The 1144961-nt window shown below is 39.9% G+C and overlaps 2 protein-coding genes, 3 long non-coding RNA genes, 1 other non-coding gene and 2 pseudogenes across 14 annotated transcripts in view; 5 read left to right on the top strand and 3 right to left on the bottom strand.

Moving 5' to 3' along the window:
- Positions 1 to 183518, bottom strand: part of LOC146403863 (uncharacterized) — a 411127-nt pseudogene extending 227609 nt beyond the window's left edge. The window contains exons 1-2 of the transcript XR_014843729.1: positions 182656 to 183518; positions 145468 to 145588 (exon numbers count right to left, since the gene is read on the bottom strand). The product of XR_014843729.1 is annotated as an uncharacterized LOC146403863 (transcript). The remainder of the gene's footprint in view (positions 1 to 145467; positions 145589 to 182655) is intronic.
- On the top strand, positions 150011 to 150112 carry LOC146403864 (small nucleolar RNA U3; annotated as a pseudogene).
- Positions 183519 to 186301: 2783 nt separating the features above from the next.
- LOC102162467 (uncharacterized) lies at positions 186302 to 220760 on the top strand. 3 transcript variants are annotated; one of them, NR_201384.1, is given in 4 exon segments: positions 186302 to 186701; positions 191181 to 191664; positions 218361 to 218430; positions 219003 to 220760. It is a non-coding gene; the product is annotated as an uncharacterized LOC102162467 (long non-coding RNA).
- MIR124A-1 (microRNA mir-124a-1) lies at positions 192345 to 192449 on the top strand. Its single transcript, NR_035373.1, has one exon. It is a non-coding gene; the product is annotated as a microRNA mir-124a-1 (primary transcript).
- Positions 220761 to 357740: 136980 nt separating the features above from the next.
- On the top strand, positions 357741 to 359611 carry BHLHE22 (basic helix-loop-helix family member e22). The gene has a single exon (XM_003481394.5). The coding sequence runs from the start codon at positions 357954 to 357956 to the stop codon at positions 359052 to 359054; it is 1101 nt and encodes a 366-aa protein (XP_003481442.2). The 5' UTR covers positions 357741 to 357953; the 3' UTR covers positions 359055 to 359611.
- Positions 359612 to 368120: 8509 nt separating this feature from the next.
- Positions 368121 to 545117, bottom strand: CYP7B1 (cytochrome P450 family 7 subfamily B member 1). 2 transcript variants are annotated; one of them, XM_085022289.1, is made up of 7 exons: positions 544835 to 545117; positions 446172 to 446246; positions 402974 to 403110; positions 391671 to 392258; positions 391002 to 391208; positions 379767 to 379942; positions 368121 to 373702 (listed from the first exon to the last, which is right to left on the bottom strand). In XM_085022289.1, the coding sequence occupies exons 3-7, from the start codon at positions 403023 to 403025 to the stop codon at positions 373415 to 373417; spliced, it is 1311 nt and encodes a 436-aa protein (XP_084878415.1). In that variant the 5' UTR covers positions 403026 to 403110; positions 446172 to 446246; positions 544835 to 545117; the 3' UTR covers positions 368121 to 373414. The 2 variants fall into 2 exon arrangements, with proteins under 2 accessions (XP_084878415.1, XP_020944955.1); XM_021089296.2 differs by lacking the exon at positions 446172 to 446246.
- A 90-nt stretch (positions 545118 to 545207) lies between these two features.
- LOC102167557 (uncharacterized) lies at positions 545208 to 834221 on the top strand. Its single transcript, XR_014843731.1, has 11 exons — positions 545208 to 545355; positions 549001 to 549096; positions 554923 to 556428; positions 561544 to 561649; positions 600573 to 600639; positions 605128 to 605160; positions 678289 to 678342; positions 778424 to 778531; positions 807242 to 807300; positions 812838 to 812896; positions 832326 to 834221. It is a non-coding gene; the product is annotated as an uncharacterized LOC102167557 (long non-coding RNA).
- Positions 604989 to 1098295, bottom strand: LOC110260285 (uncharacterized). Of its 5 annotated transcripts, XR_014843743.1 has the most exons (6): positions 1098209 to 1098295; positions 1097961 to 1097995; positions 977604 to 977873; positions 860723 to 860775; positions 846470 to 846579; positions 843187 to 844406 (listed from the first exon to the last, which is right to left on the bottom strand). It is a non-coding gene; the product is annotated as an uncharacterized LOC110260285 (long non-coding RNA). The 5 variants fall into 5 exon arrangements; XR_014843742.1 differs by lacking the exons at positions 843187 to 844406; positions 846470 to 846579; positions 860723 to 860775; positions 1097961 to 1097995; positions 1098209 to 1098295 and adding exons at positions 604989 to 607017; positions 760745 to 760824; positions 1035262 to 1035378; XR_002343281.2 differs by lacking the exons at positions 843187 to 844406; positions 846470 to 846579; positions 1097961 to 1097995; positions 1098209 to 1098295 and adding exons at positions 604989 to 607017; positions 760745 to 760824 and having other exon boundaries at positions 977604 to 977704.
- Positions 1098296 to 1144961: the final 46666 nt, after the last annotated feature.

Here is a 1144961-nt window from a genome sequence, read left to right as displayed (position 1 = left end):
TTAACAGAGCGTCTAACTAATAACAAATATTTACAGTTACTATTGATGGAATTACCCTCGGGTGAAAGAATTTTCTAGAAGAGATCATTGAAATAGATCTTTCTTTGAAAGATTTTTATGTGTAAGTCATCATCAATTGCTCTCTTTTCGTGCCTTCTTGAACCCCCTCCAAAAATGCTTATCTCTCCAATCCTCTTCTGAAAGTTGATATTATACATCAGGCCTCATAATATCTGATCTCTCCTCCTTGAAATACTTTCTTACTTGGCTTCCTAATTCCCTCTTCACTTCCTAATTTATTGTCACTTCTTTTCCACTTCCTTCTCTAATTCATCATCTCCCAACCTCTGAACATTGGAGTAGATCAAAGTTCAGTTCAGAGTTGTTTTTTCTTCTTCATCTGGACTTACACAATAGTCAATCCTATCCAGTGTCAAAGCTTTATGTTTATTTTATGTTTATGTATTTATATACCTTGATAACAGCCAAATTTATGTATCCAGTCCAGACTCCCCAGAATTCTGGACTCCTATAGCCAACCTGCCCACATATTTCCTCTTGATGGCTAAATGACATCTCAAACTGAACATGGTCAAAACAAGCTTCCTCCACTCCTAAACCTGCCTTTCCCAGCCTTTTCTATACATGCTGATGGCACTCAAATATTAATAGTTGCTAAGTTCAAACATCTTGGTGTTATCTTTGATTTGTTGTTTTTTCCTATACCCTACATCCCATTCATTAGAAAATCTTATTGACACATTCAAAATATATCAACCTCCTACTATCTACATTGCTATTGCTCTTATTTCTTTGCTCCCCATCATGTCTTACTTGGATTAGTCCAATAGCTTTTGAATAGGTCTTTTTGTTTTAATCATTCCCTTAACATCTACTCTCAACTCAGCAGCAGACCAATCCTATAAGAATATAAGGTAAAGGGTGTCCCTCCACTGCTCAAAATCTTCCAGTGACATCTATCTCAATGAAAGTAAAAGCCACCGACTTTTTGCAATAGCCTCTAGGGTCTTCAAGATCTCTGCCACCCTCTCACAGCCCTGTCCTCTGATCGGACCGTTTACTATCCCCCATCAGCTTCAACTATCCTGACCTTTTATAATTCTACACTACAGACGGCCCCTACCCCAGAGCCTCACATCTTTTCTGCCTGGAACACCTGTTACCCACACACCAGTTTGATCCACTCCCTCACATTTTAAAACTTTACTCAAACATCATATTATAAGTGAGGACTTCTTTGGCCCCAAGGCACCCTTCCAACAGCCATGCTACTTATTTCTTTGCAGCATCTAACACCTGCTAACACACTGTGCCATTGGTTTACTTAGTGTGTGAATTGGTTCTCTCCCTCTTTATGATGTAAGCTTCGTGAGGGCAGAATTTGTGCTGGTTTTGTTCTGTGTCTTGCCATTGAGTGCATACTCGATCCATGTTTGCTGAAAGTTTGACAGTGAGATTCATGTTGTAATTTTGTCTAAAATAGACATTAGCAGGTAAGACAACACTATAATTTATTTTATTAATTAACAATAGATAGAAAATAGGACCTGACTGGAATAAATTGATTCTGGTTGGGGGGCTGAGTCTTGCCAGTAAAATCTTTGTGGATTCTGAACTTCAGTTTCCTCTTTTGAAAGGTAGGAGTAATAAAACTGAGCTTCTCAAGGTAGATGTGGGAATAAAATAAGACAATGCATTCATATTCATTCACGTGTAACAGGCATCCTTCGAGGCACTGATGTGACAGCATTTTGTAAATGTGGAAAGCCCAGGGTAAATGTAAGGACATGTTCTATTTAATTTAAAAAAAAAATGGGGGAGTTCCCATTGTGGCTCAGGGGTAACAAACCTGACTAGTATCCATGCGGACCAGGGTTCAATCCCTGGCCTCACTCAGTAGATTAGGGATCTGGCATTGTTGTGTGCTGTGGTGCAGGTTGCAGACTCGGCTCGGATCTGATGGTGCTCTGGCTGTGGTGTAGACCAGCAGCCGCAGCTCCAATTTGACCCCTAGTCTGGGAACTTCCATATGCCACAGGTACAGTCATAAAAGGAAAGAAAAAAATTTGTTGAGTGATTTTGAACAGCCATGCATATTAAAATACGATAAAAATTATATACCCATTGCCATTCCAAACTATAAAACTCTAAATCATTTATTAATAGAATCATTTATTTTATAAGAATATTCTGGAAACCTCAAAACCAAAAGCTACAAAAACAAGTGATTTGGAGATTTTTTGTACTCACTAAAATAAAGTTTTAATGAAATGACAACTTTTCAAAAATTAAATAAACCTCAAACTAAATCAACATGCATTACTACTGCACAACACCATAACAAAATAAGCTCATGGAGTTCTTAACTGAAAAAGTCTATATTTCTATAGATTTGTATTATTAAAACACCACATGCAAGCCCTAAATCACATAACTATGGGAAGGTTCTCATAGGATGTGCATCTGGTCCATTATTTTCAGACCACATACTGAATCAGAAGGACTTCTGATTGTGACAAAATGATACCATCCTGAGCTCCTTCCCCCACTTTTGTTTTATTTGGGTCAAATAAGATGGATATTAGAGGTACACGATCCTCAGTTTTGTCTAGAAATCAATTCAAGCGAATGCAATTTGCTTCCATTATTGTTATAACAAGAAATAACTTTTGAAGAGATTTGAAAAGCCACTTTAAATGATATATTAAAATTGCTGATTCTTTTCAATTTACAATTGCATTTTATACACTAGTGATATTTTTGTCTTTAACACTTTTTAATTTATTATTTACTTGGAAAAATGGAAAATGTTAAGGTCTTTAACCAAAATATTAAGGTCCAGAATATTCAATTTGCCAAAAATGGAGAGGAAAAAAACCCAGTCTGATAGCCACACTTGAATTCAAATAAAAATTTTCAACAATTTTTAAATTTATACAGTATGCAGACATTGGATCCACTTTTTAACATATCATGTTACATGAGGTCATTAATGAAATCTTTTTTAAAAATCACTTTCCACTCAATTCATTAAAGTGAAAAAATACAGGAAAAATTAATATCTTTAAAAAGGCAGATTAACAGCTAACAAAATATTCACAAAGGAGCTACCCAAAACTTAGATGAAGAGGGGTTTTTAGTGCTTCATCATGTAACCGAAGAAATGACACCATTTTGTAAAGATGGGATTCATTTTTTTAAGTCCCCATTTATACTTTAAATACTAAGAAGGGTTTAAATAGGGCAATGATCATTTATCACATTCCTCAGACTTGGAGTATTTGTTAGTATCTAGTGTGTTGCCACATTCCGCTGTAGGTGCTCAATAAAAAGTAATGGAACTGAGCTGAATTTTACAGCTTCTTCGAAAATAGCCATTTGATTGCAGACCATGAAAAGGACAGATTTTCTGTGCCTACATTTGGGGGACTGTGTTGAGAATGCATATATTTAGACACCAAACAGTAGCTTGACCAATACAGGCATTCTTTTAACTGCCCAGCAGGAATGACAAGTGCCTTCGCTTATGTGATAAAGTAAATGGAATAAATTCAGGGGCCTCTTTGCTGACACTCTTGAAAAGATGATAAAATTAGCCACTGATTTTTTTCTGAAAGTTCATTAACTCTAATGACTAAACCAAAAGCAGAATTCACCTATCAACTGACTGGACAATAAATACGCTTGTGTATGTGTCTGTTGGTCTGTCTGTCTGAATAAATAAAGCAATGCAAAGACATCAGACCCATGGAAACCATGGGATATCATTCTTTTAGACCTTCTGGTATGTGGGGCCTCTGCTTTTCAGATGCACATGGGTGAGGTGTGGAAGCAGAGACACAGCCACTGCAAAAGAGTGAGAAGTCAACCCTCACATAAAATGACCCCATCTTTGAAAGTCTTTCATGTCCCACAAAGAAACAATTTTTTTCATGTCTCTCTTTTGAGAAGAATAGGAGTGTGAAGGGCTTCAAATCAATTCTCCTTGTTGAGCAACAGAATGTCATAGCTTGAACCTTGAGAGATCCTAAGGAATGGAAACAATAGAGCCTTCCCTTGAACTTTCACTTTTTTTTCACCATCCCCTGGAGTCTGATAGCATTCCTGGGTACCCAGAAGGAAAATGCTAATTCCTCTAGCATAGGCTGATATTTTTTTCCTGAATACCAAGGGTGTAGTTCAGGTGAAACAGAGGACTATGGGACAACAATGAATTCCACCCATCCCACCATCCTTATGTAGAAACAGTGTCTCCCCAGACACTGGAGGAATAATACAGGCAGTCTATTCATAGGTGTTTCTTGTTGTTAGTGAGAAAAGTACACATTGCTGAGTAAGAAAAATGAATGAATTCCTAACGTAGCAGATGAAAGCGGATGTAAAGAGGCCTCTACTCCCCAGTGCTGAGTGCCACCAGTGACAGGAAGCATCTCATTCTACAGCATTCCAAACGATTTGGTCTCCGCCAGAAAATAACAGCTGCAACAACCCAACTGCATCCTCAGTGTCTGATGAACACCTACATACAACTAATTTCCTTTCACTTTACAACCTGCTTGTTTCCAGAAGGTAAATATTGGAAAGAGTGGACTAGCAGGCATTTGGTTAATGGAAAGTTAGATGCTTCAATATATTAAATGGTATTTTGTCAGAGATCCAAATATTAATGAGCTATATATGTATATGCATACATACACATGTACATATATCAGAGTTTATTCTAGAAATGGTTTAAGGCAGCTAAGGGAGAAGTGTTTTTCTCTTTTTACCTTGATAGTCTAATTCACCTTTAGACATATTTCTGTGGGAGAATGCCTACAAATTCATGGAAATAGAAAAGACGACTGTTCTCTTATCTATTTTTTCTCTCAGCTAAGGAAAATCATAAGTGTTTTCTGCCATCAAAACTCTATCTTGGAGTTCCCATTGTGGCGCAGCAGAAACGCATCTGGACTAGGAACCATGAGGTTGTGGGTTCATTCCCTGGCCTTGCTCAGTGGGTTAAGGATCCGCCGTTGCCATGAGCTGTGGTGTGGGTCATAGACGCAGCTCAGATCTGGCATTGCTGTGGCTGTGGTGTAGGCCGGCGGCTACAGCTCTGATTAGACCCCTGGCCTGGGAACCTCCATATGCCACGAGTGAAGCCCTAAAAATACAAAAAAACAAAAAACAAAAAACTCTATCTTGGAGTTCCTGTTGTGGTTCAGTGGTTAACAAATTTGACTAGGAACCATGAGGTTGCAGTTCGATCCCTGGCCTCGCTCAGTGGGTTAAGGATCCAGCATTACCATGAGCTGTGGTGTAGGTCAAAGACACAGCTTGGATCCCACATTGCTATGGCTGTGGTGTAGGCCAGCAGCTACAGCTCCAATTAGACCCCTAGCTTGGGAACCTCCATATGCCTCGGGTAAGGTCCTAGAAAAGGCAAAAAGACAAACAAACAAACAAACAAAACCCCACAACTCTATCTTAATTAATAAGGAAGGTTTTCTGCTGTTTTCAACATCAGAAGTCCCTGGACCAAGTTCACATCCTTTCCAGTAACTGGCTCCTTGTTTTCTTTTTTTTTCTCTTTTTCTTTTTTTCTTTTTCTTTTTCTTTCTTTTTTTATGGCTGCACCTGCAGCATACGGAAGTTCCAGGCTAGGAGTCGAATCAGAGCCATAGCCGCCAGCCTCCACCCTAGGCAAGGCGACACCAGATCCTAGCCACATCTGCGACCTATGCCGCAGCTTGCAACAACACCAGATTCTTAACTTCCTAAGCTAGGCCAGGGATCAAACCTGCATTCTCAAGGACACTATGTTAGGTTCTTAACCTGCTGAGCCACAACGGGAACTCTAGGCTCCTTGTTTTTTCCATCAAACAATCCTAAATTCAAATTCTTTCTTCTTATGACCATAAATATTCTTAGCTTCACCCAGATTCATTCTCTTTACTTACAGGTGCTCTGCAGTGACATGTTATCTGGGCTGTGCCTTCTGCAAACCTACTGACTGTATCCCTGCCACTGCCAAATATCTTGTGTCAGACCTCAGCCACCCTGAGGGGTTGGCCATCTCCACCAAAGCTGTGCTGGAGACGGCTCAAGCTGCTTGCTGAAATTCGAAATCCTAGGAGTGCAGAGTTCCCATCGTGGCTCAGTGGTTGATGAACCCGACTAGTGTCCATTAAGATGCAGGTCCGATCCCTAGCTTTGCTCAGTGGATTAAGGATTCGCTGTTGCTGTGAGCTGTGGTGTGGTTGCAGATGCAGCTCAGATCCAGCATTGCTGTGGCTGTGGTGTAGGCCGACAGCTGCATCTCTGACTTGACCCCTAGCCTGGGAACCTCCATGTGCCGGGGGTATGGCCCCGGGGGTATGGCCCTAAAAAGACAAAAGAAAAAAAAAATTTTAGGAGTGAGATGGTGTCACCCCAGCTCCTTGAAGTTGACCATGTGGAGAGCATTTCCATCATGGAACTCAGCAAATTCTATAAATCAGAACTTTTATTTTTCTTTTCAGACAACAGCTGTACCAGAACACTGCTGAAAAAATCCTTCTTCTAAACTGTGACCACATCATGTTAAACTGCTGTGTTCTTAATCAATTACCAAGACCCATTTAACCATGGGACCTTGACAAAGTTACTTCACTTTCTCAAACATGAGTTTCATCTCAACGGAGTAATACCGGTTCCTATCTCATAGGAGCCTTGTGAAGATTAATTGAGATGATTTATATAAATATACAAATGTACAAAGTACTCAATAAATCCTAATTGTCATTATTATTGATATTTAGCATTATTATTTTAATTTTTAATAGAATAAACTCTTGCGTCCACTCCCATCTACTCCTTGCAGGGACATTCCAACTACTGTCTTTCAACAAATATAAAAATAATACCTTTTGGAGCACCTACGGTGCAGCAGTTTAAGGATCTGGCATATCACTGCAGTGGCTCCTGTCACTGCTGTGGCATGGATTTGATCCCTGGCCACTTCTATATGCCGTGGGTGTGGGGGAAAAAAAGAACAATGATACCTTTTATGTAATCTACTGATTCAAAAATCTGGCAGCACAAAATCAATTAGTGAACGGTTGTAAAATAATCCATTTTCGGAAGTAAAAGCCTACTTAGGTGGAGTTATCTCTCTTCCGTAGCAGTAAAGGATCTCCAGCGCTCAATGGATGGATACCATTTCTCCAGATACTTCTATTCTAGCAGCAGGAGAAAAAATTCTCACAGAAATCTCTTCTACACAGAAGAAAGGGTTCACCATGCACTTGTTCATTTGTTCATTTAAATGTTAAGCATCGGTTGTGTTTGGCAACAGCCTCGCAATTTCGAGGAAGTTTAAAAATAACAACTAAAGCGAATAGAGCATTCACAGGTTTGATTGAAGTATTTTACAATGTATGTTAGGTAAGAAGACTTATCATTCTCATATTGCAAAGAAGAAAACTGAGGTACAGAGAAGTTAAGAACTTGCCAAAGTCCATCAAATGAGTAAGTAGCGGAGCCAGGATTCAAGGCCAGAAAGTCTGTTTTTCCAGCAAGAATCATAGTACCAGTTGTATACCCACCTAAAAGAATGCCACGCCACTAGACAAACCATTAGCCCATCTCAGTATCCATAATCAGGCATCAACCCTTCAAGACAGCCATGGGGATTCTATGTACTATCCTGGAACCCTGTTGTGTGGGACTAAGAATAGAAGTCTCTAGAAAAGTGCTAACCATAAAACTTACTGCAATGACGGAAAAATTCTAACTGTATCGGCCAAGAGAGTGGAGACTAAAGACATGCAGATATTGATCACTTGATATTCAATTAAGGCATATATTTTACTTCCATTCATTTAAATTAGGATTAAAATGGTCACATATGACTAGTGGCTACCACAGTGAACAGCACAGCTCTCGGTTCGAAATCGGCTCTGTGCTGCAAGCAGAAATTTGATGCCAAAGAACCCCCTACAGTCATCCCAACCAAATACTTCGGAGCAGGATTAAGGGACAATCATGCTAACATTTTAACAAAATTAACTTTACTCTCTTGTATCTAGAGGACAGAATATTATTTTCTGAACAATAATTCTTATTGTTTTCAAGCGTCTGATTAATATAAACAATAACCTTCAAACCGCATAATTTAAACCTCTTCAACATTTCTTGGAGTTCCTGTCATGGCTCAGTGGAAACAAACATGACTGGCATCCAAGAGGACACGGGTTCAATCCCTGGCCCCGCTCAGTGGGTTAAGGGTCCAGCATTGCCATGAGCTATGGTGTAGGTTGCAGATGCGGCTCAGATAAGGCGTTGTCGCGGCTGTGGTATAGGCCAGCAGCTACAGCTCTGATTGGACCCCTAGCCTGGGAACCTCCATATGCCGCGGGCCCTAAAAGAGACAAAAAGAATGCTTAAAGGTCAAGCATAGTCTTATCTGGTTGGCATGTCAGTAATGGGGTTCAGAACATGCTTCCCTAAAATATGGCACCCTTGCATATGGATTATTTTAAGTTGAAGGAATTTGAGGAATGGCAGGTGCAAGAAGCACTCTGACTTTCCCCTTCTCTCTTGAAGCAAATGTTAAGAATCTCGTGTGAAAATACTTCCTTGTACATGATGGAAAGGAGCATCCTTATTTCCAAGGACAGAGAGATGCAAAGAGGAATCAGAATGGACCGACTTTGCTCATTTCCCCCAGTTTACCACCCATAGCTTGTACCCTTTTGTCCAATCATGTTTTCACATGTTGTTTTACTCTTTATCAAACCTACTACAAAAACACTCAGCTTAACTGTATCTTTGAATCTTCACTTTCTGATGAAGGCTCTCATGCCATGTAAAACTTATATTAAATACATGTGTATGGTGTTAGGGAGTGTTCTAATTTCATTCTTTTCCAAGTGGCTGTCCAGTTTTCCCAGCACCATTTATTGAACAGGCTGTCTTTTCTCCATTGTATATTCTTGCCTTCTTTATCATAGATTAGTTGGCTGTAGGTGTGTGGGTTAAATTCTGGGCTTTCTATCCTGGTCCACTGATCTATATTTCTATCTTTGTGCCAGTACCATATGGTCTTATAAACTCAAAATGGATTAAAATCCTAGATATAAGACCAGATAGTATAAAACTCTTAGAGGAAAGCATAGGCCAAACACTCTCCGACATAGACGACAGCAACATCTTCTCAGATCCACCTCTTAGATTGATGTCAGTAAAAACAAAAATAAACAAATGGAACTTAGTCAAACTTAAAAGTTTCTGCACAGCAAAGGAAACCCTAAACAAAATGAAAAGACAACCTGCAGAATGGGAGAAAATCTTTGCAAATGAATCGACTGACAAGGGATTAATCTCCAAAATTTATAAACACCTCTTACCACTCAATACCATAAAACAAACAAGCCCATCAAAAAATGGGCAGAAGATCTAAACAGACAATTCTCCAAAGAAGACATACATATGGCCAAAAAACACATGAAAAGATGTTCAACATCACTCAGTATTAGAGAAATGCAAATCAAAACCACTCTGAGGTACCACCTTACACCAGCCAGAATGGCCATCATCCAAAAGTCTACAAACAATAAATGCTGGAGAGGGTATGGAGAAAAAGGAACCCTAGTACACTGTTGGTGGGATTGTAAATTGGTGCAACGACTGTAGAAAACTGTATGGAGATTCCTCAGAAAACTAAACATAGAACTACCATTTGATCCAGCAATCCCACTCCTGGGCATTTATCCAGAGAAAACCATGACTCGAAAAGACACATGTACTCCAATGTTCATTGCAGCATTATTTACAATAGCCAAGACATGGAAACAACCTAAATGCCCATTGACAGAGGAGTGGATCAAGAAGATGTGGTACATATACACAATCAGCCATTAAAAAGAACAAAATAACATGGATGCTAAAATTGTCATGCTAAGTGAAGTCAGTCATACAATGAGACACCAACATCAAATGCTTTCACTGACATGTAGAGTCTGAAAAAAGGACACAATGAACTTCTTTGCAGGACAGATACTGACTCACAGACTTTGAAAAACTTATCATTTCCAAAGGAGACAGTTCAGGGGGTAGGGGGATGCACTGGGGTTGTGGGATGGAAATCCTATAAAATTGGATTGTGATGATCATTGTACAACTACAAATGTAGTAAATTCATTGAGTAATAAAAAAAAGGAAAAAAAATACATATGTATGCTTTTCTCTTATAAATCATCTTCGTTAGTTTAATTTTCAGACCCATCGAGGGACTCTAAGAGTCAGGGAAAACTTTTTCCTTTCTACACCAGCCTTCCAGGAAGCGTGGGAGAGAGGGTGGATGTGTGTGAAGTCATCACTTGAATTTCAAACTGCGTTGCTCCCTCACTATTTCCTGCTCCTTAACAGGAGGTCTCTAACCTGTTCAGAGGTAACAGTACCCTGAACGCAGAGGTATTTCTGAGGTTCTCCTAAAAGTGGCAGAGCCCAGAGCCCTCCCACAGGGCTGGGTGCCCCTTGCTGACCATTATTCATGGATGGGCTGCTCCAACTATTCCACCATCTGCCTCCAGCTGTGTTGGCATCGCAGAAAGTCAAACTTGCTCCAAGCTGCAACCCTGAATTTATCGTAAAAGCCACCATTTCCATTTCATTTGGCTAGTAAACAATCTCACACTATTAGGATGGTTAATTATAAATAACAGTCTAGACTCTTTTAGTTGAAATCTACATTTATTTGGAGCCTTTTCATGAGACTAGAATTAAGAAACGAAAAGCATTAGCAATGAATACAAATGGACCGCACTATTCAAGCAGGGAAACCTCAAAATCTAAGCACTAAAGTGCCTCTAACAAGTAACAATGCTTTCCCTTTCAGCAGAAATTGTCCTCTCCTGTTCTGCCTCAATGTCAAGTCTTCCTTCATTCCTGAACTGAAGCAGAGGTTGTCAGTATTATTTTGACACTACAGTCCACCTGCAGAAATACTTTTAACTGATGGTGCATACAGGTGTTTTAAAGCAAAAGAGGAAATTCATGAAAATCCACTCTTTCATTTAAAAAAAAAAATTCATGAGTGCCTATGTATAAAACGCACAGAGCTAAAGGCTATATAGCAGTGATTTTAGAAATTCTGGCTGCAAGAAACATATTTTATATAACACACAGTACACTTGCAAGTGTGTTTATATGACTTAAAATTTTATGAACAATATTTAACCTTAATATGTGTGATACATCCTGATATATTCCATCTTTATCTAATCACTAATTTATTATTATAATCTATTTAATTAAAATGATGGTACACCCACTAAATTAATTTCAAAACCCACTAATGGGTTGAAATCTGCAGCTTGAAAGTCATATTAAAAAGAGAGAAAGACAAATAAAACTCTCATTTCTTCCCTCAAGATGCATATGGTCAAATAGCAAAAGTAAAACAAACAAAAAGTTTTTAAAGAGAGACAATGACAATAATAAGGAGACAAAAGGAAACAGCCTGAGAGTTTAATTAAAGGAGGAATTATATTAAAAGAAGGCATCGTGAAATTTGGAAAAAGAGATCACACTCAATCAAGAGGAACGCTTAATGGAGAAGCTGATGTTTATGATGGACCCTGAAAGCAAGTAGGGTTCTGAGAGGCAGATATACAGAAGAGGAGAAATGATATTCCAGATGGAGTTCCAGCATGGGGCAAGGCACAGAGATGAATGGGTAAAGGAGAAATGGATTCAGAAACGGTGAGTCATCCATTTGGCTGGAGAATAACGTTTACTCTGAAGTAATAGAAAAGAATGTCGGAAAGATAAAAGGGACCTTAGAGTAAGTATTATTTTAAAATTATGGGAGTACCCATTGTGGCTCAGTGGTAACAAACCCAACTAGTATCCATGACGACGTGGGTTCTATTCCTGACCTCATTCGTTGCCGTGAAGTGCAGTGTAGGCTGCAGATGTGGCTCAGATCTGGCATTGCTGTGGCTGTGGTATAGGCCAGCGGTGGCAGTTCCGATTCCACCCCTAGCCCAGGAATTTCCATTTGTTGTGGGTGAGGCCCTAAAAAACAAACAAACAAACAAAAGACAAAAATAAAATAAAGTAAAATTTATAGATGAGGAGGAGGAATTTAAAACTGTCTGCTCATCCAACCATCCATCCATCCATCCATCCAACAAGAATGTATTAAACTGTAACAGGCATGATCTCCTACTGGGTACAGGAGAAAATGAGTAAGAAACAACTCCTGTCCCTTTACTATTTATATTCTTGCAAAGGTATAAAGCTATTAAGTAATTAGCAATAACACAAGAAGAAGCCATTTAAAAAATTAATCCAGCAGCCCTTTGGACAAGAACTTTGATCTGTAAGAGAATGAAAGCAGGAAAGTCAATTATGAAATGAGAACGACTAATTGTCTAATAAGTTCAAAGGTGAACTATAACGGTTTCTGTCGGTTTGCATGTTTTAGCTCTGCCCGTCAAACTCCCTTTGTCCTCCTCTTACCGAGGAATCTGTCTGAGTTTGGCAGTGAACCATCTTCAAGGCCAGTTCAGCTTTCCCGGGCAGCAATGTCCTCACAGAACCATCCCCCATCCTCCATCACTCATTCACTTAAGCAGTAGGATACATTTACGTTATCTCTTTGGTCAGGCAGGTTTCATTTTACTATCATTATAGCATCATTTTTGCCAGTTAGAAAGTCAATCTAGGCTGGAGGTAACATACTCTCCCACCTATCTGTTGCCTCGTTTCACATTTTCTGTAACGATATATTTTATTAACACCACAATAGGGTATTAAATTGTTATTAAACAGATTTTTTTTTTTAGTTCATTTCACCATTCCACCCAGCTAACGTACCTGGTATTTCTAAATGATGTTACAGTAACTCATGTTCCTCTGGCACTAGGGAAAAGATAAACTTATATTTTAGCTGCATGATTTATGTTTGGATGATTATTATCTACTTTTCTCTTTTTTTTTTCAAACCTATTGTACAATTTTTCTCTTCTATTTTAAAACACATATTTTTATCCTGTGTTACTTAAGGTAGTTGGATTCGGTCATAAAAGAGGCCACTTCGTATCAGAACACCCTCACATATTTGCCTAATAATCCCTTTTAAGTAATCTGGCCCGTTGTTAATGGCTTTTTTTTTAAGCCAGTCATACACTTAGAATCAAAATTAGCATCTAAATGAGGATGTTTTAAAAACACATGCCTAGGGGTTGCTGGTTTCACCTTTTTTATAGTTTGCCATGTTAAATTATGTAAAAGAGAAATGGTATTTTAGTATTTAATGAGCTAATGCAGAACCTATTGAAACTGCACCCATCCCCCCCCTTTTCCCTTATACAGCCTACCTAATGCTTTTTAAGGTATGAGAAATGGCCACGAATTTCAAAGCATGTGTCAGAATGCAGAGAACCCTTTCCTTCTCAGCATCTACCTCATATCAAAAGCAAGATATTATGAGTAAAAAACGCTAAGTGTTGCAAATCTGGCTTTATGATCAAACATTGTTATCTGATATTGTGCACAGTAAAATTAATTAACTTAGCATTTAATTTTTCTAGGAAAATTTATTACGGTTGACATAATGTTACAGTTACAATTCAATTAACCAAAAAAAATTCATTAGATAAATCAAGAAATGATGACACAAGAAGAAGAAAAATGATACATCCGTTCAAAAATGTCCCAAGAACATTTTTAAAATTATGGTCAGAGAAGTTACAAAATAGTATGAAGAAAAATATCAAGTCAGGGGTTATACTAGAGACCAGTGTATTTTAGCTGGATGTCATGAACTTTTCCAGAAAATTAGATTGATTCTCTGGTAGTTTGGTTCTACAGGAGAAATAAGTGCTCCATTGTTTAAGTCATTTAGAAATAGATGACACCTAATGGTTAAGGACTATGGTATAGAAGAGGGAAGAAGGGAATGATTAGATGAATGGATTGCTTCTTTCCGTAATTCCAAAGATTTTATTTTGTAGTGCACAAAATTAAGGTAGAAGAGGTTCTATGTGAGATTTGATAAGGATGACAATGATAATGATGATTTCTGCTTAAATAAAAAAGCGATCTTTAGTGGAAAGATCCTAGAGGAAAAAAAAAATGTATCAAAACCACAGGAGATTTGCAAGTGATGAACTTAAACTCTGGAATTTCAAAGCACTGGGATCTAAGGTGATTATTATTATCATTATCATTATTATTATTCTCCACTTGTAGCATATGGAAGTTCCCAGGGTAGGGATCAAATCTGAGCCACAGCTGTGACCTATGCCACAGCTGTGGGAACACCAGCTCCTTAACCCACTCCAGGCTGGGGATTGAACCTATGCCTCTGAAGTGACTGGAGCTGCTGCAAAGACAACACCGACCTTCAGTCCACTTTACCACAGTGGGTACTCCCCATGGAGATTCTTTTATTCTATTTCTCCAGTTTCTCTTCTGTTTCCTGGGCTGTTTCTCTCCCCTCTCATCCATTCCCTTACTCCCTACACAATCGCTCCATTCATATCTTTAAACCAACTTCTTTCTCCCTTTAGGAGATCAACTACACTTTTCATTCAATTGTTTTTTGCTAGATAGAAGCTAACATAACACCATCTTCATAGAAAATCACATTTCGCCTCCTCTTTTGAATATTTCTTATTTAAAATATTTTTCTTATTATGGTATTTTCAGTACATGATTAAATCAGACTCATTTTTTAATGGTCAAAATTTGCATTTGTGTCTAAGTAGAAATTAAGAGTTGCCATTCTCCCTATATTGCTAATCACTTCTTAGAAATGACCACTAACAATATTTTGATACATATTTGATGTTCATGCAAACATCCTTATATATATATGAGTGTGTTTATACTATTTTTTACACAGTATCAGTTAGTTCTCTGCTAATAGATATTTTCGTTGGTTCCAGTATCATACTATTACATGTGGTGCTGGGATTATCATCTTTGAATTTAAGTACATGCTGGGCCAAATATAAAATATTTACTGGGTTATATCTCTAAGTTTGATTTTTTCCCAAAAAGCTTGAAATTACGGCCCAAGTGTATATGAAACTTGCTGTTTCATATTCATATTTCACCAGGAGAGAATCAGTATTATCAATCTTTTAATCTGTGCCAATCTACTAAGTGAAAATTATTTATCGTTGTTTTAATTCATGTTTTCCCCTTTTGTATAGCATTATGCTTTTTTTGTGTGTTTACTGGCACTTATACTTTTTTCTTTGGACAGCTTTTTGGCCACTTTATTGTTAACTCCTTATCAGTGAGTGAGAGTTCCTTGTATAATATATGCACTATTATACACATTTTCATGGGGGAAATATTTTTAGAATGTTTCTTGCTTTTGAAGTTTGTATTATTTTAATAGAGTCAAATTCATTAACCTTCTTTGCACTATTTTTTTCATGCCATAAACACAAAAGTTTTTCTTGACATAGTGTTTTAATTTTCAACAGAATCAATGAATCCTTGTTGTTACCAGAACACTGCCTCTTCCACAGGACTAGCAGGTAACACTATAATTACCTGCTTCCATCCTTAGATTGTGCATTCTAATAAGGCAGGGGTTGTGTCATATTTGTTTTTATTTTCTAGTCAACAGACAAGATAAAATAACATGACACCTAACAGGAGCTGGTAAATAAACAAGGAAATGAACATTAGTAAAAGTAAGTAAATGAATTAGTGAATGAATGAATAAGTAATATTTAAAGTTTAGCATCAGTATGATCACCATGAAATAAACACATAACCTTGATATGGAATTAATCATATTCATTTACAAAATCATAAAGTTTTAATTCTGAAAAGTAACTGTTAATTAATAATCATTTTCTACTGAGCAGTTTTTTAAATTCTCCATTAAATCTTTTCTTTATGTCTAATTTTAATGTCTTTTGGCCTGTTTCTTTTCTATTGTAATTATTTTTCTCATCTTATAAGTCAAATAGTTTTATACTCTGCTTCTTTTTATTTTAGCAGCCTTAGTATTTTATGAGGCAAACTGCCTTGTTAACAAGCTGAACCAGATTTTTTAAAAAGTGCTGAATGCCATGTCTAACTAAATTGAATCCTACCCAAAGTAATTAAAGGTGGGGACATAGTCACTTAAGAACAAAAGAAGCCAAGTATGTGAGACCATTAGGACTCTTTCCTCCCTCTCCTCTACTTCTTCTGCTGTCAGTTCATTCTCATGCTGGATTATGCTCATTACCAGAAACATACCCATTTATATCTTTGGGATTCAATACCTTTAAAGCTTAGCATCCAGAGAAATAGAGTTTTGCCTTCTAGGTCTGCATTAAAACAAACAAAATCAAATAAGAGAATGATCAATTGGCCAGACACAGGTCAGAGAGATACCCCTTGGAATAATCACGGTAGCTGCGGTGACAAATACACACTGATTGGGTGATGATGGCCCTGTGACAACTGAGGAATAAATTCTGTTATCAAAAAGCACAAAAGAAAGTTATAAATATCTCAGCAAGTGTCCTGGTTAAAACCTATGGATCTGAAGTCAGACAGACCTATGTCTTGCAATGCTTTGTGACTTCAATTTCCTGGACCTCAGTTTCCTCATCTGTAAATTAGGGTAGTCAAAGTAAACATAAAGGGATGTTGTAAAAATTCAGTGACATAATATAAGGAAAGTGCTTAGCAGATGACCATTCAATAAATCCTAGCTATCATCCTCCTCCTCAATGTCATCCTCATTTTCATCACTACTAAATAATCTGAAAGTTTTGTAAATGGGATAACATTTTCACAAAGAAAAATAATTTTTAAAATAAAGAGAGCAGTGGACAATTTTGGCAAAAAAAAAAATTGGAAAGTAAATTGTAAGATGCAAGTGCTCAAATACTTCAGATAATATAGAGACTAATAATAATAGCTATAAATTGTTAGCCCCTTAGCCCTGTGTTAACAGCTTTATATTACATATCATCTCATTTAATCTCACAAAAACTCTAGGAAGCTCCTATTCTATAAATAAAGAAATGGCAGCCTGTAAAGATTAATAACTTATTAAAGTCACTAATGATATTAAGTTAAACCAAGCCAAATTTGTATAAGATAGCTTTGCTCAGTGATTTAGTCATAGGGCCGCTGGATATGATTCAGGAAAACTGCTCTGTTTCTAACTATGTGGATAAAAAGCACATTTTCTGAGATTTCATTTCCATGTTTGTCACATAGAGATAGTACCAAACTCTGCTGGGAAGGAGAGTGCAACACTCTGGGTGTCTGACACACCCACAGCCCTATCCTCCACAAAGAACAGGAAATAACTGATCAACTCTTGGGTGTCTGTGTTAGAGATTCACACCTCTAACACAAATAGATGGTTGACACGAAATCACCACGAATAGGCTGGCTCAACATTCATGGATACAGAGAAACAGTGGGTATCTGGACCCACTGAAGGCAAAAGAAACACAGAGAGAAGCCAGTAAACAAAAACCCATGAATGAGTGGAAATCAAGGTTCAGTGGGAATCCCGAAGTTCAAAGTAGAGAACAGAGTAAATCCAGAGGCAGAGAGACACTGAGACAAACATAAATAGATGTCTAAACCCCATCACAACTACCAAGGGGAAAAAACACGTTTTAAATGTGCTGTCAGAAGTGCTCTAAATCAATGATGTAAATTTTGAAGTCTAAGCACCCTGACTTCCTCTTACAAGATCATTAAGATGGGTTCCTTATTCACTTCCCTATCCACCCCCAAAACCACCGTTATCTCAAGTAACCTGATCACATTTCTGTGACTTGAAACCAGAAATCTGACAAGCAGCCTTATGAACTTCAAATGAAGATTAAAATTAAATATGAAAATGCCTTAAAATACCACACAAAGGGCCTATTTTTATAGCAAAGGGATATAACAACTGTATGTGTCCAAAAAGACCAAACTTCAAGAAAGATAATTACTTAGAATGAATAGGAAAAAATAAACAAATTAAACTATTTATATACACCAAAAAGGCAAATATGAAATATATTAGAAAGGCATTTTTTAAGTCTCTGATTTCTTTGAGAGTTCCAATGAGGATAATTGTCACACTATGTTCTCCATCTTCAAAAAAAAAAAAAAATTAGCCAGAACAGTTAGTTTTCCATTCAAATATCTCAATTTCTCTATAGCATTCCTTGAGAAATGATTGAAGTTCTTTCCCTTGGAATATGGCCCTGGGAAAAAAAATCATTAAAAAATGCCAGAGGGGACTAGCCTGTTCTATCCTGGGAATGGAAAGAGTTGAATGTAAGTTCTTTCATCTTTATTTAGACTCTTCTGTAAAATACTTTCTTTCTGAGAAAGAATTTATCTCCGTCCAACAACATGCTGGGGAAAATGGCAATACCAAACTATATCATAATGCAATAATCTATGTAATTAAATTATTTCATGGATCAGTAGGAATGTGCATATTGTGAAAAACTGTGAAATGTAATAATGTGTCTGACATTATAATTTCCAATGGCTTATTTATTCTTCAAGGGCTTTATACATTGATGCTCATTTGATTTCCCTGAACAAAGAAATGTTTCCTGGTCTGCTTTGGTTCTTCGTTTCTTAGACAAATATATGTGGAGAGCACATTCCGTGTAAGACATTGTGCTGAGTGCTGTCGGGGATAAGAGGGAAAACAGGGCCTCTTTAAGGAATCTATGTTCTAATACAGACACAGAGGCTGCGTGGTATCCTGGAGCGAGAAGGAGAGGAACACACAGATTGGGTTCAGATTCCACCTCTGGCCCTTGCCAGCTGGGTCTCTGGCTCTTTATGTGTCAAATCAGGATGAAACGCCTTCGCAGTGACTGTTATGAGCATGGGGAGAGAACATACATAAAATATCTAGCAAAATATTGGTATTTAGTCAACCCATGTGACTTTCCTGACTCCTTAAAGAAGCAAAAAACCCACAATCAGGGCATTATGTGCTGACTATATAAGCCAATTATGTACAGAGTAAGATGGGAGCTTTGCTACATAGAGTTTAATATAACTAGGATGTCACCTAGAAGTTTGAGCTGTCAGAACATCTAGGAAACGTTTTCACTTCTTATTCTTTTTTTTTTCTTTCTTTTTTTTTTGGCCTCAATGCAGCCTATGGAGTTCCCAGGCCAGGGATCAGGTCCAAGCCACAGTTGTGACCTAGGTTGCAGCTGCAGCAATGCTGGATCCTTAACTCACTGTGCCTGGCCGGGGAATCGAACCTGTGTCCCAGCCCAAGACACTGCTGATCCTGCTGCACCACAAGGGGAACTCCTGGGAAGCTTTTTAAAATCCTCCTAACTCTCCCAACTACCCTTCAACTCCACCCCGCTCCCTACCACACACATATATTAAAATACATCAGAATTAAGTGGAGAATAGGTCAAACAAACAGGAAAATGTCAAGTTCCGCCGCTTACTGCTTTCGGCCAGGTCATTCAATTTCTCCAAGTCTTAATTCATGGCAAATATCATGATTGCCAGGGTTTTCCATTCCCAAAAACTAACAGTATGAATACCCTATACCAGGTACCCAGCAAAGATTTCTCAATTGACTAAATAAACTGTGAAATTGGCAAAGTCGTAACTATATGACAGTATTATTGTGAGAATTAGAATGATTTCTGTAAAACACCTTCTCCATGTTGCAGGCATTTGATATTTAATAGCAATTATCATGGTGTGGGGAGGGGGAGCCAAGAAAAACATCTTAGAGGAAACAATTTTGAGCAGAGTAGGATTTTGACACGCCAGAGAGTAGAGGGGGCTAACTCAGCCAGCGCTGGGAAGCAGGGCCATGGTGTGTTTGAAAACAAGGGGTAAGCTAGACTGGCTGGTGTTTAAGCCCCACATGAGCAGACGAGTGACAGATGATGCCGTAGACTGTGGTCAGTTTGGGAAAAGTCCCCAAAGATACTATGAAGATTGTATTCTGTCCACCATGTGAGAAGAAGCAAATGGCAGTTGCCCCACAAATGAAAGTGACAGGATTAGAACTTCATTTTCAGAGGATTAATTTGGCACTTCTGTTCAGGATGGAAAGGAAACTGGTGAGAGGTTTGAACAACAGCCCAGGATGCTGGAAGCAAGAGTCATTACATAATGGCAGAGGCATTCATGGAAGGGACAGGTCAAGAGACATTTCACCAGAAGAATCAAGAAAGCGTGATAATACTGTGAGGTAAGAGAAGAAGAAGAGAACGTTCTAGAATTAATTCAAAGTTTGGTAATTATGAGAATGATTATTCCATTTATAAAAGCAAAGATGTCAACAAGAGAAACTCTTTTGGAAAGGGAGAATTTTTATTTGGTTTTGAACTTGCTACATTTGAGGTATCAGGGAGGCATCCAGGGAAAATAAAAATAAAAATATTTGATGATCATTACAACAGAAATAAAGAAAAGCTTCATCAAGAAAGGTTAAGGATTGGAGTTCCTGTCGTGGCTCAGTGGAAATGAATCTGACTAGTAAGCATGAGGATGCAAGTTTAATCCCTGGCCCCGCTCAGTGGGTTAAGGATCCAGCATTGCCATGAGCTATGGTGTAGGTTGCAGATGCGGCTCGGATCCCGAGTTGCTGTGGCTGTGGTGTAGGCCGGCAGCTACAGCTCCAATTTGACCCCTAGCCTGGGAACCTCCATGTGACACAGGTATGGTCCTAAAAAGACAAAAAAAAAAAAAGTTAAGAATAGAGCATCATAAATAGTCATCTTTCAGGGCAAGCAGAGACAATAAGGTAGTCTATTTTACCTAAATAAAATTATTGTAGTACCATAGTCAGTTAAGACTATGGCTTGGATTTTGTTTATTTGTCTATTAATGACCTTACATTTATAAGACAGGAAATTTTTTAAAAAATACTGGTTGCTTTGATTTTCAATACAACTTTTAATATATTATCTAAAATTTATCTTTCAAAAATCTTATTTAACTCATATAAAAATGAGTCCCCAAGTGGTCCTAGACAAGTTTTCCAGTTTATATAACTCCAGGAATCCTGCATTTATTTTCTTAAAGCTCTTGATTCTTTTTGCCACCCACATGGATTATGGTAAGAGGAATGATTCATAGCAAATAAAACTCAGTTTGCAATAGAATTGTAGACAGTGGAAACAGAAAAAGGGATCTGCATCATCTGTCATAAAACGGGTCTCCTTTTCCCCATTAAATTTGGACTTCATTATGAAACTGAACATTCAGTTAATGAAAATTGCCTTATACAGAACCACATGTAAATGACACATGTTATTTCCACCCAGTTATGAGACTAGATAACTTCATGGTATATTTAAAAGCATAGCCATGCCCGATGGTGACTAAATTCCACTTTCCCAGATATTTTCTTTCAGTCCATAAACTGAAAAAGAATGTTCTAGGAATTTTCAGGATGGTTAAAATAAACGAGGCTGGTATGTAATGTTAATGAATTAATTGAGCAAATATCTGTTCAGCCCTGCAGGGACACCGGTGAGCAATGTGTCTGTCCTCACAGAACCTATCGAGTAGCAGAAAGACTGACATACTGAAAACCAATTACAGTGAAGGAAACATGTGCTTACGTTGGGGAAGGACAAAGGGCTGCAGGGTCCTAGCAGGGGCAGCTACTTAGCTTGAAGGTATTCTAGAAGGGTTCCAGTAACAAAGTGAGATTTAAACTGAGGTCAAAAGAAGGACTAGGAGTTGTCCAGGGAGGAGGAAGGAAGCATAGTGAAGCACTTGGCCTCTCTCTGACCCTCAATTTCACCACCTATAAACATAGACCTGACGGTCTGGAAAGGCTTTTCCAGGTTAAAAAAAAAAAAAAAAAAGAAAGAAAGAAAACAATGCCCTGTTCTTCTCGGGACCCCAAATGCCTTTCCCTCCTGACCTTTCTTCACCTGGACCGCCTGGTTTATTCCACTATGTCCTTGAAGACTCGACCCAAGGCATCTTTAAGCTCCTTCCTAAAGCTCCTTTTGAACTTTTTCATTACTCCAGAGAGAGCTGTTCTTGCCTCCCTTGGTTGTCACCTCTGTCACTTTTCAGGGGTGTTTGTTTTGTTTTGTTTTGTTTTGTTTGTCTGTCTCCCCCATTAATCAGTGAGCTTACTGGGGGCAAGCTTATACATACCTTGATGCCCCTGGCATCTGTCAACCTCTAGATTTAGTAGGGATCTGGCATATCTTGAATGAATAAATGCATGCTTTTAAGAACTCTCAAAAAAGCTTTTCCATAAAAATGTGTACTTCTAAGATCTTTTCTACACTCTTATACACAAAGGAATTCAGTGGAAGGCAATAAAATGCTATTCTTTTGACAACTGAGAAATCCGTCAAGAGAGTTTTTCCATATTATGGAAAAATTGAGGGTTGGATAAGAATCCATTGGAACTTTGGTGATTCAATCTTTATCCGACCCCACAGTAGTCATCTTTGAGGATTACTGTGCTTAAAAATATAATTATCTGTTTGGATTAAATTGCTTTTTCTTATCTTCATACTTCACCTTCATTTTTATCATGAAACTGCTTTATTATTCACAATGGTTTTGAAATCAATCATGTTGATATAAGAACAATCAATCATTAATTAAAAGGGCAAACACAACTGATTTATAAACCATATAACTAAAAACAAACATTTAATTGTGATGTTGAATCATACATTTTGATGGTAAAATGAATATGCCAATGTTTTATGTGAGTGATGAAGGATTAAAACTTTGCTTATCTAATTCACTTTTTGATGATTAAAAATGTTATCTCAGAATATGAAGGTTGAGAGTTGTATGAACTAAATTAGCAGGTAATTTTTATTAAGCATTGATTTAATACCCTGGTTTTCCTTTTTTCAGCCCCATGATATGCCTCGTATGACTTCTGAAATTCCTTTATCAACAATAGGCAGGTTTTAACATTTGCAGGAGTCCTTTAAATACCTTGTCAGACTAGTTTTCCCATAAAGGCCAAGGAAAAATACAGTTGTAAAGAAAATCGCAGCCTTCGAATTTTAGTTCATTTAGAGGCCCTTGAGTGTTCAATGATGTGAAAAGTGACATATATCTGTGAATTAAGGAACTTTAATTACACCAAGAGTGTACTTCATTATATAATTCATAATTCAGGAGACAGTTCCCTTGTATTGAAAATCCAATCCAACCTCAGGGTTTCAATGTATCCCCTGCTTTCAGGCACATCCAAAATATTGTAAAACAAGAGCAAAAATGTTGAGGCCCAGTGCTAGACAGAGTCAGAGCACAAGAGGGAGGTCCCCATGCCTTAATTTCTGAGCCGGATCATTCCCAATAAACTACCTCTGCCATTTCCCATCATGATAATACCCCCATCAGGGTGTCTTTCTCTTTTCACCATCTTAGAAGCAAAGAAAGGATTGCTTTAAGTTACACCGGTGGCTAAGTAGGGATTTATCAATGGTAATGATTTCTAGGATTAGTGTTTAGGATTCACTGCTCAGGCCCAATGACAAAACAACCATGGAAATATTCCCAGACTGAGAGGCTCCCAGACCTAAAAAGCAAAGATATGAACTGACTAGTAATGGAGAAAGAAATGGGAACTCAGTTTCTATTAGTTCAACTCCTTTCCTGCAGTTTGGGCAAATCACTGAACTTGGTGCAAACCTGCTCAGTCCACATGCTTCACCTTCCCCTGTTCTTTTACTTCTTCATTTCTCCATTCACTGTTTCTATGTCAGTGAAATCAATCCTCGAGAGAGCCACTCCTGTATTCCGCCCTTCCGGCCCCAAGAGGTTCTCCTAGGCCATCTGATTCCTGCCATGTTTATGAGGCAACCAGGTGCCCACCAGAGATCATTTTCTTCTTATTTAGTAAAAGGGTAGCCAATACTCTCAGTTTGGATGGAGACAGAAAGTCCCACTGGAGTATATTTTAAGAGTCCCCTCTTAGTTACACACTGTGTTGTTGTGACCCTGGAGAAGGAGATGGCAAAAGAAATCCTCTTGCTCTGTAGCTGGGATCAGACCCTTCCATGAGCTCCCCATCATTCTCAGAGGAGAGCCACAAACCAGCACCTCTCTCATGTGCCTCCCTAATACCTCCCAGTTCCCTGGGCTCCTTTCTCTTCCACCAATACTCAGGTACCCTCTTGCCTCCAGGTCTGCACACCCACTCTCTCTCCTCTCTGGCTAAAATGCTTTATCCTCAGATGACCACGTGGCTAGCTAGCTCCAACACTTCTTTCACGTCTTTAGTCAAAAGTTACCTTTGTAGAGAGTCCTCTTCTGGCTACCCTTTGTAAAACTAAACCCCTTACTTTGAAATTTCACATAATTTCCCCTTGCATTTTTTTTTTCCTTCTTAGCTCTTACTACTATAGCAAACCACATTTTATGTATCTTCTCTACTTTCTTTCTTTCCTAGGAGAGCATAAAGGTCCATGAAGGCAGGGTTTTTGGCTGTTGTTGTTTGTGTGTGTGTGTGTGTGTGTGTGTGTCTTTTTAGGGCTGCACCCACGGCATATGGAAGTTCCCAGGCTAGGGGTTGAATCTGAGCCACAGTTGCTGGCCTAAGCCACAGCCACAGCAACGCAGGATCTGAGTCATGTCTGCAACCTACACCACAGCTCACAGCAACGCCAGATCCTTAACCCACTGAGCAAGGCCAGGGATGGAACCCACGTCCCTACGGATACTAGTTGAGTTCGTTAATCAATGAGCCATGATGGGAACTCCAAGGCAGGGATTTTTATCTGTTATGTTCACACCTACGCCCCAGCACCTAGAATGGTAGGCTCAGCACATAATGGGTACATAGCAAATATTTGTGGGAAAATGTTTCTGAGTTTGGTATATCTTATCCAGGTAAGAAATTCCTAAGAAAAAGAATGAGCCATTTCTTCTAAGAAATCTAGGAAATCTTTTTGAGAAAACATTGATGCCAACCCTTTTAATAAGAGATGCAGAGCTGGGCACATCAACCCTTGTTTGCTGAGCAGCTTGGTTTGGGGTTTTACAATCTGCCTCCAGCTCTTCAATGTCAGCCAGGAGTCCCCAGTACAGGGCTCGTGTGTGGCTTCCTGCCCTACAAACCCTTTATCTAGCTCCCTGCTACCCCTTCAGATTTCAGCTCATATATCCCAAGGGAACTTTCTCTGATCCTTTGCAAAGCACAGCGCCTCTTTCCCTAGCAGTGCTGAGCAATGCAACAATTATTATGGAAGGATTTTGTATAAGTTGAGGAAGTGCATTTGCTCTGATGGGAGAGTGAGAAGCCTCTGCATCATCTATTGAGCAATCAGAAGGTGGGGAAGGAGAGGCAGTGATGGGAAGGAGAGGAAAGAGTGAGTAAAGGGGTTAAGATCTGGGTACTAAGTGCTGGTGCCCTTGAAACAAATTAAAACTGGAACTAAGCTTGTGAAACTTGTGAACACCTGGTCTGAGGAAGTTTGGTCCTAGAACCTAAATAAGTAAGAGAATCCAGGAGAATATACTACTCCTCTCCATCTCACCTCCAAAGTCTCAGGGCAGGATTCAAATTTCCTACCAGTGGCAAAAAAAGGAAGGGTAGGTTGTGGAACAAGGTAATTTCAATTAAACTCTAAGGCAAAAAGGCCTCCAGGTTATAGAATCTCTCAAGCCCTCCCTCCTTATTCTTCTAGTTCAGACTCTACCGTATGTAGGTCAAGGAGATCATGACCATAGGTCCCTCAAACACCTGTGCCTGCCCTGTCTAGTCTCGCCTTCCTACCCCAAAGAGAATGAATACAGTCCACACCCCAAAGGGTATTCGGACCTCTCCGTAATCTAGCCCCACCTGACTCTCTAGACTCAGTGTTTAACTATCCCCCTGAGAACAGCCTATTCGCCAGCCCAATTAAACTCTCCAAACATAGCAGGCTAACCTTGGCATATCTTATTTCCAATGCTTGGACTGGCCTTTCACACATATTTTTGTGACATATTTCTAGTAATCGTTCACATCAACTCAAAGATATGGGAAGGCATCTTAAATTTTTCCCTAAGCAAAATTAGTGGCTTCAATCTTTGGTGCTCCTTAGTACTTGTTAATCTTTTATACTGGGATCCCTATGTAAGTTTGTAATATTTTAATTAATGTGACCGTTTCACTAGGCTATGAGCTACTTGAGGACATAAATGGGAGAGTATTCATAGCAATATATTCCTAAGATTTAACATAGACCATGACATATAATGGTTATTTCATAAGTTAATAAATTAATGCAAGCTTACATTTAAATCATGTGCAGCAAAAGTTGTCGTTTTAAAGAGGTCATATCTAAAATAGAGAAAGTCTCAGGAGTTCCCATTGTGGCTTAGCAGTAATGAACCCCACTAGTATCCATGAGAATTCGGGTTTGATCCCTTACCTCACTCAGTGGGTTAAGGAACTGGTGTTGACATGAGCTGTGGTGTAGGTCATAGTCACAGCTCAGACCCGGTGTTGCTGTAACTGTGGTGTAGGCTGGCAGCTGCAGCTCCGATTCAACCTCTAGCCCAGGAATTTCCATATGCAGCAGGTGCAGTCCTGAAAAGGAAAAAATAATTTTAATCAATAAATAAATAAAATAGAGGAAAGCTCATGCCCAAGTTGTGATCCAGAGCTACACAACATTTCAAGAACGTTAATAATATTGTTAAAGCTGTAAGAAAGGTGAGAGGAGTGATCAGATGACTGCCCTCAATAGCACCGGTTCTCTTTCCTAAGTCAAGGTTTATGTCCTGAATTCCTCTACTGTATAGGGATGTAAGACTTCAGCCCCAGCCCTTCCTTTTGCAATGGGTGCAATTTTCCATCCATGATGCTACACAGGACTTCCCAGGATCTCTGGAGTAATGTTATTATCTGTGCATAGATAATCATACTTCATCACTGTAAGAATACTTGGATCTTCTCTCAATGTTTGTATGAAGACCTTTCTTAGGGTTCCTTTCAGTGACAGATCAAAGTGGGTGTGTTGTTCATTCAGATCTCTGCAGACATCCTTCTCTATGATGACAACCCATCATCAGACAAATATCCAGCCTCGTGCTGGGCATTCTGTCTCTCAGTAGGTGTTGGTTGCATGAAAGAACTCTCAGGTTTGGGCAAAACACATACATACTGAATTATTGTGAGTGTAGAAAAATTTTGATTTCATATCAGTCAAGGATTTCTGGATCCTGACTAAATCTATATGATAATACTCCATAGATGACCTTGACGGCACAGTTGGACTATCATTAGGAAACCTATCAAGTCATCTAACATAATAACATGGAGAGAGGAACAATCTGATGCATTAACCCCAAAGTTAACTGATATTCATGAAGGCTACAAAACGCACCAAGTTCTTTGAAGGTGCTTTCACATACATTGTTTCACTTAATCCTCACAATTCTACTAGTTTGCATTATTCCCATTTTTATGGAGAGACTTAAGGTAAATAAAAGCTTTCCTTTGCCCTTAGAAGTGGGGTGCATGGTATGTGCCCTTTCATTAGCACCTCCAGCATATTGGGTAGGAACTTTTATCCCAGGCACTGCAGTTGTTATGTCATCATCAAACCCTCCTTCTGACCAACACGAGGTGAGCCCTTGCTAGAGTCAGTTATGGACTCTCATTTAATTTAATCTTTGTAATAGCCTTTTCAGGTAGATATTTTTATTCTGATACAAACAGATAAGAAAACATACCCAAGAGTTGCAGTTCAAACAGCCAGGAGAGTGACGGGTGGTTTTGACATTAAGACCTCTGCCTCCAAAGAGGGCGCTCTCAACCACTGGGCTGCCGTGCCTCTTGCTGATTTCCTGCTTCACTGCACTGTCAGTTGACTGAAGGCATGAGGCACATATCATTTAATTTTAAAACTTCATGCCAGGTGCTCAGTGTGTGTTCGTCAAATTATCAGAAAACCACTTCCAAGCTTACCCTCTTTGCTAGATTTACTACCCCATCTCGAGCAATTCTCTTAATCATTATGGGCTTTCGAGAGAAGAAACACAAGCTGAAATGTTAAATATGACCTGGAGTGAAGTAGAGAAGGAAGATGATGGGCATTTCTAGAAGAGAATGTGGCCTGGTACATTCAGGGAACAGCCTGTAAATAGGTATGGCTGGAGTAAACAGGGTCTTGGTGGGTGGAGGGAAAAGAGATCAGAGCTGTGGACAGAAGACAGGTCATTCATCTACTGGTGTGCTAAGCCAAAGGTCTTAATTTTTTTTTCCCCTGAACGGTCTAGGAAACAAATGAGGGATCTAAGCAGAGCGTAACATGACCCGGTTTTGCATGTTAGAAAGATTACTCCTGTGATAATAGAAAAGATGGATCAGAGGACACTACTGGAATGATGTTGGCAAGAAATTAGTGATGAGAGTCAGAACGAGGCAGGAGAAGTGGGTGTGGAAAAAGGAGGGATGGGGTGGAAACAGATATCGAGAAGATGGAATCCAAAGAACGCCAGGGTAGATTAGGTATAGAGGGGAGAGAAGAGTCCAAGTTGCCTCCTGGATTTCTGGCTTGGGTGACAATGTGGTTGTTGGGAAATATTCACCAAAAGAAGGCTTCTGGGAAAAGCATGATTCTGGAGCAAAACAAAAGCAAAACAATGCATGGATCCAGTGTTCTGGATACTGATAGGGTAGATAGATAAAGAAAGTTTAGCTGCACAGAGAGAGTTCGGCAGGATACATAGCCCATCTTAGTGGAGGCTTGAAAAGGTTATCAGAGGGACTAAAAAGAATAAAAAGGGTGTTCCCCTCGTGGATCAGTGTAAATGAATCTGACTAGCATCCATGAGGACACAGGTTCGATCCCTAGCCTTGCTTAGTGGGTTAAGGATATGGCATTGCTGTGGTGTACATCACAGACATGGCTTGGATCCTCTGTTGCTGTGGCTGTGGCGTAGGTTGGTGGCTACCTCTGTTGCTGTGGCTGTGGCGCAGGTTGGTAGGTAGCTCCAATTCAACCCCTAGCCTGGAAACCTCCATATGCTCTGGGTACAGCCGTAAAAAAACAAACAAAGAATAAAAAGGCAGGGAGCCAGGGCACATAGCCCTGTGAGGGAAATTGAACTTCACAGGTAAGTAAAAGAAGAGGAACGAGTGGCCTGGAAACACCTGAGGAGGAGAAACTTTCAAAAGGAGGCATGATAAAAGGTGTTAGATGCTGCAAATGGGTTAAAGTTGAAACCAAGAGGAGTCCATGACCCTTGTTCTATGTTCTGGCCTTTAAGAAGCTCTGACATCACTTTAGCATGTGGCTTCCTTTGTACTGAATTGGACAAGGAGGAGATAATTCTTTCCTGTGGACCAAGACATTCTTCACGGTAGTAGCACATTATCATACTCTGTGCTTCTCTCCTTACCTCCTTCCCCCAAGGGCTAACCTTTTTTACACAAATGGAATCTTGTCAAAATGAACAGCAAGAGGATCTTGATGGGAACAGAGTCCAAAAAAGAAAGTGTATCTTAGAGGTTGATGAGGCTGTAGGAGCTGGGCTTTTCTTTCATATACACTAGATGACTACAAACAAGCATGAATATCCATACACATGAAAGTCAATGTCTTTCAGCATTTCCTGACACCTTTTCTGTTATTTGCTTTCCCTATAACTGCATCCTCCCAAAAGGAAATGATGGCCCTGATGTATCAAACATGACGGTCTGTTGGGCTTTCTTTTCTAAAATTCTTCTTTTCCCTTTTCCAATATTTATATGGAGTTGAAAGTCTGAATGTCCAGTAAGATCATAATTTGTCTCAAGAGAGAGCTTTAACAAAACACAAAATACATGTAGGAGAAAATACTAATTCTACTAGATTTGCATTGAGATTTGTTTGTTATTCTCCTTCAACAATCTTGACAGTACAGATGTCAGCCTAGCTGACTTATCACTTAAAAATGACAGCTGGACAGGAATAGAATATTGCACATCTGCTTACAATGTATTTATATATTATGAACACATTAAAAATAATTGGAGAAAATAATAAATTGGCAAAATACACTTAAACTTTAATTCAAAAGATTTCACAGATCCAGGAAAATAGTATAATTACATGCCTCTGCTCAGGAAACATTGAGTAACTTGACCAAGGTCACACAGACAATAAGTGGTGGAGTTAACATTAAAACCAACAGCCATGCCCTCAGCCACTACTGTTGGTTCTTGCACAAATGCTCTGTGCTCACATCCCTAAGGCAAAAAGATCCAGGTCAAGAAGGAATCACACATAAAACATGCTTGAAAAGTATAATTCTCCAACAGACATATGTGTGAAATACTTGAAAACAGCAAAACAGCAAAAGAACTGAGGGATACAGGCAGGGGTGGAAAAGGTGTATTAAAAATATCCACAAAGATTCTGCGTTCACTTCTTTCCTGGAAGGAGATTAGATGAGAGAATTGGGAGCACATTAGGAGTGGGAAGCTGGAAAATCAAAACACCTAGGGAACTTGGAAAGAACTAGATGTCTAATATTTTCTATAGAGGTTCATAATGGGTGCCAGTGGTGTGCAGCGTGTGTGTGTGTGTGTGTGTGTGTGTGTGTGTGTCTGTGGGCATGCGTATATGCATTCAAGAATACTTTGAAATGCAGGCTTAAATTAATGCTTTAGCTTTCTATTCTAGTTAGAAGCACAGATACCTCTCAGTGGCAGAATGGAGGGAAATATCAGTAAGACCCTCCAGCCCTGAAGTCATCCTGTGAATCTCAAGTTAAGCACCAAGAAGAGCTGGACTAAAATAAGGAAACTAGAACCAGAAATAGAATGAACTCGGATGACACCAGTTCCAGTTGACTAGGCACTACCATTTGTCTGATAAAGATGTAAAAGTGATGGAAGAAAATTTGACTGACTGTTCAGACCCAAGTTCCAGGTTTGGTTCTATGGCCAGTAAAAATCTATCTACTGACAAATCAATCAATCAATCAATCAATAAAAAGGAGTTCCCGTCGTGGCTCAGTGGTTGACGAATCCGACTAGGAACCATGAGGTTGCAGGTTCGATTCCTGGCCTTGCTCAGTGGGTTGAGGATCCAGCATTGCCGTGAGCTGTGGTGTAGACTGCAGACCCGGCGCGGATCCCACGTTTCTGAGGCTGTGGTGTAGGCCGGCGGTAACAGGTCCGATTCGACCCCCAGCCTGGGAACCTCCATATGCCGAGGGAGTGACCCAAGAAATAGCAAAAAGACAAAAAAAATAAAAATACTATATAAAAAAATCTGTCTACCTTAAACTTTTACCTGGGTTAATAGAAGTTCTTGTATAAACTGTACTTTCTTATCAGTACACCTGGATTTGACATTAATAAGTTCTGACACCTTTGGCAAGTTGCTTCGCCTTCCTGATTTCAGTCTCCTCATCTCTAAAATAAAGTTAATAATAGTATATAATATATTGTTGGATAGTGGACCTAAGCTACACTGATATTACTCAATAAATGTTACATCACTGTCACTATTATGCCTGTTGTTATTACCATATTTAACTTCCGTTACATCTTGTCATTAGAAATTTCTGTCAAATAGTGAAAGTTCAGGACAAATCAGAAAAATTCATCTCTCAAACTATTAAATTTAAGTTGGTACTATTCACATGTTTCTCAAACTAGAAATACTGGCAAAGACTTCAATTATTTTTCATCCAGAGAGGTCGCCAAATCTTTTTGGAGCCATCTCCAAATGACTTTTGAATCTTACTACACTATTGTATCTCTACCCCGGATATCACCAATGAATATTCCCAGTCCTTTAAAAAAACAAGTAACAAGAAACCTCACTGTTGACTTTCCAGCTGTCAAACCATGTCTCTGTTCCTCTTCACAATAAATGCCCTCAAAATGTCATTCATCATCAGCGACTCTACTATCAACCTTCAAATTTCTCTTGGAAAATGACTCTCATGCTCTCGTCTACCTTCCCACCAAAATAGTTCTTATTGAGGTCATCTCTCTGATGCTGAATCTAAGGGCCAATTTTCAGTCCTAATCTTGTTCAACCCATCTGCAGCTTTGTCACAGAAACTCCCTGTTTCTCCAAACACTGTCTGCACTTGGCTTCTGAAACACAGTACTTTCAGACCAGCCACTCATCTCAATCTTTTGTACTCACTGCTATCAGTTTCTCCAACTTCCAAAGGTTCGATTACTCAAATCTGCCCTTGGATCTTTTGGCTTCCCTACTTATACCACTACCTAGGTGACACTATTTAGTCGATGTTTTAAAATACTATCTCTAGGCTAATGACTTCTAAATTTTCATTTCCAGCCCAGATCTCACCTCTCCCTCACCTCCAGACTTCTGTATCCAACTGCTTATTTAACATCTCCATTCAGGAATCAAATAGGCATCTCAATCTTAACATGTCTACAGCAGAATTCCTGCTTTTGCTGTGTAACTGCTCTGCCTCCAGTCTCCATCAAGTAAATTCAATGGGTATTCTAATTTCTTAAGATGGGTATTCTAATTTTTCAGGCTGAAAACCTTGGAGCTACCCTTAATTCCTTTTGTTCCTCCACATTAAATCAAACCCACCAGTATGGTATGTTTGCTTTATACCACGTCATATCAGACTACATCCAGCTCTGACTTTCTGGTCTAAGCCATCATCATCTTTCACTGGGATTGTGCTACCCTCCTAATTGTTCTACAACCACAATCTACTGCTTCAACAATATAGTCTCTGTTGCTTCTCCTCTCTTTCCAAGTCTCCCTATTAAGATTCTTGAAAACAAGTCGTAGATCCTCAGGGACCATCAGGATTCTTTCCAATGAAGCCTCAAATAGTTCAGGTTCCCCTGGCACTTAGGGGAATATCAAAGGTGCCACAGGCATGAGCTGTACCTCTTATTAGATCCCAAAACTAACCTGATCATCCTCAAAGCGCACTTAAACTGATCTCCTTGCTATGCTGCATTTTCTACTCTGGCTTCACTGAGAAAAGGTATGAGATAAAGTATATGAGGTTGAGAATGGGGAAGACCAAGGAGCTGGTTTCTATCCTACAATACCCACATTTTACATCTATAAATTCCAAGCTGGGGAGTTCCCATGGTGGCTCAGTGGATTAAGAATTCTACTGCAGTGGCTCGGTCACTGTGGAGGTGAGGGCTTAATTCCTGGCCCAACGCATTAAGATTAAAGGATCCAGTGCTGGCCACAGCTGCAGTGTAAGTTGCAGGTGCAGCTAAGATTCAATCCCTGTCCCAGGAACTTCCATATGCTGCAAGTGCAGCAATTAAATACAAACATACATACATACATACATACATACATACATACATACATACATACATACATCCCAAGTTGGCCTAGAGAGAAGCACACAAACAATAATAACAAAACTAGCTGCACCTTTTCTGGAATCTATGATCCATGGGAAGAAAGTAAGAAGGTAGCAAGCAGCCTTCTGAACTGTCATGAATAAAATAGAGTCCAGGAGCCTAGTTAGGAATATAAAATGTAAGAGAGACGAGGAAGATAAACTAGAACAAGACAAGGGAAGAAGGAGCAGTTTAAAAGCCAGCACTTGATGGATCTTCATGTTTTTCCTATAAACAATAGCGTTCTTTGAAATTAAGGTCTATAATCCTTCTGGAAAGCCTTTAATTTAAAACAAACTAGTGAAGAAGAAGGAAAAAAAAAACTTCCAGATAATTAAAGGATTCAAGCATATCAAGAGAATCTTTCCTTCTATAATACTTGCATTTTCTGCAATAAATCTGTATTCATGGAGTTGCTCTAAGTATTTCAGGATTTAATTTCATTTTAAATTACTGAACAAAGGCGTCTTTGGCAATGGAAAATCACCACATAGTCACAGCAAAATAATAGTTAAATATAAATACTAAAAGCACAAGCAAGGCACAACTGTCCTCCCCCACCTTTTTTTTTTTTTTTTCCTGGTGCTAGGAGACAGCACCTAGGAAAAAGACAGGCCAGGTACTCATTTCCTGAGTCTCTCTGGCTGTTAGAGCCAGGGTGTGTGGTCCATTCTGGTTCAAAGCATCTGTAGGGGAAATCTGCAGGGTGTGGGGGGATGAAGGATAGAGTGCTGAGCAGAGAGATGCTTAACTCCATATTGCACGTGGCTGGGAGGACGTGATGCTTGGGATGGCTGCAGCCACTTTGACTACCATGAGTCGTCATATCACTGGCACACTGACAATGGACTTGAAGGATGGCAAGAGCCTGAGTCCTTACTGATTTCAATGATCCACCAAACTACTCCATTGCCCACTCCTTATTATGTAAACAGTAATACATTCCTACTGCTTAAGGCCCTCTAAGTTGGGATATTTTGTTACATCAAGCAGCCAAAAGCAGTCTACCTACTAATGAATCAAATTATGCATTTAGACCAGACTTTCAATCTGTCAAATTCTAATAAGCAAGGACATTTCATTTGCTGTTGATACATTTATTTTGTCTCACGAAAAACAATGGTTCTTACTTATTTTAGATTAAACCTCCTGTGTTTAAGGTGTTATAGGGAGTTCCTATTGTGGCTTAGCAGATTATGAACCCAACTAGTACCCATGAGGATAAAGATTCAATGCTGTGCCTGCTCAGTACGTTAAAGATCTGGCATTGCCAGTGAGCTGTGGTGTAGGTTGTAGATATGTCTTGGATCTGGCTTTGCTGTAGCTATGGCGTGGGCCCCAATATGATCCCTAGCCTGAGAACTTCCATATGTCACAGGTGTGACCCTAAAAAGCAGGAGAAAAAAAAAGTGATTATATACCTAAAACTAAGTGGTAATGTGATGAATGAATAAGTTTATCATGGCTCCAGGTAGGACATAGCTATTGCAATAAATTAGGGTTTCCAAAAATGTTTCTTGGACCATTAGTTCCTAAAGACACTCTCAAAGAAAGTTGGCTTCAAGGCCATGGAAGTTTAGGAAATGTTTCTTATCATAACCTGCTGAAAAGGCTCAAGTGCATACTGGCAATCAATATATTGAGACAACTAGCAGTTTTTTTTGAAAAAAAAACATATTGTAGTTCCCTTCATGGCTCAGCAGAAACAAATCTGACTAGCATCCATGAGGTTGCCAGTTCGATCCCTGGCCGTGCTCAGTGGGTTAAGGATCCCGTGTTGCCGTAAGCTGTGGTGTAGGTCGAAGACCAGGCTCATATCTGGTGTTGCTGCAGCTGCGGCATAGGCCAGTGGCTACAGATCCGACTTAACCCCTAGCCTGTAAACCTCCATCTGCTGCAGGTGCAGCCCTAAAAAAAAAAAAACTAATTCTATAATTTCCTCAAACTTTTTCAAAGAAAGTTTATTAGCAACCCCAAACCCGGCTGATTGAAGTCCTTCCCAGCTCCAAAGTTCTACAGTTAAGATACTTGTTAGTTGGGTCAGCTCATTGTGATGTTACTAGGACATAATGCCCATGCATATACCTCTGGTCAACTAGAAGGTTTAGGAGAGCAGATTTTGGATAAGCAGATGTTCCACCAAGGTTTCCTCCCAACACACAAGCACACTTAACACACACACATTTCACCCAGGACAATGGCTTCCCAAATCTCTCACTATATCTGCATACAAGGATATAGGAAATCAGAGATGTATCAAGCTTCACTGACAAGCAGGCTGCTTTGTAAAGGCTCTTCTAACACAATCATCTCAGTTCTGTCCCCAGCACAGTAATTTGTAATTTGTACCCATCTATTTTTGAATCTCTACTTTCTAGTTCGTGATATGAGACTTAGTCATACTGCTCAATTAACTATCAAGTCTTGGGCAGTCATTCCAGCTCCCTGGGCCTCAGTTTCTCAGTCTCTTGAGCCTTGCGAAAACAAACTCTCATGTTCAACATTCATTATGTGGCATAGGCAAATTTTTCAGTTTGTAGCTAGTTAGTTCAACTGATTAGTTTGTGCTTCCAATGATGCCATGGTTGAGAATCAAGTCTGATTTATCAGATGACCCAAAAGTTAATAACATGTCAAGAATAAACTTCTCTGCTTTATTAGAAAACTAATTCTATCATGTTTGCTTAGAAAATACTGAAACAGAATGTAAAATTTCAAACATGTTTTTCTTTAAAAGTGAATGGGTTAATGGATACAGAGTTTTAGTTCGGGAAGATGATTAGGTTCTGAAGATAGACGGTGGTGATGGTTGCAAAGAATGCGAACATAATTATATATGTCACTAAACCATGCATTTAAAAATGATAGAATTGGAATTTTATGTTAAGTGTATTTTATCAAAATTTAATAAAGTAAGGATAACAGTATTGTGAAATTGTGTTTTATTTCCCTCTGTCTCTCGACATATGAGAAAATGACATAAAACAAATTTGTTACACCTGACTATCTACATGCAAAAGAATAAAATTGGAACCTTATCTTTCACCATACTAAAAAATAAACTCAAAATGGATTAAAGACATATGAAAGAACTGAAACTGTAACACTTCTGAAAGAATTCACTGCTTTACAAAAAAAAAGTCTGTAGAGATCGCTGAATATGTCAGTTCCTTATGGATAGGGACCATGTTTATTATTCCTGTATTTCACAAAACTTAGAAGAGTGCCAACACCATCATAGATATTCACAGAGAATTGATTAATAAAGAATTCATAAGAAATTGATCCACATTTAAACTGAACCAACAGACTTCAATGAAGTAACATCCAGTTAAACTCCTAATCCTTCACCTTGTGGCAGGAAAATTGTGGTGATGGTCGTGGTTCTTTCTTTTCATGTTTAATATACTGTCTCACTCACCCCTACAAATACTGGAGAAGCCTAGTATTTGTACTTCATGGTAATTTTCAAAAGAAAATCCTTCAAAAACTCCAGGTCCAGAGGTTTAAATAATGATAGCATCAGCTCATCACTTTTGCATGTGAATGTAATTTTTTTTTTTTTTTTTTTTTTTTTTTTTTTTTTTTTTTCCCTGTATGGCCTCTTTGCAGCATATGGAGTTCCCAGACCAGGGATCAGATTCAAGCTGCAGGTGAGAAGGTGAGACCTATGTGGCAGTGGTGGCAGTGCTGGATCCTGTAACACGCTGTACCCAGCCAGAGACTGAATCTGCGTCTTCATGCTGCTGAGATGCTGCTGATCCCACTGGCCACAGAGGAACTCCTTTTTTAAATGCCTACGAACAATTTTATGTTGGCTCCATGAAAAGAATGGTTGTTGGTCAAGCCATCCAGTTAAAAGTCATCAGCTATTCTTCAGAGTATCTAGGAGATCTTTAATTAATGTGTTATTCTACCTAACAACAAATCAGTATATACCAATTAAGAAATATCAGGTATGGCTCCAAAGTTTTTTACTTGTCTTTAAGAATATTTGGGATTCCTACAAGACAGTATGGTTCTAACATTCATGTCATCATGCTTCCCCCATGGCTTATACTTTGAGCAGCAAAGTTTATAAAAATATCCTGGCTTCATGGACAAATATGTAAAACAACAAGAGAACCAAGGCAAATTTAGGAGAATAAAAATTGTTCACAAGACTGAACTCTTTGGTGACAGGTAGTAGCTAGGGCCCTCTCCTGAACTTCTGTCCCCACCCACCACTGGAAATGTTTGCTGGTTAATTTGTCAGCATTGTCCTCAAACAAAGAGGCCCTTTTTATTGGCAGGTACAGACAAAGCTTGGAAAAGCTACACAAAAAGGACTCAATAAAAAAAGAGAGATGGCCTTGCTGAGAAGGTAGTTCTTTCTGATTTTCTGTAATAGACTTCACTTTGCCATGAAATTAAATTTATAGTATATCTGCTAGACACTGGGACTCCAGCAAAGCTACGCTATTCCCTGACTTGACATTAAAGCAGGCATTTTCATGGGGAGGCCATTTCAAACCAAATAACTGGTTATGTGAACCGTTTACAGAAAGCCTTTATTTAAAAAGAGAATGGATAGGGGCTGCCACTTCCAGAAACTGTTAGGATATAGGCACACATTCAAATTGTGTTTTCCCTTGAGAATACTCCTAAAAAGACAGATGCGACATGAGACAATGGGGAGCTTGGGGGCCTATGACAACACCTCGGTGTTTATTATCCTGACTTATAATCTAGCATTTATCAGGGAGCAGGTTACACGTGGAACCACAAAATCTTATTTTAATAGCAGGAGATCCCATGGTAACAAAAATCTAGCTATGATTTCAGCTCTGGCGTGGCCAGTGCACCAGATGGAGTGGAGGGCTGACCACAATCTATGAAGGGGTCTCCCATTGAGAACGTACTTACTCCTGAGCCGGGGAAGCCACCAGCCTACACATACAGTCCTGTGCAAAACGAGCAGGCAGTGACCTACTGGGTTTGGGGCTTGTACTGTGGCTTCCAATTTCCATTTATGCAACCAATTTTCAAGTTAAAAGAAACAGAAGAATTAATAAGGCATACAAATTGAAGGAGAAGCTATGGCGGGGGGTCAGGTTGGGGAAAGGTGGGGAATAATTCATTGCCTGCTTGATATCATAAAATCACAGAAAAAATTCTGGGTCTTAGTGAAGGTTCTCGAGTGACAACATCAGAAGGTTCAATCCTGCTACAAAATATAAGAAGAAGAGGAAGAAATAGCTTATTAATGAAACTGTTCAAAAAGCAGACAATTTCCTACTGGCATGGCCCTTTGAGATCATCTGGTCCAATGCACTGATAAATGAAGAGGCTAAGGCCCAATTGAGTAACTTGTCCAAAGACAATCCTATACCATGGATCCCCAATTCAATCATTCCATCATGATATGCAGCTTGTAAGATAAATCTGGCAATATAATGCTCGGACTCAAGCCTCCTGAGGGTATGGAAATTTAATCAAGTTAATTCTTGAGCTTTTAAACAGGATTTCTTTTGTTCCAGAGCTTAATGTTGCCCAAGCACCACACTCTAAACAATGATTTACCTAGTATACCTTACGTGGTGATACAAGAAAACAGAAACATCTTAGAACAGAGCCCATTTAATAGCACTAAAGCAATGATTAACATAATTCCTCTAGCCAAGAATTGGGTAAAGAGACAATGAATGAAAGCCAGGCGTGGCAAACTGTTCTTGTAAGATTAACTAAGCTGGAGTCCTTTAAGGACCACCAATCCACAGCCTGGATCCTGGGACTGGGGGCATCACTGGGGTTGGCGGGAAACAGGCCAACTCACCTGGCATGCAGGTATAATAAATGAACCTGCTCACCTGAGAAGAAGCTTTGGACCCAACTTTGACAAAGATGCATGAAATGTAGGAGCTGGAAGGTATCTCACTGTGGCTTTGGTTTATTATCTCGTTTTGCATGTGAGAAAACCAAGGCCCCCAGAGGTGGCGTGGTTTCCTTAAGTTCTTAGTTTATTGTGCAGCTCATTCTCCCTTTACAGAGCAAGTCTAAAGCTGAGGCACTTTCTATTTAAATAAAGGACACAGAAAAAAATTGAAAGGAAAATTTTGATAAATATTTGATGTACACAAGAGTATTTAGCTCTGAATAGCTGATTGGAGTCCACGTGAGTTCTGAGCTCTGTGTATTTGAATCTCCATTCTTTCTTCTGTAAAATGAGGATAATATTATTTCATAAATTTTAAGGATTAAATGACGCACCACACTTGAAAGTATTTTGAAACCATAAAGCGATGCACAAGCACGACCTTTATTACTTAGTCCCTCCTGGGAGAATCCGTCTTTGAAGTCATATATAATGCTATCTATGGCAAGGATGATAGGGCAAAATGAAGGACATAAAGCATGAAGCCTGCTCATGGCTTTGGGAACATTACCATTTGGAATGGTTGCATGAATTTCTAGCAAGGAGAATCTACTGCTGGGACTTGCAAATGTTTACAGGTACACATTCCTCAATGGAGGGTTTGATAAATCCTCTGGATGACATTCCCAGGAAAATGCAAAGGCCTTACATAAAATTCCAAGTGTTTCCAAAAAAGCCCAAGTGAAGAACGTTGTACAAAGCAAAACTCTCCATGAAAAGAGAATCATTTGCACAATTTGGAAGCCTTTTCTTTTTCTCTTTTGTTTATAAGATAAGGCACTCCAAACCATAAATCAAGTAACAATCTAAAAGTCACATTGAATTCAGGTCCCAAACACCAAGTCACCTCCACCCACTTGAACTGAAAGTAATAATGTAATGTACATGATTATACCAGATTGATTTACTAAAACAGACAATATAGATCCCTGTAAACTTCTGAACTAGAAATCACAGGTCAAAGCAGAAGGAGAAGTAACTATAATTACAAGGAATTAATGTAACCGGAAGCATTTTGTAAATTCTAGAACACTGAGTGTGGATGATGCATTGATTAATGTTAATAAAAGTTAAAATTTGGAAATTTCTTCAGTTGAATAGACAAATGCCACTATTATTTCTGAGAGCCAATGAATTCTATTACCATTTACAAATTATGTTCATGCATTCAAATACATATTCTGATCTGTGCATGGATGTTCCAGGATTGACTGAACCTTTACTACTTATTTCTATCTAAAATCACCTTGTAGCTGAGTCCTAATTATTGCCATACTTACTATAACTGAATGCCTCAGAATAGTCGCCTCACATAAGAAGGCAATTTGTAAGATCTCTTCAACCTTTACTTGAAGAGTCTTTTATTATGATGATAAAGGGCCTGGAAACCACATCATATGATGAACAGCTCAAAGAACACCATTCACATAATACCATTGTGAGTACTGCTATCAGCACGTCTTCCTCTCCTCTAATTATTTGTTTATATATCTGTCTCCCCAGGCAGACTGTGAGATTTTTTTCCAGGAAAGGGGCTGTGTTGTATTCATTTTTGTATCCATCCATCCTAACATACAACCTGACATATGGTTGATGCTCAAGACATTTTATAACAGAAGGAAGAAAGTCGATTAGTATGTTAGTTACAGGCAGGTAGATTTTGACTCAACATAAGGGAGATCACTGAACACTTGCTGTATCATAAGCATAAGAGGTCCAGCCAATCCTATATTTGGTCAGGAGCTACATAACGATAATGGTGCAGAAAGAAAGTCTGGGTTTAGGTTTAGGGTTTTGTGAGAAGCCTGTATTGGAATTAAAAGTCTGAAGTTCTATCATTTTCGCAGACACTGTGTGTTGCCAATGTCTTACATTTCTCTCCCAGGACACACACTGAGGTATTCTAAATTATTCTTCACATCTTTCCAAGCTGCTTATTCTTCCACAAATTAGTTTTTAATACCTCAAAAGAAAAAAAAAAGTAGAGCATTCCTAAACTACTGTAGGATAAAAAAAAAAAATCATAGCAATGCAGGTATATGTCCAACTACAAGAAATGAACACCTGTTATACATACAAATTTGAAAAAAATTGCTGCTTTCAATCCCTGAATTTGATTTCTTGATCATACAAGCAACTTAAATGTGCCTCATAAACAACTTTAAAACCTCAATGACCGTAAATCAACAGACAGCAAACTTGACTTTTCAAGACACTGCCGTCGAGAGAGGATTTTTTTTTAACCATGCCCTTTGTCCTTCATACTCTTCAAAGAACTAGAAGCTTTGAGAAGTTTAGGTAAATAAAGCATTACCCCACTGATACAGTGCACAGGATACTGGACTAGAAGCTACAAGATCAACTGTCCCATAAAAAATATCCTGTCTACTTGAATTCCAAACTGGACAGACTCTTAATGCAGACTTTTTCACCTCAATCCTTGGTATACGAACAAACAGAAATAAATACAGCAGTTAGATCTGGAGCAGAGTGGGGGAAAAAAGGTGGCCTGGATAAAAGCATAGAAACTAAAACAAAGTAGGGAAGTAAGGCAAACATCTTGTCTCAAAAAACAAAGGCTAGAAACTCAGAGCAGGATGTGCATAGCATTCTCTTCGGCTCCCTGAGATGAGGAGAGCAATAGCAAAGGAGTGGTCAGAGAGGAAAACCAGAAAAGGAAAGCAGAGGAGTCCTGCATGTGTGGCCCAGGAAAACAGAGGTCAGTCCCAAGAGGAGAATTAAAGCAGAGGGCCAGACTGACACGAAGTCTAGGTCAGAGCTGGAGGCCCAGAGGTAATCTGGCTTTACAGAGTGGCTCCCCCATCAATAATGCTCTCTGCCTTGCTCCTTGTCGTGAGTTAGAGAGACGTCGAGCCCTGTAGATGGATCCTGTTCTTTACTATGCTATGGTCAACTCAAATATTGACACATGCTGCAGGCTTTATAGTGTGTCCTCTCCTGCTGATTTGGGGTTTGAGGATAGACGGTGGGGTGAAAGGTGGAACTAAAAAGGATCTAAGATTCACACAATCAGTCATGGATGATATTCAAAATACCTAATAGCTAGAACAGCAGGAGCATATTCCCAGCAGGCCGGACACTCTAAAATTAGGTTACCAGGGAGTTCCTATTGTGGTTCTGTGGGTTCAGGATCCCACATAGTGTCTATGAGGGTGCAGGCTTGATCTCTGGCCTCACTGAGTGGGTTAAGGATCCAGCGTTGCTTCAAGCTGCAGCTTAGGTTGTAGATGTGGTTTGGATCTGGTGTTGCCATGGCTGTGGTATAGACCACAGCTGCAGCTCCCATCCAACCCCTAACCCAGGAATTTCTATGTGCCAAGAGTACGGCTTTAAGAAGGAAAATATAATAAATAAAATAAAATTAGGATGCCAGCTATGAAAGATAGTACAAGTGTACAGTCACACCTCTGGAATATCAGCCCTACCGAGTTGGCTCGAACATAGCTCTTAGGATGAAGAGGCATCCCCTACTTTGACTCAATCTCCTGCTGCCAAAAGGTCTACCATGTCCTGGACAAATTTTTTTTTTTCCTACTTTTTAGGGCCGCACCTATGGCATACGGAGGTTCCCAGGCTAGGAGTCTAATCAGAGCCATAACTGCCAGCCAAAGCCACAGCCACGGTAATGCTAGATCCGAGCCGTATCTGTGACATACACCACAGCTCACAGCAACACTGGATCCTTAACCCACTGAGCAAGGCCAGGGATCGAACCCGCAACCTCATGGTTCTTAGATTCGTTTCTGCTGCGCCATGACAGGAACTCCTGGACATTTTTTACATTCTAGGGTCCCCTTGAAGTTCATTGCATCTTGTTTCAGAGAAGAGGCCAAAGCAGACCATACATGGTAGATGGAAAATAGAATATTATTTGCCCCGAGTTTTGAAAATGTATAGGTCTATACACATGGTAGAAGAATAAATAGGAAAAGGGGTAATTGTAACAGAAAGAGGACTATAGAAGCGTTCTCAGAATAACCAGGTGGAAGTGGGGGAACGAAATTAACAGTTATTCATTAGGCCATTTGGTATGTTTTTCTTACTGGCTAAGTTACTGAATCTATAAGGACAAGAATGTTTTCATCCCTAATGCATGGAACATAAAAAAAATAATAAAATTTTTATTCTTTCAATCTTTAACCAGTAAACACACACACACTCATTAAACATTTTGAAGAATTTCTATTTCTGGCAGTATGACAGATTACATACTTTGAGAGAACATGGTCAAGATGACAGAGAAAGACTTCCTCCTATGGGCACCACGATCACAGCTATTTACAGAACAACTATCCATGAGAGTGACCTAAAAACCAGCAGAAAAGATTTTCCCACAAATAAAGATGTAAAGGGAGTTCCTATTGTGGCTCAGTGGGTTAAGGACCCAATGTTGTCTCTGTGAGGATGAGGTTTTGATCCCTGGCCTTGCTCAGTGGGTTAAAGATCTGATGCTGCCACAAGTTACAGTGTAGGTGGCAGATGCAGCTTGGATCTGGTGTTGACCTGGCTGTGGCATTGGCCTCAGCCGCAGCTCCAATTCAATCCTTAGTCTGGAAACTTCCTTATGCCACAGGTGCAGCCATAAAAAGAAGAGAATAAAAAGGTATAAAGAAGGAACCACAACAAGACAGATAGGAGGGGCAGAGAGAACAGAAAGTCAAGACCTACACCCCAGGGTAGGCAAACCACAAATGCAAGGATAATCACAATTGCAGAAATTCTCCCCAAGGAGTGAGGGGCCCATGTTAGGCTCTCAGCCCTGGGAACTTTCAATGATAAGATGAGCCCCCAGAATATCTTGCTTTGATGGCCAGTGGGGCTGGCTTATAGGAGAACTAGGGGGCTGTAGGAGACCAAGACTCCACTCTTAAAGGACTCATGCAAAATCTTCCACACTCTGATTCCTAGTTCAGAGGGAGTCATGTGAAAGGAGGCTGAGGCACACCCACTTTCTAATCTGTCAAAATCATATAAACCTCTAAGAGGGAATTTTACAGTGATACAAGCTTAATTCAGGGAACAAAAATCTCAAATAAACAATCTAAACTTACACCTAATAGAACTAGAAAAAGAAAAATAAACAAAGCCCAAAGTTAGACAAAAAGAAGGAAATAATAAAGATCAGAGCAGACATAAATGAAATAAATACTAAAAAAAAAAGAGTAGAAAAGATCAATGAGGAAGTTCTTATTGTGGCTCAGTGATAATGAGCCCAACTAGTATCCATGAGGATGTGGGTTCAATCTCTGCCCTTGCTCAGTGGGTTAAGGATCCAGTGTTGCCATGAGCTGTGATGCAGGTCACAGACACGGTTTGGATCCCACATTGCTATGGCTATGCCATATTCTGGCAGCTGCAGTTCTGATTCTACCCCTAGCCAAGCAACTTCCATATGCCGCACCTACAGCCCTAAAAAACAAACAAACAAAAATCAGTGAAATCAAGAGCTAATTCTTTGAAAACATAAACAAACTTGATAAGCTTTAAGCTTGACTCATCAAGAAAAAGAGGACCCAAATCAATAAAATTAGAAATTAAAGAGGAGTTAACAGCCAACATGACAGAAATACAAAAGATTATAAGGGATTAGTAAAGACAATATACAGCAATAAATGGACAACCTAAAAGAAATGCATACATTTCTAGAAACATATAATCTTCCAATATCGAATCAGGAAGAAACAGATGACATGAACAAACAGATGGCTAGTAACGAAACTGAATCATTAATTTAAAAAAACTTCCAACAAACAAGTTCAAGGCCAGACATCTTCACAGGTGAATTCTACAAAACATTTAAAGAAGAATCATAAACCCATCCTTCTGAAACTATTCCAAAAAACTGAAGGGGAAGGAATGCTTCCGAACTCATTCTAGGAGACCAGCATTACTCTGACACCAAAATGTGACAAAGATACCACAAAAAAATAAATAAATAAAATTACAGGACAATCACTAATGAACACAAATGTAAAAATCCTCAAGAAAATATTAACAAACCCAATTCAATAATACATTACAAAGATCATACACCATGACAAACTAGGATTTATCCCAGGAAGAAAAATGCTTCTATTCTGCAAATCTATCAATGTGATAAACCACATTAACAAATACAGGAATAAAAATCATATGATTGACTCCTCAGATGCTAAAAAAGTTTTGACAAAATCCAACATCTGACATATTTGCAAAAAAGTGGGTACAGAGGGAACACATCTTAACATAAGAAAGGCCATTTGTGACAAAACTACAACTAATGTCATACTAAATTGTGAGAAGCTAAAAAGCATTTCTTCTAAGATCAGGAACAAGACAAATGCCCATTCTTGCCACTTTTACTCAACACGGTATTGGGAGTCCTAGCCATAACTATCAAAGAAAAAAAAAAAAAAAAGAAGAAGAGAGAAATAAAAGGCATCCAAATGAGAAAGGAAGAAGTAAAAGTGTCACTGTTTGCAGATGACATGATACTATATATAGAAAATTCTAAACATGACACCAAATAAAAATTGGAACTAATGAATTCGGGAAAGTTGGAGGATACAAAATTAATATATAGAAATCTGTTGCATTTGTATACATTAAGAGTGAACAATCAGAAAAATCAATTAAGAAAACAACCCCATTTACAATTGCTACAAAAGAATCAAATAACTAGGAAAAAATCTAATCAAGAAGATAAAAAACCAATACTTGGAAAACTATGACATGAATGAAGGAAATTGAAGACAACACAAATGGAAAGATATACAGTGCTCGTGGACTAGAAGAATTAATATTTTTAAATGACCATGCTCCCTAAGGCAATCTGCAGATTCAATGTGATTCCTTTCAAAATATTAATGGTGATTTCACAGAACTCAAACGAACAACCCTAAAATTTGTTTGGAAACACAAAAGACCCTGAATAGTTAAAACTATCTGGAGAAAGAAAAACAAAGTTGGAAAGCTCTGATTTCAAACTATAATACAAAGTTACAGTAACCAAAACACTATGATACAGGCACAAAAGCAGACACATAGATCATTGGAACAGAATAGAAAGCCCAGAAATATACTCTCTTTTATATGATCAATTAATCTAAGACAAATGAGGCAGGAATATAGACTGGGGAAGAGGAAGTCTCGTCAATAAATGGTATTGGGAAAATTAGAGAGCAATATGCAAAAGAATCAAACAGGACTTCTTTCTCACACCATATACAAAAATAAACTCAAAATGGATTAAAGATTTAAATGTAAGACTTGAAACCATTAAACTCCTAGAAGAAAACATAGGAAGAACACTCCTTGACTTTAGTCTTAGTAATATTTTTTGAACATGTCTCTTTAGTCAAGGGAAATAAAAACAAAAATTTTTTAAAATGAACTACATCAAACTAAAAAGCTTTTAAACAGAGGAGGGAACTGTCAACACACCAAAAGGCTGCCTACTGAATGAGAGAAGATACTTGCAAATAATATATCAGATAAGGGGTTAATATTCAAAATATCCAAAGAACATACATCTCAATATCAAGACACTTAAGAAATTTAAAAATGAAAAACAGGTAGAGGATCTGAACAGACATTTTTCCCAAAGAAGGCATACAGATGGCCAACAGGCTTATAAAAAGATTCTCAACATCACTAATCATCAGGGAAATGCAAATCAAAACAATGAGAATGACACATCGCACCTGTCAGAATGGCTATCATCAAAAAGACAACAAATAGCAAGTGTTAAGGATGTGGAGAAAAGGGAACCCTTATGCACTGTTGTGACTGCAAATTGGTAAAGCCACTATAGAAAACAGTATTGAATTTCCTCAAGATATTAAAAACTAAACTGCCATATGACCCATCAATTTCATTTCTGGGTGTTTATCTGAAGAAAACAAAAAACACTATTTCAGAAACACACATACACCCCTATGCTCATGGCAGTATTATACACCCCTATGCTCATGGCAGTATTATTATACACCCCTATGCTCATGGCAGGATATGGAAGCAACCTAAGTGTCCACAGATAGAAAAAACAAACAAAAAAGATGCAACACACACACACATACACACATAAATATTACTCAGCCATAAAAAAAGAAATCTTATAATTTGTGGATAGATCTAGATGGTATTAGGTTAGTGGAATAAATCAGACAAAGAAGGACAAATACCACATGATCTCACTTAAATGTGGAATCTAAAAAAAAAAAACAAAAACAAAACAAAACAAAACAAAAAAACCAAAAAAAAAAAAAAAAAAAAACAGACCTTAAGAGCTTGTTTGGAGGTTCTAACTAGGGGAGCACAGCAACTTGTATACCCTTGACCAAAGAATGGTCCTCCTCTATCAGGTATGGTCGTTCTCTTCAACTGAGTGCACAGCTTCGGGACGGATGCACATGGAGCAATGAGGGAGGAAGGGGACACCTGCCAAGCCAGCCAGATATCTGAGTCAACCCTAGTGATCAATGGGGTGACAGATGTCACAGCCAGATCGCCCTCACATCCAATGCCACAGTCATCAAGACAGTGTGGTACTGGTACCAAAACAGACATACAGACCAATGGAATGGAATAGAGAACACAGAAATAAACCCAGACACCTATGGCCAATTAATCTTTGACAAAGGTGGCAAGGACATAAAATGGAGAAAAGGCAATCTTTTCAGCAAGAATTGCTGGGAAAATTGAGCAGCTGCTTGCAAATAAATGAAACTAGAACATACCCTCACACCATGCACAAAAATAAACTGAAAATGGCTGAAAGACTTAAATATAAGACAAGACACCATCAAACTCCTGGAAGAGAATATAAGCAAAACATTCTCTGACATAAACCTTACCAATGTTTTCACAGGTCAGTCTCCCAAAGCAACAGAAATTAGAGCAAAAATAAACCAATGGGACCTAATCAGACTGACAAGCTTTTACACAGCAAAGGAAACCAAAAAGAAAACAAAAAGACAACTTACAGAATGGGAGAAAATAGTTTCAAATGATGCAACCGACAAGGGCTTAATCTCTAAAATATACCAGCAACTTACACAACTCAACAGCAAAAAAGCCAACAACACAATGAAAAAAATGGGCAAAAGACCTGAATAGACAATTCTCCAAGGAATCTGTACAGATGGCCAACAAGCACATGAAAAAATGCTCAACATCCCTGATTATTAGAGAAATGCAAATCAAAACTACCATGAGATACCACCTCACACCAATCAGATTGGCCATCATTAATAAGTCCACAAATGACAATTGCTGGAGGGGCTGTGGAGAAAAGAGTACTCTCTTGTGCTGTTGGTGTGAATGTAAGCTGGTACAGCCACTATTGAAAACAGTATGGAGTTATCTTAGGAAACTATACATAGAACTACCATATGACCCAGCAGTCCCTCTTGGGCAAATATCGGGACAAAAGTTTCCTTAAAAAAGACACATGCGCCCGCATGTTCATTGCAGTATTATTCGCAATAGCCAAGACGTGGAAACAACCCAAATGTCCATCAACAGATGAGTGGATTAGGAAGATGTGGTATATATACACAATGGAATACTGCTTAGCTATAAAAAAAGAACAAAATAATGCCATTTGCAGCAACATGGACGGAACTAGAGACTCTCGTACTGAGTGAAATGTCAGAAAGAGAAAGACAAATACCATATTATATCACTGATAACTGGAATCTAATATACAGCACAAATGAACCTTTCCACAGAAAATAAAATCATGGATTTGGAGAAAAGACTCCTGGTTGCCGAGGGTAGGGGAGGGAGTGGGATGGATTGGGAGCTTGGGGTTAATGGATGCAAACTATTGCTTTTGGAGTGGATTAGCAATGAGATCCTGCTGTCAAGCATTGAGAACTATGTCTAGTCACTTGTGATGGAGCATAATATGAGAGAAAAAAGAATGTAAGTTGGAGTTCCCGTCGTGGCACAGTGGTTAATGAATCTGACTAGGAACCATAAGATTGCAGGTTCAATCCCTGGCCTTGCTCAGTTGGTTAAGGATCCGGCATTTCCAACAGCTGTGATGTAGGTTGCAGACACAGCTCGGATCCCGCATTGCTGTGGCTCTGGTGTAGGCTGGCGGCTACCGCTCCGATTCGACCCCTAGCCTGGGAACCTCCATATGCCCCGGGAGCGGCCCTAGAAAAGGCAAAAAGACAAAAAAAAAAAAAAAAGAATGTAAGCATATATGTGTAAGTGGGTCACTATGCTGTACAGTAGGAAAAAAAAATTGTACTGGGGAAATACAATAATAAAAAATAATGTGATAAAAAATAAATAAATAAAAATAAAATCTATAAATAAATAAATAAAAATTTTAAAAAATGAATTGAAATCAGATTCGTAGATAGAGATCAAATGGGTAGCTGCCTAAAGAGAGGGGTTCTGAGGGTAGTTAATAGGCGAAGGGGATTAAGAGTTACAAAATCTCCAGTTATATAACAAATAAGTCACAATAATGTAATATAAAGCATAAGAAATGTGTTCAATAGTATTGTAATAACTTTGTCTGGGGACAGATGCTTGCTAGACTAACCATGGTGATCATTTCATAATGCATGCAAATGTCAAATCATTATGTAGTACACCTGAGACTAACATAATATTGTATGTCAACTACATTTCAATAAACAAATGGACAAATAAATGTTTTGTTTAACCCTTCCACTGGAAACAACAACAAAAGAGACACATTTTAAAATCTTGTTAAATGTATTGGTCAGCTAGCAGGAAAATAAAGCATTATCAGAAGTGAAAGGTTAAGTGAAAGCAGGAGCCCAGAGAATAAAGACAGTTATACAAAATGTAGTGTGTTTGAACTTTGGTTTTGTATTTCTCAGGGCATACGAAACAAGGACCAAAGCACAGGATCTACTCAAGCACTGGAATCTAATATATAGAAGTCAATTGTACTTCCATATGTCAAAATCATATAGTTAGAAACTGTAATTTTAAAAATGCATTGATAGTATAAAAACAATACAATATCAAGAAATAAATTTAACAAAATTTCTACAACGTATCCCTGGAAAATTTTAAAAAACAGCTTGATAAGCATTAAAAATACTTACATAATTAGAGAGAGATACTTCATGTTCATTTATTAGAAGACTATATAATTTAAGAATTCTCTCTAAAGTGGTTTATAAATTCAATATTATTTCCAATAGTTTTATTGGTATTTTTATTTAAGTAGACCTTTAACTCATATCTCACAAAAAAATCAATTCTAGGCACATTAAAGATTTAAATGTAATAAATAAGGTAATAAAACTAGTAGAAGACCATATGGGAAAACTTTATGACCTCACAGTAAAGAAGACTTTCTTCAAAAAGAGCAAACATATCCAAGTCATAAATGCAATGCATGATCAATTTGGCTACGTTAAAATTGAGAAATTCTATCTTTAAGACAACATAAAAAAGTCAACCTCTAAGCCACAATGTGAAATAAGAATACATAAGCAATCTTGGTCAGCCACAAGCACCTTTGGACAAACTCGTAAAGACATCATTACTCAAAATTTTTGTGTGCATAGTTTTGTACAACTTAAACCACCTCAGTAAGCACCATCCCTGGTCTCATATCCCCACATCCCCACATTCTCACCTAATTATGTGCACACACATACCCTCCAGATTCCGGCATAGATACCAGCAATTTAACCACTTCATACCTACTTTTGACCTTTAAGATGAGGCCACCATTTTAAGCGAAGTGGGAATTGGTCCTCCAAGACTAGAGGCAGGAGAGAGAAGTGATTTTAAGGGAATTCCAGAGCTCAGGAGCTGGCTCAGGGTTTGCTTTTCTGAGTGCACACATGGTGATTTGTGGTTTTGTGTACCTATGTGGGATTTGGAGAAATGGACTCTCCCCCACTGCTCTAGGACTAGCCCTAACTGCACACTAGCATATAAGTTAATACGATGGAATAAATATGAATAGTGCATCTTTAGATGTGCTGTCTTGTTCAATACACAACCAGTCGTGTATGTATACAACATGTATATGATGACCTTGAAAAATGTCTTATGAGTCAACAAGAATATTCTGTACAATACTAATTACACAGTGACCACATTAATGAAATGAATAGAATATGGAAATAACAGGAAATAAGAAGAGGAATAAATCACAATGCTACTCCAAAAAATCTAAATATTTTCATCTGGGGAGTTCCCACTGTGGCTCAGTGGTAATGAGCCTGACAAGTTCCAACACTGTGGCTCAGTGGGTTAAGAACCCAACTAGTATCCATGAGGATGCTGGTTTGATCCCTGGCTCTGCTCAATGAGTTAAGGATCCTGTGTTGCTGTGAGCTGTGGTGTAGGTCGAAGACACAACTCAGATCTGGCATTGCTATGGCTACGGTGGAAGCCAGCAGCTATAGCTCCAATTCAACTGCTAGCCTGGGAACTTCCATATACCACAGGTGCGGCCCTAAAAAGCAATAAATAAATAAATAAATACTTTCATCTCTGTCAGTAGCTCTCCAAACATTTTTATCAAAAAATGGTGTGACTTAGACCTAAGTAATTATACATAAAAATAAGTATTTTACATTGTCTGTGGAGCTTTTATTGTGTATTATACATTGTGTTGAAATCTCCTTATATTCAATTTTAAAGGATAAAAATATGAGCCGTTAACTTAAATTCAGGAATATGGAATAGAGTTAAGAGAGAAACCCATGTTCCATTTCACCATTTTTTTAATTTTCAAAATCATATGGCCTCTAAATATTCTATTTAGTGAAGAGGATGCTCAATATTACTAATTATTAGAGAAATGCAAATAAAAACTACAGTGAAGTAAACCCAAGGCCAATATAATATTCAATGGAGAAAAGTGAAAGCATTCACATTAAAATTTGGAACAACACAAGGATGCTCACTTTCACCACTTTAATTCAACATGGTCTTGGAAGTCCTGACCACAGCAATCAGACAAGAAGAAGAAATAGAAGTTATCCAAATTGGAAGGGAAGAGGTAAAATTGTCACTATACGCAGACAACACGATACTATATATAGAAAACCCTAAGAACTCCACATAAAAACCACTCAATTTGATAGGTAGATTGAGCAAAGTAGAGGGATACAGGATTAAGATTCAGAAATTGGTTACATTTAGTATACTAACAATGAAATATCACAAAAGGAATGTTAAAAAAACTTTTTTAAATGCACCAAAAATAATAACATACCTGGGAATAAACGACCAAGGAGGTAAAAGATTTATATGCTGATAACTACAAAACATTAATAAAGGAAATTAAAAAGGATTCAAAGAAATGGAAAGATATCCCATGATCTTGGATTGGAAGAATTAATATTGTTTAAATGACCATACTACCTGAAGCAATCTACAGATTTGATGTAATCCCTATAAAATTACCCATGACATTTTCCACAAAACTAAAACAAATAATCCAAAAATTTACATGGAACCATAAAAGACTCAGAATTACCAAGGAAACTCTGAGAGGAGGGGAAAAAAAGTAGGAAGCATAACTCTCCCAGACTTCAGACAATACTACAAAGCTACAGTAATCAAAACAGTGTGGTATTGGTACAAAAACAGACGTGGATCAATGCATTCTACTCAATGGACCTGAACAGAGATCCCAGAAATAAATCCATACACCTATGATCAATTAATTTTTGACAAAGGAGACAAGAATATAAAATGGGAAAAGTCTCTTCAGCAAGTGGTGCTGGGAAAATTGGACAGCTGCATATAAATCAATAAAATTAGAACACACCTTCATACCTTCACTCCATGTGCAAAAATAAATTCAAAACAGCTTAAAAAGACTTAAACATTAGACAAGACACCATAAAATTCCTAGAAGAGAACATAGGCAAAACATTCTCTGACATAAATCACAGAAATGTTTTATTAGGTCAGTCTTCCAAGGCACTAGAAATAAAAACAAAAAAAAAAAAAAAATAGGACCTAGTCAAACTTACAAGCTTTTGCACAGCAAAGGGAACCATAAACAAAATTAACAGACAACATGGGAGAAAATATTTGCAAATGATGAAACTTACAAGGGCTTAATTTCAAATGTGTACAAACATACAATTCAACAACAAAAACAAACAAACAAGCCAACTGAAAAATGGGAAGAACGCCTATATAGACATTTCTCCAAAGAAGACATACAGATGGACAGTAGGCACATAAAAAGATGCTCAACATCACTGATTATTAGAGAAATGCAAATCAAAACTACAGTGAGGTACCTCCTCATACTGGTCAGAATGGCCATCATTAATAAGTCTACAAATAACAAATGCTAGAAAGGTTATGGAGAAAAGGGAACCCTCCTCACTGTCAGTGGGAATATAAATTGGTACAAGCACTATGGAAAACAGTATGGAAGTTCCTCAGAAAACTAAAAATAGAATTACCATATGATCCAGCAATCCCACTCCAGGGCATATATCTGGACAAAACTATAATTCAAAAAGATATGTGCTCCCCTAGGTTCATAGCAGCACTTATTCACAATAGCCAAGACATGGAAACAATCTAAATGTCCATCAACAGATGAATGGGTTAAGAAGATTTGGTACATATATGCAATGGAATACTATTCAGCCACAAAAAGAATGAAATAATGCCATTTGCAGCAACAATGCAACTAGAGATTACCATACTAAGCAATGTAAGTCAGAAAGAGAAAGACAAACGCCATACATCACTTATATGTGTGGAATCTAAAATATGACACAACTGAATCTATTTATGAAACAGAAATATATTCACAGACATAGAGAACAGAATTGTGGTTGCCAAGGCAGAGGAGTTGGCGGAGGGGTGTAGTGGGAGGTTGGAGTTAGCAGATATAAGCTATTATATATCCAAGAGAGAAACAACAAGGTTCTACCATATAGCACAGGGAAATAAAGATTAACTTATTGTAAACCATAATGGAAAAGACTATTTAAAAAGAATGTATGTATACATATAACATATAACTTTGCTATATAGCAGAAATTAATACAGCATTGTATATCAACAATACTTCAGTTTAAAAAATTCTATTTGGCTTAGAAATGTCACTCTTTATACTCATCATCCCCATTAATTTTGTGGAAAAAGTAACTTTTACACTACAGAATTTGGATTCCGGAGCCTATTTTTAAACGGGGTACAAGACAACTATATTTAATGGGAATTTGTTTAATCATACCTATTGGCTTGTGTGACAGAAAAAAAAAAAAATCCTGCAGAATGGTACTCCAAATTGTAAGACTATGAAAATCCTCAATCAATCTAAGCAATATGAGATCCAAGTACAAATGGATGGGAAAATATAGCAAATACAGTTCAGCTTTTGCCAAAATAAACCCAAAGAGAAAACAAGGGAGAAATAATTAGCATTGGAAGGGATTTAAAAAATCATCTATTCACAGCCCAGAACCTGACAGCCACTCATCATCTATCTACCTACCCAAAATAGAAGCTTTATTATTGTGGAGACCTACATGAACAGTAGTCCTGACTCAGTAGGTAAATATATGTTGAATAAATGAATGAGCAAATATACTTTTTCTATAGTAGGTTCACTTGGTAGTCTTCATTTTTCATCCTTTTATTTATTTTAGGCTATGTGCACATTAACTAATACTTCTTACAGCTGCCAAATTTTCTCCCTAATTCTTGACTTGGAACATCTTTTCTTTTTTTTTTTTTTTTTTCTTTTCCCTTGGAGCACATTGTTATAAAAAATTTCAGATAGCTTAACATGGTTAAATATAAGTCCAGACAGCATTAGCATGGCCACCACCACATTTCACCTTTCAAAATAAGACTGTATAATTCAACAAATCATGTTTTGCTAGTAGCATTTTAAAAGAGTCTCTCCTTTAGGATTATCTTCTTAATTTCTTATTCCCAGTGATTTTGCTTGGCGAGTCAAATCTGTACCAAGCTTCAACTTAGAATAACAAATTACAATTTTTTAATACTTTTAATGGAGCAACATACTAGTATCTGGAAGTGTACTACATAAAAATCTAGCTTGCATTCTTTTTTAACTCCTCTTACTCTGAGCGTTCTTCTGAAGTGTTCTGTTGTTTTCCAAGAGCTGAAAGTGAAGAGGAAAAATAGCAAGAAGCTCCTTGAGAAAGAACAGAGGGGAAAACTAACTAAAAAGGAAATCAAAACTAAGAATTACATAGGAAAAAAAAACAATTATAACATCATTAGTGTTACTACAAGTTTAAGTCAAAGTTTAAAAAATAGCGAGTACCGACTTCTGTAAATAAATGCATAGCCGTATCCTATTCTGGCAGAACCGAAATATGGGGTAAGTAATTAACCTTCAGGTTGTCAGAATTGATACACAGTCATCATTGTTGTATCTCCAGTGGTATAAACCCCAAAGGGAAACATAATTCTTGTTGCTGTCACTCTCATTTGTGGCCCCAAATCACACAGAGAAAGTTTTTTCTGCTTCTTTGTCAATGCAGAATGCTGCCTATGAAATTGATTTTTGTAAAATAATAAGCCAGCTGAAATGTCTTCGGAATGATAACATTTCAGAGTCCAGATTTAGGTATCACATCATTGCATACTGAAATTCAATTCCTATGTTCTACTGATCAGTTGAGACATTTTCTAAATTCTTGTGGTTGGTTGACATACATTCAAAATAATTACCACAGGATTCTTAGGAATACCAAACTGAAAAGTGACCTCCAGCATGTAAGAGCTACGAGTTTTAAGCATCAATTCTCACCATATGTATTTCTCATCTTTAGATGAGAAAGAAATTATAAATTTCCAAATTATCTTGCTCTCCATGCTGAGTATAGAGAGAGTTGAATAAATGAAATCTCAGTATTTACTGGGAATAAATCAGCAATGTCTGGGCCAGAAATTGAGACATTTATGTCATTTGCTTAATACATACAATCCAACTATGAGATGGACATTTTCCTCTGTAAACTTCATGAATTTTCTTAGTATTTACTTTCTTCATTTAAACCAACTTTTCAATCCAGTTGTGATCCTTCATATACATACACAGAAAGGTGCTATTATTAGGTACATTAACATCACTAGTACAATCTTTATGGCTTTGTCTTATTAAATATATTCATAGTGGTTAGGATAATATAAATCACCACAAAAAAAGCTTTACTTCTTAGGACAAATGTGTTCACCTTGCAGAGTCAATAATGTAATATTAGTATATTTAAAAGGCTTTCTGCCTAAATACCGGTTCTACTACCTCTTTTCAAAATAACACATGGAATGTTATTTGTTCATTTTTCCTTAAAACATTTAAGCTTAGCATTGCTTCTTCTATTAAGTCACATTCCATTTTAAGATACTTCAGTCACAACGACCCCACCAAAGTATATAGAACCATAATAGAAAGTGAAGGCTTAGTAATAAATGCAATATAGAAAATTATTTTAAGATTTTAGATAACAGTCAACATTTTAAAAATTTTATTTCTTCTTTGGAAGATAACAAGAGCCACATATTTGATTTGAAAAATGATTTGAGGATAAGAAAAGGCTTGTTTTATCTTGCCTAGTAATAGATTTTTTTTCTTTTGCTGAATTCTCTGCGTGAATAACAAGAGTGGCAGCCATTTTCTCCCAGCTCAACATCAAAACCCCTTTCATCTGCTGTCTAAATGCAAACAAAGCAAACCTTCCACCAGGCCTTTCTTTCCAGATAAATTAAAACTCTCATGTCCTGGGGCCTAAATCAAGCCTACAGGCCTTCCCTAGATAAATCCGCTCTCAACCTGAAATCTTCTTGCCACACGTGCTCCTTGTAAGATAATTTTGCAGTAGCTAATCAATAATGCAACAGTAAATTGCATTTAAATAAACATTAGCACCCCCTCTTAATGAATAAAACCTCATCTGCAATTTGTCAAAGTCAGAAATACTGGACTCTTTTGATATTCATTGGAATATTGGAAATTGGAGCTTTGACAGGTTTTATATACATTGCAATTACCATTGTGTGTGTGTGTGTGTATGTGTGTGTGTGTGTATGCACTTAAAAAAAGCCTTATTTTTATATATTCTTGACTGAATATAGTGGAATGTACAGCAGGTTTCTAGACTGAAATTCGTATGTCTGCTACCACCCTGGTTAAAAATATATTGAGATAATCCTGCTTTCCATTGCAAATTATGAGGCAACCAAGTTGTATGTACCTCATTTGAATTTTCTGACTTAGATTAAAAAAAGTAGAAATCTTTACTCTGAAATGATAATGAGAAGGAAAACTACTTGATTTGATATTAGGTATGTCATTATTTTTGTGTGTCACTGAAGGAAGTCATGGTTATTAAGGAATTCTGAAATAATTATAGAAATTAAGAAGAATCATTGAATTTCAGACCTAGTATTTTTAATTTATAAAAATCCTTTTCTAAAAACATATATTTTTATGGAGATTATGAACATTATAATAGGCTTAATAAGTACAACTCCTTGACATTCACTATTATGCTACAGAATGCCTACTTTAGAAAAGTAAAGGCTATTATTTTTTAAATACTTTAAAAGGACTAAAAACATTAAGACATATCTTTGGCTATAATCTGTGAGAAAGAATGTAAGACTACATCTGTGTAGTGTCATATTTTGAGGTTTTCTGTGATTTTTTTTTAAATTCAAATTTAATATCATTTTCTGGATCCTAAATGTATTATATTTTAGAGGTCCAAATAGAACACTCACTTCTAGTCAAAATTCATGCCATTTTCAAACTATGAAAATAAATAACGCTTTCTATTTTTTTCAAAGCATTTAGTGTGGGAACAGAGTAGAATAATATTATGATACAAAGATTTATTTGAAGAAGGAAGCTATTCTATAGGAATATCATTAGAATTAAAGCCACTTTCAATCTGTAAATTCTCTACACTATGTCCCTGGAGCAGAAAAAGGAATTATCATATTTTACAAATGGAAAATTTGGTTGTCAAAGGACTACCTGTCAATTAGTCAGAGCTACACCCAAGAACCAACGTTCAAAGTACCCACTCAGTTTCTATGCCATTTTTCCCCAGTTCACATACCAAATGGATATTCAAGGATGTCACTGAAATGGGCTGACAAAGAAAAATTAAGGCTGAGAATGCATAGCTAAATCAATAGGGTCGTTTTTGACCCCTTAAAAACACCCTTTGAAATATTCACACTTTCATACATCATGGGTAAGGACATCTCTAAATGACATGTTCAAAACGATTTAATTTAAACATGAGAAAATGATTAGTGTTCTAATTTGTTAACCTTTCTCTCTGCCTCAACTCCTAGTGACAGGTATTCTAATGTACACCACAGAGACCCCAGTGGCATTCGATATGCCAGGCATCAGGAGGCATGCCTACTGCAAGCATCAGGCATCAGGGGAACATCTGCTAATGTTTATCTCACTCAAAGTTAAGAGTAAATGGAGATGCAAAAACAAGAAGACCTTACGCTGGGAAAAGATTATAAGCTAATCAAAAGTTTAGGTCTTGCTCCAGTTAGTTGTGTCTTTCTCACTATTTAGAGAAAGAAAATGGATGGCATGATAAAACAAAACCCCAAACTTGGAAGCTCCATTCAAAACTACATTAAAATAACTTGGAAAATTCCTATAAAGTTAATAAGGGACAAAATAGTGTTAGGAATATTCTGACCTCTGATTATTGAAATGACCTAAAAATTATACTTTAGTCAAAAAATGTTTAACTTAATATTGTTTAAAATAAAAGCACAGATTTAAACTATAAGAGCTAAAACAATAAGCTTTTTGACACAGAAGTAAATTGTTGTCACCTTGAATTAGGTAATGTTTACTTAGACATAACAAAAACAAAAACAAAAAAGCAAGAAAAATAAATCAATTTGATTCATTAAACTAAAAACCTCTGAGCATCAAAGACACCATTAAGAAAATTAAAGGAACTGAGAGAATGAAAGAAAATATTTGAAAATTTGTATAAGGGCCTTGTAACCAGAATATGTAAAGAACTCTTACAACTCAATAAAGACACAAATAACCTAAATAAATATAGGTAAAAGATTTAAGTAGACATTTCTTCGAAGAAGAAATACAAATGGCCAATAAGCACATGAAAATATCCTCAACATCAGTAGTCATCAGGGAAATGCACAACAAAACCCAGTGCAATATTCCTTCACACTCAGTAGTCTGGCTATAATCAAAAAGACAAATAATAAGTGTTGGCAAGGAGGGATGTAGAGGTAAACTGGAATCCTCAAGCTCTTCCGTGGATTTTTTGAAAAATTCCTCAAAAATTAAACCTAGAGTTACCATATGACCCAGAAATTTCATTCCTAAACATATGCCTAAAAAAAATGAAAATATGTGTCCACATTAAAAACTTGTTCACAGATGCTCATAGCATCATTATTCAAGATAGCCAAAAAGTGGACCAAATGTCCATCAACTGATGAATGGTTAAACAAAATGTCTTATATTCATCTTATAGGGTACTATTCAACAATAAAAAGAAAGGAAGTACTGGTGCATTCTACAAGGATGAGTCTTCAATATGTTACACTAAAGTGGGTACAGGCAATCTCTCTCTCCCTTTCTCTCTCTCTCTCTCTCTCACACACACACACACACATAACCATATATTATATGATTCCATTTATATGAAACTTCCCAAATAGGCAAACCCAAATAGGCAGAAAGTAGATTACTGGTTTCCAGGGAGGAACTAATGTCAATAGGTTTTCTTTGGAGGATGATGAAAATATTCTAAAATTAGATGGTTGGGATGGTTGAACAACTGTGAATATCCTAAAAACCACTGACCTGGAGATTTATGAAAGAGTATATTTTATGGTATATTAAAGATATCTCGAGAAAGCTGCTATGAGGTGCACACACACAGGTTTAATCAAGGTTAGACAGAAATAAATTTGACTTTCAGCACTTCCATTCAACAGCTGGGTTATTTTGTAGATGGGTGGCTTTTTATCAATCTAGTAATCTAGAACCCCCAGGGCCTAGCCAATAATAAGGACTCAAAAAGTAAGAACATATATAAATGAAAAAAAAAAAAAAAAAAAAAAGACCAAGAAAAAAAAAAAAGTAAGACCATTGCAGCTAAGAGGATGGACTTGCAACAACAAACAGAGGGAAACCCTGACTCTATCATTTAGAAGCTGTCTTCCCTTGGCCACATTATCAGTATTTCTCTACTAAAGTTTTTTTCAACTGTAAGATAGGGGATAATAATAATACCTACCTCATGAGGGTTGTCATGAGTTTTAACTGAATTAATTAATACCTAAGTAAAGTGCTGGGAGCATCTGAGATATTTACGACATCAGTATCTGAATGCCAAAAAAGTAATACTTTTGCAAATTTCTGTATCAATTGCCCTAGCACTGTCAATTCCAAACAAAGCTATTAATTATGTTTATACCTAGCCTTGAAAATGTTTAAATAAAGACATTAGAAAGTCATATTTATTACACATAACACATATGTAAACAGTGATATTTATGTTAAGATGTGAGCCACTAACAGTCTGGCCCATCTAAGGATGACATGTTTATATGGAAACTAGCAAGAAGCCCCTGTGTATGGCAAGGAAGAAGTTTGATTGAAGTATTAAAAATCAATTTGAATTGAAAATATTATTTTGTAATCATGTTTAAAATACTAGAATTGCCTTAAAGTAACAAGTTAGCCTTCAAAGCTTATAGTGAGTTCTCAATAAAAATGTCCTTAAGGAGTTCCCTTCATGGCTCAGTAGTAACAAACCCGACTAGTATACATGAGGATGCAGGTTTGATCTCTGACCTCGCTCAGCGGGTTAAGGATACGGTGTTGCTGTGAGCTGTGGCATAGGTCATAGTCACGGCTTGGATCTGGCGTTGCTGTGGCTGTGGCATAGGCCAACAGCTGCAGCTCCAATTGGACCCCAGCCTGGGAACTTCATATGCTGCAAGTGTGGCCCTAAAAAGGAAAAAAAAAAAAAGGACAAAAAAAAATGTCCTTGAAATGTTAAAGAGCAACGCACAAATAATCTGTCAAAACCATTTAACTTGTTGGATTTTTTAGTCCCAAATAAAGCCTGTCACTCTATTTCGGAAAGACCATTTTGATAATTAACTTTTATACTACAAAATATTCTCACATAGTATAAATATTAATGATATGAATAAAAAGCTTTTATTAAGTTATTCCCCCTAGTGAGGAAAAAAAAGTACAGGACAGAAAAGAAGCCAATAAAATCATATGGCATGTAAGTGGCAGGGTCAGGAATCACACCAGCAACTCTTAAACCCTAGGCCCAAACTTCTCTCTGTGGTTTGAGTGCACCCCCAAAACAAGACCATAATAGTTTTATGGTCTACCCACCACATGATGATAATCATCTTCCTAGTATCTGTTGTGACAAAGCAAAGACAAAATGCTATAAAAATTTAGTAGCACTCAATTACATTTTATTAAGCACATCAGTATCTACATACATTTGAAAAACAATAATTCAGCAGAGTAGGTTAGCATGGCTACTGCCCATTCAAAACTGTCTTCAGAATTCTCTTATCATTTTCACCATCCATTCTTCATGTCACAGAACTGATAATTCATTTGCTGTTTGGGGTCTGGTCTGCTTCATCTGAGGCACAAGCAGCAGGTACCTTTGAAATAGTCCCAGCACAAAGGCAGATTGGGTTACTGGTTTTAACCACCATTATCAATTCTTAATGCACTGGGAGAGGATTTAAGAGTTCATAAGACCAGCCAGACTAGTTGTGTGAAGCTCAAAATGAGGCCAGCGTATGGCATTTGCCCTGGGACTTGGGTTAAACATATTCACTCGTGGCCCAAATGACTCCCAGCCTAGAGGATACCTAAGGATTAATCAAGCAGTAGAGAAGGAAAGAAACATTTCAGTTAAACCTTTACCATAGCCAGTGGGTCACAGGCCTTTCATGATATGAATTAGACGTGACTATGGGAAACAGATCTTAGAGGATTTCAGTAGTTTTTCCTTGATGATACAGTCATTAAAAACAGAATAGATAGAAATATATCAGCAGAATATATAAATATATATATATTTAAATATATATATATTTATATAGCAGAAATTGATAGAACACTGCAAATCAACTATAACAAAAAATTTAAAAAAAAACAAAAAACTCAGAACCAGGATTCTAACCAACCCAGCTTTGCCTGATTCTAAATCCTGTGGTCTTTCTGCTATAGCACGCTGCCCTGCCACAAATCCATCCATAAGGCTCTTTAGGGAACTAATGGGTAACTTTCTCCACCTACCCTCAGTCCTCCCAAATCGAAGCCCACCTGAAGTCACAGTTGGGTGACTTCAGTAAAGGTACTTAACTAACCCTTCCTGGAGCAAGGGAAAGAATCCCCCGAGGATTGTCAAGGATAGATTACGGAATTCTGCGAGAGTTCAAGACCTAGCCTCCTGGACCAAGTTCAGTAACTGAATGACTTGGATGAACTTACTTAACTTTTTTTTTTTTCCTCTGTTTTTGCCATTTCTTGTGCCGCTCCTGCGGCATATGGAGGTTCCCAGGATAGGGGTCTCATCGGAGCTGTAGCCACCGGCCTAGGCCAGAGCCACAGCAACGCGAGATCCAAGCCACGTCTGCAACCTACACCACAGCTCACGGCAACGCCAGATCCTTAACCCACTGAGCAAGGCCAGGGATCGAACCCGCAACCTCATGGTTCCTAGTGGAATTCGCTAACCACTGAGCCACGACAGGAACTCCCTTATGTAACTTTTGGGTACAGCAGTTCCCCCAACTATGAAATGAGAATTACCAAATGACAAACTTGGGCCTTCAAACCTTCACCAGGTAATATAGAGAAGCTTCTTTGCATGAAATTTCATAAATATCCGGAAGAACTTTAAAACAGGAGGCACCAAAAAGAGATTAAGATGGCCTAAATTTTGGAGAGGAGCAGCATTTTAAATTTTGGCTTAAAAGTAAAGACTTTGTGTTCTGAGGTGTTGTAATTAATTTCTCATTTGGACTAAGCTGCTTTGTTCCTCCAACTGAAATGAAATCAATGGCATATTTAATACAGTTAAGTGACCAAGACAAAAATGAAAATTACAACCAAAAATGGTATGCATTTATCACTCTTTGATAAAAGTTATTTTTGGAACTGTTATATCACACCCCTAGATACACATTTTGAAGTTTAAATTCTGCAACAGAAGCAACTTCAAACATACAGCATAAAAAATAATAGCAAATACTATTCCATTCCTGATGAACTCAGCACTTTATAATATTGGTTTCTGTAGAAATGGAATCAATAATAAATAATCTCAGAATGGAGAAAAGGACCGCTGATGTGTAGGTGGTCCCAGGAGAGCAGTCCATTTATATCTACCTTTAGTAAATTAACTTTAGCATCCTTCCAAGTCCTTTTAGGGGGAGAAGGGAGCTTTTCTCCTATCTGGTTTGATTTTCTTTCATGAGGATATTTACCATTTCTTTTGTGTAGAAATTACTACATATAGTAATTTTAGTTGTACAAAGGGCTAGCTATTCACACATCAATCTTGCTACCGAGTGACAAGACAAAAGGATTATCAATGGAAATGTCACATTCTAAAACAGAATATTTTTTAATGTAATGCCTGCTTCTTGTAAAACATTGCTATTCATGGTAATGAGAAATTATTGAGATCCAGGTAATTTTTCAAGTGTACAGAGTTTCTGGGGACACTGCAAATGTCTTGTAGCCCTCAGTTCATTTTAGGCTCCCAGACATCTTGATGAATCTACTTAAATTCCATCTAAAGTCTGTCTTCCGGCTCAAGTTTTCTGATTCCAAATATCATCCCTTTGGGGTGGGGGGGTACAGGTGCTTGGTGACCAGAGTCCTTGGCAAAGGGCAAAGCAGTGTTGGGATTCTCAATGGAGCCTTCAGGGCACAGCTGGGGAGGTTCTTGCCATGAGATGGAATGGGGCAGCTGGCAGGCTTTCTCTTCCCCTTTGTTGATTTTTTTTCTGTGTAGGGTGATGTATTCCCCTCCCTCACATCACCCCTTTCTCAAAATCCTTTCTAATCCTCTCATAAAACCCACTCTTTGGTGGGACAGAACTTCTCTGCCCCACCTGAGCACCAGAAGGAGCCAGGAACTCTGCTTCTACCCTGTTGAAAAAAATGTAAACACCCTGAAGTTCATGTACCCACACTGCCGTGGACTATCCTGATGATTCTGACAGCCTTCCTAGAGGGTCCACATACTGTTTCTAAGCTGCCTCTTCCTCCATTTCACCCACCCTTAAAATTTCCAGATAAACATGGAATTTAGAATGTAAAAACAACGAACGAACATATTTTTATAAGACGTCGAATACTTTTCTTCTTGGGAAACATTCTAAATTAATTCAATAATGAGTGAAAAAAGAAAAGGAAGCCACTTCTGGAGATTCGTCTTGAAAATAATTGCTTTTTCGTACTTTCCAATACAAAGCACTCTGAAAACTTTCGAATTCAGAGTGTTGTGAATCATTCTTATTTTACATGAGGCAGGGTCCTACTTCATCACTGGTTTCCCTAGTGAATCACTCACTAGCCGAATGTTTTTGTTAAATACATCTTTGTGATGGAACACATTCTCCTTTAGGGTTAGGGCTGTTTATGACTTATGCTGGGCTTCTTACAGATGGGACAACCATTTTTCAAGAGTCCTCTTGCATAGTAATGATGAGAAAACAAAACTAAAAAAACCAGCACACAGAATGATGGTCTTTTTTTAAACAGCACTAGGTACAGCTTATCGTACCTTTTTTTCCCTCGATTTTCTAAAAAAATATTGGAATTATAATGAAAACCACAACTAAAGAGAATATTTAATAAGAAAAGCCTTGACCTTTGATGAAATTATTTCACCTTGCTGGACCTCACTTTTCCTCAAACGAGAAATAAGGAAGTTGGATGAAATGATTTCTAATGTCCGTCGCTGATTAGAAGACGGGACTCATCCAAGCCTTAGAAATGATGCCTTTTGTTATTTGGCCTTGACTCGTATGAGTAAGGAAGTGTGTCTCTATAGGTAATTAATATAGCATTTGGAATGGTCTTTCACAACACTTGAATGATAATATACTAAAATCCTAGAGACATTTGTAATTTAGGAGAGTTCAAATAAGTTTGTGGCTTCAAGGCAGCCTCTGCATATTTCCAAGAGGAAATTAGGGTGGGGGATTCATTGCTTTCCCTGGCTATTAAAGGGCTGGGCCTGCTCTCATCTGTAGCAGTGGAGTCTCACGCCTACGTGAGATATAGATTTGCAGATCTGCATTACAATGCCTTACACATGACCTTTGACAGTCTATTAGGACGTCTTTGGAATTAGGCTCATAGAACAAAGATATGGTTCCTAATTTATTCATTGCTTTAAAAAAATGAAAGAAAGAAAAGAAAAACCTTTGGATGGTAGAGAGGTCTAGGAATTACCTCAAATCAGATACTCTGTTTTATCTTTAATAATGGTTTCTCCTTGAACCATAAGCTCTAGTGTATCTAGGATGTCCTGAGGTTACCAGGATACAAAATTTCCTCTAAGCCAATTAGAACCCCCAATCCTGATTAACAGAAAGAGGTCAGATACTAACAGCCTGCTTATCTAGTTCTACAAACACCCTAGGATTAATAAGTATACATGTTTACTTTCACAGAATCATGAATTTGCTTATTTTATTAAGCAAATTTATTACAATTCCAATAGGGAAAGAACTACAAAAAGAGGTTTTCCTTTATCAAAACATAGAGTGAAAATGCAAAACGTCCGAGAAATGTTTCCTTGTTTTTCTAAGATTTCACATGTTTGTTCGGAACATAAAGGTATAAATGGGCAGTTTTCTTTGACAAGGTTTAAATAAGGTTTTAAAATTATCTGTGAATGTAAATGTTATGATGTTCTTGTATAGTTCTGTATAGTTGTCAAAATAGGATACTTCATAAGGCAACAATGTAAATGTAAATTATTAGGATAGTTAAAAATCCACTACACTTTCAAATATATTTTCACAAACATACAAGCAAGAGGATGAAATCTTAATGACAAGGCATGTTTGCCTGCATCGACTAGCCTGAGTTCTTGAGTCTTCCAAAGAAGGGTTTTCTAAATTAACGTAAAGGCTTCTCAGGGCAATTTAGTTAACTTCACCAATTGCTTCTTCTTATTTATTTATTTTTTTTCCTGTCTTTCTCTCTTTAGCATCACGCAGTTTCTGAAAGGATAAGCCAGCTCGATTTGGGCACTGGAAATTCTGTTGGTACCAGCACCAAATGAGGATTAGGGAATGTGTCATTCAAGGAGAAAAAAAAAAAAAGACTAAAATATAGAAACTGAAGTTCTTCAAACAAGGCAGCTCTCCGTCCTCCATGAATCAATAAGGTGAATAGTATTGCAGCTGACCTGTTTAGGCCAATAAACAAAAACAAGGAAGTGAAATCATTCACCACCACCTCTCTTATGGCCATGACGCCACAGCAAAGAAAAAGAACCTCATCAGCTCTCTGGCAGACTCAGGCTGCTTCATGACGTCAGCAGAAGGCGTCAAGTAATTTATAGCATTTTGTTTACTCTGGAGCCATTTGATATGTATTAATACATGCAGCAGCAGCTGCCTCTTTTACAAGACAAGTGTGGTCACATGAGCTCTCTCACCCAAACTGAGAACATAAGCACACACTCTAATAGCAAAAGAGGCAGCTGCTGCTGCATGAATTAATATATTATAAGTTACTCTCTCATTTGTTATTCTTTTTTAAATCCCACTCTATTTTAAAAATAAAAATGCTCAAGGTTTTAAAGGAAATGAATATTCTACAGAGAACTCATATGTTGGTAGAGACCATGAAGAAATTATGTCAGTTTTATTATGTATTTAGGGATCAATTCATGTGTATACCAAAATAAAAAAAATTGAAGTATTTATTATTTTCAGAATTGAGGCATCTGGTGTCTTTGAAATGCGCAAAGCAGGAAAAGAAAAGAAAAGGGGTTTCCTAATTCTAGTTCTGATGCAAGACTGAGAGCAGATTTGTTCAAGAGGCTGTCACAAGACCAGAAATAGAAATTAGCATTAGAATTTTATTTTCTCCAATCACCTTCTCAACATAAAAATACTATTTATAAATACTTAGATAAATATTAAAATTGATTTTTAATCTACCTACAAGTTGGAAATAGTTAAATTTAATATCCATTCTTAGAAATATTCCAGGAACTTAAGTAACTTAGAGAGTCCTGATTCAAGCACAACACTTACCAGTACTGCAGCCAAAAGGGTTGAAGAGTTGTTTTTTAAGTTGTCTGTCTATAGGTCAATATATAGCTGAGCTCTATCTATATGTATATATTCTGCTTTATGGCATTCAAAATTACTAATAGCAAAAGCCACTCATGCAATGAAACTCTAGCACTTCTAAATAATCGAGATGTTTATAATGATAGAAATTTTTATTTGGGTTGGTTTAATTTAATTTATTGTCTGTTCCTTGGTTGTTTTAATAACTGGTTTTTAGAAGGCTGAGAGAGAAATTCTTTTGAGACAAATGAAGAGTTGGTTCCATTTCCTTGATTCCTTTCAATTTCATTTTATAATTTCCTGTTCTTCTCAGCACTAAGGCTACATTTCCATTTTGTAAACATTGTACTGTGTAAACCTTAGACTTCTAATTTTATGCATTATTTTATCATTGTAAAATATCCGCAAATGAGTTTTCTGTTTATCTAGGAATCTTAAGTATTTAATATCTTTTTTATGTTATGCTAGCTCTGTTAACAATATGGCTCATTATTTAATTCAGAAAGAATTTAAAAGGTGTGAGGTTTGTAACAGAAAGTGCTATAGTGATTTGCATTGACCTAATTAGTTCATTTACATGCTGACCTTTAAAACCAGTGAAGTTTTGTAAACCCAACTTGTGGTTATAACTACTGCACAAAAGAGATCTGGGAGATGGGATAAAAAACAGAGTAAGGCTGATAAAGAAATACTGATAATAAACTAAGGGGAAACAAAATTAAAGCCATGTCTCAATGAATTATATAAAATCACCTTAGAAGGTGATGTATTTTTATCTGGATTTTTCACAGGAGCCAATCAACCAACTGAATCTTTCTAATGACTATTTTTTATTAATAGTGGAAAAATAAGTATTTAGCATTCAAGTTATAGTAGAATTTCTTGTTGCTAAAAACCACATCTAAATTTGTTGAATTATAAATAAGCATTCTGAGTTCACTATATTCTTATAGACTTTACAAGAGCATTACTCAGAATTCTAAATCTTAAAAGAAAACTTAAACATGCACTTTTAAAAAAATGGTACAAACCCTTAACATAATTTGGAAAAACAAAATAAATTTTGCAATGGATCTAGTGGGAAAATCAAATGGACAGATGAGTTTCAATGAGTTCCCATGTCTGAATTACCAGGAAAGGTTATATTAGGTCACCCCTCAAACACATGCTACTCCACTCCCCTCTTCCCTCCAATCAGCCTCCCTCATCCATCCGCTTGCTCCTCCCCGTCTGCTCACTGTTTCATGGCCACTCCTGTCCCAGTGAATCTCCCCTACACTCCAACCAGGGACGTTCCCCCAAACACCCTCATCTAGCATTTCTAGGTTGTTGGGTCATCTCAACCTTGCTCCCCATGTGAACCTCTCAACTAAGGGCTGCTTTTTCTCCTGTTCCTCATGATCCACAGCATTTGAAGACTGAGGGCTAGCCCAGGGAAAGAATAGTCAGAATTGTTCTTGTTGCACCAACCCTGCCTCCTTCATAATAAAATATCCCTTTTGATGTTCACACTTCTATGACTGTATAACACTATTTTTCCAAGTCACTAACACACAGTGTTTCCCCAGTCACTTTCCAGAATTCATTGCCAAGTTGAACAACTCAGTCTTTCTCTTCAGCTTTCTTCTTGGGCAAGTTTAGAGTCTATGTGGGTTACCCAAAAGCAGATTGAATTTCTTGACCTCCTCAGTGTAAATGCCTTTTTGTCTTACTCCCTTTCAACCACATCTTCCCAAGGCTTTATTCTGGAACTTATCAACAACTGAAACTGCTTTATGCCTGAAATCTTAAGCTCTGGTGTACAACTCCACATACTGCAAGCTTTTCAAACTCTTGGTGAGCCTCTTCATTCTTAGAGCTTCAACTACGACCCTGGCTTCCTTTATCCCCTCAGTTCTACTACCATGGGGACATGTTAACTTGGATGCTCTAGGAGCACTTAAAATTTATCAGGGCCCCAGTGAAATTCTATGTGATATAATAGTTCAAAACATGAGTTGTCTCCAGAAGTCAGTTCCTTCTTTTGATACTTTTGATGTTCATGTTCTCTGAATACCATAGCCATTCTCTCCAGTTACAATATATATACTCTTGTATTTCAAAGCTCAAATCAAATGTTATCTTTTCTCTGAAAGCTTCCTCACTCTTCCCATAGCATCTAGTTGCTAATTCTGCTTACCAGTTCCTCCTCTGAACTCCCACTGAAGGTGAATTTAGCCATAAAAGTATTAAAGGCACCCACAGCATACTATTAGTAAGCCATATTAACTCTGCTCCCCTCTTATTCAGCCCACACCTCATTATGATCTTGATTCATTAGCTATTACCTCCCTGAACAGTTGCTCTAAGGTCACCAATGATTACCCACTTTACCAAATCCCATGGACATCTTTTTTTTTTTTTTTTAAACCCCTGACTTCCCTGGAGCCATTGTGCATAGTGGACCACACCCACCCACCTTCATGAAAGTTTTGCCTCTTTGACTTCTGTGATGACTTCCTCTCCTGACTTTCCTCTTGATTTTATAGCCACTCCTTCCTGATCTAACTATTCATTCTCCTCTGAAATATGGCTGCTCCCAATAAATTAATTCCTAGCCCTTTCTTGTTAATCCTCAGTATACTGCCTCACTTACATACACTTAGTGTAAGACTCATCCAGACTTCTAAATATGTATTCCAACTCAGCACTCTTAGATGCCTGATAGGAACGTCTAACCATCTAATGCATCCCTCCATCTTGATAACCCCACCAGCAACTCAAACTTAATGCATCAAATTCATAATTTTCATCTCCCCTCTTGTATTCTGGAAACCCTGGCTTTATCCTAAGCTCCTCCCCCTTTAACTCATCACATTTCCAATTTGAAACATCTTTTATTTTATTTTGTCTTTTTGTCTTTTTAGGGCCGCACCTGTGGCATATGGAGGTTCCCAGGCTAGGGGTCGAACCAGAGCTGTTGCGGCCAGCCTACACCAGAGCCACAGCAATGCCAGATCCGAGCCACATCTGCGACCTATACTACAGTTTACAGTAATGCCGGATCCTTAACCCACTGAGTGAGGCCAGGGATCAAACCTGCAACCTCATGGTTCCTAGTCAGATTCGTTTCCATTGAGCCACAATGAGAACTCCTGAAACATCTTTTAAGTCCAAGAAACGAAAAGTCTATATCTCTACATGCACTCTTCCAATAACTCAATTTCTGTTGTCTCTTTCAGGCTTTAACACTGTTAGTCTCCTAGAGAGCCTTCTCTTCTTTAGCATGGCTGCCATCTTCAATCCCCTCCTCAGTCTTTTTTTTACAGCAGTGTTTCAAAGTGATTTTTCAAAACTGCAAATCTGATCATGATATACTCCCTTTCTTAAAACCTATTAGGAGCTTCTCATATCCTTCAGAATATAATGCCTTAGCTTATCACTTAGATCCAAAATGGACTATCTCCCACCGATATGTCTAAGCTTATCACCTGCAAACCTTTGCTCAAATATGGCACTCTCTTTCAAATATCCATGTGTCCTTTTTCCCTGTTCTTTATCTAATACATATTCACTCACTTGAGAAATCTCCTGGACACCCCCCCCAATGTTTTATTTTATTGCCCTTCTTCTATGCTTCTATAGCACTTCAGGTTATAATTTTGTCATTGTTTTCCCTGTACTCAACCTTCCTTCCACCACTTCTAGATTGAAATCTTTTTAGGGCATGGAATGTGTTTCATTAGACAGTGTAGCCCCAGCTCCTAGCAAGTACCAGCTTCTTAGAAAACCCTCATCAGATATTTACTGAATGCAGGAAGACATGAATGCAACAATGCTATCTTAAGATAAAGATACAGACTTTCTAAAAGGCAAGTAACTCTGAGTACATTATACTCACTAAGGTAATTAATTGGCTGCCATATCAATGACCTCTGTTCAATTTATTCAACAAATTTTGGATCCCAAATATTTCAATATTAAAATGTGCTGATTATCTGCATTTTGAGATTTGGGTTAGAATAAGGATACTGTAAGACTTGTTTAAGAGGCTTAAATTTCATATTTCACCATATTCTTTCAACAAAAGTGTACTGCAGGCTTTGGAAATAGGTTCCTTTCTATAAATAAGCAATCAACACTGAGGCCAAAGCATTAATGTAACAAGGTAAAAAAAAAAAAGCTTAATCCAGAAGAAACCATGATTATATATATATATTTCTATTTTCACTAAAGCTGAAACCTAACAAGTATACTAAGAAAACCCATCTAAATGAAAATAGAGGTGGCACTTCCATGAAACACTGGTGATGGCCATGCAGTGATGCAGTTTGTGAAAGCCTAACAGGGCCCTACCTCCCTTACTCTGCTGCCTAGAAAAGAAGTTATAGGAAGAGTCTCATGATTAAAGTCTGTCCCCCATCCAACTGCCAGCAATAAGTACATTTAAATTTCTCACTTGTACTTGGAACAGGGCTACAGATTAAATAGATACAATTCAGCCAATATTTACAAAGCACATACTATGTGCCAGGCACTTTTTGGCTACTGAGAATTCAGCAGTGGAAAAATTTAAGAACACAATCCTCATTGTAACATGGAAACCAGGACTTAATCAAATAACTAAGGTTAACATCATATATGCGATCATTTCCTAGAGTTAGTGTACTTCTAAGACCACTCTTCCATTATCTCCCTAGATGGTCATTTCAGTCATGTCAACCTAATCGGTGTCAAATATATGAATCCTTATCACTTAAATTATAACCAAATCTTGCTATAGTTCATGTTGTATATTTACCCACAAATTCTGCAATTTTAGCAAGACCTAAACTTGCGCTTTCTTATTTTATGAGCAAAAGGATAAATTATTAGATATTTTCATACCATTCGGTGTTAGCGCTTTAATGGATTCAGAGGTAAGTAGCAAAGAGCAGTGATTTTAGCATTGGAAACCAGGAAATGTAGAAAGAAGAAGAGATGCAGTAAAGCTAATGCACATCCAAACTATAGAAATGATCCCTGAAAGCATAGGCTTTAATGTGTATCCACATTAACCTCCTCTTACTTTGCAAAATTGGTAACTCATTCCCTGATTTAGGATTGATTTTTTTTTTTTTCTGAGTTCATGGGTCCCAGAGTGCCCCTGAGTTCAGAGGAACATCTGAAATACACGTCCCAGAGGTCTCCAAAAGGTAGAGGTCTCTGTAAGAGTGATTGCAAAAGTTCAAATAGAATTTTTTAAAAGTCAGCCCCTCTCTGGGCAGGAGGAAGGCTCTCTCAAAGGTCAATTAATATTTCCTCATATTCACGTCTGTAAAGACCTTCTCATTACAGTTTCTGGTTATATTTAGCACTTCTGTGCACTAGAATTAAACCAAAACAGAATAAAAACAAATTTCAAATGTAAGAACTTGAGAGTCAGGATCATCAGCTAAACAAACTCAGCTATCATTTTGTCTCTCATATTCTTAGACCGTGAAGACTAAATAAAAGCAATAAACAAGTAGATGTGGTATACTATGACACTGGTTCAAATATATTCTTTCATTAAAATTAAATAGTTGCATATTAACAATGTACAACACTGGAACACTTTCTAGTGGGAATTAGAAAGATTGTCAATTTCAAACACTGTAGAAAGGACATCATTCCAATAGTTACGGTGACTGCTGGATTCCTACACAACACACACCATAACAACCTATCCCCAAGGAAAACAAATGTTTGGAAATAGATTCCACAATTGGAAGGGTCCAGAGTTCTCAGAGTTTTAACTCTGGAATTAATACATGGCATTTTCTTCTGAGAGACGAGGCCTGGAGATGATTATAACCATTGGATGTATCATAGGGAATAAATCAACAAGTCTTCAGTTAGGGACAATCCAGTCAAATTAATCATAGGAGAAGATTAATTCAATCTCAGCCCACAGAGTCATTTCTTCATTAGTCACACTTCCACTTGTCCATTTCTTTTTCACAGACCTTTTTTTTATAACTATGCTCTTTTTATGTGGATACTACTTCAGAGGACATGTGAGAAAAATAATGGAAATGAAGTTAAACCAGTCAAATTTGCAATTGGTTAGTAGTTCTAGATTTCAACGGGAATGAGGTTAAAATTACTTGCCTTTAAAATGTCTTGGTAATTAGTTGTAAAATTTAATTGCCCATGCTTTTCCTACTCCTAGTTACCAAGGCTAAAGGAAAGTTTGTTGTATTTGATTATCCATTTCTCCCTATTGGGGGAGGAGAAGAAAAAGGCACTTGGCATTCAAACTTTGAAAAAAAACTGCAATAACCCTCTTAAACCTTGATAAGTATCTTTCTAAATATAGTATTCCAGCAGCTATAAACTCCAAATGAAAAAAAAAAAAAAACTCCCTTTTCCTCCCAAAGAAATGCTTTTCTCCTGATAACCAGTGTTCCTATTTATAATTTTTATTCATATAGCACATATATGGGCATCAGTTATTTTAAATTCCTAAAATTTTAACCTATGGAGGTTTTATTTGGCACAGAAAAAAAAAATCAAGGCATCAACTTTATTTCTGGCAATCTTTTGTAATTCTTAAAATATCACAATAAATTTAATTTTTGAGGAGCCATTATTAAATATATAAAATGAATTTGAAATACTCATTCAATGATCCATTGTCTAAGTTCAGCTATTGACTACGCTATTATCATCTAGGTATCAAATAAGTACTTCTCTAACATCTTGCAAATGAGATCAAACAAGCAATTGAGTTTTTAGTCAGTCATACAAACTGCTGGAAACCAAGTGAATATACAAAGTAAAGACTGCCTTGGGTAGTATAGTCATTTTGACAATATTGATTCTTCCAGTCCAGGAACATGGTATGTCTTTCCATCTGTTTGTGTCATCTTCAGTTTTTTTCATCAGCATTTTATAGTTTTCAGGATACAGATCTTTTGCCTCATTAGGTAGGTTTATTCCTAGGTATTTTATTTTTTGATACTATGATAAGTGGGATTGATATATAATATCCAAGAGATCCTTTGTTTTTACAGTGCATTACAAGAGTCTCATTTACAGAAAACACATGATGGAAACATTACATCATTTGCATATATTAGGCTCACTCTAAGACTTAGGGTAGGTAAACTGAAGGGAACAAAACAGTAAGTATAGAATATAGGTCCAAAGTTTGAATTTAATGGAAATGCAAAGATAAAGCCTCCAAAAGAAATTAGGAAACAGTGTGTGTATTGGTTGTATTGTAAATGGGGTGGAGAATAATGAAATGAGGGCTGAAAGACAAACTGAGGGTGGAGATGGGGACCAGAATGAGAAAAATAATTTGTTTTAGGAGGAAAATAATATCTATGGCCATAATAATAATAATAACCAAAATATACATGAATATTAAATGTGCATATATCAGCACATTACCAAAAAATTTCTTACTAATTCAGCCACTTTTAGAGGTATGATTTAATTCAAGAACTATTTAGCATCCACTTTTTTTTGTTACCCTGTTAAGACAATGAATAAAATGAATAGAAAACTCACTTCCCAGAGTATTTGTCTTTATATATATTTTTTCTTTTTCTTTTTCACCTGCCCCTGCAGCACATAGAGTTCCCAGGTCAGGGATCAAATTGGAGCCAGAGTTGTGACCTGCACCACAGGTATGGTAACACCGGATCCTTAACCCACTGCACCTGGCTGGGAATGGAACCAGCATCCCTGCCCCTGCAGAGATATTGTTGATTCTGATGTACCACAGCAGGAACTCCTCTTTATAGAATTACATGTTTCAGATATTTTGTATACCATACATTTTAATGACCTACTATCTTAAAAAATGCACATTCTGCAGTTTTTCCAGTTGAAATGGGCATTCACAGCACCTAATTCTACTAGTGATGGACCTTTATGATATATTTGGCTGGATGACAGATGCACTTGGTATCTCCAGAACCAAAGAAAGCTATATAACTCATGCTGAGATACTGAACCTTGGACTTTAATCTCATTAGCGTGAGCTAAGTAGCTTCATTTCCCCAAGCAAATAAGACCTATGGAGAAACTAAAAATTCACCCTAAATTTTTTTTTTTGCATGCTTCAAAGAACAAGAACACCATCATAAATATGCATAATTCAAATCAACTTAAGGTAAATTCGACATGCTATTCACAGTTAGCAAACTTTAGTTTTCAAAATATCATGAAGTAGCAAAATATGAAGATAAGCAAATGTGATTTATTATCAGTCCCTACCTGTTTTCTCACACTGGCATCAGCCATAACTTCCTTCTGCCTGACCTGTATCATTTAGGCAGATGTTTCTATGATTGCTAATAAAAATAATTATTTTCAGTTCCCCTAGCTACCCACCTTTCACCTTGACATGGTCTTGTTCTGAAATATACAGAAGAGGTAAATAAGATGGTAACATAACATTAAGAATACTAGAGGTGGTACCACAACAAGGATGTGAAATATAAGAAAAAGGGGGATTTTTAAAATAAAAAATAAATGATAGCTTTAATTCTAGATTTATATAATCTGAAATTGTAGAGGAACATTAAAATGAAATGTTACACCTGATGAACATTAGGCAGCAAAGGGAATTCAAATACACATTGCAATATATTAGTTTACACTATAGGGGGAAAAAGCAAAAGAAAAATTATGAGCATCACAAAGGCACAAAGCGCACTTTAAGTAACTGAGAACAATTGGCAAAAGTTATTCATAATTATTGTAACTCTATTTCTCAGTTGGTGAGCATGCCTTGGTGGCCTATTTCATTTAATGCCAGATTGATATTTAATACCACTGTAGTGACATATCTTGTTAAGACAGAGTATAATGGGATTGTCCAAAAAGTGTCTTTAAATTACAAACCTTTGTTTTTATATGAGGCATTCCATTGAGCTACAAATTCCCCAGAGGATACCAACATTTAAATATGTGATGTGGAGTTCCCATCATAGCTCAGAGGTTAACAAACCTGACTAGGATCCACGAGGTTGAGGGTTCAATCTCTGACCTTCCTCAGCAGGTTAAGGATCCAGGTGTTACCGTGACCTATGGTATAGACCGCAGACGCATTTCAGATCCTGTGTTGCTGTTGCTGCGGCTGCTGCGTAGACTGGCAGCTGCAGCTCCAATTCAACCCCTAGCCTGGGAAGTTCATATGCCATGGGTGTGGCCCTAAAAAGCAAAAAAAAAAAAAAAAATTTAAATAAAAAAATACGTGACATTGTGTCACATCAAAACCATCCTTTGTCATGTAGAAACATGCATGAGGTCTATCGGAGAGGAATTCTTTATGAAACTATTTGGAATGTCCCCTCCTATCTCTAGCTCAAACTTTTAAATAAGAGTTTGATAAACCCACATTTGAATCAAGAAACATTTTTCTAATATCTTTTGGGAAACTTTTAATTTCCTCTATTTCCACAGTTCTCTAGCCGACAGCTCAGATAATAAAATGCATGTTCATTAAATTCAGGGCACCAAGTTGGGCAACCTGTCTAATACTTTGAGAGACAATATTATCATTTCAAAAGATCTCAACATCCTGAGGTCAGAAACAAAAGGTAAAAAGAGAAATTCAAATTCCAAAGGCAAACCCAGTCTCATAGAACTAGATGTGGGCTGCAGAGTAAGTAAACAGGTAATGATTCTAGAACTTTATCCATGGTATTTGAGAACTAGAAATTGAAGTAGATGATGAGGCAGGAATCCTTGAGTATTCTCTTATTGCCCTTGGTCAGGGTTGGGGCTCTCCAAAACAAGATGATATTGAAGAATTCAACCAGTTAGAAGGAGAAATATCTAGACCAGTTCTGGCAAAATGCAGCCTGTATGCCAAATCCAGTTATTGCGTTGGAAATAAATAAAGTTTTATTGGAACACAGTCATGTGTATTCATCTCTGTATTATTTGTGACTACTTTCACATCAAAATAGCCGAACTGAAAAACTGCTACCTCACAAGATACTTATTTACAATCTGGCCCTTTACAGAAAAAGTTTGCCAATCCCTGATCTAGACATTGCATATACACACGATCTTTAGTAATGAAATTGGTAAATCTTCCAAATTATTCCAAGGACAAGATTCCATCTATAGACACACTTCATTATTCATTTTGATACCACATCCTATATTCATAAGTTTCAGATGTTCTCTTCCTTCATTGAACACAAAAGTGGTATGTCTTACTGAGCCAAGAGCATTAACTTTGTGCTAAGTTCTGAATGCTTTTTGGTTGGATTTGCTCTTTTCTAATCTTTCTCATTATCTTGGTCAATACTAGCATTTATGTAAATGACATATTCAACATTATAGCTTCAAATTCCTTGACCTACTTATCTCCAAACTCTTATTTACCATTTTTACACATTTTCTGAATAGATACAGAAATAATAGTGTCTATCACTACTATCTATCTAATAATAGAAATAATAGTGTCTATCACCTAACATTACTGTGAAAATCAACAAAATAAAGTACAGTAATAGTGTTTGTCACATGGTGATTTTAAAACTTTAAAATTAGGGAGTTCCTTCACAGCTTAATGGGTCAAGGATCCAGCACTGTCACTTCTGTGGCTCTGGTTACAGCTATTGTGCGGGTTCAATATCTGTCCCAGAAATATCCACATACCCCAGGTGCAGCCAAAGTAAATAAATAAATAATTAAAATATAAAGCTTTAAAACTGGAGAAGGCCCAAGGTGAGGGTACAAGGATTTCTCTGGCTCCTCCCACCACTATTCCACCTTGTCTTGGTACCCCACCTTGTTCTGGTGCTCAGGTATGCTTCCATACATCTGTTATGTGTTTGCAACACTTTTTTTTTTTTTTTTTTTTTTGCTTTTTAGGACCGCATCTGTGGCATATGAACGTTCCCAGGCTAGGGGTCGAATTGGAGCTATAGCTGCCAGCCTACACCACAGCCACAGCAATGCTAGATCCAAGCTGCATCTGTGACCTATACCACAGCTCACGGCAACATCAGATCCTGACCCACTGAGTGAGGCCAGGGATCGAACCCACATCCTTATGGATACTAGTTGGATTTGTTTCCACTGAGCCACAATAGGAACTTCCTAGAACACATATTTGTGACCTTCCTGCTTCAATGAGATCTAACTTCCAGTTACACCCCAGTCCCTACTTGGTTCTCAAACTTCTTGCTAACACAGGACCATCATTCAATGCCCCCTCCCCCTGGGCCATTTCTCCATTCCTAACATCCCCCAAATAAAGTAAATAAATCAAAGTATGAAACAGGAAGTTGTACTAAAAGTCTCCAAATCCCAGTGCCATTTTCATATTTCTACTCTGCCCAAATGTTTTCTTCCTTTAAGTCCAATAACATCCTGCTATAGTATTTTCTATATTTCTTTCTCATTATAATCTACCAACTACAAAACTATACCCTCAAATTTGGCACTGGCTCACATTTCCTGTCTTCCACCATTAATCTAGTAAATTTCACCCCCCATGCAAATAATACATTCAATAATCAGTATCAAAATTTCTGAAGCTTCTTAACTCCAGTGGCCTTCTTCCATCATCCCAGTTCAGTCAGACACTTTTGTGGTAACTCTGAATTTTGTTATCACTTGTGTCTGTCCCGCCTCTGAAATATTTTACTCCAGTATTTTACACTCAGCTCACAACTTATATCATCCCATCTTCTCAATCCCTCACTTTCATGTCATCTGCTCACAACTCACTAAGATGTAAAATAAATTGAGATCCTCTATTCTTTCCCAGTCTCTCATCCTTCACAGCCTCTGGTTTCATGTCTTCTCCCATCTACACAGACATCACACCCCATCATAAAAATCTTTATCACCAAGTGTCATTTTGCCATATTCACCACAAACCCTTTCTCTGGAATCAATCCAAACAACGACTGGGGGAGGGCACCAAAGACAGTCTCTGTACGAACAGACCCGGTAGAGAGAGGCAACAGATTTGGCAAAGAAATGATACTGTAGGTATATTGCATTTTTCTCCAACTAACTAATCCTCTGTGTCCTACGTTTTGTCATTGTTATTATGCTAATAACATGGATGGTAAGCTCAGATTCACTAATGACTCTATCCTCTCTCCTATTAAATTAATTACTATCGATATTTACATTGGTTGATTTCTTTGTGTTTTTCCTGTTATCAATAAAATTGAAGTTCTTATCATTTAATATTTAAATCATTGCAAAATATTGATTTTATTTATTTCTCCTTGCCTCCTACCCAACATGGTCAGATTAAATTTCTGAAATTAATACCTTGTTCATATCTCTAAAACTCTCAAATGGATTCCTTTTGCTTTTAGAATTAATTTCTTTTCTTTCTTTCTTTTTTTTTGGTTTTTTTTTTTTTTTTTTTTTTTTTTTTGCTTTTTAGGGCCACACCCATGGCACATGGAGGTTCCCAGGCTAGCGGTCAAATCAGAGCTATAGCCACTGGCCTGCACCACAGCTTATGGCAATGCCAGATCCTTAACCCACTGAGCGAGGCCAGGGATTGAACCCGAAACTTCATGGTTCCTAGTCAGATTCGTTTCTGCTGTGCCATGATGGGAATTCCTAGAATTAATTTCATAACTTTTGGCCTCATATCAAGGAGTCTCACAATCTACTTAACTCCTGTCTTCCAATTGGTAATTACTCACCATGCTCCTATGTATTACCTATACTGTTTAACCATTCCACCACATATTTTGCACTTATTTTTCTGACCTTCATGCTTTTACTCAAGCTTTTCTGCTACATGAAGTGTTCCACCTTTTCCTCATCATCTCTGCCTTGAGAAATTCTTCCCATCATTCAAAGACCCTTCCAAGTGTCACCTCTTTCAGAAGGCACTTCCCTCACCTGAATGTTCCTCTACTTCTGTGTTCCAATAGCTCCTTGCTACCCAACGTGTGGTTCTTAAGCCAATAGTATCAGCATCACCCTGGAGCTTGTTAAATTGCAATACCTCTGGCCCCCTCCCAGACCTACTGAATCAAATTCTGAATTTAAACAAAGAATCCTAAGTTATTCACATGCACACTAAAGTCTATACAACACTGCAACAGTACGACTGCCCTTGTGGCAGCTATTACAATGGTGCTCGCACTACTTGGCATAGTAATTTTTAATCTAAAAAAATGTTAGGGTTTTGGGATTAAAAAAGAAAAAACCCTAGTTCCAGTCCTGACTCCATCGGCCTACTTATATTTGGGCAGTCACTTAATTGCCCTGAAACTCAGCTTCCTCTACAAAAATGGAGAAAATAATACATAACCTGAAGGAAGATTTGGAGATTAAGTACCATTCCCCTTGTGAAAGCACACTGCACAGGATCTGGTATACAAGTTTGATAAACACTGATTTTATGTTATCCTTCCCTTTCTGCTAAAGTGGACTTTCTTAGAAGGGAGGAACAGTGTTATACATTTTTTAGGTCCCCAAAGACTCAGAGCAGCATAAGGAGGATCCCCTTGGAAAGCAAGTCCCAGGAAGACAGAAGCTCAACCACTTGCTTCCAACTCTACTCCTGCATAGAAGGTGCTCAATAAGGAGTTCCCATTGTGGCTCAGTGGAAATGAATCTGACTGGCATCCACGGGGGCACAGGTTTGATCCCTGGCCTTGCTCAGTGGGTTAAGGCTTTTCCATGAGCTGTGGTGTAGGTCACAGATGCAGCTTGGATCTGGCATCACTGTGGCTGTGGTGTGGGCCGGCAGCTACAGCTCCAATTCGACACCTAGCCTGGAAACTGCCATATGCCGCAGGTGTAGCCCTAAAAAGACAAAAAAGAAAGAAAAAAAAAAAAGGTGCTTAATAAGTGTGTACAGTGAAGGGGAAAGGGCTTTATAGTAAATTCTTATCTGATTATTGCGGGAGGAACACACTGCAATATAGGACCTATAAAACAGGTGTTGAAACCATAGATTTCTCAGCCTGGAAAAGAAAAGCCTGGGATGTCCTGAATAACTGAATTCTGACTTAAAGAAGAAATGACTATTTCTCAAGATGCTTTTGGGAGAACCTGATGAATCAGGGGACAACTGTGTCCACAATATCACCATTTATTTTAGAGAAAAGAAGATACTGACTCACATTCCCTGTATCCTATTTTCCAACATCAATCTAGTAGATTTTATCAACCTATAAAAATATATTCACAACAGGCTAGGTTATCTATGAGGTTGAGAGGAGGTAGGAGAGGTTTCTCTTCAATAGGAAGTTCCTTAGAAGAAAAAGAAGTTATTTCCTATGAGATTGCCAGGCCTAACTCAATGGAAGAAAGAATCTTGAAATGTCTCCTACCTTTTGCCAAGTAATTCTTCAGATTAAAGTCAAAATAGCTGAACAACGATAAACCTATATGCTATGTAAAAAATGATTCTTTTCTAATAAGCATTCTTTAAAGAAAAGAGGTCACTGTCAGACACTGCAATATTTTCTTTCCTCAGGATCTTTGTTAATCAGGCTGACTTAGCTGTTAAATGTTAAATTACTCCTTCTGGCCTTTCAACCCAAGAATCCTGTATTCTAGAAGGCCTGAGCTGCAGACATGCTCGGACATACAAACAAATAAGCTGGTTCCCTTTGTTTCCACATCCATATGCAACTGACATCAGCAATGAACTTCATTTTTATTCTTTAAGAGTTTGCTACATTCCATGAATTGTGAGAGTTCACATCCATTGTCCCAAATACATTCTTCACCCCAAATCAGTAAATTTTCTCTTTAGCTCATCAGGCTTGATAAGTCATTTCACACAATGTAATTTCACATTAACCATAAATGACCTTTAACGCACCGGTGCCTGCATCACATGTTATGGTAAATTTTTTAATGACTGAATAGTTTGGGGACCACTGTAAAAATGTAAAATAACAAAAGGATATGATGGGGGAAAAATGAACTCCTTAACAAAAAGGGTTAAAGGAGTTTTCCTCCTTGTCCTCAGGAAGCCTCTCTGCATCGTCCTAACCTCTGTTTACCTCTTCTTCTCGGCATTGAACATTACGTAATCCACACAAAGACAACTGTCTTGAGACCTATATCTTTACAACATCAACCGTTCCCCAGATCCCACCAATTCAATTCTAGAAACTTGAATAATGTAGACTTTCACCGTAGCTTTTCCTGACAAGGAAAGCATTTCCATCAGGCATGGATCTGTGCCAGGTTACACAGGTTGAGTGCTTCACCAGCCCAACCTCCAAAGGCCTTGCCAAGGCTGCTCAGGAGCTGCTGCCCCACCAAGCACACCATCCCCAGGCTGCCTCCCATGGCCTTGTCTCTCTTCTGCCACCAGGGACCTTTCCCTGGTCCTCTTTGTCAACACCACCCTCTGCAAAGTGATGCCATGCCTTATACTATAACTCTTCCCCACCAAGGACCAGCCTCCTAAAGAGCTGGATAATACACTTTGGGGTACATTGTAATTTAATTCAAAAACCAATACACATTTATAAAATACATATAATCTGTGCACAAGGTCAATGGCTAAGTGCTAGGAAAAGCCAGTGGAGGAACAAAGAACATGGGCATAACTTTGGCCCTCTGAGAGGGCTATGGAGCACATGTCTACATTCCCCCACCCCGCCCCCAGTATAGATGCTGAAACCCTAACCCTCAGTTAGATGGTTTTAGGAGGTAGAACCTTTGAGGTAAGGAGATTATACAAGGTCATGAATCCTCATAGGAACTGTGTCTTCATGCACCCGCATGTTCATTGTAGCTCTATTCACGATAGCCAAGACATGGAAGCAGCCCAAATGTCTATCTACAGACGATTAGATTAGGAAGATGTGGTATATATGCACAGTGGAATACTACTCAGCCATAAAAAAGAATGAAATAATGCCATTTGCAGCAACATGGATGGAACTAGAGACTCTCACACTGAGTGAAGTAAGTCAGAAAGAGAAAGACAAATACTATATGATATCACTTATATCTGGTATCTAATATACAGCACAAATGACCCTTTCCACAGAAAAGAAAATCATGGACTTGGAGAACAGACTTGTGGTTGCCTGGGGGGAGGGAGAGGGAGTGGAATAGATTGGGATAGCTTGGGATTAACGGATGCAAACTATTGCTTTTGGAATGGATTAACAATGAGATCCTGCTATGCAGCACTGAGAACTATGCCTAGTTACTTATAACGGGGCATGATAATGGGAGAAAAAATATGTACACATGTATGTGTAAATGGGTCCCCATGCTGTACAATGGAAAAAAAAAATTGTGTTGGGGAAATAACAATAAAAAAAAATTTTTTTTAAATGTGTCTTTATGAGAAGAAAAAGAGGCCAGAGCCCTCTGTCTCAGTCAAGGAAAGATAGAGGGGAAAGGGAGCCATCTGTAAACCTGGATGAGGGAGCTTCCCAGGAGCCCGCCCGTGCTGCCACCCCAATCTCAGACATTCCACTGCACAAATGTGAGAAGTAAATATGTGTTGCTCAAGCCCCCCAGGCTAGGTTTCTTTGTTATAGAGGCCCAAATTGACTAAGACAAAGAACATGCAATATAGTTAAAGTAAAAAAGGGTGGGATGCCAAAGATATAATTAAATGCTGTAGATGTAATTAAATGCTCAGAAAGAAATAACAAATTTTTAGTGGGGGGGGGGGGACTAGGAAATGAATAGCTGAGAACAAAGCATTTAAGATATGAGCACAATTTCTTCTTCTTCTTCTTTTTTTTTTTTTTCCTTTTTGTCTTTTTAGGGCCAAGCCTGTGGTATATGGGAGTTAACAGGCAAGGAGTCTAATTCGAGCTGCAGCTGCCAGCCTACGCCACAGCCAAAGTAATGTGGGATCCTTAACCCACTGAGCAAGGCCAGGGATCAAACCTGTGTCCTCATGTATACTAGTCAGGTTCTTTACCACTGAGTCACAACAGGAACTCCTATGAGCACATTTTCAATGAGCATAAAATGCACTTCAGACAAAAGAAAGATGATCAACATAGGCAGATGTGAAAGGTCATTATGTGTTCGGGGAATATCATATCGACGTTAAGATAACTGGAAAATAAAGAGCACAGGGAAATGGGAGGATGGTGGGACTTGAAACTGGAAAGTGACTTCAAGTCCATTCAGTCAATAAACAAAGAATGACTGGGTGTGTCAGTGCATCGAGTACACTATGTTAGGTCCTGGGGTATATGGTGAGTCAAGGGATTCCTGCCCTCATGTGATAACATCATAACATAATGCCATAAACAAATAACAGCTGTGACATGAAGGAGAGGGTAACAGTGTGGAGCAATATTGCAGGGGAACATGGCCTGACTGAAGTTTGGTAAAAGCTTCCTTGAAGAAGGATATTAGAGTAAGATCCAGAGAGCTCTATTTCATCACAAAAAGAGAGGACAAGAACATTCTAGATAGAAGGAATGGCACATTCAAAGGGCACCATGTGAGGATGAAAACAGGTAAACAGGATGCAAACAATGCATGACCCCAAGTCTATCGTCAGAGGACTGGGGAACCACTGGAGGCAATAGGTAGTACTAATCTGAACAAGAAACTTCTTTCTGGACCAGAGAGCTCTGGTAGGCTAAGCACTTGGCACATAAAAGGTATCCCCTTTAGCATAGTAGAGGCATTTCTAGGAATGGAAGGACTGAATCAGCAATAACTGAATCCCCCTGTCAGAACTGGAAGCTCTCAAATCATCTAGACAGAGGGATAAGTCACTCTTCCATCCTCTTCAAATCTCCTGAAATAAGGCACATCGCCAACAACGTGTGCTTGAAACTAGGTTTATGTAATGGTTGGCCAGGACGTCCATACTAGGCTGATGTTTCTGATACCCTATATAAAGCCAGAGTACCAGTCCCTAATTGCCTGTGATCTTTATCTGGCTCTCCCTACCATTTCATTAAGCCCCTTCAGCCATTTGCAAAAATTAATCTTTATGTTTGGTAATATACCCTTTGCTTGATTTGTTGGGGGGGAAGAAGGTCCATTACATTTTCTGGCAGCCATCCTGAGTCGAAATTATTTACAGGAATATATAGTAATGGCAAAAAGAGAGGCTGAAATTGAGAGCATTTGCAGTTTGGTACACTGACACTCATTGGCTGAGAGAGCAAGTCTAGCTGAGATTGCCACACTAGCTCTTATTGGCTGAGACTCTGCTGGCACACAAAGCATGGAGAGCTACCTCCAGACAGTTCATGGTTATATTATACATGAATGAGTATACATATAGGTTACTTTTAGAAAAAAAAATAGAGACAAATAGCCCTAAAATATGTCAGGTCCTTGTAACAAATCAGTACACTATACTGAACTTATATTTTGTGGATAGCATGTAATGATATAGTCACATGGTTTTTTAATGATTGGCAATATTTTTGCATCATGTTAGTAGAACTATAATAACTAACTTAGTGCACTTAGGAGAATGGGGCTTGGTACTTAAAATACATGAAGGCATTGGCAAGGTAAGCTAGAAAAGGAAGACACTGTGCTCCTGCAATCATAAAAATGACAGCCCCAAGCTGAGAAAAGATCCTCATGAAAAAGAACGGTGCAGCATCACCCCTGGTAACTTCTGTTACAAGATCTGCTCCCCCAGCTAATAACATTATAATGAGCAAACACATATGCAAATGTGGTAACTAATAATCAGAGGCAGAGTAACATGTGATCATGTGAGATTCACATTCAGGGGAGGGAGGTGGAGATAGAAGGGGTTCGAATAAAGACAGAACAAAAAGTGAGATTACAAAACACAGAACAACTTGAGTGATCAATATAGATGAATCCACGGGGCCTGGGATCTTGGGAACTTCAGGGTTTTTTGGTGCAGAACACCAGCGTATTCCTTTTTCGCTAAATGAACAAACTCTAGACAGAAAGACAATGGAATTCATTCACTTGGTGGCTTTTGTTAACTGCCTTAGACTATAGCAACTGCGGCATTTTCTGCTTTGACTGTTTCCTCGACCATTGCCATTGCCAAAGAAGTCTGAGCCAGGCCAAGGGACTCAGGGTAAGAAAGTCAAGGGAAGAAGATTAAAGCAGTATATATGTTCTGGAAAATAATCCAGCTTCAGCATGGCAAGGGGATTTAAGAGAGGGCAAGACTGGCTTAAAGGAGGCCAGCAAAGAGATCAAGGCAGCTGCCTAACCACCAGAAGATGGTTTCTTAGAAGGGATCATTTCATGTCCTAATAAACAGTTCTCAGCTTATTCAGTCATTCTGAAGTTCCACGGCACAACAAAACTGGGACGATTTCTTCTTGACTCAGGTGAAAGTCAAGACGAAGCATCTGCTTCTTTGCCCCACTCCTCCCTCCTCTAATCCTCGCCCTTGGACAATCCTAGCCATACGCAGAATCACATCCTCTGTTGCCATTTCATTACTGCTTTCCGAGCCACCTGGCCACTCTCGAGGCCTCTGCTGGTGCTCCTGCTGCCAGCATGATGGGCAGCTTGGCATTCAGCTCTCAGGTAAGCAGCAAACATTGATCAAATGCCTCGTGTGCACCTTGCATTGATATTTCCACATCCTCATAGTAACTCTGCAAAGAAAGCCTTATGCTCGCTCCCCGGATGAAAAAAGGGAGCCTTCAGAGAGTAAAACGACTTGGTTCAAGTCACACAGAGCTGATCAATGATGGGGCTGATTTGAACCCAGGCCTTCTCTGACCTCCAAGTCTTGGAAAGTCTCACGACACTGTGCTGCCTCCTGGTGGGGCATCTGCCTTTGGCCCACTTTTGTCTTCACAGTACCAAATGAGGCAATATTAATATTTTTTAACTGCTTTAAAAATAAAAAGAATATTGAAGAGTTCCCTGGTGGCCTAGCAGGTTAAGGACCCAGCATTGTCACTGCTATGGCATGGATCAATCCCTGGCCTGGGAACTCCCAAATGCCACAGGTGCAGCCCCCTTCTCCCACAAAAAAAATAGCATGTTGATAGACAGGTCCTTGTATAAGGACTACTATGCAGCTTAAAAGAGGATATACCTTTTCTCAGATTCTCAGTAATTTACCATTGCCAAGGCAGGGTTGATCAATAAGCTGTTGGCATCAAGTCTTACAATTCCTTTTTGTGGGAAATAGGGCATAATTTTTTACAATTCTAAATGACTATATTACCACTAGAGATAGGAGCAAGCAATATATTATATCAAATGGAGATCACTGGGCAGGGCTTAATAAAATGAGCATAGGATGTTAGATAATAAATATATGATGGAGAATAAAAACTCAAAATAGCAGTATTACTTAAATAACCATAAGAATACTACCTACTATCTGCCAGCAGTGTTCAAGTTACTTTTCAGATGTTGAGTCCTTTAATCTCTTAGAGGCAAGTTTTCCTATCTATTTTAAATGTGAGAAACCCTAGGCCTAGAAAAGTTAAGTAAACACACAGGACACACAGCTCAGGAATGCAGAAGCTGGAATTATAACCCAAGGTTACGTTACTTCAAAACTCTTGCTTTTTCTACTGTGTAATTCTAGCTCCTTACTTAGAAATCTCTCTGCAGTAAATTAAAGAAAATTTACAATTATTTATGTAAAAGCACTATGAAAAATATAGCAAGTAAAACAAAGATGAACAAGAAAAAATAAATGCGGGTGTGCTCCCTCCTAAAACTCACCAGGTAGGAAAAGCCCTCTAAGATATGCATTAAGTCTTTCTTATTTTAATGGTCTAACCGTTCTTTTAAAATATATTTCCCATATGCCAAAAGAGTACTTTTCTCACTACATGCTTCCCATTTCAGGTTGAAAAAGCCACTAATTCAAAGTAAGGTTATCAATGTTTTTAACTTGACCTTTATATACATATGTATACATATGTGTGTGTGTGTGTATATATATACACAACATATGTATACATCATAAATATATGTACAGATACAGTTGTATGCATATATAATAGATGCCTATATATGTATCTAGGTATCTTACATATAGATACAGATGTATATAGATCATACACAAACTAATTAATTTTTAGGTGTTTCATAAATGAATAGATATTATATTGATAATAAACTTCTTTTTAAATGTATATTTTATGTAAATTGGGAAACAGGTACACAGCTGCTATTGTTTTATATGGTCAGATGAATGGATTCAGTGCTAATAACAGGTAAGGCATTTTCAATATTTCTCTACTTTTCATTCAGTTCCCTACTTGTGGCATCATGTTTCACTCAGAAATATGCATGAGTTGATATATTCTTTTTATTTTATTTTTTATATATTCTATTTTTTTAATTAACAAAGTGCCAAGAGTCTCACACATGATTCTGTCACAGTTAGACTTGATCCTTTTTCCGAAATGATTATGGAAACAAAGATAACAATTTCTATATCCAGATTATGTTGCAAATATAGGTAGTAATTTTGATCACTGAAGACATATGCCAAGTTAACATAAGACCAAGACGATTAACTCATTTTATCTTCACCATCACGTATCAACCAAAAAACAATGACCAGCACTCATGAGTGACTAGCTCTGGATTTGAACTGGTGACCTGAAAGTAACAGGCTTTTTACTTCCCACTCCTGAAGCCAGTCCCTAAAGGCACACAGTCCCCCTAGGCTGACATGGCCAGATCGGTAATTGGACGCATAACAAAGCAACAGATGGCCTTTGGATTTCTAAAGACGTAATGTTGAAATGTTTAGCGTTCTCTTTTTGGTCCCCCTTTCCCTTCTAGTTTGACAGTTAAAATATATATATATATTCTATAGCATTCTGTTTAGATGCTCTCCATTGAATTTTTGCACAGTCAACCAAATATGATTCAAATGGAGGAGAAACTCGTCCTTGCTGGAGAGCCTTTGCAGAGTAATGCAGTCCCCAGAGAGCCAGAGCCGCACTCAGAGACAGATGCTCAGTGAACTAACTGTCTCCTAACTGCAGGGGTGGCCTACCTCCTGTATAAACGTAAAACCCCATGAAAGCTAAAAATAAAGGGAACATAGAAAAGAAACGTAATGTGTTCACCATTTTGGGTTTCAGAAGTGCACGGCAAGATTTCCCCTTGGGATCGCTCCACTTTGTAGTTTGTTTCTCTGTATGTCCTACATCATTACCTTCTTTCAGACACCTGAACTATTCATGTTTCCTTAACTGGAGCTACGCTCTTAAGAGCAACCCCCAAAATCCTTCATTGCAAAGAAGGTCATTATGTAGTAGATAGAAACCTTAAGAGGAAAAATCCTATATCAACTGGTGGTATAATCCCCAAGGGGAAACAGACTTTAGTTGAACAATCAGAAACCTGGCTTGCTTTATGGTGTTTACACTGCTGCTTGCTAATGGATCACCATAAAGGAAGCAAAAGGGCTCTTACACCATTGAGTAGGCTATCATGGGAGTCTTCTGAGTGTGCCTTTTTTATTTGCTGCAGTCAGGTTAATGAGCTCACCAGCCCACTTGATGTTGAGGACTTTGTAACAAAGCAATCTCTCATTAAATGCTGCCTGGCACCACTCTCTTGAAGCAAAGGGACATTCAGATTATTGAATGCCTTTGTACTCCTCATTCCTACCAGGCTATGGAGTCCAGCAGTGGCATCAGTCCCACACACTTCCTGGCAGGCATCCAGTCATCAGCCTGCCCTCTTCAAACTGCATGGGCATTTGCCAATCTAAGCAGCACTGGTAGGCAAACAAGCATGGCACACGACTCTGTTGGCTGGGAGCCAAATGTGCAGCTGAACAATCTAATTTGTTTCTACTGTAGAGAGAAACATTCTTCCCCATTCTTTCCTATTCAGTTGAATTTACATGTAAAAGTTTTGTTATGGTACAAAGGAATGTGCATTTATCTACAGTTCCTTTCTGCTTTTACACCTTTTTAGACTCAACAGTGCAGGTCATGATTTTGTCTGTGGCTTTATTTTAAGTACCTCCTGGCTGACAGTTTCTTCAATGAAATGACCCCAGAGTGTTATCAGCTAGCTAGCAGGTGTGTCTCTATTCAGAATCTTGCAGGCAGAAGTGCATCCTGGGTAAAGAGCAATCTATGCAGAATCCAGCTTTTTTCAACATTACTCATGAGATTTAATGGTTCACTGTCATTAAAAAAAAAAGCTAAAATGACTTTTTTTCAATTTTGATTTTTTTTTTTTGTAGAGGGTTGATAATGCCCTAAGACATACTAACCTCAAAGAGAATCACATAATTATTTTTAAAATGCATTTTATTATATTTTAATAAACATCCTCTTGCTATTAATAATTTCTCTTTCCAAGCTATTAAATGCTTACCTTAAAAAAATATGAGAACAGATGCTCAAAAATTAAGTGTGATTTTGGCTCTAGTGATACATTTAAACATAGAAAAACACAGAGGGGTATTTTGAGATAAATTAAATAAAATTACAACCGTAATTATACATTCTTATTCTACTCAACTTTCAGATAAAAATTAAACTGATTTCACTATTTTAGGATGGCTCTTTGAAAAAAATAATTATAATAACCTTAAAAAGCCAGAACATTTTGGGAATTTGCACATATTCTAAAAGAGGCTTGCCTATCATATCAAGTGAAAACAGTCCACCTATATTCTTAAATTTGTTTGAGAACATAAACAAAGCTACAGAATGTAAATTCAAAACTGCTCCCTGAAAAAGATTCACAATTTAAAACCAAGTGAGAGTCAACCGAAATAGAAACGGATAGTTTGAAAAGCCCAGCAAATAGCTGTCAGAAAAAAATTAGTTTTAAAACTAACACATTCTTCTCTCATGTTTTTAAATACTAGAATGGGGGAGATAGTGATATAATGAGACTAATTTAATTTTTTTCAAGCTTGCATGCTATATCACATTTCCCCATATCATTCAGTGTAAGAAATAGCAGTGCTGTGGAATATAAAACCAAAACCCTGCTCTATAGATCGTTTATACTGCTTACTGCACAGTTTTCATATACATGTTTGCAGTTTGCTCAAATAATGTCAATGCAAACACTTCTACCTTTTTAAAGTATTAGCTGTGTTCAGATAGCTTGATATCAAACCTAATATTTATTCCTTTTTTCTATATTTAAATTTATAATGATTTTGCCAAAAACCATTTTCATTTCAAATCACTGTATTATAGATTAATTTTATGTCTGGTTCTAGGTATTATCTACAAAATGAAGTAAATCTGCATGAAAAAAACAAATTTAGCTCTCAGCTCAGTCATTGATTTAATTTAACATCATTTGCTATATAGCCTCTATGAATTGTCAATTAAAGAGCAATACAGAAGAGAAAAAAGGACATTAATATTCTAGGATATCTGTGATCATTATTTTAAGAAAAGAGCAGATCTGGGAAAAATTTATGCTGCCCGCCATAATTTTTCCTAAAGAAGGGGATGGAGCTATTTTAAAAAACACAAACTCCTGGTAGCAAGGTAAAACCAAAAAAACCTAAGAACAGTAAGAAATGGGCTGGTATACAGAGGAGCTTTGCTTACTAAATAAGTGTTCTGTCTTGTTCTTAAGGATGTTTCAAACTCATAGAAGTTTATTCTATCTTCGAGGTATATATACATTTTTTTTTTTTCACATCTTAGTCTGAATTAGTCTGACTTGGAAACAAAGCATTCATTTGATTGTCTGACTAAATTCAGTGAACTAACCACATTTTGCTAAACTGTAGACTGGCTATCTACAAGGTTTTAAGGAAGCCTGTCTTGCTGATTTTTGAGGTAGTGAAATTCTCTATTACTCTGACCCAGGCATCCTGCTATCATCTTTACTGGTAGAAAATTGAGAAATGCCTCAATCACAAAACACTGCAGTGTCAGTCTAATATAAATAGTTTGCAATTTGGAAGTATTTGTTGAGAAACTGATTCCTTTGGAAATATAACCATGTAACCGTCTTTGAGAAAATGGCACAGAAAAATGTTAGAATATGACTGAAAAATGTGAAACTGTGATTAAAGAAAATGCATATAAGTCCTTTACCCTTTTCAAATGTTCATCTCTTTGTTATTACCTCGGCTAATTTTTTAAAACCTTACAGTATTATAACTTGAAGATAGTAATCATGTCTAATGTATTATTTATCACTAAATTTTTGTTTCTAAAATAATAAATAAATAAGAAATTTATATGTTTGTGAACATGTGTGATCAGATATTAGGACATAACCAACCCCATTAGATCCCTATTTAATTTTTAAAAGGGCCGCCTTTTAGAAGAATCAAGTTACAACAAAGGTACAGATACATAAGCATATTTTATATGTACACCGAAAGATTCTCTATTAAAATAACAATTTACAATGAAAAACATGGAAAATAACGAGATTTTAAAAACCAGAATCGTAACCTATCTTAAAAGGTTCGGATAAGCAGATTGGTTGGCTAAATGCTCTGCAAGTAGTCTTCAATTTTTTATCTAGCTATTTATAGAAAGCTGCAGAAACAGCTGAGCTGACTGAAGTGATGTCACATTTGCTGATGGAATGGTTTGTTCCAGAGCACGCTCAGAGGCTGCATGAGTCTACTTAAGGTTTGGTACGCAACCCTAAGCAGCGAGAAGGTGTAAACATGGGCATTTTTCAGCCCCACCAATCAATATTGCATTGATGACTTTCCACTGACCTTTAACCCCATGAGGAATACCAATAGCACCGTACTGAATCTTCCCGTCTTCGAGGGCTGCCTAGCAAAAGCTACCAATTTTACAATCGATCAAAAGTCATCTCTGTGAATAAAGCTTGAGATTTCAGGCAACAGCAAGCAATTTTTGAAAGGTCAGGGCTGAGTTTTTATTTCCTTGACCTGTGCTTTCAACTTATATCATAGTTCTTTATAACCACTAAAAGTAGTACGAAAATTTCAGATTTTTCCCCATGTATTTTTAGTAAGCCTTTGGGCATTTTCACTGTCCCTAAAAGAATATGGTTGCATGGCAACCTTCACAGTTGCTATGGAGACTCCATGTGTAAGCAGCTGCTGCAATCAGCATTAACTCCAGGCTTGCAGGTTTGTCATTCCAATACATAGGGAGGGGGAAACAAATAGGACAGCACATTGCCGTAAAGGGGAAGTCACCTAGATAATGTCACTCACAAACATATGTTCCACAATTATTCTTTCCACTGTTTTATTGCTGCAATTATAGCTAAACTAAGATTACAAAATTATATGGTTTTAATTTGCCTCTATTGACTATGTTTCACTTCCATTAAAATTAAGTCTGAACCCATTTACGTAGAAAACCGTTGGCTTTCCGGAAAAAAAATTTTTCTTGCTTTCTCACTTAATGTCAACAGGAAAAAAAAATTAATGCCCATAGAAATCTTTGTATGAAGCAAGCAACTTAGCCAAAATATAAACTAACCTAACAGGTAAAGCACAACCCCCATCCCAAAATTCCATCTGTATTTCTAATATTTTCAATTGTGTCAGAATACACCACAAAGATGCCTCAGATGACACTGATCTGAGTCTTTAAAATGTAAGCAGAAATGCCAGTTAAGCCATCTTAAGCCTCTATCCTCAACCCATCCCATCAAGCTTAAATATTGCAGCATGTGATCCCCAAATCAAAGTCCTTAAAAAGGAAACTCAAGAACAGAGATGGTACGAAAATTGTCGTTGATATTTCTTTCAAACTAACGGTTAATCTAACCCTCATGAGCCTGGATATTGCAACAATCTTGGATACCACAATGACTGATAAATTTATTCTGTAAAAGACAGGCACAGGCATAACATTATTAACTTAGAAATCATTTACAATATAACATTAGTCAGCCAGATTTTTGCAAATATAGGTTAAACCTCACCCAAATAATAATCCTTTACTACTCTTATTCTAATATTTCAGTGTCTTATTTGGAGATATAATACTTCATAGAAAGCTAACAATCATCACTAAAAATCAGTATTTTACTTAAGGGCAATGTAACCATTTGCTTTCTAATTTATAGGACATAATACTCACTAGCAGACAAGCAAATAAGTAGTTTTCATTGTATTTAATTAGATTCAAGTGGCAGCACAGTGATTTTGCTCTACAATATAGAATGGTCACCTTTTGTATTTTCAACTTTTAGATTTTTTTTAAGAATCATGAATCCACAAAATAAAAGATTTATCAAATATACTTCTGCTCTTATATATAAATTGCTGACATGGAGCTGTGTTAAAATGAAGCCCTTTGTAAAACTTTTAAGATAAATATAAGTGGTATTAACTTTTAATAATCATATCTAAAACAATCATCACTTTTTTATTATATATCACTTAGAAGCTTATATTCGGACATGTCAGAAAAGATATTTCTTGAGTGAAATGACAATATACAAAATCTCTCAGTGTGTATGTACGCATATATATATATGTGTGTACATATTAACTATTAGTGGCATTATCTCTATATTAGAAAAAAGTATGTGATAATAAAGCATAATTGCCCATTCTAAAAAGCTTTACTTAGACACTTTTAAAAGGTGAAATTTAACAATAGCTAAAAGGTGGTACATTAATATGTTCATGATTAAAATATAACACACACGAAAATTTCAGAAACTTATAATTATCATTTTAATGGATCCTCAAGTAGATATCTAATTGCACAATTCATAAACCTTTTTAGAATGAACCAAATGTTGAGTTATCCAATGTTAGGATAATTTTGTTAATCTAATGTTTTCATTTTTCACCTCTTAGCATATATTAAAGAAAACACTCCTTTTACAATTGCAGTACACTGCAAAAATAGGCGTCCTCCTGCAGATCTCCTTCACTACCATGTGGATGGAAGTTTATTTAGGTTTAGAAAAGCAAGATACCATCTACAAACTCTGCAAATGAAAACACTGATAGACCCTTAAGCATAGCAGCGTTAGCAGGTACTGCTGTAATACACAAAACCAGATAACATTAACTGACCTATTTTTAAAGCCTGTCCAAGAAAAAGCGACATCAAGAAATTGAATTCTTTGCCCTTTACTTTAATAGTTCCTTGTCATGCAATCTTCAAATCAGAAAGGGTGATCACCACAAAACAAATCCCCAACCTGCTACAGACAACAAGGGTATCTTATGCCGTCCTGAAGACTGGTCCTTAGGGCCTCTTCATTACAGTCTGCGTTACACTGGACCACAGGGCAGAGAATTCACACTCGAGTAAATGCAAACTTACCAACCAGAATTTAAAACCGGGTTTTTCTGGAGCATAAGAAATGTAAAATCACATTGGATTGCTTTAAATATTGATCCCTTCTCAATATACTTCGTATTAACCCGGGATATATTACACTTCAATTTGTATAATAAAGGCATCTGAACAACCACATTTTCAGTCTGCCCAATTTTAAAGCAGGATTAGGATTTAAACTTGCCATTGCTAAACTCATCAAAGCATGCAGTCTTTGGGCTCTGCCATAATAGAATACATCCTAATTAATGTAGTAAATAATATACCTATAGTTGGAGAAACAAAATGCACTTCGGAATGGTTTTCTGATGAACGAGTCTTAAGTGCCACTTTCTGAAAAAGTGACATGAATCCATAAAACAATTATTTGGATAATTTGAGTAGTAGTCCCTGGGACTGAGAAGGAGAAGTTTTTATTTGGGTTGAATAATAGGAGTTAGCAGTGTACATGGAATATAGTGTGCTAGTTTCAACTAAGTTATTTTTCTGACTCACTAAAATAAGACAAGACCATAATCTTTTCTCTAATTTGAAATTTTTCATACTTATAAAAATTAGAAATAGTATAAGTACCCATATATCCCTCACTTAATTCAACAGCTGTCAACAATTTTTGCCATATTTGCTTTCTCTTGGTCAAAAACTATCAAATATTGACAATGTTATGTTTCATCCTAAAACACATTTTCTTAAGCTGAGCCACTTGAACTTAAGCTACAAACATCATGACATTTCTCCCCTGAATACCTCAGCGTGTGCCTCCAAAGAGCAAGGCAAGGCACTTCATAAACCACAATGCTATCCATACCCAATCAGTTCAACATTGGTACGACAGTATTATCTGTTATAGAATCCACATGTAATGTTTCTCTAGTGCTCTTAATAACATTATACCTCCTTTATACCTTATTTGGTTGATGGGGAGGATATCTGGAATCCGAACAGGAATTACAGACTATATACTGCATATACGTGTCCCTTTAGTCGCCTTTAATTGAGAACACCTCCTCAGCACTTGTCTTAAATGTGTTGAAATTTTTGAAGAAATTTGTCAGTCATTTAAATGTCCCACAGTTGGAATTTCTTCTAGTTGTTCCTTTAACCATTAGATTTAGGTTAAATGTTTTTGGCAAGAGCACTACAAAGGTGACTTTATATCTGGCCGTAAAAGATTTCCTTCTGATAAAGGACTGTACCCAGCCTCGGTCTTGGGTGTGTTCATTTTTCTAGTACTAATTTGAATGAATTGCTAGGAAAGCATAGTCATTTGCTATTGTCACTGAAAGTATGAAATCCTACAACTCATTTAAAATAATTTGCTTTATTATACTTTAGACCTAGATCCCTCAGCCATTTCACTCGTGTGGCTCATACTGAAAATTTGGGGTGCCTGAACACTGTGTGATTAAATTCCCTTCCCCCAACCACCCCATTCCCTGAGAACTGACAGAATGGCCAGATTGAAAATAAAGGAGTTTCATAGCACGTTTATGTTCTAAGGGCTAGCACAATGAATTTTTCTCCTAGCATTGTTAAATGTATATTATACTTATTACATCAGTAGTGCATCTTTGGAATATTTACCAAAAAGCAAAAAATGAAGATTATTTGCACAAAAAAACCTTCTCCTCTCTATTTCAAAGAGCATACTGAAAGACAAAACATAATTGTCCACATTTAAAATCTGTTAATAATTATATGGATTAAAAATAGTACTAAGTAAACCAATATAAAGATATTTCATTGATTGGAAAAATTAGGAGGGAAAAGTATTTGATAGAAAATAAATTTTTGACCTCCCAAAACCATCAACATCCAGCATCTACCTGCTTTCAATCCACCTGACAATTTACATGTACAAATGAAGTTTTTTAATTTTTTTAGGAGCTGGAAATCAAGAAGAGATCCCTAATATCTCTTTATTAATCCCATTCAGTCATACTTTGTCTAGTCCTTGGTTCTGATTTGCAAATAGGAAACTACATTTGAAACACATGTCCCAAGGCCACTCATATTGAATAAAGAAATAGGTCTTGGAGCCTTTTAAAAGCCTTTCTATAAAATGTAAAATAATATGAATTTATCTTAGTCAACCTATCAAGTATGGAACTACCCCCAAATGCCAACAAATTAATTTACCTTTTAAGCATTTTAGAATTTTTGTTTTATTAGTCCTCATGAGCTTGGAATCCTTTATGTCAGGATGCTTTGTGAACTTTAAATCTTTATACCAACATTGGGATAAAGAGGCCAAGTGGATTCAAATGGACAGGGATAAAATCTCACATTTACTGGTGGCATTATATTTGGCAAGTCACTTAACCTTTCTGACTCTTAATTTCTCTTGTAAAATTAGGATGATAATAGCTACCATTTAGGAGTAAAAACTATGAAAATTACATGACATAGAGTAGGTGCTCAGTAAGTTGTAACTATTTGTAATCTTTTTAAAATCATCACCATAGCCCTAATTTCATATACTATGCTGTTATACTAATAATCATTAGACTTTTTAAAATAGATAGGTGAAATACATCTTCTGTAAGCTTTCTTAGGCAACGGTACTCCTTCTTGGAAATTTATGGCTAATTTAGACACATATAGGCACATGCATTTATATATCCACAAAGTACATGCATATCAATGGAAAATTTTGGTGTAAATAAAATTCTGAAATGATGTAAGAAATGTAATTGACTTCAGGGGAAAAAAACAGCCATATACTTTGTTTTCCATAATCTTGGCATACCTGTTTGATGTCCCATAAAAGAAATACATAATGGAAATCTGGAAAATGGAAGCTCTGCTTGCATACAACAGCCAAGAATTTTATCTCAAAAACACAACTATTTTTCATGCTCTCAACATACTTATCAAACCAAAAGAGGGGAATTATCTAGAACATGGCAAAGCCCAACTTTAATTCGGCATAAGTAATGCAAAGCAGCAATCAATACTAATGTTTAAAAAGGGCTTTCTTGAATTCAATTAATTTTTTAAATTGTTTTTGCTGTGTATTCTTATTTTCATTTCAATTTTTAGTTTTACTTCCATTCAAAATAGTCAGGCAGTATTATGTTTTCCCTATTAATCTGGTTCAATATCTTCCTTTTAAAAAGAAGCCATAAGCTTTTCTACTCATGAGGAAACAGTGTTTTTAAATGCTTACCTTTCCCAACCAGCCTATGTTTTAATTTTTAAAAATACTGGAACTAAATATATAAACCTTACCCAGAACAGCCTATGTAATATATATGTGTTGCCAAAGAAAAAAAAAGAAAGAAAGAAAGAAAGAAAAATCATAGCAATTACAAAGAAAAAGAAACCAAAATTCGTAGGCATTTAATTGCATTCTCTATAACTCTGGTAGTCAAACTCTGAAATACTAATGTACAATGAAACAAAAATGTACAGTTTTCTTATGTAGGAAAAAATTCATCATTCAATAATTTTTAATAAAAAGCTGAATCATTTATAAGAAAGCTCTCTGAACACAAACTTATGAATCTCACTGCTTTAGTTTATATTTGAAAAGAAAATTGCTGATCTAATAGCCCACTTTTACAATCTCTAATGTCAGATCTGCTAAAGGTACTGCCAAGAGGCAATGTTATAATTTAAAATAGTATTTAGTATGATTCTTATCAGTAGGAGAATACAAACTAATTTACAGTAGAACAAAGTTATAATAGCACAAAGTTTCTACATGATAAGGCAAAAATACAGAGGTTATATATTAGATTACTAACTCAAAATATATATTTATTTATAGCTGTAAAGAAGCAAGCTTTTAAAAGCTGTTCTTTTAAAAAAAAAAAAATTGTAAAATCTCCGCCTACTGTCAGTACCTCCTCTAAAGTCTAAGTTAAGCTTATTAGAAATCACAGTCTTGATCCCAACAAAACATTATTATAATTGACTCTGGGAGTGATTATACAAAATATGATTTATTATTTACAGACCTAAATTTATGGCAATAAGACACAATAGTAAATGCATTTAAAAATACATATCCTGTTTATTCTGATGTTCAGCTTAAAGGCCCTAATCACATTCTAAATTCTTTCTTAATAAGACTAATTGGTTTGGACCAGAGATAATTCAAATGATTTAACAAATTTTAAAAATCAAACAGCCTAACATAAATACCTTGGGAAGGTTTACAAAGAAAAAAAAAAAAAGAAAAGAAAAAGAAACAACCGCTTTTTCTCCTCTCCCCTATCAACTAAATGTTTCCAAGATGGAGCGGGAATATGTTTATCTTACTATCTACTGTAACCATACAAATTCACCAAAATCTTGTAGCCTTTTCTAATTGCATGGTTTCTTATTCTTGTCATTTTGGTCTTTTTGTGTTTTACAGAGGAAATCCTCTCTGGTCCTAAAGACTATAATGCCCACTCTCATTCATGAACAATGCCTTTATTATAGAGACTGGTGCAAATTAAATCAGTGACAGAGGTGTAATACTGACCCAAACCCATCAGAATTTTCATGGAAAGAGGATAATCACATTCCAGGCTACTTTTGTGGCCTTTCATGGGAAATTCCTTTTCACAAAAAGTGATATAAAAATGATATTCACACAGCAAGGATAAGAACAGCAACTAAAGGTTTGAAAAGCCCACCAGGAGAGAAAATTCAACCCACTTATAATAAATCAACTGCTATATACTTCTCTAGGTTTAGTACCCCAAAAAGAAGATGATATGAATCCATTTTTCTGTTCAGTTCTTTTTAATCCTACAGATGAAAACTACCCTACTGTTTCCAAATGCTTTTTCATTCTAATGGTAAAAATAGCAACCAAAAAGATGGGATTTCACTGTGCCTCTCTTACCAAGGACACACTATCACAAAGCAAAAATATATACACATCCTTTTTAAAGTCACTAATTGCCTGACTTGTGTTTTTTAAACCCGAACTATTTTCATAATGTCATTAGTTAGATGTTCAATACTCCCTCAATGGTAAAACCTCAAATACCAAAATATCATCAAAGAATCCCACTGTTAAATAGATTTTATGCACATGACACTTTTAAAGCAATATAATCCTCAAAACGAATACCAGCAGACTGAGTTTGTTTGGCAAACTATTAACCTGCCTAATTTCAAATTCTTACTTCTTAAAAGCATGATATAGATTATTCAGTCTCTCAGTAAAATGCAACAAAGAGGCTTTTGACAGACTAATCAACTTGACTTCTAATAATCCCTCTATTGGGGAGGATGAGAAAATTATGATAAAAGATTTAAAACAAAGTTCTGATATTAAATGCTATATTCTACTTATATTAATTGCTCTAAACAGAAACTCTAAAAAGAAATGAATTTATATCATCCTATAATATCCCATAACTGTCAAAGTATTATTCTATTTTGTAGCTCACATTTTAAACATACCTGATCTTTAAATATTTGCTCATAAAGTTTAACTAAAATGTATTCTCTTAATGGGCTTATTTTATTTATTCTTGTAGAAAAGAATGGCTCGTGCTGACACTTCAGAAAGATAATTATTTTGACAAATATAACATTCACAGAAATCTTATGAAGTAAATTTTTACTTGGGGTGGAGGTACTACTTGTAACACTAGTTCTCTAACATGTAAATTTCTTTTCTTACCTGGACTCACAGAGCCATTGTTTTCTGCTCTTTCACCTTCTCTCACTGACTCACCCCCTTATTCACAAGCACATCATCATTCCTGGATGTTGAAGATGTGCTTTTGAAATTCTGCACAATCCGAATGAAAATTAAAACCAGTAAATGCAAAAGGAGAATTCTTTTTAATATTTTAAAAGACTTCATGGTAACCTAATTTGCAAACTCCAAACGTTGACTCCTATTTACTTTTACCCCTTAACTCAGTCAACTACTGATAGACTTCAATCTATTTTTTGGAGAGTAAAATGATTACATCACTATTTGTGATTACCCTAAATCATAATTATTAATAGTCAGGTATCATTTTATTCTCATAATATACCTTATCAGCTGGCTGCAGCTGTTTTTCTAAATTGAAAGAAAATCCTGATTATTAATTATAGCTTTATGTATCACTCATATACATGATCTTTCTGACCATATATCATTCTGAATAGGCTAAAGTAGGTAATGGTTTTCAATATAATTTCAAAAGTAGGCACTCTACAAGTTAAAATCAGAAGAATACTATGAAACGATGATATTTTAATCATTCTTTAAGTTTAGAGCAAATCTTCCTTCATAATTAACAATTGTAACAATTTTTATGACTCAAGAGCAGGAGGAAATTCAGATAATTGGAAATTTGAGACAAACCTTTCAAGTAACTTATGTCTTTTTTTTTTTTTTTTAAGGGGATGTGTTGAACTATGTCACTTACTGCCCATGAACATTAGATATCTTTCTCTCCTGGTGTGTCAGCAAAGCCACACACATTCTTTCTCGCTACAAATCTATAAATCTGAAAAGGAGTAAAGAACCTGAATAGAAAATCTCTTTATAGAATAAAAAAGCATAGCGTGTTATTAAGGAGAACTGTAAGCCCTATTCTATTCATAGTAATTACAGGATCAGATCAGGTTAATGTGGGGACCTAGGTCAATGAAAGTACTGTAGGTTCACTGCTTTAATCTCCTTCAATCCTATAGTCTGCAGTGCGGGCTGCTCTGCTTGAGTCACCAAATCACTATAGGTAACGTGGACGTCATGGGAATTGGGGGCAGAGTGGAAATTTATATATTCACTCTCAAGTTTTAGAAGGTGAAAAAAAAAAAACAACCTAATTTCTCAGGATAATTTGACAAGTTTTTCCTCTCTCAACTCAAATAATAAAGGCCAAATTTCATTTCTAGGTAATGCCATTTTTAGTCCCCTTTTCACAATAAAAATCTGTTTCCTTATTAAATTTTTCACCCACTCATCATTCACAGAAGATATTACACTACCTTGATAAACATATAAATGAGAACTAAAATAGATTAGAATTTGGCCTTATGCACCTTGAGATAATCCCTTTCGTTTTCCTAAGATTTTCTCTAAAATTTCCATGGAGGATGGATAACTAAAATTTTAAAACTCAATACTTCATGCCTAGAGATAATTTGGGTTTTTTTCTCCGAAAAAAAAAAATGTTTCCTAGATTATATTTCTCCCCTAATATTTTGAAATTTTCTGCCCCTAAAAGATTCAAAGCTCTTGGTTGTAATTAGAGTATTTCAAATTGTGATGTGTGAGGGTTGTAAATTATGATCATTCTTTTGGTTTTTATTTATTTATTTTTCCACAAAGGTTTGTTTGGGGTTAGCACCAAGAACATCTTACTCTTGGAAAAATTAAAAGACTGTGCTAAAGGAGCAGTTCTTGAAATGTTTGTGTCATTGCATGGTGATCCATGTGATGTATATTAAAAATAGGAGACATTAAAGTTTTGAAAATGCAATTAATCCTTTCAGTTTAATACCTATGAGTGAAATATACAGGTCATCACTTACTCATCCTAGGCCAATGGTCCTTTAGGGATTTTTTTTTCTTCTTCTTCAGCATTTTGGTAACTGCTTTTGCCATTGTTTGCTTCCTAAATTACCAATTACTACAAAATAGCTCATATTCAAAGCCTACACACTAGACTCTGGAAGTAGCCTATGACGAGACCTCGAAAAGTAAAGCAAAGAGAATGTTGCATATGTGGTTGTATCAAGCAGAACCTTAGTTTTGGGGTATTTTTATACTTCTTTCTTTCCTTTCAAATAAGTAGGATACTGATGAACAAAAGAGAGAAGCATCACAATCAATAAGGAATTGCCAAAATACCCCCAAGAGGCTAATAAGGTGTTCTTATAATGGAATAGCTCATTCTGGTCCCTGATCATTTACAGTTTCACTTTTTAATCACGTCGTCTTTCTATAGATTGCTAAGTAATTATGTCTAATGTGTGTATCTAAGTACTTATAACATCTACATCAAAATCTATTTGGCACTTTTCTTCTTCTCTCTGCTAGTATGCAAGCACCCTGAAGGTAGGAACTGTGTCTTCTACTTTCCTTTAAAGTTATTATGGACTTATTCACTTGAATTATAATTATTAGTCACTATAGATTTCCCCCAAAATTTAAATGTAAGGTGATTATTCTCATTTACTTGAAATACTTATCACTGAAAATGAATAATTTATCTTAGCACAACATAGTAAATTTAAAGCATAAATTTTTTTTCTATGAAAGTTAAATTTAAGAAGCTATTAAGCAGAGTCGACCATCTGATAGAACAAAGAAAAAGATATATTTTAAGGCAGAGGTCATCCCCCCAAAGTTTTTTTTAATGGTTAGAAAAAAACCAAACCTACCAAATATGTTACGATTTGAATGATGTGAACTGTGGTAAACGCCAGCATGCAATATGGCAAAAACGAATCAATCAGTTCAGCTTAGTTCAGCCTCTGCAACTGGCCATCTGGCACAAAATCAACCGAATGTATCCTTGCATATTCATCTTCATTTTCACAAATACTCAAGAGAATGTCATTCTAGGGCAAAATAAAATTAAATCACCATAATTTTTAAGACATCTTTCCTTTCATACCCTCTTGAGAATACTGTGTTTATATGAGAATACTTATTGCTATAGGGTTGTATAATTCTTATTTGATTGAATGTATTCTCTCTTTTCCAAAGGTTGAAAATAAAACATTTAATTATAAAACTTTTCATTCTCAAAAGAATATTCCTTTGGGAGAAAGAAACTTCTATAAATAGGTCACTTTACTTTTAGTCAACAGGAGATCAAATGACCAAAGCCAGTTGCACAAATTTAATAATTTCATAATTGCGCTAATCTTGAATGAAGTTGGCCTAACACTTGATTCGTTATTGTTCAACGTGATCCAGACAATACAACATTAATTCACAATTCAATCGCTATATACAGGAAATCAGAAACTAAAATTTAATTTGGTCAAACAAAAGTATTACATAATATTTATATTATTATATAAAATTAGTCAGCCTAACACTTTATATCAAATCCTGAAGGCATAAGGCTAGATGTTATTGCTTTATTTTGTAATAGTTTTGAAATTCTATTAAAAATTTTTTTTCAGGTGGAAGTACAAGTGTAGCTTATTATTAGACTTCTTGGCTCATTTGGAATTAAAACAGAAGAGTATTCCCATAGCTTATTTTTAAGATTAATACCAATAAAGGACTGAATCAAGTTTATTGTTGGTTTTATCCTTTATTTTTCTCCTAAATTTGAACGACTACAGTTTAAGTTTTGACTCTTTAAATAAAGTAAATGAATTTTAATTAAGACACATGGAAAAACACTAAATAAATCACAGTGTTTCCCAAATTAAGTTTAACAAGACATAAGATATTTAAATAAAGACATAGTAACATTTAAATTCCACTCACTATGATTTTGCTCACTAAAAAATACTTTATTAGAAGTTTTTAATTTTAAAAGGATGGGAGATGACTTAGATTTCTTCTTCATACATTGCTCTTCTTATTGCACAGAAGGTTAAATTGCAAATAGTGGTTCGTTCTGTATTTGAGAAAAAAAGCTTATCACCAAATAATTTCTAAGCCCAATGTCCTGTTTTAAAATGTTTCTTTTGAGATTTATATGTGATCTACATCAATCAAAATACTTTGTTTTTCTTTTTATTTTTTTTTTATCCTGCAATCTTCTCTGTTTTAAAGTTACATTGTACCTCTGGCAACCTTTCCTGAAACAACTTCAGCCCAGAGCCAGCTAATGGCTTAGGATCATTTCTATAGATGTTGGTTTGCCTTTTTGTGAGTGCTGTAGCCTTCAGAGATGTTACTACAATTTGTTGCTTTGTAAATTGACTCACAGCTTGAAAGTATTCCTTTGTTATTAAACACACAGGAAAAGAGGGACTCTCTCCAGGCAGAATGCACCATCAAACTAAATGGACAAAAATTTGGAACAATCATCAATATTAAGAACCCAGACTCATCATCTTCAGTCTGCTCAAGTTGGAAAATATCAGAGTCAGGTTTCCTGTGGCTCGTCTTTCTGTTGAATCATCGATTTAGAAATGTTGCCATGTCCATGCACATATAAGATAAAAGGAATTAGGCTATAAAAGATTTTGTATTTATTTGCTTTGTGAATCACTGTACTCACATGTATGGAGTCTTTTTAAGGCTTGGAACTTTTTGTCCATAAATCCTATAGCTTCTAACTTCTGAACATTAAGTTTTTATCCTAGCAAGATCAGTAGCTATTGATGAACAGCTTACATTCATGTATATTTATGTTTCTTTTAAATAACATACACATACATTATCGCTCTGGATCCCTGCAATGACTTGCAAAAGAGTCTCAGCACTTTCCTTCTCATTTAAAAAGCAAAGAAATAAAATCATAGAAGTTATACAGCTTGCTCAAGATTCCCTTCTGGTTAAGTGAGGGAGGCAGATTTACAACTAACATATCTGGAAAGCTGGAATTTCAGTTGTACCACAACCTTTACCGCTTGTAATAGGCCAAGGCCAGAAAAGAGTTGATCAAACACCAGTATTCTCAATTATCCATCCACCTGCTTCTTCCAAAAATCTCTGAGCTGGCTACAAAGAGAATGAGCTAATGTCACCCAGAGTCCTCTTCCCATTCCACCACAACCACTACCTGCCTTTCATAACCACAATTTTGAAAAAGACGCTTAAACATCCAACCTCCTTTCTCTAGTCCCATCACTCCTCAAGAGTTCTCAATCTGACATCATTCTTCAGCCCTGGTATAGCCATCCCTCTCTGTGCCCTCTGAGCTACATAAACATACCTTTTCTTTGCACATTTATTCCCCCACCAGACTGCATCCTTCAAGATAAAGGACCCCATCCTATTAACTTTTGGTTCAGCACACTTAGAATAGTGCCTTGCACATCACATACCTCAAAAAATGTTCTGAATGAAGGAATGAATAAGAGAATTATAGTGAGTGTTAAAAAGCATTGTTTTAAGAAAGGAACAGCCTTTGATGGGTAAGCTCTCTCAAACAGCAATTTGAGGTAAAAAAGTGAGAGCTGAGGAATGGATTAGAAGGCAAGAGCTAAGCCAGCTTCAGAAAATAGCTACATTGTTCTGTACAAGATGAAGAGGAATTTGGCTTTTGTAAGAGTTAAGAAAGAACATATAGAGAAAAGGAGCACCCAAAGATGGTTAAAAGATTCACCAAAATGGACGAGTTAGAGACCCCTGGTGGCAGGTGGTAGGTTCCATTTGAAGTTATCCACACTGCTGGAATATAAAACCTTCCATATCTCCCATCCACAACCCCCCAGCCTTTGTTTCAGTAAAAATGCCCACACTCACAGTTATATGTAAGCTCTTGGAAAATTGTGAGAGGATCTGAGTTTCATATATGGGCTGACTTGATGCAGAAAAGGAATAATGGTCAAAAGAGCTAAGGAGGCAGTATTCATGAGAGTAAAATCCTACCAGAAATGTGACAAAATTCTGAGGTGAGCTTTGAATTTCTAGGAAAAAAACAATGATGTGGGTTCAAGCCAATCTTACATAGATTTTAAAGATATAAGATACCCAAATTTCATAATAAAGGAATGAATAAAATATAAATGGAAAAATTGAAATGTAATTCATTTACTCATACAAACATTCATTCATTCATTCCATCAAGCCATCATTAAGCACCAGTATATCTCAGTTACTAGTAATATAGCTACAAAACAGACCTGGTTCAGCCCTTATAAAGCTTACAGTGTAGGGGAAATACAGACAAGCCCAACAGAGGCTATAATAGATGCAGGTATAGAATATTATGGAAGCATGTAGGAGTAGCACCTAAACCTGACTTATTAGGAAAAATTTTTAGTGAATAATGTCTAAGCTAAAAACTAAGAGCTCAACCTGAGAGACTGGTAAGAATATTCTAGGCATAAGAAACAACACATGTGAAGTCCCAGGGAGCAGAGGGAGCCTGGCACCTTGAGTATTTGGAAATAGTCTGGAAAGCTGAAATCTAGAGTGAAAGCTCAAAGTGGTGAGAGATGAGATGGGGTGATAAGTAGGGACGGATCATGAAGCATGTGTAAGCCATGTTAAGAGGCTTGTGCTTTATTCTGAAGGTAATGTGCAGGCACTAAAGAGTTTGAAGGGCCAATGTGACATGGTTAGGTCTTTGGAAAGATCACTTTGGCTGCACTGCAGAGATGGGATTCGAGCAAGGAAGCCTCGGGGTGGAGAAAACAGTTGAATTAATTAGCATTCCCAGTGAGAGAACAGATGACTCCAGTAGGGAAGGGATTGTGTGCACAGAGAGAATTTGAATGACTTTGAGAGATATTGAGAGACAATCTTCTCAGCACTGAGTGACTAATTGAATGTGTACGTGGGCATGGAGATGGATATCTAGGAAGACACACAGGGATGGACAACTGGGTGCTGCCACTCACTGCTGTAAACCACAGGAATAGAGGCAAATTGGGAGGGAAAAACGAATAGCTATTTTGGAGATGTGGAGAGTTTGATATTTAGATGAGAAACAAAGTGGAGGGCTCCAGAAGAGACATGGGCACCTCGGGAAGCTCAAAAGAGAGAACTAGGTATAGACTTGAGAGTTGTAATCGAATAGGTTGGTACTTCAAGACCAAAGCATGAATGAGATCATCCTGGGGACATGTAATAGTGAGAAGGAGACAAGACCTTGAACTGACCTTTGAGGAAAAACAACTCTTGAGGGACAGGCAAAGAAAGATGAGGCTGCAAACCAATCTGAGAGAATCCAAAGGGCTCAGGGGAACAAAGAAAGATAATTGTCCAAAGATCCAAGGGAAAAGCTTTTAGAAGAATAAAGAAGTGGGGGTTCCCATCATGGCTCAGGGGAAATGAATCTGACAAGCATCCATGAGGACGCAGATTCGATCCTTGATCTCACTCAGTGGGTCAAGGATCTGGCATTTCTATGAGCTGTGGTATAGGTCACAGACGCGGCTCAGATATCATGTTGCTGTGGCTGTGGTGTAGGCCGGTGGCTACAGCTCCGACTCAACCCCTAGCCTGGGAATCTCCATAAGCCATGGGTGTGGCCCTAATAAGACCAAAAAAAAAAAAAAAAAAAAAAAGAAAGAAAAGAAAAAAGAATACAGAAGTGACCCACAATAGCAAATGTAACCAGGAGATGGATAAGATAAATCTTGAAAGGTATCCACAGAATTTTTCTATGAAGAAGGCATTTCTGATTTTTCTTCAGGAGTTTCAGAGGCAGGGTTAGTTAAGCCAGAAGCCAATGTATCACGTTAAGGACTAAAATGAAGATGCTGAAAAATAGCAGGAGTATATCAAACACAAAATGTGTTTTACTATGATGACGATGGCATAAACCGGAGGAATGTGAGGATTTGTATAGACGAGGTTTAAGGTTGTTTAAATGCTGACAGGAAGGAGCTGGTAGAAAAGGAAGATGGAAGAGAGAGAAGAGATGGTCTCTAATACAGATAGCATCTATTCAGGCAGGAAAGGGCACAAGGGCTGGTCTAGGAAAAGAGGAAGGACCTAAAAGAGCAACAGGAAAACAGCAGGGGAGGGATGAGAATATTCCTGTCCAATAACTTGCAATCTTGCTGTGGAATATTAACCAGGGATAGCAAAAGAGAGAGAAAGTGGAGTTTCCTAGGGTCAAAATTTTAAGTCAGTGCTAAAGACTGAAGTAACATTTGCAGAGAATGAGTGGGAACTGGCTGGAGACTGGATATAGTTCCCTGTGCTATATGAGAAAAAGAATGTGTGTGTGTGTGTGTGTGTATATATACACACACACACACACACATATATATATGACTGAGTCACTATGCTGTACAGCAGAAATTGGCACAACACTCTAAAGCAACTATACTCTAATTTTAAAAAAATAAAATTAAAAAAAAGAACTGGCTGGAGAAAGACAGGCACACTAGAGAGTAGTGTTGAACGCACAGGTAAAGTAGAGACCATGCATGTGTGTTACTCTAATTCATTTTCTCCAGTGGCTGTAAATACCTTAGGATCAGGTATCAAAAAGGCAGATATCTAAATTAATTCAGAGCTGTTATTGCCACGTGAATGCAATGGAAGAAAAATGGAACAAACACTTCCAGGATTTTGGCAAGAAGATAAGGTGATGAGCAGTAGTCTCAGTGGAACCAGACACACAAGCACCTGGCCTTCAAGAGGCTTCAAGGAGAGCAGGGGAGACAGATGCCAAGACATCCCTGATGCCACACACTCTGCTCATTTGGTAACAACTTTAAAATTGCAAGGGAATGCATATATTTTTGAACAACGACAGAAACAACAACAACAAAAGCAGTTACCTTCTGGGATACATGACCTAAATAAACAGCTTCTCTATGACTGTGTAAAATTTAGCTATGTTTAGAAAGTAAACAGTAAAGAAAAGCTAGGTATCAATTGTCTTTTAGTCCATGGAACCAGTTGATCAAAGTACTTCCTCAAGCCTTTAACGGTGCCACCTGCTTAGGACCCTTCAACATGAAATAAACGAAAAAGTGGGCTCTGTTATGCAAATAAAATTGCATTTTAAAAACATTTGTTAGACCTATTACTAATGATGCCAACTAACAGTGAGGACGTTGAAGATAATTATAATTGCTGCATTACATAATTCTAATTTTATTTATTCATTGTGCCTTGTTTCTGGGGACTCAAAGATGAAAAACCCAGTTTCTGTTCTCAAAGTGCTCACAGAAGAGACAAAAAGCAGACAGCCTAATATTTCGAATAAGTGCACTAATGCTATGAATGAGATATGAAGGGGACAAAGGAGGAGAGCCTCATTCATAGAATCAAGGAATGTTTTCACTATGGCTCTAAATGCACAGTACAGTTATTTAATCTCACCTATTTTCAGGTATGTGCATATAGATATGGGCACATTACAAAGGCGAGTACTGACATATCTAGACCCACAGTTTCAGTGTCACAATTTTCTGTTTTTATATATCCATGAATCCATAAGTCAGTCACCTGAGCTTAACTTGAAACAGGTTTGTAAAAGCTTAACGTTATATTCAAAAATCAAAATTAATCTTTCTGGGAGTTCCCGTCGTGCCTCGGCAGTTAATAAACCCAACTAGCATCCATGAAGATTGGGTTCAATCCCTGGCCTCACTCAGTGGGTTAAAGATCCCGCGTTTCTGTGAGCTGTGGTGTAGGCCGGCGGCTACAGCTCCGATTTGACCCCTAGCCTGGGAACCTCCATATGCTGCAGGCACAGCCCTAAAAATACAAAATACAAAAAGAAATTAATCTTTCTCTGTTATGTGATTGTTTGATTATAGTCAGCCATCTGGTATTTTTGAGTTATAGATGATTGTAGCATTGCCGAAAGCGGCAGAACCACCGTAAGTCCACCCTTGCAGAGCACTCTCTACTAGAATTGGAAGGTGCTGTACCCATGAACAACGCAAACAGTAGAACAAAGAACAATTAAATATGATTTTTTTTTGCAATCTTTATTTGAAAGCCTATGTTCTAATGCTGTAGGTCAAGGAAGGTACTAAATATATAATTCTCTGTCCATTGCTATTCAGTGCTTTTAAGCTCATCTATAACCAGTTTATTAAAAAGTACAAGGGAGATACGAAATGAGCTGGTAGAGCAAATATTATATTGGAAAACATTTATTAAATACAGCATGTTATCAAGATAGTTGAAAATACATTAAGTCAGATTCTCTACTAAGCACTAGTAGAAAATGCGACACTGGATGTAGAACATTAACTCTTTCATGGTAACATATAGCAAGTTATTTCTTCAGTCCTTATGCATTAGTGAGTACACCTCATAAAACTGGCTTATTCTGAGACGTAAATCCTCTCACCCATCAGTAGATGCTACTGTTTTGACAGTGAGTTGTGATTCCTAGAAAATAACTGATCTGGTCCCTTGAAGATTACATATTCTCTGTTCTTGTAACTCAACTTCTAACATTGATGAAGAAAAGCATGCAGTTGTATGAATTTGTACACAGATACACTCATAGTTTTCAACCTCAACTGAGCTCTCAACTCTTCTTGGTAATAGTTCCATCTGCTTCATCAACCTTCTGACCAGTTGTTGCATTAACTATTTTTTATTAGGCATAATTGATATAAAATATATCATGCATGTGTAAAGTGTACAGTTTCAGGAGTTCCCATCCTGGCTCTGCAATAATGAACTCGACTAGTGTCCATGAAGATGCGGGTTAGATCCCTGGCCTTGCTCAGTGGGATGGGAATCCCGCGTTGCTGTGAGCTGTGGTGTAGGTCACAGAGGCGGCTTAGATCCTGCGTTGCTGTGGCTGTGGTGTAGGCCGGCAGCTATAGCTCCAGCTGGACCCCTAGCCTGGGAGCTTCCATATGCCACAAGTGTAATCCTAAAGATACCCTCCACCAAAAAAAGTATACAATGTCAAAACTTTTGGCAGATTTAAACATATGTGCAACCATGAACACAATTGAGATACTGGACAGATCCAGCACCAACAAAGGTGTCCTTGCGCCTCTTGATAATCCCTCTTTCCTAGCCCCTTCATTCCCAGGCAACCACTGACCTGCTTTACTTCATTACAGATTACTTTACATTTTCAAATTCCATAAAAAGAGACTCATACAATATGTATATTCTATGTCTGGCTTCTTTCACTCAGTATAACTATTATGAAATCCAATTTTGCTGTTCTGTGTATCAATGACTCATTTCTTTTTATTGCCGAGGAGTATTTCATTTGTGAATAAACCACAATTTATTTATCTCTTAACCTACTGATGGACATCTGACTTTTTTCAAGTTTTCAGCAATTGCAAATATAGCTTCCATGAATATTCATGTACAAGTCTTTGTATAGACATATGCTTTCATTCTCTTGCATAAATACCTAGGAGTGGAATGTCTGGATCATATGGTAAGTGTATATTTAGCTTTTTAAGAAACTGTCAAACTGTTTTCCAAAGTAGTTGTATCATTTTAAATTCCCACCAGCTTTCTTTTGATTAGTGTTAGCATAGTATATCTTTTTCCATCTTTTCTTAACCTATTTGTGTCTATATACTTTAAGTGGGTTTCTTGTAAACAACATATAGTTGGGTCTTCCTTTTTTATCCATTCTGAGAATCTCTGCCTTTTAGTTAAGGATGCTTAAACAATTTACATCTATTGTTTATGATTATTGATATGAGTCTGTTAAAATCTACCATCTTGTTATAGGTTTTACATTTGTCTCAACTATTCTTTGTTCATTTTTTGCTCTTTTGCTGCATTATTTTGGATTAATCCAGTATTTTTTCTGTTTACACTTTATTTCCTTTGTTGGCTTATTAGCTTGTTAGCCATACTCATTGTCTGTGTGTGTGCATATGTGTATGAAGTAATTGCTTTTGTTTTATATAGTATTACATTTAACTAATCACAGACTACCTCCAATTAATATTATAAAACTTTACGTATAGTATAAGAAATTCACAATAATATAATACTTTCATTTCTACCTTCATAACCACTGTACTATTACTTCAAACATTATATTCCTGTTATAAACCTGGCACTACTGTCATTACTTTTACTGTCAATAGTCAATTATCTTTAAGAAATTTTAAAAATAAACTTATATTAACACACAGTTTCCATTTGGTGCTCTTCATTCCTCTGTGTAAATTCAGATTTACATTTATGATCTGCCTTCAAACTGAAGGACTTTTGGCATTTCTTATCAACGAGGGTCTGCTGGTTATTAATTCTTTTAGCTTCTGTCTGCCTGAAAACGTTTTTATCTCATCTTAATTCTGAAAGATATTTTCGGTGACAGTTTTTCTTTCAATACTTTAAATATTCTACTCTATTGATTTGCAATGGAATGCTCCACTGAATTTTTTTTCCAGTGAGAAGTCTGTTGCCATTCTTACTTTTGTTATTCTGTACCTAATATGTCCTTTTTCTCTGAGTCTTTAAGAATTTTACTATAACACTAGTTTTAAGGAATTTTATTATGACATGCTTTGATGAAGTTTTCTCCAAGTGTTTTGCCCTTGGGTTTATATTTTTCCTCAAATTTTGAAAAAATTTCAGCCATTATGTCTTAAAATATTTTTCTGACTCTCCCTTCAGGAACTCCAATTTCATGTACACTAGGCATCTTTACATTATTCTACTGCTCATTAACAATTTATTTTTCAGTCTTTTTCTTTCTGTGTATTGTCTTGTATAGGTTATTTTGCTCTGTCCTAAAGTTCATTACTCTTTTCTTCTGCAGTTTCTAACCTGTTCCTAATACCATCCAATATGTTTTTCAACTCAGTAATTTTTTTATCTCTAGAAGTCTGATTTGAGTCTTTTAAAAATCTTTTGTGTCTCTACTGAACATATTCAATCCTTCCCTATCTTCTTGAACATATGAAATATAGCTGTAATAACTTTTAATGTCTTGGTCTAGTAAATCTATCATCTTTATCATTTCTGGGTCTGTTTCTGTTAACTGATTTGTCCCTTCATTATGCATCATATGTTCCTGCCCCCTTTGCATGCCTGTCAATTTTTATTGGATGCCAGACATTGTAAATTTTACCTTGTTGAGTACTAGGTATTTTGTATCCCAATAAATATTCCTTGATGCTGGATATTTTTGCATATCACTAAATAGTCTTGAACTTTTTTCCTGGGCCATAGTCAAGTTAGTTGGAAATAATCTGATCCTTTTGAAGCTTGATTTTGTAGACTGGACCAGAGCAATATTATTCTAGGACAAATATTTCCTCACTACTATATCAGTACCCTTTTGAGTACTCTACCTGGTGCTCTATCGATTACAAGTTTTTCCACTAAGGCTATCAGGAGAGATAATTTTCCAGATTTTGAGTGAATTCCAGTTATTGTTTTCCCCATTACTTTTAAGCAGTTATTTCCTCAGCCTTGGATTTTTCCCTCAATGCATATGATGATCAGGACTAAAATGAAGAACTGAAGGGACTCTGAAGATCTCCAGAGCTGCTGATCTCCTTTCCCTTCCTCTTTATTTCTCCCTCCCTCTTTTCCTCCCTCTCTCTTCCTCCCCCTTTCTCCCTCTTTCTCTCTCTCTCTCATCTTCCTCCTCTAGTACTCCATTCTGCAAATTCTAGTTACTTTAGCCTTGATGAAATCTCAGTTTTGTTTCCCCAACTCAAAGACTTTGTTAAGCTCCATATAGGTTCCTCTTTGCTGTATATAGCTGGAAACTCTCCAGACAGTCAGCTGGGATAATCATAGGCTCACCTAATTTTTCCCCCTCTCATGAGGAAGGAAATGCTGTCCTTTCTTTCCTTGTGTCCCTAGTGTCTGAAAACTATGTATCTTATATTTTGTCCAAGATTTTAACTTTTTAAATCAGGAGGTTATATCCAGTGCCTATTACCTCATCTTAACCAGAATCAAAAGTCTACAATAAACATATTAAGTCTTTAGCATTTTTTTCCACTTTCCTACCCCACCTTCTTCCTCCCAATGCCTCTTTCAGAAAAAAATCCTACTCAAAGTCTTGTGCATAATTTCTGAACTTTCTATCTCTTCATTCTATAAATTATCTAAATCTATAACCACTTCTTAATTCCTTTCCTCCTTCCCCTTAAGCCAAACTTCTCAGCTCCATCAGGGTTATCAATTTACAGTTATCATCTTTTCACTTTGTATCTTCAGTATCTTTCTACATCCTAACTCTTTAGCTTCACTACTCTTTCTCAAATCTATCTCCTCTTCTTTAAATAATGTTAGTTTTCCCAGAGTTCTGGCTTTAGTTGATTTTTGATGAGGTGTTGTTTCATGGCTTGTAGATAGCTACCTTCTCACTGTGTCCTCACATGACTTTCCCTCTGTTCATGTGTTCCTGGTATCTCTTCTTCTTATAAGGACACCAGTCCTATGGGATTTATGGCTCCAACTTTATGACATCATTTAACATAATTACTCCTCTTAAAGTCCTATCTCCAAATACAATCACATTAGATAACAGAGCTTCAATGCGTGACTTTTGCAGGGACACATTTCATTCCATGACACTGATTTCCTTTCCCATAACTTCAACTTCTCACTGCTACTAAATTCACGTCTCTAACTCAAGCTCTCTCCTGAGCATCAACCCACCTACCTAAACCCCTTTTTAAACTTTGCTATTTGGATATTATACCCGCATTCTACCGAATGTGTTCAAAATTCAACCTCATTATCTATCCCCTCCATATTAGGTCTCTTGAGTTCACTCTCAAAATAAATAAAATCACCTTTCATCCAATCTATCTACCAAAAAATGTGGGAGTCATTCTTTACCTTTCTGCCTCTCATTTACCCACTTAAACCAATTGTCTGCCAAGTTTTTTGAAGTTTGTTCCCTTAATATCCTTGAAATGTACTTCTTTCTCTTTATTTCCACTGACATTACCTTAGTTCAAAAACTTATACAATCTGGTTAGGTTGTAATATATCTAGCCCCAGGCTCATATCTTTCTAGCCAAGTTCCACTCTACTGTCATAATAACACCTTTAAAAGACACACCTGAAAATATTACCTGCATGTTACTATTCTTCAAAGATTTCAGCCTATCACTGATGTCAGGATGACCTATAAGGCTCTTTCATAACCTAGTTACCAGATGTCTGTCTATATTTTCTCTTCACTGCCTCTCTTTCTGAACTCTAACACTTCTACCCTACGTTCTGTAACAAATTATTTGTAATTCATCATATGCAGCTTGTTATATTAAGTCTTCATGACACATCTGTGTTACTCTCTCCAGAGTGTTCTTCTCTTGGCTAATTGTTTTATTCCTCAAATATCAATACAGAGGTGATTATTGCCTCCCAATAAATAGCTACTGAAAATTGGACTTCTTCATCCTTCTTAGTCTGGATTAGGTAAGTGTCCCCTTCCAAGTTCCCTCTATCGTATCTCTAATGATACTTCTAATGATAATTAATTCATTTGCCTGGTCCTCTATTAGATGTAGTCTTCTAGAGGACTTATATTCTATCCTTTATTTCCATAACCAGTACCTAGTACAGTAGCACTTACAAAACAAAGTTTGATGAAGGAATGCCTTAATAAGTAAAAGGATGTAAGTTATTCCACTGGGCCATAAACTCATTCTATATACCTAAAAGAGGTCTAGAACACATCTTATGTATTGTAAATAAGTATGTATTTTATATTTCTATATTAGAAAATAGCTGCATTGAAAATGCATTGCTGGAGTTCCCATCATGGCTCAGCAGAAACAAATCTGACTAGCATCCATGAAGACACAGGTTCAATCCCTGACTTCACTCAGTGGGTTAAGGATCCGGCGTTGCTATGAGCTATGGTGTTGGTCGCAGACACCCCTTGGATCTGGCATTGTTGTGGCTGTGGTGTAGGCTGGCAGCTACAGCTCTGATTCAAACCCTAGCTTGGGAACCTCCATATGCCACGGGTGCAGCCCTAAAAAGACAAAAAAAAAAAAAAAAAACACAGAAAATGAATTGCTGAAAAATTATCACTCAATTTTCTTTAGTCAGCCAGAGATAATACACAACAACTTTACTCTCATGCAGGAAATGTCTTTATTTTGTTTATGTTAAACTATAGGTTAGAGAGCTATTTATAAGAGTAGATAGTTATAAAAACATTCATGTTGATTCAGTGCAGTACAACATAATAGTCAAGCATTTAAAAGGCTAGTCATCCAGGTTTCACTTCCAAGTCAGCTGGCTCATTACTTGATCCCTACTCTTCAACTAATACTGTTCTTTCTAAGACCTCAAGCTCCCTTAGAATCTTAACTCCAGATTTAGGTTTCACTGTCTTTCAGGATTCCCTTGTGGCATAGCGGGTTAAGGATCTGGCATTGTCACTGCAGCAGCTTGGGTCACCGCTGTGGTGTGGGTTCAGTCCCTGGCCCAGGAACTTCCTCCTGCTGCAGATATAGCCAAAAAGAAAAAAAATTTTTTTTCACGGTCTCTCAATCCTAATTCAGTGATATTTTCCCACCACTTTTCCTTTAATCAAGTAACTTTTCTTCCTAAAATGCTGCCCAGATCCTTTCCAGACTCAACAGCTTCTTCTCTTCTTTTCCACAGCTTTCCAGATATTCACAGCCAACATGGGTATTTCTCTACCCATCTGTGCTGTCCTTGTCTTCGGTCTCTTCACTCATTTTGAATTCCTTCCTCAAGATATTCCAGTTCTTCACATTACCTGCCAACTCCAAGTGTAAAGTTGCTCCACTCCAGGTAAAAACATCACTATCACATAGGCTGCCTGGCACAGGAGTCCTGAATGGAACAGAACACTGACATTCTGAAACCTAAATAATACCCTGAGTAATCTTGCCCAGGGAAACTCTCAACTTCTATTCAAATTTTTCAAAAGGACATTTTCAATAAACATTTCAAGGTGAATGTGTGAGTCATAGTGAGGTCACCTAGAGTCTTATGTTACCTGTGGCATATCTGGCCTTGCAGCCCTTCTCTTACCCCCACAGCTAGCATAAATTACACTGTTCAGTCTGCTCCTAGTCTGAGTCCAAACCAAACTTTCAGCTTCAAAATGAAGTTAGTTTTATTACTTCTCTGACCTGGACTCTGGGCCCCAGTTTCTGAAGTTTGCGTTTGTGGCTTGATACTAGAACTCTGTCTGACTTAAAACTGGGCTGTGGTAGTTAACTTTATGAATTAGCTTGCAGGCCATGAGGTGCCCAGATAGTGGGTTAAACATTATTTCCAGGTGTGTCTGTTTCTAGTTAGTGTTTCTTTCCATCAAAATGGATACTCTCCAAGCCATTCAACTTGGCCAAGATCTAGCTCTTTGTTTGCTCTTTCTGTTCTATAATAAATGTAAAATGTAATTTGGGAGCCAATAACCATTCAATCCTGAAGAATTAGATTAACCTACTTTAACCCAAAACACAAGCCCAAACTTTTTAAATACACTTATCTTCACGAAACCTATGAGATGTCAGTGTAATTTAGTTCTTGAGAATAAAGTACAAGGTTTGATAGTCTGCTGAGTGTAGTTCACAGATCAAAAACTAATCAAAAATTGACTTTTCACATTTATAAACTTACTTATTCCTAATTATTCCTCCGTGCTTTACTTCTTGTACTTTTAAGCAATATAAAAATAAAGAATAGGCCTGAATAAAGGAAATGGTTATTCATCAGTGGTAGAGAATGCTATTTAAAACAACTTCATTTCAGTATATGAACACATGTTTAACAAGTGGCTCTATGTATACACAAACATTTAACACTTTTGGCATGTTATTTTCTCTATCAGTAACATGGTACATATCACTTAGTTAACAATGAATTTTGCATTAAATGATACATTGGACTTTAGTAAACACAAACATTCTGACCTAATTTAAAAATATATATAACATAAATAATAGGACAAAATAAACTGCATTACATATTTTAGTGTAAATGATTTTCTATTATATATATATATGTATATATATATATAAAGTAGATTATGATATGCAAAGATAGTGACTAAATACCAATCTCTCTGACTACACTTTCTGCCCTCAAAGATTTGGGGCCCTTTCCTAAATTTTAGTAACAGAGATATATAGTTCTCTATCTCTTTGTACAATCTTTCTGAAGACAACTCATAATTTGCCATAAATCTTGAGGCCCAGTTTTCTTGAGTGCTCAGATGTAGGGATAAGTCAAAATAGGCAGTGAGAGAATGTGGCCGAAAGGAAAGAAAGGGAAGGGAAAGAATTACCATTTATCGAAAGCCTGCCATAAGTCAGGCACTATATTGATTCAGTTATTTTATCTAATCCACAGAAGTATCTTAGCACTTATTATATTCATTTTGTATATGAGAAAACTAGTGCCTAGAGAAATACACTCACTTCCCACAAATGACCCAGTTAGAGAGCAACAGAAGTCAGAGCATAAACCCAGCTCTCTCTGATTCTAAAGCCCACACTCCTTCCATAAAACTGGTATGTATATCTATATATAACTCCGATGCATATTCAGTATACTTATGTATACTCATATGAGCATCCAATAGACATAGATAAATAATCTGCAGTAGGAAATAGATGCCCAACACTACCGAAATAATGGATGAGACTGAGTATGGACACACACCTGTATGTTATGCCTACTTATTGGCTGTTACCATTATGCTGTGCTAGTCTTTGGAAACACAGAAGTGAAAGAGGCCATTAACCTCAAAAGCCTATAGTCTAGAAGGGTAGAGGCAAGCAAACACATATTTCAATACCAAATGATAAGTGCTAAGGTGGTGGTGCACACAGACCACCATGAGAATGCCCACCAGATGACTTGGAGATGAGGATCGGGACAAGGAGTGACAGAAAGTATTAGAAGACCTCCTGGAGATGATGCTCCAACTCACACAAGACAGGTAGAAATTACCCAAGTGAAAAAAAAGAATGGGAGGGCATTCAGGCTGCCGGCAAGACATGTGCAAAGACGGAGGAGAGAAGGAGCCTGACCACCTGGACAAATGCAGGTGGGTTGGTATGGCAGATGTGAGAGCTCAAAAAAGGGAGGGGTAGGAAGATTCCCACTTTGTTGGTTTGGGTGACTGGGTAGATTACTGTGCCATCTTTTTGGACATAAAATTGATTATGTCCCTCCTCCACTGAAAACTCATTAATGACTACTGTTGCTATTAGAATAAAGGCTAAATTGCTGAGCATGACTTATAAACATCTGCCTCCCACTCTGTGATGTTCCTGTCCTTACAGTGCGCCCTCTTTCTGCCCAGCCCAGGGTCTTACACCTCCTAATCCTTCTACCATCTCACCCTGCCCCTTCATATCTACCACCTCAGCCTAAGTGTTACTTACTTAGAAAGGCTTTCTCTGGCCTTCTGATCAAGGTAGATGACTACAATACATCTTATGATGTCAACTTCAGCCTCACAGTTCTTACCACAACTAAAATTATAGTCTCTTTGTTTACTGTAGTGTTCAATACCTGCCTCTGTCAAAAGATACTCTTGATCCTTAGTGATTAACCTAATGGCAACTATTTATAAAGACCCTGTAAATACATGGAATGGTGGATTCTGAAAAGAGTACAGGAGTTTCATGGTAGGAAGAGAGTTTAAGTGTGCACCAGTATATCTGTGGAACATCCACATGGAAATGTTCATATTTTTTCTCTTTAGAATTTTTGTTTTAGTATGCAGGTGGGAGTTCTGAGCAGAGCACACATCTAAGAGTAAATAGTAAATAGAGAGCATTAAAGCAATGGGAATTGATTAAGTAAACAGAGAAATAAATGGGAAAGAGGAAGACATCATTACTGAGTACAAGGCATTTAAAAAGCAGATAAATATGTAAAACCTAATTGGAGTAGCCAGAGAGATAGAAAGAAAACTGCAAAAAAAAAAAAAAATTGGCATCAGATAGTCAAGGTAAGAAAACTATCTAATAAGAAAATATAGCCATGAAAAATATCTATATCTTTTTTTTTCTTGGAAAGAAGTCAGGTAATAAGGTCTGAATACATAGTGTTGGATTTTTCGGTTATTTTTTGCTTAATTTTTTCCAGCTTTATTGAGATATAATTGTCATACTCTTGTACAACATGTACAATGTAATGATTTGACATTATAGATTGGATTTTTCATTTCTAAGGGTCACTAACCACCTAAAAAGAAGACACTTTCTTTTGTGGAGCAACAGGAGGAACACCCAGCTTGCATTAACTGGTGTATTTTTCAATCATTTAACTATTCTCAATGAATGGCAACTAAGCACCAGACCCTGTACTTGTTGGTGGAGACCAACGACAAACAAAAGAATGTTTCCTATCTTCATGGAGCTTAATGCAGTAAGACCAAGGCATAAATACAGATTTGTCACAATACAAGTGACTTAATTCTTACTTTCTTATACCCAGAAGCTTCAGAAATTCATGTTATCTGCCTGGCCCTATAGGCATGGGTTATTGACTCCAGAGAAGAGTGTAAAAAGTATTATAATTGACTATAATCAAACCTGTGCTCTCACAGTACATACAAGAACTATTCCAGCCATGAAGTCAAGGAAGGCTTCCCCCAAAACATAGTGAGTCAGGAAAATTAGAGATGACAGTGCTAAAGAGAGGGAAACATTTGCCATTGTTAAAAAACAAAATTCTCAGAATTGGGTGGGTTTAAACAGAAATATGAACAAGTGAAACAGCAAAAGGAAAAATGAGTGAATATTAATACCTACTTCCATCTCTGTGAATATTAATACCTACTTCCATTTCTGTGGTTTGTGGGTAAAAGAATGAGCAACTTCCACTTAATATTATAGTATTTTGCTTTTTACAACCACACCTATGGCATATGGAAGTTCCCAGACTAGGGGTTGAATCAGAGCCAGAGCTGCTGGCCTACGCCACAGCCACAGCAACACAGGATCCAAGCTGAGTCTGGGACCTATACCACAGCTCACAGCCACGCCAGATCCTTAACCCACTGAGCGAGGCCAGGGATTGAACCTGCATCCTCATGGATACTAGTCAGATTTGTTTCCACTGAGCCACGACAGGAAAGCAAAACTTAATCTAACACTTAATCTAATCCAAAATCTAACACTTGGTACTATATCATATTATTTTTTTACTTCGTCTTTATGAAAGAAGGCATTCTTTCTGCCTATCTTTTTGCTTTACTTCCACAAATGTTATTGATTATTTGAAGTAGCAAAACTTTTCTCTTGAGGTGGTAAAACAGAATATTTATTCAGGGAATTCCATCTGGTGCCAAGTTACTTGCCAATGGAAAGGTGACAAAATAGTTATTTGTGAGTTTTAATTCCATATCCTTTTTAAAAATTTTATTGGTGTATAGTTGACTTACAACGTGTTCATTTCAGGTGTACAGCAAAGTGAATCAGTTATACACACACATATATCCACTTTCCCAGACTCTTTTCCCATAATGGTTATTAGAGAATATTGACTAGATTTCCCTGTATGCAGTAGGTCCTTGTTAGTTCTCTTTAATTTAATATCTTATTTAGAATGTTTTAGTAGCCATTAGAATATATATATATATATATATATGTACATATATAACTTTTATCATGAAGTTCTCTTTTAACTTTAAAAATGGGATTGTCAAACTTTAGATTCTGTAACTGTTTGGACTTTGATATGAAAGATGATAATACTTAAATTAAGAGTAAGAACTAGTAGCTAAAATAATATAAAATAAATTAAATAAAACATTAAATTAAAGCAGAAGAGAAATCAGAGGGCATGATTTCTTTTTATCAGGTGCAAGGTATTCAAAAAGAAAAAGTAGGAGTTCCCATCGTGGCGCAGTGGTTAATGAAACCAACTAGGAACCATGAGGTTGTGGGTTCAATCCCTGGCCTTGCTCAGTGGGTTAAAGATCCAGCGTTTCCGTGAGCTGTGGTGTAGGTCGCAGACAAGGCTTGGATCCCGTGTTGCTGTGGCTCTGGGGTAGGCCGGCGGCTACAGCTCCGATTCGACCCCTAGCCTGGGAACCTCCATATGCCGCAGGTGTGGTACTAGAAAAGACAAAAAGACAGGAAAAAAAAAAAAAAAAGGAAAGAAAAAAAAGTATCATTGCTTTTTCTTTCAATGTGTTTGCTTTTTTGTCATATTTTTCCTTTATTATTGCTCTCTATTCCTCTGAGTGGCTTGCTCTAATCATTCTTAAAATCCTGCTTTTGTTTCTATTTCCCCCAATCTTCAAATTAACATTAACTGAAACTGCAAGAAAATTAAAATTTGGGGATATCTACAAAACATGTTGTTTTTACTTAACATATATCTATAATTATAGGGTTTTCTTATACTTTTTTTTCTCCCTGCTTTTGTTGTTGGAGATGAGAAAGGAATCCTTTTTTCTCTTAGTGTTATTATCTGGCAAGCCAATTCTAAGCCAGATCTCCACAGATATTTAAAAGGACATTGTCAGGGAGACAGAGTCAGCATATGTTTTCCTAAGGAAAGTTGGAAGGCCATAGCAGATTCTTTTTTTTTAGAGTAAAAGTAAGAAATAAAAATCTAGAGTAGCTTCCAATAAGTAGCTCAGCAACAGAGTCAAGACCAGCGAGCCTGCTTTATGAGACCATCATGATATCCTCCTCACTCAACGTTATCTAAAATAATTCCTAAGGAATCATATCTTAATTTTAGGAAGAATCAGATGCAGAAAAGTAGCTAATAAAAGTTGAAAAAGCTGCTTCATGAGCTCTCAGTTACACACTAAGAGCATAAGGCAGCTCTATAGAGTAGCCTATGTCTCAGAGGGTCCCACCAATAGGGAAAGGGCTGGTTTCTCCATCTGAATCCAAAGCAGAGCCCATAATGGAATATGGAGCCAAACTCTCCCAGATCTACCTGTACTGGGGAGGGCAGAAGGCTTCAGCAAGGTCTATCCATCAGGCGCAATGATGACAGCAGCCACAGAGAAAGCAACAAGAGGAGCTATGACCACAGTGAGCCAGAGGAGATAAAAGACCTAAGCAGTGACCGAAAAAGCCAGTTCAAGAGCTACTTCTGGATGCTCTCAAGCCAAGTGGGAAGAATGGGTGAAATGTGCTGTTTTCACAGCGTAAAAGGAAGTAGGTCCAGAGAAACTAATTTGTTTGAGCATGACTCTGACTTTGCTTATATGGTGGGGTAGAGTCTTAGTGACATAGGTTACCTGATTTACTCAGGGACTGTCACTGTTGTTTTATTATTCTTGGCAATGATTAATGATTATAGCAGCCAACATTTGTAGATTACCTACAGAACTAATTTGCTGAGGCAGGCCACTCATTTTACTTGTATTTCAGGCACTAAACTAAGTTCATGTGCATGATTTCATTTGTCCTTTACGACCCCATGAGGTAGGCATTAGTACTGTCTTAAGTTTATAAGTTATAAAGGAAAAAACAAGGTTTAGAGAGTTGAAGAAACTTGTCCAAGTTTACAGTTAATACATGACAAAGACAAAATTCAAACCTGATCCTTCTGGCCAAACTTGCAACTGTTTTATTGCCCAGATGGGTTCCAGAAGCTTGGAGCTGGTAGAACTGCCAGGTACTTGGAAGCCATTTTCATAGTAGAAAAAAGCCAAGACATAAAGTGGAAGACAGTAGCTCTAGAGAGAAAAAGAAGGTGGATTCATTCCTTAAAGTCCAAAAGCAGAAAAGGAAAATAGAACTTGAGATAGGGAGCTAGTCCTAAAAATTAACTAGAAGTTTCTTCCCAGACTCCATACTGTTCCCTCCTGGCGCCTACCTGGCTCCTGCCTGAATGATGTGAAACACAAATCCCAATATTCTCTTTTTCTTTTTTTTTTTCATGATTTTTATTTTTTTCCATTATAGTTGGTTTATAGTGTTCTGTCAATTTCTACTGTACAGCAAAGTGACCCAGTCACACATATGCATACATTCTTTTTCTCACATTACCCTCCATCTTATTCCATCAAAAGTGACTAGATATCAGCAAAAGGACAAACATGAAGATGTTTTAAAAAAGGACTCCAACACGCTTGATATGAAACTCAGCAAAGACATCAGTCTCTTAATGATCAGGTCTTCACTGAGAATTTAATATGCTATCCATCTGTCATGTCAAAGGCAAGGCTGATGTGTCGATCAGTGTGCTATGAGAACTTGAGCTTCCTACAATCATCACAGTCTCCCTCTAGAATTCAGTATCAGGATAATCTCACTAGGCCTCCTGCCCTAACTTCAGGCATCCTACAAACCTCAGCCCCTCACATTCAGGAATGCCAAGACAATTACTGTTTCCAGGTGTCCTTGGTCTCCCACTCTCTGTTCCTATAGTCCTTTATAAAGACCTCCATTACAGCCTCATCACGTCATGTTTTAATGGCTTTTAGCATGTCAATTTTTCTGCCTGGAAAGCAAGAATTAATACTATGGTGGATTTAGCAGAGTGGACATAATAGACCCTCAATAAAATGCGATTGACAGATTTAAAAAGTCTGTATGTTCTATTCTTACATACAGCACTCAAAACAGAATTTGCCCATAATTATATGTTTTCAATAGGACCTACACAAAACACATAAAGAAAAAACATTCGCCATGAAAACATAACTTGTTCCGTACTTGGTCATACTTGTTTACAATCCTTCGGTTTATTTATTTCCACTATTCCCTATTTTTTCAGCAAACGAGACTCAGTTTTTCAAGCCAAAAAAATCAATAAATCATCCTCTGCTTCTCTATTTCCCTTATTCCCTACACCCAATCCATCATCAAAACACACCACATATACCCAAAGCTCTCCATCCCTACTGACCCCATTCGAGTCCTATCCACCACCATCTCTGAGGTGGAGAACAAGACACAAGGAGGCTGAAACGAGGATCCTCGTGTGTTTCCCTGTCTCCACTCTAGTCTTTATAATCTAGTCTCCCTACAGCAGCTGGGGACATCCTTTTTTAAAGACTACTAAGATACTAACCTTCTTAAAGTGTTTCAGTGACTTTCCACCACCTTCAAAATAAAATCCAACCTGGCTTCCATGATCTTACTCTTGCTTCCCAAACCAACCTTATCCCCTACATTTTCCTCATCCCTTCACTATGCTCCAGGCACACTGACCTTTCTTCTCCTCAAAAGGTCAAGCTCGTTCCAGCCCTGGGCTTTGTTCTTGCTCTTCTCTCTGCCTAGGCAGCTCTTCCATTTCTAGCTCCTCTCTATCCTTCAGATTTCAGATGAAACGTCACCTCTACTGAGAGTTTTTCTTTGTCAAGTCTTTAGGTATTCTTTTCCTAGTTACCAGGTCACCTTGTTTATTTTTTCCACAGTACTTATTATAACCTGTAATTATCTTGTTTATTGGTTTTCTTATTACTATTTGTCTTTTCCCATCCCAATCTTCCACATACAGTGAAATGAAAGGAGTATGAGGGCAGGACTTTGTTTCTTTTTACATACTCACTGTCTCTCCAGAGAGAGTCTAGAAAATATTAGGTACCTAATATGGATTTCTTGAAAGAACGGATGAATATATATTTAATGTGTATTGTATGTCTTTACATTTATAGTACACTCTTTGCAGGCAAAGACCATGTCTTATTTGGATAGAATCTGAGATGACATTCTAGAAATTACCACATGACTATGGATGCAATAAATGTGACTATAGATTTTGAAAACTCTATCAGGACCATCATTTAAAGTGAATACATGATCTCAGTTTTCATGGAAGAAAATCAAATAAAAATAAGCAACAATGGAAACTTCTGATATACCTCCCCATAAGAATAGGAACCTATGAATAGACAGCTTTAAATAATATTAATAAGATTTGAGGATTTTTTTCCTGAGAATGCTTTGAAAACCTGAAAACTTTTAATGCTATTTGCAAAGAACAGGTCTCTGCTGCATTTATCTCCATGTGTCCTTTGAGTACCCATGGATTTTAGGTTCTCTTCTTAAGCAGCTCATGGTGCCTAGAGAATCACTGAGCTTAGTAATGCCATGAGAAGAAAGTCCAATGGAGGTAATGTATCTGAATTTAGTACCTAAATTAAAAGTTCGAGACTCAGCTTCCCCAGAAGTAATTTCTTCTCTCACTGAGGAATGCATATGCTATAAATAACATTATGTAGCTCAAAAGCTAATTGAGAATACCTCATTGGAAGTAATAGCTAATGAGAGGGTCACATTAGCGACTTAATGTTAGTGACCACATTAGAATATCACATTTATACAAACTGGTTTATTTCCTCTTATTTATACAAACTGGTTTATTTCCTTATAGGTGGCATTAGTGCATAAGTAAATTATTCTGGGATAGCTGCAATGGCTGATGTATGCTGCCCCTGGATCAAAGGACATCAACGAACATAACAAGGAAAGATCCACTCCTAACTCACAAAGCCTTAGAACTAGGGTGTAATTCCACCTGAACCAAAACAAATAAAGGAGCTATGAGTGCACTCAACAACGATTAAGAGCAAAGAGTAGAGCCCATGGTTTAAAATCTAATGTTTAGGGACACGTGGACAAATAAAAAAGTAAAAAAAAAAAAACAAATTCAAATGTGGTCTTCCCTCACAGTCTCTTCATTCTACTAATGTGTACCACACACGGTGGGGTTCGGGTTTAAAAATGAGAAAGTTTCCCTCCATCAACAAACCTAGCCTTGGATAGAGGCATACAAAACAGATTCACACATCACTGTCTGACAAGATGTTCACCGATAATTTTAGCAGTGCTGAAGAACTTATCGATACACTTTTCCTCTTAGAAAAGCATCTTAAACTCATGGGGGAAAAAAATCAAGTACAAAAAGCAAGTGGAGAATCTGAAACTTTGCAAGAAAGTGGGTGTCTGAAGTAGAACCTCTTATAAAAAGGTCAGACTGCATAGTGATGCTTATGAACAACTGCCTTATTATCAGCAAATTTCCCTCCAGACTTCTAAACATAACAACTGTTAAATAAAAATAAACTATTTGCAGTATGTTAGCAACAGACTGACCTTCTGAAGTTTACAAATTTCAGAATAGAAGGACAAATGTTACAGTTGTAGGCATATAGATACACTTAGCTCTCTCACCATAGACATGCCTTCTCCCTGATGACTATTGAACAGAAAGTGGAGCCATCAGAGATTGGTTTGGGAAAACTAGTCACAAAAGCAAGTTTTCATTATTTATTAAATGTTTACTACTATACGTACTAACAAAGGAACAGATTTCAGCATCCAGCTCTTCTGCATTTGGGGGGTTTTGACTCTCTGAAAAAAAAAAAAACATCCTTTTTCTATAAGAATTTAAGTATATCTTGACATGGCTGACTTATTCACTAATCCACTCATTTATTCAACAAATAATTATGAATGGTAGCTATGCAGAAGGGCAGAAACATCTACAAAGAATGATCTGGTATTTTACTCCTATGGTATTAATCCTTTCTGTTCAATCTTATGAATCTCCCCCAAAAGTAGGGTATCACTTCTTGCAATTTTTTTTTTTTTTTTGGCAAGGAAAAATGAGCTAGTCCAAACAATCTAGAAGGAAAGACCAATCACAACAAGATGAGATCTGAACACATTAGGAAAGTCAGGATGGACTGACAGGGGACCCCGGTGCATTTAATAAGCAAAAAGGTTGAAACACTAGACACCATACCTAAGGAAAAAAATTATTTACAGATCTCACTTCCTTGTGGGAATGGGACTTCTAAGTTATCATCAGAGATCTTTAGGACTCTGGAGAAAGCATTCTCAATAATGATGACAGCTAAGTGAGGACAAGTAAATTGGAGACTTAGACATATGTTTCTCTTGGACCACTGCTACATGCAAGAGACTTTGAAAGCCACTCCCACTTCCACATAAAAGCTACTATTGGCATCGATTACTACCTTGGCAGTATTTATATGAGCCCAAAAGTCATAATGTTCAGAAAATTATGAGAAACTAAAATGGATCGATCCCTCCCTCTCACATCTGAAAAATTACAAGTATACTGAATAAATAAAAACCAGCCTCTTAACCATATCACAAGGACATTTTTTTTTTGACCTTTATATGTTCATGCTTGGCTGTTATTGTCTAGGCAGGAAAGTCATGCTTCCTGGATATTTTGCAAAATCTATAAAAAACTGTATATATCACAAATATTCCATTTATTTACATGGCAGTGTAAATTAAAGCAGTGTTTAAGTTTGTAGTTGTATACTGACTTATGATGATATAACACAGATGAATTTAAGAGTGTTTATTATTAAAGTGATATTACCATGAGATACAGCTTTTAAAAATTAAATAAACATCTTAGTTTGTATCAAAATGCGCTTATGACTCTAAATAAAATATTAAAATTAAACCAATACCTGATGAAGAAGAAGAGTCCATAAATGTAACACCTGTAACAAAGTTCTGGGGACAGTTTTTTTAAAACAAACAAAAAAATTATCTTACAGATTCCAAGGGGGTTCCTATCACTTAAGCATGGGCTCAGAAACGGTCACAAAATACTCTATGCTCTGAAACATCAATTACCAACTAGGGAAAGAATTAGACCTCGATCATGAAGGCCATAATACTAACAGGATAGCAAATCCCATGATGTTGGACAGGGATATTCGGGGGTTTTTTTAACACAGGAAAATCCAGACTTACATGAGGTGGATGATTAATAAAAATCATGTACCTAAGAGAGTATAAAACTAATAGCATGACTATTTAGGTCAACTTTTTTTTTTTTTGTCTTTTTGTCTATTTAGGGCCGAGCCCATGGCATATGGAGGTTCCCAGGCTAGGGGTCTGATTGAAGCTACAGCTGCCAGCCTACACCAGAGCCACAGCAATGCTATATCTGAGCCGAGTCTGTTACCTACACCACAGCTCACAGCAACGCCAGATCCTTAACCCACTGAGCAAGGCCAGGGATCAAACCTGCAACTTCATGGGTCCTAGTCAGATTTGTTTCCGCTGTGCCACGATGGGAACTCCAGGTCAACTATTTTTTTATCTACTTATGAATTAGGGAGATACAGCTCAGTGGTAGATCATTTGACTGCAGAAATAAAATCAGTAACATGAACACAATTATTTCATGTTGACACAGTCCAGTCCCTTTATTGTCAACCAAATTTAAAACTGGCGCATGGTATTTATATTACTATACAAAATATTATTTTCTCCACCAGCCATGGGCTAAATGTTTGTTTCCCCCACCCCGAAACTCATATGTAGGAGACTAATCACTAAAGTAACAGTATTTGAGGTGGGCCTTTGGAAGGTAATTAGGTCTTGAGAATGAAGCCCTCATGAATGGGATTAACATTCTTATAAGAAGAGATATAAGAGAGAGATTTTATCCCTCCACCTGAGGATACTTCAAGATGAGAAAATGGCCATCTGAAAAGCAGGGAGAGTGTCCTCACCAGACACCAGATCCAGCATCCCAATCTTGGACTTCCCAACCTCCAGAACTGCTTGAGATAATGTTTGTTATTGAAGCCTCCCAGTCCTCCATGTTTTTGTTATAGCAGCCCAAGCTAAGACCCTGACATATTAATATATTTTATTAAAATGAGCTAATGTTGAGAAAATAATTAAGCATCTTTTTCAATGAGTTGCCATAGACTATACATAGAATGCAACCAATAGGAGTATGGTATAATTAGATTACTTATGGAGAGATAGAGATCAATAGCAAACATGGCTAAATATCTAGAATTGAAAGTCACATTTTTTCCTTGTGAACATTGTGGGTTCAATTTCTCATTACTATGCATGAAAAAGAAGATGCTACAGGAACACATAAACATAACCTACTTTAATGTGTAGACTTTTGGCACTATGTGGCTTAGCACCCATCTACCTTCCAATTTCAGAAAATATGACTAGATACTACCGTTATTCATACTTGATTTCAGGAAATGTTTGCTAGCTCCCTTCCACTGGTCAGGTACCAAATCATTCAAGAGACTAAGGAACATAGCACCATAATAAACAAGTTTCTCTCTTTATAAAGCTTACATAGAAAGGGGAGAAGAGACATTATGCACATAAAGGTTTTTAAAAAGATAATTACAGACTGGGATAAACTCCATGAAAGAGAAAGGAAGAAAGAATATCATAAATAAATGACTTTAAAGAGTATGGTCAAGGAAGGTTTCTTTCAGAAAATAAAAAATGAGAAGGATAGGAGTTCCCTGGTAGCCTGGCAGTTAAGGATTTAGCATTGTCACTGCTGTGCCTCGGGCTCAATCCCATGCCTAGGAACTTTTTTTTTTTGTCTTTTTTTGTTGCTATTTCTTTGGGCCGCTCCCATGGCATATGGAGGTTCCCAGGCTAGGGGTCGAATTGGAGCTGTAGTCCCTGGCCTACTCCAGAGCCACAGCAACGCAGGATCCAAGCCATGTCTGCAACCTACACCACAGCTCATAGCAACGCCGGATTGTTAACCCACTGAGCAAGGGCAGGGACCGAACCCACAACCTCATGGTTCCTAGTCGGATTTGTTAACCACTGCGCCATGACGGGAACTCCTGCCTAGGAACTTCTGCATGCTGCAGAAGCTAAAAAAAAAGAAAAAAAAAAAAAAGAATGAGGAGGATGCTGCTAGAGATTTATCAGAAGACTCTTCCAAGTAGGAAAAAAAGTGCAAAGGCCTTAAGACAAATAATAACTGGATTTTGAGTGGGAAGAAGGAATTGAAAAAAGGTCAGAATGGCTGAAGAAAAACTCTGCTCCTGATTTGCACTTTCAACAAAGCTACTTGCCCTCCCCATGATAAACAACTAAAAACTTGGACAAAATATATGAAAATAACTGCTTTCAGGCTTTGAAAAACAGGCAATGCTAGATTATGACCCCTAAAGGAAAGGAAGCAAATTATCTTTGCTTCAGCTTTCTGCTTGAAATTGACAGAATATTTCTGGAGGAAGGAAGATCAAAAGTAAGCATAGGGAGAAGGAAGTAACTGGGCTTGGCATGAAACTTTACCAGAGAAGAGGAAGCTATATGTTAAAATAAGTAAAAAAAAAAAAACTCCAAAAATATGAATAGGAGTTTTCTTGTGTCCTTGTTTGAATATAAAAGTGCATTATGTGCAGTATAAAACCCCATAATGCCAAAGAATAACATTCGAGTTTGCTAAACAATTTTCAGAGCTCATACAGAGCACAGAGATTTCTGAATTACCACAAACCAGAGGGAAGAGCTTGTTGAAGACCTGAGGCATTCGGTATAACTGTTCAGTAAAAAGAATTATACATTTGAAATAGGACTAATAAAGAGTCATGCCTTAAAATAGTCCTAAAATAAAGACCTCTCTAGATCCATATATGAATTAAGTGGCACTGTAAGTAAATTATTTACCTGCCAAAACAATTGCTAAAGAAAAATAACAAAATCCAGACACTCAAGACATATGAAGAAGCTGCAAATTTTAACCCATAGCTAAAAGTAAAATCAGTCAACAGAAGCAGGCTCATAAATGACAGAGATGATGGACTTAGTAGTCAAGAACTTTAAAATAGCTATTTTAAATATGTTTAAGATTTTAGAGAAATATATAATGAGGAAAGGAAAGGGATAAAAACTATTTTTGAACTTTAAGACCAGAAATATATAATATTTGAAATAAAAATTTAGTAGATGGGTTGATTAGACACTGAAGAAAAAGAGATCAGTTAATTGGAAAACATAACATTAGAAGTTATCAAATCTGAGGTACAGAGCAATAAAATGCTAAGAATGATTCTGAGAAAAAAAAAATTATGGTCTTAATGATCTATGATAATATCAAATGGCCTAAAATACATGTAACTGAAGACACATAAAAAGAGCATCAGAAAAATATCTCAAGAAATTTGCTAAAATTTTTCCAAATCTGATGAAAATTAAAAACACAGATACACCAAGCTTATCAAACACCAATAAGAATAGCCCAAAGAAATTCACAAGAAGCATAATAATTAAATGATTGAAATTCAGTATAAAAGATAAAATTTTAAAAGCAGACAAAGAGTAGAACAAAGATTGGAGTAGTTGCCAATATTTAATAAGAAACACTGCAAGCAAGAAGACTATGGAATGAAAACTTTAATGTGCTGAAAGAAATATATAAAGCTAGAATTCTATATCCAGCCAAAATATCTTGCAAAAGTGATAATAAAATAAAGACATCTTCAGACAAACAAAGCTGAGAGAATTTGAAACTAACAGCCCTGCACAACAATAAATGATTAAAATTACATTTATGTTGAAGAAAAATATTACCAGTAGAAATTAGGATCTACATGAATGAATAGAGAATGAAAGAAAGGGATGAATAGAGTGCAAGAAAGGGTATAATATGTCAGTATATGTCAGTATATACAATGTCAATTTTTTTCATTTTTAAAATTTCTTTAAAAGACGGCTGACTATTTAAAACAACAATGTGTTCTCAGGTATATTATATGTGTAGAAGTAAATTACATGTACAAAAAAAAACATAAAGTTAATAGGGGGAAAATGAAAGTATACCATTATAAGATTCCTATATTATACATGAAGGAGTATGAGATTAAATGAATGCAGACCATAATAAGTTAGACACATATTATATACTGTAGAAAACTAAAAGAATAAAGGATATTGCTAATAAACCAATGCTAGAGATAAAATGAAAATTAAAAATTACTTAATTGAAAAAATATAAAAAAGAAGAAATAACGAACAGAGGAAATAAATACAAAATAAATGTAAAATAGCACACTTAAACCTAATCATGCTAATAATTATATTATTAAATAGTCTAAATACACAATTAAAAGTTAAATTGACAAAATCTGTATTAAAAAGCAAGACTCAACTACATGAGATTGCAAGAAGGGAATACTACTCAGCCATAAAAAAGAATGACATAATGCCATTTGCAGCAACATGGATGGAACTAGAGAATCTCATCCTGAGTGAAATGAGCCAGAAAGACAAAGACAAATACCATATGATGTCACTTATAACTGGAATCTAATATCCAGCACAAATGAACATCTCCTCAGAAAAGAAAATCATGGACTTGAAAAATAGACTTGTGGCTGCCTGATGGGAGGGGGAGGGAGTGGGAGGGATCCGGAGCTTGGGCTTATCAGACACAATTTAGAATAGATTTACAAGTAGATCCTACTGAGTAGCATTGAGAACTATGTCTATATACTCATATTGCAACAGAACAAAGGGTGGGGGAAAAATGTATACATGTAAGGATAACTTGATCCCCTTGCTGTATAGTGGGAAAAAAAATAAATTAAAAATAAATAAATAAATAAATTCTGAAAAAAAAAATAAATATAGGAGAGAGATATGCTAAAAGTAAAAGGTTGATAAAATTACGCTGTGCATAAGAAACATAAGAAACCTGGATTAGTTATACTGATATAAAGCAGACAATCAGCCTTCAAAACAAGTGATATTACTACAGATAAAAGACATTTCATATAGTGATAAAAGGATAAATTCATCAAGAACATATAACAGGAGTTCCCGTCGTGGCGCAGTGGTTAACGAATCTGACTAGGAACCATGAGGTTGCGGGTTCGGTCCCTGCCCTTGCTCAGTGGGTTAACAATCCGGCGTTGCCGTGAGCTGTGGTGTAGGTTGCAGACGCGGCTCGGATCCCGCGTTGCTGTGGCTCTGGCTAGGCTGGTGGCTACAGCTCCGATTTGACCCCTAGCCTGGGAACCTCCATATGCTGCGGGAGCGGCCCAAGAAATAGCAAAAAGACAAAAAAAAAAAAAAAAGAACATATAACAATTCTATATGAGTAAGTGGCTAAGACCAAAGCTTCAAATACATGAAGCTATAATTGACAGAAATATATTAAGCTAAACACATGAAACTAAAATTACAGAATTGAAAGGAGAAAGACATATCCATAGTTACAGATAAAGATTTAGAATTTCCTCTCAATTATTACTAGAACAAACATAAATTCAGTAAGTATAAAAAAACAACATGAATAACCAAATTTCCCTAGTTGGTATTTATAGCACAACATAATTATGAAAGCAAAATATGGCAATATTTGTGAGTGGAGTTAAAGGAGTGCTTAGAGGGAAATTTATAGGTTTAAATGTTTATATTTTTTAAAAAGAAATATTTAAAGTTCCACCTAAGACAATTAGAAAGCAAGAGTAAATTAAACATAAAAAAATAAAAATAGAATTACCATTTGATCCAGCAATCCCACTCCTGGGCATCTATCCAGAGAAAACCATTACTTGAAAAGATACATATACTCCAATGTTCATTGCAGCACTATATACAATAGAGAAAAAATAGAAGCAACCTAAATGTCCACTGACAGAGGAGTGGATAAGAAGATGTGGTACATATACACAATGGAATATTACTCGGCCATAAAAATGAATGAAATAATGGCATCTGCAGCAACATGGATGAACTTAGAAATTATCAAGCTAAGGGAAGTTAGTCAGACAGTGAGACACTAACATCATATGCTATACTTGTAAGTGGAATCTAAAAAAAGGATACAATGAACTTCTTAGTAGAACAGATACTGACTCACAGACTTTGAAAAACTTATGGTTTCCAAAGGAGACAGGTTGAGGGGGAGGGGGAATGGGCTTGGGGTTTGGGATGGAGATGCTATAAAACTGGGTTGTGATGATCTGGTACAACTATAAATGTAATAAAATTCATTTAAAAAAAGAGTAAATTAAACCTGATATAGGAAGAAGAAAGAAGACAATATAAAAAAGGAGTTGGAATCTATGAAGTAGAAAACATAAATATAATAGAATCTATAAAACTGGTTCTTCGAGGAAAAATAAAAAAATAAAATGTATAAGCCTCTAAATAAACTGATTTTTTAAAAAAATAGAGATAAAAAAACAACAAGTTACCAAAATCAGTAGTGAAAATGGAGACATTGCTACAGAGCCTACAAACATTAGGAGAAGAGTAAGGGAACATTATAAGTAATTTCATGCTAATAAATCAAAAGTTTAGATAAAACAGTGAAGTTCCTAGAAAGGTACTAATTACAAAAAATGGACAATGAAAAAAGAAATTTGCGTAAGTGGAAGGTAGTGAATAAAGGAAAGAATAGTACAAGATATAGTCAGAGGAGAGGATAAGGATGAGATTACGTAGACTTCTGAAGACAAGGTCAGGAGTTTAGATTTAATACTCAGTGTAAAAATCCATTGAGAGATTTTAAAGAGCAGTGGTATGATCTCATTTCAGTTATTAAATAATACCTGCTGCTGCTGCTGTGAGAAGAATGAATTCTAACAATATAAGACTGAGAAAGATGACTGAAGAAGAAGGAAGTTAGGAAATGATTTCAGTATTACTTTCCCATTGATTTCTAGAGACTTTCGTTCTCTAGGAAGTATTTTTCCCATATATGTAATAAAATTGCAATCAAGAGTAAAGCAATTAAAATGCACATTTCTCTATTAGGAAAAAAGGAAATACAACAAAATATTATTGGTGACTATCTCTAGATTACAGTTTTCATGCTGATTTTGCTCCCTCTCACATTATCTTAAGACTTTTGAAATAGCAGAGTTATTTTAAAAGACTGGAACATCATTTGGGTTTTAAATCTTAAAATACTGGAGTTAACAATTTCTAAAATACATAGTAAACTACTAAAATATTAACAACAGTGCTTTGTTGCATTTAAAGTGAGTTGCAAAATCATACTATGATAGTCCTAGGAGAATCATCACTTGATTTGCTCTGCCTACAATATGGTTCCCACTGAAGATGTGATTAACCTTAATGCTTTAATGTTTGGCTTTTTAATCAGCATTAAGCCATCACAAATTGTGTACATTTTTATAATTTTACCCTTCCTTGAACTTCTTGGCCTCTGTCCATTAAGTCAGTTTACCAAAGAAATATCTGTTATTTATTTTAGAATTTTGCAGTGAGTTAAGAGGTATCTAGGAGTAAAGACTAAAATAGCCAACCTTCCCAATTTTGTAGCCCTAAATAACCAAGCAATGTCTGCCCCTCTCCTGACACAAATGTGAAACTCACTTTAAAAGTCTATCTGAAGTCAGGCTAATAGCCATGAATCTAACTTCCATACCAGTCCCAGGAGCAAAAAGGGCCTTCTAGAAAATCTTGACAACCTGGGGATTAAATAAGAGCTGGCATTTGAGTTCATTTTAATCTAATGTTCTTTCTCCTTTTCCTTCAGCTCAAAAGGGCCTAAAACCAACAATTGAACTGGCCATTAGGAATAAGTTCCATTTCAACTTAAATCCTTGCAAATATACACAAAATGGAGCTGATATAAAAACCTTTACCTTTATTTTATGCATGGTAAATATATATATATAAATTTAAAAAAAATCTACAGTTAAAAATGAATTTTAGAATAAGGGAGACCAAGTTTTCAATTTTGGACCTACCACTTACCTACATGTAACTTCAACCAAGTTGTAATAGCCCTTAGATACACATGGGTGTCAGAATCAGCACCAAACATGACACACAATTCATTTAACAACTTTTATTATTCAGAACCATCCTAAGAGATATAGATGCTTACATGTTTGTTTAGCCAAAAATAAAAAACACATAATGCTTTGAAAATAAAAATGCATACACTTTAGATTGATACAGATGTATACCAGAGTTTTTAAATGTAATCAGCATACATTGATTTTTGGATTGATTCTTCCTACCATTAACCATCATGCTTTCCCCCTTGACATCTTGTAAGATACTGTGACTGAGTGATTGCATTGTAAAGCTATTCTGTAATTAATATTAACTAAATTGTAGTATGATGTTACACATTGGATTACACACTCTGGAAGGCAGGCAGACCTGGACTCATTCTGGTTAGCTTCTTATTGCCTGCGCAATTTGGGGAAAGTTTTAAATTTCTAATTTTTTTCACTATCCGAAGTGTTTTTAATGTAGGAAAACAACTGTATAGTATATTTAGAGTTTCTAAAGCAAAGAATGCAGTTAACAGGTAGTAGATACCTTTCCCCTATTACTGTCTCCCCTTCCTCCAGTATAATGGAATAATCATGATACAGATCCATAAAAAGATTTTTTTCTCTAAGTTCAAACTCAATAAATCCAATCAGGCACAAAGATGCCTGAGAAACCATATAAGTGTTAGTTGAAAGGCTGAAAGTAACCATGAGAATGGGAAGAGAAGAAGTCCTGAGGAAATACATAGAAAATATTCTCAGAAACCAAAACATTTCTTTCTGCACTAGAAGGCCTGAGCTTGCATCAACCTAAATCATGTTTAAAAGATAACCTGTTTGTAGGGCAGAGTTATCAATCCAAGCAAACGAGGATGTTCAAGATGCAATAAAAACTAGGGAAACAATAGAGTAGAACAGAGCAGCAAAATCTGGAGGTGGGGGTGGGAATGCTAGAGTGGCTATTGGAAAGAACTCTGCAAGAGAGAATTTTAAAACTTTACATTAAAATGAGGCCATACACTCGCCATGTTTCTTTAGATTATATCAGCCTTGGAAGACTAACTATCCCATGTTCTTTTCATCTAGGAAAACTCTAAGAAGTTGCTGTGAGATCTCAGAATGATTGAGTTGAAGTACATATGTGTTTAGAGTTTTAGTGTGTTATGTCTAAATAAATATACTTCATCCATGAATGTTTGTCCTAAACACTCTCCCCAGTGTTTGCAAAAGAGCTTATTTGTGCATATCCTTTTGATTTTGACATCGTCCACATCTCTTTCTGTGCTGACTACATAAATACTTATCTCATTCATTGCTCTCCATTCCTGATCCCAGCAGGTGTTCTCTGCTTCAGTAACATTTTCTGCCTTCTTGCTCCAATCACCAAAGTCTTGTAGCACAATACGTATTTCATCAGTCCAAAATCAATCCCAAAAGAAGATAAAAGTTATATAGACTTGATAAATCTGTAGCTCTAGAGTGCTTTTTTGTATCTCCATGTGATATGCCCTTCAATAAAATAAGCCCAAAATTTCCGTTCTCATAACAAGCATTTATAGCATCAGGCTTTTCTTCAAGTCAACCTGTATCACTGGTTTGCCATTTACTATGGATGAGTAAATCCCTTAAGAAATCTCTAATCTGGATCTTTAGTGCATTATGGATAGGAAAACAAAATGTAATAAGAATGCCACAAAGATGAGACACTACTCTTAAACAAAATACAAACAATACTGTGACATTTTCCCAACTAAAAATAGTCTTTAAGGTTTTCATTTTCGGACAAATAAACTTAAGAGGTGATATTTCCACTCAATTGCAGCACTTCCAAATACAACTCTGCATATCTTTATCTTCAATTTTGATTCCTTTTAATTGTTCCTTAATTAATCATTTCCCACTGATAGCCCATCAAAGAGACTGAACATGAGAAAACTTAATAGATCTACCCACTCAAGTGTTATAGCAGCTTTTGACAGTCTCAACCGGAATAACAATGCCAATTTTGTTTCTCACAGAAGAAATTAAACTTGTTTTTCTCTGAAACATTGATGAAAGTAAGTCATAAAGATGACAATCTTACTTTAGATTACTTACTACCATGTGTTATAACTCATGTAAAAACGATGAAGCAAGTTATATAACTGAAAAATTATACTTAATAACAAGGCATTGTAGATGACAATAAATTAGTTGCAACAATTTAAATGCTTTTAACAAAGAAATATAGCATTAGCTGTTAAATAATGAAACAACTTAATTTAATAATATGATAGTAAAAATGAATGACCTAAATAATATTACCCTAATTGTCCCCTAAATCCTTACTACTCAAAGTATGATCCATGCATCTCTCTCACCAGGGAGTTTATTAGACTCTCAGGCCCCATTATAGATCTACAGAATCAGAATCTTCAATTTAACAAGATTCCCAAGGTATGTATATCAAAATTTGAAAATTCATCTAACTTAGTGAATTTGGGGTACCAACACTAAATATCAGAATACAAATACCACCAGGTTTCAGAAAGTATTCAGATACATAAGCTGGCTGGTGTTTTTAACTTCCCAACATCAAAAAGCAAACACGTTTTGATTAATGCTGAATAAAGTTCTGTTTATTTATTTAAGTCACTAAGCATCTGTGGATTCTACAGGTTGTAAAACTTTTCACCTATTCAGATTCCTGTTTTACATTGTGAATTTCTTCTGTTTTGTTAAGAAAATAATAATAGTAATAAACTGTATTAGAAAGAGTTTATCATTTATCACATATATTATTAATAATTCTTCCACTTAAAAATCTAAAACTGATATGTATCTTCATAATACAAGGAAATATTTATATTGGATTTTAGAAAATCAAAACCTTGTTAAGCTTTATTGCTTATAACATGAGATATACATGTTTAAAACCATAAAATATGATTGTGTCCTGGAATGTTAATGGGAGCCAGCATAGTAATTTAAGAACCCTAAGGATTTTCTCCTTTATCCTAAAATGAGCTGATGGCTTAAATCAAATCAAGACACTGAAAGAGGGCAAGAGCAGCGAGCCAGACCTTGCTCTGTCATGGAGTTTCCCCAAACAAGTTCTTTTGAGGAGGAATAAAACCAAGAAACTGGAAACATGTTTCTCACCCAAAAATCTTTGCCTCTCTTGAGACTATGGAGGTAGACAAGCAAAGACTGGCTCACTTAGGGCCAATCATGGCAGGTTCACTGGAGATTGTCACTTGGCTACTTATTATGGAATCTCTTATGTTGATATATGATGTTACCATTCCTACACAAATCTCTAGACAATATGCAAGGGCGTCAAGTTAGAATCATGCTAGCTGTAAAACATTTTAAATGTTTTTTTGTTTTGTTTGTTTGTTTATTTTGTCTTTTTAGGGCCACACCCATGGCATATGGAGGTTCTCAGGCTAGGGGTTGAATTAGAGTTGTGGCCGCTGGCTGTAGCCACTGGCCTATGCCACAGCCAAAGAAACATGGGATCTGAGCCACATCTGAGACCTACACCATAGCTCACGGCAATGTCAGATCCCTAAACCACTGAGCGAGGCCAGGGATCGAATTTGTGTCCTCATGGATACTAGTTAGGTTTGTAGCTGAACTCCAATAACATGGGATTTAAAGCAGTGGAAATGTAAGAAGAAGGGAGAGAATGGGCATTGGAGAACATGAAGGCTCCCTACCTTCACACCTAGTGGTAAAAGGTGATGCAAGAAAAATAACCAAAACTTAAGACAGCTTATAAAGAAGCAATGTCCTCGGGAAAAACCAGGTTCAATCAAAGCAGAAGGTAAAGGGAAGAGTTTACTCAAAAACTGACTGTGCATTTCAGTGGAAGACTTTCAAGAATTGGGGTTGAATGCTAGGCGTAGTCAGAAAAAAGAATCCACAGAAATATAGGGAAATTTGTGGGACCAGAGATGACCTCAAAGTCTGGATTTTCCTCAAGTGATCTACTTAAATAGAACTGAAGTCCATAAGGTGACTAGTTCTGATCCTCTCAAGGTGGTGGGCGGTGGTGAGACAGCACAGGGGAATGGGGAGGTGACCAAACATATATCCAACCCCCTCTTCCCTCCAGAGTAGTGTCATCTTACACAATGAAGCCAAGATCCAGCTTCTTCTTGCTTTCAGAGCACAAAGAGCCAGGAGTGCCCTGGGAAATGCCAGTCTTCCAAACCCACATCTCAAAGAATCTGCACTTACAGATCAAAGGGATTCCAGAGATCACAAAGCCCTACAATGTCCATAGAAAGATGACGATGCCAAGAGGGGATAAGGAAATTTAGTAGGGTCACAAAGCTGGTTACAGGCAGCTGACACTGGGACTCAGACGGCTCTATCCCCAGTCAAAGGGTCTGTCTTACACAAATCTATCAATTGGGGAAGATTGTAATTTTAACAACGCAAGTGAAGAGATATTTTGAATAATAATTTTAAATGTTCATGTGGTGTAAAGAATTAGGAGTTTATCTCTCAACTGGTGGTATCATAGAATGTTAATAAGCATTTATGAAATGCTGAATAATTATTTATTATGTATAAATATATTAATATCAATGTGATGATTGTCGTACAACCGTAAATGTAATAAAATTCGAGTAATTAAATAAATAAATTAAAAAGTTAGATGACATCTGTGTTAGAAAACTTGAGGTGCTCATCAAATCTAATACATTTTTAAATAGAATATGCAAAATAAAAATAGGAATACAAAAAATAAGTATTTATGATATGCTTGTCTCTTCCAGGTACTGTGATAAATTTCTAGACACATTTTTTCTTATTATCACAACAACGCATTAAGACAGGCACATTTTTAGCTAATTTTCTCTCACAGATAAGGAAACTGAATCACGACCCAGACTCCATCCTTTCCTACCTAAACCTGATCAGTTCTCCCTGGCTTTGTAGAAGTCTTGGATTTAAACCTCACCAACATGGATTTTTTGTTCAATCATTAGTTTATGTGTTTGTTTTTCACCTCTCAGCCCTTTGCTGCGCTAGCTGACTCAGTACAACTTATGGTACCTTTTCCCAAGTTTCATCTCACTTGGTATTTTCTTTACTCCCACTCTGCCTGCTTGACTGGGGATGTCTGCTGGACTCCTGAATAGCCAGAGATATGATTCAGGCCTTTTTTGAGAGCTAAATACAGGTCCACAGTCCCATTTTCACTTTTTTTTTTTTTTTTTTTTTTGGTCTTTTTTTTTTAGGGCTGCACCAGTGGCATATGGAAGTTCCCAGGCTAAGGGTCAAATTGGAGCTACAGCTGCCAGCCTACACCACAGCCACAGCAACGCTAGATCTGAGCTGTGTCTACAACCTACACCACAGCTCATGGCAACAATCCTTAATCCACTGAGTGAGGCCAGGGATCAACCACATCCTCATGGATATTAGTCAGGTTTGTTACCGCTGAGCCACAGTGGGAGCTCCCCATAGTCGAATTTTCAAATTCAACTGTTCACAGCCCATACAAACCTGCTACTCGTTCAAAAGCAGCTCATTTTCTTTTTCCTATAATGAATTACACATTTTGTTCCTTTTAACTCTGGCACCACCGCTCTCCCAAAGCTATGAAGTGAAATCTTGGAATTACCTGTTGTTCCTTCCTTTCCATTGTTTTCTTTCCTCTTCCCCCACCCCTTTAAAGTGGTTTCAAAGGTTTTGTTGTTATTTGCTTTTGAAGGCCGTACCTGTGGCATATGGAGGTTCTCAAGCTAGGGGTAGAATGGGAGCTGCAGCTGCTGGCCTACACCACAGCCACAGCCACACAGGATCCGAGCTGCATCTGTGACCCACACCATAGCTCATGGCAACACCGGATCCTTAACCCATTGAGCCAGGCCAGGGATCAAACCCACAACCTCATGGTTCCTAGTCGGATTCGTTTCCACTGCACCATGACGGGAACTCCTTAATTGTCACATACTCTTGATTCCCTAAACTGATTTGATCTTTATCCACTTTGAAGCCCCTCAAGAAGCACAATCTCTGTACCATAGTTATGGTGTTTCTTTTGTGCTTTGCATTATAGTTTTTGTTCACGAGCTGGCTTCAAATATTTGAAAGCCTGTCATGGGGAAGAAAGATTAAACTTGTTCCACAAATGTCTAGAATAAAACCAAGGCTAATGACTAAAAGATACAAAAGACAGCTTTTAGCTCTATATGGAAAGGAATTTTCTGACATTCAGAGTTGTCCTAATATTGGGCTGCCTCTGAAGGTAGTACATTCCCTGACATTGCAAAATGTTCAAGCATGGATTTTAAAACAACTTTTAGGAACTGTGATAGAATGTATAGATGAATTGGGCCAGATGGTCAATAATAGTACCTTACAAGGCAGTGATTTCTTTTTTAATTTTAATTTTATGTTTCCAAAGTTACTTTAGAAACCCAACTTAAATATAATCTTGTCATATACTGGTATGTTGAAGCTGCCAAGAAAATCAAGCCTGATTTTTCTAAAATCCACTACTTCTCAACTCCCCAGCTTCAGAATAAAAAGAATTCATCCGGAATACAAAGTTATAAAGTTGGGAGTGAACCAGGAGGGGAGAGATAGGTCTTAACTTTTTGAATAGAAGTACTCTGTTATATAAATTAACCAATCCCTTGAAGATAAATTATATAAATATATAAATAGCACCATAGTTCTTCAATATCCATTTCAAAAATCACGTACTAAATGCTTTATAAAATCTTTGAAAGTTTCTTCTACTATATCATGGCTTTTCATAACATGAAAACAGAGTGCTTAGGGCTGCAATTCAAAATAGTTTTACCTCACTTTTTCTTTATACATCGCATACTTAGGACCTGAGGTAAATAGAGTGCATATGCATATTTACACAGAAAGGGGTTTTCTAGTATCTTTTTTCCCTTAGAATATCTTTTTAATATAAGTTGATCTGGCAATACTGACAGATGATCATGATAGTCTTAGAACTTAGTGAATGACTCATCAGAAATGTGAATTTCCTTTTAAGATAGAAATTTAAAAATCATTTAAACCATTGCAGGAAATTTTTTAGAAAGTAACTGTTTTAAGATCTTAACATATAAACAGGCAAAGGCTAGGAGCATCAACTGATAAGAAAAAAAAATCTGACTTAGAAGTAAACACATAGAGAACTATTCGACCACACTAATTATCAATTAAATTTATGTTAAAACAATGAAGCAATATTTCATACCTATAAAGTCAGCCAATAAAATTCCAAAAACAATGTTCAGTGCTGGCATAATCCAGTGAAGCTAATGCACATTGTTGCTGATATTGCAAATCAGCACAATATTTTGGGAAGTTATTTAGCAATTCATATTATGATCCTTTAAATTTCCTTATTCTTTGACCTAGGAATCCCAAACATCAGAATGCATCATCATGGAATAATAAAGGAAAGGCTATTTGCATTGACATTCATTGCTGTATAAGTAACAACTAAAATTTCCAATGATAGCCAAATGCTTTCGTATAATATACCCATTAAATTATTATACAGCCATTAAAAAGTAAAATTTTAAAAATTATGTGGCAATATGGGAAAAAAATGATAGGCCTGTGATTAAAAGTAAAAAGCAAGATTCAGAACAGTATCTATACCATCATGACATTTCTGTGCAATTTATGCTGTATGTATAAGAACTAGGAAAAAAATTGATTTTTGCAAGGGTGATACTGAAAAACACTATGTGCTTTTTGTGTTTGCTGCATTATCATGCTATTTCTTCATTAAAGCAAGAACAAGATCACACTTAGTCTTACTATGTGGAAGGGAGCCGTTCCAAGCAGGTTCTTCAGCTAATCATATCAAACCCTTTAGTGTCAGATTTTTTTTGGTGTGCATTATAAAGCTTTGGAAATAGGTTCCAAGATTCCAAAGGATCTGAAAAAAAGAGTACATAGGGAAGTCGCTGTTAGTTGAAGAAACTGTTTTTTCCTAACAGTGAATTAGCCTCTGAAGGTACATTATAAGAAGATCCTAAAAGCATAGGAAAGTGGCAGATAAACTTCATTTGAGGCCATGATAATAGGTATCATGCATTAGGTGCTGACAGTGCAACAGGCATTGAACTTGTACTTTACTTTTATTGCCTCCTTACTCAAAACAATCCTATGAGCGTATTTCTCCCTGTTTTCCAGAAGAGTAGTTTGAAGGGGAAAAAGGAAATAAGAAATTTTCTTGAAGTCACACACAGATCTTACTGGCAGGAGCAGAATTTGAATGAGAAATTCAAATCAGGGAGTTCCTGTCCTGGCTCAGTGGATATAAATCTGACCAGTATCCATGAGGATTCGGGTTCCATCCCTGGCTTTGCTCAGTGGGTAAAGGATCCAGTGTTGCTGTGAGCTGTGGTGTAGATCACAGATGCGGCTCGGATCTGGTGTTGCTGTGGCTGTGGTGTAGGCCGGCAGTTGCAGCTCTGATTCAATCCCTAGCCTGGGAACCTCCACATGCAGCGGGTGCAGCCCTCAAAAGACAGAAAAAAAAAAAAAAGGAAGGAAGGAAGGAAAGAAGAAAGAAAGAGAAAGAAAGAAAGAAAGAGAGAAAGAAAGAAAGAGAGGAAGAGAGAGAGAAAGAAAGAAAGAAATTCAAAATCAGATCAGAATCTACCTCCCTCTCCTGTTCTGGTTATTTGGATAATAATAGGCTGCCTCCCAGAATAGTTTCATTTGCAGAACATTTTACCAATTTCAAGAGAAACACTTCAAAGCCGATTACAGCCCAACCAGGGTAACCAGAGTCAGTGCAGCCTGACTGCTGAGCACTGGACATTAATGCCAACATTTTTGGGATCTGGATCTAATAGACCACCATCTCATGCCCTTGGGCATTCACTGACGGAAACCACTCACAAATTTCTAGCTCTTCTAGGCACAGATGCAAAGTTTGAAGAAGTTTATTTTCTCAACTCCCAACCTCTTCATTCTATATTTCCCTCCGTGAGTAGGCAAGTTTTAACACTGGATGAACAGGTATGCTAAAGGAATAGCTATTTAACATTGAAATCTCAGGCAGCAGCCAGTTGACAAAGTACTAGAGGAAAGCAAACTATTGCAATTCCTGAACTCACATAATTGAGGTAGCCTCATACTCCTCCTTAGAATAACATGGGTTTTCTTTTCAAGAGATAAGAAAATAACGTACAGTGCAGTGATGAGGGGGAAAGCATGAAATGAGGTATGCCTTTTTAATTTTTAAAATTAGGGAGGATTCAAGCAAAGTGAGAACAAGCTCATTTGCCAGACACTAGAACAATGGATTACCCCTGGGAACATTTTAAAGAAATAGTTTTTAAGTCATAAAACTATTACTGCTAAGTGTAAGTATTTGGAACTGTTTGGAGAATTATCAAATATAAATAGGCTTAAGAAGAATTAACGATGAGATAGCACAAAATTACGTATCAGGTAAGGGTAAATAAGAAAACTCTGGAGGAATTTTGAATCTCAGAAGTTGAGGATAGCCATATCTTCCCTCAAAACGGAATTTTTAATGCTATTGCCAGAAATATAACTGATGAGCATGGCTTGAGTCCAGTGTAGCAGTTCTCATGCTATTTTATGTCTATGTGTATACAAATAATAGTACTTCATGCATATAGGAATTTACTTTTCTATGCACAATTAGGTCAGCAAGGATATGTTACTTGATATGTGTGTACAGCCAAGTAACTAGAAGCTTTAATTGCAACCTATAAACTTTAACACATATTCTATTCCTTTCCGTATTGCTTGATGTAGCATTCTTTATAATTTATATTGTTTCTTCCAGCTATGATTCTTCATCTCCTCTTTGAAAGCCTACATAATTTTTAATTAATGAATATTATTTTTAAAGCAGTTCTAATTTACAGAAAACCTGAGCGGAAAGTACAGAGTTTCCTGGAATACCCACTGTGGCTCAGCAGTTAACGAATCTGACTAGCATCCATGAGGACGCAGGTTCAATCCCTGACCTTGCTCAGTGTGTTAAGGATTCAGCACTGCCATGAGCTGTGGTGTACGCTGCAGACACGGCTCAGATCCTGAGTTGCTGTGGCAGTGGTGTAGACCAGCAGCTACAGCTCAGATTTGACCCCTAGCCTCAGAACTCCATATGCCACAGGTGCAGCCCTAAAAAAAAAGGCAAAAAAAAAAAAGAAAGAAAGTACAGAGTTTCCATATAAGCCTCACCCATCCCCCCCCAACACACACACATTTCCCCTATTATAACTCCTTGCATTAGTGTGGTACATTTGTCACAGTGAATAAGCCAATGTTGTCATATTATCATTAACTAAAGTTCTGAGTTTGCATTAGAGTTTACTCTTTGTATTGTACATTCCATGAGTTTTGATGAATATATAATAATATGTATCCAACATTATAGTGTAATGCAAAAGAGTTTCACTGCTCTAAATATTCTTAAGCCTACATATTTTAATGAAGCAATTTGCCTCTCTAATGAATGTTGCCTTACTAATGAATGATGACACTGCAGCCAAGCAAGTAACATGTTTACAAAGTGATGAAGACAAGGCAATGGAACTCCAAATATTGGAAAGATCAATATCTACTCCAGCACTTGATGGGGAAATTGTCATCTTTGGCTCCTCAAGAAGGAAAAGATGATGCATGAACCTAAGATCTTTGAATATATCGCTGTTTGAAATAAGCAAGAAACATTGTCTACTATAGCTAAGCATGATACCAGGAAACCGAACATATTATTTGGTAGCGGTCAAAGTTTTAAAACTTGGTTTAGCAGCACTCAGTGAATAATAGAATGTTGTCCAAGGGATTGATATTGTTCAATATCAGTCTCCTGAAAGATTAAAAAAGTTTTTAATGACATATTGCAATATTATGGCAGCATAGATGGAAAAGGCTATCCAAGAAGGCAATAATGATCTAAAAAGTGAATAGGCATGTTCTACGTACTATGAAACCATGAATACTTCAAGTATTATTAGTAAATTTATTTTTCTGAATTTATATTATGATGAGTTTCTTGCAAAAAGAAAAAGAAATATATGATCAATTGTTGCACTTAAGGTTTGCACCTACCCCCAAAAATGCTAAGGAGTGGGTAGGTGACAACACTATATCAGATGAAGCAAAAGAAGGAAAACTTCTTTCCTTGGGGAAAAATAATCCTGCCTTGAGAGATTGATACTGTGGTGGATAGGTGTTCAAGTCTATCATTTTCTGTTTATTCCTCCAGGCTCTTAACATTGCCACGGAAAGCCTCAGAATCATGACAGTTGGACCCACCACAAATTATGATATCTAACATCAACCACACCTTCCACACTGTTCAGAAATCATTATAATTTTTGTCTCCCTATTATATGAAATATTACACTGCAACTGTATTAAACCCTTTTCAGTCATCTTAAGACTACATATCCAAAGACACTGCGCTGGTGACACAGTCACTTTACTGAAAAGGTAGAGACTATCCAATTAAAAGCTATTCACAACCTCATCATCCACTCTACCTAACCCTCAGCCCAGAAAAACATGTTAACTCTTTCACCTCAGTGCCCTCTATGCTTGCATATCAATCCTCCTTTGAGATTTGTTCCATCTGCCATCTCCCCTTTATTGTATTTTCATTCTCTCCATCCTCGTGTACTTTTTATCCTATGCCTAGACATCTAATCAAGTCTCTTTTAATCTCTCAAAAAACTTTTTTTCATCTTTCGAGCTTTCATTCTACATTGCATACACTGAATCTTTTAAAAAGTCCATAAGTACTTGATCAGGTAATAATATAAAACATATTGTAAATGATATAGTATTACATATGAATTTTTTTTGAAGTCACCAGAAAATAGGCTGGAAATCCCCTTGCCAAACAGAAGAGAAGATGAAGATAGAGAACATCAGGATGCTCACTGAAATGGAAATTTCAGTGATTTCTTAAGATATACTAGAGAATATGGCTTTTCTAATAATTCCCCCAGGCTTTCTCCAATACCTTAGAAATAGAAATCTCAGGTCCAGTTCTGATCTCACACCTTATGGTGACAGTTTTTTCAAAGACTATTTAGGGGTTTCTAGAACTGGTGGTTGAGACTCATCAGGGTAATACCTCATTCTATCCACCAGTATAATCAATATAGAGATAAACTAGTCTTAGTAGAAGGAAGTTCTTCATTCCAGGTCTACTTAAGCATCTTTCAGAGGCAAATAAATTAACCTACCAGATTCTAGATTAGAGACTCAGAGCTGATATTACTGCTCAGAGATTAATACAAGAGGTAATAAATCATATAGATGCTCACCTTCCTTCAATCCCACTTTGAATTCCTCTACTACTAAGACTATACTTTCAGGGATCATTTCTATAGTTTCTGAATTCCTCTACTACTTTTATTACCCAGACAGAGTAATCCATTGTCTGTAAAGTACACAATGCAGAAAGCCATAAATCAGAGTTATTCTCATCAGCACCACACAGTAAGGTCTCATCTCTGAGAGGAGGAAAGCCATAGATACAATTAGTCTCTGGTGTTTAAGCTGGATGCTCACAGCTGGTTTCATTGTCTTTGGAAAATTGAAACAAAGGCAACAATAATAGTTTGGTATATGCCAAGTGCTTGACATGCATTATCTCATGCAATTCTTCTAACAATCCTACAGCATAATGTTTTATCCCTATTTTATAGAAGAGAAAGGGAATTTCAGTAGGTAGTTTTACTTGCCTAAGTGGGTAAGTGTTATAACAAGGGTTCAAATGCATCCACCTTATATTTGGGTATGCCAAAGCCAAAACATTTCCAGCAACACTGTTCCCATGTTACATAAAAATGATAAGTATTAACAGTTGTTGATTATACATCTCAAGCCAGACACTGCTAAATTTCATTTAATCCTCACAAAAACCTAATGGGCAGGTGCTGTTTTTATTTCTATTTATAGTTGAGTAACATGCTCAAACTGTATAAGAAGCAAAGCTGTCTGATTCCACACCCCTCATATATAATCACTGTTAAATATTTTGAAGATTTACAGAATATATGTCTTGGGAACATCTTGAGACAGGTCATCTGTCTGGCGTGGCATTCTGCATCGAGCACTGAAAAACATGAAACCCACCATGAAAAGTACCCACCCCACCCCACCCTACCGCCGCCCAAATCTAAGTATTTCTGGAGTCGACAAGGATAGACTAGAACAGTTCTCATACTATGGACATCTGCCCTGTCTTTCCCCTGAATGGGCTCCATCTCAGCTACTATTACCTGCTTTATGAAGAAGCTAATTTGGTAGAGAGCTGCTAATCACACCTGAACCTACTAGCCTGTTTGTTCCCCATGCCTTGGACTTCCTGTTTCCTGTCACTAGACTAAATTCTGCACTTGAACTGATGTCTTCAAAACCCCACTGAACTACACCTACATGAGTGGGTCAGCCCAAATCCTAGGACATTCCTCCATGCTACTAACACTTTCTTGTGAAGTCCTAGAACGCTTCACAACTAAACCTGGTAGTAACTGTTCAATACATATGGATGAGGGAATTTAATGAGTTTTTAAAGTGCATTTACAAGGCTGTTTACATCCTTTCCCAGCGTTTCAAATCAATTGAAGTAAGATTTATTGAGACACTCCCAATCACCATTGGACATAATTCTAAACACTACCTGCTCTTCGTTTGTTATCCCAAACTTACAGATTCCTATAGACTATTTTCTCTGTTCTTTCTGGGTCTCCTAACATAGCCTAATTTAAACATATGGTTCCAGATTAGTTCTAGAGCTTCATATATTCTAGAGAAGTTTCAAGTTTAGGAATATAGGTAATATAAGGGATGCCTGTACCACTGATGGCACCAATAGTACTTCATCTCTGCTTTGGCCCATGCTGCAGTGAAACCCAGTGGGAGTCACCTTGGCAGTTCATGTTGCAGGCAAAGTTGCCAAAGTCCTCTACAAGTAACATTCTGCAGTGTCATCCCCAAGTACACTGACTAGGTTACTACTGAGAATCATCCAAAACCATGATACTAGTATGTAATCTAAGGCGATAGCCATAATTTTGCAGCAAAGGAAGTACCGGGAAATTAGAAGGACCACAACCACTCTCTTAACAGTATGGTGGTTGGTAGATATCAAAGAGGCTTAGTTCATGAAGTAATTTTTGAAGAACATAAGGATGTTCCATAAATAATACAGTTGATTATGGTGAATAAAAATAGTGCTATGAGCTACTTGTTCCCTATTGCCAATGGAATAAAACACCACAATATAAAAAAAAAAAAGTTCAAGTTAGTTCAAGCAACCACATTTTTAGGTATGTTAATAGACCTGAAAGTCAGTTAAAAATATGCTTTAAGTATGTTATAATTCTTAATTCAAAAGGCTATTAGAAAGACTGTTTATTTATTTAAATACTCAAAATATATGTTTACCACAGGCATGTAAATTCTAAATGCTTTATGAAGGTAACATTTAATCCTCACAACCAGCCTGAAAGGTATGTACTATTATTACCTCCATTTAATAGATGTGGAAACTGAAGCACAGAGAAGTTAAATAACTTGCTCAGAGTCATACAGCTGGTAAGTGTTGGAGCAAGCTTTCAAACATTGGCTCATAAGGCTCAGATTATGGGCTCTTTAATCCTGAACTATGCTCCCCTCCTTCATGAATGCTTCTTATGGTTTAAAATGATGACTGCTTGAAGTCTTTAAGGACACAGGAAAAAATACATCATTTTGTCAGTCATCAAGAGCTTATCCCACAGCTACAACACAGCAAGCACCGTAACAGACATTGGGAGTATCATGGAAAGGAAAGAGACAAAGTCTTTGCTTTGAGTATCTTCTGGTGGGAAATAAAAGCTACTTGAAACAAATACAGAGAAGTTTTATGACAGGGGTAGAAGAGGATGCCAGAGGGGTGTATCACCCAGACTAACGCTAGTATGGGAGGCTTCCTGGGGGAATTCTGAGAGAAAAATCCAAAAATTGAGTGAGAATTATTTGGGAAAAAAAGTGCAAGAAATAGCAAAGACGGTAAGGAAAGTGGAAGGCCAGTCTGAGCATGTCCCAAAAGATGGAGGAGACTTTCCTTTAAACAAATGAATTCAGTCTAGCTGGATTGTAAAATGTGTGGTCAGGCATGGAGGGAAACAAGGCTGGCTAGGGATGAAGAAGCCAAATAATGCCGTGCATTTTAGGTCTTGTGAAGAAATACCGCTTTTTCTTTCTTTTTTTTTTTTTTTAATCCTTAGAGCAATGGGGGTATCCTTAAATTTTTAAAGCAAGAGAGTAATATAATTAGATCTGCATTTTAGGAAGACTCTTTGGACAGTGAACAGATAAAAAATTATAGCAACTCTGAAAACCGGGACCAATGGCCTGACAATTAACAAAAAGTTGAATGGAAATGAACTGAAAAGCACAGGCACTGGCCAAACCATGCTGTGCCACTTTGATAGAGCTTAGGAACGTGTCCTCCCCACATCCCCTGGTTACACAGCTGGATAATGGTACAGGTGGACCTCTATCATATGGCCTCTATCGTATGGCTCTATCATATGCCCCGTTCCCTGACCATCATCAGCACCTCGCTTTTTATACCCATGAGGAAAATATGTCTCTCAGGAAGCAAACGGCAAATAAAGAGGGGGCTAAGGAGGTGCCACATTGTACTTGGGGAGGTGAAACCTCTAGTAGTACAGGACTGAAGTTGCCAAGACAAGGGAATCACTAAAAGCAGGTTTTTTTAGGCTCTTTATCTGTTCAGCAAGTCAAAAAATTTAGATAGTGGGAATAAGATACAAATATCTCTTGGTTCAGCCAGTAAGCAGTGCAACCAAAATCAGAAAGCAGGTTACCTAACTCCAGATCACAAATTCATAACTGAATCACTAAATGGGAGACTTAGCCCCAAGAAACAGCTTCTATATGATCCAAGGAGAGTTCCAGAATGTCCTGCATTATACCCCTACACCCAACATTTCCTGGGATTTTGGAGTCCAGGGAGACAAAGTAGACACTGGCTGATGCTGGAGACTGCCTGGGTCTTATTTTTTGCTAACTCAGAAAATAAGGCCACTTGTGGAGTTCCCGTCGTGGCACAGTGGTTAATGAATCCAACTAGGAACCATGAGGTTGCAGGTTCGATCCCTGGCCTTGCTCAGTGGGTTAAGGATCTGGCATTGCCATGAGCTGTGGTGTAGGTTGCAGACGCGACTCGGATCCTGTGTTGCTGTGGCTCTGGCAAAGGCCGGTGGCTACAGCTCCGATTAGACCCCTAGCCTGGGAACCTCCATATGCCGTGGGAGCAGCCCTAGAAAAGGCAAAAAGACAAAAAAAAGAAAAAGAAAAAGAAAAGAAAGAAAAAGAATACACAAAGAAATTTTGCACATTAATAAGATAAGAACACCTTATAGAAAACAGGCATAAGAAAGGGGCAGACATTTACCAAAAGGAGAAAACACATATATCTAATCAAGAAATGTTCAATCTCATTTGGTATAAGGAACCTCAAACTAAGACCATAATGACGTATCATATCACTTTCAAGCAACTGGCAAAAACTAAAAAATCTTACAATGCCAGGTGTTGACAGGATATATAACTCACGATCTCTTTGACTTTGCTTGTGGGAGTATAAATCACTTTGGAAAACAGTTTTTAAATGTTTACCATTTTATTATAATATTAAACAAAGATATACCCCAAACCTAGCAATTCTGCTTTGCTAGAATTACATGCACATGAAGAGACCTCTATAAGAATGTTCACCATAAGAGCGAAAGTTAGAAACAACACAAATGTCTATCAACAGGAAAACTGATGAACAAAAAACCTGCAGCAGATTCACACAATGGAATTCATACAGGAGTCAGAAGAAATAAACTATAGTTACAACAGAAATGAATTGTAGCAAATATATGATTAAATGAAAAATGAAAGTACAAGGTTACATGCAGCATGACAAGCTTAATACTTTGTTATAATGTTAAAAAACAGCTAAAATCATATGTTTTTAGGGATACATATGTAAGATAAAATTAAATTTTTTTAAAGGCAAGAGCATAAATGTTAAATGCAAGGTTTGAGATAGTAATTACCTCTAAGAGGAGAGGCACAGTTATTGAATGGGGGAGATCAACACATGTAAATCATGTCAGTAGGCTGTATGAGGGTTTGCTGTGTTTATTGTACTACTTTAAAATTTTGAAAATAAAGTAGTCAGCCAAAAATAAAAGACCATAGGAGCAATAATTAGAACCAAGGTAATGATTAATCCAACTTGTTCCCACGTTTGTTTACTTGTTTGTTTGTTTAAATCAAACTCTACCCAGGAGTTCCCATCTGGCTCAGTGGTGAACGAATCTGACTAGCATCCATGAGGATGCAGGTTCAATCCCTGGCCTTGCTCGGTGGATTAAGGATGCAGGATTGCCATGAGCTGTGGTGTAGGTTGCTGACTCGCTCGGATCCTGTGTTGCTATAGCTGTGGTATAGGCCAGCAGCTACAGCTCCGATTCAACCCCCTAGCCTGGGAACCTCCATATGCCGTGGGTGTGGCCCTAAAAGAATAAAACAAACAAGCAAAAAAACTCTATCCAATATTCTGTGATAATTTGTATGGGAAAAGAATCTGAAAAAGAATGGACTGTGTATATGTATAACTAATCACTTTCTTGTCCAGGAGAAATTATCACAACATTGTAAATCAACAATACTGCAATAAAACTTTTAAAAATAATAATAATAACTCAGAGCCCTATAGAATTACATAGGAGAGCATATCTCACCATGAGTTTGAGGATAAGGTGGTGGGGGACAGAGCAGGGGAACAGTTATGAGGTTAACTGTATATCAAACGGATATTATACCCAAAAATAATTACATTTGTCAGTTCATTGGAGTACACAAAAATATCTGACCAATGATTAATCCACTGACCTACAAATGTACTCTGCTACAAATGTACCATGCACAACCTTTCTAACACCTGACCCTTAACCTCTTGAAACTTATACATGAAAAAATACATTCTGCATAGCCTAAATTGCCAATCTGTTTTGCTTTTGGGAGACAAAGTATTAGAAAGTGAAAGGTAGTAGGAAAAATAAGCTAAGAAATATCACTCCTTTTGGGGGGACTGGGTTAGGGCAGGGGGAAGTGAAGCATATGATGCCTGAAAGGAAAGGGGAGCAGGGTGGGGCTGGTCTGGCTTCCCAGGGCATGAGCAAGAGGAGACTCCTCGGCAGATCACACCTCTCCCTCAGCCCTCCTTTCAGCTATACGCTCTAGTCCAGTGGGAATCAGCTACCTATTAAAAACAAAAAGGAAAGCAATGTACTTAAAGACATAAGTCTATACTAATTCTACCTTTTTAAATCTAGCACTTAACACTTCTCAGTTTTAACACTCTAAACTATGTCTGCTCCAATGGAAATATTGTACTGTATACGCTAAGATGCAGTCTTTTTGCTGTTTTATGTTTCTTCAACTAATAAATTAGTCAGATACATTGATAATTCATAAATGTACTAATGTAATATAAATGTTGTTTGGAGCATTGATATCATACATTACTGATTCAACAATGTGTTTTATTTATAAACTATGTGCTAGTTTATTCCTTCCCCAAAGTCAAGTAAACACAGAAATAAAAATAAACTCCAGATACCGACTCTTAAATTACAAGTCTGGCATGCTTAAAACTCTTTCCTTGGAAAAAAAGGAATGATATAGAGGTGCAGAAAAAAAAAATAAAGTTTGGCTAATGAAACCAGAAATAAATTATTGTAAGCAGAAGTTTCTTAAACTGTCCTTACAAATGAGTGGATGGGACACATTCATTTAAGGGGAAAAATTTTATCTGAGGGAAAATTGGGAGAAAGGAAAAAGAAAATTTTCCTTTCAGTACGAAATTTTGTAAAGAGCATAACTCTTGGGAAAGTTGATCAAATATTTTAAACTTATATCTCAATAGGATGAATGGTAATAGCAATAAGTATTAATCTATCATCAAAATGTGGTGGTGAGCAGGTTAAGGATCTGGCATCATCTCTGTGGTGGCGTGGGTTCGTTCCCAACTGGGTGCAGTGGATTAAGGATCTAGCATTGGAGTTTCCCTTGCTGTGCAGCAGAAGTGAATCCAACTAGAATCCATGAGGACCCCCTTGCTCATTGGGTCATGAATCCAGCATTGCCATGAGCTACGGTGTAGGTCACAGACACTGCTCACATCCCGAGTTGCCGTGGCTGTGGCTTCAGCCGGCTGCTGTATATCTGATTCGACCCCTAGCCTGGGAACTTGCATATACCAGAGTGCAGCCCTAAAAAGCAGGGAGGCGGGGGGGACATAAAAAGGATCTAGCATTGCTGCAGCTGTGGTGTGTAGATCACAGCTGAGGCTCTTATTTGATCCCTGGCCCTGGAACTTCCCTACCATGCAGGTGCTGCAGGGAGAAAAAATAAGGTGGTGGTGAAAAGAAAAAAACCAACCGACTACTTAAACTGACTTCCCTAGGAACTGGCAGCACCGCGTAGTGTGACTGGCCTCCAAGTGGATGCCTCCTTGGGAAGAAGTGGAGAAGACACTGGGAATGCAGATTGGGGCCCTGGAGGTTTCCCACACCAAAGAGATTTTATTTTAGCCTATCTTGAACCTATGTCAGTTTGCAAGAAAGTAAGCAAACCCTTGCTGCTGTTTTTTTTTAAACAACCAGTATCCTGGCAAAAGATGCTTTTACCTGTGTGTAGTCCCTTCTGTCCAGACACAGACACTGAAAGTCAAGGTCTCCCACAGTACATGAGGACAAAACTTCAAGGACAACACACCAATTTCGTTCAAGAGGTTGTGCACAAACTTAGGTACTTCTTTACATTTCCATATTCACAACGTCTGTTACCAGCACTTCATTGGGTTTTTTATAACTTCCTCATGTTTTCGTCTTAACATTTAGCATTCTCTTTTCCCTAATCATCCAAAAATCAAAAAAAGAACATCTAAAAAAGAAAGAGATCCTGCTGCTCCTCTGGATAGAAAACTGCCAGATTATCACAGGCCACTGGCTGCTTATCTGCGTGCAGAGTAAAACAGAAATGGTCTCATGAGGACTTTCAAAGTCTTTGAACACAATGCAGCTTTATTTTCCCGATGCTTGGGTTCATTATTTATCATACTTTAAGGTGTTGAGAGTGGGAGGAAAAAAATGTATCAGGAGTCCAATTGAATTCGAATACCTCAATTTATGTCCCACCTCAATCACTCTCAAGATGATACTGGGAAACCTCCTTGACCAATTTGAAGCAAATCTGTAAAATGGGAATCACGATGATACTTGATTTATGGACTTCATGGGGTTCTACATGAGACTCAGAGCAAACGAGGTCTAAATAGGAGCACTCTGTAACACGCATGGTGATACAACTATCAGGTAATATTTTAAGTGAATAACCTTTCATCTACGATGGTATTCTTTAAGAAAGACGTGCACTTTGAGCTGTTTATCAGGTGGCAGAACTGTTTCAACCAGAATGACCCACATTGTCTAGTCTCCGTGTGACAGGCCAGAGTTAGAGGTATAGTCTGTATCGTGGACCAGTCTCTTTGTGAAGCCGGTCTAGCCTAGAATTCTACTGCAATTATGGTCTTAGCTTTGACACCTAGAGGAGAGTCTTGTGCTGAGACATGCAAAGAGCTTAAGCTGTCTCAGGCTTATAGGAGATTCCCAAGGCAGTGTTATCTTTGGCTTGGTCAGGTCTGGTAAGACAGTAAGCTTCACATTTATGTAACATATATCAGCCTCCAGCAACGTTATCATTTCTTTTGATTCTCAAAACAATTCTGTGAAGAAATCGACCTATCAGTACTCGTCTCATGTTATATATAAGGAAATTGAGGCTAAAATTAGTGTGTGTTTGCCCAAAGTCACACAGCTTCTGAGTAGCAGAGCTAAGAACCAGACCAAATATTTGGATCCCAGGTCTCTATTTTTACTGTAATGCCCAAGTTTCAGAAATTTCCATGACCCTCTCTTCTGAGAAAAAGAAAAGATGGGGGCAGGGAGGAAGCCATATGAGTTTTGGATAAATGTCATGTGTTAGAACCATAGGTTGGAGTGAAGACACTGAGTTTATGACAACAGCCTTGTCTCAGATGTGCCATGGGGCTCTGTATCTCAGGATTTCAGGGACTCAGCGAAGACTGGGAGGAAATGCCTCACTCCTACACAGAACAATAATCAATATGCATTCAAGGTGCAATAGGGACCCTGCTAGCATGTTACAACATCAAAACTTCAAAACTCACCTGGCAATCTGAATCCTCAGACTCTATGAAAATAACTGGATAGTGCTCATCTGATGATAGTCACTTTCAGCTCTCCAGGAGTATCTTCAATAGATCAGCCACATCAGGGTGTGGGGTGGGGCGTGGGGAGCATCAGCCCTTGCTAAACACCAGCCATGGCTATGTGCTTTATTCATGTGATACTTATAATAAGGAACTGTAGGTTCAGAGAGATGAATAACTTGAAACTTGCCTAAAATCTGACAAGTGGCATACCCAGCATTCAAAGCCAAACCTTTCAGACTCCAAAGTTCATTATCTTCAATGAGAGCTACTTTCCAAACTCATGAAACAACAATTTAGTCAATAACTATGGGAACTCTCCTGAGATCCTCTCAATGTACAGATTCATTATAAATATGGATATATACATGTATGTGTAACTGGGTCACCTTGCTGTACAGTAGAAAATTGACAGAACACTGTAAACCAGCTATAATGGAGAAACATAAAAATTATTATAAAATAAAAATAAATAAATAAATATGGGAGTTTCCGTCGTGGCGCAGTGGTTAACGAATCCGACTAGGAACCATGAGGTTGCGGGTTTGGTCCCTGCCCTTGCTCAGTGGGTTAACGATCCGGCGTTGCCATGAGCTGTGGTGTAGGTTGCAGACGTGGCTCGGATCCCGCGTTGCTATGGCTCTGGTGTAGGCCGGTGGCTACAGCTCCAATTCAACCCCTGGCCTGGGAACCTCCATATGCCGCGGGAGCGGCCCAAGAAATAGCAACAACAACAACAAAAAAAAAAGACAAAAGACAAAAAATAAATAAATAAATAAATAAATAAATAAATATGGATAGGCATCGATGAGCCATAAAGATGGCTTTTTTTTTTTTTTTTTTTTTTCGGTCTTTTGTCTTTTTAGGGCCGCACCCACAGCATATGGAGGTTCCCAGGCTAGGGGTCAAATCAGAGCTGTTGCTGCCGGCCTACACCACAGCACAGCAACACAGGATCTGAGCTGCATCTGTGACCTACACCACAGCTCATGGCAACACTGGATCCTTAACCCACTGAGTGAGGCCAGAGATTGAACCCATGTCCTCATGGACATTAGTCGGGTTCGGTAACCACTGAGCCACCACGGGAACTTCTTAAAGATGCTATTCTTTATTGATTATCAGACACTTTATGTATTTTATTTCTAATCTCTTCAACCACCCTCTATATCAGGTATTATAACCGACCCCTTTTTGTGTGTCAAGAACCCAAGGATCAGAGGCAGTGTGGTATGCTTTGCCACAGCACACCTCTGAATGCCCTAATCCCCCACAATTTATTCAAATGGCTTTTCTTCCCCTGTACTTGCCTGTTTTTCATGTCAACAGCAAACTAAAATGAATTATTTTGTAGTGTTAAAATTCTTAATAGGTTCCATTTTTAGTTCAGCTAACTCTCTTGTTTTAGCTAGTGGAATGTTTTACTTCTGCACTGTGCACTGAGGCAATTTTATAGCCAAGAGTTTCTCTTTACAAAAAGAAAATAAGTTAATATGTATTTAAGATCATGTTTTTGACAAATACAAAAGGCAGATCCTAAGTCTGATGAGAAAAAAATGTAACAGCTGAATTCATCAACAGCTGAGCCAATAAAGGGTTTGATTCCCGAAGGGAAAATATATATAGTGAATTGTTTAAAAAAAAAAAAAAAAAACTTGCATGTGCATCTGCTTTAACAAAGCACCCCTCTGCATTACTACCAAAATCCTAAATGTTAAATAAATTTAGCCATTTCTCACTAATCTATTTAGCTTTATAAAGTACATTCAAGTTGATTTTGCTTTGCTTCATTTTATTGGGATAAGAGGAAGTCATTTGTTTTTTGTTTCTTTGTATTTCTTTTTTTCCACAAGCAAGCAAGCTACAAATCCTAAATGAAAAAGGATTGTTAGATACTTAGACTATGCCTAAATCTTCTCATATAAGGCAGAACTCTTTAATAATCTGAGTGCTTTAAAATGGAAGAGCCTTCGTTAAGTACACTGTATCCCCAAGACATATTCGGATAAAGGACAGATGATCATGTGGATGGGATTTAAGCATCTGATAGAGAACTAAGGTCCCTTCCAATCCAAAAATCCATGAAATTCTGTGAAATAAGTAAAATTTCAATTTATAAATATATGCATCCCACAATTTTACTGATATTATTAATTGTCTACCTTCAGAAACACAGTTTGATTTAAAATAACCATATTGAGGACCTCAGAGCTGTGGCTGTGTATGGGTTCAAGACAGGATTTAAAGTAGCCAAGTTCATGGATGAAAAATAAGGTCCTACTGGATAGCACAGGGAACTATATTCAATATCCTGAGATAAACCATAATGCAAAAGAATATAAAAAGAATGTGTAGATATAGATATAGCTATAGATATATATAACTGAATCACTTTGCAGTATAGCAGAAATTAACACAATATTGTAAATCAACTACAGTTCCACTAAAAAGAGAAAAAAATAGAGTAGCTGAGTTTTATAGTCTGATTATATTTCAAGAGGATCAATTCGATCCTAGGCTGCATATACCTGCAGCTATCCTATAAAACATCATGTTTAGGAACATTGGACTTTCCTGGGATCATGCCTCAAAAGCCCCTATTTCTTTCTTTCTTTCTTTTTCTAACTTGTCAACACATTTACCATCGTCAGCATTAAAGACAATTTAGCAGCAGTTTTCATATTGCAGCATTTCTGAAAGTTGGTCAATATTGGAAGAAAGACCAAAAAAGGTGACGGAATTTTCTCATCTAGAAAGGTCATCTCTGTATAGCGTGTTGTGGCCTAAGGTGAGAGATATGGCCTGAACAACTCCCCAAGAGCCCCTCCAGTCCTAGGTCTCTGTGATAATCTCCCTGCTTTTAATGAGCAAGAGCAGCTTAGAGAAGAGAGACCTGCATTCATGCATCTGCTCATTCTTTTTTAAAAAGCAATGGATTTTATCAGAGAGGAATGACAGACAAAAAGAAAAGAGAAAGATAGGAAGAAAGAAAGAAGGAAATGAGAAGCAAAATAAGAAAGAAAAGAGAAATAGGTACATCATCTAACGGCCAAAAATTCTTGGTTCCTGACCACCAGGGCAGCCCCAGAAATCTGCATTTCCTGATTCCATTTAATTTTTGCCTGAGTGTACTTAGGTGAGCCCTGTTGAGATGTCAAGGTCTGCTTGCAGCATACGTGGCACACCAAAAGATATTTGGCGTGAAGACGATGAATTTTCAAACTAGTTCAAGAGTAATTGAAAATGGAATTCTGAGAAAAGCTAACGTGTATCCTTATCTCCACATAAACACATCAATACTCATTTTAAGCCTGCCAGCTATCTATCTGCTAGGAAACACTCAATACTGCTCCTTGTACGCTGAGCAGATCATTGAGTTTTCTCTCAAAAACTAATAGTACAATCATTTGCAACAAGAAATTCTTCTTTGTCTCATGAAATAGTACCATCCCTGAGCTGCTGCCTTATATTTCGGGAGACACAGGAGTTCAGTCTATGAATTTCATACCCTAAGAGGAGCTCAGACTCAGGCCATAATATCACAGACTCCTGAAGCTGCAAGGGACCTTACAAATCATCCAGTCAAATCCCATTATTTTGTAGGTAAAATAGTGAGCTCTTAAAAGCTGTATTAATACCCAAAGTGCCTCTTACTTTTATTTTCAAAATTGACTAGTATCATTTTTCTTAATAAGCAAAGCTCCAAATTTCTAGAAAAAGTCCCCTTAGGGTAGCAGTATATCTCTAGTTCTAGCTTGATTTTTTTTTTTTTTAATCACAAAGATGTTTATATTTTCTGCAGTTGGAGTTTGCTGCTTACTGTGATTCTGGTCCTTGTTAGAGCAAAGGTTCACGACTTAGGAAGAAAAAATATTACAACTCTGCTCCAAGTAGCTAAGACTATATTACCACAAAGAAGCGGCTGGAAAGATACATAACAATCCACTATCTCATTTGAGTATAATTTGTCTGTTTTACAGATGAGAAAACTAAGCCTCAAAGTCAATGACCTGCCCAAAAAAACATACAAGTGAGTGGGAAAACTGGAAACGTAAATTTACAAGAAATAAACAAATTCCTAGAGGACTCAGATAGTGATACGATCAAGTTGCTGGAATTAACCACGGAAAACAGGGGCAGCAGTAAGGAGAATAAGCGGAGGTACAAGGGATTTTCCAAATTGAAGGGAAAGAAGTTGACATTATTATTGCCATAGGTGTCCTCAAGGTTCTAAATAAATCAGGAAAGCTTATCTCTTAAGTGTAAAAGACTAAGAACAAGACTGCGGACATCAAGAGTAGAGCAATTGGAGAAGAGACTTGTGGTTGCCTGATGGGAGGGGGAGGGAGTGGGAGGGATCGGGAGCTTGGAACACAACTTAGAATAGATTTACAAGGAGATCCTGCTGAATAGCATTGAGAACTATGTCTAGATACTCATGTTGCAACAGAAGAAAGGGTGGGGGAAAAACTGTAATTGTAATGTATACATGTAAGGATAACCTGACCCCCTTGCTGTACAGTGGGAAAATAAAAAAAAAAAAAAAAAGAGTAGAGCAATGGATCGGAACCACCACTTCCAAATGCAATATCGCAAAGAACAAAGAAGGTCTGGCAGAGGACAGATTGCATCAGTTTCCATAGGGTCCAATTAGTATGCTTCTCTCCAACTAGTAGGACAAGAGCTAGGAATGCGTAGTCTGGCTGCATTAGATCCCAGAACTGGCACACTAGATTCACTGCAAGACAGAGAGCATGCAGACTTACTGGAAGTTCAGGGTTTCATCACTGATCGTGAGACCCAGAGTAGGCAGGCATTCAAAAGAGTCGGAAAGGAAAGCATTAGCCAGGGGGAAAGGAGTTTTAAACATTAAAATTAAACATTAGATAATTCAGTGTAAGGGAATGTTCAGGGGACAATTTAGAAGGATTGATGATCATTATATATTTTTTAAAAATCATTATATATAAAAAAAGAAAGATTGATGAGAAAAGGAAACACTGAAAATATTACTACTGATATAATAATAATGATGATGATGACTATCACTGATCTTAAGATACTGGAGATAAACCATTCTAGGTGGGGTAAGCTTTCCTGGAAATAATCACACTGATAAAGTGAAGGTGAAGGCACGTGGGAAGTTAAGAATAAAAATCAAGTATCCAATCATTAAGTTAAAAATGGTAGGAGTTCCCGTAGTGGCGCAGTGGTTAACGAATCCGACTAGGAACCATGAGGTTGTGGGTTCGATCCCTGGCCTCAGTCAGTGGGATAAGGATCTGGAGTTGCCGTGGGCTGTGGTGTAGGTCGCAGACTTGGCTTGGGTCGGCAGATCAGGCATCGCTGTGGGTCAGGCGTAGGCCTGCAGCTACAGCTCCGATTCGACCCCTAGCCTGGGAACCTCCATGTGCTGCTGGTGCGGCCCTAAAAGGACAAAAAAAAAAAAAAAAAAAAGCTAAGATGTTCACAGGAGCTGAGGTAGAAAGGCAAGCTGCAAGCTGAAATTATCGAGATGGATGAGCATGACAGAAATTAGCGAGCAAATAACAATGGGGATCTAAAGAAGAGAGGAAAATGGATAAAAGTACTGTTCAAAATACAGTAAATTAAAATTCTGTGACAAAGCAAGTGTCAACACAACTTCTCTTCCAAATGCGTTAGTAAGCAATAACTATAGAAGCCACATTGCCTAAAAAGGGGACATGATGGTGTCAGGAAATGTTTAAATACCATTAGATTTTAACCATCCTTCCTTCATTCTAAATATACCTTGAAAACACATGCCAAGAACTGTATTAGGTACATGGCATACAATAGCGACCACAAGAGAGATGATTCTCCTTCCCAGTAGCCTGAAGTCTTCATTGCAAACATATTAAAAGCTAGACGGACAATCTTTCTAACATCGAATTTAAGGATAAACTAATAGGTCTCTCATTCATAAATTAGTAAACTAACATATAGCTAATTAGTGTCAGGGCCACAGCTAGAAGCCAGGTTTCTGTGCTACTAGCCCAGAGCTGTTAGACTAAATTATGCAGCATCACTCTAGCAGCATACCAAGCTTGGAAGACATGCTAAAAAAAAAAATTTTTAAGTGCTGTTTTCATAATTCTAAGACCTCTTCTGTACAATCACTGCTTTACAGCCTCCTCCCAACCTCTGCTTTTCCCTAGATGCTGCGTCACTTGGAAAAGACAGAGAGTGGACTGATTTGAAACTTCTCTATTCTCCTTTTCAATTCTTACCCTACAGTGAGAAATTACCACTCAATGGGTGGTAAAAATAGAGAGTAGGAAGAACAAGATGAGAATCTGACAAATTCTGGGCATTCTTTTTATTCCTCCATAGTGCCTAATATAGTGTCTTTTGCAAAGTCGTTAATCAATAAGACTTAATTTTGGGGTTTGGGGGGATTGGGGGATTGTTTTTTTGGTTTGTTTTTGGCTTTTTAGGACCGCACCTGCAGCATATGGAAGTTCCCAGGTTAGGGGTCAAATCGGAGCTCCAGCTGTGGCTGTGGCCAGATCCAGGCTGCGTCTGTGACCTACACCACAGTTCATGGCAGCACTAGATCCTTAACCAACTGAGCAAGGCCAGGGATCAAACCCACGTCCTCAAGGATACTAGGTGGGCTCGTTACTGCTGAGCCACAATGGGAACTTCCTAATTTTGTTTTAATGATGTGTCCTTTCAGTAAGAATATGTAAATTCAAAAATTAAATGCTTAAAACGTAGCTCATGAAAAATCATAGTAATAGATTTTTATCTTTTACATTTAAAGAATTGCTTTTCTGACTTTTAGGTTTCATAAATATTTAAGGCCCATATGGTGTATATGCAATGTGTTTCTGAATCACCACTGTTGGAATTAATATATCAGCATAGCACATGCTGACATTTCTACAGTTTCGGGTACATACTGTGCCTGACTTTTCCCACCATAGGGCAGCTGTTGAGAAGCCATGGTAAACCCCTAGATATGTTCTATACCTTGTCCTAGACCAGAGGAAATAATGTGAAGACTAAAAGTATCTCTGAAAGAAGAGACTGTCTCCTTTAACCCTTTCAATGGAAGCCAGAACATCGTCACATGCAGAACGAGGTCTTTTATTGACAAGAGATGGACCTGGCTGAAGCCAGATCTCTGCAAAGGCCACTAGCCAGATGTCAGGACGGTACGGTCTTCTGTACCCAAACGGGGAGGCAGCTAAAAAAGCCCAAGGGCAGATAGAAGGAGTCATGGCCTCTTCCCGGAACCTTGGCATTGCCACCGCTCTGCCTCCAGGTCTTATAAAGATACACATTCTCTCTCTCTCCCTCTCTCTCTCTCTCACACACACATACACACACACACACACACACACACACACACACACACACACTGTCTTTGATGCTCTCATCTACCAGAGGCACACAGAATGCTCTCCAACAATCACTGCAGAAGTTAGAGCTCTAAGAGTTTTCCTCTATGCTTTACCTGTAAACCTAGATTCCCACAGCAAAATACACTCCCACAATAAAGAAGCCCATTATAACAGGCTTAACTCTCACAGGAGCTGGGGAGCCACTTCCATTGGATCGTTTCAGTGATAATTGAAAGAGAAGAATATGGGTGAGTGTAGAGTTTGAGTGCCTCTTCTTAGTTGATTGAATAGATTATAGCTCTATCCCTAGAATCTTTCTGTGAAAGAGCAAGGGGACAGAATCCTCCTTCTTGTTCTTGGTAGTTAATTTCATTCTCTTCCTGGAGAAAATCTCACCCTTCAAGATCTCTCAACTATGCCCAGTTCAATGACATTTTCCTTAAAACTTCTGGAAGAATTAATTCCTCTGTAGCTGTGCCGGTATATAGCACTTTGCTCATGGTATTAAAACGCTTCTGGCTTTATATAATAGTTTGTGTGTGTTTCTATTCTAATAGTCATCACTGTTACTATACCTCCAAAGTGCCTTCTATGTATTCATCAGTTGTATAACTCACTGTACTGTCTGTGACTTATCTGCCTATACATCTGCCTCTTTCCCTCCCTCCTCCATCTTTCCTCACAGGGTGATCTTATTGAGCCCAGGACAGAGATGGCAGCTAATTTATCTTGGAGTCTGCTGTTCAGTTAGCAAGCAAAGACTTCCAGATACTAAATGTTGTCACTTCCCTAGGGGTTGCTATAAGGCTAATCAGTGGAGTCCCAGCCCTTGTCTAGGCTACCTGACCTCTGCTAACCAGTTCTAGATCCAACTTCAGTACTCGTTGCCTTTGTTCTTCACACTTAGGATCTTTGGAGGAAAATGCCTTCTTGCTTCTGGTTACAGAGTAAAATCTGTAACCACCCTGTGTCCCCCTTGATAGCTCCTTCTTAAGAACCGAGATTGGCATGCGTCTTCTGATTTGGGCCATGCTATTCTGATGGAAAGACTCTGTGTTCTCTGTTGCTTTTCTGTCTTGTTTCCTTTGACTGCTCCACCAGGGTCTGTTTCCAAGTCTGCTTTTTGGATCTGCCCTCTAGAATAGCCAACTTTTTTCTGTCTTTTCACATCTCCTAAATCAACCACTCAAGGGATCTATTGTCTGTTCTCACTTCATTTTTATTATTCTTATAAAGTTCTTCAACTCTAAGAGTCAATGAGACTCTCACAGCTTTATCCACCTTATTCTCTCTCCAGAGCACCTGCCCTCACCTCCAACAGAACTTCTCTCCTTTCCTCACAATAGTTTCATTCATAAATTTATGATGTACATTTGCATGTTAGAGAGAAAACCCCTTAACTGTTTCCTTTAAGCATTTTTAAATACATTAGATTCTACATTGACTGTTCCACCATTCTGTCTAGATCCTTGTCATAGTAGGAGCAGAGACTTTGGAATCAAAGAAACACAAGTGAAACCCCAGCTTTGCGATCTTGGTTTTAAGTTATTTTCCACTGAGGCACCTTCTTTTCCTCTGTAAACCTGGAGTAAAAATACCCAACCATGTTATTTTGAAGACTCACAAATACTATATGACACATGGTAGGCACTCAATAAATGATAGCTATTTTTAGAAAAGAAAAAGCAAATCTGGAGTTCCCGCTATGGTGCAGCAGCTCAGGTCGCTATGGAGGCATGGGTTTGATTCCCCACTCAGCATAGTGGGTTAAGGATCCTGCATTACCACAGTTTTAGTGTAGTTCCCAGGCCCTGGGAACTTCCGTATGCAGCAGGTGTAGCCAAAAAAAGAAAAAGAAAGTTTCTATTCATTGAGTAGGGAGACTCAATTTGTGTTCGTAGTAAGTCCAATGGGGGAAAAAATGATACTTAAAATTAGTTTCATAATAGTGGCCTCCAAATCTAACACTTTGAATAATATTTTTCTAAATTTGAGATGCTTTGTTTCTCACTTTTATAAAACCATGTGCATATTAAGAGAATATTTTGAACATTTTATGAAAGACAAGGGGGTCTAGAATGAACTATTTACTGGAACTATCTGCATTTCTGATCCTTGCCTATTGCTGTGTCTCTGCAAATAGTGGTGTTGCATCACTTCTGCCTAGAGCAAAGATTTAACTATGCCATAAAGATGGCAGAGCCAAATAAAAGCTTTTTCATTAATTCAGAAAATAGATGACTTTTGAGCCAAATCTCTGCCATCCTGATGGAGACTGAGCTTGAAAATATAGCCACAGATCTGCTGCAAGCTTACAGAGCTTGCTACCCAGCTACGGACACAAAGAAAACACCATTGATTTTACAAATCAATAAAATGAATACTGAGGGTCAATAAAATTAGAATGATGACAAAGGTCACATTCTAGTTCTCCAACTTTTCGTTTGATTCTACCACGTTCAAGCACTCCAAGTCAATAGTTCCCTGGAACAGCACTAAGGTGAAGATGAAGAGACCTCCTACTGAGGCAGGGCTTTTGCAATCTCAAATCTTATGGGGTGTCCTCCAAGAGAAAAGATTCTGACAATACTATCCCCTAAAGCATACTTGTTCAAAGTGTTTTATAACTCACAGCAACTCCCTGCCCATCCCTCCTACTGTATCTGGTGTACAGAGTAAACCTTGGATAGACACTTTCAAACCCCCTCCTCCTAGGGAGAGCTTCTCATCCATTCATTTATTCACTCACTCGCCGATACTTAAGAGTTTTCTATGATCAAGATGCTAAGCTAAAGTTGTGGATACAATGAAGAATAAGAAAAACACTGTCCCTGTCCTCCAATAGGGGCAACGGCATCACCTTACAATAAAATGCTAGGATTCAGTGAGGGCAGAGGGCTTACCAACGAGATACTGAGAAAACCTAACATCTCCACTGAAACCTGAACAGAAAGAAGCCAAGTGAAAAGGGGAGCAAGAGGAGAAGCTGGAGGTAAGAAGAAACCAGGATTTTTTAACTCGTGCTAAGGTGTTTAAACTTTACAATAGAAATATTGTGGGGTGTCACTGGAGGATTGGGGTGGGGGCCATGTGATAAGAATATTGTTCTTTTTTTATTTTCCGATTTTCTCATCATAAACATGTGCATTGATTTTCAATAAGACAGTCAGTAAGGAGTAAATTTAAGTTTGCATTACTAAAAAGAAAGAGAAAATAATAGCAAGAACATTAGGTTAAGCCAGAGATTTCTTGGTACTTTTTTAAATGTGTATTATTACAGTCTTACTGGAGATAGACCATAAATTTAGCTCTACACTTTAAAAAAATGTGTATTTTTTTTTTTTTTTTTTTTTTTTGGCTGCACCCCTGGCATGTGGAAGTTCCTGGGCTGGGGATCGAATTTGCGCCACAGCTGAGACCCAAGCCACTGCAGTGACTACTTAACCCTCTGCACCACAGGAGAACTCCTAGCTCTAAACTTACTAGAAATCAATTAAAAGAGGGAAAATGCAGAAGTTTCATAAGGCACATGAACAAGAAGGCCAGAAGGGATAGGAAGGAGAAAAAAGAAGGAAAGTAACTAGAAAATTCGGGAGTAGGTGGTAGGTAGGGTGGTATCGGGTCTGGTGGGTCACTGCAGGGACTCTGGGGTTTAATCTAAGGATGACAGAAAGCTTTGTGTGGCTTTGAGATGTGGAGTGATTTGATTTACATGTGAACAGTTCACTTTGGCAGCTCTGTGGAGGATGAGCTAAGCTTGGGGAGTAGGAGAGTCAAGAGTAGAAATGCAGGGACCAGTTTGAAAACTACTGCAGCAGATCACGAGAGAAATGATGGTGCCTCGGTCTATGGCAAAGTTAGAAAAGTGTGATCAGACTTAGGAAATATGGAGCTGACAGGGTTTGCTGATGGATGGATGGGGGTGAGAATGACAGAGGAATCCAGGATGGCTTCTAGGTTTGTTTTTTTGTTGTTGTTTTTTTCCTAGTGAATGGGTATATCATTTACTGAAACAGGGAAAACGGGGAGCTTTTGGCAGGGCATAGGTCTGGGGAAGGGTAAAAAATCAAAAGCTCTGTTTGGGGTATGTTAAATTTGAGGTGCCTTTTGCATACCGGTCTACTAAAAGAGGCTTATTAACAATGGCAAGTCCCTATTTCATGGCATGTTGGGGAAGTATAGCAAGGAGAAGGAATTTGGTAGGAAAGTTAGAGAAATACCTTGATACTAAACAGCCCTCTTCTTCTAAGTGTAAAAGGATCTGCATACCACAGCCAATAGCCTCATTTGTCACAGCAATCCTAAATTTCAGAACTCTGGGTTTTAAAGATCTGAGAAGCTTCTGCAGGGCCCCAATAGGATTCCTTCTCCCCCCCTTCTCTGCCCATGTTCATTCAGTTCATCCTAAAAAAAAATGTTTTCTCTACCTCATTTCCTGCAGCCCTCCCAGTCCATTCTACACACTGCCCTGGAAAAGAGTTCCTTTGAGGATTAGGGATTTAGCTTTGACTCTCAGGGGAACCTTGGTGCTAAGGCTTTACCTCTCCTATTAGGAAGAAGGATCAGACCTTTGGGAGGCAGCCCTGACACAGTTATCTCTGAACCCTGCCCTACCTGGCCAAATAGGTTGCCCATCAGAAATACTAAGGCACTACATCAAGCCCTTTTCATGGATCAAAATTATAGGGTTGGGTTTTTTGTGAGACACAGGATAAGAAATTAGAAAAGCAAATTTAATGAACTGTGATGTCTCCTCTATTGAACCCAGAATAGCTCAAACTCCCCAAACTCTTTATTCCTTCAAGAATTAATAACAATGTGCCAATCACTGATCTGCTTCAAAGATGTTTTATTACAGAAAACTCACAAGCCAATAGGAGAGATAGTCATAGGTATACCTGCAAAAATAAGTGCATATCACAGAAACCCAAAGGGTGGGGCAGCTCTCTCCTCCTGGTGAGAAGTGAGAAAGAGGCAACGCCCCACCCCGCCCCGCATAGGATGTCAAGAACTGCCATTGAAAAATTTTAAATATGAACAATTTGAGTGTTAGGGAATACTGCGGCAGCAAGAAAAAAGAACAGATTAGAAAGGGGTGAGAGGGGAGACCACGGAGAGAGATGGGAGAGATGATGATGATGTCTGAACTAAAACAATTATCCCAGGGATGGACAGAAGAAGACGGATTCTTGAGATATTTACATGGTAATAAAAAAAAGCACTTCCTGCCTATTTAAATATTCAGAAAAGGGAGGAAGCATGGATGATGAGGAAGATCCTGGCTTGAACATGATCTTGGCTATAGCTTTCAAGATGCAATTTATACAGTCAAATGCTTTAGTTTGAGTTTTCCGTGTATATTCAGCCCTGCTTTCTTCCAATGCAAATCTTTTTTTCTTTATTGAATTTCTTCAAATGACATCATGAGGGGAGCTCCAAACAGGTCCAGTAGAAAAGACTTTTCCTGAGAAGAATGGCCAATAATACCATAATGTCACAACACTGCAGGAAGATTTAGCTGTGTTTCCTGGATGATTGCTTAAATGAGATATCACATGCAAACTGCAAATAGAGTGCCTGGCACATTAGAAGTACTCAATACATTTTAACTATTTTGCCATTAAGGCTTAGTCATCAGCATTGATCACTGGCGTTTTCTACATGGTTAATTAATCATCAAGTATTTCAAGCAATATGTATTTATTGAATTTGTGCACAGCTCTCTGTAGGCAATACTTCCTGCCACGTACCTTTCCTGCTGTTCATTCCTGGCCCACAGAAACACTCTTTAGAAAGAGAGTGTAAAATAATAGAGAGGGTGTCATCCTAGGAATCACGAGAATTGGTTTGCAGCACAAGCGAGGCAGGATGTTAACCCACTACACTCACAGTGGCAGAAAGCGGCACTGCTCCTAGCCTCCTTCGGTTGGTCAGAGGTGGAGCCAGCCCTAGAAGTGGGGGCTCCTGGCTCTTTGTCTGGTAGCTTTTCCGAGACACCCTGTACATGTGAGACCCAATCACCCTGGAAGGCTACCTACCATCTGGTCGAAATTACTTCCCTGTACAGATGATACTACTGTGATAAGTTAATTCCAGAAAAACTCAAACAGTTCCTTAAAATTAGGTTAAGCAGGTCACATAAACCACCTCAATTTTAACTCATGCTTGCTGGAGTTCCCTGGTGGCCTCGCAGTTAAGGATCCGGAATTGTCAATGCAGTGGTTTGGGTCACTGTTCTGCTTCAGGTTCAGTCCCTGGCCTGAGAACTTCCACATGCCATGGGTCTGGCCAAAAAATAAAAAATAGACTCATGCCTACTAACTCCCAGGCAGACACTGTCGTGCTGTCAGACACTGCATATATATCAGAAACTGGAGATAAGCAATAGTTTGGGGTCCATTGCGATGCGGTGATTTATTTCCCCAAATATATTTTTCTAGATTTATACATAAAAGACAAAATTAACTGAGTAGATAAGTATACACACACACACCTCTTAAACTTAATAGGTAAAACCAGTAGAATTCGGTGTTTTCCACCAAGAGTTCTATAGTTATTCCCTTACTTAACGTCAGCTTTAAGCTCTCCAAGAAAGTCATCTGTGCTTTGAGTTTGCTAAGTGCATATGTGAACAATCCAAATACTGAGATATATATGAATCCAGCACTTCTGCATCTTTAGCATTTATGAGTTTGTAGCTTTGAAAACTAAATGAAGAAGAGGGAATTTATTGGCAATGTTCGAACCCATCAATTAATTAGTGTTCACTATCTCTTTTGCAAGTAAGCAATTTCATTTCCACTTTAGGGATGAAGAAATCAAATCAAAGAGCTATACTGGCTCGCCTGAGATTTAGCTCCAAATAAAACTCAAGATTTAATGATTATTCAGCTAATATTTTGGTCACTGACATTACAGTACTATTTTGAATGAATTCAAATGAATAAGTGCCCTTAATGTTTCTTTCCCTTTGTTCCTCACAGTAACCCTCAGTCCTTGACTTTGAGCAGTAACTTATACACGAAAGCGTAATTGCCAAGGTTATCTGAATCTCTGAAGCAAATACCTGGTGTGACCTCCAGTGTTTAATTCCAATCCAAAAACCAATATAGTGATTTTAATAGTCTATCTTCCCATATTTCAATCATCATTTATCAAGTCATTTTAATCACCAAAATATTGTAATTTTAAAAGTATAACTCTATCTTTTTTAACCTAATTTCCTCAATGAAAAGAATTCTTAGATTACTTACTTTAAGGTCTTTACTTTTCCAGAAATAATCTTTTAGATGAGCAACAGTCATCTAAAGATTTTAACATAAGCATCTCGAAAGAAAATTAATGTTTCAACAAGAAACTATAAGGAAATAGAAACATTAATTTAATGTTTCTATTAAATGATGGGAAATAATAAACTTTTACAGTTCCCATTAAAATAAGGATTACTACCGGAGTTCCCGTTGTGACTCAGTGGTGACGAACCCAACTAGTATCCATGAGGACATGGGTTCCATCCCTGGCCCAGCTCAGTGGGTTAACGATCCAGCATTGCTGTGGCTGTGGCATAGGCCGGCAGCTGTAGCTCCAATTAGACTCCTAGCCTGGGAACTTCCATATGCAGGTGCGGCTCTAAAAAGACAAATAAAATAAAATAAAATAAGAATTACTTCTCTCATGACAAGAAAAATGAAGCAGAAAATTATGTTCAATATACAAAAAGTATACTCATATCTAGAAAACTCCATGCAAAACAGGTATATTGCTAATATACTCTTATTTCCCCTTTCTTTGAGAATTAATCACTAAACAGCTAATGTTTAATAAATGTAACTTAGTGAACCAAGGTCTTGAAAGAGTTAATTCTGCCACAAAATGATGCCTAACCTCAATAAAGAACTAGCCCAAGCCCTGGAAGTTTCAGATTCATGATTAATTGGCTAGATTGTACATTAGGATGTGATATAAGATAGCAAAAAACCCCACAAAACAAAAACAAAACAACAAACCAAGAAATCTTTCTTACAGTATAATGCAACATAAATGCTGTTTCATATATATAGATTGCTATATAAATAGGTCTGACCACAAACCCATCAGTTCACACACCTATGGGAATAGAGTCAACGTCCTGCTGAAGGCATGTGGGGGCAAACTCAGTCTGAGCCTAAAACAGAGCCTTCAGAGCGGAGTGGCTGGAAAGGCAGGGGGGTCCTGCCCCTACTACAGAAAGGAAGCAACCACAGGGAGGAAAGCACAGAGAGAGAGGAGAGTCTGGACAGACCCGTGGTGATTGAACACTTACTCCTGCCGTGAATAATTATGACGAAAATAAATCAGGGGAGATACTTCTGGTTTAAGAAAAAGAATATAGTTTCCTGAGACAAGCTTCTCTTGAGTTCTTTTCTTTTTAATTTTTAAAATTGAATTATGGTTAATTTACAATGTTGTGTTAGTTTCAAGTGCATAGCACAGTGATTCAGTTATATATATTCTTTTCTAGATTCTTTTTCTTTATTGGTTATTACAAAATATCGAGTATAATGTCCTGTGCTATACAGGAGGTCCTTCTTGGTTATCTGTTTTATATATAATAGTGTGTATATGTTAATCCCAACCTCCTAATTTAGCCTTCCCTCCCCCCTCCCCCCTCCCCCTTCCCCCCACTCCCTTCCCTCCTCCCCCCTCTCCCCTTTGGTAACCATAACTTTGTTTTCTATGTCTGTGGGCCTATTTCTGTTTTGAAAATCAGTTCATTTCTTTCAATTTTTTTTTTGATTTCACATTTAAGCAATATCATATGATATTTGTCTTTATCTGGCTTATTTCACTTAGTATGAACATCTCTAGGTCCATCCATGTTGCCACAAATGGCATTATTTCATTCTTTGTTATGGCTGAATAATATTTGTGTGTGTGTGTGTGTGTGTGTGTGTGTGTGACATCTTCTTTACCCATTCATTTGTGGATGGATGTTTAGGTTGTTTCCATGTCTTGGCTATTGTAAATAGTGCTGCAATGAACACTGGGGTGCCTATATCTTTTTGAATTATAGTTTTCTCTGGATATATACCCAAGAGTGGGATTCCAAGATCACATGGTGGTTCTGTTTTTAGTTTTTTAAGGAACCTCCATACTGTTTTCCATAGTGGCTGCACCAATTTGCCTTCCCACCAACAGTGTAGGAGGGTTCCTTTTTCTCCATACCTCCTCCAGCATTTATTATTTGTAGATTTTTTTGATGATGGCCATTCTAACAGCTGTGAGGCAACACCTCACTGCAGCTTTTTTTTAATTTCCCCAATACATTATGTTTTTTCTACTGTACAGCAGTTTTAATTTTGAATTCTAATCTGGATTCCAAAATGTGAACCAGTCCAGGTTATATAACTCTCCAGAGTTTTCTCACCTCTAAAATGAAGAAAAAATTAATACCTTGATAGGTTCTGATGAAAATATATAAAATAATGTTCTGTGAAAGAGCCTGATGGAATATTTGAGATACAGTAAACCCGACCACATGTCAGTTCACTTTCCTTCCCACTTCCCCTCAGTCTTAAAGATCAAGGGACACAACAACCTCTCTTACAATCCAACAATTCTATTGCCTCCCAGGCAATTCAGATTTTTGGGTTCCTTTAATCTCTTTATCCATCTATAGAAGTTTATTTTCAAACTAGAGACATTGTAAAACTGCACAATTATTTGTCCTACTTTTTTTTTTTTTTTTTACTTCTTCTGATGTTCTAAAAAGTCCTTGACAACCATGTTTTTATAGGTCTGCATTCCAACTTTAAACTAAGGCTATTTCCATATCTCAGCAACTATGTCTCCATCATTTGTCCTCCCTCTCTTTCTCTCTCTGCGCACACACGAACGCGCGCGCGCGCGCACACACACACACACACACACACACACACACACACTTTAGAAGGGGAAGTGAACATGATCAAAACAGAATTATCTAGGAAGGGCAACTCATTCCCTTTCTTTTCAGATCCAGAAAACTTCAAAAATCTGGAGAGTCCCTAAAGGTTGGAGACTGTGCTTAGTCAGTGTCGGAGGTATGGCTCAGATCAGTAACCTCAGGCCACCGTAAGCCCACTCTGGATGAAAACCACACCTGCAATTTGGTCTTCTTTCCCTGCCTGCGGCCTGACCTCCAGACACCAGAGGGAGGCTTGTCTAAGACATTTAGCTTCTTTGAAAAGTGGAACATTCAGAAAAAGGAAATAGACAACAATTAAAGTGTAATTAACAAAGCAACCACACCTATAGCACAGTATAAGCTGTCCACAGGGTTGATTCGGTGCCCCTAAAGTCTGAGAACACAGGGAGGAAAGAGAAGGGAAAGGAGTGATGAAGAGGGAACAGAAGAGAGAGAAGATGCAGTAAAAGAAGAGAGCATGAAATCTTAATCCCAAAGCTCATTTTCTTTAACGCTGTAGGAATCACTGGGATTGATGCCAACAAACCCAGGTCCTCACCAACGCATGAAATTGGTATTACCCTACCATGTTGGGAAAATGGCGGCTCTGCTCCTGAGGTCAAGGGCCTTCACAAAAACCCAAGGAACCTGTCATGTCAAGCCTAGCAGCCTTTCTGATCTGGGCCCACAGCTCCAATCTCAGTTCCTCCCAGGTGACCCCAGAATGACTTGTCCCAGCTCGACTGCAGTGATGTACATGCCCAAACAAACCTGTTCATCTCTAGGTCTTAGGGTATAATTGACACCACCTTGGGATTAAAAAAAAACAAAACAAAAAAACCTTGAGATATTTGAAGAGTCTCACCTGGCTAGTTTTATCAAAGCTGCCTTTTAGAAGAAGCTGGAGTATCTAGAAAAAAGTTTGAGATGTTCATTAACATCAGTTAACTGTGGTCTTCAGAAAACTGGAGTTTGATTAAAGCTCCAGTGGTAATGCAGAGCAGTTACCTATTTTCATGGCCATGTATTTTTTCTGTCCCCATTGCTAAGATCTTTTCCCTTCTAAGGCTTTTATCTTACACAATATGTTCAAGTAAGTGTTCTCGTTTTTAGGGTTTTAATTTTAAATATGGAATCCATGCATCTGCAATGTTCATGTAAACTACTGGGAAATAAAACATCGTGCACATACATAAAACATAACTTTATATTGCTGCAGATTAGCACGAACTCCAAAGGGCCAATCCTGACGTGAGACCTGAGTCACTCTCCTGCCTCTCAATACTATTGTCGTCAGGTACAGGACAAATGATTTTTACGAGAGCTCGGTTTTCCTGGGATCTCTTAGGCACTTTGAGTGCAGAGGCAGGAGAATGACAGAGAAAGAAAAGCTTGAAAAATGGATCCTTTCCTGGTACACGAGACTGGTTCACTGCCATGAGCATCACGGTACCAACTCTACCTGATCCATGGACTCTATTGCCCACACCCTCTCTTCTCTCACACCCCAACTCCGTGAGCTTTTCCACAAAAAATAACAAAACATATAAGAGGCATAGGAGGAGTTCATGGACAGGGAGCTACATTCTGATCCATAAAAACATGAAAATAAAACACAACAAACAAAAACACCTTAGTTCTTTGTCATAACCTCAACATAGCTAGTTTCCTAGAGTATCTCCACATAGCCTCCTTAATTGAAAGAAAAACTTGTGTCAACCTTATAGACTCAGTCTCTGACTACCAAGGCAAAATTTCGAAATACAGAAGTGTTCCATTTTATGTTTTTTCTTTTGTAAGTATTTCTAAAATTTGGCTTTCATTAAAAAAAAAAACTATCATAAGGGAAGGGAGTGCTAAATGATTCCTTTTAAATGTATAATAAACATCCATAAGCCACTGAAATTAAAATAGTTAGAACACACACACATCTTAAGAGCCTTTTGTGACATTCTCTAGACTGCTCTGCTTTGTCACAAGTGGTTATATAAGCAGATAGGTTTCCGGGTGAAAAAATTGTTACATAAGTCAAAATAGAGTTTATAGCATATGTATCAAAATGAAATTAGTTGAAGGAAATATTAAAATAAGAAGAACTATAGGAGTAATCTGGGGAGGGGGGAGGTTTTTTTCATTCAAAAGCTTGGTTTTTCCTTGTTTCCAAAAAGTGAGATGTTATTGTATATACAGAAATACATCAGGGATGTGTAGATGTAGCACATATAAACCTAATGAAAATCTTCCATTAAAAATTACTCTTGGTGTACTCATAAAGTATTTAAATCGAAGAATCAAATAAACACATATAATCATGTGAGGTCCTAGTTTCCTAATATAACTTTGAATCTCTAGTGAGGTAGAAGTTTATAAATAAATAAGTACCAGGTTGAGTCTCTCCACAGAAGTCTTAGATCTATACAACTAACCAGAATTCTCTGGCAATGGGGCAAATCATAGGGGGCAAGTCAAATTTCTATCAGTTCCTTTTTACCTTTTCTCTATCATGAAAAACTGCATTGATTGATTTTTAGATAAAAGAAAAAGCAGCATGTATTAAAGCAACATTTGGTAGAGTGTACTTTTATACTTCGTGATAACCTATTGATGCTATACTTTGTCAGATCATGTTGATATAAATTTGAACTGAACTGACAAATTCTGTCAAGATGGAAAAGTGTCTGAATTACATGCATCTGCCAGGAAGAAAAAAGTGCAAAAATTGAGATATGTTTCAAAATAAACATACCAGTTTGCATATACTTTTCATTTTATAGCCATAGGCTTTGTCATCTAACCTTCATTTGGAGAAAGATACACAAGATATTTCTATCAAGAAATATCTTTTTCTATCAAGATTATTTGTTTCCTTTTGCAGCTGAGATTTATTTAAATGTGTCATTTTTTTTTTCATGTCCAGATGGATTTTTTAAGGCAAAAAAAATTTTCCCGGATGTAGATGACTTAGCTACCTACAAAGTAGTTTTTATGATGTGTTAAGTCTATGATGAAATCTTCAGGTTTTTTGCTACAGATGTATTTTCTTTTTTAAAAAAAGCAACAATATATATGCACTATTAAATAAATGTACTTTGAAATAACAATGATTTCATAAATATATACTAAATTTAATAAACATTGCTTCCATGGTAAATAATAGCAACAAATATTTCTCTATTTAAACGTTTGCTGAATATAATGCTTATGTATTATTCTTTTCTCCTGTGACAAATGTGGAAGCCATTCCAATTTCCATACAAATTCACTAGTATGTTTAAGGGAATGTCATTACAAAGCTATTTACTTAATTTCTTAGCCCCCCCAAAAAATGAAAGAAAGAAAAGTGTTAGGAGTCTATAAATATGTGTTAAAATGATGTGTGATGATACATATACACATTCGATGCATTATATTTTAAGTTTAAAGCTTTTCTCGACTATTTGCTTATTCAATAGGACTCAGTCAGAAGATAATCTGTGAGTGATCAGTCCCATTTAGTATATACCTTCAGTTTACAAATAAAGATACACATACCCACACATAATATTGCTTCCTTTAAGCAAATTAGGAAGTCAACCAAAATACTAGAAGGAAAAATATGACATAAAATTGTCATGTTCCCCAAATGGATTTGTGGAATGAATATATATTCTCTGTATCCACAGCCTCTAAACACTTTTCTGAAAAAGTGGCGCTTTCTTTAGCAAATATGTTTTTTAAAGAATGGTCTTTTCTTAAAGAAAAATTGCATTTTAGGTGACATATTGTTATGTATTAAACAGATTCCTACTCTTTTTCTGAATAATCTTAGTTGCTCATTTGGAAAACAATTTGTAAAAGAATTATTCATTGTTCCTAGGCATAAATTTTAAAAATAATTCAACACACATGACCAAATTATTTTCAAAGTATATACAGAAAGAAAAGAGGGCTAAACTTTTCCCTGCCTACATGTGAGAGCTTGTCAGCATTCAAGTCCAAGGCCTTTAATCCCAGGCTTTAAATAATTCAGATAACAGTTGATTACTCCACTGCAAGAAGCGTTGAGCTCTGCAAAATCTAAGTAACATAATATTTTCTATATAAAAAAAGTCAATCTGGAATAGTAGGCATCTAAGTAAAACACTTCCTGGGACCAAACCATGCAACCCTTTTTTGCATTTACTACATAAACTCTGGTAAATACCACTGCAGTTTACTACCAAGTCATTCTGCCTTCTTGCTTTCATTACCAAGCCATCTAGTTCTACAGCTTAATTTGCTCAAGTCACAAGCCCCCATCCATGCATTTTCTGGGTTTAAAGCCTTCTTTGAATCCTAGCAAGTGAAATGGTTAGTTATGTTACACAGGAGTCCCAAAGTGCATGCAAACGAAATTTTAAACTTAAAAAGAATACTGCTTTGACATTCACTTCTATTTCTTTAGGAAAATAATTGTTTTATGCCTTTTGACAACCAAGATTCAATATCTGCTGCCTCCGTTCACTTGTACACATCAGCCATTACAAAAGAGCTTGCTCACTTGGCTAAATTACAACCCGAGTAATGTAAAACAGACAGAAACACCAAGAAATATTGGCTTCCAACCTCAAATCAAAAGGCGACAAAATTTTGCCATCAAAAATGTCTAGCTGAGTTCTAACTGGATTAAATCCATCCATAAAGCTGATGTATGTAGCACTTCACTTTGATGTATATGAGTGTCCATATAAGTCTGAGCATGTGTTCATAATTATCATGGAACCAGATAAATGAAAGAAATACAATTAGGTCACGAACATCAAATAAGCTCTGTAAAAATTACCAAAGTTGAGCAAAGAACCCACTGATTTTAGTGGGATGGCACACTGTGAACCATTTTCTTCTCTCAAACTACTCATCACACTCTTCCCCTTAAATCCCTGTCTAAGCACAGGACGAATCAGCTCCTCTTCATTCTAGCAAGCAAGTTTAGTCTTTTAAGACATCCGGACTGAAACAGCATGAAGCAGAAAATCTACAGATTGCATTCAGTATCACCAATAAGTACCACATTCGACTACTGCTCCTACCATTTGGAAACCAGTCCTCACATGACTACTGCCTGACACCTCATCCATCAGCAGGGTGCCCAGGGCAGAGCTGGACAGTCTTCCTTGCGCCATCTCCAGAGTGGAGGCCCAGCTGGGAAACAGGCTTCTCTTCCAATAGCAATTAGATCTTTAAGATCAGGCCTTAGCAATTTGACCTAAAGCCATCCTTCCTCGCAACAAAGTCTCCAACATCTTCAGAGGAAGAGACCGGGAGTGAGGCAAATGAGAAATCCAGGTCTCCGTGGCCTGATTAGAAACTTTGTTGTGTCAAATAAACTTTGGCCACTGGAGGAAAGTACCCTGTGGTTGCTCTGGCTTTAGAAAGATCTGTCCAGGGCTTCTCAATCTTCTTTTCACCTCTCTCTCCTCTCTCTCTCTCTCTCCCCTCTTCTCTTGTTTCAAAAGGGGCCTCTGGTCAGCGCTGATTAATAAGTGTTTTTTGTTGTGAAGTGTTGAATAATAGAGGATGGCCGGTGACCCAGTAAAGACTAAACCTTGCTCTGGTTTATTGTGGCAAGCTGAGAAAGGGGCTTTAGGCCCGGGACCCCAAGCACTGACCCGCACACATCCCGCGGATCGCCTATTCATTCTCACAGCCCTACAGTCGCCCAGGCTCCCATTGTTTGCCAAGCAACAATGGAGATTTCGCAGGGAAAGTAAAGCTCTTTTCAGATCCCTCTCTGATGTTTTGCATTTAGGGAAACACCGACCTCCACTTTTTTTCCCCAATATTTTTCCCCACGGCAGTTAATGCGGTTGGTTTTTCGGGGAAACTTGTGTGAGTTTGGCGCTTGTTCGCCAAACACTAGTGTCAGGGGAGGCGAGACGGGTGGAAAGAGGAGAGCCCCGCAGATTTCCTTTTTTTGAAACGCATTTGGAGGACGGAAGCAGCCTCTAGGGAGACTGGCGAAAGGGGGGAGGGGAGAAGGAAAAGAAAAGAAAACCTTTCCTCGCCGGGCTAGGCCGGGCGGCGGGGCTTCGGGGCGGGGAGGCGGGCGGCCCGGCCCGCGGCTCCTCCGGGGCGGCCAGGGAGTGGCGGGTCTGGCTCGGCGCCGGTTAGCAAAGCGCGCCGTCGCTGCGCCTCTCCCCTCGTCGCCTTCCTGCCCCGCGCCACGCTCCGCGCCTCGGCTCCCGAGCCCCAGGCGGCCCCGCAGGCCCCGGCGACCCTGCCCGGGGGCCCTCCGGGGCCAACGAAGCCGGGCGGGGGCGCGGCGGGAGGGGGGGCCGGGGCCCCGCAATCCTGGGCCGCGTCTCCGTCTCCGAGAGACTTACTTCTGCTCTGCTCTCCTGCACCCGGCCCGGGGCTGCCTTCCTAAGTTTTCCGTCGGCCCAGGGAGCCAATCCCTCGGGGCCTGCCTGGGGCGTGGGGGGCGGGGGGGCCGGGGCGCGCGGAGATTCGCGGGGCCTGCGCGGGCCTGGGCTGCCCTCGCCGCCTCGCCCGGGCGGCCCCCTGTCCCCGGACCGCTCGAGCGAACCCGCCGCCCCCGAAGACACGGCTGCCTCGAGGCCGAAGAGCTGGCTCGCCCCAATCGCTGGCGAGCCGCCCGACGCGTGCAAGAGAGGGTCGGGAGGTCAGCGGGTCGGCCGAGAAAGGCCGGAGGAGGTGGGGAGCTGGCGGCTCCCCGTTGCCCCTGGAGTAGAAAGTCCGCGGGGCTTCGCGCGGTCCCGGGGAGGCGAAGGGCGCAGACTCGCGGGGCCCGAGCCGCGGGCTGGGAGGGGGCGCCGCGTCGGGCCGCGGGAGGCCGGACACGCCGGGTCCAGGCCCTCGCGGCCGCCGGGACCTGCCGCACTCCGGCTCCGCGTTCCCGCACGCCCCGCCGCGCGCCTCCACCTTCCCCCCCGCGCGCTCCTGGGCGAGGGGCGAGGGCAAGGGGCCGCGCAGGCCGCGCGGCCGGGTGGGCAGCGGGAAGCTCGCACTGGGCCTGCCTGTTCGGCCCCGGCCTGGCGCCCTGCGCTCCCCAACTGCTCCTTGACAGCTCTCGGACCCGGAGAGGAAGAAGAGGAGGAGGAAGGGCAGAAAGAGGAGGAGGTGGTGGCAGCGGCGGGCGGCAAACTAAGGGCAGCGAAGGGGGAGGAGGGTTCATTGTCCGGTCCCCCCAGTCCAATTGATATGCTAATCCCTTTTCTGATGCCATAACAAAGAACACCTTTGCACTTTTAAAAGACTTTTGTGCCCTGGCTACAGAAGTTTATTATCCACTAATTAGCAACAACTTCTGGCAATGAGTTGGGTTACATTTTCATAAGCTCCAAGCTCCGGCGACGAGATGCGCGGGGCAGGAGGAGATTTGCGCGCCTGGCAAATCCGAAAAAACCCGGGGCTGGAAAGGAGTCGCCCGCTCAGATTCCTGGGCCAAGGGCGGGAGGCGGGGATCGGAAGCTCTGTTCTCCGAATGGACCAAAAGGTGCCCAGAGAAACATTCTTGGGCGAGGGACTGAGCGCCCCCGGGCCCAGGTTGTTAGATGACCTCATTTGATCCGACAGTGTGGCCTGCGGCCGGAGAGCTGCGCGGAGGCGGCGATTGCGGGCCGCTTTGCAGGTGCCCTGGCCCAGCAATCCGCTTGGGGTGGGGGGCGGGGTAGAGGGCCCGGGCGAATGTTCCAGCATTCGCCTCTGATCTCTAGCTTTTTTCTTTGCAGCCTTTTAGAATAAACCTTAGGAGAAGGAACGCCCGATAAGTAGGAAACACACCCGCAGCCTGAGTTTCCTTTTAAGGCCTCCCCACCGAGAAGGCTGAAATTCCAGGACCCTGGCTGATGAGGCAAAGTTGGCCTTGCTAGAGCCGGGGTGGAGGTGGGTAGATTAAGGACCCACCGCGGTTGTCTGAATGGTCACCCGCACAGAGCAAACCCTTCTGGCTAACCAGAGCACAGAGCCGCACCTTCCCGGCGGCCGGATGCGGTGCGCACCGCGTGACCCTGCCTCTATCAGGCTTTGGCAAGACTTCGCCGATCTTTAGCAGTCCTACATCCCAGGTCAATAAACTGGAAACAGATAGAATGAGCATCATCCGGTGAAAGATAAAGGGCAGGGGGGCGAAGTGCATTCCTTCTAGTGCCTCCGAAAAGAACGTAGTCTCTTGCCACTAGTAAAATACCCTTACAGTGAGGCCTTGGGTGTTCGGGCTCAAGGCAGAGTTGTCTTATCTTTGATTATTCGAGCCCCCAAACCCAGCATATATATATAATGTGTGTGTATATATATATATATATATATACACACACACACATATACATACATACATACATACACACACACACACATATATATAAAATCCTCTTTCATATTTGGTTTTTACATATTTTAAAAGACCACGTTGGAGGTACTGTCGAATTTTTCAAGCAGATTCTGCTGGGTGCTGGAGGCCTATGCGTCCTCCTGCAGCAGCAGAGGTGGCAGAGTCTGGTTTGATAAATGTTCAAGGTAAAACCTGGCCTTCCTCAAAAACCCCACGGTAGTTTAGGGTGTAAGGACAAATATTCAGAGGCTGGAGGTGGCAAGCTATGTTTCATTCCCTTTCAATGGAACTGCATGAGGTTATCTGAAGCCTTAACCGCTCTGGTATCCCAGTGCAATGTTGCTTATAACAGCAAGCACAGTTACAACCAGAAAATGGGGACCGGGCAGACAGGGGCTGACTACTTAAGGGAATATTGCTGAAGAAAATACAGAGATGATAACCAAGATATTAATGATAGTGGATTTCATGATCTCCCAGACAGGAATCTCAGGAGCAAGAAAATATTCCCAGTGTCTCCCTAGCACTGGCCCTGGGTGGGGTGAGGGAGGAGGTGGGTGGTGAGTGTGGGGGAAGAGGAGGTCTCTCTGTTGTCACCCTCAGCCTCCTTCATTGAGGAAGAACAATAGCAAGGCCTGGGGTTTTTTCTGAAAGAGAAACTGCGGGAAGGCAGAGTTGCTCTTTGTGCCCAAGCCCTTTAAAGAAGGGGGAACCATACACATGCCCTCCAACCACTACTGGGTGGTGTCCTCGAGGAGATCTGGACCCTTCAGAGAGCTCCCTCTGAGAGCTAGGAAGGAAGGAAGGGAAGTTAGGAAAGAGAAAGAGAGAGAGAGAAAGAAAGGAAGGAAGGAAGGAAAGAAGGAAAGAAAGAGAAAAGGAAGAGAAAGAAAGAAGGAAAGGGGAGAGGAAGGAAGAAGGAAAGGGGAGAGGAAGGAAGGAAGAGAAAGGAAAAAGGTGCTGGCCCTGTCCCCTGGTAAGGCCCACCCAGCCTCTGCAAGAAACCGGAGCAAAACTGAGAGACCCTCAGAATTAGCCAGGAGCAAGGGGAGGGTGAACAACCATACACTCTCACATGGTGTGTCAGCCTCCCTCCCCATTCCAGCATCTGATCATGGTTGATTCTGCTTACGTGTGTATTTCAGATTAAGGAGGCATTTATTTATTTATTTAATCTGTCAGATCTTCCAACTCAAAAAAAAAAAAAAAGACTTAATTCTTTTCCAAGGCAAAGGGTTGATAAAAAGGCTCCATTTTAAATCAATGGGGGAAATCAGATGACTGTGACCTTGACGTGTGAAATGGGGGAGGGGCGCGTAGATTTGGGCCCAAACCCTTGGCCTCTCCATTCCTGGGGCGTCCTAGGCCCTTTCTAAGCACACCAACAAGAAGGGGGTTACATTTTCAAAGGTTACCATTAACAGTTCATATGCTAAAGTTGGGAACTTGGTATTTTCATATTACGTGAAATACATGATTTAATTATACTTCAAAAACAAATTAAGGACAGGCCTTCTACACAAATTGGAGGCAGCTAAATGCTCTTTTGTGCCTGCAGCCCTCGGGTTGTTAAAGAGGCTGCTGATGCATGAGAAGTAAGTGAGTGATTTAACTCATTGGGATGCAGGAAGCGACCTGCCCTCTTTTGAAAAAAAAGAGAGAGAGGGAGAGAGAGAGACAGAGACTGAGACTTTGAGCTGGGGAAGAGAGAGGGAGGGGAGAGGAGGCAAAAGAAGGAGAGAGAGAGAGAGAGAGAGAGAGAGAGAGAGAAACGCAGAGGGAGGGAGGCAGGGAGACCAAACCCCCGCTTTACTGCGTTGAAAGCTCCTGAATTTCAAGCAGAAAGTAGAAGGAGCATCACACGGCAATGGGCGTCTTTCCTTGGGCTGCGTGTGCAGAGCGTAGACAATGAAAATCTCCATCCCCCTCCCCCATCCCCGCTAGACTACAAGATTTTTCTTTTCGTTCCTTATCAACGGTGGAAGATGTGCAAAATCAAATACACAGAGCTGTGCATTTATTTTTAAAATAAATAAAGCAAACGGGCTGAGACGCGGATTACCCAAACGCGCACCGGCTGTAAGTACGATCTTTTCCTGCGTTGGCCCGGCTCCGCGCCGCTGGCTGGGTTGGGAGTGTTCGCTTTGTGAGTCGGGGGCGCGGGTTGTGCTTGGGTGTTTCTTTTCACGGGGGTTTCCTCGAAGCTTGCACTTCCGCACGTGAGCGGGAAAAGCGTTTCGCCCGCTGTGGGCGTGCAGAGCAGGGCGCTGGCTGTCTTGGATGCAGCGACTTGGAGCGGCGGGCGGGAGGCGGCGGGAGGCGCCGAGTCGAGGGGTTCCCGCGTCGCGAGCATCCCTGAGAGCCTCGCGCCCGGCTCCGGGCTGCAAGGTTGGTTCCTGGTAGTGGATGGAAATCAGGTCACAGAGATCCCTAAGCTCCCGGACTACCAGACGTGCCAGGGGGTGGGGGGGGGGTGGGGGAGACAGGATGGAACTGGAAGGAGAGGTCTAAGGAGGAGGGAGGGGATGCGAGCACCCCCGGCCTAGGATGGAGTGTGGGGCCGTGGCTGGCCGCAGCCCCTCTGTTTGCGGGACTTAATCTCGCCGGGTTTAGCTCGCTGGCTGGCATCGCTCTGTCTACACCTCAAATAAAGGATCTTTTGGTGACAGGGGCTGGGTGAGGGTGGGAGAGTGTGTCTCAGAGCGCCCTGGCGGGAGAAATTTTGGTTCCAGGGGAGGTTCTTTTTTTTTTTTTTTTTTTTTTTTCCTTTGGCCTCTTGGAAATGTGCAAGAATTCCGCGGGCTCACGCTTTCTTTGTGTGCCGGGCAGCGCCAAGCGCTTTGTGCTTCACAAGGAGAAAATGGCGAGTCCTATTGTGTTTAGGCCATTTTCTTCCGGTACGTACAAGGATTTTCCCAAGTTCTAAATACTTCTTTGGAAAGTAGCCTTCTCTTGCCCAGAAGAGTGTGAATCGCTGTGGTTCGGCCTCTGTGGCCTGGGGTGGGTACCCACCTCAGATTAGGCAAGAGCCGGTTTTCTTACTGTTGGGATACCGGTATCAAAACAAAAACTATGACCAGTTTGTGCAGGGGGTGCCCCTCAAAGATGTGCAGCGGTTCTCAGGGATTTGGAAAATAAGTGTCTGTTTCTATGCGTTTACATACACACACATATATGACATAGTTTTCCTGAGAATCTCAAGGAGAAAATAAAGGACAAAAAACAAATGTTTAGAGAGAGGAGGGAAGTTTTTTCATTATTCTTTCACCCCCTCAAGGAAACCCCAGGAGAGGCTAAATGTTACTCCGCCAGGTCAGTCTTTTAAACTGGAAGGTGAAATGTTATTTTGGACAGAAGGATTATTAAACAACCTTAACTACTAGATCACATGCCTTCTTTACTTCCCAAGAAAAAAAAATTATAGGGTGTTAAAGAAGGGTTTAATACTCTTAGTGCTTAAGAATCTGTGTATGTGTGTGGTATGTCTATATCTAGCTATATAAAGAGAATTGAGAAGGTTGTTGTTTTCCTTTTTTTCTTAATTTGTCATTTTTGTAAAAATGTCTGTGCTTGTTAAACCATATATAAAAGTGGACACGGATGCCTAATTAAAGATGCCTGATGTTTTTGAAAGCAAAAACCAAAAAAAAAAATGCAGATTGAAAAATACTTTTTCTTATTTACTACAATTCCTTGGACCCCTAAATGTGGAGGTGATTTTATCATCTCAAAAATGATGAAATGCAAACTTTCCCCATCTGCTTCCTGTACTCTAAATGTGGTGGCAAATATAGAATGATGAAAACAACTGGAATGGAAGAGCGAATTTAAAGCTTATAGATGCTTCCCCCATTGACATTATCTTAAAATGTTACAGCATCAAATTGGTGCAGAAGCATTGTGATTCACATTTTTCAAAATGCACCACTAGCACATCCCTTCATGGGAATCAAGACCATGGACAGCGAACTAATATTAAATCACTGAGCAAAAAGGAACTCTTGTAAAATTTTGTGGGAGCAGAATGGAAGTTTACATTCAAAGCATGTTGGGCGGCAAAAACAATCTTTGTGATTTTTAGAAAGAGTTAGACTCCTTTAAATTGTGGCATTTCAATCAAGTTTCAAAGAAACAATGACTTATACACCCTGCTCAAATAGTATATGTTCTTCATCCAATTAAGAAAAGATGAGGTCTATCTTTTGTAGCTGGTAAATAACAAGTTTAAAGCCATCCATTTAAGATGGGGGCTATTTCTTATAAGGCCTTGAAGAGAATGAGGTTAGAGAAATTTTGCTATTTTAAGCTGGCATTAGCTGAATGACACTGGAGCAAATTAAATTGATTTTTATCAGTCACTGAATTTCTAAATGCATAGAATTGGAAAAATTAAATGCCACTTTGATAGACAGGAATAATATGAATGGAGATATAATCCAGAGACTCCTTCTGCTCCTGTTTAGGCGTTATGGTCTATAATCAACAATGCAATGTTGGAGGCAAACATTTTTTGTAAGAAAGTGACAATTTTTTTTCATGTATACTCATTTGATTTGGGGCACAGGGTTGGTACAGTGGCTCTGTGTCAGAGAGCAATTTATTTTATTACATATATTGTTTGAATTGCTCTTACTCCTTTACAGAACTGAACTTCATTTAAAATCATTTTGTTTGTGGATTACATAACACATTCAAAATTGCTCATTTAAATTTCCAATTCCATGTATCTTTTGGCTTATATCATAACTCGACTTCTGGGTGACTTGTAGAGGCCTGGGAAATCTTATAAAGCAAAAATAATACACAGGTGTGAAAAATTAAAATAGCTTATATTTAAATTTAAGTTTTAAAATGACATCAAATTAAAGGGAATTTAGGGTTTATAGATTAATTTTTTTTCATCTATAGATGAAACTGCAGTCACCTGAATGTAAAGATTCTTAAGACTGGGTGCTAGATATGTTTTGGACACACATACATACATACAAGCACATCTCTCTCTCTCCCCTTTTTTTTTTTTTCATCTTCAAAGTAATTGCAAAGAACATGCAATGCAATGATCAGGACCATGGTGAGGTCCCCTTGGCTCACCATGTGGTGGCCCAGGGCTCTGCTTGAGACAGGACACAGAGTTAAGTTGGGAGACGGTCATTGTTTAGAAAGGCATATTCATCCGGAATGGTATTCGCGATAAGATTACGCACAAACCTAAACCTTGGCCTGGGAAAAGGATGGCGGCGAGGCGGGAAGAGGAGATGCAGATAAGCCCTGCTTTTGCTGCTTGCGCACATAATTAAGAAGCCGCCCGTCATCTGGAGCTTGGGCTCTGTCCGGCCTAAGGTGCTTATTTTGTTGTTCCCTGGCCCTCTATGTGTGAAGGAACAAGAGCCCAAGAGCTTAGAATTACGGATCTAGATGAGGTGTCCAGGAGGTGTCGGCTCTTGTCTCCATTTTAGGGAGAGAATGGTGACTTTGACTTGCCTTGAGCGAGCCTGAGCATGGACGGTAGGGCTGTGAGAAAAGGGCTGGAGAGACTGGGGGCGCGACGTTTTAGGGGGCCGTCTTTGGACCACTGAGTTAGCGCCACTGGGGTGTATAGGCAAGAGTAGGGTACTCGCCCTTTGCTGTACCCAGGAGCAGCTCTTGGGGGCTGAGCGCCTTCTGCGGCTCTTTGGTTTCAAGGACACAGCGAGCTGCTCAGGACTTTGGGAGCCAACATCTGTCTGACTGGTGACGTCAGCAGCCCGTGTAATCCTCTTGTGCTGAAGGCAGATGCCTTATTTGTTTGGCTGGAGCGAGCCATTAATCCCTAATTCTGGATCAGCAAGCGAGGGGGAAAGACCGGACCGCTCCGATCCACCCCCTCCCCACCCCCACCTCCCACCCTAAAGCACCTTATACCACGGAAGCCTCTCAGCCTCCTCTTTCCTCCGCGAACGCGCTGAGCAGCGATTGAAAACGCTTTGGTCCTCTGCAGGTTTGAGCAGGGCTAGTAGGTCTTTCTCCTTCGGATTTCTGGGGCTATGTGTATCTGTGATTCTTTCTCTCATCGATCGTTTCGATTTTCTTGCTGGGACTCTCCGGTCTTGCAGTTTGCAGGGTACTAAGCCAAGAAGGGGTGGGGATTGGAGAGTGCGGATCCGGAGCGTGGTCTGAGGGATGGGGAGAGGCTGGGGAAAGGGGGTACAGGTTGCGGGAACGGCTGGACTGCACCGGAGGACCATCTGCGGACGCTTTTTGATGGTTCCAGCTCCCGAAATCCCTTCTCCGGCCGCGGCGGTGCCGCAGCGTCTGGCCCCCACCTCGCGGCTTCCGCAGCCGGGACCTGGGCACACCGCCACCGCGCCGCCCCCCAGGATGTGCGCCCTGGGCTCGGAGCGCCGAGGTCGCCTCGGTGCGGGGCTGAAGCCCCGGACAGAGGTCGCGGCCCGCCGGCTGGGGTCTCGTCCTCTCGTCACCTTATCTCCCTCGCCTGCTCCCTCCCACCTCCAGCCCCTTCTCCCCAGCCTCCCCCTCCTTCCTCCCTCTCTAATTCTGCGCTGTGATTCTGTCTTTCAGGGGCGCGTTGCGGGGTCTCTGCGTTAGACCGGTTCTCAGCGGTTTCTGCAGCCACAGCCTGGCTCTACGCCTCCCCCCGGGCCGCGGGGGCGGAGAATCCTCCCTTCCTCGGACACTGGAGCCGGAGCGGACCTTGCCCTCCCGCGGACCGCGCGGTAGGGGACGCCGAGAAAAGAGCCCCTGCGCCCGCCGCCTCCGGCCCGCCGCGCAGAGGGCTCCGCCCGTAGAGGTCAACTCCCCTCACCCTTTCGGCTCTCCTGATCGCCCTCCCTCCGCCCGGCCCAGGCTCCGCCAGCCTCCCGACTCGGGCCGCAGTCTGAGGAGTGCGCCTCCGCTGCGCTGCTCTGAACCTTAACCCCGAGCCGGGCCCAGACCCGAGGTCCGCGCACCCCGGCGGTGGGGAAGCCTTAGCGAGCAGCCTTTTCTCTGCAGCAAAGCTGTAGGAAGACCAGATGGGCCGCGCAGCTCTCTCGGGACTAGGCAGGTGCGGTTGAGTTAATTTTTCCGCATTACAAAGAAAGATGACCCAGTCCGCCCTTGGACCCTCATCTCTTCCCCAAATCTCCCAACCAGAACCGCGGTAACGTTATCAGAGGACACAGAGACTAGGCATATCTGCGTGATTATCTTACACACACACACACACACACACACACACACACGTATGAGTATTTTCTTTTTTATGTGCCAGATCTCATCCTCGACAGCTGGAAATGACTGGCAAAGCTTTCTGCAGAACAGAAAGTCCTTAAAACCTGCCATTCCTTACAAGTGACTTAGAAGAGATGCAAGGCTAACCAACTCAGTTCATTGCCTTGAGTAAAACAACACGTTTACGAACTTAGTTCTGCACCAGAAGGGTGATTAACTTCGATACACGCCATCATTTGAAACTAGATTTGTAGGCGTATGTATGTTCTTAGGTGTGCTATAAATGGCATGCAGATATATGCATATGTATATGCAGACACTTACATCGTCTACACTTCCACCGAACAGACTAATTAGCAGTGGCTCTGGCAGCCGTGGCAGGAGGCTAGCTGAAACAGAAGCCTGAGCTTATGAGTTAGGACTCTGGAGGAGTCATAGGGACTCAAGCTCAGGGCAGGGGAAAAGGGCAGAAGGAGAAGTGTGGCATTCGCAATGGGTCAGTTACTTTCCGGATCAAGACCAGACTCTGCCCTCCGTGTTCACAGCGGACCTTGATTTAATGTCATACAATTAAGGCACGCGGTGAATGCCAAGAGCGGAGCCTACGGCTGCACTTGAAGGACACTAGAGCGTCTTAGAATAAGAAAGTGCAAAAGGCACTTGCAAGGGTGGGCTGAGGGGTGGTAGAATGGAACCCATCCTTTAACACATAAAGACCCTCAAACTGATTTCAGAACCAGCCTAGTGTTCCAAAAGCAGAAGGGTCATAGTTTTCACTAAGAGCCTCGGAAATCCGCAAGCAAATCCCCCAGGGGGATTTTAGCGGAGCCTCAGTGACAGCTGTCAGGAGAGCAGTAGTTCCCGTCTGTGCAAATATTCCAGAGAGTTGAGGCGTTTAGAAAGCACTGGTTCTTTCAAGAGCAGGTAGTGTGATTGTTTGCAATCCTGGGCCAAGATGCGGAAACAAATCAGAAGGGAGAGGATAATAACATTAAATGGCGCCCTCAACACACTGCGCAAGAAACCTCAAATAGTTCAGCTACTTCAGGAAGCTCTGAACACAGCCCCCCCTCCCCCTTCTCTTCCCAGTCTAGAGCTGGCCTCGCCTACTTAAAAAAAAAAAAAAAAAAAAGAAGATAATTTCCTGGTTTCGATGTGGTCGCAATGATCACATCAGTCAAAGGAGTAAGACGGGGAAAAAAACCAGGACAGAAACTTTAGAAGGACTGGGTAAATTAATTTATTTGGCAGCCAATGTGCTGCACTTTGTTAAGGTAATAGTTTCGCACCAAGGCCTTGGAGCCAAAGACAAACTCAGGCTGAGAAAGCGGGCCTTGATAGATGTCTTTGTTCTGCCTTTGGCGAGCCGGGGCTGGGAACAAAGGAGGGGAGCTAAGACGGGATTCAGTAAAGTGGCCGCGCCCTCGGCTCCTGGTGCTGTCCGCGGTGCTGACCACGGCCCTCCTCTCTTTATGTAATTTAACCAAAAAGCAATGGGACCGTCCTACCCGCATTCAAAAGAATAAGAAGATATTTGGTAGTTTGCGAAGGAAAAAATTAAAACAGAGAAATGTCTTATAAAGCGAAACCTAATACTTTATGGAAAGAGAACACTCTAGCTGTTGCCACACTTGGCTCGTATGTCTCGCAAACACGTAGCGTTCATCTATGTATTTTTGGGAAAACATTTAAGTTTATTTAGGCTAAAACCAGAATCTAGGACCTGCGAGGAAGATGAAGGCTGGTTTTTTTTCTTAAGTCATCTTCCTTAAAACATACAAAACCTATGGTCCTCAGATATGCACCTTAACAGTGCTGGTGTGGGCCCCAAAGGGACTCGCAACGGACTAGTGATGGGGACTGATTAGGTAAAACCAAGCAGGAACCCACCCAACTTGCCGCCGCAGGCCAGGCTCGAGGCAGGACAGCCTTCTTAGGCAGGTCTAGAGTGCCTAGCCCTGCAGACCACTTTGGTGCGCCTGGCTTGCTCTGTGCTTTCCAGCCTGCGGGAGGCACTGCAGGGCTAGGAGGCCTGAAATCCGCACTGCGGAAAGAAACCAACCACAGCAGCATCCTCCTAGTAGATCCCGCAGATGAAAAAAGGCAGGATGTTTTACTGAGTCCCAGGCAAAGAAGATTCACTTTGGAGTGGAGGGTTGTGTGGGTCGGTATCATTATATTCAATAAGTCTTTTAATATCTCAGCCTATTTCATCATCCTAACCTACATATTGACAGCATTAACTATAAGTGATAAAAATTTAAATGCTCTATATAATGAATCAAAAAGGCAAGGGAAAGAAAAAGAAACGGAAACCCAACCAATCTGTAGCCAGCCTGGGCTCTCAAAAAAAAAAAAAAAGTGCGTTTCCCTGCGTTTACTTATAAATTCACAACCATAAATGATGTTAAAATTAGAAATAGATAAAACAATCCAGAGCAGGCAATGGTGAGGCAGCAACACCAGTTTCAATCCAGATATAGAAATGGGCAATAAATGGGTCACGATTTCTTCAGATTGGTTATTTTACACCTAAATGATTCAGAAAACAAAGCACTGGAGTACAATACCCTCAGCAGGAGATATTCTCACCCCCTCCCTCAGATTTTATTTGTTCTCTGATTTTAGAATTCTAAGAATTTGGTCTGTCATATTACTGATGACTTAGGTTTATATTTTATTTTATACAGTTTGGGAGGGAGTAGGTAAAACACACTAGATTAAAAAATAGCTACTTGAATGATGAAAGGAAGAGTTGGGAAATACTCCTTTTGTGTCAGTTAAGATCAACCAACACTGAAGTGGGTTTAAAGCATCACACACTGTCGTGGAAGCTTTGATTTCCTTTGGATAGTCATGCAGACGAGCTGATCTCCTGGGTCCACATTCCCTTGGATATTTCACGAAGCAACAAGGGTCCAAGGCCGCATAATATTCTTGCCTGGGTTGTGTTATAATTCATATTACATAACATATTAGGGACACACCTAATCTCACTCATCCTAATCCTACCTTTTAAGGACAGTCTAAACTCATCTCACAGAAAGCTTAATCAATTTAAAAATTACTTTCTAAATAGAAATGAAGTACATGACATGAGAGAAGGTAAAATATCACTTAGATAAGCGGACACACGATTTAGTAATCTGGTTGCTGTGATTAAATCTAGAGTGGTTATTGATCCGTAATATTTCTAGATTTTTAAAGACTTTATTTTCTATTTCTCTTAAAAATAATCATCCTTTTTAATGTCCTGTGCCAATTTCCCTGCTATGAAATTCTACACTCAGTATTTTTGCAATAAAACAATTTCGGCTTTGCAATTGGAGAATTTCGGCGGGTCCTTTGACAATCACAGTTTTCATTCGGTGGTCTCAAATTAAAGCTTCTCGGAATAATTTAAGAACAGCTTGACCCTTTGAGATACTCAACCACGACCCTCCAGGGAAATAGTGTGTTTCCTTCCTGGGAACAGGATGCTAGGGCAGCGCACCAGAAGGTATCCGCTGTCAACAGTGCCAGAGCGCCCTCTGCTGCCGGAAAGAGGCAGGACCTCTGTTACAAAAACCAGATGGCACTGAGACGCAATAAGCGGTGAAAATATTAAACTCTCAGAAACATTTAATCTGTGAAATTTAAAAGCTCTCATCATATTGTAATTTTGGAAAGGCCACATGATTTTGATTTTGAGAACTCCTTGGACAATTTCCTTCATTCTGGATGGTAGTGCAAAGTCAATGTTTTGAAGTTTTCAGTCTGTCAAATTATTTCTGTAGTTACATTTCTGCAACCGTTCTCAAATTTTATATGGAAATATAAAATTGACAATCCAACTTAAAATCTTCGTGATGAAGATATAATTAAAGAAAACTTTCCTAGTTTCTCCAATAATTAAGATCTAATAAAGGAAGAAATAATTAAAGATATCAAGGACAGATTAATTTCTTTAAAATGATAGACTTTTAAAAATTAAAGAGTGAAGTAAATAAGTGTTTTCTTGTTTTGACAATTAACCCAGATATTTCTCAGGCTTTTACTTTAAGAAGAAGTGAGTTATGGTTGAGGAAGAAGTTGAAACTTTTGCTTCACACTAATGTGTACACTTTTTCTACCTCTGAAATCTTTATAATCAACTTATTTGCATACTTAACTTGTAAAGATTTATTCAGAAAAGTATCCACTCTGAGCAGAAGTAATCAGATATGGTCCCAGCATAGGCAATTCATTAGCATTGCCTGAATTATAAACAAGTTTTTCAGGATGGAAAAAATCTCTTCTCAAATTAAATGGAGGAAATTTTTTTAATGTTAAAAATTCTTTAAAATTTCTATGTAATATAGGGTATATATTGACTAAAATAAATGTACAGCTGTATTAATTCAATGTTGTGGATTTCAAAATTACAGCCTATTTCTAAACACACATGCATTTTTGCCATGAAGACTATTGTTAAATATACCAGTGCTAATGTAATAAAATGCTTCTATTAATTATGTGATTATTAAATAAATATTGTAAAAAATTCTGTTTATTTTATGGCGTCAGAATGAAATAGCTACTAATATCACTTACTTAATTCTAATTTTTAAATGAAAATTCTTACAATATTAAACTATAAGGTTGCTGAGACTATTAAGCTAAAATTTAAAAATTATATGATTACATAATTTACTATAATAGAAAAAATTCTTGATTAAATATTAAACTAAGTTAAATATTTGGCCAAATATGTAAAATTCCACATAACTCTAGATCCATTTGTCTTCCAAAAGCTACTTTTGCAATGAATGCACTTATAACTGAAGTATAAAAATTGTTAGAATTTTTATATTTTCTTTAAAAATTAAAATATTAATTTTCCTTTTGCCTGATTTACATTTCTTTTAAAATAAATCCATACTTTACCCTGGAGAAGATAAACATAGTGACATAATTTTGCTCTATTCCTAATAGTTTTTATAATAAGTTTAAAACCAACTTCTAGAAGTAAATCAAATGCATAATAATCAAAACCTTTTTTTCTCTTTTAAAAATAATTTGCTTTATTCTTTAAAGGAAAAATGGAAGAGAACTAACTAAAAGAGCTTCTCCATTGTCCAAGAGATGCTGCCCAGCATGAAGAGCATGAACCAATATTTACCATTCAAATCTGTATGTCATTTGGATCTTAAACTCTCTTTATTGTATGTTTGTACAAGGGTAACATATGATAACTGAAACACTCCTCCTAACTTTCTCTGGCTATTTAGAATTCATGGAAACATTCACTTCTACAGGAGTAAAGTAAACATCTAAACAATACATTTATAAGATGCACTAATACAATAAAAGCAACTAATTACTGCTGTTTTTAGGAGTTCAACACAACAATTACTGTACCTTCCTTTATGCCCACTCTTAGTGAAATTAATATAGAATTCAATTGACCACAAAAAGAAAAGCCCTAATCGTAGACTTCAGAGTAGAAAGAATAGGCTTTAACATACCCAGTATTTTTTTAATCCAGTTTCAGACTCAGCTGTCACTGCAGTTTCCATCAGCCACTATTAAATAACTGGTACAATCTAATAGAAATATGGCTGAATGGGAGTTGAAAACATAATGCTTTAAGATGAAATAAAATCGGAATGTCAAGAAATTGGAATTGATTATCCTTTAGAAGATCGAGTTACAAACTGCAGGGAAAATATTTACATTGAAGAACAGATACCCAGGAAAGTTAAAAAAAAAAAAAATCCCATTATTGGAAGCAGAAGATACTACCAAGGCAAAATGGGGTGAAATGGAAAGAAATTAAGCCTTTGAGATACATGAAGCAACAACTAAGGAAAGATTCGACTTCAATTCAGTTTTTAATATTTCAATAGAAGATACTTACGTAGAAAGCTTGTAAGGAATTACTAGATGTTATCTCAAAGAGTGTTATTCACTGGAATATATTGCAATTTTGATCTTGTTGTGTTAAAGAAGGACAGAAGAAAAAATTGGAAATAAAATTAACAAAATATTACTTTATTATTCAACTCTTATCCCATGAATTGAAAGGCAGAATTATGTGTTTCCTTTCCTAGTTGCAGGTCAAACTTTTAAAATAACAGAATTGCTATTGTGTAACATATGTTGGGCAGACTATCCTCCTTTTATCAATTTCTATAAATACAAAACAGCAATATGCAAAAAAGAAACTTGGTTTAGCAAATTGTTCCTTACTGACTTCAGTGTTAGAAGCCATAGTTTGGATATATTTAGACAGACAGGATACTTAATTGGGGCCTTATCAGGAGTTCCCAATAGGTGGTGTTAGTGTGAGAAGTGAGTCCCAAGCTGATGTGCTAAACACTAAGAACCTTGGCCAAGGTCAATTGGAAAGCCATGAAGTTTGGGCTGCTATGAAAACGTCAAGTGGAAAAAGACGTTCTTTTGCCCAGAGCTGTGTAGCATCAATTTTCCAGATCAGAGGAACTTATCCCTTCTCTGGATGTCTTGGCCTGACTTGACTCTCAATTCCCAGAACTAGGTTCCAGTGGTTGTTCATTTTAATTGTTCTGACAAGATCAGATAATCAAATAGAGATTGACAACAAGCCCTTCATGAATACAGTCTTCAATAAATGAGTTTTACAACCTGGGAATACTTAAAGGGATTCTGATTCTGTGAAGGATTATTTTTAATTATTTATAATTATTATTATTATTATTATTATTGCTTTTTAGGGCCGCATGTGTGGCATATGGAAGTTCCCAGGCTAGGGGTTGAATTGGAGCTTCAGCTGCCGGCCTACACCACAGCCATAGCAACACAGGATCGGAGCCTCATCTGTGACCTACACCACAGCTCACGGCAAAGCCAGATCCTTAACCCACTGAGCGAAGCCAGGGATCAAACTGTCATCCTCAGGGATACTAGTCAGGTTCATTACTGCTGAGCCACAATGGGAACGTCCTATTTTTACTTAATTTTTCAGAAAGCACAAATATCTATAAATGCCCAGTAAGCAACAGGAATTTGTGTTAACTGGAGAAGAAGGGTCTTTGGTGAGTGTACAGATACTCATGTGTACAGAGAGAAAAGCTAGTAATGATGAATATTTACATTGGAGAATATGGTTATACTGAAAACATGCGTGTGGAAAAAAAGAAGGTCAACTTGAGCCATGACGTGGACCCATCTTTTTACTATCAGCTAACTGACATGGTAAAACCCCATACTCCTGCTGTGGTTACCACCATAACTTTCTGTAGTAATTAACATTTTCTAAACCCATGAATGTCCTTTCAATATATTTTTTTCTACATTATCTTTCCACTTCTCCCTCCCTGCTTCCTCTCACCTGAAATGAATAGCGGGACCCAGCAAAGTTTTTAGACCCATAACCTTGAACCCATCCTTCAGTCAGGGATGTTGAAGCCAGGCTTAGACCACAGACTTGGATCTATAAAAGGACTTGAATTAATTTTCACTTTAACTTCTCCTTTTTGTCATGGAAAACACCCGAACTCTCAGATTTCCAATGATCAAAACATATGCGTCCGTTCTTTTCATCACTGTTCAAATGCTGACTAGGTACCAGGCCTTGTTCTACGTGTTGAGTATTCAATGGTGAATGAAACAAATGTGATCTCTCATGATGGAATCTATCTTCTTAACCAGAAGCTTTTCCCAGCATTAAGTTTTCTACTCCCATAAACAAGCTACTACTTTCTATAATTGAAGTCCTTTTAAGTCTTTCTATTCCAATAATTAGCATGTTCTTCCTGACAAAAGCAGATGTGTACTTGACTTTTCTAGGATAAATAAGCCCAATACATTTACATTTTTGTTGCCACTGGCAACAACAAATGCCTTCACTCTCCAGTGGTTTCCAACTTGGAAATCAACTGAGCAAAATATTAGTGGTATAAGCTCACCTAATGTTGATGGTAAACTACTAACTTCCATCTCACTTAGGGGTTACTACTCATGCATGACCTTTGTGCTTACTGATTATATTTATTTTCAGTTTGTCACAGATTGTGACTCTCCATGTGATTTTTGCCACATATGTGTGTGTCCAAACTCTGTAATTTCATCCATATCCCTCACTTACACATATTTCTGATAAGCTGTAGCTTTGTTGCTATTCATTTTTTCCTTTTTCTGTTCATTTGCTTGTTTTCTTTCTTTTATTTTAGTGAGCTATCTCTTCAATTATCAAGATTCTTTTCAATGCATATGCTGTGTTCCTGTAGGGAGTATAAATGTAGCTAACCAAATCTAATTTAGTTATTAAACTGGTCATCTTAATTAGGCCAACTTCTGCATGACCTCATTATTTCACATGTTTAAAATAAACATCAGATCATTAAAAAGTCTATTCCAAAAATATCCCATAGATATAATTTTGAAACTCTTCTTTAATCCATATCATCAGCTGTGATGTTTTTAGATTTATGGCTCCAGGAAAAATAGTCATAATTCTCTCTCCAGTTTATTGCTCATGACTGTTGGCTATCACCTTGAGTTAAAAGTCTTTAAAAATGGACAGGTATTTGTTAGATTTTTGGAAACAGTAATAAATTTTATGTGTACCAAAAGGTCAAAGATCTTTTCCTATAAGTTCTGATTACTCAACTCATCAAAGAGTCTGAGGGTAGGAATTTCCGAGATTTGGGATATAAGTGGCATAATATGGTACACAATGTAAATAATAATTTGCTGACGTTGGAATTTGGAGAACAAGGTTTTAGGCTGAACTGTGACTTTAATCAGGTAAGTAATTGGAATTTCTTTCTTTCTCTAGGTTTCCAATTTATAGACGTGAACAGTGACTCTCCATAATACGAAGGAGAAAATATCCTGGGAGCTAGTTTAAAAATTTAGGTTTTTAGGTCCCATCCTCGGAGATTCAGTTTCAGTAGGCAGGTCTGAGACGCATTTAAAGAAGCAGCACAACTGGTTCTGATGTGATTGATCTACATTCTGAGGAATTCTGGATCAGCTCTCCAAGCATCTCTGTAGCTCTACACTTTATGGTTATGAATGAAAATAAATTAATAATTTTAAGATAATGAATCTGATCACTAGGAAAGCAGAGCCAGAAAGAATTGAAATTTGCGGCAAATCTTAGTTATGACAAGGGGAGGAAGTCTGGATTCTACAAGAAGCAACGCCAAGTAGTTATGTTGCGAGCCACACGGGAAGTCCATGGATTCTTCAAGAAGTAAATGCCAAGATGGAATTAAATGTACAATGTCTTTATTAGGGAAAATGCCTGTGTGAGAGAAAACAGTGGGCAGCAGGTTTTACAGCTTGGCAAACTGTCAGACAGCAGGGCTGGTCCAACCTCCAATAAAAAGAGAAGGGAAGGTGGGCTGCGGTGTCCTAGAATAAAATTCCATCTAAGGAAGGTTTGTCAAGGTCACCTGGAAGTCGTTGAACCAGCTGGCCATCAGAAGAGTCTAGGTCTTCCAAAAAGATGCCTGCTCTGGGATCCTTCCTACAGCTAGTCAGAGGCTAGGAGCCTCTGGACACAATGATGGATTTTAGAGCATAGGTGCTGGGTCCCTTGGTTAATCACTGTAGTTGGAGGTGCTGGGTCCCTCCCTCCCTGTAGTTGTAGGACTCTGAGGTGTATTCTCATAACTGCCACAGAGGTGAATCATCATTAATAAAAATGATTGTTAATCAAAAGTCATTTTTAATAAAAGTGAGTCAGTTGCTAGGAAATGTAACCAAATTTATCATCACATTAAAGAAAACCCATAATTGATATGAACAGGATCAGCAATCAAAGATGAGGGTGATTCAAGAGGTATAAAAATAACTACCTTGCTCCCAAAATATACGAGTTAGAAAAGGCTAGGTTACACTGTGATGATGAACCACCCCCAAACCTCATTGGTTTAAAACAACAAAGGTTGGTATCTTACTCCAACTACAAGCCTGGTATAGGTTAGAAGAAGGACTCTGTTCATATTTTTGTCCCAGGAAGTCCAACAATGGAAGCTTTGCTATCTAAAGATGGCAACCTTTCAAACATGTGAACTTCTGCAACAGTATTTCAGGGAAAGAGGTGGCTGGAGATTCAAGTACAGGCAGGTGTTTTGACCCAAAAGTTATAAACATCACTTCCATTCAATTTTATTGGCTAGAACTTGTCACGTGGCCATTCAAAGAATTGGAATTTTCCTTGTATCTGGAAATGGAAGATAGGAGATACTGGCAAATAATGGTGCTTACCAAAATAAGACTTCTTGCAATCCTATCACTTGTACATCGTGGCTGATTACCCCATCTCTAAGAGTCCTTGAATTCAGGAATTTAGTGTGACTGAATCTCAAGCTGTGTTCAGATTTTTTGCATTTTTGCATTTTTGAAGGCAGTTAGGTATGGTGGATAGGGCATACCCACAGAGTCAAGGACCCTCAGTATAAAAAATAGTCTCTTTCTCTGAACTACTGTATGATTTTGGACATTCATCTTACCTTTCTGGGCTCTTATTTTCTCACTTAAAAAATAAAAGGACGGAATTAGGTAACTAAGATAGAATCCAGAATTCAATTCATTCATTGTGATAATAAAAGTAACCTCTTTCTTTCTTTCTTTCTTTTTCTTTTTTCTTTCTCTCTTTTTACAGCCACACCTGAGGCATAGGGAGGTTTCCCATGCCAGGGTTGTTGAATCAGAGCTCCAGCCACAGGAATCCAAGCTGCATCTGCAATCTACACAGCAATGCTGAATCCTTTAACCCATTGAGCGAGGCCAGGGCTTGGACCCACATTCTCATGGACTCTATATCGGGTTCTTAACTCACTAAGCCACAATGGGAACTCCACAGCAACCTTAATAGCAATAGGGATGTGATATAATCTAATCCATGTGCAAAAAACTACCCAAGCAGACTCTTCCTTTTTACTTGACAAGCAGGAAATCAGGAATGCTGCTGACTGGACATTGAAGGTCATCAGTTTCTCTCAAGGTATTCATGGGCCTTTTGTGAACAAAGGGCTTCATGGGGTGCCTTGGGTAATGTGACAAGCACTCGCGCCTTGCAGCCTCCCCTCTAGATGGATAATACGGAGACACATTCTGTACAGCGCCTCACACAGTTCTAGCAGGATCAAGCCCACAACATAACCAACTCACAAGTGCACTCTCAGATGGACTTTTTTTTCCTTCCTGGTTTCAGTCTCCTTATCTGTACCCATCCCTCCCCATTCCCCAGCTTTACTCTCAAAATAAATGACCTTCCTATGAAAGCCCTTGCTTTAGTCAGTGCTCCCTGTCTAATACCATAGCCTATATTAGTACAGGGAGCACTGAGATGACTCTGCCAGATAAAAGCATAGAGAATCAAAGATGGCAGGGACCTAAATGCTTTATGAGCCAGCTCTGATCCAGGGCATGATGACTCCTCTGTCGAATCGTTTCTACTTTTAGAAAGGACTTTTCATAGGAATATCTGGAACTTCTCCAGCTACAGCAAAGCAAGAAGCTAGTTTCATGAGAATGTGGAGATTCAAGTACAGTTAGGAAGCCTCCAGTGAAGGACTCTCAAAAACTCTGAAACACTGGTTACAGTGGAGGAGAATTAAGGAGGTGGGGGGAAGCACTGAAAGGCATCCAAGTTTCTGCAGTTATGTAATGCAATGCCACACTTTTCATGTGTTAATTTGATAGCAAATAATGTGTATCACTGAGAAGAAGAAGAAAACACTTACAAAAATACAGACACCTCTAAACTTCAATGTTAGCAGATAGAGAAATAAGAAATAGCCCGAAAGAACAGCATATACGGACTTCATGGTGCTTCCTGAGCAAGGGGGACACTGTTGAACATGAACCTTATGGCCTTCTCCATCCCCATTCTATCTGACCTATCACCCTGAGACAGACACTAGCTATAGGCTGCCACTGTGCCAATACTTCAGGAGAGAGTATTTGGGCGACATTGACCATACCCAGGTTACACTGAGGAGTAAGAAAAACTAAAGCACATTCAGATGGCACACGAAGGGACATATCACCCACAAAAGGGCTGAGAAAGAGTAGGAAACCCGACACTGACTCCAAGTGCATTAGCCTCCATTTAGATAGATGTGCATGAAACATAATAAATGATTTTTTATCTATCTTGGGAGACAGTCTTTAACAATGCATTTCTTTAAAGCAGTGGGCATATGTCCTTAATAAATGAGACTATAATCAGCAGATTTAGGATTAATTGGATCTTGTTGGAATGGTATGTATCCCTCTTTAGCATTTGACTTACACCTCATTATAAAGCATAGTGTCAATGCTATATAATTTAATGCATAATAAAATATCTAAATAGAGCAAACTTTTACAATTTGCTTCTAGCTTCAGCAGAAGGTTCTATTAGCCTTTGTTACAGAGGACTGGTACATAATAATTTCTTATGGAAATAGCTGTATTTTATTTCAAATTTTCACCAATCACTCAGAGTTCATCAACACAATATGCAGTATCTGAACCCAAAAGAAGCTATGGATTCTTCAGAAGCTTAAGGTGTATTGCTTGTGAGTTGGTCATCCTACTCTAATGTACAACAATGGCAAAAAAGAACCAACAGCCAAATATTATTTTGTTGTTTTTTTTTTTTTCTGAGAGTGGTACTTGCCAGTCTAGAAATAAAGTAGTTAATTCTCTTTTTCTTTCTCCTCGATTATTTTTTATTTAAAAGTATAGTTGATGTCCAATATTATATATATTACAGATATATAATATTGTGATTCACATTGTTTAAAGGTTTATACTCCACTCATGATTATTATAAAATATTGGCCATATTCCCTGTATTGTGCAATACATCCATGTAGCTTATTTTATATATGATAATCTGTGCCTCTTAATCCCCTCCCTCTTTATTATCCTCACCCCCACTGGTAATCAAGAGTTGGTTTTCTGTGTCTGTGAGTCTGCTTTGTTTTTGTTATAGTCACCATTTTGTTGTATTTTTTTAGGTTCCACACACGTGATATCATACAGTATTTGTCTTCCTCTGTCTGACTTATTTCACTTAGCACAATACCTTCTAGTCCATCCATGTTGCTGCAAGTGGCAAAATTTCATTCTTTTTTATCGCTGGGTAGTATTCCATTGAATATATATACCACATCTTTGCTATCCATTCAAATGTTGATGGACATTTAGGTTGTTTCCTTATCTTGGTCATTGAAATAACGCTGCCACAAACATCAGGGTGCATGTATTTTTGGAATTAGTGTTTTTGGTTTTTTTTCAGATATATGCCCAGGAGTGGGATTGCTAGATCAGGTGGTAGTTCTATTTTTACTTGTTGAGAAACCTGTTTTCTACAGGGGATGCATGACTTTACATTTTCACCAGCTGTATAGGAAGGTGCCATTTTCTCCATATCCTCTCCAGCATTTATTATCTGTAGATTTTTGATGATTGCCATTCCAACTGGAGTGAGGTAACATCTCACTGTGTTTCTTATTTGAATTTCCCTAATAATTAGCAATTTTGAACACCTTTTCATGTACCTGTTGGCCATCTGCATTTCCTTTGTGGAAAAATGTCTATGCAGATCTCCTGCCCATCTTTTAATCAGGTGGTGTTTTTTTTTTATGTTGAGTTGTATGAGCTGTTTGTATATGTTAAATATTAACCCCTTATGAGTCATATCATTTGCAAATATTTTCTCCCATTCAGTAGGTCATCTTTTCATTTTGTCAGTGGTTTCCTCTGCTGTGTAAATGCTTTTAATTTGGTCCCATTTATTTATTTTTGCTTTTATTTCTTTTGCTTTAAGAGACTGATCCAAAATATATTGCTGTTATTTATGTCAAGAGTGTTCTGTCTGTTTTCATCTAGCAGTTTTACAGTTTCTGGTCCTACATTTAGGTCCTTAATCCATTTTTAGTTTATTTCTGAATACAGTGTTAGGGAATGTTCTAATTTCAAACTTTCATATAGAGTTGTCTAGTTTTCCTAGCACTTCTTATTAAAGATACTGTCTTTTCTGCTGTATACTCTTGCCTCTTTTGTAGTGGATTAATTGACCATAAGTGTGTGGGTTTATTTCTGGGCTCTTTATTCAGTTCCAGAGATCTATGTGTCTGTTTTTGTGCCAGTACCATACTCTTTTGATTACTGTAGCTTCATAGTATAGTCTGAAGTCAGGAAACATGATTCTTCCAGGTCTGTTTTTCTTTCACAAGATTGTTTTGGCTGTTTTGGGTCTTTTGTGTTTTCCATACAAATTTTAAAATTATTCATTCTAGTTGGGTTAAAAATGCCATAGGTATTTTGATAGGGATTGAATTAAATCTGTAGATTTCCTTGGGTAGCATGCTTAGTTTAACAATATTAATTCTTCCTTTCCAAGAACTTGGTATCTTTTTCCATCCATTTGTGTTGTCTTCAATTTATTTCATCAGTATCTTAATGTTTTCCAAGTACAGGACGTTTACCTCCTTAGGTAGGTTTATTCCTAGGCCTTTTATTCTTTTTGATGTGATGATAAATGGGATTGTTTCCTTAATTTCTCTTTCTGAACGTTTGCTGTTAGTGTACAGAAATGCAACATATTTCTGTATATTAATTTTATATCTTACAACTTTAATGAATTCATTGATGAGCACTCGTAGTTTTCTGGTAGCATCTTTAGGATTTTCTATGTATAGTATCATGTCATCTGCAAACAGTGACAGTTTTAAGTCTTCATTTCCAGTTTGGATTCCTTTTATTCATTTTCTTGTCTGATCATTGTGGCTAGGACATCTAATACCAGGCTGAATAAAAAAGGTGAGAATAGACATCCTTGCCTTTTTCCTGATCTTAGAGGAAATGCTTTCAGCCTTTCATCACTGACTATGATGTTAGCTGTGGGTCTGTCATATATGGCCCTTATTATGTTGAGGTATGTTTCCTTTATGCATTAGAAATGCACACTCTCCCAAGATCGAACCAGAAAGAAATAGAAAATATGAGCAAATTACCAATAATGAAATTGAATCAGTAATTTTAAAACTCTTGGCAAAAAAAAAAAAGTCCAGGAACAGGTGAAGTCTATCAAACATTTAGAGAAGAGTTAACATCTATCCTTCTCAAACTATTCCCCAAAAAACTGCAGAGGAAGGAACACTTCTGAACTCATTCTATGAGGCCAGCATTTCCCTGATATCAAAACCAGACAAAGATATCACACACAAAAAAGAAAAGTTCAAATCAATGTCACTGATGAAAACAGATAGCCAATCCAACAATACAGTAAAAGGATCATACACCATAATCAAGTGGGATTTATCCAAGGGGTACAAGGATTTTTCAATATCTTTCAAAATCAATGTGATACAGCACACTGACAAATAAAATTAGTGTGATATACATTAACAAATTGACAAATAAAAAACACATGATCATCTCAATAGATGCAGGAAAAGTTTTTGATAAAATTCAACTGTCACTTACGGTTTTAAAAAACTCTCCAGAAGGTGGGCATAGAAGGAATAAACTTATTTTATTGGTCCTTAAAATAATCTTTCTTACTATTCATTCTCCTAAATCCATGAAGTTAGACGAATACTGAAGGAGAATGTAATCCCAACCAATAACGTATTTAACTCAATGACACATGGTAATTAATTCAATAGGAAGGAAACTAGCCTCTACATGTCCAGTGAATGTATATTCTTACATGTTCTCCCTTTTTGGTATCATCACTTTTTCATGATGCTAAAAAGCACTAAGGACTGGTGACAACTCACATATGCTTGTAGGACAATTTCTCTTTGAGTTGTCCCAGGGTCTAAACCATGTGGGTATGAGCATATTAACTCTCAGACTCAAAATAATTCATACTAATTATTGCTATATGTTTCAAAGATCAATTAATAATGGCATAATGTAGTTATCAATAAACGATGTCCTCTAACAAGCATAGTTTTAAGCTCTACCAAATAGCAAAATCCATTAACAGTTTTCAACCCTGCTGTTTCGAATACTCAGCCCTCAGCAGTGTATCCATCAGACAGAAGCTAAAGATGCTAGAAATTCTATAGCTGCCAGGGTTGCCTTACATGCTAATTTGAGTACTGTTCACATGAGTCCCTTTTAATCACAATTACATTCAACTCTAATTGTCTAGCACTTAAGAGTTTCCACAGCATTTTCACACTTACGACTTGCCCCACAACTCTGCTGTGAGCAAAGTGTCATTCTCTTGTTGTACAAAGTAGGAAGTAAACATGGTAAGAAGCCTAAGGACAGGGCAGTGGCAGAGTTGGAGATGGAGCTTGTTGTTTTCTGATGCAAAATCCACTACTCTTTTGTCTCCCTGTACAAGCCCAACCTGGAGTTTCTCACTGGCTTGCATTCAGACTGCACCCAAACCTCTACCCTCCAAGGAACACCAAGTGGTATATTCATAACTGTCCCTGTACCTTGGCTTTTGTACTTGTGAGGCAAGATATCAACCTTAGTTTTGATCAAGTGCTGGATGCTATATTTGATATGGAAAGTAATCTCCATAAAAACTTCTCAAAAATATAATTGAGTTCCCTTGGAGAACAATTATACTTTAGAAACTTCTCTGAATATTTCTCCCAAAGGAATATTAATGAGTAGCATAAGAATTCCTTTCACCCATAGACAAAGATTTTCTTTGCTCTTTTAAGGGTCACTGTTAGGTTATAGGAAATTGAGATGGAGTAAAAGAGAGACTCAGAAACATTCAAGGAGTAAGTACATACACTCTCCATCCTAAATCCATCAGACAGTAGCAAAAATAAACATCCCAAGCACTGTCTTTCAACAGTCATATTCTTTTTTTTTTTTTTTAATTTTGTTGTTGTTGTCTTTTTTTTTGCTATTTCTTGGGCCGCTCCCGCGGCATATGGAGGTTCCCAGGCTAGGGGTCTAATCGGAGCTGTAGTCTCCAGCCTACGCCAGAGCCACAGCAACGCAGGATCCGAGCCGCGTCTGCAACCTACACCACAGCTCACGGCAACGCCGGATCGTCAACCCACTGAGCAAGCGCAGGGACCGAACCCGCAACCTCATGGTTCCTAGTCGGATTCGTTAACCACTGCGCCACGACGGGAACTCCCTCAACAGTCATATTCTTTAGTTAACACTGATAATACAGCACTCAGTCTTAGAGGAAGCTGTGAGCTTAACTTACGACTCGCAACTTGTAAGCCTTTGCTTCAGTGCCACTTCTTCTGTAAAGAGCAAATAAGAAATTACCCTTACTGGGTTCTGTATTATAAAGTCACATTTAGAAAATAATAATGAGCTTGCTACATTGACTTGGTACATTTTTAAATGCAGACTATAGCACAGACCCATCCTTCCCAAGTGATTCCAAACTAGCCTTGCCAAAGCATCTCCACCGACTTTGGAATTGGGTTTTCCTCTGTCTGACTGGAGTGCTTTCCTTCTCTCTGCTCTGTCCATCTATATGCCATCATCAATACCCTGATCAAATTTCATTTCCTCAGTGCTGCACTTCCCAGACTACGTAGTTAACTTTATTTTCAGAAATACAGATTTTAGATCTAGTAAAATGGATTCTGGCACTCATGCATATGGTAACTATGTGTACCTACAGCAGTACCAAGTACACTTCTTTACACATTGTGGGCTTTAGCTGAATTCTTTCCAAGACTGACAATGAATTGATGGGTACAATTAATTCTCAGTCTCTCTTCAACTTGCAGTTAAATCTGAAGTGAGAATAAATATGTTACTACTACCACTATTATTTTAAAACCGATACTTGAGATCCAAGAGTATCATTAAATGTTCCTGCCAACAACTGGGAAGCAACAGTACAAAACACCTGAGAATGAGTATATCTTCTCCCATCTCCAAAATATCCATTTACTCTCCAAAGAGAGCTCACGAAGTACTTGCTAAGGAGGTTCTCACATTACACGCGCGCGCGCGCGCACACACACAGAATGAAAGGAGATCACATGTCTAAAGCATCTAGCACAGCCCTCGGGGTATGACAAACCTTAAACAAACACTGACTTCTTGCTCCACTCTCCCTCCTTCCTCTTTTTCCCTCCTATTCCTTCCTTTCATATTCCACAGCTTAGATTATTCTTCTGCTCTTTTCCCTTACCTCATATCCTGCTCCAGTAGGGTAACGGTGTGCCCAAGAAGGAGACAGCACAGGGAGGATTATGTAAAGGTTGCCTAGGAGCTCTGCCACTGTCTGTTTCATTCACATGCTGGCGTGGCCTGGGTTTGATAAAAGCACAGAGAATGTTTTACAAAAAGCCCACTGCTGGCAACTGCCACAAGGTGGAGGCGCTCAAGACTTCCACATGAAAAGGGAATAGAGGCTCTATATTTATCTCCTTCATCCCCCCAATAATGGCATTCAAAACCAAAGAAGCCAGTGTGAAGATATTAAGTTTTGAGTACAGGTAGACACAAAGCTTCAACAATGATATTGAAGTGGAAAGAGAGAAAATGTCATTCCCAGAGGCAGAATGAGATTTAAAAAAAAAAAAAAAAAAAAAAAAGGCTCAAAAAGTGGAGCAGAGATTAAGCACCTGTGATGAACAGTAGACAAATGTTCTGACATCCTACAAAAGGAACAAAATTAGAAGTTTAATGTGGTTAGAGATCTGATTCAAATATGCAGCTGAAGTCAAAATCTTTAATAGCAACAGAAAACCATAGAGTCCCAAAGTGACTGAATCCATCATTTTGTAGGAGATATTTGTTTCCAGACCTATTCAGATGAAATTACAAAATACAGAGTTAAGTCCTTACATTGGACATTTACTCCATGCACTATTACTGAGTGACCCTAGAGTAGCAAATATTTATTAAGTAGTAACTGAGTGACAGTATATTCTTTTAGTGCTTTACATATATTCATTTCTTTATTCATAGCAGTAACTCTAGAAGGTATATACCATTTTTTCCTCTATTTTATTAATTAGGAAACTGAGGCTTGGAGAGTTTCCTTTACTTGTCTAAGGTCATGTATCTAGGAAACGGTGAAGCTGGGATTTAAACTCAGTCATCTAGTAAGTCATAAAATATTAGACTTGAAGGACAAACTTGGTTTTTATTTTTTTCTTGACTTTTGCTTCATCACTGATTTAAGCATGGGCTAAAATCATTTTATGAATAAATCAGCGGGTTTTTTTTTTCTTTGTTTTTTGGGGGTTTTTTTGGCCTTTACTTTTACGGCTGCATATGTGGCGTATGGAAGCATGTGGAAGTTCCCAAGCTAGGGGTCAAATTGGAGCTATAACTGCCAGCCTGCACCATAGCCACAGCAATGGTGGGATCTGAACCACATCTGTGACCTACACCTCAGCTCAAGGCAACTCCAGAGCCTTAACCCACTGAGTGAGACCAAGGATTGAACCCGCATCCTCATGAATACCAGTCAAGTTCATTACCACTGAGCCACTGATGGGAGCTCATAAGTCAGTGTTTTGATTATCCATGTCCTTCTCTATCTGGAATTTTTAGAAAAAGGTGGAGGGGGGGAGTTCCCATTGTGGCTCAGTGATAACAATCCTGACTAGTATCCATGTGGACGTAGACTGGATTTCTGGCCTCGCTCAGTGGGTTAAAGGATCTGGCATTGCTTTGAGGTATGGTGTAGGTTGAAGACACATCTTGAATCTGGCATTGCTGTAGCTGGGGTGTAGGTTGGCGGCTACATTTCTGATTCAGTCTCTAGCCTAGGAACTTCCATATGCCGTGGGTGCAGACCAAAAAAAAAAAAAAAAAAAGCAAAACAAAACACCATCTCCTTTGTAAAGATTTGTGATCATAATTATTTGTATCTCTCTCTCCCCTATGTTGGGAATACCACCCGTAGCTTATACAGATCTGATTCCAAAATACTTGTTGAATAAGTTTATGATCAGAATGACTAGGTGATATTTTCGTACCCCGTTTAAAATAAAAACTGTAGGAGTTCTTGCTCTGGTGCAGTGGGTTAGTGATCCGGCTTGTCTCTGTGCATTCTTGATTTCTGGTTCAATTCCTGGCCTGGAGCTGTGGGTTAAGGATCCAGCATTGCAGCAGCTGTGGCTCAGATTGCAGCTGTGGCTCAGATTTGATCCCTGGCCCAGGAACTTCCATATGCCACATGTGTGGCTGAAAAGGGAAATAATTAATTAATTAATTAATTAAACTACTCATATTTGAAGTTGTCAAAGTTGCGACAATTCTCAAAAACCTTATTTCTATGTAGTCTCTCGGTCTCTCAAACTCAAGATTTGATTTACTGTGCTAATCTATGTCTACATCCTTCTACCTCTCACTGGGAATGGGCTGATGATGTGTCCAGTGTAGGTAGAGCAGAAGCAAGGACAGCAAACGAACTATCCCTGATACACGCTGCCTGTGATCAGACATTGTTTAAAGTGCTCTAAAGTGACCTCAAGACCCTCCTTCCATGCCTCCCAAGGCTTGAGGACCAGGGATTATGGATGGAGAGAACATTTTAAAGATGATAGAAATGCTATCTTATACTTTTTTGGTTCCTCTGGGATCAATCTTCAGCTGTGTCAAAGAAATATTGATAACCCACGGTTAGAGAAGTGTGTGGTGAGTTACAAATGTGCCAGAATTATTACTTGAAGACCCTCACATGATGCAGACGGCATTTTTGAGAATCTTATGTGCCCAATGAGTTACCACTGCTAAGGCACTGAGTTGATGAAATTTACAGTCTTACAGCAAAAACGTTGCCAAGGATGTTGAGAAAAGAGAACTTTTAATTCACAATCTAGGGAATATAAATTGCTACAACCACCGAAAAGAACTCTGTCAGTTTCTAATAATAGTGAGGTGCAAACACCTGTGCCCAGTTTTAGACATATACCCTATTCTCTTCCATGTGCACAAAGAAACATGTACAAGAATTTCCATTTGGCATTGTTTGTGCTAGAAAAAAAGTTGGAAATTATCTGAAGCAGAAGCATGGATAAGCAAATTGTGGAATATTCATAATACTGAAAATAAACTATAACTGCAATATTAACACTCACGAATCTCAAAAACATAATATTGTGTGAAAAGCAAGTTACAGAAGAGTGCATACAGTATTTATACGAATGTGAACCTTGTGAAACCTTATTATATTATTTATGAACCCATCTATATGTGGTAAAGTATAAATAAATCCATGGGAATGACAGGAAGCAATCCTGGAGTGTGATCATCTTTCGCAAGTAAAGAGAAGGAGGTGTAATCCAGAAAAGGCACAAACACATTTTACTGATGAGGTTTTTTATTTAAGCCAGGTGGCATTGGTGCATTGGTGCATTGGTGTTTATTGTATTAACTCTTTGTTATCTTTTTGGATACCCTAAATAAACATTCCTAAGGGTCATTACTAATAGAGTCCTAAAAATACTAACCAAAGATGCTAAGGTTTTTAAATGAACACAAAGAACATAGCTTCTTATAGAGGGGAAAATCTCAATAAAGGACTATGGGATGAATACTACAACAAGCAATATATTCAAGCAGAAGTTGAACTTGATATTTGGGTCCAGAAAATGCCCTTGATGATACTCTGAGAAAATTGTTGAGACAGCTGCTTTTTGACTCTAGAGGTGCTGATAAAATGGCAACTTAAAATCTGAGAGGAAGTCACAAAAAGAAGCATGAAACCAAATTGTCTAGAGACGCATAAAAGCACTCCTCCCTCACTTGAAAATTAACTGTAGTTAATTTTAGTCTGCTCAATGTCAGTATGTATCCTGGCAAGGAAATTAGCTCATGGTTTTCTTTTGCTCTTTTGTTTTTATTCTCTTTTCAAAATAACATTTTCGGTCCCAGTCTAACTGGAGAAGTATTTTTCTAATACGGGTGTAAAGAGAATGCCTAGGCTCTTAGTGCTTCTAAATGCATGTGGGTCTAAGAGCCCACACTCCTCTAGAAATCTAGGAAGTATATTAGATTTTTAAGCATTCATTTAAACACTTGTCATCTTCCTGATGAGTAGCAATTATAGAAATTCTATGAACGACTTGAAATGAGCTTTCAACTAACTGTATTGTTTAATATATTCTTAACAATGTCTTTTTAGTCAAGGAGTCCACAATGAACACCTACATTAGAGAAGATTAATCCCATGTTACACTGTCCTTGGCTCTCCTTCGCCCAGATTAGGAAATACAGAGAGCATACTATTGCATACTTTCTCTCAGGAAGGCCTTCTTTTGGTAGTGCGGTAAAGAATTTTAATCAAAATAGAAATTTGTGAAATATTTATAGCCCTTTAGCATTGGAATAGTCTTGAAATTCTCTGAGGAATATTTGCTAAATTTAACAAGGATGGGACTTGAATGAGTCCAACCACCAGACCAATAAATCCTGATTTTTTTTTTTTCAACAGAGATGTGGAACTCCATTTTCTCACAATTCTCCAGGCTACCTTAGCCCTTCAATATTCAACCTAATCATTTAATAATGTCTCCTGTGTCACTCCTATTTCACATGTCATCGGTTTAATCAAGGTTCTCCCACAGCCTCTGCAGTGTCTTTTCTCTCAGTTGCCTCTGCCTAGGGGAGAATGCTTAAAACAGTTCTAGGTCTTACCAGTCAATAAAGACTTTCTGGGGAAAAAAAAAATGTCACTGGAAATTACAGAGGTTTCATCTTCTGAAACAAAGGGCATTGATCAATTAAAATGAAATTACTATGTTGTTCGTTTACACCTGAAAGTAGGAAAGGCACTCTTGAATATTTATCATTTGAAATCAAGTTTTACGTCCTTAGCAACTTTGAAATGTTGCACATCAATGTATTTGGGGATAAAATGTCTAAAACTGGATTTGTAGACATAGTGTTCGTCAAGGCTTTAACATCTGTGGAAGCCCACCGGGTATTTGGAAAGATGAGAGCCAGAGTTGAACATTTTAATCTCTGCAAAAGCACGATTCATTTGCTATGGAATGTTGTTAATTGTGAAATGTATTTGTACACATGTAAAAGTATATATGTAACAAATAATATAAAAATAGGCCACAATGTATCCACTATCTAGGTTAAGTCCTAGAACACCACCCTGACCTAGAAGTTTCCACATGTTCCTCCTTGATACCACTCTCCTCTCTCCTCATCCTTTGATACAGCCACTGTCCTGATTTTTGTGTTACTCAGTCCTCTGCTTTTCTTTAAACATCTACCACTTACACACATACCCTGAAGTGGTAACTGTTTATTTGTGAAAAGAGAGTAGCAAGCTCAAATCTAGCTGTGTAAAGAAAAGGCAAAATTGCCACCATCAGGAAGAAGCTTCTAGAAACAGATAAACTGTCCTGAGTCTGTGAATCAGGTTTCAATTTTTGACAACTTACAAGAACACTTTCTGAGGAAGTCAGTGGGCAAAGTCACAAGTGTCTGGGAAACATGGGGTTTGTCATCGTGGGGACAACTGGCAGCCAAAGAAAACAAGCTGCTCTGTATTTTATGTTTCTAAGCTCATCAGAACCCATTTCTTAGGAGACGTTCAAAGCACTTTGGGGAAAGGGGGGACAGTGATGTGAACATCCACAAGTAGGGCAGTAAGGCAAGCAGGGAAGGGCAGAGACTTCATCAGCACGTGGTCAGAGGAGGCCCAGTATAAGCAAGCGTCTTGGCCAGGCTCCTGGACATCCTGTCCCCAGGTTAGAAGTGTGTACCTTGTGATGGTGCTGGCTTACACTGCTCTCATATGTACCCTGTCTGACCCTCCATATCTGGCACACACCTGGAATCCTGGAATAGCTCTTCTCCATGCTCCTGGTGATAATTTTTCCAGTATTCCTATGCTAATATCCTTTTTTCCCCACACCCCTTGTATTCTTTTCTCTTGGTTTCTCTCTTACTTAGTGGGGCACATCCTGTCTTTCTTGGGAGAGAATTGATGGGCATTTTTAATCAGATCTTGATTCTTTGAAAATTCATATAGTTTAAGCTCATACTGATTGATTGTTGTGCTTGGTATAGACTCTAGATTAAAACTAAGGTTCCCAAACAGTTCCGTAGGTGTTGCTCGGTGTTGACCTTGCTTCTGATATGGTTGAGGAATTCAAAGTCATTTTTATGCCAGACTCTTTGTTTTTGATGAGGTTTCTTTTTTCTCTAAAAACTCATGGAAGCTTCTCTCTTTCCTCTAGCATTCTCAAATTTCACAATGATTTCAGTCGTTGGTGTGAGTCAATTTTTATTCAAACTTATCCAAATTTTAACATTTGGGAACTTGGGAGACTTTTCCAAACTTATCTTTCAGGCCTAGGATGACCTCATGAATTACTGCTTATTTTCTCCTCACTATTTTCTATATGTTCCTTTTCTGAGATTCCTAGTATTTGCGTTTTGGAATTCCTGGAAGGTCCTTTAATCGTCTTACTTTTTCCTCTCCTATTTTCTATTTCATCATTTCTTGCTCTATTTTCTGGTCAATTTCAACTTTCTTTTTCATTTTGACATTTTAATTTCAGAGAGCTTATTCCTGCCCCCCGAATGCCCCTCCTCCACCTTCACACAGAATTTTGTTCTTGTTTCATGGATGCAATAACCCTTTCTTATTTTTTTTAGGATATCAGTTATTACTAACAGAGATTTTTAAATATCAACTTGACTAAAGTATCATTTACATACAATAAATACATCCACTTTAAGTGTACTCTCTATGTACACACCACCATAATCATAATATAGAATATTTCCATCAATCCTCCAAATGCTCCCTTGTGCTTTATTCCAGGAAGTTTCTGCCCCTAGCCCTGGTCTTTGGCATCCACTGATCTGCTTTCTGATAATATAGATTCAGTTTATATTTCTATAGTTAAAAACAGAGTTTTACTTTTTGCCTGAAAATAATTGGTTTCTTCCAAATTGCTCTTATTTTGTTTTTCTTCAGGGGGGTATATTTTGTTCATTGCCTTTCAGGGAGAAGCTTTTCAGAAATGTCTGGTGGTGGTCTGCTCTATATCACAAGTGGGGGTTAGAAAGATAACTGGAATGTCTGAGCACACAGGGCTTGTTGACTTGGAGGTTAAGTACAATGCAATCAGTGTGGGATGCTTTGAGGAAATCTCCTGATTTTAGAACTTTAGGTCTTTTTCTTGGGCTGGTAGCCAGAGAAGAGTTTTTCAATCTCCCACAAGATAAAAGGCTGCTGGTGTCCTGGAAACTGAGTGGAGCAAAAGGATTGGGTCTGGGGGTCCTTGGCATTTGTATTCAATACACAGAGTCAGTTTCTTTCCTGTGGGTGAGACATGCAGCCCTAACGTCTCAAGTACAGAGCCCTCCCCAACTCCTCCTGTGCTGTCTCCATAGAATCAACTTGCAAACATGCTGAGACAGGACAAGCATTGAGGGGGTATGGGATTCTAGGAATCTACTGCTCTTTCATATTTAAGCCTCTCCTTTCGTCATATCTAGATACCTGGAACCAACTAGGTTCAGAGGCTTTTGAGAATTTTAACTTGAGTACAAATTAGGCTGGTCCTCAGTTTTCTGTACTGTTAGCTTAAGATTCAGCTTTCTGGGCTCTGCTGAGTCAGTCACCATCTGTCTTCCTATTTTCTAGCTCCCATTAGTTTGCTATTATTGCTCTCTCTCCTCTTTTTCTCATTCTTGTGGGTTTACGTCATTTAAGAAAATCCCTTAACTTTATTACTAAAGATGTCTAGAGAGGGTAAAATTAGGGGTATGTGTTAAATCTATTATCTTAATCCAAAAACTTCCCACTCTAAGATGCGTCATACTCTATTACATACACAAAAAGAACCGGTGTACAGATTAATCAAATATAAAACCTCTTACAGAATAAAGGATTTGCCTTCTTTCAATTGTTAAAGTAATTTAGCCAGTAGAAAATGTTCATGCAATTGTACATTACCCCATGTTCCTTTCCTAATATAGAGTCATGCATTTGTTCAATGAATTTCCTGTTCAATTTCAATGTCAGAGAAACAATGAATAATGTTTCCAGTTTATACCTCAAAGTATTGCATGGGACACTAAAAAAAAATTAGAGCTTGTTTATCTGAAATTGAACTGGGCATCCTGTATTTTTATTTGTTAAATCTGGTAACGGAGATCATAGCCTCTATCTAGAATCAGAATCTCTAATAAAGTTGAGCTCAAAGAAATAAACATTTTAAAAGGACTTGGGCCTTCAGGCAGCCAACACAGCGATCATGGAGCACCAGGTCAGGAGAAAAAGAGATAACAGTACATTCCATAGGGCACATGGGGAGAGCTTTATGCTGTTCATGGGGGGCAGAGAAGACCCCCTCAGGTCACTTTAACCAGATGGAAGGGATTTAAAGGAATGGAAGTTTTGGGAAGGGCAGAAGGTGACTGTGTCCTCCATTAACAATAGCTTCATTGTCCTCCTGGGCCAGTGAGATCTGGAGATCTGAGGTTAAATTTTAGTGTAACAAGCTCAGAAACATGTTTCTATCAGTGCATCCTACATTTAGATAAGGCAGCAGAAGAGAAGTCAAAAGGGCATTAGATTAGAGTTAAATTATCATATTTTAAACAATACCTTTTTTTTTTTTTTTTTTTTGGCAGGACTGGACTGTTTCTAAGCATCTTTATTGTTTCCCTAGCTTCATACCCTAACATCTGTCAGTATCTATAGGTAAGAATTTCACATGGATTTTTCAGAACAGCCTTTTTATGTGTTTATTAAATTTCTTTATTGTTTCTCTTTAGGCGCATGTATGATCAGAGCTTACTGCCTCTTGAGTACTTCTCATGCCCTTCATTCCATTCCATTCAATAACACACACCTTTGGGAAGAGAGAGAGTTCCCTAAAATCAGAGAGCTACAGGAATCCCCGAATTGCCTGACCATTTCCTTCCACCAGGCAGGCTCCCGGTCCCATCATCCTAGAGAGCAGGTTGTCTGCCTTGCATTTAAAGCCTTCCAGCGAAGGAAATCCTAGAACATCCCTCTGTGGGAATCAGAAAGACGTTCCTTTTCATTTCCTTCTTTCTGTTATTTTCAGGCTCTTGTTGACCTAGGATTGAAACTCTGATTTCAGTTTATTTAAAAACAATGATTCTTTTCAAAGGGAAGCAATTACTGAGCTAAAACATGGCTTCTTCTTCCATGCTCGAGTGGCCTAGGTACCCAGCTTTCCAAGCTCTGATTTGCAGTCCTTGCCTGGCAGGCAGAGATGTCTAATGGCTTGTTTCCTTCCTCCCCAGGTTCTGTATAACTGCCTCTTCTTGGACATCTTAGGAGGAGGACTGTCTGGATCAGTGATGAAGATAGGAAAATACATGTATAATAATTCTATATTGCCTAAATATTTTCACTAGTCATTTCTAAGTTAAAATTTTCTGTATACAAAATTAAATATATATAGATGTATGCATTCAAAAAATACATATTTATAATGTCTCAGTAAACTTTTAGTCCCCTTCCTGAAGCTGTAAGTTAGAGGCATCTTTTACAAAGAAGAATGTGACTGGCTGGACCTCAACAACCTCTGTGTTGCAGACTCTACTTCCTTTTCCTTGAAAAGCTCCAGAAAAACCCTCTGTCCTGGAGAGACCAGTCCTGATTCTCCCTTAACTGAGAACAGCTTTACTGGCAGAGGTGTCTCATCACATGGTCTCTCTCTGTATTCCCTAATTTGAGTGGAATGTTGAGTGCATGAACAGTACCCCTGTACTTATAGGAACCAGAGGAAAATAAGAATGATAGTAAGATGAAATTAACCACCATCCACTTTATTCAATCCATTCAGCAGCACATAAGCACCAGGATTATAGCAATTGGCATATTAGAGAGTATTCTGAAAAGTTGTCAGGAGGTACTGTGTAACAGAGCTTTCTTTTCTGCTCTTCTCATCATATTGATTATGTTTCACGTCATAAAACAAATCCCCAAACTCTGCCCAGAGGCTGCCTGCTATGCTAATGGAGAGGATGCCAGGCAAAGATGCTGAGGGTGCAGATGTCTCTCTGCTGGGCTTTGCACATGACACTGGATGGCCCTTAAATGAGGTTAGTTAATTGGCAAAGGGCAGAGAAGAGGCCATCATTTCTTGAGTACTTGCCTCTATGCTGGGAGCTGTACCAGGGGCTAAAAGTTTGCTGTGGCTGGAGAGACTGAGGACTTGGCATTCTGCATTGGAGGAAGAAACACAGAAATAGAAAAAAGAGAGCTCACCTGAGAAAGACGAGGAAGAGAAGCTACCAACAACACTACCAACAACAATCTAACAAAGTTCAAAAATGGCATTCCTTCTGCCAAGTCTCGTTCTTCCTGGAGCTTAACCAACCCTTGCCTGCTTGGCTTGCCTTGGATTCCATACTTCCAAAACCCCTCGGTAAAGCCACCCCATCAGTCACTTCTACTTAAAATGCCTCATCCTTGTGGTTCATAAGAGTGCCCCCATGGCTATGTTCTAGATTATTCTATAGCAATCTTGATAACTCTATTGTGATAGCAATCAAATTTAATTTTAAATCCTGTCATCCTAGATTTTGGAAATTTTTGGTGCCACCTTCTGAGAGGCCATCTAGAAGTTAGGGTTCAGATAAGTGCTTAATGCCTTGGTTTTTTTTAATGTGTTCCTTTTATTTTTTTATTTTTAAAACGTGTTCCTTTTAAACAAGTGGCAAAATAGCTTTTGCATATTCTCTTAAGATAAGAAAGATGTCTTAGTTTCCTAGTTTTTATGGGGAGGTGATTTTACAAATAAAACATGCTATGTCTTTGTATCTATTAAGAAAAAAAAAGTTTCCCCTTTCCTTGACTTAATCTTGGCTTCTCAAGAGTGACTCTACTGACCCTTGGACTGGATATTGCTTCGTTGCCATTGGGAAGAGAGGCTCCATCCGATGCCTTGTAGGACACTCAGCAGAATCCCATACCTCGTATATTGTAGTTGTTTGATAAATGTTAAATTGAGTGAATTCTAATAAATGAAATAATGCTATGAAGCATTTGTCACATACTAAGTGTATAATAAATATTAGGTATGGTGATGGGTACCTGAAGTTCGCAGGCATGCAAAATTATCAACTGTCAACTTATGCACACTTATATGCGTCAAATAAAAGCAATGTAGAGTGCAGTTCTGGTATTAACCAGATTACTGGTGGCACTTTTAGCTAAGAGAGCCTTGCCTAGTTTTCCTGTTTTGGTATCTGTTAAGATGTATGTTCTCCAATACACTACTACTGGCCATATCAAATAACACATATTTAAATTTAAATCAATTCAAACAGAAATTCGAAGTTTCAATTCCTTTTTTTTTTTTTTTTTTTTGGTCTTTTGTCTTTTTAGGGCCACACCCATGGCACATGGAGGTCCCCAGGCTGGGGTCTAATCGGAACTGTTGCTGCCAGCCTACATCAGAGCCATAGCAATGCCAGATCTGAGCCACGTCTTCGATCTACACCACAGCTCACAGCAATGCTGAATCCTTAACCCATTGAGTGAGGCCAGAGATGGAACCTGCAACCTCATGGTTCCTAGTCGGATTCGTTTCCACTGCGCCACGATGGGAATTCCTAAATTTCATTTCTCAGTCACACCAGCCACTTTAAAATGATTCCACAGCCACATGTGGCCAGTGACAATTGTGTCGGACAGTGCAAAGAGAAAATATTTCCAACTTCCCAGAAAGTTCTACTGGATGATGCGTAGTCTAAGATCCTTATATTCAAGCTTCCTTAGTTCTGAATCAATCACTTTTACACAACATCTTGATCATTTTCTCACTCTAGTTCACAATAGACTGATCAATTCCTGGTAGCCAATAGATAACACATTGCATAGAGTTCTGAGCTGATCAACAATATTCTCAAAACCTAATCTTTACTGAAGGTTCCTCCTTAACTGTAAAGAACCTCTCAAATGGAAATTTATTGCTGTGGTCATTTCTGTTCTGTTTAATATCAGGCACACCTACACCACATAGGAAATGCTGCAGTGCTGCTATAGCAATGGAAGAGCCTTATAATGCATTTGTGAACTTTTAGACAAAACACATGTATGAATGTCTGTCACCAGAGTGGCAAGGTTTATATAAATCTCTCAGGTTTTGGATGGGAAATTCAGACGTTCTGAGCTGAACATCACCTCAAAACTCTCTACACTGTTCAAAATTCCTTTCCCTTGCATGATTTCCTGTCTCCTACTATCTCCAAGACATCTCCCAAGTCTGTTCTCTTCTCTTCATCGCTAGTTCCCCATCTCACATTAGCATCCTCCGTCCTGATCTGTTACTGGAGCGCCCCCCTGAGCTGGTCTCTGCCCATCCCATCCCCTTGTAATCCACTCTTCAGACAGAGGGAACTTTTAAAATACATATATATCTGATCATGGACCTCCAGATCTTTCCTTCTCGTGCTTATCACTCTTCAGCCCTTTAACCCAGCTCTGAACCTGCCAGCTGCCTCCTCGCCCGTCAGCCTCATCTGGGACCATCTCCCTCCCTCACGTGTCACGGCCGCCTTTTCCTTCACTCCTGCCATGGCCTCTTTGCAGCCCCATTCTCTCTGCCGATGATGGTCTCTCCCCTTCTCCTTTGTGCCAGTTAATACCAGTTCACTTGTCAGTGACTAGTGAATTCAAAAGTCACTTTCTGGAGTTCCCATTGTGGCTCAGCAGTAATGAATTTAACTAGTGTCCATGAGGATGCAAGTTTGGTCCCTGACCTCACTCAGTGGGTTAAGGATCCAGCGTTGCCATGAGCTGTGGTGTAGGTCACAGGCATGGCTCTCCTGCATTGCTCTGGCTGTGGTGTAGGCCAGGAGCTGCAGCTCCAATTCAACCCCTAACCTGGGAACTTCTATATGCCACAGGTGCAGCCCTAAAAAGAAAAAAAAATCACTTTCTCAAGGAAGCCTTTCCTCATTCGCAGCCTGAATCCAATCCTCCTCTTAGAGGCTTTCAGAGGCAACATGCCTTTCTTTCATAGCCGTGACCACATTGTGGCTTTGTATTTATTTGGGAGGTTACTGATGGATGCCTACCTCTCTCACTACATCATAAAATGATAGGGAAATGCTTCACCTGTTTGGGATGACCACCTGATCCCTAGTGGTGGGAAGAGAGCAGGATCTCAAATATTTGCTGAATGTGTGAGTGAGTGAGTGAATGAATGAATGAATGAACAAATTCCAAGTCAGTTGCCCTCAGTGAACTGGAGCAAAAAGCTCATGTGAGAATTGGGATAAAACTTCAACACACAACTCAGGAGATGTCAAGGAGAGGAATCATGTACTCTACAGAAACAAAGGTGGTTTTCCTGCCAGGCCTGGGTAACAATCATTGCTGAGTTGACAGGCAGCACTCTGAACAAATGGTGCATAGTGTGGTGGTAGCTAGTACAGAACCTGGAGACTGGGTTCAAACCCTGGCTCCCTAGTTAAAACTTGTGCTTCCAAAGCATATATGACACTCCTCTATTCCCATCCTTTCGTCCCTCCTTCTCTTCTAGTAGAGTTCTCCCTCTTCGTTATAAATAATCTTCCTCCTGTGATCTGAATGCGTTTTTAAGAGCCCTCCTTGACCAACGACCCCTTCCCTCTCCTCCGTCTTCAGTCCTCCTTTCTCTTCTGGCTTATTCTCAGCAGTGTTTATACTTGCTTAAGTATATCTCACCCTACTAGCCCCCTTCTTGATCCACCTCTCCCTGCATCTCCTGCCCTCTTTCTCCCCCACATCTAGAATTCTTGAGTTGTTTGTGCTCTTTTTATTACTCTCATCACTTGCCATAACTGCTCCACGAAAATATCTTTGACCAAAGCATAAAGAGACCTTCAGTTTGCAAAACTCTGTGGAGAGCTTTTGATGCTTATCTTGGTTTTAACCTCCCTACACTACCTGTCACCTCTGACACGCTTTTCTTTTTTAAAACCTTTGCCTTTGCTCTCTTGGGGTTTCCGTCCCCTCCCCTCAGTCTGCTGTACTGGTGGAATCTCTCTTACTTATCTTTTAATGCCTCTGTTCCTCAAAGCTCTGTCTTTTCAGACTTTCTCTCTTCATTTGTGTCCTTCTCGTGAAAATGAACCATTTTTCCAAGAGTAAAAATTCACAAGTGTGTGCACTGGCACACAATCTGCATGCAATTTCAGGGGGGTTTATAGACTTTCTGAAATCCCCAGTGTTCATACTTCACATGCGAATTATTCCCAAATATGTACCTTCATCCCAGATTTCTCTGAGATTCACCCCAGTAGATCCAACTGGCTCCTAGGTTATCACCACGTGGGTTTCCCAGGCACTTCTAAGTGAGCAAGAGCAAAACTGAACTCATCATTTTCACTCTCAAATCTGCTGCTCTAACCATGTCCCTATTGAAGTAAATATAAGCACAATTCACCCAGTCCTAGCCTAGCGAGAATTTGAATGCTACCTGGAGTCCTTCCTTCCCTTACCATCACATTCAAACAGTGGTCATGTCTGTTCACTTTTTATCTTCAGTGATATGATCCCTGCAAGCCTCGGTACCTCCATTGCCCAAATCTGAGCACAGGACACTGTAAGCCTCTGCATGGACCACAGCAACATCCACCCCCTGCCACCCTACTGGTCTTATTAATGCTTATTTGCTTGCCATCTATTTTTCATACTTTAGAATAAAGGTTTCCTTCCAAAAGCAACCATGTCACTCCCAAGGCATCCTACTGTCCCTGGGATAAATTCAAATTTCATTAATTCTCTCTACTCCCTTCCACCTCCCTAAGAAACTCCCTCTGCCATACCCTTTCTTACTGATTTTCCTTTTTAAAATTTTTATTTATTTATCTGTATTTTGGCCACATGCATGGCATGTGAAAGTTCCCAGGCCAAGGACTAAACCCATACCACAGCAGTGACCAGAGCCACAGCAATGACCAAATGCCAGATCCTTAACCCACTGTGCCATTAGGGAACTCCTGGAGTATTTATTTTATTTTATTTTATTTATTTTTATTTTATTTATTTATTTATTTATTTATTTGTCTTTTTGCTATTTCTTTGGGCCGCTCCCGCGGCATATGGAGGTTCCCAGGCTAGGGGTCAAATCGGAGCTGTAGCCACCGGCCTACACCACAGCCACAGCAACGCGGGATCCGAGCCGCGTCTGCAACCTACACCACAGCTCACGGCAATGCCGGATCGTTAACCCACTGAGCAAGGGCAAGGACCGAACCCGCAACCTCATGGTTCCTAGTCGGATTCGTTAACCACTGTGCCACGATGGGAACTCCCTATTTTATTTTTTAAATTTTATTAGAGTATGGTTGACTTACAGTGTCATATTAATTCGTAACTGACTCACTTTGCTGTACACCTGACGGCTTTTCAGTTACTTGAGATGCCCTCATCTGTCCTCCCCTAGACCCATGCTATGTGTTATTTCCTCTCTCTTGAATTCCCTTTTTTTTTGCTTTTTAGGGCCGCACCCACAGCATATGGAGGTTCCCCAGGGTGAGGGGTCAAATCAGAGCTGCAGCTGCCGGCTTACACCACAGCCACAGCAACACCAGACCTGAGTAGTATCTGCAACCTGTACCACAGCTCACAGCAACAGCACAGCTTGCAGCAGAGCCAGATCTTTAACCCATTGAATAAGGCCAGGGATGGAAGCTGCATCCTCACAGACATATGTTGGGTTCTTAACCTGCTGAGACATAACAAGAACTCCCCTTTTTTTTCTATTCCAGATAGCCACTGCATCCTTGACTTCCCCTAATACACACTTTGTATAAATTACTTTAAAGATTTTATTTTTTTAGAGTAGTTTTAGGTTTACAATAAAACTGAGAGGAAGGAACAGAGATTTCCCATATAGTTCTTGTTCCTACACATGCAAGCCTCCCCCATTATCACTATCATTCACCAAAGCGCTACTTTTTTTTAACCAAGAGTAATCCTACATTGGCACATCATAATCATCCATATGGATTATAAAGTATATAATTTACCTTAGGGTTCACTCTTAGGGTTGCGTATTCTATGGGTTTGGACAAAAGTATAGCGACAGATATCCATTATTATATTATATAGAACATTTTTACTGTCCTAAAAATCCTCTGTGCTCTGCCTGCTTATCTCCTCACCCCAACAACCACTGATCTTTTTATCATCTCCGTATTTTTGCCTTCTCCAGAATGTCATGAGTCATATAGAAGGTAGTATTTTCAGATTGACTTTTTTACCTAGTGATTTGCACATAAGTTTCCTCTGTTTTTGTCTTTTTTTAATGGCTTGATAGCTCATTTCTTTTCAATGCTAAATAATATTCCATTGTCTGGAGGTACCATAGTTTATTTATTCATTTATTTACCAAAGAAAATCTTGGGTGATTCCACATTTTTGCACTTATGGATAAAGCTCCTAAAAACATGTATGGGCAGATTTTTGTGTAAACATAAGTTTTCAACTCCTTCGGGCCAATACAAAGAAGTGTGACTGTTGAATCATATGGTAAGTGTCAGTTTAGTTTTGTAAGAAACCATCAAACTGTTCCAAGGTGGCTGTACCATTCTGTATTTCTACTATGGCAGCGTATGAGAGTTCCTGTTGCTCCATATCCAAACCAGCACTTGGTGTTACCAGTCTTCCAGATTTTGGCCAGTTTATTAGGTGTGTACTAGTGTCTCACTGGTGTTCTAATTGGTATTTCCATGATATGGAGCATTTTTTCATATATTTATTTGCCAGCTGTATGTCTTCTTTAGTGAGGTGTCTGTTCAAGTGTTTTGACCATTTTTTAAATTGTGTTATTCATTTTCTTATTTTAGAATTGTATGAGTTCTTGGTGTATTTGGATACCACCCTTTTATCAGATGCATCTTTTGCAAATATATTCTCCCAGCCTGTGGTAGATCTTCTCATTCTCTGATATTGTCTTTTGCAAGGCAGACATTTTTAATTTTAATGAAGTCTGGATTGTCGATTACTTCTTTCATGAAGTTGTTTCCAAAAGCTATCAGCATATCTCAAACCACGAAGTTTTCTCTTATGTTATCATATAAGAGTTTCATAGTTTTGTGTTTTACATTTAGGTCTATGATCCATCTTGTGTTGATTTTTGTTAAGGATGTATGGCCTGTGCCTATTTTTTCCAAGTGTAAGTCCAGTTCCAGCACCATTCATTGAAGACATTATCTTTGCTCCACTGTATTGCCTATTCCTGTCAAAGATCAATTGACTATAATTAAGGGTATATTTCTGGGATCTCTATTCTGTGCATGTAAATTGTATTTTTATGGTCTATTTTCAACTAGCTCCTCAGCCCTGTGAGGAGAGAGCTATGTCCCTCTTACTCACCTTCTCTTCTCAAACTCATTATGGTACCTGGAGAATAGTAGGTACTTTTACAATATGTGTAGCATGTTGACCATTGTGGTAGATTGTGTATTCTAACAGCATCTAAGTTCTATGAGAATCAAGACAAAGAAAAGTGACAGATTGAGGCAGACAGAGGAGGTGAATCTTTAAGAAAGAGCTGGTTTTGCGCTGGTAGAGGGAAGAAATGAGGTATCCGGCAGAGAGAAGAGTGCAAGCAAAGACAAAAGGCAAAGAGGATACTGTGTATGGGGTTATGAGGATCCAGACTGGCTGAAATAAATCCCCCAGGAAGGAGACTGGCAGGAGACAGTGCTGAAGTTTATTCTCTGGATATGAATGGTGTGTGTCTGATTAACCTCACTTGGGGACACGGTTCCCTAAGAGAGAAATCTAAGGTGACAATTACAGGAACTCTTGGGGAAAGTGGAAGGCATTCATGAATATGGAAAGGTTTGGCCATATATAGATTTCTAGAGATGATTAATTCCAGCCCAGGGCTCTGAGATGAAGCAGCTCCCTTTTGTAGGAAAGTCTGAATGGAAACTGAAGGGCCATACACACCCTGTGCTACCATCTGAAAGCACATGTCAACACACCTGCCCTTTTCAGTTTCTCGGCATAATCAGGCAGAGGACTGGGGAGCAGGCAAAATTCAAGGAATCTCTAGGACTGAGGAACCAATTTAGGAAGAAGAGGAAGACTGAGTTACTTGACAAATTCAATACATGACAACACTTTGCGGCTTAAATTATTTTGGCAACTTGTATCGACTTTTTCAGTGATTATAGAGTCTGGATAGCTGGAGATTCAGTTAATCATTAATAAATTGCCCTGAGGCAATAAAAAGTGCCTACCTATAAATACTAAAACTGGGCAATATTTTTCTTTAAAATATATGCCTATAATTGCAACACAATTCAGCTAGCAATATTCTCTTTTTAACTCTTGGCTTTTCTTAAAACTAAAACCATCAAGGTGATAATGATAACTCTTGCCAGGGGTTGGCAGTGCAGATTTTAACAAAAAGGAGATTTTTCTCTCACCAGCTTAGCTACTGGTGCCATCTAGTGACCAATTCAATTGACAAAGACCAGTTGAGAAAATGTACAAGAGTATGACACAATTTTTTCTTTAATATCTCTAATTAATAACATCACATAGAAGGAAACTATATATGCATAATATTCATGCTATAATATTAAAGTTATTAAAGGGAAGAAATGGGAAAAAGAAAAAAGCTAACCTATTTCACAGGAAATACACTTAAAAGGAAAAATGCTAACATTGAGATTAAATGGCGATTTTTTTTTTTCTTTTTTTCTATGTGGCCATACCTGTGGCATATGGAAGTTCGTGGACTGGGGGTCGAATCAAAGCTTCAGCTGTAGGCCTACACCACAGCCACAGCAACACCCTCCCTGAGCCTCATGTGTGACCTATGCCGTAGCTTTCGGCAATGCTGGATCCTTAACCCACTGAACAAGGCCAGGTATCAAACCTGCATCCTCACCAAGACTCTGTCAAGTTTTCACCCACTGAGCCACAAGGATAACTCCTGAATAGTGATTTACAAAGCAAATGGGTAAAGATTTAAGAACCATCCTTCTACCAAATATTAAATGTAGAAATAATGACAAGTTCTTAAAATTTCTTGCTTCTATGAGAATATTATATAAAATAAAGTTCTAGTATATTTTTTAATTGAGGGGTGGGGTGGAATGGAAACCCATGCTTTATCTGGAACACATAATATTTCATAGTCATCATCAGGAGCCAGAATAGTTAAAATTCCAAATTTGAAGCCCCAACTTTCTTCTTTAAAAACATGGACCAGAGTTCCTGTCATGGCTCAGTGGTAAACAAATTAGACTAGGAACCATGAGGTTGCAGGTTCGATCCCTGGCCTCGCTCAATGGGTTAAGGATCCGGCGTTGCCGTGAGCTGTGGTGTAGGTCGCAGATGCGGCTTGGATATGGCTTTGCTGTGGCTGTGGCATAGGCTGGCAGCTGCAGCTCCAATTAGACCCCTTGCCTGGGAACCTCCATATGCCACGGGTGCAGCCTTAGAAAGGACAAAAAGGCAAAATAAATAAATTAAATTAAATTAAAAAATAAAATAAAAGCATGCACCCGCTTGGCCTCAGGGTGAAAAACATAAAGATTTGTCTGAAGGAGTTTCTTTCTCCGTATTCTGCTACATTGTATTAGTTTGAATTCCAAATCGCACAGGCTATCTGGATAGTACCAAGTGCCACCAAGAAGGCTGCTATTTAATACAAAAAGGTTGCTATTTAAGCACGTGTTAGAGAGAGATGCAATAATCTGAAATGGTCCTGAGAGACACCGAGGAGGCTTCGATAATAGGACCACCTCCCACAAAGGGCCCACGGCTTAAGATGCTGTCTAACCCGTAGCCTATTATAAGGGAACACAAGGTTATTACCATCCTTGGTTTTAAGTCATTAAATTGCTTTTGTTGTTGCCGTTGTTCTTGTTAAGAAGGGTGCTTTGGACATAGTCCAACAAAGAATGCTGTGAGGTTATGATGAGCTTCCTCTAGTATGAGAGGATTATGCTCCCGACAAGTTTTCAGTAGAAGAAATGCTTGGAACTGTTTTCCTGGATGAGCTTGTCCTGAGTCATTGCCACTTTCCCATCCCGTTCATCTTATGAGCCATGACTTTCCCATGTAGACAACTGAGTAATGTCTGGGACCATCCACAGAAAGTGAGGCGCCCCTTGCACATTGTTTTATAAAAGTGATTCATGGTTATGATCACTTGCATACATATTTGTTCACCTATTTAATCAGTGATTATGTCCTTAATATGTATTTTTTTCATCTTTTTTGTCTTTTAAGGGCTGCAGCACAGCATATGGAGGTTCCCAGGCTAGGGGTCTAATTGGAGCTGTAGCCTCCAGCCTACACCACAGCTCACAGCAATGCCGGATCCTTAACCCACTAAGAGAGGCCAGGGATCAAACCCACAACCTAATGGTTCTTAGTCGCATTCATTTCCACTGTGCCATGACAGGAACTCCATGTCCTTAATTTTTATCAAACAAGCCTACGGTACATAATCTCTTACACCTAGGAGGAAGAAATCACAGTCTCAAGGTTACCAATGGAAGAAAGCAAGAATAGCATTTACCAATAGAAGGCTAAGTAGTAGAAAGATAAGGATTCTAGAATTTCAGGGGCTAAAGGAGTCCCAGCATGTTCAAATGTCAGGAAAGGAATAAGGGCACTATACTGCCATGCCATTTAATGCCAAAGAAGAGATAAGGTTTCAGTGGGAGGAAAGGAGAGGTAGGGACATTCCATCACGGAGCTGCAAACATGGGGGAAGAGTAACCAGTTGACCTGAAACATGAATAAGTATCGAGCACTAATGAGACACCGGGCTCTAAAAAAGGGCTTTCTGACAAATACCATACGAGGTCACTTATACGTGGAATTTAAAATATGGCACAGATGAGCTTATCTACAGAACAGAAACAGACTCATAGACCTGGAGACAGACTTGTGGCTGCCAAGGGGGAGGGATTGGCATGGTCTGGGAGTTTGGGGTTAGTAGATGCAGATTATTACATTTAGAATGGATAAGCAATGAGGTCCTATCATATAGCACAGGGACCTATATCCAGTCTCTTGGGATAGACCATAATGGAAGACGATGTAATAAAGAGAATATATATATATATATGTTTTCATTGTATATTTCATATTTTATATATACATATATATATGACGGTGTCACTTTGCTGTACAGCAGAAATTGGCACATTATCAATCAACTATACTTTAATCAGCAAAATAAAAAAATAAATAAAAAAGGGCTTTCTTTGGTAGTCAATAGGGCCAATGAAAACTGTGGATATGAAAGTTCCCCTTGTGGTTCAGCATTAAGAAACCCAACTAGCATCCATGAGGATGCAGGTTCAATCTCTGGCCTCGCTCAGTGGGTTAAGGATCCGACATTGCCATGAGCTATGGTGTAGGTTGCAGACAGAGCTTGGATTCCACACTGCTGCGGCTGTGGCATAGGCTGGCAGCTAGAGCTCTGATTAGACCCTTAGCCTGGGAACTTCCATATGCCGAGGGTGTGCCCCTAGAAAAGACAAAAAGAAAAAGAAAAAAGAAAGGAAAGAAAAGAAAAGAAACTTGTGACTAGGAAAGTGAAAGTGGGTTTGCTAGAGCAGTGTTTAGGAAAGTTAACAGAGCCACCACCTATATCCATCTGGCACATGGACAGGACGAACAATAAAGGAGAAAGCCTCGAAGTGGCAGAACCAGTAGAGATGGCGTCTTATAGCCCTGAATTGGGAATGGAAAAAGGTAACAAGCTAGATATTGCAGAGGTTGACCTAGTAGAATTTAGTGACCATTTGAACTCATGGAAAGGAAAAAAAGAGAAGATGGGAAAAGCATTAAAGTCCATTCACGTTTTAAGCCTGGGTGGCTAGAATTATGTAAAATAGGCAGATAAAAGACAGGTAATGGAGAGAACTAGCTTGTGGGACAAATGCTGTTCTGAAAAACATAGACTATAAACCCAGTTCACATTATCAAAAGTACACGTTGCACTCAAAGTTGGATCGGAAAGAAATCTCTGAATAATGAAGCCCATTCCCACAAGGGCAGAACCCATGACATAACATCCCTGGCAGGAGCAGGGAGGCACTGATTATGTAAGTATGTCCCTGGAGGAGGAGCTCAGGACATGGTCAGCCAACCCTCTATTCTGAGATATTCTATTTATTTTTAAATGTTTTCTTCTAGTCAACAAAATCCCGCCTTTCTGTGATTTCCTGTTTGTTCACCCGAGTCATGGTTACAACAGAACACTGTCCTTTACAAGATATGTTTTCTATCATTTCACAACAGTTATGTCTCTCTTTTTTTCCCCAAAGTGACCATTATCAGGTGCTTCATCTATTTCTCATGCAAAAATGTTTACACACCCCTTGCTGTCTTGATGATCCCTTTCTGGAAATTCTTCGAAATGTGACTTTCCCTTAGAAATCAACAGTTGAGAAAATCCTCAAGGTACAGCTTATGTCTGTCTGACTGCCGAGCCCACATGCTTAAGCAACACACAGACTTCCTCTTTGAATGGATGTTTACAGACTGAAACCTTCCCCTTAGAAAAGGTCAGAATTATGGCTATGAAAAGATACTACTTAATTTAAACGCAGCACTTGATATAAAAGCATTCCTTCACTTTGAAGCAATCCATTATAGTCAATTCTGATTTGAGTTCACAGAGCTTTAAAAAGCCATCTTGAGAGGTCATTCACAGGCAACTTCATGTTGGAAAAAGAACATCTATTACTCAGGGTCAAGAAACTTTAGGTAGAGCCCTAGCTTTATCACCAGTTAGGAGTGAGGCCTTTGGGTTTCAGTTTCTCATTTTCCAAAGTGAGGATAAATAAACCCATGTCTCTCATGACCACTTAAGTATCAAAATCAAAACAGGAGTTCCCTTGTGGTGCAGCGGGTTAAGGATCCAGCACTGTCGCTGTGGTGCCCTGGGCCCCTGTTGCGGCACAGGTTTGATTCCTGGCCCAGGACCTTCTACATGTCACAGGCGTAGCCAAATTGATGATGATATTAATAAAGCTAACTTAAAAATCCAAATAGAACAATGTCCACAGAGTTAGAAGCGTTCCACAGTTTTAAGAAGGTAATGGTGCAGATGAGGAAGACGAGGCAGAATCAAGCGTCTCAGACTAGGTTCCCCAGATGAGATGGGTCTCTGGACACTGTAAGTACCCTGGGGTCTGTGCTGGATCCAGCAGGGGGCATCTTTGCCAGTCACACCACTGAAGAGTGAGAATGAAATTAATCCATTCACCCCATCCTCCCACAGCCAGTCACTAAGGCCAATTGCTTCCACCCCCACCCCCACCCAATGTCCTTCTCTGATTGTCCATTATAATTGCCCTCATTCACTTCTTCAACTTATCTCTGCTAGTTCACTCGACCACTAACCAAATGTGGTGCCTACCAGGTCCTGGCAGTGCTAGCCATTGAAAAGGTAAAGATGAGGAATTCCTGTCCTGACACAGGGGAAATGAATCCGACTAGGAACCATAAGGTTGCGGGTTCAATCCCTGGCCTTTCTCATTGGGTTGGGAATCTGGCGTTGCCGTGGGCAGTGGTGTAGTTTGAAGATGCGGTTCGGATCTGGCGTTGCTGTGGCTCTGGCGTAGGCCTGGGAACCTCCATATGCCACAGGTGTGGCCCTAAAAGGACAAAAGACAAAAAAGGAAAAGGTAAAGATGAATAAAACTTGATTCCAGTTTTCCAGGAGTTCACAGTCTTCTTAAAAAGGCAACTGTACCTCCACTGGGGTAACTCTTTTCAAAAAGCCAGACAGTTCAAAAGTTGGTGAAGATGTGGAGAAATTGGGACACTTATACACCACTGGTGGGGATTAGTGTAATGCAGACTGGAGTTTCAGTCATGGCTCAGCAGGTTAAGAACCCAACTAGTATCCATGAGGATACGGGTTTAATCCCTGGCCTCGTTCAGTGGGTTAAGGATCCGGGCTTGCCGTGAGCTGTGGTGTAGGTGTAGGATGAGGCTCAGATCTGGTGTTGCCATGGTTGTGGTATAGACCAGCAGCTGTAGCTCCAATTCGACCCCTGGCCTAGGAACTTCCATAAGCCACAGGTGTGGCCCTAAAAAGATAAATAAATAAATAAAATGGTACAGATATTTTGGAAAATGATTAAACATAGAGTTACCGTGTGACCCAATAATTCCACTACTCTGATGTGTATACTGAAGAGAATTAAAAACATATGTCTACATAAAAACTTGTACGTGAAGGTTTATGGCAGAAGTATTTATAACAGCCAAAAGGTGGAAACAATGCCAACGTCCATCAATAGATAAATGGATGAACAAAATATGCTATATCCATATGTTGAATAGAATTCCACCAATAAAAGAAAGGAGTCCTGATACAGGCTACTATTTCGAAGAACTTTGAAAACATTACACTAAGTGGAAGAAGCCAGTCATAAAAGTCCATATGGTATAATATCCCATTCATAGGCAAGTCTAGAACAAGAAATCAATAGAGACACAAAGTAGGTTAGTGGTTGCTTGGGGCTGAGAGTGGGGACAGGGATTGAAGAAACTGGAGGATTGGATAGCTAAGGAATACAAGCATCTTTTGAAGGTGATGGAAATGTCCTAAAATTGATTGTGGTGATGGCTGCACATTATCTGGGAACATAGTAAAAACCGGTGAAACTGTACACTTTAAATGGGTGAATCATATGGTATAGGAATCATATCTCAATATAACTGGGGTTTTGGAGGGTTTATTTTGGTTTTTTTCTTTTTTTTTTTTTTTGGCCACACCCCACATCACATGGATGCTCTCAGGCCAGGGAGTAAATCCACGCCGCAATTGAGACCTACACCGCAGCTGCAGCAACACTGGATCCTTAATCCAGTGTGCCACAGTGGGAACTCCTCAGTACAACTGTTTTTTGGAAAAGCAGAGTCAAGTACGTGCTGTAAGGATTTCTTTTTTTTTTTAAGATTTTTATTTTTTCCATTATAATTAATTTAGTGTTCTGTCAATTTCTACCATACAGCAAAGTGACCCAGTCATATTATATATATATTCTTTTTCTTACATTATCCTCCATCATGTTCCATCACAAGTGACTAGATATAGTTCTCTGTGCTATAAACCAGGAACTCATCGCTTATCCACTCCAAATGCAACAGTTTGCATCTATTAACCCTGAACTCCCAGTCCATCCCACTCCTTTCCCTTCCCCCTTGGCAACCACAAGTCTGTTCTCCAAGTCCATGAGTTTCTTTCTGTGGAAAGGTTCATTTGTGCTGTATATTAGATTCCAGATATAAGTGAATCATATGGTATTTACCTTTTTCTTTCTGACTTATTTCACTTAGTAGGAGAGTCTCTAGTTCCATCCATGTTGCTGCAATTGGAATTATTTTGTTCTTTTTTATGGCTGAGTAGTATTCCATTGTGTATATATACCACATTATCTTAATCCATTCATCTATTGATGGACAATTAGGTTGTTTCCATGTCTTGGCTATTGTGAATAGTGCTGCAATGAACATATGGGTGCATGTAGCTTTTTCTACAAAAGTTTTGTCCAGGTATGTGCTCAAGAGCGGGATCCTGAGGTCAAATGGTAGTTCTATATTTAGTTTTCTGAGGTACCTCCACACTGTTTTCCACAGTGGTTGTACCAAGTTACATTCCCACCAACAGTGTGGGAGGATTCCCTTTTCTCCACACCCTCTCCAGCATTTGTTATGTGTAAAGGACTTCAGTTGCCATGATAAAACCTAGAGCTCATCAAGAATAGTAGGTAAGGGAGTTCCCGTCGTGGCACAGTGGTTAACGAATCTGACTAGGAACCATGAGGTTGCGGGTTCGGTCCCTGCCCTTGCTCAGTGGGTTAACGATCCCGCATTGCCGTGAGCTGTGGTGCAGGTTGCAGACGTGGCTCGGATCCCGCGTTGCTGTGGCTCTGGCATAGGCCGGTGGCTACAGCTCCAATTGGACCCCTAGCCTGGGAACCTCCATATGCCATGGGAGCGGCCCAAGAAATAGCAAAAAAAAAAAAAAAAAAAAAAAGACTATTAGGTAAGGAATTCAACCTGGGGAACATGAAAACTTTCCAGGAAATTGATAATGTGTCCAAGATTTGAAATATGAGTGGGTGTTTATTCCAAAATAGCCTAAGACTCCTCTTCCAATACATTAATTATGCTGCTGCCATAATCACCTATTCAAAAGTAAAATCTGGGAGTTCCTGGTGGCCTAGCAGTTAAGGATCTGGCATTGTCACTGCTGTGGCTCGAGTTTGATCCCTGGCCTGGGAACACATGCCACGGGCACGGCCAAAAAAAAGTAAAATCTGATCATGCTAGAGATGGGTACACAGGGGTTATCTAAGGCACAGCTAACGTTCTCTTTCTTTCTGTGGATAGAGGGGACATGAGTGCTATGTTTCTGTATATATAATTCATTGGAATAGATGATACACTGCAAAATGAAAAAACCTCATTATATTACTCTCTGCCTAAACACTCAATAGCTCCACATCAATATAGTAGAGATTAACTGGTGGGTACAACTTGGCTTTGTTCAGCATTACATTCTCAGCTACAGGCATAGCGGCTGCACTAGGAAGTCTAGAATTTTAGGTGGTCTTTAGAAACTGGGACTCTGACTTGGGTGCTGGCAGTTTATTTGGGAGGTGGTCCCAGGAAGCAAGAGTGGTGGTGGGGGGGCAGCAGGAAGGGAGGCCAAGAGAAGGACAGAGGCATACGGTTGTCACTGTAGGCAACGGGGCTTTAGTTCAAATCCCACATTTGAAAGCCTCTCAGAGCTGTCCACCTGAAGGACAGGAGGCTGAGCAAGCCTGCTCCTATACCCTGTGGCCAGTAGCTCAAGGACAGGCCAAACAGACCCCCCTGAGGACTGGGGAGGCCTTGAGTCAGGAAACAGAGTAGGAAGATGTGGGGCACTTGTAAGGTGAGGGCCACCAGCTGTTCATGAGTCTGAGCCTTCACAGTTTCCCACCATGACTACAGTGGTGTGGGTGAATTCAAGTTTCAAAAATTCTAATTTTCAGAGTTCCCATCATGGCGCAGTGGAAACGAATCTGACTAGGAACCATGAGGTTTTGGGTTTGATCCCTGGGCTCTCTCAGTGGGTTAAGGATCCGGCATTGCTGTGAGCTGTGATGTAGGTCACAGACGCAGCTTGGATCCCATGTGGCTGTGGCTGTGGTATAGGCCGGCAGCAACAGCTCCGATTCGGCCCCTCACCTGGGACGCTCCATATGCTGTGGGTGCGGCCCTAAAAAAATAAGACAGAAGACCAAAAAAAAAAAATTGTAATTTTCATTTGAAAGTTCAAATTTTACCACTGGCAACAAATCCTGTGGGTTGTTTTCCTTCAAGACATAGGTTTTATTTTGTTCAGTTTTTCAAGAAGATGTCTGCCAAATGTCCAAGCCTGTCTGACCATCATTTGTCAGTTATTCTTTTAGGTAAAAATGGTGTTCCCTATGCTCAAAAGTCTAGATTTAATAAAATGTTTGTTTTTTTTTTTTACTGCTTCCTCAAGGGCGTTTTTATGTGAAACTAATATTTTCTTTTTTTCTTCTCAGAGTATGGTGTTGAAGAAAACAATGGCAAATAAAAAGTACAATTAGATACCGTTCTCTTGAGTCACACAGTTCTGCCTACTATTGTTTTTGCACCATTAGTGCAAATGTCAACTCAGTAAAAAAGGCCCCATAAGGTCTTGGCATTATTGTGACAGTTGTTTTGGCCTCGGGAAACCCCAGAGTCTCAGGCACCTCCAGAGATGCACAAATCATGTTTTGGGAACTGCTGGAGTAGGGTTCTAGTGTGCCATAAATCATCTGCATCCTTAAGAAGAATTTTTAGAGTTGATTAAATTAGACACATTCAAATGGGATCAAAAGCATGATCTAACACCACATAATTACTTGGCTCATCCTATCAGTGCCTCTTCATCAGTTCTGGCCATTTTGCTGCATCCCAGACATGTCAGATAGGACTCAGCTTATCTGATGTCTACAGTGTCCAATTGGAGGGACTAAAAACAACAAATGAAAACAACCAGGAAAGAGAAGCAGAAGGTCTTCCGTCATATGAAACACAAAGCTTCAGGGTCAATGGGTTCAGGAACCACCAGCTGGCAGTCAATTCTTCCATTTTTAGACGTCCTCAGAGAAACTAAAAGAAAGGGGACCTCAGCCACACCCAGATGTAAGCTCTAACCCACCCCCATGGACCAGACTGAAGAGAAGACAGCAAGGACAAGAATGGCTCCAGGGGAGGATCAGGTCAAAGCCCAGATTTGAACTTTCTCCTTCTAAAGCTTTCCTTGGTGTGTTCTGTGTTTTAAGGAAGAAGGTCATTCCTTTCATCAAGAATGGAAAGGCAGGAAAATATCTGATAGCGATTCAAATGAAAAATACCCAAGGATTGGAGTTGACTGGTGCCTGGGCTGATTTTCAAGACTGAATAGGTCATATGCTTGGGGAAGCCATCTGCTCTGTGCCCTAATTTTCCTTCTGACTCATCTCTTACTGGACCATGACTGAACCGAAAGCTTCATCACTCAGGCAAGTGCTAATAATATTCAGATCTGACATTTGAATAGTGCTTCATAGTTTACAAATATTACTTTAACATTTGTTAATCACCTAAGCTGCACTCGGCATGTGTATATTTATTGGTTCATTTTGTCATAGTAATATTTAAATGTACCAAGCATTTACTAGGTGTTTCGTGCTGAGTACTGTACATACCTCTATAATCTTGCTTAAATACTCTCAATAACCTCACAGGTAGAGCTATTAGTATTTCCAATTAATGAGGAGAAATCTGGCCTCAGGGAATTTAAGTGACTTACTCAACATGATGCAATTAGAAAAAGGTCCTTCTGATGGAAGCTAAGGCTCATCACCACTAGACTTTCCCAGGTGGAACATGCCCCCTGAGATAAGATTATGTTTGAAGTGGGCAAGCCTTTGGGAGAAAAGGAAATATTTATTAAGTCACAAGGAAAGGCATTTTTTTCTTCATTAGCAATTTTTTTTTGGTGGTTATTATCCTGAAAACTAGAACGAAAGCATGATTCCTTTTTTTTTTTTTTTTTTTTTTTTTTTTTGTCTTTTTAGGGCTGCACCCATGGCATATGGAGGTTTGCAGGGTAGGGGTCGAATTAGAACTGTAACCACAGGATCCTTAAGCTTGGGACCCTTAACCCACTGAAGGAGGCCAGGAACCGAACCTTCGGCCTCACGGAGGCTAGTCAGATTCCTTTCTGCTGAACCACAACGGAAACTCCAGGCACACTTCCTCTTATCAGGCTTGGTGATAAGCTAGGTACCTGGCAGGAGCCCCGGCCCCAGATCCTATCACTAACATGCAAATGCTGCCTCTGAGAACTAAGTGGTGTTGCAACACTGGATTTTCGGGCCCAGAGACTTTGACAATGGAAAGCCAGGCCTCTAAGTCCTCTAGGTTTGTCATCCACCCCTTGCTAGCTCCAAATGAATGGTGACAGTTGAACTTGCTGTTCGTGTGACGGCTATGGATCTTGCAGTCCCTCATGGATCTGCCCTTGCAGGTTATCAAGGCCCTTGAGGAGGCCATGGTCAGGTTTTTCAGACCCCAGAGGATCACTTCACTCCAGGAGCATGAGTGCTGGAACGTCCAGTTGTCTCAGTGACTCACAGGGCTCAGGAGCCTGGGGGCAGTTTCTTTTTCCATAGGAGCCAACTGGCTTTACAGTGAGAAAAGTCCATGCCACTGACTTTATGCTCCTGTTCTCAGAGCCTCTCCTGCAGAACAGCATAGCACACAGGCTGTCTTTCCTGGACACTGGGTACTATTCAGGGAGAACTAAAGGCAAAGGGATGGCTGTGGAGGGGAAGGAGCTATCCAGAGTGGCTGCTACTAAAAATGGGTTGAGGTTTTCATTGACTTATTCAGATCTTTATTATAGCTGAATTAATATTTGTTCAATAAATGAATAAATTTACTCTGTTTTCTCCTAAGGGTCTTCTTGGCCATGATCTCTGTTCCTGATGAGAAGAAAAGAGGGAATAACCTCAGACTGACAAAGTGTCATTTTCTTCTTAGACCCTCAGAGAGAATGGAAAGTAGAGGAGGATCCATTTTAATGGAATCAGCAATCAAAAAGGGTCAAAAAACTCTATGATTTCTGACTCAGACTTCATCTATTTTCCCTCAGTGATTTCTTATCTTTGTTTTGATGTGCCATCAGTATACACAACTTCTTGTTAATGACAGGTACTTGCTTGATGGCAATTCAAATGAAAGATAATGTAGAGTTTGGGCTACCAAATTCAATTAAGCTCACAATGTGATGTAGCTGCTAACATTCCCAGGCTGCATCCAAAGCGATGTAATATCCAAATTACAGATTACAGGGGAAAAAATGCAGCCTCCCTGTTCTTTCTGCTGGTCACCACAATGGCTCTGACTTTCATTTAGTGCATGTGCTTACCTTAGACAAATGACCTTTCAACTTTACTTTTCATATCTTGTCTTTTCTTTCTTTCTTTATTTGCTTTTTAGGGCTGCATCTGCAGCATATGGAGGTTCCCAGGCGAGGGGTCGAATTAGAGCTGCAGCTGCCAGCCTACACCACAGCAGAGCAACACCAGATCTGAGCCATGTCTGTGACCTACACAGATCATTGCAATGCCAGATCCCTGAACCACTGAGCAAGGCCAGGGATTGAACCTGCATCCTCATGAATACTAGTTGGATTCATTTCCACAGCCCCACCACGGGAACTCCTATTTTTGATATCTTTAAAATGGGGATTCATGAAAATAGCTCAAAGGATGGTTGTAAAAATTAAATCAATAGTACAAGGTGAAAATATCACCTGGTATATAGTCCATGCTAAGAATAATAAATAGCAGCTCTTATGGCCACCGTTTTGCAGCAGATATTACCCTGACTGCCTTACACGCTCTGGTTCTTAATATACAAGTTAATGCCCTTTGGTTGTAAAGAACCAAATAAAATCTTCCTCACATACATTAGGTGGAGAGTTTATTCAAATTGTATACAGCCCTTAAAAACCTGCAGGGAAAACCAGGGAATCAGGCAAAACAAATGAGAAATAAAAAGCAGCCTTATGGCTATATCCGTCATAGTCTATCTCTTGGGATAGACTATGATGGAAGATAAGAAAGGGAATGTATATATGTATGACTGGATCACTTGGCTGTATAGCAGAAATTGGCACGACATTGCAAATGAACTATAATTTTTTTTAATAAAAGTAGCCTCGTGGGTCAAAGTGGCATGAACGATTTTGGCTGGCATGTCCAGACACTTTCACCACTTTTAGTCTTATGGTCACCTGATCAAGTTCTCCAAATTCCAGCCTGGATCACATTCCCAGAGCAGATGCCAGGAGGGGAGGGGGAAGACATTACTTACAGAAAGTTTACTAGTTAAAAAGTCAACAAATGCTTAATATTTCTAATAAGATACTTCTCTTTGAACATTTAAATAAAATCATTTATGTTATTGGCATTTCCCAGTGTGGGGAATTGATCGAAACTGCACTCTCAAATCCCATTTGCAATACATATTTGCTGTGGATTTGAGGAGGCCAAGGAAGGTGAGGCATGTAGTTATTATTAAGTGGCCACTAGATGGCAGTCATAAGGGTTAGGCATCATTTAAAAAGTCACAGCAAAATCTCTCAAATTTTCAGCACTTTAACATGTTATCTAATTAGCTTCACACACTAGTTTTGTGATCCATAAAACTGATCTTCAGAAATTCACTTAATTGACCTATGCCCTGCTTAAAAATGAATTTAGTCTATGTCCTGTGCCTTTTCTACTGAACTTAATTCTTTACACCTAAAGGGTTTTGAGGACTAAAATTTCCAAGCTTAGAAATTTGGAGAGATCTTTAAAAATCATCTGCCTAATGACTGACTCAAAGGAGCTGATTTAGTAAGAGCTAATGCTGTACATAAGAATTCTGCAAAGCTCTACAGAATGGACTTTCTTAGTCCCTTCCCAATACCCTTCATCTCTGCTCTTCTCAGTAAAGGTGACCTTCTATGTTGTATTTTTTCACTAGGGACAAAAAAAGAGAAAACTTCAACTTGATTTTTTTGTTTGTTTGTTTTTTGGTTTTTTCCTTTTTACAGCTACACCTGTGGCATATGGAATTTCCCAGGCTAGGGGTGGAATTGGAGCTGCAGCTGGAGCCTACGCCACAGGCACAGCTACACCGGATCTGAGCTCCAGCAGCGACCTATGAGCAGCCTGCAGCAACGCTGGATCCTTAACCCACTAACCAAGGCCAGGGATAGAATCCATGTCCTCACATAGACATCAGGTCCTTAACCTACTGAGCCACAGTGGATGCTCCCCAGCTGGATTCTTTAAGTGTTGGTAGATATTGTGCATTAGGTTTTTCTTTTTTTCCCTCTAAGAAATGTGTCCTTTCCTTCTATATATTATTAGTTACGTGGCCTAAATCTTTTGCTTGTCAGTATTAGGATTTTACATTAACCTTTAAGAGATTTTTTTTTTTCCCTCTAAAGGGGATTTAAAAGTCTTTTTTGAAATTCTCATAGAAGGTCAAGAATCTATCAAGAAAAAGTCCTCATTTTAGAATGAGGAAACAGCATCCAAGGGGATGTAAGTAACTTATTTAAGGTCACACAGTTTATTTGTAGCCAAGGCTGGGCTGAATCCCAGGTCCTGGCCAGACGGAGATCCTTTTTAATAAAACCCACTTCCTTCTCGCAATCTCCCTTAAGAAACTTCACTAGTCAGATAATACTGTCAAACTGAACCACAAAGTCTTTGAAAAGCTTTGTCTGTTGAACGCATGTGTACAATTTGGCTGAAAGAGTCCCATCCTGAGGATGACAATGACAAACAAAACCAGAACCTCCCTATGACCAAGTATCACCTTTGGCTTTGCCGTTCATCTCTTCTGGCTGTAAGGCAGCTGCTATAATGAAGGGTATGTTTTGTGGCTCCCAAGTGGTGAATTAGGTAGTATATTGTGTAAGATAGCCCAGATAATTTTTTTTAAAAATCTATACTGCCAAAGAGGAGCTAAAACCTACAGCCTCCACAGAAGATCTATGGTCACCCCAGGAGCAATCGGCAATATTGTCACCATTCATTATGGAAATAGCCTTGAGCTAATGGCCAACTCAGAGGATATTGTTCACACTGACAAAGAGCCCCACTCCTGCTGTTCTCTTTATTCCTCCACCCCTGTCCAACACACACAAACCTGGAGATTGCAACCCATTCACCTTGGGTGGTTTTTTCCTGTTCCATAGTATAATAAAACTTTTCAACATTCCTGAGTGTCATTCTCCCATAGGTACAAGTTCCCCATTGAAAGCATTGTTTCTAAGCTAATAACACTGTACCTTCAACCTTTAACCAAATATACAATTCAGCTAATCATCTAGGAAATTTTGGTTTTTATGTAGTAAAAAGGCAAGTCGATGTAGCAGAAGGAGCTCATCAGGTAGATGACACTGGTATGAGAACAACCTTGACTACTGATCAGCAGAAAGCTTTTTGTTTGATTTGGCTGTTTTCGTGTGTGTGTGTTCGGTCTCCTGATTTTTCTGAGGTTCAATGTGCTTACTTATAAAAATTGGGTAAATGATATCTGCCCAACCTGCCATTGGTTGGGATTGTTTGCAAGTCATAGAAAACATCTTAAGTTATAATACCCCAAATCTGAATGTTTATTAAGGAAACGGGGATGCATTTCGACCCAGGAAATAAGCAAGACTTTAGGCAGGGCTAAAACCGGAAATTGGAATTAAAAAGAGTTTCCTCATTCTCCACCTCCTGTCTCTGCATCTTCTTCAATCTTCTTTACCTCCTGACAGACCAAACTTCTCTGCCTCTCTGTCCATATGGCAGAAGGCAATGAAGAAGAACAGCTAAAAGGTGACCAGTTATGTGGCCAGAGGCATGTTACAAAGCTCCCAGAGTTGTTTTCAACATGGGAGAATGGGCCTATTAATAGTTGTCTCTCTCCTTTAAAGATTAAATGAATGATTATATAAAGTACTTAGCAGAGACCTAATACACAGCAAGCATTGAGTAAATATAGCTATGATTACTACAGGTCCACAAGCTCTTATCTTCAATTTTCAATCCAGAAAGCTCTGAAAGTCAAGAGATTTGTAAGTTTTCAGCAAAATTATTTGATGTCAAAATTTAACCTGAATGGAGTTGATGCAATCAAAGTCTTTATTCCAATTAGTGGGAGTATGTATAGGCTTCACTATAGACATAGTGCTATGTTTGGTTAACGGGGTGTTACTCAGAACCCATCAAGGATACTAGGAGTTAGATGGTACGTGCATCTAATCTTTCTAAAATTAAAAAATCCTGAAACAGATCTGGTCCCATGGGTTTTGGATAAGAGACTGGGGACTTGTTTTTACTACTACTAAAATTTTTAAATTATAGCCTGAGCCTTGGGATGGTAATGCTTATGGGATGTTAGAGTTAATATCTGAACCTCATTAGAATAGCAAATTTTCTCACTGAACGCAGTCTTCAATGATTCTAAGTGCTTCTTCTTGGCAACTGAAAGTCATTTGATTTCTTTACCAATAGTAACAAAAACAACTATATATAGCCAGGTATTCATTTACATGGGTCAATATAATAAAATACCATAGACTGAGTGACTTCACCAACAGAAATGTGTTTAGAACTCTGAGATCAGGGTACCAGTGCAGTGGGGTTATGAAAGGACTCTTCCTGGATTTCAGAGAGGCCACTGTGTGCTCAGATGACCTCCTTGTGTGTGTGTGGTAAGAAAGAGAGAGAGGAGTTCCTGTCGTGGTGCAGTGGTTAACGAATCCTGACTAGGAACCATGAGGTTGCAGGTTCCATCCCTGGCCTTGCTCAGTGGGTTAAGGATCTGGCATTGCCGTGAGCTGTGGTGTAGGTCTCAGATTCGGCTGGGATCCCGAGTTGCTCTGGCTCTGGGGTAGGCCAGAGGCTACAGCTCCGATTAGACCTCTAGCCTGGGAACCTCCATATGCCACGGGAGCGGCCCCAGAAAAGGCAAAAAGACTAAAAAAAGAGAGAGAGAGAGAAAGCTCTCTGGTATCTCTTCTGATAAGGACACTAATCCATCAAGGGGGGCCCACCCTCGTGACTTCATCTAACCCTAATTATCTCCCAAAGACCCCATCCCCAAATACTATCACATTGCGGGTTAGGGCTCCAACATGTGAATTTAGAGGGGACACAAATATTCAGTCCATAACAGCCAGTTATCCAAACAGCTCAAAAAGAAGGGACACGATATTTCTTCATCCACTGAGTCATTCATTCGTTCAGTCACTAAACTTTTCATTTAAGCACTTCCTATGCCCACACATTTGTACTTATACAAAGCCGAGGGAGGCAGAGAAGGTCACCACCACATTCTAGTGACCTCCAGTCTGCCTCTTTTTCCTCCAAGTCACTAGCAAGCACACAGAAGAAAGGAGCTGCAAATAATAAGTGTGGGCATGTGGTTTCCTACAGGGACCTCTCTCCTGACATTCGGACAGTGGACACTCAAGGTTTTTGTGGCTCTACTTTAGTAATGACGTGTGGACCTGGGAACCACATCTTATATGCCTGACGTCTGACTTAGCCCTGGAAATCTGGTCTCCAAGCCTAGCTCTCTGGGGAAGGGAAACATGCAGGATGCATCGTGGCCTCATTGTGTCTCTTTGCTGCAACGCAATGTCCTTAGTCTCCCAAGGGCTCTGCCCCAGAGCCATCCCTACACAGCCAACTCCATTTGGCAAGCGGTGCCTCTAACAAAGCAATGAACTTGGCCCCATTAATGTGCTCACCTCGAGGTCTATAGTGTCCCTGCCTGCACACTGTGATCTGCCAGGGCTTAGTGTACTCAAGGTAGCAGATGCAGTGGAGACCTGAACCTCCCTGTCATTAATGAACACTGCTCCAAAGGGCTTGAGGTGAACTTGGACAATCCTTTTTATTCACTAGGTGTTATTTTCTCTAGCTAGAAAGTGAGAAGCTTGGCTACCAAGACACTGATTTCAAACTTTGCAATAGCAGCAGAGTCATTTGTACCAAAGGAGTCCAATAGACTTTGTGCTCCAATAATAATTATCATTTGCAGTTCCCTGAATAGTGTCACGCCTTGTACTTTTGCACATGCTATTTTTTCTTCGCAAGGATCGTCCCTGCATAACATCCTTCAAACCTAAGTCAACAATCATCTGCTCTTTGAAGCCTTTCCTGATTCCTGCACCTCCTCCTCCAAAGTGTTGATCACTCATTTGCTCATTAATTCACTCAGAGATTTAAATTGAACTTCTACCATGTTGCATCAGGTACAGTGCTAGAATACACAGCTGAATGGTAGCCTAGCCTTAAAATCTTTAAAGCCGAGCATTTAAAGATTCACAGTCCACCAGGGGGAACGTGACAGTCAGGGTCCTGGGAAGAGACAGGTGGTCCACTCAAATGCAAAACTCGAGAACAGTCTAAGGAAGGGTCTACTCATAAAAGCCTGGGAGGTGGGAGGATGAAGCCCAAGAGGGGAGCCTGAGAAAGCAGAGGAAGGGAATGGAACCCATTAGGAGCAACGGCACCTGGAGGAGGAGGTCTTCCTACAGGAACCATGACCTTGGGGTAAGGGGCCTGCCAGGGAGAGAAGCAAGGAAATGAATACCTAGCCTGCTGGGATAGTGTGATTTATAATAAGACATAACTATTTGTTCTCTGTCCCCATTTCTGTCATGGAACTCCTAAAACCCTTGCAATTTCCTAAGTAATGAGAGTATAAAGGTGACCACTTTTGTATGTCAATGAGTGGATCTGGGCATTGCCTAAGAATGAGGCTGGTTGCCTGTGGAGCCAACCCTATGATTAGAGGGTAGGAACTTTCATCCCCCCACCCCCACCCCCGCACCTGCCTGGGAGGGGAGAGGGGGTGGAGATTGAGTTCAATCGCCAGTGGCCAATGATTTAATCACTTGTGCTTATGTAATGAAGCCTCCTTAAAAAACCCAAAAAGACAAAGTTCATAGTTCAGGGAGCTTCCAGTTGATGAATGCGTAGAGACTCGGGGAGAGGGGTGCCCTATGAGAGGGCACAGGTGGGTGTCACTCTTCCCCCACACCTGGCCCGGTACGTGCCTTCCATCTGGATGTTTCTGAGTTATATCCTTTTAGAACAAACTAGTAACCTTGTAAGTGAAATGTTTCCCTGAGTTCTGTGAGGGATGTCATTGAAACTCCCCAGTCTACGGCTGGTGTGTCAGGAACGCAGATGACAACCTCGGTTTGTGATTAGCATCTGAAGTGCGTGTGTGTTGGGGGAGGGGCAGTTTTGTGGGACTGAGCCCTTAACCTGTGGGATCTGATGCTTTCACCAGGTAGATGGTGTCAGAATTGAGTTGAACGGAGGACACCCCACTGGGGTTGGCAAACTGCATGTCAGTGTGGGGAAATCAGCACGTCCAACACGTGTTGGAATTGTGGGTCCAGAACCCATTTTACCCTCACTTTCCCCAAACCTCCAAAAATCCAACAGAGCCTCCTATCGGCCAAACACTAGCAGAACACAAGATAGGCGTGGGGACTGCCAGAAAATTCAGCTCCCAGAGGCCCAGAAAATATGTTCTACAGATGAAGAAACTGAGACACCCAGATGTTAAGCACTCGGCCAAGATCACCCTGCTGGTAAGTCTTAGAGGTAGAACATGAACCCACACAGCCTCAGGCCAGAGGCCACTATCTAGACCTGAAGCTATGCTCTCGCTAGACTAGAGCAAACGTGCAATGACTGTACAAAGAAGCTGACCAGCTCTGCCGGTGTGAGCCCTCGAGGATGTGCAGAACCTTGCCAGACACACCAAAGAGGGTTTGAGGAGGAAGAAGGAAATGGAATCACAGCCAGGAGAACAGGACATGCAAAGATGTGAACTGACAACCACATTGGTGGAGCTAAAAGAGGATCATTTGGGCCAAGGGTAAGGAGGCATTTGGATGTGTGTAGGGAAGGAACCTGAGAAGGGGGCAGTAGGTTGGACCACAGGGGATCTTAGAGGACAATCAAGGTGGTTTGGACTTGATCCTGTAAACAAAGGGAAGCTCTTGAAGACTTTTAAGCAGTGAAATGGCACAGCAATCTGCCTTTTAGAAACATGGTGGCAGTGTGGTGAATGAATTGGAGGCCGGCGAAGGTACAGGGCAGGGGTCATGAGGAGACTATTACAGCAGCCCAGAAAGAAAAAAAAAAAAAAAAAAGACGATGAGGATGCTACTCATGGCAGCAGCACTGGGGAAGGACAGGAAGGCACAGGGAATTAGGAGGAAGAAACAGCAGGGCTTGGTAGTTCAGATGGATGTGGGTGTTGAGAGGAAGGGGGAGGAGCCCGGGACAATGCCCAGGTTTCTGACTTGCAGAATCTCTGTGCCACAGAGATGCCTCTATTTCTATCATTTTACTTTAGGTTCAATAATTTTTATAGGGCATTTATTGAGTGCCTTTCTCAGAGCCAAAATCTATGTTGACGCTGTGGATAGAAAGATGAGTTAGACAGAATGTTTTCCCTAGTTAAGGAGACAGACACATATGCAGACAATTTCAACACAATGTAATAAATGTTATCATAAAGATATGCACATGAATCACTTTCTAGTGTAATTATTCCTCTATACTCTCTGCCGCATTTCCTCCTCATCTTTAGGTCCTCAGGGTCGTGGCCATGGCCTCTTACATCTCAGAGATTAATTAAGCATTGAATAAGGTTCGATGCTTTGACCAGTCCTGTTACGATCAGAATCAATTCCCCAGGAGTCTTGGAGGACTCATACCTACTAGAGAAGGAACAGTATATTCTAACCCCAAGGCTATATTCTCGGCTGTCACAGTTCATTAGCTCGTGTCTATAAAAATGCCCAATGAAACACAGCAGAGAGGGGAAGTCCTCCTTGCTTTTATGATTTTTTTTCTTTTATGGCTACACCCATGGTATATGGAAGTTCCCAGGCTAGGGGTCATATCAGCGCTGCAGCTGCCAGCCTATGCCACAGCCACAGCCACACCAGATCTGAGCCGCGTCTGCGACCTACACCACAGCTCATGGAAACGCTGGGTCCTTAACCCACTGAGTGAAGTCAGGGATCAAACCCACATCTTCACAGAGACTAAGTCAGGTTCTTAACCCACTGAGCCACAATGGGAGCTCCTAGAATATGGATTTCAGAATACTCTTGGTCCTCCATACCTGAGGATGCAGAACTTACTGATATGGATGTTGAACCTACTGATATGGATGTCAACATCCCATTTTATATAAGGGACTTGAGCATCTGTGAAGTTTTGAATCCACTATGATCCAATCCCCAGTGGATATGGAATAAGTTTACAGACTTGCAAGTTCCACCCAAGCGGAAGCAGAGCCTTCATTTCATCCTCACCTCCCCCTCTAGTACATGGTAATTCAATTTAATGGAAACTTTGATCAAATCTTCATGCAGTTTCTCCTCCTTCTCTAGCACAAATGTAATGAAGTCAGATTTTGCCCTATACATGGCATGTTCCTCATTATTAGCTTCATAATATGTATTTAGTCCTAGTAATTTCTGCAGAGCTTTATTTGAAATGAAAATAATTCATGTTATTTATAGACTCCCCTCCTCTAGAAAGGATCATCTAGGTGTAGTTATTGTAGAAAATTTTACTTGGGTTATTCCCAAACCAATTTGTCCAAACTTTAACATAGCAATCATGCATCGAACTCTGGTTTATGCAACTCACAGAAACACAAAATGTTTCCTGTCTTCCTCAAGAGATGAAACAGAATTCAGTGGTTCATCCTCACTTTTGACTATTAGATTCAATAACTAGAGTCTGGTTCCTAATTCCTCAACTGAGACAGCTTTGGAAATAAGCAAATATGCGAACATACGAGTTGTCATTGTTCCAGTTACTAAAGCTACATAACTCATTGTTGAAATTTTGGTTGTTTAAAATAACCAATGTTTTTTTATGCTCACAAAATCTGTGGATCAGCAATGAGGATAGGAAACAGTGGTGATAATTTGGGGAGCAGCAGGGAACACTCAAAGGCTGGGGTGACCTGATATTTGAGGGCTGAGTTCATCTGAAGGCGAGTTCACTCACGCATCTGGTGCCGAGCTGGGATGACTCTGAAACTGGGACTGCTGACCAGCGTGCCTCCCTGGACAGTGGCTGGACCTCCTACATGGATGTGATCCAACAGACAAGGTACAAGAGGCATGGCATCTTAAGACCTTGTGTGGGAACTCACACACTGTCTCTTCCATGTACTCTGTTGGTTGAAGCAACCAAAACTCTGCCCAGATTCAAAAGCAGGAGAGTAAGACTTCACATCTTGATGGAAAGAGGCAAGACCATATTGAAGAAGAGCACGTATGATGGGAGAAAACTTTGGAAACTGCAATTTGACAGGGTCATTATCATTTAATGTAACAGAAATAAACTTACCTTTCTCAAACACTGCAACTGGTCAACACTAAATGTTATGATGTCCAAATTTTCAGGATCCTTAGGCAGCCAAAGGCAGTGAGCATCTAGAGAAGACACTGTGCTTTCTAATGATCTTGGGGAAAACTGGTATACTGAGAGTAAATAGTTCCACTTATATTCAAATGACACTTTGGGGCCTTGATTTTCCAGGATGGAAAATGTATACTTTCAGAATTGGTAGAGCACCTGCCTCAAGAAATCCTATCTATCACAGCACTATTAAAAAGACTTTTGAACAAAAAAAAAATCCTAAATTGACAGAACATTGTAATTCAACCATAATAAAAACAATTTTTTTTTAAATCCTGATGCATTTTACTGCTTTGGTAATTTGGTATTTTTGGTTGTTTGTTTGGTAACCATTCCAACAAGTTGCCTCAAGGAAATAGAGTGAAAATGCCACCTAAGTAAGGATGCAACAGAGGAGCAGTTCCTGTCCTCCAGGAAGATGGAGACCCTTCCAGAGAGAGGGAGGGGTAAAAGGAAGGCAATGATTGGTCGGTTCTGGGCCTTCCCTAGCCTTGGTGCTGAATCTGAGGGCATGTGCTGTCAGAAGCAACCAGAGAGTTGGGGGGACGTTCAGAGAAGCAAGAGGCTCTTCCTCACACTGCCCAAGCCCCGGGAAAAGTTCGAGCCACCTGGGGGCGTCCTAGGTTCAGAGAAAGACAGTGCCACATGGGAGGTGTACACCAGCCCAGGGAGCCTGCGAGGATACTCCTAGCCTCATCACACCCTCGGTTCACAGATGCAGTGTTTCCAGGACTGAGATGGGAAATGCTAAAATGCCAAGACCTGAGGAACTGGGAAAGACCCTGGATGGAACTTGGACTCCACAGATATCAAGACCTCCACGTTTAACCATAGCCAGGGCCATCCAGAGGGGTGACCCCTCAGGAATCCACCAGGGGATCCATCAGGGGATCATGGGCAGGGGCATCACAAGTAGGCATCAGACAGAACACAGCGATCTTGATGACTACCTTTCAGGACCATTTCAAAACCATCAGTCTCCTGGAGAGAAAGACAGGAGAGAGGCTGGGAGTGGGGGGCGGGGAATTTAGAACTGACTCGAACTCCACTTTGGCCTGAAGGTTGGTGTCCCCCTAAAATTCACACGTCAAAACCTAACACCAAAGGCAATGGGTTAGGAGGTGGGGCCTTTGGGAGGTGGTTAGGGCGCCAGGGCAGAGCCCTCAGGAATGGAATCAATGCCCGAATAAAAGTAGCCTGAGAAAAAGCTCCCTACCTCTTCCGAGCAGTGAGAGCACAGTGAGCCTGGAAGAGGGCTCTCACCAGAAGCCAGCCTCACTGCTGCCTCGATCCTGGACTTTCCAGAGTCGAGAGCTGTGAGCAATAAATCTTTGCTGTTTATAAAGTGCCCAGTCTGCAGCATTTTGTTACAGCAGACCAAATAGAGTAGGCAACTTCCCTGAATAAATATTAATCCAGAACAGACTGAGTTTGTCTTAAATACATTGTTTATGCCAAAAGGTAATGAAATTGCTTGAAAGGACAAATGTAATTTCTTTATTCCCCTACCAAGCAGGAGCTGGGGTGGAACAGGAGAGGGGAGGCAAGAACCGAATGAGATCAGTTTTTAAAAAGCGAGCAGTCCTTGTTTTGCATGTTGGATTCGTAGTGGATACTTGTGACCCTGCTACAAGTAGTACTCTTTTTTTCTTTTCTTTTCTTTTTAAGGCTGCACCTATGGCATATGGAAGTTCCTAGGCTAAGGGTTCAGTCACAGCCTGCACCACAGCCACAGCAACACTATATCTGAGCTCCCTCTGTGACTTACTCTACAGCTTGGGTCAATGCTGGATCCTTAATCCACTGAGTGAGACCAGGGATTGAACCCACATCCTCATGGCCACTTAGGTTCTTAACCCACTGAGCTACAATAGGAATTCCATAAGCAGTACACTTTAATGATCCGTTCATAGAGCCCTTTCCCTCCTAGACGCTTGTGCATCTTTCTACCTCCAGTCTCTCAGCACAGAGGAGATGCTCTATCATTTCCTGCTGAAAGAATAAATGGCCTATGGAGATACCCATCCACAGAGCTTGGCCTATAGAGATACCCATCCACAGAGCTCTAAGTTTACTCAGGGTCTGTGTGACTAGTGGGTAAATAGGCCAGGTTTACATAAAAAGCCAAAGTCCCAAAGTTTGAAAACTCATTTCCCAGTCCCCTTCCAGCCTTGCCCTGTGACTTCACCTTGAGTTATGCAACAGTTATATAATGGAGATCCCCGGCAGAGCCCTGCACTTGAAGCGGATTCTGTTTTGTTCAAATGAAACCCGGATTCCAGGGACATAATGATGGCACCCCAGAGCTATTATCAGTGTATATTGTAGCTTTGGTGTTGATAATGAGCATGTTCAAGCACATTCCATTCCTCTCTCTGTTTTAATCTCCACACTGCTCTGGTTACAAAGCAGTGAGCCTGGCCTCATCTCTTCCTCTTCTGTCTGCTTTGGTTCTTTTCAGCAGACGCTTGGGTCAAGGGTGAGCTTCCATTCCTGGCTCTCAGCTGTAAGTCACCTGGAACAAATCCTTCTTTGCTTTTCCTGTCCCCAATTGTGCTTTCAAAAAAGACAGGCTTTGGGACTACTCCATGTTCTGTCCTAGAAAATTTCTTTTCACTCAAGTCTGTAAAAGGAATGTTCAAAACGTGATAACTATATTCCTTTTGGTCACACCCCACCCAGCCATATGTTGTTGTTTTTTCAGCACACTTCGATTTTTTTGCAGGATGGCAATATGTTGTTTTTTTGGGTTGCCGCTTGTTTTGGAGTACTTTTTTTTAGTCCTGTGGTCGTGAGAAACATGCCACATTTCTGCGATCGGCCCCCTTGACCAGACCCCACATTTCTTCGGAGTTGGCTAGTGTCTGACTAAGGAATGTGCAGGGACAGACCTTCTTTTGCCTGTTCTGGTAGGTCTCCAGATATGGAAAAAAGAGGCCGTTAGGAAAGCAACCATCATTTTTATTCCTAAAAGTAAAAATGGTCTCCAGCCCCGCCTACTCCCAAGGCACCCATGAAGTATTTCTGTGTTTTTGTTATGTGTCTGAGTTCGTGTTCCTGCACTCACATGTGTGTATTTGGAGAGACAAGCTGGCTTTTGTGTTTCACTCTTTCAATTTTTTTTTCAGTGTTATTTCTATTCTTAAGTACGCCCTTAAGTAGGGCATGTACTTTTCTCCTCTGTGCCTCTTATCTCTCACTACCTGGAGAAATCATAATAGTAGCACCATTTATTGAAACATCAGCTATGCATGAGCTCCAAATTTCACAACCTCTAGACAGAGGGCTGAGAACATGCCCAGCCACAGCGCCCCCAAGTGGCAGAGCAGGGGAAACACAGGTCTCTCTGACTGGGTGTGGTGTTCTGTTTACCTCCCAGACTGACTCTCTCCACCCTGTCCTCAGCTCTGCCCAGCAAAACTAAACATCTTGTCCAGCAGCAGCTCACAATAAAGCCTATCCTGATCCCCATCCACAGATGACCTCTCGCCTTTGAACCACAGTACAAGAACACCCTCCATTTATAATCAGACCCCACTTGGGACATTTATATTTTTGACTTGCAGATGAGACATGCCACCTGTTTTAACCGTAAACAAAGGATGTTAAGAACACCCAGCCTTGAGCCACCCAGCTGCCCTGACTATCCCTCCTGAGGGGACTCTGGTAGATAAAAGCAGGATCTGACCCTAGATAGTCAAGGTGCACATCAAAGAAATGCTTTCAGTGTGCCCAGACTCCTGCAACTTCCCATATACAGAAAAGTTCAATGCCTCAACTTGAGATGTCTGGGTTTTTTAAAATCAACGGTAATCTTTTTTTTTTCTTTTTTGCCTTTTCTAGGGCTGCTTCTGGCGACATATGGAGGTTGCCAGACTAGGGCTTTAATCAGACCTGTAGCCATTGACCTATGCCAGAGCCACAGCAATGTGGGATCTGAGCCACGTCTGCAACCTACACCACAGCTCACGGCAACGCGGATCCTTAAACCACTGAGCAAGGCCAGGGATCAAACCCACAACCACATGGTTCCTAGTTGGATTCGTTAACCACTGTGCCAAGACAGGAACTCCAACAGTAATCTTTTGATATTCCAACTACCTGGGTTTCTTCAGGGGTTTTTTGTTTGTTTCTTTTTCCAAAAACTCCAATATATTCTGGCTCCCTCCTTACCTAATCAGAGCAGCCCCTCAGAGCTGTCTAAGAGCCTGTCTCCCGGGCTTAAGTCCTCAGCAAGTCTTCAGAATAAAACATGATTCTCAACTTTGGGTTGTGAATTTTTTTCAGTTGAAGGTCTTAACTTCCATCATGTATGGAGCTGTCTTAATTTGCACAGTTACACAAGGGCTTTGATCTTGCTCATGGCTTTATCCTGCAAAGAGAGCAGTTTTGTGGCTTTGGGAGTCAGATCACCCGAATGTGAATCCAGTACAATTTGTTTTTACATTCTCCTCATGTGTAGATATGTAACAAGGCTAATCTATAGAGTTGTAAAAGAAAATGTCCTGATGAAAATGTAGAAAGGAGAGACCCCGGCCATGATGACTAAGCAAAGTCCAGCCAACTGCCCCTAACCAGCCCTTCCCCACACATCTGCTTCTATAAACTTGTTCCGCATCTACTACCTTGCCTGACCTCACTCCCGTCCCCCAAGCACGGACCCAGAAGAGCTAGCCCATAAAAGCCTTGTGAAACCCTTCTTTCGGGCTCAGACTCCAGAGAGCAATCTCCTCCGAGCCTGCGGGCGTAATAAAACTGAGTTCTCCAACTCTCGCTTGCTTTCTTCCTGGGTAAAAGAGCTGATACACTGCAGCCACAGAGCTGCTGGAGCGGGTACACTATAGCCACAGGGCTGTCACTAGAGCTGGCACACTACAGCCACAGGGCTGTGCTAGAGCTGATATACTGCAGCACAGGGCTGCTGGGCAGCTGCTGTAACAGTGTATAGGGAGAATCAAGCAAAATAACTCCTGTAGATTGGGAGTTATGCATTAGTCCCTTCAAAGCCTCCGTTTTTTAGGAGATTCAAGTGGTTCTCCATGACTTTCATTTCTAGAACTGTGGCTCTTTATCAATGCTCGGCCTCTCTAACCTATTTATTCCCTAACATGAATCCTGGAGCAGCACAGCCACCTGGCTGTCCTGGCATCTGCCTGTTACTGTCTAGATTGAAACTCATTGTGGATAGATTTATTCTGGCTGGAATACCCCAGAAAGGAAAAACTTTTTGCTCAAAGTGGCTAGTTGCAAAATTTAGCTTATCCATTATTTCCTAAGCGTCTTTTGCATGTCAAGACCTTGTCTAAATAATTATCACAATTATTTTTTTGCCCATGCCCATGGGCACACGGCAGTTCCCAGGCCAGGGACTGAAGCCTGCACCACAGCAGGGACAATGCCAGATTCTCAACCCGCTGAGCCACCAGGGAGCTCCAACCATTCAATTAACCATTACCCAAAAATTAAAACAATTGTTACAGTAATTATAATGTTTTGAGCTTTATCTGCATGTTCTAAGAAGCTTTTTGTGAATTGTTTTAATCCTTACAACAACTCTGTGAAGAAGGCACTATTAGTGGCCCCATTTTGCCAGTGAGAAAACCGAGTCTTAGGGACTTTAAACAATTTGCAGAAGTTCGAACACTCATCTTGGGGTAGAGCCAGAATTTGAACACAGGAGGCCTGAAATGTCTGTCATGTAATACTGATCCTTTTTAATACTTATGGTCAAGTTAGATTCTTACTATGAGTCTTGGAGGCAGGTGAGATAGTGGTATTTTGAGATGAAGAGACAAGCAGAGGGGAAGGGCTTATCCGAACTCAGTTGCCTTCAAGGTAAAAATGCTGGGCTTTGAGCCAGGCCCATGGGAATGACGGCCTCCAGTCTGGTGCCCTTTTCTCTCTACCATGGCTAGGATTCTCCTTTCAGGGTAAAACGGAGGGATGACGGCAGCAAGAAGGACTTGTTTCATTATTCGCCAATGATGTGGTCAAGGACTTACTGTCTCCTTGCAGGCCCTGAGTAGAAATGGCAGAAATTCATTTATTTTCACTTCAGTTTAACTAGCAGCCTTAAACTTCTGGATCAAAGTCCTGCCAATAAGATTTGCAACTTCACAGACATACTGATACACACACACACACACACACACACACACACACACACACCCCTCTTTGACTAAGACTTAATTCAGGTTTACAATATCCATCCATTCTCCATGCGTTAAAGTATGTTCCATCTTCCTCTCCTTGAGGAAGCTGTGAGTCCTGGGTTGTGGATGTGGTACAGTACCAGCCCCGAGCTGCACTAACTGTCTCAAATGGATGTGACAGTGGTTCCAGGGACCAACTTTCCTAATTATACCAGAAGATCTCAGGCAGTTAATCCGTGATTGTCTATCCTCCTGATATATTTAGTTTTTCCTTATAAATAAAAAGAGAGAGAGAAATCTCAAATCATTATTTACTTTGCATTCAGAGATGCTATTTTGATACTTTCAGGCTGTCACTGATGTTTGGTGTGGAGGCAGCCAGAGCAGGGCCTGGGGGCTCCGCTTGCCTGGTCATCTCATGCACAGGATACAAAGGTCTGGCCATGAACAGCACATGTCTTGTGACATAGAAACTTTTTTTTTTTTTTAACTTTTCAGGGCCACACTCATGGCATATGGAAGTTCCTAGGCCTAGGCGAGGGGTCGAATCGGAGCTGCAGCTGTTGGCCTACACCACAGCCGTAGCAATTCAGGATCCTTAACCCACTGAGCGAGGTCAGGGATCGAACCCACATCCTCATGGACACTAGCTGGGTTTGTTAGTGGAGTGCAGGAATTGAGAGGAGGAAGAAGAGGCCATGGTAAGAGGTGGGGCCAGATCCAGCAGACCAGTGTTAAGAAAGTGACTTTCCCTCTAAGGGACATGAGAGTTACTTTCATAGTATTGGTAGAGGGTTAGTGACTCATTAGTTAACAGCTTTGCCAGTAACCAGCATCAACAGTCCCCCATCGCTATGATTTGAGAAGTTTTCCCTTGCTATTGTGTTCAAGATATCTCTCTAATGGTCCTTTGACAATAGTATCCTTTGATCCAGAAACTTGGGTACCAGTCTGATCCATACCACTATGGCTTGGGTGTCCTGAGGAAAATCATTTTTCTTTGGTTGCTCAGTTTCTTCCTCTACGAGATGAGCACGATAATACCTCCAGTGTATCTAATGGGGCATGCTGGAAGAATGACCTCCTGTTCCTGAAAGCTCTTTGAAAGACAAACAATTATAAAAATATCATATTACTCTTGTATAGGGGCAGAAGAGTCTCTGGAGAAATGAAAATGTATCCACCGTTGTCAAGACATGCAGATAGACCTTGGCTTACCAGATGGCTTCGGTATGCACCTAGCCACTTCCGTCAGGAATATCACCCCAAGAGCTGACAAGCTTTGGTGAGGCACAGGGAGTAATGATTCTAGAACACAAGTTCTGTTCAAAAGAACATCACAGGAGGTAGGTCAGTTCCTGGGGCTGCAGTACCAAATTTGCACAAACTGGGGGGCTTCGAATAGCTGCATTGTGTACTCTCACAGTTCCAAAGGCCAGAAGTCCCAAGTCAAGAGGTCAGCAGAGCCAGGCTCCCTCCACGGCTCTAGGGGAGCCTCCCTTGCCTCCTCCATCTCCTGGTGACTGTGAGCATTCCTCGGTCCATGGTACATAAAGATTCTCTGCCTATCTTCTCATGACCTTCTCTTTTCCTTGCATGTCTTTTATAAGGACACTTGTCAATGGATTTAGGGCCTCCCCTGATAATCTATGGTGATCTTATCTTGAATTTCTTAACATAATTACATCAGCAAAGACCCTTGTTCTAGATAAGGTCATATGCACATGTTCTGGGGATTAGAGTGTGAACGTATTGTTTTGGGGGCCACCATGTGACCCAACCCCACCCCAGGGGTGGGTGGTTCCTAGAAGTAAAGGACAGCTTTGAGACAAGAGCCACTCATGATAGAAAAGCTATGCAAAATAACTGGGCTCGAAGTGGTATTTGGCTATAACATTCTCAGAATTAAAGAGTCTGTTCTAAAAGGTTCTGGGAAACTCAAGCTCCCTCTCTCTTTCTCTCTCTCTCTTCCTGTCTCTCCCTCTCAATAAAAAAAAATATATATATATAATAAGTTACTCCATCTCATCTAATCCTCTGGTTTAGAGGGGACGTTGACATGGATTTCTCCTTACCAAAACCATAGAATTGTGAATGTTAAGGCTTGAAAGGACCATCGAAGTGATCGAAGTCATCTTTGTCCTTTTAAATTCTAGTGATTCTTTTTTTCAAAGTCACACAGCAAATAATGAGGTAGACCTTGGAATCTAGATTCTAGAACTTGCGCTCATGCTTTCTTCATGCCATGCTTTACAGCTGGCAATTCTTCCTTCCATCCTCTCTCTTTCCTCTTTAGGTAAAGTAGGTTGGATTTATAGCCATAACCCTCGACAGGGGCATGTTCCCCTCAATTCTTCTCTCATTTATAATGCTTAACTCTTTTTTATCTTGATATAGGTCAGGAGTTTGAGAAGTCAAATAAGCCTTTTTCTCTACCTCTTTGTAAATTTTATTTATGTCCTACATCTCCTAATGGGATAACGTTTCTGTTTCCTTCGGCCTCAGCTAAGATTTCCATTCTCACATCCTGTTATATACATTCTACCACAGATGCATATGAAGGATGTTATGGGAACACAACAAAGGCAAACCTAACGCATCCTTATTAGGCTCAGGCAAAGCTGAAGGTGACCAGGCATTTACTCTAAGTGAAGCCCAAATGCTGAGTAGGAGTTAGCCATGGGCATGGGGTCATTGTTGGATGTTGCAGGGAAGGAGAGGAGAGAAAGGAGAGGAAGACATTTCAGACAGACAAAAAACTTACAAAGACCCAGACTGAGAGGGTATACCATGCTTTTTGGAACTGGCATTGAAGTTTGGTATGGTCAAAGCGTGGAGAGGGGCAGGTATATGTGTGCTTAGAATGGGGACAGGAAGAAGGAAGTGTGGTCAAAGGTGAGGTAAGAGAGGTGGGCAGGGACCACGCATGTCAAAGACCATAAGGGACCATGAGTGTTATGCCAAGAAATTTGAGTTTATCCTGCAGGCAGTGGGAAGCTTTTGGACAGGATCAGATTTGCATTCCAGTAAAAATGTCTCTGGCCTGTGTAATAAGAGGATTAGAAATGAAAAGCATGATGAAAAGAGAAAGGGTGTTTAACGGTTTAATTATGGAAACAGCAACAACAACTTGATTGTCAGACACTGTGCTAAGGACTTTACTTTGACGATCTTGTATAATCCTCATAAGAGGCCAATACGATAAGTGCTAACACTACTCCCATTTTACACATGTGAAAGCTGAGGCACCAATGATTATGATCCTGTGACTGCTATGTAGAAAATGGGTTGGGGGTTGGCAAAGTGGATGCAAGCAGATCAGTTAGGAGGATTGTTCCAAAGTCCAGGCAAGAGATGATGGTCTCCTGGACCTGGGAAACAAGAACCAAGATGAAGAACAGTGAACACAACTGAGCAGTTTTAGAAGTGAATCCAGGAAGACTTGCTGATAGACTGCATTTTGGGAAAATGAAAGAATCAAGGGTTATTCCTATGGCATTGGTTTAAGCAGATGGAATGTGATGTCATTCTGAGGTCATTAATAGTTGTGTAAAAGAAAATGAGAGCTTGGCTTTAGAAAGTGTATTCTGTGAAGACTCTAAACCTGTTTTTACCAACATAGGCTATTTAGTCTGTGAGCCAAAAAAGTACCATTCTTCTCCATCCATTTTCCACCTTGCATTTAATAGAGGTGCACAGAACTAGCCCCTTGGTGGGGGAGAGTTGAGGGAGGATCATACAGAATTTACTAGAGATGCATGTTTCAGTGCTAAGCCTTACTGAGAAGCACAAAAAAATGAAAAAAGTGTTGCTTCCTCTTAACCTTTGTTCTTTCGTTCTATTTCTATCTCTGTCTCTGTCTCTTTCTCTCTTTGGAAGTGTCTCTCTGGCCTTGACTTCAGCCTACGACACACACGAGATAAACCCATAATGAGAGATATGAACAGTAGTAGTGATAGACTTCCATTTATGGGGACAGAGGATCTGAATATAACTAGGGCTCCCTAGGGCTGCGTGACCCCCGGGGAATGAACCCTATATTGAGTCAGAAGAAAGGGGTTTTCAAGGACATGCCTTTGACTTAACAGATGTTGGCTGGGCTCCTGGTCTGTGCCAGGTGCTGAGCTGGCCGACCTACTCTCAGGCAGCAAGACCACTGCAAGCCAAACTCAGCAGGGCTGGTAAAAGAGGCAGGCATGGCAACTAAAAGCACTCAGCCAAATCTGGCTCTCTCCAAATCTGGCTCTCTCCAGCTGCTCCTTTGCGTCCCAATATTCACTTCCATCTCAAGCCAGCCCTTAGTTCACTGCTGTCATCTAGTGACCTATTTATTATTTTATAAAAGTGAAATAAGTATAAGCAAAAGAAGAAAGCCACCCTTTTGCTTCTCCCTCCCTAGACAGATCAAAAAGGACCTTGGCTACGAATTCACTTAAGTCCTAAGAGGGATAATCTTTCAGCTGGATTTGGGTTATTCCACAGCAAAAGAAGTGTAGCAAAAGAGCTTTTCTGCGATCTGGATATTTTGCTACTTTATAAGCAGCAAGGCAGGTATATCTTACACCTCCACTAGCTTATAAACAGGCATCTCAAACTTCACAAGCGAAACAGAACTCTTGAATTCCCCCCAAGCCCACCACCATGTCAGTGGACAACAGTTACTAAGAGGACTATGCTGAGGGATTCCAAAGGATGACCAGCAGCAAAACAGAGGGTGATTCAAGGCCAAGCTGGGAGTGATGAAGAGGAGTCCATGCTCGGGAGGATGGGGACCAAGAAGCCCACGAAGGAGGTTCAGGGTTGTATGCACCAGCATCCCACTGCATGTTGGAGGATGGAGAACACTGATGATGGAGTGAGGGGGGAGCAGACCCCTGGCTACACTTGGCCCTCCTGTTCAGATTTAACCTTTCAACCTCAACTTTCCTTCTCCTGCTTGGCTTGGGCTTGACATATTAATTTGCTTAAATGTGTCTTCAGCAGGACCAGCTACCTCTTTGTGGTGCCCAGTATAAAATGAACATGGGGAGCACCCCGTTTCAAAATCAAGAACTTCCAGCTGGTGACAGTGAATATTAAACCAAGGTCAGGCTCCTGCTAAGCAGGGGGCCTGTGTGACTGCACAGGTCACACCCATGCGGCCCACCCTTCTCTGGGCTTTGAGAACCAGCTCTGTGCAGCTGGAATGCCACTCGCCAGCCCTCTGCATCTCAGCTGCTTTTCTGAGACCCCTGCACCATCTGTTTCTTGAAGTTTGGACTGTCTTAGTGATATAAACATTTCATTTATATTCAGCTCTTTATTGTTATTGTCTTAGAGACTGAGAGTGGATTTGGATACATTTTAAGTAGTTATAGTCAGGCTGACATGAAACAGGAAGAATGGTTTCCAGCCATACCCAGGGTGCGGGGATATTAATGAGGCAAGTCCTCTTAACACCGGGGACCTTTCCACCAACCTAGCCTCAGGATAACCCACAGCAGTCTGAGTTCAGGACCTGTCTCTAGTCCACATTAAGGCCCCTGGGCTTATTCCAAGAGCCCTTTCTTTCCTCATTCATTTATGGTCACCTCAACATCACTAGGCTTGTTGACTAAGTCACTGCATGGACATAAATGAAACCCCCATCAGATTCTTCAATGTCCAGAGAGAACAATTCTTCAGAAAGATTCACACACTGATGCCCTCCTTTAAAATGCTCTGCTTTAGAACTCAGAGAATAGCTGAAGCTTTCATCACAGAATGTTCTAGAACATGGGAAAGACACACAGATAAGTATGTTCTCCCCTACCCCATTCAACGCTTCTTGAGATAGGGGCTCTTACAATCTCATTCACAGATTACAAAAATCCATCTTAAAGATATACTCTTCTACCGTGTACAACATTCAGAAAGATTTCCCTTCCGCCTTGCACTTTTTGACAAGCAACATGAATCCTAGACTTTCCTTTAGTCATAGCAAGGCCACTCTGTCACTGGACATGAGGTCATTTCCCCCCTCCCTCCCCACCACAGTCTCTCATCTCTCTCGTCCTTATGCAGGTTCTAATCTACCCCTGGGCATTAAGGCAACATGACATAAGAATATATTTTCTAAATTTGCATAAAATGAGAACTTCACAGATGGGTAGCACATGCTCCCCATAAGTCCAGTGTGAAAATGGCTCGATAGCACTTGTCGCTACACACATTCTTTCCACATTTCTGGCACACGTACATCTTAAACAAACAGGAATTGCGACAAGCAAAACAGATGGGCAACAAAAAAAAAGTTTCCAAGGCACGCATCCCAAAATTCTTCCTTGAACATGGTACTGTATCACTTGTCACAATAAATCTGAAAGTAGTTTGGGTATTAACAGACAGTCTTTGCTGGAGGGGAAAGCTCAAGATATGCTTTTCCATAACTCAGGAAGAAACGCTGGGAACACCTTTGCCTCTCCTAATTATGAGAACACAGGCTCCAAACCACCCTTCCCTATGTCGGTGGCTCGTTAAGTATGTAGAAAGTTTCCTTTGGTGTCCTCAGCTTTTGTCACTACATAGAAATGGAGGTGGTATAATGGGAGGGCAGGAGTGGACCAAAGATTATCTCATATCCCACACAATGCCAAGTGTATCTCTGATGTATCTGCAGCCCCACTCTACTGGGTAACTTCTACCCAGACGCATGCACCTCCCTGTAGAAGGATGAACTATAAAAACCCTGACAAGGTCTGCAACACATGCCTTTAACTCAATTTTTCTCAAGAGCCATGATAGCACTAACCAAACTCCTAAATTTCTGACAGTACTTGGAAGGGCACTGAAAGAACATTTGATGAGAAGTGATGAAGTCAGGTCTTTGGTTCTACCTTTATCACAGGTTACCTGAGTGGGCTTGGCCAAACACTTACTCTCCTTGGAATTCCACTGTCACCTGTCTAGTTGGTCCATCACATGGTTCCATTCCCCACTGCTATGCCTGTGCAGTGTTACCTTATACCCTGAGATCTGGGGAGCTTGGGGGACAACGTCTATTCAAAGTCACTACTGCTACTCCAGGCACTGATTGCTCTGGGTGCCAGGTCAACAGAGACGTTAGCATCTGTGTTGGGACCAGAGTCCCCACCTGTTTGTTCCAGGTTTGACAGGTCTTTTCCCCAGAATCACTCCTCCCTCCTCCCCCAATACCACAGCTGAAGGCAGCCTGCAGAGCCCAGAGATGGCAACAGTCATAGTTTCCTGCCCATTTTCCAGATCTAGGTCTTTTAGCTGACATGGGGCACCAGAATTTCAATCTAAGTCTTTCATTTTTCAAGATACTCATTTTACCTCCACCCTGAAAGCTGCAGGCAAAGATGCTCACTGTTTACCTCTCTATGCAGAATATGTGCTAACCCAGCACGGTGTCTCCAGGAAGCCTTATTTGTTTGACGTGGAGGCACATCACGGAGAGGTTATCAAAATGAAGTCATAATATTTTCACCTCTAGAAACCAAAATTTCTAACAACTGTCTAAAATGCAGATTTTCTAAAAGTTTTTTTTTTAATTTGCTTTATATACTGTGTTCAAAACTTAAATAAGAAAATGACTAAAAATTTCCCCAATTAAACATAGCTAACACTTACTGATGTTAGCATGCATGATGTATCAGGCATGGCACCAAGTCCTTAACATTAACTGGCTCAGTCAATCCTCTAACCCTGTGAGATAGGTCCATACAATTACCATCACCCCCATTTTATAGATGAGTATATTGAGGCACAGAAAGTTTAAGTAGTTGCCATTGATCACACAGCTAGGAAGCATGAGATCTATTTTCTTTTTCTTTCTTTTTTTTTTTTTTGTGGGGGTGGGCACACCTGCAACATATGGAAGTTCCCAGACTAGGGGCTGAATCAGAGCTACAGCTGCCACAGCCATAGCAATGTGGGATCCGAGCTACACCTGCAACCTACAGCTCACAGCATTGCCAGATCCCCAACCCACTGAGCAAGGTGAGGGACTGAACCCACATCCTCATGGATACTAGTCGGATTTGTTTCCATTGCACCACAGTGGGAACTCCCAGGAGATCTATTTTCAATCCTGGGATAGTCTGGTTTATGAATTATTATTCTAGCTAGGTGTGTTGTCATTGTTGTTTTGTTTTATTTTGTTTTGTTCTGGCTGTGTCCTCGACATGCAGAAGCTCCCAGGTCAGGGACAGAACCAATGCCACAGCAGTAACAACACTAAATCCTTAACCCACTGAGCCGCCAGGGAACTCATGCTGTTTTGCTTTTGTTATTAGTCGTATTTTCCTTTTACATGCTTTATTATGGGAAAAAACTTTCCAAGATCGAAATTGGTATATATTTGATCCAATCTTTTCTCTTCCAATATAATCATGGTTTTTTTCTATGATGAAAACTGATGTTCAAGTTGAAGTCTCTGGAATTCAACAAGATTCTTGCTCATAAAAATAAGACATTCTGGAGGATAATGTGAGAAAAAGAATATACATGTATATGCATGACTGGGTCACTTTGCTCTACAGTAGAAATTGATAGAACACTGTAAATCAACTATAATGGAAAAAATAAAAATCATGAAATAAAATAATAAAATAAAATAAAGGAAGACATTCACTGTATTCTACTTACTAATGAAATGAATAATGTTTTAAAAAATAATCTATAATAAGAATTGAAAGTAAATGGAATTTCCAACTAACTTTTGTATAATGTTTACACATGTGCAACATGTCCTATATGTTGACTAAAAATGTTCCCTTTGTGGTGCAATTTTGTTGTGTTACTATCAAGTGGGTTTGCACTTGCTGGTGAGGGTGGGCAGTGACATAGGAAGGCATCAGCCACATTTGGTGGCAAAGGAGACAAACAACTTGCCATGTGGTGAGCAGCATACCAATGGATTGTCAGTCCTGAACCATGGCAATAGCTAAATATCCCCAAAACACTTCCCCCATATCTGCATTTCTGAAGTCTTCACCACAATTAGAGCGTTCAGATGTATGGTATTTTCAATACAAAGCCTTTTATTTAATCCATGCGATTAATTTTCTAAACTCCAAATTCACCTTAAAAACTACTTGTGAGAAAAATGTCAGTGTGACATCATGGTAAGCCACGGGGGACAAATTCCAATAATGTAGAACACTCTGGTGGAATCTTTCCTTCCTGTTTGCAGGAAAAGGCAAGCTCAGGGAGCCAAATCCCTCATCCAGATAATTAGCAACTATCCAATCTGTTAATTGAGGACGTGTGTGCCAAACCTTCTTGGCAACCTCCATCAAACAGTTGTAGGTGGTCATTCAGTCAGGGAATGCTGGGGAGGGCTCAGCCCCACGTTAAGAACTTTGCATTAAAGACAGGTCAGATGTGCTCTTTGACTTGGAAGAATAAATGTGCTAAATTGTGAGGAAGTTGGCTCTTCTGAGTCCTAAATTTGGTAACGCTGAGAACAAAATGATTTCATTAACCTTAGCTCTTTTAACGCTCATCAATGAAAAAAATGACTACCTGCTCTATTTTCGCCATAATTTGGGGGAACATTCTCAAGAATCAGGGGCTGCTATGCCTAAACGCAGATAAATAAGTACAGGTGGAATGCTAATAGGAACAGGAGGGATTCAGGGACGATGGTACCATTCAGAGTGGAGATTTTTCAGAAGAGATTTTTCAGAAGACTCAGCTAGGTCTCTGGAACATTTCTACAAATTTAGATCTATGCACCTGATCTCTTCCCACACCAGGCAGGATCATTACATGACTAGTGCAGACATCTCCAATTAGAAAAGTCCCTTAGAGCAGAAAGACGGTGACCCAGGAAAAGAAGTGAACCTGGGTGAGGAATATTAAATGCCACCAGAGGATCTGGCAGACAGATTATGAACCCACCTCAGTTTAGAGAACAGTGAGTATCACATTTTTGGTACTCCAATAAAAACATAGATATGTCTTAGGCAAAACCAAAACTTTTAGCATTTAGAGAGGGATGTTGCTTCCAGGAACAAAATGGGCATTGTTGGGGTTGAAATGCTATTTCTCAGAATTGGAGATGGACTTGGATTTGAACTCATAATGGAAAAGAGAACACAGGAATGGGAAGTGTGAAGGCAAGTTCAAGGTTAAAAGTGACCTAAATGAGAAGAGAAGTCCTACCTGCCAATGGTACAAAAAAAGCAATTTTATAACTGTGTACATTGTACATAGGACAAAGACCCACCATGAAGACATACAAGAGAGCCTTTCAAAATCAAGGTCAACTTTAGTGAGTTCGAACTTGGAAGTAAAACCTTGTTTGTCACACATGTGAAAAGTGAGTAAGATGCAGCCACAACTTATATGCATGTGAATACCTCAACTGTAACACATTTGAAGGGGTTTTAGTGTGTTGTTAACTGCTTTACAGTTTTAAAAAAAATAGTACTTGACATTTGGAAGTGAAATGATATGTGCAAAACATTAGTCAGATGGTGCTTCTTGGTTTGTGAATGAACTGTACGTAATCTGAGCAAATCCGATTCAAAGTGTAGTGCTGTCAACTTTCTCATCAGGAGCCCCCAAACAATGCATTCCCAAAGCATCTGCTATTTTAACTGTATAAACCACCCCAAATCAGTAAAATTGCTCTTGACACACTGGGAATGGAAGACAGCTTACTAAATGAGAGGAGAAAAAGAAAAAAAAAAAAAAAACTCTTGAGAAGGAAATGACCATCTATATGGTAAAAGTTAGACTTGCTAGAATACCAGTCCCAGGTCCCCAGAGAGCCTCTGCCTTGTTCACCGTGGTGCTTCCAGCACACAGCTGGGGCACCATATATGCTCACAGGCTCTGGAGGCAGATGCCTGCTCCAAACCCTGACATTTACAAGCTGTCAGACCTGGTGCTGGAGTCACTGACCTCTTAGATGTTTTTTTTTTTTTTTTTTTTTGAGCTTAGAATTGTGTATTTTATTTTATTTTTTTCCATTTTTTTTATTACTGAAATGAATTTATCACATCTGTAGTTGTATAATGATCATAACAATCTGATTTCACAGGATTTCCATCCCACAGCCCAGGTACATCCCCCCACCCCCCAAACTGTCTCTTCCAGAGACCCTAAGTTTTTCAATGTCTGTGAGTCAGCATCTGTTCTGCAAAGAAGTTCAGTCTGTCCTTTTTTCAGATTCCACATGTCAGTGAAAGCATTTGATGTTGGTGTCTCATTGTATGGCTGACTTCACTTAGCATGATAGTTTCTAGGTCCATCCATGTTGCAGAAAATGCTGGTATTTCGTTCTTTTTAATGGCTAAGTAATATTCCATTATGTATATGTACCACATCTTCTGGATCCACTCCTCTGTCGATGGACATTTAGAAATGGATTAAAGACCTAGATATAAGACCAGACACTATCAAACTCCTAGAGGAAAACATAGGCCAAACACTCTCTGACATAAATGACAGCAACATCTTCTCAGATCCACCTCTCAGAGTATTGACAATAAAAAGAAAAATAAACAAATGGGACTTAATCAAACTTCAAAGTTTCTGAACAGCAAAGGAAACCCTAAACAACACAAAAAGACAACCCACAGAATTAGAGAAAATCTTTGCAAGTGAATCGACTGACAAGGGATTAATCTCCAAAATTTATAAACAACTTCTGCAGCTCCATACCAAAAAAACAAACAAGCCTATCAAAAAATGGGCAGAGGGAGTTCCCGTCGTGGCGCAGTGGTTAACGAATCCGACTAGGAACCATGAGGTTGCGGGTTCGGTCCCTGCCCTTGCTCAGTGGGTTAACGATCCGGCGTTGCCGTGAGCTGTGGTGTAGGTTGCAGACGCGGCTCGGATCCCGCGTTGCTGTGGCTCTGGCGTGGGCTGGTGGCTACAGCTCCGATTCAGCCCCTAGCCTGGGAACCTCCATATGCCGCGGGAGCGGCCCAAGAAATAGCAACAACAACAACAACAAAAAGACAAAAAGACAAAAAGACAAAAAAAAAAAAATGGGCAGAAGATCTAAACAGACAATTCTCCAAAAAAGACATACAGATGGCCAAGAAACACATGAAAAGATGTTCAACGTCACTCATTATTAGAGAAATGCAAATCAAAACCACTCTGAGGTACCACCTTACACCAGCCAGAATGGCCATCATCAAAAAGTCTACAAACAATAAGTGCTGGAGAGGGTGTGGAGAAAAAGGAACCCTAGTACACTGTTGGTGGGATTGTAAATTGGTGCAACCACTGTGGAAAGCAGTACGGAGATTCCTCAGAAAACTAAACATAGAACTACCATATGATCCAGCAATCCCACTCCTGGGCATCTATCCAGAGAAAACCATGACTCGCAAAGGCACATGTACTCCAATGTTCATTGCAGCACTATTTACAATAGCCAAGACATGGAAACAACCTAGATGTTTCTTTTCACATCAGCTCCTCCCTCATAGGGCAGGGGTGAGGAAGGAAAATCACTCTTCTTGGTACTTAAGTGCGTGGTGAGCCCAGGAAATGCCTGCTTTTGTGACTGGGAGAATCATTTGGATTTGTGTGGGTCCTTGGGTCCTTCCTTTGGAAGAATCCCAGATCTTTCACATGTACGATCTTCTTACTAGGGAAAAAACTGGGAGTTTTATTTCATCTTCACAGCACAGAGTTAAGGATGCGCTCATTTTTATCGGGTAAAGTAATAGCCAATTTGGCATTCAGGAAATAGAGTCTGATTGCAATTCTTTTTGAATATCGACATTTAGAAAACCCAAAGACTACAATAAAACCATGAAATGATGCAATCGTATCAATAATTTCCATTCTTCTAAGATAATAATGGTGCAGGGAGTTCCCACTGTGGTTCAACGGGATCGGTGGCCTCTCTGGAGCACTGGGATGAAGGTTCAATCCCCGGCCCCGCACAGTGGGTTAAGGATCTGGTATTTGCTGCAGCTGTGGTGTAGGTAACAACTGCAACTCAGATATGATCCCTGACCTGGGACCTCTATATGCCCTGATGGCCAAAATAAATAATAAAATAAAATAAAAGTGCATAATGCTGCTATCCTCAACTCTTAGGCTATATCTCACAACTAGTTTTAAGCAGCAAATCATCAACTATTCATTGAATCACTGTGGCTTTTACTGGTGAAACGGTGAGTTAAAAGTACGGCTCCTTCAGGCCATTCCTTCCTGCTCTATTTTTATTTTGTTCTGAATAGTACTGTGTGCTCTTTTTTGCCAAAAACATCATCCTAGTGCTCAATAGATATATAGTGAACATATTAATAAATACAGACGTTTTATCTCAGCAATCTGTTTCCCTAGCTTCTTTTCAAATTGCATTCAAGATAATGGCGGGGCATCTTCTGAACCTCAATCCCTACTCCAGATGTTGCGTGTGGTACAACAAGGTTCCAGCACTGCCCTTGGTCTGGCTCTTCTCACACCTGTCTTCAGATGGGCCCAACCTTTGAAGAGCCCTGTCATCTTCTGAGATAGGTTGGCATGAGGACAAGCACATCTCAAGAGTCACCAAATAGCCGTCCCCCATTTGTGGTATGCTAGGGGGCTAATGATTTCCACTGCCATCTGATGGCAATCCATGAGGGCACAAAGTGATGTCAGCACCAAACAGCCTCATTCACAAATTGGGAAGCATGTCCTTTAGGGCTGTGTGTGAAATGCCGAATATATGTTTATTTGCATATTATACATGGTGAATCATAAATGCTAACAAACTCTTGGACTGGTTCCCCAACTCATAAATGGCTATATTTTTAAACAGTTTTAATGTATTTCTATACTTTTTTTTTTTTTTTGTCTTTTTTTCTTATAGAGCCGCATCCATGGCATATGGAAGTTTCCAGGCTGGGGCTGAATCGAAGCAATGCAATTCAACCCATAACAAAAGTAAACTTGAAATAGAGCTACCTGTGTGGCCAAATATAACAGAAATAACACAATACTTTTAGCTCTACAGGCTGTTTGGCTATTTGGTCAAAGGGTTTTAATGTGTCTGGATGATTCTTAAAGTATGAATTTTCCACAGTCATTGTCAATGTCTCGAGTCTGGAATTAGGAGTTGATCTGGGTAGAAAATATTTCTATGCAGCAGGAAATAACTTTGGGGTTCTCACATCTCCCAGAAAAAGTTATTTATGAAATTGTTGACTATAATGCTATGCTGAGCCATATGTTTTTTTCATTTTTTTAGGGGTGGGGCATGCCTGTAGCATGCAGAAGTTTCCAGGCCAGGGAACAAACCCGCACCATAGCTGTAACCGAGCCACAGCAGTAATAATGCCAGTCCTTAACCCGAGACACGAGGGAACTCCCTGGTTTTTTTTTTTTTTTTTTTTTTTTCATTTGAATCATGGTTTTTTTATGGCCTACCTGACAGGGCTGTCTTTTTAACATGATCTAGAAGGAAAACACTGGGTAATGATGAAGGGGAACTTTTTAGTTTCATCCTTTCAAATCTATAGTTAGAACTGAATCAGTATTTTATTTTAGACAATTTATTAATTAAGGTTTTTTACTTTTATTTTTTTACTTTAATTTTTAATTAATTTTTTAATTTTGCATGGCCACACCCACAGCACATGGAATCTGAATCTGAGTGGCAGCTGCAACCAGATCCTTTAACCCACTGGACTGGGTCAGGGATCAAACCTGCACCTGAGCCACTGCAGTCAATTCTTAACCCTGAGCCACAGCAGGAACCCCTAGTTGTTGGGGGTTTGACTTGCATTCAGCCAGGGATATTTTGTGGGGTATTTCTTGTACATATAAATACTGCCAAGATTTATCACTGAGAAGTAGTTGAAACACTAAGCAACTGCACAAGGGGAAAAGAAGCTGGAGACAGACATTTTTGTGCATCAAAAGGTTATTTTTTTTTTATCTTTGAGGGAAAGCACCTGATAATTGTTTTCTTTACAGCTTGGAAAGAAGAGTGGATCAGAAATTCATTGTGTGCTTATTTGCTGTGTTTTCCTGTTGAACCTTGCCATGTAAAGGAGGCTGCAAGTCTGAAAAAAAAAATCATCAAAACGTGTGCGATTGACTATTCCCTGCCTGACACTTAGTGGCCACTTGGAAGAACTGCAGCTTTTGACCTATGGGAGGGAACTCTGTGGGAAACCACAGGAGGAAAAACAGGTCTTTGCGGTGGATTGTTCTCTGCACTCACGCAAGCCCTTGGATTCTTTAGGAACATGAATGGGTCGCCAAGAACTGGCCCTAGAAAGTTAAAGGCTGTGGTAATAGAGCCTAGAAAATATCTGATTCCCTGTAATGCTTCACAGAGACATTCAAAAGCAGGAGGCAGAAAAATGTGCTTTCCTATTTGCTCTTTTACTATCCCTTTGCTTTTCTCATCTGATCATTTTCTGAAGAAAACAATGAAAATCAATGCAGAGTTTTATAACAAGAAAAAAAAATCAGGGCAAGAACTTAACAAAACTAGATAGGACTGTGCATGGGTATTGCCCTTCCAGAGGCCTACAGACACCAGAACCTCTCTAAACGTCATTACTAGCACATCTACTGCAATCTCACAGGATTGTCTGGAGGATTCCTGCTAAATCTTAGCAGTTAAAAAGTCTATGAGCCCATGGTGCTGGGAACACCGGGACCCAAAGGAAGGCAGCTCCCAGAGACAAAGGGTGATGGCAAGGTGCTGCCGGGGAGACCAGACCAGAGTCTCTGAGAATATTCTTCCAGGGACCGGAAGCTGCAAAGCTTTCAGCTGAAGGCCCACTGCCTGCGCCAGGGGCGGGGCTGGCTTCCCTTCTCTCGGTTCACTGAGAAGTTCAGCTCATCCACAGCCAGGGTCTTACCAGGGACGTGGTGTAACTCATTGTAGAAAATGTGACTCACTGGGGCCCAAGAAGAGGGGGGCGGCCCCTGGACTGCTACTGGAGTCAGGGCAGGATCTGGAAAGAGCCTTTTCCTTTGGATTTGGAGAGGCTGAGCTGAATGAGCTTAGACCCCCTCCTAAGCTGGAAGAGTGGCAAGGGACAGCCTGCCAAAGATAGAGGAACCCAAACTCTGGGACTGTTTCAAAAAGCCTGAGAAAGGTATCAGCTGCTTCTTTTTTTGTTGTTGCTTTTTTTGTTTTCTTTTGTGTTGTTTTTTTGCTTTGTTTTGTTTTTGTTTTTTTGCTTTTTAAGGCCACACCCATGGTATATGGAAGTTCCCAGGTGAGGGTCGAATCGTAGCTAGAGCTGCCAGCCTACACCACAGCCACAGCAACACAAGATCCCAAGCCACATCTGCAACCTATACCACAGGGCAAGGCAACACTAGATCCTTAACCCACTGAGAAAGGCCAGGGATCGAACTTACGTCCTCATGGATACCAGTTGGATTCATTTCTCCTGAGCCACAGCGGGAACTCCCATCAATTGCTTCTTGATGTCACTTTGATACTTAAGTTCACTGACTCTCAAGACTGAAAAAGTGGCATTTCTCAAAACTATGAGTAGGATGAAAATCTTGCCATTGCATTGAAGTGAGCCAGGCTTTCTCCCCAAGCTCCTGCTGTGGCTCTGTCCTTACGTAAGTAAGCCTCTTTTTCAGCATCTACACTAAAAAGATAGAACTAGGGAGTGGAGACACACTGTCTGACTTGTGGCTCCATCTACTCTAGGTCGTGACCTTCCTTCCACCATCTGTCAATGTGTGACTTGCCTAAGGCTCACATCAGCACCACTGACAGCTCCTAACCTGTGGCCTTCCATCATCGCTGCATTTTGGTGAGATTGTTTATAAGCTTTCTAGACATGATGTTTCTTTCACCTGCAGCAGAAACAGGGTGGGCAAGGTTACAAAGAACTACTTGACTGGACTTCTTGGGCTATAATAAGTAATCAAGTGATGAGCACAGGTTAGCTGATGTTTCTGTGGGTAATACATGGTAAAACAAACAAACACTGATACTACATGTGTAGAATTTAGGATCTTCTACATATTCTTGAGGGCAGCTGATCCGACTTCCTGAATAAGGCCATGGCATGAGAAGGGCAGCAGGGTAGTTATAAACTTAAAATGACCTTAAAAACATTAAAAAAAAAACTTTGCCATATGCAAACCTGTTTCTGTTATGGATTCAAATAAATGAGCTGGAATGAGAGAGTTGTAGGAAAATTAGAGGAATTTGAATATGGTTTAGTATTAGGTGGCATGAAGGGATTATTCATTTTATTAGTTATAGTAAGGATACTGTGTTTATATAAGAACACCTTTTCTTCAGAGATGTTTATAGAACTTCCGGGTCACGTTTGAGATTTGCATTCAACTACTTCACCAGATGCAATAATGCAAATATGGAAACATGTCCATCATTCTCCAGTGGAGATGATGGCTTTGTGGAGATTAATTCTATCATTCTATTTTTACTTCTATTTTTAAAATTTTAAGTTAAAAGTTTTCTAAAAATGTGCAGATCCTGATTCTCGGTACCTACTTGTTCATGTGAAGACCCAGTGATGCATTTGATTTCAATTGTTCCTGCCTAATGAATTAATTGATAAAGAAATGTTATATCATCTGATGCACTTTAGTGTTATTTAAATTAAATTATTATTTATTTATCCAACCATCTAGTAACCATTACTCATTTGTTCATTTACTCGACCAACCTGCAGGATTTTGGTGCCAGCTATGCTCGTGAGCAGAATGTGCTTTCTTCTCCTTCCTGATCTGGAGCTCAGACAGTGATATTCTTCCCTCTCTGCTCCCTTCCACCACCTCCTCTCCTAGGTTTCCTTCTGTTCAAATCAGCCACAACAGGGAATTTATTCTCTCTGCATATTCCTTTTGAGTGGGGGAAGGAGGCATGGCATCAACTTTAGAGGCAGATCTGAATTCAACTTCTGGCTCTGCCGGTTACCTGCTATGTGACCCTGGGTTCATGTAACAACCTCTGAGACCCTCATCTGCAAAATCAAGGCAAAGCAATGTTCTATAAACATCTCTGAAAAAAGTGTTCTTATATAAACACAGTATCCTTACTATAACTAATAAAATGAATAATCCCTTCATACCACCTAATACTAAACCATATTCAAATTCCTCTAATTTTCCTACAACTGTCTCATTCCAGCTCATTTATTTGAATCCATAACAGAAACAGGTTCACACACTGCAAAATTTTTTTATGTTTTTAAGGTCATTTTAAGTTTATAACTGCCCTGCCGCCCTTCTCATGCTATGGCCTTATTCAGGAAGTCAGATCAGTTGCCCTCGAGAATATGTAGAAGATCCTAAATTCTACACACGTGGTATCAGTGTTTGTTTGTTTGTTTGCTTGCTTTTGACATGTACCCAGGGTCATGTCCGGCATACCAGATGCCGCAGGGACCACATCCGTAACCCACCTGTACCCATGTTTTTAGCCATGCCCGCAGCTTCCCACTGCAAATACCTGTGACTCCACCTGAAGGTTCTCTCTGGACACAAAGAATTTACTTTCTTGTGCTTCAATCTCCCTTGTGTTGTCTTAAAATACTGAGCAAAGTTTTACTAAATATTTGAGATCTAAATGTATGATTAAGGGAGAAATTTGCAAGAAGAGATTGGGAAAGAGACTATAACAGCAGTTCAGAGCACGTAGGATGGGGGTTACCCATCCCTGAGAATTCTTAGAAGCATTTGGGGAAGGATTCTAAACTTCAGCAGTTAGATAAGACGGGAGTAGGGCGCTCTTGCTTTGGGATAGGTGGCTCTGTATTCCCGCAAAACTTGGAGACATAAATCACACAAATTTTCCAAAATTAACACATTTCCCATAACTCAGACAATCTAGCTGTAGAAATTCTAGAACTTTCCCAATGGATCACTGCGCCACCTGCATGTTTAGAGACAATGACTGAACTGTAGTAGGCGGCCAGTGAGCCATATTAGGGTGTTGAAGGGAGAATGATGTCATGGGCAGAGTGGAGTAATCAGAATTGCTGGAAAGTAGGAACATTTCTAAGAAGAATGTCCATGTGGCTCCAGGCAGCACATGCAATTTGAAACAGAACTCCAGTAAGCAACAATGTTCTTCCTTTGCAAACTGGAGGTGATAATATCACTACCTCACAAGACTGTAGTGACAATTTGATGCGTTTATATAAGTGAAACACTTGTAACAATGCTTGGCACTTGGCATGCAATATAAGCTTTGGGAAGATGTTGCTATTATCATCGGCTGGCTAGGAGAGGGATGGGGACAGAAAGGACAGTCTCTCAAGGTCAGACTCTGGTCCCTATGAGGGAACTGATACATTTATCAAGAACAGAGACAAAATTCCAGGAACACAGATGAAACATAGTTTACCAGCAAACTAGGTACCAAATGGCCAGGATTGGGATAAAATCTGCAACACAGGGACTCTGATTCTCAACCAGATGGCAAGTTTTGTAAGGACAGGCACTTTGTCTGTATAACTTTATGCATAGTACCTATTATTGACACATGGTGGGTTCTCAGAAAATGTTTGTTGAATGAATTAATGAATGAAATGAAACAAAAGTGTAGATACAATGGATCCTATACTGATACAAGCTTCTCTCCAACATCCCCTTCTCCCAAGTCCAGGAGCGCTCTTTAGTCTGGGAAGGGAGGTGAAAACCAAGGTCTCTCCTCACTGCTTCCCTCAGATATTGTGTCTCAGCCACCCAATTTCCCCTTTCTCTCAGGCATCTAACTCCTAGCATGCCTCACTCCTTTATTTTTGCCCTATTGGGTTTTTTTTCTTTCTTTTTTTCTTCACCTGCAGCATATGGAAATTCCCAGGTTAGGGGACCAAACGGAAGTGCAGCTGCCAGCCGTTGTCAACCACAGCAACATGAGATCTGAGCCACATCTTCAACCTACACCACAGCTCACGGTAACGCTGAATCCTTAACCCACTGAGAGAGGCCTGGGATCAAACCTACATCCTCACAGAGACTATGTTGGGTTCTTAATTTGCTGAGCCACAATAGGAACTCCTCCAATAGGCTTTGATGGCCCTTTAATCTAAAGCTCACAAAACATCCTAAAACTAGTCTCTTTCCCTTAGCAGGGTAGAGGGGATTTAGACTTCAATTCCCTTTAAGGTACCAACAAAGGGAAGAAATAATTTTTCATATAAAAATAAGTCTGAGTTCTTAAATGATTCAAACTCCCGCTTCACTCACATCTGCAATAATTATCACCACCAAAGAGAACATATTTTAGAGAACAAGATGTTAAATTATGTTCTGAAGAACTCATGAAATAAAATCTGGGCTTCTCTCGCCCACGAAGTTCTCAATGAATCACTACAGACTAGTAAGGACCTCATCAGGAAACTCCCGTTTGAGGTAGGGATGAACGGCGGCGGGACAAATTACAGTGATGTGTGGCATAATATTGGGAAAATGTAGATTATGCAACTCTGCTACTTCATTGTAGAGGCTTAATGAACATCAGGAAAGTGCTTCAAATCATAATAGATGTTTTTTTCTGAAAGCAAAGGGAGATGAATAACCCGCTTCTTAATAATATGTGTACCCGGTCCCCCCTTTTAGAGCTAGGATGGAGGCTATACTGCATAGATTCAATATACAGGCACACATTTATAAACTTTGGTTGGAAAAATGCATTGGTGAAGGGTCGGCTACCACATGGAAAATGGATCCCATTTGGGCAAGAGTGGATGTGGGTGATGAGTGAGATGTTGAGAAAGTAGCATTTACTGAGATTGTGTTACATGCTTGCCAATATTCCAAGTGCCTTCTAAACAGTACTTTATCATTTCTCTTAATACCTCTGTAAATAGATACTGTTACCAGTGACACCTCCATATCACAGATGATGACACTGAGGCAAAGGGAGACCAAATAACTTCCCCAAGGCCACAGCTCTGAGATGCAGACCCAGGACCAGAACTTCTGCATTCTGACGCCAGCCTATGTGGACCACTGTGCTGTACCGCAGTTTTACATGAGAGAGGCAGGGGCCCTTGGGACTATGGTGACAAAAGAGATGGAGAGGAGCTGACAAACTGGAGGTAACATTTATGTTTATCCATCCACCAGAGTGGAAAATGGGAAACAGCACTAATGTCCAACATTAGGAGGCTGACAATAAATGGTAGCATATTTATATAAGGGAACACCCTGTAACTGTTCAAAATCACTTTTTCTGATTATGTTTAATAATAACAAGCATGCAGGGCACTGTTTATTCTTGATTGAGAATATCACACTAAATGAAAAACAGAAGCATATAAAATACATATTTTGGATGATTCCATTTTTGGTAAACGTGTGTGAGTGTGTGCATGTGTGTACAAACACTAAAAAATCTTGAAAATTACACAAAATGGGCTGGGAGTTAGGACAATACATAATTTATATTTTCTGTTTTGCACCGTTTTCCCCAATTATTTCTGCAAGAGTATGCATTGTTTCTATAATGAAAGCAAAACTGTTTGGTGGGAAATAAGGATAACCAAGCCACAGTTCAATTCTGCAGACCAGAAAGACCAGTGGAGATTCAAGATATGGGTAGACAGGGATGATGGCAAGAAAGTGGAATTTGTGGCAGGTCAGCCCCACAGCCACAAGCTCCTAAGCAAGTCCACCAGGCTTGGTCAGCACTGGGCCAGCACCTTGAGAGGCTGGGCTTGCAGAGAGCTGATCTTCAGCATGAACAACGGAAACCCATACACCCACCGACAGGACCAGAGAAGATAGGAATAACTCATCCAGAGCCCCACCTAGAACCTAGCAGTTTGTGTACTGAAAATGGGCACTGGATAAACAAAGAGAGGAAGTGGGGAGGGCAGGATAGAAAGGGGACTCAAGTGAGGCAAGTGGAGTCTGGGGTAATTTATCCATCCCTTGGGTAGGGAGTACTAATGATGCAATTTGCACAAAGGTGCACTCTGTGCTAGCTGCAATCAAGATTAGCAAGAGGAGCTAAGCCCAAACATGGAGGTGCTTTGGAGTCCAAAGTCATCAAAGGTGAAACTCATAGTTGAGAGAAACTACTAGAGGAGGATGTCTTGACGGATGGATGGGATTTGTATTGGAGAAGTGGACAGACAGGAAACAGTCTTGTACAAGGGTAGAGAGAATTTTAAACACTGAAATTCAAGGTGGGGTCATTAACTGGATTTTAAAAACCTATCAAAGTATCAGTCTTTTCAGTTTGAGAAGCCCTAGGCTTTTGGTGCAACTCATATGGAGGACAGAATGGAGGTTCCTTAAAAAACTAAGTATCGAACTACCATATGATCCAGCAATTCCACTCCTGGGCATCTAGCTGGAGAAAACCATAATTGAAAAAATACATGCACCCCAATGTTCATCACAGCACTATTTAGAATAGCCAAGATGTGGAAGCAAACTAAATATCCATCAACAGAGGAATGGATAAAGATGTGGTACATATAGACCATAGCCTACTGTTCAATCATAAAAAGAATGAAATAGTGCCATTTGCAACAACATGGATGGACATAGATATTACCATACTGAGAGAAGTAAGTCAGACAAAGACAAACACCATATGATATCACTTATATGTTAAATCTAATAAAATTACACAAAACAAATTATTTAAAAAACAGAAATGAACTCGCAGGTTTCAAAATCAATCTTAGGGCACCACAGATGAAACCGTTGGGGGAAGGGAAGAATTGGGAGGATGGGAATAACACATACACTCACTACTGTATGAAACAGAGGATGAATGAGAACCTGCTCTACAGCACAGGAAAATCTACTCAATAGTTTGTAATAACCTACATGGGAAAAAAGAATGGATGTATTTATGATACCCACGGATTCACTCTGCTGTACACCTGAAACTAACGCAACATTGTAAGCCAACTATACTACAGTAAAATTAAATTAATTAATTAATTAATTAAAATGGGGGGGGCATCCACACACCCACGCAGGGATGATCATATTAAAAAGATCACCATAATAGAATGCTCTGTCCTTCAAAGCTTCATTTCTCCTGCTTCCTCCCAAACTAGCTGCCCCTGGCTCTACACTGACTTTTTGGACCTGGCATCCCCGTTCAGAATCTCTTCTTTGGGGGCAGAATTAGAACTCCAGTAAGACCCATATGCTACATAAGGGTAGCATTCCTCAACTGAAGCTACGCCGAGACCCATTACCATCCAGCCCATTCTGTCCAGAGAGCCGGACAAGTCAAGCAAAATATTTGTTCATTATTTCAAAGGTATTCTGCTGCATATATGTTCATTTTCCCTCACTCAGCCTTGAGCAAAGTTTACCTTTCCCAGACTATTACAATTTCTAGTCCATTTGCATGCTGTTGGTCTCCCATTTTTCTACAGAGGATGTTACTGCCAAGCACGTTTCAATGATTTATTGGCTAGTCCTTCACTAAAGGCTGAAAAGTTGTTATTTCCTCCATGTTTACGGATGATGAAAAACAGCGCTACAGATTAGTGACGTGTCCTCTCTAAGGTCATCCCCCAAGTTTGAAGGACAGAGCTGTGGTTGGGACTCGCCCTCTCTGACTGGCCCCGCCCCGAGAGGTCCAGCAGGCCCCACGGCCTCTCTGCAGGACAACATAACATGCCGTCAGGGGCAGATGCTGCCTGTCACCCTGACCATCCATCATGCCCTTAAGAAGGTGCAATTACAATGAGAGATGTTAAAAAAGTGCTCTTATCCAGGTGGCTAAAATCACTTTCCTGAAACAAAGGCTTCGAAATCAATGTCTGAACAGTGGTCAAGTCTTAATTCTCACCTAGCTTCCCTCTGCTGGCCACCTGGCACAACTCTGAGTCACCTTCCTCTGCCATTGGTGACAGGTCCTCAGAAAATGAAAAATAACATCTTTTGAGTATTTGTCGAAGCAATTAGGGAAGGCAAACTTTGGAAAGGAGGCAAAGTCACCTGCTGAATGATAAGAGCAAGGACTAGGATTCGGGGATTGTCCACTGCCCCACATTTGTCGGAACTGCTTCTCAGCCCTGCTGTCCTCCCCCACCGTCCTTTTCTTTGTGAAGGAGCCATTTATCATAGGTGATTGGGGAATGACTTCAAATGTCGCCAAGAAAAATAGGCCATGGAATTGGTCTAGAAAAGAACAACAACTCTAACCCCTTTATTAGAAATGTACAGAAAAGTTATGGAAATTCCTACAATTATATGGCTAGTTACTGGCAGCATAACACCTATAGATCTCTTGTGTGGATCTACAGATTCAGTGCCTTGCTGATGAGCATCTATTCTGCCACATACCCTGGACACCATTACATTAACAATATTCAATCGTCTGTTCAATGAATTCTCAGTAACGGCCTACCATGTGTCAGGAGTTCGGCAAAATAGAACCCTTGCCTTCAAAATACCCATCATATAAAGTAACAACAGCAATATATCATCTGATTAATAACCAGAATAAAGTTTAAAATGCTTCCCTAGAGAATAAGTTCAGGGGATAAAAGCAGCTTTGACTGACTTTATTTTTTTGATTAAAAAAAATCTATTGAAGTAGAATTAACTTACAATATTACATGAGTTACAATATTATATTAGTGAGATATCTTCTTTTGCTAATTATTTAAAAATTAAGGGGAACTTAAACATAACACTGGATACTATAAAACTCTTAGAGGAAAATATAAGCAGGACACTCTTTGACATAAATCTTAGCAATATCTTTTTTGACCCCCTCCTAGAGTAACGAAAATAAAAACAAAAATTAAAAAATGGGATATAATTAAGCTTAAAAGCTTTTACACAGCAAAGGAAACCATAAACAAAGCCAAAAGACAACCCACAGAACGGCTCAGCACCTAGATGCTAAGGCACCTTCAATTCTGAGACTAGTTGTGAACAGAGCAAGGAGTAAAATTTAGACACACTGTAGGGCTGTTGCGTGGAAGTGTGTTGTTGCCAAATGATGTCATTCATGATGGAAAGAACTGATTATTTGCAAATGCAAATGTGTTCTTGAATAGTTGAAGCAAGAAGCATATTTAGCTCTTCCCTCCCTACGTTCTGACGTGAGAATTGCTGCGTCTGGAGGGAAGTGGTGGGGGAGGGGACACAGACTGTAAGGGTCACACAGTTAGATGGTGCACACGTGTGTGTGATTCATGCATAGAAAGAAGAGTCTACCTGTTGGCTCTCTTTCCTGGGGCGTTCCTGGAAAGAACGCTTCCTGTTTCCTGGGAGCTTGGCTCCCTTTGGACTTCACCATGTCTGAACTTCAACAGAGTCCTAGGAGATAAACATTCTGAGAGGCTTTTTCTTATCTGACCACCTAGGGTAAATAAGGATAGACACCAAGATCAGCCATCCCTTTATTGCATCCTTTTAAGAGGATATCATCCTTTCCAGGTAGAGAAGGGCAGAGAAAAGACTGTAAGTGCACAGATGGGGAGAAGACCAACAGAGTAATTTATAAAAAGCCATTAGAAATGTATTGACAAAGAATCACATCAAAAATTATTACAAAAATCAAATTATCATGGTGCTAGACAGAATGCTGTGGTAGGACAGTCACGTTAAGCCATTAGTTTCCCAGAAATAACACTCAACAATCTGGAAGAAGTGAGTTTCATTACAATTGTGAAAATGTCTGAGTTTCTTTCAACCAAACAATGGAAGGACTTACACAGCTAAATAAGTGGCTATACAAGAAGCAGTGATGTTGGAGCCATTCCCGTCATGGCTCAGGGGTTAACGAATCTAACTAGCATCCATGAGGACGCAGGTTCGATCCATGGCCTTGTCCAGTGGATTAAGGATCTGGCTTGCCATGAGCTGTGGTGTAGGTCACAGACGAGGCTCAGATCCTGCATTGCAGTGGCTCCTACAGCTCCGATTCGACCCCTAGCCTGGGAATCTCCATATGCCGCAGGTACAGCTCTAAAAAAAAAAAAAAAAAAAAAAAAAAAGTGATGTTTTAAGGTAGGTAAACAAAATAAAATGTTTAGAAGACAATAATAGAAATATGAAATCTTTGCAGACTGAGTGAAGCAATCCAGCTGTCGCAAGGGCAAGACCCACTACACTTTCCAGTATCATGATATGATATAATATAATATAAATACAAATCAACATCCTAAGGGCACTAGGAAGACATACAGCAGATTCAACTCCTCTGAATTCAACTTTTGCTCAGTTCATCTGGCGTTGCTGTGGCTCTGGTGTAGGCCAGCAGCTACAGCTCTGATTAGACCCCTAGCCTGGGAAGCTCCATATGCCGCAGGTGCAGCCCTAAAAAGGACAAAAAAGACCAAAAATAAATAAATAAATAAATGTAGAAATTGCTTTCTAAGTGCATAGACTTTGACCCAGAAATTCCATCTAAGGATATTTATACTAAAGAATTAATTGTACAAGTATTAAAAGATAGCTGTACAAAAACATAAACTCTAGCTTACTGAAAAATATCAAAAGTTTGCAAATAGCCTAAAAATTTCTAGACGATTAAATAAAGTATGATATGATCATAGTATGGAATGCTATGTAAAATGTTTAAATGCTAATGAGGAAATATATTTATTGATATGGAAGATGTTAATTAATACAGTTAAGTGGCAAAAAAACAGTTTATCAAAAAAACTTTGCATTATTGTTTCATTCTGTTTATATGTCTGTCAGCAAAGTATATATATATATATATATATATGAATAGAAATAAAAGTGGAGAAGAGAACAACAAACTTTAACAATGATTATCATTAAAAGCATAATTATGGTTAGTTTTCTTTTTTCTTTTTTTTTATATTGTTCCACAATATATATACATATATATACATATATACTTTTTTTTTTTCGTTTTTAAGGGCCGCACCCGCAGCATATGGAGGTTCCCAGGCTAGGGGTCTAATTGGAGCTACAGCTGCCGGCCTACGCCACAGCCACAGCAATGTAGGATCTGAGCCGCGTCTGCGACCTACACCACAGCTCATGGCAATGCCAGATCCTTAACTCACTGAGCGAGGCCAGGGATTGAACCCGAAATCTCATGCTTCCTAATCAGATTCATTTCTGCTGCCCCACGATGGTAACTCCCACAATGAATATATTTTAATGAAAGGAGATACAGATGAAAATCCTAACATGTCAGAATCAGTAATTTAATGTAGAATTTAAAAGGCTGGTTATTGTCATAAAGGCTTATGGATATGTACCATGCACCTACAGAAAGAGGAATAATTTTTTCACTTAAGGTACCAAATAAACCAGTAAAAGCCTCATTCTCCTTTCTGGCCCTTTCCTTCCTCTGACCCCGCCCCTCCCCCATCCATGCAGGGGTTGCTTGGGCAGGTTCTATAAGCAAATGAGGAAAATAAATGGTGGTTCCAACACAGTCCCCAGTGCTGTGTCATTTGACTACGAAAGCTGACCCTGCCAGACCCTGGAGCAGAGTCCCCAGGAGCCACACTGAGAAAGGGTCCAGTTTCCCATCACTAGAAGCATTTCCTCAGGTCACATATTTCACTAATGATACAGAAACCACTGGCTGCTTGCAGTGGCCAAGCTTTCTGAGACTGGTGGAGGTGAGACTCAGCTCATATCTTGGAGGAAAACCCACGCAAGTACCCATGGCAGCCCTTCTTTCCTTCCTCTCTCACTCCCGAGAGCAGCCTTCAGCTGCCTGTGATTTCACAGGGGCGTGTGTGTGTGTGTGTGTGTGTGTGTGTGTGTGTGTGTGTGTTGGGGGAGGATGGATAGAGGTAGAGAGAATAAAGACTGGGATATAGACTTTGCCCTCTTCAGAGGCAAGAAAACTCTTGTGCAGACGCCAGTGACATCAGATAAGAAATTGTCTTCAGCAGCTTAAGAACCCACAAAACTGTGTCTGGCCCAGACAAGGCACCAAGGATTAGGCTGATGACAATACATTAATCTCTCATGGCACTGCTTCAAAAACACTATCTATTTCTCCAACAAGTTAATTCATAAACAGCTTTTCCACGTCTTAAACAGCTGGATTTTGTTTTTCTGGATTATACTTTTCACCCCTTCCCATGGATCTATCTTGAAAAATCATCTATTAGCATCAGGATGCAGTGAAAAGGACAGAAACCTTGGCGATAAAAAGATGAATGATGACATATTCGCCATTGAATTCTGGAGAACTTTCATAACATCCGCATGCCCTCAGTTTTCTCACCAACAAAGAAAACTGCATAAGAACCTCCCCCAGGGTTGGAGGGAAGACAAAAGAACACTATGTGCACAGCACCTTGCGCCACGTCAAGGGCATGAAAGTTACCCGGCCAGCGGTCCTGTGCCCTATGACCTAGACCCCATTTCTGCAACTTCGAAGAAAGTAGGAGGTATCCAAAAACTCCCCTGCTGACGGATATTCAAATCTTTATAGAAATTGCCATGTCATCTCCAGAAGGCATATAATAACTTGCAACCCAGAAGAGAGAGACTAAACCTCTGATTAATTAAAAGCGTCAGGTGCATGTGAAAATTCCTGTTGGACGTTAAAGCAGCTAGTGACAGGGTTTGTAAAGGAAACGATTAAGGGAATTCACCGGCCAGGGCACAACCGTATTAAATGCTATTCTTCTGGTCGAGTCCATCAGGAAATGGTATGGTCTTCATCGTTTCCTCCAACTGCATCACTCCCTTCACAAAGCAAACACAACCAAAAGGATTCAGGTGTTGCTTCTGTATTTTTTACGCTCAGACTTATGTTGCTGCCTGACCTAAAAGACAATTTTATCTAACTAAGTTATAGATCATTAAGCTGAAAAAAAAAAAGTTTGCTTGTTACTGCTGTTTTACCATCTTGCCCCATCTTGTCTCATTAGCAGGAACTGATTGAGCATGAAGGTGTTCTCTGGCTGTCAGTAGATAAAGTAGGTGCTCTTGGCTTTCATCTGTTCTGAATTCTCCTTGTCTCATTATCTTCCCAAGGTCAGATTCTCTGACACGGCGGCTGCTTGCTTAGCACTTCATTCTGGCAATTACTCGCCAGGCAGCCTTAGCCAGGATAAGATTTCTGGTCTGTGGCATCAAGGCAGACATGGGTACCAGAATCCCTGTGCTTGACCCCCAGCCCACCTCTCCCCCACCCACCCATCTCCAGCACCATGGTCTCAAAGATTGGTGTGGCTCATTCAAGGTGACACCCTTGAATCTCCAAGGTGCCATTCCAGGTGATATTCTAATAAAGTGGCAGTCCCATACAGGTCACAGAGTGATGCCCAGTCTTATTCTATACTGGGACAAGTGGTCATATCGCAGACCTCACACTTTGGGCCCCATCCTGAATCCTCCTTTCTCTGCTTCAGTGAAAGGCATAGAACTATGAAGCTAAACCATCTTGGTGCTGGGTTTTTGTTTGTTTGTTTGTTTGTTTGTTTGTTTGTTTGTTTGTTTGTTTTTGCTTTTTAGAAAGTTCCCAGGCTAGGGGTCAAATTGGAGCTGTAGCTGCTGGCCTATGCCACAGCCACAGCAACACCAGATCCAAGCTGAGTCTCGACCTACACCACAGCTCATGGCAACACTGGATCCTTAACCCAATGAGCAAGGCCAGGGATGGAACTCAAAACCTCATGGTTACTCGTTGGATTCATTTCCACTGAGCCACGACAGGAACTCCTCCATCTTGGTTCTTAAATCCATCATCCTTACCCCATTAATAATCCCTGCTGGACTCTCAGCTCCTCTGAGAGACAGTCATGAGCAGATGAGCAAGGAGAGAATGGTCCAGGCTCAAGCCCCAGGAGCGCAGTTCCAATGGGAGCTGTGAAGATGAATTTGGTCACAGTGGCATGGCCTGAATTGAGTTCCTTCTTGCCTAGGGCAGGAAAAGTCCTTCCAGACATCATTTCCCTTTGAAAAGGCACTGTGCAGGGAAAAGAAGGAAACAGATCTCTGCTCCAAATCATGTCAAGGTGGGTCTGCTTAGCGGTCACGTTTTCTTCTGAAAATCTGGAAGAGAATCTTGGCCGTTGGGATTGCATAAAGAGATACCCACACCTGCTAGGCAGCATTTTGTTAAAAGAACTAGGTTTCTCTTCAGCTGGGATGCAAATGCACTGGAAGTATCCCCATTTTTTCCAGATTGAAAAGACAGTGCACAAATGCACGCCCATCTTTGTGAGGCTGGAGTGACCAAGTCATCCAAGAGGCGTCCAGAGAGCCAGGCAGCAGGACCACCAGGTGGGAGCCTTCGCGGGTCAAGCAATCTGCTCACTGGGAAAAATCCAGCCATCTGCCCGCTTTCTAACACCATCCACTGACCCTTATTTCCCAGACTTAACACATGCAAGCGGAATGGTCCTTGGCCCAGGAAAGGATCTATAACCATTATACTTACTGCACTCTCCAACCTTGCAAATTTCAGACTACTCTGCTCACAGTGTAGCTGTTTCCTACAGTGGCATGTATTCTGTGTTCAGAGCCAAACCACCGGACTAAGGGAATTTGAAATATTTTTCTGCTTCTTGCTGAGAAATGATATATGTCCAAAAACTTTGTCAGAAAAATAATTCTCAAGAACTCTCACGCAGTAAGTACACGTGATAAGCCTGTCAGTGACCCAGTATCTGGGCTGTCTATCTATATAGTGGCGGGGGGGCGGTGCTAGTCTTGTGGGTTTTCTCAAATCTGCAAGGTTGCAAACACTCAGCTTTATTTTCTGACCAGTGTCTTTTGGGTCTTCAGTATTTGGGTCTGTAAAAATGTGCAAGCCACTATTTGAACCATAATTGGACAAACCCAGAAATATAACTTTAGGACTGGACTCTTTCATAGTTACTCTCTTCCTCCAGATCAGAACCTCATTTGTTCAGTTTGTGCATTCTTCATTTTTTTTTTCCTTTTGGGGCCTCACCCACTGCATATGGGAGTTCCCAGGCTAGAGATCAAATTGGAGCTGCAGCTGCCAGCCTTACAGCACAGACACAGCAACTCAGGATCCAAACTGCGTCTGTGACCTACACCACAGCTCATGGCAATGCCAGATCCTTAACCCACTGAGCAAGGCCAGGGATTGAACCTGCATCCTCGTGGATATTAGTCGGGTTCTTAACTCACTAAGCCACAATGGGAATTCCCAATTTGTGCATTCTTTCCTGCCTGGCTCCTATGGCTTGTGGCTTCTTAAGGAGTCATTTAGGAAGATACATAAAGTGTAAGACAAGCTCCTGTGTTCTGTTCCTAGAATGGAGAGGCTTTGGCTGATGGGGAAAACCATTCATTGCATTATCAGGGTACAAAGAAAGGAATATGTCCCTCTGAGCCAAAGCAAAAGCTAAATGGGTTGGTCCTAGAAGGGTGGAGAATCTGGAGTCCTCTCTTTTCTGGTATTATCTCAGGAGACAACTAGATTCTCATGAGCCTGGTTTTGCCCAACAAGATAGATGATAACAGTTATAACTAACATTGAATGAGTATTAATTCTACGCCAGGCACTATGCAAAGTACTTAAAAACATTTAATCCTCCCAACAAGCCAATGGAGTAGGTATTCTTATTATTTCCATTTTTCAGATGAAATAACTGAGGTTTTGTCACTTATAATCCATCATGCAGATTATAGGTGCTAAAGCCAAGTTTTAAGATGGTGCCCAGCAGAGGAACAGATTTAGAAGGACCACAGCCTGGCAAGGCACCTACAGACTTCCATCAGTCCCCTGGCCCTAGAAATTACTAAGATGGGAGCAGAAACCTTTTCAAACATCACTATTCTAATGCCCCTTAGCGCATTCTTCACATTCTTTGTGCATTGATTTCTTATTTTCTCCCTTGACGATTTTATCTGTCTTAAATCAGGTAAAAGAACCCAAAGAGGGGATTTATAACACTTTAGAGCTAAGGGATTTAAATAAGGAGTTTCGTATAAATGTGGCCATACTAATTCTGCTAACCTCCCCATGGGAGGGTAACACCGGGTAGGCTGGACAACATTATGTTTTTGTTTGTTTGTTTGTTTGCTGTGCTGGTGGCATGTGAAAGTTCCCAGGCCAGGGATCAAACCTACGTCACGGCAGTGACCACTCCAGATTCCCAACCCACTAGGTCACCAGGGAACTCCCTCATCTCCTTTCAAAGAGACTCTTCTCCAAAAACTCTTGTCTGTGTTTAGTTTTAACAAAAGATGGGTTTTGTTTCTTGTTTGTTTGCATAACCAAACTGGGAATGGACATAAGGGAGACCTACTGCCATAGATTTCCTTCTGCTATGGCTTCCACACTTTCTGTCTGCCCTTTAAGGTACCCTCTCATGACCTTGGAAATGAAGCCCAAAGAGAATCTATTACCGTAAAACATCACCCAGCAGTCTTATCATATCACTTGACAGTATCACTTTAGTTAACGTTGAGTTAGTGTTTCTATTACAAACCCAATTTACTGAAGGGGGCGGGGGAGAGGGCAGGAAGCAGAGGTGGGCTCATCTGTTAACCACATAAAATGACACGAGGCTGAAAGCAGGTTGCTAACCAGCGTAGGACTTTTAAACCACGACACTAAAGGGAGAAAAGAATTCATTTACATTCCATACTTAAACTACTCAAATTAGGGTAGCCCAAACATCATCTCAACAATTAGTGCAGTACCAGCACACTGGCCTATCCTGCTGGTGGGAGGTGGGAGGTGCCTTGAGCCACTGGAAAGAAAACAAGGTCGAGAGGATGTGATCAGAAAAGATTTCAAAAGGATTGTGTGAAGTGAGAGAAGCTAGACAAAATAAGTGCACAAAGTGTATTGTTCCATTTATACAAACTCTAGAAAATGCAAACTAATCTCAAGTGACAGAAAATAGATCAGTGGTTATTTTGCAGAGGGTGAATTACAGAAAGGTGGGAGGGAGGACAACCAAGGACCATGAGAAACCTTTGAAGGTGATGGATATATTCACTATCTCGATGCTGGTGAAAATTTCTGGAAGATACACCTACATCGAAACTTCCCAAAATGTACCATTTAAAGATATATAGTTTGTTATGGCAAGTGTATGTCAATAAACCTGTTATAAAAGAAAAGCTGTCAAGTAGGAAACAGAACTCAGCACTAACCCCATGGCTGCCGTTTCTTAGCCACATCATGACAAGTCACTTTACAGTTTGCCCAAGGAGACATTCTTTTCTCTATCTTTAAACAAAGCCAACAGTGCCTCTGATGATGTCTGAGCAGGTTCCTGTCAGAAACAGACAAGGTCTGTCTGAAAGTTCATATTGAAGCTCGGGAACCACTAGACAAAAGAACTACGGCCTCACCCGCAAACAGGGTCCCAGATCATGTGGACATGGCCTGGCCTGTGGACAGGAAGACGGTGGGGCTGTGCTCAGACCTCACACCCTGAGCCCATGCCGAACCCCTCCAGCACCACCCAGGCAGTATCAGGAGAGGAGACCCCAGGACACTCAGACCACCCCTCAGAAAGGAGACGTCCAGACTGCAGGGGGCCCCAGGCTTTGCTTAAAATGTTACAGTCATATATGTGCATATATATGATTATACGTATACACACATGTATTTACATATATATGTAAAGTCCTATATATGAAATAAATATATATATCTCAGATAATACTATATTTATAAAATCATGTCATATTTATTCTTTTACACACATAGTATTTTATATTTGATACATTTACCTCATATGATTTTTATATGTATATTCTTTTTTTTAATTTTTTTATTTTTTTATTTTCCCACTGTACAGCAAGGGGATCAAGTTATCCTTACATGTATACATTACAATTATATTTTTTTTCCCCACCCTTTGTACTGTTGCAACATGAGTGTCTAGACATAGTTCTCAATGCTACTCAGCAGGATCTCCTTGTAAATCCATTCTAAGATGTGTCTGATAACCACAAGCTCCTGATCCCTCCCACTCCCTCCCTCTCCCCCTGGGCATCCACAAGTCTCTTCTCCAAGTCTGTGATTTTCTTTTCTGAGGAGATGTTCATTTGTGCTGGATATTAGATTCCAGTTATAAGTGATATCATATGGTATTTGTCTTTGTCTTTCTGACTCATTTCACTCAGTATGAGAGTCTCTAGTTCCATCCACGTTGCTGCAAATGGCATTATGTCATCCTTTTTTATGGCTGAGTAGTATTCCATTGTGTATATATACACCACATCTTCCGAATCCAGTCATCTGTCGATGGATATTTGGGTTGTTTCCATGCCCTGGCTATTGTGAATAGTGCTGCAATGAACATGCGGGTGCATGTGTCTCTTTTAAAGGAGAGTTTTGTCCAGATAGATGCCCAAGAGTGGGATTGCGGGGTCATATGGAAGTTCTATGTATAGATTTCTAAGCTATCTCCAAACTGTTCTCCACAGTGGCTGTACCAGTTTACATTCCCACCAGCAGTGCAGGAGGGTTCCCTTTTCTCCACAACTCCTCCAGCACTTGTTATTTGTGGATTTATTAATGATGGCCATTCTGACTGGTGTGAGGTGGTATCTCATGGTAGTTTTGATTTGCATTTATCTTACAATCAACAATGTTGAGCATTTTTTCATGTGTTTGTTGGCCATCTGTTTACCTTCCTTAGAGAAATGTCTATTCAGGTCTTTTGCCCATTTTTCCATTGATTGATTGGCTTTTTTGCTGTTGGGTTGTATAAGTTGTTTATATATTCTAGAGATTAAGCCCTTGTTGGTTGCATCATTTGAAACTATTTTCTCCCATTCTGAAAGTTGTCTTTTTGTTTTCTTTTTGGTTTCCTTTGCTGTGCAAAAGCTTGTCAGTTTGATGAGGTCCCATGGGTTTATTTTTGCTCTAATTTCTATTGCTTTGGGAGATTTTTATATGTATATTCTTTAGGTTTTGTTTTTTTGAGGGGTTTTTGGCCACACGAGGCCACCAGGGAACTCCTCCATATACATGTGGTATATTAACGGTGAGATGTGATTTCATACACTTTACATAATTTTACATAATATACAAGTAAAATCACATATAAACATCTTGCCATATATCGCTACACAAATACACATACACTGGTCCTCCCAGTTAATCAAGTTTAGGTTTTGAGAAGAAAATGTTTTCATAAAATGTTTCTAGCTACCCCTGCATGACTCCATCATTTAGTACTTTGAACACCTAAAGTGTGACAGGTGGCAGACAAGGAGAAGCGTAAATAAGCCCGAATAGAGAATGAAAGTCAAGAAAATTAAAGTACTGTGTCACTGGGATCAGGAATTTTGGTTAGTGACTAACATGAAATTCAGTATCCATCATTTAATTGGCTGAGGAATCATTCTGCCTTCAATTGCATTTCCTGTGCAACTATTGGGACTATTAGCTCCACACGATCCTGTATTCACTGATGGACATTATAAAGATTGGTTCATGAACCAGACAATAGGTTAGGATCAGCCTGGAATTCCACTCTGAGAAAGGTGATATATGTGATTTTCAGAGAAAAAGTAAGGATGTGGCACAGAGTAAGGCAAAAATGTAAAGACAGAACAAATCATGACGAAGGACATGAGTCAGGACGTGGAGTCAGGATGAAGTTGGGGCCAGGGCTACAGGGGAGGATTACATGCACATTTTCTGAGCTGTGCCCTCCTCTTCCCTTTCTCACTTCCTGATGGCCCGAGGGCAGACAAGGAGGTGTAGGTCATCTTACCCTGGGTGACAAGAACAATCCCCTAGGGACAGTGGAACAAGATGGAAGCACCTAGACCTCTGGTCGTTCAGCCTGTGAGCTTGAAAATTGGTGTAAAATTTTCTGTTGTAGGAGATACACACCTCTAACCCATCCTAACATACTGATCTACTTGATGAACATATTTGGGGACCAAATAAAAGTTTGCTCAGCCAACAAACTAAGTGAACACACAATGCCCCTTCATCTCCCACAAAATTGTAAATCAATACATGAGGTCACTTTCTTTTCGCCTCCCCTCTCAAATACATCAAACCAGGAACGAACGAAGAGACTCCTTTCCCTGCTCGCCTAAACTTGCTATTAAAATACCTTTAACAAAAATCCAATTCCTGGAGTTCCCGTCGTGGCGCAGAGGTTGACGGATCCAACTAGGAACCATGAGGTTGCAGGTTCAATCCCTGGCCTTGCTCAGTGGGTTGACGGTCCGGTGTTGCCTTGAGCTGTGGTGTGGGTCGCAGATGCAGCTCGGATCTCTTCTTGCTGTGGCTCTGGTGTAGGCCGGTGGCTACAGCTCTGACTGGACCCCTAGCCTGGGAACTCTATGTGCCGCGGGAGCGGCCCTAGAAAAAGCAAAAAGACAAAAAAAAAAAAAAACAATTCCTGGCTTTGCTTTTCTTGTGTTCAGAGGAACTTCTTGTATATACCCTTGAAAGTTTATGCATTGCTGTAATAACAGAGTTTACTGGTGGATAATAGCATTTTGTTCCTTTGTTAGTAAAAACATAATTCTTATTAATAAGGGAATTCAGTGAGTACAAAAATGAGGGAGGAATGGTTTAAAAGCTTTTCATTTCTAAAATGTTTTATTCATATTGCTTTGTATTTTTACACACTATTTACTGATCTGATTCACCCCTGATTTTAAGAACTATAAACTATTGAAAGCATAAACGTCATCATAACAGAGGCACCATTATTTTTCACTTGTCATCTTTCCAATTAGATAATAGATGTACAGAAACTCATCTTATTGTAACACTGCTCTGTGTACAGTAAACTTCATGACAACAAATCTTTTTATTTTAAAATAGAGGCCTTAAAAATGTAGATGCAGAAAATTCAATCCAGCTGACTCCAGGAGGTCGTGCTGCTTCAAAATGCAGAGCTCTTGTGGTGAGGAAATGGACTGCTAACTAGTGCATCAAATACTCTCCTTTTAAGGAGAAGCAGTCCAAGAACTAGGACAGAGAATCTGTGGTAGAGTGACCCCCTTAAAATAGAGATGAATTTGGGAGTTTCTGCTGTGGCACAATAAGATCAGCAGTGTCTCTGGAGTCCTGGGATACAAGTTCAATCCCTGGCCCAGCACAGTGGGTTAAGCACCTGATGTAGCATCATAGGTCACAGCTGTGGCTTGGATCTGATCCCTGGCCTAGCAACTCCATATGCTGTGGGGGTGGGAAGGAAAGAAAGAGAAGGAGGGAAAGAGGGAAGGAGGGAAGGAGGGAGGGAGGGAGGAAGGGAGAGAAGGAAGGAAGGAAGGAAGGAAGGAAGGAAAGAAAGAGAGAAAGAAAATTATGACCAACAAACACATGAAAAAATGCTCAACATTGTTGATTGTAAGATAAATGCAAATCAAAACTACCATGAGATACCACCTCACACCAGTCAGAATGGCCATCATTAATAAATCCACAAATAACAAGTGCTGGAGGAGTTGTGGAGAAAAGGGAACCCTCCTGCACTGCTGGTGGGAATGTAAACTGGTACAGCCACTGTGGAGAACAGTTTGGAGATAGCTTAGAAATCTATACATAGAACTTCCATATGACCCCGCAATCCCACTCTTGGGCATCTATCTGGACAAAACTCTCCTTAAAAGAGACACATGCACCCGCATGTTCATTGCAGCACTATTCACAATAGCCAGGGCATGGAAACAACCCAAATATCCATCGACAGATGACTGGATTTGGAAGATGTGGTATATATACACAATGGAATACTACTCAGCCATAAAAAAGGATGACATAATGCCATTTGCAGCAACATGGATGGAACTAGAGACTCTCATACTGAGTGAAATGAGTCAGAAAGACAAAGACAAATACCATATGATATCACTTATAACTGGAATCTAATATCCAGCACAAATGAACATCTCCTCAGAAAAGAAAATCACAGACTTGGAGAAGAGACTTGTGGCTGCCCGATGGGAGAGGGAGGGAGTGGGAGGGATCAGGAGCTTGGGCTTATCAGACACATCTTAGAATGGATTTACAAGGAAATCCTGCTGAGCAGCATTGAGAACTATGTCTAGATACTTATATGGCAACAGTACAAAGGGTGGGGAAAAAAATGAATACATGTAAGAGTAACTTGGTCCCCACGCTGTATGGGGGAAAAAATAAAATAATAAAACAAGAAAAAAATAATAATAAAATAAAAAATAAAAAGAGAAAGATGCCTTTGATCATAGCACTGCACTCAGGGATACCAAAGGGTCAATCCCAAGATGCCTTTACTGCTTTGCTTATTAAGCCATTTGACTGTCTCTGGCCTCACATTGTTTCCTGTTTCTAGAACGTAAGGTTAGATCGGCATTTCCCTTGCTAACCTCACACAGTGGCATCTAGAAGAAACAAATGGGTGCGTTTCACCAGCTGTGGATCCCACTGAGGTCACATTTCTGCTAGTGCTGAACTGATCAACACCTGGAGCTCTACCTTCCGAGGCAGGAGCTTAGCCAAATACGAGGGGTCCTCAGGGGCTTTGGGGACCCCCAGTGTATTGTCTCAAGTTTATCTGTGGTCCCCTCCTGCCACCAGCACATTTTGTAGGCCACAGCTCATCCCCTCCATCCTGACTAGGGCTCTCCCCATCGCTACCTCTGCTCTCACTCCCAGCTGTGCCAGACTCTCCCAGGGCCCCACGCCTCGGTCTGACAGAATGCCCCTTCAAAGCATCACCCGAGAGTCCTGGTGTCTTACAAAGTCACTCAGCAAGTCTGTTCCTTCAGCTCCCAATATCTCACCTGGGGGAAATCTTCAGATTCCCTAAATCTTCAGAGAAGAAACAAAACAACCTCAGGAGACTCAAACACAGAAGAAATACAATTCTGCTTACCACTCAGAAAAATTACTGACTACCTTGAGTATCAGTTTAGTCGCTTAGAGTGACATCAACTCAAGTAGTTTTCTCAGGCCTGAGTCTGCTTCGCAACTTAAGGGTTAAATAAATCCCTAGGCACTCCTATGTTCAATATCCAAGACATGGAAACAACCTAAATGTCCACTGACAGATGAATGGATTAAGAAGATGTAGTACATATATACAATGGAATATTACTCAGCCATAAAAAAGAAAAAAATAATGCCATTTGCAGCAACATGGATGGAGCTAGAGACTCTCATACTAAGTGAAGTAAATCAGAAAGAAAAAGACAAATACCATATAATATCACTTATTTGTGGAATCTAAAATATGTAACAGAGGATCCTATCTAAAAATAACAAACAAACAAATAAACAAACAAAAAGCAGAAACAGAGAATGGCCAAGAAGAACAGACTTGGGGCTCCGGGTGGGGGAAAGGGGAGGGAGTGGGAGGGATGGGCATTTTGGGGTTTTCTGGGGATAGAAACTGTTATATCTGGAGTGGATGGGCAATGGGATCCTACCGTACAGCATAGGGGAATGTGCGTGATTGGGTCACTTTGTTGTACAACAGAACTTGATGAAACATTGTAAATCAACTATACAATAATAATAATAATAATGATAATAATAATGAAAAAAAAACAGGCTCTCTCAGATCAAAGGAACAGACATCCCCAATTGCACATCTTGCAAGACAGAAGAAAAAATTCTTGCAGTTGGAAACTACTGACTTTGTTCTTAAATCTTCTACCATCCTTCTTAACACATTAAAATATTAGGGACATTTCACAGCACTCAAGTAAGTCGCCAGCACTTATATGCCCCCCACCAACTCCTTGCTCATCAGCCTACAAATAAAGTCCGCCTCTGAGCTACATGCTGCATGACCCACCACATCCTGCTGCCAGCATGCTGCTTGCCTTTAACGTGGGCATTTGTTCAGAGAATCTTTAATTAAGATTATTGCCAAAATAATGCTTATCTGAAAGAAAATGTTAAATAAAATGAGCAACACTGTGGAGTTCCTGTCATGGCTCATTGGTAGTGAACATGACTAGGATCATGAGGATGCAAGTTCGATCCCTGGCCTCGCTGAGTGGGTTAAGGATTTGGTGTTGCCACAGGCTGTGGTGTAGGTCGCAGACATGGCTCAGATCTGGCGTTGCTGTGGCTATGGCGTAGGCAGGCAGCAACAGCTACAATTTGACCCCTAGCCTGGGAACTTCCATATGCTGCAAGTACAGCCCTTAAAAAAAAAAAAAAAAAAAAGCAACATTGTGACTATATATATGACCTCTAGAGCAATTTCTCTATTGCACCCCTAGCAGTTTAGAATTTCAACTTCTGATCCTTCCACAATTAAAATTAAATGATGAAGACCCTCATCAATTATGAAAAAGAATTTATCTCAATAATGTGATCTTGATATGAACATATGAGCATAAAAATTATCTATGTTCATGATCAAAAATTTGGATGTTTAAGAAAATTGGAGAGAATACAATACCAGGCTACAGTTATCCATTATTCACATTTGGGACATTTCAATGCTTTTCAACAAATTCTTTGTATAGGCGAGATTTTTAAAATATTTTTCTCATTTGTTTAATTTAGATCAAAAGTAGTTTGTAAAGATTACTTAGTGGTGGTAAGTTTCTTCCTTTCTTCCTTTCTTCCTTTCTTCCTTTCTTCCTTTCTTCCTTCCTTTCTTTCTTTTTCATTCATTCTTTTTAGGGCCACACTTGTGGCATATGGAAGTTTCTGGGCTAGGGTTGAATCCTACCACACAGCAACACCAGATCTGAGCTGCATCTGCAACCTACACTGCAGCTTCCAGCAATGCTGGATCCCTTAACTGACTGAGCCAGGCCAGGGAACCCACATCCTTACAGATACTAGTTGGGTTCTCAACCCTCTGAGCCACAGTGGGAACTCCTAGGTGAGATTTTATACAGTTTTATGATTTCACAATTTGCTTTTTTTACCTCAAGTGTATGAAAGAATCTAACTATGATCCAAATGTTTCCCCAATGTTCCTTTTGAATGCCTCCATAATATTCCATCCATGAATAAACCATAGTTTACTTAAGTATTACCCTACTGTTAAACACTTAGATTGACTTGGTTTTACCTATTATAGAAAAGGATAGGAGTTCCCGTCGTGGCGCAGTGGTTGATGAATCCGACTGGGAACCATGAGGTTGCGGGTTTGATCCCTGCCCTTGCTCAGTGGGTTGGGGATTCAGCGTTGCCATGAGCTGTGGTGTGGGTTGCAGATGCGGCTCGGATCCTGCGTTGCTGTGGCTCTGGCGTAGGCTGGCAGCTGTGGCTCCAATTCGACCCCTAGCCTGGGAACCTCCATGTGCCGCGGGAGCGGCCCAAAGAGATAGCAAAGGGACAAAAAAAAAAAAAAGAAAGGGATGTAATGCATAGCTTTGTACACAAATATTTACCACCATTTCAAATTATTTCCTTAGAATATGTTTTGTGTTTTGAGGACATAGACTACCTGGTTACAGATAAATTGCCAAACTGCTTTCAATAAAATGTGACAACGTACAACACCACAAATACATGAGTGCTTATTTTACTACATTTTTCTCAACTTTGAATACTATCGGTAAGAAGTCTCCCGCTTCCAGTCAAGATAGAGTAACAGAGTGCCGGGTTTACTTTCCCACCAAAAATAACTAAAGCACCAAAGTAGATGAAATAGGGACACTCAGGACATTGACATCAGGCAGCAAAAAACAGTGCCTTTCGAGAGATGGGAAAATGCAACAAGGACCAGGACTGCCCAGCTACCCATCTGGAGGTCATGTCTGGGGGGCAGCACAGAGGAGCCTGGGCGGAACTCAGAGGTTTTCCTGAGTCAAGGAGAAGGACCTGGGTGTCTGCGGAGGCCAGGATGCAAAGTATAGGAGAGAGAGCTCCAGAGACCACATGTGGCCCCCTCCAGTGTGAGGAAAGGTCAGGGAGAGAACCCAAGGGAACAGACAGAACAGTGTTCAGGCCAAACAGGTCTGAGTACAGGACCTATTTCCAGCAACCAAAATAGAATAACATACTTGTGGAGTTTTCTGTTTGAGTGCCAAGGAGAGGCCTGGACCAGTGACGGGTAAAATTAGCCCTAGACTAAATACAGTTCTGGTCCTACCCAACAAATCTTACGAGCAAGACCTGAAACTCTCAAACTGTTTCCAGGAAATCTAATCAAATCCTAGTATGGAGTTCAACAATAATTACAGAAATACTAAGATATCTAATACCTAAAAAGGTAAAAATCACAAAGTTAGTCTCCCAACCAAAACTTTCTGACTATGCAAAAAAACAAAAACAAAATCAAAAATACAACCTATAATGCAAAAAAAAATCGATTAATTAAAACTGACTCAGAAATGACACCCATGGAAGAAATAGTAAACAAAGACAATAGACGTTATCATAGCTACAGTCCGTGTGTTCAAGAAATTAGAGAAATGTTGATGAAAACTAATTTCACAGATCCAAGCAATTTACAAACCACAAGCACAAAAGACACTAAAAACTGGAAGAAAAAGTATGCCAAGGCATATAATAACCCAATCGATTCACAGATTTATGAAAATGTTCACAGTGGCACACTTTTAATTTCTAGCACTTGAAGTCTAGCACACCAGTCCAGAGTAAGTTTTGACATTCCATGTTTGGTTGCTTCCATGGTTTCCTACTGGTAAAGTTATAGACACGAACTTTATTCTTGTTCAGTGGATCACACTCCTGTACTCGATGTTCTAGCTAGGGCAATTAGGCGAGAAAGTGAAATAAGAGGCATCACCCAAATTGGAGGGTAAGAAGTAAAACTATTTTTATTTGCGGGTGACAAGATCTTATATAAAGAAAATCCTAAAAGAATCCATAAAACACACTCAGAGTGAATAAACCAGTTCAAAACTGGTAGATACATCATCTATGTATAAATTTAGTCTGATATTACATAGCCACTCCAACTTTCTTTTGGTTATTATTTGCATGGTGCATCTTTTGCCTTGACTTTGTTTTTTGTTTCTAATAGTTTGAGTATAATGTGTCTAGAGGTAAATCTCTTTGAATTTATCTACATGAAAAAAAATAAAAATAAATAAATTAATTAATTTAAAAAAATAAAAATAAAAAATAATTGTAATGTGTACATGTAAGGATAACCTGACCCACTTGCTGTACAGTGGGAAAATAAAAAAAATAAATAAAAATAAAAATAAAAACAAAACTCCAAAAAAAAAAAAAAGAATTTATCTACATGAGGTTTGCTGATCTCCGATGTCACAAAGTAAGAAATATAGATTAACACAGACTAATATTTCTATGAAATTTGTGAGTTTTCAACCATCATGTCTCCAAATACTCTTTCTACCTCTCTTTAATCTCTCCTCCCCTTCTGGCCCTTCAGTGGTGATTAAGTCACAAGGGTGGAGCCCGCATGAATGATATTTGTGCCAGAGAAATCCCTTGCCCCTTCCATTATGAGGACACGAGGGGAAAAAATGGCCATCAATGAGCAAGGAAGCCCTCATCAAACACCGAATCAGCTGACACCATGATTCTGGATTTCCCAGCCTCCAGAACTATGAGAAATAAATGTTTGTTGTTTATAAGCCACCCAGTCTATAATATTTTGTTACAGCAGCCTGAACATGTCATGGTCCATGCACGCAAATCGGAAAAAGAATCTTCCAGACTTAGCAGGGTGAAGAGAAAGAAGAGTTTATTGAGATAAGAGACACTGCTGACCTGCTGATTAGCTGGGCAAAGAGGGATCTTAGGATGCACTTGCTGATTTGTTGGGAGTGTGTAAGGGCCCTATAGGGGTGGGGTGAGGAGTGAGTCATATACCTTTCCTGGTAGGAGGTAGGAAGGAGTAGAACAGTTTGCTTAAGGTGGGGTAGGGGGCATTAAAATGAGACAAGTAGAGCAATGATTAAGGGTCTGGCAATTCTTGTTTTGGCCAGAAGCTTTGTGTTCTATGTCCTTGAAGAAAGAGGCCTTGAAGTCCCACAGAACAGACTAAGACAATGGTGTTTCATAGGCGTCTGAAACGTGTTCATTGTTCTTTAGCTGTTTTTCTTTCTGTTCATTAGATGAGATAACCTCAACTGACCTATCTTCAAGTTCTCTAATGCTATTTTCCGCTTGCTCAGATCTCCTGCTGAGTAACTCCAGTGATTTTTTTTTTAATTCCAGTTATGTTTTTTATGGAGTTTTAAATTTTCTATTGTTTTAAAAATATTCTCTATATGTTGAGGCATCATTCTCACATATGGCTTCCTCTACTCCTTTGACAATATAAAAAATAACTGAATTAAAGTCTTCAAAGCCCAATACCTGGACTTCCTCAGAAACAGTTTCTATTAATTGTTTTGTGGGCCAAACTTTTCTTTCTTTGCATATCTTACATTATCTCTCAAAAACTGGGCATTTTTTAAAAAAAAAAAAAAAGACACCCCTGCAAATTAGATTCTACCCCCTTCCCAAGGTTTACTTTTGTTACTATTTGTGGTCATTTGTTGCGATATTGACTTTTCTGAACTGATTCTATAAAATCCATTTTCCTCGTTGTTTGGGGCCACTGAAGTCTCTCCTCGTTTAATTTTGGACAGAGATTTCCTCAAGCATCTGGAGCCAACACGTTTCTCAGTTTTTACTGAGGTACTCAGTGTACATGGGGCATGCCTTCAACACTGAGCCAAGTAATTTCTAATTCTGCCTTAGGCTTCACTTTCTGCTGGTACAGAGCCCAGAGGTGAGAACTTGGGGCTTTGGCTGATCTTTGCTGAGTATGCTCCCAGCTCTGGACATGTGCACAGCCCTACACAAACAGAGTAATTTCTAGATTTCCAGAAATACCTTGCATCTTTTCCAAGCCCCTAATGGATATTGCCATCCCCAGTTTCCCCTTTACAGCTTCTGGGTGAGCCCATTTGCCCCAACTGTTATTTTCCACCTCAGGCAGGCACAATGTTAACAACTGCCTCTGATTATTTTGACAAATACCCCCCAGGGAAAAGGTTCTCTGACAGAGTGAGCTGTGATTACAAACTATTCTTTTTCAAGGCTACCACAGAACTGGGGAGGGGGTATGGACAGGTTAAAATATCACTGTTCTTACTGAAATGTGGTCATTTTTCTTGAATAAACTTCTCCAGATTGCTCCGAGCTCTACTAATTTCCAGATTTCTGAAAATGTTGACTTTGACTATTTTTGTCAGGGTTTTTGTTAGATTAATGGAGGAAAGAACTTCTGAAGGTCCAAGCTCCATCCCCTAATGCAATGCATATTCTTTTCATTCATCTGTTTAAGCAAATTGTTCAATTTGAGAATCTTAGTTTTGGGGGGATCTCATTTTAGATATATTTCTGTCGATTTAAAAAAATGCACACTGTGAGAGTTGTGGGTTAAATTTTACTTGGGGAAAAATGAGGACTCTAGCCCGGGAGGCAGCATTTCAGTTAGCTCTGAGAAACCACTCTGAGAAGGCAAGGTGGGGTAGCCAGGATATGCAGGAGTTTTGCAACAAAGGGCAGGTAGTAAGAACCAAAGATTACTGTTAAGAAGAGAAAGCTAGTCACCTCAAGTTAAGGAATCTTTTCTAGGTATGGGAAGTAAAAGGATCTGAGCTCACTGAGATTGTTCCTTTGATATGCACCTCAGCCATCCGATGCCAGTATCCTGTGCTTTCACATCATGAGCGCTTGCAGTGGTTGCAGTCTGACGGCTGCTAGATGGCAGGTATTCTTTGTCTTCTTCCTGAGTTCCCTCAGGGCTCACCAGCTCAGCCTACAAGGTGGCTACAGTCCTTGCTGACTATAATATCCTTTGTTTCCTAATATGGCAGGCCATATTTTATTTCTCATTTCCAAAAAAAAAAAAATATTTATACCTATGCATACATGTAGTTTTATACAAGTAGCATTTTATAAAAGGAGGCATTTTACTCACAAAATCTCCTGAGAGTAACGTATGCACACATAAATGAACACATCCCTCATATAATTCCTATGGTGCCCTCAGGGTTCACTAATTTCTCTTCCTACATGTTTACCAACCAATTTCTATTCCTACATGTTTACCAATTTCTATTCCTACATGTTTACTGCCTCTAATAATGCAAGAGAAACAAGTAGAAGCTAAAATGTGGTAGAAGCAGCAATTTCTGCAAAGATAATAACCCTACCACCTCATGCCACCACCCTTCAACTTCATCAGAAACTGGACTTCAGTAGAAGAGAAAAGAAACTTGAAATGCATAAGGCTCTCTACACATCTCCCCTGGATGAGAAATAGAAGACAAAGATCTAAGACTTTAAGATAACCAGAGCAGCTTCTGCTCCGGTCTGTGCTGCTTGGTGGCATATTCAGATCTTCCAATTCTTTTTCTTTTTCAGCCTGAATGTACTTTTTTGGTTTTGTTTTTATGGCCACACCCATGGCATAAGGAAGTTCCCAGGCTAAGGGTTGAATCGGAGCTGCAGGTGCAAGCCTACACCACAGCCACAGCAAAGCGGGATCCAAGCTGCATCTGTGACCCACACCACAGTGTGCATCAACACTGGATCCTTAACCCACTGAGCAAGGCCAGGGATCGAACCTGAATCCTCCCGGATACTAGTCGCTGAGCCACAACAGGAACTCCAGGTCATCCAATTCTTAATCTGCCCAGTGTGGATTCTTCAACTTATTTAGACTTTGCTGCAAACTTGGGAAAACTTCCATGGTACAAAGTGGAGACTGCGTTGCTAATGTTGGGCCAATTTCAGGTATGCTAATTACTAACAAGAAAAAGGTGTTAAGCCTTGAAATAAGCAAATGAAAAAAAAAGTAGTCTATTTGCATCAAGATTACCTTTCAAGTGTTATTCCTCTTGCAGCAGCAGGATGTTATTCTACAGCAAGGAGTGGGAGCATTGAAGCAGTGTTGTCTGTTTGTAAGATATGGCACATTTAGAGTTTCTTTTTTGAGTAACAACTCTAGAAGGCCCTTGTACCAGCACTTATAAAACATACCAATGAAGACTCTGGCTCTGGACACAGCCTTCCAGCAGCTGAGTAGTGTTCATGTTACACACAATAATAACTCTGTGGACTAGACAGCATTCATGCAACTGAAAACAACATATGGTCTTTGATAATATGAAAGGTACAATAGGAAAGGGCAGCTGTGAAGAAAATTTTTAAGAAGGAATGGAATTAAATTTAACATTCTTTTCCTAATACAAAAAAAAAAAACCCACCAGAAATGTCTATTTGTCTTTGTTATTCTAAGAAATTCATGAAGGGAAAATTCAGGTGACTGTACCTTCTCCTAACCCAAAAATATGCTCAGAGCACACCTTAAACCACAAAGATAAAAGAGAAGTAGAGCATTTAAAAACTGTTAGGCGGTATAAGAATCCAACTCACTATACACAAGTGAACTCCCACCAACTCTCTTCTGCCAGCTGAAATTTTGTATCCCCAGTATCTCTAGTTTGTCACAGGATCCATTTTAAAATTTTGAGAAATCATGGTTTTAACATTTACTTCTCATTGGTGTTGTACCCAGTCCCAGACAGAGTTGTGGAAATCAACACATACCATTTGCCTGGAAGAGTAAATATCTCTCTCACTTTCTTCCTTCTGAAAATTCTCCACAGTGTTTTTCCAGAGAAATCATTTACATTGAAGATGTAATATGGAGCTGTGAAATGTAGTCATGGAAACCATGAAGATAGAGGGGGAAAAAAAGAGAGATTTGGGGATTTAGTGAGTGCTTTTGATTTTTCAAATACAATAGTCCCCTTAGCAAAATAAGTTGTGCCATATGGTGAACTGTGTGTGGTAATTTTCTAAGCTTGCAAATAGAATTCTGCAAAATGTGATCAACTGCTAAGTCACTGCACTTCAAGTAAGCCCAAATCCCACTCCTGCTCACTATTCCCAGGGGTACTCAATGCCAACACTATACGTATGTACTGCAAACAAACAAGCAACACTTAGGATTTCATTTCAAGACCCCTCCAATAAAGATGCACGGGATAGCACAGATGTTCACTAAAGTCATTTAACTTGAAAAAATAGAGAAATCATCGGTTTCAGAAGGCCATAGACTTTTTTTAAAAACTCACTACTGACCTCTCTGAAACTCAAAATTGCCCTGAGATTCAGTTCTTGCTTTCTCCACCAGCCACAGTCCATAATATTGCCATCATTCCCTTCTAAAAGTGAGCATTTTCTACGTCTTCGAAACATAAGACAGCTTTTTCTACAAAGAAAACAAAATCTCAGTGAAAACAAAGAGCATTTATCACTTTCTCATGCATCTGCAGGCTGGCTAAGGCAGTTCTGCTTGGAACCACAGGTTGGTGTGTTGAGGACAGCTCTGCTCCATGCATCTAACACTGCACACCAGGCTGAAGCAGGTCTTTTCCATGGCAACAGCCAAAGTGCAGGAGAGTGAGCCCAGCCTTGTGAACACATTTTAAGTCTCTTCCTGCATCACATCTGCTGATGTCTCATTGGTCAAGTCAATTACAGAGTGGAGCCCAATGTCAAGGAGACAGGCCATATGGTATCCCACTGAGGCAGGGTGAGGGAGTAAATCTTTATTGAGCAGTAAACCAATTGACTTTACCCCACCCTTTTGTTCTTATTTCTTCTCTATCTTCCCACATGTAAAATATACTCATCCCCTTTAAACTCCTAAAGTCACAGCATCCAACTCAAAATCTAAGATCTCATGATCAACATGTGGTATGACTGCAGTTCCTTATGATTCCACTGGTGCATGAAATGAAAACACAAGTTACCTGTCCCCACACATCCAATGCACAATGATGATACTTGGATAGAATATCCTCAGCAAATAGAATATATAATTTTGGCCCAAAAATGGGTGAAAATAAACTATATGTAATGATATAATGTAACTAGTAGGAATCAGAGCAGCAGTGAATTGATACCCGTGCATGCCTGTAGGAAGAAGGTGAGCCTTCCTGCACAAGAATACTCCGTGGAAACCTGTATCTATATAAGCACGTGAGTTGAGAAAAGGAGATTTGCTTTGTTCTCAGGGAATATGGAACTCATAAACAACACAATCGTGGTCATGGTTCTTGATAGGACCTTGATTCTGCTTTGTGGGAGTGCTTCTCAATCCACTGTTCTCCACAGACTTTGAGTTGGCCTTCTTGGAGTTTCTTCCATCGTCATCCTTCTGCTTGACTGATTTTGAAGTGGGCATTTGAAAATAAATCTTTCTTGGTGGCTGAGCAGGGATTTTTTTTTTTTTTTTTTGCGGGGGGGGGGGTTGTTTTGCTTTTTGTTTTTAAAGCTCAAATCCTCAGTGTATAAAGTTGAGAAGCAGGAGGTCTTTTTCATCTCTAACAGTCTCAGTCTCTTTTAGTCTGGGCTGATGGCACTTCTGCCAATACAGATCTCTCAGAAGCTTGGTTTGTTTTCTATATACTTAATTCTAGTTAAATTCAAGTGCCAAAACTCTCGCCCATAATTCTTTCCAAGGCATGTCTCTTTCTAGAATTAAGTACAGGTACTTTGGGAGCATAAGTCTTCTGAGAGACTCTGCCCTCAATTTTTCTAGAAGCACTTTAGTTCCACTGAGAAGATCTACTAAGCCACTCTTTAATCTGTTCATATGCCTTAACGAAGGCATATGATCCACTGTTAATTTGGTCTTTATAAATATCACAAATCTTTGTTTTAATTCTTAAAAAGACACAAAAAAATTCCTAAAACTGTGGCATAGCAAGTTAAGAATCTGACTGTAGGGGCTAGTGTTGCTGCAAAGGTACAGGTTTAATCCCTGGTCCGGCACAATGGGTTAAAGGATCCTGTGTTGCCACAGCTGAGACAAAGATTGCAGCTGCAGCTCAGATTCAATCCCTGGCCCAGGAACTTCCATATGTTGTGGGTGCAGCCATTAAACAAACAAACAAACAATTTTATTTTCCAAACCTGAGGTTTCCGGGATCTCAATAGTCCCTCTAAATCCTCCTTGCTAATCAATCAGTTTTTCTGGGGTTTATATTTTTCCTGTAGCACTTTATTAAAAAAAAAATGCTCATGCTCTTGACATCTTCTAACCAAATGCTGCAAGTATCTTAGGTACATTTTCTGAGTTCTCAGTTACTGAAAGCAACAGCTTTATCAAATATTTTGCCATTTTAGAACACAGGTGACCATTTTTCAGCCTCTGATAATAGTTACCTCATTATCCCTTGTGTGGTCCCAGAGCCAGATCCAAGCCAAATATTTGAGCTTGTGATACGGCAGCACCTCATTTTCCTTACCAACTCATATACCAGTCAGTTATTGCTCTAACAATGCTACCTAACAAACCATCCCACGTCATAAACATTTATTCCCATATTTATGTGTTTTCATGCTGACTGCTATTTAGCTGACACAGGATGAGTTTAGCTGTGGTAGCTTTATATCAGGCTGCAGCTTGACTGAGCTTGGCTATATAAGGCAACAGAGATCTTAGAAAATGTTCTCCTGGCAGAGGCTAGTCTTGAGAGACAATGCTCCATGCATCACTCACATTTCTGCATATTTTGTAAGCAGAGGCACTAACTGCCTTCACTGTGCTCTATTTTTTTTTCAAGTATCTATAGCAAATATCTTTGTAAGATGGAAACAGGGTCTTCTACAGAATAAAAGGCCAAGGTGCTGACCGCCCGTTATAAAAGATTTGGGTTCCCTAAGCTCAGGGTTTCTCTTTTGTAATGCAACTCATTGTGAGTGCAGCTGTCAGCTGTTCCTTTCCATATCATCCTGTGGAAACTGGGGCTTAGGGAAGCAATACAAGAAAATGCTGATACTCTAGCTACTATTATTGCTGTAATAAAGTCTTTGTCTCTGATGTAGGAGTCTTATGTCTTCTGCCAGCATCCATGAAACAGTGGCAAAATAATTTTTAGCTGGAAAATAGGGTAAAATATCAGATCTCTTATAGTTCCTGACAATCAGAAGCAAAGCAAGTCACATGCCCAAGCCCAACATCAACAGGCAGATAAAGTACAATTCTCCCACAGAGGTGGGGCAGAAGGAAAGGGAGGCAGTGAATATTTTCTGAATAACAACCTAATGTACCCATTTGTCATTTTTTCTCATTTAGAATACTACATGAATTTTATTGGGAAAACAATAATATATAAATGCTGAGTCTTGGTGGAACTGAGAAACAAGTAAAAATTTCAATGGCTTCAACCTCCAATGTGTATTTTCTTCTCTATCTCTTACGGACACATAACTTCTTCCCCTATTCTGCAGATTCTCTTATTCCTTTCTTCTCCTCCTATTAAAGTTTTTTCTCAGATCTCCCTTGCCACCTGAAGTTTTTAATATAGGCCGTATTTATGAGAGGATTAAAAATAAAAATAAAATCCTGAAATGGCACTTTGGGGTTAAAGGTGAATGAAAAGAGCCAATAGGACCTCCAAGGGTTCTGTAAAACCTAACCAGAGAAGCAGTAAACGTCATTTCCCTTACACATCCACCACCATTTGGACTCTGCTAGAGCAGGAGGTATTACTGAAGTCAGTCTGGTGAAGGATGAGTTTAATTTAGCTGGTAGAGTATGCCATGATCTCACTTGCTTAAACCATGATTGTAAAGTCAACAGCTTTTGTAACAAATTAACCTATTTCCTCAAACTCATATAACTACAACGGATTCACAGAACACCAGGAACAAACTCACCCCTCATGGACCAGCTCTTCTGCAGTAGGAACTGGTTAGGCACTTCTTACTCAGTTGTAGTAACATTGAACAAAAGGCATGCAAACACATGACCCATTAGATTCTGGAGTTACAGTTAAGTAACTCTTTCTCAGCAACAACTGAAACTCCAAGGATTTAAGCCATTAATAAAAAATATAGTCTTGCTAAATTAGAATTAAAATCAAAATTTGCAGACCAGGGTTTTATTTACTATATTTCTAGTCTACCTACTGATCACACACATCTATATGCAAGTAATGTTGAAAAAAGGTGCTCCCATTATGGCTCAGTGGATTAAGAACCCAACATAGCATCTGTGAGGATGCAGGTTCAATCCTTAACCTTGCTCAGCAGGTTAAGGATCCGGCACTGCTGCAAGCTGTGGCATAGGTTGAAGATGCAGTGTTGCTATGGCTGTGGCATAGGCCTGCAGCTGCAGCTCCAATTTGACCCCTAGCCTGGGAACTTCCATATGCCACAAGTGTGGCCTTAAAAAAAATGCTGAATTAAAATAAACCACACCAATCAAATCCTCAGCTCTTGTATAATGTTTGACTTTTTTCATTGCCTGCAGTTGCCATCACAATTTCACTACTGTAGGAAGGAAAGGACTATTCTAGGCACCGTAGATACCATATAGCTCCAACACCTGCTTACAGATACATTTGATGTTCGTCTCATTTGAGGCTCTTAGATACCAAGAGCTTCAGTTTATTTGAAGGCATCTTCCCAAACTGAACAAGAAAAGTAAAGTCATCTGGTTTTGCACTCATCTTTCAAGTGTCATGGACAGAATTAAAAATTGATGAAAGCATGCAAGGTGGACTTGGGTCAAGTGAGCTATGGTGACTGGAACTCAATGTCCTACAGTGGGGAAAAGATCAGAGAGGTCAATCAGAGCTAATCTGGAGGGTTCTTAGAATGCTAGGTTGGCAAGTTTACCTCACTAACTGCTTTAAAGCAGAAAAATGACATGATCTACATTTTAGGAAGAAGTTCCTGGAGAGATCCAAACCTGGCGGCCAGGACAGTAAATAATCACTGAGCCTTGGAAAGAGGTCACCGAGGCCCTGAAAAGAGGTCAATGAGGCCCCCATCCTAAGTGGATGGGGCATTACTGAAGTTGACTTGACTAAACTTTGTGACTAATTTTATAAACTTCTAATGAAATTATAAAAATGCTTAGAGACAAGCATCATAGTGACCCTTTATTTTTTAATGAAATATGAAAAATATAGAGAAAAACATGAGCATCCATTCACCTATCACCCAGCTTCAGATATAAAATATTATAAACATATAACATTATATGCTCTTCCGCAAGCCCAATTCCTCCCTCTTGCCCACAGGTTACCTCTATCCTAAGTTTAGTGTTTATCCACATTCTCTTTTTTATCTTCCCCTTATCCCTTTCTTTATCTGCTGTCACTACAATGTTTGTTCACTAAAGGAATCTTCTCTCTTGCTAAATCACAACTTTAAATATTTGCTTCAAGTGTGTCTGCCTTCTAGATGAATTTTCTAACTGGATTCTTGCTTCTCTACTCATTGGGTCGATCCCAGCAAACCCCTTCTTCACATGTCATAAAACCACACGCTCCCCTCATTTACTCCTTGGACTTTTTTCAGATACCAATTATTTGCCAACTACTCCGCTAGGGACTGGAATACAAGAATAGACCTGGGAGGCCCACTATAAACACTTGGTAGGTATTTGTTGAATGAATGAATAGTAGAGTATTCTTGCCCTTGAAAGCACACAGAATAATGGTGATAGACACAGTCACCATTCAATAAATGATATTGGACAGAGGAATAAAGGACTATGGGAAAACTAGCACAGATATCCTATAGAGGTAGTTCCCTGGTTTGTTCCATGGTATATCAGAATGTTGTCTCTTAATCTGATGACTTGCCACTTACACGTTTCCAGACTACCATGTCCGCACCTTTAAAAGATAAAGACATAAAGAAAATATGCTTGGAGTTCCCACTGTGGCTCAGTGGTTAACAAGCCTGACTAGTATCCATGAGGATGTGGGTTTGATCTTTGGCCTTGCTTAGTGGGTTAAGGATCCAGCATTGCCTTGCTCAGCAGGTTAAGGATCCAGCATTGCTGTGAGATGTAGTGTAGGTCACAGATGCAGCTTTGATCCCACATTGCTGTGACTGTGATGTAGGCCGGCAGCTGCAGCTCTGACTGGACCCCTAGCCTGGGAACCTCTATATGCCACAGGTGCGGCCATAAAAAGAAAAAGAGAAGGAAGGAAGGAAGGAAGGAAGGAAGGAAGGAAGGAAGGAAAGAAAGAAAGAAAGAAAGAAAGAAAGAAAGAAAGAAAGAAAGAAAGAGAGAGAGAAAAAGAAAGAAGGAAGGAAGGAAAGAAAAGAAAGAAAGAAAAAGAAAATATGCTCACTAGCCAAGAGGAGACCTCCTCAGAAGATATTCCAGTACTAGCCAGACAATGTCCACTTCCCCCAGAGTAGCAGAGGAGAGGCATCTCCAGCTCATTGCCAGACTTCAACTTGGGCCCCACCTTAACCAATCCCTGGAAGCTCTGTCTGTGCAAGAGCCACTCCAGAGAAATTTCCCTGCCTTCCCACTTCCAATAATGGGGACCTACCCTGACTATGAGGTGGAGGACGATTACTTACTTATAGTTCCCCAACAATAACAATGACCACAGTAAAACTAATGATAATGACTAGCATCTATTGAGCACTTAGTATATAAATGATATGTATATAAGAATTCACAGGGGGTATCGCATGTGATCCTTATAGACTCTCTATTAAATATCAGGTCTAATTACTGCCTGCAATATTTCCTGGAGAGTGTCACAAGTCCCCTTTAAGATGGTTAAGTAATCTGTCTAAGGAGACGGAGCCAGAAAAGGCAGAGGTACACCTATCTGAAATCTACCAATCCTTTAGGAAAATGTTGTGATAATAAAAGTGAGTTTGGGGAGTCTCCTGGTCATCTAACAGTTAGGACTTGGCACTTTGACTGCTGCAGGCAGGGTCAAGCTGCTCTAAGCCGTGACCCAAAAAAAAAAGTAAGTTTTGGTGCCATGAATGACTAATTATTGGCAAAATCATAGTTATAATAACAACAATAGCATAGAAGTGATCGTTGGTGGAGGAGACAACTATTAAAGGCAAGCTCAACGACTGCACTGACAGCACTGCTCATTTGTTCAGCAGACAACCAAGGTAAGGTCTACCTCTCTTCACTAATCACACTAGGCAGGAGTTTCATACCGTCTGAGGCAGCAGGTCCTCGGCTGCGATTTGTGTTAGTAACAGAAGATTCATTTCCATGGTTCCCTTATGGTTTCTAGAGACAATTATATATATTTTTAAAGCCTGGCTGATTTTATTCATGGATTCCACCCAATAGTTGACACATTACAAGTGGCAGAAGTCCATATTGTGTAATGTGTATCAACATCTCCCAGTTAGGAAAAATTGCATTCTAGAGTAGAAAGGTCTTTTTTTTTTTTTTTTTTTTTTTTTTTTTTTAATGATACGCATCTGTGACAATCTGACACAGAGCATCCAACTTAGGCTACTGCTGCTGATAAAACCCAGGGTATCCCCAGTAGTCCTTGCTGGCCGAGGCATCACAGAGGTCCCCCGGGACAGCACAGATGCAGAACAGCCATCTGTCTCACCCCAGCTGTCAACGCCAATGGGCCGTAGAGGCTGGAGACCAGTGCACTTGTGGAGGAGAAGGACTTACAAATAAATTCTCAGGAAATGTGGTCTATTCTTTAGTATGCTTTCCAGAACAGAATAACTCCCTTTAAGTACCACCTTCTCAAGAAAAGTTTCCACATAAGGTATGATATGTTAGCTGGATTTTTAAAGAAAAATAAGAATTCACCAGGTGGCAAAGTGGGTGAAAGCCCAGCAAATGCAAAAAGATAAAGGCATTGGAATGTTCTCAACCTTTGTGAAGACAAGTTGTGAGGTTTACATGCATTTTTATGTGAAATCATACTATTTATCAGTTTGTGTAGGGCTTTTTCTTAAATGTCATATCAGGATTCTATCTAGAATTCTTTTTTTTATGGCCGCCCCACAGCATATGGAAGTTCTTGGGCCGGGGACTGAATCTGGGCCACAGCTGAGACCTAGACTGAAGCTATAGCAAAACCAGATCCTTAACCCACTGTGCTGGGCCAGGGATCGAACCCATGCCTCAGCAGCGACCCAAGCCACTGCAATCGGATTCTTAAACCACTAGGCCATGGCAGGAACTCTTCTATTTAGAATTCTTAAAATACCATTTTAAAAAGGGTATTCTCTGACATAGATGGGCCCCAATTTATTTAATTATTCATTTATTGTGGGCAGTTATATTTTTTCCAGATTTTCTGTATTATAAACAGGCGCCAAAGACTACCACTGTGTATAAATTTCCATCTGATTTTCTTATAACTTATTTAGAGCATATTCCCAGAAGTGGAAATACTCAGCAAAGGGGAATGGAAATATATGAGCTTCCGGATGTCCACCAGCAAACTGCTTTCCAGAAGAGCTTGCATCATCTATCTGACTTTCCATCCACCCTGTAAACAAGTTTACACTAAACCACCTCCACTTTGGGACATTCATTTTATCCAAACTTTCCATTGTAATTGAGGTAAAACAGCATCCTGTTTGAATTTTTTTCTTTGAACATTTTCTCCCTAATGTAAAATAGTCTTTTGTTCAATATGTGTGATAATACCCCTCTTCTTTTAGAATAATTGCTCAGACAGGGAGAATAGCAATCTCTATATTGCTTCTACCTACAGTCTAAAGAGCAGAAAGGAGTACAGCCTAACATTTTGACCTGGTCTGAAGGGATGAGGAGGGGGAGTGGGCCTTTAATTCCCAAACCTCTGCCTGGTGTTGGAATAACAAAGATTGCCATATCTGTTGTTTGGTAAATCCCTGGGCATAATCTGGAAGTAGAAGCTTGAGAAAAGAAGCTTCTGCGTAATAATATAATGCTCTGAGTAATAATATAATGCTCTGCCTTGTCTGTAAGAAAAGTTTCCTCTTCCTTATTATCTAAAAAGTACTGTCTGCCTTTGGGTGACATGTGTGTGTGTGTGTGTGTGTGTGTGTGTGTGTGTGTAGGCACACGTGCACACATGTGCACATACACACTTGTGTGTTCTCTTCACAATTATATAAGTCAAATTTTACATGGTCACATGTGACAGAAACTGAACTCAAAATAGCTGAAGCAACAATAAGCATTTGTTGGCATCCGTAAGTGAAATTTAAAGGCTCTATCTGAGAATTAAAACAAGGAGCACAAGCCCTATCATTTTCTCACTCTTTGTTTAGACTTTATTTTCTTTTACGCTGGCTTCATTCTCAAGCAGGCTTTTTCCACGTACCTGCCCACGTGGTCCTTACTTTGGGGGACCTTAGTGTCCAAGATCTCAAAAGGAGAGGCTGCCCTCTTTTCCAATCATTTCAAGAAATGTTCTAAAGAGGGCTTTGATTGGTCCCCCACAAAAATTTCACCCATTTTTATACCATTCACCAAAGCCAGGAAGGATGTGGTACTCTACCTATACTTGGAGCCAAAGAATAAGATCAGCTCCATCTGGATCACCTGGGCTAAAAATGGCAGACCTGAGGGCCCCAAAAGGATCCTGGGCAGCAGCATGTTAGTAGATGTTTGGCTCAAACTGGCTCTCTGGAGTAGGGAAAAAGCCCTGATTTATTGCAACGGCTGATCTCCATGGTGTATTATGTAGTGTATTGCATATCAGAGTGTATTATGCATCTTAGGGGCACAGTCACTCCCACTATGACTGACTGCAAGCTCCCAAAAAGACATGTCTGAAGGAAGAGTTGGGAAGAGATGCCAGCATTGGCTCCCTTACACATCTGCAGCTGGACCAAAAAAGACTCAAGCACAAAGCACCAGATCCCATCCAAAGTGTCCTACAGAATCTCCCAACCCCACTCTATACAAACGTCATACATTTCATACACGACCAAACATCATACATTTCATATAGTCAGTTAGACTGATAAATTAGACTTCGGGAAATTTCATCTTGGGAGATACCCTGATATGGAGAAGAAGATGGAACCAGGAGATAATGACAGAGAATAGAGTTTTCCTAAGGTAGGGTGAAGATTTCATAGATAATTTACAAAGCCATTAATTTTCTTTAAGCTCCTCAGGAGGCTGAGATCACAAGGTAAACTGATGCTGAGACTGGAGTAAAAGCAAAAACCATCTGAAGGGAGGAAAAACACTTGAGCACAGGCTCTTGCTCTGATATAAAGCAAAACTCTGAGTTCCCATTGTGGCTCAGCAGGTTAAGAATCCAACTAAGACCCATGAGGATGCGGGTTTGATTTTTGACCTCGCTTGGTGGGTTAAGGATCCTGCATTGCCACAAGCTGTGATGCAGGTCACACATGTGGCTCAGATCCATTGTGGCTGTGATGCACGTCTACAGCTGCAGCCCCCCTAGCCTGGGAACTTTCATAGGCAGCAGGTGTGGCCCTAAAAATAAACAAATAAATAAATAAAGCAAAATTCTGCTACAACTGTTTAAGACTGACCAGGAGGCCCATCGCCTCACCCTGAGTTATAAGTCAAGTCAATTTCCCACTGAAGGAAGAGCAAGCATGAAAAGAGACCCTCCCCCCTTTTGCCTCAGACACACACTATCAGTTGAAAATTAAAAGTAGAGTGGGAATATGGAGAAAACCAGAGTACCACACTAAACACAAGCCTAAGGCAGCAGCAACTAACTGAGGAAAGACACTGAAGACCATACCACACTGAAGGTAATGATAGCAACAGCACACTTTACACCAAACTCAAGGACCACCTAGGCTGACTCAACCACCCACACTAACAATGTGAGAGAAGAGCCCACTTCCAGGTAAGAACAGTATCTATCTTCCTCTTTATTGTTCTTCTACATGCCATGTTCAGCATTGCATTAAAAATTATGAGATTCACATATTAAGTAAGGTAAGTGAGAAAGAGAAAGACAAATATCATATGATACCACTTATATGTGGAATCTAAAATATGGTACAGATGAACCGATCTACAAAACAGAAACAGACTCACAGACACGGAGAACAGACTTGTGGTTGCCAAGTGGGAGTGGGAGGGAGTGGGATGAACTGGGAGTTTGGGATAAAGAGATGCAAACTATTACACTAGAATGGATAAGCAGTGAGATCCTGCTGTACAGCACAGGGAACTATATCCAATCACTTGTGATAGAATATGGTGGAAGATAATGAGAAAAAGAATGTGTGTATATATATACACTGAATCACTTTGCTATGCAGCAGAAATTAACAGAACATTGTAAATCAACAATAATGAAAACAATTTTTAAATCATGAGATACATATAAAATCACAGGAAAAAAAAACCAATGCATTGTTAGAAGAGAAAGCAAATAGCAGAACCAAAAAAAAAGAGATCCCCCCAGACACTGGAACTATCGTTTGGGAACTTTTATATAACTATGATTAATGTGTTCAAGAATTAAGTTAAAAATATGGGCAACATGCATGAACACATGGGGAATTCAGCAGGAAGATGGAAATGATAATTAAAAGTCAAAAAGAAATGCTAGAAATAAAAATCATCCCACAGCAGAACTTTGGCATATGTAAAGCAAAACCTGATAGTACTGAAAAGAAAAATATACAAATCTATAATTAAAATTAGAGATGTCAACACTTCCCTCCCAGTAACCAATAAATAAAACAAGTAGGCAGAAAATCAGTAAAGATATTGGAGACCAGAACATTACCAAACATGTTGATATAACTGACATTTATAGAAAATTCTATTCACCCCAAAACAAAAGATACACATTCTTTTTAAGGGCACATGGAACAGTTATTTAGGTAGACCAATTTCTCAGGTTAAAAACAAATCTCAATGACATAAAAAGAATGAAATCATAAAAGATGTGTTCTCTGCCCACAGTGGAATTCACTAGAAATCTGTAACTGAGAGCTATCTGAGAAACCTCTCCATATGTTTAAAAAAATAAATGACAAATCAGCTATGATGGAAAAAATAAAAATCATTTTAAAAAATAAAATAAATGACACACTTCTAAATAACCCACAACGAAGAAAACAAAAGGAACCTATAAAATATTTTGTCTTGAATGTTAGGAAATCAAAACATTAATATTTATTGAATATAGCTAAAATGGTGCTAGGAGGGAAATTTTTCTCATTAAAACACTTGCTATCATTAAATGTTAAAAGGAAGAAAGAAGTCAGTGATCTCGTCTACCTTAAGAAATTAGAGGAGTTCTTTTGTGGCACATTAGGTTAAGGATCCAGCATTGTCACTGCAGTGGCTCAGATCGCTGCTATGGTGCAGGTTCAATCCCCAGCCTGGGAACTTTCTGTGGGCACAGCCATAGAAAGAAAGAAAGAAAGAAATTAGAAAAAGAAGAAAAAGTTAAAAATTATACCTACAACAAGCAGATAGAAGGAAATGGTTATGGTAAGTTCCAATGAAATGAAACACTGAAAAAAACAATAAAAATCAATGCACCCCAAAACTAGCTCCTTAAAAAGATCAATAAAATTGATAAATTGCCAACCAAACTGATCAGAAGGAAAAAATGGAAATGGGGGAGGTTGTGGGGGTGGGGTGGGAAGAAGACTTGAATTACCAATATCAGAAATAAAAAAAGGACAACACTCTACCAGCTACATTTAAAGGATAAGGAATATCACAAATAATGCAATGCCAGTAAGTTTCATCATTTAAATGAAGTGACAAGTTCCTAAAAAAAACACAAATTAGTAAAACTTATTCAGTAAGAAATGAATAAGCTGAATAGCTTTATATCTATTAAAGAAATTGGAGTAGCAGTTCAAAACTTTCCCACAAAGAAAATCACAGAATAGTTGACTTCACTGTTAAATGGTACCAAACACTTAATGAAGAAATGACACCAATTACACTAAACCTTTACACAAACTAGGTAAAGAGAAAAATGCTTCTCAACTCCATTTCTGAAGCCTTTATCACTTGGATTTCAAAACCAAATAAATACATTAAAAGAAACAAGACTCAGATGCAAAGCTCCTTCATGAATATAAACACAAAAGTCACTAAGGTCAGTCATCCAGGTGTGACTTGCCTGTGTTAATGACCCCCAACAAAACTCTGGACATCAAGGTTCAAGTAAGCTTCTCCAGTTGGCAATATTTTGCACATTATCACACATTTCTGGGAGAATTAAGCATATTTCCATGTGACCCCACTGGGAGGGGAGACCTGAAAATTCACACATAGTTTCTCCTGGATGGATCTTTACCCTTTGTTGATTTAGTATTTATTCTTTCATGTAATAAATTGTAACAATGAGCAAAAGAACTTTTTCAACTCCTGACTCCTTCTTGCAAAACAATGAGCCTAAGGTGGTATTGGGTACACCTGATGCAATGAGATAATACTACACACCAACCTGAATGGTTAAAATTAAAAAGAACAATGTGCCAATTGACAACTGCCAATTTGGCAAGGATTGAAAGCACCTGGATTGTTCATAGATTGTTGGTGAGAAAGCAAAATGGACCAAAGAGCTTTCTGGACAGTTTGGTAGTTTCTTATAAAGTCAAATACATTTATCACATGACCTAACAATCCAACTCTCAGACATTTAACAGAGAAGTTAAAATACATATCCACACAATCATGTTTTATCAATAATTGCCAAAAACTTCAAATGTTCCACATCTGGTCAATGAATTAAAAAAAAACTGTAGAATATCCATTGAACACAATAGAATATAGCAATAAAAAGGAACAGTTTATTAATACAAGCAATATCATGGATGAATCTCAAACACATCATATTATGAAAGGAAAAATTATCAAAAAACTATGAAATCATACTATAGGACTGATTTCATTTATATGACATTTGGTAAAAAGCAAAACCATAGAGACAGAAATCAGCAGTTGCAAAGGGCTAGGATTGGGAGAGGGAATATTACAAAGAGGCATGAAAAAATTGGGGTAAGTATCACAGTTCCCCTTGTGACTCGACGGGTTAAGGACATTACGTTGTCTCCATGAGGATACAGGTCCCATCCCTGGCCTCCCTCTGTGGGTTAAGGATCTGGCATTGCCGCAAGCTGGGGTGTAGTCAAAGATGTGGCTTTGATCTGATATTGCAGTGGTCATAGCATAGTCCTCAGATTCAGCTCCAATTTGACCCCTAGCCTGGGAACTTCCATACTGCCAAGGGTGCAGCCCTAAAAAGAAAAAAACTGAGGAAATTATTACACGACTGTATACTTTCGCCAAAAACAAAAGCAACGTGTGAGTCTAAAAATATTCCATAGAAAATGTCTGATAAAATACATTTTTATGATTAAAAAAATGATTGTACATGAAGAGTTGGTACATATTCAAGTAAGATGTGCAAGAATTGAAACTTGCCTAAATTCTGTGTGTCTAACAGTCTACTTAGTAAATGCCTAATAATTTTTGAAGGAAAGTCTTTCCAAAAGTGTGCATAACATCCCACCATAAAAATACATCTTAATTAATTCAACCAGTTCTCTATTTTAGGAAATGTCAGTATTTTCTAATGTTTTAAAATATAAGAACATACTTATACAAGTCTTTTTCCTGTCTTTTCATACATTATTTTTTACATAGCTTTTATTTTTAAGTGTTTCTTCTTAGAAAGATTAGAGAATCTCTTATTTTTTTAATTTTATAATGTTTTTTTTTTCCATTATAGCTGGTATACAGTGTTCTGTCAATTTTCTACTGCACAGCATGGTGACCCAGCTACACATACATGTATACATTCTTTTTTCTCACATTATCATGCTTCGTCATAAGTGATAGATATAGTTCCCAGTGCTATACAGCAGGATCTCGTTGCTTATCCATTCCAAAGGCAATAGTTTGCATCTATTAACTCCAGACTCCCAGTCCATCCACTCCCTCCACCTCCCCCTTGGTAACTACAAGTCTGTTCTCCAAGTCCATGAGTTTCTTTTCTGTGGAAAGGTTCATTTGTGCCATATATTAGATCCCAGATATAAGTGATATCATATGGTATTTGTCTTTCACGAATCTCTTAAAGTTCTATGTTTTTATTTGTTTTCTAGTTTCCTTGGGGGGGAAATGTGAGTTTTTAAATTTCTCTGGAATTTAAGATCTAATTTTTGTTTCAGTCACTGCTTGTCATCCAGAAAGCCAACTTCATCCAGATATTTGAGGTAAATATTTTGAGTTAAAAAAGGCACGGTCAAGGTGAGATCTCTTTTTAGTGCCTTTGTTGTCTCTTTAACCCATCTTTCTTAAGTGCTTATGTTTCACTGAAAGTTTTCAGTGGGTTTTTTGATGCAGGCCGGCACACTGGGAAGAGGCCAGGCACAACGTGGATATGTGTGTTCCGGTGGTCACTGGCCTTGCTGGTTGATGGAAAGCAACACCCTCAGCATCTCTGGCCACACGCTTAATCTTCCCTAGCCTTGCAGTTCTGGATTTAATCCTATCATCGGGCATTTGTGCTTGAGCGAAGATTGAGCAAAGAGCCTTCCCTGCAAGCTTTGCTCTTGTGCTCTGTCTCTGCAAAGATGGACCATTATCTTCCATCACACCTTGTTGTCAATGTCCCTCAGTCATCTCCTGACACTTTCTTCCACTTACATATGGAGCAGGAAAGCCTGGGAGCCTGGTCATGGCCCTTATTCGGGCTTCATTCATGCTGTGATGTCTCATCAGTGGAGAATTGTTCTATTTGGGTAACATTCCAGCAGCTGGCTTCCTCCTGCTCTTTTTATTTCTCTTGTTGGCTTTACAAATTAGAGAGGAAAATTCTTTCCTCATTTTTTATTTCTGTCGTGGGGCTGGGGCTGGGAGAAAGCTGGTCTTCCAACGTCTCTTTCTAGATGCCCAGGAAACAGGAAATCTAAGGGCCCTGTAGAAGGTGCTTTTAAGCTAAAATACATCTGGGATTGTACCTTCTGGGTTTCTGGGCTGTAAATAAATACCAAACAAGTGATTATTTCATCAGGATTTTAACTAAAGGCTCATTTGCTTCTGTGAAATTCTGAGTGAGTACTCATTTTTGAAATGACTGGTGAAGAGAGACAACAAACCCTGTTTGGAAGCAAATGGTATAGCCTCCCAAGGCCGTCCACCATCTGGCAGCCAAGTGTCGAAATGGCTACAGCTCAAATCCCACTCCAGTAAACAACATTAACCAAAAGGTTCACTTTGCTGAATCATTTTCAAGTCCTGAAAAGTGGTCCACACTGACATGCCATGTGGCCTGGGGGGTGGGGAGAACCATCATTTTGGAGAAAGGGTGATCTGAGTCTGAGTGATTTGCAGGAAAGGATGAGGATTAAAAATAATAAAAATCATAGTAGATCCTGCTTACTGGAAACTTCCTCTTCCTGGCCCTGAGTTGAGCACTGTCCCAATATCATCTCGTTGACGTCTCAACACAACCTTTGCAGGTAAACACTCACAACACCTAGTTTTGCAGTTGACAAAAGTCAACTTAACCTGAACACATACAGATGGAAAATGGCAGCACCAGAATTCAAACACTGTCCTGCTTAGAATCCAGGGTCTCTGGAATCAGAACTGGACAACCTCATTCCTCACCTGCACAGGTGTCCCCTGAGGAGCCTGGAAAGAATCAGAAAGGGTTGGCTTTGCCCTGGGAGATGCTGATTCAGAGGCTCTCAGATATGAGCCAAGGGACCCTGACAGGAACTGCAGTCGAGCATCTTCTCTCTAACCCCTGGATTCTGGATTTGCAGAAGATCACAGAACCAGGCTTAGATTTTGTGGCTGCAGAAGAGAGACAGGATGCCGGGTTTGGAGCTGAAGACATAGGCTTCCATCTTTTCAGCAATTTTCTTGGTGCATGGTACCTCACCTTCTTACATCTGAGACAGGTATCGTAGCATGCACCCCCTGTCTCTTCTAGAATCTTCTAAGGTTGTAATGAAAATGATAATGGCAGAGTACTATACACACACATATCATACACATATTTCTATAGTATTCTATTGCTTATTTCCTGGGTAGAGAAGATGTCAGTGCTCCTGTTTTTACCATTTAAAAAAAAAAAGAGGAATAGTGGGTTTATAATATTATATTGCAAACTTCACTCCCCACACCTTAGTGCCTTTGTTCCCAACAACCAGCACGCCTGGTTCTTCTGAGGCCTCTTCGTCCTCAGAGGCAGAGGGTGGCCCTGCCCTGCTTAGGTTGGGACAATTCTGAGGCACAACCTACTCTGCAAAGCTCCCCTGCAGGATCAGGACCCTAGGATTCAGTCTGAGATCCCACCCTAGTGTGGCTTTCCCCACTGGCCTGTCCCACTGCGCTCACTTCCCCACTGGTCCCTCCTGGGAGCCCTTCCACAGGAGAGAGTAAATTGCACAGCAATCGTCCACTTAAGACCTGCTCTAATCTAACTCTAAGTTTCCCCCCAAAGCCTGAGACCAGCACACTCCTACCCAGGACCCACCATCACAGACATTCCCATCACCTCCATTTGTCTTTCCTGCTCCCTGAACCCAGAGCCATTTTCTTTCTTTCTTTCTTTCTTTTTTTTTTTAAGGCCACACTCGCAGCATATGGAGGTTATTGGCTAGCGGTCGAATCGGAGCTACAGCTGCTGGTCTACACCACAGCCACAGCGACGCAGGATCCGAGCCACCTCTGTGACATACACTACAGTTCACAGCAATGCCAGATCCTTCACCCACTGAGCAAGGCCAGGGATTGAAGCTGCATCCTCATGGATACTAGTCTGAGTCGTTTCCACTGAGCCGTGACGGGAGCTCCACAGAGCCATTTTCTAGTTTGAGGCCGTGATGGCATCTAGACTCTCATCTTGACCCTCTGCCCTTTTTCCTCCTTGCCTTTCAGTTGAAGAAAAGGCCCGAGACACTGGAGAAGATGGGAGGGTTGGCCAGGAGGAGCCTTTGGACCATTTATTTGGTAACTGTCACATCTCTTCCCAGAAGCAGTCAATGAAATAGTCACTGAAATGGGAGGAAGGGGAAAAGAGGGGAAACTGATGGAGTGACAGGAATTAATATTTCTAAAATATTAATGTACTACATGACTCAGTACCACAATTGCTTTTTTAGTTTTTGATTATTGTTAGTTTGCTTTTTACTCATTGGTTCTCACTTGTCAATACTTTGGGAAGGAAGTTTCCCAAAAGCAACTTCTACCACCACCATTCTCTCTCTCTCTCTCTCTTCTTTTTATCTCCTTTTCAGGCTGCACCTGCACATACGGAAGTTCTCAGGCTCAGGGTTGACTTGGAAGTGCAGCAGCAGGCCTGTGCCACAGCCACAGCAATGCCAGATCCGAGCCACATCTGCGACCTGTACCACAGCTTGCAGCAATGCTGGATTCTTAACCCACTGAGTGGGGCCAGGATGTAATCTTTATCCTCATGGATACTAGTCGGCTTCTTAATCCACTGGGCCAACATGGAAATTCCCACCACCATTCTCTTTCGAGTGGCAAATAAAGGCCCCTCTTAAAAGGACTCCACGACATCTGATTCCTCTCTTGGACTCTTATCCTGGGTTGAACAGGATCATTGGGCCTGAGGCAAGTCAAACTCCTGAAATTTCTAGATGAAAAGTAAAATCTCTGACCACCAGGATAATTCGTCTTTTGAGCAACCAACTATATTTCACAACATGGTTATTTCAGTTCAGCTTATTTATTCAAGCTACCATAGGAAATTCTTGTTAGGAAAAATAAAAGTCTGAACTCTTAGAGTTAGTGCATCCTTCTGCCTGAATATTGAGCATCTATAGATCCAAAATAGCCATAAGAAACTATTTTAGGGAAAGGATTGACACAGTGATCCTAAAATGAATGTTACCAACTGCTTCGTATCACATATTTAGAAGGCATCTGTTTATGTTTTTTGCTGTTCTAATGAATAAAATCTGAATGGTTTCATCATCTTTCAAATATAAAATAATCTTTATTTTGACAAATGTCCTTATTGGCCCAAGATTTCAAACCCAAGTACCTACGGATGAGACAACATGGGCATTTTCATGCCAGCAAGAGAAGCAACTCTGGGTCCTCAGGGATAACAGAGGAGCCTTACACCCCAACTTTTTGCCTGGTGCAGCTCAGGTGATGCTGAAACAGCCAGGTGAGAATCAGAATGTCCAGCCCCTTCAACAACTGCTGCAGCTGCACAATGACAAATAGATGGAATGGCTATATTTCACTCCTGGCTAATAGGTTTAGGGTTTTCCTTGTTTGTTTATTGGCCATGCCCACAGCATGCAGAAGTTCCCAGGCCAGAGATATAACTGATATCATAACAGTGACAGCTTGGGATCCTCAAACTGCTGCGCCACAGCGGAACTCCAAATTTAGGTTTTTAATTAATGACTGGGACAACTGGATTTTTTGGAAAATAAATTTATGACTGAGACGACTTAGAAGGAAGACTGGTATAGGAAAAGAAGATCAATTTCCGACCAATTGGAGGACAAAGTGATAATTAAAAACTCTATAATAATCTTAACCCAAGGCCTATGATAATAAGCTACTTAGAGCTTGTGGGAAGGAAGGAACACAGCCCACAAATGAAGAAAAAGGCATAATAGTTTTAAATACTGAAGGAAAAAGACAATTCCATTTAGAATCTCTTTGGTAATTATTTTAAATGATGGTTCTAAACATATTGAAGTATCCTGAAAATAATGACACCATTATTATATAATTTTGCAGATATAAGAACATGCAAGGATGAATGTACATAATCTCATGCCATTGAAGATTACATCACCTGTACTTTAAGCTATACACAAAACTGCTAACAGTTGAGTTAAATTGGGAGTACAGTTTTCCTTTTCTATGTGTTCAAAACTTCCTGTGATATGGTTAAATTACTTATAAAGATATGAAAATATAAACCCATTAAAGTGACATCAATTTATAGGAACCATGAGGTTGTGGGTTCAATCCCTGGCCTCGCTCAGTGGGTTAAGGATCCGGCGTTGCCGTGAGCTGTGGTGTAGGTCACAGATGCGGCTCGGATCCTGCGTTGCTGTAGCTCTGGCATAGGCCAGCGGCTACAGCTCTGATTGGACCCCTAGCCTGGGAATCTCTATATGCCACAGAAGCAGCCCTAGAAAATGCAAAAAGACACACACAAAAAAAAAAGTGACATCAATTTAGGATGGGCCCTTGGGCACACTTCATGGAGCTCGGAAATGGAGCTGCAACTTGCAATCACTGCCCGCCCTTCAGTAGTCACGCTGTGGGAGCCTCTGAAACTTGGAGAACAGGTGTCAGTGGCTTGAAGAAAATCCCAAAAATAACGGCCCCCATCTCTGCCAGTAGCCTGGAGGCCAAATCAAGCACATGAGTCTCTACAAGGATCTCTGCCCCACCTCTCTGCAGTCAAGTGCCCTCGCCCAGTACTGGTAACAAAACTGGCAAGGTTTTCTTTCTAGATAAATGTAGTTTACACAGAAAAGAGTCCTAGAAAGACAAGGTACATATTCCTACAAACACAAAGCAACTCTACCACAACCCTTGACTGAAAATAATGTAGAAAACTTTGTTTCCAGGACAGCAAAACAACAAATAAAACCACAACTGTCAGCAAAAGAAGGGTTGTTGCTAAATCAAGGACCACAGCAGAATCTCCTTTTTATCAATTAAATGGTTGAGAACAATACTTTCTGAAAAAGTTGCACAAGTTTCCCTTAAATCTAGTCTCCTTAAATGTTCACTTCAATTGAACACAAGCTGGAACATAAAATGCTGTTGGAGATCCTTGCAGAAAACGTGAGAAACTAATGCTGGATTCAGATTACACATGATGAAAAGAAAAATAAACCAGACAAAAAGAGCACACGTGCACACACACAGAACTATGCACAAAGCACTGCATCATTAACAACCATGGATGACTTTGAATGAATTAGTGATACAGAAAAGTTGGACTCATAGACAGACAGAGTTTTAATGATACCTTAGTCAATTTATTCTGCTTACAATTTCTTCTTATGTATGCATGTAGAGTGGTACACGATAAAAATTACCTGGGTCTAATCAAGGCTAATACTCTTTTCAGCAAGTATAAAATGAATATTCTAAGTGATAAGGAATCATTATGCCTTAGTTTAATTGGCAGCAATTTTTCTTCCTTAGTGGAATATAAAATAATTGTAAATTCTTGCACTCTAAGCACTGTCTTAAATTGAATGACATCAGCACTACTAGTGGTGATCAACCCCAGGCATGTTCAGCTGGATTTGCAGCTACTTTTGGCTGTTATTTGTTGTTTTCTGTTTTGCTTAACACCACACCCATTATTTAAGGGAAAGACATTAACCAGGTTACTGGTAGTTGTAAATGACAGAGATCTTGAAGACAGCAAAGCCAAGGATATAATGCCGAAACTGAAGATGATTAAACACAATATCAGGAAAAACAGCTATCAATAATTTTTTAATTTTCTTATTACAGTATAATTGATTTATGATGTGTCAATTTCTGCTATATAGCAAAATGACACAGTATACATACATATATATATATATATATCTCCTTTTTCTCACATTATCTTCTATCATAAGTGATTATAGTTCCCTGTGCTATACAGCAGGACTTCATTGCTTAGCTAGTCTAAATGTAACAGTTTTTATCTACTAACCCCAAATTCCCAGTCCATCCCACTCCCTCCCCCTTCCCCTTGGCAACCACAAGTCTGTTCTCCATGTCTATAAGTCTGTTTCTGTCCTATAGATGGGTTCATCTGTGCCATATTTTAGATCCCACATATAAGTGATATCATATGGTATTTTGTCTTTCTCTTTCTGACTTACCTCACTTAGTACGAGAACCTCTAGTTGCACCCATGTTGCTACAAATGGCACTATTTTGTTCTTTTTTATGGCTGAGTAGTATTCCATTGTGTATATGTACCACATCTTCTTAACTGATTCATCTGTCAGTGGGCATTTAGGATGTTTCCATGTCTTGACTATTGTGAATAGTGCTGCTATGAACATAGGGGTGCATATACCTTTTGAATGAAAGTTTTGTCCAGATGAACATCCAGGGTGGAATTGCTGGATCATATGGTAGTTCTATATTTAGTTTTCTGAGGAACCTCCATAATTTTTTTCATTGTGGCTGTACCAATTTACATCTCCACCAGCAGTGTAGGAGGGTTCCTATAAGGGACTTTTTAATGTCTTCTAATCATCTAGGAGAAATAATCAATCTTTACAGATAGGAAGAATTTCAACCAGCAGAGAAATCTAACTCCAGGGAACAAATCAGATAAAAACCTTATCCTGACTCAATGGAGTTCTTTCTCCAGGGAGACGATCATGCCTGGGAGAAAGCTTATGCTGAAAGGGAGAGAGAAGATGTTAGAAACAAATAGAGAACAGGGAGAAAGAGAAAAGCAGAGGATCAGAGAGCCCACTTCATGGAGGAATATGAAATCACTGCAGTTGTGACAGTGATTCATTTAGCGAATGTTTGTCAGGCATGTGCTATGATGAGGAGATTTAAAAATGAAGACTAGGAAGCCCCACCCACCTAGTCTTGTGGAGAAGAAAGGTTCTCAAGGACCATCCCACCTTGTGTTGAGAAAAGGACATGTACAGAGAGCTGCTGGAGCACAGGGAAATAAAGGGCCATTTGCAGACAATGCCCCCAACTTCCTATTCCTGGTAATGTGCCACAGCTGTGTGCAGAATTTGTCCTTCAAAGTAGGGGGTGGCAGGGGACGCAGAGGGCAAGCATACATGGGCAGGCAGCCACAGGGGTGAGAGTTCTGGGTTTCATTATCCTCACAAACAAAACCAGGGAAACTCGCCACTCTTCACCTTCAGCTAACAGGTGGGTTAATAAACTCACTTTGACCAGGAGCTACCATTTACTAGACCATGACAGAATTAACATATTTGTACTATGGCAAGATATTGATTAGCCCATTAACCTCCTTGTTCGAAAAGAAAAGAAAAGAAAAAAGAAAAGAAAAGAAAGAGAAAGAAAATATTTGATGGCAGTTTTTCCTCTTGTATGAAGATTTCAAAATCCAAATTTTAGAGTAAGAGTAATCACGGAAATCTCTTTTTTAAGTGTTTATTAAAAATAACCACCTAATATAACGGAATATCCTAAGGTGAATTTGGGCCTCCAGATGTTTTTTACCCTCCATAAGGAGACATTTAAGAGAAAAAAAATGGGGAATTCACTTGTGGCAAAGTGGGTTAGGATCTGGCATTGTCACTACAGTGGCTCCAGTCACTGCCATGGCACAGCTTCAATCCTTGGTCCCAGAACTTCCATGTTCCCTGGATGCAGCCAAAAAAAAAAAAAAAGAAGAAGAAGAAGAAGAAGAAGAAGAAGAAGAAGAAGGAGAAGAAGGAAGAAGGAAGAGGAAGAAGAAGAGGAAGAATTTTTAAAAATTAAGAAAAAAACAAAACAAAACTGGTGAGTTCCCACTATGCTGCAATGGAATCAGTGGTGTCTCTGCAGCGCCAGGATGCAGGTTCGAGCCACAGCGCAGCACAGTAGGTTAAAGAATCTGGCGTTGCTAAAGCTGTGGGATAAGTCACAGCTGTGGCTCATGTCTGACCCGTGGCCTAGGAACTCCACATGCTGCAGGGCAGCCCAAAAAGAAGACAAAACAAAACTAGACCAAGACTGACCTTCTACACATTCTCTTTTTTTTTTTTTTTTTTTTTTTTGGTCTTTTTGCTATTTCTTGGGCCGCTCCCGTGGCATATGGAGGTTCCCAGGCTAGGGGTCGAATTAGAGCTGTAGCCACCTGCCTACGCCAGAGCCACAGCAACGCGGGATCCGAGCCGCGTCTGCAACCTACACCACAGCTCACGGCAACGCTAGATCGTTAACCCACGGAGCAAGGGCAGGGACCGAACCCACAACCTCATGGTTCCTAGTCAGATTCGTTAACCATTGCACCACGACGGGAACTCCTACACATTCTCTTTAAGACCCATCTTCAGCTCTCAGAAGGTGTTGCTGTCAGATGATCATACGATAATCCCCTTGGCTTTAAGGCCAGTCTGTCCCTGGAATAGAGAAGAGATTTCCCTCAAGAGGATGGATATTTCCAGTGTCAGTGATTCTTGGAAATGATCAATGCTAGGGCAGGAAATGAAGACTCTGGGGAGACGTATTAACTTGGACATTGCTAACTGCTAGCTGGGTCCAAACTGTGTGGTCTGGAGATACCCGGATCATCTGGATGAGGGGGTCCAGGCAAGGGACTGCTGCTGCTCACATGAAGGCAAGCTGCGACAAGGCAGAGATAACTCAACCCTCTCTCCAGGAGCGAGCTCCACCTGGGTGGTCTTGGCTGCGCTGTATTTCCTTACATAATGAGCATTAGCGTAAGTTTTCATTTTTCGTTCCTGCTTCCTTCTGTGCTGACATTCATCACTGCAGAGAAGTGGGGGGCAGCATCCCACACCCTGGCTTTGCCTACTGGCTTGTGATGCCCTTGATGGGACTCATCCTCTTCCATGGGTCACACAACCAGGTGTACAGTCAGTGGTCCCCTCTTCTCTCCTGTTGCACTGAGTCAGTGCTCACTTGGCATTCATGTCACCATTAAAGCTCCACAGGGCTAACTGTCACCCACTGGACATGGGAGGCAATGGGCAAAGGTTTCTCCCCTCCTTTCCATGAGAGCGACTGTTGGATACAAAGACCCTTCCATTATCCTCTCTTTAAGACATCCCAGGAGACCAAGAAGCAGTCTCACCATTAAACTCAACAACATGTTCCCCTTACTTTTTCTCTCCCTCCTTCTGTGTGTCACTTGTCCTCCCCTTCCTCCTGCTTCTTTGGGACTGCATTTCCCAAATCAAACATCAGTTTGGTCTCAAGCTCTGCTTTCTGGGGACAACTAAGCTGACAGAGTTATCCCCAAAGTCCATCCCAGGAAGAGGAAGGGGATGAAATAAGAGACCTGGCCTGATGGGAAAAAAAGTGAAAGACAAAATCTATGGGTGAAAACCTAGACTCAGAAGTCAGACTGCCTGGATTCAAATTCTGGCTCCACCCTTTACTAGCTGGGTGACCTTGGATAAGTTACCCAGTTCAGAATGCATACTTTTTTAATAAGTGAAAATAGAGTCATAATAGAACCTGCTTCACAGCGCTGTTGTGGGGACTGAAGGGGTGGAAGAGTCCCTGATGAATGGTAAGAGTGTAAGCAGCTATTCATCACCATCATCACCACCATCATCATCATCACCCCCATCATCATCACCATCATCATCACCACCACCACCATTATCACCACCATCATCATCATCACCACCATCATCATCACCATCATCTTCACCATGCTCATCACCACCATCATCTTCACCATCATCATCACCATCATCATAACCACCACCATCATCACCACCATCATCATCATCACCACCATCCTCATCACTATCATCATCACCACCATCATCATCACCACCATCATCACCACATCATCACCACCATCCTCATCACCATCATCACCATCCTCACCATCCTCATCATCACCATCCTCAACATTATCACCACCATCATCACCACCATCCTCACCATCATCATCACCACTATCATCACCATCATCATCATCACCATCATATTACCATCATCATCCTAAAGCCACAAGGTGCTGGGAGGATGAGGGAGAAGAGAAAAAAAGAAAAGCAAGAGATTAGCTGCCAGTATCCTTAATTTTGACTCCCACCCAACAAGGGAATGGGAGACTGCAGTTGGAGAGGTGGTATAACTCCAGGATGGGTGGGCCACATAGGTTTGAGAGCATCTAAGAACATGGCAGCCAGAGCCCCAGTTCCCTTGGGCACAGCATAGGTGAGTTGAAAGCCTCTCCAAAAAGCATTCTGTTCAGTCTCAGTTTGGCTCCAGTGGGGAGCATAAGATTCATGAACAGAGAAGTGAGATGGAGCGCCCAGCAAGGGCAAAACACCTGTGCCTGGCAGGGAATCCAGAAACGCCAGCTTTGGCAGGGGTAGAAGGCAGAGTCCAGGTGCAGGACGAGTGGTGTGAAGAATTCTGAGAGAGTGAGGGGAACCAGAAGATTCCTGGAGACAAGAATGACCACTGGGGAGTTCCTACTTTGGCACTATGCAATTGGCAGCATCTCTGGAGCCCAGGGACATAAGTTCCATACCCAGCCCAGCACAGTGGGTTAAGGATTCAGCCTTGCCATAGCTGTGGTGTAGGTTGCAACTAAGGCTTGGATCTGATCCTTGGTTCAGGAACTCCATATGCCTTGTGGTGGCCAAAAAAGGGGGGAAAAAAGAATGCCCAATGGCATAGCACATTGTGATCTGAGCTTTGCAGATACACAGCCTACATCTGGGATTGTCAGCAGAAACCAAGGAGAAGGACAGACTTAGCACACACCAGCAGCAAACACCCACTGGATCTGCAGAATAAGGTGATTTCAGGGGAAGTCAGCCATTGTCTGGAAAATAGCCCACAGACCACCGGCCCTCATCTCCACAATGAATTTCTCTATGCTTTTTCCCTGCACACAGATAGCAACCTGGGAATGCAAAGAGATGAGGGGAATCTTTAAGAAAAAAGAATCATTCCTGAAAGAGAGTGGATCTTAGAATGGGTTAAAGATTTACCAAAAGGTGCACTATAAACTGGAGGAGCCTGATTCATTATTTCATAGAAAAATCTAAGCTTCCCCCACCCCACCTCCGTTTCATCAGAGGGAAGGAGAATTTTGGTGCCAGATGATATCAGTTATAAACCACAAAGGTACTTATATCATCTGTGCACTTCAGAAGAACTCTCAGAAATAAGCGGGCATTCAAAAGGCATCACTGCAAAGCTCAGGTGTGTGGAGTGATTATTTCTGACAGTAAAACTCTTTGGGGCTTGTAACATGGAATTGTAAGATCTTTATAACCTTTAAAAATTCCCTGGACATTAACATTGTCCCTTTAAAGCCACTTCCACTTATTATTATCATTTTTTTCCTCCAAAGGAGGGATTAGGGGTGAGGGAGGTGGGCACCAGACATTTAATGTGTTTGAAACCAAAAAAGGAGGCAGGGGGTCAGCTGTGTTCATTCAAAATGGGCAGAATATTCTGCTCCATTCTCCCTGGGGGTAAACAGCACATCTTCCTTAAGGTCAAGCAAGTATAGACTCTCAAGCATGAATAATTAATAAGGATGTACAAGATGTCAGAACTCACATTCCCTGGATTTGCCAAGATACAGATAAATTGGAATCTGACAAAAACAAATTGTGTTTAATAACCCTTAAAGACGTGATCTCTGAAGCATTCTGCACTGCTCTGGTTACCCCTTGTCCAACTTCTTCTATCTTAATTTATAGTTGACAAAGACTAGCAAGAAAAAAAATGTTTGAACTTAAGTAATAAAATCAGTTACAAAACCACTTACTTTATCAGATATTTAATGTGCTTCCCTACCACTTTTTTAAAATGTAACTTTCTAATCGTTCTATTTAGGGAAGGCACATAAAGCATCATTTAGTTTCAGCTGAAAAAGCATCTTCCAGAGCCAGCTCTGAGATCAGAGTCATGGAATGAATCATCTTTGCGAACTTTCCTGATTACGTGAAAGAGACAGGTGATAGAAAGTAGCCCCACTCACAGAAGGAAAATAAAAAGCCTTCTGGGTCCTCCAAAGCGAAACTTCCCGAGACTTTTGTTCTACCCTAGGCAAAATCATGAAGCCATGGAGAAATTGTATTGCTACAAGATTCTGTGTTCCTCCAAATTTTTGTCTATCCTTTCTCCTCAAGCTTGACCAAGTATTTTCTTCTTTCCAGAATAGATGGGCCCAGTTAGGGATCAACTGTACATGTCTCACAACTAAAGGAGAGAAAACATGAGTACCTTAAGCTAGTCAAAAAGGAATTCTGATACAAATAACACCTTCCCCACAAAAAGAGAAAGCCTTACCAAAACTCGAGGCAGCATTCAAGGTTAAGTGGATCCGTATATTTTCAGCAACGCTATAAATATACCCAGAGTTAAATTATGTCTTCAGTGTGTGTCTTTCATGGTAGGATGTGCATATATGTGTGGCAAAATAATACCAATTACACAACTTTTCTTCAGAATCTTGACAATCCAAAAAATAAATATTCCTTTTCTCTATCTCAAATAATTAATATAGGTTGAGATTAAGAAAAATTATGGGATTAAAAGTAGGGATGGGGGGTGTTCCCATTGTGGCTCAGTGGTAATGAACTCAACTAGTATCCATGAGGACACGGGTCCCATTCTTGGCCTTGCTCTGTGGGTTAAGGATCCAGCATTGCCGTGAGCTGTGGTGTAGGTGGCAGATGAGGCTTGGATCCCGAGTTGCTGTGGCTGTGGTGTAGGCCAGCAGCTGCAGCTCCGATTGGATGCCTAGCCTGGGAACCTCCATATGCTGCAGGTGTGGTCCTAAAAAGCAAAACAAGAGCAACAACAAAAAGGTAGGAATAGGAATAGGCCACATCATTAAGGGAAAAGGGAAAATCTCACAAGTTATCAATCATAGAGTATAAAGACTACATTAAAAAATAATATTTTCTGATAAAGCTGGAACTTCCAGTTACTGAGGAAACAATGTATTATTCACTAAATGGTGTTAGAACACATTACCAATCATTTGTACAATAAATTTCAGTAGTTCATATATTATACAGCACCAGAGTGAATTCTGTATGGATTACAGATTTAGATATAAAACTAAAAGCATAAAATATTAACAGAAAATAGGAGTGATGATTTATGTAATCATGGTATAAAGACAGTCTTTGTAAGAATTGGGACAAAACCAAAAACTGTTTTAAAAAGAGATGTTAAATTTAATTAACTAAAATTAGAACTTATGTATATCAAAGATCCATTGTGAAAAAAAAGCAAAGCAAAGCAACAAAAATCCAGAAAAAAAAAAATACTTGCAATATATGATGAGAAAAGAATTAAAATACTGAAAATCTGTCACAAATGAATTAGAAAAATGAAAACATCAGGAGAAAAGATTACAAAATAAGATGAAAAAGCACTTTACAAAGATAAAATCAACCAGTCCATAAGCATAGGAAAAAATGTACAAAGCTCTAGTCATCAAGGAAATGCACATTAAAACAATAATGAGATGCTATTTTCCATCCATCAATTGCTAAAGATTTTTTAAAGCTAAAATTCTAGGGATTGGCAAGTGTTCAGAAAAATAGTCCCTCAGAGAAGCATAAATTAATTTGTCTCTTTCGGAAGTCAGTTGGATGATATGTATGAAAAGACCCAGAATTGTTCTTTCCCCTTTCCCAAGGCTCCCACTTCTGGAAATATTCCTTACCTAGTAAGCATAAATGGCAATATATTAATGTGTATCTGAGAATCACAGAGCAGACTGGCTCGTTCACATCCATTCCAATTCCCTTGTAGAATATTTCTGTCAGTAAATACAGATCTAGAGAATCAGTTTTAATGACTTCATAATTTTGCATCGTGTGGATATGTGATAACTTATGAATCCATGCTGACAGACACTGAGGCCATTTCAAGATTTTCTTTTGTTAAAAATGCTTCAGAAAATAGACTACTAAGTATATCTTTGACCATGTCTCCAATGATTTCCTTAAGATGCAGTCCTCAGATGTAGAATTACAGAGGCAAAGTGGACCCACCTAATATACAAATAAACAGCTGTAAAAACTTGTAGTAATTTATTCCCACCAGTCAGGCAGGTATCATTTTCCCCTCCCCTTGCCTCAGAGAATGTTAATAATCTTTCTAAATATTATCTTTCTTAGTGGTAAAATATCTCATTGCTCTATTTGCTAATTCTATTTTTGTATAGAGAACATGAATTTACCTATTTTTCTATTTTCATTTTTCCCGTTTTTTTTTTTCCTGTTTTAAAAAAAGTCTGGTTATGTTAGAAATATGAACTTTGCTTACATATGCACTACAAATAGTTTCCTCAGATACAGTTGTTTTTGACCTTTTTGGTCATCATTTCAGAACAAAGTTTTTAAATTTCTACATGGTTATGACAGCAAACTTTCCCTTTAGTGTTTCTATACTTCGTGTCATTTTCAGAAGGTCCTTCCCACCCAGCATAAGTGAAAAAATGGTCGGTGCATTTACTTTTTAAAAAGTTTTCTATTATGAAAAATTTTAGGCATACATAAAAATGGACAGAATAACACACAGACCCAAGTCAACAATTACCAAGCATCTGCAACTCTTGCTGTATTTATCCTCATTTCTGTTTCACCAGGTTTTGTTGTTTGTTTTTTGCTTGTTTTTTTTTTTTTACCAAAGTATTCTAAATTCTTGGCATCATATCACTCCTGTATCATTCATTATGAATCTCTAAAAACAATTTTGTTACAAATCCACACCACAATTTTATATCCAAGAAAATTAACAATTCCTTGGGATTACATATTTCAATCATTACCCAATTCCCCCAGTTGACTAAAAAGTATCTTTTTATTGCTGGTTGGTTGGAATCACTTCTAAACCAGGTCCACATACTGCTGTGGATTTCATGTCTTTTAGATCTCTTTTAACCTAAGAATTTCTGCTGCTTTTTCTTTCTTTCTTTCTTTTTTCTTATTACTTAAATGTGACAGAAGGCAGATCCATTAGCCTAAAGAATGTCCCTATAATTCTTGTAAAAAGATGTTAACTCTAGGATTTGATTAGACTCAGGTTTAGCTGTTTTTTAATTTTTGGTTTTTCTTTACAAGATAAGAATCCTTCATCGGTGTTACTATGAACTTCATATAACATCCTGTCATAAGCCAAATATCTGATTGTCTCATCTTATCAATTCTAAGTTTGATCAATGAATTGATTTAGTTTTCTCATCACCTAGAGCTTTGCAGCTACCCTGAATTGTGTTCTTTTAACTTCAAATTTTCAGAATAAGAATTTGGCTCCAAATGACTTCAAACAGTGTCCAATGATTTAATTTTTAATTTTTAATTTGACCTAGGGTTTCTTGTAGAGTCAATGTGTACCAGTCATTTGCACTTACAAATTGTCCCATTTTCGGTCAATGGGAGCCCTCCCATGTTGGCTCCTGTGTCCTTTGACATAAAATTAAGAGGTCTTTAAAAAAAGCTTTTAATTTCAGAATTGTTTTACATTTATAGAAAAATGGCAAAGACAGTACAAGTTCTCATATGCCCCACACCCATTTTCCCTATTATCCTATATTAGTGTGGTACGTTTGTCACAATGAATGACTCAATATTGATACTTTTTCCAAACTAATTAAAGTGCATACTCTGTTCAGTTTTCTTTAGTTTTTACTTAATGTCCTATTTCTTTATAGGATCCCATCCAGGATAACATATTACATTTAGTTACCATCTCTCCTAAGGCTCCTCTTGGCTGTGGTAGTTTCTCAGACTTCCCTTGATGACTAATAGTTTTTAATATCTGAAGTTCATCTTGTATATTTACTACCCCAGACATGTTATCAGTTCTGCCTCAAGGTACTCTACTTTGCTTAGTGGGAAATCATACATAAAGACCACAAACTGAAGGGTAGCTGTGCTCACTACTGCTGGGTTGTCACTGCCTTTAAGTTTTGTTCAGTAAACACATCTAGTAAATAGATATTTTAATATAAACATGAACTCATACGGATACATTTCCAAAGCAAAGTTCATGTTCTAGGATTTTTACTTATTATTTTACTTATTTCACTTGTCTCCACACTGAAAATCTTGGTTCCTAACAATATAGCCATAGTTACTTATTAGTATTATTTTATAGTATATAAAAACAATTTCTAAATAATAATACCAATATCGTGACTGATTATTGGAATGTTAAATGCAGTTTAAGATTTCTTGGCAGATTTCTTCCTTTGGAATGCTAAGGATGTCTAATCAAAAAGCCTTATTACATACTCACTCAAAATAATGGTTCTCTCTACACAAACTGATAAGAGTTAGTTACAATTATTTCCATTTGCTTTCTAGTTTCATGGATTGTGTGTTTTTAAACTAAGCTTTTTTTTTTACTAAAGTATAACTGACATATAACATTCTATTTGTTTCAGGTGTACAACGTGAGTGGACACTTACATGTTTCACAAAATGATCACCACAGCAAGCCTAGTTAACATCCAGCATCATGCATAACTCGTTTTTTCTTGTGATGAGGACTTTTAAGATCTACTCCCTTAGCAACTTTCAAATACACAATGAAGTATTATAAACTGTGGGCCACCATGCTGTAATGACTGAACTGGTTTTATAGCTGGAAGCATATACATTGTGATCCCACTCACCCATTTCTCCTGTCCTTCGCCACCCACCTCTAGCAACCACCAGTCTCCTCTCTGCGTCCACGAGCTTGGTTTGGTTTGGTTTTTTGAGACTTCACGTATAAGTGAGACCATATGATACTTGTCTTTCTCTGCTTGACTTATTTCACTTACAATAATGCTCTCAAGGTCCATTCATACTGTCACAAATGCCAAGATTTCATTCTTTTTTTTATGGCTGAACATATATACATACACCACCTTTTCTTTCCTTTTTTTAATGGCCATGCCTGCAGCATATGGAAGTTCCTGGGGCCAGGGATTGAATCTGAGACACAGCTGGGACCTATGCCATAGGTGTGGCAACACAGGTCCTTTAACCCACTGCACAGGGTCAGGGAACTCCACATACCACATTTTCTTTATCCATCATCCATCAATGCACACAGTTTATTCCCATATCGTAGCCATTGTAAATAATACTAAAATGAATACGTAGGTGCAGATATCTTTTTGAGTTAGTGTTTTTGTTTCTTCAGATAAATACCCCAAAATGAAATTGCTAGATCATATGGTAATTCTAGTTTTAATTTTTTGAGGAACCTCCATACTGTTTTCCATAGTACCTACACCAATTTACAGCCCATCAACAGTACACAAGGGTTCCCTTTTCTCCACAGTCTCTCCAACAATTTTTTTTTGTCTTTTTGATAAGAGTTATTCTAACAGGTGTGAGGTGGTATCTCATTATACATTTGAAAGATTTTTTTTTCTTTTTACAGCCAAACCTGCAGCATATAGAAGTTCCTGGGCTAGAGGTTGAATCGGAGCTACAACCGGGACCTATGCCAAAGTCACAGCAATGCAGATCTGAGTTGTATCTGTGTCCTGCACTGCAGCCTGCAGCAACGCCAGATCCTTAATCCACTGAGTGAAGCCAAGGACTGAACCCACATCCTCACAGACACCATGTCCAGTTCTTGACCCACTAAGCCACAATGAGAACTCCTGAAAGATTTTTTTTGATTATAAAAAATATATGTTTCTAAAGCTACTTATAAAACATTTAAAATGTATACATATATTTAAAATATATTTAAATATATATAATACAGGGTTCTTTGTAGATTTATTTATTTATAGATATAATAAAGGATGTTATATAAACAGTAAGGACATTCAGAATAGTCTCATTTCCTTTCCTGTTCCCCCCACTCTATTCCTTCCCTCTCCCCTTTAGAAACTATTTTAATTAAATTTCACTTGCCAATGCTCTCTAATGTTTCTTTTGGCCACTATAAATAATGTGTGTGTGTGCGTGTGTGTGTGTGTGTGTGTGTACACAGACAGAAAGAGAGAGACAGAGAGCGCGTGTCCCTTTCTAATTGTCAACAATAATATTGATGCTGTTACTTTACAAGCCGCTGAGCCATCAGGGAACTCCCACAACTTTTATATTTTGCAGGATAATATAAATAAGTCATTACGATAATGATAAAAATGAAGAACCTCAGGGCAAATTAAAAGAGACAAAAGGATAAGAGTAAAATAAAATAAGTACTAATTCCTCAATGTAAATTTGCACTGAAAATAGTACAAATTCTTGATTGTTTCTCTTTCTCAAAAATATCCATTTCCTTTGTTCACTAAAAATGTCTGAAAGCAGTGGAAATCAATGTACTCTATACACTGCTCTGTTATTTTGCTTTTTTTCATGTAAGAGTATATGGAAAAAGTCACTCCATTTTAGCCTACAGATATTCTATTAAAATATAATTTACATGTTATAAATTTTATCTACTTTTTGGTGTACAATGTAATGATTTTTAGTAAAGTCACTGAGTTATGCAACCATTGTCATAATCCATTTTTTGGACATTTTCATCAGCCTGATAAGATCTTTCATGCCTTTTTATAGTTAACCCATGTTGCTATCCCCAACCCCAGGTAACCACTAATCCACTTTATGTCTCTGTAGATTTGCCTTTCAACTAGTCCCCTCTTGATAGACATTAGGATTGTTTCTCGCATTTTTCTCTTACAAATAATGTCATACTTATGCACAAATCATTTCATATTTTTACCTATGTATATTGGGATAGATTTCTCGACACAGAATTGCAAGGATAAATTTATATGTAATAATGCCAAATTCCTCTCCATAGAGTTTCATTTCGCATTCCCACCAGCAGTCTGGAAGAGTGTCTGTTTCCTCACAATCTTATCAATAGAGAATGATCTAAATTTGGGATTTTGTCCATCTGCAATCTAAGAAGTATATCTTGGATAATTTTAACTTGCATTGCTCTTATATTGAGTAATTATATTTGAGCAATTTTTTGTGTGTGTTTTCAAATGACTTTCACGACATATCTGAAATATTTGTTCATATTTTTTGCTCATTTTTTTCTGCTTTCAGAAAGTTTTACATTTAGATTTCTTGATATAAACTGCAATCATATATTTGTTTTTTTGTTGTCTTTGATCTTTCTCACCATATAAAAGATTTTTAGCATATCATAAAATATTTTAATCTTTTCTTATCTTGTGAATTTTGAATCATAGGGGTTTTTTTTCCCATTTCTAGATTATAAAATGACTCATCCGTATTTTTCTTCTTATACCATGACAGTACCTGACTTTAGTGGAACTTAATCTTCATTTGGTAAGAAGTTGTATCTTCTGAGAATATATATTTCATATTAAGAAAAGATCTATCCAGTCCTATATTCTTGAATCTATAAAAATAGAGAAGGTTCAATTTTGTTTGTCTATTCTTTATTGGTGGAGATAAACATCCATCCATTTAATTTTAAACTTCTGAATTAGTTTATTTTAATGTGTATCATAGGTAGAGCACAGAGTTTGGATTAGCTTGGCTCATCCATATGAACATTTCTTTTTTCCAGTAATTGAGATAAGCCATTATTCTGATTGATATCTTTCTTTTTTTTATTTTCCCACTGTACAGCAAGGGGGTCAGGTTATCCTTAGATGTATACATTACAATTACATTTTTCCCCCAGCCTTTCTTCTGTTGCAGCATGAGTATCTAGACAAAGTTCTCAATGCTATTCAGCAGGATCTCCTTGTAAATCTATTCTAAGTTGTGTCTGATAAGCCCAAGCTCCTGATCCCTCCCACTCCCTTCCCCTCCCATCAGGCAGCCACAAGTCTCTTCTCCAAGTCCATGATTTTCTTTTCTGAGGAGATGTTCATTTGTGCTGGATATTAGATTCCAGTTATAAGTGATATCATATGGTATTTGTCTTTGTCTTTCTGGCTCATTTCACTCAGGATGAGATTCTCTAGTTTCATCCATGTTGCTGCAAATGGCATTATGTCATTCTTTTTTATGGCTGAGTAGTATTCCATTGTGTATATATACCACATCTTCCGAATCCTGATTGATATCATTGATACGTTTGTCCTCAGTACAGTCATATTGTTCAATGTAACATTTATTATATACTATGTGGTCTCTTTTCCTTGTTATTTATTTTCTTTTAGTTTTAGGAAAGCATGTGTATTTGTTCCAGCCCTTAACAGTTATACAAAGTACCGCCTTTGTATAATCCTTTAGTGACTTCCATACTAAGACATCATCTGTTGGTTCTCTACTACATAAAGTATTCAAGTGAGCTTAAAAAAAATCATAGGGTCACGTGGGACAGAGCCAAGCAAGATTTAAGGGAGGCACCTCTCAGAATGGCTCAGTGAACATGGCCAATCCCCTGAAGAATCTCTGAGGGGGTTGCTATAATTGGAAGCTTTCTCACCTAACCTAAGGCTGTTTAATCCCATAACTACCTACTCTAAACAAGACAAGAGCAGTAAGCACCTTCGGGAAGAAAGCTCTCTCAACAGGACCAATTCTTCATCGGGGAAAAGAGCACAAAGACAAGCAGAGAGGTGGCATCAAAATGACACTTGAAAACTGGGCATGACTTTGGCCTCAACAGTTAGGGATTTCTACCAAAATTCCCTTAAGTGACCCAAGGCAAATATCCTATGATCCAATTTGAGGCTGCCTGGGTTCCTTAACCAATAGCCTGTCAAGTTTAACACCTAATTACACTCAAGGACAGAAAACGCAGTTTGGATGAACTTCTATTGAAGTTGTCTTTATGAGCTAAAGTTGTCCTTATGATGCAGAGAAACTCCTCGACAAAGAGGTCTTTTCCACAGAAGATCCTGGTGAGAAAGTTTTAGGTAACTAAGGAAGAGTTATCCCAAGTGTTCACGGCACAGGCCCAGAATTACCGCACATCACTGGCCTAGTGCTCCTAGTAGACCTCCTCCTCTGAACAATGTTAGTGAGGCAACTCAGGACATGAGGTGGCTGAGCTCAGGTATAATAAGTCAAAGTACCTAAAGGGATATTGGAAAAATTAAAGATTCACCTGAGTAGGTGTTTAACATGGTTTCTGAGACATTGCAGGATCTCAAGAAATCATGCTAATACCTCTACCATCATAAACTTGCAGTGCTATTAGGTCAAGGGGAAGATCTTTAGCACAGGTGTATATGTGAAGTGAAGTATATCCTTTTGTCCTTCACTGAGATAGGCTATTTCTCAAAAGAAAAAAAGGCGGGGGGATGTAATTAATATACCTCCCTGGAATGTTGTGACCGTTTACTCATTAACACCATGAAGTGCTTTGGAAACATCAAGTGAAATAAAAATGCTAACTATTGTGCATTCAGCTTCCTTTGAATAGCACCTTTAATACATGATAATGTAACCTAATTTAATTAAACAATACAAAGTTAAATAATAAAGGGCAAATGAAGAAATACATTAAGAAGCATAGTCCAGGGAGAAAGGCATGTTTTCAGATGAGGTTTGAAAGAAGGTGAATCAATGAAGCAGAGAGACACTAGAAAGCGGTTTTACTTGAGAGATGACATAGACAAGGTCTCCCCTTAGACTATCTGCTACTTTCCCCGGGCCCTCATTATAACATTAAATGCATCAGCATCTCAAATAACAGTGAATGTTAATGGCTATCATTGGTGAGACACGAAAGAGCACTTAATTATCCTCTAGAAGAATAAATGCAATCATTACTGAAAATTGTTGAAGTCACATAAAAGTTAAAAGATGTGGAGTTCCCCGGTAGCTCAGTGGGTTAAGGAACTGGCGTTGTCATGGCTCAGTTCACTGCTGTAGTCCCATCTCTGGCCCGAGAACTTCTGCAGGCAAAACCAAAAAATGAAGTTGAAAAAGGTAATACATTGTGGCTGGCTAACACTTTCTGTACTTTAGAGTCAGTCCTGGAAAGCACCAGCCCAACCAGGAACTCTGTTTTCCCTACTCTGGCTGATGGAATGTGAAAAGAAGTGATGTGGGTCATTTCCAGACCGAAGTGGATAATTGGTGGTTGTGCTCTTGCCATAATGGCTTTCCTTCCCACAGTGCCTTGAATGATGAAGAGAATGGCATCAAAAAACAGAAGGACCCTGAATCCCAGAGTCCCCACTTGAAGGACACCAACCCAGGAGAGCTGCCCAAGTAGGAACATCCACCGTGACTGAGCCTGAGTGAGAAATACAGTTGTATCTGCTAAACCACTGATACCTTAGAGCTGTTTGTTAGCACGCCTAATAATATCGCCATCACTAGGAATTCCTTTTTCTTTTCTGAAGGTTGATTTTTTACCTAAACACCTGTTTATGAGAATAAACGTGTATCACAGACCATACAAAAAACGGAGTGAGGAGATAGAGCAAGAACACGGTCTGTGTTTCATTCACTTAATGCACAGCAAAGTGCTTAAGTATACGGAAGGGGTCTACTAAGTGAGTGCGGTATTAAGCGTAATTTCCTCATGTCTACTTCAATATTCAACGGAGATAAAACTATTACAAAAAGGACAAATGAAAGGGAGAAAACAACGTGAAAGAAAAACTTATGATGAGATAATCAAGAAAGAAGATGAAAAAGTATTAGGCAGCTTAGATTGCACAGAACTGTAGATGTAATTTAAAGTGCTATTAGTGATCCGCATCTCTGTTTTCTGACCCCATCCACAGCATGTAGAAGGTCCCTAGGCCAGAGATAGAACTCACGCCCCAGTCACAGGTGTGACAACGCCGGACCCTTAACCCGCTGAGCCACCATATCTTGACAACAGTGGAAGTTATATCACTGTCAGTGGATAAGGACAGAACATTCCTGCTCAGTGGCAGATCCTAGTGTTTTTAAGTGGGTGCACCCAGAAAGTCTAAACAGCATATTGTTGTCAAGTAATCACTATCAAACATTCCAAAAAATGCTTTGTTTTTCCCAAAACTTAGACTGAATTTTAAAATTATATTTCCATGTTCACAACGCAATTAATGATTTCTGTCTAAGTTGATTTTAACCCGTTTTTAGACTCCACTTGAGAAACCCAATGAGCCCTCCTTTTAAGGACCAGACTTTCGTATATACAATTTTAACAACATGGAGTTAAGAGTTTGGAAGCAAAATAATGCATATTCTAACAAAAGTTCACAGTTTTAGGTATCAAAGGAAATCATAATATGCATAATGCACAATAAGCAACATTTGCAAACTACACGTATGGAGCGTGGGTACATCTGGTATAATATTTAATTTGAATACTATCTTTGTTATGCATGCCACATGTCAAGTAGCACCAGTTATTTCAGCCACCCAAATTAACAAAATATTTAAAAGCTTCACTACAAGTCTGTAACACACAAATCCCAAACTCAAAGTCACAGGAAAAGGGAATGGAATGAGCTAAAGTTGAAACACCAGACTTCATTCTTTTACTTAAAAATTATTTTCACTTATGATACATGCTTCTCTTAAGACATTCACACCAAAAACTAAAGAAAAGATTATTTCAAATCCAATTAGCTAGAAGTTATTCTTATGATCCTGCAGGGCTTCCCACCAAGTACAAAACCAGGCAGCTAATGATTAGGAAATCAGGGATTCAATGTCTGATACACATTCCTGATTTTGCAGATACTATAACTGCCACCAGAGGGAAAAATCTAACTGCATGGTGCTCAGATTATAGCCATGACCTAAGATGCTCCATCTTGAGCAGAACTGGCTCTATCGTTAGCACAACTTCAAGAACTGGCCTCAAGAGAATAAGAGGAACACAATTGCTCATGATAATCTGTATCTTTGCAGGCATCAAAATAATTCTAGCTTGCTCTACCATGTACCTAAGCAAGCAACTTATTACTGTCAGCAGAGAGATGTTACAGACCCACGTTGACACCTTCCACTTTGCGAATACGGCGCCTTATGTCAGCATGAAAAAGTTCCATAAGATGGACCTTCGCCCCTAATCCCATGAAAATGGAATGATGTTTGACAGTGGGGGACTGAAAGCAGATCTTCTGCCCACTTCTGTTCCCCTCTCACCTTAAAAAGAAACCTAATTAATAAGAATGGGATCGATCACTGAATAATTGAAATTAACTCCTGACTTATGCTCTCCTGAATGCACACCATGCCTTGTCTAACCTGTTGCCTCTTTTCCGAGATAAAAGGAAGTAAGCCTAGCTCTGTGCCCCCCAGTAGACTCCTTAGCAATCCTGAGGGCAGATCACTCAGCCAGGTAACATCTGGGAGAGGCAGCCAGTCTGCAGGCAGGGGAGAAGGATGCAGAACCCAACCTCCTGCCTCCATGAGTCACTGCGATTCTTCCCCCCTCCAATTTTTCCTTTAAAACTGTCACGGCTGAGCAGGTTCTGTGGAGTTGGTCTCTGGACACGAATCTACCATTTCCCCAAATAGCCAGCTTTTCTGATTAAAGCACCTTTCCTTTCTCCTGACACTTGCCTCTCGAGTTACTGGTTATGTGCAGCAAGTAGCTGAATCTAGGTTCATAGAATAATGCTGCAAGTATTTTTTGTCTCTTTAAGGCATTAGATAAAGTATGTAATCATTCACAGTCACCAATTAAAGTCGCAATGAAAAGAAGATGAAACCTGAATATGATGAATAATATCAAATATGTGTTTACAGACGTGTTAAAAACAAATAAAGATGAGAATCAGTGAAAGAGAGAAAGCTAAGATATATGAAGGCATTCCCCAGCTAGCCTTTAAAACCTTAAGTAATTACAGGCATGTGAAGGACTGAAATTATGTTCTGCGTTTGAGCAAATGGAAAATCCATAAAATCTATTTTTATTTTATAAAATGAGATTTTAAGAAGTATCTGTTTGCCTAGCTAATGGCCCATTTTGCAATAAGTGCCTTTGTAACCTACAAATAAATTTACAAGTCTCGCGTGCTATGATTATTTTCTATCCCTTTTCTAAAGTAAATGATGTATATGCGATTATAAGGGCAATGGAGTGTATACAGAGTTAAGAAGGAGAGATCGTGATAAAGAGGGTTTCTTTGCTTGAGGTAAAGAAAAAAGTAAATTTTGATATTTTCAATCACAAGTAGAAAATTTATTTGTATGATACCTAGGATAACAGTGGCTGCTACTGAAATTACACTGAATTAACTAGACCCTCCAGGTACATGGCCACAAATTCATGCCACTAGGTGGCAGCAGCACCATCGAGGGTAGCATTGACCTCCCAATCGTTTCATCCTGATTAATGCACCACTTTCCTCTATAGCATCTGGAGCTTGCCAACAATTAACACATGTCTCTTTCAGAGTTTTTCTGTTGTTATTAAAATAGAACTGGATTAACAAAAAATAATTAGATATCTATTTCCAAAAGCAATCGCCTTAAAAACAAGATTTAAAGAAAACCCTGTACATGATCACAGAATATTTTCTGTGTTGCTCTGTGTCCAATTGAGCTGAATTGCATGGCAAGAACTGAATCCAGTTTGTACAGATAGATGCACTGCTGGAATGTGTAAATAGGTTTTGTCACCACTTACCTTAATTTAGGTTACAAAATTACTCTGACATGCTTCATAGAGGCAGGAGCTTTCCTGATTCTGCACCTTCAGGTGAGTTGTAAACTCACTGCTTACTCTTATCAAGATGAAGATCACATTTTATCCTCCTAATGAGCTTTGAAGCATAGTTTCTCCTTGCAGGACCGTGACTCTTCAAAAATAGGCTGAAGAAATTCTTGCTGGAGCCCCCTGCTTTTTCTTTTACCTCTCAAGCCTACCCACGGTTCAAAACTGTCACCTCCGTTATAAGTCACACTCACTAAGAATCAGTGCTTCTTAGAAACATTGTCATCTGTCGGCCTCTCTAATACATTTCCTGACACTTCTTTTAATGGAGGGGGGGTTCTTTTTTTGCCCCATGCTTTCATTTAAGATATCCTATCAATTAAGTTAGCTCTTTTCAGATCTCTTTAAGTCTCTCCTTAAAGAAGTTGTGCTCTCTTGCCTTTCACTATCCATAAATACACTGATGTAGACAGAAGAGAGTGATTTTAAAGTTTCTATAGGTGACTATCATGTCTTCATACCTTAACAGTAAGTTCTACAAGTGCTGTATTCATTAAAAAAAACTCTCCTCCTAACTGTATGTAAGATTGTTTTCAACATGTCTGTTTCTGTATCAGAATCTATTTTAAATTTAAAAAAAAATCCCATGCATTTAAAGGAAGAAATAAAAGCTCTAACAGCCTCAGTAACTAGAAAACATAGGGAGTTTGACAGTAACAACAACAACAACAAAAACAGTGAAGACCTGCCCTGACCTTAACTCATATGCAAACCGCTTTCTTTTAAATGATAGCGTGATCAACACTCTGAATGATATTTCTGGGTCTTGGCACATCAAACTACCCACAGATGAAAGATGACTTAATTGCTTTGACCACAGTCCGAGTCAGAAGAGCTCAGTTGGCAAATATAAAAATAGCTTGGTGCTATTTGCATTTGCATTCAAGTAAGGAGGGATTTCACTGTAATGCCCAATGTCTAGGTAACAAAGCAACCCACAGGTAGTGAAACACACCTTGCAAGTAACAGATACGATCCCTGACCAGAGTGTCTAAGGCTGCAGAGGACACCTTGATCTTGTCAGCTCCTCCGTGTGCATAGGAAATACTGCTGTCAGTGCACTGCCTCCAAATTCAGATCACAATATATTGAGAGTTTATGTCTTTAGAGGTTAAGCACTTAAGCATTCACAGAGATTTGCTGCCTGTACCATCACCTTTAAATAACCTCCTAAAACCCTTTTAATAATTAATTATTATTCTAAATATCTACTTTTGCTGTTAATAGCTTAAGCTGCTTCTCATAATTTCATTTAACAAAGTATTACCAATCAATAGTCACAGCAGAGGGAGGCTTGCTATATTTCTGACTTTACTATGTAGCAACCCAAATAAAGTAAAAATATATAGAAGAGGAGAAAATATGACACAAAGAATGGGAAATTTCTCTAGGCCTTGTATTAAATGTGATTCCAAAGCGCACAATAGACTCTGCATTTCATCTAACCAGTTACCTTTTGAGATGATGTTACTTTCATATTTTCTAAACTTTGTAATATAAACAGCAAACTTAATTCAGAAAGAAAAAAAAAAAAAAGCTGCCATCACTGATTACCATAGCCAGGATCACAGACTTTTAAATCAAAAGTCACCTGAGTTGGAAAAGGTTTAAGTTTTTTTCAATAAATTATGTTTTATAATGACTATAAAAGTTATATAGTACACAGAGGCTAGCTCGAGCTAGATACTTTACTGTACCTGAATTGCGAGGAATACTTTCTGAGACATAAAGCTGACAATCAGACCTCAGAGTGTGACTGGAAAATAGCAGACCCTGAAAGATTAAAATGTGAATTTTAGTAACCTCGAAGGCAAAAACCATTGTTCTTTCACTTTTGAACCGGGAACCAGAATGGGCAAATGTTAACACAAACACATGTAAGGAGACCAAAGGGTCAAGTCGTACCCCAAAATCATGCTTTTAAAGCTGAAAGTGAGAATTCTTGCTCCACGAAAATCCATGTTTCTTCTGCTCTTTAAAAACCACTGCTATGATCATGCTAAAATGTAAGTATAAAATGGCTCAACTTACAAAGTAAAACTGAATTATTCCTTATTGAAATTCAGTAAAGCCACTAACATTGCAATAATTATATATAATACATAATAATACATATTATATTATATATGCAATAATAATGTATCTTTTTAATATCATAAATTTTCTTTTAAAATGCAATTACCAGAAATAAAGGGCAGATATCTGTGGTTAAGCAATACATACATATATTATTCATAAACATTATTATTATTTCTAAATGTATTCTTGATACAAACAACATGAAACAAAATGGTTTAAGGTAATAAAATGTGAGAAGCAAAACTGTGGAAAGCAAATCTTTAAAATTAGGAAAATTGCTGTTAATATTTTTCTTTTTTTCTTTTTTTCTTTTTTTTTTTTTTTTCTCTTTAGGGCTGCACCTGAGGTACATGGAGGTTCCCAGGCAAGGGCCCAACCAGAGCTGCAGCTGCCAGCCACAGCCCCAGCCACAGCCCCAGCCATAGCCCCAGCAATGAGGGATCCAAGCCGTATCTGCCACCTACACCACAGTTCAATGCAACGCTGGATCCTTAACCCACCGAGGGAAGCCAGGGACTGAACCTGAATCTTCCTGGACACTAGTCAGATTCGTTTCCATTGTGCCACAACGGGAACTCCACTGTCGATATTTTTAAAAGGAGAAATGACTGAATAATGATGCAAAGAACTTACAGTAAATATTAACACTTACAGTAAATATTAATGTATTTAATCATTAATTTTTACCATTTTTAAACTGTTTTTAAAAAATACCCATAACAGTAAATATGTCTGTCACCCATAATCTTTATCAAACTATTGAAAATAACTTATGAAAAACACTACCCTTGACCCTTAAATTTCAGTTCCCAGAGAGAACCAGGGTTAACTGTTCAGTATACTTCCTTCAGATTTTTTCCTGCAGGGGAAGTTCCCCTTGTGGCTCAGGGGGTTATGAACCCAACTAGTATCGGGTTCGACCCCTGGCCTCGCTCAGTGGGTCAAGGATTCAGCATTGCTGCAAGCTGTGGCCTAGGTCTCAGATGCAGCTCTGATTTGACCCCTAATCTAGGAACTTCCATATGCCACAGGTGCGGCCCTAAAAAGCAAAAAATGAAAATAAAAAGTTTTTTTTCCTGCATGTATCCACCCACATGCCTTTTCTAAATACCAAAAATGACCCTGTCAGATTCAACAAACTATTTTATAGAATGGAGACACCATCATTTATTTAATCATTTGCTTACTAAAGAACATTGTTTCTTACTTTTTGCCTTTTCAGAAAACCCTTATACCTCCATTGATAGTACTCACGCCATTTTTTCTGTAGTATAGATTCTTAGGTGTCAGATTCCAACTCACTTTCTCAAAAAGACTGTATTGATTTTCATGACAACCATTTTCCTCCCAACTCTACATATCATTACTATTTTTTAATTAGACTAATTATAAATTTTTTAAATTTATATGTTATTTTTATTAAAGATTCTGAACATCTTTTCATATCACTTTTGGACATGAGATTTTTCTACTAATTGCCAGACTAAATTATGGTCCTATTTTTTTTAGATAGCTGCTTCTTGTTGTGAAGAAATTCTTTGCATATTTTATGTCTTTATTTTCTCCTCTTAGTCTGCTGTTTGTCTTTTAACTTTGTTTATGGTGTCTTTCTTTGTAGAACAGAAATCTTAATTTTTAAATGTATAGTTAAATGTATCAACATTAAATGTGAATCTCTGGATTTTTGCCTTGCTTAGGAGAGCCTTTCCACACCATGTCTATTAAAAAAACCATTGCTCTATGCATTTCTCAGTCCACACAGAATCAATGTAACTCTGATTCTAGTAAAATAATAATACAAAATTTAATTAGAAATTATCTTCAAATACCTAACAAAAAAATGAAAATGGGGGTAATGAACAGCTGAGGCTTAAAAACAAAAAAATTCAGACAAAACCTGATTTCCTTTCCTGATAAAAAGAACCAAATTAGTGCACAAGGGAAGGCAAGGTATGTAATAAATTTAGTCCTTTGACAAACATTGTCTCCATAAATCTCTCATTAAAAAAAATTCAAACTGGCTTCGAGGTGAGCACAGTCAACTGAATTGAAAACTGTCTGATGAGGGGGTTCCCTGGTGACTCAGCAGATTAAGGATCCAGCATTGTCACTGCTGTGGCTCTGGGTGCTGCTGTGGTGCAGATTCTATCCCTGGCTGGGGAACTTCCATGTGCCTTGGGTGCAGGCAAAAAACAAAAACAATAAACTGTCTGATGGACTATAAAAAATAATAATAGCATTGGAGTTCCTGCTGTGGTTCAGCAGGTAACGAACCTGGCTAGTATCCATGAGGACGAGGGTTCGATCCCTGGCCTCACTCAGTGGGTTAAGGATCCGGTATTGACGTGAGCTGCGGTGTAGGTCTCAGGTGAGGCTTGGATCTGGCGTTGCTGTGGCTGTGGTGTAGGCTGGCAGCTGCAGCTCCGATTGGACCCCTAGCCTGGGAACTTCCATTTACTGCAAGTACAGACCTAAAAAAAAAAAAAAAAAAAAAAAGACTAATAATAATAATAGCATTGATGTATGAAAATAAAATGTTTCCATACAAACATTTTTTTTAACTTAAAAAATGTTTCCACAGAGTCTCCTCTGATAAAGACACTGAGGCAGTCGGGAAAGGCATGATGAATAGATCCATTTTCCTCCCGAAGCTAAGTAGGATCCAGAAAATTGCCACCAATTACATAGTTCTTCTGCCAAGAGCCTGCTTTTTCTACCACACCTACTCATACCTTTTAAAGTGATTCACAGAGAAGTGCAACCAGGTTTGGACACATGTAAAAATCATCATTCCAAAACCTCTTTTTAAAGGGAAAGCAGACTGTATTTTCATGGGACAAGCACTTTCCACATACACTGAATACACTAACTGCATCCTTTGGCCTCAAATCTGCCTACCCACTTTTCCTCAGCTTTCTTTCTTTCTTTCTTTTTTTTGTCTTGTTTTAGGGCCGCACCTGTGGCACATGGAGGTTTCCAGGCTGGGGGTCGAATCGGACCTATAGCCGCTGGCCTACACCACAGCCACAGCAAGGCAAGATCCAAGCCGCATCTGCCACCTACACCACAGCTCAGGGCAGCACCCGTTCCTTAACCCGCTGAGCGAGGCCAGGGATCGAACCTGGGTCTTCGTGGATCCTAGTCAGATTCAGTTCTGCTGTGCCATAACGGAAACGCCCAGCCTTCTTTCTTTCTACCCTTCCTTCTTTTTTTTCTCCCTTTTTATCCCCTTGACCCCTTGTTCTCAAAAACAATGACATCATGGGAGGTGATTCAAGGGATTCAGGATATTTAAGTACACGGATCACAAAACCACCTTCCTGGGAAAACCTCAACTTCCTAATCTGTGAAGGCAATGAGAGGGTTGATATGTATATACCTAAGGCCAAGGAGGCTCTTAAGTCACTTTGGGGATTAACTTTCATGTCACTCTGCCACATGATAATATCCATTCTCCAGGTGGGCATTGTGTTACAACAGACAGGCGTAAGCAAACGATGCACCCCCTTCAGGTAGTCTGAACGAACTATTTCATCAGAGGAATATTATTTTGATGATAAGACACTCTTGTCATGATGCTTTATCACTGTTGATTTCCTTTTTAAATACTTGCTTACCACTGTGTAAACAGAGCACAAGTTTGAGTGTGTGTGTGTGTGTGTGTGTTTCCAAGCGGACAGCCCAATCAGCGCCGTTTCTGGCCAAACACATTAATAGATAAACTGAGTGAAATGTTCCTGAAATACAAGTTAAAATGATTATGTGCAGCAATCCTGCATTGCTGGAACAGATCAAATGACCTCATCGAAAATGTTTGCGAAGGTGTCAAACTTATCCATGTTAAGTTTAAAAATTTCAACTGTGAAAAAGCTCTCTAGCTAACCATCTGTTTATCTAGTTCCTCCCATATATATAATCAAATTTCTTTCAAACAGGAAGGCTTGCATTGACAGAGTAAATGAGTCCAAATATTTGGCTTAATAGATCTTCACTTTAATTAATCAAATGAAACTAATCTTTCAACTGAAGTGAAGTTTACATTTGTCTGTTTGATCTACAATATTTTTGAAGGATATTCATAATATTTTGTACACTACAAAAAGCATATCTACTTTTATTTGTATTTCAAGCAGCTGGCCTGGGCATATAGTCATAGATGAGAAATGTTCTTAATTGGGGTTTCATCTCTAAGTTTGACTGGATTTTGATCTTATTTACAAAAGGGAGCAAAGCTTGCAAAAATACTCACACTTTAGAAACATTGTAATTCACAAGAGTGTTAGGTATGCATGATTCTAATACATACATTCAATTTTTGGAAAACAATTTAGCTTTGGGTAATATTTAAGGCTCAGAAAGCCTAAATAAGCCATTATGAAAGCTTATGAGATGATAAGACTGTTAAAGAAAGCAAAGGGCTATTGAGAAAAATAAGGAAGACTTTTAACTAACATTGACTAGTAAAAGTCAATGAGGAACTAGGTGAAACACCACCATTTCACAATAATCTCCTTTGTATCATCTATGGTAAGCATCATCCACAGAAAGTAAACCAAGAGAACTGCTTTTACTAAATAAGTCATACTTGAAGGAAAAATGTTTTGATCATGAAAATATCCAAATAGTAATTAAGCAATTGGTTTTCACTAATCAATGAATGCCTGAGAGCACTGAGATATTTATAAAGTTACAGTATCTTTTGCACAAAATAACTAGTTCAAATCCTGATTTAGAAATTAATCTATGATTTAATTTCTTCCATAAAATTATTTATTAAAAATTAAAGTCATATTTTAATCACAAGTTCCTAGGATAATAACTACATCCACATCTATAAAAAATGCTATGTGTGTAAATGTAACATACAAACTTCTATTCACAAATAATTAGCTTCCAAGATTGTGTCTGACAACCTTTAATGATCACAAACTTTCAGCTCGTCTTGTATCACAGTAATCAATTTATCACTGAAATACTTCCTGAGGCGTAAAGTCAAGTCTCTCATATTTAAATATTTCATATTCAGTATTTAAGTATGTTGTCATCCACCGCTACATTCTCCTTACTGCCAGGAGATGGCGCTGTGGGTTTTAAATCTCAGAGCTAAAATCCCAAAGCAGAATTTAAGCCTTTTCCAGTTTGTGTCTTCCTTAATTTGGGGGCACCAAACAAACCCTAAAAGTGTCCTTTTTAACCCCCCAAATTTTTATTTTTCTAAAAAATTTTCCATGTTTTCCAAGATTCGATAAAAATTCGAAAGGGAAAACACGTATAATACCAATAAGAGTTAACAGTCCTTAGGGAGAGCGACTGAATCCAGGATTACGTCCCAGGTAACCAAGGAGGGAGTGAATTCCTCAGAAAATCTTTTCATTAGTTTGCCTTGATCCCTTTTCTAAACTGCTCTCTTGGGGTCCCAGCGTGCTGGGCGGGCTCCAAGTTTTTCTCTCGCTCTACCGCGCCCCTCGCCTTAAAAGTCGCCGCAATAGAACAGACCCCTGGGGAGCCCTTCCCCGCCGGCCAGGGGACCGCTCCTCTCGCCCGCGTGGGGCGCACGGTCGCGCTGAAAAAGCTGCTTGTTGCGGGAGCTGAGCGTTTCCCTTCAGCGTTTGTTCAAACTTAAACCAATTTGTCGCCAAATAGTCGTGAGGATCAGCCTCTTTTCTTTAAAAGAGATAAAGAAAAGGAAAATCTTTCCGAAAGAACTTTCTATCAACAGGTTTCTGCTTTTCCAAGGTCGAAGTCCCTGGAATTGCCAACACCTCAAAGCCATGGTAAGGCTGGGACGCTGTGCGCACTGCCAGCAAGGTTCCAGCTCCCACGGCCCGGCGCCCTCGCTGCCCTCCCCCTCATTAGCCTCCCCAATCTCCAGCACGCACAGGGACCCATGGCCTGTCTCCGCACTGAGCTTGGTGGAACCTGGTCGGGAGGGGAAGAAAATTCTGATGACAAAACGAGGCCCAAAGGCTTGACTTGGGGAGCTTGATGGGCTTGAATCCCTCCGCCACCAAGTAGATCCTGCCTTCCCAAACCCGGCGGGGGAGCAGGATGGTAGACCTCAGCGGTGAGGGTTTCAAGCTAACGCTAAGGCCGCGGGACGGCGTGGGGCGGGGCGGACAAAGGGCGGGGGTAGGCAAGTGCAACTTCAAGGTCAGCAAGCCTCTCCGACTGGAGCTCGGTCTAAGACGCACGGGCCTGGAGTGCTGGGGGCGCGCCCAGCTTGCGCGCGCCTTAGCTGCCGCGGAGGAGGGCTCGCAGCCCGCACATCCCGGCGGTTTCCAGGGAAGAAGGCCGGGTGGGGCCTCCGCGGCCCCGGCATGCTGGGACCGCCCAGATTGGACACCTCCGCTGCGGAGGAAGCGCAGCCCTGAGGGGGTTTCCAGCTCTCTCAGGAAATCTGCTTTTCCAGAGCAGCTCCCAAGCGAAAGTTGATGTCATTTTTGCCAAACTTTGCCTTTACTTTTTATAATATTCTCAAATGTATAAATTGAAACATACACATATCAAGGCTAATTCTGTCTTTCAGAAAACGCACGCAGATACTCAAATCCCAGTATTCTGGGGTTCTCCTAACCTTTTAATCTAGATAAGTAATTAGCTGTTTATCAGGGCTATAGAAATAGCAAAGAGGAACACCTGGCTTTGCTCTTTCATGATGGATTAGATTGTGTCCCGTTCTGATCTTATTTAGGTTGCTATTTCAAATTTCAAGAAAATAGTACTGAAGATGATCGCTAAAGGATTTAAGTATGACCTCAAAAATTAGTTTGGTCTGAAACTCAATAGCCCTACACTTGCAATGCGGTTCGGCTGCTGAACATTTAAGAACCCTTTCAAAGCCGTGGGTGTGTTCCTTCCTGCTGTAACAAAACTGCAGTCATCTTTGCACAACACGCACTGGCTCGTGTAAATCTGGTATCCAACACTCGGCCAAGAAGGCTCCCAGTCCTGATGTGTGTCTACCAACCAGCCTCGCTGAGCCAACCAGTCCAATACCAAGGGCGTCCAGTTGGTCGCTCCTGGACCGCGCACACCCCACCGTCTGGACCACGGAGTGGCCTGAGCTGCCCCCACAATGACTGGGCAGAGGAAACTGTCCCCAGTGTTTCCCGTCCCCCATTTGCTTCGGTAACTCACACTGACCTTCTCTGAAACTGCACAGAGTCAGAGGATTTTGCTTCCAGTGTTTCAGTCCAAGGGTCATCTGTGGGTCAGGAGCTTTTCGCCGCGGGCTACTTTCCCACCCTTTCTTCCAGGGCAACCAGAACGTGTTTATTTTAGCCTTTCCTCTGCTATTTTTCCAACTTGCTAGTGGGATTAGGACCCGGGGACCCTTTCCTCTCTTCTTGGCAGAACAAAGTTGAAGCACAGAAACTTTGCGAGCTCCTGCGGCCCGAGGGCACTAGGTGAGCTGCTGACGTCAGCCCTTCGCTGGCCCGAAACCAGGCGGTGGGATCCCACTTGAGTGAAGAGACAGATCCTAGGCCGTGACTTAGGGTTGGTGATGATTAAACCAGGTAACGAGACACCGGGCAGATGTGTTTTCATTGCCTGTAAGATAAATGCAGCGTTAAGTGCCTGACAACTTCCCAGAAGCAATCAGCAAAAGTTTACGAGTGCATAAACCTCAAAGACCATTCCCCGACGGTTGTTATAAGGACCACATTTAGAGCATCTATAAATTCTTCCACAGTTTCCCAAAGCTAAGTTTCCAGGGACTATTAAGCAGCCACCTCCTCCGGGGAGACCAAGGGGATTTTCTCGAACCGGCAAAGAAAGAGATTTGGAGCTCCTACAGAGTAATACAAAGTTGAGCGAAAGTTTGTTTTAGAAGGTTGGATGGCCGGGGAGGGGGAGAAAGGAGGGCGTGGAAGTGGGGTCGGGGTGGGGTGTCACTGGGTGCTCTCTCTGTGAGTTATCCTGGGAGGGTCGGAATCTAGCCAGAGTAAGCCTCCCCCTTGCGGCTTTTGGTGGTGGCCCCCTGCTCGGCCATTCCTGTCCAGCTGGGCACAGCCCTTTGTGGCGCTCGTAGCTAAGACCGAGTTGCCACCCGGCCCGGACGTGGGAGCTCCTGAGCCTTTCTAGTGCCCACTTAGTGGCCGGCAGGGATCCAGGCGTCCTGAGGGAAGTGGCTGAGCACCAGAAAGACAGGCTGGGCGGAGAATCGAGTCAGACACCCCCGGAAACATGTCTCCACTCCTCCCACAGCCACGACGGTGCCAGCCTTGGACCTCCCGCAAGTGGCCAGAGTTCTTTGGTCAGTTAGTATCAGGCACACACGACTCACCTCTGTTTACAGAGAAGCTTTGTTTATGAAGCCGGTGAAAAACAAAGCTGCTAATTGGAAAACAGTAACAAGAGCGTGTCTTTAGCTTCCTAAAGCGGGAGGTTAACAGCTGCGCGCGCCAGGGGGAGGGGGGGTGGGGAAGCGGCGAGCGAGGGGCCGCCCCGCACGTCGACGTGCTTTGGGGTCCCCAGCGAGACACGTGAGCCGGCTGGAGCCTTCCAGAGCCGCCCGCCCGGGTCCCAAGCTCGAAAGCCTCCCGCAGCCCGCTTAATCTTTGGGTTCTAGTCAATAGGACGGCGCGAAAGTAACCTACGACGGCGTAGCATGTCCATGCCCAAGAGACTGAATCTCTGGCAATTATTTTGGAAAGATACCTCTGGGCCCCTTTGCCTCCTTTCCAGGTGAAAATGCAGACGTTTCTGTGTCGTCCTCGCCCCTCCTTTATGAAATAAGGCGCCCAACTGTTCTGATATTACCATTCAAAAACAGGTTCTGTGGCGAACCTCATTTGTGAATCTATTACAGAGATTAATAGATTATTTCTCCTTTTTCAACTAATTCTCAGTGGGGAAATTTAACCATATGGTAAGGAGAGAATTAGAATTTCATCACATTAGAGCAAAATGTAATGAAAAGAGTCCAACACCTGGGGCCAACTCTGAAAGCCACAATTAAAAGGTTTTTAATGAGACCAGAGAAACCCAAAATTTCATAGGCTTCAGTAATTCTGCCACATAAGAAAGATTTATTGGCGGTGTTGGGAAATATTGTTTTTACTTATGTCATAAGGATGAAAACCAGCCGCTAAATACCATGTACTCCCAGACATGGGACGCAGGAGCTGGAGGACCGCGTGTACTGTTTCCCATCCTGAGAGGAGCACTTGTTTTCACACTTCTCCCTTTGCTCTTCCTCCAAAAACAACCGCAGCAGACTCAGACGTCCCTGAATGGCTTCCTTGCTGCGGCGGCGACATTTCCAGCTAAATAAATATGCACAAATGCCCCACTTGGTTCGTGAGAGGATTTGACTCCTGGTGAAGTTGACTATTCTAAAACAACTGGATTTTAATCTTGAAGAAAGTTTCAGCAAACAGTTCTTTCCTGTTTAGGAAATCCCTGTGCTTCATAACCACCATCACTGGAACAGCTATTTGGAGATCGCGGCAAAAGCGCACCCCCCCCTTAAAAAAATCTAATGGGCTGCATAATCACCTTGCTCTTTATTTTGTTTTGTTTTCCCAATCTGGGACGGGAATGGGCAAGGGGGAGGGGGACTAGGGCGGAATAAAGCAGTGTGTTCAAGTTGGGTGGGGGGGGGCGATTGCTTTGGTCCCTTACTAGCTAAAAATCTTGGGGGCAAGCCAGCGGGGACACCACAGGGACACCACCTGCCCCCCCCCCCCGAAAGTCCCATCTCCAATCTAGACCAGAGTCATCCTATGAACAGGGGTGGAGTAGCGTCTCGCCTGGAAGGGCCATGTGGCACAAGATGAGACCGCAGTGGCGAGGGAAGGGCAGTGGGGGGTGGGGTACGGGGGGGACGTCTGCTTTCCATGGGACTCCCGGGCTTCGCCGCAGATCCACAATTTGCTGAAGGAGCAAAGAACATCCTCGGCTCTAAGTAGGGCTTTTAGTGTGCTCATTGATGAGTGAAAGTCGCCACACATGTCAAGCTAAAGGCAGTTGTTGGGTTACTAACAGGACCCAGCGCCTTGCAAACATATGCGCTAAGCTGTGTATACAGATGGCAGGCAGAATAATGGAGCAGGCGCCTTTTATAAAGCGCTAGCTGCTGCCTGTCTTCAGACCTGGGAAATGAAACTATTCAGACTCGCGGCCAGATAGCGCCTGCGATTGTTTGTTACCGTTTTAATCCTATTAATTAAAACGTTAACCTGATTGGGTAGAAAGCGCTGTCCCAACAGGCGACTCTTCTTCATAATAACCTACTCAGAGATAATGATGTAAAAGACTCCCCCGTCTGTGGCAGCGGCTGGTTGATGGGTCCGGAAATCTCTTGAAGGTGAATCCAAGCAAGATAAACGGTGCGGAGAGGAGGCGCGGGGCTGGGCTCAGAGCGGCGGCGGCGGCGGCTCCACTCCCTCCGCGCCCACCCTCCCACCATGCGGGGCCGCGGCCCATGGTGAGCCCCAGCAGCCAGCACCACCGGCTGGAGACGAAGAGGAAGAAGAAGAGGAGGCGGCGAGCGCGGGGGAAGGCGAAAAAGAAAAAGAAGGGGAGAGGGCTGCACTCAGCACCGGGACCGACGCACGCACCAGCCCCGGAGCCCGGCTCGGGTGCGTCTTCGGCGCCGCCTGCCTCCCGAGCCGAGGCGGCGGCGGCCGGCGCGGCGGGCCCGGGCTGCGCGCCGGCGCCGGACCATGGAGCGCGGGCTGCACCTCGGCGCGGCCGCCGCGGGCGAAGACGACCTCTTCCTGCACAAGAGCCTGAGCGCCTCCGCCGCCAAGCGCTTAGAGGCGGCTTTCCGCTCCACGCCCCCGGGCATGGACCTGTCCCTGGCGCCGCCGCCTCGGGAGCGCCCGGCGTCCTCCTCCTCGTCGCCCCTGGGCTGCTTCGAGCCGGCTGACCCCGAGGGGGCAGGGCTGCTGCTGCCGCCGCCCGGGGGAGGCGGCGGTGGCGGCGCGGGAGGAGGCGGCGGCGGCGGCGGGGTGGGCGTCCCGGGGCTGCTGGCGGGCTCTGCCGGCGTTGGGGGCGACCCTAGCCTGAGCAGTCTGCCGGCCGGGGCCGCCCTATGCCTCAAATACGGCGAGAGCGCCAGCCGGGGCTCGGTGGTCGAGAGCAGCGGCGGCGAGCAGAGCCCCGACGACGACAGCGACGGCCGCTGCGAGCTGGTGCTGCGGGCCGGGGGCGCCGACCCGCGGGCCTCCCCGGGCGCGGGAGGCGGCAGCGCCAAGGCGGCCGAGGGCTGCTCCAACGCCCACCTCCACGGCGGCGCCAACGCCCCCCCGGGGGGCCCGGGCGGCGGCGGAGCAGGCGGCGGGGGTGGTGGCGGCAGCGGCGGCAGCGGCGGCAGCAGCAAGAAATCCAAAGAGCAAAAGGCGCTGCGGCTCAACATCAACGCCCGGGAGCGCCGGCGGATGCACGACCTGAACGACGCGCTGGACGAGCTGCGCGCGGTGATCCCCTACGCGCACAGCCCCTCGGTGCGGAAGCTCTCCAAGATCGCCACGCTGCTGCTCGCCAAGAACTACATCCTCATGCAGGCGCAGGCCCTGGAGGAGATGCGGCGCCTCGTCGCCTACCTCAATCAGGGCCAGGCCATCTCGGCCGCCTCGCTGCCCAGCTCCGCGGCGGCGGCGGCGGCGGCCGCTGCCCTGCACCCGGCTCTCGGCGCCTACGAGCAGGCTGCCGGCTACCCTTTCAGTGCCGGGCTGCCCCCGGCCGCCTCCTGCCCGGAGAAGTGCGCCCTGTTCAATAGCGTCTCCTCCAGCCTCTGCAAACAGTGCACGGAGAAGCCTTAAACGCCCCCCTCCCCGGAAAAAAAAAAAAAAAACAGCAAAACACAAGACCGACCCCCAAGCTAGAGGAAAGTGAAAAGCTGCCCCCACCCCCCTTATTTGGTCCTCTCGTAGTTGTGAAACACTTGCAGAGCAAACAAAGCAGAGGCGAGAACTGAGAAGTATCAGAGACAAACGGGACTTCCAGCCCAGACATCCCCAGAATCTCGGTCTTTAGGGTGGGCAGGGCGGGAGGAGGGAGGTGGAGTTGGGGTGGAGGACGGATGTCTTTTTTCACGGAAAAGTGGCAACTTTGGTGGCAGCTTAGATCGCGAGGAAGCAGAGTTTCCCTTTAAGGTTAAATATAAGTTGGGATGTAGTCGTTATTAAGCGTGGAGAGTTACATGGCAAAATAGTAATCCTACTACTAATTGTGAAATTGGCTAGAGGGAGAGAGGAAGAGTTCGGGTTTGGGTGGGTTGTGGGACGGAGTATTCATTCAGACAAATCAGAAAGGGCACTTGAAAATAAATTTTGATTCTGAGCCAGGAGAAAAACTTGAAATGTAGATTTATTTAAGTGAAAAAAAAAAAAAGAAAAAACCAGAAAGAGACACGTTGCTATGAAAGACTTGTATTTTTTATTGTCTCTGAACTTTAATTCTGTGAAAATGCTCAAAAGTTTTGGCAAGAGTGATATAAAAAACTGACTGTGGCTGAAAGAATTGCATTTAAAAATATTTATGTGCACCTTGTTACTTTCCACTCTGCAATGATGTATTAACAATACATGGTATTTATTTGTTATTCTTCAATGACCCTTCCACATCAACAGTATTTATCATGTGTTAAGGTCATAGGTCTTATGTGCAGACTTCTTTTTTTAATGCCTCTAAAATTCTGTTTTATAGATTAACTTATATTGTGTGCCAAGTGTTTAAGAGGGTTTATTTGCCAACAAGTATGAAGAAACATATTGATATATCTGAGCTGCTTAGGTTTATCAAAGGTCACCTGGATCTCTTCAGTTGCGTCATCCCTGTATTTAAATTGAGCTTTAATAAATTGCTTCAGTCCAAAAATTACAGGAAAGGTGTATTCTTAATTGATGAGTGAATTGATCTCTTTTTGAAAGGGGACTCCTTTGCATTCTAAAAAGGAAAGACATCACAGCAATAGATCCTATAAGAACATGCTAAGCAAATATTTTTCCAGGCTGTGCTGTGCATTTTTAAAAGTTCTAATTTAATTGCTTTTAATATATATGTACATGTATAAGTTATTTTAACTGTGGAGAATTATTTAAGTTGAAAGACTGGTTTGATTTGCCTATGGTGTGAAATCCTTTGTTATTTTTCTAAAAAAAAAAAAACTTAAAAAGAAATAAAACTAAGAGCAAGAAGCTATTTACCCAAAGTGAGCTTTCAGTTTTAGTTTGCATGGCTGTTTGCCTGCCTTTCTATCCTATGAAAATCAAGAAAACCTTTTTGGAAAATGGAGTCTGCTATTTTCCACTCCTTGCAGATAATACAAATTCAGTTTGTCAGGTTGGATGGTGAGTGGGGAGCGGTGATGGATCTATTGGCGGGTTTTGGATGTGTAAAGAATGATATATATATTAAATAGGTCAATCAGACTATGACAGCTATGTATGACCATTTGTATGTGTATCTATGTCAGAAAGAATCTTTATTAAAATATTTTGATCAAACATTTTATTATGCTGTGCTTTGTGGAAGGAGCAATTTACCTCTCTTCTGTGTTACTCTTTGCTTGAAAGGTAACAAAAAAGAAAGGAGTTTCAGAGAAGGTAGAACTACCATTCTGTCAGGGATGTGCCATTAGGAGCAGCCCTAGTTTGTATGTTTACTTGTTAAAGGATGATGGCTGGGCCTGGTCATTGGAGAAGAGAGAAATGGTGTCACTGGTGAGACCCGGAGGAGGTCCAGACCTCCTGTCTGTTGGCATGAATTTTGAAGGGCCTGCTCTCCCTGGAATTCTTTTCCCACTTTGTATGGCATTCTTAACTAACCTTGCCAGGGCCCATCAAAGACAGTGAAGTTTCTTAAAAAGTTTTTCAAAATGTCTATATCCAACTTCCTAAATGCCAAGGAGAAGAGATGGATTTGGATTCTCTGAGGACGGATGGTACTGTAGCCCCCCCCCCCCCGCTTTTATTTGGTGACAGAAGATTCAACCAGGTTGAATTATATGTGTAAACAATGCCCATAGAGATTTTAGAACTGTACCAATGTTGCTTGTTAATGAGATTTCTAGGGACTATGTTTGGATTGGGTTGGGCTGCGAGGTTTACTGCTTAAAGACTGTCTGTATAAGGCTTGTATCTGGGCTTTAATAATGCCCTCCAATTTAGAAGGTTTGATTTTTATTGTAGAGGAGGTTATAGAGATGGTGGTTGTGAAGTTACAGTGTTTCCTCCGTAGGCAGTTTGCTAAATGCATTTTGGTCTGTGTAGCCTCAGCTCATAATGATAGCCTTAAATGCCATCAAACTTAGTGGGGGGTGAGGGAGGATATTTTCTGCTCCACTTGCCATCAAAAAAGATTAATCAGAACCTGTAACTTTTCAGAAAACATAACAGCAAAGGGCCTTGAAGCTGGAGCCCTCCCAGTCTGGGAGTGGGGGTAGAGGGAGGGGAGAGACCCGGGCAGCCCCCAGGCAGGAGGAGACCCGTCTCTCAGCATTTACCAGACAAAGCCTGGGTGCGTCTAATTATGATTATTAAAACAATTTCCATGACGATGTCTAATATTATGTTAATTTGAAAACAACTGTGTATGAAAACTGTCGACTATAATACCTAAATTCATTTAATGAAACACATCGTTAAGGCAATTAAACCTCCTGGATGTGATTAAGAAACATAATTACGACACTGTTCTGCGCCATAATTGGGTGTCTTTAATCAAGGGGTAAAGTGATCAGCAACACAGCCATTAGTTTGTATTGTTCTGGCCTTGCTGTCCATCATTCTGATTAGGAATTAACCACAGCCACCATCAGCCGATTTTTTTTTTTTTTTGCATATTAACATTGTGGGGACACATTTGCTGCAAGCTTTACTGCTTAATATTTCTCATTATTAAGAAGGCCTCCCAGATATACTTCCTCTGGGACCTCTGCACTGTTCAACTATTATTAGAAATTGTACCAATAACAAATCTTGAACTTCAGGAGAGAAAGAAATGCTCATTTCCCCTTTCACCCTTTAATAACTCAATCTCCAGTCTTAGTCCTGAAAGAGACCGGAAATGGAAGGGGGTGGGGCAAAGAGTGGATGTTGGGAATAAGTGGGATAGTCAGACCAATATGTACAATTATTCAAAGTAGCAGGGTTAATAATACTTATTTTCATTTTGATAATTTCAGACAAATTAATTTTCTTTCCAAACCCAGGAGTTGACCAGCATTTGGTTCTAGGAATAAATCTGGGACATCTGAAAAGAACAGGAGAGGATTTGTGTGTGTGTGTGTGTGTGTGTGTGTGTGTGTGTGTGTGTGTGTGATTTTCTTATGTGGCCCTCCCTGCCCTAATCCCAATCCTTCCAAAGTTTCTTCAGCAGCATTTTTAGGGAAGGAAACCAATGATTCAAAAGGCAATTCTTCCTCCTCCTGGCAAAACCCGGGGGGGGGGGGGCCTTTTTCTGAGGCCCACTAGACTCCTGAATTTCAGCCCAGAATGGAAAGTTGGCCCACACACTGTGAGCCCCAGATGTCCTTCCAGTGTGGAAGCTTCAGGACTGGATGAACACCAGGGGATCAGGGTGACCCTTGTGGCCAGTGACCCTTGGGCCAGAACAGAAATCCGTGCTTCTAAAGCTGCGGTCCGCCAGCATACCTTGGACTCCCCAGAGCCTGCTCCCACCTCGCCTTGGGGCCATGCTTCTTCCAGGAGCACTCCGACAGGAGGGCCCCCGCTGCTCAAGTTTCTTAGGGAAGTGACAGTGGGCACAGGCGGCTGAGCTAGGGACCCAGAGTCCCACTTGGCCTTTTATTCTATCGGTTTGCATCACTAATTTCACTTTCCTTCTCTAATTCCCAATTCCCACTTAGGTCCCACCTCCAACTTGACATTGGGCACCTACAGGAGTGAAGCATTGGGGCTTTTCGTGGATTCCTACAGGACCAGCAAATGATCATCTTTGAAGAGCTCGCTAGTTACCCCTCCTTCCTCCCTGTGGTGCCTGTAAGTGTGTGTGTGTGTGCGCGCGCGCGCGTGCATGCCTGTGTGTGTGTGAGCGAGCGCGCGCGCTCTCCTCAGCTGGGCATCCCCCCAAGACCCAGTGTAGATCTTAAATTCTCCTCCCTCCTATACCACCTGCCCCGCATTCCTTACTGCCCACAGCTCGGTAGGGAGGGCCAAGGCTCACAGGGGTTCCTGTATCCAAGCGCTCTCGGTCTCGGACGCCGAAACCGAACCTTTCTACGCGCCCGGAACCCTGAGATTGTTCCAGCATGAGTGGCATTGACTTTTCCAATGTAATGACTTATGAAAGATATAATCATGTGTTAAATTGAATCCTCCGTTTAACTGTTAATGGTGTGCTCTGGGCACATTTACGTATTAGATGCTATGGTAACTAATTACCACTAGGAAAAAGGATAATACACTTCCCAGACTTTGAAAAATAATGATGAGAGTTCACTTCCCGGCTCGCAGCACACAGTGGCGGCTCTGCCGCGCGGAGTGACAGAGCGAGTGGAGACCCGAACGTGTGCTCGTGGAAGGCGGGAGGTAATGAATCCTGCTTAGGAAAACCTTTAATGAAAATGTGATTCGGTGGGGAGGTAGGGATGGCAAGGGTCAACTCTACACGTTATTTCTAAACAAAATTAAATTACAAAACTCGTCAGAAACCGGAGTCTTCGCTTAATTAAAATGCAAGTCATACTAAATTAATCACGTGCCAAGCAACTTTACATCAATTAACATTTTTGTTGTTGTTGTGTGGGCAAAATAAATGAGCCGGTCTCTTTCGAGCTCTGCGTTTGTGCTAGAACTTGGATGCATTTGGATTTGCCAAGCCAACGAGGGGCAGGTTGATTTAAATTTGGCCTTTGAAATCAGACGTTAGGCACCCTAGTAGGAAACTGGAGGGAGGAGACGGTGGCTTAAGTTGAAGAGTAAAAGCAGTTCTTAGGATAAGAGTCTTTATCTGCTCCCTGGCTCTTCCGATCCTTTGACTTGTGTTTATTATTTCTCCCCGTTCAAAATAGTCAGGTGTCTGTTTTGCCCCAAGGCCATGGCTAGTGCTGGTGCTGGGAACCTGGCAGAGCAGGAGGAAGGAGGGGGAGGCTTTCCCGCAGCCAGCCTGCCAGCCCAGGGTTGGGCACGGAACGACATCCACAACCCTTGTGCCCACCATGCTGCTCCGCTCAGGCTGCGCCCCAGGAGGGACTCGGGATCCGCAGCCTCAGAGCACCCCTTCTTCTGGAGCTGTCCCTGGACTGGCGTTCTGGGTGCCTCCTTCGAGGAGCAAGGCCATTCAACCTCCAAGTTTCTAGGGAAAGAAAGCGAACTTCAGGGGCTCTGCCTCAAATTCTCTTTCCAGGGGAAGCACTAGCATGGGGTTGTCCCCTGGCCCTTCGTGGCCTGAATTCAAGCGCAGGGGCCAGACTTGTAAGAAGCATACTGCAGCCTAGCCAAACCCGGGAATTCAGTGAAAGCGCCCCCAATTTTAAGTCCAAAGAGCTCATCGCTTCCTAGCAAGGCAGAGAAACTTAGCTCGCTTTCCCTGAGGCTTGATTTTGGTTGAACCCTATCATTTTTTCTAAGTGACTCATTCGTCTTAACACGCTCCAGGAGACTTCTGGACTATTGCAAAATTATCAGGTACCCCTGAGTGTGTGTGTGCATGTGCCTGTGTGACTTTGCTTTCCCCTGTGTTCGCTAATTCCGACAATACAGAAATACAGATTAGAGAGCTCTGGAAGAGAACTTTCTGGGCTGGGAAGGTTAGACTGCAAAGGGAAAGAGGATTTGCAGTTACCCTCCTGCCCCCCAGCCCCCAGTGTATGATGGACAACCCTCTCTTACAAGTCATCAGGATGCTTTGATGGGGAGTTGGCTTTAATTATGCACAATATGATATCATTTTCCTTCCCAGCTTGGGAAAGAGTTAATTCTTTCCCAAAGACCATAGTTGCCCTTGTCTTCTCAACCTGATTCAGAGATGCAATAAAATATGAAGCAAATTTATGATCTGTTTCAAGCATTTTATTGCTGTATTTTTAAATTCATATATGCACATATAAGAACTATGATCTGTGAATAATTTGAAATGCTATACTAGAATGATACATTTTAGATAAAACATAACCATATCTTTATATAATTGTCTCAGATTAAAATAAAAAAGAAAAATAGATTTCTAATGTGGACCAAACTGAAAAACTAATGACAGCCATAAACTGCTAACCAACCATAAATTAACATCTTCATCAAATGCTAAAATGGTATCAGTGGTTATATAAAGCAATTATTATTTCTCTTTATAAGTTTTAGAATAAAGTTCAGGGATATTTAAAGGGCCCATTATTTACAAATGCTTCTCCATCTTAAAGATTTCATATTTTATTAGGAGGATAGTTGCAACTCAAACCTGCTATGTTAATAGGGATGTTTAGAGATGAAAATTTAGTTTTAAACATAAAAATGCTTCATGGCCTAACCTCATTTTATGCATTAACTCTGCTCTGGCAATTACTGAAGAACTTGGTGTAAGGATTTCTTTGTTAAATAGCCTTATCTCTTCTTTGACAATGGAAGACAAATAATTTCTTATTATGGAAGAGACTCAGATTATGTACCTAACTGGTTAAAACATTAAATCAGGCACTGTCTGTTCAAGTGCGTGCAGCTCCATTTGCCATGTACAGTCTCTTTCTGCAGAGCTATGGTCAAAATTCAGGTGCTATGCTGAGCTTGTCCCCTCCATGTGAGACTTCTAAGAAAAAAAAAAATCTTTCTAACCAGGCCAGGCCTCCACAGAAACATGAAAAGCCATGAAGGAAGGAAGGAAATAAACCTATTAAATACCCCTGGATAAATCAGCAGGGGCAGGGATTAATTTAATTTTCTTTTGGAGAAGCATCAGGTTTAATAGAGAGACAGATAGAGAGAGAGAGATACAGATATCTATAGATCTATCTACCTGTCTACCTATCAAGTATAGATTCCTCAGGAGTGAAATTGGGTAAAACCTGGAATAAGTAAAATTTAGAAAAAAATTTTAAAAAATGAAAACAGAACAGGATCTGGATGACACACATACTGAAATTATCTCAGTCACGCAGATGTTACTTCCTGTTTGTTGCCCTATCCCGTAGTTATTGTGGATGAGCATCTCCAGAGGTCAAAGATAAACTAAGATTTTCAACTGGCTAAGTCCTATGACCACTCTTCAGTTTAACTTTTGGCAAGAACTGTTTGGTCTGAAGACGTTCTTCTTTAAAAATGAATACTATTTTTACTGCTTTTCTGTAAATCTAAAATTAGTTAAAAATAAAGTTTAAAAAAATACTGAATTTTAAAACATGCAGAAAAGTACCACTTCCTGTATGCTTTCAGGTCTATTAAAAAATCCAGAAGTGAGCACAAATACTTTAAAATATATTCCATTTAATGTATAAAACAAAGGCATGTATAAAACTTGAAACATATCAGCCAGTTCTTAGCAGTTATGGAATGAAAGTATATTTCATTTAAATCATAATGTAAACAAAGAGATACAATCATTTACTTAAAAATGGGGGTTGTCAGATGATAATGGCATACATTTTATGTTAAGTATAATGGTTAGTTCTTCTACATAAAAGTTATATGGAATAAATGTTCTCTTGCAAATAAGTAAGACTCTCCAGCTGACTTGTCCTTTATAAGGGTTTAAATTTGACTCAATGACAAACCATTGGTATTAGTACCTTTACCTGTTATTTATATTGCCCTAGTTTCTCCTATAAGCACAAAACTTATGTCATCAAATATACTTCAATTAAAAAAATCCAAAAACTTATATGTTGTTAAGGGAAATAAAATGCCTTATGAGTATCTCTAAATATTTACTGTCTAGGTGGTCTGACATATATCCTGTCTCTCCTTATAAAAATGAGTACCTTTAGGAATTAACATAATTTTGATATCTCAAACAATTAGCAAAAAACTATATCAAATACACTTAAAATTATCCAGCATATCCACTGAGTATTTTTTTCCATTCCACTATATCCTGAATAGAGAATGCACATTAGTACTCACATAACCATGGGTAATGCCAGACAGTTCTGCAAATTATTATTTACTCAGTAAGTGTGAGAGTAAAACTAAAAGCCAAGATAATTATTTCATAGATTGTCTATTTAACGACGTGAATTAACTTACGTGGTAAGCCATACTGAACAGACTAGTTCAGATGAACAAGAACACCTTCAGAGTCTAAGGCAATCCTGTGAAATAATAATGGCTCATGGGAGGGTCTCTTAGACAGGCCAAGTGTCCTAGTGAAATGCTGTATGCAGTTACTGAAGGAGACACACTTCATCGACAGCATTTTGTGCTATGTGCTTTGCTTACAGCTGGCATTCCAGCTCTATGAATACACAGACTACTGTCCAAATGTTACTCAGCTTCATTCACTATCTATGCTAAAGTGACCCACAGAAGACAAAGACCACGTCTCTTTGGAAATGGAATCTCTCTCCCATTCTTGTTTTCTGATACGTCCCTCCAAAGAATAATAGCCATTATTAAGAACTGTAGCCCAGCAAGGTTGACCTGGTTAAAATAAACTTGTTAAAAAACTTTTAAGTCACTGGTATTTCTTGGATATGTTTTTATTTCCCACATAAATAAGTGAAAATATAGGGGAAAATATTCTGAATATAACAACGAATGTATTTTTATCAAAAGTATGGGAAAATTAGAATATATGTATATGTGTGGGGGAGGGAAATGGGGATGTGGGGATATTCAGACAGCAAAATTATTTTCCAAATAATTTACTATTTGTAATCAAATTCTGTCACCCAACATGCTCCTAGTAGGGAAAAAAAGGGGACACAGTCATTCACCTGTGCTTTAAAAGCTGATTTATTGGCTTGCTGTAAATTAAAAAAAAAAACAAAAAAAAAAACAACCACATGAAATTGACTTACAAAGCACTTGCATTTTTTGCATAAGATTTTTTTCAAGATATTTTAGTTTCTCATAAATCTGCATACATACCATTTTAAAATCAAAAGATAGTGTTAAAAAAATTCAGGACAATAGTTTTTTTAATTAACAGCACTCCTCTGCTTAAAAAATATTTTAAAACATAAGTATTGCCAAATTACCTCCTTTTAAAAATTGTGCAGTAGAGTTTTCCACAAGTTAAATTTATCTTATTCAAGAAAATATTACAAACAAAGTAAACATTTAAACAAAATAGTTCAAACATCAATGATCAGTGATTTAGATTAACACTATGAAGTAGAGTAAGTAATAATTGCTTCAGATAAATACTAGAGAGTTTTATGGGATCACCCATCGTAATTTAAAATAATGCTACAGGGAATGTAATCTTGACTTGCTAACTTTTTCCTAATTGAGTTTGTGAATATGAATATCTAATAAAGCAGTTCCAGTAAATAATGGTTTGCAATACTGGCAAATTTAATAGGGTAAAACACTACATTCTAAGGGCATATAATTCTTGTTTTATAATTACTGACTTTATTTTATATTAAGATCAAAACCTAGATAATTTTTGTGCTTTCATTTTTGAAATTGGTTTTAATATTTCATGGTTAAATTAGAAGAACTAGCTTATAGAAACTGCTACCCAAATTATATGTCACGAGGAAAAAAACAGACGTAATCATGCAAATTTTAACTACAGAAGCCCCTCTGCCTTATACTTCTGACCTAAAACTTAATGATAAAATGGAGAAAACACAATGAGGTGTGCCAGGAAAACCAAACAAGGCAGATAAAAGTTCCCAAAGAGTTTGCTTATCCGCACGCCTTATTTAGTGATAAACAGCTTTTTTCCTAGTACCTTTAGAGCATTTAGTTTTTGCTAACTGAATGACTCATCACTGTTGGTCATCGATATAAAATAATCTTTTTCAGTTATTTTCTTTAATTTGAAATTTAGAGAGGGCTGTAAAACTAAAACGATGGGTTTTTACTATAGGTAAAATGCAGTTTTAAAAAAATTCTGAAGCCTCAGTGACTGTATTTGGTTTTAGTTATTTTCCTCATGTAATCACAATACTTGATGTATATGTTCTATTGTATGTAATTATGCAGAAAGTAATTTCTCATAATTGAAGACTGACTTGGGAGGTTAGAACTAGTGATGAATCAGAATTACAGAAGAGTGTTAAGGAGATGAATTTATTACAGCTATATTTATTATAAATGTATTGAGTATGCATTGTTTTCTCTAATAAACTGTGTCCTTGAAGAAGTGCATAGTTACCAAATCTAGGATAGAGGGAATGCTCAATAAGTGTTTGATTGAATAAATGAACAGTGAATTCACTAATGACAAAAAAATCATTCCCTTTAACAAATACATAAGAACAGTTTTTAAAAGGCACAACGTATCTCCTTTACAACTTTATGTTGTGTGTTGCATTATACTTTTCAAAATAAGTTCACACATCTTCCTGTATTCAATCCTCACAATGAACCCTGGTGTCAAAAGGCCTTATTATTTTTATTTTGCAAATATGGAAATTGAAGCACTGAGAGGCAAAATGATTTGATAACAAACCAGTTATGTCATAGTTAGAATCCCTGTCTTTGAACTTATTTCTCCATGACATTTATTCTATGCACAAAAACTCATGAATTACCAGGTTTAATTCTGTCACAAGACTCTCTGCCATCCATTGTTTTTATAGAATATTATATTTTCTATACTATTTCTATTCTAAATTTCTTCCACTTCTAATTATAAATTAAGCAGGACTTAGAATGGAATAATTTTCTGTTCTCTCTGCTTGGCATCACAAAAGTATCCACCTGAGGCAATATGGTGGATAGACGGGCTATACTTTGTGGGAGGCAAGAGAGATAGTACTGGGCCCAAGCCGGGAATGTGTGTATGTAATCCAAGACCTCTGCACAAAGTCAGGAACTTGCACAGGCAATACTGTCAGTAGGTGACCCAGCAAGAACCCTTGCTTCATGGACAAGGGCTGTTTACTTGCCTGTCTCAGCCTTGGCTTTGGATAAAAGGGGGAAAAAAAAATCCAGAAAACCTCTCCTGTCTATCCTTTTTTTTTTTTTTTGTCTTTGTCTTTTGTCTTTTTAGGCCCGCACCCACGGCATATGGAGGGTCCCAGGCTAGGGGTCCAATCCAAGCTGCAGCTGCCGGCCTGCACCACAACCACAGCAATGCAAGATCCAAGGCACATCTGTTATCCACACCACAGCTCACAGCAACACCACTGAGCGAGGCTAGCGATGGAACCCACAACCTCATGGTTCCTACTCGGGTTCATTAACCACTGACCCACTACAGGAACTCCTCCTGTCTATTCTTAATCATACAGTGGCATGCTGGCTGATTTAGGGCTAGAACCCATACTATCTACGTAGTTCCCAATACCTTCTCAAGATGCTCAAGTTGAAAATCTAAAGAAAAACAAACTATAGAGTCACACCCACAAAATAGTGATGATTTGGAAATACCAAATACAGAATAGAAAACAGGTTTCTTACTATACTTAAAGAAATGAAAGAAGATATCAAAAATGATGGGGAGATAGGAAGAACAAAAGAGAATTCTCAAACTGAAAATGTAAGTACTAAATTTAGTAAACCTAGTGGAACTGACATCCTGAAAGCTGATAAATTAATGGCCGGCACCCAGAGGCAGATCAACCCTGGAGACCCCATAGGAAGGGAGGGTGGCAAGAATCTGAGGATGGACCAAATCTAGAACATCTCAGAAAATGAAGGCTGTCATGGACTCTGTGTGTGTGTGTGTGTGTTTGTGTGAGTGAGTGGTGGCGATTTGAGGACAGGATTTGCAGCAGGCTGCACACAGCAATGGGAGGACAGATGAGGGTAGAGTTTTTAGGTCCTGCTTTGGCCTCTCTCCTAAATTAACTACCCCACCAACATAGTTTTCATCACTAGGTGAACAGAGCATTCAAGCATAGTGGGTGCATACTATGGAATACTACACAACAGTTAGAAGCAATAGAATAAATACATATAAAGCAATATGGACATATCTTTAAAAACATAGAGCTTAGCAAAAATTAAGAAGAATATAACATAGAAAATATATTTATGAAATTAAAAGCACATGCACCTAAGATAACACCTGTTTTATAAAAGCACATAGAAATAAAGAGATACACGTCAAACATATCCAAATATTTGCCTGTGATGAGGACAGGTATAATGTTGGGATTTAGCAATAAAATAGAATGAGTGAAGAAAGCCAGAGAGCTTTGTTTGGACCAATTACAACTGTGTACCATGAGCTAAGGGGTATAAGGAATGTGATCACTCAGTCCAATGGACCTGAGGTTAAATAAAAAGAAGGAAAAACAAACTCAATGGATGAGTTAAAGAGCAGAATAAACTGGAAGAAAGATCTAAAGAAATTACCTAGCCTAGAGACAGAAAATATGAGGAGAAAAGGTCAAACAAGATGGAGCAGAGAGCAAGGGGATCTAATTCAGAGCCTGAGAGAGGAAAGAGTCAAAGAGATAATCACTGCGAATATTCCACACTTGATGAAAGACGCATGTTCTCAGACTTAAGAAGCACCCTGCCATGCAAACATGAGCAACAGAAACTAAGAACATCAAAGACAAAGAGAGCATGTTAAAGCCGTCAGAGAAAAGAGGCAGACTGCCTACTGAATAACTAGGGTGTAATATTCAAGGCCAACCTTTTGATAAAGAACAACGCAGACTTTAGAACAGGAGCTATCTTCAAAGTGCTGCGAGGAAGTAACTTCAGTCTAGACTTGGGCACCTAGAGTAACCACCTTTCAGGAATGAGGGCAAAGATGAAAACATCTTCATTCCAGCAAAAAACAGAGTTTAGACCAGCAGACCTTTACCAAGGTGCGCTTAGAGCATGTACTTCAGGAAGTAGAAGATAAATGCCAGAAAAATCTATTTAGTTATTAAGTATGGTTAAGTATTTGATAAAGTTATTTTAAAAATCAATTTCCTTTTTAAAACTGAGAGCACATTTCTGAAATACTAAAAGTGCCAGGGAATGCGGCATGAATTAACTGGGTTTAATTACCTGCTTTGCCTGTTTATATGGCATTTAGGTTGGATGCCAGACAACCATTTGGCAATCTGATATCAGAAATCTTTGAATCATCTACACAATGCTGCATTGTGGCATATGGAATTACACTGTATTACATAATGTTGCAATTCAAATAATACGAATAAACATCAAGTCCAAGAGGTGAGGTGTCGAGAACAAAGACTGCCACTGAGTTTCTCTGTTGATATAAATGGGAGCATTTAGGAATGTTAATTGCAATACTGGCGTAACCCTTATAGTTTACACTAGAGTTAAATGCTACAATCAATCCTGTAATGATTTCAACATTTACTCCTACAATAAACCTAATACTAATGTCTAGGGCAATCGCTGAATATATAATAGGTTTTGGTGTGTCCTCACACTGATAAATCTTATCAGCATCTAACTTGAACATGAGTGGCCTTATATAACAAGAAATTTCGATCTATTGAGCCATAGTATACAAAGTAATAAAGAACATTTGTGGATGATTAAATAGTGAAGTGAAGTTGAAGCATTTAATCTACTGCAAAACTCATTTAATGCAAACGTACTCCGGCAATATAGATATTATTGATATTATACTTGAAGGGAACGTTTTCATCCAGTGTATCTCATGGAAATTTAATTTCCTTTTCTGAGAACTTGGATTTGTTAAAGTGTGTCCATTTCCAGCACAAACTTCCATGAGTACATCAAGTGTATTTTTACATATTAGAGAAGAATTTGTGACTTCAAAAAAAATCCCACAGTATTAAATCTTATTGCTGTGAAGACACACTTACTATGACAGCTGAAAATCATAGTATGTAGAATTTTAAAAAGCTAGTTTAGGTTTATCATTATGTTGATTTTTGATGTCCATTTTCATGCCACCATCCTGTTTTTCTTTTTTCTTTTCTTTTTTTTTTTAATGATGGGTTTTGCGACCAGATACAAACTGGAATGATCTCCATTCAAACAGAAACTGGCACTTTAAAAACAAACAAACAAAGCAATTACATCTGAAGAAATTAAAAACAAATAGGTGAGCTGAGGACCTATTTGGGTTAGTTTTGATAGATTTCTTTTCTTTCCTTTTAGCTTCTTTAAGATTTTACTTTGTATCGAAATGAAACATCTGAGTCTGGATGCTGAATGCCAAACAAAGAGCGACTGAAGTTTAGTTTTACAGGTTTATCATCAATTATTTCTAAATCAAAATAAGTTAAAAGTATAACCAACAATTGCTTTATTTCAACAACTGCCAAAAATCGGCCCGGACATTTGCTGATTCCAAATCCAAAAGGCATTAGGTAATACTTCAGCTTTTTCCCTCTTTTAAAAAAGGTGGTTTTCTTCTTACCATTTTCTACAAAACGATCAAATCTAAACTCCTGTAAAGAAGAAAAGAGAATGTTAAAGTCAAATATTTACATGTAATAGTGTAAGTTCAGGTTCACAAAGCTACCAGCACTCCCTGCCCATCTTAAAAGGTTTCTTTGAATCCGGCAAAAGCCAGGAAGGGAAACTTGGCTAAGAGCAAATCATGTATGAGCTTTCAGAAAAAGTCCAATGTTACTAGAAAATTACTTCTCCCCTATCAAGCTGAAATCCAAAATGTTCTGTATGACTTTTCTTCGCATTTCTCTCCTATGCTGAGTTTCCCAGGTATAGAAGCAGTATATCTGTTTTTGTTCTCCAAGATGGGTGTTGGCTTATGGGTACTTGAAAAACTTATGTGTCAGGTAGAGAGAAGGGCTCCTGCAGAGCCCTTTGTTACTAGGAAACAGTACCACCTACTGGCCACAGAAGTTGCCTGAGGACCCCTAGTGTGTCCTTCTCTGTCCCTGCCCAATCAGCTACTGACAGATGAGAAGGATGTGTTTAGGATGCAGTGCTTATGTTTGGATCAAATAGGTATAAAATAATAAGATTCCCATTGAGCACTAGAGAGGACCTAAGCCACAGAATCAGTCTGGCATGGTTTCTGATGCTGTGCAGACTTTCCCCAATAGCAGTTCTATGAGAAACTCACTAGGTTTCTGATATGTTTTCATAAACAAGTTATACATAAATTATGGGGCTGTTTGGTCCGCCATCTTAATTTACTCTCACTTGTCTCTGAGAGGAGGCTGAGTGACCTTATTTCAGCCCATGGTGAATTAAACCATTGATTAGATTAATGCACGTGGCTTGCATGACAAGGACTGAGTCTTTCCTGTACATGGTGCTCATTAACATTAGACCTGCTCAGCATAACTTTGCTATGAACTATGTGGGCAAAGGCAAAGAAGCGGGTCAGCCAGAAAGGACTCAGGTTATAGTGAAAACCCTGCGATACATGGATTGATTCTGCATCCATCACAAATGATCTAATTTTCTCACTCAATGCCAGGATTCATGTCAGCAGCATCTTTTCCTTTTAAAGTATGGGACTCATACTCATTTACCAAGGGTACTAATTTTGATGAACAGTCAAGCTTAGGAAACACATCTTGGTTAGTTTCTATTCAACCCCTGCCTCCTGACTTGCAAGCTGATGAGATCATAAGGGCAAAATTAATCTGCAACAGCATACCAGTATATTTTCCCAGAGACAGTTCTGGGATGCATCCGAATAGGATCTAACCAGTGCTAACCTCAAATTATCTGTCCATCCTTGTACAGAGCTTGTCTATCCTTGTAAAAGCACCTTGCCTAAGCCAAACCAGTTGATGTCCATTATGCCATGCAAAGATTTTATTCTGAAAAGCTCTCACTCCAGTCAGTCCCATGGTTCAAGGCAGAACATGCAAAAGGTAAACTTAGCTTGGGTGATGACTTCACGGTGTGCTGATATTATAAACTGTCCTGGCTTTTCTATTCTTCTTCGTGAATACGAAAGCCCCATTGATCACCAAACAATGTCCTTGTCCTCCCCCTTCCCTATCCCTGCCACCTTCAGTTAGGGTACATGCAATTTCCTCCAACTTCCAACCAACCAGTAATGTCACTCCTTTAGTTTTCCAACACCTCTATTCAGTTTGCTCATAATAAGCATCATAGAAATTCCTATCCAGTTGTTTATATTATGAAACAAGAAGGGAAAAGGCCAACTTCTTAAGCTCTGTGACTACCACCCAGCTCAAACAGACTGTGAGCACAAATGTCCTTTTGAGTTAAAATTTCTTTTCAGTTTGTTTTCCATTACTGCGACCAGGTAATCCCGAGCAGGACCAGTATTATGAAGGGCTTGCGGCTGCTGCTAGGAATAGAGTCTGGTTTTAGCCAAAAAGAGAAGGGGTGGAAGAATCTCACCTCTGAGATTTTGGGGTCACAGTGACATAGAATAAAGATAGGAAGCTCAAGATCACATTGATTTGGAACCCCTTAAATACATGGCGGCCTAAACTCTTTGCAGTAACAACAGCTCGGTGCTTCCCTTCGTGGCTCAGCAGAAACAAAGCTGAGCTGTGGTGTAGGTCTTGGATGCAGCTCAGTTCCCATGTTGCTGTGGTGTGGGCCAGCAGCTACAGCTGTGGTTCGACCCCTACTCTGGGAACTTCCATATGCCCTCAAAAGACAAAAAAAGGGGGGGGGGCAATTAAATGTAACATTATTAAATGGATGAGAATAGAGACATCATCAGAGACATGTGAAGACACTGAAATTTCCTACTGTTCCTCTTCTGATTGTTGTGGTTGCCTCCATGCCTTTTTTTCACGAGCTTTGTGGAGGCACCAGTCATGGTAGTTACATTGATCTGGCCTCTGACTGAGTTAGTCTAGGGTGTGTGACCTTGTCTCATCAGTGCCACAGGGGAAGAGTCTCTTTGGCCACCTGGGAGAAGTTCCTTTCTTGGGAAGAAAGAAAAAAACTATGCAATGGTTTACCACTCTTCCTCATCTAGAAGTGGTTATATGTGAATATGACACCTGCAAGGCTGCAGCTATCTTGTCACCAGGCTGAAGACAGAGCTAACCCATCTGCAGGAAATGGCAGAGCTAAGAAATCCCAGGAGATGGGAGTTGTCACGCTGTCTTATTTGTCTCTGTATTTTCAAAGCCCCTACCGCGTGCTATGCACATAGTAGAGGTTCCATATATGTTTGTTGAATTAATGAATAAATACATGACAATAAAGTGTATTTTAAAAGCAATCTTCAAGCTTTTGAAGAAAACAGAGATATCCAATGAGTAAATAAAGATGTAGAGAAGGAAGAGTAGATGAATATTCAAATAGAAAATGTTTACAAATAGAAAATGGTATAATATTTAGCACTAGAAATAAAGATTGGATAGACGATACAATTTCCTGGATAGAGAAGAATTTTGGGTATGAGTGACTGAGGAACATTGCATAACACCCTAATCTGTGTTTTCTAAATTTTATGTTTAGTTCAGTTCAACAGATTTTTTAGCACTTCCTGTGTATGAAGCATTGAAGATAAAAAAGCATAAAACGTGGTCTTGCTGGGGTTGGTAACAGAATATGAAGATATATTGTATTCACTCAATTCATCTTTTTGGGTATAAAAATCTAGGTTAGACAAAAGATACGACTTCCTAGAAATAACAAATGTCACTGTCTTGAATAGAGGACTACAGAGCTGCACTGTTGCCCCTGATTTATAGCTGGTCCTCCTGGGAGCAAGATGATTAAATACATAAGTTCCTTTTTTATCTCCATGACTTGGGTTCCAATCAGCGGTGTGCTGTAGCCTGAGGGTACACATCTCTTCCCAACATGATTCAGGATCTTCACATTGGTAACGTGAAATAAGCCAAAATGAAAGAATTTACACCACGGCAATTTACAAAATCAGGGCTTTCAGCATGCTGGTTTACCAACGTGGTAGGTATGGATGTACCAATTTACTGGTGTGGCATGATTTACCAGTATGGCACAAACTCATGCAACATGGAGCATGTGGCTATGAGAACATAGCCATATGATAAGGACAAGCCTCATAAGCACTTAATGACAAGGGCTTTTTGCATATTTGTGTCACCCATTATGCATCAAAGTGCTTTCTGGATAGTAGATACTCAGCATATGGTTGTTTTCTTGAAGCCTATTAATGGCACAGTCTCTATTCCAGTTGGAGAAACAGATAAAAAATTATTGAGAGTATTTCCACATTTGTCATGACAAGTATATTCTAATAGCAGTGACAATAATCAAAAGAGTACTGATACAATTTTTATAGTGATTTGGAGTTTTTTCAAGGGCTTTCAAATTCATTTATAATCCCTACACCTCTGAGAAGTAGATTGGGCAGACTTGCATGAGGTCAAATAAGGCTTTTCAATTTCAGAGCTTTTGAGAGGGATATACTAATAGCTTTGTAGTTACTTTGTTGTTTCACTGGGTCCTTACTTTAGGAGGATACATGATTATGGTAATGTGTTACCATCTTAAATGTCCGCTGTTTCTCCCCTATGGCCCAGCCTCTTTTTACCCCTTAGTACCTCCATAGAAAAACCAACCAACAGATCTGATCTTCTCCATAACTCTAGTTTTGAATATGACATTTTCACAGAAAAGTAATCATCACCGTTTACTGATTTCTTGAGAGCCAGCGGCAAGAATTCTGGCTGCCAATTGACATACATTTGAGGAAGCTTTCAGAAAAATTTAAAAAGCCATCCATTTCTAGTTAATTAAGAGATTATCTACACTTCTTTGGGTAGCATTTAGACGGATAAAGAGAGAACGCCCATCAACTCAAGTTAGAGCTACCCTAATGATGCTAAATCAGTATTTATGGTATTGCAATTTTGTTCTTCCCACAGATTTAGTATGAGCCAACCTTTCTGATTACTATTTTTAAAATTTTTTTTAACTTTTGGCTGCACCTGCAGCAGGCAGAATTTCCAGGGCTAGGGGTCAGACTCTTGCCACAACAGTGATCCAAGGCACTGCAGTGACAGCACTGGATCCTGAACCTGCTGAGCCACCAGGGAACTCCACGGCTTCTATTTATTATGTAAAGTTTGGACATTGCTCTTTAGGATCCCACAGAAAAATACAAATCAGCACACTTTCAATGTTTACCTTTGATATTTAAATGCCTAAAAGTCTAATTTCTGGTCTTTTCCATCATGAGGGCAGGGTCAGGGGTGGAGAATAGGAGGAGCCCAAAGACCTTAACAACAGTGGTGATTCAGTAAGCACTTATTTGTTGATTTTACTCTTGCGACCTGAATAGTAAACTTAATGACTAGCAGAATAATCACTTCGTATAAAAACTAAGCAGAAATTAAATACATTAAAAATTGGAGAAAGAAACTATTTTTAAATTTGAAATATTTTGCAAATATTAGCTATTTATTTGCTTTACTAATTGAACACCTATTTACATGTGGAACTTTTTGATATTTACAAACATGGAGATAAAGCCTATTATTTGCAAAATGTTCACTCCTTCACTGATATCCTACTTCTGATTTGCTGACATTATTCACACCTCTTCTGAAACACACAGAAACCACATGCACATCCTCCCCTCACTTAAAAAATTTTGCCTTTGCTAATGACATAAATGCAAATATCTCATTGTATTTGAAATCTGTCCTTTTCTCAATAATTTCCAAAATTCAACAATATCTGAATCCAGCCTGGCCGCCAAACATCTTAATAACTGGGTTTAAAAGCAGTTGAGCTATAAACTGCTCAAAAGGAGGATAGAGGTCTCCCTTTGAAAAATGACATTTTATATACAAAACCCACTGCAGTAACAACATGACTCGGTGAGAAGCATAGGCAGAAAACGACAGTGTGCAATTTGCATGCAGGTGGTGAACCTCTGAAGTGGTATTAAGGGATGAGCCAGGGTGGATTAATTTCCAGTCTTTGATATTCATTAACTCCAGCTTCAGAAAAAAAAATACAAGGAGATGACACAATTACCCTCAGAGCTTCACCCATGAGCAGCAGCTTTACAATCTCAAGTTCATAATACCATCCTAATTGATCAAGAAGGGGCACATACCTTTATTAAGAGGTGAAAAAGTAGATGGGCTTAACTATGGCCATGACAGTACCTGACTCTGGGATAGTCAACCCTGCCTCTGGAAACACGTAGGAGAATAGTCATCATTATTTATTCTCTAAGCCACCCGTCAATAGCTTAGCCCTCTATAGTTTTTGATAATTCTCTGCCAAGCAAAACCTAACGGTGGCCTAAATAGCATCCATAATGGTATCAATATTTATTTCATTTGAAGAAACTAACTACCCTTTAATTTTATCCCTGTATTTCTATTTATAGATGACGAAACCTTTGAAAGAGAGACCCTGAAGGAAACCTTTCAGGAAATAGGAAATCTTTCCCATTAGAAGGAAAATCAGGAGTCATCAAGCTCCCAAATCCTTCTGGAACGAAGTGGCAGAAGAAGGAGAGATGGAGAGATCAGGAGGGAAGGACTGGGCTTGCTGCATCTAAGAGGGAACAATGCCGGCTTGATGTTTATTTACCTCTGGAGCTTCAAAGATTTCAGGGTCGTAGTGTAAGATGGGAGGAAAGACGCCTACAAAGTCTCCCTTCCGCAGACAGCAGTCCTGGGCCTCTAAATGTAGTGTCAGGTCCTCTTGAACAAAACGAAAGGTGCTTGAAAACGAGGATAGTCGTAAGCTCTCAAGAATGGTGCTTTCTGAAGGAAACAAGCAAGCAACAATTGCATTGAAACATGACTGCTCCAGAAAAGTGTTCTCAATTTATGGGGCACCCAGGGGGAGCCTGTGGGAGTTCTGGGTGGGAGAGGGAGGGGTGGGTGATGAGACAGCTATGGCCTGACCCCCAAAGCTTGGGGCATCGCCCAGGTAGGAGGCAACAGCACTGTACTGGGGCAGAAAGTCATTAATTTGGAATTTTGTAGGAAAGAATGATCTGCAAGATAGGAAGGCTGTATTGGGATATATGCACTGGAAATGAAAACCATATCCCAGTTAAAGTACACCACTGGTGGGTTATTTCACCAACCTTTGGAACTGCAATGCCTTCCAAGCCAGGCTTAGGCATTTAATAACCACTTAGGCAGCAAATAGTCAAGTAATTGTGGTGTGCTTTCTGAGACAGCGTAACACTTAATTTCTTTTATGCTAGCTGTAAATAAAATGTGAGTCAGCATTTGCTGGAAGAATTTCAAAAGAAAAATACTTTTATAGGATTCAGAAGAAAAACCACATTTCCCCCAGCATCCAGGGAAAATAACAGCCACCATCATAACCTGGAAGGTTCCAGAAGCAGAATGTCCTTGCTTTCCCAGTGGCCTTCACCTTTTGCTCCTAGCACGACAGATTTTATGGCTAATTTCCGGCAATTTATCCTGGCAGTTTGAGGAGGAATTCCTTTGGGAATAATATGCATAATTTGCATAAATCATTCTGATAGCATGCATATCAGCATGTAGCCCCTGTCTAGGTCTGCATCTCTGCCTTCATAATCAAAACTGACTATGTTTTCACCAGCGTGAATGGGTCCTAGAATAAAAAGCTTGATTCTTTCTAATCAGCAATGTGAAAAAGAGCTCCAAATTGAGTGTTTTCTCCCCCTTCACATGGTAACAAATGGTTGTGTTGATGGCTTGCAGTTTAGAATCACATACACACACAGCCCTGTTTCTTCAGTGCACAGTAAAGCTCTGAAATGTAGAATACCCAATTATTAGATTACAGAGGGGAGCTGGTCAGTGAGGGCTTGCATCAGCCAAAAAAGAAAAATAAATGCGATTTCTCGAAAATTGAAATCCACGCACAGCTTGCAGAGAGATATCAAGTAGCTTTGGGGACCCTCTCCCGGTAGGTTTTTCCCTAAGCATGCATTTGTCTAAAGAAATGAGGCTGCGGTCAGCTCTGTGTGGCCAGTGTGGTGATTCAATGTGACGTACAGTGAGGCTGTGCATATTCTTTTGGACTGCCTTCGTTATTATAATCAGGCAGAGTCAAATCGGTTTGTTGGTGACGAGGCCAGAAAAGAACTTTGGTTTTGGAACAGGGACTCTACTGCAGATAGCCACAAGGCACCTGACACGACGGATTTCAGCTGGCAGGACACCAGCAACCAACATTTCTATGGTGAAAAGCAAGGGTCAGCTTCCCACGCACTGCTGCTGGCTCTGTTGGCTCAACAACAGCACAGCATCATTTTAGCTTGTGGTGTGAAATGGTAGCTGACATATGCAGCAGTGCCGTTCACCCACCGGGTCCAGGAGGGGTGTAGGAAGAAGACCCCCAAAAGCAAAATCGGTGTGGGGTGGCCGCTGTGACAGGGCCGGCGTCGAACAGTCCGAATAACACGGTCACCTCCCATTGGCCGACGTGCTCTCGGGCATCATGGCAGCTTGCGCCCGCCGCAGTATCACAAATGACAATTGGGCAAGCATATCTTATGCAGAAGTTAATCACAATAATGGAGCACCAAGTGTGGCTTAGCGGTCAGATCGTAAATGACAAATCTGTTTTACCTTCCAGTACCAGTTATGTGCGCACGACGAGGTTGGCTCTCGCTCTGAGCGATCATGCTGATAATCATCAGAGGACAAAAGTAATGAGTGGCATTATTACCTACAATGGAGATGGGAGCTTCCGTGGCTCTGCGTTGCAACGGACAGACACAAAAGCCACAGCCTCTCCACCGGCCCCAGGAAGAATGCAGTCAGGGCTATACGTTGAGAAAATGACAACTGCACAATAAAAAAAAAAAAAAATTGCAGCCTCTACTTGTAGTTGTCATAGTTGAGCAGACACCAGCCAGTGCCACTGACAGACCAGCTGGGCCCTGGGAGGACGTCCACGCTGCACCAGGAGGTACAGTAAATTATCCTGCACGGTAGAACAACATCTGTTTCTGCGCTAGTGCCGAACAAACAAGGCAATTTAAAGCATACCAAGGGATAACCAAGCAACAGATGAACATGACCCTCATTTCCCCCCCTTCTCACACTTGAGGTGCTAAACTTCATTGTGCAAGCACTCCACGAAAGAGGGGCCAGGTTGGTTTGATAAGGTGTTGTCAGAGAGATTTTGCATATTTCCAAAATGGAAAGAAAAACCTTATAGTATTGTTATTCTTAGTATCTTCCTTCCCCCTTCTATCCTCGTTTCTTTTATACCAAAGCTAGCACTCAGTTCTCAATTCGCTCTAGAATTTAAAAAAAAAAAAAAAACCCACAAACTTTCCATATACTTATAAATATTCAGTCTTTAAACCTAATTTGCTATACTTAGTTCACATGCCTTCAAGCATTTGTCTTCCAATTTCCACTGAATAAATGCGTACTAATGAGAACTAGAGCAAGCTGCTGAGGCAGAGCTGGGTGACTTGGGTCTGGCCTGCCACCAGCTTGTGATAGGCGGGCAAATTGAGTTAAAATGAAAAGTCTTGTCAGCTGAAATTCAACATGGTAGCCAAACAGCAAGCTGTCAATCATTCCAGCCAAAACAAGAGACCGCAGGTAATAAAAGGTCACTGTGATCATTAGAGCACTTGGCTTTCATCTGCAAGTTAATTTTAATTAAACATGATCTCGATCTGTAAATGTTTTATAAAACTTATTGTGCATAATGGATTGTTAATTTATACTAACATTTAGCAGGTAATAAGACCCTCTACTTACTAAATGTACTGTAGAAAAATGGCTATCAGGAATGCAAATATTTGGGGGATAACTTACAGCAGGCCCTGCAAGGTGCCAGCGATTGCCCCTGTGATTAAGAGAGGGCTGCCTGTCTTCTAAGAACTGAACTTTACTGACCAGTACACACCAGGAAATCGGATTACAGAATTCCCACAAGGAATTCACAATTCAGAGCCTGCACTGTCCTCTTCACCTGGCTAGGAAAGATTTGTTTCTCTTTGCAGAATATAAAAATATTCTGATTAAGGATCCCTTCTAAGAAAACGCTAAAGAGTACAGAGCTCAGATGCTTTACTTGGCGGCTGTGAAGAAAAACGGCAAAGGGAGTGAAATGCTGCTAGAAAAAAGGAATAATACACTCTCTCTTCTGCCCTCAGATCTCAATTCTGGCTGTAATAATTGACAGATGATTCTCATTTGCAAATTTAAAGCACTGAAGCTGCTTATGACAATCAATAATGCATGTTACAATGCAAACACAAATAAGCACATCCAAGTTTCTGCCTCACACTTAGGCCACGTCTGGATATGTGGAATGAATGTACTGTGACATGGCCAGGCTGTTAATTTGGGTCATCTTAATGATTGGTGCAGACTGTCACACCATCTGATTAGCCATGGTGATCGGTGGATAGCGGCGATGGCCGGAGTGAAATGAACACCCAGGCCCGGCCGCAGTCAGCTGGGGCTGAACACTTGGGGCGGTCTTTAAAAAGGGGGTGGACAGGAAGGGGGAGCTCTAGAAGGTATGAGGAAATGGGGTGACCCGCCAGATGTGCACATGAGCCTTTATATAACCGCCTTGAGGACAGGTGCGAAGGTAAATAAGAAATTGTCATCATCAGATCACTTGAAGCTAAATGACTACTTTTTGGCTCAACAACTGTATATTTTAAGTAAAGTTAAAAATAAATCTGTATCGGTCTGAATGCTTACTTTCACTCTGCATTGCAGACTTGGCTTTTGGTTTACGGCAAAAATAGAGAACGGTAAATTCAATGTTCGCGTAGTCAATCCATGTACGATTAAGGGCCTTCTCTGCTCAGGGCACTGGGCCACTCTTGTTGTGGGAAAAGAGAACACAGCATATGGATTTGGCTTTCACAACCTAGGTGGTTTAAAGTTAGAAGGTACAGGTGCACAACAGGAATGTTTGCCAGAGTTCTGGTGAAGATGCTGCTCAATTTCTGACTGGATAGCTTCAATGATGTCCATTTTAGACATAAGCTTTTTTTTTTTCTGAGCTGAAATTCTCCTTCCTTTTGTGAAAACACAAAGGCAACAAAAAAAATTTTGTTTTAAATCTCTCTTCCACCTAACAGCCCCTTAAAAATATGTAAAGACAACTATCATTCTATTTTTTAATTGTATGTCAGAGATGACATGGCCTGTAGTCTTGAATTCAATTAATCAATGTGACTCTTATAATGTGGTAGAGCTTGGGTGTGCTCTTTCAGTTGGATAAGGAGAGAGGAGCTACTTTCTCTGCCCTAGATACCATGCTTCTATTAATATTTTGTTGGAAGCAGATGAGCAGATTTTTGAGGTAATATCACCACAGACCTGTTTTAAGCTTTCTGATATCTCAGGGGCTATCAGCTCCGATTGTTCATTACAATTACCTGAGGTGGTTCAAAAAGATATGGCTTCATCTCAGGCCAATGGCATCAGAACCACTGCATTAACTAAACCTCTTAAATGAGTGGCTTGGCAGTGAGAGAAATACGTGAGCTCACCAAACAAGGATTTCTGTATAGATTTTGTCTTTATCAATGAACTTAAAAAAACAGGTTAAAGTTCGAACGGAAGACCATCTCATTGTTGCTCCAACATCTGGTAGATGCTGTTTACATTATTTCTTTGTTGAATCTGTTGTTTTATTTTTTTTTTGCTTTTTAGGGCCACAGCAACTTGGGATTCGAGCCATGTCTGCAATCTACGCCACAGCTCATGGCAATGCCAGATCCTTAACCCACTGAGCGAGGCCAGGGATCAAACCTGCATCCTCATGGATACTAGTTGGATTAGTTACTGCTGAGCCGAAATGGGAACTCCCAAGCCTACATCTTTATAAGCTTTTTGGCAGATACATGTTGAACACTTCTGTTTCATGGTCAAGGCAGGATCAGAGACCATGGATACTAATCACTGATTTGTCTGTTTTCTTCTGTCTTTCCCCATGACTGTATCTACTGTTTTCTTTTGATTTACAGGCAAAACCTAGAAAACCTACAAAAATAAGTGTTTTGTGGCTTATCTAGGAATAATACAGAAAATACTGCTGTTATTTTTGGTGAAGAAAATCTATTTTTTTTCTTTTTTTTTTTTTTAGGGCCACACCCTTGACATATGGATATTCCCGGGGTAGGGTCGAATCAGAGCTACAGCTGCCGGCCTATACCACAGCCACAGCAATGCGGGATCCAAGCCGAATCTTTGATCTACACCACAGCTCATGGCAATGCTGGATCTCTGACTCACTGAGCAAGGCCAGGGATCGAACCTGCATCCTCGTGGATACTAGTTGGATTGGTTTCTGCTGTGCCACAATGGGGAACTCCAAGAAAATCAATTTGGTAGAGTTTATTTCAACCTAAATAAAATGTCAATTTTGTTTTAAAAAATAAACCAGTGGTTTGGAACCTTGGTTGCACCTTTGAATCATCTGCAGAATTGTCTGCAGAGCTTGTAAAGCCATCAGCCTGTCCTCCAGGCCAATGGAATCAGAACCTCTGGGGGTGGGACCAGGTTTGCCTACTTTTTAAAGCTCCCCAGAAGATTCCAAAGAGCAAGGAAGGTTGAGAACCGCAGATCTAAGCTCTCTGCTGCTAGACCACACATTTCCTCATCCTGTTCTCACACAGGTGACTTTTAGACGGAGGTACAGTAATCTGCCTTCCCATTACATCCCCCATTTAGTCCTTTCAACTTCTGTTCCCTGCATTCATTAGATTATCGAGCCCACTTTGCTTTGAAAATATGATAAACATCCAAATCAGTATTTTTCACTTTTTAACCCATGCTTCCCTCTGTTACCTATAAAAATCTCACTCTCAGATTCCTCGTGGACCCTTTAAGGGACATGCCTCTCTCTCCTTCTCCAGTTAGAAATTTCTAACATGAAGTGGAACTTCTACCTCTTGCATATCCCCACTGGAAGAGAGAATGTTGTTAAACTTGACTACTGCTTGTCTCAATTATGTACACTCTTCATTTTTCTAATATGTAATTATTTTATAATATTGAATGAGCTTTTCCAAAATAACACCCACAGTTATGACAAATACACCACACTAAGATGTTAATAGTCAGGAAACTGTGTGTGTGTGTGTGCGTGTGTGTGTATGTGGTGCGGGCGGTATATGGGAACTGTCTTTGTAACTTTTCTGTAAATCTAAAACTATTCTAAAATGGAAAGTTTTTTTTCGCCAAAAAAAAAAAAAAAAAAAACCCACAAAATTCTGATGTGAAATTCTAACCTCGACCTCACCCTCAAATCCTACTGCATTGGAGAATTCATGATACGTATCCTTATAAAAATTAGTGGTCAAGGTCTGTAGTACATTTCTGGAGTTTTTTTCCCTGAGGTGACAGTGTTTAATGGCTAACATTGAAGTGACATAGACCCAGCATCAATTTCTGGCTCTGCCACTATCTAGTTCTAGGATTTGGGTTGGTTAACTAATCTTTCTGCATCTGATACCTAAGAATTAAATGAAAAGAAAAATACTTGAGGATTAGATAATCTCTTTTTCTCTATAAATAAGCTAATACTTGACGCTGGTTAAATAAGCTAATAACCCTACCACACAGTAAAATAATAATTATTACTATTGTCATTCCTAATGTCTCACCCTGAAATTAAGCATAGTGTTAACTCTATGACCATCTAGCCAACATCTTCTGATCTTGATCACGCACACATAACAGCTGGCTTTAATGAATTCAGATACAAAGAAAAAGGACTTCAAAGATTCTGGAACTAGACAAGTATGAGGAGGAAAGCGTGGCCAGAAAACCCAAGTTCAAATCTTGCTTCTTTCCTTTACCTCCATGACTTTATTAGGCAAGTTATTTAGCACCCTGAGAATTTTCTCCTCTGTAAAAATAATGACAAAATAAGAGGTGCTCCAGTCTCCCAGTATCTTGGTGAAGTTCATATGAAACAATAGAAGTCCATAAAATTGCTTTAAAATACTGAAGTCACCAATATATTTAACATGAACTATGTCTAATAATCATTATTTATTACTAAATAATCTTTACTTTTTCCAGTGATCACTCCTTTGTCTCTTTTCCCCCTTAATTACTCACAAACAATGAGCTTGGAGATCTTCTATGGGATTCCACTGGAAAACCATGGCAAGTTCCCAGTTCTAGAGCTATTACATTATACCATCTCCTCCTTTATAAAAAATAACAAGTTTTACTGAGCTCTCATTTTACAGCACCTCCTTTTAATTCAGTATCTCTCACTGGGACCATATCTGCAGCTTTTCATTTTTCGGGATATATATATATATATATATATATATATATATATATTTGTCCAAATATATATATATAAATATATATATATTTGGACAAAACTAAGTGCCACCAATTCACCAGAGCAGTTCAGAAGTTATAAACCACTTTGCCCTGTGTTATTTGGAGCACGTCTGCGCTTTTCATGTGATACACAGAAAGAGTGCTCATGTGGGGTAAGGTGGACTCGAATTCGATACCAGCATGTTTCACAGATAACTGAAAATGAAGAAAATAATAGAAACATCATAGGGATGGCACTGAGGGATCATTTTGGTGGTAACAGTAAATAACATTTCCTGAACCCATTCTTTTTAACTTATTCCTACCCAGTATTCAGGTAAATCTTGAAGGAGGAAGTAGCACTCAATGAGATTTTTTGCTATCCATTTAACAAAACTTCAATTTGGAGAATGTCTTCCATTTGCAATATCATCTTTTTCTTATCTTCTCTCTGACTCATCTTTTCTCTTGTTCTTTTTCCTGTATTGGAAACCTGTAGTTCTAAATCCTACCTCCACTCCAGGTTCTTCTTTCTGGGAAAACTGATACATTCTTAGTATTCTTTCAGAGTTTCTCAAACTTCCGTTCTATCAGCAACTCACTCTGTGGAGCTGTAGGCCTCAAGTAACAGTCATTTGAACCTTACTCTACATACCAACTTTTTCTAAATTTATTTAAATGTATCTATCTATCTATCTATCTATCTATCTATCTATCTATCTATCATCATCTACTATCTATCTATCTATCTTTTTCAGGCATATGGAAGCTCCCAGGCTTGGGGTCATATTGGAGCTGCAGCTCTGGCCCACACCACTGCCTGGCAATGGCAGATCTGAGCTGCATCTGTGACCTACACCACAGCTTGCAGCAACACTGGATCCTTAACCCAATGAATGAGGCCAAGGATCAAACTTGCATTCTCAGAGACACTATGTTGGGTTCTTAACCTGCTGAGCCACAATAGGAACTCCTTAAATTTAATTTAATTGTAGAGACCATTACTAAACACTGATATAAAGTTTTAGTGAGGACCTGATAAGCAGAATCATTATTAATAAGTTACATAAGTTAAGCCTGTGCCCCATCTGGCTCTGTCTTCTAGGATCACTCTAAACAGGAGAAATCATTTCTGTTCAGAAATAAGATACCCATTTCCACAGAGTTCTAACTTTCCTTTCCAATCTTGTTTTATAAGCAATGTGTGCTGACACGCAAGAATCTCTGTAAAAAAATCCTTTCCTGTGCTCTACTAGTATCGGAATTCTTCTTCCTGTGTTTTAAAAAAATGCAGCATTCCTTTCATCCTGGTGGTCTTTTTTCTTATAATAACAAAAATTCAAGATATCTTTCTTTAAAGAAATTTCACTTGGAATACATAGAACTCTTTCCTCAAGGAGATGGGATGCATGTACACTTATGACATTGGGGCACTGTAAGTATTTAATTCTGTAAATCCTGCCTTTCCGCAGATAGTTCATACCCTTTTGATAGAAATATTTATGATAGAGCTATAATTAGATGCAGAGGTTTCTGTGGTGGGACTGATTCATTTAAAAATGTGCTTCCATCTGTATCAAATGTCTGTTTGAAGGAAGAAGAAAACGGACCTTATTTTCTAGAAGATTCAATTTTCCTAACAAACAACACTGGCTCTGCTGGTACCCAAGGTCCTGATGAACGGGATCCACCTTCTAGATTCCTGAAGGCACCGTCTTTATTCAGATGGATCTCCATGCACTTCAGGTTGGTGGTGGAGTTTATTTGCTGATGATAAGTGAGCTGTAAATTCATGAGGGCCTCTGGATGAAAACCTCTAGCTCTAGCTATGGACTTAAACAGACCAAAATTATGGCTCTGGAACTTGTCAGTTTTTCTGTTTGAATACATTAAAACTTGTCTGCTTTAACACTATGACTGTGAAATGAACTTTTCTTTCAATAGTGAGAAGTTGAGAGTAAAAAGATAATTGATGACTTTCAACTAAATTTTTAAGAGCAATAATTGAGTACTGAATATAAACACATATTCCTTAAAGTTTATTTGCTTTACCTCCCAGTATACACCATCTGACTCATCAAACACAACTGAAATTACTTCAATATATGGGAAATGCAACCTTCGTCTTCATAGGAACTATAATCTTCTCCCTAGAAAATACTATGTATCCACGTGAAAGCAACTACCCAGAACATTATGCAAATTCTGTGCATTTGTTCCCCAGTAATTTTGACAAGAAAAATAAAATCATATTTGTATTTTAATAATGCTGGGATTATTTTCTTTCTCCAAGCAAATACAAAAGTACTTTGATAATGTGTGCTAAAAACAGCACAACCAAACAAGCTAGCCACCTGTCACTACAAGGCAAGCTTCTTGCTGTTGCCTCCGAAGGGTTTTATCTTAACCAGTGGGAACAATCTCTAGAACACTCAGGCCATTCTTACTGTCAACTTGGTCAATGCTGATCAAGACCTGCAGGACCTTTGTTCTTAGAAGTTTCCATCAAAGAACTGGAACATATTGAAAAGGGAAAATACTGAGGCCGACGTGCGCTAAAATACTCGCCTACATTGTCAAAGGGGGGGAAGGAAGCAACAGAGACATATAAAGACTCACTCCTACATTTGTCCAAAGGGACTTGGAATAACATATAGTAAAGGAAACCACAGGGTGAAATGTCAACAGTGAAAAAACCAGACTAACTCGTTGATGTGGAATTTAATTTTGAGAATTAAAATTCATTCATACAATGATAGCGGTCTTATCAAAACTGGAAAAGGAGAATCCGTAGTCATCAAAAGCGCAGGGTTACTGGCCCGCAGGCCCACAAAGACATAGAAAAGTAACTTAATTACTTCTGACGTCAAATGTATTTGAAACTGTGACCGTGCGTATCTCATGAGTCAATGACTATTTCTAAAATATTGATATTTCACATGGTGGAATTTGTGGTTGTGCCTTTTCCTTTTCCCTCCCTCCCCTTCTTTCTTCCTTTTCTCTTTCCTTCCCCTCATCTGTTTAAATTATGAACTTCCGATGGACATCACTCTTACTTCATTTTTGAGAATCATATACTTCAAGCTGTATAAAACATCCCAACCTCTGTCTGAAAATACAGACGCCATTTTAGGGAAGAGTAAATATATTTTGTACGCAAGTTACCAGACTGAAATACTTTCTTTTAAATCCCAAATACTTTTCTGGTTAAGAGAGTACAGCAGTGTTTGGAAAGCATTAGCAACCCAACAGATGCTCAGAATCAAATGACTTAATAGGCATAAACTTTTTTTTTTCAAATTAACTGCAAAGCTTTGGTTTAGCCTTTTGCATACCTTACATAGTTAATTACCTAGGCCTTAATGTTTACATGCAATGAGAGTATCTACAGCTATAAACTAGATAATTTATAATTGATGTAAATGGATGTTATTATGTCAATTAGGCAGCTGTGTCCTCCACCTCTTGGTAAACAGCTTTGAGTGATAAACTGAGTTTGCAGAGAGGTACCTTCTTTTCTTCATAACAGATAAAAATAAATTACCTAGGTAGACCAGGCTGTCCAATTGTTCTCTGGTGAGGTGGATGGAAAATCCAGGCCCTTTCTTTTGACCTGTTGACTGTAGCAAATGGTCAATTTCGTCACGCAGCACTGCCATAGCTTCTGGGTTCCGGAGAAGGTAATACATAGTCCAGGACATAGTTGGAGCAGTGTTTGCCACAGAGGCCCAGAGCAAGCCTAAATGATGTGCTGGGAGAAAATAAGTGAAAAGGAAGATTAATAGCATTTATTACACTGATTAGATTTGCAGTGTGCTAATTAAAAGATGTTAGGACACAGACCCAGCCAAGGATCAGTGCATGCTAATGAGGACCAATAGGCTTCTGAAGTCTAATTTTCTGCTTAATGAGAATAGTTTAAAATGTAATGTGTGTATGGTGGGGTGGGGAGGAGGGGGATGAGATAAGAGGAGTAAATGCCGCTTAGTTATACTCTTTCTCATTATCACCGTTAAGTATCCCGCATTACCACCTCAGCAAGAAAAAAAAAAAAATCAATTATCACAAAGGGTTGTTTCAGAGTAAAACATTTTATCATTAGCCAATTAGAAAGAGCATAAAAATTTTCAAGGTCACCACTTTGTCTTTTTATTTCAAAGGTCTATTGTAAATTATTTTATTTTAGACAAGTCATCATTCAGAAGTTTCTTACCTCCTATTTCAATATCCTGGGGCAGATAGTATTTCTCCAGGATATCTTGCCTCCTTTGAACAACTTCTGACCAGCCTTGGAACTTAGCTAAGTTTTCTGTTGTCAACAGTTTTATCAGTTTCAATCGAATAGACTTGATATTTCCTAAAAGCTCAATGGGCATGCCCGATGCTAATTGTGTGAATTTGCCATCAAATTTGAAAAAGTCATCTTTTAACTCAGTAATAAATGTTTTCCTGTGGCCAAGGAGAATACTTCCATATACAGTTGTCAATGTCATCTCAAATATTACTGAGTTGCAGAATGTGAACAAGGATTCTGTGTGCCAACTTGTGGTTTTTAAGAGCTGGGGTTCAAAAACCTGCTTTAGACTCTGCATTGTGTTTTCCATCAGCATGTCCAGATGCCTCCCTTGTAAAAGCTGATAGCAGGTATGAAGCTCATCGTTCATGGCGTCATCCTCCACCAACTTTTTGATAGAAAATACTCTCAGTAATACTTTATTACTAAATCCTCGAAAGCTTAATTTTTGATTTTTGATCACTGACTGGTACTGGAAAGGATCCAGGATAAATGTGATGTACTTTCCTAAAAGAAACAAATGAGAACATGAGTTTTTGCAGTAGCAAGACCAAACAAAACAAGAAATCTGAAATTTGAAAGATACCTTAGTCAAAATTAAAAAGATCCTAATAACTAACATCTAGAAGGGTACAAAGTTTAATAAAAGTGTATTCGAGTCAAAATGCCACCACATGTTTTCTTTTCAAATGAAAGATGACGGGAAAACTCTAGAAGCTTACAGTGAAACATTCTGGAGTTCCCGTCATGACACAGTGGAAACGAATCCGACTAGGAACTATGAGGTTGCGGGTTCGATCCTTGGCCTTGCTCAGTGGGTTAAGGATCCAGCATTGCTGTGAGCTGTGGTGTAGGTCGTATCTGGCGTTGCTGTGACTGTGGTGTAGGCCAGCAGCTGTGGTTCTGATTCGACCCCTAGCCTGGGAACCTCCATGTGCCATGGGTATAGCCCTAGAAAAAGCAAAATAAATAAATAAATAAATAAATAAATAAATAAATAAATAAAGGAAATATTCTGAAATTCTTTATGACTTTCAAAAAGACAGTTGATTCTTCAAATTTTTATTTTAACAAAGTACCAAGATATTTCAATTCTCTCTCTCTTTTTTTTTCTTTGTCTTTTTAGGGCTACACCCACTGCATACGGAGGTTCCCAGGCTAGGGGTTGAATAGAAGCTGCAGCCACCAGCCTACACCAGAGCAATATCAACAAAAAATCTGAGCCGCACCTGCGGTTCATGGCAACGCTGGATCCTTAAACCACTTAACCCACTGAGAGAGGCCAGGGATTGAACCTGTGTCCTCACAGATATTAGCTGGATTCTTTACCTCTGAGCCATGGCGGGAACTCCCAATTCTCTTTTCAATAGTCTCAAAATTCCTTACTTAAACACTTCTCATATCTTTCCCCAATAAGACAAACAGAAAACAGACAAACAGGTTTATTGATTGTTTATACTTCATATAGAGCTTTTTCATACTTGGTATTATCTTAGTTTTGGTTGGAGACAATAATTTTAACTCAAATAAATGAACATGTGGTACAAATCAGGTACTCACAAATGAATGTCTAATTCAACACTAACAATGAATAACAAATACCAACATTTTCATTTTATAGATGAGAAAATAGTAGCTCAGGGAGATTTAGTGACACGTCCAAAGTCTCAAACTGATTTGTGACTGAAAGAGGATTCCGAACTAGAATTCATTCGTGCTTTCATCTGTTCATTCATGCATTCATTCAACATTTATTGACACCCAGATACTTGGTTGTATTTCTTTCCTCTGAAGCTAAAGCGATAAAGGTATCATCATATCATTACAGACACTCAGAAAGCAGAATGTGAAACAAAGTAAAGGAAGCAGGAAGTGGGATCTGTTTCTGTTGTCCTGGAGATATCAACAAGGGTTCTCTGAGATGGTGATATCTGCTCTATTCATATACCAGTGCAGACTGAGGGTGCTGGGGACAAACACAGATTCCTCACTGAAGTCTCTAAAATTTTTTTTTTTTTTTTTGGTCTTTTGTCTTTTCAGGGCTGCACTAGTAGCACATGGATGTTCCCAGGCTAGAGGCTGAATCGGAGCTGTAGCCGCCTGCCTACACCACAGCCACTGCAACGTGGGATCTGAGCCGCATCTGCGACCTACACCCCAGCTCCTGGCAACGCGGGATCCTGAACCCACTGAGCAAGGCCAGGGATCGAACCTGCATCCTCGGGGATCCTAGTCGGGTTCATTAACCACTAAGCCACAATGGGAACTCCTGCAAGTCTCTGTTTTGACAAGGGCCTCAAGTGATTCTTATAAGGAGACCTACTGAGAAACAAAATCATACTATGGTCTGTCTCTCAAAACTGACAAAGATCTTGGAGATTTCTAGTTTCACCCTTCCCTTCCCACCCTCCTCCACCCCACCCCACCACGGAATCTATCAGCTAAAGAAAGTCAGGAGAAGTTAAGGGCCAAGATCATGCTGTCATCTTTAGTAGCAGAGCCCGACAAGAAGACAGTCTCCATTCACCCTCCCTCTCCTTCCACAGTACCAATTTCTTGTCACTCCAGTGCTATTTTAAGATTCCCGCCAACTGGAGTTCCTGTTGTGGCTCAGCAGAAATGAATCTATCATCCATGAGGACACAGGTTTGATCCCTGGCCTCGCTCAGTGGGTTAAGGATCTGGCATTGCCGTGAGCTGTGGTATAGGTCGAAGATGCATCTTGGATCCTGCATTGCTGTGGCTGTGGTGTAGGCCGGCAGCTACAGCTCAGATTTGACCCCTAGCCTGGGAACCTCCATATGTCATGGGTGGGGCCCTAAAAAAACCAAAAAAAAAAAAAAAAAAAAAAGATTCCTGCTAATTAGAAGTCATATGCAGACAGCACTCAATAATAGCACAAGTAAGTCTTTTCTTTCCAAGGACATACATGAAATTTAGATCCCACAAACTTTAATTCTTATTTATTGTCTTCTAGAAAACAGTAAATAATTAGACACAAAAGTCTGTCTAATCATTTGCACTTGGCTTTTCAACGCATTATTCCTGTGTGTGTGTGTGTGTGTGTGTGTGTGAAGCTTCCTTAGATGAACGACTTCTTGTTTGTTATTTACCTAACTCAAACAGCATCACAGAAATTAAATTCAACTTGATGCAAGATTTAGGATAAAGTTTTAAACAATTTTCAACCTCATCCTAGAAACAGGATAAATGTTTTTCTGTTTTGCAACTTTAAAACATAATTTAAGTTTTTAGTGTACATGCATATACATGTGCTATAATTTTTTTCTAAGAGTAAGTCATATGACTTTAACTCCAGTCACTCTATTTCCCCTTAATTTACTTCAAGAGGTGGGCCAATCTAGGAACAAGGGCTAGAAGTGACAACTCTTTCTGGCCAGATCCCAAAGCTGTATCTATAAAGTAAACTGGATTCTGTTTTTCCCTGGGGAGAGCAAAATGGTCTCAACTGGATTTGGCATATTTTATGACACCTGCTTTACCATAGCAGCTTAATTAAATAAAATTAAGCATCTGCCTGACAAATAATTGAAAAAAGAGTCAACTCTCTTATTTTGCAAAAGATATAATTTTAGGCAAGGCTGTGTATTTTCACAGGTGGTGATTCATACATTCCTTCTTTCACTAAATGAAAGGATTTTATCTAAATATCTACATGGAGTTATTTCAGATTAGTCACTAAAATTAAGAGAATGTGTAAAAGGCTCAGTTTGTAAAACACAATTTTTAGAGAATACTTTGAATTTTTTTCTTACCAATTTTCTATATTCATCAAAATCTAAGTGGAAAGACAAAACTATATTCAACCATGGTCATTGGCCTCCTTAAATAGAGACTTCATACACTTTGGAGTTTTCAATCTAGAATTCATCACAAATATGCATATATTCCCCCTCTCTCTCCCTTTCTCTCCTCTGCTTAGGGGTGAGGATATGGGAGGAAACCACAAGATTAATTTCAAATAAAAGGAATAAAAGCTAAATATGGAAAGCTATTTCTGGTTTGCAACCAACTATTAATATTTTTTCAGATAAGCAGTTGTTGTAGATAGGCTCTTTTAAAAAAATCATTACTGGTTAGTTTAAAGCAATTTGTTTGCAGATAAAAATTCTCACTCTTTTCAAAGCTCTTGACCTTCTAGGACCTATAGTTTCTTTGTCTCATTCTTTTTAAATTTTCTTCAACATCTAGGCATTATGCTTCACTTACTATCTTTCTAAATAAGATGTGGATTGCTGAGTAAGTCGTTTTGATATTCTGGATTTTACTTTTCAAGTGGGTTTGGAAGCACTTATAACACTGAAGATGCTAGCTGGCTTTCCAACTTTTAATCTTCAGTATAAACAATTTAAGCTAAGTTTTCCAAAATTAATATTAATTTAAACCATCTGTCCACCATCTGCTAATGTGAAATGCAAAACCAGAGTTTCTTTGTAATCTTTAATCAGACAGTTAGGAAAACACATATACATTCATAAAATGAATTTAAATTTCTTAACAAAGGAAATCTGAAAAGTTATTCTAAAGGCCATGTATTCTTGGAGCAGAATTAACTTTTGTTCCAGTGTGGTTTCATATAAGTGAATGCCAAGTGCCAACAGGCAACTTGCCTAGTTCACAAAGATCACAAGATAGAAACAATATCCTTTGCTGTGTTTTCAAAAAAGGAAAAGAATGTTATCAGCAGTTGATAAGAAATATTGATTTAAAGAATTTCAGAGTTTGCATTCATATAAAATATAAATGTCAAAATGAGGCCCACTTATGCAAAAAAACATATATATATATATATGCATATATAAAATCTTCTTTTTGGATAGTAAATTTGAAATGAGGTCAAAATTTTTAAAGTATTCTTTGCTAATAATTTCATTCTCATCCTTTTGAGGAGCTGGCTGGGCCTTAAGATATTAACTCCAGCATTTCTGAATAACCTGTGCGTGATTCCTTACTAACTCAACAGCCTTTTCACTTCCTTCAAAATTACTTCTTTTAGGAAGATGAAGCCACATGATGCCAAGTATGCCACTAAATGTTAAAAAAAATAGGTCATTCACCCTGATGTCTTATATACAAGTAGTCTGACAGCTCAATCATTATAACCTGAATGTTGACATTTTCATTTCATATAATTGGTGCCATACAGAAACACATCCAAGGGAATTCAGAACAACTATCTGACAGTTTGGAAGAAAAAGGCCCAATCAACAAATAGGAGATAAAGGTGAATTTTTAAGAAATTTTCCGTAACTCTAAACTTTTGATCTCTGTTTGGCTGGTTGGTTCTTCAACAGACATTCTATAAATCTCAAGCTGAAAACATTGGTGGGAAGAGAGGAATGTGAACCAACTTTTTGTTTTATGAGGATGACCACATTACCTAGTCCCCCTCTTATTAGGAAGATTTCACTGGCTGGTGACAATGATGTACAGTGGTGCTTCGCTGGGGTGACATCTAGGGAAAACGATTCCGCTGCACCACCACACCAAACCAATTAGAGAACTATTTTCTGCGACAGGTCACGAATTTACATGGTTTCTCATGAAAAGATGTACCTTTTAATTTCTTTATTAAGATGACATCCGCGTCCCCTAAGACTTTGGGTGATGACAATCATTTGCCCATCATGCACGAACATACACTCACTGAAATCCCATTATGGGACAAGGGTGGGGGATTCTGTCCCTCATTTCACGTTTTCCAAATGAGCTGTTTTGCAAACTGATCATTTGAACCACACACATGAAAAGGATTTCCTGACAGGAATGTATTCAAACTCTAGTAAGGAAGCCAAAAGGAAGGAGCAGGACGTATTTAACTCTGGTTGTCTCCTGCTGAATTTGAAAACATAACCGTGGTCAAATTATTTAGACATTAGAAATTCAGCAAGCTCCTTGGAATCTACGATTAAGATATTAAGTGTCAGCAGATATTGGCTGTTTTTTGAAAAGTGAATGAAATTATTCAAATCTGCCATAAGTTTCTGCTTTATCATTTTAGATTATTTTCGTGGAATGTATTAAAGAGGAAAACTGAAAATATCAATCATTTGTTGTATCTCCTCATTAGAACCTAAGGTTTAATGTTTTTTAAGGCAAGAGATTATTTTTGTTTAAGTGAAGAATTTAGTTTTGTATTATGAAGCCAAAAGCTCCCTTAGAATGGAAGCCACAGCTATGTCCTTTATTTGGATTACAGTAAGAATTTCATCAGCTTTAAGGTATTGGGGATTCCTCATCAAATACTTACTGTGAATCAATCAGTGCTGAGCTCTGAACTAAATGTTGGCAATGGAGGAGTTAGAAAATAATGAAGGAAAATAGACAAGTGAATTGGCAATAAATACAAAATTGATTAAATGCTATGACAGAAGTGAGCCTGGGAGTGATCGAAGCCTGGAGAAGAGGCATCAAACCTAATATAGGGAAGAATATATTAGGTGTCTTTGTGGCAATGGCCTCCAAAGATAAATCCATGTGGGTCATCTTTCAAAGATGACTTAAAAAGAGAAGACCAGGAGTTCCCGTTGTGGCATAGTGGAAACGAATCTGACTAGGAACTATGAGGTTGAGGGTTCAATCCCTGGCCTTGCTCAGTGGGTTGGGGATCCGGCATTGCGGCTCGGATCCCGCGTTGCTGTGGCTCTGGCGTAAGCTGGTGGCTACAGCTCTGATGGAACCCCTAGCCTGGGACCTCCATATGCCACGGGTGTGGCCCTAAAAGAGACCAAAAAGAAAAAGAAAAAAAAAAAGAGAGAGAAGACCAGCATTCTGGCTGAAAGCACCACAAAACAAACAAACACCAGAGGCACAGAAGGGCGTGGTGTGTGAGGAGGAAATGTCAAACAACTTGGTGCATTCATGATGTATTTAGCACCCGGCCAGGAGTAGCCAGAGACAGGGCTGGGGCGGTGGATGGAGCCTAGACCTCCAGCAGTCTTAAGAAGATTGCGTTACAGGCTGTGATTTCTCTGTTTCTAAGATACAAGATTTTTTTCCCATGTCAATTTTTCTTAAGTTGGAGTGCTTACAATCACTGTTGGAAGAGACTTGCCAGGGGAAGGAGTAAGTTGTGATGAAACAAATACTGCCTCTGGTTCATGTGAGAGCTCAGGACCATTTCATCCATTTGGATCGTTTTTTTCTCCCAATGACACAGAAATGACACTTTAAATGAAGTCATTCTGTGTACAAAAGCTTGCTTCAGATACTCGGCAAAGTGATTATAGTAGGAAGACATTACCTAACTTCTTTAGGAATAGAACATGAACTTCCAAGGCTGGTTAGGGAAAGATAAAGGGGGTGGAGCCAAGAAAGAGGCAGGTGTCATATGACCCAGATAAGGAATACTCAGCCTCAGTGGGGGACTCAGAAAGTACAGTGTCCAGAGAGTGAAGGAAGGATGTTTCAAGAAGGAATGGGGGATCAGCATCGTCAGGCCAAGAGGTCCAGTCAGGTGACAGCCCATTAGTGACCTCAATAAGGCAGAGGGCTGGTTAGAGCCAGGAGGTCTCTGGGAGCTAAGCAACCAGAAACAGCAAATGTAGGTAACCCTCTTGAAAAATCCAGATGCAAAGCAGAAAAAAAATAAATAAATAAAAGAAGTGAAACATAACTAGAAGGAGAATATAGGAAAGTTTAAGCGTGGTTATAAGCTAAGGGTAAGGACCCGAGAAAGAAAATAATGAAGTATATATGTGAGAGGAAGGAATAACGAAACGCCAGCCCAGAGGAGGCAGGAAGGCGAGGAGTAAGCATCCTGGGGAAGATAAATGGAGAGTCTTAACGTTCTTTGAAACTGGAGCAAAGGTGGTAAGGATGACTGTGAACCACAAGCACATTTGGTGGGAACCTGAGTGGGATCGTACCTAACGCCTCAGTTCTCTTGGGAAAGAAAGCAAACTTTTGCCAGAGCCCAGGGAGAGATCGGGAGCAGGTACCCAGCCTTCCTGCCCTCCCAGCAGCACACCCAACCAGAAGGTTGAGGGCAGAGGAGTGTGGGTGATCTTGTTCACAGAGATCAGCCTTCTGGGACACTGGCTGGACAGACAAAAGTGCAGAAAAAGAATGGCCAGCCCAGGTGACAAGCTGATGTGGCTATAATTAAATGTCTTCTCTTTCTACATGTGCTCCTTGGCAAAGTGACTCTGCCACTCGGCCCTGGCTCCATAGCCATGAGTCTGGGTTGGCCTGTGACTCGCTGGGACTAACAGAATGTGGCGGTTGTGAGGTTCTGTGACAGCTGAGCCTAAGCCTCAAGAGGCCTAGGACTAGAGATTATTACTGAGGAAGTCAGAGAAAGACAAGGATCATAGGATATCACTTATATGTGGAAACTAATAAAAAATGACACAAAAGAACTTAGCTATAAAAAGGAAACAAACTCACAGACAGTGCATTCAAACTTATGGTTATTGCAGGGGAGACTGCAGGGTGGGGATAGATTAGGAGGATAGGAATAACTTATACACAGTATAGCACAAAAAAGAGATAACTAGCAAGGACCTACTGTATAGCCCAGGGAAATACATATATTCAATATTCTGTAATAACCTATATGGGAAAAAAGAAGGGATCTGTGTCTATGTATAACTGACTCGCTTTGCTGTACATCTGAACCTAATACAACATTGTAAGTCAACTAGACTCCAACAAAATTTTTGAAAAGAAGAGAGGCCTTGCAGCCTTTCTTCTCACCCTCTTAAATACATGTAAGGACATCTTCTTGAGGATGAAGCACCAGGTGGACAGGAAGACCTGGCCAGGCACGAGATGAGGTCATCTTGGGCCATCTAGCCCGAATCAAGCAACCAGATGATTCAAGCCACACAAGCAACCCAGGAAAGACCAGTTGTCATTTTAAGGCATGACATTTGAGGGACATTTGTTATGCAGCCACAGATAGCTGATACAGTGGGAGGGTGTGTGCCTTCAAGAAGGATGAGCTGAGGAGTTCCCGTCGTGGCACAGTGGTTAACGAATCCGACTAGGAACCATGAGGTTGAGGGTTCGGTCCCTGCCCTTGCTCAGTGGGTTAACGATCTGGCGTTGCCGTGAGCTGTGGTGTAGGTCGCAGATGCGGCTCGGATCCCGCGTTGCTGTGGCTCTGGCGTAGGCCGGTGGCTACAGCTCCGATTAGACCCCTAGCCTGGGAACCTCCATATGCCGCGGGAGTGGCCCAAGAAATAGCAACAACAACAACAGCAGCAAAACACAAAAGGCAAAAAAAAAAAAAAAAAAAAAAAGAAGGATGAGCTGAGAACCTTCCAGGTCCTCCTCTCAGCCCAATGATCCTGGGATACGTAGTGATTCTGCTGTTTTTTGGGTTTTGGTTTTTGCGTTTTGTAAACATTTTATTGAAATTAGAGCCACCACAAAAATATTTTTAAATTGGAGTTCCCTACTGGCCTAGCAGTTAAGGACCTGGTGTTGTCAACACTCTGTCTCAGGTTTGATCCCTGGCCCAGGAACCTCCTCATATCTTGGTCATTCTAAGGGATCAAGGAGGGGAGGAGGAATGAATATGTGGAACGTGGGATTTTTCAGGAAGTGAAACTATTCCGTGTGACACTGTAATGGTGGGTACATACCATGATGCATTTGTCAAAACCCAAGGAACTGGACAACACAAGACTGGATTCTAACATAAACTGCAGATTTTTTTTTTTTTTCTTTTTAGGGCCGCACCCGTGGCATACGGAGGTTCCCAAGCTAGGGGTCTGATCGGAGCTACAGCTGCCGGCCTGCACTGAAGCCACAGCAACGCAGGATCCAAGCTGCGTCTGTGATCTACACCACAGCTCACGGCAAGGCTGGATCCTTAACCCACTGAGCAGAGCCAGGGGTCAAATCTGCATCCTCATGGATAGTAGTCAGATTCACGTCTGCTGTGCCACAAAGGGAACTCCCACAGACTTTTAGTAACTCCCTGGCTCACCAGCTGCAGCAAATGTACCACATTTGTTTGTTTATTCATAATTTTTTCACTTTTAAAAGTTTTATCAAAGTATAGTTGATTTACAATGTTATGATCATTTCTGTTGTACAACAAGAGTGATTCCGGAAGTTCCTGTTGTGGCTCAGTGGGTTACAAACCTGACTAGTATCTGTGAGGACTCGGGTTCGATCCCTGGCCTCGCTCAGTGGGTTAAGGATACGCTGTTGCCATGAGCTGTGTGTAGTGTACGTTGAAGATGTGGCTTGGATTCCGAGTTGCTGTGGCTGTGGTGTAGGCCAGCAGTTGTAGCTCTGATTTGAACCTAGCCTGGGAACTTCCATGTGCCATGGGTGTGGCCCTTAAAAAGAAAAAAAAAAATCAAAGTGATTCAGTTTTACATATACACAATCCATTCTCCTTCAGAGTCTTTTCCCATGTGGACCATCACAGAATACTGGGTAGAGTTCCCTGTGCTCTCCAGCAGTGCCCTGTGGCCAGTCAGCCCATACCGCACAGTGTGTCACACTGGTGTAAGATGTTAGTGACAGGGAATGCTCTGACTGGGGAAGGAGGAGATATATGGGGACTGTCTGCACCATCTGATCAATTTTCTGTAAACCTGAAACTGCTCTATAAAATCAAGTCCATTAATATGATTTTTTAGAACAATTCTGAAAGGCAAACTAAACCAAACCAAATGACAGGTAACAGTAGGAAAGTGGGGTTCCTTAGGTAGCCTCAAAAGAATTCTATTACTTGTTTTTTAATGTGAGAATTACACTATTCAAAAACATATACGCCGTGGTTGCGGCCCTAAAAAGCAAAAATTAAAAAAAAAAAAAAAAAAGGAGTTCCTGTCATTGTGCAGCGGAAATGAATCTGACTAGGAACCATGAGGTTTTGGGTTCAATCCCTGGCCTCACTCAGTGGATTGAGGATCCGGCATGGCTGTGAGTTGTGATGTAGGTGGCAGACACGGCTTGGATCCTGTGTTGCTGTGGTTGTGGCGTAGGCCAGCAGCTGTAGCTCTGATTCGATCCCTAGCATGGGAACCTCCAAATGCCACAGGTGCAGCCCTAAAAAGTAAAAAACATAAAATAAAATTTAAAAATTAAAAAAATCATAAAAAAGTTTTTTTCTGTTTTAGTTAACAAAACAATAATGTACAGATATTCCAAATTTTGCCTAAAGAAAAATGTGACAACATTAAAGAATGAGTGAGAAAGTCTGATATATGTGAGGAAGTTATAGAAGAACCACTTACCTCCAAGGAGAACAGTGAAAATGTCACCATACTGCTTCTGAAGAGTAGTCATGAAACCTATGGGATCTCTTTGTAATTTCAGGGCTTCTCCAATGAAAGGAAGCCAGCTTTTTACTAAAGGAGGCTCACCAGGTCTCCTATAAGAAATAAAAAGAGAAGGGAAAATAAAAGAAAAAAATTAAATCATTCTTATTTTAATACTTGTGTGTCATTAATCCAGTCGAGAAGTGGACTGGATGAATTACACAGCTTTTTTTTTCGATTCTTTTATTCAGCAGTTATATTGAGGGAGTCCCCACTGTGGCTCAGCATATTAAGAACCCAACTAGTATCCATGCACACGTGGGTTCAATCCCTGGCTCAGTGGGTTAAGGATCTGGTATTGCTGAAAGCGGTAGTGTAGGTCGAAGATGCAACTCAGATCTGGTGTTGCTGTGGCTGTGGTGTAGGCCAGCAGCTGCAACTCCAATTGGATCCCTGGCCTGGGAACTTCCATATGCCATGGGAGCTGGCCTAAAAAGAAAAAGTGAGAGAGGGAGAGGGAGAGGGAGGGAGGGAGACAAGCTTTAATACAAATGGCTCTATTGAATGTCTGTTAATCATAGACATATGTTTATTGAGCCTGTCTAGTGTGTGAGGTTCTGGGGTAGACAGTTCAATTCACAGCTTTTGGTGAGCAACTTTTCTGAGAACTTGTGTCTCATGAGGCCCAAAATGTGGGCAGAAACGATAGACATATTCAGTAAACATTTTGTATTTGAGAGCTCTTGTGCACTCTGGGGGTTAGAGGTCAGGTACTTCAGTTGCCAAAGTAAAGCTCTTTGTTATCTCATGTCAATTAGACTAGAATTACATAATTAGAAGTGGGGCAATTACTAATTTTTTTTTTTTTTTTTAGGGCTGGCCTATGGAGGTTCCCAAGCTAGGGGTTGAATCAGAGCTACAGCTGCTGGCCAACTCCAGAGCCACAGCAACACCAGATCCGAGCTGCATCTGCGACCTACACCACAGCTCATGGCAACACCGGATCCCCAACCCACTGAGCAAGGGCAGGGATCGAACCCGCAACCTCATGATTCCTAGTTGGATGTTTCTGCCGTCCACAATGGGAACTCCCGCAATTACTAATCTTGAAAAATCTTTTATGCTGTTGAGAACAATAAAAACCTCAGCATTATTTCCATGGAGGTGTTTTTTTAATGAAGATTTTTACTTGTTATACAAATAAATAGAGTATTTGCTAAATTTTACAACTTTTTAAAAACATATGAAGTGGGTTCAATGAAACACTGAAATGCTGTAAATTAAAAACCAAGTTTCTTCTGTTTTGACCTATAATCCTAGCAAAACTGGACTTCAAAATTTCTTCCTAGTCATTTATTTGGTGAACTCAATCTGATTTTAAGTTAAAAAAAAATCCAAAGCCATTTTATCCTAGAAGGGATTAAAACAAATATTCAAGAGAACTCTGATGATTTTCTATCCCATCTGTGAAGATGACTTATACCACATGCAGAACAACCCATTTTGATTAATCACAAGATATTACTAGCTGAGACCTAATCAAAGATCAAGATTATGATCATACTCAGCATGGAATTTTATGTGGCTAGATTAACCCTATCAGAAGCTTTCATTCTCCCACAACCCCACATGGGAGAATTAAACTTTAAAAAGAAAAAAAAAAGAAAGGAAATATCAGACCTCTCAGGGGAAAAATAAACCGAAACAAAATAAACCCAAGAGAGAAATAAAGGAATTCGGTATCAAAACTTTGCATTCTGTTTTCAGAGGATTATTTATCTTTATACTAATTACAAAATATATGCTGTTGTTTAAATGCATATACTTAGATAAGAAGCACTGCCTAGAAATGTGTATCTTAATCACCACCCCATACCCCATGATTTCCTTTTTTTTTTTTTTTTTTGGTTTTTTGGGGCCACACTTGTGGTCTATGGCCATAGCAACCCCAGACCCAAGCCATGTCTGGGACCTATGCTGCAGCTCATGGCAACACTGGATCCTTTTTTCTTTTTTTTTGCTTTTTAGGGCGGTACCCGCGACATATGGAGGTTCCCAGGCTAGGGGTCAAATTGGAGCTACAGCTGCCGGCCTACACCACAGCCACAGCAATGCAGGATCTGAGCTGCATCTGCGACCTACACCACAGCTCTCAGCAACGCCAGATCCTTAACCCACTGAACAAGGCCAGATATCAAACCCACAACATCATGGTTCCTAGTTAGATTTGTTTCTGCTGTGTCATGACGGGAACTCCAATGCTGGATCCTTTGGCCCACTGAATGAGGCCAGGGATCAAACCCACATCCTCATGGTTACTAGTCGGATTTGTTACCCACTGAGCCACAGCGGGAGCTCCCCCTGTTATTTTTCTTGAATGAAACCTTAGCAATGGAGACTTGCTCTTTTGAGAAACATAAAAGTGTACCAAGAAAACAGAGTAACAGTTAATTTTACATCCAAAGATTAATAAACAAGAAGAGGCTACACATATGACTAGAGAGTCGGTCTCCAAGTCAGAAACTGCCACAGCATGCAGGCTTTTTATCAATGACTTCCAAAATTTGCAAGTGACCAACTTCCCAAAATTTCCTCTCACATTGACTCTCTACCTCAGTCTTTTGACTCTGTTGTGTTGAATACTGCCTGAAAGTTGCATCATGACAAAGATTTCAAAAGGCTTTTTGTTACATCATAATTTAAAGCAACTAAATTTATCTTCTATGCTCTGTCATTTGGTCAAAGACTGTATTCGTCATAGTGTTTTCACGGGGCAAAAGGATAGAGCTCAGAAATCCAGGGGAACATGAACTTAATGTTTAAAGTTAGGGAAACACATTAGGAAGCCGTTTTACTCTCTCAAAGATGAGAGGGTCATCATTTCTTGCAGCTGTGCTCACTTTGGCAGAAATAAGCTTCAAACTGTTAAACACTATGTCACAACTATGCATATTTTCAGGAAAAGATACAGTGCTAGTTCAACTCATGACCCATCAAAGACAGATAACAGAAATCTGTCTTCATCAGTACATTTGTAAAAATTATTTAGGGAGGAAAGACACTTCCATAATGATCCAGAAGGGCCTGCTGACACCTGGCACAGCACAAATACTGCTATTTGTGTCTCTCATGTTCTGTGACTTTGACAATGAAATGCCGACTGCTCACTGCTGAGTGAGGGCAGCGGATGCTTAGTGCTTGCTGGGGCTGCTCAAGTTCCAAAGCTTAAGAGGAAGGGCTCATGGAGTAATAGTGGGTAACTAAAAAAAAAAACAAAACCCAAATCAATGGTCCCTAACCCCTCTTTTGCCCACTCGAACAATACACATTTCCTCAAAGATTGCTATTTAAGAGGACGTATCTTGTAAATTATACAAACTAAAGCTTACAAAGGCTCTCAATGACTAAACACAAGTTCTTTTCATAGACTCCTGCCTCACATGTTCTTTCATACAAGTTGCAGGACACATCAATAGTTCAAATCTATTTGGAAACAAATAGTGGGGAAGAATCTAATTACATACCATAGCCAGAAAATATGAAAGACATTTAAGACTGTTTCCTTTGGTGAAAAAGAAGCATATAAAATGGAAAAGAGTAGACCACCATAGAATACCTGGTTCTTAAGTATATGATGTTCAACTTTGTGTTACACCTTTAGATAAATAAACAGGTACAAGATTTGACCCATCACACACTGTTCCTTAGACCTCTAAAGCCCAGTGCTTTTCAAAGCAAGCTATACTTGTCAAAGTCATTTCTTCTTTTCCTTTTTTCCCCTGTGATCATTCTAGACTAGGAGTCTTGGTTATTGAAACAACCTCCCAAGCAAGTGAGGAGCAACCCTGCTTGCAGAGCAGCTCAGGAAGAACACAATTATGTGTTGTTGACAAGTTTTTAAAGACACTATATTTGTATCAGGTCACCTAATATCTATAACAGTACCCTAGTAATTGCTTAATTTTTCCCAGTTAATAAAGATTGTCTTTGTGTGTGTGGTTAAGATTTCACAAACCACATAACTGAAGTGCATTGCAGTATCTGATGATAAAACCAACCTTTCAAACAAATTTTGCTGCTGACCAAGGCACTTTTGAAGCTGTTCTGTCTTGGGTGTCTTTGACTTACTTTGAAAGCTACTTAATTAGAAAATGTAATGTGCCTCATGGGGTCACTTAGAACTGTGTTCTTTTTCTTTATTTTATTTTTGGCCACACCTGCAGCATGTGGAAGTTCCTGGGCCAGGAATCCACCCAAGCCGCTGCAGTGACAATGCAGGATCCTTAACCTAGCTGTGGCACCACGAGAGAACTTCAGAAATTTATTCCTCCACTCTTTTTTTGGCTCCAACATGGGTACCAGGATCCCTAAAAATGTTCCCACAACTCTAAAGAATTGCGAATCAACATGTTCTTCAGGATAATGGGGAGAGGGAGCCTCCGTTCAGGGCTGTGGATGAAAGGTCCCAAAAGAGGACTATGTGGACGTGTCTGAGTGGGGCATCTCTGTGTGGAGTGACTGAGCTTTGGCAACCTAGCAGTCTCAACGAGCACCCATGTGGGGCCAAGGAAACACAGAACTACATGCCTTGCTTTCCCTGGAACCTAGGTGAATTACAACCAGCTGGGGTGCTTCAGGAAGGGATGCAAAGGTGGAGGACCACTCCCCAAACCCTTGCCAGGAGGCACCCCCGGGAAGCCAAAGACGACCAGCATGAACACCTGTGCAACAGGCATCACCAGATCAACAGAAAGGAAGGGGAAGGAAGACCTCCAAATCTCATTTAATCTTTCTACAAAAGAGACCAAGCTTTAAACTAGAGTGACAAAACCATTTTCACTGGAAATAGTGTTTTCTACCATTGGCAGAAACAGGGGCTTAGAAATTGGAGTTCAGTTATAAACAACTGAAGTTAGGTTTCTGCATATCTGACGCATCCTAGGAAATGTTAAATCCAGTACTCTGGCTATGGAGATGCTCAGTTTTTCCACCTAAAAATGAGAATAATAACATTAAATTTAGAGATTTACCAATTGGGCTGAGACAGAGTATTTGCAAGCAGCTGGCACATAGAGCAGGGTTAGTTTTCCTGCTATTCACATACTGCAAGCAGTGCACCAGAGTGGCTTTGCTCAGCCTGAACACTTTCATTCGTCAAACTTCCCTGCTTATCTACACCTTTCATGGAATTGCTCAGGACTGAAGCAAGGAATTCTCCAACCTCCAGATCACTGGCTGAATGAAGATCTTAAGTGGGCAGATATACATGGATGCGATAACTTCAGGTGAACTGGCACAAAGTCTCTATGCAAAGAGCTGACCTTCTCAAGGAAAGAAGGATCTTTACTCAAGACAACGTCACCTGGTATATTTGTTTAGGATGAGGTTCTCTGGGCATGACCTGATCTAAGAGTTAATAACATTTCTCTGTATAAAATGCAAATAGGAAGGGGGGGCAGCATTAAGGAGCAAGAGAAATAAAAGAAGTGGAAGAAGAGGGGACAATACAACGGTGCCATATCACGGTAAAGTGGGACTCTGTGAAAAGGACCATGACAGTGTAGGCTGGGGCTGGTTGTTCATAGACACCAACATGACCAGTCTTCAACTCTAAGAAGTTGTTTGCTGGCCTGGGAGCCGCACGGCCCTTTTCACGTCAAAACATTCAGTGTGAATCTATTATCACATCACATAAAGGCATGGCCATGGCAATGGAAAAACTGGAGGACTTAGGGCAGCATCCAGCTGAGGGACTCCATGGGGTGGAGGAGAGGGTGGAGGACAGCCAGTGCAGGAGGCAAAGCACAGCAGGGAGGATGAGAGCCAGGGACCACCCCCCCCATCTCGCTATGTAACCAGTCCCATAGGAGCTAAAAGGGGAGCTTGCACGTCCCAGGCATGTCAGAGCATTTAGAGCATTTGTATAAATAAAAGTACTTGGACGTCAAACGATAGAATGATCTCAGCACCTGGAGAACCTGGGTCAACTGAAAACAAACCTGAGAAAATCTGGGTCTATCTGAGAAAGATAAGAGACAAAGAGGAATTCCAGTCAAAGTCTGTTTCTTTATAACTCTCTGAATTCACAAGCCCGACTTGGCACCTTACAAATCACAGGTTTTCAATAATTGTTTAATGTTTGAGAAAGAATACAAATAGAGTGAACTTACAGAGTCTGAGCTTACCATTCTTACCATTTAACTGGTCATTAATTACTAACCAGTTATTAATTAATTAAACCCATTAATTATTATTTTGTTCTGCCAAATACACTGTTGAGAGAATGAAAACCCAAGCTACAGGCTGGAAGAAAAATCTTTGCAAAACTCGTTACTAGACAAAAGACTAGTATCCAATCTGTACAAAGGACTCTTAAAACTCAACAGTAAGAAAAACATTGAAAATGGGCAAAATATTTGAACAAATCTCTTATCCAGGAAGACATGTGGATGGCAAAAAAGCATATAAAATGCTCCACATCCTACGTATGAGGGAATTGCAAATTAAATGTCTCTACACGTATATTAGCGTGACTAAAATTAAAACACTGATAGCCCCAAATCCTGACAAAGTTGTGGGACAACAGGAACTTTCACTAGTGTTGAGAATGAAAGATGGTACGGCCACTCTGGAAGATGGCTGGCTCCTTCTTGTAGAACTAAACATACCCTTACCACACAACCCAGCAATCACGATCCTTAGTATTTACCCAAATGAGGTAAAATTTGTGCCGATACAAAATCTTGCACACAAATCTTTACAACAGCTTTACAACAACTTCATAATTGCCCAAACTGGGGAGCAATACAGATGTCCTTAAACTGGTGAATGGGTAAACAAACTGGTAGGTTCCCAGGAGAACGGAAGAAGCCCCTCCTTTGGAACGCAGATGTTAGAGTTGGACAGCAAGAGACAATGGTCTACGGAAACAATGGCCTGCAAAGATTAACCACCTACAAAGATGAACTGTCCCCTGTACATCAACTCCTGCTGCTGCACGTACCTGGTCGTGAGACTCCAACCCCAACCATCTTCTCACATCGTGTAATTTTTCCCGTCCCCTATAATTATCCCTGCCACAATCACTTGGTCATGGGACTCGACCCCCGCCCCCCTCCAGTTCCTCAAACTGTGTAACCTTCCTCTCATTGTCCTTGCCACAAGTTCCCACCATAGACCCTCGTCGCAGTTTCCCACGACAACCCTTTATAAGAATAACTTCTCAGAGTGGGGGTTGGCGCCATCTTGAGCTCAGCCCACCCGTTTCGGATGCCTTAAAAAATCTCCCTTGCTTTACTGACTTGGCCTGGTGTGTTCCTCCTTCAGCGAACCTAATACAAACACATGTAAGTCCACACAGTGCAGAATTATTAACTATAAAGTGAAAGAGCTATCATGTCATAGTAAGACTTAGAGGGAACTTGACTACATATTGCTAAGTGAACACTCTACATATTGTATGATTACAACTGTAAGGCCTGGAAAAGGCAAGACCACAGAGATGGTTAAAAGAGCAGTAGTTGCTACTGGTTAGGGGGGAAGGAGAGCAGAGTGAGCAGGTGGAGCACAGGATTTTTAGGGCAGTGAAACTCTTCTGTATGTCTCTGTAACGGCAGAAACATGTCATTATACATTTGTCAAAACCCACATATTGTACAACACAATGCAAACTTTAGACTTGAGTTAACAGTAATGAATCAATGTTGGTTCAATTGTAACAAATGCACCATAATGATGCAAGATGTTAATAAGAGAGAAAACCGAGGGGGTGGGAGGTCAGGAGTGGGTTTTGGGAACTCTCTGAAATTTCCTCTTTTTTTTTTTTTTTTTTTTTGGTAAACCTCAAACTGCCCCATAAAATAAAGCATATATATAATGCATTTTAAGCAAGAAGCGTATCAGTTTCCATTTTTAAGGGCTTTTGTTTTTTGTTTTGATTTGTTTTGTTTTTTAAAGACAGGTGATTCTAAGTATTAGGATTGGTCAGTGTGTAAACTGGTACAATCTATGATATTTTTTTTTTTTTTAAGAATAAAAAGTTCTAGAAACCAAAAAGTGAGAATATCCGCTGTGGGTTATCCTCAGTCCTGCTAGACCATTTCTCGCTCTGACCTCATAAGGAGCCACTGGTTCGGAATTCCAGGCACCTTTTTAAGACCCTGCCTGGACTAAGTTATTCTGTATCTTTTAGCACAGAAAGCTGGTTTTCAGTGACCTGAGGAACTTTGACCAAACTTAGTTTCTTCCTTGGCATTGCAGGCTTTTTCTTTCTTTTTCTTTTCCTTCCTTCCTTCCTTCCTTCCTTCCTTCCTTCCTTCCTTCCTTCCTTTCTTTCTTTCTTTTTCTTTCTTCCTTCCTTCCTTCCCTCCTTCCTTCCTTTTCTTTCTTTTTGTGGAGTTTTTGACTGTTTTTTTTTTCACCTTTTCTTTACTTTTTGATTCTTCTCCTTTTTTTCTTTATTTTTTCCTCATTTTTCTTTTTTTATTTACTCTTTGTTGTTTTCTCATTTTTCTTTATTCCTTTTCCTCATTTTAAAAATAAATGTGTTAATACTTGTTGTTTATTCGTCTTCATTTATATCTGGCCCTGTGCATTGATTTCCATTATAAAGATCAGTCTTCTGGGTGGGCTTTGGCAGTGATTTTCTTTTGAGGCGATTTGGATCAAGTGTTTCAGCAGCTTTTCTCAGTTTTAAGCTGACCTTAGGGACACCTTGTCTCCGCAGTAAGGGCAAATCTGCTGTGAGGCCCTTTGGCCATCTCTGCCAAGGAGGAGGAGACCTAAGTGGATAATGACTGGACAAGGGTACCTGCTCCCAGGTGAGGCTGCTCCTTACCGGGAAAGGTGTCTGTGAAGATCACTAACACGAGCCAGCAGAGCTTCTGGGGCTCAAGAGGCTACCCCACAAAGTCAAGATAATGAAGGCCTTGGATCACCCAACATCATCAAATTATTTGGCATAATGGAGAGAACACAATCCCCTTACCTAGTGAATCATGGTGGCATGAAAGAGAAAGAGGCCTCAGGCAAATTCTGCTAGAGAATGTCCACTGTGGTACTGCAGACAGAAAACCTGCTCCTGGACACTGACCTGAACATCAAGGTTGCAGACTCTGGCTATAGCCATGAATCACCTTTGGCAGTAAGTGGGTGCCTCATGTGACAGCCCCTTTGTGCTGTTGGGGACAAAGCAAGATGGCTGTGCAGTGGCTGGGCGGAGCTGAGAGTCATTCTAGAAATACACTGGTCCTGGAGTCCTTTAGATGGACAGAACTTAAAGGAGCTGGGGGGACGGGTACTGAGTGGTGCACAACAGAGTTCCTTCTACTTGTCCACTGAGTGTGAAAACCTGCTCAAGAAATCTCCCATCCTTAATTCCAGCATGGGAGGTCCTTTGGGGCTCAGCAGGCAAGTTTCCTGTATGCCTGCAGCTCAAGAGGATGAGGAAGCGAGCTGCACAGAGCAACACCCTGACTACAAAGACTGGGTAGACTGAGTTGGTAGTGCTCAGGGCTCCAGAGTGTGAAGAAGGGGGAGCAGCAATGACACCGTGAGAGTCCTTATCCCCTGATACAGACACTGTGGCTGCTGTCTGACACAGCCCTTGGAGCCAGCCCATCAATAATTACTTTCTAGAGAAATTTAATCACAGTTTACCCTGAAGTCAATAAAGCAGTTTCATAACCACAGGCATAGCAGAATAATATTGTTTTCGCTAAAAAAAAAAAAAAGGACTATAAATGCAAAGAGAAAGGTCTGGTATACTTAGGATGTTAAGGGTTGTTATTTTGAGATAGTAAAATGACAGGGGCTTGGCTCTTTGGCCTTCTGATTTGCATGACAAAAACATGCTGAAGAGTTTTGAAGAGTATCTGTCTTTGATTTTGTAGACTGTCTCTCGATTTGGGTTGCCTGATGTTTTCTCATGATTAGACAGAGGCTGTAACATTTTTGGAAAGAATGTGTGTGCCCTTCTCTGTGTATGGTTTTGGAAATTTAAAGAAAATGCAATTTTAGTGTGAAAACAAAAGCCATGTACAGACGGCACTGTCTTTGAAAAAGTAGTTGATGGCAAAAACTACACTCTACAAATGAATCAGAGGCTGATTCTAAAAATGAGCACAACATTCCCAAGGCAAGCAAGTGGAACCCCAGAGGTTCACCCTGAGGACGAGCAGAACCCAGCCCAGCCACACCTGAAAAGAGAAGAGGAGACCCTGGGGTCTGACTCTGTAATTCACAAAGTATGGACATAGGCACCGCCTGGATCCCCCATCACTTCCTCCAGGGTCCAGACAACATGCACAGGAGGCAGGCAGAGTTGGTTACCATGACAGCCACGGGAGGGTGGGGTGCTCTTCACAACTGAGGGTGTGGCTACTGGGTGATGACAACCTGATAGTCTTTGAGGCTCCACTCAGAGGAAGAAGCCTAGTAGAGGTCACCACCTCCACCCCTTCACAAAACGCCAGTGCATCCATGTGCACAGTTAGGGAACGGGTTAATTATTTCTCCTTGTAAATGACAAATCATATAAGCTTTAGGACTCTCCACTCATATGTTGTACATGTATGATCTGCTTAATATTTGTTTACTGCAAGAATCAGACCAACTGTAATCTCTTTTCAGGATGACATTAATCCAACGCTGTCTAGAAAAATTATACAATTCATTACCATAAGTAATCTCTATTGTACCCTGTGCTTAACCTTCATCTTTTCCCCAGTCCTCTAATCTTGCAAATCCACTGGTGCTCTGTGATTGGCATCTGGTGTTCACACAACCCCCGCCTGACAAAAATCATTGAAAAATCCCTGGCTAAATATGCCACTTTTCGGTCTATCAATGATTCTATTCTTTGCTCTTTGGTAACTTTTGTACCACACTAGGAAGGTCTGTTAAACTTGGGGGTCAAAAACAAGGCCTTTGCTCTTGAGACGTTTTTTCTCTGTCAGGATGGCACCTGACTGAAAACTTGACTTAATTTCCCAGTAGCAAAGATATTCACCATTCAAGCACTTTTGATCAAAAGAGGAAATGGAGAGTTCCCACTGTGGCTCGGCAGGTTATGAACTTGACTAGTATCCATGAGGATGCAAATTTGATCCCTGGCTTCGCTATGTGGGTTAAGGATCTGGCATGGCTGTGGCTGTGGTACAAGCCAGCAGCTAAAGCTCTGATTAGACCCCTAGCCTGGGAACTTTTATATGTCTCAGGTGCTGCCCTAAAAAGCCAAAAAAAAAAAAAAAAAAAAGGAATGACAATGTGAAAGCAAGCCCTGCTTAATGGTCACAAATTTCCCCATTACTGGCATGGAATCAGAGCAAAAGTAACATGAATATGACTAAAGGTATTTTCACACCCTAGAGAATAACTCTTCAAGCCATATTCCAGTTGAATCTATCACTGTCAGGTCACCTCTGCAATTGTGTGATCTGAACAAAGCTTGTCTGTACAATGTGCTTTCTAAACTCGATTCCATTAGAAGATTTATACTAATGCCTTGATCAAGTGAGTGATTTGTAAATGCCTCTTTGGCTAAGAAGTCAAACCACATCCATGTAGGATTTTACTCTGAGAAGTCTATGATTGAATTCTTTTTTTTTTTTTTTTTAAAAAGGTGGGAGGAATGCCCAGGTCAGGCTGGCACCACAGAAACAACGTCAAGGCTTATTTTATAAAACTATCATTGAAAAGTTAACTGAGTCTCAAGCAGGCTTTGCAAACAATGACCACAATACTGATATACTTTATGAACTTGACCCTGGGCTAATTAGGGCATAGGTCAAGGCCTCATCCATTCTTGTGTTCACTGCTGCAACAGCCTCCTGATTAATCTTGGTACACCGTGTGGCTCAGATTCGGGTCTCTGCAAACAGCCACCCGTTTGGTGACTTTGGCCAATTTATCTGTGCCTCAGGCTCCTTGTCTGTAAAATGGACATACTACTGTACTTTCCTCATGTGAGAATTAAGTAAGTTGGTGCAGGTAAAGAACTGAGGACAACAACTTCACATAGTAAACACTAAGTGCTGGCTGCTATCATCATCATATCATCATCATCATATCATCATCATCATCATCTTCACGTTACTGCCAGGGCTCTTTTAAAATACAAATACAGCCATGGCTTTCTCCTGATTCCCCTTTCCTGAAAGTCTTCAAGAGAGTACCAGTTTTTAATTTTTTTTCCCATTTGCTGGCATACTTCCTTTATGTGCCTAATTTAGCTTTTGGTTTAGGGCTGCTGTATATGATTTGCTGATAAGGAACTGGGCACCAGAATCACCTTCTTACATTTCTCAGACTTTATATTCTCTGAGTAAACACATTTAAAAGAACAAAAGTGGCTAAGAAGAGCCCTGGATTTTAGGAGGAAGCCAGTCAAACGTGTTTAGACAGCCTAGACAATTCTAAAAGAGGGAAATCGATTCATAATGGAAAGTTATTTCACTTCCTTAATTAAAATAGAAAACCATGCAACTGAATTTGTAATTTCTGAGATGCTCAGTTGCTAATTTATTTTACAGACAGGATTTGATTGGACTCCATGGAAGAGATATCAATTCCATTAACTCATCATTTCTTACATTTGATTAAATCATTTGATTTTGAAACATTTAATAAAAAATCAGAATCCAGTTTTGTGGAAACTAAATTATAACAGAGGACTAGCCCAGAAAACCTTGGTAGTGACAATACTGAGATCAATGCCAACAATATATAAATGCTTAGACAAGTTATCAAATAACATGTCATCAATCTAAGCCAACGAAGAAACCAAGTTCCAAATTCTCAAGGCCAACATTAAAATGATCAAGCCCAGCTTATCAGAACCATAGGAAAGATAATTCATGGGTACTCTAGTCTGCTGAGGTGGGAAGCTAATGAAAAGCCCAAGGACCATATGCTACATCTGCTTCATAATGCAGAACCATATTTTAACATTGGGTAAAATATTAACATAGCAAAAGATAACAGTATCTCTACATTTGTAATACAGCACAGAGCACTGAGAAAGGCAATGTTTTGATATTGTCATGGATTGGAGAACTTTTAGAAACGGCAAGTACCATTCTTTCCCAAATACCGGTTCCTAACTTTGGCTGGTGATTTTAAGTCACTGCATAAAAGGAATGTACCACTATTTCAGGAACTCCATCATCACTAATATAACAATATCGGACACAGAAGATATACACAGACAATTCTAATATCGTCTTGCAAATTCTAAAGTTTTAGTAAAGAAAAACTTCTACATATTTTAAACATAATTCCTGCAGTGTCCTTTGCTAACTGTTCCCTTTTATGTGCACCCTTCCACTTGTTTTGCAAAATCAATTTTCACTGTTTTTACTATGATCATCACTTAGGTAGTGTTCCAATTGCTTTGTTTCTGTGGTTGCCTTGTTTTCTATGTCCCCATCACTAACTCTTATCAATCTTTTTCAGCACTCTCGAAAATCGCTTTCAGGAGCTCCCGTCATGGCTCAGCAGTAACAAACCCAACTAGTATCCGTGAGGATGTCGGTTTGATCCCTGGCCTCACTCAGTGGGTTAAGGATGCAGCATTGCCATGAGCTGTAGTGTAGACTGCAGATGCAGCTCAGATCTGACGTTGCTGAGGTTGTGGCATAGGCTGGCAGCTGCAGCCTGGGAACGTCCATATGCCACAGGTGTGGCCCTAATTAAAAAAAAAAAAAAAAAAAGAAAGAAAATAGATCTCAATATGGTCCTGGAATTTTCATATAGCTCCTCTCTTATTTTCCATCAATTTTTATTTTAATCCAGGCAACAAGAGAATTTCTTGAATTTATCCCTTTCAGGTATTATTTTATTTCTTCTCCTCTTAGATTTCTAATTTCTAAGTGATCTTTTATACTCTCTGCTTATACCTTATACAAATTAATTCCATTCCTGTTTTATAAATGTAATTCCTTCTCCTATCTTTCTAAGTCTATTAAACATAGTTTGGTGGGGGATATTTTTCTGTTTCCTCTAAGTTTCCTTTTTTTTTTCTCCTGTTTCACTGTCATAGTTTCTCTCTTTCATGGTGGAAGCTTTCCTCAACGTTTCACATTTGAACACAAGGCTGTGCATGTGCTGGTGAGGCTGGTGGACTTCACCAAACTGTGATTAGAAGGGGGCCTCATCCTTTTAATGAGCTACCTATCTTTGCTAGTCAAATGGATGAGGCTGTATCTTTTATGAAACCTAATTTTGCTTGAGGGGCTTTGGGAATAGAACATAGTACATAGATACATGTAAATACATTTCCTATAAATAGTTAACTGATTTTGTCTTAATTATGATTTTTTAGAGATTATATTGCCAAAGTCATTTGGAGCAATGTGTGCAGATAAAAAAACATTGAGTTCATTACTATTTATGGAGGTGAGAACAGATAGAGGATATGATCACAAAATGGAATGGTGACATTAGTAGTCAGACAGGAGGAAAAAAATGAGGGGTTCTATAGGTGTGCAAGTTTTCAGGTAAAATTTCAGGGTGGAGTAAGGGATTTCATTATTTCACTGTGCTGTTCCCCAAATTACTCCAATATTCCTCTAAGTGATAGTATCTTGTTTCTAGGGCTGATAAGATTTGGGAGAATTGGCAGAGAGAAGTGAGGTATAGATAGATTCTTGTTTTTCATTTGGGGAACTGTGTGTGTGTGTGTGTGTGTGTGTGTGTGTGTGTGTGTGTGTGTGTGTGTGTATTTTGAACTAGGACTTGAACAAAGTGATGCCAGTGTCAGTAATACATTAATTCTTTCCAGAGACCACCCTTCAGAAAGCAAATGTGTTAACTCTCAATGGAATAAAAGGCATTAAAAAAGCAAGGACTCTAGAGGGTAGAGCTCAGGGGTAGAGCATCTGACTGCAAAAAGCAAGGACTCTGATCTCTCTTTTAGTTTCTCAGATACCTCCCTAACCTTCCTCAGAAAGACCTGGATTTTGGATTTTAACAGAACTCAGATACATCTATAAAAGGTGTTTTTTTTTTCCTTTACAAATAGGGCACAAAACAAAAACAAAAACAAAAAAGGAGAAGAAGAAGAAGAAGCCACTATTAGGTTTGTAAATGACCATTCTACCTCTTTGAAAGCTTACAGATAACTCCTCAAAATACTAATGTAATATGTAATGATTGTTAATGACCATTTAAAATTCATTTTTATTCTTTCCTAGAATTCAAAATTCCATCCTGTTACTTTCAAAGGATTTTATTTCAAAGCATGAATATGAAAGAAAAAGCAGTGTGTGTGTGTGTGTGTGTGTGTGTGTGTGCACGTGCGTATGCTTATGGCATGAAAAGTCCCTTGAAAATCAGGGATAAATATATTAAGAAATCTTCTAAATCTAAATAATAAGACAATCCAATAAAAATGAGCAAAATACTTGAATAGACATTTAACCAAGAAAAGATATACAAATGTCCAACAAACACATGACAAGATGCTCAACATGACTAAACTTTAGGGAATTACAAATTAAAAGGTAAAGTGGCATACTACTACTCAGTCATTAGAATGGCAAAAATCAAGAGGAATGGCTGTATCAAGTGTTGGCAAAAATAAGGAAGAGGAGCTCCCATTGTGGCCTCGGAGTTCCTGTGTGGCTCATCAGTAAGGAATCTGACTAGTATCCATGAGGATGCAGGTTCGATTCCTGGCCTCACTCAGTGGGTTAAGTAACTGGCATTCCTATGAGTTGTGGTGTAGGTGGCAGATACTGCTCAGACCCTGCGTTGCTGTGGCTGTGGTGTAGGCCAGCAGCTGCAGCTCTGATTCAACCCGTAGCCTGGGAACTTCCATATGCCGAGGGTGCAGCCATAAAAGATGAAATGATGAAATAAATAAATAAATAAATAAATAAGGAGGAACTGGAACTCTTTATACACTGCTGGTGGGAATACAAAATAGTATGGTCACTTTGGAAAAGGGTTGGGCAGTTTCTTATAATGTTAAACACATATTAACAATACAAACAGCAATTCCACCCCCAGGTATCTCTGCCTTAAAGAAATGAAAGTATTACGTCCACACAAACATCACAATTGCCCCAAATTATGAACAATTTACATGTCGATCAGCTAGTGAGTAGATAAACAAAAGGCAGTATATCTACATGATGGAATATTATTCAGCAATGTAAGAGGACTAAACCACAGATGTATGCAACAACATTGATAAACCTCAAAAGTATTATGCTAGAAGAAAGAAGTCAGACACATGATTTGATTTATAAGAAATTTCTAGAAAAGTTAAAAATAGAGGTAGAAGGCAGATCAGTTCTCCCTTGGGGTTGACAGTAGGAACAGGGATTAAATGAAAACAGGCATAAGGAAACCTTTTGGTTGATGGACGTGCTCTAAACAGGATTGTGGTGAAGGCTGCACAACTGCACCAGTTTACTGAAACTCATCAAATTGAACATTTGAAATGGATGAGTTTCATGATATGTAAATCATCTCTCAAATGAATGTGCTGAAAAAAGAAGGCATCTTGTATGATTAATTTAATATTTCAATTATCAGAAGAGTCTTTAAATGAAATATACCAAAAATTATATTTAAATTTCTGTTATCAGGTAAAGAAAAAGCAAGGATTACTTAATAGGACCTAAGCATTACATTCAAATCTCAAGATGTTGTGGGCAATTTTTGTACCATTTCTACATATGAAGGTATAGATTTTTTTTATTTTCATATTTTCTAAATAAAAATCTCTTCTTTCAGGATTTTGCTGAACACTCTGTATGCTTTCTGCAAAATAAAGTAAAACAGGGCCCTGAAACTGGGAGAGTCTGAGAAGGCTCATGGAATTTTACACATAAAGAAACAGAATCAGAGAAGTAAAATAATTTGTTCAAGGTCAAATAGTCACAAAGTTGCAAAAAAGATCAGGGACTAGATCCCTTGACTTCCAATACAATATTTTGTTTTTTCTGCCTACACTATCTAAGAGAAGACAGGCACCTGCCAGGGTTAAAGGAATCCTGACTTTCTGAAATCACATTTTTCTCTTTTCTGATGTTTTTTCACTTGCAGTGAGCCCAGAGGTGATAATGCTATAAAGTAAATAAACATAAGATGTTATCTCCCATAGGGCAACTTCTGTTTGTGACTAAATGAGCCAAGATGAAGAAACACTTCAAATAACAGACTCAGCTGGAGCAGCATAGCAAAGAGGCTGCTTAGCTTGAAAGGAAGTCTGGCACATAGCCACTGTGATTCATAAACTATAATGTAATAAACTTGTATGAACAAAAATCTAATTTCCATATTCAACACTGGTTACCTGAATGAGCCATAGGAGAGCTAATTTTTGGAAACAGCATTAATTCTCTAGAAACAAAATGAGCCACTTGATACCAGCCAGAGTGTGGTAGCTAAAGGGTTGCAAATGCTACCCATACATTTCTTCCATTTCTAGATTTCAAGACGTAGCTCTAGAAACTTATCAAATTGAATCTTAGTTTAGTTTAATGTCTCTTTTTTAAAAATCACCTCTGGTTGATGGAAGTTAATACAGGGCCAAAACAAACAAACAAACAAACAAAAACAAAAAAGCATCTGAAGCAAAAGAAAAGATGAGGATATCCGAGTCCCAGAAAGTTTAGCCTATAGTCCCACCAACTCAGAGAGCTGCATTATTTGTAACAAAATGACAGAGACTAAAGGGTTTGGGGCACTTAAATTATCACAGACTATAACCAGTGGTATTTACCCCAAAGGCTCTAGGCCAACTAATTCTTGACAATATCTCAGTAAAATCCAGAGAAAAAAGAGGAGTTCCCATCGTGGCTCGGTGGAAATGAATCCAACCAGGAACCATGAGGTTTCAGGTTCCATCCCTGGCCTCGCTCATTGGGTTGGGGGTCCGGCGTTGCCATGAGCTGTGGTGTAGTTCACAGACACAGCTCGGATCTGTCATTGCCGTGGCTCTGATGTAGACTGCGATTAGACCCCTAGCTTGGGAAACTCCATATGCCGCTGGTGTGGCCCTCAAAAGACAAAAGACAAAAGACAAAAAAAAAAAAAAAAAAAAAAAAAAGAACATGAGGATTTGATATTCCTTAAACACATTTTTTTTGGGCCATGTCCATGGCATGTGGAAGTTCCCAGGCAGGGAGTCCTTAACCCACTGAGCCACATGGGAACTCTCTCCTTAAACATAAATTCTAAGGAAATCGCTTAAGATCTGTGATAAATTGCAGTAGTGTTCAAAATATCCACTGTTCTTTCCTCTAAGAGCATTATTCATTGATGCCCCATTGATGCCAGGCTTAACCATGTGACTCTCTTTGGCCAATGATCTGTGAGCAGTGACACACGTCACTTCCCAGCAGAAGCTTTCTGAGCTATCACATTCTCTTCCTACTGACATAAGTAAAAAATGCCCTCTATTGAACACACTCCTTAAATCTGGAAACTTGAATGAAGACAATGACTCATAGTGAATATATAGAGTGAATAGAAAGAAATCTTTCAACTGTAAACCACTGGGTTATTTGTTACCGTAACATAACCTGACCAAAGATGTCTGAAATGAGAGTTAAACAAAAGAGACTTTTTTTTTTTTTTGGTCTTTTCTAGGGCCACTACTGCTGCTTATGGAAGTTCCCAGACTAGGGGTCTAGTCTAGGGGTCTGATCGGAGCTGTAGCCGCCAGCCTACACCACAGCCACAGCAATGTGGGATGCAAGCCACATCTGCAACCTATACCACAGCTCACGGCAACACCAGATCCTTAACCCGCTGAGCAAGGCCAGGGATTGAACCCGCAACCTCATGGTTCCTAGTCAGATTTGTTAACCACCGAGCCACGACGGGAACTCCCGAGATTTGTTTTGATTAATAAACCAAGCTGTACTTTGGAGACCTCATACCGATTGCAAAATAACAATCTTGCTATATGTTACCACCATCCTAGACCAACATTTTGTACTTTTGATCCAATGCATATATTATGATACATAATATACATGCACATTACAAATATATGAATATGTAGATGTAACTAAAAGTCATGAAACAATACTTATTTTACTATGTGTGATGTACTTTGATATCTTCTCTTTTATTTTATTTCTTTTTTTACTGTTTGGCGTAACCCACTAAATCCACTTTAAGCCCTATTAATGGGTCACAACCCATTATCCTAATTTCTATCCAGGGTTTAACTTCTTGGATTATTCCTAAATGTGTCTTCATATTACTTTTTTTTCTCCCAAATTTTAATCCATTAGTACTTGACTCTGGAGATTTTTTTAAAATATACTGCTTCCCAGCCTCAGAGATGGTGATTCATTTGGTATGGACTGGAAATCATTATTTTAACATTTGAGAATCCCTCAGTTCCTTTCTCAGAAGAACCAAGAGAAAAAGCCAGTGTTGCAAAGTGTGACTAAAGGGTTTGTCCCTGGGATAATCAGCAAGATTTCAGCCTTTTGTTTTATATCCAAATTATAGTGAGCTATAGACCAATTTAAGGTGAATTACTATAACATACACTTAATTATCAACTTTCACATATAACTCATTAGGACATATATTTGTTTCAGACTAATATGCATGCTTTCGTTCCTGTAAATCTGTCTCCTTAACTTGGCCTCTGAGCCACAGAAGATCTTGAAATCACCTCTTATCTGGCCATACAGTTCTTTTTATTTTTTGTCGTTTTAGATCCACACCATGGTATATGGAGGTTCCCAAGCTAGGGGTCAACTCAGAGCTGCAGCTGCCAGCCTACACCACATGCAAGCAATGCCAGATCTGAGCCGCATCTGCCACCTACATCACAGCTCTCGGCAACACCAGATCCTTAACCAGCTGAGCAAGGCTAGGGATGGAACCCGAGTCCTCATGGATACTAGTCAGATTTGTTTCCACTGAGCCAGGATGGGAACTCCCACAGAGTTCCTTTTAGATGCCAATGATGCCAAATGAATTTTGGCTACTTATAGCCATCTCAATGACCTGGGTCACCCATTAATCAATAGATGAAAGGATTCATTCATTCAAACAATTACTTTGTACTCAATTTGTGTCAGACACTATTTGAGGTGACAAGGACGCAAGGAAGAATCAGAGACCAAGACCTTTCCAGTGAGAGCTCAATGTTGACGGAGGTGGGTGGTAGATATGCACACAGATAACGAAGACACACTGCCAGGACTGTCATGATGGGGTAACCATGGACTATGTGCTCCACTTGTAACGCACCTCTTAGTTTGATTTAGTTTTTCTAAAGCAAGTCTGGAAATCATTTTCCTCGTCATCATTCTGTTGAAGGTAACCCCCGAGTCCATGCATCTGCTCCTCTTCCCTGTGTATCTGGTCTGCATACACCCTTACTGAAGGAATACTGTTGCTCAACAGAAAGACAGTGATATTGAATGACTGTATCCACCTTGGCAAACTATGCCCAAATCCCCACATCAACATACAACGCCCAGAGTGGTTTACTTCACAATCCTGCGGGATGTACTCACATCCTTTTTCAACACATGTCACTGACACATTATTTAATGTCTGTGCTTGGTAAGTGGTGCTTCCGTGGCTCCTCTCTCATTGCTATCTATGTATCTCTGTGATGTAGGAACTTAGAATGTTTGGTTTATCCTGGTTTGTTCTAGCTCCTGCTGGTCACTGGCAACTTTGTAATAATTATTTTTCTTGTGATATAATAATATTCACAGCACAAGAAAGTTATGCCGAAGGTAAGTTTAAAGAGACGTATCAGAATGCATTTCCTGCATTTGATCTAGAAGATACACTATATGTTTCTCAAAGTTTAATTCTCCAACATGCATATTGTAATTTGTGCTGAATGAGATATGGGAAAGGCAAGGAATCAGTACATTCCACATTCTAAAACCATCAACAGTCAGCCTTCCAAAGTGATCTGAGGATTAAAAATGTAGTATGAATGGTACCTTAATGCCAGTAAGCATTAACATCAGCCTTCCATGCCCACATGCTCTAGAATCTGTGCATATGTTTAAAATAAAATTACTTTACACTTTGTTTAATTTCAAAATAAATAAGGACATAAGTCAACAGAGGCATATCTCTAATAATATTACTCCCAGAAAAAAGATATATTTTGGATGCTCAATACAGGTCAAGTTTATTCAAGCCATGTATCCGTCCCTAATAATAAAATAAAGCAAATAGGTAAAACGATTTATTATTATAAACCACCTTACTATCCTAAAAATAATTAGAAACAAAGTCATAGATCATTTCTATACAGAAATATTTAATTCTTTATGCCACAGGCAGCATCATTTTCTAACATGGCCCAGCAAAGATTTTTTTTAAGTTTAAATTTTAATAGCTTTGAGACTTTGAAAAACTTATGGTTTCCAAATGAGACAGGCTGGGGGGTGGGGAGATGCACTGGGGGTGTGGGATGGAAATCTACAAAACTGGGATGTGATGATCGTTGTACAACCATAAATGTAACAAAATTCATTTAAAAATGAAAAAAAATGTTAATAGCTTTGAAATTTATTTTTGAATTTGGACCTTCTGAAAAATTTCTCATTCAAAATGCAAACTAAGAGCAGAAGCAAAGTTTCCATGTTTGGCCTTCCTGAGGCCTTTCATTCAAGTAAACATGCCTTATTTCAGAGTGTGCCTGGGAATTTCCGCGATGGAGCACCCTGGGGTTAGGCCCAGAAAAGGCCAATGACCTTGAGGACCTTTTTCAGTTTTCACCAGGTGTATAAAACATAACTACACATGCTGACTTCTTAGATTATAAAAATGTACAAAGGTGTATTTGAGGTGAGGGAAGATGGGGGGATGAGGCGAGGACCACCCACGGTGAACTCTGATCATCTCGGCTTTGGGGACATAGTACTTGGAGAGTGTCTTCCGTGGTGCCTCCATGCTCCGAAGCTCCCTGGTTCTTCTGAAATGATTTCTCTGTCCCCTGACAGCCCTGGAAGATGTGGCTCATGCTCCCATCCTGCAGCCAGCAGGGCAGCCAACAGATGGTGAGATCTTCCCCCCAGGCTACTCGGCTGCACTGCTTGACCCCCAAGGTCCAGATTAAGGCTGAAGCTATTTCCACAAAATAAAATGTATGCTTGGAAGATAATCTGGGGGAAGTAGATGAACATATTGAGACTCTGGAATTTAAAACAAACATTGCAGAACTTCCCGAGATCCTAGGTTGTTGATCTTGGTGGTGAAGCTCGCAGGGTCTGGGGTTTGACTCCTGGTTGCTATCTACTCAACATATTAGGGTTGGGGTTAGGGCAAAACCTTTTGGGGCAAAACCTCTCTGTATTTTGGCTCCATTTTTTTCTTTTTTTTGTCCTTTTGCCATTTCTTGGGCCTCTCCCTGCAGCATATGGAGGTTCCCAGGCTAGGGGTCGAATTGGAGCTGTAGCCGCCAGCCTACGCCAGAGCCACAGCAACACGGGATCTGAGCTGCGTCTGCAAACTACACCACAGTTCACGGCAACGCCGGATCCTTAACCCGCTGAGCAAGGCCAGGGATCGAACCCACAACCTCATGGTTCCTAGTCGGATTCGTTAACCACTGAGCCACAACGGGAACTCCCTCCATTTTCTGCAAAGTAGGACTAATAATACCTCCTCCCTTACTGGGTGGTTGTGAAGGTTCGGTGGTATATAGAAATTATTTAGGAACATTCAAGTTCAAAAGAAAGGCCCTGTCAATGATGGCTATTACTGCAAATCACATACAACCTAACCTGAAATTTAACTGATGAGGATACTGAGACATAGCTAGGCTGATGGACTGCAACCATCCTAAACTCAGTTATATTTGGGAGTCAGTTACAAAGACGCCCAAATATAAATCTAGGCCTCTTGAATCCTAGCCTATGATTTTTCCCAGTTATAGATTTTCCAAATTTTAGTTCTTCAAAGACCACTGGCAACATTTCTAGCCATATTCATGAAACACCCACTCTTACTGTTTTCTTTCTTTCCTTTTCTCTTTCTCTTTTTCCTTTCTTTTCTTTTTTTTTTTTTCACAGCCACACATGTGGCATATGTAAGTTCCCAGGCTTGGGGTCGAATCAGAGCTGCGGCTGTAGGCCTACACTGCAGCCACAGCCACACCAGATCCTTAACCCACTAAGCGAGGCCAGGGATCAAAACCTCATCCCCACAGACACTATGTTGGGTTCTTAACCTGCCGAGCCACAATGGGACCTCCACATACAATCTTCTTAACAAAGTCCTTAATGGGACTTACTTCTTTTAAATAAGTAAATCACCACTATACAGAAAAACATAAAATAGTGATATAAAATTCTAGTTGGATATTCTAGTCTGTGGAAAGCTCAACAGCCTGTTCTTGATTAAAAAAGGAAGATAAATGAGTGTTTGGGCAAGTGGGGGCTTGGTCTTTGACTGAATAAAGTTGAAAGCAAACAGCAATGGGGATAACTTTTCACCAGATGATTCAACGTGGACACTCCACCCACAATCGCCACCTGATCATGGTAGGCTCAGCGCATTTTGGGAAATGCTGTCTACACTGCCTCCTGGAGAAGGGTCTTGGGGAGCAAGCACCAGAGAGGCAAAGAGACTTCCCCTGCCAAGACACCAGTGACATTTCTCATTTGTTACCATCTCATTATATGTTCGGTAAGAAAAGTGCTCTACACGAGGTCCCAAATCAAAGATAAAACCATTTTAACAAATCAGAATTCACTGAAGATCAGAGAAAGAAAGAAAAAAAGCCCAATCATACAAGCCTTTCATACCGTATTCAGATTTTCTGCTTCCAAAATTCCACTTATTGATGTTGGGAAGTGTCCCTACGTGGGGCTGTCAGCTTCAGTGTGACGGGGGACATCATCACTGAATTTAAAGCACCATAGAGACATAAAACTTGAATTTTAAAACTCTCAAAACTGAAGGCAAAACATAAACAATGCTAAGGAGCTGCCTGTGTCAGTCACACCCCTGGACCCAGGGCAGAGCAGCCTGCCTCAGTGCTCCTCGCTCTTGAAAATTCTCACTACAGGAGTTTGGCTTTTGTAAAAAGCAGTGTGGAAAACAAAAACAAAGACAAATCAATGCTAGATCCCTCTGGTCAAGCTTCACTGTCACAAGGAAACAGATAAAGCAAATATCTGAATAATTTTTGGCAAAAGATTTAGTGTATTTCCCTCTTATTTTGTTAGCTTTGCCTTTTATTTTTTCCCCTGTTTGTGAGGCCTAGAACTAAAATAGGTTCTCTAGAAAAAGGGCTCTAGGTTTTAGTGGTTTCCAGGATGAAATGTTGTGGCCAACTGGGACCTATTTTTCCGTAGGGTAAAAAACTTGGATGCTGGAGTATAAGAAGCCTGAAGCTCTCTCCAACTTTCGCAGGAGTTTTCAGTTTTCTCTCCAGTGTTCTCCTGAGCTTTTTTTTCCATATCTTTATTATACTTGACATACAGTGTAAAAATTGTGTGTAAAGTAGTAGATATTTACACAGCACCATGACCTTTTTGTTGGAAAGGGTCACATCTTTTTCTTCCTTCACTATCCGGCAATCACCAAATTCCTTGCAATTGTAGGGGCTCAAAAATATACATTTATGGAGTTCCCATCGTGGCTCAGCAGAAACGAATCTTACTAACATCCATGAGGATGCAGGTTCGATCCCTGGCCTCCACTCAGTGGTTTGAGGATCTGGCGCTGCTGTGAACTATGGTGTAGGTCGAAGACGGGACTTGGATCTGGCGTGGCTTCAATTGGACCTCTAGCCTGGGAACCTCCATATGCCGAGGCTGTGGCCCTAAAATAAAAGATAAAATATATACACACAGACACATACATGTTTAAAGGAAAAGATGCCTAACTAACTAGGTTAGGTATTAAAAATCTATAGTCATTGTAGAGACATTATAAAAAGGAAATAATTAAAAAGTCACCAGTAATCCAACCACCCTAAAATAATATTATTAGCATGTTAATGTACATCCTAAGGACTTCTTTTTTTTTTTTACTAATATATACAAGAAATTTCTGATTTTTACAGGAGTGAAAGAGGAGTGCAAGATGAAACTGTGCAGAGTGATCTGAATAATCAATGGGGAAAATTGTGATTATCCTGTGATCTTTCAAAGTTTTTGTCAGAGCATTAAAATCTCTCTTACCATTGGCTGTACATGTATAGCGAAGTGAAAAAAAAATAGTAAAGTTAATGTTTATTTCATCACTTTAATTTAAAACATTAGAAAGACTGAGAAGTCACTTTTTTTTTTTTTTTTTTTTTTTTTTTTTTAGCAGAAAAACTTGAGTGGTTTGAACGGGGACTGCCTGCTTCTTCTCGCCCTGTGACTCAAGATAGGGGGGAGCATCTTTTCTAGGCCTTGGCCAACTGTCACATTCCTTTCTAAGTTTGGATCAGCTTCCAACATTTTACCCTTTGTGCTTTCTCTGTTGAGAAATACCTCCAAGAGTTCCTTTAATGAGCAGTAAGTTAGTTGTTGTGGTCCCTGGGAAATCACCTTTTCATCATGACCACTTCCTTCATTTCTGTTGCTAAGTTCCCCTCACTGACATCCGGCTGCAGCACAGCTAGAATCTCCGGAATGGCCACACCCGTCGTCGGGCTTCGCAGGGTCAGCTTCTTCTTCTACAACTCCATTCCCTTACATTCCAACCACACTTTCAGCATTATCCCCTTCTGTTTCTCTGTTGCTCTTTCCCCTTTCTTGATCAACTCCCTCTTCAAGTGTCCAATTGTTGATAGAGGTTCCTCATGGGGAGGCAAGCGAGCAAGACAACTACACACTGGTGTGAACTGAGTAAGAAATATGCAGTGAGAATCACCAACTGATATTGAAAGCACGGATGTGACTGGCCACTGATCATGATGTGAATCTGTTATCTACATGGTGATTTGTGGAGTGAAGAGTGAGCATCAGAGTTTGTGCTTTGCACAGTAATATACTGTAGCAACTGACATTGGAACAGTGGCATTGGGGAACTGGTGTTACTTAACTAAGTTATAATAATTAAAAATTTGTGCACATTGAAACTGGGCAAAAGTGCCTGGAATGAAAAACTGTTGATTGTATATATTCACATCTATGCTTAGTTCCTATTCTGCTATTACATATGCCGTTTGTAATTTTCTTTTCTCATTTTATAAAATTTCATGAGTATCTTCTATACCAATAAATCTATGCCTATAGCATCCTTTAAAACAGGCTATGTGAATTCCACTGAAGGAGTATAAACAGGGTTGCTGTAATGATTTAAGAGGCACAACATATATAATGCCCTTAGAATTAGGCCTGCCACAGAGCAAGGACCAAATAAATGCTAATGATTATTATTTATGAGCACAATTTAGTTGATCTCCTATTGATGGATGCCTAGACAGTTCCCAATTTTAACACAATATTATGATGAATATCCTTGAACATATATCATTGTACACGTGCAGTGATTGTTTTTAAAGATTAGCACAATCTTGGCTATTCATACTCAGATCAAGGTTCTTAGATCATGACTCCTCTTAGGAAGGAGAATATAGGAGCAATAGCCACTGGGGGGTTGGGAGATCAAGCTGCATTTCTGAGCTGAGATACCTCTGGGTGTGACTGCTTGGCAGAGTTATTTGATAGGCAATAATAAACATACGTTTTGAGTTTGTAAGAAAGAGAGAGGCCTAGTTATCAGTACACAGAGGAGAAGGAAATTTCTAGGGTATATGAGATCCACCAAAGAAAAACCATTGGGAACAGACTGAAGGACAGAATCTAGCCAAAAATCAATGTTTAAAAGTTATAAGCCTTAAAGATAATAATTACAACAAAACAACATTCATTGAGTTCTTACTATAAGTCAAGAGATGCACCAAGCACTTTATATACATTATCTCAATTAGTGCCCAAATAACCATCTTTATGAGTAAGGAACTATGACTATTAAGCCTCTTTATAGATTAGAAAATTTAGGCCCCTCTAAAGTTAAATAACTAGCTCATGGCCACTTACTTTTACTCAGTGCAGGAGGACTTTCACACATATATCACATTTCCAGAATCTATAGTCTTAGCCTTTTTTACTCATTACCATTGTTGTATAACAGTTTACTCCCAAGCTGAGAGGCTTAAACATTGATTATTTCACCATTCCTGTGGGTCCAGAATCTAGGCAAGGTTGAGGGTGTCTCTGACTCAAAGTCTCTGTCGAGGTTGTGCTCAAGTGTTGGCTGTGGGGTCTCATCTGAAGGCTCTGTGGGGCAGGGCTATGGAAGCCTCTTCGTTCCCTGCCCAGAGGGGCCTCCCCACAGGGCTGCCTCATGACAGAGGAGCTGACTTGCCCCGAGTAATGATCCAAGGGAGGGGCAGGTGAGTGTCTAAGGTGGAAGCCAGCCTTTTGTAACCTAATTTCAGAGGTAGCATCCCACTGTATGTGCTGTACTCTACTTGTTAGAAGCAAGCCAGAAAGCACAGCCACACTCCAGGGGAGGGGAACATACAAGGGCATAACTACAGGAGTCAAGGATTCTGGCAGTCCTGTTAGAGGCTATGAGTACCCCAATCTGTGAGTATAATATTCAGCTAACCAGAAGGACCCAGGGATCCAAGGAGAGGTACTCACCCTTTCCTGGGAAATACTGACATCTAGCCTATTATTCTGCTTCTTTGTGCTGCCATGAGGAGAGAGTTGAACCTGGAAAATGTGATGAGAAACTCACACAAGCTAAAAATTGAGAAGTTGGGAAAACACTGTGAAATTTTCAGAAAATTGGAGAGAAACTTAACAGAGGCCTGCAGATATGAAAGAGGATGTACGATGACCCGCAGCTCTTAACTTATGAAATGAGGGTGAAACACGTGGCCTTCTACTGCAATAGGCAGGGCTCCATCTAAGCCTAAAGGATAAAGCTTTAATAGGCATTGCTACTAAGTACAAGAGATCCTGGAATTCACACACATTTCCATGGGTCGGAGTGGTGTGAGGGTGACCCTTCCTGAGCCTGAGGGGTTACATTAAATAAATGCTGTAGATTTCTTCAGATTAAAGTTCTGAGAAGAATTAAATCAGGACTTTGTCAAGGTTTGGGTGAAGGCAGCCAAATCTTCCATGAAAGGCCGCTTCAGTGTTCTTAAAAGTTAGTTCCTGCCAGTTCAACAACTCTGACTTATTGCCATTTGTTTGCAAGGAAGCCAGTTTTTATTTTGAGTCCAGAGATGATTTAAACTATTTTTTGATTCTTGTGGAGCCAGAGCAGTTGATTCTAGTTACATCCAGATGGTTTGCATTGCTTAGGCTGATTTCTGTTACACTGTTTAATGTTGTTAATAATCCTTTTAATATATTTAGATTTGTATGCAGGGTAAAAGGGGGCAGATCTGGTACAGATTGGAAGTCAGAGCTCCCGCTGGACTTCTGTTGATTTGTTAAAGCCAACTGTGGTCTCTACTACTTGTTCCAATTTTGTTGAACTCAAAGCAACCCCTTCCTTTAAGCTGTGACACTCAAAAAAAAAAAAAAAAAAAAAAAACCAAAAAACAAAAAACGCTTCATTAATAGGGACTTTCAGGAAATGTGGACCTGACTGTTTGGGGACAGGGCTGCCTTTCATACAAAATACACACTGTAGAAAAATAAACTTAACTATGGTTTTTATTCCGTAGAGGAAAAAGCATGTTGTAAAGCAAGATAATCTTCCACAGTCAGTGAATCCTAGGCCTGTTGATTTTAACTTTAAATAAATCTGCCCCCCAGCTCTCCAGCCCGTCTCACAAGGTGAGGCCCTACCTTGCTTCCTAACTGGACCCTCACAAAGACCTCCTGGCTGGCTGATGTCCTTGCTTTCAACCTCACCCCTGTAAAGAGGATCAAAAATATAACCAGCACATATGGAGAGATTCCTACAGGGAGAGGCACAGTCTAAATGCTGCTCGTGGTCTCCTTTAATCTACATAATAAGATGAGAAGGTTAAGTTCTCTTGTTCGCTCCATTTTCTGGATGAGCAAATGAAGACTGAGAGGTCAAGCAACTTGCCCAAATCACAAGTCAATTCTACTCTTCCCAATAAACCAGGATGTGAATGCATACCACACCACTGTGCAGATCCTTGAGGATCCTTAAGATCCTTACAGGTTCCTTGGAACCAACAAAATGAAGCACAAATTCCTTAGTGTGGTGTTTAAATAGCTATGACCACAGTCACTACTGAGCGCCTTCAAGGTGTTCAATCCCATGTCTACAAATCGTTCCACAACCATCCAGGATACGTGTGCTCTTCCTTGTGGTGGATGAAGACATGGAATCATGGGCGTGATTTCCAAGGTCACAGAGCTATCATTCATGGGCAGAGATGGGATTCAAACCCAGTCTGTTAGACCCCAATCCTGCACTCCGCACTCTGCCTGTCTCCTCCAATCTACATGCCTTCATCTGCCCCCTCTTCCCTTCCTCCTTTTCATTCTACTTCTCTACTCTCGTGATCAAGAGTGCAGACAACTTCTGAAACACGCTCTTCCCACTTTCCAGAATTTATCTGTTTTTCTTGCTCACATGGTAAGCATCTAGATGTCACTTAATGCTTCAACAAACTGCTTCTTATTAACCATTTTTTCATCTTCCTCCCTCCGACCTCTCCTGGCTGGGAGATGATAATTCTTTTATTTGCAATGATACTTTGTGAAGAGTTATGAGGAGGCTACTACCTTATTTTGTTACAAAATAAACAGCAATGGAGAATCATAGACGGATTCATTTTGCACAACTAATTATTCCTGAATGCCTACTCGTGTGTCTTATATTTATCTCTATTTCCCCAGCCCTTAGCACAGTGCCCGACACTTAAATAGTCCCAAACAATGACTGCAGGAATGAATAAGTCAATGGCGATTTCAGTCAGGAACGTGAAGTGGCTGAATCAACAGCAGGTATTTCTGGATCAGACTATAAAACTCCTGAAATATGGCTTACCTTCTCCTTTCATGGACACAGCCTCTTTGATCTAAACACCATGTTTTAAAAGATGCATTAAATAGCCAAGGGACCTTCTACCTCCTGAAAATCAAAAATGCAAAGGAAATGTTTTCTAGGTAATTCCAACCGGGTGACCAGGGTGATGCTTCACACCTTGGGTTCTTTAGCTCTCTCACCTCAACCAGCAACCCAACTACAAACAGGTAGGCACATGTGGATGACTGCATTACAAACCAAGCAGGGCCTGTAGGCTCCTGGGCGCACAAGCCTTTCTGTGTCCCCCATTTCTTGTTTTTAGGGAATGAACTTCAGCTTCCAAGACCTTCCCTGAGTTCTAAAGGGCAGGTTCAAACACTTGCTACTCAGGGAAGGGAGGGGATACAGAGGCCAGGGAGGAGCAGTCAAAAGACAACAGTGCAGCCTTGGGGGTTCCCATCATGGCTCAACGGTAATAAACCTGACTGGTATGCATGAGGACGCGGGTTGGATCCCTGGCCTCGCTCAGTAGGCTAAGGATCCAGAGTTGCCATGAACTGTGGTGTAGGTCGCAGATGCAGCTTGGATCCTGCGTTGCTATGGCTATGGTGTAGGCCAGCAGCTGCAGCTCCAATTTGACCCCTAGCCTGGGAACTTCCACATGCCAAGGGTGCAGCCCTAAGAAAAAAAAAATGCAGCTTTGGTCCCTCAAGGCATACAGATAACAATATCTGTGAGTTCTTCTGCAGAACAGCCAACTAGTGGAAGATGTTAATGAAGCATTCTTCATTCCTGAAAGAAGACCACCAGACCACTGAACACCTGCTTTGAAAACAATGAAAGCTCGCCTCTACGCTGATCTTACCTGCAGCCCTATTCTCTACTCCCAAAACTGTAAAACCACTTCCCAATCTCTCCCAAGGCGGGGGGGGGGGGGGGGGGGGGCACAGTCTTTAAGGCATTAGCCTGCTGTGACCCACCTTTGCCTAAAAAGTGATAAAGCTGCTTTTTCTTTTTCGCCCAAAACTCTGTCTCCATATTTCTAATCAGCACCAGTGAGCAGAAGCCGAGTCCTGGCAACACCCTCTTCATCTTCTCTCTGTTAAGTTCCAAGTGACTTCTTTTCAGCAGCTGTTTCACCCCAAAGAGACCAGGCTGTGCTCAGCTTCATCCCTAACTCCTAAGGACCAAGATCGCCTTTCTGTCCACTAAGTTGCAGCACCATGAGTACCTCCTGCCTGCCTTCCACCCAGCCTTGGCCCCCAAGCTGCCCAGTACTCCCTGGCTCTCAGCAGCACCATCCCTGCCACTGATCTCCCCAGTCAACCCCACTTCAGCCCTTCAAGGCTGGAAATACAGACCACAGCTGGGCAGTTTCAGGATCCACCTGGGCCAGGGAAGGGAAAGGGATGCTTGTATCATTTCTCATTGCTGAGTCTCAGATCATGCACACTGTCCATGCCTAAGGTCGGTTGTGGGGTGTGAGTGTGAGTGTGTGTGTGTGTGTGTGTGTGTGTGTGTGTTGGGAGGTTGGTAATTTGAGATCTGACCTATTGCAATTTTCAATCATCTAGCTAACAGGAATTCACTATTCTTCAGGCCACTTCGTATATATTTACACACACACACACAGAGAACTACTGGTTCCAGCTCAATTTTATTAATAACAGAACACATTTATGTCAGAGCCTGTGCTAAGTGCTTTAAATGCATTACCTCATTTAATCTTTACAATCACCCTCTGAAGCAGATTTTACCTTTATTCTTCTTTCCAGAGAAAGAAACTAAGACTTGGAGTGGTAAGAAACTTGTCTTACATTGACAGCAAAGAAGCACAAGATCTGATGCCTCACCTCTGAGTTGGAAGCTGGGCTTCGGCTCCCAGCCGGAGCTCCTCTCCCCAAAGCTACAGGAAAGCCACGCCTCAGAACTGTGATTCGAGATTAAGCTGACGCCCTCTCACCCAATTTCACTGACTTTGGCTCATGAGTGCAGACTTAAAGGGCACGAAGTCAAAAGATGGAAAGACCCTAGGAGGAGGAGGAGGCTTCGATATAAGTCTTTGTCTCCACAGGGAGTTACCCTGGTTGCAACTGTCCTTCACCTATAAATTCTTGTCTGTCCTACAGGCACTGAAGCATGCGGAACACTGAGACAGAATATAGAGTTGAAATACCAACAGAACAATGGCATAATTAGTTTGTCCAAAGGAACCCAAGCCAACTGCAATTTGGCTTGATTACACATGGAATTAAAATTTGTCTCTGCCAATCACACTGGCATCACCATGAAAAAGAAGCCCAGACCATGGCTGGCCAGTGAATTGGATGCTGGCAAGTTAGACAATTATTTTTTATGTTTTATATAGGAAATGACACTAGCCCATTACCACCAGTGGGGCACACATTAATACTCATTAATTCAGCAGACAATACCTACTGTGTTAGGGGCACTGGGTCAGGCTCTGTGTTTGTTATTACCTGGATGAAAAGCTATGGGTTTTGCCCTCCCCTAATAGGTCATTATAAGAAGGATAAAATCAGATTGTTACCTGAAAACTGACTTTGACTGTTGGGGTTATCAAGCCAAGCCAAAGATCTGGAGAAGGAAGGATTTATTACTTGCAACAAGTATGGAAAACATCAGGACATTCTCCAAAGCAGTGTCTCCTTGAACAACAAAACTGAAAAAACTTATATTTAAAAAAAAAAAAGTTTTAAGTTAAGGGTACATACATGTTCATGAAGGGGTTTGAGTGGTGATGAATATTCATGAAGGGGCTTAAGCAGAGGAGAATTCAGCCAAAAGGGTCAGAAAAGATCATCCTTCTTTAGGTTCCAGTTAACCTGGTGGTTGATGGGTTAAGGTGGGGGGTAGGGGAGAGGGTTGAATTCTGCAAAACAGCTCAAGAACAGGCTTTAGGCTAATCTTTGCCTTTGAAACAAAACTGAGAGTCTTTACAACTAACTGACATACTGTCTCAGCATACTCTGAAATGGTTATTCAGTCATTAATAACCTTGGCCAGGTAATAAAGATGTTGGTTTTACCTCCTCTTGTTCCCTTAAAATCATTAGCTACTGAGAAGTATTCTTCTGCAATGCATTGTGGCCAGGCTTAGGGCACAGAGTGGCTTAGGTCTCAACTGGGTTCTAAAATGGAGAAAGTTTAGGTCTGGTTCTCTTCCTCTGGGGACCTCCTAACCCATCTGCTTACAAGATGATGAAGGTGGGGTGATTAAGGTGACATGGAGTATCAAGGACCCCTGAGGTGTGGAGATCAAGGTCATGTTCTTATGAGGTGACCTGGAAAGGCTTCAAGGAGGAGGGGGCATTTTACATCAAAAGGCAGAAATACTGGAGGAAAGCATTCTAAGAAAAGAGAAGTCGGTATTTAACAAGCTATATAAACTAGACTAGGCAAACTGAGTTTGGGCAGCTTGCTTTAAGGGAGACAAACTGCTTCACTTTTAGAGCAACTTTAAAAATACATATGGATATGTTTATAACTGATTCACTTTGCTGTATACCTGAAACAAATACAATGCTAAAAGTCAACTATACTCCAATAATTTTTTTAAAGAAATTAACAAACAAAAATAAATACAATTTCTTCTATTTTTAAAAAATGACTGCCCAGTCCTAAAATGTTTGCTGTTAACACATAGACGTGAGACCTCAAGCATTTGAAAAGTTAATGCACTCTTTCTGCAAATAAATGTTAATGCTCTTTTAAAACGATTTCCTTTATAAATGCATGGGCTGACAGAGAAAAGATTTCAGGGATATGCACATGCCGCAATGTTAAATAACTGCGATTGCTTCTGCGTATTGAGATTACGGTTAATTTTCTACTTGTGCTTTTCTCAGTTTTTCAGATTTCCAATAATAAAGATGTATTTCTTGGGTAAACAGTTAAAAGCAAAAGTTACTTTAAATAGACCTTTGAATGTGTTTTTTAAGAGAAAGTGTCAGAGCTAGTAACTCAGTAATTTACACATTTAACAGCAACAAAAAACACAACAAATAAAAACCCAGGAGTTCCCATCGTGGCTCGGTGGGTTAAGAACCTGATATAGTCTTGGTGAGGAGGTGGGTTTGACCTCTGGCCTCCCGCAGTGAGTTAAGGATCCGGCGTGGCTGTGAGCTGTGGTGCAGGTTGCAGATAAAGCTGGGATCTGATATTGCTGTGGCTGTGGTGTAGGCCGGCAGCTGTAGCTCTGATTTGACTCCTAGCCTGGGAACTTCCATATGCCACAGGTGTGGCCCTAAAAAGAAAACACAAAACAAACAAACAAGTAAAAACCCACTCATATGCCAGGCACTGTGCTTGTCATTCTGGGTACAGAGACGAGTCAAAGCTCCTTAGAGAATCTAAAACAGTCTACTGAGGGAAAAGAAACCAGATGACTTCAATAAATTAAAAAGGTATCATTTTGATTTGAAAGAAATCAAAGGGTCATGAGAAGAAACATTCTTCAATGGGTGGCATGAAGGGCTTAGGGAAAGGGGCTCAGACCAAGTGACATTCCCGGCCAGATCGGAAGTAGGGACAGGCTGGAGAGGGGGTCCGGGTGAGAGGAGCAAGTGTCCCTGAGGCCTGGGGGGAGGACTGAGCCCAGGGGCTGGACTAATGCTGCTGTGCCTGGAGCACCTCAAGGGGGCAGATGCAGTGGGTGGGAGGAGAGAAAGGGAGGGTCCAGATCTCTTGGGAACGTGTAGGCTCTCTTCCACCATCGACTGTGAGCCTGTTCTCGAGAATAAGCAGTGCAGCAGGTGGCATTAAGGGACTCCCAGGCAATGAGAGTCAGGGGCCAGGAACTCAGATGCCTGAGTCAGTTGGGCTTGGCGTCTATCCAGATTCACCTTGAAGAAGTTTCTACCCAACCTCCCAAAATCCCACCTGAGTCATCTGTAAAATGGAGCCAACCCTCAAGAGGGTGAGCTGGGGTTTAGGATTAAATTAGATAATGTGCTGGAAGAATAGTGCCTAGAATATTGGAATCAGTTTAAAAACTAATTATGACTATTACCAAGTAACATCTTGGGGACCAAAAATCCTTTCTATCACTTCTTTTTAGTGATTAATTTTTTTGGCCACACTCATGGCATGTGGAAGTTCCCGGGCCAGGGATCGAATCCACCATGCCACAGCAGCAACCCGAACCACAGCAGTGACGATACTGGGTCCTTAACCTGTGGAACTACCAGGAAACTCCCCATCACTTCTTTTTAGAGATGAAAGCAAAAGTAACATGTATTAGTTTAAAAAAATAAAAAACTATTCATTATATAACAAAGAGATACATACAATTAAAGAGACTATCTTTAGGATATCAATTTTTGATGAAAAAGAAACAAGCTTGTATAATCACACACACACAAACACACATGCACACAGATACCATTTTTCTCTTTTAAAACGTTGTTTGCATCATTCAGTTTTAACTGGGGCTCAGACTAAACAAATATATTTTACACTGCCAGGAGAGCCTACATTTTATGTTATCACAAATGCATTTCACAAAGGCTATAACCCCAAAGACTTATCTTCCAGAGGAAGATATGGAAGGACATATGGAAGGAGAAAAATCCAAAATGACCACCTAAGAGAGTGCTGTTTGTGTTCTGCAGAATGATTAATTTTTGATGACACTAACTTATGACTTAGTGAATGGAATGAGTAGAAGATGCCAGAATACTGAATTGAAGAGAAAAATAGTCTACCATCCAATTATTTGTTTGGATTTCCCCCCTTCAACCATATTGGTTATTCCTGTTATTTAACAGAATGATTAGTTGGTTTGCTATAGCCATTATCTGCCTTAAAAAAATTAACATAGGAGTTCCTGTCATGGCGCAGTGGTTAACAAATCCGACTAGGAACCATGAGGTTGCAGGTTCGATCCCTGGCCTTGCTCAGTGGGTTAAGGATCTGGCATTGCCGTGAGCTGTGGTGTAGGTAAGAGATGCAGCTCGGATCCCGAGTTGCTGTGGCTCTGGCATAGGCCGGTGGCTGTGGCTCTGATTAGACCCCTAGCCTGGGAACCTCCATATGCCACAGGAGCAGCCCAAGAAATGGCAAAAAGAAAAAAAAAAAAAAGAAAAAAAAAAAAACCACCAGATTAACCAACAAACACTGCTGGCTATTTTTTTTTAAGTTGTGCTAAGGTAGTATTTATATTTAATTTGGGAAACTCAAGTGAAAACATATGTACCCTAGAATGTTCATCTGTTCTATTTCTGATGTCTTTATAACCCTACAGGATGGGTTTCGACTCTAATTCCCTCATTGCCATCTAGTTTTTCACCCAAACAACCTGAGTTACCAGTTATTATAGAAAAAAGCCGGCGTTCTCAGAGGTTCAGGGGCTATCCACCAAAATGAAGTTTCTGCTTGACTGGGAAGATATTTTCTGTAATTCGATATAACTATTTATTCTCAAGGGGGGAGGGTTTTGAATGATTGGGGAAATAGAAGGGAAAAAACTCAAATCCTATTACTATGTGCTAAGTTGTTCTAGTGGAATCATAGACTTGAAAACAACAACAAAAGGGTTTTGAGGTGAGGGTCTCTTAAGAACTAAGTACAGTTGACCCTTGAACAATGTGGGTTTGAATTACACAATCCACTTATATGTGGATATTTTTCACTAGTCAATATTACAGTGTTACATGGTCCTTGATTGGCTGACTCCATGGATGCAGAGGAACTATAGATGTAAAGGGCCAACTATAAGTTATATGAGGATTTAATCCCCACCTTGTTCAAGGATCAACTGTAATTTGAAATTGGGCAGAATTACACATTCCCCCCCAGGGCCACCAGGATAATCCCCTTGCAGAAGAGAAGTGGGTGGTTCCTCGGAGATGCTGGCCCAGGAGGCCCAGGCCAGGAGCTAGAGAAGACTAATTCTCTCCTATTTGGTTCATAGGCACAGAGGACCCTAAAAAGCCACCACTCTCCTAGGACACCCAGGAAACAACTTAAGTGTTTCAGGATGTGGTGACAATAGTGACCTTAAAAAATCTTGGGGAGTTCCTGTTGTGGCTCAGCAGTAATGAACCCAACTAGTATCCATGAGGATGCAGGTTTGATCCCTGGCCTTGCTCAGTGGGTTAAGGATCCGGCATTGCCATGAGCTGTGGGGCAGGTCAGCAGCTGCAGCTCTGATTTCAACCCTAGCCTAGGAACTTCTATATACCGAAGGTGCAGTCTTATAAAAAAGACACACACACACACACACACTGTGAGCCCTTAAAATAGTCAAGGAAGACAGTTATTATCTGAGCCTTTGGTACTGAAGCACACTGCAATGATCCATTATGCTACTCAGCTAGTCACAGGAATAAGACTCATCCCTAACAAGGTATCTGATGGGGACCTTGACATGAGAGAATCACTTAGGTCCATAGGTTTCCTTCAGATTTGCAGAATATCTGTGATGGGAGAAAGAACTGTGTTTTGGTTCTTTGGAGCAGGATATGGGGAAATGATTATCTAGTTCTTTAAAAAAACAATCTAAAGAGTTGTTTTATTTGGCTCTTCAGCAGCAGCTATAAATAGTAGATACAGCATAACATATAGTAGGTGTTTCTGATTGTTTTTTTAAACCCATTTAACTTTGCTAAATAGAAAAAAATATGACATCATCCGCTGTTCAAATATGAATATTTTTTGAACCACGAGGGTTTGAATAAATTCAAATTCTCTGTACAACTCTGAACTCAAACTCTATAGACAACGGATCAGCATTTCATATAATTTTTCCAGTAGTGCAATAGTTTCAGAGGGTAATTACTTTTTTTTTTTCTACCCAAGTAAGATCAGCCTTCCTGTCACCAGCAGTGTTTGAGATGTTTGGGGCTTTACCTTTTGATGAATACATGACATGCCAAGTTCTATGGGTTTACTGATTCATCACTCTCCAAATTTATAGGGATGTATGCAGTGTGATTTGATAAATTGTTTTGTTTTGCCTTTCATCACTCACACGATGTTGAAAGGACGCTCCCTGTATATCTTTGGCATCATCTATCAAAAATAAGGCTTTGGAGAGAACAAATAAAATGCAGTAAAAACTTGTTGAACTGATAACTATATAATATGAATGTGTCATCTCTGAATATGAAGGACCACTATATGAGGCTCATATTTTATTTTTTTCGCAGGTTTACATATCTGGTTCCCAGTGGTTTAAACTGCACTTTAGTTGAAATGTTTGCAAAGCTTCCCAAGTATCTTTGGGAGAGGGAGTGCTATAAATTAAAGTGATTATTAATCTTACTAAATCTATTCCTTTTTACTGGCATTTACTTAGGAGATCTGTGCCTCCTTATGATGGATTGGTTTGGCAACTTACTTGACGTACTGGTACATGAAATAAGAACTTGGAGCCAGATATTCAGTCTTGCTCGGTCTCAATTTTAAAGGGGGAAAAAAACTACTACTAAACTTGTAAGTTTACAAAAACAGTTAAAAAGAGAACACTGGGACTTAATAATTGTTGAACCCAGCAATTTAAATCAAGGTAGGAATGACAATTATTGCATTTATTAATTAAAATTCTATTTACATTTCATCATGAGAACAAGTTTTCTCTAATTAATAAAATGATTTTTAAGCAAGGCCATTAATGACTATGAATCCATGAAAATATGTTTGAATCCCAGAAGAAAACTGCTTTATAAGTTACAAAGTCTAAATTTCTTATCAGAGACATAAAGCATAGCAATCAATAACTGTGAAAGAGATTCCATGTTTAAAATGTTCACCCCTTTTTAAACCTTAGGCAATCTTCAACACAACAGGTAATGGAAAACCTACCTTGCCAATATGAATGAAAAATGAATAAAAAATCAGAGAAAATAAATTAAAACTGTGAATTTCCTCTGTGGCCCTGAATCCTGTGGGTTAAGGATCCAGTGTTGTTGGAGCTGCAGCTCCAATTTGATCCCTGGCCTGGGAACTTCCATATGCTGCGGGTATGGCCCTAAAAAAATTTAAGATGACAGGAAGATTTCAAATTTGCCATTTTGATAGGGAAGCTTTCATACACTGACTGATCATTTCCAAGGTAGCTGATAGCATGGAGCGAATGGGGATTTTCATAACCCCTAGTTCTTTGAAGTAGGTATATCTTACTGAGACAGATTTCTAAGGCATACTATTAAGTGAAAGAGGTAAGTTATAGAATAGTAACTCTAATATGGTCCAACTTATATAATTGACTCCTCCCGTCATGTACATATAAAATAAATGCAAAAATAAATATTTGAGAGGCTTCAAACCAAACTCCCAAAAGAGCCTGGAATGGGCTGAGGGGATTGGAAGGAGGGTGCAAGATGAAGGCTTTTCCCAGATCCTCCTGCATCAGATAAACTTTTCACAGACAGGTTTGTCCTCACACTTCTTTTTTTTCTGTTACATAGCTATTATTTTAAAGAAAACATGTTTTTATAAAAACTTGTCAAGTGAATTACCTCATTCACAATTTTTCATAGCTTTTCAAAGCAGACATCATTCCTTTTCTTCACATTTATGCATTGATGGATTGCAAACTGTACACTGAATCCTTAGGGATTTTTCTAGAGTCCCCTCAGGGGGAGGGAACAAAGACTGCAACTAAGTGGGCTTCAGACACACACACACACACACACACACATACACACACACACACACACTTCTCTCTGGCCTCCAGCTTTGCCTTTCTCTGTTTCACAGACAGATGAGAATGAAATATAACATTTTGTGTGAACAGGGCTTGAGGACTTAAAAATATTTAAAGGCTATTCCAACTCCTTTCTGCATTGGTTCCCACAATGAAAATAACACGAGTTGTCCAAAGCCACACTGCAGAAAACACTGAGTATCTCACCTCCTTTGGGGCCCTGTATCCCACAGCACCTCCAGAGCCCTAGGGTCCCCATCGCATACACATATCACACACCCCTGCGCTTGGAATCCAAAGCAGCCAGCAGTCAGGGCAAAGCGTGAACAACCTCACCCTACACCTGCTTTTCCTATTCATTTTTGCTTAAATGTTTATATTTACTATTTTACACCATATGTAGGTATAATCACTTAAATTCCTCTAGCTTCCTTAGGAGATGATCTGAACTAATACACAAGCAAAGAAAAAGGTCAGTTTCCACTTTTCTTCTCAAAATAAAATGATTGCCAAACTAATTAATAAAATGACATTTACTACCATCAGTAAAATATAACACTAAAGCCACTGAGTACAAAACAGACGAAAAGAGTCACCTTCCCCACCTAATTAAGAGCTGACCTCCAAGATTCAAGAGGAGGCAGCTCAGAGAGGCAGAGGGGCTGCTCATTCTGCAGGAGCCGAACCTCAACAGCACATCCCCCCAAGAAAAGAGCTCATCGCCATCTTCATCTGCAGAGGTGAATTGAAGAGAGACAGCTACAGACCCAGAGAGGGCAGAGGGAGACCCACCCCACTGTGCTGTAAGTTACTGTCACACAAAGAAAAATGGCAATGAAATAACAGCCTGACAAAAATAATCAGACCCCCGATAGGTCTTTACTCATGCAGCCAGCCCCCACCCAGCCCCTGCTAACAAGGATCTTCCCTTCTTCCCTTCTCTGAAGGCTCAGTCTTTTTTTTTTTTTCTTTTTAATTGGTGTCAATATCACTCATTTTAGCTCTGTGGCTTCATTATTTCCTTGTGTGGAATGTGTCTTTCCATCCAGATCATAAGCAGCAGGGCTGTATCTTATAGGGCCTCTTGTAAGGCCTCTACAATGGATTAGTTACTAGGTAGCCAACAGTATTAGTGACTTCCCATCATGTGTCAACTTGCCTTGGTTATGGTATCAAGTGACCTCAATCAGTTGACTTTAAGTCAAGGAGACTACCATCAATAACATGGGTGGGTCTTGTCTAATCAGTTGAAAGGCCTTAAAAGCAAAATTGAACTTTCCCTGAGAAAGTAGAAATTCTGCCTCAAGACAATATCAGCTCAGCTACTGCTTGCAAGCATTTAACCTGTCATCTTGCCCTATGGATTTTAGACTTGATGGCTCCTAAAATCCTGCTAGTCAATTTCTTAAAATATACATATACATTATATACATACATAAAATAGTCAATTTCTTAAAATACACATATACATTACATACATACATACACTCACACATATATACACCATATATATATATACATGTCATATATTGTACCTATATTCTATGTATGTGTATACACATGCACACATATCCTTTCCTACTGGTTTTATTTCCCTGGAAAATCTGGACTAATACAAGCACTGAATAAGATTTAAGATTCTGTTATGGAACACACATTCTTTAGAGGAAAACTAATACTCACTTAAACACATCACCAATTAAAAGCAAAAGAGTGAGTGACAAGGTCATGTAGAAAATAAAGCAAGACAAGTATTTTTGAGATTGGCTGGAAGCTACATTTAGACTGAGTGAACCAGGAAGGCTTCTCTGAAGTGGTGACATTTAAGCTGAAAAAGGAGTTGATATTCTCCTGACTTTTTTTTCCTTCCACAGAGCTAGTATAAAGTGATTTACATAGTATGCACTCAATAAATTATTTTGAATAAATGAACAGATTAATAATATGGTCTTATAGAAGATTGGCTATTCTAATTTTAGGTCACTAAAAAACAAGCTGAGTTTAAGACCTTAATGAGAAGAAAGTCTTTCCTCCACATGGAAATTACATCAACTTGGAGCTGGAGCTCTTGTTTCAGGCTTGATTAATGAATGGGGGTGACTGATTAAGTCGTTCTGAGTATGCAATTCCTTTTACCTGCACTAATTTGAAAACAGTATAGAAATAACACAGTTGGTAGACAAAGTGCAAAGCAGAACAAATATCCCTTTCTGACCCTATTCAGCCTCTTCTTATCTCCTTCTCCTCCTCATTTTCTTCAAAGCACATAGATATCAGCTCACCCTAAACCCACAATGCTTGATGGGTTACTTACTGCAGAGAAAAGAATCTGTATTTCCTCTTTCTCGTCCACGGTCTGACTATGTGGCCAGTCACCTTTATTGTCTTCATTACTGAATGATTTGTGCAAAGGGCAGGGGCAGATGATAGGGAGAAAATTGAGATTCCTCCAAACCTTAACCCAAGAGATGTCCTCATCATCCAAGAGGTGTAACTGGTATCAATTAGGGGAGGTGTGGGCTGGATGGCTGTTTCAGATGAGGGGGCAAGACCCAGGTGTGCCTCTCTCAGAGAATGAAGACCCTTGAGGTCTATGTTTCTCGGCCGTACACACTTCTGAGTGTGTGTATGTGAGCCGTGTGTTAAGGCTAAAGACCAGGTGGAGGCAAAAGCCAGGGCCACCAGCAGCTGATGTGCCCCATTCTGTCTGTTCTTCACTGTGCTTCTTGGCTAGGGGTCGACTTCAGAGCTGCAGCTGTAGGCCTACACCGCAGTCACAGCAACACGGGATCCAAGCCGCACTTGTGACCTACGCTACAGCTTGTGGTATCGCTGGATCCTTAACCCACTGAGCCAGGCCAGGGATCGAACCTGTATCCTCATGGAGACTATGTTGGGTTCTTAGCTTGCTGAGCCATAATGGGAACTCCAGACTGTAGGTTTTCAAATGACATATGTGAGACCTGATGTTAACATTGTTTAAAAACATATTCGTTCTCTTCAGCTGGTTTTCGTGAAAGTCAAATATGAACAGAGTAGTTATGTTGGAGACTAAAGGAGAGAATGAAAAAAGCAAATGAGGTACAGTGGCCAAATTACAACATCCATTTCAGAAGTTAAATATAAGGAAGTCAGACTTTGCGTCTCTCTAGCTACATCTCAGGAGGCACTGTCGTCCACCAGCTCAAGACCTAGGGGCCTGGACAAAATCAACCCAGGTGAAGCCATTTCAGGACAGGACCCTTGGAATGATGGTGAATGGGTTTAAGTAAGGTGCTGGCTTCTCTAAAGCTTCAAAAAGTTTCCAGAAGAGAAATCATGTCTTAAAAGAATGATCCCACCTATTGAGAGGGATTAACTGAGTGAGTTGGGACCCTGAGACCTCTTTCCTTCTTGTCTTGAGCTGTGATGCAAAAACCATGAGTAGAGGCTGATACTCTGAATACAGAAGGTACTCTGGCACATTTTCAAGCAGACTCTCACGGGCAGCAGAGGTTGACCAGAATAGGGAGTGTGTGAGGAGATAAGAGACAGTGCGAAAGGCTTAACACCTATGCTCTGAGAAACACGGAATACTAACCGGGCTGAACAGGGTTTCCACGGTTGTGGGGCTGTGTTTTGGGGTGAGGTCACAAGAGATGGATTTCAGGAGTTTCTGTCAGCAAAGAAGAGGGAAAAGGGAAAGGCCATGATAAATTAAAGATAATAACACTCACTTAGAGTCAAGAATCATTGTTTGTTTGTTTGTTTTTTCTTATTTTGGCCATGCCCACAGCATGTGGATGTGCCCAGGCCAGGGATCACACTCAAGCCACTACATCCAGGGCCACTGCAGTGACAATGCCAGATCCTTAACCTGCTGCACCACAAGGGAACTCTGAGAATCACAGATTTTTTTTTTTAGAGTTAAAATGCATCACAAAAATAACTGTTTCTCACCTTTGTTATTTCAATGATGGACTTGAAGCCAAAGAGAAGCACCTTTCTTCTGAAGAAATCCCTTCCCTCTGCCAGGAGTAGGTACTCCAATTCTGTAGGCAGAGGTTTTACCCAAGCCTGTCCATAGGTTCTAGGCAGGAAACCATCTCTACAGGGCTTGCCCCAGGCCCTAGTTCTCAATGACATAATAGTGAGAGATCATTTATAAATGAAACCCTATTTTTTGCATTTTATGTGTCAGCCTGTTGTCGTCCCACTTATTCACATTGATTCAAGCTATTACATAATAATCATAGTATATATTAATAATAATAATGTTATTATGGATGCCAAGTGTAGGAATTTATAGGCAGTAGCTCAAGGAAAGATAATAGACTATTTCCTGTGAGCCCAACACTTCCGATGATTCACTATATGCAGAACAATTTAGGCACCACTAAGCACCTCTCACCCCACCCCACACACACCTGGAAGGTTCAAGCTACCTATTGGGCCACCCATTTGCTCTGGTCTCTAGAAGCGACTCCATCTTCTGTGGACCCTCACAGTTTAGGGGGGCTGTGCCCTGTTCTGATTTTCCCTCACCTTGTGTTTGAATGAATCTGCTTGGAAATCACTGTTCTGCACAATGTGTGTTTTATCATCCTAACTCTTGATCATCTGCCCCGGCCTTCGCTTCTGTTTAGGAAGTGGAATGCCTCTGCCATCGAGCTGTCTGACTTGATTTCAGACAGCTTCCTGCCTTGTCCACATTCTCTGGGTTCCTTCCTGTTAATGACTTTTCGTCGTGAACAAGGTAATAGGTTTAGGCCTGTGGCAGCAGCTCCCTTTCTCCGGCCTTGGTCCCCCTTCTGTCCCTGTGGCTGTCGCATGAGCCATGCAACCACTTCCTGGGAGCCAATGTTAACCACACGTACTTGAACTTCTGCAATTCCTGCCATCGGAAGGTGGGTGTGGGAGCTGAAGCAGAAAGCATAACTCAAACAGATCAGTATTTTGAACAGAATTATGACCTGCGGGTAATTCATGAGTCTATTAATTGTTTGTTCTTTCCTGCCCTGGGTGAGGTATTAGCCACCATTGAGTCTTTAAGCATAATAAACGGGCAGACAAGGTGACAGTGGAAACAGGTCCTTGATTAAAAATCCATGCCCTGCAAACCTGCAAATTAGATAATCACGGTAGATGGGACAGAGTTGCTCAGCAAACGGACCGTTGTCATAGACCTCTGGGGAAATAAACCGCCATAGGTCTAAAGGATTGGAGACACGATGTCTCAAAAGGATAAAACTATGCTTTAAAATGACACAGGTATCTGACCTCCTTCTAAAGCCTTAAAAATGGCATAAAATATCTGGTTCTGAGATGCCGAACAGCTAGCCTGAATGCTTCTGGTTGCTTCTCCCCTCCTTCTGCCCCTCCGGAACTGAGCAAGGCTTTAGCACCTTGTTGACAGAGCCAAGAAGTGACTGATCGACACTAATGGGATTTTTAATCTTCAACCTAATTAACTTTGTTAAAATTAAGGCTTACCAGGAAGAATCGGCACAAAGAAATTAATTAAGGCAACGGAATTTTTGCTGGATTTAACAGCTGAGTACCAACTCCAGTGATACTGCACACAGAGACGGATATTTTCAATTCATTTGCACTTGTCTCTTGTGGGCTTCAGTGTCTCCATTTTCAAAAGCACCTACATTCCCAGAGCTGAGAGTGCCTATCTTTGTCACTGGCATAGGTCAAGCAGTACGAGAGAGATTTCCTTGTGTGTCAACACCATATACCCTCCACTTTGTTGAACCTGGTTTCCCTGGATCCCGGCAAGTGTTTGATACATGTTTGTTGGAAGAATGAATGTGTCAAGTGATTATAACTTTAAAAACTTGACGGCACTGATGCTGCAGCTTACTTTCTTCTCCTTGTGGTTATTATGTGAAAAGAAGCAAAGATGAAGTGATTTGCGCATTTTCTTCCTTACAGAAACTATGCAAGCTGATGTTTACAACATTATGTAGGATGCAGAAGAATCTTTCACAGTGATCTAGCTCTGGGAAGAGCCACTGCCAAGTAAAATTCATGTTCACCTTAAGTGCTGCTATTGAAACATACAGGAATATCTTTGTTTTGGATCATAGAGAAAATGGATTTTTTTTTTCTTTTTACAGCTGCATCTGAAGCATATGGAAGTTCCCAGGCCAGGGGTTGAATCAGAGCTGCAGCTGCAGGCCTACACCACAGCCATAGCTACACCGGATCTGAGCTGCATCGGCAACCTTCCCCACAGCTTGCAGCAATGCCAGATCCTTAATCCACTGAGCGAGGCTAGAGATCGAACCCACATCCTCAGGGACACTATGTGGGGTTCTTAATCCGTTGAGGCACAATGCTGTGATATTTTTGATGAGTCAGCTTTGTAGAGCTGTAGCTGTTACAAAATGTTCAGAACAGCAGTCCTTGTAAATTTTATCAATGATTTCCCTAACTCAATAGTGTCACACATAATCAAAATTTAAAAAAAAATTATGACTGGTGGTCTTAATCATGAATAGCAACTTTGAGATGATGTTCTGTCCCCCAAGGACAGTCCACTGCGTTTCATGGGGCTCCTTGTCAGTATTCTTTTGATTCCTTTAAATCTGGCAGTTGGGGCCACTTAATGTCTCTGTTGACTCCAAACTCGGGGACAATTAATTTCTCTAGGTAAGTAAATAAGAGCAGTAATTCACAAAGTCACCATGGTGTCGTTTTTGTTACTAACGTCCATTTTCTCTTTTCTTTTTTTTTTTTTTCTTTTTTTTTTTGTCTTTTTGCCATTTCTTGGGCCACTTCTGCGGCATATGGAGGTTCCCAGGCTAGGGGCTGAATTGGAGCTGTAGCTGCTGGCCTACACCAGAGCCATAGCAACTCAGGATCCGAGCCGCGTCTGTGACCTACACCACAGCTCATGGCAGCGCCGGATCCTTAACCCACTGAGCAGGGCCAGGGATCGAACCCGTAACCTCATGGTTCCTAGTCGGATTCGTTAACCACTGAGCCACGATGGGAACTCCTAACTTTCATTTTTAAACTGTTTTTTTTTTTTTTTAAAAAAAGAAGTATCTAGGAGTTCCCACTGTGGCACATTTGGTGAGTGACCTGGCTGGTCTTTGTGGCATTGCTGGCTTGATCCCCAGCCCAGCACAGTGAATTAAGGATCCAGCATTGCTGCAGCTGTGGCATAGGTCGTGGCTGCAGCTGGGATTGGATCCCTGCCCTGGAAACATTCATATGCTACCAGGAGTGGCCAAAAACGAAAGAAAAAATTTACACTGTATCACCAACAACAATGCCAGACACTGGACATAAATATAATGCACAAAACATCATCCCTCCTCTAGAGATCTGGAGTTGATATGGGAAAATTAAAAAAAAAATCCAACTATTATACAACTTAGTAGTTGCTACTCAGAGCTGTCCATACTCGGCCTCGGGGTGAGAAGACAGTGGGCACCTGCCTGGGGTGGGGGTGGGGGTGGGGTGGCGGTGGAGGTGTCACAACAATGGCAATGGCATCTTGGAGGGTGAGCAGAATTTTAGCGGATGGAGTAGGGGGAGGAAGAGAAGGAATCGGCAGGAACCAAGGATGGAACCTGGCTGGGGGTGGGCAGAGGATGGGGGGCAGGGTAGAAAAGACACTTTGGTTTCTGGAAACCAGCTGGAAAGATCTGGAACAGACTGGAAGGGTAAAGTCATTGATTGTTCATTTTATTAAGGGTAGGATGGAGTATTTAAAAGATCCCTCTGGCACCACTGGGAAAAATAAGCAAGAGTGAGAAAAGTTCTGAAAAGCCCAGGGAAAGGCCCAGAAGCCCTCTCGCAGGTCACTTCAGGGAAACAGGAGTCAGGGCAACCTGTCAGGGGACAGGAGTCAGGGGGCATTTCCCAGCACGTCAGCTGGTGAAAGCAGCCCTGCGTCCCACTCTGCCTGCAGGTCGATGAGAAGAAACCTACACAAACATACCTTGGCTTATCAATTCGTACCCCTTAACTGCTGACCCCCAAAGCCAAGGATGTAAGTTGTATCAAGCACTCGTGACGTTTGCCTGTGCACACCCTGGTCTATGTTAAGGTAGCCTCGAGCCCACAGGTGGAGGCAGGTCCTGGGGATATAACAATTGACAAGCACAGTGTTTAGTTTTGTGAGTGAAGGGCTTCTTGATCACAGAATAACACAATATAACATCTTATGCATGACACCCCCACATGCACCTGCCAACCATTCAGGAACTAAGGACTACCTGGAATTGTCCTGTGAGTCTCACTGAGTGACCTGGATTTTACAGTCTGAGACCAGCCAATACACTCTCTCCCAAGAACCTCTTAAGAGATTGATGGTTGGATTGCAACTGTGTCCTCCTAATTATAAGGGGCAGTCACTCTGGGCCTGGACTTGGGGCTTGTACTCTTTCATTAAATTTACCACCTGGCATGTAGTAGACCCTCAATAAATATTTATTAAATAAATTAATCATACAATATCCACAATGGCCCATTTGTGACACGTTCATAATATAAAAATTTCTCAGTAATATATTCTCTATTCCACCTTGATTTCTCCTGCACTCTTAATTCAGTCTTAAATGGTAGTTCACTCCCGTTTTTTTTTGACGAGTTCACTGCATTAAAACACTGCTTTCTTCCCCACAAGCTTGCAATTTAAATATGCTCCCAGAAATTCCTATTAATTCCATTCCAAGTATTTGCACAGAACTGATCCACCATCGCCGTCTGCTAATGATGCATCTGTCATTTTATTGACACCCCTAAACAGCTTTATTCTCTTTTCTAATTAAGAGACAAAACTGGTATTGTCAGCTGATGAACCGACATTTGGGGGCTTTTGTTCTAATGTAAAAGGCAGCACATTATGATGTGAAAACAAAAACTCAGAAATGTTAACACAAAAGCCCACTAGACAAAATATATTTACATGGATGATTTGAATTAAGACGGTTAGAAGCCTAATACTCATACAATATTTTGAGTTACAGGAGGAAAAAAAAATACACACTCGTGGCAAAATACATTCAAAACAAAAAGTGGTGCTTCCTGCCCTAACTGGCCATTAATATCTGGAACAAAGCAGTCTCATGCTCACTGGACAATCAAAAACCCCAAGAAAAAAATGAAACCTTTAAAAACTGACCAAAATAATATACCACAGTGTAAGTGGTCAGAGAGATAATAGTGACACTTTAACAGCTAAATAAGAACTCCAAGTTCTTACCAAAAAAACCCATAGAAATGAGATAAACAGCACATTTGCAAGGGCTAAAAAAAAAAAAAAAAAAGCAATCATTTCCTGATGATTATATTAGCCAATTGCCAGAGAAACGATAATTACATACAAGTACAAAACTAACTGCTCACCAGAACATTCTCAAGCAACTAAGGAGGGCAAGCCATAAAAGCTCTATCACCATCACATTAAAAATCTAATCTAAAATCATTGCATGTCAGAAAATTAAGGATTCATCAAAATATTCCCAAAGGTTGTGTGCTGAAAGGAATGCATAAGAAGAAGCCAGAGTCCTGGATTTCTTCATGCTGAAATGGATTGGAGGCTCTACATTTAAAATAAACTCAGCATAAAACTTGCTCCTGCCAAATGAGATCATTGTTATAAGGCAGTTAGCGTGCCTGTCGGCAGAGAGAAAGCCTTTGGTCCTATTAGCTGCTCTTATTATTGTTATTATTACTGTGATGTCAGAATCCGCTCCTTCATGGCCTTTCATGGGTCTGTCCAAAGATTTAAAGGAATCCTAAAGGATTTCCTGCGGCTCAATCAATTCTAGCTAATTCTGTTTCTACCCTCCCCTCCGGATCTTTCTGCTCCGCTTTGGCCCACTTGTCTAAGCCCTTGTCTCCTACCTAAATACCCCCTCTCTGCCTAAATGCTTAGGACTGAGGCTCTGATCTGTATGTCCTGCTTTTATGGCCTATGTCACACTGACTTTGTCCATGTATCACTGAGACTATGGACAAGACCTCCTACACGTGTAGTGCAAGTCTAGGCTCCAATTCCTGCTTATTAAGAAGCAGAGTTTGGGTATGCTTCAAGGGAGTATCATTTCACCAGAACAGGTTTCCTCCTGCACCAAGGCTGTGTGTCCACAAATTGCCCTGACCTAAGCAGATTTTATAGGGTTCTTACAATCACTAGTTCAGCAGGATCTACTTAACATCAATTCTTTATCCCTAGACAAGTCATTAGAACAAAAGAAGGTACCCATCCTGATGCAAAAAACTTCTGTGACAACAAAGCCAAATATGATGCTGGCTCATCTTTACGATGCAGTGGATGCCCAGGACACCCAGGAACCACTGCTTCCAGCATCCTCATGGGGGCCGCCATGTGCTGTAATGTGACCCAGGTGTGGTTTCTGTAGATTGGTCCAGGGTGGGCATATCACCTACACTGAGCCAAGCTGAGCTTTTCTCTGGAATACTCTGGTTAGGCCAAGAGGTAGGGTACTTGTGATGATGCTCAGAACAGAGCAAACCAGTGTCTACCATGGTCACATGACTGATATTGGGATGATTATTCCATCCACAGAGAAACACAGAGGAAAACAGTGCTTTGGGATGGAGAATCCACAGTGACAGCCATGTCTGTGTGCAAAGACAGCTGATGTTTCAGAAGGGATCCCATCCATGTGCAATGAGGTCTGTATAAGCCTTTCATATCCCAGAAATCATCAGAACTCTTATAGAACTTAAGGGAACTGCTTTTGTCAAACAGCAATGCCAAATATGTAAGGCCATTGTGTGTGTATCTCTATCTGTTTGTTTGTTTGCTTGTTTGTTTGTCTATCTGTCTGTCTATCTATCTATCCATCCATCCATCCATCCATCTATCCATCCATCTATCCAGGAGTCAGAAAGAGAGGAATGCAAGGAGACTGTGATGGCAGTTTCAGAAAAGCAAGATAGCATAGTGGGAAATGGGCAAGAGACTTATTTATTTATTTTTTTTGCTTTTTAGGGGCAGATCTGCGGCATACGGAGGTTCCCAGGCTAGGGGAATAACTGGAGCTACAGCTGCTGGCCTAGGCCACAGCCACAGCAACACAGGATCTCAGCCGCGTCTGTGACCTACACCACAACTCACGGCAATGCTGGATCCTTAACCTAACCTACTGATCAAGGACAGGGATCAAACCCACAACCTCATGGTTCCTAGTTGGATTCGTTTCCATTGTACCATGACAGGGACTCCTGGAAAAGAGACTTTTAAGATGTTGGTGTAAAGGTATCTGTGGATGTGGATGGCTGATTTTAAGTCAAGCAGATTACCCACCATAACGTAGGTGGGCCTCATCCAATCAGTTGAAGGCCTTGATAATCTCAAAACTGAGATTTCCTGAAGAAGAAACAATTCTGGGTCAAGACTGCAACACAGAAACTCTGGGTTTCCTGCCTACTTACTGCCCAATGCATCCCAAAAGGCTGCAACAGCAACCCTTACAGCCCCGCAAATTTCAGGCTTTCCAGCCCTACAACTGAATGAATCAATTCCTTAAACATTCTTTCTCTCAGGTACACATAGATGTAGGTACTATTGGTCTATTGGTTCTGTTTCTCTGGAGGACTCTAAATAATACAAATACTAAGTTAAAAGCCCAATAAAGTCCTTCTTGGCACAGCAGGGAAAAGCTTTCCATGGAACGTAACATCTGAGCTGTGCCTTTCAGGACAAGTAAACTTCCATTCAGGAGTGAAAGGGAAGAGATGATTGGCTGGGCAGATGGGCAGAAGTGGCTCAACACCGCCAGGTTAACAGGGTGTGGTTTGTCTGGGACTGGGGTGGTGGAGTGAGGAGGACGAAGCTGGAGAAGAAGTGGGATAAGCCAGGTTGTGAAGCATCTGGAACACGAGGCTAAGCAGCCAACATTCAACCTATAGACAAAAGTGATCATCTACATGGAAAAAGAATCTGAAAGAGAATGGATGTGTGTATATGGATAACTGAGTCACTTTGTTGTACAGCAGGAATTATCACAACATTGTAAATCAACTCTACTTCGATAAACATTTAAAAACTTTTAAAAATTAGAATTACACTAAACTGAGGACCCTTAAAAAAGTGATTAAGTGGACAGTTTTAAAATAGGGGGAGGACCCAAAAGGTACCCACCGATTTCCACTGATACCACACAGTTAGTGCAGTTGCCTGATTCTGACCTCAGAAGAATTCCCTCCGTTCCTCATTCCAACCCCGAGAGCTGGATGGGGGGTGGGGGGCGGCACAGATCTGAGACAAGCTTAGGTCTCACTTCCTAACACACGTCCCTTCCTGCTTCCTTGTTTAGTTGCTACTTCATTGGCTGCTTCTTCTGGGTCTCCTTTCCTCCGCCCCCACCTCCTGGCTATCTCTGAACACGGGGGCACCTCCGAGCTGTTTGCAGACCCCCCTCTTCTCTCCTCACGCCCTCACTAGGCATGTGAGCCAGTTACACGGTATTCATGGAGGCCACCAACACCCTGAAGACACCTACGCTTGAATCTCTAGCCTGGGCCTCTCCCCGCCAGACTCCTAATCCTACTACTCATTCAACATCGCCAGTCAGAGGTCTAATAGCATCTTAAACTGAACCTATCCCAAATGCCCTCAATTTTTCTACCAAGAATGCTCTCCCTCGGTGCTCCACAGTTCAACCAATGGCAGCCCATGTACCCAGTAGCTCAGGCCAAGAAACTTCAGTTTAACCTTGACTCTCATCTTTCTCTCACCACCCACATATAACATCAGCAAATCACCTAGTTCTACCTTTGAAATGTTTTCCAGATCCAAGTAGTGTGACATCCTAGTCCAGAACACTGTTTCCTTCCCCACACAATGGCAACAGCCGGTCCCGGGTCTAAGGCTGGCCCCACAACAGTCTGTTCTCCAGATATGAGTTCCGGTAAGCCTTTAAAAATACCAGCCTTTCTATTCCTGGAGATTGACAATCAAGCTCTGACCTCAGGGCCTTTGCACCTGCAGCTTCTTCAGTCCAGACACCCCTGTGGTTGACTTCACTCCCGTTGCTGTTCAAATGTCACCTACTCAGAAATGCTTTCACACACTTCTTACTTAAACACGCCCTCCACCGCCCCTCACCCGCTCCCTCCTTGTGTGTTCATGGCACCTCACAGGTCATACATCTCTCTAGTTACAGGATATGGTCTGTCTGATCCACTCAAAGGGAGGTCTGATCAGTGTCCATAATGGTGCTTCCCCAGAGCCTAGAACAGTGACTGGCACAGGGAAAGCATTCAACAACATGTGCTAAATACACTCCCGATTGAGCTTACAGATGCCTCATTCCAAATGCTGAGTATTAGTGAGACAGTACAGCACAAGTGAGACAGAAGAACACAGTAGTTTAAAACATGTGGTCCTGGAGTTCCCTTCACGGTACAGTGGAAACGAATCCAACTAGGAACCATGAGGTTGCGGGTTTGATCCCTGGCCTCACTCAGTGGGTTAAGGATCTGGCATTGCTGTGAGCTGTAATATAGGTTGCAGATGTGGCTAGGATCCAGCATTCCTGAGGTTGTGGCATAGGCCAGTAGCTGTAGCTCCGATTCGACCCCTAGCCTGGGAACCTCCATATGCCATGGGCGTGGCCCTAAAAAGCAATAAATAAATAAATAAAACAGGTGGTCCAGAACCACATGGCCTTACTTGTTGTGTGAGGCTAAGCAAGTTACTGGATCTCTTTGCTTCAGCTTCTTTACCTGTGAAATGGGGATAATGATAATATCTACTATTGACTGTATTGAGCCTTGAAGGAAGTGACAGTCTGCAATTCCCGCTGTGGCTCAGCAGATTACGCATCCAGTTTGCTTCCTTGAGGATGCAGGTTCGATCTCTGGCCTCACTCAGTGGGTTAAGGATCCATTGTTGCCACAAGCTGCAGCTATGGCTACAGATGTGGCTCAGATCCAGTGTTGCCGTGACTGTGGTGTAGGCCTCAGCTGCAGCTCTGACTCGACCCCTGGCCCAGAAACTTCCATATGCCACAGGTGCAGACATAAAAGAAGAAGAAGAAAAAAGGAAGTGATAGTTTAAAGTGCTTACAAAAACACCTGGCACATAATAAACATGAGGTAAGGCCTTAAATAACTTAATAATTTAGTAGAGTCTCTGAGCAGGAGAAATAATGCTAAAATGTGATTTATTATAGAACTCAAAGTAAAGAGATTTATTTTCTCATCATGTAAGGTCATAATCCACATTCAAAAATTTTTTCCACATTCAGAGATGTTCTCACTCAAAAGTTCCTATGAAAGCCATCTTCCCAGGCAATCACCAGCAGGAACACAGAAGGTGCACAATAAATGTTTGGTGATGGATTGGATTAAAGTCTGCCTTAATTTTTGTCTCCAAATAATTCAGAAATACAAAATAATACCAAACAACACTACTTCCCAGACTTGCCTCCCCCCCAAAAAAAAGATATTCAAGTGACCAATAAGCACATGAAAAGATGCTCAACATCACTGGTCATTAGAGAACGTAAACCAAAACCACAATGAGATACCACTTCGCACTTACTAAGGTGGTGGTAATGTGGTACAGCCACTGTGGGAAAAGATCTGGCAGAGCCTCAGAAAGTTAAACACAGAGTTATCATGTGACCCAGCAGTTCCACTGCCAGGTATATTCCCAAGTGACATGAAAACATAGGTTCACACAAAAACTTACACACAAATGTCTGTCAGCATTATCCCTAATAACAACATAGAAATAATACAAATGTCCATCAACTGATGAATGGACAGACAAATGTGGTATCTCCACACAATGGAATATTATTCAGCCATAAAAAGGAATGAAGTATAGTTATGTGCAAAGACATGGATGGACCTTGAAAATATTATGCTGAGAATGAAAGAAGCCACATATTGTATAATACAAAAGTTCCAGAACAGGCAAATCCATAGAGACAGAAAGTAGATCACTGATTACTTAGGGATGAGGAGAGGGAGGAAGTGAGAGTAATTGCTAACATGCTATTTTGGGGGGATGTTGAAAATGTTCCAGAATTGGATACTGGTGTTGGTTGTACAGCCTGGTGATTATACTAAAAATTGATAAACTGTACACTTTTGACAGGTGAATTTTATAGTGTGTGAATTACATTTCAATTGAAAAAAATGTACCCTCCCAAAATATTCAACAGCATCTAAAAGTATATGGCACATGAACAGATGCTTAAAAAATGTAAATTTTCCTTTAAAAAATGGCTCCTTGGATAATTCAAAGTTTCTTCAAGGCTTTTTCATGTGTGTGTTACTCTGTATAGCTGGGAAAACAGCTCCACCTGCTTTCAACATTGTGGAAGGAGTAATAAATAATAAAAGCCTCACCCATTCATGGTAGGTCTTTTTCCTTGATGAAATCACTCTCACATTCCAGTGGGTTTACCCTGAGTCGTCTGCAAGTTCTCTTCAGTGTGGGGTCACGAGGGCTGCTGGCAGGGACGGGGAAGGGGCACGCTGGTTCATGGTATTAAGGACACCCTGCAGGTCATGCCACCCTTCCCAGCCATCCCCTGCGTTTGCAGAGTTCCCTCAGCCTATGCGACACTGCAAATACATCGCATACCAAATAATTATACTCAACTGTTGTTCCCAAGCTCTCAGCTCTTGTTGTCAGCATAAAACTCATTTCCCGACCCAATGACAGCCAAGGTGATAATGTAGATGTCTGCACATAAAACCTCCATTTAAGCTGGGTCACTGTACCTGGCTACTGCTGCAAGGGCGCTCCTGCCGTCCCCCCTCCATCACCTGCCCTCCCCACTCCATCACCTGGCCTCCCACATCCATCACCTGCTTTCCCACCTCCATCACCTGCTTTCCCACCTCCATCACCTGCCTTCCCACCTCTATCACCTGCCCAGCAAAGCTTTAGAGATGGGGCTATTACGGCAAAATTAATATCTAAAAAAGCATTGGAAGCTAGCTTTTTTGTTAAGCTTTTCCATTTTCTAGGGCTCTTCTTCCTTTTTTCTTTTCTCCCTCTTTTTTTAATTCATCTATTTATTTAGCAATGAATAGTGATTCCATATAGACCACGTATCAGACATAACGCTGGATGCTGAAGATACACTGAATGAAAACAGACATGCCTGCAAGGAATTTACACCTCATTTTAAACTGCAACCCTCTTAGGAAGCTTTCCTGAGTCCAACTTGTACTGAAGCTCGAGTCTCTGGGGTGCTGGTTTTCCAGACACTGGGTGCTAAAAAGCTGTTCCTTTAAAAATAGATTCTGAGATGTCTGTCATTAAGTTTAAACAGGCTTTCATTTCTTTCCTAGTATTAACTTGGTTTTATAAAATAGCTATGTAAACGTTTTTACCTTTAAAAGTATTCCTAGTTCTTTCCAAATATGTAACATACATTTTGAGATAAATTCTTTAAAATATGTGTGAACATCAAACTATATAAGTTATATTTATAATGTCCTATTGGTACTCATTATTTAAAGGAAGAATGAAGTAAAATGCTTACATAAATTTAAAACATTGGTAACTGAATGGTAAATTCAATTTTATTTCTAGGCTTTTTTTTTTTTTCATCTTTAATGGCTACACGTGCAGCACATAGCAGTTCCCAGGCTAGGGGTGGAATCGGAGCTGCAGCTGCCAGCCTATGCCACAGCCACAGCCACCCCATGGTACGCCACAGCTCATGGCAACACCAGATCCTTAACCCACTGAGTGCGGCCAGGCAATGAACCTGGGTCCTCACAGAGACACCACCAGGTCCTTAACCGCTGAGCCACAGCAGGAACTGCTCAGCTTTTCTTAAAGAGGACAGAGGATATAACTGAATTCACTCACAAGGCACCCACACTTGTAGCCCCCACTTTCTTGACAGGAGCCACGTGGACTTGTCTTAGATGCTGACACTTGTCAGCATATATCCGAGACATTATTATCCTCCCAATCGTAAAATGCATAATATGTTCCCTTTTCTGAACTATTATTTATTAATTAAATCAGTCCATGTTGAAATATCCATTGTCTCTATTGATGATACACAACCCCTAGCTGGCTAATAGTCTAGCAAAAAAAAAAAATTGATTCTGGGTTCCAAGCAGCATCTCCACTCTGGAAAACGCCTCAAATAAATTGCAGCTGTGTACTTACTATGTTATATATTCTCCTTATAGAGAAATACAACTAACTCTAAAAGAATGTCCCAATGCTACATATTCCTGAAAATAAAACCAATGATTTGATGCCATCCACTTTCCCATCTTAATGATAAAAAGCTCTAGTTAAAAAGTAATGAACTAACCCAGATGTTGTATGTTTGGGGGCTCGGGGGACAGAGTGCTACTCTTATTCACAGCCTACTTTGAAGTCAAGAAATTCTAAGGCCTTGTAATTTGTAATCCTGGTTTGTTTTGTTTTGTTGCTTATGAAATGCTGGTTAAAGACACACACACACACTGAAAAATATTACTTTTTCCCAAAGTTGAATAAATAACACACATTTTCAATCATACACATATGTTGAGCTGTGGTTGAAGAAATGTTTGAAACTTGTTCTCTTCAAAAAAGAACATACAGAATACATGTTGGAAATGAAGAGATTTTCCCAGGAAGCCTTCTGTGCATCCTTTAGCTGGAACTACTTTTCCTGTTCACTCCATTGTGGGTTGTGGACACAAATATCCCCAGGCATTCACTTTCTGCCAGGACATTTTTGTGGTTTAAACATGCACATAAGCAACTGTTTTATGCCTTCCAGTAAGAAATGGAACTGAAAGCTCATGGTATGAAGGGACCGTACATGTGTCACTTTGCCCGGAACCCACCACCCACTCCCCCCTCCTGGTTGTATGAACAATCCAGTGCTTTGGGATGGGCCAGCTCCTGGTGGGGGCGGGGGGTTGTTGAGTGCTATTCAGGGCTGGGGCTGGAAGCCGGTTAACAACAACAGTGAGAAGAGCCATATACATGGCTTAAGTATCATTTAAATATTCTACGGCCACATCCATAGCTTCTAAGGTCTTAGAAACCCTACATGGACAGAACCATTTCTCCAAGTTGTACTTCTCAAAGTTTACATTTCCTCCTTTATCAACACAAATGCAACCATTTGATAGGTCACTGAGTTTAGGGAAGTTAGACTGGCTTGGGGACCACAGCGGAAAATGACTTACTAGCTCTCCTGAAAGCGCTAAGTTAAAGGACAGAAGAGGATGAATATTCACTGCCTCCTATTTTAACTCCTGTCCACTGTCAGGGGATCCAGACCACCAGGAAAAAGCAGGAATCCTACCAGCCTAGGGAAAAACAGGCACCAGTGCCAACAAACAGTTGTGATGGCAGCAGGGGTCGGGGTCAGGGTGGGGTTGGTTCAAGAGGGGATGGGATGGAGCCCAAGTCCTTCTCAAGTCCTCACGCAACAGGCTAGTTTCTGTTCACCTTTGTCTTCCATGTGCCTGAGACAACATAGGTGTGTAAAGGAACGTGTTCACTGAAATGGTCATGGTGCAAAAAGTGTCCCCTGCCTCACTGCAGCCTGGGGAACTAACAAGTCTGAGTCCAGGATCCTCAGGGCACTGAGGCTGAACAACCCCTCATCCAACGTCCCCCACCCGCAGAGGAGTTAAGCCATGGTTGCACTAAAGGTCTGGGCCAGCAGGCCTCCTGCTTCATCACTCAGATGAGGGTGCCCACCCACCCGGACTCCGCAACACTGACCCTGCTCATGGCAGGGCTCCGGGGGACACCCGCAGGGCCGGACTGTCTGACGTTCCTCAAAGGGGTTTATACCAGAAGGTGCCTAGTGTTCCCGTCTGCATAGTATCTCAAAGGGCTGCAATCAGTCAGCATTAATCCAAGTGTCCTCTGTGGGCAAGACATCATTAGAAAAGAAACGTGCAGATGCTGTAAGGAAAAAGAATCCTGCAAGAGAATAAACAACACACTGACAATAGGCACCTGCCCCAAACAGCCCCAAGACTGACCCTCCACCTTCCCTCACTTCTGATTCTGTTCTCATGCAGTGGCCCCTAGAAGACCAATGTGACCTCAAGTTATCGCGATATCCTGATTAGGTTATGCAAGTATTTATGCCTCTGAAAGGGTTCATCCCCAGCAGAGGACTGGGCCCTGGAGCAGAGGGATGGGGACAGGACCTGGCTCTGGCCTGCCAGCTGCTTCCTGTGACATTGCTAGCTCAGCCCTCTATAATAGCAACAGAAACTGGCCAGAGACGTTTCAAAGAATGTCTTCGAAGAGAGCAGAGCACAGAAGCCGCATCACAGCACACTGAGCAGATCACAGCTAGAGCTGTGTAAAGGTAAAAATAAACTCACACTGGTTTTGCACAACTTCCTGAGACTCTATCACACTGTATACCCCTTTGGAGACAGCAGAAGAGAGAAAAAGGTCTGCTGAAGCCATCCCCACACCCTGCATTATAACCATTTGTAGTTTTCACCAGCAGGGACCCAGATTATTATTTCATTGCCTCTGTCTATGCAGCATGAAGCCCTGGCCCTGGTTCTTGATAGGTGCTCAATCAATCTTTGAATGGATAAGGGTCCCTAATTCTCCTAACCACAAGTGACTCTTGCAGGGCAAAGGCAGACTTTTCCAGACCACTAGGGTGAAAAGCACTTTTCCATTTTCCATTTCCAGAACTTCATATTCAGATTCAAACTGTCCAGACGCGTCTCCCTGGGATTGAAGAGGCTGATTGAGACTAGGTTCTGCCAAGTGTCACAGCCTTGAGACCACCTGCTTCTTTGCTCTCAGGGCAATGACCTTCTCTTCTCATTGGCAATCACTGTTCTCCAAAGGAAGCCCCACTAGGACCATTTGTGGAGCATAACTAGGACGATAAAGTATTGTCACACAGAAATCCAAGAGCTGATTATGGCTAGAGGGTGTGTGCGTGCATGAGTGTGCGTGTGTGAGCGTGTGTGTGTGTGTGTGTGTGTGTGTGTGTACTGGCACTGAGCCTTCAGAGGCAGAGCTCCCTTTTATCCAGACCTGCATGCTCAGTGCCACAGCAGTGCTGATTTTGCATCGCTGGACAAGCAAGGCTAAATCTCAGAGATGGTATTTTTTCCTCTACCTTTTAAAACAAGAATCATATACCTTTAGCTTATATAATATTGTACAGCAACTATCTTTCAATTAAAAAACCCCAAACAGGAGTTCTCATTGTAGCTCAGTGGGTTACAAACCCAACTAGTATCCATGAGGATGCGGGTTCGATCCCTGGCCTCACTCAGTGGGTTAAGGATCCAGCATTGCTGTGAGCTGTGGTGCAGGTTGAAGACGCAGCTTGGATCCCGTGTTGCTGTGGCTGTGGCTCAGCTGCAGCTCCAATTTGACCCCTAGCCTGGGAACTTCCATATGCCACAGGTAGAGCCCTAAAAAGCAAAACGAACAAACAAAAACCCCAAAAACCTGTAATATAAAAAAACAACAACCAAGAATAAAAATCATTCCGCACTTAAAGTTATGGGTGAACTGAGAGCGGGTGAGAAAGAACCATAAAATATACATGGAACAGGCTAACAATGAGCTTCGAATGTATACTTCAAAAGAGTTTAAGAAAGGAAATGATTAATAAAAATGAAGAATAATGCCACACATACATACATACATATATATGTATAGATATACGCATATATGTTTGTGTGACATCCCTGATGGCTACCCGAGCCCATTGGCTAATTAACCTGGTCCGCCCAGGAATCCTGTGAGGAAGACAGAAAGGGAAGAGTCTTCCCATCTTAAGAAGAGAAAAGTGAGGTCTGAAGTGATTTGCTTAAGGCCAGACGGCTAGTAAAGTGTGACAAGATGATAACTGGGTCGCTTGATTCCCAGTCCAGCATGTTTGTTTAGTTAATCTATCCTCAATATGGGTTAAGGCTGGGAGACAAAATTACCATCAGCCCTATTTCATAAGGGCAACTAAAAAGAGCAAAATAAGGCAATGTGTTCAGTCCACTCGGCTCTCCATTCTTTACCTCTTGAATATTTCATGAACACGAATACCTCCTCGAACGGCTTCTTTCCTGCCCCAAATTCAAAGACAAAAATAATTTAATTTTGAACCTTTCGTAGTGTTGAGGTGGTCAGAAAAGGTCAGCTACAACAAACTTCTAATGATATGCTTAGGGTCAAACATCTGAAACCTTATTTTCATTGAACTGGCCCTACCATCAACTCTGCCTTTTGATTTTTCATACAGCTCCTTTTCGGTTCATCCCAACCCTATATTTGCTCGTAGGCAAAACCTTCCATCTCCTCCCCTGCTCTGGATATGGGCGAATAAAGGAGTTCTGTTAAACCTGCTGTTCTATGTTGGTCTGAAAGGCGATGCTGTTTGTTCTCTAATTGTATCATGGGGAAGTATGGAGCTGCAGTGAAAAAACAAGGATGGTGTTAGGCCTGGGCAACTTGGGCATGGCCTGCGGACTGTGTCCAGGCTGGTCCACAACGAGACACAGGCGATGAGGGGAAAGTGTTCAGAAACTCTCACAGCAATTTCACAGCGTCATTTTATGTCTGATGAATATAATAATAAAAAATTAGGTAGTATTTCAAATGCTTTTTATTTCACTTTTCTAGTCACTTCTTTTTATTGCATTTTGCAGAAGTATTGATCCACAACCAGTCAGAAAAGGAATAAAAGAACAAGCCATCGCCGCAGATGGTTGGAGAAGCCCTGGCCTTCTCAGCTGGGTTTTATTTGAGAGGAATATAATGATTTCCTAAAAAAATCAAGGATACCAAATCACAATATGAGAATGTAAGTGAAATATAAATCCGTATCTGCAGTAACCACCTACATTCTCAATTATCCTTTGTGTTGTGGCCCTTCGTCTACATGGAGAGTGAGAAGCAAATAACTTGGGAAGAAGTCAAATCAGATATCAGGAGCCTGCAAGGGGAGCTATTTAAGCAAAAGCCAAGGGGACTTGTGAGAAACCTGAAATTTTAAAAATCTGAACTCTGCTGACTAAAGCCGGCTGCGCTGGGAAGGGAAGGCTATCCCGCCTCCCTCTGCTTTCTGGAGCCGAGGTCAAGTGAGCAGGTGGTTTCATTTATAAACCAGCTCTACAAAAACACACACACAGGGCCACTTGTTTGGCGGTCTCAGAAGAGGGGCTGAGGACTGACCGGACATGAGACACAATTACCCTCTCACCCTCGAAGGAAGTCCCCGCAGGTTCGGGGTGATGGATAGCAGCAGGTCAGCGTGAAAAAAGCCAGCACAGCTGCTGCCTGGGTGGGGGTGGGGGGAGAAATGTGAGAGGGAAGAGAAGATTCTCATTTTCAGATGACTTCTCTCATCAGCACTAGAATTGACTTAAGAAAATGAGCGATCAGGAAATCACCACCGTATGTCCTTGAATACCCTACGTTGATCCTAACTCTCTGTTATTTGTGTAACTTTCAGTTATCACCTTCCAAAAGTTGTCCTCTTTTCTTTTTTGAGCAAAATAAAATATGATGCAAAATCCTTTTGGGGAGGTAAAACGACGGACCTGATGAAATCGAGTTGACTATTTTGCATTTGTGTTATTTTGGATATTTGGCGTGCAGGGAGTCTATGGGCAGACAATGGGTGTATTATCAGCGTTCTAATACAGCCCGGTTCCTGTTCACATGGGCTTCTTGGGCATCCTTGACAATGCGGACTCCCTCTAGTGGCCAAAGTAATATACGTAAATTCACAGGTTTGACCAAAAAAGGCTTATCTTTTGTAAATGTGGCTGTTTTCAAAAGAAAATAATTTTTTGTACAGTTTCTTTGTGGAGTATTTCAAAAGAAGTAGTTGTATATAAATCTAAGAAAATGTAAAATGTAGATTTTATTCTTAAATACTCTAGGTGTATATGGTAAATGTTATATTTAGCTCATAACACTTATAACTGATTAGACATGAATTCATCCTTCTGAATTTATAATGTTAAATGTTCAGAACAAAGAAAACTCATTACCACATTTATTCATAAAGCCAATGATATTCTTTATCAATACTAGTGCTTAGCATTTAGGTGACTGAATTTCAACAGATTATTTCCAAAGCAGGTATCAGGTCATTAAACAGAATCATTATAATCTGATGCCTTCGATGAAGGCATTATTTTACATAAAAAATGTGTATCCTTTAAAGTGAAGTTACAGATTACTAAAAATTAGAACTGAAAGTCCTGGTTAAAGGAGATATTATACGTGGAAATGCTAAAAACTGCAAAGCAAAAAACTGGATACAAAGATTCTTTTTGCCATCTAATCCTGAGACTTTGTTCTGGAGATGAAATATAAAAATCATGGGACCCAGAGAGCCCAAAGGGTCACTAAACTAGTTAAGAACAGGGAGTAGGAATCCAGGTACCCTGATGCTCTGTCTTCCTGGCCCATGTATGACTGCGGAGAAACAGCTTTATCAGCATTCCCCCTTAAGTTTGCATGTTCGCATGGACTTGTGCCAATCATTATGCAGATTGATTCCCATCTGCATCTCGTTCCTTTAGAACTATCACTTACAGCTTTTTACATTTTATCGATTATTTAAGCACTTTCGAAAGCATTTGTTAATTGCCAGATCAAACTTCTAGGGAATTCCTCTGATGGAATGAAAATGAAAAATTAATAATGACTAATAACAATAATCTATGCAGATTCCTGATCCTAAGGATTTCCTTGTTACCATGGGCTTAAGTGTTTAACCTCTCAGTTTCTTACACATTTCTGAGATATTGCAAAGAACAAATGATGCCATATTTGTAAAAGTACTTCGAAAATGGTGGTATATGCTGTACAAACAAGTTCTTGTTTTAGTCAAAGTTAAATCACGGAGGAAAAAAAAAGATCTGATCTATGGCTATAGTTTCCTGGAAGATGAAGAAAAACAGAAGGAAGTCAATAATCCGTTTAGGAAATGAAGAAAAAGAGAAGAAATTCACAACTTCTCTCCACGAATGTTTACCAAACAGCTGCGCTGGGTGTTGGAGAACAAACCACAACTTCCCCTTGAGAGTTATGGCATTTGATTGGAATTAAAATCTGATTAGAACCACAGCTATGAACTACCATAAGTATATTCACATATGAGTAGAGTAATGAGTTGCCAATTCTTAAGGAAGACCAACACATTTGGAATTCTGGGGTTTTTCCCCTGACAGGAACGGGTCTAAGGTCCCTTATCAATCCGAATTGTAAGCTCTGAGAGACCAGGGAAATGTGTCTGTCTCGGCCTCATTTGTGTGCCCAACTCGTAGGATGGAGGTGGGCATAGGGTGGCACTCCTTGTGTGTTGGCTGAATTTGAACTCCAGACTAGAGATCCTCGGATTCCACCTGAGGGGCAAAGCGTTGAAAGACTGGAAGAGAAGGATGAGGATGTTTCCCAGCCTTTGTGAACAGCATGCGAGCTAACCACCAGCTGCTGGGGAATGACACTGAGGCTGGGCTTCACTCTTCAGATGGGTGAACGCTGACCACCTGTACCTATCCAGGGACTCTGCAGCATCCCAAATTGTCCCCTGTGTTCCAAGCTGGTGGATGAAAAATGCATGAGCTCTTAACCCGATAGAAATGTCAGAAGAGCAGACAACACGCATCAACACTGATTCTTCAGTGTCAATACAACACACACACACACACAGAAACAAAAGCAGTTCGCACGACTTCACTTTTTACTCTTTAAAAGCTGACCAAGAGGGACAAGACAGGGCTCACTGAGACCAGACGTCTTCATGTCTTAGACTTATTGATTGTGACAATATTTTGGAAATCAGAAGTAGATTCACCTCACTCCGTGTCAGACAGAACGTCCAGCTTGACAAATAAAAAGAGCTGAAGACACATAAAATTCCATTGGTTTGCCAACGTTTCAGGCTTTTGAATGTATTTTTTTTTTAGAAAAAAATCCTAACACATGATGGGTGATAGAAGCTTCTTTTTACTGTCAGAGAGATCAAAGAGAGGTTATGAAAGACTCCATAAGCAGATGCTGCCCAGTGACAAACCTGAAAGAAGCAGACAGCGGAGCCAGATGTTGGGGTGACCTTCGGTCTGCAGAGCACATCAGCATGGTGTTGATTTAGATGGTTGTTGGCAGAAGCTTTAAATCCAGCAGCAGGGGGAAAAAACTCAATGATGGAAGCCTTCCCTCCTCTTTGCCTTCACCGGAAAACCTGAAACCACTGGTCAGTAGCACTGATGGCTGTCAAAGAAGTTGAATTCACCACACAACCCTGCCAGTAGGTATCACATCAAAAAGGACTTGGCCGCATGAACAAGAACGTCTTCAGGCTGTGCCACGTCGCATCCCACTCAACTTGCAACAGCTGTTTCTTGAGCGAGTACAGACGCAAAATAATTATATGAAAAGAACAACATATTCAATATGGGGGACAATGTTTACATTTATTCTATAGCCATTCGCCGAAGAGGTATAACTCAAGACAGACACTGATGCCTGAAAAGTTAGTGCTCCAGCTGAGAGGTCTAATTAGAGCCCAGTGAAAGTTCTCTGAAATGGAACTCTGAACCATTCAGAGAAGAGAAGGAGAAGAAAGTATTTTTCAATCAAGCAGAATTCCTCAAATCAGTACCACGGATACAACAAGGAATACCTAACGGCATGCTCCAGTTTTAAAGACTTCTATCACATTAGGCATTAATTCCCACCACTTACTCAGTAGGAGTTTAAAGGATGTTTCTAGTGACCCCAATGTTCTTACTGCTGTAAACACTCCTCAATAAAGTGTAAGATCTGTAATCGGAGCGTCTGACAGAATTTTAAATCTTAGCCACCATACAAAAGCACAGAAAGTACAGAGAGGCTTGCTCTATAATATTAGATGTGATTGAAGACCAAACAGTTCTTCTGACGCTTTTCGACATTTTGTCACTTTACCTGGAGAAATATACACTGCTTATTCTGCACTGCCGCTGATGTCCAGCACTTGTCAAAACCTCTATCTGTCAAGGCCTTCACAAAGACTTGCAAAATGACAGATCAGGATGTCTGAGTTGATGGAGCCCCAGGAAAAATGGAACAGATAGAAAATTCATGACTCTAAACTACATCAAAGTGACTTCTGTCAACATCATGTCAAAAGAACTGTTCATTTTTAGAGGTTTTTTTTTAATTATATAAACATTTTTTGAGTATGAGCTAAGTGTAATGAAAAAATTTTCCTGGTATACAGTATGATCATCCAAATGTTCCAAAAATATACTTTAGATCATCCAGGAATAAGGAAAATTCTAATAGTAGACACTGTCTGCCAGTTAAAACCAATGACATTCAAGAGAGATGCATGAAGATACTATCGGCTTAAAATAGGACAAACCATCTGGCTATAAAGGAACAAAAGTATATTTTTTGCATATTTTTGGACCCATCAAATTTCTACAACTGGATTAAATTTTATTCTTCTACAATCAGTTATGATCCTTTTTTTTTTTTTTTGCTTAGTATGACAATTTAAAAACACAAATTCAGTGTTATTTTCCTAAACAGGCTTCCTAAAATATCTGGCATTATATTAATTTTTAAAAGATCCCTGCAAAACCCTCCTAATGCATAATTCCCTTAAATTATTGCTATCAGAAGGAAGTAAAAAAAATAAATAAATGGCTTATAATATCCAGTACTGCATACGCAGAACCGCTGCATAATCATGTTCAAAGAGTCATTCACTGAATGAAATACGAGTTGCATAAATCCAGAAGTGACCACTCTCTTGCTTTAATTCCCCACACCTTTCAGGGAAGATGGCTGGCACCCAGGCTAGAACCCAGGCAACTTGATCCCCACTGCTCACATGTCACTGAAATAAACAGGAGACATGGCCTTGGGAAGAAGGGCCATGGACTATGCAGTGTGTACATACAGAGCAGACAAGAGGGGAAAGGCATCTGATGCACCCGCCACACACACGTGCAAGTGTGCGCACACCCCCACAGGTACACACACACCTGAAAGGGGAAGCAGATGTGCTGCCATCACTGTTACTGTAACTACCCAGGACCTGGTGGATCACGTCCATGACTCCATCGACATTTCCCTGCAGCTAGGATTGAACACTTTTCACACCAGCTATTCTTATAGAGACCACGTACAATCCTAACACCAGTGGCTACAGACTTGGGACACCTGCTCGGTGGCAGAAAGAGTCCATTATCTCCATTATCTGGGACCAGGAAGGATTGCTTACCTCCAGAATGACAAAAGATCTCAAAAATAATGACCACCTCCAGTTTGGAGAGAAGAAGCTTGTTTCAACTCGGTCCGGCTGCACTGTGTCTAAATACTACGGGAAGTTCCATCCACTAATACAAAAGGAGAACAAGACTGCCATTGCTTATTGCAGGCAGGACTCCATAGATCTTGTGTCCTACTTACGAAAAGAGGTTTATTACCTGTAAGTGTATAGAGGTGTGGGTTTCGCGGCAGCCGTGATTGGTAATAAGCCTCTTTTTCCAATTTACATTGATAGCAAGCATTAGTGAAGATATATGCATTTCATTTCATGGTTCAGAAAGAACAAAGTATATGTATATGTGATCGCAGTGGGTGGTTAATGAAATGGTCTGACAAACATAAGCTAATACATAATCATACCAGAATGTGAACTGGAACACCTGTTCCCGCTCTGCAGACTCGCAATTCTTCAGGAAAAGTTACCATCCTCAAGGATTGAAGCCACTACTATTTAGACATCAATATGCTCCAAGGAAATTTCAGTCACTTTTGGGGTTGTTGCAATCACTAAAGGGTGGCTATTTTAATGATATCAAATCTCTTTTGCTTGTGTCCTAAGAGTAATGAAAACTTCACACATGCATGAAGCTCCAGTAATTATTTTAAACCGCCTTCTGTTGTCCCCCTGAGGAACACGGTGGTATTTGTTTGATGCAGTTTAATTAGTGTCAGGGTAATTAATGCTATGCTATCTACATGAGATCAAAACCCTTTCTTTGTAACACTCTGGTAACTAAGAACTGAGAAAAGGAAGCGTTTTGAAAACGTAGAGGCGCGGTGTTAGCCTGGGTTCACGGAAGAACCCAACTGCTCACCTTCCTCCCTTCTGCCCGAATGGCCACTTCAGTCGCTCCCAGGACAAGATCAGCCCGAAATGCGTTGCAGCCACCCTGTCAGGCAAAAGACTCAACGGCTGCTATGGAATTAAATTCTTTTTTTATGGGTCTAATCAAATTAACTAAAGCATTCACGGTCACCAGGCACCTTTTACCATAGTTTAATCCTTCCATAACGAAATAGTAAACTTTCGCCCTGACAGAGAACTAAAGTCTCTGGTAAACAGGGTGTGATCTTACCATGTGCTGAGCTATTTTTTTCTTCTTCAAAGAAAAGAATCGTTTGGTTTAATGAATGAATGTGATTCTGCTTAAATGCCTGAATAAAATTTGCATTTCATAGTAGGTATAGATATTCTCTCTCTTTGACAATCATGTTGAGAGAGGAAAAACAGAGATAGGCAAGGAGAGAAGTTAAATACACAAAAATTCCAGACACACACATAATGTGCGTCACTGTAAATCCTCTTTAACTGTTTCTTTGGTAATAATGGCCGTATAAATCTCCCCCCACACAAACTCGAGCTGATCACAGGCTTAAGGAAATAGCTCCAGTTATCTTGACTGGATAAATTATTATATCCTAGAGGTTATTCCAGTTTCTAATAAAGCGCTGTGGCTAACAAACAAAAATAAAAAGATCCACCGTTTTCTTTATTTTATAACAGATGAAATTACAGGCTGCAGAGAATTGACACAATGGCATTGAATTTATTTTTACTCTCAGGGATGCCCATGCAACATTCATTTGGGAACAAGACCGGTGCTTTACCACAACGATGATAACCAGCATTAGACTGATAACCTTTCTGATGGAAAAGGGAGGCTTAATCGCACATCTCTAAAAAATAAACATGGCTAGTTTAAAGTCAACCCAAATGGATTTAGCCCATTATATAAGTATACTAAGCATGAAAATCACTTCTGCACTGCACATGAAATGAACAAAGGAAGATTCCCCTGGAGGGTACAAATGTTAAGTTCATAGTAGTTATGAAATTGTGTCAGTATCCATCGGCGGCTAAAATTAAGGTTAATGTTATAAAATGAAATTTCGCCAGCTCAGGCTGGCTGAGAGAGTTCGTGCCGAAGGCGTCTGCTAGAGGTTGGTCATTCATTACTGACTACCTCGCGGGACCAGCTGACGAGCAAAATATGTTCTTTCACATCTTCGGTTCTGCTTCCTGCAACTTAGTTGTTTATCAATTAAAGTGATAAATACGAGTGACTTTGATAACCCAAGAAACGCATTATGTAGTAAAGTAACCTCCAGGAACCTTGCAGTGAGAACTGCGTGCAAAGTTCAACAACTGTGAAGGAACTATTAAAGAGGACACACAAACAAGTGACCTTGACTGACAAACGCACTTCATTCCGGCAATAAACAGCGGTGGTGCTGATAACTGTTCATTGGCGCAGAGAGTAATTACCTATCTGTCAGCGTTGCTGGTGTGTGCGAAATAGTATAAATGAAACATACATAATGTACAGCAATAATATCGGGCATGCAGAACCTAATGTATTATCATCATTCTCAGGACCCAGGTTTATGCGGCTGCCACCACTGAGTAAATGCCTTCTAGCCATGATAATTTCATTCTAATCTCTGTTCCATATTATAATTTTCATAACTAAAAGATACCAAGGAGCAATACGTTTCAATCAAGGGCTAAATAGAACACAACCTGTAACTGGGCGTTTTATACACCCATCTATATTTTTTCTTTCAAAAAATTCAGTCGATTTATGAAGAGACTGGAATAATCTGTAAATTTATGGGTGAGGAACCCTGTCTGTACCAATGTCACCATGCTGGAGATGGGCTGAAAGGGGCTTACGAAAGGGTCGGCAGCTTTGTTTTCTCTGTCTTCCCATAATTCTACCTTAGTCAACAAAAGGCCATCTTATTCAATGTTTCTATTTTGTCCCCAAATCCCAGGTAAAAATGCACTGGGGAGCAAAATAAAAGCCCCTACTGGGTAGGAGAAAAAAAAGAATCGTCTAGTTTCTAAGACAAATTACCTTGATTTGCATGATTTGCTTAACTATATAATAGAAGCCTGGAAAAACTGCTCCAATGTGATGTGAGGCCCTACTGTTTGTGTAAAACTGTCTGACTCTGGCCTGCTTGTTTACTCTTTCCCTTTAACGCAAATGAAATTTGATGACACCTCTAAATCACATTTAAGACCACATAAAAGAAACCAAGAAAATCTTAAGTAACAGCTAGGCCATAGGATAAGCCCTTGTCTCCAGGAAGAAGCATTAGAAACCCTTCCAGTTCCCAGAGTGAATAAGAAAAAGCAGCTATCTTAAACCACATACTAGAAACAGCCCTGGGTCAACCAGTCTGTCGTTCAGAAAAGGAAGAAAAATATGTGAATACTGAGAAAATGCACTGGTACATTTGACTGTTTTAATCTCATCCCCTTCTCTCACAGTAAGAGTGCATATTTTGGAAATTTTAGAGAAGACTGAACTAATAATTTATGCTATAGTCTGCCTTTTTAAAGAAGCATTTTAATTGATCCTCCAGTGTCACATTTTCTATCACACACTTGGATTTAACTCTGGAAGGACCTCATCTTCATCACTGAACGTCTGGTTTGCTGGTTTCTCGAAGGAGTTTTCTAAAATTGACATCATGGTTGAAAATGAAGTCTTGCTAGGAGATGAGGCAAACAAGAGAAGCAGCTCAAATTTTTCTTCAGTGTATCTTTTTGTTTTCTGCCTTTTTCTTTCTAAGTCCCAGCCAGAAGAAAGCAATCAACAAAAAAACTCATACTAAATTGTTAGGAACATGATAGATTAACTCTCAGAAAGCCTCCGCTTTTTTTTTTTTTTTTTTTTTTTTTTTTTTAAAGAAGAGGCAATGCTGAGATAATCCTTAACATGAAGAAAGAAAAAGACACCAAGTAACTCTATTCCTGCATCATCCCACTTGATTGCATGGCTAGCCCAATACAGAAAAGATTTTATCCAATTTCAAGGTATTCAATCAGAGTAGGCACTTCAGGGGCATCCTATCAAAAGGCATATATGGTGGATGAATAATGCCTGTAAATTCCACAGATAGATCTTAATCACTGCAACAGGGTCCCCATTTGATTCATACGATACTCCTTACCCAAAACACTTCAGTCCTTCTTTCTTTCTTTTTTTATTTTATTTTATTTTATTATTATTATTATTTTTTTGCTTTTTATGGCCTCACCCTCAGCAGAGGAGGTTCCCAGGCTAGGGGGTGAATTGTTGAATCGGAGTTGCAGCTGCTGGTCTACACCACAGCCACAGCAATGCCAGATCTGAGCTGCATCTGGAACCTGCTCCACAGCTCATGGCAACGCCAGATGCTTAACCTCACTGAGTGAGGCCAGGGAATGAACTTGCCTCCTCATGGACACTAGTCAGATTTGTTTCCACTGAGCCACGATGGGAACTCCTGACTTCAATCTTCCTTGATGCGTAGCATTATGTTTGTTTTACAAGTAGGTTTAAGAAGACAATCTTGGAGTTCCTGTCGTGGCGCAGTGGTTGACGAATCCAACTGGGAACCATGAGGTTGCGGGTTCGATCCCTGCCCTTGCTCAGTGGGTTGACGATCCGGTGTTGCCGTGAGCTGTGGTGTAGGTTGCAGACGCGGCTCGGACCCCGAGTTGCTGTGGCTCTGGCGTAGGCCGGTGGCTACAGCTCCGATTCAACCCCTAGCCTGGGTACCTCCATATGCCGCGGGAGCGGCCCAAGAAATAGCAACAACAACAACAAAAAAAGACAAAAAGACAAAAAAAAAAAAAAAAGACAATCTTTATCAGAACACAGACAGAAAATTTCCAGTAAAAGCTATTATTCTATTTCATTGATTCCTAGAACAGCACATTTTTTTTTCTTTTTTACATCTTACCTCTTTGAAATAGCTTCTTATGGCCTCTGCCAGCCAGGTGGCAGCTGTTGACACTTTTGGTAAGATCCAGGGTCCTCCAGCATCAGAGTTCCAATTTTGGCTCAGCAGGTTAAGGACCTGATGTTGTCTCTGAGAAGATATGAGCTTGATCCCTAGCCTCACTCAGTGGGTTAAGGATCCAGCATTTTTGCAAGCTGTGTGTGGCATAGGCCATAGAGGTGGCTTGGATCCTGTGTTTGGCATGGCTATGATGTAGACCTCAGCTACAGCTCCAGTTCAACCCCAAGCCCAGCAACTTCCATATGCTGCAGTGCAGCTGTGAAAAGGAAAAGGAAAAAAAAAAAAAAAAAAAAAGAGAGAGAGTTCTCCAGCATCTTAAACTTGACTCTTGACTCTGGATTCAATGAGATACAGTAATTTCATACTAGTCTGGCTTTGAGGAACATCTGTTGCCTCATTATCTTAAAATGGTCCTGTTTATGATCATATCTTAACAAAATATCCAACCAAATAACGTATTTACCCAATGTTGATAGATAGATTGTGGAACACCCCCCAACCAAAAAAAAAAAAAAAGAATCATTAATTGATTGAACCAAACAACTAGTTGACTTAACGGGGGAAAAAATCAACTCAAGTTGCATAGTTGTGCCGACTGTAGTAGGGCCATAAGCACCTTGCACTGGCTGCCCTGAGGCATTTATCTCTGTGGCCTCCTCCATAATTAAGCATGAACACATTTACTGGTGATTCTCAAGCTAGGAACAGAGCAGAGAACCAAGGAACTCACTCATCTCCAGCTCCAGTAAAGGGACAGGTGACTTTCTCTCTCCAGCTGAGAAGCACGGCACTAGGGGGCCACAGGTGTGCCTTGTGGGGTGTGTCTTGTCATTCTGGTGTGTTACGGTGGTAAAAATATTGAAAATCAATGGAGAGTATAATCTGCATAAAACAAGCTGGGGCAGAGGGAGACCACCGTTTCATAATTTTCTCAAATAGCCCCAAGGACATTTATCTACAAATATGCTTAGAACTCAGGTGATCGTCTCCTTATACACCAGAAAATTGCCATCTTATTTCACAGTCAATGATTATTCTCAATTATTCTCAATGTCTGAAATCTAGCATTTTTCAGGTAATATGTTTGCAATCAATGAATCAATGAGCAAATGAGTGGTATTCTCCAAAACAGGTTAGTTATTTTATAAAACATATATATCCTGATGTGATGCTGCAAACTTCCACAAAAAAAAAAAAAAAAAAAAAAAACCCACCTCTCAAAACATTAAGCACAAAGGTTTCTATCATGTTCTTTGGTGTTACAGGATTTTTTTTTTTTTTTGGTAATGGAATTATTTAGGATTGATGGTTTTGCAGTTAAGGTACACTTTTAAATCAGAAATTAACTTTTAATATATGACTTGGTGATGATAATACTGAGGTAGGTAAAGTGTAGTTGCCTTCTTCTAGGCAATATACTTGATTAATTTTGAACAATTTAACAGTGAAAGATTAATTAAGAATTTCATCCAGTACAAGCTATCTTTCTTTTCCAATTACACTCCTTTAGAGCCACTATTACTGTTTTAATAATCGTACTGAAAATGCTAGAAAGTATCAAGATAATACCGTGCTTCAGTGAGAACAATAAAATTCAGGAACGTGGCACTTTGATATTTGGAGCATTTTAACACTGGGTGTATAAATGCCAGCCCTTCTGAACTCCAATGGTTGTTAGAACCCTGGAGATCTAAAATCAGCCTTAAATTTTTTATTTATGTAAGAACTACTTTTTATTAAGTATCTATTTGAAAATATTTTGCTAGAAAGAGAAAACAGTATTAAGAACTCTAATCAGATGCTAGCAGATTTCAGACTTAAGATAACATTTTCTCTAAAGATACAGTCAGTAGAATTGTCTTTGAAACAAAAGTATACCTTACCCTTGACCCTAACTCAAGCAAATTTTAGAGTGATAAAGTGAAACCAAGGTTAGAGTTTATGGTAAAATCGACTATGAGACACTGAGTACAATGCGCTAACAACAAGTACAAGGAGGGAAAATGTAATTTAAGTGTTCTTTTATACTCTTAAGCAAGGAAGACAGTTGTTCTCCAAAAAATCATACCTCCCATAACACTAACTTCCCATATATTTCCCATACACTAACGCACCAAATTGTTAGTAATTTAAGTATGTTACGCCCCATCTTTCCGGCTTTCGTAATCAGGATCCTAATTCTAATGGAATAGAAACTGTCGTCAAAAGTTCAGCAATTGTGAAAGCTTTCCTTCACTTATTTGATTTCCAATAAACAAGCAGCAGCAAGAAACCTCGGTTGCTTCAGGACAACAGAAATAAGTTCTTCTCCCAAATAACAGCTCTAGTATTCCTATCAACTGGATTTAATCAGGTCCATTTTGTCCTATATTAAAAATATTAAAATAATCCCAGTAAATAACGATGCTGCTTGATGGAGAGGCTGTCCAACATCACCTCCAAAAACCAGGTTTCAAGGAAGACCTGGTTTGCATTTGTCTTAATTCTTCATCTTACACGTGTCTCCCCTCTTTGAATAATATCTGAAAAGTAACAGTAATCCCTTGCTGCCACATAGTAAGCCCTCTAGAAATGAGAGCAAAGGTTATTAGCAGAAAAAACGTTTTCTTAAAAGAATATATTTCCATCACTATCAAAAGTGGAATTGAGCAGTTTATCTACTTAATGCCACCAAGTAGCTCATACAATGAGAATTGGTATTAGAAACCCTGAAAGGTTCAGCTTTAAACGATAACACATTAGTATGCATTTAGAATCTACACCTGAATAACGCAAAATGCATATGCTATGCAACATATGTGTGTACCAAACAAGTCTTCAAGAGAGAAAATGAAAGCCTGAGACTTTTACTAAGATAATGCTTTCATCCTTAATGGAGTTCATTTTCATTTAGTTTTGAGAGTCCCTAAAGAATATCCGAGCCAACTTTATTTCCCAAATTCCAGAGTCTATTATCTCTATCACCATATTTGTCTCATTCAAGCCCACAGTCCCCTGATAACTGACTAGTCAATCAACTTTCTGATGTCATCTCCAGGTGATCGTTCTTTTCTAGGCAAAAATGTAAACAAAGAGGGTTTATTTGGGACTGAAGAGTAACCTCTTCCTCTCTTTTGAGTGAACAAAGACCTCACCAACTCAGACAGACTAGTAAAGCTGTTTAAAAACTTAGATGCTATTGCAAACATGACTTGCCTTCAAAAGCTGATCCCTGGGAACAGAGTTCAGCTGTCATTTGAAATGAAAAGTCTCTCCAATCAAGGATAGGGCAGTGCTCTCCTGGAGAGTAGGTTATTTCCAAATTATACTAGTAAACAATTTCACCAAAACATTAGCATTAGTTATGGTGTTTCCCCCCTCCCCTTGGATTCTAACTTATTTTTCTAAAGACTTAAAATTCAAAATCCAATGGACAATTTATCTCTGGCCAATGATAACTCTGGACTTCTAAAGGTTTTGTTGGCAAATATACACAGGAAATTGGGGGCTATTTTTTAAATTCACTATCAAAATATAGCGGACTCTGGGTGTAAGCTGGGCAGTGAGCGTAGGAAGAGAGGGGAGGGAGCCACACTGGGAGTCCGAGGTGCTAAACTGCATGATTCTATCCCGCCAGGCTTCTGGTTGTTTCTTTTTTCCTTCTTTCTTTTTTTTCTTCTTTTTTTTCTTCACCTGCAGCATATAGAGCTTCCCAAGTTTGGGGTCGAATCGGAGCTGCAGCTGACAGCCTACACCAACAGCCACAGCAATGCCAGATCCGAGTTGCATCTGTGATCTACACCACAGCTTGCAGCAACACAGGCTCCTTAATCACTGAGGAAGGGTGGGGATCCAACCTGCATCCTTATGGATGCTATACCTGTTCTTAACCCGCTGAGCTACAACAGAAACTCCTGTGATTGCTTCTTTGGCAATATCCAAAGACACGAAATGGCCTATGGGAACTCAGGCTATAGGCAGAAAGAGGCAAAGGAACTGCTCTTTCCTTCTTTGTTTTTGGCTGCCCTGTGGCATATGGAGTTCCCAGGCCAGGGATCAGGCCTGAGATGCAGTTTCGACCTACGACGCACCTGTGGCAATGCCAGATCCTTAACCCACAATTCAGAACAGGGATCGAATCTGCAGCCCAGCACTTCAGAGACGCTGCCAATCCTGTTGCATCACAGCAGTATCTCTTTTTCTGACTGTATGTCCCTGTGACACAACAGCAAGGATTAAGTAAACATGTTACACAACAGAGTACAACTCTTATCTAAGCTAAAAATTGAGCCTTGAGTGTAAACTTTAATCTCTGTATTTTGCTTGGAATTACAAAAGATTTGAGTGCAATCTTAGCTTTACTGTCTTTAATTTACTGACCTTGGAGGTTCTGAGATACCATCTTCTGCTCTCTGCTTTGCCCCCGTTGCTGCTACCAGTTCACACTGCTCGACAAGCCATCCTTATTCCATTCTCACAATCAGCCCATATCTCACCTGCTTTTCCTTGGTTCTTTGGAAAAGTTATTTAGCACTATTTGTTGTATATGAAGTCTTTAAGGAAAGAAGTCTCCCGTGAAAAATCACAAAGGTGTGGATAAAACATTTTTAAAAGGTATAATGTCAATACAAGAATTACTAGGCAGCCTAGACCTTTCAGCTTGTGGCTTTACCTTCTGGGTGAGAGCCTCCCATTCAATCATTTGATTTCCAGTACTGAAGAGTTTCTAGTACGGGACTAGAGAGGCACCAAATCAAAAAACTGAAAGACACATGCAAAGCTCCCAGAAAAGATAAAAGCACGAAGAACAAAATGTGTGGACAAAGTTGAGAAGGGCTGAAGTAGTCTGTGGTTACTGAAACAGGATACCTCCACCACACTGAGCAGCCTGGGCCCCACTATGGTGTCAGAAACAACATCATACTTTTGATAGTCACTATTTTAATGATGACTTCTACAGTTTAACTTACAATCATTTTTCTGAATTAGTGTTTTATTCGAAATTCATTGTTATTATTATTATTATTGTTATTTATTTATTTATTTATTTATTTATTTATTTATTTATTGCTTTTTAGGGCTGCACCTGCGGCATGTGGAGGTTCCCAGGCTAGGGATCGAATCGGAGCTACAGCTGCCGGCCTGCACCACAGTCACAGCAATGCATCTGTGACCCACACCACAGCTCAGGGGAGCACTGGATTCTTAACCCACTGAGCAAGGCCAGGGATCGAACCCACAACCACATGGTCAGATTCGTTTCTGCTGCTCCATGATGAGAACTCCAAAATTCATTATTTTTTGAAATATGCCTTTAAAATACTCTTCATTCTTGAATGTATATGTGTACATAATACATGCATTCTGATCTAGTAAATATTCAACTCTAAGAGTACTAGTCATTAAAATCATAGCACACAGAAGCAAAATTATAATCAAAGATACTTACATGAACTTTTCCTTCAAATAAAGCCTGAAGATATTTGTGTGTGTGTGTGTGTGTGTGTGTGTGTGTGTGGTGTGTAAAGTTCCTTCCACTGATTTGCACTGCTTTTGTGTAGCTGGGTGTGTGGGGTGGGTTCCCCCAGATAATCCATTCCCTCTCTTGCTCTATACTCCCCTCCTTCTTTGTCTTCTCCCCCCAGAGAATGCTAAGGGGTCTAATTATGGGTGACATGATCTGCCCTGCTCTGGTCTGTGTCACTTGTGTGGGTGGAGCTCATCCTGAAAAAGCAGATGGGGAGTTTGGGGTTAGCAGACGTAAACTATTACGTTTAGAATGGATAAGCAATGAGGTCCTGCTGTACAGCACAGGGAACTATATCTAGTCTTCTGGGATATATATGTATCACGGAGTCACTTTGCTGTATGGCAAAATTGGCACATCATTGTACATCAACTATACCTTCATTAAAAAAAAACTCTAGATATGGAGATCAGTATGGAGATACCTTAGAAATCTATACATAGAACTACCATACAATCCAGCAATCCCACTCTTGGGCATATATCCGGACAAAACTTTCCTTAAAAAAGACACATGCACCTGCATATTCATTGCAGTACTATTCACAATAGCCAAGACATGGAAACAACTCAAATGTCCATTGACAGATGATTGGATTAGGAAGATGTGGTATATATACACAATGGAATACTACTCAGCCATAAAAAAGAACGACATAATGCCATTTGCAGCAACATGGATGGAAGTAGAGACTCTCATACTGAATGAAGTAAGTCAGAAAGAGAAAGACAGGAGTTCTTGTCGTGGTGCAGTGGTTAATGAATCCGACTAGGAATGGTGAGGTTTCGGGTTCAGTTCCTGGCCTTGCTTCAATGGGTTAAGGATCTGGCATTGCTGAGAGCTGTGGTGTGGGTCGCAGACATGGCTCAGATCCCGCACTGCTGTGGCTCTGGAGTAGGCCGGCGGCTACAGCTCTGATTAGACCCCTAGCCTGGGAACCTCCATATGCCGCGGGAGCGGCCCTAGAAAAGGCAAAAAAAAAAAAAAAAAAAAAAAGAGAGAGAGAAAGACAAATACCATATGATATCACTTATATCTGGAATCTAATATATGGCACAAATGAACGTTTCCACAGAAAAGAAAATCCGGGACATGGAGAACAAACTTGTGGTTGCCAAGGGGGTGGGGGAGGGAGTGGGGTGGTTGGGAAGCTTGGAAACTATTGCCTTTGGAATGGATTAGCAATGAGATCCTGCTGTGTAGCACTGGGAACTATGTCTAGTCACTTATGATGGAGCATGATAATGCGTGAAAATAGAATGTGTACATGTATATGTAATTGGGTAACCATGCTGTACAGTAGAAAAAAAATTGTATTGGGGAAATAACTATGAAAAAAATATTATCAAAAAAAACTCTAGACAAAATTTTAAAACTGAAAAATCAAAAGAAGGGGGCGATTCTCTTCTGCCCTATCAACTCCAGACCAATGGGGACAGCATCCCCCTGGCAAGGTCTGTGTGCTCTGAAAACACAAGGATCTCCTTAGGTGGGCCATCATTTCTACGTGTTGGGAGGAAGAGCCAGAAGTAGAGACTGTTGCGCAAACCCTTTCAGCTGCAAATGTCAAGCCACACTTTCCAACCAGCTTGATCAAGGGTACCTTTGATATTTTGATTTCCATCCCATGTTTTGTTTATCAGCTGTTTCTAAAGATAAGAGGTAGAAGGAGAAGAAAGGTCTTCTCCCTGCTCCCCCAAAACTCTGAGGGAGTGGCGTGTGTGTGTGCATGTGTGTAACTCAAAATTGAATAGACCTATGCACTCAAGTAACGCCCTCATTACTACTCAATGTATGTAAATGTATTAGTGGAAAATGGTGAAACATTAAGAAACTAGAGTTCAGGAACTTAGAAGGCTGTTCACAAACACCTGTACTGTCTTCCATGTTCCTTTTTTGCAATCTGTATTTAACAAAGAAGGAAGCAGTTCTCAAGGGTAGTAAAAGTGAGATACTTTAGGGTTACTCTGGATGAAACCATAATTTGTGTCACAAGCATAGGAAAAAGGACAAATGGTATAAACAACGTGTAGCCTTCTCAAAGAAGAAAAAAGAAAATACCCACTTAGAATGTTCTCTCCTCAAAGCACTTAAGACTGTTGAAAATTAAGGACAATAGGTAGCTAAGAGTTCCATTCTGAGTTAGTTACACTATGCTGATTTTTCCTTCTCAGGAGATGTTTCCCCTCCCATTTCACCACTGGGAAGTCACTTTCTTGAGTCTGATTTCACGATGGACTGTCAGGCCATAGCATTTGGCTGGCATTTTTCTGTAGGCTACATCACACCCTGTTCTATCAGATAACAACAGTGGGGCTCAGATCATTTTTCTGAGGGTGCTGTTCCAGCAGTCGACCATCACAGCAGATTTAGTCTCACCACTGGCATCAGTCTCGGAACCAGCCCCTGTGACTCTGGGCTTTTCTCCATCCTGTCCTTGCCTACCTGTGTCACCAGCCAGGTCTCTAAAGCACAGATCTGCAGGGCCCCTCTCCTCTCTGAAACTTCCAATGGCTTCCCCTGGGACAGACAAAACCTAGATTCCCCGAAGTGGACTCTGAGGCATCTATGATCTGGCTCTAACTGACTGTGAAAACACTATCACTTATCCCCGAAGTCCAGTCACAGACCTACTCACCTTTTCCTAAATCTGCCTGGAATTTGCACTCCTCTTTCTTTGCTCACATGGTTGCCTTTGCTCTGGCATGGTTTCCAGTCCAGCCTACTCATTTTTCAAGATCAAATGCCACCTCTCTTTCAGTTGTTCATTCATCATGCAGCCACGGGGTTAATTCTGTTTACACAGCTCCCTATAGCCAGGCACTGTGCTTGGCACTTTCTCTTTTAAACCCTTCTTGTGTTCCCAATTCCTCTAAGCTTAGCTGGAAGCAAGCTTGCTTTTCCCTGAATTTTGCTAGCCCTCTGACCTCAGTTAGGACAGTTTCTATATCTAGATACAGAAACTCATTTCAGGAGTTCCCCTCGAGGCTCAGCAGGGTAAGGACCCAATGTAGTCTCCATGAGGATGCGGGTTTGATCCTCAGTCTCACTCAGTGCATTAAGGAATCGGTGTTGCCACAGCTGCGCATAGGTCACAGATGCAGCTCAGATCTGGTGTTGCTGTGGCTGTGGAGTAGGCCTGCAGGTGCAGCTCTGATTTGACCCCTAGGCTAGTAACTTCTATATGCCACAGATGCAGCCCTAAAAAGAAAAAGAAAACTTACCTCACATATCATTGTAGGCCCACAGTAACTGACATGTAGTTGGAACTCAATAAACTTTATGAATGGATCAAAAAATGATGAATATAAATAAAAAGCCACTTGCAGAATATAGATACTATATATATTTTATATATTTCTTTTATATATTTATATAAATATAGATAACACGTACATATAAGGCATACATAGCCATAAAGCACCTTATAAAATAGAAGATCTTACTTTCAAATTAAGCTTAATATTTAAAAATTATATAAAATATTCAAGGAACACAATTTGGAAATACATACCTTATAGAAATTTAAAATAGGAAATCTTCTACAATATCTTAAAGGATCTTAAAGGATAAAACCTCAAGATCTTTCTCAAAGAAAGATCTTGTGAGATTTTAAAGGATAAAACTAAATATATCTTTTACAACTTAAAGACGCCTTTTCTATCATCATAATAAACTGAAAGAAGCACATCTAGAAATAAGTACACTGCAGATTGCCCATTTCCCTTTCATATTTTTATTTATTTATTTATTTATCTTACTTTTTTTTTTTTTTGGCCATGTCTGTGGCATGTGGAAGTTCCTGGGCCAGGAATAGAACCTGAGCCACAACAGTGATCAAGCCACATCTGTGACAAGATGGATCTTTAACCGCTAGATGACCAGGGAACTCCCCCTTTCATATTTTTAGAAGGGAGTGGGGAGGTGTGGGAGCTAGGGTAAGCATGGAGCAAAAGTTCTACTTTTCAAATCTCTGAAAGTTTTACTTCACCAGAAGACAAAACTAGAGGTGCTAGGAAACTTTAGCACCAGTGATACTGGTAGTATTTTCTGTCATCTCAACACGGAGACATAGACCTGCTATAGCTTCTCAAATAGAAGCGTCACTGCAAACCAGTTCTCTGCTTTTACACACTTCACAGCCGAATGGAAGTGTTTTCCCAGATGCATTGTAAGCCTACTGACGTCTCTCTGGATCTGCAACCTCACTGCTCTGGGACCAGTCACTGAAGAACAGCCCATCACCTCTGCTCTCTGGGAAGGGGCGCTGCACAGAGGTGAGCTATCAGGGAAGGCTGTCGGCCCAATGTGGCGCTTGTCCTCTGTCACTCCTTGAAAGGAGCCCCTGCCTTGGAGAAGGAAGTCAAGGTCTGCGAAAAGGACCCCCTGCACACATCTCCACTGACCATTCTAAAATTGTCTCCCATGCAACTTCTAGTTAGTTCTTTGGAGAGCTAGCTAAGTGAGGCATTTGCTATTTGGTAAGGCAGAGATAGTAGAGGCTGCTCTTGTGAGGGTTATTTAAAATTCCCAAGATTCTTATACTGTACCTGCCTTTTGAAAACAATGTAGATTTGATTTGAATTTTCCAAATAAGCCTTGCTCAGAAAGCCATCCACTCAGTCATTCAACCAACAATTCTGCCTGCAGTTGGCAGCATGCAATGTAGCATGTGCTGATGGTTTCATTATAGTGCTTTCAAATAATGCAGATGGAAAAGACAGGGCTGACCATGTCTCATTTTCATAAATATTTTAAAAAAATGATTGTGTGGCCATCCTCACTTTTCTGTATTATTATTATTCTATACCTCATAAAATTCTTTTGAGGATGAAAAGAGATGAAGTGAAGAACTTCACAGAACACCTAAGGGAGCCCAGACAGATGTTGAGGATACTGCAGCAGCAACAGCAGTATCATTTGTAGTAGTGGCTCCTAGCCTGGCTTTCCTTCTGCAATTAAGAATCTTGAAATTCATACCCTGGAACTCTAAAAAAGGGAATCTAATTTATATCTACAATAATAGCACTCTCACAGACAAAAAAATATATAGATACATCAGAAATCCTTTCAAAATCACTTCACTGGAACCAGCCCTCTTCAGGAGCATTTATAATCTGGAGCTCAGACGAGGGAACAGGCTGGCCTGCCCAAGGGCAATTTTTCTACCATTAACTCGAGGCTAGAATCATCATGTCACTTTAAAAGCAGGAAGATAAATATAGTCATAATTTTATAATATGGTATTTATTATCACCACTTGATTGTGCATTTTGAATTTGCATTCTGAAAGGACTGTGTTTTTGATTATGGTTGTAGCTCCAGCTGTGGACTGGCACATTATAGCCAATCAAGATATATTTGTCGAATAAATGCTTGAATTGTTATAAAAATAGATGTATTTTCCCCTCCTAATTACATATATATAAGCTTTATATATATATGCTTTATATGTATATGTATGTGTGTGTGTATGTGTGTGTGTATATATACATGCTTTATGATACTGAAATTTCCTTATGCATTGTGAGGCCAAGAGAGAAAATAAAATTCAGCACAAGAGAGTACACTTCAGTTGAGTATCCATGTATACACATGGGAAAAGTAAGACATCAGCAGGTTCTAAAGTGCTTTGCATATAATTCTATGAGTGCATATCACCACCTGATAATATAATATGCCTATACTGATCTTTACCGAACAATGAGCTTCTTGAGGATTCTTATTCATCTTAATCAAATCAGAAAAAGTCAATAAAATATTGGCTGGATGAATAGACAGAGCTGATTAAAAATTTAATAAATAGCACCATCAAATAAAAATGGTCAGTGTGTTTGTTATATGAGACTTGTCAAATGATATTTTTAGGACACAACCTTATAAACTTTAAAAACAAGCTTCAGATTAGTCACACTGATACTAAGAAGCTTAACCACATGCCTGAACAAAGTTCAACACTACTAGAAGAAATAAACATCCTCAAATAAAATCCTCAACATCCAGCACACAAAAGAACTATTAGGCATATAAAGAAGCAGGAAAATGCAGACAAAAATCAGTCAATAAAAACTGCCACAAAAAAGTGAGACAGAATAAAATTAGGGGACAAGGATGTTAAATGTGCTATATTTGTTCAAGAATGTCAAAGAAAACATGAACTTAAAAAAAATAAATGAGATGTAAATAATGGAAATTTTAGAGATGAAATATGAAATATCTAAAATGAAACTACACTGGTTCAGATCAAGAGCAGGTTACATTAGATACTGTAGAATAAAAGATCAGTAAACTTGAAGAAATAGCAATTGAAACCATCCAAAAGGAAGAAAAAAGATATAAAAGACTTAAAATAAATAAAAGAGTTGTAATGCCCTGTGGGATAATATAAAGCAGTCTAAGCAATACAACTAATGGAATTCCAAAAGGAGAGGAGAGAGAAAAGCAGATGAAAGCATTTTCAAGGAACAGTGACCTAAATTTTTGCAAATTCAATGAAAATTAATTCACAGATTCTCTCTTTTGATACTACCCAATCTCACAGAAATTGCAACATAATTTTAATTCAGCAACATAATTTTAAAATAATTGAATTTGGAGTTCTCATCGTGGCTCAATGGAAATGAATATGACTAGCATCCATGAGGACGCAGGTTCAATCCCTGGCCTTGCTCAGTGGGTTAAGGATCCGGCATTGCCGTGAGCTGCAGTATGGGTCAAAGACGTGGCTCAGTTCTTGCTTTGCTGTGACTGGCGCAGGCCAACTGATACAGCTCCACTTTGATCCCTAGCCTGGGAACCTCCATATGCTTCAGGTAAGGCCCTAAAAGACAAAATAAAATAAAATAAAATAAAATAAAATAAAATAAAATAAAATAAAATAAAATAAACAAAAAATTGAATTTACATCACGTACTATATGTCAGAGACCCTGTTCTAAAAGCTTCACGGGGAGTAACCCACATAATCCTCACCACCTGAGGAGGTCAGAGCTACATACATACTAGCTAGTGTGCTCAACATAGCCCAACTCTTTTTTCTTTTTTTTTTTTTTTTAGGGCTGCACCCATGGCATATGGAGGTTCTTAGGCTAGGGATCTAATCAGAGCTACAGCTGCTGGCCTACACCACAGCCGCAGCAACATCAGATCCAAGCCACATCTGCGACCTATACCACAGCTCAGGGCAATGCCAGATCCTTAATCCACTGAGTGAGGCCAGGAATCGAAGCCGAAACCTCATGGTTCCTAGTGGGATTCGTTTCTGATGTGCCACGACGGGAACTCCAACATAGCCCAACTCTTAAATGTATCCACAACTCAAACTTGTGAGGTCTGGCTTCATGGGTAACAGTATCTAAGCTCTTAACCACAATACTAAGTGGCCTCTGTTCCATCTGTGCAAGGGACAGACATTAACACATTAAGACTCAGACTTGTGGCTCAGCAGTAACGAACCTAACTAGTATCCATGAGGATTCACGTTCAATCCCTGGTCTCACTCAGTGGGTTAAGGATCTGGCATTGCTGTGAGTGCAGTGTAGGTCACAGACTCAGCTCAGGATCTGGCATTGCTGTGGCTGTGGCTGTAGCGTAGGTTGGCTGCTGCAGCTCTGATTCAACCCCTAGCCTGGGAACTTCCATATGCTCCAGCTGTGGAACCAAAAAAAAGACTCAGACATGCACCAGAACTGTTGAGCATTTTTATGCTAAACATGACTTTAAAACAACTGGATTCAATTGTGGCTTTTAAAAATAATATCAATTTACCCCTTATCACTCAAGACTCAGAATTATGTCAATAGACATGTACAAATGCACATACAAACTGTCAAAAAGACTATGAATGTGTGAGCACTTAAATCAATGTGACCTGCCATTTAGCCACTGACTAAATCAGCAGGAAAACTGTGCTTGTCTAGAAGAATGAGCACCTGTGATCTTCTAAAGTCATATCTAAAAAGAAAACCAAGAGCCTCCAAATACCAGAGTTGTCAGCAACTTGACTCCTTCTAGCCTGAATCAGAGGGTTCTTGCTGACACATGTAGCCTCTGCTTGTCCTTTGTCACATATGTGCTTCCCCTGCAAACTGTCAGCGACTTGTCAGAATTGATCAGGAAGTCTAAGGTCATTCCACAGTGACAGACAGATCTGAACACGACAGTGTCCCATTTCTGGTTCTGTGTCACATATCGTATGAAAACGGATGTCCCCAGCACTCTACTCTCAGGACGAATAGCTGTATACAATCATGACGAGATTTTTAAAGGTTTAGAAAAAATCAACAGGATAAATTCAACATTTAAGCATATTTTAAACAAATAGTTCATCTAATGAGGCAGAGAGCAGGGATGTCTTGTAGAAAGATGTAGAATTCCTTTCTCCATATGTAGAAATAAAGCTGGCACATGGCTTGTTTGGGAATGCAAACCATTAAATAAACAAATGCAGGAAGGAGGGGACTTTGGTAATAAAAGACCTGAAACCTTGATGGTTCTCAAGGCCTCCAACTCATGAATTACAGGCCAGAATTTTGGAAGCATCTTTGTACCTTTCCAACATAATCTACCTTGAAATTTGGGAGAAATTAGGATTTGTGTTACTCTTCAAAGATCATTATTTTAAAAAGCAGTGGGCATCTTAATACTTAGGTTGTCCATTCTGGAAGAGAAAAATGCTGGCAATTTCTTGATGATATTTTTATTAAAGTCTGACACCATGAAAATATATTAAGAAACAACCATAACCATAATCACATTGAGGATGAGACAGGAAATCACAAAATTTCAACATAGTTATAAACTAGGTACTGCATTATTCAAAGGAAAAAAGGGACGTAAAAGGACACCTTTCAGATAATTTACGTAAATTAGGTAACACCACCTGTGCTGCCCTCTCCTTAGGCTTCCTAACCCTCCAACCCTTTCTTTCATTTCCTCACTGCCCCCAACTTCTCTCACTGTCATCCTTGCCAGACACTTTATTCACTCTTACAGATTTTAAGACAAAATGTAGAGAAGAAGAGAGAGTATTCCATTCTGCCACAGTCCAGATCCTGCCTCCTTTTTTTCATAAGGCGCCACCATGTCTATTCTAGGTCTGCCATTAGCCAGTGGTTGTTTGGGGTAGGGGCAGGGTGTCTGGTAGAGCTTCCTGTGGGCAAAGGAGTCCATTCCAAGCATGCAAGGTTCCTTGCAGAATGGCAGGTGCATGGTGTGGACTAATGGCTGCCCCCTGTATCTCTGTCTCAAAAACATCACAGGTGGATTTTCCTCAGGGTGATTGGAAAGGTGATATCTTGTCAGACTTCCTATCAAGTGCCCAGCTGAGACTGCAGTGGCAAGGCACCAATGGGCAGGGTTATCCCTCCAGGTCATCAAAGTCCCACCTGTTTTCTTACTACAATCATGATTTAAATAGTCACAGGATGCAGTGGCTTCTCAAGTGCTAAATCAGTGTTGGACAATTTTGAGGTCACTGGGGACCTCAACTCATGACAAATGATTTTGGTAGATTCTGGGACAACTACAGGTACACAACTGATCATATCCATCACTCAAAAAAAAATAGACAAAATGAGATTTAGAAGAATGAAAAACTGGAGAGAGCATATGAATGTCATAAGGGGGAGCAACCAACATTGATGACACTTAAGATGGTTCCAAGACTAACCCTGTTCATGAAATACCTTCCCCCACACACATTCAAATATTAACCACTCAAAACATACTAAATTGTTAATTCTAAACGTTTCATCATTCAACCCCATAAAGCAAAGCACAAACTACTTCCTCCTTAAACTGTGTATGTGATAAATCAATAGTACAGCAGATTCACATATTATTAAATTAATTGTCCACCAAGATATTAATAGTGTTGATTTCTAAAAAGAAGTCTAGAATTTTAAAAGCCAAACTGAGTTGATCAGCTAGGACAGACTGCTGCTTGTCTAAGTGACTTAGTTTGTGTGACAGAGCTACAAGCTGCCTTTGGGTTCACAAGTCCTTCAAAACCAAAGATCCATGCTAATGGAAATCTTTCAGCATAAAGCACCCAACAATCAGAGTTAAAGTTTTATTTATTGGCTTTGACCATCTACTTCTGTTATCAACCATAAGGGCCCATACACTTCATCAACCCTTAACAATAGCCGCAAGCTTGGACAATCTGTCTTGTGTCTTCATTGGGTAAGACTTCAATGGAACAGCCCGGATTAAAGAGCAGCCCACGCATAAAATGGAAACTCATTAAAATAAACTTTCTCAAAGGGGGAAACTTCGCTTCCAATTGAACTCAACTGTTTTTCTTTCCAAGATGAAAGGCCCATTACCCAGTCATACATTCATGTGCTCTTGGCCTAAGTGCTTTCTATTTGACGACTTTAACTTTGGGTCCCTTCCCATGTCTTTTTGGAGGCTTTAGAAACATAATAGGAATTCAGCCCTTATTGAGCCTGATTGGAACATAGTATCTGTGAACCTCTTAATAATACTTCAGACCTTTATGGTTTAATTTGCAATGGTGTCCCTTTTGTCTGCCTTACTGGCCTTTAATCTGAAGTGCAATACATCCACTTTACATTTATTTGCAGAAAAGCACTGAATACCTAAGGATTTTTTAATATGCCCATTAGAAGCAGTGAGTCTTAAAAACACACAGGTGTGGTTATTTACATGACAGAATGCAAAGCTGCATGGATAGAAGGATGACGTCAAAGGTGGCTGTGGCCAACTGTTTATACAGAAACTGACTAATAGCTCTGAGCCTGAAAACTTCACCTTGAACTTATTATGAGCCTATTTTCAGTGAAAGAAACAACACAATAAAATGAAAAAGTCAAGAGACTGGGAAAGTCTCTGCTATGTGAAAATATCAGCTGTCCTATAAAAGAGTAATATAACTGGTATTAGCTGAAGCAAATAATGATAGTCTCAAAGCTTTAATTTTATATGAAGGACCATTAAGTGAAATGAACCACAATCACAGTTACTTAGATACACAGGATAGTCAGAAAATGCTAATGCTCAAAGCAATGCAAAAACATCCACACAATTGTTGTACACACATGCCATCAAAAGGAAATTAAGCTCTTTAAGATTGGCTGTTATGTCATTACATAATTTTAACTCATACATCTTTGAAGCCAAAATGTATGCCATGTACATATTTTAAAAGATACATTAGTTAAGTAAATATAAATCTCCCATGATAAAAAAATTCCTTTAAATTAATTGTAAACTATATGTGGATGAATTTAAAATTTTGTCTTAATTATTAACGAGCATAATAGTCTCTGTGTATTTGGAAGTGTTCTGTATTTTTTCAGCAAAATTTCTCAGCAGAGTTTGCTAAAAGGCTCTCAATATATTTTGAATTTAATCTGTAAATTACATCCAAATAGGTATCTTCCTTTATGCAAAAATTTATTGAAAATTAAATGTATAAATAAAACATTTTTTCTTTAAACAAAAAGTATTAAAAAACCAAAACAGAAGATCAAAATCTCAAATATTACAGAGTCACACACACATAATCACAATGACAAACAATAGAAAAACACTTGATTCTTTCTTAGTTCTTTACCTGTGACATAGATCTCAACTTTCTTGTATGTTTGTTTTGTGGTTGTGTTTGTTTTAGTAGGGATTGTATTAAATTGTCAACATGGGTTTTAACTAACAAGTAATGAAACAAAACCTACCTTCATTGAAATTACAAAAAACTCTGTCATTCACCAACAAGCACAAGTACAGGATAAACATCTGTTCTGACTGTTAGAAAGCTCTAAGTGAAATCTGTGGCTTTGCTCAGCCAGGATCAAATATATAGAGAGGGTTTCTCCATCCTTTTAAAAAAATACCTTATTTTCTATATTTTGTCTTATATAGGTTTGGTCTTACCACACTTATCCTATCATCAATATGAAAGAAACCTATTAAATAAGCAGCAAGCTCTGAGGAAAACGGGTCTGCCTCATTTAAAGCAAAACCAGCACATAAATGTAGGCGAAGGATGATGGAAAGACTCCTATTTGTAATACACAGCCTGAGAAAATAGGGTTTTTCAGTAGTGAGCTCTACTGCTGAAATTTGCAGTTTTAAAAATATATGTTATAGCACTTCACACTTATATTATCTACTATAAATGCTTTCAGGTACTGTATTATTCAAAAAAGTCCACAGAATCTGGGTTGTTCCACTAACAATGTTAATGCATGAAAATATGATTATTGCTCATTAGAAGCTGTTCTTACCTGAAAAGTTAACTTGTAAAACTTGCATTAAATATAAACCATTTATCACTTTAAAATATAATGTAATGGGGGTATATAAGTCTTTCTTGTTATCAGAAGGTTGAGTCATGAAAGTTTAGAAACTGATTAATTCTTGTTGAATAAGGTTAGTCAAAGTTGCCATACAGCTTTAAGAAGCCTACTCTGTAAGTTCTGTTTTATGGATGTGAAGTTCTTTTTTCATCTCAAGCAGGGCAGCTAGTGTATAAATACAATGTAAAACTGCATGTTAGAAGCTACAGCCTCCCTAAGCCACCTTTGCAAACAGAAAACAAGAGCCGCCAAAACTGGTCCATTATGGGCCAGACCTTATATGGCCCATCTGAGAAGCTCCCCCTAAACCTACCCAATGCTGAAAATATTAACATTAACCACAAAAAAACTACTACCTCAAAGGAATTTTATTTTCCTTTAAATAAGTCATATAAACGCAGAACAATTTTTTAACAAGCTATTAGATGATAAAGAACTTTTAAAATTTGGATATAGAACATTATCTACTAAAGAAAATCTAATGTAATTAAAATGCTCTTATTTGTGCACTGTAATTGTTATGTGTCAAAAATGAGAGGAGACAGCAGCTCTCCCCTTACATTTACACATGCTAATATTTGTCTGGGATGTTTGCAATTTTCATTTTTAGGATGTTATCTTCTGATGCTCCTCCTAGGAGAATGGGGACACTGTAGTAACAAATATAAGAACAAATACAAGAACAGCAAAAAAGATGATTTAAAGTATGTATAGAGTGTTTTTTGGGGGGGGGCTTTAAAAGTTTTTTTTTCCCCCCGCCTTCTTTTTCTTTTTGCTTTAATCCTCTCATTTGGTTTAGAAACATAAGGCCCTGTTCACTTCATTTAAGCCTCACAATGACTGGAAGCCTGATCAATCTGTCTTGTGTCTTCTTAGGGTGAAACTGCAATTGAGCGGAAGCAACAGACGAACAAAGGCCACATTCAAATCTGTAGCTCATTAAAATAACGTTAAAATAGAGTAAAACCCCAATTGTAAGTGAATTGTAGCGAGGGGTTTTTTCCTCCTAAATACATTTGATTAATAAACTATACAATCATTAACCCTGAATAACCCTGAATCAGTGGTCTTTACGTAAATGTCCTGCTCTTTTAAAAAATTCTAACATTTTGGAAAACGTTGTTGGAAATAGGCTTCCAGCAAAGCACTAAATGAGATCACGCTGTAGCATATTCCAAAGGCACATCCTATCAAGATATGATTCTCGAAGATTCTATACAGTATGTGGAGCAAACATCAATGTAAAAGTTCCAGCTTTCAATGCCCGTGACTCTGTAATGAAACATCATAGGGGGTGTGTCTACAAATAAATGCCCAAATTGATTTTCTGTGCAAAAATGTGCTATCCAAAAATACCCAGTGAGTAAACTTTGAAGAACTTTTGTGGGTTTTAAGCAACCCAGAAAATCTATAGAGGTATATGTAAGTAAAAAACTCTCTCTAGAAATTTGTTTTCAATTTGATCCTATGAATGCCAATCTGTACCTAATCCAGGGCTGAGATGTTTATAACACATCAGACAGGGATAGTCAGTGTCTGTGACAGCCGAGTTTTACTTTGGAACACATGTATGCATTCTTAGGTACACCTGATGGGTTTTTGATAAAAGGTATAATCACATGTCCCGGAAACTGCTTAGGCAATCTCGAGGTACCTATTAAAAGTTTTTTAAAAATGCATATACTCGTCAACCCCCCAAAAATCTCACCTCTAGGAAAACGTACCCCATAGAAAAAAAAAAAAAGGCTTCAATAGAAAATGAGATGTAATCAAAGATATTTAGCGCACAATTGTTTCTTCAGAAAAAAAGGTTGAAACAAAGTAAAAAAAAAAGATAGTTCATCCATCCTATGGGATATTTCATAACTTTAATTATTTATGTATTTATTTATTTCATTGTAATCAACTGTTATTTCCCCAATACATTTTTTTTCTAATGTACTTTCACAGAACTAGAACAAACAATCCAAAAATTTATATGGAGCCACAAAATCAATTCTGAGGAACAAAAACCAAGCAGGAGGCATAACTCTCCCAGACTTCAGGCAATATTACAAAGCCACAGTAATCAAGACAGTGTGGTACTGGTACCAAAACAGACATATAGACCAATGGAACGTAACTTATAAAAAAATGAGTTAAACCAGTTGACCAGGAAATTTTTCCATGGTTTTTTTTTTTTTTTTTTGGCTTTTTAGGGCTGCACACACAGCATATGGAAGTTCCCGGGCTGGGGGCTGAATTGGAGTTGCAGCTGCTGGCCTACACCACAGCCAAGCAATGCCAAATCTGAGCCGCATCTGCGACCTACACCACAGCTCACGGCAACGCCACATCTTTAACCCATTGAGCAGTGAGGCCGGGGATCGAACCCGAAACCTCATGGTTACTAGTCAGACTTGTTTCTGTTGAGCCACAATGGGAACTCCCCATGATATATTCTTGAATGAAGAGTAAGATGTAGAGAGTACATTTTAAAAATAACTAACAATAGGAATTCCCTTGTGGCACAGCAGTAAAGGATCCAAACTTGTCACTGCAGTGGCCAGGGTCACTGCTGTGGCATGGGTTCTATCCCTGGCCTAGGAACTTCCACACACTGCAGGTTGGGCCAAAACCAGAAACAAACAAAAATAACAATAGCAAACTTCTTATTTATGCTTGTGTACACATTGGCTCTGCCACAGCTTGTTCATATGACTACGGAAGGGCTCTGGAGCAGGGGGAAGCTGGGAGCAGACTGGGATGGGAAGCTGGCTAACAGTAAAAAGACTTCTTTTTTAAGAGGTTCTTAATGAAAAGAGCATATTATTCCAATATATCAGATTTTGAAGATAACCATGTAATATTTATATAATCAGAGGAAAGCTGCTTCTGGAAAGAAAGAAGAGATAGCTAAGAAGCAAGTGCAGCTGGAAGCCTTTCAGGTCATGGGCAGCTCTGCTGGTCCACTCCTAGCTTCTCCACAGGCTTGCTGTAGACTTTGGGGGAAATCACTGAGTTTCTCTAAGCCTCCATTCTCCACTTCCGTGTCAAGTGATGTAATAATCAAGTGGGCACTGAGCGAAAGCGTGTATTTAAAGCACCTAGAAGAGGGAACGACCTGAGAAGCCCCTCACCGCACTCTTGCCCCAGGGTTTAGGGGGGTGGCTTCCTTGCTCACAGGGCTGCCTGGGTTCAGGCTGAAGTTACAACTAAATGGCTCTCAGACCTGTATACACACAACTGCACGGTCTGAACCCACCAGATCGGAGAAGGGAAGGCGGGGAGCGGGAGAAAGATAAGGAAGTGGAACACGGATGGAAGATACCTAACTTCTTGGTGAAGAGAATAGAAAACATGACTAGGGATCCCTTAGATCAGCACAGTGACAGAGACGCCGGCAATGGAAACTCACCAAATCTGCCCACCACGTCCTCACGCCGTCCTGGTGGGTGCGGGGTCAGAGATTTGCGAGTAATCACAAAGGAAACAGACGGTATGTTTCATGGATATCTGGTCCTCTTGTGAGGATCTGACTGACATTTTTTAATTAAACTGGCCCACTGGAGTTTAATTAAGGTGTTGTCTTCTTGAGATGAAACTAAAGGAAAAACAGATCCCTTTTATAGAACAAGCATATAGGATAAGAAACCTTCGTTCAGCCCTCTGACCTTTAAAAGAAAAACAACCCCAAACCTCCATTGTTTCTCTTATTCCTTAACCTTTTCATCTTTTAATTAGCAAAGCTGTTTCAATAGTGATTTAAAATGCACCACAATCCAACCCCACAAAGCTCCATGCATCTGAGCAACTGTGGAGACTGAATATGTACCTTGGTGGATCAGAAAGTCCTTCATTTGAATGCAATTCCACAGAAACTAGCTTAGAAAATAGGTATTCACAGACCCTGAATGACACAAATTCCATAAAACACTTTGAATCCCACGAGGAAACTTAACAATGTAAAAAAAAAAAAAAAGTACATAATCCAAACAACTTCTGATGCTGGAAAGAGCACTGGCCTTGGAGTCAGGAGAGGTCACTCTGGCTTGAGCCCTACTGCTTCCTGGCTCTGTGACCTTGAGTAAGTTACCTAACCTCTCTGAACATCAGATGCCTAACTGGTAAGGAGGGTGGTGAGGAAGAGAAAATGGGCTTAGAATGTGGAAGGCTGGGGGAACTGTGTGGTGCTGTACAAATGCAAGGAGTTATCATTATTGTTTGGGAAATAGAGTTATCATTATTGTTTGGGAAAGGTATTTTAAAACAATTTTCTTTTGAACAGGTAGTACAGATTCCTTCCTTGATTTATGATGGGATTAATGTCCTGATTAAAACCCATCGTACATAGAAATACCCTTAGGTCAAAATGTATTTAATACACCTAATGTTCCTGACATTATACCTTCACCAAGCATACCCTAAATGTGCTCAGAACACTTAAATCAGGTTGGGCAAAACCCTCTAATACAAAGCCTATTTTACAGGCAAGTGTTGAATGTCTCATGTAATCCACTGAAGACTGCACTGAAACTCAAAAGCAGAATGGGTATTTGGGTCTGGTTTGAAATATATTTGCTGTTTACCCTTGTGATTGTGAGGCTAGTTGGGGGTGGAGGGAGGCTGTGGCTCGCTGTCACTGTCCAGCATCAGGAAGGAGGCTCAGAGCACACAGCGCTAGCACAGGAAGAGATCAAACTTCAAAATTCGAGTACAGCTTCTACTAATGTGTCATCACTTTTGCACCACTGACAAGTCAAAAAAAAATCATTAAGTCGAACGACTATAAATCAGGGACCATCCGTAAACAGAAACAGAATAAGACACCTAACCCTTCAGGCAGAAATATACTTGTGTCTTGGATGAGCCACTTACTGGCTGTATTTTAATGAGATAAATGGAATACACTATATGGCCAGCCTATGTTTGATTCAATATGGTGCATCCATTAATTCGCTCATTCAAAGATCATTTCTGGCACACCACCGCATTCAGCAGTGTCTGCTGTCTCTGAAATGGGGGAAGTAATACCCTCGTACCACTCCTGTAAAGCTCAACCAATAGTAGGTTTCATTTGTTTGTTACATGACTGAAAACAAAGCAACAAACAAGGACTCTTGGTATGGCCAATTTAGTTTTTGTTTTGTTTTTTTCTTCTTTAATCTGAGAAATGGTACAGAGTTGAAATATCCTCATTGAATTCTTACACATTTTTGTAATTTAGGATCATCTGTATAGGAGACACCGTTGAACCCCTCGTATTCCTTTTTACTGTTTCTGCACGCACCCCACCTCCAGAATTTGTAATCTGGTGTTTTCGATGATGGCCAGGCCTACATCTCTTCAGAGGACAACACTCAGGCTGCTGGAGCCACTTTCCTGCATGTGTAGAAATTGGGAAGGACCTGCGGACCTATGGCTTCCTATACACCCTACAACTCAACCAGCGATTACAGGGTGATTGTGGGGTGAGGGAAGATGTCCCTTCAACACTTAGAGTTCCTATTCCAGAGCTCTGCTGCAGACGAGGCTGAAGCCACCCTCTGGGAGCTTCTGCCTTGAGATCTGCCCCCTTCCGTGGTTTCCTGCCTTCTTTGTCCCCATAAGGGTTCCCTTGGGAGTTCTTGCACAAAAGTTCTGCTTAGGACCCTGATCTAAGACAAAATGTGGTTACAAAATCTCGTGTAGTTTATTTTCCTTAATTTTGCAGCCTAAATTCTTATACCTCTCATTTCTTTCAAACAATCTATGTGATAATTCACCACTTCTTTTTGGTGACAAGGTTTCTTAGTGACATAATTCTGAGCATTCACTGCTTTCCTTAAATTATTTGTTCTTCACAAATTATTTTCTGTTTACTTGAGATCTCTTAATGTCTAGATAATCAATGAAATAATTTTCATGACAAGTCTCATGAATCAGGTCTTCACATAATGTATACATTGATAAGAGTAAATGACACAAAGGACCCGAATTCTTAAAAAGAATAATTATCATGAAGATTCCAATATCAAAGTGACCACTTATGACCCCTTATTTCATTCTTTTAAACAGAAAAGGATCATAGGGAACAGTGGACCAAGTAAAAATATTTAGGCAAAGATCATGCTAATGTACTTGCCAAGAGAGTCAGGGAAAATTAGTCTAGAAAGACCAATGAGAACAATCTAAAGTCTTTTTGGACTGAAGGACATAAAACCAATAATCAAGGTTCGTAGCCAGGGCAAAGCGCTTTGCCAATTCTAAGACAGAATTCCAAAGGTAGCTACCATCTCAAAACACTGAAAATTAAGCAAAAAAGTAATGCTATAATCACACTTGGATTTCAACCTTTGAAGAAGCATGGTTGATTTGAAATGCATCTGAATATTTAACCAAAGTACGGAGCAAGAACATTAAATTATCCTCTTTCATTATCGTCATTATCTCTTCATCCTCTCATTCACCACCACAATGGAGAAGTTATGCTTGCCACTCATGTGGACAATGGGGTCATAAGTCTTGGGTTTAGTGTGCGGTACCTGCTGTGGTACATATTCTTCTGTTAATGAGCATGCATAACTCTTCATCCCCAAGGAACTGTCTCTGCACATAAAAGGATACATAATTTTTATAATGCCAGAAAGAAGTAAATACAGCTCATTGAGTTTTCTATGGGAGGATTTGGAGAGTGTAATTATCATTCATTGCCAGTACCTCCAGGCAGTAGGTTGATTCCTTTTCTAAACTAGAGCCATGTTTAAGTTTTTATATCATACAAGCAAGTTACCAAGTCTGTTGCTACTAAGTATAACAGAAAAGCAAATTTTAGCTCTTCTTGGTGCTTTCAGTAGCCAGCATCTTCAGCTCTTCTCTGGAAGGCAAGTCTTTGGCCTCTGGAGCCCCTTCATCCCATTCGGTGAGCCAGAAGTGCCCGGATTCAAAAAAGATCCTTCCCCACACTCTGTTAGCCCTTGCTCAGCTGGAAAAAAGTCTAAGGTATAATTCCCATCAACAGTATTGATGAGTAAAATACTTCTTTCTTCTGGATGTATTCAAATTTTAAGTTATTTGTTGGGTAGGAGACAAGCATTTTATATTCTCTTATACATGAAGTGCTCTGCAAAGAAGCTGACACATACCAAATGTTTAGTACATGTTAGATGTTATTATTATAATTATTACTATCATTAAGAAAAACTCCAGGAAACCATCATATTCTTCTAAAAAATCAGGAAAACAACTGAAATTCAATTTCAAACTGCGTAGGGAATTTCTGCTATTTCCCAAGCTCTTCAAAATGCAATTACAGAAAAGATCTTTTTAAGTGAGAAAATTTCACAATAGGAATTCTAGCTCCATAACAAACAGACTGAGGAAAGAAAGCGCCACAACTAGATCAAAGAGAAGCTGAAAGACAAGAGCCAATTGAAAGACATCCTCAGCAGCCTTATGTTATTTGGTACCTCAGAATAAAGGGAAAACTTCCCATGCTAAGCACTTCATTACCTGGCCAGAATACTTAAACACACACACACACACACACACACACACACTCTCAGAGGCAGTCATCACTTTGCACACTAGTTCAGAACCGTAGAGATAATTATATAAGCCAAAACTGTACAAAATGATCTGAATCATGAATGGGCAAAAACACTCTGAACAGACAAAGAAAGCCTCAGAGCTGGACTCTAATATGACACTGACCATGGAATTAATTATACAACAGGCAATTTAAAATAATTGTGATGAATATATTAATGTCTCTAATGGAAAAACATAGAACACTTAAGAACAGATGCATAATGTTGACAGATGAAAACTCTAAGGAAGTATCAAAAGGAAATACTAGAAATTTTTTAAAAAACACAGTATAACAAAAGCAAAGGATGCTCTCTCTGTAGACTGGACACAGTCAAGAAAGAAATCCGTGAGCTGAGGCGCAGGAGGGAGGCACCAGGGCACAGCAGCCCCCTGAACCCACGAGTTTCCACTGACCACCGCCTGCACCAACTTGTTAGGCTTTTCCGGGGCTTTGGGAGGGTTAGGGAACACCAGTTGCATTCTTCCAGGGGAAGCAAAAAACAAGTTTCAAGGTGGGGGTAGTGGTGGGGAGAAAGACGCTGGAAATAATTAGGTTGGCTTTGCAGGCTCTATATTTATCATTTGGTTCAAAAAAATTAGTTCTAGGAGCTGTGCGGGAAGAGCTGTCAAATCAAAAGAGAAAAACAGCCATCTACAGGTTAATTTTATATAGTAAAATATTAATATAAATATATCTCCGGGATAGTATTTGTCAGTGCCATTACTGTTCTTCCCCTCAGGAAGAACACAATCAAATCCTTATTAAGCATAATAACGTTTTACACTCTAACAGAAATATTTCCTCTCCTGCCTTCGAATATTATGTCAGTTACCATAACCATTAACCACAGTTATTCAGTGGTTATTCAGTTCTGTCTAAGGCAGCAAATAGTTTCTGCTTTCTTCTCATGCGTGCCTGAAGGCTCTGCTATAAACTACAGCCTGGAAATTTGTCTTTAACAAAAGAGACGCTCAGAATGGTGATGGAAAGTAACAGCTACTCTTGACTATTGACATTTCAATTACCAGAATATGGGGTCAAGCTTCCAAGTTGGCATCACCTGGACAGCTGGTATAATACACTTAAGAATACTGCGTTGGGAGTTCTCATCGTGGCTCAGCAGTTAATCAACCTGACTAGGATCCATGAGGATTGGGGTTCGATCCCTGGCCTCGCTCAGTGGGTCAAGGATCTGGCATTACCGTGAGTTGTGGTGTAGGTTGCAGATGTGGCTCGGATCTGGCATTTCTGTGGCTGTGGTGCAGGCCAGCGGCTACAGCTGATATTCAACCCCTAGCCTGGGAACCTACATACGCCACAAGTACGGCCCTAAAAAGCAAAAAAAAAAAGAAAAGAAAAGAAAAGAAAAGTATATATATATTGGATTCTGGAACTCTTTTTAGCCTAGAAGTAGATCATTTAGGAAAAGTCAACCACTGACCCAAAATCAAGGAGAGGAGAATTCTGTAGGAAGGCGTGAGGGAAACCAACCATGGCTACTGGTTCTGTAATGTTGTCTGCATCATTCTTCAGGTTCTATGAATTTGTGGGGCAGACTTTCTCACTTCCTGAATCTTTTCTCAAACCTTTAGTTTAATAGACTACTTTTGCAAAATTTAAAGTAAGCATGATTTATATGTTTGAAAAATAAAAAGCAGGTCTCTCTCTAAGTTTACTGAATGCTATTGTTTTCTTTTTCTTTCTTTCTTTTCTTTTCTTTTCTTTTTTTTTTTCTTTTTCGGGCTGCACCCATGGTGTATGGAGGTTCCCAGGCTAGGAGTCGAATCTGAGCTACTAGCTGCCGGCCTATGCCACAGCTCACGGCAATGCCGGATCCTTAATCCACTGAGCGATGCCAGGGATCAAATCTGAAACCTCATGGTTCCTAGTCAGATTCGTTTCTGCTGAGCCACAATGGGAACTCCTGAATGCTTTTCTTTAAGACAAATATTAAGCCATCAGGTGATGACAGGATAGGTCAGAAAGAAAATGTATCATTAAAGGCACAGTTGTTTTAAAATAAATTATTGCTACCTCATGAAGACTTTATGAGCAAATATCAAATAAATCATTTTATTGTTTTCTCAGCTTCTAATCAATCCCTGAATCCCAAAGTTCAGCCCAATAAAAGAGAAAAATAAAGTAAATGGTATGCCTTTCAAATATGAATACATTTTTTTCATTTTACTACTTGGAGTAGTAAACTGTTTCTTTCAATTAGAAAGAAGTACATCTTCTCTATGAACACATTTAGTGCATTAAAAATAATGTTATTGGAGTTCCCATTATGGCTCAGTGGTTAATGAATCCGACTAGGAACCATGAAGTTGCGGGTTCGATCTCTGGCCTTGCTCATTGGGTTAAGGATCCAGCGTTGCAGTGAACTGTGGTGTAGGTCACAGACGTGGCTCAGATCCCGCGTTGCTGTGGCTCTGGCATAGGCCGGCGGCTACAGCTCTGATTAGACCCCTGGCCTGGGAACCTCCATATGCCTCAGGTGCGGCCCTAAAAAAAAAAAAAAGACAAAAAAAATAATAACGTTATTAATTTCCTAAGTTATTTTATTTTATAATATTCTTTCTTTAATACTTTTTTCTTATAAACTTAAACTCTTCCTGTTAGCATCTCCTAGAGAAATTTATCTTGTTAAAATTTACATACTAGAGAATCAATACAAGTGGAGTTTTTTCCCCAGTAAATTCACTCATGGAAATAAAATTACCAAAGATGAGTTATTTAATATGCAATACTAACCTGTATTAATGAAATTTTTGGGTAGTATCCTATTTTTGTTAACTAGCTTTTCTATTAATGAGGGTTAAAATTTAGAGAGTATAGTTCCACATTTATTGCTGAAATCCTTTCTAAATGATGTTGATGCACTTACTTGCTTGAGACAGAGGACAGAATCACGGTTAAGAGAAAGGCTTTGAAGACATAAAAACATGGGTTAAAAACCAAGTTTCATTCTCTGACATAAATTGTAGCAATGTGTTCTTAGTTCAGTCTCCCAAGGCAATAGAAATAAAGGCAAAAATAAACAACTGAGATCTCATCAAACTTATAAGCTTTTGTGCAACAAGGGAAACCATAAACAAAATGAAAAGACAACCTTTAGACTAGGATAAAATACTTGCAAACAATATGACTGACAAGGGCTTAAGTTCCAAAATATATAAACAGCATGTACAATTCAATAACAACAACAACAAATCTAAAAATGGTCAGAAGACTTAAATAGACATTTCTCTAAAGAAGATATACAGATGGCCAATAAGTACATGCAAAGATGCTCAACATCTCTAACTACTAGAGAAATGTAAATCAAAACTACAATGAGGTATCACCTCATACTGGTCAGAATGGCCACCATCAAAAAGTCTACATATAACAAATGCTGGAGAGGGTGTGGAGAAGCAACCCTCTTACACTGTTGGTAGGAATATAAATTGATACAACCACTATCGAAACAGTATGGAGGCTGCTTAAAAATCTAAAAATAGTTACCATCTGATTCAGGGATCCAACTCTTAGGCATATACCTAGATAAAACTATAATTCAAAAAGATACATGCACCCCAATGTTCTTTGCAGCATTATTTACAATAGCCAAAACATGGAAGCAACCTAAGAGTCTACTGATAGAGGAATGGATAAAGAAGATGTTGTGTGTGTACACACACACACACACACACACACACACACACACACACACACACACAGTGGAATACCATTCAGCCATAAGAAAGAATGAAATAATACATTTTGCGGCAACATGGATGGATCTAGAGATTATCTAAGTGAAGTAAGTCAGACAGAAAAAGACAACTATCATACTATCACTTATATGTGGAATCTAGAATATGGTACAAATGAACTTATTTACAAATCAGAAACAGACTCATAGACATAGAAAACAAACTTACTGTTACCTAAGGGGAAAGAAGAGAAGGGTGATAAATTAGGAGCCTGAGATGAACAGATTCAAGCTACCATGTATAAAATAGATAAACAACAAAGTCTTACTATGTGGCACAGGGAACTATATTCAGTATTTTGTAATAAACTTTAATGAAAAACAATATGAAAAAGAATATGTATATATAACTGAATGTGTGTGTGTGTCTGTGTATGTCACTTTGCTCTACACCAGAAGCTAACACAACACTGTAAATAAACTGCACAGCAATAAAAAATAAAACTAAAATTAAAAAGGGAGAAAATCTCCCAAGCTTCCCAGTCATTAGTTGTGAGACCCTTGGCAAATCTGAACCTCTTTAAGCCTCTGCTTCCTTACCTGCACTAAAATACAAAAACCTACCTTAACGGTGTTGGCAGGCTATTTCTTCTGAGGCCTCTCCCCTTGGCTTGCAGATGGCCACCTTCTGGCTATGTCCTTGCATCATCGTTACTCTGTGCATATACAGCTGTGGTGTCCCTTTATGCGCCTAGATTCCTTTTCTTATGAGACTATTGGATTAGGGCCCACCCACATGACCTCATCTAACTTTACCTCTTTAAAGGTTCTAGCTCCAAATACAATCACATTCCGAGGTCCTGGGTGTTAGGTCTGCCACATATGAGTGGGGAAGGGGGCACACAATTCAGCCTGCATTCTAATATACTTTTCATTTTATCATTTGGAGCAGTAAATTCTTTCCACTTAAAGAAACTGGACTTCCCCATGGACGCATGGTAAAATCCAAGAATAATTAGCTGTTGTTAAGTTCAGTATGATGACCATCACCTAATTATTCTTTGATGGCCGACATGTCATTATAGCACCTCAGGTCTTCGTTCAGAATACCACTTACCATAACTATAGCTATGCATGAGAAATGTGACCAAATGTTTAGACTAGGAATATACCTTGGAAATTGCTTTGTGGAATAAACCCTTCATACCTGCTTTAAAAAATGGTAATTGGTCTCATTCTCCTAAAAGTAGATGGGAAATATAATCAGCTGAGTGTTAGAATAATGAAATACTGTCTATATCTATTAATTGTAGACATAAAACATTAAAGAAGTTTGAACCAATGGAGTTTATTTTACAGATATTTCATGGCCACTCCATCTACACACATTAGCCAATTCAATAAAAAATCAGAGATTTAATTGAAAAATAGCTTTTAGCATTTTTCTTACACACGCCTGCCAACCTAGTGGTGCACTGAATTTGCCATGAAGGAATGTTCTGCAGTGTCCACTCTGTGCCATACTCACAGTGACACCAAGACAACCGAACACATTCAGAAGAAGCAGGGAAGGCTGCCAGTTAAAGTGTTTTAATTAAAATAATGGACGACTCAGATATTTTCTTATGTTTTCTTAATAAAGACTCGAATTAAAGTCTTATCATTAAAGTCAAACCTATATTTGACAATAAAGGTTGGTTAGGCACATAGGGTAGTGAACCTTCTTTCAAACATATTCCACAAATCTATGAATTGTCTTAACTTCACCCTGTTATTTCTGCTTTTCGCTGCAACAGAAAGCAAAATTTCATCCATCACCAAAGAGCTCTGCTTGAGGGAACTGTCATTGGTATATACGGAACCTCAGAAGAATTTGGACAGCCGATAAACTACGTATATATACATTCTTTAGCAAATAACCAGATTTAGCCACATTTTTATTAGGACTCTACAGTACAAGTTAGGTGTAGTAATATGACTAAAACAAAATGCATGCATGTGTTATAACTGGCTGATCATACAAATAACTATTAAATATAAACACATATGCTTTTGTAGATTTGTTGGAGAGATTCGTTAATTGCTTAATGAAAGATGTCTTTCAGATACTAATTCCTTCATTTAGTTCAACAGATTAAATTTTATATGAAAAGATATTAGCATGCATGCAATGAAGTGACAAGGACAACTAAAAAGCTTAAATGTTAATGGATAAAAGATAGCAATCCAGTTATTTTTAAAAACTAGCCAGTATAATTTTCTTTTTGGGTGCTTCCATTTGCTCTCTGCCTTGCCAAAAAATGTCCTTTTTAATACTCATGCAAATATTGCAATATCAGGATTGTTTCTATATTTTTCTGAGTTGTAAGTCAATTATAAAACTTTGAGCAGTGTTCTAATTCGCAAAAGTAAAAAAAAAAAAAAAAAAAAAAAGACTCTACACCTGCAACCAAAGCAAATCACTTTTTGTGCTATAATTTTAAGTCATTATCTAATTAGGGAGTTTTAGATTTTGAGTTTGCAGAAAGCTTTAATATAAAAGTAGCTTTACCACCACAGAGTTAATGTCGACAATGTTTTTGTGAGAGAAAATTGCCACTAATATCAACAGACCTGTGTCTTCATTTCCCCCAGTCTCCTTAAACTGCCGTTCAATCTGGTATAATCTTTTTTCCTCCCCCAGTAGGGTGCAGAGAGCCCTCTAGCCTGCAAGCCTGTTTCCTACTGAGGTACATATTGGCCAGCATACAGCTGCTCAGAACAACTATTTCCATCTACAATGGGGTCATCCCACCACGTTCTTTTCAGATCAATATGATTGGTACAAACAATAGTTTGATTTTGATTGCTCTATAGTACGCTTGGGTAGAGCCTCTGAATGCAAGTGAATTGCTTAGAAACAATGGGCTGGTTCATCATCCAAAGCGTCCCTTTTCAAACAGCTGCCTCTGCCACACTCACCCTGACAACGTCCAGAAAAACAGATGGTTTCAGCATTCATGGCCAGTTTAGTGAAAGCCCCCGAGTCAACTATTCAATGCGTGTTTTTTAATCTACTTGATATTAAGGAGTATTTCTCGCCACTAAAATGTTCAAAAATGTTTAAATTCTCTTGCTGAACCTAAGCTGAATTTAAAAGGGAGAAGTAGGTATTTAGGAAGTGAACATAAAATCCCTTTCTTAAGGCAGTAGAGCCAAGGTCTTTTGTTAAAACTGTAGTATAGACCCTCATGTATGTTATGTGCAGTAATTCTGCAACACAAAAAGGTAAATTAATAATACAACTAAGATCACCCAGCATTGATCTCCCTAGCTTCTGTTTTCTATTTAAAGCAGGCTTTTAAGGTTACTTTAAAAACAATACATTTCTCCCCTGGTTTTGTTTTAACCACAAGAAAAACCAGTTCTGAGAAATGCATAGGGAGTAACACAAGGGACACTGCCATTCTTGTGTGATCTTCACTCATTTATAGAATATATTAAAATATATTTTGTAGTCAGTTGGCTGAAATGGCTGTGAAGACTCAAGTATTAACCCCAAATGCATTCGCATTTTTGTGCTTCAAATGAAACAATGATTATATTTTATGTGAGCTATCATTCCAATACTATTTTACTTCTGCATTTTCATAAGTATTAAGAACAAGAAAATTTTACCTGATAGCCAGGAGAAATATTTTCATTTCAAAAATAAATTACTAGAAACAGGGCAGTAAACAACAGTAATTTTTTCATTACTGAAGATACAGAGTTTTGGAAAAGGCACTGTATCTAATGCTCTATATTTTTTTCTAAATACCATTTGTTTATATCATATCATAACTCTCTAAGGACACAAAAAGGATTAAAAGGACATTTTGACATACTCTTGTTATCAACTACCTTCTGTGGACTATATTTAATCCCAGCATTACAATATACACTCACTTTATGAAAGATTTTGTTCCTAAAATTTGAGTACAAATAGGTTTATAAACATAACTGTTTTGTCATCAACCCTATTGTAAATTAATAGAAAATATTTATTTATTGAACTAACTTTACTGATCGATAAAACAGGAATAATAATTTCATTGGAGTTCCCATCATAGCTCAGTGGTTAACGAATCCGACTAGGAACCATGAGGTTGCGGGTTCGATCCCTGGCCTTACTCAGTGGGTTAAGGATCTGGTGTTGCCATGAGTTGTGGTGTAGGTTGCAGACGCAGCTTGGATCCTGCATTGCTGTGGCTCTGGCGTAGGCCAGTGGCTACAGCTCTGATTGGACCCCTAGCCTGGGAACCTCCATATGCTGCAAGTGTGACACTAGAAAAGACAAAAAGACCAATAAAAATTAAAATAATAATAATAATAATAATAATAATAATAATAATTTCATCTATATCATTGAGGGATTAGCTGGATTAAATTAGATAGTACTTACAGAAGCACTTAACACAGTTCCTGGATTATTATTATTACTATCACCACGTCATCATTATCATTACTAGAGAAATATAAAGAAAAGATACAGCAGAAGAAAGTATTAAGTCACCCAACTGCAAAGCTGAAACCTTGAAAGAGGAAAAACTGAGGTCATGGCCTGACCCGTGACCCTCTGTGCTTTGGTCTGGAAGAAGCAACGTGTCTACAACCTCAGGATCTGTGCCTGCCCCTGTTCATCAGCTGCTATTCTGGGGACTAAGAGGTGTTTCTCAGGCCTCCCAAGCTCAGTCGGAATTGAGGGGGCTATTGCCCAAGGTGTCCCTTTCCTCCTAAGAGTGGTCTCTACTCGCCAACTCTCCTTCATCACCTTCACTGCCGCCCCTGGACTTCCACCCCAAACATGCCTCTAAAACCGGAATTATTCCATTGATTATCAAAGATCCCCTAACCGCCAAATCCAGCAAGCACGTCTCAGCCCTGTGGCATTCATCTTTGCTGTGGAATTGGAATCTGCTGACCATCATTCATGCAACCCATTCCTTTACCTGGCCCTGTGCCAGGCCCTGGAAATACAAAGACTCAGTTCTCAGCACCCCTTCCACATTCTCTCCTAGGTTTCCTCCCACCTCTTCAGTCACTCTCACTGATCTACCCTTCTCTATCAGGCAGTGAAATGCTGGCGTTCTTCTGGGTTCCACTGTCTGCGTCTGTTCCTAGCATTTGTTACCTATCTATCTATTCAATAACACCCTTATGAGCACCTCCTCTATCCAAATTTTTTTGACGTCAGTGACTTCAACTAAACATGACCTCCAAATTCACACACTCCAAATACAACACCCTAACAAAATCACCCTAAAAAATACTGCTCAGCACCTACTCTGTGCCAGGTACAGTCCTTGGCACATTCATTTACTGATGCATAAACTAGTCCCCAGCTTCAGGGAGTGCTCTGTGTGGTCAAGGAGAACAATAACTAAACTCACAGTCAAAACACTAAATGATGCACAGAGGTAAATGTACAGAAGAGGTTCACCTAATTTATATGGAGGTTTAGTCTTGAAATGTGTGAACTCAGGAGAGAGACATCACTACTGAGTTTTAGAAAAATCATTCTGGCTATAATGTGACAAATGGGTTCAAAGGGGACAGGGACCTGAGTTAGGAGGCACTACAATCATCCAGGTAAATGTTGATGGAAAATGGGGTTAAGAGAGAGGCAGTAGGGGACTGAGAAATAGGTGGATTTTAGAGCAATTAAAAATTTTTTTATTAAAGTATAGTTGATTTACAATGCTGTGTCAATTGCTGCTGTACAGCAAAGTGACCTAGTCACATATATACATACATTCTTTTCCCCATATTATCTTTTATCATGTTCTATCTCAAGAACTGGATATGGTTCCCTGTGCTGTACAGTGGGACTTCATTGCTTATCCATTCTAAATGTAATAGTTTGCATCTACTAACCCCAAACTCTAGATTTATAGTATTTGTTAATTGAGCCCTGAATCTGCTTATGTAAGAAACCATTGGAAACAGGATAGGAGACAGGAGGGTCAGTATGTTCACACAACTGTGTTTCTATGGCCCAAAGAACATCACCATATCACAGATTATTTGATGGCACTTTGTAATTGCCTGTATGTGTGTCTATCTCCTGCATCAGGCTGGTGGTTTTCAATATTTTTCTACCTCCAAACTATCCATAAATGCAATCAATTTCCATCATATTATGTCTTATTACAAGCAGTGTGGGTGGAAGGGGGAGGAGAAGAGGGAGGAAGTTCAAAATCGCTAGGAGAGTATGTAGTAGGAAAACTGAAAATCCTCAAGTACATAGAAAGTTCCTTGACAGCAGGAGGGGCATCATTTTAATGTTTGTTTACCTAAGATCCAGCACACTATCTGGGACAAAACCAAGTGTCTAATGTTTCTTCTCTTTTTAGAGCTGCACCTGCAGCATATAGAAGTTCCTAGGCTAGGGGTCAAATTGGAGCTACGGCTGCTGGCCTACATCACAGCCACAGCAACACTGGATCTGAGGCACACCTGTGACCTATACCACAGCTTGCAGCAATGCTAAGGATAGAACCCACATCCTCAAGGATACTAGTCAGGTTCTTAATCCACTGAGCCACAATAGGAACCCCTGCGTCTAGCGTTTCTTTAATGAACAAGTAGATGAATAACTGAATACTACAATGCTCCTGGGTTTTTCACCATACAGTCAACTTGTAGGAACATTCCAGAAAAAGAGAAAAGAGTCAGCTCTTCCCCTCGGTCTGACCTTCTGTGACAGACGTTTTCCTTCCGTGGCTTTTTTATTGGGGAGATATGACAGAAGATATGGATATGGAAAGAAAAGCAAAGTTTCAGGTCAAGTGAGTCCTGGGGTTTCTGGGCCTAGCCAGATCCTCCACATTTATCTCCTTTGCAGGACGAGGCAACAGGGATCTAAAACACTGAAGTGACTTTCCCAGTCACGGTTGGCAGCACACAAGGACCAAAAGCTACTGACCCGAATCCAATGGTCTTTCTCTTTCCAAAATTTTACAATCAAAACATTTTGCAAAGTCCAAAACATCTCAATGTTGCAAGTGATCCCAATTTAAGAGTACGTTTGAAGTCAAGGGAATGAATTTAGTCACCTCGCTTCCTAGGGGAAAATTAAGTGGGAAAAAAAAAAAAAGATATTGGTTCCATCTGTTGGTTTAGTTTTATTTGTATGTTTTCCAACTCATTCCAAGTACATTAATAGCCTTAAGCAACCTTTAGTACACTAGATATTATGCTTCCTCCATCTGCAGACAAATGGTCCTCTAAATCTTTAGAGCGGGGGCAGAGAGGGAACAAAGCTTGTCTGGAGCATGATCAAGGGGAAATGTGAAGAGTCCTGGGACACTTGTTCAATAATTTAATAGTGAATTGGACTTGCCTCTCCGTCTGGCCTGAATTTACATCCTCTTCCCAGAACCAAGCCCTTAACTCCAGTCTTTTGCACTCTTGCTGGTCCCTCAACTTCTCCAGGACAAAAGTGATTTCTAACTTGGGGCTACTCTCCAGGTTTCAAGGTGCCACACAAACATCCCTGATGTGACATGTGTTCACTGAAGAAAATTTATAAAATACAGATGAGGAAAAGAAGAAAATAACTGTGATCTGCCACCTTATCTTTTAGAGATAATCACTGTGGGGATTTTGCTAAATCTTCACAAGCCCACACAAGTCACATGTACATACATCGAGTTTTACTTGAAAAATGGCATCATACAGTATTGTAAACCAGCTTTTTTTAACTTAATAATATAGTATAAATGTTTTTTGTGTCAATAATATTCCTAGACAACATGTTTTTAGTGGATGGATATAATTCCTTTATAGAAATAGACTGTAACCTATGTTAGCAACACTTTGTTACTGGTTGTTATTTAGATCTTTTATTTTTCATGATATAGTAAATGCCAAAATACACAGCATATGTGTGTATATGTATATGCGTATATATATATATATATTATACACGCAATAACCACACACATACATATATAAATCTTCAAGCACCTCTAGGATTATTTTCTCAGGATAAAGGACCAGAATTGGAACTGCATAGTCAAATGGCATGCATATTTTTAAGGCTTTTGAGGTGTACATGGAAACTGTCCCTCCCCACCGCCCCCCAAAAATGGAAGCAGTATATACCACCACTGAAAGTACAGGAGACTGTTTGCTGATGTCCAAAGCCTTCTTGTCTGAACAGCCTTTTCTTTTTTGTCTCAAAAACTAGCTCATCCTAACCATCTCCCACAGAAATAGATTTTACTTGAATCCAGCCTGGGAGCTTGGGCACGTTTCTCAACCTCTCTGATCTCTCCACCTCTCTGAGAATGTGGGGAAGAACACACCCACGTGGGCACAGGAAATTCACAGTAAAAGTTCATTCTCTTCCTTCCATATGCCACATACCAGCCGATATGTAAATTATCATCGCCACTCTGTTTTGTTACTTATCCTTTCATGTATATGTTTGTTCTAAAAAAAAACACCACCCAGATCTGCTTTCCAGGGATGTGCTGTTATGGAAAGCCAGGACACCTATAGAATTTGAAAGCAATATCACTCATTGCCAGCAGATGCCACTACCTGATCCGTGATGTATACCAGAAAAAAAAAATCTTTACGTTCCAGGTCCTGCAAACACATCAGAGCTCTAGCTAGATCATGCCTGGTACACAGCTGAGATTATGTAAAAACTATGTAAAGGAAGTTTACTGACAAGCAAGGCTACATACTTTGGGATAGATTTTCATAATTAAATGTCATGTCCAACTTCCTGTTAAAACAAATTGTGTGTGTATGCATACGTATATGTATAGATCAGGACCAACTCTAAAGTTCCCTCAAGAGGTTTGTATTAATTATGAGCTGTTCTCCAAAGTATCTCTGCCACCCACAGAGTTCTAATGACTTTAAAATATGCTGGTAATGAGGAAAGACATATGGGATATTATGTAGAGCTGAGGTAGGTGGTAAGAGATACAGAATGGGACTCAAGGAGAGAATATTTTTTCTAATGTTCTCTGTGTGAAATTATACAGTACAGTATTTGAAGGGAAACTGCAAAACCTTATGTCTTTTTCTATATATGTAAGTCTATATATAGAAAAGTTTATATATATAAGAAACTTTGACCCTATGTAAACAGACGTGTGTGTGTAATTTTTGTTATAGTTTCTCTTGCAATGTATGAAGACAGTAAAGTCTGAGAAACTGCTGTACTTTAAAGGTACCCATCAATGTCTTTTTACCAAATTCCTGGATTTAGGTTTTCTAGCTTTTTTAGCTTATGAAAGCTTTAGAAGCTTCTCTATGCATTCGCTACTTCTGTTACATATTAAAGGGGTGAGGAGGAACCTACAGATAAAACACACACAATTAATTATCTGGAAAAGTTAACAGAATTAACAAAAAAGTAGAGGTCAAATACAAATTACTAAGGTCCTGCAATGTCTAAAATGCTACTTTCCCCACTCGAGATTTAGAGATAAGATTTGTATTTAGCAGAATTCAAGGGTTCTCTTTAAATGGTTAATAGTCTTAAAAATGAGGATGATGGGGAGTTCCCATCATGGCTCAGAGGGAAATGAATCTGACTAGTATCCATGAGGATGTGGGTTCGATCCCTGGCCTTGCTTGGTGGGTCGGGGATCTGGCATTGCTGTGAGCTGTGGTGTAGGCCGGCAACTGTAGATCTGATTTGACCCCTACCCTGTGAGCTTCCATATGCCACAGGTACACCCCTAAAAAAAAAAAAAAAAAAAAAAAAAAAGAGGATGACAGACTCAGATTTGGAAAGATTGACAAGAATTTATTATTGCAATTTTTCAAAACAACAACAAAAAACCTCAATGCCAAAAACCCACTATGTAGAGGGCAGTTCCTGATTATAATGTACTGATCACCTACAAAATATTTGCTGTGCTTTGTTGAAATCTGAAGCACCATGGCCATAGTTATCTAGCATCATTGCATCAGCAACCAGAGCTCCTCAAACAAGCCTGGCTTCCTCTTCATAGTCAGCAAATGTACGCAGAACTTCTTTGAAATCAAACAGGTCACCCCGTGGCACCAAAGGTTAATGGTGGCTTTGAGGGAGCACAACCCATTCCCTGCAGAGAATGAAGGAGACCTTTTGGACATTTATCCTGAAGGAGTAACTCTGCAGCAGGACCACGGAAGGGCCTGGCAGTGGCAAAGAGAAGGCTCCTGCTCTCAGGAAGCTCAGTCACTGTAAAGAGCCTGAGGGCTTCAGACGGTGATGAGCCCAAAAAGGAAACACAATGGATTCACTGGACAGGGTGAGGGGACAGTTTTAGATGGGGTGACAGGGAAAGGCCTTTTTGAGGAGATGATGTGTGAGCTGTGTTTTGGATGACAGGCCTGAGCTCCTCATGAGCACATGGGGGCTGAGCTCGGGTCAAAAGAGCTGGGGTGTGAGGGGAAGCAGCTTGGGATAATTGAACAAAGAGGCCAGTGTGGCTGGTGCCCCGTGTGGGACTCGGGAAAGGGGAAGGAGGGTGGGAGGAGGCTGCGTGAAGGCCCTGCTGCCCCCCTAGGATGTGCCCTTTCTTCTGAGAAAAACAGGAAGCCAGGCAGAATCTGAAGCAGGGAAGTGACATGCATGGCCTGATTAAGTTCTAAAAAGCCTGTCCCAGAGATGCATGAGCTCTTTTGCAGAAGTGGACTGTTTTTAGGATTGGAATATTTGTGCAGACATGCACGGATCAATTCGGTGTTTAAGGTCTGTAAGGGCTCTGGGGGTTTGTCTTAGCACCGGAGTTGTGGCGGCCCTGGCAGTAAGCTGAAGTTCTTGAAGAGATGGCCTGGTATATAAACTCGAAAGCAATGTTTACATGCTTGACACAATCTGTTTCATGGGTAGGGTCACGGCAGGCGGGGCCCCAAAGCCCCAGAAGTCAGAGCAGCAAAGGTGAGAGAGCAGACTGAGGATTTGGGCAGGGAGGCTGACAAGCCAGGCAGGCCTGGAAGCAGAGGCAGGTGGTCAGTAAGGGAGGCTAAGGTGCCGCAGGAAGCAAGCACCTGGCAGGGCAGAGGGAGGGAGGTGCAGGTTTAATGCGCTGTGGGCCATGGCCATGTCTGACCTGCGCAAGGGTCATGAAAGCAGGGACATGATGGGAGGGAGCGAGTGAGGCTTTGAGGGAAAGTGTGAAGAAAGGGGGACAGATTGCTGGGCACAGACTCTTACACAGGCCTGGACTCAGACCAAGGATTTCAGGACAGACAAGGAGTCAGGAATGAAGTATGAGAGCAGCACCCTGCAAACCAGACATGAGGCATGAAGGAGACGGAGATGCACGAAGAACCAGTGGCTTCAGGGATTATGAGTTCCACTGGCCGCTTCAGGGAAGGGAAGCGAGAGGGGAAATAACTCAGCAGATCACAGGGTGAGTTCAGCAGCTGAGCCGGGTTTGGGGTTCACAGTCACATTCCCCTCATAGCTGGCCCACTGCAGGTGTGTGTACGCGCGTGTGCACGTGCCCATGCACATCAGGTGTGTATTTTAAGATACACATACAGAGGTAATTTTTTTTTGCTGGGGCAGGAAGAGGGAAGCAGGCTTACTCCTTAAAGAGCCCATGTAAGGGCCTCACATGATCAGAGAAAGAATATCTTACTTACATTTTATTTGTAATGTCATTTCACTTTTCTCCATTTCTCTTTTATCCTCTCCCATACCCCTATTAATCTTTCTGTTGTCTGGTTTCTTTTCTTGTTAATGAGGGGCTGGCAAACATTTTCTGTAAAGAGCTAGATAGTACATTTTTTTTTTTTTTTTTAGGGCCAAGGCATACGGAGGTTCCCAGGCTAGGGGTCTAATTGGAGCTGTAGTAGCCGGCCTGTGCCACAGTCACAGCAACGTCATATTCAAGCTGCATCTGCAACCTAAACCACAGCTCACAGCAACACAGGATCCTTAACTCACTGAGTGAGGCCAGGGATCAAACCCAGTCCTCACGGATACTAGCCAGATTCGTTTCCACTGAGCCAACGACAGGAACTTCCATCTTCTTCTTCTTCTTTGTCTTTTTTTTTTTTTTTTTTTTTTAATCTTTTCTACAGCCGCTTCCTGCGGCATATGGAGGTTCCCAGGCTAGGGGTCGAATCGGAGCCACAGCCGCTGGCCTACGCCAGAGCCACAGAAACGTGGGATCCGAGCCACGTCTGCGACCTACACCACAGCTCACGGCAACGCCAGATCCTTAACCCACTGAGCAAGGCCAGGGATCGAACCCACAACCTCATGGCTCCTAGTCGGATTCGTTAACTACTGCGCCACGACGGGAACTCCTTTTTTGTCTTTTTTTTAATGTAGAACATATTTTAACCTTTGTGGGCCAAGAGGCAAAGTCAGATATATTATGTAGGCATTTATTATATACTGAGGGGAGAAAATACACACATATTTCTCATTGACGAAGTTTAAAATATCATCATAATAATTTAGCACAATTTTTGTTGTTTTGTTGTTATATTACAAGCCAACTAAAGAAAGGAATAGAATTGAGAGGAGAAGGATTAACATTTCACTCAACTGAAGATCAAAGTGAATGTTCTCAATCATCGGATCAGTTGCAAATATTCATCTGAAAACACCATACTGAGCTGGCTCAGCACACAAAAGCAGAGACAGGGGTTGGGCTGAACTTGGCCTGCAGGCCAGCTCCTGCTCTGACAGGTCACAACATCCACCCACCTGACATGCTCTAAACCAGGTGGGCGTGCAGGTGCAACCAGAGAAAGGAGTGTCTGACTGCCCAAAAGTGCCTATGCGCTACTCTTCCTCATTTTATTTTTTGGCTGTGCCCATGGCAGACAGAAGTTTCAGGACCAGGGATCGAACCCATGCCACAGCAGTTACCTGATCCACAGCAGTGACAACGTCAGATTCTTAACCCACTGAGCCACCAGGGAACCCCCTCCTCTTCCTCATTTTTTCCCTCTTGTCCTTAACGGAAAGCAGGCTTTTCTGGTTCACGATGTGTATCTAATGGGATGATTTGAGAGCCTCAGAAGAGCCCTGCCCTTCAAACATGAAATTGGCTGAAGGATGAAATTTCTTGAATTTCAAAACTAGGTTAAAAAAAACTCTCAATATGCAAATGCAACTGTAGTAGAGAATACACTGACCTGAGATCCTGCATATGAAAGTACAATTAAATGTCCAGGTCTTTTTTTTTTTTTCTTTAATTTTTATGGTTACACCTGCAGCATATGGAAGTTCCCAGGATTTAATCCAAGCCGCACCCTGCAACCTACACCTTTAATCCACTGCACCAGGCCAGGGACTGAAGCCACACCTCCGCAGCAACCTGAGCCATTGCAGTTGGATTCTTAACCCACTGTGCCATGGCATGAACTCCTGTCCAGCCATTTTTTAAGGTCAAGGTTTCTTTGGGTTTTTTTTTTTTTTTAATGATTTTTATTTTTTTCCATTATGGCCAGTTTACAGTGCTCAGCCAATTTTCTGCGCTATCAAGGTTTGTTTTGGAAGCAGAGTTGATAGAGGCTGGGACAGGATGAAGAACTAGGAGTAGAGGAAAGATACGCAGAACACAGGTTGGGCTTTCTCCTGGGCTAAATACTGGGGAAGCACTTTCCTGTTGCAGCCAGGGCCCTGCCCTCCAGCTCCTCATAATCTGCTTTAGTGCAGCCACAGGCTCATAAACTCTATCCTGGAAGCCACCGTAGAGCACATGAAATCTGCATCGCTATTTCATAAATGAGAAAACTGAGATGCAGAGAGGTTGATGCTAATCTTTGTAACTTCTGACAAGCTGTTTAATTTCATGTTGTTGAGTACTAGAGAAAGTGTGGCCTTCCAGCACTTCTGTGGGAAAAAAGGTTCAGCTTCTAGGAACTTTCAAGTTCAGATTGCACTTACCTTGGCAGTTTAAAGATTCCTGAGCTCAGACAGGCATCTCTGAGTCAGAGGCGTGGTGGGGATTTCCAGCACTCATGGAGGAGACTGGCAAGGTCCCCAGCTGACTCACTTGGAGGGTGCCGGCAGGACCGAGTCCCAGAAGTGAGTTCATTATGTAGAGTCCCAGGGTGAAAGCCCAAGCACTGCTCAAACAAGAGCCAAACCTCCCTGCTTCTGTCCACCCACAGACTGAAATTAATACGGGCTTAGAACCAGCTGGAGGTGGGTCTGAATTTCTACTCTGTCAAAGTGGCCTTAGGCAATTCAGTTGGGCTCCTAGCTTTAGAGGCAGAGGATTAATACCTACTTCACAATATTGTGGTCAAGACTGAGTGAGATCAGTGCCGATGAAGTGCAGCACAGAGGCTTGCCCATAATAGATGTTCAACAAAATAGGATGATTACTAAACCCCAACTGTAGGATTACACTTCATCTCTTATAAACACATTGATATCCATGAGCCCAAGGTTCTGTCAGAAAAAGGATGGAGAGAGGCAAAGTTCAGGAAGTACTTAAGACCACATATTATTAGTACCTTCCTAGCATAAATAGGACCTTTATAAGAGTCTGGAGTCTCCCCACACTTAAGGGAGTTAGGGACATCAACAGTGGTCAGTGTCTCCTTGGGTACCACTTCAAGATCCTCTAAACCTACTGCTCACACCCGCCACTACTGAGCTGACCAGGTCCAGTGCAGGCACACCAGCTTCACTCAGGGCATCTCAACAGCATGTCACCAAGATGCACTGCCTGTTCATGCTTTCTATCCCTGAGCTTCCTGACTACAGCAGAGGACACCCTAACCCCCACCCCGGATGGAGGAATTAACACTCACAGAACTGCCCTGGTCCAGTAAGGCATGGGAGTCTATGCATCAGGGCTCCTTGGCCCCATGATCCTCCCACCTGGATGGGCCTCAGATCCACTTCACGATGCTTCTCAGGTCACACCAAACTGAGGGCATGTGGTGGCCACCTCCATAACATACCCTTGTTTTGGCCTTTCCTCCTTCTCCATTCTTTCCTTCTGCTCTTTGGGGTCACATTCTTAAAATAACTACCTACACACAAGCCTTGGTCTCAGACTCTGCTTTCAGGGACATGCAGGCTCACATTATCCATCCCCATGGTCACTGAGAATAACAGGCTTGTGGAGTTGAAAGGGACATGAAAGAGAGTCAACGATGAGAAATAAATGGCTAGGTAAATTCTCTCCCCTCATTCCTGTGACAAAGGTCACCAACTAAGTGTGATTTTTTTTTTTCCCAGTGAGCCCAGACACAGCCTCTGAATCCTTCTCTCCCCTGCTTCAGGTAGCTTCCACCAACTAAAGGAAGGTGATGCTTGAGATCGAAGTCATTTGTCACTTTGGGTCCTGCAGACCCAGCTGGCTCTAATTTCAGTTCTGCCACTTAATAGAAATGTAGCCTTGAAAGAACTTCCCTAACTTTTTTTTTGGCTGCACCTATGGCATGTGAAAGTTTCCAGGCCAGGGATGGAATGTGAGCCAGGTTGCTGCAACCTACGCCACAGCTGCAGCAACTCAGGATCCTTAACCCACTGTACTACAGCAGGAACTCCAGTAAGAAAGGATATAATAATTTATGTCATCCTTCATTGTGGATGAAATAATGAAGAGACCACAGTACTATTTTCAGTAAAAATAATATTAGGATTGTTATAAGCATGATGTTAGTAATAATATAATTACTTACATTATTTCAAATGAAAACTTCTAAGGCTAGTGAGTGTATTAAACATATTATTTTGATGCTTTGACATCTGGGGCCTGGCTGACACTGGAGAGACTGCCCCTCCCTGGCTTAGCCGATTCCTAGAGATAATAAAGGGCTCACCTGCAAGCATACCTTTCATATGCAAACGATTCATTACCAGGCCCCAACACTCAACCATCTCCTTTATTTTGGATTCTCACAATCTGGGTGACTATTCCCCTGCCCTGACACCCCAGCGCCAGGACTCAGACAACTAGAACAGCCCCGCTGCCCCAGAGCCTGCTAAAATCATCCAAATGAGCCAATCCTAAGCCTGCTGACCTTGCCATTCCCTCCTGGGGAAACCACAATAAAGTCTCTTCCCCATGCCTTTTACTCACTCTCTCTGCCTCCTGACCAACCCTGGTACTACCCTGTGTGTCCCCCTACCCCCAACCTGTGTGGTGTTATTCACCAAACTAGAATAATAACAGACCCCACGTTTAAAACAGTGAGGCTCAGAGATCAAAGTCACCTACCTGATTAAAGGCAGAACCCTCAGGCCCTTCTCTATCCCTCACGTTACAGGGCCTCCCACCTGGGGTATCAGGCTATCCTGACCACCATCTACAGGGAGACAAGCCCAAGGCAAGGTGCCTCGAGAAACAAATGCCGATCAAGGAGTGGGAAGCTGTTCAAGCACAGTGGAAAGAGGAAGTGGAGGAATTAAATAAACCTTCGCGGCGGGGGGGGGGGGGGGGGGGGGGGTGCGGTGCTCATCAGCCTGGTCAGCTCTGAATCAACGGTGGAAGGAGGAATTGGAGCCTTGATGACGAAATCTAGAACTGTTGTAGCTCCCCAGAATCCAAGATTTCTTCTTCTTCTTTTTTTTTTTTAATTTTTTTTTCCACTGTACAGCATGGGGACCAAGTTACTCTTACAAGTATACATTTTTTTTCCCATCCTTTGTTCTGTTGCAATATAAGTATCTAGACATAGTTCTCAATGCTACTTAGCAGGATCTCATTGTAAATCCATTCCAAGTTTATTCTTAAATGTCGAAGTCAGTGATTACATCGGAGTAGAAACTTTACTGCTGATGCCACAGCTAAAAGGGGTACACCTTGCCATTCCTTGCTGTGGAAACCACAATAAATTCTCTTCCCCGTGTTTTCCCCTCGCTCTCTCTGCCTCCTGAGCAGCCCTGTGCTTCCCTGTGTGCTCCCCCCGCCCGTAGTATTATTCACTGTACCTGAATAATAACAAAACCCAAGATGAAATGTGAGGTCAGCAGTCTGCTAATTTCTGAGTTCATAGATTCTCCCTCTAAACAAAAATCAAGATCCTAAACACCTCTGCCATCACTTTTCTTCTTTTTGATGGATGGGCTTGATGCTGTTTATGATCCCTTGTATCTTTAAATACCTCTACTTCTTGCACTATTTTACCAAAATAAATTCCAAGGGGTTCCCTTTCATCTATTCACTGCACAAGAAATGTACCAGAAAAATCAAAGGAACAGACCGCAACAAAGAATAACCTTATGCCAAATTATAAGGACTAGCAAACAAAGAAGTTGACGCTTAAATGATTTATAAGAAAAAAATATGGAAAATGATCAAACTATAACATGAGTTTGGGATGTCATGCTTTATGAAAATGGAAATTCAGACCTGCAATAGGTCTGAGAGATCATGAAATACAAAAATCTTTGTTTTATGACTAGGGATGCTGAAGCTCAGAGTGGTTAAATCATTTGCATTAAGATGAAGCAGCTAATGAATGAAAAAATACTGATATTTTTTCAAGTCAGAGATTTGAACCCATCCTATTAGAGTTGCATATCATAAGCAACATGGATTACTTGGGGGGAAATACAAAAATTCCAATGATTTACAAATTTACTTTTAGTTGTTTAAGCCCAAGAATGGACTGATATTTCAGAGAATATTTTATACGGTAACTTTAAAAATTAAAATGTGGAAATGAGGTATCTGAGGTTGTAATTTATAATCAAAATTATCTTAAAAGTGTACACTTGTTTCTTTGAAATGATTGACAATGTTAAAAAAATATGTATATGTACGTACAGATTTGTCACTAGGTAGAAAAGACTTGAAATGATCAAACTAGAAAAGAGTCTAATCAGTTCTTGGACTGGTGGACACATTTTTTAGGTAGAAAGTATGCCTGCCCCTCGTTGACCACCTCGAACCCTACTTAGTGACATGTGGTTTCTACCCGAATGCACATAAACCAGAATATATTTAGGAGTTGGTCTATTTCTAGTCACACAAGCTTTGTTTCCTAAATAAGACTTCAGATTACCATTTTGGTTTGTTCCCAAAAATTCCAGCACTCCATATGGTTGAAGATGTAGTCCCATCTTCTTACCAAGACCTTGTGTGAACTGTGTACAGTACTGCCTTCAACCCGTTCGTTCCCATGCATATTCCACGGTGAGGAGAAACGTAGGGCTTACAAGGGAGGCAGGAAATGAGAAAGACAGGCATGTTCCAAAGTAGAGATTCTGAACTGCTTTCCAAATTTCCAAATGTGAAAATTTCTTTAGTTTGCAAAAACTGTTATAAATGATAGCTCAGAACATATACACTCAGCTTATGGAGAGTCACACAGTATGGTAGTTATCCTAATTACAGCTCAAAAACCTACGACAGTAGATTTCTCAGCGCATCAATAAGCATACGATAGTTGCAATTTTATCTCATCTAAAGAATTATTTGTAAAGCTACCTAAGTCCAGAAAGAGTCATTGGGGATGTATTAGTGTTATTTTTGATATGATGGGAGAATAAACGTACCTATTCATGAATGATTGTATTGATTTTCTTTTCTGACTCCTCCTCTTTAGTACATATTTAATGATCAATTTTATTTATATTAATCAAATAATTAGCCCCTCAAATTTCTAGAATTTCTGTAATACTGATAATAATTTACATGCAAGAAAATTAAGACAATGAATTATTAATACTTGGGTAGAATTAGCTTGAGAAGATAATACAAATAGGTAAGAAAATATTTCACTATATTTTCACACTGCATTTGAAACTTTGGTTACACGATGCAATGATCAGGGCTACCAACTATTTGCTAGAGTATAAATTTGCAAAGTATTAAAGTCATATACTTTAACAGTTCACATCCTTTTTGAGAGGAAACTAGTTTTGGTGGCCAAAATTCAAATCCCTTCAATCAGCTTTCAGATAACTGCTGTAGGTCTTAATCTTATGAACTGAAATTAACCAAAAGACTCCTTAGTAGTCTTCTCTCCAAAACATCTTCCCTTCACTTTTCTAAAGGTTGTTTTACTCCCTGCTAAGCCACCATCCCCCTCTACATATTGATTGCTCAATATTTCATAAAAAGATTTCAATATTAATAATGGAGTGTGCTCCAGCCACTACATTTCCCAGCAGCCTCAACTGCTGGCCTGCAGTGTGCACCTTCTGTGTTCTCAGTCGTTCCTTGTGCTCCTCCAAGGTGACCTGATCTGCCCCCTCCATCCTGCAAACACAATCCTTGCATCTCCCCCAACCCCCCGACTCCGCCACATCTTGGCCCATGTCTCCACTTCCATTCCATCACCCCAGCCAGGTGCATAAGGGCAAGAAGATTGAGATCCAGCTCACCTGTAAACACTGGGTCCATCACAACCTTTTCCCTGAGCCCTTCCAGAACCACATGGAAACAGTAATCTCTCCTTCCTCTCTGAAATCTAGCAAGAACCAGTGTTCCTTCCATTCTTCACCCCATCTTTATGGCTTAGTATTCTCAAAGACATTGTTCAGTGGATGGAAGCCCTCACCCAATGCATCTCTAAAAGCCACACTGGAAAGCAGACTGTCATCAAGACCATTCATGTTTTCTCCTGGGCACCATGCAATTCTCCAAGAGCAAGGAGTGATAATAAGCCATAGGTGAGGCCACCAATGTCATAAAACCAATAATAATAATAATAATAGTAATAACAATACCTCCTCTGTATCTCAAAAAAAATTGGGAGGAAAAATAAAACTCTGGGAGTTCCCGTTGCAGCTCAGCTGTAATGAGCTCGACTAGGATCCATGAGGATGCGGGTCTGATTCCTGGCCTGGCCTCGCTCAATGTGTTAAGGATCCAGCATTGCAATGAACTGTGGCATAGGTCATAGATGTGGTTCAGATCCTACATTGCTATGGCTGTGGTGTAGGCCGGCAGCTGTAGCTCCAATTTGACCCCTAGCCTGGGAACTTCTATATGGCGATGGTGTAGCCCTAAAAAGCAAAGAACAAAAACAAACCTCAGGCTTACATCATAGAATGTGAGGGCTGAAAGCCTCCAGGACCAGCCCCACATTTCACAGACCAGAACTCTAAGGCACAAAAAGTGTGAGAAACTTGCCCTGAATTTCAGAGCTGGGATGGAGTGGGAACAGAACTCGAGCACGGCTCTGTTAACACACAGACCAAAGCTCTTTCTAGTCTATTCTTCTGCCTGGTTATAAATGCCCATTAAAAGGGCATACTTTATATGCCAATTATTTATTAAGGAGCCTAATTTGCAATAAAGCGTTCAACTGCCATAAAGAATAAAACTTCTGAACCATAAATCGAAAACCAATATGCTCCTCACAGTAAACACTAAATAAACAATAATACAAATAAAAACCCTATAATGAGCTCCTGGAGAGGGGCAGCCTTACCTCTGTCCACACAGTGCCAAGCACGCTGCGGTCACACATGTGCTGGGGGGGCACCCCCCAGTCCAATGCCAGACTCCTCCTTGGGCTTCACGCGTGGCTGAGTGCTAGAGCTAGAAAGTGTATCCAGGGGAAATCTGAAAACTCTTCCTTCCCCCATAAATCTCCCAGTAGCAGGCAGGCATAACCCAAAAATTAATTGATCATTTAATTCCAAGATTAATTTACAGCATCTAAATAATTCAAAGTGGCCACTAAAGCCCTCAGTTGAGAGGACTTAGAACTATCTTTCTCAGTTCAGGTTGAACACTGGATTGCATGGAGAGTGTTGAAAACAACTTCCTTCATCTTTAATAAATGAATCAGAATCTCAGGGCTGGGACATAATCTGAGCATCATTTTTTTTTTTACTTGATACACTTTAATTCTGATACCCTGTGACAGCTAAGAACCACTTCTCAGAAGAGCACAAGTTCTGTCTGTTGAGTCCTTCCCCTTTTTTTTCTTTGTTTCCCATCCAACTGGCAGGACTTTTTCAACCTCAAATGACAGGAACCTAACCTGCTTAGGCTCAATGTGGAATGGACTCACCTAACGTCATGAGTGACAGCCATCAGGGGCTGGATGTCCTCTCATGGTCCTCCTTGATCCCTCTACTTTCTGAGTCCCTCTGCCACTTGATTTCCCAGCGTGAATGCCACGGCCCATCATCCGATCACTCCCTGGCTTCTTCCTTCCACTAGGCTGTCCCCCTCACTGGGCGGGGGCTCCACAGGTTCTCAGCCTCTGCCTTCTGCCCACTTGGCCTGTGCGGGGAACACGACCACGGCGAAAGCCACCATCCTGCTGACAGCACTCACTTTCACCTCATGACTCCAAGTGACCCTGAATTCTGTCAGCAGTCAGGCCACTTTCCCCGGCTCCATTCACTCTCCCACATTTCTGGCCCATAGATTCCCATCCTCCCTTCCCTTTGTTCCTCAAACTCCTAACACCTAGCCCCCGGATTCACGTGCATCCGAGGGCCTAGCTTCCTGCTTTCCAAGAGAATGGAGCCCAGCACCCCAAACACTGGCCAGTCAGCTCTTCGAGCCCTCACCCGCCTTCCTGCCTCATTCTGGCAGAGAACCATCAGTGGCCCTGTCTAAGCCACTCCTCCGCTTGCAAAGAGATCGGCCTTGGGTGGTTCCTTTTCTGTCAGCTCAGCTGGGCCGCATGCCCAGATATGTGGTCAAATACTACACTGGATGTTGCTGAGCGGGAATGTGTGGATGAGATCAAAATTTAAATGGGTGAAGCTCAGTAAAGCAGATTTCCCTCCACAATGTTGGTCAGGCTAATCAGTTAAAGGCCTAAATAGAACAAAAACGCTGACCTTCCTCCAAATAAGAATGAATTCTGCAACAGATGGCCTCTGAACTGGAACTTCAGCAAGTGCTCTTTCCTGGTCTTCAGCCTGATGGCCCACCCTACATATTTTGGACTTTCCAGCCTCCATAATCATGTGAGCAGGTTCTTTATAATACATAGAAATATAGGGAGTTCCCGTCGTGGCACAGCAGAAATGAATCTGACCGGAACCATGAGGTTGAGGGTTTGGTCCGTGGCCTTGCTCAGTGGGTTAAGGATCCAGCGTTGCTATGAGCTGTGGTGTGGGCCACAGAAGCGGCTCAGATAGTGTGTGGCTGTGGCTACGGCTGGCAGCTGTAGCTCCGACTCAACTCCTAGCCTGGGACCCTCCATATGCCATGGGTACGGCCCTAAAAAGCAAAAAAAAAAAAAAAAAAAAAATCATTACAAAAATTTAAGAAAAAAAAGAAATATAGGAGTTCCTGTCTGGTGCAGTGGAAACGAATCAAACCAGGAACCATGAGGTTGTGGGTTCTATCCCCGGCCTTGCTCAGTGGGTAAAGGATCTGTCATTGCTGTGAACTGTGGTGCAGGTTGCCGTGAACTGTGGTGTAGGTTGTGGCTCAGATCTATGTTGCTGTGGCTGTGGCATAGGCTGGCAGCTGTAGCTCCAATTCAACCCCTAGCCTGGGAACCTCCATATTCCATGGGCATGGCCCTAAAAAGCAAAAAAAAAAAAAAAAAATATATATATATATATATATATGTAAAATAATATATACAATAAAAATATATAATAGTACTATACTATATAGATACACTGTGTAACATATATAACATAATACACATACACACACACAGCTTACTGGGGTTCTGCTTATCTCTAGAACCCTGACTAATATACTATCCCTCTCATTAATGCAAGGAATTCTCTCTGGAAGTTCTCACCTTTCTAGTCTATATCACCATTTTCTCTTTCTAGTGGATCATTCCCATTTGCATTCAAACATGTTGTCATTTCTCATACATATAAAAAACCAAACAACTTGCCCTTAATTGAATGTCCCCCACCAGCTACTGTTTTATTGCTCTAATTCCCTCTCAACGTAGCTTTCTGAAGATTTATCTGCGGTCACTGCCTTCAATTTCACTCCTCCCATTTTCCACGAAGCTTCCTCCAGACAGGTTTTCAGCTCTACTGCTCCAAAGACACTTCTGTTGAGATCCACAACAACTTCTATTTCAGTAAACTCAAGAGTCACCTCTTGGCCCTCATCTTACTTGACCATAGGCAGCAGCTGACAGTCTCTCTTCTCTTCGCTTGGGTTTCTTCATTTGAAGACCTTGAGGTCTTCTTCCACCTCACACCTCACTGTCCCTTTTCAGTCCTCTTTTGCCTGCATTCTACATGTGGCAGTGCCCAAGCTCAGACTTGAGCACTGGCTTGGTCCTCGGCTCTTTCACTTCTACATTCTCCTCTTAATCCTATCTACTCATGTTATCTTAATTCTCAGGACCCACAAATTTATCTCTACAATTCAGACCTCTCTCCTAACTTAAGACTCAACTATCCGACTGCCCGGAGATAACATTTATATGTCACACGAGATGTTGGTGAAGATGTGACATCTGGGAGAACTGACAGGAGCTGGCAGCTACTTCTACAAACCTATGTATCACTCTGTCCCTTCTACCAATAAAAATTAAGAAGGTAGAACTGAAGAAAAAAAATACCCATGTAAACAATTGCCAAAGATAATACTACAAAAGGGTATCCCACAGCCACTGCACAGTCAGTATGTCCAATGAAGTGGACTTACCCCCTTAGCCCCAAACCTCTAATCCTTCTCAACAGTCCCTATCTTGTCAAGTGACCCAGTTACAGTCACTAAGGACTCTAACAATCATCCTTATGCCTTATCCTTCTTCCTTTCATCCACATGCAACCCAATACCAGGTCCAATAGTTTCTATGCCTAAGAATTTTTCTAATCTATCTCCATCATCCATACTTGTTTTTCTACAGCTTACTTCTCTCCTAATTATATATCACATGGTATCATGGAACTGCTGGATATTTATGTATCTCTACAGATTTGAGGTTCCTTGAGGACAGATACTGTCGTTTATCTACGTGGGTAGCCCATAAATATGTGTTGCGTTGAACTAAAAAGAACACATGAAGACTCGATTTAAAAGACAGGATTAGGGTGGAAAATTCATTTCTTTGCCTTGGTGATTGTTGGGAAATTCATATCAGTAGTAACCATTGACCCTCATAGCCTTAGCTTCCTTCCCCTCTAGTGTAAGTCACGATATTAAAGGATCATGTGAAAGAAACTGAGTGTACATAACAATAAATAGAGGTGTGAAGCAATATGGAAGTAACAGAGCAAGGAAATGTGAACATTTGAAGACTGGCACCTATTTGTACATGTCTTCCTAACTCAGCTATCAACTCCTTGGAGGCAGAAATAGTATCATCTGCTTTCGACTTAGCGTTTTCCATACAGTAGGAGGTCAATACCTATTGACTGAATAGTGAACACCTGCTTTCCTTCCAGGATCCAAGCAATGAAACCTTTTCAAACTCACCTGTCTGCCTCCAAAACTACTTCTATCCCCAAAGGTTAAATAATCTGTGGAAAGTCTTACTTCAAATAAGTAGCAGAGCAAGTATTTAAACTCATCTCTCTAGTTCTGAAGCCCTAATCATTCTGTCATATCGCCGCCTGTAGTATTCTGAACAAATGTAAATGGTTAAATACTTCACTCTCTTGTACTGCATTTTTGTACCAAGAGTTTCATCTGCTGTGTTTCTTGAAATGACCTTCTTATCTCTGATCTGAGTTCTGGGGACATGCTCCAATTTCCAAATGTCCTTATTCAATCCCATTCTAACAATTCTTTGCTCTAATTCTCAGAGAGAGTATTGTTTTTAGTCTGCAGGAACGAGACAGTTTTCATGGCTCTGAACCTACTCTGGGATCCAAGGTCCTGCAACCCTTCTACGCTGGGTCCCCTGTAGCTTATAAGTGATCTCAGGGGAACTCTCAATAACTGGCTTAGCTCTGACTTGGGGGGAGCTGAGATCATGCTCTTTATAGTCCGCACTCTATGTCAGGTTTCTCAGCATTGTGTGAACCAACCATGACTGCAAAAAAAAAAAAAAAAAAAAAAAAAAAAATTGTCCACAGCCTTTTTTCCTCCCATATTATGATGAGCATTGAGTCTCTTTAAGGACAATTCCATTTTTTAATTATTAATGTCTTACTTCCTGACCACCTACAATGTACCAGACATTTTTTTCCCTAGGTGCTGAGGACAGAGATTAATGAAAGGCAGACTGTGATCCTCACACCAGTTACTGACACACTGACTTGGGAGCAATGCATATTGACAGATAATCCTAATACATTGTGAGGTGAATTCTGAGGTGCTGGGAGAGGCTGAGGGAGAAGATGGGAAGCTCTGCCTGGGAATGTTCAGAAAATCTCCAGAGAGATGGCACTTTCACACTGGGTCTAAAAGGGCAGAAAGAAGGGTATTGTAGTGGAGCCAGAAAGAGGCTTGCAGTGTTTGGGAATGGGTAGTACCTTCTGTACAGCTGAACTATATATAGTTTGGGGGGTTAATTTGAAAGTAGCCAGTGTCCTGGTGGAAGCAAATTGTTTCCTTAGTGATTATCTAGTCTTACTTCTTATTTATAGATGAGAAAACTGAGGCTCAGAGACGGTGAGAAATGTTACTATACCATTTCCTCTTCCGTGGGAGTTCCGCTATTGTGGATTTCAGAAATATCATGATCTCCATTCGCTTTTAATAAGATACATCTTCTAAGTTAATTTCTTCACCTGGTTGTAACTGCAGCATCCTAACTCAAGCCTGGAAACAGCAGTTGGAAAAGGAAAGCTCTCCCTGCTACAGCTTCTTCTTCACTTGATCCTACCAAGGCTTCAGAGACCCTGTGAAAAGTATGCTCTGGATGTTGCCAAAATTCTAGTCCTTTTCCAAGGTAACCCTGTGACAGAAACAATGCCCCTGCATATTTCTTCCTTGTTTTTCCTTTTATTGATCAAAATCAGTTCTAAGGAAGAGGGTCAATTTGAAAATAACTACACATACCATAAATATAATTATAAAACTGTTACTATTAAAAGTTGTTGACAAATAAAGAAGATCTATTTTAATTGACTAAATACCCTAGGATTATTCTAAATTTGTTACATGGGTCATGAGATGTCCTACAAATATGAGTCATCCTAAAATACTTAAAGGCTTTCTTACCCTACCATAGAAACATAGTGCTTGAGACTCTTGGGTTTTGTGTTTCTTTTTATAAGACAGTGACAATTAGGACTTTCTGAAGTCCAAAAACAGACATTATTTCAGCTTTTGGTTCTATCTGGCCAGCATTTCTTATAAATAGGACTGTTTTAAAAGAGTACAAATACAGAGTTTCAAAAAGGAATTGCATTATCTTAGTTCCACTAAAGCAGACTGAGAAAACTTACATGAGTCAGTCACTCTGGCTTCTAAAAGAGGAAAGACTAGCCCTTTAAAATATTATATATATATTATAATATGTATATATAGTTAGTTTTTAAAAATATAGTTAAAAATAAAAACATCAAAATGAAAACATGGTTTTAAAATATTGTACATGTATATAGTTGCCTACAAAGTGGAAGGCAATTTTCATATATATTCCAAGGCAATGTAATTAAGAACATTTTTACCTACCTACTCAATTTTATTAATTTATATTTGGGACTAAAGATACTGCTCTAAAGTTGATCTCTAGTGAATATAGGGAAAAGCATATGAACAAATAAAACACATAGATGCTTCAGGAATAAGATATTTGCTTGAACATTTTTGACAAACACTTACAAACATTTATGTTTGTCTCAAATAAAGCAACCATTGCCTAAGAAGTCAACTGCAATATCGCAGGGTTCAAACATAAATCATAGAATGAGAAAGGGCACCGCTAAGATCCAGTCTAGCAAGACTATTGTATTACAGATCTCCCCCACCCACCATAAAGATGAATCTCAGGTAGGATCATTTTATTTAAAACAACAACAACAACAACAACAATTAGAAGAGCTGATAGGAAGGAAGAAGAAGAAAGATAATCAGTGAGGAGATGAAAAGTTAAGCTTGGATCTTTGTCAAATGACATGAGAACTATTTACAGAGCTGTTACCCAGAAATTTCATGGCAATGGCACTTCCTCTCTTTTATGGGATAGTTTCTCTAGTTAAAAAATACACTCAATCCTTGGCTAGGAAATGAACTGCTGAAGGTTTTTCCCCCCCATTTTTGTTTAATTAAGTAGTTGACAACAATATTCAACATGGCACAAAGGAACCATGTCTACCTGAGACGTAAAATGAGTAAAATCTGAGGAGCGCAATAAGGCAAGTGGTAGACCATCTGCAGACCCTTTACTGCTGATGGCTGGGGAGTAAACAGCCTTGAGTCACATGATTCTCTTTATTCCATGGCCCCTAGGAATTCCAGAGGATTTGATATTGCATACCTTTCTTTTTTGGTTGAGACACCCCATTCAGGGAATAAGTTAGAAGAAACCGTGTAGTGGCCATTTATCCAAAACCAAAAGACTCCATCCACCGATGGAGCGGGTTCCATCTCCAATGCCTGCCTGTATGGTAAGTCTAGAGATTAAAATAAGAGGGGAAAGTTCCGTAAATACATATGGAGAATTTTGCCATAGAAAGAAAACACTTATTTGAATCCCATTCCTTTAGAAAAAAATAAAAATCTTAAAGACCTTATTTTGGATTCCTTCCCTTAAAAAACAGGAGCCTCTTTAGCTACAAAATATGTCCTGTTTTTAGAATTGGGGTATTAAGCCATGTACTATGGACCACAAATGCATCAGAGTCACAAATGCTGTGGTCAAAAGCCTTTACCCTTCTTCAGTTGACTAGTGATTTCATATGTTCTAGGAATATTTTTATCTTTTGGCATGATGCTCTAGACCATATGGTATAACACACTGACAAGCAAAAAGGGTAGAACTAGTTTGAAATATATACACATATATACACACATATATTTATACATTTATATATTCACACACACATACACTGCATGCACAGTGAAAGAAGCTGCATGTATGCCTGCAAAGAAATAAGGGCAAAGTTACATGTTCTGCATACAGTACTGAGATTCTTTGTCCATGTGAGAAAGGTCATTCAAAAGCCAAAGCAAGACTGAAAGTTCACTGTAGACCAGAAAGCATTCAAGAGACATATCAGGAAGCCCTATGCTTTGCTACATCAAGTAATATTTGAACTGTCTGTAATATTTTTTCACACAATATTTATTGCTGCTTCTCTAAGTGCAATAGTAACTGCAGCCATGACATGGCAACAGCTTGCATAATCCATCTAGGAAGGATTGTTAAAATGGGAAACATACTAAACTGCCTTTAATCGATTCCCAGAAGGTGAAAATAGCCTTCCTTTTTGATTCCAGTTCCTTCAACATGATTTTTCTTTTGAAAACAGTGATTTTGAGTCAAATTTTGCAAGTTTTTATAAATATTAAAGGGTGATACTCAGCCAGCTCACTGTTCCTTGTATCAAGAGGTAGGATGCCCTAGAAGAAAACACAGAGGAAAAAGCTTCTCGACAACTTCTTGGATATGACACCAAAAGCATAGGCAACAAAGGCAAAAATAAACAAGTGAAGCTACATCAAACTAAAAAGCTTCTGCACAGCAAAGGAAACAATAGATAAAATGAAAAGCAACTTACAGAATGGGAGAAAATATTTGCAAACCATATATCTGATGAAGCATTAATATTCAAAAATCTATACAGAACTCTGACAGCATACTAGCAAGGACCTGAATAGACATTCTTTCAAAGAAGACATACACGTGTCCAACAGGTATAGGAAAAGGTTCTCAACATCACTAACCATCAGAGAAATGCAAATCAAAACTACAATGAGATGTCACCTACACGTGTAAGGAAGGCTGTTATTTAAAAAAAAAAAAAAAAAGTGTTGACAAGGGTGTAGAGAAAAGAGTAAAGGGAACCCTTGGATTCTGCTGGTGGGATGTAAATTGGTGCAGCCACTATAAAAAACAGTATGGAAGTTCCTCAAAAAATTAAAAATAGAGCTACCATATGATCCAACAATTCCACTTCAGGATATATATTCAAAAAACTGAAATAAGAATCCCCAAAAGATATCCACACTCCCATGTTCATTAAAGCATTATTCATAATACCCCAAGACATGAAAACCACCTAAATGTCCATCAACGGGCAAATAAAGAAAAACGTGGTTTATACATACAGTGGAGTGTTATTTAGTCTTAAGAAGGAAATTCTGCCATTTGTGACGACACAAATGAACCTAGAAGAAACCATGCTAGTAAAATAAGCCACACACAGGAGGACAAATACCATATCCTATCACTTAAATGAGGAATCTCAAATTGTCAAACTGGTAGAAGAAAAGAATCGTAATAGGAAAGAAAAAGTCTGACTCCATATGAGATCTGTTTCTTTTACTTTAACCTTTGTGCTCTGTTTCCTTGTCATACTGGCTCTGCACCTTTTGTAAAAGAATGTTGCCTATAGCCTGAAACATACAGGAGAGCCTCTCCTTGAGCCTCTGACCTTTAAGAGTCCATTCATATAGAGGTAAAAAGTTGCAGAAGAGAATAACATTTGACTGGTGGAGGTTTATAGGAACATCATGACTTTACCTACCTGGGCAGCTATAAGAACAAAGGATTTCTACAGCAAGAAGTTTACAGCCACTAACCATGCCACCCCCTCAGCTGGTCTTTAAAAATGCTTTGCTAAAACCCTTCAAAGAAGAGTTTGGGGGGAGTTCTCGCTGTGGCTCAGTGGTTAACGAATCTGACTAGGAACCAGGAGGTCTCAGGTTCAACCAGGAGGCCTTGCTCAGTGGGTTAAGGATCCAGCGTTGCTGTGACCTGCAGTGTAGGTTGCAGATACAGCTCGGATCCCATGCTGCTGTAGCTGTGGTGTAGGCCGCTGTGGTGTAGGCTGGTGGCTACAACTCCGATTCGACCGCTAGCCTGGGAACCTCCATATAGCAGTAGTGGCCCAAGAAATGGCAAAAAGACAAAAAAAAAAAAAAAAAAAAAGAAAAGAGTTTGGGGCTTTTGAGGCATGAGCCACATGTCCCCTTACATGGCCATGCAATAAACCTTTCTCTGCTCTAAACTCTGATGTTTTGGTTTGTTTGGCCTCACTGTGCATTGGGCACACAAACTTGCACTGGATAACAGAATGCTGGTTAACAGGGGCTGGGGGAGGGGAAAACTAGAGATCTATTGTGCACCATCGTGCCTGTAGTTAATATTGTATTATACACCTAAAATTTTGCTTAGAGGGTAGATATTATGTTGTATTCTTAATAATAATAAGTAAAGTGGGTCAGAGAAAACTTTTGCAGGTGATAGGGATATTTATGGCACAGGTTGTAGTGATGATTTCATCGATTAATACTTATCTCCAAATTCATCAAATTGTATACATTAAACATACAGAGCTTTGTATACATCAAAGGAGAAAGAGATATAGAGATAGACAGGTTACTGGATTATCTGTCCTGTTCTCCAGTGTATCAGAATAAAGGGCAGTGAGGGCACATGATGAACCTCAAATCCTCTGGAGAGCCATTAAGCAAGTGGGTGTAAAAGCCTGTAAATGGAATAAGGAAAAAGTGGTGTTTTCTCACACTGTCCAACAAATGTGACTTCCAGAAATTTTGTGTCACAAGGAGATAGCAGAGGGTTAGTATTGCCTGCTTTTTCAGACTTAATAGACTATGTATATATATATTTTTTTGGGGGGGGGTCTTTTTAGGGCCACATCTGCAGCATATGGAAGTTCCCAGGCTAGGGGTGGAATCAGAGCTACAGCTGCCAGCCTACGCCACAGCCACAGCAACTCAGGATCCGAGCCACATCTGCAACGTACACCACAGCTCATGGAAATGCCAGATCCTTAACCCACTGAGTGAAGCCAGGGATCAAACCCACGTCCTCCTGAATGCTAGTTGGGTTCGTTTCCTCTGAGCCACGATGGGAACTCCAACATATTCTTGTTTTTTTAAAGTTGAAATGTCCATACCCATATCTTTGACCAATTTCTACTAGAAATGCTTAAAAGTTGTATTAGATCTTAATACTTTCATTTTTAATCAAGGGTCAGAACATTGGTGCCAGAAAGCTTAAAAAGAACAAGAAAAAAAGAGAAAACTCAGTGTTAGATGGATGGACCTGAAATCCAAATGGATCTGAACCCTAACTGCACTACAGTCTAGTTGGATGACTTTGGGAACATTAAAGCCCTCAGCTCAGTGTCTCACAGGCACACAAGGATGGCTCAAATGTGTTGGCCACCATTATTACAAGCCAAAAGCAATTCTTTAATACTACACAGTCAACAGACAAAAATAAACTGAGAAGTTAAAAATATGGGAGTAGCTAAACATGCCCATCAGGTTAACTGTCCACCATCCAAAGATGTTAATCTCTTCACATTCTGCCCCCAAAGTATAGCACTGATAAAATACAGTGTCACAACTAAACATTACCAAACAACAAGCCACTTGTCTTCTGGGATAAAGTGGTTTGGAGGAATCACAGTTTCAAGGTACAGCTAATACAAAGCAATGCTTTTACCAGGGCAATGCTGATTTTCAAACAGAAAGCCTGGTCTCTTTAATATTTGTAAGTCATCATCCCACCATTATTTTGCTACAGGTTCCAAAGACCAAAATGGGTGTGAATCTATGTGATGAACCCAAAGCAGACTCAGCCCTTTCACAAGGGAGCTCTGATTTGTTAAATAAAGCACACTGTCCACCCACACCGGGTGTGGGGGTATCATAAGCACAGTTACGCAAATCCAGAACCTAGACCTGAAAGTTAACAATATGTATTTTTAAACTGAGTTTTCAGAAGCAGGAATTTTAGGAGTTGACTGCATGCCAGTTGCTATGTTTTCAGTTAGGTTTACACTAAAAAATAATTATGGTACCAATATATGTTCCCGCTTATAAATATTCATGATAGGTAAGCACTGGTATATAAAATCTTCTCTTTTTACTTAAAGTAGCAGAAAAACTGATATGTATGACACTTGATCTATCATTTTTGTGAGCAGTTTTTATATTTTGATATCAATATCAATTCTAAAATAATCATATTAGAAATAGATAACAATTTCTGCACCAAACCCATTCATTCATCCTTCATTCTTATAACACATATTCACTGAGGACCTACTTAGTGCCAGATAATGTGCTGGGTGCTAAAACTAAAGTCAAGCTTTTTAAGTTTCTTCTTCATTAGTATCAACTACTTAGGATAAAGTTACGAGGAGAAATGACAATGGATTTACATCCTGTTATGGTTGTACGTTTATTAAATTTCTATTAATTTCTGTATTAAGCAATTACAGACTTAATTAATCCTTTCCACTTTTCTACAGACAAAAAAAATGACCCCATCCCAAATACTTCTGTGTTGGGAAAAAAAAAATGCCAAAGCCATAAAATGAACACTTCAGCTATAAAAATGCATGATATAATAGATGTCACCTTCTCTTATTCAGGAAGGTAGCTTTCTATAATTTTGCCCTTTGCCTTTCACAGTACAGTAACCTGAAGTCATTTCAATAGGATTTTACTTTGGATAAAGTACAAAAATATTCATCTATAAGAAGCTGTTAATCTTTCCTCGGCAGCTGATGGCTCTCTCTGCTTTACTCGAATTTTGGGCAATCAGTGAAGTACAGAGTCCTGTCACCTCGGAACCCTTCAACTCCTTGGAGTCACCCTCAGCTTCCTCCTCCAGGCTGTGGGTAGCAGTAAGGAGGTGTGCACCTTAATGCCTGCAAACCCACCTTACCTTTCCAAAAAGACTTTAAATAAAGAGCCACGGGGTTATATAGATACATAACAAACATTCAAACCATACTTTCGAACTGATGGATGAGGAAGAGAGATATCAATGAATAGCAATGGTAATCTGTGAAGTATGGGATCAAGAGTTGTCAAATTATTACCTATTAGCATTAGTGTAGTGATGAAGGCACCTTCCATCCCACTCCTTTGGGCGACCAGCAATGTCATTCCACCTTTCCTGCTCTCTGAACCTTCCTGCAACAGGCAGCACAGTCCAGGGCAAAGATGATGGGGGATCTGGCTGCTGCAGTAGCTTACTATGGCCACAGTAACAAATCGCCACTAATGTGTGGTTAACACAATTCTAATTTACTATGGTACAGTTCCATAGGCCAGGAGTCCGAAATGGGTCTCCCTGGGCTAAGGTCAAGGTTTTAGCTGGCCCAGGTTCTTTTCTGGAGGCTCTAGAGCCGAATCTATTTTCTTGTTTATCCAGCTTCCAGAAGCTGCCTGCATTCTTTGGCCTTTGTTCTCCTTAATCCACCTCCAAAGCCAGCAATGGCTAACTGACCTCCTCTCCTGCCTCCTACTTGCAGTTTTATTCTGTGATTATACTGGGCCCACCCAATAGTTCAGGATAATCCCTCATTTTAAAGGTAGCTGATTAGCAACCTTCATTCTACTCTGCCAAGTAACCTAACGTATTCCCAGGTCCTCAGGATTAAGGTGTGAATAACTTTGAAATTAGGGGGTCTTTTCTGTCTACCATAGCTATAATCTACCTGGAATCAAAACCCACTTCTATTCCTGAGCAGCCTTGCAACCTTAAGCAAATTGGTTAATTTCTTATTGGGTTAGTCTCTTCTGAAAAAAATAGCTTAATAGTCACTTCATGAACCACAGTGAAGATTAAATGAGATAATATCTACAAAACACTGATGCACAGAGCCTGATACAGTCATTTCCATCTTCCCTCCATTCCTCTCAGACGTCAGCATCACATTTGGTTCCAGGTTCATTTTGACTCCACAACCATGCTCTCGGCCTCACATTACATTCCTTCTACAAGAAAGTCCAATTGGAGTTCCCGTCGTGGCGCAGTGGTTAACGAATCCGACTAGGAACCATGAAGTTGCGGGTTCGTTCCCTGCCCTTGCTCAGTGGGTTAAGGATCCGGTGTGGCCGTGAGCTGTGGTGTAGGTTGCTGTGGCTGTGGCGTAGGCCGGCGGCTACAGCTCCAATTGGACCCCTAGCCTGGGAACCTCCATGTGCCACTGGAGCGGCCCAAGAAATGGCAAAAAGACCAAAAAAAAAAAAAAAAAAAAAAAAAGAAAGTCCAATTGCTGGAAACCACTGAGTCATAGGAAATTTTACATACATAAATGACCTGCAGGACTAAGGTAAGCATTCCAAGATTTCACACTGATAAAAGTCGATTTATATTGATCTGGCATAAAGTCTTAACTGACTTCTCTTATGCAAACAGATGATAAATTTAAAGGTTTAGCCAGGATTTATCAGCAGATTGTGATTCCAGCATTGAACAATCCTCAGTGGGGACAAAAGTGGCATTTCTGAACTTTCCAAGACCCGGTAAACAGTCACTTTGAATGACACACAAATAAAGAGCAAAGCATGTGTTTTTTTTCGCCTCTGCGTTCCTCTAATTTTCACAGTAGGAACACTATCTTCAGGACCTTTTTCTTTTCTTTTTCTTTTTTTTTTTTTTTTTTTTGTCCTTTTGCCATTTTGGGCTGCTCCTGCGGCATATGGAGGTTCCCAGGCTAGGGGTCGAATCGTAGCTGTAGCTGCCAGCCTATACCAGAGCCACAGCAACGAAGGATCCAAGCCGAGTCTGTGACGTACACCACAGCTCACGGCAACGCGGTACCCCCAACCCGCTGAGCAAGGCCAGGGATTGAACCCGCAACCTCATGGTTCCTAGTCGGATTCGTTAACCACTGAGCCACGACGGGAACTCCTTCAGGACCTTTTTCTTAAAGTTACAAAATAAAATTGTGATACAGCCTGAAAGGTCTCAAATGGTAACAAGACCAATTCAAACTCTGCAGGTAAATGTAGGACCATGCAATAACTGATTAGTCATTTAATTAAGAGCCACACATGTGCTCAGAGAGCTCCCTATCACCTCCTATGCAAAAACATCAAAATTCACCTGTTAAATTCAGCAGACTCTTGAGCAGAAAATGACTTTGCTTTCAGCTGCCCACATCCTTTTCCTATATTTATTAGGAGAAAAGGGAAAGAAACAAGAAAAACATCCACTAATGATGGCAACCTAGTTCTTCTCCTTCTCTAGGCAGTGGTAACAATGTGAGGGCTCTAGAGCATCAGGGGTATTTGTTCGGGAGTAATTAAGTAATTAGAAAGAGGAAATAATTGACTTGTGTGATACAGTCTTGTCAGCAACTCAACATTTCAAAACAACTCATTATCTACATAACCTTGAAATCTTAACAACTCAAAAAAAAACACTCATTGAATTTTTATTTTGACTAAGATTTAATCTTAAGGAGTTCCCTGGTGGCCTAGAGGGTTAAAGATTGGCACTGTCACTACTGTGGCATGGGCTTGATTCCTGGCCTGGGAATTTCTGTATGCTCTAGGCACGGCCAAAAAAAAAAAAAAAAAAAAAAAAAAAATTATCTTGAAAACATTTAGGAGTTCCTGCTGTGGCTCAGCAAATTAAGAACCTGACTAGCATCCAAGAGGATGAAGGTTTGAACCCTGGCCTCGTTCAGTGGGTTATGGATCTGGCTTTGCTGCAAGCTGCAGCATAGGTGGTGAATGTGGCTCAGATTTCAGATGCTGTGGCTATGCTGTAGGCCAAAAGCTGCAGGTCCAATTTGACCCCTAGCCTGGGAACTTCCATATGCTGTGGGTATGGCCCTAAAAAGACAGAAAAAAAAATTTTTTTAACCTTCTTTCTTACCAATTATAGCATTTTGGGGGTGTGAGGATATGTGTGTTGGGGGAGAGGGTTGAAAGACGGAAGTAAACCCATCTCACTTTTTTGCTACACAGACCCTGTTTTTATGTGATGTTTTCTTCTACAATAAATTGGAAAGAAGCTATCTATATTTAAGTCTATTATTAGTAAACAGTGATTTTTTTAAATGCACCTAATTACTGACTAAAACACATCCTATTATTCAAGACTTTCTGGAAATGACTTTCTGGAAATGAGTTTCCTAGCGCCACCCAAATCATATCTTCTAATCCTGCCACTACCACTGACCCAGAATGTTGGTTCCTCTAAAAAAAAACCCCAGAGATTAAAAATATTTAAAAAGAATTTATCAAAGTTTTATTTTAAATGTGCCATCTTTTTGTATTATGAAAGATATACCTATATATTATGACAATTTAAAAATATAAGCATAATATAAATATATAGAATATATAAAAATAAAAATATATTCCCTGGTTGTCTAGTGGTTAGATCTCTGTGCTCTTGCCACAGCAGCCTGCATTCAATCCTTGGTCTGGGAGCTGAGATCCCACATCAAACAGCTGCACATAGCAGCCAGAAAAAAAAAAAAAAAAAAAATATATATATATATATATATCTCATAAGTGAAAAAAATTATATAGTATAAATAAATATTATATATATATGCATCAGAAAGGAAATAAAAACCATTCCACAAAGTCATCACCTAGATATAACCACTGTAAGAAGTCTGGTGGGGTTCCAATAATGGAGGTTGCTTGAAATAACATTTTCACGGATTACAAAATAAACAAGTGATTTAAAGGCACTGAAGAACAAGCAAAAGAAGGCAGATACTGAAGGGCAGTCAACCTTTAAAGAACAGACCCATAATGAATTAGGGCCACAGTAGATAGCATTTCCTCCAGGTTTGCATGGGAGAAAGGAGCTGGAACTCCAGCAAAAAGCTACAATATTACTGTTTGAGGAGTCAGAGTTTGAAGTGCTGAAGTGGCTGGAAATCAAGAAAAGAAACCTAGAAAAATATACATATAAACATCCCTCAAATTGTGGGCCAAACTTAGAAGTGTGCATCTGTGGAGATTTCAAAGAGACCCGTAGAAGGAATCAGCTGGAAGATTCAAAGTACTGAGCAAGGATTTCAGCTACTGCCCACTGCTGGGGAGACCAGAGTTTTAGAGTTTGAAGTCTATCGAAGAAAAGAAGCTTGACAAATACAAATATCTTGAGCTTTCTATAAACTCATCTTTTTTTTTTTTTTTTTTGGCTTTTTGGCTTTTTGCCATTTCTAGGGCCGCTCCCACGGCATATGGAGGTTCCCAGGCTAGGGGTCGGATTGGAGCTGTAGCTGCCGGCCTATACCAGAGCCACAGCAATGAGGGATGCGAGCCGTGTCTGCAACCTACACCACAGCTCACAGCAATGCCGGATCCTTAACCCACTGAGCAAGGCCAGGGATTGAACCCGCAACCTCATGGTTCCTAGTTGGATTCATTAACCCCTGAGCCACAGTGGGAACTCCTATAAACTCATCTTTATAAAGAGTAAATCTAAGCTCCAACAAGTTCAAGGGTATTGGCCAGAAATACATCTGCACACTAGAACAAAATTCAACACTCTTCAGGGGAAGACAATTAAATTCCAAATCTAGAAAGATAGTGTTTATAACAAAAGATTGGGTGAAGATATGCAGCAACTGGAACTCTCATAGAGTATGTACTGGTGGAAGCGCTACAAATAGTGCGATTACTTTGGAAAAGTGGCATTTTCCCAGCTGGTTGTGAGTGTGTCTTTACTCTGTGATCCATCAGCCTTCTATGGGTTTCCAGATTTTAACCCACGAAAGAACTAAATATATGTCCACGAAAAATCTTGTAAAACAATGTTTACATAGGCTTTACTTATAATAGTCCCAAACTGGAAATAACTAAATGTCCATTAACTGAATAACAGATGACCACATGTAGTATACACATACACACCCACATACATAATAAACATAATATATATGTACATATACATGAATATACCACTGTTTATATAAAAAGAATACAAACTATTCTGCAATGAAATAGCATAAATGAATTACTGATACAGGTAACAACAGGTAAATCTCAAAATCTTTTTGTTGATAGAAAGCAGCCATACGCAAAAGCAGATCCTGCATAAGCCCATTTAGATGAAGTTCAAGAACAGGCAAAACTAAATCAGAGCTCAGGGATGGGGACAGACTAGAAAAGGGCATTAGAAAACTTTCTGGAGTGATGAGAATATTCCATACCTTGATTAGGGTGACAGTTACATGGGTATATACATTTATGAAAACTAATAAAATGGTTCAGCTGCAATCTACACATTTCAGTGTACATAAGTTTAACCCCCCAAAATGTCTGTGGTATATCCCTGCAGTCTTTTATATTTTTAAGAAAGATAAAAGCAACCCCAGAGAGTTCCCGTTGTGGCTCTGCGGGTTACAAACCTGACTAGTGTCCATAAGCATGTGGGTCTGATTCCTAGCCTCACTCGGTGGGTTAATGATCTGGCATTGCCATGAGCTGTGGTAAAGGCTGGCAGCTGTAGCTCTGATTCCACCCCTAGCCCAGGCATTTCCATATGCTTGCAGCTGTGGCCCTAAAAGAAACACAAAAAGCAAACCCCTGATATTGAGCTGTTTGCTTGGCACTCAAAGGGTGAGCCAAAAATACTGCCTACCATTCCAGTGAAACAAATGTTGCCCAGCTGTCAGCCACTACAGCCACCCCTGACAGAGTGGTGAGCCTGGAGGGGATTTCAGGATGGAGAAAAACAGGATACTAGCCCTAGACAGTGAAGATGCATAACTAAGAAATCATTTCAATGAGCTCAGACTCTTGCACCTTCCCACATACAGAAAAGCTCTAAAATCACTAACTTGAGGAGTTTCCTGGTGGCCTAGGGATTGATGTTGTCACTGCTGTGGCTTGGGTCACTGCTGTTGCGTAAGTTCAACCCCTGGCCTGGGATTTCTTCCACATGCTGTGGGCATGGCAAAAAAACCAAAAACAAAAAACAAAAAACAAAATCATTAACTTGAGATGTGTTTTTTTCTGATTAGCAGTAGTCTTTTGAGGTTCAACTACATGATTTATTTATTTATTTATTTGCAAAAAACTCCTCTATATCCTGGTTCCTCCCTTGTCTCTTGCCTCTTCAGAACAGTTCCTCAGAGCTAGCTGAGAGGCTGTCTCCTGGGCTGTATAGTCTTCAGTAAGATTCTCAAATAAAACACAACTCAGCTTTTAGGTTGTGTGTTTTTATTCAGTTGACAGTAGCTACCACACTTTGCTCTGCTGCTGAAGGTAAACAATTGCCCAAACATTAGGCCAATCTTGAGCAAATATTTGATTAAGTGACCAAAGAAAGCTGCTCTGTGATTTTTATGGAGAAAGCAAAAATAAATTCACTCCATAATCATGAATACCTACACTGGCAAAATCATGAACACTGTCTAAATCAATAAAATGACCCCCAAACTAATTCTAGTGTCTGTTGCTTACTTACTAACTACTGATTTAGCCGCAATCCATTCCTCTTGCCTCAGAAGAGATCTCTTAGGGTGTTCAATCATAGCCCCGCCCCAGCTGCCTGAGAGTATGTTACCAACAGAGCAAAACCCTGCTTCCTCGAACCCTCTCTAAAATCACATAACACAAACCTAAATCCTATAAATAGGTCCTTTCCAAAACTCTTTTAGTCATGATGAATGGTATGTGTTCTTTCTTGCTGTCATAAGCAATAACTACTCCAATTACCAATAACTCTACTCCTCGTGGTCTTTGGCTGAGGTCACTGACATTGTGTATGTGAACATATTCTGTTTTGTATTTTTTTTCTTACTATATCTTGAATATGGTTTTCTACATCTTCATATATTCTACACTATATTTTTATGGCCAGTATAAGTTTCTATCATTTGGACATGCTAGAATTTCTTTAACTAGATCAATATTTTTTGGAAACCTAGTTTTCTTCTAATGTTTCACTCTTATAAGCAATCCTAATGAGCACTGCTGTGGTTAAATCTTAAAGAATGTTCATGATAATCTCACCAGGAGAAGTTCTTTTAAATAAGATTACTGGAATTACTGGCTCAAGAGATATGAAACATAATACTAAATTGCACTCTCATCTGCATATAAAATTTTAGAAGTTTATTGGAGGACAGACAGCATTTCAACCCACTTCAAACAGGCTAGCATTCTGGTTAACTCTCAGTTTAGCTCTTATCAGTTCTGCATCTTGTCAACACCGGTGTCCTTTGCCCTCACAAACTTGACTGCTCAGAGACATTTGACACGGATAACTCCCCCTCTACTGCTTAAATATATCCCTGCGGAGCTTCCAGAACCCCACAGTCACTGGATTTTCCTCCCATGCTACTGGGACTCCACTGTGGCCCCTCTTCCTCCGCCAGACCCTGCAATAAGGAGCGTGGCCTAGACTCCCTGCTTCTCCATCAGACTCTCTCACCAGGTGACCAACCTACACTCATTTCATATTTGTGACATTCATAATTAAATATTCTCCCTGGACCTCGCCACTGAGCACCAGAAACACAGCCTTCACTATCTAACGGCCCCAAACAAAATTGCTGGTCCCCTCCATTCCGCTAAACCTGCCCTACCTCAGGAAATGACACCAGCCTCCACCTAGATGATCAGACAAAAATAAAAAACAAGGGGGTTAACATGCTATGAGAAACCTGGTAGTATGAAAAAGGCACCAGGTAAGAAAAGAAACAGAGTGATTTCAAAATGAGTGCTTTTAGGTTGAACTTGTCTTGTTTCTTCTACTTCCACATTTCCTTTTTTTTTTTTTTTAACCTTTTTTGGAGAGAGATTTATTGAGAGAGATAAACAGAGTGGGCCATCTCAGAAGGCAAGGGAGTGGCCTCTACTTCCATACTCTCAATGAGACCATCAAGTGTGACACACCTAGTAGTTCTGTTACTGTTTTCTTTTGTTCTAAGAAAAATAAATGTATCAAACACATACTCTAAGCTCGTTCAGTACTCACAAAAATCCCATGAGATACTATTATTTTATCTGCCAAACGTGGGCCAGGGGTAAACTGAGGCACAGAGAGAGGCACCCAGCGGTATCATTCAGACCATACATCGGCATTTTCCTAAAACACTTCACTTATAACGGAATGTAATGGAAGAAAACCCCCCTCTATGAATGCAAGGCCATTAAGCATCAAGTCACTGTAACTAGGCACCAAAATGTGTCTGGAAGCCAAGCCTGATGCACATTGTAAAATGCAAACCTGGGGCTGCCTACAACCTACACTGGAGCGGCACATCGTTTGCACACGAACTCCGACGCCCGGGCAAAAGGCCCAGGAAGCCTTTGTCTTTGCACACGACCCCCAAAGATGTAGGCACCCCCTGCAAGTTGTGCCTCGCCGCGCCGGGAGGCCTGGAGGGGACCGGCGGGACCATCTCGGTCGCGCGCGGTGGCGAGGCCCACGACGCATGCGTGGCCCGGGCGCTTACCTGGTGCGCCGGGTGCGCAGGAATAAGACCAGCAGCAACAGGGCCGCGGCGAGAGCCAGGCCCCGGGGGCTGAGTAGCTGCGGCAGCCACGGCTCCGGCGAGAAGCGGCCCATGCCCGCCGACGCGTCTTCCGCCGTCTGGATGGCGCGCGGCTGCGGGGACAGCGGGGGTCTCTCTCTCTCTCTCTCTCCCTCCCGGGGCGGCGTGGCCGGAGACTCTGCAGCCGGCGGAAGGTCAGGGTCCGAGCCCGGGAGGCTGGCCTGGCCGCGGCTTCGCCTGGAATGTCACCGAGGGCCCCCGGGCCGAGTCTCAAAGTTCCCGGACTCCCCTCCCCCTGCACACCCCCCTCCCACACGCACCGCCCCGCTCGACTGCCGCCTCCCGCCAGCAGCTTCTGGAAAACGGCGCGCCGGCCCCCCGGGGCAGGAAGAAGGGCCAAAGAAGAGGGGGAAGGGGCTAGGACTTCCTGAGCACCAGCCTCCGAAGGCCTGAGGGAAGGGGATTTCAGTTCTGAGTCGAAAGTGAGTCGCTCGGGTTCGTCATCTCTTTAGCCCGCGCGCCTCGGGAGGCTAAGGAACCGGGAGCGGGGTGGGATGGGATCCGGCCCCAGGGATCCCGTAGGCACCCTCTGACCCCGGGGCTTCGCTGCCCTCCACTCGCCGCGCGGCTCCCGCGCCTCGTGTGCGCCCAGAACTGTCTTTGAGGCCCGGAGTACGTGGCCCAGGGTCGGGCTCCAGCCCCGGTCCTGATGGGGCGCACCGTCCAGGAGGACAAAGAGGAAAGGAGCTATACCGAAACAGACGCTAAGGTACTAAACACAAGTCGTCCAAGGCCCGCAGGTGGACTTTTGAAAGCATAAGGGAGAAACTTTGAGAATTTCTTTTCCTGAGTCACGGTCATTCACCACCAGGGACTTCACACGTGTGTCGTTTATGCTCCCCACCAAACTTGGAATGGAATTTTTAGCCACGTTTTAGAGAACAGATAATGAAGCGCTGGTTAACAACTTACGCTAGTCACTCAATTGATAAGTAACAACCGTTCTAATCAGGGCTGTTCCAGTACCACTGAGTTCTTTCCTCTCTGTTAAGATTTTATTTGAGCAGGTCTCTGGACTTTTAGAGCAGCTTCAGAAGCTCCGTTCCCCTGACCTTTGAGTTTTCCAGCCCAGCCTCCCCATTGCCATTCCCTACAACACTGACCTGTCCAGCTTTGACCCTGTTCAGAACTCTTGATGGTTGCCTTTTTGATAAAGTCATAAATCTTCGACCTGCAGTGAGAAGCCCTCCACAGTTTGTCTCGTGCGTGCCTAGTACAGTTGCATGTTCATGGAAGTCTGAGTCGCTGGTGCCTTGCCATCAGCCCTTTTACACCTTTGCTTTTGATATTCCCTCTGAAAAATATTTCCTCTCTCCTCTAAATACAAAAATTCTACGTACCTCTCAAGGCCCAGCTCAAATCCCACTTCCTTCTAGAAATTATTCCTAACTCATTTTTTAATGAATCTCTCCCATCTCCATACTTTTATACTGTCTCTATTTATCATTCCATTCTTTGTCCCTCTATATCTGAGTTATTTCTGTCTATGTCTGTCTTGCCTGCTTTAGGTAAGAACCATCTCTTAGACGACCTTGTCTGCACCTACTTTGCCGTCTGTGATCTGGTCCACCACCCTGGACTTGAGATAATGTAGTTGGAAGTGCTTCACCTGTGCCTGGCTCTTAGTTGGTGCTCCAACACTGGATTACTGCTGTGTTGATTTCCTAAGCCTTAAAGCTGGGAATGATTGGGTGAGCATGAGAATGTTAATCTTTGTGAGTTTCTTCATCTTTGACTTTTATGCCAGGGTTTTTCTACTGCCTCTCCTGTCTCCTGTCATAGACTCAATGTTCCAGGAGATCCAACTGCAACAGGATCCAGGTGCTATTAGATCCAATGACTATTCTGTCTCCTCCAAGAAAAAGCAAATTTGTTTCCATTACTGCCTGGCCAGCAGAGCCAGTTTACAGAGTGGTACCCATGCCGAGCATTTCTGCACTCATTGCAGAAAGCCCTTCTCACTCATTTTCACAAGAATTCTCAATTTTTGTACTTTCGTTTTCCATTTGATGTCCTGGATGACTCTTCTGTTTGAAAATGGAGGTTAAAGTGTTCAGCATTAATCAGTTTATCTGAGCATTTACAATGTGCCAGGCAGCCTGCTAATCATTTTACCTTATAACAGTAGTAACAGAAAACACCTGTGGCTAATCACATTGTCTTAGGTAAGTGGAAAGAGGAAGACTAGAGTGTCACCTACTATATCTGGTTAGCACCTGTGTTCTCTTCCTTTGATATCTGTATAGTATCTTATTTAGAACTCTTTATGGTATACACTTAATACATTTCGAATATATGTTTCTCTTGTGTTTTCCATTTCTGTTAAAAAGGGACCACCCTACTATAAAGTGGCCTGGTTGAAATAAAATCTAAGCACACCTTTTATTCCTCTTTTGCTTTTGTAACCCAATATCAGTATCATTATATTCAATCCAGTTCAACTTAATTTACCTCCAAAACATACCTTTATTCCCATCACTTCTCAGACAGGTGACTAGCTGACCTTCCATATCTGTTTCCCCCTCCTCTTCAGTAATAGTCCTTGATTTTTAACTGAGCATATGGCTGCCCATTATAAAGGCTGCTTTTCCAGACTTTCTCGTAGTTAGATGTGAGCATGTGACTAAATTCTTACCAGGAGGCTAAGTCTAAGGTATTACTTCAGGAAAGTGTCCTTAATAGGAATGGCCAGGCCTTTTGCCTCCTTCCCCTTTTCTGCTGATTAGAATGTAGACCCTACCTGGAACTCATGCAGCTGCCTGTGTACATAGACGTATATCCCCAATATTGCATTCAGTATTTGTTGTTTATATGAAATTCAAATTTGACTTGGCATCCTCTTTTTTTCTTTTTTCTTTTTTTCCAAATCTGATAGCTCCAGCTTAATTTCACCACAGGGGTTCATAAGGCAAATAGGTAAGGCAACTATAAAATTCTAGCTTCCCAAGAGCCCCCTTTGGAAATTAGCCATGAATTTATCTTTCAACACCAGCTACCTAGTGTTACTATCTTGTGTACCTTGGCTACACTAATTAGGCCAGAATCCGAAGTCAGATCAAAAATAGTCCTGAGTGGTCCTTAGACTTTGAGGTATCCAGATCTGAAAATGTGTTCAGTGTAGACAGCAACTAGTGTAGTCATCTTTCTTCAGAAAATACTGATTGTGAGACGCATGGAGAGGAATATACAAGCAAAAACCAAAGTGGAATCAGAGAGTCAAGGGAGAGGGTGATATATTGGTGGCTCTAAAGGAAGAGCCATGAAAATCCAGATAACAGGGCATACTCCAAAGCCCAGGTGACTCTCATCTACCAGGAAGTCTAAGCTTTTAGTGTCTCTCTCTGTCCTCATATAAGATGACAGCTTGAATTCTGGCCCTGCTTCCCTTAAGGCCTTCTCTTTTGAGTCTAAAGAGCATGTTTGGAAAGTCAGTAAAACTTGAATTTCTCTGTATTTCAACTTCTATTGTCCTACTTCTCCTGCTCTGACTCTGAAAATACTAATTCACTGAACGGAGACCTCCAAGTCCACCTGTTGTGTCAGTAATTTTTGTTAAGTACAACGCATATCTGTGGCACTGTACCTGGCCTGCTGGGGTTATAAAAGTGAAAGAGATAGCTCTCCCTCCAAAGAGCTGGACCAAAGAGGACTAAAAGGGTTGACATTGGAAAGGAGAAAGAAAAGAGACTAGTCAGCATGAGACCGTGGGGTGAGATGGAGGGATTTAAGATCATGTACCCATATGGCTACAATCCTGTAAGTTCCCAGGAAGCAAAGAATGTGCTGGGGGAAAGAGCAGATTGTAGGCTTCAGTTATTGAGAAACATTTGAGCACTGCTGTGGAAACTGTCAAAGAAGAATTCCATATTTTATTTGTTCTAATACTGGGAATTTCCTAAAAGCAGGTTGGAGTACTCAGTCGTGAAAGGCCCCATTAACCTTTGACATAAAATGTAGACTGGGTTTGAGTCATATCTTTAACTGAAAAGAATGGCTGCAGTTATTGTTTTTCTCTTTTTCATGAGCTATGTGTTAACTAACTTTGACTTCCTCTCCCATTCTTCTAGAGTGAAGACCACTTCTGGGCAAAATTGTAAAGCAGAGGAAGGGAAGAAAATGGAAGAAGCAAGAAGCAAGGATTGAGAAGAACTGCCATGTGCCAGGTACTGCTTTATGTTTTACACACACATTTTATCTTATCTTCACAATCAGATGTAGGCATTACTGTTTCCTTTTGATGTAAGGAAAACCAAGACTTGATGGGCTTCAGGGCACCCGGTGATTCATCAGCTTGAACATTCCACAGTGGAGTCTCCTCTCCTTTCACAGCTCTCCGTAGAGCTTTCTTTCACTGACCCCTTCCCTGATCTGTTCCATCATTCTGGCCTCCATTGTAGGAATCCTGTTTTTCCCTTGAGTGGCTCACAACCAGAGTGCCCTGTGGGAATGGTTGGGCCTCTGCTTTGTACTTGACCTGCCTCAGAGCTGCCTTGCTACGTTGGAGGCCAGTCTCCATTTTTCCATCTGAAAAATGACATAAAACTCTGGTCCCTATAGGTTTATGCAGATAAAATTATGAGCAGTCAATATGACACTCAAAATGCCTGGAGCATTCCCCATCCCCTGGTTTGTGTTTTTTTTTCTTGCATTTGAGCACCTTCTGCTTCATTGGCATAGAGTGTACTTAGAAATGAGTTTGTCAGACAAGCTCAGCCCAGCTAAGGTGTTAGCTTGTTGATAGATTACTTCTGCCCAGTTAAAATGTAAAACATACATTTCTTGTTTTCTTAAGGTGGCTATTCTGGTTGCAGCTGAGATGGCAATGGTGGTCTATATATTCTGAGACCTGAGACTGCTATTAGTTTTTGTTTAATTGGCACATATTAAACAGTGAGGCACCTTAGATGCTGGACCTTAAACCATCTGAACCTTAAACCACAAATGCTTTTGCTTATTCTCTCTTTAAAATTTAAACAGTTGCACTTATTTTCCCTTTACTCTCCCTTTCTCCTAAAATATACAGCCGATGTATACTGTGACCCTAGCACTCAGCTTACATATATAGACATGGCAGGCAAGGATGCTTCTTAAATAAAATGCTGTTGAATGAACAGATAACCACAATAGTGCTGTTACATTTAAATCTTTTTTTTATAAGGTAAAATTTTAGGTGAGACCTGAATATAATTATTTTGAAGCAGCTTTAAAAATGGTGGTGCAGATGACTTTGATTATCTCCAAGAGGAAGGAAAAGATTCAAGAGTTTTGTCATTTCTTGTTTAATAGTCTTGGCATTGCTTATACATGCTTGAGTTGTGAATACACGGGGTTATAACACACAATCCGGTGCTAAACCTTAGTTTCATTCTCTTGGTCTGACCCTACTTTCCATGCCAAGATTTGAGGCTCTCCATCTCTGTTACTGATTCCCTGGCTTTTTGCACTTTTCGTTTCCTGATTAGCGTTTTAACCCAGATTTCTGAGGACAGAACTCACAAAGATCCTTACCCCTAACGCTCCTCCCCACAAACTCAGCCCCCCAGCTGTGTCCGTTCACTAAGAAAAAGTTTTAGACAGTCAGGAACTTTGGGGGAGAAGATTTGTGGGTAGTGGGCCAAGATGATTCTTGTAGAAGCAACAAAATCCCTGGTCCCTGAAATAAAATCTACCTATACCACCTCTCCCACCAGGTTCTGCTGTTTCTACCAGGTTCAGGAGGGGTCCTGGGAAACAGAGTCAGAGACAGACCAGCACAGAACTTTATTAGGATGGAGTCTCAGGATCAGCACCAGGGGTTGACAAGTACAGGAAACAGACAGACAGAGGGAGAAGTTGGGTTGGGGTACACTCTCCACCAGAGGCTCAGCCCATGAAGATATCGAAACCCCAAACAGCCTTTCAGCGCTGCCCCAGATGGGGTGGAGGTTGAAGCCTTCAGAGCTCAATATCAACATGTCATTGCTTTTGGGCTGCCCTCAGGATGATGGAAGGCTAGAGGGTGACCTTGGAAAGGAGTTCCCTTTAGCTGAAGGCAATTCCTGAAGCAGCTGGTGACACTTCCAGAAGCTGGGAGCATAGATCCTCCCATCCTGACAGAATCTGAGCCACACAGCACAGTAGCCACTAAATACACAGTATCCACTGCAGTGCCTTGGAAATATGTCAGGGTGGAGAGCACATAGATGGTGATGATTCCTGCATCCATTCATTTTGGAGTGGTCCTCTCTCTCACTAGCACAACCAAAGTAACACTAGCCTCTCAGCTTCTGAGATGATACAGCAGCCATGTTTATGAAATGACTCTAATGTTAAAGAAAGAAACTTTAGACTACAGTAGTACCCCCTTATCTGTGAGGCTACCTTCCAAGACCCCTCCAGGAGATGCCAAAAATGGTGGAGAGTACCAAGCCTTCCATAGGTTTTTTTTCTATACATCCATACCTATGATAAGGTTAATTTATAAAGTATGTACAGTAAGAGATTAATAACAATAAATAATATATAAATTATAACAATATACTGTAATAAAAGTTATATGAATATGGTTTCTCTCACTCTCAAAAATAATCCTATTTAAATGCTTTCTCAAAAATGATCAAATTAATGCTTTTCCATCCTAAGCCATCACCATAGCTTTTGCAGTTTGAGGTAGGACAGCAAAACGAGCACCAATTTCTTTTTTCTTCTGCACAATTTCGCGGATTAAATATTCCTTCTTACCAGAGGTCCTAGCAACCTCAGCATATGTTTTTTTTTTCCCTTTCTTCATTAAGTCAAGAACTCTCTCCCTTTCACCCTGAGGAGTGAGACAGTCCCATTTATAGATATATCATGTCTTTTCTCCACCTCTTATCCCCACCACTATAGTGATTCTTGATCTGGAAAGGGGCAAGGGCGAGTCAGCTTTTCCTGTCTTTGGGTGGTCCAGAAAATCAAAACCCCCTTCTCTTTTCCCATCTCTCCTTGTTTTTGTTTATTCTCTATCAGTTCTGAACAACCTGGACATCTATTCCTAATGTAAATTCTCACTGCCATTTCTCAGAAGGACATTTAGCCCTTTAGCGTTTACATGACCCACATGCCAAGAAAAACAATGCGATGTTTTAAGGAACTTTCTGTGCTCACACAGATCTTAAGGCATAGATTAGAATTTCTCCTTGCATACTTTCCTCTGCATTTCTGCATCAGGAAATTGAACATAATTATTTTGTAATTAGAAGTCTGAAAATGAACCAGCATAGTTCTTTTGAATTAATAAAGGCATTTCCTAACATTATCTCATCCGGCCGCTTGACAGTCTAGTCCACTGAATGTTATTATCTTCACTTTACACACACATGTGGAAACTTGCCTGACATCAAGCTCTTTGTCTATTTCACCAGTGTACACATAATGCTTGGCAGAGTGTGTGGCACTTATTAGATTCCCATTAAATATTTGTTGAATTAATGGAAATTATAATATTAATGTTCAGATATGAAATTGATAACTGAAAGATGATACCGGAATCTGGGTTCTTGTTCACAGTCGAAGAATGAACTCTGCGAACACACAGCAGCAATCAAGCAAAGCCTTTATTGAAGGAAAGCAGATAGCTCCCAGGGCTGCTGGGAGGATGAAGAAGAGCCCTCTTTCTCTATTGTCCTATAGGGGTTTTTATTCCTTAAAGTTGCGGGGGCGGGGGGTACCATCATGGGGTCCAGAGAAATGTGGTCTTTTCCCACTGGCCTTGCTCAGTTGCCTATATCAGTCCTTGTCCAATAGGGTCCTAGGGGTGGAAATGTCCTGTAAGTCTCATAGTTTCTTTGCAAGTCTCATGGTTTCTTTGCCCTTTCTTCCCGTTAATTGAGTCACAGGGGATTAGGGATTAATGTCCATCTGAGTGTACGTACACTCCCTATAGTAAACAAGACCTGTGGGGATGTTACTCCCTGGAGCCCTTAAGCCACAAATGTTAATGGCCATATCAAAGAATGCATCAAAGCCCATGCTTCCTATGCTGGCTACCTGAGTTAATATTCTGCCTCAAAGTGAAATGGATATTTACTGAGTACCCACTTGCTGATCACTAAGCTCAATATTTTCATCTACATTTTACCTATTCTCATGAGTTTGACCATGTTCAGGAAGCAGATAGTGCAAGCAGATGGAATCTCAGGTATTCATCTGAGTATTAGTGGTACTTTCTCTGTGTTGTAGGGTTGCCTCACTATACTTAATGTGTTTCTAGATCACTTCAAGGTAATGTAGTATAGATATGCTCTATGTATAATGCGTATCATCCTACCTTGCAACTTAACTCTTTTCTAAAAGATATTTCCAGATCTTGAGTCAATATTCATATAATATTGAAGCTTTAATTTGAGGGGACACTGAATATAGAACTAAGTTCAAGGGAGCAAAGGATAAGCTTAGTTCGTTATTTCTGAGAAATAAAAAGAACAGGAGTTACCATTGTGGCTCAGCGGTAATGAACCCAACTAGTATCCATGAGGACGTGGGTTCAGTTCCCTGGTTTCGCTCAGGGAGTTGAGGATCCATGTTGCTGTGAACTGCAGTATAGGTCACAGACTTGGTTCAGATCTGGTGTTGCTGTGGCTGTGGTTGTGGCTGGCAACCACAGCTCTGATTGGACCCCTAGCTTGGGAACTTCCATATGTTGCAGGTGTGGCGCTAAAAAAAAAAAAAAAAAAAGGAACAAATAGTAGAAGCCCTTAGGGATAGATGGTGGAACTAATCTTATAGAGGTTATTTTGTTTTATTTTATTTTATTTTTTAAAAATATAGGAGTTCCCGTCTTGGTGCAGCAGAAACGAATCCGACTAGGAACATGAGGTTGTGGGTTCGATCCCTAGCCTCACTCAGTGGGTTGAGGATCTGGCATTGCCATGAGCTGTGGTGTAGGTCACAGATGCGGCTCAGATCTGGCATTGCTTTGGCTGTGGTGTAGCTGGCAGCTGTAGCTCAGATTAGACCCCTAGCCTGGGAACCTCCATATGCTGTGGGTGTGGCCCTAAAAAAGACAAAAGACAAAAAAAAAAAAAAGAAAAGAAAGAAAGAAAAAGGAAAAAGAAAAAATCTAGAGTGGAAGGTTTGAAGACAGGGCAAGAGTCACATGCCAAGATAACAGGATTGAATGGCAACAGTTTCTCTTAAGGCTTAGTTGGGTATTTGTTTTAGAAAGAAGACATCTCAACGGTTTCTATCAGGAGCCTCATTTTGACAGTTTCGTTGTGTTTACTGTAAGGATTTATCAATCTTAGAGAATGTAAGAGAGGGAAGGACAAGGAATGGTCTTTCCACCATTGCACTTGGATAAGAAGTATTGAGCTACACGAAATACATAAGCTTTATAATAGGATAAAGAGTTTATAAGAATGTAATAACCTATAATAATGGAAAAGAATCTAAAAAGTATTATATATATATGTATATATAACTGAATCACTTTGCTATCCACTTGAAACTAACACAATTAAAAAAATCTGGAGTTCCCATCATGGCTCAGTGGAAACAAATCTGACTAGCATCCATGAGGACACAGGTTCAATCCCTGGCCTCGCTCAGTGGGTTAGGGATCTGGTGTTGCCATGACCTGTGGTGTAGGTCACAGATGCAGCTTGGATCTGTCGTTGCTGTGGCTGTGATGTAGGCCAGCTGCTACAGTTCTGATTCAACCCCTAGCCTGGGAATGTCCATATGCCGTGGGTGTGGCCATAAAAATACAAAAAAAAAAAAAAATCAGAACATAAGGGATCCAGTCAAATCTGTAATCACAGGCAAAATCAATGTGCATTAATGATTTATTTAAGAAATGTATTAGACTAGCATTTGGATTAATAAAATGAGAATTTTGACTGATAAATGATAAATGCATATTTGATAATATTTTTAAAGTGCTTATAGGAGAGATAAGGGCTAATTTTTGAATTAGTAGCTATTCCTTTTTTCCATATCTCTACCTCTCTCTCCTTTCTCACTTCCTTTAGAACTGGAAAAAGAGCCTTAGAAAATGAAGACCGTTAAAAGAGTGAAAAAGAACAATTTTGCAAAAACTTCTGTAAATTACTGTTAGCACAAAGCAGTATCATCGGCCATCTTTTCTGACCACAGTGTTATGAAACTAGAAATCACGTACAAGAAGAAAACTGAAGGTAGAGATTAAACAACAAGCCACTGAACAATCAATGGGTAATCAAAATTAAAGGAAAAATTAAAAAGATAGCTAGAGACAAATTAAAGCATAAATGCAACATACCGGAGTTCCCGTTGTGGCACAGTGGTTAACGAATCCGACTAGGAACCATGAGGTTGCGGGTTCGGTCCCTGCCCTTGCTCAGTGGGTTAAGGATCTGGCGTTGCCGTGAGCTGTGGTGTAGGTTGCAGACGCGGCTCGGATCCCGCGTTGCTGTGGCTCTGGCGTAGGCCGGTGGCTACAGCTCCGATTCAACCCCTGGCCTGGGAACCTCCATATGCCGCGGGAGCGGCCCAAGAAATAACAACAACAACAACAAAAGACAAAAAAAAAAAAAAAAAAAATGCAACATACCAAAATCTATGGGATATAGCAGAAGTGGTTCTAAAGGGAAGTTCATAGCAATACAATCCTACCTCAAGAAATAAGAAAAATCTCAAACAACTTAACTTTGCACCTTAAAAAATAGGGGGAAAAAAAGAACAAACAAGGTTCAAAATTAGTAAAAGAAACTGAAAATCAGAGAAGAAATGTATGAAATAAAGATTAAAAAGACAAAAAATCAGGGAAACTAAGAGCTAGTTCTTTGAAAAGATGAACAAAATTGACAAATCTTTAGCTAGAGTCACCAGTGAAATAAATGAGAGGACTCAAATAAAAATTAGAAATGAAATGAGATGTTATAGCTGCTACCATAGAAATACAAAGCATCATAAGAGACACACCAACAAATTGACAACCTAAAGGAAATATTTAAATTCTTAGAAAAAGACAACCTACCAAGACTGAATCATGAAGAAATAGAAAATCTGAACAGATGGATTACTAGTAAGGAAGTTGAATCAATAATCAAAAACCTCCCAATCAATAAAAGTCCAGGACCAGATAGCTTCACTGGTGAATCCTACTAAACGTTTAAAGAAGAATTAATGCCAATCCTTTCCAAACTTTTCCAAAAAATACGATGGAGGAAACAGTTCCAAACTTGTTTTTTGAGGCCAGTAATACCCTGATACCAAAACCAGACAAGAATGCCACAAGAAAAAGAAAATTACAGGCCAATATCCCTGAGAACACAGATGCAAAAATCACCAACAAAATATTGGCAAGCTGAAATGAACAATACATTGAAAGGATTATACACCAAGATCAAATGGGATATATATCAGGAGTGCAAGAATGGCTTGATACCTGCAGATCAATGAGTATGATAAATGCCATTATCAAAATGAAGGAAAAAAATCATATAGTCACCTTAATAATGCAGAAAAAACATTTTTCCTGGAAGAGAGCATTAGTGGTAAGCTCCTTGACATCTGTCTTAATGATGATTTTTTGAATCTGATACCAAAGCAAAGACAACAAGAGCAGAAAGAAATGTGAGGCCTGATAGCAAAGCAAACTCTACCCAGTAGTCTGTGGTAACCTATATAGGAAAAGAATCTGCAAAAGAATGGCTATGTTTATGTGTATAATCAAATCACTTTGTTGTACAGCAGAAGTTATCACAACATTATACATCAGCTGTACTTTAATAACACTTTGAAAATGAAAAAAAAAAAGCTCTGCAGTGCAAAGTAAACCATCAACAGAATGAAAAGTCAAACTACTAACTGAATGGAAAATATATTTGCAGGAGTTGCTGTTGTGGCTCAGCGGTAACAAACCCGAGTAGTATCCATGAGGACACAGGTCTGACCTCTGGCTTTGTTCAGTGGGTTAAGGATCAGGCATTGTTGTAAGTTGTGATGTAGATTGCAGACTCCACTCGACTTGGATCCTGTGTTCCACAGCACAGTGGCTGTGCTGTAGGCTGGCAGATGCAGCTTCAATTTGACCTCTAGCCTGGGAACTTCCTTATGCCACAAGTGTGGCCCTAAAAAAGCAAAAAAAAAAAAAAAAATGCAAATCATATTACTGATAAGGAGTTGATGTCCAACATACATAAAGAACCCATACTTTAGTAGCCAAAAAAATTTAACTGGTTAAAAAATGGGCAGAAAATTCAGATAGATGTTTTTCCAAAGAAGACACACAGGCATATGAAAAAATGTTCAGTATCACTAATCATCAGAGAAATGTAAATCAAAACCACAATGAGATATCATCTTATACCTGTTAGTTTGGCTATTATAAAAAAGATAAGATATAGCAAGTGTTGGGCAGTGCATGGAGAAAAAAGCACCCTTATTCACTGTTAATGGGATTGTAAACTGATGTAGACACTGCATGGAAGTTCCTCAAAAATACTAAAAATAGGGAGGTCCCATTGTGGCGCAGCGGAAATGAATCTGACTAGGAACCATGAGGTTGTGGGTTCGACCCCTGGCCTTGCTCAGTGAGTTAAGGATCCAGCATTGCCATGAGTTGTGGTGTAGGTTGAAGATGTGGCTTGGATCCCGAGTTGCTGTGGCCTGTGGCATAGGCTGGCAGCTGTATCTCTAATTCACCTCCTAGCATGGGAACCTCCATATGCCAGGGGTGCAACCCTAAAAAGAAGAACAAAAAACAAAAAACAAAAAAACCACCACGAACAAACTAAAAAATAGAATTGCAATTCTACAATTCTGCTCCTGGGTATTTATCTGAAGAAAATGAAAACACTAACTTGAAAAGATATATGCACCTTCACGTTCATTGCAGCTTTATTTACAATAGCCAAGATGTATGTCCATGAACTCATTGGTTGAGAATAAGAAGAGCTGAGGAAAGAGGCTCTTTATTAAAATCTGCTGAGGCTGCTCTTTGGAAAGCACTCACATGGAACACAAATCTTTTTGGTTACAACCATTGGGAGAGGTTTATCTGCATACCTCTTCTCTAGATCTCCTTGTCAACAATCTTCCAGTGTTTTTTTCCTCTAAAGAACCTAATCATACAACTAAATTCTCATCTGATACCCATAAATCAATGTAGATCACTATTTCTGGTCATTGCCCTTTTGAGGCAGAACAAACCACCAGCCACCTCACCTAAAGTTCTGCCCCTTTGGAGGACTTGCTTTCACAGCCATTTTTCAGGGCTGCCTCTGAAATGGGCTGTAGTGTTATAGCTCTTTACTTTTGGATGGTGCCGCTTGTATCACGCATCACTCCGTATAGTAGTCTGAGGTTGGTTTTTTTTTTTTCCTTTTTAACTCATCAGATCACAGAAAATAGTTGTGAGTTGAGAAAGTAGGTCATGTAGCTGAAATATGAGAATTGGTCATAGAAATCACTTGTGATTTTCTTGAGCCTGATATACAGGAGTTCCACTGGATGATAGATTGCTGGTGTCTACAACCAACTTTATGGCTTGGTGAGTCAGACCTAGTTTGTGATGGGCAGCTCAGCTTGCGTGGTATTTGGGTGGCCACAGTCAAGTGTTTTGTCTCCATGAGGTATTGGATGCAAACCAGAAGTTGTCTTTCAAAAGGAGAATAGTTATATGAAGAAGATTGTGGCTTTGCACTAAAATCTTAAAGGTTTTTCTTTGATTAATCTTCAGAGACCTGCCAGTGGCTCCGTCCTGTTTCTCTATCATCCGTAGACACTTCAGACACATCATACTTGCTGGGTCAAATGAAGAAAGAAGTAGAATCACTTACTTAACAGCCTGAACATGTTCAGAACTTATTCATGCCATGGACTCTACTCAGCACTGGAAGCCTTCTGGGTTACTCTGTAAATAGATTGAAGTATCAGACCCCTGAGGCATATATTGCCTTAAAAACCCAGAAAGGTCACTAGGTATTGTGCCTCTTTCTTGAAGTAGGTGGAGTCAGATGAAGCAACTTGTTTTTCTTGACTCTTGATCACCAGACCCCCAAAAATTTCCATCAAGATGGCATACATATATCTAAAGGGATATCTAGGAAAGTTGAATTTCCTCTTCACAAGGTCAAATCAGTGTGATAACATCAGTGTAGTAGAACAGTGTGTTATCTTGTGAATGACAAAACAATGAAGATCTCTTTTGACTGGACCGTGATTATGACAAGGGCTAAAGGCTTGCTGTAGGTAGGTAGGACAGCAGCCCTTCTAGGTAAAAGGAAATTACATTTCCGGGATTAATAGCTGTAGTGTGTTGATGTGCTTCAGCAAGTGGAACAGCAGCTGCGATTCAAATCATCACCTTACTAAGCTTATAATACACTATTGTCATTCTTTAAGATTTGCCTGTCATGCAGCAGGTAATGGACCCATGATTGTTCTGTAGCGGCTTGGGTTGCTGCTATGGCATGGGTTTGATCCTTGGCCTGTACTTACATGTGCCCAAGGTGCAACACACTCACATACATACACACACACAATCACACACACACAAATGGAAGATTTCCCTGCCTTCTGCACAGTCCATATAGACAAATTAAATGAAGATGTAGTAGGAATTACCACTCCTGCATTCTTCATGTTCTTTTTTTTAATTACTCAATGAATTTTACTATATTTATAGTTGTACAGTGATCATCACAACCAAATTTTATAGCATTTTCATCCCAAAACCTCAGTGCATCCCCCCACCCCATCTTTATGTTCTTTATGAGGCATTAATATCTGCTAATATCCCTCTGTAAATGTGGCATTCTTTTTGATTTACCCTTTGTAGATGCAGTTCTAAAGACTTCAGTTTACCCTTTCCTACCATAATAGCCCTCAGTCGGATTCGTTAACCACTGCGCCATGACGAAAAGTCCCTGATTTTCTGTTTTCAATTTCATAGCTTTCCTCTGCTTATTTTGGATTTAATTTGCTGTTCTTTTTCTAGTTTCCTAAGGTGGAAGTTTAGATGATTTATTTTAGATCTTTCTTTTTTTTTTGAAGATATGCATTCAGTACTATAAATTTCCCTCTAAACGTGGCTTTTGCTGCATCCCAAAATTTTGATAGTTGTATTTTTTGTGTTTACTTCAAAGTATTTTAAAATTTTTATTTAGATTTCTCCTTTGACCTATGTGTTATTTAAAAGTGAGTTGTTTAATTTCCAAATATTCGGGGAGTTTCTAGCTGTCTTTCTGCGATTGATTTCTAGTTTAATTCCATCATGATCTGAAAGCTGAAATTGTAACATTTATATATATTTTTAAATTAGGGGAGTTCCTGTCATGGCGCAATGGTTAATGAATCCAACTAGGAACCATGAGGTTGCAGTCGATCCCTGTCCTTGCTCAGTGGGTTAACGATCCGGCGTTGCTGTGAGCTGTGGTGTAGGTTGCAGATGCGGCTCGGATCCTGAGTTGCTGTGGCTGTGGTGTAGGCTGGTGGCTACAGCTCCAATTCGACCCCTAGCCTGGGAACCTCCATATGCCGTGGGAGTGGCCCAAGAAATGGCAAAAAGACAATAAATAAATAAATAAATAAATAATTCATTAGGATATATTTTATGGTCCAGAATGTGGTCTGTCTTGGTAAGTGTTCCATGAGCTTGGGAAGAATGTATATTCTGCTGTTGCTGAATGAAGTAGTCTATGGATGTCCATATTATCCACTTAACTGACAGTGTTTTTTGTTTTTTTCTTAACTTTTTTTATTACTCAAATGAATTTATCACATCTGTAGTTGTGTAATGATCATAACAATCCAATTTCACAGGATTTCCATTCCACAGCCCAAGCACATCTCCCCACCCCCCAAACTGTCTCCTCCAGAGACCATAATTTTTCAATGTCTGTGAGTCAGCAAAGAAGTTCAGTCTGTCCTTTTTTCAGATTCCACGTGTAAGTGAAAGTATTTGATGTTAGTGTCTCATTGTATGGCTGACTTCTCTCAGCATGATTATTTCTAGGTCGATGAATGTTGCTAAAAATTCCGGTATTTCATTCCTTTTAATGGCTGAGTAATATTCCATTGTGTATATGTACCACATCTTCTTGATCCACTCCTCTGTTGATGGACATTTAGGTTGTTTCCATGTCTTGGCTATCGAAAAGAGTGCTGCAGTGAATATTGGAGTACATGTATCTTTGCGAGTCATGGTTTTCTCTGGACAGATGCCCAGGAGTGGGATTGCTGGATCAAATGGTAGTTCTATTTTTAGTTTTCTGAGGAATCTCCATACTGTCTTCCACAGTGGTTGTACCAACTTATAATCCCACCAACAGTGTACTATGGTTCCTTTTTCTCCACACCCTCTCCAGCACTTATTTGTAGACTTTTTGATGATGGCCATTCTGGCTGGTGTAAGGTGGTATCTCATAGTGGTTTTGATTTGCATTTCTCTAATAATGAGTGATGTTGAACATCTTTTCATGTGTTTTTTGGCCATCTGTATGTCTTCTTTGGAGAACTGTCTGTTTAGATCTTCTGCCCAATTTTTGATGGGGTTGTTTGTTTTTTGGTATGGAGCTGCGGAAGTTGTTTATAAATTTTGGAAATTAATCCCTCTGACAGTGTTTTTGAGTTCAGCTATATTCTTTCTTTCTGTTGCATCTTTCTAGATCTGAGAGAGGATGTTGAAGTATCCAACTATAACAGTGGATTCATCTATTTCTGCTTGCAGTTCCATCAGGTTTTGCCTCATGTATTTTGATGCTCTGTTGTTAGGTGCATACATTTTCAGGATTATAACGTCTTCTTTTAGAATTGGCCCCTTAATCATTATGAAATACCCCTCTTTATCCCTGATAACTTCTCTTACTCTGAAGTTCACTCTATTAGAAATTATTTTAGCTACTACCACTTTATTGTTTTTTTTTTTTATTTTTTTTGGCCAAGCCCAAGGCATGTGGCGGTTCCTGGTCTAGGGATCAAACCTGTGCTCCAGCAGTGACCCAAGACACTGAAGTGACAATGCTAGATCCTTAACCCACTGCACCACAAGGGAACTCTCCCATTTTCCTTTGGTTAATATTAGCATGATTACTGTTTTCTATTTGCTGTCCTTGTTCTTTGTTACTGTTTTGTTCTCTACTCTTTTTCTGCCTTTTGAGGTTTTCATTGAGCATTTTATATGATTTTCCATTTTCTCTCCTCTTAGCATATCCATTATGCTTCTTTCTTTTACGTTGCTTAGTAGTTTCCTTAGAACCTGCAATAGAAATTTACAGCTAATTCAAGTTCACGTTCAAGTAACACTATGCCACCTCACAAGTAGTGCAGGTACATTATAATAATAAAATAATTCTGATTCTTCCTCCTGTCACTTGGGAGGACATCCTCATGGGTCATATACCGTAGCTGAACTTCTGGAGCCATCTGGATTTGAGAAGAAACGAGTGTTAGAAACAGTGGGAGATGATGAGAGTAGATCTTAAGGAGGATCAACAATGCCTTGAAAGCAAGATCTGTTACTGTTACTTCAGACCAAAGGTGACTAATCGCAGAAAATGGTAGAAATCATGCTTTGATTGTCAAAGAAAACTGCAGAATTTGGGTCTTCAGAGTCCTTAGCTTTATTGGGCACACAGTGTATGCCCTCCCAAATTTCAGAATCTCACTCTTTTCTAATTAATTCCATAAGAGACCTTGAGGAGTTATGAATTAAATTTGCATTGCAGTTCAGCCACCCTCAGGATTAAATTTTGGATTTGGTTTTTAGACATTTCAATTTTATGACTACACAAGGTAAAAGTCACCTTTAGGGCCATTATATATTTTTGATTCCTTACCAGAACCTCAAGTTAGGAATTTAAAGTCCTAATCTCATTTTTTCTCCTCCATGTTGTATAGCACATTTAGACACAACCACATCAATCCATGGTAGTTTTACTTTTATTTCCTCTAAATTGTTCTCTAGCAGCAACCACTTGGACATGCAAGGTCTTTCCAGGTGGCTGTAGGTGATACAGTAAGTGGTGTTTTTCTACTACATGCTAGGGACTGCCATTACCCCATTTGCCCCTGGCAACAGGATCATGATTGTCTTTAAGCCTAGCCAGATCACAGAACCCATTCCAGATTCCTAGGACTAAGATTCTGTTACTCTGGAATTAATTTAGGTAACAGTAATTGTGTTAGTCAAGGAGCAGAGCTATCGTGCATATTGTGAGAATAAGAGATTTATTATACAAATTAAACTTTGCACAATTTTGATAGGAGCTAGTGAAGTGAAGGCACAGGAGGGAAATTTGGAGGACCCGAGAGAGAAGCACTGAGGACAAGCACTGGTGGACATTTGCAGAGAAATTATGAAGCCAAACACATCTGCCACAGTGGACTAAGGGAAGTTCACCAAGAGGTGTATGGAAGCTGGGATCTCTGTATAGCTCTTCCCTTCCAGTCTACAGTCAGGCAGCTGTGGTGATCTTGGGGCCCCTGTGGATCAGCCAGCTGACAGCTGGAGAGATGAACTGGACTGTAAGTGAAGTGAGGAAAATCTGGGGAAGTGTAGGTACACTGTGAAATTTAGAAGATCAGAGAACAGGCTCTCTTGGTTTCATCATTTATTATTGTGAATTTGGGAACATTAATTTTTGTGTTCTTCCATTCTTCTAGTTGTAAAACATAGAGGAAATATTTATGTTTAGGGATTTCTTACATACCCATAATATTTTTTTAAAAAACACATTATCTTTTTGCCAGTTTTTAAATTAACAGTGCAATGTTTTCATCATAAGTTAAAATGGTTTCCAAAGATGTGACTTTTGGCATATTTTAATTATTGACATTTGATATAAGCATCATGTTATTATTCTTTTCAATCTGTCTATTCAATGTAATTTAAATGCGGTAGTGACTTTATGCCCACCATCATCAATTTTAAAAATCCATGAATAAGCCCTTCTTTAACAACCAGAAATTTTGCATTGTCCCATTTTCTCCTTGAACTCATATTTCCATTCCATTTCTCCTAAAGAATTTTATCCTAACATAATATATTTTTATGCTTGAAGGTCTTTTACTGATCACATTTTATGTCTTTCTGCTATAAAATTATGTATATAAATTGAAATTAATTTTTTTGTATTCTCTGTGACCAGAGGACCTAAAGTGTTATTTTTCCTTCATCTGGATTAAGGTGTTATTATGATTATTTTTGACTTGTTATTAATCAAAGATAGTTAAATATATTACAGAAATTGATAGATAAGCCTAAAAAAGTAAAGTTTAATTAGAAATGCACATTTTTGGGAGATCCCATTGAGGCTCAGCAGATTAAGGACCTGACGTTTTTCTCTGTGAGGTTGCTGGTTCGATCCCTGGCCTCGCTCAGTGAGTTAAAGATCTGGAGTTGCTGCAACCTGTGGTCGCAGATGTGGTGGCTCGGATCTGGTGTTGCGGTGGCTGTGGCATAGGCCCAAAACTGCAGCTCCGATTTGACCCCAGCAGAGAAATTTCCATATGCTATAGGTGCACCCGTAAAAAAAAGTCATGCACATTTTAATATGTATAATAACATATGAATGTATATGCATATATAACTGTCTCCTCTGACAGTGAGAAACCTGGATCCCATCATCCTTAGAATGCTTACTTATCTGATCAATCCCCACCTGTATGTAAACAACATCCCCCCATCTCTGCCACATTCCCACTTAGCCCTGACACCTCTCACGTGGTCCCTCTACAGATGCCTTCTGCACTATGCCCAGACCCTCAGTGCTGGCCTCACACTCCTATTTCCCCTCTTTGTGTTGTTTTGCTCCACCCTAACTGCTGGTGTTTGGACTAAGGCATTCTGAAAGGAAACCAGTTAAGGAGGGGAAAAGGACCTGGCATTTTCACAAATCTTAACTCTTTAATCTGAAATAGACATTGAACACAGATTGGACACAGGTCTTCTCTGGGTTTCTATGAGAAATAACCTACACTGCCCTTCACTAGTTATTACAGACACATTTTTGGTTGCTTTCTTCTCAGAATCTGCCTCAGCATCAGCAATTTCTTTGACAGGCCTTAGGGAGGTAGAAGAAGATTGGTCTTTAAAAGACAATTGTCATCCTCCTTTAATCCAACTCTACAAATATCTGTGATTTCAGAATATTCCAACATGGGCAAAATACCCCATTTCTAATGCCCCAGTTTGCTTAGAACAGAAAAGCATATTAGAAAGCAAAAAGCAAAAGCCTTATTAAAAGTTTATGTTGATTTAGGAGTTCCCGTCATGGCTCAGTGGTTAACGAATCCAACTAGGAACCATGAGGTTGTGGGTTCGATCCCCGGCATTGCTCAGTGGGTAAAGGATCCAGCGTTGCTGTGAGCTGTGGTGTAGGTCAGAGACGAGGCTCAGATCCCGAGTTGCTGTGGCTGTGGTGTAGGCCAGCAGCTACAGCTGATTCAACCCCTAGCCTGGGAACCTCCATATGCTGCAAGTGCGGCCCTAGAAAATACAAAAAAAAAAAAAAGTTTATGTTGATTTGGTTAAAGAAAGTCTCAGACCCTTTTCTGTAAGAGCAGGAATGGGTGAAATGCCACCCTTTCTTTTGTAATATGAGGAAAGTTTGATTATGAGAAGGGGAGGTGGAAAAAATAAATCAAATTGATGTCTTGACCATGGGCCTGTTCTCAGGCAAATCAGTTTTAGCAACAAGTAGAAAGTGAGAATATGAAAATGGATTTTCTTAAGTCTTTCACTGCCTACAAATTTCTTGAAAAGATTTCATGGATACTCAGAGGCGTATCTACCCAATTTGGTAATTGTTGGCCTATGTGTTTGTCTTAGTCAATCTGAGTTGCTATAACAGAGTGGGTACGTAAACAACAGAAATTTATTTCTCATAGTTCTTTTTTTAAAAAAATTTAAATTATAGTTGATTTACAATGTTCTGTCCATTTCTGCTGTACAGCAAGGTGACCCAGCCACATATATATACGCATTCTTTTTCTCCTACTATCTTACATCATGGTCTATCCCAGGAGATTAGATCTAGTTCCTTGTGCTATACAGCAGGACCTCACTGCTTATCCAACCTAGATGGAATGGTTTGCATCTACTAATTATTTCTCATAGTTCTTGAGGGCGAGAGTTTGAGACCAGGGTTCCAGCATGGTCAGACTATGGTGAGAGCCCTCTTTTGGACTGTAGACTGACAAATTCTTGTTGTATCCGCATATAGTAGAAAAATGCTCTTTGGCTTATTATAGGGGCACTAAACCCTTTCATGAAGCCTGCATTCTCATAACCTAATTATCTCTCAAAAGCCCCACAATCCAAATACCATCATATTGGGGGTTAGACTTTAACATATTGATTTTGTGAGGGGGGGCCCAAATGTTCAATCCATAACATGCTTGAAAAAAAATGAGAAGTAACAATACATTTTAGTGAATTGATGGCTGTGACAAAAAAACAAAGTAATTCATGCAGATAATCACATGCATAGGTGAAAATGAAAAGAAGTACGCTAAAATGTTATTCATCAATAAGAATAAGAATTATACTTTACTTCTATTAGATAGAACATGTAATGGACAATACAGAAGTCATTTAAAAAATTTTTGTCAACATTTTTTACCTTTTAAAATCCAGTGTTCATATTAACACAACTCATTTCTGTTACATAATTTTAGCTCTAAATCAACTATTTAGATTTAAAATGTTAAATCATAAAGGTAGGAAGTATTTTTAGGAGTTGGGGCAAACTTATTCACCACTGTTTTTTCATCATTCAGCAAATAGTTAACCGCCTACCAAGAGCCCAGTGCAGCGTCAAAACACAGGGGATGGAACAGTGAGTGAAATTCCGTGTGGTCCCTGCAACCGTGGAGGTACAGGCTAGAACCCTTTGATGGAAAACAAAAACAGCCATAACTTTAGCAGGAAAATAAGATCCACTTGGAGAACACAGATTAATTTGCCAGAATAAATGGCCGACTGTAGAGTGTCTCTGGGACTTTCAACTTCCAGAGCCTGAGAACCCTCTTTCTGAGATGATTTCATCATCCTGTCACAGACACCTTCTGCATCCATGGGTCCCTGCTCTTATTGAAGTCCCTCAGGGGATGAATATGGTTGATGTAGCTTGAAATTTGTTTCTACCTCTGGGAATAGTTGTGTGACTGTAATTGGTAATTTCACCATAATCATAAAGAAGGAAGCTCTCTAAAGGTTTAAAAAAAAAAATTAGGAAGGAAGGGTTTTTACTGGAGGAAGAAGAGTATGTTCGGGGTAGGAGTATCCTCTCCAGTTTCAACCATCAGCCAAAATCTGAATGTGGTTCATCTCCTTATCTAAAAATCAGCTCATTAGCTTCCACTAGTTGACATGTTTAAACTGAATCAGCACCTGCAATGTGGTCCTCTCTCCTCTCATCCTCTCTTCTCCTGTTCTCTCATCTTTCTCTCTCTTTATATGCAGACAATATTGCCCAGCTTTACTTGAGAAAGATCTTTAATCATCTCTATGTAACATTTATTTAAAAATCAAAGATGTAACATTTTAAATATAATAACTAAAATAGAACTGTAATGATTCCAGCTTTGTATGAACTCTTTTTCATGTATACATTCATCTGCTCTATGATTCACATAGAATGCTTCTCTCGTTGTGAAGCACATCACACAGAGAAGCAGCTCCATCACCAATCAGTGCCTGCAATTTGTAGCATCTCCCCTTGTGGCCTGTTCATGTTGAGGGCAAAAGAAACGCTCCATGGGAACTGTAGAGGTTTACAAGGGGAAGGCTGGGCCAAGGCGAGAGACCCAGCGTATAAATCACTGGTTTCCTTACTTCATTCTATGTGTATACACTCTTAACCTTGATGTCATTGACAGATTTTTTGCTGTGTTTTTTCCCTATTAATAACCATTTCAGTAGATCTTGAGGCTCATTAATTGACCTCAGTGTGGAAGCTTTGGCACTGATCTTTTATTTTCAATGTTTATCAGTAATGACAAATTTCAGACATTGAAGTGTATTATAGTCCTTGGTTCCAGGCTTATATTTAAAACCATTGTTTGTTTTCTCTGTCCCTGGAATCTTACTATGCACGGCAGGTCTCTCCTGAGTGGCAGCCAAATTTCCCTCAGGCTGGGCTTTTAACTACCCGTGGCAAGTCAGTCCGGACTTGCAGTCACTTGGGCATCCAGTCATGCTTGGGTTTCGGCTACTCGAGAAGATTCCTGTCCCTGGGTGGTCAGCCATCCCCCACACGGTGCCTCAGTCTTGGATGTCCTAGACACAGCATGCCTCTTCTGATTGTGTCCTCAAGAGGTTTTCCTTTCCAGACAACCTTTAGACTCACTTAGAATTCTCTCTCTTTTTTTTTTTTTTCAGGCTTTTGAGGATGTGAACCTAAGATTTGCTAATTTTTGAGCTTGCCTTTTGTCTGGTATAATTTCTTATGACGGTAGCCAAAAAAATATTGAAATTAATCGTATTAGAAAATTAATGAACATTTGGAGCCCTCTTCATTTGAAACACAAAGCATTTTTTTCCAAAATATGTACAGTGTAAATAGTTGAAAGCATTAAAATTATGCTCCCTCAATGCCCATATCGTGCATAGTGCATAGTTTATGTTTTAAATCAGATTGTTCCAAATGTACTCTCAAAGTTTGGTGAAAAATATATTTGTTTTCATAGCATATGGTTTAAAAGAGTTAAACACAAGGCCCCTTTATTTATAGAAATTAGCATCTCACTGATGACACATAAGACAAAACTTTCCAGTTCTTGCTGCGCTCCATGGGTTCTCTGTGCACCAGAACTGATCACATATTGCTGAATATTTCTTTGTAAAGCCCACCTCTCTCCCCAACTCTCTACCACCCAACATTCCCAGAGGATGGAGCCTAGGGTAGCTATAGGATTAGAGCATAATTATTATTGTGGTTATAGGGACAAAGGAGTCCTTGGAAATGATTCTGCTTTAAGCGCAGAGCACAATTGAGGGGATGCTTGATTACTATGGGAAAGGAGTGTGAAAGTGAGACGTGTCAAGGAAATTGCCTGGGTTTTCTGGATTTTACCCTAATTTTTTGGTTAAGGCTTTGAAAAAAAAAAAATCCTTCTTAAAGAATGTTTTGCTTTTCTCCTTCATTCTTGTGAAATTCTGCAGTTCTGTCAATTAAAGGAAAAAAAAAGGTGAACATGACATGTAACAGTTATCTGCAAATCACTGGTTCTCAGAGTGCTGTATTCATGTACTTTAGTTGATCTGAGTTGCTATTGTAAAGAATTAATGATAGGATGTCAGTGACCGTACTTAAACTTTCAAGATGAATTAACAAAGTAAGTCCTGTTCAGTGTGACTGAGGCTCTCTTGGTTTCTCAGGAAGGTATTTCTTTGGTCCTGTGTATGCCTTCACCTTGTCCCTTTCATCTTTTGTTTGAGGCTTGAGAAATTTTACCTGGATTTTGTTAAGAGAAAAATGCTTGACAGGAGCTTACCAATGCCTTTTGTGAGTGGGGTGGCCCCCATTACCTGTGATCTGGGAGAGGCCAGCCAGGGGGCCAGCCACAACAGTAGCTTTAGTAACTTTCACGGTTTTAGGCCACAGTGTGGAAACTTTCCTTGCTGGAAGCTCCTGTGGTGACTTAGGGGGAATGAATCAGACCAGTAACCATGAGGTTTGATCCCTGGCCTTGCTCAGTAGGTTAAGGATCCAGCATTGCTGTGAGCTGTGGTGTAGGTTGAAGACGTGGCTTGGCTTGGATCTGGTGTTGCTGTGGTTGTGGCATGGACTGGCAGCTACCGCTCCGATTCAACCCCCAGCCTGGGAACTTCCATATGCCGCAAATGCGGCCCTTTAAAAAAAAAAAAAGAAAAAGAAAAAGAAAAGAAAAGAAACTTTCCTTGCTGAAAGTAAGAATACACTTAATCATCAAATCCAGTGCTTATCACTAGATAATAGAATTCCTATTATTTTCTTTTTTATACATTTTTGTGCTTTTTTTTTTTTGGATGCTCAATCTTTATTTAACATGCTTCATTTACATTTGGATTTCATAAAAATGACAGTTGAAAAAGTGGATTCACATATCCAAGATGTTCTAAGCATACTTAAAAACTTTGCAATAACTGAACCGAGCATTCGTTTTTATATTTAAATTTAAATTAATTATATTTTTTGCATTTTTTCAAATATCCTCAATGAGCTTGAATTTCTATTTCTTTTTTCTTTTGTCAGATTCAGACTAGTCAGATTCATTTCCCCTGAGCCACGATGGGAACTCCCTAAAACCACTGAATTTTTGACATTTGAATTTTACCTCAGTGAAAGTATTACTTAAAAATACCTGGAGTTCCTGTTATGGCTCAGGGGGTTAAGAACCTGACTAGTATCCATGATGATGCAGATGCAATCCCTGGCCTTGCTCAGTGGGTTAAGGATCTGGTATTGCCATGAGTTGCAGCATAAGTTGCAGATGTGACTTGGATCCTGCATTACCATGGCTGTGGTGTAGGCCTCAGCTGCAGCTCCAGTTTGACCCTGAGCCTGGGAACTTCCATATGCCACAGGGGTGGCCCTAAAAAGGAAAAAAAAAAAAAAAAACCCTTCCCTTCTCCCCCAGTTGCAAACGACACAAACAATCATTTAAGTTTAGGGGAATAAATCAATTAATAGCAGAGTTCAGGAAAGAAGACAATTTGAACATCTGATTGGAGGACGGATGAAAAGAAAATCCTCAAAGGTGCAAAGTTGAAATAACTAGAAACAGGATGACTGACACTAGACCTGCCTAGAAAACCCTCGTCTCTACAGGGCCCTGGCTAGTGACCTGCCTAGAAAACCCTCGTCTCTACAGGGCCCTGGCTAGTGGAGAAGTTTTGTGGTAAACTTTGGGAGGGGGTTCTCCCTCTGAATGGGGGAAGGGAGGGATGATGCCGCTTAGCTGCAAATTATTATCACCACGTGAGAGTGTGGGTTCATTTTTGTTGCAATTTTAAAAACTATTTATTTGTTTTTTATTAAAGTATAGTTGTTATACTGTTGTGTCAATTTCTGCTATACAGCAAAGTGACCCAGTCATATAAATATATATATATATATATGTATTCATTCTTTTTCTTATATTACCTTCCATCATGATCTATCTCAAGAGATTGGATACAGTTCCCTGTGCTGTACAGTAGGACCTCATTGCTTATCCATTCTAAATGTAATATGTTGCAGATTTTTAAAATTGCCTTCTAGAGTTTTATGTCTTATCTTATTTTTGAATGTTGGCAGTCAATTAAGAAATGAAACAAATTTAAAGATTACAAGTCCAAAAACCCTCATTTGGGGATTCTGGAAAGGTCACGTGGGTATTTCTTACCCCAAGGCTAAGCACCTGGACTAGTTGAGAAATTCTTAGGATGATTTGAAGAGCAAAAGACCATTTCACAATTTCCATCTGAACATCCAATTGTCCCAGCACCCTTTACTGAATAAACCTACCTTCCTCCCTAATCTTCTAGGCAACTCTGCCGCTATCAAAGTTCCCATATATGCAGGGGGTCCTTTTCCGACATTCATTTCTATTTCAGTGCTAATTTGTCTATCCCCTAACCATTATCAAGTGTACTAATTCCTAGCTGCAGAATGCATGCTGTTAACTGGTAGATGAGCAGTCTTTTCTTTCAGAAGTAAACAGAAGAAAGGGTGGGGGAAAAAACTGTAACTGCAATGTATACATCTAAGGATGACCTGACCCCCTTGCTGTAGAGTGGGAAAATAAAAAAATAAAAAAAAAAAAAAGAAGTAAACTGGCAATCTTAACACTTGATTTTCCCCAGTGTGTGTGTGTACATGTGCATGTGTCATGTGCGTGTAGGCATGTGTATACATATGTGTGTATACTGGTGTCAGGTGGCTGTCATTTCCCCCACAACCACACCTTCCTCCCTCTGTCCATGCTCTAGACACTGCCTGCAGAATCACACTGTCAGGTAGAAGCTTTTCTCAGCCCACACTGACTCTAGTACCTTGTTCTGGCCACAAGCTTCATTTAGCCTGGGCTTTGCCATTCTGTGTCCAGCTTTATCTTTAACTTCTATCTTATCCCTTAATGCCTTATATAGTATTGTTATTACTCTGGTTGGATACTTCATTTGTTTTGTTTAATCCTGTATATTAGACATAATTGTTTTGTGCTAGCATTGTTTATTTGGATTTACATGCATGTTTATCATTCTATGTTTTCCATTATTTCTTATGCCTTAGACCATCCTCCTAGCATGGTAATTCTTCTGGAAGTAGGTTCTTTTGTGGTCTTTAAAGCAGGTTTCTTGGTGGCAAAATGCCTAAGTTTTGTACATCTCCAGCTTCTTAAAAACTGTCCCCTTGGAGTTCCCATTGTGGCCCAGTGGGTTAAGGACCTGATGTAGTCTCTATGAGGATGTGTTTTTGATCCCTGGCCTTGCCCAGTGAGTCAAGGACCCCGCATTGCTGCAAGCTGTGGCATAGGTTGCAGATCCATCACAGATCCAGTGTTGCTGTGGCTCTGGCGTAGGCCTGCAGCTACAGACCCCTAGCCTGGGAACTTCCATATGCCACAGGCATGGCCATAAAAAGAAAAAAAAAGAAAAAGAAATGTACCCTCATGCACCTATTATCTTATTTTTGCTAAGTACACACTAGTTTGACAATAGTTTTCTTATAGTGGTTTACAGGTGTATTCTGCTGTCTTCTAATTTCCATTGCCTTTTTGAAATGTTGAGGTGGTCTCATTATTACAGTTTTTAGAGAGTTGGTCTTGGCCCTGAATGTACTGGCTGAAACAATGATAGATCTTTTCATGCTTTAATTTCAAAATCAAGAAAATGTTTAATACCATTCATGTAAATATAATGTTTTAGATGTCTTAGCTCAAATAATTTTTTTGCCTCCACCTACCCATATGAGTAAAACTGAAGCTCATGAAAGTGTTTCTTGTTCATCTTGGACGTTTTTCCCTTCTGTTACAATATCTGTATTTCTTTGGGGGTACTCATGCTTGAAAAACAAGGCATGAACCACAACCCAAATTAGGGCATTCCACTTGTACATTTGTAATGCCTTTAAGGCATTACATATGTTAATCAAGAAACTGCATTTTAGTCTATTCTATCATTGTCTCTATGCAAGATCTTTGGCGGATACTGAAATGGCCAGTGGGTCTAGGCAGGATGGGAAGGCATTTGAGCCAGAATAAAGGATGTTAGGAGATTAGGTCCCTTGTAAAGAAGGACAGGTTCAAAAGAAACAAGGGTCAGGGAAGTGATGAGAAAGAAGTAGTAAACAGAGAAAGCATTAAAAATAAGTTGAGCTCTCAAAGGTTAAGTAGACTGAGTGATGTCTTCAGGTCACAGGTGTGCCAAAGTAGAGGGCAAGTTGTGTGGAAGAGTAAGAGTATGGAGTTCCCATCATGGCACAGCGGAAACAAATCTGACTAGGAACCATGAGGTTGTGGGTTCGATCCCTGGCCTCGCTCAGTGGGTTCAGGATCCAGCGTTGCCATGAGCTGTGGTGTAGGTCGTAGATGCGGTTCAGATCTGGCATTGCTGTGGCTCTGGCATAGGCCAGTGGCAACAGCTCCAATTAGACCCCTAGCCTGGGAACCTCCATTTGCCGCTGGTGCGGTGGACCAAAAAAAAAAAAAAAAAAAAAAAAAGTAAGAGTAATGAAGTTCGCCAGAGTTTTGATGTTGGCTGCGGAGAAGCAGGATCAATGTGTACCAGCCTATACACTGAAGGACAGTTAGTGTGATTTTAGCCACTTAATGATGGCCTCTAACACCTCTCAGTCAGTCGCATAATATTGTTTCAGTGACTATTAAATGCATAGAGTGTGTTACAATTTTGTCCCAAGGTGTTTACTTTTTCATTTCTCAACATTGCCTCTCTTCATACAATAAGGAGGTTATAAGAATAAGACAGGAAATCCAACCCTTGGAAAATAGATCAATGCAGAGAAAACTCATCTCCATCTGGCACACAAACATTCTGAAACAGCCATTTGGAAACAGATATACCCTGCTTATTGGAGAGTGGTAACTCGGTGAGGTGCACACAGTAATGGTTTCATTTTTCTCCAATCACTGCCTTTAATGGTGCTATTGAGAAACTCTTTCAGGTCTTTTAAGGGCATCTGCCACAAACTTTATAGTTTTTGTGTCACTTTAAGGCATAACAATTCCAAACTAGTTTATTTCAATTTAAACCCTTGATCTTACATACAGTTTTAAGTTCCCCTCCTCCCCTGCCCCCAGGGCCCATGAGGCTTCCATTGAGGTCTAGGGATGGGGAAGGACAGGGACCTACTCCTGGGACACTCTTCACTCCTCTCCACCCCTCTCCTACCTCATGCCCTTTATTTCCCCCTAGTGTTGAGGCAGGAGAAGGGCAGGACTGGTGGAAAACAAACAGGGATTATGGGCCATTTCACTCTTACATTCAATCAGAGATGGCACAGAGGGGCCACCAGGACCTTCTGTGGAAATGTCTAAAGGCTTATCCTCCTGTGGGGCTCTATGTGTGTCCCTCCAGGATGCTGGACAAGAGCTCCTCGCCCAGCTCCCAGGATGGAAGACGTATTCCAGGAGGACCTCTGCCATCTCAGCCCCATCGCTGATGGTCTATCCCATAGATTTTGCTCCTATAGTTCTGACTCCAGGTGACTGGCCCTGTTAGATGGGATTGGGAACCCATAAGAGGGGCCAAGCCTGGTACCCAAGTGGTGTTCATTTGACTGACAAGAAACTCATCCCCTCTTACCACACCTCAGTGTGCTTAGTGCAGGCTGTTTCATTTTACCCATTTCTAATTCTCTCTCTTCCCATGTTCTTGCCTCTTAAAGAAGCACAATGATGGATCAGCTGGGGGATGAGTGCTGTCTGAGTCTCCCCTTTGCAGGTCTGCTGAATCTCCATGATTGATTTTCATGGTACCCTGTTTAGGGTAGGGGGTACATTCCCCTCCTCTCACATAGTGGAGGAGATGGAAATAGAGCAGCAGTCCTGCCAGAAGCTTCCTCTCTGTCCTGCTGACCTTCAGCTTACAAGACTGCATGTAGAGATGGTCCTGAGGTGATAGGCAGGTGCAACAAGGCCACTTTGGTCATTGCAAGCAAGACTGGGAAGAAAGCAGTCTGGCCCCCCAGTTCTGTAATACCAGATACGGGCATCTTGGTCCTCAGCTTTTGTTCCTGATCTTCAATTTTGGGTCATAGGAAAGCATCTTCAGTGTCCTGCTACATGAAAACAGAAAGATCTAAAATAACTGTCAAAAGTTGGGCTCTCTAGAAGCATACACAGGGATATTGTTTGGGGTGCAATATGTTTATTGGGGATGAAAGAAAAGAGGAAGGAAGCCAGTTGGTTAGACAAAGTTCAACTGTGATACAAGGCATACAAAGTCTTGGTCAACCTATCAGGAATCTGGATGACAGATCAACCATCAGAGTGTTCCTTATTGAGGCAAACTCTCCAGCTCTTTATATCTCCATCGCACACAGTCACGGAGTATGGACTGCTTGGCCAGGGTGTACTCTGGGACACCCTGGGCGAAATTGTCTCTGCAGCTGAGGCAGACCTTGAAGGAACTGAGATCTGCAGCCTGTCCCTGACCACACACCCCACAGTGGGACAGCTGGTCCTCTTCAAAGGGGAGTCTGGGTGGTGCTGCTTTGTATCTGCCACAAAACACAACTAAAAATCCCCTTGCCCTGCTTTAAATTTTGCTGATCCTATATGCAGGACCATAATGCAAGCGTATTTACCAAGAACAATTACTAGAAAAACTTTTTCTTTTTTTTTTTCAATTGAAGTATAGTTGACTTACAATATCATATTTTTGGGATACAACCTAGTGATTTGATATTTTTATAGATTATGCAACCTTTTAGAGTTTAAAATATAAGATGGTGGTTATATTCCCTATGCTGTACATTACATCTTTGAAATGTATTTATTTTATGCCTCATAGTTTGTACCTCTTAGTCCCCTTCACGTATTTCGCCCCCCCACCCCCACCCCTCTGCCCTCTGGGAACCATGAATTTGTTCTCTGTGTCTTTGAATTAGAATAACTTTGGTGCTTTCTCTAGCTGTTTGTGGAAAAGTAAACTTAGAGACAGTATGGAGGTATCTTAGAAAACTATACGAAGAACTACCATATGACCCAACAATCCCACTCTTGGACATGTATCTGGACAAAACTTTCCTTGAAAAAGACACATGCACCCCCATGTTCATTGCAGCACTATTCACAATAGCCAAGACATGGAAACAACCTAAATGTCCATCAACAGATGATTAGGTTAGGAAGATGTAGTATACATACACAATGGGATACTACTTAGTCATAAAAAGGAACAAAATAATGCCATTTGCAGCAGTCTGGATGGAACTAGAGACTCTCATACTAAGTGAAGTAAGTTAGAAAGAGACAAATACCGTATGATATCACTTATTTCTGGAATCTAATATATGGCACAAATGAACCTTTCCACAGAAAAGAAAATCATGGACTTGGAAAATAGACTTGTGGTTGCCAGGGGTGGGGGCAGGATGGACTGGGAACTTGGGGTTAATAGATGCAAACTATTGCCTTTGGAATGAGATCCTGCTGTGTAGCACTGGGAACTATATCTAGTCACTTATGATGGAGCATGATAATGTGAGAAAAAAGAATGTATTTATGTATGTGTAACTGGGTCACCTTGCTGTGCAGTAGAAAATTGACAGAACACTGTAAACCAGCTATAATTTTAAAAAATAAAAATCATTATATGTATAAAAAAGACGTTAATCTTGGTAAGAAGTTAAAAAAAAAGATCACTGTCAGCATGATTGCGGGGAGGGGTATCCCAGAACCTAAAGTGACAAAGTAAAATCACCACAGCAAATTCTCTGCAAGATGAGCAGTGTTACCGGAATTTAAATAAACATCATATAGCACATCTCTTTTGAATTGTGGAGAGAGTCATTCCTTCAGCCTTCCGAGCCTAAAGAATCTTGAAAATGCCATTGTGGAAGTGATGGAAGTCATTTTCGCACACGTCTTCCAGTGGTAGTCACTGGGGAGTAAAATAAGCATGTTATTCAGCTGGGCTGACTGACACTCATCAGTTGGAATGTAGATCCCTGCCAAGGAACGTTGAGGAGAGGAGGATAGAAAGACTGTTTTTATCATGTTGTTGATGATCATGCAAAGGAATTTATGTGGTTTGTGCAAGAATAGCAATTAATTTTCATGGATTTCTTCCTTGGGTTTCCCCCAATTTCCAAAAAGCAATGGATGGTCCATAGAGGAGGACTTTCCTGAACAGAGATTTAAATCCTTTCCAACATGATTTTTGAATTACAATCATTCTATGTAGATTTGACCAAATGTGCTGTTTTTGCATCCCTTTATGTGCTGTATATTTGAACTGCTCATAGAGTCGCTTGCTGTTTAAACAAACTTTGTGCGTTTGTGAGTAAAACAAGATACATGTGAACGCTTTTGAGGATTCTTATTTTCATATTTATCTTCTGAGCATCTTCAAGTAATTTTTTTTAACCCCATAACCGAAAAGGGGTTAGTTTTTGTAAATAGTGGTTACATTAAATGAGTGGGAAGGAAGGAGGTGGTAAATAACCATGCTATTTATACTTGTCACCTGTCTCCAGGCCAGAAGGGTGTATTCTATTTTTGGTGGATTAATGGAAATAAATGAAAAAGAATAGAGAAGAGAAAGAAAATGGCCACTTTACTGATCTCATGAGAGAAGTGATATCACACAGCAAAACAAGCAAATAAAAACATAACATTCTGAGGCCTCATTAAAAAATGAGTTGCCACTGACAGATGTGTAGTTGTATTCATTTTTAATCTCAGCCATGTGGAGGCAGAAACCCTACTAAAACAGAGCTGCTTCAATCAGTGATATCTATGGAAATGGATCAGAAATAGTGGGTCTCATTTGAAATTGAGGGGTAAAATGGACAACTAGAGGTTTCCTATAAATCTTTGTGAGATGCCCAATAAAGAACTAGCAGGAAATGATAACCGTGAATCTTTAGCAGACCATTAAGAATCTTTGTGCTTCTCCACTTAGTTTTAATGAGAGTTGTGTTATTGCATCTTAACACTGCAGTAATTTAGTAAACTTTCATTTTTTAAAACAAGGACGTAGCCCCAAATAACATTATGGATAATGAACCATTTGTAATTGGGTACAGCATGTCAGTGGAAACCCCTGCTTCTGATATGAGAGCATCTTGGCCAGGGGAAGGATTCTGAGAGCTTCCAGACCCCAAACAGATCTGTTTCTCAGCTCTCATCCAAAGACACGGAGGTCAAGCCTCATAAGAGCACTAACACTGTTAATTCTAATACCTTTTATATTTTTACTACTACTAAGTAACGTGTTTAATCAGATGTTTTGCTAAATTAAATTACTGTAAAACATCTGCATTTTCTCCCCAAATTAGCAGAGTATAAGTAAAAGATGTCGGATAGGCTAATCTTCCCAAGACCGTAAGTCACCTCTGATGAAGAAATAGCAGAATTTCTTTCTTTAAATATTTTTTTGTGAACAACATTAAGAAATAAAGCTGAATTTTTTATATATAATGATTTTTTAAAATTATAGCTGGTTTACAGTGTTCTGTCAATTTTCTACTGTACAGCAAGGTGACCCAGTTACACATACATAAATACATTCTTTTTTCTCACATTATCATGCTCCATCATAAGTGACTAGATATAGTTCCCAGTGCTACACAGCAGGATCTCATTCCAAAGGCAATAGTTTGCATCTATTAACCCCAAGTTCCCAGTCCATCCTGCCCCCACCCCTTGGCAACCACAAGTCTACTTTCCAAGTCTATGATTTTCTTTTCTGTGGAAAGGATCACTTGTGCCATATATTAGATTCCAGATAATAAGATGATATCATATGGTATTTTGTCTTTCTCTTTCTGACTTTCTGAGAGTCAGAAGAGAAAGACTCTCATACTCTTCACTTAGTATGAGAGTCTCTAGTTCCATCCAGATTGCTGCAAATGGCATTATTTTGTTCCTTTTTATGACTAAGTAGTATCCCATTGTGTATGTATACCACATCTCCCTAACCTAATCATCTGTTGATGGACATTTAGGTTGTTTCCATGTCTTGGCTATTGTGAATAGTGCTGCAATGAACATGGGGGTGCATGTGTCTTTTTCAAGGAAAGTTTTGTCCGGATACATGTCCAAGAGTAGGATTGTTGGGTCATATGGTAGTTCTTTGTATAGTTTTCTACAGTACCTCCATACTGTTTTCCATGGTGGTTGTACCAATTTACATTCCCACCAACAGTGCAGGAGGGTTCCCTTTTCTCCACACCCTCTCTAGCATTTGTTATTTGTGGACTTATGAATGATGGCCATTCTGACTGGTGTGAGGTGGTATCTCATGGTAGTTTTGATTTGCATTTCTCTAATAATCAGTGATGTTGAGCATTTTTTCATATTCTTGTTGGTCATCTGTATATCTTCTTTGGAAACATGTCTATTCAGGTCTTTTGCCCATTTTTCAATTGTGGTGTTGGCTTTTTTGCGGTTGAGTTATATAAGTTGTTTGCATATTTTAGAGATTAAGCCCTTATCAGTTGCATCATTTGAAATTATTTTCTCCCATTCTGTAAGTTGTCTTTTTGTTTTCTTTTTGGTTTCCTTTGCTGTGCAAAAGCTTGTCAGTTTGATTAGGTCCCATTGGTTTATTTTTGCTTTTATTTCTGTTGCTTTGGGAGACTGACCTGAGAAAACATTTGTAATATCTTGCCTATGTTCTCTTCCAGGAGTTTGATGGTGTCTTGTCTTATTACATTTAAGTCTTCAAACCATTTTGAGTTTATTTTTGTGCATTGTGTGAGGGTGTGTTCCAATTTCGTTGATTTGCATGCAGCTGTCAAGTTTTATCAACAATACTTGCTGAAAAGACTGTCTTTTTCCCATTTTATGTTCTTGCCTCTTTTGTCAAAGATTAATTGACCATAGGTGTCTGGGTTTATTTCTGGGTTCTCTATTCTGTTCCATTGGTCTGTCTGTCTGTTTTGGTACCAATACCACACTGTCTTGATGACTGTGGCTTTGTAATATTGCCTGAAGTCTGGGAGAGTTATGCCTCCTGCTTGGTTTTTGTTCCTCAGGATTGCTTTGGCAATTCTGGGTCTTTTGTGATTCCATATAAACTTTTGGATTGTTTGTTCTAGTTCTGTGAAAAATGTCATGGGTAATTTGATAGGGATTGTGTTGAATCTATAAATTGCTTTGGGTAGTATGGCCATTTTTATGATATTAATTTTTCCAACCCAGGAGCATGAAATGTCTTTCCATTTCTTTGAATCCTCTTTAATTTCCTTGATTAAAGTTTTATAGTTCTCAGCATATAAGTCTTTCATCTCCTTGGTCAGGTGTATTCCCAGGTATTTTATTTTTTTAGGGTACAATTTTAAAAGATATTGTATTTTTGTATTCCTTTTCTAATATTTCATTGTTAGTATACAGAGATGCAACTGACTTCTGAATGTTAATCTTATATCCTGCTACTTTGCTGAATTTGTTGATCAGTTCAAGTAGTTTTTGGGTTGAGTCCTTAGGGTTTTCTATGTATAGTATCATGTCATCTGCATACAGTGACAGTTTTACCTCTTCTCTTCTGATTTGGATACCTTTTATTTCTTTTGTTTGTCTAATTGCTGTGGCTAGGACCTCTAGTACTATGTTGAATAACAGTGGTGATAGTGGGCGTCCTTGTCTTGTTCCAGATTTTAGTGGGAAGGATGTGTTGCATATTGGGTTTGCAAATAAGAAGAAATATGAAGTGAGGTAGTCTATGGAGAAATAAATAAATAGAACCATTTAGCATCTCTCACTATGCAAGTGTGGGTTTTTTTTTGTCTTTTTGTCTTTTTAGGGCCGTATCTGCAGCATATGGAGGTTCCCAGGCTAGGGGTCTAATCGGAGCTGAAGCTGCCGGCCTACACCACAGCCATAGCAATGCCAGATCCAAGCCGCATCTGCAACCTACACCACAGCTCACAGCTACGCCAGATCCTTAATCCACTGAGCGAGGCCAAGGATCAAACCCTCAACCTCATAGTTCCTAGTCAGATTCGTTTCTGCTGTGCCACAATGGGAACTCCCGTTTTTAACAAGTTCTTTAGGTTTTCTGTAAGACATTGAGAGCCCATGCTTTATGAGATAAAGCATACAAAGCCTTTAATAAAATGCCTAGCACATAATAAGAACTCAATGATTGTAAATTTTCAATAAATCAGATCCTACTCTCAAATGTGTGGAATATAAGGAGACTTTGAGTATATCTGATTTGAATACACAACTTGGAGCAGTAAGATTTTTCTGTCATCTAAATGAAAAGTTTTCCATAGGATTGTCTTCTTTTTTTATAGGAAAGATGATACTTGCATGTTGAAACTCCTAGACTCTTATGTTGAAGGAAGATAAATATGGCATCAAGATATGTTAGCTGCTGATATGGCAGCTCACGAGGTGGTAATTTGTTAATGGGGTCACTGGGTTCTGGTTTTGTAAGTGGAGAAACTTGATTTTATGCAGATCAGAGTTGGTCAGACTTTCTAGAGTAGATTCCCACTGGGAAAAAAAGGGACAAAAGATGGATATGTGAATAAAATACCAGTGTGTTGATTTTCTTTCTCAGGTACAAATACTTTCACTCTGTTGAAGGTATCAGTAATGAATCAAATGTGTGATTAGATGAATGGAGAAAAAAAAGACATTAGGGAATGGATGGTTTTGAGAAGGGATATCCTTTAAACCAGGGAAAAAAAATTATGAATTTTTCCTTTAATAAAGTCAAGTTCAACTTCTTAACTAGTGGACATTTTTTTTTGCTGAAATCGATGTCTTTCACCCTTACTCAGATTCTGTGAAGATTGCTGAATTTGTGCTCCTCAGTTTCATACTTTACTCTTATTGAAAATCATTGTGCAGGCCACATTTTTCCAATGATAGCTACAGCAGTCTCTTTGTCTCCCATCCAGTAAGAGGTGGAGACCATGTCTGTGTCTCCTTCAATCAGGGTGAGCCCTGTGACCACTCCAGTCCTTAGAGTATAGCAGAAGTGACGCTGAGCCAGCTCTGGGACGTAGCCCTTCATAGGCCTGGCAGCTTTTTCTTCCTGATCTTGGAACACTGGCTTTAGGATGCTCCCTGCACCCCATGGTTACCAGGGATATCCATGCATCAACTGCCAGTCCTGTGAGTGAGCCACTTGAATGTCCAGCCCATGTTAGCTCACTACAGCCCCATGTTCTGTCTGACCACAAGTACCTAAGAGTACCTTAGTGGTTTAAAAAAAGTACCTTAGTGGTTTAAAAAGGTACCACAAGTACCTTAGTGGTTAAAAAAACCTCAAGTACCTTAGTGGTTTAAAGAAACAATGTATTATTTTTTTCTCACACTTCTGTAGTTTGCTAGTATGCGTGAGGACCCGGGTTTGATCCCTGGCCTTGCTCAGTGGGTTAAGGATCCAGTGTTGCTACAAGCTGTGGTATAAATTACAGATGAGGCTTGGATCTGGCGTAGCTGTGGCTGTGGTGTAGGCTGGCAGCTGCAGCTCCTGTTCCACCCCTAGCCCATAAACTTCCATGTGCTGTGGGTGCAGCCCTAAAAAAAGACAGAGTCCTTCTGAATATTGTGTTGAGAACAGGGCACAATCCAGATGAGGGGTGATGGCGTCTTAGATTAGGTGGCATTTGAGGAGTGTCAGAGGTCTGGGATTTGATTTTAGCCTATTCATAATGTAATATATTAAACTGTAGCTGACCCAAGATATGAGACTCTTGGGTCAGAGACAAAGGACTTTATGACTCATAGCTTAACAAGCAGCATGATCTTGGTGTTTGTGTGGGTTGCCCTCCTCCTTGCCAAGTCCCTGGGAGGGGGGGCAATGGGATGAGCCCAAATGAACGCTCCATAGTTGGTGGGCATGGGTTGCAGCTGAGGAAGACCAAGCCTAGGAAATCCATCTCTCTTCTAGCAGAAGGGAGTAAGTAAACCTGTCCCTTATCTCGGAGGGTGACATTGTCCCATGCGTTCAGGTTGCTCACTGCAAACACAACCCTAAGAATGGTCTTAACTGAGGAGTAGTCAGGGCCTGGCATTCTTGGGGTACTTGGGAAGAATGTATAGGGACTCTCTGGTGGTTTGCTGGCAGGTTGAAGTGAGAAGTAGTCTCAACATATCTTTAGAATAAAGCTAAAAAGATGTTTCTGGGGGCTTTCATTTGTAAGACATTTTTCTAAATGATCAACCTTTTATTTTATTTATTTATTTATTTTGCTTTTTAGGGCCACACCCATGGCATATGGAGGTTCCCAGGCTAGGGGTCTAATCGGAGCTACAGCTGTCAGCCTACACTACAGCCACAGCAACATAGGATCCGAGCTGCATCTGTGACCCACACCATAGCTCATGGCAACACCGGATCCTTAACCCATTGAGCGAGGCCAGGGATCAAACTCACAACCTCATGGTTCCTAGTCGGATTCGTTTCCACTGCGCCATGACAGGAACTCTACCTTTTATTAATTTATCTTTTTTGAAAACAGTTTTATCCAAAAGCTTTGGGAGTACTGTATATTCACTTTCAGAATAATGAATACACCTCACCTTACCCAAAACTTCAAAATAATACATCACGTCCCAAGAGGCTTGAAGGTCCTCTTGAAAGAACAGATTAACATCTGAATATTTTACTTCATCTCAGAGTTGTCAACTAGTAAGATAATGCACTAGGTAATACAGTTTATATAAAGGGGAGAAATTATATTTAACTTTTTTCTAACTAAGGAAAACACTTTCTTGTTGCAAATTCTACTGCTTGTATCATCGGCCTCTAGAAGATATCCACTTTCAAACTTTGTTGTGCATTTGTGCAGATTTCCAATTATAACCTCCTTTAACTTTGCCAGTGATTCAAACATCCAAATTTACAAGATAGTACTTGCATTATCTTTATTTTATCAAAGAACCAAGCATAGAATCTTGTTATATCCTGCACTTTCCTTTTTTAATAACAGAGATGATTAAAATAATACTCAAGTTGTTGCAAGCAACTTTTCAGCAAACCAAGTTGTGTTTGAACTTCTTAAATTAGTTTCTCTGTCTAAGTATTTTAGTTCTCCAGATTACAGTTATACGTAATTAATGAAAATAGTTAAAGCTCTGAATGCTAGAGGATGATCAGCAGAAAGCCTAATTAATATGTTCCACTGAAACTTGTGGTCCTGATAGATCATTCCTTCAAGCTGTAGTTCTCAATGATATCTAGACATTAGAGCCATTCAGTGCCTGGAATACAGCGCAGAGAGTATCAGTGCCCAGTAGTACTTGGAAATTCTGACTCAATTGACTTTGAATGACCCCAGGCATTAGTATTTTTTTTTTTTTTTTTGAGTGTCATGGGTGAATATAATGTTTAACTAGCATTGAGAACCACTGCACTACTGAATTCCAAAATACGACTCTCCCTAATTCAGTAGTTGGTGCCCAGTATACTGTGCCACTACATATATTAGAAATAAAATAGTTCACAGAGAGAGGCAATTAATTCTCAAATATCCCGAGTCTCTTCTTCTTTGTCTTTTTCTTCATGGAACTTTAATCATTAGTTTGCCCTTCTTGCTCGTCCTCTCTACGTGCCCTAAAACTTCCAAATCTCTAAACACCATCTACACAAACTGTAGTATCTTCCTAATGTTAGTGATAGAACCCAGACTCCATCTAGCTGGGGGCCACTCTCCCAATTATGTTACCTATTACCAAACCAAACTTGCGTTTGCTTATCCACGCGCAGTAAAACCAATCTCTTGACCCTGAGTTGTGGTGCAGGAAAGTGCAGCGTTTATAGCAGGGCGCCAAGGAAGAAGTCCAGGGCAGCTAGTGCTCAAAACTCCTGGATAGGTTTGAGCAAAGTGTTGCTAAAGGCAAGGTAAGGGATAGGAGGCCCAAGTATGTGATCAGCTCATGCACTGTTTGCTGGTTGCTGGTGAGGGAACAGGGTGGTGTCACAGGGGTTAACATTTTCAATCCTTATGGGCTTCAATCCAGTAGGTCTGGGGGCTACTCACGATCCTCAAGTAGTTCATTTCTTCCATTCGGTGGTGGTTTTAGCATCTGTAAAACAACTCAAAGTGTGCATCAGATACTGTTATCGAGGGCCTTCAGAGAGGAGCTCAAGCAGAGGAGGTGGGGGAGGGTCTGTCAGGGAAGGCCCCGGGGGGGTCCTGTGGAAATTGCCTCCAGCATTTCAACTCCCTGGCTAGTGGGACTCCAAAGCCTTCTCTAAGATTTCTGCAGATTCTCAGGTATATTCATTCTCTAGCCATAGGCTGTGGTGTAGGTCACAGATACAGCTTGGATCCTGTGGCTGTGTCTGTGTTATAGGCCAGCAGCCGCAGCTCCAATTTGACCCCTAGCCTGGGAACCTCCATATGGCGTGGGTGGGCTGTAAAAAGAAAAAAAAACAAACCCAAAGAATGAGAGTGTACAGTAATATATGCCTCTGCCTCTGATATTCTTTTGCAGGGTTTTTTTGTGTTTTTTTTTTTTTTCTGTCTTTTTGCCTTTTCTAGGGCTGCCCCCGCGGCGCGGCACATAGAGGCTGCCAGGCCAGGGGTCCAATCGGAGCTATAGCCGCAGGCCTACAGCCACTGCAATGCCATATCCGAGCTGTGCCTACGACCCACACCAAAGCTTGTGGCTATGCTGGGTCCCTAACCCACTGAGCAAGGCCAGGGATCGAATACACAACCTCATGGCTCCTAGTCAGATTCATTAACCACTGAGCCATAATGGGAACTCCCTTTGCAGGTTTTTTTATTTCCTTTTTCTATTAGAGGCTTTCTTTCAACCTCACCCTATCAGCCAGAGCCATGACTTTATGTCCTCAACAAGTTAGGCTTGAGGTAAGGGAGAGAGTAGAATGGGAGGGACTGGGAGGAGTGAAGGTGCTGGCCTCAGAAGCCAGATTCCCTGAGATCAAATGTCAGTTCTGCCATTTAGTATCTGAGTGATATTGGGCAACTTGCTGACCTGTTTATGTCTATTCTATACCTGTAAAATGAGGATAATGCTAGTTCCCACCTCACAGGGGTACTATAAAAATGAAGTTAATACATGTAGGATGTTTAGCTCTTAGTACCATTATTTAAGAGCTCAATAATAACACATAAATAGACTTAGCATATTTTATGTCTTTACTGAGCTACCATCATTAAGAGATTTCACTGACCACGGTTGATAGCAACTGAAATTGCCATTTATGTGAGCAGAATTTGAGATCATAGCCCATGGGGGCGAGCATATCCCATCACCTCTGCAGATGATAATACCAATGCACCAAAGTGACTTATTTTATCATTCAAGAGATGAAATGCTATCTCATTTGTCATAGAAATTTCCCTTGTACTTTCTATGGGGAATTCGCTTCCTTTAAATGAGAGTGAAAATCCTGAAGAAGACATCTGTTTTGTCTTAGACATTGTGTATGTTGTTATATTTGCAATGATAGCATGTATTTTTTTGGTTTTCTAGCCACAAGTACAGAAAATGTTGCGGTCACATTTTACTCTGCTTTAAACATCTGGTGTCAACGCAAGAAAAAAGGAAAACACGTGATTGTACTGTCAGAGTTAATAATTCAGGAATATTGATCCACTCTTGTAATCATCTATATAGTATATCATATTAGGCCCTTGTGAGTTTTTCTCCTTAGTGTCACTTAGTGAATTTTATAACTAGCATTAAAACACACACACACACACACACACACACACACATATTTAGTCAGGTGCATAGTTCTCACTTATCTCTGAGGCTGCTTTGTAGAAACTGGTTTTGAGTACTCTAGAGACAAAGCTTATCATCACCCTCACTGAACCCATGTTGAACATCAGCTGGAGAGCAAATGACCCATAACCCCCAAATAATGTCCTCGCAGGTGGGAAAGTTCCAATGACACTAGGAAGGGGCAGTCTCTAACCAGCTGTCGTGGTGCAGCTCTCTAACCTCCACTGCATGCAGAAAGAAGATATTACAGTGTTTGAAGTTTAATACGGTTTCAGACTTTCAGCCACCCTTCTGTTTAAAACCAATTCTACTTTCGGCTTCTGCCTTCTGCATTTCATGTTCCACACAGTCATTTCCTTTATTTTGTAGAAGAGCATTAACTTCCACTGCACTGTCACATTTTACTATGCATTAAGCATCTGGTATCAATAGACTAAACAACACAGAAAGCAGGATTATGCTGTCAGACTTAATAATTCAGAAATATTAACCAGCTCTCATAATTATCAGTAGTTCCTCATGCATAATTGGCCCTCGATGTACACTTTATACTTCTCTGTAACTCTCTGCATACCAGTATAAGATAACAGTGCCTAATCTTTTATGTAACTAACAGAGTTAATTTGGTTAAATGAAATCAATTCATCAGAGAGAGTAGTTCCTTGCCACAAAAGAATTAGTTAACCACAAACACATTCAAACACATGTGTACACACCTTACCAAACAGCTACTTTAGAACAGCACAACACACTTAAATTGTATACAGTAACAGAAAAGGAAAGCTACTTAGCCTTAATCAAAGTTGAGAAAGGAGGAAAGTAAACCAGGTCCAAGAAGACCTTGCCTTTAATGTCTATGGCTTGGTTCATTGCAAGCTTCAGTTTGAGACCATTTGCCTCCCTGTTTAATTAAACGTATTTGTCATCTGCTATGACTCCTCACCTGTAATACTGCAGGATTGTTCAAGATCTGCTTTATACTTGGGCTTAAACCGCTTTCCTGAAATTTCAGCCTATTGTCTCCAGTGGGGACTTGTTGTGTTGAATCCTGAGCCAAAGCAGGGAGCACTGGCCAGAAGTTCTTGTTCTTATAGCATCCTTAGTTGAGACTTTCTAGTTGAAAGTCAGTCTCATGTATTGACTATGGACACACTTCTGAAACAGTTACCTGGTTGATAGCAACATTTTACCTGTGGCTGCAGTTCCAGGTGTCTTCCTTGCCTCTCTGCTGCTATTTCTTAAGATTGTCAGTATATCTGAGAGGAGTGACCGCTTTTCTCTTGGTAATTTCCTGCCATTCATGTGAAATGGGCTTTGTAAGGGTGCCAAGAAACTGGCTAAAAGCAATGGCAGCAGTGGCCGCATGGGAGTGAATGTGCCCTGAGGGACAAGGGAGGTTTATAGATCAGCAAAGGGAGCAAGCTCCAATGGCTTCTTCTGTTTATGTCCCCAAACAGGGTCAAATATTTTTTATTGCTTTCTGTTTCTTAACTATGTTCAGATGGATAAAACTTGTGGCTCTCTGAGCTCTGTATGGGGGAGATGGAATATGTTTTGTAAAGAAAGACCTTTCATGAAGAAAGGACCCAGTGAATGCATTATCCTAGAGTGACTGCTCTTCAGAGCTGCGGGGGTGGTGGTGGTGGGGAGGTGGTGGGAGGTGGGAGGCCGCCTGTCACTCACAAAGGCATTCCTAGAGGGAACTAGCATAGCAGATGCTATTTCCTATCTGATTTCTTAAGGGTTCGTTGCATAAACTAACCCTTTTCATCTCTATCATTAAGGTTCCTAGTGACAAGAAAAAGAGGGAAGTTCTTAGGGTATAGGATGGGAGGCTTCAGAGGTAAGAAGGAGGAAGTAGAAGATGGTAATGAACAAGCTCATTTATTTCAGCAAATCTAACTCCTGGACTAAAAAGCGAAGTAATACTTCACTACAAGAGTTATTTAACCTGTTTGAGACTCAGTTTCCTCATTCGTAAAATTAGCATAATGGCATTCAAATAATAGAGGTTTTCTGAGGATTAAGTTTATTTGGTAAAGCACTAATAAGCATGATACATAAGAAATGCTCTTACATTTTACCTGTACAGATCCCATTTTCCTAAAATACATTGAACATTAGTGCCCAAATTAGATGTAACCTTTTTTATATTAACATGCTGTGACTAAATTAAATGATTACATATCATTATCTAAAATGAAATGTTATGAACATTGCATTTAAATTGTTCATTTTTCTTTAAACAAAGGCTTTTAAAAGTTTTCTACTTTAGGAAAAGCAATGTGATTGCAACTTACAGCAAGTGTAATATTTCCCTCAAGAATTTAATCAACAGGGGAAACATTTTAAGACCTTATTTAGAGGGAAAAACTTCAGAAATACATGTCATAAAATAATAACATCTTAGAAGATTCAGGTGTGATTCCTAATGCATAAATGGCAATAGAACCCCTAAAAAGAGACAGTAGATCTAACAATTCATTTTTAAAACATCTTTGTTTTTGTTTCTTTTTTTGGTTTAGAAGTATATTGAGCTCTCTCTATATGCCAAGCATGGTGCTATGAACAGAGAATACAATACAAAATAAAACACAGTCACTGACCTCAAGTTGACAGACATAATAACACCAGTTCCTAAAAATTTAAATGCTGTGATAGACAGCGGCACTAGTCTTATTGGACCACGGATAAAGTGAACATGACTTGAGAAGAGCTTCCTGAAGGAGGTACCACCTCTGTTGAGTCTAATAGAAGTAGGCAAAGATGGAGAAGGTGTTCCAGGCAGAGACTTCAGCCAAGGTGTGGTATGTACACTGGTGGGCGTGGCCAAGGAACTGCAAGCGTAGGTGAGAGGGAAAGTATGAAACAGGGGCAAAAGCAAGGTGTGGCATCAGGTCAGGTAGAGCTCCATCAAGGAGCTTTAAGTTAACCCGGCAGACAGGTGAATATTTAGAGGGTTCGCCAGGGCATTCAGTCAGGTTTATATTTAAAATAAAACACTCTGACATTTTTATGGAAGCAGTATTTAACAAAGATTTTGAGCATAATATGTTGAAAGAGATACCATGTATTACCTTCAGGTTATGAAAAATGAAGACCTGACTTAGGAGAGTGGTATGTAGTATTCCACCATTATGCTCTCATGCACTCATGACACACTTGAAAAGGCATACATGCACCCTTAGTTATGGAGCACTCTTTGGAAGATGGGAAACAACCCGAGTGTTTTTGTTTAATGCCCAGATTTGAATATGTAGACTCTCGATCATTGCAATGAGGATGTCTGAGAGTAGCTGGAGAGATCAGAAAATTGTATTTATCAGGTTCTTTCAATCATCTCATATTGAGTTCCCTCTTGCTTGACAAAGGTAATGTTGCTGCTTTATGAAGCAACTTCAATTAGGACGCGATCCGAGGAAAGAGACAATACTCCAATACTCGTTGGCAGATTAGCCCCACATTATTATCTTACCCTGTATTTCCTGCTCATTAATAATCCCTAGTCATATGCTATGCATTAAGAATAAGGCCTATGTTATTGACTATCAACACTATTTTACAATTTTGTTTGAAAATTCTATCCAACTTAATAAGACAAGGAAAAAGTATAATGAAAAGAAGTATTGGAAATTAGCTGATAAATATCTTTATTATTTTTCTTTTTGTTAAACACAAAGGAATCAACTCTAAGAACTTTGAGAACTAATATGGATGTTCAGTAATGTGACAGGTTATGAAGTACAATTGACTCTTGAACAATGCAGGGGTTTAGCACACCAACCCACAGCACAGTTGAAAATCTGCATGTGACTTTACAGCAGGTTCTCTAGTTCTCCTATCTGCAATTCCACATTAGCAGATCTAACCAATCATGGACTGTGTAGTTCTATAGAATTAATTTATTGAAAAAAAAATCTGTGTGTAAGTGGACCTTCACAATTAAAACCCACGTTATTTAAGGGTCAACTGTAATTACAAAAAAAAAAAATTTAAATTGCTCTATATTAGCAATAATAACCTAAAAATAATTGGAAATAATTCTATTCCTAACAACAATCAAAATGTAAAGCATTTAGGATTTAGTTAACAAAAATGGGTAGAAATTATGTAAGGAAAACTGAATTTCTTACTATGATAAAAACAGAGCTGAATAAACAAAGTAAATACAAAGTTTCTAATTAGCAGATATACAATTTTTAATATGTGAATTCTAACTGAAATCAATCATAAACTCCTGTGAACATAATGAGGGGAATTCCTGTAACGGCTCAGTGGTTAACGAATCTGACTAGGAACCGTGAGGTTGCGGGTTCAGTCCCTGGCCTTGCTCAGTGGGTTAAGGATGTAGTTTCCCTAAAAGATAGTAGCATTACAATGGTAATCCCACTTATTTTTCTTTTCTTTCTTTTTTTTTTTTATTATTTTCCCACTGTACAGCAAGGGGGTCAGGTCATCCTTAGATCCACTTATTTTTCTTACTGGCATTGGAATAGTGAGACAAATCAGTAGAATAGACCAGAAGAGCATTTACAGCTGTGTATCAAGGAATACTAGAATTATAAGTTGTGTAAATTAATCAGGACTGCTCATGATGCTTAATTCACTGATATGCATTGTGAATTTCTAAGACTTTTTATACAACATGGTTCTCACCTTTAAATTATAAATTTTATTTCATCATCCTGTAGGTCCAACTCAGATCCAGTTTTCAAGAGAGGTCTTTTCCTGTTTTCAATTCAGTTTAGCCTCCCATAGACATTCTATCCCAGTACCATAGGCCGTTTTCCAAGTAGACCCTGTTACCTACTGAAATTACCTTGCTTATCTGGTGACCTGTTTACCAAGCATCTCCCCTAATGGGTGTCTTGGTCTAAAGGGCTCACTTGTCTCATTCCTGCTCTGTCTCCCATATGTGCAGGGTGCCTTGCACCTAGATGATACTTGGTATCCATCTCCAGTTAGATGGATATGTGGTGGGTTTGCCAGTGAGGCCCTTGCTCCGAAAGTAGTTATCTTGATTCCACTCTTAGCAATATGTAGGTCTTGTAAGGAAGGATTACTCTAAGTAGGTAATCATAACTTTTAATGGTATAAACATGACACAGAATTCCCTTTGAATGACTCAATTGATTCCCATGAGAAAGCTAATAATAGAAAATTGTCCTCTTTTCTTCAGGATGTTGATTTATTATCTTTCCATTGAGAAAATAATGATGCTAACTTAACCTAGGAACCAAGGTGGCTGCTTGCAGATGCACCATTTGCCTTGGAACCACATCTTGAGTAACCCGATATGGGTATTACTTCAAACATCAATTTTCTAATTTATACGGAAATTTCCCTTTTTTTTTTTTCTTTTTCTTTTGCTTCTTTTTAAGGACTGCACCTGTGGCATATGGAGGTTCCCAGGCTAGGGGTTGAATTGAAGCTGTAGCGTCCGGCCTACACCATAGCCACAGCAATGCAGTATAGGAGCTGTGTCTTTGACCTAACACCGCAGCGCATGGCAATGCCAGATCCCTGACCTACTGAATGGAACCTGCAACTTCATGGTTCCTAGTTGGATTCGTTTCCATTGAGCCATGATGGGAACTCCAGAAATTTTCCATTTTTAAATCTTTGGGGTCTTTTTTCCTGTCCTTCCTATTCCATAGCAAGTGGATCAAGACAAAAGGCCAAACGAAAGATGATTTTAAACCATCCTGGGCTGATTTTGTGTGGTTAATTTTTCTTAATCCAAAAGTATTGTGACGTTATTCTGAAAACAGGAACACTCAGAGCTCATGCCATAATCTTAGTCACTCACTCAGTTATTTAACAATTCCATACAGATCTTCATACTTACAGATAGAAAAATATTAGACAGCATTTCTCTAATTTTCAATTATGAAACATTAGAGAATTTTTTTTTTTTTTTTTTTTGTCCTTTTAGGGCCACACCTGCAGCATATGGAGATTTCCAGGCTAGGGGTCTAATCAGAGGTGTAGCCGCCAGCTTACACCAGAACCACAGCAATGCCAGATCCTAGCCATGTCTGCGACCTACACCACAGCTCACAGCAATGCCAGATCCTTAACCCACTGAGCAAGGGCAGGGATGGAACCCGCAACCTTATGGTTCCTAGTCAGATTTGTTTCCATGCTCCACGAAGGGAACTCCAACATTAGAGAATTTTAATAGAAGTATACTCCTAGAGCAATTTTACAGCAACGTGAGATGGAATGGATTTTCTCCCCTTGTGTGAGCTACAAGTTGGTTGTTTAGAGACTAATGATTAGTTGTGTGTTCTTCATTCTTATTAACTAATTGAATCTCAACAATGTAATACAATATATAAATATGGAATGAATACTTTTAGCCTGGACTATTTACAGGTAAGATCAGATGCTTGGGATGCTTTTATAAAGGGAGTTGGAGTGTTCTGCTCCAGTGCTCTCAGACTCAATCTTACCATGGCTGTTAGTACCATTTTCTAAGGCCATTGCACATCTGGATACTGATGGCAGAAGAGTGATGACATATCTCGGACCCTTTTATAGTTTCCCCTTTTATAAAACTTTTTATTTTTTTTTTAAGAACGGTGCAGATGTAACTGTAAAATCTTTATTCTAATGAGAGAGCCGAGAGCTTGGGAGAACCCACCTGGAAAATCCTCTTATTTTTAATATCTTTCCTGCTTTCTTTATAGACAGCTCATCAAGCTTATAGATGAGAGAGAATTAAATGAAAGTAATGGAGAACTAGACATGGGGAAAATAGGGCAACAGCAAATTGTAATAAAAATACCAATTGAGAAGCAAGTTGGAGTAAAAAATCAAATAATAATAAACATTTCTCTGTAGTGAAATGTTAGTTGGTCCATTTGGAAAAATCTGATCCACCTTTAAAATTAGCTCCATAGTGAGATTTGTTTATCTTAGGTATTTGGAACTTTGCCTTGATAATCATAGGACACAATTTTTTGTTTTTAATAATAAGGAATGAATGAGAAGCTGTATAGGGAAGTTGCTGGTGTTTGTAATCTATAGGACAGAGAAAGCTGGGACTTCATGGCATTCTTTCTTTCTTCTTTTTTTGTATTTACTTCATTTTAGAAAGACAGAAGTTCTCTCTTTATGGGAAATTTGAGTTTCTATCTTCCAGCTAAATTTAGGTAAGTACTTAAGAAGTACTTAAAGAAATATACAACCTTAAACCTTGGTCTGCCAGGTTTAAGGTACCTGGAAAGGACTTTAATTCAATCATTTCTTAGGCAATCTTGCTGACTGATTTTTTTTTCATCTATAAAAGGGAGCTAATAAATTCTACGTCAAAAGGTTGTTGTGAAGATTAAATTTGTTGTAGTTAGCTTAGAAAAAACTTTTGAGCTAGTAGTCATTTAATAAATGCTAGATGATAAATATCAATTTTATTATTACTATTTAACATTTGTTAAAAAAATTTTGTAGGCCCTCTTCCAGCAGATGGGAGTAACGAGAATATGATGACATTACCCCACCTGTTCACTACCTTGTGGGAGTTCAGTGTGGAACAAGGGTTCTTAAATAGGACTCCATGGGTGGGTGTCAGGAAGTCCATACATTCTTCATAAAATTTTGGAGAAGAAAAATTTTCTTCTAATTCTGCAAAAAAAAAGTAGGTGAGAATTTTTTTCTTTTTTCTTTTCTTTTTTTCCTGAGGAGAGGATTTCTAGCTTCATGAGATGATCATGGGCCAATGATCTCAAACAAAGGAAGGACCATTGGTCTAGAAGGATGATTTCATTACAGATTAGAAGGGCTTGCTAGCCTCCTCCCAGACCGAAGCATCAATTCATGGGCCCCAGGGCGTCATGGAAAATTAGGGATTCTTTAACTCACGGACTGTTTATCACAAAGTTCTTTCATTTCTTCTCTTTCTTCAGAAAGTCCCCATGATATTTTTTTATGAGGTGTGCATGCACACATACACCCCTCAAATGCCAATAAAAGAGGAAGTGATACTAAACAATTCAGCAGAAGTATTTTCACTTTCATAAGAAAGAGTTTTTCTGAATTTTCTGTAGAATGTCTAATGCCTTCTCTACCCTGTGGGTGGTGTTGTAACCCCCCAGCAGGCTGAGCGTTCCCGAAGGGCAAGAATAGATGAGGAGTGTCTTTGAAATACCAGTGTCCTGCAAGGGTTCCCACATAGAGCAAGAGGTCCATGAAAGTTTGGTTCTTAACTGAACTTAACCACACTGGAACAGAGTATACAGATAGGTACTTCTTATGACAGAAGCAAGTTTTTTTGTGGTTTTTTTTTTTTTTTTTTTTTTTTGTCTTTTTATAGGGCCGCACCCACAGCATATGGAGGTTCCCAGGCTAGGGGTCCAATTGGAGCTACAACACCAGATCCGAGCCTCAACCACGACCTACACCACAGCTCACAGCAACGCCGGATCCTTAACCCACTGAGCAAGGCCAGGGATCAAACCTACAACCTCATTGTTCCTAGTCGGATTTGTTAACCACTAAGCCACGACGGGAACTCCAAGCAGGATTAATACTATGAAACATTTTGCTTTCTGTGTTTCCAGAACCATACCCACTGAGACAAATTTAGCTTGAAAAGATTCATTAGTAGCTAATGATTTTGAGCATTTTTTAATTATTATTCTCCAGTTGCCATCTGACTCTATACAGCGAGAGAAGGTCGAAGATTGGGCCAGTATGTGAAAGAAGGAAGGGTCTCCATGCCCTGTGAGCAAAGAGGAGTAGTCAGAGGGAGAGGACGGATGGGAGGAGGAACGGAGTGGCTGCTGTGTCACCGTCCTCAGCTGTCTGTCACTGACATGAGAATTTGCAGCTCTCAGGATTCTTGTGGTTTCAGTCTGTGCATGAAACGTGCCTTCTAGCTAAGCATTTCTTCATGGAACTCACTACTACTGCATTTTGAGCATTTGCTTCCAGAGCACAGTCATAATCAGAGCTCGTGTCCTGGATAATGTCACAGTGGCCACCACCTACCCTGGAGCTTCAGCTTCCCAGGAGATTTTTAGATAATCCAGGATGGTGCTTTTGCTTTAAACAAAACTGACTTTTCTTTTAAAATTCAGTTCAAAAGGTGGAGGTGGGAAAATAAGCAACTGAAAGCTTCCTGCAATTCTGAACTGGGGCTGGGGGTGATGGAATGCCCTCCGTGAGGTGCTCAGGTATGGAGAAGAACTAGCTTCTCCCCATGGATGTGTTAGGTGTCATCCGCTCTTATATTTTCTATTGTCTGCTCACTGGACAACAGACTGATGAGGCAATGAAGTGTATGGGTCATGCAGATCAATATAGCCCAAGTCCAGGGAGGTCTCAGTGTTATCCCCTGAACATATATGTGGAAAGAGGAACAGGTGACTGTGTTGAGGTTCAAGAATATGTTTGTTGGAGTTCCCATCATGGCTCAATGGAAACAAATCTGACTAGTATCCATGAGGGCACAGGTTTGATCCCTGGCCTTGCTCATTGGGTTAAGGATCCAGCATTGCTGTGAACTGTGGTGTAGGTCACAGAGATGGCTCGGATCTGGTGTTGCATGGTGTAGGCTGGCAACTGCAGCTCCAATTCAACCCCTAGCCTGGGAATCTCCATATGCCACAGTGTGGCCATTAAAAATAATAATAATAATAATAATGTGTTTGTTATAACTATCTTTAGCAACCTTTGTGTCTGTGGATCAAAACTCACATGGTTCCTAAAGGTATGTTCTTTCTTTCTGTCTTTCTTTTTTTTTCTTTTTGGCTGTGCCTGTGGCATGTGGAAGTTCCATGGCCAGGGATGGAACCAGAGCCACAGCAGGTACAATGCCTAATCCTTAACCTCTAGGCCACCAGGGAACTCCTGTGTTCTTTTTTTGTTTTGTAGGGCCACACCCATGGCATATGGAGGTTCCCAGGCTAGGGGTCGAATCGGAGCTGTGGCCGCCAGCTTACACCACAGCCACAGCAACGCCGGATCCTTAACCCACTGAGCAAGGCCAGGGATCGAACCCGCAACCTCATGGTTCCTAGTCAGACTCATTTCCGCTGCGCCACAATGGGAACTCCTACTGTGTTCTTTATATGTAATTTTCAAATGGGGACTGAGGAAAAACACCTTTAATTCAATTGAAAGGGGTCAGTTGTCAAAGGGGTTTGTAAACCATTCTCTACAGTTAGGATAGTAAGAGATAGGCTCAAAGTGCTCTGTAAATAGGACAATACTATATCCCAATCATGGCAGTTGTCCTAGAAAATTACTTAGTAACAACCCTTTTGTTTTCAAATCTTCCCTGATTTACAGGGTCATTCTGTCTCTAAATACTTGTGGAATAAAGGGAAATGGAAGAAGAATTATATACGCCAAAAGAACATTTGGAGGCTTTTCTATATTTCTGAGAGTAGAATATGCCAAGAAAGCCAACAACACACTCTAGTCCTAGTTTGTTAATGGTGAAATCTAAATTTGCTCAGTTTTGCAGAATCATGATGGAAGATGGAAGGAAATGATTTTGTTAGATCTTCTTAAGATAAAGATCTTAATAATAATCAAAGATAAAAAATAATCAAAGATAAAGATTATTTCCAATTAACAGCTGAAGACTAATGTTTCCCAGAGTTCTTTTCAAAAGCCTAGAAAGTGAGTCTTGTTATTTTAGATTTTGTTTCTCATCCTTTCTTTTGACTGCAGCTGATTGTTAATTTAAAAAATAAATCAGTACAAGACAATGAATGTATAGTAACTAAGTGGTTTCTTTGAGAATGTCCTTACTGGCTCACATATTAAAACACAATTCTGAGAATACTGCATTCCCACCCCAAAACTGTTTGAATTCAGTAAACAGTAGAAATGTAGGAGGATTAGTTTAAGAATCAAGAGCATTGACTCTTTGGAAACATGAAAGATTTCACTTCTACAAGATCTCTGAAGCCTTTGCAATGTGTTCATTGCTAGTATTTTTCATTTAAATTTATTCCATTTGAAGAGCTCATCTATCTTTATAACACGGCTTAAAAAGTACTATGAAGAGGAGACTTTTTTCATAGAGGAGGTTAATTATGCAGTAGGTGCCTCAAGTTGAGTAAGATCGCCCCAAGAGGAATTAAAGGTTAGGTTTTGTCTTGCTTGAGTTACACCCTAGTCATGAGGTTGCCATGCAGATCTTGACATAGGAGGCCAAGAATGCCATGTGATCACTTCCTTCCAGGACTAGTGGTCTGCCCCCACACCTCTGCCCCATTTCCTTCTCCATCTCTTACTGTCCCATCTTAACCAACAGTTGAGCCACAGTATAAACAATCTTGACCTCAGGCTATGTACTGGCTGCCCTCTCTGCTGGCTTGGCTGGTGTTCTCCTAGTGTCTCTACATATTGCCCTGCCTTTGAAGAGGAATAAATGTCCCCTTTGATGTCATTCGTCAACTTCTCTGAGACCAAATCCATGCCTTACTCTGTGATCTCCTTAGCTGTGGCCTTCCTTAGCTCCTCTCATTGTTCTGTAGGTAGAACCCAATTCATCTGGCTCTGGAATAGGTTAGAATGGGGGTCAACAGAATATTAGCAGGCTCTTATATCCCTGTAAGGCTTCTCTCTCTCAAGCCAGGGTCAATCCCAGCCATCCATGAAATTGCCAGTTTTAATCATCCTCAAATCTTGTGGTATTTGTTCAGACTGGAAATCTTCCTAGGTTTTCTGGTTAAGGTTCTATTTCCTTGACTGGATTGTGGGGTTTTTTTTTTTGTTTTTTTTTGTTGTTGTTGTTTTTATCTTTTGTCTTTTTAAGGCCGCAGCTGCGGCATATGGAGATTCCCAGGCTAGAAGTCCAGTCGGAGCTGTAGCTGCTAGCCTACACCAGAGCCACAGCCATGCCAGATCTGAGCCACCTCTGCAACCCACACCACAGCTCACAGCAATGCCAGATCCTAACCCACTGAGTGAGGCCAGTGATCGAACCTGCAACCCCATGGTTCCTAGTCGGATTCATCTCTGATGTGCCATGACAGGAACTCCCCTTGACTGGGTTTTAAATGCGAAGAGTATTTTTCTGGGCTGAGGCTCTGATACTCTGCCTAGCTCATGTCACTTTCTCTACAGGGGCTCTTAAAATTCTGATCCCTGGTTGGCGTCCTGCCCCACACGATGAGTATCAGTCTCCAGGATAAGATGTTGAGCAATGCCATTACTTTGAAACTCCTGTTCCTGTGCTCCTCTCCTGATGGGCAATCATTAGCATCATAGGCTTGTTTGGTTGATCTCAATCAAACTAGGATTTGTCATGCTTATGAGACCCTTCTTGAGGGGCAACTGATAGACTCTACTTCCTCCTCATCCTCTGTGGCCTGCTGTTGATGTTCCAGGATGTCCTTCTAAGACCTCTCAGGTTAGGACTCCTGTAAAGTTGTACATCAAGTTTAGTTCAATACACATTCATTGATTGCTTTCTATGTTCAAGTGTATTGAGAAGAGGGGGTGAGTATGATGAAATGGCACAGCCTCAGCCCTCTAAGAATTTATGGCATGTGAGCAAGACAGACATCTTAAGAGGTAATTTTAATGTATTGCAAATAAAAAACAGATTTACCTATCAACCTGCCAACTGCAGTATAAGCACTTGAGTAATGCTTATTAAATTGCATTCTCTGACATGGACAGGCTTTGTTTCCTCTCTAGGCATCACTCCCAACCCCTTCTCCACATCATATCCTTCACCTAATTAATATCCCCTGTGTACTTCTTTAGTCAGGAGAAAACCGTGTATCTGGGTAACAAAAAAATCTCTTTGAGAGGTAAGATTTGTGTATTTTTTTGATCAGCAAGAAAAATTTAACTGATGACATTTACTATTATTAACTTTTATCAAGTGCCCACAGAATACTAAGAATGCTTGAGAACAAATACAAAGTCAGTATTCCATCCTGTCATATTTATAATGAGATAAGAAATATATTTAATGATTCTCAAATTTTAGATCTTAAGCTCTTTCCTCCCTTCATTGTAATTACGTTTCATAGACTGATTTTCTTTATACTCTACGGCCTTTCATGGTATCAGTCTCTTAGGTTATAGCTTTCTCAAACAAGTGCCAAATATGATCAAGAAATAGTTATATATTTTATGTTACCCAGAAACCAGTATTTTTCTCTATTTCTACAGTACTTTTATTTTTATTATCTTTGCTAAGCAATACTTATATATACTTGTATAGCTTTTACTGTATGCCAGGCACTATTCTAAGAGCTTTACAACTCACTTAATCATCACAGCAAGCTCATGAGGAATGCAGTCGTCAGTTTACAAGCCAAGAGAGCGAGCCACTGAATTTTAGTCACATGGAGAGTGCTGGAGCCAAGTCCCATTCCCAGCTGGTGGGACTGTGGAGGTCACGATCCTCAACCACGCCACTGAGCTATCTCTTCAAGGTGGCTTTGGACACTTCAGTGCTCATTAGCACCTCTGAGAAAGGGTAGAGGTATATGAGACAGGCACTGTAGTGCACTCTTGGTCCACAGGCTTCATTCCTGAAAGCTGTTTACTCCTCGTGAAGGAATAAGCTTCTCTCAATGTTATTTCTGTGGGGTCAGTGGGGCTGTGACCTCTGGAAAGACCAGTCTTGAATACATGACTCCACCTGGGCCAATCAGGTTCTCTCTCCTTGGAATTTTGAATCAGAACCCCATTAGCACTAGAGACCCAATTTGCATAGAGTCAAGGCTTGCACAGCCATGTTCTACAGTGCATGCTTATGTATTTTTGGTGTATCACAGGCTGTGAAAAGCAAAGACTGCATAACCTCAGAGAGATGGATAGAATGACTTTGATTTCTGTTTTCCAGATCCTGCTTTGAGTCCATTGCCGGATCTACCTGCTCTTCCTGCCTTGGCTTCATTAGATATGACTATGTAAGGATTTCTAGCCACTATAATCAAAGTTGTCAAGTTGTAGGCAGCTGACACTCACACTTGTCGTCTTGGTACTTGTTGGCGGACAGGGTTATTCATCATTTATTACTATTCTTACTCTCATCTTTACTATTGCTCCTTTCCAAAGTTACCTCTAAAAATAAAACTATTTCTGGAAAGGGGGAGGAATTGAAATATATTAGCAAATGTTTCAGAAAAGTTTTGTTGATAAATAGTTGAAAGTGAAGTTCCTTGGCTATAACTCAAAAGATAGATAACTTCAGGAAATTTCAAGAAGAGGAGGGAGGGGCTCAGCTACAGAGGGGGCCAAAATGTACATGAATAGATTTCTATCCAGGACTTGCCTTGACTTAGCTTTTGAAACCGGAATTTCTCTAAAGTAAAAGGTAACCAATGTTGAAACTTGGAATAACTCACCTTATTTCTCCTGTTTAGTCATGCAGTTATTCTAGAGATGGATTTATAATCTTATATGCAAGTTCACAGGTGGAAAATCCAGACAGCCTAGTAATTAGTTGTGGTTGTTACTGAATAGTACTAAATGGTTTCTTTTCCTTTTATTTTTTCTTTTTCAGGGCTGCACTTGCAGCCAATGGAGGTTCTCAGGCTAGGGGTCAAATCAGAACCATAGCTGCCAGCCGACACCACAGCCACAGCAACGCCAGATCCAAGCTGCATCAGCTACCTACACCACAGCTCACTGCAACACCGAGTTCTTAACCCCCTGAGCAAGGCCGGGGATGAGTCCTTAACCCCCTGAGCAAGGCCGGGGATTGAACTGCATCCTCATGGATACTAGTCAGATTCATTTCCACTGGGCCACGACGGGAACTCCATGAATGGTTTCTAACTTGGTTGTCTGGAGTCTTTATGGAGAATCAGCCCCCAGATGGACATATTTCTCACTTTCTTTGAAAAGAAATCAGGAAATTTAAGATGTTCCCCAGCTGAGATCCAGATAAGGCCCTCTTGATGCTCTAGACTCATAATTAAAGTTTTGACTCTGGAAAATCTCTTCTCTTAGCATTTATTACAGCATCAAAGAAACCTTCAAAAACTAAAACTTCTGCCCAGGGGGGACAATCATGGACTTCTCTGAGTAATCATTACATATGGTTGTAGCATTATAGCACTTGAAAAGGGCCTTTGCAGAAAATTAAGGATGGTGATAACAGGAATGTACATTTGAAAACCAGTATGCATTTGAATATATGTTTTTTTAAAGCTTAAGTTTCTCATAAAATAAACTGGAAACCTAAGTTTTATTTTCTATTTTCTTTTAAAAAGTATAATAGGCAAAAATAAGGGAACCAAGACAAAAGTCCAGCAATGAAGACTATTCTGTAATGTAAGAAAATACTTGCTATTCTGTGGCTTTCCATAATGTCACGTGTTACTTAGGGGCTATAAGCCTGATTTGCTTTTGTCCGTAGCTAATATTAATCGACATTTTAACAGATTGCTCTCTTTGCAAAATCACCTTATGGCACTACTTTCAACATCAGCGTCTATCACAAAATACATTTCAACTGTTTTGCAAACAAACTTTCTTCCAATTAATAATTAAACAGAGGAACAGCTTGTGGTATATGCTTGGAACTAACTTTACTATATATAGTTGGAAATGACAAGCACACATGAAGATGTGACTGAAGCCGGGTAACATTTAAATATTCAGCTTTTCCTCTGTTACCTTGACTAGAGTAAAGTTAGTTCCCAAGGTAAAAACTAAGTGGTCTGCCGGCATATGGTATAACCTCCATTTGAGTGCTAAAAGCTGGATACTGTTTTTGTGAAACAGATGTTGTTGAGTGCAGCAATGCACAACTGACTCTAGCTAACAGCTGGGAATCCTTCGTGACCCATATAGCGAGAAATAAACATAGTCCTATGCTTGGCAAAAGTGTAAGAAAGCAAATTTCCATTTGTTAAGAGCTTATCAAAATGAAGAATAAATGTTTTTAGCCATAAACTGATTTTATTCACCAGAGTAATCTTTCCAGCAGCTTATGTGATGGCCTCATAATATTACAGGCACCCTTTGCCAGATGAAGGCTGCAGTTGCACTGACATATAGTACAGATGGAAAATAAACATCTGCCTCAATCAGGAGAGAAGACCAAGGACAAGGTTGACGAATATTATCTGGCATGACCATCTTTGCAGGGAAGCATATAAATGCTACAGGACCAAAACCACTGGCATCGTCTGGTGTTGTCCTTATGTGGCTACTGACCATGAAGAGAGATGATTAGTATGTGCTCTCCAAGGAGGAGGCTGCAGATGCTCTGGATGATAGGATTCCAACTCTCCAGGATCTGCCTCGCTCTAGCCACACCATGCGAGTCGCAGAGCGATGCCATTTTCTTTCTTTCTTTTTTTTCATGGTTCGACTGCATTTATTGTCTGCAAAGTTTCCCTTCTTGTTGTTGAATGCCATAAGCAAGGGGAGGAGGGGATAGAAGAGGAGCTAATTAGGAAAAGATAAGAACATTTTTCCCCCAATCATTGGAACATGCCCACAAAGCTGTGGAATCAGAGTTCAAATCAAATGTTTTTCTTCAGCTGAGGACTGAACCCCAACATTTTGATTGTGTATCACTGTATTTTATTACATGATCCAACTTCACCGTTAGCAGAATTCAAGTGGGATAACATATGTTCTGTGGAAAAGGCACGTGTGCGAACACACAGGCGTGCGTGCGCGCGCGCACACACACACACACACACACACACACATCCTGCAGTCCTAGCACTGAGTTCCTTTTGTCCTCATTGCAACCAAATGATTCATGTGGCACAAATAATATGACAGATGTAGCTTTAAAAATTCAGTTTTACTGCGAGTGTCTTTTTGACTGAACCTTCTTTCATTTTCTGGTATCTCTTGTGACCATATGGAGTTTAGATGGCAGTGAATTCCCTTCCTCTAACTCAAATCCTTTTCTGCACCTGGGCACAATTTGGGATAAGGAGGTGAAGAAAAGGGAAAATGTGTCAGGCTTAATATATAGGATTATATTACGAGTAAAGAGTACTTTTACCTTTTTGTGAAAAGACAATTTTAGTACTGTGGTTCTGTTACAGTGTATATGGATTTTTTTATTGTCTTTTCCTTGACTCATAAAGACAAAGAGACTCGCTTAGATTCTGATAATCTGGTGGAAGCAATCATGACCTTAACTTCAGATTCTAGAATGAGCTGAAATCTCACATTTTACTACTAATAAATCATTTATTGAGTGTTTCTGTATCAGGTAATACTTAGCTCTTTATGTATACTAGCACACATACAACTTTTTTTTTTTTTTGTCTTTTTAGGGCTGCACCTGCAGCATATGGAGGTTCCCAGACTAAGGGTCTAACAGGAGCTGTAGCCACCGACCTATGCCACAGCCACAGCAACACCAATCCGAGCTGCGTCTGCAATCTATACCACAGCTCACGATAATGCCAGATCCTTAACCCACTGAGCGAGGCCAGGGATTGAACTCATAACCTCATGGTTCCTAGTTGGATTCGTTTTTGCTGTGCCACAACTGGTACTCCTATAATATTTAATCTTCACAAAAATCCTGTGAGTTAAACACTGTTATTATTTTTTTGCTTTTTATTTTATTTTATAATTATTTTTATTTTTTCCATTGTAGCTGGTTTACAGTGTTCTGTCAGTTTTCTACTGTACAGCAAGGTGACCCAGTTACACATACATGTATACATTCTTTTTTCTCACATTATCACATTCTGTCATAAGTGACTAAATATAGTTCCCAGTGCTATATAGCAGGATCTCATTGCTTATCCATTCCAAAGGCAATAGTTTGCATCTATTAACCCCAAATTCCCACTCCATCCCACTCCCTCCCCCTCTCCCTTGGTAACCACAAGTCTGTTCTCCATGTCCCTGATTTTCTTTTCTGTGGAAAGGTTCATTTGTACTGTATATTAAGATTCCAGATATAAGGGATATAATGTGGTACCTCTCTTTCTCTTTCTGGCTTCACTTAGTATGAGAGTCTCTAGTTCCATCCATATTGCTGCAGATGGCATTTTGTTCTTTTTTATGGCTGAGTAGTATTCCATTGTAAACGCTGTTGCTATTATCCCCATTTAATAGAGGAAGAAAATAGGTCACAAAGAGATTAAATAATATGTCTAAAGTTACACAGCTCATGGTAGTGGAACCAGCATTCGAACTGAAAGATCTTGCTCAAAAGTCTGTGCCCTTGACCATGATGTTACTTACCAGTTGTAGAATAAGTTAAATAAGTTAACGCTCACCAAATATCAAGATGCATTAACGTCACTAATATCGACTCTATTTGGTATGGTATTCAGAAAGATGTTTCATTTAATTATTATTACTATGTTAGATCTATTCATTCACATAAGCAATTTGTGATCATTATAAAGTCAAATAATATACAAACTTATGTAAAAATTTATAATCCTTTCATTTTCTTTCAGATCAGCCCCCCTTGAAGTAAGAAATGTCATCAGGTATGTATTTTATACCTTTTTTCCCTGCTAACAATTTATGCCTCTTTTTTTCCCCCTTCTTCTGTTCTTTTTTTAACCTCCAAAGGGGGTCATATTTGTATACATTATTCTCGGTCTTAACACAATATTCCACAGTGTGTATGTGTAGTATATACAGAGTGCATATTCTATATGTGTGGGGTGGGTGGGCATGTGTATACACACACAATAATTTATTTAACCATTTGCCTGATGGTGTCATTTAGTCCTTTGTATTTTAATACATTAATTTGTTCATTTTTCCCTATTCCAAACAATGACATAGTAGACATATTTGTTATATCTCCATGTGTTTTTTGTTAATATCTGTATCAAATACTCCAAGAAATGGGAGTAATCATCAAGGGGTGTGTGTATTTTTTAGGTGAATTAAAACATTTTTAAGTACCAAAAATTTGGCCTTTAGGTATACACTTATTTATGATTATCTCCACAGTTATTCTCTTTTCAGTTAGCTTTATTGAAACATAATTTACTTACAGTAAAACTCACTTGTTAAAATGTACAATTCTGTGAGCTTTGATGCATATGTATAGTTGTGTTATCACCCGCAGAGTTAAGATATAGAACTGTTCCAACCACCCCAAACTTCCCTCGTGCCCCTCTGAGTCAGCCTTGTCCCTCTCCAGATATCTGTCCCTCTGTTTTTGCCATTTCCAGAATAGCACAGAAATGGAGTCAGACAGTGTGTAGCTTTTGGATTCAGCATAATGCATTTGAAATTCATCCATCTCGTTGCTCATATCAGTAGTCTGTTCCTTTTTATTGCTGAGTGATATGCAATTGTATGGTTGTACCATAGTTTGTTTATCTGTTCACCAGCTGAAGGGCATTTGGTTTGTCCTCAGATTTAGTATTTATGATAAAGCTGTAATATTTTCCTAAAGGTTTTTGCAAAAGCATAGGTGTTCATTTCTCTTGGGAAAATACCAAAAAAAAAAAAAAAAGGAATTTCCTAACATATGGTAAGTACTAACTTTGTGAGAAAATGTCAACCTGTATTCCAAAGTGTCTACCATTTCTTTCCTGCCAGCAGTGAGTGAGGATTCTAGTTGGTCTGTATTCTCATCAGTACTTGGTATTGGCAGTTTTTGTTGTTACTGTTGGTTTTTTGAGTTTTCATCATTCTAAAAGGTGTATAGTGGTATTTCACTGTGACTTTAATATGCATTTCCTAAAGACTAATGATGTTAAACATCATAAAGTGAACTGGAAATTTTCCCACCTCTTCTACTGCTTGGAAAGGTTTGTAGAACATTGACATTATTTCTTCTGTGAGCATTTCACATGATTTACAAATGAGGTTACCTGGGTCTGAAGTTTTCTTTGTTGGAAGATAGAGGAATATTTAGGTTATATATTTTTTTCTTGAATGAGCTTTGGTAATTAGATCTTCTAAGAACTTTGTGTATTGTGTCTATCTTGCTAAACTGACAGGTGTATAATTTTTTATAATATTATCTTACTGTGATTATAGTATTCATAAAGTCTCAGGGATGTCTCTACTTTCACTGCCCAAACTGGTAATTTGTGTTTTCTCTTGGCTGATTTGGCTATTTGTTTATCAATTTTGTTGATCTTTTCAAAGAACTAGTTTTTGGTTCATTTTTTCCTGTTTATCGTCCAGTACCAGTTTTATTTATCTTTGCTTTTTAATCTTTATTTTTCCTTATTCTGATTGTCTTGAGTTAATTTGTCCTTCTCCCGGTTTCTCAAGGTGGAAGTTCAGATATTGATTTGAAAACCTTCTTGGCAGCCCTCACTCAGCATCTCCAGTTAGATGGTAGAATATTTCGCAGAAAGTATAAGAAGATATGGCTGAAAGACATGAACAATTACAGATTTTATAGTTGATATGCATATTCAAATTCCAAAGTTTAAATCACCAAATGGTAATTTCTTAATGTTAATGTTATATGTTATTGAGCATGAAACATGTCTAAAACTATATGGTTTACATAGGAGATAGTGATCAGTGCTTCATTAAGTGAAGGAATAGGGCAGAACAAATTCAACAACTTCTCATTGCATAATGGGTTTGACTAGGTTTTAACTCCACATCATGCTCATTTGTACTCAGTACTTCTGTATTCCACAAAATATTTCAGAAGGGGCTTAAAGCAAGAAACTAATAAAACCACAGGCCTGGGGGTAAACTAGAATAGAATAAAACAGTGCTAGTATGTTAAAGCTGGAAGGGGCAGTGAAATTATCTAGTTCACTTCTTTTGTTGTATTTATGGGAAAACTGAGGGCCAGAGAGGGTAGCAACTGGGCCATCATCACCTAGACAACAAGGATAGAATTCAGCCCCACGAAAACCTGTGTTGTTACCAAATTCTCAGCCCTCTGAAGGCAAGGACCACAATTCTGTTTCTTCAGATTTCCCATAGTGAAGGCCATAATGTTGTGTGTTGTTTTACATGTAATGAGAAATGACTAAAGTATAAAAACAGGAAGTGCCCACGCACATGCCAGAGGGGGAGCGAAAGGGGGAGGGGGAGGGAGGGGAGGAAAGAAGAGAGAGGAAGAGGGAGGAAGGGGGGATTTATTATTTCTCTAAAAAAATGGTTTTCCTAGTTTTGTTTGTGAATGAACCAGTGAAACAAAGCATCTGAATAAAATTCAGTAGTCAGAATTCAGTATTCTAATTCTTCCTTGTAAGGGGACTCTTCCTTTGTTCCCTATTTTTCTCCTATAAGACTTAGGTTTTCTTCAGTCTGGAATGGTCTTCGGTCTGGATAGGAATGAGTGATAGCAAGACCTCTTATGCTTCTTCCCAGCTATACCAGTCTGTGGGCAATTAAATAGTGAAGAAAAAAGATCCTTCTTAAATGTGCAGCACAAACTTTGTGTGTAAACAAAATAAAGTAATTATTTTTGAAAATTATCAGACTCGTTGTAGATGCCTCATAGGCATCTCTTAGAATTCCAGAAGTGTTAAATATTTATTATTGGTATGTTCCCTAACTTTGAGCCAAAAGGAGAATTTTTTCCAGCTTGTGCTATCGTGATAACGTGTCAGATGAAAAATATGTATGTTGTTTAATGAGAAAACAATCATGGTGCTGTAAAAACCAACCACATTCCTCATAGTTTTCTTTTTTTCCCAGGATCTCTGTGAACCAAGTATACACAAACACACAGACACACACACACAGACACACACACACACAAAATCAGCTTTCATTGCTGGAGATCAAACTCTAGCTGTGCTCAGAGACTCAGATATCCTAAGTTATCCTTTCTTTTGTCTTCCTTACCCAAGAATTTTACTCAATTGAGATACTCTCAAAATCCTTAAAAAACCATAAAAGCCTTAGATGCTTGAAAATCTTAAGAAACTTAAATCCTAAAAAATATTAAAAAGAGAAAATTGTCATTTTTCTAACTCTTTACCTTGCTAGTTTCAATCTCCATTGAGGTATATCATTTTACCAGTAAAAGATCATTCCATTCATCTAAGAGAATAACCTCTAATAAATTGTATGTGCTTTTGGGATAGGCAAAACGTTCCATTTGATTGGTCATTAACATGTTTTATAAACAGATTTAATCAGTTTTCCTTCTTGTGTTATTAATATATTTTGAGAGTAAGCTTCTTCGGGAGCAAGAAACCCCCAAAGCTTCTTTGATAGGAGGGACTATGGAAAGATAGGATGATGATTAAGAGTTGTGCTTAGAAGGCTTAAGCCTGTGGTTTAGGCTGGCAGCTGCAACTCCAGTTAGACCCCTAGCTTGGGAGCTTCCATATGCCACGGGTGTGGCCCTAGAAAAGACCAAAAAAAAGAAAAAATGTATTAAGAGTTGTCGGAGTTCCCGTCGTGGCTCAGTGGTTAACAAATCCGACTAGGAACCATGAGGTTGCGGGTTCGATCCCTGGCCTTGCTCAGTGGGTTAAGGATTCGGCATTGCCGTGGTGTAGGTTGCAGACGCGGCTTGGAGGCTTGGATCCCACGTTGATGTGGCTCTGGCATAGGCCAGTGGCTACAGCTCCGATTATTCCCCTAGCCTGGGAACCTCCATATGCCATGGGAGCGGCCAGAGAAATGGCAAAAAGACAAAAAAAAAAAAAAAGAGTTGTCAGTTGACGAAGTGGTGGCCCTGTTCATATGATAATGGATGTACAACAATGTTTGCTATAAACTAAGATACAAGTAGGTATGCTTGTTGGGTTCTGACTAGGACTTGAAAAGGGCATCTCATCAGTGTGTTCATGGTGTTTAAACAGAGTATCTCCTCTGTCTGCATTGATGTCAGAGTCAGGTACCTACTGTGACATGGCAGAGATGGAACAGAATATAGTTGGTAGGTTTGGGTTATATTAGAAGCCAAAGAGAGCTCATTTATAGACCTCTATGGTGACATCCTGAATGAAGTAAGGACTTAAATTACTATGTTCAATAAAGGTGTTCTTAATATATTGCCAAAAAAAAAAAAAAAAAAAAGAAGAAGGCTTAAGCCTATGCAGAGCTACAGTAAAGGAAGCTGGGTAGCCAGGCACCATGTGATGGCACTGGACATCTAGGCAGGTGAGAAATGACATGTAAATGAGCATCATGAAGAAGGAGGGCAATGGTAACAAGTTCTACTTTTGTCAGTTTTTCATAAAACTAACTCTGAAAATGAACATTTGAAGTTTTCTTGTAATAGAGTGGAGATGTCTTACATCAAATATTTAGAAATATTGCTTTCTTTGAGATTATATTTAGTGACAAAGTTTGCATCTTTTAAAATCACAATGCATCACTTAAATGTATGACAATGAATTTAGAGACCTCAATCCCATTGGAAGATGGAGAATGTTATTGAGACCCTTGCAAATGAAAAAAAAACGGCACTGTACTTTTTTAAGGACAGAAAAAAAAGGATTCAAAAAAGTAATGACCTCCTGTTGAACTTACGTACTGGGTTGAGGCTATAAATCACTGTCTTTGACATATTATTCTGTTTAACCCTATCTGGCTTCTTTCTTTCACAAGCCTCCTCAAAGAGCTGTCTGGACTCATTTTTTTTTTTTTTTCTTTTTCTTTTTCTTTAACAGCCGCACTTGTGACATATGGAAGTTCCAGGCTAGGAGTCAAATCAGAGCTGCAGCTTCCAGCCTACACCACAGCCACAGCAATGCTGGATCTGAGCTGCATCTGTGACCTTTGCTGCAGCTTGTAGCCATGCCATATCCTTAACCCACTGAGTGAGGCCAGGGATTGAAACTCCATCCTCATGGATAATAGTTGGGTTCTTAACCTGCTGAGTTACAATAGCAACTCCTAGACTCATTCTTTTACTTCCCACCTTCAACTGACTTCTGTCATTCAATGGAATATGTTGGGCTCTTTGATTGTTTGTTTTCATTTTTTATTTTACAAAAATTGTAAGTATAGTCGATTTTACAAATTATATTAATTTTAGGTGTACAACATAGTGATCAGTATTTTTATAGATGATAGTCCATTTAAGGTTATTACAAAATAGTGGCTACATTTCCTTGTGTTATACAGTGTACTTATACACATAGTAGTTTGTGTCTCTTAATTCCATATCCCTATCTGGTACTGTGAGTTATCACATATACGTAGAAACAAAAAAATAAAACAGGAGTTCCCGTCATGGTGCAGCGGAAATGAATCTGACTAGGAACCATGAGGTTGTGAGTTCGATCCCTGGCCTCGGTCAGTGAGTTAGGGATCTGGCGTTGCTGTGAGCTGTGGTGTAGGTCGAAGATGCAGCTTGGATCCTGTGTTGCTGTGGCTGTGGTGTAGGCCAGCAGCAACAGCTCCGATTAGACCCCTAGCTTGGGAACCTCCATATGCCATGGGTGTGGCCCTAAAAGTACAAAAGACAAAATAAATAAATTAATTAATTAAAATAAAACAAATGACTATGTGATAAAAAGCAGAAATAGATTCACAGATGTAGAGAGCAAACCAATGTTGTTTTTTGCCTTTACCTCTTCACTGAAACTGCCCTAGCCAAGGAGAGACCTTCAAACTGGTAAATCTTATGAACACCAGGAATCCCCCCTCAGTAAACCTTTCTGGCACATTGACCTTGTTGGCCAGGGAGGGACCATTCTCTAACTCCTGGTCGAGCTTCCATCCTAGATAGATATGTACTTTGGGCAGGTGTACCTGGGTCTCACGGAGTGGGTGTTCTCAAGATCCAGCTCTTCCTCCAGTGTGTGTTCACTAATGATTGGGCCCAGAATATTTTCTTGCTTTCCTCCCAGGAGTGGAAATGTTTCATTTTCTGTTTCCTCTTTCTAGATTGCATGGATCTTCACATGTGTCCTAATGCGTCCTGACATGTGTTCTCTTCTCAGTGGTCTAAGCTGCTTTTTTTTCCATGGAGGAAAAAGGATAGAAGGATCAGGGCAGCTTTGAGCTTTTCCAGCAGTCTCTGTTCCCTTTCCCCAGAGCCCCACAGAGGAGGTTTTCTCCAGGTTCTTGCCTTGTTCCCAGTGTTTCAAGTAACGGTGAGGTCTGTGGGGAAGAACTTGCCAGTAAGCTTATTTTTTTTTTCTTTGTCTGTAGCTCCTATGAGTTCCATACTTGGCATGGTAGCCTACACTCAGCATTTAGGAATTTGTCAAAATTTTGCCTGAATTCTTCTTTCCAGATTATATGGTCCCCACTGTTTGTTCTAGGTAATCAAGTCTTTCATACAGTCTTTTTTTTTTTGTGGGGGGGGGGAGGGGGGAAGTACCTTTTTCCTTAGACTTCAGACCAGTTTATCCTGTATGTCATCTCTCTAATATGTTCAAAGAAAAAAATTACGTTTTTAGGTTATCGGTCTTTTTCTTATAAATAACAGCATGACATTCTTTTCAGAATTCTACATCCAAAATGGAAGCCAGAGATCTTGCCTTGATTCTATGAGACTTTTAAAAAAATTTTTAATTTAGGGCTACACTCATGGCATATGGAAATTCCCAGGCTAGGGGTCAAATCAGAGCTTCAGCTGCTGGCCTACACCACAGCCACAGCAATGCCAGATTCAAGCCATGTCTTCGACGTGTACCACAGCTCATGGCAATGCCAGACATGAGGCCAAGGATTGAAGCCACAAGTTACTACTGAGTCACAATGGGAACTTCAGAGACACTTTTGATGGGTGTAGAATTCTTTATTTATTTTTGATTCTTCGTACTTTAAAGATGTTGATTTATGGTCTTCAGAACTGCATAGTTTCTTATGCAAATTCTACTGACATTTTTTTTGTCCCTTTGTAAATAATATGTCTTTTTTTCCCTCTGGATGCTTTTAAGATTTTCTTTTTATCACTGATTCTCCACAATTGATTATGATATATTTTTGTGTAGTTTTCTTCTTTGTATCTTTCTTGGTCTTTGTGAGTTTCTTGGGTTCTGAGTTACAATTTTTGTGAAAATTTGAAGATTATCTACCACTATTTCTTTGCTTTTTTTCCCCCATTTCCCTTTCTTTTCTCCTTTTGTGATTCTGATTACCTGTATATTAACCATTTGGTATTTTTCACAGGTCTCAGATATTCATGTTTTTTCTGTTGATTTTTTTTCAGTCATATCTTTCTGACTTAGATAGTTTCTATTGCTATCTTCTAATTCACTAATCATTTCTTGTGCAGTGTCTAATCTGCTCGTAATCTAAGTCAGTGAGTTTTTAATTTTAAATTATCTTCTTTTTCACTGTAGAATTTTCATATATTCTGTTACTCTTCTTATCATGCTCATGATTTCCTTTTCTAAAAGTATTTGGAGTATATCTGAGAGTAATTTCACACTATCTGAGAGTGTGAAATAGTCTGGTAATTTTCTCAGCCTGCTGTTTCTGTGTCTGCTTATGTTGATTGACTTACCTTTTGTTTTTGAATTATATTTTTCTGCTTCTTTGAGTAGGGTTTCTTTGATTAGATAGTAGGCATTGTAACTTTTATAATTTATATTTCTTTAAATATTGTTAGGCTTTATTCTGGGACACAGTTAAGTTACTTGGAATCAGTTTTGTTTCTTTCAAGGCTTGTTTCTAAGCTTTTCTGGGGCATATTCAGAGCCTCCTTCTGAGGCAACATCCTCCTAGATACTACTTGATTCTTCTTTATTTGAAAAACTTGCTACTCTGGAAAATGACAGATTTTTCCCAACCCTATGTTAACTCCAGATATTGTCACTCTTCTTTCCTTTCTTCTTCTACTTCTTTCCCCAGCCTCTGGTACTTCCCTCCCATGTAGGTCCAGATCAGTACTTAGTCACACACTCAAGAGAAACCCTCTGCAGATCTCTGGAGCTATATCTGTGTAGTTCCTTTCTCTGAGTTCTTCCCCTCCCAGCAAATTCTAGCCATCTGGCCTTTCCTGAACTTCTAATTCTGTCTCCTCTGCTAAGCCAGACTTCTGGGTTTTGATTGGGTTTCCCTTTGCACTGAATCCTTGAAAGTTTCTGCGGGAAATTAGCTTGGACAACTGTAGGTCTCACCTCATTTGTTTCCTTTTCTCAGGGGTCATTGTTTCAGGCTGTCTGTTATCAGTTGTCTGAAAATTGTTTTTTCATGTATTTTGTCTACTTATGTAGCGTTCAAGGTGTAAGGGCAAACCCAGTCCCTGTTAGTACATCATGGCCAGAAGTTAAAGTCTCCCAGAGCCTGTTCCATGTTATATTGCAACTCTGAAACTTGGTTTAATCCAAACATCTGCCTTCTCTACTTCTATTCCTGAGATGCTAGGGGGCTGCTGGAAGAAAAATCACATAAATGTGAGCAATGGTGGCATTATATTTTTATGATTCTCAATTTCAGCTGCCTTCTCAGCACCATTTCCCATTACAGCTATTTCAAATGCTTGCCAACCTCTTCAAGTCCCCAATTCCAACATCTAGAATCTTTCTCTAAGCAAATTAACCTCTTTTATATGTTACAGAGGAGATTAAGGATTTCTTAATGGAAATTCTTCAAATCTCCCATCAACATGCCTAAAAGCACATCTATTTCTACTTCTATTTTTCTTATAAACTTTTAGAGAGATGTGTTCTTCGCCTGTTCAAACCAAGTTTTTCCTCTGTACTTATTACATATCTCCTTTACTCTTTTCTGTAATTTTTTATCATAGATTGCTTTTTTTTTCTTTGTTGCATTTTTCTTTGTATTTTGCTTGTTATTGTAACTTTATTATTTTGTCTGACAACATGATGGTTGCAAAAGATTAAAAACTCAGTGGTGTCTAGTCACTTATGATGGAGCATGATAATGTGAGAAAATAGAATGTGTACATGTATGTGTAACAAATCTTGCCACCACTGTGTAATAGAGGTTAAAACCTCCATTTTATAGAAAACTGAAATTCTTCCAGAAGTTAAACTCAGCATTTACCAAGTTACAAAGGTAGTAAGTTTGACCGTCAAGGTCAAACCTTTGTAGTTATTTAAATTTCAGGGCCCTTTCCGGGAACTTGAATATTAATCTGATTCTTCCCTGTCTCCCTCCCTATGGGCTAAACATCCAGTCAGTACCTACCACCTCCTTTCTGTTCAATCTCCTGAATAACCTTCAACCTGTACCATTTCCTCTTCAAAGTCAGAAATCCATTTTTCATCATCATTGCTTCTCCCTAGTCCAGTCACTGTCATCACCTGCTTGGATTATAGCACAGTGGGTCACCATGCTGTATAGTAGAAAAAAAAATGTATTGGGGAAATAACTATTAAAAAAAACCAAAAAAACTCAATGGAAGAGTAGAAGCCATTGTCCACACATATCAAAAATTACTAATTGACTTTAAAAGTCCACTGCTGCTCTTGTTTTCTGCTTAAGGACATCCTCCATAAGCTTGTGAATGTGGCTGAGGTAGGTCTCCATGCAGACCACTGTTTTCCCTTGAATAATACTTTCATTTCCTCAGTGCTGATCTCAGCCAAGGGCTTCCTTTACTGAGAATAGGATTCTGTACTCCAACAACTTCCTCTCTTTTGCAGCATAAAAGCCAAAATTCTAAAAATGGCCTAAGATCAGTCTCCCAAAGCAATAGAAATTAGAGCAAAAATAAACCCATGGGACCTCATCAAACTGAAAAGCTTTTGCACAGCAAAGGAAACCCAAAAGAAAACAAAAAGACAACTTACAGAATGGGAGAAAATAGTTTCAAATGATGCAACTGACAAGGGCTTAATCTCTAGAATATACAAGCAACTTATACAACTCAACAGCAAAAAAACCAATCAATCAATGGAAAAATGGGCAAAAGACCTGAATAGACATTTCTCCAAGGAAGATATACAGATGGCCAACAAACACATGAAAAAATGCTCAACATCGCTGATTATAAGAGAAATGCAAATCAAAACTACCATGAGATACCACCTCACACCAGTCAGAATGGCCATCATTAATAAATCCACAAATAACAAGTGCTGGAGGGGCTGTGGAGAAAAGGGAACCCTCCTGCACTGTTGGTGGGAATGTAAACTGGTACAGCCACTATGGAGAACAGTTTGGAGATACCTTAGAAATCTATACATAGAACTTCCATATGACCCCGCAATCCCACTCTTGGGCATCTATCCGGACAAAGCTCTACTTAAAAGAGACACATGCACCCGCATGTTCATTGCAGCACTATTCACAATAGCCAGGACATGGAAACAATCCAAATGTCCATCGACAGAGGATTGGATTCGGAAGATGTGGTATATATACACGATGGAATACTACTCAGCCATAAAAAAGGATGACATCATGCCATTTGCAGCAACATGGATGGAACTAGAGAATCTCATACTGAGTGAAATGAGCCAGAAAGACAAAGACAAATACCATATGACATCACTTATAACTGGAATCTAATATCCAGCACAAATGAACATCTCCTCAGAAAAGAAAATCATGGACTTGGAGAAGAGACTTGTGGTTGCCTGATGGGAGGGGGAGGGAGTGGGAGGGATCGGGAGCTTGGGCTTATCAGTCACAACGTAGAATAGATTTACAAGGAGATCCCGCTGAATAGCATTGAGAACTATGTCTAGATACTCATGTTGCAACAGAAGAAATGGTGGGGGAAAAACTGTAATTGTAATGTATACATGTAAGGATAACCTGACCCCCTTGCTGTACAGTGGGAAAATAAAATTAAAAAAAAAAAAAAAATAAAGCTTAAAAGATGTAATCTAATCACCATAAAAGGAGTATTATTCATAAGACTTTTAACTAAGCACACAAAGATGCTTATGCAGGGATTAACTAGCAAATAATAAAATGTAATTAAAGTGGAATATCCTTAAAAAAAAAAAAATAAATAAAAATGGCCTAAGAGTCCCTCTAGGGACTAGCCTTTACTATTTCTCATTCTCAATTATCTCCCCACCCTCCTTCATTTCATCCTAGCCTCACTAGATGTTGTTTCCATGAGGTTCTTCTGGAGCAATCCTGGGATACTGTTTTCAGCCCTGCTCAGGATCCTGTCTTTACTCTTTCTGAGGTAATTTTATTTCAGGAGTGTTCCCTGACAGATACCTTCTTAGGCAACTCTAATACATCTCATCAGGTCAGAGCACCTTCATACCTCAGGGAGCAGATCTCAATCTGGTGCAGTTGATGACCTAAGATAAAACCGTCCTGGTCTATCAGGAAATGATAACCTTAACTGAATTACAAAAAGCTCCATATTTGCTTAAGAGACACTTACACAACCCCTCAAATAAAAGTAGATTCCTTTAATTAAAAACCAACCCCTGTTATGGTTAATCATGTACATATGTAAATTTTTAATTTGCATAAGTGGTATTATAATTTATTTTCTAATCCTCACTCAACTTGCTTTCCTCTATTATTATCATTTGTCATGTCATAGTTGAGAAATCTCTAATGTTGATTTAATCTCTCTAATGTTTGTAAAACTCTCTCATTGATTTAAATTTATGACTTTCTTAACATCACCAAAGGAAACATCTTTGTATATATACCTTTAAATGATTATTTCCTAAAAAAATGATTAGAAGTGGAATCACATGACCAAAATGTGTGAACATTTAAAATTTAGTTTTTTTGCCAAATTATCTACAGAAAACTATGCCGATTTATACTCACACCAATAGTACAAATTAATTCATAGTTTCCCATATTCTCATCATCACTGGGCATTATTATTTTTCAATCTTTTTGGATCTAATAGTGAAGCTAAGTTTTCTCATTTTTATTTTGTGATATCTTTGATTAATAGTAAGGTTGAGTGTGTTTCTTATTTATATTATCCACTTGTTTCTTTTTCTATGAACTGCCTTTACATGATTCTTTTTCATTTTTCTGATAGGACAATTCACTTTTTTAGCCCATTAAATTTTACATATTTTCATATATATAGAATCAATCCTGTTTTTCAAGTATCTGTTTACCTATTTGTTGATTTTTTGACTTACCAGATTCTAGAAAAGTTTTGAAAATTGTATCACCACCATAGTTTTGTTTAATTCTGTTTATGTTTTCAACACCTTCTGCTTTGTGTATTAAAATACAATATTGTTGGATATAAAAGATGACCTTTGTATACTTTTGATGGATTATAATCCCTTGCTTAGTAGTTTCTATGTAGTTGTTAAAAATTTTGTTCCAAAATGAGATATATTTTGCAGTTTGTCTTGAGAAGTTAGGGCTTTTCAAAGGTTTTAGCTTATATAAAGTCTTTTTCTTCATTTTTGCTTCTTTTCTTAATTTCCTTTGCTGTCATAAAAGGAAGTTCTGTAAAGTGTGTTTTCTTCTTTCTTAGATTTCTCAGTTTTCCATTTTCAACCTCTCATTCTTAATGAGTTCTCTCTAATAATCCTGCTAAAGTTAATTTTAAGTAATTAAATAGCAGTAGCAAACAAACTCAAACAAACTAACAAATAACTCCCCTCCCCAATTCCTTGTTTAAACTTGAACACTCTTCCAGTCCTCACTTTGTACATTTTTTGGTCTCTTTATAGCTAAGTTACATGAAAGATAGTCTTTATTTATTTATTTATTTTAATTTTAATTTTTGTCTTTTTGCCATTTCTTGGGCCATTCCTGCAGCATATGGAGGTTCCCAGGCTAGGGGTCGAATCGGAGCTGTAGACGCCAGCCTATGCCAGAGCCACAGCAACACGGGATCCGAGCAGCATCTGCAACCTACACCCCAGCTCATGGCAACGCCAGATCCTTAACCCACTGAGCAAGGCCAGGGATCCGTTAACCACTGAGCCACAATGGGAACTCCGAAAGATAGTCTTTATTTTTTTTTAATTTAATTTAATTTTTTTAAATGATTTTTATTGTTCCCATTATAGCTCGTTTACAGTGTTCTGTCATTTTTCTACAGTACAGCAAAGAGACCCAGTCACACATATGTATATACATTCTTTTTCTCATATTATCCTCCATCATGCTCCATCATAAGTGACTAGATATAGTTCCCTGTGCTGTAGAGTAGGATCTCATTTCTTATCTGTTCCAAAGGCAATAGTTTGCATCTGTCTTTTCCTTTTGACAAAACATTGAAATGATGAGCCTTTGTCAATTGTGTATAATACACGTGCGTCCTATGTCATGAGATTCCTCAAGGAAGTATGTTTTTTGACTTTTGATCTATTCTGTGCTTTGTTGGTTTTGTTATTTTTTTCTCCAGTGTAAATTATGTGGAAATTGCAGTTATTTCATCCTCAAGGGAACTGAACCAATGACAATTCATTTACTTTTCTTTCTTGAATTTTTTTTTTTTTTTTTGATAGGCAAGAAATAGATTTATTAAGATAGGACGCTTTAGAGAGATGCAAGCGCCAGGCAAGGAGGCTCTGCTCTTTCTTGAATTTTTTTTTTTTTGGTCTTTTTTTTTGTCTTTTATCCATTTTTTGGGCCGCTCTTGCGGCATATGGAGGTTCCCAGGCTAAGGGGTCTAATCGGAGCTGTAGCCGCCAGCCTACGCCAGAGCCACAGCAATGTGGGATCCGGGCCGTGTCTGCAACCTACACCACAGCTCACAGCAACGCCGGATCCTCAACCCACTGAGCAAAGCCAGGGATCGAACCAGCAACCTCATGGTTCCTAGTCGGATTTGTTAACCACTGAGCCATGATGGGGACGCCGAAAGATAGTCCTTTCAATCCACCAGTTCCTCACACTTATCTGTTTTCCATACTTCTAAGATCTAGGCTCCTTCCTCTTTTCACTATAAAATTTGCTCAGACAAAAGGCACCAGTTTTATCGAAGGTGCTCTGTCCATTCTTGTCAGGTCTCCTATTATTTGAACTCTTCTGCATTTAAAACCATTTAACTCTCTTGTGGAAATACTTTACCTTTGGTTTTTACAACATATTCACTTCGTGGACTCTTATCATTTTTGGTTTTTCTGTATGTTCTTTGCACACACACGTTACCTCACTCAGAGTGTCAATATCTACTCATACGTGGATCTTCCTGCAGACATAGAGTAAATTTCTCTCCTAAACTCAGATACCTGGAATGCTGGGTAGTTTATATGGATATCCCAAGACTCTGAGAGAACACATGTAAAGCTGAACTCATTGTCATCCTTCAGCTGTATTTGATTCAGATTTCTAAATAGCACCTGAAAGCCTTTGTTACAAGCATTGTATTCTAAATTGGTTTCCTTCTACTAGATCAATGATATTCAAATGAGAGGCTGGAGGATATGAAAGTCCATAGTCTGTCAAATTCATCAGAAGATCATACCTCCAGGTTAGAACTGACTTCTGAAATGTCTTATCCATATGACAAATGTGGAAAAATAAAAAAATATGGGGAACTTATTTCTGAAATAGTGAATCCTTGAAGGCAGAGAATGAAGTTATTCACCTTTTGAAACTAACATACTACTTGGAGCATATTAAGTAGCCAATATGTGATTATTGAATTACCTTGAACTCACTCTCGGTTGAGCCTGACTTATAGTATGAGATCTGGTTGAACGGTAGAAGGAAGAGGCCGACATTATCATAAATAATGCTAACTCTAAACTATAGGAAAGTGTTTTCTATAAAATTGAAATGTGTATGCTAAATTGGATGACTATCGGACAAAAGTGTTGAAATCTAAAAAGTCAAAGTTTCCCATTACTTTATGTAATTGTACTTTGTCAAAGAGTCAAATTTATTGGCACATTTGACTTGTAGATATGTTAACTTTATTATTTGGCATGCGAAAATATGTCATGTTTTTGACCCTAATGTTTCTGCTTCCTCTTTAAACACTGTTGATTCTTTTATTGAATGCCCTAAAAGGTTCTGCCAGTTTTAAACCCAGGAGGCTGGTACCCCATCTGTTTAACTGGAAACCATCTAATCCAAACAGACACTTCTCTTCTTAGGAGGTATTTCCAATGCTCTGTGAAACCAAAACTTTCCATTCTGTGATGCATATATATCTCTCGATCTGACAACGTGTTGAACACATTGAGGTAAATGCCCAGATGTCCTTGCCACCATGGAGTTTGGCTAAATTCTGGCCAAGCCCCAAGAATATTATTCTAGAAAAGAGCAAGTTACCCACAAAAAAAAAGAGGCTATCTGGGAATCTAATTTGATCCAAATCCACAACCTCATTTACATCTTACTGTGAAGCTAAAGGGAACCTTACGTATTTAGATCAGATATGACCCAGCCTATAACGTAAGAAAACCCAGACTTGTCCCAAAGCCCTAGGCTCTTACATCTAGTATTCATAATCAAGAATGAGCCTGAAGAATGCTGTAGAATTGGACTGATTTTTTTCAGAACTGTAGTTATATATTAAATATTCTTTTTGCCATGTAAAACTTCCTAGGGAGTGTCCACTTGAAGGTTAAGGGTACTTACTAGCCACTAATATTTACACAGACTGCCAAACATTATCTTCTTTTTGCAGAGGTTATAATTATTGCATTTAATACCTCTATGTTTTTCTTCTCTTAATAGATTACCTCTGATGTCTGACATTGCTTCATAATTTTTAGACTGAATATTATACGCCAAGATATGTAATGGCTGATTGCTACTTGTTTGGATCCTTTCAAAGTCACTACTGTTTTGTTCAGTTCCTTAATGTGTTATTTGTTACTGGAGCAGAGGAGTGTTTAGTCATTACTAGTTTCACAAAAATAAGACTTTTATTGTTGTTGTGGAAGCATACTTCTTTCCTGCCCATTTTTATTGCTTCCTAGCATTACATTAATCTTCCCCTTTGCCAGAGAATCTCTTGTTTATATAAATGTGTTTATATAAATGGAAAGAGTCCAAAAATAACTTCCTGATGCTCTTCTCCTTTGCTTTTCTTAATACATTTTATATGCTTTCTATTTTTCTAGTCTTCATTTTAGGCAATCCTGCCATTTTTGGTCCCTTTATGCTTGTTTCAGTCAATACTTCATTTAGTGCTTTTCCTAAATATGGTCACCTTAAAAATTATTTTTCAAATGCCTTGATTTTCACTTTTCTTCCTCGGGTCTTCTTTTCTGTGCACATTTATTATTTCTCTATGGTTCTTGGTTTTTTGATCATTGAATAGTACCCATTAAATTCCTTGGAGGCTAAGTAGGTAAGTTTTATTTCTGAAAACATTTGTTTTAACAAGTGAGAACTATAACTTTCCAGCTGCTACTGATTTTTTTTTAATTTAGCTAACTTTCCTTACCATCTGAAATTCCCAAACTTGTGGAGGAGATCAGGAGTATGTGTGAATACCAACGTGAAGAGGAGTGACCACATTCACCAATACATAAGCACTTGAGTATTTATGAATAGAAGTGGAGAAAAATAGAGCAATTTATGTAGACCTGCCCACCCCATCCTCACCACTGTATTCCTAGAACCTTACTATCCTGTCATTAGGCTCTCTAACATTTGATTTTGCACCATGCATTATGCCTAAAAATCCAAGCTGCTCTTTTGTCCTTATGTGGTGTCCAGTTCTCATGACCCCATCACTTTCTAGAATACAGTTCCAACTCTGGATTCAACTTTATTAGATAGCAAAATAACATACAAAAGAAAAAACCTGGGAAGAATGAAGTATGAGCAGTAGAATACTAACAGTCTATATCCACCCCCATTTCTGTCTCTCTCCATCACCTAGACAGCCAAAAAAAACCAAGAGTTCTCCAGATATCTGACCTATTCATTCACCTTTTTCAGTAATGGAACACCTTTACTGGCCCATCACTGTTTATGTGCTGGGCACACATTGATAAATATAACCAAGGGTTACTGCTGAGTGTCTGTACCCAGATTTGTCTTTCCATTTTTAAAATGTTCACCAGCATGATTTGTAGTATTTCATCTTATCCATTCTTACATTGATTAAATAAAAAATAAAATGAAAAGTATAGAAAATAGGAATCTTGTCTGGAAAGCAAGTCCCAATTTTATAGTTTAAGAAACCTACTAAAATATAATTGAATATTTTAAATTAATGAAAAGAATCTGCATTGTTCTTGGTGCACAAAAAGCAGTCAATAAATTTTTTCTATTACTGTGCTTAATATGAAACAAACTTTTTTTTTTAAGTCAAAAAGTTGAGAAACTCCATTTCGTTATTCATTAATTAAAGGATTAATCTCTTTTTTGCTAGGATTAATCTCTTTTTTGCTAGGATATTTAAAAATCCTAATTAGAGGAAAAGGAATTAAAACTTACTGAATTTAATGCCTACTTATTCTACTGAAATAGTCCTATGTGGGTGTACGAGTTCTGAAAGTTTTGGAACCACACAACGTAGTTTGAAACAGCTGACATCTTGAATAACTGTATTTCAGAGGTTTGGATGGGATTGGAATTCATGAGAAAAGATGCAGAGATGAATGTTCTAGTTTTGTGAACCCCTCAGTGCCACATCTTCCTTAAATTATCTATTGTGTATTTAAAAGAATTTTAATCACATAAGAAAATGTCCTTAAATGACTACACAGTTTTCTGAACACTACCTGATTTCCCTGTCAGACTACAAACTCAGGTTAGGAACCAGATTGTCTTTTTTGGGGCGGGGGGTGCACCATACCCGCAGCAATATGAAAGTTTCCAGGCTAGGGGTCAAATCAGAGCTGTAGCTGCCAGCCTGTACCACAGCCACAGCAATGTCATAACTGAGGTGTCTCTGTGACTTACACGGCAGCTCACAGCAACACCAGATCCTTAACTGATTGAGCAAAGCCAGGGATTGAACCTGTCTCCTCACAGTTACTAGCTGGGTTTGTTACTGCTGAGCCGCCATGGGAACTCCCAGATTGTCTTTTAATCACTGTTGATCTTCAAGTCTTTCACAATCATGACATCTACTAGGATTTGTATCAATACTTAATGAATGGCTGAATTTTATCGGTCTTCTTTTCTGTAGCATGCATGAGTCATGGATGGCAAATGGCTAATCCTAAAAACTAAGGATTTATTTAGATGCCTCTTGGTTGCTGGAGGAATTACTGGCAGAGCTAAGATTATCTGTTACCGAAGTCCACTCACTTCAATCATTAATATTTAATCATCCATTAAATAACTGTTTTTTAAGTGCTTATCATGTGTCAGGCACTGTTTTTGAAGCTGGGGATAGTCAGTGGACAAAAGACATCTGCCCGCCTTTGAGACACTTACATTGTTATGGACATAAAGATTTTGTGGATCAGCACCTCTAAACAAGATGTAGCAAGACTTTATTGTAAGGTCTAAGTATCTTTTAGTTGCCTTAGTCTTTAAAAAGCCTATTGCCTGAAATAAGTACACTTTATGTCTTCCTCACTGTCCACACCCAACACCACCTGACGTCTGATGCTCCCCAGACAGCTGCGCTGTCCCCTCCTTTTCCCCCCCGGTTGAATTAGACCAGAGGAAGGAGCCCCCACACTTTACATGCCATCTCAGGGCTTGTGCTTTGGGAAAGAGCCCTACAGTACGGATTTTTCTGCAGACTTGTTCAGTGCTCTTTCAGACTTGGTTTCTGTGTTTGTTCACTCTGTGGTACCTTCGCTGCACCTCAGGCTACTGGCAGGAATAAGCATCACTTAAAAAGTAATTTAGGAAATAAGTGTACTTCCCCTAGGGTGCAAATAAAAGGAAAAGTTGTGGTAAATAGCTAATGTAAGCAAAAGGTGCCTTGGGGGACCCCTAAGAGTCACTTCTTTCAAACCAGCAATAACTTCTGGTGCTATTGGTCCTGAGGCAGCAGCCGTCAACATTGTTTAAAAAAGCTCCCTTATGGTGTTCTCATTAATTAACTGCACTGTTTGTTGATTCTAGATTGATTCAGTTTGTTCTCTGGAGAGTGTTTTTGGAAACTCAGTAATGCCTTGATGCAGAATTTCATCTTCAGGCCCTAAATTCCCAGGATGGTGGTTTACTGGGACATATAGGAGACGAAGTGAAAAAGAGAATTTGTTAGATAAAAATGATAATCAAAATATTTTAAATTCAGATGTAATTTTTGAAGATTCTCCCCACAGAGCAAAAAAATTACCTGAAGCAAAGTTTGACTGACAGGCGGGTTTAACAAACACAACAAGACAAATGGCATGCAAAACAGATAGGAAAGTATTTGTTGCTAATTACTTGAGAAAGCATTTTAATTAAGTTGTTTGCCAATTAATGCCTCATTTTTAACATTCCATAAATATTTAAACATGTTTCATAAACTTTCCTTCTTATGGAAACATTTGCAAATGTTATTATGAAGTTTCTTTGGGAATCTCATAAGAAAAAAAAAGTACAGATTAGTTTTCCACTTGCCATTTTCATAAATAAATAAATAAATAATCTTTTATCTTGGTAGCTTTTATACTTTAATATGCTCTATCTGCATAGACTTTTCTTCCATGCTCTACCTTTGAAAGTAAATCAAGTTATATATTATTTTTATCTTCCATAAAAATTGAAAATAACGTGGGACAAAGAGGATATTATGTTTAATTTCAATCTTTTAGTCAAATGCCAGAAAACAACTTGGGATAATATGAAGAAGTTCAACAAATAGCAGTTATTAATGTTTTGATCATCTTTAACCCAAAACCTCCCAAAACACTACCTACCAATAAAAATAAAACAAAAGACAATAGACACAAGCAAAACAGAGCTGTGTCTCTGTTACTAAGTTGGAGTTTAATTTGTAATATAAGCTATTATGAACTTAACCAAAAAATATCTCAAGCATTTAGCTTCTTTCTTTTCTTGTTTATTTCATTGAAACAGTTATACTTTCTTAGGCTCATTCCCTCCTTTAAGTGGTTTTCATGAAACTAAGGAACAATGAAATAATCAAAGAGGAAATCAGAAAATATCTGGAAACAAGTGAAAATAAAAATATAAGTATCTAAAATGTATGAGATGCATACAGCTACAGCAATTCTAAGAGAGAAGTTTATAGCAATATAGGCCTACCTCAGTAGACAAGGAAAATCTCAAACAACCTAACTACCATCCAAAGAAATTAGAAAAATGAACAAAGCCCAAAGTCAGCAGAAGGAAGGAGATAATAAAGGTCAGAGTGGAAATAAATAAAATAGAAACCAAAAAAAAAAAAAAAAGCCAAAAACAATAGAAAAGATTAGTGAAACAAAGAGCTAGTTTTTTTGAAAATATAAACAAAATTGATAAGCCTTTAGCCAGGATTAATTTTAAAAAAGAGAAAGGATACAGTTAAAATAAGATATAAAAGAGGAAAATTAAAACAGATATCACTGAAATATAAGCAGTCATAAGAGAATACCACAAACAGTTATATGCCAATGAATTGGACAGCCTAGAATAATTGGATAAATTCCTAGAGACATGCAGTTTTCCAAGACTGAATCAGGAAGAAATAGATAATCTGAACATAAGATTACTAGTATTGATACTGTATCAGTAATCATAAAAGTCCCCCAAAACAGAAGTCCAGGATCAGATGCTTCACAGGTAAATTCTACCAAACATAAAAAGAAAAGTTAATACCTATCCTTCTCAAACTATTTCAGAAAGCTAAAGAGGAGAAAACAGCCCAAAATTCATTCTATGGGGCCACTGTTACCCTGATAAAAACCAGACAAAGACACTACAAAAAAAAGAAAGTTATGGTCCTATGTCTCTGTGGACTATAGAGGCAAAAATTCTCAACAAAATATTAGCAAACTTAATTTAACAATATATAAAAACACCATGTTCAAGTGGGATTTATTCCACGGATGTATGGATGGTTCATTATCCTTAAATCAATTAATGTAATACACCATATTAACAAAATGAAGGATAAAAATTATATGATCATCTCACTAAATGTAGAAAAAATCATGTGATAAATTCATACCCATTCGTGATTAAAAAACAAAACAAAACAAAAAACTGTCATCAGAGTGGGATGTAGAATTAGGCCCCATAAGATGGTTGCTTTCTTGATTTCTGTGCATCCCCTGCCCAGCCTGGCCCTGCCTCACCCTTTCCTTATGCTTGTGATTGCCTCCCCCTCCTAAGCTGAATATTTGATTAGTAACTACCTGCATGATTGACCCAATCCCAAACTAACAATTGTTCTAGCCATCAAACTGGAATGGTTACAGTATGTTCAGTTGTAAACAGAAAACAGTGGCCGTGTCCCCAGTCTCCCTGGGAATTTAGGAGCCCTTCTGACCTCACACTCCTAGAACTGAGAGCCTCCTCCTCCTCTGTAGAACAAAGATTGCTGTGGTTTCCTTCCTTCCATTGGCCATACTCTGTGGGTGTCACTCCAGGATCTTTGCTTCGGACTTATAAGATTCCCTGTCCAATAAGTCACTGATGTCTCTGCCCCTGATCTGGGTTCTTTCTGCAGTCTAGTGACTGGGCAATTACAGGAATTGCAGGACTGCTGGGTGCAGCACAGCATGGCTATAGAGGGAACATGGCTCAACATAACAAAAGCAATTGATGACAACATCACAGCCAACTCTCAGCCAATACTCAATAATGGAAAATTGAAAGCTTGTCCTTTAAAATCAGGATCAAGACAAAGATGCTTACTCTCACCACTTCTATTTAACATAGTTTTGGGAGCCCTAACCACAGTAATCAGACAAAAAGAAAGCAAGAAAGCAAGAGAAGACATCCAAATTGGAAGGGAAGTAAAATTGTTACTACTTGCAAACAACATGATACTGTGTATAGAAAACCCTAAAATCTCCATCAAAAAACTGCTAGAACTTATAAACTAATTCAGTAAAGTTGTAAGATACAAGAGTAATATAGAGAAATCTGTTGCTTTTCTATATACTAATAGTGAACTATCAAAAGAGCAAGAAAACAATTCCATTTACAATTACATCAAAAAGAGTAAAATACCTAGGAATAAACTTGACCAAGGAGATGAAAGATCTATACTTTGAAACTCACAAGACATTGATTACAAAAATGGAAATATATCTGGTGTTCATGAACTGGAAGAATTAATATTATTAAAATGTCCATACTATCCAAATCAATCTATAGACAATACAATCCCTATCAAAATACACATAACATTTTTTACAGAACTAGAACAAGTAATTTTAAAATTTGTTATAGGACCACAAAAGACTCTGAATAGCCAAAGCAGTCTTAAAAAAAAAGAACAGGAGTTCCCTTAATGGCTCATTGGTTAATGAACCCAACTAGGAACCAGCAGTTGTAGCTCCGATTGGACCCCTAGCCTGAGAACTTCCATATGCTGAAGGTGTGGCCCTAAAAAGCGAAAAGAGAAGATAGATAGATAGATAGATAGATAGATAGATAGATAGATAGATAGATAGATAGATAGAAAGAAAGAAAGAAAGAAAGAAAGAAAGAAAGAAAGAAAGAAAGAAAGAAAGAAAGAAAGGAAAGAAAAAGAAAGAGGGGGGGGAAAGAAAGAAAGAAAGAAAGAAAGGACATATCTGGAGGTATATACTACTCCCTCACTTCAATAATGCTACAGTAATCAAACCAGTATGGCTGGCACACAAACAGACCTATAAATCAGTGGAACACAACAGAGAGCCCAGAAAGAAACCTACATACAAATTAATCTATGATAAAGGAGGCAAAAACATATACAACAATGGGAAAATACAGTCTCTTTAATAAGAGCTCTTGGAAAAGATAGCTACATGTAAAAAAATAAAATTAGAACCTTTTCTCATACCATATAGAAAAATAAGCTCAAAGGTGGATTAAAGACTTAAATGTAAGAATGGAACCCATAAAACTGGAAAAAACATGGGTAGTACACTTTTGACTTAAATTAATAGCAAAACTTTTTTTGGACCTGTCTCTTCAGACAAGGAAAACAAAATAAACAAATGGGACCTAATCAAATTTAAAAGCTTTTGCACAGTGAAGAATAATATCATCAATAGAATGAAAACACCTATTGAATGGAAGGACATGTTTTCAAATGGTATGTTTGATAAGGGGTCAATACCCAAAGTATATATAAAGAGCTCATACAATGCAATATAAAAAAAATCCAATTTAAAAATGGGCAGAATACCTGCATAAACATCTTCCCAAAGAAGACATACAGATGGCCAACAGGCACATGATAAAATGCTCAGCATCAATAATCATCTGGGATATGTAAATCAAAACCACAATGAGGTATCATCCCACATCTGTCAGAATGGCTATTGTCAAAACGACAACAAACAGTAAATGTTGACAAGGATGTGGAGAAAAGGGAACACTAGTGTATTGTTGGCGGGAATGTAAATTGGTATAGCCACTGCAGAAAACAGTATGGAGGTTCCTCAAAAAAGTGAAAGTAGAAGTCCCATATGGTCCAGTAATTCCACTCTTAGGTATATATCTGAAGAAAACAAAAATACCAGTTTTAAAACCTGTTATTGCCCCAGTGTTCATAGCAGCATTATTTACCATAGTCAAGGTATGGAAACAACCTAAATGTCCCATCAACAGATGAATGGATAAAGAAGATGAGATATATGTATATGTTCGTATAGCCATAAAAAGAATGAAAATTTGCCATTTGCAACAACATGGATGAACCCAGAGAGTATTATGCTTAGTGAAGTAAGTCAGACAAAGAAAGTCAAATACTGTATGTTTTCATTTATATGTTAAATATAAAAAAGGAAAACAAACTAACAAATATAGCAAAACAGAAACAGACTGACAGGTACAGAAAACAAACTAGTAGTTACTAGTGGGGAGAAAGTGGGGGGGGAGGGACATGGTAGGGGGAGGGGATTAAGAGGTATAAAATAAATAAGATATAAGAATGAAATATGCAGCACAGGGAATATAGATAATATTTAATCATAACTTTAAATGGAGTATAATCCATAAAAACATTGAATCACTGTTGTATACTGGAAACTAATATAGTATTGTACATCAACTATACATCAATAAAGAAAAAATCAAATTTCAAATTATCCTGAAACTATGGGAAAAAGTAAACAAGAAAGAAAAAACTCTCACTCCAAGATGTTTGCACATTCAAGTAGTGAATGGGGGAAAATGCTAAAATTAATATGGGTGGCACTGTTTCCAGATGGTCAAGGGTAACTGGGACTGGACTTGCCTTCCTGCTATAAATAACTAAAAACTGGACAAGACTGCTTTTAGACATTGAGCAACAGCCTTGAAGGATTGTGATCGCAGAGAATGTCTGCCCTGGCTTTCTGCCCAGAGGCACTTTCCTGACCAGCCTGCAGGGCAGGCATCCCTAAGGCACTCACTGGCTGAGGCAGAGCACAGAGTTTGGAGTTAGGGGAGGTTCGGGCAGCTGGAATGTGGAGCAGAGAACCAGAGAGGGCTTGGGCGCAGGCCACAGAAAAAGCTTCAGAGATTCACTGGGTCCTGGACCAGGTCATTGCACCTTAATCTGGTCACACACACAGGGCTAACCTCTGCTGGTCAGGGCAAAATCTGTCAGGAGCTGTAAAGGGAACAGCCTGCCCAGTTCTCTGAGAAGCTGGAGAACAGGACAGCCTGGATGGAGCTGAGGCCTTGTAAAGAGGCACTGAGAAGCAGAGTAAACTAAAACTCGGGAGAGTGGGGGCTCTTAACATACCAACAAACAATGAAATAGTTTCATCTTCTTTCGGGGCCAGTTAATAAAATCTGAATATTTGAAGTTTCCATTACGATGTTTTTCTCTTTAATTCTGAATTAATTAGACTCATTTTAGTTTCCAAATATATGGGTTTGGGAGAATGTATTTTCATTACCAATTTTCAGATTTTTATAATTTTGTGACATAGTTGTAGGGCGCTACATACAGTCAATTTTTGTGATTATTTCAACTCTGCTTGGAAAAAAAAGTATGGTTTTTCTTTGCTTCCTTTTCTCCTATTTTTTAGCAGATTTAACAGACTTTTCCATTTTCTATTTATTTTCCTCTACTAGAAAACTTCCCTCTCTTTGGAAGTTATACACACTATTTTTTCATTTTCTAAGTGGTTGCTTTTAAACTTTAGTATATATGCCAATGATACCCTAAAGTTAATTAACGTTTTTATTCTCCTTTTAAATAATTATCGCACGTGCATCTTCTGAAAAAATTCTTGGAATATTTTTGATCTACTTTATTTTGAACATATCCCCACTCTACTCTCAACTTTAACTGGCTTCTGTACCGTACCATTTCCCAGCTTTCTAGAGGCATTTCCTGTCCCAGATTTCACAGAGCAGCCGGCCTTTCGTGGCTCCTGACTCTGCAGGAAGCCCAGCTCCACCTCCCTGTTTCACAAGGCTTGTGACTCACCTCCTTTGTGGGTATTAAAACTGCAGCTTTCAACCAACCCTGAAGCCAAGATCCATTTTATTTGACAGTTTTTTTAAGTAAAATGAGAACCCAAATAAGACCAGAACTTGTGATTATTTGATATTCTCAATATCTTTTAATTTTTATTGTTGTTCAGTTCCCCCCTCCCCTTTTAAACTTATCAAAAAATCCAGGTAATTTTTCTGTTTCTCCCAGTCCGGAGTTTCTAATGGCATCCCTGTTGTGTTTTGTCATATTTTCCAGGTCCTTGATCTTAAAAACTGGTAGTTAGATCTGGGCTTGATCATATTCTGTGATCATATTCTCTTCCATAAGAGTTCCTGATGCTTTGGCTTAAAAATTCTCATGCATTCTTGCCCCTGGGATATGTTCCTTTTTTTTTTTTTTTTTTCCTAAATTATAATTTCATTTTGGAATAAAGATTTTTTTTTTTCTTTTTAGGGCCACACCTGTGGCATATGGAGGTTCCCAGGCTAGGGGGCGATTCAGAGGTGTAGCCACCAACCTACACTACAGCCACAGCAACATCACGTCTGAGCCGCGTCTGCGACCTACGCCACAGCTCATGGCAAAGCAGGATCCTTTACCCACTGAGTGAGGCCAAGGATCGAACCCACAACCTCATGGCTACTAGTCGGATTTGTTTCTGCTGCACCACAACGGGAACTCCTTATAAAGATTTATAAGAAGTTGCACAAACAGACTTTCCATGTACCTTTCTTTCCAGCTTCTTTCAATGATAATATTTTGTGTTGCAAAGGCACAGTACATTCGCAAACCGAGGAAACTGACATTGTCATGATTATTGTTTACTCAGGTACAGCCATTTTTCAGATTTTGCCAGTTTGGTTTTTATAATTGTGATAAAAACACTTAATATGATATCTGCCCTTGTAACAAATTTTTAAGCAAACAATAAAGCATTGTTACCTGTAGGCATAATGCCATACAGTAGACCTCTAGAACTTATTCACCTTGCATAACTGAAATTTTATACCTATTTATTAGTATCTTACACCTTTCTTCCTCTCTCCAGCCCCTAGCAACCACCATTATATTCTTTGCTACAGTGAGCCTATTTTAGATATCTCATGCAAAGGAAATCATGCAGTACTTATCTTTCTATGACTGGCTTATTTCACTGAGTATAATATTCTTTGGTTCACCGACATTGTCACATAGCACAGAATATCCATTTTAAGCCTAAATAATATTCCATATGTATATATATACATATATACACATATATATACATATCATCACTTTTTTTTAATCCATTCATCCACATAGATTGTTCCCATGTGTTAGCTCTTGTGAAGAGTGCTGAAATGTGTGTGGGGATATTATCCCATAGGAATGCCAATATCTCTTTAAGATTCTGACTTCAATTTGTTTAGATAAATACTCAGAAGCGGGATTGCTGGATCATGTTGTAGATCTATTTTTAATTTTTTTGAGGAACTTCCATACTGTTCTATATAGCAGCTGTACCATTTTGCTTTCCCACCAAAAAGTGGACAAGGGGTCCAATTTCTTCACATCCTCACCAGTGCTATCCTAGCAAATGTGAGATGAAAAACATGATGATTTTGATTTGCATTTCTCTGATTATTATTATGAGCATCTTTTCATATACCTATTGGCCATTTGGTTATCTTCTTTGGAGAAATATCTTTTCAAGTCCTTTGCCCAATTTTTAACCAGACTATTAGGTGTTTTGTCTGGGGGGGGGGAGGCGTTTTTGTTTTTGTTATTGGTTTATAGCAGTTCCTTATATATTTTGGAAATTTACTATTTATCAGATATATGTTTTGTGAATATTTTACCCCATTCCATAGGTTGCCTATTTACTCTGTTATTTGTTTTGTTAGTGTTTTGTTTCTTGCCATGCAGAAGCCGTTTAGTTTTATGTAGTTCCACTTTTCTATTTTTCCTTTTGTTGTCTGTGGTTTTGGTGTCGTATTCATGAAATCATTGCCAGGTCCAAAGTCATGAAACTTTTTGCCTGTATTTTCTCTTAGGACTTTTAAAATTTCAATTTTACCTTTAAGTCTTTCATCTATTTTGAGTTGCCTTTGTGTATGTTGTGAGATAAGGAGTTTCATTCTTTTGCATGTGGATATCCAGTTTTCCATCACTGTTTTGAATAGAGTATCCTTTCTCCATTGTGTAGCTTCATGATCTTGCTGAAGATCAGTTGACCATATACTCACAGCTTTATTTTTAGGCTATCTATTCTGTTCCATTGGTCTATATGTTATCTTGATACAAGCATCACACTGTTTTGATTATTATAGATTGTAGTAAGCTTAGAAATCAGGAAGTGTGTGTCCTTCAGCTTTTTTTCTTCTTTCTCAAGGTTGATTTGGTTATCAGAGTCTTTTGTGATTCCATATGAATTTTAAATTTTTTAAAAATTTCGGTAAGCAGTGTCAATGTTCTGATAGGGATTGCATTGAATCTGTAGAGCATTTTGAGTAGTGTGTACATTTTAACAACTTTAAATACTCCAATCTGTGAACATTGATGTCTTTTCATTTGTTTGCATCTTTAATTGCCTTTATCAATGTTTCAAACTTTTCAATTTAAAAGTCTTTCATCTCCTTCTTTAAATTTACTCCTAAGCATTTAAATCTCTTCGGTGCTCATACAAATGGGATTATTTTCTTAATTTTCTTTTCAGATAATCTGTTTGTGTAGAGACATAGTTGTATGTTAATGTTGTATCCTGTAACTTCATTGAATTATTTTATTCTAACAGATTTTTTTGGTAGTGTCTTTAGGGTTTTCTGTATATAAGATTGTCATCTACAAATAGGAAAAACTTTTTCTTACTTTCCAATTGGATGCCCTCTATTTCTTTTTCCTGACTAAACTTATCTGGTAAGGTCTTCTATTACTATGTTAAATAGAAGTGGTAAGTGAGAATTCTTGCCTTGTTCCTACCTTAGTGAGAAAGCTTTTTGTCATTCACTCTTGGGCATAATATTAACTGGGGGCTTTTCATATGTGGTCTTTACTATGTTAAAGTAATTTCTTTCTATTCCTAGTTTGTTGAGAGTTTTTAATCATAAAAGGATGTTGAATTTAGTCAAATGATTTCTCTGTGTCTATTGACAAGATCATGTGATTTTTATCCTTCATTCTGTTAATGTTGTATATACCATTAACTGGTTTTCATATGTTAAAACTTTTTTGCACACTATGAAATAAATTTCACTTGGTCATGATGTATGATCCTTTTAATGTACTATTGAGTTTGGTTTGCTAGTATTTTGTTGAGGATTTTTGCACCTATATTCATCAGGGGTATTGGCCTGTAGCATTTTTTTTATTTTTATTTGCCTTCATCTGGCTTTTGCAGCATGTATTTGGAAGAGTTTTACCCCCTATAAATTTTGGGGAAAGCTTGAAGAGTATGGACATTCATTTTTAAAAGATATGTGGTAGAATTCACTAGTAAAGCTATCTGGTGCTGGGTTTTTCTTTGTTAGGAGAATATGCTTACTAGTTATAGGTATATTCTGATTTTCTCCTCCTCATAATTTAGTCTGGGTAGGTTGTATATTTCTAAGAGCTTATCCATTTCTTCCAGGTAATCCGTTTTGTTGGTGTGTGGTGATTCATGGTAGTCCCTTAGGATCTTTTATGCTTCTGTGACATCAGTTGTAATGTCTCTCTTCCTTTTTTAGATTTATTTGAGTCTTCTCTTTTAAATTAGTTAACTAGCTTAAAGTTTTTCAATTTTATCTTTTTCAAAGAACCAGCTCAGTTTTGTTAGATTTTTTTCTATTGTTTTCAACACTTAGGTTTTTTTAATTGTTTTCCTACTTTCTGTTTCATTTATTTATTCTCTAAACCTTATTATTTCCTTTTCCTGATTTTCAGTTTAACATGTTCTTCTTTTTCTAGTTCCTTGAGTTGTCAAGTTAGTTTATTTGAGTTCTTTTTTTTTTTTCTTCTTTAATGTAGGTGTTTAATCACAATAAAATTCCCTTTAGAACTGTTGATTGCATCCCATAAATTATGGTGTATTGTGTATTTATTTTCATTGTCTAGAGATATTTTCTTATTTCTCTTTGGATTTCTTTTTTAACATTTGGTTATTCAAAAGTATACCATTTTATTTCCACATATTTGTATATTTTTCATTTTTCCTTCTGCTATTGATTTCTAGTTTCATTCCATTGTGAAGAGATCCTTCATATGATTTCAGTCTTTTAAAATATGTTAAGTGTTGTTTTGTCTCCTGATATATGATCTATCTAGAGAATGAGTATGCATTTGAGAAAAAATACATATTCTGCTGTTATTGGATTGATGTTCTATATATGTATGTTAGATTCATTTGGTTTGCAGTGTAGTTCAGTTTAGCTGTTTCTTTTTGGATTTTTCTGTCTAGTTGTTCTATCCATTATTGAACATTTTCCCAACTCTTTCCCTTCCCAGGGAGAAGTTGGAATCTGGTATTATTTTCACTTGTTTGCTCTGCACTAAGCCAGTGGGAGAGACCGTGGTGCCTAGTTGAGTGTTAAATCACCATCTTTGGTCTCAATGGCCCTTAGACAGCTAGAGTATGCCAAGTGCACCAAGACCAACAATACAGAAGATAGTCCTTTGTGCATTCTCTGGAAAAGTTGAGATATTAGAGCTATGGTCAGATTCTTTTGCTTCCCAGAGAGAAGCTGGGAGCTGGGGTTCATTGCTTCTTTCTCTGCACTGAGCCATGGTGAGGAGCTGTGGCAAGTGCCTGCATAGTAGTTTAAGCCATTTTTTTCTCTATAGCTCCCAGGGGATATCATTTGCTATGCCAAGCCTTGTCAGCAGTCTGAGACAAGACATATGGAAGCTGGGTCCTCAGGTAGTTTCAAATTGGCTGGATTTGAACTCGCCCAGGGTGCAAGAGTCTTTCAAGTTTTTTTCTTTCTCACACATTGATTCATGTGTTCAGTCAGTGTGTTGGGGGAGAAAGAGGGGACCCAGGGATTCTTAGTCTACTGTTCACAGTCTTAAGGATGTCACTCAAGGTATTTCTTTTCCTGTTTTTATAATTATCCAGGTATTTTCTGAATTGTAGGTTAACATGGCTTTTCACTTATTTTTTTTTAATTTTTATTTATTTATTTTTTCGCCGCTATACAGCATGGGGATCAAGTTATCCTTACATGTATACATTTTCTTTTCCCCACCCTTCATTCTGTTGCAGTATGAGTATCTAAACATAGTTCTCAATACTGCTCAGCAGGATCTCCTTGTAAATCTATTCTAAGTTGTGTCTGATAAGCCCAAGCTCCCGATCCCTCCCACTCCTTCCCTCTCCCATCAGGCAGCCACAAGTCTATTTTCTAAGTCCATGATTTTCTTTTCTGTGGAGATGTTCATTTGTGCTGGATATTAGATTCCAGTTATAAGTGATATCATATGGTATTTGTCTTTGTCTTTCTGGCTCATTTCACTCAGTATGAGAGTCTCTAGTTGCATCCATGTTGCTGCAAATGGCGTTATGTCATTCTTTTTTATGGCTGAGTAGTATTCCATTGTGTATATATACACCACATCTTCCGAATCCAATCATCTGTCGATGGACATTTGGGTTGTTTCCATGTCCTGGCTATTGTGAATAGTGCTGCAATGAACATGCGGGTGCATGTGTCTCTTTTAAGTAGAGTTTTGTCTGGATAGATGCCCAAGAGTGGGATTGTGGGGTCATATGGAAGTTCTATGTATAGATTTCTAAGATATCTCCAAACTGTTCTCCATAGTGGCTGTACCAGTTTATATTCCCACCAACAGTGCAGGAGGGTTCCTTTTTCTCTACAACCCCTCCAGCACTTGTTATTTGTGGACTTATTAATGATGGCCATTCTGACTGGTGTGAGGTGGTATCTCATGGTAGTTTTGATTTGCATTTCTCTTATAATCAGCGATGTTGAGCATTTTTTCATGTGTTTGTTGGCCATCTGTATATCTTCCTTGGAGAACAGTCTGTTCAGGTCTTTTGCCCATTTTTCCATTGGTTGATTGGCTTTTTTGCTGTTGAGTTGTATAAGTTGCTTATATATTCTAGAGATTAAGCCTTTGTCGGTTGCATCATTTGAAACTATTTTCTTCCATTCTGTAAGTTGTCTTTTTGTTTTCTTTTGGGTTTCCTTTGCTGTGCAAAATCTTTTCAGTTTGATTAGGTCCCATGGGTTAATTTTTGCTCTTATTTCTAATGCTTTGGGAGACTGACCTGAGAAAATATTCATGAGGTTGATGTCAGTGTTTTGCCTATGTTCTCTTCTAGGAGTTTGATGGTGTCTTGTCTTATATATTTAAGTCTTTCAGCCATTTTGAGGTTTTTTTTTTGTTTTTGTTTTTTTTGGTCTTTTGTCTTTTGTTGTTGTTGTTGCTATTTCTTGGGCCACTCCCGCGGCATATGGAGGTTCCCAGGCTAGGGGTTGAATTGGAGCTGTTGCCACCGGCCTACGCCAGAGCCACAGCAACGTGGGATCCGAGCCACGTCTGCAACCTACACCACAGCTCACGGCAACGCCGGATCGTTAACCCACTGAGCAAGGGCAGGGACCGAACCCGCAACCTCATGGTTCCTAGTCAGATTTGTTAACCACTGCGCCACGACGGGAGCTCCTTGAGTTTATTTTTGTGCATGGTATGAGGGTGTGTTCTAATTTCATTGCTTTGCATGCAGCTGTCCAGGTTTCCCAGCAATGCTTGCTGAATAGACTTTCTTTTTCCCATTTTATGTTCTTGCCTCCCTTGTCAAAGATTAAATGACCATAGGTGTCAGGGTTTATTTCTGGGTTCTCTATTCTGTTCCATTGGTCTGTCTGTCTGTTTTGATACCAGTACCACACTGTCTTGATGACTGTGGCTTTGTAATATTGCCTGAAGTCTGGGAGAGTTATGCCTCCTGCTTGGTTTTTGTTTCTCAGGATTGCTTTGGCAATTCTGGGGCCTTTGTTATTCCATATAAATTTTTGGATTGTTTGTTATAGTTCTGTGAAAAATGTCATGGGTAATTTGATAGGGATTGCATTGAATCTGTGGATTGCTTTGGGTAGTATGGCCATTTTTACAATGTTGATTTTTCCAATCCATAAACATGGAATATCTTTCCATTTCTTTACATCTTCTTTAATTTCTTCAATTAAAGTTTTATAGTTCTCGGCATAAAGGTCCTTTACCTCTTTGGTAAGGTGTATTCTGAGGTATTTGATTTTGTGAGGTACAATTTTAAAAGGTATCGTATTTTTGTATTCCTTTTCTAATATTTCATTGCTGGTATATAGAAATGCAACTGACTTCTGAATGTTCATCTTATATCCTACTACTTTGCTGAATTTATTAATCAGTTCAAGGAGTTTTGGGGTTGAGTCCTTAGGGTTTTCTATATATAGTATCATGTCGTCTGCATACAGTGACAGTTTTATCTCTTCTCTTCCTATATGGATGCCTTTTATTTCTTTTGTTTGTCTAATTGCTGTGGCTAGGACTTCCAAAACGATGTTGAAGAGCAGTGGTGAGAGTGGGCATCCCAGTCTTGTTCCAGATTTGAGTGAGAAGGCTTTCAGTTTTTCTCCATTGAGTATTATATTTGCTGTGATTTTGTCATAAATGGCTTTGATTATGTTTAGGAATGTTCCCTCTATTACCCACTTTGGCGAGGGTCTTGATCATGAATGGATGTTGGACTTTGTCAAATCTTTTTCTGCATCTATTGAGATGATCATATGATTTTTTACTTTACTTTTGTTAATGTGGTGTATGACATTGATTGATTTGCATATGTTGAACCATCCTTGTGAACCTGGGATGAACCCTACCTGATCATGGTGTATGATTTTTTTGATATGTTGTTGGATCGGTTGGCTGAGATTTTGTTGAGAATTTTTTTTTTTTCTTTTTCGGTCTATCCTTTATCCATTATGTTGAGAATTTTTGCATCTATATTCATCAAAGATATTGGCCAATAGTTTTCTTTTTTGGTGTTATCTTTGTCTGGTTTTGGAATTGGCTTTTCATTTATTTAAAAATGGATAGTTTTGTCTCTGTATTAATTCTGCATTTCTTCTTTACGCTTGAAATTTTAAAAATTGCTAGTATGTACAATGAGTTGAGATCCTCTCATCCCTGTTTTTGCTAAGAATCTAGTATACACTTCAAAATATGCATCCTTAGGTCTTTTATGCACTCAACAAAATTTTCTGAAATTTTGTCCTTGAGTTTCACTTTCGTTACTGTTATCCTGATTCATTCCTTAAGCACTAGTATACCTTTGAAGCTGTGTCTCTGTTTCTGGTTCACCATCACCTTACTCTTCTTCATTTTAGTCCTTTGTTATTTTATCCTTCTTTCTAAAGGACTAAGTTTATTTTTTTCTGCTGATTGCTGATTGATTTTATGTAGTGTCTACTGTACTCATTACTTTAGTTACTATGTGCATTAGTTTAATTCTATTTTTCCTTAACTTGCTTTTACCATTTTCATTTCATTCTGTTTTCTTTCCTCTTTCTTCTCTACATATGAGTTCCCATTTCTTAAAAGCTGTATCTTCTTATATCTTTCTTAATCTTCAGCTTTGTGACTTTTTATCCTGATAGTTATAGTAAATCTCTTTTTGAGTTCTCTTCTTTTTCTGAGCTTTCCATTCTCCTTGTTCTGTGGAGTTATTTTCAACTCCTTGCCTTTGATTTGCTTATTTTATTTTATTATACGTTTGTGTTTAATTTTTTTCTTTTCACTCATGCTGGAAATAGCTATAGAGATCTAATCTTTATGAATAGGAATTATTTGCTAGATTTACAATGGTTTTATTCCCTATCCATTTGGAGGTTCATTAAATCCAATTCTTAGATTTATTGTTGGAATTCAGAATCATATGTCCAGCTTCTAGATCACCTGACTCCTAGAGTTTACCATACTCTCCTCTAATACGGCTCTGTTGCATTGAAGTGGGACCTTGATTCCATTCTGTTGGTTCTAATACTCTCAAAAGACAGATGATATGAATGGACAGACCTTAAATTAAGCAGAAAGCACTCCGACTCTTCCTGCTTTTGGTCCCAAGCACATAAAAGACTCAGGCTCCATTATGTACCATTACTGGGGACTTCTTTTCCATCTCTTTCTGGGAGTATACTTCCTTGGGTTAGGAAATAGATCACCTATGGATTTCCTATCATGGCTCAGAGGTTAGCAAACACAGCTAGCATCCATGAGGACACAGGTTCAATCCCTGGCCTCGCTCAGTGGGTTAAGGATATGGCATTGCCGTGAGCTGTGGTATAGGTGGCAGATGTGGCTCGGATCCCACATTGCTGTTGCTGTAATGTAGGCCAGAGACTACAACTCTGGTTTGACCCCTAGCCTGGGAACCTCCATGTGCTGCAGGTGCAGCCCTAAAAAGCAAAAAAAAAAAAAACCAAACAAACCAAAAAAACCCACCTAGAATGCCTAATTTTTGCTTCTCAACTGCTTGTTTTATAGAAATTGGGAATTCACTTCTGTTACAGAAAAAGCAGTATTGATTGTGACGGTGAAAGGGGGCCATTTTCAGTCTGACTCCCTAAGTGACACCTATACTCAGTAGCTATGCATCCACTCACTCTCCTGACTGAATCACATTTTGTACTTCCAAATTTGGGGGACAAAAACAGGGAGGGTTGGAACGCTTTCTGCTTGACTTCTGGCAGCCATAAGGTGGATTTCCTGTTACATTTTTTTCTCCATCCATATTATAGAATAATATCATAGAATCCATATTATATAATAACATTGCAGTCATTCTAGTAGGGTCTGAAGTGTGAGGCTACTTCCCCAAAAAATATGGGCGCACAGGTGTGGAAAAGTGGTCAGTACTTCTGAGGGAAACATTTTTGATTGGAAAACATTTGGAAAAAGCTTCTCTGATAGGAGAACAGTTGCATTTTGGGGAGTTGTGGCTTCTTTGGGAGAGTGTGAAGCTATTGGGAGAGGGTTCCACATTTGCTATTCAAGAGAGCTATTGAGGTTGTGGAGGCAGAGAGGAATAGCAAATTTCCAAATTTCTTAACATTTTACAAACTGCCGTAGTCAAGCAAACTCCTGCATTCGCCTAAACATGGCATGTGCTCTCTTCTTCAAGTCTTTGCTTATGCTCTGCTTTTGCCTAGTAAACCCTCTCTCCTCTCTCTCCTTACCTGGGTAATTCCTACTTATTACTTGGTTCTCATATTAGATATTTTCTTTCCAGGAAGATGTTCCTGACTCCTCTACCTTAGTTGCTAAAATGGATGCCCTTCCACTTTGTCATAGTGCTTCTTGGCTTACTTTCATAGTGTTTCTTTTCCTCAGTTGTACCTCTGATATCTTGGAGGACATCCTAGTTTTATTAATTATGATGTTCCTGAAAGGGGTGCACAGTACATGTTCAAGAAATAGCAAATGAATTAATGCATGGGCAAATTATGAACGAATGAGTTTGAGTGGAAAGAAGATAGGACAATTACTTTTGTTTTGCTATTTTTCACTTCCCTATCATCCTCCTATATTAAGGTAAGATATTTGTATTATCCAGTCATTTTTTATCATATATCTGAAGCAATCTCCCATGTAATTTATTAGAATGACTGTAATTCCCTGCAATCTGGGATCTCCACCTATGTGATGAGATTTGACAAATAGCTGGAAGAAGTTCACCTAGAAACACCTCTGCACCTGCCATTCTACTTGGGATTCCAAATTTTTAGAGTTATTACCAATGTCAAATCTTGCCAAATAAAATTTCTCCTCTTGTTTTTTTTTTTTAATGTGGATATATCCCTAATTTGGGTCCATGTTTCAGCTGTCCTGTTTCTCTTGGGCAATAAGAGAGAAAAGAAGGAATAAGCATATGCTAACCATTCCACACACCTGGTACTATCATATGTCATCCTTTTTCATCATTAATAATGGTGCCAGGTCATCATTTTTTTGAAGATAAGGGCATTAAGGCTTAAAGAAGCCCAAAGTAATCTGACCAAGGTTACTGGGATAGAAAAGAATCTATCAAGATTCAAGTCCAGGTCCCACTACTGTACTGTTGGAATTGTGATGTTGTGACTCTTTACCCTGGTCTACAAAAAACTCCGTAAGTAGTGCTCCATAAACAACTTTTGTTTTTAAGATATTTATCATCTGAACTGAAATGAAGGATTAAGGTGCATGAATGCTTCACAGGTCAAGAGCAAATAGAAGGTTTAAAAAGGGAAGTGAAACATTTGGTCTCTATTACACCCAGCTTCAGGGTCCAAAGAAAGCAGAGACTCAAGCTGCGAGAGGCTGGTATGAGAAAGAAGTAGGGCTAAATGCCAGTGTCATCAAGTGGCACCAGGTCTTTCTGCCTGCTTTCAGGATAGCCCAGTTCTCCTTACATGGGTACAGAAGTAACAGTTTTTAAGTGATGAGTGTTATGCTCCTTTTACAACCCCTGGCAAATGATTCAGCCTAATCCATTGGAGTTGGGCAACTGCTGTAGTTTTCTGAGCCTCGGTTTCCTCACTCACCTGTGGCAGTGCTAGCCTGCACTGCCCTGAAGGCTGGAAGGGGAACAAGGCAGTGAACTTAGACCATTCATAGAAGGTAGGTGTGGGAGGTAGGAGGGTAGACCCCTCAAAGATGTCCACACACCAGTACCAGAACCTGTGACTCTGCTACTTCACAGGGCAAAGGGCACTTTGTAGACGTGATGAAGTGAAGGGCTTGAGGATGGGGAGATCACAGGAGTACTTATAAGGAAAAGGGGGAGGCAAGAGGGTCAGAGTGAGGAAGAGACACTGCCAAAGTATGCGGGTGGCCCCTAGAAACTCGAGCAGTTCAACCCTATACTCTCCACAAGGACTGTAATTCTGCCGACCCCTTGACTTTAGGTCAATGAGGCCCATTTGTACGCTGACCTGCAGAAGTGTAAGTAATACATTTGTATTGTTTTAAGCCAGTAAATATGTGGTAAATTATTACAGAAGCTATAGGAGTAGGAATTAGGAATAGAGCTGATTTAACAGAAAGGCAAAAGTCAGTCATACAGTAGAAACTTTGGTGTTTGCAGCCTGTTTGTGTTTTGGGAGGGGCTCCAGGAACATGCTTATTTGCAGAGCTGCCTCAAAGCCTTCTGCCAGCAGCTCGGCAGCTGCAGTGATTTCTTTCAGCTGTTCATTGGCTGGAAGCTACCAAAAGACTCCATTAAGGCAGTTTCACCGAAAGTCAAAGTCACCCACAGTATTGCCTCTGCTCTGACACGCAGGGGCCTGTCAGAACTCACCTCACATAAATTCTCTGTGCTGAGCTGGCATTAGCTGCCAAGTGCCCAGGAGCCAATCACAGCAAATGCTTCCAGGAGTTTATGGTCTCTGAGATATGTGCCTGTATTTATATTCATTGGAACATGTTTGGAATTATTTTTAACAGGAATATGCTTCTGAAGTAAGTTTAGTTAAATCTTTCAATATACATCAGAGATCAATGATAATATCCACCTCTTTTTTTTTTTTTCCAGACAGAGTGTTTAAAAAAAAAAAGAAATTGTTTTTGCTAGAGTTTTTGATTCCCAGAGCAGTTTGGTTAGCATGAGGCACTTGAAAGTTTAGATTGCTGAACTTACTAAAGGCTTTAGGCCACACGTTGATCTGAAGCAAAAGTAGAAATACTGGACACACGCAGGCAGTCTGTGATTCTAGGGGTGACGGGGTCACAATTATATTATAGATTGTGTTACCGGGTGGTTCAAGGGATCTTGGATACACAATCTTAAGAGCAAAAGCATTGGATATTTGAAGCATTGTGTACTGAATGCCTTCTTCCTGCCTAAGTTGTAAAAATTAAACTGTTGTGAATCATTTCCTTATCAGCCACTATCTGGAGGAATCCAAAGAATCAGATGTTAGTAAAAGAGAAAAGACACAGAGCAGTTCCTCCACATTTAGCGAGGAAAACGAAACCCTGTGTCCTCTTTTCAAAAGAAATATCTAATGACTCATGAAGTTGGTAGCCATTTGATTCCTATAGAAATTTCAGCTTGGCAGGTAGCTGGTGACCCTACACTGGTGAGAAGCTTGTCAGGTTGCAAAGGATGAACTCCTTAGCTAAGGAAGGAAAAGCTACATCAGTTATTTATTTCGCTTTAGATTTGACTAAATATTGTGTCTCGAGTGGCAGCAGTTCGGGACAATAGTTTTAGGGAAAGAAGAGCTAAATATTTAATGTACTCTTATTCATCACAAGTGCTACATTGCTTTCGGAAATTCCCACCAAAACTTGGTATAGAATTTGGTATTGAAGAGACTGGATCCTACATCTTGCTTAGACAAAGCAATCAGTACTCTACTCATGAAGCATCATAATATTTCATCTAGTAGAAATTTTTAAAGGGAGAAAGAAGTCAATGGACTGAATCAACTGAGAAGAATAAATACAGAAATTAACTCCTGGCACATCCTTTGTTCTGGGCAGTTATACATTGTGTTACAATTGCCCCTGTTGAATCACTTCTGAAAGAATTTCTTGCATAATGGCATTTTAGTCATCACTGTAATGTCAACAAACAAGGCAGATTAATGCTTCCAGTCCTGAGCTGTCTTGCACTATGCTTATTAGAATTGTAGTCAGATCTTCATTAGAATGAATGACATCTGATTCCATAAGGCAGTCACAACAGAGGCACCTTCTTGCTATGGTGTCACCCTGCAGATGACAATGTAGGCCATTATGAATGACACTCCACAATTCGTTACTTCCTGCCTCAAATTGTAGTTAATCTTTCATCCAAACTGTACACATGTGCAGCTTTAAGTGGCCTATCACAGCGAGTACCCAGTAATGCTGCAAGCACATGGAGACTGACAGAAGGTAAATTGCTTGTCAGGAGGTCTGTATTTCAATTCACAGCATATTCCAAACACGTCGTGGTGAAAGCACGCCACAACAGCTGCTTTCATTGCTAACTATTTTTGATGTAAATGTCAATAAAGCTCCAGGCCCTTTCATATTTTTGGCCAAGAGTGTCCATCTTTTCCTATGCAGGCTGGCAGGTGGAGTTCCATTTATCTACTCTTAGGAACATGTCCTATAATAATGATGGCCTCTGGAGGCCGTTTAGAGTGATTGAGAGCAGTGATTGGGACAATAGACTGCTGAATTTCATTGCTGGAGTGGGTTGACAGGTGACTGCTTTTATACCCTTTCATCTGGTGGGGAAGAAAATAAAACACACAGTTCCATCCAGTCCACAGACAGTCACCTCCAGGTTGAAGATGTACACCTATAGTTTATTCCATTCATTGAAAAAATTAAATTCCCAAGCAGATCTAGAGTTTTTAAAGAGGCAGCAACAGCATTTGTTTTCTACAGGATTACAGATAGAATTAAGTAAACAGTTTTGAATGGGGTATGTATGCCTTTGAGGACCTTCCTCCTTTTCCTTGCAAATGTCCCTTTTGGGATACCAGCTGTTCATGCTGTATAACAAACTCTCTCTTTTAACTAATGCTCTGAGGAAGATGACTGAAGCTTGACCTTTAGCGGCTGAAAGCTAGCAGATATGTTAAAAATCAATTCAAGGACACTGCTTTTGAGTACATTTGCATTCAAATATGTCCTCCGTATGTTACAGCAGTGAGTATAAAGTGTAACAGCATAGAGTCAAACCTCACACTCTTATTCACCACACTAACTGAGCAGCTGCTATAGGCAAGATATTATATTTTACACTAGGGTTAGGGATGGAAAACTAAAATTAGACAAACAGCCACCTAGAGGTGGTAAGAATAGTAATCTGAAGTGAAGTATATACTAAACATTTTTTTTATGGCCTTCCTTTGATTTCTAATGTTGTGTGTTATTTGTAAGGTACCTTCTGTATTATTATTAGAGTATTGCAGGTAACATTTATAATAAATGTTTGGAGTACGTGCTCTTTTTTATTCTGTGATATGAGTCTTAAAATTTTGGATACAGTTGCTCTCAGGAAAAAAGCATTACTCCAAGGCTGGATTAGACTGATCTGTTTTCAACCCAATCCCTACCACTTATTAGCCTACTAGCTTTGCAACACTTAAATAATCTTTGCTTAATCTTTATTGGCCTCAGTTTCTTCATATGTTAACTAAGAATAGCTAACATGTGTTGAGCATTTACTTTGCATCAGACATTTCATTTGCATTATTTGGTCCAATCTTACCAAAGCCCTCAGAGTTGGGTGCTTTAATGATCCCATCTCACCGAGGGTAATATAACATGGCTAGTAATGGAGCCAGGGCTGGAACATGTGAAGAATGTTTATAGAAGCTAGGTTTTAACTTACTGTTCTAAATTATCTTTAGCATGATAATAATAATACCTCATGATGTTATTGTATGCCTGACATTTAGTAATGCTGGATAAAAATTTCTTCTCTGGAGTTCCCGTCATGGCTCAGTGGTTAACAAATCCGACTAGGAACCGTGAGATTGTGGGTTCCATCCCTGGCGTTGCTCATTGGGTTAAGGATCCGGCATTGCCGTGAGCTGTGGTGTAGGTTGCAGACGCGGCTCGGATCCCGTGTTGCTGTGGCTCTGGTGTAGGCCGGAAGCTACAGCTCCCATTAGACCCCTAGCCCGAGAACCTCCGTATGCCACAGGAGCGGTCCAAGAAATGGCAAAAAGACAAAAAAAAAAAAAAAAAAAAAAAAAAAGTCTTCTCTTATCCCTGGAATTGAATCAGCAACCTGAGAAGTGTCCAAAAAGCTGTTGAAAATAAGAGAAGGTAGCAACTGATTCTCACCTGTGACATCTAGGTGCTTTTCATAGTTGGGCTTGAAAATGAGTAAGAGTTAGGTATTTTAGGGGAATTGTAAGTCAAGAGGATGAGAATAGAAAAAAAAAAAACCAACAACCATGAGTCAGCTGCTTGGGGTCTGATGAGCCATCTATGTTACTGCAGAGGGGGCATTTTGCTCCCTGGTGGGCCTTGGAATTAAGCTTTGAAGACAGATTACAGGCTTAACTCTGCAACTTACTAGCTCTGCAATTTACTAGCCCTGAGATTTAATGATGCTCACTTTTCTGGGAAAATAAAAATGATCACATAGAGTATGAGGATTAAGGAGAATAATATATGCGAAAACACTTCATGAACTCAGTGCTAAACAGATTTGTGTACCTTATCTCTCTGATCGGCTGTTAACTCCTGAAGGTCGAAGTCAAGTCAGTCTTGGTGTTACACACCTTAGTGGCTAGGACAGTGGCATGCCTTCAGTGAGTGCTAAGTAAATATGTGCGCAGGGATTAGCTGTTGGGTTAGATGATGCTCTATATCCTTCTTTCCACATTATGGAAAAAGACACGTACAGTTGCATAAGGACATGACTTGCACCAAATCATACGAATTGTGATTAAATATGTAGTTGGGATTCCAAGAGATTTCTCCTTAGGCTGTTATTATTTTTTTTTAAAGCACGTCTTCTCCCAAGTATGTGGTGGGAATTTTATGGTCCCATCCCCTAACTGTGTCCTAGGAATGGAAAACATCCCGAGATAATGCCCTCCTAACCCCAGAGAAACAACTCTGGGAACTAATCCCGAGGACCCCCATCTGGCTCCTGGCAGACTCCCCGCAACTGCACGAGCAGCTGTGCCGCTGAGGTTAGCCTGCAGCAGTCTGGGTGTCTGGGTGGTCTTTGGCTTTTTATTTGAGAGAAATCATCAAATTAGTTTAAAATAACAACAAAGCCTAGCTATATACCACTTAGAAGAGAAACAGTTTTCAAGAATGACAAAGACTGAAAATTTATAAAGATTTATCAGATAATTACTAAGATAGTATAATAAAATTGATATGAGTTAAGATGGTATTTCAGCAATATGTCACTTTACCTAACCACTACCACTACCCCCACGGTTGTTGTGTTTCTTTCTTGAACTTATTTTTATATTTTTACTACTTTGCATCTACATATCCAAAAGTATATAGTTTTATTTGTGTGTTTAAAATGTTGTCTAAATTCTAATATACCGTATCATTCTAATTCTCTGTATTCCATTGCTTTTTTAGATGTATCTGTATTAGTACAGTTAGCCCTGGTGTTTATATCTTAACTGCTATATAGTATTCTATTCTAAAATACATTGTTTTAAAATTTTCTATCCTCATGCTGATGGGTGTTTGTATTGTTTTCATTGAAAATGATACTATATTCATATTACAGTTACTACTTATTACTAGATCACTATTAACTTTTTAAGATTTTGGTATAATAATTGTCCAGGTATTTGTCTCATTTCATTTCTTTTGCCTAAAGAGGCTCCTGGATATACAAGTTTACATATGGTCTGCAGTACATCTGCTATTTTTATTTTTTATTTTACTGAAGCATAGTTGATTTACAATAATTTTCTCTTATAGGTTATTACAAAATATTGAGTATAGTTCCCTGGGCTCTGCAGGTCCTTGTTGGTTATCTATTTTATATTTTTACATATGGTAATGTGTATATGTTAATCCTAAACTCTATTTATCCCTCCCTTCACCTTTATCCTTTGGTAATCATAAGTTTGTTTTCTATGTCTGTGGATATATTTCTACTTTGTAAATAAGTTCATTTGCCTCTTTTTTTTTAGATTCCACATATATGCAATATAATATGACATTTGCCTTCCTTTATCTGGCTTACTTTCCTTAGTATGACAATTTCCAGATCCATCCATGTTGCTGCAATGGCATTATTTCATTCTTTTTTGTGAATAATTCCATTGTGCGTGTGTGTGTGTGTGTGTGTGTGTGTGTTGTGTGTGTGTATGCCACATCTTCTTGATCTGTTCATCTGTCAGTGAATAGTTAGATTGCTTCCATGTATTGGCTATTGCAAATAGTGCTGCAGTGAACATTGGGATGCATGTATCTTTTTAAATTAGAGTTTTGTTTGGATGTATGCCCAGGAATGGGATTGCTGGATCATATGGTAGCTCTATTTTAAGTTTAAGGAACCTTCCTACTGTTATCCATTGTGGCTATACCAATTTACATTCCCACCAACAGTGTAGCAAGACTCCTTTTCCTCCATGCCCTCTCCAACATTTATTACTTGTAGACTTTTTGATGACGGTCATTCAGACCAGAGAGATGATATCTCATTGTAGTTTTTTTTTTTTTTTTTTCACTTCTCTAATATTTAGCAATGTTCAGCACTTTATGATGTGCCTGTTGGCCATGTGCATGTCTTCTTTAGAGAAATGTCTATTTAGGTCTTCTGCCCATTTTTAGATTGGGTTGCTTTGGTTTCTTGATATTGAGTTGTATGAGCTGTTTGTATGTTTTGGAAATTAAGGCCTTGTCAGTCATATTGTTTGTAACTATTTTCTCCCATTCAGTGGGTTTTCTTTTCTTTTCTTTTTAATGGTTTCCTTTGCTGTGCAAAATTTTTAAGATTAATTAGGTCCCATTTCTTTATTTTGGTTTTATTTTAAAGTACTCTAAGAAATGGATCCAAAAAGATACTCCTGAAATTTATGTCAAAGAATGTTCTGCCTATGTTTTCCTCTAGGAGTTTTATAGTATCTGATCTTACATTTAGGTCTTTAATCCATTTTGAGTTTATTTTGGTGTATGATGTTTGAAAATGTTCTAATTTTATTCTTTTTCATGTAGCTGTCCAGTTTTCCCAGCACCGTTTATTGAGGAGACTGTCTTTTCTCTATTGCATATTCTTGCCCCCTTTGTCATAGATTGACTATAGGTGCATGGGTTTATTTATGGGATTTCTATCCTGTTCCAAAATTTCAGAGGAAGGAACACTTCTGAACTCATTGTATGAGGCCACTGTTTTCTTGATACCAAAATCAGACAGAGATACCACAGCAAAAGTAAATTATAGGCAATGTCACTGATCAACATAGATGCAAAAATCCTCAACAAAATACTAGCAAATGAATCCAACAACACATTAAAAGAATCATACACCATGATAAAGTCAGATTTATCTCAGAGATGCAAGTTTTTCAATATCCTCAAATCAGTCAGTGTGATATGCCACATTAACAAATTTAAGAGCAAAAATCATATGATCATCTCAATAGATGCAGAAAAAGCTTTTAATAAAATTTAACACCCATTTATGATAAAACTTCTCCAGAAAGTAGTATAGAGGGAACATACCTAAACTTATTAAAGGTCATATATGACAAACCCACACCACAGTTAACACCATCCTCAATGGTGACAAGGCTGAAAGATGAGGAACAAGACAAGGATGTCCATTCTCATCACTTTTCTTCAACATAGTTTTGGAAGTCATACCCACATCAATCAGAGAAGAAAAGGAAATAAAAAGAATCCATTGGAAAAGAAGAATTCAAGCTGTCACTGTTTGCAGATGACATGATACTACACAGAAAATCCTAAAGATGCTACAGAAAACTGCTAGAGTTTATCAATGATTTTGGTAAATTTGCAGTATACAGCATTAATGAATCTATTGTATTTCTATAAACAATGAAAGATCAGAAAGAGAAATTAAAGAAAACAATTCCATTTACCATTACACCAAAAAGAATAGTTGGGTCCTGATTTTTTATCCATTTATCTCACTCTCTGCCTTTTAATTGAATAATTTAATTCATTTACATTTAAAGTAATTATTCATAGATAAGGACTTACTAATGCCATTTTATTGTTCTCAGGCTGTTTTGTGCTTCCTTTGTTCCTTCGTCTTTTGTTGTCTTATTCTGTGATTCAATGTGTTTTTTGTAGTATGTTTTGATTTCTTTCTGTTTTCTTTGGTGTACCTACTATAGGTTTCTTTTCTTTGTGTTTCTCATGAGACTTACATAAACCATCTTGTAGTTAAAACAGTTGATTTTAGGCTGATAGCAATTTAAGTTTGATTAAAAACAAAGCTCTACCCTTTTACTTCTTCCCTCCCTGTGTTTTAAGTTATTCATGGCCCAATTTCCATCTTTCTATATTGTGTATCCATTATAAAATTATTATAGCTATAGTTATTTTTAATACTTTTATCTTTCCATTTTTATACTAGAATTAAAAGTGATTTATTCAACACCCTTACAGTAATAAAATCTTCTGTATCTGACTGTATACTTACCTTTACAGATGGGTTTTATACTTTCATAAGCTTTATATTTCTAATTTGTTTTAACTTAAAGAAATTTAGCATCTCCTATAAATCACGTCAAATGGTGATGAATTCCCCCAGCTTTTGTTTGTCTGCAGAAGTCTTTATTGTTCCTTCATTTCTGAGGTTCAGCTTTGCCAAGTATTATATTCTTGGTTGGCAGGATTTTTTTTTTTTCTTTCAGCACTTTGAATACATCCTTCCACTCCTCATCTGCAAATTTTCTGCTGAGAAATTCACTGAATAGTTTTATGGGGATCCACTTAAAAGTAATGATTTGCTTTTCTATCATTGCTTTCAAAATTTTCTTTGTCCTTGAATTGTGACAATTGATTGTAATGTATCTCCATGAAGGTACCATTTGCTATTTAAGCAGATCTATTAAACATAAATCCAGATGTTTGGTTCTCTTCCCAGTTTTGAGAACTTTTCTGCCACTATTCTTTTTAAATCTTTCTGTGCTTTTCTATTTCTCTGTTCCTTTGGGGACTCCTATAATGCGTCGCTCATTTCCTTTGATGGTGTCCTGTTAGTCATATAGGCTTTTTCACAGCTTTTTCATTCTGTTTTTTTTTTTTTTTTTAGTTTCTCTAACTGGATAATTTTTTTTTTTAATTTTTTTTTGTCTTTTTGCCATTTCTTGGGCCGCTCCCACGGCATATGGAGGTTCCCAGGCTAGGGGTCGAATCGGAGCTGTAGCCACTGGCCTACGCCAGAGCCACAGCAATGCAGGATCCGAGCCGCGTCTGCAACCTACACCACAGCTCACGGCAACGCTGGATTGTTAACCCACTGAGCAAGGGCAGGGACCGAACCTGCAACCTCATGGTTCCTAGTCGGATTCGTTAACCACTGCGCCACGACGGGAACTCCTGGATAATTTTAAATTGCCTGTCTTTGAGTTTACTGATTCTTTCTTCCATAGATCAAGTCTTCTGTTGAAAACTATTGCATTTGGAGTGGATAAGCAATGAGATCCTGCTGTATAGCACAGGGAACTGTATCTAGTCACTTATGATGAAACATAATGGAGGATAATGTGAGAAAAAGAATGTACATATGTGTAACTGTGTCACTTTTCTGTACAGTGACAAAACACTGTAAACCAACTATATATAATGGAAAAAATAATAATCGTTAAAAGAAAAAGAAACTCTCTGTTGAGTTTTTCACTGTATTCTTCAGCTCCAGGAATTACTTTGGTTCTCTATTATAGTTTCAATTTCTTTTTACACTTCCCAGCTTTATGGAGATCAGCTAAATCAATAAAAATCTCAATGAAAGCCAGTAGGAACCAAAGTCAAGTCTTTTTTGCAGACCACACCTGTTAGCTTAAGTAATTATTTTCTGCCAGCAGTACCCAAAAACTGAGAGTCCATAGACAGATAAGTTTCTATTTCACCAAGTACTTAAACAGCCTAATATAGAGGTATGGCAACTGTCCTTCCTTATTACTTTTGATGGTAATTTCCCTTTGACAACAGTTAATGGGTGTGATGTCCACCTGTGCCCTGATGCTTTGCTGGGGGCTACTTTAGCTCCAAAAAATTTAACATGTCAAGATTTCACTATAATTTAGTTCAAAATATTCCTAGTTTCCCATGTTTTATGAATTATTTTTATGTTTAATTTTCAATCCCCTGACTATATTTCTGCATGTCTTAACATTATTGACTTATAATTTAATATTATATCACAGAAGATAATGTGTGTAATTTAACCCTTCGATATTTAGTGAGACTTATTTTATGGCTTAATATACAATCTATTTTGTTGAATATTATAAGTTATTTTGTAACATGTTTTTATTGAGTGTTTTTGAGTAGAGTATGCTAAAAATGTAAATTAGTTCAAAACAGTTGTTAAGGTTGTTCAGGTCTGGCATATCCTTTTCTTATATTTTTGGCTGCTGATTCTATCAGTTATTGATAAGAGAGTAATAAAATGCCCATTTATGATTGTTCACTTTTCATTTCTCCAATTATTTTTTCCATTTTTTGTTTAATGTATTTTGAAGCTCTACTCTTAGTGGTATATGTGCTTTGGAATGTTTGTCTTCTGGATAAATTGTTCCCTGTAATTATTATGATATTTTCTTCTTTATCTTTGGCTATTTTCTTTATCTTAAAGTCTAATTTTATTTGATATTATTATAGCCATGTTCATTTTGTTATGTTCCAAGTTTGCATAGTCTATACCCTTCTGCCCTTTCATATTCTGTATTTTCATGTTTGAAGTGTATATTTAAAAATTATACATAAGATGATACTGATTTTTAAATTTATCATCTCTGTCTTTTTTTGTCTATTTTTTTAGGGCCTCACCCACAGCATATGGAGGTTCCCAGGCTAGGGGTTGAATCAGAGCTGTAGCTGCTGGCCTACACCACAGCCACAGCAATGCCAGATCTGAGTCATATCTGCAACCTACATCACAGCTCATAGCAACACTGAATCCTTAACCCACTGATTGAGGCTAGGGATTGAACCTGTGCCCTCATGGATACTAGTTGGATTCGTTTCCACTGAGTCACAACAGGAACTCCCGTCTCTATCTTTTAATTGGACTGTTTCATCCATTTGTATTTAATGTTATAAATACATTAGGTTTAAGTCTACTATTTGGTACTTATTTTCTCTTCGTCCTACTTGTTCTTTAGTCCTTTTCTCCTACTTTCTTTGGTTGAGCAACATTTATAGCTGTCTTCTATAATGACTTTTTAAAATAATTTTATGATTTTTATTTTTTCCATTATAGTTGATTTACAGTGTTCTGTTATTTTCTACTGTACAGCAAAATGACCCAGTCATACGTATATATTCTTTTTCTCACATTATCCTCCATCATGTTCCATCACAAGTGACTGGATATAGTTCCCTGTGATATACAGCAGGATCTCATTGCTTATCCACTCCAAATGCAATAATCCACATCTATTAACTCTAGACTCCCAGTCTATCCCACTCCCTCCCCCTCCCCCTTGACAACCACAAGTCTGTTCTCCAACTCCATGAGTTTCTTTTCTGTGGAAAGTTTCATTTGTTCCTTATATTAGATTCCAGTTATAAGTGATATCATATGGTATTTGTCTTTCTCTTTCTGACTTACTGCACTTAGTATGAGAGTCTCTAGTTTCATCCATGTTGCTGCAAATAGCATTATTTTGTTCTTTTTTATGGCTGAGTAGTATTCCATTGTGTATATTTACCACATCTTCTTAATCCACTCATCTTCTGTAGACATTTATGTTGTTTCCATGTCTTGGCTATTGTGAATAGTGCTGCAATGAACATATGGGTGCATGTATCTTTTTCAATGAAATTTTTGTCTGGATATCAGCCCAAGAGTGGGACAGCTGGGTCATATGGTAGTTCTATATTTAGTTTTCTGAGGTACCTTCATACTGTTTTCCATAGTTGTTGTATGTAACATTTTACATTCTCACCAACAGTAAGTAGGGTTCCCTTTTCTCCACACCCTTTCCAGCTTTTGTTATTTGTCGACTTGTTAATGATGGCCATTCTGAGAGGTGTGAGGTGGCATCTCATAGTAGTTTTGATTTGCATATCTTTAATAATCAGTGATGTTGAGCATTTTTTCATGTGTTTGTTGGTCATCTGTATATCTTCTTTGGAGAAATGTCCATTCAGGTCTTTTGCCCATTTTACCACTGGGTCGTTGTTATTTCTGCTGTTGACTTGTGTAAGTTTGTATATTTCAGAGATTAAGCCCTTATCAACTGCATCATTTGAAATTGTTTTCTCCCATTCCGTAGGTTGTCTTTTTGGTTTTTTTTTTAATTTCTTAGCTGTACTGTATGATTATTTTTGATGGTCACTCTAGCCATTAAGTTATCATGAAAATTGTGTTTTCTATTTATACATTTTACAAAACACTACATTATAAATATAATATTAAGGTATTTATATCTTCTAAATGCAATATTTTTATACTAGTTTTATATAATGTAATAAATACATTGCTCATGTAATTATGTGTAATACACAATATTGTGATATACATAATACATTTATAAATGTTATAGTGTTGTAAATTAAAAATATATTTTATAGTGATAAATGCACAAAAATGTTATGAGAACAAGTGCATATGTAAATATTGCTTTAAACAGTTAATAATATTTTGAAAAAATCTGAAAATACATATAAGACTTTAATGTAGATATTTTCATTTCTGGTGCTCCTTCTTTCTTTCTGTAGACCCAGAGTTCCATTTGATATAATTTTCATTCATTTTGGAAAATGATCCAGATCTTTTGGTACTTATTAGAGTGCAGGTGTGCTGGAGTCAAATTACCAAGTTTTCATCTCTTTGAAATGTTTTTATTTGATTTTGACTTTTGAAAGCTATTTTCACTGACTGTAGAATTGTAGGTTAATAGTTTTTAAATTTAAACACTTTAAAGATGGCACTTCATTGCCTTTTGGTCTCCATTGTTTCTGGGAAGAAGTTAACTGTCATTCATGTTGTTGTTCCTAGTCTTTTTGCTTTGAATGACTGTAAGATTTCTTGTCATTGTTTTTTGAGCACTCGACTAAGATACCTAGGTGAAATATCTTGTTTATTTAACTAAGAGTTTTCACTGAGTTTTCTATATCTGTGAGTAGATATCTTTCATCAGCTTTGGAACATTCTCATGCATTATTTCTTCTCTCTCATTCTCTTGTCCTCTTTTCTTTCCGAAAGTCCATGCATATTGGACTATTTAACATTATCTCACATATTTCAGAGCTTTTCTGTTTTTTTTTTTACTCTTTTTGTGTTTCAATTTGTACACATCCTATTACTGTTTCAATTCACTTATTTTTCCTCCCTGTGTCCAGTCTGCTCTAAAGTCTATTTGATAAATTCTTCAATTTTGATATTGCATGTTATATTTCTAGCTTTTACATTTGAATCTTTGCTGAAATTCCTTATCTCTTCACATATGTGGTCTGTCTTTTCCATATAAATCTTTAAAAATTTTTACAGTAGTTTTGTGAAAATCCTGCATTATTGTTCCAACATCTGGATAATCTCTGGTTTATCTTCTATTGACTCTTTTCTTTCTTGACCATACATCACATTTCCTTGCTTCATTGGCTTAAATTTTTTTTTAATTATAAGTATGAAACATAGTAGAGGGTTAAGTAAATAATATGTATCTCCAGAAACACAATGCTTCTCCTTTCATAATTCTAGATTGGTTGGGGAATCTTGCTGGAGCAATCTGGTTTGTAGACGAGCATGATCTAGACCTGGCTGGCTACAGTCTCAATTTGGTTTACCACTGCTTCAAATATTTTGATAAAAGAATAGAGACTTTAACTTCTGAGCTCTAGATATATTCTGGAGATCTCATTGTGCTTTAAAGTTGAGTCACTAGCTTTCTCAAATGTCAGATATCTCTGTGCTTCACAGTCCCAACTGCCAGCCTTTTTGGCTTCTAGATCTCACTTAATGAGATCCACCCTCTTCGTAAAATTTTAAGTGCACAATACACTATTGTTAACTATAGGCCTGAAGGTGTATGACACATCTCTATAATTTATTCATCTGTGTAACTGAAACTTTATATCCATTTAATAGCCACTCCCTAGTCCCCCTCACCCGAATCCCTGGCAACCATCATTCTACTCTGTTTCTAACAGCTTCGTAATTTTAGATACCTCATAGAAATGGAATAATGCAATATTTATTCTCCTGTCACTGGCTTATTTCACTTAGCATAATGTTCTTCAGTTTCTTCCATGTTATTGCATAAGGCACATTTTCCTTCATTTTTGAGGCTAAAATGATTCCATTGTGTGTGTGTGTACATATACTACATTTTCTTTATTCATATGTCAGTAGATAATTAAGATTGTTTCTATATCTTGGCTATTGTGAATAATGCTACAATGAATATGGAGGTGAAGATATCTCTTTGAGATCCTATTTCAGTTATTTTGGATATATTCCCAAAAGTGGTATTGCTGGATGATATAATAATTCTATTTTTAATTTTTTGAGAAAGTGTCATACTGTTTAGTATAATGGCTACACCATTTTACATCTCTACCAATAGTGTACAAGAGTTCCAATTATCCCACATCTTCACCAACACCTATCTTTATTATTACTATTATTATCCCAACAGATGTGAGATAATACCTCATTATGGTTTTGGTTTGCATTTCCCTAATTAATTTCCATAATTAGTGATGTTGAGCATTTTGTCATTTTCTTGTTCACCACTTGTATGTCTTCTTTGGAGATATATCTCTTCAAGTCCTTTCCCAATTTTTAAATTGGGTTATTTGTTTCTTTTGCTATAGAGTTGTGGGAGTTGAATGTATATTTTATGTTAATTTCCCATCAGATATATACTTTGCAAATATTTTCTACAGTTTTGTACTTTGCTGTTCACTCTGTTATTTGTCTCCTTTGCTATGCAAATTAATTTTATAGTCCCACTAATTTTGCTTTTGTTGCTTGTGCTTTTAGCATCATGTCCAAAAAAAATATTTGCAAAGTCCAGTGTAATGAATATTTTACCCTATGTTTCCTTCTAGAAGTTTTACAGTTTCAGGTCTTAGTTTAACCCTTTAATCCATTTTGAACTGACTTTTGCATATGTTGTAAGAAAAAAGGTTCAGGTTCATTCTTTTATATGTGGATATCCAATTTTTCTAGGGCTATTTGTTGAAGAAACTGTCCTTTTCCCATGGTGTATTCTTGGCACCTTAGTTGAAGATCAATTGACCATACATATATGGTTTATTTCTGAGCAATCAATTCTATTCAACTCTGTTCTGTTCTGTTTCTATTTTTATGCCAGTAACATAGGTGCTTTGTTCTTTCTCAAGTTTGCTTTGGCTATTTAGGGTCTTTTGTAGGTCCATACAAGTTTTGGGATTGGTTTATCTGTTTCTGTAAAAAATGTCACTGGGATTTTCGTAGGGATTGCATTGAATCTGTAGATTGCTTTGGACAGTATAATATTTTAACAATATTAAGACTTCTGGTCTAAGAACACAGAATGTCTTTCCATTTATTTGTGTCATCTTTAATTTTATTCATCAATGACTTGTAGTTTTCAAGATAAGCCTTTTATCTCCTTAGTTAAATTTACTCTTAAGTATTTTGTTCTTTTTGATGCTATTTTAAATTGGATTTATTTCTTAATTTCTTTTTTGGAGAGTTAATTGTTAATGTATAGAAATGGAACTGATTTTTGTATTTTGATTTCGTTTCCTGCAACTTTAGTGTATTCATTTATTAGTTCCATTAGTTTTATGGATGGAATCTTGAGGATTTTATATGTATAAATTTATGTCATCAGCACACAGGTAATTTTACTTCTTTCTTTCCAGTTTGAATGCCTTTTACTTACGTTTCTTTACTAATAACTCTGGCTAAAACTTCCAGTGCTGAGGTGAATATAAGTGGCAAGAGTGAGCATCCTTGCTTTGTTTCTGATTTTGGAGGAAAAGCTTTCAGTTTTTCACCGCTGAGTATGATGTTACCAATGGGAAATTTTTACAGTTACATAATGGGATATCTTGAACTTTAACTTAGAATAATCTACCTGGCAAAGTTATCAATCAGAATTGAAGGAGAAACAAAGAGTTTTCCAGACAGGCAAAAGCTAAAGGAGTTTATCACCACTAAAACAGCCTTACAAAAATGTTAAAGGTAGTTAACATAATAAAGTCCCTAAGCTGAAAATAAAGGCCACTAATTGATAACAAGAAAACATGTAAAAGATTAAATATTACTGGAAAAGCTTCAACAAAAAGATGACAGTTGAACCGGAACATGCATGAAAAAAAAAAAAAAGGTTCTAAACTTCTTTTTAAACTTTCTCTTTCAGACAGGTAATATTGATTCATTGTATTCTATCCAATAAATTGAGCATTTGTTTTCATTTGAAGTGTAGGAGCTGTAGTAACAAATTATAAAGCATTTGGTGGTCACGATCAAGTTAACACAGCTGACTCAAGTAGCTCAATTAAGCATATTCCTGGCAAGGTATTGGTTTCTAGCTTTTCTTATTTATAGGAAACCAAGAGTGTGTGTACTGATTATTTAGTTTTTCTAGCCATTCAGATATGACAGTGTCTTCACAGAGATAGGATGTGGGAGATTATTTCACAATGACTGAGGATTTAATAATTTATAAATGAACTAAGATAGCATCACTTCTAGATTACCCCCCCTGCTTAATCTGAACTTGATGTTGGACTAACTAAATTGTTGGGAGATCAGTGGAGATAGTATCCATTTTCCTCATGGCTCTTTTTGGTGCCTGGATCAGACTTTCTCTTGGACCAACAGACTCTTAACACCTCTTCTGGAATTGATTCCAACCGATGATGAGCTACATCTGGCCTGTGAAATGAAAATAGCAAAACCTTTGATTGAGTCCAAGTTAAGTGGATCTACATCATCTGCTCAGTCAGCTTTTGCCAAGATGAATGATGCTGTGTCAGTGTTCCATAATTTCAGAGGTGGATTTCCCCTTTTTGAAAACACAGTGTTTTCCTTTGTATAGGCAATGAAAGGAAAAAAAAAAACTGAAAAAACTGCCGTGTGTGAAAATGCATTTTGGCTCCTCGATATATTTGGAAATGAAACCCTAAAATAATCCTATTTTAGCCTTTTTTTCTTTCTCTTGGATCTCCGCCAGCCTGGCCCTTATCAGGTTGCACAAGGGGGCACTGTAGCTGTGAAGGTTCTGGGGAAGTGATTCATTTCCTTGCTTCCTAGTATCAGAAGAGTCTAAATAGGAGAAGAATGTGATGGAAAAGGAGAGAGCCGATACCTTTCAAAGGCTGTGAGTGTTTCCCAGTTGTTAACTCCCAGCTCAGATTCAAAAGTATTTACTCCAAGAAGAACACAAATGGTGGCAATGAGCAAAGGGAGAAGGGCAAGAAACTTGTAGTTTATTTTACAGGTTTGTCCAGTTTCCCCCATAGAAGAGCAACAAGCACAGAAAGGGCAATGAACTGAAAATGGATATTTTTGAAACTTGGGAAACCACCCAGCTTTGGGACTAGTGGCCATGTAGGAGACTACAGTTCAAATCACAGTGACTAAAGGCCATTCTGAGCCCAGCAGATCTCCATGGGGAGAGAGGGAGGCTGGGAATTTTGGTGTTATGATTGCTGAAGCATCGCAGTAAGATCGTTTCAGATAATTTAATAATAGCATGTGTTGTAATGTTGTAATTAGTGGTATAACCCCTCTCCCACAGGTCCTGCCAATCTATGACACAAATGATGTTATATTTACATTACTTTCCAAGTTCTATCTGCATGTTGATCCCATCAGACTAACTTTAGGTGTCCATCTCTGTAGAGATTTTCTAAGTTACTTAGGAGATATCGGGGTTCCACATTAATTTCCATCGCCAAAGCATGATCTAGGTTTTTACTTCCTGGTTCTGTGTCCTTGTATAGTTCTTTAAGAGCCTCTAATGACATTTTTCTCTTCTTTCTTCTTCAATTAACTTTATCCTTAACCAGACAGAATACAAGAGATTCTTCAGTTGTCTTGTAAAGACTGAACTGTCACAGTAACATTTAACTCTAAATAGCTCCTTCTGTCACTCGCATTAATTTAGCTATGTTCACTGTATCCATTTTCTTAACCCCTCTCTGTACTGCAATAAATTATCTAACAACAAATAAATAAAAATAGACCTGAGAAGTCTAATGAGTTTGAAAGGAAACCAGTTAATGAGCTGCAGGCTGAGGTTAATCAGAGCTTGGAAAATTAAAAAATTACTTTAAAATATATACATATAATGTATATAAACTATATGTATATATTATAACATATACATTATATGTATATAAACTATAACATACTCCTAAATTTACATAGGTTAATCAGAGCTTGGAAAATTAAAAAATTACTTTAAAATATATACATATAATGCATATAAACTATATGTATATATTATAATATATACATTATATGTATATAAACTATAACATACTCCTAAATTTACATACACATTGTAAAAATTACTTTTTAAAGTAATGATTAAGTTGAAGAAATGCAGAATCATCACTGGGATCAATAAAAAGCAGAATTGCCAATGTAGATAATAGAGCAGGGGAATCTGGAGGATAAACTTGAAATGCTTTCTCAGAACTCAGAGAAAAAGTCCCTCCCCCCAAAAAAAATAATGGGACAGTTTTTAAAGATATAGCCTGGAGATTCAATACACAAACAAGGTTTCTAAAGAAAAATTATGAACTAAATCTCAGTAATTATGGCGTAATACCGAGAGTTTCCTGAACTAAAGGAAGACAAGAATGTGCACATTGAAAATCCCCATCATGAAACAGGTAAATTTGTTTTTGTTTTTGTTTTTGTTTTTTTAGGGCCACACCTGCAGCATATGGAGGTTCCCAGGCTAGGCATTGAATCGGAGCTACAGCTGCCGGCCTACACCACAGCCACAGCAACACAGGATCTAAGCTGTGTCTGCGACCTACACCACAGCTCACAGCAATGCCAGATCCTTAACCCCCTGAGCAAGCCCAGGGAAACCCTCAACCTCATGGTTCCTAGTCAGATTCTTTTCTGCTGCGCCATGACAGGAACTCCTAAACAGATAAATTTAATGAGAAGTGGTATGTACCAAAATGTTTCCTACTGAAATTTTTGGACTGCAGAGAAAGTGAAAATATTCTTTAAAGACTCATGCAGTAATAATAGTTTATCTCTAAAACCATTAAATCAGATTGCCCTCAAACCTCACCTGCAATATATATGTAGGAAGAAAATCAATAGATATTTATAGAGTGTTGAAAGGGAAAAGCTAACTCTATAAATTACATGAACACAAGTAGCAGCAAAGGCTTTATCAGGCAGACATGAATTCAGAAAACAAACACCCCCTTATATAAGCTTCTTAAAAATATTATGTGTAGTTACCCTCTAACTTACCCAAATGTAAATAAAAATTAAATAATAAAAGTAGGGAGATGCAAATAAAAAGACCTCAGAATTGAATATTAAAAATGTTAAAATAATTAACTGTTGTATAAATAATTGTTGTAAATGTAATTTAAAACTTCAAAAGTTAAACACATGCTTAAAAGATACAGGAGTTCCTGTCATGGTTCAGCAGAAATGAATCTGACTAGTATACATGAGGATACAGGTTCAATCCCTGGCCTTGCTCAGTGGGTTAAGGATCCAGCGTTGCTGTGAGCTGTGGTGTAGGTAGCAGATGTGGCTTGGATCTGGCTTTGCTGTGGCTATGAAGTAGGCCGGCAGGTGTAGCTCCGATTGGACCCCTAGATGACTTGAAAAAAAAATGAATATTTTCTAGTTTTAAAAAGTCTTAGAATTATCTATCAGATACTGGAAGTGGATAGAGAAATGGTTGAATGAGTTGAAGGGAAGGGTGTTCTCTTTACACTGACATTGATTTTTTTTAAATATAAATGAATTTTTAAATATCAAAAGGTAATGTAACTTATTTGAAAACAGGACTTATTTTGTATAAATCACAAGAACAAAGTCAAGATGAAAGCAAAGAAAATGTAACCAAATCAAACCGAAATGTCTAGAAAAATTAACTTAGTAAAAGAAACTTGGAGAAGTAACGCAAGGTGAGCACAATTCCTTCCTTGAAAAAAATTGATGTCAAAAACAGTATGACAAAAGTAAAACTAAAGATACTTACTATTATAAAAAAATACAAATAGGCTAGACTCCCTTTTTAAAATAGAAAGTTTATAGATTGAATAAAGCTATATTAGTGTTTAAAAAGACAAACTTTAAATTTAGACAGTTTATTTGTGCATCAAGATCTTCTCTGTCAAGTGAGAATTAAGAAGTAAATCATGGGATTAGTTTCTGGAGCATAGCCAGTGCTCAGTAAAGATTATCTAGTATTTTTATTAAGGATTATTACAATTATTATGTATCTTTTATAAGAGAATCACGTGAAGTGAGAGTAAAACTATTTAAATTGTCTACTTAATATATCAGGCAGTGAAACATACAAACAAGTAATGGTATCTGGGAAAACCAAAATAAAGTGACAATGAGATACCACTAAACACCTTTCTGAAGGGCCAAATTGAGAACACTGACACCACCAAACGCTGATGAGGATGTGGAACAACAGGAACTCTCATGCACTTCTGGTGAGGATGCAGAATGGTGCAGCCACTTTGGAACACAGTTTAGCAGTTTCTTACAAAACTCAACAGCTCTTACCATATGATCCATAAATGATGCTCCATGGTGTTTTCCCAAAAAGGTTGAAAATTTTGTGTCCACACAAAAACCTGCACAAGGATGTTTGTAGTAGCTTTATTCGTAAGTGTCAAAATTTGGAAGCAATGAAGATGTCCTTCAGTAGGTGCATGGATAATTTTCTGTCAGACAACAGAAAATTATTCGGCATTAAAATGAGCTTTGAAGCTATGAAAACACATTGAGGGAATTCCCATTGTGGCGCAGTGGAAACTAATCCGACTAGGAACCATGAGGTTGAGGGTTCAATCCCTGGCCTCGCTCAGTGAGTTAAGGATCTGGCATTGCTGTGAGCTGTAGTGTAGGTTGCAGATGCAGCTTGGATCCTGTGTTGCTGTGGCTGTGGTGTAGGCTGGCAGCTACAGCTCCAATTAGACCCCTAGCCTGAGAACCTTCATATGCCATGTGTGCGGCCCTAAAAAGCAAAAAAAAAAAAAAAAAAAAAAAAAAAGAGAGAGAGAGAAAGAAAACACATTGAGGAACCTTAAATGCATATTTCTAAGTGAAAAAAGCCGGACATAACAGGCGCCATGGTTCCAGCTGTGTGACATTACAGGAAAGGCAAAACTAAGGAAGGAGACAGTTTAAAAAGATCAATCGAAGCTGGAGGTAGGGGGATGAAGATGCAGAATACAGGATATTTAGTGCATAAATTCTGTATGATACTGTAATGGAAGATATATGTCATCATACATCTGTCCAAACCCATAGACTATACAACACCAAGAATGAACCCTAATGTAAACTGTGTACTTTAGGTGATTATGATGTGAAGGTTCATCCATGGTAAAAAATTAATTAATTTAAAAATGTTCCATTGAGGGGAACGATGTTGAGTATGGGGAAGGCTATGCATATGTGGGGCAGGGGTATAGATCATTTCTGAACCTTCCCTGAATTCCATCATAAACCTAAAACTGTTCTAAAAATTAAATCATAAAAATAATTTAAGAGCAATGGCAGAAGTATTTTAATTAAGAGAACTAGAATGGTCTGGTACAGTGGTTATCAACGTTACTCTTTGGGGCCCTTGGGGTTTCGCAGGCCCATTATGAGACAATTATGGACTTGAAAGGCAAAAAGATATAGAAGTTAAAGACAGAGCCCAGCATATTGTAGGTGAGCAACACATGCAAGCAGCAATAATCCAACAACAAAACCAAACAAAAGCACATCATTGACATAAGGTTTGAAAAATTGTCAAAGTTAATCTTTTTGAGCATCAATTTTTTGTGTGTACAAAGTGGGCAGATACAACCTGGTGTTATTGTGTCCATTTTCTCATACACTGAATTTAAACTACAGGATGTAGCACTGACATCCAGCAACTACTGGTTTCTTCTCTGTCCCCCCCCCATACCAAAAATTAAATGGTTCACTTCAAAGAGTGACCAGATGATATGCTTTGAATTCTCCTTCCTCAACCTGTCATCATAAGCATCATTCCTGTAAATTCAAGAAACAGTATATTTTCCTTTTTGCCTAAACTATAAGAAAAATGTCTGACAAAACTAAATTACAAAAGCACATCAATGCCAAGCACAAACAGCTGTTAGATCATCCACAGTGTGTGATGGTCTGCACCATCCTTCGGCTCAGAGGACTGGGAATTGCCTCTTTTCATATTGTTACCGAATGCATACAAATTCCCTTTAGTTTTAATGTTCTGTGCCAGTTAAGTGTCTGGATACTCTTTTTTTCCGGAAGAAAAAATATACTAAAAAAAAAAAAAGTCTCATTGCACTTCGTTTAATTGGTGGGAAAAAGTTCACATGAAAATGCTATGTTGATCCTCAGTATCTCTGTACCAAAAGAAAAAACTATGTGTGACAGCAAGCATTGAGAAGTGATGAGGCAACCTTATACTGTCTGCCACCAGTGATACCCATTGCTCTACACCTGACATTCTTTGTATTGTGCATGTAGCAGGCTGTGATAGTGGAAAGGATGAGAAATGGAGAGAGATGGACATAGGAAAGAATAAAAGAAGAGTTTTGCTGTTTTTTCCAGAACCTCTCCTTTACCCCAAAGAGAACACATTACTGCTTCAAAGATAGAGATGCCAGCCCTAATATTTATGTACATGTATATTCATCTTGGAACATCAACATGGGCAGCCATTCTTTATACATTCATGTGTATATATAAATACTGTCTTTTTTTTTTGGCAGTCCTTGTCAGTAAATTGTAGAGCTATTTTGCTATTTCGCTTTGCTAAAAAATAAGCCCCATTTTTACAAAAACCTCTACATAAATGGGTGGTTATTAAGTCTGCATGTGAAGTTTATTTGATTTACATATATACATTATAATATTAAAATTTAAATAAGAGTGAGATAGGCACATTGAGTGTCGAAGAAGATACATCAATGCACAAAAAGCACAGCCAAGAGTTAAAAATGAAACTAACAGGTGCATAATGGAATTTTGATTTGAAAATTCTCCATGGCATTTATCTATCAAACAAAGATTAAAAATTCTTCATCCTTTCTTCAGTGAGTTGCTGCTTTGCTTTTCAATTTGCTAATATGAGACCCTTTAGACTGAGTATTTATCTGCATGACACCAAACATACAGATGAAAACCAAAACATTCAATCATTCAGCTATTTGTTGCTATATACTTGACATCACTTAGAAAGGAGTAATTAGGAATCATTATTTTTATTTATGTATTTGGCAATTTTAGGTGTAGTCATAGTTATAAGAAATCTTGGTTTGATTAGTCATTAGCTTTTCTTTTATTTGTAATTTCACTCTGTTAGCAACAGCTTTTTATTTGAGGTATTTATTTTTTCCTAATTGTTAAATTACAAGTTTCATTTATCTTTAACTGTTGAGCTCTGACCTGAATTTATTTGCATCAGTGTTTTGATTCTTCTTACTCTTATTTCAGCTTTGCTAGATAAGGAACAGGAATATATTTTCCATATGTTTTATGACTTTATTTTGAATATGTTCATTCTTTCTAATTTAAATGAATTGAATCAATATGATTTGATTTCCTAAAATAAGACAGTCAGAAACTTTTAATTTCAATCAATAATTTTATAATACATTAGAAGAGGAGAAGAGAGAAATGAACCAGGGACGTGGGTTAAGTGAGTTACTCTAAAAGGGCACCAAGTTCCCTGGGAGTGGAAGATAAAAGCAAAGACTGAGGAGTTGGATGATATCCTCTGAAAGCACACAAGTCCATTTAGGGCCGTGGTACTCAAACTTTGGTTTCTCTGCCTCAGCACAACAAAGGATTTCAGCATACCCTCAGCCTCATCAGTTATAGTGCTTTGTTTATTACAGAAGGATGGGTGTCTTCCCAGCCCACCTGGAAGCCAACCACAAGAAAGATTCATAGTTAAGGAAAAACAAACAAACAAAAAAGGTTATCCAGGTAGTTTCTCCCCTAATAGAATTCAATGCATACATAAGTGTTGTCCAGAAGTTTTTTCTGTGCTTTCTGACAATTTAATTCTACACAGCTTAAAGAACCCAATACCCATCACATATCAAAATTTCCTCTGTGCCACATCAGCTGGGTGTGTTCCGTGCATTGTCTCATTTCATTTCCACACTGTGTTTGTGAGCAAACATCTCTTATAAAATGAGCAAACCATCATTTTATAAGGGATGGACCAGGTTTTGAAAAGACAGGCAACAGGCCCCATGTCACAAGCTAGATGGTGCACAGATCCTGGGTGGCTAAATGTGGGCAAGACCCTGCTGTGTGTATGAACCTCTCCAGCTCCACCTGCAGAGATTCTGGCTCTGGAGGTTTAAGGTGGGGTCTTGGAGCCTATATTTTACAGCATTTCTGGTGATTCTCCTTGCGTTGGGTAGCAGTAGGGCTTCTACTCAAGCATATGGACTCCCAAGCCCTTGCTATTTCCCGCTCTGGAGAGATGATCTTATACCCAGAGGGGCCTGCCGTTTCAGTGTGAAAGTTTCCTAAGGCAGGTCTGAGAAATCGTCCATGTAGACATCATGCCTCCTATTGAGCTCACTGAGTTTTTAAAAAACATTCTGGTAATGATAATAGTAGCTTCTGCTTTCAGAGCTCTCTCTCTTTTTTCAAATTTTATTAGCGTATAGTTGATTTATAAGACTGTATTAGTTTTAGGTGTACATCAAAGTGAATCAGTTATATCTAAACATACATCCATTCTTTTTTTTCCCTTTTAGGTTATTACAGAACATTGAGTAGATCTCCCTGGGCCTCACAGTAGGTCCTTGTTAATTACATCTTTTATATTTTAGAGCTTTCTTAAGTGAAATAACATACTAAGTAGTGTGTTACAGCTATTATATTCTTCAAACAGCCTCTCAGGAACAGTTGCCCCTCCGTATCTGCGGATACAGTATCTGCAGACACTAAGCACTGACTATGGGATTTGAGCATCCCTGCCAGGTCCTGGAACCAATCCCCCAGGAATACTCAGGGTCGACTCTACTATTTTTACGTATACTTCTCAGTTGGGAAACCAGGGAAGAACAAGCATTTGAAGAATAGTTTGGTTTTAGAAGCTATGCTTTAATATCTGTACATGATACTGTTTCTGGAAGTCATTTGGCTGAAAAACAAGTAGACAGGCCTTTCTGGAACTGATAAGTTTTCCTTTGGAGTTTGCTTGGTGATGCAGTGAGAGCTACCAGGATGGGCCACTAGACATTGGACAGACAGTTGCTCAGAAGGTGTTTCAAGGAGGAGTTTGAGAGCAACACTGTAAATGTCAAATTTCTCCTTAACTTGGTGAATTTTGTGAGTAGTTAGGGGTCAGGTACAACTTCACAGTCTCAGTGATGAAACTTATTCTTTTGCAGGGTTGGAAAAAAAAATTTAGGACTTTTACTAAGTTTGAAAAAGCCAAGAAAGTAAAAATTTCCTCAAGCAAAACTAGTATGGTCAATCTTATTAGATTAGTTTTAACTTTCACCAAAATTTAGATAAATAATAAAATACATTACACCATTGAGTTGCCAATCATAGATCTTACATCAGCTTTGCTAAAAATTTTGCTCTGAGGTTTCCCTTTTCTTTTAGTGTATTCATTTATTCGTCCTGCCAACATTCAACCACTGGATCTGTTAAAGAATTCCTAACTCATCTTTGTATCCCCCAAAATAAGAAGGTGTTGGTATAAAATAGGCCTTCCATAAGTGTTTGTTAAATTGGATTAAGTGACTGCAGTACAACTTACTCCATGATAAAAAAATATATTCAGGATACTAAAATGTATATCCTTGGCTCTAAGGTTGCTTATAAATCACCTTGTTCCCAGACTTTCTCATCAGACAATGCTGCAGGATGCTAGATCTTTAATTTTCAAATGAAGATTAATTATAATATTAAATGATTAGACAGAGAGCTCAATTACAAAATCTAAAGTGGAATTTGGTGACCCTCTAGTTCAGAGGTTTGCAAACTCTTTCAGTGGCCAAGCCTTTTTTTTCAAACAAAATTTTACACAGAATTCCCAGATGTTACCTGGCTAAATCTGGCTAAAGAGTGCATGGGAGCAATTCTCTCCCTGAGTCTCTAAGGAGCTTCACTGTTCAAGCTAAGTTTCCTCACTGTGCAATTGAGAAACATGAGGCCAAGAGATTAAGAAATTGAGCTCCCAAAGCTGCATCACTGCTTAGGAGAGAAGTAACAAACGGGATCCACATATATTACCTCCCGATTCGTTCTGTCAGAACTCAAGCTCATTACGAGGACAGTGAAGTCCAACATGGGCTTAGGCCAAGACTCAAGACTTAGGCAGATCACCTGGTCAAGCACGGGCCAGTGAGGGTGACATCTGGGAGTAACATGGGCCATTAGCATGAAGAGGCCAGCCTGCTAAAGGGACAGCTCCCAGGACCTGAGGCTCAGGTGTGATCTGAGAACAGATCTGGCCGGGCTTAGAAACTTCCCTTGCAATCTAAGAACATGAGTTGGAGACTCATGGGTGGTGATCATTGAGAATTGCCTTTTATGAATGGTCTAGCCCTCATGGGAAGTCTGTTGGTCATAGAATCACATTAAGTCCAGATTGTGTACATCAGGGGTACAAGTCCTAAAGTGTATAAGTTTCTATATTATAAGTTGTAAAACTTAGCCTCGGACAGATGTCCTTCCTTTGATCTACATGTGAGAATCTAATTTTGCAGTTTCTGTAAGGAATAGTGGCTTCAGCTGTCTTTGTTTTGACATCTTTTAGCCTGTGTGCTCCTTTTAGCCTTTAATCTGATATGCTTCTCACTTGCCTTCAATTTCTACTTTTTCCCAGTATCTGCCTGATTCTCATATGTCAAAAGAGGATTACTATTTAACCTTGCAAAATGCTCCAAATTTACCAGTGCCTCACTGGATATTTTTCAGAATAAAGTCGATCTAAAAAAAAAAAAAAAATGTATAGGCAAGTTAGAAATCTGGGCTTTTCTTTTAATAATATAACTGAACACTTTCAGATTTTCTCATTCTAATCTCTTATGAACCTGTGATAAAGATTTGCTGGAGAAGCAACCCCTGATAAACAATTTGTTTACTGATAGCAATAGTCAGAAGTTCGGAACTGCTCCAGAATTCCTAAGGGCTTTTCTTTCTGTAGTTGACTGAATTGTCCTTCCAAGTCAGGGTTAAGGCCACTGGCCTGGCAGTTTTTGCAAAAGAGCATCTGTTTGCAGTATACCTGGCTGGTGGATGGACTTTGGAATTTAATTTCTACTGCTGCCAATCTCTTGACCTTCAAAACACAACCATTGATCCTGGAAAAAAAGAATTTCGTGGTTCCATTTCAAGACTTTTTTCCCCCAAATGGGCCACCATTTAGGGAATCTTATTTACATTATATACACTGAGGATTTTAAAAAACAATCAGTGCATCCAGAGGGACAGAAACACCCCTTAATGAAGCTCCAGAGGGATTCAGTCTTTTTATAGGCAAAATGTCTTCCCCACCTCTGTCCAACATGGATTCTCTTTTCTCATCTTTTCACTGCTGGCTATTGTGACAAAGTCTTATTCTCTCCTTATACCTACTTGCCCACTGTATACATATGAGCATTTCACCTCCTTTCCCTCTGCAAGCCCCTGGTGGGTTTTGTAAGTACTCTAGCTTGGGGAGTGTGGCATGATGTACACCTCTCCAAATTAGCCACTGCAAATGCTAATGGAGAGGTTCTAAATATTGCATTTGATCATTTTTTCTGTAACTTGCTGTTCATACGGATGCTTTGCATATGTTGATTAAATATGCACTTTCCCCCACCTGGGGAGCCAGAGCCCCTCACAGCAGACCAGTGTTCTCTGGTCCCAGGAGCCCGTAGCACTCCATAGGGGCGCTGTCACGGGGACTACCTGCTTCAGCCTGTCTTAGCGACAATGATCGCCATATGTGAAGCTGCAGGAAAACAGATGCTGTTTTTCCATTTGTGAAATCAAGTTGTTGGAAAGTAGTCAGGTTTCCAATGTACGAAAGCTCATCTAATCAACCTATGGAGACAGTGTGAGCTTTCTCAGAAATATTTGACAACATTCCCTAGTATTGGTAACTAGACATATAGGACATCATAGCTCCAACATGATAATCCTTTCCCTCTACTTGTATTGATAATATCTGTTTCCATGGCTGAAAATGGAGTCCCTAATGTCCTTAAACAAAGGAAATATGTAAGCCAGTTTTCACTTGCAAAAGGGCTTCCAGGCACAGTCTTCAGTTATAGGGGAGATGTATCATAACATCTTATTATATCAATCTTAAGTATCAAGGATTATGTCTCCCATGTCTTCCATGACAAGGGACAGGAATGTGGGAAATTCATAATCCCTTTTTTATCAATCCCAAAGTAAAATGCCTGCAAAAGCCCAGTAAGTGTTCTGTGATCCACTCCACCTTACCTCTAGGACTCACCTGTATCGCTGGGACAGACATCATCTATCATGTGTATAACAAAACACTTTAGCTGCCTGGAAAGCTCCTTTTCATTCATAAAAGGTGACCTGCTTCTCAGAGTCTGTGCCTTTCACAAAGACTATACTGAAAGCCGATGAGGTAGAACACAATACCATACCATGTTGGGCAGGAAAGAAATACTGGAGAAATATAGTCACTTACAAACAAGATCAACTGTGGATATTAGCTTTCTGCCATTATGACTATTTCTGGGGTTTTTTTCCCATGTATGTAGACAACACCTGAATATGACCGATATAAAGTTCACATCTAGGGAGCCTGGCATCTAATCCCATTTCCATCATTAATGTCTGGTTTTATCGCAGCATGACTTTTAACTTTCCTGCCTATGAAATGTAAAGAATAATGTATCAAAAAATTTGCCACAGTAAGAAATACAATAACCTTTAAGAACTAAAAATCTCTAGACTGCCAGGCATGAATAAACTCTGCCCTTCCTCATAAGAGTCTTGGACCGCTTGGTTTCCTGAGACAGCACTTCCTACAAGGCTGATCTCCCTGAGGTAACAAAGAAATCAAAGGAGTGATGACTTTGTAACAGTAAAAATAGTGTTGACACAAACATTTCTATTTCTTCAGAAGGCAAAGACTTTGTGCCTACTGAGAGTAATTTAAAAACTAGCATTTGGGAGTTCCCGTCATGGCGCAGTGGTTAACGAATCCGACTAGGAACCATGAGGCTGCGGGTTCGGTCCCTGCCCTTGCTCAGTGGGTTAACGATTCCAGCGTTGCTGTGAGCTGTGGTGTAGGTTGCAGACGCGGCTCGGATCCCGCGTTGCTTTGGCTCTGGCATAGGCCAATGGCTACAGCTCCGATTCGACCCCTAGCCTGGGAACCTCCATATGCTGCGGAGCAGCCCAAAGAAATAGCAAAAAGACAAAACAAAAAAAACAAAAAAACTAGCATTTGAGCTTGGGCTTTGAAATGTGGAGTTTCAATCGGTTGGGGGTGTTTCCATAGGAAAGAAATAGCACAGAAGCTTCAGGAGAGCACAGGGCATTGGCAGGGGTGAGGGGTTTTAAGTTAATTTGGACAGAAAAAGTTGATGTTCAGTGAAGGAGAGCCAGGGGGAAAAGACAGGTAAAGTAAAGCCAGATGACAAAGGGTCCTGAATGACAGTCTAATTCAGATGGTGACTCTAAGCAGTGGAAAGATAAGATGGCTTTTTGCAGCTGGGAGTCAAAGTCAGAACTCACTTTGTGTGGATCAACTTAGGACTGCTGTGTGTAGCACAGTTTGAGCCTGCCATGGACCAGCAGTCTCCTTGCGTATTAAAGGAACAATGGATGATGGTGAAGAATCTTGCAATCTGGGAGCAAAGACCACAAACATCAAACAGCTGTAAATAAGTGCCAGGATATAAGTAAGCACTACATTGTGTGGTAATGACAATTGTCATTGAACTTTATAGTCTGCAAACCACTATCACAGGATTAATCTCAGCTCTTTGATAAATACTTCCCAAATGAATAAACAGTCAACTCTTTCAGGTAAACAGGAAATGTAAGGAATCTGAATTCACATGGGCAGTGAGTGTTGATCTGGGACTCAAAGGAGGTCAAGGTACCAGATCTGCTTTTTGTAGACTGATATGCAGGGGTTAAAGAAAAAAGACATATCATTGTGTTCCTCTGCCTTTAAATTCACTAAGAGGTACTGAAGGAAGGAAAAGATAGATTACGTTAGGCTATTAGCCCATGAGTTAAATATTTCTCTGAACAAAGCATTATTTAAGTGAATATTTAGTGATCATGTCGTGTGACTGCTTCTGACTGAGACAAAAGCCTTTTTCATTAAAGATTTTGGGCACAGAGATGGGATCATTTTTCTTACCTCTTGGCAATTCTGAGAGCCACCCAAGAGCCTTCCAATAAATCAACTTTCTGCTTAAATCAGCCCAGACCGATGGGGGTTACTGAGAACCCTGACTGATATAGTAAGCTTAGTAACTAGATGTTACAAGTATGAACCCACATCAGAGTCCTGGCTTATTACATACTATATGTACTTGGACATGTGACTTAATCTGGATGAGCATATGTTACAGCTATAAATTTTTCAGAAACAACTTCTATCTCCTCTACCCTAATCAAACAAGTAAACACATGTAAAATTACTCTATTCAAATATAAAGGGGTGTAGGTTATGGAAGGAAAAGGTATTGTTTGTCCCAAGTATGACAATTCTTTTGATTTTACATCTTACCAGTTGGTGAGAAACTAGTACTTACATTATTTTGGATGTTATCCTAAGGGAGAAAGTTAATTTAGTTCTGATTCATATAATCTACTCTCTTCTTCTGTATTCTCGAGACAGAATGGCTCAACATTATTCAAGGGAAAAGGGAAAATTCTCTTTCCTCCTCCTAGTTTCTCCGAAGGAGGCTAGGAAGTTCTTAGAAAACTACATAGCCATAGCTCTGTTTAATGGAGAGGCTAGAGTGTTCCTGAGAACTTGACACTCAGCACAGAAGAGCGTCAGAAGCTGATGGAACAAGGACTGTGTAGGGAATAAGGAGCAGAAAACCTGAAACTCAGCAGTCTGTTTCCAGGATAGGGCAATGTATGGCAGCCAAGTTCACGACCACCTCATTCATGTCCTGAAGGGAAGACACTCACCTCCCTCTAGTATGTCTTCTCTCCTCAAGGTTACAGCCTCCTACTCTTCACATTTGACAGGTAACCAGGATGATTATCACGGAAGCCATGTGCTAGAAACATTTGTGGCATGGAGGGTTCAAGTTATTCTGTGGGCAAGTGACACACTGGCTTTTGGCCACACTGAGAAATGTGGGAACTAGGCATCCAAGTTGATTGGCAAGAATTCCAAATTGTGCAAGCACCCAGGCTATGATATGACAGAAGGATGTTTTATTGAGAGGAATAGAAAGACCACAAACATTTTGTATCTGTAACTGGTAAATGGCAATTACTTCAAGTCTCAGCAAAACCCAAAATGTTGTTTGTAGAGGCTAGGTATTTGAAAGTCGTTTTATGAGCTATTCCTGAAAAGCCCTAGTATTTTTCACTTCTGCTCATTGCAACAAATATTAAGTGGCCATCTAGCATGAACTAGGCCTCGATGGTATGAAGAAGAATACACAGTCCTTCTGGGATTTGTGACATGAAGGATTATCCTCTATTGGTATGAAAATTCCACTGGGTTGGTCTGATCTCTTATTTCCACCCAAGGAGCAGAGAAGAGAACTTCCACCATCATGTGCTTTTCATGCCACGTCTTAGAAGGCTGCTTTTGTTTGTTCAGTGTGGGGTCCCATGTATATTACTGCCACCAGCATGTGCATACATAGGAACCCCTGCAGGGATGTTCCAGAGGTTTCGTTATGCCTTAGGATATTCACAGTTAACAAAGGCTAAGGCTGTCTATCACCCCTACATCACTGTAACAATGAGACAAGCTCTGTATGATATCCAACCTTACTCTTGCCTCTCTTGAGAAGGATTGCCTGTTTTGTTTGCTCCATTTCTAAAATCATTTGGCATTTTTATTGGTTTATTTTCTAGTAGAGTGACCTTAAACATATATATTCTTTACTTGTTTAGTTTGTCCAAGAGAAATGGGAGCTAATCCATTAACAAATCCCATCAGTTCTACCTTCAAAATATATCCTAAAATGACCACTTTTCTCTTCTCCATCCCTGTTACCACAGTCCGAGCTACTGTAAAGTCCTGCCTAAAAAAAGAGACATCATCTTACATCCGTCTTTCCTGTTCTCCCCGGCCCTCCCCCTCCCCTCCCCTACCCCCACCCCTCAGGTATTACAGGTCTGTGCCCCACAGAGCCTCCTAGGTAGTGTTTGTAAAATGCAAGCAGATCCGGCCACTCCCCTGCCTTCAATCCTTCAATGGCATCTCCTCACAGGCCAGACTGATTCTATGAGGGCCGCTGGTGGGGAAGGAGGCAACAAAGTCAGCCTGGAGTCGGATTTGTTAAGCTCGAGCCGCACCTTCTCTTGGCCTGGTTGCTGCTTCAGAGCTCAGTCTTCCTCTGCCTGGACCTCTCTTCCCCATAATTTGCAGGCTTTGCTTTCTCACTTCAATACGTTCTGCGCAAAGGTCACTTTATCAGACCTTTCCCACCCTTATCGGAATAGCCCCTCCCTGCTGCCACTGCCCTTCATCTTCTTATTCTGAGCTGTTGCTCCCTGGAACTTAAAACAGCCTGACATTATACAATGCACTTCTCTCTCCAGCTTCCTCCCCGAGAATGTAAGCTCTGAGAAGGCAGGAATATTACTTTGTTCACTGCGGCCTGGAAGGGGGACTGGCACAAAAGTGTCTGTAAATATTTATTAAATGAATGGGGCATATTTCATCCTCACCAACAATTATGAGGTAATCTCAGTGGAACCAGAGGTTCATAAAGGTTAAATCACTTGCGGTTCAATATAGAACAGATCCAGAGTATAAATTCAATGCCTCCTGATGTCAAAGGCCTTGCTTATTTCTCTGTGGGTCTTTGAATAAATAGTTTGGAGGTTTTGCCAACAAATACTTATTAAAGAACACATTTTAAGAGATATTTGAGAAAAAATATCTCAATCAAATTTTAATTCTATCATTTAAAATCTCAAGCAAAGAAATAACTTGGACAAACGATCTGCCTCTCGTGGAATAACTTCAGGATCAGATCACGGGTGCCAGGAGCACGGCGTCAGCCAGCAGCAGCCAGGCCCTCTCCGGAGATGCATGGCCCTCCATCTGTGCTGGTCTCACCACCCCTGCTCCAGGCTCCTGCCCTAAACCTGCAGAGTCTTGCATCATAATTGGAAGTGGATATTTTAAGATAAAAGCTGTACCTGGCAAATCAAGAAACATATTTGTTCTAAGTTTAATTAAATAAGTCTGGGCAGCCTTTTTGCAATATGGAGATTAACTGTCAAATTTATGTTAATATGATCTCAGAGAATGAAGCTGCTATAAAAAGTTCCTCCCCTCACCCCTCGCTTAAGCGCCTCATGTTGCCTTATTGAAGTTTCTTTAAATTGGTGGTGCCTTATTAAAATATCACCAGGTCAGTTCTGCAAGAACAAGGCAGTTAAAAATATCTAACAAATTCCAAATGTTAGTTTAAAGACACCAATACAAATAAACTTGAAATCATGTCTATTATACAGAGAGAAAACTGTCACAATGGTGGAGTTTTCAGCATCTCTTTGGAATTACTCAATGCCAAGCTCCCCTTTATCTGATTAACTCAGGATTATAAAGGTCTTCTGAGCACTCTCAGTAAAACACAAAGAGCCTTTCATTTCTCTGAACATCTCTCTCTCCTCTTTTTTTTTTTTTTTTTTTTTTGCGTGTGAAAAAGATGTGCCACCCAATTTTTTTTTTTTTTTATTTTGTGATTTAAGAAAAAAAAATGCTAACAGTTTGAATCATGAGTCCTGTTGTGGGGACTGAGTTAATTAAAAACCTGATGTATACATACAGCTGATCCTACTCACCCTAATGAAGAACATTAATTCTAGGACATGTGTGGCTGTAGTCACATTGCTACAAATTACTGGACTCTTTCCTTTATCTGTTTCCAAGAAAGTCTCCCCCTGTTAGTTAGGAAAAAAGAAAAATATGATGCCTTAGTTCTGGGCAGCATAAATTACACGCATCAATCAGGAAAGCCTAAATTAAAATACACATTTGGCAAACAAATATGAATATGTTGATCTCATCTGTGGATCAAAATGATTTAGGGCCAGTGCTGACCCCCACCCCCCACTGCTCAACATGAAGGTCACTGTGAGCAGCGTCTCTCTCATTGAGAAATGTTTTCACGTCTTTAAAGGATGCAGTTTTATATATTCCCAAATGCTCCATCTAACTAGCGATTCTTATGTAGAAAGACTGATTTATTTTATAAAGAAAATACAGGCTCATTTTTATTTATGTTATCCAAAACAGATAGCTAAATTAAAATGTGGAGGGAAAAAATACAGTGGTTTATGGTTCCTGGGCTGGGGATTCTCCAATGTGTTTATGGTACTTTCTAATCTAGCAGAATACTATTTGTGAAATGGAATGCTACACCTTTCCGATATTGAGTGATCATAAATCAGTCTATTCTTATCACCTACTGCATGCATTCTTGGGATAGGAATAACTGCTTGAGAGATACCCGTTGCATGGCAAACCTTAAGTCGAGATCATCTTGGGTCTTTCAGGCTGCCATTTCTTGAAAATATCTATAGGCAAAGCAGGCTGATTGAATAAGGCAGTGATCTTCCTGGACAGAAGCGTGTTTTATGTTGTGACATTTATTTTGAATATTCATGTTGTATTTTCCTGCTAAGATTTCATTCTCATAACTACAAACCAGTATAATGATCCCGTCTGTATTAAAGGAGTATGTGAGGCATGCTTATGATAGGTTACAACTCGGTACTGAGACTCCTTACAGCTAAACGAAAGAAGGGAGACAACAAAACTGAGATAAAACCCTACAAGAGGCATGCTTGGTCTGCAGAAGCCACCTGAGGAACTTGTTTCATTACAGATTCCTAGGGCCCTCTTCATTCCCCTGACTTCTAATTCAGTAGATCTGAAATGAGGTCTGGGATCTGCATGTCTCAGGAATTCTCCAGGTATTTCTTATTAAATGTTACTCAGGACAAACTTGGAGAAAGACTGCTGGGAAGATGAATGGGTGAGAAAAAGACCAAGTGATACATAATTAGCTTGTTCTGAGCAGTTTGATGGAAGATTATATGAAGAGATTAAATCCTGAGTCGGAATGAGCAATTTGTACACAAATTGTCATGTAACTCAGCAGAAAGCAGGGTTCTAGAAGGATGTATCACAACAGTTGTTTTACACTGAGGTGGGTTTTTTTTCACTGGGGGAGGAGGGTGGGGCAGGTAAGGGTTGTCTGAAGGGAGTTGCTCAGAATAAGGCACCTTTGAGCTACAACAGCTAAAACTCCCAGTTTTTTTTTTTTTTTTTAATCCAATTCCAATCTGACTTGTTCAGTTCTGTTATCCCCACCCCATGTGAACCAACTTTTGTTTCGGAAAATATGATTGCTATATTTCTTGGGCAAATTATCAGACAGATTCTATTTTACATTCTAGGGTACTAAGAGATAAATAAGAATGGAAACTTCTAGAAGAAAGAAATCCACTAAGGTAGGGTGAGAAAAATGATCGTTATGATGTTTTACCCTTTGGTGGTAGGTGGGTGGAAGAACAACAGTTTTTTCTGTTCCTTTTATGATGTAATTGAGAAACGCTGACATGTTCGGAAAAATAAAATGATGTGACAAGATGTTTGAGAAATATTGTATCTAAGGGAGGAAAAAAAGAACCCAAGTCATTTTCGCATAGATCCACGTTGATTGTTAAAATGGCCAAGATGAAAGCATTGGCTGTGCTGCAGTCTGTTCATTTGGCTCAGATGGGCACAGCCAAAAGTAACTTGGGTACAGTTTTGCTCTGTGCTAATTAAGTTGGTCAAATGTCCTCTGATGAATTTCCTCCCCTAGGTAGAATTTGAGAGGATATACAACAACAGAGTAATTATTAGGGGTGTCAGTTACCCATATGGGTGTCTACACTGGATCCGAACATATAGAACCTGGTCTAAATTCTTAGAAATTTTGCTCCCCAACTTAGGCAACCCCATTAAAAGTCCTCTTTGTGGGCACACAACCAATAGTGCATATGCTGATGGCATTTTCACATACAAATCTGATAGTTAGGCACGCCATTACCCAATTTACACATGCAAATGCAATCATTGTGTGTGCTGGGTGCTCCTGAAAACCTGGCACACACCCAAAATGGAGGCCTTTTCAAAGCATGGCCAACCCACCAAATTCCTCTTCCACAGCAACTCCCTGTCTTACCTCTATTATACAAAATTCTCCTGGGTTCTGGGAGAAAGGATATGTGCTTTGTGGATTTCCCTGAATGACTGAAACTTTATCTCATTTGATTTGGACCTGTTTTAAGTTCTTTCTTTTTCTTCAATTAATTGACTATAGACTTCCTCTCCTTTGTTGTAATTCACCATTTCATTTCTCTGCCTTTAAGAAATAAACTCTAATTAGAAAGTACAAATTCTCTCATTATGACTTGTTCTCATCTAGAACTTGAAGTGAGAATGATTATGAATTGTTATAATAGATGATTTGTGCTTTTAAAAGAATGGAGATTACTGTTTACAGCTATGTGCACATGAGTTTACTCCAAGATGCATTTGATTATTCTAATTTACTGAGCTGCTGCAGAAGCAACCATTAACTATTTCCTGTTTCTTTGTGTATTATTTCAAATATTCTGGGTTCTCTTGACTACTCAGGCAGGAGTGCAATGCAGGCAAGTAAAAATTTTAAAAATATAAATAGGATTGAATATACTTGGTTTGCCAGTATTTCTCAAAGAGGGGAGGAATAAGAGTCTTACACTGATCATGGAAAGATTGTTAGATTAACCAAAAGTAGCAGAAAAATCACAATAGAGGAATTTTTACCCACAGTGGAGAAACAGTGATATTTTGAGAGGTAAAATTGTGATTGAAAATTGTAATTTTGGTATATTCATTTAGAAAAAATTTACTGTGTTACCCCATTCCATATACGGTATTTGGTATCTTTTCATCTCCTAGTTCTCATCCTGTCTCTCTGAACAGTCTGTTTCATCTTTGTCTGCTCCTTATCTGATGGGATTCTCCAGAATTCCAGTTTTCAGCCCTCAACATTCTACTCATTTTACTGTCTTTTCCAGAAGTCTTTTCATATTCCCATCTAAATACTCCAATATAGACCAATCTTAACAGATCCAAATCAGTATTCATATCTTCCTTAGACTTCCAGCTGGAGTCAGCTCTTGATCCTCTCTATATTCAATGCACACATCCTGTTGGTGCCTGAGTTCAGTAGTTTTGCTTCTTAACCTATCATTTTATGTAATTTTATTTAATAGATGTTGATAAATAGTTGCCTGTTTCCACATTGGATTATGTTTTAAATCAGGAACTGCATTTTATTGATTGACTGTCAATATCCTCTAGCCAATGACCACGAAGAACAAGCCTATAGTTGAAGTTGGGTTTATCTATTTCAGAGAGGAAGAATACTCATCATGGGGCATATTGGAGTGTTAGGACTAATTATATTTAACATTTGGGTTTGTCTTAGTTGCTTTGGGGGACTATTTAGGGAAGCAAGTCTGTTTTGGATTTGATGCTGACTTGAAGTAGAAGTAATTCTGATTGACGGTCTTAAAAGATCTCAACTAGAAGGAGGAACATGCAGACTGAAGTTAAAGCTGTAATTGCTAAAGTATTAGTGGTTATACATATTAGTCATGAAAGGGGATGCTTGATAATTTTTGTGGTTTAAAAAACATTCCTGTTTTGTTCATGTTCAGAGATGATTATGGTGTGTGTTCTTGATTCTGCCTTGATCCTTCATGGTCACAGAAGTGACTCTACCTTATATTGGTGTTCTGTGGAATTGCTTATGTTGAACTGGAGAACACCAATGGCTAACTGTGAGTGCCATGCAAGCTCCTGGGAACCCCAGAGACGATAGTGCCAGGCTATGTTTCAGCTGTCAGGTCTTGCTTCTCTTTTTCAGTCCTCCTTTTTGACCAAGGGAAGACAGGGACAGGCCATGGGATATTAACTCATGACATTCTAATTTTATCTGTGGCCAGGATTTTGTTGATCAAAATCAGGAGGGAATCAAGAGAACATAGTCAATCTCTGTTCAAGGGTTAATCTACCCTTTTCCTTCTATTTATTATAGGATGAGTTGTTGAGTCAGCCTATGTGACAAAGGCTGTGCTGTAGCACTTAAGATTCTGAATAAGATATGTCAGCCCAATTTTAACACAGTTATCACAGAACAAAAATGATTATTAGTCCTTGTAACAAATCTTGAAGCCAGGAGTTTAGATTGCAAAACCTATGCAATGAAAACATGTACCAGAATCCCACTGTGCATGTTCATTTTCTTAGCTGTGGGTTATTTTACTTGCCTTGTAACGTATATATATAGGTCAGGCAAAGAAATACTCTAGGATGCCTCCTCCTCAGCTAGCCGAGAGAAAACCAATGGCTATTGAGCTGTCCACGACAATGCTGTGTAATAAATTTTAAATTGTTGGGTTTTCAGGGCAGAATTTGTGGCACTCACGATGTTTGCTAGGATCAGAGTCAAGTCCTAGACCACCTTTTACTGTTGTATTACCCCTTCTGAGGGATTGTTGTAGTTCATGTGGTAGCTAATAATTAGAATGAACACACAGAAGTCAGTGTATAGTAAAGTTTGATGTTCATATAAGAAGTAGTGGCCTAGTAGGGAATAGACTATATTAAAAGTAAGAATAAAACTTAGGATGATAGGTGTGAACCATTTTATTTGCTCAAAGGTCTAAGATTTCTTGAGTGGAGTTAAATAGTTCCTTGAAAGCAGGTCGTAGTATCTCTGAAGAGAACAGGCCAATTGTTATACTGTTATAACAATTGTTATAAGGATAACCCCAATGTTAATTTTCATTTCTGAGAGGCTAGGTTTTGCTGATAAGATTATAATGGCTTCAATAGGAGCCTTTAACTGACATGAGGTCTAGATCTAATTTTTATAAGACTGAAAGGTTGGGATTAAATGATGAGAGGTATACCTAAGTATCAGAAGGGACTATAAAATGAGACCTCTTTTCTAAAGTGTTTAATAATTAATTCATAATTAATAAATGTTGGCAAAAAGTCAAATTGAGAACAGCAGCTATTAATTTTTTTAAATGTCAGAGTTTTGGTTTTGATTTAAGTGACAGAAGACCATAGGAAGTAAAAGTTACAGGACAAAGATAAGGTACATTTGAGAAAATTTTTAGTTAATAAAGCATGTCAAAATATAATAATAAGAGACATAAGTAGCATAGCAAGGGGTAAGAAAAAAGGTGCTGAAGTCAGAAAATTAATTTTATTCCATTGTCTTGCATGGAAGCCATGTACTTTTGCAATCATCAGCTTGTTCCAAGTTTTGAGTAGGAGTTGTTTTCTTTCTTTCTTTTTGTTTTTTGTTTTTTTTTTGGTCTTTTTGCTATTTCTTGGGCCGCTCCTGCGGCATATGGAGGTTCCCAGGCTAGGGGTCGAATCGGAGCTGTAGCCACCAGCCTATGCCAGAGCCACAGCAACACTGGATCCGAGCCGCATCTGCAACCTACACCACAGCTCACGGCAACGCCAGATTGTTAACCCACTGAGCAAGGGCAGGGACCGAACCCGCAACCTCATGGTTCCTAGTCGGATTCGTTAACCACTGCGCCACGACGGGAACTCCAGGAGTTGTTTTCTTATGGAGTTGTCACCTATAGAGAATCCCCAAGAATCCTTTCTTTAATATCCCTTTATGGAATGAATGTTTAATAGTAAGGAGGAAAGAATGTAAGGAATATATGTCTTTAGGTTGAAAATATGATCTCATTGATTAACACTTTGGAGTTTTATTATTTCGCTAGCTTCTTTTTCATTAAGGCTCAAGGGAAAGTTTTCTCTGATGTCTCTTTTCCAAAGATCAAATCTATAGATTTCAGATTATACAGAGACTACTCAGGTAGATGTTTTAGAAAGTCAGCTTATATCTATTGGTGACAAAATCTTAGGTATCATACAAGCCTATCGCATTACTTAGTCATATCAGCTTAAAATATGGTAAAATCTATGATTGAAAGCAATTCCTGAAATCCTGAGTAATTCTCTTAACTTAGGAGATGACATGTGTGTCCTAGAGAGGATTGATCCTAGAGAGGGTTGATCTTATTACTAATAAAGGCTAATGACAGAACTTTGGGCCATGGAAGACTAGTATATTATTTAATAGTATGTATAATATAGTAGTGTATCATATGATGTTTTAAAATAAAAAATCCATTGACTTGTATATATATTTGTATATTTCTGTAGCTATTGTACTTACCTTAAATAATCATTTATATAGATGATTATCTTTAATCAAATTGTTTAGTGAAAAAATAAGCCATCTCTTTTTTTTTTCTCTCCAGACATAAGAGAAAACCAGGAACAAATATTATGACATTGTTTAGCTGTTCTTTTACATGGACACTTTCTTTTACATGGACACTTACTTAAGAAGGCAAAAATAAACGTTACAATGGCAGCTAACCTACATGGACACTTGTTTAAGAAGGCAAAAATAAACGTAATAATGGCAGTTAACCTACTGCCATTTTAAGAAATAAGGGTTAAAATTAGGTACAACTAACCAGCGTTTATGTCTGTTGTTTAGAAATTTTATAGGCTTCCAAAGATTGCTTATTAATTAACTTAATCATTTGTTAAAAGTCTTAAATTTAGTTAAGTATCTGGAAATTACTAATTTTAGTTAACATCTTAAATCAGATGATCTGCAGGATGGCAAGAGTTTCATACTATTAAGTCTTTAAAAAGTTATTCATCATTATATTCCATTTAGTTGAATACAATTTAATACATATAATTTTAAATTTTAAACAAGCTATGAAAAAGAAGGGCAGTCTACTTAATTTGCTAAACTAATGTAGGATATTTAGGGAAGTTAAATCGTGAAAAATTTACTGTGGTGACATTATTATTACACAATAAAATTTTTTTAAGTTTTTGAATTATGCCAAAGCATATTTTTTATCAGAGAACTACAGGTTTTTCTCATCTTGTAACTATAGTAACTGAGGCTACTATATAAATGTACATAAGTAGAAACACAAGATCCATAAAGAGAAACACAAAACAAAACACAAAGAGAGGCACAGCTTAATAACTAATTTTTACTTTCTTTGGGGCATTTTAGATACTATAATTACCTGTCTAAATATTCAAGAGGGTACTTAACTCATTTTTTTTAATCAGGTAAACTTTAATGTTTCCTGAGAGAGTAGAAAAAGGAGGAAGAGAAAACAAATGAGAGGGAGTCAGTTTCATAAAATATGAAAGTATTGCTATAAAAAGTAACTATATGACGTGATTGTCTACACAGGAAAAAAACAAAGAATCAGTCCTAGAACTAATAGGTTATTGTAGCAAAGTTGCAAGATAGAAGATTAATACACAAAAGCAACTATGTTTCCTCTGTAGGAAAATTAAGTTTCAATGTAGAAAAACAGCTGGACGTCCGTACATACAAATGAGAATGATGCACAGCTGATTTTGACATAGCTTGGGCTCCAGAAAATTTTATCACAATTTAATTACAATTAAAAAGCCAGCATTTAATAATCCCTGAACTAAAAAAACAAAACAACAAAAACAGCAAAAATCCATGGACAGCAAAGAAAACCACGAACTTGGAGAATAGATTTGTGGTTGCCAAGGGGGAGGGGGAGGGTGTGGGATGGATTGGGAGCTTGGGGTTAACAGATGCAAACTATTGCCTTTGGAATGGTTGGCAATAAGATCCTGCTGTGTAGCACTGGAACTGTGTTCAGTCACTTGTGATGGAGCATGATAATGTGAGAATAAAGAATGTATACATGTATGTGTAACTGGGTCACCATGCTATACAGTAGAAAAAAAAATAATGTATTGGAGAAAGAAAAAAAAAATCCTGTTAACAAAGTAATCTTTTAGGCAACTAGACAACCTTCTCGTGAAAGAGTCTTTGCTCTTTGTTCTAAGCAAATCTCAATTTAATAATCTCTTTCCTGTCAAAAATTCCCCAAGGTGGCCACTTAAAACTCCAAATTATCCCTGGTGCTTTTGGGACCCTTCAGGAGAGAAGCAGACCAGTTAGCATCATTGTGAAGAAACATGGAGGAAACAGGTGTTTGACCTGGCAAAGATTGAGAAGATCCCATCAGAACTTACATAGTCAGTACCTTGTACATTGTAGGTGGTCATCAAACAGCTGTGGGCTTGATTTAAGGAGGCAGACAAGCACCGAACTGACAACTGAGTTATGAGATACTGAAGTCACATTCTTTTTCTTCTAACCATTTATATGTATTTGTCAGCCACTACTCACATCTTATAAGAAAACTTTAGAATTTTCATCTACCCCTAAGAAATATTAACTGACAGTTAATTAAATAAAAATATTGCCTGCCAGCCATACCAGCTCTGTGAAAACATTGAGAAAGATTGTTTTGTTCATTGAGCTCTAGCCTACAGGGGCAGCAACTCCCTCACACCTTCTCATCAGCAGCAGTAAATTGGCAGCCTCAACCCTCTGTAATTCTCTTGGGTGGGTGCTCTTACACATTTGTTTCTTGAATGCTGGTTTCTTCCATGCAAGTGTAACTAGAGAACTAAGCTGATATTTCAGGCTCAAAATGGAGACCTCTCTTTGATGATTTTAACTGGTCTATTTTCATTTTGACAAAAACATCAGGGAAAACTGAGGCTAATAAAAAAGGAGAAAATGAAATGTATTAAAATAACTACAGTGGGACTCCTACTGGTAGTATAGACACTCAGAGCTGATAGAGTGAGAAAAACAGTATTGCTTTTCCATCTTGAGACTGAGACACAGTGAACTGTCGAGCATCCTTGGGCAAAGACAGTGAAGGAAGCTCACTGGAACTGAATAGTTGTAAGAGATGGCTATGGAGGTGCTACCAAGTGCCCGAAGAAAGTGTCCAAGGGTTAAGACAAGCTTAACAGTAATTCACACAACAAGTAGCATTGCAGTTTGTAGATGTGGCAGCAAGGTCACAACAACAAGAAAGTATGGCCCACAGATAATAATAAGTAGAAGGCTCTCACCACCTGGATTCACCCACTGGAGCAACAGGCTCCAGTTACTTAACAAGTGCTCCAGGACAGGGCTGAATTGTTTGAACAAAAGTGAGATCAAAGCTCGTTGTTTCATACCTGTGGGTGGGGAGAGCTGTGACTAAAAAGGCAGTGAGAAGGTCACTGAGATACCTTGATGTGGTGGTTGCTCTCTATCCCAGTGTGGAGCCCTGAGGTTATAAGAGCTCAATTCTTAGCACATCATGATCACTTTCGAAAAGTGGCAGAGCTGCACTTCTAATTGTAAGGCAAAGGCTTGAGAAATGGGGTAGGGACTTAAATAGTGAGGTCATACAGGTAGAATGCTACACACTTCTTAAGAAAAACCTAATCTGTACATCCCAAGATACCCCCACCAACACACACATAGTCCCACGAGTCTTCTTAACGTGAACAAAATGAGGAAGCAGAATTATGTCATCATTGTTTAATATCTTCAGAGTTTCAAAATGTAATTCTATGATACAACTTTCCTTTAAGACATATACCTAAAGGGTAGAGGTGGTTTTCCATATTTCCAGAGCACTCATTACATGTCTTTTGTTCTTAAAATATGAAAGACCAAATAGCCGATAGAGAGGATTGATGGTACATTTGAGAAGAATCTCAGATTTGAAATGGAGCTCCTCTTCTCATTTTGTGATGTTCAGTAAGTTACCCAGTATCTGAACAGTGAACAGGCACTAAAACCAACAGAGCTGGTAGAAAAATGAAATACAAGATATAAATACTTCATGTAGTTGTAAGATGCTGGGTATGTTCTGACCTATCCATAAGCTGCAGAGCTTTTTTGGTTTATTTGCTGGACTTGTGAAAATCATGTAAACCAGGTATCCTATAGATACCGTGTTTATTTCTTAATACCTTAATTTATCCCTGACAGTGAATGCAATTGCAATGCAATTTTGAGAAGCACGTCTTCTTCCCCATCCCTCCACCGTAGATCCCTGAGGAGGTGGTGATGCCGAATGGAAAAAACCCTGGTCCTGGTGTCAAGTTCAGGTCTGGTGTCAAGTCCAGGTCTGGGAACTGGGATCCCACATGAAGCTGCTCCATGCAGTGGCCAAGATAAATAAAATTTTTAAAAAAATTTAAAAGGATAAAGTAGGCTTGCTGTGAGCACTTTGCCTTTGTTTTCAAAAAAAAAAAAAAAAAGTTGAAATCTTATTCTACCTTTTCCTAATTGTGCAAATCTGAACAAGAAACTGGACCTCTCTACCTGTTCCTGTTAAAAACAGATTGAAAAGCTATTTCAGAGGGTTGCTACAAAGATTCGAAATGATAGGTATACAGTGTTCAGCACACATAGTAGAAACTTAGTATTTTTCTGGGAGAGGAAAGAGCATAAGATAGTAGAGGAACATGAGATTGAGCCTTGGTGAAATTCCAATTTAGCATTCAGTAGTTCAAAGGATTTAAATTTGCTGAATCTCATTTTACAAATGGAGATAATAGGAGTGTACTCATCTTACAAATGGAGATAATAGGAGTTCCTGCTGTGGTGCAATGGGTTAAAGATCCGGTGTAGGTCACAGCTGCAACTCAGATTAGATCTGTAGCCTGGGAACTTCCATATGCCATGGATGCAGCCAAAAAAAAAAAAAAAAAAAAAAAAAAAAAGAGTTAATAATAGCTACTTTACAGGCTTTTCCACAAAAAAATTTAAACAATGCACCAGGCATAGTGCATGTCATATAGCAGTCACTAAATAAATGATCATTAGCATTAGCATTTATTAATATTATATTAAGCCTCCCAATGGAAGCCTGGGTGGAATACATTTACAGTGACTTACTGGTTTAAAAAAAAAAAACCCTGTTTTACTGTCCTCGTTCAATTTTACTTCTCTATTTCGGTTTCCTCATTTCATTCACATTTTTACAGATTAAATAAATATCAAATAATGAGCTAAAATTATTTTTAAAAATAACATGGACTCTAAATTGCATACATTTAGTAAATTTATTTAGTAAATTGAGCTAAGTAGGTAAGATTCTGATTTCTTATTTGCCTAAAGAAAAAAGAAAGAAAAAGTCAGATGTGTTTTGGCTTCAGAAAGCGAGATCCTACAGTTGAAACAGGATAGAAATAGCCTTTAAAAGCTAAATGAAATGAATAGTCTGGCAAAGGGGGAAAAAAGGAATTTTTCACAAGTCCCTGGGAACCAGCAAAAAAGTGTCAGAACTGTTGTTTTCAGTAATAATTGTGATTACTTGGTTAAAATACCATGTACGAGAAGCTTTCTATGTTTTTTGTGACTCTACAAGGAAAATTAAAACAGAACACATAGCATTGGGGCCAATTCATTTCCAAGGAAGTCAATTATTAATATAGTATTTAGTATTTAATGAACTAAGCCTATGTATGTGGAATGCTGCAAGGAGATCTCCATACCAGCAGAGAACAGGTGTTGATATAAGCTTTGCCCGTATGTTTACCAGCTGATTAGTACCCATTAAAATGATAATAATCTAATAAAAATTACTTTATATCTAGTGGAAGTGGAAAGTCCCTGGTGTGTTGGAAAATAATTTTATTCCCATTGCCATGGAGCGACAAAAATCCACACCGGAAGTAGCCGGACTCTTCTGAATTTTTCTAAGTTAAAATTTTCTCTTTAAGTGTCCCTTTCTCCAAAAGGCTGCCCCAGGTGGTCAGGACAGTTCACTTTTTTCTGCCTTCAAGGAAAGGACAAAGAAATGACAGGAGAAGAAATAGGATCCTTGGTACACAACGCTGCCTTGTCTGCATTAAGGCACTAGATGAAGCTAGATGTCCTGAAGGACGACCCTGAGCTTTGGTTGTCCCAGAGAATTCTGGTAGTTGCTAAGGGAGCTCTTAGCCCTCCCTGGACCGGCAGTTTCCTGGGAAATCCACGATTTCAGACTAGTCACAGACAAAACTGTCAAGAGTGAATTCACATCATCCCCAGCCTCCTACCACTTCTCTTGGTGACACTGCCTACTTATCCTGTCTCAGCTGAGCCTGACACACTTTACTTTTGTTCTATCAGATGCTGGACTCAGGAAATTTTCAGGGATTTAGCTACCCTGTAGGGTAGAGATTAAAAACTAAGGGCTATCTACATGGACCAGAATCAAAGCCTTCCAAGTTAAATGATTAAAGGTCCTTTGGAGGAAACAGCCCTGGAGCCAAGTTAGGTGATATAGCCTCTTACGCATTCACCATCCTCATTGGTAGGTAAAGTTCCCAAGGCCTGAATTACTATGCAGTGAAGGATGTGTCATTATTCTTATGGACTTCTTCCCTAAAGTACTGACAGAAACATAGTAAATGAATTTTAAAGGTAAAAATGTATTTTTAATTGATTTATCTTACTAGTGTCTGAATCCCTACTGAAATTCCCGAATCCCTACTGAAATTCAGGGGATAGAAAGGAGTCACAGGGAGAAAAGCCAGATGATTCCTGGAAATGTACTCTGCAATACTGAGACTGGGCAGCATTTTAAATTGCTTTATACTTTTGACTGACATGAAGCCAGAATGACTTAAACACTGTTTCAGCAAATGGCAAGTTCCACATTCATACTGGAGGTTTACCTCTACTTCTTAATCGACTTGGCCACACCTGTAGCATATGGACGTTCCTGGTCCAGGGACTGAACCCATGCTGCAGTTGTGACCTTCCCCACAGCTATTGCAACACAGGGTCCTTCACCCACTGCACCACAGCAGAATTTTCTAGGAAGATTGGGACAGGCCCCAGAAGAAGGCAAAGAGCAGAATGGTTATGGAAGGGAAAGTCCTGCAGAATTACTCTGTGGATCTATCCTTTGCCTTTTGGAGCTGACAGGGAATAGGAAGGAAGAGACCACAAGGTCACCAGGGGGTCTAGGGCATGAAGCAGTCACGCAAAAAACCTCAAGACTCGGACTCTTTCTCTCTCCCAAAGGACACAGTCAGAATCAGTTCCCACTCTAAGTGGACCAGTCACCATGCTGGCTGAAAAGTATTGCTATTATTTCTAGGAAGGAAGCTTTGAAATATGCTGGGTTTTCTTTGCCTCCACCTTTGACATTCAGTGAAAACCTCTTGTTCTGGCCAGTGGACTTGGAACAAATTAGAGACTTGGACTGGGAATCATAAAAGCCTAAAACTGTGCATCACCACTTTTGGAAAAACACATCTTAGAAAGTATGACTAATCACATGTTTGTATTCATATTTCTTTATCTTGCGCCCACTGGATAGTGAGCTGGTACTGAATTAGCAGTTCCTTGAATGAACTTTCACTGGCTCTCTTCATTTACAGCAGCCTCAGCAGGAGAAGGAGGAAATCTGGGGTGAATGATCACAATAGCAGGAACTAGAGTAAAAAATGTTGATCCTACCTTTTCAGCATGCAACCAATTCAAGTCTGAACTTTTACCCTGCATTTGTGATTTATTTGGCAAAATCACGCAAATAAGTCCTCAAGGACTTATTTGTTATCTATTTAGTACCTCTGGATGAAAATACAATTACAGTGGAATCCCAACTGTGAGCAAGAAGTGTTAAGATCTCTTGAAAGATAGAATATGCTCAGGAAAATTGGAAAAAGTATTAGGATTTAGTATATATAGGTTGAGTTTAGGGTAACTAAGACAGATTGGGGCACTAAATTTGAACAAGTGTTTTATGGTAACATATGGAAAGAAGCAAGGGGGGCTTTTTATCCAGTCCCCTGTGTGTGCTGAAGTGCTGACTTCACTGCTCCGTGAGGGGTCAGAGGAGAAGTAAGGAACAGAGAGTGTCATTCCAGCCTCGAGGGGCTCTCTTTGAGCAAGAGAAAGCCAGGGACCTGGCCAGGGGGCTACAAGTGAAAAATTTTAGGGCATAGATGACTTTGTGATGTTGGCCCTTTATTCAAGGCTAAGCCACCCATAGCCTATCCCATGGATGGTCATAAGGAATAAACAGATGTGAATCCTAGGGAGTGAACCTTTGGGAACCCATATTGCTAACTCAGTCACCTGACTTACTACTGGCTGCTGGATCTCTTGGCCTTTATGATGTATGGACACAGATTTTGATTTCTCAGACTGTAACCCTCCTGCCCAACTGTTGATCTGGTCCATCTCTCCTGCCCTGGCATCCTTTGTAGTTTTAGATAGTTTAGGTAAGCTCACCCTACTCCAGCCTCAGAATTCTTCTTCAGAAGAAGTGCTACAGGGGTATGACATGGTTCTGTCCTCCTAGTTTAACCAGAAGGCTTGTTGAGACAAGTTCTGGAGGCAAGGTGGGTAATACAATGGCTGCCATTAAGGCCGGGTACTATAAAGCTGGTGATAGAAGAGGGACCTGGGGACTTTCAGGAACCAAGAATAATTCTAAAAGGCAAGACTTTAAGGGACAGCCTATCCTTTGGTCCTGGAAGCCAACAGGTGCTGTCTCTGGGATTAAAGGATGGAATGTCATGATGGCGAGTCCTTTCTGTTGGAAGGGTCAGACTGTTGTCACAATCCACAAGTGGAACTTAGAAATCAGCTGTCCCCTCAACCAGCCTCCTTGGGATGGCGCCCTGTAGCTCTGTGCAGTCTCCAAAGGGAATTCACAGGCTACGGACAATGGTGAGCAGTATGGAGTTTTCTGGTGATTTTATCAGGGAAATAGAAGAGGCAACTTAACGTGAGACATCAATAGTATGTCATTTAAAAATGCTCCTTGGATATGTTTGTTTTCCAAACCTCCTCCCTCCTATCTGGGACCCGAGGTAGTTTTCCTCTCTGTGTGGCTTCCGCTGGGTTCTCAGCCTCCACTGTTAATAATGTAGCTACCGAGACCAGTCCCCCTTGAAGGCAATGGTGAGTGACACAACATGGCAACAAAATATTTCTGTTACACCAGCAAAAATCCTTAAGGAGAGGTGACCGCTCCCATGCACGTGGTTCTATGCAGTCTTCTCTGCAGCCCTGGAGGGTAGGGTCACTCTCCACAGCTGAAGGGCAAGAGAACTAAAGTCTAGGAAGCTTTACTGTTAGCTTGCAAAAAAGAGGTGAAATAGAACCCAAATCATCTGCCTCCACATCAGGGTTATTCTTGCACCACACAGGAAACCAGGCGCTTTTGGACACAGAACATCTAGGAGGAGGGAAGCAACTGCTGCCCTTTCATTATCATCCTAATTACATAAGAATAATAAATTTTGACAAGAATGAGTTCAGAGGTGATGATTTTATCCTGTTCACTACTTTCTGGAAAGGGTGTGTTCTAAGAGAGGAAGTGACCAGGCTGAAGGACATCAGGGACTCTTAGCTAAGAAAGAGTCTCACATGGGGTCTTTTTCTACAACTGTTATTTTGTTCAACGGATTTGGTCAGCAGGGGTTCCCTTTGATTATGAAACAGAGGAAGAAGACAATCTTTTCTTAACAAGAATATACATGTGCCGTGAGAGAGATGAAGCAGAAGATTAAGCAAGAAACTCAGCTATTTTATTGCCCTAAGGCATTACTCATTTTCCTGACACATTATGTTTTTAATTAAAATTGCATGTGAGTTAATTAAAATATTCACTCGGGCACTTTTTTCCCTCCTCTTTCATGGGTTCCTTTTTACTCTTTAAGCTTTTCGATAAAACTCAGTTTCATTTTAACTTTGCTGCCTTAATCAGCTGCAACTCTAGCAGAGAATCTGTATACAAAACTACCTTTAAAAAAATCCTAATTTAAAAATTTCATCCTTAAGTGGCCAGGGGAAAGGGAAGTGGCCAGGGGTGGAATCATTATGGTTTACATATTCCTTCCTGCTTACTTAAACAAAAACATGAGATTGGCGTTGATAGAAAGCATATTAAAAAGGAGTCCTTTGATTTTTCTTGTGACAGACATGTTTATCCCTCTACAATCCTTTGTTCTGGAAAGAATCATCATTGATGGCACTTATGGTTGCATATCCTCAGCTTTCCCTGTTTACAGCCGATAGACTAGCCCTTGGTAGACATTTATCTAGTACAATCTATCCATTGACAGGCCAGTAACTCTGACAGACAGAATCCCTCTCAAAAATGTTGATATAGAGACACAGTGGTCATTGATGGGGTCTCTGTTGGACTCATGAGGACAAATAGGCCAGAGCTGGAGGCCAGGTTGTTTCATTTGCAAGCAGAGGAGGTTTATTGAAAGGAAGAAAAGACAGAAAGAATGAGAGTTTCGGCTCCCTGGCTTCTGAGCTAGGTAGGAGCGGATCTTTGGTTCTGGTGTCCTGCTTTGCCACTTCCATGAGGCCTGGCTGAGTCGTCACTGTGTCCTTGAGGTGTTTTAGGGGACTTTCTTTTTTTGTTTTACAAGAGGTTCCTCTTTTTCAGAGTTAGCTAAACTGAATTTTGGATCCTTGTAAACAATGAGCTCTGACTGAAAAATCCATGATGCTTCAAAATGCTATCTATCCCTCAGCAGCCCTGAGAGAAAATATTTATTTATTTATTTATACCTTTTATTTATATATATATTTTTCTACTGTACAGCATGGTGACCCAGTTACACTTACATGTACACGTTCTTTTTTTCTCACATTACATGTTCCATCATAAGTGACTAGACAGAGTTCCCAGTGCTACACAGCAGGATCCCATTGCTAATCCATCCCGAAGGCAACATTCTGCATCTACTTACCCCATAGAGAAAATATTTAAAAGCAAAATCAAGAGTTCCCATTGTGGTGCAGTGGAAATGAATCTGACTAGGAACCATGAGGTTGTGGGTTTGATCCCTGGCTTCGCTCAGTGGGTTAAGGATCCGGCGTTGCCTCAACTGTGGTGTAGGTCGAAGGTGCAGCTTGGTCCCACATTGCTGTGGCTGTGGTGTAGGCCGGCAGCTGTAGCTCTGATTCAACCCCTTGCCTGGGAACCTCCGTGTGCCATGGGTGCAGCCATAAGAAGCAAAATAAATAAATAAATAATAAAATACAATAAAAGCAAAATCATAAAATGAGTAGTAAAAAGCTGCCTACTGAAATTCAAGAATATATAGGCTGAAACTCCATGGGCAAATTGAAGTCCAGGGCTGGGGTGAATATTTTTAACAACCTCATTAGAATTCCTTTGTGAAGAGATTTTTGGGAAATCCTTTAAAAAAATTTTTTTTTCTATCTCCAGTGATGTTTTAGCACCTCAACAATGTGTTAATGCATTGGAGAAACTAGTGCCCTGGGCAACTGCCTGGCTGACCCATTTGTTCATTTTTCTCTGCTACCTAGATAAGGGCTGCCCTGTCTTTCTCCTTAGATCAGATTTCTAATGTACTAGCCCTAGTCCAAATGGGTGTAGTGCTCGCCCAAATTTGACTTTGTGCTGTGTCTGGACAGCTCCCTGCCTGAGACCTGCAAACTATTAACCCTCCAAACCCTTGACTCTCCTTCTCAGCTTAAATTTGATGGCCTAGCATTTTAGTTCCATCCTCATTCTTGACGACAAAACCATAGCTGAGGGTTAAATACATGTCACTAACCTAAGTTCTTGCCTGCATTTACGTGGATGAAGAAAAGCTTAAAATTACCCTAATAGGCCTTCCTAAAATGAACATTGGTGAATCTCAGGTGCACCCATTGATGTTGCCTGGTAGTCAAGCCATTTTCCCAAGTTCATCCATTCTCTCACTCTCCTCAACCTCCATACCCCTCCTCCACGCACTCTTATTCTTGGAGGCTGAGGGAATTGTCCTCTGATTGCTCCAGTTTTTCTCAATGCAGTAGGAAGCAAAGGCATCAGCTGAGTGCAGGTGGTAAAGAGGGGCACGTATGGGAGACTTGGGGCATGACATCCCCAGGTATACTTACTTTCATCCCTGCATTGTATCCTGGATGACTATATGGATGAACCCTCTGTGCACCTGCCTGTAGTCAACCTCTCCACTTAGGCAGTAAAAAGATCTCAACATCTCCTTTTCTCCTCCTTTGCCCTTTTTTTCTGGAGCTTAGGCAAGGCATCTTACTGCTATTTTTTCATCTTAAAATCCTTTTCAGGAGTTCCCATCATGGCGCAGTGGTTAGCGAATCCGACTAGGAACCATGAGGTTGCGGGTTCGATCCGTGCCCTTGCTCAGTGGGTTAAGGATCTGGCGTTGCCATGAGCTGTGGTGTAGGTCGCAGATGCAGCTCGGATCCTGCATTGCTGTGGCTCTGGCGTAGGCTGGCAGCTACAGCTCCGATTAGACCCCTAGCCTGGGAACCTCCATATGCCGCAGGAGCGGCCTTAGAAAAGGCAAAAAGACAAAAAAAAAAAAAAAAATCCTTTTCAATTCATTTTTCCCCTCCAGCTACCATCCTTTCATCTCCCTCCCTGATTGATGAACTTCCTGATGGAATTTACTGAACCAGTGCTGCTTGTTCCTCTTCTCTCACTCCCTCTTGAGTCAACTCTGATTGGGCTTTGGCCCCCACCATCCCATCAAAATGCTTCTTATCAAATCTCCAGTGACCTTTACATTTCCAAGCCCACAGGCCAGTTCTCCGTCTTAGACACTTGACTGTTCAGCAGGGATTAGCAGAGTTGAGCACATGTTCCTCTGTGATGCACTTTCATCATTTTGCTTCCAGACCATCATCCTCTCTTGGTCTTACCATCCTTCTCAACCTCCTTTGCTGCTTTTCCTTCTGCTCCCTGACCTCTTAATATTACCATTCCCCAGGACTTAGTGGTTCTGTCTCTTCTTATCTCTATCTACAGTCTCACCCAGGTGATAGTATTGAATCTCATGATTTTAAATATAATTTCTAAGCAGATTACCCAAATGTACATCTCTAGCTCAGACATTTCTTCTGAAATCCAGACCTTTATAGTCCCCTGATCACTTGATAATTTCATTCAAATATCTACTGTGAATCTAATGTTTCTTTTTTTATTTTTTCATATATATCTTTATAATTTTGTTAAAATTATAGTTATTAATGTTTCAATCTAAAACTCAACTCATGGTATTCTTCCCACCAATCTGCCATATCCATAGATTTCTCTATCTCATTGGAAGGCAGCTCTACCCTTCCCGTTTCTTAGCCCCAAACCTTCTCATTTAAGATTCCTCTTTATCTCTCTTTCATGCTCATAATAATTATTTTATAAGATTCTGTATCCTTTTTTTTTTTTTTTTTTTTTTTTTTTTTTTTGGCTGAACCCATGGTATATGGAAGTTCCCAGGCCAGGGATCAAATCCAGGCTGGGGATCAAACCAGCACTGCCACAGAAGCAAGGCAGATCATTAAACCACTGTACCACAGTGGGCAATCCCAAGAGTCTCTGTCCTTTATCCTGAAAGTATTTTTCTGGAGTCCAACCGCTTTTCACTCTCTCCATTGCCTCACTTGTCCACAGATCATGATAACTGCAAGAACTGGGTTCCTCTGATTCCCTGTTTGTTCCCCCACTGAACAGAGCAGCAAGAATATTTTTATTTCTTTTTCTTTTTTTTATTAGAGTATAGTTTATTTACAATGTTGTACAAATTTCTGCTGTAGAGAAAGTGACCCAATCATACATACATATACATTCCCTTTCTTATACTATCTTCCATCACGTTCTATCCCAAGAGGCTGGATATAGTTCCCTGTGCTGAACAGTAGGACCTCATTGCTTATCCATTCCAAATACAGTAGTTTGCGTCTACTAACCACAAACTCCCAGTCCATCCTGCTAGCTAGCTAGCTAGTTACTTATTTATTTATTTTGTCTTTTTAGGTCTGTACCAGCAGCACATGGAGGTTCCCAGGTTAGGGGTCTAATCAGAGCTGTAGCTGCTAGCCTACACCACAGCCACAGCAATGCGGAATTCAAGCTGCATCCACAATCCACACGACAGCTCATGGCAACTCCAGATCCTCAACCCACCAAGCAAGGCCAGAGATTGAACCTGCATCCTAATGGATGCTAGTCAGATTGTTTCTGCTGAGCCACAACGGGAACTGCTTTTTAAATTATTTTTTATTTATTTTAATTTTTTGGCTGCACCTGCAACATGCAAAAGTTCTCAGGCCAGGGATCATACCTGCACCACAACAGTGACTAGGTCAGATCTTTAACCACTATGCCACCAGGGAATTCCAAGAGTATTTTTTAAAAACATCAGTCAAATTTATCATTCATGTGCTAAAAATCCAGCAAGGACTCCCTATTTTACTCACACTAGAAGCCTAAATCCTCACAATGGGTAACAAGAGCCTCTGAGACCTTCTTCAGTACCAGACACAGTCACTCTACTGCTCCTTCAGAACCCCAAGAATACTCCCTGTTCCTTCAGCTTTCCTCTGAGGTATTCATATGATCAATCCTTCACCTCATTTTAATGAGGTTGACCTTGACCATCTATTTAAAATTGCAACCTGCATCCCGATGCCTTGTAACCAGCTCTGTTTTGTTTTCTACAGTGCTTCTTATCATTTTCTAATGCATGATTGACATTTTTATTATTTGTTTATTCTGCTTTTATTCTATTGATTGTCTCTCACATATGCAAATGTAATCTCCCCCTAAAATTAGGAGTTTCATATGGTTTTTGCATTAATATTTTCTGTGCATCTAGAACAGCTTGCCTAGCATGTAGTAGGTGCACAGTCAGTATTTGTTGAATGGGTGAATGAAGGCGCCTAAGCTAGGGAGATTGAGGAGGCAAAGGTGACTAGGATTTGCATGGACAAGTATAAGATGAAGAGTTCCAAAATCTGGAGTTCCTGTCGTGGCTCAGTGGTTAGCAAACCCGACTAGCATCCATGAGAATGCAGGTTCGATCCCTGGCCTCACTCTGTGGGTTAAGTATCCAGCATTGCCATGAGCTGTGGTGTAGGTCATAGACACGGCTCAGATCCCGCGTTGCTGTGGCTGTGGCACAGGCCAATGGCTATAGTTCCAATTGGACCTGTAGCCTGGGAACCTCCATATGCCGTGAGTTCGGCCTTAAAAAGACAAAAAAAAAAAAAAAAAGAGAGAGAGAGTTTCCAAATCATAAATATGAATATTCTTAAGTCTTCTGCCAGGAGTTCTCTGGTCGCTCAATGGGTTAAGAACTGGTATTATCACTGGTGTGGCTCTGGTCACTGCTGTGGAATGAGTTCGATCCCTGGCTTAGGAACTTCCACATGCCATGGGTAAGGAAAAAAAAAAAAAAAGTCTTCAGTGAAATATTAAACTGTGACATGTATAGGGTGAGATTCCATGAAGCTGGGGAAATGACAAATAGCAGGGAAAGAATAACTGCTTGAGAACTGTGAGCTAGAAAGTTGCTCCAATCTGAATGTGATTGTCCTGACCAGCCAGAGAAGGACCTCATGGAATACCAGGCACACTGAATAGAGCCCCCAGGAAAGTCATGTCTTAGGAATAGTGCCGAACCAGCCCATGAGGAGAAGCTACCCTAGACCTGCCAAAACAAACCTCAAAAACAAGCCACCAAAGTTTCAAGCTAAAATCTATAAGTAAATCCTTGCCCTGCTGGACAAATCAACATGTTTTAAAGAAATACAGCAGAATCCAGACACACAATCCAGACAACAAAAAGAGAACAAGAAAATCCAAACACTGGATATTGAAGATTTATAATATCTAGCACCTCATTTTTAATAAGTATTATGCTTGCAAAGAAGTAGGAAAATGTTAACTCATAACCATGAACAAAATTAGTTAGTTCAAGGCAAAACGTGTTAAAGAGAAGAGCTGTCTTTTGTGCTTTCTTCCCGCACATTCAGTGAGCTCCCAAGATCTGAGTCTCCCTGAGCTTGTGACTTACACCCCAACCCCACGATGCTCACAGCCCTGCACTGCAGTGTTGTCTTGTCCTTTTCTTCCTCTATACCCAACTGCACTCACTTGATTTACCTTTATATTATATATATATATTTTTGTCTATTTAGGGCCACACCTATGGTATATGGATGTTCCCAAGCTACAGGTCAAATCAAAGCTGCAGCTGCCGGACTAAGCCACAGTCACAGCAACGCCAGATCTGAGCCTCATCTGTGACCCACACTAAAGCTCATGGAAAAGCTGGATCTTCAGCCACTGAGGTATTGAACTTGCTTCCCCATGGATACCAGTCAGGTTCATTACCAAGCTGCAACGGGAACTTCTAAATTATTCTTTTTAACTTAGGTTCTCTCTCCTGTATGTATCAAGATTGCAAGTGCGTAATAATACATGAGTACTGTAATGAAGAAAGGCTAGAGCTGTAAAAACTCCCTCTCCCTGTTACTATGTGGGGCTTCCCTTTACCACCTTATGGGATTATTGTCTTACTTGAAATTATAGGAACTTCTCTTAAATAAGAGAAGAGGTAATTGGGTGGAAAAGATCACTTTGAATGTTGGAAACTTAAAGAACCACCTATTGATAGGGTGCAAGTGGAAACCCACTTTGAGTTTTGTATCTGGAAGCCAAGACAGTCATGACTACTGTTACTGAGGCATAAGCTCAGGGATAGGTGGTCTATGATGGTGATGAGATGCAGAATTACTAAGCATTGACCAGATTTCCTTAATTTTCTCCCACCTTAGATTGGGATTATAGAGCTTGAGACTTATATGGGGTATACCTAGCAAAAAGATATCAAATGGCCCCAGATGGGTGATGAAGTGGGTAAGATATTCAAGGAGTTTAGAGCCTGACAGCAGGAAAATGGCAGTATTGCTAAATTAAAAACAAAGAGTAGAAAATTCTTCAGTGAGCAGTGGTTCCTCTCAGTTTATTTTAAGACCTTCTGGATATTTATACAGAGAAACTCAGCCTCTGCAACTCAACCTTTTGACTTATCTTTGGGATGATCATTTTATTTGGAAATGTTGATTGTTGTAGCTAAACATTTACCAAACTATTTAGTTTAACCTAAAATATGTTAATGTATTTCTTTCATGGAATCAGATAACTACCTAATTTTGCAGAAAAATTACCAGCGTTTCTTTTTGTTGTTGTTTTTTTTTTAATAATTTAAACTCAGCAGGCATCTCACCTCAGAAATAGCAACGCATTATTTAATTCCAGAAGTTCTTTAGTGTGACATTTTCGGCATTTTGAAAAGTGCATAAAAGATAAGGTTACCTGACAGTAGGGCTGTTTCACAACATCGTTACACTGATAACTACCAGAGCCATTTCATTTGCATGAAACCATTTGACTATGGCATTAGGAATCAAATGATATTGTGTTTGGAACCATTTGTGTATGCTATTTATTTTAGCATAATGCATATTTATTGGTGTTTTATTCACAATATAAGTCACATGTTAATAACAGTTTAAGAGACTTAGAGCATTGCCTTTTCACATGCTTAGTAACAAGTTCTCGAGAGTCATTCCACAAGGTACACATATAACCATGAAGGGCTCCTCATCATATATACAAAGCAGTATTTCTTCCACCATTGAGCAAATACTTGTGTGATATAATCCCCTCTCTAGGACTGCCAGATCTAGCAAATTAAACTACAGGACACTAGGTTAAAATTTAATTTCAGATAGACAATAAATTTTTAATAAAAACTATGTCTCATGCAATTGTTGGGGACATACTTATACTAACATTTATTGTTTATCTAAATTTTAAACTTAACTGTGCATTCTGGATTTTATCTGCCAATCCTACCCCTTTGTGGTAGAAAGATGAACTTGTTAACCACTCTAAAAAACATCCAGTTACAGATATTTCAAGCTAGTACAGGCCATAGAGAAATTTCACCTCAGTAATAGGACATTTATAGATGCCTTAAGCTATCAACTCCCCACCCCCAACCACTCCCCTGCCATGTGGGTCTTGGCTGTTGGTAGAGAGAGCTGGGCACATCCCTTCCCCATATGTTAGAACTAGTGAATTACATTGTGTGGAAGAGCCTAGGGGTGTCAATAAATTTAGATCTTGATTCAGAACTTCATTAGCCCTATGGGAAGTTTAATTATTCAAAAAAATGGTTGAGTAGTATTCCATTATATATATATACCACGTCTTCCTAATCCAGTCTTCTGTTGATGGACATTTGGGTTGTTTCCATGAAAAAAGAAAGGTCATCGGATAAAAAAAAAAAAGAGAGAGAGAGATTGGCTGAGGTGGCCTATCCCATCAGAATGAGTTGTAGAAAAACACAACTGAGCCCCTGATAGGAAACTCACCATCAATATTGATGGAATCTGGGAGTTCCTGCTGTGGTGCAACAGGATCTGTGTTGGCTCTGAACCACTGGGATGGAGGTTCTGTTCCCTGGCCTGGGAACTCCATGTGCCATGAGGCAGTCAAAAATGGAAGAAGAAATATAGATAGATAGATAGATAGATAGATAGATAGATAGATAGATAGATAGATAGATGGATGGATGGATGGATGGATGGATGGATGGATGGATGGAACCTGGTCTGAAGATCTAACTCACCAACAAGGCCAAGCTGCAGAAGGGGGATGGATACAGATTCTGGATTGTCTTGACACCCCCCTCCTGGACTGTGTGAGTCCTCAGGATCTTCACTAGTGACAGTGAGGGATGAGTTTAGAATAATTCCCTGTTGGGGCTTCAGTTTGGTACTCAGCAACACAGGCAGGCTGCCACTAGCAGCCAATTGGTGGTGGTCACGGTAACCCAAGACCTGGAGGTGAACTGTTGCAAGGCTGGTCCAGAATTCTTCCCCTTTTTTCCCATGCCCAGTTTTGTGCCCAAGTGCTCATCCCCACTTCTTATTTCCGTTGAGAGGATTTGGCCAGGAATTCCAGATGAAGAATACAACCAAGCTGCATCTGCATCATACCTACACTGTGTGGCCAAACAAGCGATGTAGAGGCCGATGCTGATTCCGAGCTTCTGCCAGTGAGCACACTGCCCTCCGTGTCCAGGAACCATCAATGCCATCTACCTCCGTGTGTGATTTGTGGATGAGTTGTGTGCCTCTGGCCAAGAGAGCTCATAAACTAAAGATTAATGAGAGGAAGAGGCAACCCATTGGGGGCAAAACATTAGTAAAGCAGGAAGGTCTTTTGCTTTTTGGAGCTGGAATAACCAGGAGGATTCGTCATTGTTGCAGCTGACTTTGGTGTGTAGCCAAGCCAGAGGCACTGACTGCAAGCACAGTTGGCTCCATCTCCCCCTCTGCCAACCCAGAGTCCCTGCAATCCCACCACCACTGCACAAGTTGTTGCCAGACTGAGAAAGAATAGTAGTTCTTCTTCTTCCTCCTTCTTTGCTATTTTTAGAGGAATTTGAATAACAACCTATTCTCCTCATTTATTATTCTTGATGAATAGTAAATTATTCTAATAGCATTGACTGTTCTATTCATTTATTATTTGAGGATGATTAAAAGTGAATAGCTATTATAAAGCCTCACTAGTTCCAAAAATTAGACTTTAGAATTTTGTGTTTCCTTTTGGCTCTGAGTAATTACCTCTATTGCTTCCTCTAATTCTGTCACGTACACATACCTCTTTCTTCTTTCCTACTCATGGTCTGTTTTGACTCCAGAATCAGGAAGCCCAGTACTTAAAAGTTTATCCAGAGAGATGATGAATGAGTCTCTGAAATGTCTCCCACAGTCATGCAGTGTTTTAAATTATGTTTAGGTTCAATAAGGTCTTATAAATTCCTCAGAACTGTTATTATTTAAGGGTAGAGAATACTAAGACATGGCTTGCAGATGACAGCAGAGGTACATGCCAGGATAAATCACATTGCTATTTATAGAATAGACTATGAGGTTCTAGCCTGAGGTTGTAAAGAAGATGTAGGGTGAAAAAAAGTATTATTTTTTTTTTGTAATGAGTCTTGTTATATAACCCTCTTATCTGGGCATTTGAGGTCCTAATATATCACCCTCAGCACTCTCCAGACAGTCTTCACCCAGTCAAAATGGACCCATTGTTTTTCCCCAAATATGATGTCAGCTTTCCCACAATCTAAATATTCCATTCTTTTCATGACTGGAATATCTTTGCAGCTTCTGCACACCATCTTTACCTATGAAAGATGCTTCCATCTTTACCTATGAAAATATCATCATTCCATGAAGGATCGCTTTAAAGTTCTCCTGAGTCGCCTCATCTTAAGATGTCTTGTCCCTTCTAAAATTCTGCCTCCTATCTCTAAAGGGCTCCATTCACAACTGCTGACTGTCCTGTATAAGGACAGATCCTGGTTTTATAGGGCTTCATGCTTACATAATTGGGGGGATCCTCTCCATAAAAAAAGAATATTAAAAAAAAAATACAAATGTAGTGGCTCAGTGGTAATGAACCCAACTAGTATCCAAGAGGATGCAGGTTTGATCCCTGGCCTCGCTCAGTGGCTTAAGGATCCAGCATTGCTGTGAGCTGTGGTGTAGGTCGAAGATGTGGCTTGGATCCCATGTTGCTGTAGCTGCGGCTATGGTTGGCAGCAACAGCTCCAATTCGACCTCTAGCCTGGGAACTTCCATATGCCTCGGGTGCAGCCCTAAAAACAACAACAACAACAACAACAACAAAAAGAAAGAAAATGTTTTGGGGTGATCAGTGTAAACGGTGGAGTAAGGACCTCCCAAAACCCACTCCTTCATAAGAGCAACAACAACAACAAAACTGGAAAAATGGCAGAATCAAGTTTTTTGAACTTTAGAAACTAGCTGAAAGCTTAGAACAATTTGGGGAGTGCTTATTCAAGACATGGCTGATTTTTAGAAAGAACAATGGCTCTGGGGTTCCCTTCATGGCTCAGTGGTTAACGAACCTGACTAGGATCCATGAAGATGCAGGTTCGATCCCTGGCCTTGCTCAGTGGGTTAAGGATCTGGCATTGCCATGAGCTGTGGTGTAGGCCAAAGATGCAGCTCGGATCCTGCGTTGCTGTGGCTGAGACACAGGCTAGCAGATACAGCTCTGATTCCACCCCTAGTCTGGGAACTTCCATGTGCTGCAGATGCAGCCCTAAAAAGCAAACAAAACAAAACAAAAAACAATGAGCTTCATGGTGTTTTAATTTACTCTAGTCTCATCCCAGCTCCCTCATTGGTAGATATGGAAATTATAGCCCATATTCCCAGCACTTGTGCTGGAGGGAGAAGAATGGAACTTATTTGCAAAGAATTGTTATTTTTGTTTTGATTAGTCTTGCTCAAAAGGTTTGTCTTTATCTCACATAAGAACATGGCCAATGCTAAAGCTGCTTTTGGATGATGGGTAGGTGTAGGAGGTTGAGGTTGGCATACCGATTCAAAACATTTCCGGATGAATGTTTTAGTTGCTGTTGTCAGAGGCAATACATAACTGATGGAAAAAACAAAAGACTAATCAAAAAGCTTAGAAGGAAAGCCTAGGGAAAGAGATGCTTATTTATTTATTTATTTTTGGAATGAGATGCTTTTAAAATTAACAGCTTTAAAAGGCTATGAAATATTTCTCACAATGACCAGGTCTGTATGCATGCTCAAGAAAGACTCAAGAAAATCCTAAACTTTCACCTCTGGCTAATCTTGAAGCTATGTGCAAGAAAAAAGTGAAGGCTGAGGCAGAGTTATAAACTTCCTAAAGAAGTAATGAATGCATACCCCAGTAAACACAGAGACTCTCTGAAAAGATGAATTTTTTTTTAGATTTGAAATGTTTAAGGAAATTTTTGTTCACTCATTAGCTGACCACTAAGCAAAGGGAACAGAGATACCAGTGGCAACACATGATAACACAGACTTTAAAAAACCAATAAAATAAAAATCACTAAACAAGCAACTACTAAGCTAAAAAACTACTACTGCAACAGAGCAACAAGTCTCAGGGAAGGGGCAGAATCTGACTTCCAAAGTTACCTTATTATACTATTCAAAATGTCCAGCTTTCATCAAAAATTATAAAGCACGCAAAGAAACAAGAAAGTACAACCTAGAGAAAAAAATAAAAAGCAATTAATAGAAACTTTCCCTGAGGAAGTACAGATGTTGAATTTATTAGATAAAGATTTGCTATTATCTTTTTCAAGTATCTCACAGAGCTAAATGAAACAATATCTAAATAATCAAAGGAAGGCATGCAAATGATGTTTCACCAAATAGAGACTACCAATAAAGAGACATAAATTATTTAAAAAAAGAAAAGAACCAAATAGAAATCCTGGAGTTGATAAGTACAGTAACTGAAAAAAGAGATTCACTACGGCTTAACAGCAGATTTGGGCAATAGAAACAATTAGCAAACTCGAAGATAAATCAATTAGATTTATCTGGGGAATCTTGAAAACAGCATGACAGAAGTGACTCATCACATAAAAGGAAATTTCAAAAAAAATTAACATTTGATTTTTTATCAGAAGCTATGGAAGTCAAACCCAATGGATGAAATATTCAAAATGCTGAAAAGAAAACCTTTTGATCAAAAATTTTATATCTGGCAAAACTATGCTTCAGAAATGAAGGAGAAAGTAAAACTTTCCCAGATAACCAAACTAGCACATACCCTACCAAAAAAAAAAAAAAAAAAAAGGCTAAAGGAAGTCCCTCAGGCAGAAATGACAGTACCTGAGACAGAAACTGGAATTCATATATAGGAATAAAGAACACTAGTAAAGGTAACTACTATATAGGTAAATATAAAAAACAGTATAATTAGTTTTTGTTTATAACTCCTCTTTTTTCTTATATGACTTGAAAGACAAGTGAATAAAGCAACCATTATAAACCTATGTTGATGCGCACTCAGTGTATACTGATGTAGTTTGTGATACTAATAGCATGAGGAGGGGAGAGAATGAAACTATATAGAGCCAATGTTTTGTATCCTGTTGAAATTAATTCGGTGATAATATGAACTAATTTTTATAAATTAAAATGTCTATTGTAATCCCTACAGATAACCACTGAGAAAATAGCTTTAAAATGTTCAATAATAGAAATATTAAAGATATTAAAATGGCACACAAGAAAATATTTAACACAAAAGAAGGCTGCAATAGAAAAATTAAGGAACAAAAACTGGAGAAAAATACCAAGATGTTAGACTTAAGGGGAGTTCCCATGGTGGCACAGCAGAAATGAATCCGACTAGGAACAATGAGGTGGCAGGTTTGATCCCTAGCTTTGCTCAGTGGGTTAAGGATCCACTGTTGCCATGAGCTGTGGTGTAGGTCACAGACATAGCTTGGATCCTGCATTGCTGTGGCTGTGGCGTAGGCCGGCAGCAACAGCTCCCATTAGACCTCTAGCCTGGGAACCTCCATATGCTGTGGGTTCGGCCCTTAAAAAAAATAAATAAATAAATAAGATGTTAGACTTAAGACCTTCCTTATCAGTAATTACAAGAAATATAAATGGATTAAACCCTTCAACTAAAAGGTAGAGATTGGCAAAATGGATTTTTTAAATGATCTAACTATATGCTCTCTATAAGAGTCACATTTTAGATTGAAATATACAAATAAAAGGATAAGTAAAAGGATAGGAAAAGATGTTCAGTGCAAATAGTAATCAAGAGAAAGCTGGATTGGCAATATAAATATCAGACAAAAGCAACTCTAAAACAAAAATTATTAGAATAGACAAAGAAAGACATTATATGATGATAAAAGAATAACTCCATCAATAAGATATAAAAATTATAAATATATGTGCACCTTACAACAGAGACTCAAAATACACAGAGCAAAAGCTGATATAATCGATTGGAGAAATAAAATGTTCAATAATAATAGCTGGTGTCTTCAGTACCCCTTATGCATAGAACAGCTAAACAGAAGATCAGCAAGGAAACAGAAATCTTGAATATTACCATAAACCAAGTGGACTTAAAAAGCTTCTGTGAAACACTACACCCAATAACAGTAGAATACACATTTTCTTGAATGCACATGAAATATTTTCCAGATCAGACTGTGTCTTAGGTCATAAAATAAATCTTAATAAACTTAAAACTGTTCAAATCATACAAATTATGTCCTCTGACCACAATGGAATGAAAGTAGAAGTCAACAGAGAATTTAATTTGAAAATTAGAAAATGCTTTCATAGGAACAAAAAATGAAAATACAACATACCAAAACTTTTGGAATGCAGTGAAAGTGGTGCAGATAGGAAAAAAATACAACTGTAAACATGAACATTAAAAAAGAAAAGACATCTCAAATGAATAACCTAAACTTCTACTTTAAGAAACTATGAAAGGGAGTTTCCATTGTGGCTCAACAGGTTACAAACCCTGCTAGTATCCATGAGGATGCAGGTTTGATCCCTGGTCTTGCTCAGTGGGTTAAGGATCTGGCATTACTGTGAGCTGTGGTACAGGTCGCAGAGGCAGCTCAGATCCCACATTGCTGTGGCTGTGGCTGTGGCTGTGGCTAGCAGCTGCAGCTCTGATTCGATCCCTAGCCTGGGAACCTTCATGTGCTGCAAGTGTGGCCCTAAAAAGACAAAAAAAAAAAAAAAAAATTGAGAAAAACCAACCAAACCAAAAGTTAGTTCTTTGAAAACATCAATTAAATTGACAAATCTTTAGTTAGAGAATAATAAAAAAAGACTCAAATTACTAAAGAAGGAATAAAAGCAGGCCATCACCATTCACCCTACAAAAATTTTTTTTTAAAAATTAAGAATTTTAAGCCAACCTAAGATAACCTAAATAAAAAGGACACATTCCTAGCAAGACTCAAGCTACCAAAACTGACTTGAAGAAAGAACAAAGTTGGAGGACTCAATCTTCCCAATTTTGAAACGTACTGTGAAGCTACAGTAATGACAACAGTGTGGTACTGGCATTAGAGTGGACATATAGATCAATGGAGTATCACCAAAAACAATTCTTTACATCTATGGTCAATTTATTTCAAGGATGTTAAGCCATTCGATGGAGAAAGAATAATTTTTTTCAGCAGATGGTGGTGCTGGGATGACTAGATAGCCACATGCAGGAAAGATGAATTTTGACGCCTACCTCTTGCTGTATACAAAAATTAACCCTTATTCTACCATAGACCTATACTTAAGAGCTAAATTTATAAAACTCTTGGAAGGAAGCATAGGTGTTTATCTTGGTCACCTTTGATTATGCATTTGAAAATAATGTATCTGATAAGCATCCAGTATCCAAAATATATAAAGGATTATTACAACAAAGTAATAAAAAGAGAAGCAACCCACTTAAAAAACAGTCAAAGAATTTGAATATATCTAGTATGTCCAAAGAAGATGTACAAACCTCCAAAAAGCACATGAAAAGGTGCTAAATATCATTAGGAAGTGCAAATCAAAACTACCGTAAGATGTCATTCCACCAACTAGAATGACTATCATGTAAAAATGGAAAATAACAGGTGTTGACAAGAACATCAAGAAATTTGAACCCTCAGACATTTTTGGTGGTAACATAACATTGCAGACACTGTGGAAGAGTTTCACAAGGCTTCAAAAAATTAACTATAGAACTACCATTTGAGCAATCATCCCATAATCAGTGGTGATGTTTCCACAACATTGTGAATATTCTAAACACCACTGAGTTGTACACTTTAAAATGACTAAACTGGCCTATTTTATATGAATTTTATATAAAAATAATTAACTATTAGGTGAGTATTGTAGAGTTTGAACATTAAGAAAAAGAAATACTTTTTAAATAATGTATAATAATATTTTCAAAATTATCAAATCTGTGAACTTCACAACATACAAAAAAGTTAAATATTTTATTAAGGTAATCTGCTATATTTCATCACATAATTATTTATATTATTTATACATAAAACTATGTAATATTTATATTAGTGTCTATTAACTGCCTGGCATACCTCTAAAACTTTATTTTCCCTTCATTTTTATTTATTTATTTATTTATTGGCCATGTCCTCAGCCAGGTATTGAACCTGTACCACACAATGACAATGCCACATCTTTAACCACTAGACCCCCCAAGGAACTCCTCCCTTCAATTTTAGATGCGTACTCTTTGATTACCTCTTTACACAATGCTAATTTTATATCATTTTCTACAGAGAGAACAGAAATAAGTCAGTCTTTCTAGTATAATGGATCAAAATGTATTCTATTATTGCTATTTGGAGTGAATCAAACCTGTAGCTTCATACACAACATAACCGTTTTGGAGCGCTGGTTCAGGTTTTTGCCCTGTACACACACAACTTCTGCTAATTTCTCCTTCACGTGATTCCCCATCACAAAGGAAAAGAATGTATGGCATGTTTATAACTGCATTTGCTGAATTTTGAGAATATGCCTGCCTATCAGGAGAAGAGAATTCTGTCTCAACCAGAAATAGAACCAGATAGTCCTCTTACAGCTCTACATGTCTGATCTTTGGAAGCGTTTCTCACACACAGACTGGCTCCTGGCTCCCTGTATTTCAAGTCTTACTTGTCTCCCATGACCCACCTTTGTTTATGTATTGATAGGTCAGTACATTCACATCACGCAATAGCACATGATTTGGCGCAGTGGTCTGTAGGATGTCCTGGGAAGTTTGTCCTATAGTGGGACAGGTAGGTATAATTTAAACTTAATTATAAACAGAAGTGACCCCCCCCCAAATTAAATAAAAATATATCCCAGTAAGCCCAACTTAAATGTATTCCTAATTCAACCTCTTCATAGCTCTGTCCCTAAAACTTTTGTGACTTTAGGTCACAGAGTAGAAGGGGACACACTGGAGGGAAATTTGCAGTGAAAGAGATAGTGGTCTTAAGAGTCTGATTAAGGTGGCTTGATTTGGCAAAGCCCACAGAAATATATTACATGACCTTAGAATAAATTGCTGGGGAATCCCTCAAATCTTAGAAAGGGGCATGTGGAAAAGACAGGCTCTGACTTTTCTGCCATCCTAGCTTATGGCTAAATCTGCCTCTGGTGTGTTTCATTCTCTGGTAGACTGCCAAGGTATGCAAGTAGCAAATCGGGCATGCCTGTTACTGGCCTGATACTTATCTAGGTGGATGCCCCCTCCCGTCCAACAGTGCTACATGCTTTCTTCTGAGAGTTACCCACTCCTTTAAGAGTGCAGAATTCCCAGAAAATGACGGACCACTTGGTCATGGGTCACTTCACTCGTCTGCTAGAACCGCCACACAAGCTCTTAGGACCCATTTGTCCTCAGTATGGTGTTCAAATCCCAGCTCAGTCATTTACTACCTGAATGAGGTTGGCCATGTTACTTTAACCTACCTGAGCTCATTTCCTCATCTGCAAAGTAAGCACTACTATATCTATACTATAGCAGTGCTGTGTAGAGTATAGGAAATGATCTCTGTTAAGTTCCAAGCATAAGGCCTTTTTCATGGTGGCTGCTCAGTTAAGTGGCAGTCATTGTTTCTCTTATCCTTCTGTTTACTTTTTATTTGCTATAGCCTCTCAGTTGATTTACTCAGAAACTTAGATTGTGAGCTCTAAAAGTGGAATCTATCAAATGATTCATCTTTGTGTCGTCTATACTTAGCACAGTACTCCTTACTGGCAGTAGTAGGTGCATAGTAAATATGATGGAATCAAATTGGCAGAATTTGTACAAACTCTCATATGCCTAGCTACAAACTTCAGAAAAGAGTGCTGCCCTGCTTTTCCAGCACCAGTTGCTGCACAGAAAACCTTCCCTCTCAGTGGGTCATTCCCCGAAGAGAATTACTCTGTAATGGGTGTCACCTATTACTGGTGACCAATCCCAACTCTGCCACTTTTTAGTTGTATTGTCTTGGACAAATGACTTTGCACCCCTCTGCCTCAATATTTTTATCTATAAAGTGGGGAGAATAGAGTTTCTACCTGATGAGGTTGTAGTAAAGATATAATAAGTTAATACACACAGAGCTCTTAGAAAAGTACACAACTGAGAAAATGTTTAATAAATGGAACTAGTATTTGTTAGCCAAAATATTCCAGGCTCTGTGCTAGACTTTGGGTTTTCAGAGCTCAGTAAAACGCTACCAAGCACCATTCTCTGAGGGACCTTTTTGCCATAGTCTTTCTAATTGTTTCCAACCGATCAGCCTCTGTTTGCTGTTTTTCTCCTCCAGCCTCCACATAGAACACAGGAGACTTCTGGCTGGTTCTTGTGTTTTAGTCACAGATCCCAAGGCTGTTTACTTGCTTTCAAATTCTTTATTCCCAACACCTGAGCAAACTTTAGATTTGGTAGGATAAGCTGGATAGGAATCTATCCAAGGAATTTAATGAGAGGACCTAACAAAAGCTAACGGACCACTTGGAACTAATGCTCACCATATGTAAATGTGTCTCTTTCCTCTAGTGACTGAAAACAGAAACATGATGAAGAGAAAAACTTGAGATTCTGGGCAGAAGATGTCTGCAATGTGGGCTTAATTTTCATAAGCATTTTGATATTTCACTAGCATTCTAATGAACTAATAGTTTTTAAAGAAAGAATAGAGCCTCACCTTAGTTTACAAAGTGAATTTTTCATATTCTGCAGCACCCGGGTATATCTCCAAGCAGAACAAATCTTTCTTGTTCCTTCGACTTTATTCCCCTTGACTTCAGCTGCTCATTGATCTACATAATCTCTAAAGCTCATTCCACTTAATCCATTTTCGATTTTAGGATCTCTATTAACTGCTAGGTTTTTTTTTTTTTTCCCTTCCATCTTTGTATTTGTTTCTATTAAATTTCAGTAAAAACAGCAAAAGTTAAATTTGTCTCCACCTCTCATTCCTGGAAGTATTTCACTGATTGACTCATTTTGTTCATCTCTGTATGTTTATTTCTGGAATGAAATTACTTTATGTGGAAGGGTTTAGTCTTGGTTAACTCTATTGGGTCATCGGTTGAAAGAGTGGCCTCTAGCTGACAGGTACAGTGATTTTGGGTTGAGTGTTTCTCTTCCGGGCTGTTTTGGCATCAGGATGACCTCCATCATGCACAGGTCTGGTGTTCCAACGTAGTCATGCCCCAGATTCATTTATTGACTTACCATGGGTAAATCTCTTGCATTTCTAAGCTCTGGCATCATTTATTAGGAAGATAAATGAGAGTAATTAACCTTCAAGGCCATAAGTGTTGAAACTTTGTGGAATTACTGAGCTATTAGAATGACGGAGTGCCTGGCTCTGCCTAGGTAAGTCATGGTCTTTCACCTCTGGCTCTATCTCTTGGGGTGACCTCTGAGGCTCTCCTAATAGTGCATGTGGTTTCCCTGCAGCCAAATGTAACCCTGCAGGCAGTGGAATGGATGGATGGTCAGTGTTTTTAAAGACCAGTTTGGCTAAATTATTTAATGCTAAACTAGACAGATGATAAGCATTACCTTTCAGTTAATATTTGTTAATCTATTAAATCGAAGACCTGCTGATCAACCATCTCTTCAAGAAGAGTAGTACTTGCTTCTTTTTACAAAGTAGACTCTGGTCGTATCTTTTTACCTTTTTCTTAGAAATAAACCAGATTCTGGGTGTGAAAATACCATAGAGTTAAGTGAATTTGTGAATTATCCTCTTTTGCTATTTTTCATCATCTGAGCTCCCACAGTGCATCATAGGACTTTGCAAAGTGTGGTGTTTTACACAATTTCCCTGGTCAATGCTCTCATATTCTAAACTGCTCTCATATTCTACATTATTTCACATTTCAGGTCTTTTTCATTGTGAAACTTTTATTTTGATGTGCACAAAACATTTTCCTTCCAATGCAGTGACCAGTTTATAACACGACTTCCTTTTTTCAAAACCTGAGTTGTTTGAAAATATAAAGAAAATGTCAAAACATTATAACATCCTTTCATGGTGGGTTAAAAAGATGGAGAACTTCGGCAAAGCAGAACACTAAAGAAGCATCATTATTGTTTAACTAGGACATTCTAATTATAACCTTGACAATTTTATTATTTTATGTAAAGGCAATTTTAATGTCATCTGTGGGCAGAAATACTTAGAATCTAACACTTCCTGGATTTAACCAAAGATTCAGCACGAAATTTAAGAGCTTAAGTCATAAGGAAAATGTTGAATTGATTAACTTAAAATACTAAACAGACTATCCTGGTAAACCATTTTCATTGTAGCGATTTTTCTCTCTCTCAAAGGCATGCTCGGCTTTCTCTTTCTAACTCCTCATTACCTTTCCAAATTATTTCCTTGTCAATTCCCTTCTATCCATAGGCACACACAAGCATGTGTTTCAAAAATCTTCCCATCTGATTGGCCATATATTTAAGAAAGGAAATGCACATTTTGCATTATTTAACATATTTAACATTTAAGCATTTTTGTGAAGTATTGAAAAAACGATATTTTAGAAAACTAGCATACTGTATCATTGGACATATTAAAAAAGGTTGGGTTTTTTGTTTGTTTTGTTTTTTGCACAAGAATACCATTCAGACTAGAATGCAGATTTCATGAGGGCAGGAATTCTTATCTGTTACCTGCTTTAATCCCAGGACCAAGACAGACACCACGTGGATGTTCAATAAATGTTTCTGAATGAATGAAAAATTTCAGACAATGTTGTAATACTAATTTTATTTATATTTTAGATGTATAATGGATTATATTTTTGATTTATCCAAATTAAATAAGGAAACTTGTCAACCTAATCATATATAATTATGAGTCACATTTTCTCATAGTGTTTACTTCCTTTTGTGCCACCCCTAAAATTTTAAAATTCAGACTCAGAACCAGTACTAGGTTTGAGAATTTCACATTTTGTTATTAAAGAAATTACGCAGCAACCCATGACTCTCTACTCTGAAACTTCATGGACTGAAAAGGTATATTTAAGCTTCCCACTGTTCCTTTTGTCTGAACCTACTTTGTTGCTTTGCTTTTATTGTACACATTGTGAAATTAGAAATTTAAATATATTGGAATTTAGATGACAAATTCTAAATTTGCCTTTCTAGAGAAAATTCATTCTAATCACATACTTTTTAAAAAGAAAGGAAGGGGAAAAAAGGGAGGAAGGAGGAAAAAAGTCTCAAGGGAAAATTGGAATGAAGAAAAATCAATATGAAAATGTATCAAAATAAAAAAAACGAGGGCACAAAGTGATTTTCAAGGATAGTGTTAACTTGTCTTATTTTCTTTTAATTTGGTCAGCAAGAATCTACTTCCTGTAACCTGACAAATTGATAGCATTAATCTTTTGAATGTGCAGAGTTTAGAATCAGATCTTGATGGGTCGTGATTTATACTAACTACAGCCACTTCTACTGGCAACTTCCACAGTGCAAATATCTTATAACTCCCTGTCTGAATATCTTGTGTGCTGGTCTTGGCATATCATGACTGTGGCATTAGTTACATTATCTCATTTTTAAGGGACAATGTAAGACTGCCCTTTCCAAAAATATTTACTCCATTATTTTCACAGATCTAAAACTCACAAATATTTCATTTGTCAAAGTGAGGATGGATGAGCCTCATAGGGTGAGTTTGCTAGCATGGTTCTTAGAGGAATCTGGTGACAGACCCTGTTCTGGTCCAGCAGCACTAAGTGGAGGAATGCATTTGGCACAGCTTCTATTAGATCAAAGCGTGAGTATGATGGACAACAGAGTGTCCCTTCCTAGGAGTATGTGCTGTTCCCGGTAATCATGTCATCTCTGACAGTTATGTAAATCCAAGATTAACAGAATGCTCAGAGACAGATAACGTGGTTCCTGGCCCATATCCAGGCAGGTCTATGTGCAGAACTACCCCAGCTTTGACTTAAAGAGAATGTGGTGTGCTGCCAAAAGATCTGTTGTACTTGGAGCTTCCCCCGCCCTTTTGTTACTTGAGTACTGCAGAAGCCATCTCTCTTCCTATAGATCCCATCCTCAAAATAACACTTAGCTCCCCTACTCCCAGACTAGTGCCTCACATGGGTCCCTCAGAGAGGCAGAGTAACAGAACATCATGAACTTTGGGATCAGAGGGAACAAGGCTCAAGCACCAGCCTCTCTCTTCCTTACTCCCTCTTGACTTGAGTGAAGCACATAAACTTTATGAGACTCAGTTTCCTCATCTGCAAAATGAGAATTATTATTTTTTACCTCCAGTGATGTTACTGGCATAAAATAGATAAAAATAATTATGACATATCCAGTGCTTTTGATGTACTCTCATATGTAGTCTTTACAACAATCCCAATGTATACATCTTATTATCATCATTTTATAGATGAAGAAACTGTGGCACAGGTAAGTTAAGTAACTTGTACACACTCACCAAGCTAGTACGGATGGAGTCAGGATTTGAATCTAGGCAAACTGGCTCTAGATCACTCAGCAACCACACTCTCAACCACCATGCTTTACTGCATATGCTCAGCACCTGGCGTCATTCCTGGTACACAGGAGCTGCTACATAAACATCTCATTAGGACAACTGCAGTAGCCTCTCATGCATTTCTTTGACTCAGATGCTACTTTCCTTTGATATTTCCTGCAAGTTCTTCCTGGAGCCAACTCTCTGAGATGCAAATCTGACTTTGTCTCTAATTAAAAAATAAAAACAGAAAAAAAATATTTACAATATTTTCCCACTGCCTAAGGGAAATGAGAGTCTGAACTCTTAAACATGCCATTATAAAGCCTTCCACAATATGATTGCTACTTACTTTTCAGAATCATCTTCTGACACTCTGCATCCCAGTCACCCATCCTCTTATGTTCTTGTCAGAGCAGATTATGTGCTAGTTCTCAGTTTCCTTCTACCATGTGTTACCTTTGCCGGCCTGCTCTGCTTCTTCTGCTTATGGCCATTTCCCTTTGATCCTGCAAGGTCGAACTCAAATTCTGTTCCTTTGCAAAGTACCCTTAGCCCCTTAGCCCCTTGGCCTCCCACCCACCTCAAGAGGAATCCATTGCCCCTTCCTTGAACTCCACAGTAGTTTATTTATACATCTTAACTCCTCAACACCAAAAACATGAAATCAGAACACACACAGGAGCCACTGTATTCTCAGCGACGTGAAAAATTAAATTACAATTTGTTCTGCAATACTTCTGTGGGAGAGTACAAGGAAATCCATTTTTGTCTTTGGGAGAAGTAGCAGTAGAAATGTTGAGGTTCAGGAAGAAATAAGAGTATTCATCCATCCTTCCCTCTCCAAGGAGAGTTAACGGCCTTTTCATTTTTTAGTGACTGGAGGCTTCCTGAAAGGAAGTCAAGTTCTTTGTAGAAGGAAGTTACCGAATAAGCCCCTTGTGTTTTGTGGCCTGGTAGAGGAGAGCAGCCAGTACCCCCTGGAAGGAGCAGGGGGTGCTGCCTGGGATTAGCAGAAGGGTGAGTGACTACGTGCTCCTCAAAGGACAGATGCCTGGATTCTGTCAGGCCAAGCATGTTTAAATTAGCAGGACTTTAGAAAAGAATGGGAGAATACATACAGCCGAAAGTTCTAGGCCCTAGGAGAGCTGGGGGCCAAGTGACCAAGCCAAGTAGGGAGTTTGCTTCTCAAGACTCCCTGGAGCAAGAGCCAGCAGACAGCACCCTGTGGTGCAGTAGGGAGCTCAGGTAGCCATGGCAACGTCAGATTCCCTGCCTGAAGGTAGCTGACTCACACACCTCGTTTATGGCCTGCATAGGGTCTGGGTCTGTCTGTGATCCCAGATAAACCCAAGAGTGTGGTAATAAACTTCTTGCCAACAAGGCATCTGGGGTTTCCATTTCATTTTTATTTGATTTGAAAAATTTGAAAAGGTGACACAGTTTATATCATAAAGTATCAAACTGTTCAGGCTGATTTTGTACAGGCAGACCTCAGAGATATTGTGGGTTCTGTTCCAGACCACATATTGCAATAAAGTGAGTCACATGAGTTTTTTGGTTCCTCAGTGCATATGGAAGTTATGGTGTACACTCTGCTGTAGTTATGTAAGTGTGCAAAAGCATTGTCTTTAAAAAATATATATATACCTTAATTAAAAAATACTTTATTACTAAAAAAAATGCTGACCATCATGTGACAAGGCAAGGGTTGCTGTAAACCTTCAATTCATAAAAAATGCAACATCTGCAAAGCACAGTAAAGCAAAGCACAATAAAACAGGGTACATCTGCATACATTTTGGTTTTTAGGATGTCTTCATTTTTGGCTTAATCTCCTAAATATATCCTGAACACGCCCATGTCAGTACATTTTCACCCAGCAAGCTGATTTCAGATATCATCATCTCTCACATGGGTTTTTGCAGCAAATTTTGTCAATGAGTCTCCCTGTTGTCACCCATGCACTCCTCCAGTCCATTCTCAATACAGAAGCACTCATTTAAAAATAAAATTCCAATCAGACCCTCCCTTTATTTAAAAAATTTTAATGGCTTCTTATTGGGCTTTGGATACAGACTGTCACCGTTCTCATCGGCATCAGCCTCACCCACCCTGAGCTTCCCCTCCCCCTCCCTGCTTTGCCCTCTGGGCTCCTCCCAGCCCAGGCTCTTTTCCACCCGTGGAGACAGACAGACAGACAGACAGACAGACAGACACACACACACACACACACACACACACACACACACACACACACACACATACACACCTGTCCTTAGAGCATTCCTGCCTGGGAGGGAATTAAATCCTATCTATCCTTCAGAGAGCAGCTCAGTCCTCCCTGACACCTTCACATACTTGATCCCATAGCCTCTGATCTTACAGCACTCACTGTAGTTTTCAAATATAGATTAATTTTTGTGATCTTTTGTTCAATGGCTATCTCTCCAATCAATATTCAGCTTTAGGAGCACAAAGTCTGTCTTGTCTATTTTAATCAGCAACTTGCCCTCCACAGATCTTGTGCTTAATAGAAGGTATGTGTAAAATCAGGCTCCATTTTGCATAATTATAAACACTTAAAACTAGTATTTGGAACAAGAAGGGGTATAAAAAGGGAGTAAGGAAGGAGATATTTTTGTGGTAATATATTGGGAGAGATACAACTGCATGAGCGAAAAAGAAGCTCATGACAAAACAGTTCTTTAGTGGGCCGGGAATGTTTGAAGCTGTGACATGGGTCCCGTACTTACTGGGATGGGGTCATCGGGGAGGTGGAAGAGGAGAGGAAGGACCTGAAGTGAAACTCGGGAGATAGGAGGTGGATCTCCGAGGCTTGAAGTGGATCTTTCACTGAAGCAGGAGACAACTCCAAGGTTATAAAATTGGAAATGCTTTCCTCCTTTTTTTTTGGTCTTTTTGGGCCAGTACCCACGGCGTATGGAAGTTCCCAGGCTAGGGGTCGAATCAGCACTGTAGCTGCCGGCCTACACCACAGCCATAGCAATGATGGATCCAAGCCGCATCTGCGGCCCACACCACAGCTCACGGCAACGCCAGATCCTTAACCCACTGAGCGAGGCCAGGGATTGAACCTGCATCCTTATGGATGCTAGTCAGATTCCTTAACCATTGTGCCACGACGGGAACTCCCAGAAATGCTTTCAATATTTGGATGAAAGGCCAGATACAAGAGTAAAATAACTGTGCATATAACTGATAATAAAGTAATAATAGACTAAAATGAACAGTTCATTGTGACCCCAGATAAGATCCAAATAGTTCCCATTCAATTGTGCCTATAGGTGGAGATTAATATTACTGAGCACTGAATTATACTAATCATGCTCATATAAAATAAAGTATACTGTCTTCAACATTTTTATTGTTGTGTTTTCAGAGACAAGCATTTTTAAGAACTTTCATATATACTTTCCTCACTTAATCTACCTTATTTTTATTTCAGTGAGGTATTAAACTTTTTTTTTTTTTTTTTTGCTTCTTACGGCCATACCCACAGCATATGGAAGTTCCCAGGCTAGGGGTTGAATGGGAGCTACAGCTGCCAGCCTACACCACAGCTCACGGCAACGCCAGATCCTTAACTCACTGAACAAGGCCAGGGATTGAACCCACATCTTCATGGACAGTAGTTGGGTTCATAATCCACTGAGCCACAACGGGAACTCCCAGGCCTTAAACTTTTTAATGGGGGATTCTCCCCCTATTTTCAGGATTAAAATGCCAGTATTTGTGGAGTACAGCAGCCTCAGTCTAGGCCTGTGCCCATCCCTTCCAGCCGTACCCTTGTGGATGCATCCTGGCTGACCGCCAGCTGTCAGCTTCTGTGCCTCTGGCTGAGGCCCTTCTCTGAGCTCCTGCTGCCCACCTGGGGAGGCTGAAGGACCAGACAGTTAACTCCTCCTTCAGCCATCGACTGCTGGGAGGTGGTGTATATACACACCAGCTTCCTCCTCCTGTGGCTGAGGTAACTCTGAGGTGCGCATTCTTCCCTGGCTCCAGCAGTTGCTCAGTGGGAGTAAGGCCTGATTATTTGCTTGATGGCTCACCCATGACTGGCTGCTTTTGCCTCCCCTGCCTCACTTCCCCACTCACCTTCCACTGTTTCCTAGTAATGCCTCCAACATCAACTCCTTACATTCACTTCTTTTTCTCAGTGTCTGCTCCTGGGGAATCCAGGCTAAGACCCTGAAGAAATAATGTGGGAAATCCTACAATACACCTATTCATGGGACTGTTGTTCTACATGCCTTTCTCCTTGACTTAAATTACTTGTGGAAGAGACCGTTTGCATCTCCAGCACTCCTCCCCAGCAGACGGTAATACCGTTCACAGATGACACGTGCACAGCATGTTTGTACTAGACACCATTTCAAGAGCTTTTCATAAATCAAGGCATGTACTTCTGAACTCAGGGATGAAGCTTCCTTTTCTTGGATGGAGATAACGCTTTAGTTCTGAACGAACAGATAGATTGTCATTAAGTGTGAAGTACATGCGAGCCCATGGAAGCTGCCTATTTTCAGGGTGTCTCCATTTTTATATCTCCCTAATCACATAGCTCCACATGACGCGCACAGTCCATGTTTGCGACCAAGGTCTAGTCCCCAGGGGAGCTGTGACTCCTAAATCCATAATTTTCAGATCAATTTAGGATAAGAAATCTACACAGACAAGGCATATTATCCCAAAAGGCTTCTTAAATAAGAACTTTAAAAAATAAATGCCAACCGCCCCTCAATGTCTTTCAACTATTAAAATAAATATATATATTTTATATTTTATATATATGGTATGTTTTACTATATTTTACTTTATTATATATCTATACATACATATATATATATTTAGTATGTTTTATTTGGTTGAGTACAGATTGAGGCATCTCTGAAGGAGGGAGGAACTGGGTTAACACACCTGCTGTTTAGCTCACTCTTTTCAGGTGACTGAAGTTATTATCATCACTACTTTACAAGTGAAGAAGCTGAGGTTCAGAAGGGTCAGTGCCTTGCCCAAGGTCACACAGCTTGTGAATTGCTTGGATATGAACCCAAGCCTGTGAGCCTTAGAATACATACTCTGAGCTCTTCTAGGAGGTAGGTAGGTGGCAGATAATGATCTACTGCCTGTGGTTTTGTTCTGGATTTAACCAGTTTTTGTGTTTTCCTTTCCTCATTAAAACCAAGAAGAAGAAAAATGTCCACTCATTGTTGAAGTATAGTCGTGATTATAGCTTTCAGATTAGAGAAAAAAAAGCAAACAGGGACTGTGTCATACAAACAGAAAGACCCTTGGATGGGTCAACCCTATTGAAAGGCCATTTTGCAGAATACGTTGAAGGAAAGGAAACCGAAATTGCAATGACTGCACAAATCTGCTGTACTAAAGTTCACAAAGCCTCTGACCTTAAAGTTAGAAAGTTGAGCAAATACAGACAGAATTTGAGCATTTTCTCAAGCTAATAATATAAAGACCTTGTCATATGGAAGTGATTATTCTATTACAGATGCTGCAGGATACATATGGTATGGAGATTAGTGAACATGGACGGCAAAGAGAGTCTCTCAGAAAAATTTCTCTTTGCCCCACCTAGAGAAAGGTTTTTACCATCATTTAGTGGGAAGATAGTTAATATCAGAATCATATTTGTAAAAGTTTCCATTCAGTATATTTAATGTGTATAGGTTAAGGTAAAGCTAATTTAATAAATTATCCTTATTTTAAAATATTGATTTTGTTCTCTTAATGAGATTCTATGTTTGTTTGAATGTAAATGTAAACACATTCATTCAGGTAATGGTTTGGATAAATATCTGAACTCCAAATAGCAAGTTGAATAAACATTTTCCTACCCCAAATCGTTCAACAATGTAAACAGTGCTCTTTCAATATTCTTTTTAGCAAATCTTATTCTTGGCTGGGTCCATTATATTCCTTGAAATGCCATATCTATAGGAGGCACTCAGTGGATTTTTCTTGACGGAAAATATAGCTTCACTGATATCTTTTTAGATTTATCCTCCCAAACATCCTGCCCCAGAAAAATATATGATTTTAGGAACGATGATCCTGATGGGAAATTGAAACAGTCACAGATGTCTCAATTATATTTCTATTCTTTTCTAACACAGACACACCCCTTCTGAAAACCAGAATTTTTGTCCCTTCACTGTATATGAAAAGAAGGGCTAAACATTTATGTTTGCCATCTCACCTCCATGTCACCTTCCTGGGCTTTGATGTAATGCAACAGAATGACAGCGCCTATGTAATTAAACAGATATCTGGATTAGCTCCAGCTGTGGGCCTTGCAATCAGTCCTTGTGAGAGCAAAAAGGGGTGTAAGCCCTGGCCCATAGATCATTTCTGCATGGAAACCTGCTCTCTCTCACAGCCATCCACAGGCTGCTGGAAACGATTTTTTTCCTGTAGGAATTACAATGTGCAGCTGCCCCCAGCCCCCACCATCCTCACCTTATGAAAAGAACCAGAAAGCCCAAGAGCTTGATTTGTCCTCTTCTTGTAAGTACTTTTTAATCAAAAGAGGCCCTGCCTGTTGATACACTCGGCGTTTCTTTGTTTGCTGCAAGAAGCCCTAGAGATGTGGTTTGCTGTTTAGTGCAGCTTTTTTTCTTTCACATGCCTCTCTCCAGATGGGTGTAATTTGATTCTTTGATACATATTGAACAGATTTTTTAGAAATAGCTTTTTTAGAGGCAGATTTTTGTTGCAATATGACTTCATCTTTCTTCTAAAAGGAAGAATCTTGATCATTCTGATTGGGTTTACTCACAAAACCCATTCTTTCAATATAGGAGGCTGCAAGAGCCAGTCTCTTACAGATTTAGAGCAGCTAGTCAAAGGAGAGAGTAAGGACAGGGCTGTTTTGCAGGCCTTCATGACAGTGCAGAGAGACTCATCCATCTAAGGTGGTTTGCCTACAAGGACACGTAAAGAAATCCTTTGAAGCTCTTCAGAGAAAGGAGTGGGTAAATACGCACAAACAGAGCAGCTCAGTTATTATGAATGGCTTAGAAGAAATGAGCTGAACCCACAGATGTTCTCGTGGTTTCTACTGCAGGTGAGTGAAGGGGCATCTTCTTGTCAGAGAGAGGCATAGGGCGGGCAGGAAAGGTTCCAAAGATATCTTGGATTTATACGCTTATTCTTGAAGGCATCTTTTTCAAAAATTAACTAAATTATCAGGCTTTGTCGAGTGTGTTTCTGGTATGTATAATTCCACAAGCCAATTCAAGGGTCCCATTAGCCACGGAAAGTTTCAGAACTCTAAGTGGTTTGCAGCCCTAAGCACTGAGAGGACAGATAGGTTTGCTTTTCTAGAAATTATTTATTTTTATTATTGTATAGTTGATTTACAATGTTGTGCCAATTTCTGCTGTAGAGCAAAGTGACCCAGTCATACTTTCGTCTCTTCTACTATCTTCCATCATGTTTTATCCCAAGAGACTGGATAGAGTTCCCTGTGCTGTACAGTAGGACCTCATTGCTTAGTCACTCTAAATGTAAGTTTGCATCTACTAACCGCAAATTCCTTGTCAGTCCCACTTCCTCCCCCTCCCCTTTGGCAATCACAAGTCTGTTCTCCACATCTATGAGTCTGTTTCTGTTTTGTAGATAGGTTTAGTTGTGCTACATATAAGTGGTATCATATGATATTTGCCTTTCTCTTTCTGACTTTCTTCACCTAGTATGATAATCTCTAGTTGCATCTATACTGCTGCAAATGGCATTATTTCATTACATTTTATGGCTAAGTAGTATTCCATTGTATATATATATGTACACCTTCTTAATCCATTCATCTGTCAATGGACATTTAGGCTGTTTCCATGTCTTGGCTATTGTGAATAGTGCTGCAGTGAACACAGGGGCTCATGTATCTTCCTGAATTATAGTTTTGTCCAGATATATACCCTGCAGTGGGACTGCTGGATCATATGGTAGTTCTGTATTTAGCTTTCTGAGGAACCTCCATATTGTTTCCATAGTGGTTGTATCAATTTACATTCCCACCAACAGTGCAGGAGGGTTCCCTTTTCTCCACACCCTCTCCAGCATTTGTTATTTGTAGACTTATTAATGATGGCCATTCTGACCAGTGTGTACCTCATTGTAGTTTTGATTTGCATTAGAAATTAATTATTTCAAGGCTCACTTGGCCTGGATTCTTCCAGTTCCTAAAACTCATCTGCCAAAGCAAATTGGAGCCTCAGAGCCCAGCACTTTGAGTGACACAGAGTCAGCTTGAGGTGGAACTCTCCTTGGCCACACTACTATGACTTCCTGTCCCTTGGCATGACAGCAAGAGGAAAGGTGTTGTAAAGTCAGTAGTTTCTTAAGGAAAGAGTCATCTAGTGACCTCATTAGATCATATATAAATTTTTTTTAAAAAAATCATAGCTGTGTCTCAGAAAAATAGCAACGTATCAAATCCTCTGTTCTCATCAACTAAGACTGTAATTTCAGAGACGTTTGTTTGGACCCAGTGTTGGTTGTTTTCTTTTTTTTTTTTTTTTTTTTTTTTTAGGGCTGCAACCACGGCATAAGGAGGTTCCCAGTATAGGGGTCGAATCAGACTGTAGCTGCCAGCCTACACCACAACCACAGCAACGCGGGATCCAAGCTGCATCTGCAACCTACACCACAGCTCAGGGCAATGCCAGATCCTTAACCCACTGAGTGAGGCCGAACCTGAATCCTCATGCATACTAGTCAGATTCGTTTCCACTGTGCCACCACAGGAACTCCCAACGACCCAGTGTTTTACAGTGAAAAGAAAAATGGTTTGAAAATCATTAAGTCAGTTTATTGTCCTGGATCTATCAAGCACCAGTTGTGTGGTACCAGGGAAACTGAATAACAATGATAGAAATAGTACTAGGGATAACAAATTAGTGAGCACAGACTAAGGGTGGTACATGTTCAGGGCTTTATGTACATTATCTTATTTAAATTTTACCTTCCAAAACCTCTTACGAAATAAGTATTATTATTATTCCATTTTCAAGATGAGGTTTGGAGATGTTAGGTGTATTGTCCAAGGTCAGTGAGCTCTGAATTGACAGAACCAGGATCGAAATCCATGTCTGCCCCGCTTTCTTTTTTTAATGATTTTTACTTTTTTCCATTATAGCTGGTTTACAGTGTTCTGTCAGTTTTCTACTGTACATACAGCAAAGTGGCCCAATATACATTCCTTTTTCTCACATTATCATGCTCCATCATAAGTGACTAGATATAGTTCCCAGTGTGCCCTGCTTCTAAAACCAGTGCTCTGGATTATTATATGAGGTTTAACATGTTCTTGCTTTATTCCAGCTCAGATATAATGAGTTATCTCTGAGTGATCTTCAGCTGACAGTACCACATAATAAATACCACTTTAAATTGTACTGTAAAAGCCCTCATCTAACCCTAAACAGAATTTGCTAGGCAGTTAGTGCTACATAAATAACAGAAATGTTTAGGTGTTTCACATGCTCATTTCCACAAATATTTACAAGGTCTAATCTACTAGGTAATAGAAATTTAAAAATGGACAAGATAATCCTCTCACTTCAAGGAGTTTTAGAGTAAATAATTATAAGAAATCCCACATTGTCTATTTATATGGTAAAGAGCATCAAAAGGGGATAATGTTTTGTAAAGCACAGAAACTTTTTATGTAATGAGTAAAATCTTGCCTCAGTCAAGTTCATAACTTTGTATTTTTCTGCATCAGGTGCTCTAGTCAATAATTCTAAGATTTTCTTGAATAAACACAACACACAGTGATTCTGGAATCATGCATTTCATTATGCTCTCCAGTTTCCCATTTGACTCACACATTTGGGGATTTGTTTCTTGCAGAAGGGTGTTGGCAGGGCAAATTCCCTGTGTCAGCAGCATTGCTGTTAGCCTCTTTGACAAGACTTGGAGGGAACCCAAATTCCTACCAGTGGACCCACTGCTTTGGGTTAAGGCTTTGATAAAATATCAATGTGATATAGCAAGTGCCATAAACCAAGTAGCCTATCAATGCCATTTGAACACACACTTAAAGAACATTTTATTTAGGAAAATTTTGGATCCCTATGGGAATTAAACAACAACAACAACAACAAAGATAGAGAAGCTTCTATAAGGTGTGGAAGAATTGGGCAAAGTCCAGAACCAGAAGGTGACTAGAGATAGCAGAATATGGAGCCAAAATGCACATTGGTCAAGGAATGCCAGTCACACTTGAAGATGTATCTTCCCAAAGAGGATATAAAAGGAGATCGAACACTCAAGACACACTTCCTGTCTTAGTTTGGGTTGTCCCCAAAGTGGAGTCAGGGATAAAGTCTTGGGTACATGTAGTTTGTTTGAATTTGATCCCAGGTAGTGATGGTGAAGTATTGAGGACAAAGAAGTAGGGGATGGTAAAAAGCCAAAAAAAAAAAAAAAAAAAAAAGGTATATTAATGAAGGAGTATGCTCAAGACAGCTGGGGCCCAACACCTCGGGGAGCCATCTGAGGGACATAGAAAACATGTCTCAAGATTGTTCCACCTGCTCACCCACTGCCATGCCCACTGTTTGAGGGCTGCCCTAAGGTGTTAACTTGGCATCTACACTTGAGTGGTGATACAGCTTTGGAGGAGGCTCCAAGGATACAAAGCAGAGAAAGTGGAATGATTATAGGGGACCCTGTGCATGAAGCTATCACCCTTGTGCTGAAATGAGGCCACTGGAGGAGATGAGGGTTGAGGCTCTGCAGACATGTACGTGGTCTGCCCACTGACAGCCTGGCGAGGACTAGGCCTGAGTTTTGTCATCTCTGTTTTTAATGCAAACCAATAACAAGGACTATCATGACTTTAGTAGATCACATGAAAAGCAGATTAATTTCCTCTCTAGTCTCTCTTTCCTGGCTATGACTATTAAATAGAACATTCTATTTCAAAACAGCCACTCACTGAAAGATAGGCCAGTTAAGACTGAACAGTGTAGATGATAGAAACTGTTTCCTTTCTCCCACTATTCTCTTACCTGCAAAGAGCCAACGCTGAGACCATCTTTTTGCTGTCCAAAGAAACTAGAGACTCAATTCACTAAAAGTTCCCACTTGTGGAAAGTAGAGCTCACACCAGGACAGGCGTTCTTTATCCGATTTAGAGGAAGGTTTACGGGCCACTTCCTAGCCCTTCTCTAGGAATCACGTTAAAATGATTTCCTTTTGAAAACTAACCTCTGACTAAGAACCGATCATGGTGGTCAGCATTTGCAGACACATTGTGGGGAAGCCTGTTTTACCACATTAAATGTTGCCGCTGTTTGCAGCAGTTCATTTTCATTTTCAATTCTATTGGAAAACTGTATACATCTTATTTCTGCTTGGGGATGATTTCAAAGGGTGGGATTGGGATTAGAGGCACTTGCAAAAAATAAAATGTCTTTGCACCAAAAGAGTGCAGTTAAAATTGTATCAATATTCCTGCAATAAACTGATAAACCCTGAGCTCATGCGGTCAAGTTTTACATGCCTGAGCTGACATGCCAATCTGCCAGCAGTCATATGGTCCTCATATGGCGACACTCCACAGATGCCAACAGAATGTGAGAAGTTTCTGGCTCATTTCCTTTGATTTTGAGTGCCATGTTGCCTGTACACATGCACACCACATGCGTGTGCATCCACTTGGGTGCATGCACGCGCACGTGCACACACACCCCCCTTTGTCATTGTATAATGGCACTGCTATAATCCACTCAATCCCAGTGAATCCACTGATATGACCTTATTCCTGCGTCTGTAGAGATTTATAATAATTCATCAATTAATGTTTAACATTGAAGTTTTTATTTTCAAAATTTCAAACTGAGTTTTCTTGCAAGTCTATATAAATTGTTTTGAACAAAAAAATTTTGATTGTTTTAATTAGGGCTCATTTTTCACTCTTGCCATGATTTGTTTTTAAAGTTTGGTGTCCCTGAAATGGATTTTGTAGCAAATATTTTATACTGAAAACTGACATTCTCATGTGTGATTAAAGGCATACAACTGCAAAAAATTAAACAATTTTGTTTTGCCCATTTCAAAAATGAGATGTACCATCATGTTTAAGGAATCTATTGCTTTAGCTATTGTGTAATATCATCACATAATTTCACATAATAAAAAAATTAATTCCTTAAATGTTTAATAAAAGATATATGTTTCCTCACTAGATCTACTGAATCACTGAGTTCACACTATGCATATTTCCATAGTTCACCCTTTTAAATCAACTGAATTTATATAGAAATTCTTTGCTATTTTTTTGCAACTGGTACTGAGCAAAGTAAATGAAAAATGAAATCAAAGTGACACATTCAAGAAGTTATGACAAATGCAACTATATACACAAATGAACCACACTTCTAACCAAACTTTATCCTCAACACCCAGCTTTGAAAGGCATGTCTGTTTCAACTCTGTATTTCCTTTATTCACACCTTAATGGCACACAAATATTTATAATCTAATGCATACAGTATTTACAAATATAAATACAATATGGTCTACCTTTATCTTCTAGACCCTTATATGGAGTGAGCTCTTTAGACATACTGTATATAAAATGGATGGCAGATGGCAATTGGATAAAACTAATATACTGTCTGGCTCACAAATGAAGAAAAGTATCTAATGAGTACTATCTTCCATCCCCTCCTTAAGGATGTTGCCATTACAGAAGATATGATTTCAATAAATATAAGGAATTATTTTCATTATATACACACCACTGCCAACTTTTTTTTCACAAAGCAATGTTTACATAAATATACCCCAAAGCAAGGCAAAATACATTCAAATTTAAATTAAATTCACTCTGAAGCCTATAGGCACAATGATCTTTTAGAAAATGTTCCTTTAATGTTCAAATAAATGAACATCTGCAAATGAGATCAAAACATCCACAATCTTCTGAGAGACAAAAAAAGACTCTCATTCTCGTAGGTTTTTGGGAACAGGTCGTAATTTTGACAGAACACCAAGTTCCAATTTCTGAGTAACCCAAATTAAAATACAGCAATAGCAAATCCATTATTATAGAATATTGAATTATTATAAAGATCTTCTATCTTTAGAAAGAAGAGTTTAGAAATGTTCCCATTTTCTATTCCTAAACCAGAAAAAGACAGGTAACATCACCACACACCATTCCCCACCCTCATGTTAACCTGGCCCTCTACAGGATGGTCAGTTTATAAACAGTTATCTTTTGAGGAGAATTCTCTTCAGGCTGATTCCAGTAAAGGATCAAGTGAGGATAAGAACATTGAAAAAATCAACATGAATTTTGCAAGCAGTTAAATTTAATGTGGCGAGAAAATCCTGAGCAATCACTAGATGCCCAGCAACTTTTGGAGGTTGAGATACAAAGATGAATAAAACACAAAATGTGTTCTCAAGGAGCTCAGACTTATCCTCTCTCTTTTGAAATTGTTAATGAACGCATGGTGCTTTGGATAAAGAATGGATTGCAGGGAGGATACAGAACAAAGAACTTGGCACTGCATACAAATTAAAACCAGTTTCTCATCTCTTCCAGCACAAGGTGCCCAGAACACCCTTTCACTCACACACTCTTTTTGTCTGTTATTATAGCTTAGGTAACATTTCACAGATACATTCCTAAACAATTAAGACTATTTGGAATTTTGTGTGAAGTCTAGACCGAGATTAAACTTCTTTTAGCTCGCTCTTTAGGGACGGAGTACTGCAGATTCCATAACCAAAATTATAATGGGATTATTAACAAATTCTTGCAAGACAAACCGATTTCAAGCACATGAGAAGCATTTTACCTTTAGGCAGTTGATCACTTCCATTCCAAACATTCTTACCATTCAACAGAACAGAGCTCTTAAGGAAATCTATTATATGAGAAATCATTAGTCCGGACCTTAATTAATAGAAAGCATTTTCTGAGGAAAAATGTAGTAATTTTTCCCCTTATTTGTGAGGATTTTTCTTTCTTTTTGGCTTTGGCTTATCTAAATGATTGAGGCTGTGTTGTAATCGAAGACTGTCATCTTTCTCTTCTCCACATTAAACTGTCAATTAAATAGCACTATCTCACTATTTCTCAAGGTAACTGCTTTGTAGGAAGCTAGTCACTGGGTTTTGACCCCCAGTTCCATCACTTATGATGCCTACCGCCTGGGGCAAGTTACTTAATCTCTCAGCCTTGGTTTTCTCCTCCATAAATGGGTCATGACAATTCTTATCAAATATATTTGTTTTGAGGATTAAATGAAAACACGCATGCTAGCTCCTACAATAGTGACTGACAAATAATCGTCACAGTACTGACACTAACAATTAAGATTTTTTTTTTTTTTTTCTGTTTTAGGTCGGTGAGTTTTAAAACCTAACATTTCTTCTGGGCATAAAAATAACGCATTATTATAGAAATCCTGGGAAAGTAAGGCAAGTACAACTAAAAAAAAAAAATGAACCACGTTTTAGAAATTTTATATAACATTATTAAAAAATTTTGAATATATATATTACTTCAGTTTTCAACAATATTAATGAAATAATTTTGACCACCTTGTATGAAATGAAAAATAACACTCTCTAATTCAAACAGAAGTAGATAATCATACTATTGTCAATAATACTTTTAGATTATTTTCCTGGGCAGATAGTTCTTTGGTAAAATTATTTGTTGAATGGAGCTTATTATTTTTAAACAAATATGTTTCATTAAGAGTTTCTTATATTATTAAATAATCTAGAACTATGATTTGCAGGAGCTATATAGTAGTCTATTTTATTAAAATACTAACCTATTTTTCCAAATTGCTCTTAAAAGAAGTTTAAATTGTTTGCAATTTTTTTCCTATAAAAATCAGTTATTGGAGTTCCCGTAGTGGTGCAGTGGTTAACGAGTCCAACTAGGAACCATGAGGTTGTGGGTTCGAGCCTCGCCCTTGCTCAGTGGGTTGATAATCCCGCGTTGCCGTGAGCTGTGGTGTGGGTCGCAGGTGCAGCTTGGATCCTGTGTTGCTGTGGCTCTGGCGTAGGCTGGCAGCTGCAGCTCCGGTTAGACCCCTAGCCTGGGAAACTCCATGTGCCACAGGAGCGGCCCAAGAAATGACAAAAAGACAAAAAAAAAGAAAAAAAAAATCAGTTATTTGTATTTAATCACAATAATTACCTAGCTTGAATTTTTTAACTTTTAAATATTTAATTCATCTTAAAACCATGTTAGAGGGCACATATTTGATTGTCTCTTTCAGGTAAATTTCTAGAAACGGAACTCAAAATCAAAAATGAAGGTAATGTTTAAGTTTTTGCTGTATGTTGCCCAATTACCCCTAATTCCACCAATGTTCATGTTTAATTATATAACCATACCTTACCACAAAGTGTTAACAATTTTAATTGACAACTTGACAAAATAAAATGGTATCGAATTTATAAATTTGCATTTTATTGATTGCTAGGTCCAGTGTATTGTTACTTCTCACTTGGATTTTATTTTTCTGTGTATGGAATTTCTTAGTTCTCCTACTGAGATCTTCATTTTCATATTAGTAATTTACAAAAACTCTTTATATACTAACCACTTAATTTGGCGACTTATAAACTGAGTGCTGTTCTCATTTTTGATCTGTCTACTCTTGAGCATCACACTTAAACAAGTATTTCTTTACAATATTATTTTAAAATCTCAACTAGCAAAGGAATCACCTTGCACATACAATATAGGAAAATTTGCAGCTTTACTATAGTTACACTGAATTTATAAATGATCTTTGGTAATTAATATTACCTGTTTTTCATTGTGCATCTGTCTTTTTTGATTCTTAAGCACCATGTTTTCTTTGTGCTGATGAATCTTTTGTAGACCCTGTTTTTCACTGTATATGTGAGTGCACATATGTGTGTGCACGTGGGTGTTTAGCCCACTGTTTGGTTTTGAATGATGCACACGTCTCGAGGGCTGTCTCTTGATCTTGTATTACACAGCGAGAGCATGGTCAGTCCCCCTTGCATGCCCAGGCTCACCCTGGGAATGCTGCTGCTGGAATCTTGCCTCAGATCTCAAGCTGGATGGCAGCTTGGGCTGTATTTACATTTTCAGTTCAGTGATGTAGCAGTCTGAGATGAGAGGGGGGAAGAGCCATGTGTATTAACCTTGCAGAGAACTTCTACTTTCTGATTCGTTTTTGTTTTTGTTTTGTTTTGTTTTGTTGCTTTTTAGGGCTGTACCCATGGCATATGGAAGTTCCAGGCAAGGGGGTGAATCAGAGCTGCAGCTGCCAGCCTAACCACAGCCACAGCAATGCAGGATTTGAGCTGCATCTGCGACCTATACCACAGCTCATGGCAATGCTGGATCCCCAACCCACTGAGCAAGGCCACAGATTGAACCCACCTCCTCCTGGATACTAGTCGGATTCAGATTCATCTCTGCTGCACCACAATGGGAACTCCCCACTTTCTTTTTTTGTTTTTAGTGTGACAGCTGCACCAGATGTATAGATCATCTTTCCATAGGCACACAGTTTGACTGCGTTATTCCTTTTCCCAGGGCTCCTAACTAAGAGAAACCTGACCAACTTGGTATAGTTGTATAGCTTGATATCCACCCTCATCCCTCATTGTCCCCATGCTGCAGAACTGTATTTTTAACCTTGGACAACTTACTTAACCTCTCTGTGTTAAAATAGTAGTAACTACTCAACAGTTTATTGTAAGAATTATACGATGTAATACATAGAAAGATCTCAGAACCATGCCTGGCATGTAGCATATATCCAAAAAGGATTAACTAAGTGGGGAGCCTAGCCTTCTCCTCTTGCCAATAGTAGCAAGGCACCAGAAGTCGCTGATGAAGGCTGGATGGGAAGCCGGAACTGTCATCCTCACTATCTAGTAACAAACTCACCCTTCATGATACCAGTGAAGACCATTTGAGGAAATTGGACTTTGATCCCACCCAGCAGTAATGAGATGCCCTCCTTATACCCACTGTGATGGTGTCAAAGAGGCCTAGGTAGGACTCAGGACTTTTACCACCACCCAGTAATGAGGCCACCCCCTCCCTATGGTGTCAGTGGAAGCCTCATGAGTGATGAGGTGCTCTTACTCATCCCTGCCAGGGAGGTATCAGTGGGGACCCAGTGGGGCCCAGAACTCTTGTCTTGACTCAGCAGTAAGGAGAAGGTAACACCCCAGGGTCTCAGTGGAGGCCAAGTGGAAAAGCTGGACCTTTAGCCCTACATGGCAGCCACAAATCTGTGACCCTTCCCTACTTCCCCTGCCAGAGTTGTGATGGAGGAAGCACACTGAAATAGAAGATTTAAATAAGATCCAGAGATTCATAATATAATTCCCCAATGGTATGAACTTCCACTAAAAATCGCTGGTTATGCCAAGAACCAGAAAGATCTCCAATTGAATGAAAAAAAAAAGATAATTGATGGATGCCAAAGATGATGGAGGTGTTAGAATTATCTGACAAAGATTTTAAAGTAGCAATGATAAATAGGCTTCATCCTATTTAGGAACATTCTTGAAACAAGTGAAACACAGTCTCAGCTAAGACCTAGAAAATCACAACAAATAGTAGATATAAAAATGAACTAAATGGAAATTTTAGGAGCTCAAAAGACAATAATGGAAATGAAAACCTCAGTGAACAGATTTAAGAATATGAGAAAATCCCAAAACAGGATGAATCCAAGTAATTCATACCAACAGACATCATAATGAAACATCTGAAAGCTAAAAACAAAAAATATCTTGATAGCAGCAATAGAGAGATGACAACTTACCTACAAGAGAAAAGCAATTTTTTTTTTTTCTGTCTTTTTAGGTCCTCACGCATGGCATACAGAGGTTCCCAGGCTAGGAGTCCAATCGGAACTGCAGCTGCCGGCCTCCACCACAGCCACAGCAATGCATGATCCAAGCCATGTCTGTTATCTACACCACAGCTCACAGCAATGCTGGATCCTTAACCCACTGAGCAAGGCCAAGGATCAAGTCTGCATCCTCATGGATACTAGTTGGGTTTGCTGGCCATTACGACCTGAACTCCAAGAAAAGCAATTCAAATGAAAGCACATTTTTCATCAGAAACCATTAGACCAGAGGAAGTGGCACAACATTTTTTAAGTGCTGAAAGAAAATAATTTTCAACCTCCAATCCTGTATCTAGAGACAGTAATCTTCAGGAATGAAGGGAAAATCAGGACGCTGTGTGATGAAGGAAAACTAAGGTAATAGCTCATTGGGAAAACTACCCGAAAAGAAGAGCTAGAAAAATTTCTCTAAACGGAATGCTAGTGATAAGCAAAACATTTTGGAACATCAGGGAGAAAAGAGAGAATGTGGTTAGCAAAAATGAGTAAATACAACAGGTTTCTCTCAAGTCTCCTAAATTATGTTTGATGATGCAAAAATTATAATACTATCTGATATGGTTATAAATGTGCGTAGAGAAAAATTTTAAAACAATTATTATTATTATTATTATTATTATTTGTCTTTTTGCCATTTCTTGGGCCACTCCCACGGCATATGGAGGTTCCCAGGCTAGGGGTCTAATCGGAGCTGAGCTGCCAGCCTACACCAGAGCTGCAGCAATGTGGGATCCGAGCCGCATCTGCTACCTACACCACAGCTCATGGCAATGCCGGATCGTTAACCCACTGAGCAAGGGCAGGGATCGAACCCGCAACCTCATGGTTCCTAGTCGGATTCCTTAACCACTGCGCCACGACGGGAACTCCTAAAACAATTATATTCTGCAAGTTCCTGTCAAGGCTCAGCAGTAATGAACCCAACTATTAACCATGAGGACACGGGTTCGATCCCCGGCCTCACTCAGTGGGTTAAGGATCTGGCGTTGCCATGAGCTGTAGTGTAGGTCACAGAAGCGGCTTGGGTCTAGCGTTGCTGTGGCTGTGGTGTAGGCTGGCAACTGCAGCTCCAATTTGACCCTTAGCCTGGAAACTTCCATATGCCAAGGGTGTGGCCGTAAAAAGACAAAAAATTTAAAAACCAATTATAGTCTGAATGGGAAGAGTCAAGTTCCATATTGGGTGGTACGGTTTCTACACTTCACTGGAACTGGTAAAATGATGATAGCAGTAACTTATGCACATATACTGTAATATCTAGAGCAACCACTAAAAGAACTATCTAAATAGGCATACTCAAAAACACTACAGATCAATAAAAATGGAATTCTGAAAAATGCTTAAGTAACCCAGTGGAAGGCAAGAAAAAGAAAGGAGATGTGAAAAACCAGGAGGGAAAAAAAAAAAAAACAGAAACAAAGAAATTCACTAACTTAAACCCTAATATATAAATATTTATATTCAATGTAAGTGGTTTCAATCTACCAATTAAAAGACAGATATTGGTAGTATGGATTAAAAATGTGGCCCAGCTACATGTTCTCTCCAAGAAACTCACTTTGAAAAAATGAGTAAGATTGACACATACCTAGCAAGGCTGACAAAGAAAAAAAGCGAGGAGACATAAATATATCAGTGCACCAAGTGTACCCATATTAGGAACAGAACATCGGTCATCACTGCGAGTGTAATGGTAGAAGAAAGGATGTGGAGAACTGAAGAAATGTTGCTGGGAGTAAAGTAACATAGTAGAGCCATCGTAGAAAACGTTTGGGCAGATTTAAAAAAAAAAAAACAAAACCCTAAATATATAAATACAGCATGACCCAGCAATTGTAAGCCCGGATATTCCCCAAACACAATGACTGTGCTCACACAAAAACCTATACATAAATGTTTATGGCAACTTTATTCCGAATAGCCCCAAAATGCAAATAATCCAGATGTCTTCAGCAAGTGAGTGGTTAAACAAACTGGAGTTGATCTACACCGTGGGAGGTTACCGAGCAGCCAAAGGGAATGGACTGTCGATACACACATGCTGAAGGACAGAGGGAACAAAAAGTGCCCACCAAACTGAGAAGCCAACTTGAGACTAAAGAACAAGGTCGGCAGCTCCATGTAATCAATGGGCCAGGTTATGACAGGATAACTTACTCGCAGGGTGAGATGGGGCAGACAATGATCTGGGAGCTTTTGTAGCTGCACTCTGCATGCGAAGGGGCCACTGGGACAGTATCATAGTTAATCTAGGGTATGGGGGTACATGCTTGAAAACAGGAAGTGCATCCATGAAAGAGCAGCTAGTCTTGTGGGCACTGGGAATATGTCAGAGAAGGTTGTCATCACTGTTTGGAGACTAACAGAGCGTCGAGGCCACCTGGTCCTAATGATTATTAAACAATATTATTAACTACCAAGCCGTTGACAACAAGGAAGGAATTCACTGCACAGTACTGTCCACGAAGGGCCATCGGAAAGACAGCAGGAACTGTACAGACCCAAGACGGTATCAGTTACACTAACAGCCACGCAGCACAACAACCTGGTTGAGTTCCTATGCGAAAAGAAAAATGCCATCTCAGTTACAAACTGCATGGTTCCATTTATGTAACACTCATCAAATGACAAAACTGTAGATGTCATCAACAGATTGATGGGGACCCAGTTAAGGAGACGCCATTAATGCGAGGGTGAAAGGCAGATGGATGTGGCTCCAAAAGGGTGATTAAGAGAGCATGTGCTGACAGAAATGGTCCTGTATCCTGACTGCATCCATGTCAGCATCCTGGCTGTAATCTTGTACCATCACTTTCCAGGTGTTACCTTGGGGAAAACTGGCTAAAAGATGCGTAGTATCTCTCAGTATTATTTCTTACAACTGCATGTGAGTCTATATGTACTCCAAAATAAGAAGTTTACTTAAAAAAAAAAAAAAACAAATCCCTCACCCCTAGAAAGGACCCTACACTTTTAAACAAATAGAGTTTATGTTTGACTATAGCAAATAATCAAAGTCAGAAAAATATAAAATCTTAGTCGAATGTATTAAAGAATTTCACATGTATATAATATTAACAAAGCACTGCTATTCACCACATCAATTCAAAGCAACTGTCCTGCAGTGTCTTTGGGGGTTTGAGGTTATAGGGTGCTAGAAACTGTGCATTTGTTTTCATGTGAGACACTGATTGAGATCTCTGCCCTCTAAATTTTTTTAAAGCCTGTGTTCCAGCCATTAGGTTAGATAATTGGCTGAGTCATGATAGCAAATGAATATAAAGTAGCTCAGGTATAATCATGTGTTATATATATATATATATGGACCTCTGTAGGTAGATGTCACTGTGTACACAAGTGTATAAGCACATGATTTGCATTTTCACTTGATGCATGACACTCTCATCATCACAATTCTCCACTCCTTTTAAAATAAAAGACACACTTTGCATCTCTAAAGTTCTGTAACAGAATATATCAGTCAGTGTTAAATATTGGTAGGAAAAAGTAACAAGAGCAGCAAGTGACCCAGCAGGATGGTTCCCCAAATACTACACTTTTTAGTGAGGAGCAATGATAAGTAAGCGATACCAAGAAGGTCATTTTATTTCAAATTTAGTTTTGCTGAGTAGTCAGAAAGGGATGTAATTCTGATAAACTCTGTGGAGAAATGAACAGACATTGTCAATTGTATGAAAAGAGACAGAAGAGTCATCACAACTGGCAATTCTCAAAAAAATCAGAGGTGTAAAAGACAGAGAGCAGACGGTTAAAGGCTTCGATGCCACTGCCAGAAAAGGCAGGGACAGAAAGAGAAACTGTTGATAAGAAACACTTCAGGAACTTTTAGTTAACATTTACTGAGTCTGAAAACAAGAAAAATCATACTAAAAGAGGGAAGAAAGTGATAAATATATGTCCTCCTTATATCTTGTTTTACTTAACATTTTGAAATGTTAGTAAAATAAAATTATAAATAGCAATATATTCTAGATACAAGTATCCCCCTGAAAATTTGTATATGTGAATCTACGCAATTATTTCTATTAAAAGTCTCTTCCTTTGTTTAAGAAAACAAGCTTAATTGCATCATGTGCTTAGCATACAACTCACTTTTAGAGAAGGTCCTGTCCATTGACAAAAAACTGTCATAAATAAGGCATTTCATAATCACCAGCTAATTAGTGGTATATAATCACCACCTTAATTAGGTACCTAGTTTTAGTGGGAATTAATCAGCTTATAACCATGCACACTTTTCAGATCAAAATATTTGATGAATTCTTAGCATGTGTCACAAACTCAAGTCTAATACAATCCCCCCGGCTACCTATTTGCGTTTTGCTTTTGCGCCTTTCTCATGGAGAAGCAATAGATCTTATTTCTCTCATATTATTTCTTTTCTTTTTATTTCCTCCTAAATACACATGATTTTTCCTTCTAAATTGTGCGTTTCGTTTATCGTATTATTTTTCTACACTCTGGCAGAATCCTGCAAATAAAGAGTAATGATGGTATTTATAGACACCTAGGTTAAAATGGAATCATGCCTGAAACATTTCTGCTCAACTTCCCATTAAAATACCCATGAAGATATCAAAAAAGACAAAAACTGACTACGGCATCAGATACTGGCTGTCAGAGAAGATGACATATAAAGTGCAGGTGGAAGGTGCGCTAATTGCCATGTGGATAAGATGATTTTATCAGCACAGCTCTGGACTGCAGACCATCACGTACTCTGGCCTCTGAAGCAAGCAGAACAGGTCACTGAAGGAGTTGGGAAAAACTATTTTGACATGCCTCCAGATTGTTGAAAGAACTGGAAATCATGTCCGACTATCTAGATGGGTCAGAAAACCCTAGAACTGAATCAGAGGATCCATCCTCAATCCAGGAGGCTTGCATGAGCAGAATGACAACCAGCCATTGTAAATTCCACCAACTTGGAATTTTAGGTTTAAATCTGACAGGGAAAATAATCTCGCACAAGTCTGTAGTAAAGGAATATAGACTATTCCACCCTGTCTGTTGGAAAGTCCAGAAATAAGTAGCAATCTTCCTTTTCAATATGTATAAACAGAAAATAAAAACTGCCCACTTTGAAGAGATATAAGGCCTAGGAATCACTGCTGTAAAGGTTAAGAGGATCGTATTTCTGAGTTCTGAGTCTCATTTTCTTTTTATTTTTCTTTTCTTTTTTTTGGTCTTTTTTTGCCTTTTTCTAGGGCCGCTCCCATGGCATATGGAGGTTCCCAGGCTAGGGGTCCAATCAGAGCTGTAGCCACCGGCCTACGCCAGAGCCACAACAATGAGGGATTCGAGCCGCGTCTTCAACCTACACCACAGCTCACGGCAACACCGGATCCTTAACCCACTGAGCAAGGCCAGGGATCAAACCCGCAATCTCATGGTTCCTAGTCGGATTCATTAACCACTGTGCCATGACAGGAACTCCTCATTTTCTTTAAAAAAAAAAAAAAAAAAGAAAATTATAGAAATCTGATTAGTGTCCTCCAAAAATTACAGGAAAATATAGGTCATGTAGAAAAAGCAAGAAACCTAAATGAAAAAAAGTCATGAAGAAGAGATTTTAAGTGAGCTCCTGAAGTCTTAACACAGATTTTAAACCACTGGGTACATAAAAATATAATATGTAGGCTTTATTGCTTTATTTAGTTCACAAAACTTTTTAGATAACTGGGAAATTTTGATTATGCGAAATATATCAGATGATACTAAGAAACCATTGTTAATGTAGTTCCGTGTGCCTTATGAACAAATAAGACATTTTCATAGCTTTAAGAGATGTAAAACAAAGTACAAAGAGGTGAAATGGCAGGATGCCTCGGATGGATTTTAAATACCTCAGCAAAGAACTGAAAATTAGAGAATGGAGTCTGAATTGTTGCAGATGAGTGGCAGGAGGTACAAATGCGGATGCAGAGGAGGAGCTGGAGGACAGAAGTTTCTTGGGGGTAATGCCTGTGAAAGATCAAGGGGGAGGAAGCAGCACACATCAGGGAAAGGCTACAGGCTGTGCTACACACCCGGACCCTGGGAGGGACTAGGCCAGCCCAGGGGGTCAGCTTCCACTCCAGAGCTCCCCTACTGGGCCCTCGCCCCTGCTGCACTCACGCATGGGCTGGAGGCTTCCCTGGAGCAGGGGGATGCTGGCATGGATGCTGGGGCAGGTCCCCAGGGCACTTCAGCTGGAAACGCACCTCTTCTCCAGCTCAAGCACAAGCTCCTTCCTGGTGAGATATGCAACAGGCTCACCACCCTGCCTAAGCCACCAGTGCGTAAGCCAATACACACGACTCTGCTATGTATGTTTTTAAATGTTTTGGAAATTTTCCTTTAAAATGGTCAAAAATAGCATAATTAAAATGAATTTTAGAGACAACAAAGTAAAGACTTGACACTGCAGAAAATCAAATCAATGATGGAAGACGAATGTGGAATACTCAACCAGCACATGGAAGAAAACAATGAAATAAAAAGGAACTTTTAGAGATCATCACTTTAAAGGACAGACAACGAAAAGGAAGGATGTGTGTGCAGAAGTGACCGTCCTAGGGATTCACAGCCCTCATATCTCATTTTAGGAATTTACAAGCCAAAGAATGATCTGAGCCCTAGGAAAAATGAATGAAAAAAGCACACTCAGATACAGAGGAACTTGCCTTTTGATGTTGTTTTTACAAAGAAAATATAGCTCATTTATTTCTTTAAAATTATCTTCCCTTTCTTACAATTCACTGCGTAGTAAATTTAGTCCAATCTGGTGAAAATGCGAATCTGATTCACTAAGTTGAACAGTCTTTTTTAGTTTTAATTCAGTTAGTTTGGAACAGATTCTTTTCAGATCCCTCCTCAGCCCACCCCTCCACCTGCTACCTCATCAGAGGCTTCCTCTGTTCCCACGGCTGAGGCTGAGATGGCTGAGAGGGACTTTGGGGATCCACCTTGTTTCCTGTCACCCCTTTAGGCTCTGGAGTGATGGCCTCCGTCTGCTTGGTTGTTCTTACCCTACAGGGGATATGGCTGAAGTTAGGGGCCAAAGAACGCAAGGTTCGCTTTCTCTGGGCTTCTCAGGACCCTAGGTTCTCGATGGCTGCTTGGATCTTGCAGATCCCCCAGCCTTCTGCAGGTACCCTCACCCCTTGCCCAAGGGTCACATGTCAGTCACCTTCTGACCACCCCCAGCCTGGCCCACAGACCTCTAGGAATCCCAGTTTCCACTCACTTTGCAGGCGCTCCAGCTGTGCCTGCCTGCAGAAACCGTGAGGCTGACTTCTCTGTGATGTGAAGTGCCCCATCTGCTGTCCACCTGGGAGGCAGTGTCCTGCCTGAGTTCCCAGGAATGCCCTATCCTCCACATGCACCCTCTGTCCAGGGCACCCTCATGGCAGGACCCACATGCCTCCCTCTGTGCTGCTTGCTCCCCTTTCCCTGGACAAAGAGGAATCCTGAGAGCATTGTGTCTGGCAGCTTACAAAGGAAGCAAAATCAGGCTCTTCTCAGCCTTCTCCTTCTCAAAACAAATAGGAGCAAATTTTTGATCAAAGAGTTAGATATCAAGTCAGGCCATCCACAAAACAAAAACAACAGGGACATATTCAGATAAGGAAGGACTTAGAAAATAAACCCCCTCAGGCGACCAGAAGAAATAGACCAGTTGCATCTAAAAGATGTCTGTAAGTCAGGAATGGCCAAGGCACAGAGTTCCCAGGTAGCTCGGTGGTTTAAGGATCCAGCAGTTGTCACTGCTGAGGCTCAGGTTGCTGCTGTGGCACAGGTTCTATCCCTGGCCTGGGAGCTTCCACATACTAAAGGCATGGCCAAATAAAAAGAACGAATGGCCAAGTCAGAGTATGTAAGAGGGTAAGAGACAAGCCCTGGAGGAGACTAAATACATTTAAGTTATTAATGGCTATCATAAATATACAACACCATAGAACACAAGTGTCAAAGTCTCTTTTCAAGGTAAGATGTTTCCAATTGTATAATAAGATCATGGAACTATAATCCCAGATAAAGTTGTAGAAGCTCGTGAAGGGATTGGGGTAATGGGGAGATGAGCCAAACTGCCCCATAACCTGTGAGGAAAGTTTTTATTTCTGTGAAAAAAAATTCAGGCAACTTTTACTTTCTCACAAAAGAAATCAAATTCAGAAGCAAGTAGTTAATAAGGGTTACTGGATCAGTATGTTGGAATGTCTTAAATATATATATTTAAATATATTTATAGACTGGCTTGCCAAAGTCTATTCACTGATGTAATCTTGTGTTGATTGAGTGAACAGCTTTAAAACCGGTTTGGGGACTACTTGTTGCCATGGTTACAGAACAATCAGTTTTTTCCTAAGTTTGCAGTAACTGTTTTATTCTGCTTCCCTTTTGGTCTTCATTTAGGCAAAACTGCATGAGAGATTATCAGCCATTGGTCAGGTCTTCACCACAGGTGAAGAATTCTTGGAGATAAGCCTTTGTTTGTTTATGGACATCTAGTTTTGAGAGTTGATCAGTGAGATTTTATTCTGCTTTTGCTTAAATCATTTGCAGAATCATCTGGCAGCACAATGACTGCCCAGAAGCATTTAAGAATCTATGCAAAAGACACTGAACAATAGTGAGGCAAATAAGAAGTTTTATACTTTAAAAAGAGGGGAAAGGAAGGATAAATTCCAATAATTTCCTGGGTCTACATGAAATAGCCAGATTAACTTTTCTTTAGCTTAGCTCTCGATTGTTTTCTTATCCTGTGGCAGCCATGGTACAGATCCCTCTCTAGTTGGCAAAAAAAAAAAAAAAAAAAATCCATGGATATTTTATTATCCATAACTACTTTAGTTAAGGAATTTAAACTGATCCTTTCTATCTGCACTATTTACTATGTCAGCCAATAGGAGAGAACAAATGTTTGATGATCACCTCAGGATGGTCATCCTAAGTTTCTCTCCTTAGGATGGAGTCACCATTATCAGGAATCTTTTCCTAAAAACGGCTGGAGTCGGGGAGGGTCCTATCCCTTTGGACTCTGTAGAGAGACAGAGTCCTCTGAGAGTGCTGTGTAGTCACATCTCTGGGAGAGCTTAGCTCAAAGGTTGAAGCTATGGCCCACAGGCCAGATCAGACCATAGGCTAAGAAATTTGTCCTTATGTGGTTTGTTTCATGGAAGATTTTTAAAAGTGAATATATGAGATTTTATTTGCTGCTTCTAGGTGGCTATTCAGGTTTGGCCGGATCTTACTCTTTTACACCATATAGCCTAGTCATACCTAGGGTTTCTTTTCATTATTTTCCAGGACATATTCTGAGCATTTATCATGGAATAATCCTTGAACTTCTCCAGGGACTTAATTTTTTTCTTTTTTCTTTTTCTTTTTCGTCATTCTAGGGCCATACCCACAGCATAGGGAGGTTCCCAGGCTAGGGGTCCAATAGGAGGTATAGGTGCCGGCCTACACCACAGCCACAGCAACGAAGGATCTGAGGCTGTGTCTGCCACCTGCACCACAGCTCACAGCAATGCTGAATCCTTAACCTACTGAGCAAGGCTAGGGATCGAACCTGTGTCCTCATGGATACTGGTCAGATTCATTTCCTCTGAGCCACAACAGGAACTCCCAGGACAACATTTTTGTTGTTGTTTTAAATGAAGCCCTTGTATAGGAATTTCACTCCAAATAGTTTGTTTAGCATGATGGTTGGTAAAAGTGTTTACATAGTATTTAAAAATTATTTTTATGTTATTTCTGAAGTACTTAAATTACATTTTTCAGTATTTTATAAGATCTAAAGTATAGCGCACTATTAACTATAGTCCCTTCTGTTCTGTCTTTACTTTTTAAAAAGTTTTACTAATTCACATTAAATTTATCCACTTTATATGATTCAGTGGTTATGGGTAGCTGTATTGAGTTGTGCAACTATCACCATAATTTAGTTTTAGAACAGTTTTTTTTTTCATGGCCACACCCATAGCATGTGGAAGTTCCCAGGCCAGGGATTGAATCTGAGCCATAGCTGCAATCTACACTGCAGCTGCAGCAAAGCCAGATCCTTTAACCCACTGCACCCACCCAGGATCAAACCTCCACAGCAACCTGAGCCGCTGCAGTGGGATATTTAACCCACTGTTCCACATCGGGAACTCCTGGAACACTTCTGATAATGCACTTTTTGACAACAGTTAATTTGGGTTGCATCATGACATCTATTCATTATTCATTAATAAGTTATTGCTCATTATTAAAAAGTATCAAAGGAATGTTTTTAAACCATTTTTCTGTAGCATTTTAAAAAGGGGGATTATTTTAAAATCTATCAGATACTAGTTTGATATTTACTGTTTTACTTTAGTAACATCATATGCCGTAGAGAAGACTAGACAGATCAGACATTTGAACAAGCTTGGCTTCTAGTAAGACATTAGATTTTTTAAAAGAAACTGGACTGTTTCTTAAAAGTCAAGCCCAATATTGGCCTTATTTTATTATAAACATAAGACCCATCAACAAACATTTTATTACGTCAGCCTTTGTTATTGGAGAGTCCAAAAATTCTGCTCTGGGCATGGACACTTCTTGAATTAAGGAAAGATAATAATGGCTTCTTCTCCACTGAGTGAGGGTTATGGGCTTACTAGGTTAAGAGTCTTCGATTAACAGATTGTACTACAGGAGAAAGTAACAATAATTCATCATTAGTTAGTCAACTAGTCTAAAAATGTTGAATGGCTTCCAAAAGCAATGAGAATTTCCTGCATGTGGCTACATTAGATTTAAAAGCCTAGCATAAGTTCTGAAGGGGCTTTCAGTGATTTAGTTGATATGTAATTGTTCTGAGGCCAGGGGTCTGAGTGCTGACTACTGAATTGGAGATAGACTTATAGTTGAGAATTCTTTGATGTGTGTCATCCTGTTGAGTTCATTACTCTAATGATAGCTTAACTTGTTCTGTTTGTACTTAAAGGAAGGTTTATATAATCCAAGAGGAGTCAATTTGGGTTCTTAAAAACTCTCATCCAATTAGTCTGCCTTTATGGTGTCTTTTACCCATAAGCATTCTGAGAACATAACTATTTCTTTGGTAATTTCTTGAATCATATATAGTAAAAGTGTATGTTCATAGTCTATAGTCTTATCATGTATAAAAACTTTAGAACATTTTGTCTAGAAGCAGAGGCTGCCCTTTAAATTTGTAAGTGTCTTATCACAAAGAATAAACAACTATTTCTTTGATAATGATTTCAAATGTCCTTCTCAGATTAGGTCATGAAACTGTTAGAAGTTTTCACTGCTTGAATGATTCTAACAAACTAAGGTAATTGAAAGTGTTTTTGTTTTTGTTTTTGTTGTTTGCTTTTTAGGGCCACAACTGAAGCATATTGAAGTTCCCAGGCTAGAGGTCTAATCAGACCTATAGCTGCCAGCTTACACCACACAGCCATGGCCATAGCAATGAGGGCTGCATCCATGGCATATGGAGGTTCCCAGGCTAGAGGTCCAATCAGAGCTACAGCTGCCGGCCTATGCCGGAGCCACAGCAATGCAGGATCCAAGCCACATCTGTGACCTACACCAGGTCTTCACGGCAAAGCCAGATCCTTAATCCACTGAGCGAGGCCAGGGATCGAACCTGCATCCTCATGGATACTAGTCAGATTCACTTCTGCTGCACCACAATGGGAACTTTTTTTTTTTTGTAAACCCATCATAATTCAACATGTTAACAAAATAAAGGGAAAGAATCATATATAATCATTCAAGTAGATGCAGAAAGAACATTGACAAAATGCAATTTCTTGTCATGTTAAAAGCCATTAGCAAACTAGGAATAGAAGAGAACTTGAGTTTTTTTTTTTTTTTTTTTGGTCTTTTATCCTTTTTAGGGCCACACCTGCTGGCATATGGCAGTTCCCAGGCTAGAGGTCTAATCAGAGCTGTAGCCACTGGCCTACACCACAGCCATAGCAATGTGACCTATACCACAGCTCATGGAAACGCCGAATCCTTAACCCACTGAACGAGGCCAGGGATCAAACCGGCAACTTCATGGTTCTTAGTTGGATTTGTTTCCACTGCACCATGACAGGAGCTCTGGTATAAAACTTTCGTTCAGGATAATAAGTGGCTAGCAAAGTCCTGAATTCCATAGGAAACTGTGCCTGTCCTTTTGAGGTTTCGTAAATCCCTTCATTATAGTCACTAACTTGGCTCTAGAAAGCATTTTAATTCAGCTTCTATAAGTCTGCAAGCAGGTCTGCAATGCGAAGGGCAGGGCCTTTCCTTAGAAAACTCTGAAGAAAAGACAACTCAGAAAATAAAGAGATGGAGGGAAGATAAGTTCCAGAAGGTCTCAAAGTCTCAGAGAAAGACTACCTTGGAGTTAGAAGTTTGTTTAGAAGGTTTAGAATATCAATTTTAAGAGTTGACTCTTGACTGTTTAGTGTTAAGGGTTTCTCTTAAACATTTCAATTTACTGATTTGACATTCCAAATATCAAATGTTGTTTGAAATTGTTGTTTTAAGTCAAAAAAAAATTTTTTTTTTTTTGGTCTTTTTGCTATTTCTTTGGGCCACTCCCGCGGCGTATGGAGATTCCCAGGCTAGAGGTCAAATCGGAGCTGTAGCCACCGGCCTAAACCAGAGCCACAGCAACACGGAATCCAAGCCGTGCCTGCAACCTACACCACAGCTCACGGCAACGCCAGATCGTTAACCCACTGAGCAAGGGCAGGGACTGAACCCGCAACCTCATGGTTCCTAGTCGGATTCGTTAACCACTGCGCCACGACAGGAACTCCAAAAATTTTTTTAATTGGAAAAATGTTTTTGCTATTTACCACATTAAGTGCAACAGTTAGGATTATAGTGCACCTTTATGCCGAAAATAGAAGTTTTCCTAGGAGAAGCTAGAGAATTTGACATAAGCAGTTCCATGATGAGCTAGAAAAAGGAGCCATAACAGTTGGTCCACAATATGTGCCCATTAATGATAACTCAGCTCTCATACCAGGCAGAGGCGAGGGAGGGGCTGTGTGAGTGATAACAGGCCACAGATTGACAAAGCCTGGCCATTCTCTTTTCTACAAATTTGTTTCTGACTTAGGAGACCTCTAAGTTCAGGACCTACTTAGACTGGATTGGAAACTCTTCAGACAGATACCCCGACAGAAACTCCAGGACAAAACAAAGCCACACAAAACAAAACTTTGTATTTAGAAACAAAGGCAAATACCAAGCAAGCAGCAGGGGAATAGCAGGTCAATGGAAAAATATAGTTATCAAATGACATACCTCCAAAACAAAGTCTAGTTACCTTGTACAAAGACATAGGCTTAATTAGCAAATGTTGCACTTCCAAATCAAAGAACTACTTACTGAATAAAGAAAAAACTACACCTCATTGCCTTATACAAAGACCCGAGTCTAATGGTCTCATGCAAAGATTCACTTGACTAGAAATCCTAGAAGAACAAAATGAAGTCAGCAACCAGAGCACAGTGATGCCAGTCAGAGCGAGGATCATTGCTGAGCTCACATCCCTGGCAGTAGATCTGAAGGATGAGTGGAGTTTGGGCACACAGGCCCTGGTGAGTACCCCTACAGGTTACCTGGGATGCTGCCATGAAGGGGTCTGCAAAATTATGTCAGTGGCACTTTCAGAATTGTCCAAAAATAATAAGACCACTATTTAAGTCCTAAAATAAACAAATTTGCAGTTATTGCTTACTGTAGGAGTGTGTTGGCCAGGCACACTCTCTCTGAGCAGAGTACTAATCTGATTTGGGTTTTGGAGAAGCATGGAATTTGGGGACCAGTGGGTTTTCGGAAGCAGGTTGGCATTGTCAGAAGTGTGGTTACTCATGTGTGATTGCTGTTGACGGATTAGCTAGCCCTCAGTGGTGTGTTTTGTAGACTACGTCTATCTCTACTTAGCTAATAAATTCCAAAAGCAAGAGATTGACACTGATTGGCTGACTTGCAAAAGCATGGTCACTGAATTGAGTTGTCACTGGTTAACTGAACAGGTTTAAAATGCATTTTGGTAGCTACCTAGTACCATGGCTTTTCAGAGCAATCCATTTTTTCTTTTTTCCTAAGTTTTTGGAAACTTTAAAATTTTTACTTTGAAGGAAGACTAGACTGGGTTTGATCCTGGCTCTGTCACTTAATTTGCTTATGAGCTCTCTGTATTTTGGGAGATTGCTAGATTACTTTAAACCCCCCAAAAATGAAATAACTGTGTCTACTTTGCATGATGAGAAAACAATATGTTAAAAGCACCTTGTGTTTAGTATTTAGTTCACATTCAATGAACAATACATTTTGTTTCATAATATAAAATAAACAAAAACAGGGAGTTCCCATTGTGACTCAGCAGTAGCAAATCTGACTAATATCCATGAGGATGCGGGTTCAATCCCTGGCCCTGCTCAGTGGGTTAAAGATCTGGTGTTGCTGTGAGCTGTGGTGTAGGTTACAGACACAGCTCATATCTGGTGTTGCTGTGGCTGTGGCTCTTGCCAGCAGCCGCAGCTCCAATTCGACCCCTAGCCTGGGAACTTGCATATGCTGCAGGTGTGGCCCTAAAAAAAAAGACAAAAAAATAAAGTAGACAAAAACAGGGAGTTCCCAGTGGCACCGTGGGTTAAGGATCTGGTGTTGTCGTTGCTGTAGTTCAATCCCTGGCTCGGGAAACTTCTCATACCATGGGCATGGCCAAAAAGAAAAAAGTAAAAAAAATAATCCAAATAAAAATGAAACAATACTACAGAAAGCTTATTATGTGCCAGGTATTTTTTTTCAAGGGCTTTTACTTATTTTACTCATTTGAACCCATAAATAGCACTCTAGTGTGGGTCCCATCATATCACTTCCCTCACTTTAGGAGACACAGTGCCATTAAGTAAAATGCTCCATGTCACATAGTTATTAAGTGGTAGAGCTGAGATGTGAACTTAGGCAATGTGACTGCAGAAACTTTTATGCTTAATCACTGTACCAAACTGCTAATCTAATGTACATAATAGGAGTTCCCATCGTGGCTCAGTGGTTGACAAACCCAACTAGTATCCATGAGGACATGGGTTCAATCCCTGGCCCTACTCAGTGGATTAAGGATCCGGCATTGCTGTGAGCTATGGTGTAGGTTGCAGACATGTCGCAAATCCAGCGGTGCCGTGGCTGTGGTGTGGGCTGGCAGCTACAGCTCCCAACTCCACCCCTAGCCTGGGAAACTCCATGTGCCGTGGGTCCGGCCCTAAAAAAGACCCCCCCCCAAAGAAATACATGATAAATGTGTACATGTTATGTATTTATAAGTGTGTATATATTTACATAGGTAAAGACATTACCAGAGACTAATGAAGAGGGATCAAATCTTCAACCACCATACTGGGGAAAGTGGCATAAGTTAATTAGAGAAAATCAGAATATTTCTTCTTCCTTTAATGGAAGACTAGGTAATTTGAACCAATGTTTCCATCTAAGACAATAAGAAAAGCTTACAAAATTATAAAAAGAAATGTGCTTAAAGTCTTCGAAAACTTTAAAAAGTAATGAAGGACCACTGGGATAATATTCAGGATAAGACCAACTTGAGAGAGGCAGTCTTAGCGTTTAGGGCCCTGTTTCCCTGGGGCCATTGGCTGATAAGAAGAGGGTACTGAGGAAAGCCCTGTAGGGTTGAAGGAAGATGAGCTGACATATCAGCCAGCTGAAGATGGGGGCATGGGAACCCCCGCTAATTGAGTTGGGAACCCAAAGGGCTGCAACCTGACAAGTAAAAGTGAGTCAGACGTAACCAACTTTCCCATGGCCTCCCCTCAGCTTATTTGCAGTTCCTAAAATCGGATTAATATGGTCTGATCTCCAGCACGCCCTGACCCGGAATAAACAAACGGAAATCCTCTCAGGAGAAGGAAAACATTCCTTTAGTTATCAAATCAGGACATCTTCAAATTCAGTGTTTCAACATAAAAATAACCATGCTCATGAGGAGATAAGACAAAATGAACAAGATATACATTATCATGTATTAGGGTGTCTGTGTTGCCTTCAAGAATAAATATTCCAACGGAGAACTGCAAGCTGTGAAAAGTGACTTTGCAGATAGAAAAGAATAGTAATTCCAAAAGGAAAAGCTGGAATTAAGAAACAGGTGAATGGAATACAGCTTGAGAGACACAGGCCAGAAGAAATTATTCAGAATGAAACACTGAGAAACAAAAAGATGAAGAGCACAGAATTAAAAGTCTGAGACACGAATTATAAGAGAGGACCTTAACATCCCTGTGATTGGAGTCCCAGAAAGACAGGAGAGAAACTGCCACAGAAACAAGTTTGAAGAGATAAGGGCTAAGAATTTTCCAAAACTAAGAAAAACCACAATCCACAGATTTAAGGATCTCATCAAATACAAAGCTAGATAAATAAAAAGAAAAGTATACTTGAACACATTACATTAAACTCAAACGCAACTAGAAAATGTAGCAAGAGAGAAGAAAGATATATTACTTTCAAAAAAAAAAAAAAAAACCAGTGAGATAAACAATTGAACTCTCAAAAGGAGCAGTGAAGTCAGAGGATAGCTTCAAGGTGATAAAATAACTGCAGCCTAGAATTTACATCAACCAAAATATTTTCCATCAAGTAAAATTTGCAACATAGGTAACTGACAAAGGACTTGTATCCAGAAAATAAAAAGAATTGCTAAAATTCAACAAAAATAAATGCATTTAAAAATGAGAGACTATGAAGGGGAGTGTGTGTATGTAGAGAGAATGCAAATAACCATAAAATGTTATTAGTAATCAAGGAAATGCAATTTAAGACTAATATAATGAAATATTACTATATAGTAACAGAAGAGAAGAAATAGAAAATGACTGAATAATTTTTTTTTTCTTTTTAGGGCCACACCTGTGGCATATGTAAGTTCCCAGGCTTGGGGTTGAATCAGAGTTACAGCTGCCAGCCCACACCACAGCCACGCAACATGGGATCTGAGCTGCGTCTGCAACCTACGCCACAGCTGACAGCAATGCTGGATCCTTAACCCACTGAGCGAGGCCAGGGATCGAACCCGAATCCTCATGGATACTAGTCAGATTTGTTTCTGCCACACCACAACGGGAACTCCTACAATACCAAATATTGGCTAAAATATAAAACAACTGGAACTCCCAATGCTGATGGGAAAGCAACTGATATCACTTTGATAACAAATTTGACCTTATCAACTAAAGTTGAAGACATAACTACTCTATGATCCAGTGGCTCCACCCTAGTTTCATAACCAAGAGAAAGGTACACAGCTGCTCACTCAGAAACATGCATGAGGACAGGGGGCAGAACTATTTGTAAATAGCCACATGCTGGAAGAAAAAGAGCCCAGAGCACATAGATATGATATGGCCTATTCATACAATGGAACACATTATAGCAAAGATAAAGCACTAAGACTACACATGGAACTACCTTGATGACTGGAAAAGTCAGTGGAAGAAGCCCAACACAAAATAATATAAACAGTATTATTCCATTTATATTAAGTTCAAAATTAGACAAAACTAAGCCACTGTATGAACACATAGGTTTTAAAGGTATTTAAAAAAACAAGGAAATCATTCTCATAAAGTTTGGGAAAGTGGATATATTTAAGGCAGAAATAGAAACAGACAAATGCTAAAAGTAAAGACATTCTCTAAGAAATTAAAATGCATCCACAAAAAGGAATCTTGTAGGTATAATAGGTTTGCAAAATAGTCAACATTATGATAAAAAATACTTATGATAAAAATGCAAGTCATGACAATACACAGTATAATTTCAATTATGCAAAAGATAAAGTTATGTATTAAATGGGTGAGTATATGAGCATAGGATACACATAACACACATGATTTAAAGAAAAGATTGAATAAAAATATATCAAATGTTTCATTTCTGGTTATTGGGATTGCCATAGGTCTTACTGTTTAACTTTTTTTGTCCTATATTTCCCATTTTTTTCTACTAATTTTTTTAAATCTATGAAATACATTTTTGATGAAATAGAAAAGTTATATATTTTCACCATCTTCAGATATCTTAAATAGATTTTTTCTTTTTTTTTCCCTTTTTTTTTTTTTTTTTTTTTTTTGGTGTTTATAGGACTACACCTGCAGCATATGAAAGTTCCCAGACTAGGGGTCGAATCGGAGCTACAGCTGCCAGTCTATGCCACTGCCATAGCAACACGGGATCCAAGCCACATCTGCAACCTACACCACAGCTCACGGCAACATTGGATCCCTAACCCAATGAGCAAGACCAGGGATCGAACCCATGTCCTCATGATGTTAGTTGGGTTCACTACCACTAAGCCACAATGGGAACTCCCTAAATAGATTTTTAACAATTCACAGTTATTTAATTTTATGTAAGAGACAATCTATAACTTTTCTTTATGACTTACCTCAAAGATTAATACTTTCAATCTTAATTAAATTTTAAATTCCTGAGATTGTTCTTGGATTGGGGATCCTTAGTATAGACTCTACATAGTAATTTATTATATTTATGATTGTAATATATAAGTATTTGAGCACTCAAGAATTTTCCTCTGTTAATACATTTCAATAATATAAGAAGGTGATGAAATTCCACTTACTGTAAGTACCACTTTGTTATTTAAGCAGGGAAATATTGTAATTTGTTTCAAATGCATTGTTGGTGCAGCCTGGAAAGCAAATAGATTGGAAGCTGGTGGTCTTTATTTGTTTGGGCTCCTAGGAAGATGAAGCATTTTATTAAATGTAGTACCACTCCAGTCTTAGCAAAAGAGCTCTACAAATTCATATATTTAGAGCTTAGAGTACAATTCCTGATTTTAAAAACAAACTGTGTAAGAAATTTAAAAGAAACTAAAGTTAAATGGCAACTTTTTATTACATAACTGAGCAAATATAGGTAGAACTCTAAATAAATAAGTCCAATTTTACAGCAAAAAGCTGTTAATGGAGAACTTTTTTGTTACCAATTTAACTTTTTCTAGCATAAAATGCATTGTTTAACCTAGTAAATCACTTTATATCATATGATACACATGCCAAAAGGCCACAATAAGCTCCTACCTGAGAATTTTAAACACGACCCAGCTACCTTTGAAAGGAAGAGATCAGATTTATCAAAATCAGTGACAATCATGAACCTAAGCATAATTCTTAAATGATGAAACGGTTCACTGTCCAGAAAATTATTTCTATACAAGAAAAATATAATAAGTAGAAAAAGAGTATTTGATTAAGGAAAGGGAAAAAAGTAAACAAATATATCTTCCTTTTCCTCAACTATTTTTCCTTTTTTTTTTTTTTTGTTCATATTAGGGCCATACCCACAACATGTGGAGGTTCCCCAGGCTAGGGGTCGAATCAGAGCTGTAGCTGCTGGCCTGCACCACAGCCAGGGCAATGCTAGATCCAAGCCAGCTCTGTGACCTACACCACAGCTCATGGAAATGCTGGATTAACCCATTTAGTTGGGCCAGGGGTCAAACCATGAGGATGGATACTAGTCAGAATCATTTCCACTGAGCTATAAAGGGAATTCCATCCCCAACATTTTTTTTTTTTTTTTTGGTCATATTAGGGCCATACCCACAGCATATGGAGGTTCCCAGGCCAGGGGTCGAATTGGAGCTGTAGCTGCCAGCTTACACCACAGCCACAGCAACGTGGGATCAGAACCTCGTCTGCGACCTACGCACCACAGCTCACGGCAACACCAGATTCTTAATCCACTGATTCTTTTTTTTTTTTTTTTTTTTTGTCTTTTTGCCATTTCTTGGGCCGCTCCTGCAGCATATGGAGGTTCCCAGGCTGGGGGTCTAATCGGAGCTGTAGCCACCGGCCTACACCAGAGCCACAGCAACGTGGGATCCGAGCTGCATCTGCAACCTACACTACAGCTCATGGCAATGCCAGATCCTTTAACCCACTGAGCAAGGCCAGGGACCTAACCCGAAACCTCATGGTGCCCAGTCGGATTCATTAACCACTACACCACGACGGGAACTCCTTAATCCACTGATTCTTAATCCACAAATTCTTAATCCAGTTAAGCCAGGGATTGAACCTGCATCCTCGTGGATGCTAGTCAGACTATTTCTTTTTCTTATTCTTCACCTGAGTTGTAACGGAATGAAACATTCAACTGTGCCACTTTATTAAAGGAAGGTCAAGTCATTCAACAAGTTGTCTGTAATAACAAATAACCCCATTCCCAAAGTTTTCCTGTGAAAAGTACAGTCACCTCTCTTGGCTCTTCTGCCTTTTGACACAAGTGGAGTAGACAGCGATGCCAGATTTTTAGAGCTGGCATATGGAAGAGGACTCAGCACAGATTTATCACATAAAACCTTACATAGAAGCAGACAGAGGATATACCTTTCACAACAACCATGAGAAAATACATTTGAGTGGGGAGCCTCAGCTTCTTAAAAAGGCCTATAGTCACTCTTTTCTGCAGGACAGAGATTACCGTGAGAGCTTCAACTCAAAATGAGATCCCTAAATGCAAAAGGGAAAATGGCCCAGGATGGCAGGGGCCAAACAGCAGCTCTTAATCACCAAAGACAGGGTGGGCACAACAGTCTGACTCGAGGGAACCTATAATATTGACTAGGTGATCAAAGTGTCCCTAGGAAATATCTAGTTGGCAGCCTACTAAATTTTAAGTTGATCTGTAGAAACAGAAGTGTTCAAGGTCTAGTGAACAGAAGTCTAAGCAAAGCAGTGAGTCACAGCCCCTCCATCAATTCCCAGATTTAAGCCACTTTACTGACCTAGTTACCATGCCAGTGAGGTAGAGAAACCTAGCAGAGCTGGGCAAGGAGGCTGCGTGTGCTCTAAATCAGTGTCCAACCTATGGTGCTATTTTTCCCATAGCCAGGATTCGTGGGTCCAGGAATCCATGGGTGGAAATGGGAGTTGCTCCCTTATTATTAATCCCAGTGATATAATAGCAAAATTCTTGCTTCCTGTCACCACAACTTTAGGCTCTACCTCAAGATCTTAGTTCCAAAGGGAAGAACCCTTCCACCAGGAGGTACAATAATGGTTCTGTTGAACTGCAAGCTGACACTGCCATCTGGCCACCCTGAGCTACTGGTACCTTTGAATGAATAGGGAGGAAAAAAGAGGTTACTGTACTAGGTGGAGTGGCCAGTCCTGATTACCAAGGGGAAATCGGGTTGTTGCTACACAATAGAGGTAAGGAAGAGTGTGTCTAGGCTACAGGAGATCCCTTATTTAGGGCATCTCCCAGTACTACTATGTCTTTTCATTCGAGTCAATGGAAAACTACCACAACCAAGTCAGGCTGGACTAATGCTGACCCACAGCCTTCAGGAATGGAGGTCTGGGCCGCCTCCCCAGGCAAAGAACCACGGCCAACAGAAGTGCTTGCTAAAGGCAAAGGAACGGAGAAAGGAAGTTATAAATACCAGCTTCAGAAAAAAGAGGTGGAATAGGAGTATTTCTGACTCACTTTGTTGTAAATATATTTGTGTGTGTACATATATCAAATATTTTTGTTTTCTTTCCTTAGCCCCTTATTATCATAAGGTGATGAATAACAGTTAACTGTATGTCTCAGTGTTTAAGTTGTGAGCTATCAAAGGAGCGTGGACATCACCCAAGTACTCTGCATCCTCTTCTGAGTAAAGGGTGACCAAGTTTTTGGTTGTATGCAAGATAGTCATATCGTATTAGGCAGAAGCATGACTTTATTGTCTTTATTTGGAAATGAAGTGTAGTGTAAAGAGGTGTGTATGGATGGCAGGTTGACAAGGGGTGAAATGTTTTAAATGTCAACTTGGGTAGGTTACAGTCCCCAGTTATTCAATCAAACACCAATCTAGGTGTTGCTATTGAAGATAATTGGTAGGTGTGTTTAAAGTCCATAATCAGTTGAGTTAGAAGGGAGATGACTCTGGATAGTGTGTGTGGGCTTGACTCAGCTAAAAGGCCTTAAGAGCATAGCTGAGCTGTCCCTGAAGAAGAAGAGATTCTGTTTATGACAGCAGCCATGGCCATGGCCAAAAGTTCAAGCTGCCTTGCTGACCGCCTGCCCTCTAGATTTCAGACTTGCCTAGCCAGACACCATATCCTGTGAGCCAGCTCTCTCACTAAATCTCTTAATGTGTATTTCTTTTCTCTCTTATTTTATGTTATTCTTTTGCTTCTTAGGGCTGCACCCACAGCATATGGAGGTTCCCAGGCTAAAGGTCCAATTGGAGCTGTAGCCGCTGGCCTACACCACAGCTCATGGCAATGCTGGATCCTTAACCCACTGAGCGAGGCCAGGGATCAAACCCACAACCTCATGGTTCCTAGTTGGGTTGTTTCCGCTGTGCCATGAAGGAGACTCCTTAACATGTATTTTTTACTGTTGTGTTTCTCTGGTTGAACTCTGACTGATACACCTCCGTTATTCTTGGTACCAAAGCACTAACATATACACGTATTAGTTTGTATTACAGGAACCTCAAAAGCTACTTTATGTAAATAGCCTTACTTTATCTTTCAGTAAAACAGTTCAACAAAAGTCTCTTTAATTGCTGTATCTTTGGAACCTGCTACCTAGGTCAGTTGGTGACTTAATGACTATCTCATAAATGTTTATTGAAAAAAAAAACAAATGAGGGAATTAATAACTTGTGATTACAGCTGCAGAGATTTATAAACAGTATATCATGGCAGAGAATTTTTACAAATCAACACATTCTGTAGACTTAAAACAATTAAACAGATGCTAGCAGTTAGTTAACTGCAATTTCACTTTGTTTCTCCCAAAATGATGCTCTTAAGAACAATAATGAAATGACTTGGGGATGAGGGTAATTTGCTACTTAATAAACATCTCTGTGAAAGGGTGGGCTATTGCTTTTTTGAGTATGACACAGCCTCCCTATGACTCAGGACTCTCAGGACAAAAGCACTCCTGAGAAATCATCAATCCCACAGTTTGTTTCCCAAATGTCTCCCTGGTTTCAATCTAATAAATGGGAGAAATCATGGAGAGAATGCACTGAAAATTGGCCCAGGCATTGGGTGGCACCTACGTGATGCAGAATCACCTGTGATGTGGAACCATGTTGATACAGTAAGGGAGCAAGACCAGAAATGAAGAGAAAGGACCAAGGAAGGTGCTTTGGACATTTTACAGTCCGTGGGGAACGGAGGCTGCTGCTGTCAGTGAATGTGTATCTAAGACAGCAGAAACGGGAAAGCAAAAAGGGAAATGAGAAACCAAAGGAGGTCCAAATGGAACTAATTTTACCAACTAATTCTTACTTTCTTAGGAGACATAATTTGATTAGACTAGCCCTGATATTATGACCAACAGTTAGAGAGGACTTAGTGCTACACAATGACATAGGGAAGGAATCAGGGTAAGTGTTACTGAATTTCATCTGCCCAAATCATTCAAAACTTTGAAAACTGATGGGAAAGTTTGTGAAACTATGTTGAACTCAGAAGACTGTGAACTCTCCCTCTAAAGGTTATGGATGTGGAGGCTCCAACATTCAGAGCAACGATCAAATGGTCCCTTTAGGATGGGAGAAAGGTTGCTGATAGCTGCAGTCGATGGCCTCGGATTTCCATCAAGAAGTCCTATAGAACGTAGCTTTTTTTTTTTTTTTTTTTTTAATGTCTACAAATTCTTTGACATTCTTGCTATTGAGAGAATCCCTTCAATATGGGGGGCTGACTGCTTTGAGCAACAGTATATACCACACATTAATGCCATGTGATGTTTGAGGCTATGTCATAAAACCCATGCAGCTCCTACCTAGATCCTTTGAAATGCTTGCTCCCCCTCAGGATGCTTCCTCCCAGAACTCAGCTGCCATGTTGAGAGAAGCCCAAGCCATAGGAAGGGGCTGTGTGTGGGTATCTGATCAATCATCCCAGCTGAACTCAGCCTGAGACCCAGCCTGAGTCTAACCAGACTCAGACACAAGAGTCAGTGTCTGACCACGTGATTCCTGCACTTGCCACCATTCCAGTCCCCAGAGCTGAGGTCTCCAGACATCATGATGTCATGTAGCAGAGATAAGCTATGCCTGTAACAGAACCAGGGAGCATAATAAAATAGTTGTTTCACACCCCCAAGTTGGGGAGTGTTTGTTACCCAGCATAGGTAACTGAAAAACATGCCTACCCATTTTCTAGATGTACCTATTTCTGCTGGGATAGTAAGTCCACCAGTATGGGGATAATATCTTTAAATTTTTTAAAAAAGATAAAACTATTGCCTTAATAAGTACTTCCAACCTTGGTAAGATTTAGAGGTAAACCGTTGATGAAGTAAAGCAAGCTACATATGCAAATTCTGTTTAAAATTCAACACTGATTCATTCTAAATTACATTTTGTGCATATTGAGATTCTGACAGATTTGCCTTGTAATTCCATTTTAAAGTAGGTAATTCAATAATTGGTTTTAAATAAGTAATCTTAAAGTCAAAGGTACATCTTTATATGTTTGGGGGAATTTAAATAACTAAATTGTAAATTGGACTCTTTAAGGAAGTCTAATGTCATCAACTTTAGTTCATTGAATATTTATAAGTCACATTTATGTAATAAATTAAAGTCAAAACAATACCCTTTAAGAAGATAGAAACGATGATCAATAGGAACCTTCTTTGCAACCCATTATAATCAGCTCAGGGATTTTACCCTCCCTGCGCACCGCCTGATGGCTGGAGCAGAAAGGCAATGAAGACGTTAAAGTTAGGGCTGACCGCTTCCTATTCAGGCCCAGTTTTTGTGGCCACAGAGTGTCCAACATAAATCGAAAGACCATATAATTTGTCATGCAAACCAGGACTGGTTTTTTTCCAAAAGAAAAGGGGAATTATTAAAATTTAAACAAGAATGGCAAGCATAACCTGGGGGTTTCTGGGAAACCAGGACTTATATCCAGTCCTTCACCGGGGTACCACATCTGGGTGAGCCTCAGCCAATGAAGCATAAACTTCAGGTCTCTCACTTGCACTGGGTCACAGCGGTTCACTGAATTTTAATCAGATAAAACATATAGGTGACTATTCTCAGCTTATTATTGAAATCTAAATATTAATTTTATAGACAGATATTAATTTAAGATGTACACAATTCTAAATGAACTTTATATGCACAAAAAATATGCCCCTCTCATGAATGTTAAAAAATTTACATTGATAAAAATATTGAAGGAAAACACCTTAAAAAGTTGAAAAAGGGCAGAAGACTAACAATTTTTTCCCCACAAGGCAAATGCCAGAGTTAGACCCTCAGGGAAAGACCAGTTTCCTGCAATGAGGTTATTTGCATAACTCATAATGAAAAGAATATGAAAAGGAATATATATATATATATATATACACATAACTGAGTCACTTTGCTGTACAGCAGAAATACAACATTGTAAATCAACTATATGTCAATTTAAAAAATTTTTAAAGCAATTAAAAACAAAACAAAAAAGATTATTTGCAGCTTCTGGGGGATATGTTGAATGGCTCACATTGTTTCCTTCCAGAAAAAACGATGGCCCCTTCTAATACTGAACAAACATAATTGTCGGTAATTCCACATTGTATAATACCAAGAGATTCTAAGCTACAATTTGGAACAGTGTCCTCTTATTTATTTATGAGTACAAACTAAAAACAGCTGGTTATCAGCCTTTTCTCTCTATAAAGACATTTGAGTCATTATTCATTCATGTGAACTGCATACTTTGTATCCAAGATAACAGTGTTGGATACTTATACTCTAGTTTTACATAGATGAGGATGAAGGAACAAGAGTTTTTAAAAGTTTGTGAGAATAGTTCTAACCAGAATTCCAAGGAGAACTGTTCCAAATTCATTTGAATTTCTTGAGAGTAGAGACCCAAGTATGAAGCCAGTGGATTAAATAAACAAGACATCTTTGGCTGTCTGTTGCTGAAATGATCTCATCTCCTACACTCTTTCACTATAATTCTTACTTCCTCACCCCATAAGCATTTTTTTCTTTTTCTGGATTAAAAAAAAAATTCTCCAAATTCACCTTAAGTTGTGGGTCCCAAACTGAATACCGCTGAGCAAAGAGCAATTTTGAACTTCCACAGAGAATCTAAATTAGGAAAAACCCCTGCTAGTAAACAAAGAAACAGAACAAAATGACATGCAAAACAACAACAAAACCCGCATTTCTGAAATCAGAAACAGTTACAAGACCCAAAAGTCCAATGAGAGGGAAAAATGAGAACCATAATAGAAATCTTAAAGTGATAGGAAGCAAAACTGTAAACAGTTTTAAGATCCTGTTTCTCTTTGTAGAGATAATGTAAACTAACTGTAGGGAGAGAGGAAGGAAGGAAGGAAGAGTGAAAAAGGCCCGGAGAGGAACATCTGAGCTCACTATGTGCACACGCACATGGCGGGGCTGGTACCCAGGTGTGCTGCCCACACTCATCTTCTCACAGCCATTAAAGTGCAAGTGCTAGTCCTGTCATCACTTTTCACAAGAAATGTATCCTCAAGTAGCATTTAGTTTTTATCTTTTGGACTATTTTTAAAAAGCTCTGGAAGGGATCACATGGCACACCATGCTGCATGTGGCCTCCATGTGACCCCAAGTTCCACTGATGCTTTCCCACCCAGAGTCCCTCCCAGCCCTCTCCCACCCCAGCTCTTTTCTGTCCTTTCCCCAGCTGTGTCCAATCTCACTGTCACATGTTTCCTTTCCTTGCATATCCGTCCCCACAACCCAACTGTGAGAAGCGGGTCAGCCTGGGTTCCTCTCTGCCTCTGGCGGGGCTGTGAGAAAGTGGGCTCCGTGAAGGAGGAACTGGGTGTGTTTAGGGCTTGTTGAATCTCCAGCACCTCAGCAAATACAAGACATATCATCGACACTCAACAAATGACTGTTAAAACGAATGCATGATTGAGAAAAATCAGTACACTCACACAAATGACAGAAAATTTCAAATCAGCTATAGAACACTCTGCTCTCCCCCTCCTCCCATCACAGCTAGAAAGCAGAGAGATAAGCAATAACAGTGCTCTCAGTTTTACCTGCCCCAAGAAAAACAGATGCAACCCCTGCAGATTGATTTTGCTAATTCATTCTCTCGTGAAAAGAGGACAATCACGTCCTTAAAGGATTTATATGGTTGCTGGTAACACCCAGTCCAGCCTACTGCTGGGCTGTAGGGATGATTCTCACCTTTTTCCCTGGAAACATTTTCTCAGGGAAGGCAAATTAGCAGAATGCTTTAATGAAGTGGGTGCGATGGGAGGTTCTTTCCAGGGGAATTTATAACTGATATTAGATCAGATGTGACAGTACATTATTACAATTTAAAGGTGACAACCCCTGCCCTCCAAAAAAAGATGGTATTCCCAGAGTGTGTTTTCTCCCACTGGTTTTCCTCTGAGTCAGAACAGCATCAAGTGAGTGCTATGCTGCCTGCTTTTCTTCCCTTGTGGAGAAGAGTCAGATGATCTGCATATGACTTTTCTCTCCTTACAGGACTGAAATCTGTTTTCCACACCTAAATTTTGGAGGGCTGGTGTTGGACTCTCCTCATAGGGAAAGTCTATCACAAAATGTCCATCCTCTTCACAAGAGTGACCAGAAAATGGACAGGCATTTCTGCTCCATAGAGTCCCAGGCAGTGTGATGCTAGTTTGTGAGACATCACTGGAATCTTACCTGGACAGACCAGGTGAGGCTGCAGAGGGCGCACTCCAGGGGTAACTTGCTGCATCATCTGGAAGGGTCTTTTCTCCTTCCTGTGGGAGGAAGTGCACATCAGAGGATAAGCTGAAAGCTATGAGACATACTGCAAATTAACTTCTAGAACAACGGTCTCTGATTTTAATCCCACTCGCACCATATGAGTCAACACACTTTTCCATGTCCTTGTCTCGCTGGATATTGCCATTGTTTTGGGTATTGCCTATTAGATAAGTAAAAACTATTAGTGTGTCTACATACATATATATATGTTTATATTTCTTTACCAGTATGGCTGGACTTTAGTTCAAGTATTTATTGCCATTTATAGTTCTCTTTCTTTATTTTCTTTAATTTTTTTGGGCCACACCTACAGCAAGTTCCCAGGCTAGGGGTTGAATCAGAGGTGCAGCTGCCAGCCTACATCACAGCCACAGCAACACCAGATCCCTAACCCACTGAGCAAGGCCAAGGATCGAACCCACATCCTCATGGATACTAGTCGGGTTTGTAACCTGCTGAGCCACAATTGGAACTCCTTTCTTTCATTTTTCTATTAGAGCATTTTAAAATTCATTTATATGAACTCTTTGAATATTGAGAAATTAATATTTACCTGTCAAATTTTATGCAGGTAATTTTTCCCAGTTCATCATTTGTTTTTCAGTCTTATTTGTGGTATATTAACACCAGGAAAAATTCAGTTTTTTAAAAATAATAATTTAATCAAATCCACCAACATTTCTTTTTATGATTCCTTGATTTAAATCATTTTTAGAAGTGTAAACTAGGGGCAAATAAGGCAATCCCTAAATTTATGGCATTCACTGCTCAAAAACTTTATTTCAGAGATGTTTGGGTTACTAGAGAGGGACCCTTCCAGGGCCCTGGTGTGGGCTCTTGTCTCACACTCAGAAAGGAACTGTCTGAGGAGACACACAAGCTGACAAGACAAAAGGCTTTATTGAAAGGAGCACTCAAGGAGTTCCCATTGTGGCGCAGCAGAAATGAATCCTACTAGGAACCATTGGGGTTTCAGGTTCGATCCCTGGCCTCACTCAGTGGGTTAAGGATCTGGCATTGCCAAGAACTGTGATGCAGGTCACAGATGCAGCTTGGATCCAGCATTGCTGTGGCTGTGGGGTAGGCCAGCAGCTACAGCTCCGATTTGACCCCTAGCCTAGGAACATCCATATGCCTTGGGTGTGGCCCTAAAAAGACAAAAAAAAAAAAAAAAAAAAAAAAAGGAGAGAGAGAGGAAAAAGAAAAGAAAAGAAAGGCACACTTGAGCAGAGAGCAGCAGAGTAAAGGAACCCAGGAGAGCTGCTCTGCCACATGGCTCATTTTACAGAGGTGGGCTTAGCTTCATGGTTGTCTCTGGCCAATCATCTTGCTCATGCCCACATCTGGTCCACCTCAGGGCCCTTCGGTGGCACATGCACCTCAGTCCAGGTGGATTCCAGCACAAGGGCTTCTGGGAGGTTGGCAGGGCATATTGTGGGCCGGCATCTCCTCCCTCTTTTTTGGCCCCTCCCAAATTCTTCTGGTTGGTTTTGGTGGCAGTTTATCAATTCTCTGTTCCTTAAGGGGACCTCCTATTGTGAGATGGCCTATACAAGCAGTTATTTTCATGCCTGGCCAGGGTAAGTAGTTTCAGTGTACAGTTTCCTAACATTTATAATAGTGAGAAACTGGAACCCCTCTAAAGAACTATCGATGAAGAATGGCTGACTCAATTATTTTTCACCCAATTTACTGGCATTACATAATTACTATGACATAACATGGGAAAAGATGGATGGGCAGAATAACACAATGGCTAAGGAGCTAGATCTTGGGCACCTTACTTAACTTCTCTGAACTGTAGTTTCTTTATCTGGGAAATGGGATTGTAAAGCTATTTCACAGAACGTCTGTGGTAGGAACCAGAACAATGCACATAGAGGATTTAGCACAGTACCTGATACATTATTTTCACTAAATAGTGTAAGGTATTATACTCAAAAAGATTAAAATAGAAAAGACAAAAGTACCAATAGCCATTGTGTTAGACTACCAGGTTAATGTTTGCTTTAATTATTTTGATAGACATTTAAAATAAATATGTGTGTGTGTTTTACCTCCAAAGGAACATGTACCTAAGACTTAGGAGTTACCATCCAAAGAGCAGATGGATTAACTCAGAGAAAAGAGAATAATGAGTATGTCGATGGCAGAGTGAGTTATGAGAAATGATTAAAGATAAAGCTTATGTCTGGTGTTGCTAAGTAATGATAGAGGGGGGACCAATAACTGACTACAAAATTCTAACAGGAGAAATACTGAACTGGCGGGAGGAATTATTTAATCAGATTGAGGACAGGATGGCTAAAAGAGTATAAGGGAGGAAAGAAAAATTTTTCCCTGAATGGGAGAGAAAACTTTATGACAGCAAAAAATTATTATTTAAAGAAAACCTTCCAAGAAAAGTGATAAAAGCCCATCCCTAAAGATATTTAAAATAAGGTTGGATGGAACCCAAGAGAGTGTATGTGACAAAGAACCACAGTTCTTTGATTCAGTACTAGCTCTCATCTCTGATTTTATAGCAACTTTGGGGAAAAAAAATAGATCACTCAGCCATGGGAGGATGAAAATGTGGCTCAAGCAACCAAGTCTTCAAACAGTTATGGGGTGTCCAGCCTCCATGCCAGGCCAATCTGTGCCTGTAATGTGACCTGCTCTATGTGCCCGGGAGCTCTACTAGTGCATGGCTTCTGCATGTGTGATGGGGGTGGAGTACCAGTATGTTACTTGCTGAGATCGCACGTGGATGCCAGTCCACCACATCCTGGATAACAAAATGCTAACTAAGCTCAGCGGGAACTGATCTAACCACTTACTTTAAAGATAATGAAAAGCTCTACTTACCGGGTATGTGCCAGGTACCGAACACTGTGTCAGGTGTTTCACCAAAATAATCTCACTGGATTCCCCAAACAGACTTGGAGGGTGGCTTATTGATAGTCACACGTTGAAAATGAGGGAACCAAGGCTCAAAGAGATTAAGTCCAGTCCTAAGGTCACATGGTCTGGCTGGTAAGAGCTAAAATGAAGGTTCCAGCCAGGTATATGTATTTCTCAAGCCTGTGCTCCTTCTCTCTACATACTGCTATGTCAGTAAAAAAAAGAATGACTCACACAAGATCAGACAGTCCAACTGAGAGGCCAGCCTAGAGCTGGACTCCTGTTCTTGCTCTCCGTCCTTAACCAAACGCCGTCCTCCTTTCCATCTTCTTGAGTCTCTGCTTCATCCCTTTCCCTCGCCTCATGTTGAGGAGCAGAGGAAGGAAGAGACTCTCTTTTTGATGTTATAAACTGGGGAGTGGAGGAAAGAGTGTACATGTGTAAATTTAGCCTTTTGGTTCTTTAGTTTTTTTTTTTTTTCTTCTATTCCATTTCAAAATGTATTCTATTATTCAACTGGTTAGTTCAACATTTTCTCTTTTTAAATTCTCTGAATTAGGGAAGTAGTCTTTTTATAATAAAATAAGACTAATTTCATATGTAGCTCAGCTGTGTAGTTTGCAGTTAATAATCTAAAATAAGTTGAATAATTAAAATAGCAATAATAGTGTGTCTAAGATGCCTCACTTTTTCATTTCCTTACTTATGTTTATAATATTACTTCATTATTGTTTGCAAGACAAAGATAATCTGTAAGAACAAAAAATTTGTAACATACAATATAAGCAATGAGTTTATAAATGCCATTATCTACTTTTGCTTTAATTTTTCTAATAGGTTGCTTTCTTTCTGATGCGTATTTCTCACTTTAATGAAGTAGTTAATAAAGAAACATTCTGAACTGAATATATTTGATAAGTCTGAACAATCATGAGCTAATCAAATAGGAATAAGAATGGAGATTTCTATCACCTAGAAACATTTGGGCTCTCTTCAACTCACTAGGAATGTCTCATCACATATTATTCACAAACATTTCTTTTTTGTACCTTCCTCTGATATATGAAATTCATTATATCTGGAAGAGGAAATCTCTATGTCTTATGGGCTTCAGGCATCCACTCCTCCAAATGCTAAGAAACATATTGAAAGAGTTCCTGTTGTGGCTCAGTGGTAATGAACCTGACTAGTAACCATGAGGACACGGGTTCGATCCCTGGCCTCGCTCAGTGGGTTAAGGATCCAGTGTTGCTGTGAGCTGTGGTGTAGATCTCAGACACGGCTTGGATCCCACATTGCTGTGGCTGTGGTGTAGGCCAGCAGCTACAGCTCCGATTTTCCCCTTAGCCTGGGAACCTTCATATGCCGTGGGTGCAGCCATTAAAAAAAAAAAAAAGAAAGAAGAGAAAAGAAACATATTGATAAATCTAAATATTATTAAACAAGATAGTTTCTAGTTGTATTTAATGCATTTAATGGGGAAACTGTAGGTTGGAAAGAACAGAAGTTGGGGGAAAAAAATGCACCATCTTCTCTATGCTGCTATATTGCTTGTTCACTCCTGGAGACAAATAGAAATGCGTATCTGGAAGCTATGTACACAACAGGATTGTCTGACAGAGGAAACGTCTTTCTTTGCCCCAAAAGGTACTTCTCTGCCACACCGTGACTGGGGTACATATGACTCAGTGGTTGGTCCCACCTGCATTGGCCCCTGGAAGAAACTATAGAAACAACTGTACCCTATTCCAAGGAGCTCAATATGATACAGACCTAAACACTGAAAATAGGAGCACGTTTTCTTGCTGTTTTTCCAAGAGCCTTTTACAAATTTTAGATGTGCCCCTAGAGATGGTCACACCAAGCAACAAACCACAATGGGCTTAGAGGCCAGAATTCCTGCCGTCCCTGCCCTGAGGCTCTGGGTCTCTTGGGCAGAAAACACCTAACAGAAAAATCTTTTCCAAAAATTGAGTCTGAGTGGTCGAATTTTATACTTGATGGCTTCCTTTCCCATGACTGTGCATATTCTTAATTTTCTCATTGTTTGCAAAACAGACAAGAAACTACCTTTCTTTTGGCAAGACAAAAATAAAAAGCAAGTAATTTCCTCGACAATTCCACAAATGTCCACAGTTCCAAACATTTCACAATTCTTTTTTTTTTTTTTTTTTTTTTTTTTTTTGGTCTTTTTGTAGTTGCTATTTCTTGGGCCGCTCCCGCGGCATATGGAGGTTCCCATGCTAGGGGTTGAATCGGAGCTGCAGCCCCCGGCCTACGCCAGAGCCACAGCAACGCGGGATCCGAGCCGCGTCTGCAACCTACACCACAGCTCACGGCAACGCCGGATCGTTAACCCACTGAGCAAGGGCAGGGACCGAACCCGCAACCTCATGGTTCCTAGTCGGATTCGTTAACCACTGCGCCACAACAGGAACTCCTCACAATTCTTTTGTTCTATAGTCAATGTAAAAGCCGATGACCACCTAAAATATGAAATCAAAGACATGTTCGTGTTCTCAAGCCCAACAACATTAGGGTTTTATTTTTATATAAAACCACTTTTTTAAATATAATTGACTCTCTATACCTAGAGTTTCTATAAACCATCTCCCAAATCCTCTGTCTATACTGCGTATTTTCTGATAATGAAGTCTCCAACAATGATGGAAATTGTACCCTTTCGATAAAGTGTTTTTTGGATACAGTTTTGTTTTGACATAGCAATCAAATAAATAAAATTAAGTTGTATCTTGAAACTTTTTAGTCATCTGGAAAACAGAGTCAAGATCAGCATTTTTTTTTTTTGCAATTATTGCCAAATTTGAGAGATGCCAACAAATGTGAAATACCAATAGACTAGCTAAAACGAAGATCTCACTTTGTTCATCTAATTAAGCCTTTCACTGTTCCTTCACATTTTTCAAAGAGTAATGAATTGCTTAAAACTTGAATTGTCAGGATAAGATGTAATGTAAAATCATGCCCACCTACCACCCATATGCAAATCCAAGAGTTCAGTAGTTTTGTGGGATTACAATGCTTTAGATTAAATAGCTCCCATCCTTTCAAAGTAAAAATGATGGAGAGTGGGTAAAGAATTTCAAATTTTCATTCTAGGATGTTTGACTCCTAATCGGCTTATAAAGTGGTAAAACTCTATACTTGACACTTCTCATTGTATAGAATTTAGCAATATACTTTATAATTAACTGGGAAGGAAACCAAGTCCCATAGAGAAAATACTTGGCCAGACACTGACATGAAAAGGATCTGGAGGTGCATTTCTTCATTTCCTGTGTAGTGATTTTTTTTAAAAAAGATACCTAGTGTTTCTCTGTTTTTTGTTTGTTTTTTGTTTTGTAAGGGTTGCAGGTGCAGCAAGCACATGGAATTTCCCAGGCTAGTGGTCAAATCGGAGCTGCAGCATCTAGGCTACACCACAGTCACAGCAATGCCAGATCCAAGCCATGTTTGTGACCTACACCACAACTCATGGTAACGGGGGATCCTTAATCCACTGAGTGAGGCCAGGGATTGAACCCGTGTCCTCACAGATACTAGTTGGGTTCAGTACTGCTGAGCCAAAGTGGGAATTCTAGGGATCTTTTAAAAGAACACAATGCTACTCTAGGATTCAAATAAATCACAGAATTAGTACTTCATTTTAGGCTATTTTCACCACTTCTTCATAGTCTGTTAATTTAACTAGTTGAAGTTTCTCTATTGTCTCCTTGTCGCTGGCCAACTCTAGAGGGAATTGCCAAATGCCAGGCAAAGGGGGATAGCGGAGAAGCAGCCCTGGGAGACAGAGAGCAAAGGTCTCCAGATTCTAGGTGTTCAGGGCCAGGCTTCATTCATCCCGCATACACTCGTAAACACTGATGACCCTTCAGATGTTCCAAAGGGTTGCTTCTAAGGTTTTGTAACACAAAAACAAAACCATAACATAACCACATCGTATTGATTCCAATTTTTATCTCAGTAAAAACAAGAATATCTGGTGACATAAACCCGTCTGACCACTGGCCCGGGTCTGGTGTCTCAGTGGTACCTGTTGGCTGCAGGTGAGGGTGAAGGAAGTGTCCCCCAGGGGGGGCAGGATGCCAATGAACCCTTCGCATGAATGACTCTTTGTGAATGCAAGTCATGTCTACCTAATTGTGAAACAATGGACTTTCTAAATGTTGTTTGCAGGAAAGTGTTGAACTGTGAAAACATCTGATACTTCTGATACAGTTCAGTTTTCCTCTGCTGATAGTCGAGTGCTTTGCAAAATGCCTGTAAAATGTCCCATAACCAAATCAACGGAACATAACCCTTGAAGTGCTGGCCATGTGGGAATAATCTGTTCCAGAGAGTTTTTGTTTTAATTTTAGACCAAGGTCTCCTCCTAATCCCCAAGTCAGAATGTTTACAATTAACCCATCTCTACTCACCCCAGTCATGTGCCTGCTGTATGACTTACACAGGAATTAATTGTAAATAATGTTAAACATTTCATGTGAAAGTAAACATGCACATAACAACCATGAACTTTAATAGCTAGTCTTTATTTAGACTTTACTGTGTGCCAGGCACTGTGTTAAGCACTTTACATGCTTTATTTTACTTAATTCTCACCAATCCCATGCAGTTGATAGCAGAATTTTGCCCAGTTTACATATAAAGAAGCCTAAGCTTAAGCAGGTTAAATAAGTTAAGAAGGTCACATGGCTTGTAAGTAGCAAAGGCAAGAAGAGGTAATGGGAGAAGTTGGCACCAGATCACAGGGAGGCAGAGGTTATGGAAAGGGCATTTGGATGTTGTTCATAGTGTGATGGGAAGATGGTGGTGGTGTCTGAGCAAAGTATGACGTGAGCTGATCCTTTCTGCAGTGTATATGGTATAAACGTCACCTAAAATCCATTTTTTTTCTTTTTTCTTTTTTTTTTTTAGGATCTAACTCACAGCATAGGGAAGTTCCCAAGCTAGGGATCAAATTGGAGCTTCAGCTACCAGCCTACACTATAGCCGCAGCAACACCAGATCTGAGCTGCATCTGTGACCTAGACTGCAGCTCACGGCAATGCCAGATCCTTAACCCACTGAGCAGGGCCAGGGATTGAACCCACATCCTCAGGTTCATTACCACTGAGCCACAATGGAAAGTGTGAAGTCAGGGAGACTGATTTCTCCAGCTCCACTCTTCTTTCTCAAAATTGCTTTGGCTCTTCAGGGACTTTTGGGTTTTCATGCCAATTTAAAAATTTTTGGTTCTAGGTCTCTGAAAAATGCCATTGGTAATTTGATAGGGATTGCACTGAATCTGTAGATTGCCTTGGGTGATATAGTCATTTTGACAATATTGATTCTTCCAATCCAATAACATGGTATATCTGTCCAGCTGTTTGTGTCATCTTTGATTTCTTTCATCAGCATCTTATAGTTTTCATAGCATACCTCTTTTGTCTCCTTAGGTAGGTTTATTCCTGGGTATTTTATTCTTTTTGGTATGAAGGTAATTGGGATTGTTTCCTTAATTTCTCTCTCAGGTCTTCTTTTGTTAGGACATAGAAACGCAAGAGATTTCTGTGTATTAATTTTGTATCCTGCAAATTTACTGAATTCATTGATGAGCTCTAGGAGTTTTCTGGTAGCATCTTTAGGATCGTCTATGTGCAGTATCATGTCATCTGCAAAGAGTTACAGTTTTGCTTCTTCTTTTCCAATTTGGATTCTTTTGATTTCTGTTTCTTCTCTGATTGCCCTGGCTAGGACTTCCAATACCATGTTAAATAGAAGTGGTGAGAGTGGACATCCTCATCTTGTCCCGGATATTAAAGGAAATGTTTTCAGCTTTTCACTGTTGAGTATGATGTTAGCTGCAGGTTTGTCATATATGGTCTTTATTATGTTGAGGTAGGTTCTGTCCATGCCCATTTTCTTGAGAGGTTTTTTTTTTTTTTTTAATCATAAATGGGTGTTGAATTCTGTCAAAATCTTTTTCTGCATCTATTGAGATGACCATATGGTTTTTAGTCTTCAATTTGTTAATGTGGCATATCACATGGATTGACTTGTGGATATTGAAAAATCCCTGCATCCCTGGGATAAATCCCACTTGATCATGGTGTGTGTAATCCTTTTAATGTATTGTTGGATTTGGTTTGCTTGTATTTTGTTGAGGATTTTTTTTTTTAATCACTATTCATCAGTGATATTGGCCTGTAATTTTCTTTTTTTGTGGTATCTTTGGTTGTGGTATCAGAATGATGGTGACCAAAGATTTACTATTTTTGTGTGCACTTGTTTTTAAATTCCTGCTTAACTTCTCTCAACATGGTACTTATCTTTAAAAAAAAAAAAATTCTCCACAATTAAAAATTACTAGTCCATGTTGGAGCTACAGTCCTGACTATAACTGCAAACCATTCTCTTCTGCCTGCTCCTTTGTGAATCCTGGGCTGGTGAACCAAAGATGGGCATATCCTCTTACCTGCCATACTCACAGGAAGACGCAAAAAATGCCTGTGTGCAGCATTATAAAGGAATAGCTCTACTGACTGACATGCCTTTTTAAATTACCACAAGCAATTTAATATTTAATAGTGATGGCACATAAAGGAGAGCAATGATATATAGTTACCCAACTTGCATATGATCAGGCAACACTCCATGCCAGAGAAGGCTAAAATATCATTGTCTGAATGGAGGTCAAGCTGTGATTACTAGATTTTAGGCTAGATGTATGTCTCAGAGCAGTTGTGTTCCAGTGTAAGCTCCCTTGATATCTGGCTCCTGTTGAATTTCTCCAGGCAGTCTTTACCCTTAAGGGAAGGGACAGACTCATTTGCCTTTCTGAAGCATTACTCCTCAAAGCAGGTGGAGTCTGGGGCCAGGAACTGCTGCAGAAAGACAGAAATGACCCCTCCTGCCGCTCCTCCTTGCGGCCAAGTTTATGAACTTGTCTGTTATAGAGCCCCTCATTGCAGAGAGCCAAAGGCTGGAGGGAGAGTACCCACAGCGTCTCCTGGGACAGGGCACATGCTCCCACCCGCCACACGCTCCCACCCACCACACGTCCATCTGGGTCCAGATGTTCCATGGAGCTGTTACAGCTCAGGATACAAAGCCTGCTCACCAGAGAGCCAAACTGAGGGGAGAAAGAAGGGGCAGGCAGAGCACAGTGCCCAGAAAAATGCCATTTAATACCTACTTGTCCATCATGAAGATTTTCTTTCTCAGCTCCTAGCACAGCTTACACACAGTAGGTGTTCAGCACTCAATAGATATTCCTTCCTAAATAAATTTAGTCTCCTCCTCCTAGGAGACCTCACCTAACTGTGATACGTAAAAAATCAACTACAGTCACAGACCCAGTGAAAAGACGGTCCCTATACGAAGTTCTGGATATTCCTGCCACTCAGAATGTGAGCCCTTTTTAATATTTTTCCTTATTTGGTGTATACAGATGAGGCATGAAGCCCTTTAGTTATGCCTGTAAATCTCTCCAGCAGGACATTAGCATTCAGAAGCACCTATGAGAGAAATAGACTTTATGAGAAAACAGGACCCAGCAATAAGATATTTCTCAGCTGTCAAACAAATAATTTACATCGTACAGGATAGGGACAGTGCAGGAGCAGGATTTGGATTTTAAATAAAGCAAAGGTGCAAAACCAGAAGATGACAGTTTCAAGCAGGACAATCAATGGGAAGTTGGAATTCTGAGGTCTCCTCAAAGGCTGATAATATAAAATTCTGTATCAGATAAAAGATGTTGCGTTCCCAGGGAACCACAAGGTTGGAAGAGTCGACTTGTGCTTGAAATCAACATTTCCTGGAGCTTGGGAGGAAGAACAACAGTGGAATTCTGCCAAGGGAGGAGGAGGGGAAGGGAGGGGGAGAGTTCTTTCATAAGGATCCATCATCTTTGACCCGAAATCAGTACCCTTACCACTGAAAAAAACAGTTGTGTCTTTCCCTCCCACTACAGGTAACTTTTATGAGCAGTTGGAGCTTTTGAAAATTTTTCAGTTGTGCACGGGCGGGGATGGAATGGAATTGTGTTTAAACTTGCTGACCTCTACAGATTCTCTATAATTTGTTTAGGACAAAATAATACGTCTGCCTTTCATTGACCTTATGTCCAAGGCTTCAAGTTCACAGATACCCGTATGCCATAAAGATGCAGAGAAATGGAAACCAATACCAGATCTGTCATCCAGGCAGCAGCCTGCTGTTAGAACACACAGCCCTGACAACCCTGAGACGTCATTTCTTTCCTTCCCGTCTTGCTCCCTCCCTTCCTCCTTCTCTTTCCAACCATTTATTTATTCTACACACATTTATTGGACACCTAACACTCTTTCCACATCCCCTGCCAGCTGAGCTCTGCGGGCCAGGCACGCATTTGCATTTTATTTCCGTGTCCAAAAATCTGCGTCAAGTTGAGCAAACTTGGGCTGATGACCGGGGTCCACTCTCGCTGAGCGCTTGGGTGTCCCAGCCTCTGCCAGCCACGCGGCCCCCGAATTGAGGACATCGTGTTTTCAATTTTCTTCAATAAAGCCACGAATCTGGCAATTTGCTGGCCTGCCTCAGCTAAACAGAAAGGACAATTTGAGAAAGATCATAGTTCAGGCCCAGTCAGACGGAAACGATTGAAAACAGAGCTGGCCGCTATGTGTCCCCAATGCAGCTCACTGTCGCAGTTTGACTGACAAACTGACTTTTTTGAGGTGCTCGTGCCCATTTCAGTCAGAGTTTATTGAAGGTGATTTTGATCTTCTCCATGAGGCCGCAGCAGTGGCCATGCCATCTGTCACCTTGATTGCATCGTGGATTCTCTGGAGAGAGCGCCATGGCTCCTGATCATTTACAGATTGTGCCGCGCTCCCCTCCATAAGGACCACATGCACGGAGCCAGATGGTGAACATGCACGCTTATTATAAGTCTTTATCTCCGTGCAGGAAGGAGAGGAACCATTAGATCTCCCTCAGGAGTCTGCTCCTCTCCACCATCACGCTGCTCCTCGGCAAATACAGTCTTCTTCAGCTGTCACCGGCCTACCTCGGAACGTTACAAAAATCCACAATAATTCCAACAGGCGAGGCTGAGACATCAAGGCGGTACAGCGAAGCCACCCCTTGCCTTGTCTTCCTCTCTTTTCTCGAACCCCCCACTCGCCTGACTGCCGGCACTAGGTAAAAACCAGCCAGTCTGCAAATTCATCATTAATGGGTTGATTTTTTTAAGGGCATAGGAGGGGCCCTGCTCGGACATAAAGCCACAGGATCCTATTTTCTGTAATGGGGATTATGGCTGCCATTGTATTGGCCTCATTCTTTTCCAAGTAACGATTTTTGATTCCTTTTACATATTTGCGAATTCTACATTTTTTTCTTTCTGCAGTAATCCCAGGAGGGGGACCACCTGTGTCCCAGTAAGCGGCAGGGAGGGACTTGGGTGCCAGGGGCTGTGTGCTAGATTGGAAGGCCCAAGTGCGCTGGAACTCTAGAAAACTTCCTCTTAGGAATCGCTCTGTGGAAAGAGATGGTGTGGACGGCGGGGAAGGGCTCTGAAGGCTGAACCAGCGGAGCTCGGAGAATCGGGGGACAGCTGGTGAAATGTGTGGTGCCTCCCAAAGCACCATGGTCACTTACTATTAGGAATTCATCGAGGAGCGAAAGGAATCCTAAGTGGAACTGTAACGCATGCAAAAATAAGTACCGACAAAATAAATACACACTTGCTGTAAAGAAAGTGAGTCCCAACTTTTTAATTTTATAGATAAAACATATATATCTTCAATGGACATTTTAACTTTTACCTAGACTCCACCCAGGTTAAGATATAGGATATTTCCAAAACTCCAGTGGCCTTGTGATACAGATATAAATAAATGCACATAAGCAGACTCACTAAGAAGCCCAACTCTGCTGCCTCCACTGCTTTTCCCATAGACAATACACCCAAGTCTCCTCTCTCCCTGCCCCCTGCCTCTCTCTCTTACACACACACACACACACACACACACACACACACACACACACACACAGAAAGTGAGCAGAACAGTGCTTGGACTTTGCCACCAAGAGACCCCCGGTGACGAGGAAAGCCCTCGCTAGTGAGCAGCTGCATGCAGAAACCAAGGGAAGGTTTCCAGTGACCCATAACCTTGAAATCTTATAAGGGTCATCCATCTAGAATAACTACCATGTTAGCTGACAGAGAGGAAGAAATTTTCTTCTACCCTTCTAGGTTCTTCTGGCTGGTCTAGGAATTAGATTGACAAGAGACAGATGAACAAGAGAAAATTGAATGAGAGAAAATCGAACGAAAGTTTAATAGCGTGTATGTATGGAAGAGGCCCAGGGATACTGAGTAACTCCCCCAATGGCTGAAAAATTCACCTTAAATACCATCTTAAGCTAAAGACAAAAGAGGTGGTTGCGGGTAGTGGTTTGGGATTTCCAAGGGGAGGAAGGCGGCTGCCATGGAAAAGCAAACAAAAGTTTGGCAAACAAATATTTGTTGGGCCATGAAGGGAGAGTGAGATCCAGAGTGGACTCTCATCCTTGGGCTCTTTCCTCCCACCCCACTCAGCTCATATTCTTTTGCTCTTATCTCTGGTGCTAGCTTTATTCTGGGAACAGGCTCTCTGTTTATAAACATGGGGATATGTAGGGGCCAAATTGCGTTCCCTTGCATAACCCAATGGTGGTTGTTACCAAAATCCAGTATCTTTGCTCAGATATGAAAGCCAAGTGACCCGGTGCCTGCCAACATGGTCACACAGTCCCTTATGGTTTAGGTGCAGAAGTCATGGGATTTCTCTTTCCACGAAATGCTAAGTCCAAAGTCTCTTACACACCATTTCTCAGGGGTCTGATGCTTCCAGAAGTATCAGCCTCTGTTGGGGGTGCAGGATAAGCTACCACAGAATAGCTGTGAAGAAAATGACTGTGCGGCATCCCACTGGGAAGGCATACACACTAACGAGCTGCTTACACATCCATGCTCTTCAAAGAGTAACAGAGTCCATGTCTCTTCCCAAACACAAGTCCAAAATTATGCCACATGTTGGCTGACCCATTAAGGACCTTCCCAGTGGATATTTGAATAGAAGACAACAATGTTTAAACAGACCAACTTCATTGTTTTTGTTTTTTGTTTTTAACCTCATTTAACCCATTACCTTCCATCATGGTGCTGCTTTGTTTACATTTTCTACAACTGAAAAACAACTATTATATTAGCATATAGTCACTACCAAGTATTTTTAAGAGGAAGAAATTTAGGGGGTAATCCAACACAAATGTGTTTTCAGAGGAGAGGTAACTTTTTTTTTTTTTACTTTGGGGCATCAGGAAATGTGTGCCCATAATACTATGAAGGTTTGCGTATGTGCAGGAAATGTATATATTTGATATGCTCACTGCACTTGAGATATTTTGCAAATGATCTTTAAAGACACAAACAAGAAAAAGCAGTCATGCCTATCAAAAATAATTCCTGGTCCCTGAACATCAGCCTCAGATAGATGGTTACCCAATCACGCAGATTTTTAAAATATCAGCATTCTCCCCAAAGAATATTATTTTTCTACCCAGCACAGAGAGGAATAATTTTGGGATTTGCCCTTCCTAGGTAAACAGATGATCCTGACCTTTGTAACATCATACTGCTCTGTGGTTTTGGAGCAAAAACCATGTATAGAGAGGCACAGAAAACCGAGGCACCAAATACTGCTTACATTCCCCCCAAAGAAAGAAGATCATCAGAAATAATGTGGTGCACTTGATTAAGAATGAAAACGTGGTCTCATAACGTAAAAAGTACTGCTAAGGCCCAGGAGAAGGAAGGGGGAACTGGGTTTGATGACTTAGTGCTGATGGCGTGAACTCAGATAAAGGAAGCCTGCTCCGCCCCCACGTGGGAGGAAGATAACGCTGTGTGTCTGAAGCACTGAGGGTTCTCATTTCCAGTTCTGATTATGGCACTTCTAGTGAGGGGAGGGTCAGAAGCTCCACGCCGTGCCCCCAGCCATGGCCTCTCGTTCAGGTTCGAGGAGAGGCTGTTCTGGCATGGAATCAGGCTGGGATTGGACTGCAGCCTCTCTACTTGGCCTTGGCCTTGGACAGCTTGCTTACTTTCTCCCAGCCTCATATTCTCTCTCGGCTCATGAGCAAGACAATTCCAGTCTCCCAAGTGAGGATTAACTGCCATGAAGGGGAAAACAGCTCACATATACCTGGCAAGTCCTAAGCCCCAAAAGCATGCTATGACTGACATGCAGCCGCAACAAACGTGGCCGTTTCTGTCAAAAAATAGTGCTGCAAATGCATATCCAATGCAAAAATTAAGATGACTAGGTGGCAATGCAGAAATCATATTTTGTAAAGCAGCCAGACTTGTTAATGCATATTTGATGGGGGGAGAGGGCAGGATGACAAAGAACAGAGCGCCCCCTTCACCTGCCACTCAGGAACTGGTGTGACCTCATGCGTGTTACCTAAATTCCCTGCGTTTCAGTGTCTCCACCTGAAAAGGGGGTAATAATAAGAAACCCACCTCAGGATTAGATGAGATGATATAGGAACCATTCCTGGCAAATATAAGCACTATAAAACTTCGCCAGCATTCCTAGTGCTCTGATGGCTCTGAAATAGAGGCTCGTGATTTCATCCTTTACTAACTTTTGGCTGTGGTGTGGCAATAAAATCTTATTGCTGCTCAAAAGCCCAGGAAACTGACCAAAATCCATTGTTCACTTTTATTTGATTTTTTTTTTTTTGTTTTCAGTGTTTGCTAAGTTGGAACTATTGTTTATTTTATTTCATTGCTGCAAGCCATATCATAAACTTGCTGTGTCACCTCTCTCTCCTTTTCTCTCTCTCTGCTTCTCTTCCTCTCTCTCTCAGACACACACACACACACACACACACACTCGTGCAGGGTGCGTGTAACTGGAGCCATCCAAACCCCAAGCTGTTAGGAAAATGCTTCAAAGTACAACAGGAAAAGGAGTGGCCTTATTTTGGCCTCAAAATGAAAAGGCTTGGATATTGGTCCTAATTCTATCACTTAACCTTGGGTAAAGCACTTACTTTCTGTATGTGTAAAATAGGTAATGGCATGTGTTTTCATTTCATGGGCTCCCTGTGAGGACCAAATCTGTGAAAGGACTTTGAAAAGTATGAATCCCTCTATAGGCTTAAATATCAGGTACTGGAATTAATACATTAAAGACAGCTTCACCACCAAACATTCATGAGTGTGATAAACAGATTAATGAAGACTTTATAATAAATATATAACTGTCAGAAATGACCTAAGAGTCCAGCTAAAAAGCCAGGGCATCCAAATTCTCTGGGTCCTAAACCGTGAGGCTGTTCGGGAGATACAACTCTGTCCTGCTCCCAGGGGGCTCGTGTGTCTCTGGATCAAGTGATTCTGATTAATACGTGGACAAACAGGGCTCACATTTTAATTTTGCTTCTTCCTATCTTTGAGAATATTTCCAATATTACAATGTCTATCCCCCAAATAGCATAAGACCCAAATAAAAGTAAATCCAACAAAATCTGCTTAACTCAGGCTGCTTTAAAATAAGAGTTTATACAATGGGACAGTTGGTCCCAATCCTGGTTTAATATGTCTGCAGTACAAAGGGTCTTTGCTGCCTCCTGTTTCTGCAGAAAAAGGAGCTTATTAAAATAAATGTAGAATAGAACTTAAGCTCCTAATAGGAATGGAATAGCAATAATTGATACAATAATAACAGAAACAATAAATTATTTTTCCAGGATATTTCTTATTCTTGCTTTGTAATTTAATTTAGTAATATTCATCTTTCAAGGGTTACTTCATATAAATGTAGAAATAATTATTTCTCCTTAAAAAGTTCTAGTGTTTCTTTTAAAGAATAGTATGACAATAAAAAGGCAATTCTAAAAATAAATTCAAATTACCTGTAGTGAACAAAGTAATTCAAATCTAAATAACACTGAGAAACATACAGGCACCTGACCATTCTGTCATTAGACAAGAGGGCAGAAGAGGCTAATTGATCATGATTACAAAATAAGCATTTTTCAATAATAAACCATAATGAGTCAAATAAAAATCAATGTGTGTATTATCTGTGTTTGTGTCGTGAGCCTGAGTGCATGTACTTGTGTGTTCAAGCCGAATTCAACTAGCAGGCACTGATCACACATCTCATCTTGTGAATGGCATTAGATATCTTGTTCAAAATCTCTGATTAATCTGATTAAGCTAGTGAGTGAATAATCCTTTAATCCTCTCAAGAATACAGTTTATGTCTGCTGAGTGTCAAATTTAAGACGGGTAAGCTGTAAATACCAAAATTTAAGTGAAAGGAAGGAGAAAAAGGCAGCCACCCAAAGTCAAACTGTGCCGCCTCTTTCCCGGCTTCTGTCTTTTGTGGGTGACCTTCTCGGCTGAAACGAGAATGAGAAGCATTAGGAAAAATCATAAATCATCCTCCAGCGGTGGCGCTGCGGCAGGGAGCGTATCAGTCACCGGAGGACCAGGCTGCTAGCATGTGCTTCCCTTTTCCCAACCAGCTTAATTATAAATTAATGGGCACTGCCTTTTGCTTCTCATTTCATTCTGGAGCAGAAGTGTTTAAAACCAGATATTTATTTTGTAGTTAGAAAACTGTCGCAGGGGCTAAAAACTGCTACATCTTTTTGTAGAATCACAAGAACAGGAAAATGAACATCCTTCCATTAGAATCGCAGTCCGAAGACGACACTTCAGCAACTGTTACTGCATTTGGCTTTGACCGGGTCAAAGGAATTGAGGTACCCTGATGCTGCTTTATCATTATGCAGCAAATTCAAATAATAACAATGAGATGAGATAGTGTGGGGAGGTGGTTAGCAGAAAGACAGTGATGATTCATTCAATGCCCAAGGAAAGGTTAAAAAAAAAAATTCTTTTAAAGCGATGGGCTGGCTTGCTTGGGGCATTTGACCACTTACTTTTAACTGAAATATGTATATATCATGCCAATCAGAAGTTTAGAATATCTGTAGCCCAGAATGTGCTGTATATTTTTGTGTGTCAGTTGTTTATGAAATTGTCCCCTGCCCCTAAAAACCTTGACTGCTGGAAGGGCAAATGGCTCAACAAGATTAATTTGCCTCTCAACTACTTTTTCATTTACTAATTTAACACGGGTCAAGGGGATCTGGTCTAATTAAAGTATTGGCCAGCCCTGAAAAGCAGAAAGTCTGTCTCATCCCTTAATTCCTCATGATGTGGGGAAATGAGGCAAAGGAAGAAGACTGCTCCGGCCCCAAGTGCAGCTCCGGGATGTGTCACAGTCTGGGAGGAGAGGCAGAAGACCAGCTCCTTCTGCTTCTTTCCTGCTTGGGCTATGGTGCAGCCTCTGCTCTGTGAGTCTTCCCATGAAGCCTGGAAAAATTGGGTGCTCCGTAACCAGACAATGGAGGAATCCAGACTTCCTCCGTTTTTGCCTGGATGGGGGCACTACACTTCTAGATGTGCCCCAAACAAACCAAGGTCAGACAAGGGCAAAGAGCTTCTGGTCCCAGCAGAACTAGCCACACCCCCAGCTGCTGTATTCTCCACCAACTTCTGCAAAGCTTTCAGCAGTGCTGACTTCAGCATCCTTATCAACTGTCACACATTGGGCACAATTTTGTACTTTGGGTCCTTTGTTTTTGATAAGGTGGACAAGTGTCTCACATCTCTGGCTTGTGTGTTCAGCTCCAACTCTCTCTCTCCCCATCTACTCAGTGGTAATGGCTTTTGTAATTATGACTTGTTACATGATCTTATCCCTCTGGATACTCAGTCTTATTATCTTTAATCCCATCCACCTTTGACAGTGAACACCCCCACCCCCAGCATCTTCAGCTGGGCATGAGCTGACTCCGGACTTTTTTTTTTTTTTTTTTTGTCTTTTTGCTATTTCTTCGGGCCGCTTCTGCGGCATATGGAGGTTCCCAGGCTAGGGGTCTAATCGGAGCTGTAGCCACCGGCCTACGCCAGGGCCACAGCAACGCAGGATCTGAGCCGCGTCTGCAACCTACACCACAGCTCACGGCAACGCCAGATCGTTAACCCACTGAGCAAGCGCAGGGACCGAACCCGCAACCTCATGGTTCCCAGTCGGATTCGTTAACCACTGCGCCACGATGGGAACTCCTGACTCCGGACTTTGAAGGGCATTGCTGGGGCCCTGAGGACCACAGATCCTATTATAGCTTCTGAACTGAGAGTGACCCAAAGTCAACACGGGGAGGTTTAGGGTTTTCTGCAGATTTTCTTCTAAGACTTCTGGCTGGAAAAAGAATAGTTTTCAGCCATGTCCACGAATGAGCTGTGAGGCTGAGGAGTGGGTGCCTACTGGTAACAAATTGTGAAATGATGCCATTTTTAGTTCAAGGAGTAAGGGCTCTCTTTAAAGCCCACAGGGCAGGGCTTACCAACTGTGCAAGATCATTTCTGAAATTATTTTACAATGAACCTGATTATGAATAAATATCTAAGAGACTATGCATATAAATTGTGTCATTTGTAATGTTTTTTCTTTTTGTACATATCCTTTAATTGACTATCTTCAGACCCTGTTCTTACCTTCTCATAATCATAATTACTCATATTACAGAATAACAGGCACACTCTTTTGCCTTTCATAGCATATAATAGCCCTCTCTGCCATTCATTTACTCATGCATTCATTCATTCAACTAATGTTCACAGCAAGTTTATCAAGTGTATGGACATAAAGATGCTATGATTTAAAATGATCTAGAGATCCCCTTGGTACGTTCCATACAGTGTCCATAATAGAGACTGCAGAATCGTATATGTTATATATGCGGAAGCCTTGCCAAAAAGCAAGGTGAAATCACTCAGTCCCCATCCAGCTCATTCTTTATGACTCAAAAGACCATTACAAAAGCAGACTTGGTGAGGATAATATGTTAAGGTCACAGCCCCCTACTCTTCCCTCACTAAAGTGGTGCCTCTTCATCTGGCTTCAGATCCACTTCTTCCTTTTGAGTTTCTGCTGACTCTTGGAAAAGTCCATGTATGCTGATATAATCTAGAGAGACCTTGGTGAGAGAACAGGAGGTCTTAAAGGATTAGAAGGGCAGGGGGGTGACTGGTTCCCTAGTGGCCTAGCAGTTAAGGATTCAGACTGTCACTGCTGTGGCTTGGGTTCGATCCCTAGCTTGGGAACTTCAGCATGCTATGGGTGTGGCTAATGTATATACATATATAAAAGAAGGGGAAAGTGCATGATTGACCTTTAAGAAATCTTAAGATCTTGAAATCTTCTTTCCAAAGAATTCCAGAACCAAAGTGGGAATCTGGACTATAGGGTGTTACAGCCCAGTTTTACAGTGGACCCAGAACTTAGAGTCCCACTAGTCTATTTCACTAGCCCTTCTACTCTAAGTAATGGGAGTTTATACCAGCAGATTCAGCTCCATCCAGGCTCCTAGCTAGTGCTGGTCAGGAGAAAATCCAAGCTCTGCTCCACCAGCCAGGGATGGCTAATTTGGTCAAATATTCGTGTTCATAAATCTGGGATCTGGAGTAGGCTCTGAGACCTCAAATGGCCATTGAGTCCCAGATCTTCTCTAAGATCATCTACATTTGCTCAGATTAAAAAACCAGGCCTGAACTCTATTCTAATGTCCAGGCCTTCTGAGCCATAGTCCAATTGACTATATCCCTAAACCCTGCCTAGCTCTTGCCAGGACTTTCTTAGATAGTCCTGGTCCCCATTTTCCATACCTTTAGTCACTGATTATGTCTTCCCTCAAAACAGAAATAGTTTCCAGGAAACTGCCATCCACATAACATCTGGACTAGCCAGAGATCGGAGGATTCCAACTACACTTCAACCATCAGATGAGACCATCTTACCTGACTTAGATCTTGTGCCAGTTCACTGTGACTCATGGCACACTGTTGTTTACATATCAGCTGCTCTTTCAGCGCCCAAGAGACAGCTTAATATTTAGGTCAGTCCCCCTTGCCCTTCTGGTTTCAATTTCCCCTTCATTCCCTTTGACCCATGCTAACCATATCCTCATAGACAGCCTTTCCCAAGTTATGCTACTAGGGCCTGTTGAAGCAGATTTCTAAGAAAGCAGAAATGGGTTACAGACATTTTGTTGGTTTTGAGGTTTATTTAGAATCGACTGTTTCTTAAAGGACCTCTAGTTCCCCAAGCCCAGCCCAGAACAAGAATAGCCCAGACGGTTAAAGAAGGCATTCCTCCACTTTCCAGGCAGAGATGCAGAAGTGGCTAGTGGCCACACTACATCTTCCATATACGTTCTTGTATCACTATATTTTACCCTCTGGCCTATTGTTCTTCTGAACTATGACACTAGTGAATTTATTGCCTCTTGTGCTATACAGCAAACAGCATGTGTCCAGTGTTTTTAAAAATAAGTAGAAAACTGGACTTTATCACCTAGTTTTGCATCCTAGTCATATGTTTTCAGCATTCACTTAGACATAATAGCATCATAAAAAAAGGTCACGAAATTCATTAGATTGATGAAAATTGGAAAGCTGGATAATGTCATTATTATTGGGCATATGCATATAGCAAATCCTTTAGATGCTTGCTGAGTTCAACATAGACTGATGCAGACATTCTGGAAAGAAGCTGGTAGTACTTAGTTAAATTCAACATTCCTTATGATAAGAGCTTTGTTCCCGAATATAAATTTCAAAAACATTCTCACACACTGGAGGGCCTACCCCGTAAGGTTTACCATCATCTTGTTTGTGGGGAGCAGGGGAATCCTGGTGTCTGTCACTAGTGGAGAAGTAAAACATGGTAGATGCCAACTCTACTCTGCCACAACCAGAAACAAAGAGCTAGGTGGCTGCACAGCCACATGGATAGAGAGGTCTTAGAAACAACAGGCTACAGTGATCAAAAGGAAATAGAACAAGCTATCTAATATAATGATACTTGTATAAATTACAGTCCATGAACAAACATTCATAAGAACACATAAAAACAAAAGGATATCATCAAACACATTAACCTGACTGCTGTGGTCAAAGGAAGAATGAGAATCGAAGTGAAAATGTGAGAAATGGGAGTTCCCGTCGTGGCGCAGTGGTTAACGAATCCGACTAGGAACCATGAGGTCGCGGGTTCGGTCCCTGCCCTTGCTCAGTGGGTTAACGACGATCCGGCGTTGCCGTGAGCTGTGGTGTAGGTTGCAGACGCGGCTCGGATCCCGCGTTGCTGTGGCTCTGGCGTAGGCCGGTGGCTACAGCTCCGATTCAACCCCTAGCCTGGGAACCTCCATATGCCGCGGAAGTGGCCCAAGAGATAGCAACAACAACAACAACAAAAAGACAAAAAAAAAAAAAAAAGAAAATGTGAGAAATGGAAATCAAATGAGATAGATAAAAAGATGGATGCGTAGATAGATAGATAGATAGATAGATAGATAACATATAAGTGAGCCTGGTAGTGGTCAAGAGAGAAGCCTGTGCAAACCAGTGACATGGTATCATGAACCAAGATGTATAATTAACACCTTTCTGTACTTGAGATAAACTAAAACAGCTCAAGAAAGCTGGTAAGATTCTAGGGCAATAGGACATGATCACTGAGGCACATCTAAGACTGAGCTTAAATGCTAAACATTGAGATGTGGTATTGCTCAACCTGTTCTTGGCCTGTGAGACCTGGATTTGCCATGAACATTACATCTGGCTTCATAAAACATCTCTCCAGTTACCAGCCAACACTGAGAGCCTCGACTGGGACCTGTCCACGAGCTCAGCATCTTTAACAGAGGAGGCACAGGCAGCTGCCAGAAGGCAAGCTGAAGTTAGACAGCTACTAGTAAAGGGCGATAGACACCCAGTAAAAACATCTTAGAGCAATATCCAGTAGTCCAATAGTACAGCAGAGCCATAGAATGGGACAAAGTGCAGAAGTTGATAGCCCAACCTGGTAAATGCAGCAACTGGACAAACAACTGATCTCAAAAAGCTCAGTTTTTGCAGCCTGAGCAAACCCAAGGGCAGCCTTCACATATATCAATGGAAAGTAGACATCTCCATTCTCACTCTTTCTAGTCATTTACCTACATAGACTTACAGCTTCAGGCCCCAAGATCACAATGGAAATCACAACATTTTATTGTCTTTGAAACAATTCATCTTTCACAAGACCTCTTAGAGAATTTCTATGTGGATGTCTATGTGGACAGTCCAGGGCTAAGTTCCCAATATGGCAGCCACTAGCCACATGTAGCCATTGAGCACTTGACATGTGGCAATTCAAACTTAGATGAGAAGACATACTATGACAATCAAAAGTCTCATTAATAATCTTCATGCTCATTAAAAGCTGATATGATATTTTTTGAAGTATTAGGTTAAATAAAATATTTATTAAATTATTTTCACCCATCTCTCTTTACTTTTTCTGAAGCAGCTAGCAGAAAAATTTCAATTACATCTGTGGCCTACCTTCTATTTCCCTGAGACAGGGTTGGCCTGGAAACTTGTGTATTGATTTATAGCTTCTCCTTTGGTTAGTAATGTGAAATGAAGCCTATTTTCCTACAAAGATGGAAGATTCTTTCTTTTAGATTATACTGCTATTGAGAAGACTGGAAATCATGTTCAGTTCCTTAATATTTTTTGTCAGTGGGAATTCCCACTAGCAGCTTCTGGCATCCTTTATGTTTTTAATTTCACCTTTCTACACTAAATAGAGGATGACCAAATCGCAATAGACCAAGAGGTCCATGTAGGTTAGGGACAGCCTGCAAACACCCTAATGATGATTTTTTTTTCCTTGCTTTTTAGGACCGTACCTGTGTCATATGGCATATCCCAGGCTAGGGGTCAAATAGCAGCTATGCCTGCTGGCCTATGCCACAGTCACAGCAATTTGAGCCTCGAGCCATGTCTGTGACCTACGAACCTATACCATAGCTCACAGCAACAGTGGATGGATCCTTAACCCACTGAGTGAGGCCAGGGATTGAACCTGCATCCTCATGGATACTAGTTGGGTTCATTTCCGCTGAGACATAACAGAACTCCCCCCAATGATGATTTAAATTACATTCAGCATGCTCAGAACTTTTGTGGCAAGAGTAATGCCCAGAAAGTCTCCTCTGGGCTTGTTCTTACAACCCTAGAGAAAAAGCTCATTCTCAGTTTGAGATGGAAAAGAAATGGAAACAATTCATACGTAAATATATCACTTTCAACTGTAAATGGAAGTCAGAAAAAACAATACTCATTTACCTCTTATTCTCAGGAGTCAATGCAATAAGAATTCATGATTTTAAAAATCGATATGCTCCTTTGAAGACAGAAAAAAGAGCTTTATTTAATAAAAATGTTGTATGTATAATTCAAATACTGGAATGTAATGAAAAAGTTTTATTAACTTGGAGTTAGGGTATAGTTTCTAGTCTGACTATGACCACATAAATATATCACCACTCTTTTTTAAAATTTTTATTTTTTTCCTTTACTTGAGCCTGATCCCTGGAGTCAACTCCTGATTGTCAGGGGACTTGTTGTAAGTAATGGTCATTTGTGTTTCATAATTATCTCAATTCAACACAATTAGTTCCACATTCTGCTGTTTTCTTCTGAAGGCATCTGTAAACATCTTTTACACAGTTCCAGCAAATAGCTTTTGTCAATAATTAAATTTGTTTCACTAAAAAGGGGTAGTATGATCCAGAATGGCTATTTTAGAAGTGCTTTTACATACCCCTCCAAGAGTACAAGAAAGTTTTCTTCAAGATACCAGCCAAGAGATTCCTCTTTCAATTATCAACCACAGTTCTGCAATTTAGAATGTCTTTGGTCACAGCTTTAATGTGGGTAAATCAACATAAAGCCTGAAGGACATTTAATTTAAAAAAAAAAAAAAAAAGGAGTTCCCGTGGTGGCTCAGTTGTTAACAAATCCGACTAGGAACCAGGAGGTTGCAGGTTCGGTCCCTGGCCTTGCTCAGTGGGTTAAGGATCCGGCGTTGCCGTGAGCTGTGGTGTAGGTTGCAGATGCGGCTTGGATCCTGCATTGCTGTGACTCTGGCGTAGGCCGGAGGCTACAGCTCAGATTCGACCCCCAGCCTGGGAACCTCCATATGCCGCAGGAGCGGCCCAAGAAACAGCAAAAAGACCAAAAAAAAAAAAAAAAAAGGTCCTGTGTTTGGTTGAATGATTTTGTTGCATTCCCTGGAATTATTCTGATTCACTCCATGAAAATGTCTTGAACATCAGCCGTGCACAGGGCGATAATGTGATGATCTCAAATTTTTCACGTGTGTCAGAATCACCAAGCTCCTACTTTAGCAACTGATGTCAAAAACTGGATCCCAGAAATGTGCACTTGTAACGTCTATGCAGGGGGATTCGGAAGTAAGAGGGACTCAAAGGCCCACTTTTGAAAGCTACTGAGACAGAGCTTCAGATTCTGTCTCTTAATGTTCAGAGAAGTGTGGGCTACAAACTTTTGCCCCTTAAAGTAAGAGGTGATAGTATATCTCACGCAGTCTGAGTAAAACTAAAATAACCCAAACGCGGTGGTCCTTATCCACTTGCTGCTAAGACAGCATGTTGAAGAAGAGGATGGAAAGTTGGGTGTCATTTCTGAAAAATCCACTTTGAATTTCCAAGAAGGCTTTCTCTAAGAACTGCTCCTAAAACAGTGTTTTCTAATAGGTTCTTCAGAAACGGGCAGATCCTTTACTGGGTGGTAAAATCTGCAGACAGGAACTAAGCCTGGAAAACGCATTCTCTTCAGGCCACTCACCGGAAAGCACTCAGGGCCATCTGGAGGGTGTGGCCACCAAGACAGTGGCTGAGCACCCTCCCTCTGCGCTGCTCCGCCAGCCACGAGTCCCTCCGCAGATGCCACATTCAGATCTGTGCTTTGTTTTGCCTCCTTTTGTTGTGCTGTCCCTACCCCACCCCTCCGCCCCCACCCCAGGACAAGGTTTGGCCAATTTTAAATAGTACCGATGACAAGCTGACAAGGGAGGTTTTGTTGATGTTCTGAGGCTGGAGACAGAAGTGGTGCTGCTGATAGTGACACAGGGGGAGAGGAGCAGCTTTCCTCTCACACAGGTGACAGCAGAGAGCCGTTGCCCTGCTGCTCATCCTTGTGACATGAAATTTAGAATTGAGGGTCCTCTCTCTATACTTGTCATTCCCAGTTCTAATAGGATCCGAACCAGAGAGAGACGAAAATCAGCGTATGTCAACACCTCAATAAGATGCCAGAGTAGATCCATACTGGTAATGGGGTTTCATTAGGTGTGGTAAACCAATCAAGCATATGGAGAAAACTGGAAAGGCTAAAACTGGCGAGCCCCACCCTCGCCGCCGCAGTAAGGAAGAAAGGCACCAATCCCATTGCAGGAAGAGAGAAATCGGGTGCATTTCCCACAGTGGCTTTAGCATCCTGTTTTAAATTACAATACTTTTTTCCTTAATCTCCCCCCAGATTAATATCCAGTAATAAAAGGTAATTCCCCTATCCACATTTGGCAGCTGTGAGGACATTTAGCCACTTCAAAGTCAGGTGGTGGAACTGTGTGAGGAAAAGACACGAGGTAGTTAAAAATTTGAAGAATATGTCAATTGGTAAAATTAGATAAAAAGTTACGCTGTGTTCTGCCCTACATTTGGACTATCGCAAGCAAGGCAAACTTTTCTAGGCAGACTGCTGAGGACTGCCAATTTAACAAGCTGTTCCATGCTGCAAGGGACATATTTATGGACATACTTTCAACAAGACGTACCTAGTGCTACCAAGCTGTGCTGTACTAAAGAGCAGAAAGAATCAGAACGATAGATTAAAAAAAAAATAATAAAGGATTTCACACATGGGTCCTATTAAAATCAGATCAAGTATTCTGAAATTTACAGGCAAAAATATTTAAAATAATGACAGGGTTGTTGCATGATCTAAGAAGAAAACACCCAGGAAATGCAAAAGATAAGATTGACACAGCATGTTTAGCTCAGGCTGTTGTACAACAAGGCCCTTGAAGGGAGAGAGGAAAAGCCAAACTGCATTGTGAATATTCTCGTTTTTAATCAGTTGGGTCAACACAATTCCAGCACTATTTAAAACCTAGGCTTAGCTCATGAGTGTTTTTTCAATATAAAGATTACCGTTCACAGAATCTTTCAAGAGAGATTGATTTCATGTCTCTTAATCTTTTGATGGTCCCACAGTCACCTGGAATCACTACTCTTACTGGTGCGTATTTATTCTGAGAAGCCACTGGCCATTTCCTAGGCGCGTACTTCCTGTCCCTGGGAGTGTGTTTGGGATACTGATGAGTCAGACTGTTCTCTATTTAAAACTTGCTACCTATTTCTATTTTGGGGAATGGAGATATCAAGTCAACTTAGAGCTCATCTTCTTTGTTCTGGGGAAACATTGCTCTGGGGGAAAAGTATAAACGAATTGGTGGCGGTGGTGGTTTGGCAGGAACCTGGGGTGTGGTGCTTGGGTGATGGGAGCTCCCTTCCCCAGGCATTGATTGCATCCATCCATTTACTTGACCACAGAATCTTGTAGGAGGGAAAGAAACAAAGCCAAGGACATTTTTCCTTGAGAACCAACAACTATGACACCTTTGATGGTCACCAGTGTCTGCACGCATTTTCTTCTATCAAGGACCAGGCAGTGAATATTCCAGGCTTTGTGGGTCAGAGGGTCTCACCACAGGTCCTCGGCTGTGCTGCATGGAGGCAGCCATAGATCATATGAAAACAAATGAGCATGACCGCGTTGCAATAAAACTTTATTTACAAAAATGGCAGCCTGGATGTGGCCCTGGGCTATAGTTGGATGGCAGCCTGGATGTGGCCCTGGGCTGGGGTGACTCCAGGAGGAAAGTCATTAGAAGGAAAGAGGAGTTCAAGACTGATAAACTCTAGGACCGGGGTTGCTGGAGAGGATGACTGGCACATGCTGTGAAACCTTGGGAAAGTTACTTTCCTTCTCTGTGCCTCAAGTCCTTCAAATGTAGAATGCCCACGGGAGCTCCTTCAAGGAAAGGCAGTGCAGAGTAAAATGTCAAAGTGCTTGAAGCAATATCTGGAATACTCTAAGTGCTAGGCACATGGGAGGCCCAGGATGGTCTCCAAGAATGAAGTCTTGAGCAGGAATCAGGAAAAAGGAATCATCTCTGGCTACTAAAAGTCTGACCAAGAACAAGTTATTTCACCTCCAGGGTGCTATTTTCTCCTCTATAAATAGCAAACAATATCTGTCCACACTGTTGCACAGAAGATGTGATATACTTTGTAAAGTACTGGTCAGATTGCAAATTATCTTGGTAATTACCTTCTTTGCAAGCAACTTGTATCACACGGTACAATTTTAGGACGACTAAGAAAAATGTCAGAAAGTGATTTATATAAAATGTAAATGCAACCTGGTTACCCCTTCTTAAAATTCTTCCTATCACATTCAGAAAAAGAAGGAAAGAAAGAAAGAAATGCCATCATCTATCCCATGTCTAGCTGTCAAAATCCTGTGCATGCAAAGAATTCCAATAACTGCTGCTGTGTGTGGAGTCCTCACTCCGTGCTAGGCCCAGAGAGTTACATACGTGATCTCATCTCACCCTGTGGAAATGCTGTAAGCCTAACCAGGCCGGTTTTACAGATGAGAACTCTAAAACTCAGAGGACTTAAATATCTGTCCTGTGTCAGCATCTAGCAACTAGTGAGGCTGACTCAGCCTGGGGTCCTATGCTGCTTTAACCAACCACTCCACCTGATCCTGCCACAAAAAAAGAACCTCTCTCTCTACTCTGAAACAGCAAAGTGCTTTGTTCATATTCTTTTCATGGGAATACAGTTCTACCTTGAATAGAATTTTTTTTCATGGGAATACAATTCTGCCTTGAATAGTGATTTTTTTTTTTTTTACATATCCCAGGTTATCTGATAGTTTACAAGTATCACAAGAATTGAGGATAAGCCTTGTGTACCTGTGAGCATCCCCTATTTGCCCGGCAGGTGCCTGGGCAGGGAATGGCAGGAGGACCGAGAGGGAAGAGCAAATGCACAACTTCTTGACCTTTAGCTGCCTTCCTTGAGAACGAGCTAGAAAAATCCTCCGTACCTCCAGAGACTGCTGTAAGGGTTATCTAATGAGAAAAATAATACAACTTAGTAAGGAATTATAATACCTGTTATTGAAGGGAAACGGATATCCGTTGAATATCTGTTATTCCAGGGAAAACAAGCCATGGACTGAGTTCGCAGAGACTCCCCAGCAGGAAGGGAAGCTGGACAAAAGTGCGCCTTGTTGGGTCAGAAGCAGCAACATGGAAATGGGGCACGATCAGCCTGGAGATCAGGATTTCCTCCAGAGCCTGGCAGGTTCTATTTTCTAGGGTGAGGTGCAACCGCTAAGGCTGCATGGGAGGAATGTCACTGGTGTGTGCTTGTGTCCTTGACACTGAGCTATTTCCCATAAGTGCTGGCAGACTTAGGTATAGATTTGTGACTTGGGCCAGGCCATTGGGGTGGATTCTGTTCTGTGGGTTTGAATATGCAGATTACATTTACCAGGGTCGATTAAGAACACATAGCTAAGGAGTTCCCCAGTGGTTCAGTGAGTTAAGGATCCGGCATTATCACTGCTGTAGCTTGGATCACCGCTATGGTGCGGGTTCGACCCCTGGCCTGGGAACTTCTGCATGCCATGGGTTCAGCCAAGAAAAAAAAAAAAGAAAACGCAGTTAAAATCACTCTGAAAATAGCGACAGAGTATTATCAATGTGGTCACCATCCAAGGTTATTAAACTGTACCAAGGTCAGAGTGGTTTGTGGGGGAGATGGGCTCTTAATCAAAAAGAAGAGTCAGTGGGGATTTGAGTACCGTGAGGAGAAAAGCCTGAACAACCTGCTGAATTTGCCTGGAAAGTGGGGCAGGGGGGTATTTTATTTTTTGGGGGTAGAGGCACGCAGTAGATTGATGTGGGATCTCAGTTCCCAGACCAGGGATCAAACCCAGTCCACAGCAGTGAAAGCTCTGAGTCCAACCCACTAAACCACCACCTGGAAAGCAGAATTTTAAGGACAGCGATGAGCAAATAAGTAACAGCAAATAAAGAGAGAAACGTGCAAGACGAAGATGGGGAAGTGGAGAGAAAGAAGTGGTTATATTATCAGAACTTGGAAATCTGGTGGCTAGCTGACTGGGGTCCACCCTCAACTCCCCTGCACCCTCCTGTGTGCTGTGTGCAGACAGACCTGGGACCCTGCCCTCATGCCACTTTTTCCAGGGGTGCACCTGACATCCTCAGTGAGAAAGCCCTCCTGGCTCAGCCCTTCACCAGGCCTTCCAGAAAACCAGGGGTGTTCACCAGAGCTGGGGACCACAGTCACGGCCCTGGGCTACCTTAGCTCTAGAAACAGTTCCAGGTAAGTTCTGTGAGAGACTATGGCCATCAGTTAAGTTTTCACCAGGTTTGCCAAGGGAGGCTTAAATGGTGAGAACAGCTTGTTTCCTTGACAGCAGAAAATCGACAGTTTTTTTTTTTTTAATCCTTTGTTGTCTGTCAAGAATTCCATAGAAATAATTGATGCCTAAAAACACAAGGAAAAGTGCATTTGTTTCCAACTTCAGGGTTTGCTTCCAAGGAGACTGACGAGAGGCAGGAGGAGGGTTTCTGAAATCTGAGCAGTGAGCAACAAAGACCCTCAGCGAAATGGGGCACAGGCGGAGTCCCAGGCATTGCCTTTCCGGACTCAAGGATGCGTCCAGCAGCCTCAGGACCAGCGGGCTGCCTGGGAAGCACGAGGGCAATATTTCCAAACAAAAACAAGCCACAAGCAAACAAACACCCCAGAGAGGGACAGCTCCCTCAGCACAGCCGAGTGGGGCCCGAGCAGAGCCGCTGCAGACCCGGCCAGGCTCCAGCGGGTCTGGATGTCGTTGCAGCCGCCCGGGCAGCGCCGGGAGCCGCCCGGGGCTCCCTCCAGGCCGGGGTTTCTAAAGTGGGCCGAGGGGTCGGCGGTGACCGCGGCCCAGGAGCTGTGAACCCCCGCGCTGGGCCGGCCCATCGATTATTAACGAGGCGTCATTTTAAAAAGGACTGAGCGAGGGAGGCGGCGATGGACTCGCCTACACTCCAGAGAAAACAAAGAGGATGGAGGTGGGGGCGAGGGGGGCACTGGGGAACCGGGCGCAAATGCAGCTCTCAAGTTCAAAAGGCTTATTTTGCATGAGAAAACACACGGGGACTGGAGGTGGGCGGTAAGCATCTCCCCTCCCCCATCTTTAATATCTGCTCAGCAAAAAGTCGGGATTAAAACCATCGGCCTCTGGGACACCTTAAAAAAAATCCCTTTCTTCTGTGTCCTTATGTACAAGGGTAAAGACCAGCTTTCTACGGCCAAGTGGCGAGTGCTGAGGGAGGGCAAGCAGTGGGGCGCCCAGCCGGAGCCTCTGTCCTCTGCCTGTTCCCGATTCCATGGCCCGAGGCGATGGTTTGCATTTTTAGGACAACAGCCGGCTATCGGCAAGCAGGAGACCTCTCGTCAGGCTTCATTACTGCACACAAAATGACACGGGCTCGCCCGTGGTCACACCGCGCTGATGGGCTGCTGAGAGGCCTCTGCCCTCCCTGCGATCCGCCCCCGCCTCTGGCGGGCGCCCCCCCCCCCCCCCGCCACTGCCCCAAACCTGAGCTCTGTCCCTGCTTGCCGTGCCCTACCTTGGGACAGAGGGCTCCGGCTGGCAATCAGGCTTTACCACCTTGCTTACTATTTGGTGTGTACATTTCCAGAGAGGCTCGGAGAAGAGCTCTATTTACCACCCCACCTTCTTAGTTCCGAACCACCCTCTCCCTTCCTTCCCCTCTGAGAGGCTTCCTGAATCTGAGGCTCCCTTGCCCCATCCCCTGATGGATGGGACAGGACCATTTCTGGGTACTGGGAACACAGAGAGCCAGGAATACAGACCCCTCTCCTCACAAGGTCATTTACCTTTTTAGTTACTCCCTAACTGCAGCAGTCTTCTGTGTCTGGCCTAAACCATAACTGCCCTCTTAAAAAGAAATTCCACAGCCCACAGTGGCTGGTCAGCACCATCAAATCCTGTCTAAGAAGAAGGGCTGCCCCTCCACTTGCCTTTTCAAATAAGGGGGTGGGGGGGGGCTGGGGGGGATGAGGCACAATGGTTAGCTCAGTGCTGATCCACCAAGTACTCTAACTCAATATCTCAAAATAAGAATAGGGAATACAAACTAACTGGTTGTCAGATTACTGAGTATTTTTCTGTGGAAAACATTTAAGCCAGGTTGAACTTGACCTTGAAGCTCCAGTATGCTTTTCTGAAGCCTCTGGGGCTCAAAGTATGTGGAAGACTACTAGGCAAATCCAACATCTGAATATTTGAAGAGAGCCACCAGGAGAGATGTGATGTGGGAAACTAAGAAAACCACAGACCACTGGCTAAAGGTCAGGTGTGGAAAGGGTGATCAGTGTATATTATACGGCAGTCTCGTGTTACCTATTCCATTAGTTGGGGTACGGATAGGCTCAGCAGCTATAGTGTGAGACCCTGCATAAGGAGGCTTACATAAAACAGAAGCTTATGTCCCCTTTGCTTCACAGTCCTGAGATGAACAGACCAAATTAACAGAGCACGTCTGCTCCACAAGGTTATTTGGGGATCTAAGTTCCTTTCATCTCTTTGATTGATACTAACTACTAAGGCAGTAGTCCTCAAACTTGAACACAGAGGTTGGTAAACAGTTTCTGTAAAAGATAGCATAGTAGATATTTTAGTTTTTGCATCTTGCATACAGTTGCAATTTTATATTCTTCTTTGGCTTTGTTTATTTGCTGTTGTTGGATGTTGTAACTTTAAAAATATGAGACAAGGGGATACTACTCATCCATAAAAAACGAATGAAATAATGCCATTTGCACCAACATGGATGGACATAGAGATTATCATATTAAGTGAAGTAAAACAGACGGAGAAAAACAAATATCGTCTGATATCACTTATATGTGGAATCTAATAAAAACGATACAAAGGAACTTATTTACAAAATAGAAATAGACTCAGATCTCTAAATCAAACTTATGGTTACCAAAGGGGAAATATGGGGGAGAAGGAATTAATTAGGAATTTGGGATTAACATATAAAGACTACTATATATAAAATAGATAAGTACAATTAAGGACCTAGTGTATAGCACAGGGACCTCTACTCAATATTCTGTAATAACCTATATGTGGAAAAAATTTTTTAAAAAATGACTTACTTTGCTGTACATCTGAAACTAACACAACATTGTAAATCAACTATACTCCAATAAAATTTTAAATAAAAATTTTAGAAAATAAAAATATGGAAATGATTCTTAGCGCACTGGCCCTACAGAAACAGACTCCCATAGTCACTGCCTCAGGGCTTCAGAATTCCCTGGAGGACTCTCTGAGCTCACCCCCCAGAGTTTTTGACTTAATAGGTCAGAGTGGGACCCAAGAATCTGCGTACCTAACATATACTTATGTGATGGTGATGCTGGTGGCTTGGAAACTCCACACCGAAAACCACTACCCTGCAGTGTTTTCTTTGCCTTCAAGGTCAAAGCTCAATCTGCTGCGTGTGCATGTTCCAGAGCAAAAGAAAAGGAAAAAAGCCTCTTTAAGGATATCATCAAGAAACTACACCCATCACTTTCACTCACTTCCCATTGCGTTGGCCTGACCTTGGTCACAGGGCTGCAAAAGAAGTGGGGAAATGCAGATGTTTGTCAGGCTGTGCCCCACGGTCCCACCATCCTTGGCAATTGCCCAGCTGCAAGGAAGAAAGAGCCCAGAGTCAGTGACAGAGACATCAGTGATTTCTTGGACAGGGACTCTTACAAGTCTGAGGCGAAGGTTCTGGAATGACACCCCACTGAGTACGGCAAACGGAAGGCAGGATACAGCAGCCATTTTCATGGGGTGGAGGAGGAGGCGATTACAGGGGGCATGACGTCAGAAGGGCTCCTGGGCTGTGGGGCATCTGCCTGAAGGAACGTGTCCCCTGTAGCTCTTTGAGATAGAAACTCTTGCGTTTCCTGGAGCCAGCGTTCAGGCCCGAAGAATAAAACAGTCATTAGCTGGGGGCCTGGCTACTGAAGCAGGCAGTTTCCAATTAAACTTGCTGCTCAGGAGAGGGAGGCAATCATGCCCATAAGATAAGAGTGAGGCAGGGCCAGGGGGCGGGGACGTGTGGCGAGCAAGAAAGCAGCCATCGTTGGGGACCTGGCCATACAAAGTTCACGCGCCCTGCTCCAACTTAGGGGCTTTAATATGAAGAGGAAGAAGAGGAGCACTCGCTCGGTGGAACAGTTAGCGGATTCTGCCACGCCAGGAAAGAAGGGGATCAGTGGAAGGTCTTCCACACGTTGTCAGGTTGACCTCACTGTGACTACCCTCTGTGGATGGCAGAGCCTCTCTGCTACATTCTCAGACAACAAGTAAACTCATGGCACACATGGGACCTCAAGTGTACAGAGCAGACAGTTACCAGGAGGAGTGGCTTAAGCTCCCATTTCCTAAATGTGCATCTGTTCTATGTGTCCCTCAGGAGGCCCGCAAATTCTGTAAGTCCCATTTGGTGGCTTTCGATCTCTCAGGCCTTTTAGTCTTAATGAATTTCTAGGTATTTAACAACGACTTGTGGTTGAAATACATAAATAAATAAAAATCATGTCTGTTTTATATTTCTACCAAACATTAGATTAAATGCAAATCTGCAAATACTCATAAAATTACTTAAATTTTTTAAACTGAAGAATAGTTGATTTACAATATTGTGTCAGTTTCAGGTGTACAGAAAAGTGATCCAGAGATACATAGATATAATAATAGTTCAGATTATTTTCCATTCTTGGTTACTGGAAGATATTGAGTGTCCCTGTATTACACAGTAAATCCTTGTTGCTTATCTACTTTATGTATAGTGGTTTGTATCTGTTAATCCCACACTCCTAATCTATCTGCTCCCCACTCCCTTTCCCCTTTGGTAACAGTAAATTTGTTTTCTATGTCTGTGAGTCTGTTTCTCTTTTGTACACAGATTCATTTCTATTATTTTTTAGCTTCCACATTTTAGAATATTTATGTAATCCTGGGGCAGGAAAACACTACACATTGTGGTAAAGAGAAAGTCAATAAGGTAAGGAATGTCTAATTTGACTACAATAAAGTAAATAAGCCACATTCTTAAACATTACTCCCAGAATACAAAGATCAACCAGATATAGAGGAGAAATATTTGCAACAAGTGTAACAATGAAAAATGTTAGCACTCTTCCCAGAGAACATTGAAGGCAATTCTCAAAAGAGAAATATGCAAATGACCAAAGAATATATGAACATATCATAAATATATGTGCTCAAATTAAAATGTATTTTTTCCCTATCCAATTGGCAATTTAATTCCTACAAATTGGTCAGTGTTGGAGGGAAAAGGGTACACTAATTCTGTGCTAACAGAGATATATTTGCAGTTTGCTTCTGTTCATCAAAAGTTTTAAACATAGATTACTGTGGACAGATTCTTAGAATGGCTGCCTGGCATTCATGCTCTTATGTCATGCTCTTCCCTGGCAGCTCATGAAACCTGTTACTTATGTCTCACCAACAGAATAAACACAGCAAAAAAGCAGAATATATGTTATTATGTGATTACGTTACATAAGATTGCAACACCTCTTGCTGGAATATGCTTCTCTCTCCCTTGCCGGCTTGAAGAAGCAAGCTGCCATGATGAGGGCTGCCTAGGCTGGCAGGCCACATAGCAATGAACTTTCAGCCTATCTTTAGGAGCAGAAGGCACCCTTCAGCCTATAGCAAAGAAGAATATGTATGAGTCTTTCCGTCCTACAACAGCAAGGAAATGGATTCTTTCAGTAACATGAGTGAGTTTGGAAGTGGATGCTTCCCAGGATAGCCTCAGAGGAGACCACAACCCCACTGATGAGGGACACTATGAAGAGGGACTAGCTAATTGGTGCCTAGACTCAACCCACAGCAACTGAGGTCATAAAGGTGTATTGTTTTAAGCTGTTAAGTGTCAGGTAATTTGTTATGCAGCAAAAGATGCGGATACATGCATATTAATCCCCAAATTCTACCTCTAAGAATTTATCTAAACACATTCTGCCACAAGGATACTCACAACAGTATTATTTAAATGTGAAAAATTAGAAGCAGCTAACATATACAAAAATAGAGTGTGTGTTAAATTATGGAAAATCCACAAAAGGAAATATTATTCAGTTAACAAAAATTATGATGGTGATAAACTTGCACATTTCAAGAAAAATGTTTGGACTATTATACTAAGTGAAAATAAATTTTCCAAACCAACTTGCATCATCATTCCCATTTTAATTTTTTAAATGTTTATGCATGTATAGAATGTAATCCTTGAAGTTACATACCAAATTAATAATTATCCCTGAGAAGATTATAAATTTTTTATTGAAAGGCATGCATTTTTATAATTTTCTATACTGAATATTTCATGTCTTGGTGAAACAACCACAAGAAGCTAAAAATTTTTAAATCCAAAATGGAGGGAAGGAAAGAGTCCCCAGCTTCATGAAAAAAAGAAAAGGCTAAAGTCCAATGGAAATGTTAGCTGATTTACGGTTAATAAATGTAAGTGACAAACGTCCCCAGAGGTGAATAAGTTGCTAAGAGTAATGACTTCCATTTCTTGTGCATTTAGAAGGTACCAGGCACATGCTAAGAATTTAGAGGGCATTTGTTGGTTTAAAAATGGGCTAAGGTTTGGGTTTATCCTCTGTGTTCAGAGAGATGGGCAGCTGTGGTCTTAGGCTTTCAGCCATTCTTACCCCACTTTACCCCTCGCTGTAAATTAGGTAACAAGCAAGGCACCTCCTGAGTAAGAGCAAGGAGATCTTGCTCACCCAGGACCAGGATGAACTCCCTCAAATGTGGTCTGGGCAATGATCTCAAACAGATCAACTAGTTTTACCATCACACAGCAGTTCTCAAAACCTTGCAGCTTAGGTTGCAAGGAGCCAGAGAGACGGTCTTTATTTGTTGTGGAGTCTACCACAAAAATAGAAGAGGCCCTTACTGCACACTTTCCCCTTGAATGACTGAAAACAACAGTTGCTGTTACAGATGCATGGAAAGAGCAAAGATATTTCAGTAGGCTTGAGGACAAGCTAAAAATTACCAGCTCCTCATAGGAATTACTCATTCTGCTAGAGAAAAATGGAAGGTTAGCTCTTGCCCAAATCTATCTCATTTTGCAAATCGAGGCTCATCTTGGCTTAATGACATGTCTGAGACCTCAGCTGTCCCCTCTGTAGAATAATCTTTTGTTACCTAATTAGAGTCTGGTCAGGGTGATCCCTTGGTTTCTGGAAAATAGAGGGCATGTGATTCTCTCATCCAGGTGTTTTATCAGTCAAAACTGTCTAAAAACAAGTCCAGAGGATGTATCTGTAACCCCATCCGATGACATGGGTTCGGCTTTCAGAAAGACATGAACATATAGAAACTCTGGGCTTATAGGAAATCCTTACTTAACTTCTAGTGTAACACCCTCAGCCGACTTGCCAATGGAGTTCCAGAGACTGGTAAAGACAAGTTCCATGCTCCTTCACGAGGCCAAAAGAACCCAAAACACCTGCCCTGTGACAGCCTGACTTTGGAGAATCACCTCTCGGAAGGTTACTTTGATTGCTTTAAAGATTTTTCCGTTTGAGAAAGTATACCAATGACATCTGTTCATTCTGCAACAGAAACCCACCCTTTCCCCAGGATTTTTCAATGTTTAAACAGACAGCTGAAACAAAGCTGTGTGTCAGTGTGAACCTCGTGAACTTGACTGCCTGCACCTGTACAATTAGTAATTAACATGTTCAGTAACAAAGCTGGTAGGTAAAGGTGACATCCTCGCCTCTTAATTGGAGTGATTAGCAGACCTTTTTTTGTCAACCATTCACAGCTCCCCTCAGGTGTAAAATGCCACAGGTAAAGGGATGTGGGTGGAGTAAGCAGAAAGGAGAGAGTGAACAAAAGTTTATAGGACAGATTAGGCTGGCTGAGAGGGAAGGAAAAATACGATCACTGCAAGAAACTGGCTAAAACTACGAAATGAGTAGGAACATCCATAATGTATGATACTTTTTAATGCTGATATTTTAAAAAATATATTCTTCTCCCCATTCCATTGCTATATAGGAAGACTCCACTTTCAAGAAATTTAATTTTGAATGCAAAGATCCAAATGAATTTTTTTTTAAATGAAGCCAGGCACATCTGGGGAGCCTTTGCTTCCCTAATAATACTCCATAAGGTTCACTCTGAGATTCTTGACAGCAAATATTTTGGGGTTTTTATAACAGAGCCTAATTATTTAAGGCTTTTCAGGAATACAGGAAGCAAAGATACATGTCTATGTTTCTTGTTTAAACCTCTCTTTCTTTTTTTGGAAAAGCCAATAGAGGCTCCCCTCCAGCTACTTGAGTAACTTCCTATGTATCCAGCGTTGCAAAACCCCACCATCAGTTACCAACAAACCTTTACTTATATTTCCTGGACAGTGTCGCCCTATGTTAGCAGCGTTCCAGTTTTCAGATTTTAGCCTTCAGGCCTGGCTTTTCTAGTTTCCTGATATGTTTGTCTTCTTAAAGACATGGCTCCATACTGACTATGCAGAAATGTTACTGTTTTTTTCTTTACACACTAGAGGCTCCAATATTTCTTTATAATGGGAGGGGTGATGACCATGTTGTCGGGACAAAAATCACACACATTGGTGAGCTCCATGAAGACAAGACTTACATTCCCACCATCTAGACATCACGAGCTTTTAGTGTACAGAGATGCTCAAAGGATTAGATATTCCTGATAGAATATGAATGACAATGACAAGGAGTGCTTCCCACAAGTCCTACTTTCCCGTCGCACACAGTCCTTCTGGGATGAGTGTGCCCAGATTTGCAGGGCTAGCTGAAGTCTGACTTTCCCTAAGATTCTTGTTTTCCTCTTGGGAGTGTCCTTCTTCATGTTAACCTACTTTTCTCTTAGACAGTTTGTCTGCTTTCACTGTTTGGAATTGGCTTCCCATCACCTGGCCTCTTCATTCACTGAAATTCAGCTTCATACCAATGACTGCAAAGTTTTCCAGATCATTCTGAATCCTTCCACCTTATCTTACCTCTTACTCATCTTCCATCCACATTTCCCTAATCTATAGTCTTTTTTTTTTTTTTTTCTTTTTAGGTCTCACATATGGCATATGGCATATGGAAGTTTCCAGGCCAGGGGTCAAATCAGAGCTGGAACTGCCAGCCCACTCCACAGCTCACAGAAGTGCCAGATCTTTAATCCACTGAGCGAGGCCAGGGATGGGATCGAACCCACCTCCTCATAGATACTAGTCGGGTTTGTTACCGCTGAGCCACGATGAGAACTCCTATAGTCTTTCTTTAACCTACTTTTTCAGCTCTGTATCTATGCCAGACCTTAGGGATTTAAGACCCTTGTTTATTTTGCTCACAGTTTTGTGGGTCAGGAATGAGAAAGGCTTGGCTGGGTGGTTCATCTGGATCCACATGGCCCCTGCTGGGGTGGGTGGTCTGGTGGATCCAGGTCTAAGATGGCCCCTCACCCTCCACAGGGTCTCTTCCTCCAGGACCTGCGTGCACAGCTTGGGCTTTTCACAGCACAGTCACACTTGTTACAAAGTAGCTGTTTTCCTCTGGTGAGCCTTCCAAGAGCAAGCATTCCAAAAGCCTGGGAGGAAGCTGCAAGACTTCACTTTTGTTAGTCAAACAGGTCTCTAAGTATAGCCCAGATTCAAGAGGTATGGGAGAAGGGACTCTCCCTCTCCCAGAGAGAACGGTGTGCTCATGTCCTCAGACATGGGGAAGGCACTGACGGCTGCCATCTGGAAGGCAAACTGCTTCACCCACCATCTCATTTGGACATTCTACTTTTCTTCCCTAGTTTAAATCTCTAATAGTTGCCTACCTAATATACAGGGTATTATCCTTGTACCAGGCCTACATTCAGGACTAAGTAAAACCCATCTCAGCCCCTGGGAAACTATTTAAAATCACCAGGAGGCCCTGACACTCCAAAGTCATGTCCTTTATCCACCTTCTGGGGTCTCTGATTTGAGCCACTAACATCGTTCTGGTGGGGGCAAGTCCAGGCACAAGCTTACATGTGACTCAACAGAGAGGCATGGCCAACCCGACATGAGCACGTCTTAATCCAGAACTGCAGGGCAATTTATTAAGATGAGTTTCTGTATTTCTCCTGGGGGTAAATATGGACTAGCAGTTGATGAGTGAGTGCTGGCAAGGATGTGGGGGTGATGTAATAATATAAAATATTTATCTGCCTAAAGCCAAAAGAATATATATTACCTATCATCTCCCTTTCCCCCAAAGAATACAAATAACTGAAAAGTTTTTCATCTGTGTATATTCAGAGAGAAGGAATTGATGGCAGCCATCTTGGAGATAAACTGCCATACCAACTCTTCTTGTTGTCATGTTCTTTGAATATCTACCATAGATAGATAGATGTACAGACAGACAGAAAGGTAGGTAGGTAGACAGACAGATAGGTAGATAGATACTGATACTCATATTTGATTTATATATCAAAGTCTTCATAGTTTTCCATACATAAAATCTCTACAAGATAAGAAACTTGGAGCAGTTACACCACTCAGTTCCCATCACTCGAGGTGATGGACCTCCTAGGCATCTGTCAGGTTAAAACAGTCAACTTAGGAGCCCTCCTGTGGCACAGCAGGTTAAGTATTCCAGCATCGTCATTGCAACAGCTTGGGTCACTGCAGTGGCACAAATTCGATCCCTGGCCTGGGAACTTCCACATGCTGAGGGCATGGCCAAAAACCCCCCAAAACCAATCACCTTAGTTTCAACCATCCTCCTAACACACAAAGTACATAAACTTGCACAGGCTGATTAAATTGCACTAGGATAGATCTTTATAAAAAGAGTAGGAAACATATGTAAATATCACATCTGAATTTAAATACAGTCTCTAACTGCCCTAGATTTTGCAATGTATTCATAGTCTTGAGAGGAGAAACCACTTTATAATCTGTTGAATCCTGGTAAATTCTGTTTACATGTGTTTTTATTTTTTGTTTGTTTGTTCTTGTTTTTTGTCTTTTAAGGGCCACACCCATGGCATATGGAGGTTCTCCGGCAAGAGGTCCAATTGGAGCTGTAGCTGCCAGCCTACACCACAGCCACAGCAACACCAGATCCGAGCCGTGTCTGGGACCTACACCACAGCTCATGGCAAGGCCAGATCCTTAACTCACTGAGCAAGGCCAGGGATCCAGTCTGTGTCCTCATTGATACTGTCACTACTGCAGATGAGGTGACCGGCTGCTCCCTAGTCACAGCACTCCCAGGCGATGGTACAGTCCATCTGTCTTCAAGCCTGACTCCCCCTGAAGTGGAAGATGTTGGCCCTCTCCCACACTTCGCTCAGTGTCCCTAATAGACAAGGCACTTGCAGAATGGGCTAGATGCACAGATGAGGCAAGGTCATCCCGACAAAAAGTAATTTGGATCTCAGCTGTAGTTTTTAGAGTTGTACGAAAAGGGGGGATATCAGGCAAACTGTAGGACTTAAACAGAGACTTTCAATCCCTTAGAAGAGATATTTATAGGAATGTCCAGGAACATGTCTAGATAGTCTAGGAGCCAAATGTTTTTCTTCCCTCCCTGGAGAGAAATTTGGCATTCCTCAGAACTGAGTTTTTCTAGAATTAAAATTATGGAGTCAGAGACCTATAGATCCAAAAAGGACCTTAAAAATCATCGACTCCAACTTCATAATTTATAAAGGAGAAAACTAAGTCCCAGAGAGATTAAAAGATTTATTAAAGGACACCCAGATAGTCAGTGTCACTCAGATCCGAAGTGCTGGTCTCCTGACTCCAGTGTCCTTCAGATATTTCAGTCATAATTCCCTGGTTAGGGGCAACCAGCAGCTGCAAAGCACATGGACTTTAATTTCAGGTTAAATCAGAGCTAAAGCACAGAAAAACCCAAGGGTTTCAGCTACAAATTAAACAGGTTAGAGATGTTAAGGATTATCTGATGAAAACATTTTCATCATTCACTGTTAGAGAAGGCCCTAGTTTTCATAAATGAAAATAAGAAAGAATTCCTCCATCTGAATCGTAAAAGACAGAGACAGAACAAGAACTTTGATAGACTCCACAAAATTCCCATGGATACAATGAGATACCATATAGAGTAGTTGTTCTCTCATTTGAGGCAACTGGAGCCTATAGTTGGTCAATTACCTAAAAAATTAAATAAATAAAACATCATTTTAGGTGATATAAACACACTACAATAATTTTATTTTAATTTTAAACCTGAATAGATATTTATTCTCCATGTGTGGCTAGATAGAATGTTTCCTTTAATGATGTGTATTAGTTTATTATTGCTGCCATAACAGATTACCACCAGCACAGTAGCCTAAAATGATAGAAAATTATTATCTTATAATTCTGGAGGTCAGAAGTCCAAAACAGATCTTATTGGGCTAAAATCAAGGTGTTGGCAGGGCTTCAGGGCAGCCTTTTTTAAGGGCAATTCTCTTTCCTTCTGCATTCCTATGTCGCTGGTTTATAAAATATTTATTTAAATTACACAATTACAATAACAAGCACTCCTCTCTTAAACAATTTTGAACATAAACAGAATTTGGTAGAAATTACTCCACTTGGGAGTTCCCGTCGTGGCGCAGTGGTTAACGAATCCGACTAGGAACCATGAGGTTGCGGGTTCGGTCCCTGCCCTTGCTCAGTGGGTTAACGATCTGGCGTTGCCGTGAGCTGTGGTGTAGGTTGCAGACACGGCTCGGATCCCGCGTTGCTGTGGCTCTGGCGTAGGCCGGTGGCTACAGCTCCGATTCAACCCCTAGCCTAGGAACCTCCATATGCCGCGGGAGCGGCCCAAGAAATAGCAACAACAACAACAACAAAAAAAAGAAATTACTCCACTGTGGGCACAAGGGTGAGCAGGTTGCTGGCCTGGGACCCACCGGGCCCTGGTCCACAGTGTGCTAAGAAATAAATGAAAAGTTTTCTTCCACTAGTAGAATATGTACATCTAAGTGGTTTAGGAGAGCTTCTATTGTATAAAGCACCTTGTGTAGTATAAAGCATTCCACAGATATAAGGTATCACTATTATTTCTGCTTTTAGTTCAAGGTCTGGTGCTAAGAATTAAACACATAGACATTTAAGATTAGATCTAGATAATGCATGACAAGTAGGAAAAAAAAAAAAAAAGCAGGCAAGAAACTAGCCTGATGACTAAAGAAAGTCAGAAAAATTTGCAAGTAAATTTTCCTTGCTCAAGCCAGGATAAAATCTAGAATTAAGTTAGTTAATAATGTAAGTTAAATTTCGATTAATAAAGTCTTTAATTATAGTTAAAGTCTTGCTTCCTTTATTAATTTGCTTTTACTGTCTCTGAAAATTTAGGTTTAGCTGTCTACCTAAAGAGCTATTTTTGAAAATATTTAATTGGCTGGAAAAAGTGTATTGAACCCTTTTTTCAAATGACCTATCTTTAGGAAACTGAGCTGTTTGGCTCGTTAAACTAAAAATGTATCCAGGCCTTCCCATGAAAGCATATTTTAACTCAAGCTGAGTAGAGTAGGGTAAAGAGACCCTCAGTAATATCCTGAGATTATAAACACAGATGTGTAAACATGCGACAGAAAAGCAGTGCTCAATCCAGGGTTGACGGGCTTCCCATGTCTGTGTTCTTTTGCCTTAAATGGCTTTTGTCTTTGACTACCCGACTCAAGAACGATCTCCGTCTACAAACTTGTTGAAGAAGCGTAAGAGACATTGTAAATTTAAGCTGTACCTGCCAGCCAAGGGCGTGGCTTTCTTCATCCCTATCCTAAGTGAAAGCCAAGCACGCGTTCTGTATTAGTTGGCCGAGGCTGCCATGACAAAGAGCCACCAACTACAGAAATTTATTGTATCCATTCTGGTGGCTAGAATTCTGGATCAAGGGGTTAGCAGGGTTGTGTTCTCCCTCAAAGTACTAGGGAAGGCCTCTCTCCTAGTTTCTGGAAGTTTCCTTAATTGTGATAGCATAACCCCAATCTTTTCATGACATACTCCTTGTCTGTGTATCTGTATGTGTATAAATTACCCCTTTTATAAGGACATTAAGTCACATTATATTAGGGACCCCCCCTTATTCCAGGATGACCCCATCTTAACTAATTACACCTGCAATGACCCTATTTCCAAATAAATTCACATTCTGAGGTACTAGGGGTTAGAATTTCAGTATGTGAAACTGTGGTAGACATGGTTCAACCCAAAATGGTGTCTCTAGAGGAAGACATCATCATCCTATGGTTTGTACTAATTCCCCAAGTAATTTTTAATTTTAATAACCAGTGCATAGTCCAATTTAACCAGGTGTAATAGTAATAATCATAATCACAAAAATTATGGTGAGGGCTAGAAGAAACAATAGATCAAAAAAGCAGTAAAATAAAAATTGGTTAATAAAAATTGGTGAAGTTTATCATTAGCTAAGACTAGAAGCAACATCATCAGTAAAAAGAAAAAACTAACAATGAGCACAGAAATATGAGAGGCAAAGATTCTTTTAAAAACAAGCAGAGGGACTAGATCAAGTTTAAGGAACACATGCAGTCCCCTTTAGGAAAGCACATTACTTCAAACATACCTGAAACACATGAGCATCCTTTAACTTGCTTTTGGTGCTAGAGATGAACCTGGTGGTTTGTTACCTGATAATGGTCATGGTTTAAAAGGGAATTTGGAAAAATGAAAATAAAAATAAATAAATAAATAAATAAATAAATAAAGGAATAAACCTATGGTGGAGTCTGAGTCAGGAAGACATTGGTTTTTTTAATTACTCTAGGAGTCTTCTCTCATCCCCATGCTAAGGGGGCCAGAAGAATCTTGCTTAGTACAAATCGATGCATCATTCTTATGGCAGTGGTAAGACATAATTATTATCCCCTGAGGAGGCAAAATGAATGGGCAGAAGGCATATTATGGAAGATACAAGAATTTCCCAAAGGCAGGAATGGGCTCCCAGATCACAACAGGAACGAGGCAATAACAAGCCCTCACTGACCTGGAGCAAGAAGAGGATGGGATCAGAACAGATGCTGAGGTGTGAGATTCTGTTTTGCCTGCGAGGGGAAGTGGGGGAAGAAAAAGGATTCAGAATTTACATCTGAGGGCCTGGATTCAAATTGCAGGACTCTCACTTCCTGGCTGTGTGTGCAAGCCATTTGACCCCTGTGACTCTCAGTTTTCCTGTCTATAAAATGGGCACATTTATCTGGAGAGCAGTTCATAGAAATCCATTGAAAAAAAGGGAATTTAGATAAGGAAAACAAAGTCCATTTATCTAATAAGGTACAAAATAGTAAGTATGTTTCTTTCAAAGTAAACATTTAAATAAAGTACAAACAGAAACTTTCTTTCAGTGACACAGGTGTGAGGAACACACCCTAGACTAAAAATGTTAAAGACATTTGCTCCACGTGTGCAATAAATACTAAACAAAAGAAAGATCCAAGGAATCTACAACCCTTCTTATATATCAAGTTGTATTTTTCTTGCTCAGGAATAATTACAATTTGTCCTCTTTCTATAAGATCTGTTATGTGGGACTAGTCAGTAATTTTATGGAGAGTTCAAGTTCTCAGAGTTTTTAATTTTCTTGTTTTATAGCAATATTCCATAGATATATATAGTACACTGTTCTATGTGTTAGTACACAACTTACTGAGTTTAGGTGTGTTATAGAGGCCAATGTTTTAGAACATGAAGTTGACTCTATTAAACACTGTAAACCACCATAATACCTCTTAAGAGTAAATCCTGTTCATTTGTTTTTTTTCTTATAAAAAAGAATTCACAGAATGTGCTTTGGCAGAACCTCCTATACCATGTAATTACAAAAGTAATTATTAAATTGAAGGCATAAAAATTTTATCTTTGTTATTTTTGTCTTCAATAAAACTGACTTCAGTGCCTTTAACTCACTTTCTAACTCACTAGTTTTTCATTTATAAGGAAATGACATCTTATCAAACTTTAGAATATTGCTCTGAATGATTATGAATGTAGAATAACACTGTGTTGTATTTTCATTCTCTCATAACCACAAACAAAACTTTGCATCTTTGGTATTTTTTTTCAACATTTGATGTATTAGTCAAGACTTTGGTTACAATCAATGGAAACCAAACACAAAGTAACTTACATTTTTAAAAAATTATGGCTTATAAATTTGGAAAGTCTAAAGTTGCACAGAGCAAAGGCTGGATCTAGAAATTCAAATGATGTTATCAGGTCTTTGCCTATTTGTCCCGTAATCGTCTTCTTTTGTTCACAGCCCATCCTCTCCTGCCTGACAAGTACCATATTATCTGAAGCCCCAAATACCCAGTGCTGGTAAGTAGACAATCGCTTTATCTTGTTTTTCTGTTCTTGTTTTTTCCTTTCCCCCCAAGGTTTTCCCTCTGAAAACTGCATTTTACTGCGCTGATACTGTAGCCTCTAAGCCAGGTATGACTGAGACAAAAGACTATTAAATAATTGTCAATAAGTGTACTGATTATAGTCACCTTTAAGCTCTAGAATAAGAAACATATTCCTTTGCTTAAGTATAGGGACTTTCTATACCTATATCTTTATGATGTTCAAAAAAAAACTCAAAAAAAGAAGTAGCATTTTTACTGAACAATATGATAATCTCAACTTAGAATTAATAGAATTATAGTTTCTGTACCAACTTGAGAGCTGAAAATATATTCAGGAAGTCAAAATATTCTTTAAACTCTCTTATTTGAATCAACAAACCTCAAGACTTTGGTATTTAAAATGAAAATTTCTGATATATCCCAACAATAATTCTCATTTACAAAAAAAGCATTATCCTAGCACCGTTTCACTTGCTATTGAATCATCACACTGAAACAGTAATAATAGAAAAGACAGGATAAAAAGTCATCTATTCTTGTGAATGCAAGTGACAGAACATCTCCTACTTTGATCTCTTGTGATATTCAAATGTTAGCTGGGAGAGAGAAACCACAAAGGAGAGTTTGATTTATTTGGCTAAACTACAGTGATTTGCAAGGCCTGTTTCAAACACACAGCATCAACATCAGCAGCAGCAACGTTCTACCTACAGACACGAGCTTGACCTTTGCCTTTGTAAATGCCAAAGATGGTAAAAATCGACAGTCCTTCGATTCTAGGAATTTGAACTTTGAAATCAAGGGTAGCTTCAGCTCTCAGTTTAAATAAATATTAGGGAGATGTACAAGCATAGACACCAGTGATGAAGTGGTTACTTCAAGATCTTTCTACGATGTTCTTGAATTTATATTATCTGGGCTTGTTTGTTTACCTAGTCGTGCTACATAGAGTTTGGTCCATTTTGGGCTTATCCTAATGTTGGCCATTTACCACTGGAGATTCAGCTGTAACACATACTTGGAGAGAATTCTGGATAAGTAGTTAAGGATATCCCAATGATACTAGGTCTTCTAATCATTTCTTAGGATTCTCTACTTCTTTGCAGTAAGTACCACAGCTGTAATCGTACATCTATGTATTTCTTATTTATTAAGTGTATGTTTCTATAACACCATAAATCCTATGAAACCAGAGGCTATATCTGTGTCTGTATATTAACTGCCTAGAAGTATAGCATAAAATAAGTGTAAAATAAACATCTGTTGAATAAGTGAATGAAAGAGGCAATTCCAAGAGGCTCCCTCCCAGTTCTTTACAAATTCATGTGATTTTTACAGCAGGTTAAGTGGGAGGTATAGAGTAAATCAATGTCTCCTCAATTTACCTGTTTTTGAAAATACAGATTATCAGAACTTTCTTCCCACAGAGATACTGATTCAGAGGGTTTGGGGTGTTTAGGTGTTTTAAACCAGATCTCCTAGGGGAGACCTATAATGGAGCAAATTTAAGAGATATTAAAGGTTCATACCATCTTAGATCCAAAATTCTAGAATGTTCCTCTCTGTTAAGTGATCAAAGGACTTCTGGAATCCTCACAATTCCCATGCTTATTAAAAGAAATGTTGACATCATTATATTTCTTTGTTCTGCCCACTTGGAATTTCCTGATTTTACATTTGTAATTTTGACTACTTTGAGTGAAACTGAAGAGCACTTCAGTGCCTGGTCTTTGAAAAAAAAAACAAAATAAAACCTGTTCACCTAATGTGGGATTCTAGCTGACCACTCAAGTTCCACGGATAACAGAATCTGTTTTTGTGTTGCATGGTCTTTTATTTTAGGAAACTGGGTTTTAATGGTATGCACAATCACAGAGCCTTGTAGGAGACATCCCTCTCCTCTCCTGGTAGCAGAACCCAAATTTTGCTTTGGAGGAACCATTTTTAGTCACGTGGCATGGCACAGATACAAGTGACCTCACCCCCCAAATTTTAAAGTGGAGCCTGATTGGCTTAAACCCACCAGCGAATCCCATCCCTTTAGTGAAGTATTTGGTTGAGTACAGAAACTAAGCAGAGCCAGTGAAGCAGGGGACATGTTTGCTGGGGCTTCTGGGACTAAAAGGCATATCTTTTCCATGGAGGTTACCAAAAGAAATGTTTCTTTTTCTTGCCAGTGAGTTACAAAAATATAACTGCTCCGGCCATTTTGAGACCATGAGGCAACTGAAGGCTATCAGGGGCCCTGGTTGTAGTCTGAGAATATAATCAATACAAAAGACAGAAAAATCGAGATAAAATCAGTCCTAGACAATATCACACAAGTTTCCATATTAAGTCTCAATTACAACCAACCCTGACTTGCCTTTTGAGTATGTGACCTAATGAATCTCCTCCTTTGTTTATGTCAGTTTGTGCTGGGGTCCCTGTCACTTGAAACTTAAAGATTCCTAACAGACATAAGACCCCTGACCATCAGGAAGTAACCCTTAAAAGTATCTGCGGGAAGAGACAGGAGCTGTAACGTCATCGGTGATGCCAGAGATGGATGTAGACGTTAGCATGCCTTCCTGAAATACCATGGTTTTTGTGCAAAAAGTAGAAAATAAAATCCCTTTTTAAGGAATACCATGGCCTAGCCACATGTTCCAAACTAGAAACCCATAAACATAATCTAGCAAGATTTTTTTTTCTGATATGCCAATTCATTACCTGAAATCTCAGAATAATATAAAAAATTGAAATAGCATGTCATTAGGTATTTCACCAGTTGCCTTTATTGCACTGAAAATAAAATTACATAAAAATCAGGATTATCTCTGAAAATTCAAGGCATATGGTGGCCATGCCTAGGGAACCTCCACCTTGTTTTATGGGAATAAATTATTGTTAAAACGAACACACTGCTAGAAATGCTGTTACCAGTCTGCAGGTCATAAAGATAAAAAGAGCTAAACCAACCTCTCGGTGTGGAATTGGCAAGTGAAAAGATGTGTTCTGCACACAATAGGTATGCAGTGAATCTGTCTGACAACAAAAACCCTGCTAGGATTAGCAGTGAGCTATTTAAGCCCTGCTGTTTCTTGTGGACTTTGCCAACCTTGGCTGCAGAGCAAGGAAACTGTCGTCATTAACAAGAACCCCAAGCTATGGCTCTTCTTCCTCCACCTCAAACTTTCATAAACCCTACAGTCAGGTGCTGGTCTCTCGTCAGTGACTGACAGGAGCACAGGGTCTGAAGGAAACATTTTTGTCTGCGATTATTTGTGAAGGATGATAATTTCACTGTGCCTGTGTCAACAGGCTTGTTACTATGGAATTTGTAAATATAGTCACTAAACTGTAAAATGATAGTCTTGTATTGAAATTGACCTGCTTTTAACCTATGTGTTTTAGCATCTGGCATCTAAAAATTCTGCTGTATAGCACAAATCAAAGTAGATAAAACCAGTTGGCTGAAAACAAAAAATGAGAGTGGGCATGTCTTTCCATTTCTGGAAGACTGAGAAACAAAATAGAGACCACCTTTGAAAATCCAAATTACAAAAGGTTTTTTAAAAGATTTAAAAAATACATGTACCAATATATTCATGTATATCGTGTGTATACACACAGAGATATATTTCAGCTGACCTCAAGCATTAATGAACAAAAGGTATCAAAAAGCTCAAGATAAACCATAAGATAAACCATTTCTGCTTGGTAGGAAAGCAATTATATTTCCAGAATTGGAACCATGTGCTATGGTTTCACAGAGTATTTGCAGAAGAATTTGCATGTATAATCCTTATATGTAAGCGTCACCATCATATGATGACAAACACATTTTCTTGAATAACCAGATTTAACATCTCCCATCCCTATCTGCTTGAGAAAGAACTCTGCCCGGGGTTCACCACAAACCATTCCTGGTAGTTCCTCAGCATCTTGCTTCCCACCAATGGAAGTTCTTGTTCATTTGTTCCCTCCAGACTTTTGATAGTAATAGGATTAACCATCATTTGAGTACTATGTACTAAGCAGTGTGCTAGGTGATTTACATTTCTCACTTCGTCCTAACAACAAGATAGGTGCTCTCTTTTAGTCATTATACAAATAGAGAAACTGAGGCTTGAGTTCATAAGAAATTAAATGGCAGAGTCAGAACTCAGAGTTGAATTTTAACCCAGTTTGATTCTAAAGCCCATGCTCTTAACCATTACATAATTGATCATTAACTATTACCCTTGGATTTTTTAAAAGGATTCTAAAATTCTCTCAATAGTTGTAAGGTAATATATTCCAGTTATACAATCTGATTCTGATATATTTACACTGAAATTTTTCAGATAAACCACTTAAGTTTAAAGGAAAAGGTAAAATGCAACAAGCAATATTTGTATGACTTGTGGAGTTAAGAATTGATCAATTATAATTAGACAGAATCTGGTGGTTCAGACACCACAAGAACACACTGAACTTGTATTTTGCCTGTTTTAGTAATGATTCACCAGGCTTTATAGCTGATGCCATCTGAAACTCATGAGCACTATATCCAGGCATTTCTTTTTTCTTCATCTGCCAATTTCATGTTCTCACTTTGTGATTTTCCTGTAGAAATATTAATGATTTTGGAAGACAGAGGCTATGATGGAGGTCTTCTGCAGATACAGGATTACTTCAGATGCTCTTCTAGTATCCTCTACACATATCCAGTTTTTTCTCGCCTCTTTTCTCATCCTCTTGTTATTTCTTCTTTCCTTCTTCTTCTCCCATAAACGTCCCATATCTTCCATTTTTCTTATGACCTCAAGGTCATTTTTCTTTTGTTTATGTAGTTAGATACATGGTCATGGTATGAAAGGTCTCAATCCATACTTTGACCATTTGATCACCTTGAGGAGATATAGATACAGATTAGCCATAGTATATACAGATAGAGGATAGAAAGAGGTAGATAAATAGATAAATAGATAGATAGATAGATAGATAGATAGATAGATAGATAGATAGATATAGATAGATAGATAATAGGTAATAATATGTAGATAAACAGATAATAGATAATAGGTAGACAGGCACATAGATAGATTGATAATTCTTGAATGATTTTAAGACCCGATTACTTCACATTTGACATTCATGAGATCAGGTCTGATATAATTGGCAGTGCCTTTGATTTGATGATGCACAATAAATACAGTCACTTCCACGACAGCAGTATGTCTTCTAGTAACCTTAAGTATCCCCCTTTTTTTTGAAATCTCTCAAACACAAATACATAAATGTAATGTCTGCTTTTAAAATTCTCAAAAAATTAAAAATTAAATAAATTGATAAATTAAAAAAAAAATACCCAGACCTTTTTCCTGTTTTTCTCTCTTCGTGTTCCATGCAAAAAGACATGAAGTCAGAGCCCCGTAATTATGAGGTTCTTTCTCCTATATTCTAGGTCAATAATTTTTAGGAAATATACATCAACCCTCCTTTTCAAATCAAACTCCAAAATGTGGTGTTGATTTTTTTCAGGCATTTTCAAATCTGCTTGACTATCTCTTCCTTCCGCCCCTCCACCCCTCTCCCCTCTGGTAAGTGACAAGGTGCTACGTACTATAAGTCTAGGTGCTGGAGCAGCACCAGTGGGCTCCAGCGTCAGCGTGTGCACTCGATGTACATATTTTATTCTTACCTTTCCTCCACAGCCAAGACTGTCAGAGGAAACATGGCATTTTTTACAGCTTTCTGCTAAGTGTCAGGCTTTGCACTTCAAATATTTGATAAGTGGAGCATAAGTTGCAGGAGCACATCCATGCGAAAGGCAGATACACAGTCTAACTTTCACTCCCCTGTTAACTTTTTCATCTCCCTGCAGAAGTTGTTTCTGTCCATATTTTTACTTCAGCTGGGCTGAGTGGGAGAAAGAACTCAAAGGGAGGTCTAAGCAGATGGTTGTCACAAACTGCATACGGCAATTGAGAATTAGTGTACAAGCATATGCAACCTGGTACAGTATGAAACATTCCAGCATATGAGTGCTGAAATAAATCAAGCCTGGAGAAGATCGGGATGATAAAAAGATGGGCTCTTTTCTCCCTGTTACATATATATATTTAGGCCTGCTGAATTCATTAGGATATGTTCTCTGTTTTCAGTAGGCAAGTTAACACCTAAATTGAGCAGATTCGTGTAGATTCTGGTATCTCGCCTTTCTCATCCACAGTGTGCTTTCTGAAAAGACGTATTTCTCAAGAGAGGCGCATCTTTTTCATATCAGGTTTGGAGATTATGGCATCCACTTGCCTGGACAAATTTAATCATCATAATAATTACTAAGCAGATATAACAAGGTACATGCACTCCCCAATTTATTAATGACAAGCACGCACCAGGCACAGTGTACATAGAGTTTCCATGTACGTTTTTGGACTACTCATGACCCTACTGGTGACCAATCTGCTGAAAGCAGTTCATTCACAAATATATGACCTTCTAAGGGTTTTTTCACTGAGAATGGTGATAAAGAGACCTATACCAATAGTAGTTAACAGCAAAGTGGTGTCAAATTCGCAGCCCAGAAGTCTTTAGAGTAGGAGCAGTAAAGAGATGCAGCTTTGCCACGTTGCCTTTTCTAATGATAAATAATTGATAATCATCCTCATTAGTACTCTTATGAATTCCAGTCAATGGGGTGAAGTGAGGTTTTCCCCCCAGTGGGCGTGGCTTTTTGTGGCTGGTGAAGAGAGGCCCACGTGCTGCCCCTGCTCCTGCAGCCAGCAGCAGCTCCTCCCTTCCCTAAACTTGCTCCGGATGAGTTTTAAAGACGCTCCAGTCATTTTCAACGAGGCCTTTTGCTGCCATTGCCTTTTTCCTTTGTGTCCCTTCCCATCTGCCCTTCTTTGTGAGAGGCGAAAGAAATGCAAGACACAAAAGAAAGAGGAAGGGGGGGAATGATAGATATTGGCTCAAGAATAAAGATTGAATTCCATATTGGTAGACCCAAACACAAATCAACTCTGAACTACAGGAGTCTACGAACATGCACATAAATCATTTATAACGATAATCCAAGACGAGGTCCAAATCTCATTAAAGTATATGAATCCTTAATCTATTTTGGCAAAAAAGCACCAATACACATTTTTTCTTTTTATCATAAATTACAGTTCTGTGGCACTGTGCAAATATTACCAAGCTGTAAGACAGCTGTGCTCCATTAAAATGTGTAATGGTCGCTGATTCCTTACAGCACATGGTCATCAGGCTGAATCTACAGCCAGTAATTAGGAAGATGAAATGTTTAATTGTGCCTTAATTTTGATAAAATTTATCTGTCACACATCCCGCAGCCGAGCATTATGCTCACAAATCAATGTCATCAGGCCGAGCAGGAACTCAAGCACCAGATTCTTGTCCCTGACAGATTCATTTGAATATGTAACTGCTCTGTGATGAGCTACAAGGCTAAGGAAGAAAGTGAAAACTTGCCCTGTTGACATGTTCTGGTGAGGTAGGTCCTGTTACTTCCTAAAGGAAAAGTAAGGCTCAAAGACAATTCCACTCCTACCTCTTGAAGGCCACTGTCTATCTCTAGCTCTGATCAAAAAAAGAAAAGCCACCCTTCAGGCTCTACCTTTTTCATCTTTTTTTTTTTTTAAATCTTATTATAGTTGATTTACTATGTTCCACCAATTTCTGCTGTACAGCAAAGTGACCCAGTTATATATATACATTTTTTCTTGTAATATCTTCTACTGTGTTCCATCACAAGCGATTAGATATAGTTCCCTGTGCTATACACCAGGACCTCATTGCTTATCCACTCCAAATGTAGTAGTTTGCATCTACTAACCCCAAACTCCCATTCCATCCCACTCTCTCCCCCTCCCCACTGGCAACCACAAAGTCTCTTCTCCATGTCCTTGAGTTTATTTTCTGTAGATAGGTTCATTTGTGCCATATATTAGATTCCCGATATAAGTGATATCATATGTTATTTGTCTTTCTGTGGCTTACTTCACTTAGTATGGGGATCTCTAGTTCCATCCATGTTGCTGCAAATGGCATTATTTTGTTCTTTTTCATGGCCGAGTAGTATTCCATTGTATATATGTACCACATCTTCTTAATCCATTCATCTGTCAACGGATATTTAGGTTGTTTGTCTAAGCAGTTCTAGAGGTAAGGATCATGTCTTGGCTATTGTGAATAGTGCTGCAATGAACATAGGGGTGCACATATCTCTCTGAATGAAAGTTTTGTCTGGATATATGCCCAGGAGTGGGATTGCTGGGTCATATGGTAGTTCTATATTTAGTTTTCTGAGATACCTCCATATTGTTTTCCGCAGGAACTCAAGCACCAGATTCTTGTCCCTGTCCACAGTGATTGTACCAATTTACGTTCCCACCAACAGTGTAGGAGGGTTTACCTTTTTCATCTTAAAATCTATTGATGTGGGGAGAAGAGATGGATGGCAGGAGAAGGTGGAGAAAGAGAGAAAGTAATTTAGTAATGCCCTTTGTAGTCCTCTATCCTAACACCCTTATCTAAGGATAGGTCAGTGAGGCCAGCAAGAGCCATCACAATGAACTGGGTAGCTAAACATGCACTGATTCACAGAACGTTAGAATGTTAGCCATGAAACGTCTTTTGTTTTATGCACCAGAGAGACTGCCGAAGGACCAGAGCACCGTCAGAAAGCATTCAGATTCCCATGAGGCAATCACAGTTGAGATAACCTAACATTTTACAGAAGGCTTTATAATACTTATAAGCAATATTTACAAATCATCATGTTGAATACGTTTTTCAAATGGCAAGAAATATTATTTTAAGCACAGGGACGTGTAAGTACAAATACCTGCCAAGGCTGAAAATTCATTTGTGTCATGTTTTCCCCACAAAATGAATCAGTCATCATCTCTCACCCACAATAACGATGGCTCATTACCCAAGAGAATTTAAAGAGCAGACGTAGGAATGTAATTGACATTTTAATTTTACATGGCCCTGGAAATAAAAATCATTGAGGGAGGTCATGGCCAAGGCTGTGGGAGGGTGGAAGGCAGGTGTGAAGAAAGGGCAGATCAAGATGGACAGTTGTAGAGGACACAAAACAGCCAAGACCCCTAGAAAATGCTGAGTGTCCAAAGGGAGGCTCTATTTGTCCAGGCCAGCAAGTTAGATCCTCGGCAAGGTCTTAGAAATTTTTTTTAAGTATTTATTGAATGAATAAATTAATGGCATTGATTTTCTGTGTACTTTGATTTTTTTTTTGGGAGGGGGGGCTGTGCCCATGGGATGCATAAGTTCCCAGGCCAGGGATGCAACCTAAGCCACAGCAGTGACAATGCCTGGGTCTTTGACCCACTCTGCCACCAGGGAACTCCTAAAATGTTCTTAATAGGCCAAAATTTTACCAAAGGACACAGTTAAGTTTTCGAAGGTCACTCATTCCTCACCAGGCAATTAATGAACCAGCGGAAGACTCAGAGCATGCCAGCTTACTTTAAAGTAAAATAAGTCTCAAGATCAGGAATAATTTTAGAAGAGTCTTCAGGGAGAGCCAAATGGCATTAAGCTATAGCCTGCTAACAAGAAGACTCATTAAAACACTTTTCTAAACTTAGCCATGGAAATAAGTCCAAGCTAAAGATATCATAGTCCCCATTCCCTTTGGTACTATTTTCATGGGCAGATATATTCAGGGCCTGGATAAAAGGGTGGTATTCTAGTAAGATGGTTGTATTTCATCCTACTAGAATTCCACATAAGCTCAACAGAAGTAGGAATAACTAGGAGGGTACAAACGGCACAGAGAATAGTACTAAATGACTGGCATTTTGTATCTTTCACAACAAACTGCTTTCACACCCATTGTCTTATTTGGAGCCTAGAGAGGTTAAGTTTGTCCCATAAATATCCAAGAAAGATTAAAACCAGTGCATTGGGTCAAGGGATTGGCTCACTCCAGGCATTCTGGTGGGTCTATTTCTTATGCTGAAAGTGCCACTTCCCAGACTCCTTTGTTGAAGCAAGGGTTCTGCCTAGGATTTAGGTCCTGCCATTCAGATGCATGTGTGTGAGATCTGAGTTGACTGGAGAGAGAGACAGGGAACAGGGCATCCACTCTAAGGGCACCAGACTGCGACAGAAGCAGCAGAATTTGGGAGCCAGCAGTCGTGGTGGCAACTCTCAGATTTGTCAAGCACTTTTCTAATTCAGCAGCTTCCTGTTGGGGGCAGAGGTGACTTCCTGATTCTGCAGCATGGCAAAGGCAGCAGAGGTCTCTTAAAGGACATTCCACAGTGTCGGGGGAACTTCCCCCTTTGCGCCTCAAGTTAGCTGTGTGAACTCGAGTTTGGCACTTGCCATCCACCTCTACATGGATTAAATCATGAGCCGCTGCATCTGCCTGCCGACCTGCAGCACCCCTGAGTGGAGCTCAGGGTGGAAATTAGGAGTGAAAGAGTGTGCTCTGGGAAAACTGGAAGAACAGGTCTTCAGACAATCAGATACTTTTAGGAGAAGATTTTGTGTGCCCAATTCTTGTATCTCTTCCTATCTAGAAAAACACTAAAATCCTTCATGGTGATGTCTGCTCCTTGTGACTAGCAGTAACCTTCGTGAGACCAGCAACAAACTTTTGTAAAATGTGTGCATGGCTGCAGGTACCCCCCCAAACCCCCCTGACACACACATACACACCTTTTATCATATACACTGATACTATTTCCCCCTCCTTCTTTGAGGTGGTATTTTAGAGAGCTCTGGAATACCACCTTGCCTGGGCTGGAGTTAAGTGGACAAAGCAAAGGCTGTCACAATAATCTGCAAATGCACCCGCTCCAAGGGTGTGAGCTACAGAGGAAAGGCCTGAGGGAATCCAGGCTGGGAAAACCCAGGATACTTGCCCCGTAGCTGAGGTGCATATCAAAGGAATGATTTCAGTGAGCCCAGACCTCTTGTGTTCCTGCCTTTTGTTGCAAAAACTCCTATGTACCCTAGCTCCCCACTGGCCTCCTCATCAGTTTCTCAGGGCTACCTGAGATGCTGTCTCCCGGTCTTAAGTCCTAATTTTGCCCCCAAATAAAACTTAACTCTCAGCTTCCAGGTTGTGCATTTTTTTTTAATTCAACAGCTGAATTCCGTGGGCTGCAGCAGAGAGCCTTCGACAATATACCCAAGCGGTGTGATCCCAACCTAGTGTTCTTTTCACAGCTTCTCACCACAAGGTGGAGAATAATGCAAATTACAGATCTGGTTTAGAATTTGAGAAGACCTAACGATTTTTGAAAACTATGTTTAAAGGACTTTATAATAGTGTAGTAGAGATAGCAATAGACTAATTAGGCAGGAGGATGCTACGATTTGGGGCAAATCAATATTCTATCAGCATAATGTCTTCATCTTAAAAATAACACACCGAGTGAAAAGAATGATTTCTGTAGTCCTTCGCAGCCCCAATATTCTGAGATTCTCCAAGGATGATTTTAAAGTAAATTTATCAGTTTAGCTACCTACCAAAGCATTAAACAATAAGTGCTTTCACTGGAAGTGAAATGTTAGTTAGCTATGTGTGGTGACAGATGCAACTGTAGTACCCTTATGTAAAAATGGTCCCTTTGTCAGAGTCCTTAGGTGGAGCCCATATGATGGGCTGGCACTGTCTTCAAAGGGATATTGACACATCCTTGTTCCATCTGGAATTACCCCATCTGGACCGAACCACATGCTCATGTGCCAGTGTATGATGTGATCCATATGACCATACCCCCAAATAATATAAAATATTTTACAGCTTTATGTTTTAATGATATCAACATTGATAAGTGAGAAACGTTTCCCATTTTTACAACACCTCACTTTCTACAAAGCCCGCATGTGTCAAAAGTTGCAAAGTTAGAAAACTTAATGAAGTGAGGAAAACTCACTGGTGAGTGAAACTTCATTCAGTCAGCACACAATGATTGAAGGAACCGTTACTTATTCACATACATTCAGTGAACACCCACTCTGTGCCAGCAAGAATGGGCCAGGTGTTATAGTCTAAAGGGCATGGTACTCTTATGGTGCGCACAGCCTAGAAGAAGAGACAGACCAATAAAATAGATATGCGTGCTTCAGGATGATGAGCAACCGGAGAGTGACAGGGCTGGCTGAGCGCTTGTGGGAGGGCTTTAAGAAGGCTTCCCCAGACAGTGACTCCTCAACTGCACTGTAAAGGCTGAGAAAGTGCCAACAGCGAAGGAGAGAGTTGACGGAGCTTTTCGGAGGCTAGGAGCTGGCCTGGGAAAGATGGAGAGGAACATTTTAGAAGGTGTGGCATATTCAGAACTATGTGTCAGTCCAGGCGGGAATGTAAGACTGAGTAAACATATGTTTTCTGTTTTTAATATTTTCATCTTCCGCAAGGAAAAAAGCTAACAGAAGGGGAGAAGTCTCAGAAGAATGAAATAAATAATATCAGTTTCTGGTCCTGTTTCCTGAGGTGTGAAGAGTACATTGACCAAACTAACTTGTTCTCCAACCCTGTGACCTTCGGCAATTGTCCACAGTCTCACCGCTAAGGGACATGTTGGAGATGACACCTTGCTGAAAATTTGCATTTCCTGTGAAAATTTAATTTAGCATGTTTCTATTAAAACTATTTAATTCTTTAAAACACAAAGTAGCAAATAGCATCTTTAAAAAGAGAGGTTTCAGTGCATATTTTAAAACTTTTTATTAGAAGAGCATCATAGATTCAGTACAGAAATTAAATTCAGAGAAAGGTGAGGTGGCCTGGATAACGGACCCCTTGCCCCCAATATATCTAGGTTCTAACTCCTGGAAGCTGTAAATGTTACCTCATATGGCAAAAGGGACTTTACAGGTATGGTTAAGTTAAAGATCCTGAGATGGGGAGCTTTTCCTAGATTATACGAGTGGGCCCTAACTGTAATCATAAGGTTTTCTTTTTTTCTTTTTACGGCTGCACCTGGGGCATATGGAAGTTCCCAGGCTAGGGGTCGAATAGGAGCTGCAGCTGCCAGCCCACACCACAGCCAGAGCAACACCAGATCCAAGCTACATCTGTGAAGTAAGTTGCAGCTCGCAGCAACGCCAGATACTTAATGCGCTGAGTGAGGCCAGGAATTGAACCCACATCCTCAGAGAGATAGCATCAGGATCTTAACCCACTGAGCCACAATGGGAACTCCTGTAGTCATCTGTTTTGTTGTAAGAGAAGTAGAGGGGGGATGGGACTACAGAGGAAGAAGGCAGCCCTGCGAAAGCAGAAGCAAGATAAGCATTGCTGGCTTTAAGATGCAGGAAGGAGGGAGGGGCCCAAGAGTGCAGGCAGCCCCTAGAAGCTAGAGCAGTTAAGGAAGGAATCCTTTCCCAGAGACCAGGAGGGAGCCAGCTTCGTAACACTTTGACTTCAGCTCATTGAAACTGATTTTGGGCTTTGGATCTCCAGAAGGCTAAGAAAATGCTTTCATGTAGTTTTAAGCCACTAAGTTTGTGGCAATTTGTGATGGTGTCAATAGCAAACCAATGAAAAGAGCAAATAAAAAATTTTATAAAATTTTCACACATGAGAGCAGCCACAAATACATTACAGGAAAAATCATTATTTGTAGGCTAGAATGCTTAAAGTACAGGCCACGATGTGAATTTTAACCATGCTCCACTACTTTTTCTTATAAAAATTAACAAATGTTTATGTTTGTGGGAAAGCACACCAAATCAGTACACACAGTTCCAAAAAGAAGGCGGAGGAGTTCCCAGTTGGCCTGGCAGGTTAAGGATCTGGCATTGTCACTGCTGTGGTGTGAGTTTGATCCCTGGTCTGTGAACTTCTGCATGCTGTGGGCATGGCCAAAAAAAAAAAAAAAAAAGGCAGAGGCCAGGGATGGAAAATTAAGGTCGAATACTATAACTTATTCAATAGTCTTGTCTCATTCACTAAATCTGTTGAGAAATTACTTTAAATGCTAGCAATAAGGTATTGTTTAAATATTTATAATTATTTGCCTTGTAAGAATATTCCTTTTAGAGTGATTCATTCAATAAACATTTACTGACTGAGTCTTTTGGGATAAAGCAGTGATCTAAATAGTCTTAAGCTTCTATAAGGAGTTCATATTCTTGGAAACTAGACCAAAATGTCAATATAAATTTCAATGTCATGAATGCTCTGTAGAACAGTGAGAAGAGATACCAAGAAAAATGGCATGTTTATAGTATATTCAGATTTTCAAATATTTATCTCCATGACATGCTGTCAGAATTTACACTCTCAGTTAATGGGCTTTATTCACACAACACAGCCTATTTCTCCTCAAGTTCATGGAAATGACTTAGCAAATGGCAATGGCTCAAAATTAATAAGGGAAAGACAATCTTAGAAACTCTCCAGTCCTGTTCCTTCCTTCCTTCCTCCTTGGTCCTGGATCTTGCTGTGGAAGGCTGTTTCGGCCAGAAGTCAGAATGTTCCCAAAATGCTAATGCCGTGGGTGGGATGTTTGAGGTGAGGAGGAATAAAGAAGTTGAGGAACAATGACTCCTTCACTGCAGTTAAGGAAGGAATCCTTTAATTCAGCTCTCCTCTTAGGAAGCAAACAGCATTGAGTTGTTTAGTTACTCAAAGCGACATTTAAGTAGTGCCTGGAGGTAGTTCTTGGGTGGCTGTGTTTTTATTGTCCAGAATCCATGTTTTCAACCAACCAGTGGGTGCCAGGAGCTAGCTGAGCCAGGCAGCTGTAGCATCGGACTACCGACAATGGACTCAGGGTGGACTGACTGAAGGGAATAAAAGCTCTGAAGTGTCAAATATAAAAATATTTGAATAGAGGTTTGAAAGAGTCCCAGGTCAAGAGAGCCCTGGGTCATCTGAGAATCAGTGCTGTGGATATTATGCAAACTATGACATCGTTCAGTTTTAAGCTAGAATCTAGTTGTGAATAAGATTAAATTCTTATTTCATTTTAGAGCCACAGAGTGTGCTTTTATGTCTCTCTACGTAACTTTCTTCATGATTCACATGTGCCGAAATGCAAAGCATTCAGGGCCCCCCAGTGGCAATGCATAGTGGAGAAAGGAAAGTGATTTATATTGGGTTGTAGTTTCACTGTTGAGAGAACTAAAAGAGCAGCAAATAGAAGGAAAATGAGTAAGTACCCAGAAGACAATCCATGAGGTGGCAATACCACTTCATGGATTGTCTTCTGGGTACTCATTCAGTGTCTAATCCTCAGCTTTATTGGTTCTCAAACGCAATTTTGTCAAAATACCCAAAGTCAAACAGCTTTCCAGGACTGATGCATATTCTTCTATATAAGTGAACTCCACAGACATGAAAACACCAATTTATCAATGTACAATAAAGCAAACATTCTTCTGCTGCCTGTAATATTTGCCTTCTCTAGAGTACCTTTTTTAAAAATACATTTGGGAGGCTAACTTCATAACCAGAAGGTTCTTTCTGTAACTAGAACTGGAGAAAAAGAACAGTCATAGTTGACAGGGGTAATTTCATCAAGCCCTGGAACACCCTGAACTCAATGGGACGACCAAATATTTTTGTTTTTTCCCTTTCATTAATGCTAGAGAAACAAGGAAAAATTTTTGTTCATTGGATTTTCCTTGTAGATTACTATTTTTCTCTTTCTCTCTTAATGCATAATTTACTTGAACTTGCTTCACTTTACAAACAATTGTATTTCTCTAGGACCTGTCATCCTCACGAACCTGCTGACAAGTAGAACCTGTGTGTATTTCTGCTTTAAATAGCTTTGGGGTTCATTATTACTAGTCATGCTCTAAGGTCATCTTATCTTCAAATTACCAGGAAAACTTGTTTCACTCATGTACACTGACTACATGAAGAACAAAGGCAGGGAGACTAAACTTGGCTGCGGAAATGATGCATCAATTGGTGTCTCAGCATGATATCCAAGCTAGTCCAAGCTGAGAGCTGTATCAAGGAAAAAAAAAAAAAAATCTAGCCAATGGAGATATGAGAGGACAAGCAGCCAGAGATGTATACCAGATCCAGTGCTCCCAGGCAACAGCCGAAGGGGTAGGGCACAGGGGAAAATAATGGAAAGAAGGAGGCAGGTCAGACATGACATCCAACAAAATAAGCTGAAATTCAGGGTCAACTTCCAAAACTCAACAGGAGGAACTGAGAGCTAATCAGAGAGCCAAGAGAGAGATTCAATCAGTCCTTATAAGCCAACACAATGGAAACTATTGCAAGAGTTTGATTAGGTGGGCATATGTGTGCCCAAGGACACCAGGTACTGACTCTCTGAAGACAAGGTAACATGTTGGTTAAGACGTGGGCTTTGGAGTTGGAGAGATGCAAGCTAATCCTGCTTCCACCACCTTCCTGCTAGGTGATAATAGGCAGCCTCAGTCTTTTCATCTGTAAAAAAGAAATTATGTATTTAAATAGCAAAATCCTTGGCACCATGCCAAGCACTGTAGCTGTTCAATGAATGATGGCTATTATTTTTCAAGCTTCTTCTGGTTGAGGAGCTGCTAACAGAAGAGGCTGCTCTAAGATTTGCCTCATGAGGATTTGTGAGTGGTTCTGAGGCAGCAGGATGAAGACATCTGTGCCTGATGCCGAGATGACCTGAGGAAGGCAAAGACTGACTGACTGATTCCTCTACATGCAAAAACAGAGCATGGTGAAGTGGGATGTAGAAGAAAGAGCATGGGTTTGGAGCATAACAACCAGGGCTCAAATTATGTCCCTGGTTCTTTGATTTATTAGACATATAAACCAAATACTTCATCTTTCCAAGCATTAACAGTTTTTCACTTGTAAAACAGAGACAATACCTGTCTCTTAGGGTTGACATAGAAATAAATGAGACAATGGCTTTTTCAAGTGCTTGAAATACAGTAGATATTGAAATGTATTTTCTTTTCCTCTCCCTTTCCAATCTGTCATTCATATATGAAAAGGAGAGCATTTTCAGAGTTGTCAGTGGTTGGAAAATATACCACCTTGTCTGCAAGAGTTATTCTTCATATAGTTCACATCATTGAGAGATGACTGGAGGAAGTTATAACTGAGCAAGCTATGATATAACAGTTCAGGCTATAAACACTAAAGAAGGAACCACATGAACTCAACAGTAATGATATAAGAAATACTACAAATATATCAGAAAAACATTGATATGAGAGCAGCAGAAGTAGAGTGTTTCTAAAATAAGATGCTTAATCAAATGTATGGAGTTTTTTAAGTTACAAATACAGAGTTGATAAAAATTGCGAAGGGAAGGACATTCCAGAGGAAAAGAAAAAGTGAAAACTATCAAATGTCTTGTCACCCAAAAAGGAATAAAAGATCAGTTTGTCAGTGTGTAAGTATTATTAGTTGAGGAACACTTCCTAACTTTTCGAGATATGATGGAAGTAAAGTAAACTGCCTTTCCTTAGATTGGGTAATTTGACCACTCCTGAAATCCATATACACCCATGACACCAGACTCCAGTCAAGATTATATTCCATTTAAAGTTATTATAAAATATTGGCTGTATTCCCAGTGCTGTACATTACATCCCTGTATCTTATTTTATACCTCATAGTTTGTACCTAAGAAAGAGTTTTAGTATAACTAAAATCTATGTTATGTGTTGATAATTCAAATAAGCTATAGTTTAATTAAAATTTTCATTTAAGATAAAATTTTAATACTGAATTTTTACTTTTATGCCTGAAATAATAATCATATCTGTCTGTATAAAATATTTAATTATATAAGTAACTTCTAACATGCAAATGGAATTGTCACCATTATTTCATGAATTAAAGAATAACCAAATATTGGAGAAAAAAAAAAAAAAAACTACAAATGTCTCCATCCCCAGAGTTTCCTTGAGCCTCTTGGTCATTCACCCCTATCTGCAACCCCTCCCAAGCAGTCCTGTACTTCCTTTCTGTCACTACAGTTAGTTTACTTTTGCTAGGATGTTATACAAACAGAATCACACGGTATGTTCTTTCTTTTACATCTTACTCCTTTCACTCAGTAAAGGAGGTTCATCCATATTATGTGCATATCAACAGTCTGTCTCTTTTTGTTACTAAGTGGTATTCTATCTATGCCACAGTTTATCCTTTCACTCTCATTGTTCTTTCTTCTCTTCTTTCTTTCTCTCTCTTTCACTCTTTCTTTCTTTCTTCTTCCTTTGTTTCTTTCCTTTTTTCCCTTTCTTCCTCTCTCCCTCCCTCTCTCTCTTTCTTTCCTTTTTAGGACCACACCCACAGCATATGGAAGTCCTTGAGCTAGAGGTCAAATCGGATCTGCAGCTACCAGCCTACACCACAGCCCAAGCAACACCATATCTGAGCCGCATCTGCAACTTACACCACAGCTCATGGCAACACCAGATCCTTAACCCACTGAGTGTAGCCAGGGATCGAACCTGTGTCCTCATGGATACTAGTTGGGTTCATTATCACGAACTCCTACACCCATGTTTTCTTCTAAGAGTTTTAGCTCTTGCATTAAAACCTTTGACCCATTTTGAGTTAATTACTCCAAAAGCCAAGTAGAATTAAAGCAAAAAAAAAAAAAAAAATGAGATAAATAGTCATTGAAAATATTTTAAAAGTTAAAAAAGACATAACAACATTGAAAGTTTTTGGACAAAATCTATGGCAATTAAATGCATTTTTAAAAGGTTAAAACTGCACAGATAGATTTATAGAAATGTAATTATATTGATAAATTTAATGTGTAAAATTATTCTGTGCCATCAAAGGAAAATACGAATATAGAGGTTACAAACATAATATATAACAAGGCAAAATTAATATATTAATACTCAATTTTATAAGTTAGGGAAACATTACTTTCCTATATTCAACTATATAAAAATACTTATAATATTGATTTGTGTTTTACCCCCAAACCATTATAAAAGCAGAACTTCCATATCATACTTTTTGAAATAATTCAACAAAATAAACACTACAAATTTTCAATATCCTTAAAAGGTTTAACCATCTTTTAAATAAAGTTAAAAAAGAAATGAAACAAAATCACAAAATAAGAAAGTTCACAGGGATGAGTTGGGATGAGTTAAAACTGCCTATAGAGGTAAATTCATACTTTTAAATCCTTTTACTGGCCACAAGTAAGTAAATTTAAAGCCTACTAAACATTTAAGCAAAGAACAAAACAAAATCTCTAAGAAAAAATGTCAAAAGTAATTAGAAAACAAATTAAAGAATGAAATTATTATTATCAAACTATTTGTTTAAAACCCAGAACTAATAAATTATATGAGCCTCTGTTAAATATAAACAGAAAAAAACCCCAAATTTTAAAAAGCTACACATAAGTAACTGCATGGAATATCAAAAATAAAAAAAAAAAAAAAAACAGATGCAAACTATTGCCTTTGGAATGGATTAGCAATGAGATCCTGCTGTGTAGCACTGGGAACTAATGTCTAGTCACTTATGATGGAGTGTGATAATGTGAGAAAATAGAATGTGTACATGTATGTGTAACTGGGTCACCATGCTGTACAGTATTAAAAAAGATTGTACAAGGTAAATAATTAAAAAAATTAAATTAAATTTAAAAAATTATTACATGGGAATATACAACTGTATGCTGGTAATATTGAAAACTTCTAGAAAATATACAACTTTCCCACATAAGTAACTTAAATTGAAACAAAACACACAAAACAGGTAATACGAAGAATTAAGAAAGTCACCAATAAGTGGCCTTCATAAAATGGCTCCTGTCTATAATGTTTGGACTACCAAATTTCTTTAAACCTTAAAGAAAGAGATAATTCTCATTTAGCAAAAAAGATGAGAAATGGTATAATTTATTATATAAAGTAAACAAATTCTGATTCTAATATATGATTAACACATACTGTACTTTCTTTACCTGAGGAATTAGGTTTCATAAAAAACAACCACCATGCAGTTGAAGAATTCAATGCGGAAAAAAAAAAAAAAAAAAAAAAAAAAAAAAGTAAATCAGAGGGAATAAGACCTACACTGAGCAAATCTATGACTCTCCTTATAAATATTTCTGGAAGTTTTAATGCTTAAATAATAAAGATAGTGCAGCCAAGATATCAAGCATAACTTACAATTAAAAAGTGGCAGAGTTGGGATCTGAACCCAAGAAGTCTGAATCTATACACTTAATCAGAGCTCAGAAAACCTTTTCTGTGAAGAATCAGAAAAGTAAATATTTTAGGTTTTGTGGGCCATATGGTCTCTTATACAACCACTCAGCTATGCACTTGTAGGATAAGACAGCCATAGATAAAACAAATAAATGCGTGTGGCTCTTTTCCAGTAAAACTTTATTAAACAAAACCAGGCTATGGGACTGATTTAGTCCACAGGCTGTACAGTTTGCCAGACATTGCTTTTAATGACTGCACCACCTCATATTGATGGAAGAAGCAAAGAAGAAGAAATCATAGACCTAACTATATTCTAAGAAACTTACAGAAGTGAGGATTGGAATATTCATTGAAATCCCAGAGAGAGATCTTAGTTCATTCAATAGAATAGGTCAGGAGGCAGAATTAAGAAGTGGAGTTTTAAAAATTGATCTGAAAGAAGATATTGTGATGAATAATTATTTTAGTTGCACACCATTCTTCCACATTCATACACAGGACATAGGAAACAAGAGTGCCAGACTCTAAATAAATAGGACAAAGCCAATATTACCAGATTCATGTAATATTGCTTATTATGTGATGAAAGTGTGAAAATGACATTCAGTGTAGCAATATGCTGTAACTGTGCCTATAATATGCATGTGAGAAGCAACTGAAAGGAAATACACAAAAGTGAATCTAATAGGCTCTTGGATAAGGCTTGTATCTCTCCATTTGAGAATCGTCACTCAGCAACTGCTTCAGATGTGCTTTATTGGGGGGAAATGCTATAGAAATACCAATCCTGAGCTGCTGCTCCTTTCTTTAGTGTAGAGTTGGAATTTCCATGGTGTTACTCCCGTTGGCAGTCCTGAGTGCACAGTTTCATGTCTTCCTTTTAGCAGCACAAATAGGGACAGTCAACTTTTTTACCCCAATAAGCGTAATCAGAACCAGAATCTGTAATTAGGTTTACCAATAAGGACCCCATACCTCTGTGGCCTTGTATTTTTAAAACCATCCTTTTAATTTCAAATACAAATCCTTCTGCTCCAGCTCAATGGACCATGTGTTTGCATCACTATCATATGACAGGTGCAGTGAATGGATTCTGGGAGGAAGGAAAAGATGAAGAAACAAGGTCTGTCCACGAAGACTTTTTGATGTCACAGGGTGAGGAAGAACGGCCAAATAACTGTCAAACGAGGTTGAATCATATTTAAAAGAGGAAGAGATCGGTTTGGAAAGGCTTTGGGAAAAGCAGTGTCATTTAGCCTTGCCCAGCAGACAGGATGTGGGCAAAGATGTGGAAGGATAGGATTTCTAAGAGAGAGAGACCTGAGCAAAGACACAGAAATACAGAGACAGCAAGGCTTCAATCACCTTGGAAAGTTAATGTGATTTTTCTTTTTATTGACCAAAGGCAATGATAGATTATTTTCTATCAAAATCCCAAAACACCCATTTGAACTTTTAATTTAGTCACTTTTAAATAAACTTCACTTTGAGCTCCAAACTGAATACATTTCTCAATGCCACCCTGAATGGAGTCATACCGATTCCATCTGTGGTATTTCTAGAGACAAATGAAGAAATATTTAGATTAAAATTTCAACTCCTGATCCTTATTCTTTCATTCCAATGACATCCACAATTTCAAATCATATGTTTCCTGAATGCACTGGGTTATGGGACTGCAGACCTAACAATCCTTGCTTAGAAAGTAGACTGTGAACATCTCTCAGAATCTGAAAAACACAAAGAGCGTCTCAGAGCTGGGGTCCTTGGGGATGTGGGATGATGAGAGACATGCAGACTTGAGCAGAAAATCTGTTGTCACATTTCCCACACTTCAATGGCTAATAAAAACTTGGTAATGATGGCAGAAGTCTTTTCTGGAAATACTTACGACTTTGGTAATGACCCATACTGGGGAGATAAATCCAGTATGTAGCCACGCTTAAGTAAAAGAAATTCTTATTACCTCATTTGTCTACTAATAAGTGTGTCTTTAGAGGCTCCTTTAAATATTACTGATGTGGAGACTGATAAAGGAAGACTGTTATTACCTGAAAACACTGAGTAAGTTACCTTCACTACAGCACATCCACTGGAGTTTTCTCAGTTTGTATGAAAAGTGGAGTCAAGGTCCAGAAAAGTCTTTTCATCATTAAGAAGAAGAAAAACCATGTCCTTGATAATTTTTTTAAAATCCCATATTATTCAGAGTTCCCGTTGGTGGTGCAGCAGGTTAAGGATCTGGCCTTGTCACTGCTGTGGTTCCGGCTGCAGCTGTGGCACGAGTTTGATCCCTGGCCCCGGAACTTCTAGATACCACAGGTATGGTAAAAAAAAAAAAAAAAATCTCCATTATTCAATGAATTTAGCTGCCTCCCTTTGTGTGGTTATGATGTCAGCTTCAAAAGCTAACTGGAAACAATTCATGTCTATCCTAGCCTTTTCTTTGACTTTGAAGGGTAACCCACCATAACTTAGAATTTATTTGTTATTTATCACATATTTACTAAATTCTAATATGTCATGCAGCATGCTGGACATCAGGGACTCAGCTGGAAACAATTCAAACAAAAGTCTTCACATTGTTTTTATCCCAGCACTGCCAGGATGACTACAGTATCCTCATTCTGAACTGTCAACTCAGCATCCTTTCATCTTCTCTATTCTATCTGGTGTTAGCACAAAGCCTTGGAAGTGGATACTTGCCAAATATTTACCATGTAGAATTTCAACTTCACACTTCCTATTATAGTTGACTCTATCCTAGTCTTCATCCTATACTGGTAACTGAGGAAAAACAATGGGGCAGAGAAGATTTACTTTTCCACTAGGACACACAGCTAGACTTCATTTCCCAGCCTCCCTTGCAGTTCTGACCACATGACTAACTTTTACCCAATAGAAGTGGCTCACTAGAAAAAAAGTGCCACCTCCAAGCCTGGTCATCCACTCCTCCATAAGAGATTTTCTGTGCTGTTGGGTATTGATACCTACAAAGTCATCAAACATCAGCAGAGTCCTTGTCAAATGAGGTCATAAAAGTTCTGTGTGGGCTAGAGTTCCTCTACTCACCTGGATCCATCTTGGACTCTATAGAAAGGAGAAATAAACTTCTCTTACATGCATGCCATTGGTTACTTTTGATCTACTTCTGTTGCAAGCTTATCCAAATGAACCAGTGTCTCTGCATCTGTACAGAGAAAACCTGAGGATGCTAAGTAACAGATCAGAACATGGGAAAAAGAAGTCTCCTCCCTTTTGAGTCATAAACCACCACTCTCTACAAGTCAATAGATGATTACTTTTGTTATAAAACATCAAACATCACAAAACTACAGGTTTTATGCTCATTTAAAAATGTTTACAGTCAAGTAAGTGATAGCAAAAGTGAATCATCCTCAAAGAATTTTTTTTTTTCTGTATTTAGGAATTCAAAGCAGGGAGAAAATTAAATACAGTTAACTTTTCTGAACAGCCATAGGCTCACTGTTGAGATTGAAGTTTGTCTAGCTCTTCACCTTCCACTAATGTACCTCAAAAGACTGGGAAGATGTCTTTCAAAATCCCTTTCCTTCTGTATTCAAAATATAATTAAATACATTTTGATAAAAGTAAAAATAAAGCTGACATTATCTCGTTCTCTCTTTCGCACACACACATACACAGACACCAAACATACATTATAGCCCTATGCTAGCTCACCAATAAATTACACATTACTCTCTAAATAGAGAAAAACATTCATTTCGGAAAAGACTGCATATTTTGTCTATCACTTTGTGCTTTCATAGTAAGTGGATATGGTTTAGCTAGAATACTTGGACCAGAAAATAAATGACTCCTGCTCATCTTGTGGGTGCCAACTACGTTCAAGCATGAGAGGTTGCTGGCCCGCGGTGCCAACATACAGCACCTTCGTAGGGAGGCCAAGGCCCTCATGCTCCAGCAGTACCAGACGGCACTCCGATGAGGCGGGCTGCTTCTGGCAGGTGGCAGCACAGGAGGTAGTAAGTGAAGGCAGCTCAGCATAAACAGTTCCAGTGAAATACAAGAATAATATTCTGGCGTCCCCAACTCACTTTCTCTCATTCATGACTCACAATAAACACAGATTCTGATGGGCAAATGGCTAACCCACCCCAAAGAAATGAAGATGCGTCTCCAACCTCTCAGGGCAACTCTATGCTGATCTGGAAACCTTTCCCCCTCAAGTTAAGCAAAGTTTGAAGAGATATGGCTCTGTCCTCATTGACCTTGGAAATATGTCCCAGGTTGTTGGCCATTCTGGTCATCTTTTCTTGACCAGCTGCTGTCTTCATATCAAGGGGGATTTGGAACATTCCATGGGTCAGAAGAAGGTAACATGTTCCGGGCCATTTCTAATCCATGAAAAGCCCCAGGTGTGTAAGACTGAATTGGCCAACAAGAGAGAAAGAGAAGCGTAGAAGCAGAGACAAAGACAGTCTTTGACCCAGGGAACAAAATCATAAACTAATATTCTAACATCCATAGACAACTACTAAATTAAACAGGTAATACCTCTAAGAATTGAGACTTTTTTTATAGGGTTGGAAAGTGTAATTTCAGTATTTTACTTTTAGAAGTTGGAGATGAAAATTTATAGAGGCTCTTTTCACATTTAAAATATATCTTGTTGAACCTTGGTGTTGGGTAAAAGAGAACTTGTTATACTACACTCTCTAATTTTGTATAGGTTTGAAAATCCCATGAAAATTATAAAAATGTTAAAAAGATGAAGCATAACTAAATAAATAGCACCCAGACTAACAAGGATTTCTCATTCATTTACCATGTTTTTAATTCTGTATCTTTTGTTTCATTTTTCAGAACTTTCCCTATTTCTACTGATAAAATCACCAAGAGGTTATCGTGTCCAGCAACAGCGAAATCCCTTGTAAAGGAGAGGAAACAAAATTTGAAGAAAGAAATGTAAAGTTTCCAAGGGTGACAATTCATGGAATTTAGGAATTGCTGGGACTGAGTTGTTTCATTTAAAGCTCCAATATTTGTTAAGATTTTGCCACCTTCATCTCTGCGACAGACTATATGATGCAGAGATGTGCACTGAAACCAATTACGTGGAATGGAAAATTCTGCCTTTGAAGTTGGTCTAGTCACTGCAAAATGTACCAAGTCTGTTCAAGTGCGTGGGCTTCCAGAGCATAAGTAGCACAAACATCAGAGGTTTTTTAAACCTGTTCTATCTAGTTTAATAGGTCAGAACTTAAAGTTTGATTAAATTTTGCAATCCCCTGTTACCTGATTTCTGTTCAGCCTAGACTAATTACTTTCAGGACCTTGCTAATTGGGATGACTGGCAAAGACAATTTGTCATGTGGCTCATTTTTCTTAATATTTTTCAATATTTAGTGCTCAATGTTTATAAAGTTATAGTAAATTAGATTAGTATTCACAAATGTCAACATGCAGTTCCCACAATTTAGCATTTCAAGGTCATTGTTGACCCTCTAATCTTCGATAGACCATCTGAGATTACGGTACTAAACTCCATATGTAATTATAACTTGGCCACAGAAAAGTTTTTCTCCATGGGGATTCCAGGTAAATTGTTCTTTCTTGGCATTCTTTTTGCCCATGAAATGAGGAGAACTGAAGTAATTCTTCTTTTAAATTGAGATGCCCCTTGAGGTGGCAACATCTTAACAATGTGGGCATAGCAATCAGTGGAGAAAAATGACCAATAAGAGATGTTAGTCTGAAAAGTTTGGAAAACATATTTTTATACAAGCCTACAACTGAAATCAGATCCCAAACTTCCCACGCGGTACCAGCTACATGTCCCTCAAGTCAAGGGGGATGGTGTGACCATCCGTCACTCTTAAACATCACAGTGTCCTAGGGCTCCAGAACGTGAGACCCAAAGCCTAAATCTGTTGGGATATTTATGCTACCTGCTCAATGATAGTCCTCCTGGAAAAGCAGGTAATTGATAAGTGAATGAACCAGTGAGGATACTCACAAACCTCAAACATGGATTTAATAAAACCAAATGACTTCTGAGGCTTTGCTTTCTGCCTGGTAATTTACATCCAGGATCTCATTTAATCCTAACACTACTGTAATACTACTTGCCCAAAGAGTCTAGTTCAGGCTAAATCGTTAGGTGGAAGTTTGTGAATGTGGCTGTGCACCTATTTTTGCTCTCTATTGCGTTCAGCCTTGAACACTCGGAGGCAGGCAGTATACAGGCTCTGGTTCCTGGAGCCTGTATTCCACTGTGGGGGCCTGGGGCAGTGGGGTGTGTGCAGATTACAAAGCAACATTGATGGAAGTACACGGTGAGAAGTCCCTGGATAATGAGGTGTTCAAATTGCTTTGTGAATAGTGGGAGGCATTCTGCGTGGGGTTTTAGGGGTAGTAGAAAGATCTGGAAGGCTTCACAGAAGGTGACGGTTAAGTTGGACTTTAGAAGACTGAAAAGGAATTTATCAACAGAAAAGATGGGGTAGCATGGGTCATTTTAGGGAGATGTTCAACAACATTTTGTGTGTCAGAAGTGAGGGGACTTCTGCCCTTACTCAGGGTGGTTGGCATCAGAATTGCATTGCAATGATCAAGCTGAGAAATAAATAGGAGATGATTATCATATATAAGACATTTTACTCCATGAGGGAAACTGTAGAAAATAAAGATGCCATTTTCAAGGTAGCTAAAATCAGAAGAACTAAGAAGCATAATATTGATAAAATCTTTTAACTTTAACCTGGAGTCAGTCGCTTGCTCATCTTTGTTCATATTCATTTGTGTGGTTCATTGTCTAAGCAGTGCCCGTTGAAAGCCATGCAGGCATTTGCAGGCACTCCAGGTTTATAAGTAGCTAAACCATCAAATAAATGTGACTTCATCCAGACAGAAATACCAAGCCCACAAGATGTATTTGTCTGCCTTCTCTCAGCTTAATGCCTAACTTGTTAAAAATTGTGCAGCAAGATGCTAGATGTTAAAGACACTCCTTGGTTATATCATAAATGATTTTATTCAATCAACCATTCGACATATATGTATTGCCCATCTACCATGTGTCCAGCAAAGGACAAGCGAGAGTGAAAAGAATGCAACACTTGGCCACAGAAGTTTCCTGAAGCTGTGTTTGCTAGCTCTGAGACCTTCAGCAAAGCATTTGCCCTTTCCATAAGATGAGGAGATTCTGTAAGATAAGGAGATCACATTATTGGGATTATCAAAGTCCTGTCCCATTCTAAATGCTACTGATTCCTTGAGTCAGCCTGCATTTCCTGGGAGACTGAAGCCTAAGCCCCTGTACTTCCCTGTGTGTTTGCCAACTCTCCTGTGAGTCTTCCCTCTTCTCCTTCTCAGCCCCCCCTTCTCGTCCATAAATCTGCATACGAAAGGACCAGACAGCTGTAGCTCTCAACAGCTTTGGTTTTCCTCACCGCCTGTGTCATCCTGCTTGCTGAAGCTGCTTTTTAAAGGGGCTAAGCCTCCTTTAAACAATTCTAAATATTTTTGAAGTTCTGAACCAGAACATAACGAGCTTACAAAGAGATAAAACAGTAGAGTTTTTCTGCAGGTGGTTAAACTAACTAGAGGACTTCTCTGTGGGAGCCGTTCTATGATGCAGGCTGATCACAGACGGACCAGAGCGACACTGGAGGAGGTAGGATGATGTTAGGCAGTAAGAGAGGCTGGGGAGGATGGAGCATCATGAAAGGAAGTGGGAGAAAGGGAAAGAAGCCCACCTTAAGAGAGGACATTCTGCAGGCAACCCGCTCTGCTAGATGTGCTATTTATATCTATTTAAATGTCCCTACACATCCAAAAAAGAGTTCATAGTTGTTGTAAGGAACTGAAAGGACATCACTGCCAGAACAGCAGAGGCTACTGCGGGTCTTGCTAAACATAAGTCGAAGGTAAAGAAATAGACATCCACACAGACACATCCTGCCATTCCCTATTATAATTATTTTCCTGCTAGCCTTCCTCCCACAGCCGATCTTAAATTACATCACTGATTTAGAGATTAATGAGTTGTTCTGCGGCAGCTCAGGTAAGCACACAGCACCAGACCTTTTTTTTTTTTTTTTTTTTTTTTTTAATACCAAGAGAATAAACACAGCAAACTATGGCAGTATGGTAACTTTATATGAGATTTCCATTTCAAAGCCTAAAAACTCATGGTCCAAGAATGAGCAATGTCTCTGACATGACCTTGAGAAGCCAAAGCCAAAGACTCATCCCTGCAACTTTTATACCTCTGCTCCCCTCCAGCTGCTGTAAATAATAAGCATTTTCCTTTGCAATGGTAAAATCAAAACACCTCCAAACACTGGCACTTTAAACTTTTGACTCCAATATATTGTGATGTCTGACCCCTTGTTGATATCCGATTTTCACTTTTTTTTAGTCTTTTGGGTTTCATTTTATTATAATTCTCAATGACCTACTTCCTAAAAGAGCAAGGCCATGGCTGAAAAAATGGTATCCTTGGTTAAGAAAAGAAAACGCTGCAGAACTTTATCAAAGGCATAATACTTAGAGCTTTTAAGACAGATCCAATTCAGACTCTGTTCACAGGAAAATAAAAAACGTAGTTAGTCACGTCTGTGCTTCACTTGTATGATAACAGATATTTTAGAATTTAGATTCATGTAAGTTACAGGCTTCATGCTTGCTGTCATCATTTCATTAATCAACATTCCATGGAAAAAACCTCTGGGACAGTAGAAAAAGTATAATCCTTGGAATCTAGAGGACTGGATTTTAGTCCCAGCTCATCTACTTGCTTTTGGAATGGATTAGCAATGAGATCCTACTGTGTAGCACTGAGAACTGTGTCTAGTCACTTATGATGGAGCATGATAATGGGAGAAAAAAAGAATGTATATGTGTATGTGTAATTGGGTCACCATGCTGTACAGTAGAAAAAAAATTGTATTGGGGAAATAACAATAAAAACATTTAAAAAATAAATAAAAATAAAAGTCGTATAGCACTGGGCAAATGAATTGACCTATAGGGCCCTCAGCTTTCCTTATCTGTTAAAAAAGAAGGTGGAGAAGGAAAGGGAAAAAAAGAAAGAACAGGAAGGAAAAAATGAGACAAGGAAGCAAGGGAGGGAGAAAAGTAGACAGGAATTCAGAATACCTACATCATAGGATGGAAGTGAGAGTTACATAATATGTTTGAAAGCAGTATATATGAAGCAAAATGTTACATAAATACAGCATGGTTTGTAAAAATGATACTTTAAATACTGCTACAGTCCTCTGCAAATTAAAAAATATATATATCCAAGAAATAAGCTATGCTTTCTAGAATACTTAACAACAGCATCACCTTAAGATAAACTGAAGAATCTGCACCCCAGGACAAGTGCTATTTGCTCTTGTTGAGTGGCAGTGTAGATCTGGCTTTCTAGGACATGCAGCTCAAACCCTCCAAAGAATGTGTCTTTTTTCATTAGCACCTTTCACAGATTCCAGACTTCTAGCTTTGACTTTCCACCGGCTCTGTTTTTCCCTGCAGCCTGAAGCCCTACCCAGGTTAGAATGCTAGCCATCAGCCTATACACACAGGACAGTCCTGTTGACAACAGCCCCTGAACTGAAATAGTCCGTGGAGGAAGGGGGGGTAGTAGGGACCATCTCACTGCACAATAGGGCTGTTAGTTCTGGTTTGGTGTGCGGTAAAGAGACTACAAGTCAGGACATGAAGTCTTGCAATAAAGAGGAACTAATGGAGGTAATTAGGAAAGAACACCTGTCGGTGAGAAATTGCAACCTCTATGTTGGCCATACCCAGCCATCAGTCCCAATTGTTCTTCACAACAATGGAGAGCCTCTGGACTGTGAATGCGAGCAATGATGGACGGCAATAAAATCCGCAAATGAGTTTTCACATTGTCTAATAAAATTCTATGACTTTGTCAATCTGTGTTGACACAGACCTACACAGGACTGGATGATAAAAGGTTGTAATGGGAAACTAATTGTCTCCTTGGGTTTACATGTTTGTCTTTTATTTCTATGGTTCTAGATACAAATTCTGGCTTTCTTATAGGTGACCGTGAGGATGGGGGTCAATTCTTGAGTCCCTAGCACTCAAATATCCTCTTGTCCAAACACTTCAAACCAAATTAGATGGGCAGCAAAATAAAAGGCCCAACATATAGATCTGAATTTAGGGGTATGTGGGATCAGGACTGACTCTGATATGGCTCAGAACTGTATATTTTAGGTAAACCTATAAAAAAAAAAAAAAGGTAGATACAGTCATGTTAAGTTGTAGATTAGAGATGGCTTTATACCCGTTCTAAAGATGCCACAGTGAAAAAGAATGAGTATTTTATGGTCTAAAATCAGGTTCAGAAGATAGCATTTTAAAAGTGTAGTCCAATTCATGTGTAACTTGGAAGGCATAACCTGGAAAAGGGAAAAGGGGAATGAAATTGGAAATCCACAAAAGAAAATGGTTTTTAATTCATGTTGACTGGATTTTTCATGCTCAGAACAAAACACAGGTGAAACTAACAAAATAATTGTGGAGGGGAAGGTGGGAGGGAGGGGGGAAGGAAATCAGTTTCTATATATGAACACAAATTCTATGTGATTTTAAAAAAATGCTTACTACTCCACTCCCATTTGCTAGAACAGGGACAGCATATAACAAATGTTTAATAAATATTTCTTGGATAAACAAAAACTCAGAAGTCCCTGTCGTGGCTCAGCAGTTAATGAACCCGACTAGCAGACTAGCATCCATGAGGACGCTGGTTCAATCCCTGGCTTCACTCAGTGGGTTGAGGATCCGGCATTGCTGTGAGCTGTGGTGTAGATTGCAGACACAGCTCAGATCCTGCATTGCTGTGGCTATGGTGTAAACCGGCAGCTGTAGCTCCTATTAGATCACTAGACTGGGAACCTCCATATGCCTCAGGTATGGCCCTAAAAAGACAAAAAGACAGAAAAACAAAACAAAACAAAAACCAAAAACACAGCCTATCAAAATTTGTCTTATTGATTAGATAAGATGTTCACCTAAGTTATTATTTTTAAGGCAGCTTCAAAAGATAGAATTGACAACTCAATCATTTTTCCATTGAAAATCCCTCGAGCACAGACACACAGATACAGCACAACTGCCTGGTCATTTTCTACAGTAAAGGTGACAGAGAGAACATTATCTATTGGAATGATCACCCAGGAATCCTGCTTGCTAGGTTTGTATATATTATACCTTACATGGAAAGTTCTTTCTTGATCTTTGCACCATTTCTCTGAGATAGTAACTAAGGGTTAATTATGTTTGCTTCTTCCCTGTCTTGTAAAGAGTTACGGAATTAAAACTAGTAGCAGATTTTGGATTGTTGGAAGTAGAGTAACATAATAAATATTTTCAAGATAAAAAGTGAAAAATCAAGAGAAAAAAATCACACTCTAGAACATGATGGCATCTGAGAATCAGATTTTGCACGGCCTTAAACCTCATTAGCATCAGTTTTCCAAGCATTTCAGCCAATGGAACCATAGTTCACAAACAAATATAAATCAAGTGTGGAAGCCAAAATTACTTCCAATCTTATATTCTCCTCCTGTGCCAAAATGTATTCAAAATCCAAGTATAAATTTGTGGGATGGTTAAGTCTTTCTTGACTACACAGGCCCCAGGTTCTTGAGAAAATTAAATATGTTGTAGAACAGAAGAATATTTGGTGTAGGATTTTCACAAAAGATTTTTTTTAAAAACATTTGACAATTAAGATAAAAAACGTATGACAAATTATCTTAACTAAAAATAAATGCGATAATACTACATCAAGACATGAATGCATGTGCTATATAATATACAATTTGCATTGTGGTTGGAATTTATAAAAGTGAAAATTTGGGAAATTTACACACAGACTCTCATTAAGGGAGGTTAAGTGATGACAGGTTCTTGGAAAGAAAGAACTGGCAGAGGTTCTCAACCCAGCCCCCTCTCAGATTATAAAAGACAATGTGTTGTCCCCTGAATCAAAGAAGAAAAGTCAATCTTTTGACTTCAATCAGAGCACACAGACAAATCCCTCAGTGCTTCTGAGGATCTCTATTCATGCATACCTTTCCAATTTCAGATAAGCACTAAACTATGCAGAAGGAGAAATATGCATTCAATATACATGTTGGCCTAGAAGACAGTTGCTATATGGAGTGCTTACAGAAGACAGGTCAGGAATGTGACGTGGTCAACCTGGTCATGGTGGGGGCTGACCCAGACTGAAATTGCCCAGAGTGTAAACCCAACAGGACTTGCCTGGCCTCGACTGTTTGGCAGCCCTGCTTTTGAATGCAGTACTCAAAGAGGAGATTACTCTTTGTTGCTACCCAAAGAGATTCCAAAAGGAAGATATATATTCACACCAGCTGGAAGAGCATCTCCTTGAGGAGGAGAGAGTTCTTCCTCCCCATGCATGATTCTTCTCTCTACCTGCAAGGCAACCAGTGCTTTCCATGAAGGCTCTAAAACTTCCTGTCATCCCACATAAGAATGGAGTTCACGAGCCTTTGTCTTCTCTGACACCTCAAAAAGTTCTTTGGCCCCACGCTTCTCTGTCTCAATATAGCTCTGATCATGTCTCTTATGTAAAAACCACAAGAGTACTTGGCATTCTTCTAGGATCCATACACCTTAACACACCCGGGCTTTTGCCCAGGCTGTACCTTCTGCCTATGACACCCTCTCAACCTCATGAGAGCTTACATGGCCTCTCTTCCTGAGGTCTTCATCGACACACATTTCCTCTCCTGCCCAGGCTCAGCAAGGCCTCCTCAACCCAAGTGCCTAGAGAACTTTGCCTCTATCTCTAGTCTATTAGAATTCTATTTGATTTCAGTAATTTATTTATGTGTTTAAATAACAGTTCTATTCACTAGCTTTCTATGACTTCAGACAAATTACTTCTCTTGGTCTCAGTTTTCTGCTCTCTAAAATTAGGAGATGGAACAGCTACAGTTATATGTTGATGCACTATTCTTGGCACTGGTTTATTTTAATTCATTATGGCACACCTGAGGCATAGGGAAGTTTCAAGGCTAGGGGTCAAATCAGAGCTGCTGCTGCAGGCCTACAGCACAGCCATGGTAACACCAGATCCGAGCCGCATCTGTGAACTATGCCACAATTTGCAGCAACACCGGATCCTTAACCCACTGAGCAAGGCCAGGGATCAAACCCACATCCTCATGGAAACTATGTTGGGTTCTTAACCCCCTGAGCCACAGTGGGAACTCCCTGGTCCTCTTTTAGACTTCAAGAATACAGTGGTGAACAATACCAGAGTTTTGTCCCCTTCTCCTTAAGTCCCACTAGAAGGGACAGGAAATGTAAACACATAATAAGTCTATGAAACAAAAACTAATTTCAGATGCTATTGGGGAGTACCATGATAAAAATAAAATAAGGTGATACTGTAGATAGTGATGAGGGGAGGGAGGATGTTCTAGTCAAGGTTGAAGGGGAGGGCCTCTCTGAGGAAGGGAAACCTCAGTTGAGAACACAACTGGGCATGGAGGCACACTTTGTATCTACATTTCTCTTTTTTTGTTTGTTTGTTTGTCTTTTCGTCTTTTTGCCATTTCTTGGGCCACTTCCACGGCATATGGAGGTTCCCAAGCTAAGGGTCGAATCGGAGCTGTAGCCACTGGCCTACGCCAGAGCCACAGCAACGTGGGATCCGAGCCACGTCTGCAACCTACACCACAGCTCACAGCAACGCCGGATTGTTAACCCACTAAGCAAGGGCAGGGATCAAACCCGCAACCTCATGGTTCCTAGTTGGATTTGTTAACCACTGCGCCACAATGGGAACTCCTGTATCTACATTTCAAGTGGAAAGAATAGCAAAGATGCAAAAGTGGGGATGCTCTAGATTCCTCCTTGATTGGATGAAGGAGGTAGTAGTGACTGGGACCACACAAACAAGGAGATGAGGAAAGACAGGGTCAGAGACACGGGCAGGCAGTGGATCCCAGGGCCCGGCAGGAGTCTGAGTGGTATTCTATTGCAACAGGAAAACATCAGAGCATTTTAAGCAGTTGATAGTTTGCTTTATTTTTATTTATTTATTATTAGGGCCGCACTCAAGGGATACGGAAGTTCCCAGGTCAGGCATCAAATCAGAGCTGTAGTTCCTGACCTATACCACAGCCACAGCAACACCAGATCCAAGCCAGATCTGTGACCTACACCACAGCTCATGGCAAAACTGGATCCTTAACCCACTGAGTAGGGCCAGGGATTGAACCCAGATCATCATGGATACTAGTTGGGTTTGTTACCACTGAGCCACAAAGGGAATTTCTGCTTTATACTTTAGAATGCTCAATGAGGTAGCTATTTCAGGGAGAGATTTTGGGGGGTGGGTAGAAGCTGGAAAACCATTTAGGAAGATATTTCTACAGGACAGGTGAGCAAGCAAATTTTGGGCAGTGTTGTGGCAGCGAAATGAAAAAAGTCAGGATCTATCTTGGAGGTAGAATCAAAATGAATCACCAGGACAATAGATGGAGAGAGTGAAGGAAATAAATTAATCAAAACTAATTGCTCAAGCACTAAGCCAGACAAACACTGAGGTGAGGAAGGCTTGGGCAATGGAGTGCATTTGACTGTGGAGGTTTCAGCTTTAAGACTGAAGTACCATCAGACATCTGAATGGGGATATGAAGAGGGCAGTGGATTCAATCCACTTCTGTGAGTCTACAGCTCATGGGAAGAGGAGCATCTGGGAGTTGCCTCTTGAGTCTGTCTCTGCTTAAGAACCATCAGAATGTTGATAGAAAAAGCCATGGAGTTGAATGACTTTGCCTAGAAAAAGAGTGAATATAGAGAAAATAAAAGCACTGAAGAGAAAATACTAAAGCTTGCCAATATGCAGATCTGGGAGAAAAGCACCAGCAAAAGATGCAAAGGAAATAAAAAGGGAGTTTGGTGGAAGAGAGCAGGCATGTGTTGTGTCCCAGCTCTCAATCAGAGTATGTTCCAGAAAGAGAGCCAACATCTGCTGCTGAATGAAAAAGAGAGTATGGAACACGGTCTTTGGCAAGAGGGAGGTCATTGTTTTGTGGTTGTGGTGGTGGTGGGGGGGAGAAGTGTCATTTCTGAAGGTGCTGAGTGCCCAGGTGATGGTCACGGTCATAAAATGAAGGTGATTTAAGCTCTCTTGATGGTATAATTTCCTCCATCAACTTTGAGCTCTCCTGGCCCAGGCCGGGAGGGATGGACCATTGAGTTTAATCAGGATATAGGCTTACCTGGCAGAAAGAATGAGTTATTTTAAGATTCTCCTGATCTCTAAAGGGTCATGAAATAAAGACAAAACTTTTATTTTATTTGAGTCTACATTTTTTTCCCCAGAATTCTCCAAAATAAGATTATTTATGGTGGCATGCAAAAACTTGACAAGGAAGCAATGGGGAGAAGGATCTTTAGCCATCTTGCATGTTATTTAAATCACAAGTATTGGACTAGGAATATGTATTAATCCAAAACAAATGTCATGGTTTATTCTTCCAAAATGTTTCACTTATTTTTTTTTTCCATCCTTTCCTTTTCCAATTTTAATGTTGGGAAGTTGAAAAGAATGGACTGTGGTAAGCTGGATGCCCCCCTGTCTAGTGTAGCCAAGAGACAACCAAGGTCAAAGTCAGAGTTGCCATTAAAAAAAAAATTTAATGAGACAAAAGCAAGGAATTTCTTTATTAATATAAGTTATTTATCTCAGTGAATACTTCAAAGATTAACTATTCCCCCAAACTCTGACATCTTATAGAAGGCAGCATTTGTCTTTTTTTGTTTCATTTTAGGAAAATCTAAAATTAAAACCTACTTTAAATTCTAAAAATAAGTGGTTTAACTCCTGAAAATTTATTCAATCACATTTTAAACTCCAACATACATATTTCTAGACTTGTAAACATATTTGCATTCTTTTAAATTTAAACAGAAATAGATTTGTTAAAATCCGGTTCTCCGAAATAGTCAGGAGAGTATCATCTGGCTTGATTTTTATAAATTACATGTAAGGTTTTTAATAAAATGCTATGGAATACATGCTACTTGGGAGCAAGAATTAAGGATTTAACTCTACTTCTTGTGGAACATGAATTTTTCCACCATATCCACTCAGTGGACAGAAATAAGTGGTTGTCATTCTCAGTATGAAGCAATGTTTAACTCTTGCTAAATTCATTTTGTCATGATAAAGAAAACTAACTTGAATTCCAAACATTACAAGTGACAAAACATTTTACAGAGCATGCATTTTGTATGTAGACCGCACCTGAAGTACTCGGCTTTAATCTAAATGAAAATGCCAAAGTGAAGTCAGAAGGTATTTACTGTTGCTTCTTCCTTGACATTTCTTAACAGGACACAGCAAGCTGGTGGAAAAGGGAAGGCTGGACAGACAGGTCCCCTGATTTGTGCAGTCAGTGAACCCCCAGCATCCCTTACACAGAGGCCGTACCGGCAGCACCTAAACCACATCAACGCCTGCATTTCCACCGTGCCTTCTAGTTTACTGAGTACTTTTCATATTGGGTTGGTTTCTTTTTAATGAGAGGGAAAGTTTTATGGAGGATTTTATTCCCTTAGAAGGCAGGAGACTTTTGGCAAGATTTTGAATCTTTCCTCTGTGGCCAATTAGTGACAATTCCACTTTTGCAAGACAGCCGTCTCCCTGTCCAATTTGACAAGGCAAAGCAAGAAGACTGGCACAGAATCCGATGCCAACAGTAGTTCAAAAATCTCACCACCATCAAAATAGGAATTCAGATGCAAAATTTCAAGACTTTCTTAGCTTGCCCTGGCCGCCAGAGAGGCTGAACTCCAACCAGAGTCATCTTCTGAAAGAAGCAGGTTCAGGGCAGTGTAACTGGAGTAACGTTTCTGCAAAGGAAGTTCGGTGACACATTTCTGATGAAGCCAAAATTGCATAATTGTACGATCACATGCATGCCAAAAGGTTTGTTTCAGCCTTGTCGATAGCAGGCAAAATATTAGAAGCCAGGGTATTAATCAATAGCTAGTTGGTTAACTAAACTATGGCACAGTTGTTAACTGGAGTACTAGGTAGCCAATAATTAAAATACAAAATGGAATGGTATCTAGGGTTGGGTGGGATAGATCAGAGAGTATAAGGCTTGGTAGATGATGATAATGCAGAATTGGGGTGTTTTCTCTGTGTGACTTAGAAAGCCACTGGAGATTTTTGAGTATGGGAGAGACAGGCTTTGACTTGCATCTTCAAGAGATTGCTCTGACGTGGTGCTGAAAGAAAGGACGGCAGGACTGTGGGAGGAAGTGATGAGAATGTGCTAGGGAGGGTTGGTGATGGCTCCGAGCAGGTGCTTCCAGCCTCGGGGGTGGGAAAAGGTGCTCCAGGGCTCTGAATAGCGAAGGTGAAGAAAGCAGGCTACATTGGATACTGGGTGTGAGAGAAAGTGAAGAGCCAAGGAGGACCCTTGGCTTTTATTACATAGGCGTGTGTATGCATGAGGAGACCAAAGCACAAGAGCACGCCACCCCCAAAATAATAGGGTTGTTGCTGAGCAATTGCTTTACAGATCTTTATTTTCATCTTTATACTTTTGTTTGGGATTATGCAAGGAACATGTGTTACTTCGATGATTTAAAAGCTATTTAAAAAAATAAACGAATGCCAGTGAGAATGAGAAACAATTTGCCCTGGTACGGTTTTTTTTGGTTGGCCATCTCTCGCTGCAGGACAAAGAGACCTCCCAGAACAGCAACAGCTCTGGAGTAGGAAGCCACAGCTGTCTCCTGACCTGCCCAGTTAGGATTCCTAGTAAGGTGCATCGCCTTCTCTGGATCTTTTCTAACTGAAGGAAAGAATTCACGAGAGCCTCCCACAGAATGAGCCTGAAGATTAACTGCACGGAATCAGCACACCTGCCCATAAGTAAACCTCCATCTGTGTCGTGAGAGGAGTCACCCTTGTTCTCATTAACCCCTGTGGTTATTAGCATATTTAAATCTATCTACTTCTCAAAATTTGTATTTTCTGTTTATATTTTCATAGGCCTTATGGCATACATACCTTTTTTTTTTTTGGTAAGCCACTTGAATCCTTTTTTAAACATGTGGGATAAAATAAATACATGCACAAACACTTGGATGTGTTTTCTCCTCCCTCTCTCCCTCCCCATTCCAGGTAGATCTGTTTTATTTATGTCTTATTCAAAATCATGCAACTTCCTCTCTGAATGCCTCCCTCCTTTCTGTGCATTTGTCAGAAGTCATGAGGAGACCATGCAATGAGAAAAAGATTCATGCAAAGGTCTGTGTGCAGCACCTGAGCTATTTGGAGAAGAGGTGCAAACAAATGGAATATAGAAATGGAATATACAGTGAGCGTGAGGAGCTATGTGTGACCTGGGGCTGGTACTTGCTCAGCAGACACACACCACAGAGGGCAGGGGTGTCCCTCTGCATGTGAATCTCTTCATTCGGCAGTGGAGATGACTAAAACCCCATTGTGACCCCTGAATTGTGACACAAAGAACAGCAGGATGAACAAAATTGCTTTCTTGGATGTGGCAGGTCTTCCAGCATTTATAGAAAGACTTCTGATATCTTGTATACAACCAGATCCCTCCTATTTCTTCAAAGCACCCTTCTCCGAAGCAGACATACTGTTCACTTTTTATCCTTCAACACGTGCATGCCTGGAACCCAACATATAGGTGGTGATTCCAAGCCATGCCTCTCCCTGGCACCTTAGGATGGGGACTTTTGAGTTTCTAGCTCATCTCGTGGCAATTATTCCAACACTTGGAAGTTAGGCACGCAGTCTGTGCATGTACTAAGCATGTGGCTTTCTGCATATGTCTGCACATCATTTTTCAGGAAACTCTATTTCACACTACACCAGCTTGATGAGTAGCTGTTGTTCACACCCACTGAGAAATAACTCCATGTGAGAATAATACCTTTACAACTTTGAAGTGTCCTCAGACAGACTTCTCATCTCCAGGCCATCAACCTGCTGTGAACTCTCATCTTGACTTTTCACACTTACAGGCAATAGTCATGCAACATACTGTCAAACAATATGAAGGTTGGATGAAACGTCAAGGAGTGCAAAATTAAATTGGAGCCTAAACATCTTTCTAGTTCTGTGTAATTTCTAATAATTAAAAAAAAAATCCATCACACATGCAAGGATATTCATACTTGGTTGTCAACTGAAAATTTCTGGTCTGTGTCTCTGAAGCATGTTTACATTTCCGATCCTCACCGACCTCCTTTTGTTGAAGACTGGTGTAAGAACTCAACATCTGAGGTTCCTGTCCTCAAGGCACTTTTTACTTAGGTCTTCCTTAAAGGAAGGATTTCTGGCCAAAAATCTTAATCTTGACTTTAAGTCACAATTAATAGAAAACTGAAGCAACTGAAAGCTTGGTGCGGGCATGGCTTCAATGAACTGAATTTTCTCTTTGAGAATTATTATAATTTCACCAATCCTGGTTATTAGAAATCCAGCAAAATGTAGGCATTCAAAAAAATATTTGTTATAGGAATAAATAAGATAACCAACTCTTTCAGTTATTCCACAAATTAATTGTTGAACCCCTGAGATGTGCTGGACCAGGATGTACTCCAGATCTAAAGGTGAGTTTAACGTGGGTCTAGACCAAAAAGAAACTCACTCATGCTCAGTAGAAGAGCTGACATGTTAATTTTACTTTTCTTAATTCAGCAGGAACATTTCTAAGCAAGGACTGAAACACACACATCAAACTTGTCCTTAATTTCTAGTTAACAAGAAAATTCAGTTAAGTGGAAACCAGCTCACTCTTACTGCTTAATTCTTTCAGTTAATGCCCAACCATCTCAATATCTAGAATTCCATTCAACACAACAGAAGTACTAAGTGATGACCACAGACTTGGCACCATGCTAGGCACTGGGGATGCCAGGACGAGAGGATGCAGGGCTGGGAGGGAGAAGGAGAGTCCACCGGGACAGAAAAGAGGGCCAGGACACGTTACCTGCAATTCTGAGTAACAGAAGAATATACATGACTTGGGAACTGACTGTGGAGGTTAGAGAAAGCGAGAGAGCAAAGGGGAGTGTGTCAAGCAGTCTTTTTTCCACATGGGAATGCAAATTTCAAAGGCCTGAATGGGTCCTAACCCAGGACATCTTCTAGAAGTCATTCTTAAAATTTCCGGAATCCTCCCCCAAAATAAGCATTCCCTGGTGGCCTAGTGGTTAAGAACTTGGTGTTGTCACTGCTGTGGTGTGGGTTCACCCTGGCCAGGGAACTTCTGTGTGCAATAGGAACAGCCAAAAAAAAAAAAACCTAGATCAGCTGGTTTCCTCTTGATTCTCTTCTCTCCTAAAAGGCCAGTACAGGGAAAATCTGAGAAATCAAATCTTCCGAGATGTTTTATTCCATTTGGTCCAGAGTTATCATGACTATACATTTTTACTTCCTGAATTTAAAAAATGCTTTTGATGCAAATCATAGTTTCGACCTGAAACTAAAAGAACTGTGTGTCCATAAAAATGCTAATAATCCATCCATTTATAGGTACATATGAAACATAAGTATATATGTTTATATAAAGGATATATAAGCATATATTATACACACATACACAGATAACATGAATACCCTTGACTACATATTTGCTTATGTTTACTATAAAACATTTAAATAATTATAAATGCCAAGTATTAATGAGAATAGTTTCACTTCTAATTTAGAATTTGTACAGCAAGTTCAAGATAGGACATATGGAAACATATGAGCCTTGGGAAATTTGTGGTCAACGAATGAATATAATATGCCTCATAGCACAACCACTGTAAGACTAGCTTCTAGAAAATTTTTCTTTTAAATTTCTCGGAAGGAGTAGAAGATATTTTTCTCCAACTTAGCTTGGGAAAATGCTTTGAAGTACTTTATGATACATGAATAGACATCTGTCTATAGCAAAATGAAACTGCAGTCGCCATCATTTATGAGTTTACAAAAGCCACGTAAGATCATGGAAACCAAATTTCCCGTGAAAAAGGAAGACGATTAAATTTCATGACAGTCAAAATTTTGAGAGTGTGTGAAATAGTCAGGATCTAGGTTACAGTGTTGAAAAGTCTTATAGAAACCCAGCATGGGAACTGTTTTATCTGTGAGAGATTTTTAAATGAACTCTGAACAACAGAATGGAAAGTGCGCCAGAAACCATGATGCCATTTGCCCATAGCTTCTCTGCTAGTACGGCTAGCCTCAAGAACAGCCAGCCAGCCAAGTAAGTGGCAGGTGTCTAAGACATCTCTAGCAACTAGCTAATAAACTCTTTGGACCAAGTTCACCAGCAGTTACATCCTCTAATAAGAAAATACAACATAAAAATAGAAACTCTCCAGTTAGCAATAACAGAAGACATAAATTGTTTCAGGAAGGTGATTCTGCTAAACAGAGTCTCCTCTGGCACTTAGGTCTGTTGACCACAAAGACATGAAGAAAATAATTTTGAGATAAATCGTCTTAAAATCATCAGTGCTCCCTATGGATCCCTCTGTGGTAGAAGTAAATCATGATTTTTTTCCTCAAAGGAGACATAAAGATTTCCAGTGGAAAGTTCTTCAGAACTCAGAGGGGGTCAGGTAGAAATAAAGCTAGTTGGGGTTTCTGAATTGTTGATCTACAATTGATGGTTGTGATGAAGTTTTTTTGCAACAGAATACGAAGTAAGCCTGGCCACACCTTCAAAGTTATAACCATGACCACATGATTTTGATGAAACAGATTATTCTTTGGATTGATATATGCTTTCCAGGCTTTCCGTCTCTGTGGCTTCCTGAACGCTAATTATCTGCATCTTCAGCACCAGGCACATTTCAGGTTTCACAGGAATAAAAGAGATTTAGAGCTTTTTTTCAGATTAAAAAGATGTTAATCTGAATCCTTCTTCTACAAGGAAGGAGATGCTGTCTAAATCCTAAAATGGGAACCACCTAGAGGTGGCCTTGTGTGCCTAGCAGTTCCAGAGAATGCTCACCAAGAGCCTGGTCCAGCCTGAACGGCTCACTGCTGTACCCCACATCCCACACCCAGAAAGGGAAGTTTCTCAGTAAACATCTATTAGCTTAAAATTTCCACATTCTTTTACAAAATTGTTTAAAATGAAATTGTGATCAATCTTTGTTAAAAGCTAAAGAGGGCACCAATAGTTTAGAAAACAAGACATTTCTTCTCCCTCTCCAATCTGCCATTCATCTTTGCCTGCACTTCCCTTTATTCTTTCTTATTGATTTAAAAACCTGTTCCTATGTTACAAGAGTATAAATGAATGGAATCACAATGTTAAACCTTGCTCCTGGTAAATGATTCTTGTACTTGTGGGGTTTTTCTCCTTATCTACTCCCATGAATGATTTCAGTGATTCTCAGATTTTCCACAATAATTAATTAATGTGCTCATCAATTCCAGCTAACCCTTAGCACCTTCTACAGTATATCACTACCAGAGTTCAACAGACTGCCACCTGAGTGCTAGAGACTTCTAGTTTGCTTCTCAGAACTGAGCTGAAGAAGTAAGTTGACACTGTCAAATGATGCTTTCAACCAATAGAGGCAGAACTTTGCAACCTCTGCCTTTGGCATTGACTGAGTGCCCCCTTCACACCGCCCCGTTCCTTAGAGATAAAAATTACTATAAGACCACGGATCCAAATAATTAACATATAGCATCAGGGAAGGCACAGCTCTCATATAGGGACCATCTCCCATCCTTAGGGCCGTTCATATATAATGTTTTTTTACTTCAAAGAGAAGCACTATTTGTTACTCTGTGCAACCTTGAAGGCTGTTTCTAGATCAGAATGAAGTATTCAGTGATAGACAACCAGCTGCCAACAGGGAGGGCATCTGTCTCCTAGTGGAATCTTGACTGAAGTGCTACCTTAATGCTTATCTGAAACACGGACTATGGAGATTTGGGTTGGAGCACGTGTGCTATTCTTTGAATGAATTACATTGCGGGACTACTCGGAGATTAAAACCGCTGTCTAAAATGTGTAGTAAACCCTTAACAACAACAGATAATCTGGGGGAGTTTTACAAACAGAACTCTCTCACAATCTATCTTTGCTGGAAAACTAGATTCCATTCTCCAAATTCAACAAGCAATTTCTTCAATGACATGGTCTACTGGAACACACAGATGGATGTGATGCTTCCAAAGAAACAGTATTGATCAAAAAGATCAAATTTCTCTGCTTCCTAGAGTAGGAGTTGTTTTATGCTTTTACAAAGACCATGACTTTATGCATCCATATGGACAGCTTGTAAGTGTACCTACTTTAATCTGTGAGATCCCATACCAACATTAACAGATACCAATTTTAAGATATACCAGCTCTGTGTCTGGCATATTTCTTTGTAATAACTCATGACTTTCATGTGCCATTACCCATTAGCAATTCCTCCTTCAGTTCGTCTTATATTTCTCATCTCTATTGGAAACACAGTGAAATTACCACATGTTCAAAAGAACTAGAACGCCTCACCATTATACAAAGTTTCAAAACGATTTTTCACAAGACAGGAATGTGACACGTGACACACCCCAAAGCACCATTTCCCTTGGTAAACACAATGTGTTTTTGTGATTTTTTTTTTTAGAGCCGAGGCAACCAATAAACAGCTAATTCTGAAAAAAGGAAAGACAAAGAAGTGAACTTACCATCTCTAACCATATTTGTTCTAGGATCAACATAAGTTGTCATCTTTCTTGATAAAACCCTGGCAAGATCCCACTGAGTCTGACATGGACTCATAGGGTAATGAAAACACTTTGGTTCTAGAGAATTACAGTATAGTACACAGTGCTCACAAACAGAATGAATAATTGAAATCCAGAGCGTTTATGCTTCAATGGAAAAAAAAACAATATTTCATGGCACATAAATTTATTCAGCTTATTTGCATTAAGGTTGAATGATCGAAGCACTGTCCACAGGAAAATAGGGATGGTACCTTGATGTAAGTGCGTCGAGCATTCATAAATATTCTTAGGAAGCAAGATGTACCTACATTTAATCAGCACTTATTAAAATTTTATTCCCTATAGTTATTCAACAGGATCTGTGGTATAAAAACATAATTACAAAAATCAGATTTGAGCTCATTTGACAACAGAAGGGTTTTATGGTGACCTATCTCCAAATGTTCCTATTTGTAATTAAATGCAGCGATCAGCAGTAAGGATTTTGAAGCTGTTTTAGTAGTTCCGCTATTCTGCTTAACATGTGGCACCCGTAATAATTAAAATGATACTAACACATGCACAATTTTATGGCCCTTATGGTGCAACCCATTATGCCAAATAAGGGCCTCTGTTTTCACAGCATACTGCACATGGTCTCATTACACCCACTTTTCTTTTCCTGTCTTCACACTAACAACTGTTAAAGTGAATCAACACACGAAACGTACTCTAACAGCTTAGTGTTTATGATATGTGTGCTGTTAGTCAGTGAACAGGAAAATCTAAACATTTACTGTTTATGTAAAGAATAGCGTTAGTGTTAGCGAATTGCTCGGGTCTGCTTACTTTATTATCTAGATCACAAACGTAATGATGGGTTTCAATGGCATCTATATTTTCACTTTGTTTTGTTTTTCAATGCAGATGTCTATAAAAACCAGAAGAATCTGGCATTTACACATCTTAGAGTATTTCTCCTCAACCATAAGATTATGTAGGGATCGCTTAAAAAAAGAAGATACATCAGTAGGCGTCATTCCCTTTTGGAAAAAAAGAAAAAGAAGAAGAAGAAGAAGAGTGAAAGATTTAAAGTTATTTGGGGGTGATTTCCTCCACGACCTTCTGAGGCTGGATCTGGTTTATCTAAGGTGCTTAAAAAAAAAAAAAAACCCACACACAAAAAACCAAAAAAACACACTATGAACCACTTTTATGGGGTACCACACTAAAATTTATAAGAAAATGGGAATTTGTGATTAGTGCCATTTTATCATGAATAATTTTGTAATTAAGAAGCTCCTCAAGGACCTCCTACACTCATTTTACAGTCATCAGTTCCGAATGGCATTCAGTCTTTTTGTTCTGGGACAGAGTCCAAAGGAGGTCCCATCGGTGGAACACCAACAGATTGGGCAAGATCTCATCTCTGCATTTCCCATTGCCATTTTTCTGAACATTAGTCGAAACTTCGGCTAAAGAATAACAACCTTTCTTTATTTTTTATTTTTTTCGTAAGTCAAACTCAATTCTGTCCATTTAGGAATGTTGCCGGATTGGCACTAACGGGGAGTCAACTGAGCTGAGTAGGCCTTGAATGTTCAGGGCTTAATAGCTCAACTGATTGCAAAGATACAAAAGAAAAATGCTCACAGATTGCAGCCTTCACATGGTTTGGCTCCGAGATCTCATCAACAGTGTGACGTCGACCGGTAGAAAACCATGTGGATGCTGTATGAGGACCATGCGCTCATTACAGAGCTGTGAAAATTTGTGGGACTGCAAAATGAAAATTACCAGCCAGAGGAAGGAAAAAAAAAAAAAAGGCAAGATGAGACGTGGTGGGGGAAGCAGCTTGAGACAGACCTAATACAGTCTTCTGTACGAGCTTCTTAGTAGAAAGACTAGGAACGTTGAATATTATGTAAATATCACTGCAGGTCCAACAAATCTGTCAGAACCCTAGGCCACCCCAGGCTCAGACTGTCACACTCAGACAGCACACGGGGAAGACTGCATCCCTGCTGGAGACATTCTCCATCTCCACTTCCAACAACAAAAAACCCCAACCTACCCCCTTCAACAGTTAAAAAAAACAATGAAAGCTTTCTAAATGAACTTGAAGAAACTTGCATCCGGCATCCATATTCTTTGATTAAAATAAGCATTTGTGATCAGCATTCGTATTTCCTACCCCATGATCAAAAACAAATAACCCACTTTGTTTGTTTCTTACTGCAAATGAATTAAATTAGAAGCCATTAGGAGGACTGGCTGTTTATATCCTTGTTTCAGCAGTGGTAGTATTTGAAGTTTCCTGCGGTAAGTTCATTACTCGTATTTTGTCCAGAATTAGTGAAGCGTGCTGAAAATTGCTAATGACAGATGTTTCTCCACTCTGTCACACTTCTTGTATCATTTGATTTGGAAAGCAACATACGGTGTTCTGCTCTATCAGTATGTCACAGACTGTCTGTAAACAGCTGGTCATAACTCAGTTCAGTGAAAACCATTACTTTCCAATGAAGGGCTGGACACCCTCCAAATTGCATTTTGGCATGGCCTCGGCTGCATAATGCACAAAGTTCCTCTGTTCCGAGGTTACCTCAGGAAGGTTTCTCACTTTCCCTACTTGTGTTCATGTTTCAGAAAATAAGAGTGTTTTCCAAGCAATAGATAGAACATCAAGAGGATAGGGGAAAAAAATTAATGATTATATCAAGCACTGGAAAAAAAAAACTGAGAATGGTACGTTGCAAAAGATAACACAAAACCCACCCAAAATGTATATCTTACCATTTCTAGCTAAGTCTCCAGTTGAAGGGAGTATGAATTATTACGGTCAAGGCCCATTAGATGTCATATTTCAATGTCTCCTATAGAAGAGTCATAGCATATATGCACGACCATGTGGCTATCCTTTGGTATCTAATCACAGTTAAAAGTACTAAAATCATTCCCCTGTCATTTAATTGATGATGAAGTCCAAAGAAATTTGTTCTGCTTTTTTTAAAATCTGAAATTAAAAAAAAAAATCTGAAATTCATCAACCCAAAAACCAAGTATGAAAATCATATATGTATGAGGCCACACACCCTATTTTTTAACACGACATTTTAAAACATGCCAACAATTACATTTCACAATGAACAATGCCAAGTTATTTGAACCATACATCAAATAAGAAGGCCTCATTAGCAACACCTTTCAGAATGTTTGGAATCTTACCTCCTGGTGGAGGTAAAGTCTCTCACTGAAAACCTCTGGATGGAGCAGAGAGATAAGTAGAGATATTGAATATATTCAAAGCCACTTGGCACTTCCAGATCCATAGGGGCTTGTGATACAGATGAAGAAACAAAAGAGAAGGAAATGAACCTACTGGCGGAACTGGATGATAAAGGAACATGCCCATCTCGGTTTAGCATTCATTCCATCCAATATCCATCAACAAATACCAAGTACTTATATGTGCCAGATAATTGCTGAGGAGAGTCTGGTGGGACTCTTTTCTGCACATAAAGGAGATGCTCATCAGCACTGAACTCTAAGTGTATGCTTGTTGTACCTGGCAAACCCTAGATCAAGCTGCCATGTCACTTTCTGAAGCTTTTCCTGACTCCCCAGGCAAAGCTGCCTCACCTCTGGGCCTTCCCCACACATTCCTAGTGACTCCACTATAGCATGACAGGTAAAGCACAGCTGGAGCCCGGGAAAGAACATTTGATCCATGGGAATGTCAGGGAAGACGTCAGAGGATGTGACATTTTGCCTAGGTCTTAAAGAATGATTCACATGTGCAAAGTAGACAATATTGTAGAACATCCCAATTAAGAGATATATTCTCAACAAGTTAAAAAAAAAAGCAATACACTTTGTAGATCAAATACAAGAATAGAATACAAATGTATCAGAAAATTCCAAAAGATAAAAACTATATTATGCTGAAGAATCTCTTTAAATCAAGGTATCTCTCTTTTTTTTTCTTATCTTCAAGGCCAGGCATTTAATACTACCCTTTTCTCTCATAGCTAAAACCAATATATCCTGTGTGGGAAAGGATCATTTTTAAGTGAAAACACATATATTTAAAAGTCATACCACTTATTACACCATTGAGCACAACTGGTTTCCCAAAACATTAGTAGTATTTTAAGGCGAGTCTTAAATAAGCAGTATTTCCATATGATTCTTAATACAAGATTGTTCCTGAAAATTGCTTTATATTGGTCTTGCTCATACTAAAAAGAGAAAAGGTACCTTACTATAGGATGTGTCCATCCTTTTGAATAACAGGCTCTTTGCCGTTGCTATATTGTACATCTCTTATCTTCAGTTGACTTGCCCAGCTGAACCTAGGCTGAGCCACTGAAGAGAGTTTTATCATCTGTAAACGCAGTAGCAGAAGAGGGTGAAAAAGTCATTTTTCTCTGCCAGTGGCAGAAGGCTTTACCTTTTTAAGGGATGTAGTCAACTAAGAAAAAAGTGATTGATTCCTTTAGCTGCTCAAAGCTGATAAAAGAAAATTATAGAGAACTGCTTTCACTAGTTATCCTTTCTCAAACCTTCTCTGTTCCTCTTTCCTTTTTTGAGCATTTCCCTCTATTTATGTGACTCTCCTTCTGTAGCTCAACCCTCACTGCTTTGACTCTGCTAACGTACTTTGCGAAGGGCTATTGCCTCCCCTTCACAGAGAAACACCCTTACATGTCATTAAAAGCAAATGCCTTTTGTTTTTTGAAAAGGCTATACAGGAACCTGTGTAGACTGACTGTGCCAGGTGACGATGGTGTAGAATGTGGACCTTTGCATGAATATTACATAGTGATTTGTCTTCCTTTTTTGTTGCTGTATTTGCTGTTATTTCACTGATGGCCTTTTAGTCTTCTTTTTTAACCTTCATTGATGGTCTTTTTTTTTTCTTCCTTGCAAGTAGTGCTACTTCTAAATATGAGCTATGGCCCCTAGAGCAGATGGGTGAGAAGAGATATAATTTCCACCCTATAACTTGTTAGAAGAGCTCAGTGCCTTGCCAGTTGGCCAGAAGTTTTGGTACTCAAATACAAAATATACAGGTTCTCAAAGGTTGGTCCTGTGTGTGTGTGTGTGTGTGTGTGTGTGTGTGTGTGTGTGTGTGTGTGTGTGTTTGGCTGCGCCTGCAGCATCCAAAAATTCCTGGGCCAGGGATCGAACCCCCGCCACAGCAGTGACTCCAGCCACAGTAATGACAACGCCAGATCCTTAACCCACTGCGCCACCTGGGAACCCCTCTATGTCATTCTTATTTGAGTCTCTTTAAATCTTTACAGGGCCAGAAAATTATCCATTGAATTTTTAACTAATGAAAATTGTTAAGTTATGGCCAACATCCTGTTGGTAGTCTCCTGTTGTCCTTCTGATGAAAAGCTTGGCCAAAAAATAAAAAAAGATACCATTTCTGTCCAACATATCCAAAGAAATCAAAGCCACTGCTGGACAATTTGCCTTAATGAACATAATTTTTTTTAACCATTTCAGGAAAGAAATGCTTTGCAACAATACACAACTAGAGCTTTTAAGGACAAAGCATCACAAGGATGAGAAAGCACAAAAAATGAGAAAGTATGCAAATATGCCAAATTGATAGCGAATACTGACTCCTCCCAGTTTGTGGACCAGAAGATAAAACAACACAAATTATCCCTGATGGGACAAATAAAAATTTGATTTCATTTTACTCAATTCCATTGAATAAATGTTTATTGAATGTCCACTAAGAGCAAAATTGTTTGCAAGGCATTAAGAGAAAATAAAAACAAGCATATTTCCAAGTGTGGAAGAATGTTCTTAAGAAGACCAGTGGCAATAATTATACAAATAATTAAGAGTATAAAGCAGTGTTATTAAAGTGACTTACATACATGTGTATATAAAATCTCTTTTTAAAATGTTAATGCATTTGATAATTTCCAATTTAGATAGCTAGACCGTCATTTTCCACCCAAACAATACAAAACCTTAAGTCCCTGCAATTAGATTACAAATAGCTTTTGATTATCAGGGGCCTGATTAATAGAGTGCCTATATAATTTATCATCCAAACAAGGACACTTTGAGAGTGAAAAGTGATGCTATTAATAATTGTGCCAAGTCAGTAGGAATAAACTGGGATTGTCCCAGCAAATAAGAACATATGGTCACCCTATTGATTACTTCATTTTTAGTATTACCAAGACAAAATTGTTCCTGTTTTCCTGCTTCCTTCCGCTACCTGCCTCCGTAAAACATTTTATTTTTTATTAGGTGGTATTCCACAGAGACTAGCCCGGGATAAAATGAGACTGTGTCTCTCAGATCCATCAGTTTTACATATAATAAAGACTGGGTGAGAAATCATTTTATGAGCATTTATTGGACCAAGTACTGGTGATAAAAAGATGGCAACAAGTAAATTCTTGTCCTTTGTTTGCTTCATCAAAATTAGCAAATCTTACATATACTCATAAAATGTTCAAATACTGAAAAAAATTCTTAGATATTTTTATTTTAAAGTATTTTTTAAATTATTATAAAATATTTTTACAAATAAATGCTTTTAAAGAATTGAAGTACCTGTGTTAAGAAGAAAAAGGAGTGGTGAAATGATTCTTCTGCAAATGACTTTAATTCAAGTTTCTTTAATTCAAGACATCCAGAATGTCTCTTCCTACTTCCTGCCTTCCTTCTACTTCTCCTTCACTTCTCTTCTGCAAGTCCAACACACACACACACACACACACACACACACACACACACACACACACCCCTGAATCACTTTGCTGTACACCACTTTAACACAATATTATAAATCAATGATAATTCAATAAAAAAACTAGATCATGATGGCAAACTCAAATGACTACAGGAATGGGCAGGTGATGTGATTGAGCAAAGTGACTCAGGCACAAGATAGTCAGGAATACGTTATGGAATGGTGTGGACTGTGGCAAACTCTAGCACTGTGCTCTAGCTGAAAGCGGCAGCAGCTACTAAGCAACAGTCAATTATGTGAAACTATGGATCTGGTGTAGCCAGTTCTGCCAACTTTCAAGAAAAACAGAAAAACATTTTTTTTTTTTATTTTCCCACTGTACAGCAAGGGGGTCAGGTGATCCTTACATGTATACATTACAATTACATTTTTTCCCCCACCCTGAAAAACATTATTTAAAAGAAATCTTTTGTTTAATGTTGGCAATGAAATCAAATGGAAAGCTCTATGAACCAAACCTGGTCTTCAGGGCTGCCAGTCTGCCACTCCTACAAGAAAATCTTTTACTAGCACATGACTGCAGAAAAACTTAGGGCTCTTCCTCCAAAGTCAAGAGCACTTGCTTTTGCCTTAGAGCTAATCTTTTCAAAAAGGAATCCTGGAGTTCCCGTCGTGGCTCAGTGGTTAACGAATCCGACTAGGAACTGTGAGGTTGCGGGTTCAATCCCTGGCCTTGCTCAGTGGGTTAAGGATCTGGCGTTGCCGTGAGCTGTGGTGTAGGTTGCAGACACGATTCGGATCCCGCGTGGCTGTGGCTCTGGCATACGCTGGCAGCTACAGTTCCGATTCGACCCCTAGCCTGGGAATCTCCATATGCCACAGAAGCGGCCCTGGAAAAGGCAAAAAGACAAAAAAAAAAAAAAAGGAGTGTTTGTGGGTATGTGTGGGTGTGATATGCAAGCTTGAAATATTTTAAGCACGTGAAATAAGTATTTATTGTGTATTTTTAATGCAGATTATGAATTAAATGTGGAAAAACTGCCATAATAACAATTAAAATCTAGTTGAATGGTACTCAAAATTGAAGTTCACTTCAAGGATTCAATGATTCCATGACTCCTTCTCCAAGCAACTTTCTGTTAAATTCCACTTCTATTATTCATTCATTCATTAGTTCATTCAACAAACATGTCTGGCATATCCTACATACTAGGCTCTATTCTAGGTGTTGGGGATGCAATTAAGACAGACGAAATAGCCTGCCTTCATAGAATCTACATTCCAGTGGGGAAGAGTGACAATAATTAAACAGAAAAAGCAAACTGCACCATACATATGGAGAAGGGTTGTAGGAAATGGTGTGTAGGTGGGACTCAATTCAGAAGTTTCAGTTCAAACGTGAAGAAGGTCTAAAACTAAACCATAATTTGACTGGTGTATTGAGACATCTTCAAATGCCAAAATCTAAAAAGAAATCATATCACAATTACCATCTTGTTTTAAAGCAACTAATATAAAATGTGTGGATCAGCTAGAAGATAAATAAGGAAGTGAATTATTAAGTTTATGATATAGGAATATGAGTGGTAGTGCTTATTACTACAATCATTGTATTATTGTTGTTACATTACTATACTCATTTAATTCTTTTGTAAAGTTGATAAAAATACTGTTTTTTTAATTCAATCAATACAGAAAAGCATAAAGAAAAAAAATCAACCAGCAATAGATATCATAAGTATCCTCGGCATATATAAGTAGAAGGATGGATGGATGTACAGATGGATGGATACAAACAGTGCCTTTTAATAACTGGGATAAATGTACGTTAATAGTATCATAGAACATGTCTGGGCTTAAAATCTTGTCTCTGCGATATTCTAATGAGTAAACATGACTTATCCACCCTGTGTCTTCGTGTCCTCATTTGATAATGAAGATACCACTTACTACAGTATTTTTATAGGTATTAAAGGAAATAATCCATATACAGTATTCAAAGCAGTGTATGGTACATACTAAATGCTCAATAAATGTTAGCTGCTATTATTATTTGCTTCATCAGTCCATTCATGATATTGGTTTGATCCCCAAATTATTTTCTCAATTCTGCTGTCTCTTCTTCCTAGTCATCCTGTTGTTTCCTCATCATCTTTCAGGTATTATCTTTTCTTTTTTCCCTCTTGTTTATTAAAGGGAAGTTGATTTACAATATTGTGTTAGTTTCAGGTGGACAGCATAGTGACTCGGATGGTTCTAAAATGGGAGACGCTCTTGGGAGTTATTTTTAGTTCCCTAATAATGGGCTACATTCGGTGACCATTTCTTCTCCTCCTTTCTCCTCCTCCCCTTCCTTCTTCCTGGTACCCTCACCTACTTGCCTTGCTCTCTCTTCACATTTTGCTCAGGCTTCACTGTGCCGTCCTGGCTGGGGTGCTTACTCTCTGCTCCCCGCTCCTAGATTTCAGGAAAGGATCTGCAGTACTGGGATTCACTCTACTTGGGGGGGCGAGGGGGAGGAGGCAATCATCTCATCCCTATGGTGATGTTCTTTGACTTCAGATTATCTTCCCATTCAGTGCAGAGGCTGGGGCTCTTTACCACCATCTGATTCTGTCACCATTTTTCACCCTCTCATTCTTTCAGACCTTCCTATGGTCATTTCTCTTAATGCTTCCCCTCCCCAGAGAACCTCAGTTCAGTAAGCACTATCATATGAAAGATTCTAAATTATACCTTAATTGGTCAAGGGTAACTTCACTCACTTTTCTAGGAAACAGTGCCATCTTCTGCAAAAAAAAAAAAAAAAAAAATAGTCATACGAGAAAAAAGATGATTGGTCTTACTTGTCAGTGAAAGGAAGACAAACTGAGAAAGAAACCAAACACCCAAGAAATTAGGGATAATTAACAATGAATGGAACATCCTCACAATACACTATATGGAACTACTAAGAATTATATTGAGGGAGTGGAATCAAGATGGTTGAAGGAGCAGGATGTGGAGCTCACCCTCTCCCACAAATATACCCCAAACCCCCACATCTACCTATAGAATGATTCTCACAGAACATCTACTGAAGGCTGGCAGAAGACCTCAGACTTCCAAAAAGGCAAGACAATCTCCACATAATTGGGTAGGACAAAAGGAAAAAAAGAGAGGAAACAGGACAGGACCAGCACTCCTGGGAAGGAGCTGTTAAAGAGGAAAGGAATCTGCACCCTAGAAGCCCCCGGCTGGTAGGGAGATCAGCTGGGACAGGGGGGGAACCTCAAAGCCTTAGAGTAAAGCACAGTAGCCAGTCTGAGGAGGGCAAAGCAGAGAGACAAAACCACACAGATGATCAGGACCACCACCCAGCACAATCTAGCCAGACACTCAGGTGGGGTCTGGTTGCTAAGGCTGAGGCTTTGGAAGTCAGTTCCAGGGAGAAGATTGGGTTGGCTGTGTGGAAATAGCCTGAAGGGGCTAGGGAGCAGTTAGCTACAGCCAAAGAAGTATGGGAGAAGGTCTGAGCCTGCCAGAGAAGAAAGGCAACATTGTTGGGAGTGGAGTTGCAATCAGGACCACCATAGGAACTTCTTTCTCTGTGCGTGTGCAACAGACTTTTGGGAGGCAGGGCACCTCTTGTGTGGGCTACAAGGGCAGGTGCAAACCACTGCAGACTCCATAGGTCAGTGTGGCTCATGACTGCCTGCCATCCCCTCCAACCCGAGGGACTGACACTGCTGCAGAGGGCCCTCTGACCCAGTGCTGCCTGTCACCTCCACCTCCCTGAGAATGCACACACCCCACCACTGTCAGCGCTAAGGGCCCTGCAGCCTACCACCACCAGTGCAGCTGAGGTTCCTGCAACCAGGCACTGACTTTTGCCCCCACCTCCCTGGGAACGCAAGCATCCAGCCTTTGCTGCTGCCAAGGGCCCTGTGACTGAGCACTGCCTCCACCTCCATGGGAGTCACTGCTACTACTGAAGGCCCAGCAACCAGGTGCAGCCCACCGCCCCCACCTCCCCCATGGGTTGCCACCACTGCCAAGGGCTTGGCAACCAGGCATGACCTGAGGCACCACGCATTGTCACAACCTCCCTGGAAGTAGGCATGAGCTATGCACCTGCACACCCCATATCAAGGGGATAATGGTCTGCACATACTGAAGAAAAAGATAACCAGCTTCCAAACAAAAAATAGCCCTCATGCCAAAAAAATAATAAACCTACACAAGCTACCCAGGGATGCTCCCACATATAGATAGCCCTCCAGACTAGAGTAGGTGAATGATTTCCCCTAGACTCACAGAGTAAAAAAAAAATATATATATATATATATATATATATATACACACACACACACACATACATATGTGTGTGTGTGTGTGTGTGTGTATATATGTATAGCCAAAAGAACAGAATTTCCCTGAAGGAGCAAACAATGAAACAAACCTCTTCCAGTCTAACAGACACTGAGTTCAAAAAGGAGGTAATGAAAATACTGAAGAAATTAAGAATGGCTATCAATAGTAATGCAGATTACTATAAAAAGGACTTGGAAACTATAAGGAGGAGCCAAGAAAAATTAGAAAATTCATTTGCTGAGTTGAAAGCTGAGGTAAAGACATTGAATGGCAGAATGAATACTGTAGAGGAATAAGAGCTTTGGAAGATAGAATAAGGGAAATCACCCAATCAGGACAGCAGATTGAAAGCCAAATGAAAGCAATCCAAGAGATCTATGGAATAATACAAAGTATGCCAATCTATGCATAATAAGGATCCCAGAAGGAGAAGAAAGAGAAAAGGGGATTAAAAGAAATTATGGCTGGAAACTTCTGAAATGTAAGGAAGGAAAAACAGATATTCAGATAAAGGAAGCACAGAGGGTCCCAAATAAGATAAACCTAAAGAGACCTATACCAAGACATATTATAATAAAAATGACAAAAGTTAAAGATAAGGAGAAGATTCTAAAATCAGCAAGAAAAAACAGAGTTAATTACAAGGAAAACCCCATAAGGCTATCAGTGGATTTCTCTACGGAAACACTGCAGGCCAGAATGGAGTGGCAAGATATATGCAAAGTTCTAAAAGGGAAAAATTCACAACATAGAATACTCTACCCAGCAGGTTATCATTTAAAATAGAAAGAGAAATAAAGAACTTCTCAAACAAGCAAAAACTAAAAGAATACAACAACACAAAACCTATCCTAAAAGAAATATTGAAAGGTCTTCTCTAAACGGGAAAGAAGTAAGAAGATATAGGATGGTAGAAATCACAACTGGAAAGTGATCATTAAAGTAAGCCAGTATACAGATCAAAAAAAAAAAAAAAAATTAGTGACAGTGATAATAAACACAAGGAACTTATCTTTATCCTTAAACTCTTCCAAAAGACTGAGGAAGAAGGAACACTCCCAAAGACATTCTATGAAACCACCATCTCCCTAATACCCAAAGCAGACAAAGATACCACCAGAAAGGAAAATTATAGGCCAAAATATTTGATGAATATAGATGCAAACATATTCAACAAAATTTTAGCAAACCAAATCCAACAACACATAAAAAAGGTCATTTATCATGACTGAGCTGGACTCTTCCCAAGGTCACCAGGATGGCTCAACATATGCAAATAAATCAATGTGATACACATCAAGAGAAAAGTAAAAAAAACACATGATCATCTGAATAGATGTAGAAAAAACATCTGACTAAATTCAATATCCACTCATGATAAAAAAACTCTCACCAAAGTGGATATGGAGGGAACATAATTTAACATAATAAAAGCCATTTATAATAAACCCACAGCCAATAAAATACTCAGTGGAGAAAAGCTGAAAGCCTTCCCACTAAAATATGGAACAAGGCAAGGATGCCCATGATCACCACTTATATTCAACATATCATTGGAAGTCCTGGCCACAGCAATCAGACAAGAAAAAGGATAAAAAGGTATCCAAATTAGGAGCTCCCATTGTGGCTCAGCAAGTTAAGAATTTGACTAGTATCCTTGAGAATGTGGTTTTGATACCTGGCCTCATTCAGTGGGTTAAGGTTCAGGCATTGCCATGAGCTGCAATATAGACTGCAGACATAGATAGGTCAGATCTGGTGTTGTTGTGGCTGTAGTGTAGGATGGCAGCTGCTGTTCCCATTCGACCCCTAACCTGGGAACTTGCATATATCACAGGTGCAGCCCTAAAAAAGGGGGGGAAAAAAGGTATCCAAATTGTAAGGGAAGAGGTAAAAATGTCACTATATGCAGATGACACAATACTGTATATAGGAAACCCTAAGGAATCCACACCCAAACTATTCAATCTGGGAGTTCTTACTGTGGCACAGCAGGTTAAGGATCTGGCATTGTGGCAGCTGTGGCATAGACAATAGATGTGACTTGAATTTGAATTTGATCCCTGGCCTGGAAACTTCTGTGTGCCTCAGGTGCAGTCAAAAAAGGAAAAACAAAACAAACAAACTCAATCTGATAAATGAACTCAGCAAAGTAGCAGAATACCAGATTAACATTCAGAAATCAGCTGCATTTTTGTATACTAACAATGAAATATCAGAAAAAGAATGTAAAAAAAGAAAAAAAAACCTTCAAAATCTACCCAAAAAAATTAAAATACCTAGGTCAGTGAAAGACTTATTCACGGAGAACTCTAAAACATTAATCAAGGAATTTAATAAGGATTCAAAGAAATGGAAAGATACACCATGCTCTTGGATTGGAAGAATATTGTTAATATGGCCATACTATCCAAAGCAATCTACAGATTTAATGTGATCCCTATCAAACTGTCCAGGACATTTTGCACAGAACTAGAATAAATAATCCAAAATTTTATATGGAACCATAAAATCTCAAGAATTTCCAAAGCAATCCTGAGGTAAAAAAAACAGGAGGCATAATCTTCCCATACTCAGACATACTACAAAGCTACATTAATCAAAAAAAAAAAATCATGGTATTGGCACCAAAACAAATATATGGATCAATGGAATAGAACAGAGAGCCCAGATAGAAACCGAAACACCTACGGTCAATTAATCTTTGACAAAGGAGGCAAGAATATAAAATGAGAGAAAGACAGTCTCTTCAGCAAGTAGTGATGGGAAAATTGGACAGGTGAATATAAATCAATGAAATTGGAACACACCCTCACACCATGCACAAAAATAAACTCAAAATGGCTTAAAGGCTTAAATACAGGACACAACACCATAAAACTCCTTGAAGAGAACATAAGCAAAACATTCTCTGACATAAATTGTACAAATGTTTTCTTAGGTCAGTCTCTCAAGGCAATAGAAATAAAAACAAAAATAAATGGGACCTAAGCAAACTCACAAGCTTTTGCACAGCAATGGAAACCATAAACAAAACTAAAAGATAACCTACAGAAAGGGAGAAAATATTTGCAAATAATGCAACTGACAAGGACTTAATCTCCAAAATATACAAACAGCTCATAGAATTCAAAAACAAAAAAGCAAACAACCCAATTGAAAAATGGGCAGAAGGAGTTCCCGTCATGGCGCAGTGGTTAACGAATCCGACTAGGAACCATGAGGTGGCGGGTTCGGTCCCTGCCCTTGCTCAGTGGGTTAACGATCCGGCGTTGCCGTGAGCTGTGGTGTAGGTTGCAGACGCAGCTCGGATCCCGCGTTGCTGTGGCTCTGGCGTAGGCCGGTGGCTACAGCTCCGATTCAACCCCTAGCCTGGGAACCTCCATATGCCGCGGGAGCACCCCAAGAAATAGCAACAACAACAAAAACAAAAGACAAAAATACAAAAAAAAAAAAAAAAAAAAGGGCAAAAGACCTATATAGATAATTCTCCAAAGAAGACAAACAGATGGCCAGAAGGCACATGAAAAGATGTTCAACGATGCTAATTATTAGAGAAATGCAAATCAAAACTACAATGATGTTATCACCTCACACCAGTCAGAATGGCCATCATTAATAAATCTATAAATAATAAATGCTGGAGAAGGTGTAGAGAAAAGGGAACCCTCCTACACTGTTGGTGAGAATGTAAATTGGTACAGGAGTTCCTGTCATGGCTCAATGGAAATGAATCTGACTAGAATCCATGAGGATGTGGGTTTGGTCCCTGGCCTCGGTCAGCAGGTTAAGGATCCAGCATTGCCATGAGCTATAGTATAGGTCACAGACTTGGCTCAGATCTGGCATTGCTGTGGCTGTGGCCTAGGCCAGCAGCTACAGCTCCAATTCAACCCCTAGCCTGGGAACCTCCATATCCTGCAGGTGTGGCCCTAAAGCACATACACACACACACACACACACACACACACACGCACACACAAATTGGTGCAACTACTATGGAAAACAGTATGGAGGTTCCTCAGAAAACTAAATATAGAACTACCATATGATCCAGCAGTCCCACTCCTGGGCATATATCCAAACAAAACTACAATTCAAAAAGATACATGTCCCCATATCTTCATAGCAGCGCTATTCACAATAGCCAAGGCATAAGAACAACCTAAATGTCCACTGACAGATGAGTGGATTAAGAAGATGTGGTACATATATACAATGGAATACTACTCAGCCATAAAAAAGAATGAAATAATGCCACTTGCAGCAATATCAATGCAACTAGAAATTCTCATTCTAAGTGAAGTAAATCTGAAAGATAAAGGTGAATAGCATATGATATCACTTATATGTGGTGCAAATGAACCTATCTACAGAACAAAAACAGACCCACAGACATAGAGAACAGACTTGTAGTTGCCAAGGGGGAGGGTGGAGGGAGTGGGATGGATTGAGAGTTTAGGGCTAGTAGATGCAAACTATTACATTTAGAATGGATAAAAATGGATAAACAAGGTCTTAGTGTATAGCATAGAGAACTGTATCCAATTTCTGGGATAGACCATGATGGAAAATAATATAAAAAAGAATGTACATATATGTATGACTGAGTCACTTTGCTGTACAGAAGAAATTGGTACAACATTGTAAATCAACCATACTTTAAAAAAAAGAACTGACATACACTTACTACTATGATGTCAACTATATAAAAGTTATGTATACATTTACTTATATTTATAATATGGAAATGTATATTAAAATATTTTACTATATCTTTCAATTACAGGATTACAGGAAATTTTTGTTTTCTTTTATAAATTTTCTATAATTTTCAAAATTTCTAGATATTACTTAGAGAATCAATAAACAGAATCCATAAAATATTATTTTTAAAAAGTATTATGTCCAGTGCAGCATTTTCAAATGCAAAGTAAGACATAAATCTATAATTAGAAAAGACCAACCTTCTCACATCAAGGCTGAAACTTGTTTTTCTTACAACACATAGACTTAGACATTTATTTTTCACTATCATAACTTACCAAATATGACCAAGAAAAGCCTTTTGTGTGACAAAGTCAATTCTGCAAAATTGTGTGATGATGACTTTGGTAGGAACTAACAAATCTGCCAACATAACCTCCTCTCCATTTGTCGTTCAGCTAGCTATTTGTTCTCTTAAAAAGGACTGTTTTTACCCTAAGGGCTAGTTTCATTTAAAAAAAAAGAAAAAAGAAAGAAAAAAAAATACGCTGATGAATTTTATGATTTTCTTGCTTTTTCCTCTGAGGATCAAGCCAATCATCCTACCCTTTAGGGGTAGCCACAGATTGCCCCCATAAAAACAGAAATCTTAGGCTCTGTCTGGTCATGAAGAAAGCTCCTGCCTGTCCAAAATAAGGCATGAAATCAGGAGTTGACAGAGATTCTCATTCAGGAAAGAATTGTCACCATTTTTGCTGTGCTCCGGCCAGAACAACATATGGCAGCCCAGCTGACAAATATAATCTTTTCCTCTTTTTTTCCCATTTCACATGCACATTTCATTTATGGAATATTAAAACTTCACACAAAGTGTCTGTTAACCCCTTGGCACCACAGCATTCCTCGTCTGGGATGTGCTGTTTCCCAGGATCCTCCTGTCCAGCTGTGACAGGGTTAAGGGAGAACCAATGGTCAGAGGCTTCTGCCCCAGCCCGGCGTCCATCAGGAAGGGGCGACTCACGGCCCTTCCAGGCACACTTGTCTTTACGCTAGAAAATTCAGAGCTTCCTGGCTTCAGTGTAAACCTCCTTTTACCCTGCAGTCCAGGGCCTTTCAGGTTCCCAAACAAGAGGTCTTTTCAGATGCACCTGTCCTAACATCCTGTCTGTGGGGGCCCAAAGGCAAGCCTACTGTTCACTCTTTGAGCACGCTGCTGGCCCCTATCCTGAAGGAAGAAAGCCTCACACATGCTTTAAACAGGAAAAGCCAATTGTCGACTTCACCTCCCTCTGCAGATAAAGGCATCAGGTTCAGGTTTAGATCTCCGCTGACAGATGCAATGCTTACTCTCAGTCCTATATCCTGAAGGACCCCCACAAGCCCAGGTGACCCAACACACGTCCAACTAGATGTTTCTACACGTGTGTCACTAGAAGATTTCTCTTCCCATTCACTCCTTCATGTTTGACTTTTCATTTAGGAAAACTGCCTAGCATAAATAAGGCCCTCAATATAGATTTGTCGAATAAATTTCAAACATTAAATATACAGAAAATACCCCATGACATATATCCATTGAGTCACTGCATAGATTAAGCGGATGATATCATTTTGCTATATTTGCATCCAAAGATTCTGTCTTTTTAAAAAAAATAAAGTATATGGATTTATGTCCTGTGAATGAATTCGACTAGTAACCATGAGATTGCAGACTTGATCCCTGGCCTTGCTCAGTGGGCTAAGGATCCAGCATTGCCATGAGCTGTGGTGTAGATCACAGATGCGGCTTGGATCCTTCATTGCTGTGGCTGTGGTGTAGGCCAACAGCTGTAGCTGATTCAACTGCTAGTCTAAGAACCTCCATATGCCGTCGGTGTGGCCCTAAAAAAAGCAAAAAAAAATAAATAAATAAAAAATAAGATATAAAATGTTTCAGCAACATCTTACCCACGCCACATTCCTCCTCCACCAGGTCAACCATGACTCTGAAATCAGTGCTTATCATTCCCTTGCAAGCATGCTAACATGCATGCACGTATCCATAAAAAAATAGAGACTAGTCATTTGTCTCTTTAATATTTTCCATGAATGTTTTCCATACTGGACATAACGTTTACATGTATTTTGCACTTAACATTGTGCTTCCTTGTGCAATTTATTCGTGTTGATATCCACAGATCTAGGTCACAACTGTCACTGCTCTATACTTTCCTAAAACTTCAAAAACAAAGCTTTACACAGTACTCCATGTTTTTGCTATCACAAACAGTCCTGCTTTGAACATCCTCAATCATATATCCATATGACATACACTCTCTGGAGTGGACAGCATACCTAAACTATCAGCATCTTCAGTTTCACTGGATTGGCAAGTTGGTTTCCAAAGTGATCATATCAGTTCTTGTTTTCATCAACAGTTATAAAAGTTCCTGTTTCCCAGAATCTTGCCAACATTTGAAGTAAATTTACTAATTGTTGTCAAACTAATATGTAGGTGGTAGTTTACTGTTGATTTAGTTTTCATCTCCCTAATTTTTAGAGGGGGTAGGGAAACTCTTCTTATGCTTATTAGACATTTGCTTTATCCACTTTGTAAATTGCCCTTGCCCATTTTTCTTCTAGATTGTTTGCATTTTTCATACTGATTTGTAGAAGTTCTATATAAATATAATCACCATCTTCTCTAAGCCAGTCAATAGCTTAAATTTTTTGTTTTATGTAACATTTTTTGCTGTATGTAAAGTTTTATTACCATTATCATCATTATCATGATTATTACTATAATTATTGAATATAGTCGGGTTAACCCATGTTTTCTGGTTTGTACTTCTTGTGGCTTACTTAAGAAAAATTTTTCCCATTCAACAATACTAAAAAAAAAAAAAAATACCCTCTTTTATTTGCTTTATATAGTCAGTTTGGCTATAGTGTTTGTTCTGAAAGTATAAATTTATTCCAAGACAACTGATACAATAAGAAAAAAATATAAGCATTAACACAGATTTCCAATATGCTTACACACAATTTTGTCAACAAGAAACACCAGGTAAAAGCAGAGAATGGCATGCAGCCTAACCAAGCTGTGTAGGAACACACACAGAGCACACACATGGACCTCAAACTTCTACCAGCTACCTCAGCTCGCAGGTGTGTTATATGCCACACCTGTCCACATCTGGTGTTACACCTCTCCGTGAGATCTCAGATACTCTTTCCACTGCTTCACAATAGCACCAACTGAAACTCCCCTAATGTCTGCTCCACAAGCAAACTTTCACGTCTGTTTTTTTTTTTTAAGGTTAAGTGCTATATTTATTGTAGCATTTATGTATTCTGTAACCAATTAACACCTGGAAAACTGTGCTTCCAGGTTTTTTTCCCCTATCTTTCTTTTTGTGTGTCAATGATGAAGTTTTTGAGTGTAGCCCCTCTAATCCCACTCCTCCCTAAGCCCTGTGCTTTCTACTATGAGATTTTGCGCAGTGAGGGGATTTTTAGGTTTAACAGAAATGACTTATGGGGCTTGTAGTCTGGCACTTTACATTTCACTCTTTTATCCATTTAAAATTTACTTTTATGAATATTTTATTAATGAGATCATTTTTTTCCATAAGAAAACTATTTAGCCTCCATTTTCATTATTACACCCCCCCCATTTTTTTTTTTTTTTAACTGTTCTTATCTCATTTCACACTAGGACTTCCAGTAAAAAGCTGGAGTAAAAAGCCTTAATACCGTGAGCTGTGGTGTAGGTTGCAGACGCGGCTCGGATCCCGTGTTGCTGTGCCTCTGGCGTAGGCTGGTGGCTACAGCTCTGATTCAACCCCTAGCCTGGGAACCTCCATATGCCGCGGGAGCGCCCCAAAAAATAGCAACAACAACAACAACAACAACAACAAAACAACAACAAAAAAGACAAAAGACAAAAAAAAAAAAAAAAAAAAAGCCTTAATAGGCTGAGATCAATGGGATCAGTGACTTTGAATGCCTCTCAAGATTCATGATTTAAAATATTTGCTGTCGGTTTTTGGGAGATATATTTACTCAGGATAAGGAAAATTCCTTCTATTCATAGTTTATTTTATTTTATTTTATTTTTATTTTGTCTTTTGTCTTTTTAGAGCCCCACCCATGGCATATGGAGGTTCCCAGGATAGGGGGTCTAATTGGAGCTGTTGCTATCGGCCTACGCCACAGGCACAGCAACGCCAGATCCAAGCCTCTTCTGCGACCTATACCACAGCTCACGGCAATGCCAGATCCTTAACCCACTGAGCAAAGCCAGGGATCAAACCCACAACTCATGATTCCTAGTCAGATTCGTTTCCGCTGTGCCGCAACAGGAACTCCAATTCATAGTTTATTAAACGAGATGATCGTGAATTGTCGAATTTTATGAAATACTCTTCCTGTATCTATTGATATGATCATATGGTTTTTTCCTTTAATTTCTTAATGCGCTGATTCAAAATAATGGATTTATTTAATGTTAAACTATCCTTGTTTTTTGAGATAAATCAGATTAACTGTGAAATAGATTATGTGATAAGCATTTACATATATATGTATTTTATGTATTACTGTAAATTTTTTTTCTATAGCTTTGTTTCAGTATAGTTTCCAAAAAATAAAAGTCGCTCACTTTAACTATATGATTTGATGAGTTTGGGGAGATATATACAATCATGTGACTACCATCATAATCAAAACATTCCATAATCCCCCAAATGTTCATCTTCTTGCAATCTGACTTTGAGCTGTTTAAGCTCTGGTTTTCCTGAACTTTATCTTACATGAAGATCATTGAGTTTCTAGGATGTGTAAGTTAAGGGTCTTGATAAAATTGCAGAAATTTTCAGCTTTTACTTCATCAAATAATTTTTCTAAACAATTCTTTCTTCTCCTTCTGGGCTTTCAATAGCATACATAGTGGAATTATTAATATTGCCTCCTAGCTCTTGAGACTGTTCATTTTTCTTTACATTTTTTTCTCTTTATTTTTTTGAATTGGGTAATTTCTTTATAACTCCCTTTAGGTTTGTTGGTTCTTTTCTATAATATCTCAAATTATACTTTTTTAGCCCATCTGATGGATTTTTATTTCAGTTATCATAGTTTTCAGCTCTAAAATTTCCATTTTGCCATTGTGATTTCCCATCAATTCTCTTATTTTATTATGTTTTGCTTCAACTCTCTGACCATATTTTAATCTATTTCTTTAATATAAAATTTGAAGTTTTCACCTGCTAAATTCAATATCTGGACCCATTCAAATATTTAACTCTACTTTTTTCCCCTTAAGTAAGGCTCACAAGTTCCTGCTTCTTAGGATGTCTAGGAAGATTGGTCAAACTTGAAATTGTACATGATATACTGGTAAGACCATGGATTCTTTCTTGTTCTACTGACAACTGGCAATTAATTCCTGGATTCTAAATGGAGAATCTGTCCCACCTGTGGTATACAGTCACTGATGTCCCTGCTTAGATTTTTTTTCTTCTAGCTTCTGATTTTTAGCCTGGCCCCCTAGCTACCTCCCCTCCTGCTAGGTAATTTAGTGATCAGCCAAGGATTTGGGAAGAGATACATTCAGTATCAGCCTTGTGTTGGTAGGGAACTCAATCTGTCAAAGCAAACTCATACCCTCTGCATGAGCTTTCCTTTCAAGGACAGACTCTATTATCTATGTGCACTTTTTCTCCAGGGCACTTGGGAAATATCTCATTTACATGCATACCTTAGAGACAACTAGACATTTGGTGCCTTTTTTTCTTTTTTTTCTTTGGTCTTTAGGGCCGCACCTGTGGCATATGGAGATTCCCAGGCTAGGGGTCGAATTGGAGCTACAGCTGCCAGCCTACACCACAGCCACAGCAATGCGGGATCCAAGCCACATCTGTGACCTATACCACAGCTCACGGCAACACCAGATCCTTTACTCACTGAGGCCAGGGATCAAACCTGCAACCTCATGGTTCCTAGTCGGACATCTTTCCACAGCACCACAATGGGAACTCCAGATACAACTAGAGATTTGGGGAATTTTTTCTTTAGGTTTTGGATCTTAGTCTTACTTAAGATACCTTTTTTTTTTTTTTTACCCTCAATCTTGATTTATATTTTAGGTATGTATCAAATTATAAGTTGAGAAGTTTGGGGTTTTTTTAACAGTATTTTGAAGATGATATTCCATTATCTTCTGCAGCATTCCATATCATCTGCTGTCAGTACAACTTTTCTTCATTTTTAGAAAATCTGTTATTTCTCTCTGGCTACTTTTATAATCTTCTACTTGTCTTTGGGGTTCTGCAGATTCATTACAATCCATTTATCTGAATGTATTTTTATTTATCTTTCTTGGAATACGTTGTGTTTCTTGAATTGGTAGCTTCATGTCTGTATATCGGTTCCGAAAAATTCTCAGCCATTGTCTCTTTGAATGTTACCACTTTTCTTTTAGTCTCTTTTTCTGAAACTCCTATTAAATGTATGTTGATTTTTCTAATTCTATCCTCCATGTTTATAAAACTTCTTTTCACACATGTATCTATTTGTATCTTCAAACTATACCCTGGATAATTGAACTATTTCTTTGTTTTCTAGTTGAAATATGTCTTTTTGTCTGCTAATTCCGTCTTCAATTTTATTTAGATATTATAATAATTTATCAATAGATTATCTAATTGCTTTTGTTTTTCTGGTGATTTGAATCATGGCAATCATTCCTCACAAGACCTCAGACTCCATGGGAGTGAGTATAAGGTCTCAAATTACATGTCCACTACACAGCCCAGAGATTTCCATTTGCAGATGCAAACCAACTAAAAAGCCAACAATTGAGTCTTTAACAGACCAATTTACATTTCTAGAAATTCTATTTGATTTTCTTATCTGTTTATTTCTCATATTATAGTATTCTTAAAGTTTTTTATTCCTTTCATATTTTAATTATAATAAATATACAGTCTCCACCAGATTATTCTACTGTCTAAGGGTCTAATCTTCCTGTTTATGTATCTGTGTGTGTTCATGTGTGCTGGCTGACTCTTGTTCATAAAGAGTTATTTCCTTATTTATTTTTTTAATTTTGGACTGTGAGCTCATCTACACTCAGTCTTTATCCATGGAAATTTCACGTGCTATGGGTTGAGAAAATGTCCCTCCAGAGTTTAATCCTTGCTTCATGTTAAATTCTTGGCTTAAGAGTTTCTCAATAATGCTAACAGCATAACTGTACACCTCGACTCCTCAGGAAGGTCGGTATGGGGTGTAAAATTCTTATGAGATGATGATGATGATAATGATTTCACTGATAGTGCAACCTGAGCTTTATGAGAAGCCCTTCATTCCAACTCCTAACCTTGTGGTTTTAAAGTCTCAACTTCTGTTGCTCCATGATTATTAAAACCCCAAGCCCTAGATGATTAAGGTGAACAATCTCTTCCAGAGTAGCCCACAAATTAGCTCACATGTTTATTTCTTTATTGTATTTCTCATATGAATTTCCAACACTTGGTAAATTTCCATTTTATTTATTGAAAGTTCAGCCATGCATGTACATTAATGTTGTTGTAGTCTAGCTAGCATATAAATGTTTTTAGCAAGAGAAATTTATGATGATTTTGGTCCATCATCTTACTAGAAGAGTTCCCATTCACTCTTCAACTCACTCTAGTTTGGTTCTCATCCATATCATGCTCTGAAATTTCTCTTGTTAGAGTCATTAATGACATTCATGTTGCCAAATATGTCAGCAGATAGTCTTTTTTCACCTTTTAAGTTTTCAGCATTACTTAAGAAATTTAACCGTACCCTCCTTTTAAAAGTTCTCTGGTCCTGACTCCTATGACAGGAGACTCTTTGGTCTTTCTAATTTTCAACAGTTCTTCTTTGCCTTTCTGTGTCACCTTCTCTGCTGCCTGATTCAGCCTTTGGTACTTAGTATCTTTCTATGTTTTCTCCCTCAGTGATCTCACTCATTCCCATAGCTTTAACTAAACATATATACACCAAGGATGCCCAAATATAAACCTCTAGTTGAAACCTCTCCTTGGAACTCCATGCAAATATATCTAAAGACTTTCTTGAGGAATGAACTCAGATGTCTCCCAAGCATCTTGAATGTGTCCAAAATTAAAATCTGGATTCTCAAACCAACCAAATTAATTCTTCCTCTAGTCTTTCCTTCTTTAGTAAATGGTCCTTCCCTCCACATTAATATCAAAGACCCACAGAGAATCATCCTTGATTTCAAATTCTCCCTTTCTACCTCTCTACATCAAATATATTATCAACTCTTTGTCAATTCTTAATTCCATATACTTCTCAGTTTCTCCAGTGCAATCACTATGGTTCAAACAACTATCTCTTCTCTGAGCTCCTGCAATAGTCTTTTATTTTGTCTTATGCTTCCACGGTTTCCTCCTCTAATTCATTCTCTATATGACAATTACAGTACTCGTGAAAAATTTGAAACAAATTACATTATGCCTTTGGTTAAAACTCTTTAGTGGCATATATTTTCTAGGTCCTGACTCCTATGACAGGAGATGTTGATGTTCTTGATGTTGTTTATTTTATACATGCCCAGCTTGTTAAAGTAACTAAAGAATATACAAGATTTTTGATGAAGAGGATAGCAGAATCTGAGGTTGTATGAGGCTAAGCTTTGAAGGGGAGCCTAGCCTGGTAACGCAAGAAGACACATGTCTTGTTCAAGTCCAGCTACATCCATGATAGGAAACTAACATAACACACGCTGAGTTAAAAAACTGGATATTGTTTTAAGCAAATTGGGAAGTTGATTTAGTTGAACATATTTGACCTCTACGGTTTATTGATTTCTGATGACAGAAAAATAAGAAAAGAAAAACTTAGTTCAAAACCAATGAATATAATAATCATAAATCTGCTCAAGCACCTTGACAGACAAATCACCATATAATTATCCTCAGGATTCCAGATTAACAAAATCTCTTTTGCTGGTACTTTTTACCCATTAAACATTTTGCAAGTGTTTGAATTCTGTGGTTTTGGGGGGCTGTTGCACAGAGAAGGCTGTGAAGGAGCTAGTCTTACATTACCCTCAACTCCTGCCTCTCATCACTCAGGGAAGATGTAGGTCCAGACACAGGATCACCATACATCTCTGCCTGCCTCCAACAGTCTGGATTTAGACCTGTTGTAATTATTAAACAGTGTCCCCTTTCTCACTCAAAAATATCCTCAACTGGACAACAACTTGTGCAGAAATCTACACATACCATTTTTTTTTTTTTTGATCATACTCACAGCATGTGGAAGTTACTGGGCCAGGGATCGAACCCCCACCACAGCGGCAACCCAATCTGCTACAGTGATGCCAGGTTCTTAACCAGCTGTGCCACAAGGGAACTCCCTACACCTACCATTTTGGAAACTATATTTTAACACAGTGCCTAGTGAGAAAAACAACATTTTCTGGGCAAGAAGGTACCAATCAATGCTAGTCCTTCATAAAAGCAGAAAGTCACCTTGGAGCTGATCCTCTAAAACTAATCATACAGATGAATGGCCTTTCTTGGTTGAACACATGTAAAGTATGAAGTCACCCATACCCCTGGAGGAAAGGTAGAATGAGACTCCCTATAGCTTGTCAAAGACTGTCCTTCATGCTCCCTAGTAGACAGAACTGGATACTAAGGTAGAAGGTAACTTTACGCAAAGATCAAGGAGTCTTCTAGGGGAAAGGGATTAAAATATGAATCTCATCATCAATCACGTTACACTTCCCTGATGAGTTTCTGGCTGAGTTTTACTGGTAGAAAAGGAAAGTGAGGGTTCTCCAAAAGAGCATTCCATAAAGAGGCGAGGAGTCTAGACTGCGGACGTAGAAGCTCACTGGTGGAAAGGTAGCTGCCACAGAGCAGCATGACTTTGCACTTTGGGAATGATGGAGGAGCATATAAAGTGTAAATTAAAGTGTGACTAGCCATGAAGACCTGAGAAGGAAGTGGATGGGGAGAGACTAAAGGGGCAGCATCAGCTTTCAGCAGCCTAAAATTAAGAGCCAGCTAGAACCAGAACCCACTGATGGACTGGTAAGAATTTCCAGTTCACTCCTTGCCCCGTATTTGGAAGCACAAGTCACCTCTTGAGACTGAGTCAATATCTAGGGGTCTTGAATAATTCAGACGAAAACCACAAGAAGCAGAAAATGGACTGCTGCTAATACAAACAGATGAAAGGGATTTCATGCTAATTGACAAAATAAAATAAAAGGGATATGACTACTGGTGCCAGAACAAAAAAGACACCACTCCAAATCATCATCATAGTTCACATATGAGATAGGCAGGGCATTTCCAAATGTCGAAAGAAGAACCGGTTAGTTGTAAGGGATGGAGGAAGCCTCTCATCTGGAACAGGTAGCCTCTCCCTACCAAAGCCCAAAGTGGGCAGTATGACTTAGAGGCAGCCATATGGAGAACACAAGGCAGTTATAGAGACATTTTCAACGCTGACAAGAAATCTGCTCATGGAACAAGATCAGCAAACAAGGACTAATTAGTAAGTGTAACACTGGCTCCTTAATTAAAATCTCCCTTTAGATCCAATCTATTCCATAGAATGACATTTAATAATATTGAATTATTGTTATGAATGAGTTTGCCCAAATGTTTTCATCTCTGATTAAGATAAGCATTGCCCACAGAGAAACAACCTTCCCAGGGTAAATCACCTATGGCCCCCGCTTTAGCAAATCTCTTTATTCTGGAGCTCATCTCCTGTGAGTACAGCCTACCACAGAGTTCTCTGAGAACATTCTTTTCAAAAAGCTACCAAGCAAGACTTGGTGTCCAGCACTATTACCACTCATTTCAACAGTATGAATACACACATATACAGGTGACCCTTGAACAATGCAGGGGTTTAGGGGTGCTGACCTTCCTCCCTGTTGAAAATCCTGGTACAACTTTACAGTTGGCCCTCGATAACCACAGTTCCTCAGCTGTGGATTCAACTGACTGGGTTTCATGTAGTGCTGCAGTACACATTTATTGGAAAAAATATGTATATAAGTGGACCTGCGCAGTTCAAACTCATGTTGTTCAAGAGTCAACTGTACATATAATCACAGGCATACATGCATATACAGCAACAAAAGGTATCCCTCCACTGAGAGAGCTGCACGAGGATGAAAAAGAAAAATATCTTTATTGTACCTTTAAGATAAGACTACTATTTCCCCATGCATCTTTTGAAACCATGATGGCCAACCTGTCCTTGCTTCCATTAAAACATTTAGTTGAGGGCGTAAAAGGGCAAAGGAGGGGGGAAAGCAATGACAAAGCTTTGGGTTTTAAGGATTTCCTTCTCCTGGAATCAACTGCTTTTGAAAAACAATACTAATGGCCAGATTTTAGTATCTATACCTGTATTTCACTTCACTTCTACTGTTGTTCATGGTGGGTCACTTTCCAGAGGAACCACAGGTCCTCTGGGACAACAGACAAGTTTGCCACTCCCAGTATGGGCCCAAGGATGTTCCATGTTTGGATTTTGGATTTTCAAGACTGGGCAGGCTCTGTTCATTTGGCCTAAATGTGGCATCAAGGTTATCTTTCTTTTGCTGGGATTATAGTTAGTTGTGAATGTGCCTAGTTAATGAGATCTTGAGGATCAGAGTCTATGTTGTAGTAATCATTATAACCCAATATTAAACATCTGTGGAACTGAAACTGGACTATTACCACGATCTTCTAACTAAGTCTTCAGTTACAAAACCTAACCCAAATGGCTTATGCAAAGAGGCAATTTGTTGGTTCATAAAATTGATAAGTCTGGTAACAGTGCTGGCTTCAGGCATGGCTGCATTCAGCAGCTCAAAGGAGTCATCAGAACGTGATCTCTGGCTTAGTTCTTTTGCTCTGTGTTTTGGGCATTACTCTTAGGCAAGGTCTAACCTTCTGAATGCAAGACAGTGCCTACACCTTTAGTTTCCTTCCCTCCCAGATTCAAGTATAGCAAAATATAGGGGGCCTGTTTTCTAACATTACATGAAAATCCCTGAGACTTATTCTGATTGGATGGGATGAATTAGTAGGATGAATGTTCATCCCTGAATTATTCATATAACCAGAGATGAGCATGTTCACTACTGGAGCCAGATCAATGCCCAGCCCAGAGATGTCGGATTGTCTATCAGCAACTTAGCACTATTTCCCCATTTTAACACTTAAAAAGCACTTACCATGGGCCAGACACAGTGTTAATTCTTAATATCCAACAAACTCAGCTAATCCTTACAAAACCCCAGGTGGTAGGGGTTGTCACTAGCTCCAACCTGCACATGAGGACCTGAGGCTTGGGAAGGGGGCATTCTTATTGCAATGTCTGGTGACATGTGGTGAGGCCACCACTCAAATCCAGGCCCATAACTCCTGCTTATGAGAATTTCCCTCTTCCCTGAAGGGCCTTGTAGAACTCACATTCTACTGTGACTATGAAAAAATAAATAGATGAGGTAGTAAGTTTTTCCAGGTATTTTGCCCAGAAAGACTGGTGAGAGGCCCTCAGGCTTTCAGGCTGAGAAGCACCTGCCACTCCTGCCTCCCCATCGCTAAGGAATTTCCCCTTTCATGACTTTTCAATCTGCTTTGCATCTCCAAGCCTCAGTATCCTCTTCACCTGGGCCTCTTCTTCCAGCCCAACGTCCTGGCATTTGATAATACTTGCTTCAGATAACCTCACGTGTGCCTGACCCCTGAGTCTGTTATGTAAAAATGTAGGGAAGAGCAGTTTGTTATGAACTATTTAACAGACAGCATATCCGAGCTAAACGCTCCCACGTCAAGTTGCTGTTTTGAGACTTGATCAAAGATTTATTACAAACGAACGTGATTATCATGTCAGATGCTTGGTGGAATCTTCTTGGATTTAAAACTCCAAAGCAAGTTCTAAGAATGGATCAGCACGGCATTCAGTCTGTCAGTTTCACTGCTGTACGGTTATTGCTGATTCATGGCTTTTATATGAATGATATCATTGAGTGCTGTTAATGCAATCCAGTGTTAGTCCTACCCAGTGCTATGGAGACTATGTGACTCCCCAAATGCACTTGACACTTTGGCCTGTACACATGACTTCCCCATGAGAAACATACTTCCCAGATCCCAGCCTGCTTTTGGTGCATTAGAGTGCAAGCAGAAGTGGCATGTGATATGACATGACATTCACATCACTTTCTTAAAAAGGATCCTTTGTCCTGGATTTATTTTCTTTACCCCTCCTGTGAACTGGAACACCAGCGTGGTGCCTGCAGCCCAGGGATGAGGGCGAGTTACTCACTAACTGGGAGAGCTGCCTTTGGGACATCTGTATGGTCTCCTAAGAGAGAAAAATAAACCCCTGTTTTCTTGAAGCCACTTTAAATTAGATCCTCTTTGTTTAGAGATTAATTTAAGCATCACCCTAACTAGTAATAATATACATGGACTTCAAACAAATCAAAGAATTGTGCTCCCTGAAGTTAAAACCCAGTATAATCCCGTATTACATACAGCTAATCCTCATTGTTCACAGACTGCTACCTGCAAATTTACTGATTCACTGAAATGCATTTGTAACCCCCAAATCACCTCTCGTGGCCCTTTCACAGTCACTGGCGACCATACACAGAGCAGAAGACACTTTGAGTTTCCCAACCTGCACATTCCCCATGGAGAGTAAACAAAGCTACCCAGGGCCTTCTTGTTCCTGCTCTCACACCACACACAAGTGGCCTTTTCGTGGTATATTTTAGTGCCACATTTTTCACATTTTTGTACTTTCGTCATTTTGGATGTCACATTTTTCACACCTTTGTGTTTCCACTGTTTAAATCGGCCTCCAGGCCTAGTGCTAAGTGTTTCCAAGCACAATTGGTTGTGATGTGTGCCTTTCAGAGAAAATGCATGTGTTAGATAAGCTTCTTTCAGGCCTGAGTTATAAGGCTGTTGGCCATAAGTTCAATTTAAATGACTCAACAATGCATATTAAAGAAAGTGCCTTCAAACACACATAAAACAAAGTTACATATGATTAGGTGAAGAGAATGTTGTAACCAGAGGCTGGCATGAAATGAACCCTCTATTTCCCCTAAAAGTAATGGTTCACTACTCACTTAGTGTTCGTGGCCACTTTATAGTAACTAACCAATGTGAAAATTGAGAATTGACTGGGTTTACTAGACTTACCCCCTATATTGGTATTATCACATGGTCCCATTCAAAGTGACACTTGCACACTTTGTGGGGAAAAAAAAAACAAAAAAACCCACCAGCTTTATAGCTACATCTAAGGATGGGGGAGGGATAAGTACATAAAAGCTTATTCGCCTGCCTTATAGACTTTTAGGGGCAATAAGACTGAGACTGGAACTCAGTACAGCCATTCTACCGTGTCCAACATACTCATGGTGGAGAAAAGGAATCAAGAAGGAACAGCAGGAGGCATCTAGCTCAATTTCCTCCTAACTCTGATGGGAAAGCAAAGCCCAGAGGCTAAGAATCAGCCTCCTTGTCGGTTTCCTAATGCAGAGCCCAAACCCAGGTCTCCCAGCTCCCAAACCAGGTCTGCACAAGCTTGCTGGGTGTGGTCACAGGAACAGAATTGGTTCTTCTGGAAATGAAAGGAAGTGGATGAACCAAGCACTGGGAAGACAGAAAGCTGGGTGGAGAGTCAGGACCACCCGTGTCTAGGGTCTTATGTCCCTTTGGACAAATAGGAGACTTCTAACCTTTTGTTTAAAACCAGCAGAGTCCTGATTACACAAGATAGGGCATGACTGCTGTGTCCCTAAACTTATCCATTCCCCCAGCAGATGAGCTTAATCCTCTTAAGAGAAAGAGCTCTGTGTTTTGTTTTGTTCTCTTTTTGCCTTTTCTAGGGCCGTTCCTGCGGCATATGGAGGTTCCCAGGCTAGGGGTCAAATCAAAGCTGTAGCCACCAGCCTACACCAGAGCCACGGCAACTCGGGATCCAAGCCGCATCTGCGACCTACACCACAGGTCATGGCAACGCCAGATCCTTAACCCACTGAGCAAGGGCAGGGATAGAACCTGCAACCTCATGGTTCCTAGTCGGATTCATTAACCACTGCGCCACGACGGGAACTCCAACAGCTCTGTGTTTTTAATGGAATTAGATGCCTGACCCTGAACTATGCTTGCCACCAGGTTTCAATCATATGGTTCTGGCATTCTGAACTGGCCTAGTTTTAGGGACCCAAACCTATTCCTCCAATTGAATCATTTGCTCCATCACCATTAAGTACTTATCACATCTAAGTAATAATTTCCTGAATTGAGAATATACCGTGGTCTTTTTTTTAACTTCTGAAGCACAGTTGTTTGATAAATAGATTTTCCCCACTATCCCTCTGTCAGGACATTTGAGGACCAAATTCCATAGAGAAAAGTAGTAGTATAAGAGGAATGAGCTGTGATGGGTGGGTGGGTCAGGGGGCTCTCAGAAGGTAAGTTTCTAGAGGACAAGAACCTGAACCATGAGCATGGACTACACACAGCTAACACGGTGAGGGGACTTTTTAAAAAGATTAGCTTCCATGGTGATTCAGCGCGGAAACAATGTCTGCACAATGCCAAAAACATCCAGATGGAAGCGGAGAACTCAGCCGCCACCACATGCTTCATCTGCACCGATGTCTTAGGGAAACAGCCAGCTCGGATCTCTGGGGCCTGGAAGAGTTGCCGGGCAAGAAGCCAGAGGGGAGAAATAGTGCCAATATATGTTTAAATTAAATTAATTAACATTTCTATAACTCTTTACGTGGTCTAAGGAACGTCTATCAAATACAGCGTCTCATTTAATCGGATCAACCACCCTATAAATTAGGTCTTCTTATTATTTGCTGTGTTTTACAGATTAGAATTTAAGCCTTAAAATAATTTAGATCACATGACTAGTAGAGTGGAGCTGGGACTCGAACCCTGGTTTTCTTATGGAGTCTAATATAATGCTTGAGAGCTTACTTTGTGCCCAGAACGTGTGATGCCAATGAAACTATAACCTAGTACAGTAATCAATGTCCTCTACACAGACGTGCTACCATAGCGAGGGAAGCAAACATAAGAGCTCATATTGCACTAAACACCCGGATTTCATATATCCGGGTATCTATCTACAGGTATAAACATAGATAGATATATCTATAGACATAGATAGATAAATATCTATAGATAGATAAATATAGATATAGTAGATAATTAAATATCTATATACATGTCTTCACTTTTCTATGTTCCTACAAAGCAGGAAACAAAAAAGAAAAGTAATAGACGTGAAGGGATAAATCGGATCTCTTTGAAACTCAGTGGATTTTGTTCCATGAGGCCCTAATACTGTAAACATGAGCCCAAACAGGTTTCACACACCTTCTTGGACTCTCCACACCTACCAGGGCATATGCTTCAGTGAAGACAGACAATAATAATCCAATATGTTTGTAAGATTCACAAGTTGACAACGTGGGGCAAGTTGCCAATTTTGCATTCCTGAAAATTTTTCTAAGTAACGGCCCTAGTTTAATGGTATTTATGCTCCACAAAGAGAGTTCTGGGTTTATTTTTGTTTCTAGAGCCATTCAGATCAACTGCAATTCTGTTGGCACATTTTTTTCACCAATATATTTTTTATTCACCTGCCGGTTCTCAACTTGGCCACTGGTGAACACAAGAGTGGCGTGATTTAAAGGCAGGAAAAAGACAAGCATAGTAATGCAGCACTGAGTTTGGAATCACCAGTTTCTACAGATTAAAAAAGTTCCTTTGGAGTTCCCGTCATGGCACGGTGGTTAACGAATCCGACTAGGAACCATGAGGTTGCGGGTTCAATCCCTACCCTTGCTCAACGGGTTGAGGGTCCGGCGTTGCCGTGAGCTGTGATGTGGGTCGCAGACGCGGCTCGGATCTGGCATTGCTGTGGCTCTGGTGTAGGCCGGTGGCTACGGCTCCGATTGGACCCCTAGCCTGGGAACCTCCATGTGCCGCGGGTGCGGCCCTAGGAAAGGCAAAAAAAAAAGGCAAAAAAAAAAGTTCCTTTCAGAAAATAAAGGAAAGTGACATCAGATGAGAGGCGGACCCCACGGTCACGTGAGGTGAGTTTCTCAAGCTGCATGGCAACTAGGAGACAAAAATGAGGGGCTGTGTGAAGGGAACACCAATGATAAGTTTCTGGGGGCAAATGCAAATTCCTGAAGCCTCATAGCTCAAAGTCGAACCTCATGTTCAGAGCAGACAGATTTTTCCAGAACATTAGTCACCTCTCCACGACAGCTTACAGCATAGCCACTGTTAGATGCTTTTCGATGCCAATAGATGTTCACAGACGTCTACCCTCAAACCCCTGCCCAGGCTTCCAAATCCTACTTATTCAATGAGTTCAGACAAAACAAGATTGTAAAGTTACATGCAAGCAGTCAGATTTGGGGATGATTATTTACTTCCCAGGCTGAAAATTATAAGACCCGATAAGAACATATGATCCGTGCCCTATTTACACAAGCGTTGATTTTAGTATCCAGCATAACATGAATTACGCATGTGAGAATTTCATAACCTTAATCCTGCACACGAAATTGGTACCCCAGGCCCTTGTTGGAATTACATCTGCCAAAACGTTCAATGGTCAACACTATGACCATTGTCACACACTTAAAAACATGCTTTACATCAGGAGTCAGAAAACTATGGCCAGTTGGCCAAATATCACTCAGAGTCCATTTCTATAGGGCTCAGGAGCTTGGAATGGTTTTTATAGTTTTACACATAGATGACCCTTGAACAAGAGTGGGGTTAGGGGTGCTGACCTTCCACACAGTTGAAAAGCCATGTATAACTTGAGAGCTGGCCCTCCCTGTCCCTGGTTCCACATCCAAGGAGTCAACCAACTATGGATTCAACCAACCACGGATCATGCAGGCCTATAGTATTTATTATTGAAAAAAATCCATGTATAAGTGGACCAGCACATTCAAACCCATGTTGTTCAAGGGTCAACTGTAATTGTTTTTTAAAAACATCCAAAAAACAAAACAAAACCAATAAACAGAAACAAGACTGTGTAACAGAGACCACACATGGCCTGTAAAGCCTAAAATAGTACAGAAAAAGTTTAGTGACCTATTTTAAATAGTGAGTTGCAAATAAAACTATTTTTATTTTACTTTATTTGGTTTATTTATTTTTGAATGAAGTACAACAATACCACACCCCTGAGCTCAGGGATGGAGGCTTTGGTCTCTCTTGATGGACAGTGGCTGCCAAGCATTCTTGAGAGAACTCAGAGGTGACACTCAGATGTGGCGGTAAGGATGCTATTATCAATCAGTGAAGCCTCCATAGATGGAGGAGGGTGAAATGGGGGTGCAAGCCGGCACTCTGCCTTCCCTACCTTATCTCCTAGGGAGAGAATTTTATAGTGTAGTTATATTTTTATATGCAATTAAATATGCAAGGGTAAGAAACACATTAACAATGCAAGACTACCGAGCAAAAAGCCAGGCTGGCCCAGAACGTGTGACACCACAAGTTCATGGGGGGACTGAAAGTAGCTTTGCTCGGCTGCATACATTATGGCTGCACCCCCAAAATTCAGATCATTCTTTTCAAGGGGGCATCTCCAGAAGCACTCTAGAATTCCAGAGACCCTGCACTCAAGCTTCATGATCAAGCATTTCGATCATTTCAGGAAGTATTCATAAATATTGGAGAGCACTGCAACAGCCACGAACGACCTGGCTGGCAGCTTCCTCCTAACAGGTTACGCACTTTCATGTGTCCACTCTGCGCCTCCAGTTATGAAGGAAGAGAAACCAGGCTCCAAAGAGGAAGGCCAGTTCCGGCTCTGCAGTGACAGCTTGAGAGCAGTAATTCCTCTTAACTGTGACAAGGACATAAATCAGAAGCACCACCTCGCTGCCGTACTTCAGTTTCAAAAGCACAGCACGGTATATTTCCGTGGCATTGCTTCAAAAATGTATTACCTCATCAATTCATTTCTGAAAAAGTCAAAATAGTGGAGGCAGTCTATTTTGCCAACATTTTGAATCAAAGCTGTTTTGAGTTCTTCCGGCACCAGAAAGCAGCCTTACTTAATGAGCCACCCCCTCTCCCAGCACTGGGGTGGCTCTGGGGTTCAGAACTGCACATAACCATAGTCCTTCATTCGTTCATTCATTCATTCAGCAAATCCGCATCGAGGGCAGACAATTAAAGCACGTGGTACGTGCTATGAGAGGGAAAAGCTTAAGGTCCTGGGAGAGGGTGGAGGAGGCCATTTAGCCCAGCGGGGAAAGGCTTTCCAGAGAAGTCGAAGTCCCTGCTGAGCCCCCAAAGATAAGAAACTGGACACCACCACTTGACTTGCACCAGCACCCGCGTGCTCAGGGCGTGAAAATGAAGAGGACACCCTGGATCTCCAGAGGGTGGCAGGGACTTGGGGGGAGCCTGACACACACGGGATGGCTCGGGGGAGGACTGGGATGCTGGGGAGCGGCAGGGATGGGGCCACACCCAGCTGTTTTCAGTCCATCAGCTTTGTGAAGCCCTTGTGCAAACTCTCCTTGAGAGAGACCTATTTTTAGGGCTGGGACATAAAGACTAAAACAGTGTATGACAAAACTATCACAAGTTCCAGGGAGAGTGTCTGTTCTGAGGACTCCCTCTGTATGGTTTGCTAGGGCTGCCATAACAAAGTACTTCACACAGGGGATTAAACAACAGAAGTGTGTTGTCTCCCAGGGCTGGAGGCTGGAAATCCAAAATCAAGATGGCAGCAGGGATGCGTCCTTCTGAAGGTGGGAGGGAGAGTCTGCTCCAGGCCCCTCCCAAAGACTGGCAGTTTGCTAGCCATCTTTTCTTCATTTTCTTTTCTTTTTAGGGCCACACCTGCGGCATATGAAAGTTCCCAGGCCAGGGGTCAAATTGGAGCGGCAGCTGCTGGCCTACACCACAGCCACAGCAACACAGGATCTGAGCCCCATCTGTGACCTAGGCTGCAGCTCATGGCCGGATCCTTAACCCACTGAGCAAGGCCAGGGATCAAACCCGCATCCTCACAGAGACTATGTGGGGTTCTTAACCTGCTGAGCCACAAGGGGAACTCCTGTCTCTGACCCTCCTTGCAAGTGATGCTTATGTGTCACCATATCATTGTCCTTCTGCACATGTCTTTTGCTCTGCATAGGTGTTCTTTTTATAAGGACACACCAGCTTAGGGGCCCACCCTACCCCAGGAGGACCTTATCCTAACCACATCTGCAGTGACCCTATTTCCAAATAAGATCACAAGCTGAGTGAATGGAGTTTTGAGAGGAGCATAGTCCAGCTGTAACGCTCTCATACAAGACAGAGTAAAGGAGGTCCCTCCCGCTTCTCTCCCACAAAGCAGCCGCGACAGCAATAACCATCTGATGATGCCTACAAGTGAAAGGGACCAGGGTCCAGTCCTCGGAGCCAGGGCCTCAGGGTGCCAGAGTGGCAGGGACAGGGATCAGTACGAAAAGCCCAGCATAAGAATAAAACTGTCTCCATTTCAGCCTTGAATCCCATGCTTTCGTTCATGCTGGCATTTTACTGTCCTAGTCACTGGATCACAAAAGAGGGAATGAGGCCCCCTGGAGGTGAGGGGTCTCTCACTGTGCCCTGTACCTGGCCAGCAGTGAGGTCAGGTGGCCCTAACCCTGCAAAGCAGGCTCTTTTCTGTTGTCTGGTCAGGAGGCACAAGGTCAGACACTGAAAGCAGGACCTCCAGGCTCCGTGAGGACGGGAAAGGAGGACAGGGAGGAGGAAGAAGAGCAGGGTCACCTGGCCGTGTTCTGTTTCAGAGGCTGGAGCCCACGGCTGAATGTTATTTTAGAATTTAAGTCACAGCAGCACAGCCTCACCCGCCTGCAGTTACCCGCCTGCAGTGGGGGAATTAGGCTAATTATGGCTCCGGGCAGGTATTCCCCTAGTTTCAGGGGAACGAAGACATAAGTAGGAAAGTTGCTATGGAAAGGAAACCGTGGGCCACCACAGAAGAGTGAGTGAATTCCCCACAGGGCTGTCCTCCCCAGAGCCCTGCATTCACATTTCAGATGAACTTCTAGAAGCAGGTCAGAGGAGACCTCACATGGGGTCACTGAGGAGACCTGCCTGTCACAGGGGTCAGCTCATCTAATTACTTTACAGGTGGGAAAGCCAAGGGCTCAAGATAGAGGACGGCCTATCACCAAGCTTTCCACTCAATATTCTCTCCACGCCATTCGGCCTCAAATGGCTTGCCACTCTGAATCAGTTCACTAAGGCTGCCGTGACACTTTGCCATGACCAAGCCAGCCAGAAATTTATTTTCTCAAATTCTGGAAGCTGGAAGTCTGAGCTTAAGTCGCTGGCAGGGTTGCTGTCTTCTGAGGCCTCTCTCCTCAGCTTGTAGACGGCCGTCTGCTCCCTGCGTTCTTTCCTGGTCTTTCTTCTGTGTTTCTGTGTCCAAGTCTTCTCTTCTTATAAGGACACCAGTCACACTGGACTTGGACCTTCCGTAATGACCTCATTTCAACTTAATTACTTTTTCTTTCATTTTTTAGAAGTTTTTGATTTACAATGTTATGATCATTTCTGCTGTACAGCAAAGTGATTCAGTTACACATGTACACACACCCATTCTTTTTCAGATTCTTTTACCATATATGCACAGGGTGGTATATGGAATGATTAACTTAATTACCTTTTCTAAGGTCCTGTCTGCAAATAAGAGTCACGTTCTGTGGTCCTAAGAGTTCGGGTCTCAACACAGAAATTTGAGGGATAGGATGCAGCCCATAATACTCCCCCAGAGCCTTTTCTCAGGAGTTCCTGCTCCATAACCCGCTTTGGTGGTGCCACAGGACCTACCCTCCCATGAAAGCTGATTGGAAGGGGCCAAGAAGCCCCCGGGGTTCTGCCTCCCTGCAGCCCAGTAGCCAGAATGCTTTTTGTTGTGACAGCTGCTCTTCTAGGTAAGGACAATGGGCTGGAACAATTTAGGCTGGGGGTGGCGGTGGTCTGAACACAAGACATGAAGAAAATACTATGCAGGATTTTAGTTAAGCAAAAGCAAAGGAGCAGCCAGGAGAGCAGTGTCTACACAACAGTGAGCTCTGGAGAGACCAAAGCCCCGCTTCTGAGGAGGAGAGGAAAAGCCTGGACGCACAGCAGGATGGACTCCTGCTGAATGTGCAGCAACCACACGGCTCAGTCTTGGGAAGGTCTCCAAGCTGTGCCTGGGTTTTGAAGCTGCCGGTGTGTGATCTTCCTTATTTCCAGGAGCATCAGGATGTTAAAAATCCAATTAACGAATCACTGTAACCAGTACTAGAAATATCTGTGGCAAACCAAAAGAACCCTGCTCTAGATCATTCTTTTTTCTCTTCTTATATAGAAAATGCATATTCCCCATGGCAAAGAAAACAAACATATGCTCTCTATTTTCTCTGAGACTGTGAAAGTCATGATGGGTTGAAATAGTGCTAAAATTGCCCTGCTCCCTGAATAAATGGGAGAGTCAGTGGGAAGCCAAAGCCTGCAGAAGCAGAGTCTCTGATGGTCACACAACAGTGGACCACACCCTTTCTGCCTGGATCCCGAGTCCCGTGGAAGACAAGTCTGATTTCAAATGCAGTGAAATGAAGAACAGAGATTCATTCAACAAACCTATTAGGAATGTCCTCCCTCAACTGTAATCCTCACTGTCCTTTTGAGAACATTTCGAAACAGACAAATTTCAAGAGCCTCACATCATTTATCTCCTGGCTTCTAGTTCACTCTTTTATGTGACAATTAATTACCTACCTGCCCTTCTCATGATAGCACCTCTAGGTTTTTAAGCCGTTAGATTCCATTCTTTGCCATTACACTAGAAGGAATTTTTTGGGTTTTGGTACATCATTATCTTTTTCCCTTTTATTTTTTTATATTTATTTTTCTTCCTTTTTTAGGGCTGCACCCACAGCATATAGAAGTTCCCAGGCTAGGGGTCAAATCAAAGCTGCAGCTGCCAGCCATAGCCACAGCCACAGCAACATGGGACCTGAGCCACATCTTCGATCCACACCACAGCTCAAGGCAACATCAGATCCTTAACCCACTGAATGAGGCAAGGGATTGAACCTGCATCCTCCTGGATACTAGTCAGGTTCTTAACCCTCTGAGCCACAATGGGAACTCCCTGTCTTCTTCCCTTTTAGATTAAGCCCTCTGATCCTCTTCCCACATCTGTTAGTTTTCTCTAAACTCGATTCAGTTTGCCTTCATCTTTCCAATAGCCATGATCCCCAAATATAAGATTTCACAGTCCTTAGTAGTAAGCCCCTCTGGGGTAGAAAACAGGTCCCTGGTTTTTGTTCCTTTTCCCCCCACTGCGTCTGTGCAGTGGCCCTCATGCAGGAGGCAGAAAGCAAATGGTACCTGACTCATTCATTTATTAAGGTTACTTGTGGTCAGAGGACCACTTCTCCCCCAGGGCAGTTGGCCTTTTCATATATCTCATGTGGAAACATGAAGATTCTAGACCTTGTTACCTTTTAAATGATGGTTCGTTACATCACTATCTCCTGCAGTATTGTCCCCTGTTGACCTGAAGCCACATGGAAGCTACCAGTTCACTTCTCACCCCTGACTCTCTCCATCAGCTCTGGAAAAATCCAGATAATGTACCTAAACTCTTCTCTGACCCTAAACTTGCTCAGTTGCCAAGGAGGGATCAGAAGATGGTCAGAGAAACATCTTAACCTTGGCACTACTTCCCCCAGCTACTTGGAGATCCCCGGATCAAACCTTCCAATTTTTTTGAATTAACAATTCCTTACCTAGAAATGCCACAAAAGGTTTCCGAGGCAAAACCACACTGAGACTAGCTGATGAGGATGTTGCAGGGTTAGCTGAGCAAATACACACTGCCTCTCCTAAGGGAAATGGCTGGGGGAGGGGGAAAAGGCTGCATGGATGGGGGTGGGGGGGGGAAGGTGACTTTTTTCTCATCCTGCCTAAGAATCCCTTTTTTGTAAAACAGTTGAGCTGTTAACTTCTCTGCTAAGGCACGTATGCACTTTGGAAAGGTAATTTGAAAGCGAGTTGAGCCATGACAAATAGGGACAGCTGGCCTAATTGAATCATTTGATCTAAGACAGCTCAACTTGGTTATCCTCACCACAGCCCGCGCTGATATTAGCGAGTGAATCATTAGCCATGAAATCATGTCGACTTTCCGACTGCAGCGCTCTTGACATGACAGCGATCGCAGCCTGCCTTTCATTAGAGCCCCGATAAATTCTTTAGTCTGTCAGGAAAACAACAAAGCCACTTGGAAAACTTTTAGGCTCGGCCTCAGAAAGTCCTTGGCTCCAACGTGCCACGTAGAGCATTTCAAAGAGAGGCAGGGTGCAAGTTAGCCACGGGAGCAGCTTGGGCATCCAAGCAAGTCCTCCCAGGCGGGACACCCGGATGCCCGAACGCCCGGACCCCGCATACCTCGCCTGCAGGTAAAACGCGAGAGCCGCTTGATGCTGCAAGCAGCACTTTGAGGTCACTCGGAGTGTAGGTTCTAGGTGGAGTCAGGATAAATACTTTAGCTCTTGACCTCCAGACATCCCTAAGGAGAGTCTTCACCTACGGAGGACATTCCCGTCATCTTTAATTTCGTTTTTGCAAGAGCAATGGAAGGGGGGAGGTCCTATTTTCGGCGGCTTTGTCAAGGCGCGGAGGCATTTACAAGAGTTCAAAGGGAGGCGCCTGGCCCTCGGATACCGGGCAGCCCTGGGGTCCAGACAGCACTAGAGCATTAGGGGAAGGCGCTACCTCCCTAACTTGCCCTCTTCTTTGGGTCCCCTCTCAAAACTGCATCTGAGAGGAAACTAGCCTTGATTCCTACCACAAACAGAGACTGGGACAGAGGCCCGGGAGGAGGGAGACAAGCAAGGAGAGAACGCCAATACCAGACACCTCTGCCTCCGGCAACTCTGTGTGGTCCTGCTGGAACCTTCCGAGGGTCCGTGAAGGGCTCAGGACTGTCAGCCTGGACGAAAGAGAGGATGGTCTTATTCCCTCGCTGCTGCTGCCCAGTGCTCAGAGATGACCAGCTCCTGGCACCCCCCGGTGTGAGGGACAAGCACTCCCCTTGGCTGCCTCCCGTGAAGCATGAGCACCACCCAGGCAGAGCAACCTTCCAGCTCTTGCTCCACAAGCCTTGCAAAGCCTTCCTGGAGCTGGTCTCTTGGCCTAAGAGGTGGGTCAGTAAGATTTGGAGGAAATCACACGGCTGAGAGTTAGAAATAGCAGCGTAGCTTGGATGCCGTTCACCACAGGCAGGAGATGGACTGATTGATACATTCAAAGATTTCCCCAAAAGTCTGAGTAAACAATGACATACGTTTACAGATAACTGTAATGCCAAAAATGACCTCACAGTTAGAATGGAATAGAGCTGAAACCAGAAATAAAAATGGACAGGGCTCACTTTCACAGCCATCTAAACTGTAGGTCAGTCTGAAAAGCGATGACAGAAATTTCTTATTTATTTTACAATTTTCTTTTCTACTGTACAGCATGGTGACAGAAATTTCATTATTTTATTTATTTATTTTACAATTTCTTTTCTACTGTACAGTTACACATACATGTACACATTCTATTTTCGTGTGTTATCATGCTCCATTATAAGTGACTAGACAGTTCCCAGTGCTACACAGCGGGATCTCATTGCTAATCCATTCCAAAAGCAATAGTTTGCATCTATTAACCCCCAATCACCTCCCCTCCCTCCCCCTCCCCCTTGGCAACCACAAGTCTATTCTCCAAGTCCATGATTTTCTTTTCTATGGAAAGGTTTGTGTCTTATATTAGATTCCAGATATAAGTGAAATCATATGGTATTTGTCTTTCTCTTTCTGACTTACTTCACTCAGTATGAGAATCTCTAGTTCCATCCATATTGCGCCCCAGAAATTTCTTAAAATGAGTGCTGAGTTGGAAAGCTCCCTCAGCGCTGTAGGTACTTGCGTATGACATGGGCACAGCAAGCAGTCTGAATCACAAATCTTCAGAGCTGGAGAGCAACATGGAGTTCATCTCCCCCACACCCTTGATTATTACAAATGAGATAATCAAGCAACTTCCATTGATGCGGGCGCTGGGGGTGGGGGTAGGGAGGGTGACAGAGTCCATCCTGAATCAAGACCAAGTTTCTCTTGCCGTCAGCTTGAACCACAGGCCCAGTTTCACCCTGTGAAGGGAGCACAGCACACCAGTGACTGTGATTCAATATCTAGAGAGGGTCATTTCCTAACACCACCCCCCTCCTCTATACAACAAAAATATATTCCTAGTGACCAGACATGAAGTTCAAATCAATATTATAGTACAAAAAGTGGGGGGGACACAATGGTTTTTAAATACACCTAACAGTTTGAACTTTGATCCAGTTTCACCCCTCAATAGGAGCATGTGCGCAACAGGGCTCTGCAGTCGCCACCTGGGGCTGAATAACAAATGACCACAAAATGAGCAGCTAAAACAACAGAGATATCTTCTTTCACTGTTCTGGGGCCGGAAGTCCCAAATCAAAGTGTCGGCAAAGTGTCAGCATGGGCAGGTTCCCTCTAGAGGCTCTGGAAAGAATCCTTCCTCACCTCTTCCAGCTTTTGGTGGTTTCCGGCAACCCCTGGCAGTCCTTGGCTTGTACCTGCATCATTCCAGACTCTGCCCCTGTCATTACAGCCTTCTTCCCTGTGTGTTTGGGTCTCTCCAGATTTCTCTGTCTTTAAAAGGACACCAGTCATTGGAGGGAGGGCCCATTCCAATCCCATATGGCCTCGATTACATCTGCAAAGACCCTATTTCCAAATAATGTCACATTCACAGGGTTAGGACTTCGAGGTATCTTTTTGAAGGACACAATTCAACACCCAAGAAGCCCTGCTATATCCTTGCACACTTCGCATGTGCTTTATTGTGAGAAGCTCAAAGTAGCTCTATAATAATCGAGTCACTGATTGATAGGCTCACAGAAGAAAGGACAATCTGTTTTCATTTGATACTTTCATATAAAGCCTTTGGCTCCTCTTCGCTGGCCCAGAATTGCTGGGTCACAGAGAGGGGACGAGTGGACCTGATGAACCCTAACAGCTTCCCCAATCTGACAGTAGTTCAGAGCAGCATTAGGTCCAAGTGATGGTTTTCAAGGAAGACACATCTGCTGACAGGCATTCAAGGAACACCAGGCCTGGCCCGGCCTCAGAACTCTGCAGTAACTCCTGGGTACACAGTGTACGTGAAGGTTTCCAGCTCTTTCCACCCCCACGTGGGTTAGGTGTGTTGATCCCAGGTACAGCTGGTACTTTTATCTTATGCTACTAAGTCATCCACCTCATTACTATACAATTCTGAATGCATGCCAAGGTTGATTGCACTTTTACTTCTCAGTTGTCATTCTTACAGAGCTTCATCAAGGACTTTTGTAGAACTGTAAATTTTTTCCTAATTTTCTAGAAATTTTATTATAGTTGATTTACAATGTTGTGCCAATTTCTACTATACAGCAAAGTGACCCAGTCATACATATATATACATTCCCTTTCTTACATTATCCTCCATCATGGAGAACTCTAAATTTAATATAGTGTCTGGTGGCTTTAAGACACATGCTTTCCTCCTTGACCTAAAAACTCTTCGTTTCCTTTTTCTGGCCTTGAGAAAGTCTGATAAGTTTGGAGGGCTCTTGGATAGTTTGTCTATTTTCCCACACCCCTCGCCTCTCTGTTACTAACACTCTGAGGATCCACCACTCTTGCCCCATCTATTGAAGCCAGCCTGGAACATTCTTCACATTCCCCACTTAGCATCTCCACGGAACTGTCATAGCTGGCTGTTTTCAGCCTGTGCTGTTATCCTTATCACACACATTATTTCAACTGGGTTATCAACCCCTTGGGGGCAGGATCCATGCCTCCAACAGATCTTAGTCTATTTGAGTTGCCCTAACAAAATACCACAGGCTGGGTGACTTATCAATAGCAGAAACCTGTTGCTCACAGTTCTGGAGGCTGGAGCATCCAAGGTCAAGGCCCTGGAAGATTCTGGTTCATGGACAGCAACTTCTGGCTGTGTTTTCACAGAGTAGAAGGAGCAAAGGATGCCTCTGCAGCCTGTTTGATAAGGCACTAATCCCACCCACTGGGGCTGCATGATTTATAACATCGAACAGAGTATCTATCAAACATGTGGTGAGTTGGTTTAAAAAATATGAAAATTATGAAATTAAACTTGAGAGGTTTATCTTCCATCTTTTCAGGGGCTACACTCCCCTGACTCACAACATTCTCAGGCAGTGAAGCTCACAAAGACATGCATTTCATGTCCGACTTACTGCACAGCTATAGACTCCAACTCATCTCTAACAAAGAGATTATGGAGCTAGTGTAATTCTTCTGGGAACAGGCCAAAATCGTGCTAAAGATCTGGTGGTTAGAGAGAAAAAACACAGCATTGTCTCTGCCATGAAGATATCAGGTTCAAGGAAGGAAATACACTTCAAGCTCATCTTAAAACGCTGCAGTAGAGACCCAGCCCTGCACAAAGTGAGATGCAAAGCTGTTGCTATTGCAAAGAAATTGGAAAACTCCTACCAGGCTGAAATCTTTTTTCAGGTTTGAAAGGGACCACTATTCACACCCTTTCTGGGCTCCAGGGCTGGCTATTTATTGCACTGTAAAAAGCCTGTCTGAACAAGTAAACTTTTTTTTAACTCAATGAATCTTATTACATTTATAGTTGCACATGAACAAGCAAACTTTAGAATTAAGGTGCTGCAGACTGAATATCTGTGTCTCTGCCTCCTCTACTCTGCCCCCTAACCCCCACCCCATGCATATGTGGAATCCTAACATCCAATGTGATAGTATCCAGAGGCGGGGCCTTTGGAAGATGCTCACTTCATGAGGGTGGAGCCCCTGTGAATGGGATTACCAAACAGGCTGCAGAGATATCCTTTGCCCCTTCAGCTCTGTAAAGACACAGCCAGAGGGTACAGTCTATGAACCAGAATCTGCCAGGGCATTGATCTCGGATGCTCCAGCCTCCAGAATTGTGAGCAACAAGTTTCTGCTATTTATAAGTCACCCAGCCTGTGGAACTTTGGTAGGGTAACCTAACAAGAGTAATAAGGCTCCCATACAAGCCCCTCTAAATGCCATGCTGCTAGGAAAAGTTTAGGAATAGTGGAATCCTTGGCCATGGGATCAACTGCTCTCAAATTTGTGATTTTTGCTTCCATTTTTCACAATACAAGTATCCTCCTGATTTTTCAGTTAATTGAGCAATTTGGAAGAGAATGTGCCCACCTTTTCAAAGATGTCCAATGTTTTCCCCAAATATTTCCATTCTTTATTCTTCCCTGATTTGCACATCATTTTCTCCTGAGCAGACAACATGCTGTGTGCCAGCTGGACTGGACTACAGTAGGTTTGTTTCCAAAGTAGGTTCATGTCCAGAGCATTGATAAAAGACCAAAGAAAACTGACCAGAAGAAGGTTTTCTAGGAATATATGAAGTGAAATGATCTCAATCTGGATTTTCATCATTATACATCGGGTGGTGGAAAAAATTTTAAAGCATAATGTCAAATGCAGACACGACTCTAGGTCTACAAATATTTTTCAGTCTATATTCCCATTCCTCCATCTCCTTGCCCACTACCACCTACAGGAAGGAAGGAAAGAGGGAAGGAAGGAAGGGGCGGGAGGAGGAGAGGGAGGAAATTTGCAATAATTTGTTTTAAGACCAAGTAGTTCTAGCTGAATCCCCCAATCTTCACAGCATGTTATAAACATCACTAACCACTTTGTAATTAATAATATAAGAACTTATTTTCAATCAACAACACAAAATACTCAGGGAGTCACTTTTATCTGCTACCCAGCTCCTATCAAAAATCCTGCTGTTAAAAGCTGTATAAACAAGCAAACAAAAACATTCTCTGAACAGTACATAGCAGATCTCCTTCTGTTCTACTATTCAGCCTCTAAGAACTATATTATTTAAGTCCCTCACAAACTTGTTCTCCCTGAGCTGCAGTTTCACAATAAGGGGAAATTCATGCCGCATCTGCTATGAAAATCACATTGAGGTGAAGGAGGGATGTGGTCCATTGTCACAGGTGGGCTCTCGGTTAGCGATGTGCTTTGAAGCTCAAGGAGCAGTGCAACTTTGTTTCATCTGGGAAGTGAATCAACAGAACAGAGAAATCTGACTCCAGGTCTGATCGCAGAAGGCTAGTAGCTTTTCGGCCTCTGCCCTCCCTTGTGTCTCATCTGGACCAGCTGATGACAAAGCCTCTTCTTCAGCACCTGCTCCTGCAGGAGGTTCAGACCACACCCAGCTTCACCTAGGACCCACCTCTAACCCCAGCAAAGACCCAGACCAGCTTCCCATCCTTCCTCTCTCTCTCCGGCCCTCCCAGCCTATGGGAGGGACCTGCCTGCTATCCCCAAAAACTTCGATCACGTCAGTAACAAAGTCTTTCCTGTCCACTTGGTGTGGGAGGCATCCTGAGTTTCACATTCCAAGCAAATTTCATATGCCGGGGGGGTAGCGAGGGGGGTTGCTCCTCCTTTGGCAGAGTGACCATCACAGAATCACAGGTCCTTCCTGCCTGAAATGAAGACTAGATCATGTGTGTCTTCCTTTAGATCTTGACCAACATAAACACCAAGTAACTATGGCAGCCAGTGTGGGTTATTTGTGGACACTTCCAAGTCAGGCAGATGGCTCCTGGAAGTTATGGACATGAACTCCCAGACCTAGCTGGAGGCCCTTCTTTGTCTATTCCTACCACCCTGGACTCTCATGCTCCCCGGTCATAGGCATGTTTAGCAGCCTCTCTGATAGACGTAAGCCCTGCGAGGGCAGGTATCTGCCCATCATGTTCACTACGGCATTCGCAGCACCTAGCATGGGGTGGGCATGGAGCAAATGTTTGATGAATGAATAAATGAAAGAATTTAAGCAGAGAATTGATTTAGGCAGAGAAGTCACTGCATAAAAGCAGGGCAAAGATTAACATGTCACAGAAAAAAAAAAAAAATTCTTCTATAGTTTAGAAAATGAGAGACACCAGATAGAAATCCTAACCTCTGACATTCTGATGCAGTTAAGCTACAGTGTGACACGTAATTGCCCAGGCCCTACTCCACCACAGCCCCCAAGCTGAAATACTGGTGCAAATCACAATTTACTTCCCCAAAGTTAAACTTCATTAAGTATTAGTTTAATTTAATGTTTTCCAGATTAATTTAAGATTAATTTACATCTAGGCATTTGCACAGCCCCAGCTGTATCTCTCCTTTCTGTCATTTCTATCATCTCACAGACAGCAGAAAAAAGGAAAATGCATGGTGAAGAAGTACTATGACAGAGTAAGGAGGGGGAGATTTAATTAAACTATTACATATCTTTTCCTCGAATGTGAAAAAAAAAATCCATAAATTTGCCAGTGAGTAGAGTAATATGCATATCAGGAAGCCTGGTAAACAAAAACTTTGCAGATATAAAAAGTAGTGTTTCCAAGATAACTTGAGCTGAAAATCTGATACTGAATTTAACCCTACATAGTCTTCCTAAGTCTCATAAAGTGTTTCTATGTTGAAAGTATCTTTATCCTTTGTTGCTAGAATTTTTTTTCAAAGAGAATGGGGGGGGAAAGATTATTAATATTCGATGTCTCTTTTTGTACATGACTGTCTCTTCCATAATCAGAGTCCTTGCTCAAAGAACCCAGGGTAGGTGGGGGGTAGAGGTTATGGGGGGTAGGGGTTGGTTGGTTAGAGGAGGAGAAGGATGGGGTGGGGGTAGAGGAGTAAGGGTGGTACCAAGTCTCATGAAATTCATAGCATTTTAACACACTGCCCTTCACTTAAAACAGGTCAAAGTGCAACTGCTCTGGTGAAATTGGAGGTGGGATTTCATCCTTCCCCCAAACTGCCCTCATTCTCAGAAGCTACCCTACAAGCACTTCATCTTCAGTCCAAGAGCTCAGCAAACATGGTCTAAATGGCACTCATTTAATCTAACCTACCCATTCTACAGGTGAAAACACTGAGGCAGCCAGGGCCAAGAGACTAACCAAGCTGCACTGATAAAACCCTAACAAATCCAAGTTAGACCTGAAACTGAGTCACCCAATATCAAGTTCCCCTGAGTCGCCCAATATCAAGTTCCCCTGATGCATTTGTGATTAACCTCTCTGTCCAAAACTGTCTTCCCTTTCCTGCCCCACCCCCATTTCCCTCAGGATTGAGAAGTATGAAGGAAAAGGGAGACGTGAAACCAAGCAGGACTCTGCGGGACACTCCTGAGTACAAAAGCCCCTTCCTGTCCCCTGTTCCTAGTTTATAGAAAAAGGCTTCACTTTCCTAAGCCCTCCCTGAGTTCCAAAGAACAGGCATAAGCAGTTACTAATTAGGGAAGTGAGAGAATACAGAAACAAAGGAAAAGAAGTTAAGCAAGAAACGTAATCATAATAGTTCAGCAATAAAGAATCTTCATTCCTCCTCAAGGAAGATATGTAACAATCTGATGCCTACCTTTGAACTGTTCTGCAGAAACTAAGACAGCACCCCTCCCCCTCCAGGCCCAAGCAGAGGGTGGTGACTACAGGCTGACCTCAAGCACAGAGACTTCAGCCTGGTTGGAACCAGACATTTGATGATTTAAAATTTCAGAAATACCACCTTGTTACCTCATCACCAACCAATAAGAAGCAAGTCATGCCCCCTGCAGCCTTTCCCCTGCCCTCCCCCCCAAATGTCGCCTTTAAAAAATACTTCCCTGAAAGCTGAGTTCAGACCTTTTGAGCATCAGCTGCCTGTTCTCCACGCTTGGCACCTTGCAAATAAACACCAATTTCCTTCACCAAAACCCAGTGTCAGTAGATTGGCTTTGCTGTGCAGTGAGCAAAGCGTTCCAAGTTCCAAGTTCGGATCTTAACAGACCTCTCCCCTCCTCTGGCTCACTGCCCTTGACTGTCCCGTACAGCAGACATCCTTGTCCACAAGGACATGACCACCAAACTGACCATTCAGGTCTGGGTGAGCATCTAACCAGGTAGAAATAGCCACAAACGAGACCCTGTCAGCAAAATGGCCAAGCCCCTACGTAATGAGACTGTCTGCTAGTAACTTTTAAATCACTAAAAGCCATACATTAAAAAAAAAAAGAAAAGCAAACAGACCTTACTTACAGAATTCTAAAAAAAAGGTCACTTTCCTTTCCTCCCCCCCCACCGCCCCCCGTACAAGTTCCACATCTCAGAGATAATTACCTTCACGTTCCGGAACAGATGTAGAACGCTACCTCTAACTGTACCAATATTAGACTGAAATGTGAGGGATTTGCTACTTAAAGGGATCCCACTTCTCCAGCTAGAGAATTAGTGTTACATTGTCAGGGTTTTCAACATTCATTTCTGTAATTGTAATTACACCCTCTGTATTTTGTTGATTCTCATGCATTTTCAGGGAACGGGGGTGGGGGGGAGGGGGTTGTTCTGTTGTGGTCAGTTGGTATTGTTTCTCTTTTGGAAGCAGTCAGGATGTTCTCTGGACTCTCAGATTTCTAACATCATTATCGCTATTAGCCTTTCCCTTCCATAACCTCTATTCTTACTTTTAGAATTCCATTTAGTGGGAGGGATGCTGGACTCTGAGGTCTATCCTTTATGTCTCATATAATTTTTCATATATTTTTCATAACATTGTCCTTTTGGCTCTCTATCCTGGGAGATCTCCTTGGTTCTGTCCTTCAGACTATCAGCTGAATCTTTACCCTGACCTTTCTAATACGGAATCACTTACTGAAATTGTCATTTCTTCAATCAATGTTTCTTTTTCTCTGAATGGCTCCCTATTACAATAAATTATTCTATTTTAGGTATAATCTCACATCTCTGAGAATCCTCAATTAAAATTTTTTTCTCTCCTGTGAATTATTTTTTCCCTGGTGTGATATTGTGATTTATTATAAGAAATAAATTTGGCCTTTACCTCTGGCCCTGACACAGCTTTTAAAACCCTTGGAATTTAAGCCATTAGAGTGATAGAAAGGTGTCTTTTGTGATTCATAAGGAACCCCTTTCAACCATTCCTGAGTTTATGTTAACGAGATGACATTTTAAAAGCTCCAGAGGATGGGGCTGGTTTCCAGGGGAACCAATACCTGATTAGAGGTTGGAAACTTTCAGCCCCATGGCCATTCCCCTTTCCCACCCACCTCTGGAGAGGGGAGGGTCCTGGAGGAACAATCCCCAGTGGCCCATGATTTAATGACACCTTCATGAACCCCCCAAAGAACAGGGTTCAAAGACCTTGCAGGTTAGTGAACAAGAGCTGATCCTTTTGCCAAGAAGGTAGCACATCCCAAACTCCACAGGGACAGAAACTCCTGTGCTAGGGACCCTTGCAGATCCCACATTATGTATTTCTTCATCTAGCTGTTCATTAGTGTCCTTCAACATCCAGTGTCATGAGCCAGTGGCCCAGTGAGTAAACTCTGCCTGAGTTCTGGGAGCAACTCTAGAAAATTATCAAAACCAAGGAGGGCGTTGTGGGGAACTCCAATTCACAGCCAGAAGCATAGGTAACAACCTGCCGGGGTGTGGAGATTCGCATCCAACTTGGGGGGAGGGAGAAAGTCTTGGACTGAGTTCTTAATCTGTGGGATGTGACAGTTATCTCCAGTAGACAGCATCAGAAGTGGTTGAATGGAAGACACTCCACTTGTGTCACAGAACTGCTTGATGTGTGGAAAAGCCACACGTCAGGTGTTAGAAGTGCATGGAGTATTCTGAGCGTAAGTGTAGTAGTTGAGAAGAAAATGAAATGTTTTTCATTTACACTGGGCTCATGATTTTTCCATTTGTTCATCATGATCCTCCTTGACAACAGTGATAATTAAAAGCACAACGATCCTCAGTTGTCAGTTCATACTTATTATGGTATCATGGTCTGGATGGGCTAGTTCAGGGAGCAAAGCTGTGGGTCAGTTTTCCAGCAGACTCCTTCTCTGAATGGGAGGGCAGCATGCTGGCAGTGTAACTGGGGGCTCCATCCAGGAAGGCTTCTTGGAGGTGCCCCAAAGCACTCAGACAAAGACTCAAGGCTGGAAAATCTGAGTGTATCTCACTTTTAGGTGGGGCTGCTCTTTCTTTTTAATCTGTCTGGTGTCTGGTGTGGCTGTCCTGGATTTGCCTCAAATCTGCTCTAGTTCCTTCTCAAGCCCACTCCTAGATCCTCCTCAGGCAGACCATCTGGTGTATTTATGGATGTTAGTCGGATGCTAAAGCCACCACTCCATATGCTCAGTGAGTGTCACAAACTGAGAAGAGTGGCCCTGTAGGCTCAGCTGTTTGAGATGAGATTCTTTCACTAAGTACCCTGGTGACCGCTCCCTGCTTCATGCTCCCTTCCTGGTCTTAATTCTCAGCTTCACTCTTCCCCGGAATATTCTTGGCAACCATGGCCCTTAACCTCCAATAAATGGATTTTTTTTTTCTGTTATTGTCTCTCAACCTAATCTTCTAAAATGTCCTCAAATCTTCTATTCTGCTGTCTATTCTCTTTCCTTGGTTTCCAGTATTGTTATGCCATTTCTTTCTTTCTTTCTTTTTTTTTTAGAGCCGCACCTGTGGCATATGGAAGTTCCCAGGCTAGGGGTCAGTTTGGAGCTGCAGCTACTGGCCTACATCACAGACATGGCAACACCACATCTGAGCCGCATATGCAACCTACACCGCACCTTGTGGCAACACCGGATCCTTAACCCACTGAGCGAGGCCAGGGATGAAATCTTCATCCTCACAGAGACTACATCAGGTCCTTAAGCCACTAAGCCACCATGGAAACTCCCCTTTTTAAATTTTGTTTGTTTGTTTGGTTGGGTTTTTTTTGTTTTGTTTTGTTTTGTTTTTGTCTTTTTGCCTTTTCTAGGGCTGCTCCCGTAGAATATGGAGGTTCCCAGGCTAGTGGTCTAATTTGAGCTGTAGTCACCGGCCTAAGCCAGAGACATAGCAACTCGGGATCTGAGCTGCGTCTGCGACCTACACCACAGCTCACAGCAAAGCTGGATCCTTAACCCACTGAGCAAGGCCAGGGATCGAACCCGCAACCTCATGGTTCCTAGTTGGATTCGTTAACCACTGAGCCACAATGGGAACTCCTCCCTTTTTAAAATTTTTATTCATTATTTTTAAACATCTTTTCAGGCACTTCAACGGGACTTAGGGAAACAAAGGAAATCCTGTCAAGGCTCAACTGTCCGTCGTGAGCAATTTTCCAGTACTTTTAAATCTTCAGCTGGGACATTAAAAGCTTCTGTGGTTTAGTGGAACGTTAACAGATGTGTCCACATCCATGAAGTCATGCACTTCATCAGCTCTGAGGACAGGGGAGGGAAACGACCTGTGAGCGGTCATCAAGAAGGTCAGCTCTGCTCACACAGCCCTTCCTCCACTTCCAAATGGGTTAATATCCCACCTAACACCCCCCTATATAAATAAGAACCCTGGAAAAGGTGGGAGAGAGACTTAGAGGCTGCAGCGCCACCCAGGCTCTCAAAGATCAGTAAAGAATCCCAAGGGAAGCAGAGATGAAAGGAAACTCAGCAATCAGGGATCATCTAGTTCAACATCTTATATTGGCCCCTGGGCCGCAGGAAACCCTGAAAGCTGAGGCTATTTCATCAAGGCTACATCGGACTTAGTGATGCACTCAGAACCTGAACCCAGATTTTTTATATCTAGATTATGACTTCTCTACCCTTCTGTTTGTTTCTTTTTTTTCTTTTATTACTGACCAATGAAGCAGAATAATATACCCTCACACAGGAGGTTCCAGTTCTTCTATCCACCCCTTTTTGCCACATAACTACCTCTCCACATAACACTCGACAGCATGTTTATGAAATCCAAGCTCTCAGGTTTACCCGTCATGATCGGAGGCACAAATATGCCCCACTGACTACAGTTTGAGGGAACCCTATGAATATTAAGCACCTAAAAAATAGAAAGCACTATACTAGATATTGCAGGAAATACTAGGATGACTAAAAGCAAGTAAGAGAATAGAGAGAAATATAAAGAAAAATCGCCAGAGTTCCCATTGTGGCACAGCAGGTTAAGAACCCAAATAGTATCCATGATTCAGTTCGATTCCCAGCCTCACTCAGTGGGTTAAGGATCCAGGGTTGTGCAATCTGAGCCCTAGCCTGGGAACTTCCATATGACGCAGGTGCAGCCCTAAAAAGAAAAAGAAAATAAAAATGGCCAGTTATAGCCAGTCAGTCAATTCATTTAGAGGACTGGAGAAGAAAGCAAGTGAGGAAGACATGACCAGTGCCCACAGCATCTGGTCTTTACCTCCAGCAGGAACTTCTCAGCCCCCCTGCAGGTGGGCTGAAGAGAGAATGCAATGCAAATGTTATGTATCCCAGCCTGAGAGGAAGAAAAGCCCACAAATTATTCTCCAGATCCCTTTTCCTGCTGTGACAACTACGGTGACAACGGTGACAGCACATTCCAGCAGTGGTGCTACGGGATGGGGGAGCCTCTCTAAGACCATGAAAGAAACTGCAAAGCAGCAGTGGGAGAAAAGAGAAGAAAAGCAAGGAAAAGGGGATCATGTGCTAACAGAAATTAAAGAAACAACGGGGGCTTTGTCGCTAATTTAACAGAAAATATTCGAGGAATGTGACCCACACACAATCATTCCATCAACCCTTTGTTCATAAACACAGCTTCACACTGCTTCACTAATTTCCTTGGATTGAAAAGCGCATTTAAAAATACCTCATTGCAAAAGTATAAACCTGAAATGTGACAAACAAATACATATTACAATCAGACCAAAATATTTACATGATATAAAACATTAAATAAATAAACCATTGGAGTAGTCCTCTTGAATTGAGTGAATGGAATCCAATAGAACAGCTGTTAATATTATCTTCCACCATAAAGAGAAACCTCGATGACTCATTTAGAGCTTCATAAATCGTAGCCTTTTCCCTGCTTGGTATAAAGAGGGTTTTTCCATCCAGTCTGTTATTTGGTATATATTGCTACACTTCATATGCACATATGTATGTCGTTAACTAGGGAAGGTCCTTATCTGCCCATTCTATCTCCTAGATCTGGAAACCCCCTGTCCACCCAAGCACCATACACCTCATTCAAGCAAATTCACTAAAGTAAAGCTGAAAAAAAAAAACCCACATATTTTAGTGGCAATCTAATTCCTCCTATTTCTTTCCCGATAGGCCCAATTTCAAAGTAGCATGCTCTTTTTTGAACATATACATGTTTCTTATGCATTATAGAAGAACCACAAGAAAGTTATTCTTAAGAAACAAATCTCCTCAAAACTGTAAAGTTTTTGTGTACACCTCTGAAATTGCATCCTTCTCCTTTCCTTTGCCTGAAATGGTTGTTTCTTTATATTGGCTTTACCTGCCTAACCCTATTGTCCTGGTGACAATTCAGAACAACTTCTGACCTTGTTCTCTAGCACTATAAGCGTTTCACGGATTCCTCGAGGGCAGTCCCAAGAAGTCTTAAGACAGAGAGCCCTTGACCTCTTCCCAGATCTGTAATACTTCTACCACCCAGGCAAGCACCCTATGAAGAGGAAGGGCAACATCTGTTCACTGTTCTTCTCTCTACAGTATGGGGGACACTGTAAAGGGCAGTGATCAGTGGTATTTCTGAGTGTCTTGATTAGTCTGAAATCATACAGGAAGGTCTACCATACCCTCTTCGATGAAAGTACTAATAATTCTCAATTACCAAGGGATCCATCATTCAGTTTAGAGCATGTAGATGGGCACCATGAGGGTTTACATTGTGTACAGGGACTTAGTCTTGGGAAACCCAAATCGCTGCCACAAAAATATAAGCAAATCTTGCTACTTACTAATTTCAGCAGGAAGGAATTTTCACCAATGAACAGAAAAGCTGCAGACAAGAATAATAAATGGAAGGTTGGATGTAAAAGACTTCATGCCAAAGCTTCTAAATACAGATCTTTAAAAGTTCAAGTCCTTCATTTACATCATGTATAGCCAACGCAAGAACAGAAGTCTTTGAGAAGCATTGACCAGATAAAAGCAAACAGAATCATGCCATCCCCAATCGCCCATGTTTCTTTTGAAATGTGTACAATAATCCAAGCAAAATCAATGAAGTCAACAGAATTTCTTATCCTTTAACAGTTGTTACAACCATGATGGGGAAATTGGCAACACTTAGTAAACTTGAACTTGCACATACAATTTAGTAATTCTACACTTAATTATATACTCTGGTATATACCATAAATATACACCCACAACTTTTTCACAACTAAAATATATATACAAGAATGTTCATGCCAGCATTGTTTGTGAGAGCAAAAACTCAAGCTGCTAAGATCTGCAAACAGGAAGCTGGATGATTCTGGAATACTCGTACCTGGATTACGATATATGTAAAAGTGAATAAACCATACTTATACATGTCAACATGGGCAGATCACATAAACTTACCAAAAGGGAGCAGGTAATAAAAGAGTATATAGCACAAACACCACATCTGGTGGCAAGCTGGATCCTTAACCCACTAAGTGAAGCCAGGGATCGAACCCACATCCTCAGGGATACTAGTCAGATTCGTTACTGCTGAGCCACAACTGGAACTCCAGGTTCAGCTTTCTTAAACAAACATCCCAAGTACACCTGCAGGTTGTCCACGCAGGGCCATAGACCACCCTAAGAGAAATACTGGATTATTCTTCCTGAGTTATCAAGGTTTATACCAAAAGTTTTCAGATTTTCTTTTTCAAATGCAATCTTATTTAAAAAAAAAATTTATTTTTAAAGAATCAAAACAAAAAGGTTCTTGTTAGAGTTGGGGAGGAGACCCCAAGGCTTGTTTTTTTGGGGCTTTCCCCTCTCCTTTACAAATGAAGCCTGGAAACAGCTCTAGAAGTCCATAACTCTAGGACCAATGGCAAAGAAACATCCAGTGTAAATCCCATTCGATATATTTCAAAATAAGAAAGAAGTCATTCTGTACGCCTGGCTATAAGATAAAGCAAGCTGGAAAATAAACCTTGGGTATATTTTAACCAGAGTTTGTAAAATATATTTACTAGTATTATTGATTATGCATACAATTTGCATACGTGAAAGCACTATGTCTTGAACATAGTAGGTATGTGATACAGTTTAAGTGAGTCAGTACCTGATTCATTCAGAACCTCTGATAAAATAGGATTTAAGGCAAGAGACGTTTATTCTGTGATTCCAAGTTGTGGGCGCAATTTACAACATAGTAATAGCCACATTTTTTTCCGCTGGAATGCTTCCACGCAACAAAAGTAATGGATTTGTTAAGTTACCCATGGCAAACCACAGCACCCTGAACACCTGCTGAAAGGAAGAATTCTCTAGTTACAAATGTAGTTTGAACATGCTGTCTAAATCAGATCTACTCTGCGTGAAACATGTAGCCAAAGTGAGAAAGGAATGGAATGGAATATTCAAATAGCAAAAAAATAGGTGGGTGGCTACATATTGGTGTAAATGGAACATCATGCAAAGAAATGTGTTCTTTCTGAATTTGCATTTTATACACAAATCATATAATTAATACTAGGCCATAGGTGAAACTTCATGAAATGGCTTTGGGGACAATTTGCTATATTGTTGCCACATGTGGAGTCCCTTCCCACTAAACACTGGTCAGGATATATATGATCTGTTATGGCAAAATGAACACAGAAGTTAGTATTCTGGGTGAAAACTCTTCTCCTCATAAGCCTATTGGTTTCTGTTGATTCTCTTGGCCTTCACTCAAGAGAAGCTGGCATGGGCTGTTGCCTAGCAACGGTATGCAGTGCACTTTTCTAGTCCATGGAAATGCTGTCTTTGCACTCATGACCATTCAGCACCTAGGTTTTGCAGATGATGACACTCTCTTAGGAACTTTTCCTCCCTCCTTCTATGAGTGTCTGAAGAAGGTTATTTTAAAACTTACCCCTTCATGACAAACATTGCATGTGGCTTAACAAAGACCAGGAAATGAGAGGAGATGTCCACTGGCAACACTTAACTCCTCTGACCAATTTCAGAGGAATCACTAGGATCATACATCTTATTGAGAATGCAATATATTTTCTTTGTATGATCTGTGACTGTTTTTCATACCACCCATACTAATGTTTAATTAATGCTGCCGATGTGCCAGATATAGCATTAAGTGTTTAGGATATTGTATCTTAACAACACAGGCACTCTTTCTCTCCTCTTGGATCTTATTTGCCTATTCTTGAATCTTTCTAGAGGCTATATGTTTACACCTAAAAATACTTTCCAAACCCTGGTTTATTCCAGCTGAAAGGGAGGTCTTATTTTTTAATACCAATAAATATTTTCAAGCCTAATTCAAAGGACTAAAATCCTAGTCGATCAGGGCCAGGTGAATCCAAGTTAGGAACTCCAGAAAATCAAGTCAGACGACTGGGAATCCTACCTGTAGGAGGTACCGTGCCCCACATAAATGGTGACAAGATTTTTGAGACTTATAGTCACATCCCATGCCAAGCTGATCACTTAACTCTTTGCATCTTGTCTGTTTCTCTACAGTAGAACTCACAGGATTTGTATTTGACTTTATTTCCCCACCAGACCAAAAACTCCGTCTTGCACATCTCTGCATTTCCAGCTCTTAGGATAGCACTTGCTTAAGAATAGGCTCTCACAGCTGCTTATTAAATGTTTAGAGAAATTGACATAATAGAAAGAGTTCAGCCTTTCTGTTAGAAAACCCCAAAAGTGTTTTTGTTAAGACCTACTTTAAGCCAGGGATTGTACCAGGTACTTTTAAATACAAAATCCCTCGCCCTGACATAAAGAGTAAATATTATCATCGTCATTGTATAAATGAGTGATCAGAGACTAAGAAAAGACGAAGGGACATCATCCAAGAAAGCATAACTAGGAAGTGAAGGGTCAGGGTTAAAATAAGGTTTCTACATTGCACTCTCCTCCTTGTAGAGTGTACATACATAGTAAAAACAACACTGTGTGAACCATGGTTTGTATTTTATCTTTAACATCTTTTCATATGATTATAATTTAACAGCATCAACTCATGTTAGTCTGTCCTAGTGGGTAGTAGATAAGGTGAGGCGGAGACTGGAAGGCTGGGTGTCAACATCCTCCACCTTCATGGGCACCTAATACTTTACAACAGTCATCGGGTCTCCGTGTGACTATGATCAAAAGAAGAATGAATGTGGTTGGAATCAACTGTGGGGCAGCAGCTGCATGGAATAAGGACTGGAGGGTGACTTGAGCAAAACCAAGTGAAGTGTTTTAATGATGGACACATTTTTCAATGAGACAAGCTTTTCCCAGACCCTACTGGGTGTTTCTTTGCAGTATCACAGTGACTCATGGGTTTGACAAAGGCTTCCCTCACAACTTGGAGGCATTGGGAGGTTGTTGGAAAACTCACGTTTGTGGTGGAGATCTGTTTTTGAACTTGTGCAGAATTACCAATTAATGAGTTCTCCTATTATTCTTTTATAGCTGGGGAATCTGATGAGACAACGACAGAAGGACCCAGGTTTGTACATCATTAATTCTAATATCCAGAGACATTTCTGGTCTCACAGTCATCTATTCCATTTGTCTTTGTATTCTGGAGAGCTGATAACTTCAATCAATAGGTTGGTTATCAAACTCTTGAATTCTTCTCAGATAGCTTTTCTTCTTATTATTACTGCAGCTGTGTCAAGTCATTTAACAAAGCTACAGAGCATTTGGGCTGTCTTCTGTAATAAGTTCCTCTAAATAAATACTCGTGCGCTAAGCTGTGGGCAGACATGGAATTATAGAACAGATCACAAGTTTGGAAAACCATTTTGTTGGTAGTGAACATATCCTCAAAAGAAAGACAATTGGTCCAGATATAATACTCAAAGGCTGGGCACCAGCTGGGCACCTGGCAGGTAATAATGCTCTAAAAACATTTCCCAAATAAATAATGCTGTTAAAAAACTCTCTACCATGACATCAGTTGCAATATTCTTCAATTTGCTGTCAAGTTCCTACATGACATAGATTATAGAGAATGGATTTACCTTTTTTTTTTTTTTTTTTTTTCTCTTTAAGGCTGAACCAGCAGTATATGGAGGTTCTCAGGCTAGAGGTCAAATCGGAGCTACAGCTGCTAGCCTACACACCCCACAGCCACAGGAATGCCAGATCTGAACCGTGTCTGCAACCTACCCCACAGCTCACACCCTACCCACTGAACAACACCAGGGATCGAACCTGCATCCTCATGGATACTAGTCGGATTCATTTCCGCTGCATCACAACAGGAACTCCTACTTTTTTTTTTAAGTTAGACTTTATTACTTAGATTCCCTTTTTTTTCTTTTCTTTTTTTTTTTGCCCCCACATGGAATATGGAGTTTCCAGGTCAAGGATCAGATCAGAGCCACAGCTGCAACCTGCCAGATCCTTAACCCACTGTGCTGGGCAGAGGACGGAACCTGCATCCCAGAACTCAAGAGAGAAGGCTGATCACATTGCACCACAGCAGGAACTCCAGATTACTTTTTCATTCAGAATAACTATTAAATTTGCCTAAAAATACAGAGTACAACAAATATCCATATTCCCACCACTCATAATTAATCTATGTTAATAGTTTGTCACACTTAAGATTTTTGATAAAAGGAATAACAACTAACCATATATAGTTAATATTCCAAGTGCTTTGCATATATTAATTTGATTAAATCTTACAAAAACCCCTATGAGACAGTGTTGTTATTATCTCAGTTTTACAGAGAAGAAACTGAGGTATCAAATTTTAAGATTATGCCAAATCACAGAGATTAAAGAGGCTGTACTATTTGTCAGGGCTGCCGTAGCAAAGTACCAAAGACTAGGTGGCTCAAACCACAGAAATGTATTATCTTGTAATTCTGGAGGCTAGAAGTCCAAGGTCAGGGTGTCTGAGGGGCTGGCGTCTGCAGTGGCCTCTCTCCCTGGCTTGGAGTTGGCCATCTTCTCCCTGCTTCCTCACACGGTCCTCCCTCAGTGTGTGTCTGTGTCCTGACTGCCTTTTCTTATAAAAACGCCAGTCATAATGGATTAGGATCCACCCCAATGACCTCATTTTTAATTTGATTACCTTTTTAAAGGTCTTATCTCCAAACACAATGCCTGATATACGGGGGGTTCGGACTTCAGCATATGAATTTCAGGGGCACCATGTCCAGCCCATAACACGGGCAAGTGCTGGCATTCATACCCTAGAAGCTGGGACCTGGCTGTCCACAAGGTAGCCTCTGATTACAGCAGAGGTCCACTGCACACTCTCTCACACCCAGGCTCCCCATCTCAGACCCTCTTCACAGAGGCAGCACCATCACAAGATCTAAGTTTCTTTCAGGCGCTACCCTACATAACATATATCCTTAAACTGATGTTTTTTTCTAACAAGTATTAAGTGAAAAATATCTCCATCCTTCTCCTAAACGAGGCAAGAATCTTAAAATGTTTTAACCTTTCTCCAAATAGCACTGCATGCTCACTCACACCTTTTATGTTATTGATGTCTAGTATCTTAACGATCATTTTAACCACTTCCCTACACAAATTAGTTAACAGTGCTACTATTTATGCCAATATGGATTTAGGCTCACCAACAGTTTTGGTTGATTTCTTTGGTCATGATTTCTTCTTGCATTTGAGCTCATTTTCCTTGTTGCTGAAGTGTCAGCTTGAGCATTTCTTTCTTTTTTTTTTTTTTTTTTTTTTTTTGTCTTTTGTCTTTTTGTCTTTTTGTTGTTGTTGTTGTTGTTGCTATTTCTTGGGCCACTCCCGCGGCATATGGAGGTTCCCAGGCTAGGGGTCTAATCGGAGCTGTAGCCACCGGCCTACGCCAGAGCCACAGCAACGCGGGATCCGAGCCGAGTCTGCAACCTACACCACAGCTCACGGCAACGCCGGATCGTTAACCCACTGAGCAAGGGCAGGGACCGAACCCGCAACCTCATGGTTCCTAGTCGGATTCGTTAACCACTGCGCCACGACGGGAACTCCAGCATTTCTTTCAATAAGGGTCTGAAAGTAGGAATGTACTTCATCTGTGTGTGTCTGGAAATGTCTTCGTTACTCTTACTTGGTACAATTTTAGGTTCAAGTATTTTCCTTCAGGGCTTGGGTATAGGATTCTGTTATTTTCTAGCATCTATTGTTCCTGGTAATTAACTCCTATAATTTTAATTGTCCTTTGTTCCTAAGTTTGAAAGTAACCTGTATTTTCTCCCTGGTGTCTTTAAATGTTTTCCTCTTTTTCCTTAAATATCTGCAGTTAAACAGCTGTGTGTCTAGATATGGATTTGTTTCTATTTACCCTGCTTGATATACATGTATTTTTCCCATTCTAGAAAACACTCCATCATTACCTTTTCAAATACTCTCTCTTCTTTCTATTTTGTCATTCTAGATCTCTAATAGAAAAAGCTGTCACTTTCCATTGTATCTTTTTATCTTCCATGTCTCTAATCTTCATTTTCTCCAACTCTTTAAGGTCTCAGTAGCGATTTCCAGGTCATTTCTTCAACATTATTATCTATTTTGCTTCAATAGTTCTTTGTCCTCCTGTGTATCTAGACTACTGTTTAACCTATAAAGCAAACTTTCCTTCCAAGGCACAAGTTCTTCCAAAAATCTTTATTTCCCAGCATTCCGTGATAAGCTAACATTCACTTTAAAGAGTTTGTTCATAAAGCTCACAATACTACAGTAAAATATTTTCTCGTGATGCAACAACAGTTTAAAAAAAAGTCTAAACCCTTATCACAGTAGTCATTTTTAAAGCAATTCTTAGTTAGCTATATTATATGCATTTCATTCACTGAGAATCTACACTACGAATGGCAGTACAGTAAAGCAATGCTTTCCCAGAAATGGTAATGAAGTGCAGCCAAAATAGAGATAATTATTTTAATTAATGGTAATGATTTTAACGGTTGAACATTTTAACTAATTAATTATGATTGATTGCTTGTTACTAATCAAGGACTATGATTCAAAGTTGTAATTGAAAAACCAGGAGCAATGAGTTCTGCAGAGAGCATATCACAACCCTATTGAGATCTGGAGCATAACTTTTGCCTTGAAAACTGCACTCAGAGTATTCTTGTCCTTTTTCTTTCATATATTCCTTAAGATAAGTTGTTACGATGCTGTTTTTAGTTCTGTGTTTAGGGTTCTTTATCAAAAACAGGAAACAAAATGTGAAAAGTGAATACACTTGAAAAAATGCATGTTATTTTTTATCATTATAGATTTTAATACCATATTTTATTCATCTAAATTTTTATTTTCAAGTCTAAGTTTTCTTTCTTCATAATGACTTTAGATACAAGAAGCTACCCAATTAGTCTATTCAGACAATGTGAATTTTTAAAATAGCTTATTGCCTGAGAATTAGTTTTCCATGTTGTTTTTATATGTAGTACCCTGGACAGTGGATTGTTAAACCTTTTAAAACCTGACAAACTAAAAATATCACAGAGTTCTCAAGACTAGTGAATTAATCTTTTCACTCTTTAGTCTATTCTTCTCATAATTCTATCTACTTGAGGCAAATGAGTATCTCAACATAAACAGGGATATATCTTGACTTATTAGTAATTCATTCTGCATTAGTAAGGGGTACCTTACTACAGGAAGGCTATAATTTTCATCCTAAGCAATTCTTTTACCATAAGGGAAAAGTCATTTTGCTCCATTTTTATTTGGCAGACAAGGAGAGATGGGGGAGGGACAGAAGGATTAGTGGGCTGGGACGAGGGCACAGCCTGTTTGGAGAAGGGAAGATCAGTGTAGACATGGGACAGAATATGAAGAAAGGAGAGTGGCAAGAAATGAGGGTAGGTGGGAGCCAAACTGGGAAGTCTCTTATTCGTAACACTAATTAGAGTCCTGTGGACAAGGAGGAAATGCTAGAGAGCACGGGGGAGGGGGCAATGACATAATCTTTTTTTTTTTTTTTTTTTTTTTTTTTTTGTCTTTTTAGGGCCACACCCATAGCATATGGAAGTTCCCAGGCCAGGAATCTGATTAGAGCTACAGCTGCAGGCCTACACCACAGTCACAGCAATGCTGGATCCAAGCCGTATCTGTGACCTACATCACAGCTCATGGCAACGCTGCATCCTTAACCCACTGAGCGAGGCCAGGGATCGAACCCGTGTCCTCATGGATGCTACTCAGATTCGCTTCCTCTGAGCCACAACGGGAGCTCCATAATCAAATGTATTTTAAGGAAAGTAACTCTAGCACACCTGCTGGAAGGTTGTTGGGGATGAGAAGAAATGTCAGGAAGGAGGCTGTGCCTGTAGTCCAGATGACAGACAATGAGACTTTGGACTAAGGCAATGACAGAGGGGATCTCTGGAATAGGAGTGCCTGGAATTGGTTAGCAATTAACTCTATGTATGTATGCAATTTGCAATTAACTATGTATGTCTCTATATATATATGCAATTAACAATTAAATGCATGGTGACTATGAAGGAGGTTCAAGTTTGAGGGGGAGGATTGAGGATTGAGTTTGGAACATGTTAAAATCAAGATACTGAGGACACACTGGTTACTTCATGTTGTATCCACTGCTTTCTACCTGACCCATCCAGACAACTGCACCTCAACAACCTGCTGTCCACAGCCATGGTCTCTGTGGATCACAGGTCTGCTCTTCAGACTAGACTTCTTCCAAAGACTTAGGAGGTTTGACCACCAGGGGGAGCAAGTCTGGGAGCAGGTCCTGTGTCTTTGGCATGGAAGAAAACACACAAAGGTTGCCAACGTAACACTATTTTTTCTATGTATCATGGTATAGTCACTAGTTTTTCAATCGCTTAATTTATACTGCCTTCTCTGACATTATTTTAAAAGCATTGGCTATGAGTCACTTTTGCAAAATGTGTTCAGAGAGGGTGGCTGATCTTCTTCTTTTCTTGTAGTAAATCTTAGTGCCTACAATTGAATCTGCTTCTCATTGCCCAACCTGTTCTCATAAGGGTCTAGCTCCAGATCACCAGACTCCCCCTTTTCTCCGCCCTGCTGTGGCCCAGTGATAATAAATGCCAGCACACTGAGGCCCAGGAGACTAGTCTTTAAGTCCCTATAATTTTTTTTTTTTTTTTTTTTTTTTTTGGTCCACAGTTAGGATTAGACCCAGGGCCTCTGAGATTACAGAGGCTGCAGTTAAGGGTCAAGTGCTTTAAATGCGAATAGATGAGGGGAGATGAGGGTGATAGAAAACCAGGCAATTCCCCAACAGGTTTTGGTATTAGCCATATTTGCAAACACTTCTCCTTTTCATAATCTTGTGCTGAAGCTCTGGAGGCATAGGAACTATCTTTATTCCTCTCAGATATCACCAAGGTTAAAGTGCACTGTTTGTATCTCAGCAAAGAAATTTGTTTCAAAATCAAGGGGAAGTGGACACAGAGTTGAAGGAATAATGATATTCAGATCATCAGCTCTTTTTTTTTTTGGTCTTGCTGCAAACTGTCCACTCAGTAATTTACCCTTGGACATCTTTAGTCTCAGGTCAGACTTCCTTCTGCCATTTGGCATTCTCCCAGGCACCATCCTTTCCCATCAGTCAGTGTAAACATTAGCCAAGCATAATTAGGAAGGTAAATCTGCTGTAGAAACTATCATGATTTCATTTAGAGTTAGCCAATGTTAAACAATGGAAAGTCAGTTAATTTTCTTTTTCTGGAAATTTAAAAACAAATAACAGACTAATCATCTAGACACATCTAAACTGTGCCTAAGTTAGCACTGCAGCTTATTCGATAAAAATACTTCCAGCTATGCCCTCCTTTCAGTCCAAAGAAATGAGTTTTTGGGTGGGAAGAAAGACGGGGCACAAAGATTGAAGGGAAAAGTAGAAAAGGACAGCAACAGAAACCGCTGTATCCTGTAAGACTCTCAGCATAATTTAGGTATTTCCGCTGCAAACAAAACTCACTGCTTACACCGACGTGCAGAACTGACAGTCTGTTTTGCCAAGATGATCAACATGAGCAAGGAGCATCCTACTGTTCAGCTGTGGATTTAGTCTGGAGTCATAGAAGAGGATAATATGCTTACAAGTAGCACCTCTCAGAGTGTGAAGTGCACCTCCTGGGCTGGTAATCTAACCCTGGTTCTGGCAGGGCCCCAAGCAAGGTGAAGGAAAGGGAGGGAGCGATGAATGAATAATACTTCCTCTTTAGGATTTGCCAGAACCAGGCATTGAAAACTCAGAGCTGAAATACTCCACAATAGTCCCTTTCGTGTGCTGGATGGAAACTGGTATGGCTTAGTAAACGTGTAAGTGAGCACTGGGTGCCCTAGCCACATGGTAAACATGAGAGCCTGACAACACCTCCCTTTCTTCCTCATCACCAGCATCTGCATGTCCCTAATGTTCTGCCTTCAGAAGAGATCTGGATCTGAGATTCCAATCACTGAACCCTCAAAAGTTCTAAGGTCAATGTCTTCATGACCATGATGTGGGCTGAAGGTTCCCAGACAAAGGCAAACAGTAGTATCATCTTCTGTACACATGTAGCTAGTCAGAGCAAAGCCACAATAAGTTAAGCATCTCACAGTAAATAATCCTGCTGAAAAAGAGCCTTAATTTTCTCAGCCCGAGATGAATTACAAAGATAATCCATTTAGCAATTACATACATGCCCAGTGAAAGTTATTATGGTGCAGCAAATGTGTATCTTTTGTCCAAAGATGATCGTCTTCTCCAGCAGTGGTAATGAGGTCACACAAAGCTACCTAAATGCTTTGACTCCCTGTTGCTGGTGACCAATATCCTGATTTGTTAGACAGTCAGCCAGAATTGGGGCCATTATAGCAAAGTAGCTTAAAGCCTGTGGCTTATTATTACTATCAATGTTAATTTTTGTATGGCTAACGAAATCTGCATAGCTTATAGAGGGAGGGGTTTTTTTTGAATGTTGTATGCTACCCTATGAAGCAAGGAAGCACATTATATCCCATATGTATATTAAATTGGTTAAGGTAAAATATTATTTTCAGTAAATTATTAGTAAAAGAAGAATGATCGTGAAGCATTCTTTATATATGGATGATAATTAAAATTATAAAGAGAAACAATGAACCCTTTCTCAAGAAATTTATGAGTCCTAATTTTGTTACTTTAAATCAAAAACTAGTGCAAAACTTAGAAAACAAAGCATATGTACAATGTGATGTTTAACTTATAAAAACTAAATAAAATTAAACAAAATTCGAATGAGCTACCGGCATTCGTTTTGAAAAACAATTAACTACACAACTACATCACCATCTCTTTTGAACTCTGGGTTTCAAATAAAGCCAGAACTTTATACTAAACCAAAGATATCTTTTAAAAAATAAAAGTAAAGTAAATATTTTTCATAAAGATGAAAATATGCTATTAATCACTGGCAGATATGATTTACAATAATAAACTAAGAGGAGTTATTTAAGGTAATAGAAGATAATTCCAGATAGAAATCCAGAATGATAGGTAGAAATGGAGAACACCAGGAAGGATTTTGTTTCACGAATACAAATATTTGGAACTTCTTCAGCCATCCAGCAACTGTGAAAGATAGATTCCAGATAAATGGGGGATGATCAAGCTAAAAGAAAAGGTTCTTAAAGTACCACTGAACTACTGAATCAACCTTGCAACTGCCTACTATAGACTTCTTAAGTTAGATAATAAGTGTTCTTATTGTTTAAGAAAATACATGCTTTTTGGGGGGGGGGGGGCTTTTAGTGCCGCACCCACCACATATGAAAGTTCCCAGGCTAGGGGTTGAATAAGAGCTGCAGCTGCCAGCCTACACCACAGCCACAGCAATGCCAGATCCGAGCCACATCTGTGATCTACATTGCAGCTCATGGCAACACTGGATCCTTAACCCACTGAGCAGGCCAGGGATCAAACCCGCGTCCTCATGGATACCAGTCAGGCTCGTTTCCACTGAGCTACAATAGGAACCCTGAAAATACATGTTTTGTTTTTTTTTTTAAAGCTAACAATTTTTGTGTCTAGCCTTATGGTATGTTAGATGCTCTGAGGATACTTTTGCAGCAGAATGAATATAATCTAAAGAGGACAAACTCCTTGTTGCACTACTTTTCTTGCAGAAAGTACATGAAGCCTCCAAGGACTGTCCTCTTTCCTCCCAAAATAATCAAGAGTCAGCCAGTGGTTAAAGCAAGATAACAAAGATGAACTCATAACTACTACATAGTAGTAAAAGTACAGAACACCAAAGATCTTTAAATGAGTTTGAGACAAAATACATATTGCTTGCAAAGAAAAGATAATTAGAATTACAGAGACTTCTCAGCAGTATCAGTGGAAGCCAGAAAACAGTAGAATGATACCTCAAAAGATTGAGAAAAGTAGATTAGCCTGCTTAAGCTGCTATAAAAAATACCACGAACTGAGTGTTTTAAACAAGAGACATCGCTCCATTATGAAGGATGGGAAATTTGAGATAAGGGGACTAGCATTGCTGGGTTCTGGTGAGAGCCTTCTTTCTGGCTTGTAGATGGCTGCCTTTTTATGGTGTCCCTACATGACAGAGAGAGAAAGCTCTGGTATCTCTTCCTGTTCTTATAAGAGCATTAATATCATTATGGGGGCTCTATCTTCATGGCCTCATCTAAACCTAATTATCTCACAAAGACCCCACCTCCTAATACTATCTCATTGGAGGTTAAGGCTTCAACATATGAATTTTTTTGAGGGGGGGAACAAAAATATTCAGTCTATAACCATAGCTATCAACCTTAAATTGTTTACCCAATAAAATTCTTTAAATAATTAAAGTAAATAAATACACTTTTAAAAATTAAAAAACAGGAGTTCCCGTCGTGGCTCAGTGGTTAACGAATCCGACTAGGAACCATGAGGTTGCGGGTTCAATCCCTGGCCTTGCTCAGTGGGTTAAGGATCTGGCGTTGCCATGACCTGTGGTGTAGGTTGCAGACGTGGCTCAGATCCCGAGTTGCTGTGGCTCTGGCGTAGGCTGGTGGCTACATCTCCAATTAGACCCCTAGCCTGGGAACCTCCATATGCTGCAGGAAGCAGTCCTAGAAAAGGCAAAAAGACAAAAAAAAAAAAAAAAAGAAAATTAAAAAACAGAGTTTAACATCAAGAACCCCATACCAAAAAAAAAACTTAGGTATTTTGTAAAGGAAAAATGAGTCCAGAAAGACATTTTGAAATGAAAGAAGAATAGTAATAAAATTACAATATGCATGGAAACCAACACAACATTTATATATGAGAATACTAATAATATCTTAAGTCATAAGGCAAAAAAGGAATGAAATAAACACGCTGTATAATAATGTTTAATTATGATCAAATTTAAAGTGCTATAAAGCCTTGATACTAAAAATATGGTTTGTGATTCAACAACATCAGCATCACCTGTAACCATGTGACATTCAGACTCTTGGGCCACTTTAACAAGACTCCCAGGTAGTTATATTCACACTATAGTTTAAGAACTGTCTAAAGTTCTGGAATTTGTTTATGGGGGAGATCAAAATATTGTGCAAATGTAGATTTAGTTTAGTCTGTATGTGATAAAATTTCAAGGGTAATCACTTTTTTAAAGTGTAAATTTTAAAAATACTGATCACTAGTTCCCACCCAAGAAATCATGATTTCATTGGTCAATGGTATTGGACTGAGATCATGATTTTTGAAAAATTCACCAAATATTTGTGATGTAGTCAAGATTGAGAACCACTGTACTAAGTAACTGAGCTAACATAAATGTTTTCTTAGTATATAGAACTTGATAGATGCAAAATATAAAATGAATATCCTTCAAAATGTCCTAAAGAAAGTATAGCAACTAAATAACAAAAACATATGCTGAACAAGGAGTAATTTTTCTGTCTTGAAAAATGCTTTAGTAATATCTTTTCTTTTCACTGAACAAAGAACTTCTGTCCTCAACAGAGGGAAGGGAGTTATAGAAGGTATCACTGCAGTAAAATAGAACGACTTTTTAGATATTTAGAAATTTGGTGGTTTAAAGAACACATTATGGATTATACAATCTGACATTAATGTTTTATGGACTAGAAAACCAAAATCCACTGCTCTGTATATGTCTGTTAGGTCCCTTGATCCAAAATATAGTTCAGGAGTTCCTGTCGTGGCTCAGTGGTTAACAAATATGACTAGGAACCATGGGGTTATGGGTTGGATCCCTGGCCTCGCTCAGTGGGTTAAGGATCCGGCATTGCTGTGGCTGTGTGTAGGCTGGCAGCTGCAGCTCCAATTGGAACCCTAGCCTGGGAACCCTAGCCGTGGGTGCAGCCCTAGAAAAGACAAAAAGACAAAAAAATAATAATAATAATAATAAATAATAAAATAAAATACAGTTCAAGTCCGATATTTCCTGATATTCTGTGTGCACAATACATTGTTAAAAGTGAAGTACTGAAACCCCTATTATTGTATTATTGCCTATTGCTCACTTCAGATCAGTTAACATTTGTTTAGTACATTTAGGTGTTCTGATGTTGACGCATATATATTTAAATTTGTGATACCCTCTCAGTGAATCGATCCCTTTATCATTATATAACAACTTTATCTCCTGCAACATTTTTTTAACTTAAAGTCTATTTTTTCTGATATAGATATAGCTACCCATGCTCTCTTTTGGTTTCCATTTGCATAGAATATCTTTTTCTATCCCTTCACTTTGAGCCTATGTGTGTCCTTAAAGTTGAAATAAGTCTCTTACAGGCAACACATACTTGGGTCTTGTTTTTTCATCCATTCGTCTATTCTATGCCTACTGATTGGAAAATTAAATCCATTTACAGATAAAGTAATTATTGATGGGTAAGGATTCATTATTACTATCTTATTGCTTGCTTTCTGGATGTTTTATAGTTCCTTTGTTCCTCTCTTGCTGTCTTCCCTTGTGAATTGATGCTTTTCTGGAACAGTATATATTGATTCCATTCTCTTTATATTGTGTGTATCTACTACAAGTTTTCATTTTGTGGTTACCTTGAGGCTTACTTGAAACATCTTACTGAGATAACGAAAAGCTAATAACAATTTCAATTGCATACAAAAACTCTACCCTTTAGTTCCCCTGTATTTTATGTCTTTGATTTCACAATTTGTATCTTTTTCTATTGCGTATCAGTTAATAAATTATTATAGCTATAGCTTTTTTTAATACTTTTGTTCTTTAACCTTTAAAGTTGTTAACAGGCCACCAAATTAGTATATTCTGAATCTGACTTTACACTTACCTTTATCAGTGTGTTGTACATTTTTGTGTTACTAATTTCCTTTCATTTCAGCTTGAAAAATTCCTTTCAGTATTTCTTTTACAGTAGGTCTAGTGGTAATGAATACCCTCAGCTTTTGTATTTGGGAAAGTCTTTATCTTGCCTTCATTTATGAATGGCAATTTTCCTGGATAAAGTATTCTAGACGGCAGTTTTTTCTTTTAGGACTTTGAATATATCATCTCACTCTCTCTTACCTACAAGGTTTCTGCCAAGAAATCCACTGAAAGCCTAATGATGGTCCCCTTGCATGAGATAAATTTTTTTTCTCTTGGTGTTTTTAAATTTTACTCTTTGTCTCTAATTTTTAGACAGTTTTATTGTTATGTGTCTTGGAGAAGTCTACTTTGAATTGAAATTAGAGAGTAACCCATTAGCTTCATGAACTTGAGTGTCCTAGTCTTTCCCTAGGTTTGGGAAGTTCTTAGCCATTATTTCTTTAAATAAGCTTTTGGCCTCTTCTCCCTCTCTTCTTTTTCTAAAACTCCAATAATACATAGATTGTTTCTCTTAATGGTATCTCATTAATCCCTTAAGCTTTCTTCATTCCTCTTGATTCTTTTTCTTTTTGCTCCTCTGACCAATAACATCAAAATTGTCTTCAAGCTAACTGCTTCTTTCTTCTGCTTCATCTAGTCTGCTATTGAAGCTCTCTACTGAAATCTTCAGTTCGGTCCTTATATTCTTCAGCTCCAAAATTTCTGTTTGGTTCTTTTTAAAAGTTTTCTATCTCCTTATTAAATTTTCATTTTGTTCTTGTATTGTTCTCCAAGTTTTGTTAAGTTATTTATCTACATTCTCTTGTAGTTCTCTGGGCATCTTTAGAACAACTATTTTTTCATTCTTTGCTAGGAAATTCATGTTTCTCCATTCCTTTGAAGTCAGTTATCCAAAGTTTACTGTGTTCCTTTGATAATGTCATATTTTCCTGATTCTTTATGATTCCTGTAGCCTTGCATAGGTATATGCATTTTTGAAGAAGAGTCACCTTTTTTAGTCTTTATGGACTGATTTTGGTAATGAGAGATGTTTATCTGTGGATGGAGGCATACTGAAGCATGCTCTTACCCTAAGTCTGGGGATAGAGCCATGTGAAATCTCCAGGCCAGGGACTGTAGATGGGGCCAAAACTGAGCCCACAACAAACGTGGGGACCTTGGTTGTTGGCAAGTATTTCTGTGGCTGTGGGATCTGACCAAGGGCACATACTAACAGTGGACCAGGCAAGAGTCAGGCTGGCAGCATGCAAATGCACAGCCAGAGGGGCTTAGCTTCAAGCACACAAAGAGAGTAAGGGTCAGCATCTAGGCATCTTGCACTCATGAAACCACAGAGGCTTGGGCTGGCTGCTAGTGTGGATCTCAGGCTCCAGTAGGGCCTGAGGAGAAAATGAATGCTGGCATCAGTGAACATGAATACATGTAGAGAAAAAAAGAAACCCAGTGAAATCTGCAGGAGATCCATGGCAGCTGTGATGGCCATTGGTTTTTATTTGTTTGTTTGTTTTCAGTGTTAAAAGCTGCTGGTGTTCTTTGCAAAGCAGGTCACTGGAAACTAGTCACTCCCATTGTGTGGCTGATATTGGTAGCCCCTGCCCTTCTTCCTTATGCTTAGCCATCTCTTTGCCAGTTTCTGGATGGGGTAAAACCAAAGCAGGTCCTTCATGCAGTGTCCCAAAAGCTGCATAATCAGAGAAGCTGTTGCTCTCCCTATTATCCTTTTCTGGCAAGAAAAACTCTTTCTAGCTGAGAAATTCTCTCTTGGTGTTGAGCAGTGGCAGCCAAGTTGATGGGATGATGCAAGCAAAATTCAACTGTTCTTCCTTTCCTTTCTGTGTGGTTATTCTCAGGTGTTTGTTCCACTGTATTGCTGAAGTTTATTAAGTGGACACCTAAGCTCTCTCGGAGCTGGTATTGTTTGTGGATAGCTGTCAAACTGTTGATCTTTGTCAAGGAATAGAGACTGAGCTCTCCTATTTTGCCATCTTGGTAACATCACTCCAAATACTTCTAAATATAGTCACTGTTGATAAGGAGTTCTTTGGCCAAGCTTATAATACTAAATGATTGTTCATAATACTGTCAAGGGTAGCACTGTCCAATAGAATTTTGAAAAAAAAAAAACAAACCGGAAATGTGATATTTCTATACTGTCCAATATGATATACACTAGCCATATGTATTTACTGAGCACTTGAAAAGTGGTTAGTGCAACTGAGGCACTAAATTTTTAATCTTATTTAATCTTAATAAATTTAAACTTTAGTAACCACAAACAGCTAGTGGCTATCATAGTGGTCAGTGCAGCTCTAGACCCTTGCTGCTCTAGACCCTTGCTCCTCAAAGTGTGGCCCCAAAGCCCAGTAGTAATCACCATCACCTGGGAGCCTATTACAAATGCAGAATCACACCTACTGAATTCAAATCTACATTTTAATATGACCCCAGTGGTAATTCACATGCACACTATAGTTGATAAGCTCTGTTTGAGAGAATGTGATCCTCACATAAAGCTCTATTAATTGGCTGGAGCTTTGTTTTCATGTTTTCTTATTCTGAAAAAATAAATCAAATGACTCTATCTAGATCTGAATCTAAGGAGTGTATGACTTTAAACATATAAAGTCTTGGACTCTCAGTTTCCATATATCTCATATACAAACCTCAGTTCCATAGCAATCTACGTCACAAGAGGAATAACCATAATTTGAACTACATAATGTTACCTCTAGAAGAGCCTATGCAAACAATATTTCAAAAGTAAGAAAAGCCAGTCCTTCAAAAGTCACTATCCCTGATTTCATCCTTCTGGGCATTTTTTCAATGTCATGCCCTTATCTCTGCCTTTGTTCCTTCAAATGTCCCTTTAGCATATAGACCAAAAACTTGTTTTTCCCAAGTAGGTAATAAATGGCCATGCAGGGCCATGGGTCTGCAACACTGTGTATGTGACTTCAACTCACCCTTCTACACACTACTCATCTTTGTCCCTGGCCCTGAGCAAAGTGAATGATTTACTATCTCCTCTAAAGTCTCTATGTGTCTGCTTTCATAAATGGCATGTATCACACCATGTTATAAACGTTGTTTTACTTATCTCCCCTATCCCTTGCTAAACTATGAGCAACTTGAAGAAAAGGAAACTACATCTAATTTGTCTTTGTAACCTCCATGACCAGCACAATATTCAAGTATAATTGCTGCTCCCTGAACTGCAGAAGCTGACCATGAAGTGACAGGCAAGAAAGTCACCCAACTACAATGCCATGGGGTGAGTGCGTGGTGAAGGTAAGTGTGAGGGCAGAGAGTAAGAGCCACATGGAGAAGGGGATTCTAGGGAGCCTTCTAGAGGAAGTGCAGCTTGAATAATGGGGGTGATACACACAAAAGCTGTGAGCTAAAAGGTGTAATGGAGTCTGGGACACATCTGAGAAGTAATGGAAGATAAGCAGAAGAGGAAGGCAGGAGACAGTTTACGAACAACACACATGTGCATCATTATAAAGAGTCTGGTTGGTACTTCAAAGGCAATGAGAATCCATTAAAGATTTTCAGCAGAGATGTAATCAGATTTTCTTTTTAAAAAGATCACTCATAGAGTTCCTGTTGTGTCTCAGCAGTAAAGAACCCAACTAGCATCCATGAGGACATGGGTTCAATTCCTGGCCTTACTCATTGGATTAAGGATCTGGCATTGCCATGAGCTATGATGTAGGTCATAGACATGGCTTGGATGTGGCATTGTTACAGCCGTGGCATAGGCCAGCAGCTACAGCTCTGATTCAACCCTCAACCTGGGAATTTCCATATACTGTGGGTGAGGCCCCCCTAAAAAAAAATCCCTCACAAAGCAGGTAGGGAAGAACTGAAATAGGAAAGTTGAAAATAATTTCCCTCTCATTTACTCAGGGGGGAAAGAAATCTACATGTATGAAATTAAGCTGTCAGTGCTGGTATGAAGAACTGTTAAAGGCTACCTCCTCTTTCAGTCGCAATTTGTGAATTCTTTGTGGTAATTATATAGGGACAATTTGAAGGCACTTGTTTTTCTCCATCAGGTGTTTTGACAATGTTCCAGGGAGATCTGGAAACTGGCACAGCAGGTCTCAAACTATACCATTACCCAAGATCACAAGATCTCTATTGTGGTCTTGCCTTTGCTTTATTCAAACCACAACCTTTCCTCCCATAGGCCCACTCAACTTCCTCCACAGCTAGACTCCTGAGAAATCATATCACACTTTAAATCCAGCAAAAGACATCTCTGTTTAAAGAAGTCCTATACTTCCATAATATGTTTTCTGAATATAAAAGTAATATAGTTCATAGTTGAAATTTTGGAAAAATTTAAAGAAGTTTTGATATAAATTCTTTAGTTTTTTTTCTGTGAGAAAGAACACTTCTAAAAGTGTGATTATATTCTAAGCCTCTTTTGTTACCTCCTTTTTTTTAACTTAATATATTAGGAGAATTATTTTGCCCTTAAATATTTTTCTAAAACATTGTTTTAATGACTTCACAGAAATCCACTGTGAAAGTACTATAATTGAAAGTACCATAATTTCCTAATCTTCTAGTATCAATTCTTTTTTCTTTTGCTTTTTTTTGATAACTAATATTGTAATACAAATATTTTAAGCATGAAGAGGGTGTGAAGAAAAGGGAGCCCTCCTACGCTGTTGGTGGGAATATAAATTGGTAAAACCACTATGGAAAACAGTATAGAGGATCCTTAGAAAACTAAGCAGAATTACCACATGATCCAGCAATCCCATTCCTGGGCATATATTTGGACAAAAACTATAATTCATAAAGATATATGCACCCCTATGTTCATAGCAGCACCATTCACAATAGCCAAGACATGGAAACAACCTAAATGTCTATCAACAGATGAATGGATTAAGAAGACATTGTATATATATACAATGAGAATACTACTCAGCCATTAAAAAAGAATGAATAATGCCATTTGCAGCAACATGGATGCAACTAGAGATTATCATATTAAGTGCAGTAAGTCAGAAAGAGAAAGACATATATCATATGTATCACTTATATGTGGAATCTGAAATATGGCACAAATGAACCTATATACAAAACAGAAACACACTCAACAGACATACAGAACAGACTTGTAGTTGCCAGCGGGAGAGGGGAGGGAGTGGGATAAACAGGGAGTTTGGGGTTAGTAGATGCAAACTATTACATTTAGAATTGATAAGCAATGGGATCCTACTGTATAGCACAGGGAACTACATCCAATCTCTTGGCATAGACCATGATGGAAAATAATATTAAAAAAGAATGTATATATAGTATGACTGAGTCACTTTGCTGTACAGTAGTAATTGGCACAACCTTATAAATCAACTATACTTTAATAAAAATTAAAAAAATATATTTTAAGCATTTCTGATTTTCTGAGAATAAATGGAGTCCTTTTGAAATGTTTTCTTTCTTACACATCCAGAATTTAATTTTTTTTTAAAAATTAGTTGTGATTCTTTTTGATGAAGGGAGAGCCAGGACACAGTCAATAACTGAAATGTGCTGGAAAAGAATATTTTAGATACAGGAATTAGCAATGCATAGAGAGATATAAATGTTTATTAAATACCTACTAGGGAACAACCACTATGCTGAGTGCTAGGGGTATAACCACAGCAAAAGAGACACAGCCTCACCCTCCCTAAGTTCACAATCTAACCAGGTAGAAACACCTAAAGAAATGACACCGGAGAATGATGTTAGAACCAATGCAAACATGGCACCTATAAACAATTTTTTCAGGGCTACTGATTTTTAAGCCTCGTTGTCTACCACTAATTCCCCCATCCTTCGCAAATATTAATCAAAGTTACCCCCCCATCTATACTAGTTTCTTTTATTAGATATGAGAACTATGTATCACAGAACATTTTGCCTTTGTTAGGACTGTAATATCTTGTCCTGAATTTTGAAAAATCATTCCTTTCTCTGAGAGAAGGTCACTCAGCCATACCCTATGAGCACTCCCGGGTGGTATTTTCTTTTAAGCTTTATTGAAGTATTATTGATTCACAAGGTTGTGAATATTTCTACTATACAACAAAGTGATTCAGTTATGCATGTGCACACATCCATTCTCTTTCAGATTCTTTTTCCACATAGATTATCATGGAATATTGGGTGGAGCTCTGTGTCCGATCATTCCACATACCCCAGTGTGCATATGCCAATCCCAAACCCCCAGTTCATCACTCCCTCCCCCACACCTGACCCCTTTGGCAGCCATAAGTTTTTCAAAGTCTTTTTAGATCCTATTCTATAGATCAGTGTTTGAGGAGCACAGAACTCTTAGTTCCCCAGTCAGTATCTTCCAGGTGATCTTACATTTGTCTTTTTAAAGGCTCCCAAATTCATGTTTCTTAATATAAAACAAACAAGATGATCTGCTTAGCTTTGAAGACTTAAAGGCAATCATTTCCCTCCCTATTTGCACCCAGATAGGCAATTTTTAACTCAAGGGAAAAGAATATTTGCAAAACACAAGAGAAGGACAAATGTTTTGAGGGGAGTGAAGGGGTGGAAACTTTTTCTAAAGTATGTGCTAAACTCTTTCACTATTTAATAGATAAGAATGAATACTGCTGTTTAACTAGATCCAGTCTCTGAAATATCTAATTAAAACTGATGTGCTTATTTAGTTTCCAATTCATCACAGGTGGGCCCACATTAATGTGAAAATGAGAGTAAATTACCAGCATTTGGCAATCTCACTGAATGTCATTCACATTATTAGCTCAAAGCTCAAAATGCATTTTAAAATGTGGTTCATAGGTAGGGCACCGACTCTCCAAGCAAAGAAAAGCCACTGGTGGGCTGCTGGAATTTCACATTAGTGGAGGGGGCCCCAAAAGGCAAAGCCCACCTACTCAAAACCCCTCCCCTGTGATCGGGGGAAGGTACCCACAGAGGGTGATGGGAAGGAATTTCCCTCCCTTCCCAGTCTTCATATCTCCCAGGAATGACTGTTTAGTTTGGCCCAAGTCTCTTCTACCTTGTCAACCAGAACTTTATCTAAAATTCAGTACATCCCACCTTACAGGGGGGCTTCTCTTCTAGCCGTCTGCATGCCATCTGTGGAGAAGGCCACATCTCACTGCAAATGAGACCTTCAGGCTTTCTCTTTTCACATCTGCAAAGTGTAAAGTCATCTTCCATCTAATTTATCCATGGGAGGCTCTTTACAACAGTGTGTGCTGACATGCATTCTCGAACCAACCTTCCTTCCTTCCTTCTCTTCCCTTCCCTCCCTCCCTCCTTCCTTCCTTTCCTCTGCACCCACAACGTACAGAAGTTCTGGGCCAGGCAGGGAATGAACTGTCACCCCAGCAGTGACAACGCTGGATCCTTAACCACTAGACCACCAAGAAGCCCTAGAACATTTCACAGATTACAATCTTCAAGGCCGATAGAACAACATTCAGCTTTGTTCATTCCACACAACTTGCAGTGACTGATTCCAAAACTACTTTTGTTTTCGACTTTTTCTACAGCTTCCAAACCCTCATGGAAGATAATTCCTCTCACCCTTAAAGCAGCAACTGTTACAGGCTAATTTATAAGCAGAATAAATTATTTCTGGGCCATGGAAAGGAGCTCAAGAAAGCTGTTGCTTTCAACATAACTCACACATTCATAACCCCTTTATTGGCTTTTAATGCTCAAAGTCCTATATGGAAATGTATTCTTTTAGCTTAAAGTTCTGAATCCTTCAGAACGAAAATTCAGCTTCCTTGAATATGAAAGACCAATAAAAAGATGATATGGTGCTTAAACTCCCTAGGAGTCTGGCTGATAACAAATTAAAGCAATGATAAAATATCCATATTCACCTACCAGCTTGATAAAAGTTTATGAAATTAAGAACATGCTGTGCTAGCGTGAGAAAGTGGACAGACCTCTTCTACAGCAATGGGAGTATGAACTGCTACAAACTTTTCATAAAAATAATCTTGCAAATTTTATGTCATGTATTTTATCACAATTAACCATTTTAATAATAATAATAGTAATAATCTAGCAGTAGCTATTACAATTAAATATACCCAAACCCACTGGCTCATCTCCATCTTTCCACCTTTGGGAATCTAACCAACAGAAATCAATACACTAGTACACAAGGCTATGTGTAACAAAAAAACCTTTTAATTGCAGCATGATTTGTGATGGGGTGGGGAGGTGGATAGAAGACTACATTACGGTTTATCTATACTATGGAAAGTTACATATTTTTACATTGGTTATTTATAATTCATCAATCTGAAAAAAAAAATCCATGAAACACATAGTTAAGTGAGAAAAAAAGTTGTGGACTACTATGAATAAGAGGCACAACAGTGCAGTGGTTCAGAGCTTGGACTCTGAGCTAGATTTTTTTTGTAGCCTGAATTTTTAGTAGTGTGACCTTAGATAAGGTTCTTAATCTCTCCAAAACTCAGTATCCTCATCTATAGAATGGGAATGAAAAAAATAATAGTGGTGATACCATCCATATCACAGGGTTGGATTAAATACTAACAAAGAAGGGATATAAATGGTATATTGAAAGCCATAAAGTATGCATTCAATTAATGCATTAAGTCCCTTGTCCTTGAAAGTCCTCACAAGGAGAAAGCCTAAGGACCATCAAAAATAGTTTGAAAAGAAATGGGCACAGTCTTGAGGTTAGAAAATACAGCCTTTAATCTCTGTTCAGCTGGTTGATGACTGTATAAGCCTGAGTGAGTATGTGATTATTTTGAGCTTCATTTCCATACCTCATAGCAGTTTTTGTAAGGATTAAACCCGATACATGCAATGCGCATAGTGGGGTGTGTGTGTCTGTGTGTGTCTGTGTGTGTGTCTGTGTGTCTGTGTGTTTGCCTTGCCCCAAAGATGGTCTTCAAAAATTTGACACTTCATCTCGCATAGATATCACCTAACTGGAATGATCCTTGCTTGTGGGCACATAATAGGTACTCAATAAACATAAATTTTAATTCCCTTACTTCCCTCATTTAATCAAAAATTATTTTTGAGTATTTAATATGAGCTCAGTGCTATACTTTCCTTGATGGGAAGGGATAGTTGTGATACTCAGGTAAATAAAAGAAAAAAAAAATTTGTCCAAAGGCAATTTTCACTACACTGCAATTATTCCTAAGGACAGTGCCCTATATCCATTGATTGAGAGCAAAATCAAAACAAAACAAAATCCTCAGTTCTTCCCAGCAGTGTTATTTTAAGTGCTAAGTTTCTGTCCTAAAATACCACAGCATACCAAACAAGAAATCGGGGGGCGGTGGGGGGGGGAGGTTGTGGAGATACAGTAAAATCTGCAATCAAAGGAGGGCAGCAGAAAGGCTCAGTGTGGGTCTCTGCAGCGGGGATGACATTGAGGCTGCAGGCAAGGGGAGGCAGCACCTGCATTGAAGAGACTGAATCCCCTGGGGGTTCAGGTCCCCACGCCCTCCTCTTCTCTGGATTTCTGTTTCCTCAACAGTAAATGAAGGCACTGAGAGGCCACCTCACCTGCAAGGGCCCTTCTCCCCAAACACCCAGCTTCTCCAAAGGCCAGTCAAATCTGTCTCAGGGTTCTTTTGAGAGTAAATTTTAAGAGGACAGGAATGGGGGACAAAGAAATTCTGCACGAAGTTACAAGAGGGGAGAACAACACCTCCTGGAAAGACCTGAATTTGAACCATTCCCACAAGTGAAGCCACCTGTCTCCAAGGTGACTAAACTAAACATGCTTTAGTCAGAATGAAATGTCTTCCCTCCACACAGGCAAAACAGGGCTCCTCAACCAAGCTAGCACTAACAGAATTTGTGATTGCTAGAAAATAGGACCGCTGCACTCAAAAAAGAAAGAAAGAAAGAAAGAAAGAAAGAAAGAAAGAAAGAAAGAAAGAAAGAAAGAAAGAAAGAAAAGAAAGGAAAAGAAAAGAAAAGAAAAGAAAAGAGAAAAGAAAAGAAAAAATGAAAGAAAGAAAAGAAAAAATGATTATTTTACTAACTTGGAAGTTGTTTTTTTGTTTGTTTGTTCGTTTTTTCTCAGGTACTGGGAAAACCAGGGCAGTTGTGATGGAACCAAGTTCCTCTTAACCTTTGACCAATCACCCTTAGAATGAGTTTGTCACCTCACAGTCAGGAGACAGCTGCTACAACTCCAGCCATGACACCTATACTCTGCTGGAAGAAAGGAAGGCAAAGTGATCAACTTATCCAGTTTGCCTAAGACTGTCTGGACTTTAAGACTTAAAGTCCCACAATTCCAGGCAAACCAGGACAATTGCTTCCCCCAAATAGAAGGTAATACCAGCTGGGTCTGTCCCAGTGTTTTAAGAATCTTTCCCAGAAGTCCTACGCAAACAACTTCTGCTCAGATCTCTTTGTCTAGAACTTAGTCACATGGCACCCATTTGCTAAGACGCTGGGACGTACACATGGCCCTTAACTGAACTTTGTGCCCTGGTAAGAAAAGAGGAGCTAGATACTGGACAGGCAGTCTCTTTCCCACTTAGTGAGCCTGGAATGGCGCAGTCCATAGTACTCCTGAACCCCCAAACTCTTCGCTGAGCCCAAGAGCATTCTTAGGGTTCTAAGTGCCTGCCACAACAGAGCTGAAAATGACTCAAGAATTTTTAGCAAATCAGGAGTTTCCGTCGTGGCTCAGTGGTTAACAAATCTGACTAGGAACCATGAGGTTGCAGGTTCAATCCCTGGCCTTGCTCAGTGGGTTAAGGATCTGGCACTGCCGTGAGCTGTGGTGTAGGTCACAGAGGTGGCTTGGATCTGGCATTGCTGTGGCTGTGCCTGTGGCTGCCGGCTACAGCTCCAATTAGACCCCTAGCCTGGGAACCTCCATATGCCGCAGGAGTGGCCCTAGAAAAGGCAAAAAGACAAAAAAAAAAAAAAAAAAAATTAGCAAATCAGAGCGCCCCCTAGTTGAGAAGAGCTGGGGTGGGCTTTTAAAACTGGGACTGCCTTGCAGGCTCCCCGTTGGGTCTGGATCTCAGGGTCCTGTGTCAAATGGCCTCAGCAAGGGGACAGGGACTGGTTTCCAAAGACACCTGCCAATGAGGTTGCATCTCCATCTGGAATCTAAGCTCCGGCAAACAGAAGGAAGAAAGATGCCCAGGCCTACCAGCACTGACAGGGTCCTGATTAGGGATTAAGCTTTCTCCAATCCCATCTCCACCCAACCACAGAGTGTCGTTTTGAAGAATCATTTGTGGTAAATGAAGAGAGAGGAGCTGAGAGGGCAAGAAATTGGTAGAAAATAATAGGAAAGAAGTGCTATCGTTTGAAGAGGGTAATAACCTTTCTAAACCAGTGTCCTACTACATTAGAGTCTCCATGAAATTATTTAAAACACCAGGGAATCAAACATCCCCACATTATTAACCTCTAGTGTGTGCTTACTGAAGAAAATCCAAAGAATATTTATGCGTCCTGTGCAGAGGTTGAACCTTAATGTCACAGACTGCAGCAATGAAGTTATGGCATCTGGGCCTGTATTGTCTTTTGTCGATAATGGGAACCGAGTATTCCTGCCTGGTGAACATGCAAAACTGTTTTTCAGGCTGTCGCGATAAGCAGAATGTCAGTCATCACTTTTTACCTCTGGCAGCTTGTTATATAGAAAAATGGGTCCTATTTGCATCTGGTCCTTGCTTTTCAGGGAGTCTTCTTCGTTATGAGAAACACCAAAAAGCTGATACACAAAGAAGTATATTCTTTTCAGATTCTTTCCTAGGAGAAAACAATGGTCTGAAAGCTTCTCCCCCATTGCCCTGTCCTTGTTGTAATAAACTGACAAACCACCTACACGAAGGAGAACTTCCAGCCACAGCTCATCACATCATCTGGGAGTAAATCTGTCACAACCTGAGTCACTGTCGAAGTGTTATGGTCAAACGTGTTGAATTATAGCTAGATTTCAGCATTAATTATAATAATTATATTATAACCACCATTTCATCATAAAAACTAGTTTCATTATGACATTTTGTTCTTTGTTCCAAGACTTGCAACATTCCCAAATTGTAAGAAGAGTTTAGAAAGAATGTTTGATCAAGGTTACAAAATGTAATTTTTTTTTACAGATTTACAGTTTTTAAACCACCATTCAAATAAATGATAATTAATATACAGCAAAGCTTGCTAAAACTGATTGGATTCCACACTCCCTATAAGTTAGAAGGATTTAATTTTTGCGATTTTTTGCAGAACTATGCATGTATAAATTATAGGTAGTTGTGAATTCCAAAGCTATAAATATCCTGGAGGACCCTGGTGGTATCATACTGAACAGCTGTTTGCAGAGAATAAGCCTCTCCAGTACCCTGAGGAAGGCACAGAATACTGAAATGTTGGCTAAATGTTCAAATTGTTCAGAGGATGAATATTTCTGAAAATAAAAGAAAAATAAGAATGATATCCCTGGATTTGTAGCTTGGTCTGAGTAAGCTCTGTCAAAGACTTTTCCAGGAGTTTTCTGGGGGCCTAGAGGTTGAGGATCTGGCATTGACACGGCTGTAGCACAGGTTCGATCCTTTGCCTGGGAAACTCCCCCTGCTGAGGGCATGGCCAAAAGAAAAAAGAATGCATTTCCAGTCTTTCCTCTCCCTCCCCTCCACTCCCCTTCCATCTTTTCCTTTCCAGAGTGCTTGGGTTCAAAAACTATTAGCTCAAGCTCAGCCAGGTAGGTATCGGTGGTGGGGAAGTGGGGGTGGGGTGGTGGGGAAGTGGGGGTGGGCTGGGCCACTGCTCAGGGTGGCCCAGAGCAGTGTATTAGAGCCCCAGCCGGGTGAGAACAGCACCCATGAGGAGGAAGGGGAGGGCAAAGAGTTGGCATCCAGAGCTGAGTGTGGCGGGCATCCTGCGGGCCTGGACCTGGAGTGAGGAGGGAGGGCACCCCCCAGGGAAGGGGCAGTGAGGGTGCTGGGTGTCCAGGCCTGGGAAGGCCAGGAGGGCACCCACATTAAGCAGGGTACCCAGAGCAGGGGTACCCTCCCTGGGACCCAGCAGGGTACCGGAAGAGTCCTCAGGGAGGGGGTGCAGGGAGCCAGTGAGGGCAGGAGGGCGGCTGTGATGAAGGATGGAGGTGGAGCTTGAGAGGCTTGAGGAAGCCTCCATTCATCTGTGATCTACACTGCAGCTCACAGCAACTGCAGGATCCTTAACCCACTGAGCAAGGCCAGGGATGGATGTATCCTCATGGATACTAGTTGGGTTCGTAACCCACTGAGCCATAACTGGAACTCCCAAATTATTCTTTAGAAAAGAAAAAGGTATTTCCTAGAATTTAACCTGGGTCCATTATGAGCAAGTATGTCAAACTAATTTCATTTCTTCTTTTCATAGTGAACCAGACACAAAAGGAAAGGTCTGAAGTTGATAATGTATCTTTTCTTCTATAGGACATATTTTGCGAACTCTTTATAATATCTTGGTTAAAAAGGTACTGATCAGCATAATGGAGTGTTGTTTATTGTGTTCTTATTATGTGATAGATGTGATGTCAAGTGTGCAATTCTCATAACAACCCTAGTTAGTAATAACTGTTATTATTCCCAATAGCCATTTTTCAAATGAAGAAAATAGAGCTTTAAAAAGTTAAATAACATGCCCCAATCACATAACTAACGGAAACAATGGAGATTCAAACTCAGGACTATCTCCATCCTCACCCTCTTAATTCTTATAATGAACAATACAGTTAAGTATAATCCTAGCTAGTTAAGTAATTCTCCCCAACAGCCCATATTAACTGTCAACTTGGAAAGAGGACTCTAAAGAGGGACCAATTATACCTGGTGAAAATTTGAAAACGTGGGTTAAATTTTTAAGTTATCTGTTAGTTGCCCATACTGAGTAAGGTTAATCTACACAAGAAACAAGGAAGACTTACACAAGGGTGGGGACTGCAAGGCTACAGTGAGAACAGACAAGGTACAAAGAGGAATAGGACATGGTCCCTGCCCTTCAAGAGCTTACAAATGGCAGTCATAAAAACAAAATGCATGTACCAGAAGAAGCAGGGATAGAGTGACAGAGGTTCCAAAGAGGGAGACTATCTAGTTAAAGACAATGGGAAATCATCACTGGATAAGAAGACTTCCAGGTGGGCAATCAGGGATGAGCGGTATTCCATAGATGCTCAGAAGAGCAAAATCCAGATGAACAAAAAAGCTTCAGCAAAGCCAAAGAGGAGGGATGTGTGAGGATCTGGGACAGAGGAGAAGTATACGAATTCCAAGTTTGTATTAGAATAGAATGCATAGAGTAACTATGAAACAAATATAGAAATTAATCATACCATAAATTTCCATCTCAGACATATGTAATTTTGTCTAGGAAGCACTATCAAAGATGAGGTTTAAGTAGATAGAGCATTCAATAGTGCTCAATGAATGAATAAGTGGCAACAATTTTGACGGGGGATTAGAAAGAGGATGGAGTAAAATTTGAGGAGAGGCAATCTGAGGGACAGCATGGTGTTTGTTACTCATTTTTCTCATTGATCCATGGCTCAAATCAGAATCATGGGAGAGAGTACCTCTAAAGAACCATTACAAACTACATGGGCTTCTACTGAAATTTCTATGAAATATTTGAAGCCCCAAAGAGGTTGCTTTTAAAAAAAAATGTATAATGGTGTGGATTACAGGTGGAGGCAAATGACACCTCCCAGGTGTAGCTGCTACTGGAATGTGCAGTAGCACAGAACGAATTCAGTAGCTGGAGCAACAGAGCCAGCCAGCCTATATCTAGGCTAAAGAAGAGTTCAAAGTGGAGTTCCCCTGTCAGTGGGTTAAGGATCTGGCATTGTCACTGCAGTGGCTTGGGTTGCTGCTATGGCATGGGTTTGACCCCTGGCCTGGGAACCTCCACATACAAAAAAAAAAAAAAAAAAATCAAAAAGATACCTCAGATCTTAGAATCAGCATTACAGATGGCTGGTCAAATTGTAGGAATAACAACACAAGAGTAATACCAGAGTAAGCCAGGACAGGTCAGAGAAAAAGGCAGATTCCCTCCTAAAGACAAAATGAGTTGTTTATGAGCACACATGAGACACAGTCTGGAAACTATTTGGGCTGAGAGGAACTTGAATTCATATCATGATATTAGTATTCTATCCATTTATTTGGTCTCATGTTACTTTTATACCCAGCTATTTATAACACTTGCAATTAATAACTTTTCTAAGACACAACATAATAGAAAATTACTACAACTAGACAGGTGTGCACACACACACACACATATCATACCTGCCTGGTAACATAATTTGTAGTCCTCTGAAAAATTAATTGGTACTGAAGACCTCTCGTGTATTTCATGTGTTATATATGTCACGAAATGCTTCTAACTTTTTTTAACTTTCAATTTTGAAATAATTACAGATTCATAGGAGGTGACAAAAATGATATAGAATCATCTCGTGCATCCTTTACCCCATTCCTTCTGATGATTACATCTTATTTAACTGTGGTACAATATCGAAACCTGAAAATTGGCATTGGTAAAATGTGTGTGTATAATACCATTACATTCTGTCACACAAAAATATGCACAACCACATCACAATCAAGATACAGAACATTCCATTATTATAAAAATCTCCTTCGAGCTACCCCTTTATAGTCAATCCCCCCATCAAAGAAAACAATTTCTCTAAACATTGGCAACCATTAATCTGTTATCCCTATTTATAATTTTGTCATTTTGAGAATGTTATGTACATCAAATTATATAGTGTTTGATTGGGCTATTTTCACTTAACATTATACTGTTGAGATCTATTTAAGTCATTGTATGTATCAATAATCATTTCTTTTTATTGCTAAGAAGTATTTCATAGCATAAAAATACCAAATTTTGTTTCTTGTTTTGACTATTACAAATAAATAAAAATCACATGATCATCCCAACAAATGCAAAAAAAAAAAAAGCATCTGACAAAATTCACTGTCTATTCATGATAAAAATTCCCAACAAAAGGTATGGAGAGAACCTCAATATAATAAAGGCCATATAACACAAACCTACATCTAACGAAATGGTAAGAAGCTGAAAGCTTTTCTATAAGATCAGGAACAAGGATTCCCACTCTTGCAACTTTTTTTCAACATACTATTGGGAGTCTAGTCACAGAAATAAGATAAGAAAAATAAATAGGAGTTCACATCTTGGCGTGGTGGAAACGAACCCGATAGGAACCATGAGGTTGCGGGTTCGATCCCTAGCCTCGCTCAGTGGGTTAAGGATCCAGCGTTACCATGAGCTGTGGTGTAGGTTGTAGACATGGCTCGGATCTGGCATTGCTGTGGCTCTGGCATAGGCTGGCAGCAATAGCTCCTACTAGACCCCTAGCCTGGGAACTTCCATATGCCGCAGATGCGGCCCTAAAAAAAAAAAGACCAAAGACAAAAAAAAAAAAGGAAAAAAAGAAAAATAAATAAAAGTCATCCTGAAAGGAAAGAAGTAACACTGTCACTATATATGGATGACATGATCCCATATACAGAAAACCATAAAGATTCTACAAAAAAACTATTAGAACTAATAAATGAATTCAGTAAAGTCGCAAATATAAAATTAATAGAAATCTCTTGCATTTCTATACACTAACAAACTATCAGAAAGAAATTAAGAAAAAAGTCCCATTTACAACTTTACAACTGCATCAAAAAGAATAAAATACCTATGAATAAATTTAACTAAGGAAGTGAAAGACCTCTGCTCTGAAAACTATAAGACATTGATGAAGAATATTAAAGATGATACAGATAATGGAAATATATCTTCTATTTTTGGATCAGAAGAATTAATATTAAAATGTCCATACTACCCAAAGGAATCCACAGATTCAATGCAATTCCTAGCAAACTGCTTATGGCATTTTTCACTAAGCTAGAAAAAACAACTCTAAAGTTTGTACAGAATGACAAAAAACCCAAAATAGCCAAAGCAACATTAATAATAAAGAACAAAGCTGGAGGTAACATGTTCTCTGCCTTCAAACTATATTCTACTACTATAGTAATCAAAACAGTACGGTACTGACAGGGATATGGAGACAAAGCAATACTCATGCACTGTTGGTGGGAATGTAAATTGGTATAGCTACTTTGGAAAACAGTATGGAAGTTTCTCAAAAAATTAAAAATAGACTACCATACTATCAAGCAATTCCCTTTCTGGGTATTTATCTAAAGAAAACAAAAATACCAATTCAAAAACGCATAAACACCCCATGTTCGTTTGCAGCATTATAACAGACAAGATATGGAAGCAACCTGTGTCCATTGATAGACAAATGGATAAAGAAGATACATATACATGTGTGTGTGTTTATATATATATACATATACATACCACAATGGAACATTACTCAGCTATTAAAAAAAAGAATGAAATCTTGCCCTTAGCAATAATATGGATGGATCTAGAAGGTATTATGCTAAGTGAAATAAGTCAGAGAAAGACAAATACTGTATGTTTCACTTATACATAAATAAAATTTAAAAAAAAACAAATATAACAAAACAGAAATAGACTCACAGATACAATGAACAAACCAGTGGTTCCTAGAGGGGTGGATGTTGGGGGGATAAAATAGGTGAAGGAGATTAAGAGGTACAGATAGAAAGCTACCAGTTAGAACATAAACAAGTGACAGAAGTGTCATGTACAGCACAAGGATCATACCTTACAGTACTGTAACAGCTTTGGTGCCTAAAGTTTAAAAATACCACACCACTACATTAAACACCTGAAATGAATATAATAAGTCAACTATACTTCAAGAAAAAAGATAAAAACTCTATCCTGTTTTAGGGTATTTTTATTTGCCTGCTCTTTGACAAAATGTTTCTTAATCTTCAGCAGTAATATATCAATATGGAGTGACAGTTTGACAATATGGTTCTCACTTTTCATAGTATAAATTCAAAGACAAATTGTGAACGAGTCAAGTGAAACTTGTAATTCACAGCTGTGAGGTCACACTAGTGAATTATAGCTTTTCATTATGTCAGAACTGTGAATTACAAAGTTTTTTTTTCTATATTTCCTGTCAAATAATTTATTAGCTACCCCTCTCTCACAGGATTTTGCAGCATGCCAGAACCAGAGAACAACAGTGACTGTTCTGTGGCAATTCCAGATAGAACAATAGGAATTCATATGTATAAGGGGAATGTTAAAAAGAAAACAGCAATGTTTTAAAACTGTGCTCTTCACAAGTTCAGAGCCACTCCTGATGAGCAATTAGTTTTCTCTAAATTGAAGCCATCACCATCCCAACTTGAGGGAAGTTATCTTTTTATTCTCTCCTTCTTGCTAACACCATCAACTATCATTTCTCAAAAGCCACTGAGGGTGTAATTCCATACTCTTTAAAAAAATGAAAGATACTCTAATTAACATTAGCCTTGCTATTATTACTGCCATCATGAAACCCTGGGTAACCCTTTGTAATTTGCACAGCACTTTCGTGTCTTATTTATTATTCACATTGACCCAATGAGGTACTATATTATATGAGTATATATCCTACATCATTAGGTATATATAGGAAAGGTATATATCTCCATTTACTTATGAAGAAATGGAGATGGAGAAAGAAAGGCTCCAGGAACTGAGAAAAGCTTATCCAAAAGCATGCCACAATTAAATGTCAAAAGTAGGCATCTGATACTCAGGTTCCAAACCCAGAGATTATTTCCCATTTTCCACTAAACCTCTGAGAAGTACACATAGATAAACAGCCTCATGTCTCTTCAGTGTCACATTTAAAGAAGCATCCGGTATTCTAAAGTAATTTTTTAAAGAACTCCAACAACTGCACCTGCAAATCTTAAAGAAAATTTTCTCGGTTTCAGTTTATACCCTACAGCCACATGAACTCCTGATTTCTCATGTGTCCTTAAAACCCTTCCTGCTCAGAGTCAACTGGTTTTTGCCATTTGTTCTCTTTCCCTCTCTTTTGGTCTTTCCAATCCTGTCCCTCTCTCAGAAGTCCCCTGATTCTGCACCAAGAGTCCAGGAACCAAGCACACTCATCCAAAGGCTCCTTGGGGGAGGTGAACAGACCAAGAAGAGAAATATAAAATTATTTTTCAAAAATGGTGTTTGGATACTGGAAGTTTGTATCATTCACTCAATAAATATTATCCTGATTTTTGTAGTTTTCAATCTTTTTTTTTAATTGTCTGAAAGGAAATTTTATTTATTTATTTGTCTTTCTTGTTGTCGTCTTTTTTAGGACCACATCTGCGGCATATGGAGGTTCCCAGGCTAGGGGTCCAATTGGAGCTGTAGCCGCTGGCCTACACCACAGTCACAACAGTGCAGGATCCGAGTCTCGTCTTGACCTACACCACAGCTCACGGCAACGCCGAATCCTTAACTCACTGAGCAAGGCCAGGGATCAAACCCGCAACCTCATGGTTCCTAGTCGGATTTGTTAACCACTGAGCCACGACGGGAACTCCTATTTATTTTTTTAATGCAATGAATTCTATTACATTTATAGTTGTAGAATGATCATCACAACCCAATTTTATAGCATTTCCATCCCAAACCCCCAGCCCATCCCTCCCTTCACCAATGTAGTTTTTGTTCTTGCTAGCTTGACCATGATAGTACAGACACTATGCCACATATGCATGTGAGTGTAATGGGTAAAACCAATCCTTGGCCAGCACCCCTTCCCATGCTTCATACCGTCCAACTTGTGCAATTCTCTAAATGCATCAGCCACTTTCTAGCTTCCAGACCAGTGCTTCCCACCTTTTCTACATCATGAAACATTGGGATAAATAGCATAAGGGAGGCATGAGTATCTTTGCACAGAGGTAATATATTGGCAGCATTTCAGGGTACCAAGGCTCTCTGACTGGGGCTCTCAGTTCTACGTCTTTGAACGTGCTGCTTTTCTACCTAGAATAAGCTTTCTTCCCCACCCTCTCATTTCTTGGTCTAGTCAGCTTCCCTCCACCTTCAAGACACGATTTAGGTGTCACATCTCCAAGAATATCTTCCCACTGCCCTCCCAAGGCCAACAAAGGTGATGGGCCCATAGAATTTCTGGTCTTATCCTCATTTTAGTGCCCTACATTGGTATTTAGCTCCATCTCCCACTGAACGGTAAGGATCTCAAAAACAGGAGCTTCATTCTATGCATCTTGATAGTTTTAGGGTACACAGCAAATAGCTGGCACTCAAGAATTACTATTTAATGAATGGATGGCCAGTGAACTCTTCCTAGATACATGGGGTCATTGATGGGCCTGCAACCCAGCTTCTAAAAAAAGAACTCACCTCTGATATTCCTACCAGTGTCTTCACAACATAATCACTCACTATTCCCATTAAATAACACACTTTTTAGATGAACAGAACAACTTCTGTGCCTTCATTTTTTCAACATTCTCAGTTATGAATGAGTGAGGGCAAACCACTCATTCCACAGTTATTTACTGAGTACCAGCTGTGTGCCGGGCACTATGCTAAACAAAACCAATTGCAAAGCCCAATAGATTTGCAATAAAGAAAGACATGAAAACAGTAATTAAGGGAATAATTCATTGCTGCCTTTGTGATACATGCTGCAAGTTTCTCAAAGTGCTCTATGGGCAGACAATGACAGATCTAACTGGGTTGTGATAGCCAGTTGGCATCCTAGCTCCTCATCTCACTGGTCAGTCCCAGTTGCTTCCAAAGGGCCTTCTTGCAGGACCCTAAGCTTCTGGGAAAGAGCTGAGAGGAAAATAACATCTTCCTTCAAGGAACTCATCTAACAGAGGCTCCATGTACAGTGAAAGATTCTGGCCTAAGAATATCGAGTCAAGAACTCAAGTCACTCAAGAAAACTTGTGGGTTTTTTTTCATTTTCATTGAATATGTGCTCATTTCATTTTCTAAAATACCCTTTTTTTCACTTATCAAATTCTTAAGTAGTATACCACAGGTCTTTGCACCTCCTAGAAACCCTCCTCTCTGCCTCCATCATCTAACCTAATGCCACCTCATGAAGCAAGCCTCCTCGACTTCCTTTAAGCCAGTTGTGTCTTCCGACCTCCTACAGATCTTACCTATGCCTCTCATGTAGCCCATTATTTTCCACTGTGTATTATCTTTATTTATTTTTGGCCACACCCACAGGATGTGGAAGTTCCTGGGCCAGGGATCGAACCCCCGCCAAAGCAGTGACCCAAGCCACAGTAGTAGCAATGCCAGATCCTTAACCTGCTGTGCCATAAGGGAACTCTATATGTATTATCTTTAGCAATATCTCAACTTTTGAGAAAAAAGAGAGGGAGGAGAGGAAACTGGGAGGGGAAGAGAATTCTGAGACATGATGGCCTGGAGGCAGCCAGACAAACCACTAATGCTGATTCGTATCCCCTAGGGAATCAATATTATCTTAGAGGACAGGGGCAAGAAGGGTGTTTAAGATGCTGTCACTGTCTCCACGGAGTTCCTGCTGTAGCTCAGTGGTAACGAACCCAACTGGTATCCATGAGGATATGGGGTTCGATCCCTGGCCTTGCTCAGTGGGTTAAGGATCTGGTGTTACCATGAGCTGTGGTGTAGGTCGCAGATGCGGCTTGGATCCTGCTTTGCTCTGGTGTGGTGTAGGCCAGCAGCTGTAGCTCCGATTAGACCCCAAGCCTGGGAACCTCCATATGCTGTGGGTAAGGCCCTAAAAAGACAAAGAGACAAAAAAAAAAAAAAAAAGTTAGAATACCAAGATAATTAAGCCACCTCTAAAATGGAAAGCCAGTGTATATACCTGATTCATAGAAGATTTGATATGGTTAAATATACGTTATGGTATATGATCCAACTTAGTATTTTTAAACTGGATAATATTGAATTGAAAGCATTTTTCTCCTAGTTTTCAAAACAGTTAATGCTGAAATAGCACCCATCAAATGTGTCCCTTGACTGTTATAATAAGCTTATCCTAGATACAAGAAAACAAATTGCAGAGTCTGTTTTTCACCCTTTCCTATAAATACATTCAAAACAAAGGGTTATGATCTTAAATAAATATTAACATCTTCCTTGAAAAAATAAATCTCTTTCATAAGATTTCATTCTCTTGGCACCACCTCTACAACACCAAGAGCAATAAAAAATTTAATCTTGTCCAAAATATGAATTTTTAGTGAACTGGGACTTCTGGAAAGCAGTCATTACACATTAGCACACGGAAGGAATATATTTTACTCAAGACCTTGACTGAGTCCTCTTATGAAAAAGTTATACACACTTATTTTGTGCATTTGTGGTAAACTGATCTTTTGATCTGCTAAATTACAGTCATTTCTTTTCTAAATCCTAAGAGTAACCAACCTTTAAGAAAACTGCAAAGGTTTAATTAGAATCACAGAACCAACTGCATTACAAAGGCAAATAATTTGGAGTCAGCTGGAAGTACACTTGAAGTTCTAAATCTGAATATTTTATCACTAGATTTGCTTGTCACTTTAGAGGTGAAGTTAGATAAAGAAGTCACTTTTCTCTTTTTCTTTTTTCTGGGATCCTTACCACATTTTGACAATGAGTGGAAATTATGTAAGGCAATCTGTGATCCACCAATTAAGAGAGTAGATTTTAGAGTCCCACCAGCCATGAGTTCAAGCCCTCGCTTTGCCACCCACTGGTTGTGTGACATTCAGAGAGTTAATCTTTCCATTGCTTAGTTTCTTATTTATAAAATAGATGTAAGAACTGAACTGTATTATAATACTGTTGTAAAGATTAAACAAAGATGTGTAGGCTACATAATACAGTGCTGACATGCAGTAAGTGTTCAGTAAATATCAGCTATCTATTACATTACCATTATTTATTATAATATATAATGTATACTATATACTGCCCTTTGTTATTTTCAGTATCATCCAATGTCCACGATCTAGGTAGCTTTCATTACCTACCTCCTTCTCAATCCTATCCCTACCCCCACTGTGTGAAATCTTCAAACCATAAAAGATCCATGTGGATGAGGTTCACATGAGGTTATCGTACTGATGACAGAAAGCAAAGAGTAGATCAGGAAATGATCTCAGTGGAATCTTGTGGAAACGTAAGAATATGCATTATGTCATCAATCCTTTCATCCAGCTGCAAAACTGGAGTAAAACATACATGGCCTCAAAAAGCTTCTGAGAAATTTAAATTAGAGAATTAAGCCATGCGTGCTCACTATGAATAAGACTGACAGCTACCACAGACATAGAGAATAGATTTGTGGTTGCCAAGGGGGAGGCGCTGGGAGTCTGGGGTTGGTAGATACAAACTATTACATTTAGAATGGATACCCAACGAGATCCTACTGCACAGCACAGTATATCCAAACTCTTAGGCTAGACCATGATGGAAGAAAATACAAGAAAGGGAATGTATATGCATGTATGACTGGGTCCTTGCTCTACAGCAGAAATCGACACAACAGTGTAAATCAACTATACTTTAATTATAAAATAAGTTAAATAAAAGATTGGCAGTCTATGCCCTCATGGAGCTTACATTCTAGCTGGCAACAAAACTTTAAACAATGCATTATTTCCTTACAATTGTGATTAACTATTTATGCAGAAGAAGAAAGGTATGCAAAAAAGAGCACTAAAGGAGAAAATAACCTTTCCAAACCCAAACCAGGCGATCAGAAAAGGCTTCAGCGAGGAAGCGGAGCTTAGATTTTAGGGATGAACTGTCAATAACTTGGGTTTGGGGAAAACAGTCTAGGCTGGGGAAATAGCATGTGTCTAGTGTCTGAAGCTAGAAGCAGGTGATGCATTTGAAAACTCAAAGCTTATTGAGCAAAAGGTGGGCATGCTTACTGCCCATTAGAAAAGATTTAGGCTCTCAATCTCAGAATTCTCCTTCTTTAAGACAAAGCACTGCATATGCAGGTGTTAGATGACTCTCTTCCAGTTTCCCTGGGGAAACTGAGGCTTGTGTAGGTATACTGAGAGAGAAAGAGAAATTAAAACGAAAGTCAACATAGCATAGTAATTCAAAGCTACCATACATGGTATGAATAGCAGCTTTGCCACTTATTAAAGACTTGCCATTTTCTTTCAGAGAACAGAATAACACTTCCTAACTCGTTTTATGGAAATAGAATAGCCTTGACATAACATTTGACAAGGACATTGAAAGAAAGAAAAATTACAGATCAATACCTGTCTTGTGAACATAGATGAAAAAATAGTGATGAAAATACGAGAAAATAGAACCCAGATATGTAAAACAAGGTAATTCAAAAAGATCAAGTTGGATTAATTCTAGGAATACAAAGTTAACTTAACATTTTTTTTGCCTTTTTTTTTTTTCTTTTTTTTTTTTTTAAGGGCTGCACCCACAGCACATGGAATTTCCCAGGCTAGGGATCGAATGAGAGTACAGCTGCCAGCCTACACCACAGCCACAGCAACACCAGGTCCTAGCTGCATCTATGACCTATACCACAGCTCATAGCAATGCCAGATCCTTAACTCACTGAGGGAGGCCAGGGATTGAACATACATCCTCATGGATACTAGTCGGATTCACTTCTGCTGCACCACAATGGGAACTCCTTTTTTTTTTTAAACCCATCTTAATTCAACATGTTAACAAAATGAAGGGAAAGAATCATAAATAGATGTGGAAAGAACATTGACAAAATGCAATTTCTTCTCATGTTAAAAGCCATTACCAAACTAGGAATAGAAGAGAACTTGAGAACTTTCTTTTTTTTTTTTTGTCTTTTGTCCTTTTTAGGGCCACACCTGCTGGCATATGGCAGTTCCCAGGCTAGGGGTCTAAACAGAGCTGTAGCTGCTGGCCTACGCCACAGCCACAGCAATGCCAGATCCGAGCCACGTCTGTGACCTATACCACAGCTCACGGCAAGGCCGAATCCTTAACCCACTGAGCAAGGCCAGGGATTGAACCTGCAATCTCATGGTTCCTAGTCGGATTCGTTTCTGCTGCGCCACGACGGGAACTCCAAGAGCTTTCTTAAGAGGCACAGTGTACCTTAAAAAACATCTACAACAAACATTATGGTTAATGCTGAAATGCTGAAAGCTTTCCCCCAGAGACTGGAAATGAAACAAAGGTGTCTGCTATCACCATTAACCAAGCTAATAATCGAGATTCTAACCAGTGCACTAAAGGCAAGAAAAATTAAAGAAAAAATTCAAAGATATCAGAAAGGAAAATGCAAATGATGTGAACTATAAGTAAAAATTCCAAAACAATCTATGATAAACTATTATTACTGATTTCAATAATTTATTATAGGTTCTTTTGCTATCTCCTGTTGCTGGACACAAAGACAATGTAAGAAATACATTTTATTTCCACATAGAAGAAACAGGTGATTAAAAATAAAATAAAACATATAATATATAATATCAAAAATCAAACATCTAAGAGAAAATCTAAGTAAAAGTATTTAAAACAAAACTTATGGGAGTTCCCGTCGTGGCTCAGTGGTTAACGAATCCGACTAGGAACCATGAGGTTGCGGGTTCGGTCCCTGCCCTTGCTCAGTGGGTTAACGATCCGGCGTTGCCGTGAGCTGTGGTGTAGGTTGCAGACGCGGCTCGGATCCTGCGTTGCTGTGCCTCTGGCGTAGGCCGGTGGCTACAGCTCCGATTCAATCCCTAGCCTGGGAACCTCCATATGCCGAGGGAGCGGCCCAAGAAATAGCAACAGCAACAACAACAACAACAACAACAACAAAAAACTTAGGGTTATCAAAAGGGAAAAGCAGAGGAAGAGATGGATTGGAGGTTTGCGACTGGCATATGTACACTACTATATATAGAAGGGATCGTCAACAGGGACCTACCTTACAACATAGGGAACTCTACTCAATATCCTGTGTTCACCTATATGGGATCTAATTGGAGCTACAGCTGCCAGCCTACACCTCAGCCCCAGCAATGCCAGATCCTTAACCCACTGAGCGAGGCCAGGGATCGAACCTGCATCCTCATGGATACTAGCTGGATTCGACCCATAGCCTGGGAACCTCCATATGCCACGAGCAGGGCCCTAAAAGGATAAAAAAAAAAAAAAAAGACACTGTCATAAAACAAAAGCTGAGAAAAAATACTTCAACAGTAGAACATGCAGCATAGGAAACTCTAAAAAAGCAAGCAAACAAACAAATATATAAATAAACATGTCTCCAGGTTGAAGGGAATGAAACCAGATGGAAACGTGGATCTACATGAAGGTGTAAGATGTAATACATATGGTAAATGTATAGGTAAATACAAAGATCTACATTTTTAAAAGTTTCTCTTCAAGGACAACATACTGTTTAAAACAAAACAATAACATAATAATGGGGGGGCTCACAACATATGTAAAGCAAAATATATAGTAACAACAGCACAAAAATGAAAGAGGCATATTGGATTTATATAATGTTGAAAGTTCTCACATTTTATGGGAAGAGATTCACTCTCATTTCTAACTAGACTAGACTATAGTAAGTTAAGAATATATACTGGAACTCCTAGAGCAGTCACCAATATGCTAAAAAGCCAATAGAAAATACAAAAATAAAGTTGAATAAAAAATACTGGATGAAACACAAACAAAGGAGAAAAAGAGGAATTGAAAATAGACGGGATAAACAGAAAACAAACAGTAAGATGGTTGACATAACCTAAACCGTGTCATTAAGTACATTCATTGTAAATGGATTAAACTCTCCAATTAAGAAGAAAAGATTAGGAGTTCCCCATGTGGTGCAGCAGAAACTAATCCAAATAGTATCCATGAGGATGTGGTTTGATCCCTGGCCTCGCTGAGTAGGTCAGGAATCCAGCATTGCCGTGAGCTGGGCTGTAGTCACAGATGTGGCTCGGATCCACACTGCTGTGGCTGTGAGGTAGGCTGACAGCTATAGCTTCAATTTGACCTCTAGCCTGGGAACTTCCATATGCTGTGGGTTTGGCCCTAAAAAGCAAAAAAACAAAAAACAAAAAACAAAAAAACAAAAAAAAAAAGGGAAGAAGAAAAGACTCAGAGGAGTGGGAAAAAAGACCTAATTGTATGCTATATACAAGGTACACATTTTAAATATACAAATCAATTGATGATTTAAAAAAAAAGTGACGATGCACCCAATGAGCTGATATGGTAGACATATCAATATGAACTTCCAAACAATACTTATTTTCAGGGATAAGGTCAAAGTATCTCATAAAGGAGAAAAGCTCAATTTATCAGAAAGATGTTACTGTGACTGGGTCAGCTTGCTGTATAATTGAAAATTGATAAAACACTGTAAACCAACTATAATGGAAAAAATAAAAATCATTTAAAATGAAAAAAAGAAAGATGTTACAATCTTAAGTGTACACGTACCCAAAATATATAGAGAGCAAATATTTATAAAACTAAAAGAAGAAAGAGACAAATCCACAATTATAATTAAATATTTCATTATTTCTTTCTTAGTAACTGATGGGACAAAGAGACTAAAAAAATTAATTAGGATTCAGAAGATCTGAACAATATTAGTAAAAACTTGACCTATACTTCTAGTAATACCTAAGAAGCTTAGAATTCACATTATTTTCAAATGCATAGAATTTTATTCAATAAATAGACTATATGCTGAGTGCTAAAATAAGTCGATAAATTTCAAAAGGTTGTATGTTCTCAGGATAAAAAAATTAGAAAATAGGTAAGGAAAGTTAGAAAACACTTCTAACTGAATGATAACAAAAATGCAAATATCAAAACTTATAAGCTGCAAAAAAAAGCAGTGCTTATAGGGAAATTATCATTTTAAATGTCTTTATGAGGTCACTGAGAAAAATATTATAATAAAAGCTAATTAAATTGAAAGATATAATAGTTCATGGTTTGGAAAGTGGGTATTATTAAAATATTGTTTCCCTAATTGATCTAAAGATTCAATGCAATCCAAATAAAATCTGAACAGTTGTTTTTATTTTATTTTATTTATGTATGTATGTATGTATGTATGTATTTATTTTTGTCTTTCTGGAGCTGCACCCGCAGCATATGGAGGTTCCCAGGCTAGGGGATCAATCCGAGCTGTAGCAGCTAGCCTAAGCCACAGCCACAGCAATGCCATATCCATGTCTGTGACCTACACCTATACCACAGCTCATGGCAACACCAGATCCTTAACCCACTGAGTGAGGCCAGGGATTGAACCTGTGTCCTCACGTATACTAGTCAGGTTCATTAACTGCTGAGCCACGACGACAACTCCTGAACAGTTTTTTTTAATTGGCAAGATAATTTTAAAATTTACGAAGACATGAAAATGACCAAAAGTAGCCAAAACAATTTTGAAAAATGAAACACTGAATAACTTAAACTACCTGATTTCAATTCTTAATAAAAAAAATATGTAATCAAGAAAGACAAGGTGGTACTGGTGTAAATACAGAAAAACAGATAACAGAACAGGATAGAGTTCCCCAATATACAGCCAACTTACTTTGACAAAGGGACCAAGTATCAATGAAGAAATTATAAGTTTTGCCTTTTTTAAAAAAATAATGGTATTGGAACTATATATCCATGTGAGAAAAAAAATTCACTTCAACTCCTATCTCACACGAACACATAAATTGATTCAAATTATAGACCTAAACATAAAAATTACAACCCTATGGAGTTCCTGTCGTGGCACAGTGGTTAACGAATCCGACTATGAACCATGAGGTTGCAGGTTCGATCCCTGCCCTTGCTCAGCAGGTTAAGGATCCGGCGTTGCCGTGAGCTGTGGTGTAGGTCACAGACGCGGCTCAGATCCCACGTTGCTGTGGCTCTGGTGTAGGCTGGCAGCTACAGCTCCAATTAGACCCCTAGCCTGGGAACCTCCATATGCTGCAGGAGCAGCCCAAGAAATGGCAAAAAGACAAAAAAAAAAAAAAAAAAAAAAAAAATTACAACCCTAACACCTCTGAAAGGAAAGAAAAGAATATCTTTTTGACCTGACGTAAGCAAAGAGTTCTTCGATAGGACATAAAAGATATTAAAAGAAAAATGATTAATTGGATTTCATCAAAATTAAAACTTCTACTCATCAAGAGACCTGACAAAGAAAAGAAAAGACTCCTTAGGCTGTTAGAATGTCCTGCAGAGTTGAGCACCAAGCAGTGAGCAACAAGCAGTGAAACTCACCTACCAGCACCCCCTATATTGGCTTTCACTTTTTCCCAGTTCCTCATTCCTGCTCCCTAAGGTCAAATTCCAAAATACCCACACACAGCCTTTCACTTCAGGCTCTGCTTCCAGTGGATTCCAGGCTAAAACAATATTCCAGTTGAGAAACTATAGTCTCTTTGGCTAGAAGCAAGGGGAATTAACACTTTCTGAGAACTCACTATATGCCAGGTGACTTGGGTCGCTGCTGTGGTGTAAATTCAATCCATGGCCTGGGAAATTCTACATGCTACAAGCACAGCCAAATATATATATTTATATGTATGTATGTATGTATGTATGTATGTATGTATGTATGCCAGGCACTCCACATTTGCTATTGCACTTGACATGAAAACTGGGGTCCAAGTTATTCAAAGTTACATGGCTTTGATCTAAATAGACATTTCTCCAAAGAAGACAGATGGCCAAAGAGCACATGAAAAGATGCTCAACATCACTAATTATTAGAAAAATGCAAATCAAAATTGCATTGAGTTATCACCTCACACCAATTAGGATGGCCATGATCAAAAAGTCTACAATAATAAAGACTGGAGAGGGCGTGGAGAAAAGGAAACCTTCCCACACTGTTAGTAGAAATGTAAATTGTTGTACTACTATGAAAAATAGTATGGAGGTTCCTAAAAAAAACTAAACATAGAACTACTAGCAATCCTATTCCTGGGCCTATGTCTGGAGAAAGTCATAATTCAAAAAGATATATGCGCCCCCCCAATGTTCACTGTAGCACTGTTTGCAATAAGCCAAGACATAGAAGCAACCTAAATGTCCATTTACAGAAGAATGGATAAAGAAGATGTGGTATATACATACAATGGAATATTAGTCAACCATAAAAAAGAATGAAATAATCCCATGTGCAGCAACATGGATGGACCTAGAGATTATCATACTAAGTGAAGTAAAACAGAGAAAGACAAATATCATACGAGATCACTAATATGTCTCATCAAATGAAAAATGATACAATAGAACTTATTCACAAAACAGAAACAGCCTCAAAGATTTTGAAACCTAACTTATGGTTACAAAAGGGGAAACAGTGGTGGGAGGGATAAATTAGGAGGCTGGGATTAACATATACACACTGCTATATATAAAATAGATAAGTAATAAGGACTACTGTATAGCACAAGGAAATCTACTCAGTACTCTGTAGTGACCTATATGGGGAGAGAATCTGAAAAAGAATGGATATGCGTATACGTGTAACTAATTCACTTTGCTGTACATCTGAAACTAATGTAACACTGTAAGTCAGCTATACTCCAATAAAATTTTAAAAAGAAAAAAGTTAACATAGTTTTGCCAGGGCTTCAATACAGGTTTCTCTAACCTCAGCTTATATTCTTTCTTATTCTCCATGCTGCCTCCAGTGAAGTGTAATTTTGACTGTGGTTGTACATGTATTTTTGGAAGTGCATTGACATGATAAATAATAACAATAGCAGTTATTATGCATTGAGTGCCTATTTGTCCCAGACAATTGGCTAAGCACTTACAATTAATCCTCACTCTATAAGCCATTACTATCTCCATTTTATTCAATTGAAAATGGAGGCTTGCTGGGGTTAACTTTCCCAAGGTCCCCTGCTAGCAAAATAATAGCTAATATTTGTGTTTACTACATGCCCCCAACATCTATAATTTCATTTAATCTTCACATCCACTCATGAAATAGGTTCTTTATGATCATCACTTTACCGAGGCAGCCACCCCAAGGCCCATGGGTACCCTTTCCTCTCCCACACCGCCTCTCATTACAGGAACAGGGAACAGGGGATAATGCATAACCAGAAAAAAAATAGTCTGCCATAATCACTTTCTGTATCAGCTTGTTAATAAAAGACTTGGACAAAGTGCTATGAAAAGAGAAACAGTCTTAGCAATCAGTGCCTACTAAAAATATGGCTGACATGGCTATTTTAAGGAAGGGTTTCTTAACTTGTGCACTATTGATATTTTCAGCTGGATAATCCTTTGTGGTGGGAGATTATCTTGCATATCATTGAATGTTTGGCATATCCCTGGCCTCTGACCACTAGATGCCAATAACACCTGCCCTCAAGACATCTATGAGTGTCTTCACACTGGGCCAACATCATGCCCAGTTTAAAACCACTGGTTTATAATTGATATTTCTTTCTTTTCTTTTCTTTTTTCTTTTCTTTTTTTGCCTTTTTAGGGCCGTACCCATGGCATATGGAGGTTCCCAGGCTAGGGCTCGAATCGTAGCAGTAGCTGCTGGCCACAGGCACAGCCACAGCAACACCAGATCCAAGCTGTGTCTGCGACTTACACCGCAGCTCACAGCAATGCTGGATCGTTAACCCACTGAGCAAGGCCAGGGATGGAACCTGCAACCTCATGGTTCCTAGTTGGATTCGTTTCCACTGAGCCATGACAGAAACTCCTGGTTTATGATATTTCAACCACATCCTTCTAATTCTGAAGTTGCATAAAGCACATCAGGACAGTGGTGCTCAGGGGAATTCCACTTTGTGGGGGGATTCAACTGGGGAAATATGGACAGACCCCCATCTTCTCGTTCCCTACCCCTCCTCTCTCCCCTTCTACTGTTTTGTCCCCAGGAGTTGGATGCCACCGACCCAGTAACAACAGACTGAAGCCCTGGAGGGTCCTCCTCTCTGTCTGTCATCAAATGTTTCTGCTTTGATATAAGACTTTTGTCTCCCCGATTAGCACACTGTCATCACCGGACTAAGAACAAAACCAGTGCAACTGGCTCTGCTTCTAAGTGACAAGCACACCATGTTAAGAACACTGTTTCTGTATTTACAAATCTAAGACACAATTAAAAGTGTTATGCTCTCAGTGTAGGAACAATATTCCCATAATCAAACATCCAAAGCAAACTGTATGATTATTTGTATTATCTAGGATGTCAAGACTCTGTGTCAGGGCAGAGAAGCCAAGTAGAAATATGCCAGCTTATCTAGTAACCCCCTTTCTCCTTCATTCACAAACAGAACTGTTGTTTACATTACTTTGTCCTAAACATTCTAAATGATTTCCCCTAAACATTCTAAATTTATGAATCATAAATAAATGTTACTGAGTCAAAATTACAAGTAAGAGAAATGACTAGCCTAAAAAGACCCTAAGAGGTTTTTGTTTTTGTTTTTGGGGCCACACCTGTGGCATTTATAAGTTCCCAGACTAGGGATGGAATCGGAGCTGTAACTGCCAGCCCATGCCACCGCCATAGCAACGCCAGATCAGACCCAAGCCCCATCTGCCACCTACACTGCAGCTGGGGCAACACTGGATCCTTAACCCACTTAACGACACCAGGGATTGAACTCGAATCCTCATATATGAGTCAGTCAGGTCTTTAACCTGCTGAGCCACAGTGGGAACTCTGATCCTAAAAAGTTTTTCAGTATTTTCCGAAACTATCAGTTCTTTATGGCATAAATCATGAAACAGTACAGTGTGTGTGTGTGTGTGTGTGTGTGTGATATAAGGTGTCAAATGCTATAAGTGTCTACTCTCTTAGTAATTTAGCCAAATAAAATGTCCTTCTACAAAGCTATTCTATAGATAAGTTCTGTAAACTTCTGTGATATTCCTATCATGTCCTCTAAATAAATCTCTACCGGTGCCATTAAAATGGTGAACTTAAAGACAACATCAAAATGAGTCCAATAATGGAATTAACCATATAAGGAATATCTTATATTTATATACAGAGGCAGAGTTTTCCACTTCTAAAATACGTGTTTGAAAGATTGAGAGCCACAGAGCAGACATCTGGGCCCTCCCCAATAGAACAGGTTTTATTAGAGTCACAAGCCAGTGAAATCAGAGAAAAAAATGTACTTTTAATTACAAAATCTTTATATGTGTATGATATAGTCTAAGCACTCAAAAGAAGAGATAATTGCATAAGTTAAAGAACTGTGACTTAATAAAAGTTAAAAAGTAATTGGTACCAAAGTTAATTAAACTTTGGATCTTCATTCTTTTGTTCCAATTCCGCTTTAAAACTCGATGCTAAAGTAAAAATGATTTCCCATTAGGAAAATAATTACAATGGAGACTCCATTTGTGAATGTAGCCATGTGTATAGACCAATGAACATCAAAAAATATCTATACAAATTTTCATCCTAAAGGAAAATTTAAGTAAAATTTTGCTTTAAGTGAAAACCTGTTTCTTACAAAGTTGTGAGAAACAAGTGTATACACATAAAAGCACTGTAACTTCTTGATACGCTATATAAAATGTGGCATTCATTCAATTTTCACACAAATTTCCACAGGTCTTAGCTTAGTGAAATATTTCCAATGATATATACCATCTCCTAGCTGACTCCCTTCTTGTCTTCCCACTAAAATCCAGGATAAGTACCTTACTATAAAGTTATGTCATATTAAGAAGTTAAAAAACAGAAATTACACCCCTTCAAATCAGTGAGCAAAATCGCAAGTAAACACTAACTCCTCAGTCTTAATACCCTTTTGAGGCATCTGCATTGGCATTTTGTTTCATTTCCTGAGTTAGAAGTTGCAATTTCGGCATGACCTAGAGTAGGCATTCTGCTCTTGAGTTTTCCTTGGATTCCTCAGCAGCTGCTATGTCTTGAAAGCAGCAAGGAGAGGGGCCCATCTCTGCTCTCTTCTCTGGTTTCCTGGTCTATAATCGCTAAGTTTTCCACTTTCTGGAAACTGCACACAGTTGTGTCGGATTCAGCCTAGCCCACTCTTCATTTGAGGGGGTGATTTTAACTCATCCAGAAACTCTGCTGATGCTGTCAATGCCAGGGAGAAAGGAACTCTGACTTTTTCTTCTGATTGTTTCCTTTTTTGCCTATAAGTTCCTTTCTCTCTCGGATCCTCCAAAGGTCTCTTTGCCACCACCCTTTTATCCCTTTCCATAGAATAACCCAATATTACAACCTTCCAAAAAGTGTTGTTAATTTTGACTTTTTCTTTGTAAGAATTCTGAAACACCCTGGAAGATAAAGCCAAAGTTATTCTTTGGCTGAGCCTGGTTGCTTTCTGTTCTGTGTTGGATTTAAAGATCAGGAACAAGTCTTACCCACAAGCAAAAGTGCCTTCACTGTGAAGAGCACAAGATTAGAACAGTTAGCAGGTGATGTGAATAGTGATCATAACCAAAATCACAGCACTTACTCTGGCCCAGGCATCTGTTTAGTGCTTTACAGACATAATGCCTGAGATGCAGAGTAGAAAAGGCCAGTCCAAGTTAAGAAAGCAGTGAGTAAAACAGCCAGGTTTGGAAGGTAGGCTCTCTGGAGGGGAAGTCCTTGTTCTTGGCCATGCAGTGTGCAGCCTGCAACAGTGCCTGACAGTGAGCACGTGAAAGGCAGAAATTCAGCACGAAAGAAATAGGAGTTTGGAAAAGTAGTTTGTGATTCTTGAGGATGGACCTTGAGGGCATTATGCTAAGTGAAGTAAGTCAGCCAGAGAAAGACAAATTCCATTGGATCTCACTGATATGTCAAATCTCAAAAAAAAAAAAAAAAATCTTAACTCAGAGATACAGAGAACAGGTTGGTTATTGCCAGAAGCAGGAGGTGAGGGTGAGCAAAATGAGTGAAGGCGTTCAAAAGGTACAAACTTTCATTTATAAAAAAATAAGTCATGGGATGTCATGAATAGCATGGTAGCTAGAGTTACTAATACTGGATTGCATATTTGAAGTTGCTAAGAGAGTAGATCTTAAAAGTTCTCATCACAAGAAAAAAAAATTCTTAACTATGTGTCATGGTGGATCTTCACTAGACTTACTGTGGTGATCACCTCAAAACACATACAAGTATCAAAGCATCATGTCGTACCCCTGAAACTAATGTTCTGTGTCAATTATATCTCCACTAAAAACAAAAAGAAACAGTGATTCCTGGAGCATCAGCTTGTCAAACCCAGGGGAAATCGCCGAGAAAGAAGCCAGGAAGAGGGGGAGGGGGAAGCCTGTGCCTCCTCCAATTAAGCTTAAATCTGCCCACCCTGGCAAAAACAATGTTTTCCACTGAAAACTTTCCTAGTACCCTCAAGGAATTATTCATTACAATGAAGAGGAGCTATAGAAGGAAAAAAATACATAGGAAAAATATTAACTGTTTCTTCTCCAGATTGGGCCAAAGCAGAAATCTGAACTGAGTGGTACATGAGGTATGGGTGGATTGAATGAGAGCCAGGAGATGGGAGTTCCCTGGCATCCTAGTGGTTAAGGATCTGGCATTGTCACTGCTATGGCTCTGGTTCAACCCATGGCTTGGGAACTTCTGCATGCCACAGGTGTAGCCAAAAAAACAAAACAGGAGACAAAAATTTAGGTTTAGGCAATTACCTTAGTATATATAACTTTTGAGGAGAAAAATACAGAGGTGTCAAACTCATCCAAAGTTTCTTACATTCCCCCAACTACAGAATTGTTAAACCTCACTACGTAGGTCTCCAGGATATTGTTTTCTTCTGCATTATGTTGAGTTGTAAATGTTATTAAAAATTCCAGCAGAATAAAATTTCCTAAATTTTATAGTCTCTTTTCTTGGTCTGAAAATTTTCAGCTAGCTCCATTCTCATCAAAATACCCTCAAACAAAATCATATACAAAGTTCACAGAGAAGGAAATAAACACTTCAGTAAAACAGAACACTCAACCACAAGGGTATATATAGAGTAACAACCACATGTTGCAAGCAAAGCTGAGTTCCCAAAGGCAAGGAAGGCTGGGTGATGGGCTGTCTCCAAAGGATACCTGACCATGAGTACAATGTTGCTGCTCTAATGATGTATGGGCATGCTGAATAAGGTACTTATAAAGGATCAGTTCACATTTGTGACATTTGATGATGGGCATAATTAATAATGAGGCCATACAAAATGTAGGGTAGATGATAATCTCTTACTAAACATCACTGCTATTCTGAACTTTTTTTTAGAAAACTACCTAAGCACTCAGCATTGCACCCCCTCTTCTCCATTAACGCACATCCTTTAATGTCTTCAAAACTAACTAAAAACTCACTTTCTCCAAATAAAAATCTTCCCTGAAGAACCATAGCAGCCTCTGTTCACTTCTTCCTAACACCTCTTTCAACTTTATATGTTTAAGCCATGCTTTGTTCATGTATAATGCTGATCTGGTGCTAAGTATGAGTGTCTCAGCCTGCAAATGGTCTCGCTGTAACCTAATAAAAGGAATACGCTTCACTCCCACAGGTCGCTGACAGTGGAAATTGTTGAACACTTACTGTGCACTTTGTGCCATGGAACATGTAAATGCCTTGAGTGTGTTAATTCATTTGTTCCTCACTCCAATCAATGAGGCAGTATACCAGCTGCATTCAAAACCTCAGCAAGTAAGTAGATCCAAAAATGTCTCTGGAACTCATCCCTTATTTCACGTTCTCTCTGCCACCATTACAGTTCCTAATAATGGGCTGTGCCTAGTGAGAAGACAGAAAGTGTCATTTCAACATAATTCAACCAAGAGAGTCTAGGGAAAAAGAACTGAGTCCCAACCAGGGGTGATGTTTCCCCAGGGCACATCTGGCAATGTCTAGAGACATTGTTGGTTGTCAGAGTTGGGGAGAAGGTGCTCCTGGCACTGAGCGGGTATAGGCCAGTGAAACTACTAAGCGCCCAACCGTGTAAATCACATGGAGAGTGGGGAACAACCAAGGAAAACACTGGCTGAGGGCAGTCCAGTGAGGGTGGGATACAGGTATAAGCAGAAAAGCGATGAGAAATCAGCTTGGAAAGATATCGAGTGGGGCCTGTAGGTGCAACATACCATGAAGACCCAGCTGAGGAATTTCTACTGAATTCGGTATGTAATGAGAAGCCCAGCTCCAGCTAAACCAAACTATGAAAGCAGAGTCAGATGAATGGGAGTGGGAAGAAATACGAGGCAGGCAGATTTGTTGGAAATCTTTCACAAGCATGCAATTGAGTTGTAATCAAGTAGCACTAGGAGTTGGATTTACAAAATACGTGGAATATAAAAACCCACTTGTCTTGCCAAGTAACTATATGGAATCAATATATGGAGTGTGTAAGCCAAAAATGATTACCTAGTTTTGATTCTATATAAGAAAAGGAAACTCAGTCTGAGAGGTTTCCTTCCTTATTATGGAAGGATTAATAACTATTTTTGGACATAATGGGGTGCAGATGAAAGATGAAGCATTACACATTTTGGAGCACAAGATTCTGGAGCACAAAATAAAAACGAAGGCTAAAAAGGGAGATCTGCAAGAAACTAAATGTGAATGATGGTGCCTGAAGACATGAAACACAGAAACAGGAGTTCCCGTCGTGGCGCAGTGGTTAACGAATCCGACTAGGAACCATGAGGTTGCGGGTTCGGTCCCTGCCCTTGCTCAGCGGGTTAACGATCCGGCGTTGCCGTGAGCTGTGGTGTAGGTTGCAGACACGGCTTGGATCCTGTGTTGCTGTGGCTCTGGTGTAGGCCCGTGGCTACAGCTCCGATTCGACCCCTAGCCTGGGAACCTCCATATGCCGTGGAGCGGCCCAAAGAAATAGCAAAAAAAAGACAAACAAAAAAAAAAAAAAAAAAAAACACAGAAACAAGTGAGAGGCCCAAGGCCAGAAGCTGGGGGAATTCCTCCATTCAGCTGACAAGAGGAAAAAAGGGAGCAAACAAAAAAGATGGATGGGAATTGGGAAAAGAATCAAAATAGTGCTCAGTTAGACAGGACAAGAAAAGACAAGGTGGTTAGGACAAGAAATGCCACAGAGAAGCTGAGAAAAGTGAGGTGTGAAGACAAATCACTGACCTTGACCATAGAGGGACAGTTGATGGTTCTGAATGGGTAGTTTATGTAATGTGGTCAGGACATAAAACAAATTACAGAGGTGCAAAGGAGTTGATGAGAAAGTAGTACACCCTATTATGATAGAAATATTAAGATCACTTTGACAACTTTGTAATATACTGATTCTTAACCTTTCTTCTTTTTGGAGTTGCATACTTTTACTCCATAGCATCAGCCTGGCAACTTCTGAATATGACCAATAGTTCAAAAAGACAATTCACTGTGGAAAATACAGATTACCTGAAAAACTAATGACTAACTTCTTTTTTTTTTAAATCTTTTTGGGGCCACACCCGTGGCATATGGAGGTTTCCAGGCTAGGGGTTGAAGTGGAGCTGTGGCAATGCCAGATCCAAGTTGTACCTTCAACCTACACCACAACCTATGGCAACGCCAGATCCTTAACCCACTGAGTGAGGCCAAGGATCAAACCTGCGTCCTCATGGATGCTAGTTAGATTCTGCTTCCATTGGGCCATGACGGGACCCAATGACTAACTTTTAAAAGATTATCTTTCGATTATTAAGTTATATAACACTTTAAAATGCTTTCCTATAGAAAAAAATAATTTTGTTTTGTTTTCCTTTTCAGGGCCACACTTGTGACATACAAAAGTTCTCAGGCTAGGGGTCAAATTGGAGCCGCAGAATCAGAGCTACAGTGGCACCCTTATCTGTGACCTACATGGCAAGGCCAGGGATCAAGCCCACATCCTCATGCATACTAGTCAGGTTCTTAACCTGCTGAGCCATGATGAGAGCTCCCTAGGAAAAAAAAGAAATTTTTTAAAGTGATTAAATGTCTAGGCCTACATACAGAATCCTCCAAACTTAAGCCATAATGTACTAAAAATTGTTTATCCAAATATATCTAGAACATTTATTTAGAATATTTTTAAAAAATTTTTTAATTGTTTGACAGCACCTCAGCATGCACAAGTTCCTAGGCCAGGGATCAATTCCTCCCCACAGCAACAACCCAAGCCACAGCAGTGACAATACCAGGTCCCTAACCCAGTAGGCGACCAGGAAACTCCTAAAAATATTACTTTTTTTAATAATTTTTTTATTTTCCCACTGTACAGCAAGGGGGTCAGGTTATCCTTACATGTATACATTACAATTACATTTTTCCCCCACCCTTTGTTCTGTTGCAACATGAGTATCTAGACATAGTTCTCAATGCTACTCAGCAGGATCTCCTTGTAAATCTATTCTAAGTTGTGTCTAATAAGCCCAAGCTCCCGATCCCTCCCACTCCCTCCCCCTCCCATCAGGCAGCCACAAGTCTTTTCTCCAAGTCCATGATTTTTCTTTCTGAGGAGATGTTCATTTGTGCTGGATATTAGATTCCAGTTATAAGTGATATCATATGGTATTTGTCTTTGTCTTTCTGGCTCATTTCACTCAGTATGAGAGTCTCTAGTTCCATCCATGTTGCTGCAAATGGCATGATGTCATTCTTTTTTATGGCTGAGTAGTATTCCATTGTGTATATATACCACCTCTTCCGAATCCAATCCATCTGTCGATGGACATTTGGGTTGTTTCCATGTCCTGGCTATTGTGAATAGTGCTGCAATGAACATGCAGGTGCACGTGTCTCTTTTAAGTAGAGTTTTGTCCAGATAGATGCCTAAGAGTGGGATTGCGGGGTCATATGGAAGTTCTATGTATAGATTTCTAAGGTATCTCCAAACTGTTTTCCATAGTGGCTGTACCAGTTTACATTCCCACCAACAGTGCAGAAGAGTTCAAAAATATTACTTTTTATCAAAAATATGGTGAGTTTTTATTCCCTCTTGTGGTAAGTATTACTTCAATATCCATTGTGGAGCTTGCAAATGGTACTTTGAGAACATCAATAGCCTTCATGCTAGAAAAACCGGCTCTCTACACAGGGATAAGGGAAAATATCTACTGTATTTGCCTGAGAGGGTAACTCTACAGGCCAGTCCCTTCCCAACATACCAAATGGGGGCATAAAATCCCTAGTTATGAATCATAAAGAGTTCCCCTTTCCCAGCATTGCTCTGCCCTGTTCTATGTAGACAGTTACACATTACAGTTCTACGTTGGGATTGCTTATATCACACAGTCACCCCTCAGGGGTATTCATTTATTCAATAAATATTTATTAGGGTGAAGGTGACCTTGTTCTGAAGGCCAGATGACCAGAAAAAGAGCTGGCCTTTTGCAAAGTTTAATGGCTCCTGGCCATAGCCCAGTGCTCAAGACAGTGACTCCCCATCAGACACAGGCTTGGACCACCAACCTCAGAGACGCCACAGGAAGGATGGGCATTTTCATCCTAAAGGCATATGCGGCAAATTGTGCCACTGCCTTGTCACGGCATAGAGTTACAACTACAGAATGAGTTGCAGCCCCCTTACCTGATCAGGAAAGAGCCGGTGTTACTCTAAACACAAAAAGAGCTCTCAGGAGTTCCCATTGTGGCTCAGCAGAAACAAACCTGACCAGCATCCATGAAGACACAGGTTAGATACCTGGCCTTGCTCAGTGGGTTAGGGATCCAGCATTGCTGTGGCTGTGGCATAGGCCAATAGCTACAGCTCCCCTACAACCCCAGCCTGAGAACTTCCATCTGCCACAGGTGCAGCCCTAAAGAAAAAAAAAAAAAAAAAAAAGCTGTCAGGACAGAAGTTTCTGCCACTTTGAGCCAAGGTTCTGCCACTTTGAGAGGCTTTTGAATTCAGGGAAGTGGATGATGCTTATCTAATCCTGCAGCTTAAAAGGCCATAGCCTAAGGGTCAGGGACCCTCTCCTGGAGTCTAACATCTGTACTTGCTAACTCTCTTTGCAGTGCCCTATAATTGATGAGAAACAGGGGAACTATTATGGCTCCTGTCTCCACAATCTTCCCCAAAACCCCTGCTTCAGCAGGCCTGGTGCATGTGCTATTGGCCATTTGCCCTTGATGTACCAGTTCTAACAATAAATCAGGCACTGGAGACACAGAAGTAAACAAAACAGAAAGTCTCTGCCCTCAAGCTTACATTCCCCCAGGAAGAGAGAAAGCCAACAAACAAATCAGTGGATAATGTATGAGTGCTAAATGGGATGAGAAATAATAAAGTGGTGGAAAGAGACAGAGACGATGGATGGAGACAGGGTGGACGACAAAACTGGCCTCTGAGCGGTCACCTAACGGAAGCCAGGGAGTGAGCCCTGTGTCTGTGCAGGGCAAAGCATTCTTGGCAAAGAGAACTCAGTTCCAAGATCTTGAGGCAAGGGAATATTTATGCATCTGAGAAAGAGCAGAGAGGTCTTGCTGTTCCAGGAGATCAAGAGCAGAGAAGAGGGGAGAAGATAAGAAACCTCAGGTCCTGGCAGAGGCTTTGGATGTTACTTTGATCCAGATGGAAAGCTACTGGAAGAAGCTGACTCAGGAGTTCCTGCTGTAGCTCAGCAGGTTAAGAACCCAGTGTCCATGAGGATGCAGGTTGGATCCCTGGACTCGCTCAGTGGGTTAAGGATCCAGCACTGCCGTGAGCTGTGATGTAGGTGGCAGACGTGGCTTGAATTCCATGTGGCTGTGGCTATGGTGTAGGCTGGCAACTACAGCTCTGATTCAACCCCTAGCCTGGGAACTTTTACAGGTAGCAGGTGCAGCTGTAAAAAGAAAAAAGAAGAAGAAGAAAAAGAAGCCAACACACATTTCAGAAGGATCCCTGGAGTTTCCTGTGGAGACAAGACAGAGTAGGGAGAAGTGTGTGATGAAACACAGAAGCAGGGAGGTGACTAGGGATGGACTGTAATAACCCTGGCAAGAGATCTGGTAGCTTGGAGCAGGGTGAGTGATAATAGAGATCATGAGAAGAGGCTGGATTGGGGACATATTTCCAAAATAGAGTTGGCAGGATTTGCTAATGAATTTGATGTGGAATTTGAAAAAGTTAAGAATGACACAATCTTTTTTTGGCCCAAGCAACTGGAAGCCATTTATTCACATGGAGAACTGAAGGATAATCAAGTTTCTGGGGCCAAATCGAGTTCAGGTTGGGACATGTTGAATCTGAATGGCTGCTTAGACCAAGAGGAGACACTAAATACAAAACTGCACCTATAGTTCCTGGTATTCAGAGAAGTCATGGGGACAAGATACAAACTTCAGAAGGCACTAAGATGGAAGGAACATTTAAGCACACAGGTGAGGTCCCCTAGGAAAGCCAGGCACAAAACGTGGTCTGGGACCTCTGCAGAACCCCAAGATCCTTTTCACATGGTCAAAATAATTTTCATAATATACTGAAATAACATTTGCCTTTTTCATTCTCATTCTTTCACAAGTGTAGAGTGGAGTTTTCTAGGAACTACATGAGATGTGTTACAGAAACAGGTTAAATGCAGAGGCAGACACGAAAATCCAGCTGTCTTCTATTAACCAAGGCATTAAAGAGATTAGCAAAATGTAAAACTATGCCACTCCTGTCACTAAGTTTTTGTGTTTTGGAAAAGATATTCTTCTTTACATGTATGTATGTGTGTGTATATATATATATATATATATATAGTTTATGAAAATATATATATTGTTTTGTCAGGGAGAAAGAAATTTTATTCTATCCTAGGTTCTTCTGGCTGGTCTGAGAATTAAATTGACATGAAAAGTATTAACAGGAGAAAATCAAAGGCAAGTTTAACAACACACATGCATGAGAAAAGAGCCAGAAAAACCTGAGAACCTCACCAAAATGACAAAGACCTCACTGTAAATATCATCTTCAGCTAAAGACAAAAGAGAATGTTGAGGCAGTGGTTTGGGACTTAAGGGGAAAGAAAGGAATCAACAGGGAGATGGAACAGCAAATGTTGGTAAATAATGATTGCGGGGCCACACAGGAGCAGTGGGACATAGAATGGACTCTGATCATCAAGCCCTGCCTAGTTTACCCCACTCCGCTTAACTCATGTTCTTTGCAGGTTTCTCTGGCAATACCTCTATTCCAAGAACAGACCCTGTATCTAGGTTCTTTTAGGCAGTTAGGGGGCAGGTCAAAGTTTCTTCCTGATTCTTTTGAGACTTCATCGTTTTCAGCTGGAAATAATCCACATGCCAAAGAGACAGCTGGAGGTGGCAAGTTTTTCTCCCCTACAGTCTGTTATTGCTATTTTTAAAGAAGTGAGTAACTTTTTAAAATGTCTTGGTGTCCACTGCCAATCCAGGAACAGTCAACAGAAATAACCCACGTAAGCAAAGCTCTTTGGGATCCTCAATAATTCTTAAGAATGTGAAGAGATCTGAGACCGAAGAGTCTGAGAAGTACTGGCCTGGGGGGTAGGCAGGGAGGGAAAGGAAGAGCATGTAAGAATTGAGCTAAGATGGGTGAGGACAAAGCAGGGGCGAGAATGAAAAGAGGCCCCCGGGGAGTCTGAGGGAGAACCAGAGAGACCATCCAGATGGCAAGTGAGAAAAGTTTTCCAAGAAGGAGCCATCAACTGCATCACTGCTGCAAAGAGATTAATTCAATGAGAACTGATCCAGATGTGACAAGACGAAACTCAACAGTTACCTTGATAGGAGTATTTTGCCAGAGTGGTAGAGACAAAAATCTAACAAGAGGGAATTTAAGATATGATGGAAAGACAAGGAAAGAGAGACAGAACTGTGATCAACACTAAATGAATTTCATTTAAAAAGAAAGCAGATATATGGGGTGGGATCCAGAATAGATGTAACATCAAGAAAAGATTTTTTTTTTTAAATAAGAGTGTTTTAAAATATAGGGTATTGGAGTTCCCTGGTGGCCTAAAGGTTAAGGATCTAGCATTGTCACTGCTGTAGTCTGGGTTCGATCCCTGGCCCAGGAACTTCCACATGCCATGCACATGACCAAAAAAAAAAAATAATAGTAATAATAAGACTTCCTGCCACAGCTCAGTGGGTTAAGAACCCCACTAGCATCCATGAGGATGCAGTTTGATCCCTGGCCTTGCTCAGTGGGTTAGGTATCCTGTGTTGCTGCAAGCTTTGGCATAAATCACAGATGAGACTCTGATCTGGTGTTGCTGTGGCTATGGTGTAGGCTGGCAGCTTCAGCTCCAATTAGACCCTTAGCCTGGGAGCTTCCATATGCCATGGGTGGGGCCACAAAAAAAAATAAATAAATAAATACACACACACACATATGTGTGTGTGTGTGTGTGTGTGTGTGTGTGTGTGTATTTGTAAAGTATTGAAAACCATTGAAAAGAAGGTTTGTGATGTACTCACAGGTCCTGGGACAGAGTATACATCACTCTACTGGGGGCCACCCTGAGAAGCATCATGGTCAGTTGTGAGGCAGCTGAGAGAGGAAGGAGCTTCACCATGGCTTTTGTGGGAAGGAATGAGCCAGGCAGGGCAAGCAGGCATAGGATTGGCTAGTTTGAATAACTTCAGGGGGGTCTGGGGCATAGGAGCTGGCCCTTGTTTTCTGGTACTTGGCCCTGGGATGAATGGGCAGGGGCTCAAAGTGAGAGTCTGATGAAGGAGATGGTTGGGGGTGTGGATTCTGGATTGATTGATTTGTACTTGATTGACAGATTGATTGATTCCCAAAAAGAAAGATGGGTAAAAAATGAGGAAGGCAGGAGGCCAAGGCAAGGTGACTCAGGTATATTATGAGTTTGTCCAGAACAAGGCATGTCTTATTAAAGCATCAAGTTTAGGGAGTTCTTGTCATGGCTCAGTGGAAAGGAATCTGACCAGCATCCATGAGGATGCAGGTTCCATCCCTGGCCTTGCTCAGTGGGTTAAGGATCTGGCATTGCTGTGAGCTGTGGTGTAGGCCAGTGGATACAGCTCTGATTCGACCCCTAGCCTGGGAACCTCCATATGCTGCAGGTGCGGCCCCAAAAGAAAAAAAGAAAAAAAAGCATCACGTTTATAGAAGCTAGAAACATGGTTAATGCATAAGACTATGATAGTATGTTTATGTGATGATGGGAATTATCCAGGAGTTGGGAGAGGGAGCAGGATGAGCCATTTAAGAGAGAGGAGGCACACTGTAGTGATGACTCAAAGACTTTTGAGCAAGGAAGAAGGGACAGGATCCTGTGCATTAAAGAAGTATGCATAGTTCTTTTATTACCATACATCAGAAGGATGAAGATGCAGGTACATATCGAAGGAGACTGGCAGTTTGCTCGTGGCAGCATCCAGAAGCTCTCTTCGGATTACTTCTACTTTCCCAATGATGTTAGGTTATCAGGGGAAAGTAGTGAAAGGAGAGCTGATGTTTGAGATTTGTTGGACAGGAGAAGGTATGAAATAATCACATAAGAGAGTAAAAAAATGAACTGACTAGAGAAATGTAGTAGGATCCACTTGAACTTCATGATCATAAACTTAAAGTGAGGCTAGAAGTTTGCATGTGGTACAGCATGTTAAGGAGCCAGCATTGTCACTACAGTGACTTGGGTGGCTGCTGTGGCTCAGGTTAGATCCCTGGCCCCAGGAACTTCCATATGCCATGTGCAAGGCCAAAAAAAAAAAAAAAAAAAAAAATCCAAAAATAAAATAAAAAATAAAATGAGCCTAGTTAGCAAAGTTGTGTGTTTTCCTCCAGCCACATCTAACTAGCGGTATTCAAGATAATCACACATCTTAAAATCCTTCACAGCTCTGCATTGAGCTCTGAGGTACCAAACAACATCTTGGCCTATTTTGGCACATGTTTCATGTTCTCTTTCCTTTTCTTTATCCTTTAAATCAACCAACATTTAGCCCTAGGTAAGTGATGACCACATTCAGGTTTAATCTTTCAAGCTGTGTCTCATCCTGAACAACTGGCTTAATAAAGAACAGAACCTCCCTAGCCTGGGAACCTCCATATGCCGCGGGAGCGGCCCAAGAAATAGCAACAACAACAAGAAGAAGACAAAAAGACCAAAAAAAGAAAAAAGAAAAAGAAAAGAAAAGAACCTAAGTACCATTCACAGGTACTCAACAAATTCTGAAAAGGAGAAAAGTTAATGTCCTTGTTTAACAAGGACCTCCCCCACTGCCACCACCCAATTAAATCAGCATAAACACAAACAATGTGTCATCAATACTGTTACCATTTGTTCTGTCTTCTGGGTGTTATGCACAGCAGTGATGATAATTATAACCATGAAGTTCACATCTACATAATCTCAGCTTCTGGTTATCCAGTTTATTCCCGTAATTGACAGTTTTCACCAGAATCACATTTTTTAAGAGCCATCTAAATGCTGTAAGGCCCATTTCTAAGAAAGAAAATGCTCCTAATCTTTCTTCATCTCCCCAGTGCTAACTATTATTAGCTATTTGAGATGTTTCCATAATCATTTGGAATCTAGACTTTTTATTTAAATCTTTCATCTTTTTTAGGGCCGCACTCACAGCATGCTAGGAGTTCTCAGGCTAGGAGTCAAATCGGAGCTGCAGCTGCAGGCCTACACCACAGCCACAGCCATAGTGATGCAGGATCTGAGCCGTGTCTGCAAACTACACCACAGCTCACAGCAACGCCAGGTCCTTAAAGCGCTGAGTAAGGCGAGGGATCAAACCTGCATCCTCATGGATACTGGACAGATTCCTTTCCGCTGAGCCATGACGGGAACTCCTGGAATTCAGACCTAATAAAGATCTCCACTCCCTGGTACTAGAAGTCAACGGGGATTTTCACAACTTGAAACACAAACATAATCTGAAAATCTCCTTAAGAGAAGATGGGCCCTAGAAAAGACAAAAAAATAAATAAATAAATAAAAATAAATAAAAATCCTTGGCCTAGGAACTTCCACGTACTGCAGGTGCGACCATTAAAAATAGAAAGAAAGAAAGAGAGAGAAGATGGTATGATCCCTAAACACTGGCTCTGTCAGAAATGTGAAATATTCTGTTAAGCCCAAATAGATGAGACCATGGTCCCGTTTCTAGAAAAAAATTCTCTCTGTTTAAAACTAGCAGGGGCAACTACTGGGTCTGCTTATGATCTATGATTCAGAGGTCTTTCATTCACTATGACTCCTTGAGACTTGGTCCCGAGGCTCTGCATTTCTACACTTCTGTACATCCAGTTTTATAACTATCATTAAGAATACTAAGCACTCAACCCAAGTTACTTTCAGCAATCAATTCAGTGGAAACCACTGTTGATCTGGGATGTAAAGAGCACTTGTTGTCCTCCTACCTGCCCAGCATCTCCAGAACAAGCTCCCTCTATTTGAGAAATTCCCCCACCATATAAGATTTCCCTTCTCAAAAAAAAAAAAAAAAAAAAAAGATTTCCCTTCTCAAGATAGAAACCTGAAAATTTCGACTTGCAGCTAATGCACCAAAATATTGAGCTCCACTGTCAGACACACCCACAGAAGGCTTCAACTTGGAATCGCGCAACCTGAGGAAGACAGACTATGGCAGAATCCATTTTTCTGACTAGGGTGGCAAAGGAGGCATCTGGCTTTTGTGTAAAATTCAGAAGAACTTTCTAGTATTTGGTGTCTCATATCAAGGATATGAGCCTGGGTCATAGAAACACTGACTCACTCATGCAGAACTATACTGTGTTTCTGCTATCTGACTGGCTGTGAAACTCCCACTAACTTAGCAATCCCAGAGATTCCATAACTGGGAACTTTTAATATAGTGCTTTTTAAACTGTTGTTCACAACCCATTAGTAAGGTGTAAAATCAATTTAGAGAATCACAACCAGTAATTTTTAAAAACTGAAATAACATAGAAGAGGAAGAATGCTTATATCTCATAGAATAAGTATTGCTCCATTCAAATTTTTTCTTTTGTATTAAAAACATGTATGGATATGTGAAAACTACAACATAAAATGTATTTCTTACTGAACATACCAGTCAAAAATTCTTTTCACAAATTTTTTTTGTTTGTTTCTTTTGTTTGCTTTGTTTTGCTATACCCACAGCATATGGAAGTTCCCAGGCCAGGGATCAAACCGCCTCACTACAGCAATGACCAGAACCGCTGCAGTGTGCCACGTCCCTAACTCATTGTGTCACAAGAGAACTCCTCTTTTTCTGTTTTAGCTAGTTAAAGATTCTGCTGTTTTCAGGAGTTCCTTTGTGGTGCAGCAGCTTAAGGATCTGGCATTGTCAATGGAGCAGCTTGGACTGTGGTGCGGATTCGATCCCTGGCCCAGGAACCAGTCCACATGCTCTGGGCGAGGCCAAAAAGGGGGGAAAAAAGATTCTGTTGTTTGCAACTCATAATCAACTGATACTGTCTAATATGAGCAGACCAGGGGTGCATCTCATTCTCATCTCTTTCCACTGTTCTCTAAGCCCTGCTGATCCATCATCTAGTGCTCTTCAGTTAACTTCTATCTCATACCCATCATAAAGTTAGCTCCATCTTAAGATACATGTCACGGTCTATTTGAAGGATAACCTGGAAGAAAATTCTGCCAAAACTAAAATTCTATAGTTCATTTTATGTCTGTAATGTTATATTTGTCTTAAAATTTTCTCAGATGAGGAGTTCCCGTCGTGGCACAGTGGTTAACGAATCCGACTAGGAACCATGAGGTTGCGGGTTCGATCCCTGGCCTTGCTCAGTGGGTTAAGGATCCGGCGTTGCCGTGAGCTGTGGTGTGGGTTGCAGACGCGGCTCGGATCCCGCGTTGCTGTGGCTCTGGCCTAGGCCAGTGGCTACGGCTCCGATTCAACCCCTAGCCTGGGAACCTCCATATGCCGCGGGAGCGGCCCAAGAAATAGCAAAAAGACAAAAAAAAAAAAAAAAAAAAAAATTTCTCAGATGAACATGTTATGTGAAGTTGAAACTGGAGGTTGTGATGACCACTCATTCATGCATTTTTTTTTTTTCTTTTTCTTCATGAGAATCTCCATCCGTCCCAAGAGTACTCTTGGCTCCCCTCTGAGTGGAGTTAGGATGATCTAACCAGGCACATCTCCTTTCAAAGACCACAGTCCTCCCCAGCTGATGTTGATTAAGAAATGTGTTCTGGTTTCAACAACAGCACACAGGTAAGTACAGTCCAGGCACCCAATCACACCGCCATGCAATATCTATCAAAAGTGGTACATGTTCTGGATGCCTGAAGAGTATGTAGCCCCCAAACTCCTCTAGAGACATTAAAATTCACTCTTGCATTCAGCCAGTGGAGCAGAATCATATCCCTGGAATAGGCAGATTTGCTCCCTTATTGAATTCCTTTGTAGATGAGTGGGGTCCCCTCCATGTCAGGAATGCAGTGGCCTTGGTGCTATTTCACTAACCTTTGTTCATTTTTGCATTCTTCCTCATGCACTCTTTTGTATGACTGCTGTATTTCATAGATTCCTGAAAACTTTCTTTAAGTCTTCTTTGGAATGAAATAAAAGTGTAAGTGAACAACAAGCTCCCTTTCTTTTCCTATCCACAGCCACCATCCCCCAAACAGAAGACCCAATTCAACTTATGCCTCACTGACTGCGCAAACCTTCTGGCTGGTTTCCCCGCCTCTGTTTCCTCCTCTCACCACGCTGGATTCCTCTTCCTCAATATTGTTTTCATCATTTCACCCAGCTGCTCACCATCACAGTTGCTGGGTAATATCACTGTTGTAGATATAGTCTTCGGGCTTGCATTCAGAGCTCTCCATCAACTGCCCACATACTTCCAATTCTATCTTTCATGCTAACAGGGGTGCCTCTATTCCAGGTAATTCAAACTTACCACTTGCAATCATGCAGAGCCCAACTCCTGCAACAACCCACATTGCATTTGGAAAACCATTTAAATCAAAGCTTTGGGAGATCCCATTGTGGCTCAGTGGGTTATGAACACAACTAGTATCCATGAGGATGTAGGTTCAATCCCTGGCCTGCCTCAGTGGGTTAAGAATCCAGTGTTGGAGTTCCCGTCGTGGCACAATGGTTAACAAATCCGACTAGGAACCATGAGGTTGCGGGTTCGATACCTGCCCTTGCTCAGTGGGTTAATGATCTGGCGTTGCCGTGAGCTGTGGTGTAGGTCGCAGATGCGGCTTGGATCCCGCGTTGCTGTGACTCTAGTGTAGGCTGGAGGCTCAGCTCCGATTTGACCCCTAGCCTGGGAACCTCCATATGCCATGGGAGTGGCCCAAGAAATAGCAAAAAAACAAAAAAAAAACCAAAACAACAACAACAAAATTAAAAAAAAAAATCTTAAAAAAAAAAAAAGAATCCAGTGTTGCCATGAGCTGTGGTGTAGGTCCCAGACACGGCTTGGATCCCACATGGCTGTGGCTGTGGCGTAGGCCAGTGGCTGCAGTTCCAATTTGACCCCTAGCCTGGGAACTTCCATATGCCACATTTGGGCCATAAACAGCAAAACAAACAAACAAACCACAGCTTTTCCAGCTTTACTTTTCAATTAGGAAATGGGAGATGGACCTAGAGAATATTATGCTTAGTGAAATAAGTCAGAGAAAGGCAAATACTGTATAACATAACTTAGATGTGGAATAAAAAAAAATCATACAGGAGTTCCCGTCGTGGCGCAGTGGTTAACGAATCCGACTAGGAACCATGAGGTTGCGGGTTCGATCCCTGCCCTTGCTCAGTGGGTTAACGATCCGGCGTTGCCGTGAGCTGTGGTGTAGGTTGCAGACACGGCTCGGATCCAGCGTTGCTGTGGCCCTGGTGTAGGCCAGTGGCTACAGCTCCGATTCAACCCCTAGCCTGGGAACCTCCATATGCCGCGGGAGCAGCCCAAGAAATAGCAACAATAACAACAACAACAACAACAAAAAGAAAAGACAAAAGACAAAAAAAAAAACAAATCATACAAAGGGATGTATACACAAAATAGAAACAGACTCACAGATAAGAGAGAACAAACTAATGGCTATCAGAGAAAAGAGGGAAGTGGGGCAGACAAATTAAGGGGATGGGATTAACAGATACTAAATATGCACAAAATAGATAAGCAACAAGAATATATAACACAGGGAATTATAGCCATCTTGTAATAATTTATAATGCAGTATAATCTGTAAAAATACTGAATCACTGTGCTATACACCTGAAACTAAACTGTAAATCAACTAGACATGAATCAAAATTTTTGTATTTAAAAAATGGAAAATGGGAATCATATTTTGCATGTTTTTTTGTGAAAAGAGCTAGCATATGAAAGTGCCGAGATTAACTAAAACATAATGAATAAAAATGTCTATCTTTTAAAGTGCCTGGCACATAACTGGCATCTAATACAAAGTGTTTCTGCACATACTATTTTTTGCTTCTACTCCTACTATTGGTATGAAGAGCTCTGTTCCTTCCTCAATTATTAGTTTGTAAAGTGCAGGCAATGGGTCCACAGCCCTTGGAGTCAGATAAAGGGAGGTTTAAATGCTGGACCACTCTACTTATTACTGCATCACCTTGGGCGTGGGACACCAGCATCCTTCCACATGGCTCTTCCCTGGCTCTGCTGATCAAACGAACCAGGAGCCCAGGGAATGGTGTCCAAGATACAGCTGATATAGTCATGGGAACATAATCAGTACAGTATTTTCCATTACTGTTTCCTTCATATGAAAAACTGATCAATGTCTACTTTGGTTCTGTTTGAGATAAGGTGACTAAGTTGTTCCTTTTACCCATGGCACTCAGGAATAGTAACCATTGAGGTAAAACAACTAACAGATGGACTCTAAGGATACAATTTCATTTTCTAGTTACTACTAAGCGAGAATGAGCCCGGCAGTAACTGTATCATCTCCTCAAAGGGCCCCAGACTAAGAAATAAGAATGGTAGTAAAATGGGACTCGTAATGAAACAACAACTTCAATTAATCGTAATACTTGATTCCCAAGCCACTCATGTTATTTTTGAAACTCCAAAATGTAGCACTTGTCTATGACCGTACCACCTTGAACGCCCCCCATCTCGTTGTCAAAATATAGAGCTTAACAATGAGCAGGTGCTTTGCATTTACTTTTGACTGAATGTAGGCTTTGTCACCTCTAAAAACACATGACATAAATCACAAAGTCACTTTATTTCTGTGATAAAGCATCCTCCTTTATCCTTTCTGTGATAAAGAGTTTTGCCCATTCGTCAGGCCCAAAGACTATGGTGCCTACAGATTTTGTCTCAGCATGGCCTTATTTATGAATCTGCTAATTCCAATACTGTGACTTTCTACAGTTCCCAATATCTCTGAGTATTACATCAGAGCCTATAGTTGGTACTGCCAGACCCCAAAGCAGCAGCCCCATCACCTACCCCACCCTACCTTCTCCCAATTCCTAACCAACTTTAAACCTAACAGGAAATAAAGAGAATTACAGAATTCAACTTCCTCTAGGCTCCTTCCCTAATTCCCGTGCGGTCCTCTCTGATTGATTTTTAGAGGTGGAATTATGTCCCCCCCCCAAAAAAAAAGACATCTTGGAGTTCTAATGCCCAGCATCCCAGAATGTGACCTGACTTGGAAATGAGGTTGTTGCAGATGTAATTAGATAAGGTCATGCTGGAGTAGGTGGGCTCTTCATCCAATGACTATATCCTTATAAGAAGAAGACAGAAACACAAAAGGAGGAGGCATCTGATGACACAGAGACTTGGGGAGAACGCAGATGAAGACAGAGGCAGAGATTAAAGCAATGCTGCCACAAGCCAGGGAACATCTGAGGCTCCCAGAAGCTGGAAGAGGCAAGGAAGGACCCTCCCCTGGAGGTTTCAAAGGGAGTGTGATCCTGCTAACACCTTGACTTTGGACTTCGGGAGTCCAGAACCGTGAGACAATACATTTCTATTGTTTTCAGCATCCCAGTTTGGGTACCATGTTACAGAAACACCAGGAAACTAATACCATGTGAGTCTGTGCTTATTTACAGACTCACTTAGAGCATAAACTCCTCTCCTCTACACAGCACTAAACACAAGGCTTCCATGTACCATACTGCATTGCCTTGAGTTCCTTCTTCCTGAAAGTTAATACCACTCATGGATACCAGTGGATTAATGGCTGCCTTTTCTTAACGTCTTTGCACCTTTTCCCCCAGCAGTAAAGTGTCAGCACAGTGCAACGACATTTAAAGAGAAGGCCCTTCCAATTCAGCAGTTAAAAGCTCACACAATGTGCACATAAACTACAATAAATACTATTCCCACTGTTTCTAGATGGCACATATTTCGAACAGTTCAGGGTAATGTTCTCTACACTGTCAGAAAAACTCTCAGACTCCAGAGAGCTAACCTCTTCTCCTCTAGTCATGTTAAATTAGGGAAAGAATGGCAACACTCATCCACCACACGACCTGCACAACCTGCACAACAAAAGGTGAGTGTTGCAAACGCAGCCAAAGGCTTAGTTGATGGCAGATGGGGTGAGAGTCCCAGGAATGGAAACCTTCAAAGTGATTTCTCCCAGTTTTTCATTGTTGATGTTTTTAATGATATCCCAATTCAGTGAAACACCCCAAGTTGAGGGCACAGATTTGACTTTTAAAAACCAGATGTCTGATGGTCTGGGTCCTCCTTTTAAATTAACATAGGCAAACAGTGCTATCTCCAAGGTAACAAAAGAGCCATCTCCTCCGCCCTTTGTGTTCCTTGCAGAGACTTTGGTAAATGAAGGTCACGCTTTGCCCTCCAGACACATTTGCTCAGGACAGAATCGGTGCCAATTCAGCCAGTTCCTTTACGGGAAATGACATTCGGCAGCCGGGCCTGGATCCCCCGTAAGCTCCCCATATTGTGGAGGCGGCTCAGAGGCCATGCTCGGCTCAGTCAGCTGGTGCCCACAGCTGCTGACAGCACTGGGTGGCTCTGACCTCCTATGTAACCATTTTCCTTTGGCTTTCCCGGAAACCTCCCTTCACCCACAGTCACGAGATGCCTCTGGAGTCTTTGTCAGGAGGACTGATAATAATAGCAACAACAATAATAATAAGCTTTTGGGGAGAAAACTAGTAGGAAGGGAAATGACGTATATTTTGTAGTTTTTCTTGGGAGGTAAGTTTTTTTTTCCTCCCTTTAAAATGTGAGACTTTGCAGACTTGTGGATGCCAAAGGGCATGGTGGGGGCCGGGGAAGGGGGGAAGATTGGGAGTTTGGGATTAGCAGATGCAAACTATACTGTAGAGGATGGATAAACAATAAGGTCCTACTGTATAGCAGAAGGAACTATATTCAATATCTTGTGATAAACCATAGTGGGAAAGAATATGAAAAAGAATATGTGTGTGTGTGTGTGTGTGTGTATATATATATATATATATATAACTGAATCACTCTGCTGTACGGCAGAAATTAACACTATGTTGTCAGTCAACTATATCTCAATAAAATTTTTTAAAATTTAAAAAAAAAATTTAAATGCGAGCATTCTGCTGTCTTGAAAGCCCAGGCTCTAGTTCTATAATTAGCACCAGGAGCCAGGGAGGCTCCATCAGAGCAAACCTTCGATTTCAAGGCAGCTTTAGCTCCTGTTTCTCAAACCTGAGAAGCAGGCGCTGCGAAGGTTCAGTCATAGCTTGGAAAAGCAATTCAGTAGGAGGTGCAGAGCCTTCAGAGCAAGTTGTAAGAGCTGCGGCTAGCAACCTAGGTGGGGAGAGGGATGTGGGTGGGGTTAACTTATACAGAGTTATTTTATACTGTGCCATCTTGCAGCAGATTTTCTGAGGACTTTGTGTGGGTTTGTTAGGGAAGTAAAAATTGGGTCAGAATAGTTTCACACTCTACTATAACATTCTTTGCGTTTTTTTTTTTAACAGCCTCAATTTAGGCAAATCATATTCATGTACCATTGCTAATTTTCAAAACAATGACACAAGATGACTTTGGTTAAAAAGGAATAACATATTCTAATCTCTTCTTGCTTTTCCTGAATCTATCACTTCAGCATTATAAGGGACTCAAAACTGAACTGCAAATTCCTGTTTTGCCAGGAAGATCATCACACTGGTTTGTGTCAAAAAAAGTTCATTAAGCCTGAGTACTTGAAAAAAAAAAAAAAAAGAATGTTTTGAAATGGACACAGGATTTCCCACATTTATTCAGGTGACATGATTATCAAATTTGTGAGTAAAAGGAAATTGAGAGTGTCATAAAATATACTCATTGACACAATCAGGATTCAAAATTATTTCAGTGAAGTAAAATTATCAGAAAATCTGACATGATTATATGGTACAATTGCATGACTTGTTATAATGTAAATCCCGGCATTTGAGGCTCAAAAATACCAACTATATAAGGAAGCATGAGGCGGCTACATCCTTAAGCAGCAACACTGCGGGGAAGGATCAAATCAACTTTGTTGAGAACAAACTTAGTGTACAGTGACTTGCCAAGAAAGTCACTGTACTCAGTCACTAGCATCTCAGATGGCCTCCAAATGCCAAAAGGAACGCAGACAAGATTCCTGCTCTCCTAATCACAGCCCAGGCCTCAGCTGGAGTCTGGAAACTTCTTTGCTTCCAGATAGTGCTCATTAAGAGGAGACAACATAAAACACACACCCATTTTGAAAGTGTGGAGATTCCTAAAGCCTCGAATAATCTGATCATGGTTACAGAATTTCCGTGCAGAAAAATCACATACCTACAATTTAATATTCCATTTCCAGATGTTCACAGATTCCTAGGTCTGAGTATGGCACTTACCCTTGATGAGGAACTCCTGATCTAGAACATATCCAGAGCAACCAGAATCAAGAAGTGTTCACCTTGATTCTCACATGAAGGGTCTACTTTGCTCAGTCAACCCCAAGACTGAGTTGCACGGCCCAGAGCAGCAGTGTGTCACTGACATTCCCCAGAATACACTGCTTTTCTACCATCACAGGACCATGGAATATAGTCTGTTCAATCAGCAAATATAAGTCAAAAATCTGAAATCCTTTACATGACTAGACAGTCAACCAGATACCTTTCTTCTGTTTTAGCTTCCTGCACGTATCAATAATAGCATTAGCTAAAATTTATTAAGCACTTACCACCTGACAGACCCTCGCAGAGCCTCATGTGGACATTCTCAGCAGAGTCTCACAGCAGTCCTCTGTGGTCAGTGCAATGTTCAGATGTGGACACTGGGGCTGGAGAAGCTGAGCAGCTCATCAGTGGTCACACCCACACCATCTGTGGGCTCCTGACTTTGGCACCACGCGCTGTGCTGCCCCCAGGTGGGATAAGCAAAGCAAGCTCCCTTCCTTCAAGAAATACTGTTGAGTGTCCATCACTGAGCCCTGGTCACCAGCTCACATCACCTACAAAGACAGAGCAGAGTGCTCTTGCACTTACAGGGGTGGAGGCTTCGTTGAGTTTTTACCTGTTTACATTTTCAATCTTAATTTTCATTTTGCACCTTCTTTAAGGTTTGTATAAAAGGGCCCTTACCTTCTGCCCCCTTGACCTGTCTTCTCCTACCAACTTTGAGTTATGAACCTTCAATGCTTAGGCTTACAGTCTAAAGACATGACTCTTCAGAGTTGTCAACTTGTTGTTGTTATTCAGTATCATGGCCCTGACCTGAACCCAGTAGTCTTCATAAACAGGTGGGAGCAAATCCAGGAGTGCTCCCTCACACCAGCTCCAGAGATTGAATTACTAAAGCCCATCCTGTGGAATACCAGCTTCCATGGGAACTCTGCATCATATCATCTCTGTCCTATAGGGATTTAGGGGTAGAAGCAAGATGTAAACAAGAGATACATGCATCTGGTCCCTCGCTGCCATCTCCCTACAACACTTTTCTGATGAACGAGCTTGACAAGCTTTCCCCTCCTTCTCCCACTGCCCCCCCCCCTCTTTCTCTCATGTGCCTAAGCCTTCGGATCCCAAGGGTCACTCTCTTTTTCCTCTCTGAATTTCTGGGCCAGAGAATGCTGGCTATCCATAAGAGAGTTCCACTGTGTGCTCACTGGACCAAAGAGAGAGGATAAATTATGACTAGAATCATGATAAGCTAACAGCATATAAAATATTCAGGGCATGCAGTGCAGTCTCCTCTGATATGAGTCTTGTGCCCTGGAACTCATGGTTTATTTTCAAGAATATGAGAACCCCCAACTTAAACAGGAGCAATAAGGAAGGGAGAAGGTGCTCCCCCCCCCGACCCCACAAGAAGCACAGGCCCAGTGCCCTTCCCCACAGTTAGGGTTCCAGCATTAATGCACCTCACAAATAATATCACTGATCATCAAGCTGGGAAATGAAAGCTGGCAGAGTCCTGCTAAACTCTCTTAAACTGGCCCCTGGCGGGAGCACATCCCCAAATGCATTTGTTATATATCAGAGTGGTGTTTCTAAAGATTGTCCTTTGTGTGTGTTAAAAAAAAAAAAAAATCCCCTAATAAACATATCTGATAAATCATGATGATGGCCTCCATATTTCTTTGTTTAATTCTCAGTTTTCTTCTAAGACCTTCTTGAAGTTTGGTTGTAACGGATCATTACGTCCATAATGTGCTCAATGTTGGAGTGAATTTTGAACAGTTTTTAGGCTGCATACTGTTTTCTTCCAGATAATTTACTGGATTAAAATTAGCAGTGTGAAAAGCTGTAGAGAAATCTAAATGCCTGCCAAATCAAAGAAATAATCACATTTTTATGAATATTTAATATCATAGTCATGGCAAATAAGGCAAGTAATTAGTACTTACCATAAATTTGCAAAGTATTATTTTATGTAAATGTTACATTCTACTAGTTTGATATGAATTATTCATTGTATAACCAGACACTGACACAAACCAGTAAACATTTAAATCTATGTGCTATTAGTTTACTTACCTTAGATGATTTTGTGCAGACTATATATATATTGTTTTCCATGAATCCATGTTTTCCCTCTTGCCCCCAAAAGAGACAAAAGACAATAAGGAGAACGCTATTTGAAACCATCTAGTGTGTATTCAATAGTAAAGAAACTTAAGATGCAAATATGAGATCTGTGGTTCCCTCCTGTGTACAGATGAAGAGCCCCCAGCTCTGCCTCTGCCTCCCCACCCATCATGTGGTTTTTTAAATGAAGAAGTTATGAGTGATGGTATGAAAACAAATGTGGAGAACAATAAGGAACTGAGTCGTGAGGAATTAACCCTATCCACAAGAGAGGTCCCACCTTTGCCCTCAGCTGCTGAGAGGTGATCTCTAGGATCCCAGAAAGTCAGGCCTAAAAAGAGTATCTTTATTTGCCTAGGAGCTTTGGCCACCAGACAGTCTAACAATGGGATTTATGTTAGTCCACGTGGTATCAGCTGCCTCCTAGAGGAACTGGGGGCTAAAGGTATCAACCCATCTCTGGAAGGGCTGGAGACTGAAGAACAGCCATGCAGGCAATGTGTGATGGATTTCCAGGGAAAACTCTGAATACCTAGGCTCAGGTGAGCTTCCCTAGCAGTAAGTGCTCTGTGCATATTGCCAGCAGGAGGAATACTGTCCATGTCTTTATGGGGAAAGGACAACTGGAGGCTGGGCATTTGGACCCCTCATGGACTCTGCCCTGTGCATCATGCTCTGGCTGATTTTAACCTCTACCCTTTCCCTGCTATAAACCATAACCGTGAGTATACCAGATTGCAGGGAATTCTGGGAGTCCTAAGCAAATTATTGAAACTAAGGGCAGTTTGGGGAACCCTCCACCCCAACTTGCACTTTGCATCAGAAGTGAGGACAATGCTATATGAGTTAAGCCCCCTCTAACCTGGCAGGTGGCTCAATGTTGCATAAAGAGACAATGCAAGGAGACACCTGATTCTATACCTGAGAACTGAAATAGAACAGCATCCCCTTAGGAGAAAAAGGGTGGATCCCTAAGCCTATCACCAAGCTGCTGTGACAGGCTTTTCCTTCCCAACATTTTTTTCCTGAAAGCCCCACCACCCCTCTCCCGACTTGGAGAGGTCAGTTGAGCTCTAAACTGATCCTGGATATGCAATACCAGAGAGGACCAAGCCAAAAGATTCTCCTGAGCACCAGCTGTGCTAAAAGCCATGGTGTTTCTAGAAGATTCCCCAGTCTCTGCACAGCTCACTTCCTGCCCTCCTTCACCTCAGCAAGGCCTCCTAAATGTTCTCCCTGGAAATTAAGTACTTCCCTAGCTTCTCTATCTCCTTTTTTTGTTTTATTTTTCTTTACAGCAGATATCTCTAACACACTATATATGTTACTAATTTGTTTTATTTTCTGTCTCCAACCATGAAAACGTAAGCTCCCATTGAGGCAAGGATTTTGTCTTGTACTGTTCACTTGCATCCCAGTGTCTCAAAGAATGACTGGAAATAGTGGGAGTTCAATAAGTATTTGTTAAACAAATGAGGGATAAAGGATACTTTTTCTAAACAGGAAATACTGCAGTATGTCCACAGGAGGTCTGGGGGATTTGTCCCAAATCTGACATACTATTTTCACTTAGATTACATTTAACACAACAGTAAAAGGGCATAGTTTTCTACAGATCTTTTTTTTCTAACTTAACTTACAACTTTCATGTTGTACATTTTTTAAACTTTTAAAAAATTTCTTTGTTATTTTTTGGCCATGCCCATGGCAGCATAAGTTCCAAGGCCAGGAATCAAACTTGTGCCATCGCTGCTACCTGAGCCGTTGTAGCAATAATGCCAGATCCTTAACCTGCTGCATCACCAAGGAACTCCTAGAGAATTTTTTTTATTCATAAAATCCATAAGATGGGAGGCAGGAATTTAAAATTTTTGGTGTCAGGGCAGAAAGCAAATAAATTCCACCTCTACCTGGAAAGTCTGTCTTAGTCTAATTTAAGGTCATTCTCATTTCAGGAAACACCTAAGTCAGAGTAGCTCTAGAGTAAAAGTGCTCAAAATGACAAAAGTGGTGAGCATAAGGGAAAGAGTGTCCATAAAAACCAGACAACATCTTAAATCCTGGGTGGGATGTGGGGAAAAGCCGAGTAGATTGCTTAGTTCTGTATGGAGGCAAAAGCTTTGGGAATCAACACCCCCACCTCTGTTCCATAGTCACATCACCCAAACTCCTCCAGCCACAGGTCCTCTGGAATGATCTAAAAATCTCTTGATCAGTGGGTTGTTTCACTGTGGTTCCTGAAACTCACACAGTCAGCCAGCAAGAGTCTTAATGCTTCTGGTTATGAACCACTGCAAAAGATATAACCTGAACTAATCGCATGTCTTTCCTCATCCAAGAGGAGACACAGGCTGAGTCAAAGCCCATCCACTCATGGGATTGTGAAGAAAAAGGGGAGTCATTAATGTGTGGGGGCATTAGTCCACTTGAGTTTTCCCTGTCAGTTTCAGACCTGGCCTTTCCCTTTACTCAGGAGCCAACAAAACATGGTTAGTACACTGCCATCCTGGGTCTGTAAGTACCAATCAAGTAAAGTCCCTGGGTTCCAAGAGAACAGCAGTCATACCAGGGAGGGAGTAGCATGACAAATGGCCCTCAACACGATTCATTGAAAGAAATGTACTAAATAGAAGTTTCTTAAAGGTTGATGAAAGTGGCAAAGAAAGTTTACAGAAGATCCTTCAGTATTATTCTTGTTCCTTCAGTGAGTTTTTGTGTGGGAGAGAAAAATGGGACAGTGATAGTCAAAGTTCCAGTTACCCAAGGTAAGCTCTGGAGATCTGCTATATAGCATGGAGCATGGAGCTAACAATATTTTATTATTCACTGAAAATTTGCTAAGAAAGTAGATCTCATGTCGAGTGTTCTTACTATGAAATAATAATAATAATGATAATAAAGGAGCTAGAGGAAACTTTGGAGGCAATAGATATATCTGTGGCATTATTGATGGTGATGGTTTCACAGATGTATTATATACATTTAAGATGCACAGCATTCTACATGTCAATCATCCTCAACATAGTGCTTTAAAAAAAAAAAGAAACTTACTACAGGAGTTCCCGTCGTGGCGCAGTTGTTAACGAATCCGACTAGGAACCATGAGGTTGCGGGTTCGGTCCTTGCCCTTGCTCAGTGGGTTAACGATCCGGCGTTGCCGTGAGCTGTGGTGTAGGTTGCAGACACGGCTTGGATCCCGCGTTGCTGTGGCTCTGGCGTAGGCCAGTGGCTACAGCTCCGATTCGACCCCTAGCCTGGGAACCTCCATATGCCGCGGGAGCAGCCCAAAGAAATAGCAAAAAGACAAAAAAAAAAAAAAAAAAAACTTACTACATTGGTGCAACCACTATGGAAAACAGTATAGAGGTGCTTTAGAAAGTTAAAAATAGAACTACCATATGATCCATCAATCCCACTTTGCAGTATTTATCTGAAAAAAAAAAAAACACTAATCCAAAGAGCTCTCTGCACACCCATGTTCACTGAAGCATTATTTACAATAGCCAGAACATGGACACAATCTAAGTGTCCACTGAAGGATAAAGAAAATGTGGTATAACAATGGAATATTACTCAGCCATAAAAAGAACAAAATAATGACATTTGCAGAAACATGGATGGAACTGGAGACTCTCATACTGAGTGAAGTAAGTCAGAAAGAAAAAGACAATTACCATATGGTATCGCTTATATCTGGAATCTAATACACAGCACAAATGAACCTTCCCACATAAAAGAAAATCATGGATTTGGAGAAGACTTGTGGTTGCAAAGGGGGAGGGAGTGGAATGGACTAGGAATTTGGGGTTAATAGATGCAAACTATTGCCTTTGGAATGGGTTAACAATGAGACCCTACTGTGTAGCACTGGGAACTATGTCTAGTCACTTATGATGGAGCACGACAATGTGAGAAAAAAGAATGTATACATATATGTGTAACTGGGTCACCATGCTGTACAGTAGAAAAAAAAATGTATTAGGGAAATAACAATTGATAACAATTAAAAATTTTTTTAAAAAGAAAACATGGTATATATACAGTAAAATATTATTCAGCCATAAAAAAGGATGAAATCTTGCCATTTGTAACAACATGGATAGACCTTGAGGGCATGGTGCTAAGTAAACCAGACAGAGAAAGACAAATAGCATATGATCTCACTTATCTGTAGAATCCAAAACAAAAAACAAAACCCCAAAGCAAGCTCACAGATACAGAGAACAGATCGGTTGTTGCCAGAGGTAGGAGTGGGGTACAAGCAAAATGGATGAAGGTGGTAAAGAGATATAAATTTCCAGTTATAAAATAAATAAGTCATGGGGATTTAATATACAGCTGGTAACCACAGTTAATAATACCGTATTGTATATTTTAAAGTTGCTAAGAGAATAGATCTTAAAAGTTCTCAAAACACGAAAAAAATGGGATAGATGCTGACTAGACTTATCATGGATATTATTTCAAAATATATACAAATACTGAATCATTTTACTGTTTACGTGGAACCAACATGTTATATGTCAATTATACTTCAATTAAAAGAAAAACTTGCCCCTTTGCCCCGATACTCCCATGCTCACAGAAACAAACCATTTCAGCAGGCAAGATTATTTAAAATAAATAAATGAAATGAAATGAAATGGCTGAATTAAGTGAAGTCAAGAGATTGACAGTGTATAAAATTTTAGAAGTGTTTTACAGGAAATTTCTTTTCCAAGTTCCAATCACCCTTAACTCAATCTTTCTAAGAAAATCACAATCATAAAGTTAGACTTCTTGGATCAAAATCTAAACTCCATCACCTAAAATGTATATGGCCTTGAGTAAGTTGCTAAAGCTTCATCAAATGAGGATTAACGACATCACCTCATATATGACTGTTGTGAGGGTCTGATGAACAATCACCAAAAAGCACTTAACATAATATCCGGGACAGTATGAGTGGTCATTAAGTGTTAGCTGTTTAATTATTGGTTTTGTTGTTAGTTTCACCTCATCCGTTTTGAATACTATTCCACTTTGCTGCTGAAAAAAAGACTGCTATTGGAGAAAGGAGTCAAAACAGTTCTGCCTACATCTGAAGCTATGTTCTACCCACATGTTCTAGTAAGAAACAAGCAATAGACCCTTTCTACTCTGGGGCTATTTGGTTTCCCCTGTGAGCTCTGCGTTCAAAGGTACATGTGATTAAAGAGGAAACAAGAGAGACTTTAAATTTTAAGTTGTTCCACAGAGACGTTCATATACCCATGTGAACACAATGCCTCAGTTTCTAAACTCGAACTTTGATTTAATGTAACCAGCTGTTAAATAAACCATGTTGACTTTCATTTCAGCAGAGGCTCTGGGACGGAAAATACCACATTTCAATGTGAGATGCAAGGCCACCAGTCAGGACATTCATGGGATTTTGTTAAGAACTGGGATGTAACACTTTGCTGACCACTCATCCTCGGCCTAGAAAAGAGTAAGGGTACTGCAAAAAAAAAAAAAAAAAAAAAGAATTGGATACTATAAAAGGACATTTTTTTGGTCACGCCAGCAGCATGAAGAAGTTTCCAGGCCAGGGATGGAACTTGGACCACAGTGGTAACCCAAGCCATTGCAGTGACAACACCAGATCCTTAACCTCGCTGTGCCACAAGGGAGCTCCCAAACAGGACTCTCTGAAAAGCTTCTGTGTGCTGTGAGTGGCAGCCCTCCCCAAGTTTAAGGAACATGGGAGTACACATCAATGTGTGCCACTGCCTTCAAGTCCAAGGAAAGGACTTCAGTGGGATCCCTCTGAGAGCTTCACATGCATCCTCTAGAGGAGGGGACACTGTGGCCTGGCATCTGACTCGGGGATTTCCAAAGGGAGGAAGATGACTTCCAAGGAAGTATCAGGGCCTGCATACGCTCCTAGGACAAAGGACGCCTGAGTGTCCCCAGAGGTGGCCTCCCATATGAGAAGGCCAGCTTTGGAGAAACTTAGGTCCTACCCAGATAAGTGAGGGGACCCCAAAAGGGTGTGAATTGCTGAATTCCCAGGCCATGTATGATACCGCCAATGGAGACACATGAATGGTGAGAAAACCCCTTCTGTGTGAGTGTGTGTGTGTGTTTGTGTGTGCACGCGCGTGCGTGCCAGACACATATGCATGCCCTACAAGGAAAAGGGGGTTTCACAAGTCTCCCAAGTCTGGGGAACACTCATGCCAACAGTGAGAACTTCCTGCCTCCCTCCCCCACCCCACACCACCTCCGACTTCAGTGCCAAAGAAGTGCGGCTCTGCACTGCACATAAGGTCCAGCACCAGCCCCCAGCAGCACCCCACGGCCTGCCAGGCTCAGGTGGAGGGTAACGTTTACTGTTAAATAAAGTGGGTGTTTTTTTGATTAGCCTAGCTTGACACAGGAACTACTAAAAGGGACATGGATTTATTACTAAAGATTTTCAGAGGATCTTTTGTTTTCCGGAAGTAACCAGAAAATCAAGAGGCTAGCCCCAACGGCTGGAGAAAAACAGGCAGCTGGGGAAATGAATGAAAGTATTTTTCAGAGCACACCTCATGAGGCCACTTGCTCAAGTGAATGATTATGTTGTTAAGAAGCATTCTTCCCACGCTAAGCCGGTTCTGCCACATGCTTTCCGCACTCAGTAAGGCAGAGTGACACCAGGGGTGGTGCCATCTGAGGGAAGCTGGGTACCCGGGGACTGCTGGGAGCCTCAAATCCACTAGCCTCTCCCCGACACTTCCAGGCCACCCTGGGGGGAGGGTGGCCACGCTGACATCTCAAAGCCCACTGCTCCTAGCAACCTCCCTTTCCAGCCCACTCCCAAAGGAGTGGGCTGGAAAGGGAGTGGCCCAAAGCTGAACAGGGGAAGCGATGACAGAAATGGCTACTACCCATTTCAAACTGCCCCCTGATCAATTCCACAGAAAAATTTTCCTTCACATTATCAATATTTTTTAGAGTAAACCAAGGGCCCCCCTCTCTCAGCGATCCCCCTGGGTTGGGCTGTCCAGAGAAGTGTCAGGTGAATGCTCAGGGCCCACCCCATGCCTCGCTCTGCCCAGCCTAGGCTTGCTTCACGCCCCAGGAGAGGGGATACTGTCAAATTTAGCACTGACTTGGAAAAGTGTTATTTCTAAACCTAGAATAAAACTCAAAACATTTGGAATTTGTATTTCATTTGGCTCTAGAAAAGATGAGTTCGAAGTGGCTGCAGATTTTGTGATCTTTTTCCCTGGGAGGCCTAGAGGATGGGTCGGCAAACGTTCTGTGTCACACAGCTAGTGCATGGAGGCCCTGAGGCTTTGAACGACAGGGACCAAAAAAGCTGCGCTTCTCAGCGCTGACTTGGTCCATGGGAACCATTTCTCGCTCTCCCATGAAAGCTGAGAAGCCGTCAGGGGAGTGGGTTCCTAGCCCTGGGAACAGTTACCACTCAGAGCCTCTCCTTCTTCCTTACGCTGCTGAAACAAAAAGTTCCATTTTGTGACTTTGTTAGGTTAACAGCAGGAAGGGTTCTGATTCTTTTATCTACCCGAAAAATGACACACACAGACATCCAGACACTCATACACACCAGAAAAGTTCACACGTGGGAGAACGCATCTGACAAGCACGACGTGCTGGAGAGAGCAGAGGAGAGAGAGCAGGGGCCACACGCTCCATGGGGCTCTTCTTGGCTGGAAGGGTTGGGTCTGTGCTCACAGGCCACATGCCGTAAATGAGGAAGTCCGCTGCGGAGTTGACAGGTAAGATACAGTAAGTGCCCATCACAAGTCAACTCACAAAACCAAGCTTTTGACAACACACTGTGGCGCTCAGTGGGAAACGTAAAATTTGCCAGTTGGCCCAGCAATAAGAAGAAGCATCCAGGACGCTCAGCTTCCTCTCTCTCGCAGCAAGAGGACGGCCCTTTTTTGATTTCAGGTTGGCACACAGAAAGGATGAGAAAGGGAGACAATGATTCCTTATGATCAAAAGATTGTGAGGAAGAAAATAAAACAGTAGAAGTCACTCAGTGCACCAGGCTCCTTCTGGAACCTCATCAGTACACAGTGAACGTAACAGAGAGAATCAGGACCAGAGAATATGAGAACAGGAAACAGGAGTCTGCCCACACAGACAAAAAGATGGGGCTCGTGTAAATGTTTGCCTTTCATTTATTTTGAGCAAACACTTCCTTCCACGTAGCAGACTCATCCTGATCAGCAATTTCCACCTGGTGTTCTTCAAACCAGATGGAAGTGTAAATTATTTAAATACACGATCCTCCATTAGCTGTTGAGCTTAAGAGCCTCGAAAAAAATTTTTTAATGCTTTCCAGGATTCTAGAGAGCATTTGCACTAAGATAGATAAACATATTTTCAAGACACAATTCCAATGACGGCAATTTTTACATTTCAAAGTACAGTCAGCATTAGCATCTATAAGTAATTATGACTTCTGCAAAAGATTGTTTACACTGTAAAAGTAAAATCAGAGCTAATGAGCTAATTAAGGTTTTTTTCCCCTCCACATGACACTAGCCCATAAAATCCAAACATGTTCATCATGGCACACTGAGAAGCTATCATGACCCACATTAAATTGTTTCTGCCATTCAAGATTCAGATATGTTTTTTCCTAAATTTTTTTAAGTAAAAACACTTGAAGACAGGTTTTGAGTTTAATCAGTTTCCTGAGAGGAGATGTTAGCATCCATGATAATTCATAAACCATTGTACGTATGTGTGTAGGCAGTATGTGACGGAAAAATCCATAAGGGTGAAGACATTAGAGTTAACTTCCCAAACTGTAATTACTCATTTGATTAGGGAATTATAAAGGGAGTGGGTTATAGCTAAATATTCAAAACTCATAACATTTTATAAATTGGAAAGACTATAGAGAACACTGGATCTTGTTAAAACACAGACTCTGATCCTGGGCTTCTGGAGAGGCTTCTGAGATTCTCAGGTTCTAACCACCTCTCAGATGATGTTGATGGAGCTGGTCTATGGACCATCCTTTAAATAACAAAGCCCTAACTGTTAGCTATGCCCTATCAGCCCTTCTGGGGCTGCTATATCTTGGGAGGGAAAATTTGGAAGAGGCATCAGATTTCACAAGATATGCCAAGATCACTTCTTTGCCCTTAGTGTAGTGTTAGTAAGTTTTATAACCAGCAGTCATCCAGATATCAAAATAAAGGTTACAACATTGTGTGGTTTCTTGTTTTTATGCAAGAAACTATTCATTCCAAGACATTTTACTCAGAAGTCTGGTCCGTGAAGGACATAAAAGTGGAATTGCTTGTGTGTGTGTGTGGCGGGGGGAGGGGGTCACTCATTTGCCGTCTCACCTTAACTCTGATTCTTCCAAACCCCACCCACAATCCAGAAGTTGGAAGTCCTCAACTTTGGCAAAATGAATCTGAAAACGGCCGTGACCTTGGCAAAAGATCTTTACATCTGGACCATACTTTTCTTGTTTGCATGATAGAAGTCTTGATCTCAAGCTACTCGAAAGAGGGACCCCAACCTGATGTGTCTACTTTGCCCCCCTGAGTGACGAGCAGACGGCAGTGTGTCTATCTGTAGGTCATTTCAAGCTCTTCTTCCCACCTTCTCTTGTGACCTTGACTTTTCTTAGCTGCCCTGTGACAGTGAGTATTTGAAATCCCTCCCCTTTTATTCACTCTGTCAATATGTTCTTTATCCCATAACTTCTTTTTTTTTTTTTCTTTTCTTTTTACAGTTGCACCCATGGCATATGGAAATTCCTGGGCTAGGAGTCGAACTGGAGCTGCAGCTGAGGGCTATGCCACAGCTACAGCAACACTAGGTCCAAGCCGCACCTGCGATCCATGCCACGGCTTGAAGCAACATCAGATCTTTAACCCACCGAGCGAGGCCAGGGATCGAACCTGCATGCTCAGAAAAACTATGTTGGATTCTTAACCCACTGAGCCACAATGGGAACTCTCCCATAACTTCTTTTCCATGAGTTTTATTCCCTATTGACTTCTCCACCTTCTCTTTGCCCCTCCCACTTGGCAGGGAGAGACCATGCCCTCAGAGCTCCAATCTCTCCTTTCCCATCTGTCATCCTCCTCCTCGGTCACAGAATTAGACCATCCCAGAGTGAGCAGAGGCCATGGAGGCTTCCCACTCTGTCACCCCATCGGAGGTTTCTGTTTTAAATGAAATAAACTGATCAGACCTAGCTCTTCAGAAGCCCTGACTTTTTTTTTTTTTTTTTTTTTTTTTGCTATTTCTTTGGGCCGCTCCCGCAGCATATGGAGGTTCCCAGGCTAGGGGTCGAATTGGAACTGTAGCCACCGGCCTACACCACAGCCACAGCAACTCGGGATTCGAGCCACATCTGCAACCTACACCACAGCTCACAGCAACGCCGGATCCTTAACCCACTGATCAAGGGCAGGGATCGAACCCACAACCTCATGGTTCCTAGTTGGATTCATTAACCACTGCACCACGACGGGAACTCCCCATTTTTTTTTTTCAAGTTACTTGCTGCTATCAATTCTCAAATTCTCAAATTTGAGACTAATTCTCAAACACACTTTCTGGTCACTGTAAATAACATACTTCTTTGCCCCCAACCAAGTTCAGAACTGACACACGGAGCCCAGGAAGATAAAAATAAAATAGCACCTCTGTTCCTGAAAAAGCTGTTGGAGAATTTCTCTCTGATGGGAGGGCTAAATGGGCTTGTTAACAATACACAAAAGAGGAGTTCCCGTGTGGCTCAGTGGGTTAAGAACCTGACTAGTATCCATGAGGATTCAGGTTTGATCCCTGGCCTCACTCGGTGGGTTAAGGATCTGATATTGTTACAAGCTATGGTGTGGGTCGCAGATAGAGCTTGGATCTGGTGTTGCTGTGGCTGTGGGTGAGGCCCTGATAAGGAGAAGAAGAAAAAAGAAAGAAAAACAATACACAACAGAATTAAAATTATGCTCTGTGTCAAAGGTAGCATGGGAGTGCTGTCCTCTTCCCTTGGCCAAGACACTGAGTGGACCAGGTTTACTGCCTAGTCTGCTGCTAAGTTTACTCCCACACCCAGGAATAGGCAAGTACACAGGTTCTCTGCAGGCTGGACAGAAACTGGGACTCAGGTTGAGAACCGAGAAAGCTCTATTCCTCTTTCTCAAGCTCACCTGTTAGCATGCTCTTACTCTGCTCACTCCCCCTCCTCCAGTAAAAGTGAGTAGGGGATTGGGAGAGAGGCAGGGCTGTTAGGATGTCACCTCAAAGATAACACCAAGAGCAGAGAGAAGCATTTCCCCTGAATGTGGACTTTTCCAAGGACAATTAAATATATTAAACTTGCCAGTTCTCACCTTACAAATAAACAACTCTCTGGAACTGGTATAAAGGAAGCTATCCTGCTTGCCACTGGTTACCACTTCTCCAATTTCCATTAACCAGCACAAATTTATTATACATCGTACCTTGCCAACATGATACAGAGACATTGTTCACACCCTTGGGATGCTTAAAAATCTAGATGGAGACGTTAGACTTGAACAAGTAAAATCAAACCATATTTTAATAGCAACTCAAGATAATACTATGGAGGATGTCGTAGCACCCCCACAATTCACCTTCACCTTAACTGAAAATAAATAGGGATCCAGAAGAAAAAGGAAACTTGATAAGTCGGGGTGGTAGGACAATGTTTTACTGAGGAGGTATAACCTGGATCTTCAAAAATGGGCAAGGAGGAGTTCCCATCATGGCTCGGCAATTAATGAACCCAACTAGGATCCAAAAGGACGCCGGTTCAATCCCTGGCCTTGCTCAATGGGTTAAGGATCTGGAGTTGCCGGGAGCCGTGGTGTAGGTCACAGACATGGCTGGAATCTGGTGTGGCTGTGGTGTAGGCTGGCAGCTACAGCTCCAATTGGACCCCTAGCCTGGGAATCTCCTCATGCCTCAGGTTCGGCCGTTAAAAAAAAAAAAAAAAAAAAAAAAAAAAAAGAGTTGGTTCCCTAGCATTCTCCATAAGTGACCCCTGAGGGTATTTTTGCTTTTGAATCATTATCAAATCATATTTGGAACGTTTCAGTCCATTATAGTTATTATCCTTACTGATGATCAAATGGGCCCATCCTTTCCCACTGGGAGCTTCTTCAAGTTGACCCTTGAGCCCTTTGCACGTATCCCTGGTAGTCTGTGATATCCGTGCTTTGTACTATGATGAGATGCTACAGGTTCTGCTACTTCCTGCCCGAGATGTGCAATTTTTCTCTAGAATCCTGGTTCTTTTGGGAAGGAAATGGTGCTGAGAGACCAGGACCTTGGCATTAACTTTGCTGATTATACTAGGTTGGCCTATGTTTCCAGCCCTTTTCAGTGAACAGAACTAGAATCATGTTAGTAGTTTTTGTTGTTGTTTTAAGGTAAGATATATCATGAATTTGAACTTATATTTCTGGTTTAAATTTAGGACTACCAGGTTTGTAACTCAGCCTTACGCTACATATTTTGTCTTACAAAGTTTTAAACTCAGCCTCATGTTACATCTTTCGTCTTTTCTCCCATTCCCAAATCCTGTTTCCCAATAATACAAACAGAACTACTCACTCAATCCACACAATGAACATTCAACAGCCTGAAAATAAAAACGCCAAGACTACCACCCACAATGTGATCACTGAAAACAGTTCAAGGAGTTCCCATCGCAGCGCACCAGAATCCGACTAGGAACCATGAGGTTGCAGGTTCAATCCCAGGCCTCCCTCAGTGAGTTGAGGATCTGGCATTGTCATGAGCTGTGATGTAGGTCCACAGACACGGCTCGGATCCTGCATTACTGTGGCTGTGGTGTAGGCTGGTGCTGTAGCTCTGATTCGACCCCTAGCCTGGGAACCTCCATATGCCGCAGGTGCGGTCCTAAAAAGCAAAAAATAATAAAAATAAATAAAAATAAAATAAAAATAAAAAACAGTTCAAGATTTTTTTTTTCAATTCTATTTTCTTTAGCTCATGTTCCATTAGGGAAACAAGGTCACAGTGTGTTTTAAAGTCACTTGAAATAGCTTCTTTCTATATGACTATGCCACAAATTCAGTACTCTGGTGATTCATTCATTTCATTTGACTTTTAATGTATAGATAGAATTTTTCCTTTAATTTTGTTTTTATAATTATGGGAATATTTATATATTTACATGATTCCCAAGCCAAGTCTATTGTTTTATGTCTATTCAGAGAAACACTGTTTCTACTCTTGTCCCCTCTACTTCATATACCCGTAAACACACAAACTCACACATTTTATGGTGGGTTGAATGGTGTCCACCTTCCCCAAAAAAAGATATGGTAAATCCAAATTTCAAGGACCTGTAAATGTGATCTTATTTGGAGATAGAGTCTTTGCAGATGTAATCAATTTAAAATGAGATCATACTGGATTAGGATGGACTCTAATCCAGTAGCCACTATCTTTAAAGAGAAAGGAGAGGGAGATTTGGACACAGATTCTTTCTCTCTCTCTCTTATACACACACACACAGACACACACACAGGAAGATAGCCATGTGAACATGGAAGCAGAAACTGGAGTGAAGGAAGACTGGAGCCAAGGAAGACTGAGGACAGTGAGCAAGCACCAGAAGGGGCAAGTAAGTACTCCTCCTTATCAGCCCCCAGAGGGAGTATGGCCCCCCTAACACCATGACCTTGGACTTCTGACCTTCAGACATGTGACCTGCTTGTTAAGCCACCCAGTTGGTGGTACGCTGTATGGCAGAACTGGGAGACTAAATACACATCCTCGCCCCCCACAGCCTTGGATGACTGGCACCACATTACGCACATCTTTCTTCATCTTACTTTCTATACCTAAACTACATACCCTGAGGATTCTTTATAATAGTATTTAAAGACATTTCTCATTCACAGTTGTGCAGACACCTTTTTTCAACTAGTTCTCTAATGATCAAAAGGTGGGATTTTTCTAACTTTTTGCTATTACCAAGTACTACTAATAGACTTCAGAATGACTTATTTATTTATTTATTTATTTATTTATTTATTTATTTATTTATTTTTTATGGCAGCAGCATTAGAAGTCCCAAGATAGGGGTCGAATCCGAGCTGCAGCTGCCACAGCCGTGGCAACACCAGACACAAGCTGCATCTGCGTGGCTTGAGGCAACACCAGATGCTCAACCCACTGAGGGAGGCCAGGGATCCAACCCACATCCTCAAAGGGACACTGTCATATTCTTAACCCTTCTTTATATAAATATTTTTAATTTTCACTTTCTTTTGGCTGTGCTCATAGCATGCAGAAGTTCCCAGGCCAGGCATCAAACCCAAGCCACAGCAGTGACAATGCCTAATCCTTAACTACTAGGTTACCAGGGAACTCCCTATATTTCTGCTATAAACCTTTTATGCTAAGTTCCTAGGAGTGGAACTGCTGGGACAGAGAGTAAAGGTATATGTAACACTGCCGAATACTACAAATTCTTCTCCTAACGATTTTCCCATTTTACATTCACACCAGACTGCCAATTTCTCCATGAACTCACCAACAAAGTATGTTATAAAATTTCTGGATTTTTGCCAATTTGACAGGTAAAAAATTATTGTTTCATTATGAACAAGAACGTCAGTCTTCTACAAGTTCGCAAACTGACACACACCTATATTAACAGATACTTCCTCCTCTGCCTTCTCTTCTTGGTCAGGCTATAAGACACTAATGAAGTTCATATTTTCCTTTTTTTTTGTCTTTTTGTCTTTTTAGGGCCACACCCAAGGCATATGGAGGTTTCCAGGCTAGGAGTCTATCGGAGCTATAGCCACTGGCTGACGCCAGAGCCAGAGCAACGCAGGATCTGAGCCATGTCTGTGACCTACACCACAGCTCACAGCAAAGTCGGATCCTTAACCCACTGAGCAAGGCCAGGGATCGAACCCACGTCCTCATGGATGCTAGTCAGGTTCGTTAACCACTGAGCAACGGCAGGAACTCCTTCTTTTCTTTTTTTTAATGTTACATATTAAACATATTTTAGATCAAAAATGATATTATCTTAAAAATTCTAAAATGTCATTCCACCTCATAAAAACTATATTAAACTTCATTAACAAAAGTTAATTTAGCCCCTAGCATCAGGCCCTATACAAGGTTTTAGGGAGTATGCAAGAAGGCAATAGACAAGGAACCTCTCTCTTAAAAACTTACCACCTAGAAAAAAATACAGAAAATATAAATAAGTCAATGAAGCTCCATATAACTATATAAGGCTGTATTAATAATGCTAATAAAAACATGAACACACACACAATACAGATACACACAATAAAATACAGAAGAGTTGGGAAAGGATTTGTTGAAGGAAAATTAGTTCAGAGGATTATATCAAATTTTATTTTTTAATTTTTTATTAGAATATAGTTGAATTACAATGTTGTGTCAACTTCTGCTAAAATTTTAAGACATTTCTTTGAGGTAACACACTACTCTATAAGCATAAATATTTGTAGAAATGGCAAAACTCTTTGTTATATAATCATTCATAGCTTAGTATAAATTAGCTAACGCAAATATTTTCTCTTTCACAATCACTTGAGATCTGTTGCCTTTCTAGACAAGGTATCTCCTTAGAAATAAAAGGATATGGTGGAAAATGAGAGCACGTGACAAGCAGAAAATACCAGGAGAAAATTAGGTGAACTAGAAAAGCTATTTAATATCATGGGATGCACTGTTAAGAGCTGGGGCCCCAGAGTCATAATGAACTGGATTTGAATCTTGACTCTGCAGCTATCTTCATAACTTTGTGCAAGTTCCTTAAGCAGTCTGGGGCTTAGTTTCTCTCACGCATGATAATAATAATATATATCTCATGGGGTGGCTGTATTAACTTTTTTAAGGAAATGCCAGCTCTGATTTCTACTTCCAGGCAGGAAAGTATAGTCTGTGGTAGTCAATGTTCTCACTGAGAACAACTGAAATGGCTTGACAGGGAAAAAAAAATCCAGAGCATGAGAAACCATAGAAAGTAAGCTGGTGCTATTCAGCTAATTCTCTCCCCACATCCCTCACTCTGAATGGCTGCACCCCCACCTCGCCATATGCATTTGCTGGTTATGATGGCTCAGGAGTAAACTGAGGATGTAAGACTTGCCAAAGTAGAGGCTGGGAGACAGAGAAACCAGTAAATACTTTGGCAGTCTTGGGGTTCATAGAGACAAGGGCCATGTTCCTGTTAAGAAGAAAAAGAGAACAGAGCCTGACACATAGCCAATTTTCCCTAGAGACAAAGGTTGACTTCTGAAACTGCACAAAGCCAAGAGTTAAAGAGAAAACCTCTGGGAAAGGCAGAGTTTTGGACAGCCTAGCTAAAAGCAAAGATTGGATCCAGAAACTGCTGGGGTTAAGGACTCTGGTATATATACCAGGTTCTCAGTTGGAACCCTCAGAGCTCTGTGGGATATAAGTTGTGCAAACAGAAAAACCAGAACCCAGTCCTCAAGGTGACCAGCCTTCAATCTGTCTATCCAGTAAAAAAGAACAAAACCTCTGTGCTGGAAGATATTACCTAGAGTCTAAATTATTCATATCAGTGTCTAGCAAGCAAAAAAAAAAAAAAATTAATGCCATGAGCCAACTCTATGACCAAAAATGTTCTTAAGAGAGAAAATAGATGGTAGCAACAGATTCATGGTTGATTCAGATATTGAGTTAGGTAAAGACTTTTAAATGATTAGGATTAATATGACCAAGAATATATTTTTTGAAATATAGAAAAAGCAGCTTAAAAAGTAGCTTAAAGTATTTTACCAGAATGTTGAAAATCTATATAAAAGGGTAAAAATGGAAATTCTAGGAGAAACTATATAACCATTATGTATTGAATGGTATCCCCACAAACTCATGCTGAAGTGCCAACTCCCAGTATCCCAGAATGTCTCCGTATTTGGAGATAGGGCCTTGAAGAGGTAATTAAGTTAAAATGAAACTGTTGGGGTGGCCCTGATCCAATCTGACCAGTGCCTTTATAAGAAGGGAGATTAAGACACAGAGAGACTCCAGGGATGCAAGTGTGCAGGTGTACAAACATAGGAAGAGGCTGCAAGAGAGTGGCTGTCTGCAAGCCAAGAAGAGAAGCCTCAGAGGAAACCAACATGCTAGCACCTTAAACTTCTAGCCTCCAAAATAAACTGAATTTCTGGGAGTAAAAAATTGAATTTCCAGTAGTTCCCATTGTACCAGTGGGTTAAGGATCTGTCGCTGCTGCAGCTGTGGCATAGGTCACAGCCATGGCTCATATCTGACCCTTAGCCCAGGAACTTCCATGAGATGTGTATGCAGCCATTAAAAAAAAAAAGTGAATTTCTGTTGTTTAAGTCACCTAGTCTATGATATTTGCTATAACAACTCTAGTAAACTAATATAATAACTAAAAATAAAAACTCAGAGTTCACTGGTGGCTCAGTGGCAGTGCCATTGCTGTGGCTCATGTTGCTGCTGTGGCATGGGTTCAATTTCTGGCCCAGGAACCTTCTGAAAGAAAAAAAAAAAATGAATCTAGCAGCAAAATAAACATAGCCTAATAGAAACAAGGGTCAACAGAAAATATCCAAAACTGAAGCATAAAAATATTCAGGAAAATGGAAAATGGAAAAGAGCTAATAGACAAAGTAAAAATATTATGTGTATATAATTGGTGCTCCAGAAGGAGAATAGAAAGAGAAGGGGGCAGAAATCATATTTGCACAGATCATGGCTAAAAATTTCTGAAACAAATAGAAGATATCAACTGATAGAGATTCAGCTTTCCTGTCATGGCACAGCATAAATTAATCCAACTAGGAATCATGAGGTTTCGGGTTTGATCCCTGGCCTTGTTCAGTGGGTTAAGGATCCAGCGTTGTGGTGAGCTGTGGTATAGGTCGCAGACAAGGCTCAGATCTGGCATTGCTGTGGCTCTGGCATAGACCAGCAGCTCTAGCTCCTACTCAACCCCTAGCCTGAGAACCTCCATATACCACGGGTGCTGCCCTAAAAAGCAAAAAAAAAAAAAAAAAAAAAAAAAAAAAATCAACTGATAGAGATACAAGAAGCTTAGCAAACCTCAAACAGGATAATACAAAAGGAAACTACTTGTAGATATATTCACGTAAAACATTAAAAATCTAGAGCAAAGAGAAATGGATTACCTTCGAAGGAGCTAAAATAAGCCTAACAGTGGATTTCTTAAGAGAAATTATGGAAATCAGAAAACAGAGGAATGATACAGAGAAAATAACTGCCAACCTACAATTTTATATCTAGTGAAAATATATAGTTAAAAAATGAAGGCAAATTAAAGGTATTTTCCCAAACAGAGACCAGTGAATTCATCACTGGAAGACCTGTGTTGAAATAGATAATAACTAGAAGTGTAATAGGCAGAAGGAAAACTATCCCAGACGGAACACAGAAATATAAGAAAGAATGAAGAATGCCAAAAATAACAAAAATGTGGGTGTTACAGACTGATTGATTGTATCCCCCCAAATTCTTAAGTTGAAGACTTAACTAATCTCCAGTGTAGCTCTATTTGAAGATGAGACCTCTAAGGAAATAATTAAGGTTAAATGAGGTCATAAGGATGGGGCCCTGATCTAACAGGATTAGTGTCCTTATAAGAAGAGACACCAGAGGGAGCTCTTTCTCTTCTTTCAACACACGTGTGTGCATGTGCATGCCCCCCCCGCCCCACATACACACATACACACACACTGAGGAAAGGCCGTGTGAGCACACATGTTATGGTCTTGTAACCCTAGAAGTAAGGTAGCCCTGGTCAGATACCAATTCAGCTGACACCTTAATCTTGGAGTTCTCAACCTCCAGAACTGGAAAAAAATACATTTCTATTGTTTAGCTCCAGTCTGTGGCATTTTGTTATGGCAGCTCAAACAGATTAAGACTGCGGGTAAGTCTAAATGAACACTGAGTGTCCAAAACAATAATAATGTCCATGGGGGTTAAAAATGTGTTCATAATTAAAATGGGTGACCAGTAAAGAAGAAAAGAAGTAAAACTATTTTAAAAACTATTTTAAACTACTATTTTAAACTATTTTAGTAAAACTATTTTAAAATTCTAGCATTATTATGAAAATGTTAAAATCAATCTTTTATATTAGACTGAATGACAATCCATTGTTGTAATTTCTGAAGTAACCACTAAAAATGACAATAAGATGTAAAATTAACAATACAGGGGAATATGCTATAATAAAAAATATTTGAGGGAGATCCTGTCATGGTGCAGTGGTTAACGACTAGGAACCATGGGGTTGCGGGTTCAGTCCCTGGCCTTGCTCAGTGGGTTAAGGGTCTGGCATTGCCGTGAGCTGTGGTGTAGGTTGCAGACGAGGCTCGGATCCCGCGTTGCTGTGGCTCTGGCATAGGCCGGCGGCTACAGCTCTGATTAGACCCCTAGCCTGGGAACTCCATATGCCGCGGGAGTGGCCCTAGAAAAGGCAAAAAAAAAAAAAAAAGATTCATCCTAAGGAAGGCAATTTTGAGAGAAGAGGACAAATAAAATGGTGGGTCAAGATGTTTCTGGCAGCTTGGAGGGTTAAGGGTCCTACAATGTCATTGTTATGGCCTGGGTTTGATCTCCAGTCCAGGAACTTCCACAAGCCACAGCTGTGGCCAAAAAACAAAACAAAACAAAACAGATGGGTCAAACAGAAAACACACAGTAAGATGGTAGCTATAAATTCAAGTATATCAGTAATTACATCAAATACAAATGGACTAAATAGGCCAATTAAAAGAACGTCAGAATGGATTTTTAACTGTATGTGTTCAAAAAGATACAGCTTAAATATAAAATGCTCAACATGATGCCTGGCATGTGGTGTCCCCAAAAGGAAAAAGTGGTGGAAACTGTAATTAATATGACTGTGAGAAAAGAAACTCACGGACTTGGAGAACAGACTTGTGGTTGCCAAGGGGGAGGAGGAGGGAGTCGGATGGACTGGGAGTCTGAGGTTAGTAGATGCAAACTATTGCATTTGGAGTGGATAAGTGATGAGATCCTACTGTATAGCACAGGGAACTATATCTAGTCACTTGTGATGGAACATGATGGAGGATAATGTGAGAAAAAGAATATATATGTATATATCTATATACAACTGGGTCACTCTGCTGTACTGTAGAAATTGACAGAACACTGTAAATCAACTATAATAGAAAAAATAAAAATCATAAAAAATATGACTGAATGTAATTACCGGCTTCCCAAGGAACTAGAATGAGTGCCCTTCAGAAGATGTATAAAAGGAGATGTGGCTAGTTCACAATTGTGCCAGGTATTGATCCACAGAATAGACATTAAAAGTTCTTTCCACAAGGAGTTCCCATCATGGCTCGGCGGAAAACAATCTGACTAGTATCCATGAGGATGCAGGTTCAATCCCTGGCCTCGCTCAGCGGGTTAAGGGTTCAGCTTTGCCGTGAGCTGTGGTGCAGGTCACAGACTTAGCTCAGATCCCACATTGCTGTGGCTGTGGTGTAGGCCAGCAGCTACAGCTCCAATTTGACCCCTAGCCTCGGAACCTCCATATGCTGCGCCCTAAAGAGACCCCCACCCCCCAAAAAAAAGTTCTTTCCATGAAGGTACAATATGAGTTGAAACCAAATATTCCATTTTTGATTTTTTAAATTATTTTCCTTATTAAAATATAGTATTACACTAGGCTTCAAATTTTAAATAACTCTTCCTTCCCTATCCTTTACCCACAATTACAAACGGGGTAGGAAAAGAAACTGGGAGGGAAAGAAAAAACAGGAGAAAAGTTCACTGTGGTTTAGTAATAAAAGCTAGACTCATTATCAACATAGATGTCATTTAAAAGAGAGCAGTCCCAAGAACAAAATACTGCTATCTGCAGCAATGTGGATGCACCTAGAGATTCTCATACTAAGTGAAGAAAGTCAGAAAGACAAATACCACACGATATCATCTATATATGGAATCTAAAATATGGCACAAATGATCCTGTGTATACAGCATCACAGCCATGGAGAACAGATTTGTGGTTGCCAAGGGGGGAGAAGGGAGGGAGTGGGATGAACTGGGAGTTTGGGGTTGGTAGGTGCAAACTCTTACATTTAGGAGTTCCCGTTGTGGTGGCAGCAGAAACGAATCTGACTAGGAACCATGAGATTTCAGGTTCGATCCCTGGCCTCGCTGAGTGGCTTAAAGATCCACCACTGTGGTGAGCTGTGGTATAGGTCGTAGACAAGGCTCGGATTGGGCGTTGCTGTGGCTCTGGTGTAGGCCGGCGACAACAGCTCCAATTAGACCCCTAGCCTGGGAACCTCCATATGCCGCAAGTGTGGCCCTAAAAAAGACAAAAGACAAAAAACCAAAAAAAAAAAAAACTGTTACATTTAGAATGGATAAGCAATGGCTTGGACACAGGGAACTATGTCCAATCTCTTGGGGTAGAACATGATGGAAGATCTCATAAAAAAGAGAGAGAGAGAGTGTGTCTGTGTGTGTGTCTGGGTCACTGTTTTGTACAGCAAAAATTTAAGAAACATTATAAATCAACTATTTTTAATTTTTAAAAGGTGGTTTAAAAAAAGAGAGAGAGAGAGAGAGAGCAGTCCCAACTATGCAAGACAAAGGAGAAAAGAAATGTTAAATAGTGGTTCCATCTATTCCAGTATCTCCTAGAGCTAAAGATTCAATCAAAGAACATTGATTGAATGGCTACTACTTCCAATTCCCCTATAAGTTGAGTCACATCCTTCATCACATCCTTTATTTCATTTTACCTTCTCAACAAAACCTGAGCATCATTGCCATTATCATTCCATCCTATAAATGAAACTGAGGTTTAGAGATTCCACATGGCTTACATGGAACCACAAAATATTGTGGCACTTCACTGAATGTTTTCTTTTTTCCGACTTTGATCATAAGACTCACCATTATTTTATGTCCCACTGAGAAGGAAAAAACTGCTGAAAGTTAAGACAACATGCAATGATGTGAATGAGTTTAAAATGCATCTCAATAAAAATGTGTCTTCGAATCAATGAAATAAGGGGAGGAGTTGGGACTTGAACACATCTTCCAACCCAGGGCAAAGTCCACTTCCATCTTTTTCAAGTCAAACACAGTGTTTGCATCCAAACAGGATGATGCTGGGGACTGCTGATTCCTCAGGCTGAGTGGCTTTGAAGGCAAAGTAACATTTCTGACCAATCCACCCAGATAAGAAAGATCAGGGGCTGCCTCCCTGGGCAACAATGAGATTCCATGCCTAACAATTACAAAGGCTTGAAAAAGGACACAGAGAAAGGCACACAGGAGAGATACCATCCTCTCAATATTCTCCACAACATGACCAAGAGCTGCAGGCAATGAATCTGGCACCGGAAGTCCTAGACACAGCAAAGTTCAGAGACCTGCCCAGTAGCGCCAGACAGCAGGGGTAGAATCTAAATTAAAATGCAGGGTTCTCACTCCCAGGCCTGTGAGGAGTCCACTTTGGCAAGCTGCTTTCCCTGCACAACTGTGATTCTTGCTGAATAATTGAAGCCCAGGCTTTGTCCATATCAGGAATATTACTGTTTGATTTTGTGGTCCCAAAGGGACAGCTGCCAACAGCTGATGCCTCTGCTGGTACTGCAATTGCTACAGAATGTGGGCATTTTTTCCTAGTTTTCTGTGTAAAAATCTCCAGGCATTACACTGGGAAGTGGCTGCTTCTTAGACGTTTTAAATAAATAAATAAATAAATAAAGTATATATGGGTGGGAAGGGCGAGAGGTTAGTGAGATGCTTTTCTGCAAGGCAAAATTGCAGCCAAACAATAAATTGTTAAAAAAAATCTTAATTATGAATGGAATAACCCAGCCCCTAAGGAACTGAGCTAATGCAGAATAAGCTTCTGCTAAGGGAAAGATGTGAATTTTAATATGCACACCAAACAGCATAACACTGCTCACATACACGGACTACAAAACCATGTTCCATTCCCCCTGCCTTACCCCAGCCCCGCCCCCGCAAAAAAGAACAAATCATGAAGGCTGAGTTACAAAAGATAATTTCTTCAAATAGAAACCCCCAGATGTGAATTCACAAATGAAGATTGGCTGTAACACCATTATACAAATAAGACCTAAGATCTCAGCCCGACACCCTCCGTGTGGGTCACAGAGCGGACAGTGTCCTGTCCAGCAGCAGAGTTTGTGTTCTTTCCTTATGTATCTCCAAACTCCCTTTAAAATGCTAGTAATTACTTCCCACAGATGGACTATTGATAAAATATCTATGATTTGTTTTACATCAAAAAAATAAAAAATAAAACAGTTTGACATGGGCATAGATAGATTTGATCACTTGCCTTAACAAAAAACACACAAGTGGAGTCCATCCAAATTCTCAGGTTGAGGCAAAAGAACATAAAGAAAACATTTCTCTTGCTGCTTTGTGGCAAAGAACTTAAGGGGAAAACAGAATTCTGGAATGGCTTTGGGGCAGGAGGTAGATGGGCTCCAGGATAGACATTTGCAACCAGCCACCTAACTATATGGTTAGGCTAGAAATAACAACAGGCACAAGGTAAATCACTGGTACTTTTCTGGAAACTGTTAAATAATAGTAACGACAGGCTCAAAAGAGGGGCTGAGACCTGCTTAGGCAAAAGAACAAAGAGGTCACTACTTCCTATCCTCAGGGTCAGGAGACCCCAACTACATGTGTGCAGGGAGACCTCTCGGGGTCAGAAAGGGAGGGGGTACCAGGCCATAGTAAGTCTAGAAACCCTGCCATCATGCTCTGCTTTGGAATCCATCTTGGCCAAAAGATGTGCACGCAGATCAGGGGAGGGCCCTGGGTCTGGTCAGGTGTGAGAAATAAGACAGTTGGCCAAAGGAAGACAAGGACCCAGAAGAACTACCCCATCTTTGTGGTTTAAATCACCTCTCTGGCTCGCTCCTCATTGAGGGGGACCCCCGCACCCTCAGTTGGTGTGTATGACTGCTCTACTTCTGCCGTGGATAAACAGACTATGCTCTGTGTGCTCTCCCACCTGTCGTGCTGTGACTCTAACAATAAACTTTATACCTGTTTTCATAGTCTTTGCCTCCTTGAAACATTCTTGCTATCAACAGGGGGCAAGAATCAGGGCAATTTTGCTTTTAGCCTCCAGCTAGCCTAGTGGCTAGGACTCCTGGTGTTCATCCCGGCTGCCCAGGTTCAATTCCTGAGCAGAGAATTAAAAGCTCATTTTTAGCCATCACCCCACTGCTGTCTCTCTGAAATCAGCTTCACAGGCCCACACTTATTAAAATGTGCAAATAACTGAGACTCTCAAAGCCATGGCAAACCAGTCACTCACACTTACTTTATTCTCCTCTGTTTTCTTATGGCCATAGGTAAAGTACACAATTATATACAAACATTACCTACCTAATCAAAAAAAAAAAAAGCTTTAACTCATCCTTAAAAAGATATTAACTACATGGAGTTTAGCACATGCGAGAATTAGTGAGGAAATTCATTCAACAGATGAAGCTAATGAAAAAAATAACAGTCCTAAGATTCTGGAATTTTGTCTGAAGTTCTGCTCTCTGTGGAGGGAGGAAGCTTGCAATTCAAGCCAGGATACCTGGTTCAAATCCCATCTCTGGGCTGTTTCCTAAAAACATTCCTTTTTATTATGTGACACCCCCCCCCAAAATAAAAGTGTATTAGGCAGAGATGGCCTTTCTAAATTAAAAGGGCTGATGTGCTTTGTCTCCAATGGAAGCGTCACCTCAGAATGTGCTGACGAACCTGAGCTTGAGCCTTCCTGTTCCTTGCAGTCTGTCCTTGACAGAGAAAGGAAGAACTTCAACAAGAGCCCCTAACTGAGCTGGAAACGGACAGGCTCCTTCTAATACTGACAGTGGAAGGATAAGAAGTGTGGAACCTATAAAGAGTCAGATAGATGTAGCTAAATATCTAAATGACCTCAACATCCATTAAAGCCTGAGGCTGTATAAGGCCTCACACCCATAGCAGAAGCCCAGAGGCTAATCATTCTCTGTATTAGTCCCTAAAACACACCAATCATGCCAGTCTGGAAACCAAACAGGAAGTTCCTGTTGTGGCTCGGTGGGTTAAGAGCGCAACTTAAGTGTCCATGAGGACGCAGGCTCAATCCCTGGCCTCACTCGGTAGGTTAAGGATCTGGTGTTGCCACAAGCTGTGGCTGCAGCTCTGATTCAACCCCAGGCCCAAGGAACTTCCAAATGTCACAGGTGAGAAAGAAGGAAGGAAGGAAAGAAAAAGAGAGAGAGAGAGAGAGAAAGAAAGAAGGAAAGAGAGAAGGCAGGAAGGAAGGAAAGGGGGAGGGAGGAGAAGGGAGGAAGAAGGGGAAAGAAGGGGGAGGAGGGGGTAGGCGAGGGAGGAAGAAACCAAATGGGCAGGGATGATGATTTGTCCAGGATTGGAGAGCTGTTAGTAAGATAGTTACTTCCACGTTTCCCAGTTGTTCCAAACCCGAACACCCTTTTGCCACATGTTCTGCCTGACTAAAATGGCTCACTGCTGTGGACCTCTGCTCAGACTTTTCCAGCATCCCTCTGGACCCTAAGAACCAACATCTCTCTGCCTTCACTTGGAAGGATCAACAATCTACCTGAACAGTTGCCTCAAGGGTTCATGAGGCCCCTTCTCAACTCTCCTAAATGCTCCACCAAGATGTAAGCACCCTGCAGTCTCCAGGAAATCGACCCTTTACAATATGGAGATGACCACTTAACCATGCTCAGTTACCAAGGAGGCGTCCATAAAAAAGTCCATTTATTTACTGCAGCAGTGAGCTGAAAAAAGACACAAAATCTCTGAGGAAAAATTACAATTATCTCTAGACACTGCTCATTACCTAGGTCATAATCTTAGGGCTGAAGGAATTCATCAATCTCCAGAAAGAATGAAGCTAATCCAAGAATTTCCTAGACCCACAACTAAGCGACAGCTTCATGGATTTCTAGCATTAGTTCGTTATTGCTCCTAAATTTCTCCATTAGCTTCCCCACTCTATTACTAAAATTTCAGTCCCAGAACCCCTTCCTTGGGAAGATATGAGCAGGCTCTTATAAGACAAAACCAAAAAGCACTCCAAGAAATGGCTGTCATAGGGCTATCTAACTGTCCAAAACCTATACAGGAAAAGAATCTGAAAAAGAATATGTGTATGTGCATAACTTGTCGTGGTCTGTGCATGAGAGTCATTAAAAAGAATTATCCAGATTCAAAGCAAGGTGAAGACAAGACAAGTATATTGAGGCAAGAGATGCTGTTAACACAAGGGGCTGACTTCCTAATAATGAGGGAGAGCCAACCCTGGCTCTCATATGTCCTCTCTGATTTATATCCCAGGTAGAGGAGAGGTCTGAGATACACCTGCTGACCTGCTGACTGGTTGGGGAAAGAGGGCTCTTATGATACACTTGCTGGTTGGTTGGGGGCATATAAAGCCCCTATAGAGGAAGGGTGAGGAGTAGGCCATATACCTTTGCAGTAGGGGGTAGGAAGGAGTAGGACTGATTGTTCAAGGTGGGGGAAGGGGTGTTACAATGAGATGGGTGGGGCATGATAGGGGTCTGGTAATTCTTGTCTTGGCCAGAGACTTTGAATTCAATCTCCTTGAAGGGAACCTGAAGCTCAACATAACTGTATTACTTTGGCATACACTGAAACTAACACAACATTATAAAGCAACTATAGTCCCATAAAATTAAAAAAAAAATTTAATAAAAAGCATTTTTAAAAAAATAATAAAAATAGGACTTTATTTTCTTTTGCTAAGAGCTCCCTGGCCACATCCTTCTTCCTATGAAAACCTTCATTTTGCATAACCCTGAGGACCCTTCCAATTTTATATGGGATGTTCCCTACCTAATTCATGAATCGCCAAGTAAAGCCAATGACACCTTGAGATTTACTTGGCTGGATTTTAAGTTTTGTTTTTTTTAACAATTTTCAATCCTCACAACAATCTATGTCCTAGACTTAGAGAAGAAAAGTAACTTCAGTAAGCAGAGAAATCAGAATTCAAAACCAGTCTCCTGACAAGGAGCAGATACTCGCAACTGCTGCTTTGCCCCAGTTCCTTCTTGCATGGAGGTGTCAACTAAAAAAATATAACCTGAAAGCTGAGAGTTAAGTTTTATTCGGGGTGAAATTAGGACTTAAGCCCAGGAGACAGCATCTAAGGTAGCTTGCAGAAACTGCTCTGAGGAGGGAGGTGGGGTGCTAGGATATACGAGTTTTGCAACAAAGGGGAGGTAGCAGGATCAAAAGAAAAACAGATAACCAGATTTACAGAAAACCAGTTTCGATGGAAGATGTAAAGGTCTGGGCTTACTGGAATCACTCCTTTGATATGCACCTCAGCTGTAGACCAGTCTTCTTTGTTTCTTCCCTGAGTTCCCTCAGGGTTCGCTGGCCCACCCTTGGGAGTAGCTGTTCTCACAGAGACAGTGACATATTTTGTTTTGCCCACTAAGTACAGCCCAGGAGGCAGTATTTCAGCAAGGGGGACCATCAAGACCTAAGTCCTACAGGGGAAGAGGGAGGGGCCTGCACCCAGACACACAGTTTACAGAGGTTTGCTGCTGATCTTGAGGTTGTTACTAGTCACAAACATCAGTCAGCACTGAAGGATTTTAGTGTTTTTCTAGATATGACGAGATGCAAGAAGTGGGCTCATAAAATCTTCTCCTAAAAAGAAGACCTGTTCTTCCAGTTTTCCCAGAGCACAGAGTGCCTCCCTCCTGGTCTCTGCCCCAACTCCACTCAGGGGGGGCTGCAGGTGGGCAGTTATGGTGGCTCATGCTTTACTCCATGTAGAGGCTGATGGCAAGTGCCAAACTTCAGTTCACAGACGGCAGCTGTTGGGTGAACCTGCAGAGACTGTCCCTTAAGTTGGAGGTGAGCATGGCTCACCCTGATTCTCCTCGATTGTTTATCAGCTCTAAATTATTGCCAAAGGGGTGAGAAGTTATAAAGAGGGGGAGGCAGTATCTCCCTATATGGAGCACAGTTTGATTTTTGCATTTGCAGCCACATAAATTTGAAACTGGGCCTTCTGGGTTTTTTTGTTTTTGTTTTAATTGAAGTATAGGGAGTTCCTGTCATGGCTCAGTGGTTAACAAATCCGACTGGGAACTATGAGGTTGCAGGTTCTATCCCTGGCCTTGCTCAGTGGATTAAGGATCCGGTGTTGCTGTGAGCTGTGGTGTAGGTTGCAGACACGGCTCGGATCCCAAGTTGCTGTGGCTGTGGCATAGGCCAGCGGCTACATCTCCAGTTAGACCCCTAGCCCGGGAACCTCCATATGCTGTGGGAAGCGACCCTAGAAAAGGCAAAAAGACAAAAAATAAATAAATAAATAAATTGAAGTATAGTTGATTTACAATGTTTCAGGTATACAGCAAAGTGATTCAGTCATATATATATTATTTTATATTCTATATTCTACATATATATTCTCTCTCTCTCTCCATATACATATATAGACTCTTTTCCATTATGGGCTATTACACGATATGAATATAGTTCCCTATGCTATGCAGTAGGTCCTTGTTGTTTATCTATCTTACACATAGTAGTGTGTATCTGTTAACCCCAAATTTCAAATTTATCCTTCTACTCCCTTTCCCCTTTGATCACCATAAGTTTGTTTTCTACATCTGGCCTATCGGTTCAAATGTGGAGCTTAGAACAGCTTCTCCGGTGAGGACGCAGGATGGCACCGAGGCAGGAAACCTGTGACCAGTCCCAGCTGCATCCCCCTAACAATTCAGACTTCAGGCAACTTACTTATCCTCCCTGAGCCTGGCTTCCTAGTCTGTGAAACAGCACAACCACACCCACCTCAGTGGGAGGTGGTAAGTACCTGACATAGAAAAACACTGGACACACCACCAACGCTATGGCTGCTACCATCATGGGATGAGTGAATCTCAGGACCTTTGAGGAGGGCTTGCAATGGCTCACACATCCTGAGAAATCATAAAAGGCCCAGATGGGCCCTCTTCTTGGTCCCTGAGAGGCCCAGAGGCCATCTGAATCCCAGATGAGGACAAGGAAGGAGGGCAGAGAGAAAGGAGCCATTTTAAACGAGGGGAGGACCTTGCTCGAGATCCTGTGCCTATTCACCCTAGAAGCCAACAGCACAGAGAAACCAACGAACAATGCTCCAGGTCAGGACATTCTAATTTTTAGAAACTGTAAGAATTCAGACCCACAGGGATTTCAATTCACACCCACTGGACAACAAATTTTCATCTTGGGGATAATTCTGAAGCTTTCATAGACAGGAGGAAGGGAAAAAATATATATCTATATACCTACATATATACGTAGGTATATGTAGATCAGAAAAGAAAGCTAAAATTACTACCTGTAAATGAACAATTTCCTGTATTTGCCATGAATCTCTCTCTAATGAACTGCAACCTACTCATTAAATGGGAGGAAGAAATATGAAGACAGGAAATGGAAAAGGGTGGGGATGGGGGCAGGAGAGGGGGGTAGAAGAAATCACTTTATTTCTAACATGATGCGGTGAGATACAAATACAATCAAAGGGGTTAATCTAATCCCTTTGTGAAGCACTGAGTCAGAGAACAAGACAAAAACAAATCTGTGATCTGGAACTTCCCGAGCCCCCACTCGGGGGGATTAATGAGGAGTACACGGCTGTGAAATTACGTGCCCTCTGAGTCAGGAAAATGGTCCTACTGGTGCATGACCTTGAAATGAGGGGATGCAAACTTCACCTGATCCACAATTACAGAGCCTTGGAAGGAGGGGCTCGGGGAAAAGAGGGGGGACCCGGGAAAGAGGCTGTGCGAACGTTCGGAATATAAGACCCACAAATCTCATCCCACCCAAGGCTTGAAAGGGGAATCTAAACAAAACATAAAATATTCAGGGGATTTTAAAAGGATGCTGGCATTTGTGTGCAAGCCTGTCCTCTTTATTGACGTGAAGTAGATATTTTGTGGCTGTTGTTATGGACTTAGTGATGTTTGCTCCGCTCAATTTTCCCTTTGCAATGAAAAATCGTTGTGCGATGATTTCTAGTCTTTGCTGCTTTACATGACAGTATTATCAAGGATTCATCAAGAGGCCATCTGTCGAATTTATGAAAAAAATATGCAAAAACAAAACAGATGAAAAGGAAAGAGCAAGACAGACTGGTCCAGGGGAAGATAGATGTGGCAGCATGTGCCTCCGTGTGAAAATTACAACATTTAAATACTGCGGAATAAATTACTGTGCCGAAAAATTAGTGACGCTCTCCCACTTTAGGCGCTACCCTCACCATAAGAACATAATGAAATATATCACATCTCAAATCACCCTTTCCTCGAACTATTATTATATTCTAATGAAAAATTAGGAGAGGAGAGACACATAAACCTCAAATGGGAGGGATGAAAATGAGCCAGAGTGAATTTGCTCTAGTATTGAGCCATGAGAAGCTTCTCCAAAATGCACAGTCCATATGGAAATCAGAGCTTTTCCCCCCTATTTATTAGAAAGTCAATAAAATAAATTACAGATTGTGTGAAAAACTGAAATAATATATATTAAAATGACAACGAGGCTGGCCAAGCTTACACCCAAATTAGATGGGCTGTAAAAACAATGTTATTTCAGAAAGGAAATGCAAAGGAGCAGAGAAGCCTGAGGATGTAAATGACCAGAGCTGTGGTGCTTCCCCCTGTAGGCAAGACACAGAGCCACATGCACATACTGTCCACCTGCTCCTGGAGAAGGAAGGACCTAGCTCGCAGCTCGGCCAGATCTGAGTGCCATGGGGAAGACCCCTGACAGACCACGCATGGGGGCAGCTCCCTTTGGAGTCTATTTCCAGTCCCTAACTCTTGGCTTCCTTCTCCCCTCGGGGGCCATCTCCATCTCCAGTCCCCTCCCTTCCCCCTTCCTCTTGTAGAGTTTGATCAATAGCAAAACTTCTATTCCAGTGCCTTAAGATGATGTTGGACAGCATCGCTAAATTATATATTACAGTATAATGCTCCAAATACACAATGAAGATAATAGCTGGCACTGGTTCCTAGATTTCAAAAGAATAGCTGGAAAAGAACAAAGTCCTATCTCACCAAGAGCCAAAGAGGGTAATTAGCATATGTTGGAAAATTGTGAATGATCAGAGTATATGCTAATACTAAGTGATTAGTATAACCCTTGCCCTGACCCTATGAGATAACTATTATTTATCACTGTTCTCCATTTTACAGATAGAAAAATTGAAGCACAGAGAGATGTAGGTATCCTATCCCAAAATCACAGTTATGGTGCAGATTCAAACCCAGGTGGCAGGTTCAGAGCACAGGCTCCAATCCTCCAAGCTTTAATGTCTCCCACTAGGAAGGCAGCTGGGGGTCCTCATTTATTTTGTTTGAAATGTTACAAATTCTTCAATCAAGAAGTGTAAGAATTTACAGATGGTCAACAGGCACATGAAAAGATGCTCTACATCACTAATTATTATTAGAGAAATGCAAATCAAAATTACAATGAGGTATCACCTCATACCAGTTAGAATGGCCATCACTAAAATGTCTAAAAATAACAAATGCAGGAAAGGGTGTGGAGCAAAGGAACCCTCCTACGCTGCTGGTGGGAATGTAAGTTGGTGCAGCCATTATGGAAAACAGTATGGAAGTTCCTTAAAAAGCTAAAAATAGAGTTACCATATGATACTACAGTCCCACTCCTGGGCATATATTGCAAAAACTCTAATTTGAAAAGATACATACACCCCAATGTTCACAGTTGCACTATTTACAATAGCCGAGACATGAAAGCAACTTAAGTGTCCATCGACAGAGGAATGAATAGAGAAGATGTAGTACATACATATAACGAAATATCCCTCAGCCATGAAAAAGAATGAAATAACACCAATTGCAGCAACAAGGATAGACTTTGAGATTATATACAATGTGAAGTAAGTCAGACAGAGAAAGGCAATTATCATATGAGATCATTTATAAGAGGAATCTAAAATATGATACAAATGAACTTATTTACAAAACAGAAACAGACTCACAGACACAGCAAACAAACTTTTGGTCACCAAAGGGGAAATGCGGGAGGGATAACTAGGAGTTTGGGATTAACAGACACATACTGCTATATATAAAACAGATGAACAAGGACCTACTGTATAGCACAGGGAACTATATTCAATATCTTGTAATAACCTATAATGGAAAAGACTGAAAAAGAATATGTATGTGTGTGTGTATATAAAAAACTGAATCACCTTGCTGTACACCTGAAACTAATACATTGTAAATCAACTACATGTTAATAAAAAAGAGAAGTGTAAGAATAAAAACTATCCCTATGAAAAACTAGGTTGGACTATATCATCCCTCCGACTGTCGCAAACCACAATCCTAAACAGCCCTGCTCTCCCTGCCAGATCTGTAAGCACCCTGGTGCCAGATGGGCCATTCACAGACACCTTCACAAGCAGGCACAGAGAGTCAGAGTCTGTCTGTCCTATCCAGGATCCGTACCTGGGCTGACTCCCCATCCAGGAATCCTTTGGTAACTAGAAATCTCTTGGTCTGTTTGTGTAAGGGTGAGTTTGCTCACTGAATTACACGCTGACTTAACTTGCTTCTCCTGGACTCAGAGTCCCTGAGAAACCTTGAAAAAGGCGTCATGTTGTATATATCACTCCCCACCACCATTTCTACAATACTAGCTCTTCTTGCTCTTCCATCATTCCAACTTTGCTTTACTCCTGTCTCCACTTAACATTCGGTTATACGTTAGTTATAGCAGAAACTCATATTTGGACAGGCCTTTGTTCAGACACATACCGGAAGCAGGTTCTGCTGATGTTCTCCCTCTGGAATGTCCTTATATTTACCATCCAGAAACCCATCTTCCTGGTCTCTTTCTAAATTAACCTCTTCCAGGAAGCATCCCTTGATTACCCTAATCCACAATGACCATGGCTTTCTACTGCTGTATATTATTTTTTTCTCATGTAGAAGACACAATGAGCTATTTGCGTATGTTTTAATGTACAGGGCCTTATGTATTTAACTGTTTGTTATGTTTGCTGACTTTAGGCAAATTCTTGATTTATTTTTGTAATTTATCTATTTAACAAAAATTCATTTATACCATTTGTAAATTAGCTAATTTACAACATTTCTTCAGTGCGAATATAAAAGTCATTCAAGGATATTATTCTTAAATTTACAGCAGGAAAAATATAACATAATAGGCATTTCAAACTTAATATGTCCTAAACAGAATTCTTATTTTTTATACCCAGACCCGTACCTCCCCCAGCATTCATCATCTCTGAAAATGCCACCATCGAACAAAATAATGCCATTTGCAGCAATATGGATAGAACTAGTGATTCTCATACCAAGTGAAGTAAGTCAGTAAGAGAAAGACAAATACCATATATTATTTATATGTGGAATATAAAATGTGGCACAAATGAACATATCTATAGAAGAGAAACAAACTCATGGAAATAGAGAACAGGTTTGTGGTTGCCAAAAGAGAGGAGAAGGGAGTGGGATGGACTGGGAGTTTGGGATTAGTAGATGCAAACTATTACATTTAGAATGGATAAGCAATGGGATCCTACTGTATAGCACAGGGAACTATATCCAGTCACTTGTGATAGAACACGATAGAAGGTAATATGAGAAAAAGAATGTGGGAGTTCCCTTCGTGGCTCAGCGGTTAACAAACCCAACTAGGATCCATGGGGACACGGGTTCAATCCCTGGCCTCGTTCAGTGGGTTAAGAATCCGGCGTTGCGGTGAACTGTGGTGTAGGTCACAGACGCGGCTCGGATCCCTCGTTGCTGTGGCTGTGGCATAGGCTTGCAGCTGTAGCTCTGATTTGACCCCTAGCATGGGAACTTTCATATGCTGCAAGTGCAGCCCTCAAAAAAAAAAAAAAAAAAAGAATATATATGTATATAAATATGTTTAACTTGTTCACTTTATTGGACTGCAGGAATTGACAGAAGATTGTAAATCAACTATAATATTTTTTTTAATTATTAAAAATGGCACCATCATTCACCCAGTTTTAAGAAACTTGTTTTTGGTTTAAGACCAAAAACCTTAGATCTCCCCTGCCTCTGTTCTCTCTCACTGCTAACTCACTACTGGCATTTTTTTTTTTTTTTTTTCTGTTTTGGACCCTGCAGCATATGAAGTTACCAGGCCAGGGAGCAGATCCAAGTCACAATTGCAGCCTACAGTGCAACTGCAGCAATATCAGATCCTTTAACCCACTGAGTGGGCCAGGATCGAATCTGCATCCTGGTACTGCAGCGATGCCATAGAACCTATTGCACCACAGCAGGAACTCCCACTGCTGACATTTATGAATGCCCCTGTTACACCACCATCTATAAAAAGAGAAGAGTGATATTTATTAGCTTCGATTTTGGTGAAGGTTGTGTTGCTTCCTCTACATATACAGCTTTTATCCAGTAATTTTTATAAAATGAAAAGTAGGTGACTATTTTAATAGTGAGAAATAAACAGAGACTGAAGATAATTGTTTCAAAATTCTTAAAGGTACCATGTTCCATTTGGTACCTTGAAATACTGAAGAATCTGAGTGCAGGTTCCTCTGATAGCATCCAGTGAACATGGATATAATAAACCCTTACATTTGCATGGGGCTAAACATTTGTCAGCCCTGTTCTTATCATTAATGACAATATTTTATGTTCATATTGTAATTTATGATGGCTCCTGGGCCCGTTATGTCATTTCTCCCTTACCACAGCACCATGACAACCAATTATTGCCATTTTACAGATGGAGATGCTGGTTAACTTGCCCAAGGTCACTTAGCATGTCACTGCTGAATTTCATCCCAGAATCTCAATTTCTCAATGCCTGGTACAGTGCACATTCTACTAGAATCTTCTCTGGGTAATTCTTACCCTATGAAATCAGTGGCAGATCCCTAATGTGTGTGAGTACTCACACTCACCACACATGTATGCACCACACATACAGAGGTACACACACATACATCCTGCACACACCACACTGAGTTTCTTCACAGTCACCAAAGAATTGGGCTGTTCAAGGGGCTCCACACCCACCCTCGAATTCAGTGGTTTGCATCCCTGACTCCCTCAGACTTGGGTATTTCATGAGAAGCCTGAAAAGAATCAACCGAGATCCATTAATGCACGTTAAATTAATCACTCCGGGCATGACACCACCCCACAATGGAGTTGCTGACACCAGTAACAGATGCCCCCCAGCACCCCCCATGCTGAATGGAGGAGATGGAGCTGATGCCTAAAAGGGGTGGGGGGTGAAGCCAGAGATACAGGGCAAATATCCCTCGTGGCAGTCCGGGCTCCCGATGTACTTGAGTCCATTTTGTTCATTTTAAAGCTACTGCCTTTAATAAAACAAATCTCTTTTGATCTGTGCCTGCTCTGCATGTGGAGAGGAGGCTGAGAGAGTTTGCGTTATCTTTGTTAAATAACTATTATACCAAATAAACACTAGGCACACCATTCAGCCTTTTAGAAAAGGAAAATAAATCATCACCAAAAAGCTTCTTTTCCAAACCCACAAATCATCAGAAATATAAATGCTTTCCTTTCTAGCCCTGTGTTTTAATAAAGACTCCCCCCTCCTCTGTCCTCAGACTCACTCAATTACAATATCACTATCAGTTCACATTACAGGTCAGAGATATGGCGCTTAATGTATGTAGAGCCAGCTCCTCGCTCCTAATAACCTGTCATTCCCGGGATTTGAATGTCAGAATACAGCCTGCCGCGGTAATGCTGGTCGGCAGCCCGGTGATGAAAACTTTGGACAAATCACGAAGAACACTCCAGATCCACATCATCGGAAGGTTACCGGGGAGAGCCTTTCATTCTGCTTTGACCCCTTGATCTGACAAGTGACACCTACAAAATGAACAGCTCTCCAACTTAAATTGTTTAACTGTAGCCTGATCAGTTTTATTATCTTGCTAATCCGGATATCAGCCGTTTCATCAGAATGGAAGATATGCATATCATGAATTATTTTGACACGGGGACCTTTTAATTTTTGCCAGCAATATTTCACTGCCCCAATCAGGGCCCGCAGTCACTGATGCCATTCGCCTCCTGGGATGTCAGAGGACAGCGCACTCCTGACAGCACCAAATCATCCGGGAGCTGTAACGAGCCATTGCTGCAATTATTATTATCTCCTGTAGTCATGCATTTCATTACCGCGCAGGCAGCCAGGGCCTTGGGGTTCAGCGCAGGCTTCTTCAGGAATCTCTGCCATTTTATGGGCTTGCCAAACTCTGGGGTATAATTTCCTTTTTCTCGCCCCTCAGTAGACAAGGCGAGGTGAATTTCTAATAAAAACAAACCACTAGGTAGGCTCTGCAGGAAAAGCCAGCTCAGTACAGGACATTAAGCAGCAGTAAGGCAGCTTGAATGGTCCACTTGAAGTGTATGAAAGCAGTGGTTAATCAGCAATACGGTTTGCTACAGAGGGAAATAAAGAACAGCTTATCCTAGAAAAGAAGGCTCCTTTCTAAATTGCAAAGGGCTAAGAATGCTTTCTCAAGGAAACTCCCTTCTCCCCTAGATGTGTTTGTTAACTTCTCTCTCCCCTGCTAACCATTTTCTTCCTCTGAATATGCATCCTAAGTGGATGCAGCCCCACTCTGAGCCTGGACCACATGGTCTGTGTTCCTCAACCTGTGCTCGCTCTGGCCTTGTGCCATCAGCCCCACCAGGAACACAGTGTCCTCTGAGGCAGCTGAAGGTCGAGTGGCTCCCCACACTACAGAGCACCTCCCGTATGAGTACTTGCACCACAGGAGGAAGGTTTTTCTAGTCTCCCAAATACGGAACCCTATTTACTCTGGAAGCACTGTGAATCATATAACTTACTGTTTCCTTTCTTGAAATGGTCCGTTGGAGCCTCAAAACTAAATTTGATGTTTCTCAAAAAATTAAACATAGAATTCCCATACGATCCAGCAATCCCACTTCTGAGTATACACCCCAAAGAATGGAAAGCAGGGACTCAAACAGATACTTGCACACCCATGTTCATACAGCATCACCGTTGACAACTGCCAAGAGGTGGAAGCAATCCGAGTGTCCATTAATGAATGGATGGATAAACAAAATGTGGTCTATACATACAAGGGCTCATATTGCCTTAAAAGGGAAGGGAATTGTATCGCATGCTACATCCTAGATGAACTGTGAGGACCTCGTGCTAAGTGAGGTAAGCCAGTCCCAATAGAACACAAAGACTGTAAGATTCCACTTTGCTGAGGTATCAAAACTAGCCAAACTTGTAGAGACAGAAAGCAGTTACCAAGGGCTGGAGAGATGGGGAAATGAGGAGTTATTTTTTGACGAACACAGAGTTTCGGTCTGGGATGACAAAAAAAATTCTGGAGATGGACGGTGTGACAGTTACACAACAGTGTGAAAGAACTTAGTGCCACTGAACTATACACTTAAAAAGTTAAAATGTAATAACCTATGTGAGAAAAAAGAATAGATGTATTTACACATATGACTGATTCACTTTGCTGTACACCTGAAACCAATACAACATTGTAAGTCAACTATACTCCAATAAAATTAAATTGTAAAATATAAAGTGGTACACTTTCTTTTTTTTTTTTTTTTTTTGTCTTTTTGCCTTTTCTAAGGCCGCTCCCGCGGCATATGGAGGTTCCCAGGCTAGGGGTTGAATTGGAGCTGTAGCTGCCAGCCTACACCACAGCCACAGCAACATGGGATCCGAGCCGCATCTGCAACCTACACCACAGCTCACGGCAATGCCAGATCCCTGACCCACTGAACAAGGCCAGGGATCGAACCCGCAACCTCCTGGTTCCTAGTCAGATTCGTTAACCACTGAGCCACAATGGGAACTCCTAAAGTGGTACACTTTATATTGTGCATATTTTACCACAATAAGAAACTAAATTTGTGGCCAGCCTCCAGCAAATGTAAAGGATCTCAAAGCATGTATATGATATTCTTACCTCATTACTGTCTTCATTTATTCTTCTGACCCTTCTTCCACTGGCTTTGCTTTAATTTCCTTATTGACTTTTTAGAAATAATATTTTATTGTTGTGTGTTTTTGTACTGCAATAACTGAAATCTTTTTTTTTTTTGGCAGAATAAAGGAGTTCCATATTAAAATATACTCAGTCTGGCAAGACAAAGCTAAAGCTGTTGGTTATTGTATCCCAGGGAGAGAGTAAGTGAGAAATGCATTTTCCTGAAGTCCATTAGTGACATGGAGATGAGACAGGAAATCTCTGAGAGGCAAGGCTGCCTTCTCACTCCTCCTTGAGTTGGAGGAACCACCCAGTGTCACCAAGAGAATGTCCAGAGCGCTCCTGGCCCCTCCCCCCAGCCTTCTATTTATTTATATACATCATCTCTCTCTCCCCCATGCCCAGCTGGCCTCATGGGCATTTTTCCTATGCAGTCTCACAGAGCCCCAGGCTCAAAAGGACTCTTGATTTAGTGTTCTGCTATCAAATAATGAATTTCTCAATAAATTTTAAACAAGGAGACCCCAAATTTTCATTTTGTACCTCACAAACTGTGCAAACTCACAAATTATAGGGTTGGTCTTGCCTCCACCAGAAAATGAGCATCTAATAGGAAAAAAATCTTTTTTTTTTTTTTTTTTTGCATCACCAGTTACGACTTCAGTGCCTGACTGATAGGTGATTCCATAGGACATACTCAATAATTACATTGTACAAATGTGGATGGGAACTAAGAAGGCCCTTTATTTCACAGAACTAAATATTCCTTCCTCATAGTCACTATATCAAACCTACTCCAGAAAAGCCCTGCAAAGGCAGGAAGGGCAGCCATTGTGGAAGAAAGGAAGACCATAAATGTGACCAAAAATGAAGACACAATGTCACATGGAGAACAGATTTGTGGTTGTCAAGAGGGAGGGTGTGGGATGAACTGGGAGTCTGGGGGGTTAGTAGATAGAAACTATTGCATTTGGAGTGGACTAGCAATGGGATCCTGCTGTATAGCACAGGGAACTGTATCTAATCACTTGTGATGGAACATGATGGAGGATAATGTGAGAAAAAGAATGTGTATATATGTATAACTGGGTCACTTTGCTGTATGGCAAAAATTGACAGAATCGTAAATCAACTATAATTGAAAAAAAAAAAAAGAAGACACCACCTCCCTTGCTCTTTCCTAGGCTGGAATCCACACACAGAAGCCAACGCTGGCGTGAGGAGTGTGACGCGTGTTGCATCCACAGCTCGAGTGCTCGTAGCTCAGCCACTTCAAGAGAGAATCACACGTTGATTCCATCCCAGGCAAATCAAAATTGATGCTATTTTAAAAATTCCCCAGAGATGTGATTTTACCCAATTCCCTAGGTAACATGACCTAGCCATCCCATCATTCTTCACAATTTCCCTGGGAGGTAAAGCTTTATGAGCTCCCCATTTGACTAGATACGAAACTCAGAGAAAGGGAACAGAGCTGGAAGAGACTTGTGAGAAGAAGAAGTAGAAAGCTAAGGAAGGAAGCCAGAAATGCAGACAGTCGAAAAGAAAAAATGATCATCGTGGAGCAGAGCTTACAGCTCACTTCAAGCCCAAGGCCTTTACGAAATTTCTGAGGAAGGTTCCCCAGAAGTTGGTGGAGGGAGGCTGGGGGGGAGGAGGGTGTCTGTCCCAGATCACTTCTTTCATTTCCCAAAACCGAAAAAAATCTGAAGAAAATTTCCCAGCCTTTTAGGGTCTTGGAAATTTGTCATTTAATTTCTATTTACGTGAAGATCAGGGACCAGGGTAAATCAAAGACGTTAATTTTGAGGCAGGAAAAGGGAAAATTAGAAAACTGGGTGTGGAGGGTGAGGACGAGAGAGATCTGAGAGGAGATGGTGCCCAGGGCAGCATTTTCTAATTTGCAGACTTTCACTCAGCCATCCCCCACCCACATGCTCACTCTGTTCCTAACAGCATCTTCATCAATTAAGATTCCATGAGACTGGCAGGCTCCAAGATCAACAGTACCATCCACATATTCACTATTCCACTGGCAAGGCGAACAATTCCGAATATTAAAAGTAAGGCGACACATTCTGCCATGTCTTTTGTATACAGACAGCTGAAGCTGCGTGAAAGTTTGGCACCAAAAGGCCAAGTACCATATTTTCAGCCACCCACACGCCAAACCCCATAATAACTACAGACTTTAGATGTGAAATTTTCAGACATTTGCAGCAAAGGAAAACTAATAGTCATGTTTCTTCATGTGCTTCCTTTCCTAACAGGGCAGTTTCTCAACTCTAAAACCTCATCGATGTAAGCTAGAGAACAAAGGGTGCTACGGAGATATTTTCAGCAGATGTCAAATGGCGCTTATTTATTTAAACAGAAAACCCCACTTTGTGTATTTGGTTCATTTAGTGGTATGTGCTCTGTAACGAGTATTTTTTATGAGTAAAAAGCCGCCACCAAGGCACTTAAGTTACAATAGAGCTTGGGCAAAGTCTGTTAGCTGAGACTAAATATTGCTCTTTTTGCTTTTGGTTGCAATATAAATTCCACTCCCATCCTCCCTCTGTAACAGGAGAAAAGCAATGTTGCTAAAGTCATACCAGGACTAATACTTAGTCCTTCTTCTGTGGTCATATCTAAAAGCAAAGATGTTCAGTTCACCGAGATTTTTAAGGTACAACGTGTGTAATATAAGCTACAAGGTGATTGATTTTCTCAAAGAGAAAAATAAAACTTATTATAGTAAGTTATCTTCATCCAGGGAAAGGGATGTAGACTGTATGTTATTCTCCCACTGTAATCCCTCCTGCATGGCTATCTGGGCTCCTGTGGCCTGAATGGGCCATAAGAACTGAGAGTTTATGTTGCCCATTCAGTGAAAATAATAAAATGGTTAATTCTACACTCCTCTGAGTTTCTGTGAATAAAGAAAATGTTAAGTAGTTCTATACAACAAAGATGTGGATGTCCCTCATTATGCCCAATAGAAAATGGAATTTTATTTTATTTATTTATTTTATTTTATTTTACTTTTGCTTTTTAGGGCTGCACCCGTGGCACATGGAGGTTCTCAGACTAGGGTCAAATTGGAGCTACAGCTGTCAGCCTAAGCCACAGCTACAGCAACATAGAATCTGGGCCGTGTCTATGACCATACTACAGCTCACAGCAATGCCAGATCCTCAACCCACTGAGCAAAACCAGGGATTGAACCCAAAACCACATGGTTCCTAGTCAGATTCATTTCTGTTGCACCATGACAGGACCTCCAAAAATATAATTTTAGATCAGACCTCTGTCAAGGTAGGTCTCCACACATCAAAGATGAGGTGTTTGAGGCATCTCTCTTGCCACCAAGGTGAGAGAGAGTTGGATGGAAATCTCTCCTTGTGCAGAATGGAAATAGGCAAAAAGTTTCAGAGACAAGCAAAAAGGTGAGGAATGCATTCCCAGATTAAGTCATCAAAGCCACATCCTACAAAGTGCAGAGGCCCAACCCCCTTAAAAATGCAGTGGATCAAGAGTGTTTTTAAGAAGAACTTTCAACAAGTACAATAAAGGATCTGAGAAGTTTTCTTGTGGTGCAGTAGGTTAAGGATCCGGCATTGTCACTGCAGTGGCTTGTGTCACTGCTGTGGCGTGGGTTCAGTCCCTGGCCCAGAATGTCCAGACACCATCAGCATAGCCAAAAAAAAAAAAAAAAAAGGACAAAATATATCAAGAGATTTTATTGAAAAGAACAGATGTCAAATAAGCACTTGAAAAGATGTTAAACGCCATTAGAGGTTAGAGAAATGTAAATTAAAACCACAATGAGATATTATCACATCTATCAGAATGACTAGAATTAAAAAAAAAAAAAAAAAAAAAGGATCTGGGCATTTTCTGGTAGTTTAAGGTCCCTGATAAAATAAACAAACAACCTTCCAGTGCAAAATGGCCTGAGGCATAAATGAGGGAAAGAATTTAGGAAAGGGTCAACAACACTTGGACAATGACAGAAGAGGAGACCTGAGTGAGCTTGCACAGACTATTCACCTTGTTACACTCCCTGAAGGATTTTCACCAGTTCCTTGATGAGGAGAATTGGAAGATTAAACCAGCAGCACTGGATGCCATCTATAATATAGTGTATATAATTTTATTTAATATAATTTTCAGCAAACTGTCATAGTTCTCATCCCATATGATGTTTTACTCATATTTAGCTGTACTTCTTCAAACCCAGGGTTAAATAATTCATTCAAGTTTATGTTATACTTTAAAAAACTACATAAAAGGAGCCAAAATAATATTGTACTGAAAATTTAGATATATTTATCAAATATCCATAAATGGAATATCACAGATATCCACTGATAAAAGATCATTCTTACAGAATGCTACTTCCACTGCTATCATTTTGGTGGCGTATGCTTCCTGAGAAAACTCACCACTACAGAACATCTGGAAATATGGATGATTTTTCTTAATTATTCTAATGGAATATCTAAGCTCACAAAAGAAAATCCCTGGAGGCCAAAGATAAAGAGGAAATTGAAAACTTGAAAGGTGAGCTATCTCTGAGCTTTTCACTGTATCAAGAACATTCATTATTCATCAAAATCAAGTGACTTGTGTTTTAATGGCTAAATAAGGACAGGATAAATGTCCTTGGATCTAAACTTAGGGAATTGTAAGGGAGTCTGTCTATAAATCAGAAATTTTCAAAGACTACAATTTCAGAGAAGGAATAAGCTAGAAAAATATCAAATCTCCAGCCTTTAGTGGAAATAAGATATCTTATCAACCCTAATCTGTATTTCTATTTAAAAAAAAAAAAAAAAAGAAACAAAATACCAGCTTTAACCTTGGAGAATGTGGAACCTCAGGTTTGCTTGATAGTTCAGAAAGCCGAGATATATATAAAAAAGTAGATAAATATAAAAAAGTAGTACCTGAATTGTTTTTATCCCCTAAAGTACCTAAAAGAACCAAACATAAAAGCTCCTTAAAGGTACATGGCCTCAAATTAGTCAGTCAGTCTAGACCACAGAGGAGTCCCATACATAAAATCCCAGTGAAAATTAGCTCAATATCCAAAATACAAAATTATATGGGGAAACAAGTCACCATGAGAAAAATCCACAAGAAACAACAAAGAGCAGGATTAGAATCCTAGAAATATCAAGTAATATAATCATTGAATACTAAGCATAAATAGTGAAAGTAAACATGAGATAAAAGATATTATACAAAAAAAATTAAAGAATATAGAACTTCAGAAATTAAAAATATAGTTATAAAAATGTTAAACTCAGAGGATGTTTCAAAGAGCAAAGAAGACATCGTTAAAGAGAGAATTAAACAACTGGAAGAAAAATGGAAAGAAAATAAAATGGAGCTAAGAAAGAAAATAAAATGAAAAACATGAAAGAGGTTAGAAGACACAAAAGACAGAATTATATGGTCCAACATTTGGACTAGAACCTCTCAAAGGGAGAAAATAAACATAAGAGATAAGCAAGGGATCCTGGCTGAAAATCTTCCAGAATTGATAAAAGATGCTAAATTTCAGATTCGGGAATACCAAAGAACCCTAAAGAGAATAAAAGAAAAGAATTTACATCAGGGTATTTTATAGATCTTGAACATAATATCAAGTAGACTGACAGTAAATTTCTCAGCAGCAACAACTGTCAGAGATTAGTGAAATTAATAACTTTTAAAAGCAGGGAGAAAATTAATTTCAGCCTACAACTTCACACTCAACATTCTCTAAAGAACTAAAACAAAGACATCTTAGATAAGAACCCTGAAAGAGTTTACCATCAATTGCACCAAATTAAATAAATGTCTAAAGGAAGTATTCAGGAAGAAGAGAAACATCAAAGCAAGGAACAAGTTGTAGAAAATATGATAAGCAAAATAAGTATGCAGGCAAGAGTTCCCATCATGGCTCAGTGGAAATGAATCTGACTAGCATCCATGAGGATGCAGGTTCAATCCTTGGATTTGCTCAGTGGGTTAAGGACTGCCATTGCCAAGAGCTGTGGTGTAGGTGGCAGACACAGCTCAGCTCCCACATTGCTGTGGCTATGGTTTTGGCTGGCAACTACAGCTCTGATTCGACCTCTAGCCGGGGAACCTCCATATGCCATGGGTGCAGCCCTGAAAAGACAAAAGACAAAAAAAAAAAGTATGTGGGCAACTATAAGAAAACATAAAAATGACATTAATAAGCATTATTAATTCTAGTGGCTAAATACTAAATGCAGAACTAAAAGTCACATTGTTTATCTGGAACAGGAAAGAGTTGGAGGGAGGGGCTGGAAATAGCACACAGCATTTCTATTCACATTCCACTGGTTAAACTAAGAGGCCACATCTATGTGCAAAACTGCCTGGAAAGGAGCACATACCAGGAAGAATTGGAAACAGGGTTGTAACTTAGACTAGACAGCTTACTCTTTCTGCATCTAATGCTTTTTTTGAATAGTGGCTTTAGAGATAATTCACATATTATAAAATTCACCCTTTTCATGTGTATGAGTCAACGAGTCATTGCCATCATCTAATTTCAGAACATCTGCATCACCTGAAGAAGAACCTTCATATTTCTTAGAAATCATTCCCCATCCTCTATCCCCTGCCCTAGCAACCATTAATCTATTTTCTGTATCTATGGATTTGACCATTCTGAACATTTCATATAATTATATAAAATATAATGTAATTTAATACAATATGTGGGCTTTTTTGCCTGGATTCTTTCACTTACTATATTTTCAAGGTTCACTTATGTTGCAGCATGTATTAGTATTTTATTTCTTTTTGTGATTAAATAATATTCCACTGAATGGACATACATATCACGTATTCATTCATCAGTTAATGGACATTTGGGTTATTCCCATTATTTGGCCATCAGGATTTCTTAAGCCTCAACCAGGGATGTTCTTCTTTCATTGTCCAAGTATTGTTGACCCTTTCTTAAATTTCCTAAATAAACATTCATGTACAAGTTTTTGATTGAACCTCTGTTTTCTGTTCTCTTGGGTATATACCTAGGAGTTAGAATTGTTGGTTCATATGGTAACTCTATGTTTATTACTTTGAGGAATTGTCAGATTGTTTTCCAAAGTGGCTGCAAAATTTTACATTCCCACCAGCAATGCATAAGAGTATCAATTTCTCCACATCCTTGCCCACACCTGTTATTATCTCTCTTGTTTTACCAACCCTAGTGGGTATGAAGTGGTATCTGTGGTTTTGAGTATCTACTCTCTAATGACTAATTATCGGAAGCATCTTTTCAGGTGCCTAGTAGATATTTGCATATCTTCTAGGAAGAAATATCTACCCAAATCATTTGCTCATTTTTAAATCAGGTTATTTGTCTCCCTGTTGTTCATTTGTAAGAGTTTCTTATATATTCTGAACACAAATCCCTTATCAAATGCATTATTTGCAAATATTTTCTTCCATTTTGTGGATTATCTTTTCACCTTTTTATAGTGTCTGCTGAGGTGCAAAAGTTTTTTTGTAATTTTTAAATAGATTTTATTATTTGAAGCAACTTTAGGTTCATAGCAACTGAGTTGCCCCTACTCATGCATGGCCTCCTCCATTATCAACATCCCCTCACCAAAACAGTACATTTGTTACAACTGATGGACCTACAATAACACAATGATCACCCTAAATCCACAGTTTACATTACAATTCACTCTTGGTATTGTACATTCGATTTGTTTGGACAAATGTATAATGATGTATATCCAACATTATAGTATCTCACGGAGTAGTTTCACTGCTGTAAAAATTCTCTGTGCCACACCTAATCACCTATTTCTTTTCTCCTAAACCCTGGCAATCACTGATCTTTTTACTGTCTTCATAGTTTTGCCTGTTCCAGAATGTCACATTCCTGGAATCATACTACAGTTGGTATTTTTCAGATTGTCTTCTTCCATTTAGTAATACATATATAAGTTTCCTCCATGTCTTTTCATGGCTTGACAGTACATTACTTTTTAGTGCTGGACCGGATGTACCACAGTTTATTTATCCATTTACCTACTGAAGGGCAACTTGGTTGTTTACAAGCTTTAACAATTATGAATACAGCTGCTATAAACATCCATGTACAAGTTTTTGTGTGGACATAAATTTTCAACCCTTTTAGGTAAATAACAAGGAGCACATTAGCTGGGTAGTATGGTGAAAGTATGTTTTGTTTGGTAAGAAACCACCAAACCGTCTTCCAAAGTGGCTGTTTCATTTTGCATTCTCGGTGACAATGAATGAGAGTTCCTGTTGCTCCACAGTCTCACAAGCATTTGGTGGTGTCCATATTTTGGCCATTCTAATAGGTATGTCATGATATTTCACTGCTGTGTTAATTTGCATTTTCCAGATAACATATGATATATAGCATATTTTCATATGTTTATTTGTCATCTGTGTGTCTTCTTTAGTGAGGTTTCTACTAAGGTCTTTAACCAATTTTTAATTGGGTTGTTTTCTTATTGTTGAGTTTTAAGAGTTCTTGATAATTTTGGATAACAGTCTTTATCAGATGTATCTTCTGCAAATATTTTCTCCCTCCCAGTCTGTGGCGCCTCTTTTCACTCCCTTAACATTGTCTTTTACAGAGCAGAACTCTTTAATTTTAATGAAATCCAAATTATCGATTCTTTCTTTCATGGATTGTGCCTTTGATTTCCCTCTGTTCCTAGCTCACAGTGAATAGGTATTGAAATTTGTCAAATGATATTTCTGTATTTATTAATAAGATCGTGTGATTTTTTTCTTCTCTAGCCTGTTCAGGTGATGATTACATTAATTGACTTGCAAATGTCCAACCAGCCTTGCATACTTGGGATACATCCCACTTGGTGGTCTTTGATTTTTGGATGCAATCTAATTTATGTATTTTCTTTTGCTACATGTGCTTTCAAGACATAGCTAAGAAACCATTGCCTAATTCTTTTTTTTTTTTTTTTGTCTTTTGTCTTTTTAGGGCCGTACCTGCGGCATATGGAGGTTCCCACGCTAAGGGTCTAATTGGAGCTGTTGCTGCCAGCCTAGGCCAGAACCACAGCAACACCAGATCAAAGCCACATCTGCGACCTACACCACAGCTCACGGCAACTCTGGATCCTTAACCCACTGAGAGAGGCCAGGGATCAAACCCGCAACCTCATGGTTCCTAGTCAGATTCATTTCCACTGCGCTAAGACGGGAACTCCCATTGCCTAACTCATGGTCACAAAGATTTACATCTATATTTTCTTCTAAGAGTGTTATAGTTTTAGCTTTTACATTAAAGTATATGATCCATTAAAGTTTTGTATAATGTAAGACAGGAGCCTGGTAAACTTTTTGCTCTTATCCTCACACATAAAATACATTCACTGCCTCTCCAAGAGGGTCAAGACTTAGTCCTATTTGATCACTGTATTCATTTCTCACTTAAGGTGATGTGTAGTCCTCTCAATCAGAAGTTGATGCGGCTCTTCAAGCCTCGGTGACCTACAAACTAACACAAGACACCTACACTCCTAACATGCAAAATTCAACAGTGGAATTGGTGCAGGATAACTGTGGTTTTAAAAAATCCATTTAGAAATAGAATAAGAGACATCCAGAAAGTACTGACCTTGAAATCCTGTGGGAGAATCCATATAAAAGTTCTATGTCTGGAGTGGCTGGGAGGGGGACAGAAGCACCTGGTTCAATTCTCTTCTAAGCTCTCAAAGGAACTCTCTTAGGCATGTTTACCTGGGTCTCTAAGTTCCTCCTGAAAGGTGCTCCCCTGACCACTGCTCTTCACAGCCATACTTGAGGTATGCATTAGGAAATATCCCCTGCTTGGAAGTTAGAGAGCTTTCACAACAATGAATAAGACTTTTATGGAGAAATAATAAACTTGTATTGAAAGGTATTTTAAAAGAGCTAAATATGTGGAGAAATACGCCATCCTCAAAGGCTGAAAGCTTTACTAATATCACATAGATGTCAAATCTTCCTTAATTGCCTAAATTGATACATAGAATCAACATACTTCCAATAAAAATCTCAGCATATTCTTGTGTGTATGTGTACAACTGAAATTTGATGAGGCAAGTATAAAATTTATATGAAAGATTAAGGGGTCAAGAAAACTGCTGAAAAAGAATAATAAGGGAGGAGGATTTACCTTACCAGATATCAAAATGTAAACATGAAGAATAGATGGTATTAGGAGTTCCTAATGTGGCACAGTGGAAACAAATTTGACTAGTAACCATGAGGTAGTGGGTTCAATCCCTGGCCTCACTCAGTGGGTTAAGGATCCAGCATTACTGTGAGCTGTGGGGTAGGTCAAAGACACGGTTTGGATCCTGCACTGCTGTGGCTGTGGCATAGTCAAGCAGCTGTAGCTCTGATTCAACCCCTAGCCTGGGAACCTCCATATGCCACAGGTGTGGCCCTAAAAAGAAAAAAAAAAAAAATGGTATTAAGGAAGAGTTAGACAAGGAATAGACAAAACTGATCGAAGACTAGAAGGAAATCTAGAAATATATGGTTTAGAGCTGACTGACTGTGCAAAATAAGTGGGGAATGGATTTTCAATAAATAGTACTGAGATAACTGGTTACCTCTTCTGGGGGGGAAAAAAGTACATCTCTACCCCATACCTTACCAAAAAGAAGGAAAGAAGGTGGAGGTAGATTTTAGGTGGACTAAAAATTCAAATATAAAAGGCAAATGATAAAAATTTTTGGAAACAAGATACGGGACTATTTTTATTACTTTGAAATGAGAAATGATTTAAGATACATAAAGCACAATACATTAATTTTAAAAGATTTATAAACTCCACTGCATCAACTTTAGGAACTTCTGCCTTCGGTAAGTACAAAACGAGGCTCTGTATGCAGAATATATTTTAAGACTCTTAAAAATCAGTAAGTAAAAGCCAAACAATTGAATAGGAAAGTAAGTAAAAGACTTGAAGAAGCACATCACTACAGTAATCTGAATGGCCAATAAACATATGAAAAGATGCTCATACTCTTTAGATAAAGGTTGAATACCAATTGAAACCACAATAAAATACTCACCAGACTGTTGAAAGTTTAAAAGCCTTACTCTATCAGGTTAATAAGGATATCGGGGTTGAGTTCATGCCACTGCTATAAAAAATATTTTGACATAATCTAACAAAATTGAAGATAAACGTATCTTATGACCTATAAAATTCCCCTCCTATTCACATACTCTAGAGAAATTTTTGCACACGGGTATAAGAATATTGATAGAAACACTATGGTTATAAGAAAGAAAAAGAAAAAAAACAGAAGTAGAAATAATCCAAAAGTCCACCAACAGTGGAATGAATAAATTCACTGTGGTATAAAATACATACCTTACAGTAGTGAAAACTAATGAATTACCAGCACATACAATAACAAAGATGAATCTCAAGGGAAAAGAACAACCTGAAGAAGAACATGAAAATATGATTCCATTCCCATGAAATTCAAAACTATATCAAACTAAGCAATATTTGGAGTTCCCATTGTGGCTCAGCGGTTAATGAACCCAACTAGCATCCATGAGGACGCAGGTTCAATCCTTCACCTCGCTCAGTGGGTTAAGGATCCAGCATTGCTGGGAGCTGTGGTGTAAGTTGCAGATGCAGCTTGAATACCACGTTGCTGTGGCTGTGGTGTAGGCCAACAGCTACAGCTCTGATTAGACCTTCAACCTGGGCACCACCATATGCCGCAGATGCGGCCCTAAAAAGACAAAAAGACCAAAAAAAACTAAGCAATATTTTATTAATAGATACAAATATTTGTAAGAAGATATAAATAAAAGCAATGAAATACTAAACAAAAAATTCAGGACAATAGGAAACTCTAGGAAAAGACATACAGAGGTTTCAAAGAGAAATTCCTTTGGGGAGTCTGGGGCTGGGGTGTATATATCTTGTATACCTTATCTGGAGATGATAGATAGATAGATAGATAGATAGATAGATAGATAGATAGATAGATAGATAGATAGATAGATAGATAACTCAACACCCCCCAGATTTTTCGCAAGATAAAACATTACTAATTCATCAGTTTCATTATTTAAAATGCTTCATGAATTTTATCAGGATATATCTTCATGTGAATTTCTCAAGACTGATTTTGCCAAAACACTATGAATCTTCTGGCTTCTCAGTTTTAGATCATTTTAAAAATTGGAAAGAGGCAGAGAATAATAGCAGATTCATCCATAATGAGCTACTACAAATTGTGCTCTTGATGATATTCCTTCTTTATATCCTTTGCCTCAAACATTTTACAGTTAAACACATTTTACACTTACATTTTACAACTTCCAAATGAAGGTTAATGGCAGTTACGGAGACATTAAACCTAGAAAGACTTTGGGTAGACCTAACAAGGAGTTTGGATGTGAGAGAGGAACTGATGGCAATTCTTTGGTCATCTGTCAGGAAGAACATTGGAAAGAGGCTAATGATGATGAATTGTATCCTACTATCTCCTGCTCTAAGTCAGAGCTCCATTGACATGCCACAGTCTATAGATGAGTCTAGTGTTAGAGGTCAGACAAAATTCTTCTATAGACTATTCTCTACTTTTCCAGAACTTTCCATGATGAAATAATCTTCTTGCCCATTAGTGTCTTAAGTACTCATGTCATAATGGACAAAATCATTCTGAGTGTTTCAGTGGATAATTCCAAGAGGGGCAGCCCAGCTTTATACTAGAAGCAAATTACATTTATGTTAAAATTCTTATAGGAAGCTAGAAATAAAGACTTAGCATGATTGAAATTAAAAATAAACTAATGATTGGAGTTCCCGTCGTGGCGCAGTGGTTAACGAATCCGACTAGGAACCATGAGGTTGCGGGTTCGGTCCCTGCCCTTGCTCAGTGGGTTTAACGATCCGGCGTTGTCGTGAGCTGTGGTGTAGGTTGCAGACGCGGCTCGGATCCCGCGTTGCTGTGGCTCTGGCGTAGGCCAGTGGCTACAGCTCTGATTAGACCCCTATCCTTGGAACCTCAATATGCCGCGGGTGCGGCTCAAGAAAAGGCAAAAATTCAAAAAAAAATTAAAAATAAACTAATGATAAAATAAAACTCCAAGGGGAAGAAGGGGAGGGAGTAGGATGAACTGGGAGTTTGGGGTTAGTAAATGAAAGCTATTACATTTAGAATGGAAAAACAAGGTCCACTGTATAGCAGAGGGAACTATATCCGATCTCCTGGGATAGACCATGCTTGAAAAGAATATTTAAAAAGAATGTATGTGTGTGTGTGTGTATGTATGTATATACACACATAAATGTATGTATAACTGACTCACTTTGCTGTACAGCAGAAACTGGCACAACATTGTAAATCAACTATATTTTAATAAGAAAACAAACAAACAAAACCCAAACCACTAGAAACAAATATGAAACCCCAGAGATTAAGGAAACTCGTTTGATTTTTACCTCCACATTTAAAAAACCATTTAAAAGATGTTTGGATTATTTTTTAATTTTGCATTGTTAAATATAGATAATATTTTGACAGTCTGAAAAACAAAGAACTATCTGATTTTTTAAATGTTTTGTGTTGCTAAATATAGATAATATTTTGACAATCTAGAAAACAAAGAACTATTTTAAGCCTGGTTTCAGGAGGCTTTAACATAATCAGATGGCATTTATATATGTCTTTTGAGGGCATGGCTTTGCATTTTCCTTTGCAGAATATTAAATAACATGAAAATATTGATTCTTGCCCTCTAAGGGTTTACATTCTAGGATATCTCATTCATTTGGGAGAAAATAATTCTTACATTTTGAAAACAGTAGGCAGATGGTTTAATCCATTGGGTTTAGTTTCAAACAAACAAACAAAAACATTTTTTGAGGTGTAGAAAAACTAAATGAAACAGATAAAAACATGTCAAGAGTTTTACATATAATTTGGCTCTATGGAAACATTCAATATTAAGTGTTAAATATGCATAATATTAACACATTTATTCTAAGTCATCAATTTAACATAATTCTTTAGTTTCTAAGAGAGTCCGCTGAATTCAACAGGTATCTTTCCAATACCTACAAGGTGCCTGGTTGCTATGCAGAAATTCTACCATCACTGGTTCACTTAATATTTGCTGAACACCTACTATGTGCCAGATACAATTCTAAGTCCTGCAGACAAGAGGTTGGAACAATATAAACTTTCTACCTGTTCATTCAGCAACAGAAGTATTGAACAGTTTTCTAAATCTAACACCAAGCAATAGGAAAGGAACTCTGAAGTGTGTTTTGTCTGACATTTTCATTTTTTGATGAAAAACACTAAGGAACTAGCACAATGTGTTATGTATTATACCCACAGTAAAGCCCATAATGTGTATGTCACAAGTGTCCAGAGTTAATTTGAAGACACTATAACAAAAGTTCCATTCAGAACTCTGGTTCCTAAACACAAACAAATTTCACACAAATTAGAATTTGGGGTTAATTGATATTTACTATGCTGAGGAAAACCTCTAATTGTACAATAAAACAATAACAAGGAAAGCCCTTAGAGACTGATTCACAAAGCAGCCGAAAGAAGAAATATATTTTGAAAGAAAACATCCTAACAAGTCTTCTATGTCTTCTTTTGTCCACTTTTGATCAGGTTTACCTGTGGTAACCAGAGGGAACTTTTGAAAATGCAAATCTGGTTATGTCCCTTGCCTAAATAATACTTTCAAGATTTCTCAATGTGTTGCAATATAATCTGTGGTAAAAACTATGATGGTTATCTTATGTGTCAACTTGCCTGAACCATGCAGGTACTCAGATATTCAGCTAAGTGTTATTCTGAGTATGTCTGTGTGAGGGTGTTTCTAGTTCAGATTAGTACTTGAACTGGTAGACTGGGTTAAGAAGGCTGCCTTCCCGAATGCGGGTGAGCATCAATCACCCACTGATGTCTGAATAAAACAAAAAGTTACCATTGTCACTTGCTGAAGGCTAGTATGATGGTTAGCATTTTTTAACAGTAAAGTATTTTTAATTAAGATATGTATATCTTTTTTAGACATGATGCTGTTGCACACTTAATAGACTACACTATGGGAGTTCCCGTCATGGCGCAGTGGTTAACGAATCTGACTAGGAACCATGAGGTTGCGGGTTCGGTCCCTGCCCTTGCTCAGTGGGTTAACGATCCGGCGTTGCCGTGAGCTGTGGTGTAGGTTGCAGACGCGGCTCGGATCCCGAGTTGCTGTGGCTCTGGCGTAGGCCGGTGGCTACAGCTCCGATTTAACCCCTAGCCTGGGAACCTCCATATGCCGCGGGAGCGGCCCAAGAAATAGCAACAACAACAAAAGACAAAAGACAAAAAAAAAAAAAAAAAATAGACTACACTATGGTGTAAACATAACTTTTACATGCACTGGAAAACTAAAAAGATCATGTGGCTCACTCTATTGCAATACTCACTTTACTACAGTGATCTAGAACCGAACCTGCAAATCTTTGAAGTCTGCCTGTAGAAAGATAGACAGAAAAACAGAAATATATCTTCTCGGTTCTGTTTCTCAGAACCCCAAATCAACAGCCAAAAGATTTCTGCATAATCGAGTTTCTGCCCACCTCATGAGCCTGACTTCATATCCATCACCCTCTGCTCCTCAGGCTCAGACACACTGATTCCCTGATCTTCAAAAGGCCCAATCAAAACCACAATACCTCGCACCAAAAAGTCAGAATGGTCATCACCAAAAAGTCTACAGATAACAAATGCTGCAAGGATGTAGGGAGAAGGAAACCCATGCACGCTGTTGGTGGGAATGTAAATTGGTGCAGCTACCATGGAACACAGGAGAGAGTTTCCTCAAAAACCTAAACATAGATCTACTATATGATCTAGCAAATCCATTCCTAAGTGCATATCCAGAAAAAATAAAAACACTAATTCAAAAATATACATGCACCCATGTTCACAGCAGCACTCTTTATAAAAAATGAAAACATGGAATCAACCCAAATGCTCATTAGCAAGCGACTGGAAAAAGATGTGGTCAGTTTATTCAATGGAATACCACTCAGCCTTAAAAAAGGAATGAAATTCTGCCATTTGCAGCAACATCAATGTACCTAGAGAATATTATGCTTAGTGAAATAAGTTGCACAGATAAAGACAAATGCTGTACAATATCACTTACATGCAGAATCTAAAATGTAATACAAATGAGTATATACGCAAGACAGATTCATAGATATAGAAAACAAACTAGTGGTTACCAAAAGGGAGAGGGAAAAAGGAGGGTCAAACTAGGGGTAGGGGACTAAGAGATACAAGCAATCATGTATAAAATAGATAAGCAACAGGGAGATACTATACTGTAGAGGGAATTATAGCCATTATCTTGTAATCACTCTTAATGAAGTATAATCTGTAAAAGTACTGAATCACTAAACTGTACACCTGAAACTAATATAACATTGTAAATCACCTAGGCTTCAATTTTTTTAAAAAAGTAAAGTGCAACATTTTGAGTTTGCCAGTCCTTGGCCTCCTTGTTCTCTCAGTTCTCAGCACTGAGCAGGCTGTTATGTGCAGGTTCAGTCCTGCTGGGTTTTGAGCCAATGCTGTACACCTGTATAAAGGTGATTTAGCCAGTGGGTTAGACTCCCTTTACTTAGACATGAGATGAGAGTCCCTGAGCACCAGAGATTTTTAAGCACACAACATGGATGGACCTAGAGAATCTTATACTTCATGAAGTGAGTCAGACAGAGAAAGACAAATTTCATATGACATCCCTTATATGCAGAATCTAAAAAATAATACAAATGAATCTAAATAAAAAATCGAAACAGACTCACAGACATAGAAAACAAACTTATAGTTGCCAAAGGGAAGAGGGAGGCAAGGAGGGATAAATTAGAAGTGTAGGATTCACAGATACAAACTACTATACAGAAAATAGATAAGCACCAAGGACTTACTGCATAGCACAGGGAACTATATTCAATATCTTGTAACAACCTATAATGTAGAATAATCTGAAATATATATGTATCTGAATTGCTTTGCTGTATACCTGAAACTAGCATAATATTATAAATCAACTATACTTCAATTTTAAAAAAGAATGCAAAGAGAAAGCAAAAAAGATTACTGAACATGTATCCCATACCTGTACCTACATATGTGTTACATTGTATATATACATGTGTTATAGCACTATATTATGTACATCACAAGGCATATATAAGGGTACTTTTTTTAAAGATCAAGACGAAACATATATAAATGGCAGCACTAGCATGTCTCTTCTTTGCCCCAATGAGTCACTGGGTATGCTTCCTAGGATGAATGTTCCCAGCTTGGTGACCTCTGGTAGAAGCTCCTCTTGGAAGCCCCAGTTGCATATTTCCCATCTATGTGACTGTGCTTCTATCTCCTTGATTGATTAGGTGCCCTCTACCTATCTGCCCACCAAAGGCCAGCACCCACACCTGAACCCCACCCACTCATCTGGACTCCTAAAACTCTGATTTAGTTTGTTTCCAGTCCCTGCCTCCTGGGAGCATGAACCCTGCTCTCAAGGCTCAGCTACCGATTGGGACTTTGATCTTCCAACATACAGAAAACATGTGCAACCACAAAGGGGCCACTCACCTGGCTCAATCATTGGCTCTACCTGGAAATGCCTACTTTTATATCAAATCCATCAAAGCACTTGGCTACTACATTGCTGCTCCTCAGGGAGTAAGACAGGAACTGCTCAAATAAAGCAACCATCCAGAGTTGTGCCCACTGACAATAGGTACTGTTCTTCCTCTGCTCCCAATTCCCATAACACACGAGCAGGGATGTGTCTATCTGAAAAACTATAGCTGCACAAATCAGAGTGTTTATTATAATACATGTCTAGTATATCTTCAGTGTCAGTTGTATTGACTCTCCTATTAATCATTAGCATACTAATTAAATAAAAATTCATTTATTACCACATTTTAGATTAGATTGGCTTTTTCCCCCTTTATGCCATCTGGTGTGTCTTCTCTCAGTACAGTGTCTTTCAAATATGCAGTCTAAGGGTTAGAAAATGCTCTGAAAATGTAATAACCAACACCACAGTTAAACAAATGCCTTCAAAAGAGAAGATAATTGTTCTGTTGAGCCTTCAGATATCAGTAATATGGGTCAGCTGTGAGCCTGATATCAATAATTAGAATAGTCTGGAATGCACAGCAATCCCAAAGTCGCAGGATTCTCTAAAATCAGGAATAAGGGGCTGAGAGTTCTGGCTTTGGCTCCTATCCTCACTCTAAAATCCTGCTATTCTTGAAATTCTCATAGCTGACTACATTACCAATTACCAAAGAGAAATGTAAGAAGATGTAAGAAAACCTTGCTCTAAAAATGCTATGTCTAGGAGTCATGAAGTATGTTTATATTTGGTTCTCTCGCAAGAAATATTGCAATAAAGAAATAAAAGGACATTAAAGAAGTAACTGCAAAACACTTCTAAAACCAAAACCAAAACACAACATATTCTAAGCATGATAACTTTCACTTAATTGTCACAAAGGAACATGGAGAATGAAAATATAATGTTGAGAATAAAAATATGATCATATTTAACAATTATTTTATATTTCACCTTAAACTAGATAAACCCATAAAGCCATCAGGAAAAATTCAAGGTTAGATGAAAGCATGGCCAGAGAAAAGTGAAAATAAAATGGGAACATTCACCAACACTATTATTTCAACAAGAAATATTTCATTATTAGAGAATACTAGAGAGAAAAAAACACTTCCAAACTGATGACCATATTTTTCAATTCTACAGTTTCTAGTTCACTCTTTCAAATTTGCAGTATCACTTTTTATAATTTTCAGTTTCCTAATGAAATGTTTAAGACTGAGACTTATCTTTCTATAAGCATAATAAACATGGTTTATGTCAGCCTGCTCTGATAATTACACTATCCAGATGTCCCATGGATCTGTCTCTGTGGTCTGTTGTTTATACTGGTTCTCATTCATGTTTTCTCATCTCCCTGTATGCCTAGTTATCTTTGGTAGTGTAATGAACATCATAGTTGGGAAAAAAAAAAAACAACATAGAGTAATAACTTGAAGCTGGGGATGATCTTTGTCTTCTTCCAAAAGACTTTCATTTGCTTTCTGCCAGGAGCTCAAGGGGTGCTGGCAATCTAGAAACCACTTGGTCAAACTTCAGAGTTTGAAGTTTTGGGGCCTCAGACAACTTAAAGCTTATCTGAACTCCATGCAAGATATGGTTTAAGTCTGGTTCAATGCTCACTCCTGGTATGCAGCCTCTTGGTGCTTCATCCACAATTTGAATGCTCCCCGAACCTCTCATTCTTGGTAACACTGGACTCCATTTTCTTTTTTCTTTTTTTTTTTTTTGTCTTTTTGCCATTTCTTAGGCCGCTCCTGCAGCATATGGAGGTTCTCAGGCTAGGGGTCTCATTGGAGCTGTGGCCGCCGGCCTACGCCAGAGCCACAGCAACTCAGGATCTGAGCCGCATCTGCAGCCTACACCACAGCTCACGGCAACGCCAGATCCTTAATCCACTGAGAAAGGACAGGGATCGAACCCGCAACCTCACAGTTCCTAGTCGGATTTGTTAACCACTGAGCCACAATGGGAACTCCTGGACTCCAGTTCTGATCCTCCCTGACTGTGAGGCTACTACAAGCACTGCTCAGCCTCTCAGCCACCCATTCTGGATTAGCAAATACTCCCCACAAAGCAAAAGTGATCCCAAATGCCTGGATTTCTGTCTTTTCCCACATCCTGGCCATGTGATTCTTTACTATCTTGTCAGTTCTTAGATGCTTTTTGAAAGATTTTTAAATATTTTATAAAGTTTCTTTAGTCAATGACAGTATGAGTATTGGTCCAAATTATCAAGTCCATCACATTAAAGGGGGCAGACGTCCCACCACAGTCAGAGTAAAACACCTGCTGAAAGTATGAATGTCATAAATTTTAGGATGGATTTCATTCATTTATGTATTAAATATAAATAATTAACCTCCATATAATAAATCATTTAACAAATGTTTACTGGGCATCTCCTATGGGCCAGTCTCATTTTCACTGCTTAAGACACATCAGTGAAGGAAAAAAAGAACTTTCTTGCCCTTATAGTGTTTATATTCTAGTGGTAAGAGATAGGTAACAAAAAATTAAATATATATAAAGGTATATTATATGCTAATATATAATATTGGAAAATGGTAGGTATTATGGAAAACAGTAGAGCTGGGAGAGTTAAGACAGGAAGAAGACAATTTTCCACAAAATGGTCTGAGTAGGCTTCATTGAAAAGATGAAACTTCAGCAAAGACTTGAAGGTCATCAGAGAGTTACCCAGGTATATGTCTGAGGACAGAGGGAACAGCCAGTGAGAAGACCCTAAGCTAAGACTGTGTCCATCCTGATCTTGGAACAAATAGCAGGGGAGCCATATGGCTAAAGTGGAATGAGAGAAGACATGAGGAGAAAGGATGAGTTAAGAGAGATAGTCAGGGTGCAGTGGAGTAGAGCAGGCCCCACATGGCCTCGGGGCCACTGTAAGAACTTCAACTCTCATTCTGAGTGCAACAGGGAGCATTGCACTCAGCAGAGAAGAGGCTTGAACATTCTGGGGGGTGCTGAGAACAGGGAAAAGGAAAAATAGGAAACCACATAGAAGCCCACTGCAGTAACCCCAAAAACAGACTATACCATTTCAATATATCTTACATGTACTTCCAAGAGAAAGTCAATGAGATTTTGACAGATTAGCTGTGGAGCGTGAGAAGAAAAAGAGAATGCAAGTATGTCTCCAAGATTTTTGGTCTGAGCCACCAGAAGGATAAAACTGCCATCTGCTGATAAGGGGAAGGCAGAGGGTCGACAGCTTTGTGTAAGATCAGGAAGGCAATTTGGGTTGAGTTTTGGATCTACCAGACAATGGAAATATACATCTAAGCCAGATATTTAAGTCAGGAGACAAGGTGAGAAATCTAAACTGGAAATTGAAGCCTGTTTATACTTACAGCCATGGGACTTAATGAGATTCCTAAGGGAATAAAGATAAAGAAGATAACAAGGACTGAGCTCTCAAACATTAAGAGGCCCCAATCTCATTCCTATGTATTTATTTCGGAGCAAAAAAGGAAAGCTGAATGAAGGGCAATAGGAGAGCAATTAGAGAACAACAGAAGTGCAAGTGCCGAGGATCCAGGGGCGAACCCTGGGACCCTAAGGATGGGAGAAGCACCAGATGAAAAGAGCCTGTGCTCAAATGGCTCCAGGGAGCAGAAAGGTCCTCTCCTGGGCCCTCATTCCATCGAGAGAGAAATAAACTTTGATTGTGTTAGACAACACAGATGTTGCGGTATTAACTGTTAGCCTCACCTGTCTAATAAACTTCCTCAGCTTTTATTTCCTCACCAGTAAAAGTGAAAAGAATAGCATGTACCTCCTAAGGCTGAGGTTAGGATTACATGAGATAAAAATGAGAAGTGCTTAGCACAGGGTTTGGCACAGAGCAGGGCTGTGTAAACAGTGGCTGCTTCACCCTCCCCATCATCATCACCATCATGATCCCTTGCTCACATTTTAGCTGAAACATTTTCCACAGCCCTTAAGAAGCCCAGAAAGTTCAAAAATGATATTTTGGCAGGGTTCTCTAGGCAGCATACGTCCAAGACCCAATATCTGACCCATGCAGTCTGATAGCAGAGCTCATGGGATGTTGATAAATCTTTTCTGGCTCAGAACACTTTTCGCTGGATAAGGTTAGATTTTTTAATGCCTATCATTTACTGAATAATTAAAGTCATTATTTCCAATTGCTCTTGGGCATGCAAATCCTCTTAGAGCTATCACTGAATATAACTTACTTGCTGTAAGTCACAAGAAACAAGTTTCTTGTAGCAAGAAACTCCTTACACACCATGCATTCTCTGTAAATGCTTGTTAATTAAGTGGAATTTCTTCCTTTTTTTTTTTCTTTCTTTTTCTTTTTTTCTATTTTGGTCCTTTTAGGGCCGAACCCAAGGCATATGGAAGTTCCTAGGCTAGGGATTCAAATGGGAGCTGTAGCTGCTGGCCACAGCCACAGCCACAGCAATATGGCATCCAAGCCTCATCTACGACATAAACCACAACTCATAGCAACGCAAGATCCTTAACCCATTGAGGGAGACCAGGGATCAAACTCGCATCTTCATGGATACTGGTCAGGTTTGTTACAACTGAGCCATGACGGGAACTCCCTAAGTGGTATTTCTTTTCTCACTCTCAGGTTTCCTGGTTGCCTCCTAAAATCTCTGCTCACCCACAGCTTTTTTTCAGTGAGACATTATTTGTCATTTTCAACAGAACACATATACTTTTCCAGCTGCAATTTCCTTGACATCGGGAGACAGCAAGCTTGACTTCATAGCAGCATAGATTTACCTCTGGTAAGTAGAGCTGAGATAACACACACATAAGCCAAATTCAAAAGCAAATTTAAGTATTTATCATTAAATACAACTTTATAAGTTATACAACTAGTTCCCCCTGAGGAAAAGTATTATTTAAAGCAAATTTTGAAAGAAAAAATATAAAAACTTGAGCTATCAAATAGAAACAATCAGGGAGTTCCCGTCGTGGCGCAGTGGTTAACGAATCCGACTAGGAACCATGAGGTTGCGGGTTCGGTCCCTGCCCTTGCTCAGTGGGTTAACGATCCCGTGTTGCTGCGGCTCTGGCGTAGGCCGGTGGCTACAGCTCCGATTCCACCCCTAGCCTGGGAACCTCCACATGCCACAGGAGCAGCCCAAGAAATAGCAAAAAGACAAAAAAAAAAAAAAAAGAAAAAGAAACAATCAGCCTTCTGATACTTTCTCCAAAAATTCTCTAAAATCTTTTCAAATAAATATTATTTTGCATTTATAATGTCTTTTTGTCTCTTTGCCCAACATAAGTGCACACTAGAGTACTGTTCTTATGTTGAAGCCCCACAAAATGTTAAGAATCAGACTTGCTTTACATTTAGCTAACTACTTAAATCTATAGCTTAATAAGCAATCATGTTTTGTTTTCCAAAAGCGAATTAATGCAGTTTATCAACACAAAACAATTACTTACAATATAGTGAGATTAAACAAAAATACAGAGCAGAGAGAAGAAAAAATAAACATAAAACCCCAAGGCAAGGATGAAAAAAGCAGCAAATGCTGTGAAGTTCTAAACATTTTCTGAAGATTAACCTCCAATTTTGGGGAGTTGCCACCATGGCACAGCGGAAACGAATCTGACTAGGAACCATGAGGTTGCGGGTTTGTTCCCTGGCCTCGCTCAGTGGGTTAAGTATCTGGCGTTGCTGTGAGCTGTGGTGCAGGTCACAGACACAGTTCAGATCCTGTGTTGCTGTGGCTGTGGCGTAGGCCAGTGGCTATAGCTCCAATTTGACCCCTAGCCTGGGAACCTCTATATGCCGTGGGTGTGGCTCTAAAAAAAAAAAAAAAGAAAATTAACCACCAATTTTGCTCTGAGCTTCCTGGCAACCATGGAAAGAACCATGATCACTCGCATAATTTATAAGTTCATGCCAAAACACTGTGAATGATGCCTGTATCTATATCCTTATACAAAATACAAAAAAATTCACAGGGCTATTTATTTTAACATCCACAAATATAAAAAAAAAAATTTAAGACTCAAAAGGACAAATGACAAAGTAAAAAATCATATTATCTCCTAGCGAGTCTGCAGAAACTCTTGGGCAAAGTCAAGATTACAACGATATCATTTGGGGGGCCAGGAGAACTGGATTACTAAAGCTTCCTACAGACTAAGGCTTCCCACAGACTGATTCGAGATTGTTTTATTAAAGACCAGAAAAAATCCTGGTGGTAGATGTACAAACCAATGTTTCTGGACAAAGCATGGTGGAAAATACATGAGAACATCCCTCTTGAGGTGAGGATGAAAAGAAAATGTCCTTGGTAAGAAGAAAGGGAGACTTGATAGTCTGGTTAAGGGACAGAGGGATGGAGGGAAGGAGGCAAATGGAAGGCCCAGGTGCTCCTATTGGAATTGGGGCAGGGGCGCATCACAGAGGGATTGAAGCACTCAGGACAGCACTTGTTTTTTATCTTTATTTATTTATTATTATTATTATTATTACTATTATTTTGCTTTTGAGGGCCATACCCATGGCATATGGAGGTTCCTAAGCTAGGGGGCACAGCCTGCACCACAGCCACAGCAACTCAGGATCCAAGCCACATCTGTGACCTACACAATAGCTCACGGCAATGCTGGATCGCCTACCCCCTGAGCAAGGCCAGGGATTGAACCCTCAACCTCCTGGATACTAATCAGGTTCATTTCTGATGTACCACAATGGGAACTCCAGCGCTTGGTTTTTGATTCGCTGGAATAATAAGGAGTGAAAGAGACTGACGAAGAATCTAACACAAGGGAATGGTTGGAGAACTATTCTAACCAAAACCCACAAATAACTGAATGAGTAAAATCAGGAAAGAAGAGACTCGAGAGAAGGATTTCATGGTCCGGCTGAACTTGGCTCTATCGTTGGCACCTCACTTTCTCCCTCATTTGGGAGAGTATTGAAGGTAGAAGGGAGAGAAGTGGGTGGGGGGGACTGTCTAAATCTCAGATTTGACGCACATGTATTCTCAGGGTGTGATGTAAGAACAGCATGGAGCTGACGTTCGGATATTAGTTTGTTGTTAGGAAAAAAAAAAAAAGCACAAAATCCAATTTGTTCAAATGAAATAATTTAGGGTGACTTAGATTCTGCAAATGAATGGAGAAAAAAGGTGAAAAAAAAAGGAGACATTAAATATCACCCCCAAATATGTGTAATAGAGAACAGAATAAGAATAGTGTTTTGAAGTGGAAAGACTAGTTAGGTATTGAGCAACTATAACTATAAAGCTCTGTTGTATTGTTTCAAGGGTTAATGATTCAACCAAGGATTGGCATTCTTATGATAAAAATGGATATGGACCTCAAGACAGACAAGAATGGTAGATAAAAACTATGATATCAACTAGCCAGAGATAATAATTAAATTTCAGAGAATTATGATCCATTGTAAAGAAGAGAGTTAAAAATGTAGAATAATACTAAAACTGAGTTTAACAGAAGGAGTACTTGAGTGGGAATCAAAAGACTGGGGATTGGATCTCAGCTCCAGTCCAAGTTCTCTGTCAGACTTCTGTTAAGTGACTTCACCTCTGGGTCCTGGTTTTCTCAATTGTGAAATGGGGGTAAGTGGATGAGCTCAGTGGCCCCAGCTATGCTGTGCAGGCCTGAGGGGTTGCCAAAGGGAAGGTGAGGCCAACAGGTCAGACCTCAGGCCCTGGACCTGAGCATGTTATTAGCAGAATAGATTCTAACCTTTCAGCGATAACTTATATAAGAAAGCATGGATTCTTTAGACAAAAGAGAACTACTACTGCTTTCAAAACGCTGATGGAAAACCATTAGACTAGATGATCTCTAAGCTCCTTCACATCCCTCATAAATCCTACTTAAGTTAGTAACACAAGCTAGCAAAAACTGAGTTCCCTGGTGGTCTAGTGGTTAGGACTCAGCGTTTTCACCACTGCCACCTGGGTTCAATTACTGGTCTGGGAACCAAGATCCCACAAGCTGCTGCAAGCTGTGTCCAAAGGAAAAAAACAAAACCTGTAAGCTGATACTATTGCTTCCATCTTATAGGTTGGAAACAAGCACAGAAAATCTGAGCAGATTCTCCTTGATGGAAACACCAAGACTAGCATCTACATCAGCAGACTATCAAGGCAGAGTTGATAGTTTCAAAAAATTTAAAGCCCTTTGTGTTAGGAAAGTGTTCTATAGAATGATTTGGTTATGTTGCAATAAGCATACAGGCACTTGATGTCTTCATCTATGAAGTCCTTTTACATAAAAATCATGCATAAACATTTGCAGCAATATGTTTGGAGTCCATGGGCATCTGTAATTAAAATTACTCCAAAAATATTCTGCTTTTGCTTCCTAAATATAGAGGTTTTTTTTCCTGGTTTTGGCCTCCTCTGAACTGCACCACCCGCTTTCCAGTTTGGGTTCCTGTTACTATATGATTCTGCATCTCATAACTACGGTTTGATGAATCACAAAAAAATGCTATTTGACACGGAAAACTGACAGTCCACAGTTTTGTCAGGGTAAATTATGTAAAACGTAGCTACTGTGCAAAATTAACATTTGATGAATATGTTTGTCGCTTTTTTCAAGGTATCAGTTTAAGTGAGATTAGCATTACTGAGCCAAAATGAACCTTAATTTATAGAAAATAATGTGAGCAAAACCTTAAGAATAATTGTGGTCTTTAAGGTAGATTACATTTGTGTCTGAACTGGCCTAAGTAGCTAGAGTTATCAAGACTACCACAGCTACAGCTATCGGTAGTTGTTACAAAGATGAGTTTTGAAGCCAGACTGCCTATTAATCCCAACTTGTTTACTTACTAGCTGAGTGACCTTGTACTAGTTACTTAACCTCTCCATGCTTCTGTTGCCTCTTCTTTCCTACAGGGATATTAAGCAAAGCGTAATATATATGTGTGCACAAAAAAAATGTATATGTGTATATACACATATATACACACACAATATTAAACAAAGTTTTATATATATATACACAAAGTATATATATATTATACAAAGTGTAATACTATATAAAAATATATATTATATATATAATATTACACTTTGCTACTAACATATAAATGCTTAGTAAGCTTTAGTTTACAAAGTAAATAAATAACTTGGCCGAAAAAAAATTCTATCTTATCTAAACCAGTGTTGCATATTGACAAGCATCCTATTTAGAGCTGTCTGCTTACATAGACATGTCCTTACTAACATAGACATGCTAAGCAGGGAATATGACTTCTTACACATTTCAGTGGAAATCAAAGAAAGAGTTACAAGTAACAAGTTCTATCAGCATCAGCAATAAATAAAAAATTAGCAATCTTTTCTTCCTTCTCTCCCTCTCTCCCTTTATGAGTAATTCACATTAAAAGGCATTAGATTGAAAAGAGTAAAGTAGGAATTTGGGGGCTGGAGGGTAGTGTCCAGAGTGTTGGAGCCTTTCCTACAGAAAGGAAGAGAACACAGTGACTGGGCACAAGGGCCCTAGATGGCAGTGGTACTGGGAGATATGTTAGATGGCAAAGGAGGAAATGGTGATTGGCAAGACTTGTTGCAATACAAGGGAGATTGGACAAATACGTAAACATACAGGTGATAATGGGAGCCAGGAGGAAAACTATAATAAACTTTGTGTTTCTGGATTTAAATTTTTTTTTCATGGCATACGGAGGTTCCCAGGCCAGGGGATCGAATCAAAGCTACAGCTGCCAGCCTACACCACAGCCACAGCAATGCACGATCCAAGCCACCTCTGCAGCTACACCATAGCTCACAGCAACGCTGGATCCGGAACCCAGTGAGTGAGGCCAGGGATCAAACTTGCAACCTCATGGATACCAGTCAGATGACATCCACTGAACCACAATGGGTACCTCTGGATTCGACCTTTAAGTGCTGATGGGAAGTCAAGATTTTCAGTATAGACAGATATTTATAGAAATAAATCTAGTGGATGTGTGTGTACATATATGACTATTCTCCCTAGAGGGTATGAAAGTAGCAACACCCCAACAGTAATGAGCACACCTAGCACCCAGATCCTAATTGCTAAATACTATTCTCCACCAAAATAACCCAGGGCTCCTTGCAGAAATGACTGATTCCAGGGCTGGTGCATCTTATAAGGAATGACCTAATCAAGGTAGCCAGATTACCATCACCAGCAATAAAATTGTGTTTTATCTGATAGGATGCAATGAGAACATAGCATCAATTCTGTGATATCCCTTGCCAAAAAGATTGTAACCTGAATCTAATCATGAGCAGTCATCAGACTAACACAGATGAATCGATATATTCTACAAAATAAGTGGCCTATAATCTCCACAAGTGTCAAGACCACCAAACTCAAGAAAACCAATTTCAGGACTGAAGGAATCTATAAAGACATAACCATTAAAGGCAACACATGGTCCTGGATTGAGTCCCTTCACTGTGTGGGATCTGAGTTCCATGGCTGGAATGTACCACACATGCTAATGGAAGTCTAATAACATAGATGGCATTCGGGGTGATGGAGCCACACGTCAGCAGCATCTTGCTCTCAAATGGTTCAAGGAAAATTCTTTGTACTAGTCTTACAATTTTTCTGTAAGTTTGAAATTATTTTAATTTTTAAAAAATAACCATTATTTGTTATGAGGTCAGTAAACAACATATTTATTTTTAAGCTCTATTCCAAAAGCTCTTATGACAATTAAATGAGTTAATAACCTACAGAGCATTTAGCACAATGCCTGGCACAGGGTAAGACCCTAAAAATATAGCTATAACTAGCACAATATAGTGCAATATTAAATCTCAAACACATACATTCCTCGTCCCACTGGCAAGTGAGTACGATCAGGGGAGTCAAATGAAAGGACTCAATCAGATGGTTGGAACTGTTCCTGCCATGAAGCAAATGTTAGGACAGATGACCTTGAGGCTCCGTTTGTACTTAATTATGTCTGGTCCCATAGTGCTAATTACCATATTTCCTCAGCCCTTTCATAAGCATCTTCTTGATTAAAAATCATTTATTAGGCACAGTACAACGTATACCACCCCACCAAAGCATTGTAAAGGCTTGATTAAGCATTGCATTTTTCTGGCTCCTCTTGAACCGTTACCCACACTCACTTTGTAAATGAAGACATGGATCTGAACAGTTTCACCCAAGGATGCGGAGCAGGTTGATGGCAGAGATAAGAACAAATACCTAGAGAGTCACTGACCTTGCTTCCCCTCTGGTTCCCAATGACCAGCTAAACTTACCAAATCAACTCAGCCAAGTTACACCAACAAAAGGAACCCTAGTTCGCTGTGTCCCTTTTCAACTTCAACTTCGCACTTAGCTTTCTATCTCAAAATATTGTCCCTGGGGATTAAGGCAGCATTTCACAATAATGGGATAAGATTTAGCCTGTGCAGGAAGCAAAGTTCCTTTATTCTGAAAACCGTCATCGTCAAAAACACAAAGGGAGAAAAGGAAAAGAAGGAAAAATGCCACTGCTCAGACCCGGTATCTCGGTATCTCGTTCTCCTCCCTCTGCCTCATTCCTGGCGCATGCAGCTCGCTTTGACATCGAGGGGCGCTCTGCCAGGAAAGAGCCACATGGACTGCCGAAGGGGATCGGAACCTGACCCTCTCTTCTCCCACTCCTCCCCCTTCTCCAAGTCCCCACTGCCAGCTTCACAAACAGTTAATTGCCTTTCCCTACCAAGAGTTTGACAGCCACTCTCCCACAAACGACACTAAAATCTTTACCCCCTGTATGGTTGGTGAAAAAAAAAAAAAAAAAAAAACTGTTTCCATTTTTAGGAGAGCATAAGACCTGGCCCATTTTATTTAGAAATTAATAATAATTCTGAGTGCTCTCTTTTCTCTGTTCTGGAAGAGCAGTGAAGCAGCCGTGCAATGAAGAATTTACCACTGTGCGTGCCAGGACAAAAACAGATGGACCAAAAAAGTTTAGATGGATGAATCTGAAAAATTGGATGACCTTTCTTATACCCCAAAAGTTATAAAAAATTAGAAGAGCAAAACTTCCATTTGCCAGCAAGATTCTCTCCAATTTGCAAATTTCACATTGTGGATTCGGGGACAGGAGTTAAAAAAAAAAAAGCTCACCCCATTCTCTGGATGGCCAGAGGTCATCTCATCGCCATGGGCCTCCTTACATGAAAAGTCTAGAAAACTGTTCTGTTCATAAACTACCACCTCCTCACTCCGATAAAAATAAGGATGGTCAAGGAACTCAATTCATGGCCTCACAACATCCTGAGATTCCTGAAGCCAGACTAGGGCAAAGAATGGTGCATTTCATTAGAACACAATCCAAATGCAACCAAGGGACAAGAACAAATACCAGAGAGTCATTGACCCTGCTTCCCCTTTGGTTCCAAATGACCAGCTAAATGCCCCAAATTTGAGGATAAGCCCCAACTCAGCCAAGTTACAATAATAATAGGAACCCTAATTCAGTGTGTCCCTTTTCAACTTGAACTTTGCACTTAGCTTTATATCACATAATAGTGTCCCTGGGGATTAATGCTAAGTGCAACCAAGAACTGGCTCAGGCTCAGGTCTCAGCTAACTGCTGCCTGTTCCCAATGGAAGCTACTCAACCTCACAGATTTACTCATGATCAGAACTGATGCAATAGATTGCAGATTTATAGCATGTTAACTGGATCAGTGCAAATCCAGCACCAATTACCAAAGCCATTTATAGCATCTGCTCGATCAAATGGTCAATAGTATATAACTGTGTATATATTTGGGGCACAGATATGTTATGGGAAATATTTAGTTCACAGACATTCTGAATAATTCCTAGGCAATGTATAAAATGTACTATTGTGAATATATAATGTTATTTATAAACAAAGAATGCTGAGATGGAGACCCACAAAGTTCATCCAAATTCAGCTCTGCTCTGCTTTTGGAATATGGGTGAGTTACACTTCCCTACACTCTGTACTTGTATGGGGCAATTCTAGCCAATGAGGTGTGGGGATGTGTCATTGCTGGAGTGAAGAGCCTCATCCTACACTTTCTCAGCCATAGGGAATCCTGTGGTATCATGCTGATTGGTCGAGTCACAAGATAAGTGAAACAAAACTGAGAGTAGAGCGCCCCACCCAGCTCATGAGCAATCTTTTTTTTTTTTTTTTTCCTCTGTTTCAATCTCCTGAGGCTTGGGAGATCTCTGTTACTGCTATGGGCTTTGCCTGTTTATAAATAATAGGGAGGAGTTCCTGTTGTGGCTCAGTGGTAACAAACCCAACTAGCATCCATGAGGATGTGGGTTTGACCCCTGGCCTCACTGAGTAGGTTAAGGATCAGGCATTGCCATAAGCTGTGGTGTAAGTCGCAGACGTGGTTCGGATATCACGTTGCTGTGGCTGTGGTGTAGGCTGGCAGCTACAGCTCTGATTGGACCCCTAGCCTGGGAACTTCCATATGCCATGGGTGTGGCCCTAAAAAAAAAAAAAAAAGCTAAATAAATCATTGGTAAATATATCAAATAATTTGGGTTCTTATTCCTCAGTCTGACAGGACTTCACAGAAATGGTTCAGGGTGTGTCAGATCCCCCAAGGAAGTAAGAGGTGCATGTCAGTCTTCATATGGGAAGCCAGTGGCCGCATCACATCTTGGGAACAGGGTCATCCACCTGTACTCCCAGAGGAAGCCTCTGAAGGCAGAGGCACAGTAAAGGGTCAGCTACCCAGCCAGGTATCAGAAAGAGGCGGCACTTCAAAGTCCAAGGAGGGGAGTTCCCGTTGTGGCGCAGCAGAAACAATCGGACTAGGAACCATGAGGTTGCAGGTTCGATCCCTGGCCTTGCTCAGTGGGTTAAGGATGCAGCATTGCTGTGAGCTATAGGTCACAGACACGGCTCAGATCTGGCGTTTCTGTGGCTGTGGTGTAGGCTGGCAGCTGTAGCTCTGATTAGACCCCTAGCCTGGGAACCTCCATATGCTGCAGGTGCGGCCCTCTAAAGACAAAAGACAAAAAAATAAAATCAAAGTCCGAGGAGGAAATCTGAGTCTTAAACCAAGTACTACCAATGTAGTTAGGTACTAGATGATTCTGAGGTTGGAACAGTGTTACCGGCTGTTTCCAATGGCTTGCATTGGCACTCAGCACACATGGGACTCTCCTGCTCTCTCTCTACGCTAATTCTAAAAAGCACCACAGAACTGTGACCCAAAAAAAGCTCTCGAATCTTCTAAATTAAAATCTCTTGGAATCGACCTAATCTTACAAACACGCTTTTTTATTTCATTTTATTTTTTTCAAAATAGCATCCAGACAGAATCCTTAATAATCTCTTCAGACTTTATCTCCCTTCCAAAATATTGCCCCAACACCAGTCATTACCCCCAATGATTCAATTCATCCACTTTCTGTAAACAGGTATTCTGTGCATAAACAAAGAGTAAGAGAATCATGATATTTTTTTCATCTTAAAGGAGACTTAGAAACCAATATCCGCCATCTCCTAAAAAAATTGGGCAAGAAACAACAGCCAAATTTTTAAAAAATAGTTTCCCAATCTATAGCTTTGGTTGTCTTACCCACCAGAAACTTCTATATCATGAATAAAATAATGAAGCATCAGAGCAGCCACTGCATATTCATCTAAACATATTAGGAAAATATCCCACTAATAATTAAATCAGAACACAAGCTGTTGGTATCCCTTAGGTTTTTTTTTTTTATTATTAATAGCAAGATGTTATCATTTGCTCACATTCTTCAGCTTATTAGGAAATTTGGACTGTAATTTTGGATCCTGAGTCGAAAGAACTAATTAAATGATAAATGTCACTTTTTCTCCCAACTTACACAACCAGAATTTTGAATAACACATTTATCTATTGTGCCAAATCAAGAGAGAAAACATTACTCTTTTGGTCCTTAGAGGACTAAAAGGGACTCACAAAAGTGATTAATTTACAAATAAATGGGATTTTTTTTTCTATTTACTAGGATTTTACATTTCTGCTTTTCTACAAAAGGCAAAGGCATTCCTGATCCTCTAAGCACATCACAAACATTAATTCTCTATTTTGAGAAAATCCTAAGTGGCTTTAAAATTATCATTAGTCCCATTTACAAATAAAATTGAAAGAGGCATATTAATGTATCAAGCTTGTCTTACTCAAGTAAGAAACAATGGTAAAACCTGGTCTGGACTCCACATCAATTTTTTTTTTCACTTGAAAATTGTATTTTACCTACAGAGGGGAAGGGAGGGGAGGGGAAGGTGGGAGAGGAAGTGGAGGAAGGAGGGAGGCACATATACCACCAAATTCAGCCATCAGGAGAAACTGGCAACGTTTGCTAAGTCAAAATATAAACCAGACAATATTTCTCCAGCTCATCTTTATACCATTCCTATATCCTTATATCATTCTTCAAATTCTCAATCCCTCTTAAAAGGACAAATGATGCCCCAGGCATTAACAAATTACATCAACTTGTTGTTAACTGGTTTTTCCAAGTAATTGAATAGGAACAATTGTGTGCAGTCACTGTCCTATGTAGACATACTGTGCATTGTGTCATCAGCACAGCTCTGTGAAGGAGAACCGTGAATGCTGCCCTCAGTAACTAAGGAAGGGCAGCACACAGGTTCTGCTTATCTTGCCCTGTGGTGTGTGGGATTCAGACCACAGCCTGGGCCCAGGGGACCCACTGTACTCCGTGCTTCCTCTCTTGTTAACTCTTTTTTGTGCCTAAGTGAGAATTATTCCATGCAATTCTTCAACAATTTTCTAAGCCACAATATAAAACTCACAAAGCAGGAGAACTACATACCTAATTTCACTTTTCTTTAGTGATTCAGAAAACATATCAATACTTTGAAGGATTTCAGAATCAGTAACCATAAAATGAAAATAATAATAAAGTCTACCTCAAAAGACTTCCGAGAATTGAGAAAACCTAGATGAAGTACTTCAGCAAAGCCTGGCTAATAATATGTGTAGCTACCATTCAATAAATGGTAGTTATTTATTATTATCTTAATTATTTATAAGAATAATTTACAACAATAGAAATTACATTTAAAGAAAGGATAGTTGATAAAATATGACACAAATCAACATATTATTGAAACAAAAACAAACTCACAGATATAGAGAACAGACTTGTGGTTGCCAAGGGGGAGGGGGCATGGGGGAGGAAAGAATTGTGAGTTTGGGATTAGCAGAGGCAAATTATTATACATAGGATGGATTAACAACAAGAGCCTACTGTATAGCACAGGGAACTATACTCAATACCCTGTGATAAACCATAATGGAAAAGAATATGAAAAATAGCATTTATATGGATGACCAAGTTACTTTACTGTAAAGTAGAAATTAAGACAACAATGTAAATCAATTATACCTCATTGAAATTTTTTAAAAAGATTATTTAATTCTTTCTTCTAATAATGCTCCACAATACATTGATATCTCCTTTATACTAGAGTCCTAAAAATTTGGTGGTAAATTGATATTTTTATTTAAAAAGTCATACTTTCTCTTTTAAAGACATTTTCATTTAAGGGCACCTTATTATCTTCATGTCTAACTAAATTTCAATTAACAGTGACTGTTAAATCTTCAACTCTACAGTTTTTCAACCACCAGTCTTTGTCAAGAGATTTATAGTCAATCAAATGTGCAATTACTCTAGAAATCCAAATATTTATAGAATTTAAAGTAAATTATTTTATAAAATGCATAACCCTGACAGTTTTGTAATTTCAGACTTTTATGCCTGAATTTTCTCTACTGGGAAAGAAGAAATGCTAAATAACACTCCATCTAGCTCTCCTTTCTCCTTGCTATAAAAGCTAAATCCTGGAGTTCCTGTCATGGCTCAGTGGAAACAAATCCGACTAGGAACCATGACGTTGCAGGTTCGATCCCTGGCCTCGCTCAGCGGGTTAAGGATCCAGAGTTGCCATGAGCTGTGGTGTAGGCCAGCAGCTGAAGCACCAATTCACCCCCTAGCCTGGGAACCTCCATATGCTGCGGGTGCAGCCCTAAAAATAAATAAATAAATGGCAAGTCCTTGAGCTTATTCAGACTGAGCCCAGATTACTGAGGCAGGATAAAGATACTGCAAGAGAAACACATCCCTTTTCACTTCCTTCTTAATAGAAATCATATTTTGTCTCTTGAGACAGGACACTACAGAAATACAGAACGGAAGACTCACTCTGAATATGTCTCATATTAATCTATTTCCAAGAAAAGGAAAAGACTTCTTAATTTGTATTGAAGTATAACTTACATACAGTAAAACACACAAATCTGAATTGAGCAGCTCAATACAGTTTTACACAATTCTATATCCATGGAACCACAGCAAGATCAAGATATAGGACATTTGGTTGGGAGGGACCAAGATGGTGACATAGGAAGCTCCTGAATGTCCCTCCACCCACAGATACACCAATTGTACACCTACAATTCCCTCTGAGTCAAAAGCCAGAAACTGAGGGTTTTCATGAAAATAAGTAGGAATGTCTGAGACACACTGGTACCATAAAGCCCTCTCCCAGCTCAGCAGTGAACAATCAGCAGGGAACTGCCAACTTCCAAGTTCTCTCTGAAGAGCAAAGGGACAGACCCCCGAAAACACCAGACTCTGAAAGCCAAATGGGGCTTGCATCCACAAGTCCCACAGGACTACAACAAACAAAGAATTTTAACTATGACCACTAACTGTGGCTATCCTCCCCAGGTCCCAATACAGAGGGAGCACAAAAAACAGCCATCTTTCATTCTTCATTGAAAGGGACTCAACTATATACCTTGAAAATTGCCTAAGGGTCTGACTTCTAGTTGGCATGAAATTAGAGGTTGACATATCTTCCCTGGAACCTGAAAGAACTAGTAGGCACTTCCCCTGTCTTATTTATACAGTTCCTGCAATAGTCAAACCAAGTGTCTCCCTTGAAGGAGCTTGTCCACACATTTAGTACCCCAATTTTTATGGCTCTCACCTGAGGGACAGACCTCCAAATCACTTTGTTCCAATAGCCAATGGGACTTGCATTCATGAGTCTCAAAGGAAAATAGGAAACAAAGCAGCTGTTTTTAAACTGGCACAGGAGCACCCCTCACACCATGGCTGTACACTCAGGCTAAGTGCAAAGGAAGCAGGCAAAAAACATCCACTCACAGTGTTTTTGCTGGAAGGAACTTAACTGCGTACTTTCCTGGCTGCTGCCTAAAGGTCTGGTTTCTAATCGGCCCACATGAAGGTGTTAATGGTGATCCTCTCCTATAGGACACTGATGGCTTGTGGCATACCCTCAACTACTGGGAGCCACTAAGAACAAAGATGGCAGCTTGCACAATCACAAAGGTTTGAGAGACAACCAGGACCTTAGGCCATGCTGATGGACAAGGTTCACCACCTACACAAAACCAGTCTGTCAAGACTGAGAGAGGAGGATGTTTTCTCTAATGTGCATAAATCAATACAGAGAGTCAAAAAAAATAAATGAATAACAAGAGCATATGTACCAAACAAAAGAATAAGATAAATCTCTAGAAACTGATCTTAATGAAACACAGATAAATGATTTACACAACAGAGAGCTGAAAATACAGTCTTTAAGATACTCACCAAAGTCATAAGATGGATGCATGAACAAACCGAAAATTTCAACAAAGAGACAATACTAAAAGGTACAAAACAAAAATCACAGAGCTGTAAAATATAGGGCTGAAATGAAAAATTCAATAAAAGGGTTTAACAGCAGACTAAATCAAGCAGAAGAAAGGATCAGTGGACTCAAAGGCAAGGCAGTGGAAAACACCAAACCAGAAGAGCAAAATGAAAAAGAGTAAAGATAGTTTAAGGGCTTAATGATACACTATCAAGCATTAGAGGGGTCCTAGAAAGAGGAAAGAGCAGCACAAAGTTTATTCAGATAACTAATGGCTAAAAACTTCCCTAATCTGGAGAAAGAAACAGACATCCAGATCCAGGGAGCCCAAAGAATCCCAAAATGATTTATCTGAAGAGAACTGGGAGTTACCACTGTGGCTCAGTGGGTTAATAACCCAATCTAGTGTCCCTGAAGATGTTCAATCCCTGGCCTCAGTCAGTGGGTTAAGGATCCAGTGTTGCCACAAGCTGAGGCATAGGTTACAGATGTGGCTTGGATCTGGCATTGCTGTGGCTGTGGCATAGGCCAGCAGCTGCAGCTCCAATTCCACCCCTAGCCTGGGAACTTCCATATGCTGTAGGTGTGGCCCTAGAGAAATAAATACAAATCATACCAAGACACATTACAATTAAATGATCAAAAGTTAAAAACACGGAGAGAATTTAAAAGCAGCAAGAGAAAAGCAACTTATTAAGTACAAGGGAAACTCCATAAGACCATCAACAGATTTTTCAGCATAAGCCCTGCAAGCTTGAAGGGAGTGGAATGATTAAGTGCTGAAAGAAAAAAACTCCCAACCAAGATACTCTACTATACAATATCAATAAATAATATTGGATAGGGTTAGGGTTAGATAGCCACATCCAAAAGAATGAAACTGGACCCATATCTTATACTACATACAAAAAAACAACTCAAGATGGATTAAAGACTTAAATGTAAGACCCCAAATCATAAGAATTCTAGAAAGAAACATAGGGGTAAACTCCTTGAAATTGGTTTTGGCAATGATTTTGGGGGTTTGACACCAAAAGCAAAGGCAGAAATCACACACATAAGCAAGTGGGACTACATCAGCCTAAAAAACTTCTCTATAGCAAATGAAACTACCAACAAAATGAAAAAGTAATCTATGGACTGGGAGAAAATATTTGCAAACCATGTATCCAATTAGGGGTTAATCCAAAATATACCAGGAATCCATGCAGTCCAAAAGCAAAACAAACAGTTAACAGGTAAAGGATTTGAATAGACATTTTTATGAAGACAACATACAAACAGCCAACAGATACATGAAAGCTCAAAATCACTAATCAGGGAAAGGCAAACCAAAACCCCAATGAAATATCATCTCAAACCTCCTAGGATGTCTATCATCAAAAAGAAAAGAGGTAACGAATGCTAGTGAGGACATAGAGAAAAAGGAACCCTTGTACATTGCTGGTAGGAAATTAAACTGGTGCAGCCCCTATAGAAAACTGTATTGAGTTTCCTCAAAAAAATTAAAAACTAAACTACTACATGATATAGCAATTCCAAGGTTGAATAGATATCCAAAGAAAACTAAATGGCTTTCTCCTAAACTCTCATGTGTACTGCAGCATTACTTACAGTACTAGTGTAGGGAAACAACCTAAGTGCAGGTGGATGAATGGATAAAGAAAATGTGATTTATATACACACACACATACACACACACGGGAAAATTACTCCATAATTTAAAAATATGGAAATCCTGTCATTTGCAACAACATGGATAAACATGGAGTATATTATGATAAATAAGCTAAATACATGAAGACAAATACTGCATGACACCACTTACATGTGGAATCTTTAAAAAAAAAGTCAAACTCAGAAATAGGAGAATGGTGGTTGCCATGGTGGGTTAGGAGAAACAGGGAGTGATTGGTAGAAAGATACAACATTTCAGTTTTAAGATGAATAAAGTCTGAGGATCTAATGTAAAACATAGTAACTACAGTTGATGACACTAATTGAAATCTGCTAAGAAAGTAGAACTTTAGTGTTCTCACCCACAAACAAAAAAGGTAAATACATGAGGTGATGGACTCGATGGTAGGAATCCTTTCACAATGTATACATATATCAAAGTGTCTGTTGTACACTTGAAATATATACATTTAATTGTCAATTATACCTCAATAAAGCTGAAAACGAAGATATGGAACATTTCTCCACATCCCAATACTACTTTTATACTACTTTTAAATTACCTAAAAATTTTGCCTAAAGAATGTTAGATCACAGGAGTTCCTGTCATGGCTCAGTGGTTAACAAATCTGACTAGCATCCATGAGGACACAGGTTAGATACCTGGCCTTGCTCAGTGGGTTAAGGATTCAGTGTTACCACAAGCTGTGGTGTAAGTCGCAGATTCAGCTTGGATTCCACGTTGCTGTGGTTGTGATGTAGGCTGGTGGCTACAGCTCTGATTTGACCCCTAGCCTGGGAACCTCCATGTGCCACAGGTGCGGCCCTAAAAAGCAAAAAAAAAAAAAAGGTTAGATGGCAGAAATGGTATTCTTATTTCTTATGCTCAACAGTAAGACCGCTGGGGAGATGGACTGATTAAAGATGGGGAGGTTAAGGGGTCGAAAGGACAGGTCTGGGAATCCTAAAGATCTGCCCCTGTGTATATTTGACCTCTGTCAAATCATACCTCCCTACCCTGTGGTCACTTCAGTTGTATTATGAGTATACTATCCTATCTGTAGGTGAGTCTTAATGGGGATTAAGTGAGTTAATGTATGCAAGGACTCACAAGGCATCAAGTAGGCACCTAATAGGTGAAAAACTCAACTAATGGCTGGTATCAATATAGAGAATTCATCATTCATTTTAATATTCTGCTGATGTTTGGGGCCAAAACATCTTCCTTCTTACTGACTGCTACATTTTCATGTGATAAGGCCCCCAAGGGAGAGTGACAATATTTTCATCCCTACCATTTTGATTTAGCTGCTGAAGGAAACTGTAATTCATTTGAACTACTGTATCAGTATCAAATGCCACTTTAAAAGCAATTGTTAAGAATTCTGAGAATAAACTTATACTTCCTTTGATCAAATAAGCTGCTGTAATCAGAATGAATGTTTTGCAATGATCAAGCTATTTATTCTTGAGAGCTTCCAATTTTTTGAAGCCTAAAATGGTTTAGTTCTGTCCACCAAGCAATTAATATGTTCTACTAAACAAATCAGAGCTGGAGAACCAAATTAACACCTTTCAAGAGTGATATATCAGCACGGCTTCTACAGAATGCTTTATGACCCTTCCACCTAATTTAATGGATAAATTCTAAGTGTTGAAATGCCCCCGTACAGCTTGAATTCTTTCAGAGGGAAGAAAATATACATTTGTATTAAGTGAAACAGTAGAAAAATTAAACTCCTCCACTGTATATGAAATTCTATTTTCAAATCCTTTACCTTAACCCCAAAACTAGGAGTTCATTTGTTAACCCAGATTTAATTCCATTAAGAAAGATGTTTTGTGCAAATAAATGAGTTGAGACAAAGGCACACCCAATGTTTCCAGTCTTACACGACTAACAGCTCATGTCCCAGGACTGTTGACCACTCAGATGTCAGTACCGCATCTGGGTCTTCAGTTTGGGGCAACTGATCAGCCTTTCTGCACACCCTGGTGAATAGGACACCGTGGCCCAAAAACCAGAGTAAATCATGTGGACCTACTATTATTTTCTCCCGTACTCACCTGTGAGAAAATAAAAAATACACATATTTGTCTTTGCCTGGGGTTCTTAGAATTCCTAAAACCCTTGGAACTTCCTAAGTGGTAAGAACAATAGGAGAGTCTTCTGCTCTCATGAGGCAACTTGGGGGGAGGGGGGCCTGGATGGGAGCTGGTCATCAGAAAGAACAAGCCATGATTAGAAGCTTGGGATCTTCAGTCCCAGCCCCCACTTCTCCAGAGAAGAGAAAGGGGCTAGAAATTGGGTTACTAATTGAGTGTGCATGTGTGATGAAGCCTCCATAAAAATCCCAAAAGTATGGGGTTTGGAAAGCTTTCAGGTTGGTGAACACATTATGTCCCAGAAGTGTGAGGCAGCCCAACTCCTTGGGGATGGCAGCTCCCAGGTGTGGCCCCTCCCAGACCATGCCCTCTGTACCTCTTTATCCGGCTCTTCATCAGTACACTCTATTGCATTCTTTAATAAATTGGTAAAAGTAACTAAGTGTTTCTCCAAGTTCTTTGAGATGTTCTAGCAAATAATCAAATGCAAGAAGGAGGTGATGAGAACCTTCAATCTGTAGCCAAAACAGACAGAAGCTGTTTGTGGGTAACCTGGGGATCTATTACTTGCATTTGAAGTCGGGGGACAGCCTCATGGAACTGTCCTCCCCTGTGGGTCTGACAGTCTCCAGGTAAGTAGTATCATAATTAAGTTATAGGATACCCACTGGGGGCCCCAGAACGGCTTGGTGCTGGTGGGAGTGGGGGGAGAGGGGATGACACATTTGGTAACTAGATTGTCACGAGTGAAGTGTTCTGTGTGAAAGTGAAGGAGGATGAGACAGGAGAGCCCAAGGTTTTTCCAACCCACCCCCTCCTGGCCTCCATGGACTTGAGGTTGTTTAGGGGACATGAGCAAGGAAAATTGACTTTTGTCCCCCCAAACTATCTCCAATATCCATTTTTTTACTGTAACAAAAGACAAACTTTATTCACTTGGAAAATAGTAACACCAAGTCTGGGAGAATCACATTCCAGTTTTAAATGGGATCATATGGCTAATTACCAAATTATGGCTAATATTCAGAGTAGAAAGTAACATAAACCAAATTAATTAATACCCACTTTAATCTGACTTTAGGGACTAAATTCCAAAAGAATGAGCCTCCTCAGATGTGCCCCAGATCTATACATGAAACAGAAACGGATCTATGTTGCTGGAAGTATTATTGGCCAGCCCTGCTAGACAGCGGAAGGATCCTAAGCAGTCCCACCAGCTACAACGTCATTCCAGGGTGCTTGTTTCTCTTGAAATAGATTAAGGATTGCCCTTCCTTTCTCCAACCTTCTTCTAGTACATTTGCCTGAGTAAAGAGACTGGGAGGAGACTTCTGTATTTCTTCTTCCTTTTTTTTTTTTTTTTTTTTTACTTTTTAGGGCCACCCCCTCGGCATATGCACGTTGCCAGGCTAGGGGTCGAATCAGAGCTACAGCTGCCGGCCTACACCACAGCCACAGCAACGCCAGAAGTAAGCCACATCTGCAACCTATACTGCAGCTTACGGCGATGCCATATCCTTAACCCACTGAGCGAGGCCAGGGATTGAACCCGCAACTTCATGGATCCTAGTAGGGTTTGTTAACCTCTGAGCCACAAAGGGAACTCCCTGTATGTCTTCTTCAATAGGACTTAGGGAGTGCCTGTGTCTTTAAAAAAAAAAGAAAGAAAGAAAAGAAAAGAAAGAAAGGAAATGAGAAAAGAAAAAGGTTGTTGTTGCTGCTCTTATTATCATTATCACACCAGAACCTTGGCAACAGAGGCCAAGTTCAGCTGCTGACTGTTCTGATATGAGCAGAGGAGTAAGAACTTATGCTGCATTGGGAACCAATACAGTAATTGAACAGAAAAATGCCAAAATCATGGCCAGAAGATAAGAGGTGAAGAGACGAACCAGGCTGGGGTTGGGGAAGAGCAAGGTTCTAGAAGGCTGAGTCAGGAAACAGCAAAGGGGACTGCTTGGTGAGTGATAAACATGAGAGTAGCAGGCTCAGTACGGGCAACTGCAGTCCTAGTGTAAGTCCTGGGGGCTGAGCTCAGCTGATGAGGTCAGAAAAGCCATGAGAGTGAGGAACATCTGAGGCGTGGCCCTCACAAAGTGGTTACATCCAGAAGAGCCTCCTCAATCAGAACTCCCTTACAACTCGATGACTTAGAAACTTCCCTTCAGTCGTCTAGGGCAATGTTCAAGGGATGGATGAGCTAGAGGAAAAGAGTCTGAACTAAGAGCGTAAGTAGCATCAATTAAGGTCACCCCCACACACCATAAAACAGCTTGTGATAGCCAGGAAAATAGAGTAAGCTCATCCCAGGAAGTCCCCTGGAGTTCTATAAATCTAGGGCTGAATTGTCATGTTTTAAACACTCTTAGGAGGCATAAGAGTTATATAAATTTTGGAGTTCCCGTTGTGGCTCAGTGGTTGACGAATCCAAGTAGGAACCATGAGGTGGCAGGTTCGATCCCTGGCCCCAATCAATGGGTCAGGGATCCGGCATTGCCTTGAGCTGTGGTGTGGGTCACAGACTCGGCTCGGATCCCACGTTGCTGTGGCTGTTGTGTAGGCTGTCGGCTACAGCTCCAATTGGACCCCTGGCCTGGGAACCTCCATATGCTGGGGCAGCAGCCCTAGAAAAAGGGAAAAAGACCAAAAAAAAAAAAAATTATATAAATTTATTTATTTATTTATTTATTTATTTGCCTTTTTGTCTTTTTAGGGCCACTCCCACAGCATATTCGACCCCAGGCTAGGGGTCGAATCGGAGCTACAGATGCCAGCCTACACCACAGCCACAGCAACACAGGATCAGAGCCTCGTCCGCCACCCACACCACACCTCACAGCAACACCGGATCGTTAATCCACTGAGCAAGGCCAGGGATCGAACCCGCAAGCTTATGGTCACTAGTCGGATTTGTTTTCCAATGTGCCACAATGGGAACTCCCTACAATGAAATTTTTTATCCTACCAATAGTAATAGAACATTTTGGAGATTTCATTTCTTAAAATAAAACTGCTTCATTAATTATCCTTTCCTCCTTCCTTTACCTCTTTTTTAAATTTTTTTTTATTTTTATTGAAGTATAGTTGACGTACAATATTATTTAAATTACAGATGTGATTCACAATTTTGAGAGGTTATACTCCATTTATAATTATTATATCTTCCTTTATCTCTTTATATATTTATTTTATCTGTGTGGGCAGTTTGGCAACAACTATAGAATGCATATAAGAAAAATACACAGGAGTTCCTATTGTGACTCAGTGGTAATGAACCCCATTAGTATCCATAAGGATGAGGGCTCCATCCCTGGCCTCACTCGGTGAGTTAAGGATCTAGCGTTGCCATGAACTGTGGTGTAGGTCACAATTCGGTTCAGATCTAGCACTGCTGTGGCTGTGGTGTAGGCTGGCAGCAGCTCCAATTCAACCCCTAGCATGGGAACTTCCATATGCCACAGATGTGGCCCTAAAAAAAGAGAGAGAGAGAGAGAAAAGAAAAACGCACAGTATTTTCACCAAGGCTTTTCTCAAGACAAACCCTTAAAAAGAAATGAAATGCATGCAATGTGCAGAGAAGGCTTCGAAAGAGCCAGTCCATCAGCCTTTTCAGACATACCCAGTCTCATAACCAAAGTCACTACAAGAACCATTCATTATTTGACTATTGAGTGACTACAACATACATGGTACTAGGCTGATTCTGGTGTCCACCTAGTAGAAAAACAGAGGCTTTCTGGGAGAGAGATATGTAAACCAACAATTACAGATCAGGGCTGTGATCGTAGCCTGATATGTAAACCAACAACCACCTGATCAGGGCTGTGATCGTAGCCTGCACAAGATGCAGTGGCTATGGAAGTGTGTTCATCCTTGACTACCAAGAACAGTCCTATTCTGATGTATGAACATGGGCCAAGTGTAAATATTTGCTGAGAGAAAGTACAGATGATGAGGGGTCATGGTGAGATCTAACAAAAGCTCGTTTTAACTTCACCTACTCCATAGGATATACTGAGATAGTTTTTCTAGCACTGCATCTTAACAACCTTTATTTGTCAAGTCCTCATCAGCTTCAAGCTGCATACCACTGCCATTCCTGTGCCTTACATTTTTTCATTTTTTTTTCTTCCTTTAGTATCCAAACCAGCATGGACTTGGTCATCCACCTTCCAGTTCGGGGTGAAGGTCATCACCTGGTCACTTCTATTGCTGTGTCCTCACTAGAATAGAGACATATGGCTAATGTGTTGTTGATTGTGTTATTTTGGTGTGTTCTGATGTTATCACATCTCCTAAATTTTCTTCAGCCAATTACTGTCAAGTGCATTTAATTTCTTCCATTTCATGTTAGGCCATTGCCAATATGCTCATCCCCATAGGGCTGATATTCTGCTGAGGAAATACTGGATTTTTCCTTTACCCTAACACAGCGAGGTGTTGCATGATAGTTTCATGAAAGTGAAGCTACGCTATTCAGGAAGACCTAGACAGCCATTGTAAGAGCTGGCTTCTTTTAGCCTTTCAATGTATATCCATGTTCTTTATTCAGTATGTCACCGTTCCCATGTTCCACTTAATTATGTGATAATGTGGAGAGTGCCATGGGGTGGTCTGAGAAAATAGGTAGAATTGAGTAAATGTCAACAACAAATGGCAGAGCTCAAAGACAATGCTACTGACGCACACTTTGGTCAACAGAAAATGCGACTGAGATCTTAGGCAAAAGATCTGAAAGCATAAGTGAAAATCCAGTATCTCTACATTCCTGTGAAAAGAAATGTTTTTACCCTAAATGTACTATATTTACTATAGTTTCAACAGCTTTCTGTTCCTCTTCAGAAAATGGTGTAAGAATCATTTATAATATCCTTGGTCTACAATAAAATTTATATACTTCACATAGAAATTGGAAAATAATGTGATTATACTTAGTGTGAAGGATGTTTTTTCTGATTTCTTACATTATAGTTTCTTCGTTTTCTTTTAACCATAGAAATGGAGCAGGTCACTTCCTACCTCCAGGACAAAATTTAAGTTTCTTTATATTTCTTCAAATGTTTTTAAGTGCATTGTTTCCATGAGTTTTGAGAGCTGGTTTCAAGATGGAATTTACACTGTGCATCGTTTAGGTTAGATTCCATCTACATGCATATTGTAAATGTACTAAAAAGTGAAACATTTTTGAAAACGCGATACAACAGCTTAGTCCAGATCATAATTTTCATAATTTTTGCTATTTAGGGAAAACATTAACATTTTTTTTAAAACCACAGCATTTCAACATGAAATTTGCAGTGCATGGATACAAATTTCTCCACAAAGATTTTGCAAAGGTATGTAGACACCAAATTTCTCCACAAAGATTTTAAAGAGGATATTAGCTGTGGACTTGGGATGCTGGATGGCAGCTGGTCTGACATGACAGGCGTGAATAAATGTGCCAACAAAGCCCTTATGGTTTATTGGGTAATTATGGGAAGTGACACTGGTGCCAGCCAATCATATTCCTGGGCAGCTACTTCTCAACCCACTTCCTCTTAAAGTAGATCGTTAAAAATGCACTTCGGTGGAGAAGCTTTGCTCCTACTCGACATAAATAGTCTATTTGCAAAGTTAGTCATTTGGTCAAAATGCAGCACATCAGTGATGCTACAGTGAACAGCCTCCTCTTTATCACACAAACATCTTCCGTTAAAGGCATTTCAGAGTGAGGCTTTTGAACATGAGGGGAATGAATGGGCCTGCAATGGGCATGCGCCCATCAATTCCCATCCATAAAACCACATATTGACACACAAAAGTGAGTTCATTCCATTTCTGAAATGTAACTTTAGAGCTTATGGGTACAGTGCAAACTGAATCACATTTTTTTTAAATGCCAAACAGAGGACACATTTTTTTTTTTTTAACTTGAAAAGACAAATCTTAATTCCTGGAACCTGATGAAGTCCATCTCCTCCTGCCACTCCACTAAACAAAGAGGTGATGACCAAAAAGCTTTCCAAAAATTGCTCAGGAAGATTAGAACTTCTTCCTAATGACATGGAGGTTACTATTCTTAAGTAAACAATCTGCTATCACCCCAAACTTCAAAAGTCAAGGTGGCTTCAAATACTGCTTGGGAAGAGGGATGTTGGCATGATATTGAGAAAACCAAGAAGGCTTATTGAGAAACTGTTTTAAAACTACTGTTGGATTGACAAGAATAGGATGTTTATTTTCTAATATGACATTTACCTTCATTCCCAGAAAGGTACTGATATCTAATCCTGAAATCAAGCTTCACAACAAAAAAATCTGAGTCCCCAGAAGAAGTATATATGTTAAGGTCTAGAAAGTTCTGCCAATAAATTGTATTTGACTCATAACCGGGAGCAATGCTCAAAATAGTCATCTCTGGTTTTCATGGGCACTAACTCATCAGAATGGATTCCCTGATGTCCCTGACTGGCATAGGGTCTAAAAGGCTCCTTGATGGCAAGTCCAAGGGATGAAATTCAAGGGAAGGGGTCAAGGAAGCCAAAGTAGCAGGGGAGTACCCAGGGTCTAGAGAAAGTGGCCATTGACTGAACAATTCAGACATCTTCAATGTTTTAAAGTAGATACACCTGTGTGTACTGACTCATGTCTGCCTCACTTCTTCCTCCATGAAACTTCTATCACACTAGGCTAGACCCAGAGAAGAAGTATTTATGAAAGACTAGTGACTTGTACTAAAAATGTAGACACTGATCAAGTGTACCTGAGGTATTCCCATTAGAGCACAGTGGGGCAGGTGCGAGGGGAAAGGAGGAAAGAAAGAAGGGAGGAGATGATGGATAACTATAACCTGTCATAGCAACTAAGGAATTTAGCAGGATGGACCTTGAGAAAAGAGAAGCAATATTGACTAGAAGGGAAACCTGAAACAAAAGGAGGATTTAGCAGGCAAAAGGTTGCCTTTTCTCTGGGTGACAAGAATGACAAGTGTGCTGGCCACCAGGAGCAATGAGGTAGACACTGGTTTCCATCAGCATCCCAAATCCAATTTGAAACCATCATTCCATCTTCAAAGTAATAGATGAAAAATTTTACGCTGAGGACAAAGCACCTGAAGTTGAATCACATCATCAACCTGGAGCTGATGAGACACTGCGTGGATTTTCTATTACATTTCTACAGACTGAACATCTGTCTTAGAGTGAGCTTATTCAGCCTCAGCCAAGAGCTTTCATATCCAAGCCTACTCATCACCATCTGAGGGCACTGAACTGAAAGATACTCTGAGGAGACAGGACAGACCATCGGGAAATCATTTTAACTCATCAAAGCTTATCCAGAAAAAGGAAAAAACACCCCTGATAAAGCACCATGAAAAAGAATCTATGGCCTAGCAGCCAAGCTCTTTAAAAAAAAAAAATTAACCCTCACATTGTCACTGTGAGGAAAGTGACCTTTCACTTTCTGAAGAGGCTCAGGTACCAAAAAGTGACTGACTTTAAAAAGGCAAAAAACTGAGGCAGAGGAAAATCCACACACTTCTATTTTCATACAATAGGCATCAACAAATGTTGACCCAAAAATAAGAGGATGAATACATCCAGCTCAATGCACTGTGTTATTCTGAAGTTAGGGAGTTATGACTTAAAATCTCTTCTCTGAAAACAGTGATGAAAATGAGATCTACAGATAAAGCAGCAGACAGAGATTAAGTATTAGTCGTGGACAACCCTCCTTTAAGACACCCTTAGGGATACAGAGAACAAACTAGTGGTTACCACAGGGGAGTGGGGCAGGGGAAGGGGAAAAATTAAGTGAAGGGGATTAAGAGGTACAAACTACTAGGTATAAAATAAATAAGTTACAAGGATGGAATGCCCAGCACAAGGAATATAGTCAATATTTCATAGTAATTTTGTATGGAGTATAATATATAAAAGTATCAAATTACAGAGTTCCCTGATGGCTCAGCAGGTTGGGAATCAAGTGATGTCACTGCTGTGGCTCTGGTTACTGCTGTGGCACAGGTTTGATCCCTGGCCAGGAATTTCCACATGAAATGGGAATAGTCCCCCCAAAAAAATCTAATTACTAAGCTGTAAACCTGAAACTAATATACTGCAAGTCAACTGTACTCTAATTTAAAAAAAAAAATTAAACCCTTAGGGAGGTCCTATATGATCCTGGAGCTCAACAGACTGAATTTAGAAAATCCCACGACAACATACCACAGTATACATCAGTCTCTTCCATTTCAATGTGTTGACCTTTAATTTCTTTACAAGGAAGCAAGAATTGGAGATGATTAACTGCTCCAAAATAGTTTCCCCTCAATCCCAATTCAAGCAGGAAAATTAAATTCTGTGTCTTAGTTCTCCTCACAGAGATCTAAAAGAGAAGACTATGAATCAAAGAAATAACACTTTGGAATAAGCGTAAGTTAAAGCTATGCCTTCTTTCTCTGGGGAAAATTAATATACAAGATCCAAGATCCAGACTTTGAAATGTTTTTGCAAATGATGTGGAGGAAAATCTACCTTACTTTCTCAGCTGTCCTTAAAGCTCTGCTTCCAGCCACTTGATCTGTTCAGTCTCCTTGAGATGCTGATAGACATCTCTCAAAGCAGTGGCAATGCACATTTCACAGAAAACCTCTCTCTGGAAGGCAGAGCTCCTTGGAATGATACCACCTTGGCCAGAAACCCTTATTTCCTGCAGTGCTGCATCTATCCAAGAAATAGTCTCTTCAGGATCAACATTGCCAAGAACAATACAGAAAAACACACTGGCATTCACCAACTTTGAAAGTAGCCCAGAAACAGAGATGCTCAGCCCACTCACAGTAGAGAAAGACACGTACACACCCCCGCTTCTTTGTCTGCATTACCTACCACATACCTGAGAGACTTAGCTAGCCCTCTACTAGTGAACAAAGACTAGCTTAAGGAATAATAGGTTCTTTGGTGGGGGTGGGAAGCAGTTCAAGCTCAAGAGTTGGAGACTTGGGCAAAATCTGATTATTTTAGAATGGCACCTCCCAACGATGCTCGACCAGAATCCACCAGTGTTTACATTCTACTTCATGATTGAGATTAATTAGACACTAAGGAAAAGGGTCCCCAACAGGTCACCGAAAACTAATTATCTGACCTCAATCCAGATCTGGTAGACTGCACTCATTGGGTAAAGCTAACTCGAAGTTGGTCTCACCAGTCTTTCAAATGCCCTTGGACTAGAGAGAGTAGGGGTGTGACCAGAGGTCCCCTTTCTGGACCTCTATCCATCAGCCTTTTGTTTCAAATAAAGAACACGTGTGCAAAAGCTTGTGGCAGGCACTATTATAATATTACTTCTTTCAATCCAATGGCAGGAAATCTTGGTCAGAACTTTCTAAGTCCCTTTCTATCCTTCTCAGTAACCACCATCCTTCTTGACATCCTCACAAACTAATTAACGCCCAGTACTTCTCTGGCTAGAATAACTCCTTACTATAAAAAGAGAGGCCAAGCTCTTAGATGGAAAATTTTATTTTGGAATATATACATATTTTAGTCTACAAACATTTCCTGAACAATAAGTGTTTCAGCACACTGGACTAATAATTTAGATAGTGAAATTATTAATGACTGAGTTAATACAACTTCATAAGTGACTAACCTATATTCTGGACTAATATACACAATTCTACTTCCATATACTAGGTTGAGTTTCATAAGCCATATTTGCAGATATTTTATAGCAAAGTGGGATTTGAAAAAGATCTGCAAACACCCTGGGAAAAATAACATTAGAAATTGGAATCACAAGGCCATCAGGAGAGGCAGAGTAAAATTAAGAAAGATGGGCAAGGAGAAAATACCTAAATACCTTTTAAATGAGATTTGAAAAGGAGATGGAGGAGCAATGAGGTGTAAAGATAAGACAAAGGCAAACTTTCAGATTTCCAGATAAACAAGCAGACATCATTCACACCCAGTGAGCTACGTGACACAGAGAGGCCATCAAGCCTCACAAGGAGCAATGCTCTCACCTCACACGTTAATTATAAAAGGAAGTCTAGTCCTTGTCTGCCGTACAGCTAGATTTCTAGTTTTCCATCTCACTGCTCTAAGGAATCATTTATGTTGGCTCAAGCCACCAGAGACTAATGGATATTTCCCACTCCATAAACCAGCAGCCACATTCATGTGTTTCTATGGAGAGGCTGGGAAGGTAACACGTATGTAAGGTTATCTACATAACCAAAACTATCATTCACCAACAGCGCCAATGGTAATACACTCCCATGTATAAACCCAGCAGACTTAAATATATTTCTACAGCATTGTTGGTTGCCTTAATAACTTAGGGAGATACTTAGTAGTTCTGGTTGTGAGGACAAAGCTGCACTAACTAAAAGAAACTCCAAGCTTCACTGAAACTAATACTTGTGTAACAAGAAATTTGAGAAAACCTACTTTGACCTTCAGGTCTGCTAAAGTTCCTATGACAAAGAAGCATGACTAGTTGCCCAGGACCCAGGTCTGATGAAAAAGCTGAACACAATGCTTGTGGCCCTTTCTTTCTACCAAAAATACCAACTTCGATCTTTTTTTTTTTTTTTAGTACCCCCATCAAGGAAATTTTTTATTTTATTTCTTAGACTTTATCTGATAAAGATTTAAAGCACCAAAGAAACAGACAGGGGGGGGGGGGGGAAGCAAAACAATGAATTTATTTTTCTCATATATAAAAAAAGGCAAAAAGAATACTGAAATTATAAATAGCTTTTCATTTGATTGACTAAAAATTTTAATCACTGATTACAGCTGAGCATACAGGGTTTAACCCAAGATACCAGGCACTCAATGGCACCATCTTTTATTCAATTTCATAGACCAGTCACACTTAAAGAAAAATATAGAAAGCCAAATCACACAATCCTGAATTTAATTCCAAGCCCCATGAAATCAGCACCAGAATAAAATGAATAACTGGTTATATTCTAGCTTCGTCCTCATAAAGTTCAGGTATTTATGCTAGTGGCTTTTTTGTATGTATATTTGTTTCTTGTGTATTTTTTATAGTTGTTTTCTATGGAGTTCAGCAAATTCAAAGATGGTGCTGGCTAGAAATTTTGTTCTGTAGCTTAGAACTCAGAGATGAGCCTAATCAAATTTATTTGGCAATAAAGTCAGAAGTGCAGTTGTCATGACCCTCTTATATACACAGGCTACTCCTGTGGTAATTTCTAATTCAGGAATAGGAAATTAATCTCAGGTGAAAGCATGTAATTCATCTACTAGCAAACCAAATTTCTTCTACAAAATGATATCAACCTAAACTATTCCTATACCTGAATCAATGTGGAGAGAGTTGGAGCTCTCTGAACAAGGATTCTCTGCAATTCAAGGAGAGTCATTTACCCAGCCCCGTGGAGAAATCACTATTGTTTTTGGTGGTAGGTGAAAGTGAGAGGTTGCAATTAACTTTTCTTTAATTAAATCCTTTGTAAACAAGGGTATTCATCATTTTTAAAAAGACATAATATCTCCTTTGTATTGTTTTTCTTCTTTAATACAATAAATGACAATTTTATTTTTTCATCCCCTCTTTAGTTCTTAAAGGAAGCTGAAAGATGGAAACCATGAGAATAAAAGCTTTATGGTAGCTATGAAAAACTCCATTCTAGCAGACACTGGAGGAAACAGAAGGAGTCTGGAGCTCCCAAAAGCTCTGCCCCCGGAGAATTGTCACCACTTGATCCATCTAGCACCTCACTGAAAAGCTCCAGCTCAGGATTGGTCTTTATTTGACATGACTCAGAATTCTCTGTAGCAAACAGCCCTATCTACAGGACGTTTGTCAAAAATAATCAGTGGCAACTGTTTAACATTGTTGCTGCTTGAGGCAGTACAATCAACTGGGGCTAACAAGAGGCTGATCAAAAAAACTTTAAAGGAGAAACTAAGGAATGACATGTCCTACAGGCTTTAAGAACTCTGAAATATTTCTGGCAAGCAAGAAAGCCATGAATCTGAACAAGGCTGTGGGCATACCCAAGGCTGCGCACATGTTCAGAAAAGACTTAAGAAGGCCATGATTTTGCACCCCTGACTGACCATGATGCTCTGCTCAAGCAGATAGTGAAGACCATGGCAGACTTATAAATAATCTGCCATAGCAGTGAAAGTATGCCCCCAACACACACACACACAAAGACATAAATAGCTATAAAACTGTGTTATGTTTATAATATATAAAAATGAAATTTGTATAACAAAAATTACACAAAGGAGAAGAGAGCTATATTGGAGCAGAACTTTTGTATACTATAAAAATTAGATTGGTGTTAATACACTAGATTATTTTAAGATGTTAATTATAATCCCCAGGACAGGCATTCCCATTGTGGCACTGCAGAAATGAATCCAACTAGGAACCATGAGGTTGCAGGTTCGATCCCTCACCTCACTCAGTGGGTTAAGGATCTGGCATTGCCATGAGATGTGGTGTAGGTCACAGATGCATTTTGGATCTGGCATTACTGTGGCTCTGGCGTAGGCCGGCAGCAATAGCTCCTATTAGACCCCTAGCCTGGGAACCTCCATAGGCCATGGGTGCATCCCTAAAAAGACAAAAGGCAATAATAATAATAATAATAATAATAATAATAATAATAATTCCCAGGACAATCACTACTAAAATAACTCAAAAACATATAGTAAAAAAATGGCATGCTGGAAAATATCTACTTAACACAAAAGTAAGCAGTATTATAGGATCAGAGGAACAAAGAAGCAACAATATATACAGAAAACAAATAGCAAAATGGCAGGCATAAATCTTACCTTATCAGTAATTATATTAAATGTAAATGGACTAGACTCAAAAGGCAGAGACTGACCAAAATATGGGGTTTTTTTAATGATCCAATTAGAGTTGCTTAAAGCCAAAGACAAAAATAAGTAAAAAGATGCAAGAACATCATCATGAAAACAGTAACCAAAAGAGAGCTGGAGTAACTACACTTGTACTGGATAAAACAGACTTTAGGACAAAATTGTTTCAAGAGAAAAAGAAGGGCATTTTATTTATTTTATTTTATTTTATTTTTTATTATTTATTTATTTATTGCTTTTTAGGGCTGCACCCGCGGCATGCAGAAGTTCCCAGGCTAGGGGTCTACTCGGAGCTACAGCTGCCAGCCTATGCCACAGCCATAGCAACGCAGGATCCGAGCTGTGTCTGAAATCCACACCACAGACCATGACAATGCCGGATCCTTACCCACTGAGTGAGGCCAGGGATCGAACCCGCAACCTCATGGTTCTTAGTCAGATTTGTCTCCACTGTGCCACGATGGAACTCCCAAGAAGGGCATTTTATAATGATAAAAAGTTCAGTCCATCAGGAAACCTAAACAAGTGTAAACATTTCTAACAAGAGAGCGAAAATACATGAAGCAAAAACTGAAAGAACTAAAGAAAAATGAGACAATTAAAAAACAGAGAATCTGATACTCTATTTTTGATAATGGATAGACCAATCAATAGAAGATCAACAAGGAAATAGAACACTTGAACAATGCCATAAATCAACTAGAATTAGCATACATCTATAGAACATTCACCTTTTTCTCAAGTGTATATGAAACATTCTCAAAGATAGTTCAGGTGTTAGGCCATAAGACACATTTCAAATTCTTTAAATAGATTAAAAAAGTACAAAATAGGGAGTTCCCGTCGTGGCGCAGTGGTTAACGAATCCGACTAGGAACCATGAGGTTGCGGGTTCAGTCCCTGCCCTTGCTCAGTGGGTTAACGATCCGGCATTGCAGTGAGCTGTGGTGTAGGTTGCAGACGCGGCTCGGATCCTGCATTGCTGTGGCTCTGGCGTAGGCCGGTGGCTACAGCTCTGATTCAACCCCTAGCCTGGGAACCTCCATATGCCGCGGAAGCGGCCCAAGAAATAGCAACAACAACAACAACAAAAAGACAAAAAGACAAAAAAAAAAAAATGTACAAAATACATGCACAATGGGGCAAAATTAGGAATCTGTAACAGAAGGAAATTTAGGAAATTCACAAATATGTAGAGATTAAAGCACACATTCCTAAAAATCCAATGGGTCACAGAAGAAATCACAAAGGAAATTAGAAAAGATTTTAAATAATGAAAACAAAAGCACAATATACCAAAACGTAAAGATGCAACTACAGCACTGCTTAGAAGAGAACTGATAGCTATAAAGAACTGTATTTACTTATAACTGGAATCTAATATCCAGCACAAATGAACATCTCCTCAGAAAAGAAAATCATGGACTTGGAGAAGAGACTTGTGGCTGCCTGATGGGAGGGGGAGGGAGTGGGAGGGATCGGGAGCTTGGGCTTATCAGACACAACCTAGAATAGATTTACAAGGAGATCCTGCTGAGTAGCATTGAGAACTATGTCTAGATACTCATGTTGCAACAGAAGAAAGGGTGGGGGAAAAACTGTAATTGCAATGTATACATGTAAGGATAACCTGACCCCCTTGCTGTACAGTGGGAAAATAAAAAAATAAAAAATAAAAAAAAAAGAAATGCAAAAAAATAAAATAAAAAAATAAAAATAAATAAAAAATAAAAATAAAGAGAATTCCCTTGTGGTGCAGTGGGTTAGGGATCCACTACATCAGCTGGTATCGCTGCTATGGCACAGGTGTGATCCCTGGCCCAGGATCGGCCACATGACCACAGGCACAGACAAAAATAAAAATAAAATAAAAATGACCTCAGTTCCCATTGTGGCTCAGCGGTAATGAACCCGACTAGTACCCATGAGGATGCAAGTTCAATCCCTGGCCCTGCTCAGTGGGGTTAAGAATTTGACACTGCTGTGAGCTTCAATGTAGGTCAAAGTGTGGCACAGGCTGGCAGCTACAGCTCTGATTAAACCCCTAGCCTGGGAACTTCCATTTGCCGTGGGTTCAACCCTAAAAAACAACAAAAATGGAAAAAAAATAAAAACCAACAACAAAAAAGAGCTCAAATTAGTAATCTAATCTTTTACTTTAAAAAATTATTTATTCTTCTTAGTTTGAGGAATAGAAACTAGAAAAACAATAAAGAAAAATCACCGAACTAAAAGTTAGTTTTTTGAAAGATTTTAAAATTGACAAACCTTTAGATAACAAAGAAAAAAGAGACTCAAGTTGCTACAACCAGAAATGAAAGTAGAGAATGTCACTATCAACCTTACAGAAATAAAAATGATGACATGAGAATGTTCTAGACAAACACATGCCAACAAATAAGACAACCTAGATGGAACGGACAAATTCACAGCAAGATGCAAACTATCAAAACTGACTCAGAAAGAAACTGAAAAGCTGAGTAGGTCTACAACAAATAAATAAAGAGATTATATGAGTGCGGGGAGTCAGAATAGTGGCACCCCAAGAATGCCCGTGTCCTAATCCCCTGAACCTGTGAATATGTTAAGTTTCATGGCAAAGGAGAATTAAGGTTACACATGGAATTAAGGTTTCCTAATAAACTAAACTCAAAATAGATTATCCTGGATTATCCTGGTACACACAACAAAATAATCACAAGAGTCCTTAAAGTAGAAGAGAGGAGGAAGAGAGGAAGACAGAGTGATGCAACATGACAAGGATTCAATCACCTGTTGCTTAAAGATGGAGAAAGAAGATCAAAACCCATGGAGTGAGGGAAGCCTCTAGGAATTGAAAAAGGCAAGGAAACATATTCTTCCATAAATCTTGTCAGCACCACTGACACTTGGATTTAGCCCAGTAAGACTATGTCAGAATTCTAACCTTCAGATTTGCAGGATAATAAATTTGTATCACCTTATGACACTAAGTCTGTGGTAATTTGTTATAGCAGCAATAGAAAACTAATAGAGATTATGGCAATGAGAGTGTGGTGCTGAGATAACAAATACCTAAAAGTGTAGAAATAACTTTTTTTAAAAAAATAAAGGTATAGCTGATTCACAGTGTTGTGTCAATTTCTGCTGAAGAGCATAGTGACCCAGTCATACATATATCTCTACACTCTTTGCTCATAGTATCTTCCATCATGTTCTACCTCAAGAAGTTGGATATAATTCCCTCTGCTGTACAGGGAATTTGGGGTTGGTAGATGGAAGTAATTTCTGAAGTGAACAGTGGGCAGAGGCTAGAAAACTTTTAAGAAGCATGATTGGAAAAGCCTACATTGCCTTGAACAGACTGTTAGCAGAAATATGGATGTTAACAACTCTGCTAGTGAAACTCAGAAGGAAGTGAAGAAGCATGGTAGCTAAAACATACATTGCCTTAGAGAATTCCTAAATTATTGTTAACAGACCATCTGTAGAATGAGGGGAAAACTGTTAAAAAGAAACCAGGACTTGCTGGTTTGGGGAATTCTCAGCCTTTCCAGTTGCCAAAGATACTAAAATTTAAGCTATTCACTATCAAGAGAGAAAAAACTTGAGTGTGCGCTTTAAAAGCTTTTGCTAATACCTCAATCAAAAAGGTCAGACTATTTAGTCACATATCACAGAAAACATTCTTTGAAAAGATTAAATGTGCACCTCATAAATCCCTTCGGCCATCAGCAGAGGCCAAAAATAAAGATGGGATTACCTAAGAAAAGTCTTAGACGAGTCTCCTGGATGTTGGAGTGTCTCCCACCACGTACACGGGAGATCCACAATGTTCTTGAAGATTTTAAATACTAGCAGAAACACTACCAGGTTGGACCCAAAAGGACAAAGAGAGTACAAAATGAAAGAAGGCTGCTAGACACCCAAAATTCTAGAGGTGGGAAACATGCTGATAAAACTGCTAAGCTGAAAAGAAGTGCTACCTTTTGTGTTATAAAAAAGAAGATAACTCTGAGCGTAGAATTGAGACCCCGGAGGTTGGGGCCAAGTTCTGCAAAGGATTATTCCCAAGTCTTAAATCCTAACAGAGCTTTGAAATTGCTGGGGACTAGGGCTCCTCCTTCCACTCCTTGTCCTCCCCTTTTGAACAGGAATGTCTATAACCGTTATCCTACTTTTATCCCACTGCCGCATTTTGTGTGCAGATAATTTGCTTTGTATTCTCATAGGACCACAGAAGGAGATAAATTTTGTCCCAGATGGATTATCACCAGAGCCTCACCTAGACCCAGTTTAGATGATTTAAATTGATCGTATTTGGGCTTCTGACCTATTAATATTTAGAAAAGATTATGAAGTTTGAATTGATGCTATAATGGGTTGAGCATTGAAGACACATGTTCACACCAAAACGTGTACACAAATGTTCATATCAGCATTATTGACGATAGTCAGAGTGAAAATATGAGTTCCCTGGTGGCTCAGTGGGTTAAGGATCTGGTGTGATCACTGCTATGGCTCTGGTTACTACTGTGGTGCATGTTTGATCCCGGACCCAGGAATGTCCACATGGCATGGGCACAGCCAAAAATAAAAGTGAAAATAATCCAAATGTCCACCAGCTGATGAAAAGATAAACAAATGTGGTATATTCACACAATGGAACATTATTTGGCTACAAAAAAGGAACGGGCTTTTGAAACATGCTACAACATGCATGAACTTATGCAAAAGTAAAAGAAGCCCGACACAAAGGCCACATATTATATGATCCCATTTTTATGAAATGTCCAGAATATGCAAATCCATAGAGTAGATTCATGGTTACTAAGGGTTTGGAAGAGAGAAATGACTGCTATGGCTATGGTATTATTTTAAGGGTAATAACTGTCTGGAAATAGATACTGATGATGGGTGTACAACTCCATGAATACATTAAAAACCACTGAAATTGTACAGTTAAAAGAGTGGACTTCATGGCATATTAATTACACCTCAATAAAGCTACTATTTTTATTTTTTTATTTTTTTGTCTTTTTGCCTTTTCTAAGGCCACTCCTGCGGCATATGGAGGTTCCCAGGCTAGGGGTCTAATTGGAGCTGTAGCCACCGGCCTACGCCACAGCCACAGCCACAGCAACGCAGGGATCTGAGCCACGTCTGCAACCTACACCACAGCTCACGGCAATGAACCCAAGACCTCACGGTTCTTAGTCGGATTCGTTAACCACTGAGCCATGACAGGAACTCCAAATTACTATTTTTAAAAAGTCATTTCTCATCAACATCTTTTTAGGGGTTAAGCATGAAAACATTTCTTTTGAGAATAAAAACTTCATTATATCTTCCTAACCCCAGCTTCCTAACCTTCATGGAGAAAGACTAAGAATATCAGGTTCCACTCTATTTCTTTTTTAAATACTTAGAACTTAATTTTTAGTTCATGTGTATTCAGTTTGAGGCTTTCATTTTCATTCTTTCATTCAAGAAATATGTGTTGAGTGACTTTTGTATGTCAGGCATGGGGCCACACACAAAAGCACAAATCTTTGTGTTTTTTTGTTGTTGTTGTTGTTGTTGTTGTTGTTGCTATTTCTTGGGCCGCTCCCGCGGCATATGGAGGTTCCCAGGCTAGGGGTCTAATCGGAGCTGTAGCCACCGGCCTACGCCAGAGCCACAGCAACGCGGGATCCGAGCCGCGTCTGCAACCTACACCACAGCTCACGGCAACGCCGGATCGTTAACCAACTGAGCAAGGGCAGGGACCGAACCCGCAACCTCATGGTTCCTAGTCGGATTCGTTAACCACTGCGCCACGACGGGAACTCCACAAATCTTTGTTTTTGAGAAGGTTCACAAAGGACTCAAAGAAATTATAAGGATATTTCTCCAGCAATTATCCTGTCTCTCTTGCATCATCAATTTTTCCCTCTCTACTAGATTATTCCCATCAGTATATAAGCCTTCAGATATTTCTTCTTCAGATATAAATTTTTTTAAGCTTTTCTTAACCCTACTTCTCTCCTCCAGCTACTCCGTTTTTGTTTTTTGTTTTTTTTTTTTTTTTTTGGCCATACTCACAGCATGTGGCCAACAGTGCAGTAACAACACTGGATCCTTCAGCCACTGCATCACAGGAGAACTCCCAGCTACTTATTTTTTTCTATCAATTTTACAGCAAAAAACTCCGTGAAATGGTACTTTGTTACTTGCAATTTCACCAATGTTCTCTTGGATATGTCCGTTAGTATTTGGCCCCCATTGCATCACTGAAACCACTCTTTACAAAGTCCCCAGTGACACAAGCACCATACACTCCAGGCTTTATCCCTACTTTCTACCTGCTCCTTCTAAATCTCTTTTGCTCATATCTTTTATCTTCCCAATCTCAGAGGGCTGGGAAGCCCCAGAGAGCTCAGTCGATGGTCAAACACCTCAAAGTCACCATGTCCAAAATGAGCTCCCTATACTCTCCCCAAAACAACTCTTCCTAAGGTCTCCCACATCTCATTCAAACCAACTATTATCTTTCCTCTCAAAGCAAAAATCTTAACTCCTCTTTTTGTTCATCTCCTTCATCAGGTCCATCAGGAAATTCTATGAGCATTGCGTCAACAAACATCAAGAGTTTGAGCAGGTCTCATCATCCTCACTGTCACTACCCGGATTTAAAGATCAAGATCACTTCAGTTACAGAGTTCCCGCTGTGGCACAACAGGATCAGCTGAGTCTCTGCAGCACTGGGACACAGGTTCAATTGCTGCCTGGCACTGCAGGTTAAGAACCCGGTGCCCGGGAATCCATATGCTGCAGGGCGGCAAAAAAAAAAAAAGAAAAAAAAGGAAAAAAGATTATTTCAGTAACCTCTTAATTAGTTCCTTCAGTCCTTTTTCAGAAGAGTCTTTTTTTTTTTTTTTTTGGCTTTTTAGGGTGGCACCCAAGGCATATGGAGGTTCTCAGGCTAGGAGTCGAACTAGAGCTACAGCTGCCGGCCTACCCACAGTCATAGCAATGCCAGATCTGAGGCTTATCTGTGACCTACACCACAGCTCATGGCTGGCTCCTTAACCCACTGAGCGAGGCCAGGGATTGAACTTGCACGCTCATGGATACAAGTCGGACTTGATCCCTGGCCTCGCTCAGTGGGTTAAGAATCTGGCATTGCCGTGAGCTGTGGTATAGGTCGAAGACGGGGCTCAGATCCTGCGTTGCTACGGCTGTGGTGTCAGATGGCAGCTATAGCTCTGATCAGACTCCTAGTCTGGGAACCTCCATATGCCTATGGCCCTAATAAGCAAAAAAACAAATAAATAAAAATTCCTCTTCTCAGTGAGACCTCCCCTGGCCACCCAATTTCTATATCTCCCAGCTACTTATATTTCCCCTCATTTATTTCTTCTCATTCAGTTTTCCATTAAAACTATATGTCACTTGTGTATCTTATTTACCATATCTTTCCCGCACTAGACTGTAAGCTTCAGGGGGCAGATATTCTATTTTGTTCACTGTGTTCCCCAATGCATGGAAAAGAGTCAGGCTCTATATAAGCCACATGGTGCTCCATAAATGAATGACTGAATGATTCCTAAATGAAGGCAAACATGATATGATGATATTATGAAAACAAAGAAGAAAAAGAGTATAGTTATAAGAAAATGGTCATTTGTTCTTAGACACAAATCATAATTTGTCTCTCACACTGTAACAAGTTCGATGATCTAGTACTTACTCATCTTTCAAACTCCAACACATATTTCACCTTTCCTACAAATTCTTCTGATAGTCCTAGTACTCTGGGACTCTCTCCCATGCCCGTCTCCTCAACCCTTAACATTGACCTTCATCAGCTACCACTAAAGACCAGGCACAGCACCCTGCTATATGTATGTGTGGATACACCTGCAAACTATTTCTCCAACATTCTGCCATCTCCTTGAGAATATGACCCTCATCTTATACTTTTACATAGTACCCCAATTCCCACCACTGACAATTCATGGAATTCTGTGTATGTGCTTGGTCCGTTTTTACTGAATGTGGGGGAGATCGGAGCATCAACATGTTTTAAAACATCAAGATTCATCAATGCTCAAAGACCTAGGCACTCCTAGGGGTCTCCCAGGAGAAATATCTCTGAAGAACAAGCAATGATAGCAATGGTAAGATTGGGGATACAGTTTTTTTTTAACTCCGTTCTTTTTTTTTTTTTTTTTCCAATTGTAAAAGCATCTCTATAACATGAAATTCACTATTTGCACCATCTTTTAGGATAAGTTTAGTGGCATTAAGTGCATTTACGCTGTTGTGAAGTGTCGTTACCATCTCTTTCTTATATAAGCCTTTATTTATTTATTTATTGTCTTTTTAGGGCTGCACCTGCGGCATATGTAGGTTCCCAGGCTAGGGGTCAAATTGGAGCTACAGTCACCGGCCTACACCACAGCCACAGCAATGCAGGATCAGAGCCTTCTCTGCGACCTACACCACAGCTCATGGCAACATCAGATCCTTAACCCACTGAGCACGGCCAGGGATCGAACCCAAAACCTCATGGTTTCTAGTCAGATTCGTTTCCAATGCACCACGACAGGAACTCCTATATAAGCTTTTTAAATGCTGGTTGCAGGGAGTTCCCCTTGTGGTATACCTGCTTAAGGATCCAGTGTTGTCTCCGATGTGGTTCAGATTTGATCCCTGACCCAGGAACTTTCAAATGTCATGGGTGCAGCCAAAGAAAGAAAAAACAAACAAAATGTCTGCTGCAGAAGCAAATAAGAGATATTCTGCCTTATATGACACTACTATAGCAACAGCAACCCACCCAAATTCCTGGGGCCAGAGTTATGCTTAGCTTTTTTTCAAGTTATCCCAGGACCTTAAGAGGCATAAGTACTAAAAAAAAATCCCTGTAATTAGCACTGAAAACCAGAAAGAAATAGGAAAATATAGAAAAACTTCCAAAAATATTCAGAGAAAATCTGGCAAATAACTTTTTTTTTTTTCGGCTTTTTAGGGCCGAACCTGGGGTATATGGAGGTCCCCAGGCTAGGGGTCTAATCAGAGCTACAGCTGCTGTCATACACCACAGCCCACAGCAACACTGGATCCTTAACTCACTGAGCGAGGCCAGGGATTGAACCTGCATCCTCATGGATCCTAGTCAGGTTTGTTTACCACTGAGCCATAACGGGAACTCCTGGCAAATATCTTTTAAAACTATTCCAAATAAAGCAAAAGATAACTTCCAGTAATTTTACCTTACCAAGAAAGCATCCGTGTAACGAAGTTTATTTTCATTACCCAAAGGTTACCTTATAACTCTGTCTTGCGAGTACTTCACAACAAGTAATTTTGTACAAAAGATGTTTCCCCTTCATCCATCTGCTCCTTTAACTGTTGCCCTCCACCAGAAGTGGCTTCATTAGGTTCTTTTTATTTGCACGCAAGAACCACTGTAGCCAAACTCTACATCACCGCTGGCTGCCAGCGAGCAGTAAAACCCTTTAAACCGCACTCCTTTTCCTCTCCTCATAGTAGTTTTTTAAATTTATAAATCCTTTATTAAATACATATATCTAAGTTCAGATAAAGACATTGGGAGAGAAGTCATCTGTGTGATACGAATATGCAGCGAGTGGGCCCCTGCCCAGGAGGACGTATCATGCAGCAGGTCAAAGCAAAGACTTGAAGTCATATCAGCTCATGTTCCCGTCTGGTTCCCGCAAGCCTGAGCTGCACAAAACTCAAGACAATGAATCTCTGACCTTCAGCTCCAGCTGCTATAAAATGGGGTACATGGCAGTACCTACACATGATGTTTGAATCTATAGTGCTAAGTTCTGTGCCTGGCACAAAGTAAACTAAGTAAGGAGTTTCCTGGTGGCTTAGCTGGTTAAGGACCTGGTGTTGTCACTGCTGTGGTGCAGTTTCTTTTTTTTTTTTTTCTTTTTTTGTCTTTTGTCTTTTTAGGGCCACACCCACGGCATATGGACGTTCCCAGGCTAGGGGTCCAATCAGAGCTGTAGCCGATGGCCTATGCCACAGCCACAGCAACATGGGATCCGAGGTGCATCTGTGACCTACACCACAACTCATGGCAATGCAGGATCCTTAACCCACTAAGCAAGGCCAGGGATCCAACCCATGTCCTCATGGATATTAGGTTCATTAGACGGGAACTCCCGTGGTGTAGTTTCAATCCCTGGCCCAGGAATTTCCTCATGCTACAGAGGCAGCTGAAAACAAAACAAAACAAAAAAGCCACTAAATGAAAATAAGTAACACTAGTATTGTTTTCATGTAACAGAAAGGAAAGCAATGGCAACAACAACAAAATCAATCATCATGCCTAAGGTGGAGAGAATTTTATTTATTTATTTTTGCCTTTTCTAGCGCCGATCCTGAGGCACATGGAGGTTCCCAGGCTAGGGGTCTAATCAGAGCTGTAGCTGCCGGCCTACACCAGACCCACAGCAACGCAGGATCCGAACCTCGTCTGCAACCTACACCACAGCTCACGGCAATGCCAGATCGTTAACCCACTGAGCAAGGCCAGGGATCGAACCTGAAACCTCCATGGTTCCTAGTTGGATTCGTTAACCACTGCGCCACGATGGGAACTCCAGGTGGAGAGAATTTTAAACTGCATCCCTTCACTAATAAGCTGGGGGTAGGAAAAATTTTACCAGATCTTTGTATCACATAGCTTAAGGACCAGGGAATTCTCCTTCTGTACAGTGATGGACATGCAAGTTATGAACGGTGAGGCCAGGAGCTCATCTAAATGAGGAGGCGGACATGAGTCTACATTATGTTTGTTTGTTTTATGGCTGCAGTGGCAGCATATGGAAGTTCCCAGGCCAGGGATGAATCCGAACCACAGCTGCAGCAACACCAGATGCTTTAACCCACTGCACCAGCTGGGGATCCAACCCAAGTCTCCTCCACAGAGACCTGAGCAGCTGCAGTCAGATTCTTAACACACTGTGCCACAGTGGGAACTCCTAAATTATGTTTAAAAAGAGCAGGAATTTGGGGAGCTGTCTCTGGGCAGCTCCAAGGTTTCAGGAGCCCTGGAACCAAGGAAAAGAGAGGTAATGAGCTCATGAGCTCCCCAGCTATGAAGAAAGGCCAACAATATTTAAACAGTTTAGGGCCCTCAAGCAGACCATGGTCAGTAAAAAATGACCCATGATACAAAGTGGTCAATCAACTAGTTTTGTGCAAATCATGTCCGAGGTTGAACCTGAAGTCTTTCCTTGTTCTGAGTTGTGATGACTTTATTAACTCTAAAACCTTCCCAACAGTCTTGCATGCAGCACCTCATCAGTGGTGATTTTGGAGCAAAGGAGCAGGGGTTGGGGTGCAGGTAGAGCGCTGTAGATGGGGAAAGAATGGGGGCCAAGGGGGAGGAGGTTGGTGAGAGGAAAATGGAACTGAAGAGCTAGTGTGGATTAACAGCAAAAAATGACAAGATGTAAGTTCTTCTAGGAATCCCTGGGAATATTGAGAAGAGCATTGAACCTTCAATATCTGATGCAATGAAATCTTTAGTTGCTCTGTTTAGAATAAATGTTAAAGAAAATATGAAAGCTGGAAGACTTGGGAATCCTCTGGTTACAATTATTAACTTTACATATCTATTAGGAACTAAAATTTTTACATAACTGTACACTTATATTTGGATGGATCTAAAGTTAGGAAGTAGGAGTTAAGAAGTTTAAATTACAATGATATTCTACTTAAAATATGTAAAAATGGTGTTATTTTATCGAAACTCTTACATTTCATCAAGTGCAAAAAGTATAAACCGGGAACCAAGAAGGATCTGCAATATGTCATATAACATATGGAAAGCATCATTAACGACGAGAATCAGCCAAAGTGAATGCAAATTCCAGCCTTGCTCCTTAACTGTGTGAGCTGGAACACTCACTCAAGCTCTCGACGTTTCAGGAGTCTCGCCTGCCAATGAACGCTAAGGGACCCGCTCTGTTGGACCAGACATCTGTGGGCCCCACACCGCCACCTCACCATCCTTCCATTCTTCCCCACTCCCTCCATTCCTGATGCCCTTCGTCCCCTTGGCCTCCTTGGAGTTTGAGGACCCTCCAAAAGCCCCTGCTGAATGTCTGGACTTCAGCATAACTTAAGACTTTGGGGCTGGTTCGGTTGGTCCGTCTCAGTAGCTCCCACACTCTGCCCCTCCCTACTGCCTCAGATGTGGACTTTCTGCTCCAGCCACCAGCCCTGCCACTGCTCCTACTCATATCCCAGAAGGCCACGGCCCAGTCGTCAGCAAGCAGGGGAGATTTTGACAGTAATAATACCCATTGCTAAGTTCTCACGACAATCAAGTGAGATCAGGTCTGCAAAAATTGTATTTTTATAAAGGGTTAGACCACAGTTTTATGCTGGCAGTCATAGAAAGCTGCCTCAGTAACAACGTGTCAACCCTTGAGCTTGGATGTTTGAAAAAATGTTACAGTCATCTATATATTCCGCTTTCAGTTGCTTTTTCTTTTGTGTTGACGTGGGGATCTGACCGAAATGAGTAGGCTGTAATACGGTCTTTACTTACAAATCTGTCTGCCTATAGAAGCAAATAGATGCCAATGTAAGACGCAAATGTTACCACTACTATGGAGAATGAAAAACTGGGAGTAAACTTAACAGACTCACAGTTAATAGTTGAGGATAACTCCCAAAATGCATCTATGAGTTAGTCTCGGATTCCCTCCACAATACACGGGAATCTCAACTCCTGCAGGAGCCCTGGAGAACCTGCCCCAGGGTCCCACTAGCCCACCACCCACAGGGTATAATCTCCTCCTTAAATGAGAAGACTGGATACCTCAGAGACCCAGATGGATGCACTTTGCTCAGCTACCTGCATCTCCCTGAGGTTTCACTGACCTGTGCAATACTCCTTTTCCTCACTTCCCCCCCTTTCTTTTGAGAGAGGGGATAGTTTTGTTGTTTCCGCTGTACTCACGGCATGTAGGAATTCCTGGGCCAGGGATCAAACCAAGGCACAGCAGTGACAATGCCAGATCCTTACCCCACTGGGGAACTCTCTCCCCTTTCTTTTCCTAACCTCCACTTCACCTTTTTTATACGTTTTCTCACCAGAAGCCTTAACCAAACAGTAAGCACCTGAGTCCAGGACATAAGTTTGGTTGGATGGGTTCCAGCTGCCAAGAAACTCAGCAGCTGTTCCTGAATGGTTGAGGTTTGAGTGAGATAGAGGTATTGAGATCCTGGAAATGAGAAACCGAATTCTGCCAATCATTTAAACCACTATTTTAAAAATGACAAGACATGAAGCAGAAATTAACACAATACTGTACATCGACTATAATAAATAAATAAATAAAATTCATCTCCTCCACCAGTGGAGAGAGTTTCCTCAACCCTTACTATAATTTCAGTGATGGAGATAGTAAGAAAATATTTGGAGATTTAAAACAAAACTAAATCTGGAGTTCCCATCGTGGCTCAGCGGTTAACGAATCCGACTAGGAACCATGAGGTTGCGGTGTTTGATCCATGGCCTTGCTCAGTGGGTTAAGGATCTGGCATTGCCTGTGAGATGTGATGTAGGTTGCAGACAAGGTTCGGATCTGGTGTTGCTGTGGCTGTAATGTAGGCCGGCAGCTACAGCTCCGATTAGACCCCTAGGCTGGGAACCTCCATATGCCGTGGGAGCGGCCCAAGAAATAGCAAAAAGACAAAAAAGAAAAAAAAAAAAAAAACTAAATCCATCACATGCAAGTCTCCACCTTGTGGGAGACAGTGAACAAAGGGAGTTCCATGCATTCCCAGACATGCCAATGACTGTAAAGACATACACACCTTTATTAAAAGAGGACTTTTAAAAAGATAAAATAAAAGCTACAAGACGCTTCATAGTAAGTTCACTCCTGGAAGAAGAAACTGTCGACACAGCTTGTGCCAAGGGGACCGGCAAGCACTTCCTGCCGAGCCTGCCCTCGTGGATCCGGGTCAGGCAGCTTATTTGAAGCTGTCCTTTGAATCCAAACACTGTCCCATCTGTCAGTTACAGTCACCTGCCGGCTCAGTCACAAAAGCTCCCTGTCACCTCTGGACAGGAGTCTGACAGCTTCCAGAGCATCCGTTCTGTCACTAACACTTATTTCTTTTCAACCTGCATAAGATTATAGTCATTTAACTGGGCCAGAGACACTCTTTTTCTGTTAAGATCAGCCCCAGGCCAGACCTGTCCTCACTGGGAGTGTGTCTACGGGTCCATTTCCTGGGTCCTCCCTCCCAGCCCCTCTTGGTGGCCTTCGTCAGTGACTCGTTCTCGTGGGAGCCATGCTCAGGAACACAGGAACGTTGACACTCCATTAACTTCGGAGGTGAATGACTTTCAAGGTGTGTTTCTGCTAAATTATAAGTGGCACATTCAGGTCGATTAACCGCACCCCCCCTTACCTGACCTGTTTGTCTCTCAGGCAGTAGGAACTGCCACCTCTCTCTCAGGACACCTGCTTCTCAGGGAACACCTCAGCCAGGTGACAGCCTGAGCGGCTCATGTTGGGGCGCGTCCCCCCCGCTGCCTCCTCAGAGAACCCCACACCCCCAAAACTCATGCAACCTTCAAGGCGCAACCCGGTTGTTTTCCGCACATTGGCAACTACAGGAATGTGCACTGATGTGTGTAGAGATGGCAAGTATGCATTAGTACTTGCTGGTAATACTTAAGCTCAGTTAACCAGCCGTGTAGGGCACCACATAAAACTGGCTGGACTGGAGCCACTGGAAACGGAAAATAAAAGTCTTACAGAAAGGTGTGTAGGGTGCATTGGTAGGTGGTGAAGTCTTAATTTTTGGAAGGAATTTCATGAGAAAGAACCAGATGGGAGGGGCTTGGAAAGTGGTGGAGCAGAGGGGAAAAAATGTGAAATTGCTCTTAAATATACTGTGTTGGAGGTGGTTGAGGTACCCATGAAGTGAGAACTGGACACTGGAACTTAAAAGAGAGGCAGAGGCTGAGGAAAACTGACTGGAGAATGATGAGCCCAGAGCTCATTCCTAAAGCCTGGGAGTGGCTGAGAGTCACAGAGAAAAAAGAGAACAGAGAAAGGAAAGAGAGAGCTAGGCTGAGACATATTGCCATGCTTCTTTCGTCTGTCCCTTTTGCAGCACAAGTCTGTTTACGGAACGGTGAGTAACTGCTGCAACTAGAGCTTAGGACGGATGGGGTGTAGTACAGAGAGGACGCTGAAGGCAGACATTTCCGTCAAGAAAACCAGTCTCTCAGCTCCAATAAGATACCCACAAAAATCATATCACCAATGCCCCTATTACCCCATTCACACTGGACAAGGGAGCCTCATAATCTAATCAAATCTGGAGAACAAAAATCTAACCTCAACTTAGTTTATCTATGGTTAAACAATAAAAATCCAATTTATATAATTTAAGATCTTAGAAAAGCTCACACAGGATTTGGTACATAAATACTGATGTATTCTATCATAATTATCTTTCCCATGATAACAAAATCTGGATTGCAAATTTTAACTAGCACTGTACAGTTACTCAATTCTATTCAATACTAGCCACAGGAATTTGATATCCCTGCTGTAAAGCACAGGGTACTATATCCGGTCTCTTATGATAGAGCATGATGGAAGATAGTATGAGAAAAAGAATTTATATATATGTATGACTGGGTCACTACGCTGTACAGCAGAAACTGACACAACACTGTAAACCCAATAAACTTTAATTAAAAAAATAAAATTGCAAAAAAAGGAACTGGATTTATATTGGCTACTGATCAACCACTGTAGATTTCTAGAATGTGTCTTTGTGCTTACACTTGTACTATACTTATAACTCTATACTGCACCGCACAATGAAAACCACAGATTATTCATTTACTTTCTGCTCCATTTCTCCGGACACTCGAGATCTCCTGCGTGGGTTTCACTGGAAACTGCTATTCCGTATACCCGTCTGCTTTTGCTAACATGTGCACAAGAGAGCAAAGATAAAGAAAACGCAGGTGTCCGTCAGCTCAAATGCTTTTCCCCGCTCCATCCCACTGCTTCCTCCTCTTTTTCCCGGTGTCCCACCCACTCACAGGCAGGCCTTCTCATGAGGCTGATATATCAGTTACATGAAAGGCAAGCCACTTACCACAGCAAACTCAACCCAGCAAAATGAAAGCTATTTCTCCCTCTCTCATAACAGCCTGAAGTGACAGGCAGTCCTCGGGGTTGGTAGTGCTGCTCCGTGAAATCATCCAGGGACCCACATTCTTGTCCCCCCATCTCCGGGGGCCTTGTGCTCATGTGCATCTTTGGGACTGGCGAACCACACCACGGTCAGCCAGAAGGGGCAGGAGAAAGCAGAACAGCCGTGTCACTTCTGTCCACATCCTGTGGGCCAGAGGTTGGCAAATGTAACCCATGTGCCCCCGAAATTGGGGGCGTGGTCTTTGAGGGAAGAAAAACTGAAGGAGGGAATGGACATGGGGGACAGTTAAAAGTCTCTGTCACAGCTGGTTCAGATCTGGGCTTAGAGAAGGCCACGTCTGTCCCGTCTGAGCATTTCTCACACCAGATTCTCGTGGGGCTGCTGCAACTAGAGCAGTGCTAATACTGCCAACTGGAATCTTGACATTGCCAGCACTGCACTGAGTATTTTATATACATTAACTCATATAACTCTCACAACAAAGACAGGAACTGGAAACCATCATGCCCACTTTAGAGATAAGAAAAACTGAATTTAGAGGAATAAATCAACTTTCCCAAGCTCAGTTGGCTATGTGGCAGGGCCAGGAGAAAAGGGAAGAGTGAGGTGGTCACACGTAGACTTGAAATAAACTAGACCATTGAGAAAGCTCTGAGTTAAGAGGGTGGGACTGAAAGCTGGGCTCCCACAAGGAACTAGAGTGGAACCAGGGAGCCAGGATGAGAGCAGAAGGATGCTTAAAGCTAGCGTTAAAGAGATGAGCTGTGGCCATTCCCACCAAGGCACTGGGGGAGTTGGGAGTTTGTTCTCCCCTGGGGCCCACCAGACCCTGCATCTGGTAGCAACCTGCTCACTGGAGGGGGAACTCCTGCCTGGTGCCATAGTCAGTTTCCATGTTTCAGGACCTGGAGGTGCTCTGTCCCTTCTTAGCCATTCAGCACATGTATTGAATGTCATCCACTAGTCAGAATCTGTGCAGAACTCGGGAATTTAGAGATGAACAAGAACAAGTCACCCCTCCCCTTCACAGACACAAAGTCTAGTAGGGAAAACAGACATGAATTAGATACATGGTGCTCACAAGAGTGTGTAACAAATGTAACAGCAGAGCAGTGCTGAGGGTCACTGTCTGCCTCATGTAAAGTGGAGGGGGGCATTCTTCTCAGGGAGCATGAGGTGAGGAAGTGACCCTAAAGCTGCATAAGGAATGACAGGATGAAATGAGATAACAACTAGAGGTTTTCTGTAGCCCACAGCACACGGGTGCTTTAAACCAATCTCTCTAATGGCTGCATAAAGATGATACAAGAGTTTAAAAAAAAAAAAAAAGTAACCATACTTGTAGTAACCATACTACATTGACTCTCTTCTCAGAGCCTCATTTCCAAGATCCTAACTCTGATTTATTTTAATTTGATCTTCATTAAGGACTATCTTTTCCTGGCGACCCTTGCTTCCCTGGCATTGATGCTTTCATTATATGCCTTCAATTTCGCCCATCTGATTCCCTCCCCTACAGATTTTTCCTGGGGCAACCAGTACTTCCAACAGACATCTTATACGTCTTGCTATAAAATGTCAGTTACGGTCCCTACTATTAATGAAAACAAACTTCAAGAATATTTGTAAAATCAGCCCAACTAGAGCACCCCTGGAGCCCTTTCAGTCTAAAACACCTTTGGCAAAGGTTCACTGGATCAGAAACGAGTGCCATCATAAAAGAAAATAAACTGACTGATAATGAACAGTTCTGGGGTCACCATTCACACAAGACTGGAGGCTGCTAAGAACAAGGGAGGCTACCCCCTGGGTGCCCCTGGAGTCTGGATCCTCATGATTGACTAGATCCAAAATTAAGCCAGCTCACAGAATAAAAAAAATCCCCCTGGCAAGAAGATAGAGTGAAGAATTTAAGAAGCAGTGCTTGTATCTTCAGAGGGATAAGTTTCATTTCTTGAGATACTTTATGCTCAGGACCGGGTTGCTGTACAAATCACAAATACTTTATCCATTCCCCAGATATTTACCGAACACCTAATACATGCCACACAGCATCCTAGGTACTAAAAGTGCCACAGGTAGACACCGTCCATGCCATGTGGGCCAACAGACACACAAATAAATCTATGATTATAAACTGTGGAAAAGGCTATAGAGGAAAATTAAAGAGTTGGGTAAACATTTTGAGAGGAGACTATTTTGATTAAGAGGTCAGGGAAAGTATCACTGAAGAAGGTATTTAAGCCCAAAATGAAGAAGAAGAGGCCAGCAAAATGACAGGGCTGTGAATGCTGATGAACCATGAATGCAGAGTATGGGATTTAACACCCAAGGCTATGGAGGAGGGAACTGAGGCTCCTGTGTAAGCCCAGCAGAGAAGTCACCTGCGTTCTGCAGGCAGGAGCCCAGGTCCCTGGCTACGGCAAGCCAAGAGGGTCATAAAATCTCTACCTCTCACTACAGGTCATCTAAATTTTAGCGTTAAATTGTTTTCTATCTTCAGCAACAAAAATGAAGAAAGAAGTGACCAAGAGTTTGAATTCTGACTGCTGAGGTTGTCACTATGTCAATCCTGAACTCTCCAGGGAGAATGAATCATTACATTTATATTCTGAGTTCACTTAGTATTTTGACCACTCTACTGTCTATTACTGTATTTTTCTCTTTTTTTAGGGCTGCACCTGTGGCATATGGAAACTCCCAGGCTAGGGGTCTAATCGGAGCTGTAGCTGCCGACCTACGCCAGAGCCAGAGCAATGCGGGATCCGAGCCACATCTTCAACCTACACCACAGCTCACGTCAAAGCCAGATCCTTGACCCACTGAGCAAGGCCAGGAATCAAACCCGCAATCTCTTGGTTCCTAGTCGGATTCGTTTCCACTGCACCATGACTTTACTAATTTTTCTCTCCTTCTAGCTTGCAAGGTTATAATGTATAGAAATGTTACATTTTTATTTATATCCCTGAATTCTAGAACACTGCCTAGAAAAGAGTAGCTATTCTATAAATATATAAGAAATAAATACATGAAGAAAAATAAGCTAAATCAGTCATTACATCCTATGGAATTATCTTATATTTTAAGGAGATATGGATTTACATACATTATTATTTTTATTTAAAAGTGTCTAAAGGTAATACTGATGAGAAATAGCTTCTTTGCTTTATTGGATGATTCTCAAATCTTAGAGAAAGAGGAAGAAATTGAAAAATATATACTAAGGTATTATATAAGGAGTTATTTTCTTATCAAAATGTCAGATCATTATGGTCAGTGAAGATACAAAGCCCTCCACATACCACTTGACCTCAAAATAAATGCATCCATCCTTTAAAAAAAGGAGGGGGGGTCAACACAGAGTTATTTTGTCCTCTCACTGAAGAAGACTTATATTACACACTAATATAATACGAATGTAATTATTCTAAAAAAAAAAAAACCCCATCCTATTCAGAAACATTGCATTTTGCACAAAAATGCCAGCCGCCCACAATCACTGAGATACACTCACCATTGACAATGACCAGGTATCACGTATAATAGGACCAGACGCAGCAGACAAATTAAAATGTGTGTCTTTGTCAAATGATACTGTTTGGAGCAATGTAAGTGACATGGCAATTAATGTCTGTGAACAGCTGGTTTTAAAGATTAAAGAAAGTGATTATTTTGCCCTGCCAATGGACAGAGCTACCTAACTGTGCAAGATGTTGGCATTTTAAGGTACACTTCTGTGAAATGCTAAGGATGAGAGCATGCTGTTTAGAAAAATTTAACCCTGACTTACAACAGGAGGAGACCATTTGGAAGTGTTGTAAGAGGAGGTCCAGAATTGCAACATGCAAACCGGGAATTGTGTGTTGCCGTTTATATGGCCAGAGCCAAATCACAAGCTTATCAAAGCAGGAAATTACTTGATTATAAAGAATGATTCCACTTCTTCCTGTATGTGCTGCTTCTTTTCTTCCCATAATAGTGGTCTTTAAAGGAAAACAGAGAGAGAGAGAAATGAAGATTGAGAGAGAAACATGTTTCCATGTATCTGGAGGGACTACCAGCTTTAACAGACATATTCCTCCAAATGGCTGAGTGATCAAGAAGTCCTAACACCGCAAATACAAAATATGTCCAAGGTCCCAATATCAATTTCTCTATGAAGCAAAATGTCTCCACTAGCAAATTAGTATCGTGAGCTCTGGTGACCAAATCCATCATGGTAGAGCCTTGACATCTGAAAGGGATATGTCTTATGACCTTCCAGATCTTACGAACATTCAGGAAGAGAAACACAGAGCTGGAGTTTCCTGGTGGCTCAGTGGGTTAAGGATCCACTGTTGTCACTGCTGTGTGGTGGACTTGATCCTTGGCCTGAGAACTTCTGCATGCTGCAGGCAAGGCAAAATGAAGGAAGGAAGAAAGGAAGGGGGTGGGAAGAAAACAAAGAGAGAGCTGCCAACGGACTGTGTTTGGAAAGATAATTTCAAAATTAACAACGTATTTCTCAACCCAAGAGATTTACTCTTTGGGGAATAAGGCCAGTTCACTGACACAGCAAGTATCCATTGAGGTCTTTATTTTGTTGCTACAAAGCCAGTTAGAAGGTGAAGGTGGTCACAGTGGAGCTGTGAAGAGGTGTAAGTCAAAGCCATCTGAAGACACAGTTCCTGACTGGGTCAGATATGGCTGGTGAGGATGATGATAGAATCATAGATAACTGCTATGTTTCTGGTTTTAGTAAATAATCAGAAGGACAGGATACCTTTATTGTGATATGGAGAACCAGGGAGGTGGTAGAAGTTGAACAAAAAAAAAAAAAGGCTTTTAAGGAAAATCTGAAGATATTACTGACTGGAAAATTAAGAAAAGGCATGTCAAGTATCAAGTATTACACCTGCACCACAGTATCCAGATGTGTGGGATGCATCACCAGGATGGATGTGAACATCTGGGGCTTGATTTACTGGCTTTTTGAGCATCCAAGTGCAAGTATTAGGGGTTTCAGTGGGCGAAGAGAGAGGGAAGCTTGCAGATTGAAGCTGAGTAGATTCTTTGATATGCAAGTCAGAAAAAATATTACAAAATATTTACCCATCATCAAGTAGCTTATTAGCACTGTCACACCACATATCGTTGACAGTGAAGAGTCTAGGCAGGGATGTTCTTTACCGTGTTGGTGCCACAGGCAAGACTCAAAGGCAAACAGAAACGTTTGGGGGAAAAAAAATTAAATGACTTCCCTGTGATGTGTGAGCCCGAGTGGCAAAGTCTACATCCTGTTTCGTAAGCTCAGGTATAGAAAACCTTTTTTTACAATATTGGTCTCTGTTATCATTGCATTAATCGGTATCTAAAAGTCACCAACTCAACCTTAGTCCTTATTTAGAAAGATCCAGTGCGAAATATATTGATGGCACCCAGAAGCAGCTAATCAATAGTGCAGGGATTCTTTCTGACTTGGAAAATCAGAACTTGGCAGATAAAAGGACTTTCTGTCTTGGCTCTCAAATCAATAGGTCAATTGGTTCTGGCTCCAAGTATTCAATATATATTTAACCTAAAAATAATAGACTCTTTTGACCCAGTTCTATGAACCTCTCTTTATTAGTGTGCTATAAGTTATTGGGGAAAGACTGAAAAAAAAAAAGATAATAATTGACAGGACAATAGCGAAAAGGTAGAAAGGTAGAGAATCACTTTCATACAGGATTCTAGAGACATCTCTGGTTCATTTTTTTTTCTCTAAATGTTATAGATTCTACCCTGTAATAGCTCTTAGGTCTTTCCCCTCATCTCTTCTTACTTACACCCACTCTCATTCTCTCACCCTTCAATGCAAGGTTCTCCAAACCCTTTAATGCTCTTTAATTCATTCATTCAACATATGTTAATTGAACAGCTATTTATGCAGCAGGCACTATTCTAGGTACTCGCAAACAATAAAGAAAAAACACCTTGTGCTTAAGGAGTTTACAATCTCTGGAGAAAATATAAAAGCAAGAAACACAATAAGTGAATTATATAGTATGTGCTATTAAAAAAAAAAACACAGAAGTGGTAAAGTGAGGTGAAGAGAATGGATTCAGTAGTATGTAAGGATATGCTACCATGTTAGATTATCTGGCCAGGGAGTCCTTGTGGAGAGCAGAAAATCTGAGCAGAGACTTGGCTGAGGAAGAGGAGGAGTTGGCAAAGCAGATACCTGGGGGAAAATCTTTCCAGAAGGGGAAAGGACCAGAGCACAAGCCCAAAGCCAGGGACTCAGAGAGTGAGGAGCGGTAGAGAAGTGGAAGTGAGGTTGGGCTGACTTCCTCTTCCCCCTGCAACACTCAGCTCAGCCACAGAGGAGTCACCAGACTTCTTCCCCACCACCCAGCCTACCAGTCAATACAAGGTGTGGATTTTATCCCATAAAGAGCCTTCTGAGGTCTTCTTTTCTACTTTCATCACTCCTCAAAGGGACTGCTGAAGTAGGTCTTATCTTTCTTCCAGTCCACTGGTTTTCAAACTGTATTCCAGTGAATTTTAGGAATTCCTTGGAAGTGATGCAGGGCTTGAGGGTGGACCCACTTACCACCCTGATAAAGAAATATCAAAGAATATTTTGGGGGGTTTTTTTGGCTACACCCAAGGCATGGGCCAAGGATTGAATCCATGCCACAGCAGCGACCCAAGCTATAGCAGGATCCTTAACGGTTAAGCCACCAGGAAACGCCCAAGATTATTTTTCAAAATGTTCACTGGGGTTGTGTCTGGGTGATAGGATTTCACAGAATCTTTGTCCTTTTTTTTTTTTTTTTTTTGTCTTTTTAGGGCTGCACCCACAGCATATGGAGGTTCCCAGGTTAGGGGTCCAATCGGAGCTATAGCTACTGGCCTACAACATAGACACGGCAATGAAGGATCCTTAACCCACTGAGTGAGGCCAGGGATCAAACTGGAGTCCTCATGGATGCTAGCTGGGTTCATTAACCGCTGAGCCACGACAGGAATTCCTATACTTTTTCTTAAAGAACTTTTTGTATTGCTTTTTTGAAAAGAGTATTTTTATAATACTACACAGTTGAACGTTAAACAATGGGGGTTAGGGGCACCTACCCTTTGCATAGTTGAAAATCCACATATAGCTTACAGTCAGACCTCTGTATATGCAGTTTCTCTGCATCAGTGGATTCAACTAATCTCAGATCATGCAGTACTGTAGTATTTACTATTAAAAAAAAAAATCTGTGTATGGGAGTTCCTGTCGTGGCACAGCGGAAACGAATCCCACTAGGAACCATGAGGTTGCAGGTTCGATCCCTGGCCTTGCTCAGTGGGCTAAGGATCTGGCATTGCCGTGAGCTGTGGTGCAGGTCGCAGACTTGGCTCGGATCTGGCGTGGCTGTGGCATACGCCAGCGGATACAGCTCGGATTAGACCCCTAGTCCGGGAACCTCCATATGCCGAAGGTGCGGCCCTAAAAAAGACTAAAAAAAAATAAAAACAAAAAATCTGTGTATAAATGGGCCCACATAGTTCAAACCTGTGTTATTCTAGTGTCCACTATAAGAACTTTCATAATTAAAATGTCAAGCTCTCCTACTTGAGGGAAGAAGCCTCACCCTCTTTATTTACTGGCATGGAGAAATGCATTACATTGTTGAGTAAAAAGTAATCTATAAAATGATACTATGTCTCTGTCTTTACAGAAGAGAGACTCTAAGATACACAGTAACAAGTTAGTGATGATTTTCTCTGGACACTGTGATGACAGGTGACTTTCCATTTGTGCTTTTCTATACTCTCAGATGTTCTGTTCATTGAACATATATTACACTTACAATTTTTTAAACATCAATGTGTTTTCGTTCCATAAAGAAAAACTAATACTTAAAGCTTAATACTATCACTATTTACATTGAAACAACCTTAGTTAATGCTAATTAAGTGTCCTACCCATTCTAATGTCTCTCTCCCTCTTTTTTTCCTTTGGCAGCACCTGCAGCATGCAAAAGTTCCCAGGCCAGGGATCAAACCCACACCACACCACAGCAGCAACCTGAGGCGCAGCAGTGGCAATGCAAGACCCTTAACCTGCTGAGCCACCAAGGAGCTCCCCAGTCTCTTGACATGTTCTGTTCCCCTACTGATCCACTGGTCACATCAAGAAACTCAGGAAAAGACATTCACGCAATCATTTCTTTTTGTGCCACCCTAAGATAAAAGGACCAAGAAAATGGCATTGGAGTGAGCACAGAAGGGAAGCCTGGCATTCCTCCAAGTGTACCCTCAAATGGATAAAGGTTGGGACTATGACCTTCAAGTTGGGAATTCTCACCACATTTTTGTCCAGATTCTTCCCAACAACAATAATACTCTCTATTTATCTCAGCTGTTTAATACCTAACCTTTAATTTCTATTTCTCACACCTGGAAGCCTGTTTTTTCCTCATATTGATACAGGTGCTTTATCATTTCAATCTCTCCCCTTTGGAACTGCATTCTCTTGCTCACATCCTAATCATAAAGGGTGAACTGCGGACCTTACCTAACACTTGTTCCTAGAAATCCTGACCAGAAAAGCTCTCCTCTGTGTCTTTATTTTATATCTAAGTCATCTTCCTAGGCAATGAACCCCCCAAAAGATTAATGTAGTTTGAGCTTTTATAGAGGAATATCATTTGTGCACTGTCATATTTAGCACAAATGGTGCTTCAGTCACAGCTCAGTAATATTCCAGCATATTATTTCCAAGGCACTTGAGAGTTTAAAGAATTATTGAAGGGCACGCTGTACTCATTTGGTAATAAGGCAGAGAGCACGGCTGTCTACATATGATTTCAACAAATGGAATCACTGCTAATTTCATCGCACATAGCAAAATAGTTGTGATAATAACCCAGGTAAAAAATCCCACTGGAGGAAATCGATGAGAGTCTTTTATAAGACCTCTAAGAAGTATTGAAGGGGAAGTTCTAGGAGTTGAAGGCAAGATGCTGAGAAATCATCTTCCCATACTGAATGCATAGCCTTGACACTGTGGTTTTGTCAGGCCCGGGAGTGAGGCCATGACTGGCCTGCAGGAGCTGCTGAGCTGCACTGCAAGACGTAGCTCAATGGAGAGGTCAGAGCTACTGAAGGAGGGAGTTGACATCCTTAGAAGAAACTGTAGATACACCAAAGCTCAGGTGTATGGGGAGAAAAGTCCCTGATCACTGCAGCTTTGTAAAGAGCACAGGTGAGACAGGTTGTCTATCTTTTTTTAACATTAGACAAATTTTTATTAAAGTAGTCAATTTACAAGGTTCCTTCAATTTCTGCTGTATAGCAAAGTGACCCAGCCATACATACACATATATTTGGGTTTTTTTTTTTTTTCATAGTTATCTTCCACCATGTTCTAATCCTAGAGACTGGACAGAGTTCCCCGTGCTGTACAGTAGGACCCTGTTACTGATCTATTCTAAATGTAATAGTTTGCATCTGCTAACCCCCAACTCCCGGTCTGTCCCCTTCTCTCCCCACCTCCCCACTGGCAAAACACGTCTGCTTTCCATGTCCATGATCTGTTTCTGTTTTGCAGATAGGTCATTTGTGCCATATTTTAAACTCCAAATAACATTCAAATAGATGTGTTTTAGGGGAAGGAAAGGTCACGCTCACTGTCAGATATCACCAACTAGCAGTTTAAAGGGTTCAGGATGTCCAATAATCAGCAAGAGAGTGAAACCTACAGTCATGAGAGGTCCTTTCATATACACTGCCCCAGCTCTATTTCGGACACTGATTTTTTTTTTATTAAGTTATCTGTTTTAAGCCATGATACTATTTAAGTCTCCAAGTTATGAGAATCCTGAGAACAGGGATGGATCTTTCCTTCTGTTTCTGGATAGGCACAATGTTGCCATTTCAGGAACTAGCTTATTCAAAACACATTACAGCTTCTCCTGCTTCTTAAAATTTATTCTCTGCTATCAGAAACTAACATCAGTGAGATGTTTTAAGGATACTGTTATTTGTATTAGTTTTTAAAAATCCAATTCTTTATTTAGACAGAAAGGTCTCCACCTTCAGGCTTCTCTACCACTTGCCAACAACTTCAAGCCCCTCCACTGTGCCCGCTATGTCTGTGCCCATAGTGACCAAAGGAGTCTCCACCTCTTTGGAGAAATCTCCTGGAACACCCTGTGGGCAGGGTCTACACATTACTCCTTAAGGGAACATAAAATTATTTCAGTAATAGTTGGTTATTACTGGGGGAAAAAAAGTAAAATGGGCAGGTACATCTAAAGCTCCTTGAAGTTTTTGACTAGATACGAACTAGATTAAAACCATAAAAAATATACAAGTGCCCGTCATGGCATAGCAGAAATGAATCCGACTAGGAACCGTGAGGTTTTGGGTTCGATGCCTGGCCTCGCTCAGTGGGTTAAGCATCCCAGTGTTGCTGTGAGCTGTGGTCGGAGACCGCGGCTCGGATCCTATGTTGCTGTAGGCCGAGCGGCTGCAGCTCCGATTAGACCCCTAGCCTGGGATCCTCCATAAGCCACAGGTGCAGCCCTAAAAAATCAAAAGACAAAAAAATATATATACACACACGTGTGTGCCTGAGTTCCTGTAGTGGCTCAGCAGATACGAATCTGAAAAGAATCCAACTAGTAACCGTGAGGTTGCCTGTTCAATCCCTGGCCTCACTCAGTGAATTAAAGACCCAACATTGCCCTGAGCTGTGGCGTAGGTCGCTGAGGAGGACTGGAACCGGAGTTGCTGCAGCTGTGGTGCAGGTCTGCAGCTGCAGCGGCTGCAGCTCCAGTTCAACCACTAGCCTGGGAACCTCCATATGCCGCGGGCACGGCCCAAAAAGAAAAAAAAAAAAAAAAAAAGTACACAAGTGCCAGTAAATGGTTCACCCAAATAGAGCTGAAGTGACTGTACGCCAACATAGTGCCCTGTGGGGAACACGTTCCAAGACCCCAGTGGATGGCTGAAGTCGTACATACCTTATAAAGTTTACCTTATAAATGAGTCACTGGAGGAGATGAAGAACAGTAACAAACAATAAATAGAACAATGATAACGACACCCATACTAAAAGGTACACGAATGCGGTCTCTCTCTCAGACCATGTACTCACCTGTCTTCCCGGGAGGATGTGAGATGATGCCACGCCTGTGGAATGAGATGAAGTGAGGTGAAGCCCACAGGTTTTGTGACACAGCGCTGAGCTGCCCTTACTTTGTTTTGCCGCCGCCCAGCAAGCCAAACACTAAACGCGAGGCTCTCAGAAAAGACACGGTTCATTTGCAAGACAGCCAAACGAGGAGACAGAAGAACCAACCTCAAACCCAGCTCCCCCCAAGGCAAGGGGTTTGGGGTACTTACAGGATAAAGCAGCAGCAAGGTGGCGTGAGATGGCGGGAGCCTACGGAGCCTGAGGAAGGGTGATTTGAAAAAGATTCGGAGACTGGTGTTCTGCGCAGACGGGAGGAGGCGATAAGAGCTGTGCATGTGCTGGGGGCGGGGCTCCTGCCCTCAGGTTAAAAGGTCACACAGAGTGAGACACTCGCGCATGCCCAGTTGCAAGGTCCGTGGTCCTATCCAGTCTTATCCAGCTCAGCTCCAACTAGATGCAGCTGATTCCCGGCTGGGCTCAAACTCCAAGTTCCTGGAAAAACACTTGAGCAAACATCTTATTGTTGAGGCTACGTGCGGCTTGGAGGACATGCAAGTCTTGAACCAATTCTGGTGGATTTAACCCACAGTTTCACTGTTCTTGACCTTCTGATGATACATCAGCAGAAGGATCAGTTGCTTGGAGTGGTCCTGAGTCCTCAAGCCATGACAGCGTCAATGGCTGGGGATCCTGGTGGTGCGGACAGAGCGGATCTTGCAAGATTTGATCACACTGCTAGAAGGGTGAGGAATTTTACATTTATGAATTGTTTATTTCTGGAATTTTCCATGTAGTGTTTTCAGACATTGGTTGACTTTTAAGGTAGCTGAAACCACAGAAAGCGAAACCCGTATAAGGGGACACTGCTGTTTAGGAAGATGGTTTTTCTAGATTTTCTTCAAATACAGAGATTGTATCTTGCATTGTTTGGTATCTATCTGCTCTATAACACCTGGATTTGTTTGTTTTCCTGTGCCTCCCTCCTCCTCAGGCACCTTATCCTGTGATGACTTCAACTCACCAACACATGTTTCCCTGAATACCTCACTATTCAGGGGTGGCTGTGGGCCTTAACAAGAGCCAGTGAACATGAAATTCAGAATATTGATTCAGACATGCTCTTCCCCTAGCTGCACACTGCACTGTGCATTATTAGAAGTCGCTTTGCAAACACTAGGGGACTTTGCAAACACTCGGGACACTTTAGAAAGCAAAATAGAGAGGAAAAAACAGACTTAATAATACGTTTGAGCTCTAAGTGAAGCCCCAAAGCCTGGTCTAATTTGCACTTTTCAGTAACATTTTTTAAAAAATCAACCTCTTTTAATTTTTAAAATAGTTTGAGACAGGTTTTCCATTATTTGCAACAATAATTTAAAAAGTACTAACACATCCAGAAAAAAATTGAATTATATCTATTTAAAACCCAAATCATGAAGTACCAGGTCAACAACTAAATAAGGCCTTTTGGGCCTATAATTTTATGCAGTACTTATCACCAGACCCCCAGGTGCTGTGACAAATGAGCAAGTTAAAACAAGGAAATATATCATTTCTCAGGTTCTACTGACAAAGACCTCTTTTATTTTGATTTTTAAAAAATGTTATCTCCAAACAAAACTGGAACTGAGGATTACATACAATTTTCTCTTTTATTCAAGGCCCAGATGGCTGACTGCAAAAACTTAATTTTTGGTCTCCTGAAACTTGAGGACTGTCAGCTCTTAAGATTTTAAGTAATTCAGTCAAGTGACTACAGGCACTGGAAGGCTTGCCTTCAGTTTTTGTGGTTGTTTTTGTCTTGTCATTAATAATTGTAACATATCTTAATATTCATAAGGCTGTCCTCAGAGAAAATCAGCAGGGTGCCCCCCCAGACCTCCTGCCCCATATCTGACAACATAGGTTGTTTACAAGCTAGGATCCCCAAGGATGGAGTTTTGAGCAGCTGGAGCTTTTAAGGACTGGTGTGATGGAGCTCGGTGAGCATTTGGGAACATTTGGCAATTGTGCCATGAGATGATGGCTTGAGGGAGGATTGACTGTAGGAGAACAGTGACTTGTGACAGAGGCAGACAGGGACAAGAGGAATTTGGGTTGACCATGGCACTCTGGAGAAGGTTTTTAAAGCTCACAGATTTGCTTCGTTACAGGGTTTTAGGGAGGGAGGGGTGCTGTGCAGCAGGATGGAGCCCACTTGTCCTGCCTCTTTCTCTCACCCCCATACTTACCTGCACAACCCTCAGTGCTGTGAACCTGATGGCTTTTTCTGCCATGGTTCGATTATGTTCTATGACATGGGTCACTTTAAGAAAGGAAGATTACCAACATGTATACCACTTCATTGTCTAAGACCTTAAAAATCTGGGTGTTTTCTCTGGCTGGGAGCAGGAGAGGAAATGTGAGATTCGGAGCATGAGAAGAAGTCAAGTCACCATTGCTAGCCTGAACATGGAGGAGCCACAGGCAAGGAACAAAAGCGGAATCTAGTTGCTGATAGCAAGTCCCTCTTTACAACCAGTAAAGAGATGGAAATTTAGCCCTGCAACTGCAAATAACTGAAATCTGCCAACTACAAGCATGAGTTTATTTTGGGTGCTTTTTTTTTTTTTTTTTTTGTCTTGTCTTTTTTGCCATTTATTGGGCCATTCTCGCGGCATATGGAGTTCCCAGGCTAGGGGTCTAATAGGAGCTGTAGCCGCCGGCCTGCGCCAGAGCCACAGCAACATGGGATCCGAGCTGAGTCTGCAACCTACACCACAGCTCATGGCAACGCCGGATCTTTAACCCACTGAGCAAGGCCAGGAATCAAACCCACAACCTCATGGTTCCTAGTCGGATTCGTTAACCACTGGGCCATGACAGGAACTCCTACAAGCATGAGTTTAGAAGTTGATTTTTTTTTTTTTTTTTTTTTTTTTTTTCCCCAGAGTCTCTAGGCAAGAACTCAGTCTGGCACATACCTTGCTTTTAGTCTTGAGTTCATCCTGAACAGAGAACCCAGTCATGGTTTTTTTTGTTTTGTTTTGTTTTTTGTCTTTTTTTTTTTTTTTTTTTTTTTTTTTTTGCCATTTCTTGGGCCGTTCCCGAGGTACATGGAGGTTCCCAGGCTAGGGGTCCAATCGAAGACGTAGCCGCCAGCCTACACCAGAGCCACAGCAACACGGGATCTGAGCCATGTCTGCGACCTACACCACAGCTCACGGCAATGCCAGATCGTTAACCCACTGAGCAAGGCCAGGAATTGAACCCGAAACCTAGTCGGATTCATTAACCACTAAGCCACAACAGGAACTCCCAAGAACCCAGTCATGTTGTGCTGGACCTCAGACCTACAGAACTATGGGTTAATGAATGGGGTGTTGTTTTAAGCCTCTAAATTTGTGGTTATTTTGTTACACAGTGATAACTAACAAATACATGTGTCAAATCAAAACAGTAAACAGAGAAAATTATTTTTGAAGAAAGAAGGTAAAGGAGTTTTCCTGTGGTGCAGCAGGTTAGGGATCTGGCATTGTCACTGAAGCAGTTTGGCGACAGCAGGTTTGATCCCTGGCTTGGGAACTTCTACATGCTATGGGCATAGCCAGAAGGAAGGAAAGAAGGAAGGAAGGAAAGGAGAAGAACTGAATGGAGGAAACCTACTGAAGAAAAAATTTTTCACACATTAAGGGCAAGTGGCAAACAGTTGCAGAATCCAAATCTACATATCTTAATACCAATCACCTTACTGAGTTTTGGATAAGACCATTTATCAACACATAAGGTATGTGAAAATCACATAGAAATGGACGTAGTGGAGTCCCTGTCGTGGCTCAGTGGTTAACGAACCCGGCTAGTATTCATGAGGATTCGGGTTTAATCCCTGGCCTTGCTCAGTGGGTTGAGGATCTGGCATTGCTGTGGCTGTGGTGTAGGTGGGCAGCTGTAGCTCTGATTGGACCCCTAGCCTAGGAACTTCCATATACCCTTGGTTCGGACCTAAAAAGCAAAAAGAAAGAAATGGACATAGTCTTCATAACTTCTAATTCCCAGGGCTTCTGGAACTCCAACAGCAATGTTTGGGAATGAATAACAAGATGGTCTTCATAAGATAACGTCACCTAAGAATATGTTTAGTTTTGTAAGAAACCATCAGACTGTCTTCCATTCACAGCAGCAATGAGTAAGGGTACCTGTTACTCCATGTCCTCACCAGCATTTGGTGGTGTCCGTGTTCTGGGTTCCAGCCACTGTAATAGGTGTGTGGTGGTATCTCATTGTTGTGTTAATTTGTGTTTCTCTGATGACATCTGATGTGGAGCATCTTTTCATATGCTTATATGCCATCTGTGTATCTTCTTTAGTGAGGTGTCTGTTAAGGTCTTTGGCCAAATTTTTAATTGGGTTGTTTGTTGTCTTATTGTTGAGTTTGAAAAGTTCTTGGTATATTTTGGATAGCAGTTCTTTACCAGATGTGTTTTTCACAAATAGTCCCTCCCTTCCAGTCTGTGGCTTGTCTTCTCATTCTCTTAACAGTGACTTTTGCAAAAGAAAATTTTTCAATTTTAATGAAGTCGAGTTTCAGTTCTTTATGAATCATGCTATTGGTGCTCTGTCTAAAACTTCATGCCAAACACAAAGTCATCTAGATGTTTCTCTTGTGTTCACTTCTAAGAGTCTTATAGTTTTGCATTTCACATTTAAGCCCATTATCCATTTTGAGTTATTTCCATGAAGGGTGGAAGGTCTATGTCTAGATTCATTTCCGTGTATATGGATGCCCAGTTGTTTCAGCACATTTATTGAAAGACAGAATTTTTCATTTCCCTACCAACTTTTATTACAAGGTGCCTGCTAGTCTGTTAATGTACATGTGTTTCTAACAATAATAATAAATCTCCCTAAAAACTTAGGATGCTAGCATTTCATAAGAAGATCCAGCAATTATTGCATTTATTCATTTCTCTCCTAACTGCTCTTTGAGCTGGATTAGTGGCATGACCTCATTTTACAAATAGAAAAGCTGACAGAGAGAGAAAGAGGAGAAAAGCTGCCTTGTTGACCCCACAATGGCCCCAGCAGGGTGAGGACTCAGGCTTACTGTCTCTAATTGTTGCCTGCGCACCTGAGTGCCTGATGCCTGGGGGTCACCTGGTGTGCCCCTGTCGTTCATAAAGCAATGACAAGGATAGATGCTGGAGTCTCTTGGTCTTGCGCTGAGAAAGCACCTAAGGAGTCCACTCTTCAAAAACGATCTGGAGTTCCCGTTGTGGCGCAGTGGTTAAGGAATCTAACTAGGAACCATGAGGTTTCGGGTTCAATTCCTGGCCTTGCTCAGTGGGTTAAGGATCCGGCGTTGCCGTGAGCTGTGGTGTAGGTTGCAGACGGGGCTCGGATCCCGCGTTGCTGTGGCTCTGGCGTAGGCTGGTGGCTACATCTCCGATTGGACCCCTAGCCTGGGAACCTCTATATGCCACAGGAGTGGCCCAAGAAATGGCAAAAAGACAAAAAAAAAAAAAAAGAAAAAAAGAAAAAACAACTTTCTCTCATTGTAAGACAGACTTGAGGAGAAACCCTGGGTGACCCCACCACACAGAACATGAGACCCACTTCTTAGCAAGCAATAAGGCATCTCATAGTTTTAATCCTTGTGTGACAAAAGCAAGAATAAGAACCCTCTCTTTGGCAGTAATGCTGCCAAAAGAACAAACATTCTGAGTTGTAAGCCTAAGTTAGAGGCGGCAGGAATATTAGTTGCCTCCCCTGGAATGTCATGCTCCTTTTCTGCAAAGGATTCACCAGAAAAGTTATACCAAAAATATTGGGAAGTCGCTGGACCAGAACACATACAAATAGTTTCAGAAGCAAAAAGGAGATGCTTAAATCAAGTTCCAGTGGTCCTGACTTAAACACTACCTTTCCTAATGGAACATAATTCTGCTGACTTTTGGGATGACCTCGCTTGTGCATGCCTGAAAAAGGAAAAGTGTTAAATAACAAATTCATTGGTTCTTAGAAAGACTGTTCTCAGATTTGTGGAGCTGGATACAAGCCTTTTAAAAAGGGCTTTATAGCCTAGCCTGCCTGCTGACTCGCTTCCTTTGGTGGCTGCTCCACTGGCTTAGGATCAAGGCTGCTGTTGCACAGAAGTTCCCATACAGCCAGGGGTCTGATACGGTGCTGACAACAGCTGGGCACCTGTTCCCAAAGCCCCAGGTTCACCTCCTGCACTGTTGGTGGGAATGTAAATTGCTACAACCACCATGGAAAATAGTATGGAGGTACCTTAGAAAACTATACATAGAACTACCATATGACCCAGCAATCCCACTCTTGGCCATATATCTGGACAAAACTTTCCTTGAAAAAGACACATGCACCCACATGTTCATTGCAGCACTATTCACAATAGCCAAGACATGGAAACAACCTAAATGTCCATCAACAGATGATTGGATTAAGAAGATGTGGTATATATATATACACAATGGAATACTACTCAGCCATAAAGAAGAACAAAATAATGCCATTCACAGCAACATGGATGGAACTAGAGACTCTCATACTAAGTAAGTCAGAAAGAGAAAGACAAATACCGTATGATTTCTATTATATCTGGATTCTAATATATGACACGAACCTTTCAACAAAAAGAAAATCATGGACTTGGAGAACAGACTTGTGGTTGCCAAGAGGGAGGGGGAGGAACTGGGCAGGACTGGGAATTTGAGGTTAATAGATGCAAACTATTGCCTTTGGAATGGATAAGCAATGGGATCCTGCTGTATAGCACTGGGAACTATGTCTGGTCACTTGTGATGGAGCATGATAATGTGAGAAAAAAGAATGTATACATGTATATGTGACTGGGTCACCTCGCTGTGCAGTAGAAAATTGACAGAACACTGTAAATCAGTTAGAGTGGAAAAAATAAAAATCCTTATATATATATATAAAACAAAGCCCCACGTTCAAACTTCACAAGTTGTTTATGCATTAATTCTAACAACTACATTTGAGAAACTGACTCAGAAAGAGGAACCATCCAAAAAGGCACTGGATTACCTGCTGATATTTTTAATGGAGAAAGATTTTAGTTAAAATTCAGTGAACTCACTCTCCTGACCTAACAATTTTATAGGCGTAATATTACTTCGCTCATTGTTCCTAAGACTCAGCTTCTAAAATCTCTATCAGAATTCTTAGTTTTGGAGTTCCCGTTGTGGCTCAGCATGTTAAGAATCCAACATGGTGTCTATAAGGATACAGGTTTGATCCCTGGCCTCTCTCAGTGGGTTAAGGATCTGGTGTTTCCAAGAGCTGCAGTGTAGGTCGAAGATATAGCTCAGATCTGGCGTTTCTGTGGCTGTGGTGCAGTCCAGCAGCTGTAGCTGTGATTAGATCCCTAGCCTGGGAACCTCCATTGCCTTGGGTGTGGCCCTAAAAAAAAAAAGAAGAAAAAATAAAAAGACAAAAAAAAAAAAACCCCACATCTTTGTATTCTTTGTATTGTTGATAGAGTTCCCTGGTTGCTCAGCAGGTTAAGGATCTGGCATTGTCATTGCATAGCTTGGGTCGCTGCTGTGGCACAGGTTTGATCCCTGGCCATGGAACTTCTGCAAGCCATGGGCACAGCCAAAAATATCCGTTGGGATATGCCGCTCATAGTATGATTACTAGCAGGTCATGGTGTCAGTTTAGGGCCCACATATATTCTCTATCAATCCTGGAGGACTGGAGTCTAAAATGAAGACATAGATAGGGCTCCATTCTTCCCTATCTATGGGTGAACTGTATTTCCTTGCCATTTTCAGCTTCTAGAAATCCCTGCATTCTTTGGCTCTGGCCCCTTCTTCATATCATTCCATCATCTCCCTTCCATCATCATAGCTTCTACCACTGACTCTGATCCTCCCACCTCCCCTGAGATTACATTGGCTCACCTGGATAATCCAGGATCATCTCTCCATCTCAGAAGTCTCAACTTATTCATACCTGCAAAGTCCCTTTTACTACCTAAGATGATATTCTCACAAGTTCCAAGGATCAGGACGTGACATTTTTGGGGCACCCATACTTAGCCAAACTACTTCATCAATCATCTCTCAGTTCGTCAAAATGTGTATTGATATAGTCACTGTCTAAAATGTACAGGGCAGGGGTTCCTGTTGTGGCTCAGTGCTTAATGAATCCGACTAGGAACCATGAGGTTGCGGGTTCGATCCCTAGCCTTGCTTAGTGGGTTAGGGATCCGGCGTTGCCATAAGCTGTGGTGTAGGTTGCAGACATGGCTCAGATCCCGAGTTGCTGTGGCTCTGGTGTAGGCCGGTGGCTACAGCTCCGATTTGACCCCTAGCCTGGGAATCTCCATATGCCGCAGAAGCGGCCTTAGGAATAGCAAAAAGACAAAAAAAAATAATAATAATAAATTAAATTAAAAAATAAAATGTACAGGGCATACACTGGTACTGTCAGGATCATAGAGATAATAAGACCAAGTCCCCAGTCTTAAGGAATTTATGATCTAATAGAGCAAATGAAATTAATTCATAAATGATTTTCAGTTCAAAGAATCATATAAGCAAGCAAAGGGGACGGAACAATACTGTCTCTCAGAATCCAACGCAAGAAATTAAGTAGGACACTAGATTCAGGAAGTGCCAAAAGTTAAGGTTGTCATGGTAACGTGAACTCAGCAACGCAGCAAAACCTGTTCTTCAAAAGTATACACTTAATGGCTTTGCACAGTTTTTATCTGCTGAAGGAGCAATTTTCATTCAGTGATCCAGAACCACGGATTAGCTCTTGTTCTGTGGCTATAAGACAAAGAACAGCTTGCCTCACCAAATTCAATCTCACAAATATTTAATGTCATCTATGTGTTAGACATTGAGGTAAATTCTGAGAGGATTCAAATATTGAATAAGACGTAATAATTACTGGCCCCAAGGAACTTTTCACCCAGGGCGAAGTGTGCAAAAGTGATGGAGAAAGTCCACGGAACAGAAAGAGTGCTAAGGGAAGTCACAGACATGAGAGGCCCAGAATTTGGGGGACAACAAAAGGTCCTCAGAATCAGGTTGCATTTGAAATAAGTAGGATATTTACAAGAAGGTACTAAGGCAGGAACACCCCCCCACACACACGCCCTCCGCCCCTCCTCAGAGCTGGCAAGAACAGAGGATGCAGGGGAACAGTAACAGTGTGGCTGAAATAAAGGTCGCAAGAAAGGGTCTTACAAAGCCAGGGCCCAGAATGGTAGGCAGTACTGTAATTAGCAGATATTAGTGTTTTCGATAAAGATATTGCACAAATTTCAAAGGCCAAAGATGTCTTTCCTATCTCTATCTTACCTGATTCCCACATCATAAAAATGTCCTTTCAGCAAAGCCCTTATCCAAATTTTCAGACTTCTTACTGTTCATGCTGTGTCCAGGCCATGTACTTGGCACCTCTCATTCCCTGCACCTGAAACTCAAGGCGTGCATTTTCTAGATATGCAGGTGGAGAGTCAGAGGTCAGTTTCCCGAGGGTGCATAAGGAAGGAAGTGGTGAAGCAGAGGGTTTCAATGTTGTGGGTCTAACTACAGAGCCCAAGTGATTTCTCACTTTGTTGAATGTACAGGATCATGTTGCTTGTTTGATGTCTCTCTCCCCCTGTTAAACCCTGAGTATCTCCTGGGCAAGGTTCAGACCTTGCTTGGCATTGTATCCCCAGAAGCCAGTTCAATGACCAACACATAACAGACCCTAAGTTTTGCTAAATGAGTGAATAAATTAATTTTAGGCAACAGTTACTGAAGGCGAGGTATTTCTTTTCTCTCTGAAGGTAAAACCTCTCTGGTATGACAGTGATGTCAATTATATGCCAGGTTACAGCAAATTCTTGGTGAGTTTTATCTATCAACTGGTAATTTATAATAATAAAGAGGAGATGCAGAATTCCTGTCATGACTCAGTGGTAAACGAACCTGACTAGCATCCATGAGGATGCAGGTTCGATTCCTGGCCTTGCTCAGTGGGTTAAGGATCCAGCATTGCCGTGAGCTGTGGTGTAGGTCATAGACGAGACTTGGACCCCAAATTGCTGTGGCTGTGGCTAGTGGCCACAGCTCCAATTGGACCCCTAGCCTGGGAACCTCTATATGCCAGAGACGCGGCCCTTTAAAAAAAAAAAAAAATTTCTTCTCTTTCTACATCTCTATTCATTTAAGTCAGGTCGTTTCAGAAATTCTCTCCCCCTCCCTTGAAGCCTTATCAGGTCGATCCCATACTCTTGGGAAATGCGGTTGGCATGACCCTTAGAATATATTTCCAAATCTCACATCCACCGCTGTTACCTGGGGTGGGCACCACCACCTCCTTCTAAGGCAACAGCAACAGCAGCCAACAGCAGACAACAGCAGCCACTTCTACCCACGGCACTCCGTTTCAACACAGCAGCTCTGCTGATCGCTTTCAAAATCATGTGAAATCACTTCCCTCCTCTGCTTACAACCTAAATGGCTCCCCAAGTCTCTCTGGGGCCTCCAAGGGTCCATGCCATGTGGCCTCTCCCCTCTGACCTCACATCCCACCCTCCCCCTCGTTCAGTGCACCCCAGCCACACACTCGCACTGCAGGCATCTGCTCTCCCCGCTGGGGGCACTCTTTCCCCATGTATCCACCCTTTCAAGTCAGTGTTCAAATGCCACCTTATTCATCCTATTGGCGGGGCCTTCCCTGACCGCCCCACTCAGCAATGCAACTACTTTTCCTGCTTGGCCAAATGCTTGGCCCCTACTCCAACTGATACATGAAGATTCATCTATTTGCTTATTACCTGTTTCTACCTACTAAAAATGCAGTACCCTGGGGGAAAGACCATGCGTCTTTTTTTTTCCTCTCCTTCTTACAAATCAGTGACAAGGACAGTGTTCGGCATGTGGCAGGTAGTAGACTTGTTGAATGAATGAAAGCAAAGCAGCAATTCACGGAAAGCCTTCTGTTTTGCCCTTGTTACTATTAAAAGTTCGCAGAGATACAGAACAGATGAAACACACAGCCTCTACAGGGCAGAAGTACACATTCAGTGGTTTTTACCTGTTTATATATGTTTTATTTGTAAGCAGCAGAGACACGCTATTTGTAAAGTCACAGACAACAGCGCATTTGGTGCATTCAGAATCTAAAAAGCATCTCTGAGTCAACAGACACATTGCCAGGAGTCCAGAGAAGGAAACTAGACACAGTTCAAAAGTGTTCAAGAGGTTGTTATCTAAGAATAAAAAGAAGGTGGCTGCCTAATACACTAAGAAAAAGTTGTTTCTCATGGTCTTTCTTGCAAATCTTAGGACACCATAACGTGTCAGGATTTTTTCCCCAGTTCATACAGTGCCAGAGATATTTTTCAAAAAGATACTAGGTCCTCAGTGTATATAACCCATGAGATGTAAGATTCAATAAATGATAAAATAATCATGAGGCTTGAAAAAGAGTTCTGAGTTTGAGATGTTGCACCTTGTTGCCTTAGATTGTAATCTCCACCATTTGGATAAAATATTTATCAGTTCTTCATATGGAATAATGAGTCTGAATCCCTTGGCAGAGAAGCCCTGTTAAAAAACACTTCTTTGCCAGCATTAGCCCCTCCATGTGAAGTGGCAAAGATGATGAGATGTGGGTGAGGGGAGCTGCCATAAGGCGACCACTCAGAAACATGCCTGCATAGACAGATGGGGCTCCGCTGTGCCCTGAAGGCAGACAGAGGCGACTCCACTGGCCCGCAGGAGGGTGTGTATTCCAGGGTCCATCTGCCTCCCAGAGAAGACCCTGCCCCTGGGCTCCCAGACTTGCAACCTTGGTCTTCAGCTCCTTGGTCTTGAGCAACTTGGAGGAATCTCACAGGAGGGTCCCTGGCTGTCTAGATGAAAGCCACCACCTGAACCCTGGGCAAGGTCCCCCGGGAGCACGCGCTCTGAGTATCACAGGCATAAAGGCACTACACAGAAAGCGGAGAGCGGTTACCAAGCACATTGCCATATAGTAGATTCTAAAACTTGAGAATGCCTATCTTCTGTCCTTTGCTGCCACCGTTCAAAACAGGCTTCCCCCTCAGACTTCAACTAGAAAAGGAGAGTTGATCTACATATTCTTAAATTTAACATTCAAGCTGTGTATACTTTGGCTACAATGTTTTTGTAGGATTTTATTACTAATTTCAGTGGTGGGGTTTCCGAGTTGAAAGGGCTATTTGGTCAAAATTTTAGATTTTGAGTACATGATAAACATGCAGAATTGTTCAATGCAGCATTGTTATTGTAGCAACTCAAAACAATGTGAAAAACAACAATCATCAATAGAGGTAGTTCAAAAAAAAAATGTAATTGTAATGTATACATGTAAGGATAACCTGACCCCCTTGCTATACAATGGGAAAATTAAAAAAAAAAATTATAAAAAAAAAAATAGAGGTAGTTCAAGGAATTATGTTGCAAACATATAATGGAATAAAAATGTAAATCTTTTTCCAAAGTTCCAGCTGTGGCACAAGGTGATCTGATCAGCAGCCTCTTAGGAGCCCTGCCACTCAGGTTTGATCCGGGCCAGCCCTGTGGGTTAAGGATCCCTTGTTGCCACAGTGGTAGCCTAGGTCTCTGATCCCTGGCCCCAGGAACTCCATATGCTGTGGGGCCCCTGAAGAAAAAGAAAATAAATAAATAAAACAAATGTAAATTTTTCTAGAGAAATACCTAGGAGAATATATATATATATTTTGTTTGGTTGGTTGGTTGGTTTTTGTCTTTTTAGGGCTGCACTCATGGCAATTGGAGGTTCCCAGGTTAGGTGTCTAATTGGGGCTGTAGCTGCTGGCCTACACCACAGCCACAGCAACGCAGGATTCGAGCTGCATCTGCAACCTACACCACAGCTCACAACAACGCTGGATTCTTAACCCACTGAGCAAGGCCAGAGATCAAACCTGCATCCTCATGGATCCTAGTCAGGTTTGTTAACCGCTGAGCCATGGTTGGAACTCCGAGAAATACCTAGGAGGATATTAATAAACTACCACAAAGGGTTATGAGAAACTCGATTTTCTACTTTGTATATGCCTGTATGGTTTAAAAGTTTGCAAGAAGCATCTACTATTTCTATAAACAGCAGCACATTCAGGTGTGTGTGTGTGTGTGTGTGTGTGTGTGTGTGTGTTTGTGTGTGATTCAGTTCACCAAGCTTTGGGCATAATGAAATTCAAGTAAATGGTACAGAGTAATGATGATTAATTTGCTATTAATTATATCTGTAGAATAGACTTATGCCTTTTATCACTTCATAAGAAATACATGACCCCAAAACTAGAAAACTGAGGTTGTTCACAGGAAAACAAGTTTCTCTTCTTCTGACTCAAAATTACCTGATTAATTACAATGACCTACTCGAATAAGCAAAAATGATGCCAAAAATATAAAGATAATATAAACTTAGGTGAAAACCACAGTCTACATAGAAATGTCCTTTTCCCCCATGCACCCCCTCTTTTCTTACTTTGCCCACCACATCCTCTCCTGGACAAGCTCAGGCCTCAACCGGAAAACCGCTTTCTTTCACTTTCTTGCTTGTTCCTAAGTGATGGTGGGAGTAAGTTGTAAATTCCCACAAAGAACATACTTAATACAATTCTAGCATTGATTGTTCCCAGATTTACTTATGCGACTGCTCACCGTGATGGAAACACATAGACCCACCGTGTACACTGCATAACATTTAGACGTGGCTTTCATTGCAAAATACATTAAACAAGGAAAACGACTTTAAGATGCATAAAGAAAATAAAACCATCATTACATCTCTCATAAAAGGCCTGAGATAATCACTGTAAAGCCATCACTGACTACTCTTTGTTTAGAAAGGACCAAATTACAAAGGTTCATCTATTTTTCATTAAAGCACACTTACAGCAATCTCTCTGAATGATAAATTTAAATGAACATTTCTCTGCTGCCATCTCGTGCATTATCTAGGTAATGCAGTCAAAGCTCAGGAGCAGGCAAATTCCTACAAATTATGCCAGATACGAAGACTTATTGGTTGCTTAAGTCATATATATTTTTTCAGTTAGATGAGATTTTTTTACATTTTTAAATTATAGCTAATTTACAGTGTTGTGCCAATTTCTGCAGTATAGCAAGTGACCCAGTTATATATATATAAATGTATGTGTGTGTATATATATATAAATACATACATGTACACACACATATATATATACAAATTCCCTTTCTTATATTATTTTCCATATGGTCTATCCCAAGACACTGGATATTGTTCCCTATGCTATACAGTAGGACCTCAATGCTTATCCATTCTAAGTGTAATAGTTTGCATCTACTAACCCCAAACCCCCAGTCCATTCCCATCCCTCCCCTCTCCTCCTTGGCAACCACAAGTCTATCTCCATATCTGTGAGTCTGTTTCTCTTTTGTAGATAGGTTCATCTGAGCCATATTCTATATTCTATATATGTGATATCATATCCTATTTGTCTATTTCTGACTTCATATGAGAATCTCTAGTTCCATCCATGTTGCTACAAATGGCATTATTTTGTTCTTTTTTATGGCTAAGTAATATGCCATTGCGTATTTGTACCACATCTTCTTAATCCATTCATCTGTTGATGGTAAATTCATATATTTGACAGCCAAAAATATAACAATGTATATGGAATGCTACTTCTAACATGTTAGTCCTCTTTCTAAGAACCTGGTTAATATTAAGATCTTTTAGCTTTTAAATGTTACCTTGTTAGAGAAACAAAATGCTTTTTGCCACTGCTTAGGCAATAATCACTATAAAAAACATAAATAACCTTTGTTTAGGCAGTGATCCCTCATAAACAAACAAAAAACTAGTTTTTTTGTGTGTGTTGTTTTTAATGGCTGAATCCACAGTGTATGAAAGTTCCAGGACCAGGGATTGAATCTGAGCTGGGATTGAACGCCAGATCCTTTAACCCACTGCACCAGGCTGGGGATTGAACCCATACCTCTGCAGTGACTTGAGCTGCTGCAGTCAGCTTCTTAACCCACTATGCCACAGTGGGAACTCCAAAACTGTTTTTTTAATATACATCATCTCTACCACCGATACTAAAATTTAAGGGGGAAAGGTAAAATCCACTGTCTAAAAAGATGTAATATACATGACATTTTAGCCTAACTCCAGGCCCAGTTCCTCCAGAGCCACATGCCACTGGGACATGATTCCAAGACACACAGCAAGAATGGACTCGTGGTCTTAGGCAGTGGGGTTGGGTGAAGGGGGCAGCACCACCCTCCATAGCGTGAGCTCCCTCTTGGAGTTCCTTCCTGAACACCTTGAACACCAGTGACCCTAAAGTAAAGGGACCGAACCCCAGGGGAGGAACGGGAACACCCACCAAAACCATCTGCCGCCTGATTTCTCTGCCCACAAGGAGCAGGATAACTTGGAGCTGTGTAGGGAGAGACAGATGCAGGAAAAGGGCGCCCGTTGTGATTCTTGATTTCCAGTTGGAAATATTCATTTGGTCTTCACCCCTTCCCTGGCACAAAGTCACTGACACTCTTGGAATTTCCTGAGTAAGGAGAGCAGAGCAATCAAGGTGACTCTTGTTATGTTAATGAGGTGACTTTGGGGCTGCACCTAAGGAGGGGGGCTGGTTGCCAGGAGAACCAGTCATAGAAGGGGCTGGGGGCTGAATTAACTGCCAGTGGCCAGAGATTTGATCAGTGGCACCTGGGTAATGATGCCTCCATGAAAACCAGAAGGGATGGTTAGGAGAGCTTCTGTGTGGATGAACCTGCGGAGGTGCTGGGAGAGATGGACCTGGCAGGAAACTCCTAACCCTTCCCACACTTTGCCCTGTGCATCCTACTGTTCCTGAGTCATATAGCCTTTTATAATAAATGGAAAACCTAGTAAGTAAAACATTTCTGAGTTCTGTGAGCCAGTCCAGCAAACTAAGTGAACGCAAGGAGGGAGTCCTTTGAACCTCCAGGTAGTTGATCTGTCATAAGTGCAGGTTACAACCTGAACTCACTGTTGGCATCTGATGTGGGGGACAGTCTCTGTGAGACTGAGCCCTTAGTCTGTGGGATCTGATGCCATCTCAGAAGTGAGTTGAATTATAGGACACCCTGCCGGCGTCAGAGCGTCGCTTGGTGGTGTGGAAAATACACATATTGGAATTGGGGTCAGTATCCTCAGTATCTTCATCCCTGTCAGTTTCTGGCTGCTTTGCCAGTGGGCAGATGCCTCTGTGACATGCAGAGGGATGTACAACATGTGGCGCCAAGCCCGATTCCAAGTGTTGTTACTGATCCGGGCCGCACATCATGTACCATTCCTGGGCCTGCTGGTGTTCCTTGTAGTCCAGGTCTTAGGGTCAGCAGCAGACCCCGAAAAGGAGAGAGGGGAAGAAATGAACTCTTGTTCATTATCATGCATGTACTGGAGAAGGGAAGAAGATGCTGGAAAAAAATTCTGCTGTCTACCCCTGTCCCCAGTTCTTTCCCCAGTAAACCAGAGAAATAGAGAACTTTCCCACTTGAGAAGAACTGAAAAGGATGTATTAGGAGAATCTCTATGAGCCCCTTGAAATGCGTTCTTCAGAATCCCATGAACGAGATCCAGGGCTTGTATTTCTACACTTGTTGCCACAATAGCACCTTTTAGCGGGTTGGTTCTCTGGGCTCAATACATACACTAAAAGGTGGGAAAGCAGGGGAGAAACAGGTGCTCTCAGTTAGATGCTTATTTACCTGTGGTTGTAATTTAGATGATTAATGTGGAAAGAGAGCCTAGGGTTACTAGAATAAGCAGGAAAAAAAAAGACACCTAATTAAATTAAAATTTCAGGTAAGGAAGTTCTTGTTGTGCCTCAGCGGTAACAAGCCCGACTAGGATCCATGAGGATGCAGGTTCAATCCCTGGCATCAAGGATCTGGCATTGTCGTGAGCTGTGGTGTAGGTTGGCAGCTGTAGCTCCGATTCAACCCCTAGCCTGAGAGCTTCCATATGCCACAGGTGTGGCCCTTAAAAAAAAAAAAGAGAAGCGGGAAAAAATTCAAATATAAAACAAACACTGAGACATAGTTATAGTAAAAATGTGTTCATTGTTTATCTCAAATTCAAATTTTAATGGCCATTTTGAATTTTATCCAGCAACCCTTATCTTCCTTTTCCATAAAGGGTAAGAAAATTGACATCTCAGCTAGAGAAAAAAAAACAAACTGGCAATTACTTTTTAATGAAGCTAATATTTTTACATTATTAAGGTAGTAGTTCCCTGGTGGCCTAATGGTTAAGGATCCAGCATTCTCACTGCTGCAGCGTGGGTTCAAGCCCTGGCCCAGGAACATTCACATACCACAGGCCAAAAAAAATTAAAATAGCATAAGAATACACTGAGTAACAAGTTTTCCAAATATTATAGGGGGAAAAAGTAAAGCTAATTAATTAAGGTTATAATTACAGGTAGAATTGAAGGTCAGGTGGAATCAGGCTTGGTGGTTCAGGCACCTAGTAAGCACCGCTGCACACAGGCACCAAGCTGGACACTAGGCAGTGCCAGATCAGGCCCATGGACTAGTAGAGATCCGAGGGAATGGTACACACGTGATGGGGACACAGGTCCTCATGCCTCCCTCTTGCCACCTGGAGAACCTGGCCTCAGCACTCCAAGGTATGACTGTCAGGTACAGAAATTTATTTTCTACAAATAGACCAGAACTGTCTGCACTTTTTTTTTTTTTTTTTTTTTTTTTTTTTTGTCTTTTTGCCATTTCTTGGGCTGCTCCCGTGGCATATGGAGGTTCCCAGGCTAGGGGTCCAATCGGACCTGTAGCCACCGGCCTATGCCACAGCCACAGCAACGCGGAGATCCAAGCCGCGTCTGCAACCTACACCACAGCTCACGGCAACGCCGGATCCCTGACCCACTGAGCAAGGCTAGGGATCAAACCCGCAACTTCATGGTTCCTAGTTGGATTCGTTAACCACTGAACCACGACGGGATCTCCTGCACTGACTCTTGATTAACGTAAAATCTTACACATTATCTCTCAGATGCTAAAATGTCCAAAAGCTGGAACTGACCTGAGGAATCTCACCCAGCATGACTGATAAAACAAGAGCCCGCAGCCCCAGCCACCAGGCATCAGAGCAGCCTGCCTCTATTCCATAGACCATCCACGTCCTCCCCTGGCCATTGCCTCTGATGAGGTCCAGTTAGGAGGATGGACAGCCAGCATCTCTGGTTCCAAATGATGAATAAATTCAGATTTCCAGAGACCAAAGCCACCAAAGCAGAGAGAGTTTTAAGAATTACGATGGGACTTCATTAAACTTAAAAGTTTCTGCACAGCAAAGGAAACCCTAAACAAAATGAAAAGACAACCCACAGAATGGGAGAAAATCTTTGCAAATGAAGCAACTGACAAGGGATTAATCTCCAAAATTTATAAACAACTTCTGCAGCTCCATACCAAAGAAACAAACAACCCCATTAAAAATGGGCAGGTCTAAACAGACAACTCTCCGAAGAAGACATACAGATGGCCAAAAAACACATGAAAAGATGTTCAATGTCACTCATTATTAGAGAAATGCAAATCAAAACCACCATGAGATACCACCTTACACCAGCCAGAATGGCCATCATCCAAAAGTCTACAAACAATAAGTGCTGGAGAGGGTGTGGAGAAAAGGGTACCCACACTGTTGGTGGGAACGTAAACTGGTGCAACCACTGTGGAAAACGGTATGGAGATTCCTCAGAAAACTAAAAATAGAATTACCATTTGATCCAGCAGTCCCACTCCTGGGCATATATCCAGAGAAAACCATGGCTCAGAAAGACACATGTACTCTGTTATGTTCACTGCAGTGCTATATACAATAGCCAAGACATGAAAACAACCTAAATGCCCATCAACAGAGGAGTGAATAAAGAAGATGTGGTACATATACACAATGGAATATTACTCAGCCATTAAAAGGAAAGAAATATCAGCATTTTTAGCAACATGGTGGACCTAGAAATTATCATGCTAGGTGAAGTCAGTCAGACAATGAGACACCAACATCAAATGCTTTCACTGACATGTGGAATCTAAAAAAAGGACACAATGAACTTCTTTGCAGAACAGACACTGACTCACAGACTTTGAAAAACTTATGATTTCCAAATGAGACAGGTTGGGGGGTGGGGGGATGCACTGAGGGTTTGGGATGGAAATGCTATAAAATTTGGTTGTGATGATCATTGTACAACTATAAATGTGATAAAATTAATTGAGTAATAAAAAAAAATAGAAAGAAAGAAGAAGGAAGGAAGGAAATTACAGGAGAGCCAGCTGCCACACAGTAACACTTCAGTTAGAGGAAAGCGCTCAGTGGGCTTAGGCAGCCGAGCAAAAAGTCAGTTGTTTAGTCAGAAGCAGTGTTTATTCAGCTCATTCCTCACAGTTGTGTCAAAAGGCTGATCTCTGGATTTAGTAAAACAAACACTGGGAAAATTCACATTGTGGTGACAACTGGTTCACAAGGAAGATAGAGGGTAGAAATTAACTTATAAATGACTGATGCCGGTTATCTATAGCCAGAGTCCGTCTTGCCTCTCCTTGTCACTTTAACTTAGTAAGGAGGGGGAGGAAGAAGAAAGAACAGAGCTGAAACTCAGTCTCTGGGTAAAAAGCCATCAAAGGAATGGAGCACTTGTCTTCATTTTCCTCTCGCTTCCTCTCTTCACGTCCTCCTTCCCTTGGGCATCCTCTCAGATGTCCGGGATGTCACACGTGGCAAAGTCTTGTCTCCCCAGTAACCGCCCATGTTCCCATATATGGAAGTATGGGCTGATCTCTTCTAGAAATAGGACAACTGATTAGGATGGTCCCCACTAAAATGTAAGTGATCCATCGTTTCTAATCTTCCCAACAATATTTCCCTATTTTTAAAAAAAACTGATGAAATTTTAGGCATAACCACAGAGACATTTTGAGTCATTAAGAGCTTCTCTATAGGCTTTCCACCATCTTTAATTCTGGAAGAGACACATCTGGCCAGACAATTTTTTTCTTTTTAAAATTATAGTTGCTTTATAGTGTTGTGCTAATTTCTTCTGTAGAGCAAAGTCATACATATATATACATTCTTTTTCTCATCTTCCATCATGTTTTATCCTAAGAGATAGGATATAGCTCCCTGTGCTGTACAGTAGGACCTCATTGCTTACCCATTCTTTTTTTTTTTTTTTTTTTTTTGTCTTTTGTTGTTGTTGTTGTTGTTGTTGTTGCTATTTCTTGGGCCGCTCCCGCGGCATATGGAGGTTCCCAGGCTAGGGGTTGAATCGGAGCTGTAGCCACCGGCCTATGCCAGAGCCACAGCAACGCGGGATCCGAGGCGCGTCTGCAACCTACTCCACAGCTCTCGGCAACGCCGGATCGTTAACCCACTGAGCAAGGGCAGGGACTGAACCCGCAACCCCATGGTTCCTAGTCGGATTCATTAACCACTGCGCCACGACGGGAACTCCTGCTTATCCATTCTAAATGTACTAGTTTGCATATACTAACCCCAAACTCCCAGTCCATCCCACTCCCTCCCCCTTGCCAACCACAAGTCTGTTCTGTTCTCCATGTCGGTGAATCTGTTTGTTTGGTAGATAGGTTCATTTGTGCTATATTTTATTTTATTTTATTTTTAATTTTTTTATCACTCAAATGAATTTATCACATCTGTAGTTGTATAATGATCATAACAATCTGATTTCACAGGATTTCCATCCCACAGCCCAAGCACATCCCCCCACCCCCAAACTGTCTCCTCTGGAGACCATAAGTTTTTCAATGTCTGTGAGTCAGCATCTGTTCTGCAAAGAAGTTCCGTCTGTCCTTTTTTCAGATTCCACATGTCAGTGAAAGCATTTGATGTTGGTGTCTCATTGTATGGCTGACTTCACTTAGCTTGATAGTTTCTAGGTCCATCCATGTTGCTAAAAATGCTGGTATTTCGTTCTTTTTGATGGCTGAATAATATTCCATTGTGTATATGGACCACATCTTCTTGATCCACTCCTCTGTCGATGGACATTTAGGTTGTTTCCATGTCTTGGCTATTGTAAATAGTGCTGCAATGAACATTGGAGTACACGTGTCTTTGTGAGTCGTGGTTCTTTCTGGATAGATGCCCAGGAGTGGGATTGCTGGATCAAATGGTAGTTCTATGTTTAGTTTTCTGAGGAATCTCCATACTGCTTTCCACAGTGGTTGCACCAATGTACAATCCCACCAACAGTGTACCAGGGTTCCTTTTTCTCCACACCCTCTCCAGCACTTATTGTTTGTAGACTTTTGGATGATGGCCATTCTGGCTGGTGTAAGGTGGTACCTCAGAGTGGTTTTGATTTGCATTTCTCTAATAACGAGTGATGCTGAACATCTTTTCATGTGTTTCTCAGCCATCTGTATGTCTTCTTTGGAGAACTGTCCATTTAGATCTTCTGCCCATTTTTTGATAGGCTTGTTTGTTTCTTTGGTATAGAGCTGCAGAAGTTGTTTATAAATTTTGGAGATTAATCCCTTGTCAGTTGCTTCATTTGCAAAGATTTTCTCCCATTCTGTGGGTTGTCTTTTCATTTTGTTTAGGGTTTCCTTTGCTGTGCAGAAACTTTGAAATTTGAGTAGGTCCCATTTGTTTATTTTTCTTTTTATTGTCAATACTCTGATAGGTGGATATGAGAAGATGTTGCTGTCATTTACGTCAGAGAGTGTTTGGCCTATGTTTTCCTCTAGGAGTTTGATAGTGTCTGGTCTTATATTTAGGTCTTTAATCCATTTGGAGTTTATTTTTGTGTATGGTATTAGGAAGTGTTCTAATTTCATTCTTTTCCATGTGGCTGTCCAGTTTTCCCAGCACCACTTATTGAACAAGCTGTCCTTTCTCCATTGTATAGTCTTGCTTCCTTTGTCATAGATTAGTTGGCTGTAAGTGCATGGTTTTAATTCTGGGCTTTCTATCCTGTTCCACTGATCTATATGTCTGTCTTTGTGCCAGTACCATACAGTTTTGATGGCTGTTGCTTTGTAGTATAGTCTGAAGTCCAGGAGCCTGATTCCTCCAGCTCCATTTTTCTTTTTCAGGAAGCCTTTGGCTATTCTGGGTCTTTTGTGCTTCCAAACAAACTTTAAAATATTTTGTTCAAGTTCTGTGAAAAATGTCCTTGGTATTTTGATAAGGATTGCATTGAATCTGTAGATTGCCTTGGGTAGTATAGTCATTTTGATAATATTAACTCTTCCAATCCACGAGCATGGTATATCTTTCCATCTATTTGTGTCATCTTTGATTTCTCTCATCAGCAGCTTGTAGTTTTCAGAGTACAGGTCTTTTGTTTCTTTAGGTAGGTTTACTCCTAGGTATTTTATTCTTTTGGATGCAATGGTAAACGGGATTGCTTCCCTAATTTCCTTTTCTGCTTTTTCATTGTTAGTATATAGAAACGCTGTCAATTTCTGTGTATTGATTTTGTATCCTGCAACTTTGCCAAATTCGTGGATAAGCTCTAACAGTTTTCTGGTAGAGTCTTTAGGATTCTCTAGGTATAGTATCACGTCATCTGCAAATAGCGATAGTTTTACTTCTTCCTTTCCAATTTGGATTCCTATTATTTCTTCTACTTCTCTGATTGCTGTGGCTAGGACTTCCAGAACTATGTTGAAGAGTAGTGGTGAGAGCGGACATCCTTGTCTGGTTCCTGATCTCAGCAGGAATTCTTTCAGCTTTTCACCATTGAGAATGATGTTCGCTGTGGGTTTGTCATATATGGCCTTTATCATGTTGAGGTAGGTTCCCTCTATGCCTACTTTCTGAAGGGTTTTTATCAGAAATGGGTGTTGGATTTTGTCAAAGGCTTTTTCCGCATCTATTGAGAGGATCATATGGTTTTTATTCTTCAGTTTGTTAATGTGGTGTATCACACTGATGGATTTGTGAATATTGAAGAATGCTTGCATCCCTGGGATAAATCCCACTTGATCATGATGTACAATCCTTTTAATGTATTGTTGGATGTGGTTTGCTAGTATTTTGTTGAGGATTTTTGCATCGATGTTCATCAGTGATATTGGCCTGTAGTTTTCTTTTTTTGTGGAATCTTTGTCTGGTTTTGGTACCAGGGTGATGGTGGCCTCATAGAATGAGTTTGGGAGTATCCTTTCTTCTGCAAATTTTTGAAATAGTTTCAGAAGGAGAGGTGTTAGCTCTTCTCTAAATGTTTGATAGAATTCGCCTGTGAAGCCTTCTGGTCCTGGACTTTTGTTTGTTGGAAGTTTTTTAATCACAATTTCAATTTTAGTTCTTGTAATGGGTCCATTCATCTTTTTTATTCCATCTTGGTTTAGTCTTGGAAGATTGTACTTTTCTAAGAATTTGTCCATTTCTTCTAGGTTTTCCATTTTATTGGCATATAGTTGCGTATAGTAGTCTCTTATGATCCTTTGTATTTCTGTGATGTCCGTTGTTACTTCTCCTTTTTCATTTCTAATTTTATTGATTAGAGTCCTCTCTCTTTTTTTCTTGATAAGTTTGGCTAGGGGTTTATCAATTTTGTTGATCTTTTCAGAGAACCAGCTTTTCATTTCATTGATCTTTTCTATGGTTTTCTTTGTTTCTATTTCATTGACTTCTGTTCTGATCTTTATGATTTCTTTCCTTCTACTAACTTTAGGTCTTGTCTGTTTTTCTCTCTCAAGCTGCTTTAGATGTAAAGTTAGCTTGTTTATTTGGGCTTTTTCATGTTTCCTGAGGTGGGCTTGTATTGTTATAAACTTTCCTCTTAGAACTGCTTTTGCTGCATCTCATAGGTTTTGGAGTGTCATATCTTCGTTGTCATTTGCTGCTAGGTATTTTTTAATTTCCTCTTTGATTTCTTCAGTGATCCATTGGTTGTTTAGTAGCATGTTGTTGAGTCTCCACGTGTTTGTGTTTTTTGCAGTTTTTGTCTTGTTGTTGATTTCCAGTCGTATAGCATTGTGGTCAGAAAAGATGCTTGATATGATTTCAATTTTCTTAAAGTTACTGAGGTTGGATTTGTAGCCCAGGATATGGTCAATCTTAGAGAATGTTCCATGTGCACTTGAGAAGAATGTGTATTCTGTTGCTTTTGGATGAAATGTCCTATAACTATCTATTAAGTCCATCTGGTTTAATGCTTCATTCAGGGCCTGTGTTTCCTTATTGATTTTCTGTCTGGTAAATCTGTCCATTGCTGTAAGTGGGGTGTTAAAATCCCCCACTATGACTGTGTTATTGTCAATTTCTCCTTTTAAGGTTGTTAGCAGTTGCCTTATATATGGTGGTGAACCTGTGTTGGGTGCGTAGATATTTAAAATTGTTATAACATCTTCTTGGATTGATCCTTTGATCATTATGTAATGTCCCTCTTTGTCCCTGAAAATATTCTTCATTTTAAAGTCTATTTTGTCTGATATGAGTATTGCTACTCCAGCTTTCTTTTGATCCCCCTTTGCATGAAATATTTTCTTCCATCCTCTCACTTTCAATTTGTATGTGTCCCTTGTGCTATATTTTAGATTCCACATATAGGTGATATCATATGGTATTTTTCTTTCTCCTCACTTCACTTAGTATGAGAATCTCTAGTTGCATTCATGTTGCTGCAAATGGCATTATTTCATTCTTTTTGTGGCTGATAATATTCCATTGTGTATACATACCACATCTTCCTAATCCATTCATCTGTCAATGGACATTTAGGTTGTTTCCATGTCTTGGCCGTTGTGGTGCTGTGAACATAGGGGTACATGTACTTTTTTGAAAGAAAATTTTGTCCTGATATATGCCCAGGAGTGAGATTGCTGGAGAACAGGTGTTCTAAATTTAGTTTTATTTCTTTTCTTTTTTTTTTTTGGTCTTTTTGTCTTTTTCATGGCCATATGTGTGGCATATGGAGGTTCCCAGGCTAGGGGTCTAATCAGAACTGTAGCTGCCAAGCCACAGCAACGCGGGATCCAAGCCACGTCTGCAACCTACACCACAGCTCACGGCAGTGCCAGATCCTTAACCCACCGAGCAAGGCTAGGGATCAAACCCGCAACCTCATGGTTCCTGGTCAGATTCGTTTCTTCTGCACCACAACGAAAACTCCTTAATTTAGTTTTCTGAGGCACCTCCATACTCTTTTCCACAGTGGTTGTACCAACTTACATTCCCAGCAACAGTGAAGGAGGGTTTGGGTGGACAGTTTGTATGGCAGCTACTGGCCAGTCCCTAGTTCGTTACTCTTCATTTCAGTAACGCACTCAGTATTCACCTTTTTACCCTTCAAATTCAGAACTCTCCAACTTTTCTAAATTATATGGTTGGAGAAAATATTTATATTTTATGCTTAGGATTCATCCTCCTTATGCTTCACCTATTTTGCTCTGTGGAGCCATATCATATAAGCACCTATATCTAACTAAACTACATCCATAGTAAGCCCTACAACTAAATATTTTAGTTTCGTGAGCAGTAGTTTACCACTTTCCTTATTCAATTTAGATTTTATATCCCTTTCAATGAAAAGAACTTGATACAATTATTACACTTAGGAATATCTGAGACCATAAATATGCTGCTCTGAAGAAGGGCAGAGAACCACAAAGAGTCTTAAAAATCAAAAATATGACTTATGAGATGTTCTCTATACGAAAAATGTATGTTTTTAGAAATTATAAAGGACAGTCCGTGGTTGCTTTGGAAAAGTAGAATGTGCTTTCAATAAAGAAGGAATGAGGAATGGAATTGCATTTTATTAAGGCAAAAGAAAGATTGTCTTTAGCTTGTTGCTCTGGATGGAAAAATAAGGGACAGACTAATATGGATACAGAAAGTGATGCAAGGTGTGTGGGAAGTGGATACTGAGAAAAAATTTCGTGCATGATGGAGACTAAATTTAGAATAAATTTAATTAACTTTAAAAGTAAGGTGGTGCCATAAATCATACTCCTCACAAGGACAAGTTACCTGTGCTATTATAAAATCTAAATGTGTGTCTGTATTTCTGATTATTCACAGAATGTGTCTGATTCTCTGCTAGATCTCCAGCAGCAGATTCATGAGGTATCATATCCAGCTCCAGCTTTTGGAGCTGCCCTCTGGAACTGATTGACCTCCTCCTCCTGGTGAAAATATTTCCTTACCATAGCCATCATTGTGCTCTTAATCCTTTTATTTGGACCCTGTATAATTAATTGTATTTCTCGTTTCATTACATCCCAATTATAAGCTATCAACCTTCAGATGGTGATGGAAGGGGTACCCAATGTAATGTATCGAAGCCCGCTCGACCGTCCCGTGAGTGGAGACCTAACTGCTTTCCCCTAATGACACCCCTTTTCAGCAGGAAGCAGTCAGAGCAGTCGTTGCCCCCTTTCCCCCACAGTTAGAGTCTCCAACTCTAGAGGGGTGATTGAGGCAGCGTATTAACTTGGTAGTCAGTGTAGGGGCATGGGCTTCAATGTGTCCTTTGTTATGGCTGTTGATTAACAACATTTGTGGCTTAAAGGCTCCAGGGAGTAACATCCCCACAGGCCTTGTTTACTGTAGGGAGTGTATGCCCAGAGGGACATTAATCTCTAATCCCCTGTGACTCAGTTTACAGAAGGGAAAGGTCAAAGAAACTATGAGACTTACAGGTCATTACTACCCCTAGGACCCTATTGGACAAGGACTGATATGGGTAACTGAATAAGGCCAGTGGGAGAAGACCACATCTCTCTGGACCCTGCGTTGGTACCCTCCCAACTTTAAGGAATAAAAACCCCTATAGGACAACAGACAAAGGGGGGCTCTTCTCCCCACTCCCAGTAACCCTGGAGCTATCTGCTTTCCTTTAATAAAAACTTTGCTTGCAAAAAAAAAAAAGAAAGAAAAGAAAAAAATATATATATATATGACTTTTTAAATAAGATTTTCTAAAGAAGGTCTAGAAGAGAAAGTTGAAAAAAGTCCCACAGTGTAAACCAAAAATATGAAGCAGTGGAAAATATGAGAAAAAAGTTGGAGAGTGGAGAAAAAATTGAGGCAGTCCAATATAGCCAAATAGGAGTTCGGCAGGGTGGGGATGGGAAGTGGAGGCAAAGACAAAGTAAGAAAAATTCTGGAAGAAGATACAAAGCCTGGAGTTCTCTGGTGGTACAGCATGTTAAGGATCTGGGGTTGCCACGTGGCCAAAAAGAAAAAAGATATAAGTCTTCAGGATGAAACACTATGCTAAGATAAATAAGAAATTTATGGAGTTCCTCCTGTGCCACAGTGGGATCAGCAACATCTGACATAGGTTTGATACCTGGCCTGGCACAGTAGACTAAGGATTCAGCATTGCTGCACCTGCAGTGTAGGTCACAACCTCGGCTTGGATCCCAGCCTGGGGAACTCCACATGCTGTGGGGTGGCCAAAAAAAGAAAAAAAAAGAAGAAGAAATTTATACCAGTATATCCTTATAAAACTACAGAATTCCAGGGACAAAGTGAAGATCCTTAAGCTTCTAGAGAGTACAAACAAGTTCCCTACAAAAGAATGGAATTCAGAGTATATTCTAGATTTCTCAACAGGGTACCTGAATTATAGGACAATATCTTAAAAATTGTGAAGAAAACTGGTATGGATCTATAATTCTATATAACGTGGTACTGTGCATCTAGATTAAGGCAATGAGATTTTTAAAAGACAAGAATGGGAAGAAAAAAGATAAACCTGTTTGCAGATAACTTTATCTTCAAATCAGTCAACTCTAAAAATAATGAGAATTGAGCAAAGATCTTAGGTGAAAGATAAAATTTATCAACTGTGTTATTCTACACTCACCAATTAGAAAATATAATTGAAAGTAAGATATCATTCAGAGCAGCAAAATCAAGTGTGAGGGGAAAAGTTTAAAGCTTTATAGCTATGCAGTAACTCCGTTGATACACTCTTATGGAAAAAATTAAATAGATAATCTGAAAAAAATGAGACTAACCCAGAGAATGATGAAAAGAAATTCCACAATGGTGTTGAAAGGTATGAAGAAAATGTTCAAAAAGAATGTTGGAATACGACCCCTAGCCTGGGAACAACCATATGCTGCAGGAGCGGCCCTAGAAAAGGCAAAAAGACACAAACAAACAAAAGAACAAAACAAAAAGAATGTTGGAATGGATTTCATTTAGCAAATCATATGATTAAGAGGCTAAAATAACTAACAAATCTAACAAATATGGCAAAGAAGCATTTGTTTCACCTCTCAACAAGAACGTAAAGGAAAACTCTAAGAAAAAAAAAATTTTTTTTCTTTTGAAACTTAAGAAAAAGTCATGGGCCAAACAGGAAGCATTCTCCTTCAAGTGGTACAGTTTTGATGAGGTAGGAGGATTTTTTTTTCTCTGTGTACAGTCCTACTGGATCTGTGGTAAATAATACTGTATTTCCACTCACAAAAGTTACCTTGAAATGAATTAAAGAATTAAATGCAAGATCTGAAACCATAAAATTCCTATGGAAAAAGATTCTTGATTACCTCTTGACACATAGTGACAATTCTTTGTCATTTTGTCACGTTGGTCATGGCAGTGATGTTTGGGATAGGACAAAAGCCCAAGCAACAAAGCACAAATATACAGGTGGGACTACATACAACTGAAGTGCTTCTTCACATCAAAAGAAACCATCAACAAAATGAAAAGACAATCTATGAAGCAAGGAAAAAAACATTTGCAAATCATATATCTGATAAGGGATTCCTATCCAAATAGACACACACATGGCCAGTAGGTACCTGAAAAAGTGCTCAACATCGTCATTTATCAGGGAAAAGGAAATCAAAACCACAGTGAGCTATCACCTCATGCCCTTAGGATGGCTTTTATCAAAAAGATAAGAGATTGAGGTTCCCTAGTGTGGAAAGTAACGTATCTTTTCTATCAAAGGAAATCATGGTTACTCCATCTTGCTCCAGTTTCGCCTTCCTGCAACCCCTAACCCTCCCCTTTCCCTCTTCTCCCAATAACAATTTGTTTCAGATTAGCCACCCGGGAAGAATGTGTGCCCTGACCTGACCAATGAGAAGGGGACAGGTAAATCACCTGCGTCAGGGATAAATAGGGGAGGGTCCTTTATGGAGTACCTGTGCCCTTCTGCAGAAGTAAAGAGGCTTGTCAAAATCTCCCAGTGTTCATGTGTCTCATTTTTCGACACTGACGACCTGAGCCATGTCCCCAACATTAGTGACTCAGTGGGTTAAGGAACTGACATTCTCACTGATGCGGTGCAGGTTCTATCCCTGGCTCAGTAACTCCCACATGCCACAGCTTCAGCCAAAAAAAAAAAAGACAAGAGATAGCAAGTGTTGGTGAGAGTACAGTATAGAGAAAAGGGAACGTTTGCACATTGCACATAGTTGGTGGGAGTGTAACTGGTACAGCCACTATGGAAAACAGTATAAAGTTTCCTCTGAGCGTTTAAAATAGAACTACCATATGACCCAGCAATTCCACTTCTGGGTATATATCTGAAGGAAATAAAATCACTATCTCAAAGGGATTCCTGCACCCTCATATGCATTATTCATTGCAGTGTTATTTACAGTAGCCAAGACAGAAACAACCTAAGTGTCCATTGACAGATGAGCAGATTTTTTAAATGTGAGATAGATATACATATTAGATATATACAATGTATTTTTAAAATTACACACAATGGTATGTTACTCAGCTATTTAAAAGAAGGAAATCTGCAATTTACAACAACATGGATAAAGCTTAAGAGCATCGTACTACGTGAAATAAGTCAGACATGGAAAGACAAATGCTATATGATCTCACTTATATGTGGATCTTAAAAAAACCTCAGATACAGAATAGATTAGTGGTTGCCAGTGGCAGGGAGGGGTGGGGAAGTGGGTGAAGGAGGTCAGAATGCACAAACTTCCACTTATAGGATGAGGGGAAGTAATGTACACAGGAGAAATATAATTAACACTGCTGTACATGATATATGAAAGTGAAGAGGATAAATCCTAAGAGTTCTCATGACAAGGGAAAAACAGTTTTTTCTCTGTCTTTAATTCTGTGTCTAAATGAGATAATGGAAGTTCACTGAATTTATTGTGGTCCTTCTTGCATGCTGTAAGTCAGATCATTGTGCTGTACACTTTAAACTTATACAGCGTGCCAATCATAGCATCTTTGTTAAATATATCATTTTCTATTTACATTTCTTTATGGGTAAACAGTTAACTTCATGAACATGGATTTTTTGTTGCTGTTGTTGTTAGCTAATCAGATCTGTGTTCACATGTCGGATCTGTTTCATTTTATTGTCCATTGTATGCAACTGCCTTATTGATTGACTTTTCTCTCACGTGGGAATAGTGCATCTCAAAGAGTTGTAATAAAGACCGCATAGGAGACAACATGGAAAAAATGCTCTAGCGGTGTGTGACATCTAGTAAGAACCCGATAATTAATGGCCAACATGTTAGGCCTGGTTGTCCAGTTAATGGAAAAAAAAAAAAAGAGTAGATTTTTAATGTCTATCTATTTGTGATACTTATTACAGCGCTGAGCCCTGCCCTGGGGAGAACAGCCTAGCCCTGATATGCACATGTGACAGTGAAGCAGATGTCAGTTCAACAAGAGGGAAACTTCCCAATGATCAGACCTGTCTGAAAACCAAAACAGCAGCCTGCAGCTAAACTGATGGACGTAGAAGCAACTGGTTGACAAAGTGGGACAGAATTACTGCCATTCCTTTCAACTCTGATATTTTTTTTTTTCTTGTCTTTTCAAGGCCACACCCACGGCATATGGAGGTTCCCAGGCTAGGGGTCGAATTGGAGCTACAGCTGCCGGCCTACACCACAGCCACAGCAATGCCAGATCTGAGCCGTGTCTGTGACCTGCCACAGCTCACATCAACACTGGATCCTTAACCCACTGAGTGAGGCCAGGGATCCAACCCTCGTCCCCATGGATACTGATAGGGTTCGTTAACCGCTGAGCCACGATGAGAGCTCAACTGTGAGATTTTTATTAACGAGATGTTTCACACTGAGTAGATAGTGCCTCCAGAGTAGACATTAGGGAAATATTTTTGATGCAATCCTTGACCCAAGGTGGACAGTTGAAATTTCCCAAGTTGCCACATAGTGTCAGATGAAACAGAAGAGAAGGGAGTTAGCCTGGCAAGTCTTTTAGGGCCCTCAGGTCATTCTGGCACTAAGGCCCACATAGAGTTAACCATCTAGAGAATGGTTGCTTTTGCTCAGGCTTCTTTATGGATTTAGAGCCTGTCACATTTCACTTGTTTCATGAGCATCATCTACAACCCACACTAAAAATTAATTAGCGAAACAGAACTGTCACTACGGTTATAGGACACAGTGAGTCTAGAGACAGGAATGTAATGTTCACCATAGAACTATCTGGCGAGGCCACAAAAGCTGGAGGGCCTGACCAAAAGAGGATGATAAATCAAGCTGCCCTAAGCAGCTCTGCCGAGGTCCACAGTAAAAGAGGAAGTGCCACAGATCCAGTTACTGTCAGCACAACTCCACATGTGAGCAAATGTAGAAACAACGATAGAGGCCAATCCAACACATCAGTCAGAAATAGAGCAGCTTACTTTTTTCTCCATTACTATTATTACTATTTTTTAATTTATTTACTTTTTTAGCTGTGCCAGCAACATGCAGAAGTCCCCAGTGCAGGGATCAAACCTGCGCCACAGCAATAACCCGAGCCACAGCAGTGATAATGCTGAATCCTTAACCCTTGAGTCACCAGGCAACTCCTACAGCAGCTAATTTTAAACACATGAAAGTTTTACAGGCTTAGTGCTTCAGTCGCAGGCATCAGCAGGGCCTAAAAATGCCAGGTGATTCCAAACTTGAGGACATGGAGTCTAGGATAGTCTAGGAGGAAGAAATGAAGTCAATGTGTACACAAGTTCCATCGGCGTTCACATCTCCAGCCAGCCCTCGGGCTGATTCTCTACCCACGCTGGCTGCACTTTGTCCCTAGGAACCAATGCATTCTTTTTGACTTTAATTAAAGTTGGGTTACTGTCGCTTGAAAGTGGCCTAATGACTATCATGTTTTTATTGTATCATGTATCACATGTTTACTGGTGAGACACAGCATTTTGGAGGCGTAAATATAAAAGCTGTTTTCTGTAGTTTTTTGGTTGTCTTTTTAGGGCCACACCTTTGGCCTATAGGAGTTCCTGGGCTAGGGCTTGAATCCAAGCTATAGAAGCCAGCCTACACCATAGCCACAGCAACACTGGATCTTTAACCCACTGATCGAACCACGTTTTCATGGATACTAGTTGGATTCGTTACTGCTGAGCCACAACAGAAACTCCTAAAAGAATTGTTTTAATTATTTAGTTATTGCTCTACTGGCTTGATTCTCCCTCTCTCGTCTTTTAAAGACGTGCCCAGGAAGTCTCCTGTGATGTAGCGGGTGAAGGATCCAGCATTGTCACTGCAAGAGATCACTGCTGTGGCCAGGGTTCGGCCCCTGGCCAGGGAACTAACTTCTGCCTGGCTCAGGCTCGGCAATAAATAAGTAAATAAATAGCTCTGTAAGCCTTGGGAAAAACCCCCTCTCCTTCCCCTACAAGGAGAGGAAGTGTTAACCGGCTACAAGTACTGTTTCCTTTCCCCTGTGGTCCCTTCTCAAACCTCTCCTTACATAAACTTGTGGGTGAAGAAAGTGGTTGATAAATTCGAAATTCGGCAGTGTTGGATCCCATCAAATAGCACAGAGAGCTATATTCAATATCCTGTGATAAACCATAATGAAAATATATAATGGCACAAATGAACTTATCTACAAGACAGAAACAGACTCACAGACATAGAGAACAGACCTGTGGTTTCCAGGTGGAAGGGGAAGGGAGTAGGATGGACTGGGAGCTGTAATAGATACAGACTATTACATTTAGAGTGGATAAGCAGTGAGGTCCTTTTGTACAGCACAGAGAACTGTATCCAGTCTCTTGAGATAGACCATGATGGAAGATAATATAAGAAAGGGAATGTATATGTATGACTGGGTCACTTTGCTGTACAGCAGAAATTGGTACATTATAAATCAACTGTACTTTAATAATAAAAAATATATGTATATAACTGAATTACTTTGCTGTGCAGTAGAAATTAACACATGGTGTAATCAGCTGTATTTCAATAAAATAATTTTTTTAAACTTGGCACTGTTGGACAGTGGAATGTGGGAGTAGTACCTTTGTTCTCAGCTTTGGGCCTTGCCAACAATTCCAGAATAATAAGGAATTTACTATTGAATATCCAGACACAGGTTTTGTAACATGTGGCACTTTTAAAACCACACCAGAAATGATCATAGGCATCAATCTGCATCATTGTTAGGGTCCTAACTCTAAACTGAATGCCACACACATTTTGTTCTGTTTTCATAGGGTTTAGTATATATGATGATAGCACCAATGATAGCACCAATGAAAGCTGATCTCAAATTTAAGGGAAATTTTTTCAAGAGAAATTTAGAAGATAGTCAAACATATTAAACAAAAAAGACAACTTCAATGGAAAAACAAATATTTCTTTATATTTCTGATGCAATAGAATGCTTACAGTTATTGCAATGTTCAAATTACTTTACAATCTCATGCATCAATGGAAACACCGCCCAAAAGATCTTCTTGTGTAGTTTTAGGGTTAGCCTTTTAAGGGGGGCTCTAAATCTTAGAGCAGTGGTTCTCAAACTTGAGTATGCATGTGTCAGACCCCTATGTGGGTTGGTTAAAATGCTAATTGCTGGGCCCAGCCCCTTTCTGCCTCAGTGGCTAGTGTTGGGGATGGGGTGAGAGGTGGTCTGAGAATCTGCATTGCTCATAGGTTCCCAGTGAGGTCAGTACTACTGACCTGGGAATCAAATAGGAGAAACACTAAGGGCATGATTTCCTAGCTAAGAGCATCCAGTGGGCCCTCTCCAACCTGTCATTTCTTGATTTGTTTCTATACTGTCTGCGGCTGCTTTCTTGGTACAACTCAGATTGAGTAGTTTCAACAGACCAAGGCCTTCAAAGCCTTTTTTGGTCCTTTACAGAAAATTTACTATTTAGTACTTTATAGAAGCTCATCTCTGGTCCAGTACATCACCATCTAGTCCCTAGCCAACTCTGCCACGTCATGTCCTAGACTGGTCAAAGGATAATTACAGAGGATAACTCTATAAGGATGTTGCCATGACTTGGGCTTATTTCCCTAAACATGCAGTATGATAAAATTTTATGATAACCTTGACCTTGCATGGCTCATTTACAGCTATATATAAAGATATTTGCTCGAAACCTTGCTTTATATTCATATCATTGTTGTAACTTTATCAGTTTATTTATTTATTTAGTCTTTTTGTCTTTTATAGGGCTGCACTTGTGGCAATGGAGGTTCCCAGACTACGGGTCTAATTGGAGCTGTAGCCGCTGGCTTACACCATAGCCACAGCAATAAGGGATCTGAGCCGTGTCTGCGACCCACACCACAGCTCACAGCAACGCCAGATCCTTAACCCACTGAGCAAGGCCAGGGATCGAACCCACAATCCTGTCGTTCTCAGTCGGATTCGTTAACCATTGAGCCACGACAGGAACTCCATCGAAGTAGATTTAAAATGTTAATTTCTGCTGTACAGCAAAGTGATTCAATGTATATATACATATATAGAATATATTCTGAATATATATTCTTCTTCATATTCTTTTCTACTATGGTTTATCACAGGATAATGAATATAGTTCCCTGTGCTATGCAGCAGGACTTACTGTTTATCCATCCTATATATGAGTTTGCATCTGCTAATCCCCAACTCCCAGTCCTCCCCTCTACCACACCCTCTCCCCACCGATAATGCCCAAGTCTCTTCTTTGTATCTGTTTCATAGATAGGTTCATTTGTGTGGACTTTTTTGGGGGGTGGGGGGCCACACCCTCAGCTATGGAAGTTCCCAGGCTAGGGTCGAATGGGAGCTGTAGCCGCCAGCCTACACCACAGTCACAGCAAGGCAGGATCTGAGCTGCGTCCACAACCTACACCACAGCTCACAGAAACGCTGGATGCCCAACCCACTAAGCAAGGCCAGGGATTGAACCTGCATCCTTTTGGATACTAGTCGGGATCGTTACCACTGAGCCATAATGGGAACTCCATGTGTCGATTTTTATTATTTATTTTTGGCTGCACCTGCAGGATGCGGAACTTCCCAGGCCAGGGATTGAACCCACGTCACAGCAGTGACAATGCCAGATCCTTAACCTGCTAGGCAAACGGGGAATTCCTGTGTTATGTTTTATTTTTTGCTTTTTAGGGCCTCACTCTCGGCATGTGGAAGTTCCCAGGCTAGGAGTCAAATCAGAGCTACAGCTGCTGGCCTATGCCACAGTCGACGCACAATCTGAGCCGCATCTGTGACCTACACCAGAGCTCACAGCAACACCAGATCCCTGACCCACTGAGCGAAACCAGGGATTGAACCCACATCATCATGGATATTAGTCGGATTTGTTTCCACTGCGCCACGATGGGAACTGCCCTGTGTTGTATTTTAGATTCCACATATAAGTGATTTCATATGGTGCTTGTCTTTTTCAGGTTATTTTGATTTCTTTAATGAAAAGATTTTTTAAAAAGGTCTCCATACACCTTGAAAGATAAAGAACTTTGGAGTTCCCTAGTGGCCTAGCAGTTAAGTATCTGGCTTGTCATTACTGTGGCTCTGGTCCCTGCTGTGGCGTGGAGTCAATCCCTGGTCTGATCTATGTTATCTAGCAACAAAGGAAAATCAGAAGGATGCAGAATTTATTATAGGGGAGTTGCATCTCATAGAGATAAGTACACAATGGCAAAAAAACCTCATGGAGTCAGAATTATGCTTGGAAATCAAAGTCACCTTTAAAAAAAATACAGTATACAACATTTACAGACCATGTTGGAGGAAGGCTCCCAAAGTGCCCAACAAAGCCAATTTTTCCTTCAGTGTTCAAACAGATGGCTCATTCTCTGGGTGAGCACCAGATGAAGGAGTTGGCTTGCATTTGAAGCCATCTTGTATAAAAAACACTTATCTTTAAACACTAGAATCACACTCTGCACAGTGAGAAGCTCACACTGCAACGCACAGAGAATCTATGACCAACTGAGGGAGCTGTGGATTAATGTCTCCCTTTTAACCCTTAGTCTGGGGAATACTCAAGAGAAATGGTAGACAAAAGTGAATGCATGATTCAGATGCTCAATATGCGCCCCCCCCCCTTCCTCTTACTCTCTCTCTCCCCCTGGCCCAGCACATAAGTTGGATTCATAAAACTTGAATGTGCCTCTGAGAGGACTCCCCTATGTGCATGAAGATAATGATAATAAAATGTCTTTAAATGGTGGTTCCTATCCCAGTCCTGGCACCAGTTTCTGGTATCACTCTGCTCAGGTTATAAATAAGAAACGTGCCCAGGTAAACTTAAGGGAAGAACATTTAAAGATTTATCACCATCACTAACGGCACAAGTACTTGGACACTGACATCGCTGTTCACGTCAGGGCTTTTTAGCTCTAAATAATCCAAGCCGATTGGGCCATTCTGTCACCATCCACCATCTCTGAGCCCTGAAAAGTTATGGCCATAGCTGAAGGAACCATGGCAAAATGCAGACACTCCTATTTCACAGACAGAGCTACTGTGGGCTACATTCCTTTGCTAAAGGCAACATAACAGGCTATCACTTTAAGGTCCCAACCTTAGTTTTTTTGGTTGTTTTTTGTTTGTTTGTTTGTTTTTTAGGGCTGCACCTGAGGCATATGGAGGTTCCCAGGGTAAGGGTCCAATCGGAGCTAAGGCAGCTGACTACACCACAACCACAGCAACGCCAGGTCTGAGCCTCGTCTGAGACCTACACTACAGCTGACGGCAACACCGGATCCTTAACCCACTGAGCAAGACCAGGGATCGAACCCACAACCTCATGGTTCTTAGTTGGATTCGTTTCTGCTGCGCCATGATGGGAACTCCCCCCAAACTTATTTAGTACAGATATCAAATACCAGGAACTTCCACGGGCCACAGGCAAGGCAAATAAATAAATAAATAAATAAATAACATTTAGGCTAGAGCTGGACCCCAAACCCCAGTCTCCTCTAATTCTAAGAAGCTGACTTTAGTAAGTTTCTTGGTAAGTAAATCAATAGCTAACTTTGGCATAATCATTACAGAAACATGAAAAGTATATAAAATAATACACAATTATTTTAATTGCTGAATGTGTAAGTCCAAAATAGGATAAGGTAAAACATCCTGTGTCATGAGTAGCATCCTGCAAAATATAAACTTTAGTTTCGGCCACCTGTTAGAGCTAGTGAAAACTAGGAATGCCGCCTATATCAATCTTGCTGAAGAAGGTAACAAAATTTTAAAAGGTTCTTGTTCTAGTAAAACTGCCTTACCCTTAGCATACTATCTATCCAACTAAAGTTTGCTATTACAACACAAGGAAATGGAACACTGAAGGAAACAAGCTCATCTGCTTTCCTGTCCTGTATTATAACCAACAGCTCAGTGATCAAGATCTTAATTTACAGTGTTTTTAACTCCTTACCTTTTATCACCCTATACTTACTACCTACTTTCCAATCACAGGGTGAGAAGATTCCCATAGACTGTCATCCGCAAGAGTTTTACTACATACTGTTCACACAAGACCTTAAATAAGAGCCTAGTAGGCCGTATACCAAATACCATTTAGGTATCTTCATCCAGAAGTGTCTTGTTTATTCTAGTAGATAATTGTATTCATTTAAGTTAAAGAAGGTTTCTGAGTCAGAACTTGAAACTCAGGAATTATACTTTTCTTTCGTCCTATGCCCTGCACGCCACCCCCAATCACCACACAGGACTGGGATTTCTTTTTAATTCAAAATAAGAAAATATAATGGGAAATCAGGGTATCTCTAGAAACTTCACATATCATGCAAGATTTTTCTTTAAAGGAATGCTTATTTAATAAATTATTAAATAGTACTGATTTCATAAAGCACATTTATATATTAGTTTTAGATGTACTTTGGGAAAATTGTTATGCCTATGCCAGTCACAAATATAAGAACTACAAACCAGAAAGCTTTAACTGAATAAGAATGCATGGGAGGCAACTATTAAAACACATATGAATCTGAAATCTAAAAGGTAGGTAGTAGTGTTCCCATCGTGGCTCAGTGATTAACGAATCTGATACGAACCACGAGGTTGCGGGTTCAATCCCTGGCCTTGCTCAGTGGGTTAAGGATCTGGCATTGCCGTGAGCTGTGGTGTAGGTTGCAAATGAGGCTGGGATCCTGTGTTGCTGTGGCTCTGGCGTAGGTCAGCGGCTACAGTTCCGCTTAGACTCTTAGCCTGGGAAACTCCATATGCCATGGGAGCAGCCCTAGAAAAGGCAGAAAATAAAATAAATAAATAAATAAATAAATACGTAGGTAAAGAACTAATCTGCTTTCATCCTTTTTCATCAATATCTCATATGCAAAAGGGGGGGGAGTTTATTAAGAAAACTTTCAAATCTTCAGTTGAAATTGAAACCACTTCTTACAGAGCACACAAGCACAGAATCTTTGTTTTATATAAGCTTGTATTGAAAATAAACCCAAATATCAATTACATTTGTGTACTTGATAGTTACAAATTGTAAGGTACATTGCAGGTCCCTGTATCTACATATGCACATAAACTGGCTCTATTTACCTTAATAATGAGATTGCTTCTGCAGAGCAAATGATACAATAAATGTTCAACTATTTTAAATTGTTGCTATTTCTATTTTATGGTCAGTGATATGTCTTCATTGTTTTGAAAATATAGACAACTGAAATTAAATAGTACTGTTCCTCTTCAGTAAGTACTAAGTAGGTAACTTATACATGAGCACAAACACTTATAAAAGCATCTTACTCATTCCTTCGGAACAGGTGAAGAAAAATAACAGCCATAACTTGCTAAAGTCATGTAAAATAGCTGCCTTTCTACTAATGACATTTTTGCTTTTAGAGTTAGGAAAATTAATACTTTTAATTTAGAATTTACAGATAAACAGGAAATGTGTGATACCCATTAACCAAGACTCACAAACCAACATAATTCCATGTTCACATAATAATAGAAGCTGTAATTTATTATAACATATACCAAGTAACAATGCAAGCTGATTACAACCATCAAAGGCTTCTTCATCCTAAAATATTTAGGCTTTTGAATAGTTGTTAGCTCTAAAACTTTTATATCCATTTAAAGTAGACAATTGCTGAAATTTAAGCCTTCTTCCCAGCACTGCCTTAAGAAATTTTTGAACTATATTCTTGAGCTTTTTTTTTCTTCTTAGGGCCGCACCTTCGGCATATGGAAGTTCCCAGGCTAGGGGTCCGATGGGAGCTGCAGCTGCCAGTCTACACTACAGCCACAGTCAATAGATCCCAAGCCATATCTGTGACCTATTCCGTAGCTTATAGCAATGCCGGATCCTTAACCTACTATTCCAGGCAAGGTATCAAACCTGAATCCTCAAAGACACAATGTCGGGTCTTAATCTGCTGAGCCACAACAGGAACTCCTATTCTTGAGCTTTTAGAATCTTTTTACTTGGATCATGACCCACTTGGATATTTTGGATATCTGCAGAATCCAAACATTTGAGGGTACAAGTACTGTCAAAATATCTTAAAATAGGTAATACTATTGGGGGCTGAAATAAAAAAAATTCAAGTTTAAGACACTCTAAATCTATAAAGAACATGTAGGAGTTACCCCGGTGGCAGAGCAGGTTAAGGCTATGGCATTGTCATTGCAGCAGCTCAGGTCATTGCTGTGGCTTGGTTTCGATCCCTAGGCTTGGAACTTCTGAGCGTCATGGGCATGGCCCAAAAATAAGTAAGTAAATAAAAGTTAAAAAAAAAAATAAATAACATCTGTCATCAAATAGGCGGCACCGTGCTAAGAGCTATTTACAGTCCCTGACAGAAATAAGCCCACGGGGAGTTCCCCTTGTGGCTCTGGAAACGAATCCAACTAGTATCCATGAGCATGAGGGTTCAATCCCTGGCCTCACTCAGTGGGTTAAGGACCTCACATTGCTGTGGCTGTGGCTGTGGCTGTGGCTGTGGCCGGCAGCTACAACTCCCATATGACCCCTAGCCTGGGAAATTCCATATGCCACAAACCTGGCCCTAAAAAACAGAGAAAGAAAAAAAGCAAAAAACAAACAAACAAACAAACAAAAAAAACCCACCAGAGTTTTTAAAAAAATAAATAGGCCCAAGGACAAAATGAATAAAAGCCAAGTAATAAAACAGCAAAGATATTCAACTAACAATTAATGGTTTTATAAATGCTTTTGTTCTAAATTTCAATTTGAGCAGTTTCTGAAACCAGTTGGTTAGAGGAAAGGGGTCTCCTGGACTGAGTAAAAGCTTTAAACTAATAGCTCTCCCAAGAGATTTAGATTATGGAAGTACAAGAACTAATCATGGTTTTTTCAGCCTCAACAATATCAAGCGTCCCCTCAAAGCTGTTAAAAAATACCCATGCCCTTGCCCCATCCCGAGACTGGCTCAAGTGTCTGGAGTGGGGACAGATAATGCTGTTTATTAAAAACATGCAAATAATCCTAACGGGCAGACACATTGAGACCCAAAGAACTAGATGCGAGGATCAAATAAAAGGATCAGAGAAAGCAGGTGGTGATCTAGGAGTCTGATGATCTTTCATGGAAATTAACTCATCCATGCTAATATAAAAAATATGGAGTATTGAGATTGATCACATTCTCACTCTGGTTGATTTTTAAATAGATTCAAGATAAAACTAATTCAACTTGCCTCCTTAGTGCACTAAGAATTTAAGAATTGTAATATGAGAATTTCCTAACAGGTCAAGCTAGCAAGTCTCTGCTCAGCCTCAGAGAAGGACCCAGAGGAGTTCACCCATCAGAGGCTAGTCCTCCCACCCCTACTCTAGATTATGCTTGCTTTTGAAACTCATTCTACATTAAATGTTCTCTTTGCTATATCTCATCTCTCTCTCGGATCCACCCCACTAACACTTCAGTCCCTCCTATCCTAAAACATGTCTCCCTAGATCGTCCATCAGTGTTCTCGCCCACAATCCTATTCTTCCAGCATCTCCCAGCTCACTGTCCAACAAGCTCAGCTGCTAAGAATCCTGGGAGTTTCCCTGCACAACGAATCACCACATCCTTCTGTGGTAATGCTTTAAAAAAAAAAAAAAAAAACTCCCAAACCTGTCACCTCACTCCATGCCCACTGCTACTTACTGGAGGTCAAGTCACCACTGCATCTGCATTACAGATATGGAAGCAGCCTTAAAATCTGGTATCCTCAGATCCACCTTTCCCCTCTCAGATCCATTCCCCACTTAGTGGCCTAAGTAATCTCATCTTAGGCAAATTATCAAACCTATGGTTCAGTTTTTTCACATGTCCACTTTTTTTTTTTTTTAGGGCCATACCTGCAGCATATGGAAAATCCTGGGCTAGGGGTCAAATTGGAGCTATAGCTGCCAGCCTACACCACAGCCACAGAAACATAACAAAATCAATTAGCAACTGCAGAGCACAAGAATGGTAATTATTATTCGTTCACTAATTACAAATATTTAATAGCCATTCATTGCTTATATTAGGAGAGGAAATAATATTCAGGAACTAAATCAAAGGGCCTACAATGTCGTTTTTTCTGGCCTCCACCATTTCAGCTTCAGACTCAAACACCAGCCGTGCTTTTACTTATGAGCCTTCGCAAAACTGTTCCGTTTGCCTGGAAGGCTCTCCTTGTCCTCTTGGGCCAGTGAACTCCCACTCATCATTTAAATTCTGGCTTAAACTTTCATTTCTCCAAGAAGTGTATCCTGACTCCACCCCTCTTCCCAACCACCAGGTCTCCCAAACTTCCTGTACCCCTTTGTGTTCCACATTTGTAATGATCTCTTCCATGATCTTCCTTCCCACGAGACTGAGCCCCATGAAGGATTCTTTCTGTAACTCCATCCATTAGCACTATGACTAGGACAATTTAATAACCGACTTAACAACATTAACTGAAAAACACTCAATTACTGTCAGATCAGTTGCTAATTGTTGGCATTTCTGTTACTATTACTGAGCTTCACCAGAAATGCTATACAGAAGGAGTAAGGAAAGTATCTCCCCCCGCCCCCTCCGCCGTTTTTGACCGTGCCTGCAGCATGCAGAAACTCCCAAGCCAGGGATGGAACTCAGGCCACAGCAGTGACCACACCAAATCTTTAACCACTAGGCCCCCAGAGAATGCCTTCATTTTTTTCTGCATATAAAAGTTGTATTTCTACATAACTTGTGGAGTGACAGAATATCTGCTTCGCCTATTCTGCTATTGCAACACGAGGAAATGGAACACTGAAGGAAACAAGCTCATCTGCTTTCCTGTCCTGTATTATAACCAACAGCTTGGTGATCAAGATCTTAATTTACAGTGCTTTTCACTAACTCCTTGCCTTTTATCAGCCTACACTGACTACCTACTTTCCAATCACAGGGTGAGAAGATTCCCATAGACCGTCATCCCCAAGAGTTTTACTACACTGTTCACACCAGATGTTACATAAGAGACTAGTAGTCCTTATATGAAACACCATTTAAGTATCTTCATCCAGAAGTGTCTTTATATGTTGTTTATCATCCTTATGCCAGTTTTCTACTGAACCCAACTCTCGATGGGACAGGAAACACTTGCTCTTATTCCCACTAGATACATCTTACTTTAATTCTATGTGTCATGTGGATCTAATTTTTTTAAAAAAGACTTTAGATTGCCTGGAGCAACTTGATACGTTAAAAATAAAATCAATACTAAACATATAAATGCCCGTGTAAATAAAGTTTGTTTTACAAAGCTTTATTTGTACATACAAATTCTGTTGAAGCAGGACACTTGTTCTCTGAGTTTCCGCATTGAGGGTTAATAATTCTTTTTCTCTTAGAATGTAACTCATAAGAGTCCTGACTTTTGGCTCTTTCAGTCTACCTTGGGGTTTTTTATTTTTTTCATTCATTGGTAAGGTCAGTATGGCTAATTTTCCACATATTTCCTTTTTCCATCTTCTTTCATTCCCTACTATCATTCTAAATTCATTGTTATGCTACTTGCTTACTTAGCTGTCTTCTAATGCATTTATCTTAAGCTAAAATTTCCATCCCCCCCCACCAATCATAAAATTACTTTTTCCTGTGAAAGCATAGCTGAATAACTGAAATGTTTGCATAGATATGTCCTAATAAACTATCTTCTCACCTAAAATATTTAAACATGAGAAAATGAGTACTTATATTTTCACATTAAAGTTCCTATCAGAAGGGAATAGAATAGAAAAACATCAGGAAATAGGCTGGTCCAAAGCCACTGGTACTGAGGCTTGAAGCATGGATTCGACATGGGCTTGAATGTGGCACTGTCTCTGCTGTGGTGAGGATTTAATCCCTGGCCTGGGAACTTCTGCATGTCGAGGGCGGGGCCGAGGCGGGGTCAGAGCAAGAGGAAGCCAGAGCTTTGAGGGTGATCTGTGCTGTCAGAATCTACATAGTGAAATGAAGAGACAAAAGACACACTAAATGGTCAAAGGTACAGCAGACGAGGCAAGAGTTTAAATAACTGGGAAAGAGACTGGCAGGGACCATGGCAGCCAGGCAAGGCTCCATGGAACAGCCTTCAAGAACAGAATTTGGTCATTTGGGAAAAGAATGCATTTCAGATGAGTACACGTGTACAATGCATTTACTGTAGACTCAAGATGTCAACTCAATTAAAAATATGGAAGTTCCCGTTGTGGCGCAGTGGTTAACGAATCCAACTAGGAACGATGAGGTTGCGGGTTCGGTCCCTGCCCTTGTTCAGTGGGTTAATGATCCGGCGTTGCTGTGAGCTGTGGTGTAGGTTGCAGACGCGGCTCGGATCCCGCATTGATGTGGCTCTGGCGTAGGCTGGTGGCTACAGCTCCAATTCGACCCCTAGCCTGGGAACCTCCATATGCCGCAGAAGTGGCCCAAAGAAATAGCAAAAAAAAGACAAAAAAAAAAAAAAAACATGAATGTCAGGTCAATCAGAAGAATGGGAAAGGTTACCGAGATCTTGAGAGCCTAAGAATTTAGATTTAACACAATAAAAGTCACTAAAAGCCAGGAGAGTAGGAAAACATATAATAATGATTTTGGCAACTATATGGTCACGAAGGACTTCTGAGATTTAAATTCCCATCGTGATACTTATTTATTATACTTGAGTCCAGTTACTCTATTTCCAAGATTATTTCCTCTGTGAAATGAGATGAAAATTCCAGGTCACTGAACTGCTGTGATGATTAAAGGAGACTGCACAAGTAAAAGGCCAGAACAGGGTCTGGATCATTGTTGGTGCTCAAGAGACGTTAAATATTATTAACAAGTGAGAGCAGGAATCCAGGTGTGTGGTAATTAATCCAAACAAGGAAAGAGCCAAACACCAAATACCCATCCCCTCAATATAGAAACACTACTGTAATTGTTTTACCACCATTAATTCATATATAAACCCTCCCCAAATGCTCAGCACATACGCTATATACTCCATAGTGCTGGCAAACCCTAAGAAAACCTACGAAAGACTCCCTCCCCTTCAGATCTCGATCTCAATAATAAGCAATATAGTGATACAAAGTAGCAGACCATAAATGACACATCCCAGAACAAATAAGTACCACAATTAAGAGGAAGAAGGAATCACCGGGTGAAAACTGACTACAGGAGTATAACGAATCTGTATAAAAAGCTGTGGGAAACACTGTCACACAACTTGCAAGTTGCAAATATTTTTTACTAAGAAATGGGCACGTCTCTTTAAAGAATTTCTATAAGTCAGGTAAAAACCATATCCCTCTTGCCCTACCAAAAAGTTAAAAAAAGGACAACTATTAGAAAAAACAAACAGCTCTTAAATATGTAAAAAGTTTCCTCTCAATAACAAGAGATCCATTTTTTAGAGCATAAAGGGCTAAATATGAGAAAACACGGTAGGAGAGGCTGGAGGGAAGCAGACACTCTCTCATCTTGCCGGCAGCGAGAGGAAACTAAAATTACCTCTAAGGAGGCATGAACTACCACAAGGAAAAGCCCACAGCTTCTCAAATAGCAATTCTGCATCTAGGAATCCATGCTACAGACAGACTTACACAGCACTACTTGTAAGAGCAAAGGATTACAATCAAAACACTGGCTAAGTAAATGCTGGAACATTAGTAAAATGTAAAACACTTCACATTACTACATTACTCTCATTGCATTTTTGGTGCTAGACAAAGCAGTAAAAACTAATCCACAGGCCTTTGTTGACATTAGAGCAGAAAATGACCAAGGTACAGTTAAGATTGATCTCATAGATCAGAATGTGGCTACTCAAGAAGTAAAAAAAAAGTAACCTTTCGGGCTTACAGACATATTTCTTGTAGCTCAGGCAGGGTTTTAAGGGCCTGAAAAAAGCCACCAAGTCCAGAAGCTCTGCACCATTAAAAGCCCACAATCCATGTGAGGAAAACATGGTTTCCCTCTTTAGACAGGCCAGGAGCTCCCTGGCGTTTTCGTGTTGTGGTCTAATCACATACCTAACTCTTCTGGCCTCCAGACAGAATTCTTGACTGCTGACAAGCACCTGGGTTAAGTCACTGGACTGGAGGCCAGCAGTGGTAGAAACAGGAAGGGTTGGCAGGGGCCCACCATGCAGGCTGCTCGGGAGCCAGGCCACCTGGTCCGAGTTGTGGCTTCACCATTTACTAGTTCTGTGACCTGGGACTAATGACTTATTTAATTTCCGGCTCCTTTCCCCCATCTATAACATGGAGATAGAACAGTACCTACCTCATAGCTGGTAGGGATTAAATGAGTAAGTATTTGTAAAGCACTTAGCACAGTGCCTGGCACAGACTTAGTTTTTGTTAATTTCTGGCATACCTACCATGAGCTCAGGTCTAAGTGAACTAAAAAATTCACAGCCTTTCCAGCTGATAGATACCGCAAAGGAAAGGGAAGCTCTCAAAGATGAGGGTAAAGGGAGATTTAAATGGTATCTACACAAAACTAAATGAAAGCCTGACAACAGATGAGTTCTTCAAGGGACATTCAGATGAAAATCAAATAGCTGAGGACTGAACCTCATCAAAACAAAACAAAAAAACCCACCCCAAAACAAAACAAGGCAAGCACCCTCCCAATCCCTGACTGGATAGAGAAAGATAAGGAGTCACATGAAGTGTGATTAGGAAAGGGAGAATGTTCCACCTGAGAATCAAGGACAAGAGAATCATGTTAAACTTCTAGTAACAATAACTGCATCTTGTAAATTTTCCATTTTTTCAGTTACTCCCAATGATCTCACTGGATCTTCCCATGAAGTAGAGAAATTAACCTCATTTACTAATGAAGGAAAACCTCAGAGATTAATTACCTAAGATTACACAGCTAGCAAGTTATAAAATAGGAAATCAAAACCACAACTATAACAATTTTATAAGAATCAGAGTAAGTCAATTTTAACTTCCTTCAATGGACCAAGCATCATAACCCCTCCCACTTTTTAAAAAAAGTAAAAAAAAAAAAAAAACAGAATAAATGAAGGGATTTGCCTTAACATTAATCAATCAGAAACCAACATGCCCAGAAATGAAAAAAATACAACCTGATGTTTGTTCCTATTTGCCCAAGTTAATGAGTACCTTTTATTTATTTTTACTGTTTAAAAATTCTTTGTTCCTATTATTTTTGCTGATAAAAAAAAAGTTCTTTTGTTCATTCTCTTAAAAAGATATTTGATTTCTAAATAC

This window comes from Sus scrofa, chromosome 4 (genome assembly GCF_054392235.1).
Source record: "Sus scrofa isolate SSC_HxYL_T2T_F1_AM1 chromosome 4, Sscrofa_HxYL_maternal_Yorkshire_Landrace_v2.0, whole genome shotgun sequence".
Lineage (NCBI taxonomy): Eukaryota > Metazoa > Chordata > Mammalia > Artiodactyla > Suidae > Sus > Sus scrofa.
The sequence above is the reverse complement of the archived record's forward strand: the minus strand, read 5'-3'. Positions and strand labels throughout refer to the sequence as shown.

Bases quoted from the DNA above. Each gene is read 5' to 3' on its own strand.
- BHLHE22 (XM_003481394.5), top strand. From the start codon at position 357,954: ATGGAGCGCGGGCTGCACCTCGGCGCGGCCGCCGCGGGCGAAGACGAC.
- CYP7B1 (XM_021089296.2), bottom strand. From the start codon at position 544,947: ATGGGCCGCTTCTCGCCGGAGCCGTGGCTGCCGCAGCTACTCAGCCCC. The intron at 403,111-544,834 runs GTAAGCGCCCGG...TATTTCTTATAG, and splicing joins CTGCGCACCCGGCGCACCAG to GAGACCTGGTGAGCCTCCTT. The intron at 373,703-379,766 runs GTAAATAAACAT...TCTTCTTTACAG, and splicing joins AAATCTTTGAAGCTCCAGAG to GAGTTTAGATTTGATCGTTT.